This window comes from Mauremys reevesii, linkage group 5 (genome assembly GCF_016161935.1).
Source record: "Mauremys reevesii isolate NIE-2019 linkage group 5, ASM1616193v1, whole genome shotgun sequence".
Classification (NCBI taxonomy): domain Eukaryota; kingdom Metazoa; phylum Chordata; order Testudines; family Geoemydidae; genus Mauremys; species Mauremys reevesii.
In genome coordinates, this window is record NC_052627.1 from 70,670,383 (window position 1) to 71,800,501 (window position 1,130,119).

The 1,130,119-nt window shown below is 41.2% G+C and overlaps 4 protein-coding genes and 2 long non-coding RNA genes across 28 annotated transcripts; 5 read left to right on the forward strand and 1 right to left on the reverse strand.

Moving 5' to 3' along the window:
* Window positions 1–7,490: 7,490 nt before the first annotated feature.
* On the forward strand, window positions 7,491–20,493 carry LOC120406572. Of its 2 annotated transcripts, none has more exons than XR_005599365.1 (3): window positions 7,491–7,562; window positions 10,605–10,667; window positions 20,083–20,493. It is a non-coding gene; the product is annotated as an uncharacterized LOC120406572 (long non-coding RNA). The 2 variants fall into 2 exon arrangements; XR_005599366.1 differs by lacking the exon at window positions 20,083–20,493 and adding an exon at window positions 18,760–19,280 and having other exon boundaries at window positions 7,493–7,562.
* A 24,446-nt stretch (window positions 20,494–44,939) lies between these two features.
* LOC120406723 (polypeptide N-acetylgalactosaminyltransferase-like 6) lies at window positions 44,940–202,074 on the forward strand. Of its 7 annotated transcripts, none has more exons than XR_005599527.1 (4): window positions 44,940–45,075; window positions 46,158–46,468; window positions 57,213–57,307; window positions 58,107–61,741. XR_005599527.1 is itself a non-coding variant. In XM_039541787.1 (4 exons), exons 2-4 carry the CDS (start codon window positions 46,316–46,318, stop codon window positions 201,977–201,979), a joined length of 297 nt encoding a protein of 98 aa, XP_039397721.1. In that variant the 5' UTR covers window positions 45,596–45,835; window positions 46,158–46,315; the 3' UTR covers window positions 201,980–202,074. The 7 variants fall into 7 exon arrangements, 1 of the variants encoding a protein (XP_039397721.1); XR_005599526.1 differs by lacking the exon at window positions 44,940–45,075 and adding an exon at window positions 45,270–45,535; XR_005599529.1 differs by lacking the exon at window positions 44,940–45,075 and adding an exon at window positions 45,270–45,428.
* A 178,357-nt stretch (window positions 202,075–380,431) lies between these two features.
* GALNTL6 (polypeptide N-acetylgalactosaminyltransferase like 6) lies at window positions 380,432–945,164 on the forward strand. Of its 11 annotated transcripts, none has more exons than XM_039541774.1 (11): window positions 380,432–380,535; window positions 460,518–460,656; window positions 516,896–517,062; window positions 823,382–823,567; window positions 830,983–831,166; window positions 877,400–877,517; window positions 891,441–891,548; window positions 909,936–910,157; window positions 926,710–926,826; window positions 939,634–939,783; window positions 942,703–942,818. In XM_039541774.1, the coding sequence occupies exons 1-11, from the start codon at window positions 380,526–380,528 to the stop codon at window positions 942,706–942,708; spliced, it is 1,407 nt and encodes a 468-aa protein (XP_039397708.1). In that variant the 5' UTR covers window positions 380,432–380,525; the 3' UTR covers window positions 942,709–942,818. The 11 variants fall into 11 exon arrangements, with proteins under 11 accessions (XP_039397708.1, XP_039397713.1, XP_039397710.1 ...); XM_039541779.1 differs by lacking the exons at window positions 939,634–939,783; window positions 942,703–942,818 and adding exons at window positions 930,554–930,640; window positions 931,268–931,965; XM_039541776.1 differs by lacking the exons at window positions 939,634–939,783; window positions 942,703–942,818 and adding exons at window positions 929,215–929,316; window positions 930,554–930,580.
* A 55,702-nt stretch (window positions 945,165–1,000,866) lies between these two features.
* GALNT7 (polypeptide N-acetylgalactosaminyltransferase 7) lies at window positions 1,000,867–1,103,813 on the forward strand. 5 transcript variants are annotated; one of them, XM_039541202.1, is made up of 12 exons: window positions 1,000,867–1,001,470; window positions 1,047,948–1,048,408; window positions 1,066,948–1,067,114; window positions 1,077,612–1,077,742; window positions 1,078,034–1,078,113; window positions 1,081,018–1,081,200; window positions 1,084,445–1,084,562; window positions 1,087,118–1,087,240; window positions 1,090,763–1,090,981; window positions 1,097,691–1,097,789; window positions 1,099,084–1,099,212; window positions 1,101,012–1,101,411. In XM_039541202.1, exons 1-12 carry the CDS (start codon window positions 1,001,345–1,001,347, stop codon window positions 1,101,144–1,101,146), a joined length of 1,971 nt encoding a protein of 656 aa, XP_039397136.1. In that variant the 5' UTR covers window positions 1,000,867–1,001,344; the 3' UTR covers window positions 1,101,147–1,101,411. The 5 variants fall into 5 exon arrangements, with proteins under 5 accessions (XP_039397136.1, XP_039397135.1, XP_039397134.1 ...); XM_039541201.1 differs by lacking the exons at window positions 1,081,018–1,081,200; window positions 1,101,012–1,101,411 and adding exons at window positions 1,080,676–1,080,858; window positions 1,101,991–1,103,813 and having other exon boundaries at window positions 1,000,887–1,001,470; XM_039541200.1 differs by lacking the exon at window positions 1,101,012–1,101,411 and adding an exon at window positions 1,101,991–1,103,813 and having other exon boundaries at window positions 1,000,888–1,001,470.
* Window positions 1,103,814–1,107,986: 4,173 nt separating this feature from the next.
* Window positions 1,107,987–1,110,635, reverse strand: HMGB2 (high mobility group box 2). Its single transcript, XM_039539673.1, has 5 exons — window positions 1,110,394–1,110,635; window positions 1,109,696–1,109,866; window positions 1,109,297–1,109,442; window positions 1,109,034–1,109,208; window positions 1,107,987–1,108,538 (listed from the first exon to the last, which is right to left on the reverse strand). The coding sequence occupies exons 2-5, from the start codon at window positions 1,109,843–1,109,845 to the stop codon at window positions 1,108,377–1,108,379; spliced, it is 633 nt and encodes a 210-aa protein (XP_039395607.1). The 5' UTR covers window positions 1,109,846–1,109,866; window positions 1,110,394–1,110,635; the 3' UTR covers window positions 1,107,987–1,108,376.
* Window positions 1,110,636–1,111,375: 740 nt separating this feature from the next.
* LOC120405839 lies at window positions 1,111,376–1,118,830 on the forward strand. 2 transcript variants are annotated; one of them, XR_005598912.1, is made up of 3 exons: window positions 1,111,376–1,111,938; window positions 1,112,405–1,112,503; window positions 1,118,002–1,118,830. It is a non-coding gene; the product is annotated as an uncharacterized LOC120405839 (long non-coding RNA). The 2 variants fall into 2 exon arrangements; XR_005598913.1 differs by lacking the exon at window positions 1,111,376–1,111,938 and adding an exon at window positions 1,111,955–1,112,183.
* The last annotated feature ends 11,289 nt before the right edge of the window (window positions 1,118,831–1,130,119 follow it).

Sequence of the window (1,130,119 nt, forward strand, 5' to 3'; positions counted from 1 at the left end):
TATATATAGGAAGGCAGAAAAACGTGTGGAATAGATATTGTTAGAATGTGACTTCTTGAAACCAGGTACAGATTTAAGAAGCCAGACTTCTAGAGACCTGATACTTTGCATTAGTGCACCTGTCTCTGTGGGTATGTACATACTGCAATTAAAAACCCATGGCTGGCCTATGCCAGCGGTCCGGGGCTTGGGCTAAGGGTCTGTTTAATTGCAATGTAGAGGTCTGGGCTCAGGCTGGAGACTGGGCTATAGAACCCTGTGAGGTGGGAGGGTCCTAGAGCTCAGGCTCCAGCCCAAGCCGGAACGTCTACACCACAATTAAACAGCCCTTTAACCTGAGCCCTGCGAGCCCAACTCAGCTGGCAGGGACCAGCCACAGGTGTCAAACTGCAGTTAGACATACCCTTTGAGTCCATGTACAGTGTTGGACCTACCTAATTATACCTGTGCCCATCTAGAATAGTCTTATAAGCACTGGTAAGGTTCTTTAGAATTCATTCTGAAATCCCTATTGCATTTAATAGAGAATAAATATCATTTCTCTACGTTTTATTTAAACCATGCTATAGAATTCTATGTCTGCAATATAGTTCTCTATTAAATATTAAAACCTATGGAAAGATTATAATTTTCTATTACATTCCATAGGACTTTCTCAAAAGGGTAGACATCTTTTTCTTGGTCTCTCTTCCTCCATAAACACACCCACACTATCAATAACAAATGTATCACATTTTTTAAATTAAAATATATTATGTGATCTAGTAAATTAAATATAATATTAATCAAAATTATATTCAAAATGTTTTAATAATAATAGACAATATGTAAGTGCACATAACTCCAATCTTATATAACATCTCATTTCAAATAAGATGTGAATGCATTATGAGCATAATGCTGAAATATATAACATCAAAGTCTACCTGGAGGCAAAAGAATGTCAGAGGGAAAAAATGAGTAACATGAATACTAAGTATGCATAAAACTGCATTCATAAGTAGGTAACAGTCCTGCATGGCACCCTAATGTCTTTATATGAAATAAGTTGTTTTATAATGTGCAAATTCAAAATCTATAACACATTATTTCAGGGCAAAGTCAGTGACATGCATGCAGCCCCATAAACTTTTCTGTCTATTCTATATATTATGTCATCCTTTCCGGCTCAACAACTTTCCAGATTAGTTTCTACAATTCCTTTTCTTCATGTGTTTGTTGTAACAAAAATATAACTCTGTTCAAACATTATATGTAAATAGCAGTGAGCTTGTAAAAATACCTTTAAAAATCGTATTCACAACTGGATTGATAACAATTTGATGTTAATTAATTTAGTTCTCTGGTGTGGACCAAATGTGGGCCATGAGCCTATCAGGTATTTAGCACCTCACAAGTTCAATCAATCATTCTAGTACAACAACATGACCAGAATGATCAATTCTCATGCTTACTTTGGAGAATGAATTGATTACCCTAAAGTCTTCCTGTGTTAAATCTTTGGATCATTAGGCAAGTGATGATGGTAGTTATGCTTTACTTGGCTGCCTAATTGAACACTGTGGAGGATAGCTGCAGGTATCTAAGCCTTGGACAACTTAACCATTGGTCAATCAAATTTCTGATACAAGATTGAATCTAAATATATGTAACAGCATTTAAGGCTGGCTGAGGGTCCAGCGCTAGCCTGACATATTTAGTCCGGCAGGACACATGGGAACTGTAGTCCTCAGAGCAAAAAAATGCTAGGAAGAGAGGCTATATATAAACAGCTCTCTTTCCTCAGTTTATGAAAGACTAGGGGGAGGAAAGTCCTGCCATGGACTGCCTGAGCCAAAGGAAATAATCTAGAGGGAAAAGAAATTCAGGGTCAGACCTGATGTCCATTTAATCACTCAGAACCCAAGGCTGTGGTTCTCAGAAGACAGAGTGGGAGCTCCCCTTTGGCTTTGAGAGAACAGCTCGAGAATTTGCTTTTGTCCAGACTTTTGCTACTTGGAACTTTGTCATCCTTGATCAGGTGGAGTTTGTAGTTTGGCTGGACAGATAAACCAGGTTGCCAAGGAAAACTGAGGAAATGGCCATGGTCCCAGAGCAATTTGGTAGGCCCCACCACACCATAACTCTAAATTTACTTTGAGAGACAATGCCAGATGTGTATCTTGTACTGGAATTCTCCTAGTAAACATCCTGCACACAAGTGTCATAACAAATGTAACACTAACCACTGCTTCAGCTTAAAGGGAATGTACCAGTTACAGAAATTAAGTAGAGCCCTGCATGGATACAAAATTTGCATCTGCATCTGATCTGTGAGCCACAAAGCATGGTCTGCGGATATAATGCGGTGTGCACAGATTTGCAGGGCTCTAATTTTAAATGCATTATGGTCATCTAAAAAAGGAATCCTCCTGCATTTTTAAAATGTAGCTATGATATTTGTCATACCTATTAAAATGCTTCAGCTTTGTATAACTCACACGCATATAGGATCCTACATACTTTTACTCAGATGAAAACTTTGTTAAAATTAATGAAAGTTTTGTCTAGGTAAGGTTTGCAGGATCAAACCCTTAAAAAAAAGTGCACAAGAATTATGGATCGATATGATTTTTTGTCATTAGTTAGTAGATATACCCTCCCTTTTTGGTCCATATTATCTTTTAAATGAATAGTTTAAGTTCAGGAATTTGCACAGAATAACTTAATGGAGGAGAAATGAGAATTTTGACATGTCATTCAGTTTTGGTATATATTCTCAGTTATACAACAGGAGTACACACAGTGCCTGGTAAGTTTATTAGACCTTGCTCTATGAAAACCCTTTAGAAATACATCTGTTTTATTTTGTAGATTACTCTTATGTGGATATTAAGTACTTGCAGGTCAGGAGGCCTCATTAAAGGAAAAAATATTATATAATGTGTATATTGCAGTTGGGCTGTTATATTAATTTAGATGGAATATATGGACTAAAGGTGTTAATGTAATCCACTCACTGTCCAACATTAAATAATATTAAGCAACATCTGAGTTTTGATATACAGAGCCCTCAGCCTGCTTAGTACCATGGCTAACACTTTATTAAATATTCTTTTGCTCTTTTATTAGAGATAAAAGAAGGAAAAGGAGTTAAAGCATTTGAAATGTAAAGTCTTAAATAAGGCTTTCATTTTAACACTGCTTGTTTCCTTTCTCTTTAGCTGGAGAGAGTTTTTAGATGGAAAAAACACCTTGTTTGACAGCCTGGTAGATGGTATCAAAGATGGAAATAACTGTTCTTTTGGGACAAGAGAAGAAGTTAGTTGAGATGGACTGGAGCTGTTGTTGTTGATATTTGTTTCTAAAGTCTGATCTTGTTTCATCCTGGAGGAAGTTTGGGATTTAGCTGCAGCTGGTAGAGGAGGCAAAGTCATCTGGGTCCCTCTCTCTGGCCTAGTGTGAATATCTGTAAGGATCGTGATAATTAGGGCCGGCTCCAGACCCCAGCGCGCCAAGCGCGCGCTTGGGGCAGCGTCCCGCGGGAGGGCGGCAGGCAGCTCCGGCAGACCTCCCGCATGCACGCCTGCGGAAGGTCCGCTGGTCCTGCGGCGCCAGTGGACTTCCTGCAGATGTGCCTGCGGAGGGTCCGCTGGTCCCGTGGCTCCGGTGGAGCATCCGCAGGTGTGCCTGCGGGAGGTCCACCGGAGCCGCGGGACCAGCGGACCCTCCGCAGGCACGTCTGCGAGAGGTCCACCGGCGCCGCGGGACCGGCGACCGGCAGAGCACCCCCCGCGGCATGCCGCCCTTCTTGGGGCGGCAGAAATCCTAGAGCCGCCCTTGATGATAATGAAGGCCCCCAGTCTCAGGAGATGGTGGGATGTCAGCCATGATAGCGAAGCTTTATTTGTTAGCCAATTTTTTCTCCATAAGTCTTTCCTTTAAGGACCCACAAGGGAATGGTGGGCAGAATAGCCCTTCCCCTTTATTTTGTCCACCAATTAGTCCTAGTTTCTGACCCACCAACTTTGGTTCACTGATTTCTTATTCTACACTGTTCTTGTTTACCAAGCATGATCTTTGAATTATATCAGTAGGGTTGTTGTTGTTTTTTACAAATTCAGTCTCTGACTCCCTTTTGTATCTTTTCCATTAACATTTGTTATAAGTTACTGTGATACCTTATAAACTTTCACATACTTCTTACAGTTGAGATCACAACTAGGGTAAATTTGTAGGCCCAGTTATCATAATGGTGCTTAACAAACCCAGGGCTGTATCTTACAATTTTTACATGTATGAGTGAGCCTTAATCATGTAAGAACTACTGAGGTAAGTAAGGATTTACAGAATCAGTCCTATAAAATAAGACAAGGTCTCTGTTCAGAGAAGCTTATGTTCTAAGTTGTTAATTATTAACATCAGCATAGTTGCTTTCTAATCCACATATAAAAAGTTTTTAATATTACTGATATTTTAGTACAGCTGCATAATGAGAAACAATCAAAAGAATAAAACTATATGGCTGAGATTCAAATATGCTCATAAAGCACAGAATATGGATGCTCAATGAGTCTCATGGACTCTGTAATTCTCACTTTTGTTACATCAGAACCCTTGGGCGCTCTCATCTTGCGATTGAATCTTGTTAGCAAGCAGCAGACCCCCGGCAGCAACAAAAAGCTTAGGGCATTGCTGCCTAACTGTCCATGAACTGCAGTTTCCTTGAAATTCTGCCTAACAAGATATATGATTGCTAATTCGATTTGTAGAAGAGCAAAACTCTGGCAAAATAAAAGTAGCAAACACTCCCAAATGATTTACTGCAAAACAGAACAGAGTAATTGTTGTTTGTTTTTACTGTGTGAAGTTCAGTTGATCTAACATATTGCAGAGCTATGAGAATTTTTATTTTCATTTTCCCTTGAAATTGTGCACTATTATGATTGATGGCATAGTGATCTATGGACAAAACTTTTACTACAAGCCTTTCATTCAAATATTGACAGTTAAAGAATGTTTTGGCTTCTGAGGCCCTTGAAGACTTGGACTGATTTAAATTGGCTTTGGATGAGGCCCAAAGGCCCCAACTCTGATACCATTTAAGTCAGTTATGAAACTCCTTTAAAGTTATGAAGTTTTACTGATTTATGCCAAGTGAGATTCTAGAGATACAAAGTGGGCAATATCTTTTATTGGACCAACTTTTGTTGGTGAGAGAGAGACAAGCTTTTGAGCTATGCAGAGGTCTTCTTCAGGTCTGGAAAACTAACTTGAAGTGTCACAGCTAAATATAAGAGTTGAATAGATCATGTTGCATAAGTAGTTAACACATTTCAAGGTGCAGGGACCTGTTAACACCCCTCCAGTAATAGGGAGGGCAGAAGTAGATGTGGGAGGTTGTTAGTGGGTTACAGATTGTTGTAATAAGTGAGATTCTGGCAGCAGAGACCTGTAGCTTGTAGTTGCCTCCCTGGGAGCAGGCAGTGGTGAAGCTGGCAAACCCAGGGAGGCAGAAGTGCTAGATAGTAAGGAAAGGACTCAGGGAAAGGCAGTAAGGTCTAGAAGGGAATAGACATTGGTTGCTGGCTAGAGGGACCCGGAGCAGAGTGTGGTCCTGGGTTATCCTGCCAGACAGTGAGGGAGTGGCACTACGTGGCAGTGAATGGGAAGACTGCCCCGGATTTTGGAAGGAAGACTTCCTTACGGAAAGGATAAAACCCTAGGGCAACGTGGTCAGAGGACCAAGTCATGAAGAAGAATCTGCAGTCTGTGGAGTGAGAGAGGGGCTGCAAACCCAAAGAGAAAAACACAGAGGCAGCACGCAACTGAGGAAGGGGTACTAATCTTATGAGTTATTCTCCAGACTAACCAGGAGGAGGTGCCAACCTAGTGGTGAGTTGAGTACCCTGTCACATTCAGGTAAAAACTCTTTTTTAGCTGACTTTAGAAGATTAAATAGTTGAGTACTCCCACACTCTTAAGCCCTATCATATCTTGGCTATGCTAGACACAGAATGCCTGCTGGGAGGTAGGAAGGAAAAGGTTAACATGTCAGGTGTCAATACTATGGCTGTGAGTATCAGTAGATCATAGAGCACTTAGGAAGATTCCCTCCTGTCCCAGACAAAGGACACACAGGGATCTGGCAGGACAAAAAGGGTAGCTAGTGAACAAATTAGTAAAGTTTCTGCCAGCTGTCTTCAGAAATACAATATTAGAGTTGAAATAGAGGTCTATGTCTATGTGTTCTATGTCTTTACAACTCTTGAGCTCTGTTCTATTTACATTTAAAGACCTAGATGTAGCTTTGGATGTATGTGTTTAGGCTCAGCTCATGCACTGGAATATTTTTGCTACATATTTATAAATTTGCTTCATTAGAAAAAACATAGACTGAAGTGTAATATATGCCATTGGGTGTCTCTTTTTTTCCTTTTTTATTGTGACCTATATATAAGCATTTCAAACACTTTGCTGGGGTTTGAGATCCCAACATTAACCTTCTCCTGAAAGGGGGGAAAAAAAAACTTGCTACTACTATGGACAACTTTAAATGATCCTTGAATTGTCACTCTGACTTTGGAGTGACTATATTGTTATGTAATAACCTTGACATACTCTAGAGTGCCTTGACTATGCTAGGTGCAAGCAAATCATGCATTGCAATACGGCTAAATATACTTTAGGAATGTAGGCCATATTTACAGCAGTGGGGACTCTTTTGTGAGAAACAGTGACCCCAAAAAAGAATTGGGAGTTGTGGTAGGTAATCAGCTGAACATGAGCTCCCAGTGGCCAAAAGGGCTAATGCAATGCATGAATGCATAAACAGGAATCTCAAGTAGGAAGTTTGGCACTGGTGAGACCACTGATGGAATGTGTCCAGTTCTGATATCCACAATTCAGGGAGGATATAGATAAATTGTATAGGTTTCAGCAAAAAGCCATTACAATGATTAAATTTCTAGAAAACGTATGTTATAGTGATAGAATTCAAGGAGCTCAATCTGTTTAGCTTAACAAAGGGAAGGTTAAGGGGATTACTTGGTCACAATTTAGTCATTCACAGTACCTACAAGGGGAACAAATATTTGATAATGGGCTCTTTAAATTTAGTAGAGAAAGGTATAATATAATCCAACAGTTGGAAGTTGAAGCTAGACAAATTCAGATTGTAAATATGGAGTAGACTTTTACCAATGAGGGTAATTAACCATTAGAATAGTTTATCAAGGGTTGTGGTGGATCCTCCATTACTGGCAAGATTTAAATCAAGATTTGGGGGCTTCTGTAGCCTGTGTTACACAGTAGGTCAGACTCACAGTGGTCTGTAGCAGGGTGCTGGTGCAAAGGCACCTAATTAGCCCCTGCTCAGCCAGCCCCAATAGGGGAAATAGATTGAGGCTGGGGAGAAGCCTGGTGCCTGGCCTTTAGAATTGGCTTCACCTGCGGACCTGAGGGTTCAAGGGCTATAAAGGCTGGCTGGCAGCCAGAAGAAGGGGAATGGCCAGGGGAAGGTCAGTCTCCAGGCTGAGGGCAGACTCTGTTTAGGAGAGAAGATGATCAGGCCTGCAAGCTCTGTATGTCGTATAACACTGGTGGTGGGAGAATATTGTGTAAATAAAGCCACGGGTGCTGCATAACTAGAAGCCTCTCTGAGCTTTTATTGGGGCAACCAGTGGGCCCCAAGAAGAGGGGCAGGCAGAGGACCTGTCACATGGTCCCTTCTAGCCCAGGAATCTAGGAAGTCCCTTTTAATTTAACAACTGCTTATGGTGTTGTGGTACTATTCAACCTTCTCTTTTTCTTTCTTATTCCACTAGTTTAAACCAAGTTGCAAGGTATGGTTAAGCCACTTGGGACCCAATCCTGCAAACACATGTAGATGAAGCCCGTGGCACCACTCATATGAGTAAAGTTAAACATACATGTTTGCAGGATTGGTTCCTAGTTGAGAAGGCGAAGTTTAACTGTGTCTTAAACGGAGTTTTACAAGTGTCTACAGGAGGCTGTGGGGGAAGGCAGAGCAGAATGTTTTTGTTCCAAGGGTGTTTCAGATTTTACTTTTATTACTTATATTGACTTTGGAAATTTAAAATGCATTGGCACAACATTCAAGGACACCTTGGTGTGAGGGGCATTTTTAAAATATAACTTGATACTGGCATGAACATCTTAAGCAACCTAGGCATGTTCCTTTGACACAAATGGTGCTTATATGCATTAACACTTGTGTGAGTCTTGCATTCTCTCTCATTAATGAAAATATGCTGCTACTGGTAAATCTGTTATAAAACCTCCTTTTGAGTTACTTATATTTGGAAACATTGTCATCCAGGCAATTGGCTCAATACCTAAGTGACGTGCTAAACTTGGCAATACTTAAACTGCCAGTCATTTAAGAAGAAAGTTAGCATACAGTTCTTTAATGCTTGGTTAGCTACTTTCGTGTTTAAAGGAAATGTACTAAATAATTCACAATGTTATTGCAGCTGTTTTCCTGCTGACACATTTCAGATGCATTTTATATCCTCTTTATCAATAAACCACACTATCCATCAGAGTATTCTAAATATTGGGATTAAGTTACAGGATAAAAATAGGTCCAGTTTATATGGCAAACACTCAGTCCTGATGATGCCACCAGTAATTTATTTCCAGAGTCATAAACGGAGCGATGTGTTCACCTTAGACCCAGGTGAACAGCAGAGAACGAGCAGAAGAGAGAAAGAAAGCAGGGAACTTGTTGGGGGAGAAAATCAGGAGAAAGACGTTAGCTGAGGTTACTTAGCCCTGTCCCTTAGTTTGGAATTCTCAGGATGCAGATTCATGTCCGGGTGATTTTAAGGGTTAATTTTTCTGTCCCTTAGTTTCTCTCTCCAGTCTGCTCATCACAACAATACTGTATCTCTCAGGGCTTTTCTGAGACTCATTCATTTGCAAAAATCTTTGATATCTTCAGATGAGAAATACTAGACAAGTGCAATGTGTTAGTAATGACAATAAACAGTTCCTATATACATTATTTGAGTTAAAAATAACATTTGCTCAATAGGTGTCACATCACCTCTTTTAATCATACTCTAACATTATTAAATACTACATAAGAGGGGCCATGGAACTAGTGTAAGCTTGCTCAGTGAATTACCAGTACAATAATACAACACTTAAAATGATCTGGGGATTCTGACAATGACTTGTTTACAGTACGTGGAGCAGCTTTATATCTAGTAACATCAGGACTGACCATTCTCCATGTAAATAAATGCTCTTTCTCCTGAAATATTTCACCCCATACTTTGGCAGTAGACTCTTGCACAAACTATCTAGAAATGTAATTTTAAGCTTTCCATACTTAGAATGAACACTATCAGAGTCTGATCCTGGCCCTGCTGTGGCTGTGTTTCACTGATTCATTTTCACAGTGGCTGTAAAACTGGGGAATTCAGTTGCCTGAGGATTTGCCTGGTGTGAAAGTATTTTTGGGCATTGCAAGAGGAGGAAATGGCTAGTAGATCTACCTAACTATGGATTTGCTGACTTCAGCCTTGCCACTATCACACAGCTCCCTGCATGCTTGGGCCTAGGACACTCTGATGGAGAACAATCGAATAGTTTAGCAGTGTATAGCCTATGCCCTTTGCATAGACTCAAAGAATCTTGTCCTTCCCCTGCAGCAAAATGTACTATAGCTGCTTGCTTGTTGACAATAAATTCCTCCCTGTATGAATAATAATCAGAATATTTTTGAGTAGACAAACTTCAAATAATGGGTTTACTGCTAGGACTGAATATCTATTTGTGTAGATCACCAGCTGGTGGTCTACAAATAGCAATCTGTGATGCCTGCTTAATTTCCACCATGGGGACAAACTCTGTCCAATTTTCCATAATCATGGAGGCACCTGCAAGGAGTAGAAATAATGGAAGATTCCCTCATTAGCCCTCCATATTTCTTCTCTGGTGAACTCCATTGTGATAGAAAGAAAAAAAAAAATTTCTATGTGTATGTATAACTATAACTACTTTAACTTAGAACACAAACATTTTTTTTTGCATAACCTAAGCCACACACATTAAAAAAAAAAGTGTTACATTTTCATTCCCACAACAAAAATCCATGTGACACTGAACATATGTTCAGTGTCTATACACCAGAGGAAGCTATTTAAGGAAAATTAGAAAAATCATTTAATACTTTTTAATTTCTGTTTTGAAAGCAAAATAAGTAATTAAACAATCAAGCCTAACTTTAAGAAATTAAGCAAATTTCTAAAATCTTAAAACAGATATAGTTTTGGCTTCCAGATAACGTTCTGCCTTCATATTCAGTCTAGAAGAGCAGAAGTAGTAAATACTGCATGTTAAAAGCCTGTGTATTAAAGTAAAAGATCTATGTTAATATCATGCAGTATGCTTTTTTTATAGCAGTGTCATGCTTTCACGCGCTTATAAACAATATTCCATCCTAGAGTTCATGTGAAAAGCTAATGCATAAGGCTTTGTGCCAGTCTAAGACCATACTTCATAAGATACAATATTAATGGAAATGACCCCTGTCAATAAGCTGCACAAAGCTTTCTTCTGAAGCCTAACTGACCTTCACCAATTTTATATTTAAGATGCTCCCAAGAGCCCGTGACTTTCTTCTCCAAATCCAGCACATTGGATAGAACTGCATGCAGGTACTGAAATCTTTCCATTTGGCTAATTTAGTTTTCAAAGAGAGATTCAGATTTTGTACAGGTGGTGAGCAAAGGTTTGGGTCAATTTTTTTATCAGATTTATTTCACCTATACCTTAATTATAATTCATTCTAATTAAGAGGTAACTTCAAAAGACCCTATATTGCTTACCCACAAGTCATCAGATCCAAAATCCTGATCTATAATAGCCTAATCTATAATAGTGCACTATGAAGGTTTATGTATCCACCAAACCATGTTTGTTTTTTAATACAAGGTTAATCTCTTTATTTTACCATAAATCTCTATTAAATTCAGATGTTTTTCTGACACTTTTTCCAATTTATTTTAAAGTTGGGGTCCATATTTTTCCAAATGGCCTTAGATGAATGGGTAACCATATTTTAATAACTACAACAAATTTGTTTTTCCATTAAGTACCTATCTAATCTTCAATTTGATATTTTTGTATAACAAGTAATTGCAATAATCTTGGGCACTTTAGGTAGGAATGCTGAATACCTTGCTCCCTAATGATTTCTCATAAGGAGTGCCTTACCACAGATTCCTTGTGTAAATATTCCCTTATGTCATAAATATTAGTTACTAGTTAAAATTCAGTCTAAACAATCACTACTAAAGTTTTTTTACCTTGTTTCACAATTATTTATTTTGCATAGTTTAGACAGAAGTGTTACATGTTTGAATTTCCATATATAAATAAAACACAAGGCAACAATCAGTGGATGCATCTGAGAGAACTTTAATTAACCTGATTCTCTCAAGACATCTTATTAATACCCAGTCAAACCTAGAATGATGATTATCCAGTTTTCTAGCACTCTGAGGCAGCATTTTATATGTTGGGGTGCAAGGAGAAATACATATGTTCAGTGTCACATGGATTTTTGTTGTGGGAATGAAAATGTAACACTTTTTTTTTTAATTATGATGTGGCTTCTAGGTTATGCAAAAGGGCAAATGTTCCTGAGTTAACCAGTAGATTAATAGTTATACACATAGAAATAGCCTTTTTGGCTACTTTCTAATCACAATGAGCTCTTAGATCATACTATTTTCTTTCATGGCGGGAGAAGTTTCTTTAGAAAGAGATTTCACTACCTGCTATCCAGAGAAAAGAGATTGGTGAATTATTGAGAAAATGAATGATAATAGGAATGCACGTCTGCTGAGAATATAGTTTTGGGCAGATGTTTTGGCTGAATCATTGTGCGCGTGTGAAGAGCTCTAGGTAGCTGACTCCTAGAGTTTTGGAGAGAATTGAATGATAAATTATTAGGAGCATGCCTGAGGCTTCAGTGCAGAGTGAGAATAACTAAGTGCCTGGAAAGCCAATAAATGTATCTTAGCCATGTGCTAGAGCTAGTGACAATAAAGCATCTATTCAGCTGCCTGCTATTTAGGGCTCTATTTTGAGCTCTGAACTTTTTTTATGGCCAGAAAAACTGAGCCTGAAGGAGAGTTTAAATTTGAATGGAGAATGAAAATATCCAATGACTGCTTTCTGACCTTAAGCATTGCATAAAAATGAAGTTTGTTGGGTATGTAAATTAGTCATTTTACATATAATTTCAGCTATTTGTATGATTCGAATACATAGTTCTGCAAACAAATCTTGCTGTTAACTTATGAATGGAAGTGTTAATAAACCTGATATTACAATGTGTTTCCAGATCTGAAACTGAGAAAGCATGTTGTGTACATTTCATGTGCTTTTATACTGTGATGAGGAAACATGTATCTTGTGATGTGTGCCCATTTGAGAATTGTATCATTTTTAGCTTATTATAGTGCCTAAAGTTCCCAGCCACATCAGGATGCATTGGGCTAGATGGTGTACAAAGTCCTAAAAAGAGGCAGTTCTTGCCTCAAAAAGCCCTGGATCTGAAAAGGGTGTGCTTAAGTACTTTCTTGAATAGGATGGACTGAAGTATGTGTGTAAGTGTCTCTTGAATATAGACTTGGGTGACGCACCTAAGATCACATGGGAAGTCTGTAACAGTCAGGATTTGCACCCAGATCTGGACCTTAACTACAAGACCATTATTTCTCTTAAAAACACCAATGTACGCAAATGTGTATACTGCATTCTTCAGGCACCAAGGGGGTTTTTAATCAGCAACTCTGACTTTCAGTACCCACTGTCCACCTGAATCAGGTAAAACTTCATTGGGAAGCAATAGAATAAATTCAATGCTGTGCTGCCTGAATGCTTCCATTCAAAGAACTTTGAAGACCATTAAGATAGTAGAACGTACAAGGAAAAGATAACTCTTTTTTTCTGAAGGATTTCTTTCCATGAAGAAAAGAAACCTGTGTGTGAGGTGTGGCTAGAGCTGAAAGAAGAGCAGCTGCAAGAAACAAGAAGCTGTTGGGAGTGATTTTCCCAAAGACTTTAGAAAAATCTTATATAGCAGAAAGGCTTAATTTTTTCCATTTGATTTCCTGCCCCGCCTTCTGGCCCGCAACCACCTGAAGTTGAAGAGGACAACCGAGAGACTATAGGACTTTTGAAATATTGAAGAAAATATATACATTTTTTTAAAGACAAATAGGAAAATGAGATCCCGGTCCATGAATACAGGTTGTGGTGCTTTGACAGAATCCTCCAAATCTGTGAGTGGGGGGGAAAGCCAACAGGCTGGAGCAGCGAGCTGGGTCTAGCTCTGTCAGTCAGGAGCTGGTGCTTCCTCAGGGACACAACTGGCAGGGAGATGGCTTGGAGGACCCATGGGGCAGGACACCCAGCTCAGCAGCAACAGCCTTGAATCTAAGTAGGTCCCATAGGCCATCAATGTGGGAGTGAAGGGGGACAGCTGTGCCTTTCTGGAGTTTATCCATGTACCCTGAGGTGTATGCCAGGGGCTCTAAGATGTGCTGCTTTGCCAGGAACAGTGACTGTGGGCTCCAATGGTACAGGTAAGGGACCATGATCCTCTGTGCCTATTGTACCTACTGGGCACCTTGGGACAGTCTGCTTTCTGGACCCATTCTGGCCATCCCACAGCCAGCCCCTGCTGACTGGGCACAGTGGCTTTCCAGACCTGTTTCACTGCAAGGACTCTGTTCTCAGAGCACAATGGTGAAGGCAGGGGTGAAAGTAATTTACAGGACTTACCGGTACTGCTGGAGTCCTGAGGGGGCGTGGCCTCATCCAGAAGGGGCGGGGCCTCTCAAGATTTAAAGGCCCTGGGGCACCAGCTGTGGCTGGGAGACCCAGGGCCTGTAAATCAACAGGGGCTCCCAGCTGAAGAGGTGGCTGGGAATTCCCTGGGGCTCAGGGGCAAATTAAAGGGCCCAGGGCTCCGGCCGCTGGGGGGAACCCCGAGCTTTGCAGGGCTGGGGCAGGGATTTAAAGGGCCCAGAGCTCCTGCCGCTGAGGGGAGCCCCAAGCCCTTTAAATCCTGGCCCCAGCCTGGCCTCCAGAGCCATGGCCGGGATTCAAAGGGCTCTGGGCTGCCCACAGCGGCGGGGAGCTCTGAGCCCTTTAAATCTCAGCCGCGGGGAGTTCTGAGCCCTTTCAGTCCCCGCCGTGGAAGCCGGTGCAGTCCAGCACGGCATACTGGCTCTTGCCGGTACGCTGTACCGGACTGGACCGGCTTACTTTCACCTCTGGGTGAAGGTAGAATATGCTGGGGAGAAAGATCCAGGAACACAGAGACCCAAGAGGGCTGAGCAGCAAGTGCCTGGCACTGCAAGTGTTCTGTAAGGTCAAGGCTTGGAGTGTGAGTGCTGATGTAGTTTTTTAGTGGCAGTGAGGGGCTGGGAGCTGATCTGGACATGTGGAGATGCTACGAGAGTCTGGTTATGGGAAGTGTGTGTAGGATACTTAGTACTCTGGTATGCTGACAGGTGCTGCCTATTCAGGAGCAGAAGTGTGTTGATCCCTGGACTCTCCTCCTCCTTGGAGCCTGAGCAGGAGGAGGGAGCCTGAACACAGAGCAGGAGAAGCTGGTACTTTCCTAGGAATGTGATTTGGCCCCTGGGATGGATGCTGTGAGAGTCCCAGTTGCACCCAGCAGTCTCCTGTGACTATGTGCCTGCTGGATCCAGCAGTTGCCTGGGGGAAGGTGCCCTGCTTTTTTCAGAAGGGAAAAGTCCATTTTGTACCAGGATTGGGTAGGCAGCAGGCCTTGCAGGTTCCATCCTTGCCTTTCCCAATGTATCTGAGAAAGATGGGCTCAGCAGTGCCCTCCCTAGCCAGAGATCCAAGGGCAGCAGTAGGAGCTAGTCACAGGGAAATCCTGAGCTCCCATCCCACAAACAAGCCCTGAGCACAGCTATCTGGTTGGCCTCTCTGGCTGGCCCTCCCTGCCCTCAGTCTGTGGGCACTCTTAACTTTAACCAACAGGGCCTGCTGCCAGAGTGCTGTGGCTCAGCATAGGAAGGGGCTGTCTGACTGCAGACAGAGGAGTAGGCTTAATCCAAAGCACTGAAGGATAAAACTGAACACCTGCCCTGGGGCTGGGGCATGCGAGTCACTGGGCAACAAAGTCTAGCAGTTCTGCAGCCACCACAGAGTTGAGTGGGAGCAGTGTGGGGGGAGCTCTCCCCTCCAGAAATGGAATACCATAAACTACCCAAATCTTATAGATGTATAAACATGGGGTGAGCTCATGCTCCAACCCCCACCTCCAGGGTCTCCCCTCTGCACTGTGCAGAAAGTTTTACTCAGCACCCTCCCACACATACATACACACACCCTACCCTCAAAGATATTTTCACCCACCACTTATAACTGTATGCCCAGATCCCCAGTCAGATGGGGACCCCACTTTGCTAGGTGCTTATCACATTCTGGGATGCAAACCAGACCAGTGAGGGGTTGTCACCATCTGCCCTGCATATTTGGGTGCCTTTGCTCTTGTAGTTCACAGCCTCAGTGTGCATAGCTACAGCCCTGTCCAACATATCTGACCCCAACAGCCTGTCAGCAACATACTAAACATGCTGGCTTTCACCAGCCTTGGTGACTACCTACAGGGTGACCCCAACACAGTCCCGGTCCTGAATTTTTCCCAAACCATGTGTTCTTCACAATCCAGCCCTACCCTGGAACTTCCAATATTAGAGGTCTATTGTGCCTGTAAGGAGTCAATATAAAATAGTTTGCTACTTTAACTTGAGTTACCAAACAAGTCCATTAAAAACAAAGGATTAATTTTAGGTAAATAAACTTTTTAAAATCAGATTTTAAGTGAGTTTAAGTATAAAGCAATAAGTTACAAATGGTTACAAGAGAAATAAAGCTAAAACACTTTCTAGTAACTAAAATCTAAGCTAGACTTGGTTCAAGGTAAAATCCTTAGCACGTGTTCCAAGCAACAGGGCTGACCAAATTCTCAAGTTGAAACCTTTGTCTTAAGTGTGTGAGAGAGAAGACCTGGGGTGTCTTTGCCCCTCACTTTTATAGTCCAGTCACCCTTTGAAATGCATTTTCCTGTGGGTTACCCCTAGATAAAGTTCCTTCATCCTGTAAGGATGGAGACATGGAATCTTGTGGTGAGAGGTTCCATATGATTGATCTGTTCCTCCTCCTCTTCATTGCCCAATAATGGCCACTTAATAGGTGATTTGACTTTGGTACCTGGCTAGAAACATCAGCTTGTCCTTTGTCTTTGAGGAACAGGTTTATCCCCAGCTCCTCAGACTTGTCTGGTAAACACATTTGTCATATTTTAGCTTACGTTCATAACTTTACATATGTTGCTCCATTCATTTCATCATGTTATTAGATTTGAGTTTTCCACTGAGTTATTAGTTTTCCAATGATACCTCACAAGGCATATTTTGTATAATGATCATCACAGTGGTTTGTGGGGTGTGAATACGGGGGGGGGTGTTCTGTCACAGTGCTGTAGAAATATCATAAGAAATGACTCCTGTCTTTGAAGATCTTCAAGCCTAGAGGACATATTTTGGCCTAAATAACTCTTCTCTTCTCCTAAATGAGCTCTATCTCATTACTCTTACTTAACACCTAACATTAGGAAACCTGGGGTGCACTGCTGAGCATGTCACTACCATATATATCAGTGAGTTTGGATGTAACCTGTGATGGAGACAGGCAGGTTTATGTTGTGCAAATTGGCATTATGTATCCACTTCTGAGTAGGAAGAATGCCTTTGAAATGGAGTACAGCATCTGCTCGCCAGCCCCAGAGATGATGTGGAGTTGAATCAGGCCCTAATTACAATCTCTTACCTGGTGTATGAACTCTTTGGCATAATACAGAGTCTAATTATCCAGCTGAAATTTACCCCTGGGGGTCCCAAACACAGTCCTGGAGGCTACTCCCATTACCAACTTCCACATGTCTCCTGATGTCCCAACATGTGAAGGAAGGGTCATTCCTAGAGGACTGAGGTTAGCCACTAATAGACAGAGCTTTGGGTCATCCAGATCTTTTAAAAGTGACTCCTACTTGAACTTCAGAGAGATCCCCATAAATAGTAATGGCGAGAGGATAGGATAATTCCCTCAGTCAGAGAGACAGCCATCAAGCAACATCCAAGGATTGTTCCTCATTACATCCAGCAACTCAGTCCCCATCCACGGCTCTATAAATGTGTCAGAGTTCCACACTTCTTCTCCCACCCCTCTTTTCTGAGAGGAACCTGGACTGACAGGATGTGGGGAGTGGCTTGGGGCTCAGTTTAAGGTTGCAGTTTGATGTATGGGTAGGGGAGTAAATTCTTCTGGCCTCAGTAGCTTTATCCCCTGTTTTTAGTTTTATAAATTCATTTGGTTATGTTTTATTTTCAAGTTTGTTACAAAATCCCTGAATTGTATCCCTTGCCAACAATTATTCCTGGGTGATCCAGTGAGAAACTAATGTATCCATTACAAGTGTGTGACCATGCTCAAGCCATATCTTAAGGCCTTGTTCAGAACAGTTGGTGTAGCAGTGTCTCAAAGGGTGTTCCTTCTCCCCATTGCAGATATTTCATAGCTAAGTGGAGAGTAGTTTTCACTTAAAACAGTGATTGAAAATGCACCACTGAAAACTGATTTCTTGCCCCATGTTACCAGATATGGGTTAGGGATAGGGAGAATGACAGTCTCCATCTTTGCTTTACATATAAAACTTTTAATATTGTCTTAACTGGGGATCCAATTTTTAAACTCCATCCAAACTAGGCTCTTAAAGGTTTACTATACAAATCACTGTTTTTCTTTCCCTAAAACACTACTGTTAAAAATGTTTATATTTTTAGATTTTTTCCATTGCTGTTATAACAGTCATTCTAAAAATGCAAATGAAAATCAGTATTGACACTTCTCGACACCTAGTATCTTTAGTCTAAAAATGTGTAGGAATGGCTTAGTTTGGATTGTTTGTCATCTAGACCTTGGATATGTCCTTTCACAGAGGTAGATCTGTGATACTGTCTACATTCAGCACTAATGAAATGCAATAAACTGGAATTCTACATAAATGATTACCTATTTCAGTTAATGAAACAGACTGTCTAAAACACTTAACTACAAATGGATCTACAGAAAACATTGCATGTTATTTACAAGTATTCTATATAAAATATTCAGCAGTTGTAGGCAACTGTATTCTGTAACTCAACTTTCTGCTCCACTCTGAAAAATAAATGTAAAGATTATGCTTTTGGCTCCACCATGGAGCTGTCAAGTGTAACTGCAAGTTCAGTGTTGCCACTTACCACATAACATGAATCCTATTTGAAGCAGCTACTTGGTTTCAAGCTTAAATCTCAATACTCTTTTTTTTTTCTCTGCCTTGCCTAGCCTATTTGTAGTATGTTATAAGAATAGACAGGCATTAGAATTCTTTAAAGCATGCAAGTGTTGTACTAAGAAATAGGTAAAAACAGTGGAAGGATGTTTAAATAATCAGATAGTATAAATTTCAATTTAAAGTTAATGTGTGTTTGTCTTAATTTAAAACCCAAACTGGATGGGAAAAATGAATCAGTATGCTGCCTTTCACTAGGATAACTTTTTAAAAATTCTTGCTTAAAGCAGGAGCTGCTTTGCCATATGCATTTATCTAACAGTCATCTCTGATTTTTCCCTCCCTTGTTTGCCCCCTCCCAGCCCCTCCTCCAATTGTCAGTTTCAGTTCAGCAGTGTTCTTCCTCATTTATAGACTTCAATCATCACAAAATGGGATTTCTTACTGATGACTTCTTACACGACTGTGAAGCCCTAAACCACAGCACCTAAGACTGCTTCAGAAGCAACAGTTCCACAACACTTGCCCCATAAGTTCCAGGGTTGGGCAACACCTGTTCCTTTTTCCACATGAATGTTGTTGTTTTTTTTAAGTTCCATCACTGTCTGCCACAAATGGGGATGACCACCTACTTCATAAGCACACAAAGAAGAAAAGGAGACAAAGCATAACACAGCTTTGTATTGAATAATGTATCACATCATATATCAGCAAGCTACCCTGTCACATGTCACTTCATCACATATTAACATAACACACTATCAAGTCACACTGCCGGGTCCATTCTCTATGGCTTGTTTTAGCCATAGTGCTTGTAACGAAGGACAACATGACTTGAAAAGCATATTGTCTTGCATTAAATCTTCCTACATTTATCTTCCTGTTTGACACAGAATTTTATTTCTGGATGAGCCAAGGACTGTGGTCAACTAGACCTATCTTGTGATGGACAGTTAATCCAGCATTACAAGGTGTCTGCAATAATGAAATGGTTTCCAATATTCACAGATTCTGGCAGCTGCTTTCTGTGTCACTTCCAATTTTAAGGACCTTTGACTTTTTGAATAATACAGCATGCAATACTAATAGACAAACTAAATGTGCAGGACAAATTCTGCTCTGTTTCACAGTAGTGTGACCCCACTTACAGACCAGGATATAGAAGTGTGTGACATCCATAAATCTCATTTTGCATTGGTTCAGCTAAATATTTTTGAGGCTAGATCCTGTTACGTGCAGATAGTCCTCCAGTGGAAGATGAGGGCATTCACCTGGCAAGATCAGGCCCTGGGTTTGGGTGAACATGTGAGTTTTGCTGTGACTATTGTTAAAGTTTGACCAAACTAGAAAATTCAAAGAAACACAGCCCGAACTAGGGAGTCTCTCATGGAGACTTTGTGGAGAAAGGTTTGTCAGAAACTAGGCCAAGTTTCATCTGAAAGACTTACCTAGTTTGGCAAAGCAGAACTACGTTTTCAACTAGTAACAAACTGCCCAACAAATTGAATTTAATCGTTTTGTTCCAAAAGTTTGTGTGGTGGTGAGACTATTCTTGGTCCATTTCTCTTTTTGAACAGTGGGATATTTTAGAAAACTCCCAACCTGTATTTGAAGACTCTAAAAAATGTAGGGTTGTGTTTAGGTATATATAAACTTTCACATTACTGTGTGTTTTCACATTACAGGGGCTGTTGGATGAGAAATTTGAATGAAGCCAAAAGAGTTACCAGGCTTTTTCCCAAATGAAGTCCTCTGGGGCTGACATCCTAATTTGAAAATATGTTAATGATGGCTATAAAGGTAAGGTTCTGTGGACATGTTTCTATGGGCTAAATGACACTGTGAGGTATCTAAGTGTAGGTTGATTGTGCCTCAGTAGCTTCCCTCTTTTGGTATACTTGTGTCTCTGCACACACTGTCCCATAAAGAGGAACAATCAAAGTTGAAAGTAGTAGCACAAATTATCTTCAAGGATTACACTACATGCTACTGCCAAATCACGTCTCATAACATTTATTTCTCCTTTTTGGGGACTTGATCTGAGAAGAGGCTAAATGTTCATGTCACCTACTACATGGGAGAAGCTATGTTCTCTCCCTGAAGGGGAAACATTTCTCCCTGTGCTAATTCAACTTTAGCTACTTCTTTTTTGCTCACAGATTGTAACTTAATTCAGCAGCATCAGCTATGTTATCAAAAGCTGCGTGTCAATTAAGGGCTAAGAACAAGAAAAGCTGATTCATTCCTGCAAGCCTGAGTCAGAAAATTTGGGAGGAGGTGGTTTCTTAGCTCTTGGAGGGGAGTAAAATGAATGAATGCAGGAGTCTTTTATATCACTTAGCACACTGTAAACATGAGCAGTATTACTGAAGCATTGAAGTAGTTCAGGTCAGAGAGATGACAGAGTCTGTATACAGTGAATAGAGAAGTTTCAGAAGGGAAAAAGTACCTGATCTGAAGCATCACATACCTCCAACTGCTCAGACATCACAATCCAACCTGATTGACCCAGAGTGTGAAGGTCAAAAATGTGGCTGAGGAAAACTGAGTATTGAACTAGGCAAGAAATGAGAGAAATGAAAACCCTTCCTCCTCTACGACTAAATGCAAGACTTCTCTTTTGTCTACAGCTTTCCCACAGTAATTAATAATACAAAAAGTTGTTCACACTCAGTGCAGGAACCAAGGGGCTTGGAGGAAAGGTGGTTGTGTGCTATCCATCCCTGCATTGTCCTGCCACCCCAAGTCTCCAGTGCAAGTTAGCTGAACTGAACTAGGAATATATAATGTGCTAGGACTATTGTTGTTGTCTAGAGATTGTGAGAAAGAAGCAGTGCACCAATCACAGGGAAAACCAGGTGTGGTCGGTGTAGGTTTGTCTACCTCAGCTTTACAGCACTTGGTGATTCCACCTCTCCCATCCCCCACACATTTGTGTCCACACAGTAGACATAGCATCAAACCATATGTTGTCCTTGCGAGGGTGCCATCTTCCTGAAAAACAGGTTACTTCATTTTGCAGCATAGCTATCACCCTCTAACTGCATTTGCATAACCAGTTTTTGTGATCCTTCCATCACCTACAGCTTACAGAGCAGTAAGTTATCCCAGAGAACACTTTCCTACGTGCTGCTCTTTGTTCATGTCCTCCAGGCACTCTGTCTCCTGCTGAGACTTACAGGATAACTTTCTAAAATTCATTCATGCAAACCCAGTTAAGCAGCTTGATAGGTATGGAAGCATAAACATAGTCAATATGTAGTTATTTGTGGCTATCACTCAACCTTGTTTGTTGCAAAATGTCTCAGATGGAGCTATCATGTCCTGGTTACAACAAATGTGTACTCTTTATAGGGTAGATAAGGCCTGAATTGCAGTAGCCTAAGTCAGCAGATATACTCTGATATAGACAGGACGGTGATTCATGCATGAGGACAACCTCACCTTTGCTCAAACCCAGACATGAATAATAGCCAGAAAAAAATGCTGTTAATTGTGGCGTTTTCCCTTTTTCATCAATATAATTGCCTTTTTGTGAGACATATTGGAGTATGTGTCATTGTTATTCATGGAAACTGTCAGGCTCCTTACCTCCTTTAAGAAACATGAAAGGTGAATGACAGATGGGGACCACAACCTTGGCAAAGAAGATCTCCATTAGCAGACAGCCAAGCAAAAAGAGAATCAAATTGGGGGCACAGTGGGGGAACAAAGCTTAAGAATACTATTTAACTTTTTACACAAACTATATCTCTATCTTTATTGTAAAGTGGCCTGTGATGCCATGGTATGTTGTTTACACAGAGACGTAATGGTTAACTCCTTCCATGTTGGAATTAATGACCTATTTGCTCTGAGTTGACTGTAGAAAGGGCAAGAACCACAGTGCTTAAATCCTCCCATTTACTCCTAATAATTGCAATACCAACACTGCTCTGGTGGTCTGCCTAATGCTTTAAAAACATTTAATTCAGTTGAGTCAGATTATATTTAACTATGTGAATGTGTTTCTGAAGGTTTATAAGAAATTTCTACCTATTCTCTAATGCATTCAGATTCTAAGGGCCACTCCCCCATCTTGATGTGTATTTTTTGTACTGTTTGCTTTCAGGTATATTGTAAGCTCTTTGGGGCAGGAAACTTATCTATTTGGCACTCAACTCCTATTGTGAATATACAAATACAGTATCACCCTAAATAATGCTTATAATTAAATTAATAAACAGTGATGCACTGCCTATCATTTGCCTAAGAACTGGTGGGGCAGCCGTAGAGCGGCAGCTGCTGGTTGGTGCTGGGCTCTGCAGTCAGCGCTGCTGCCAGCAGCAGATCAGAAGTAAGGGTGGCATGGTATGGTGTATTGCCACCCTTACTTCTGGTGGCAGCACTGCCTTCAGAGCTGGATGGCTGGAGAGTAGTGGCTGCTGGCCAGGAGCCCAGTGGTGCTAGGGCTACGAACAGTGAAGCCTAGAGGTGTCGGGGCTCAGCCCCAGACAAATTAAGCATTACTTACTGGATCTTAAGTTCTCCTGATAGAATTAGCTATGGCTGAGCTAGAACACCACCCATTTTTCCCATTAGTGATGGAAATGGAGCAAAAAATGAATGCAAGGGGGAGTAAACATTGCAAAGTTCACAGCACAAACTGAGTTGTTACCCAAACTGGACAGTCAACTTTTTTTATTATGCCACCCTATTTAAACGCAAAACCTGTGTGTTTAATATGCCATGCCACAACATTAGTCTGCAAGGTAGTCAACAGGAGGTGCTACTTTTTGTATCAAAGCACAGTAACTTCAACACAGCCGATCCTCCTGACAGTGTTGCAAGACATGACAGAATTGAAAATCTGAAGTCTTTGTATCACGCTTTTTCTGAGGTTGTGAGAATGACATTTGAAGTAACAGCTGCTTCTCTTTGGATAATGATTGTCTTAGCTAAAAGGAAAAGCCATTCCTGACTGCTGAGCATGTTGGAAATGCAGGAGGAGCTTTTTGCCAGAGATAAAAACAAAGATGGCATTGTGAACCATATCAGTCAAGTTCCCCTTCTAATTCCAGGGCAGTGTGAAGATTGGAGGTAATTTAAGAGGATTTCATAGAATCATAGAATCTCAGGGTTGGAAGGGACCTCAGGAGGTCATCTAGTCCAACCCCCTGCTCAAAGCAGTACCAAACCCAACTAAATCATCCCAGCCAGGGCTTTGTCAAGCCTGACCTTAAAAACCTCTAAGGAAGGAGATTCCACCACCTCCCGAGGTAACCCATTCCAGTTCTTCACCACCCTACTAGTGAAAAAGTTTTTCCTAATGTCCAACCTAAACCTCCCCCTCTGCAACTTGAGACCATTACTCCTTGTTCTGTCATCTTCTACCACTGAGAACAGTCTAGATCCATCCTCTTTGGAACCCCCTTTCAGGTAGTTGAAAGCAGCTATCAAATCCCCCCTCATTCTTCTCTTCTGCAGACTAAACAATCCCAGTTCCCTCAGTCTCTCCTCATAAGTCATGTGCTCCAGCCCCCTAATCATTTTTGTTGCCCTCCGCTGGACTCTCTCCAATTTATCCACATCCTTCTTGTAGTGTGGGGCCCAAAACTGGACACAGTACTCCAAATGAGGCCTCACCAGTGCTGAATAGAGGGAAATGATCACATCCCTCGATCTGCTGGAAATGCCCCTACTTATACAATCCAAAATGCCATTAGCCTTCTTGGCAACAAGGGCACACTGTTGACTCATATTCAGCTTTTCGTCCACCGTAACCCCTAGGTCCTTTTCTGCAGAACTGCTACCCTGCCATTCGGTCCCTAGTCTGTAGCAGTGCATGGGATTCTTCCGTCCTAAGTGCAGGACTCTGCACTTGTCCTTGTTGAACCTCATCATATTTCTTTTGGCCCAATCCTCTAATTTGTCTAGGTCCCTCTGTATCCTATCCCTACCCTCCAGCGTATCAACCACTCCTCCCAGTTTAGTGTCATCTGCAAACTTGCTAAGGGTGCAGTCCACACCATCCTCCAGATCGTTAATGAAGATATTGAACAAAACCGGCTCCAGCACCGACCCTTGGGGCACTCCACTTGATACCAGCTGCCAAATAGACATGGAACCATTGATCACTACCCGTTGAGCCCGACCATCTAGCCAGTTTTCTATCCACCTTATCGTCCATTCATCCAGCCCAGACTTCTTTAACTTGCTGGCAAGAATACTGTGGGAATATTTTTGTCAGCAGTGCTTTCTAATTTTAAAAAACACCAAATATATCTCTCTTGCAGTGTATAAATCAAGAAATTTAAGTGCCACTACCCAGATATATCTGTTTGTTAGATTTTATGATGGTGAAATTTTCAAGGAAGAATTTTTGTGCTTAATACCACTAACCTACACCACAGGAGAGAACATTTTTTAAAAGATAAAAGGCTTTTTTGGGTAAAAAAGAAAAGGTTTAGATCTGCAGAAAGTAAACTCGCTTGTTGCAGATGGAGGTCCCTCTACAATAGGGAAAGAGACAGGCTTTGCTTCATATTGGGCAGTGATACACCCTTCACTGCATCATTTACCAGACTGTCCTGTGCCGTCAGTTGTCTGGGGACTTGCAAAAAATAAAAAAGGGGTGTTGTGATGAGATTAGTGAAATACATACGCTCAATGTCTAGCTTACCATACTGTCTTTTTAAAGCTCTTTTACAAGACATTTCAGATTAATACAGTGACCTGTTGCAGCAGAATGATGATCACTGGTTAAGTAGGGGGAATGGGTTAGAGGGGTCATGTGTGCTTCAAAAAATATTTATTTCTAATCACAAGACCAACACGGCTTACGAGTTCCTAGAATTTATGTATGTCCCCTGTATATCACAGGTAGCTTTTCTGTATGATATTACTGGTTGCTTGAATTCCCTCAACTTGCAGCTCTAAGGCCATGCAAACAGTATTGGAGATTTGTTTTGAAAAAAAGTGTGTGCCTTTCAGAGGAATCTTGTAATCTTTCAGACAGACTTAACAGGAAAGATGTTGCATTTTCTCACATTGCATGTTGTTGCTACAGACAAAACTTCGATGAAAACTGTTTGGAAATTCTTGCAATCTGATTGAAAACTTTAAAATATAATTTGAGAATTTTAAAATTTCAAAGGATTTGCTTTTATTTGTTACTGATTCCTTTGTCTCCACCAATGGCCCTTGCCCTTCTGAAGCAAAGTACTTTCTTGATTCAACTGATGAAGGTACCTTTCAATTAGAAATTGTAAGGCTCCAGAGATCCGATGTCTTGAAGGCAAAATTCAGAGAAGTAGGACTTGATGGTTTCTGGACTCAGTATGCTCACTAGTTTTAGAATAGCCAGATCTAGCCATCTATCTTTTAAACATATTTGGATCAACTTCCCTCTGTGACTCTGGGTTTTCTACCATGAATGTTTTTTAAAAAAACACAATCACTTGACAGATGAGCATCTTAACCAGTGCATGTGTCTTGCCCTGACATCCCACAAGCCACTCTTCACAAAACTTGCCAGAGATCATCGATGACACCTCTCCCATTAGAGAATCCACAAATACAGGTAATAATGTTGATTTATAAACTTTGTTAAAAAATAGAAACACTAATACTTTGCAATCAAGGTCTGTCTTCATTAACAACTGAAGGTTTCTTTTAAATTTTGTCAGCCTTCTGTGCAAATGACCTGCCTCTTGTCATAAAAGTCTCAAATCAGCCCATGGGTAGATCGAATTAAGTATCACTGCTCTATAGACAGTTCCTCAGAATCATGGCAAGTGCAGCTTCCTTAATGACACCTGGTGAAATTTATGCAGTGTTACCTATCCAACTGCAGACATCCATTTTTCTGTTGATCAAGTATGGGTAATCAGCAAATCTTTTCTGATGAATAGAGGTTCCTTTATTTGAATGAGGCTTTTGCATATTTATGGGGTTGCTTTCCCATTGATACAATGGGGGTTTACATGCCAAATTTCAAAGGAAGTACTCTAATCACTGAGGACTGGAACACTAGAATTTTAGAAGACAAATATCAAATTCAGTATCATGCTGAGTAGTAATATGTAAACTACATGGAAAATTAAATTATGACTTTAGGCTTAAGTGGTTTAACTACAAAATAATCTCTAACAAATTCTCTGTTCTGCAAATAGTCACTTTTTAATATCTGATAATGTTACCATTTTATATTTTCCTTTTCACTTTTAGTTACATTTTAGTATTCTATTAGAGTGGCTGCATAAAACTTAAATCAACACAAGATTATGATAACCTGTACCAAATCCATTAAGCAAAAATACAATTTTTATTCCCCATTAGCTACACAGGCTGCTTGGAGCACTGAATCCATGCAATCATGAGTCCAATGATCATGTATCCAACACAATATCCCACTCAATGAGGTGGCCTATGTGACACTGGAACTGAGCCATAACTCTACCCTTCTGGAAACCTGCACGAAATCACCCATTGAGATTACATGCATATTCAGCCATGAGTTGCTTTTATTTAATTCCATCTCTAGGGAAGTAATCTTAAACTAAATATTTTGCTGATCAGGAAATCACTATACCATTTAATAGATATATGATTCGCTTCCAATTGGAAGTCAGTGGCAAAACTAAGGGGTTTAGGTTGAGCAACGGACAGAACACACAAGTTTATTACAGATGAGCTTATTTCATTTATACTCAGCTTTTAACAACAGGATTAAACAGATCATTTATATATTAATAATAATCAATCAAGATTCTATAAATAAAGTTAAATGTAAAATGTAAATAGAGAACATAGGAAGAAAATCATAACAGATTCTACAGAGAGAAGGAGGGGGAGATCAGACAGACTCATGAGTTTGATCAGTGTCAGGGCAGTTTTCTGAGTCAGAGCTTTTGATTAAAAGTTACTCTAAGAGACATAGAGTCAGAAGCTTACCATTTGGCAGTTCATTTCCTTCTTTAAGACTCACCCCTTTCCAACTCATAATTCTATAAGAACAATTAAGTACTTCTTACAAGAGCAGAGAGAAAGGAGTAAGGCTTTTTCCATATTTCAGCCTGGGAGCAAAAAAGAATAACTTTCAGGGAATGTCAACTAAAAAAAAGTAATTTATAATCAGAAAATAAAAAAAAAAGCAATATCTAAAGAAATAATATAAATCATAAAGAAAAATAAAAAAGTGAGGTCAATTAAAGTCAGCAGTGTTTTTGTGGTGTGGTGGTCTACTGGTCAGTCAAAAGCAATAAAAGTGGTCGCTAGAGGCAGTGGTGCTGGTGGTGTGGTGCACGGCGCTGTGCGTAGCCGTGGGAGTGGTGGCTGGCGGACTCCAAAGTGGTGCTGGAGGCAGGGTGGCGGATGGGGTGGACTGGGACGAACTGCCACGTGGGCAGTGGTGTCCAAAGGAGGGTCGGGAGGGACGTTTTCGGGTGGAACGGGAGAGGTCCGGAGGTCTCCCTCCCAATAGTGAAAGGGAGACGTGGGAGCCTGTAGGGAGACGGTGAAGCGCGTCCTCCGGAAGTGCCTCCCGCCTCAACAAGAGAGCCGAAGCCGCAGGCATAGAGCAGTTCAAAGGGGAACATCCCAAGTACACGGGGTGTTCAGGTACACAGGTCTGAGGAGACGGAAGGTGAAACAGGACCAAGGGCAGACCTTGCTCAACTTATTTGTATTCTGAAGCTGTTTAGCCCATGTATGCGCTCCTTTTTCCCGCTAGACTGGGGTCGTGGGACATGAAAGGAGTGGGTGTATGAGTGGTCCTGGGTGAAATGTCCTTGTTCTAAACTGCCAAAGTGGGGTCCCATGATGTCAAAAACCATGTACTGAACTAAATATGGGGTACATTCCAAAGAGGCCATAATGTCTCTAAGGAGCACTGTGGCAGGCAGCAGTACAGGCTTCCAGGCAAAGCTTCATCACTGCAACCACAAAGGCAAGCCAACAAAAGTCAAAAGCCTTTTTTCCCCTGCAAAAATAATTTTGAAAAAAATTAAGGAGCAGCAGGCAGCGGGCTTTCACCCTTAATTTAGTTCATTAATTTTTTTGGAAGAGGCGCAGCAGTGCTGCATGCTACCCATGGGCATGTGCCTGACAGGATTGAGTGGCAGTGGCTGCCAAGCTAATGATCTGTATGCAAAGGCAGCAGTGAAGGGGTCGAGGAGCTTAGTCGGCCCGTGTGGTGCGAGCCACAGAGGCAGGTGTGCGGAGGTAGGGGGGCTGCCAGCAGGGGAGGGAGGCCCTTTGACCAGAGTGGCTCCTCAGGCTCTCCCACTCCGGTATAGTTCACTTCCGGTCACGGTACCGGGCTCCAGCACGGGTAAACATACTTGCTATCGCGTAAAATGGTACAACTGCAATGGTGCTGGCCAAGGGGCGGGCCAGGGGGCGGCTTGGGCCTCAGGCTCCCCAGTTGAGCGGCAATGCAGAAGCGGCAGTGGCAGTCCCAAACACTTTCTGCATCACGCATGGTCTGTCTAACCCATCAATCACAAGGAGAGATGTGGATCGTCCAGTGCCATCAGGGTCAGGAGCCCAGTTGTTCCTGTAAGATGCTATGAACTACTTTCACACCAAGGCAGATGCTGGAGGAGGACTGATCCAGGAGGCAAGGTAGCTGGATTGGGGGAAGGCCAGGGGTAAAAGGGCCTCTATTAGCTTTAGACGATGGGCCGCTAAGAGCTGCTGACTGCCTTGGCCAGAAACTGACGATGGGTGCCCCAGGTTCAGAAGGGCTGCAAAAGACCGCAGAAGGGGGGCAAGGGTGGTCCCAGACGGCAGGTCAGGGTTCAGGGGTCAGTGTGTGGAGCGGAGAAGTGAGTGTCCCAGGACGGCATTCGGTTACGATAATGCAGGAGGCAACTAAGAAACTCATTAATCAAAGAACCCTAAAGTTGTTTCTGGTGTCTGGTTGTTTAGTCTTTTTGGATTGTTCCTTTTGGGGTGTGGGTTCTTTGTCTGTCTGGTCTCTCCTGTGGGCTCCTGTGAGACCCACCAATTCTGTCTAGTGTGCCCTGAAGTCGGCTCTTGGTCTAGCTAGAGGTGCTGTTGGTATGCTCAAATAAAAGTGCGATGGCGCTATCTTTCTGCGGTTAACTCATCTACGATAGGACGTGATCCGGACTATGTGGACTGAATGAACTGGGCACTGGTGAAGCCTAGTGGGGGAGGCATCGGCTGAAAATAGTAGGGCTGTCTCTGTCCTTGGGCTGAAATAACTTTGTTTGTCTAGTTGTGAAACCAAAGAGATATTGAAAGTCTGGGTAAGAGTGAATGGTGAAAAGGGCTGGGAAAAGGCTGATTTGAGTCAATAACAATAGAACCACTCAGCATCTGAGATGATGGATTTGAAACAGTGCTGAACTCAGGATCTCAGACCACAGACTGAATGAGTCCTGAATAATAGACAGATCCTGTACACAACGAATAGGGTCTCCATCAAAGAGTAGGGTCTTTCCTTTTTAGAGGGAGGGGGTATTACAGTATGAGGGGCTGGAGGGCGAGTAGGCTGAATCAGGGAGCAATGTGGCAATCGGGCCCAATGGGCGGATGGTGGGGGGAGGGGGGGGGGGGGGGAAGGGGGGGAAGGGAGGGGGGCTTCACTTGACTGCTCTGCTGGAGGAGGGCAAAGGCTGAGCTTGTCACAGCAACATCAAAGTTGGAGAGTCAAGTCAGAGAGGTCAGGGAGAGAGGGGTGAGGGGAGGGGGGTCCCTGAGTTAGCCATTACCAAACCTAACACTCAATTCAGACAGTGCAGGTTAAAGTAGCCTCAAAAAGCCAGAAAAAATCAGCAGAAATCAAAACCAAACAAAAAGAGACAAATCGGGGAAAAGAAAAAAAAGAAAAAAAGAAATAACAAAACATTTATCAGCAATTTAGAGGCAAAGTCAGAGAGAAGTGAGTCCAGCCTTCCACCCCACAGCTTTTCCAGTTTCAGGTTGGAAACAGGAGAGGGCAAAGGGGAGAAAAAGAAAAGTAGAGTAGTATCAATGACAAGCAGGAACAGCAGTCCCAGGGACTGAAGGATTAGGTGAGGCATGAGCTTGGAGAAGGAGGAAAGAGGAGGGAAAAACAAGAGCTAAGGAATTTAAAAGAGTCAAGGAAGACATTTCAGAGTTGACCTTCCGGACATTGACAAGGGTGAGTGAGTTGTGCTGCAGCTGCTGCTGTTGCCCTGCTGTGAGCAGGCTGAGGCTGGTGGGGCTGCTGGTGCAGGGGTGGTGGTGGGTGAGCAGTGCCCTCGGGGACCCCCAGTGACTGGGGCCCCTCAGGCATTCATCGCACCGAAGTCTGAAATCCTGCTCCTGCTGGCCGCCCTGGCCCCTCCCTCCCCTCTCCCCCCCACCCCCCTGCCCACTGGGGCCCCCTGGCCACGGCCACGGCAACTCCTCAAATCCCAAAAATAAAAAGCTAATCTCTTTCCTTCTTTTCTTTCTTTTTACTTTTTCTTTCTCCTTTTTTTCCTTTTTCCCCCCCAAAAAAACACTGTGAACACTCTGACTGACTCACAAACCTCCCAACCAAATAATCCCTTACAGACAATCTGCTGATTTCTGAAAAACAAAACTAAAAAAAAATCTGCATCCCTGCTGCTTGATCTTCTGCTGCCTAATTACTTCTTCTTCTTCCGAGGTGTGCATTTCCTTTCCTCCCCTATCCTCTGCAGAATCCTCTCTCTGAGTCCCAGAGTCTTTCCCTGCACTCTGGAGAGATGTGGAGAGGAGAGTGGGGGCAGGAGGTGGGGACCATTGGAGAAGTTAAACACGCAAGTTAGTTAAAACCATGGAATAACAATACTCTGAAGGAACATGAAATCTGGTTGAATAAGACATAATTTAAATTTTAAAGATTTCCCTGCTTGCTGCTGCTAACCTACAAAAAACCAACAAAACCAATAACATGGGTCCTTTCTTCTGTTTTCGGATCTGGCTCCTAGCCCTAAGTCCAAGAGCAGCCAGAGCCACCCCATCCCCCACCTCATCTCCATCGGTCCATCACCGCAGTATACCCAGTCCACACCTTACACACAGTATGTACAACTTCATTTCCATCCATTGTCTGTACTGGAGTCTTTCCCTTTCCATCATACATTTACAATCCCCTCCTCTCACTCCCTCAAGAGGCACGCTAGTCCCCCAACACCCTCCACAGAGCGTTTATCCTGCTGTTTATGCTGCTGCTGTCCCCCAGCCTCCCCCATAAATTGATTTGAGAATGAGGCCTATCTGCCCTGCGTGTGAGTGTCTGAATGTGAGTGGTCTGACCACTGACAGAGGCAAGGAACCAGAAGGAAAAATTGCAAATTGTAAAAGCAAGTCCTACTCACCTCTCACACACCTGAGTTTGACACAGTTTTGGCGGAGCGCTCAGAGATCTGTCAGAGACCAGACAACAGACAACAAGATCAATCAACGCACCCACACCAGCTTTAGCTTACAGAAAGCTCGAGAAAGTGTGAAGTTTATTTTAGGTGAGCATCAATATTTATACACAACAGTAAGTAAACAAATTGACAGATCATAATGGTCATTCATAATCAATCAAGAGGATTCTACAGGATAAAACAGGTTAAATGTAAATTGAGAGACATAAGGAGGAGATGACTACTTATGGCTACTTATTGGGAGGGGGGAGGTGTCAGGAGTAGTTCGCAGGTCAGAGCTTTTGATTAAAAGTTTCAGACAGAGACATGTAGTCTGAGTTAAGTTTCAGTTCATAAAGAGTTCAGACTCAACAGGGTGACTTGATTAAATTAGAAGAACAAACACTTGATAATGGGCTCTACCGAAAGGTATAACTTGATCCAATGGCTGGAAGTTTAAGCTAGACAAATTCAGACTGGAAATTTTTAACAGTGAGTGAGTGTAATTAACCATTGGAACAAATTACCAAGAGTTGTGGATTTTCTATTACTGACAACTTTTAAATCAAGATAGAATGTCTAAGCTATGGCCTAGAAACTATTTTGTGGAAGTTCTAGGTCTTGGGTTATGCAAGAAGTCTGACTCGATCACAATAGTCCTTTCCGGCCTTGGAATCTACAAAAATTCACACCAACTTCAGCGAGAGCATGATTAGGCCCTGAACTTGTTATGAGGGACCGGGTTTAACTCTAATGTAACATCATACATGCAAACTCAAAAAGTGTTAATGACTTCTCAATACAAGTTGTATTCAAACAGAGAAGGGGCAAAAGGGAATGTAGTGCTGGCTTTTTCTCTGAATGAATAAATATCTTAACCAAGAACTGTAGCACTTTCTAACAAGTATATATTTTCAAGGAGAAAGCATGCATCTGAGAGAGGGCTCCAGAGAAATCAGCATTTACTACTTGACTAACCAGTTAGTCACTGACCTGAGATGACTTTAACAGCCCTTATTCTAAAGTGATCATTAAATGGAATACTAAAAGCTTTCAGAAAATGCTTTTGGCTCTGCTCTCAGCTATTGTTATCCTCTGACATGGAGCATTCAACCTTTTGAATACTTCTAATTTTATCCCCTGGTACTCCCTCAGAAAGTGAGAAATCCTCAATATTTCCTAGGTCTAATCATGTTTACTCCTTCTACATAATATATAAAAAGCAGAAATCTAATTTGTTTACTAAAATTAAACACTCAGTGCTAGCTCATTAAAACATATTTAACAAAAATCAGTTGCAGTATGTATTTTTTTAATAAATTCAGCGCATAATGCAGAAAGTAGCTTTTCTTTGTATGTGGCAAATGCAGCTTTAGGGCATGATTTTCCTCTTACTTACACCAGTTAACATCATTGACTTCAATGGCTTACCCCAAGACAAGTAAGAGGAAAATCAAGCCATTGTTTTCTTAAGAGCCCTAATTCTAGAATGAGACAGGAACAGGGGAGAATGCCTGGAGCCAAAGAACCTTACAAAAGGAAAGAGTTCTGTGGCTGAATTTTGCCTGGCTCTGCAACAGGCTTCCTGTGTGACTTAGGTTATGTCTACACTACACAGCTTTTAGCAACATGGCTGTGCTGCTAAACAGTGCGCAGTGTAGTCACTGTTTGGCGGCTCTACTGCTGACAAACTTCCACCCCCCCACCCCCAATGAGCGCCATTAGCGTTGTTGGCAGGAGTGCTCTCAGTGCTGTTCACACTGTCGCTTGTTGTCAGAAAAACTTTTGTCTTTCAGGGGGATGGGGTTTTTTTAAACGCCTCTGAATCACAAAAGTTTTGTATTTCACTTGCTGGTGTAAACCTAGCCTTAGAAGTAAGTTGGGGCACATTTACAAAAGTGGCTTCTAATTTTGGAGGCCTTGATATGTGGAAGCTCAACTATAGGAACTTAAGGCCTGATTCATCATTGCCCTTTTAGTCCAGGTATGCTGACACAAATGGACAACAAACTTGCTGGAACTAGTTACCAGGGAATTACCTCAGCAACAGGGGTATGGTATAGATTCCTGGGGCAGAATGGAGATTGCAGCTGCACGTGCATGAACAGTAAGCCTTAGCACAATATAACACTTTTCACAATACATGACAATGTTTTGATTTTGGTCAAACTGCATTTTCTGATGGAAAAGCTGTTCCACTGGAAAAACTTTCAAGCAGCTATGTGTCTGGATAAGGAGTATTATTCCTATTGTACAGATATGGCAGCAGATAGTTTTACAGTTGACTTCATTAGGACCAGGACTTAAGCCTTGAGCAAATGACTTAGCCCTAAGAGTCAAACTTAATATTAGAACTCATGAGTTTCTGGCTCCAGTCCTGTGCTCAGATTCGGCCCCCCACTCCCTGGGGCCAGATTCTTCAAAGTGCTGATAACCTATAGTTCCCAGAGACTCCAGTGAGAGTAGCAGGGGCTTAGGTTTTTTGGAAGAATTAAGCCTTATACTGTCGTTTTGTGGGTAGTAGACTTCAGCCTGTAGTGCTGCCAGCTTGGTAGCTTACACGTTACAGACTAACTTTTAACACATTTCCTGTAGAATGTAAGGTGTAGTAGGGTTAATGCAGTAAGACCACAGTTCTGTGATTCTTGTATTGGTAGCTCCCACTCACCCAAATAGTCCTGTTAAATTTTATGGGACTACTTTAGGGTGACCAGACAGCAAGTGTGGAAAAATCAGGATGGGGGTGGGAGGTAATAGGAGCCTATATAAGGAAAAGCCCCTATAAAATCGGGACATCTGGTCACCCTAGACTACTTCCATAAGCAAAATGACTAATATGAGGAAAGGCCGCAGGATTGAACCTGAATACAGTATGTTCCCATATGCCTTTTTTTTGCCTCTTACTTTGTTGTGTAAATAAAAAAATCTTTTGAACTTAAATATACATGTTCTAAGGGGAAAACAATATGGCAATTATAAAAATTCATTATAGAACTGAACTGATGTCTGCCATTTAATAATTAATAGCTTACTAACATCAGTTAAATAATTAATATATGCCTAAGCTTCCTAATAAGAAAATATTGTGATCTAACTTATTCCACATTTTTAAACTCATTTCCATTATAGTCAAATAAGGAAATATTGGAAATTATATTTATACAGTTGATTGCAAATCACTAAAGCTGCTCATCCTAATATAAAATGGGATGGAATGCTTTGTTTTATTCCCCCTTCATGATGAAGTAACACATTCCAAAATCAGTAGGACTTACCTTCTAATTGTGAGGCATTAAATAGCAAAGGTAAAAAATAAAATATTAAAAACATACAGATACCCTGGCTTCTATGTTGCCTTTCTGTCAAATATGGGAGCCTGTTTATTGCTAATATAAGTGCTATCATGTAATGCTGTGATATGAAGAGGATTTTCTATTTACTTTGCCTTTCATGTAACTACACATCACTAGAAAGTAGCATGATGTCACCGCAGGACAGAGACACAAACTCCTGAGTTGTAACCATGTCTCTTTCAAAGACTTCTTCCGTGGCCTTCACTTAACCTCTCTGCTTCTGTTCACCCATTGTTAAATGTGGGATATTTTCCTACCTCACCAGTTGCTAAAAGGATCAATTTCAGTTAAGAGTAAGTGCTATATAAAAGCTAAATGTTATTAACAGTAAAGTGCTTGGTAATATTTGAACCAACATTTTTACCAGATCAAGTTGATCTCTTAAATGATTAAAATAAACTCCAGACAATTAATATGCCTTCACTATGTGTTTTTTTGAAAACATGGAATAATTATATTCAAGCAAAGAGTCAAAAAACCTTACTTCACTTAATTAAAACACAAATTTCTAAAATTGTTTAGATACCAATACTTTACTGTACAATCAGAATGATAAACATCCCATTTGGACCCCAGACAACCCATCTAGAAAAAAAAATCATTTGAGTTGAGTTTCTGCCATTAAAATGCTGCAGTCCTCCAGTTTAGTGTTTGATTTCTTGCAACAGTTGAGACTGGAGAAGTTAGACCATTCAGTAATATTTCATAAACACAGCTCTCCAAGCACATTAACCCCTACATCTGAGTTATCGTTCACTTGTAAGATTCCTAACTCTTTGGGGGAGGGAGGGCAACCACATTACCATATAAAAGTTTGAGGCATACAGTGGTCAATAAACAGCAATTGCTTTTTCAAAAAAAGCAGATTGTCCTTGTGCCAGTTTGTTAGAAAACTTTCAGAACAAGTTATCGTAGATATTTTTTTTACTGACATTGTCTTTTTATCTTTAGAGACAACTATCAAGAAGGTGTGGGTGTTTTCTTTCTTTTAGAGCCCTCTGGGTTATACAAAACTCCTTCCACCATCCAAATGCCTCATTCTCTGTGTGGGCTGTTCATTTCCCCATTGCACACTCACACTAAAGTATGAGCTTGTGACAGATAGACACAAGAACTGGCCCAGACCACAAAAAAGCTTGTTTGTGGTGTTAAAATGCACAACTGAAATTTTATACATATGTATTTTTCTAAAAGATTTTCTAACTCAACCAGCAGTTAAAAGCTGACTGAAGAAATTAATGGTTTAAATTCAATTGCCTGTATTATGAAGCAGATCAGACTAGATGTTCATAATGTTCTGCATGGCCTTGAAATCTATTATTGTATAAATTTGTGAGGGAGATGTTTTGGTCAAAATAAATAAATAAATAAAATCAAGTTTCTTCACAATGTCCCAGGTAAAGGATCAGGGATAATGTTGTTCACATCTGTTTCCTTTCAGATACGCTGTACTGTCTAAATAGTGCACAAACATATTCATATTTTATAAGATTAATGATACTTTCAGTTTCATAAGGAAACATTACAAATACGATGCTTTATTATCCTATTATTTCCAGTGACTCAATAATGCTTTGGACTCAAGCTGGTTGAGTACGTCAGGGTCCACAGACCATGCCTGCATACCAGCACACAGGGAGCTAATTCACCCAGATGTACAAAAAGTAATGATAAAGAGCCAAGTGCCCAATTAACCTCAAAAGATAACCGGGAACTATGAAATCAGCCATATGACAAGGGTCTGAAAACAATCATATTTATAGGATAGAATAAACATTACTGTTTGCTTCAGGTATATTCTTTGAAATTCAGTATGTGCTGATAAATATTGTAGAGACCTACAAAGGGGTTAGGTCTGGGAGAAAATCTAATACAATTCCTAGTTAATACAGAAGAGAGTTTGCATTCCAGCTTGGGATTTTGTGCATTTGTTCTTATTTTTTTCCAAAGCCATTTTGTTTTCATTTTTCTTTTTTTTTTTACTCTCCTCTTGAAAATAGAGTGCTCATGCTCAGGTTCAAGATTTATGTAGACTTTCAATGTCAGAGAAAAAGTGAGAATTTTTTCCAGAGATCAGCACTTTGCTGAATTGAAAGCTATTTAATTATTTGACATTTTACTCATGTTCTCACAATCAACTTTTCTATCTGATTACTACCACATTTTCAATGATTTTCTGCAGTGTGTGAGGTAACTAGCAAAGAGTTGGGTTTATCTGCATTTTTTTGTTTGTTTGTTTGCAATTTGGCTTGTAGTATGGCACAGCAACCATCTATCACCTGGCTCATCAGACAGAATAAAGATTTGAAAGTGGAAATAATCCATGGCTTTAGCATTACTCAGTAAGAGTCCTATAGAACTTGATAGAGCAATACGTTTTCTATGATTTTTTTTAAACCATCCTGTAGCATTCTCTAATATGGATAATATTCTTTTCTAAATTCTATAGGTTTTCAGAGGAGATTTTATAAAATCTTATTTTCATGTCTCTTATATTATTTAAAGCTTTTAAGGTCATAGATTCCCAACATCTTCCCTTGATATTTTACTATATTTTAGACACAAAGTGAAAGAGGCATAGGTTACTGTTTTGGGAAAGAAGAAATATTTTAGGTCTATTCCTACTAAAGGTTTTAATATGTGTTGAGACATAATTTCCAACAAATCTTCAGTTGCATAAACATATTGCAGGTGTGGCCAAACTGTGGCTTGCAAGCCACATGCGGCTCTTTTACAGTTAAAGTGCAGCTTGCTGAGCCCCCCTTGTCCCATTCTCCACCTACCAGACTGTGGAGGGAGCTTGGGGCTTCTGTCCTGTGGCATGTTGGTGGGACTAGGGGCTTCTTCCCTGCATGGAAGGGAGGTCTGGGGGCTTTAGTCCTGCATGGGTGGGAGGAGATGCTGGGGCTTGGGGCTTCAACCAGGCACTGCCCTGCTGGGATGAAGCCCTTAGCCCCGGTAGGTGCTACCCCACAGGACAGGTTGTGTCTCTCTTGTGGCACTCAAACTTCTGAAGATTATTGTATGCCGCTCAGAGGGCCTGTAAGTTTGGCCACCCCGTAATATCACTAACCCCAAGGATTGAAAAATGGAGTCAGGTTTCCACAATCATGAGACTAGCTTCCAAGTCATCACAAAAAACCATTCGGTTCTTTTATTTGCCTTCTGAGTTGAATTTTTAGTGTTCAATTTCTTTGTATTCTTCCACTGAGGTCTAGTAACTTTCATTTCCTAAAAAAACCGAATCTCAGCTACATGATTCCAGCAGCTGGGGCTATGTCTCCCTCCCACACTTCCAAATATGACATTTGTGAGAAAGTTGGTAGAGTTGACAATACTGTAAAGATGTAATGCTGGTTTTAAAACATAACAAAACCATATCAAAGGAAGCCTAAAATGATGTGGTAACTATAGGCCAAATTCACCCCTGCTGTAAGTGGGTATACCTTTGGAGTTAAGTCTGCTTCAAACAGGGTGCCATTTAACCCAGAGTTTATATACAAATTAAGCATTTCAATTTTTAAAAACCAATAGAGCTGTAAGACTTGATCTTAGCATGCAGGTAAATATGTCTAATATGAGATGTATCTCAATGAAACAGCTCTTAAGTGAACAAGAGCAACAACCATGGGAGTTTTGTGAGGAAGTATGAAAGGCCAATTATACCTAACATACTGTAAACTTAGGCCAATACCTCCTCTCCCCCACAAAAAAAGACCCTACAATAATAATAATAAAAAAATGCATGCAGAATTCCAGCAGCAAGGTGGGGTCTATCCAGTTCATTGCACTGAATTCAGCATGTATATTTATGTGCCTTGTGGGCAAGTGCCATAAGTGTGCATTTGGTGCAAGCATGTCATGGCTCTCTGAGACAGAGTATGGGCTCTTGACGCCAGAGTGACTGAACTGGATGAGCTAAGGAAGACAGACGCGTACCTAGAGGAGACTTCCACTGACACAGTGCAATGGTCCCATTCCCTGTCTGACAGCCTCTGTGCTATTGAGGAGAATGGGAAGTCTTGGGAAAGGCAAACATTTTGCTGGAGTGAAGGAAATCAATCCCTCCTTCTAGATGATGTCATGGTATTCTCTTGCACCCCAGTTATTAGCAAGAGACAGATAATAGGAATGGGGGATTCAATCATTAAAAATATAGGTAGTTGGGTTTGTGATGACTGGGATAATTGCATGGTGAATTGCCTGCCTAATATGATGGTTGCAGACCTCTTTAGACCTCTAGATAGACATGTATTCAGTGCTGAGGAGGCACTAGTGTTTGTGGTACATGCAGGTACCAGTGACATAGGGAAAAAGAGGAGGGAAATCCTGAAGGCCAAATTTAGGCTGCCAAATCCAGGACCTCTGTGGTAGCACTCTCTGAAATATCTCCAGCTCTGCCCACAGGGCCAGTTAGACAGGCAGAACTAGGTGGTCTAAATGTGTGGTTGAGATGATGGTGTTGGAAGGAGGATTTAGGTTTATTAGGAACAGGGGAACCTTTTGGGAAAACAGGATACTATACAGGAAGGATGGCACCATCTAAACCAAAATCGAACCAGGTGGGTGGCATATAAAATTAAAAAGAGCATAGAGGAGTCTACACTGAGTGCTGGGGCCAAGCTGACACACATGAAGAACATAAAGTTTGGACAAAGACATCCCTTAGGGAGGATTTATTCAAGATTTATACATATTCTATATTCTAGTAAAGCGGGGATGATAGAAGTTGCTGAAGTACAGGTAGGAACTGGAGAAACAGTCAAACAAGAATCCCATTCAATTACATCGCATGAAGGCAAACAACTAAGTATTGACAAATTTTATAAATGCTTGTAAACAAGTGCTAGAAGTCTAAATACTAAGTGTTTGATATTAAATGAGGATATTGATATAATAGGTAGCAGAGAACCTTAGTAGATGATTAATAGGACATGGTAATAGCAGGGGTACAAAATATATAGGAATGCCAGATTAGGTTGTACTGCTGGGGGAGTGGTACTCTATGTGAAAGAAAGCATAGAATCAACTGTAGTAATAATCTTAAATGAGTCAAACTGTACCATAGAATCTCTATGGATAGAAATGCCATGCTTGAACAGTAAGAGTATAGCAGTAGGAATATGCTACTGACCACAATCGTGACTGTGAAATACTCAAAGAGATTAGAGACTACAAAAACAGACAATTAAATAATAATGGGGGATTTCAACTATCCTCATATTGAATGAGAACATGTCACCTCGGGATGGGATGCAGAGATAAAATTTCTAGACACCATTAATGACTGCTTCTTGTAGCAGCTAGTGCTAGAACCTACAAGGGAAGAGACAGTTCTTCTTTAGTCCTATGTGAAGCACAGGATCCGGTGTAATTTATGAGTGGCATAACACTCATACAGTATATCTGGGAGTAACTTACATGCTTCAGCTGTGGAAGCAGACCACAAGTGGTAGCTCTCATAGCAAAGCAGTGTAAAAGGCAGCCTAGGCTGGAGAACTGAGGGGAGAGCTGTTCATTGGTGCAGCTTGTACTCTGGGTAAAGTCACCACAAGAACTAGGGGTCACCCAATGAAATTAATAAGCAACAGGTTTAACACACACACAAGGAAGTACTTTTTCATACAACACACAGTCAATCTGTGGAACTCTTTGCCAGGGGGATGTTCATTCCCTGTGAAGCATGTGGCACCAGATACTGTCAGGAGAAAGGGCTAGATGAAACATTGGTCTGACCCAGTATGGTCATTCTTATATTTGTGTGTGCAAGTATAGGTGATTTACAATAAGTGGTTCCCTCTGTTTTTATATTGCTGGCTTCCCCTTCTTTATTACCAATACAACAGCACAAGTGTCCTTGCCCTCATATTAGCTGGTCTTAGGACAAGTGATGAGAGATCATGACCAACACTTATGAGGTGAGCTGAGAGCGACCCACAAGTACTTGAATAATGAGGAAGCATCCTTTTAAAGGCAAGTTAGTACCAGAAGTATCTATATCACTATTGGCTGACACCTCTACTTCAGACCTAGGTAGTAATGGTCACAGAAAAACTCTTGAAAGTCATAGTGTTCCCCTCTTTTTTAGCACTAGGCAGCCTGAAGCAATAGATCAACACGCTGGAAGTCTGGTCATTTCACTTTCTCCTGACTTAACATATCAACTGGTGTTAGATACAACAATCATTGTTCTCTCCATTTCCATTAACTTAGTTACATTTTTACATTGGAAAATTACAGGTTATTAATCTTAACTCCACAGGGTTCATTCATGGTCTAGAGCAAGTTCCTTTTTGCAGGCTACAATGTGCCTTATTACTGTGTACTATGTCTTCTGTGGCTTTAGCTTTGCAGCACTGGGCTCTTGCCATAGAATATATCCCCTGGAAAGTAGATTCCTAAAGAGAAAGCCACCACCAAGGCAGGGCTGATCAGTACTGTTTGCAGACTGACTAACACATTGGTAAAGTCATGATCAAAAGGATCAACACATGCTGCCACAAGTGCCGATTTCTGCCACCACTATAGCTGCTAGACTTTCAGTCCCTGTGTCCATACGGGATGGAAAATTCACACCACCATGGTCTATGAAGTGAGGAAGAGAAAGCAATACAGAAACAACATCCGGGGAGCAGTTTTAGGTGAGGAAAAGGTGGTGGTCTTCTAAACACATCAGAAAGGTTGCATTATTACCATGTGCTCTCAAGGTTCAGCTTCCCTAAACTGGGGATCCAGAAAATCCATGGGGTTTGATGGTCTTCCCCTGACTAGTTTCAGATGCCCCACAAGACTTCATGCATTTGACTTCCGTTTTGACCCTGAGTTGCCTTACTTACAGTTTCAGAACAACAGGGAAGTTCCAGAAGCCTGGAAGAAAGCTAATAATGTGCCAATATTTAAAAAGGGTAAACAGGATGAGCTGGGTAATTATAGGCCTGTCTGTCTGACATCGATCCCTGGCAAGATAATGGAACAGCTGATATGGGACTCAATTAATAAAGAACTAAAGGAGGGTAATAAAATTAATGCCAGTCAAAATAGGTTTATGGAAAATAGATCCAGTGAAACTTTGATTTCTTTGGATGAGATTAAAAATTTGGTTGATAAAATTAATGGTTTGATGTAATATACTTAGACTTTTGTAAGATATTTGCATTATTATTGCACAACACTGATTAAAAACTAGAAAGATACAAAATTAATATGGTACACATTAAACGGATTTAAAACTGGCTAACTGCTAGGTCTCAAAAGGGAAATGTAAAGGGGGAATTATCAACTAAGTACATTTTCAGTGGGGCCTTATAGGGATGGGTTGTTAGCCTGACCTATAACTTTTTAAAAAAAAAATCAATGACATGGAAGAAAACATAAATCACTACTAATGTTTGAAGATGACACAAAATTGGAGAAACAATAAATAATGAAGAAGGAAAGTCATTAATACAGAGGAATCTGGATTTCTGGGTAAACTGGACCCAAGCAAGCAGTCATTTTAATATGGCTAAGTATATAAATCTAAGAACAAATAATGTAGAGCCTACTCAGAGTATGGGGGACACTACTGGGAAGTAGTGACTTTGAAAACTGGGGATTGTGGTAAATATTCAACTGAACATGAACTTCCTGGGCAATCCTAAATCAAAAGAGCTAATCCTTCGATGCATAAACAGGGGCGTCTCAAGTAGGAGTAGAGAAGTTATTTTACCCCTCTATTTGTCACTTGTGTGACCAATGCTGGAATATTCTGTCCAGTTCTGGTGTCCACAATTAGGGTTGAGAGAAGACTTCTAAGAAAGATTACAGGATAGAAAATGTGTCTTAGAGTGACACTCAAGGAGCTCACTACATTTAGCTTAACAAAGAGAACAGTAAGGGATGACTTGATTACAGTATGTAAGTACCTCCAGGGGAACAACTATTTCATAATGAACTCTTGAATCTAGCAGAGGAAGATATGACATGAGCCAATGGGTGGAAGTTGAAGCTAGATAAATTGAGGTGTATAATTTTAACAGTGAGGGTTATTAACTCTACTGGAACAATTTATGAAGGGATTTTGGTGATTTCTCCATCACTAGCAACTTTTAAATCAAGATTGGATGTTTTTTCTCCCCAAAAGATAGGCTCTAGTTTGGAGAGATTTGATAGTATATTTTATACAGCAGGTCAGACTAAATGATCACAGTCGTCCCATCTAGCCTTGGAATCTATTTCTGCAGGTGCAATTCTATGGCAGTAAGTGACATATCTTCCAGGAATGACACTAGGGGATTTCTTCTCCAGAAGCTAGAGGATATGAGAGGGTGAAGCAAAAGAACAAATTTCCTCACTCCTCTTATACCTCTCTTTGTCAAGTAAGCACAACTTGGGCCCCTTTCAACTGCATCTTCCCCACTTCTGTGCAACGTTCCTGGATTTCCACTCCACCCACTGAAATTCTTCAAGTTGAAATGCACAGAACAACTAGTCACACATGTACTGCCAGGCATTTCCTACCAACTCACAATTTTCAGATTTATGCATGGGGTTTTGCTGGAGGTTAGCTCCAGTGCTACACAGACTCCAGAGAACCCTGTCAATATTTCAGTGGCTAATAGAAATAATGAGCAACAACGACTTGGTGACCTTTTTAATACATGACTGAGTTACTGCTCTTTACATAGAAATATACAGCTTGTGTGCCTGTCAAGCATACCTTGCAATCCAACATTCACCCTACGCACAATCTGGCATAACTCATGGGTCTTTGAGATTATGAACGTCTTGTTGGGGGAGAAGAGAGCTGGCAACTCATTTCATGTAATTTAAAGACCCACCCTCCTCACCTAGGGGGAGGAATTTCTAACAACCAGGCCAGCAAGGGCAGACTGGCACACTGTATGCCCTATGCACGGAGCCATATTCAAAGTCTTTACTCCCCTTCCACATTCCTTCCTAAGCAGAGCTTGAACCCGAGAACGTTTGACTCAGGTTAGAGGTTTGTGGTATTTCAAAAGCTTACAACATAGGCAAAGCAGGTTTGCTCACGTTTTGGGTGGCTGGCATAAATATACCCCAAGGCCAACGTGCTTTAGGAGCAGAGTCTCCCCCGATTCGGGGGTCCCCATCAGGCTAACGAGCGGGGGTGGACTAGGTAGAGGATACTCCGGGAAAGTGACTGACACCAGGGGCGCAGGTCATTCCGGGGAGGTGCTGAAGGGGACTGAAATTAAAGCCCACGCTTTGGGGCCCGGCCCCCGCAGGCTCCCTGCGCTCACCCCAGGAATGGATCTGGCCCCTTTATTACTGGACGGCGCCCGAGAGCCCAAGGCGGCGATGCCACCCTCGAGCCAGCCTCCCGGCTTCCCCCCGCCGCCCCAGCGGCCTTGCCGAGCCAGCGCTGCCCCCGCCAACCCCGCTGCGGGCACGCGGGGCGCAGTGGAGCCCGCGGGGCTCGGGCTGCCGCCCCAGCCCAGCATGTCGCCCCCCTGGAGGCCGGTGGGGCGCAGAGGGGTGGATTCTTCCCGGCTCCTGGGCGGCGCGGCTCCGCAGCTAACGCCGTGCAAACGCTCGGGCTGCTGCGCCGGGAAGCTCCTCACCGAACAGCCTCGCCAGCATCCACCGCCAGCTCCAGCCAGGGGCTGCCGGGACCCGCCCGGCCGGGCCCGCTGCTGCCTCCAGCACTGGGAGACAAGAAGCACCAGCCGCCCCCGGCTTCTGTGGCCAGGAGCGGAGCCGATCGGGAGCCGGACGCTTTACCTGCCTCGGCCGGCTCTGGAATTGCTCCGACTACTAAGGCGTCGGGAACGGGAAGAGCAGCTCTCTGTGCCCAGTAACCCTCGTACCCCCCGCCTCGCCGGCGAAGCCAGCTCGCAGCTGCTGCTCCCCGGGAACTCATCATGAAGGAGGCGACGAGAAAGAGCCCAGGAAACAACCGCTACTTCGGGCCTTTAGCTCCTTCTTTGTGGCCCGGAACCGTTGGGTTGAGGTGAGGGCGACGTGGGCCGAGTCCGGGAGCGTAGAGATCCATGGTTTTACCCGGCGCCTCCTCCTGCTTTGTTTAAACTGGAGCTGGGAGAGCTGTTCCCCTCCCCCCGGTTAGATCCCGTGCACATGTTGTACACCAGCTATTAACATCTCAGCTGAAAGCCATCAGAGAGCGAGCCAGAGCTAGAGGAGGAGGTGACTGGGAGGGAGCTGATCATCCCCCTTGATTATCCCCTTGCCAGTCCCTCCTGCACACTCAGAGCTTTCTATCTTTGCGCATTTTTTATTTAATAAATTGGGGAGCTCGTGATGTTTTCCTTTCTTCTCTGCTTGATCAGTGCCAGGAGAAGAATGGTAACACGAACAGCATCAGAGTGTGAAAATATTGTCCGGGAGGGAGAGGGACGGAGCGGTGGTGAATGCACTTTGCGATACGATAACGGTGCCTAGAAGGGGGGAGGGTAAGTCTCGGACTAGTTGGTATTTTGCTGGTAATGATGTCAGCTGTATCCTTTAAGGGAGCTCTTTCCCTCTGTCACGAAATACACTTGATGTAGTTGAGACTTGAGGGAGAGGAGGGGAAACCGAGGCTGTCTTTGGAGGGGTGTGTGTTTGGATCAAGGAGTTTAGAGCTCGCCTTTCAAACTGGAGTTCCTGTTCCCTCCTTCGGTCCCAGCTGCACCTTGTAGCTCCGGATTTCTTCCGTGCTGGGAAGCAGCTGTTTTGATGGGGGGGATGGTCTCTTCCTGCTAGAGGCAGAGGTAGCATTTCATCTCGCAAAGGAAGAGCTTGCAAATTGCTCCCTGGCAGTCCCACTCTGATCAGTGGGTTGCGGAATTGCGTGCTTTAAACCGCGCGTGGCCCCCAGCTCCCACCCAATTTCCCGCAAACCATTTGTTGTCCTATCGATTTCTCAATAACTTCTGCTCAGTCTAGTACCCGATCATATTTACTCTGTTTTATATTAACGTGGATTGATCATATGCTTCACAGTTTCCTCGGGAAAGCCTCAGTCGATGGGCAATGATTTCAATCGCATTTGTGGGGGAATTAAGTGAATCTGTGTTTCCGTTTGTTCCGCAGGTTACAAACTCCCCCTGTGAACTGTGAGGATTGGTGGTGACTCGAGGCTTGTAACAAAAGTTTCTTCTAACCAACTCCCAGTTTGGGGGTGACGCGGAGAGACAGAGGGGAAAGGAAATTGGCCCTGAGAGCAAAGAATAGCTCATCTTCTTTTATATATGCTGCCATTTGCCATGAAGAGAAAACAGAAGAGATTTTTGCAAATGACGTTGTTGTTCATGGTGGCTTTAATTTTCCTGCCTAATATTGGTCTGTGGTCTTTGTACAAGGATAAACACCTGGTGAAATCCCCAGAGCCAGGAGAGCAGCAGGTGAGTGGGGTGTGTGTGTGGGGGGTGGAATATAGTTTTGTTTGCTAAGTAACCAGCCATTAAGATTTAAAAGCATAATTTAGCTTGATCCGTGGCTGCTATAAAAAGCTAGTTTGCACTTAATGATGCTCATGTGTCATTTTTAACTTGAGATTGCTTTGAATTCCAAATGATATTTAATAGCTTGAAGACGTCTTTGATATCCCAATGGTAAATATAATGTGGAGAAAAGGAAAGCATGTATTATACAAGAAAACTTAAGTGATGATGTTGTAGAAGGTAAATGAAGCTATGGATTTAAGTTTCTCAGAAGAACACTTACATGAATACTTACAGAATCTGACTATGCAATGATGACGATCTGGGACCAGATGCCCGCACTGATGTAGACAGGCAGAGTCCAGTGGCTATATCTGAGCTAAACTTGGCCCCCAAAGTCTGTAATATTCACTAGGGGCAAACAAAAAGTGCAGACATTATCAGAACTTCCATCTAGCCAGCATGCAATCAGTAATGCCTCCTAGAAGGAAATACAGTAGTGTGTCTATTAAAATTGCTCATCATCCAATCGAGTTAACTGCCATTTGCTCTTCTCCTGCCAGGAACTGCTTTTCCTTTTTCTACTAGAAACTTAAATAAGTGACTGTCAGTCTTCTCCTTTCTACTGAACGTTGTTAATATGGCCTGGTACAACTATAGATAATGTATACAGAGATCAGGCTGTGTGTTTGATGTCATAATATGCACTTAAATATTTCAAATTTACAGTCCTTCAGTCATCAGTTGTTATTAGCAGCAGTTGTTATAACCTGTTTTTTCTTAATATGATTCAGCTCATTAGGTTTATATATTGCTCATAAATCTCAATAAGACTTTCCTTAAATTACATATATTGAGAGTTGTTATAATGCAATATTTTTAATCACTAACTGCTCTTAAATTTCATAATCGCTTGCTTTGCATAACACTGCTGTGTTTCCACTGTGTAATCTTTGGTATGTTTTAAGGTTGGTTATTTAAAAGGGAAAAAAAGTTTAATTTGATCTTTTAGCTTGTTTACCGTTTCCACAGTCTTGATATGAGTTTATTAGACAGCATCATGTATCATCTTAGTATATTAATATTCTTTAATTTCAAGGGTCATCACCCATATAGATCATACATTCAATATGTGCAAATTGTATTTGTCAGCCTAGTCAGTTGAACAATGACATATATCACTAACAATCAGTTAGTTTTCCTACTACTAAAGTTTGTTCTTCACATTACCATACCTATTATGTATAGTTGTAAAATGCTCTGAATGAAGATACTACTTTATAATAACAGGACATCAGTTCCTCTATTTTAAGAATCCTTTGTCTTTACAGGATTTTTTTAAAATACATTGGATCTCAGATTATAGGGGCTAGAAATATTTTTTTCTAAAGAAAGTCCAAAATATTCATTGGTGACTATCAGTAGTTTACAAGGAAAAAAAAACACCTTAAAATCTTTTCAGTTTCTTCTTCAGCTGGTGATTTAAGGAAGGTAAGGTGTTCTATGTGAAATCCACCTTTCAATGACTGACACACAAAAACAGTTTCTGTTTTCTAAGGAATCATGGCTAGAAATATGATATATTTTCTAGTTTTAAAGATTACAGCCTAAGTAGAGCAATACATATAAGCCAAAAAAAAAGAAACAATTAAAACAAACAAACACTGCAAGAATGAACTCGCCACCTCTGAGAGATCAGCTGGTGGAATGTATGAAGAGCTAATGAGTCTTACTAATAAGATTTTAGCAACTTTAAAATTGACTAAGTTTTATTTCTAATGCTAATTGAATAGCAACGTGACTGCAGGAAACTAATGGTAAAAACAATAAAACACGGCAATGAAACTTTCAGCCCTGACTTCAACTTTACAAAACTATCTGGATCTGTTCAATTGCCTACAGTCCAATATCATTGTCCTAAGTGAGGTTCATTGTTGAAGATGTCATAACAAATGAGAACAGCAGGTTGAGGTGGAGGTGAGTAATGTTACTACCATACATTTAACTCATCCAGTTGATGTCATGATTTAATGTATGCTATATTATAGATAAAGGTGCACAAAAGGAACAAAGGATTCAAATAGTTTTGAACCAAAGAACTTAAAATATAAAGCAAAAACCAAGATTGTAATGTAATCTCAGGGGAGAGAATTAGTAAAACAATGTCAACAATCTGTTGACCCATTTTTCTATTAATTATACAAAGAGAATAACTGTTTAGCTGTGAAACTATATTTCTTACAGACTTTTTACATTAATATTCTAAACTAATCAATAATGAGTATGAAGGCTGCAAGTTAATTTTAAGCCTAATTAAGTAGGATATCGAAAAAGTTAGCTGTCATTTATTTTAGTTGTGACGTCAGAGAAAGCATGTATAACTTGGAAAAATTGGACTGTTACTATATAATATGGATATGATTCGGAAGAGGGGGAAAGAAGAGGGAATTATGACTTAAAATAATAGGTGAGCAATTGGCTGAATCAGGAGTGACTCTTGCTGTCATGAATAAAACATGTGTCCAACATTTTTATAGTATATTTTGACATTAGCTGTACTAGTTTTAGAGCTGATATTTTACTTTGTTAAAATTCAGTTAACATTACGTGAAATAAGCATCAGCTGTCCTTCACTGGAGGAATGGTATAGTTTTATGGTGTTTTGACTCTCTATATTGCATAAAAATTACCAATGAATTTTTAAAGCAGACATCCTCCAACTTACTTGCTGAATGAAGGTTCTGTCAACCATTATTACCTCATGAATCTTCAAGTTACAGAATAGGGTGCAAGGAATGATAGTGGGCTGACTGAAGCATTGACATCATGACAATAGCAGGCATCAAAGCTAGTCAAAATGGATCACATGGTTAATGAGGTGTCTGTTTTTACATATAGGAAGGAGGCCCTGCTGTATGGTATGGTTGCAAGTGGGGAAAATCTATGCTATTTTTATATCTGAGCTGATAGACTATGTTACAGTGAAATGATGATTTTACAGTTCCTAGTAATAATAATAATAGAATTTCAATAGGCCATCCTTAAACTTAATCAGATCACATTGTGAAAGTCTTGTATCATGGAAGTCTTGCATAGCTATTGCTAACACCGAAGCTTGCTCTTATGAGAGGGAAATGCAAAATCAGGTTGAAAATACGATACTGGCAACACTGATTCAGAGTATATCATCACTTTAGTCATTGTGCATTAATTTTATATGCAGTACTAATCCTTGAGTGTTTCATACAATTTTATTTCTCTGGTCTCTTGTAGTTTTCTGAAGTGATTATTTACATTTTGGTAGCTTTATCACTTTGCTGATAAACACACATTGAGCAATTATCATCACAAGTATTTAAACAGAGACTCCAAAGGCACAGTGGCACAGACCAAGGATTCTAAAATGACAGGAAAAAGTATTAAATTCCCCCTGAAAATCCTGTTTAAGAATTAAATGGCAGTTAAGAAACCCTAAATATAAATCTCAAAAAGAAAATTGAATTTCTCTTTTACTCTCTATAAATCAGTCTGCCTTTTTATACCATGGAAACAAGATACATTTAATAGACCATGTTGTCTGTCTCTCTTTTTTTTTTTTTTTTTTTTTTTTTTTTTTTTGTTTAATAGCCTTGTTAATTCCTTAACACATCATGGCATATTTGAGTTCTATTTACAGTTTTTACAGTTGGCTTTACTTTATTGTAACTCATTCATTCTGTCCCTTCATATTGTTTGTCACCGAAATATTCATATACATGATTTTAAGTGTCTTGTCTGATCTTTTCTTGTCACCTGCCCAAGGAAGGGAGTTTGGTTATTAAATTACTCTGATTCACTCTTTTAATTTCACTTCTCATTTTCTCTTATTGGAGTACTGGTTGTTGCTTACTCCCGTAGTCACTATGATATAGTGCTAATACAGAGCTAGTTAATTTGGATAGTGTGACACCCCAGTATTCACCACTGCCATCTAATTAGTCTATGTTTTATAGAAAGTATAGCTTGTGAGGTATCATTTTAGAAGTCTTGATCTGGTAGACAATATCTCATTGGATTGTATGTGTTATTGTTGTATGTGAAGTTATGAAGTTTGGCTCTGTATGTATTACTGAAACATGTTGTGAGGTTGAAAACACCCACAAGAAGACGTTGGTACAACAGTTAAAAAGGCTATACGATGTAAATGGCTTATTGAGGAAATGCACACAAGCACAAGGATTACCCCAGGAACTGTGTACAATAGAGACCTCTCAGAGATAGCACTACCCAGGTCACAGCAAAAGAGCTTTCCAGCAAGTGTGAAGAAGATATAAAAGGGGGACAATGACATCATGAGGGTACCTCACTCTCCTTGCAACAACACACCTGGAAACATCTGGGGGGTGAGGTCTGAACTGTGGGAAGTGATGGTCCCAGACTAGAAGGATCTTTAGCCTGTGTATGAAAACCTTGTGCCTCTTAGAATCTGCTGCCTGTTTATCACTTCTTAGGGTTTTAATATTATAATTTACCTACTCTACTATGTTTGTGTGTTTTTGCAATTTTTATTTTTTTTTACTTAATCTTTTTTAATTTTTAATGCTAATTGCTTTCTTAAAATTTAAAATAATATCCTTTTGTTTTTTTTTGTTTTTTTTATTTCTAAAAAAGCTGTATTTTAAAAATTAGGCACTATTTGTTCTCTCTTATCATTCAGGGAAAATATATTGAGAGTGAATTTTAATGAGAGTCTTTTTTCTACAATATGACAGATTTACTTTACAGAGACACAGTTTTCCATGCAGTGCAGAGAGCAGTGACTTGGGTTATCTTCCCCTGATTCTGCAAGATCAGAGTTGATTCTTGCATGCAGATGTTCTTCTGCATGCAGTGCATTGCAGATTTGTGTGTGGGCATGCAGGGTGCAGGAGGGAGGAGAGGGTGAGGGGCAGGAGGGGTGCAGGAGGGAGTCAGTGGGCACCACATGGGGCACCAGCACACAGGGGACTCAGTACAGCAGTGGGGACAATTGACACAAATTTTAAATTTGTATGTATGTTTATATTTGTTTTATATTTTTAAATATGGAAAAATATTTTAATGGGATATTCATATGGGATAACTTTGTAATGGGATAAAATATTCCATGGGATAGAAGAAATAAAAATTTTTTTTGATTTTTGTTGTGGTTGTTTTTTTTTTGGGGGGGGGGTTTTTTTTTTGGGGTGGGTGGTGGGGGTTTTTTAACGTAATCCAAACATGGTTATTTATGACCTGTACATGAAATATGTGTGTGCCATATCATTGCCCGGGGTTGTGTTGTTTTCTTGTGATTGTGTTGTGCTGTGACTCCTGTCTAAGGACAATGATGCCTGCTGCTCCACTTCCCAGAGACCAACCCACTTGCCAGCCCCATGACCTGGATGTTTTCTTTGACTTCAGCATTTCCATGACTTTCTCTCAAGTTTATTTGTTTAAAAAATTGTAAAAAGTTTCTTTTTAAACTTTTAGATTATAGCTTTAGAGTACTTTTTTTAGTTTTCTTTATTGCTTTTTGGATTTTTTTCTCTTCCTCCCCTCCCCTTTTGAATCTCTGAACCCTTATTCCCCTTCTCCTCTTCTTCTAACCCCTCCTGCCCCTAACCTTCCCTGCCCTCTTCTCCTCTACCTGCCCTACTGCTCTCCAACCATCTGAGGTGCCCTTCTCAACTTCTGCTGGCAGATCCAGACAAGCCAGCAAGCAACAAGCTTGAAGATCTCATGATGAGATCTCTTCTTCCCAGATGCCCATGAGAGGGTTCCAGTTGCTGATGGAGCAGAGGAGTGGTGGAGGAGCTGAGAGACCAGACATAGGAGGAGTACGGCACAGGGGGACAGGGACAAAAGGACACTACAAAACACTCTCTAAAAAACCAACCTAGACCTCCTCTACTTCCAAGAAGAAGAAGGTCCCTCTTTTCTTCTCAATTCAAATGAAGGTGAGATAAATGGTAAAAGGTTCAGGCACAGACAAGAGAACAAGAGACACTCTTCTGGCTCTAAGGCAAAAGCAAGGAAGTAATAAGAGAAGAGACTGACCTTGGAATCTGGAAGTGGAAAAAATGACCCCCTGATGGAATTGAAAAGTCATGGGTATACTCCCACCATTGTATTTGTTGGAAAGTGAAAAATTTGAAGTATTACAGAAGCTGAAAGTTCTTACAATCCCGACAAGAGACAGGAGGGACACAGAGGCCACCACCACCACCTTCCAGGAGACAGGATACTGACCACCCCAGGAGGATGACTTCCATGATGTAGAGTCCAAATCATCCATCAACTCCATATCCCATCATATCCACCTCCCAGTAAGGAGGCATCAGAGCTGCATACGCAAGGAGGACATGAGAGAGTCAGGAGGAGAGTCATCATAGATTTAGAGTTCTTCTTGGACTCTTTCTTTTTCTTCCCATCACCATGCACCCAATACCATCCACCCAATGTGGCCACCCATCCTGGGCCAATTGCCACCCAAGCCACCACCCATGGGACACCTTGACCCTCACATGAACCTATACACATATATGCTATATCTACAATATTCCTCTGTCTACACACACACTATATTGACCAATAGAGAAGAATCTGAAGAGGAATCTGAAACAGAAGGAAGGAAGAAAAATCAGAACCAATGAGGTTATCATCATCATCATCCCCATCATCTCATCGACTCTCCACCTGATCTTCTCTCCTCGATTACAGGCGATTCCAAGACAATTCTGATCCTCATTTCATTGCCAGCCATTCCCCCTTTCCTCTCCAGGGACCTCTCCCCTGACCTCTCCATCCTCTTTAGCAATGCATTTTAAGCAAGGCATTTCCTTTTTAGTTCTGTTTAGTTTTTGGCAGGTTGCAGGATGTCCCACTCCAGCCCAGTAGTCCCCCCCAAAGAACCAACAAAAAAAATAAATAAAAACTACTACAACCATAGGAGACAATTTTTATTTACACCTTTCCAGGCCTTCTCTGGACTCCCCTTCTCTGAGAAAAGAAAAAAGCCAAATCAAATCAATCCAATCCAATCCCTTCCAATAAAGAAGGAGATGGCTTGGTTGAGTTTCCAGTTTTCAGTACACCTACAGTTCCACCACACAACATTCTATCAACACATATATATATATACTGTATGTAAATAAAATTGAAAAAAAATGAAAAAAAAAATTAACCTGCAGGAGGACAGGACACAGAGAGGCTGCCATTGAGGAAGGCAACCTGCCAGTGAGCTTTCCTCATCTTTGTCAATTCATCTCACAGCAGCACATGCAGCCCTGTTTGTTTGATTGCAATGAATAGACATCTGAACAGAACATTGTGGCCTCAATCCTCAGGATTTTCAGTCCACAGAGTGTGGAGGATTTTTTTGGGAAAGTTTGTCTATTCAGGAAGAGATTTGATACACTTATTGAATTTATTGAAAGACTCATCACTCAAAGAGAAAAAAAATTTTTTTCCCAATATCCAACCCCCAACCCCCCTAAACTGCTGAGACCCATGTTCTTGCATCTGCTCTCTGCTACTGACACTGAGAATCATAGATCCATCCTCTCTTTGGAACCCCTAGTTGTAAGCAGCTATCAAATCCCCCCTCTTTTCTTTCTCTTTCCAGACTAAACAATCCCAGTTCCCTCAGCCTCTCCTCATAAATCATTTGCTCCAGCCCTCTAATCATTTTTGTTGCCCTCCGCTGGACTCTTTCCAATTTTTCCACATCCTCCTTGTAGTGTGGGGCCAAAAACTGGACACAGTACTCCAAATGAGGCGTTACTAATATCGAATAGAGGGGAATGATCACATCCCTCGATCTGCTTGAAATGCCCTTACTTATACAGCCCAAAATGCCATTAGCCTTCTTGGCAACAAGGGCACACTGCTGACTCATATCCAGCTTCTCGTCCACTGTAACCTCTAGGTCCTTTTCTGCAGAACTGCTGCCTAGCCACTCGGTCCCTAGTCTGTAGCAGTGAATGGGAAATCATGTTCTAATATATCCTGTCTTTAAAGACTTTAGATCTGGGTACACACAACAGCTTTTTCTGCCAGCCATTCCCTAATTTATGACCACTCCATCCTCACCCATCTGCACAATGTCTGAAAGGTCTGGTCATAGCCTTTGCTTGCTATAATGAAACCTACTCCATCATGGGGCTTAAGTCTGGTCCTTTCAGAATTAACAAGGCCTCCATTCAAACCACGGGCCTTCTGTTCTTTGATCCACCTATCTGTGAAGGTTCTGGTCACCATCACCTCAGCTAGATAGGTAGGTGAGCCGATCCGCTGAGCTTTGGCATTTTACCTACAAAGAACAAAATGTTTTAGGAAATCGCTTAGACTCTCAATTAGGGCCGAAGCTACTTTGGTAATCTTACTTTGAGATATTGCTCTTACTGACATCTGTAAACCTACAACATGGCATTCTGTCCATACCTTCATGAGACATTACAACCTGTTGCAAGTTTTTTCAGCTGATGCTTCTTTTGACACAGAAGCCCTCCAGTCATCGATACTACAGGAGTTCTTGTACCTTCCTTTAATGAGCTCTGCTTGTCAGTCACTTACAGTGGAATACACAGAGGGACTATCAGTTGGAGGGGGAGAAGCAGTTACTTACCTCATGAAGTATCTAAAATTCTTCAAGATGTTTGGTCCCTGTCTGTGTTCCACTACCTACCCACCTCTCTGCTTTGGATCCTTTATGCAAGATTCATGGTTGAAGAAACCGGAGAGGTGGTTGTTCTGCACCATGACATAAGTCCTCTCTTTGGAGCACAAGAAGGAAAAGGGCACAGGCATGGACTAACAGACACTGCTAGCAAAAATCTTCTGATCTCAGGTGCATAAAGCACTTGTGCACCCATAATCGAATACAGATAAGAACCATATATCTCGAAGAACTCAAGTTACTATACAAGTCAAGTAACTCCTCTTTATTCTTATTTTCTAGAAGCCTCCTATCACCCCTATTCTATTTGTTTAAATCATCCTCTCACCTCCAAGTCTCCCTCCTTTTGGTTGCTCAAATCTCTTTTTATCCTACTGACTTGAATTCTTCCCCCCGCCCCCAGTCTCTCATATCATTCCCCTCCTCCTATTATTTGCATACCCTTTCCACTGTTTCTCTCTTTTCCTCTCCCTCCCCAATCTGTCTATCTGGCTTCCCCATATTGGAGACTCTGTGGGAAAGAGTGTTTCAACTCTTTTGCTTCTCTGGGTGTCCAGCATCTGCTGCTAGAGACTGCATCTGCCTGTGTTCCACAATGTTCTGCTGTGCACAAGAGCAGAACTGATCAGAGATGAGTGGGTACTTAAGTTAGCTCCCTAGGTGCATTAGGATGGGTGGGTGCTTAAGTTAGCTCACATCAGTACACTAGTAAGCAGGACTTTGTCATGAGTAAAGCAGGTTAAGGAAGGTAGGTTGGCAGGGGTCATTAAAGAAGTCACCTAGTTCTCCCAGCTCCTGCTCTTTCCTCCATCACCAACACTGCATCTCTCCCAAATCTAATGCCTTGTGCAAACTTAATTCAACTGGTTCAAACTCCTATGTGGACACACCTAGGTTGGTTTCAAATTGATTGTCAGTTTAACTTGGGCAGGCTGAACTGATATGTCTGTCTATGGTAATTATATGATCCCCATCACCATAGTATCTGAGCACATCACAATCACTTTAGGGTATTTATGCTCACAACACCTCTGTGAGATAAAGAATTACTACTGTCCCAACTTCCCAGATGCACAACGGAGGCATAGACTAATTAACTTGCCCAAGGGCACACAGGAACTCTGTGGCAGAGCAAAGAAGTGCGTCTGTGTCTCTGAAGTCCAACACGAATAGCCTTCCTCTCTAGTTTGTCCTTTTTCTCTGAGATACAGGATATAAGCAATGTAAGAGTATGCACATACAGTTTTAAGTCACACCTTTAGTTAAATTACTACAACTTTGTGTGTTGATAAGTCTATGCTTCCCCTTTCTCTAGCCACTTTTTATCCCTAAGTATTTTGTAAAGCTCCAGGTGAGATAATGATAACTCAGGGGCTGTATAGGCAAATGTAGCAGCTGTTGAGAACTCAGCAATAGCCAGGGAAAATAGAAAACTACAGGGCATTTGTGAAAAAACATCCCGGCATATTTTTTCAAATTTGTAGAAAAAGTTAGTGAGGATTTCCCCAAATGTCCAGAATGTTTGCAGTGATTTGTTGTTTATATTCTAATATGAGATACTATTGTAAGCCACAAGTAAAATCATGAAAACAGGAACAAGCTTTACAGAGTTTCTCCAAAGTAGTCTTGCCTGCATCATGGGGAACCAGCAAGTTGAGTGGGGAAAAAAAACACTTTACGCCCAATTATTATTATTATTATTTTTTGTGGCCCATAGCAAACATCTCAACATAGCCATCTTATATTCTTTTTACTACTGGTATAGTGGAAACTGGATAGCACATTCCACTACCACTTGGCAATTCATTTTCTCCATCTACTAACCTGCAAGGGGCCCTATAGAGAATGGAGTAACTTTTGATGTTCTCTGACCCTGTGGCCTACTAAGAGAAGTGTTGATTGTCTGTTAATGAAATAATAGTTTTTCCTCTCCAAGTGTGATAGAATATTCAGCTATTTGCATATCTAAAACCTTCAGTCTTTTTCATATGGAACATCCCTTCAAAATTATTATTTATTGATTTGTAGTATCAAAGCATCTAGGACTTCCAGTCATTGTGCTCAACACTGTACAAACACAGAACAAAAGGACAGTTCCTGCCCTGAAACTCTTACAACTTACCGTAAGTATAAGGCGAGATAAAAGATGGGAACAAATGGAAACAATGAGACCATATTGGTCAGTGTGATAGGCTGTGATCTCAGTGTACCAGTGGCCTAACCATTGTCAGGTTTTTGCAGGCAGCATGGCAAAGGAAAGTTTTGAAGCAGGATAATTAGGTAGTTTTGGCAATGATTATGGGGAGCTGCTCCCCAGCCTGTGCTTTCTCCGATGATGCCTCGCAAAGGTTCTTGTTTGATAATTTAACGAATGGGTAGTGGAAGTTGGCATCATGGACTGATTGGAGTCAGGAGTCAGTATCTTGATAGTGAGCGAGAGAACGTTAATGCAGATGAACCTTGAAAGTCTATAAATGCAGATCCAGTGACTCCTAGCCTGCCTGGCAGTTACAATGCAGAGCTTACATGCTATAAAGTGCTGTCTACTGGCTGTCTGTATGTGGGTGAATTTCACCTGCAGTATAAATAGTTAAAAACGCAGTGAAAGGAGTAAAATGTGTTATATCTACTTTTGCGTGCCTGTACATCTTGGTGTGATTTTAAAAAGTCTCATTTTAAAATGATAGAACTTTTATTACTTTTGGCACCTAACAATATTTTTATGTTTAATTCAGTATACCAGAGGAAGTCCTCCTGTGGCTAATTTGGTACCTATCTATTTGCAGGGATATTACACAAAAAGGTTTATAATTTTGAAGATAAAATGACTATTTTCTATATCTAAACTTCAGTCCAATTTAAATTTTATCTATGTTTATTATATAACCCCTATTAACATTTTCCCCTGTCTAATTTTTCTAGGAAAAGAATCCAAAACTAATCCAAAACATTTCCCCTATGAAGAATCTAAGGCCCTGATCCTGCACTGAACTCAGAGCAGGTGGACCCCTGCATCCGTACAGAGATCCATTGAAGTCAATGAGCTATTGTGGGTTCAGGTGTCTGTCCAAAGGGAGCACAGTACAGAATCGGGACATAAGTTAGAAGAAGAACAGCTCAGCTGTATTAAAAATGTCAAAAAATAGCTATATTATGGCCCTGATCCAGCAAAACACTTAGGCATGTATTGACTTCAGTGATATAACTCTATGTTCATAAAGTTAAGCACACGTTTAAATGCTTTGCTTGATTGGGGCCTAGGAGAGGGGAATGTTTGAATGGTCACATTAAAAAAGGTAAAACACACTGCAGAAACATGTGAATTTGAAGGTTGATAATTTAATCACAAAGCAACTTGGGAAATTCTCAATTAAGATTCCCACACCTACTCTACCCCACCCTCAGCCAGTCAGGTGGAGCAGACTAGGCTGACTAAAATAAGCTGCAGCATACATCTTTGCCCTTCCCTCAAAATTAATGGAAAGCCTTTTTGTGGGCAGGGGCAATGGGTGTGTGTGTGTGTGGAACCAGCCCAGTAAACTCTTTCCCTTGTCTTTGGTTGACATGATCTCAGCCTATTATGTCAGTTCCCATCTGAAAATGTTTTAATAGAGATACCTCAGAGTACATGGTGTACTGGCAAGCCCAAGTCTCTTATGATTCATGGCTTGCTAGACATGATGTACAGGACCTTGTGCTGCCAGTTTTTGGAGAAGGTTCTACTGCTGGAACCTTCCTCAAAATAGTTCTACAATTATGGAGGAGCATTCCCAAATCCTTGTGTACCTGCTTGGGATCTAATGACTGTGTGGCTGGGGAGTGCAGACTCTGTGCCCAGATATTCTTGTCAGCAGCGCTAATCTCCCAAGAAGGAGTGGGATGGATGAGATGAGGGTATTCTATTCTAAATGTTTTTACACTACTTTCATCAGTGGACTATCCCAGCACCCTCCACTAGGTGGTGTGACTAACATCTGTCCTGTGGTTCTCTCAACCTCTCCCTAAGGAGAAAATTGTGTTCAGTGTTTGATTTTGGTAGTGGTTGTTTAAATATATGTGTGTGTCAGTGCTGAATTTGTAATGAAAGAGGTGTCAAGGCTCAAACTAGGTGGCTGGAGAATGGCGGCTGCTAGCTGAGTGCCCAGCTTTGAAGGCAATGCCTCTGCCAGCAGCAGCACAGAAGGGTGGCGTGGTATGGTGCATTGTCACCCTTACTTCTGCACTGCTGCTGGCAGCCAGAGAGTGGCAGTTGCTGACCGGGAGCCCAGAGGTCTTTGAAATGCAAAGACTAGAGGTGTCTTGGCTCAGCCCCAGCAAGCCATGGCACAAATGAAGCATTGGTGTGTGTGTGTACTGCTATTTTGTGTTTCTGTTAAAGAAGGCAAGGTCAAAGTGCACCATACAATTGGAAGGTTTGTTATGGTCCTTAGTTCCTGGGGGAGTTTGTTCCACAGTCTGGTAGTGACCCCACAAAAAGCTCTGTCTCTTGCACAGAAGAGCTTTACCTTTTGCACAGTCCTGCCACCCTATCCTGAAACTATCTCAGCTCATGGGTCAGCTAGTAAAACTAGTCAGCCAGAAAGGTGAATGCAATCTGCACCTGATCTCCTTCCAGTATGAATGCTTCAGAAGGATTTTTTTTTCTGGGGCTCCAGCTGTGACTCAGCTACTTTGCATTGTCTTCCAGCTCAGGGTAGTTCTTAAAGTTACAGCCTAACACACTTGTTGATTTTATTAACCATTTTAATGGCAATTTAAACATGTACTAAAGATTTCCAAGAAAGGTTAAACAAACACACAGTGGTCATGTAATGGGGAAAGATCTCCCCTATTCAGTCTCACAGCATACCACACTCTCTCTCTCTAAAAAGAAATACATTTCAAGGTATTAATTATTGTTTGGATTTCTCATTTGAGTGCTGTGAAAATTATTATATTTGGTTCCATAAATCTTGGAACTTTTTAGATTACTTTTCTAAGGAGTGATTGTGACACATTAGCATGGAGCGTGCATGAAGAACACACATTAATGCCACATTACAAGAAGTATATTGCTATCTTACAGGCTCTGATAAATGACTACATTTTAAGTTGTCTTTGATATGTACACAAAATGAATGACAAGCTTGAATGGATGTTGTTTATCCAGAATGCTTCAATATAAACTGAAGTGACAATCAAATTGCTGATCAAATTTTGCAATTATAACATCAATATAAAAATGTAAATCTGGAACTTTTGACATTAAGTAAAGTCAAGGGTGCTCTATTAAAATAATGGTCACAAAGCACAACAAGGAAAGAGAGATACAAAGGAGTTGGGATAGTTACAAGAATTACCTGAAACCCCCACAAAATTGATGTATGAAAGCATCACAGCAAAATATTGAATATTTTTTTAACTTGTGTTGCATACAGAATTAGTTTGTTCAGTATAGTAGATCCCCCAACAATAGTAAGGGCATCCTGGAAAAATAATTGAAACTGTCAGATACATTTTGCCAACAGATGTTGAGTGGTAGGGAATTTTCTCTAAGTATGTCAAGAAGCTCCATCCTATAATGGTCAAATCTTATTTTCCTTCTTGGTTTATCAAAGCCCCAAAAGAAAAAGCTTTAGAATCTTCCTTATGGCATAGAAGGCCCATAAAGAGAGAGAGCCCCCAATAAAAGTACTGCCAAAACATTCATCAGCATAATCCAACCAATTCTATAATATGAGAGAGAAATCTCGATCTAACTCTAACAATAGGTTGCACTAACTAGGCTAAAACCCCAATAGTAACCCAACAACTGCAGTTCTGCAAACACTGCAGGTGTACAGGAACTCCAGCTACACCAGCTGCAGAGTGTGATGGGGCTGATGCCCCATGCTAATCAAAGAAGAAAAGAATATTCAGCCTCTGGTATCACCTCAATCAAAGCAGCAAACACTCCCTTCACCACAAAACACTTGAGGATTAAAAGCTATATCCAAATGAAAACCCAATCCAGTTATTTGTCATCAGCCTCTGGGCTCAACAAATGCAAACTCATGACCAGCAGAGCAAACAATCAAAACCGAAAGATGCTCAACTGTTAGGCCAACACCTAAGCTACCAATAGATAAGTTACTGGGAGGGATAAATCATAGGTGGCAGCAAGCTGGCCTGCTACAGATCCCTACGCAGAGCTATCATACTAGGAGACCACTTTACTACAATGAAATATGCAAAACTAAGGCAGATTCTCACCAAATCAGTGACCACAAACTAGAGGTGGAAATGAGGATGTACAAAGCACAGTCTAAACCCAGAGAGGTGTGACCGCATGGCCAGTGTAACAGAGGACAGATTAAGACAGACAGACACTTTCTGTTCCAATGTCTCAAATATGAGGAAGTGAGCCAAATATTTCTTCAAATGATCTGGAACCTTAGGACATCTCATCCAAAAGTGATGAGGAAAAACTGTCTGGTCCTGTCAGAGAGAGGTGGCACAGATGTCATTGTGCCACATAGCAACCTGGCACTCGGTCAGCAGTGGTCGGCAATGACAAATGGACATGGAGGGAGCAAGAGGGGCAGAACCCAAACAGAGTGTATAGTCCTATTCTGGGTGCATTATACCTGCCTTTGGAAATTTACCTGATGGGCCGGTGGTTTTCTTCCACTCTATTCATACCAATAAAGTCTTATTGAATTGAAAACAGAAAAAGACTCTGTGTGTTGAAGCTCTCTTTTGTTTTCAGCCTTGTTTGATCCACTAGAAGAGTGGACTCTACAGAAATACTTTAGTCCTCTGTGATGTTCTTATTTATTATTGTATTGAGTGCCCAACGACCCTAACAGGAATGGAGCCTCATTGTGCTAGACGCTGTACAAATGCATAGGAAAAACATGGTCCCTGTCCTCAAAGAGCTTGCAAATTAATTTTAGTAACGTCCAAAATGCTATTTCCTATTTCTGGCATTCTGCAGCGTTACCTTTTTATCCATGTGTGATGATCCTTGGGGTACCTAGGACTGTGAGTCATCATGTTAATCCTTACGTACAGTGAGGGGGAATCTTGGATTAGCTGGGTGTGAGCTCCCTAACACCACCAGCTTTTAGCCATTCCAGCACTTATCTTTGGGCTATGCCAGCCCTAACTTTGCCTTGCAGGTTAACAATAGATGCACCCCAATCCCTGAGCCCCCTTGAATTGTTCCCCTGTGATAGCCACCCCTCACACTGGCTGCACCCAAAGGTTCAGGGAAGCCCAGTTAACAAGTTCTACCTTAAACCATTGCTCCTGTAAACCACATAGCACTCAGGTAAGCACTTACAACCAACCAAAAGTAGGTTGATTTAAGAACTAGAAACAAGAATGAGTGGTGGAAACAATTTATTACAATACAAAACAGAATCATAAAACCTGGGGCTACACTTTTATCAATAGTTAACTTTCCATTCCAATAAAGTAGATTTTCATCCCCTCTTCTTTTCCCCCTCCCCCAAAAAATCAGTCTCTTACAAAGTTGGCTGATTTCTCAAGAGCTGGGATCCAAAACATTCATGAAATAAACCTTCTCTCAGCCAGTGGTTTTCCTCAGTGAATAGATTGTGTATCTTTTCCTATGCTCTGTTACACTGAAAAATAATCTTTTGTTTCTATTCACAACCAGGGCAAAGTTGTTTGTTGTAATGTTCCTTTTTTTCACCTCCTAAGAGGTTTTGATTGTTTGGTGGTGCCTCTCACGGTTTTCCATTGATAGTTTTAGGAAGGAGCAAGGCTGTTCAATTGAGCCTTGTATTACCTCACCAGCTGATTAGGGAGGGGCATAACCATTCCCCTTGCCTGAATGTGTCATCACCCAGACACATTATCTTCTGGAGACCAATTTCTACTCCAAGTCCATAAAGCGTGGTTTCAGTATAAAGACGTAATTTCTTAAATATGACCCATACATTGACAAATTACAAGCATTCGTTAGACACTGCACATGATATCCTTTATGGATAAATACCCTGCCAGATATGTTTGGTGTAATGAGTTTGTCAGGTGTGAGGTGAGAGCTGCTTGCAAAGAGCAGGGGGACCCTTTGCCAATGGGTCTTTCTGCTCACATGGTGTTACATAATGTTTTTTGTTGCCTGCTCCTCCACAGACTATTTATACACATCTCCTTTTGCAAAGGTAGCTCTATACCAGGGATTCTCAACCTTTTTCTTTCTGAGGCTCCCCCAACATGCCATACAAACTTCATGGCCTACCTGTGCCACAATAACTTTTTTATTTTCCAGCAGCAATTCAGGTAGGTCAGGGGGGGGTAAGCAGCAGGGCACTGCTGCCTGGCCATGCCCCATTGGGCCCCCCATTAAGCTAAGTTACTCAGGCTTCAGCTTTGAGTGGGAGTGGTGGGGCTGGGGCTTTGGCTTCCCCAGTCAGTCCAGTGAACGGTCCTGCTCTCTCTCTCTTTTTTTTTGACAGACCCCCTGAAACCTGCTTACAGCTCCTCAGGGGCCCCAGGCCCCTGGTTGAGCACCACTGCTCTATATGATTATTTACCTTAGGGATCATCATGGATTCTTTACTATGCTTTTGTGAGTCTTTGCTATTAATGAATGCATCAGCTCTCTGATAATCTTGGTGTTCTGTAGGATATGGAGCTATTGAATCATCTCCTAGAAGAGCTGTTGGCTCTTCACATTCACCCTCATTACTAAGAATAAGATTTTGTCATGGAGGTAATGGACTTCGCTGCTTCAGCTGTACTCCGTTCACCGGGACAGCGGGTGCCCGGGAGCTATCAGCCACTGTGGGGGCTCGGGAGCTCTCAGTTCCATCCCGCACTGGCAGTCAGCCTCCCCACCTCCATTATTTTTAGTAAAAGTCATATGTCACTGGCTTCTGCAAATTTTTGTTTATTGCCCACGACCTGTGTGTGACTTTCACTAAAAATAACCATGACAAAATTTTAATCTTCCTCATTGTTTTCTGACATTTAGTTATCTTTACTCTTTGCACATGGACTCTTCCTTTCATTTCTCCCTTGAAGCCTATCTCCAGTTTGGTCATGAAGAAAAGGTTTCAAAGATCTTGTCTGCCACCCTTCTCTCCTCCTAATATGCTTGGTCTAACAAATTCAATTGACTTGATCTTCTCAGCTTAGTTACCTTTTTTCAGGACAGAAGCCGATCTGTAATTTATTGACCTGCTCTTTGGGAGAGCCAAGCTGCTCTGTTTAGTGATGCTGGAAAGTGAGAGGGAAGCTGCTGGTGGGAGTGAAAGGAAAATAAGAGGAAATACGCAGAAAGGGGGAGCAGTGCAGACATAAAAGTAACAGGGAGGAGGAGGAAAAGCAGTGTCGGGGTGGGGGACATATTTCCCTTGTGTAATATGTTCCGAAATCGTCACGTCTTGTTGTTAACCCCCTTTCTTTCTTTAACATTTCTGTTTTCCATATCGTTTTTATGACTTTTTAATGTGTGTGCACAGCTCAGCGCCACCTTAATTCTCCACTGTAATTTCTTAAAGTATATTAGTAAAGCTGTTTTGGAATGTCATGGATTAATGATGCATTTAAACTGCTTTAAAATGACCCTAGGCGAGGTCAATTATTGAAATAGTGCCAGTGAGGAATATTTTATTTTGATTGCAGTAAGCTCTTAGTTTTATGTTAATCACATCATACAAACATGACCTGCAAGGTTTTAATGTTGTACTGAATTCAAAATGTGAGAAGATAGCATATTTCAAACTCTTTTTTTTTTTAAATGGAAAACTGAAATCTCTGCTCAGACTTGGCATTCAGAAAGCAGACTCTAGTCTCATTCTATTCTGGTATATGTGTGGTCACTTTTTTGGTGCTGATTCTGAGTAGAGCAGGCTTGTCTGACCTTTGTGATAAAAAGGCAGAATTTACTGAGGCACAGGTGCTGCTTATGGTCAGTTATGTAATGCTGCATTTTCTTTCCAATTCCATAGCTCCTGTCCCTGCCCGCAGGTATATGGATCTTGGGGAGCAATTACCACACAGGTGGGGTGCCAATTAATTTCTTTATTAAAGGAAAAAGGAAGTGGTGGGAATTTAACAATGAAATACGATGGGATGGGGTGTATAGAGTGTTTACAATAGACAACGATGGGGGGGGTTCTTATTGAACAGTGTAGGGAGTTCTAACAGTGGGGTACAGTAAGTGGGGTTCAGCACAATGGGATACAGTACAGTCAATAAGCAACTCAACTTTATATAGGAACAACTTTAGATACAGTGTGGAATGCAAAATGTACCCAAAAGAAATGCAAAGTAAAATGGTAGCTTCAATGCAATACAAAGTATATCAGAAAAGTGGAGGCAACCAATGGGGTATTATAACCACAAGTAAAATGTGAATCACAGTGCAATGATACAATATGGGTGATAAGTGAAATTATGCAATGTAACAGTATAAAAGAAAATTAATGACTTAATTTGTGAGGCTGTGATAGCAGATAATCTGCAAGAGTGTACCTAAAGGCTGGGTCGAGAAACAGGAGTGGGGAGAGGAGTGAATGATCAGTGGCAACTGATGAGAGGAGAGTGTAGCTGCAAGCAGCGAGAGACTCTGAAGCCCTGTGGGGTGAAGCCCAGAGCAAGGAAGCCAAGGGATGGCTTCACCAGCTACTGCTGGTGGCTGCAGCAGTGGATACGGCTAAAAGCAGTGAGCCCCGAAGCAAAGCCCACTGGAGCAGAGCTTAGCGGCGGCACAAACTTATTTTTAGCGGCAAAGTGCCACGGAGTTTAAGAGAGGTTTTAAGACACAGACCAAGGTTTAGCTTGAGTCTGTGTGCTGGGGAAACAGAGCCAGCAGCTAAAATAATAAAATAAAAGTATAGAAAGTTTCACAGAGGGATTCTTACCAGTCCCCAAGGCAGCAGCAAAGGCAGAAGCAGCAACAACATCAGAAGAAGCAAGGAGGACTCGGTATGGTCTCGATAATCAGGAGGTCTTTCAGGCAGCAATTCATTCTTCATGGGGGGGGGTTTAAAAACGGGGGTACGCTCAAAAATAAAACGAAAGCGGAGAAAGGACCCCCCCAGAACCCCTGGCTGATCAGACCAGGCAGCAATGCAGGAACCTTTCTGATGTTTGTTTCAAAATGCCTGTTTTTTAAAGACAAACTCAGGCAGTTTCCTGCCAGTAATCCTGATAGGGTCCCTCTGTCACAGGGGAGGAGACACAGGGGAAAACTGCAGGTGAGCACAGAGACGTGCCTGGGCAGAGTCCTGGACAATAGGTGTGAGTTCACACCTCAGGGCTCAAAAACACATGAGGCCTATGACTCATGCCCAGGATCTCAAAAACACATTAGGTCTTGCAGCTCTGGACATTGCCTACCCTACACAAAGCCCAAGTTTAACAAGGTGATAACAGGACCAACCCTTTGAACAGGGCAGTGGTCCCACTTAGCACGCAGCACAAGTGGCCATCCCTTTTGAGAAGGGCAATGGCTCTTGGTAAATGACTTAAGGGGCCCTCCCTTTGAGAAGGGCAGTGGCCTTGGTAAACAACTTAACAGCCAGGGAGGGGCGGCCACAGGAGGAGAACAAAAACAAAATGGAGTAAGGGGACAGCAGTAAGAAACAAAATGGAATAGGGGGAAAGCTGTAACAGACAGCTCCCAGCTCAGTAATATTACAGTGCATCCCAAGTATTTAAAAATAGATATAATCTCCCTTCCTTCCTTCCTTCCCAGCCTATGGGAGAAATAGCTTGAGTAGAGTGGGGTTTTTGTTTGTTTGTTTGTTTTGGTAGCGGGTGTAACTTGAGGTAAAGGTAAGATGCCTAAATTTTTAATATTCTGTTGGTAACAACTCCTTAAGCTCCTACTAAAACGAAGTCAAAGGCAAAGCAGGGATTCTGAATGACTTTTTATTATGTTTCTGACATTCTGTGCCCTTTCAAACAGCAACAGCCAGCTACAGATTTGCAGATGATGATGTCAAGAGTGGAGAATCATCAGATTGTTCTTAAGCACATGGCTAGAAGCAGGCCTTCAATTCCTCTTAAATGCTGGGGTAGCAAAGGCATCTGTGACTGTGTGTGGAGAGAAACATGGACTTATGTGTTCCACAATCACACAGTGCAGGGTAGTGCACCGAAAAAACCAAACCCAGATCTGTCTTGGGCAAATTGACTCAGCGGCGAACAAATTTAAATGCTTAGTGATATTACTATTGAGATGGTCTATGAGGTGCACTAAACAGGAAATCATAAGAGATACTATGAAGATGAATTACCATCATGTGCTGGCACTTCAGTGGGAAGTAAGGATAATTCCTAGCACGGTGTGAGACTGTTGTGCCCCAACAGAGCATCAGAGAACTTCCCCGCTGCTCCAGCTTCATTCACAAAAACAGTACATCTAATTTCTTGTGGTGAAGTTCACATTAGTGATTATGTAGGTAATTATGTGCAGAAGACATGGCTTCCTTTGGAAAGGAGTCACTTCCATATGCTTTTTACTTTTGAGTGGAACTGGTTGAAAAATTACATTTTTAAAATAATTTTGATTGAAGAAAGGGACAAATTTTTCACAATTTATTTGTTTTCAGTAAATTCCCCCATATTTCAACTGATTCCACTTTTGAATATAGAGATGTACTGCTGTTCCTCCTGTGAGCATTCGTCTCCCATTCAGGTCATCTGGTTAGCTGTATTACAGCTAGAAAGTCATCTCCATGGCAGCATTTAATGACAGCAAAGCTGACCCTCCAATGACATTGGGATTGTGCACTTTATACTTGATAATCAAGTAGTCCCAGCTACATAACCCTGTTGTCTGCAAGTCCTATATGCTTTGGGGACTCAAGGGTCTTGCCAGACGCGATGTATGGTGGGGCATGCGGGATCATGTGCTCCTGTCCCCCCCGATTTGCTTGTTGGCTTGTATTGAGCATGTTCACATGGACTGAGCATGCTCATTAATACTGCTGAAGCCGGTTGCCCTCATTCTGCACCCCCCAGTATCGGCGGGCCCGGGTCATCTCTGCGTCTTGGAGAGTCAGTGTGATCCACATACTTTTAACTGTGATGGTGGTGTTTCTTCTTACTGAATATCTAGAAGAGGAGCAGTCCTTTGAGGAGAAGTGATAACCTCTTACCACCACCACAACACTCTACCCCTACTACTGCACATAAAAAGTGACCGACAAACAACAAACAGGGCAGTTTCCTGTAAAAAGAAGGGAGACTGATGCCCCAGTAAGTCTGGAGGTTTGCCAAACAGATCTATAATAATCTCACCCCCCATCTCAGCAGTGGTAGAGGAAGAGAAATGTTAGCCTTTTCCACCAACTTGGAGCAGCCAGCTATGAGGAAAGGGTAAGGTAGCCAGTTATGAGGCCAGGAACCCAGTTTTCTAGTCCAGGAAGCAAGAAGTTCAGTGGTGACTGAGGCCCATGAGAGACCAACAGGGATCTTAAGAGTCACTATAGGAGCCCAGTCAGTGGAGGAAAAAAATGAATACATTTAAAAAAAAAAAAAAGCTTAATCCCAGCTGCCACAGAAGGAGGAGGGAGCAGAAAGTAGACAACTGTCTTTTGTTGCTGTTTTTGTTTTGTTTTTGTTTTTTGGGGTCTGAACTCTTTTTGTGAGGTGCTCAGACACTACACTGATATGTGTGGTAGAAACACCTGGATAGGTAAATAATCATTGGGGAAACCAATAGCCAGTTGTGGAGGGGCACTAGGGTGGACTCTTTACATACATGAGGAAGGGACAGAGTATGGGACAGAAAGTTGTGTAGGATAGGGTCCTCACTTTTAAGTTGTACTTGGAATCCTGTCCACCTGTTTTTCTGTTCTTACCAAATGTTGAACTCTATGTTCAGTGTACTAACTGCAGCAAGCATTCTCTCATCGATCACATTTATATAATGTGTACAGATTAGGTCTTCGGAGCAGAAGCAGAACCTACAAGAAACTTTAAAAAGTTGTGGAACTCATTGGCACTTATCAATAACTCTGGCCCTTAGGGTGAACAATTTGCATTAAACTTAGTAAAATGTAACTTCAGATTACATGTAGTGGGTGGTGTTGGGAGATCAAGCCACACAGAGTGAAAAGATTTTACATTAATTACTGGATGTTTGAAAATATCTTGGTATGCCAGAAAGGAAGGTAAAAGTTGGCATAAGATTCATAGTCCTGCAGTTTCTTAGTGAATTTGAGGTGAAGCAAATTGAGAGATGTGGAACAACTACGGTGGGCTGAACATATCTGTAATTATATGCATTTTTATATTTAAAAAAGCATTTATGTGTGCCAAACTGCTTCAGAGAGAGAGACAAAGCTCAGCAGCAGAAAATTGAAGTACAGAGGCAATTGGGGGAGATTTTCAAAGGCACAAATGGCAGGTAGACAGATAACTCCTTTTGAGAGTCCATGGAAATTGAGCATCACCTAACTATCATTATTGCTTTTGAAAATCTTCCCCATTTTGTGCTGGGTATTAGCAATATCTCCCCCCAAATCTACATGCATCTTAATTAGAAAAAACATCAAAACTGGAGGGAATATGTACAAACCAACTTAATATTAGTGCAATGTCATTTCCCCCACCTCCTCCCTTCCCAGGGTAAAGTAGCGAAATCTTAGATAGGGCTGATGGCCAGGCAGCAACCAGAGGTCAAGTTGTTGTCTTGCATTAGCATGGTACATGTGAAACAGTGGTTTGATTCTTCCTGTATAGGGAAAACTGTGTCTGCATCCATACATAATTGTATGGGATGAGTTCAGGATCTCAAAAATTTTTTTAGACTATATGCTGTGGGGCAGAGTTGTACATGCGTGACTCTGTAGTTAGAACTCGATGCAATATGAATGATATTCTGTTACTTCTGCCTTATGCATGTTTGTTGTTCAACTCTAAACTTTGTTTGATATCCAGGAATTTATACTGGATGCCAGTAAGAATGGAATCTACCCCAGAAGTGTATGCAACTCAACTGTCCAAGAATAAAGAAAAACATCTTTTCCCTTAAGTACATATTTTACTTACTGGAAACCTTTTCATTAGAATTCTGTATGGGAGGTGCTAGTCAGGGATTTGCCAGGTGCTTACCAGAATACTACTTAGAGCTTGCTGACAGTAACTGGTGGAAATAAATGCTGATATTTTTCCTGTGAATTGCATAGTGTGCAGTTGCTAATGCACAAAATAGTGTATTTAATTCATAAGACAAAAAGTGTTTCCTAAGATCTGTTTTAGAATTTAAGTTTGAATGCTCATTTGCTAAAACCTACCTATACACTAGAAAAATCAAGCTTTACATACGGGACAAAAATTGTCCTGTTTCTTTTTAAAGATGTATGTAGTTCACAGTTCTTGCTCACATGTAAATGATTCACAGTATAACACTGTGCCTGCCTTGCAGTTGTTTTTAGAATTGCCAGACTTTTGAGTCTTGTACTATTTAGTCATGTAATGTTTTCAGTCTATTTCTTGCCAAAACAATTGGGAGTGGAGTTTTCAAAAAGTACTCACCGTTGGCCTCACTCTGCACTTACTGAAATAGTTGGTAAAATGCCCATTGATTTCAATAGGAACAGTTATAATTATTACTCTCACCATCTTGGGCCGAGTTTCCCTCTCGTTCCCCAGTACAGAATTCTTCTTTTCTTGGGTAGCATCTGTTTGACTACTTGATTTGACTCATTCCCAACTCCTTTCATTGTGGTACCTTCTCTCATGTTTTCTCCTATGCCTGAAACAGTCTTCCAAAACTATGCCTCTTTCTTTCAAATAAATTCTGAACATTCATCTACTCCATGAAGCACTCTAGGTATAATAAATCCAATCCATATTGTGCTTGATTTGTGTTGTCCTGTGTTGTATTGTTACTCTACACTGTAAAAGCTTTTCTAAGGGACCTCTAACTTGTTTAGTGAAGTTCCTCTTTTGAACAGCACTACTGGAACTAAACATACAATAATTTATTATTCTGCACAATTTTTTCCTTTTTCTTATTTTGTTGTAGCTTTGTTTTGAGCAGAGCATAATGTTTTTATTTCTGGTGGATTAGACGGGGGAGTCTTGTAGCACTCAGAACAGTAAATAAATGGTAAAATGCTCCTTGACATAAGGAATTTAGACTATATGAATTTGGGATCTGGACACAAAGACCTTAGAGTTTAAAAGACAGACACACAGGAGATGAGATACACTGGTGAATTCAGAGGAAAGAGAACAAATAAACTGCATTGCTGGCTAATTAAGTGGTTTTGAATTATAGAAGGAGAGAAAAAGCATCTTCAAATAACTTTTTAAAGTATGTGTAAAACTGAGTTAAACTAGAAAAAGGATATCTTGATGACTTCTTCAACAATAATTTACTTTCAATATATTGCTTCCCCTGTGTAACCTATTTCTAAACCTAATTAGAATCATAGAATAGAATAATAGAATATCAGGGTTAGAAGAAACCTCAAGAGGTCATGTAGTCCAACCCCCTACTCAAAGCAGGACCTAACCTCCAACTAAATCATCCCAGCCAGGGCTTTGTCAAGCCTCACCTTAAAAACCTCTAAGGAAGGAGATTCCACCACCTCCCTAGGTAACCCATTCTAGTGCTTCACCACCCTCCTAGTGAAAAAGTTTTTCCTAATATTCAACCTAAATCTCCCCCACTGCAACTTGAGACCATTACTCCTTGTTCTGTCATCTGGTACCACTGAGAACAGTCTATATCCATCCTCTTTGGAACCCCCATTCAGGTAGTTGAAAGCTATCATCAAATCCCCCCTCATTCTTCTCTTCTGCAGACAAAATAATCCCAGTTCCCCTCATAAATAACCCCAGCCTCTCCTCATAATTCATGTGCTCCAGCCACCTAATCGTTTTTTGTTGCCCTCTGCTGGACTCTTTCCAATTTTTCCACATCCTTCCTGTAGTGTGGGGCCCAAAACTGGACACAATACTCCAGATGAGGCCTCGCTAATTCCGAATAGAGGGGAACGATCACATCCCTCAATCTGCTGGCAATGCTCCTACTTATACAGCCCAAAATGTCATTAGCCTTCTTGGCAACAAGGCACACTGTTGACTCATATCCAACTTCCCATTCCCTGAAACCCCTAGGTCCTTTTCTGCAGAACTGCTGCCTAGCCACTTGGTCCCTAGTCTGTAGCAGTGCATGGGATTCTTCTGCCCTAAGTGCAGGACTCTGCACTTGTCCTTGTAGAGCCTCAGCAGATTTCTTTTGGCCCAATCCTCTAATTTGTCTAGGTGCCTCTGTGTCCTATTCCTACCCTCCAGCATATCTGCCACTCCTCCCAGTTTAGTGTCATCTGCAAACTGCTGAGGGTGCACTCCACGCCATCCTCCAGATCATTAATGAAGATATTGAACAAAAATGGCCCCAGCTCCGATGTGAAATGCACCATATCTGACACCTGGAAATCTAGATAGAGCAGACATGTTTTCAATAGGCTTCTGTGAACGGTTCATTCAAACAAAATTTGAGTAGACCATTGTCTGGTCATGAATATTATTTGATCTCTAACCAAGAATGATTTGGGATTGCTTGTAATTTGAGCTGAATGGTACATACAGACAATAACTTTTATGGAACTATATTTTGGAAGATTAAAAATTGTATATGCAGAATGCTGCCAGACACCAAGCATGTAGATGTAAATATATAAAATGTACATATTAACATACTGACCCTGGAAATGAATAACCATGGGAAAGAACATCCTACTACAACTTAGAACATCCATCTTTTCTTTTAAAAATATTGAGAAGTGTGATAAAGAGCAATCTTACCACAGAGTATTAAAAAATAAATTGTATATTGGTAACAACTTCCCAATAAAACCACAGATCTGCTAATTTTATGTGAAATAACTACTAACAGCAAGAGTGCAACACAGAAAGATACACCTTAATTGCTGAACAATTAAAAATTAATACATACTGATTGTGAAGCTCTTACTTAATTTGTCTAGCTGTATTTAAGATGCAAATAAAACAAATAAAGTTGTTCAGAGGCTGAACAGAACATACGTCTTTCTATTTAATATCCGCATTCTGGGGGAAAGGTTCTCTCCTCTGTTCTGTTGCTGCTGGGATCTTTCTCGTTGAGCAGTGTGGACCAATCTTGGTTGTTTTTTATGGCTGCCACTATCTTGGTAGGTTACCTTGTGTAAGTTTCTTCACTGCTCTCTGACTCAGTTTCCCTATATGTAAAATGAGGCTGATACAGACCTCTTTTGTAAAGTATTTTTAAAACTACAGATGAAAAATGCTAAAGAAAAGCTGGATATTATTTTATTATTATTATTTATTTATTTATTATGACTGAGACTGCTGAGGAGGCCTCTCCCTTGTGGTTGCTGCTAGAGGGCTGACAACCCTGCTGTCTTCTAGCTGTTGCAAGGGACTCATTGTACTGGCCACTTCTGGGAGTTGTTTCTTTTCCTTTCCTGGATGAAGGTGGCTGTGGTTATCATGACCCTCTTCTCTGTGGGCTGACTCCGTGACTGACTTTTACTCTACTTCTCCATCGTCAGCGCCGAATAAAGAAATTATTGTTTCCAGGAAAACCAGTGAGATATTGTTCTTGCAGACTAGTGACATGACAAAATATGTTTCATTCTCAAGTTAAATCCCTCCACCTCTTCCACCCAAACAAGAACCAGCAATTTCCACTGGCAGAAATGATCATTTTTCACAGGCAGATACACACGAGAGACTATCAGATCTCTTTTCAGCATGTTCACTTTGAAACCAGGGGTATTGCTCACAGAGTGCTATGCTATTTAGCATGGATAAGGGTGGCAGAATCTGGTCCTATGATGTCAACTTTCAGCAGCTCTGAGAAGGCTCAGATTCAACTCTTAACACAGTGAAGCCTGTCAGCACTTCAGTTTGGCTTCTTTCTATCTGTCTCACTCACCCCTTTCTCTGATTCAGCTCCCCATCTTGACAGAAATTAAACAGAGCAGCAATCATTCTCATGATACCTTTTATGTTGCTACCTAAATGTCTCCCTCCATACACTTTAATTGTTTTTTTGTGTTGCTACTCCTTGATTGGCCAGTTAGTTTGTGATGCCATCTTGTAGGTAAGATGGACCTGTTCAAATACAGGATTTTGTCACACAGCAACCACTGTAAAATTAAAATGTTGGCTGCTGTCGCTTAAAACTAAACAAAGGGCTGTTTAATATAATTTTACAGTTACACATTGTAATTTGTGTATATCCACCAAATACAACAATGGATTCGACATTTGTGGATTCTTAACTCCAGCTTCGATTTCTGCTCGTGCCCACCATTATTGGTGCCACCCACCCAAATGCAATTTTTCCCTTCGAATTTCACAGGATTTCAATCCACATCTGGGGAAAATGTGGTGGCCACGCCCCCCCCAATGCCCCTGTCTTCCTTGAAAGCGCCCGCGGAAAATCTGTCGCGCTTCCCTCCGGTCTGCAGCAGCGTGCGCGCCCTGGCACTGCGCATGGCGCCGCTGCATTCTACGGCTCGCGTCAGCTTCACGTGTTCATTCCCAACGCGCCCACGCTCCGGCTGCCACCGGCCGAGAGAGTCGAGCAGGAGGCCGCGCAGGTTCCGGTGGCGCCAGGGCTCTGCAGGGCAGGTGGCAGTGGGGCAGTCAGATGCTGATGGCGGTGGAGTGGTGTCAAGTTCATGGGCGGCGAGTGCGGCAGACCTCTCACGCAGCAGCTGGGACTGGGGGTGGTGGCTGTGTGGGCAGGGGACTGGGCGGGAGGAGTGGGCAACAGGTGGCGGGGGGCCCTGTGCTGGCACAGACAGGACACAAGGATGCTAGCAGCCCTGAGGATGCTGGGATGACGGGTGGCAGACTTCGTGGGATGTGGCCATAGCCCAGAGCCGCCCAGCCAGACTGCGACGCCCCTGGCTGAAACCAGCGACTGGCCCGAGCGAGTGGCCAAGCGCACAGCCAAAAGGGCCAAGCCATGTCCATCCAAACTTGAGCCAGCAAATAGTCCTGGCTCATGAGCAACCACTGTAGGGCAGCATCAGCCAGATGGCTTCGCCAGATCTGGATTCGCTTCGCACGCCGCTGGATGGGCCAATATCTCAGGGACTGCAAAGATGGACTCGGCCAGCCCACCATCCAGGCAGCTGGGCTTGGAGCCAATGGGACGTTTCAGTGGTAGCTTGCAGGGGCCTCACCATGGACGTCATGGTGTTCCAACAGGTGGTGTCATTGGGCTGGTGTTCAGGTGGACTGGTGTGCAACAGGTGTTCCAGAACGGGTTCAGGCACCACGTCTTCCCGGACCCGGTTGGGGACATGGAATATGGCCTGTTTGGATGGATCCCCGGGGACCGGGCCACGGCAAGGACTACTCCGCGCGGGCACGGCCTGGCTACCCTCTAAACAACTGGCGCGCCCTACCCTAACTTCAACTGCCGCTGTGGCGTGGAATGGCTGTGGGCTGAATGGAAGCGAGATGGAGGCTGACTTGCTCGGCTGAGAGACTGGAGAATGGTGGTGGAGTGCTGACCTGAGGTGGTCGAGTGGCTGGATCTCTGACTGACTGGACACCTTCAGCGAAAAAGAATCTGAGTGAGAGCAAGATCGAGCTGCTTGCCGCGCTGGCCAGTACGATCTCGCAGACAAGATGTTGGAGAAGCTGAGAGAGGGGAGCAAGAGGCTTTGAAAGCACAGAGGTCCAGAGAGCAGCAAGAGAGAGAGCCTTTTAGAGCATTTTACAGAGATCAGGAGCTTTTGAAAGAGATTCTACTTTAGTTTTAACTTAAGCCATAAAGTTTTTGTTTTTTGGGAATTAAATTTTTTACTTAATATTTTTATGTTTCTGTTTTTTTCGTTTTTGAAGGAAACATTTTTAATTAATGACTTGTGGTTTGCATTTCTGTTTATGGGTAGGTTGATGGACGCATGGGGTTGGTCGCAGGAAGGGTGGGATGTGGCTGTGGGTGGGGTTGGGGGTGGTGGGTGGGGTGGGGGGGGAGGGGGTGGGTAGTGAGGTTTGGGGTTTGGGTGGGGGGCACTGGGAGGGGGGGGGGTTTTGGGAAGGGGGATGGGGAGGGGGAGCCTGGGGCTCCTGGGATGATGTCGGGGGGGGACCTGCACAAGCACTGGACGCATCAGAAGGAAGGACCCTGCACAAGGCTACTACCTGGACTGAGACCTGAGGCCTGCCACTGCACAGACTGGTGTGTGGCCTGTGGACACAGCACAAACATGCCAAGTCTGGCACTGTGCACTGTGAGCACAAGTCTTATGCCTCCCAAAACACAAGAAAGTCTGAACACTCCAGAAAACTGACAAAAAAACAGAAACAACAGACAAACAAACTGATGAAGTCAGTAATACAACACACAGTGAAATTTGAACTTGAGTTTGTGACAATTTTAAACAAGCTTGGTGTACAAGAGTAAGAAAACAAAAGAAACAAAAAGTTTGAGCTTGTACAGGCTGTGCAACCTTGGTACGTGTTAGGACTTTCTCGCGTTTTAGTGGTGCCCTACTGGGGGACAGACTTGGTTTGGGGTGGAGGGCAGGGCTCTCGGGGAGGCGGGGGCGGGTGCTGGAGAGGCCTTGGGGTTGCGCCTCTGCTGCTCTGTCGCTTGCTCCCGGCGAAGCAGCCCTGGCGTCGCGCTCGCCTGCTGGCGGCCGCTGCCGCCTCTCCCTCCTCCTGTGTCTGCCGTGCTTTGCCTCTGCTGTCTCTGCTCTGCGCTGCCTCTCGCTCTCCGCTCCTCCTGTGGCCTGGCTGCCTGCCTCGCTCTGCAGCTGCCTGTCTTGTCTTCTCCGCCGCTGCCTTCTTCTTTTCTCCTGGCTCTGGGCATGTGCCAGCTGTTCTTTTCAGAAAAAAGTGTGTCCCAGAAAAGTGGGATGGATGGGTGAACACACACGGAAGGGGCAGCTGTAAATGTGAAACAGAGTCAGTGTGACACACCAACCAACACCAGAACTGGAACAAATACAAGAACAGTTCTATCTCAGAGAGTCCGCTCTCATTGGCAGTTCTCGAGAGAGCAGAGGAGAGCGCGCCAGAGCGAATAGATGCACGCCTCTGAGCAAAGTCCAAGCCTCATCCTTCTCAAAGAGAGTGTCTGCTTGCAAGTTAGCTGTGCCTCCTGCTGGAGTGTGAGTGTGCAGCAAAGAGTGTGCTGAGGCTTTCTCATGAGAAAAGAACGTGGAAAAAGAAAAAAGACCCGCTTTCTGGCTGCGTGTGGCTGTGCTGCTGAAGCCTGAGAGTTTCTCTCTATTAAAATCTAAAGCTCTGTTAACTGTTAAGCAAAGTTAAACAAGTAAAACTCTGTTAAGTGAGGGTCATTTAAGGTATGCAAAGTAAAAAAAAAAGAGTAACAGTTAAAAGTAACAGTACACTAAATGTAACAGCATATTGCACCACCACATCACCACAGCACTCAGGCAACACAGAGAGAGAGCTGAGACACACTGACACAGCCAGCAGCCCTGCACAGACCAGCCATGCGCCATAGAATCCCTGCGATGGTCCCCTGTGCCTGGCGGATGGATGGTGCTGTGGTGAGTGTGCTTCAGGGCCAGGCAAGCACCTCTCCACCCAAAAAAAAACCTCCTTTTTTCCAGCTTGCTTTCCAGCTGCTCTGACTTTGCTTTTTGAACTATGAGCCTTTCAGCTATAGAGGACTATTGCTCCACCTCCTGTTGTGTGTAGTTTTTATTTTTAAAATTTTTATATAGTATTTCTATTTTTATATATATATTTTTTATAAAAAAAAAAAATTCTAAAATTTTTGTAGCTTCCCTTCCTTCTTCCTCCCTGATTCGTTTGTCCGGGGCGGGGGGGGGGGGATCTGAGGGGGGGAATGAGAGAGTGAAGAGATGGCTGAGAGGGGGAGGGAAGCGGGAGTGTCGAGAGCGCCGCCTCAAAGTCCCCTTCGCCATCTTCTCATCCTTCGAACAGAGGAGGGAGGAAACACACCATCCCCATCTCCCCCTCGGGTCGAGTCCACAGGTGTCTGGTGGCGGGCACTGCAGGCCATGGCTGGCTAGCATGGCATGCAGTGCCTCGTAGAAGCTCATGTCTGGGCCTCCGCCTGCCGCGTGCGCTTTTTTGCTTTTTTTTTGTCTTCCCTGTCCTTCTTTCACTTTCCTCCACACACTGCTCCGCGGCTATTCTTTCTTCTTTTTCTGGCTTTAGAGACCTTTCTTCTTCTCTTCTCTTGCTGCTCGAGCTGCAGAGCAAAGCGCAGCCCACACACACATCCACACACATCATCACTCTCATCTCGGTCTTCCTTTCCTCAGTCTATTCTTTTTCTTTCCCCTCTGGGACTCTGCTCTGCTCTGCTCTCTGCTTGTGCCTGCTGCTGGAGTGCTATGGAGCTGCAAAATGAACGCCAGATTCAAACCATCAACACAACAAACAGAATTCAAAAATTCGCGGTTTCATCGTGTGGTGTGGCTGGCCAGAGAGAATCAGGAAGGCTCCCTGCTGTCCAGAGAGTGGTGGTGCACTGGATAGGATAGAGAGCTGCCTGCTTCGATTAGCATCCACCACACCACCGCTAGAGCAAAAGTGCATTAGCGCTACTCCACACACCTGGGGGGTGGGGACAAAACAACAAAGAAACTAAGAGTTCTAGTTAAATAAATGGCTTCCTGGTGTGGACGGTTGAGCGGTTAGTTCGAATTAACGCTGATAAATTCGAATTAAAGTCCTAGTGTAGACCAGGCCATAGAGAGTAATGTGTTTTCAGCATAAGGAACTAGAGTTTGAGAGAGAGAGTTTGTGTCACAGTTGCAGGGCAAGTTGTACCTCAGTCCCATTTCTAATCTTTCCAAGTGCAGCCCCCAGATGTCAGACCTCATGACTTTACTTATCCAGGGTCAGAACTCTACAACTGTCCTACTCCTAGACTGGGCCCTGGGCTATAGTATCAGCAGGTCTGACTGAGTTTGGATACCTGCTGTACTTTCCTCCAGGAATCTGTAACCAGTGGTTTATATAGCGACCAGGCTATTGTTTCTTTAACAGTAGAAAATAATTATTGCATGAAAAAGGATTTTAAAACAGTCTACACGCCTGTCTATCTCACCTCAAGTTTTACCATCCCCTGATGGTAACGTAGGCAGTCCTAACTTACTCAGGTACATGTGCCTCAGTCTGGTTTACCTGAACAATGTCATGCAGTCTAGAGAGAGACACCATTTTTAAGTCCTGCTAAGTTTCTTTTTATTCCTGGAGTTTGGCACTCCTGTAGGCTAACCAGGAGATCAAGGCACAATCCTCAGGTCCAATGGTTCTGGCACTGTTTAGTACCAACCGGCAAGTGTGTGCTGAAAAATGGCTTCTTGTGAGCCTTTTTCCCACTTCCTACCTGTTTTTCCTGACAGCTCCCTATTAAACTAAACCAAAATATTATACAGTAAATATCCCAATAACCAGGGCAACGTACGGTATTCATAAATTATTACAGAGCAGCTCCAAACCTAGCACAGGATGGCCCAGTGATTAGAGTATTAGCTGGGCTCTGGCAGAGCAGGATTCAATTGTTACTCTATCAAAGAGATTCTCTGTGATCTTGGTCTAATCACTTAGTGCTTGTCTACACTGCCCCGCAGTTCAGACTACAGGAGCGTGACTAGCACTGTGCACCAAAATTCTGCACTGTAATCCCCCCGGGTGTATGTTGTGGATGTGAACTAATAGGTTCCTAGTTTGTGTTAACATAGTCTTCTAGGAACCTTTTAGTTCATACCTTCAGCATCCACACGGAGGAGTTACAGAGCTCCACTTTGATGTGCACTGTTATTCACATCTCCTAGTTCAAACTGCGGGGAGGTGTAGACATAGCCTAAGATTCTCTCTGTCTTGATGTAGGGAAGTACTATTATTCCCATTGCAGAGATGGGGAACCAAGGCACAGAAAAATCTTTGGCAAGTCACATAATCACAGGATAATGGGAGGATGAATACACTAAAGATTGTGAGACACTTAGCCACTACAGTAATGAAACCTAGAAAAGTGCATAGGATAGTTTAACTCCCCCCCACCCCCCAAAAAACAAAACAAAACTGGATAATAATAGTGGTAACCTTTAACAATCTTTAGTTTTTCCTCCCAAGCTAGTGACCCATCGGTTTGATTCAGTGAGTCTCCCTACAGAGGAGTAAAATGCTTCTGTATGCATTTGGAGAACTGGGGCTCTGGGCAAATGTATTGTTTGCCACTAAATGTATTATAAGCAAATACAGCAGTCCTAAATACCAGACATGTAGACTGGAGATGGCATGCTGACATCCAAACACATCTGTTGTTTCCAGGTCACTCAGTTCCAGTGGACACAGGAATTAAAGAAAAACAGATTAGTTACAAAATCTAAAACAGTTCTTTACAAGATGTTCAGATTACAATTTACTGCTTGTATTTACTCTACAGTCCCTGATTAATGTGCAGATTTGAAAAGGCTTTATCTTATTTGAGTAAGCACTAATACATAAAAAAAATTGAAAGGCTTTAAAAAGTTCTAATATCTTTTGGGAAAGATTGGATGTAAGGAAAAAAATGGTTTTATCTTACAAAAGTTAAGCTTTCATAAGAAATGATGGATAAACACTGTAAGCAGTTTCAAGCAGTACTTATTATAAGAAAATCTTTATATTTTGGAGCTTTGACATGGCATTTTTTAGCTATTGGTTTTACTATAACCATGAAATAACTCAGTTATCTATTGGGAGGCAGCAAGGCCTAGCAGAAGAATACTGGAGACCTGGGTTCCATTCTTGGTTCTGCTGCTGGCCTGCTGGATGATGATGATAGAATAACTGTGCTTCAGTTTCCCTATCTGTAACACAGGTAAAGTATTTTGCACTTTACTGATTAAAAGTGCTATTTGAATGCAATAGGGTGCTTGGAGGGCCTGATGGCCTAGTGGTTAGTGCACCTGCCCTCCAACCCCTTGTCTTGCTGTTGGGGGAGGAAATGGGGGGAGAGTTGGTAGCAATGTCTGGTCCATAACCCCAGACCAAGAGTGTTTGGATCTCCCCACTGTGTCTAGGGCCTTTGTCCTTAAGGAGGGCATGGGAGAGGGACCTAGGACCTCACTCTACCCTCTCCACGGGTTCCCAGCCAAGGACTCTGTAGGAAGTAACACTAGCACGTTCCTCCTCATAGAGAGCCTAAATCTGCCACCCTGGGCTGCTTCCAATCTATGTGCCCCTGGGGCATGGCTTCTGTAGTCCAAACAGTCACGAGCTTCACAAAGTCCCAAATGAGTGGGGCATGCAAAACCTGCTGCATCTTGAAGTGGGTGGTGGTTGGAGAAGGCACTTCTGGGGGCCTTACCCAATATGCGGTCCCCTCTCAGGCTTCACATTCTGTCTGGCTTCCTGGAGAAAGATTCTTCTCCCCTGCAGCCTGTTCATCACTCCTTGCCTGGGCATCTGAGCTCCTTTCAACCCGCTTCTCCTGCTCGCGTATGCTCAACAGGCCTGTTGGGGTGGAGCTACCTGGGCCCAGCATTGCCTTTTAACCACTTCAGGACTTGTGTGGGGTTTGTATACCCTATCACAGAGAGCAAGATATCATTGTAGCAACAGGGCAAAAATAGAAGTAAAATTTATGTAAAAAAAATAGAAAGAAAGATAGAAGTTAACTTATTACTGTTGTTTTGTTTTTTTATGTTTTACAATAGGACAATTGGTTTTTGTTCACCATTTACATTTACAGCATTCCACAAGGAATGAGCATTCTCAATTAGGGGACATAAGAACTGCTAAACCAGAACAGATGACTGGTCTATCTAGACCAGTATTCTGTCTCCGATACTGGCCAGTACAAGGTGCTTTATGAATTCCCATAATGGAGAATTATGGAATAACCTGCACACAGAGGAAGTTTCTTCCTAACCCCCTATCATTTAATGGTTGGCGTATATCCTGAAGCATGAGGATTTATAGCCCATATATTGTACAACTAAGTTCATCCAGTACTTCATTTTAGCTGACATCAAATTTTGTTCATTACTGATTCCCAGCTTGGGAATATTATTATTCCTTATTGTTCTGCACTTTGGCAGATTCAGTCAAGAGGCCATCATTCTAACAGAAAGCTGTGACTGATTGCTTTAAAAATAAATGATACTTGCACTGAATCAAGGGAAAAGGTTCATTAAAACTCATGTTGAAGAACTCTCATCACTCTTTTTCCATTGCATTTGACATTGCCTGAAAGACTGTTATATATTATGTTTATTTTTAGAACCTATTGTTCTGTTTAAACTTAGTCTGCAGCATGAAGAAAGCAATAACGCTTCCCAACAGTGCTTAAATTTAGGGGGAAAAGATATTGTATCGTTCTCTTGTTGTAAGGGATTGTGAGCTGAAAGATCACTTCAGAAATAACATTTTGGTTTTTGGAAGGGAGGAAAAACTATAACAAGAATCACCGGCTTCTTGAGGGCGCACATAAAGAGGTTTTCAGTATCTTTTATTAAGACTTTAATGACATGCATGAGCCAGGACTATATTGTTACTTGCCCTGTTTTCTAATGATTTGCTTTGAAGTGCATAAAAAGAAAAATCACTTTCATTTAATTTCAGAAATTTATTTTACTGAGATTGACCTACTCTGCCACTCCACTTCCTACTCAAATGCAAAGTTCTGAGGAACTAGGCTAGTTCCATAGTGATAAGCTTGAAAAGACAAATGTACGTTTCAAAGCTAAATGGTTAGAAGATCAAGTTATTTAATTAGTGTCTTTGAACTGCTCTTAATACAAGTAATAGAGAGCTATAGAAGATAAGTACTTTTTGTTTTAACATAGATCAGAACTAAGATGTACACTCAGATTGCTATAACTGTTCTAATTCACAGAAAAGTGAGGGGAAAGCTTATATGGGTTTCAACTGAACCAGAAAACCAAAGTTACAGATAGTCTTAAGGCATATCAGTACACCAGTACCTTGGAAATTAATAAGCAGATGTTTCTCAGAGTATATTGTAATAGGAACTGTACTGAGATGGTCAAATTAGATTCAGAAAATGACATTGGATATTTCTGTTTGGTTGAATTGTCATCTTCCATGTTCCAACTGCCAGTCATTTTATTTTATTGCTGTGATATGCTTTCTCCTTACTAGCACCATTTAGGTTCATCTCACATACTACAGTAAACATAAATGGAAATGCAAAATGGAATGCAGTCCAGAATCTTTAAGAATTCTGAATCCATGAAACTCTGAGCCATCTTTACTTTTATATGCTGAACATTTGATTCTGGGAATTGCTCTTTTCAAACAATATGAAGTCACTGGTTTCCCTCCTAGAGTTTGATGTATACTTCAGAAAATGTCAGGAGTAATTGATTGGCTGGTGTGGAGGGGCAGGGGGTCGGGTCTCTCAGTGTAGGATATCCAAGTAGCAGAGAAAATAGAAAAGGGTGGGCGGAGCAACAAGTTACATGTGCTGTCTTTTCTGAACTACTCTAATTTTGAAAATATTAATACATGAGGGCCAAATGCTGCCCTTGCGCATATATATATATAATGTGCAAATCCCAATGGCTTCCAAATGAATTTCATACCCTCTTATCCATGGGCAAAAAGCAAACATTAAAGCTGGCAGATCAGGAATCCTTCTGCTTAGGTGAATACTGGGGTGGTATAAAAGCACCATACCAACTCCTATACCACCCCTTCCGGCCACTGGTGTGGGAATGTAGCTAGGGAGAAGGGGTTGTGGTCAAGTCATTCCTATACCCTAGCAATCCCCACATCCTTCGGGGCTGAGGGCAACTGCCATAAGTTAGAGTAGCCTACAGTCTGCTCTTAATTGTACCAAGTGTCTCATTTGGCCAGATTGGTCCCAGGATCCAGGAGCTGCAAGGTAACTTAAAGCCACCTTTGCAAATTCCTCCTTCAATCCTGAGTGAATTATGGATCAGCCACACCATAATATCTGGCCTACACCATCTTACAAACCACCGACTAAAACAGATTAGTGTTTTTTTTTCTTTTCCCTCTATGATATGTTCTGACAGCAGAATACCATGCATCAAATTAACCTGTCCTTTGACAGAATGTCTGTAGGGAAAAGAGATGCATGACTAAGTTTAAAAAAACCCAGAAAATAAAGCTGTCATTACTGTATATTCTACTTTGCCAAAGCAACTAATGTATTATAATAGCTGTCAGGTTTCCTATAAGCAGCAGCTAAAGATACAAAGACCTGTACACACCATTGCGGAGTTGTGATTAACACCTCTTATGAGCCAATATAGGATTTTTCAACAGAACTGTAAGGGTGACGTAGTGGTGCACATTCAGAAGGGATCCTGGGCTGATTTTGGATATAGTAATGTTAGACTGTTGTCAGAAAACTACAATTTAAAAAACAGGCTTTGAAGAAAGTAAGTTTAATAACTACTTAGAAAAGTGACTAGGTTGCCAAAGGAATGCTTATTGGCAAAAATAGTAAGCTAACTCTACTGGCTTTTTGTTTTTCTTGTTTTGACCATATTAAATCATCTGGTTTTTTTAAGCAGTTCAAGTCTCTTGTTTCCCTGAAATGGAGTCTTCCGTGATTTCTTTTTCCTTTTTAATTCCATATATAAGCTTTAAAAACTTGTAATACCTGTTGCAGAAGGATACAATATTTCATCTCTGGTCTATGTTAATTCAATTTGTAAATTCACCTGAAACAATGTGTATGATTGTGACATGCACAATGGATTCCTCTAAAGAAAAGCTTCTTAAAGAAATGTGTTAGAAAAGTCAAGGCAGGATGCTTCTCATCCAGTTACTTCTGTTAATCCTCTGGGGAAAAAATCTCGAGGCTCAGTCTGTGACACTGAATTATGCTGAGTAAAGTGGCCCAATTATTTCTCAAATTGTGAAATTCTAGTATTTTGTGTCTTGGACCTCATGATGAGAGGAATATCGTATAGGACAAACCTGATGAATAGGCCAATCTGGATTCCTCAGATGAAATCCTGACCCCACTGAAGTGAATGGGAGTTTTGCCCACTTAGGAGCTACGGCTTCACGTCCTGACATAGCCCTTCATCCTTCAGAGGTAGGTACAAAGCTTTATCCAACTCCCATTGGAGTCAATAGAAGAGTACAAGTTGGCTTAGTATCATGAAACCTATGGTGTTGAGATCTTTTGGATGAGACCTTCAACCCAGGGATCCTTTCCTTTCTGTATGAATATTAAAGAGTCCATGGAACTTTGTATAAAAACGTTGCATTGCTTAAGTGTCTTTGGCTTAATTTACCTTTTCCCTGATGATGTGAAACACACTGTGCATTAGTTGGTTGCTATTCTCTGCTCTAAGGGCATAACTTCATTTAAATGGTGCTGTATATAGATGACCTGACTTTTCAGAGGTGCTTAGCATGCACTGCTTCTAGTTGATGGCAACAGGAGATGTGGGTGTTCAGCAACTCTGAAAATCAGGCCATTAAAGTGGGTTTGGATTGTGTGTGTGTGTGTGTGTGTGTGTGTGTGTAAATTATTGTCCCAACTTCAGAGTGGTTGAGAAAAGTCTGGGCTTCTGGTGTGGGTAAACCTCCAATTGGCTTCAGTAGAAAGGATCTAGACACTTCTGAGCATTCACTATGCCAAAATATTATTGACTCTGAAGAAATAGATGTCAGACTTTTTTGTCAGTTTGGCAACAACCAAATGAATTTCTCCCAGCCTATCAAACTAGCTGTATCAACAACATCTGCATTGTGAAGGCCTTAGTGGATGCGGTAGAAAAAAACTCATTGTGTCAAAGCTCCCAGTTTGTTCTGTTCCTAGAATGTATTTTGTCAGATTCCTTTGTCTAATCCATTAACAAAATGGTGCTTGTCAAACTTATCATCATAGTTTTAGAAAGAGAATCAAATTTGGTAATTATTAAGTCACTGTCTGAGGAACAGCCAGTCTCTACAATAGCCTGTTATATTCTGTCAAATAAGTATTGTATATCCATAATGGGGCAAAAGTGTGCTGTCATTTTACATCTGTGTAATCCCACTGATATCAGTAGTTGTGCCACTGTGACTGAGAAAATAATTTGATGCACTATATGTAGAAGTGGCTTGACTGGAATGAACCATCATAGCAGATCCTTTTTAAAATAAAAAATGTAATATAAACTAAAAGATGTAGCCAATTGTTGGACTATACTAATAGGTCATTCTTAAAAATGTTCGAGACTAAACTGAGCCAAATGTATTGTCTAAAGACAAAGCAGTACAATATGGAAAGAACAGCTGCATGACCTCCTTCCAGGAAGCAATTTTTATCTTTCAGCATGTTGACCTTTCACAGAAAATGTATTTAAAAGATAACGCATTTCAGCTAGTTGTATTTATGGTGTGATGTTTATAAGTTACAAAACTCTTTACCCATCACTAAAATCCAGCCCACTCTCACCTAAACATTCCTTAACTTGTTGTTTTGTTCTTTATTTTTTTCTTATCCTTGTTTTGGATACTACATTCCAGACCAGTTGGGCATAGAGGTACATCCCAACTTTTGCTAGGACACAGCATTCATGTATGTTGGTTTTGACAGGCTTCCTGTTTTCTAATGTCGAAGCTGACTTCAGCTTTTCAAAGTGTTGTGAGATATTTGAGCAGAATTGTTAGAGAGCATAATACTTTGTTAACGTTCCCAACACTTGTATATTAATACTGTGCACGTAATACCCATTAATGTGGTGTATACGCTGCCTAACATATATGTATTGGCTAGCAAAGAAATATAAATACTGGAATATGACACAGATTTTTTTTTTTTTGGTTCAAAGAACCAAAAAGTTGTGGAAACCTTACAATGCTGGACACGTCTGCTAGTGAGAGGATGACCATCAGGAGTAACATAAATACCTGATACTTATATGCATAGGTAAAATGTTATGAGTGGAGCTAGTAGTGCCACCTACATTTGAGGTTGCCCAAAACTTGCCATTATAAGAGCCTGTTTTCAGTTGCTTATAACTTTGCTAGACTGTTTGTGCTGAATTTTTCCATGTTGGCTGTCTGTCAGGCCTTTTGAAAAAAAAATAAAAAATGGATCAACTGTTTCATTGGTTTGTAGAGAAACTCTGGCACATCTATGCCTCTGGGGCAGGGATTAGAAATTTGGTGGGACGTGAGAGGTGGAGTGATAGGAGTAGGAGTATCGCTGTGGAGTCATTTTGCTGTTCTGGTGAAAGAGTGCTTACATTTGGCCAAGTTATAAGCTTTAGAAAAAATTCAGTTGAGACATGTTAGCATTTAGTAGCTAAATTCTCCAAAGAGTCCATTTATACTGAGCATGCTCCTCTTCCTGAGAGCTATGTATCAATCAGACTATATTTGTGCCATCCCCTCAGAGTGACTGAACATGTGCAGCCTTGCAGCTGTAGGCTCTGGTCAGGTGTTTCCCTGCAATTGTTGTCCTCACCTGCAAGGGGCTGCTGTGGCACCAGGTACTGCAACTCAGACCAAGGAGACAGTCTTGTGCTCTCAATGCAACTGCTGGTGCCCATGCAGCAAGGAGAAGAAGGCGTTAAAGAGAGAGAGCCTGACTTGAAACAGAGGGGTAAAGAAGGGGAAGAACTGCAAGAGGGAGAAGGGGGAAGAAGCTAGGGGTGAGGGAGGGGATGGATAAAAGTAGAGGGCCTAGCAGATTATATAGGTGCAGAGTAGACGGGGGCCCAGGGCTGGAGCTAGGGTAAGATGGGGGAGGGGTTGGATAGGAGTAAAGAGTAATAGGATCAGGATCCAGGGTGAAGGTGGATAGGAGCAGAGGGGGAAGGAATCAGGAGCTGGGGGGTGAATAGTAGCAGAAGGGGACACAAATAAGGTTGGGATCCAGGGGTAAAATGGTTTATAACCACTTGACACATACCCTTCCAAAACCTGAAATTGAACCCTGGAGTCCTAAATCATTATATTTCTCTACTGTCAGCAAGTAGCTATGAAATCCATTGACAAAGTGTATGTGTTTCAGCCCCCACTAGTGTTCTGCCCACTCTTGTTCCAACCATTATGATGACCCAAATTGTGGGTCAGTATGGGTCCACATACTGCACTTTCTGTTTTTTCAGTCTACTTTTTTTGAAAGTAGGAATTACACATAGTTTTTTATGTAAAAAGAACATTAAGGTTGCAAAGTCCTGGACTCAAAAACTAGGAAATGTCAAAATTAAGGTCACCTTTGCAACCTTAATATGATCCCTAGGCTGTATGCATTATGTTGCAGTCGTTAAATGATCACATAATATCGTTTGGATAGGACTCCTGCTTCAATTAATATATGTGATGGACAATGTTCAGGGAATGAATCAGGGGTTGGATAGTAAAGGATACTGTTGTCTGTGGGAACTCTGCTTCATTTGTTGCAAAAATTTAAGCTGAGTAGTGAATGAGGCGGGGGTTGCAGGAAATGAAAGAATGGCCTCAGGATTAATTTAAGACAGTTGAATGCTGCTCTGAAGAACTGGATTCTACCCCTTCCTCTGCTACATAGTCCCTAGGGAATATTGGGCAAGTCACTTAAACCAACTCTTCACTCCTCACTAATTGTGTTTTCCTCATTTTCTAGGTGCCTGTTTTGAGACCCTAGGGTCTGATTTGTAGAAGTGCTGAGCACTCAGAGCTGAGACTTAAGTCAATGTTTTTCTAACATAGAAAGTATATACAGAATGATTAATTTCGGTGCCTCGGTTCCCCATATTTAAAAAGGGGATAGTAATGCCCTTCACCTCACAGGGGTGTTGTGAAAAGAAATCCCTTAATGTCTGGGAAGCACTCAGATACTATAGTGATGAGCACCTTAGAAAAGCCATGAGGAAGTTAATAACTGAGAAGGTAGCACATTGAGCAGGCGTTGAATAGTGTGCAGTAAATAATTCATGGGGCCACATTGAACAATGAGGGTAAAACAAATATTGAATATCTATTATGTGAGCACCAACCATCCTGTGCAGTGAATGAGGCAGAGGTCCTGTGGGGAAAAATATGATATGATTGTGTAATTAAGGGTTGTATCATGATGCATAACCTATAAGGGGGCTGAATTAAAGTTGCTCAGGCAACCTTAATTCTGGCATTTCCTAATTTATGTGTGCTTCACTTTGCAACATTTTATTTTTTTAATGTAGTGTTTTGGAAGTAATATCTACTTTTAATATATTCTGGTTAGAAGAGAAACAATACCTGTAAATATAGACAGTCATTAGCCAAACTATAGTCTGTTTCCTGTCTTATGCTTTCAGCAGGTGCCTCTTGCTATACAGCAAACGTTCCCAACTATTATCCAAATTCTGTTCTGTCAAGCAGACACTGCCTGATGCATCCTCTGCTCTGCAAATCCTACTGAGCAAAGAGGGGCATTTCGGTTGCAAGATGCTCATTTAAAAAGCATCATTGTGCAATTTCAACTAGTGTATGCTGCCTTATCCTAGTGATGCAGAATTATCCTTTTAGTTGTTACCAAGCTGTGATGATACATTAGCGATCCTTTTTAATGTAGTTTCGAAAACATCAGGCAAAAATGTAGAGAGAATATTCCAGACATATTTTGTTTCCATTTACTCTTTTTTTTTTTTTTAACATCTTAGACCAACATCGTGTAACCCTGTTTGCATTCCCAGTAGTCTCTGAGCAGTTCTAGGTTCAGCATGGTTAGATTGTTAGATTTAACAGCAATTGTGGCAATTCACTTAATTGTTGGGTAGATGAATCTGGCCCTCATCCTGTGAAGTGCTGCATGTGCTAAATTGCCATTTTCTTCAGTGAATAATGAAGCAGTTCAGTGGCTCACAGAAGTGCTCCCCCCCACCCCAAAAGAAGAAAAGTGTCTAGTAACAGTGAGGGGGGGAGTTTAAAAATTCGAACTCACTTTCAGATGGTAAGTGTAACTGATCTAAACTAAGCCTGAGCAATATGGGTTCTCTTTAGAATAGTCCTCAACTGAAAATTTCCACTGAGACACTGACTGGTTTGTGTCTTACTGATTTCACTTCCCTGCTTTTATCCAAAATTTTCTTAGCATCTCAGGAACATGGTATAAATTCACAACCAAACACAACAGAAAGTCCTGTTTGGCCTGAATACAGCTTGCACTTCCCATGCAATATTTATTCTGTGGACAAGTAGAAACATTGTCTTCTGATCTGTCAGCTGAAGAACTTTAATGAGCACTGAATTTACTTAACTTCTTAAGGAAATTGTTTCCATTTTATGGTGAGATTCTTTATTGTTATTATTTCATCAATAATCGTTAGTGTTTGTAGGGGTGTTAAGTCTTTCACACTTTACAGCTGAAAATATAAAGGGTTATTTCTCCATACCAGGAATGTCCTCTCAAAGCTGGTGATCCAAATGACGGTTCTCATTTATGCTGTGTCTGGATCATCTGCTCCACCTCTGGCAGTCTTCCTGTGCTGACGAAGGGGTGGAATAAATGACCTACAGTATTAGATCTTTTCTATCTCTAATCTGTGACTATGACATGTGAAAGAATGGAGGGAGCCTGGGCTAGAGCAAATGAGAGGCAGCCATTTCAAGACTACCTGTCCTTCCCTGCAGAGGGAGAAGATGATCTGTTGAGTCTGACATGTCTCCCTACCTCTTTCAGGGAGAGAAGAGCTGCTTCTAGCCAGCCTTCCCAGCATCCTGGTGTTGGAACAATTCCAGGTGTGGTTATTTTCCAAAAGAAAATCCCTGTTTCTCCTGGGAGGAGCCCTGACAGTGGCCTTCCCACAAAAGACATAAGCTCTGGCTCCTGAAGAATTGGAAAGGGGACCTGCGTGGTAATCAGGGTTTCAAAGTTGCTGGAGACAGAGGAAGAAAGCATAGACTAGAAATCTGGAGGAAGGGGTGTGTGGGGAAGGGATGTGGGGTTGAAGGGGGAAGGAGAAGTAATCAATTGGGAATCCATGTGATTATCAGTGAGTTTTTTGGTTCAGGAAAGGGGTGGAGGAAAGCCTTGAGGGGATCTGGAGTTGTTGCTAGTTAGAAGAAGGAAACTTCTCTCCTCCAGAAATTGGGAGTTCATGGGCATCTTGGTGGTCAACTAACTTCCCAACAATAAAGTCAGTTCCTCCCTTGTTGACAAGCATCATATACTCAGGATTAAAAGAAAAGTATGTGCATAAATTCAATATCAAACTAATGCTGCAGGTACAGAATGTGCAAAAAAAGTTGTTTATTAGATTATGAAAATATCTGAAGGTGGTTACAGGCTATAGTAAAGAGCTGGGTTCTGGTGTTAAAGTATTTGTCAGAACAATTTGTAGTATCAGATTAGAACAGGATTTCAATTTTTTAAAGAGAGACAGACATTTCATGAGAGAAAAATGCCCTAGAGCCTTACATCCAACGTGCATCGGTACTGAAGAAAAACAAGCTTCTCTTTTATTTTGCTAAAGGAACTCTATGAAAATGAAAACTAGTGTTACTCTGACTGAAGCCCTCTTTAAACATTAGAGCTCTGTACCGTGTATATAATATACTGGACCTTCTGTTAAAAAGGAAAAGAACATAATGGTGTGAGGTGAGAGTGGATGGCAGTACAGACCAGTGGGTTCGTAGCATTATCAGGGAACTGACATTGTCTGCACTAGGCAATACTTGCCACCTCCTTTTCGTTTGGGTTTCCTCTCACCAGCAGTGAGTCCTGTGGTTGCTGGACTTTGGTGCCTACTAGGGTTTGGAACAACTCTAATTCCATTGAGGTTTGGAGCATGAGTGAGAGGTGCTCAGCAGTGATGCTCCAAGGCCTAACACAGAGACTCGTTAGAGGCCCAGTGCTGCCCCACACAGACTGGCACTGAAAGTTACTGACTGTCCTTGTCTCCCCAGTGAAGTGAATGAGAGTTGAGGGCACTTAGTAACTCAGAGTCTCTAGATCTAAGGTAGGGCGGGGTATGCTTTAGAATGCCAGTCATAAAAGCCTGAAACCACAGTGGTTTGATGCAGAGAAGAATGGGGAACCAGCAGTGAGGAGTAACTAGAAAAATGTCCAATCTCTCACATTTCAACTGGTGTTGGGGCCAAAGTTTGAGAGATTTTTGCCTTTTTGTTGTTAGAAAACAAAAAGCATCATGGTGACATTACTGAAGTTGTTAAAGGGATGGAAAGGATCAATAGTATTGATTGAAGCAAACTCTGGGTGCTTGCCAAGAATACACAAATACGAAGCCAAGATTACATGATTTTAAAATTAGGAATGTGAGAGTGAAAAAGGTAGTTTAAACTAAAAGGTAATAAAGGGTACAGAATAAATTACCAAAGAGGGCAACAGAGGCAATGAGCTTCAATGAGTTCAACAGAAAATCAATTGAGTTTCTAAATGAAGGAGGATATATGTGTGTCGTAAACAGGCAAATAAAAATGAGACACACGTTCAGGGATGTGTGTTATGGGCCCTATAACCTAACTACTTTCTTAAAGCTAAATCTTGTCAACCTGAAGTGATCCTGAATCACTGGGATTGGTGGAGAAGGATTCTGTGGGGAAGGGATCATCTCAAACAGGCGATAGAATTCCAACATAAATGTTCCATGGCCACTTCCATGGTAGTCCTTGACACTCTGCCCTCTCCCCCTCCCCCCAGTGCTCAGAACAGTAATGGCCTATCCACTGCCATTGCAGAGGCCTTGGGCACTGATGCACCTTGGTCTCTCTTATTCTCTGCTTGTGGCACATAGTAGTCTAGTCTCCTGTGGGTTGTAATACTTTGGTTTCATTTGTATTGGTGAGTGCTGGGTACTGTTGGAGGTCTGTGCTATACGGGAGCTCTGATTAAATGATCAGGTAGGACCTTCTGGCCTTAAACTCTATGGCAGTTTCTCTCACCCTGCCCTTTTCCCAAAGAGTCTGCTGTGCAGGCTCCCCTGCACTTGCAGATGTCCATTATTTGGGTTCATGTAGGCATCTGATAGGCTAACATTAGCCTCTGCACTGTTCACTCATACACAGGGGTGAAAGTAACGTAAAGGACTTACCGCTATGCAGGGTGGATGGGGTCCTGGGATAGGTGGGGGGAGCGGCTCTGGGCCCCTGGAAGGGGCAGGGTCTGGGGCAGCAGCTGGATCCCTGGGCCCTTTAAATTCTGCTGGAGCCCTGTGGTAGTGGATGTTGCCAGCTGGGAGCCCTGGGCCCTTTTAAATTGCTGGGCCCTGGGGCAGCTGCTCCTTTCCCTCCAGCAGCCCTGCCGGTACAGTCGGCTCTGTACTTTCTTACCAGTGTGCCGTACCGGCTTACTTTCACCTCTGCTCATACATCTCTGCACCATTTACTGATATTTTCCAGTCCAGCAAAAACAGCGGACCTACGATTTCCCCATATGATCAGCCCTCCAGCACAACCCCCTTCCACACAAAAAGGAATGAAGCAGCAAGGATTTGCCCATTAGGATGATTTTTTCCCCATTAAGGATATGTATTAAAAAAACATATTTCCTGGAACTTATTCCATGCCCCAGCAGAAAAATTTGAAGGATTGTGGCCTTTATGATATTGCTGTTAGCCAGCAAATATTTTCCCTCCTCCTTTTTCATTCTTCTCCTGTTTTTAAAAAAATATTTATCATCCAATCAGGAGTAAAAACATGTTTCTTAAGATGACCAGTTCTCTTCCATGAGTAAGAGTCAAAGTGATAGCTGACATAAAACCACATAGGATGAAATTTATTTGTCCAAATTGTCTCTCAGATTCTGATGACTAGCGTGCATTCTTTCAAAGCAGGATCAGTTTCTGAATGATTTGCCGACAGAAAAAGGACTAAATTGTCAGATAATTTATGTGCAGTGCACAATTTGACAAGTCTAATCAATAATATGGGGGGAGTAAAATAACATGTGGAATGTTGAGAGATGATTCAAGAAGGCTGCTTGGTTAATAGAGATGGTCCTGATTCCCTAGAATCATCCTATACAAAGCAATTGAAACAGCGTCACCTACTAAAAATCCATATTTCTATGTTTATCATTTTCAGTTGATGATAGTAATGCTGACTCTGGCACAGGGCATTTCATAGGATTAATGACCATTGTAGGTTAGTGGCTTTTGAGTGCACCTCCTAGTTGCAAATTAATCTCTAGGAAATGTTTTGTGCCTCGATCATTATTGCATAAGACATCAACCTACAATTTGAATATTTTAGGAAATAGAATAGTGTGATTCACATCTTTCGCATAATTGTTTTTGATAGTTAAAGTACTTGAGAGAACAACCTCACAGAAATGTCATTATAATTCCTATAAAAATATATCCTGAAATGTAATAAAATTTCAGATCTGTAGGTTCTGACTGAAAAGCGAATGTCTTCAAGCATACTGTTTACTGGCTAAGTTTGGGCAACATGCAATGAAGCAATGCAATTATTTGGAAAATAATTTATGACAATGAAACATCCGATTTAGTCATCAGATGAAGATCAAGGTATAAAAATGAAGGTAACTGGGACATGTTTTTTATGTTTAGTCAGATATTGGAGTATTGCCAGGTACAGGAGTATTTCTATTTTCAGTGTTATCACATTACATAAGTTACTCCACACATTCCTCAAGGCCAGCATCAATCCAATGTTGTTGGGGTTTTTTATGCAACCTAAACACAAGAGGCTTGTTCCTCCCCTTGCACCTTGTGTAGTCATATTACACCTGTGTAGTGGTAATAAAAATGCTACCATATGGTGATGTTTTACACCCACTGTATTCTTGCTTTACCATCACAAGGTGCAAAGCTGTGGGAAATCAAGTCCACGAATTTCAAAGACACTTGTATCAGATTTTCTTTTTTAAGAAAAACAAATCATCTTAAAATAGTTGACTATGTAGGTGGCTGTGTGCCTAGCTTTGCTTAATGGTATTTTAATAATGTAGGGCCCCCTTTTAGGGGAGTTTTATATGAGTAAAGGGCAAGTAAGGCACTGTGAAAAGGGCCTGCAGAATATGTGTAAAAAAACCAAAACAAACATTTAGGATTATATGATACCATCAGATCCACATTGAGGATATGCAAAATCTGAGTTTATATAAATATTCAGTGGATCAACATTAGACTCTGCACTGTTCACTAGTGCATGTCTGCTCAGTCCACCAAAAATAATGGACTTCCATTTCCTCATGTCTTACAAAAAGGAGCAAGGTTTGATTAAATATGAACAGAATCTGCAGAAATTAACTCAAAGCTGAATCGAAGCTGTGAAGAAAATTTGGAGCAAAAATTAAAGCTGACTTTGTCTGATATAACACACACACTTAAACATTTGTACCTGTGCAGTTATTTCCTAGCAAAAATGGGAACAGTAACAAAATGAGTTGGTTGGGAAGAACTTCTTTACATCTGTATATGATGATAATTATTTGATATTTGTATTACAATGCAGTCTCTAAATGTTGTGTGGGATCATCCTGGCCCAAAGAGCTTACAGTCTATTTAAACAATACATATACAAAGTGTGAGGGGAAATCAAGGTACAAAGGGGTGAAGTGACTTGTCCAAAGGTCACACAGCAGGCTAGTGGCAGAGCCAAGATTAGCACCCAGTCTCATGATCCATCCATTATTAAACCAAGATATAGAATACGACAATAAATTGCACATTCCTTAGTTTCAGAAAATATACATTGTTATGGAAGGTGTTAGTATGTGGCAGTGTTACATCTACTCTTCCAAGTTCTTTTTCTTAGCATTGAATCAACTGTACAATTTTGGGCAGATGTGCTCTGTTGTCAGTTTTGGTTATGCCGGGAAGGGGCGGCTCTACCTATTTGGCCGCCCCAAGCAGTCGTGCGCGGGAGGTGCCCCAGAGCCCCGGGAGCAGCGGACCTCCCGCGGGCATGACTGCGGAGGGTCCGCTGGTCGCGCGGCTCAGCTGGACCTCCCGCAGCTGCGGACGGTTCGCTGGTCCGGCGGCTCCGGTTGAGCTGCCGCAGGCGTGCCTGCGGGAGGTCCAGCCGAACCGCGTGACCAGCGAACCGTCCGCAGTCATGCCTGCGTGAGGTCCATTGGAGCCGCAGGATGAGCGCCCCCTCCGCAGTCATGCCCGCGGCAGGCCCGGTGGACCTCCCGCAGGCATGACTGCGGCAGGTCCGCCGGCCCCTGCTGCCCCCCCGGGAAAGGGCCGCCCCATGCGCGTGCTTGCCGTGCTGGGGTCTGGAGCCGGCCCTGATGCCAGGGGTTCTCAGTAGAGGGAACTGTATGAGTCACAGGAGAGTTTGCTCTGACGTGGTCTTTGACTAGCATCACTTCTTAAGGCATTGATGTTGGCTGAAACTTGTTCCAAAGAGGTTTTTCCTGCAGGCTTTTTGACCACCTTTGTTCCAGGACTGGTATTTATATGTGGCTAAAACAAGTTACACTTAAAATATACCCAGGCATTGTATCACTAGTTTCTCCTTCACTGGAAAAGTGACCTGCAAGGTCCTAGACATTAACCATAGCTTGATAGAGTGGCAACACCATCTATTTTGCAGAGCAATTACCTATTTAGTAGTATCCTGTCTCTGCCTGTTGCCAGAACAAGATGATTTGGAAGATGCTGCAAGATGACTATAGTAGACAATTATGGAATAGCCTGTCCATATGGGAAATTTTCTTCCTAACCCTCTTCAGTTAAGACCTGCCCATGTTAGAGTGAAAGGTAGATTGTTTATGAGCAGGCTTTAAGATGTTGGAAAACTTTAGTGTGGATAGGATGGGTTGTATCTTAGCATGTTAGCTTTGCTGATAAAGGTGAATCTCAAGACTGCCCCATAGAATTAGCTCACCTTATTTTTTAAATAACCACCTTTTATCCTCATGGACAAGTCCTTAGCATTTGGCTTGAGCCATTTGAAAATATGTAAAATCCTATCTAATCTACATGTAAATATTCTCATGTTGGGAGTTTTTATATCCGAGCAAACAATATGGCACTGCAGTGCACTCAGTCCTAAATCACACATCACCTTTCTCTCTTATTCCGTAATACAAGAAAAGGAGGATGTATGATTATATTAAATGACAACAAATCTAGAACTGATGAAAGGAAATCCTTCTTTGCAGAAACCATATTAAATAACTCATTGCCACTTTCCTTAGTAAGTAGTTTGTGGAACTCCAAACACCAAGCTGGGTCTCGGAGTTGATAGGATTATTGTAATTAATTTACCTTCTTTCATTGCATGGTGATTTAAGAGGACAAAAATAATTTAAAAAACCTCATAGTATTTATAGTATTGCTATTATATCTGGTTAGATCCAGCTACCCAGGCTGCCCATTGTGTTCTTTTATGGAAGGAAACACCTGGTACTTCCTTCTCCCCTGTAGGCTGTGCCTCTGTCATGACAGATTGGAGTACCTATTGCATCCATGCAGACACCACTGATCCATATCAGGTGTCTGTTAGCCATTGGTGGTGGTGATTCTTTGTGCAGAGATGAGAAGATGTAGTTTGGGTCCTAGGAAGGAGAAAATAACTGATTTTTTTTTTAGACAAAGGAAATGGAGCAGATCTAATCTACCAGGATTAAAGTAAGGCATTTGATACAGATCCACAAGGGAAATTATTAGTTAAATTAGAGAAGATGAGGACTGATATGAGAACTGAAAGGTGAATAAGGAACTGATTAAAGCGGAAACTACAAAGGGTCATACTGAAAGGTGAACTGTCTGACTGGAAAGAGGTTATTAGTGGTGTTCCTCAGGGATCTGTCTTGGGACCAATCATATTTAACATTTTTATTACTGACCTTGGCACAATAAAATTTGTGGATGACACAAAGTTGGGAGAAGCCAATACGAAGGAGGACCAGAATATCATACAAGAAGATCTGGACAACCTTGAAAATGGGAGTAATAGAAATGGGATGAAATTTAATAGTGCAAAGTGCAAGGTCATGCACTTAGGGACTAACACCAATATTTTTTGCTCTAAACTGGGGACTCATCAGTTGGAAGTGACACAGAGGGAAAAAGACCTGGGTACATTAGTTGATCACAGGAGGACTGTGAGTCTCAATGTGATGTGGCCGTGAAAAAGGCTAATGCAGTGCTAAGATGCATCAGGCAAGGTATTTCCAGTAGAGAGGGAAATGTTTGTACTGTTATACAAGGCACTGGTGAGACTTCCTCTGGTCTCCTGTGTTTGAGAGATTAGTTCAAACTGGAACAAGTGAACAGAAGGTCTACCAGGATGATCCAAGAAATGGAAAACCTACCTTATGAGAGGAGACTCAAAGAATTTGGTTTGTTTAGCTTAACCCAAAGAAGGCTGAGAGGAGAGATGATAGCTCTCTATAAAAACTTCAGAGAGAGAAATGCCAGGAAGAGATAGGAGTTCTTTAAGTTAAGCACCAATGTGGACACAAGAACAAATGGAAATAAACTGGCCATCAACAAATTTAGGCTTGAAATTAGATGAAGGTTTCTAACCATCAGAGGAGTGAAGGTCTAGAACAGTCTTCCAAGAGGAGCAGTGGTGGCAAAAATTTAACTGTCTTCAAGACTGAGCTTGATACATTTATGGAGGGGATGGTATGATGAGACTGCCAATCTGAGACTGCAAGCAGCAGATATCTTCAACAGCCAGTGATGAAACACTATATATGCAGAGCTCTGAGTTACTACAGAGAATTCTTTCCCAGGTGTCTGCCTGGTGAGTCTCACCTACAAGCTCAGGGTCTAAATCACCATTTTTGGGGTTGAGAAGGAATTTTCTCCTGGGTCAGATTGGCAGAGATCTTGGGGGGGGGGGGGTGGAGTTCGCCTTCCTCTGCAGCATGGGGCGCAAATCACTTGCAGGTTTAAACTAGTATAAATGGATGGTGGATTCTGTGTAACTTGAAGTCTTTAAACCATGATTAGAGAACTTCAGTAACTCAGCCAAAGGTTAGGGGTCTATTACTTGAGTGCGTGGGGGAGGTTCTGTGGCCTGAAAAGTTCAGGAGATCAGACTAGATGATCAGAATAGCCTCTTCTGACCTTAAAGTGTATGAGTCTTTTGAGTCTAAGATATAGCAAGAGGAGCAAGCTGATGACATGTTAGAAGAACAAAATGTGATAAAGAAGCATTTTCTGACATTGTACTGGTCTGAGGCAGGGAGAAAGGGAATAGTGGCTATAACTTTCAGCAGAACCTAGAGGCAGCATGAAAGGAGCACTGGGGTTTGAGGATGGGGGAGAGTGGGATAAGCGGAGACATTGGAAGAGGAAGCCAAACTTTACTTTCTGCCACCCTTCAAATTGTGTTTTCTGACTCAGTTGTGTTGCCAAGAGGAGGCAAGTTGGAGGGACAAGTCCCACTGCACTCCCCAGTAGCTGCTCCCGTTTCCGTGGTCAGATCCACACTGAGCTCTGCATTTATGAGCGTAACCTGGTAGCCATCCTGCTGTCCTAAAACTGCACAGAGATCCAGCATCATAAGCTATTTTTTCCTCTTCTAAACGACCACTATTGATCTTTAAGGAACGATATAACATGCAGAGGCACTAATCAAAATATTTCAACAAAACGTAAATGAATTCTCTTGTGCCATGTTCATAATTATTGCTGATTTAGTAGAAATACACCTCTACCTGATATAACGCGGTCCTCGGGAGACAAAAAATCTTACCACATTATAGGTGAGACTGCGTTATATCGAACTTGCTTTGCCCCCCCCCTGTTCCTTGTTCCCTGACTGCCCCCTCCAAAGACTCCTGTCCCTAATCACCCCCAGGACCACACCCCCTACCCAACCCACCTTCTCCTTGTCCCCTGACAGCTCCGACCACTACCCACACCCCCCGCCCCCTGACAGGCACTCACCAGCAGTGACGGGAAGCGGAGCAACATGGCCCCAGCCCGCTCCACTCCGCCACCTCCCAGCCATGGCCCTCCACTTCCCGCTGCCAGTGAGTGTGGGGAGGTTGGGGAAAGGACGCCCCCCGCACTCACCTGCGGCAGGAAGTGAAGCACCGTGGCTGGGAGCTGCCAGAGTAGAGCAGGCTGGGGCCGGGCTGCTCCACTTCCTGCCATCGGTGAGTGTGGGGAGATCCCTTCCCCCAAGCCCCCTCCCCTGAGCGACACTGCTGGGGCCGGGGCGAGGGAAGTGGAGCGGGCTACTCCTGGCTCCCCGCTAATCCCCGGGGCCACTCTTGGACTGAGGGCCCCCCAAATTTGCCCCCCCACAGCTCCTGTCTCCTAGACCCTGGAGAGGGGGGGAGCCCCTGACCGCCTCCGAAACCCTCTGTCCCTTATCCAACCCCTTGGCCCCGGCCCGGCCTGACACCCTTAACACGCTGCTCAGAGCAGCGTTTCAGAGCTTTACCACGTTGTATGTGAACCCGTGTTATATTGGGTCGCGTTATATCGTGGTAGAGGTGTACTGTAAGGAGAATATAGAGTTTTATTATCCCAGGCCTCCTGTTTTGCCATGCAGTAAAAGATAATGAACTAATCAAAATAATCCTAGGGCAACTCTGAGACCCACACTTATTTTTTAAAATTATTTTCTCAGGTTAATTTGGCTTTTCCCAGGCAGTTTGTGTGATGCTAGGTTGTCACAAAATGACAAGAATAGTAAGTGAATACTTGTTGAGCCTGATATGACATTAAACAAAAAGGAATGCAGCAGTCTCATTTATTTTCAAAACTGCATGCTTGGATATAAAATTTAGATACAGTTCATTACAAATGGAATTTTTTAACTGCTGTGCATGCCAATCATGAAGGGCCCTTTGTACTTTTTCCTCACTACACAGAGGAAGGAATAATTAAAGACGTCGGTAAATGGAATACTGGATAAAATGCAACATGGTGTTACCAAAGGTAGATGCCTTTCTTTGATAAAATAACTGATTATTTACATAAGAGAAATGCAATAGATGTAATCTAGCTGGACTTCACGAAAGCATTTGACACAGTACCACATGGGAAATTATTAGTTAAATTGGAGAAAATGGGGATTGGTACAGGAATTACAGGGTGGGTAAGGACCTGGCTAAGAGGGAGACAACCGGTTGTGCTCAGAGGAGAATTATCGGGCTGGAGGACTCTTACTATTGGAGTTCCTCAAGGATCTGTCCCTGTGGCCCATCTTATTTAATATTTTCATTAATAATCCTGGCACAAGAAGTAGGGGTGTTCTAATGAAATGTTCTGATGGTACAAAGCTGGGAAGCACTGTCAATACAGAGGTGGATTGGAATACTATGCAGGAAGAAATGGATGAAGTAGAGGACTGAAGTAATATAAATAAGTAATAGAAATAGGATAAAATTTAATTGTACATAGTGCAAATGCTAATAACAAGAATGTTTGCTATAAACTGGTGCTCATCAGTTGGAAGCAACAAAGGAGGAGAAATACGTAGGTGTATTAGTCAACCACACAATGACTGTGAACCAACAATGTGGTGTGGTGGTGAAAGACACATCCCAGGATCGAATTTATCAGATGAGGTATGTTCAGTAGAGATTGGGAAGTATTGATGCCATTGTACAAGGCACTGCAAGATCTCAGCTGAAATACTGTATATAATTCAGGTTACCCATGTTCAAGAAAGATTAATTCAAATTAAAATAGATGCAGAGAATGTCACTAGGGTGATCAAGGGAATGGAGAGCCTGTTTTATGAGAGGAGACTAAAAGACCCTTGGGTTGTTTAAACTAACAAAACAAAGGCTGAGAAGAGAGATGGTTGATCTCTATAAATACATCCTGGGGTAAACACCAGGGAGAGAGAAGATCTATTTAAACTAAAGAACAGTGTTGGCACAAGAACAAATGGATATAAACTGGATATGAATACATTTAGACTGGAAATTAGAAGAGGGTATCTACCATTCAGAGGTGTGCAGTTCTGAAACAACCTCCCAACAGGTTTTAACTAGCCTTCCAACTAGTTTTAATATGGAGCTTGATAAGTTTATGAACAGGATAATATGATGGGGTTGTCTGTGATTGCAGGGGACTGGATTCAATGACTCAGAAGGTCCCTTCCAGTCCTATGTTCCTATTTAAGTGTTTTGATTAACTGTCTAGTTGATACATAAAAGAAAATAAGTTACTTGTTTTTATATGTGTGATACTGGCAGCTGCCTTCTGAGCACCCCGTCATGGCCCGGAGCCACTCTGCAGTGCCCTACCTCTGTTTTGCCCTCTTGAGGGCCCCTTGCATAATCTTCACACATTTTTCTCTTTGGTCAAAATACCCCTCCTTGGGTCTGTGTTATTCACAGAAAATAACCCCCGCAGAAATCTCAAAGTCACAAAATAAAGTTCATAAACCAAACATTTTTCTTCGTATTCCCTGTCCTTTCTGCCTGGGGAGCTCTGCAGTCTTTCCACTGCTTATTCAGCATCTCTCCTGCCTTAACAGACTACTCCCAGCCCTTCCTGGCTGGAATCTTATGGTATGTCTACACTGCAGTTAAAATCTACTGGCTGACCCATGCCAGCTGACTTGGGCTCATGGTGCTTGGGCTAAGGCGTTGTTTAATTGCAGTGTAAATATTCGGGCTCAGGCTGGAGCCTGGGCTCCAGGACTCTGCAAGGTGGGAGGGTCTCTAGCTTAGGCTGCAGCTCAAACCCAAACATCATGCTGTAATTAAACTGTCCTTTAGCCCGAGCCCCACAAGCCTGAGTCAACCTGCACAGGCCAGCCACAGGTGTCTAATTGCAGTGTAGACATATACTAAGTCCCAGAGGGAGCCCCTCACTCTTAGCAGTCTCTGCTCTCCCTGAGCATCCCCTTTTGTCCTCCCTTTCACTGCAGCCTCCTGGTGCTCTTTATATTTTGTAATCAGGGTTCGCTAGCTCCAGGCTTTTCAGCTTATGGGACAAGCTGCCCTGTTACAGTGTCTTTAATCTAAAATGCCTTTAATATATGTTTTTTCTCCAATGGTTATTTGCAGGGGAGGCTCTAGACATTTTGCCGCCCCAAGCACGGCGGCATGCCGCGGGGGGCACTCTGCCGGTCGCCGGGAGGGTGGCAGGCAGCTCTGGTGGACCAGCGGACCCTCCGCAGGCACGCCTGCGGGAGGTCCAATAGAGCCGCCTGCCGCCCTCCTGGTGACCGGCAGAGCACCCCCCCCGGCATGCCGTCCCAAGCACGCGCTTGGCGTGCTGGGGCCTGGAGCCGCCCCTGGTTATTTGGATAATGGCTTATTATTAAAGAGCTATATTGTCCTGAATTAAATTATAGTTTAATCAAATAAAGATCAAGTGGGTTTCAAATGGCTGAAAATGTCCTGTCACTTTTTTCTTTTGCTTTAGATTATTTTTTCATGTAGTCATCAGAGTCTTTCTCTATCTGAAGGGAGGGGAGGCGGATTTTTCACATGGAGAAATTGATGGATTTCCATTTTTGAATTACACCATTTTTTGCACACACAGACATATTACAATATGTAAAAATTGGTCATCATCACTGATTCAAATTCCAGAAGTATCCATATCAGTTCCCATTGAAAATGAGCTACCAAGTCTAGATCCTGTCAACATGTAAGCATATGTATTACTGTATTTAAAAGTAAATCTGGTTGCAGTAGGATTACTCAATTAAGCACATACATAACTGTGTGAAAGATCAGAGTCTGAGATACTGGGTAAAGTTTTCAAAAGCACCTAAGTCCCATTTTCATAAGTGACTTGGGCACTTAGAAGTCTAAGTCATATTGAACGTCAATTGTGCCAAAACCATCCAGTCCCACATAGTTTCAGTTACATATATTTCAAAAATTTTCAGATATTTTCACAAAGTTCAGCCAAAATGTGATTGATACTAGGTAGGTCCACATTTATTTGAAACTTAGCCCAAGTTCACCCAGTGTGTTGGTGAAACATGGCAACCTTCTCAACATAGACAGTAGAGGGAGTTTGTAACACAAACTGAAATTAATTGTGTTTCAATTAGCTTGTGAAAGTTTCAATGAAAGTTTCAATCAGCTCTACAAATCGTATATAGTACATTCTGTTCTTTGTGCTAATTGTAATTGTATTTGTCAAGACACACATCTATTATCAGCCTCCCAGTTTATTTTGTGAATTTGAGTTAATGTCCAGTTTTGTTTGGAAAGGAATTTTTGTTGAAATAGTATTTGAAACATTATGAACCTTTCTCGGTGTTAATATTTTTCTCATGTACCAAGTTCTATTTCTGGTTTCCCCAGTGCAGTAGAAATTCAATGCCTAATGCATAAATATTGATAAAATCATGTTTGGAGTGAACTGGGTTTTTTTTTAATTGTTCAGAAGACTTCATGCTCATCTCTAAGAACAAATCTCTTAGCAATAATACTTCCTTTTAATTTCCATTGACGACATTCTGTAGAGTTTGCAAGAGCAGAGGAATTTGGTTTAATCCGCAAAGGTGCATCCCTTGACCATTTCATAATCCCCACTGTTCTCTTCAGATCTGTCAAGATTTTAATAAAGTGATTCACTAGCTATGAATTCTAGCTTTTTAATAGACTTTTTTTTCTGTTAAGTTGTAACCAGATCTGTGTCTGGTAATTATTTGAATAATTAAGAAGTAGGCTTCTTGTTTGATGCAGGGCTGAACGAGTAGCTTGTTTCAACAGAATAGTCCAAGACAAAAATCTTTAAGACAGAGCTAAGGTTGATTATTATGTTGCTCCCTGAAATAATGCTAAGAGAATATTGTTATAGTTTAGATTATTTTTCTTTTTACTGTAAAGTCTAAAGGCTGTAGAAATTTAGCTGTTATTTTTCTGCACCAATTTTAATTCTGTCCCTTATCCATGTTAACTCACTATGTATGGTCTGGAAGTGTATTAGAGGGATAGAGTGGTAAAATACTCTAAGATGTGGACTGTCTTCTGGTGAGGAACTCCCATATTTGTCAGTTGATTATTAATACCCAGCTGCCTGCTACCAGTGAAATGTACTGGAAATATTCTTGATGCATCTTGTCCCCTTCTGGTTCCATTCCTTGACATTCAGTGACTTGTACATGCTGCAGTGAAAAACACTGCATGTCCACACTATGGTATGCAGCTACTTTGTCAGCATACGGCTGTGGTGGAGGTGAAGCAGCAGGGAAAGGTTTCAGCAGCTCCCCCATGCTGGAGTATTTGTGGCAGCGGTGAGGATTTCATTGTGGCGAGGAAATTCTCTGCTGGTGGGACATAGTGGGGAAAGGCTGAGCCTTTCTCCACTGCCTCCACCACCACAGCCTTTTCCTGCAGCAGGAATCTTTTCTGGGAAAAGACTCCAGCAGGGGGACACTATATACTGCTAAAAATAGCAGTGTATATAGGCAGGCATGGCTGGGGTGAGTAGAGAGCCATGTAGTGTATGTACTTGAGTACTAACCCATGCCCTTCAGGTGTGTCTTTGCTCTATTTGCCTACGCCATGTCTCATTTTCTACTATCTATCTATACCTATGCTAGGAGCGCTACATGCTGTTGAAAGAAGCGTACAGTGTAAACACACCATTAAAAGTGGGGACTCATGTCCACCCTTAAGTGTGCTTCCTGTTTGAAAGCATAATTATTCCCATTTAAGTATGACATTAACTGATCTTTGTAATGAGTTGAGTGAATCTGCAGTGGCTGTCCCTCCCACCTATTTTATATATGACATAGCAAGAAGTGTATTTTTCATATTACTGTCACTTTCTCTGCACTAGCTTACATTTAAATAGAACCTTTCTTTCTGAAATAGCACATTTTACAGACTGTAGATCAGGTCTTTGACCTTGCTCTGGCTGCCTTATACCACACTGGCAGTGCAAAGAAGCATTAAAACATCTTAACTAGTCCCCTGAGAACCTTTTGTTGCACTGGCAAATCCTTAGGTGGGATAGATCCACTGATGTGGCTCTTGCATCATGCCCTCTGCCTGCCACTGGTGCAAGGGGGATGTCTACTATGGAGAGGGCCTGTGCACTGGTGATCACTGACTGTTGAAACACTGTAGATCAGTCTGGAGGATGAACAGGTAGCTTAAAGCAAAATAATGGGCCAGATCCTCAGCCTTTGTAAATTGCACAGTTCCGTTGACTTAAACAATTTACAGCAGATGAGAATCTGGTCCAGTGTATCTAAAACCTGTCTGATTGATTAACTTGTGACTCAAATGTTCTATTTCGTTTTCTTACTGTAGCATTGTGTCCAGCTGTACAAAAATGGTTATTAATTAACTAGGGTCTAAATGAGGGCATCTAAAGACAAATGGGCCAATTCATTTTTGAAGGAAAAAGCACAGTGTTGTCTAATTTAGAAGTAAGCTTGCACAGCTCCGCATGCACCCACATATGTTATATTAACCTCTAGAGGGGAGAAAAGGAAAGAAAAGTGTTCAAGAAATTACATTTTGTTTGTATATTTGAATGTAGGCACAGGTAATGGCTTGTGCACATGTTGTAATCTATTTCTCCTTCCCCTTATTTCTCTCTTTCTACAGTCCTCACTATGCAGGAGACTAAAGCTGTGGAGAGGTTGTGTTTAACGTAATTTATTTCAAACAAGCTCTGATTTTTCTCAGTTTAAGCAGCAAGTCCGCACTGTAATTGTGATATTTTTTTCTCTTTGTGCTTCTCACCTAGCTCTGAGTTTCTCTTTTCTCCTTGATTGAACTTCCTGCCTGCTTTCATGCCCTTGTTGTGCACCCTTATCTGTTTCAATGCTTTCTCTGCATTTTCCTGGGCCAGTACAAAACTCGACTCCCCTTGGGCTGTTTTGTCTTTCTGTTAGATGCCATCTTAACTACTCTGATTCTCTCCCTCCCTCCTCCCAACCCCTTTCTCCTTTCCTGTGAGCAGAAATGACATTGCACATGCTGTCTCCATTTCTCATGGCTGTCCTCAAATAGTTTGTTGGGTCGGGTCCTGGGCCCTTCAGTGCTCATTGAGCTTGTGAAAGCTACTCAGATTTTACTATATGTCCTTTTTTCTCACTGCTTTCCTGGACACTTTAGACCTGATTGTTCCCTTAATTCCACAACTGTAAATTAGGAGCAATGGAATTACACCAGTGTAAAATTGGTATATAATTAATCAGGCCTTTTGATGCTATTCTGTGCTATACTGACCACTTCAACCTACTCACTCAGATCCATTCTCTGTACTCCCCATGTCAGTTCAGTCACTTTCTCTTATCTTTCCCAGGTCTTTCACTGCCCTAGGTTGTTTTCAGTTTCTTTCGTGCTATTTGGGGCTATTCTCAGTCCAAGTCTTCTTTTCCCTTTCCCTTCCAGTTCTTCCCATGCACTTTTGTTCTGACACTGTCTATGTGCTGGTGAGATTTTGTTTATTTTACTGATATTATTTCTTCTGTTGAAAGCTCACTCGAGCAGGGGCTATGTCTAAGTATTTCTACAGCATCAGGTACAATTGAGTCCTTATTCTGACCGAGGCCTCTGGACATTACTATGAATATAAGTAATTGTTATTTATTAATATATTGTATTTGATTTATATATCCTTTCTATACAGAATTGGGGATATGGTACCTCTTGTATCATCTCTAGCATGACTAAATTATAGTTTTAGAACAGGAAATTAGGAATATTTTATCCAGCACAAATTATTATTATTTTATTTAGGTAGGTAGGTAGATACCCAGGTTGGGATTTGGTTAGGACATCGGAGTTAACAGACCAAAATCAACCCTAGATTAAGCAGGTACAGCTACAGCCCTACATACTGCATTTGCGAGAAATACCTTGGGATCTGTATAATATCCCTACCCAGCTGGCTTCTTAACCAAACGATAATATGCTGGTACAATAATGAAGTTGCAGACTGCTCTGTTAAAGTTAATTGTCACATATGCAGTTGTAATTGGTCTCCCTTTTGACACAAAATAAAAACACTATTTTTCAGAGCCTTTTCTGGCTCAGTATAAAAGACCTAAAATTTGCACAACTGTATGTATCCTTTCTGATAACATAGACTGTAATCCTTTTATAAGAAGATCTTTCAGTTTGGCTCCATAAGCTGCAGAAAAATGTACAGATTTATATTATAATATGAATCTTTTATCATAAAGAGCAATCGGAATATTTTTCTCTTAGAAATTCATTTAGTGGCTGTACGGTAGCATCCTGCTCTTCTCATTTCCCTAGTGATTTTTTTTTTTGGTGATTGAATATTTGCAAAGGTATTAATCTAAAGAAATAGAGAGACACCTGGTGGGATTTACAAAAGCACCTAACTAGGTTAAATGACTTACTCCCATTAAAAGGTGCCTAACTCACTTACTGAAGCCCAGATCTAATGGCCTGAACAATTGGGCTAATGATGTGGTTGCCTGGCATGCACAGTAAGTCTGTGTTTTAATATTCCTTTTGTAAATATTTATGAAAAATTTTACTGTCCATGCGTGGTGACCAGTTTTACCACACAGAATAGCTTGGCACCAAATCAATAAGCCAAATAAAGGGTTAAAGAAGACCTAGTCTTATGAGGTGCTGAGTGTGCTCAACTTCCACTGAACTGAGGAGCTGAATTCACTTAGTGTATTACAATATAAAGCCCTAATGCAATAACTTAAATAGTTTGTTTTAAAAAGGCAAATCTGGTTAGGATTTTAAAATTATTCTCCCTGGCTAAGACCTTTGTAGCTTTAGCTACCATCAAGTTTTAGCTAAGAGCATATTTTTTGTGACAAACTATTTGAGCTACATTTTTGTGTGACCTCAATGTGGCCCCTAATTCTATGAATCAAAACATTTCTGCCTGCCAAATGACATGCACTACAATTTTATCATTTGTATGTCCAAAGGATAGACGTGAACACCTAAATGACAATGCCTGTGCTTGCAATGCACAAACATCAGGTGTTCATGGAACTTCTTTCATTTGTGTGGATTAATGAGAATGTATGCAGAACTAGAAGCCATGCTTTGAATATTTAGGTCTGTGTGGTTAGGTGGAGCATGTGTTAATATAGCTTTACCCTCCAAAGATTACTTTTGTTCACAAAGGAAAAACAAAGGACACCCTTTGGCTTGCAACAGATTCCTCCAATATGCTCTTGATATTCTATAGGCTGGGAAGACAGAAAATGATTTTTACTCAGCTCTCAAGTGCTTGGCTGGAGTGGGCTCTAAATGGCTCAAAAATTTTGAATGCAAGTTATTTACAGAAATAGAGGCTCTCCCATTTCTGATTTTAAGCAGATATTTTTAGGGTTAAGCAATACAAACTTGCAAATGCTTCTTAAAGAGTCACTGAGAAAAGCATTCTCTCTAAGTTTTTACAAGCAGTTAACAAGGAATTTGGTGGTGGTGTTCTCTCTCTTTCTGGAATGTGGCCTTGAAGAATCGTTCCATTTTGAAGGCAACATCCATGCAAATGTTTATTTGAGTTTTTGGTTTCAATCAAACTCCTCTTTTGACCCTTAGAAAATGGATATGTCCTCCCAAGTATCGTACGTTTTTTGAGACATACCAAAGAGCAAGTGAAAGTATAGTTGATCATTCTAGCTGGACTTGGACTGTGTCTGAAACCAGAATAGATCAATTAAAGTGGTGATAGGTTAATTAAAGAAACTTAAGACCAAATATTCAAACTTGTGTACCTAGAGCTAGGCACCTAAGGGTATGTCTTTACTACTGGCCGGTTCGTTGGGCAGCGATCAATCCAACAGGGATCAATATATCGCGTCTAGTTTAGCTGAGCACTCTCCCGTCAACTCCTGTACTCCAGCTTGGCGAGAGGCTCAGACAGAGTCCATGGGGGAGCGGCAGCAGTCAACTCACCGCGGTGAAGACACCGCAGTAAGTAGATCTAAGTATGTCGACTTCAGCTATGTTATTCATGTGTCTGAAGTTGCCTAACTTAGGCCTGGTCTACACAAGGAGGGGGGAATCAATCTAACTTGCCATTGTTGTTCAATCTTTTTTTCCCAAGTGAAATAATCTGATGCAGTATTAAGCCTGCCACTAAGAATTGTTAATGTATAATTTATAGTCACAATTAAAAAGCATTTTTAACCAAATGTCACAACACAGTGACAAGTAAATTAGACTGAGATTTACATTACAGTACTTTCCAACTTGATTTAGTGTCAGTCTGGAGGAACTGACAAACAGCCCCAATGGAGCAAGACAGTGGTTTCAGTAAAGAATGCATTCATTTCCCATGTGATAGCAGACTTGAAAGATAGTTGGTGCATGCTACTGAAGTAATGATTAATAATTTTGTTTTATAGAATGTAAACCAATAGACTATCACAGCTTTCTATAATCACACAGAAATATTCAGGTCAGACAGAGAAAGAGATTGGTAATTCTTAGTGTTTTTGTGAACCAAAGGCTAGTTTTAGCTCCCGAGAAGTGGTTTTCATGCCAAAGGAAGAGAGAAATCCAGTTATCATTCCTATGTTCACAGACAAAGTCCACAATTAGGGGGATGGAAAGGTCAGAATATGAAAAATGAGAAGATGTCAGGATAAATGTTGTTAAATCAAATTTACCAAAAATGAGATGGCTGAAACATCATTACAGTGAATATAGTTGCAACAGAGTTTCTTAATGCTGCCAAAGTTATAAAGAAAGCATTGACTAGGTTATTATTTTGGAATATCATTCACTGTCATTTTTACAAGGCTTCCATTTTTCCTTGTCTTTTGTTTTTACTGTAAACATAATAATGTTATGGAATAATAGAATAATGGCATGGTATAATTCAGGGAAGATTTATGTTACAAAAGAAATATAAGTGTGCAATTTTCTTTGGAGGATCCTCTCATTCTCCTTTGTAACAAACAGTTACGATAGCTTCCCCCAGAGATAGCTAAGAGATATGGGGTTAGATTCAGCAGTGCCCTCCGGATGCTTTGCTCTGCTCCAGTGACTCAAAACAGTGGTAAACCCAGCTTAATTTGTTTTGATCCTGGCTACTTGAGAGACTACTTCTCTGTCCGTGTGATGCCATGACAGTTGTGATAGGTGCAGTCACTTGAGCTAATAGCTACATAATTTAAAAAGGATGGGGCAAGGGATGGGATACTTTTCCTGAGTGGGTTCTTTTACTCTGAAGTGTGCTCCCTTTCCTTCCCCCAGCCCAATAGAGTCCTGGTTCAGTTGAGTCATGGGATGGGAGGTGTTTGTTTTTGATCATTGGTCCAATTTCTGTGGGCATACAGTTAATCAGTCAGAATAATTAATTAAACAAACCATGGTTTGGTACTTTGCCAAACCAGTTTCTGTGCTTGCAAGATGGTCAAGCAAATCTCTGTCTGACGACAGAATCCAGCACTTCAGTAACGTACAAACCACTTTTTCTCCACTCCTTTTGTTTGTCTGTCTCAGGAATGGCACAAACCAGAGGGGGGTGGTGGTAGTTGTTGGAGCCAGGCCTTCACTGTCTCACTAAAATATCACTCTCCACCATCCTTGAAAATCAACAAAACAGATTTTGTTTTGAAAACATTTATCCAAAAACACAGCAAGGAAAAAGTATAACAACAAGCTAAAACCAGGTCTGATTTAAACCTATAGCAGGAATCAATCAAATCAGAATTTGTAATGTAATGCAGGACCATGAGTATAGCTTATATCATCTTTGAATATGTGTATATATGTATTATAACATACCCCTCAATACAACAGTATACCTAGCTGTAGAATAATTATGTAATTATGTACAGCTTGATTAGCATATAATTTGTGTTGGCTATAATGGCCCATCAGACGATCTCACAGATTCTAGGATAACAATATAATTGCTGGTTTTGCAAAATGCACATGGTATTGTTCACTTAATAATTGATAACTGATTGAAGGAAGTTTTAAAATAATATACTGTAAGTTTTTCAGTTTATAACATATAGATAGGCACCCACCCAATGTTGTAGGCCCATTAACATGCTGTAAGAGTAAAACATCACTATGGACATATGTACAAATGTGCAGTGTGAGACATTTAAAACAAAAAAAAGCCTCTTTTTGTGTTCCTCCCACTCTTAGTCCAGAACCTACGTAAGACATAGAAGATGGACTTTGAATCATATTCTGCGTTTCTACAGTGCCTAGCACGCTGAGCCGCTGATCCATGATTGGGGCTCCTGGGCGCTCTGATCATAAAAATAATAATAAGTGGCCAGATCTCAAATGCAAACCTTACAAGTTAAAAACAATACTGTGATTTACCACACAGATCTTTTGATAGCCAATGGAGATCCTGCAGGGCTGATGTGCTTTAGGTACGAAACTCTACTCAAGAGTCATGGTACATTCTGCACTTGCTTTAGTTTCTGAATGGTCATAATGTGTATAGACACCATACAAAATACCGATAACTTGAATGGAAAGTTAAGGTTATGAACATAAGCACTCAAAAGTCAGGGAATGCCAAAATGAAGGTTGCACTTTTCAGCTTTCCAAAATGCAAGTCTCCTGAGGCACATCAGAGCTGGGCTCCTTCCTACATACCATATCCATTCCACAGCAACAGCAACCTTTCCTCACCTCATACATACTGCACAAAATCCACAAGGGCTGTGGAGTTTTGCCATGATGCCTTACAAGGTCCTATTCCTTCAACACTAGATCATCCTATTGATTTCATCCATTTGATGTGCCCCTTCATTGTTCATAGATACACAGTACAGGCTTGGTGCACTTAAAGGGCCTAATCCAAACTTTGGGCTTTGGATCACACCCTAACAAGCTTGGTGAAAAAAAATCATTTGATAAGTTATTTTCAAAAACTTGTAACTCACATGAAAACCAGTTTCCCCTGGAACCAGGCTGTGGATTACTCCTCACTGAGAGCTATTTCTATTCCAGTATTCTACTTTTAAACCTTAGCAACATGTGTATGTTACAAATAAGAAGTCAGAATGTCTGCCATCAATCTACCCCTAGGAGATGAGAATTTTGTCCCAACTGTTTTTATTTGTGACCATCCTAACAATAAATCTTCCTTCAGTACATTATTTGTCATTGCTTTGGTGGTTTCTTTCTCTTTTTCCCCTTTTTGTTGCATTTAAGATCCCCTTATGTCAATGGGATTTATACGCATCGTCAAAGTTCAAGGCAATGGCACCTGTATTCCCCCTCCATGGTTCAGCAAGGGCACCAATTCTAGGCTTGTCAGCATGGGCAGTGGATGAACACCCCCTTTGGGGAGACTAGCCCCCCAGCCCCTCCCTTTCCTCCCTTGGCATCCCCTACCCTCACAGCTGGAGGAGCCCCAGCCCGCCCACCCTAGCTGCCCCAGCCATGCTGGCAGGCCTGAACACTGGGCCAAATTTATCCAGGCCGGCCAACCTGAAGTGCCCCGGGTCACCCCAGTCCCTGCCACTGGCTGGAGCAGAGCCTCTGCTAGCTTCAGGTGAGAGGAGGAGCGAGGGTGGGGAGGCCTGGGATAGGTGAGGCTTAGCCTCCCCTGTCCTATGATGCCCGCCACCCGTGGGCACCTGTCTCCTCAGCTGCCCTCTCAGATGTCTCTCTCCCACTTGATTGGGGTTTTTCCAGACTGCACAGTTCCCCGCTGTGATAGTCTCAGCAAGCCAGGCTTCCTAAACAGGCCAGCATTTGTACTTTGCTTTCTCTTAGAAAGCCCTGAACAGCATAATTGCCAGCAGTTATCACACAACTCGTTACAAACTAACATATTTATTCTTAAGGTGAAAGCATTACAGAGAAAACATATTAAAAACAATAAAAGAACCTCCACAAATGCTAATAAACTTACCAAAGGTTGCCCCAAACTCCAACAAGGACCCTGGTAGATGTCAGTCCTGCAAATCCCACCAATGGGTTATTCATACTCATGAATAGTTCAATCTTTCCTTTGTTCAGCTTAGACCTTTTGATTCTCAGATTCTAGGAGAAGGTAATCAGTAGACAATGGTCCCCTCCTCTGGGCATAGCTTCAAAAGCCTGTTTTTTTTTGCAGAAGCAGAGGTGGGAATTTGCATTCAGCTCCATACAGTCCTGACCCATAATAATTCATAAACTAAGCATTTAATGCAGTGGACCCCAAACATATTTAAACTTAATTCATAAGATCTCTCAAGAATATTGCATGAAATTGCCCTATCTGTCTCACACACACTTATAACTAAGTTTAAGTACTGTCTTGAATAGGGATGTTTTCCGGAATTGTTAAAGTGAATTTTAACTTCCTTGTTTCACTTACATTAAATATTTACACAAACTACATTTGGAAAGCAATTCACCATTTATCTGATTGAAATTTTACATAATTCCAAAAGATATGAAAAACTTTCAACAGATTTAAATTAACTGGGAAATTAATTCAGTTTTGTTAGAGCTAGGGAGTTATTAAGTCTGAGCACAAATGGTGTAGCTTTAGACTTCTGAACTTGTTAATTTTAGGGAAATGAAAGGGTTTTAAAAATTTTCATTACTTTAATAAAAAGAGAACCTCAAGCATTTGATTACTCTGTAATATTGCTTTGCTTATTTACAGAATCTCACATCAAGAAATCCGAGAATCAACTCCCTGTCAAATTGTCTTTGGAGAGCATGGGCACAAGATTAGAAAACTAATAAAAGAGGGGGAAATGTCAGCACTGTGTGGTATTTTCCTAGCAGCAGGGAAATCCTTTCATGGATGCAGCGGGGCGTAATAGAAGCGAGATAAATAAGGCGGCCTTACTTCTTTCATTATAAATCCTATTTTCCAAAGAATAGTAACTCAACTATAAATATTTATTTTTGGCTGAAACTTGCTATTCAAAGTCTTAGCAAATACATATTTTGTAGTATTAAAAGACTTAAAAAAATGATCCCAAAAAGTAACACAGTTAATAAAGATGTTGGAATACAGCCAAGAAGACTTATCCTGCAAAATCTTGCACACCGGAGTAGCCATATTGGAATTATTAGGAATACTCACAAGAGTAAGATGTTATCACATGGAGACCAAGATTTTAAAGTAAAAGATAGAAGAAAAGCTGTAAAATGTGTGGGAAATGATCTCTCTATTCTTGCATTTACCTTAGATGACTCGTGATGGAGCTCCACTTATCAGCTAAAATATAGATTTTTCCCTGAGAGTAACTGAAGCTTCAGCACAGTGGACTTGATCCATAGATCACTGAAGTCAATGCAAAGAGTCCAATTCCCTTCTATGGGCTTCAGATCAGAAGGCACACCTGTGAAAAAGGCCATGGAGCCTTCTCCCAAATATGGCATCTCCTAGGATTTCCCCAGGAGACCACACAAAGGCCCTATGCACCTCGAAGCTACCACCACCACCAAAGAAAGAGGCAATACAATATAATATGCTCCTTTTTTAAGGGTAAGATCTGCATAGTCAGATGGGAGGGAATGACACACACATGATCCTTTCCATCCCAGTCTGGCCATTGTCTGTCCTACCTCTGGGCCCACGGAGAGCCATTTATAGAGCCCAGAAAATGGGCAGGGGGAAAGTGCTGTGCAGGCCTCTAAGCATCCTTTCCATTCAGGAGGCAGGAGATTTGTGTGCAGAGATGATCTGGACAATGATATATAATATTAGTTGTGATTTCTGACCTGAATATGTGACTGTTAAAAGCTGTCTTTAAAATAGAATCTGGGAGAGACTCACTCTCTGTTGAGGCAAATCATTGCTTTATTTCTTCCAAAAATGTTTGTCAGCAGGACCTAGTATTCTGTCTAAGAGAGAGAGTAAAACCTAGCTAAAATTCTAATATTGGATGCCATCCAATATTAATGATGTGCCATTATTATTAATGACAATGATTATATATATATATAAAGGATTATATTTACAGATGAATACAATAAGTTCCCTGCCCCAGGGCGTTTGCAATCTAAGTGCAAGATTCTAGAGGTGGAGCTGCCTGGGGCAGCCCGAGCACATGTGGAGCCTTGTTGAAGTCAATGGGGGCAGACATATAAAAAGCCATATACCTCAGTTTCAGGTTCTAGCCCAAAGCAAGACAGATAAATATATTGGGCCAGATTCTTCATGAACTGACGCCACCGGGAGACTTCCCCTAGGACAAATCCACCATGAGGAGTCATCTCTGGCCAATATTAAAGTAGCAGAAGCAGTTCCATCACCACCTACGCCAGCTCTTCCAGATATGCACCCCTCATAAGGCTTGTTGTGGGATGGGGCATGACGCAAGAAGGGAAGAGGGATTTTTAGTTTGGGAGAGGGCATGGCAAAAGAAAGCTCTGCTTTGCCTAACTCTCTGCTGGTTGAAGGTCTTCCCCCAGGAGCGTAAGTTAAAGCTATGCCCTATGGTTTTAATTTACATTGTCGCTGGATAACTGAGTTCCAAGGAGATGTGGTGGGCTCTTCCCTCTCTCCCTTAAACCTGAGCACTAGTCACTGAACCCAGTGAGAGAGAACAGAGAGAACATGTTAGGAAATGAGGGGAAAGGAAAGTGCTGCAGGGAGGGCACTCTATATAGGAATTCATCACAGACTGTTTCTTTTTGCATGTTTCTGTTGTGGTTGGTTTGTCTGCATTTAATTTTAATAGACTAGGCAGGAGGAAGGGAGAGGAGAGCACCAGTGGCAGTTAGCAATGGTAAGTAAACCATGGCAAATCAACTTTCAGCATGGATTTTGGAAGAGAGGTAGCAAACAGGGAAAAGGAAGCTGTTTCAGAGGCATCATCATAAAAGACCTGGAGATGTGGGTGAATAGTTAAACACAATCAGTTGCGTGAGCAGCGTAGGAGGAGATGAGCCAAGATTATTATTATTTACTGTTTGTATTGTGACAATGACTAGCAGCCCTCATCATGTGCCAGGCACTGAATGAACCCAGAATAAAAAGACATTCCCTGCCTCAAGAAGTTTCTATAGGTGTTAGCTCCTTTTCTCACTAGATAAACTGGAAAGGATTTTTTTTTCTAATTTCATTATTCTTCAGCCCTTTGCTGGGAAGCATTTGCAAATAATAAAGTAGACATGGCAATATTACTATCTTTAGCATATGTGTTCTCCAAAATGCAAAAAGATAGACATTGCAACAAATTTAGTGTCTTTTTGGTAACTGTTATGTCTAATATTCATATCCTGGATAAGGAGATAACTAATAAAATGCTAGACTCTGATCTGTGTCCACTACCACAAATCTATAGCATCTTCTATATTATAAAATTAATTATAAAACTTGTAAAGAAATTAAATTTCATCCTATAAGCTACTTTTACTAAAGTTTAAGAAAAAAAAATATCATTGTGAAGGAGCGGAGAGACTGCGGCTGGGCACAGCAGGGGTTAAAGAAAACCTGTGAGTTCAGCTAGTCCCATGCCCTTATATCTGCATCCAATGCCAGGCCTGGAGGGGGGAGAAAAGAAGGGAGCCTGGCTCAGCAGAGGCTGACTGGTGAAGAGGCAGGAGCTCTCTGTATGTCTGCCTGAAGGTACAAACTGGCAACCTGTCTGCCAACACAGCCACAGGAGGCAGCAAGCCTTCCCCTGCCTGCATATAATCCTCAACTGCAGGGAAACTGGACTAGTGGGGACATGCCCCAAACTAAAAGGACTTGCATAGGAACCAGCCCAAGAAAACAGGTCCTGAACCCCCCCAGCCTTGGCTGGGAGAAAGATCCATCTCCCCTGTTTAGGGGTTTGAGCAACACAGGATTCTGGGCCAGGACCTGAGGGAGAAGAAGGGATCAGGTCCCCCTACAACCACCTAACCAATGATCTAGCCACTAGGCTGCCCAGCCACTGAAGGCCCTATCACAATCATTAACATGCAGAGCTACTATAAATTACACAAAGTAGTACCTATGATCTAATTTATGGACCTAAGTATTTCTGACAAGGATTCACCTCGATGAAAAACAAGAAATGTGTGTGAGTAAATTCAAGTCATTACCAAAATTGCAATATTTTTTGTTTGCAAAAATCCTGATTGCATGATTGAGGCTAAAAGATCAAGACCAGGGGTCGGCAACCTTTCAGAAGTGGTGTGCCGAGTCTTCATTTATTCACTCTAATTTAAGGTTTCACGTGCCAGTAATACATTTTAATGTTTTTAGAAGATCTCTTTCTATAAGTCTATAATATATATCTAAATTATTGTTGTATGTAAAGTAAATAAGGTTTTTAAAATGTCTAAGAAACTTCATTTAAAATTAAATTAAAATGCAGAGCCCCCTGGACCGGTGGCCAGGACCCAGGCAGTGTGAGTGCCACTGAAAATCAGCTTGCATGCCGCAGGTTGCCTACCCCTGATCTAGACAGTGGCTCCCATCAGTTTTATAGAGATCTATAACCTTTATACCAAATCTGTTTTTAAGGAGAAGACTGTATCTAACTAGGGTACCTCACTAGTTAGAATAAAAAGGAGATTTAATTGTAGGAGTATGTACCCAGAATAAACACACAACTTTTCTATGTATTGTATGTGTATGCGTACAATAAGACACACTACTGTCTTAGAGACTTACATTTCCATGAGTCCTGTAGGAAACTACTTGCAGGGTGAATTCTACTGAGTAATTTGTCCTCCTTTCAGGAAAGGTCATGTTTTAAGGACTCAAAATGGCAATAAAGTTTCTCAATTCTCAGACCACAAGCAGGTGATTTGAATGCCCCACATTTTGGGTGCCCAACTTGAGACACTTATCGCGCTCAAATTGGGCACCCAAAATCAGAGACCACTTTTGAAAACATGCTCCTAAATGTCCATGATAATTAAACTCTTCTCCTGTACACCCTGATCCAGATGTCTTTGAAATCCGTCTTGCCATACAATAACTCCGGGAGAGGAAGCAGCCCTTCCCAACTGCAGAGAGAACAATGCTGCTGGTTTCCTTTGGCCCACCTAACAAAGAGCAGAACATAAATCATTTGCACATTTTGGCCCCTAGGAAACACATAAAACAAGTACCCATTTTCAATTGGTTGCTCTGCTCTGATTTCTAGTTATACCTGTCAAAGGCTTCCACTGTCTCTAGGTATATAATCAAAATCAGTTTACCCCTTGGATGTGGACAGCCTAATATATGTTAAGAGATGCCAAATAGTAAAAGTAAGTGGTGCAGCTTCACTAAGTTTATCTGACGGGACCAACCAAACAAAAGAGAGCAATGAATCCAAAGGGCTAGTCAGTATCTTTGTGAAGGAAAGTAACATCTGTATTAACAAACAAAAGGGATTAAGCCCCATCCTCATCTGGTTTTAATATTTAAAAAGATACATGCTGTGTTAGAAGGAATGGCAAAGTCCTTCTTTCAAAAGATTTATAAATATTGTTGAGAGCCAAGTTTGATGTCATCAGTTTATAAACTCAACTTGAAAGGCAGCCAGACCTGGGGTATTTCCATGTTTAATTTATAGAGATAAGGTTGTTTCATCTATTTTCCTCTTCTGTATTCCCCTTGATCCTTTTCTCACCTTGGTCACTCTCTCTCTCTCTCTCTCTCGCTCTCTCTCTCTAATCCATGCATGATATAGGATAACATTATAGAGAACCTCTCCTGTGTCAGTTTATCTGTCTAAACTGATTACACTGGATTATTGGTTTACATATGAAATATTTCCACACCTCCGTCCCGTGCAACCAGGATTGTAAAATAAATATTTATTTAGTTGTCTGTCCCATTCCCAGGATAATGTGATCATGTAATGAAGCTGCCATCATGAATATATGTGAAGAGGCAGAGTAAGGGTAACATAGAAAATAAGAGAAGAGGCACTATCACAGTGAATCATGAATGAGGAACAAAAAGGGATAATTAACAATCCCGTATTCAAGGGTTTTTTTATGCAACACACATGGTTTATGAAGCTGTCATGCTGTCTGGAGTACTCATGACCATGAGTGCCAACCTCAGGGCAGACTGTCAGAAAACAAGGGAAGACACCCCAAACTGGTGGTATGTTCTATAATAGGATTTCACCAAGTAAGTAACAAATGTGGACTCCTGGATCACTATACCAGTTTTACCATGGAGTCACAGAGAAGTCCCCTTAGACTCTCCAGCCTGTCTTGTCACCAGACAAACTGGACATTGCGATAATAGTCACATAAAACAAAAATCACACTGCATCAGATTTCCCCCAATCCAAAGAGACCAGTCACTTACCCCAGATCAATTGGTACTCTGACTCTTACACCAAAGACAATGCTGGCAGCCAATTCTATAGTAAACTAACTAAAGATTTATTAGCTAAGAAAAAAATAATGCATTATTGAGAGGTAAAAGCAGGTACAATATATTTACACGTGAGTCACAGTTTGTAAGTCCAGATGCTGGCCGTGATGTAATAAACTGCCAGTTTCCCAAAAGCCTTTTTGGGGTACCCAGATTGTCTCTGGGGATCTCTGCTTTGCATCTGATACACTTCCCTATAAGAGTTCAAACCATTCAGAGATGAAGGATCTTTCTTTTAATCCATTCTTATGTCTTCTTCTGACAGAAGACAAGCTGACAGTGTCCCTACCCATGTGGGCTTTTCCTTTGATGATGTTGAGTGAGGAATGCACTTTGAGTCTCTGACCTCAGGTCATCACACACAATGGCCATTTGCTTTGGAATTAGCACCTTTTCTGATAAAGTCCTTCATTAGCATTCCATAAGGCTTCTTTGATATCTGATGAGTTATTTAGTTACAGGGGTATTTACAATGTAAATGTTTGCCATTACATTATGACAGGATACCAATAAGTAAAAAATGCATGCACATCCCATTAGTTTTATGACGTTTAAACACCCAAAACATTTGTACATTTAACAATCACTTTGATCTAATACATAAGTGGATTGGCCTGACTATACCCTGACATAACCTCATCTGCCAGTGTCACAGAAGCACCACTGACAAATGTGGTATTGAGTACTGTGTTGATCAGAATAAAATACAAGAAATACTGTATGCATAGTATTTAACTGGTGCATAGAAGCAGCAGCTTAGATATTTCTAGGCTTTATTTCTTCTTTCCAGATTTAATGCAAGCTACTTTCTGCAAAGGCCAGAACTATTAACATAAGACTATACTTCTTTCTTACACAATGCTTTCTGTGGTTTTGGGTGATTCTATAAATTTCCCATCATCCACTGTGGATCCTTTGCTTAGCCCAAACCCGGCTCCTGGTGCAATGAAGCTACCAGTAGCAGGCTAAACAAGTAAAAGAGAAAAAGCTAATAGAAAGGAACGAACAGCTAGAAGGTTGGGATAAGGGATAAGGGGATGAAATAGCAACTGATGAGACAAAAGATGCACTAGAAGGAAAAACCTTTTCACCTACAACTTTAAAGGAGAAGTATGGGGAACTAGCGAAAAATTGGAAAAGAAACAAAGTCATTATTCCACAGAGCTCTCTGGGACAGAGTCTACTTCAGGACTACTGTCCCGGGACTATATACAAAACAGGAGAATTGGAGAGCAAGGAGAATGTAACTAAAGCAACCCTCTCTCTGAATTGACTTTCATTTGTTTACCATCAACATAAAAATTATGTCTGAAAACGTTTTACCCTTTGTTACAAGTGGCACCAAAGATCATTATAAATGAAATAAATTAAAGGGGAAAAAATCTTTGTTGTTTTTTTCCTGACTAGTAATTTCACAAAGCAACAGAACAGAGAGGTATATATAAAATAATATAATTGCAAAAACAGGCTCAGACAGTAACTCTTTTCTTTAATTAAATAGATCTCAGGTTGGTCTCTCTTAGCCTGAAAGCAGGCCATGTGCAGTATGTAGATTTCTGATTTTCTAAATAAAAATTGTTAGGCTATTTTTAAATTCTAGAAACATGAACAAATTAGATGTTTGTATATTTATTTCAGGAGCTTTCACTGGTTTCTATAAACTTAATTATTTTATATTGTCTAAATAGTTATTCTTCAAATCTGTTTTATACATGATTGAATGAAAGGATGCTATAAAGGTATTTAAGATACTTAGCGCAGTAGAGCTGCAGACAAAAGAAAATGGGGCAAGATTTAATTTTTTTTACATTTTGTTAAATTAGTCTCAAACACAGAGCTACTGAACTACAGGGAATGGCTGGATATTTTATATACATTAGTAAAAGTCTTTATGAGATGGTGTTTAAAACGCAATTGAATGAGAAATTCAATGAGAAATTTATTTCCATTAATAAATGTCTAATGGTATATGTTCAGTTTAACCATGATATAAAGAGGTGTGCTTTCAGCAGTAATCCACTTCTGTCATGGCAATGAACTATCTGGCCTTTGGCTTCATAGTTTATCCACCTGAGAGCGGGATCATTACTTTGTAAAATGGAGCACCAAATTTAATCTTTTCTGTTCTGGAGTGCACTACTAATTGCTATAGTTGAAAAAGGGAACAAAATGCCATATTTAAGTGTGTTGTTCATTTGTCAGACTGTGCTGTTAGTGTTTTGCCACAAGGGGGCTAGTTCCTATTTTTAAAACAGGGAAAGCAGCTGCTGTAGCAAAATGCAGAAAGACACCAAGATGAGCTCAAAATAGTAAAATCTGAGAAACTCTCTTTATGTGAATCTGAAGTTCTCATGTAGTTTATATCCTATAATAAAAATATTATACTTTTAAGTGATTTTTTTAGAATTATTTTTAAGGGATTGTGCTGGGGTGGTTTAGGCTGAAAGGTCCCCTTGCTGGATGCCTCAGGGTTCTGCCCCACCCATCCCAGGAAAAGAGCAGAAGAGAGGTCCTTCAAGTAAGCTAGAGTGGCTGCTTCCCCTGCAGCCAATCAGGCAAGGAGGACCATATAAAAGGAGCTACAGAGACTGGACAGTTCCTCATTAGGGCTGGAGGAGTGTGGATGGTTGAGGGAACTACAGCACAATGGACAGCCCAGTGGTAGTTGGGACCAGGGGAGCAAGGAAGAGCTCCTGGCTGACTATTGGATTTGAGCTTAGAAGAGCCCTGAGCTAAGCATAAGACATTGGTGAAGGCCAGGGAATGGAGTAGTGGGCTCGCCTAGGTCACCCCCATAGGCTTCTGGGGAAGGGCCTATAATTGGACATCAGTAAACCTCGAGAAGTGGACTGAACTGTCAGGAGTTCCAGCTGAAGACTGGGGCCAAAACAGACTAAGAGGGCAAAACCATTGCCTCCAGGGAGAAAGCCCTGAGGATATGGCCTGAAGGCAGGGCTCAGACTATTTTAAAGTTCCAATCAGGGTCTTAGACTGAACCCATCACTGTGGTATCTGAGTGCCTTCCAGTACAGTATTAAGTTATATGACTAGCAACTGTCATGGGTGATTCTTTCCTTCTTTCTCCCATCCTCTCCTCAGTTGATTTTATGTCTGTGTAAGGATAGATTCACAAACACTTGGGCACCTAATTGCCACTGTAGGTCAATAAATACAAGAATCAGGCCCCATGGGGATTCATAAAGTCCTCACTCAGCTGCCCCCAAACTCTACAGGCAACTAAACTCTTAGTGCCTAAATTTTTACAGTAAAAGTTCCCTAGAAGCCTGTATTTCTACCTGTGTGCATGCATACTACAGTGCTATTACAGCATCTGGACACCTAAGCCCCATGAACTGGGGGAAGATAGGTGTTCTTCCCCGTAACTCACCTGCTGGGCCCAACCTGGTAAGCATTCTCAGAGCTTGCCTACTAGGTTGGGTCACTGTAGAGATGCTTACACAAAATAGCAGGGGAAAGAAGAGGAGATGGTGCTTTTTCATAACCTAGTGGTTAGAGCACTTACCTGGGAATTGGGAAACCCCGTTCAAGTCTCCCCTCTGACACGGGGAGATGGGATTCGAACACCACCAGGGAAGTGCCTTAACCACTAAATTAGGGGATATGCTGATGTGGGGCTCCCTCATTCTTTACTATTGAAGCTGGTCTACTGTGGATAAATATTATTAAAAAGTCATTGGCACAATGGGACTGGATCTCTCTCCTCAGCGAGTCTACTATCTAACCCCTAGGCTACAGAGTCATATTCTCTCTCTCTCTCTCTCTCTCTCTCTCTCCCCACCACCTGTGATCCTTTGATTTATTTATTCACAGTGGAACAACTTCAATAGGAGAGAGTGAAGAAGCCAAAATATCCCATAGTTCAGTGGTTAGAGCACTCTCCTGAAAGCTGGGCTATCCCTGTTCCAATTCCTTTTCCCCTCAGGCGAGGGGGAATTGAACCTGCGGTCTACCACATCCTAGGTGAGTACCCTAACTACTGGGCTAAAAATTATGGGGGAGTTGTTCCTTGTCCTTTCAGGATAGCATTGATGTTAACGTCAAGAGAGGATTTGCAGCTGTAAAACCCAAGTACAGGGAGACGCCTCTTTGCAACCCAGGCTTAGGTGCCTATCACTGGGAGAGGGACGGGGATTAGCACTCACCTCTCACTGTGGCACCTCCCATTGGTTAGCTTAGGCATGGAGCCAGCTAGCATGCTGGCTTTTGAGAGTCCCTTTCTGAGCCACATACCTATCTCTCCCCATTTATGGTATAGGGAGCCTATGTGCCCAGTCCAGGCTTTGTGAATCCCAGTGATTATTCTAGAAACCTGAAAGTTATACATGATAATGCTGAGTATTATCACTCCTATGTTTCCTTGTGAATCTACCCATTCTCTCTAGTAGGATTCTGTACAGTGTGTGACATCCCAGCAAAAAGGAGTCAAGGATGTCATCCTGAGTAGGGGATAACAAATAGCAATGGATCTGACTTTTGTGGGACTGAAAAACAAAAGTTCAATTTTATAGGGCAAATATTCTGAATACTAATATTTTGGTACATATGGTACCTAATTCTAACATTATTTGATTTAAAAAATATATTTGTAGGTCAGAGACAGAGAGAAGCAGCAATAGAAAATACTACCAAAGTAGCATGAAATCTTAATTTTTCATTTCTTGATTTATTCAAGACCATAATCTTCTTGTCATAGGATTGCCGATCCCAATTTATTTTACACCAGACCTAACAAATATTTCATAATTGTATGTAGTTCATTTCAAACAGTGTGGGTAACGTGCAGAGTATATCCACATACTTTTTTAGGATTTTGGTTTAGTTCTTCAGTGGTGTACGTCAACATGCATCAGTGGAGGATCTGGCCTTTGTTTTTAATATATAATCTATCTTGATAGCTGGGCTCAGGAGAAATCATTATGTTCAACAACTTTAAAAAACACTATCAGAATATTTCCAAATAGACATTTGTTCTGGTCATTTGATATCTTGTTCATGTACAAAAATTCTCAGCAGTAGAAAAATAAGAAATAGAAATATGGGGAGGGAGGGAGAGGAGTTGATGAGACAAATATGTATTTGCTTTGTTAAATACTATTAGTCATACAGCTCTAAAGATTTTATCTGGTGGCTTGCTTTGCCAGTTGCATCAACTTTATATTTGAAGTACACTCAAAATGGTTCATATCACTGCAGTCTGTTTTGCAGATTTAGTTGGGCATACTAGTTCACTAGATAACCATGCCTGGAACATAATTTTATTTCTGTGTGAAAACACCCATTCAACACTGGCCTGCTTATCTGGCAAAGTCAACAATTCTTTGAAGTATGGATACATTTGCATAATCCTTTTTGCCCTGTTCTTAGCAAATATTTGGCCTCACCAAACATCAATTTTGTTTCCCAAGGTCGGAACATAGGCAACTATATTTGACATTCATTCAATTTATGGCAGAATTTTCCTTCTCTTCCTCAAAGGAAGGAAACTGCCCAAGGAGGAGGCGTTTGGTTTGGTCACCATAGTATGTCTTCTTCACAGGAGGAGGCACCACTAAATTCTGCAATGTTTGGTCCTTCAGTGGCAGCTTCTTTAATAATTGATTATTACTGCAATATAATTTTTTCACACCACTACAAATCTTTTTCTGCATGTAAACTGACATATTTATGTTGGCTGAAATGAAGACATTAGCCTTAGTGCCAGCAGAAAACGTATAGTCTCTTCCCTGGTGCTTTTGTTCTCTGAAGTCCAGGCAGGTTCTGTAAGTGGTGCTGGTCACTACTTAGAATGAACCAAATTTGTTTAGGAGAGTCCTTAGAAGGTGTGTGCTCTCATGACATTCATATGCATCCCTGAGATCTTCTGCTTCAAAGAAGACCTTACATGTCCCTGCATCTTTCAGGGCCTGCACCAAAGAAGAAAAAAACTGCAACTGTATCTCCAGCACTTTTACATAACCAACCAATCACTGAACTCTGCTGTGCTTTTCAACAAGAGAACAACTGTTCAAATAAGCATTTAAGTAGCTTTCACTGGTTTATTGTATCTTTCAGTAGTCTTCTCGAAGGGTTAATCACCTGGTTCTACCAGGCTTAGTCAAGGACAATTTGACTGCATTGCTACTACTGTACTAGCAATATTCCTGCTTAAATTTCATATTTCCATTGAAAGAGCGGATTTAGCTTTTAAATAGTACATGTGAAACACACAATAAACTGAGTGATAGAGCAGTCACAGGCAATTTCATCAGTACATACTTTAGACCTGTCCAGAGGAGAGTGGTAGAAACACCAGCAGCTGGTTTGCATTAGCACTCCCATTGCTAGAACCAGTAGATCTACATCTGTGATAGAGCAATGATGGAAGAACGCTCAGCAATGGCAGAAATGAAGGAGCAGTTTTCAAAGTCTGTTGGCTGCACAGGAGGAAACTGAAAGTGATCAACTGCTCGATGTCTAGTTGGCAGCTGGTATCAAGCAGAGTACCCCAGGGGTCGGTCCTGGGGCTGGTTTTGTTCAACATCTTTATTAATGATCTGGACGATGGGATTAATTGCACCCTCAGCAAGTTCGCAGATGACACTAAGCTGCGGGGAGAGATAGATACACTGGAACATAGGGATAGGGTCCAGAGTGACCTAGACAAATTGGAGGATTGGGCCAAAAGAAATCTGGTGAGGTTCAGCAAGGACAAGTGCAGAGTCCTGCACTTAGGACGGAAGAATCCCATGAACGCTACAGGCTGGGGACTGACTGGCTAAGCAGCAGTTCTGCAGAAAAGGACCTGGGGATTATAGTGGATGAGAAGCTGGATATGAGTCAGTAGTGTGTACTTGGTGCCAAGAATGCTAACGGCATTGTGGGCTGCATAAGTAGGAGCATTGCCAGCAGATTGAGGGAAGTGATTATTCCCCTCTACTCGGCACTGGTGAGGCCATATCTGGAGTATTGCGTCCAGTTTTGGTCCCCCCACTACAGAAAGGATGTGGACAAATTGGAGAGAGTCCAGTGGAGGGCAATGAAAATGATCAGGGGGCTGGGTTTGTTTAGTCTGCAGAAGAGAAGAGGGAGGAGGGATTTGATAGCAGCCTTCAACTATCTAAAGAGGGGTTCCAAAGAGGATGGAGCTAGGCTGTCCTCAGTGGTGGCAGATGATAGAACAAGAAGCAATGGTCTCAAGTTGCAGTGGGGGAGGTCTAGGTTGGATATTATGAAAAACTGGAATGGGTTACCTAGGGAGGGGGTGGAATCTCCATCCTTTGAGGTTTTTAAGGCCTGGCTTGACAAAGCCCTGGCTGGGATGATTTAGTTGGAGTTGGTCCTGCTTTGAGCAGGGGGTTGGACTAGATGACCTCCTGAGGTCTTTTCCAACCCTGATCTTCTATGATTCTATTCTATGAAAGCCCCAACCAACAATTTGCTCTTCTGGGACACTGTGAGGGGGTGAAGTTTATGGTTCAGTGTCCAACAAAACACTTACCACATGAAGATCCTCTTGAAAAAGCCCTCAATGTTTTTTATTGAACACGTCTCTCCAAAAAAATAGCATGACATGATAAAACATTGGTGAAACCAGAAAGGAAGCAGATGAGACACTGACCAATTTGTATGTTGGGTTAAATAACTAGAACACCCATGTGAGTTTGTTAACCTGGATTAAGAAGCAAATTGCATAATATTTTTCATGAACTAAGCTTTGCAGTATTCACAGAGTCAAAGAAGTTTAGGGTTGAAAGAGACCTCAGGAGGTCATCTAGTCCAACCCCCTGCTCAAAGTAGGACCAACGCCAACTAAATCATCCTAGCCAGGGCTTTGTCAAGGAAGGCCTTAAAAACTTTGAAGGATGGAGATTACATGTAGTATGCCCATGTGAAAGAATAATGCAGAAAAAGTAATGCTATTAAGAGGAAATCGGAAGCCCAAGTGAAGATGCAGGGAAAGGCTGTTACAAAGGAGAATCAGGACTTAAACTGCAGACTGGTGGAAAAGTGCTTCAAAAAGAATTTAAGGAAGGTACTGGTACAGAAAGCCCTTCATGGCTCTACAAAGGAGAGGAGTAAAGAGGCATTAAGATATGCCAAGACTGACTTTAAGCAAAGACCCAATTACAAACAAAAAGGAAACATATAACTGCTGTGGGAGGAAATCTGGGTGCACATTTACAGTACAACAGTAAAGGAACAAGCAGGAAGACAGATATATCCTGTCTTGTATTCTGGGTCATTCAAGATAGGACAGAGGAAAATAAGTTCTTTAAGGAGAAAAAAGATGTGCAAAACCCTAGTGAATCCGGTCTGACTGCTGAAGGTAAAATCCTTCAAACCACACAAGTCTGCTAGAAATGGTTGAAAAGTTTAACACCATTGCAAATAAAGTAGTCTTTTGAATGTGAATATAGTAAGAAGAATTAGCCAGTAAAGAGGATTTGCAGGATTGTCCTTTACTGAAAATTCTGAGGGGAAAAAATGGTAGATGATGCGGGACTAAAAAGCACTGCATAAAAAGCACTAAAAAGCCCTTCATTAGGGGCTGCTGTTGGAAGCAGTGGTGGTGCAGCTGAGGGTTGAGACCTAGGCTTAGCATCAAAACGCCATCTGAGTTACCTGAACAATTTGAATTTTAAAGCTCCTCCTTACAGTTTGGTGGCAGAGGTCTCCAGATTGCTTCTATTCAGAGACTGGCACTTTGGCTACTCTTTCTCCCTTCCTCCTTCCCAGGGTCATGTTGCTGTTGCAGGCTGCTGGGAAGCTTGAGCTGGAGAAGTAGGCACATGCAGGAGGCCATGCTGCCTGAATGACAGAGCAGCTGAATCTACCAGCAGCAATAACAACCGTAGCTGGGGCAGAAGCTGCTGTGTAGATGGGGCTTAGCAGTTTTTATCACTGGGCTAATCCAAATATGAATGTCCTGGATATGAGCAGGTTATATGTCACAGTGGTAAAAACATCCAAATCATTTCTACAGTGTGGTTTCTGCCATTGGTACCACCGGTGGCGAATTACAGCTGTGAAGTTGACTTGCGTAGGTGTGTTAAGGACTGCAGAGCCTACTCCAGCCATTGGGCTGGTGCTGTCTCCAGAGAGTAGCTCTATGTCCAACAGAAGAACATTCATCCCTTGGCGCATCTTTCCAATTCCCAGTTCAGGACTTGGGACATGTTAACTTTTTTTGAGAGAGATTTGAACAATTTACATTGTCTCCCAACCTTGCTTTTCACAGCACTGTACTGGCTCTATTCGTCCTATTAATGGAAATACAGTATGTGCATGGGGCAGAATGCTAACTTGAAAATTGGTGACATCTATTGTGATCTTTTGAGTAAAATGTGCATGTTTCACAAATTAATGTGGAGGGCAGAATGTTGATTTTTGAAAAATGTTGTAGAAGATGGTATACTTTCTCAAGTTTACTAATTTTAAAAGGATTGTTTTCTCCCCCCTTTCATGAAATCATATGCATGTGTGTGCATGCTCTCTCACTTGCACGTACACACCCACACACATCTGCCTGGGAATGCTTCATAAATTCTATATGTAAATGTACTGATCTTACATAATTTGAATGAGAGCCAGCCTAATGCCATTTTTTTGTTCAGATTACACAAAAATCTGACAATACTCTACAGGATTTATAATAGGGGAATAGAGCTCTAAAATTGTAATACATAATTATGTTCTCTTCATTTGTCAAAATTGTCTTGAAACTCCTAACTAATTAGATCTGAGGGTCATTGAGATAAATGACATAGGCCACAATGACTAATTCCTATTTATAATGACTAATATTTTATAGGTATTCAGAGAGTGGAAAGATAATTTCACTGTGATTTGAATGAAATTGGAGATATAACCTTCATGTTTTGAAAAGAGAAAATCTCTCTGCAAATTGTAATCTGTATCCCAATGGAGTAGGTGGGCTTTGCTTGCTGTGAATGCATTCATTGTGTATGCTAATGCAGTTCTATCGTTATAGATCTCTACCAGTAATAAAACTACATTCCACATTTTTGGCTTATCTAATTTTGTTAATTAAGTACTGAATGTTATATTTGAAAAGGTATGTATTCTGTGCATTCAAGGACTGATGATGGGACGCACTGCCTAGCTTCTAGACATCAGCAGTTTTTCTTCAACCAAATTGCAATGGAGGCCTCTGCCCTTTCCTGAATAATTCAAAGGGAAGATAGAAAATTATTACAAGCTGTAATCTCTGCTTTAACCAGCAATGGTTAAAATGCAGTATGAAACATTAAGATGAAGAATAACGTTTTGTCATCTGAAATATTTCAGTGATGTGCTGATTACTTTGACATCATAATTATAACATCAAGTCGTCTTAGTAAAAGCTAGAACATTTTGTCTCACTTCTAACAAAACATTTTCCATTGTAGTTTTTGAGTAAAAGGGCCTGGTCCTGCATTCTTCTACTCAGGCAGAAGTCCCATCATCATCGTGTAATGTAGGATTGGGCCCTAAATGGGTATGATTTGTAAGCAGGAGGATTCAAAGATCCACATTCAACACAGCATTTAGAATTATAGGGTTAAAAGGGACCACAAGAGTCATCTAGTCTATCTTAAATATGTTTGTAACTTTAAGAAGGTGTTTAAAACTCATTGACTTCAATATGCTTGACATTGTTCATATACCAAGCAAGACAAACTCTTTATCTTCTAATAATTTAGGCGTCTGATACTGCAGACACACAAATGAGTAGTTTTATTCATGTGAACTTTATACACTTTATTCATTGAAGTCCATGGGTCTACTCAAGAGAATGAAGTAACAGAAGTCTGTTAGTGTCTGCATATCAGAACCAGAGGTAGGCGATGTTTTTGGATGAATAGTAAATTCACTGGAAAAATGCATTTTCAGGAAAGTATTTGCAATTTAAAAAAAAAAAGTCAGAACACTTCATTTACAAATTTAACTATATTAAAAAAACCAAACTCTCCCACCAAAAAAGGGTGAAAAACACCCTGGAAATTAAATGAAATATTTTTTCTTTTGTTTTGGGTATTCTTTTTAGTTGAAAACCATTTTTTTCTTTTTCATTTTGGTGAACCAACCAAAAAGAATTATCTACCATATTTGGCCTTGAACAAAAAACCAAAAAAATGAACTATTCACTGAGATTTAATCAGAACATAAGATGAAAGCAGTTTTTCCCAAATATTTACCCAAAGTGTTGGAATACAAGCACTTCAGATATTGACTAGTTCTTGAGAATTTGAAAACAAAATAGACTCAGGAAAAAAGGAACAGTAACTTGTTTATTTTCAATGTCCACAAACTGTACAAAGTAAACAAACGGTGTGACTAGAGAAAGTGAGGCCTTGTCTGTGCTTAAATTTTGCCACTAACAATTTTTCCAGCATATTTAAAGCAGCAAAACTTCCTTAGTGTAGATGCAGTTGTACTAGTATAGACACACACATGCCAAAATAGCTTATTGCAGCTCAGGAAAGTGCAATAAGCTACACCAGTATAAAGCAACATATATTTGTATAACTGCCTCTACTGTAGGCATTTTACTGGCACACTATATGTATAAAAAATATTACGGTACATCCCTTACCAACATAGTTATGCCAGTGGACCTTTTTAAATGTTGACCAGGCCTCTAGAAGATGTCTAACATTCTGTTTTAAAGTCCTGTGTGTAGAACAAAATTAAATATGACCCTTAATTGCTAGTTACTTCCCATTTCTTGAGAGAGTAAAACTGATTTGAAATAATCCATGAGGTGTTAGTAATGATTTTTTTGGTACATTCTATCATTAGTGAGGCAGGTTTGAAGGCCTCTATAAGGGCAGAAGCTGATGCCTGTAATCCCCATGTAGGATAGAGAGGCCTGCAAGGCTATCCAAAACCATGGATCCCCAAGCAGGTACATGAAGCTGTAGACCTTCCATGCACCCACCAGTCCCATTGCTCCCTGACAGCATAGTGTGCTCATGTGCCTTGCTGCTAGTGGTTCCCTACACTCAACTGTGCACGGTGACTCTTCTCCCTGCCCTATGCATTATCCAACTATGTAGGCAGCTTCCAGATGAGATGATAATTAAACTCTTCTAATTTTTTTATTGCAAAAGTTCATGTTTTGCATATGTATAGCACAGAAACCTACTATAAACAAAGAAAGTAGCAACAGAACATTGAGAGCTCATTCTAATTTAAGAAATCTTTCTCTAAATTTTCCAAATCAGAGGTTTAGGATTTTAAAGAACATTTTTTTAGTCCTTTGTGGAAATTTTAAATATGCTGAGGAAGAACTATGCAAAAATATTTATCCTTGGAGTTTTGACATCTTATAGAAGAGATTCATATTTACTTGTTGCAGTATTAGCAGGTTCCCACTGAGCTTTCCACTTCTTCCCCTGTCTGACAGAAAACACCATTTTTTCCCAGTATAACATATAACCTCTTGAAAATAATTCCCTCTCCTGACACAGGATAGAATAACTGTTGGCCTCTCTTAGAAATGCTGTTTTTATCGCTAGACAACTTCAAAGGATTTTGTTAACTTTGATCTAAACTGATGCAAGTGCATTGGCATCAGCCATCCATCTTGAATGTTTGAAGCATCAAGAACACATTGGCTTTGAAACACAAGAACAGATTTGTGTCTTCAATTTGATCTGTTTAAGTCTTTGCAGTGTTTTTAAAATACAAACCTTTAAAGTTATTTGTGATGCAGCTTTAAAGTTTATAACTCGTTGGTCTAAAAGCACAACACACGAAAAGGTTTGAATCTTTTTGTCAAGCAGTACACCATATATTTTGTAGGAGTCAAGCTCTATCATACTTTCCAATTGTATACATGTATTATTCAACAGTAACATTAAGTGGGTGCTTACCACTTGCCCTTCTTAAGCAAACAGCTGGGTTTAGGGTAGAGATTGAGTTAAACCAGTAGAATTTATTGATTTTAAATGGCCACTCCTTCCACTAAGTGCTATTTCATATATTTTGTTTGCTCTGTTAAATGATCGCAGATAGAATTACTTCTCGCTTGACAGACAGAAAAATTTGGGCCTATTGAAATTTTTCCTTTCAGAAACTTTTTTTTTACATATAGGTTTTCAACTAAACACATTTTTTTCATGAAACATGTCTGTGCAGAACACAGAAAACCAAACATCCAACAACTGGAAAAGAGCTCTTAGTGTAAGGAGGGTCTAAAAGAGCTCCCCCTTGCATCTAGTGATGAGCTGGGGGGGGAAGACTTCAGGAACAGACCATATTTGCATAAACACACCTACTCTGCCGGGGTGCATAGCATGATGTATCTGCTTTGCCATAAGTAATTATGTGGTGGTATGGGCTCTGCCTATGCAATCCTAGACACCATTTGAACCTCCCCTCTCCACTCTTTAAAGATAGGGCTGATTAGACTGAAATGAGTCCTTTCTTTTTTCAGTGATCACTAGAGTGAAATCACTGATAACCAGGTGCTGAGCCTTAGCCCTGTCATGAGATAGTCTTGAAGTGAGAGAGACTGCACAGTCTGCACTGGCTGTGAGGTTCCCCACTACCTGCTGAAATCACTGAGAGCTGGGTCAAGTGATGGAATCTCAGAATGTGACATTGCAGCGGAGAGATAGTGATGATAGAGGAACGGTGGCAGTGGGACAGTGGACAGCAGTGGCAGGGTGAATGGTGGCAACTGTGAGCCAGTTGCAGCACTGGCTATAGCAGCTGAGCTGTTGCTAAATGCCTCCTCCGCCATCCAGGGTGGGAGGTGAACTCATGTAAGTGCACCTCTGAACTCTTGATTTTCACTGACCAAGGACAGCAACTGTGAGTGGGGTGCAGTGGAGAGAGAGGCGAGTGGCATGTTAAAGGAACATTTGTTTGTCCAATTTTCATTCCACATGGTGAGAAGCTGAGGCAAAGGATGCTGCCCAATGAACTTTTGGGTGGATGTTTGGCTGATTCATTGTTCTGTTTCCCACCTTAACCCTGTTTATTAAAAGTTTTCTTCGCTATACACATACTCAGTGCCTGTGAGAGGGGAAGTATTGCCTCTTAGAGGTGCATTGGGTGGTGGTGAATTTTCCCAGATTACTGGGTGGAGGCTCAAGCCGGTCCTGTTTTGTAATGTTAAGAGGAATCCCTAGATATTGAACCTGGCCCTTGTTGCTGCTGACTCCACCTGGCAGAAGGGTTACATTAGTTAAAAATTTAAACATTTTGATTTGGAAATGCTGCCCCAGAACTTGATAGGAGTTGGGATATAGGCAGGGCTGGCTCCAGGCACTAGCGCAGCAAGCAGGTGCTTGGGGCGGCCAAGGGGAAGGGCGGCAAATCGGGGTTTTTGGCAGCAGTTCGGCAGCGGGTTCCTCTTGGAGGGAAGGACCTGCAGCTGAATTGCCGCGGAAGAAGAAAGCGGCGCGGTAGAGCTGCCGCTGATCATGATCGCGGCTTTTTTTTTTTGCCACTTGGGGCGGCAAAAACACTGGAGCCAGCCCTGGATACAGATGCCTTATGCGCCATGGGCAGGGGCTCCCATGATGCACTTCAGCAGCACACCAAAAGGGCAGACCATAATTCATCATAGGAGAAATAGTTTGGCCAGGAAGCCCAGCCCATACAAGACAATGAATGGAGGCATGAGTCATCCTAACTCCAACTCTCATAAGAGACCATAATGGCATTTCCATTTCAACCAAAATGTCCTGGTTTTCAATTTTCCACAAAAACCCCCAACCTTTTCTGTGTGGAAAAACACATTTTCTGACCAGCTCTACTCAACCTAGAGATAGCATAAATGCTGGCACTTATTAAGCAATGCAGTGGACTATCATATTGCACTGCATGGCTCTTTCAGAGATGTGCTTGCAACCAAGGACAGCTTTGAGGGCAGGAAGAGCATTTGATCCATGATCACATAAGATGTCAAACAATTTGAGGAGGCATGACAAGAGCAGTCATAATATTTTCATTGTGAGAAAAAACGATGCACATCATCTACCCTTTGGCTCATGTTCTTACTGTCATAGGCATGTTCACCGCATGTGCACTTAAACAGCTAGCAGATGTCTAGAACAGAAAGTTATAAAGCAGAGCTATCGAAGAAGTGAGAAGGGAGATAGCTAGAATCCTGGTAAGCGAAGGCTAGTGCTGAGTCTGATTTTAGAATAAAGTATGTTTTAAGTAATGTGCGAGGCTGTGTAGAAGAAGGTGTTCTTTACCTTTACCATAACATCTTCAAAATTATCCACAGCAGAACTTTTGGGAGAAGAGCCAAGTTAACCAGGCTGCCATGACTTGATTACAAAATGAAGTTTTTCTTGCTGTGGGAAATTTTCTATTAACTTCACAAATTGCTCAGATGTGTTTCTGTGTTTATATTGATTGGACAAACACAAAGCCTTCGCTGCTTAAGGTCAGTGTCTTTGCTGATTAGTGGGAGCCCTTTAGGGTCATTACATGGGTTTTGGACACATGCCCATAATAGCAGACTAAATCCAGTGAGAAGGCATTTGTTAAATGAGATTATCAATATCTCCCTTTATGAGGGTAGAGTGCCAGGTGCTCTCAAACACTGGTGAGGTTTTCACTTGGTAAACTATAATCTGATCTTCATAATCTTGTTGACTATGTTAGCTATGCCAAATCTCTCTCTTTTTGGGAAAGTTTACTGAGATAGAGTTCTGGCAAAGCTTCTCTGGTAATATCTGGAATCCTCATTTCTTTAATGCTGGTCAATCCAGTTTTAGATACGGCTTTGGATACAGCTAACCATCATTAGGCATACTGGTTGATTACTTCTTCCTAATAATAGGTGATGTCTCAATTGATTTTATCAGATCAATCTTTGATACCATTGCTCCCTTGTCACATATCTCTGATCCATAGACCATAGCTGGGATTGCTTTAGAGTGGCTCATTCCTTTGCAGCTGAGAGGACTCAGGATAAATCATGGAGTATAGGTCAGTTGACCTGAGGGTACTCTAATGCCGATGTCACAGAATACTATTCTGCCTCCTTTCTTCTCAACATTTATATCAGGCATCTGAGAGACAGTTGTGAGATATCTTCAGAACACTGATGATACTCAGCTCTCCATCTCTATTTCAACTGATCCTGTTGATGCAGTGGAACAAATGACTTAGAATCTGCAGGATCATGGGATCTAGATAAAGGTAATTGGCTGAGATTTAATCCATATGTGATAGAGTTATTACTAGTAAATTGGGGGAAGCAGTTACATGAAATAATAAGTATCATATCGGCACCCTGACTGAGGCAGTGCTTCTGATATTTCTGTCTCCGTTTCATAGTTTCTGGGTTTGATAGACTCCAGGCTCCTATTAGATGCTCAAGTAGCAGCTGTAGCCAATAAGGCTCTTTCATCTTCATTGGATGAGATGAATATGATTGTTGGTTCTGGATGAGGATCTTGCTATGCTTACTTTTGTCCCTTCAAGATTAGACTTCTGGAATGAGCTCCTACATAGGGCTATATCTTGATACCTCTTTGAGAATGATGCTCATTCAGAACATGGCAATTCTCCTACTGTACAGTTTCAGAGCACTTCAACCACATTAAAAGCACATAACCCTGGAGGCTGTTTAGGCTGCCTTTCAGTTTCCAGGTGGAATCTGAGGTGTTGGTTTTAGCCTTTAATACCCTAAATGGCTTGAAATCATGTTACCTGAGAGACTTTCTGCCTTGTTCTATACTGTTTGAGTTTTGATCAGCTGAGGAATGAAAGCTGTAGTTGTAGGGAGCTAAACAGAGATAACAGAAGGTCATTCTCTGTGAAGGCCTCTCTGTTCTAGAATGCCAGAGCCCAGATTTGTTAACTTTTCACACAGGAGTCAGGCCCACTTTTCCTCCTAAGCATCAGGGTGAAGATTGTCTGGTGTTGGGGAGCTTTTATATTAATAATTGAAGTGTTAGGTTTCCATGGTGGGATGAGTAGTTTATTATGTTTGTGAGATAGCAAAGTTAATTGTCATATGGGCTCCTGGAGCATGAGATAAGTATCTATTGAGTGTCAGACACTATTGTATAAGACATTTACAAAAGGCATCTATATCCCATTTTCAAAAGTTACTGAGGCACTTTGGAGTCTCTTTTACAGAGAGTCAGTGGGACTTGGACTCCTTAGTCTTTTTTCAAAATGGGACTTCCATATCACTTAACTTCTTTGGACAATTTTACCCTAATTCTAATATAAAAATAAGTACAAAATATAAATTATATTTTGTACTATTTTCACATGTTCACATTTTAATACTTTCCCCGGAGAAGAAGAGAGAGAATACACTTTCAAAAGCAGCTTTAGTTAAGAGTTCATCACATTCTTGCTATCTCTGCCCTTTTATTCCAGTTTGTACAGCACAGTGGGGATCCAGGTTTACAGAGGTAAACTAAGACGTACATGATACATAAGGTTAAGATTTTTGTCATGGTTATTTTTAGTCAAAGTCACAGACAGATCATGGGCAATAAACAAAAGTTAACAGAAGCCCGTGACCTGTCTGTGCCTTTGACTAAAAATAATGGGGGGGGGCTTTGTGCTCCAGGAGCCCCCACCACCTGCGGTGGCTCAGCACTCCAGGGTCCAGTGACTCGGTGCTTGGGAGCCCCTGCTGCCCCCAGCAGCTCAGAGCTACAGGACCCCAGCCACCCCAGGGCATGGGGCCAAAGCTGAAGCAGGAAATGTCACAGAGGTCTCTGAAAGTCATGGAAGCTGTAACCTCTGAAAAAATGTTATCCTTAATGATACTTATTAAAAATGACACATTTACTCCCTCATCTACTATACAAACATTTTGCAATGTATTTTCTTTCAAATTTATGAAAACTTAGTTAAGCTATACAGGCCACAAAGTAATAGGCTATATGGGAGATTACCATTATACTGGTTAATGAAACATGCTATAAGATATCATCATCCTATAAATAGTATTCTGTGTAAAACTGCAGCAATTTGCAGCCTGAACAACTTTAAGCATGAACTTCATCAGCTGATTGACAATTATTGCTAAAATGATGCTTTATTGCCAATTAATCCTTAAATTTCTAATTTTCTCAAATTGACGGGTTCTCACAATGAATTTCATAGAAACCTTAAATACCACTTGGAACAGCTGTTCTTCCAGAATATTGCCACTGCTTCATGTAAGTAGATTTTATTCTATACTTGTTTGCTGTTTGCCCATTGCTGTTACCTTAGAAGTATATGGCAAGCAAGATTTTTACAAATTGGAAAGTCTCAAGTAGCGGACTTGACCATGGTTTTTGTTCTCTTTTGTCCTTGAGTGCCAGAAAAACTTCCCCAAATCATTGATTGTTTCTTCTTAATTTAATATACATATATGTGTGTGTACACACACTCTTGCTCATGCACATGCACACACACACACAACTGTTAGGCTGAAAATGTTGGACACTGCTGTAATAGGCAAAATTTAGGAGTAACAGTTATTGTTGGGATGGTAATGTGACCCTATTTTTTCTAATCTATATTCACAATATATTTGCTTACAAATGTGGAGAAGCAGAAAACTACTATTTCCATCATTATTCCCTATTTATCTAATGGGAACTTCTGCTGGAAATGGCAGGATCTTTCAAATCAGTTAAAATTGGGTGGGTATCCATTGAGTCTACCAAAAATAGTTCTGTTCAGAATGATGACCCTACAAACACTCTCTTGTGCCTGACCATGTGTATGCATGTGAGTTGTCCCACTGAATTTGTTCAACAGACCTATGTTGAATGATCTTATGCCATTTATGTTCTGCAAGTCCCTTTAAGGTAATTGTTTCTCTTATGGGAATTGCTTGGGTTACAATGCTAAGGAATACAGGAGGAGTAAAATGGACCATTTTTATTTTGTTATATTAAAGATACACAGAATTGCTGACAGTACAAATTATTTGCTTAAGCAAGCAGTTAAAAGAACATGCTAGATAGACATGATCAGGAAGTACAGCAGTTAAGGCAATATAAGTTATGGTCACAGTAAGTATAGATTTTATTGTTTATATATCAGGTTAAAATTGTTTCTAATATAATTCAGATGTTTATCTAATAGAGGCAGTAAGTGGATCCTTGTGTCTCAGTTTTTTTAGTAGGTAGTACAGTATCTTGATCTTTCTGAAGTGGGGACAAAAACCTGGGAGAGTAAATAAAAACAGAGGGAACAAAAGCTGCTTGGGGCCAGATTTTGTTCTTGGATATAGAGTAGCACATCTCCAAATGAAGTCAATGGCCACTGTGTACACAGACACCTGAGAGCAGAATTTGCTTCTGGGTTTTTATAAGTATACAACTCACATTCTGAAGATCAGGATACTGTACTGTGGACAAAGAGAGACACGTGCTTCAGAGTTCGAATTAAACTACTAGAAGACAGATACCAAAGTGCCTGAAGTGCAGCTTTATCTATCAGACTGTGAAGCAAAATACTACAAACTTTCTGGTTAAGAGCTGTATGTGATTGCTGAAATGTAGAGCAAGACCAGAAGAACATGTAATACATATTATTTTAGCTAAAAACAAATAGGTATGATGAATGCTTGAAATAAACAGGAGACTAGAATACTACATACTATCAATTTTCAAATAAATATGGCATTAGATGTTTGTGTAATGAGTGGATGAGAGAACTGCAACCACTGGCACTCATATTGTAAGATATAGATAGATAGTATGTATTAATTTTCTATGGCAGAAATCAGGGTTAACTAACAGTAACTGAACTCTCCTTACCCACAAAAAGTGTTTAAAAAAAAACATACACAACAAACACAAGAGAAGAACATTGTAGGCCACATTCTGCCGTCATCACTAAAGTTGAGTAGTACCTTACTCCACAAATGGTTACATTAAAATGAATTGGACTACTCATAGAGGACAGTATTAGTCAGTGTAAGGATGGCAGTGTCCTTACTTGAGCAGACAGTGTCTTTCTCTGCCACCCGGGAATGCCAAATCTCAAGTGCAATGAATATTGTCATAAAAGAAAATGGCCTGATTACTCAGTAACACCAAGGCCTCTTCACAACACTCTGGCCGCATAAAGGGGCCTTAAAATGGGCATAATTGTAATTTGCATCAATATTAAGCCCCCTCTTTCAGAGTAGTGTAAAGGGATGTTAATGTAAATGAGAATCAAGCCCAATAAATGTAAAATTGAGCCGAGGGAAATTATGATATTGTTATGGAAATTGGAAAGCAAACCAGATCCAGGGCATTATGAGAAATTATTTGAATAGTCAAGTTCTTTTTAAGCATTTCTAGATGAACTGTAATGCAACCCCCTTCCATACTTTCAGCCTTGCCAGATTCTTTAAAAAAAAACAAAAAAAAAACTTCTTTCTGTTATTCTTAGTACCTAATGATAAATCAATGGAAACATTTATATGAATTAACATCCGCTACTGTTTAAGGTTTGTTTGTATGTTTGTTTCTTTCTTTACTGGAAAGGAATAATGTTCCTTTAACTTACCAATCAATGAGCATTCCTCAGTTGTCTGATGGTGACATGAAATGATACTCTTAAGAAAATAAGAGTGCTGCTGAATTTTGGGGAATCCTGGATGCTGATTGACCAATAAGGAGGCCGAGATTAAGGGCCTGATCCTGCACCCTTAACTTCAATAAGAATATTGCCAATGGGAGCAGGATGGAGCCAAAAAGTATTTGCATTTGACATTTTATGAAAGATTACTGAAGAGACCAGGCAAACTGATATGCTGCTGAGGTTGAGGAATTGGCAAGGTTGGACATGGAGCACGACCAATCCCTGAACTATTTGACAACCAGATAGAGAGGAAATGTGGTCCAGTGGACTGAGAATCAAGATTTCTCTTGTGTAATCCCAGCTCTGTCTCTGACTCTTTTTGTGTAACTATAGGCAAGACATTTAGCTTCTCTGTGTCTCAGTTTATCTCTTTGTATAATGAACAAAACAATACCCCTATCACAAATAATTATTAGTAAAGTGTTTGGAGATTCGCAAGAAAGGCACTTTAGCGAAGCAAGATATTACTACTATTAATAATCTTTTAAATAAAAAAGAAACAAATCTCTGCAACTTTTGAGTCTTTGCTCATTAAAATACAGTTGAATGTACTGCTCTTGGGCCTCAGGATTACTGTGGGAGCAGATACCTCTGTGTGTCTCTAGCAGGTACCATAGGATGACTATTAAAGGAAAAAGAAGTTTGCAATATTGTCATCAAATACAGAAATTATTTTGTTTTCAAGTGGTTAACAAAAGTATTACAGAATACAGCCCTTTAGAAGATTTATTTGTGAGTAATTTTGTATTCCAGGCATTAAGACATAAAGAATTAATAGGCACTGATATTTGAATTTTCTACTACCAGAAAAACATTTGAAAAGAAATGATCATTAGAGCAATAGATCTGAGTGTCATCAGCATAACATTGAAATTGGAGGGCATAACTAACCATAATCTTGCCTACGGCTGACATGTAAAAAGGAAAATTTAAAAGACCTAATGTGGTTCCCTGGGAAATTCCAGATGTCACAGAAGAGAAAAAAAAATAGACGGGGAATAGATTTTATTCCAGTTAGTAAAACCAGAATGAAAAAGATAAATGTGGGTAGTATTTTCTCATAGAATGCATTTTCCTTAATAGATAATTAATCCTTTATAAAGTTAGGCTTTCAGTTCCAGTTATTTTTACTTTAAATTGTTCATTTTACCTAATTTCACAAATCTACTGATAGCCATAGACAACATCATTGTATCGCACTAGATAATACTCTTTCCCTTTTTGTAATTGATTTTTATTTCTGAAATAAAATGTGCATTTCAGAGCTGTCAGTCACTGGACCGTTCTTTGCATTATGCAATCTCTCTCACGTAAATGTCTTTCCAGTCAGCCAGAGAAGAACCTGCCCTTGAGTGAGGGTGTCTGTGATTACACTGCATTCCCTGATGTCACTCCTATCAGCGTGGTTGCCACATCTCTCTACTCCTGTAAAGGAGGCAGGTGTGGATAGGTTTAGACATTATGTTGGTTTAGCCATTATGTGGCTGCTTCCGAAGGGGAAGTTCCTCCTTTCAGTAGATAGCAATCTGTCTTTGCAATTCAGAAATGCAGCTAGCACTAAGGGAAGAGCTCCTGAATTCTTATCCTGGCTCTGACATTGACTTATTGAGCCAAACTGGGTCATGGCTTTTGGGAAAGTCACTTAACCTCTGTACTTTCATATCTGCATCTGTGGAAGAATGTACCATAAGTCAGTCACAGTATGAAAGCAGAATTGTAGGTTCTGTTCCACGGTTAGCGCGTAAAGCAAAAACCGCGTATAGTCAGAATTACATTGAGTTGAATGGTGGGCGGAATCACCCGCACTACAGGTACAGTATTAAAATTGTTGTTTTTCTCTTTTTTTGTTGTTGTTTTTGCCGACCGCGTAAAGCTGAAATCGCGCATGTTAAATGTGCGTAAGATGCGACAGACCTGTATTCAGAGCCTAGTAACAGGGCTTATATGAAATCTGGGCTTAGCTATCTCTTATCTTCCAGACTGAAAATTAAACGCCTTCCTTCTACCTTTCCAAGAGCTTGTGGAACTTGAGAGAAAATGCTGATGAAACAGTTTTGTTCAGGTGATTTTTGTGGCATTAAAAACAATGTACTTCAGCTCTTTTTATTTGAAGCTCAGCTGAGCAGGGTCATTTTCTTTGAAGCCTTGATGCTGCTTAAAAGGCCCTAGGAAGCCAGCTGGTTTCTCTTGGTTAGCCATTTGACCACTATGGTCTGTGGTTCACAGGTGCGTGTGTGTGAGAGAGAGAAAAACAGTGTGTGTGTATGTATACTACATATGTGTTGGTGATACCTATGTGATATATTATAGAGCCATGCCATAAATCACCCCCCTTGAGTGTCTTGTTAGCCCTCTTCCCACTAAAGCATCTCTGCCAGGATTACGTACAATATTTCATGGGTGAAATTCTACCCCACTGAAATCAAGGCAAGTTTTGTCATCCGAGCCAGTATTTTACCACATATCTCTGAGTAGCTTCGAACAGCCACCATTCTCAAAGAAAAATCCACCTGCCTGAGAAATGTTTCCTCCTTTTCCAAATGTGGAATTTCTCCTAAAAATTACATTTGTGCAGGATTTGCAATATTCAGTACTTTGACAGGTAACTGATTGAAGGTCTGATATATTATGAACTTTCACAGTGAAAAATTAGAGGTTTATGCCATTGAAAAAGGAGGCTTCCCAGCTTCTAAGGGTAAGAAGCACAAGCTTCTATCCCTGGAAGAGCCTGAAAAATATGACATCAAAGTGTTGACATATTTATATATAGAAAAGCTATTTTAGGGTGCATTTTAGAGGTTTTAAAGTAAAAACATAAGAACAGCCATACTTGATCAGACCAATGGTCCAACTTCCCAGTATCCTGTCTTCCAGCAGTGGCCAGTACCGGGGCTTTATGGGAACTGTACAGAATAGTGCAAATTTGGAGACATCCATCCATGTCTTTCTCTCCTGACATCTGGCAGTCAGACGTTTAGGGTCATCTACACTATTAACTATGTGTTTTTCCCCACTTCTTCAGAATTCTGAACAGTTGGACTTGTAAAACTAAGACACCTGACTTTACAGGAAGAGAGGTTACAAGAACAAGCCCCCAAAACAGGCTTTAGAAAATACAGTAAGATATTCTTCCCTGCCTGGAAGAACATTCAGTCTAAATTACATATACATTAAATTAATTACAAAAAACAAAACTAATAACTCTAATAACCTAAAATAGGTTTGCTTGTAAAAATTGAGGCATATACAGAGTACATGATAGTGATGCATAAAAATCATATTACTGCTTTACTGGGTGACCTGCATAACTACCAAGGGATTAGCTACTCTTGAGTGATGTGTCCTCCTTTGATTCACATTTGAAAATAAATTGTATTACACCACAAAATGCTCAGAGAATTCTCTCTTTATAGAAGGACAAAGTATGTTCCATTAGGGTGAATTTCACCCCTTTGTAGGGCACCAGCTATGTGCCACTTAAGTCCTGTTTACAGCCTGAGTCCTGCTAGCTGTTTCATGCAGGCAGACCTACTGAAGTCAGTGAGGCTCTGCAGGGTCATTGAGGTCTTCCGGTATGGAGCAGCTTGCAAGACTGAGGTCTTACTCTTCAAGATAAGATGTAAGTGATCCACAGTGTGCATAGGCTTTGTATTGGTGTTCTGACAAGGGGTAAATTTCACCCATAAAGAATACATTAGTTTCTAAATTTCTTTTCAGAAAGATGCTTCCTCTAAAGATTTTTTTTTTAATCTCATTGGTAAACTTTTACTATGCAGGAAAAGTTCCACTTTCATCCAGTCTCATGTGACCTTTTTCTGTTTTTTGTAAATAACTTTCAAAATAGACAGCATTGAGATAATAAGGATGCTATGTCCTAAACAGATGGAGCACACTTAATAGGGTAACTCGGGATAGCTAATCAAACTACATATCACTTTCATAAATTCCTTCATGCAACTTTTTGCATGCACGTTTGTCTGCAACAGCACACTCCAAAATATATTAATTTTAAGTTGTCATGTCAAAGAATTCCCTAATGAATCTTCAGGCTTTTTTTTATTTTTTATTTTACTTCTAGGAATCTTTTGAAAGGACTTATCTATTCTTTCCCTGTTACATGTCAGGGAAATAAAATCTGTCAGGAAAAAAAACCAAACACGTCCTATAGGACACTTGGGGGAAAAAGGCATACCAACATTGATAGATAAAATAATATGAATTAAAATTTGATACCATGTTAGTTGCAATATTATAGCAATACTAATTTTAATTGTAATGGAAATCCATTTTGAATTGTGAACAACAAAGAATGAATTGAACATATTTCTACTCATTATCTAATGGTTTTGAATTAAATTAATTCTGAGACCTTGTGATATCTTTATGTACTGTACTGAGGTTAGGTTAGATTACTGCTGTCTGGTTCTGTAGAATTTAGTTTTGAACCATTAGGTCTGGATGTCCCTAGCTTCCTATTGACTGAAATATTGAACCAGCCAGCGTTATCATAGACTCATAGACTTTAAGTTCAGAAGGGACCATTATGATCGTCTAGTCTGACCTCTTGCACAATGCAGTCCACAGAATCTCACCCACCCACTCCTGTATCAAACCCCTAACCTATGTCTGAGCTATTGAAATCCTCAAATCGTAGTTTGAAGACTTTGAGGTGCAGAGAATCCACCAGCAAGTGACCTGTGCCCCACGCTGCAGAGGAAGGCAAAAAACCCCCAGGGCCTCTGCTAATCTGCCCTGGAGGAAAATTCCTTCCTGACCCCAAATATGGCAATCAGCTAAACCCTGAGCATGTGGGCAAGACTCACCAGGCAGACACCCAGGAAAGAATTCTATGTAGTAACTCAGATCCCACCCCATCTGACATCCCATCACAGGCCATTGAGCATAATTACCGCTAATAGTCAAAGATCAATTAATTGCCAAAATTAGGCTATCCCATCATACCATCCCCTCCATAAACTTATCAAACTTAGTCTTGAAGCCAGATATGTCTTTTGCCCCCACTACTCCCCTTGGAAGGCTGTTCCAGAACTTCACTCCTCTAATGGTTAGAAACCTTCATCTAATTTCAAGTCTAAACTTCCTAGTGTCCAGTTTATATCCATTTGTTCTTGTGTCCACATTGGTACTAAGCTTAAATAATTCCTCTCCCTCCTTGGTATTTATTCCTCAGATATATTTATAGAGAGCAATCATATCTCCCCTCGGCCTTCTTTGGGTTAGGCTAAACAAGCCAAGCTCTTTGAGTCTCCTTTCATAAGACAGGTTTTCCATTCCTCGGATCATCCTAGTAGCCCTTCTCTGTACCTGTTCCAGTTTGAATTCATCCTTCAACATGGGAGACCAGAACTGCACACAGTATTCCAGATGAGATCTCACCAGTGCCTTGTATAATGGTATTAACACCTCCTTACCCCTACTGGAAATACCTTGCCTGATGCATCCCATGACTGCATTAGCTTTTTTCACAACCATATCACATTGGCGGCTCATAGTCATCCTGTGATCAACCAGTAATCCAAGGTCCTCCTCCTCCTCTGTTACTTCCAACTGATGTGTCCCCAATTTATAACCAAAATTCTTGTTATTAATCCCTAAATGCATGACCTTGCACTTTTCACTATTAAATTTCATCCTATTACTATTACTCCAGTTTACAAGATCATTCAGCTCTTCCTGTATGATATCTCAGTCCTTCTCTGTGTTAGCAATACCTCCCAGCTTTGTGTCTTCTGCAAACTTTATTAGCACATTCTCATTTTTTGTGCCAAGGTCAGTAATAAAAAGATTAAATAAGATTGGTCCCAAAACTGATCCCTGAGGAACTCCACTAGTAACCTCCTTCCAGCCTGACAGTTCACCTTTCAGTATGACCCATTGTAGTCTCCCCTTTAACCACTTCCTTATCCACCTTTCAATTTTCATATTGATCCCCATCTTTTCCAATTTAACTAATAATTCCCCAATGTGGAACTGTATCAAATGCCTTACTGAAATCGAGGTCTAAAAAATCTGTTACCTTCTCAAAGAAGGAGATCAGGTTGGTTTGGCACAATCTACCTTTTGTAAAACCGTGTTGTATTTTGTCCCAATTACCATTGACCTCAATATCCTTAACTACTTTCTCGTTCAAAATTTTTTCCAAGACCTTGCATATTACAGATGTCAAACTAACAGGCCTGTAGTTACCCGGATCACCTTTTTTCCCTTTCTTAGAAATAGGAATTATGTTAGCAATTCTCCAGTTGTATGGTACAACCCCTGAGTTTACAGATTCATTAAAAATTCTTGCTAATGGGCTTGCAATTTCATGTGCCAGTTCCTTTAATATTCTTGGATGAAGATTATCTGGGCCCCCTGATTTAGTCCCATTAAACTGTTCGAGTTTGGCTTCTATCTCAGCTGTGGTAATATCTACCTCCATATCCTCATTCCAATTTGTCATCTTACCATTATTTCTAAGCTCCTCATTAGCCTCATTAACGTTGCTGCAGAGCAAACAGAAAGAAATATACATCATGCAATACTATGCAGCTTCACACAAAACACAAATGATGCCCCTTCCATTCTAATTTATCTTTGTGCAGCATGGAAGGGGGAGGCTCAGCTACTTCTAAGGCACCATGCCCTTCCTCTCTCTGGGAACCAAGAAGTCAAGAGGTTTAGAAATCTGAATTGGGTAGAGATTGGCAATTGGATATACTGGGACAGAGGAGTGAGTGGATGGGCGAGACAGATCTGGAAATGGACACATTATCCTCCTCTTCCTCCCTCTCCTCTATGTCCTTATACAGTGTACATTGAAAAGATAACATAGCCCGAGGCTGCGTTATCTTTTCTGCAGAGTTCCCCCTGGGGGTTAGTGCAAACAGGAGGAATCCCTAGATGGGCAGCTACAGTTGAGCCAAGGAGGCCAGTGCAGGTGCAGAAACAAAGGATTCTCACCTGGTAGTCCTACTTCTCCTCCCATCCCTCTTTGACACACTAAATTTGAAGCAGATCCTGTGTCCTTTACAATGAGATGGGAGTAGGAAATTCTGGATGACACCATCCTTGCTGAGATTTCCCTCCCACATATCCCTGAGTTTCCCCCAACAGATTTTACTTTGAGAGGAGATAATCTTGCTAAGACAGAGGTGTGGGAGAGCCGTCACAGACCATAGGAACTGGAATTCCACCTGGCTCTTATGCTAGCAGTATGAGAATGCAGGGGGTGACAGAGTCCTTACATTCTCCTTTCAACCTCTGCACACTCATGTAAGGGCCAGGCAGACCTTGAGTCTGTGTTTATGTTCAATGGTGTTTTGTGGAGTGGGGCATATGTGTTTTTCCTGAGTTATAGCTGAGTGAAAACTGAAGGCACAATTTTGTCACATTTATTCATGACAGTTACTCTGCAGTTACACCATTGAAATTAATAGAACTATTAATGAAGTAAAGAAACACTTAATATGAGTAAGGATGGCCGAATCTGAATTTGAATGTGGATTTAAGGATTTCAGGCCTACTGTTCCTAAGGTTTTGTATATCTAAAGATACTAGTAAGGAGACTGTAAAAATGTGAATGTGAAGGCACCTGAATATCAGTGCTGTGGGGCCTTTGTTGACGGCTGGATTCTTCCATTATATAGGAGATTTTTAATGAGACACTTTAGCAAAGGGCTTAGCAAAGCTTTATAAAATTTAGCAAACCTTTTTAATACTTCCCTCCCATGAGTATTATAGGTTTCAGCATACTATTCTGCTAAAATGGGGAAATGAAGTAATAAAACTGAATTATTTTACACCACATCGGCGGATGGAAGTGTAAGTAGTGTACATGTGTGTGAAGTGAACTCTTCAGGGGCAGTATAAAGGAGGCTATTGTAAGAGAAGTAAAGAAAGCAAAAAACATATTGCACATACTGAGGACATGAATGAACCTTTTCCTGGCCATGCAGTTTAAGGATCTGAATCTCTAAAATATAAAAGGTCAGAAAGGATCCTGTATTTGATCTGGTTAGCTTGTATTATGAGAAGCCCAGAGCAGTGATGTACAGAAACTACAGAAATGCTTAGCCTGCTGAGTGCAGGGAACTGGAGATATAGGAAGTGAATAAATGTGGATTGATTTACATTGACCAAATTCATGTTCATAACTCCATTTAAAATTAAGCAGAGACTGTCCAGACAAATCTTATTTTCTTTTAGTTTCACGAATCAGGGCCTAAACTTGGAATATTTGTTCATAATCTTTTTATATTTAGCATTTTATTTTTCTCTGCATTAATTGGATTATCATTACAAACACCATTAGCAGTTCTTTTCATATTAAAGACAGGTGACAATATTCTCAGCTTTTAGAATGTAATTCAGTTTGATGTCTCAGTTGGATGACATGAAATACCTATCAAAATGTATGAGGATAGCTGTACTTTATCCATTTCCAGCTACAATTTCTACCATGTATGTCTGATATTCTGAATCTGACTTCTGTATAAGGCACAGTAGAATAATTGCGCATAAATATACCTTTAGTGAATGAAGTTGAAAAATTCAGTCATGTGTTTTTATTTTCCTAGTGAATACTTGTTTCCAGACTAACCCCATGGTAGAAAAGACAAATTACAGTTCTTGTGAATCAGTGACTATTATTATCATTAAATACAAATGGATAGTTTCTCTGAAGACTGAGTTTTCCAGACTGAATAAGATTTAATTCAGATCTTTTTTACACATGGTCATTGTTTTAATTTCTTCTTTTGCTATCTTTCATTTGGATCTTTCAGCTGTTTGCTCTTCTAATCGAGTTGTTGCAATGCAAAGCAGTTGAATATCCCATAGAAATCATCCAGAGAAAAGCAACAAAAATGAGTAAAGGTCTAGAAAACATGACCTATAAGAGAAGATTTAAAAAATGGGTTTATTTAGTTTGGAAAAGAGACAAATGAGAGGGGATATGATAACAAATTTCAAACACACAAAAGGTTGTTACAAGGAGGACAGAGAAGAATTGATCTAAACACCTGCCAGGAATGGTCTAGATGCCATGAGTTCAGGGGACTGGATTAGATGACCTCTCAAGGTCCCTTCCAGTTCTATGATTCTATATATAGCCAAGTAGGGATGTGGATTGCTTTAATAGTCCCCATGTAGTTCCTGATTTCACTATCATTGGAGTCACTGAGTACCCGTCAAATAAAACATAGTAAAATATATATTTGGAATTGTAAATATGTTTCTTTGTTTAATATGAGTTTGTCTCACTCAAATGTGCACATTTATGCTCTCAGTTTATAATACTAGTCACAAGGAAGCCTTCTTCGAATTGTCACCAATGAAATAAGATCAGTATGATTTACTTGGAGTTTTGCATGAGGAGCTGCATTTGTCAGTAGATTTGCCCTAGTTCTCTATGTGGCAGCCAGTGGGGGACTGTCATTGGTGAAAGCCTGGCATTGTGTATAGAGAATGCTGGCACCATTCATTGTCAATGATGAGCAGCTGTACTAGAGAGCTCAAAGTCAGTGGGCCTGCAGCACCTTTCTAAGAATAATTCTGTCCTGTGTAGGAAGCAATTGGTAGATGAGGTGCCTTGTCAATGCAACAGGGGTCATTGCATGGCTGTTCAAAGGAAATGTTTTGCAAGCAGAATGCCCTTATGGAATTCTTGGCATAATTTATTAAAAATATTAATGTGACCCTTATGTGTGAGGAGATGGAGAAATTCTATCAAAGTTAAAAGTAATAATGAGGATTTAATAAATAGATACTAATGGTAATATGTAAAATAGTGCAACATTCAGTACAAAACATTTAATATGTAAATAAGTTTAATATTTAATATTAGTAGTAATCATGTTTATTATGGTAGTGCTTAGGGGCTAACAAAGAATGGGTTTCCATTGTACTTGGAATTGTACAAACACAGAGTAGCAGACAGTCCCTGCCCCAAAGAGCTAACAATCTAATTAGACAGGACAGAGGTAAGATAGGAGGAGGAGTATGACACACAAGGAGAGAACAATGTGATGATGTCAAATGTCACCCTAGTTCCACAAGATTTATTTGGGTAATGGGATTTAATTGGGAAGGGACAAACTGAATGGAAAGACACGGAAAGTGAGTGTGGACATTAGAGGCTGGGAGGTGGAGAAACAGCAGCGGAGGAACAAGAAACATATGAAAGGTAGGTGTAAAGTGAGGCCAAAGTGAAGAGACTGTGAGGGAGGACATGAGAGGAGGTTGGAACAAAGAGCAAATCAGCACACAGGGCAGAATGTGTGGTCAAAACTGTAGAAAATACTCTGACGTTATCAATGTCCAACAGTCCCTGCTTAAACTGCTCCTGCAACTGCTCCTGTTGGCCATCTTCTCTAGTTATCTCAATAAAGAGTTAAGCTTTTCTGCTGGCTGTTAAGTAGGTTGGACACTCATTTATAGTCTATTCCATATGGCTCTCATATTGTCAGTGTCACAGTTCACTTAACCTTTTTTGCAAGGTGGATACCTCCATGGCTGCACCCCAAAATTCCCATTATGATTAAAATATATCAAGTTCTTTGGGATAGAGGGCCTCAGATAAGGGGGAGGAAAGGCTGCAGGTACTGAAGGGGAGGAATTATTTATCCCCATTTCCACATTGTGCCCCAGGAGTACCCAGGGTTGTGAGGCCACCACTACCTGCCCTTAGCCTGAGGAGTCTTGTTTGTGATTGCAGTGGAACCGCTCCCTAAAACCAACAGCCTCTAGCAATACAAACAACTGCCTTCCAGGCCTCCACAGACCTTGCTCTCTCTGCACAGATAGTGACAGGCACACACCAACCCCCAAATACTCAGAGCATTCCCTGCAGTGTTGAGCCCCTTATCCGCTAAACACAGAATTACTAGGACTGCTGTTCCCAAAGGAACAGCACACACCAGCTTGTAAGATTCAGCTAGGGACCAGCACTTTGCTTAACACCACAGCATGTAGATATACCTATAATGAAAACAAGAATAAGTTTCAATCAAACATTAGCTGAGTCCCTGCTTTGTGAATTCCAAAAACTGGAATGAGTATGTATGGATTTTTTTTCTTTCTTCTTCTTCTAGCACTAAAGGAAATGCATTTCTCTCTCCACTATAATGCTAGCTTTGCTGCACTAGCAGTAAATAATGCCCATAAGATTTGGTGCTCTACCTAGGGAAGTGTCTGCTACCACTGCAAAGACAACCAAAGTGTTGTGGAAGGGAGGATACTTGCAGGAAAGGAAGCTATTTGTATGGGATAGGGCATGCTGTGTGTGAACTCAACTAGGACGGTTTCATTGAAATTCTGTAGGCTGGACTGTCTCTCAAGGCTCTGGTCCTGCAATTGAATCAAAGTTGACAGACCCTTAATGCTACGGTTGAGCCCCATTTCAATCTGCAAAGCACAGCAGGCCACCTCAAACCTGTAGGATTGAGACTCAGGATTGTAATTAGAGTTGACTGAAAAATGTCCAAAAAGCTTTTTCAGGAAACAGACAAAATTTATCTACATTTTGCATTCAGTTTTCCCCGTGTTTTTCACCCAGCTCAAGTTTCAATAATATCTACCCAGTTGGTTTTGAGGTTCTGTGTCAACGTTTATATACCCTCATTGGTGATCCTAACTCCACACAAAAGGTTGTGTCAAGGATCCACAAAGACTCCAAAATGTAGGCTTTTTGGCCACTGGTCTAAATATGAAGAGTAGAAGTAGCCATTTACTGGACATTGTTTATCATGGGAAAATTGAGTTGTAACACAATGACTGACAAAAACACCATTGTAATTTGTTTAAATATAACAGTTTTCTATAGTGCATGTTCCACTTACTTTAGTGATACCACAGTGTTTTGGGATATTACCATAAAATACTGCAGTGTGTGTGTTTTAACAAGAGCAGGGATGTCTCAATAAGAGTTCAGAATTGTGTTTCTTTTTCCTCTTATTTCTTGTTTTTATCTCATCTTATGGCTGTAGTGTTGAAGGCTGGTTATACAATATTTGATCCAGTCTTAGTAGGCCCATCTTATAAGTGGTTGGGGATTTCTTGTGAGTGGGGAGGATAAATGATATGTTAAGTAACATACAGAATTTTTGCATCTAATTAGTAGCAAGAGAAAATTAACGTATTCTTGTAAACAAGATTTCTATTTGCCTACCCAATATATTGATTTTTATATGACGTCTTGCTCTTCTATTCAATGGCAATGGTTTCCATAACAACTGCCATATCTCACACGCTAATTTTTCAGTTATCTTTAAGATACAAACACCTTAAAGAAAAACATTGAATATGCCATGTGAGCTTTGGACCTTTTGGGAATGTTTTGGAAAAAATGTTTTTCAATCAAAATTTTTTTCCTACTTAAATGTTTATTACAGTAGCTACCATAGTATTTTCTTTAAAGGAAAACTGTAGAGCATCTACCCCAAATGCATATTTTGTGGATATTTTTTGAGTGTCTGGTTTTTGGTGGGGGAGGCCTTTAATGTGAAGTTTTGCCTCTCTCTCTCTCTCTTTATATATATATATATATTGTGATAAACTCAGGACAGACAGTTGCCAGAGGGGGGGGAGGAGTCAGTCCCAGAGGGTTAAAAGGCCCTCCTCCTTATCAACTGAGAGGCAACTACAGGTCAAGCAGGTTCAGCTGAGAAGGGGTTACCAAGGTAGCAAATTAGAATCAGCTGAGGGGAGCTACCTGAGGGTAATTAGGATCAGCTGGTTACAACTTGGAGCTGCCTGAGACCTTTTTAAACCCCTTCCTGGGAGGAAGGAAGGGGGGGTGAAAGCAGAGAGAGAAGGAGCCTGGCTACCAGGAGTATTGAAGGAGCAAGCCTTCCCAGGCAGAGCGGCAGGACGCTCTCCTACAAGGCAGGGTAAAAATACTTTAATTAAGACTGGTGAGAAGACAGGGGACAGACTTCCCCTGAGTCCTAAGGGGGACTGCATTACCCTAGCCGGTCTCACCAGAGCTAAAAACAGCAGAGGCTGGGGAGACTGAGACGGGACTTTGCTACAATATATATATATATATATATATATATATATATATATATATTGTAGCAAAGTCCCGTCTCAGTCTCCCCAGCCTCTGCTGGTTTATGTTATATATATATATATAACATTTTAAAAATTAAATATCTCCATTTGGGCATAAAATGTTCTCTATATTGTATGAATTTGCTATTATACACACAAAAAAGATGTTAAAAGAGCATTATTAAGTTTGCAAAATCAAACACTTAGAAGTTAGGAAATGCCAAAATTAATGTTACACAGGCAAAACTTCACATTGAAGCCCCCCCACACCAAAAAACAGACACACATAGAGGAACTTTCCTGCTGCCCAAACCAGTAACAGCCCCGCACCCCACAAAGCAGAGCCAGGTGTGTTTGGAGGCTACCTCTCTGGCCAAAGAGACTGCTGCTGTCCCTCCCACCCCTCGACCCCACCCTGAAACCTGTCTGCAGACTCGGTAGGATGTCTCTGAAATAGTTACGCTCAGGTCATGTCTTTTAAAATTTTATTTACAATCATAAGGGCTAGAAACAAAGGCGCCGACTCTGTGGGTGCTCTGGGGCTAGAGCACCCACAAAAAAGAATAGTGGGTGCTCAGCACCTACCAGCAGTCCCATGGATCAGCTCCTCCCACAACCCCAGCACTTCCCACCTGCTGAAATCAGGAAGCAGGCAGGAAGGGGAGGGGCAGGAAGGGGTGAGGGTGAAGGCTTGAGGACTGGGGTAGAGCAGGGGTTGAGCACTCCCCGGGAACTGGGGAAGTCAGTGCCTCTGGCTGGAAACATATTTTTTTCGACAAGAGAGCTTAGATTCTGTTGTCATCACATGACTCTGTGAGCTGAGGCCAGTGGTATTCTCTTATTATGCCTATCCTGAAATCCATTCCTGCTGAACCTCAAAGCTTTTTACCTGGACTACTCAAAAAGTCCAATTGTGTGAAAGCAACATCCCATCCAAACACATGGGCATGAGTGAAGGCAAATAATAAGACAACATACTGTATATGTGCATTGTTTCCATTACGCAGACAGGGCACTGCAAATTGCTCCATACATGGAACTCAGTTTAAAGTCAGTGAGTGTTTGAGTACAGGGCAACCTGAGGCTCAGGCTATATGAGGACCAGGCTTTGACACCACTGAAGCAGATTAATTTATAGGATTGGGATAGAAAGTGTCATGATGTCTACATTTCCTTCAGTCTCAAAGTCTCCTTTTAAATTGGCAGTTTAGTATAAATAAGACATGTTTAGTATAAATAAACCAGATGGGTACAGAGCTGTTTTCAACATTGAACATTTCCAAATAGAGATTATGAGAAACTGCACAGACTAAGATCCCTTTGGTTATGTTTTAATTGAATTCTCCCGGTATTTAGTCTTTCAGTACGATTCTCTTCCTGCTGTTTTCATTCTACTTTTATCTATAAATCAATTAGCTAAACAAATGTGAAATTCTGGTGAACCAAGAATTGTGTAAGTATATAGCTCCTGCTCTGAGTTGTGGCACAAGAATCTTTCACCGTGCTTGCTGCTAAGAGTGGTTTTTCCCTTCCCTTAGCAGGTCTGGAACTACCTGACCCATGCATTAGACTCCCACAACAGTTCAAAGATTCCCTTTGTGGGGAGGAAAGTTAATCAGAGATTCTCTGAGCTGTTCTGCTTGTCTCAGCTCCCAAGCTGAAAACTGAAACTAGAACTAGTCTCATTTTCTCAGTTAGGCTGTCCCGTTTCAGTAAGGGGCTGAGAAGCTGTCTCATCACTGGCCTATGCAGAAGAGTCCCTACTGGCCTTGGGAGGAGTATGTAGTCCATTCTATCTTCGCCCTGACTCCAAGCATTCTGGGAAATGATGTCAGAGGGCTCTAGTAGCCATTATTATTGTAGTCCATGGCATCAGATTGCCCCGTTCTCCTCCAATAGGTCAGTCCAGTGTTCCAGGACCTGGAGTTACAAACTCCAAGTGGGCGTTACCAGTATATGTATTGCTTGGGAAAAAAATCCTTGGTATTTTGATAGAAATAGTTTTCAAGTCATTTTCTTTGCCTAAATCAATAAATATTACATCTGGAAACAGATCTTAACAGTGTCTTCCTGAATATAAGACAGTGGCTGTTAAATGCTGTTATGTTCTAAAACTATTGGACAGCTGGAACTACTACAAAAATATTACTGAAATGTTCTGAAATCCTTAACATTTACTAAAAATAATTTGATTCCTCAATGGGACTTGCATTTTATAATGTTCACAGAAGCATCTAACACGTGGTCTCCATTTACCTTTGCAAATGAGTAAAGTTGTTGGCAGCAAGTGCACCATTTTAGTAAGGCAGATTAGTTTTTTGTATTTTATTTTCAAAGGGCATATTCTTTAAATAAAATACTGCTGTTTGTGCTTTATTTATTTTTACCTCACCTTTATTTTTCTGATGGGCTGAGGCTACCCCATGTGCTCAGGTGAGGCAAAGGAACCATATTGATTTGATTTCTGATGTAGAGATGCTAAAATTATTAAGCTCTTTGAATCCAACTAAAAATTAATAATGATAAATAACTTAATTGATACCTTTACCAACATCACTATCAGATTTGTGCAAAGAAGGGCTTCATACATTTTGTCTTTAAAGGCAGTAGAGTGGATGCTCTAAGCTTGTTCCCTCCAGCCCCAGGGTATCAAATTGGGAAGCAAGAAAATGAGGAACATACAATTGGTGACCATCTGTGAAATAAATTAGTTTAAGTAACCTCACTAGCATCCTGTAGGAACCCAGTATCAAAGGCAGAGATGGAATTTGGTTCTCCAGGGCAGCATTCAAGTGCCTTAGCCATGAGACCATCCTTTTCCTTCCTGCAATCCCCTGCTGCATTCACCGGACACCTTCCAACATCTACAACAAATAAGGTAGAGGTCCTACATTCAACAGTCTCCTCTAATATAGAACAGGGTGGATTGATTTAAATAGGTAATTTAAATCACCAAACAGTAAACTTTGATTAAAATACTGTTTTGTATTTATATAGGTTATTTTCCTAAAGAAAGGTATGTATGTTGGTTTAACCATTAGAACCTGTTGATTTACAACTAAACGTAACCTTTACACTAAATTTGTTATTTCTTTTTGCTAACCAGGAGAAAATGCTATATATATGCACATTTATTTAAACTATTATATATCTCAACATACATTTATCCAGATCCTTATTTTTCACATTTTTTATTCTGTAATAAAATGGTGAATTACATATTTCTTCTTTACTAGATTATATTTTATTCATGATCTGTGTCAAGCTGCATTTGGATGGAAATTAGAATTAAATTGAAATAGCATTTTAAATTTTTGTATTAGTTAAATGAAACTACTTATACATGCTGGATTTATTACATTAAGAAAGCATTAACTGTAGTTAGTGAATTCATGGATTGTTTCTGGTCGTCATGGTCCAGTTTTTCAAAGGTATTTATGTGTTTAACGATGCAGGTATGTCTAGTGAGATTTTCAAAAGTGTCTATGCAGATTAGGTGCATAACTCCCATTGGAATTAATGGAAGGCAAAATCAATGAGAGTTAGCCACCTCATATGTAAAGGTGCTTTTCAAAGTTCCGCTGGGTACCTATTTGCATATTTGGTTGCCTATATATCTTCAAACATCTGTCCCCATGTCCTTCAAGTTTTTAGAATGAGTAGAGCTCATTGTTTTCTCCCTGGCTTTTATTGACAGATTCATCCCTGCTTTTTCAACTCCCAATCTGTTTCTCAACTTTGAATTAACTAGTCTAAATTAAGAAAATATTATCTATGCACCTACTAATGAAACTAAAGCCAAAAGCTTTTCAGCCCAACAAAAACTGAAAGTATTTACATTTGGAAAAATGTAAATACCAGCATTGGCTCCATTGTAAAGACTGATAACAATATTGCAGTACATAATATTGTGACATATTTATAAAACTTGAGTTGATTTCTGGTTAAATGTTCCCCTGATTCTGTAAATATTTTTAAAAGGCAGCATCCTTTAACTTATTAAAATTTGTGAAGGCCTTGATTTACTATATTTTTATTAATTTTAATAGACTATAGTGAATTTAGCCCTTAATGTAGATTGTCATAATTTCAAAATTAAAATTCAGTTTATCTTGCAAAAATATATGTAATTAAAAAAATGTATTTATTTTAAAAATAATTGCTTTTTATCCTTTCTTCTGTACAACTCTTATTCATCCCCAAAGCAGGTCTGTTTTATACATTGAATAAGGCAGGGTTTCGCTGGAAAAAACGTGACCATAAAGACTATATCACAATGCACATGCACAATAGAGTCAAATAAACGGTGCACGAGCAACCTTAATTCTGACATTTCCTAACTTTTGAGTGTTTGACCTTGCAACATTAATACCATTCCTTTTAATGTGGTTCTTTGTGTATAATTCCTAGATTTTTATAAAGAAAATTGAAAAATCAGAAATTCCATCATGTGGTATCTACATACATCTATATGGATTTTCTGCGGTGCTGGACCCTTTAGACACACTGTACAGACCTCTGTCATTTGAGCTAAGGGAGTTACTGATAGCAGTTTCAGGTTGGACCAGCACTTAGAGGGAGATGTGTCACACATTTTGCCAGTGGGTTTCACAGATATTTTCTGACAGCAGAGGAATGGTGAGATTTGGGAATCATGGGTTCCATTCCAGGCTCTGGAGGGGGTGTGATGCAATGGAGACATTCTTTTTGCCCATTCCCACCAAGCTTCACCTCTTCAGCCCTAGCAGCTCCAAGCAGTCCTGGGTCCAGTCTTATTTCTTACTCACACCTAGTTCCTTGTTCCAATCCCAGTCTGCTCCCCTATCTAGTCCCAGTCTCCATTCTTCAGGCTTCTGGTCCCAGTCCCAGATTCCTTGTCCTAGTGTACCTTCGGGGCTTGCTGTCTGAACTCCTGTCTCCCCTTCTCCACACCCAGCTCCAACCTCTGTACAGCCAATCCCAGTTCCCCTTCCCAGATTCTTGTCCATTCTCTGTGCCTGTTCCCTTCCAACTCCCCAGTGACTCCCAGTCCTAGATTCCCTCTCTCGACTCCTTATCCAATTTCAGTCTCCCATGTACCACCTCTCTGACTTCTTGGCCAATCAGTTCTAGCTTCCTTTCTTCATAGCCACCTCCCCACAACTCCCAGTCCCAGTCTCCTTGCCCAAGCATTCTCAGCCATCTGATACCACCCATTTCTCGGTCCCAATCTTTTGCCCAACCAATTTCAATCCCAGTTTCTATTCCCCAATCCTCCCTAGTCCCAGTCTAACCAGACTTCTTGTCCCAGTCTATTCCTTTCTGTCCCACTCAACTGGTTTTTGTCCCTTATGCATTCAAGATGGATGGCTTCCCTCTCTGCTTGGGCACCACCAGGGTGGAGTGAGACATTGAGTGCACAGGAGAGACAGGCTCTCCCTACTCCCCATTCCAGTGCTCATCCCTGAGAAGGCCATTAGAGGGAAAATCCTGTAGCCTTGGTCTGGACCATGGTTATTCACTGTGTGGAGATGGCACATATGAAATCTGGTCAGCACTAGAAACTGGGTGGGGTTGAGGTGCTCTCAGTGAACATGGAATCTTGGGAGGTTTTATCTCTTAAAAATGAAGAATGTGGAAATTGTGATTTGTTTTTTTCAAAGGCTTATAACTTTGCTGAAAGTGGAGGGGAGGGAAATCAGCCTCAGGCAGATATGCAGCATGGAAAATTTCAGTCCAAACAGTTAAAGTTTGGAAAAGTTATAAGCAACTGAAAATATGATCTTATAATGGGAAATGTTATGCAACTTTAATAATATCAGTCCTGCCTATGACAATATAATCAGTTCTCACCTCAGGGCCTGATCTGTGTCACTGTAGATGAAGTGGTGAAATGAACAGCGATCCAGTTTGGTGCCTAGCAGTAGAAACAAAGAGCATCCTGGATTTATGGATGCATACTTATACAACTTTTAAGTGGGCCAGACTGCATATTGGATGGTGACTTAAGAACAGATAAGCCTGTCAACTTGCAGAGCCACATGCATATAATCACAAACATCAAAGGGTAAAATCTGATATAAATTCTAGTACCCATAACATGCACAGCAAATATTTTAAGGTTAAACTTGCAAATCCTGAGAATGACAATCACAGGGACATTTAAAAGCTGAGAGTGGCCACCACTCTCTTTTATCCCAGCTGTTGAGGTGCAAATTTGGTATACAGCAGTCTATTTCATATTGATACTTTCACATGTAACAATCTGGCAATTCTCCAGAAGAACAATTTTCCAGTTTCACATAAATATGAGAATGTGGATTTATTCTATTTTCACTTTAATCACTTCAGTGTGCCTTCTTTGTATCAAGTCCTGCACAGTAGAAGATGAATATCTCAGAAGAAAAAATAACATTTAATAAGTGTGTATTGATTAACCAGGCGTTAATAATGGTCACCCTTCTTATCTAGTGATGCCCCTAGATATTCAGTATGGATACATTGTATTATTATTATTTCATTGACTTTACACTGACAGTTTTCCTCTAAGATGTCAGTAAGTCTTCTTCTTCTCCAAAGTTCTTCCTTCTTAATGCCACATGTCCAGAAACCCACTCATTATTATCAGAAGAAACGCCTCTTTTCAGGCTCAATCTTCTAAACTCGGCAGAAAGGTATTCATTGTGAGTTCCTAAAATGAAGAGAGGAGAACCCCCCCCCCTTTTCTATTTGGAGAAATATGGAATGGATGTCATTCTGAAATTAGGATAATATCCCAGATTTCTGCAAAATATCTACTATAAAAAGTTATCAGCCAATAATCTTGTGTAATATAAAGCTTTTCAGTGTTTTAAGCAGACAGATACATTTATTTTCAACAAAAAGAAAAGGAGGAAGAAATTAAATACCATTGATAATCCACAGTTTACAAATGGGTGTAGGCTGGAATTAGTAACTTGAGGAAAAGTTGTTATTTTTATCTAGACTATACCGTGTGTGTATGTGTTTAAAAAAAAAGTTACATTATGTCATAGATGGATCTTGAAGATTTTGGGCCAGTTCTGCTCAGTTACTTAGTGTAAATCTGAAAGAACATCACTGGATTCATCAAAGTTTTGCTTTGCACTGATGTTAGTGAAAAGCAGAATCTGACCACATAAATCCCTAAACAGATTATATGTTGTGTTATTTTTGAGATTTCTATTCAGTATTTTTAATCTGTTTTTTTGGGTGATGAATTTCATCCCCATTGAAGTGGTGAAAATTTGTTAAAGTTGACACCACTTCATCCCCAAACTCTTTTGTCCCCTCTTTAAGAGGAAAAAATAACATTTTAATCCTTTTGTATTGCTTTATTAACTTTATTTTACTTTATTAAGCATTATTAACTGTAAGCCTTCAGAGGCGCTGGAGCAATTTTTCTAGTGGGGTTGCTGAGAGCCATTGAACCAAACTGTAAACCCTATATAGAATGGAAACCACTTCAAGCCAGGCATCTTTCTGCACCCCTAGTTCCAGCACCTATGTCGGCCTTCTTCGCTGGTGATATTCCTGAATATGCAGTTTGGATACTTTTAAAAATACATATATTTAATTGACTGAAAATGTGAAAGCTAACTGCGGAAGAGACAGTAAGAGCAGAATTTTCCTATAGTGTTGTCTTAAGAGAAACAGATTTAGAAAAGTTTCAGCATGTGGCCCTTAGGTATTTTGAATATTCCTGTCATGATATTTTTACACTTTTGCTTATTACCATTTATTTGTGAATTGTCAAATTTCAGTAGCTCAGATCAAGCATTTCAGCTACTCAACAAATAAAAATATTATTTGGGAATGTCGGAAATACAGATTTGCTGAATCCAGCCCCAGATCTGTGGTTTGTTCTCCTTGATATTTCAATTACCCTATAATTCCAAAAGATTTTGTGGCAGTCTTCTTGTCTGAACTGAATATTATCATTCCTGCTTTCAAGAAAACGAGTGACAGACAAATGACTTTGGAATGCCACTGCCTTAATCTCACACTTCTCCATTGCTGAGCCAAAATATGCAGCTTTCCAGCTCTTTTAAAAAGAACAGCTCAGCTCATTTCCCAACATCAATAACAGGTCACAAGTAGTAATTAGGAAATGATGATAACAGAGTTGTTAAAAACAAAGCTGAACATTTTGAAAGTGAATGCAAGTTTTGTTGTACACCCATAGAAATTGGGAAAAATATTCTATATGGGAAAAAATGAAAAGCTTAATTAAAGTTTAAGGAAAAGGTAAAAAGCTTAAGTATAACATCACTCTGCATGTAAAGAGTCCATTGTTCCTGATCCACAAGCAACATTTCTACTGGGGATACCTAGAGCACTATCAGCTTCTGTCTTATTTTGTACAGTAAATGACATTCAAAATAGATGTAGAGTGCATTTACAAATGGAAAAAAACTAAGTGACTAAGGTTAGATTGGTTTAATTAAATATTAAAGTAAATTCTGTATTTCAAAATGTAGGTTTCAGAGAGGTCTGATAGTGGCACACATGTGTGTATTAATTCTTAATTAAACATTATACTACTAAATATTTAAGAACAAAAATGTGCCTCAGAAATTCAGACCTCATTTGAAATATGATTGAAGCTGCAACATTACGTTCTGAAATTTTTTTCCCAGGACTCCCATGATGAACCAGTGCAGCTCTACCTCAGGAAAAGACCTTTGGACATCATAGGAGATGTAATCTGGCTGGGGAACATAGCCCATGTCAAAATGTGGAGAACAGAGGCATGAGGGGCCTCCCATAAGGCATTATGTAGCTCAGGCAGTTGCAGAGATTAATGTTAACATTTAACAGGAATGTTGAAATGGTTCATTTTGGCCAAAAACATGAAAATGAACCGTTTCAACATTTCTGAAATGCAATTATTTTGAACTTTTGTTCCATGAAAAGCTGTGATATTTGATATTTTGTTCCAATTTGGGATGAAAACAAATGTCAAAATACCAGAATTTTCTGTGAGACAGATCTTATTTTTCTATTAGCTCTGATATTCAGTTTTAATGGACTGTTACTTTATGTATCTTGCTTTCCATATATAGTGGAAGTCACTAACAATTTGCAAACTTCTAAATCACGATTGCACAGATTTAGATTCCCTCTTTGCTTTCTGTATATCACTTCATCCCAAAGGTTACATTGTGTTCAACAGACAAATGTAAACCATATAAAAATAAGAGGAATTATGCACAATATATAGAAATGTATAGGCTCCTGTACATGGCTTTTGTTACATAAGCAAAACCTGCTTCACCTTCTATATTGTAATGCATATAAAAGTTCCCTCCTCTGAATCATGCTACACTAGCAATTGTCTGTGCTAGTGTTCATCATCGGCAGGAAAGTAAATGACTTTATTTTTTTCAATAAATACATTTTCACAATAAATTAAAAAAGGAACAATAGAGACTATACACCAGATTCTGATTTCCTTTACACTGGAAACGACTCCATTGACTTAAACTGAACTACTACTGATTTACAAGGAAGATCCAAATTGGTTACACTATTTCCTTCCACAAGTTCCCCTTGTATTCTATTTCCTCACTCACAGATGAGGCTAACTTTTCATTATTATCATTACTTGTCCATTACAAAATAGATTTGATAATCTGATTTCCTCTTGTTTCTCATTTTCTACCTCTGCTTCTAAGGCTGCCAGTTAAGTTTCTAAACTGTTTGTTCTGCCTGCAGAAGTAAATGCTGCTATGTAGACCTGTTTTTCTGTGATGGACTCTTAGATCTTCCACATATGCTAAACATCTGTTTTTGCCCCCTGAGCTCTGAGTGACACTGCCATCTTAAATCTCCATGAAATAGCAAGGACATTTTTACATAATGCACTTCTTAATACCCATTTTTTCTTCTGTGTAGCCTACTGCACTCCCTTCCATATCAATATAGGAACAAAAATGAGTGTTAAATGATTCCTCAGATAATTCATTTTATGTGGTGAGCTGCAAGGATTCACTGGGACAAGAAGATGTAAGGATACAAGACAACTAGTAAAAATGGCTGTAATCTATTTTAGACTTTTACATTTGATCTGAAATGTATCAGTGTACAAGACTAGATTCCAAAAGTTGCCTGCTAACAGCATCTGGAACACGACACATCTCACTGTACAGGTCTTGAAAAATTTACTAACACCTACTAGCTGTGATGAATAGGACAGGTGAGAGTAGGGCAGCTCCAGCAGTGAGATAGCCATTACACCAGCCACCAGTAGATGATGGGTAAGGGGAAATATGTTGGCATTTTCTACCAAGCTGCTGTCCATTTGACGTGTTAAGGATTCTGTTTTGTATTGGCCTCTGGCTTAACAGATAGCTGACAAATGTGAAGCTTTTACAAGAGAAAGGGCAGTCTCTCTGGGATCTGCTAGCTCTGCTTGTGGGAAGGTCTCTGCCACTTTATTTGTGCCCTAGAATTTCCAAGAGTTCTGCTATTTTGCCTCTTCCTTCCTCTTATTCCATCCTTAGGGAAGAGGAATGTAAAGTAATTTTTTGTCGTCCAAGGCCTGGTCTACACTATGCGTTTAAACCGAATTTAGCAGCGTTAAACCGATTTAACCCTGCACCCTTCCACACAACGAGGCCCTTTATATCGATATAAAGAGCTCTTAAAACCGATTTCTGTACTCCTCCCTGACGAGAGGAGTAACGCTGAATTGGTATTGCCATGTCGGATTAGGGTTAGTGTGGCTGCAAATCGACGGTATTGGCCTCTGGGCGGTATCCCACGGTGCACCATTGTGACCACTCTGGAAAGCAATCTGAACTCAGATGCACTGGCCAGGTAGACAGGAAAAGCCCCGCAAACTTTTGAATTTCATTTCCTGTTTGCCCAGCGTGGAGCTCTGATCAGCATGGGTGGCGATGCAGTCCCAAATCCAAAAAGAGCTCCAGCCTGGACCATACGGGAGATACTGGATGTGATCTCTGTATGGGGAGACAAATCTGTTCTATCAGAACTCCGTTACAGAAGATGAAATGACAAAGCATTTGAAAAAATCTCCAGGCTATGATAGACAGAGGCCACAGCAGGGACTCAGCACAGTGCTGCGTGAGAAGCGTAACAGAAAGCCAAAGAATCAAATGGATGCTCATGGAGGGAGGGAGGGGTACTGAGGACTCCAGCTATCCCACAATCCCCTCAGTATCCGAAAAGCATTTGCATTCTTGGCTGAGCTCCAAATGCCTGAAGGGTCAAAAACATTTTCCCAGGCATTTCAGGGGAAATGTCGTCAATTTACACCATTCCCCCCCGCCCCGAAAGAAAAGGGAAAAAAATCATTTCTTGCCTTTTTTCAATGTCACCCTATGTCTACTGCATGCTGCTGGTAGACAGGGTGCTGCAGCGCTGAACACCAGCATCCCTTTCCTGGTGGTAGATGGTACAATATGACTGCTATCCATCATCATCATCAGCCCATGAGTGCTCCTGGCTGGCCTCGGTGAGGTCGGCTGGGGGTGCCTGGGTAAAAATAGGAATGACTCCCGGTCATTCCCGGCAGATGGTACAAAAAGATTGGTAACCGTCCTCATCATATCAACTGGGGGCTGAGCTCCATCAGCCCCCACCCTTCCATGTCTAAAGAAAAGATTCTGTACTGCCTGGACTATCATAGCAGCGGGAGGCTGCGCTCCTCTCCCCCCCCACCCTTTAATGTCCTGCCTGGATTATCATAGCAGCTGGAGGCTGCCTCCCCCTCATTTTATCTCACTAAAAGTGAGTGTTTCTTATTCCTGCATTCTTTATTACTTCATCACACAAAAGGGGGACACTGCCATGGTAGCCCAGGAGGGTTGGGGGAGGAGGGAAGCAACGGGTGGGGTTGTTGTAGGGGCACCCCCTAGAACGGCATGCAGCTCATCATTTCTGTGGGATCTCTGGGGCTCTGACACAGAGCGGCTGTGCTCTCTGGTTCTCTAGTACACTTGCCCCATATTCTAGGCAGGACTGACTCTATTTTTAGACAAAACATAAAGAAGAGAATGACCCATGGAGTCATTCCCATTTTTGTCCATGCGCCCCCGGCCGACCTCAGTGAGGCCAGCCAGGAGCACCCATGACAGCAGCAGACGGTACAAAAGGATTGATAACCGTCATCGCCAATTTCCAAATGCAAACAGTGCAAAATGACTGATAACCATCATCTCATCACCAATTTACAATGGCAGATGGTGCAATAGGGATGGTAACCATCTCTGCTACCTTGCAAAGGCAAATATGAATGCTGCTGTGTAGCACTGCAGTACCGCCTCTGTCAGCAGCATCCAGTACACATACAGTGACAGTGACAAAAGGCAAAACAGGCTCCATGGTTGCCATGCTATGGCGTCTGCCAGGGCAATCCAGGTGAAAAAGGGCATGAAATGATTGTCTGCCGTTGCTTTCACGGAGGAAGGATTGAGTGACGATATTTACCCAGAATCACCCGCGACACTGTTTTTGCCCCATCATGCATTGGGATCTCAACCCAGAATTCCAATGGGCGGGGAAGACTGCGGGAACTATGGGATAGCTACCCACAGTGCAACACTCCGGAAATCGACGCTAGCCTCGGTACATGGATGCACACCGCCAAATTAATGTGCTTAGTGTGGCTGCATGCACTCGACTTTATACAATCTGTTTTAAAAAACCGGTTTCTGTAAAATCGGAATAATCCCATAGTGAAGACATACCCCAAGTTACAACATGATTCCTGACAGCTTTACTGCTGTCTACAGAGTTCTGAATTGCAGCAGTGGGACTCACTAGAGTCTTAAACTTTGGTGCCATTTGGCAAAGCCCTGAGCACTGGGGCTATCTGAGTGTAGAATCGGACAATAGTGCATTAATTCATATCTAATATCTTCATAACCATTAAGGATAAAAATATTTTTTAATTAAAGTGTACATTCTGTAGAAATTTGTGGTTGAAGACCCCATATTCACCAGGAAAAGCTTTTCATTCACCACTGACAACTGGATAAGTGAGTTTTCCAAGCCTGGCATTGGGTAAGGATCCTGATCACTTGCTAACAATAGCTGTTAGCATCTCAGACAACACACTGCCTGAAACCTTGATCCCTTTTCTGGTGAATTGCAGTTTATTCTACTTTCTTTTGAGGGGATGGGAATTAAAAGGTAAAATTACCATTACATTTTAGTCAGATTTCAAGATTATACCTAAAACTCTCTCTATATATCTACAATAGTTTTATGTAACAATGCCCATCACTGTACTATTAGAACATCTCCAAAGAGATATCACAATAGGCCAGTGTTCTGATTTTCTTCTCTATTTCCCCATGGTCAATATGCATTGGTGCTGAAACTAGGTGTACGGGGGGTGCTATAGAACCCCCTGGCTTGAAGTGGGTTCTATTATATACAGGGCTTACAGGGTTTCTCAGCACCCCCACTATAAAAATTGTTTCAGCACCCCTGGCAACATGGGTCTTTGGTTGTTAGTTTCGCCTTCTTCCTCACTATTCCGGCTTTACATGTGTGTGTTTTTCCCCTCGTCATCTTGGTTGGTTTTAGTTGTAGCTGTTGGAAAGCTAACAAGCAAAAAATTGTGAAAGTCTGTGCCACATATATATCTGGCATCACTGCAATATTCACCATCCTGTGTCTCCCAGTTGCACTACCACAGAAGGGTCAGAGGACCACAGTGATGCTAGCTCGAGTTTCATGCTGTATGTGTGTGGGAAGAGGACGTGTATGACCATTGTGATACCAGCTCCCAGTGCTACCATCACAGTTGCTGCATCTGGTCATGTGTAGTTACTAAAACATCGGCACCAACCACTGTGAAAATGGTCAAATCCTATGGGTCTACATATGATTAATCTGATTTTCTGGTTAACATGTTATGAATGAAGAAAACCCAGATACTGCACAATGTACTCTTAACTAAAAAGAGTTAGGACAAAATCCTGAGGAAAAAATGTTGGAAATTGCTTAATATTTGTTTTATTTTCTTAAATTTAAGAGTTCATAAGTTTCTAAGAGAAAAATGCTACAATGAATGCTTTCTGAGTGATCCAGAATATCTGAAATAAAACTAATGTTAGCTTGAGATCTATGTAGAGACTGCAGTGTGGAAGTGCAGAAGCCTTTCCTTCCTCTCCATGGAGCTCTTTTGAAAATGTAACCCTTCTGCCAGTCTGAGTTGGCAGCAACATGGGCTGGGTTCAGTATCTAGGGGTTCCGTTTCAATAACGCAATGCAAAACCAGCTCAAGCCCCCACCCAGTGACCTGGGACAATTACATACCACCCCCCAGACACCTCTAAGAGACAATATTTCCCCTCTCGTAAGCACGGAGTCTGTAGCAAAATCCTTTTAATAAAGGAGAGAAACAATGCGGCATTATGTTGGGGAAACACCACAAACAGGATTCATAACACAGACCCATGAGCATGACCCACCACCAAATAAGTTTGGCAGTATCCTTTTCCCCTCAGGGTCTTAAGTCCAACACCCCAAAAGATCACTCCAAAGTCCCAAAAGTCTCTGTCCCTGGTCAGTGCAGCCCCAGAGTTCAAAAGTTTATCTGCAGAGTTTTATCCCCCAAGCCTGGGTGGAAATTGGGGGGAGAAGGGTGCTCAGGGTGTTATAGGGCTCCTTACATTGTCTGAGGCTGATTGCCCCACCTCACTGTGGGGTTCTGCTGCAGCCTTCACTATGAGCCGCTACACTCCACCAGCCATCACACGATCCGCTCCAGCCGTCCCACAAACTGCTGTGCTCTGCCCCGCTTCACTTCACTCGCCGTCCCGTGGACCGCTCCAACTGTCCCACAAACTGCTCCACTCTGCCAGCTGCTTAGCAATATATCTTTGGGCTCCCCCACTAGTTAACACAGCACTCAGTGATCTCAGCTCTTTAGTGATTTAGTGTTGTTTTTTTTGTTTGTTTGTTTAGTATTTTTTTAAAGCTGTTTAATTTTCTGAAAGAAAAATTGAAGTTTCTCTACAGGGAATGAAGAATTTTACAGCATTTTATTCCCCTCTTTGTTTGTGAAGGCTTCCCAAAAAGAATCAAGTTAAAAATAAAGTTATAATTTCCTGCAAAAATCACAGTGAATAGGACAGATATTTTGTTTATATCTTTTGAACCAGTAGGAGCCACGAACCAAAAAAAAAAAAAAAGCACTGCTTTGTTTAGCCTGTGTTACTTGTCGTAAAGAATAAAAAGTCTTTACAGAATGTTTTATTAGCTCTGACAGCATGGGAGGCTTCAGTTTTAAACTGTAACAAGTAGCATATATCCTAATTTGTATGTGACAGCGAACTGAGCGCTGCAAATGAATTTAAAATGTGATTTCAGAAATATTTGGGGTAAGTTTAAGAGTGGTTAAACTCTTATATGAGCATACAATAGATGGTTGGTTCTTCATTTGGTTAAACTTTTTAAAAAGGTAATAATCAAAACTTTATGGGGGACATTTTCAAACAAATTAGGTGCACAACTGAATGCCTAATATCCAACCAGTTATTACCTACCTGTAGTAATAACTAACGTGGGGGTGGTTAATTTTGAATGATTGCACATCTAATTTGAAAATATGGCACTCAGATTTGAAGTTCATTATGCACAATTGAAGAAGGAATTAATTTGACTTCAGTGACAATTTTGGTTGTGTGAATTTGGCAGGGTCAGGCACTGAATAGTTTTAAATATCTGTTTCTAACATCTCTGTTGTTCGCCACTGCCAGAACTCCTGGACAGGAAATGTGGTCCACATACAAGAGCCTGCACTCCTTGGAATGCTGGCATTTCAAATGAAACATACTATTTAAGTATCACTTAGGCCCTGATTCCACAAAACACTTGAATGCTTGCTTAACTTCAAGTATAGACTTCAATAGGACTACTCCCCTGCTTATTCTTGCCAGCAAGTTAAAGAAGTCTGGGCTGGATGAATGGACGATAAGGTGGATAGAAAACTGGCTAGATGGTCGGGCTTAACGGGTAGTGATCAATGGTTCCATGTCTAGTTGGCAGCTGGTATCAAGTGGAGTGCCCCAAGGGTCGGTGCTGGGGCCGGTTTTATTCAATATCTTCATTAACGATCTGAAGGATGGTGTGGACTGCACCCTTAGCAAGTTTGCAGATGACACTAAACTGGGAGGAGTGGTTGATACGCTGGAGGGTAGGGCTAGGATACAGAGGGACCTAGACAAATTAGAGGATTGGGCCAAAAGAAATATGATGAGGTTCAACAAGGACAAGTGCAGAGTCCTGCACTTAGGACGGAAGAATCCCATGCACTGCTACAGACTAGGGACCGAATGGCTGGGCAGCAGTTCTGCAGAAAACGACCTAGGGGTTACAGTGGACGAAAAGCTGAATATGAGTCAACAGTGTGCCCTTGTTGCCAAGAAGGCTAATGGCATTTTGGGTTGTATAAGTAGGGGCATTTCCAGCAGATCGAGGGATGTGATCATTCCCCTCTACTCAGCACTGGTGAGGCCTCATTTGGAGTACTGTGTCCAGTTTTGGGCCCCACACTACAAGAAGGATGTGGATAAATTGGAGAGAGTCCAGCGGAGGGCAACAAAAATGATTAGGGGGCTGGAGCACATGACTTATGAGGAGAGGCTGAAGGAACTGGGATTGTTTAGTCTGCAGAAGAGAAGAATGAGGGGGGATTTGATAGCTGCTTTCAACTACTTGAAAGGGGGTTCCAAAGAGGATGGATCTAGACTGTTCTCAGTGGTAGAAGATGACAGAACAAGGAGTAATGGCCTCAAGTTGCAGAGGGGGAGGTTTAGGCTGGACATTAGAAAAAACTTTTTCACTAGTAGGGTGGTGAAGAACTGGAATGGGTTACCTAGGGAGGTAGTGGAATCTCCTTCCTTAGAGGTTTTTAAGGTCAGGCTTGACAAAGCCCTGGCTGGGATGATTTAGTTGGGTTTGGTCCTGCTTTGAGCAGGGGGTTGGACTAGATGACCTCCTGAGGTCCCTTCCAACCCTGAGATTCTATGATTCTATGAAAATTATGTGCTTAAATGCCTTTGCTGAATTTGTCACTCTGTTAAGTGATAAAGGGACATGTTACCTATCTGTGTAAGCTTGGACCTGCAACGTACTAAACCCTTGGCCATCAATAATAATTCAGAGAGTTTAGCACCTCAGAAGGTGTCAAATACCTTACAAGATTGATTCCTCTGTGATATCCCAGTTACTAACTGGGAGAGAGGAAAGCATTGCCAAAATAATTCTTGATTCAAAGGATTATGTGAAGGTATTTGACTTATTTTTAAATGAATTTTGTTTGTTACCGTTGATTTATAATAACCCATTGGAAACTTGAAAATGATATCTATTTCTTACTGAAATGTGATTTGTTCTAAGATGTGCACTGATTTGATACTGAAGGCATAGTCAGAAGTGTTTTCCTGTTGCCATTTAATTTATTAATTAATTAACCTATAGAAATATTTTTGATATGCAAAGAGTTTTATGGATTTTATAAATAGATTTAAACAATAAAAAGAAAGTAGGTAATTTTTTTTGTCAGCCATCCTTTATGTTGTCCTTCTAAAGTATAAATTCAGCTGTATGCTCTAACTAACTAAAAACCTGAAAACCTAGTTATCATGTAAATGAATCCTTCTTCTAACTGACCTAACTAAAATACATAATAGCACAACTCCTGTACACACGACTTCTGGTTTTGCAAAATAAAAGCTACTCTGCCAATTTTAAGAAGATGGTACATCTTTTGGTTTTATCCTGTAATATAAGTGATAGTGGACAAAAATTCACGGCTATATGTATTTTGGTGGGATTCTTTACAGAATATTGAGCTATTTTCCCTTTTGTCTTGTTTCCTTGTAAAGGAAACTACATTAAACCTTTTGTTACTATTCTGCCTTGTCAACACAGGGCCAGTGCAGCTGATGTCTTAGACATCAGTGTCAAACCCTGTTGTAGTGATTCACAGTTTCCAGATTTATTTCTCTGATGGAAATTTTCAAGGCTGTAGGTCAAAATGGTCTTCTCTGCTGTCAGCTCAATCAGTGCCATCATTGCTGTGGTGGAAATCAATCACTAGTTCAAATTACTGTCCAACAGAGGCAGTCACTCACTAACCTGAATTCACCCATACTCAGCACTGTTCAAACTGGGATTACTAATAGGCTGATCTCATCAAAAAAATTTGCATTATATCCCTTATCTCACTTGATATTCTTACATGTGATTGTAACAAGCTTTGAGCTGTAACAGAGGAAGAATCTCTCTTGTTCACCTAACCAAAGGTATTTTTACATTGCGATACTGACATTTTTGTATATTTACCATTTTTTACAGAAATGTAGTGACAAACCATAAACACTACTCACTTTATTTTTTTATTCTGAAAAACTGAAGAATTCCCAAACCTTTAAAAGGATAATTTGTTTTCTTTTTGTCAAAAAAATTTATTGAGTGACTATGTCTGTCACATAGAAATTAGGAAAATTCAGTTTTTCCTCAAAGTGGCCGTTACATATTCCCATTATTCAGATGTATCCCCAATTCTGCCTAGCACCAATTAGCTTTGACAGCCTGCTAGAAAAGTAATGTGGATTGAGGCCTTGTGGCACTGAGTGTTTGTAGTTGAGGTTATAAGAGGCCAAGTAACTGCCTCTGTTTTGTGTTCTTTTACTGTAGGTTGTTAGCTACAAATGTAGCAGTTCCACCTCCAGAGAGGTTTCTCTTTGTTTTAACCCCAAATAATCTGTTAATTTGTATTATAGACTTTATAGATAGATAATTGTAGATGCCAGGGAAATTAATTGTGCCTGCTTGTGCTGAGTTTCCCTTGGATCTGGGGTCACATCTATCGTGGCATTAGTTCCACTGTCCTTTGTCCTCAAGCATAATGACAGAAGTAGATCTCAAAAATGGTGAATTTGGTGCCTCCCAAGGGAAGGAATAAATAGAACTTGGTGCAGTTCAGAATTTTCATCCCATGTGAAATTCTGATTTTGAAAATTTTAATTTTGTCCCAAATCAGGAAAAAGAGTTGAATTATCAAAAACTTTTCCATAATGAAATATTCCAAAACATTTCTAATTAGAAATGTTGAAATATTTTTGAATTAAATGAAGCATTTTGACATTCCAAAATTGAAATGTTTCATTTTGGTTTGCTGAACTGACCCAAACACTATTTTGAGTCACCTCAACATTAAATTGTCCCCAAGAGAAAAGAGATGTTGCCTTATGGAAATTGTGGATCCTAATGCCCCTATTTTCCACTAATATCTAAGCTCCTTGGCCAGACTACATCTCCTTTGATGCACCACACAACTTGATCAGAGAGGAATACACGTTGCATTATAGGACATGTATCCCTCCAGTGACCAGAGCCCATAGGAGACAACTCTCATGAAACAGCGTGTTGATATTTTGTTGAACTGTTTTCAAACAAAACATATTGAATCAGTTCAATAAAACAAAATATTCCAGTTTGGGTTGAACTGACCCAAACCAAAATATTTTGTTTTGATTTTCACAAAAGAATTTTTTTATTTTTTTTTCTGGCAAAATTGAAATTTTCCTCTGGAAACTTGATTTTCTATTGGAAAATCATTCTAATGATTCCTGACCAGCTCTAAGAATAAGAAACATTACCATGGATTTGGGAGCACTTAGATGGGTCTATCGTCTCTTTTCCATCTTATTCATTTCTGAAAGCACTTCCAGCTGTTCCACTGATACTGGTCATTCTGATTCTTAGACTTACTCCTTTATGGCCAGTATGGGTCCTTGAGTGCTGATGCACCTCTGTCTTCTACGGTGTCCTTATTATATTGGAGGGATCCAGTAGAGGTCCCTGGGACCCAGAAGATATAACCAATCTCCTGTTCTGGAGTCTTGGTTGTGGGGGTTGTTTGATTTAGCCTCAGTATTATCTGGGACAAATCTAGAGGCTCACCTTGACAACAGCTATGACAGGGGAATAGATGTTTCTGCAGGATCATGTTCCTTCTGAGGCTCCACAAGGAGATAGACAATCCTTAGTATGGCAGTGAGGGAACTTCCTGCTGCATTTAAGTCCTTTTACATTTAGAGAGAGAGTGACCTTATTTAATACCCCAGCATGCTCCCTATTTGCCTTAACTAAGGGTAGGTAGTTCTTATTCCTCAGTATGCTCAATTTAGGGATGCAGGGATTCCCATAAACCTATCCAGATCTAACTGTGGCTATCAAAGTTAAATGTGTTGGCACAAACCACCTCTTGCCTATTCTTCAGTTGCAGTCTTTGCAAAAAAAAAAAAAAATCCACAAAATCTGAATTAGAGTGAATAGAAGCACTTTAGGAGCAGTGAACTTGCTACCCATCAAATTGCAAATAATACAGTGGTTGCCTTAAGAACTCCTATGTTCATGTGAAATATTTTTTGGGATGAAACGTTTCCTTAATAAACCATTTAAATCTGTAATTTTGCGTAAAAGGAAATTACCAAATCTTTCATGTAGCCCTTTGGAAAACATAGAATGATTAATACATATTGATTTCCAAGAAGTCCCCCTCATGGAAGAGAGTCATTGCAACACAGGTGTCCTTCTAATCACGTAAGAAACAGCAGCATGACTGGAGATTTTTGAACAAAAACTGCTGTGAATTCTTTTCTTCCATCAGCATCCTGTGCAGACAACGTCTGTACTAACATAATCATCCCTAGCTATAAATAGTTTAATGCTGACTAATAGACTCTCACACCTAATCAGCCTAAAAAAGTATGTTATGTAAACTGACCAGGTAACCAACCAATCTATTAAACTTGAAAGGACAAACTGTTTTGCTAGATTTTATTAGCATAGTTACAAAGGGAAAAAAATAACTTTATTGTGCCTATTATTTCTTACTATAGGAGTAATTAAATTTATGTTGTGTTTATTTGGAGTTCACTCTCTTAAATCTTCCTTCCCCATTTCTTTTTTGTTTGTTTGTTTTTTCCCCCCTCTCTTTATAGTTCTTAAAAATCTGAGTCTCTACCCAAAAATAATGAGATTAGCCCTTCCATAGCAGACTGGTAGGAACTAAGCCTTTGGCTATCCTATTGTTGTTGTTACAGTTTGTTATAAGTAAATTGTAATATAGAACTATAACACTATCTGGCATTGTAAAGGGATTTGTAGTGCCAGGTCCTCAACCAGTGTAGATGATGGACATAATTGCATGCTCTGCCCCATGATCTCTACACTGAGGACCTTGCAATATAAATGAACCAAAGAGAATTTCAGGAGAGACAAAAAAACAAAGACAGGGATAAACAGAGATGAGCAGTAAAACTTAAAATATAAACACCTTTCACTTGCTCACCCATGAGTCACTAACAGGCTAGGGCTAAAACTGGAAGTGTGGAAAGACACATTCCATTACTACAAGCACTCTGGTAATATACAAGGGTCCCTCCTTAATAGAAAATATTATATAGGATTAAAATGACAGCCAGGTGAGTTCTCTTAGGACCACAAAGCTATTCTGCTAAGGGATATGACAAACTTATGGACATTAAAAAAAAAATCAGAAACCATGGCTCCTGAGAGAAAGTAGTGTGGGCAAAAGAAAAATAAAAGCAAACTTTTAATTGATGTTTTAGAGATTGCCAGATGCTTTAGAAATAGAACATAAAGCATGACAGAGCCAGCCTTTAAAGAGTTATTTTGCCCCATAAATCCAATCAAATATAGGAATCTTCTTCATGATGACATAAAAAATAAGGCTGCTGTATAATAGATTCTGATATAAGAAGGCATTTTCTCTGCATCTGGTTCATTTGTAAACAGTGATACAATCACTTTTCTAAAGGCTTTTAATCTCTCTCCTCCCCATGTGCTCAGCATAATTCTTTCATCTGTTTGTGTACTATATTTTGCTTTAATGACTAAATACAATCTGTTAACTGTTAGGGCTGCGGCCATAACTCTAAGCATATACAGTTATCATACGTCATTATTATTATATAGCAACATGAGTATGCACATAATATAAATCAGGTGTATTTCCTGTTTTGTTGCATCCCTGCTTTATCACTTGCTCCCTTGTTAAGGGAAACTTGTATAAGAAAGACCATTTGGTGAATATATTTGGAAATACCTCTTTCAAATCATGATTTTAAATGCCACAAAATGGCCAAAATAACCCCACCCATATGTTGTGTTTGTGTGAAAGTATTTTTATATACAGATGGTCTGAATGCTTAATTACTTAAGGCCAGATTCAGCCAAAAATATAGCTAGTTTCTATGCTGCGAAGCCAACACAAGCTGGGGAAGCTTGCCTGAATCACAGAAACAGTTATTGCAAAAGAAAGAGTAAAACATTGTCATTTGAAAGAAAAATACAATAAACTTCCCAACATGGCTCTATATCTTCCAGAATTTTTGAACACCATTTTAATCTGTATTTTTTGCTTCGTAACATATCAGTCACTAGCCTTCCACAGGCACACTGGGGTATTGAATATGGAATGATAACACATAGTTAAGGGGCACTGTTTACTGTTACTGCACTTCCATAAGTGAAGTCATATAGCATAACTCAAATTACATTCTCTTATTCATGAAATGTCACACATGATCTTTCTGGTTATGCATTTCTTGCAAACAAAGGGGGTCAGTTTCTAAGCTGATGTAAATTGTTTTAGCTCACAGTGGCACCACACCTATTTACACTAGCCAAAAATCTGGCTCAGTGGTCCTAATCCTGAGAGGTGCTGAGAATACCTATAACTATCTAGCTTTGGCATACTGAATACTCCCAGCACTAGCTACCACTGGAATCATTGGGAATTTTCTCAGGGCCATAATGGTGAATATGCAAAACAGATAATTACAGAAGATCTCAGAACAGAATTTGGCCCTAATTTATTGAATCTCTCAATACCCCAGAGAGACTGCTAAGAATTAGTAGCCCCGTATGGGGTTAACTGTACCACAGAGACATTAGTTGATTTCTTCAGGGTCACAAGGTGAAGTTAACTGACTTACCCAAGTTGATACAGTGAGTCAATGGCAGAACTGGAAACATAACCCAGGAGTACAACTTTCAGCCTACTTATAGACATAGATCCTAAAGAACTGTTCACAACAAAAAGGTGGGGAATGGAGGTTCTCTTTTCCCTTTTTTTATATATTAAAATAATTGAATGAGGATGATTTTGTTGACATTTACAGGTAGTGGGAGGAAGGGGAAACCAACCCTGGACATGAGTGGTAGACTGTTACACACCCCAATGTGCTTTATTCTAAACAGTTCGGAAACAAAAATGGCAGTATTTAAACATGAGGAACTTTATGAGACTATGCCAAAAATGTGGTTGGAAGACTGAGAATGTCTTGACATTGCAGCATCATGTTGTAAATGGATGTACTCCTAGCTCTTACTCAGCCAGAGCTCTAGCTATGCTCTTTTTTTGTATCAAAACAAGCTAGACTCCAGCCTACTATAATCATTGCAAGAGGGGGCTTAAAAGAACGTCTGAAGAGGAAAACAGCTATAATTATTATTAATATTTAAAAGGGTGCAAAAGAGCAAGATAGATCAAGCAAATAGGATGAGTTACAGTTTGCTTGCACTTTGTCTGCACACAAAGCACAAGACTAAGCTGAATAGAAATCCTACTCTGATGACCATATTGAATTTAGTGAGAGAAAATAAAAGATATAAATGCATATAAACATCACCTTTGTCAAATGAGATGAGTTGTCAGTATACAATGGAGGCCTGAGAAATAAGAATCATCTCCGAAAACAATCATCTAACTTGCCGAAAAGATAAGAGTTGTTAGAATAATAACCTAGCAGGCCAGCAGTGTAAAAGAACTCTATTGAAACAGATGTTACAACAATAATCTGCTGCTTGGAGTCTAAAAGCTCTTAAGGGCATGAACAATAATAGGTGGTAGTTAAAAAAAAAAAAAAAAAAAAAAAGCTCAAAATGTATTATAACACCAATCATTCCATAACTGCTTACATTTTTCCAGTTACTCTTTCAAGCATTGCTAAGATTTGGTTGTGTGATGTCTTTTTGTATCGTATGTAGTTCAGTTTGATAAATGGCTGCTAGCTTATCTAAAATATGCCTGAGTACAGAATGATGTGCTGAATGTCAACAGGTGCACCATTTTTGTGGCTTGGCATTGCAATATATAGTGTTCTGGATCATAGCCTCAGAAGAAAAGACTCTCTAGGTTCTTAGCTTGCAGATCATCTGTTTTCCCAGCTGGGCCATTGTGCTTTTGGCCCTTAACAACTAGAATTATCACTTTTAGGGGAGATATGTTTGTGCTGCTACGCAACTCCTTAAGTGCTTTTCCACAGAAACTTCTCATCCACCTCAAAACTAGCCCCCAAAGAGCAGTACATGAGAGAAAATGTTGTGGCCCATCAGAATGTAGTGTCGCGTTACCATCTTTTGAATGTTTATAACTTTTTTGTACTTTATAAACCTGCTTATAAAATAACTTTTACTATTGACCCCACCATGTTTAGTTTGAGCACCTTTATTGTTTTGTGGTTCACAAACCAATCCACATTAAAGCAGGCAATATTCAAAACAAAGCCTGTTTTCCCTTCTTTCTGTTTTTTCTTTTGTTTTTCTTTAACTTAGTTTAAATAAAAGTAGCTATAAAATATAATCATGAGAACTGCATCCTGAGAATATAAAACATACAAGAACCTGAATAAAATAGTATGAGAGCAAGTGCCCTATAAAAAATAGAAACATAAACACTGCAATATGAGATTTTATGCTTATATAGCCCTTTGGTGCTAGGGAAGCAAAATCAACAGCCAGCAGATATTCTTTCTGATTTATTTCTAATATTTTATTTCAGTTTTTGACAATTGCTTGTAGTGACATTTTTTTTCCTTTTGAGAGTATTAAGCTGCATGAAATCCTCTCTAGGGTTATTATTTCAATTCAGATTAGCTAGTCAAATGACTGATCAGTTTGCTGACAGATATATGTTTATTTTGAGTATTGTCAAATAGCAATCACAGACAGCTGAAAATTAATACATATATAAACCAGAACATTCATTAGATAGCTCACAGGATTAGGTATCAAGAACACTGGTTTCATTGCCAGGTCTGCCACAGATTCAAAGCATGACCTGGGAAAGTTTATCAAAATTATTATGAATTAGTTTCCTCATCTGCAATCTGGGGCTAATGCAACTAAAACTCCATAAGGGTGTTCTAAGGTTAAATTCATCTGTATTTGTAATGTTGTTTGAGAGCTTGAGACTGAAAGAGTTATAAGAGTGGAAATTACTGTGGTTTTTAAATGATTATGATTCTTTATGAAGCAGTAACAGACTGTAATACTTCTCTTGTTACACGAGTTTCATGTAGGGCCCTGTTGTGGGGTCCCCCCCCCCCAGAACTGAAATGGGTTAAGGTGACCAGGCAGGCCAATTAACTCCACAGGCTGCACCTAGAGAAAGAACCAGAGAGGAAGGAACTAATTGGAAGCAGGTTCAGCTGTGCAGCAACAGGTAGCTGGCAACAGATGGGGGCAGCTGGGGAAGGCTGCAGGAAAGCAGGCAAGTCACACCCTGGGAAGAGGAGAGTAGGGGGAGGTTGGAGCTGGTAAACCCAGAGAGAGAAGGGGGACCATGTGAGGTAAGAAGCAGTGCAGAGAAGAAGCAGGGCTAAGAGAGGAAAGCCTAAAACTGCTGAGTTGTGCCTACCAGACACTGAAGGAGTGGAACCAATGTGGGGGAAGGGAAGCCTACCTAAAACTGCTGGGGAAAAGGAATTTTGCTACTCCGGAAGTGGGGAAACACTGACTGACCCAACTGGAGGACACTGCAGTTCCTGGGATGAGAGAGGAGCTGCAGACCTGTGAGAGGAGCTGTGCAATGGCATGCAAGCTGAGGAAGGGGGCATTGACCTCAACAGCTAATCCTCAGAGTGACCCCGAGGCACCACACTAGCGGTGAGTGGAGCACCTTGTGACAGGCCCCCTGCCTGTTTTCTCAAAGAGTTTTGAAAAAGTGTTTCTCACACTCTCTTGTTATTTTGGAATTTGGAATATTCCACACAGAGCAAGAAATAGCACTATTTCTCAAGGACCTATGTGTGACTAACTGTATTTGAATGTTGTCATTTTGATTCAGTTTATTAAAGGAGAGTCAGACATGGTGATGTAGGCAACAAACCATAGAACAGTGACAAAACATTTCAATAGAATGTATATGGTCAAAACAATCTGCAAGTGACTCAAACTTCTAAATATAAAGCACCCATCATCATTGTCCAAAGCTTAAGAGATGTTAAGCCGATCTCTGGCTTATTCAGAAATTTCATTTTCCAGAGTTGCCTGTAAAACTCTTTTTTCCATAATTTTTTTAATTGCAGGTATCTACATCCAGCTGAACTTGTGCTCTGAGTTTTTCTTAATATAATTGATTACTGTTATTTAATATCAGAGCTGGTCAGAAAATGTCAATACATATAAAAGCTCTTTTAAAAACTTCATAAACCCCTACCTCCATATTCTGACCAGCTGTATGTAATATTTGGGGCCTGATCCTTGATGTAAATCAACATAGCTCCGAAGTGAGTGGAGTCATACAGATGTAGAACAACTGAGATAATACCCACTTTTGCACCACAGTTGATAGAGTAATCTAAAATACAGTTTGCAAACTTTTGCAATTTCTGAACAGCTGTTTGATCCAACCATCTTCATGGTTCTTACTATTGGATATCATGGGCATTTGGACAGACTGCTTTTTGTTTGCAACAATGTTTACAGAAAGATTGCTCTGTAGATACATGAGAACAAAATTTGTTAATTCTTATTCAGTATTCATTATTATTCTGTTAAAAAAGCTTCATGAATGCCCCATAAAATGTTTTTGCATGAACTAATTAAGAATAATTAATAGATTTATAAACATCAAATTAAGCTTGTGAATCATTCACAACCAGAAGAAATCAGTAAAATCAATGAGCAGTGCCTTGCAGTCCCCCCACCCCTCAAAAAACCACCAGTTCAGCGTAAAACCCTAACTCCATCCTGGTTTCCTTAAAAGAGGACCAAGATTCATGGATCTTACTCACATTTTAAGTTTGTAATGAAACTTGTAACCTTTTAGTTGAAAGAGGCTCTTAATGGTATAATGCAGGCCCTATACAGCTCTAATATTAAGGAAATGAAGCAGATAAAATTGTGAAATGTTTCATCACAAAATTGAACTGTAATGGTGAATGCGTTGGGTTTTTTTTTCTCCCTAAAGGTAATTTAATACAAAATACTTCCTACTAAGGGAACTCCTTTTTCCACTTGTCTATAGGCTTGATCCAAAGCATGTTGAAGTAATGGAAAGACTCCCATTGTCTTCAATGTTTCTTTGCAACAAACCCTACCTAAGGGCATAAGCACATCATGAACTTGTAACAAGGAAAAGATGCTGTTTCTATTTTGTTATTAATTTATGAAGAGAGAAAAGCAGTAGATTAAATTACTCTATTTAAAAGCCCCAGTTTTCCTGTTCTCTGCTCCAAAAGAGAAAAATTACTCCTGGTAAGAGTAGGTAGAAAATAAAAGTAGAAAAATAAGTCTAGTTTTTTTGGCAGCTCAGAGTCTTGATTGGGCACACCATGAAATATCTTTTTACATCTTTTAAAAAGACATATACGTTACTCCAGGCAATAAGACAGGACTTCTTGCTGAACCCCAAATGATCAATAGCAAATGAAATTATCAACTTTTTATTTAATCTTTGTCAGTTAATTGTCAATTTGTGAAACGTTTACCAAAGTTTCAAACGTGATATATGAATTACAGATTCGTGACTTGGATTTTTAGAAGTGTCCGGTAGGGCTATCCCATGTTTGTGAACATAGCCCTTTAGTTCTGAATGCTGTTCTATGTACCATCATAGATGGTTCAAATGTAACTTATTACTGCATGGAGAGAGCATCTCATTTATGAACTGGTAGCAAAGTTTTCAGGGTTGTGGGCTTTCATCTGGTGTCATTCTATCAAAATGCCATAAACGTTTTTTCATATTCATTCATCTTTATTTGGGGCCATGGCTGCATACAGGGCTCATACAAAGGGCTTGTCTATGTGCAGGATTCACAGGGAAGTTAATACAGAATTTCAAAGTGGATTAACCTAACCACAGAGACACTTTTAATGCAGAATAAGTGTGTCACCACAGGGAGCTAGAGCAGCATATCTGTTCAACAGTAGCTATTTTGCACTAGCTATCCTGGACTTTTTCCTCATGTACACAAGCCTGCATGTCTGGCCCTCAGATCTGGCAGAAGGCAAGATGTATTGTGTAATGGCATTGCAGCCAGTGGTCCTCCTGACCACTCTTATCTACTGAGTACATTAAAATTATTATGCAATAGGCAACGTGTCTCCTTTGGACATAAGCCTGGAAGTCTCAGGCCAGGTCTACACTAAACTTACATGGGTAAAACTAGGTTGCTCAGGGATGTAAAAAATCCACACCCAAGATCAGTGAAGTTGTATTGACTTAACCCCAGTGTAGACAGTATAAGGCCGTTGGGAGAGCTTCTCCTGTTGATGTAGCTACTGCCTCTCCTGGAGGTGAATTAACTGTGCCAATGGGAGAAGCTCCCCGCTGGTGCAGTAGTGTCTTCACTAAAGCTCTACAGCGGCACCAGTGCAGCTTTCTAAGGGCATGACTACACTTGCAGAGCGCTCTGAGTTAAACCAGCCCTTGGAGAGTGCAGTAGGGAAAGCGTGCAGTCTGTCCACACTGACAGCTGCAAGCGCACTGGCGTGGCCATATTTACGGCACTTGCAGCAGCATTGGGAGCGGTGCATTATGGGCAGCTATCCCACAGAACACCCATTCCCGTTCTGGTGCTGTGGCTTGTGGGAAGGGTGCGAGGGGTGTGCAACACCCTGTGATGCATCGGTTCGCATCCCAATAATCCGTGTGCTTCAATCCACCTTTGACGCCATCTTTCAATGTTTTTTGTACTGCACGCTCTGTCTTCCATTTCGGTCTGTGGGTATGGAGCCCGAACTGCTGAGGAATATGCTGATGAGTCTCGCCAGCATGTCACGTTTGGCAGTTGAGTTACTCCTTAAGATCCAAACTGACAGTGAGGACTCTGACGTTTATATCGACTCGAATAACACATATGACATGAGATTGCTTGTGGCATTCACGGACATGTTCACCACTGTGGAACGCCGCTTTTGGGCTCAGGAAACAAGCACTAAGTGGTGGAATCACATCATCCTGCAAGTCTGGGATGATGAGAGTGGCTGCGGAACTTTCGGATGAGAAAAGCCTCTTTCATGGGACTGTGTGAGGCGCTCGCCCCCACCCTGCGGCACAAGGACACGAGATTGAGAGCTGCCCTGACAGTGGAGAAGCAGGTGGCTATTGCAATCTGGAAGCTGGTAACTCCAGACAGCTACCAATCAGTCACTAACCAGTTTGGAGTGGGGAAGTTGACCTCTGGAATCGTTTTGATGCAAGTTTGCAGGGCCGTTAATCGCATGCTCAGAAGAACCATGACTCTGGGTAAACCTTTTGTAGCTCTTTGCAGTCTGGCTGGGTCTTAATTATCTAGTAATTTTGTATCATCGGCAGATTTTGCCACCTCACTGTTTACCCCTTTTTCCAGATCACTTATGAATATGTTGAATAGGACTGGTCCCAGAACAGACCTCTGGGGGACACCGCTATTTACCACACTCCATTCTGAGAACTGACCATTTATACCTACTCTTTGTTTGTTCCTCAAATTCTTTTTTGGCCTTCCTAATTGTATTTTTATACTTTATTTGCCAGTGTTTATGCTCCTTTCTATTTTCCTCACTAGGATTTAACTTCCACTTTTTGAAAGATGCATTTTTGCCTCTCACTGCTTCTTTTATTTTGCTTAGCCATGGTAGCTCTTTTTTGGTTCTCTTAATATGTTTTTTTAATTTGGGGTATACATTTAAGTTGAGCCTCTATTATGGTGTCTTTAAAAAGTTTCCATGCAGCTTGCAGAGACTTCACTTTTGGTGCTATACCCTTTAATTTCTGTTTAACGAACCTCCTCATTTTTGTGTAGTTCCCTTTTCTGAAATTAAATGCCTCAGTGTTGGGCTGCTGTGGTGTTTCCTGCTACAGGGATATTAAATTTAATTGTATTATGGTCATTATTACTAAGTGGTCTAGCTATATTCACTTCTTGGACCAGATCCTGTGCCCCACTTAGGACTAAACCAAGAATTGCGTCTCCTCTGGTGAGTTCCAGGACCAGCTGCTCCAAGAAGCAGTCATGGTTCAATAGGTGCCATGTCTCCTTTGGCCATAAGCCTTGAAGTCTGAGGCCAGGTCTACACTATAAACTTACATCTGTAAAACTAGGTTGCTCAGGGGTGAGAGCCTAGCATCTTTCAGGTTTTAGTATCCCATTGATCTGGGGTTCAGCCTCGGAAGATTAAACTATGCCAACTGAGTTGAAGCCAGTATCTGCATATTCCCTGATTAATAGCTTCCCTGTTGTTTCTCCAAGGACACTTGGCATTTTCTGTGATATTACCTCACCTTTGCCATTGTTTTGTTTCCTGTTGGTTAATCCTTTACAGCCTCCTTTGATTTAACTCTATGAAGCCCTGCAGGATAATATCATACCAGTAAACTGCATGCACTTTATTTTTATATATAAAAATATTTCCCTCAATATCCACAGCAATTGATTGGACTTTAGGGTAGCTTTCAGCTACTGCTTTGGATATCTAAATGTGCTTCAGCATGGGTCTGGGTTTGAGTGAGCACACTGGGATTTTAGTGTTGGAACTTGTGTATAGGTCTAGAACTGCCTAGTTTCATCCATTTCCAAATAAATGATAACCAGCAACCCAACCTTGAAATCAAAGTACATTTTATCCTTCGGAATTTTAAAAAAGTGGAAATAAGGTACACATTCTTTTGAACGGTTACTGACACCCATCTAAAAATGTGGTGATGGAGGCATTTTAACAATTATTTATTGTTGGTGTTACATCAAGAATGACATTGTATGGAAAGCATCCTGTAAAGTGTTTGAAATCAAGATAGTCTTAAAACAAAGAGAAATTTAATTCCATAATATCTTTATAATGAGGCATTGGCTAGTATAATCAAATTTCTGTGATTTCTATAAATATTGATGTATCAGTAGTTTTATATATGTCCATGGAGAAAATCACTAGCATAAATACCAAATCTGGTCATATCCTGATTTTTGTGTGTGTGGTAATAGCATATACAGTAGCTAGTAGTATCAGAGCTCCTGCTTACCAAAGATCCTGCCCAAAGCTATTTTAATCAAAGAATTGTTGAATCCATGCCATCCACTGCTACCAATGATGTCTGGCCCGTCAGCACAGCTAAAGCAGTACATTTATCTCCTTGCACCTCATTTGAGTCTTATTAATGCTGACATCTGTTCAGGTCTTAATTACCACATTACCACAACTAGTCCCTTGTCAAATCTAACCTAATACGTTTTGCACTTTTGTTTTTGAGCTACGTTTGTATCTCCAGAAATATAATAGCTGATAAAAGAAATATTTAAGAATATAAGGCCATCCTACTTCACGATTTGAGGCTATTAAAATCTTGAGTGCTAATATTTACTTGAGACTGTGGCAAAATTGTGAAGTGAATGAGACGTGCTTTGAGAGATGATCAATAATCTTAATTACAAACTGCTTTTTCCAACAAAGTCAGTAATACTGTTGATGGGACATGTAGTAATTTCTCTGCATATATATATATATATATATATATATATATATATATATATATATATATATATATATAATATATATAAATAAAAAAATTTTAGGTTTTTAGTGTAAAACTTTTCAAAGAACGGACCCTAGTTGGAACCATTTTATAGAGCAATCTCAAAGGCCTGTATACCAAGACTGAAGCATTGTTCTACAGTGTTTGTACTTCCTGAACACCTAATACTGTATGATGATTTTGGTGCTGACCATTTGGTGAATAACAAAACCTGAGCACCTGAAAAATTTTCAGATGATGAGCTCAGAATGAGTCAGTACATCATCATCATATTAAACACTTAAGCTCAAATTTTTAAAGGTACACCTCTACCCCGATATAACGTGACCTGATATAACACGAATTCAGATAGAACACGGTAAAGCAGCGCTCTGGTGGGGGCGCAGAGCGGCGCACTCTAGCGGATCAAAGCAAGTTTGATATAACATGTTAAGATTTTTTTTGGCTCCCGAGGGCAGCGTTATATCGGGGTAGAGGTGTATTTAGATAGGCATCTAGTGGGATTATCAGATGGGCAGTAGTGCCTCATTCCCATGGATTTCAGTGGGAGTGTGTGTGCCTAGGTGCTTTTGAAAATCCCAGGAGGTACCTATCTACATCTTTTTGGCACCTAAATACCTTTTAAAGATCTGACCTTGAATACAGAAGATCTGTGGCTGTTGCCATTGAATAGACCCAAAGGAAATATGCCAGATTTTCAGGATGTATTATTCAGGTGTTTTGGAAATTGGACATTGAATTTTCTTTTGCCTTTCTTTTTCATACATTGTCCATCTACCGATGATAAAAATGTGGCATGCTGGAATACTGGAAAGAGACGACTGAACTTTATTGCCTGGCACCACTCAGCTGACTTAAATTTGTAAGCCTGATCCAAAACCTTGCCGTCACAGAACAAGTTCCTTATCTTCAGACTAAAGTGGCTGCTGGCAACTAAGAACACAACCTAGAACTCTCAAGTTTCTCATATTTCATGGGTCATCTCATTTTAAGACAGGTTTTTCTTGCCATTGCCTCTACTTTTCAGGGATTTTTCTCTAGTTACTGCAGCAGCCCAAGGGGAGTTAATAGATTCATAGATTTTTTTTTTAAGGATAGAATTAACAATTAAGATCTAGCTTAATCTCCTGCAGCTCATAAGTCATAAAAACACCATCTCGTTCTTGCATCCACTCCCATAAAAATGCCTCTCAACAGTAAGGAAGAATTGCCCTGCATATAGAGGAATCTTCAGCAAGCATAAGAGTTATACCATCCCCACTCCTTCTCCATACTGGTCACAGGTTCTCGTAGATGTCCTAAGGTAAAGAGCCTCCTCCACCTATTCCTCTTCATGTCAGGCATTGGCCCCCACTGCATCTGTGACTCCAGATGCCCCTGACACACAGACTCTATTGAACACAGAAGATTTCTAAAACCATTTACATAAAAGAATATTAGGTAAGGGAATGGATATGGACCAATGAGCTGAAAAGTCAACAGAGGACTGAAGGGAATTTAACAACAGTGAAACAGTAGCACAATCCCTTCCTTGTCTAAAACCTTTAGCCCCTACATAAAGTCTCTAACCCTACTGGTGGTGCACATAAAGTTGAGATGCAGTAGCCTGGTGAGGCATTCCGCTTTGCTTGTAACAGCTCAGTCTGGACCTCTGGCCTAGTGGGGGGTATGTTGCCCCTCAGCCTTTACCTGCCCTTGGGACATGTGGGTCTGAGTCCAAAAGTTCTCACAATGCATCCTAGTAAAGCAGTGTCCATTACAGTCCTTTCCCTGGGCTCTCTCTCACCAGCATCCAGAGCAAGACAGTCCCCATTCTTTCCATGGAGGCCTCCATGAAGACTACTCCTGCCAAGATGGCATTTCTCACCCTCCAGCTTCTTGCCACTGAAGGCTGTTAATATTTAGGTAGCAACTGCTGTTTGCAGATGATACAAAATTATTCAGTCCAAAGCAGATTGCAAAGAGTTAGAAAGTGATCTCACAAAACTGGGTGACTAGGCAACACAATTCCAGATGAAATTCAGTGTTGATAAATGCAAAATAATGCATATTGGAAAACATAATCCTAACTATACATACAAAATAATGCGGTGTAAATTAGCTATTACCACTCATACCAATCTATGATCTTGGAGTCATCATAGATAGATCTTTGAAAAAAATCCACTTAATGTGAAATAGCAGTCAAAAAAGCTAACACAAATGTTAAGAACTGGTAGGCAAGAGGTTGATGATCAAACAGTAAATCACATAATGTTATTATATACATAGTACGGCCACACCTTGAATACTGCATGCAGTTCTGGTTACCCCATCTCAAAAAAAGATATATTAGAATTGGAAAAGGTACAGAAAAGGCAAGAAAAATGACTAAGTATGCAACAGCTTCCATATGAGGCAAGATTAAAAATACTAGGACTATTCAGCTTGGAAAAGACTAAAGAGGTATATGATAGGGTCTACAGAATCATAAATGGTGTGGAGACAAGGAAATATTATGTACCCCTTCATGTAACCAGAACCAGAGGTCATCCAGCGAAACTAATTGTTTTAAACCTGATGCCAATCAAAAGGAAGAACATCTTCACAAAGCACAGAGTCAATGTGTGGAACTCGTTGCCAGGGATGTTCAAAAGGAACTAGATATGTTCATGGAGGATGGGTTCATCAATTGCTATTAGCCAAGATGGTCAGGGATGCATCCCCATGCTTTGTGGTCTCTAAGCCTCTGACTCCCAGATACTGGGACTGAACGACAACAGATGGGTCACTGGATGATTGCCCTGTTCTTTTTATTCCCTTTAAAGCACCTGGCATTAGCTGCTGTCAGAAGACAGGATACTGGACTAGATGGACCATTGATCTAAGCCACTATGGCCGTTCTTATGTTCTATGTTCTTATTACATTGTGTTCTGAGAGGTGGAGGGGACATGTAAGGAAAGGGCAGAAATGCAATATGATTCAGTAGTCCTAGCCAGTGTTGTGGCTGTTAGGGAAACGTTATCCACTGGCACAAGTTAGAGCAGTCCTAAAATTGTTCTACAGTGCTGGCAGTTGATTTGGCCTCCAGCAATGCCCATGATTAGGGGAGGAATGAGTATTTCTTCCGGTACATGTTTGTCATAACCCAGGGACACTGAGTTTGTTCGGGTAATGTCTTTGAGATTCAAAAATGTCAGGATCTTGAAAAGTTTTGAAATAAGGCAAAAAATCCAGCAAGAATTGGTCTCAGAAATATAAAACTTTGACTACAACATGTGTCTGAATTTGCTATTTTCTGGTATTCATGCTACCAAGAACAAACACCATATGTGCTGTTCATTTGCCCAAACTGTGAATGTATCAGCGCTAAGTGATGGTTAATGAGGGGGAATATGCAGAGCTCAAGGTGGCACATCTTAAGTAGCTGTACCGTGTAAAATGAATCATAGGTTTTTTTTTTGTTTTTTTTTTTCATCAGTGCCACTTGGCTTTGCCCTAGCACACACTGTATAAAATTTTAAAATGACCAAAGATCATGCAAAAGGAAGATTGATTTGGACTAATCTTTGAAGGGCCTCATCAAAAGCCCACTGAAATCAACGAAAAGACTGTCATTGATTTCAGTGGGCTTTGGGTCATTCTCAAAGGCTGGCTCTATTTCAGTGGTGGGCAACCTGCAGCCCGTGGGCCATATGCAGCCCATCAGGCTAATCTGATTGCAGGCCATGAGACATTTTGCTGACATTGACCGTCCACGGGCACGGCTCCCCGCAGTTCCAAATGGTCACGGTTTGCTGTTCCCAGCCAATGGGAGCTGCGTGAAGCAGCGGTCATTACATCAGCAAAATGTCTCGTGGCCGGCAATCAGATTACTCAGATGGGCAACAGGTTGCCCACCACTGCTCTACTTCAAAGAATAATCATGTAAAAAAATATACCAGATTTGCCTCTTTTTGTGTATTCAGTGTCATACCTACTAACGTTCATGTTAGGGTTTCAATTCATGTTACATCTACACAATTAATCTAGGTTTTGAGTGAGTGAGGTGGATTCTATTCCATTTTGTGCATCACCAACAGAATGATTAACTAAGACCTAATCAGTCACACCTGTGCAGTTTGTCTCTTCAATGGTGCCACACAGGTGTCACTTGGATTACAGAACCTATGTTTTTGGTGACAACGCATCTTGATTTTTCTGAGCCCAGGATAAGTTTGCAGCATTGGCTGTTAAGGGGGGGGGGAAGTTTTTACTTGTAAACTCAGCAGATAGTGAGGCTTGCAGTGAAATGTGAAAGACCGATGACACAAAATGTAGTACAATTTAGATTTTCACACACATCTAGGAAATTGCATGATTTTGTCTGTAAGAAGTGAGTGAATGAGGCAACAGTCAGGGAATTTTTTTACAAATTGTTTTCATGCTATGGAGTCAATTATCTGAAAACATATATAGGCATCTCTCACCCCCTTCTAATTTCTGTCATCTTGTATCTGCTTTCATATTCCCTCAAGAACATTAAGAACAATGAGTCTTTTTTTACCAGAGTTGTAGCTTGGTTGGTGCATCAATACAGCTAACTGTTAGTAATCAGAGTCTATAACTGCAGAAGAGATCACTACAGTTTTACTATTAAACCTGAGTATGTCATTATCATTTCTAAAATACAAGTGCTAATGTAAGTCTGCAGTGCTAAAGACCTTGCTGAAGGCTTACATGTTTGGAAAGAGCGGCAGGTCTGTTGCTATAATTTGCAGTGTGTTGTTGCTGAATACAATGGCCATTGGGTGACTTGTTTTAATTTTTCACGTTCTTTCTACTCTTTTATTCATGTTTCAGCAGTCTGTCAGAAGTTTAGGGTTGGTCTCTTTTTTTAGTAACAGTGCGGCGTTCACTGAGTGTGTAGATGACACTCAGCAATTTTAGATGCCTTAAAAGAGAGAGGAAGTATGAATAGAGAAAATGGAAGACTAGCTTTACTTCCCCAAATGCCAGTGTCAACATATATTGCTGTATTTTAGTGCTTAGTTTAGCACTGCCCATGGACTATTTCAGTTTTCTGGATCCAGTATACTCACTGTGCATTGACATTGTATCAGGCAGTATATCAGTAAAGTAAGACAAGTTAAATATCTCAGTAATTGTTTGTCTTGCTACAGGATTATACACATGTTCATTACAGCATGGCCTAGGTATACTTGGTCTTGTCCCAGAGTGGGAAGATAGACTATAAATCAGTGTTTCCCAACCATTTTTGATACCAGGGATTAGCTTGCTGTCCTCCTAAATTATTTCAGAGACTGGCACTAGTTCACGGACCGGTAGTTGAGAAACATTGCACTAGATGTCTCTCAAGGTCCCTTCCAGCCCTCCACTTTTATGTTGCTATGATTAAGGAGACAGAACAATACATTTTCAGGCTGGATCATGAAGACATCTTGTCTGGCTGTGCAAGGGCCAAGTGATGGACAAAAAGCTTCCAACCTCCTTGCACAGCTATGTAAAGATCATTCAGTGACAGTCCCTATGCCCTGGGGAATTTAGGGATTGTTTGTCCCCACAATGAACTCCAGGGAAAAGAGTGCCAAAAAGGGAGTGAGAATGGGCAAGGTTGGACCATGCTTTTGTTTTCTCCTACGATAATGCAGAGTAGAGCCAGCTCATCAGAGGGAGCAATCTTTCCTATCCAAATGGACAGAGCAGCATCCCATGCTCAAGGACAGCTTCTGAGTGTTTTGTGCCTGTCTGAGGAACCATTTCTTGGGGGTTTTTGTCCTGAGTTGGGACAGGTCCACACCCAAAACTGTGGCATAAAAGCTATTATCTAATCTTTTGTGGTATTACTGAATGCCTGGTGTAATAACGAGCAAAGTTGTATATTCCACTAGCACACGATAAAATAGCAATTGTATGCTTTGCTAATGCTATAATGGCACAAATTCATTATCTTTGCCAGTATAGTGTGTCCAGTTTCTCTCCTAACTGGCCGCTTTAATTTCATGCATTCTTTTTTAGTAAAACTTCTTTTTTCTCTCCAGAAAGCATGTTAACTCCAGAGTCATTGTCTATATATGGTAACATCTAACCCCTCCCACTACTTCTCCTTTGACCAACACCCTATCAGACTCTATTCTCATCTACCCTTCCAAATAGCTGTCACCTACCCTTCACACCATTGCCAGTCAACTTCCTCTCTGATTTTGACTCCTGACTCTCCCTTTCTCTCTCTGATCTCAGTCTCCTGCCATCATCCTTGCTGACTGCAGTTTCCATATTGACATCCCTTGCAACACATTAGCAACCTGCATCCTGATCCTCACCTCCTTCCATTTTTTTCAGCCATGGATTACTCTTCCACATACCAAAATGGCCACTTATTCAACCTTATTTACTCTAAACACAGGTCTTTCTCTATTTCAGAGTTTTTGTTTTTTTTCTGGCCAACAACTCAGTCCATTCAACATCAGTCACTCATGCCCTGTCTCTCTGTCTCCACTTTGACCTACCATGATCTACCATACTTCAATGTGCTTGACTTCTCTGACACCCTCATCTCCCGCCTCCAAACTGTCCCCTGCTTGAGATCAGTACAGTCAGTTGTTCACTCCCTCTATTGTACTCTCTCCACCTTTGACTCTCATGCTTAAATTATTTGATTCATCAAGGATCTCTCTCTCCTTGATAATTGTAATATCCTACTCTCTGGCTTCCCAAACACACACATTTCCCCCATCAATCCATACAAAATTCAGTCATCATCTTTGCCCATTAACTTGATTGTGTGATTTTGACCCTTGAATATGTCCACTGGCTCACCATTTGCTATTGTATCAAATCCAAGTTTAGCACTTTCAAAGCCCTGTATAACTCTACTTATCCCATATCAAACTGTGTGCACTACCTACACCACCACCTCTGCTCTGCCATGTTCTCACACTTGACCATTTGCCAGCTTTCCACACCATTGCATTAGTCTTTTTTTTTTCTTTTTTTTAACAGTCTAGTTCAACCCATACCACATCCATAATACAATCTTCTTGCGCTCATCTGCATGATCTCTCCCCGTCCACATTTAAATCCCTGCTAAGGAACCCACTTCTGCTGTGCTGCCTTCTATGAATCTAGCTGACCTGTACAAATCTCTATTTGTTCCCCTTCACCTAACCTCAGTCTGCTTATTTGTCTGTCCTGAGACCTGTGAGGCCTCTGAGACAAGGATCATGCCTCCTCATCTATGGGAAGAACCTAGCAACTCATTAACACTACCACGAACAAATAATAAATAAATCTATCTTGAAATCAGCATGAGATTTATATTCTAATTGGAAACATTTCTACCATTTTAGCCATCAAGTTGCCATTTGCTATTTATCAAAGGCAAAGTTAATTGCTGGTCTTTGTTGTAGCTATGACTACGTAAGCACATGTGGTGGTGTTGTGGTTTTTTTTTTTTTTTTTGTTTTTTTTGTTTTTTTTCCCCCTGAGATGGAAGGAAAGGAGCTCTTAAGTATAATTTATAAGTTTTTTCTTGACAACTTCCTGAATGACCCTGGTAAATTTTGTGTCTTCAGTAGGAGTTGAAGGGGTGGGAAGTGTCAAAGAAAATGAGAGAGAGCGAGAATGATTGTTTTTTAGTTTTATATAAATGCAAACCACCTTCAAAAATTCTAAGAAAAACTTGACTAACCTAAACAACAATTTGCAGTAAAATCACTTATTACTCAGTTCCCATCTGCAGAATCCAATTTTTAAGTCACACCACTGTGCTAAGTATTACTTCTCCTAGATAAGTGTGCTGAGCCTGAAAAAAACAAAAGTTTGGTTGTTAATAAATTAAGACTAACTCTTAAACAATCATCAGGAGATTCTTATTCCAACATAACCTGCACTTGGGTCAGAAACCAGCAAAAGCTTAACGTCCTAATAATATCTTGTGTACTAGTTCTTACCTGACTCTGATCTGTAGTTGGGCGGTACACTAGGAAGAAAACAATTTAAAATATTTAAACTGACAGCTAATAAATAAAAGTTGAACCATACCACTGTCTGTTGTTTGGTTAATGTCCTGTAGCAATCTAAAAGGTCTGACCTTTGTGTACAAGTTACGCATGAAATGAAGCCCTGAACAGTCGTCTTACAATTCGCTTCTTGCCCCTCCTGTTCTGATGGTTGTAGTGGATGCTGCTCCTCCTGATGCTGGCTAGGAGGACACTTCTGTTCATGTTACTACCATGAAGGGATGCCTCTAGTGTTCCTACAACAGTTACTCTCTGCTGAACTCTGAAGAGGCTGGCTTGTTCACAAGTTTCTACTTGTTTGATTCTGCAGTTATGTAGGCCCTGGTGCTTCATTGGCCATCACAGAGGCAGATGCCTGCACTCACACAAGGATCAATGCAGGGTCAGAGCCTTGTTTTTTAAAACAATAAAGTTGAAAAAAGGTATTTTTAATTGTACAATGTTTATAAATATTCAACAAACTCTATTTAAGGGAGGGGAGGGGCAATGGATGCAAGAAAATGTGATTTTTATTTATTCACATCCAGAAAATGTGTATATAATTATTTGATTATTAGAGTAGGAATGTTTTTGTTTTATTTACATCTAGTTAAATCATTGGTGAGGGAACCAATGTTGTTTTTAGCAGTTAGATCATAACTACTCTTTCAGTGACTATAACTTGTGCTTTCATTGTGCAAGCATCACCATCCAAGTAATGTTCTTTTCATTTAAGCAGTGACATCAGGAAAATGTTGTTTGAATTAAAATAAATAATGCTTTGATAGAGCAAGCATCATTTGTGCAAGCAGAATAAGTATCACAATTATTTGCACTCAGCCTATGGTTATATGGATGGGGTCTTTTCTGAATTATTGGAGAATCCAGTTTTACACTTTTTTTTTTAAGGTAAAGGAATCAGAGTGCTGCAAACTTGATTATATTTTTCCAGCCAATTTGTCCAGTTCTGTATCCTGTGCTGCTGCTGCTGCTAGTTGTTGATGTGCTAAAGACAGTACCATGGGAATCTCCCTTACTGCTTTCTGCAGTCTCCATTGATCCACTAACTGCCTGACCCCAGCCCTACTGAAGTCAAAGATAAAACTTCCATTGACTTCAGTGGTGCAAGATCATTCTCTACCTTCTTACTCCTCCCCTGGGTGTTCTTTTCTCTCTCTCAGGAAACTGAGCAAGTAAAATTTCAGCAGCTTATTATGGGAAGCTCTTCCTCCCAGCCTGCTTTTAGCACTTGCACTCAGCAAGATGACTGTTACGCTCCTTCTTGTTTTCCTTGTGTTAGCTTGGTCATCCTCATCACTAGGGATCTTAGAAATCCATTTGCCACTGAAAAATGCAGAATTTGCCTTTTTACAGAGAATCTTGTACATTTTGTGAAAAAATAAAAACATATTCACTATTAACAACATTTTACTGAAAGTACCAGTGTCACTTATTCACTGTGCACAACGTCCCCCTCTTGTGGTTTGATTTTTGAATGCTCTTTAAATTTACATAGCTAAACATACTGCAATAAACTGCTTCCAGAGTATAGAGGTTATTCAATGGCGTATAAGGCTTCATGTGTTAATGCATCTCAAATTTCACTTTAGCCTCCTGATGACAGTAATTAAAGTTACAAAAAAGAGGCAAAAAACTTTAAAAATCACCCCTAAAGACCATGTCACTGAGTTTTTGACAAGGACAAATTTCACATTTATGGTAATGTGCTGTTCTCTACTATAGGCAGCAAGGGTGTAGGTTACATTCAAAGGCAGACAACTGTAGAACACATGGAAAGTGCTAAACGTAAACTGAATGAAAACGAGGCTGAAACAGCAGGGTCCTAGACAACAGTAAAGAAACAATGCACTGTTAATCGTTCTATTAGTTTTATTTTATTATAATGGCACTGGTAAGCTTCCAGCTTGCTTCAAATTGTGAATATATCAATAAAACGTGTTACTCTGATACCTATATATATTGTGGCTAGGAAAACTAAAGTTCAGTGCAGACTCTATTTGAAAAAAAAAAAAAAGAGAAACTGTTTGGGGGCTTATCACGGAAAATTAGGATCCCTGCTTATCACCAGGTCACTTGAAAACTTGTCATTCTGCTCTACCACAGATATGTCTTCTCCTCCAGAGACTGGACAACAGCTTGTACTGCTCTTAAGCAGTTACCTCTGGCATCTAACTTCCTGCTTTTCCTAATCTTTGTTCAATTAAAAAAAATGCTGTTTCTTTGCAGTAAATCACCATTTTCTTCCACCAGCAGAAGTGATTAGCTGTGAGAATAAACCTGTGCTGGCGGTGACCATGTAACGCTGACTCTCAATTTCTGTCTCTGATCTAACCTGGCCCTTTTAGCAGATTCCTCCCTTCAAACCTTTCTTTCATTACCACTCTGAGTACTTTGAGTATATTGTATGTGCTGATGTTAAGTAATGGCAGTTACAAATGGGAATGAGACATTGCTTTAGTTACCACTGCAGGAGGACAGACTTGTGGTATTTCCTCAAATCTTTATACAGAGTCCCAACATGGGGAGTGTTTCCTGGATCTGACTATGCTTTTCCTAAAGAACAGGCATGTACATGCATGCACACAGGGTGGGTGCAAGGATGTTTCGTGCCCTAGAATCCATGGTCAGATGACTTCCCCCATGATGCTCTATGGTCTTGCTCTCTTGCTTAGCCACTGTGGTGCATCATGGGAAATGCAGTCCAGCTGTGAACCTGGCTCAGAGTAGAAAATGGGCACATGAAGCAACTGGACTACAACCCCTTTGAGGCACTGCAATGGTATTTTCAAATCTTTATTATTTCCCCCCAATTTGGGGTTGAAATATGTAGTTTTTTGGCTGAAAACAAAACTTTTTGAAATTCAATTTTTCAATGAAAAGTCAATATTTTGGAAAGCAGACACATTTTTTAAAAATTGTCACAAAACTCAATTTTCCACTGAAAACCAATTTTGACAGAAAATCTTTGACCAGCCATATTGTCTACCTCTCCTCAGAGATTGAACGTTTCTTCCCTCAGGGCTGTCCTTCTGAAAGTTCCCAGCTAACAGTCCATGTGTTTTTAAAAACAAGATTTGGTAGTAAAACAAGAGACAATTCGTATTACATTTACTTCAATTGAATACTCTACAAAGACCAGTGTGGATGTTTGCCCTTAGCTGAGTTAGAGAGTACAAGAAAATCTTACTTCTCTTAAAATCCAATCCCTCCCTGTGCCTGACAGCCCTCTGATACTGTATCTAAAAAATTTCCTGATCAGGACTTCCTCTTGAAGTCTTTCAATCCAAGCAGCTCCCAGAGTCAACTAGGGTGTGATCCTGCACCTCTGTTCCCGATCCAGTGTCTATTGAAGTCAATGCCCCCATTTAGCTCAATCTCAGACAGGCTCCCATTTTCACAAATATTTTTCTGAAGATAAGTACACACAGTAGGGATTGGTAATCATTTGGATTCCCCTGTCCTCCAGGAGATTATAAGGGCAGAAAAGAATGCCAATTAGCAGTATTAAATAGCTACCTTTTGAAATGCTTAACCACCTGGCTCAAATACAGTAATTCAAAGATTATCTGGTTAATCCAGGTCTCTCAAAGAGGCTGAATGTATTTTCCCCCATAGCCAGCCCTCTTTCACATTTTCCCTTATTATAAAATATCAGTTGGTCTATACTTAAAAGTTTTCCTAGCATAACTATGTTGGCTGGGATATAATTTTTCTTTCTGACAAAGTTATGCTGGTAAAAGTCCTAGTGCAGTTACACCAGAATAGTTTATTTTGGTTCCTGAACAGAAATAAACCATTCCAGTATGAGCACTTTTAAACCAGTATAATTTTATCCACACTAAGATGGTGGTGTGGGAGTTGCCACTTTGACTATGCAGGCATATTTAAAGCAGCAAGACTTTTTAAGTGTCCATAGGTTCTTAGCAACAGACCCTAGACTGTCCATCACAGATGCATTTGTAAAAAATTGTGACATGTTCAGTTTGACTGGTAAATTGTTCATCATGAATTATTTGACCATCTCTAATAATCAGTAGGGTATATAATCATAAAAGTGAGTTTATAATGGATTTCAGTGTAGTCATGACTAAGTGCATGAATTTTATAATGGAAACCTCATGGCATTAAAAGAGAACACTACTGTCACTATAATTTTCTCTGCTATGAATGTATTCAGCCTGTGGGGGCCCCATGATGACAGAGAGGGAATATGAGTGAGCTGATGTCTTTTATTGGACCAAGTTTTGTTGGTGAGGGAGACAAGCTTTGTAGCCACACAGAGCCCTTCTTCAGTTCTGGGAAAGGTATTCCTACCCTCACAACAAAATGCAAGGTGGACCAGATTTAGCATAAGTAGTTAGGGCATGTTGTAAGGGACCACTCAAGGTAGAGAGGCCCATTAACACCCCTGCTCCTATGGACAACTATATACAAGGAGCCAACAGATCACCATACCTATCTTCATAGATCCAATAACCATCCCAGACACACCAAGAATCTGTTTATCTACTGACAGGCACTCAGATACCAGAATATGTTCCAAGGAGAAAGTCTGGGATATATACATTAAGACACTGAAAGGCACCTTCATAAACCAAGGACACCCCACAAGAGGAGTAGATCGCATCATAGAATGGGCCACTCAAATACCCCAAGAGGATCTCATTCAATACAGAAATAAAACACCTCTGACTGCACACCCCTAGTTACCATTGTGACAGGATCCCTGGGGTGCCACCTGGGACCGTGGTACCACTGTGCCCCCTTATCTTTCCAGCCTAGGCTGTCTCTCTCAATGCTTTGCTAGAGCAGAAAACCCCTCCAGGTGCTGTCATCACTCAGCACAACCACATGTGGAGCCCCACACCCAGCTAGATGCATGAATGTTTCCCAAAGCCACTCATGAATCTCACAGAGAAAGGCACTAGCCAAGTCTCCCCAGCTCCCAGCCGTGTACCCAGGGCCAGCTCTATAGGTTTTGCCACCCCAAGCAGCGCACCAAATTGCCGCCACGGCAGGGGCAATTTGTGTGCCCTTAGGGTGGCAGGCGCGTTTCCACGGCGGCGGCAATTCGGCAGCAGCTTCTATGTTTAGCTGAAGCCGCCGCAGACAGCTAAACTTAGAAGCTGCTGCCGAATTGCTGCCACCGCGGAAACGCGCCTGCCGTCCTAAAGGCACACGGACTGCCCCCGCTGTCCACGGCGGCAATTCAGCGCGCTGCTTGGGGGCAAAACAACAGGGACTGCTGCCCCTTGCGGATTGCCACCCCAAGCACCAGCTTGGAATGTTGGTGCCTGGAGCTGGCCCTGCGTGTACCTCAGGAATATACCGTCTTGCACTACTCAAGATCCTTTCTTGACCCTTGCAAGTTTGTTTATTGGTTCACCACTTCATCAATGGAAAGTGGATATGCACCAGCCTTTGTAACATGAGCAGATTTACCAAACACTTCAGGCAAACTCGCTGGTAAAGATAAACAGTAAAAACAAGTTTATTCATTACAAAAGAGATTTTGAGTAATTATAAGTGATAGGCAAAAAGTCAGAGTGGTTACCAAAAGAAAAGAAAATATAAGCACACAGTCTAAACACTCAATGCTATTAGACTGGGCAAATCTAGATTAAGCACTTTTTCTTACCCCACTGGATATTGCAGTTCATAGTACACAGATTTCACCCTTGAAACCTGGGCCAGTCTCCTTTGTTGGAGTCTTCAGTCTTCTGAGTGTCCTTGTTGCTTGAAGCATATGTGAGGGAGGAGATAAGACCAAGCATGGTGCCACTGTGTTCTGTTGTATACCCTTAGTCCATGTGCTTGGAGAACCCCAGTCCAGGCATGTCTGATGGGCATTGATGAGTCACAAGGTGAAGCAATACCCCCGATGTATCTCCTGTGAGTGAGTCATTGAATTGTAACTCTTCTGCTGGACAATGGCTGGTGATGTCTGTTCAGCACCCACCTGGGAATTAGTTACCTCTTCCCTTGTTATTGTCTCTGGAGAGCTAGTATCTGGGCACTTCCCAAACCCCCAGCATATCTGAGTGAAAACCATACAACACAATTCTTATAATTTTATATACATTAATGGTACACATTTAGATGGAACAATGGTTTTTAGCAGATCATAACCTTTCCCATGCTACCTCACATGACATGCTTTATATTCAATATCACAGTTATATGTAAATGAGGAATATGGGGATTACAGGGTATACCCTCAAGGTATAGAATTCACAGCCACCGATACCACCCCACACGGGCACTGTATCATCAAACAACTACAACCTATACTCAAAGGGGACACCTTCCTGAAAGAAATCTTCCCTGAACCACTACTTCTGGTCTTCAAACACGCCCCCAACCTCTCCAAGCTCACCATCGGAAGCAAGCTGCCCGCAGACTAGGACATACCAACTCAAAGTCGCCTCAGACCATGCCAAAAACACAAATACAAAACCTGCAGCCATATCTCCACTGCTACAATGATCAACGCCTTCCACAACACACCTTTCAAGAACCATGGATTCTACACATGGTTATCACAGCATGTGCTATAGCCCATCCAGTGCCCTCCTGAATGGATTTACATAAGAAAATGATTAAAAGACAAAAAAAAAAAAACCCACAATACCTGTGGATGAACATTTTTCATAAAGTGAACGTTGTGAATGTGCCTTTGGTCATTTGAAGGATCACTGGCATTATTTATTTATGAGATTATATATCAGTGATAAAAATATCCCAAAGGCTATAGCTACCTGCTGTGTCCTGCATAATATCTGTGAAACAAAGGGAGAAAATTTTCCGCTAGGGTGGAGATGTAGAGGCAGACTGATGAATTTGAGTGGCCAGATACAAGAGCTATAAGAAGAGCTCAAAACAGAGCTATACAACTATACAGGGAGGCTTTGAAAGACCATTTTAATAGTAAGCCAGAGTGATGTGTTGCTGTACTATGCTCCACTAGGCCTCTCTCTTTTGTGGCCTGGAATGAATCTTGTACTCATTGCTCTATATGTAGGAATCTAACATTGTCAACGCACCTATTGATCTTGTTTGTGAAAGATGTTATGGCTTCGGTGACACAGTGCAAAAACAAGAAATTGATTGCTGTCAGACCTGCTCATCACCAGCACCCATATGCTGTGAACTAACAAAGATGAATTATGTTCCAAAAAAACGTAATTTTATTCTGTAACATGAACCAGGAAAAAAATAGAACTTAATAAAGCAATAAATTAAGTGTTCAGAACTTACGAAGGGGAAAGAAAAGTCATTTCCATTTCAGGTATACGTACACCAACCATGTCTTTCACAGGTCAGTGTATATGAAACTGTTCTTTTCTTTAATGTCTCCCTGGGTAGAATGGTCAGGATAGTGCATTGACCCCCGATGCCATGTGGCATGTTGAGGTGGGGTATAGGGAGATCTCAATATAGAGTCCTCTATGGAATGCAGAGGGAGGTGAGTCCGCTCGGGGAGGTGGTGTTATTAAGTCAGTGTAGTGAGGCATTTACGTTGGTGGGAGCCAAGTTTTAAGTGAAGATGCTTCCACAACTAGGTCATTGTAAGCTGCCTTGTGTTGACCTAACCATGCAGCGTAGACCAGGCCTAAATCTCTCCAAAGGAATATACTTCTACTTAGAAGAGTAATATATTCTTGAATTCTCAGTAAATCTGATTACTTATGCATTGAATTTCATGCCTGAACAAAATCCTTGTTTTTGTTTCCTACAAAAGGTTTTTGTTGTTTTGTGTTTTTTAGCTCTTTGGAATTGATGAATGGACACAGCAATCATACTGTAAGTGTATATAAGGGGAAATGGCAAAAGCAAGAAAAAATAGTGTTCTTTCTTATACTGATAAACAGCTTCACTGCTATTTGGGAAAAAAATCAATAAAAAATCCACTATTCTTCATGATTGTAAGTGAAGCTTTTAAGTAGTTGAAAACTGTGACTAACCAACAATTATGAGAAAGTATTCCTCTCCTTAATATAAAGCATTTTGTGTGCAACTTTTCTTTTACCTGCTATAGCTTTTTAGTTAAGATGCCACCAGCATCCAAAAGATGCCTGAAAGCAAATCCTCATAGCTATCTGCATTATGAATTGTAATCTAACGGAAGGCTATGAATTGGCTGCAAATTAAAGTTATGCTCTTTCAATTTACACACAAGATGGATTAATTCTAAAACAACTCAATTCAGAATTCAGCTTATATGGACAAAAGAACCTGCTTTCCAGTTATTTCTTCTTCTTTTCATTCCAGTAGTGTGTGCCTTGCATCATTTGTGTACAAGTGACATAGGTGTGTGGAACCAGGAAGATCTTCAGAAGATTAACATACAATCTGGGCTCAATTTTGCAAGTTCCTGAGTGGCCCTTGAAATCCATGAGAGTTAACGGCACTATGCTCCTTGCAGAACCAGTTGTAAACTGATACGCCTGCCTCCGGCAGCATAACTTTATTGATGAGAGATGTGTGAGACAGCTTCTGTTTAATTTGACTTAAACTGAACAAAACCCATGTGCAGTTACACTGCCACTTTCAAGTTTGCATTCTAAGAAATGGTTGTCTTTGAGGAGAAGTTGGAATTCAACTTACTTTGGATCCTTGACCCCTAAGTTATTCAGATTCCTTAATATAAATACCCTTTGATAAACACACTGCTAATATGATATATCTTTCTAATACCTCTGTTCTGAGAACAACTGTGCAGAGAAATCAGGGTGTATTAGAATACTGAAAGCCTGATGCATTAATGCTGTTGAGGACTTTGAGCTACAGAATCTAAATTAGTTCTCAGGGAATAAAAAAGGATGGTAGCTCTGTCAGGGTTATGGCTACACTAAGGAAAGTTACTTTCAATCTTAGATACCGGGGAATAAATCCCTGTTCCTTGGGTATAGTGTTAATCCAAAGAACAGTGAAATGTTGTTAGTCAGTACAATTCTCTTTTCTGATGTCTTGGTTCCCTATTGCTCTTATGTCAAGACACAGCAAAGCCTTAATCTATCTCTAAGTCATGAGGACAAAAATGTGGATCAACAATTACTGAGGAAGTGCAAGTTGGAAGGAGAAAAAGACAAGGGCCTTGGATGTTTTAAATATTTTTGACACCTGAGAATACAAGATTCTCAGTGTACAATATAGGTAGCTTTAAACCAGAAAGGTTAACTCACAGTATGGTAACTACAGAAGTAAATTATTTATAGTAAAATTCTGATTTAATATCACTACCTAGTTGGAGGCTGTGATGCTACGTCCCATATTCTTCATAACTATGCTTATGATATGAATATGGCATAACTAATATGTTTTATGCAAGATAGGTCATGTGACGTGTCATTGGAAAGGTTATGATTTACTGAATATGATTATCCTATTGTCTCAGTTCTGTAGCTAAAGTTAGGAATATGGACTATGTATCAATTATAAAAGTGTTTGCACCAGAACGCCCACCAAACAAAATGGAATCAGTCTGACTGGTTAGTCAATGGGCCATTAAGGAGGACAATAGAACTTTGAAGATGCTAATCTCCTACCTTCCCTAGAAGCTTCTTGGGATGCTGCTTTGACATTGCAGGGTCATGTGATCATGTCACCTGGTACTGGATTCCATTTTGGACTTCTGGTATTTTTCCACTGGGGGGAGGGGAGGAACGCACTGAGCGACAAAGGATTCCTGCCATATGTAAATCCTATTTAAGGCAGGGAAATGAGATAATCAGGGTTCTTCTCCACTGCCTCCCCACCCAAGAAGGAAGACTGCTGAAAACACCTGAAGAAACAAAGGAACTAAGCAGGGGGCTGAGCCCAGGCAAGAAAGGTCTTGCCTGTGAAAGGAATACCTGGAGATTTAAGCTGCAAGCAGTGCAGTTTACCTTCAAGAAACACTGCAGCCTGCATAAAACAACATTTAGGGATGAGAATTTGCTACTATTAACCCATAAATTTAGTGTATTAAGCTTAGTTTTCATGTTTTTGTATTTACTCAGTAATTTTTTGATCAGTTTGCTATCCCTTATCACTTAAAATCTATCCTTTGTAGTTAATACACTTGGTTTTGTTTATTCTAAAACCAGTTTGTGTAATTCATAACTGGGGGGAGGGGGAAAGCTGTACATATCTTCCTCCACATTGAGGGAGGGGGCAGATTTCATGAGCTTATGCTGTACAGATTTCCATGCAGTGCAAGACAATACATTTTTGGGTTTACTCTCCACAGGGGGTGTGCATTTAAGTGCTGGGCAATTTCCCAGCTGAGGGTATGGCTACACTTGCAGCTGTACAGTGCTGGGAGTTAAACCTGTCTTCATACAGCTGAGTAGGGAAAGCGCTGCAGTCTGTCCACACCGACAGCTACCAGCGCACTGTCGTGGCCACATTTGCAGCATCTGCAGCGGCATTGGGAGTGGTGCATTATGGGCAGCTATTCCAGCGTTCAAGTGGCTGCAACGTGCTTTTCAAAAGGGGTGGGGTGGAGTGTGACAGGGAGTGTGGGGGAGAGAGAGAGAGTGGATTTTTGGATCCGACACTGTGTCAGCTCCCTGCCTTGCAAGTTCCGACCCCTCCCCCACCCCTCTCTCACTCACTGAAAGCAAACAGCAGCTGTTTTTTTCCTCACAGACCATATAAGCAGCCCCGCCGAAATGCCCCCCCGCCTCCCGCCAGCCGTGCTGATTCTCTCCTGAAGCCCCCTCCCTCCCCCTCTCTTCAAGCAAACACTAGCTGCGGGCGTTCCAAAGGGAGCTCTCCTGCCTCTGCTCAGTCACAGCAAACAGGAGCTGTGTTTGTTTTTTTGATAAGCAGCTCCCAGAGCCCACAACAAAACAAAGAGTGGGACCTTCACTTAACAGGATTATGGGAAGCTTCCGGAGGTCAGTCACTGCGTACTAAAGTTATTTCTTGTTTACACTGGTGCCCCAGTGCAGCAGCAGCAGCGCTATTCTCTTTATTCCTCTCGGGGAGGTGGAGTACAAGCAGCGCTGTAGCCATGGAGATACAGCGCTGTATGTGCCTTGCCAGTGTGGATGGGGAATGAGTTACAGCGCTATAAAGTCACCAACAGCGCTGTAACTCTCAAGTATAGCCAAGGCTTGAGTCTTCCCATGCAGCAGAGCTGCTTGCAGATTCTGTGTGGTTCTACAGCTGGGTATATCCTTACCAGTGTGTGTTGGAGGAGGCCGGAGAGCCTGTCTCAGCAAAACAGTGTAAGGGAGCCCAGGCTGGTGGAGCAGGTGGGCTCAGTGAAACCCCAGTACATCAGGTGGCACCCTGGAAGGGGGGTCCAACCCGTCACACAGGCATCTTCCTATTGTTATTCCTGAAGCTTATTTCAGATAAGATAAAAGTAATTGTTGAATTTCTGTTATTTTCTTTATACCATTAAGGATGCTAGAAGCTTATTTACATCCATTATCTACTTCCATGTTCCACTGTAAAAATTAATCAGCATTTCAATAGCTGGACTGTGATATCCTTACTTGTCTTGAGCATACTTACACCTGATTGAAATCAATGGGACTACTTGAGTAAGTATTACTCAACAGGAGTAAGGGTACCATAATTTGTCTTCAAATATCTAAACTAGCAATATATTATCTCTAAAAGCCACGAGAATTAAATATTTTTTCTTTGTTGATTTCTGTAATGTTATGCAATGCTATGAGTTAAGGGGGTTATGTGAAGAAGTAATATGACAAAACGTGAGGGAATGTACCACGTGGTATTGTATCCAAACTAGAACCCTTTTCAACAGTGTACTTAGTAAGTGATTCAATATTTTCTGGAAAACATTAATCTTTCTAGATGAACTGAACCAGCTATTCACCTGAGTCTGCAATCTATGCCATACCCACATTTCTATCTTGTAAGTATGTATTGTTTCCTATAAACAATGTTAAGAGTGTGACCCAAATGAAAGGAAATTCAAAACTGAGTACACCTAACGGCCCATTATTATTTAAAACAACACCAATTCCAGTAAGGTAGTTCCTAGCCATTCCAGTCACTACAGAAAATGGTGTAGAACACAGTTGGGTAAATCCCTATTCTCCCCTAAGCAGAACACTCAGACATTTCATTCACTGTCTGTCAACCCCTTAAACATCCATCCCTACCCCTCACCATTAATTAACTCACCTAGTCAATCCCAACAAATTCACATAACCAAAAATACCACTGTTCACTCCCAGTCAGTGCCACATACACCACACCTTCCCACCTGTAACCCGTGTGCATACCACCACATATCCCAAACAGTCATCTCCTAGTTACCCTACTAAACTCACAACTCACCCAGTGAACACTGTATTCTATTCAGGTTCTTATGCCACGCTTATCTCTGTAGTATCTGAGCGCCATCCTGTCATGCATTAAGCAAAGTGACTAACATTGGTCAGGTCTTGTTTGTTCTCTCCTTTTCTCCCCTGGGAGAGAAGCACGTGCAGTGGGATGCCTTGTTTTAGTAAGGTTTTAGGGTTTAATGTTTAAAATATACCTTTTGCTTTTTATTCATTTTGTTAAATTCACGGAAATGTTCCTTGCACTTGGAGTGGAAGGTGATAAAGTTTGTGAGGGTCCTTATTTCCTGGGGTAGTTCATTCCAGTCTGGAACTGGCCCTTGAGAAAATTCTGCCTCCCACACAGACTTTACCCTTGTTGAAGAGAGTTCCATTGTGCCAGAGGAGTAAAGTTGTTGGCCATGGTGACACATTCCACTCAACTATTCACCGCTTCACAGACACATTTCTCCAGTCACATCCTTCATAAATACACCCACACCTCTGCTCACCCAGTCACCTCCACCACATACATCACGACACTGCAGATTCCAAGGGGACAAGGAGGACCTCACTTTCCTCAGGGAGCAGGAATTTTTTTTCTCTTTTCTGGTGAAGCCATAAGCTAGAACAGCAGGATTTGCCCTGCATATCCCCTCCAGGTTTTCCTTCTCAACCTCTTGTTATCTCATGCTGCTACAAAGAGTGGGAATCATTCTCGCCTCTCCCTGCCAAGGGACCTGTCATAAAGCTCTGATCCAGGCTGGCTCCTCTACAGGGAGAGTCATGAAGTGTTTGGTGGTTGGAACTCTGGTGCCCTCTGCTGATACTTGCCTGAAGCGCAACAAGCAGATTTAAAAACAAACAAGTAAACAAACAAACATCAACATAAAAATAAACAAAACAAAAGAATGATTCAGGCAGCTCCACAGCAATCCCAGGAACCCTGGCCTAGCCCATATTCCTGTATGTCCACCCACACATCCTCAAAGTAACTCAACGCAGTTTCATTTTCCAGGCTGAATGAATCAAACAAACAACAACAAAAGTAAAAAGTCTAAGGGAAAAGTATATTGCATGTTAAAAAATGTCTCTTTTAGTAACCTGTGGTGCTCTTAGCATGGGAAATGACTTTATTAATACTGCTTTCATACTGACAGTATCTGCTTTAAAATGAGAAATAAATCTTTTAGTAAAATTTGAGATTTTTTGTGAAAGGGATGTAAGGTGAAAATTCATCCCTTATTCTTTTCATGCTTTGTGTGGCTTAGCTGTAGTAATTCCTCTTGAAGGTTCCCCTTCTTGAGCTTCACAGTGCCTGCTTCATTCTTCATGTAACTTGAACTGTTGCTGTTAGGCAACCAGTTAACACAATTCTACTGCTGTCCAATTATTCAGAAGCCTGTGGTACTGTAATATTCAAACTGCTGACAGATAATGTGATAATTTAGGGCTGCTTTACAGCACTCCAGGCTTATTCAGCTGTAAACTGAATAAGTCTTCAATTTCACTCTAGTTCACTACTGCTAAATTCCCATTCTGCACTCTCATGCTCCAGGGCATCCTTATTTTAGCTCGTTAATACTCATTTAATTTATGCTCTTTAAATTTACCAATACCTCTTCAAGTTGCTTAACTAGCTTTCTCACAAGAACAATTAGCAGTCTCTGTGTTTTAGAAGTGAAAAATTAAGTACGGAATTGGAACAGTGGTTATTTGTATCCATCCCTGGGACAATATATCTTGAGGTTGGATCATCATGATGGTGCTTCATCAGGTACAGTGGTACTAGCCTCAAGTGCTGTGGCATTTTACTTCAGGTAGCTTCTTCAGTGCTTTGGACACTGCCTTTTAAAGGTTTATAAGATGACACAGCAGAATTTGCCTTGGGCTTGCTTGGTATATACACCTCTTTTTGTTTTTTCTCCCAATGATATAGTCACCGATCATAATAATTCATAATGTATTCTATGTTATACCAATATAATAAAAACCAGCAGGATCTTATTAAGAGGGATAAGGCAAAGATGCCACATTTATTGTAAATACCATAACAAAACAAAAAACAATGTTTTTCTACTTGTTTCTATTACTACTTATTCCTTATACATAAATACACACACACACACACACATATATACATATATACATATATATTAATTCACACAATCATTCATTCTAGTTCTGTATAGATGTTATAGTTACCAGCCTAGATGTTGCTCATGCCAAGTTACTGGCCAGGTATCTTGGTCATGAGGATGGAGCCAAGTCTGTGTCAGATGCATCTGATGCTCCTGGAGGCTGGCAGCAGAACCATAGACTCAAAGTCCTCAGTCTTTAGAGTCCAGTTTTATAGGAATTTATTCCTATGTCAGTTCATGAGAGTTGCTTCATTTTGCTGTTGCTAAATCAATCAGCAGGTGGCTGGCTCCGTGTTATTAGATGTTTTGTTTTTCCTTCCTTTGAGGTGTGGTGGGTGGATTCCAGTTTGCCCTCTGGGGATCATCTGGTTGATCCCACTTGACACCTTCTTCAGCCGACACTGAATTCTTCAGGCTGGTGACTCCCTAACCATTCATTCACATACATTCTCTATCTTAATCACATCTATTTCACTGTCTCTTTACTTTTTGGGGTGTTACCAATTTATGTGAGACTCCCTGTCTTTTAACAAGCAAAGATAAAGTGAGATGAAAACTTACAGAGGGTGGGGGTCTCTATCTATACACTATAATAGCTACTGTTTTGGCTTACTTAAGAGTTAATTAATGTTTAGCAAGTTTTATACAAAGTATTTCTTTGAGTTTAACAAGTTTTATACCAAGTATCTCTTTGAGCAGGCTTCACACAGACACAGCTGGTGGCTTGCAGGTTAGAGGCTAAATGTTGGGAATCACAAATTTACTTCTAACATAAACCTTAAGTTATAAAGTATCAATTAACAATAAATCAATAAATCATTTCTCATATAAACCATGTTTAATATAAACCTTCTTTAATATCCCTACATCTAGAGCCCTCAGATATATGCTAAAGTGAAACAGCTACACTGTTAACTTTTGAAAAAATCAAATTCTGTGTGTACAGTAACTTTTCCCTAATTTGTTTCCCTCTATTAACCATTTAATGGCCATGTTAAAAGCTAACAATCTAAGAGCTCTATGTTTTGTAAAAGATATCCATATTAATATCTCCATTGCATAAATAGACACAAATATATCTTAATGGCTCTAAAGTAGTCAATTTGATTTTTTTTCTTCAAAAATCTATATATGAATGTGTGTAGTATACTTTGTACAGAACCTTTTTGTTCAGAGATTTGTATAAATGTGTAGCAGGATACTTTGTGGTACAGATTTGCATTATACATTAATGGCTCTGAAAGTACCTACACTATTTTATGACAGATTTATTCTATAGTGTTTTGGAGATACCTCTGTAGTGCCATGGTTCTATAAACCCTGCTGCATGCATAGCAACTATTGCTGTTTAGGGGGTGTGATGGGATACACAAACCCCACACTGAAGAAGGAGGGGTTAAGGAGCAATTCTGGGCACAGGTAGCCCTGCCCTGCTGCACCTGCAAAGCTTGCACAAGCAGAGGAGCTTCGAGGGAGGCAGGCAGTGGAAGAGAGCAGACCTAAGCTCTTGTGAAGAAGTGTCCCAGGACCTCTTGTTGCCTGAGACTTGGAAATGCTTACCTGTCCAAGTCTGCAGAGGAGGGACTGGTGACTTTTGAAGGTTAGACATTTTAATTTTGTGTTTGGTTCTTTATTTCACTCTGCAGGAAGAGGGGACAATGGTAAGAAGTGATCGAAAAAGGTGGAAAGTGGAAAGAGTGGGCCCGGGTTCCCTTCCCAATCCCTAAACTAGGAACAATGACAGAAGTCTATCCTTCTGTGGGGACCCAAGTTGGGGAAGACCCCGAAGCTGCAGGACTCCAGACCCTAAGACCCTGATTCCCAGGGGAAGCCCTTTGCTGAGTTCAACAGACTTCCACATCCTTGTACTCTGTGTATCTCAAAAGGGGTGGGCTCGAATGTGTACCCCAACTGGAGGGCTGCATTGCTAAAAGGACAGACCCCCACACAGTGGATCTACAGTGAGAAAGGGGAATGTTTGAGAGGAAAACTTTGTGCTACACACTGGCCTAACCGCAAGGCAGCACTGCGGGTGAGTTCCCCTTCACAGTGGGGTAGTGTCCATATTTTACAGGGTTTGTCATTGTTCTGCTATGACCTTCTAAAAAGCTCTTTTAGTTCAATATATGTCATGGATATTGCTGATATCCTCCTTTGAGAGCTCTGTTCATAACTTTTGAATAGTAGGTGGTAAAACTGAGAGGCAGCACAAGCAGGGTAGGTAGACTGGTTTTGCTTGGCAATGGCTCCTTCGTGCTAGAATTTTCTCCTTGTTTGAACAAAACCAAGAGTTTTACTGACTGCTTCACCCTGGCATAGAAATAGTACTCAAAGTTTGAACTATTAAAACTTCTTTGAAAACCTTCTGAGTGGTGTACTGTGGGGTCATTCTATGCAGTACCTTTTGATGCTGGTTATCCATTCTATTACTTGGTAGCTAGAGAGTTGCAAGTAAGTCTCGGTGTCCTGCTCTCAAGACATGTGGCTATACAGCCACTTTTGTATTATCACACATTTTACAAAAGTCTGGCCATAGAATGGCTCCAACCTGGAGTCTGGGTTTTGCTGATTATAGCTGTCCTGTAAAATAATAAATTTGACAAGTGGGGTGCAGAGATTGGGAGTAGTACTTTGAAATGTGTGTGTTAAAGTTCAAGATTATGGTTTGGGCTCATCTCCAGCATTAACAGGCAAAGCATTCCTGATTCTGATCTAACTTATAGTGGTGTAAATCTGAAATAGCTCTTTTGAAATAAATGGGATTTCTCCTGTGAAAAATCAGACCACTGTGAAATTCAGGCTCCTCATCCATCTTCACTTAAAAAAGAAAAAAAAAGAGTTTAGGGGGCTTGGTTTGTCTTTTTTTCAGTATTCACAGCTTTGTGTTTCTGCATTGCAGTTTTAAATAAATAACACCATAATTATTATTTTTGACATTATTACTGTAATAAAGTTTTAACTATTATCATGCTTTACTTAGGTTATTTCTGAGTTACTTTAAAGCATAATAGAGTGCAGATTGTGGCCCTTTTGTAAATGTTTTGCCACAGCTGGCAGTCGCAGCTTTTAGTACTGCATTACTAGCTCCCCTCAGTATGACACCTAGCAAGCCACTCTCCATTATCTTATTGAAGAACTTTTGGGGTCATGCATATTTATAAAAACAGAAAAAATTCATCTTAAGGAAATCAAATATAAATATAATATTATTTCCGTAATCCTGCCTGAAAGGAAACCTCTTCCCCCTTAGAAAAGCTTGCATGTGTCTTATTATTTCAAAATAACAATGGTTAAGGAGTCTTCTTGGAAGACTCTTAATATAGCTTATGAAATTTCTCCTACAGTATAGATGTCTGTAAAGACTGCTCTTGGAAGTGGAAAAAATAGACCTGAGCTGACTTCAGATAATTTGTGAACACAGTCTTTAATGTTAAACTGGAACTGAACTGCTGATGTCTGAGTTATATTTATTTTTAAGCTGTAAAATCTGATTACAATCTGAAGTCTAACCCCCTTTGTACTGTAGGAAGAGGTTCTCTCTGACCTCAGCAGTGTCACAATAATGTATATTTTAATTAAGCTTTCTCTTAAAGTAATCTTCTCAAACAGAAAGGTATTAAAAATCAGGCCAAATACTGTCTTCGCTTACATCCATTCAGTTCCTGTGGCTGACAAGAGAATATGCCCATTTGAGTCTTAAAACCTGTATGCCACCATTAAACACTTTGTTTTAGCATAGCATGCTTTCAGGTAAATTGATTTTTCAGTAAACATTGAACATGGTAAATCTTTCAAAGGCCTGGTCTACACTAGGACTTTAATTCGAATTTAGCAGCGTTAATTCGAATTAACCGTGCACCTGTCCACACCAGGAAGCCATTTAATTCGACATAGAGGGCTCTTTAGTTCGAATTCTGTACTCCTCCCCGACGAGGGGAGTAGCGCTAAATTCGACATGGCTATGTCGAATTAGGCTAGGTGTGGACGGAAATCGACCTTAGTAGCTCCGGGAGCTATCCCATACTGCACCACTCTGTTGACGCTCTGGACAGCAGTCCGAGCTCGGATGCTCTGACCAGCCACACAGGAAATGCCCCGGGAAAATTTGAATTCCTTTTCCTGTCTGGCCAGTTTGAATCTCATTTCCTGGTTGGACATCGGGGCGAGCTCAGCAGCACTGGCAACGATGCAGAGCTCTCCAGCAGAGGAGTCCAGGCAATCTCAGAATAGAAAGAGAGCCCCAGCATGGACTGACCGGGAAATCTTGGATCTGATTGCTGTGTGGGGCGATGAGTCTGTGCTTTCGGAGCTGCGCTCCAACAAACGGAATGCAAAGACCTACGAGAAGGTCTCCAAAGCCATGGCACTCAGAGGATACAGCCGGGATGCAATGCAGTGCCGCGTGAAAATCAAGGACCTGAGACAAGGCTACCAAAAAATCAAAGCGGCAAACGGACGCTCCGGAGCCCAGCCCCAGACATGCCGCTTCTACGAGGCACTGCATGCCATTCTCAGTGGGTCTGCCACAACCGCCCCACCAGTGTCCGTGGACTCTGACGATGGGATAGTGTCGACAGCCAGTTCCTCGGCGATGTTCGCGGACGGGGAAGATGAGGAAGGGTTTGAGGAGAACGAGGCAGGTGACAGCGCTTACAACGCTGATTTCCCTGGCAGCCAGGATCTCTTCATCACCCTCACTGAGATCCCCTACCAACCCTCCCCAGCCATTACCACGGACCCTGAATCAGGAGAAGGATCAGTCGGTAAGTGATTTAAACATGTTAACATTTATTTTTTAACAAAACAGGAATATAAGCTAGGCGAAAAGAAGGTCTATATATAGGGGGACGGAACAGGCATCTTCTTCGAAGATCTCCAGGAAGCTGTCCTGGAGGTAATCGAAAAGCCTCCGCAGGAGGTTCCTGGGGAGAGCTGGCTTATTGGGTGCTCCGTGGTAGCACACTTTTCCGCGCCAGGCTCTCATCTGGTACTCCGGGACCATTGCCTTCACGAGCATGGCAGCAAAGGCCCCTGGTTTGTGCTGGCTTTCATGCAGCATGCGCTCTCTGTCTGCCTCACTGACCCTCCTCAGGGTGATCTCGCGCGCAGACTCCTGCATTTAAGTAGAGTGATTTGTGTACTATTAGTACTGGTAGTGCTTCACTGTTCCTTTGCACAACAAGAAGCGTCACTTTACAGCCACGTGGTGGAGGTTGCAGAGTGGCAGCATACAGGGATCTTTCCCAGGGAAGAGCCACGAGGGGGTGGAACAGGGGCAGAGTTTATGCTTTCAGGATTGCCTGCAGCAAGAGGACAGATCTATACATTCACTTTTAAGCAGCCAAAAGTCTTTGGCTTACCATGCCTGGCTGCTCCACGGATTCTGCTGTCCTGCCCCGCTTCTCTGATCTGCAGTGCGATACCCCAGGCAATGAAAGCGAATTCAGAAAAATCAAACTTTCCCTGAGTGAGTTCGCATGAGATAGGTGCAGTGCATGGTCTTGTTAACGGACAATGATTAGACTATGTTTCTTGTTCGCAAACATGTATCTTTGTAAGGAATTCACTCCCTTTTCCCCATCACACAGCTGCAACTGTATCCCGACCTGCTCCAGCATGCCCCTCACAGAGGCTGGCGCAGCTTAGGCGGCTCAAGAAAAGGACACGGGACGAGATGTTTGCTGAACTTATGGGCTGCTCCCAAGCCGAGGCGAACCAGCAGAGCCAGTGGAGGGAGAACCTCACTCAGCAGCAGCGCTCACACAGCGAACGGGAGGACAGATGGCGTCAGGAGGACCAGCAGGCAACTCAAATGCTGCTTGGACTAATGAGGGAGCAAACGGACACGCTCAGGCACCTTGTCGATGTTCTGCAGGACCGCAGGCAGGAGGACAGAGCCCCCCTGCACTGTATCTGCAACCGCCCTCCCCCGCCACAAAGTCCAATAGCCTCCTCACCCAAAATAACCAGAAGGAGGGGCGCGAGGGGCCGTGAAAACTGTCACTGCACCCCAGCAGAGCGCTCAATTACCCAAAAGCTCTCAGTCCATAAATTTTGAAAAGTCCCTACATTTCTGGCTCACCCAAGCCCAAATCCCAGTTTCATCCCCCAATTGTGTTGTTGAGTATTAAAAGTAGTTTGCTGTTAATTACTGTTTCCGCCATGTTTCTTTGCAGAAGACTTTGTGTGAAGGGGGGGCGCGGTTTGTAATTGCGTAGGACATTCACCATTACCAGGGTACAGACATGGGGGCAGGATCAACAGCAGGTTACACACAGAGTGCAGTCACTAGGCACCCTGGTCAGTTTGTGAGGTGTTTTTAATGTTCTGTTCATAGGCGACAGGTGCCCTGCTCAAGGTATATTTGGAGGTGGGTCTCTGTCTGCTGCCCCAGGGTCCTAGCGCCTGCCATCCACAAATGGCAAGGCAGGCTGCCCTTACCCTGCCCTTCCACCACAGCCCTGAGCCTCTACAATGCCCCAAACCCTCAGCCCCAGCCAGAGCCCTCATCCCCCTACACCTCCTCCCCCTTCCCACACACCCCTCACCCCTTACTACGCCCCCAGCCCAGAGCCTGCACCCAAACTCCGTCCCAAACCCTGCACCCCTCACCCCTTCCTGCACACCCACCTGTAACCGTCCTCCCCCCAGAGATCGCTGTAGGAGCAGTAGCCTATCAATCCTGGAGTCTAGAAGTTGTCTCTACATCACTGCACACCCTACCCACCACAGTCTGCATCCCTGTTTCAACCCTTTAACGCGAAGTCATTAGTAAAGACAAGGTTGTTAATTAAAAATGATCCATTACCTTTATTTTTACACGGGTGTTGGAAGGGGGGAAACGTGGTGAACAGGGTATGTAAGCATAGAAAAAAGTTAACAGTAAGTGAAACAGGGGCAGGTTCAGCTTCTCTGTAAAGAAACAGAACTGTCACAGGTTACCCTGCTCACTGAGGAACCTAGCTTTCAAAGCCTCCCGGATGCACACCGCTTCCCGCTGGGCTCTTCTAATTGCACGGGTGTCTGGCTGAGCATAATCAGCAGCCAGGCGATTTGCCTCAACCTCCCATCCCGCCATAAAGGTCTCCCCCTTGCTCTCACAGAGATTGTGGAGCACACAGCAAGCTGCAATAGCAATGGGGATATTGGTTTCGCTGAGATCTGAGCGAGTCAGTAAGCTCCTCCATCTCCCCTTCAGACATCCGAAAGCACACTCCACCACCATTCTGCACTTGCTCAGCCGGTAGTTGAAGAGCTCCTTGTCAGTGTCCAAGGCACCAGTATAGGGCTTCATGAGCCAGGGCATTAGCGGGTAGGCTGGGTCCCTGAGGATCACTGTAGGCATCTGCACATCCCCAACATTTATTTTGTAGTCCGGGAAGAAACTACCTTCCTGCAGGTGTTTAAACAGACCAGAGTTCCTGAACACACGCGCATCATGAACCTTGCCCGGCCACCCGACGTTGATGTTGGTAAAGCGTCCCCTGTGGTCCACCAGTGCTTGCAGCACCATTGAAAAGTAGCCCTTTCGGTTAATATACTGGCTGGCCTGGTGGGCCGGTCCCAGGATAGGGATGTGAGTCCCATCTATAGCCCCACCGCAGTTTGGGAATCCCATCGCGGCGAAGCCATCTATGACGACCTGGACGTTTCCCAGGGTCACTACCTTTGAGAGCAGGAGCTCCATGATTGCCTTGGCAACTTGCATCACAGCTACCCCCACGGTAGATTTGCCCACGCCAAAGTGGTTCGCTACTGACCAGTAGCTGTCTGGCGTTGCAAGTTTCCACAGGGCTATGGCCACTCGCTTCTGCACAGTCAGGGCTGCTCGCATCCTGGTGTCCTTGCGCTTCAGGGCAGGGGACAGCAAGTCACACAGTTCAAGGAAAGTGCCCTTACACATCCTGAAGTTTCACAGCCACTGTGATTCATCCCAGACCTGCAGCACTATGCGGTCCCACCAGTCCGTGCTTGTTTCCCGGGCCCAGAATCGCCGTCCCATAGCATGAACATGACCCATTGCCACCATGATCTCCACGGCGTGGCGTACCGTGCTTTGTGAGAGGTCTGAGCCACTCTCTGACTTCATGTCCTCACCTCGCTGCCGGAGCCTCCTCGCCCGATTTCTCAGCATCTGACTGTGGAAGAGGTGGACGATAAGGTGCAAGGAGTTGACAACGGCCATAAGTGCAGCGATGATCGCAGCGGGCTCCATGGTCGCACTGCAGTGCTGTGGCGTCTGCGCTGTCACTGACCAGAAAAAGTGCGCGAACTGATTTCCCGCCGGCGGGAGGGACTGTTGAATTCTGACAGTTACCTAAGACCACCCTCGACACAGTTTTCCCCCCAGCATGCATTGGGGGGAAATCCCAGAATTCAAATGGGCAGCGGGGAGTGTGGGAACTCTGGGATAGCTTCCCACAGGGCACCGCTTCCAAAGTCGACGCTGGCCCCGTTAGTGTGGACTCACAAAGTCGAATTAGTGTCCTTAGTGTGGATACACAAATTCGACTTCGTAAGGTCGATTTCAAAAATTCGATTTAACTTAAATCGAACTAATCTGGTAGTGTAGACATACCCAAAGTCTTTATATGCTACTATCAATACATATTATCTGCAAGATGGAAAATAGGCATCCATATTCTGAGATCATCCCTTGCTGCTTGGCCCAACAGGGACTAGAAGCACTGAGACAGAAAGGAAGAAGAGTGGGCCACCTCTTCAATGATTCTTCCTGATCCACGTGAAATTGCCTTCTTCCCCTTCATGGTCAGAAAGAATGAACACACCTAGAAAGAAAAGCAGAAAAAGATTTTTATCTCAGAGAGAGTTTTGCCTGTCAGAATGAGAATGCTAATGCCTGTCACAGTAGCTTTGCCAACTAGATTGAGAAACTAACATTTCATCCTTTAAATTTATAGCCTTTTCTGATGCCATTTAGTTTAACAAAACAAACATCTAGCACTTCATGCCATCAGGATAACTCATCAGTCCAAGTTTCTTGACTATCATTTTGTATGAACCCATTTTTAATTCGCTCCTCCTATTTGTCTCCGCAGATTTCTCACACCAATAAGGGAAATGGAAAGAGGAAGGAAGAGGGAATAAATGCATTTGAATTAATGTGGGACTTCATCTCAGAAGTATTATTTAGTTATTCCTTTATCAAGAGAAGAAATTTTTCAGTTAGAGTTAATTACATTACACAGCTGTTTGGTTTAGTTACATAGATTTTTCTGAAAAAAAAAAAGTTTTTTTTGGTTTTGGAATTGTTGGTTTCATGCTCTTCACAAACTGCCTGCTCACTTTTTTTTTTTTTTTGGTTTAATCTTGGGGCTTCAGATTGTTTTTCATTGCCATTCTAACTTATTTTTATAAGCCCTGCCACCTGCTTTCCTAATGACCCTATCAGACTCTCCAGGATTTCAACAGTTCTTGGAGGATTATATTTTTATTAGCACTCAGTGTAGGGGAAAACTTTTCTAATGATGTTTTATTAGCCCAAGCAAATTCTCTGAAAGCATCACGTTTGTGTCCTTCAGTAAATCCTATGACATCCTCCTAGGTTTCTCTGATCCCATGACACTTTAGCAAGACTGTTTTGTTTTCAAAATACTTTTTCTTTCATTCTGTTTCAAGCAAAACAATGATATAAGATGCAAGTAAATTCTCTGATTCTTTCCAGCTATCAGTTTTTCACATGCAGTCTCATACAAAGGCTGTAATCCCAGTTTTTTAAATTTATTTATGCATTTCTCCACTCAGTGTTGCTAGGTCTATATTATTTAGACAGCCAAGTCCCATTTTCAGAAGTGACTTCAGCACAAAGGCATTCCTAAGTCACTTACAGCTTGCAATGCTGAATACCATTAAAGGATCACAGCTTGCAACCCCTAAATACATTTAGAAATCTGGACCTTGGGTCTTGCAACACTAAATGGAGCAACACCAGAATATTTTTAAAAATCTGGGCCATACTCCACTAATTCTCTAGTGTTCTCAGCAACTGGAAACATATTCTCTATTTCACATCCTACCTCTGTGGTGGTACTTTCTTCAGAATGACATCAAGTTAGGTTCTTCCTGTTGGTTTCATCATAGGCACTATCTTTTATTTATTTTTGGAGAGGTGAGGTCTATGGGTGACACAATAAGGAATAAATACACAGCCTGGGACTTTGCAGCCTGTTTATCTCCTCTACTTCTCACTCAGTGGCTCTCTCCGAAGGCTCTTGGATTTTAGGTTCAGTGGAATGGATTCCCTCACCTACAGAGGCAATCCTGCAAACAGCAACTCAGAGTGTCAGTTCCCTTGGTAACTTATGTACTTATTATGCAACAATCCTTCACTCAATAGAACAGTTCACAAGCAGTAGTATATTTTTCTTTTCTTGTTTATACATTTCTTTAGGAAAAGCATTCATCATACCGAAAGCTTGTTGGTGGAGATTTGGCAGGAAATAGTCTCCCTTGTTACATATGTCAGCCATAATATTACATAATAATAATGTCTAAAAAAGCCAACATGGTAAAATCCATTTAGAAGAATAGGCTATGTAAGCAAAAAGAGCACAGGATTAAACCTGAACATACCAGTATCCCGAGAGGATTTATTTATAATGAATTAAGCAGATTCATAATAATATATTCAATAAGAAAATGAATAAAAAGCATTTGTTTTTAATGATCATGGTCCAAATGATTCAGATGTGTAATCCAGCAATCTCTCCAATGATCTATCTTTAATGTGCAAGTAAAAAAATAAGAGACATGTTTAAAAGTGTTCTTTGGTTTTTTTTTAATGCAATTCCTAGAAAGGGCAAAATCTCCTTAGGTCTTATAACTCCAGCAAATTCTCCAACTGTAATGGTCACTGTTGCCTGTTTTTCTGTTATCTGATCTTTGACGTTCCCTTAAATCCTGTATGTAGTTTATAAAGAAGCTTAAACCTTCCCAAGGAAACTAAGAGCTAGTCTAATTTAGCCCTCAATTTTTTTTTCTCTCTCTCTATCCTGGGCTGCTACTTTTCCTTTTAATCCCATTTTGATAATGTTTCTTCTTTCTCCTCCACAATCACATCCAGCCTCTTTGAAGATAAGGTATCTCATGTGAAAGCATAACAGTTCTCTGTGATCTGCTGTATGATTATGGGAAAGACCACCTGATCCCAACAAGATTCATTTCAGTCAGGCTATGAAATGATTTCCTGAAATTGCAGCCAAACCGAGATCTCCTGTGTGCCAGGATATAGTACTTTCACAAACAATTGAGCAATCCCTGAAGACAGAGAGTCATCAAGACTCAGACAACAGCTCTGAAATGTATTTAGTTCCCTAATGTGCCTTTTCTGGCCTTAGATAAATAACCACTGATGCCTAACAGCCAGGTTGTATCTTAATCAAGTTATCTGACTTTAATGAATCACAGCAATCTGTTGTGCAAGCTTTTCCAATACAAGCAGTGTAAAACCAATGATATGGACATTGGTTACTGTCTTACAAATATTCCAGCCTATCAACATGTCAGCTAATGCAGACATCATAACAATTCTCCCCCTTCATGAAATACCTCTGAAAACAGATGAGTCTCAAAACATCTCCTGAAGGTCACCAAATTCAGGTTCTGAAAAAGCAATACAGGAAAATTTCCAAAATCAAACACTCACCAACATCCTACAAATTAAATCAGGAGCATATCAGACAATTGAGACGGGTTCGGTCATAGAGATCCCTTTGGGACTGTCACTTGATGTGCTGAAATTACCTCTGGGCCCATTTTCCCTGATGGCTTGGGACTCCAGAACTCTACCTTGTTGAGCCAGACAAACTAGTCTGCTGCAACACAGACCGAGGTCTGAACCACTCCCCCAAAGCTGCAGGCTTTAACCAAAAACTGCTCAGCAGGTCACTTGTCTCCAGCACCCAGACACAAGGCTCCCAGTGGGATCCAAACCCCAAATAAATTCACTTTACTCTGTATAAAAGCTTATACAGGGTAAACTCATAAATTGTCTGCCCTCTATAACACTGATAGAGAGATATGCACAGCTCTTTGTTCCCCCAGGTATTAATCACTTACTGTGGATTAATTAATAAACAAAAATGATTTTATTAAGTATAAAAAAGTAGGATTTAAGTGGTTTCAAGTAATAACAGACAGAACAAAATAAGTTACCAAGCAAAATAAAACAAAACACGTAAGTCTAAGCCTAATACATTTAAGAAACTGAACACAGGTAAATCTCATCCTCAGAGATGATCCAATAAGCTTCTTTCACAGACTTGACTACTTCATAGTCTGCACCCAATCCTTTCCCCAGTACAGTTCTTGTTAGTTCCAGCTCAGGTGGTAACTAGGGGATTTCTCAAGACTGCAGTCCTCTTTGTTCTGTTCCATCCCCTTTTATACTTTGGCATAAGGCGGGAATCCTTTGTGTCTCTCTGGGTTCCCTCCATTCCTTCTAAATGGAAAAGCATCAAGTTTAATATGGATTCCAGAATCATGTGACATGTTCACATGTCCTGTGAGACTTCTTTTCTCACTGGCTGGCACCCAGGTATACAGGAAGGCTTACAAGTAAATAGAGCCATTTACAACCAATTGTACTAGTTAATGGGAGCCATCAAGATTCCAAGCCACCATTAATGGCCCACACTTTGCATAGTTACAATAGGACTTCAGAATAGTACTTCATATTTCTAGCTTCAGATACAAGAATGACACATTCATACAAATAGGATTAACACACTCAGTAGATTATAAACTTTGTAATGATACCTTACAAGAGACCTTTTGCATGAAGCATATTCCAGCATGACATTCACATTTATAAACATATTTCCATAAAACATATGGAGTGCAACATCACAACAATCAGAACTATTCTGATATCAGATAAAGGCAGAGAAAGTATGTCAAATAGACAGAACCCCAACCATTGGGGATTTGGAGATCAAAACTAGCATATTAACTTTCACTTGGAAACTGAACAGTAGCCAGATGCAAATTATTAAGTATAGGAGAAAGGTGCTTCCTGCATGAAAGACCTCTTCATTGTGCATTAGCTTCAGTTTCTAGATGATTTGAAGATGTTGTTCCATGTAGAATATATTACATTAATTCAACCTAGAGGTGAGTAAGGCACATATAATTTCTTGTCAAACCCAGATAAGAACTATTTTTGACAATTACTTATCTGGTGTTTCCAGAAGCAACTGGGGAAACAAACTACAGAGACATCCCACTAGTCAAAGACACTGATATAACTCCCTCGACTTCTTTTCTTCCATCCTGTCAGCATGATCTCATGCTTTTCTAGCATAATACTCAGCCAATTCACTCTCATCCTGCCCCAGTTTCTGTTAGATGCTAGGTGAGTCATTCTACTACAATGGCTGTATCAGAAGAGAAATAGTATGTGTCAGACTGAAGCTAGGACAGGAGAGGTAATGGTCAATCAAAGGTACAATTTCAATCTCGTTTTTCTCTACTCCAGTCATCAAGTCATGGGGTCAGTTTCTGCAGAGTACATCAGTAGAGAACTATGGGCAGGGCAGCAGGCTGCAGGCTGTTCTAGCATTCAACAACTGGCAACCGTCCTCCAAAGATCTGTCAACTGAATGTAGCTAGAGAGCAGCATGCTCCAGCCGTACTGCCTCCCCTTCCCTACCAAGTGCTATATACAAGGGACCAGGATAGCGTAGGAGCTGGTTATGCTGTGGGAGAATCCCCAGATGGGGGTTGCAACCACACTTATTTCCTGAATGTTACTAAGGGAGTGGAATGGGCCCCATGCATTAGATGAGTCAAAACACACGTGGGCCAGTGACTTGGTTGTCATGGAGTCCACAAAATCCTGAGATGATTCACAGTGGCTGGTATCCAAAAACTGAAATAATCCAGAACAATTAATCTAGGCAATTTAGACACCACAAGAGAGAGAGGCTTACCAGGAAAGGCACTGATGCAGACCAATTTCAGTCTCTGGGTTTAATCTTATCGCCTTTCTGGTTTAATGTTATTTATTGCTTTGTGTCTGTTCATACATCTTGTTCCTAATTACAGCCAGCTATTAAGATTAATGCTTACCTTGGGCAGGCAGTGTTTACCAAGTTTACCTTTTGTTTTGCCTGCTTGATGGATGTGCAGAAAGAAGAAGGGTTACAGGATTCCCTCTCGGAAACTGGGAAGATTGATCAGCTGTAGGGATAACAACAGCATCACTTGTGTTTTTATCTGGTAGCAAATCCAATCAAAATTGTACAAGCCACCAAAACTGAAAATATATTAGTCAATGACATTATTGTTTTCTGTAGGGATTTTGTTAACCTTTCACCACCCTGATTCATGTTTGTTTCATTAAGCCGAGGGAAGAAAAAAAAATCTGCTCTCTTCATTTCCTGACTGTTCTGACTGAAAAAAAGCACTTTTTAAAAACATTGGTGTCTTTAGTTTATTGAATTGAACAGATTGATGAATCTATTTCTAAAATTATGATGGTGAGATTTGCAAAACAATTATAGAAACGTGATACTTAAGTGCAGATTAGAAGCTTATTCAGAAAGGTTTTATGAAACTCAGATGGAAGTATCTGAGCTGAAACCAAATCAGAATGAGAAATTGGGCGGCTGGCAGGGAGTTTTCCATTTGGGCCATGGGTCTTGAACTCACTCCCTGCTCAGGCCCGTAACAACCCTCCAGGGCATACTACAAAGCCTACCTTCTCCCTTGCCTATGAGGAGATGAGTGGTAAGTAGGGGAACTGTAGGGATTGTGTGTGGTGGCCAATTGGTATCTATTGTATTTATGTTGCTTGATTTGGCCCGAGGTAATTGACAGATCTGTTTGTTAGTGTTTTTGTCAAGCATTGTCAGGGATGCCCAGAGCATTGAATGGACTATTCTTTTATTGTAGTTCAATAAATTATATTTATCAGATTTTTTTTTCACATTGTCACCTCAAATTATATAAAGACATTGGGTCACATTCTCTCCTGTACTAAGATCCACTTGGCACAAGAAAGGGAGATGACCATCAGATTCCTTGAAAAAGTCAAATGACTATGGCTCTAGCTCCACATGGGTTGGAACAGCCTATGAATTTGGGCATACACTTCAAGCCCTGAAAACTCAACCTGGGGTCTGAAAATCAAGTTGTTGCGTTTCCGGCTCTTACTCTATTCCCAATAATAAGAATTCTGTCATTAGAACTTGGTTAAGTTTGGGGATGTGTGAACCAGAATAGAATTCAGCTACTCTTCCATCACTGTATTGCTCCAAAAGTAAAATGAGGATAGAAGTTTTGTGTGGGTTTGTTTTTTCATTTGTTTTGGAGGTTCTGTGTTTGTTTTTTGTGGGTTTTTTTGTTTGTTTTTTTCTTGCCAGTGAAGTAAACAGAATTGGTATGGGAAAAAAAATGCAGCATCTCTCTGGAACCAAGAAGTGCCAATTTACATAGTCACCCTTCTGACTGAAGGTCACTTCAAGTTGATATTTGCTTTCATTATAGAAATTATATACTAGTTTCTTGACAATTATAGTAATCAAAATTAAGCATTCCACTTAGACAGTAATACAGTAAAAATAAAAGTCCAGTATAATAGTATAAATAATTCCTTACATATAAATTGATTACTTAAACACTTGCTTTTTTTTCTTGAGTAGCTCTTATGAAAATTATATTTTTGAACTGTAGTGAAGAATGCTGTAGTAATATGACTGAAAGGAAACTAGAAGATCCTCAGCTGGGATACTTTGTTATAACTTGAATGGAGTCATGACAATGGAGCTATGGCAGTTCACACCAGCTGAGGATAGATGTGTATCTCCTGAGGTAATCTAAGAAAGCAAAATTTTAAAAAATTAGAAACCATGTTAAAAAAAACTGTATTAAATGGTACAACTTTATATAACTTTGCTTTGTATATCATCTTTCATAGGAAAATGCTCTAGAGGACTGAATAATACAAGAAACTATTCTTTGAACAAGCAGTTCTTAAAATAAACAAATAAATATAAAACCCAAAACTCCTGCTACGCTTTTCCTATTGACTTCCTTTTCTTTGTCCCCCCTCCAGCTGGACATGCCAGACATAGTAATAAATTTATGATCCGTACATGTCAGAATTGGCTTTGGTTCTTCCATTTGCCAACAAGTAATGAACTAGATCAATTGATAGTTTGTGGGTTTCTGACTGAAGGCAATTTGTTTAATTTGAGCAAGTCACCAGAGTATAAGTTTCATTAGCAGAGCCAGAGATGGCATGCAAGTGGTATTTAGCAACAGGAGTTACTTTTTATTTTGTCATTCCCCTTTCAACTTTTGTCAGAAACAGATGGAATTTGATTATTTTGCAATTACTTTGAGCCAAGAATAGTTATTAAATCAGTGCCAAGGATAGTGGGAAGGTAAAACAACAAAACACCCTAAACAGACAGTGAAACATAGAAACATGACTTAATTTGCAAAAGACCCACAGCTAACATGTTTTATTGTTTAACCATAATGATCACCACAGAAAATGGTAGTTTAGATGCCTTGTACGCTGAATGACAAAGAGAAATTAAGAGGCAAGTGAAAATGTATGTTTTGTTTTTGTTTTTTGCTGAAATTTTTGGGATAGGGTCTCAACTATTGTAAATTGTCAGAGCTCTGACAATTTACACCAGCTGAGGATCTGCTGCATAGAGTATGATGGATTTCTGATGAGCAAAAGAGCTACTGAAGTCTGTTTGATTTGTAAAGAATCGTAGTGAAAGAGCTTGCACCAACCATGATGAGACTGTTGTGTAAAAGAAGACAGAAGAAACTGATAGTAGGTGATCAGGACAAAGTAACTCCAGGGTAGTAGTCCAGGATAGCTTTAAAATCACAAGGCTAATGAGGGATGAAGTCCAAGTTTAAAACACATATACCCCCACACCATGTTGTATTCTTCTGAACTAGATACTTATATGTTGTTTAGGCAGTTGAAGAGTTTACTTATATATAGGGTAATGTGTATTTGCTTATTCAAATAGGAGGCAATACTGGAGGCGAGAGAGCTGGAATGTAGAGAGAGCAGAAAGGTTACAGTGTTTCAGGTGAAGGATTTCTGCAGAGATGGAGTCAGGGTGATTCATGGTACATGTTGTGAAGGTGACACTAGGCAAGTTTCAGTTATAGGAGAAAGAGAAACTGTGATGCCAAGTTTACAGACACTGGACCAAATAATGGAGTAAGTTGAGGACAGAGATACCAGATATATTGTTATGAATTTTACCATAACATGAAGTTGATTTTTCAATTACTTAAAATGCTACAATCTTGAGCACAGTGCACTTTGATTCAAATGTCTCTCTTTGATAGAAGCACATTTTTCAATAGAGTGCAATAGAGTGTCTTTGCTAGCCTCTAAAATAAGGCAAGTCTTCCCTCAAATGCACAACTTCTGATGACTTCAAGGGAAAGGATACACGTGTATCTGAAGACCAAATTTGTCCTATGGGATTTTGAGGGGCTGCTGATCAAAATTCAGACCTAAACAGAGATTGCTGGCTATCGAATCAAATTTCAGCACCTCCAGGAATTTCTTTTTTTATAGAGATAATTTAAAGAACAGTCTACAATTAAATGTTGACCATGCAGCAATAACAACATACATAGGTCCAATGTCTTTTTTGCCGTTCTAACCAGTACAGTACTGTTGTGTGATACCAGTCTTGTACTTCTTTATATTGAAGATGGCGTATATGTACTGAGTTAGAGAATCTTAGACGTTTGGAACTGAACATGCATTGGTGAAAAATCAGTAGTGGCTTTTACCTATACATTTGCTACAGCTAACACCTACCATCAATGTTTGCTATTACACATTTAATAGTTGACTACATGTTTTTTCTAATATATTTTGTTTGCAACTTATTAGCTTCTTATGTTACCTTCTGGAGGAATAAATGTGTTCTGTGCAATTTTAGAATGTATGTTTTGTGTACTGTGGCTAAGATAATTGGGAAAGCTGTTTTAGCTAAGAAACTTGCAAGGCTAAATTCAAGCAAAATAATCGGAAAGAAAGCTGGGAAAGATAAAAAAGAACTATAATATTGGTGAAACTCGGTCACATGGTCTATCTCTTAGATTTATACAAGATGCAAAGTAGACTAATTAAATGGGCTCATACTCAACTATAAGTCCCTTTAACATTCAAGGGGAATACATTTTCATAGTTTCCTTTTCTTTGTTGATATTTATGCAAGTTCTAAGATTTTCACATCATAGTTCATATGTCCTTCATATGTCCCTATTGGCTAAGGTTGACTCAGATACTGCTATTGTATCTGGAATTATATTCCGCATTTGAAGGAATTGATCCGTTCTGCTTGTTTGTTACTTAATCTGTAATGAGAGTTCACTTTTATAGTATGTATTTTAAATCACAAATTGCAATGCTGACATGGGAGATTTATTATTTGTTGAATGCTGACCTATGGCGTTGGTGTTGTACCAAACATTGGGGAAGACTTGGCCATGTCCTTAAGAGCTTACATTCTAAGAGTATTTTCAGTCTTAGAAAAAAGGAAACATTCATCCTGGAAAAATATATATAACCTGCAGTGTGTAGTTGTGTGTGTCCAAGTTGCAAAGGTTGTTATTCTCCCATAGATGCAAAGATACATAATGGATAAGAGTTAGGGTGGCACACAGGTGTGTGGGGATAGGGCAGGGAAGGATGGGTGGATTCTTTCCTATGGCTATTGTAGCCTTGAAAAACTGTGGCAAAACAACTGCTTCAGTGAGAAATAAGTTACTGCCAGTCCCTGAAAGTATTAGTTGTGCTCACTACTCTGCTTTCCTCCATGAGCTTGTAACCCAACTTCTGTGGGTAAGCTGTAATGCTACCATCCTCTCTCCACTTTTGTTGAGTTTCTATAAGCATCATTTGATTGAAAAATATTGTAGTAGATATTTGATGCAAGATATGCTGCTGTTCAGTCTTCATATATGCTCATTTTAAATTGCCAGTGTTCCCATGCTAAGTTCTCCCTTTCCACCATCAAGGAACTCCCTAGTGGCCAGAGACATGGAGGGGGAAAAGGCTGTAACTCCAGCTTCAAAGAATCTTCCATACTCCATGTGAAAGCCTGGGCTATCTCACTAAATAGACTGGGAAGGTATACTGAAAAATTTAAAAGTAGAGAGGACTATCCAGATACAACACCATAGAAGGTATTCAGTTAAAGGGGTCCTGTTCGAATGTGGCTCACATAAACATAAAATCTACAACTCAGGACACCCTGCTGGAACCAGATTTCTGTCTGACTCCATTTTTGCCAGAGCAAGGCATGGGATTTAATAAAATAGCCTGCTATAGCTGTTTGCCCATACTATTCTTTATATTAGAATCAATATACCCTCTCCTCCAGTGTTAACAAAACCTTTATTTCTGTAAAACTTGCATCATTAAATCCACAAATGCACTTGAAAACAGGTAATTTATTATACACTTTAAATTAAAAACATGACAAAAATAAAAACCCACAATCTCTTAAAATCAGAACTTTGAATCCAGTCAATTACAAACAATGGACAAAATTAAATCGCCCCTAATTACTCAAATACATTTTCCAGAATTCCTTTAACCTGTAGCCTGGGATCACTTCAGACCTCAAACACTGTGTGTGCCCTGTAGCTACTTGCAGGTTTCTGTTCCTGGGAGCTGGATCTGATCCTGATTCTTCCTCTTTCTTGTCCATATGGCTGAAGGAGACCTTGAGGGCATGGTGCACAAGAGAGGTGAATTTGTTTCATGTCTGAGTTAATGACAACTCAAGATTATCAAATCACAGGCTCAACCGGAATTATTTAATCAGATTATCGATCAGAGATTAGTACAACGCTATACAGAATACAGAAAGAATAGAAATGTTACCACTCTGTTGTCGGATCAAAGCTGGTTCTGCCTCTCCTTCACTGTATCTGGAAGGATGCACAATTTCATTCACCAATTAAGTTCCCATACTAGGGTCATTATATAGATTAGTGGCGGATTAGTCACTGGGCCCATGCCCAGGGACCCAGGCCAATTGGGGAGCCCATGAAAAATGGGCACCCCCATGCCCTGACCCACTCCGCATGCCTCCCCAGCACTTCTGCTGGGGAGCAGAGTCAAGCCCCCATGCCCTGACCCCATTTCCCCAGCAGGAGCTCAGGAGGGGAGAGGGAGATGACTGCAGGTGAACGGGATGGGGAGGGGCCCCCATTTGCTCAGGCCCAGGGCCCCACAAAAGAGTAATCCACCTCTGATGTAGAGTTTCAGACAAAGAAAACCTCTTTGCCAAAGAAACACATGTTTTGGTGTCAATTCTGTATATTCTCAATTTATCTGATTTATGTATGAAGGCATGATGATTTACAGCTGCAAGGACTAACAATTCAGCAAAATAATCTCTCTGTGGGTCCTTTTTACCCCCATAATCATTCTTCCCTCATAATTGCCCAACAGAAAGCATGTGCTGTAACAATCATACCTTATTAGTTTTCTAAGCTTATATAATGCATATATATATATGAAGATAGTTTCAAGAACATACAGAGTATTATAATCATGATTGCACCACATATTAAATACATCCTAATGCATAAAATTCCTGAATAGCGTTACTTATCTGTCAAGGACCAGTGTTCTGGGCCTTAGAACTCAGGCATACTTTGTTGATATCATTAAGATTCTAAAAAAACGTTGCTATATAAATGAATCAAATATACAGGGAAATAAAGGACTAAATGGGTTAATATTTAATAACAGAGAAGTATACCTACAGGGGATCCACTTGTTTGGGAGAACAAGGGAACTCTGGCTGTGTTGGGGTCCCTGCTGCCCCCACTTCTTAATTACTGGGCTTGTCAAACTCCCCCACATTTTTTGATCCCCAAATCAACCTGTCCCTTGCCTCTGAATTGGCCAGGTCACCTTGAACAAAAAAGATTTTCTGTCCATTGAGAGAGAGCATGAAAAACTCAAAACATGTACTGACCTGTATTTCGTGGCTCATGCCGAGCCTTAATCCCCAAAGAAATAAATGCAAATTAACAAATTAAAAGCTCACATGCTTCATACTCCTTATTTACTCCACAATATTTCTGAAAATACTTCTAGCAAAGACTTTGACTATTTAACTAACTTTGCCAATTGCATAAGCATAACTTTTGGACTCCACAAGACAAGAGCAGATAAGATTTATAAGATTTATTTATGAAATCATTATAAGATTAAAAATGTAATAAGTGCATGACTTTTCTATTTATATAGTTTCTAGCTACATTAAAAAAAAGCAGAGGAGCTCTCATCTTGCAGAATTTGGGAGTTCCATAAGAATGTTCACTCTTCAGAGTTTCTTGGCTCCATATGTATAATGTTTCATCTGGAACTTTAGTCCTGAGGAATTGCAGAAGAAGATCCAGAAATTTTGGCTTGTAAAAAAATTACAGTTTTGCAGAACTCTAGTGTGTTGTTATTTTTAGATATTATTTGACAGTAGCAGTAGTAGTTATAGCTGAAAATTGATTCCAGCATATGTGGTACTGCCAACCCCAAATGTTCAAAAATCATGAATCAGGGCTCACCAAAATCAAGGCTTAAAAAAAAAATCAGGATCATTTTAAAAAATAAAATTTGGGGCTTTTGTTTTGTCTTTTGGGTTCTCAGCCTTTAGGGAGCATTTGGGTCACAGTTTCAAGCTTTTCACTGCAAGGGTGAGAGCTAGAGACATACCTTTTTAAAAAAATGTGCTGAAATTTTCACAAAATCACAGGACTCAAGGAGCTGGGAATCCAAATAAAACATAAAATTATGAGACTTGTGACAGACACCGGGAGAAATGAAGGGAGGAAAAAAATAGTTTTCAATACAGCAAGAAACCTTGAAAGAATAAAATAAAATTAAGACAGACAAATGCATGCTTAAGGACTCTTTTAAGGGGTTTGTGCATGTTTTTATGCTTTTTAGCTTGTTCCCAATTGACCAACAAGATCTGCATTCTTCTAAAGGAATAATGAGTTGTGGGGTAGTTGTTTGTAAAATGTGCCAGCATGGACATTTTTCCTGCCAACCTTCTGCTTTCTGAACAATGGGGAAGCAGAGAGGTTAGCCCGTAGGAATGCCAATTTTACGTAAACTAATAAATTGAGACTTGTCATCTTTAACAGCTTCTTAAGTTTTATAATGTACAGGTCACATTTGCTTTATCAATAACCTCATTAGTAGCCTAGAGCAGATGTATCATTTTCATTATACTTGAATAATATCTAGCAATAACTGTTCAAAAACATCCGTTGGAATGTTCTGTCAACTCTAATAACAGTGGAGTTGTAAGAATTGGATCTTTTTAGTCAGATGTGTGGGTCCTGCTCTCCACTTTCCCCTGTACTTCTGTATCCTTATCAGACCACCATACTGATGGTTTGTGCCTCAGGTTACACACATCTAAAAATAAGTTGGGTTTGTGTTTATAAATTATTCTGAGACACCTATAGGAAAGGCTCAATAGAAGTGTAATTATTATTGCTAACTGTATCCCTTAATGGGGAATCTCCAGGAAAAAATGAAGGGAATCTTTACCTTTTTTTTCAGACTTTCCTATTATAAAAAAATGTTTGAGCCCTAATACTCAAACCTTTACCCACAGTAATGATTTTAGAATCAGTTGTGTTTGTAAAGTTCTCGATGATGCAGAAAGTGGAGTGTTATATTAGCTTTGCATTGCTGCTAGTAGTAAAAAAATGTTTTGTCAATAAACTAACCAGGTATCTTTTGAAGGACAACTAAGAGCAGTTATGTGGAAAACCAGTCAGCTATTTTTCCATGTCACTTTCTGAGCATAACAACATAGACAATTAAAGGTCTGTTGCCTGGAGATTAGGGCACCCTGAAAATGGAGCTATAAAATATGGCCAGACAAAAATCAGCATTTCTATATCAATTATTACAGTTTAAGGTAGCTTGCATAATTTTCACAAAGTGAACTTTTCATATTTTGACAGTGGTAAAAGATTGCTAATTTTATGGTTAAATTGCCAGATTCTGAAACTATTACAAGTTAAAATGCACACAGTGGGAATGATCAGTCTAAATTAAGTTCTTGACAAAATTGAACTATAGCGTCATAGGCCATGCTAACCAGGAGCAGTGCAAATGAAGTAGGAAATATCATTTTAAAAATACCGACAGTGATTTATGCTAAAAGATATTGCACTTCAGATTGCTGCTACTGTATGTGGAACTAGTGTTGGCAATAATAAATTTGGCACTCAATGTATGCAATCATTCAAAGGATTCAAGAAAAGCAATTACCTTAATTAAGTCATATGATGACCTCAGTTATTCTTTTTAAATTAGATAATCATTTAAGTTCCAGTTTAGAATTTATACCAATTAGTCAATTAAAATTCCAGTGCAACACCATCTAGTGAAACCTCTATCTAGGTGTTCAAATATAGATAATTAAATGTTCTTAATGACTCCACATCTCATATGGCAAGAGCAAAGTTTTTGTTGTTGCCATCCTTCAGCATAGCTGGGTTTTCTGTGGACATATCAGTCTGATCATTTGTATTGGTTGCTCTTTAGACATTTATCCATCCGGCTGTTGCGCAACTCTGTTCTGAGGCTACCACTTTTTACTCAACTACAATCCTGTTCCCTAACTCATCTCACTTTCCTGTGGTTGTAAAATTAAACCTCCGGGAAACCAGATAAATTTTGATGCTCTTGCTCTCCTTTTCTCATCAAATAAACTATCTTAACTGATAGTTATATCCTTGAGTGCATTTGAATCTACAGTGGATGTAAACTCCTGCTCTTATGGCCAAAGGTCTTGATCCTGCAAAGCTCTCGGCTTTGTCACTAGGGCACTGTCAACTTGATTATTTCCTCTCCAGATTGAATGCCAGGTTTTTTGTTGATAGAGCATTCTTTGAATCTGTCCATATCAATTGTTTTAATCCTTTAAAATTGCATATAATATTCTTTTTCTGATTCCTTGCTGATGTTTGTTAGGCTTTTCTACAGCAAAGGAGAAACCAGTGAATGTAGAAGGAAACAGTAATACTGACTACCCACTATGTACTCTCAAAATCACAAAGGAAACTAACCAAAAAAATACAGAATATAGTTGACATCTTACCTTTATAGCAATCTCCTAGGTATGACTTGAACTATACAATCACACATTTCAGGTAGACATGTGATGTTCAAGCTTACTCTGTCATGCTAAAATAGGTAGTTCCCGCAGGAGAACACCACATTCTGTAATGTTGAGAAAGCTGTATACATCTCTCTGGTGTAAATTACAAGCAAGTTGATGGAGGTGAAGTAAACTTGATTACTGTCTTTCCCACAGATGAAAAGAGCATTTCTGTAGCAATATGTTCTTGCATTAGGAGCGGTCTCCTGCTCAACTAAATATCAACTACAACTAATACAGTTGCTGGTATGAGAGGCCTTTGGAAGAGGCATGGAATCAAAATGAAGATAGTACAAAAAATGAAAAATTTAGTGTGACAAATATAGACCTTGATCCTTCAATCCATGTGCGGGTTGGTTTTTTATGTTTTAGTATGTATGCAGAATAGAGTTTTTGAATATATTGTTCTTCCTCCTTTTCAGGCAGTGCTGGAGGCAAAGTAAACTCTCAGCCCCTTTCAGTCACTTCATACAAAATGTGTTTTATTAAGTAGAAAGTATGCAGTTTACAAAATGGCATTTTTACAACTCTCCTTGCCTACAAATGGAGCAGTGGGAACTTCTGAATTTTTTATTGCAACACCAGCCTGAGATGTTTTATACTGCAATAAAAGCACCAACTGTGTCTATGAGGAGTAGTACTGGAAAATGAATACTTTGAGAAATACTTGGTCTGAAAGGTATTCATTAAGATTGATATTTTGCTTTAACCCCAAAGACTGCTAAAAATGTAAATGATACATAAGTGAGATCTTCATAACTGGTGAATCAAAGGTCACATTAAATATTTTCTCAAAAAAAAACTCTGAAGAATTTTTGAATGGTTCTTATGGGGTTGGATGCTTCTCTGGAGCCTTAAATGTGTAAAAGCAAACTTACCATTTGCAGCTCTCCTTTTTATATGCTGCAGTTTGTTATATACCCCACAATGTACAGACACAGTGCTGATGGTGGCTAATTTTGATTGATTTCATTAACCTCAGACATATGAAATCCATGTACAGGGCCAAATTTTTACATGTGTATTTACAAATGCAGAATTAACACATGCAGATTCGATAATTGCTCAATCACTTGCCCATTTGCAACTGAACTTTAATTTGCCTGTTTTTAAAAACTGTCCTACTGCCTTAATCTAGGTACATTTATGGAAGATATACTTGTATATGTGAAATAATAAAACACACTCTATGTGATTAAATTGCATTTATCATATTCACTTCCTCTTTGCCCATCTACGCATTTCCTGGATACTACCAGGGCCAGATTAATGCAGGGGCTTCCGAGGCTACAGCCCAGGGCCTCAGGTTAAAGGGGACCCCAGCCCCGCATATATGAAAAAATGGAGTCGGCAACAACCTTTGGCACACGGCCCATCAGGGTAATCTGTTAACGGGACACAAGACAGTTTATTTACGTTGAGTGTCAGCGTCTGCAGGCACGGCCCCCAGCAGGCAGCTCCCAGTGGCCGTAGTTCACTGTTCCCAGCCTATAGGAGCTGCAAAAAGCATGTGTCCTTGCATACCCAATTTACATGGGCAATTATTGCAATTACATGTGCAAAAAGCCAAAGAAACAAGAGCATAGAACAAATTATTTTACTCCCACATCTTATTAAAACAACTTCCTTCCTGATCATAATTATCATGTGATAAAATCCTATCACGTGCCATTTCTTATTGCTTGGATCTGTGCACCTGGGAAGGGGTTTCATAAAAATGTTGGATGATGGTGCACGTGCACCTAGAAAATATGACAACAGAGCTCAAAAGAGGAAAGTGCAGAAGTTCAAAATGATTCGTGAGGAACAATTGTTAAGCAAAATACTAAAATTGACAGGCTATTTCAGTAAACCACCAACAAATGCACCAGATATTAGTGATTTGGAAAATAAGTCAATGAGCATCATAAATCTGTGCGAGGGAATGACAGAACCCCAACAGACTATTCAGACACAGTCAGCCAATTTCAGACAAGATTGGAATAGCTGCATGTGATTAAGGTAAAAATGCAGCTAACTTTAACCTATGCAGCACTGATGCACTCTGAGGCCCAATAAATGAAACAATGTGATCGTATTGGATCACAAAAAGGCCAACACTACGTCGAAGCAAAAATTGTGATTTTTCAGCATCTGGAAAAACAATACAAACATCAGAAAAGGTGTTTATCGAAAACCCTCTTCACATGTACTCTTCAAAATGGGGTATCTATACCTCGTGATTGGGGTCTTTATTTTCCATCAACAGGATCTGGGTTTTTTTGTGTGATGATTGTGAGGAATTTATAACTTTAATGGGACATAAGGTGCTTTCAGAAATAAACAATCAGTTGCAGATTGCAAAGTACTTTTCAATTATTGTAGATTCCATTCCTGACATATCCCACATAGGTCAACCTACGTTCATTGTCCACTATGTGTCGCAAGAGGGGCAGATTCAAGAGCATTTTCTTAAATTTCTCGTAATAACAAGTCATACTGGAGAATCACTTAGTAATTCAGTTTTGCAGAAGATGGACATTGACATAGCAAATTGCAGAGGTCACTATTATGACACTGCTAGTAACATGTCGGGGCATACAAAGATCTGCAATCACGAATTCGGGAGATAAACCCTTTAGTAGAGTGGGTACCTTGTGTAGCTCTCCCACTCAGTTTAGATGGGGTTATGAACATAAACTGCTGATTGGAGGCAAACATTTTTTTTCCCCTTTGTTCAGTTACTTTTTAATTTCTGCTCAAAATCAACCACTCGCTGTCAAATTGTTACTGCAGGATTATAGCCAAATGACAATAAGCAAATTGAGATGCTGAAAGCTCTTTCAGATACAAGGTGGTCCGCACAGGCCCACGCTACAAAAGCGCTATGGCTGAATTATGAAAATATTCAGAAATCTTTCCAAAAACTAGCAGATGATCCAAATCAGAACCCAAATACTCACAACAATGCTCAATCACTAGCCTTAAAATGGACAAGCTGGAAATTGCTTTTCTTTGCAACCTCTGTAGCACAAGCACTGCACTTCAGGCTGTTGACCTTGACTTACCTAATGCTGTAAAGTTGGTGGGCTCTTTAAAGGATTTTGTGGCTGGTCTATGAGTTCAGTTTGACAGCTTTGGAAGGACCGCTAAACAAATGACACCTCAAGTTTCTCAACAGTATAAACCGGAAAAGCACCATGAGCTGAAGTGTAAAAAAACAACAGGACGAGTCTGGGGAGCCGGACTGTAAGTTGTCAGGCTGAGAGAAATTTTGTGTGGAGGTTTTCAACATTGTTATTGATAAACTTGTTGCAGAGTTGCATCACAAGTATGAAGCATACAAAGAGGTATTTGGCTACTTTGGATTTATGAACAATCTTTATCTACTTTCTGCATCAGAACTACATGATTCAGCTGTTAAACTACAAAAGACGAAAATAGTAATGACTTACAAGAGGATTTTGCAGATGTTCAGTTGGCATGAGGTATACTGGATGATGTATTGGACCAGATCATCAGCATGTGTAAAGAGGCATACCTCCCGTGAGTTCAGTTGATTTGTATCATTTCAAGGATCCAGTGCATTCATTTTTTTTCTGCATCTAATTGCTATCTCTAATTTGTATTCTGAAATGTTGGAAGCAGTTGCATTTTTTAAAATCTCATTTTATATCAGTGGCCCATAATCACATTTTATTTGGCTTTTTATCTCCTAATCCTATTAGAGTTTTGGGATGCTTGAAATTTCATCATAACTCTGCACAACGTTTCTGTCTAACTTGTTCAAGTAAACTTCAGACTTGGTTAAAGTGTAACTTTCTGCAAAAATGAGTTTCCATATTTATTATTTCTGAATATCTCCACATTGAATCTGCTCAGTTTAAAAGCTGCCTCTTGCTTGTAAACTTCAAGCCCTGCAAACTCCATTTAGAAACTCAAAATCAAGCTTGGTTCTTTCTGGAAAAGGCACCAACAAGGTTAAAAAAAATCTGCAACTGGAACTTAACAGTTCTGCTGATAAATGATCTGCAACAGACTCTCAGTTGAACCTGCAATAGTAACAGGAATAAAATGTAGCAACAGTTTATTTTTATTGTAGTATAAGCAGACTTGACTTAATATACCTGAAGAGAACAGGTCTGTGAAATAAGAAGTTACTGCTTTTTTGTAATTTTTCAGAGTTGAATTATTTAACTATAACTACCATAAGTGTCCACGAAACCACAAGTGCTTTTGTTAGACAAGACTGGTAACCCCATATAAATCCATGTCCTTGGTCTTCCTCCTCCAATTTACTTCCAATTATTTTTCACTATCTATAACCTAGAACATACTTTTGACTGTGAACTTTCCTTCTCTCATATATCTGAAGTCTTTAATCTAATTTTCATTGTCTCAGTGACATTGCCCATGACCACTATTGCTTTGATTCAGCTTCTCCTGAAAGCTTAATCCATCTTCTAGTCTTAACAATTGTAACTTCCTCCTGTATAGCCCCTTTAAGGTCCATTTTAAGAAGGAAGGTGAGGGCACTACCTTGGGATTCTGGAGATACGGGTTTAATTCTCTGCTGTACCACAGATTTCCTATGTGTCCTTGGGCAAACAACTAAGTCTCTTCCTTAGTTGCCCATCTGCAAATTATGAAGATAAATACATTAAAGATTATGAGGTGCTGAGATATTGTGGAAATAGGTGTGGCAGGGTGCTGTTAGCAGCTATAAATTGGAAGCCAGCACGAGTGTGACCAGATATCCCTGTCCCGACTTTTCACACTTGATGTCTGGTCACCCTAGCCAGCACTCTGGTCACATAGAACACCAAGGGCACTGGATGTAGTTTAGCGTACGAGGGACTTAGTCTGGATTTGGAAGGGTAGAAGGGATCCTTTGCACCAGTATGGAGCATGATGGTAACTAGCTCACCAGATTATAGCTGTGAGAAGAAAGCAGGCAATATAGAAGGCATGGCCAGGGAACAAGATAGGGGGCTTCCCCATAACTGCTGCTATGTTGTGGATATACCTGGAGCGTAAACAGTAATAAAGAAACTTGTTGGCGGTACCTAGTGGAATGTGTGAATTAAGCAGCACACGAAAATGGCCTACCAGCCAGGGTTTCCAGGAGCTGAAGAGGAAGCGGGGGCCAAGGGGCCATAAAAGGACTTAGCTATCTCATCAGATAAGTAGAAGCATTCTAGTCACCTGTAGAGACATATCAAAAACCATGACCACATCATCCCCGTCCTCAACACCCTGGCAGCAAAGCCAACCACAAGCAGTCAAAAATCCTGACTCAAGCCTTAAAACCATGAGATCAGTTTAAAAATCCAGTTTATTTTTTTAAAGCATGGTTATTTTTATTTGCCTTTTGGTTTTCAAGCCTTTAGGGTACACGAGTCATGTTCTCAAGCATTTCTTCACATCAGGGATAGAGTTGGGGCTTTAAGAAAAAACAGCAAATAGCATGAGAGTTGGTAATACCATTTACTTTGCTTCCTATTTATTTCCAGAGGCTGTTCAAAACATCCTTCATTGTTAGAAGCACTCCATGTATCAGTCTTAATCTCACAGAGCATCTTTTGATCTGCTCCCACTGCATATCGAATATCTGCTTCCTATCTGATCTCTCCACTGTGGAGATGAGAACATTTTCCTCTGCAGCTCCTGTCATCTAGAACAGCTTTTGTTATGTGTACCTAAGCTGTTCCTTATCTATGTCTAACCCTCCTCCTCCTTTACATAGTCATATCTTCCCCCATATGTTGTACTTATGACAGCAGGCTTTAATTTATTTGCTATACGCTGCTGTGGCAGAGCTCATTCACCCTCAGTATGCATCCCCTTGCATCACTGCAGGCTGTTGCTGCTATCTTCAGCTCCAACACCTCCTGATGGCCCCCTACCTCTGGTCTCAAGTCTTCTGCAGGTCAGATCTCAGACTTAAGTTAGGTTATCATAAACAAGTCCAAACCAAACCTCTTGGGCTGCTGAAGTCATTTCTTCTATACTTACAATCTCAGGTCTTCCCATGCAGGAGCCTACATTGCCCCCTTTTCTCTATGTATCTTAATCCTAGGTTTTTCTCAGCCAGTGTTTTCTGTTACTTATATATGCTTACTGTTGTCTTGTGTTTCTTAATTTGACATCTGCTTTTTATGAAAGACATTATACGAAATAAAGTGGTATTATATTTAAGATTGCAAAAGCCTACCGATAACCATATTAAATGGCTTCTGTGTATAATAATTAGTACAAAATTATAGAGGAGCAGAAATCAACAGAAATATATGTCTTATGGTGGAAAGTGCAGTGTTGCTGAACTTCTTTCATGTTGGACCACATACATTGCAGTATATAAGTGGTAGTGATTTCCAAGTGATATACCATAGATTATTTCTATATATAGAATGTGCTATAAGGAAAGTATGAGAGAGGTTATGGAGGCTAAATTTAGGCTGCTAAGTAAGAAATTCAAGTTCAGGACCTCCATGGTAATGTTCTCTGAAATGCTTCCAGATCCATGTACAGGGCCAGTAAGATCGGCATGGTCTAAATGCATGGATGACATGATGGTGTACAATGGAGGGATTTAGGTTTATGAGGAACTGGGGAAGGAATATCCTATACAGGAGGGATGGGTTCCACCTTAACCAAAATGAAGCCATACTGCTGGCTTTTAAAATCAAAAGGTTATAGTGTTGTTGTGTTTTAAAATCCTTTAAGACAGGGTTCGGCAACCTTTCAGAAGAGGTGTGCCGAGTCTTCATTTATTCACTCTACTTTAAGGTTTCGTGTGCCAGTAATACATTTTAACGTTTTTAGAAGGTCTCTTTCTATAAGTCTATAATATATAACTAAACTATTGTTGTATGTAAAGTAAATAAGGTTTTTGAAATGTTTAAGAAGCTTCATTTAAAATTAAATTAAAATGCAGAGCCCCCCGGACCAGTGGCCAGGACCCAGGCAGTGTGAGTGCCACTGAAAATCAGCTCGCATGTCGCCTTTGGCATGCGTGCCATAGGTTGCCTACCCCTGCTTTAAGGGCTGGGGAAAAGCGAACAGGCAAGGAGAAGCACACAGTTTGGGCAGAGACAACCCTAGGAATGAATTTATTTAAGGGGGAACTCAATATCCTAGTATAGATGATAGCAAAGAAGTTTGTAAAGTACAGGTTGGAACTAGTGAGGAACAGTCCCACGTAAGGGTCCTACTTAAACATAACATGAAGGCAAGTAATTAAATATTGACCAAATGTACAAGTCCTTATAGACAAATGCTAGAAGTCTCAATACTAAGATGTGTTAACTAGACTACTTGGCATTAAATGAGGATATAATAGGCATCACAGAAACTTGGTGGAATGAGGATACATAAAGGGACACTGTAATATCAGGATACAAAATATATAGGAATGGCAGAGTAGGTCGAGCTAGTGGGGTAGGTAGCACTATATATGAAGGAAAGCATAGAATCAAATATAGTAAAAAAAATGAATCAAACTGTACCATAAAATCTCTATGGGTAGAAATTCCATGCTTGAACAATAAAAGTAAGCAGCAGTAACCTATTACCAGCCACCTGACTAGGCTGGTTACAGTGATTGTGAAATGCTAAGGGAAGTTAGAGAAGCTACAAAACCAAACAACACAATAATAGTGGGTGATTGAAACTATTCTCATTGCCTGAGAAAATTTCTAGACACCATCAATGACTGCTTCTTGGAGCAGTTAGTTCTGGGACCCACAAAGGCAGAGGCAATTCTTGACTTAGCTCTAAATGGAGTGCAGGATCTGATCCAAGAGATAACTATAATTGATCTGTTTGGTAATAGTGACCATAATATAGTTAAATGTGACATCCTTTTGTGGGAGAAAATACAAAAATAAAATAAATCCACCAGCACATTTTAAAAGGGGGAACTTCACAAAAAAGAGGATGCTAGTTGGAAGGAAATTAAAAAGAGTAGTCACTAGAATGAAATCCCTGCAATCATGACTATAGTAGATGCTCTGAATAAATGTATACACCAAATCAAAAATATAGGAGAAGGGCCAAAAGAATGCCACCATGGCTAAATAGGCAGTGGGGCCACTACACAAAAATGGTGTTAAAGGAGCACTCAAGTAAGTCACAACCATTGAACAGAAGCTACATTAATTCTTTGCATAGGTATTCACTTCAGAGGATAAAGAGAGATACCCACCTGAGAGCTATTTATTTTGGAGGGGTGTACTGTATCAAATTGATGTCAGTAGAAGAGGTTTTAGAACAGATTGATAAACTAAACAGTAATAAGTCACCCGGACCAAATGGTATTCACCTAAGAGTTTTGAAGGAACTCAGATATGAAATTGCCGAAATACTAACTGTGGTACATAAACTCACTGAAACCAGCCTCAGGACCAGATGACTAGAGGGTAGCTAATGTTACACCCTTTTATTTACAAAAAGGGCTTCAGAGAAGATCCTGGCAATTTACAGGCTGATCAACCTTACTTCAGCACCAAGCAAATTGGTTGAAACTATAGTAAAGAACAGACTTAGACAGATAGATGAACACGATATGTTGGGGAAGAGTCAACACAGCTTTTGTAAAGGGAAATCATGCCTCACCAATCTAATAGAATTCTTTGAGGGAGTCAACAAGCATGTGAAGAAGGGTGATCCAGTCGATATAGTGTAGTTGGATTTTCAGAAGCCTTTGCTGAGGGACCTTGTCAAAGGCTGCTTAAGGAAACTAAGGCCTGGTCCACACTAGGACTTTAATTCAAATTTAGCAGTGTTAATTCAAATTAACCGTGCACCCGTCCACACCACGAAGCTATTTAATTCGACCTAGAGGGCTCTTTAGTTTGAATTCTGTACTCCTCCCCGACGAAGGGAGTAGCACTAAATTCGACATGGCCATGTCGAATTAGGCTAGGTTTGGACGGAAATCGACCTTAGTAGCTCCGGGAGCTATCCCACAGTGCACCACTCTGTTGACGCTCTGGACAGCAGTCCAAGCTTGGATGTTCTGACCAGCCACACAGAAAATGCCCAGAGAAAATTTGACACGCTCCGGCGCCTTGTGGATGTTCTGCAGGACCACAGGCAGGAGGACAGAGCACCCCTGCACTGTATCTGCAACCACCCTCCCCCGCCACAAAGTCCCAACCCCCCCCTCACCCAAAGTAACAAGAAGGAGGGGCGACAGGGGCCGTGAAAACTGTCACTGCACCCCTGCAGAGTGCACAAATACAAGAAGGCTCTCATTCCCTAAATGTTGAGAAGTCCTTCCCTTCCTGGCTCACCGAAGCCCCAATCCCAGTTTCATCCCCTAACTGTGTAGTTGATTATTAAAAGTAGTTTGCTGTTAATTACTATTTCCATCAAGTTTTTCTACAGAAGACTGTCTGTGAAGGGCGGGGGAAGGGGGTTGTTAATTGCATAGGACAGTCACCTTTACCAGGGTACAGACACGGGGGCAGGATCAACAGCAGGTCACACACACAGTGTAGTCAGTAGGCACCCTGGTCGGTCTGGGAGGTGTTTTCCATGTTCTGTGTGGGTGGGGGGTATGTGACTTTGTGGCATGGGAGGGCGGTTACAGAACTTATGCAGCGGTTCTTGTCCCGGACCACAGAGCCACGCAGCAGGGGAATCTGTAACCGTCCTCCCCCGCCACAAGGTCATGTAGCCCCCGCACACAGAGTCCCGAAAAGGAGGGATGGCAGGCTCCGTTGAAACAACCAGTCTGGTACTGCAGACCGCTCTAGGAGCAGGAGCCTGTCATTCCTCGAGTGTAGAAGCAGTGTTAACATCACTGCACACCCTACCCACCACAGTCTGCGTCCCTGTTTCAACCCTTTAACGCAAATTCATTAATAAATAAACCTTTGTTAAGTAACAATGGAACATGTATTTTATTTTTACACGTGTGTTGGAAGTGGGGGAAACGAGGTGAACGGGGTATGTAACTGCAGAGGATAGTCAACAGTAACTGGGTAAAGAAACAGGGGCAGGTTCAGCTTCTCTGTAAAGAAACTGAACAGTCACAGGTCACGCTGCTCGCTGCTCGCTGGCACTTGAAGAGTTCCTTGTCGCTGTCCAAGGCGCCTGTATAGGGCTTCATGAGCCAGGACATTAGCGGGTAGGCTGGGTCCCCTAGGATCACTATAGGCATCTGCAACAGTTATTTTGTGGTCCGGGAAGAAACTACCTTCCTGCAGGCGTCTAAACAGACCACAGTTCCTGAAAACACACGCGTCATGAACTTTGCCTGGCCACCCGACGTTGATGTTGGTAAAACGTCCCCTATGGTCCACCAGTGCTTGCAGCACCATTGAAAAGTAGCCCGATTTCTCAGCAGCTGACTGTGGAAGAGGTGGATGATAAGGTGCGAGGAGGTGAAAACAGCCATAACTGCAGCGGGCTCCATGCTCGCAGTGCTGTGGCGTCCGTGCTGTCACTGACCAGAAAAGTGCATGAACAGATTGCCCGCAGGCGCTTTCAGGGAGGGAGGGCGTGATTGACGGTTCAATGATGACAGTTACCCAAAACCACCCTCAACACATTTTTTCCCCCAGCAGGCATTGGGGGCTCTACCCAGCATTCCAATGGGCAGCAGGGACTGCGGGAACTGTGGGATAGCTTCCCACAGTGCACCGCTTCCAAAGTCAATGCTTGCCCCGTTAGTGTGGACTCACAAAGTCGAATTAGTGTCCTTAGTGTGGATACACAAATTCGACTTCGTACGGTCGATTCCACAAATTCGACTTAAGTTGAATCGAACTACTCTTGTAGTGTAGACATACCCTAAGTAGTCATAAGATAAGAGGGAAGTTCTTCTCATTGATCAGCATTTGGTTGACAGGGAAAAAAGGGCTAGGAATAAATGGTCCATTTTCACAATGCAGATAGGTTAACAGCGGCATCCCCCAAGAATCTAGAACAGTCTGTTGGGAACTATTAGGAAAGGGATACAAAATGAGACCAAAAATATCAGAATGCCATTATATAAATCCATGGTGTGCCATCATCTTGAATATTGTGTTCAGAATTGCCCCATCTCAAAATGATATAGTGGAACTGGAAAAGGTTCAGAGAAGAGTAACAAAGATGACCAAGGCTACAGAATGGTTTCCATATGAAGAGAGACTAAAAAAAATTACTCACCTTGGAAACAGACAATTAAGGGGAGATGTGAGGTTTATAGAATCATAAATGGTGTGGGAAAAGTGAATAGAGAAGTGTGTTTATCCCTTTCAGATAATACAAAAATCAGGGATTACCCAATGAAATTAATAGGCAGCAGGTTTAATACAAACAATAGGAAGTACTTTTACACAACAACTAACCTGTGGAACACATTGACATGGATGTTGTGATGATCAAAAATATAACTGGGCTCATAAAAAACTGGATAAATTCATGGCAGATAGGTTCAACAGAGGCTATTAGCCACAATCCCATGCTTTGGGGTTACCCTAAACCTCTGAATATCAGAAGCTGGCAGTGGAAGATGAGTGAATCATTCCATAATTGCCCTATTCTGTACGTTGTGTGGACCACTTTTGGAGATGGGATACTGGGCAAAACAGACCATTGTCTGACCCAGTATGGCAGGTCTTACATTCTAAAAGTTGTCAGTGGCTTTTGTTAAAGCTAATCTAGGAAATGAGGCATTCTTTACAGCCTGATTTTTTTATTAGAATTTCACTATCATAACAGAATATACCAAAGGTAGTTTAATGTAGACTCTGGCTTTTGAGGATAACAGTGCAGTGAAAAATGATACCATGGAGAGAGGTTTCCTTAAAACTTCCATGTCTTGGTTCATTCCCCAACACTTAATGGAGGACAAAACCAAAACCTTTCAACTGCATCCTGCTTTTGAAGTGCATGTGAATTTTATTAATCTTAAGCTTCCTGGGAGATTTCTTTTAACACACTAACTGAGACAACAAATATGGCACCCTGCATAAAACCAGGTTGTGTTTTATGAATATTTAACTTGAGTTGAACTTTTCAGAAAGAAATAATGACCTTGAAAACTCCTTGTACAAGTACAGCATTGTTACACAAAGGCCATTGCTTTTGTCATTAATCAAAATAGACTGTGCCTACAGCTATTGTTGGCTTTTCAAAGTGAATTATTAAAAGATACAGGAACATGAGAAGTATTTATTGAAGATCATTTTATCATACCGAAAGGGCAGGAGTCATTTTGTACAGACTACAGATGGAGGGTTTTTTTCATCTGCATTTACAGTAGGTCTGTAAATTTTGTGCTTTTAGCATGTCATCTCAAAATCATATACTGTTTAAGCAATAAGGATTTGTTAAACCAGCTGCTAAATATTAGTGTCTTTGTTCTCAAAGACATCTTTGGAGTCAATTACCCTGATTCATTCAAAGTAACATCAGCTGACACCTCACTGCATATCTAAGCAGCTTTTTTTTCACTTGTATTTCTGCATATTTGCAGAAACATGCAGGAAGGCATTACAAATCCTCAAAGGGGTATCAGTTAGATAAAGAAACAAATATTTAGCAGCCTGTTTATCTTAATTAAATCCTCATTGCTAAAATGGTATATTGATTTGTAGCTAACACACATGCTGAGAGTATGGAGTTTGAGACCTAAAAAAGGAGCTTTTACATCAAGATGAAAATAAGATAACACTACTTAAAAAAAACAACAAAAAACACTTTGGTAGATTTCAGAACAAGAGTGAAAAACAAAGATTCCTATAGGAGTGCTGTATTTTCAGTATGGTGAGGGGCTTTACTAACTGTTATTGCTACTAATTGGAGTTATACACATTAATTCTCTCACTCTTGTGAACCTGAGCCAAAACATAAGAACAATATAGTTTACATAACAAATAGGTATAGATGGAAAAGGACTCTTGTGACTTGCATCCTCAAGGACTAATTCCTTAATAAGAGTGGTGTCTCCTAACAGGTTCATGATAAAGAAGATTAGCTTCCAATCAAGGTTTGATTAAAAAACAATGGCACATCTAATATATGTCTGAAGATATTTTTAGGGTCATATTCTCCTTTGATAGTAGGCATTTTAAATAGGGCCCAATGCAACTGCACAGTTGGTCATTTATTATGATCAGGGCAGCCAGGAGATAAGTTACTTGGCGGGCTCCAATTTAGTTCTGATCCATAAAGGAATAGTGTGCACTCTTCATTACTGTGTGATGGAGATTGCAGTATACAACAAACCACACCATGTCATTGCAGTGATATACCAACTGGCATGGTAGCAGCAATCACTAGGGGCCTGATCCAAAGTACTTTAAGTCAACGGGAGTTCTCTCATTGACTTTAAATGGCTTTAGAACCTGTACTCTGCTGCTGCTGAACTAGAGGCAAAGAGGCTTTCAATGATACCGGTATTTTCCTTCTCCATCTCACTTTCACAGCACAAGACAGGAATGGCCTTGTATATCTAAGGAGAATACATGATGTCTCTGTATATAAGGATACTATATGTACTATAGCATCCTTGCTTTGGTAGTTACAACTTGGGGTTGGTAGATACAGCTTGTCAATGATCTGTTGAGCTCCAGCCTTTGAAGGTATCTGTCAAAATTAATTCTCAAGTATAAGAAATACTGGTTTACACACAGTTCAAAGGAGGAACCAGCACTGTTAAATGAGGCACAGCTATGAGAAAAGTAAGGCTTTTATAAAGATGTAATTGTAAGGAAAAACAAACAGTCCACTATGAAGGAAACAGTATTGTCCTGAAATACTATACAGTATATAATACTTAGGGTGCATATTTTGGGTATTTCAAATTAGATTCTGCAGTACGTGGAAAAAACTAGCAACTTTTTGACAGTAAGGTAAAAAGTGTGAGTGGTCTCTCCTCCAGGTGAGTATTTTGTGATGAATAACTTATAAAACATATTGCATCTCTTTCTGTTTGCAAAATATCTGAGAGAACATACTACATTTCTGAAATATATTCATTATTGTGTTCTCTTGCTCTGTAAACAACAATATGAAGAAGCTGCATGAGTGCAGTTGGGTTCCAAATAACTGTTTGCACTAATTATATGAAAACTGCAAGACCTATCTACATACTGCTTCATTTCCAGAGACTTTCCAACACATAGAACACAGTGAGTAGTTCCAGAGGGCTCTCAAAATATGTAAAGAGATACTATGCTATACACTACATATTAAATAGATTTTTTTCTGTGTATTTAATTTAATATATTGCTTGCTATTTAAAATTAAAACTATGATATTCAAGATATGTTGTTTAGGTGAATTCAGTCCCACAAGTCAGATAATATTGTTTCTGTTCAATGTCTGCATGAATGCAATTCTTACGATCAGATTTCTGGTGCTAATGCTCCCTGAAGTGCATTTAAAATGTACTTTTAGCAAGGGTTTGAGTGTGGCAACTTAAAATTTGTGTCTTTGAGCATTCATGCTAGTAACATTAGTTCCATAGATATTCATAGAATGTTAAAATAAAAAAGTATGTGGGCATGACCAAAATGAATGATTTAAAAAGTCAAATGCATTTTTGCTGATTTTTTTATGCAGTATTCACCCAGCTCCATTTTAATTCTCTCAAGTTCACAGCTCACCATGGATGTCACCTACCTATACACCAACACCCCTCACAATGAAGGCATAGCTGCCTGCCTCAAATATTTACAAGACAATAGACAATCCTCAGATATCCACCCCAAACACATCGCCAAACTCATCCACTTCATCCTCACCCATAACAATTTTACATTTAACAACAAACACTTCGTCCACACCATGAAAACAGCCCTGGGTACTAGAATGGATCCCTAATATACAACCTTTTTGGTGGGACAACTTGAAGAATTTCTGGACAAATTAGGGTGACCAGACAACCAGGGGCGTCTCTAGAAATTACACCGCCCCAAGCAGGGCAGCGCGCTCGCCGCCCTTCCCCGGTCCCGCGGCCGGGGCAGAAGTGTCTGCGGTGGGTGCGCTGTTTCCGCGGCTCCAGTGGCGGGTGCGCTGGTTCCACGGCTCCGGCGGAGCATGCCTGCGGGAGCTCCGTCCGAGCCGTGGGACCAGCGCACCCGCCGCAGTCATGCCTGCGGGAACTGAAGCGGGAAGAGAGGACCCTCCGCAGTCATGCCTGCGGCAGGTCCGCTCGTCCCGGGGCTCCAGTGGACCTCCCGCAGGCATGACTGCGGAAGGTCTGCCGGAGCCAAATGCCGCCCTGCCGGGACAATGCCGCCCCACGCGCCTGCTCCCAGGAGTGTGCTGGGAGCCTTCCTGTTTTCTGTGCAACAGTGAGTGCCTGCAGTGGGGCTGGGTAAAGGGGGTGGAGGAAATGAGAGGAGGGGGGTGAGGGAGGGGTAAGGGAAATGGAGAAGAAAAGGCGTTAGGGGAATCATGGGGGGAGGAGAGGGGAAGGGGGGCCTGGAATGCAGCGTCACCTTGGCAGAAGCTGAGGCTCCCCCATTAAGCAGGACCATCAAACCCTCATCCTGACAAGCCCACCCCCCTACACCTTGACCTACTCTGAGCCCCCCACTTCACTGGTTCCCAACCAGGTGCACCTGGACCCCCACCCCATCAAGCCCCACTCCCCCAGCACCCGGACCCCCCACTGAGCCCTCCACACCCAGACCACCCCTGCTGAGCTCCAACCACTTTCATGTGGACCCCCTGCAGAGTCTCATTGCCCCTGCACCCAGAACCCCCAACAAGCCCTTGTGCATCCAGATCTCCCACTGAGCCGCCCACACCCAGACTGCTTCCCACAGAAACCTCTCACCCCACACCTGGATCTCCACACACTAAGTCCCTCCACACTTGTATCCTTCTGGGCTGAGCCTACCCACCCACATCTGGTGCACCTGGCACAGAGGGGCAGGCTCAGCCCTTGCATTGTATCAGGGTCAGGTGCAACCTCACTGACAAGTCCTGGTACTGGAGAGGTTGGGGATTCAGGGTGATCTCCCATGGTCTGTGCTCCCTACTGCCATGCTGGAGTCACATTTATTTATTAACAAAATTTGCAGAATTTTGCAGAATTTTAAAATAGTGTGCGCATAATTTTTATTCTTTTGCACAGAATTATTAATTTTTGGCACCGAATTTCCTTAGGAGTATTAAATCTTAGGAAAAACTTCCTAACTCTAAGAACAGATAATGGAACAGACTGCCCAGGGAGGTAATGAAAGCTCCTTTCCTGGATGTTTTCAAAAGGAGGTTGGATAGCCATCTGTCTTGGATAGTTTAGACACAACAAATCTTGCATCTTGGCAAGGGATTAGCCTAAATGATGTTGCAGTCTCTATGGTTCTATGATGCTATGATTCTACTTAAATTATGTGTTTGTGTTGGAGTTATGAGTTCATTGTGTTTTGCATTACATTGAGAGGAAATTGGTAGCTTCCTTAACATTAAGTTATGGGAAATGATGGACATTGTCCAGCTATACTGAAAGAAGAGGAGGCAGGAGACACTTGATATGGATTTAATCAGGCTGCAACTTTATTATGTAGATGTCTGGGACTACCCAGCAGATAAAGAGTACAGTACAGGCAAATCCATGTTTATTCATATCATTACCCAGGGCTTCCACCAACCCCCATTCATTTTCCATCCAGATCCCCCAGCCAACCCATGGCTTGGACCTTACTATCCATCCCCCTTGTAGAGGGGTTAAAATGGGCTATAGGAACAGAAGTGGGCGGGGTGGGGTTGGTTGGCTCCCTGCCGTACCAATCATAGGAGTCCCCAACCCCCCTACTTCATTCTGTTCTTTTATGCAGCACTGCCTTTTAAGTCCTTTACCAGGCCATTTATCTGATCACTGTATCCCTTCCCCATGGAGTACCTGCACTGGACATCCACCCCACACTTACAAAATAAGTTGCAACGTATAGCCTAACATCTTTTCTTCTTACCAGGAAAGGTCTTTCCTGACACCCACTGTAGGGAAGGCGAGAAAAACCTCACTCCACCAAAGCCAATATGGTGTAAGGGAAAAATTCCTTGCTAGCCCCCTTAAAAAGGAGTGACTAGCACAATGCCCACAGCAGGTCCTAACCCAACCTGATATTTGCCACCTCTGTGGGGGCGGGGGAGGGGAAGGGCGCTTGCTGCCTTACCTGCTATGTGAAGAAAAGGCTTCCAACACCCAGGGCTTACACCTTTATAGCCTTCACATGCCCCAGGGACTGAGTCAGTGCTGCAAAGATGACCACTGCTCACCTGTTGCAGCAGTTTCTGACCTCCTTTCCCAACCCCCACCATAAAGCACTGCTGTATTCTTTCAGCAAGCCTGGACAATGTCTCCCCCCACCCCTTCAGGTGTTGTGCGGTCACTGTGAGTAATGGAAAATTGTAAACACAGTGGGAAAGACAAAGAACAATTATTTATTACTTTGCTTAATTACAGCTTAATTCCTTTGAGGAGTGCTGGCAATGTGTTTGAATGTGTGAATGATTTTTTTTTTAAAAAGCTTCAAATAAAAGGTGAGACATTGAAAAATTTCTTAAAAGTTACATTTTAAGTGAAATTTAACTCAAACTAGATACATTTAGTTGAAAATCCCCAGCAAATTTAATCTTTATCCTCACCCCTCTCCCAGATTATGTGCTGTGAATTTGGGGATAACACACTGCATCCCTTATACAAAACAGAAAGCTTGGATCCATTCATTAAGTGAAAAACAGAGACCAATCATAATAAATATGTAGAGGCACCACTGCACCTCCTTAATAAGTGGCCAAATCCTCAGCTGGTGGCAGCTGTGGCAGTTTACACCAGTTGAGGAACTGGTCCATGATGTTTAGTAACAAGAAAAGAGTGAGAAGCAGCATAGATAAAATTGATTCTGAGCTTGTCTAGATGAAGAAAAACAACAACTCTTATTTCTGTTTTCTGATAAGGTTTTGAATCCTAAAGACTGAGGAGGTAAAACTGGCTTTAGAAATAACTGCCACATGGTGGCTATTAGTAAGTGTGAAAACACCTGGTTTCGAAAGCTGCTGTCAGCAGGAAGTTTCATTATATTTTATGTAAAATATGCACTTGTTTTAGATAAGTACATATATTAGTATTAACAGACATTTAAAACCCTGACTATAGCCCTAGTTTCACAGAGATCCTGCAGCCAGGAGAGAAGGAATATAGGCCAAAGCAAAGTAATACAGCTGATTGAAAATACAGTATAGCACTCCCAGAAGATGAAGGTGTGAACTTCCTCATACATCATCTTAATGGCAACATTTTCTACAAAGCGACATGAAGCACTCTTTTCATATTTCATGAGTTCTATTTGCCTGGCTTCAGAGTGCCAAATGTGCCAGTGAACAGCACTTCAATATTCATGGGTTTCTGCAATGTTTTTGACAGTTGTCAACTAGAGAAATGGCTTTATCAGGAAGGAATCTGACTTGATTTCTGCCACTCACTCACCCACATATCCAAACATGCTTACACTAGCAATCTCTTTGAAACATGTACTATCTCCACATTTTTATTAAAATATTTTAATATTTAACTGAAATATTTGTCCATTATACATGGCTGCTCTTACCTTTTTAGCTCTACATGTCCTAGTACTCGTCCCAAATTTCCTGTGCAATCAGAGGAGCCCAAGAGGTGCTATCATTGTAAGTCCACTGAGCACCTGAGGAATAAGTGTCCCTTGCTGAGTGGAAACAGGCAACATGTAACACATGAATCTGCGGCTTCTCAGAGCCAGGCTGTGGCCTCTTTCCACACGGGATTTGTAAAGCTTGCTTCCACACAACCAAGTAATGAGCATATGCATGCTGTTAAAATAAATTGTAAAGTGCTTTTTGGATTGAGGGACACAGGTGCTGAGATTTCTCTGGTCAGGAGGGACCTGATCCAGGAGAAGGATTTGTTGCCAGGTAAAATGGCAGAGCTGGTAGGGGGTTACAAAGTCTTTACACCGTTAGCTAAAGTACACATGCAAATTTGGGATTTGCAGGCTGAACTGACTGTTGCAACTGTGGCATACAATTTTGCACTGTTTCTACTGGGGAATGATTTCTTTAGTGTGGCAGAATCTGTCCCAGGGCTGGTTAGCAGTGAGAAGGAATCTTGTGCTAAAAGCCCTGGGGGGTGGGTGGGTGTGTGAAGTCACATGGGACTACTGGGGGAATAGAAGGGTGTCTCTTAGATTCCTCTGCAGCAGTAAAGAGTACAGCTTTGGGGGCAGGGATGGTTGCAGCCAGTTCCTGTAGCCCCGGGGATCAAGGAAAGTTCCAGAGGGAGGGGCTGGATGAAGCCAGCTCCTTATGATAGAAGAAAGACTTTCATATCACACACACAGACAATCAGCCTCGTAGCTAATATTCTTCATGTTCTATGGAATAAAAAGAAACCATAATGTGAATATCATAATAAACACTAATATTTACCTGAAATTTGTGAACTGCTTCTTTCTAAATTGTGAATCCACAACAGTCCTTCAACTATCATCGGGAAATAGATCCAGTTCAACAAGTAGTATGTATGTGTGTCCTTTTGAGCTGTGAAAAGCTATGGAGCCTAACTGATCATCTAGGCAGCCCAACATAGCAAATGTGTAATTTTCATACTGTGATTGCCAGATAAGGGGTACTTTCAACTTAGTGTCATCCATTCAGTCACCCTCATATTTGAGGAGCTCAGAAACCCCATGAACCTAATGGAGTTTGTAAGGGCCAGAAAATACAGAGGCTGTTTTCTCCTGCATCCAGGCTAAGAACTTGAACTTTATATGCAAAATCCAATTTACTTCTGTCTTGAATAGTGTGCATTTATGAATGAAGGCCTCAGCTGTTGACCATTACAATTCCTGGCTACAGACATTTTGCTGTCTGGATTATGATGGTTTGAAGTGCTATAAGTCTGATTCTCAATATGGTAGTGTGAATCCCTATAGTCTGTCTCAAGTGTGAAGGCAAAACTCCATATTCAAATTCTACATACGCTTTTGCTGCTGTGCAAGCTACGGTTCTACAGAAACGATAAATATATTTGAGGAAGCAGTATTTGTAATTGGAAAAGGATTTGGTTTTGATTAATGTTTATGTTTCAAGGAGGGTTTGGATTTCATGGCACCAAGGTTTCATGAGTTCTACCAAGATTTCATGAAAGATGGTGGCTATCTAGTGCATTTGTTGTGGTCTCATTTAATTCTTTTCTGCATCTGATCAGGAATTGGAAAAATATGGCTCTTTCAGTTTTGGGTCCAATCTCGAATTAAAACTGGAAGGACAGGTACAAGTCTGAAGATTCAAATCTAATCCCTACATTCACATACAGTTCACAAGTGTTCAGATTCAAGGTTGCAGTTTCAGCCCAACTGTAGTTTTAACTATGGTAAGAGATAAACAATAGATAAGAAAGAAGATGATTTTGTTTTTGTGTTTTGCTTATTCAGTGATACATAGAGCTGGTTGTCTTACACTTTCAGGTATACTGCATAATTCAGTATGCAAAGGAGCTGTTAATGAGTTAATATTTTACACCCTCTAAGTGGCTGCGGTTGAGTAGTAGGTTAAATGATTGTTGTTTGAGAAACAATGCAGAAATGAAACCTCTATTCTTCAAGTAGTATCCGTATGGGTGCTTCACATCAACTGTGTATGTACCCCACGCAGGGGTGGCTCTAGCTTTTTTGCTGTCCCAAGCATGGCAGGCAGGCTGCCTTTGGTGGCATGCCTGCGGGAGGTCCCCGGCCCCACGGATTCTGCGGCATGCCTGTGGGAGGTCCACCGGTACACACTGCTGAATTGCCACCGAATCCGTGGGACCAGCGGACCTCCCATAGGCATGCCGCTGAAGGCAGCCTGACTGCTGCCCTCACAGCGACCAGCAGGGCTCCCCCCACGGCTTGCCACCCCAGGCACGCGCTTGGTGTGCTGGTGCCTGGAGCCGCCGCTGAACCCACAGACTTTGGATCAGTTATTTTCAGTAGCAGTGCCTGTTCAGCTGACACATGCTCTCTAAGCAGCTCTGTGCCCTGTACCAAGGATATACTACCCTCAGTCCATTCACAACTGCTTTTCAGCCCGAAATGGAGCATCTAGCATAGCTTAGCCTTAGCATTATTTGTCTTCATTTAGTTGATTTAGTTTCTTATTTATCTATGTTTTTATAATTTCTTTAGTTTAATTTTTTTGGGGGTGTCTAACACCTCTTTTCCTTCCCCACTTTTTGAGGGGCTCTTCTTAGGGGGGTTGTTGTTGACATGGTGTTTCAGGGTCCCCAGGACTCCAGCACTTCCTCACTTGCTGGGAATCTATCCTGGTCAGCAGCAGATATTCCTGGTGCATCTGCTGTCTGGAAAACATCCGCATTCCACCTGAGTGCAAGATCTGCTCAGCTTTTAAGAGCAGATCTTGGAAAAACTGCATGATTTAAATGTAGGATCCTTATGATGGACCACTTCTTTCAACCTGCCTCGGATCCAGGCTCAGATACCCTCCTGTACATTGGCTCTGTGTGAATATAGTACCCTGTTGACCTCTGAACCCTGCTTACATACTTACCTGCTAAAGTAGGCTGCATGTTCTATGTAAATTGTTAGGGGGGAAGCAAGGTCCTCCCCTCCCCTTTGTGCCAAAGCAATAAAGATATGGAACTTGGGTATAGCCAATCACATCCTTGTCTCAGCCTCTGATCTCCCACGCTTTCAAAACACCATGGATGAAGATCTGATTGAGTGGGAACTGGATTCTCAGCTTCTCTAACAGATTTTCCTGACCTGGGGGTTTCCAGCAGTGGGCATCTTCTGTGACTGCTGCCATTGAAAGTGCAAGAAATTTCAGCTTGAGTGGAGATGTGGATCATCAGGTGTGCCTTTCTCATTCCTTGAACAAAAACCTTCTCTGTATGACCTCTGACACTGTTGATGTTGAAGAAGATCAAACAGGACAAAGCCAGATTCACTCTAAGTGCATCAGCTTAGCTGAGACAAGTCTGGTATTCTTACCTGATTTGCTTCCACTCCAGTCCAGAGGTACAGCCTCTCACCTTCTCTATCTTCTATCTAAGGACTCCATTCAGATTCTCCATTCCAAGCTGGGCATTCTTCGATTCAGAGTTTGCCTCCTCAGTGGTTCTCCAGGATACAGGTTTCCTGCTCAGCAGAGGTACAGCAGGTCCTATTAAAAAGAAGAAGGCTTTCCCCTAGAAATATTTACCTTCAAAGAAGGAAGCAATTTCATCACTGGGGTATGCAATGACAGTTGGCACCTGTTCATTCATCCCTCTGCTGTTCTTGATTAACTGCTGGTTGTAAAAGCCAGGTCTTTCTGTGAGTTCCATCAGAGTTCATTTGGCAGCTATCACAGCCTTTCATTCTCTTGTGCAGAGATTCTTAGTATTTGCCCACCCCACAATGGCAAGATTCCTGAAGGGGTTGATTAACCCTTTCCTGTAGATTAGAGAACCTACCCCCTTATGAGACTTAAGCTTCGTCCTGAATGGTCTCCTGAAACTTCCCTTTGATACCCTAGCTAAGTGTTCCCTGCTATATTTAGCTACCAAGATGAATTCTTAGTGGCCATCACTTCTGCTTGGAGAATCATGGAATTAGAAGTATGAATGGCAGATCCCCTTCTCCCCTTCACAGTTTTCTTCAAGGAAAAAGTATTATTACATCCACATCCCAAGTTTCTATCTATCTAAAATATTTTCAGATTGCCACATTTAACCTGGTTATGCACCTTCCTATGTCTTTTTTTCTCAAAGCCATACCTGATCCAAAAGATCCACAATGTCCACCTACAGGCTCTCAAAGTGGGTTCCCAGGTTTATTTTTTCTTGTTACAAGGCTGCCAATGTTCTGCCCCTTTCAAGAATTAAAGCTCATTGTAGTAGATCCCAATCTACCTTCATGGCACTATTAAAAATTTACTGATTGCAGAAATTTGCAAAGCTGGAATTTGAACATCAGTGCACACCTTTTCCAAACACTGCACCCTGATACATGCCACCAGGTCAGATACTGATGTTGGCATGGCAGTCCTCTCATCAATCTTAGATCTGGCTCTGAAGCTTCCTCTTCCTTCTGGGGATATTGCTCAAGTCACCTAATATGGAGCACCCATGGGGAGGGGACACATCAAAGAATTCAAGGTATTGTACAAAGTAAGTAGTCCCTCCTTATCTTTTATGAAATAAATAAGAATGCCACTGTACTTTTTATCTCAGTAGAGTTAACCTCAGAAGTACAGATGTGGTCCGTTGAAGATATTTGCAGAAAGTGGAACCTCACCTTCCTAAAGTATATTTCATGCTAGCCCTAGGAAGGAATGAGATACCAGGCATTGCCATCAAATCAATGCTGAAAAAAGGTCAGCACTTTTCTTCTAGCCAACAGGAACACACAAACAGGAAAAAAAAGTTACTATATTTCCTCTGATGAGAAGCTTATTAAAGTTAGTAATGATTTTTTGTTATTCCATATGGGAAAATGTTCATTCATCTGAACACTGGTAAGTCATGAGTCCTTTCAGCTGTAGTTGACTTATGTGAATGAGACGAGTAAGTGGTAAAGAAAATCTTTCTCAACAACTTTAAAATTTCAGTCATAATATGCAAATAGTCATGACCTGCAACTTCAGCAATGAAGAATTCAATACCTGTTTCCCCACAGGTACTACAACATATGGGCTCCATGTTCATTCTGCAGTCAAACTCTGGAGCTGCCTAGGAGAAGGAGAGGAGCTCATGTGAACAAACAGCCCATTTTAGATCTTGAGCTTCTCTCTACCCTGTACTCAGGGCTGCAGAGTTTATTGCAGCCTTAGAGCTTCCATGACTTTTAGAACTTGCACAACAGCAGAAGAGAGGGACCAGGACTGTAAACTCTAAACTAGAGAAGGGGAAAGGAGACAATTTGTATCTTCAGGTGTTTTGGGAGAAGCCATTGGGTAGTTGAGAATGACTTGGAGGTCCATCCATATTGGGAAAATGGAGTTCCCCCAAATGAGTGAAAACTTCCCTGGCTGACAACTATCTTCAGCCCTTCCACCCTGTCCATCTCCCTAGGTGCCACACTTTCCAGAAGAAACCAGCATCCCTCATCTCTTGGAACATTGAGGAATTGTTCTCTTTCCTGACATCATTCTTCCCTCCTGCCCTGATTGCTAACATGAAGCAAGAAGACTAGGTGGTTTCTGGTGAGAGGGGGATGTCCCCATAGGAGCTCCTTAAGCATTTGTGGTCACAGAGCCCAGAAAGACCTTTTGAGTCCTGGTGACCATAGGTTGCAGATGCACCATGGATCAGATTGTACCATAAGCCATTCCTACCATTATTTTGCCTATTGAAGCTATAGTGAAAGTTCCTTTGCTAGAAATCAGATGCAGCTATTATATCCCCATCGCAGTCCAGTAACTGGTAGAACAATACTGTTTCAACTCCTGAGAAATCACAGCAGATTCTTGGGTACTTCCACTCTGCCTTCCTAAAATTGCACCTTCGCTGTCACTTGGGCATGGGATTCTTTTTCACTTCCTGTCCTTAACTGTTGTGTAGTGTTGCCTTGCGCTATTAAGCCCTGGTCAATAGGATTATTCACATGTATAAAGTTAAGCAAGCGTTTAAATGTTTTGCTGGTTTAGGTGCATAAGTTGTTGTCATTCCAGCGATGGCTGCATTTCAGTGGTGGACGAAGCAGTCTCTGTGGGCAGTACAATTATATATCAACTTACTTCTGTAAAGTGTCATAGGATCCTTTGAGGCGAAAGATAGGGTATTCCATAAATGTACTGCTGGCTGTGGAGGGTCATTGTCTAATCCCGTTTGTAGAGTGCTACTGTGTAAGCTACAATCATAAGCAACAAGTCAGGAAAACATTTAAGCGTGTGCTTAAATCCATCTCTAGTCAGCAAAGCACTTACATCCCCACTGAACTGGAATTAAGCATGCGCTTAAAATTAACTTAAACGATGGACTATTGAATTTGGGCCATAGTCCTTGCATTCTGTGAGCACCAGAATTGCACTTGTGCCTAGCACAGAGGACACAGAGGGAAGTCCCCTTGAACTTGCTTCTCATATCACACGTCTGCATGGCGTCAGGCACAATTTGACCCATAATGTATAAATAGGCTTGGAAAGATTAGATTTCATCAATAAATGTTGGTAAATGATGATTTCACTGTTGTACATATACAAACTGATGAATATATTTCTATTGATGATTATCACAATTTACAGATAGCCAAAATAAGAAACATATTGCTCGAGAACTTAGTTTGGTTTAAAGATATATTCATATAGGTATGTTATGAATATATATGTCATATATTATTATATATATATTTCATATATTTTGACATGTGAAATTGAAAATTTGTGTTTTAATGTTATAAAGCTTTAACTTTTTGAATCTACTATCATGAAATAATTTTATGCCCCGCCCACCTTTTGCCCGACTCCTCATAATTTCCCAAACTGTGAAAATTTACATTGATAAAAAAGCTTAAAATCCACAATTTTGTACGACTGTGAAACTTTAAATCAATAATCAACATGTATAAGAATAAACTTTGATATCTGTAGAAATTACATAAAAAAAAATTGAATTCTGCCAAGCCCATGTATATACAGTGAATTTTGTGTCTAATCGTCAATCATGTGCCCCAATAACCAGAAATTAAGTGCCTGTGTGAGTCCCTCCACATCAATGACGCTGAACCTCCTGTTACTGCAGTCAGAATAATAGCAGTAACTTAGGTGTCACTTACTTAAAGCTTTCAGTATGTGAGATTTTATATCAACTCAAAATAGCTGGCTTTTTAATTCATATATATGGGCATTTTCCAAATTGAGAATTAAGTGTTTTTTTAGGAGAACATTAAGTTCTTGAATAGATAAAGCCATATGAAATTTGACTTGCCACAGGATATCATTCCCCCAAAAAGGTAATTCTTGTTGCGCACAGCTATAATGACCACAAAATGAATATGATCATATTACAGCTAATAAACATCATTAGAAATATTACAGCAATTTGTTTTAAGTAACCATCAAGATCCATATGTAAAAAGCAAATCAGCCACAATTTCTTACGTTTGTAATTCTGTTCCCACTTAACTTGGCTTGTTGTTTCCATTTAGTAATTGGAGTTATACTCTGACTCTGTAATACTCATGCGTAAGTATATTCAAATGAATGCTCCCATTGACTACAATGCACTGCTCATAAAAGGACACATGGGCATAAATATTGGTATTACTGGAGCTTTAGATTGTAAAATATTCCAGGAAGACTCACCACAGGATAGATCCTCTGCTGGTGTAAATTGACATATATCTATTGATTTCAATGACACTAAAGCAGGGGTAGGCAACCTATGGCACGCGTGCCGAAGGCAGTACGCGAGCTAATTTTCAGTGGCACTCTCACTGCCCAGGTCCTGGCCACCAGTCTGCATTTTAATTTAATTTTAAATGAAGCTTCTTAAACATTTTAAAAACTCTATTTACTTTACATACAACAATAGTTTAGTTATATATTATAGACTTAAAGAGAGAGAGACCTTCCAAAAATGTTAAAATGTATTACTGGCACGCGAAACCTTAAATCAGAGTGATTGCCAACCCCTGCACTAAAGCAACTAACACCAGCTGAGGATCTGGTCCCCATCCTCCTCCCCTCACTTTCCCCCTGCATTGTGGGTACTTAAAAACTCACTAATTCCCGAAAAATTGCAGTTAGTCAACAACTGTATAGGGGAGGTCAAAGAGAATAGTAATTAATAGTGAAGTAATGTTATCAATCTGTGGGCAAAAATAGGCATGTTTTTCAGTATAAAGCACTGGGCTCATTTATGGTGCTGTATAAATAATAATAATACTGTCTTCTTATTTTACCCTTGTATAATTTTGCCTGTTTTAAAATTTGTTAGAGTGATGGGTTTGTTTTTCAAATGAAAACTTTTGCAACTGTGCAGAGTTGTTATGTGTCTTACACAATCAGCACATTTTTTAAAAATAAACCTGCTGAAGGCTGAGGAAATAGGATCTATTAAAAAAATGCTTAGCATGTTAGGACTTTTTTGATGATTCATTATAGCACACAAAAGCAGGCAGTTTCAGTTTTCATTTACCGCCAGCTAAAATAAGATCAGGACATTCCGTATGCTAATAGTCTGGCCACTCGGATGTTATCTTAAATTGCTGAGCTTTTCATCTTAACCTGCTTGCACCGATTCTATTGGAAATTCTATAAAGGGGTTAATAAAACACACACCGGACAAAATAAAAAAGTGGGAGGAGATTACCAGATCAGACAGATGCATTTAATCCGCAAGACCTTTTTAGGTTATAAAAAAAACCCACAAGGTAATTTGTTTAAATTTAGTGAACTTGCATATTAGTGATCAATAATAAGTCATTAATCATGCTGGTAGATAGATGAGGTACTTAACTTACTGTGGGATAAGTCATCCAATAGAGCTCACTCTTTGCCAGTGGCAGTTTTTGAGCTTTCTCCCTCCCACCCCCGCAGGAAGTCTTATTACTGAGGAGATTTGTTAATATGGACATGAGACATGAGAACACAAATTGGGAGAAGAGGGAACTGCATTGTAGCTCTTCGTATTTCATGGAGACGACAGGTAAATTTGCCAGAAAACATTTCAAATGTTAGACGTCCTGGAAGTTAGTAGAAACAGAAGGGCATTCTTGGCAAATGGTTGAAATACAAACCTGAACCTATCACCTTCCAGCCTGAACTTTTGTGAGTTTGAGTTTGGGAGACATATTAGCATGACTCAAGTCGTCATGTTTGTGACAAGTGAGAAAGCTGCTCTGAACACAGAACTGGAAGAGTCTGAGTTCTAAATTTGTTTCTGATTACCACTTTGACCCAGTATAAGTCACTTCATGTCTCTGTCTCTATCTCTCTGTCTTTGAAATACACACTTACCTAACTCGCAAAGTTGTTGTGAGGATCATTATTTGCAAAGTACCTTGAAGATAATGTTATTCAAGTGCTTATTAGTATCTTTTCTGATTTATTATATTATCATGTGTAACACATGTACTTATATTTATTGTATATTACTGGCAGAATGGAGAGCAGGAAGAAATCTAGAATCAGTTTCCTGACTTTAAAAAAAAAACAAAAAACAAAAAACAGACCCAAACATGTCCAGGTTCATCCGCCCATACGAAAAGGAGACACTTTATTGTAGTGACAAAGCCCCACTTGATCACTAATTCAGTGAGCTGATTTGCAGAAGCAAAGCTCTAAAAAAATCAAATTTAAACATAGCTACCTGTTGTCACAGACTCCTCTGCTTTTCTTACCATAAGTGTTATTTAAAAGTGTTATTTACTCCTTCTCATAATACAAGAACTATGGGCCACCAAATGAAATTAATAGGCAGCAGGTTTAAAATGAACAAAAGGAAATATTTTTCACCCAATGCACAGTCAACCTGTGGAACTCTTTGCCAGAGGATGCTGTGAAGGCCAAGACTATAACAGGGTTCAAAAAAGAACTAGATAAGTTCATGGAGGATAGGTCCATCTATGGCTATTAGCCAGAATGGGTAGGGATGCAAAATCATGCTCTGAAGTGTCACTAGCTTCTGTTTGCCAGAAGCTGGGAATGGGCAACAGGACCTTGGATCACTTGCTGATTATCTGTTCTGTTCATTCCCTCTGAAGCACCTGGAATTGGCCACTGTAAGAAGACACGATACTAGGTGAGATGGACCATTGGTCTGACCCAGTTATGGCTGTTTTTTATGTTCTTGTGTTTATATGCTGCCCTGTGTGTTAAGCACACTTAGGGATCATTCATACAAAGTAAATTTTGCTTCATTTAGCTTGATTGATTTAGCTAGGAGTTCACAGTTGCATAATCCTCCATGGGTCTTCTGCACAAAGGTAAATTTCACCCACAAAGCATTTCTTTTGTTGTCATCCCAAGTCGTCTTTGCAGACATGGGGAGCAGTACAGTGTCACCCTGCATTCCTGTATGTGGCTTTTTCCTCCATTAAGCCCAGTCTGGTCATATCCTTGTGTATGATGTCTCAACATTTAGTCAGTGCACAGCCTCTGGGTTGGACTGACCTTGGTTTTCTGTTTATATTATTTTCTTTTGCATCCTATCATCTATTTTTTTGTCTTCTGCAATGTCCCCACTATTATAGTTGTTTTGATTATAACCAATCTGTACCCTGATTTCACATCCTACTTTCCTTCTGACTTTTTCATTTGTCTTAAAATTCATTCCACTTTACACCTGTCATCTCTACTGCCTCTAGCCTTCTGATGTCAATTTCATTTAAGTGCAGCTGCTTCAGACCAGTACAGAGTGCTAGTACACTCACTTGATAAATTTTCACTTTGGCACCAAACTTAATGTTTTTATCAGTCCAGAATTTCATCAATGTCTGCACAGCGCTTGTGGCTAAGGGACATCTCCTTTTAAAAATATTTACAAGAATTAAATTGCTTTATATCCTTCAACTGATGAAATCCAGATAATTTACCATATAGCAAATTCAACCATTCATTTACTGTACCAATTGTAATAATTCACAGTTTGTACTAAATGTTAAGGGAAACCAAGTTTTGGTATCTTTTCATAAAGATGTGAACGCTATCCCTGGCTGCCCTAAACTACCTTAGTTCAAAATGTTTACAAGCAGATGGGTGGCACAAAAATGAGGAATAAATTCAACACTCTCCAGTAAATTGTATTAGTTCCATAAAGATCGCACACATGCAGAGTGAGTGAAAGAGAGTTAAGAGCTTCAGGCCAAATAACTGCACCCACCCTAATAGCCCTACCCCACAATTAATTATTTTAAACAAAATCAAATTCTGCAGTCTACAGTCATCACATGCCACAACCTTTTTCTTGTCCAAACATCCCAGTTGGTCTGTTGCTAAGTGTTCTGGACTGTCTCCATTTGAAAACAATTATTGTAACTTCATTTTGTATAGCATCTTTCATACAAACTGTGTCCTAAAACACTAGACAGTTTAATAAAAATGTTTCCAAATTAAGCCCGGACTCTGCATAGGGTTACACATGTGCTTAACTTTATACATGTAAGTAGTCCCCCTTCAAGTCAACAAGAATACTTGCAGTGTTAAGTTAAGAGGGTGTCTCTAACCATTTGCAGGACTGAGGTCTGAGCAATGGAGGAAAAGAGATGTAAAGAAGAAATTTTTAGTTAGATATTTAATCATATAGGCTTGGTACTCTATTTCAATAGTTTAATTGGGAGGACGAACACATTATGATTTCCTTTTGCCTCATAAAAATGGTTAAGGAAATGTTAGTTACTAAGGCCATGTCTACACTTCCCAGCTTATGGTGGCACAGCTGAACAAATACAGCTGTACTGCTGTAAGAGAACTCATGTAGCCATGTTATGCCAACAGGAAAGAGCTCTCCGGTGGACATAATAAAACCAGCTCAAAAAGTGTTGGTAGCTATGTCAGTGGGAGGGTGTCACCTGCCAACAAAGTGCTGTGCACATGAGAGCTTAAGCCTGCAAAATTTATATTGCTCAGGGTGTGTTTTTTCACACCCATGAGCAACAAAAGTTTTGTTGACATAGGAGCTAGTGTGGACGTGACCTAAGATGAACACTGTAGGTGATGCTTAGATTTTGATCTTTTAGACTTGGGCTACTCTCTGGCCATTTCCAAAGTTACAGAACCTATTATTTTAGTACATGTGGATGTATGTTATTGTTTTGGGAGGAGCTGAACAAAACAGTGATGGAGGTAACAGCTGCTTATACCTGCTTGTCCAAGATCTGTAGCAGTAAAGGAATTCAGAAATTTTTATTCAGTTCCAATGTATGCAATATCTAGTGCTGTTTAATTCAATGTAGCAGCCTAAATACTGTACATAAATTTTAACACAAACATTATATTTATGTATGTTGAAAATTAATCTCTTAGGTAGTATGAGTCAATTAAGTTTTATTGACTGGGCTGTGTTATTTTGAATAATCACTTAATTAAATTAAACCATTATTCTCTATTTATATAAAAAGAAGTTATTTATTGTAAACTATTTAATTTCCACACTGAATGATTGCAAATGTATGCATTTTATTTAGTAATACACATGGGTTTGGCAGAGGCATTGGGGGCTTGAGGAGAAGAGGGAAAACTTGTAGCAGAGCAGTGGGAGGACTCAAGGACCATTTTGAGAGAAGCATAGCGATGTAGGGGTGGTTTGTGCTGTGTGTGGGAACATAATGGGTGTGAGCCTATAGGTGGGGGCATCAAGCAAAAGTGGGATTTGAGTTAGATCTCTCACCCCAAAGACCTTCCTGCGCCAAGCAAATATTTATTGTGCTATACCATTTTTGCCTGTGTGGTGCAAGTTGGTCTTAACAGATCAGAGAACATGGCCTAACTCAAATGCCACTTCTGCCCACTGCTTCCACCTATAGGAGCATTATGTCCCCACACAAATCACCCCTACATACCTATGTTCCTCTCAAAACGGTCCCCAAATCCTCCAGCAGCTCTGCAACAAAGTTTCTCCCTTCCCCTTAAGCCCCCAATGCCTCCCAATTTATTGACCCAATGTTCTAATCTCTTCACACATCCTTGTTCCCCTACATACATGCCTATAGCCCTGTCATTCAACATGCCTGCTTCTTCCCTACATCAGCATCAGTGCTGCCTTCAGAGCTTGGGTGCCTGGCCAGCAACCTCCACTCTGTCTTTAGAGCTGGGTGGCCAGAGACTGACAGCTGCTGTCTGGGAGTGGCGGGGGCAGGGCCTTAACTACTACAGCCACAAAGAAGTGGGAATGATCAAATACATTTTTGAGAACTACTGATATATACTTATAATACTTCCACCTCTGCTCCCCTCAAAGTGCAAACAGAACAAAAACATTTTTAATTTGGTGATAAGGTTGCTCAAGTGCAAACTCCACTTGTATGTAATCTCTAAAAATCTAGGAAATCCTCACTTTATAAAATGCATCATCTCTCCCTGTCATTCTTTAATTTTTCAGTGTCATTTTTTGTTGCATTAGAACTGTGTTAGTGTGGAGGAGGAACGGAATAACAGGAAATAATGAATTTTTAAGATGTGCATGTGTAATTGGAGTATCTACATAGAAAAGTACATAGAAAAGGGGATTTTTTGTGTTTAGGAAATGTGCTTTAAAGTGGAATGGTATATATGAATACACTCCAAACTTTTTATGGGCTCTGTAAGTCAGTACTTCTTTGTCTTCATCTGCGAGCAGAAGCTATCACTTTAGGGCCCGACCTTGCAATTCCTAGCAAGAGATGTTAAGAGTAACAAGAAGGGTTTCTTCAGGTATGTTAGCAACAAGAAGAAAGTCAAGGAAACTGTGGGCCCCTTACTGAATGATGAGGCAAACCAGGTCAGCTCCCAGACTGCTGCACTGGGTAGCACAGCTTGGGGAGGAGGTGACCAGCCCTCTGTGGAGAAAGAAGTGGTTCAGGACTATTTAGAAAAGCTGGATGAGCACAAGGCCATGGGGCCGGATGCGCTGCATCTGAGTGTGCCAAAGGAGTTGGCGGATGTGATTGCAGAGCCATTGGCCATTATCTTTGAAAACTCATGGCTATTGGGGGAGGTCCCGGATGACTGGAAAAAGGCTAATGTAGTGCCCATCTTTAAAAAAGGGAAGAAGGAGGATCCTGGGAACCACAGGCCAGTCAGCCTCACCTCAGTCCCTGGAAAAATCATGGAACAGGTCCTCAAGGAATCAATTCTGAAGCACTTAGAGGAGAGGAACGTGATCAGGAACAGTCAGCATGGATTCACCAAGGGCAAGTTATGCCTGACTAACCTAATTGCCTTCTATGAGGAGATAACTGGGTCTGTGGATGAGGGGAAAGCAGTGGATGTGTAATTCCTTGACTTTAGCAAAACATTTGATATGGTCTCCCACAGTATTCTTGCCGGCAAGTTAAAGAAGTATGGAGTGGATAAATGGACTATATGGTGGATAGAAAGCTGGCTAGATCATTGGGCTCAATGGGTAGTGATCAATGGCTCCATGTCTAGTTGGCAGCCAGTATCAAGTGGAGTGCCCCAAGGGTCGGTGCTGGGGCTGGTTTTGTTCAATATCTTCATTAATGATCTGGAGGATGGCGTGGACTGCACCCTCAGCAAGTTTGCAGATGACACTAAACTGGGAGGAGTGGTTGATACGCTGGAGGGTAGGGATAGGATACAGAGGGACCTAGACAAATTAGAGGATTGGGACAAAAGAAACCTGATGAGATTCAACAAGGACAACTACACTTAGGACGGAAGAATCCCATGCACTGCTATAGACTAGGGACCAAATGGCTAGGCAGCAGTTCTGCAGAAAAAGACCTAGGGGTTACAGAGGACGAGAAGCTGGATATGAGTCAACAGTGTGCCCTTGTTGCCAAGAAGTATACCGACATTTTGGGCTGTATAAGTAGGGGCATTGCCAGCAGATCGAGGGGCAGATTCCTTCCCCTCTATTCGACATTGGTGAGGCCTCATCTGGAGTACTGTGTCCAGTTTTGGGACCCACACTACAAGAAGGATGTGGAAAAATTAGGAAGAGTCCAACGGAGGGCAACAAAAATGATTAGGGGGCTGGAGCACATGACTTACGAGGAGAGGCTGAGGGAACTGGGATTGTTTAGTCTGCAGACAAGAAGAATGAGGGGGGATTTGATAGCTGCTTTCAACTACATGTAAAGGGGTTCCAAAGAGAATGGATCTAGACTGTTATCAGTGGTACCAGATGACAGAACAAGGAGTAATGGTTTCAAGTTGCAGTGGGGGATGTTTAGGTTGGATATTAGGAAAAACTTTTTCACAAGGAGAGCGGTGAAGCACTGGAATAGGTTACCTAGGGAGGTGGTGGAATCTCCTTCCTTAGAGGTTTTTAAGGTCAGGCTTGACAAAGTCCTGGCTGGGATGATTTATCTGGGAATTGGTCCTGCTTTGAGCAGTGGGTTGGACTAGATGACCTCCCTGAGGTCCCATCGAACCCTGATATTCTATGATTAATCAGGTTAAACTCCGATTATATTCAAGATCAGGCTTATAATCAGAGTCTGATTGTAACCGGGGTCCATAAAAGAATAAAATGCTTCCCAGACATCATTATATAGAGTCTAACCCTTGAAGAATGGTTCCTTCCATCCTCCTCCTCCTGCTCAGTGCCACCACAGCAACTGACTGACCCATCAGCTGCCACTTTGCTATTGCTGCATTCTCTGCAGCTCTCTATTGACTGTTTGGAAAATGTTCATTGAGACCAATGCACTTGAATCTTATTTTTTCCATTCAACCTTGCTTTTTATTAGTTTAGACAGCTTGTGGTATTCTCCCAGAACGTATATATATACCATAGACGTATATTAAACAATTGCTATAGCCTAGAGCACTCATTAAATTTGAAATACAGTAAACATTTATTATATGAGAAATAGCAGACTGCACACCACTGGCTAAACAACAAATGTGTCAAAATGATGCATTAGTTGAATTTTCCTCAGCTTTTTTTCTGCCCCTTTTTACCTGAGAATAAGAAAACTGTGGTTAGAGAAATATTAGAGATGGAGACTGAGTTGCAGAATAAATGATATCAAAAGCAAGCTACCAATCTGATAAGAGAGAATTGTTAGAAATCATTTTCTCATTTATTGGTTTTTTGTTTTTTATTTTTAATCCAATACCACTATCAGACAAGAAAACAGATTGATATGAACAGTTGAAGTACAAAATAGCAAGTGGAAGTTTATATTGTAGGAAATTGCAGAAGTGGATTTTCACATACTCTCAAACATCTTGATGAAGACAGTTATGCCCAATATATTTTTCTGTCTGATCATTAAATATTTTATACAACACAAAATTAAAATAATATATGTCAGATTTTATTCACTGCATTAAATTCAGTGATATAATAATGAGCTTATTAATACTACTGCCACCAGAAATCAGGATAAGCAGGGTTGGATTAAAGCATAGACTCTATCCCATCATAGTTCTGCTGATGAGGGGTCTGAATAAAAAGCGAGGGAAACCAGAATTGAGACTAGAACATGGCTCTCTGTGGATATTACTTTCTTTCCTGACTGAATGTGTTAAATCAACTTCTTTACTGAAGCTTAAATGCCTAGATGCAGTGGGAAACTTGTGTTTGTATTAAATATCATTCTCTCTTTAGTGACACTATATATCTGGCTTAGGATGGTGTCAAGGCTGTTTACATGGTAACTTGATTGTATAATGTCGTTGATAAGATTTAGTTAAAAGTAAAATTTGTGAGGGAAAAATGGCAGGATATATTTATTGGTGCAGACATGGAAACAAAGAGACACAAACACCATAATGTGGTTAAATGAGGAGGCTGCAATTTTATTTAAAACCATTAGTTTGCCTTGCGGTAAGCATCCCAAATTACCCAGCAGGGTTGTTCCAATGTGTATCTCAACTGGTACCAATCGCCATGGTGAACTATAAACCTCTGGGTAAGTGGGAAGACCAGGCCCCCTTTACACTCTGAGGCTTGCCAAGTGACTTTGATTGAAAGCCAGAGTCTCAAACCTCTCCCTCCTCCATGCCAGAGGTAAGAGCAATAAGATGAGGGAAGCCACAAGCTGCATGAGTTATAGAGGTATATCCCCTCACCAGGCATTGCAGTGCCCAGGACAAATGCCCAGGAAGACCATTGGGTTACAGGAACCTCAGTCGGGCCCTTTCTAGCCCACCAGGTATACTAGAATCAGCCAAATCTGCAGTACTTGTAATTTAACCCTTGAAACTCAGGTCTCCTGGATGCTGGGTGGAAGGTGGGAAAAAAACCCACATAGCAATTTGCCAAATTTACCATGTGGGAAAATCCTTTCAACCCCCCAAAACTGGTTATCACCCTAGTCCCCTCCATCACCAGAGAGCCCAAAACTACATTAAGGATGGGAAGGGTACGGCTGCCTTGGGAACAAACTATAGCGACCCCCTTTATGCTTCCCCACCCCCAAATGGGGCTTATCACCTGACCCCCATACCACCCCCTCTTCTCAATGGCAGCAGCAGTTGTTGGGACAAGCTCCAGAGCCTTGGCCCACATGCAGCATGTGACACTCCCCACCCCATGCTCTGCAGCATAGGTAAGGAAAGGGGCAAGGGGGGAGAAAAAGAGAAGAAGCAGTCCCACATGTCAAGAGCAAAGTAGGGGAGGGGCAAAGGAAATTAGTTGGCTGCATGAAACACCATCTCTACTGTTTCCACTTAAAGTCTCTCCCCCTCAGCTGTGGAAGGTGTCTCCTCTGCTCCTGTACCCATCAAAGCTGCACCTCAGCTAGTGAGGCGAGTACTGCTTAACAGTAAAACCATTCCAACAGTCCAGACACTGTTTTCCCAAAAAAATAAAGACAAAAATCAATTTCTGGAATCTTGGGAACAACATTTAGAAAACTGGCATCAAACATGGTCCCCTAGACACTGTTCAGCTGGGCTATGTCTGTGCTGCCTACCAAAACTTGCCCTATAATTTTAATTTTTTCACTTTTTCTGAGCTTGTGTTACCATGTGCTTTTCAACAGTTCCATTCTGCAAGTAGCAGTATTTCAGTGGTAGGTGAAGAGCTTTCTATTTAGTTTGTAGTGGGTTCACACAGGCATGGTTAGAAGTTTGTCTGAAAGTTGCTATCCAACTTAGTTAAATGGCAGCATTCCTATATAAGAGGATGTGGGTGTAAAGTGAAAGGTGGTTCTTCACTCTGCCTTAGCAGCTGATCTAAAACTCCTTCATTTGGATCTATGACCTCACTAAGAATAATTGAAGGATGTTTGGCACCATCTCTGAAAATCATGCAGGTCCTCCTGTTGCCCTGCTAGAAAGGATTTATTTTTAACTGAGAAAACTATCCTTCCCCAAACTTCTCTGTCCACATTCCCTCATTATTTCAAACCCAAATTTTAAAAGGGAGTTCTTTTTCTTGGATACTCATTCAAAATCTGTGCTACAGAAAGTGAAATACAATAAGGGTATGGCCACACGTTGTCTGGGAGGGTGCTTCCCAGCATAAGTTGACAGATGTGCTAAAAATAGCAGTGTGGCAATGGTGGAACAGGCAGCAGCTCGGTCCCACCCAATCCCCTACATATGTACTCGGGCAGCTAGCTCATGGCTGCCACCTATGTCACATGGCCACACTGCTATTTTTAGCATGCTAACTCAAGCAGAGCTAGCGCATGTCTGTCTGCCCACCCTGAGAAGCACTCTTCAACTGCTGTGTAGATATACCTTAAGTTCAGTGCAGCTGGCTAATTTCATTGTCCAAGCTGAGTGAAGAGCAAAAAGTAAACAAACTGCAACCAGGGTGCAAAATATATTTTATTTTTATAAAGCTTATTGTTATAATAATTAAGCTAAGGTGATATTAAACAACACAGGTGAAGGAGGGGAGGCGCTGAGAGCTGGAGCACTGCCAGCTGGGGGAAGAGCGGGGGATGTGAGAGTTGGAGCCCTGCTGCCCCAGGGCTGAAGTGTCAATTTCCCATGTGCCTGTGTGCCTGCTGGTGGTTTGGTTAATACGGGAAGCCGGATAATGGAGGCTCAGATAAACAGGGTTCTACTGTATTTCAGTTTTCAGAAGAACTATTTTGGGTTTCAATTTTTCATAAAGAAGTCAAAATTTTCCATGGAAAATATCCCATTTTCCAACCGGCTCTACTCACAGGTCTTTAATCTCATTGTCATCCCTTTTCGTTCATTTCAGTGGCATGATGTCCATGAGAATTGTGAGGTCCTTGCAACCTCTTGCTGATGAATTTGGTACATTTGTAAAGTTTTGTGCCTCATCTACCTTTCTCTCCCTTTTTTTTTAGGGCCAGACTGTAATATACTTACTCACATTAAATAGTAGCGTGCATCACAAATTGTCCCCCTGAAGTCAAGCAATCAGTTTGTGGAATAAAGTACCACTCAGTATGATCACAGTCTAGACCAAACTTGTTATTTTACTTACTCCTCAGGGCACAGGATCAATATTCAGGCATATTGTCAGGTCATTTTAAACATGTACTTGATTACTTTTGAAAAAAAGAGTACAAGAAAAAAGGATTATAGGAAAGATATTTGTACACAAAAAACACAGAAGATATATAAAATCTCTGCTTGCATATACGTTAATTTTATTTATACTTATTTGTAATATGGTCACACTCAGAAGCTCCAGTCGGACTGAGGCTCCATTGTGCAGGGGGCTGTTCAAACACATTATAAGAGACCGTTGCTGTCCCAAAGAGCTAGCGCTATAAGGTTTTCAAAGCGCTTCAGCTAAGCCTTTTATAACACACTGTGTTTTTAAGTATCATAAGCCTTATGTTATAAATGATAAATCAGTTGTCCTGGGTCACACAGAGTCAGTGCCAGACTTGGGACTAGATGGGACTACTAGACTTCCACTCTAGCATGATAACACTAGGATAACTATGCCAAAGATTTCAATTGCACTGCATTCCAGCATCATCCAGTCTTTCTCAATCTTTCTGACAGGTGTACAGTGGAAAAGAACAAAAAGCAGAAAGCAGTAGGATGAGGGAGAGTAATCTGTCTTTAACATCTTTGTTGCTGGAAAAGATGGGTATGATGCTTGCCTGTGGTTGTTACAGAATCTGTTCTCCATTGGCTGGAAACTCAGATAAATTTTTATTTTATATATTAACATAGTGCACACAGCTGTCAATTTTTAGACTTTTGCTGAGCCTCTCTTGAGCCTCTTGTTTTCCTGCCAGGGTTCCATATTCCTGTCTGCTTAGCAAATCCTTGGAAAACAATTAATTCAGAGCAGTGATGAATTGCTTCTTCCAATTCTGCAGGCGCTCTGAGATGGAGCTTTCTTTTGTAATATTTCTTTTTTGGATCAACTATAATTTAGAAAGGTGTTTTTGTTTTGTTGTTTTTCCCTAACCCCAAGCAGACTAAGTTTTTCAGGCATCAAGGCTTTTAAGCTTCTGCTTGCTCACCTATTACATTCTCTGTTTGCAACTGTGAAGCTACCCTGTCAAACATGCATATTTATTTAGTACATGAATGACTCTACAATATATGATAATGTTTTGAGATTGGCTCAACACTTTAAAAAAAGACTAGTTGAATGAAGAAAATAAAATACGAATTTGCAGATGTCTCCATCCTATTTTGATTACAGCGGGACTGTATTTGAATAAGAAAAGCCATTGGACTGAATATTGCAAGGCTAATGAAATGAATAGGAAAATATTTTCTTGGTCTGGTTTTAACAGTTATATATACAATTTGGATGAGCTAGGGGAAGGGGACTAGCATATATGCTGCCTCCTCCTTCAGAGCAGAAGGTCTGCCTGAACCTTTTGAGCCTGAAGACTGATTGAGGAAACTGGATCAAGCTGTCTGAGGCCACATAGCTGGTCTAATTTACTACTCCAACTCCAGGGAAGAGAACTGGAGACTCCTGTGGTAAGAAGAGAGACTGCTGGAAGGACAAGCCAGCTCAAAGAAAACAAGCTGGGGACTCCTGTCTTAACAGAGTGACTGCCTGAAGTAGAACCCAGTCATAGAAGGAAGACTGAGGCCTCCTGAGCAGGGGCAAGAAAACCTTCCAGGAGTCTTATAGGGAGCCAGCATGGCCCTGAACATGAGCAACTTAGCTCAGTGGTTTGAGCATTGGCCTACTAAACCCAGGGTTGTGAGTTCAATCCTTGAGGGGGACACTTATGGATCTGGGGTAAAATCAGTAGTTGGTCCTGCTAGTAAAGACATGGGGCTGGACTTGATGACCTTCCAGTTCTAGGAGATAGGTATATCTCCAATTATTATTATTTTTTAATTATTTAAGTTACTCGCTGTAGAAACAGTTGATAAACCAAACCTCATGAAGGGGGTATTTGCTTTGAATTAATTTGCTCTAGGTAATGGGAAGAACTGGAGTGGATGCTGAGGGCAATGTGCCTGAAGGACCATGAGGGGGACACAAGGGAGTGTGCTCAAGGACAGCACCCAATTACATAACCCCATCATATTTTGTAGGAGAGGATCAAACCTGCCTCCATGGTTTGGGTTGTGTCTCAGATCTAGAACGAGAAGTGGCCTTTTAAAGGCAACTAATGACTTCTGTAGCCCAATGATCTGCCACAGAGTAAGAATCATAGTATAGTGATCAGGTAACTAATCTATTGCAAAAATTTCAGAAGGGGGGTTGTACAATTGTGACATTAAACCATGTAAGTATTGAAAGGTCTAAATCTACATGAGGCTTGTTTAAATTGCATAGTTAATTTAATTAATGTATTATTTTGGATTAATTGATTATACAAAATATAATTGAATTAATTAATGCAAAGGAGACTGCCAAGATCTCATGCCTACCCACATTTATTTGATCCATAAAAAGTAAACATAATAATGAAACTATCGACCAAGTCCAGTCACCTTAGGTAACTGTGTTGCTTTAGCCTTTGAGAAGAACAAATCCTTCTAGTGGAAGAACATCATCTTCAGAATCCAGAGACTAATATGCTTGATTTACTTACTACATTGCATGGTGTAGAAGTTTAGGTATCTATAATATTTGTCAGTACTGTTGTAAATAACCCCCTTTTATGGCCTTGCCAACATTTTTTCAGTTAGAATGCAGGTTGGGATTTATGTTCTGTTTCTACTTCCTGGACAACTCTGGCATCTGAGCTATTTGCTTGACCAGAAGATTTAGGTGGCTGTGGAAGAAAAAGGACAGCTCATTTCTCCACCCCAGATTATATTCTTATATTCTGATATAGATTTTAAAGTATTGTTAAGGTGAGAGCCAAGTGGAATCACTGAATCTGATAGTACAGATTAAAAATATGCATACATATATAGTACATATGAAATGTTGCTCTACATACAAGGTCATTTGAGGTCTCTTTTATTAATTTTAATGGAATATATGAGATAAGGAGTTAATATAACCCGGTCACTGTCCAACATTAAACAGTGTTAACCAAGTTCCCAGGTTTGGTATACAGAGACCTTAGCTTACCTAGTACCATGGCTAACACACCATTAAAAATCCTTTAAACCTTTTATTAAAGGTACAGAATAGAAAGGAAAACAGGGAAAGCATTTGAAATGTAAAGTATTAAGTCAGGCTTTTATTTTAACACCATCTTTTGTTCTTTCCTTTTGTTGGAGAGTTTTAGAAGAAAAAGCCACTTGTTTGACCATCTCTTAAATGGTATTAAAGATGGTAATAACTGCCCTTTGGGGTATTTTTTAAAGTGAGTTGTTATGAGCTGGAGCTATTGTTGCTGGTATTGTTTAAGTCCAAAACTGTCCCTCCCGGGGAAAATATAAACTAGTTAAGATGGGCTGGCATAGTAGTTGCTGCTGCTGCTGCTGCTGTTAAAGTCAGATCTCGTTAAATCTCAGTTGGTGATTGGGATTCAGCTGGAGCTAGTAAGGGTGGCAGTGCCATATGGACAGCTCTCTCTGGCCCGAGCTGGTCAGGACATCCCTCAGCATTAGGACAAAGAAAGGTTGAGTCCCAGGAGATGGTGTGGCAGCCATGATCATCAAAGCTACTGGAGCAAGCTTTGTCTGTACTTCCAATTTTCTTCTGCCTGTTCTTTAAGGACCCATAAGGGGAGTAATGTATGGAATAGCCCATCCCCTGTGCACCAGTTAGGCCTAATATTCAACACACAAATTTTGGTTAATAAATTTCCAGCTCCACATTTTCTGATTTTACCAAACTTGATTTCAATATAGTCCTTGAATCATATGGCCTTTCTTGTTTGCCCTAATTTAGTCTCTCTGTCTGGTCATCTGGCACCTGTTTATAACATTCATTATTAAAAATGACTTGACCTGCTTTCCATCAACATTTCTTATTATCGGTTATTGTAACAAACATCTTATGAACGTTCATATTTTTACATTTAATCTTACCATTAGTGTAAATTTGTAAGACCAGTTATCAGAACCATCCTTATCCACAGATCTTGAGCCAGAGATCAGGTACTCAGATCTTGAGCAAATCTTTGAGCTTTTATTGGCTTGAGTGCTGATTATACTGGACTTGGTGGGCAGAAAATCTCTAATTAAAACTTGCAGTAGTAACAATTAAGTATGATTCTCTTTGAAATAGTCACACAACAGTGTGGTGAATATGGGGAAAGTGAGGAAATGCCTAATACATATTAAAAGCTTAATCTTTAGTAATTATTCTTTATTTGTTGTTTTTCAAGCAGTTACCAAAGCCCCGAGTCAGAATGTGTTGATCCTATATTAATCTCTCTAAATACTCATTTAAAATCTAACAGATTACAACCAGAAGGAACCATTATATCTTCTAATCTGACCTCCTGTGTATCATAGGTCATTACATTTCATTCACATACCCCTATACGGAGCCCAATGACTTTAAGTAGACCAAAGTACTTCAGTCCTTGGGACAATAAATTAAACTTTCTGATGTTTATAAAGCATCAGTCATCATACTACCTAGGCACCACTAATACAAGTGTTTATAGTAGATTATACATTATGGGACGGATCACTTGATGATTACCTGTTCTGTTCATTCTCTCTGAAGCACCTGGCATTAGTCACTGTTGGAAGACAGGATACTGGACTAGATTGACCTAGTCTGATTATTCTTATGATATTATAGATCAAGCTGACAAAAGGGGCAATTTTTCACTAAGGAAGACTCTACTACACCCACAAAAATATGTTTCTATTCTATTCCTATACTGCTGTGTATGTTAGTCTCCCTTTGTCTAGAGGTATGGAAATAGAGGGTAAGGACTTGGGTTTTTGTTTGTTTGTTTTGTTTTTTGCAAATAGGCACTGATGCATAGAAGTTAAGGTAAGTGTGTGCTAATCTACAGTAGAAATCATCCAAAAGACAGTATTGCCAACTGTTGTGTCTCAGTTCCCACAGATGTCTCCCTGTCTCTGGGTCTCCTGTTTGGTAACTATTGCAATATTGCCACCTTTTGCAATTTTATTTTTTTCTTAAAACTTGTGAAATCTTGTTATGATGTGAGAATCCCAGGTTTCATTTATAATTAGGTGGAAGTTTCTAGCCATCTTGGAGAAAAGCTTCAGAATATTAACCTGCTGAAAGGCTTAAAAAACAGAATGAAAATAAAAATAACCCAAAATGTCTTTTAAAAAAACCACAACCTCATGATTTTTGAGCCTGACTCTTGATTTATTTTGTAGAGTTGCGGTTGACAATACTGCTACTGGCAACTGCTGTTTATTTACATTTTTAAATAGTGATTACTGTACTTTTCTATGCATGCAGTTATCTAGTTTGTGGGGAGCCGTAGGCATGCATGCCTCAGGCCATCCTGAAAATAAATTCTCTGGGAGGTAAGGGCATCTAGGTGGATGAAATTGGTTTAATCAGAAACTCACATGAGTTTGTACAGTTGCATTTTGAGTTTTTAAGTTCAAATGGAAAGCAAAACTTGAAGGAAGTGAATTGGCTCCTTCTGTAAGGCATACCTAAATTTAGGTGAACTCAAGCTACCGGGCTTCCCAATCGCCTACTTATAAATGAAAATTAGAATAAAGCTGGTCTGAAGGTTTTTGTTACTGGTGAAGTTGAGCAAGAAGAAGTTTCTATTTATCTATTAAGAAGGATAGAAGTAAAATCAAGTATCATGGCTGTGTACATTTCATTTCAATAATTTGTATGTAAACTCTGCAAATCTGTTATAGCCCTCACCTTCCTGGAAAATTGCCATTGCAGGCCTACTTCCAAAGCTTGCACTAGTGCTGAGAAATAAGATTCTGTAGAGAAGATTACAAACTGCTAAATAGAGACTGGCGCTGACTAGAAATCAGGGGGACCCTCTTCTCTCAGCCCCTGTGACTCTGCAAGCAGTGGTATCACTGAAGGGGAATGGGGAAAAAAATGTTGTCTCCTCAGCTTCTGGTGTTTCCCAGGATGTCATAGGTTTATTCCCCACTTTGAACTTTAGCGTTCACAAGATGGGGACCTGCATGGACTCCTCTAAACTAAAATCCTAGTTTAGATCTGGTTCTCGCTGCCACCAGTTAAGTTTAAAGTGGATAACACACTGCCTGTCCCCCAAGCTTCCCCTGGGGAACCCAGATTCAAACCCCTTGAATCTCACCAGGAGAGAGAGAAACAGCCAGTTCCCTCTCTCCAGCCTGCTCCGGAGAGATTAGACACCGAATCAAATTCTTGACTCAACACAAAGAGGGACTCACCTCCCCCTCCCCTTCCCTAGTCCTGGAGAGAGATACCTTGATTCAAACTTCTTGAATCAAACAAAGAGGGATTCCCTATCACCCCCATCCCTTTCCCCTAGTCCTTGGGAAAAATACCTTGATTCAAACTCCTTGAATCAAACAAAGAGGGATTCACTTTTTCCCCCTCCCCTTCCCCTGAAAATCCAAACAAGGGAAGAAATCAATCAAGTTCTAAAAAGAAAAGATTTTATTAAAGAAAGAAAAAAAAGTGCACTCTCTCTATATTACCAGGATGCAAAAATACACCAGGGTCTAACTTATAAAAACTGGAGAGACTTCCCCCTCCCTCCTCCTCAAAATAATCAGTAACAGCAACAGAAATAAAGAATTTCCTTCAGCAAACACACAATTGCAAATGTAGAAATCAAATTATAAGACTAATTCGCCTTTCTAATACTCACTATATTGGATAGTAGGAAATACTCCAGGAGAACTTGGAGACATGTCTGGCCTCTCTTAGATCCAAAGAGAGCACACAGAGCAAACAAGGAACACAGACAAAGCCTTCCCTCCACAGAGATTTGAAATTATCCTGTCCCTTGATTGGTCCTCTGGTCAGGTGTTCCTCAGGTTACTGAGCTTGTTAATCCTTTACAGGTAAAAGAGACCTTAACCCTTATCTGTTTATGACACAGGAGTAAGAGGAAGATCCCTTCATAAATAAATGACATTGTCAGAAGGACTTCTAAGACTGCCAGAGATGCTTAAGGCCCCTTCAATATTCCAAGATTGTGTTAAGCTTTGAAGCTGACATCAGGGAGAAAGGGTTACTTACTTTCCCTCTCCGCTGCTCTTTCTGCTGCTTTATCAGGGATATATCACTCCCTTGTTTCCTGTTGTATTTAAACCATGTTAGGAAATATTGCGGGTATTTTGTAAAGTTCCTATTTCTCATAATGCTTTTATTACTATTACTGTTATTACTCTTATTCTGACTATCAACACTGTGCAGCTACCGCTAACAAAGCCGAGCTTGGGTTTTAGAGAAATGTTTCTCGTTTATTAACTTATACAGTGCTATGATGAGGATATATTTCCTCATCATAGTATTACATTTAAAAGTTCTCCATAAGGAAGCAGATGGAGGGAAATGGGGTTACAGTCGAATCTGCTGTAAAGACCCATAAAAATGTCAATTGATGATGTTCGTCCATCTTATTCGAAGAAGACCTTGACATCTAGCAGGTTGTGAGCTGTCCACAGTGCATCCGCAGGTGGCCGATAAGGCCAATACGGGCACAAAATGTTCTGCCACATGTCGGGCAGACATGTGTGGGCACCACTGTTACAACATTTACAGCTCTGGCTTTACGGAGTGCTCGCTTCTCTTGTGCTATAGTTATCCTTCTGGCTTCAGATGTCTGGCAGCCTTGATGGATCAGCGTACGCCATGTCGATCGGTCTTGTGCCAGGGTTTCCCAGGAGGTGATGTCAATATCCAGGGACTTAAGAGAGGCTTTCAGCGTGTCTTTATATCGCTTCTTTTGTCCCCCGTGCGATCGCTTTCCTTGAGACAGCTCACCATAAAAGAGCTGTTTGGGGATGCGGTGGTCTGGCATCCTTACAACATGGCCTGCCCAGCGTGTCTGGGCTTTCATAAGCAGAGTATAAAGTGACGGCAGGCCTGCTCTGGAGAGGACTTCTGTATCTGGCACCTTATCCTGCCAATGGATCCTCAGAAGTCTGCGGAGGCAAGTCATGTGGAAGTGGTTCAATTGCCTAGCGTGCCTTCTGTATACAGTCCAAGTCTCACTGGCATACATCAGGGTAGTTAGCACTACTGCTTGGTAGACTTTAAGCTTTGTAGCAAGGCTTATTCCACGGCGGTCCCACACGTTGTTCAACAGTCTGCCAAATGCAGAACTTGCCTTAGCGATTCTGCAGTTGACCTCGATGTCAGTTGTCACTGTGCGAGACAGGGTGCTGCCAAGGTATGTAAATTGGTCCACTGCTTGCAGCTTTTGTCCCTTCTCTATGATGGTGGGCTCTTGGTGTTGGGCTTTCGGAGCTGGCTGGTGCATCACTTCAGTTTTCTTTATGTTGATGAGGAGGCCGAAGTTATCGCATGCTGCTGCGAATTTATCCATGCTAGCTTGCATTTCCTGCTCTGATCCAGCATTCAGGGCACAGTCATCCGCAAAAAGAAGGTCTCTTAGCACAGTCTCCTTTATTTTGGTGACAGCCTGGAGTCTTCGCAGGTTGAACAGTTTCCCATCAGTCCTGTATCTCAGGCTGATTCCCAAGGAACTGTTCTGAAAGGCGTCTGACAGCATAGCTGAAAACATTATGCTGAACAGGGTCGGTGCCAACACACACCCTTGCTTGACGCCGTTTGTGATGGGAAAGGCCTCTGAAGCTTCTCCGTCGTCCAGAACATGAGCCGTCATGCCGTCATGGAACTGACGTACCATCAGGATGAATCTGTCAGGGCACCCAAACTTCGACATGATGCGCCACAGACCTTCGCGACTGACAGTGTCAAAAGCCTTGGTAAGATCCACGAAGATGGTATACAGTTCACGATTCTGCTCTTGACACTTCTCTTGGAGCTGTCGAACTGCGAAGATCATGTCCACAGTGGCACGCTCTTTGCGGAAGCCGCGCTGTGTCTCGGGTAGTAAACCCTGTTCCAGGTGGTCAATCAGGCGATTCAGCAACACTCTGCAAGGATCTTACCTGCGCTAGAAAGCAGTGATATTCCTCTATGATTATCACAGACTTTTCGATTTCCTTTCCTCTTGTAGAGGTGTATGATGGACGCGTCTTTCAATTCCTGAGGAATTGACCCTTGATTCCAGAAGGACTGGAACAGCTGAGTGAGTTTGTCAACAAGCATTGCACCACCATCCTTATAGATTTCTGCTGGAATCGCAGCAGATCCTGAGGCCTTGCCACTAGACAGCTGACTGATGGCCTGTAGGGTTTCAGTCTCTGATGGTGGAACGTCCAGGCTGTAATTAATATCCGCCTGGGGCATTCTGTCAATCGCCTCATTATTGATGGAAGATGAGTGGTTCAGTACGGATTGGAAATGCTCAGCCCAACGCTGTAGAATCAGAGTCTTCTCAGTAATGAGAGTTACACCATCTAAGTCCAGTAGAGGGGAACTCCCTGAAGGCCGAGGTCCGTACAAGGATCTAAGGGCTTCGTAGAACCGTTTGGCATCGTTTCTATCAGCAAACTTCTGGATTTCATCTGCTTTGGCACTCAACCAGGAGTCCTGCATCTTATGAAGCTTGCTCTGTACAGTCCTGCGAATGATGTTGAAGGCATTTTTCTTAGCTGTTGACGACGGGTCGTTCTGATGAGCACGGTGAAGGTGGTGCTTTTCAGCAAGTAAAGCCTTGATCTCTTCGTCGTTTTCATCAAACCAGTCCTGCTGTTTCCTGTGTGAGGGTCCAAGAACCTTTAGTGCAGAAAAGTGCACAATATTTCGGAAGCGTTCCCAGTTCCTCTCAACGTTTTCCTCTAATTGCAGCTCTGAGAGTTGGTTGTCGAGATCTTCTACTAGTGAAGCTGCTGTGTTGGGGTTCCTCAGTTTACTGATGTTGATCTTTTTCATCACAGCTTTATTTCCCTGCGGACGTCTCTTTGGCTTGATGTGAAGGCTTAATTTAGAGATAAGTCTATGATCAGTCCAACAGTCAGCTCTCGGCATGGCCTTAGTCACCCTTACATCCTGTCTGTCTTTTCGTCCGCACGATGACATAATCAATGAGATGCCAGTGCTTGGAACGTGGGTGCATCCAGGACGTCTTTTTGCGAGTGGGCAGGCGAAAGATGGTATTGGTGATGATCAGATCATGAGCCGCACATGTCTTCAATAGTAGTAGGCCATTGCTGTTGCATTTGCCGATTCCATTTTTTCCAATGACGCCATCCCAGGCAGAGTGATCGGATCCTACTCTCGTGTTAAAATCGCCAAGTAGAATCAGCCTGTCGGTGCGCTTCACGGATGAAAGTAGGGCATCGAGATCTTCATAAAACTTGTCCTTTACTTCATCCGGATTCGTCATTGTGGGTGCGTAAGCGCTGATTAGTATAACTCACTTTCCTCTCGGTAGTGGAAGATGCAGTGTCATGAGTCGATCATTCACGCCCTTGGGAAGACTGGCAAGTTTGCGGACAAGATGATTCTTAACCGCAAAGCCAACTCCAGATTCACGACGTTCGTCACTGCTACGTCCACACCAGAAGAATGTGTAACCACCTCCTGTTTCTGTGAGCTGACCTTTGTTGGCTAGACGAGTTTCACACAGGGCCACAATATTGATGTTAAATCTTGCGAGCTCTCTGGTGACCAGAGCTGTTCTTCTTTCTGGTCGATCTGCTGAGGGGTTGTCTTGAAGCGTGCATACATTCCATGTACCAATAATGAGTGGTGTCACCTTGCTTTTTGTTGTTTGAAATTTTGTTATTCGACCGCATAAGATGGGATCCCCTCCAGCCGCGGTAAGCTGGCCAGGGTTCTATGAAGCAAACAATGTTTGGGGCACCTTTTCTAGCCACTTGCACGTGAATTGGATTAAAGTGAGGGAGAGGTGCGCATAGTCAGCCTCACTCTGTCTTCCCAGATTCCATCTTGCTCCAATGGCAGGACAAAAGTCGAGACGGTTGGAGATGGGCTGGGCACAGTGGTTGACCAGGGCGTCTTTCGCGTCTTGCCGTGCTCTTAGCGTACCACATCGCTTGCAGAAACCGCCTTCATGACCGTTGGTCTTATTCCAAAAGGTGTCATCCGCTCAATCCGCTGGAGTCTGTCTTCACATGCTCGGGATAGACAAGGCCCTTACTCACCGAAGGTCTATGCCCGACGGCTACCCTCAACCTGGTTTAGCCAGCCTGTCGAAGCTGTTGCCTGGGGTGTGGCCGCTGCGCATGCTACAGCTACTAGGAGCCACAGGTGAGAGCGGAGTGACAGGTGGGGACCAAAGGTGGACGAGCTGCCCTGAAAGGACACGACATGCCCCTACACCAGAGGTGCTACCCTTCCCTGAACACCCCATACACCCCCCCAAAAAATATCAATTATATTCAGATTGTCTACATGATCTAAGGCTGTTACGACAGAACTCACCAACAAGGCTTTTGAATTCACTAAGTCTACTGCTGCCGTTACTGCTAAGGTTTCTTTTGAAACCATAATTCTTGCAATTCAGGGACTAGAGGCAAGGTTTGATGTGGTTGACCCTAAATTAGACTCTAATCATTTTTTTTTCAAGGAAAATGAGGGAGAAGTAATTGAAAATAATTTTGAAAAATCACAGAACACTTACAGTGAACTGAAATTTTGAACAACATAGATCAAAACCTCTTCCAGGTAAATGACTGAAGGTTAATTCCAGATACATGAGAAGATAAACATTTCTAAAAATTATATTAAAAAACTACATGGTGAAACTTTATAGACTATATTACATGAGCAGTCAGACTAGATGATCACAATGGTCTCTCCTGGCATTCAGATCTTTGAATTAGTATAGTGGGATTTCCACTGACCCATTCGGATGGGAGAACATTTCTGATCTAACATCTGCCTTTTTAAATTCTATAGGTATATTTTGATACTACTTGTATTTAGGAAATCAAATAAAGCCTCACTAGAACCATAGGAACTGACATGGTGGATAAGACCAGGGGTCTATGAAGTCTACTGTTCTACCTTTAACAGTAGCTAGGGCCAGATTCCCACAATAGCTGGTAATAGAATAACCTACTAGGGAAATTTATTTCAGATGCTCATCATTTATGGGTTGGCATATGTCCAGAAGCATAAGGGTTTATATCCCTTCCAAACTTTTCATTTTTTAATCCTTAGTAATACACCTCTGAATTTTCTAATTATCTATATCTAATTCTTCCAGATCAAGTACTTCCTCCACTGTAACTACATCAGTTTCAATTAGAGAGAATTATGTAACAAGTATGGGTATGAAAAGGAATGAGCTTATAAAATGATTACAGATTCTCTTTTTTCTTTTTTTTCCTTTTTTTTCCAGTGTTTCTAAGGTCATAGGCTAGAAGGCAGAAGTTATTACTTGTTTTAAGTGTTTCTTGCACTAAGCTACATTTGTCTAAAGACAATTAAATGTTTTTTCTCTGATTATGGTTAATATAAGGAGTTTCTGATAATTAAAATGAATAATGAAGAGCCTTTTTCTGATGATTTTTCAAGGAACTTGGAATGGTAACATAGTCTATATTACAGTGTTGATGTCATGAGAGTAACGTATCTGGGGCTTTTTTTCCTTACTTATTCTGAAGCTCTCTGGTGACAGAGGATCCTTCAATTTAGCATTGGATTAATTAAGTTTTTTTTTAGCTGTGTGGTCTTTCTACCCCAAGGTATTTAGCAGCCTTAAATATTACTGAAAAGGTTTATTATACATAATTATTGTAGGATAATTGTGTAGTACTGTTATTTATTATGACTTCTGAAATCATTACATATTAAAAATCCTGTTGAGTAGAAATTCGGTATGCCAGGGAATAGTTACAATACAGTGAGAGAATAGTAGCAGTTTTTTTCTGATACCAAGATATTAAAAAAATTCTACTAGTTGATGCTTCAAAGCAACAAATATGAGTTGAACATAGTGATATCTATACTGTTTCAAAGCAATGTGCTTTATTCTTGCTGATAGCATGAAAGCAAACTAATTTACACAATATATACACAAAATTGATGCTTTCAAAGTAGCATTACTCCTTTTCAGAGGGTAAAAAATATGGAAAGGATGTGCCTGCTAAGGGCTGAGGGTACTCAGCAACTCATAAGATCAGCCCATCTTATTTTGGGAATAGTAGGCTAGTATTAATGGGTTTGTATGGATGGTCTACATGAGAAAATAAGGCACTATATGTTTAAACTTATGGTTCTCACCTTTACAAGACACAATGCAGGTTTCTAGTTTTTGTAAGAGAGATGCAAAAAGGTTAGACATTCAGGATGTCCTTTAGCAAGACTCTTGGACAGAGTGATAGAAGTAGCTCGTAGATTTCTCTGGGATGGACTTACTTTTCAAGCTACTTGTCTGTATTTCAGTTGTACATACACAATACTTGTTGCTTTGAACACCTGCTATGCATGTAGGAACTCTGCTTTCAAGATGTTTCCTTTTTCAAATTTGATATTTAGTTTTGAAAAGTAATTAACAGGGCACCGATGTTCAAATATTCTATGAAAGAGCTGTAACTAATGATAAGAGATACCATTAATAGTGTATGCAGGCAAAATCCTCAGTAAGTTATATGGACCAAATTCTAGGTATTCTAAAATCACCTTTCTAAAACGGGGATGTGCAGATTCTTCATGGTTCTAGCCCTATGAGTACAATCATGGCACATTTTATGTCTTATAAATCCATTCAAACCCTTGTCTTGTTTGGTAAACTGACTTACTGCAGTGAATTTATGAGATTCAAACCTGTATCTTTGTTGCTACTTGTAAATCTGTAAAGTGCTGAAGTTGTTTGGATTGTATGCTGCATTGCAAGTTAGCACATTTCCCTCTCTCTAAGATTAGGAGGTTCTCTTGAGTTTTTTGCTTGTTAGGAATAAAACAAAGATTTGTTGTGCCCAGTATATGAAAATCACTCTCTCCATTTTTTTTCCTGGTGTCTATAGCCTGAAGTTCTTGGCCAAGTTCAGAATTTGAGCACAAAGTTATATTATTGTGGGATACAATGGTCTGGTTCAGGAGTCATGAAATGTAATGATATTTGACCTATATTAATATACAGTAGACTACATGACACTGGCTGTGTGCATCTACAACCTATTAGTAGAATTGTAAAGATGGAACTAGAAATTTCCTGTTTCACCTTGCTCAGGTGGATTTAAGTAAGTTAGGATGAATTAATCTTTCCTGAAAAAGTCAATTTTCTAACTCAAGTCCAAACCCTAAATGTTCTTGTTTTATACACAACTTTATACACAATATGAATACATGTCCTGTGCAGATGAAATGTGTTATACGTTCCTGTGATGTTTTGTTCACCCCACACAAGGCCTGAAGGGGTACTTAGGCCAATTAATGTTGACTTAGGCTGCACCTGGAGGAAACCTAGAAAGTGCTAGGGCTTAATTTCAGATGAAGTCCTGCTGGGGGAAGGAACAGTGCAGGATCTATAAAGAGAGGAAGTTGGCAAGCTGGGAGAGGAAACCTGCAGTTGCACTCCCTGATACAAGGGGAATATCAGGAAGGTGCAAGAACAGAATAGGAAGCTGTCCAGGGAAGGAGCAGTTAAGGGCCCAGAGCTTCTGGGTTGAGGGTCCCTGGACTGGAACCCTGTGCAGAGGGTGGGCCCATGGTCCCCGACCAGCCACCGAGGAGTGGCACAGACCAGGCAGTGGGGAGCAGACTGCCTGGGACAGTTTGCCTCAAAGGGCTTGTGATAACCCGGAAGGAGGGAGAACTTTAATGTGACTTAGTCGGGGGCTAAGCTATGAAGAGGACAGTGCTGCTGCTCTCAGCGCATGAGAGGCCATGGAGTAACTGAGGGGAAGAATGGACTAAGTGTCTGTAGAAAGGGGCATCAGACAAGGTAGCAAAGCTAATTCCCCAGATGAGCCACAAGGAAGTGCTGCTGAGTGGTGTGGACCACCCTGTTGCACTACCCCATTCCCCAAGAATGAACAGAAGTTCCAACAGCAGAGGAAATACAGAGGCAGATGTAGCCACATTGATATTAGTATATTATGCTGAAGTACTTTTCCTGCCTTGTGTTGTAACATCAAGCCACTCCTGTCCACTATTGCTGATTATCGTTCAGACCATGGATTACATAGGATTGACAAGTTCTTTTGAATAATGAAAAGGAGGGCAATGATACCTGAACTTGATGCTCAAGAACTAGAATATCCAGTCTTCTCTAAGATGATATTGCATGCAGTATCCTAAAGTGACTAGTGGTGTTGGGTGTCCAGCTTGAGACTAAAACGGGCCTGATTTTCAGAAAGTGCTGAGAACCTGCCTTCTGCAAATCAGTCCTCCTTAATGTTTCTTAAACTGGATATTCAGAAATTAAGGCACCTAAAATCACTAGTCACTTTTAAAAATGTTGACCAGTGTATCTGCATTTCTGATATTATTTTTAGCCAATATTATGCAGTCTTTTTGCCTCAGAGAAGGATGTGAACATCGTTACTTGTTTGTAGAAGTAGCAGTAGTAGAGTGGTAGCATGTAGGGCACTCAGTCCTTCTTCAGGGCCCCATTGTTCTAGGCACTGTAGATGCATAACAGAAAGAGGGTCCCTGAGCCAAAGAGCTCTTGTTGATAAGAGTCGTCTTCTTCACCATCTTGTGCCATCAGGTACAGAAGGGCATTCACCAGTTCAACCACTTATTTTGGTCTTGGGTTGGTCTGTTCAGGCTACTGAGTGTCATGTTGATGGATTTAGCTTCTTTCTTTATTGTTCTGTGTAATTTTTCTCTAGGTCTCCCTCTTCTTCTGTTTCTGAGTGAAATCCATATTATCAGTTGATGTGGAAGTTCTGTTGGTGTCATCCTTAAAGTGTATCCTAAATATATCCATCTTTTTGTATCTATGTTTGATGGTTTAGATTTGTCCTTAGAATTTATGATGTTGCAAAAAAATCTTTCCAATGGACTGTGAAGATCTTATACAGTCATTTACTTTAGAATGAGTTGATCATCTTCTTACCTAAACCAGATCAGCCTTTTCTTGTGAACAGCATCAGAGAGGCCTCCTTTATTATAGCCAATAGCACAGTGGATAGGACATGAGATGTGAGATATCTGTTTTCAGATCTCCACTCTGCCTAATTTATTGCAGGGACTTAAACCCAGATTGTCCACATTCCAGGTGAGTGCCCAAACCACTAGACTCTGGTAGTCCGGGGTGCACTTGCCTCCTGTTGGAGCTGTGCCATTTGGTATAAATAATTAAAAATATTCCTTGGTTCAGACAGAGAAAGAGAACCTATACCTCAGTGGTTACAGTACATAACTGGGATGTTGGAGAATCAGATTTGAGTCCCTACTCCAACAAATGTGTATTTAAACAAAATGGAGCAGCTCCAACAGGAGAGATTGAGACCCACCTCAGAATACCCAACTGGTCAGGGCACTCACCTGGGATGTGGGAGACTTGGATGCATGTTCCTGCTCCAATTCAGGCACAGTGGGGATTTGAAAACAGGTCTTTTATATCCCAGCTGACTGCACTAACCACTGGGCTATTGGGTAATGTACACGCACATACTTACCCTGGCTTTCTTTTGTGCAAGGCCCCATCCTATACATGTTGCTTTGAGAATACCTTCTGGATTGGGCTCCATTAGGGAGATAGGTGAGGGGAACACCCCTCTACTCCACCACTCCCCCACCCCACCAGGGCTTAGATATGAGCTAGAGTTCTGAGCAGCTTGTTAGCTGTGGGGCAGTGTTAGGACTTAGGCCTCCAGCGCCAGAATGGGGAGATTAAGGGGGGGCAGGAGGCAGTGCCTCACACTTTTTAACATGGGTGTAGTGGGGGGGGTGGCATTGCAAGCCTAAGGCAGGCACAGAGTGGTTCCAGGAAAGATTGCGCTCCGCAGTGAGGGAGCTGATCACAGTGCCTCAGGTGCTGGGCGGCAGCTAGTGGGAAGGGCAGGAGGAAGATGGGCTGCACAGCTTGTTCCTGGTGAGCTAAGTGCAGTCATTGGAGATAGGAGACTGGTTGTACCAAGTGCTTGAGGGGGTAGGGGACTAGGGAGTGCAGGGGTTGGGGAGAAGGGGCACAGGAATCCACTTTGGCCTTGGCTGTGGCAGAGGTGATGCATGGGGAGCATGCCGGGTCACATGCCCCTCCCCCACAGATTTCTCAGGACCCTCTGGATGGGACACCTAGCAACAGCAAGGAGGCAGTGCTCCCCAACAATGCACTCTGTGGGTGTGCAGCACAGGGAGAGAGGAAGCAGCAGGGCAGCTGGCTGCCAGGTGCCAGCTGAGCTCCTCCTCCCCACTGCTGGCCACAGTTATGTGTCGCCTCCCCACCCCACACTTCAGGAAAGGTTCTGGTGCCCTTGACTTAAGTGGCTTTGCGGATGCCTACCGGCAGAAACGCAGGAGCCTACAGGACTTTGGGCACCTACAGGGTTAGGTGGCAGCCAAATAGTGGTTTGAGATGTGTGGTGCCTAAAGAGGTACCCCTAAGTACCTTTTGTGGACCTAGTCCAGAGAGCATAAGTGACTTGCCCAAGATTACACAAGAAGTCTGTGTCAGCAGAAGGAATTTACTTCAAATCTATCCAATACCAGGTCAGCACTCTAACCACTGCATCATTCATCCTTCTCACATGGCCACATACTTGCCTCAGCAGATCACTGTAACATATTTGAAAAGGATTGAAGCAACCATTCATGTTAGTAAATGTACCATAACTACATTACCTACTTGTAATATATAAAAGTACTCTTCTGTTTGGTTCATGGTAATTAGACTGACTTCACATTTACTGACATTATGTTCTGTTTCCCTTTTACTGGCCTATCATTTTGTTGTGGTGTTGAAGTCAGTGGTAAAAACTCCCATTGAATTTAATGGGAGCGGGATCTGAGCGTGTATCACAAACTCTCTATTGTTCTTTTCAGTGTGTCAGTTTTTCTAACCGTTTTTTTATGTTTTGGCTGGCTGAACATATATTTGGAGAGCCCTTTATTGTTAATTAAAACATACTGTCCAATTGAATATTTACATTCATTGATCATAAGTTTGGTAATGAGCTTGTTGATCAGCTCCTCCATCCCAAGGCTTTAGTTTTCTGTGGATTTCTACAGACTCCTCATTACTTCTCTCCCGTTTTTAGCTCTTGCCTTGAATGCTTCGCAGGATGATGATCCCACTGACTGCCTTGTCAGGTTATACTATTAATTATCTTCACTAAAAATGCATCCCATTATTTAGTCTGCATTTTCCCCTTAATTTTATGCCATTGCATATTGCACCCTCAGTAACTACTGAAACACCTTCCATTTTATTAATTCCTTGCTGTTATTTATAGAGAATTATCGTGTTTTTTTTCCACTTTTTTTTTCTCTAGTGTCTACTAACTATCTACTTTTTTTTAATGTTTTCTAACCTTTTTTTTAAATTGTTCTTTGACTCTCTCCAGCTTAGAAGTAGTGTTTTATTTAAAAAAAAATGTGTCCCAAAACTGCATACAGGATTCTATCTATTGCTTCACTAATAGTGTGCAGAGAGAAATAAGTATCCCTGATGCTGGACGTAACGCCTCTCTTTAGATATATCCAGCATGCTGTATCACTGCCTTTTTGTGGCAACATTGTATTTCATGTTCAATATGTTGTCTCCAATTCCTCTGAGGTTACTTACTGTAATACAGTTCCCTAATCAATATTTTCACTTCTTTATACTTGTCCCTTAGATTCTTTCCTCTCCAAATGAATATCCTCTTAATGTATTCTAATAAAAGCTCATTTAAGTGGTTTTTACTTATTTTCCCATCTGTTTAAAATCCCAGGGCCATAGTGTTAGCCATATCTTCTATCGTCACACTGTAAGCAAAGGTTTACAGCATGACTTCAGCAACTAGTACTAAAAGACTTCTATAGATATTTAATTTTATTAAAACCAAACCTGACCCTTGTTATTACATTTCTTTCCTATTTGAAAGAGCACTGGTAATTAATCTTTATTTATAATCCTTGAGCCCAGTTTTATGCATCTTTCAGTAATTCTCCTCATAACTCTTCAAGTCATTCTCCTTCAGATTTAGGGCAGGGACTGCCTTCCCATTGCACATATTAGGCACTACAATACCATAATATAAAGAGTATTAATTATTTATACACATTGCTATGTCCCTGATCACACCAGCACCTATGGCCTTTCGGACCAAGGGAGGTAGTCCTTCCCTTCAATACAAAAATATTCATTCTCCTCTTCTCAAAACTGAGATGTATCTCCTTAAAGGTTCCAATTCAGGAAAACATCTAAATTTGGGAAGGGCACGAAACGTGTGAATATGTCATATTGAAATCAATGGAACATGAACTAATGCTTACTATTAAGTATGTACTTAATCACCCTTCTTGAATAAGGATGGATTTAAACATGAGCTGAAGTACTTTTCTGAAATGGGCCATAAACAGCAGTTCTCTGATTCCATACTGCCATGATGCACTGCATATCTAGATACTACAGCACTTAATATTAGGGCTAGATGTATTAAGTATATATTAATTCACTCTCTTTCCTGTTCATCCACTTTGACCCAAGTACCCTAAATTGCTTATTGTACTCTAGCTATCTTGGGGTAGATACTCAGCTGATAGTGTAAATTGTTGGTATAGCTCCATTGACTACAATGAAGTTTTGACAGTTTATACTAGCTGAAGGTCTTTCTCTAGTGTATCCTCACCCAATACTTTATAAACATACAAATATATAATGTAGTTGGTGGGTATGGCAGGCATTAGCAGAGGAAAAAGGAGCTAGTCAATTGAGAGTGACTGTGCCAGTAACCCAACGCATGTAGATTCAGTTCTTTTAATCAATGAGTTGTGCCAAGAAGCAATAATCATCTGCCTACTTTATAGGCTCAGTGCTTAAATTAGAACCACTACTTTCACTCCCTCCCTTGACACTTGACACTGAATCAGTGTTGCCTTCTGGTTGTGTGCTCTTCTATTCAGCTTCAGTGTGGATTTGGACTACGTTTAGATGCATGGAGGTGTTACCACCTGTTTCAAGATACTTAATTAGCACTCTTCAGCAGCTCTTCCTCTTGGTGAGGGAGCTTTTGATGCTGTTCAAGAGTAACACTTGTGTTCTCAGACTAGCAATCAATGACATATTTCAGTTGTTAATACTATAGAGATGGAGAGAGATTTTAACCTCTTATGGAGATAATTTCTGTAGCTATGGTATCCTCACTGAACATGAATCACGGAAAGAAGAATCAGGAAGAACAAATGTTCAATTATTCATTATTTTCACATCTAACTAAACTTATATTGGGATGTTACAAGCAATTGAATATTTTCTGATTTTTTTCATCAGCTATATACAAAAAGCACAGCATGTAACATTTTCTTACTGGATGTGGCAAGAGATTATGATTGGATGTCTCAGTTTAAAAACCTCCTTAATGTGTACATAGAGAGAGTAAGTTGCAAGCTTGCATTATTTCTTCACATGGGATAAAGTTGTTGTGCCCACTAATTGATGAATGTGATCTGGTAGAATGTATGATGATCTCGGGCGGGGGAGGGGGGACAGGATACAGCAAGCTTTTGAACTATTTATTTTCCAAATTAAAACAAAGAAAATAAACAAATACAAGTTATGTTATTATAATATTGTATTGTCAAGATGTGGCCAATTCCTGCTTGACCATTTTACTTGTATGCTGCACCTTTCCCTCCCACCTCCCGCAATTTTGTCATTTTAAAGTGTAAGGGCAGGGGCCATATTTTTTTTTTTTTTTTTTTTTACAGCATTAGTGAGAGTATAGTGGCACCATTTGGCCCTAACAAAGTAATAATATATGTTACTGAATTTAATGCAACTTATATTATCTTGAGGCAGTAAATCACAAGTGCCATTAAATTGGTTCTGAAACATTTATACAAGATAGAGATGTAAATTCAAATATAGGTTTATTATTTTGCATGCAGTAACAGATGTGCAGCAGAGGAAGTAGTGACCAATAGCATAAAAGCAATTTCAGAAGTGTGCCTATTGTGTATCATATAGACTTGGAACTTCGTGGGGCCTGTGATCCATTTGAAAAGTGCCAACATTGCAACTTCTGATTTTCAATGCATTTCTGGTGTGAGAACAATTGGGGATACCAGAATTGTGACTCTTAATAGTATTATAAGCATGAATATTTGTTAACAAATTTTATAGCACAGAATTAAGGTGTATGAAGTCTTACTCAGCTTGAACTGAAAATCAAAGGTTTTCTATTCGTTAACACTTAGACTCATAGTTGCTGAGCTCAGATTCCCAATAAAGGTGGTCTAATTTACAAGTTTGATGTGATCAATGTCAGTGAACTTTTCTAATTTATTAGTTGTCAGTAAATAACAACTGCCAAAAGCCAATCAATAAATAAGAACTCATCTCAGCAAAATGTTTTGCCTCTTAGATAATGTCAGGGCTACCAGGAGTCAGTTGCAACATATTTCCAAAGCAAAGGCCCAGAAGGACCAGATGAAGGTTCTAAACTTTCCAGGGTTATGCATTAGTTTCCGAGTTTTAACAAAGTAACTACAGTTATGGTAAAACCAGACAGTTGAAATGTATATTTTCCCCCAGCATATTGCCAAACTTTCACCTGCCAAAGATGAGCATAGTCTCACTTCCAAAATATATATCTATATATATATATAGATATATAATATCTCCCCTCTACTACACCGATTCTGGTAGCATTATGTTACTCCTCCAATTTAATTGTTGATCAAGAATTAGCTGCAGTATCTCAGAGATAATATAATTTTGAAAGAGGCCATTTCATTGCAAGTGAGTCATCAGTTTGGACTATAAAACATGACATTTTTGGAAATAGTTCATGCAAGTAACTTGGAAATAATCAACGTGTTAAGAATGGTTGACTGAATGCATATATCATTTGAGCTATCAAGTTAAATATCCTTTTTATTCTTGTAAAACAAATACATGTTTTTGTTTTATTGGCAGCACAGGCTACGTAATAAGGAGCTCTCAAGAAAATATTATTATTGGAAAAGGAAATGGGTTATGAGGAGGTTGCATGATGTCCAAATAAAAGGGAGTCCCCAGTGGTTACAAGAAAGCATAAAATGACAGTGGTCAACAGGGGCGGCTCTAGACACCTGCGCGCCAAGCAGGCGCTTGGGGCGGCCGTTTCCCGGGGGGGCGGCATTTGGCTCCGGTGGAGCTCCCGCCGGCATGACTGCGGCAGGTCCACCGGAGCCCGGGACGAGCGGACCTGCCGCAGGCATGACTGCGGCGGGTCCCGTCTTCCCGCGGCTCCGGTTGAGCTCCCGCAGGCATAACTGCGGCAGGTCTGCTCGTCTCGGGCTCTGGTGGACCTGCCGCAGGCATGCCGGCAGGAGCTCAACCAGAGCCGCGGGAAGAGGGGACCCGCCGCGGGACCGGGGAAGGGCGGCGCAGCGCTCCGCGCTGCTTGGGGCAGCCCGATTTCTAGAGCCGCCCCTGGTGGTCAAGGTGAGTTGAGTGGGCAGAGGGATGGTAGTAAGGAACAAGTGAAGAGATGTTGGCAGGACTAGATTTGGCAGGGCAGAGAACCTTGAAGGTGAAGGCAGAGGTGGGGAGATGGAAATCAATAGGAATGGAAGCTAGTTGGAACACAACAAAAGGGTAACATCAACAATAGAGCAAGGTAATATTTGCAGTGGCATGTTGGATCAACTGGAGAGCAGAGACAGGAGAAGTAGGGAGGCTAAGAAGGGGGAGGCTTCGGTAGTTAATACATGAAATGACAAAGTCATGGAAAAGAGAAATCTTAATTTCCAGATAAAAGAAACACTATTCTAATGCAGAGAGGCGGGGGAAAAAGCTATGACTTCAGCACAAATAATTCTTTGAATACTCTATGGACTGTTTTATAAGAAGTTTGCTGTGTGTCCCATTTGTCTTTCATTTACTCTGGGTGACAGAACAGCTATTGTGATTGTCTTGAAGTATTAACATTTTCAAAAATTTTACTTGACATTTAAGTTAAATGTGAGGCTTCACTTGTCTTAATAAATTCATAGCATTCCTTTGTTTCGCTTGATTTTACTGCACAGGGAATTCAGCACACCTATTACCATTATTAAATTGAAAGTATGTTATTATCACATCAGTGTTTTAGAAGTTGGCATATGAAATGATGGCAAGAATACAATATCTCTACCATCCCGGTGTGTTAGATGCAAAAGCCATGCTATTTGCTAATTATGTAGATTGTGTTCTGAGAACAGAGATGTTGAACAAAACTGGAAGCAATAGAGTTTGTAGTATGTTTTCAGCAAGGCGGGGTATCATAGGCCCAACAACAAAAAACACACATCCTTTGTAATTTGTGAATAGAAAGTTCCCCTCCATGGAGTAAGGGGGTTCTTTATTTCAGTTTACCCAAGTAGACAGCAAAATTCACCAACAGTTTCATATGCTGCTTCAGATGCATTCAAAGATATCTACTCCAAAAACATCATAAAGCAAAGGATTACAAAATTTAAAAGAGTATAAGTGAGTGGCTTTTTTTGTCCACACATTACCGAGAGGTCCAATACCACACCTCCAGTTAGCGCTCTGTCTTGTGGAAATGTGTACAGTTTATATGCTCCAATTTTTTTCCATCCTGCCTAGCCAGAAGTTATTGCATTGTCCATCCTGCCCTGTGTTTTTGGCTCTCATAAAGAGAGACACTGAAACCAACAACGGCCAGGCTGATCCTTAACCACTGAAGGAATTGGGGAGTCCCAGCCACTCATATAATAGCTGGCTTCAGAATCTGAAGCCAGGATCAGCCCACACTTCTTTATAAACCTTAGACTGCTCCCCTGAGACAAATTTTTGCCCTTCAATGATGCGCAGAGATTTTAGAGTCAATTCTGGAATAAGTTCTTATTGCCTCAGGAGAGACTCCCTAATAATTGGATCTTGAGATGTATCCCTCTTGATTTAAGAGACAATCCTGGTGGCTGAGTATTCTCGATAAAGAGCCTTTAATTTGGGAACGAGTTCTCCACCTTTGTCTGAAATAGCCCATGTCTATTATCCATCATGCGTGCTGCAAAGCACACCTACTTCTTTTAGCTTTGTAGAGATAAGGTTTGCTGAGGGTTGAGGTCTATGGGAAGGTTGGGGAGTTTGCAAGACTTTGAGAGGTCAAGTTGTATAAATTGTTGTGGGGCTAGATGCTATTTATTTGGGGTTAGTAACTTATGTCAGATGTGACTAGCATCTCAGACAGACACCTTTTACAAAATTGTTTATAAATCAAAATTAATAAATAAGCCTCCAAAGGTCTGTACCACTCATTACACATAAGCTGATTTAGTGAATGGAAAATAGCAGAGAGAAAATTCCATTCATCACTGGATCAACATGGAAATATGTGCTGTCTTCTCCAGTAGCAGGGATATCGCTAGCAGCCAGAGAGCACATTTTACGCAGCCTAGTGTGTGTCACTTGTTGGTGAGAGAGAATCTCACACTATGGGCATGTCTACTCCAGCGCTATCAATCCAGCAGGGGTCGATTTATCGCGGCTAGTGAAGACGTAATAAATCAACCGCCGAGCGCTCTCCTGTTGACTCTGGTACTCCACCGGAGCGAGAAGTGTACGTGGAGTTGACTAGGGAGCGTCAGCAGTCGACCTACTGCAGTGAAGACACTGCAGTAAGTAGCTCTAAGTACGTCGACTTCAGCTACGCTATTTTCGCTATTTTGTGTAACTTAGACCGACTTGTTCAAAAGATCAACATTTGCCAGCAGACGCACACATTTTCTTCTCTGAGGCAAAATCCCGTAATGTGGGAGGGGCTTTCTCCACAAAGATTTTCCCCCTACCATATCATGAGGGACACAGGATTTGCCCCACTGTACAATAGTGGCTGTTGCACCTACCCACAAACCTGAAGCTCCTCAAGGCTGCATGGTAGCCTGGGCTATCTGCAAAGAAGCCTTGTGCCTCCACACTGCTCAGTCCCCTGTAAGTTCTTTTGACTCCCTGGCAGTGCAACTTCACTGGAATCCATTCAAGTTAAAGCTGCTCCATGCATGAATGCCATAAATCATGGAGGATGGATAAGGCCAAAAACCATGCTGGATGTAGGGTAACCAGACAGCAAGTGTGAAAAATTGGGACGGGGTGGGCGTAAAAAGGGGCCTATATAAGAGAAAGACCCAAAAATTGGGATTGTCACAATAAAATCAGGACATCTGGTCACCCTAGCTGTATGTGAGAAGATCTACATTCTTTTCTGACATCTGCTGCAAACTTCCTTTGTTACCTGAGGCAAGTCACTTTAGGCCTAGGTTTTCAGAAGTCTTCACTAATTTTAGGTGCCTCCATTGAAACGCTGAGGGTCTGATTTTCAAATTTACTAAGCATCTGCCGCTTGCAGTTTCATATACTCAGCGCTAAAGCTGGTGAAACAGTGGGGCAATGAACATGTGACATTCTTTCCATTTCACAGGTTCAAAATAGATCAATTTTCTACCACATTCTTAATCCAAATTTTTACTTGAATCATTTTGAAAATGTTTCTCAAAATTATCTTTGAATTTTTTTTGTCCATCCCCAAAGTTTTTTGTTTTTTTTTAGTGAGAAAACATTATTTTTGGTAAGTGTACAATTTTTATAACAATTTGGAAAATGATTTCAATAAAAATATCATTTACAATGTTTTTAAAATTCCAAAAATATTTGTTGACAGTTCATGGAAAAAATCATATCTGAAACAAAGTCTATTTTAAGTGAAAAGTTTCAGCACATTAGAAACTCAAGTGCCAAGTACCTTGTTTTGGGGCCCTCAAATTAGACAGTTTGGAAAATTTAGTCACTAATATATTTGTAAAATGGGTAATGTACTCTCCTACCCTACACAGGCATTGTGAGATTTTGTACTTTAATATCTGTAGATTCATGGAAGGACAGTGTTATAGAAATACAGAATATTATTTTTATTCAGCATTCCTCCTCAGCATTTTCATAGCATTCTAGCAGGAGTTCAAGAATTGTGTTCTTTATTCCCTTCAAACTGTTATGTTTTGGGAAGGGATTGAATTATTGTCATTTTGTTTTGTGAAAATTCTGGATATGTGTCCAGTGTCATATCCCCTGTGTGCTTATTGGCACTTTGAACACAATATGGAGGCAGCAGCTCTTCACACTTCAGATACTGGCATGGAGAAATCTAGGTTCAAATATGCCAGCAGCTAATAATGTTACAGAATCTTGCATGGGGTAGAATATTTTAGCTGTAATTTGGGCAGAATATATGGTAGCCAAGGAATCCAACTGTGAAAAATATCCCTATAGAAATAGACACACATTAAATAAATAAAATGAAAACCAAATGAAGCCTCTAAATGAGTTTGATGTATCATTTTTTAATCTTGATCTGCAGTCTGCTATCATGAGACAATCCGTGGTTATCTCTGGGAAACAGCATCTGGAAGCTCTTTGGATTCACTCCAAACTGCTTTGAAATAGATGTCAATATAGTAAAGCACAAAGGATAGTGAGGTGAGCATATCAGGGTGGGGGGAAAGTCTGCATTTACAAGATATTCTGTTCATATCTGTAATGTTTATTGTTATGAATTCTTGTGGAAGTGAATTAACTACAATGACAGGAGACTCTCTTCCATCTGCATAGTAATGTCTTCGATGTAGCACTAGAGCAGCAAGGGGAAGGCTAAGGAAATGCATGGGGTTTGAAGTTCTCCATTGTTAAAACCAAAGGATTGATTTTTACAAAAAGAAAAGCTACAAAGGAATACAAACAGTATCTGTATGGAGAACAAATAGATATAGTTAAAAGGTTTACATTCCTACAGGAAATACTATGAAAAAGAAAAGTGTGGGGAGGGGAAGCAGGGGAGGCTGGCAGGAGGCAGAGATATGAGATTTCTGGATGGTGAGATCTTGCCCTCTCCATCCCCAGAGAGTGGACTACTGGGGAAGTTTACTTCCAATTGTATGTTGCTGCACAAGAGGCACTGGTGACCTAGTGGTGGGGACCCAATACATAATACACTGGTGCTTATAAGCTTGGAAGTGTCCAGCCTGCAGTGGCCCGAAAGGGTGGAGTTAGGAGCCTGTTACAGGGACCCAAATTGTGAATGGCATTTAAGAACATGTTCACTCCTTTGCTTGTGTAGATTTGCAGCCTGGAAGAACTACAATATGCATGTACCAATAAAGAAAACAAATTGCAAGAGGATTTTAGGCAGCCACTTCATGGTTACCTGAGTAATTTGAGGGAATGTGCTGATGCCATTGTGTTTAGTGAACACATCTCTGATGTTTCTAGTCTGAACCTTTGTACACTTGTGCAATAAAGACTTGTGGCAAGCAGCAAGAATTCTCTGTTAAAAGTTTTTATTTACTGTGAACATAGCAATATAGTCAGAAGCTGTTTTTTTGTTATATCAGGTAGGGAGGAACCAGAGACAGAGGACTTTGTGGTGATGGGGAGAAGATAGGGAGTGGGGAGAGGGGTTGCAGTTGTGGAGGATTGAACAATGAGGACTGGTGGTGGTAGGCAAGCCTTGGATTGGGTGTTTGAGGAAAAGGGGGAAGACGTGGGAGGTTTGAACTGGCAGTGCAGCTACCTTTACGTGCTGAGGGAAAATAAATGTGTACGGCCAGGGTTGCCAGTATGTGGATTCTGAGTAACTCCACAATCATGAGGTTGCAGAAATTTGCAAGACAGCAAGGAGTACACCATGACTGGAGGACTTCTGACTGCAGGCTGATTTGGCTCTGTATGTCAATTGCAAGACATGGTATGTAAAGCTGTCTAAATGACAATTAACTCCTGCCTATAACATCTTCTCCTGTTCAACAAACTCAGAAATTCAATAGCAAAAACCTACAGCAATGCAGAGCTAAGGTTATGTGGTGGAATGTCATCCCCTGCCAGAAAGCTCAGTTGAGCAAAATTCAAATGTCTGAGAGAGCCTGTGGAACCTTGACTCCACCCTCCTTCAGCTGTACTCCAATAGGCTCTGTTAATGCATAAACTTTTACTCTGCTAACACCATAGGAGCTGAAGTGTACAAACTCTTCACCTTCTTTTTCAATTCATTCATTCTCACTCACAAGATTCCATCTAACACTATTATAGGACAAAAATGGGGTGGGTGGAAGGTTGTGCATGTTATGTTCCCTCTACCCCTTTTAAATAATGCCTCAATATGCACATAACATGTACACTGGCCCTTAAGATTCAAGAGGTTCCAGATCCTGGCATAGGCTCTCACTCCCCAGAAAAATACCACGTCTGCAATTTACAAACCACTTGCCAGCCTTTTATAGCTCCCTTATGCTTATAAGATACTATCTCAACCTACAGTTTCACTTAACTATTATTAAAGCATTAGAATTCTCTCATGTTTCACTTCACTGCTAATAATATCATTTGTCATAAAAGCCCTAGGTGGTGCTACCAACATCATCTATACAAATCTGTACTGAAATGATGCATACTGCATTCTGAAGTTACACATGCACCTCTTCCTTTTCCTTACACACATCAGAGGGTGCAAAACATAGATTTCATATCATAATCACAGCTGTCATGCACCTGAAAGTAATCCACACATCCTCATATCATACACATGCTTTTACCGAGCAGGCCAACTATTGCTACTGCCATTTAGTGTAGGTACACTTAACACACTGACTGCAGCTGGAGTGTACACAAATAATTTGCACTGGCTACCACCAACTCCATTAACCTATTTGGGTTGAAACACTTAGGTTTATTAATGTAAAACCTTTATTTGAACCAAAGCATACCCTGTGATTAACAATTACTATTAAAGCAATAACAGATATGCAAAAAAAGATAATGAACAGCTACCTTCCAATTAAATCAGACTCGCAATATTAGCCATTTCATTGATTGATTATCAATTATACGTAAGCCATATATGATAGCCACACCATTTACTGACTACTTAGCCCATTAGCACTTTCCTCAGTGGTATATTTCTGTTTTAACCCAACTTGTTTGTTTGTGGTCACCGGCCTGGTTGCATTTTTTAAAAAAAAGCAAACAACATATACAACTTTTACCTTGAGTACTTTTGTAGTTTTTACAGAAATTTTCAGACCTCAAACATTAATAGGCTTGGAAGGATTAGACTTTTATTGGTAAATGTTGATTTCATCATACATGCACAAACCAATGAAAAAATATTTCCATTGATGATAATCAACATTTATGATAGGCAAAGTAAGAAAAATGCTGCTTGAGAAGTTTAATTTAAGGATGTTTACTTTTTTTTCTTGATATGTGATGTTGACTATTTGTGTTTTAACAGTTATAAAGCTTTAACTTTTTGAATCTCAACATGGGTTGTCGTTAAATAATTGTCTGTCCTCCCTCTATATTTTCCCACAACTGTGAATATTTAAATAGATAAAAATAACAAAGCATATAACCCATAATTTTGCACTATTCAAATTTAAATCAATATAATTCCAAAAAATGCTTAAAAATAAATATTAAAAGTACAAAATAAAATTAAATTCTGCCAAGCCTAAACATAAACAAGTTATTTTAGCAATATCATTAAACATTGTCACACTTTGACCTTAAGCAGGCTCAGGCCTGATCATTATTTATTAGGAATAAATTGTCTAAGGAGGTTATGGAATCTTTGTCATTTTAAGTTTTTAAGAGCAGGTTAGATAAACACCTGCTATATAAAACTTAGTCCTGATTTCAGTGCAAGGGACTGGACTAGAAGACCTCTCGAGTTCCCTTCCAGTCCTACATTTCTATTATTCCATGATTATTGCTCCTACATAATCCTAATAATTTAGCTTGCCAAGGGTAGTGTTAGATAAAATTCTGTGGATGAAAGAGAGTGGGTTGTAAAAGGAGAAGTGCTTGTACATTTCAGCAACTGTGTTGTCGGTGAATAAACGTGCGTGTATGTGTGAACAGGGTGTACTGGTGAAAGAAGGCAGAGTTAAAGTTACATGGGCAATCTTAACTGTGCATTCCCTGGCTTTCAGAAGTTGGTTTTTCTCAGCTCAACATTCTGAAAGGGGATGACATACAACCAATCAACCCTAATTCTGTATTAATATAGATTTTTGCCATTGAATACATACTCATGTGTACCATGCCAGCCCTACAAAAACAGTGGTCTCTCCCTATGATACTTCTCAGCATAGTCCTCAGGTGAGATCTTAAAATTACTAATACTTCATTCCTTTTATAAAATTCATTATATAACACTTACCATTATACTCAGTGAAGTATGTTTTTAAATCATTTCATCTAAACATTATCTCTATTTATTTTTGTTTGTTCATTTTGTTTTCTAATTTGCAAAATTTAGTAACTTGCAGTGGCTCTTCCAGTCATTCATGCAAATTTGTAGGGTTCTATTATATGTGTTAAATATATTATATGGTACTTATAAAAATGCATGTGTACATTTTTAAAGCATCTGTATCTCTGAAATTTTGCACATGAGTAATTCAGTGGTTGAAAGTAGAAACGTCAGTTTGGCATTTACCTATTTCCTTGATGGCCAAGGAAAAAATAAAGTTTAGACCAATCATTTGAATAAATATAAAGCTAAGAGAACTGACATTTGCACAGCTCATGCATGCACAGTAGAATTTTGCTATCTGTACTGTAACTTACTGTATGAAATGATGTATAAAAAATTTATCTTGTATTGTTTAACAAATCATACCTAATGATAGAAGAAAAGACCATATGTCAAGTCTTACATAAAGAAGCAGAGTTGGAGCTGAGCTTTCAGCCTTAACATTACATTAAACCTAAGGGGGGTGTTTTATAGAATTTATATATACAAATTATATAGATACATAGAATGAGGGAAGAAAGGAGGCAAAGTTCCAGTTCTCCTAATCTTGCTTAACTTCATTTCACCATGGCTACAATCCACTCTTCAGATTCTGAATGCAACTTGATAGCTTGGAGAAACATAAAATTTTAATTTGTAAAGATCTATTTGATTTTCCAGTTCATAATTCTAGTAATGCAAAACTTTCTCAAGTGCTTTCTCAAACCTACATTTTGAATTATTCTAGTAATAAGGAGCCTTCTAGTCCACTGGAGGACTATCCTATATTTTAATTAATCATACTTTTAGGAACTCCTTCATGATGTCTAATCTCAGTTCTCCTTAAACTGTGGCCTACTTTTAATCATTTCTCTAAAGACAATCCTCTACTTCCCTCAATATGGATTCATTTTCAATATTTATGGAGTACTATCCTTTCCCCCTTTAATATTCTTCTAGACAAGATGTATATGTGCATCTCTTATTATTTATATTATTGTAATCCAATCAGGACTAGGGTTCCATTGTGCTTGGTGCAGTACAAACACATAGAAAGACATTATCCTTATCCTGAAGATGTTGTTGATAGATGTTTGACCGTGTGTGTGCTTTCTGTGTGCTGTACTGACTCTGGCCAGATAACCCGTACAGCAGGCTCCAATCAAACTGCCCAATAAATCCACAGACTTGGTTTGTAGCAAAGGCACTTGGTCAGATTTCTTGTCAACGAAGCATGGTCTTAATGTCTTGGCTCAATGGTTACAGGTACACTAAAACATTTATGTCTGTTGGAATGGACTAGCTCAGTTAATGGCAGGACTTTCCATTATCCTCTAGGCTAGCCAAAGACACTCCCTCTGAGATACTTATTTTTACACCGATACTACAAGTTACATATTGCCCCTCTGACGTGGCCAGGTGCCACTCTCTGACATACTTGGTGCCATCCTCTGATGTATCCAAGGACTGCCCCTTCCCTTGTACATGTTGGTTTGATCAAAACATCTCTATCCATCATGCTGTCATCCTGACCATATCTTTAAGATGGGGCAGCATGTCCCATTGTCTTTTGGGAATGTGTTTGGTATCGAGGTGTTCTGGTACCAGTCTTCTAGAATGTGTTTACGTGAGTGCCTAACACTACTTAGGCATGTATATTTCTGCAATATCAGCCCTGTTTTTGCCAGATTCTGTGAGCAGGGCCTGCCTCTAGTTCACAGCCCAACTTCGCTTTATATTAGCAAAGCTTTGACTGCTACTTTAACCCAGGCATCAGGCCTCTGATACAAGGATTTATGTCTCAGGCTCTCTTCCTACTACAGATGTTACACCCTAAGAAGAAATGAATGTTTATAGATTGATCTACTAAAAATGGGTGTCTAAAGTTATGATCCTAAATCCATATTGAAGTGCCTAAATTAGACGGTTGTTTTTCCAAAATGTTGGATTGCTGTTTCAGCAGCTGCCAATGACTTGACATCAGGTGAAGTACTTATGTGATAAGAGCTCACTTGTGTAAGGTTTTCTCAATCTAGCCCATATAGTCTGGTACCTCTCACATTTATACATTCCTCTGCATAATTAAATTATGCCTAATCTGCAATGCAGAAGTCAAATCTCCACATGAAATCCATAGAGGAAATGTGTATACAGTACAAGTGATTTTCTATCATCTCCTTTGTTCAGGGATTACAGTCATCCAAAGGACATGAATGTAAAAAAGGGTTGCATCTCAGCAATATTATGGGGGGGCAGATAGATCAGTGGTTTGAGTATTGGCCTGCTAAACCCAGAGTTGTGAGTTCAATCCTTGAGGGAGCAATTTGGGGATTTAGTGGGGGATTGGTCCTGCTTTGAGGACCTTCTGAGGTCCCTTCCAACCCTAATAATCTATACTTATATTGCCATATGCTTAACAAATATTTTAATTTTTACTTTCCAATAGTAGAGAGTTCATGTAAGGTTAAAGGACCGATATGATTGTATTTTTCACTGAGTTATATTCATAGTTTAACTGCTCAGGAATGTTAAGAAAGGTTTTATGCCTGATGCTGCAGTCAGTCCCCACACAACACTCATTGATTTTAAAAAGAATCTCCCTAGTGGGTAGAATTGGGCCTTGTAAGGGGGTGCAGTTCCAGCTCTGCTCTAGAGTAACCCGTCCAAATTGATTCCTTTCCTGTGGCGTGGCTTTATTTGTTACCCAAACATTCACAAGACACAAATTTCTAAGCTTTCTCCTCTCTCCCTTGATCTGCTCCTTCCCTACCCCTCACAGTATAGTACATGCTACTGTTGAATGCAATACTGATTAATCTTTGTTGTTATGCTAGAGAAGTGTTTCTGTTTATTACATCTTGAGTTTATGTCAGAGATAAAGTCATTAATATTCTCTCCGCTGGCTTTCTTTAATGGATGAACTGCCTTGGGAGCTCTAGTAAGGCCAAACACTGAGAGTAATAATTTGTTAACCTTTGAGATTGGCCTTAGCCTTAATAAAACTGAGGAAGATTCTTGCTATAGTATTGCAAGTCACAAAGAAGTCTGTGTTTGTTCACTTGTAAGGGTTTATTTTCCAATGAAAAAGCCTCCTTTAATATTTTGAATAATTTCATAGCAGAACATTTGTCTCTGTTTGCAGCTCTGGGGATGTGCATAAGCTCTTTTTGATGTGTGTAAATATACACATGGCACTTCCCACACAGAGAGAGAACATGCCCATGTATATTTTAAAGTCATCTAAATTAAGAAAATCTCACCAAAGTGTCACAAAGTTAAGTTCCCAAAGTAGAGTCAAGACCATTATTAGTTATCTCTTATAAGGGTATAGGCTAGAATGATAAAAGTAGGACAGGCCAATGAGGATTCCAAGCTATTTGGATACCACAGTGCTCTTTCAGGAGTTCAGACTCATTAACTTCATTATCACCCTTAAAATCCACTCTCTTAAGAAAAAGAAGCAGATTATTTTAATGATAAAATGCTACAGATCTTAGGAGCCTGTTTGTTCCTAAAATCTATGGACTATGTAATGGTAATCATTAATAAAGCAATTTTTCAATACCTCTGCATGCAAAGTCTTAGAGGGAAGGATTAGAAGCTAGCCTCAGCTATTCTACCATATGTTTTAAACTGACCTATTGACTCAAGTGTAAATGATTCTGAAATGAAGAGAGGAATGTTTTTTGGTGTTTTTTAAATTATGCAGCTCTCACATACAATCCTCACTGGCTTCTGATGCACTCGTGTACTTTGTCTTTAAAGTTTTCATAATAAGTAAAATTAAAGTGAAGTAAAGCTAATATTTAAATATCTATATCAGGCCAAGCCTTACAGCTGTTGTTCAAACAAAACTCCTGTTTGTAAAATGGCAATAGGAGATCCTTCATTTCAATTGACGCATACCACTACCAGCAACACAAATCTAATATTCATCATCAGAAGTAATATTAATACACCAGTTTCCGGAGGCAACTGGCAAACAGTGAGCTATATTTGGAGGGTTGTATGAGGGTGGGGAGTGTTTTTTGCTTCTTTTACAGCCATTTGTTTCTGAGTCAAAGTCATCATTTCAGGAAGGCAAAGAGAACATATCTAAGATAAATAACGTAAACAGTTGCAGAGAATATGCATGTTTTCAGAAGAAAATTATGTTGACAGAAAGTAACAGGAATACGAACAATCTATTTTTTAAACTAGTAGTAGGAAATCAAACCAATATTAGGTTCAATAAGTCACTTTGAACACAAATAGTAGACACATTTACAAATTAACCAACCTGTATGTGAAGTTTAGGGGATGTGTACACAGAAGTTGGGATGTGTAATTCCCATTTCAGGTAGACCTACACACTAGCTCTGCTCAAGCTAGCACGTAAAAATAGCAGTGACTCAGGTTAGCCACTCCAGTATGTACTCAGGGGATTGTGTGAGATTGTAGTTGGGCAGCTCACCTGAGCATCAACCCATGCTGACACAGCCACACTGCTATTTTTAGCATGCATGTACATCTACATGAACTGAGAATCACACTTCCCAACTGCTGTGTAGACATATCCTTAGTGTAGTCTCATTATATATGGTGTGACGGGGTCAGGCCAGATGGCTACAGGAGAGTGGTTTTTTGGGGTTTTTTTTGGCAGTCTGGAGTGCGCAAACCTCAGAAAAGGATCTGACACAAAACAGAAATTGGGTGGGTTGACTTAGGCCATAATTGTCAGGAGTCTAGAATCCCCAGCCACTGTGTTTTATTTCACTGTGTTATGTCATACTCAGCTTGCCCTTGTTTACAGGAGAGTGTTCGAAGGCAGCTATATTAGTCCCAGATTAAGCAGATCCCTTTTCCCTGGGTAAGGTAACAGGGGCAGTTCCAGAACAAGCAGGAACTTGCTGGAACCAATTAAGGCAGGCAGGCTAATTAGGACCCCTGGAGCCAATTAAGAAGAAACTGCTAGAATTAATTAGCACAGGCTAGTTAATCAGAGCACCTGAGTTTAAAAAGGACCTCACTTCAGTTTGTAGTGTGCATGTGAGAAGCTGGGAGCAAGAGGCACTAGGAGCTGAGAGTGGGAAGGTGCATTGCTGGAGGATTGAAGAGTACAAGCATTATCAGACACCAGGAGAAAAGTCCCGTGGTGAGGATAAAGAAACTGTTGGGAGGAGACCATGGGGAAGTAGCCCAGGGAGTTGTAGCTGTCACGCAGCTGTTCCAGGAGGCACTCTAGACAGCTGTAGTCCACAGGGCCCTGGGCTAGAACCTGGGGTAGAGGGTGGGTCCAGGTTACCCCCGCCCAAACTTCCCAACTCCTAATCAGACACAGGAGGAATTGACCTGGAATGGGGCTTCTACTAGAGGGGAAGGTCTCTGGGTTGTTCCCTGACCCATATGGTGAATCTCTGAGGTGAACAAATCTGCCAATAAGCGCTGGCCCCACCAAGATAGAGGAGGAACTTTGTCACAATGGATCAGAATATAATACATTTGGCATGATTATGTCATATCGCCCAGATTAATTTGAGTTGATACTTTATTGTAATATTTTTGTTTTGAGTTCATGGTTGTCTCTTTTGGAGTGGGGGGGGGGGGGGAGGCACATTAGTTCTCTTAGATGCTATGAGAAGTAGCCTGCTAAGGCCTATCTTTACTCAAGCCAGTCCCATGATTCAGGCTATAATTTGTTCCATCTTGTGTATCTTGTATAGCCACATCTTATGTGAAGGGGTCTCTTTGTATGCCACAGAATGGTGACACACCCCACCAGCTACTGTTACATTTTGTGCAAATGTTGTTCTGTCTTATTGTAAAGAACATGAAGGGTCTTACCAGAATATAAAAGGTTGGATTATTAGTAAAACTGATTTAAAGACATTTTGCAGACTGTTTGTGTGACCATAAATCTTGTATTTGAGACCAGTCCCAGAAAAATATGATTGAGGTAACTTATCTGCACCATCTTTTCATCACAGACCCATGATTCTCTTCTGGGGTGTTCACCCCCCACTTGCCCTGAGAGGGTTAAGGCAGACTGACAAGGGCGCTAACTAACCCAACAGGCAACAGCTGAGGGGTATCAAGTGGCTTAGCAATCCCCTGATTGAAAGAGGGAGCCCACCTGAGAAGGAACAAGCTGGGCTGAGAGAATAAAGACAGGAAATTGGAAATAGAAGGGGGTGGCTGGGAAAGTCTGAAGTCACTTGTTAGGAGGAGAGTTTGGAGTCCACAGTTGTAACAGCCCACAGTTACTCCTGGGGAGAGAGGGGGAGTTAGGAGGCTGGCAAACCCCGGTGGGGAGTGCCAGATGGGGTAGGAGAGGGCTCAGGGAAAGGCAGTAAGGTCCAGGAGGCAACAGACTTTGACTTCTGCTAGAAGGTCCTAGAGTTGGAATCCAGTGTAGAGGGTAGGTCTGGGTTCTCCTACCAGCTAGTGAGGGAGTGGGCAGTGAAGGGGAACCCTATCTGAGGCTGCTAGTGTTGAGTCTTAGAAACCCTTTGGTACCCTGGAAGGGGAAAACTAACAGTGACCTGGCCAGAGGACTGTCATGAAAAGGCAGCAGTAGCTCATGAAACAAGAGAGGGGTGGAGAGATGGGGGTGCAACCATGGGAAGTGGCGTTGACCTCACAAACTAGTCCCCGAATGACGAGGAGAGGATGCTATCCTAGCAGTGAATGGAGCATCCCATCCCATGGTCTTTGTATTCATTTGTTGTTAATAACTGGAGTCTAGAAAATATGTATAGTTCTTCTTGCAGTCCTCTCTAAGATTGTGAGGAGGTGATTTAATGAGGGCATCTGCCCAAGTGCAGCCTATGAAAGTCTGCAAATCTTTCTTTTCTCTTTTATATGCAGTTACTTGTATGCTTCTGCATCATTTAGGACTGCATGAAGTGTGGCTATAGTTCTCCAATTTTCCTGCTTTCTGCAGGACTTCTCAATTCAGTTTCAAATTTGGTCATAAGTGGATCAGTATTTTTCCCCAATCAGGAATAAGGTGAAATGTGTGTCTCAACAGGAGGTATGTGTGAAAATACAAGCCATCCTTTCTGCATAGTTCATTGAGATGTTGAAACTCTTTTCTGCCTGCAATAGGAAGTGTGGTCTAGAGTCCTCCTTGCTCTGTCATGAGGTGTTTTTGGTTTGGTGAACTTCAACACTGTAAAATAAATCAGCCTTTTCAAAATATGAAAACACTAAACAGTTGGGGGGGGGCGGGGAATAGATTAATCCTCCTCAAATGCAAGTCTATATGCAGACATTTCCCCAAAACAATACCATTAAACATTTTTTTCCTAATGAACTAATTATACAATGCAATATCATTGTTCTTAAACATCAGTTTAAGTGCTTTCCCAAAAAACCCCTCCCGTTGATGAACTGATGGTCAGCTAAAGCTGTGGTGTTGTGATGAAAAATGTATTTCTTTATATTGGATAAGATAACAAACAGATATTATGTCCTTGCTTTTCAATGACTTGGTTTTGTGAATGATGTGATAGATGCCATGTAGCAGCCTTTGCTGGGTTTCTGAGATGAAGTCTTTCATTTTTGGAATTGATATTAAGCCTAATCCTATTCCTTTTTGAAGTATTTCTCCAAAGTTTGCTAGCATACCTATTGACTGCATATGCAAATCTCAAAGTATCTGTGTTTTCTCTGTACCCTGTTCTGCATTCCCTGTGCACCCAATGCTTCTGTTAACATTAGTGGAATTGTATGTGCATAGGAATGCACATACAATAATAAAGTGCTCTCTATTTTAAGGCTTAATTGTACTGATTCTATTTAAGAGGCAAACATGTCATAGTCCTGTAGATATATAAAAATTGAACCTGACTCTATTTGTGGTGTTTAAAACAATATAAGTAAATTATTTCAAAATCTGAAGTCTAGTTAAAAATGAAACACAAGCTTCATGTATTATAGCTCTTTTCCTGTGGAATTGAAAAATTAGTTAAGTGAAGCAATGTACAATTTGAGGTTTTTTGTGCTTAAGTGCACACTGCTTTAAAAATAATTGCAGTTCTTATGTCAAATCATTTTAAATCTCTAATTTGATTTTTTTACATTTTTGAGAAGGCTGCTTTTGTGATCTTTAGCAATTAATACTGTAATAGAGCAACCTAACAATCTCTGTGATAGAACTCTAATGATCCAGACTCTATCAGCAAGATATTTATCATAGATTTTTGTAGTTAGAATTAAGTGGGGTTGTTTGTAGGATGCTCTAGCAATTGTTGCAGAAGTTTGCACAGGCACCCTTAATTCTGGCATTTCCTAACTTCAGAGTGCTTAACTTTGCAACTCTAATAGTGGTCTTCTAATGTGTTTGTGTGCAATTTCCTAGATTTGAGAAAAAAATCCATATTGACACCCACGTGAGTCATTAGTAGACTTGGATCTTTTAGATCCACCACACAAACTATTATCAGATACTATTTAGTCACATTTCAGAGTAGCAGCCATGTTAGTCTGTATCAGCAAAAAGAACAGGAGTACTTGTGGCACCTTGGAGACTAACAAATTTATTTCAGCATAGGCTTTTGTGGGCTACAGCCCACTTATCAGATGCATGCAGTGGCAAAATACAGTAGGAAAATATATAATATATATACACACACACGATAAAATGAGTGCTACCATACACACTCTAACAAGAGTAACCAGTTAAGGTGAGCTATTACCAGCAGAGGCGAGACTTTTTGTAGTGGTAATCAAAATGGTCCATTTGCAGCGGACAACAAGAAGTTGAGGAACTGTGTGTGTGTGGGGGGGGGAAATAGTTCTACTTTGTGTAATAACCCATCCACTGCCAGTCTTTATTTAAGCCTAATTTAATGGTGTCCATTTTGCAAAATTCCAGTTCAGCAGTCTCTTGTTGAAGTCTGTTTTTGAAGTTTTTTTGTTGTAATGTAATATTGCAACTTTTAGGTCTGTAATCAAGTGACCAGGGAGACTGAAGTGTTCTCCAACTGGTTTTTGAATGTTATAATTCTTGACATCTGATTTGTGTCCCTTTTTATTCTTTTACATAGAGACTGTCCGGTTTGGCCAAAGTACATGGCAGAGGGACATTGCTGGCACATGATGGCATATATCACATCAGTAGATGTGCAGGTGAACGAGCCTCTGATGGTGTGGCTGATGTGATGTCCCCTGAATAGATATGTGGACAGAGTTGGCAATGGGCTTTGTTGCAAGGATAGGTTCCTGGGTTAGTGTTTTTGTTGTGTAGTCTGTGGTTACTGGTGAGTATTTGCTTCAGGTTGGGGGCGCTGTCTGTAAGCAAGGACTGACCTGTCTCCTGAGATCTGTGAGAGATCAATTGTCCTTCAGGATGTGCTAGAGAGGTTTTAGTTGGGGGCTGAAGGTGACAGCTAGTGGTGTTCTGTTACTTTCTTTGTTGGGCCTGTCCTGTAGTAGGTGACTTCTGGGTACTCTTCTGGCTCTGTCAATCTGTTTCTTCACTTCAGCAGGTGGGTATTGTAGTTGTAAGAACTCTTGATAGAGATCTTGTAGGCGTTTGTCTCTGTCTGAGGGGTTGGAGCAAAGGCAATTGTATCGTAGAGCCTGGCTGCAGACAATGGATCGTGTGGTGTGGTCTGGATGAAAGCTGGAGGCATAAAGGTAAGTATAGTGGTCAGTAGGTTTCCGATATAGGGTGGTGGTTATGTGACCATTGCTTTACTAGCAATGTAGTATCCAGGAAGTAGATCTCTTGTGTGGACTGGTCCAGGCTGAGGTTGGTGGGGTGGAAATCCTCAAGGGCTTCTTTTCCATGGGTCCAGATGATGACTTCATCAATGTAGCAGCCAGAGCAGCCTTAGTGTCATCACTAAGCATGATTCAGATTCTCACAGCTCCTAGTGGTGACCAAACTGTATGTGCACCATTCCACTGAGCAACTGAACATTCTCCTTCCCTTGCTATTTCCTATGTCTGACCAGACTACACATGCCACCACCTCAGAGCAACTGAGCATCATCTCCCTATCCCACAGCTGCAGGGGGAAAGTCTGGCTTTCCCTATGACTGCTTCCAATTGCTCCAAGGGTGGGTTGGGGCCAGGCACTGGAGTTGAAAGCAGGCTACTGTATGGTCTCCATGCCCCTGGCAGTGTGGTGGAAGAAGCCATATGACTTGACTGCAGAGAGGTAGGAAATGAGTAAATCATGATACAGTCTAGTGAGATTCAGACTGCAGTGGGGAGAGGAACTAGGACTGGCTGGGTGAAGAGACTGGGACTGAGAGCCAGTGTTGGAGATTTTGAGGAGGAAACAGATTGGACCAGGAGGTGGGAAGGGGTGGGACTGGCTGGACAAAGACTGGGACTAGAACAAGTTTGTGGGGAATGGGGCTGGGGAGGGTGTGAAGACAAATGAAACCAAGAGCTGGCTTGTGAGGGGAAATAGGGAGTGGGTCAACAAAGACTGGGATAGGGAGCCCTGGAGGGGAAGGGCTGGTAAAAAGCACTGGGGAGGGATATGGGGAAAACAGATTGGATGAGGGCCCTGGGGAAGGATACGTGGTCTGAGACGTGGGACAGGCAGATTTGTGAGGAGCCAGGAGTGGGGAACTAAGACTGGCTGAGCAAGGAGACTGGAAGTAGGTATGGCAGTGGGGAGGGGATGGGGAGGGGGGGGGGATTCAGACCACAAACCCAGTAGGGCTGGTTGGACAAGAAGATGGGACTAGGCTGAGAATCCTGAGGCATGGAGGATGGACAGGTAGGCTGAGAGATTGGAACATGGAGCAAAATATGGAGAAGAGACAAGACTTGGGACAAAGACAGTTTAGAGGGGATGGGGCAGAAGAGGACAAGCTTGTGGGAGACAAGCAAAAGAGAGCTTTCATTAGAAAACACTTTCCACATCTTGGAATGGAACCCAAGATTATTGCATTTCTGCTGTCAGAAAAAATCTGAAATTGACTAGCAAAATGTCTTCCCACTCAAGTTAGGGAAGACAGAATTAATAAGGTTGCCTGTGCAACCTTCTGCAACAAATGGGGTTAGGTGTCTGCAGACAGCCTCCTTCACTACAGAGTCCTGATTCATCTCCAGAGTCCATCCTATACAGTGAATGAAGCAATGGTCTGGGGGTGGGGTGTGTGTCCATGCAATTAAAGACTGTAGCATAATGCATACATATAAGTGGATGTATTCAGGTTGCACAGAACCTTAATTCTGACACTTCCTAGATTTTACATGCTTGACTTTGCAACCTGAATAATGTTTTTAACATAGGGGTGTGCATGTGCATGCATGTGTATAATCATCTCCCTGAACATTTTCAGTAGTCACTGTAAAATGGCTGAAAATGTTGAGCAATATTATTGTGGCCTAGGGGTGAAATCCTTGTCCCATATAAGTCAATGAGAGTTGTACAATTGAGGTTAGTGGAGCCAGGAAGCACCCTCAAATGTGAAGGACTGGGTGTGGCAGTCACTGAGAAGTATGGGTTCTCTCCCCCCACCCCAACCCCATGTCGTGGGACCCCATTCAGAGACGCATGTGCTGAAGTTGTGTTGACTTCAATAGGAATTAAGAATATGCTTTAAGCATATTCTTTAAATGCTGCTCTGAATGGGTATTGCTTCCTAAATAGGGTTATAATGGACAGGGGAAGACACAATTGGAGGAGAAACTTTAGTGTGAATCTATAATCAGTCCCACTGGTCTTGCTAGGCTCTCATTTCTGGAGCAAAGGGCATCAGATGACAGGGACCTTAATATTTGTATTATGATTTCTTGCATGTGTTGTCTGACATATGATGTGCTTAACACATTAATATAGCCATATAACATTGTGTAAATATATTGCAACAATTACATGGCCTGAATTGGCCTGTCATTTTATAATGCTGTTCATTTATGCTAAGTATCCCATAACACCTTGCATAAGATAAAGTAAGTTTGGGATTAAGTAGACAGGAAAACTGTCAGGATCAAGATGAGTGTTCTACTGTGGTACAGGCAGGGCCGGCGCAACCCATTAGACGACCTAGGTGGCCGCCTAGGGCACTAACATTTGGGAGGCGGTGGCAACCGGGTGTTTGGCCGCTGCGGTTGTTGGTGCCATTTTGGGGATTAGACCTTCTGCCACCTCTGGGCGTGCCAAAAAGGCTGTCGGCACTCCTGGGTACAGGCCTAGGACATGTCTCCACAATCTTGGCACCCAAACACATTCTTTAAAAAAGAGAAGGGGTACACTATAGTACCAGAGAAATAAGGTAGAAAGATGACCAGTTGAATCTAGCCTCAGATGATAATTACAAGTAAAGGGTAACTTTATGCAGGTTGGGTATACCTTTAGAAGTGATCTTCTATGGGAGATTAAATTAAAAACTGTGCTGAGATGGCTTCCCAGAAACTAGTATCATATGAACCTTTTTTCCTGTATTGTACTTCTTGAGTTTTAGCAATAACGAATATCAGTGAGGTTTCTCTGCTCTGCTGAGGCATATTTTGTAATGAACCAAAGCGTGGTCAAGAAAATGACTCTACAACACATGATTAGTTTGCTGGTTGGGTTGATGATGGATTGTCTGCCATATTTGCTTGTATAGCTGAGATGTGGCTACAAAATATAGCAGGCTTTCTATCATGGAACTTGCTCCAAATGGATAATGGGTGCAGCATGAATTTTCAGATGGTAGTGGAGATGAATGTTAATTCCCTGTTATGTAAATCTTAATTTTGGTTTAAAGTGGCAATAGTTGTGGTACACAACATCCAGTTGAGCTGTCTGACTTCTTATCCAATTTAGATGTGGAGTTGCCTAAATACACTGTCTTTGGAGACTTCAGTGTCTGTCAGATGAAAGCTCTTCTAAGCTGATTCAAGATGTTATGGGTACTATGACAAGCATGGAGATACTTGGGCTTGTTTCATATTCTGCTGGTTTCCTATTCTGTGACTAGGCGGACAGAGGTTTCCTTGGAATACAGAGGACCTGCCACAAACTAAATATGTGAGACAGAAGTTTATTGCAATGCAAACTAAACCAGTTAAAGCTAGACATTTATTAAAATTCTATGTCACTGAAGACCATTCACAAAGTTTCATCCAAGTGACATTGAATGATAGCTTGATGAATCCAGGCTTCTCTCACCTGGCAGCAGAGTTGAATGTTTCTTGCTATCAGGTGCCTTAATTTTTTTTCATGGATTACAAGTGCCTGCATTACATCTTATGTACAGATTTAATCTAATTGTATCTAGTTAGCATTGATTTGTGTGGGTGGGTGCAATATTTGTGTACCTAGAGCTAATACAGATTAGTGTATATTCATCTCTTTCCTGACATATGTTGCTGTTCTGAGGGTCTACCACCCTACTCTTATTTTTATATATATAGTGTGTGTGTGACTCTTAATTGCAGGAAAGACTTATCACTGACATTTTAATGATTGGCTTTCATGGTTTGGTACCATGAATAAATATTAACAAAAACAACAAGGAGTTCTTGTGGCACCTTGGAGACTAACAAATTTATTTGAGCATAAGCTTTTGTGGGCTAGAACCCATTTCATCAGATGCATGGAGTGGAAAATACAGGAGCAGGTATAAATACATGAAAAGATAGGAATTGCCTTCCCAAGTGTGAGGTCAGTCTAACAAGACAATTACAATTAACAGTAGGATACCAAGGGAGGAAAAACACATTTTGTAGTGGTAATGAGTGGCCCATTTCAAATAGTTGATAAGAATGTGTGAGTAACAATAGGGGGGAATTAGTATGTGGGAAGTTAGGTTTAGGTTTTGTAATGACCCAACCACTCCCAGTCTTTATTCAGGCCTAATTTGATGGGTGTCCAGTTTGCAAATTAATTCCAGTTGGAGTCTGACATGGGTTTTTTGTTGTTGAATTTTAGGTCTGTTATTGAGTGACCAGGGAGACTGAAGTGTTCTCCTACTGGTTTTTGAATGTAAATGTTTAGTCATTACACTCATGAGCTAAATCATATAGGGAGACCATCTGGTACAAAAGGCCTCCGTCTTAGTTGAGTGAAAGGAGAAATTTCCAATGACTGTTTCCATTCTCTTTAAGCCAAAAAAGAGAGAGGGAACATGTGACAGTGTACCGGGGTGCTCATAAATGTATGTATGATATAACTGGAATAGGGTTTTGCTACATAACCTTTACATAGATATGTTACATGGCATATGTTCATCCTAGTTGTATGCAGGCACCATTTGTGTGTTCAGAGTTATGAACATGGGCTGTATAATTGCTTGATTTCTAAGTAGCCTTAGTTAAAACATTTGGTCACTTCTTGGGAAAGGAATGTGCAAATAAGTGCTCAATCCAGAAGCACTTAACAGACAAAAGAGCTTGGAAGGCTCCAATCCACATAAGAAGTCTTCCTGGAGACATACAAGATACCATGTGTAAATTGGCTTCTGCCTGTGAAGACTGAGTCATGCATGGGCATGTGACTTGCCCAGGTGACTCGAACTCCATCTTGGAGCTGGACTTTGCATAGGAGTGAGGAAGAGGGTCTCCACCCACAAGAGTCTATTTAAACCTGTGAGAGACCCCCTCCATTTTTTCTTCAGCTGGCTAAAGAAGGAGCCTCTCCACCCCCCTGGAACAAAGGACAGTAACTACAGGGAGTGTGTGATTGCTGGACCCAGGCTAAAAGGAGATTAGCCTGTAAAAGGGAGCATTCTGGAACTGGTGAAGATCTTATCTGCATTTAGTTTGATTAGACATAGATTTGCGCATTCTATTTTGCTTGGTAACTAACTTTGTTCTGTCGGTTACTACTTGGAACCACTTGAATCCTACTTTCTGTATTTAATAAAATCACTTTTTACTTATTAATTAACTCAGTATGTATTACCTGGGGGGAGCAAACAACTGTGCATATCTCTCTCAGTGTTATAGAGGGCAAACAATTTAAGTTTACCCTGCATAAGCTTTATACAGGGTAAAATGGATTTATTTGGGTTTAGACCCCATTGGGAGTTGGGCATCTGGGCGCTAAAGATAAGTGCACTTCTGTGAGCTGTCTTCAGGTAAACCTGCAGCTTTGGGGCAGGTAATTCAGACTCTGGGTCTTTGTTGAAGTAGACAAGAGTGTCTGGCTCAGCAAGACAGGGTGCTGAAGTCCTGAGCTGGCAGGGAAAACAGGGATAGAAGTAGTCTTGGCACATCAGTTGGCAGCTCCCAGGGGGGGTTTCTGTGATCCAACCCGTCACAGAACATATTCATAGAAACTAGATTGACTTCCCATCCACTAGAAGGTGGTGGGTGGGTGTGTGCATGCATACGCATGAATACTTTCAGAGAATTGCAAATGAAAAAGATACTCAGTAAATGTATGTTGTATAAATGGACTTGCATCCCAATCCATCAAAACATGCTTACATGAAAGTGTGTGAGCAGTTCTGATGAAGTCATGGGACTGCTCATGTACTTCAAGCAAAGCATGTGTTTAAATACTTTGGTGAATCAGGGCCTCATGCATTGTGCTTTGAATCTAGGCTGAACAGGGGCTTTTACCAAAATTCAGAACCACCGCAGGAATTATTCCTTCTTTCCACATCCTGTTTTGTGCCAACAGACTGAATATTCAGTATTTTTTCTACTCTTGCAAACTGAATTTCAGGCCCAACCCTGGATATTATTTACTACCTTTGTTACCTGGCTGTACCTTGTGTTTTGAATAATTCTGAGAACTGCTTCAGGGTACTGCTACAGTGGTGTGTGTTTTTTTTTAAACCTCCTCCACCTCATCTGATTTTTGAAGGTTGTAACTGGGGCACCTTGTATTGATCTATTTTCCTGGGCTGTCGTAATTATAAAATATGATAGATTAATCTAAAGATGTGGTAATAGAAACATTGTGATAATATCACATTATTGGTGCACAGTTATCAAACATACTGTCTTTTCTCATGCTTTGAAAATATGCTTGAAAACAAAGAGAAACCACATTTCTTTTATAGGAAGAGCTATTAAAGGTGAAAGGAAATAATTTTTTTTAAATGAAAACAAATAGTTTGTTTTTTCAAACATAGTCCACGTGTCACCTTACAAATTACAAATCTATTGTAGTGAAAAGAGGCTTCTTACCTGCCAAGATAACATTTCTGGAGAAGTATACTATAGGGGCATGAACACTGTTCTTAGCAGAACAGTAAAGGAGAATGTTAGAGGTGAAGCAAAAATATATTTCAAACAAAAAAACCCTGCAAAATAACCAGATGTAGTATTACTTGATATAGGTTGCACACTAAACAGACTACTGTTTAATCCTAGATAGTTAACACATGTGCATAAACTTCAGTGGCAAACGTTTTTTAGACTTGCCATAGGTGAAAAACATTTCCTTTCACATGCTTAAACTGGCATTCATTGTTTTCCTTTTTTGCAAGAGTCAAATGCATAATTAAATCCAATGCAGGTCTCTTCCCTGATTGAGGTTTGTCAGCAGCTTCTAGAAGACACAATCACTGAATTTAAGCCTTTACAGTTCTTTTGTTTTTTATTTTTATAAAAATCAGATTAATTTAAAATGTATTTGTGGAAAGACTGTGTGGGTCAAGGGAATGATGGTAAGAGGTTAGGAGGCCTGTTTAAATCCAGTTGACATCCCTTGTAATTAAAAGATCTTGATCTCTAATAGTTCAGTGAATAGCTACATGTAAGAAGTTTGGTCTCAGTCCAGTTCACAGAAGTCACTTCAGAAAAGCATCAGCAGGAAAGTAAAGAAACAATCAGCCTTTGCCTTTTCCATTAGTCAGTCTAGTTCAGAGAAGAAGCACGTTGGCAGGGCAGTTTGGGTAACCCCTTACTCTGCCTATACTATAACTGTATATAAACAAAAGTGTTTATCTCCATGGCTGTCAAGCTAGAACTTGTTGAGGGTACTAACCCTTCTTGCCAAAACATTTGGTATTTATTTTAAGGCACAATATGTGATTCTTTTAATGATTTTAGATCTTAAACAATTGTTTGTGGTTTTTTATTAAAAGAAACAAGTTCACCTTAAAAATTTTAATTTAAAACTAATTTGGCAATTTTAAGTAAACACAAATTTTATTGATTTGTGAGGCATAGGGGTTTTCCTCTTCCTGGGAAAAGCATTTCAGAATATAACCATTTAAGTTAAGATCACTTGGGACCAAAAAGTCTAGTGTGTGGTTGTTTTTTTTTTTGTTTGCCATGATGCTCTGAAGAATTTTACTGACTCTCTCACAGTTACAACTTGGAGTTTCATCAAAACTTCAAACTTTTTGGTAGGACTTGAGGTAGTAGCAATTAATCAATCAAGAATATGAATGGTGAAATTGATTTTATCAGCACAAAGTCTGAGTAAATGGGATTTACATGTAAATCCCATCTGGAGAGTCGGGGGTGGGGGAATTATCTTCCACCTCTACTAGAAACCAGCATATGAAATGCCTGTCTGGGGTTATGACAGCCCTTCCTACCCAAGTCTCTGCAACTTTTCCAGCCTGTCCATGAACTCTTCTTCCTGCCTTTTTTATGAACTCTTCCTACACACTCCTATGGATAGAGCAACTGTAAAATAGTTTGTAGCACACTAAAGGCTGCAGTGCCCCCATGCATTGCCTGTCTCCATCCTCTTTTCCCCCTCACCTCACCCTTCCAGCTCAAATATAAGTACACCCTGAGAGATAAAAAGACTTCCTTTAAAAAGTGGAAGTCAAATCCTAGTGAGGCAAATAGAAAGGAGCACAAACACTGCCAACTTAAGTGCAAGAGTGTAATAAGAAAAGCCAAAGAGGAGTTTGAAGAACGACTAGCCAAAAACTCCAAAGGTAATAACAATGTTTTTTAAGTACATCAGAAGCAGGAAGCCTGCTAAACAACCAGTGGGGCCACTTGACGATCAAAATACAAAAGGAGCGCTTAAAGACGATAAAGTCATTGCGGAGAAACTAAATGGATTCTTTGCTTCAGTCTTCACGGCTGAGGATGTTAGGGAGATTCCCAAACCTGAGCTGGCTTTTGTAGGTGACAAATCTGAGGAACTGTCACAGATTGAAGTGTCACTAGCGGAGGTTTTGGAATTAATTGATAAACTCAACATTAACAAGTCACCGGGACCAGATGGCATTCACCCAAGAGTTCTGAAAGAACTCAAATGTGAAGATGCGGAACTATTAACTAAGGTTTGTAACCTGTCCTTTAAGTCAGCTTCGGTACCCAATGACTGGAAGTTAGCTAATGTAACGCCAATATTTAAAAAGGACTCTAGAGGTGGTCCCGGCAATTGCAGACCAGTAAGTCTAACGTCGGTACCGGGCAAATTAGTCAAAACAATAGTAAAGAATAAAATTGTCAGACACACATAAAAACAAACTGAGCAATAGTCAACATGGTTTCTGTAAAGGGAAATTGTCTTACTAATCTACTAGAATTCTTTGAGGGGGTCAACAAACATGTGGACAAGGGGATCCGGTGGACATAGTGTACTTGGATTTCCAGAAAGCCTTTGACAAGGTCCCTCACCAAAGGCTCTTATGTAAATTAAGCTGTCATGGGATAAAAGGGAAGGTCCTTTCATGGATTGAGAACTGGTTAAAGGACAGGGAACAAAGGGTAGGAATTAATGGTAAATTCTCAGAATGGAGAGCGGTAACTAGTGGTGTTCCCCAAGGGTCAGTCCTAGGACCAATCCTATTCAATTTACCCCTTTCTCCAGATCATTTATGAATAAACAGTGAGGTGGCAAAGTTTGCAGATGATACTAAACTACTCAAGATAGTTAAGGCCAAAGCAGATTGTGAAGAACTTCAAAAAGATCTCACAAAACTAAGTGATTGGCAACAAAATGGCAAATGAAATTTAATGTGGATAAATGTAAAGTAATGCACATGGGGGGGGGGGGGGGGGGAAATAACCCCAACGAAACATACAACATGATGGGGGCTAATTTAGCTACAATGAGTCAGGAAAAAGATCTTGGAGTCATTGTGGATAGTTCTCTGAAGATGTCCACGCAGTGTGCAGAGGCGGTCAAAAAAGCAAACAGGATGTTAGGAATCATTAAAAAGGGGATAGAGAATAAGACTGAGAATATATTATTGCCCTTATATAAATACTGTGTACGGATGTGGTGGTCTCACCTCAAAAAAGATATTCTAGCACTAGAAAAGGTTCAGAAAAGGGCAACTAAAATGATCAGGGGGTTAGAGAGGGTCCCATATGAGGAGAGATTAAAAAGGCTAGGACTCTTCAGCTTGGAAAAGAGGAGACTAAGGGGGGATATGATAGAGGTATATAAAATCATGAGTGATGTTGAGAAAGTGGATAAGGAAAAGTTATTTACTTATTCCCATAATACAAGAACTAGGGGTCACCAAATGAAATTAATAGGCAGCAAGTTTAAAACAAATAAAAGGAAGTTCTTCTTCACGCAGCGCACAGTCAACTTGTGGAACTCCTTACCTGAGGAGGTTGTGAAGGCTAGGACTATAACAATGTTTAAAAGGGGACTGGATAAATTCATGGTGGCTAAGTCCATAAATGGCTATTAGCTAGGATGGGTAAGAATGGTGTCCCGAGCTTCTGTTCGTCAGAGGATGGAGATGGATGGCAGGAGAGAGATCACTTGATTATTGCCTGTTAGGTTCACTCTCTCTGGGGCACCTGGCATTGACCACTGTCAGTAGACAGATACTGGGCTAGATGGACCTTTGGTCTGACCCGGTACGGCCATTCTTATGTTCTTACCCTACACAACAGAAGTGTGGCATTCCATAGCATTTCAAGGGCTTAACTACACTCTGTCTACTGGCACACACTGAAAGATTCCTAGTGCATATTGACATTGCGCTATTTGAAATGAGACTACATTAATGCATACTTGAACCTTTACTGCATGTCAGAAGGGTCTACGTGGGCCAGTTAGTGCACAAACACAATAGTGGGCTTTAGAATTTACACTCCTCTGCTGGGGACTAATGCAATGTGTGGAAAAGCCTGAAGTTGTGCACAGTCTTGATCAGTAATAGCAATGAAAAGAGTAATTTTCATAATGTATACATTGAATAAGAACACTAACATTTAGTGAAAGTAATTCCACAGAACTGGTATACATTTTTCTGAAGTTCGATTTTTTTTTTTAACCAAACTCTTGGTTGAAATTACAAAAGTTGATGAAGGAATTTTCAACAAATGCTTATGTAAAATTCCTCCCATTTTTGACCATCTATAGAGAGCAGAAGAACTAGTTGGAAACTTTGTAAATGTTTTAAAAAAATAGTTTAAAATTTCCCCCTCCATTTTTGACCCACTCTATAATTTCATAAATGCATGTACTGTTAGCAGTGTACCTTACTGTATCTCCTGTTTTTAGAACAGGAATACTTAATTTCTGCAAGTCATATCTTATGAATTGCAGTTTTGCTTTGAAGTATGTGTAACAAGAAGGTGAGATTTTACTTTTGCCCCAACTGGTAAGCAGATGCTGAAACACTGAGTAGCTGCTGTTAATTATGGCTGATGTACTGGGAAAGTATGGCTCATTAGACTTTACTCTGAATATTGTTTCCCCTTGGCCTGAGTGGTTAGCTAATATTTGGGACCTAGCCAGGTTGTTTCTGTTAGTGGGAGAAATGGATGATATGAGTCCTCTTTTGGTGCAATCTTATTTGTTAGATGGTCCCCATATTTTATCCACAGAACCCTTGCTTCAGTCAATGCACAGGATGGATGTGTTCTGAGGATAGTTAAGGTTGTGTAGTGAAGACTCCTGCCTCCTCTGTTGCATATGCTGAAAGGTTTATAATGAATGAGGCATGGGACTGCAGGAAGAGAGAATGATCTTGTGAATTTGAATGCTATCTTGGAGACTGTTGCTGCCACTTAGTTCCTATGTGATATCAAGCAAGTCACTTACATCAAACTCTTCAAAGGTTTTCACTTCTGGATTTTAAAGGCTGTATTGTAATTTGTCCCTCTTGTTCATCTGCATTAAGGTTTGCATAACAGTGTTCATTCATTTGTTTCCTAATTTTTTGTGGTCTAGACACCCTGAGCAAGGAAAAATGGACTATGTCTAGACTACAAATTTAAGTCAACCTATGTTAGGTCAACTTACAGCCACCACAGTAATAAACACATTTCTTCTTGTCCGCAGTACCCTCCTTCGGTTGGTTGTGCACATCCTCACCAGGAGCACCGACTTAAGAGAGGCAGTGTGGGGGTCTGAGAGTCTGGGCTCTCAGCTCTGTGTGAAGGTCCCTGCTGGGAGCCCAGTTGCCGCCTGGGCTCTGCACTCACTGCCACTGGCTAGTACTCCCAGCATGCTCACCGCCACTGGCTAGCACATCCATCAATTTCAACAAGGTCTGTATTTACCTGTGGATCAAAGACCTGCTTGTTGGCAGCCTCCAGTATAGCAAAATAAAGGTGGCAGGAGCTAGGGTCCGGGAGAAACTTCCTACACCTGAGGGAAGGAACCTCTATGTACAGCAGCTGTCAGAGAGAAGCCTGAGGTTCATGTCACATGATATTGGAAACACCTTTCTAATAAAATTAGACCCCCCAAAGGGATCTTTTTTTGACTCTGCAAAATGTGCAGATTGTGTTTGTTTAGAGCTTGGGAGGGAGTCACCCAGTTGCAAGCTGGTGGTTTGTTAATTTACAATAACCCAAACAACCAAAATGGACAAAGGAGAAATTCGTCAATCCATTTTCTGTAATAATCATAATTATATTGCAGTGCACATACATAACTGGCACTGAATCAATTATTACTTCTGCATATTCCAGCTGAACACCTTGTTGAGTTTTGAAAACATTTATCACAAATACTTGCAGAAACGTATTGAAAGTTGGTGTTGAAAGTGATGTTCATGTGCTACACTTTTGTATGAAAGTAGTAAGTTTGACTGATTATGCATTTTCCCAGTTCTTACCATAAATATTTTCAACATCATTTTCCTACGTGCTTTCAGAAAGCCTTTACTTTTAAGCTTTAAATCAATATTCACTGCCTGTCTACAAAAGCCACCCTGCTTTTTTCAAAGATGATGGTGCTGGGGACGACCATAACCTCTACCCACTATGGGAATAATTTTATACTGCACAGACATACAGGAGGGATCGTGACTGTAGTGAATTTACTTATTTGCATATCCTACCAAAAATTGCTATTTAGGATAAATAATTTAAAATACATAATGTGCTAGACTTCCTGTGTATAATTTTAAGAGCAGGCTCAGAGCAGAAATGATCTAGACAGAAGACTGGATGTGCACTGTTAATTTGATTAACAAATAATTGAGAAATATTTTTGTTTCCTGAATTAGTCATTGCTCTGCATGCTGTATTCTCCAAGATTTAAGCTGCAGCATTCTAAAAAATTGCATTGACAACATGTTGCCAGGATAGCAAGTATGTTATCACAGGTCTAATGAAAAGTTAAGAGAAGTCAAAGTTCAGTTCAATAATAGCTTTTTAACTAGCAGAAACCTTTACTGCAAGGGCACAAGAATGGATTTTGAGTTGGACTACTCAAGCTCTTTGTGGAAAAAGTGGAGGTCAAATTTGGAAAAAAGAATCCACTCCAGATTAATCATTCGCCAAGTGGGGAGTGCAAAGAGGTATCTATTGTGCCTCTTTGAGCTATAATATGAATTGATACTACAGTGCTTTATTGTAAAATTTTCTGACATTAAGTCTTAGAGCTGTTTGTGCTCAAATATCATGGTTATGAGCACATTATATGAAGATTAGTTTAGCTAGTAACAAATAAGGGACACAAAGAATGTTAACAGGGACTTTGGTTTGTAAGAACCATATTATGTTGTCACTTAAAAAAACAGTTAAATGAACATTTTATATTTTGAGCTGTCTCAGCAGAATGGACATCTGTGGATATTTTTACACACACACACACACACACACACACGTCACAGCCTTAATACACCTAGATGCCATCTCCTGAGGAATGCTGAGACATACCCAGGTACAATCTGGATTGATGAACAGCTGTGGCACCTCAGTTCTCTAACCTGGGGTGCCTTTTACACTGCTTTGCTTTGAGAGCTACTACTCCTACTCTTGCATCCGCCGAAGTGGGCATTCACCCACGAAAGCTCATGCTGCAAAACGTCTGTTAGTCTATAAGGTGCCACAGGATTCTTTGCTGCTTTTATAGAGCCAGACTAACAGGGCTACCTCTCTGATACTCCTACTCTGCTCACGCATAACTTCCAGCATGTAAATGACTGTTATATTGTATGAATGCTCTGGCCAGCCACTCTTGAATTACCTCGCAGAGCAACACCAGCAAACTCCCCGTCCCAACTTCCCCAGAACTGTGAGTCTTGTACTGCCCAGCCCCTCCTGGACAATACAAGCTCATATAAAATCTGTCATTCGCTAATCAAAAATGTGCACAAATCCTGTTACTCCAAATGGAGTTTCCCAAACACTTCAATCTAAACACACTAGTTTAGATAAAACAATACAACACATTTATTAATTACAATAGCATAGATTATAAGTAATGAGGCATAAATTAGAATTGGTTACGAGAAAAATAAAAGTAAAATGCAACTGTCTGAATTTACTCTAGTTTAAGTTAAAGCAATGGTCTCTCTCACCACATGTTTCAGCAGTCTTAATGGCTGAATCTTTCAGTTAGCACTGGATTGGGGAAGGTATCCTGCTTCTTTTGTTCTTCAAGTGTTGTGTGTTCCATCGCACAGAGAAAGGGAGGAATAATTTGGGGAGTTTATTCTCTGTTCTTGTTGTTTCTCCTCTTTGAGAAGCATCTCCAGCTGAAGTTCAGGAGCAAGTCTGTGGATTTCTTTGTCAAGATGGGGATTTTTCACCTACACCTCCTTGTGGTTAGATGTTGGTTGAATGTGTGCATCCCGTGTGCTGTCCCAGCTCTGCACAGAGAGCAGACCTCAATTAAACTGCCCAATAAACCCACAGATTTGGTTTCTAGTGAAGGCACCTGGCCAGGTTTATTGTCAACAAAGCACAGTAATAGCATCTGGCAGACTCTGAGGATACTAAGACATGTATGCTTGTGACAGTGGACACAGCTCAGTCAGTGGCAGGACTTTCCACTGCTCCCTAGAGTGGCCAAAGACACTCCCTCTGAGATACCCTGATAAACAAGTTCATACTACCCCTTTTTCATAGTTAGTTACTGCTCCTGACATGGCTAGTTATCACCCATCATTTTCTACATATTGGTTCAATTAAAACATCTGTATTGCATACAATCCTCCTGACCTTCCCTTTTAGGAAGGGTCAGTGTGTTCCCTGTTACCCTTGGGGAATGTTTTTGTACCATTCTTAATATTGGAATGTCTTAGATATGGTTTGAGTGAGTATTCTGTGACTAGCATGTCTCAGGAACGTGTATGTATGCAATATCAGCCTTGTTCTTGCCAAATTCTGTAAGCAGGTCCTGCCTCATACCAGGCCTCTAATTCAAGGGCTTATGTCTCAGGTGGTCTTCCTACTACACCCCGATCCTCCAAAGAATGGCCATTTAAACAAGTGAGGGTTCATTTGATTCTGCTGACACCTGGCTCATTAGTCAGTTTGCCTTTTGTCTCCAGGGAACTGATTTGTGGTGGCTCGCCAGACTTGGAACATGTCTTTTTAATATCATAAAGAAGAAACTTTACATACAATGTTGCCACACATGTTTTACCAAGACAATAATAGTTAGCAAATTTAGTTTCCAAAGATACCTCACAAGGCATACTTGATACAAAATGTATCATAATCCTGAAAAATGGGTGAACATGAGTACAGACCATAAATGCCGCTGCTCACTTAAGGATTTTAGAGTGGGGTGATCAGTACACAACCATCAGTATTAACTTAACTCTCTCACACTAGGCAATCTGCTTTCAATCCAGTTGTGTAGTGGGAGGCTACCTGCATTTCAGGTTGAATGCAGACAGCACAGCCCCACGCACTCATACTTTTCAATTCATGCTACATCAAATTGCTAGCTGAAATAAACTCTGCCAAAACAAGTTCAGCAGTGTTGTTCAACCAGGTTTCTATAACACATGCACCAATGTAATATGTGCAATATGGAGGCTTTCATTGGAAGGAGACCCAGTAGAATGCAGAAATGAACTAGCACAAAACATTTGATTTAGAATATCTATTGTTGCCTCCAAAACATGACTGGAAATACTTCACCTCCAAAGCAAAGCTGCTATGAAAATGTAGCCCTTAGTCCTAGAAACAAAGTACCTGAAAAGGAAAACTCCATCAAATACATAAAGAAAATCAAGTGTCAGATACTGACAGGCTGACACTATTCTTAGCAGTGTGCTTTCTTTAGGTATTTGTGGGGTGAGGAGTTGTGGGATTTGGGGATTTTTTTTGTGGGGGTGGGGAGGGTGAGAGATGCTCTCTGGGACAGTTCTCAGAAAATGAGGGGAAACATGGCTCAAATGCATATCCAAATATCCCTCCTAGCTACATAGTCTCCTGCCTTCTCTCTTCACAGGCTCCTAAACTTTGTACAGTGTAGATGATCTCACCTTCACTTCATTCCTTCCCTCCAAAAAATGAAAGCAAGGATAAAAGGTAGTATAGGTAATATGCCAATCTCCTAGAACTGGAAGGGACCTTGAAAGGTCATTGAGTCCAGCCCCCTGCCTTCACTGGGACCTGGGGCAAAAATTGGTCCTGCTAAAGTGGCCCCCTCAAGGATTGAACTCACAACCCTGGGTTTAGCAGGCCAATTATTAAGCAAAATAATACAGTGCCAGCAACTAGATTCTTTAGAACAAGATACACCTGAGTGTTAATTGCATTGGCCTGGTCCATAAATGAATATCTACAGGGCTGCTCTCCATCTCCAAACAGGTTAACAATCATGATAATTAGCACTCTGTGTACTATGCTGGGCAGAGCAGGGCCCAGGGAGTCAATGGGAGTGTCCCTTCTCAACCCTATTCCCAGTCTATAATCCCTACCCTCACTGCCTCATCCTCAACCATTTCTCCCTCTTTGTTCCCCAAGATTCCCTGGCAGAAGTTTCAGTGCAACAAAATGGTCTCTGGAAGGTGGAAAGGAAATATCTGATGCTGAGAAGGGGATGACTAGATTATAGAGAGTGCCTTGAATAAGTCACTTGCTTATTTCATTTGTTTATGGTTTGCACTGGTAGGATACACAGTCTAGGAGCTTTCACAAGATTGATTTTTTTTTCATCTGGGAGATTCTTTTTCTTATACTCATCATATGCAAACTTAAAAAAAGAACATAGTGCAGAACTGGATATTTTTCTACAAATATATTTTCAGATTGTATATTCTGCTGAAAAGAATGTATGTTGAGTGTCCAGCTGTACAGGCTTATCAACTCTACCTTCCTCTACTACCTTCCACCAGGGTGGGCTGCCATTACCATGGCAACACTCAGCCACTGCATGTCTTCATCTCTTCCATTTTGTCCTCACCTACTACACCAAACATCTGCATTTCTGTGATGCTGCTACCATGGCAACAGATGACAGCAATCCACCTCTGCATCGCCTTCCTCCGGTTACATGCAAGCCTATACCAAAACAAACTGTATGGGCTCAGCTATATGGGAAATAAAATGGTCACTAAAGTATTCAATTTTATAATGAATTTACTGTGTTTTATGCATTAGAGATGTGATTGGACACCAAAGATTTTCTTTTTTTGTTTTTGATAAGGGGAATATTTTTGAAGGTGGTGAGTATAGGAATCTTCCTGAGCTTCATCAGAAAGGTGATGCAGAACTTGTTGCTAAAAGGCTTTTGTTCCACTCCTTCATGCTTAAACCTGGGCTTCAGCATTGCAGAGTGCCTGCCTGTTGCACTCTTGAGCTTTAGGAGTCTGGATGTGGATCCAGTGCTGAATTGAGAAGTGTTACACTAGCTCTCCAGATGCAATAGGTGTTCTCTGACCCATCAGTAGATGGGATTATACATGATGTACTAGGTGCAGCTTCTTTGTGAGATTCACTTGATGTTTGGTTTGCATTGAAATAGTGCTATACAAATCATGTTCAGCATAGGATTGCTCATTGGAGCCAAATCCTGAAACTGAATGTTTTTGAATTGCTCACTCCACTATATGCATATTCACAAATTGGAGGTACATGGATAAATCTGTACTAATGAATATTTGCATTTTCCCCCTACCAAATCAGCAGTCAAGCCTTCTAGCTCTAAACATTAATTTCTACTTCATGTGATCGATGCAGGGGAAAAAAAAGTAGTAGATTTTGTAGACCTTTTGAGTCCATAAGAATTTCTGAGACTTGGTGCTTTAAAGAATACATCGGGGTGCTTTTTGTATATATTTATATATACAATTAAATGCCAGGGCACTGGGGAGAAAAATGTAGTATTCTAGCTTGCTACACAGTAAGTTAGACAACTGACACTATTTCTGTGTAGGAAATGACCTTAAAGCTATTTCTGTGGTGGCAGGTTACACAAATATATAATGCAGAAAGTCAAAGTGGTGCTCTCAAAGCAAATGTGTTGATAAATATGGTATTTGTGAGCTCATCCCGCTCATTGGAAATATCTAAGTTGATTGCTGCATATGAATGATACAGCATGTGCTTCAAAATTGGAATGATTATGAAAACGACTGCAGCTTGATCAAGCTGCAAAGCTAAATGCTGCTCTAAACTGGACATTTATAATGACTGTATTTCTATTAGTTCTACTTTTCTAGAATGAGTTCCTTTTTACTCTGTCCTTGCATTCCTGTTTCTATTTGAAGAGTAAATTCATTGAAATGGAGAGCCATCCATATTGATTTGGGAGGGGGTGCATGAGCAACTCATTTCATGTATGATTTTTTTTTTCAGTCAACCCCTGTGAAATCATAGAAAGGGTTAGGTCCTTGAGAGTCAGAACCAAGTATACCTAGACCATCCCTGACAAGTATCTGCCTAACTTGGTTTTTAAAAACCTCTAATAATGGGGATTCCATAACCTCCCTTGGAAGCTGATTCCAGAGCTTAACTACCTTTATAGTTAGATTTTTTTTTTCTAACATTGAACGCAAATCTCCCTTGCTGCAGATCGTTTATTTCTTGTCCTATCTTTAGTGGACATGGAGAACAATTGATCATCACTCTCTCTGAAAAGCCCTTAACATATTTAAAGACTTATTAGTTTCCTCTCTCTCTCTCCCCTCCCTCTTTTCTCAAGACTAAACATGCCCATTTTTAACCTTTCCTCATAGGTCAGGTTTTCTAAAATTTTTTTTTAATAAACTTCAGGGGAGAGCAACAGGAGTCTATGAAACTTATCCACATCATTCTTAAAGTATGGCACCCAGAAACGGACCCCAGAATACTAGCCTTTTTCACAACTGTATCACTTTGTAGGCTCATATTCAATTTGTGATTCTCCATAATCCCTAAATCCTTCTCAGCAGTACAGCTGTCTAGCTATTTCATACAAGTCATTAGTGGGGGGGAAAAATTGAATAGTAGTGGATTCAGGATGGACCCCATGATGCTGCCCCCCCTTGACATATTGACACTGTTGGCTATTGCTTATCCTCCTATTATCCTCTCTGTGCTTAATTTGTTCCAGTAATTTTACAGGTATTAAAGTTCATCTGACTGGTCTATAAATATTTGAAAATCAAGCTGTTTGGTTTTACTTAGAGAAATAAATTACGTGAGTTTGTTTCTGATTTGGATGAGTTTAGAGGGTTCTATGTTCCTTATTAATTTCCAAATATTTTCTGATTACAAATGAAAAATATGTATTTTCATAACTGCTAGCCCTGCAAACTCAATTTGGACTCTGAGTAATTCTTAGTTTTCTTCCTTTTGCATCCTCTGAAATAAAGTTGCTCCAACCCAAATTATGCCCTTTACATAGATGTAGCAATCCCATTGTTTTCAGATGGTCTATGAAGGTGATACATTTATAACCCATTTGTTTTCAGTTTGGTCCATGTGCAACTAATGGAATTTAAACATTTAACGATGCAAAAAAGGAACTGAACCCAGTTCACTTCAGCTATATTGGCTCTGTAGTGCAAACAAGAATAAAAAGCAGTAAACACTTATTTTAGCATTAAAATAGGCAGATAGGGCACTGAATATATACAGCAAATCATTTGTAGTATAAAGTGTCATTTTCAAATAGAAACATTTCAGAGTAGAATCACACTTTGACACGTGAATGGTTTTGTCTCTGATGCTGATTGTATTTTACTGTGAAGAATGAGATCCTAAACCCACTGGAGGCAATGGCAAAACTCCCATTGACTTCCCTGGGGTCAGGATTTTACCCAAAGACTGTCTCTACACTATGAGCTGGGCATGATTCCCAGCTCAGCTAGTGTGAGTATAAATAGTAGTGTAACCACAGTAGCACAGGTACTAGCAGCGTGGTTAAGCCATGCTGAGTGCATATGTAACCCACACACCTCCTGGGTATGGTGTTCTGTCCCATCCAGTGGCACTGAGACCATTTAGAGAGAGAAAGTGAATCTGCTCTACAGCCTTAGCTAGGAGGCAGTTGGCTTTTAGCTCATGTGGTAGAGGCTTATGCTTAAGCTCCAGAGGTCCCAGGTTCAATCCCACCTGTGGATAACTGGGGTCTGTTGGCATTACACATATTCATGGGGTTCAGGCAGATTTATACTCTGCACAACTAAGCAGTGTGCTGCTCATGCTACCCTGGCTATACTACTTATCAATGAGAGGTATTGCGAATATGTGTACATGAGCTGGGAATCACACCCCAGCTTGTAGTGTAGGAGTCTAAGTGTGTGTTTTTGAAGGAGGAGGCTTTTTCCATCATTTTGATACCGCTTTTAAGTTCAGAATGATCAGCAATTTCAGTGTTTGATGCTTTTTTGGTCAAATTCATGAATTTGATAAGACTGTTTTCTACATTAGTGCACTCAATAGTATTTAGTGGCTTTATGATTCTAGCAATTTTTCTGCAGTTTCATGCAGCCATTAATGCAATGTATTGATAGATCGGGTTTTAAGATGCTCTACTTACAGGAATTAAACGTAAGAATTACCACCCATGATCTAACTAATCCAGTATCCTGTCTCCACCATGATCCATGTATATGCTTGATGGAGGGCTTAAATGGCTTATAATGCACCTAGATAGTGAAATTCTAATGCTTCTGGAGGCAATTGCTTCTTGGTGTTCATTGGAGGTCAGTTTACATCTTGAAGCATTTGGCTTGATAACTCTAGCCCTTTTATCTTATTCACACAGGGCCACATCTTGATCTTGTAAAGGCCTTACACTCTACATGATAGCACTTCTCTGTCTGTATGTAATGCAATAAGTTTCCACAGCACATCTGATCAATTCTAAAATTTCAGGGACTGTTCTAGGCCAGAACAATATTGATATTTTTTTCCAGGGGAGAAAAGAGGGGACCAACGCCCTTGCCCTCTGATTAGTATAAAATAATAACTGGGTGGGGTAGGTGGAATGGGGGAAGGGACACACAGCCCCTGTCATGCGGAGCGTGTGACAACTCCAGAAGTGTTTACTCAAAATATTTAAGTGATACTATCACAGAGGAAGAGGGGGAAAAAAAGCAGCAGCATTCTAACAAAGATTATGAAATGTCTTAGCAATATTATGTTGATGGGGAAGCCTTGCTAATCATTCTATCTATAGTGTTGCTAAAGCAACACTAACCATTATCCAAATATGTTTTGATCATGACATTTTACTATATTTGCTTATTTGGTTCTGTCTCCTTTAGAAGCAGTTTTAAAAAATAGGGGTCACCAATATAGTCTCTATTTAGGGTGACCATATGTCCTGTTTTCACTGGGACAGGTGTGTAGTTTTAGTGTTTTTTTTTTTTATTAAAGCCCTATCCCGGCTGTCCCAACGTTTTTGGCAAAAAATGAGCATTTGTCCCATTTCCTCTTGCCAACTTGATCAGCTGGCAAAAGCAAATTGACAAAACTGGGCCTTTGGCCCAAGTGGGGAGCAGGGGGCAAGCTGTGAAGCCAGCCCCACACAGGGTGGGAGGAAGGGGGAGAAGACAGGGCCCAAGCAAGCAGTGATGCCATTGTCAGCCTCGTGCAGGGAAGGGGAAGGCAGGGCATGAGCAAGCAGTGATGCCAGCGTTGCGTGGGGTTCAGGCAGGGATCAAGTGAGCAGTGATGGCAGCCCCGCATGGGGAGGGGGACTCAAGTGAGCGGCTCGGGACAGCCCCATGAGGTAATGTCTCATTTTATTTTTGGGAAATAGGGTGACCATATCTCTATTATACATGTCCACCTCAGCGCAATCTCCAGAGATGTGAACACTCAACCCAGAAACTCAAGACGGAATCATCATAATACACTGCTATTTGTTAGTCATTTTTGCAATAGAATATTGGTACCATATTTATCTATGAATCATTGCCAGCTTGCATTTTATACTCCAAAAGTTCATGTTAGCATTGATAGTGAATGATATCAATACTAATGTGAGTGTAAATAGTAATTTTTGTTATCTGCAGGTTGGCAAGGTTTTATTTTAAAATTTAGTAGAGATAGAAGTTAATCAGATTTAAATCAAACTGTCAACAGGACATCAAATTCTTTTAAATTAAGCTTTAATTTATTTAGGAGGAAACTTTTTGGAAAATCAATCATTTAGAAGAGAGGGTCAAATCCAAGCATTGCTTGAAATAAAATTAAACTGTTACATTTTATGACTGAGTTACAATTCCATTTCAGGGTCTGATTACCCAAATCACTTTCTCTAATTCACAGTTGTCTGCAGTTGCTCACATTTCTAGCTGAGGTGAGGCTTTGATTGGGCTGGGAGAAGAGGAGAGATCTTCTGGGGCAGTTGGGGAGAAATCTCAGAGCAGTTGAAGCAATGTGCTATGTGGTTCCTCTCCTTTCCTTTTTCTCTCTCCCTCTTCTCATACCTTTGCTTTCAGCATATGGGGGCTACTTGTCTTTTTCCCCTTAACCCCTCTTACCCCATTCCATGATCTTCAGCATAAGAAAAGGAGGATCACATGCTGTATCTAGGGCCTAGACTCTATGACCCATCTTACCCACTGCTGCTGACACCATTGGGAACTGGGGATAGTGCTGAGGTAGGGTGATTTGGTTCCCATTTGGTGGGGGTGCAGTCTGAAGGGGGCTGATGTAGTTTGCTGTTTAGGCCACATAGTCATTGCAGGCTCCCTGTTTCAGTCCCACCCTTCCTCTATTTATAGGACCTCTGGCAATCAGGCTTACTCCTGGTATTACCAGTTTTCTGGCCTGGAACAGATCTTTCCCACATGGCAAAATAAACTTCTGAGAGGTTTTCTCACCTGCTATCCACCACCCAAAAGACCTGGTTTTGGGGGGTTAAATTATAAGTATTATAAGTGCAGTGGGTTCCAAGGCAGTTGATGGGTTAGAAAGGGTCTGATTGAGGTCCCTGTAAACTAGTAGACTGCTGGGCATTAGTCCTGGGCACTGCAATGCCTGGTGAGGGGGCTGCTTCTATTTCTTTTACAGCTTATGACTCCTTTTCTCTCTCCTACTTATGGTGTGGAGGAGGGGAGTGGGTGGGACTCTGGCTTCCAGTCAGGGTCCCATGGCAGGCCTGATGATGTGAATGGGAGATTGTGAATGCCATCACCCCCAGTTTATAGTTCACCAGGGCCATCAAAGCCCTTTTAGAATTTGTATCTGGTTTCTGAAGTTCATAATGGTATCTCCTGTCAGAGAGACCACAGTTTCTCTTTTTCCCCCCTCCCTCCCCATCCCGCTAAGGCCTGCTCAGAACCAGGCAGAGCAGGAACTTGAGGCTGAGTTTACCCCACCAGTGCCCTAAGCACTAGACTAATGACTATTCAGGGTTAAGTGTGTGGTTGTGTGTTTGTTGTTTTTAACATGACACTTTAAGTCGTCTTAGTTTTGTCCTGATATAGATCAAAACTGAATTTTTTAATGAAATTAAATTCTAATTTTCTACCATCCCTAAACAGTTATGTCTACATCAATCTATATCTTGGTCGGTCTTCCCTGTCTATTTTGTGGCTTTAATAATCACAAGTCACCATTCCCTATAACAGCTTATTTGATTGTAATCAGGACATGCAACTACAACTAATTTTAAAAGTGCAAAGGTTTCATCAGCTACTCTTGCAGAACTAGTGTGTGTGTGTTTAAGCAGCTACAGCCATGGATATCAATCTACTTACTTGAATTGTAGATTTTGTTTGTTATAACTAAATGTACCTAGATTCTATAAATATAACTGCCAAATTAAGTACAGAAATACTAGTATTTGAAATACTCTATTATACATAGAGCTTGATCACTAGCACATCCTTTGCCTGCTTTCATGTTGTTCAAAGAGAGCATGAAAATGCTGATTTTTTTTTGGTATACTTTTTCCTTTGTTAAGTACAGTTCATTTGTCTGATCTGCTCTGCATTCAAAGCAGCACATGCCTAACTATCACACTTCAGTGCACGTCCACTGAAGTTTATGCTTTGTCTTTACATATTGTTGTACCCTGACCTTTGTTGTGCAAATGAAGGGGGAGGGTTTTTTTAAGTTGCTCTCCCATTCCCACTGGGAGCTTGTGAAGGAATAACCCAGGATACCTACAAAATGCTCCAGAGAGAATGAAGTGCTGGGAGCAGGGTCCGAAGTCCTTACTGCGCCTGTCCAAAGTGGGCTTCAGCTGCCAGCTAAAGATTATGAAGGAAGACCAGTGGGTATATTTTGGTGTACAACATATACTGCTATTCACACTGCTTGCTTTTAAAAACCTCACCTCACCACATTTCCTCATTAACCTCTCACCTACAAGTGGCCTCTAGTCTCCTTCGACTCTAGTCTAGTTGCAGCAAAAAGAGCAGGATTAGGGTCAAAATCAACACCCCGTAAAGTTTAGTTTTTAATTAAGGGTTATGATGGGAAAATTAATCCTGTAAGTAAAATTTAGTCTTCCTGTTGAGTGATAAGTCATCTCTACCAAAGTTGTATTGGCTTTGTAGTGCTAGCAGAGGTAAAACATTTTACATTTAGCCATTTAGAAGGGCAGTTTTCTATATACAACTTCAACCTGTGTACATGTCACAACGTGTCTCAGTGCCCCATTGTACAGTCACCAGTCTGAGAGTGGACCCAGTCCACTGGGTCTCCTACATGCATCTAAACTAGCTGGGTCTGGGAAGAGTTCAGTCACTGTTTCTAGCTCTGAAACTATCAAGCACACTCCCAGACTGAGACCCTTCTTTGAGACGACAGACTTCATACCCTCTCTATCCTAGACCCTGAAACCAGTGCCTCAGATCTTCTGAGTGGCCTGTAAATGCTCCATCTTGGCTATGGGCACTCTGGGCTTCTAGTTTGTCCCTACAGGGATTAATGTGGCAGAAGAGCAAGGAACACAAGCTTCGTAAAGGAATTTCTTACCTACAGTCACTTTACTCTTAAGCACTCAAGAGTGACAGAAATCTGAAAATAATTAATTCAAGTCCTGAAACCTTCCCCTAGTCTGATTTAACTCTTCTGTAAATCTGTGGTTTGTCAGCCTTCCACTCTGGGTGGAGTCCCTCCTGCAAATCTTGCTTCCATGTGGCAACGATCAGCACTTGTGAGTGGCAGACTGGTAATACCTTAACAACCCTAATTTCATAAGATTTGCTCAACTTTTGGGTTACTGTGAAAGAACATGCCCTCAAACTGGTATAGAGGAGGCTAATGAGCTCCCTTGGGCCTATTCCATGCTAACACGATGCACCTACAAGCCTTATGCAGTCTTAAGGGGGAAGAGTTTAAAAGAGTGGGAAAATCCCCACAGAGAAAAGGATTGAACAGGAAGAAGGCTGTTCCACCCACAGACTACTGGCACCACACATGTAGTCCAGCTGAGGAGAGGGCCATGAGACACCATGCCTGAAGCTGCCCTCACTGATGACAAAGCAATTCCACCCAGGAAGAGGTGGAAGGTAAACTTCGTGAAGGTGTAATAGACTTGGAGACTGAACCCTTAGACCTGAATCTCTAGGGCTGATGAAGATTCTGGTCCTTGTGTCTGCCAGATCCTCCTCTCTTGTGAGGGGAAGGGAAGAAGAGGAGCTAGTCCCCTGTCTGTGGGGTATTGCTCTCAGAAAGCTCCAACAAGGGTTGCCAATGGGGGAAGAAGAGAGGGTAAACAACAGAGTGGGAGCTGGGAGGTCTAGTGAGACACAATGCACCTGTGGGGAGAGTATGTGGCATTGTATAAGCATGTGGGACTCACACCTGTGGTGCCTCCTGCTGGTCATCTCAGGGAATTAGCTCTCCAGCTGTTGGCGCACTGTCTGCAGGCCCATGTTCCTCCCAGACTCTGGTACCCCATTATCTGGGATACTGCCCCCTGGCAGTAACCCTTCACTCTCAGGGTTGCCCCTCCTCAGGGACCCCTAATCCCACCTTGCCTCAGCTGGTGCCTACTGCCAGTAAGCAATGAGCCCCTGCTCCCTGGAGCAGACTGCAGTATAAGAGCCAGTCATCACAGGCAAGGGGGTAGGACCTGCTGTCTTCCTCTACCACCCAGAACCTCAGGGATAGACCTAGGACCAGGCCCTGCAGCCTGAGGAGTCACCAGACTGGAGCTCCTCTGGCTTTTCCCCCAGTCCTAATTTACTCCCAGTACCTTTGCTACCACCAGCCAGACACTGCTCCCTCCAAGACCGGAGAGAGCTACTCTAGTGCCATGCTAGCAACCTTTTATAAGGACTTGTTGTGCTCTGTTTAGGGCATGGCTCCAGCTGTGCCTGCTTTCCTAAGTGCCTGCTTTTCCGTAGAGCCCCAGCCTTCTCCCAGGGCTGCCCTTAACCCTGTCAGGGCTGGAGTGGGTAACCACCCTGCTACACCTTGTTTGAATCTTCTCTCTGAGGGAGGGGGATGCTAATGTATTTTCTCCATTATCAGCTCTTTAAAGCTACATCCCTGGTGAGGTGTGCATATACTAGTTCAAACTGTATTCTCCAGAGACCAACACAGTTTTTGAATGAATAGCTTGGTTTTAAACTGGCTCAGGGCCTTCCCCTGATGGTCCTTCAATGAGATGTAATGCACCTCTTGTATATGTTACTGTCTCTTCAGGGCTGTACAATCCAGTTCAACATGTAATACAAAAATGGTGTCTGCAATTGGATACAGACATATCCTACTCTGTCACACTACTCTCAGTTTAGGGATTAATTTCAGTGTTAATATACATAAAATACACAACTATTTTTCTTTCCTATACATAGAATCATAGGATTAAAGGGACCTCAGGAGGTCTTCTAATCCAGTCCCCTGCACTCGTGGTAGAACTAAGTATTATCTAGACCAGGAATGGGGAACCTTTTTTCTATAAGGGCCACTGACCCACAATAAAAATCAGTCATGGGCCCCACATAGCCCTGCAGGAAATCATGGAGTCTCGTGACTTCCCCCCCACTCCGGCAGCAGAGCAAGTCAGCACTCACGGCTCCAACCCTGCAGGGGGGTGCAGAGGCTCAGGGCTTTCCCTAGGCTCTGGTGTGGGGCCAGAAATGAGGGGTGCATAGTGCAGGATGGGGCTCCAGGCAGGGGAAAGGGGTTTGGGTTGCAGGCTCTGGGGCTGGGCTGGGGATGAGGGGGGTTGGGGTGTAAGAGGGTGCTCTAAGCCAGGGCCAAGGGGGTTAGGGTACAGGAGGAGGTGCAGAGTGCAGGGTTTGGGAGGGAATTTGGGTATGGGAGGGGGCTCATGGCTGGGGCAGCGGTCTGGGGTGGGAGTGCAGGGTCTGGGAGGGAGTTAAGGTGGCAGGAGGGGGTTCAGAGTGTGGGTTTTGGCAAGGCAATTTACCTCAGGCAGCTCCCGGTTGATGGCACAGTGGGGCTAAGGCAGACATCCTACCTGCTCTGACTCCATGCTGCTCCCAGAAGTGGCCACCATTTCTGGCTCCTAGGCAGAGGGGCCGGGGCCTCTGCATGGTCCACAGCTCCCATTGGCCGCAGTTCCCGGCCAATGGAAGCTGCGGAGCTGGCAGCAGCATGTGGCGCTTCCCTGATCACCCCTGCATTTAGGAGCCGCAGAGGCCTTCCAGTCACTGTGTGCAACCAACCAGACTTCTAATGGCCTGGCAATCCTCCTCCCACAGTGGGGCGAGCCAGTGGTCGCAGCTCTAGTTCTGGGTGGCCACTGAGGCTTGGGGCTTCCAGCCCATCACACAGAGACTTGCCGCTGGTCAATGAAATGAAGCAAGGGGCCAGATCTGGCCCATAGTTGGAGGATCCCCTCCCCTGATCTAGACCATTCCTCATAGGTGACATGGCACAGGCAGGGCCAGATTAAGGCATAGGCAAACTAGGCACATGCTGAGGGCCCGCTTGGGGGTGGGGAGCAACCTGCATGGTGCTGCAACCCCCTACATCAGATCACAAGGCCAGTCACTCAAATTTGGCCTAATTACCCCATTACAGAGGGGCAGTGGGGTCAGACATGAGAGGGAAATATGGCATCCAGTGTTGCTTTGCCTCATTGCTGCTGTGGGGACAACTCCTACATCAGATCCTCCCCAGGGTCCTGCTTGTCCTCTCTCCATTTCCGGCAGTCCATGTCTCCTCTGCTCTGCAGGACTTGTGCGACAGCACGGGGGAACTAGTCAGAAGATGGGAGCAGGGAGCCCTAGCAAGATGAACATAAAGGGGTTTGGCCTATGAATGGGTTAAACATTCTCTTTTCTCCCGCTCTGCCCACCCCCCAAAAAAACCCATTAACCCTAACCTTCTCCATCTACTGGATGAAAGTTAAGGGAATAACCTGAAATTAACTTCTTAAACAGTGATTAATTTGGCCTCTATATAAATATATTTGTGCTACAAAAATCATTTATCCTCTAGCTCAGAGTCGCTCCATCTTTTCTCTTTTCAGTCAAGATTCACATTTATTCCGATGTGGTATTTTACTGAAATACCTTTAAGGTACAGAATAATCCTGTGAGATCCTGGGTTAATGGCTTTGCAAATAGTAAATTACCAGTAGTAAATTCAGAATATGTTCAGAGGTAAATAACATGAGCCTCTATATTAATTATTTTAATGTATAATCTGTTTAATTTCCCTGTTAATGGGAATGATCTAATTAACAAACAGAACAAAAAGTAGGAAAGTGCCTTATTCTGTGGTTCTCCATGTTATATGGGCACCCATGGGATAACCTTGTGTGGAAATGTTATGCCTTTACATCCATCTGTTTGCCAAGCAGTACTCAGTTGCACAGATGGCAATACTCAAAGGACCCTAAGTTATCAGCAGGAGATTAGGGACTTGTAGTAGTTTACAAACTAAGTGCTAACTGCTGCTTATTCTAGTCCTGAGCATCCAGATAGCTTGCCCAGCAAACTGGGAAATGCCAGAGGTGGTTGGATGAGGCACGTGTTCTAACAGTTATGTTCATCCTCTTTTCTTTCCTTCAAAACAAGCAATAAGTGTCCTGCAGCAATGTCTTCTGATGCCTAACCGAAACACTTTTGTCCTGAACTGATCCTCATTTCACTAAAGCGCATAATTGGGCTAACAATGATATTTATTTTTCCATTTCTAAAGTATGATTTAACTGAGTATACTGTTTCTGAAAATCCATGTCCAGTAGCCTGACAAACAGATCTATAGTAAAGCAGAGACAGAGTAGTTATAAGGATAATACTGTTCTCTTTGCTAAACTAAAGTTCTTTGCTCAGTGTAGAGGAGAAGAAAACTGATTCTTTACAATGTTATATGAAACCTCCTCTTCCTGGATGCCACTGCTTCAATGAAGAAACAGGGAATCCTGAATACCTCTGCTGCTAGAAACTATCTTTAGGGGAGGTGACCATGGACTGGACTACTAGATTTGTTTTTCCTGAATTCCCTGCAAGTTTTTGGAAGAGGGGTATTCTGATTATATATGCTCCTCCTTCAATCTTGCTTCTTATCTAGGTATAGAATTCAGACTAAGAAATGGAGGGAATGGTGCCAAGGACACATCTGAACCTCTTCTCCCAACAAGCTAGGGGACCACCTATACACAGCTGTAAGGGAATGATTGAGTCCTGTTTTTAAATATTCATTATTTGAAAAACAAATAACTAAACTATTGTATTTGTCATCTAATGGGGAAAGTAATGGTTAGAGCAAGTAAAAGGCAAAATGTCAAAAGCAATAGAAATATAATTTCAGAATAATAATTCTTAGTACTGATATAGCGCCTTTCGTCTAGAATTGCCAGGTGTCCAGTTTTTGAAAACCCAGTCGAAGAGACCCTGGCAGCTCCGGTCAGCTCTGCTGCCTCACCCGTTAAAAGTCTGGTTAGCAGCACAATGAGGCTGGCAGGCTCCCTACCCAGTTCTGCACAGCTCCTGGGAAGTTGCCGGCATGTCTCTCTAACTTGGGAGGGGGGGGAGCATGGCCATGGGAGTTCTGTGCACTGCTCCCACCCTGAGCGCCAGCTCCATAGCTCCCATTGGCTGGGAACCACAGCCAATGGGAGCTGCGGGGGTGGCACCTGCAGGCAGGGGCAGTGTGTGGAGCTTCCTGTCTGAGCTTTCACCTAGGACCCAGAGGAACATGTAGCCTTTTCCCAGGAGCCACCTGAGGTCAGCACTGCCGGGAGCCTAAACCCCCTCCCACACTCCAACTCCCTGCCTCAGCTCTGAGCCTTCTCCCACACTCTCTGAACCCCTTGTCCCCAGCCCAGTCCTCCCTCCTGCACCCCAAGCCCCCCATCCCTGGCCCCACCACAGAGCCCACAGCCCCAGGCAAAACCCTCAGCCCCCCAACCTCAGCCTGGAGCCCCCTCCTGCACCCTGAACCCCTCATTTTTGGCCCCAACCTGGAGCCCGCACTCCAGACCAGAGCCCATACCCCTTCCCAAACCCCAACCTCCTGCCTCATCCCAGAGCCCCCTCCCACACATCTCATTTGTTTTAGCTATTTATTTAATAAGTTGGTGCATACATTACTACATTTGGTGCATTTTTTACTACAGTATTTGCTGTTCTCATTTACCATTTGAAAACTATTAGCAGTGGTATAATAGTAAAGGTATTAAATCATTGGAATATAGAGAATATCTGTAATACTCTAGTAATGCTATTTACTTTCAAATTGCAAATGTCCACTTTTTAAAGATAACCACTGCATGATATGTAACATGACTAGAGGCTTTATTTCTTTGTCAGCAGACATTGTCTTATAGACAAAAAGATGAATGTGTTTTTGTGATCTTTTAAAATCTTACAGAATATTAAACATCTGGTTACCCTGTCAGACAGTCACATTATTTGAATTCAAATGTAGCAAATGATGATGAAAATCCCCTAAGAATACTGAGTGACCGTGTGAATTAACCACCACCATCAAAGTACATTTGTGTATTCCTCAGCGTACCACCCCTTACTAGCAGTGCCTGCAACCTTTTCAGCAGACATTTCAAGAATTACTTTGACACTCAACAAATTAAAAACAGGTGTTGGAATCATTCAAGTTTTATGCTTTGATAATTACTTTATCACACTGATTAATTACTTTGGTTAGAATCGAAGTTGGCTAATGTGTTGGCATTTTATTATGCTTACGCAATTCAAGATTTACATTTTTAAGTTTTATTTTTATTAATATTTAAAACAATTAAAAATACCTGAAGAAGGTTACATCAATGAACAAATTCCTTTACATATCTTGCGTTGCAGTCACAGCAAATAATCTTTGTATTTTAACAGATCAGTTCTATATGGGATTTAATGATTTCAGCTATTTAAATCTGAAATTTCACAGTGCTATAATTGTAGGGGTCCTGACCCAAAGGAGTTGTGGGAGGGTCGCAAGATTATTGTAAGGTGGGTGGTGATATTGTTACCCTTACTTCTGCCAGTGCTGCCTTCGGATCTGGACAGATGGAGAGAGATGGCTGCTGGCCAGGAGCCCAGCTCTGAAGGGAGAGCTGCAGCCAGTGTAACACCAACAGACCCTGCTCGTCGGTGGGCAGGATCGAACTGGGGATCTCTGGAGCTTAGTGCATGAGCCTCTACCGCATGAGCTAAAAGCCAACTGTGATCTATGGCCTTAGCTAAGAGAAATTTGTTTAACTCTAAGTGGTCTTGGTGCCACTAGATGGGACAGAACACCACACCCAGAAGGTGTGTGGGTTACACCAGCAGCAGAGCAGACTTAAGGATGGCATGGTGTATGGTATTGCAACCTTGTTTCTGTAATGCTGCCTGCGGAGCTGGGCCATCAGCCGCCACTCTCCAGCCACCTAGCTCTGAAGGCAGCAGCACAGAAGTAAGGGTGGCATGGTATGGCATTGCCACCCTTACTTCTGTGCTGCTGCTGGTGGCGGTGCTGCCTTCAGAACTGGGCAGCCAGAGAATGGCAGCTGCTGGCCAGGAGCCCAGCTCTGAAAGAACCAGCGGAGGTAAAGGTGGCAATACTGTGACCCCCCCCAATAAACTTGACCCCCCCAACTCCTTTTTGGGGCAGGACCCCCAATTTGAGAAACCCTTGTCTTACCCATGGAATCTGTATAACATAGAGTAAAAGCACACAAGACCAGGTCGGTGATTCATTTTTCATGGCCGTTAAGTATGGTAGGGCCCTAATCGTATTGCAAACATACATACAAGGAGTCAAATTAATGTTACACGTTTTCTAAATTTTGAGTGCTTGACTTTGCAAATTTGATGGTTTGGTCACATAGCTTTTGTGTGTAACTTTTAGGGTTTCTGTGGTGGTGGTGGTTGGTTTTTTTGTGTGTTTGTTTTTTTTTTAAAGCAAACTGAAAAAACAAATTATATCCTCGTGCCAATCTAGTCCTTTCTGCAGTGAATGGAAGCATCAATCAGTTCTGTCAGATTTACATTTTTACAGCAATAAAATATATCCATTATCTGCCCTTTTATATAATCCCTGGTTTTATAATGTTACTAATTTATACGGTATCCTGATAGAATAAATTTGTTTAAAAACTGATGTGACCCACTATGAGTAGAAACTGTCAATTATTTTTCCTTCCTTTGTTTCTATTTATCAGCCTATGTGTACTGTTTCTCTTTAACAAGTAGTACAATATGTTTGTAGCATCATATTTTTCCACAAAGACAGACTGATGTTTGTAGCTTGTGTTCTCAGGTATGTTAATATAATTGAGCATTTTATGACCTTTGCAGTATGATGTTTTTCTTGTAAATAATTTTGTGCTAAGTCCAGACCTCACTGAATAGTGTAGCTTCACCAGAAGTAGACTGAAGAAGGCACTAGGCCATTCACAGTAAATCCAGGCTCACCAAGAGAATTTTGAAGATAATAGAAAATTGACCTCCATCTGTTGTTGGGCAGAATCAATTCACCTCAGGCTTACCATACACCTTACAAGGTATTTAACAAATAAGTTGAGCAGATGGACCTCTGCAGGTAATTTTGTTGAAGCAGTCCAAATAATCATTTGGACTACTTTCAGTCCTCCAAAGCAAATTTCTGGAAGATACAGTGTAATGTCTTTAACCTTTTGATCTTCCTGAGAGTCAATCCTTATCTTAGTTTGCAATTCACAAGTATGTTGTCTGGATTTCACAAGTGAAGCTCTGAACGTATAGTTGATCTTCCATATTGACTGTATATTCTTCTTTTGCCTTGTGGGATTATTTTATTTCAATATATTAACAATTTCTAATTTAAATTTCTATAGAAGATGCCAATGGTTTGAAATTCCTAGTCATTTTTATAAGTAGATATTCCTGCGGATTCCTGAAAAATTTCAAGCCCTCTTTTAATCTTTTTGAAAGAGGAGAAATCTTAAAATGTTTGCAACATAGGAAGAGTCAATAATTTTAAGTAGTAAGTTATTCTTTGTAGATGGCGTGATGTTTTCTTTTTAAAAAGCCGGAGCATTAAAATACTACTTTAAGGGCTGCTAAGAAGGGATTGCTTATTTTCAAGGTTCACTTTTACTCTAATTTTAGATGTGAATTGAGTGTACAATAGATCTGTGAAAAATCTTTTGGCATAGTGGACCATAACTTTGATATTATGGTTAGCTAAATTTCCTTTTGATAATCATAATCTCAAAACTAGAACAATAGTCTATTGAAAGAAAGCAAAATATGTTTTATTATAAACTTATTCATCTGATTGTTCAGCAAGGATTAATTCTGGGCTTTTCTTTTCATCATGTACGTTAGCAACAGAAGCTGGGCAATTAATCAAGCACACAGTCTTTGCAGTGCTAATGATCCCATCCTTTAAACAGATGTAATAAATGTTAACATGTCAAAAATAAATTGCAGCTATTTTCTGCAGGAATTGAATAAGAGAACATTCATTTAAAATTTCTATTGAACCTAGATAAAACAATGGTGAAAGTCTTCCTTCCAGAAAAGATTATTAGTTCATATTTAAGGCTGGCTCTTTGAAATGAGGAATTAAAATGATTGAATTCTTGTACCCTAAGTTGTTCCTTACCTGTTCAGAAATACTTTTGGTACTAGCCTTGGAGCATTAGCAACAATGTGCATTAGAAATTTTTATATTTACAGGATGAAAGAACAAAAACAGCACACTTTTTTTAATCCCAGATTGCTTCCATTCAATCTGTTTTTTCATGAATTCAAACAACAAAGCAATGGCAGATTTTGCTTTATTTAGAGCTACCAGAAAAAGCATTTTGTCTGTTTTTAATTGCATCTTTTTATTACAACACAGATGTCATTGGCTTCAGCAGCACTTCTCTCAAATTTCTATTTTGGATAGAATGTATTTTTTTTAAATATTATTTTAAAGTAGTTCTCTTGGGTGACCTCTCTTTGAGGGGGGGAAGTCTTTTAATCCTCTCTCCAGATCTGTTCTTACAGATTATACCGGGGCCCAGAATAGCTTTAGTGTCTGTTGTTAACATGTTTTAATAAATAATACTAGAAATATGTAGTTCTTATATAAAGATTGCTTTTAACCCTGAAATGAGACCACCTTGACAGATTTTTCTGGCTATTTCAAGAGATGAGGAGAAGCATTCAGACAAATAACACCACCTCATAACCCATTTCTAGGACTGAAATCAAACTGGTTTTAGTTATTTTTATTGTGAAATTAGTGCTGTGAAAAGGGTCTTGAGTTTACAGCCCTGGTGCCTAAAAGTCATCCTTTTACCACAGCTTAGGAACATCACATGCAGTGACAATGCAACCATCCCCACCACCCAGCTTTGCCTTTCTTATGACTTGTCTACACATGAAATGCTACAGCAGCATAGCTGTGGCACTTCAGGGTAAACACTACCTACATGGATGGAAGGGGTTCTCCCATGGTCATAGGTAATCCACCTCCCTGAGAGGCAGTAGCTAGGGTGATGGAAGAATTATTTTTTTTGGCCAACCTAGCATTGTCTAAAGTGGGAGTTAAGCTGGCTTAATTATGTGTCTCTGGGGTGTGGATTTTTCATACCCCTGAGCAACATAGGAGGGTTGACGCATATATTGAACATAGACCAAGCCTAAGAATAGTATTTTGTTTAATTGGCACATATTTTGCACTTCTGGGTTCTAGATGTGAGTGAGACCAGAATCTGAGGTGCCAAAAACCCACTTCACTATTTCATTTGTAGCTGGGAGCCAACACACAAGACATCTCATGACACCTCTTTTCTTAACCTTTCAGAGCAATTTTACAAATCCATGAGGTGGTGAGAGTTCTAGGTAGCTTCAAGTGGAAAAAGTTTGCCTGAAGAGAGAGTCATAAAAGCTAAAGCCAGAAGGGACCATTTTGACCATCTAGTCTGATCTCCTCTATAGCACAGGCCATAGAACTTTCCCCAAATAATGCCTACAGCAGAGCTTTTAGAAAAAACATCCAATCTTAATTTTAAAATTGTCAGTGATGGAGAATCCTTCCCTGTCCTTAGCAAATTGTTCCAATGGTTAATTACAATGTATGCCTTATTTCTGGTCTGAATTTGTCTACCTTCAGCTTCTAGCCATTGGATTATGTTCAATCTTTCTGTGCTAGATTGACGAGCCCATTATCAAATATCTGTTCACCATGGCAAGTACTTAGACAGTAATCATCACCCCTTTACCTTCTTTGTTAAGCTAAATAAATTGAATTCCTTAAATCTCTCACCATAAGCCATGTTTTCTAATCCTTTAATCATCCTCATGGCTCTTCTCTGAACTCTCTCCAATTTATTAACCTCTGTCTTGAACCGTTGACCAGAAGTGTGTACATATTTTTTTTTCCAGATGCAGTTGTGCTGGTGCCCAGAAGTAAGCACATTGAACTTCACCTATCTCAGTCTCATAGCTGCTGTGCTTTGTCTCTTGTCTAATGGTATCACCATAGTCTGCTGACTACTCTGGGTGGAATCCTCAAAGGGACTTGGGCATTGCAACAGTGAGCGTCATGGTGCCTAATTTTTAAGGTGCCTAGAAAATCACAGGGCTAACACTGATCCACAAAGTTAGGTGCCTAGGCTCCCTATATAATGAATAGAGGTAGGGGGAATCTCCCAACTAAGCTAGCCAATGGGAGATGTGCCCCACACTTGTCTCAGAAATAGCAGTCTAAATCCAGACTGCAGGGAGGCACTTTCCTCTGCTAGCAATCCATGGGATTCCCCTCTCCTGGCTTAGGCACCTATGTAGTTTCTTGCAGGAATGAGTTAGGCGCCTGTCCTGCTTCACAAAAAAGCAGGCAAAGGAGGAAGAGGCAGTAGTGTTCATCTTATAACTTTTAGCCTAGTAGTTAGAGTACTCATCTGGGACATTTGAGACTCAGGTACAATTCCCTCCTCCCTGGCAGAGAGGGAGAAGGGAGGCTCCCATGTCTCAGGAAAGTGATCTAACCACTGAGCTATGGGGTTACTTGTATCTGTCTTGAAGCTGTTCTATTGTGGATAAATAAAGAGATTGGAGCAGGGGAACTTGACCCAGGGTGTCCTGCATTTCAGTTGGGTGCTGTAACCACTAAGTGCAGAGTCATTCTCTCTGTCTCTCTCTTTTTTTTATTTATTTATCCGCAGTGGGACACCTTCAACAGGAGGGTGCCCACATCACAATATCCTGTGGCTCAGTGGTTACAGCAGTCTCTGAGAGAGGTTTTGAACAGGGGTCTCCCTTCTCCCCCTCTGTCAGGACAGGGGAGTTGTGGCTGGGTCTCCTACATCCTAGGTGAGTACCCTAACCACTAGGCTAAAAGTTATACCGCCATCACATCCTCTGGCTGGATTTTGAATGGGACATGATCCATTAGGTGTGCTCAGAGGGCACCTATTAGATTGGGCCCCTTGGGAGAGCTAGGTTGCTGAATGCCTGTCTTCACTTGGTTCATGAATCACTCTCAGGCTTAGGCAGGAGACAGGTGTCTGGACACCTAGAATGATACAGCAGTGTGCTTTCTGACAGGTGAAAACTTAAGTGCCTAGGAAATGTTTGCTTTGAAAAATTTAGCTGCCAAGTGTGGTGAGGCACCTACAGGGTTCAACAAGAGTATTGTGGGTTGCAGTGAGGGATTTAAGTGCCTTAATCTGGGTTGAGGCACCCTAGTTAGTTTTGTGGATTCCTCTCAGTTTTCATGTTCAGCTAACTTGCTACTGCCCACATTCCTGTTTGAATGTGCATTAGTGATGGGTTTTTATGCCAGTTCTTAGGGATGACTGACCCACTTTCTGATTATCCATCAGTCTAGCAGTCCCCAAATGTCTCTTGGAGGATCCCTGATTGATGCTGGCTAATTAAATAGATGCTGTGCTCAATCCAAGGATGCTTGAACAGATCAGACATTTAGCTGTTTATTTTCTTGCTTTTTGTTTTTTAACTGGGTTCCTTCCCTTACTTGCTGTTCGATTAACCCCTGACCAGGCTGACTTCGTTCTCTACAAATTCATCCTCTGCTGCTTCAGTTTTGCCATCTTCCCACCTAAATTACTCTACTTTTCTGATTGAATTTAATCCCATGCTTTCAGTCCCAGCTGCATTTTCCCCACATTTGATTTACTCTCAGACTGACCCTCCTCTTGCTTCCCCATTCTGACTGCACAGGATCTCGGTTTTTTCCAAGAGAACTGAAAAATACAATGTGACCTTCCTTTCCCCAGTGGCTCACCTTCCTTTCTCCTTCTCTTCCTACAACTCTCTTCTTCTCCTGTGTTACAGAGGCAGAAGTTTCTCATTGGCTCTCCTCCTCTACCCCCTATCTATCTGCTCTAGTGACGCCATCCTATCTCTGTACAATACACCCACTCTCATTCCCTCTTGTACTCTTTTTTTCCTTAGCCTGACACTTTCCCATGGCTTTTTTCCTCACAATATAAGAATGTTTTAACCTCTCCCATCTTACAAACAACAACAAAAAACTACTCTTGACCCCACTTGCCTCATCCAGCTCCATCCCCTCTCCCTTCTCCATTTCACCCAAGTTCAGTGATTAAGTAGTTTGTGATCAGTCTGAAGTTCCCCTCCAATCACTGAAACTGCTCTTGCCAAGGTCTCTAATTAGTGCTTCCTAGACAAAGCTCAGAACTAGTACTCAATCCTCATCCTCCTCAATCTGTTGGCAATCGTTGACACAGTCCATTATGCTCTTCTTGAAATCTTGTCCTCCCTTCACTTCCATGACTCTGTCCTCTCCTGGTTCTCCTTATACCTTTCTAATCACTTCATCAGCCTGTCCTTCCAAAGATGATCTTCAGCTCTTCTCCAGGTTTTCATTGGGGTTCCCCAGATCTGTCCTTGGGCCTCTTCTTTTCCCCTCACTATACCTTATTGCTGGATAATCTCATCCACAAACACAAGTTCAACCACTATCTCCCTGCTGACAACTCCTCAATCTTGTGCTCTCTTGCTGTGTGTGCACATGTGTGCATGCTGGATGGGTCTCCTTCTGTCCAAATTAAAATATCTTCCTGTCTCTCTGACATCTCCTTGTGGCTATCTGGTCATTAGCTCAAACTCAACATGGCTAAAACAGAACTTTTCCCCCAACCCTTCAAATATTCTCCTTGCCCCCTCCCCGTTTCTCAATCACTGTGGACAATGCCACCCATCATGCCTGTCACTCAGGCCCATAATCATTCTGAGTATGATCCTTAATTCAGATATCTCGTTAGGTCCTCACACCCAGGCTACCTCTAAATCTTGCAGATTCTTGCATAATACCGCTAAATATAGTCTCTCCTATCCATCTATATAGCTAAATCTCTTGGTGACACTTTCCCCATCTTGCATCTTAGTTACGGCAACATCTTTTACTCTGGCCTGACAAATGCAATCTTGCTTCACTCATATCCTCTCAGACTGCTGCTGCAAAGATCATAGGTCATTCTCCTAGCATGTCACTTTGATCACATCGCTCCTTGTTACCCTCCTGGATGCAATCCAGACCAGTGAGATGCTGTGTCAGCACTTATCCTGCAACCTTGGGTGCCTTACAGTGCCTTGCTGTTGTAGCTTTCCCCAGAGTTGCTTAAAACTGCCTGCCATCATGGCATTTACTCCTCCAGTGTCTGTGTGCAGCCACAGCACTGGTCCAGAACCTCTGATTTCAGCAGCCTGTCAGCAAACACCAGCCACACCCTGGCTCCTGCTTATTTTAGCTGCTGTTTTCAGAGTGACCCCCAACACACTCCCAATCCCAAATTCCCCACAGATGCGCATTCTGCGCCATCTAGCCCTCTCCTGGATAGTTCAGATATATTAGGTCCATTGTCCCTCTAAGGGTACAACTCAACAGTTTACCACCTTAAATTGTTACCCAGACAGTTTAATCAAACCTAGTGTGTTTAAACAGTAAAACAAGTTTATTAACAAAAAAAAATAGGATTTAAAGTGAATTCCTGTATAGGCTTTAGAGTTAGAAATGGTTACAAGAAAAATAAACTTTCTGATGCTAAAATGTAACAAATTAGCCTTGATTTAAAGCAAAGTTCATATCCATATGCTCCAGTCAGCCTTACTGACTGGGCAACATGTCCTGACCAAAAATGTCGAAGTCAAATGGCTGTTTCTTTTGTCATCTTAGGCGCAAAAAGAGAGCGAGAGAGAGGGGTGTCTTGGGGTGTTTGCCTCTTATTTTTATAGTTCATATCTCCCTTTTAAAGTGTAAGCTCTTGAGAATGATTTCTAGGTAAAAATTCTTTCCAGCAGAGAGCCTAGCAGCATGAAGTCTCCTGGTGAAGAGTCTCTCGTGCTGGGTATTTTTGTTTTTTTTTCTAGTCCTTGTTTGCTGAAATGCAGTTATCCTTTGTCCCCTGTTTTCCTCCTTGCATTGTCTGAGGACTCTATTTACCATTGTATGTGGATTGAGGTAAACACACATCCCTTTAAGACAGGGGTCGGCAACCTATGGCACAGCCGATTTTGCCCGGCCGCCGGCCCTGCTCAGCCTGCTGCTGGCTGAGTGAATGGAACCCCGGGCCGACAGGAGGCTGAGCGGGGCTGGCAGCCGGGACCCCAGACCAACAGCAGGCGCGGCCCCCAGCTTCCCCCTCACTGCGCTTGGCGAGGTGGGAACTGGGGGGCACACGGGGACCGCCGCCCGCATGCATCCACTGCAGGAGCCCCCCAGGGTTGGGGGGCACCGGGCTGCAGCCCGGGCAGGTGCGCCCCCGTGCTCGGATTCTGTGGCTCCTGGAAGTGTGAGCCGCCACTTCCCCTCTCCCCCTCCCCCGCAGAGTGCTGAGGCAGTGGTTGTGTGCTGAGCAGCCCTGCAGCGTATTTTGCCTCTGTGTGGAGCCAGCATCTGACCAGCATGTGCATGGTAAGGGGAGTCCCGGGGAGGGGGCAGTCAGGGAGCAAGGAGAGGGTTGGATGGGTTGGGAGTTCTGGGGGGGTCCCATCAGGGGACGGGGAGTGGTTGGATGGGGCGTGGGAATCCTGGGGGTCTTTCTGGGGGCGGGGGTGTGGATAAGGGTTGGGGCAGTCAGGGGACAGGTTGAGGGTGGGGTCCTAGCAGGACAGTTAGGGTGGGGTCCTCAGGAGGGGGTAGTCAGGGGACAAGGAGCAGGGAGGCTTAGGTAGGGGTCAGGGGTCCCGAGTCCCAGTTGGGGGCAGTCAGGGGACAAGGAGCAGATGGGGTGGGGGGTTTTGATGGGGGATGTCAGGGTGGGAAGTGGGAGGGAGTGGATGGGGGTGGGGCTAGGGCAGGGCTTTCCCCTCTTTTTTGATTGTTGAAATATGGTGACCCTAGGCGAGGAGGGAGCCGGGGGCGCATGGGGGCTGGCACCCGTATACATTCACTGCAGCCTGCAGGAGCCCCTGGGGGGGGGGGGGTGCCGGGCCTCAGTCTGGGCAGGAGGGGCAGCGCTGCCACTGCTACTCCCCGCTAGCGGCGCCGCAGCCTTTGCAGGCTGCTGCCCCCCTGCACCGCACCAGCTCCTCCATGGCTGGGGCTCGCTGCTGCCGCAAGCGGGACACTCTGGCTCTCCAGTGCCTCCGGAAGGCGGCTCCTCCCTGCCAAGCTCGTGCAGCGTCCCAAGCCCGGCAAAGCCAATGAGTGAGCTTGGGGCAGGGGTCACCTGGGTGGGGAAGCTTGCAGGGGGAGCTGTGCACCCTCCAGGGGAGTTCAGAGGGTGGGGAGGGGGGAACCTGGTCTGGGGAGCAGCCCCTGGGCACGGCTGGCCCCGGGGTCTATAAAGGCTCGTTGGGATTTGCCCCTCAATGAACCAGTGTGTGGGGGGGGGGGGAGGGCGGCGCATGGTGGAAGTTTTGCCTGGGGCGCAAAATATCCTTGCACCGGCCCTGCCCCAGGGGGTGCATACACCCCAGGTTAAGAACAACTGCACTCAACTGATAAGATCTGCATTTTAATTTAATTTTAAATGAAACTTCTTAAACATTTTTTAAAAACTTATTTACTTTACATACAACAATAGTTTATAGACTTATAGAGAGAGACCTTCTAAAAACGTTAAAATGTATTACCAGCACGCAAAACCTTACATTAGAGTGAATAAATGAAGACTCGGCACACCACATCTGAAAGGCTGTCGACCCCTGCTTTAAGACCTGCTTGACTCAATTTGCCTAATTGTTGCTATCTGAGTTTGAACATACCCCACCCACGTCATTCAGGGGGAATTCGTAACTTCACATATAAAGGTGCCACACACACTTCACCATAATATTGACCAGGGAATTATTAGTTTTTCAAATGGTATCTTACAAGTCATGCTTAATGCAAAAAATATTACATTAGTGTGTAGGGATGTGAATACAGGCTACATTCAGTCACACCCCTCTTTGAATCCCTCCACTGGATCCCCCTTCTTTATCAGCTCCTTGTAGCCACTTTTTTTTTTCTTCAAGGCCCTTCATGACCTATAATCATTCACTACTGAAATGTCACTTCCCACCCGAGATAACCCATGATGCCCACTGGTCTCCATTGCCCACTGTTTAAATTTTCAAAAGAGCACCTTTCTGCTTTTCTCCAGTGCTGCCCCTCATGCTTGGGAGGAGGTGCGCATAAACATCCTCAAGCTATCTCACTGTCCACCTTCAAATCCTTCCCTAAATCTTTGCCATAATGTCTACAAAAAAACATGACAATGGTTAAGTCACTGGTGTTCTGGTATCAGTACCTATTGAGCTGAGCAATAGAGTCTTACGGTTTCCTTGTACTCCCTTTGCACTTGTCAGTATCCATCTACTGTTTCTTCTACTTAAAATCTCTTTGGGGTAGGGACTGTCTTTCTTCTGTATTTTTACAGCACCTAGCACAATGGAGGCTCTGGTCCATGACCAGGGCTCCTAGGCAAAATGATAATGCTAATAAATAACTACTGGGCTCATGGAATGCCTGAAATCCTCTCTATTGCAAAAGATTACAGAGGTATAATTCTATTCTGAAAAGTGTCTTTAAAAATGGTACCTTCCTACTTAACAGATCTGCTCTCTGTGGATTTAGTCATGGCTGCTTAACTTTGTGTCTAAAGTAAGTTTTTTTTGTTTTTTTACTACTTTTTGCTGCTACTGTTAACACTGCAGAGCCAAGGCAGCTAAGAATGTGAGTTGCATTCTATTCCTTATTGTGCATCAGGAACAGAGTTGTTACTAAATTGAAATTATAGGGTCAATTAGTTACACTTGTGAAAAGGCATGGCTTTCCATAGATGTTTCTGAGAGACTAATGTGGAGAACAGTGAGGTTGTACAGGTTTAACTAAACACCTAATTGCACCTGCCGAATCCCAGTTACTGGAGGTGGAAGTCAGAGAATCAAGACTGAACTAAAAATCTGTGGTTGAGGTGTTAGAACTGTCAGTTCAAGGAAAAAAGTTTGTTATAAACTCTTCCAGCTAATGTTCTCCTTTTCTTTGCAAGTGCTCCTCCAAAGTAACCAAATACAAGAAGTCTGGCTGTAAGCCTATCAGCCTAAATATTATTAAATTAGAAATCCTTGTGAGTAGCATTCTATACTGGTATGTAATAGCTCTAATATTTTCAATCTTTCATGTTTCTTTATTTCACGTGAGCTCCATGTGAGGAAATGTATACATGTTGGTTTTTAAACCAGTTTTAATAACATTTTACCTTTTCTGTGCTTGGACTTTATGGCAATTCCAGGCTTGTGCTTTTTATTAACTGTGTGTGTGTGTGTGCTCACTCACGCTGTCAAATTTGTCTGATGCCACTTAAATGTCTTTATACCTGACATCTCCATATCTACAGATGGAAAGTGAAATTTAGTAAAAAAACCAAACCCTGTGCATTCTAAGATATGTTAAACTGACAATTTAATCCATTTCCCTTTTTGATTCCTCCCCCAGACCCAGGACATTTTAAAAGTTCATCTTAGCTCGATTTTGAAGTTGTAATAGTCAGCGAACAGGAGAAAATGAGCTAATAATACTAATCCTTTGCTATTACAGTGGTCATCAGTAAAAAGTTAGCATTTGAAACCATTTCTGCACAATGGTATTTGAGAACATATTTTTTCCCCTGTGGCAAATGTTGACTTTATAATGGTGGTAATTGTGCTTATTGCAGGGTGAGCTGGCCCTTTAAGGGAGCCTTGGATTGAACTTCTCAGCCAGCAGAGTACATGATTAGGAATTAGACCTGCTGAGGGATATAAGGCCAGCTTGACTTTAAATTGGCCTAGGGAGAGATTCAGAGGAGCAGGAGGATTCTATAAGCTGCTATATAGAGTCAGGCTTAGAGAAAACAGAGCAGAGGCTCTCCTTAACTTCTTAAGAGAACTTGGAGAGAGCAAGCCTGGGGGGAATAGGAGCCAGCTAGGAAGGCTGGGGGAATGCTAGCCTGTTGAGAGGAAAACCTTAGTAGGAACAAGGTTAAGCCCTGCACCAAGGAATGTGACCCAGAATGGCCTTAAACTTTAACAACCCAGCCTCTCCCAAAGAGAGGGTTATTAAGAAAACACCTGCAGTACAAAACTTCTTCTCCTGAGAGAGAGAGTATGGAAACTAAGGCAGTAGAGGCACCAAAAACCTGGCTGGGTACACCCCCTGCTACAGTCCCATTTTTGTCTGTGATTAATCACAATTTTAAAGCACTTATCACTACAGTATCTAGATAGCTCATAGGTTCTCAAAATGCATTGCAAAGATTAATTCGTTAATGCTTGTAATGCAACAGCCCCTTGAGGAAATGAAATATACTAGTTTACAGATGGGGATACCCCAGCCAATGGCTTCAAATTCAATTGAAATTCAGTCCATGGGGGGGCTGTCTGAAAATCAGGCCATTTTTATGTAGTTTAATAAATATGGATTTAGGTGCCTAGCTTTGGGCATTTTAAAATGTTGGTGTAAGTGTCTTGTCTCAACTCACACAAGAAATCTGTAGCAAAACTTAGAATCAAACAGATTTCCTAACTCACAGCACCTGTGCCACAAAGACTATGATAATGACTTTTAAAGATTATTTTGGTGCAAGCACTGTGCATGTTGTGACATAGGTTTGAAGCTCTTTCAATTGCTTAAGTTTGGTGCTTATGTGCAGGGGGGAAAGTCAGACAAAAGCTGAAGGTTAAATATCTAAAGCTCCATTTGAGTTACAGTAGCTTAGAGTGTTCAATGAGGTGTAACCTTCAATTCCCACAAAAAGTGTGGGAGACAAGGAAATATAAATTGATACACCGAGTTTCAATCAAAGCTGTTCTTTCATCCTATGTTAATATGCTATTCACAGTCTGGCTGTTTATACAATTAGATTAATTAATCACAGTACTCCGTTTAGTGAAATATACCATGATTGCTTCTGTAATTGAAAAATATCAGCATAAAATGGAAAGGTCAATTTAAATGGCATAAGACAAAGGAAAGAATATCTACTAGTTCAGTCTTGAAGTTTTTGGTTTAAAATTACAGCCTGGGCATACTTTGAATGAATTGCTTCAAATCTAAATTTTGTCCCTCTGCCCCCCCAGTAGTCCCCTTCTCTCACCCTCTGGCCCAAATGGAAGAGCTTTAATGCAGCCCTGGGTTATTTTAATAGTCTCAATATTAAAGAAAAATCAGATATCTTTCAGCTATTCATTGATATTTTGAATCACCACATATCAGAAGTTGGAGATGGAAGAGACCTGTTAGATCATAAATCCACCATTTCTAGTGGTTTGTCAAGTCTAATTTTAAATACCCTTAGCCAGGTATTAAACTTTAACACCGAGATCTTTCCAGGGTAGTAACACAATTTTTAAGTGATTAACATAATCTATTTAAAAAAAAACCTTTCAATGTTATGTCCACTTTATATGGAGGCTATTTTTAAATAATTTTAGAGAGGTTTCTTTCTAGCTCATACAAGGTATGAGTAGTTGGCTGAACTAGTGGTTTGTTAGTATCTGAGGTTATATTAATGTAGGTTTAAATGTTGGAGGCATCATTGAAGTTAGACTGAAAAGACCTATTACAGTAGGTAATTTAATCTATCCTGTTGCCAGGGCATGCTTATTACTGATGGTATATTTTCTAGTGTTTGTCCAGTGCCAGTACTTCCCCTATGAGACTATTGCACAGCCTACTGTATTTCTGTCAGAAAGATTTTTCTAATAGAGAGCCTAATACATTTTCCCTTGCTCTACTTCATCTAATTTTTACCCTCTTCTGCCCTACCTCATGCACCTACCAAAATAATGCCTTTCCATGTATTTGGTCACATCCGTGGTTTACAGGCAGATTGTTCACAGATGGCTTAAAGCTCACTGTAGCAGTGCATTAATGATGGTGCTGCTTTGTGCATGCCATCCCATCTCTATTGTTACACCATTGTGAACACTATCCTAATTTTTGATAAGATGGGATAGCCACAAGAGGCTGAGAACAGCTCAAGGACTGGCATGGTATAGGGATGTCCCTACGATCCCTCTTTTCCTGCTGAAAGCAGGCAGGGTATGTAGTGTTAGTCCCTCTGCACTGGTTCTATGCCAGAAAAGGATCACTTTACACCTCCTCCTTGGACCACTTAAGACATTTTTATATGCAGGTACACCTTTATGATCAAAGCACTGCACTGCATGCAAAGATCTGGCCAATGGTCTTTAAATCATACAGAATACAGCATTGGTGCAAAATCCATTGGGATTCCCTAGGATAAGTGGGACTACCTCATCTGAAATGAAAATAAAACTGAATCAGAAGATTGAAGTACATCTGTGGAGACCTGAAGGAAGGGACCACTTGGTGAGCCTTACTGTTTCTTGATCCAATTCCATCAGTTTTAATCATCCTGTTTAATCATTCTCTTGCATTTCTCCTTTGAGGGACTACACCAGGGGTCGGCAACCTTTCAGAAGTGCTGTGCCGAGTCTTCATTTATTCACTCTGATTTAAGGTTTTGCATGCCAGTAATACATTTTAACGTTTTTAGAAGGTTTCGATCTATGTCTATAATATATAACTAAACTATTGTTGAATGTAAAGTAAATAAGGTTTTTAAAATGTTTAAGAAGCTTCATTTAAAATTAAAATGCAGAGGCCCCTGGACCTAAATGCCACTGACAATCAGCTTGCGTGCCGCCTTCGGCACACGTGTCTAGGTGTAGTCCAGGGGTAGGCAACCTATGATGTCCAAACAGGCCATTCTGTGCACTTACACACAATGTATTGCATTATCTTACCCATACATAAATTAATCACCTCTTCATTATCTCTATGCTTAGAGGATTTCAAATAAGTTTCTTAAATCCATTTCTGTTTAATGAGAAATTCTAAGTAATTTGTACTATAGGTAACATGCCCCATTAACATCATATGAAGGGGAGGTAAAATTAATTTTAGTCCACATGCTTTGCAAACCACTATATGGGCAACATTAATGCTCTCTCCATGTTCATGTTCTTCTCTCAAGAATGAATGTCTTGACATAAGATACAGGACTGTTTCACACTGGAACCTGTCAAGCTCAAATCCTCCCCATGCTTGATTGTCATGCCATTAGATTAAGAAAAATGTGATTAACCTTTTTTTCTTTTTTGACATAATTTACAGTAGAAAAAGTTCTCTCTGTGTGTGTGTGTATGTATGTATATATATCGAGAGAGAGATGTGTAAACCTAAGAAGATCAAACTAAGACCCCAAAAGTTTGGGTGATTATCTGAAGCACTTCTTGGCTTACCTGAAATTTACGTTCCCCCTTCACATCCTGTTTTCTCCCTCTTCTCAAAGCAATACCATTATTTTTCCTTTCCTCCAGTTCATCCATGGAGTACTCTAATCCCTTATTTTGAGGAGGTATGTGTGTGTGAATATAATTGATAATGCAAAGTTTTTGAATGTGGTTGGATAAACATTGTGTGTTCTATAAGTTGTTGATTATTTCCAAGTGGTATAATTTGATAAAATGTAACTGGCCTTCTTGACTGCAAAATGTAGTGTTTGTATTAGGATATAAATTTTGGGATGAAGGAACCTCAAAAGATTCAAAATGTGGTTTTGTTCAAATTATCCAGACTCATGAAGGACCTCACAGTACCACATTACCATCTCTCATGACACAACTTCACTCTAACCCTATCTCTTAGAATTGTAACCTGTTCCTTTTATCCATCATCTTTCATTAATGGACTGGTCTCCCATGGTGGGCTGCCATGATAGGTCACTGTCCTATTAAAATCTAGGATGCTTTTTGGGGATAGCAGTATGGAACCACTCCATAATGCTGCCACTGACAGGTTATTTTTGTTTTGTTTTGAGTAAATGGGTCAGATGCAGGTCAGGAAATGCTGCCGTTCCTTGTGATAAAATGAATCCAAATAGCTTCTGATAATCCTGTTGACCACCTCTAAAGTTTTGGACAAAGGTTCCTTAATATTTCTGAATGGTCTAATATAGGCATTCAATAAAATCCTGGTTCCACTGAAGTAAATGTCAAAACTCCTATTGACTTCAGTCGGGTCAGAATTTCACACTGTAGATGCTTTTCACAAAAATCATGTGTTTAAAAAAAAGTGATAGAAAAGCATAGCTGTGGCTGTCTTGTGTCTCACACGATATTATTTAGGCACAGATACTGTATTTCACACTGCTTGAATGATGGATTTGATCTTTCTTTGATCTGTCTCTTTGGTTACTTATAACATCTCATGGCAATGTCTATGTAATCCAGTGATTCTGTCTAGGTTTGAATATGCAGTCACATTCCTTCTACTGGTGGGTTTAGGTACCATGTTATGATCTGGCTTATTGGTTTATATGTTTACAGTAGTAAATCCAAATTATATAGCTGTTGGTGATATGTAAGGAATGTGGTTTTTACTTTTGGAAATGTGGTAGCTGATTATCTTTTTTTTCTTTTAATCTTTGTATCTTTTTTCCAATAAATTTAGGTTTATAATAAAAACATAATGTACAGGGAAACATTTCACATATAAACAATTCAAAAACAGCCCAAAAATTCCCCTTCCATTTGTGGGAAACAAGTAAAAAAATTAAGTCTTATGTACATAGTGTTTTTTGTACAGATTTGTGGACTCCCATCTAAATGCCTTTATATTTTCTGCATAATGTATATTTAAACACCTGATAAGGATAATCAAAGTATGCTAATCAATTTAGCAAACAAGGCAAAGCACAAACTACTTTATTCCATATGGAACCATTAAAAGCTTCAGATTGGCAATACTTACTTTCTACAGTGAAATCTCCACAAAAGGCAGCACAATATCAGCTTTTCAGATATACCAGGACCTCAATGTCCAAACAAATAAAATAATGTAAAAATCAGAGTTCTTAACTGCATTGTTTAAATTGCCTCTGCTTCATGTCATCTGATCTGACTCAACAACTTGAGTCCACTGTAGATCTCTAAGTACTCAATGTGCATACTCAGCATTCCAAACAAAGTTGTATCATGTACTACCCATGATTTTGCCAGGCGAAATATTAGAAGTGAGCTAATTTACCGGAGAAAGCTTTGTTTGGTATTGACATACAGTATGTCCCATTCTCCCTCATAAGTCAAATTGGGGTTTTTGGTGATGAAGTATGTTCTTAATACTGCGAGTCATCAGAGCACTTCCAGAGTATTGTTGATTTGACATGTTCCTGAGATGAACTTGATATTTCTGTTGCATTTAACAGTCTAAGACCATCAAATAAAAACCTTTGATTAAATAATTCCATTTGAGCCTATCAAAGATTAATACAGCACTATACTGAAAACAGAAAAAAGAACCTATGTTACCAGTCTTCATATGTTGAAGAGTTGGCCTCTTTTCCCTCCCTCTGTAACTGGTGGAATGCTGACTCTTTTCATTCCCAAACTACCTCCCAAAACCTCTTTCCTTTTATAGTGTTTCAGACAAATTCCTCTTTTGTAGGGAAAATTATTATCCCACAATTAATTTCACTTTGGTTTTAGTTCCTCATTTTACCTATTTATGGAATTTACTATGGATCCTGCATACATAGCTTTACAAGCTAAAAGAATTTCTAATTTAATTAAGAACACCTGTTGTAATAAACACTTCTTAATGAGTTGAAAACATCTGGGAATGGATCATTTCATGAATGACAGAAAACATTTGATAAATATCTCTATCAATTACAGAACATAATTGGATTGCAACCCCTCATCTCTTGCCCAGTCTTGTTTGTTTTGACATAGTTCTGTAGGGTCCCTTCATTAGTTTCAAGGGATCCCTTCCCTGGATATCTGGGCTTTGTTAGTAAGGTCAGGATAAAAGATGACACATGTTCCATTGACTTCATTTTCCCTTCACCCACTGGGTTAAACTGACTGACATTTTCAATGTCAGTATAAGGCACTGAATATATAGATAAAAAGGATTTTGATTGTTGTATAACACAAAAATTATGAGTTAACATAGAGAAAAAAGGCAATACTTACTAAAATTTCCACCTACCACCCTCAGTTTGTTTTAAAGACTTCGAGTTACAGAGAATCCACCATTTACTCTAGTTCAAACCAGCAAGTGACCCCATCCCCCTAATCTGCAAAGGAAGGCAAAAAACAAAACAAACTCCCAGAATCTCTGATAATCTGACCTAAAGAAAAATTCCTTCCTAATTCAAAATATGATGATCAGTTAGACCCTGAGAATGTAGGTGAGGTCCACCAGCCAGGCAGCTGGGAAAGAATTCTCTAATAATGCAGAGCCTTCCCTATTTACTGTCCCATCTCTGGCCATTGGAGCTATTTGGTAATAGCAGATATGGATGGGCCATATCCCACTGTAGGCAACCTCATATACCTTCTCCTCAATAAACATATTGCTCTCAGTCTTGAAAAAAGTTGGGTTCTTTGCCTTCATTACTCCCCTCAGAAGGCTGTTCCAGAACTTCACTCCTTTTGTTGGCTAGAAACCTTCATCTAATTTCAAGCCTACATTTGATGGCCAGTGAATATTCATTTGTTCTTCTGCCAACATTAGCCCTTAACTTAAATAACTCCTCTCCCTCCGTGGTGTTTAACCCTCAGCCTTCTCCATTCTTCTGATCATCCTAATACAGTGGTGGGCAACCTGCAGCCCGCAAACCTCATGCGGCCCATCAGGGTAATCTGATTGCAGGCCGTGAGACATCAGCAGGAACAGCCCTCTACAGCTCCCAATGGCCACAGTTCACCATTCCCGGCCAATGGGAGCTGCAGGAACTTCTCTGCAGGAACAACCCTGATCATGCTGGGATCAATGGCAAAATGACCATTGGTTTCAGTGGTCCAAGATCAGGCCAGTAATTTCCCACTTTTGGAAATGTCACAAAAATGCTTATGCAAAACACAACAGTTTGCATGCTAACATTTGCCAGTGAGCTTAGAAGAGGTCTCCTTATCAAGCCACTTTCTATCTGAGGCTTTAACAAGAGTGAATTACAATGTAAACCTGCCAATTACATTAATTTAACTTATTTTCTTCAGCAGTCAAAGGTGTTTCAAGAGTCTATTAGTGAATGGAAACTGCTGCCAGATGCAAAGGCAGAAACAGAATACACTGAGAGATCTAGTAATGACACACAAATTGGAACATTGGTAGCATGCTGAGCAGAGTCAGCACTTGGGGTTTAGCAAGAGACTAGCTTGATTTAAGAAGAACTATTTTAAGATGTAATTTAATATTAGTAGTTCAGAGATGAGATTTTGGTTTTAATTTTTTGTCATTTTTATTCCAATATAATGTAAGCCATATGACTGCCACAGACCCCAAAATTAAGTGCTGAAACATGCCAATTTTGTATGCCATTTAATTAATTCGTAGGCCCAGTTGATGATGATGCAGGAAGAAAGACATCTGATGGGAACAGTTCTATGTTCAATTTTTTCCAGTGTAAAAGATTACATTTGTGGAATGGCTAATTTAGAGTGTCCATTGCTGAACCAACACTCTGATACTCATGAAAATATTCTAATGCCATGCTTTCTTTGTAAATTTGAGTTACTCTATTAAAGCCTTAGAGGGTTTGGCATTGCAGAAAGCAACTCCAGCATTGATTTGCATAATGTCCATGGAATATGTAGTTTTAGTGTATTTTATCACAAATCAACACAGCCCAAAATACACTTTTAAACTGTCTGCTTCTTACTGTGTTGAAGTATTTATCAAAAACCTTGAAATATGATATGAAATGGAACAGGGGTATCATGTTTCACCATGGTACATAGATGACTTGACAGTATGGTAGAATGTATACAAAGATTTGGTGTTAAAACTGACAAAAGCCTTTTTTAATCTATTGATTTCACTGTAAAAAATTGAAAATGTAAAAGCTAATTTTCTGTCAGCACATGTATACCCACTGAGGGACACATTTAATTTGCAGCATGTGGCAGAAATATCAAGTTCATCTCAGGAACATGTCAATCAACAGTGTAACATTACTTTCATTTTTATTTTAAAAACATGGATGATGGCAATACATGCAAATTACTTTATATGTTCAAATCTGACTTCTCTGTTTTTAATAGACTACAGTGCAATGTAACATACAAAACTTTTGTCAGTATCCATGCAGAGTGTCTCCCAAATTAAATCAAGTCCTCATTCGACTTCCACAAAACATACTTGTTTTTTATATAGTTTACTTATATTTTAAATGCTTATGGTATAGTGCTCTTACAATTCAAGGTAAGTGCTTCCTTCTTGCATCATTGCCAACTCCAAGTGGTCAGGACTTGAGTTGGACTCCATATATTAAATTGGATACAACATATTTAATACTTTCGGGGTTCTTTATTTGCCTGGCTTCCCGAACATTTAGGGGGTCACCTTCTCAAGCTTTTCTCCATAATCATGAATGGTATAAAATTACTTCCTTTCAAAAAGGAAAGCTGGGATTCTCATGCAGTCATCTGACTCCAGAAGCTGGCGCTTTAAATAAAAACAAATATTGTTATATTGAATTCTTGCTACAAATTCTGTCAGCAGGGCAGAGATGCCTGATTTCAGCTACAGGCTTGAGGAGAAACTTGCTTGGCATGCTGGAGGAAATCTTGACTCCTATTTTGGTTTCCTCCTTTCTTTTGTTTTCTGTTTGATGCTTTTCTATGTGTAAACTACTTATATGGCCTCAATCGCTACCCTCAGAGCACCTCACAATCTCTTGTGTGTTTTTTATCCTCATAACATCCCTTTGAAGTACGCTCATGTCCATTTTTATGGATGCAACGCTATGGATGCAGAGAGACTAAGTTTGCCTAAAGTCACATTGGTTGTCTGCCATTGAACACTGAACTGAACCTTGGTTTCCCAAGTCCCAGGCTCCTTCTTTCCTATCTCCACCTTACTTTCCTGATCCTGCCAGGATTATACACATTTTAATTCTTATTTGGACACCAAAATTAGTGGCCTGATTTTCAAAATACTTAGCACGCAAACACTGCCAAATCACTTGCAATTTGTAAAAATAAATGATACATTTCTGAAAATGTGATTAAGTAGTTTCCATACTCTTCTAGTACTATTTAAACAATCAGCGATGTGAACTGTGGAGGTCTAGTCAGTATAGTGCTTGTTCTTGGCAGTGTGATTAGAGAATGTTTGGTTTTGTGCTATACTGTTGATTTTGAGAACTTTTTCACGAGAAATGAAATGCTGTCTTATATAAAACTGCTATTTAAAATTTGTTATAGCAATACAGCATGGTGAAGATAAAATAGTATTCAGTCATCACCCACTACATAAACACATTACTCATCTGCATGTCCAAGAATCACTCAGATTTTCATAAACACATTTTGGTAATGTTCATCAAGAATCTCACTAGAGTATGCTGAAAAGTGTGGAGGGGGAAAAACTTTGATATGTAAATGTTCTAAGTGCAGCTACTGTGAGAAATAGAACTTGCTACCAATAAACACAATAGCAATGACACTGAATTCCCCTTTAACTCTCCTCATATTTTTCTGCTTTAAAAATAATTACTGAATCAAGTAGCTATTAACAACATCATGTAATATTAAAATAACATTAGAGGTTCAATTCTAAACTTTATGAAGTTAGAAAATTCAATCTGTGGACTTTCCCTTAGCTCATGCAATTGTATCTCTACACTATCCTCAAGTCCAAGAAGAGGCATGTGCAATGTTAATTTATCTCATAAGGCTTTTTATACTGTGTTCTCTAGCTCCTCTGGGTTTATTAGACAATCATAAGTTAGTTTAAAGTAGCTTTGTTAAATTTCTTACTGTTTTCATGTGGATTTATAAGAATAGATCTCTCTTTAGGCTTTGAAAGACAGATCAGTGGTGGAGCCAGGTTTTTCAACCAGAAGTCAATGGGTCATAGGTGGTGCCATATGCCTCTTCTCCCCCGCCCCCCCACCGCCCTTCTATTGGCTTCACCAAGACACAGGGTTGTTTTCATTAGGGAGATGTAATACCTGAGTTGGAGACCTGTACAGCTGACTGAAGCAGGTGTGGGGAGCTCACTTAGGTATAGCCGTTACAATACACTTCAAAACTACTTCAGAGGAAGGATGGTCCAGTGGTTAGGGTGCTAGCCTGGGATTTGAGCGCCCCTGTTGTGAAGATGAATACATTAAAGATTGTGAGGTGCTCAGATACTGTGCTGCTGGTGGAGGTCAAATAAGTAACTTAGATATAATTTTCAGACCTACAGCATGTGCTCATTCTAGGTACCAGTCTGAGTGGAAGTAGGTGCATGTGGAGGAGCCCTGATATTGCTCCACCCTACCCATCAGTGACTTGTTTCTGGCTCTGAATACTGCTGACTGCACCAGTCAACCTATTCTCAACAACTGGAGAACACAGGAATGAGCTTTCAGGCTGCCTTCATATGCCCTCTTTCCACCCTTACATGCACACACAGAAGGTGCCAGGTCTTGTTTATATGACACTGTAATTGAAACTGCCATAGTTTTTCCATTGAGGAAATAATAGATCCTGTAACAATTTCAAAGTGAATATAAAGCATTGCCAGAAGTATGTTGGAGATGTTTTCAACATGCACCAAAGGGTACCAAAGCTCAGCATTTTTCTTGATGATCCTTGGCATACTCATGAAGCCCTGCAATATGGAGTAAACGAAAGGTTCACAAATTCCTTTACCCAATAACTATAGCATCTTAACCAAATAGACAGTACTACTCTAAATGTCAGTGCATGCTGAGAGCTCTTAATCCATGGATAATGGACTCAAAAGACCAGACCTGTACCAACGAATGTGTTAGTTGATCATTTCAATGCATACTATTAGGGATCTTCTAAAAATTGACATGATCAATCATGAATCTAATATGCAAATAGAGATTTAGGCAGCTTTAATTCATAGGTTACTGCAACATTAGTTTGCTGCGTCAATGGGAAACATTTTTAAAATTCATACAGTACTGAGTATGCACAACTATTGCATGTGCTAATATTCCTTTTGAAAATATAAAGTGGAAAGAAAGGACATAAGACTTCACTAATTCATTCTGTGCCTCCATTTTTAAATTTGTAAAATGGAGATAATACTTTCCTGATAGGAGTATACAGGCTAAATGGATTGATTTTTTTTTTTTATAAAGTGCTTTGAGAGTTCATGAATACAATATTATAATTGCACGGTAGATTTAAAACTCACACTCTCACTCTCTCTCTCTCTCTCTCTCTCTCTCTCTGCAGACTATCTGAGGAAATAAGTGCCTTTACTTTAATTCCCTATCTCAACCTAAGACTTCTTTCTTTGGGCCAAATTTTAAAGTTAATGGGAATCTGCTTGAATAAAAATTGGGTAGGGACTTCAAAAGTTCATCTCATATCTTTTGTGAGGTGGCTGCTAATTTAAAAAAAAATTCCTTTCTCCTGGAGTGAATTGGGGAGGTATGAAGGATTGGAGGTATAGCTTGTGCAGTGTACCACAATCTGAGGAGGAAGAGAATGTTTTCATCTCTGCTGAACAGTGCTAAAATCAGAGCATGCTCTCAGGCTGCTCTTTCAATACTCGGAGAGGGAGAGAATCAGATCAGGCAAAAGCATGAGTGCAAGTGAAGCCTTAGTATAGAAGCACCACCAGGGGCCCAAATGGTGCGGAAGAAATTGAGGTAGAGGCAGTGGTGAGCTGGAGCTGGTTCCCACCAGTTCTCAAGAACCTGTTGCTAAAATTAGACCTCCGTGGAGAACCGGTTGTTAAAGGGCCAGGGGATGGGCAAGGAACTCCGGTCTGCAGGCCGGACCATCCTGTTGTTCCCAGGATTCCCAGCTGGGGAGGCTGAGGTTCCCCCGGCCCCTCCCCCGTTTCCCCCCAGCTGCAGCGTGACCAGCCACCGGCACCAGCTGGGCAGCTCAGCTGAGCTCCTGAGTCGTCCTGCTGCTTTGAGCTGCAGGCAAGGTAAGGGGGTGCTGCAAGCTCCAGGGCCGCTGTGGGGGAGGCAATTTTCTGCAGGCCCTGCAGGGGCCCCCGGCTCCACGAATATGTCTCCCCCCACCCTGGCCCCTCTCCCGCTTCCCCCCCCCCCCTTAAATCAGAACTTTTTATAGGGAACCGGTTGTTAAGATTTTGGCAGCTCAACACTGGGTAGAGGGGATGAGGTGCTTGGGTGGCTTGTGACTTCAAGGAGGCAGAAGATTGTGTCCTGTAACTAGTAAGGAAAAAGTAACTCTGATCAGGTGTGAGAGAGGTAGGAAGCAGAGCTGCTGCAGTTGTTGGCTCTCCTTTAGGTGGAAGGGCAGGCTACTTGCTCACTTTCAGAAGGAGTTAGGGAGCAGTGGTGGCAGCGGAACTTTATTTATTGTATGAGAGGGAAAGGGATTCAAACCAGTTAGCTGTCTGGCTGATTTTATCTGAGAAGCGATTTTTATTGTTGTCAGCACTGGTCATTTTGGGGGCAGGGATGAGGGAGACTGTAACTGCCAGTACCATCTCCTACACTTATCATGGGTACCAAGACTATGAACTGATACTTGTGTTACTGCTTTCCTTCATTCCTATAGATCTGTATCTTAGAAGTCTTTCCCCTCATACCTCTTCCAATCATAAATGGATGATATAATCTTTCATTTCTCCCCATTTTAAAAACTAAGGCCTGGTCTACACTGGGGGGGGGGGGTCGATCTAAGGTACGCAACTTCAGCTACGTGAATAGCGTAGCTGAAGTCGAAGTACCTTAGCTCGAATTACTTACCGTCCTCACGGCATGGAATCGACGTCCGCGGCTCCCCATGTCAACTCCATACCGCCATTCGCGTTGGTGGAGTTCCGGAGTCAACAGGAGCACGTTCGGGTTTCGATATATCGCGTCTAGATGAGACGCGATATATCGAACTCCGAGAAATCGATTGCTATCCGGCGGGTAGTGAAGACGTACCATAAGTGAAAACATTATTACTGCTTAGTAAATAGTAGCCAAATTAGGAAGAGATGATTGAACTGTGGTAGCTGGATATACCCCAGATGGGGCTCCTCTGATTGACTGTGTTAGGAAGAATTACATTCCTCTGGAAACTGCTATGTAGATTCAGCTGACTCATTGCAGCAGGTGTGGTTTGTTAATTTTTCTACTGTTCAGAGAAACCTGGGGAGAGAAGGAAGTTAAGAATTGGCCGGTTTGGGGAGAAAGCCTAGGCTGAAGGTTAAGGTTTTTGAGTTACCAGTAGGCAAAACCCTAGGTAAGTTGTGAGTTTGACCTTATACAGCAAGGGTGGGCAAACTTTTTGGCCCGAAGGCCACATATGGGTACAGAGATTGTATGGGGGGGGGCCATGAATGCTCATGAAATTGGGGGATGGGGTGGTGCCAGAAATGAAGAAGTCAGGGTGCAGGAGGGAGTTGGGATATGTGGGGATGCGGGCTCTGGGGTGGGGGATGAGGGTTTGGGGTGCAGGAGGGTGCTCTGGGATGGGGCCAGGAGTTCAGAGGGCAGGAGGAGGATCAGGGCTGGGATGGGGGTTGGGTGTGGGAGGGGGTCAGAGGTGCAGGCTGCAGGCAGTGCTTATGTCAAGCAGCTCCCAGAAGGAGTGGCATGTCCCCCCCCCCCCGGCTCCTACATGGAAGTACAGTCATGCGCTTCTGCGTGCTGCCCCATCCACAGGTGCCACCCCTGCAGCTCCCATTGGCCGCAGTTACCAACCAATGGGATCTGTGGGGGCCACAATTGGGGTGAAGGCAGTGTAGGAGCCGGAGTGGGGACATAACACCGCTTCCGGGAGCTGTGCGGAGCCACAGCATGGTTGGAGCTGGGTTGGCACGCTGGATTTTCCTGTGTTGCATCAAAGCCATAACTGAGTTACAAGAGAATGGAAGTGCATCTGCAACCATGAACTTTACAGTTGAATCTGGACCTGAGAGAGCTTCCTGATTAAACATTTTTGTCAAAACCAATACATTTCTACATAACATTTTTGGTTTTAACAAAATAATATTCAATGCAAAAATTCAAAATATTTTTGATCAACTCTACAGCATGCAAAATGTAATCCCTGGAAGCTGCTGACCCAATTTTCCATTCTGGATAAGATGGAGCTCTCAGATATCTGGTTAAATTGGTTGTGTGATTATAAAATGCCTGACAAACTCTAATGTTCAGGAAACTTGCTCCTAACCTCAGAACACTAATGAACAAGTGTTAAGAAGAGGGCATTAGAGAACAGTAATGTATGGTTGAGGTTTACTAAAGAGGTGAGTTAAAGAAGAGAGATTTGTTTGGGTGGAAAGTAAGGAGATGCTTTAGATAAGCTTTAGTTAGTTGATTTGGTAAAAAAAAAAAAAATGCCAGTGATGCATTCTAATGTGTCAATTCAATGTACTGAGAGTACTCCTTAACTGAATTCATTCTTCCAACATGATCAATAGTATTGATGTGGCAGTAAGTTGTTTGGAAGTAAACACTAAAGTAAGGTTACAAACCAGTTCCTCTTTTAATATCCCCATAAATCAGGAAATGCAAAAGTTAAGGTTAATGCAATTATATTTTTCACATGGCATTTTCAATTCCTATGTTTTTCCTTGTTAATTATGTAAGTTACTATATTACTGTTTGTGATAAAATCCATACCATGAAAAACACAGCATGACTGAGTGAACATTGCTGCTGGAACCTTTACTTTTGCTTTTCTGATTTTAAAACAGTGCGACTGTAATGTTGCAGTAATAGGCCTAATATAATAAGTGTCTTTAGAAAACTTCACGGTAATGAAATGACCTGGAGTTTGGTATTTCCTAAATGGCTTTTAAAGGTTTTTCCTCTCATTTACATTTGGTCACATGATGTTCCTGCAGTGGTGCCCATAATATCTGAAACTAAAAATACATAAGTCATTGATTTACGTGTTTGCAAAAATTAAATAACCTTGAGTTATTCTGATTTGAAATCAAATGCTTTCCTTTTTGTTTGTTTCTACTAATGTAAATGTCAGTGCAATAAACAATAAGTTTATATTGTAGCATAATGAATATATGGGACAGAAAATCTGGGGTGGTGAAGAAATTTGATATTAAATAAACTGGCTACAAATAGTCAAGCATTGTGTGTATTTTGGCAACCTTTCATTTATTTCTTTTTACAATATTTTAAGAGTGTTTTAAGAGGGACTATTTGATGCCATTTAGCATTAATTTTATTTTCTGGATGATTTTTTATTTCTAAGGTTCCAAAAATCAATTCCCATACTGCTGCCTGCTGGTAATGGGTTGTAATTATGAGCCTGATGTCACAACGGTTTGAGCAACTCCTGCTTGTGTCTGAGTGTCCTCAATATCTATTTAAGCTAATAGGGAACTGTATCTAAATTTGAAGGAAATAGTATTTGCTTGCAGACAGGCAACTTGCTCTCTCTTGATTAAACACAAGATGTGTACGAGATGTGGATAGGTACTGTAGGAATGCCTAATGGGGCGAGAACGTACTCCTGATATCCTGAGGGGGGAAAAGAACAGTCTTATGCTTACCAGACAGTGAATTAAAGATCTTTGTTTTTGCATCTCTGCCACAAACTTCCTGTTGTCCCCTGGAAAATTAGTTAACCTCTATATGCTGTATGTTAATTCAGAGTGTTGTTGAATCAAGTAATACTTACTGTTGCTTGGTGACTAGAAGTACAGATGGGTGGGGAGGGATGGTGTAGTCACCAAATATATACCCTCCTAGACAGAAGGCTACTGGCCACTCACAAGAATAACCTTTGTATGCCAACTGTTTGAGATTTCAAAAAAGCCACTGATGAACATACATTTAATCCAGCAGTGGCCTATATCGCAAATGTTGTGTGGATCCAGATCACTAAATCTAATACTTATGTATCTGTAGCGTGCCCTTTATCTAACAGAAAGCTGCTTCAGTCATCTTGATCTAGTACTTAAGAAGAGAGATGGACCACTCAGTTAGCTGGCAATTCAGATATAACCTTTTGGTTCCATTTGTCAGGCTAAACTGAAAGACATTTAAGTAGTGATAAGCCTACCAGACAGTGTTTAGTGATCAAACATGAAGGGGGAGAGAGTGAGTGAGAGCATGCCAGTTAGGCTTCGTCTTTCTCCATAGATGTGGTTTTCTCATCCAGCACTTTCAGAAAGCAAAAAAAAGTGTCCTGTACATAATCATACTATAGTCCCATGATTGGCAAGCTATCTTGTCATAACAGAGGGAGTTTGTATGTGGAACTAGATAAGGATTGGGACCAGGCTTGAGTTTGGGGCTAGATTTCAAAATTAGATGTGATTGTGCTGACATTTAACGTGATGGTTTTGTGTGAGAATTTAGCCAAAATATGCAGAAAGATAATTTTTGATGTTAAGATAGTTTCCCCATCCTGACCAGTAGAGCTTTGTGAAATTAATAGTTTCACTGTACTGTTACAGGAATGTCTGTCCTCATAAGATTGCAGCCATATCTGCACTGAAAAAGTAAAATAGACTTCTTAAAATATTGGATTTGACCAGGAACCAAAACTAGGGAGGTATTTGTGCAGCCAAGAATTTGAGTTCAACATTGAAGCTGTCCAGAAATTTTAGTGGATTGAATTATAGGTGCTGGTTTTGGTCTTTGACTGCAATATGAATAAGAGCTATTGTGTATGGCTTAGAGCTGAGCAAATAATTCACTTAATGAATTTCTTCTGTTGTCCCTTCTTGTGGAATTCTCAATTTTGATTTTTTTTTTTTTTACTCTGTGGATTGATTATGAACAGGTAATTGTAAGCATTTGAAATTTTTAGCTCTGTTCTTTAGTTGTTGGTGGTCGTATAAAGCCCATTCCTGATTGGACTATTATAACTCTTTTATAACCAGGAGAAAATCTTGAAGGAAATAGGACTCTGAATCTCTCAATCAGAGGTAGCAGTTAAAAGAGAGAGTAGAAAAATAAGATGAGGGGATTCTAGAAGAAGTTTATATCTTTTTTTCTTTTTGAGCTACACAAGATATAATTGCTAAAAAGAAAATTATTTTAACACTTATTGACTGGCCACAGAGTTTAAATTTAGAATTATTTTATATAAATGTGATAAAAGAATATTATGTGGACCTGGCTGTGAAAAGTGCAATCGGATCTTCATCTGACTCCTTTAACTGCCTTTGTGTCAGTGCTTTGGTAAGTAGTTTTGGGAAAATCTATTTTATCGTAACTCTGCTGTATCGTCTAGTGTCCCAACTCCTATAACTAAATACTCACGTGAGTGATATCATGTTTCTTATCCATGATTATTGAGATGTTAATGTTAGACAAATAGCAAAGCAACAAAAGCACATTTAAAGCAAATTCATTTTCAGGCTGAACAAAATCACTGAAAGCTTTGTAGTATTCACCCAGCTACAGCAAGCATAGAATATCTTTAGACAGATGAAACTTACTCAGACACTTAACTTTTTTTTTTTTTTGGTACAGTTCTACATTGAATTTTACTTCCTGCTTATGGCAGTATCTCTATTTGCATTGGAGCTCAGTAAAATAGTCTTTAAATGAGAGCCTGAAAGTTTGATACATACAAATTCCTTTAAAAAAGTTATTTCTATGATATTATCCACGTTAGCCTAAGAAGTTAATTCTAACTGTGTGCCTCCATACAGTGAAATTAATGAGTTAGATTCCTCAAAGAAACAAAACATTCAGATTTTCTTAATCACATTCCCTTTTTTGGTTCATCATAGTCTCTAATAGAACTAGATGCTAAATCTTCTCTAGAGGAGATGGCTCTTCTGAATCCATGTAGTGTTTTATCAGGCTGGCATTCCATAGGGTTTGAGGTTAATATCACAATCAAATGGTGAGGTAGACACCTCATGTAATGCTTCTGTGTGTTGACAGTTCCTCCTGGACCAAACCACTTAAAAATTTGCAGCTTACAGCTGTTACTAGGTGTAACAAACAGCTGGAGTATAAAATATTCAATCTTTGACAGTCAGCCAAAAACCAGATTCACATGCAGAAAGAGATTTAGACCTATTACAGTAGCAACTTAACTTTAGGTACACTTTTTTCAAAAATTTGGCTGAAAAGATAATAGCCTAAGGCAGTGTTTCCCAAACTTGGGTTGTCACTTGTGTAGGGAAAGCCCCTGGCGGGCCGGGCTGGTTTGTTTACCTACTGCGTCCGCAGGTCCGGCCTATCGCGGCTCCCACTGGCCGCGGTTCGCTGTTCCAGGCCAATGGGGGCGGCAGGAAATGGCGGCCAGTATGTCCCTGGGCCTTCGCCACTTCCAACAGTTCCCATTGGCCTGGAGCAGTGAACCGCGGCCAGTGGGAGTTGCGATTGGCTGGACTTGCGGACGCAGTAGGTAAACAAACCGGCCCAGCCAGCCAGGGGCTTTCTCTACACAAGCAGCATCCCAAGTTTGGGAAACATTGGCCTAAGGCACCAATCCTGCAAAGAATTATGCACATGTTAACCTCTAAGCACATTAGTAGTCAGATTGAAGTCAATAGGTCTATGAATATATATAAGTGTGTGCCAGATCAGGCTTAAAATACTAATTTATAAGTACTCATGGCTCATAAATTTCACTATAGATAGGTTAAAACAAAACAAGCCTTATATCATTAATTCCCAAGCTAATACTCATGCTCATTAATATCCAGGGTAGCTAGCAGGATCACATGTTCTTGATTTATAAAATAAGAACACCAACATATAAGAGCTGTGTACAGACTTCAGAATGTGCTGAAAACATTCATTGACATGCACATTCGAGTATTTCAGTTACACGTTGACAAAGAATGTCACATTATTTTTGTACCTTTTGAGGAGTCAATTATCCATTTAAGATGACAGCAAAGGACTCTCAACCCCTTGAGATGAGAATTAAAAGCCCAACTTCTGTCATAAGGCCTCAATGGTGAACAGACCTTCCCTTCCACCTTCTATACCTCCAAGTATGGACTGACTTCAGTGGGAGTACTGGATGCCAGTCAGCACTCTTAAAAATCAGGCCATTTACTTGGGTGTCTAAGTATGGACTTAACTTAACATTAGGCACCCATTTAAAACATACAAAACAAAACAAAAACTTGATCTCTGTGCCACAGATCTGGCTGTCTGCTCCCTTTCAGTCAGCCACCAAACTGCTGTGAGGGGAATCCAAGCCTTTTTAAAGCTTTTAAAGCCTGAAAAGAGTCCAGCCACAGCCCCAATATCAAGGTCCCTAGACAACGGGAGTACAAACTTATAGTTTAAGGGTATATGTACACTTAAAGCCCTATAGTGGCACTGTTGCAGCACTTCAGTGTAGATATTTCCTACCCTGCCAGGAGGGATTCTCCTATCTGTGTAGGTAATCCACTTCCCTGGTGGGTAGTAGCTACATTGACAGAAGAATTCTTCCATTGATCTAATCCTGTTTCCACTGAAGTGGTAGCTTCCTTTACAAATTGGTTCATATTACATTGTGATATTTTCAGCTCTTGAATTAAGAGTTAGAATTTCTGCCTATAAAAGGCAAGGTGGTGTTGTTCGTTTTCTGAAAAAGCTAGTAAAATACATGTATACTATTTTAAAGACTCTTGCTTGATTGATAAATCATTTTAAAAGGGATTTTGTGTGTGGGAGGGGGAGATCTGATCACTTTTAGTCTAGACTTTGAACTGATCAGTTGTTTAAAATTAACAGTTTGTTCCCACTCTCCATTTGTCTTCTCTTTTGCGCTTTGCTGTGCTGTTTGACTTTCCCTGATTCCAGTTTAGCCATCAAGTTATGGTTGAGATGTTGTTGTGTTCGGCAGTAATACAAAATCACAGTTCCACAGTAGGAACAAGTATGCAGAAATCCCTGTGCTACTTCTGGGCAGGTGTCTTGCCCTACAGCGTTTAAAAGAAGGTGTTATGGAAACTGGTGATGTTACTTATTTATTTGTTTGGCATCTGAAAAGGCCTAGTTGAAAAGGACAGAGTGAAAACAGAGACTGGCAAGGCAGATAACATTAACTTTTGAAATCGCACTGATCCTTCTTTAGAACTGCTTATGGTATCACATTAGTGATGGGCAATTCTTTCCTTCATTGGTGTGTATATATTTTCATAAGTCCTCTTAAAATCTATTAATATCTTTCCTAGGGAATGGGGAAGGGCAAATGACTTCAAAGCATTTTGGGGTCTACCTAGTCCTCAGAATGAGGTAGAGTACCCTTACTTGGACTGCCCCGGTTTCCTAGGAACTGTGGGCAGCTGATAATAGCCATAGCCTAGACCCTCTTCCCAGCATTTGGCCATTTCCCCCACACTAGGGGCCACAAGTGCACGTGTGTGAAGGGAGGGGTGTGTGGATCCATTCTGCTAGCTCTCTGCCACGTGGGAGAACTTCATGCCAAACTACAGATGGAGCAGAAAATCAGATCCCAACTCTTAACTGGAGGTTCTGTTTGCAGGCTGAGGACATGGCTGGTTCCAGGCTCATGTTTCTTCCCTCTTGTTAATATTTACTGTGTTGTGTCTGACAATTCACTGTTTTAGTGATAACAGAAGCAAAATCAGCATTAAATACCTCAGCGTCCTTAATGTCCTCTGTTAGCTCTCCTTCCCCACTAAGTAGAGGCTCTACACTTTCCTTTCTTTCTCCTGCTCCTGTTTATAGAACCTCTTTTTACTGCCTTTATATGTCCCTTGCTAGGTGTAAGCCATTTTGTGCCTTTCTGATTTTGTCCCTACGTGTTTGTACTCGTATCACAATTCAGAGCAAGTGCACCTGTATTCCTCCTCTGTGATCCCTTGAGAGTATCCACTGGAGGCTCCCAATTCCTCAGCCTTCACCATTCTTGAATGGAGGCCTGTGTCTCTTTCACTCTTGACCTGTACTGATCCCAGCAAGCCAGACTGCCTAAATAGGCCAGTGTCTGTGCTTTGCTTTCTCTTTGAACGCTATGAATGCTAGCAATTACAGATAGATACAAGTTACCACACAGCTCTTTCTAAAAAGCATGTTTATTCTTATGGTGAAAGCATTAAAGAGAAAACATATTAAAAGCAATAAAAGAACCTACACACATGCTAATAAGCTTATCAGAGATCACACCCTTCCCCCCCATGCCCCGGCAAACTCCAACAGGGATTCCTGTGGGAGAAGGTCTTTCAAATCCCACCATGAGTTTTTCTGTGGTTATGAATTCATAACAGCCTTAGCTCAGAACCAGAACAACCATGTATAGTGCAGTTATACAGCTTGTGCCTTTGATCTTGGCCTCGTGCAACATGTGAGCACCAGACAAAGGCCCACTCTTCAGGGTGTACCTTCCAAAGGCTAGGTTTTTACATAACTGGGGATGGAGAATTTGTATTCACCTCTCCCTAAATATTGCCCAGGAAATAGTTCACATGTATTGTCCTAAAAGGCTATTCTTGTCGCCACATTCTTCAGTACAGTTCTTTGATTATCCAGACCCATAATAACCTTTGCATTTAATACAATGGACTTCAAGGATACTCCAACTTAATTTATTAAGGTTTTCCAAGAATATTTCAGGAAACTATTATATCTGTCGCATGAATCTTGGCAAATTGTCCATGTTTCTTTTTTGTAGGATAATTTTTTTTATTTTTGTTTAAAGAGCTGTTGGAGCAATGCTGACCTCTTAAATTTTTTCCTGGACATGAGATTAAAAGTCAGTTTTCATCAGTTTTACACACACATTAATGGAATATGATTTTAACTGGCCTCTTTTAAAAATAAAAGAAGCCAAGTCCAGAAAATGGTTTTAAAATGGTTTTAAAAACTTGTTAAGCAGTATAGAAACAACAAAAGAAAAGGCTTTCTTCAGCTGTTGAAAAGGGAAGTCTTGGAGATGTCTACAGTCCTTCAAGGCAAGTTTTCACAGCCATAGATTCTGCCCTATTGCAAAATTCCTTCACTTCTTTTTCACAGAATTTGGCTCTGAAATAGTACAAAATTGCAAAAACCCTGCTTCATGTTCATAAGCAAAACACTGGTGGGAGGGAAGGGGTGTGTACACGTACATTTCATTGAATCTAATCCCTTAATAGGTTTTGTTAGAGAAATTATGCTGTCCGAATGCAACTGTTAAGAAATGGCTTGCAAGATCACTGTATTTAATTCTCCTCTAGAATGAATGAGGGCATGTAAGATAAAGCCTCAAAAATCACCATGGTATATTTTTCACCCCTTAACTGTATTTAACTTGATATAAGGGAGGTGAGGGATCTATACACACATTCTAATTATTCTTTTGATAGCATCAACTGTGTGTGTGTGTGTGTGTGTGTATTATAGTGAGGTTTTGTTTTCCTTTCTTGTTAGATATTTTTAAAGGGTCACCTAGGCCTATCAAAAATCCAGAAGAGGACTTCAGATGGATATAGACTAAGTACCATATTTACTCATGCATTAGATTAATGAGCTGGGGCTCCAGCTTGCTTGTTACATTGTATTTGGATTTATATTTATCCTTTTTCCTAAATTAATTTTAGTGAATGTATTTATTAAACTATGTTGTGGTTGCAAGAAAGATCCTTAGTACATTAGAATTGTAAATACTATCAAGTAAAGTAAATAGAAAATAATTAACAAGAGTATGTCTAAATGCAAGTTAGCTGTAGGCTGCAACACTAAATGCTCTCAATGTGGTTTGATCTTATTTAAATGTTGTTGTTCAATGAGCGAGAATGATCCCAGGTGTAGGGTTTCACAGGAAGGTATGATCACAGAGAGCAGAGTTGTACTTAATTTTGTTAGGGTATTATACAGCATGGACTCCCATGTTCTTTTGAAAATGTACTTTTAAATTCTTAGTTCAACACTCATAGACTATAAACTGAATCAGTCATGTGGAATTATTAGAATTCATATCAGTGAGTTCAGTGCTCGAGCAGGAACATTTTCACCTACAGAAGTGACAGTTTATCAAGCAATAATTTTTGTTCAGTAGTTTTCTCAGTTGTTAACCTAATACAGAGAAAATTGGTTAACAAGTAGAAACTGTCTCTTACCAAAACACTAGAATCTATTATTTTGGTGAAAATACTGACATAAGCAAACCTCCTCTCTATCAAATTGCTCCTGGCATTCATCAAAAATCAGTTGCAATGTGAATTTTATGTGAAGGAGCAAATGGTTTCTATAGAAGGAAGGTCTGCAATGAATTTCACAATCCTCCTTAAGAGTAGAGAACATATATGTGGAAGGTATGGATTCTAAATAAACATCTTGGGTTTGTTTTTGCTAAAAATAGTTTAAACACTACCTCTAGCTCTGTAGTTTCTAAGAATATGCTTTTTTTTTTATTAAAAGATAATGGAATGACTGCTTTTCTGACCTCAGTAATGCAGACTGGATTGCATTTCCAGTGATAGGCTTGTAAGTTACTTGTCCCTACTGTAAGAATTAAGCAATGACCTATATTAGGTCATGTTAGAATTTAAAATTGTCATGATAGAAATGTGGATAAAGTAATGAATTACTTCTGTGGCAGAGATTTTCCTTTCCCTCCTCTGACTCAGTTTTCAGTCTATTAATAGGTACTCTTGGGATAGTTAAAACTACTGCAGTATTTGGAGATACTTGATACTCTATGAATTTGAATATTAGTTTCCTGTCATTAGAAAAAACAGCATTTCAAACAATCAAGGAAAATCAAATAAGCATGACTGACAGATCTAAATCTGATTGCCAAAATGTTTATGCACATTTCTGACATAAAAACAAAGCAATCAAACATCACTGAGCTAATGCATGCAGCTGCTCTATTTTTTTCCTTCCACCCCCCCCTTCCCCACCCCCCATTGCATGTAATAAGCTGGATGTGCTTTAGTCTTGTACTGCAAAACCATTGAGTATCACCCATGTTTGCGCTGCCAGTAACACTAACTGTCTACCTCCTTAATGGAAGAGGACTGAGTCCTGTGTTCATTCAGTTCATATACTTTAAATATATGAGATTAATAACCATTTTTAGTGCAATATAAGATTTTTGTAATGGTTGCAGTGTTGTTCAGTGGAATGCTGATCAAATGTTGCTTCCCTAGGGTTGCCTTTCAAGCAGATCTTTGTTTCCATTGATGCACACTTGAAAACATTTGGAAGATGCATAAATATGAATATGCTTTCCATTTTGCATAACTTTTTGGCTTGAAGCTGCAATTAAGAGAACAGACCCACTTTTTACATTCAATTTAAGTGGCAGTTTTCATATCCACTAGATAGCAGTAAACACGTATAATATTCCACCTTGCTTGCGTTTCCATGTCTACATAATTTCTAAGCAAGTTTTCTTAAATTAAGGGTTTGGAAAAAATCTTCAGTGGCATTTGAAATTACCTTTTCACTGCCATACAGTCTGTCAGATTTGGATTTTATTTCCTGTCTACTACTTTTATTTAATGATACTTTATCATTTCATTTTTAAGAGCCTTTTCCAAAAAGAGTCATAGACAAAAAAATCTTTTACTGTTGGAGGCAGGTAAAATATATTGTGGAAGCAGGGCTCAAAATTGGCTTGTGCATGTTGGCACCATTTATCTGTACCACTTCCACACTTATTACCTGCAAGAGAACCTTGACAAAGTGGCAGGGAACATTGCTCGGGCTAGTTTCCACATCATGAGGAAATGTGCTGACTGGTGTTCTGTTCTCTCTGACTGTGTTTAGTCAGAGAGCATGAAAACTGTTAACTGTTCTGTTCCCTCAGGCAGAGGGATATAGCTGAGCCTAAGGACCCCAGTAATCTGAGGGCAGGGGAGGGAGGTAAGGTGGAAATTTGGCTTGTAACTGGAAGTGGAAAGGGCCATATAGAAATTCCAGCTCCATTATCCAAGGAAGAGAGGATAGGGAGTATGTTATGGTTCAATGGGTAGGAGATAGCATAGTGGACAAGGCAGTATGGTCCAGGGGTTAAGATGCAGGATAGTAATCTTATGACTAGATTTTATATTGTCCCTGTGGAAATTGTCATGCGTGATCTACCTATTCCAGATGAGAACTGTCTCTGGGGGCTTGTCTCCACTTACTGAGGTATGGATGCACGGCAATTGATCCACTGGGGATCAATTTTAGCGGGTCTAGTGAAGACCTGCTAAATCAACCGCCAATCGCTCTCCCATGGACCCTGGTACTCCCCTTATGCTGCTCATTCCGGTGAAGTTGACAGGAGAGTTTCTCCCGTAAACCCAGCACATTGTAGACACTGCAATAAGTTGACCTAAAGTACATCGACTCCAGCTATGTTATTCACGTAGCTGGACTTGTGTAACTTAAATTGACTTAGCGCCATAGTGTAGACCTGCCCTGGGTGTGTCAGTTACAAGTCAGGCCTAGTGGCCTCTTTCTGAAGATTTTGGAAGCATTTCCTGTCAGTTTACTGTTTGAGCCTTTTAAAGCAAAAAAATGTTTTACTATGTGGGTGAAATAATATTTGAAACTGAAAAAAGGATCAAAATTTGGTGTGCATGTGATTAAACACAGTGGAAATGTGCTGCTAACCAGTGTACGTTCTGAGACAAATTCTGCCCTTTAGCTATGTGACTCTGCAATCAATAGGAATAGCATGTTTGTAACCAATGGCACAATTGTGTCCTATGGTGATGACTTAACTCAAACTATTTCTAATGACTATAAATTGAAAGGTTATAGCATTTGCTACTGTTAAATGTATTTGCCCTGAAAGTGGGGCCGATTAACTCTGCTTGGGAAGGGTCCTGAGGCAGTGAGGTGGGAGTAAAGGAGACTTTATGCCACCTTTTTGAAGCTTCACAATTTTGAGGCTGACAAACTGAACTCCAACATAAATTAAAGGAGCCCTAAATTGTTCTAATTTATAATACACCTAGCTTCCTATGGTCCCAAGTGACTGGCCTGACAGCTGAGAATAGCCATAGCATAGAAATATCATTTCCCTACAAACTGGAGCTGGACTATGTAAGGCTAATATGCTAGCAGTACCTCTTGCCCCTTCTCTTGTTCCCACTATACCAGGGCCAGATCTACTGGCTTTACCTGCCTTTTGCATTAGTGGAGCAAAGCAAAGGGGCTGGAATAGACCCAAGAATGTGATCCTTTTTTTGTGTACCAATAGTTTGTGTTTAAGAGCCCCATTGAGGTGTGCTGAGCACTTACATCTCCCGTTGTGAGCAATGATTAAATTGCTGGACAGCTCTTGAGTTTACGGGATTGGGAGGAGTTGTGTGTGTCCTGGGTGTTTTGTAAACTGCTCGCTTTCAGTGAATCATCCTCCTTCCCTTTACAATACCTTCTTGCTATGAAAAATCCATGGGAGTGAGAAATACAAGGTCGAAGCAGTGGTACAGTTTTACTGTTGTTGTGTGGCTATTAGTCATTTAGTCAAGAAAGAAATTATGTCGCTTTCTTGCTGAATTTTCAGGTCCAGCTAGACTTGATTTACTGCATGTGGAGTTCAATATGTGCCTTGTATTAGCCAAATACCTTGCAGACAAGAATGGCAAACTCAAAAATCAGTGCTACAAAATATTTAATCTCCTTTACAGTTGTATTGTTGTACAATACCTGGTACAGAATTAAACTTGTTAGAAACCAGTTTTATATTAAGTTTCAGTTGAAAGGATGCCGCAATTTTTGTATTGGATCATAAATGCCTCTATGCTTTAATAATAAAAAAACATTATCTTCCTTTTCTACAGACATTTCCACTGGGCCTGGGAGATGGACAGCTCTATACCTGGACAGATGGCTTGAAAAGAAAGGACTGGCATAACTATGAAAGCATTCAGAAAGATGCTATGCGTACAGGTATGGTGCTCTCACTTGTTTTTCCAATGAGGCATTTTTCCATTAGAGTATTTGCTTATGCTAGCTTTCTGATGTTTGTTCACATCTCACTGCACTATCTCATCAGGACATGAGATTTCAAGTTGAGATGTTCTACCAAGTAGAAATAAAACTTTGATTGGCAGAATAGGTAGGTGAAAAGAAAAACAAGTTTTACTAGCCCTTATATAATTGGTGCATCTTTATCATGCTAGCTATAAGTGAAAATAATTCTGTTCTTTTTTGAAACCAGTCTTGATATCGTAAGTAAATAGACTAGAAGCTATGGTTCTCTCCCCCCTGCCCCCCAAAAAAGAAAAAAGATGCTTTACTTGAACTGTTCCAAAATCATTGTTATTGGAAGGTCAGTTCTCACCCAGTATCGAGAACCTCAAGGTTATATTGGGCACAGATGAATCCAAATAAGTTCTAAGCCTACTAATATGTTAGTAACACTAACCATACTTGTGGTCTTAGTCTGTCTCATTTACTCTGGCCTTCAGATCACAAAGAGATCTAATAGTACGGTAACCCTCTTCATATGGCTATGTGTCACAAATGGAGGGAAAATGTCAGTGTTATTCCTTGAAGTGCTCCTCCCACTCATAAACACAGGAATATGCTTCAATTTACCGCTTTTTTTGTTGCTTTAATGTAAGTTATAACTACCCTATATGAAAGGGATTACATTAAAAGGAGTACTAGAATCACAGAAATTTAGGGCTGGACAGGTCCTCGAAGTCATGTCCAGCTTCCTGTGATAAGGCAGGACCAAGTAAACCTAGTCCATCTCCAACAGGTGCTTTGTCCAACCTGTTCTTAAAAACCTCCACAGATAGGGATTGCACAGCCTCCCTTTGGAGGTTTATTCCAAAGCTTAACTACTCTTAGTGTTAGAAAGTTTTTGTCCTAATACCTTACCTAAATCTCCCTTGTTGCAGATTAAGCCATTACTACTTACCCTACTTTCAGTGGACGTGGAGTATGGTTCATCACCATTCTCTTTATAACAGCCTTCAAAATATGTTAAGGCCTATCAAGTGTCACCGCTTTTCTCAAGACTAAATATGCCCAGTTTTTTTAACCTTTCCTCATAGCTCAGGTTTTTAAATATTTCTGTTACTCTCCTCTGGACAATCTCCAATTTGTTGACATCTTTCCTAAAGTCTTGTATACAGGATTGGACACAATACTCAAGCTAACCAGTGCCAAGTGGAATAGAATAATTCCGTCCCATGTCTTATTTACAACATTCTTGTTAATACACCCCAAAATATTAGACATTTATTTATTTGGAACTACATCATGTTGTTGTTGATTCATGCAATTTGTGATCCTCTCTAACCCCAAGATACTTTTCAGCAGTAGTACCGCCTCGCCAGTTATTCCCCATCTTGTAGTTGTGCATTTGTTTTTTCCTTCCTAAGTATGTTACTTTGCACTTGTCTTTATTGAATTTCATCTTGTTGATTTTTAGATCAATTCTCCAATTTGTCAAGGTTTTGAATTCTAATCCTTTCCTCCAAAATGCTTGCAATTCTTCCCAGTTTGGTGTCCTCTGCAAATTTTGAAACTTGATAATCATTTTATCCAAGTCATCAATGAAAATACATATTAGTACCAGACCCAGGACTGACCCTTGTGGATCCCTTTTAGATACACCATCCCAGTTTGAAAGTGAGCCATTGATAATTAACTACTCTGAATATGGTCTGTCAACCAATTGTGCACTCACCTTATAGTAATTTCATCTAGGCAGCATTTCTCTAGTTGGCTTATAAAAGTGTCATGTAGGACTGTGACAAAAACCTTATTAAAATCGAGATCTCTTCCACTGCTTCCCCTATATCCACTAGGTGAGTAACCCTGACAAAAGGTGAGGAGCAATAGTCAAATCTTGCCCATATCAGAACAGTGATTTGAAAGTTGGTGTGCTGTGGCAGTTTGACTTCTATGAAATGAGTTTTGTTGTCTGATTCAAGTTGCTAGTGTTCAGTGTCCACGACCCAGAAAGTACCATTACAGCTTACTCTATTTGACAATGTTGTTAGGCTCAGTAACTGATCTTGCAAGGTTCTGAGCACTCTCACTGCAATCCAGTAAAGCATTTAAACATGCTTAATTTTATAATCCCACTGACTTTTTTTTTTAAAAAGAGGAACACTGCTTCTAAAAAAAATGTGTCCTCTAATCTCCCCAGGTATGTCGTAAGTGAATAGGAGTGTAGCATGCAAAGTTGTTACAGGAAAATACGCAATTGACATATCAGGTTGGACAAGTGTTCATTCTCATCCAGTATTCAATCTCTGATAGTGACAGAGTACCAGATGCTTCAAAGAAAAATGCAAAAAAAATCAATGGAATTAAAAGTATTTTTATTCTTGTGTGTTAGTGGGGCTGTATCTTGCTGAGGAGTGTCATATGTTTGCTAACTGAGGTGGAAAATTTTTTAACAAACCACTTGATATTTTGGCAGCATGTCACGGATCCGTTGGTGTATTATTACTAATTAGAATATTACCAATTCCTATCCAAGGAACTGGAATTCTAAACTGTCTGTAAAGAACCATGCACAACTGTGGCATTGCATGAATACTAATAATCATAATAGTCTGTAGCATAATGTCAGCTGAGAAATTAGGAGAGACTTTAATGTAATTGTACCATCCAAGAGTCATCATCCTAATCTTCATGCTTAACTCTAGGAGAATGTCAGTAGTAGTTAAATAAAATTCTAATATATTTTCTTATTGTCAATAATAATTAAAATATATTGATGTATTTATGGCTTTAGCTTCCTTGCTGTAGCAATCACTGCAAGATTTCTTAGACAGTCAACTTTGGCAGGCACTGTCTAAACAGTATTCATTATTATTCATTAGATTAAAATTAACTTTTAATGAAATCTTTCCTTTGACAGTCACAATATAATAAAGCAGGTGAAAAGTTGGAGTGCAAGAGACTCTGAATGCATTCTGTTGGGACATACTGTATTATTTTTCTTCTTACTACCAGAACAAAATTTATCTGAAATTTACTTCTGGTTAAAATTATCTAGGGAATAATCCTCTCAATCTGAAGACATGAAAATAGCAGCAATGAAAAGACTCCTCCTGAGATTTCAGAAATGTCAGTCACAGCTCACTACATTGAAAAATATAAATGAAGTCTTTTTTTAAAATTTAGCTTCACTGTTTATCTCTAAAGCTCACAGTTTTCAAAGTACGAGGGATGTTAATTTCATAAATCTAATTATGGAGAGATGCTAGTCTAGCTGTGATTAAGGTTATTGTTACAAGTTTTGTTCTAAAGCCAAATTTTGACCCTCTCCTAGTTTCACTGAAACAAAACCAATGTGCCTGTAATTATGCACTTGTAGCTCTCTATCCAGGAGGAAAACTGGGACAATTTGGGGTTAAATAGACAAGGCATTTGCAAGACATGACAGATGTATATCAATTTATATAAAATATTTTGGCATCATATCTTTTAAATGCTTTGGCCTATAAATTCTCAACAGGACTGCCCTTTTAAAATCAGTGGGGCCTCTGTGAGCTATCGGGGTCCATTTGTGATGTGATCACAGTCTCAAGGTCTCATAATCATATTCCAAAGTCACATCTGTGAGCAGGGATAATATCCAAGAAGGGTGCCAGTGTGGGATGGCTCTGAGCTGGAGGAAAAAGAGACGGGCTCTGATGTGATGAGGTCTTGATGAGCAGAGGACTATGGTGAGAACTGGGGTATATCTACCCAATCTAAGCCCAGATCTACAGACTTGGGCTTGCACTACAGTGCTAAAATCAGCAGTGTAAACATTGCAGCCTGAGCTGGAGGTGGGGCCTAGGGAGGGGGATGAGTTTCAGAGCCTGACCTGCAGTCCAGGCTGCAATGTTTACACTGCTGCTTTTAGCAACAGTGCAAACCCAAGTCTGTAGACTTGCAATCTGAGACTTGCTGCCACGGGTTTTAAAATGCAGTATAGACATACCGTTAGTTGAGGGCTCCTGCAGAGATTGAGCCCCTCAGAAACTAACCTTTCTTTTTTGAGTGATATATCCACACAGATTCCACTCTTTGCACGCATGTGACCCATATGCAGCACAAAACTGAATTCTTTTGGGGGGTGTGCCTGCATTCTAGGTCCCCTTGTATCTGTTGCGTATTTGGTTGTCATGGGTTTTGTTACTATGGCAACTGAGTTAGACTATTAAGGGATAGCTCAGCCGGTTTCAACCGGCTGAGTGAGCTCTCTGTCTCTGTAAATAAAATGGAGGTTTTGGTTAGCTGTCTGCTCTCTGGCCTCAAGTGATTGCTTCCTACACCAGCTGCCCCAAGGATACAACACTGGCGACGACGATGGGATCCTGGTGCTGCTCCAGTAACAGAAGGAAGTAGAAGTCAAGGTAAAGACCAAACAAAGAAAAAAAGCTGCTTGTTGCACTGAGTGTGAAAGTGAAACTAAAAATCATGGCTACTCTGACCAGGCCCCTGGAGCCTTTTGATGAGAATACAGAGCAGTGGCATGTGTATACTGAGCGTTTTGAGCTTTTTGGTATTGCAAATGACATTACAGAAGCGAAGAAGGTGCCAATATTCTTAACTGTTGTAGGGGCTAAAACCTACTCCCTGCTACGCAGCTTACTACACCCTGTTAAGCCTGAGACTAAATCTTACAGTGACATTGTGGAAATCCTGGGGTCTCATTTCTCCCCAAAACCACTGGTAATTGCTGAAAGATATAGGTTCCACAAAAGAGACCAAAAGGAAGATGAAACAGTTGTACAATTTGTAGCCATTTTAAAAAAGCTAGCAGAACACTGTGAATTTAAAGAGATGTTAAATGATGCCCTGCGTGACAGGTTAGTGTGTGGCCTCTGCAGTGAAGCTATACGGAAGCGCCTACTGACAGAGGCTCAGCTTACATTACAGAAGGCTGTTGATATTGCTGTCTCCATGGAACTGGCTACAAGGGAGGCACAATACATCGGTGCATCCCCTAGGGTGCAAAAAGTGTCACAAGAACTGACCCACAAAACGGTGCAGAGTCAAGAATGTTACCGCTGTGGTAAGCTGGGTCACCAGGCATCAGAATGCTGGTGTAAGGACCTGGTGTGTCGACACTGTGGCAAAGGGACACATTGAGTATGCCTGTAAACAAAAGAAAAAGAGGCCTGTGGTCTGGCCGACAAAAGAGGAACCTTGCATACCCTAGAGCAGACCCAGGATGATCAAGGTGACACCTCCTCACAAGAGGAAGTGCCACTGCATGTTTTGTCTTTGGCAGCGGGCTCACATGAATACTGGGTAACCCTCTTATTGGAGGGCAAACCTATACGCATGGAACTAGACACCGGTGCAGCTGTCTCGCTGGTTCCGGAGACTGTGTATAAGGAAAAGCTACAGCATCTTCCGCTTAAGGCAACAAAAACTGTTCTGAAGACGTATACAGGTGAAGCTGTGCCCATGTTGGGCACTATTGATGTTAAGGTGGAGCTCAATGGACAGGCGGCTAAATTGCCACTGTTTGTGGTGAAAGGTGACTACCCAGCCTTAATGGGTAGGTCTTGGCTTGGGAAGATTCAGCTGAACTGGGCAGAAGTGCACCGGATGACTAAAGAAGAAACCAGTCTAACCCCTATACTAAGGAAACATGCTGCTGTTTTTGGAGATGATTTGGGAAGTATGAAGGGAATCACTGTGACATTGAACATTAAACCTGGCAGTCCACCAAAATATCTGAAAGCCCGAACTGTGCCATATGCCATCAGGCCAAAAGTTGAAGCAGACCTGGAGCGCCTGGTCACCAATGGAGTCCTAATACCAGTTACCCATAGCTCATGGGCCACTCCTATCGTTCCAATAGTGAAGAAAGATGGCTCTCTCCGGATTTGCGGTGATTTTAAAGTCACTGTCAACCCAGTGTTGTGTGCAGAGCAATACCCGCTTCCCCGCATCAATGACCTCTTCGCAGGCCTGGCTGGGGGACAAAAGTTCAGTAAGATTGATCTGAGTCAAGCATATTTACAGATGCACGTCGATGAAAAGTCCCAAGAGCTGTTGACTATTGTGACTCATAAGGGGCTTTATCGATATTGTCGCCTACCCTTCGGAATCAGATCGGCTCCCGCCGTGTTCCAGAGGGCTATGGACCAGATCTTGTGTGGCTTGTCAGGAGTTCAGTGCTATCTGGATGATATCCTGGTCACTGGAAGAAATGAAGAGGATCACTTAAAGAATTTAGAGGCTACCCTACAAAGACTGGAAGAGTATGGCCTACGAGTTCGCAAAGACAAGTGTGAATTCTTCAAGCCCTCTGTTGAATATTTGGGACACATCATCGATTCTGCAGGTCTTCATAAGGCCCCTGCAAAAGTTAAAGCTATTGTGGAGGCTCCCCCACCTCAAAATGTAAGCCAGCTACGCTCATTTCTAGGACTACTGAACTATTATGGAAAGTTCATCTCACAGTTAGCCACACTGCTAAAACCACTTCATGAGCTCCTTGGGCAGAACAAGGCCTGGAAGTGGACTGAAGCCTGTGATGTTGCATTTAACAAAGCTAAGGATGCATTGTTAAATTCTGAAGTTCTAACGCACTTTGATCCATCCTTACCCCTGCAATTGGCCTGCGATGCTTTCCCTTATGGAGTGGGAGCGGTCGTGTCACACATTATGCCTTCGGGAGAAGAAAGACCTATTGCTTTTGCTTCACGCACTCTAAGCAAAGCAGAAACTAACTACGCCCAAATCGAACGTGAGGCATTAGGAATTGTTTTTGGAATTAGGAAGTTTCATCAGTACCTGTTTGGGCGAAAGTTTACTCTTCTTACAGACCATCGACCTCTGACATCAATTTTTGGACCCTACACAGGCATTCCCCCATTAGCTGCTAGTCGTATGCAACGTTGGGCATTGATACTTTCTGCACACACACATGAAATCAAATATCGGAAATCCAGTGTGCACGGCAATGCAGATGGCCTCTCAAGGTTGCCTTTACCGGTCAAACATCAAGATAGTGCCCAAAAGGAAATCTTCTACTTTGAACAGGTAGAGAATACACCCATCACTGCTGCTCAGATAAAGAAGGCAACCCGTGTTGACCCAGTATTATCCCAAGTTATGGACCTGGTGATGCATGGAAAATCTCGACAAACCTCTCCGGTCTCACCCGACCTTGTTCCCTACATGTCCAGGCGGACGGAGTTATCGGTCCAATCTGGTTGTTTGTTGTGGGGGAGGCGTGTCATTATTCCACCACCCCTGAGATCACAGATGTTAGAACAGCTACATTCCGGTCACTGTGGAATAGTGCGCATGAAGGAAATTGCACGAAGCTATTTTTGGTGGCCTAGATTGGACAGTGCTATTGAAGAGAAGGCAAAAGCTTGTATGTCATGTCAGGGTGTAAGAAATGCACCCCAGTGGGCACCCCTACACCCATGGGACTGGCCTGAAAACCCATGGCAACGTATTCACGTTGACTTTGCTGGCCCCCTTGAAGGAAGCATGTTCTTGGTGGCAGTAGATGCCCATTCTAAATGGCCAGAAGTCTCTATAATGCAGTCCACTACTGCAGAGAGTACTATCCAAAAACTACGAGGACTCTTTAGTCGTTTTGGTCTGCCAGAACAACTTGTGGCGACAACGGACCGCAGTTCGTCTCTCAGGAGTTTCAAAATTTTATGAAGGCAAATGGGATACACCACATCACGTCAGCACCATATCATCCGTCCACCAACGGATTAGCTGAAAGATTTGTGCAGACAATGAAAAACGCTTTGAAATCAGCAAAGGGACAACACTCCATTCAAAAGCGTCTGGATACCTTCTTACTTTCCTATAGAAACACACCTCATGCTACGACCCAGGCTTCCCCAGCCTTTCTAATGATGGGACGACAGCTGCGCACTTGCTTTGATCTGCTGAAACCTTCTGAACCCAGACAAACTGTGCAACATCAGCAGCAATATCAAGTCATCAGACGGGCACTCAGAGCAAAAGACCGAACCTTTAGCCCAGGACAGCCAGTTTTGGCTCGGAATTATACTTCCAGAGCTAAATGGGTCCCGGCCACAGTCATCACTCAAACAGGACCTGTTTCCTATACAGTCCGGACTGCAGAGAATCTTACCTTGTGGCGACATGTAGATCAGCTGTTGCCAGGTCATGCCAGTCTTCAGGACCCATCTGCAGTTGAGGGATCTGACTTCACCCCTCCTGGTGAGACACCAAATCATGAGTCACCTGTTCCTGACTGTTCTCCTCCATTACTGCCGGCAGCTGAGATACCCCTTTGCCCAGCACGAGCTGATACCACCTCCTCACCTATTCGTGCTGCGGACCCTGAGCCCCTAGTACTTTTGGGTGCAACAACACCAGAAGTTCGCCGTAATCCACCTAGAGACAGAAGGCCTCCTCATCGGCTGGATCTTTAGTTAGGGCGAACCCACGGTTATGGGGCAAAATAATCCTCAGGGTTTTGCCGGGAATGGAGGCAGTCTACCCTCCTTCTCTAGTATAGTGTGTGTTTTATTTAGGGGATGTTCTTATTAGCGGGGGAGGAATATGTTGTGTATTTGGTTGTCATGGGTTTTGTTACTATGGCAACTGAGTTAGACTATTAAGGGATAGCTCAGCCGGTTTCAACTGGCTGAGTGAGCTCTCTGTCTCTGTCTCTGTAAATAAAATGGAGGTTTTGGTTAGCTGTCTGCTCTCTGGCCTCAAGTGATTGCTTCCTACACCGGCTGCCCCAAGGATACAACAGTATCCACTCACCTGAAAGCATAAAGGGCAAAGCAGGCCCAACCGCCTCCACTCCTCCTTATTACTTATGGCAGCAGACCTGAATCCCCTACAGTGTTGGCTTGCTCTTCCCAGGGTGCAGTTTATTTTTCCTTAGCCTTGTATCAAATCTGTAGTTTTTCTTTTTTTTATACCAGCCAGCAAAGAAAAATATATATATAAAGATAAGTCTGTTAGCCTAGGACCCACCCCCACATACAAGGTATTGGCACTATAACGGAAGCCAAGTCACCAAGATTTAAGACCTGTCCTTCATGAAACATCTCAACATCTATTAATGACTGCACTTCCAGTGTTTGCTTTCTCTTGGAGAAGAACATGTCCCAGAGTAGTGTTCAGTCTGTTGCTCTTTTCTAGACTACTCACTGTGAAGAGGAAGGCTACGAAAGGCCTCAGCCATTGGGTTAGTTTCTCTTGGTGCATCAGTGAGCTGTTGTTCCATCCTGAGCTCCAGGGAGACATCTATTCAAAGGCCCCATTCGTTCTCCACTATGTTATATCAACAGAAAGGAGCACCACCTCAAGGATGAGCCCAAGTGCATGACACCATCCCTTATACTTGGCAGAGGCAGAAGAGTCGCCAGAGTTGATTTGTCTCGGGCTCATTCATCCAAGGGTCATAAAAGCCCCAGTGAGGGCTTGGTTTAGGATCCACCTAAGTGGTTTTCCTTGCAGGTTCAAGGCTATAGTTTGTACAAATGCTTTGAGAATCTTTGGGTTGAAAGATCTTATGTAAACAATTAACCCACATCGCTATTTACACTTGTATTCAATATGGTCATTTAAAAACTTTTTAAGACAAACACACTTCTGTGAAACAGCAAAATGTCGAATTGATCTTGCCAGTGGACAGTTCCATTCCAACCAGAATAATGCTGTTCTTGACCCAAAACTTCTTCCTGTACTGTACCTTAGGAAATGTATAGTGGTTTTTTTTTTTAAAGAAACTACACTTTTTTTCTGCCCACAGTTCTCCATCTGTGATCAACTTAAAAGTTGATTCACAACACTTTTTGATCTTCTTTCTGCTAAAATTTATCTACAACACCAACATTCAATTAAATATTAAGTAGAACTGCTGTTTTTCAAAGGTTCTAGAGTCAGGTTCTGAGGGCGTAGCAGAATGTGGCCCTTTTAGGAGAACAAGGAATCTAGTTTTGTTTCAGGTGACTACATGTATTTGAGTTGAGTATCAATGTAATTGGCGAAAGTCCTGTCCTGGAAGTACAGGAATTGGTGTTGAGAAATATCAGGCCAGCCATGACATTGAGCAGGCTTTTCCTTTGAGTCATATGTTGTTCATTTAGTGCTGTATTTTGTGTGTTTTTTCAGAGCTACTTTTCCTCTGGGGCTAGACCAGTTGTAGGTTTAACTTATTTCAATCAGTGCACAAAGCAGAGTTCAACACAGCCAAGGCTTGGGCAATGATGCCCCGAATAAGCAAATGTCTCGGCCGCCTTGGTCCTAATTAAATGTGTTTTTTTGTCAGCTGCCAGAGTTTTGACAGTGCCAGAATAGCTGAATAATAACTTCTGATGCCTGGCTGTGCTGAGAGCTGTTGGTTAACCAAGTGCACTTGGAGAGTTAGTCCACATAAGTATCCTATTTAAATCAGACAGGAAAAGTATAATTCTGAAAGAATATGATGTATGGTTCACCATTCTCGTCATAGTGACTGAAATTTCTATCTGGCACATGACATAAATATAAACAGAAGAAGAGGTAGTTTACCGTATGGTATTCTTAGATCTCTAGTTGGCTCTGAATTTACAGGTAGCAGCAAATATAAAATGGCTTAAACAGTATGTGAAATGTTTATATTTCCATATTGCTTCCCAGGTGTGGATATTCATGATTTAAAAAAAAACATTTTTCTGTGTTCTTTTCCCATGATTAAGGCTATTATTTAGTCATGGATATTTTTAGTAAAAGTCATTGACAGGTCATGGGCAATAAATAAAAATTCACACCCCCATAACCTATCCCTGTCTTGGGGCACCTGCTGGGGCAGGGAGCCGCTACTGCGGAGGAGAGGAGGCAGCGGCACTGGCCACCACTGCTTGGGCGATCCCTGGGGCCAGCAGCAGCCAGTGCGGCTGGGTGCGGGCCGCCTGAGCATCTGGCTGCAGAGCTGCTCCAGCAGCAACCGGTGTAGCTGTCCCCAAGGACATCTGAGCAACTGGCCTTGGGGTCAGCCACATTGGCCACTGCAGAAGTCACGGAAAGTCATGGAATCCATTACTTCCGTGACCTCTGACAAACACGGAGCCCTACCCATGATTTCTGGTGGTTCAGTGATATCTTTCTTAGGCATCCAGAAAGGAGGTTGCCGCCTTTCCTTTCAGAGACAGACCTTACTGTATTATCTGTGCCTTTTGTGAACTTGAGGTTAGATTACTAGAGTGTACTCTATAGTAGGCTATCATCAAGCCATTTGGAATTTAGAGGTAGTGTAGAACATGATGTCCTGCTTATTAAGTGGAGTTTCTTGCAGAGCACATAGTCTGTTCAGAACACTGATCAGATAAGCAATCGATCAACTTCCTGGTGAAGTTGAAGATTTTGACTGTAATCTTTGAATGGTGTGGGTCCCAGCTGTTTCAGAGACCACCTTTCTCTGGCACTGCAGTGATTGTGGCATTTGAGGTCATGTAAAGCACTTCAGCTAAAAGCATTTCCTGGCACAATGAGGTGGGCTGGTGGCAGGGCATTCTCAGCAAGGGTCTGGAACTGGCTTTCTTCCCTCATCTCTCAGAACCCATATTGTTGGCCGGAAGGTAACTCATCTATTCTCCTTGGGTATTTCCTGGCAAGCCTAATTTATAGAAGACATGACTGAAGAGGTGGTAGAGATGGGGTTGCGAGGCAGTATTCGATTTTCTTCTTTTTCAAGATCGTTGGGTATGTCCTGGGTTTTTTTGTTTTTTTAATGAGCTCTTATTTTATTGTAAAGTATTGTTGTTGTAAATCTGTCTAATTCAGTTAGTTAAAGCAGAAAGTGTACAGTTAATTGCCCTTTAAGAGACATTCACTGGTTTAAATGATCCTGAAGACAACTTCCCCCTCTGCAAAAAGCAGTGGCACAGAACTCCCTTTTATTTCCCAAACTTCAGGGAGTATGCCTCCCTCCAGCATCTTGCTGCTTCACTCACTGCTGCCCCCTTGACTATGGAATTGGGGTACCTGGGTGGCCAGGTGTATGTCTCACAGATACCTGTTCCTCTGGATAGGTGCAACACCACTTGCCAAAAATTGTGCTCTAAATCACCTGTAGTGTTCTAGGAAGTAGGAGTGGAGCACGTGAAATGAACCTATGACAATAGGAATTAGCAGATCATACTTATGTTCAGGTTGGTAGACCATCACACTGCATTTGTACTAGCCCTCTGGCATTCAAGGAATAAACAATTGTTGGCCATTAGTACCCTGTCCCAACTCTGGTCCCTGGAAAGAAACCCTTCTTCTGGATCTGCTACACGTGTTTCTCAGATCACCAGGGAGTAAATAACTAGGCTTGTGTGACAAGTATGAAACACTATAGCTGGCTGACCTTGCCTGCATGAAGTCCTGGCAGCTCATAGACTAGCTAAGTAGTGCGCAGTAAGAATATTCGTCCAGATAACTGGGAGGGTTGAGTCTGACATGCTTGGGGAAACACTTCCCCCAATAACTTTTTTGCTGCTAAAGACTATAAAAGCAGCAGTGGCCAAGTAGCCAGTTACTGCTAGTGATCCAAGCCCTGGGCTGTGCAAAGGATGGAAGTTGAAAAACAATATGTGTAAATGTTTGTTTTGAATAAAATATGGTGGCTATCAGAGTTCAGCCCTAGTGAAACTAGTGTTATTTCATCTAGTTGTGCCAAGTACTTGTATTCAGAGAAAGGCATGGATCTCTGTTTTTGCACTTTAATACCTATAATTGAAATACCAGTGAAGGGCATTAGAGGGAGTATGTTCAGAGAGAAGTCAGTCCTGCTGATAAACCTAACAAAACATAAATAGCTTTGATAGACATTTTAACAGTTTCTAATTTTTTCCTGCCTAATTTTGTTGCCTTTTTGCTAAGTAATTCAGCAAAGCAGTCAAAAGATTACAATTGCTAAAAAAGGTTAATCAGAGAAACTGATTTTAGTGCAGCTGGTGTCATGACTTATTTCCGATAAGAAATCAGCATTAAGCTAAGAATAGTACCTATTAATTTAAACTCTTTTGGGAATTCAACTAAGAAACAGATGCCACGTCTTGATGAGGAACCTGTTTAATTTACATTAAAAAAGCAAACAGTGAAAGGCACAAAATGTACAATGGCATAGTTCTGTTCAGATGAGTAGTAAGCAGTATGCCACATTGGCATTTCTGAATCAAACTGGAAATATCACTCTCTAAGTAGGAATGTTAATCTTCCTGTTAGCAAAATTCATCTTGTTTTTTTACACTGATCCCAATCCTGCAAGATATCATATGCCCCATGAAAGGGGCTGTGTATTCTTGACTCCCATTAAGTCAATGGCTATTGCAGTTGCTCAGTACCTAATTTGCTTACCTAAATTCTCAATTTGACTCTGCCAAAAAAAATTGATTTTTACTATTTGATTTAGTGGAGTGCAAGGATGTGAAATTATATGGGGTGTATTATAGGCAGGGCAGGTATTGCCACCTATAATTAAGGTTTCCCAACACTTCCCTTTACAAGATCCTGTTCTCAGTTGCTTATAACACTGGCATGGAAAATTTAAGCCCAAACAGTTTGTGTTTGGCAAATACCTCATAGGTTAATTGTTTTTTGAGCCTAGGCAACATAGAGGAGGAAGCTTTGGGGACAAGAGCTGGATCAGGGTGAGGTGTGTGTGTGGAGCCGGATGTGGATTGAGATAAGGAGTGGGAGGGAGAAATTAACAGGCTGGGCAAAGGCGCTGAGACCATTAGACAAGATAAGGGAGGGGAGACGCTGGAATTGGACAAAGAGCCTGAGGAGGGAGACTGGAAGCCAGAGGGGATGGGGGAAACTGGAGGACAAAGGAGGGAGAAAGACTGCTTGGATGAGGAGCCAGGAAGGGGGAGAACTGGAACAAGTATGAGACTCCTGATAAGTGGAGATCAGGACTGGCTAGTGGAGGCAGCATGCTGAGATTGGATGAGAAACCAAGAGTGGAGAGAGATGTCTGGGACTGGAACAGATTGGTGGGAGCAGGGCAGAAGAATCGGTAACCACTTGAGCATGGCCCCCTCCAGAGTCTAGAATGAAATTAACAGTTTCTCTCTCTCTCACCATTTCGGTCAGCAAATATTTGTGGAAGGCACTAGCCAAGTGTCTCATACCTTTCTAGTACTGCTGCACATAATGGATGACAACATACTTCTGTTATCAGTCACTCTATTGGCTCACGTAGCAGAGGTCTCTGTGGTTCATCCAAAAGCCCCAACCCTGCAGATGACCCATGTGAGTGGCAACATGAGTACGTTAACATCAAAGGCTAAGAAATGTGCAACCTTAATTCAGCCCCCTTTTTTGGGGGGGGGATCTCTCTCCCACTGCACAGGACTGATGGTGCTCTAGGGATGAATTGGCTTGTGTAGACTGTTGTCTCTAGGACCGTTGCCTCATTTGTTACAGAAGTTGGAAAGCGTGCAGTGAATAAAGCAGGGGGTTGAAGGAAGTGGAAGAACAGTCTTGCCATTAAGGCAGTAGAATGTTGCCATGGAGAATTTGATTCTATCCTTGCCTCTGCCACAGAGTTCCTCTGTGGTGCTGGGCAAGTCACATAAACCAAACTTCTCAGTGATGATCGCCAAAGCTGTCCCTTGGGTAGGACGACTTGGGGCCACTGCCCCAGGCCCCGCGCTTGATAAAATCATGAGGCAAGCGAGCAACGTGAGGATGCAAACAGAGAGGTGAGTAGCATACAGGCAGTGGGGCATGGAGGATCTCCCTCCCCCCAGCACCTCCTGCTTGCCAACGGGCCTGCCAATCAGCGCCTCCCCTTCCCTCTCAGTGCCTACCACGGATCAGATGTTTCGTGGCATCAGGAGGCACGGGTGGGGAGGAGAGAAGTGAGAGCGCAGCATGCTCGGGGGGAGGGGGCGGAACTGAGCAGGGAAGAGCTGGGGCAAGGGTGGGAAGATGCAGGGGAGGAGTCGGATCTTGGAGGAAGTGGCAGAGTGGGGTCAGGGCCTGGGCGGAGCTGGGGGGGAGCACCCCCCAGCAGGTTAGAAACTCAGCGCCTATGTTCCGGGCCCCACACTGCCCTATGATCGGCCCTGATGGTCTCGAATTGTTGCTCATTTTCTGGGTGCCCTATTAGAGACACTGAGGTTTGGTTTGCAGAAGTGCTGAGCATTCAGATCTGCAACTGATGTTGATGTGATGTGGTTTGAACATAGGAAGTGCTATATAATGCAACAAAATCCTGAAAAATCAGATAGTCGGTGTCAGTATAGGCATACAAAATTGGTGAATACTTTGACCTTAATCTTTCTGTGCCTCAGTTCCTTATCTGTGAAAAGGGGATAATACCATCTCCTCACCTCACAGGCGTGTTGTTAGACTACAGATTGATGTTTGTGAATCCAGCAGAGGTTAGAGCAGTGGTGGGCAACCTGCAGCCTATGGGCCACATAGAGCCCATCAGGGTAATCCACTGGTGTGCCACGAGACAGTTTTACATTGACCATCCACAGGCATGGCTGTCGGCAGCTCCCAGTGGCTACAGTTCACCGTTCCTGGCCAATGGGAGCTGTGGGAAGCGGCGCGGGCCGCTCGTTGTCTACCACTGGGTTAGAGAAAACCCCATGAAGAAATTGATAAATTTGTATTTAAAATAGTGTTTGAAAAGGATGCAGCAAATAAAGTGTAGGACCACACATTGAGCAATGGGAGGAAAACAAACTATTAGCTGCTCGTTATGTGTACACTGAAGGATGCAGCAGTATTGGGGGGTAGGGGAGTGAGTGTGATCATGCAATTACAGACGGTACCATAATGCATACACACAAGGGCTGAATTAAAGTGGCACAGACATTAATTCTGGCATTTCCTAACTTTTGAGTGCTTCACTTTGAGACCTTAATTATGATTTTCTAAAGTAGTTCTCTGTGGTATTTTCTTTGCTTTTAAAAAAAAAACTGGGGGGAAAAACAAATTTGATTTATGAAGCATAATAATGACACTGTTTTGGAGTATACAGACCCTATGTTGGCCTGGAAGGAATTAATGAGAGCCTGTGAGCTCAATCAGCTCCTCCCTGTTATAACTGTGTGAGGGGTGTCCAGTCTGGAGGGAGAAGTTAGTCCTATTGGCCATAGTGTTGCACTGAAAGTTCATGTTCAGTTGATTGTCAAGCTCCACCCACAAATGTTTTTCATAGTTTCTGCTTCCTGGGATAAAGTCCCCCATCCTGTAAGTGTGGCCTACATTCCTAGATACACACACTCACTCACTCTGCTTGCTGGCACCCAGCTTACCAAACAATCTATATTGCTCTGTATCACTGACCTATTCTTGTCATTATTTACTACCCTCCCTACCCCTGATTTTGTGTGTTCTTGTTTTCCTCCAGATCACTGATACATAGGGTTGCCAATTTTACTTAGAAATACTCCTAGAGGATTCATCACATAACATAACCCTTAATTAAAGATTAATAATTCCTGGAGAGTTGGCAACCCTACCGATAAAACTGTTAAATAGAATAAGGCCAAGAACCAATCCCTGTGGGATGTCACTAGAAATACACCCTTTGCTGAACATTGTCCATTTACTATCAGTTAGCCAGTTTTTAATTCTTTTTATCGTGTGCCAATCGAGTCTACTGAGTCCTACCTCTTGTTAAGGCAAACAAGTTTGTTTACATTTATGGGAGATAATGCTGCCCGCTTCTTATTTACGTTACCTGAAAGTGAGAACAGGCATTCACATGGCACTGTTGTAGCCATCATTGCAAGGTATGTACATGCCACATATGCTAAACAGTCATATGTCCTTTCATGCTTCAATTCGTAGGTTCTAAAATTTTACATTGTTTTGTTTTTTAATACAGTTATGTAAAAAAAATCTACATTTGTAAGTTGCATTTTCACAATAGAGATTGCACTACAGTACTTGAACACTGTACTCTTTTGTTACTGTGTTGCAATTGAAATTGATATATTTGAAAATGTAGAATTTTTTTTAAATTGGTATTCTAATTGTTTAGCAGTGTGATTAAAACGGCAATTAATCATGACTATTTTTAATCTCGTGATTAACTGCAATTTTTAAATTGACAGCCTTAATATTTTCCTCTTACTGTAAACTGACTTCTGCGTAGAGTTATTGTGTTATAATTCTGAAATAAATCTGAGGGTTACCCCCTCCCAAAACCACTGACCAAGATTTAGTAATGGCCTGTCACAGTGGGGGTATAATTCACGTGGCAGGTGAGAGCTGGGGAGATGTTACACCATGATAAAAGCTTATTTAATGGTAGACAAAACAATACTATTTATTTTATTTAAACGAAAACAAACAGAAGTGGATTTCACATACCTACAATAATGCTAAATATATCAAGAATATACATAAAAAAGTGAATACACACATACTAAACTTACTACTATGTATACTACAGTAAATATAACCTTCTAGATTAAAAAAAAAGTATATCTACCTCTTTGTACAGGCTATTATGGGTCATTAGTTTAAGGCTCCCCTTTCCCTAAATATCTTACTAGGTGCTTTTTAACGCCCATGTCAGTCTTTGAGCCTCAAGCATCTCATCTCTTTCTGAAGAGAGGGACTTGATTTCAGTGCTGCTTGCTGGGGTGGGGGGTGCACATCAGACCAGATCCATGAGAACTGAAGGACCTTTGGTTCTCCATTCTGGATATCCAGGATAACATGGATCGAGTGATGGGGGACGAGCAAATCCGATGCTCAAGAACACACCATCGCACACGGACCGACCTTACCAGCCAGTTTTAAACTAAAGGGACCTTCTCCTGCCTTTCTCTGTCCTGCTCTGCCTCAGCCTCTCCACTTTGTTTCTTTGTCATGGTTTCCTTCCATCCCTCTGGCTGCCCCCTCCTCTCTGATCTTGTTTCTCTGTTTGCTCACGGATTGTGTTTCTCTCCATCTCCCTTTCAAGCTCTCCCCACCCTCCTTTTTTTCCCCCAACTGTCACTTCCTCTCCCACTGAAGGGAAGAGCTTTCTCTTCTCCAGAGAACGCTCGCAGTGCATTCACCCTAAATCATACTTCTCCTTATAGGGTTGAATCCCTTTATCATATTTGTATTAGCTTTGATCTCTGAAACAGTTGAATCTCTTTTGGCTAAAATTAAAAAAAAAAGAAGAAAGGAAGCCTGAGGCAGATGCCTGGCATAGAAAATTACAGACCAAATATTTAAAGTTTGACACAGTTAGAAGCAACTAAAAAGATGGCTGTTGGCATATTCTGTGCATTACAAACTCCAATTAGAGTCCATCAGGTGCTCTAGGCTATACAGGCTCTTACCCTCAGTGGGCTACTACAAATGCAAACAGATTCCAAGTAGCATTTGTGCCACAGAATTAGTTATTCAAATGTGGGAGAGCCATTTCTGATTGCCAAGCTTTCTGCATTGTGAAAGGGACTATTGATGAATTAAATATCAGAGGGGTAGCCGTGTTAGTCTGGTTCTGTAAAAGCAGCAAAGAATCCTGTGGCACCTTATAGACTAACAGACGTTTTTGCAGCATGAGCTTTCGTGGGTGAATACCCACTTCTTCGGATGCAAGTGGTCCCGAAGAAGTGGGTATTCACCCACGAAAGCTCATGCTGCAAAAACGTTTGTTAGTCTATAAGGTGCCACAGGATTCTTTGCTGCTTTTGATGAATTAAGGGACAGGACAATTGATGAATTTTTCCAGTCAAGCAGAACTGGTGGAAACCAAAAATCTGACTTTTAAAGATGTACCCAATTTGCTTTTGCTCTGATTTAGAGCTGTCCCCTTAAAATTAAAGGCAATTGAAGTGACTTTGGAAAAATGACACCCTGAAGTTTCACTGAAGTCTTTCTTTGAAAAATATACGAGTATCAGATTGTTACTGAATGAATATTTTGAGGCAGTTTTCTTTGTTCTTTGTCTCATAATTTTGGAGATGCATATTTTACTGGATTTTTTACTGTCCCTATTGTGTTCTTAAATGGCTGTCACAGAAAATTCGATATAATTGAAAGATGGTTAATTTGTGGAAAAAGGATGCTAACTGCTAAACATCTGTGCTGCAGCATTGAACATAATTTAAAGACAGATTTAGCTTTCAAAGGAGGTTGGTTAAAACTCAAGTGATTTTAAAATGCCTTTTTCAAAGATAGTTTGTGTTTGAACATTGACGCTTTTGCTCTTGTGTACAAATATGCTCCATCAGGCAGGGCCGGCTCCAGTGTTTTTGCCGCCCCAAGTGGCGGGGCGGGGGAGCTGGGATAGGCAGCAACTCAAGCTTCATTCTTCTTTGGCCGGTCCTTCCCTCCAAGAGGGACTGAGGGACCTGCCATCGAAGTTCCAGACATGCCACCCCCTTCCATGCTACGCTGGTGCCTGGAGCCGGCCCTGCCCTCAGGAAGAGAGATTTAAAACATATTCAATCTCCCAGTTGTTAACTTGACAGCTATTCTATCATTCTCTATTTCTTTGGCTGTGAGAGCTGGTGGCTGCTTTCATTTTATTTTATTTTTTAAAGGGAAGTAGATGTTGGAAGGGGGGAAGGAATTAAAACTCTGCTTCTCCTATGTATTCAGTCCAGTGCCGGAGATAAAAATCGTATCTTAAAAATTGCAAGCAGTACAGAAGCAATCCTGGCTGCTGGTGTCAGTGTAACTGAGGTGTGCCCTTCCCCCCTCTCCCCCCCCCCCACCCCGTACATCTCATGATCACCTCTTAAGTACAAACTATTTATTCAACTCTAGCAGCGATATTGGAACAATTTTTATAGCAGAAGTGCTGAAAGCCATTAACAAAACTGTAAACCCTGTATATAATAGAAACCACTTTAAGACTGGGGGTGTTGCTGCACCCCTAGTTCCAACACCCCTGTGCTCTAGTGACTAGCATGTTCTAGTTACTGTAATAAGGCTAAATGTGCTAGGACCAGATTTTTAAAGCTATTTAGCCACCAAATATTGTTAGGTGCCTAGTGGAGTTTTCAAAAGTACATAGGCACCTTTTAAAAATCCTATTAGGCACCTATCTGCATCTTAAGGGCCTGATTATTAAAGGTAGTTTAGTGTTCAGGTGACACTTTTGAATTGTTAATTATTAATTATTAAAATTCACTTCACAAAGGGAGTTTAGGCAAGATCAAGACTTTGTGTACAAATCTCATTCCGATCCCTGTGTCAGTTACTTCTGTAATTGCAGATTACTAATGAAGTAGTGCCTGTTTTTATGCCTTTTTATATGAATTGTTAAGAAACAAAATCTAAAAATAGAGACCATTATTTTCAATAAAAAAAAAAGGTTTTAGGATGGCCATTTTCATTTTAAAAAGGAGACCATAAACATTTAAAATGGCATTGTTGAAGAAAACAAAGGACAAATTCAAAACAAGAAGAATGAGGAGCGGTATCCTTTTCCTCTTGACAGTACTGTCAATTCCGATGTAGACCCCAAAGAATCATGAGGTTGTCCTAAAAGTCAAAACATTAATATTTTTAGTGGGTCCCTTTTACTTGCCTTCCAGCTTTTGAGACTTTAAGGTTTGTAGTCACCTTCATGGAACTTCAAGGAAGCAGCACAGATTGCCGGAGGGAGCAAGCAGGAATTTGGTCTGTTCACATAACGGGGCTTTTAGCTGCAGCATCTCTGTAAAATAGTTCTCTTAATAAAGAGCCATTTTAGTTTTAGAAATATGCAATTGTGACAGACCCCATAGTGGGCCAACTGGGGATGACCGCTTACTATAGACTGAGTGTTTGTTCTGCCCCACCCTGGGGGCTACAGACTGCCCTGTCCAGAGGGTTGGAGCCCTCAGTCGCTTTTGTTTGCCCCAGCCAGGAAGCTCGGGAAGAAATAGACCTGAAAGTTTTCTCTGCCACAGCTCAGGGGCTACGGACTGCTTGGTTGCTCAGCCCCCTCCAGGGTCCTGAGTTTCCTAATTGCAATCATTTGACTCAGCAGGGAATCCCAACAACCGTGCTGGGGTATATCAACCCACACTGGACCAACGGGGGTTGCCTCGCTCAACTCACCAAGCCTCCAGAATACGAATCCTATGTTATCTAGTGTGCAATACATGAAAAAAGGTTCATGGTTTCCAAGCTTTTTTCTGCAACCATGAAGACTGCAAACTTCTTTCAAACTAAAGCTAAGATTCTTATGTAACAAATTCCTCTGGAATCATAAAACACCAAAAACAAACAACCCCAAATAATCACAAGATTTGTGATTAATATCCAGGAGTACACCACTATCATTGTTCAGATTACTGACTTAAAATGTGCCAGGATCATTCATGTACAGCTCTGACTAAACTAGAGTGCACAAGAATTTGACTTGTTAGATGACCTACTTTCTATTGTACTGAGGGGATTCATCAGCACTCCCACAGTGTGTTTTAGAATGAAGAGCAATAGAAGCGTTCCCTCAAAAGTGTTTTGGCTAATTCTTTTTGGTTTACAAATGTGGAGGAACTTTGCCAAAGCCTCTAGAAGTATTACAATGCTGCACCACTGAGATAGCAGAGTTAAATGTAATTCCCAATGGGTTATGAAAAGGCAATATTTGTTGTGTAGCAGTTACGTTTACAATCTAAAAGTTGTGTACTGTATGAAATGAGTTACTCCTGTAGTTCTTCACTAACAACAGTAAAAATGAAAAGTTCAAATACTTAATAGCATTTCAGATGGGTTTCACAGCATAAAATCCTACCAGTATGAGCTATGTAATATATAAATAGAACAGCTAGGTACCGTACACCCTCTCCCCCATGAAAAGACGCTGCTTCTTACAAAACACTTGCAAGCTAGGTAAAGTTTAAATTTTTAACAAAGTATACCAGGCCTAGTGCCACAATGATAACAGCCTGATACAAACTTATTGGGCAAGCTGTGGACTTTTAAAACAATTTCTAATGATCCTGCCAGCTGGAGCCAAAGCTGGGTCCAAAGGTTTCGGCTGGCTTCCAATAACAAGGCTGTAGTGAGAACATATGCTTACAGTGTATATGGAAACTGATGACACTGAGCCACCCACACAAGGGGTTAGATTGAGAGAATCCTGTTGAAGGAAATAATCTTGTGTGGCAAAGGGGACATATGGAGAGACTAATTCTTGGACAGTTTTAGAATTAGAAAATTGGTGGAAGTATCAACTCGCTTCTTGCTTTAAAAAAAAAAAACACAAAAAAACAGGAAACAGAACTTGGAGATAGGACAACGAGGTTGTGTGTTTCTGATATGGCCCATTGGGTCACATAAGAGAGGATTGCCTGCTTACAGAGTATAGCTGTTGGGACAACTTACAGTCAAACGTGTGATTTGGGACATCTCTCCTTATGGTGTTGCCAGGGTTCCCTCCCCACTCTGAACTTTAGGATACAGATGTGGGGACCCACATGAAGACCCCCCTAAACTTATTTCTACCAGCTTAGGTTAAAAACTCCTTTTAAAAACTCCTCCTCCCCGAGTACGCCATGGCTGCTTCACTTCTCCAGCCTCCCAGGCTTGCAGCATCTAAGCTGATTGGCGCCGCAAGCCTGGGAGGCAGGAGAAGTGAAGCAGTGACAGTGTGCTGGGGGTGGAGGCAGGGCAGGGGTGAGCTGGGGCAGGTGGGGGTGGTGCCTCAGGGCAGGGGCGAGGAGTTGCCGTGGGGAGGGCACATCAGGGAGGAGGGGAGCTTCTGTGGGGAGAGCTGCCGTGGGGGGGGCACCTCAGGGCGGGGGCTCGGGGACGGGGGAGGGCATAAGGTGGAAGTTTCGCCTAGGGCGCGAAACATCCTTGCACCAGCCCTGCTCCCCCGGCCGCCCGCCCACCCGCCCGCCCGCTTGCTTGCTTTGAAAGTATCTTGTCCCCTTATTGGTCCTTTTGGTCAGGTGTCAGTTGGGTTACCTGAGCTTCTTAACCCTTTTAGGTAAAAGAGGAATTAACCCCTTACAGGGTAAAGAGGGATGTTATACTACCATTAGGTGTATGTTTATGACAGGCGTGCACCCCCTCCTATGTAGTACATGTTAAGGTAGCAGATAGAGACTTGGTCAGCTCCACATGTGGGCAGACCTTAGTCAGGGAAACAGTTTCCAGGCAGCAAGAATAGACCGACACATGCTGGTAAGTATTTCTTATATTCACGGCAAGACCTGGTTCTACTGGACAAGAGAAGTAGAGGGAGATACCAGGTCAGCTGGGAAACTTTCCCTGGCCCCTAGTCATACACAGAGACCAGTAGAATTTCCCAGCCTTAATATATAAGGGGGTACTATTCAAACCAGTCAATGGCAAGATGACCCTAGCCAAGATATGAGATTTTTTGGGGGCCCAGATGAGATTGAGGAGTTGCCTTACAAGAATCCCTCTAAATCAAATTGCTTTTTGGAGCTATTCCTGGACAGCACAGGTACATGCTGCCCAAAGTCGGTGATGAAAGTAAAGATGTAGCCCTTAGTGTAGTTTTAAATTTTCTTCCTTGATTTTCTCTACACTTTACCACAAACACAATGATATTACTCGTATCAAACTGATAACATTACTTTTAATGGCAAAGAGAGGTCACAAAAGTGGGAATTCACTGGAAATCGGATCCTACTGAGGCAAATAGAAAGGAACACATTATGGGAAATGAAGTAAAAAAAAATTGGCCTCCCTAATTATACTTTTACAAGACACAAACTAATACCAAACATTTTAGTTCAGAAGCCTGGGTATCCTAGATAATCAAGGTGCTAAAGGAGCACTCTAGGAAAACAAGGCCACTGCAGAGAAGCTAAATGTAGTCTTAGCATTGGTCTTCACTGCAGAAAATGTGAGAGATTCCCACCTCTGAGCCATTCTTGTAGGTGACAAATCTCAGGAACTGTCCCAGATTGAGGTGCCAGTAGAGGAAGTTTTGAAACCAATTGTCAAATTAAATAGTAATAAGTCACCAGGAGCAAATGGTATTCACCCAAGAGTTCTGAAGGAACTCAACTATGAAATTGCAGAACTAACAACTGTGGCATGTAATCTATTGCTTACATCAGGCTCTGTACCAAATGACTGCAGGACAGCTAATGTAATGCTGATTTTTTTTAAAGGCTTCGGAGGCAATCCTGGCAATTACAGGCTGGTAAAATTAACTTCAGTACCAGGCAAATTGGTTGGAAAACATAGTAAAGTACAGAATTGTTGGGGAAAAGTCGACACAGTTTTTTAAGGTGAAATCATGCTTCACCAATCTATTAGAATTCTTTGAGGGTGCCAACAAATGTGGACAAAGGTGGTCCAGTGACTAAAATGTACTTGGACTTCAAGAAAGTCTTTGACAAGGTCCCTCACCAAAAGCTCTTAACTAAAATAGGTAGTCATGGGATAGGGAAGGTCCTCTCATGGACCAGTAATTAGTTAAAAGATAGGAAACAAAATGAGGAATTGGAGACAGGTAAAAAGTGGGGTCACCCATGTATCAGTACTGGGACCAGTGCTGTTCATGTTCATAAATAACCTAGAAAAAGGGCTAAACAGTGAAGTAGCAAAGGTTGCAGATTATACTAAATTACTCAAGATAGTTAAATCCGAAGAGTTACAAAGGGATCTCACAAAACTGGGTGACTGGGCAAAAAAATGGCAGATGAAATTCAATGTTGGTAAAAGTGCAAATTAATGCACATTGGAAAACATAATCCCAATTATACATCCAAAATGATGGATCTAAATTAACTGTTACCACTCAAGAAAGAGATCTTGGAGTCATTGTGGATAGGTCTCAGAAAACATCTGCCCAATGTGCAGCGGCAGTCAATGTTAGAAATCATTAGGAAAGGGACAGAAACTAAGACAGAAAATATCATGATGCCACTATATACATTCAGGTATGCCCAGTACAGTTCTGACCTCCCACCTCAAAAAAGATGCACTAGAACTGGGAAAGATATACAGAAAGGCAACAAATATGGAAACTGTTCCATACCCCTAACCATATGAGGAAAGATTTAAAAGATTGGGACTATTCAGCCTAGAAAAGAGAGGACTAGGAGGGGTATATGATAGAGGTCTAAAAAGAAAGTGAATAGGGAAAGACCCCTTCACATAACACAAGAACCAGGGGTCACCCAATGAATTTAAGAGGCAGCAGTCAACCTGTGAAACTCCTTGATGGGGATGTTTAACTAGGTTAAAAATAATTAAATAAATTCATGAAGAATCGTTCGATCAATGGCTATTGGCTAAGATAATGTGGGTCACAATCCCATGTTCTGGGAGATCCTAAACCGACTGTCAGAACCTGGGACTGGACAATGTGGGATAGAGCAGTAAAACAGTAAAAGAACTAAAAAAGAGCCACCGTGGCTTAACAACCATGTAAAAGAAGCAATGAGAGATAAAAATACTTCCTTTAAGAAGTGGAAGTCAAATCCTAGTGAGGCAAATAGAAAGGAGCACAAACACTGCCAACTTAAGTGCAAGAGTGTAATAAGAAAAGCCAAAGAGGAGTTTGAAGAATGGCTAGCCAAAAACTCCAAAGGTAATAACAAAATGTTTAAGTACATCAGAAGCAGGAAGCCTGCTAAACAACCAGTGGGGCCCCTTGATGATCAAAATACAAAAGGAGCAGTTAAAGACGATAAAGTCATTGCGGAGAAACTAAATGGATTCTTTGCTTCAGTCTTCACGGCTGAGGATGTTAGGGAGATTCCCAAACCTGAGCTGGCTTTTGTAGGTGACAAATCTGAGGAACTGTCACAGATTGAAGTGTCACTAGAGGAGGTTTTGAAATTAATTGATAAACTCAACATTAACAAGTCACCGGGACCAGATGGCATTCACCCAAGAGTTCTGAAAGAACTCAAATGTGAAGTTGCGGAACTATTAACTAAGGTTTGTAACCTGTCCTTTAAATCGGCTTCGGTACCCAATGACTGGAAGTTAGCTAATGTAACACCAATATTTAAAAAGGGCTCTAGGGGTGGTCCCGTCAATTACAGACCGGTAAGTCTAACGTCGGTACCGGGCAAATTAGTTGAAACAATAGTAAAGAATAAAATTGTCAGACACATAGAAAAACATAAACTCTTGAACAATAGTCAACATGGTTTCTGTAAAGGGAAATCGTGTCTTACTAATCTATTAGAGTTCTTTGAAGGGGTCAACAAACATGTGGACAAGGGGGATCCGGTGGACATAGTGTACTTAGATTTCCAGAAAGCCTTTGACAAGGTCCCTCACCAAAGGCTCTTACGTAAATTAAGCTGTCATGGGATAAAAGGGAAGGTCCTTTCATGGATTGAGAACTGGTTAAAGGACAGGGAACAAAGGGTAGGAATTAATGGTAAATTCTCAGAATGGAGAGGGGTAACTAGTTGTGTTCCCCAAGGGTCAGTCCTCGGACCAATCCTATTCAATTTATTCATAAATGATCTGGAGAAAGGAGTAAACAGTGAGGTGGCAAAGTTTGCAGATGATACTAAACTGCTCAAGATAGTTAAGACCAAAGCAGATTGTGAAGAACTTCAAAAAGATCTCACAAAACTAAGTGATTGGGCAACAAAATGGCAAATGAAATTTAATGTGGATAAATGTAAAGTAATGCACATTGGAAAAAATAACCCCAAGTATACATACAACATGATGGGGGCTAATTTAGCTACAACGAGTCAGGAAAAAGATCTTGGTGTCATCGTGGATAGTTCTCTGAAGATGTCCACGCAGTGAGCAGAGGCGGTCAAAAAAGCAAACAGGATATTAGGAATCATTAAAAAGGGGATAGAGGATAAGACTGAGAATATATTGTTGCCCTTATATAAATCCATGGTACGCCCACATCTCGAATACTGTGTACAGATGTGGTCTCCTCACCTCAAAAAAGATATTCTAGCACTAGAAAAGGTTCAGAAAAGGGCAACTAAAATGATTAGGGGTTTAGAGAGGGTCCCATACGAGGAAAGATTAAAGAGGCTAGGACTCTTCAGCTTGGAAAAGAGAAGACTAAGGGGGGACATGATAGAGGTATATAAAATCATGAGTGATGTTGAGAAAGTGGATAAGGAAAAGTTATTTACTTATTCCCATAATACAAGAACTAGGGGTCACCAAATGAAATTAATAGGCAGCAGGTTTAAAACAAATAAAAGGAAGTTCTTCTTCACACAGCGCACAGTCAACTTGTGGAACTCCTTACCTGAGGAGGTTGTGAAGGCTAGGACTATAACAATGTTTAAAAGGGGACTGGATAAATTCATGGTGGCTAAGTCCATAAATGGCTATTAGCCAGGATGGGTAAGAATGGTGTCCCTAGCCTCTGTTCGTCAGAGGATGGAGATGGATGGCAGGAGAGAGATCACTTGATCATTGCCTGTTAGGTTCACTCCCTCTGGGGCACCTGGCATTGGCCACTGTCAGTAGACAGATACTGGGCTAGATGGACCTTTGGTCTGACCGTTTCTTATGTTCTTATGAGCACTTTAAAATTGACCTGTTTTGTTTATTCCCTCTGAAGCACCTGGCATTCGTCACTGTCGGAAGGATACTAGGCTAGATGGACCATTGGTTTGACCAAATATGGCTGTTTTTGTGGTTTCATTTTGGCTTATACGGTCTTGAAAGCTTGAGTATGTACATTTATGATGGGCATTGAGTGGTTGACTTTTAGTATGATCTTTGCACAGAAAATGTCGACCCCTAATAATACTTCACCATTAACCAATGATGTCTCACAATTTGCAATATCCCTTACCTGTGTGTCTAAATTTCCATTAGTGCTCTGAAATACTCAAAGTTGCTCAAATATTCCAGGCATCCTAGATTTCCTATATATTTAGAGAGGACAAATCTCTTCTCTACATGCACAAAAGGACCTCTTGTGGCCAGAAGCTTTTGTAGAGCAACAGTTGTTCCAAGCACTTCCCTCCAGTACCTTTTACCACTTACTGAATTTCAAGGTCTGTGTAGTTATTTAGTTTTTGAAAAAATAAGGAACACATTGATGTCCAATGAACTGATTGATTATTTGCAGTCACAAGAGTGTTGCTGAACATCCTGGCTTCTGTACAGTGGTGAGGTACTGCCAGCAAACTTTAAAATTACTGAGAGCCTAGTACTCAATAGTTCCTTTAATTTGAATGTAATGTGCTGTGATATGGGTAATTGGAGTGAGGCGATGAGAGGGGAGGGGGACCTTTCGCTCCTCAAAGCTTTCCTTTTCTCTTTTTAAAATCACTGATATTTTGGCTTGGTTGTGAGTCTGTGTATCAATCTGGTATTGCTAAAATCTGGTAATTACCCTACTGTATTGCTCATTTTGACTAGGCCGCTTCAGTATTTCTGCGTCCTTTAAGTAAATTAAATCTTATTTGATATAAACTATACACTAATAAATCGTTGTGGAGGGTTTTTTAGACATCTTCTCCCACCCACCCCCCAAGTGTAAGGCATCTGACAGTAAATTAACCTTATAGAACTGGAAGGGACCTCGAGAGGTCATCTAGTCCAGTCCCCTGCACTCAAGGCAGGACTAGTATTATCTAGACCATCCCTGACAGGTGTCTGTCCAACCTGCTCTTAAAAATTCCCAAAGTTGGAGATTCCACAACCTCCCTAGGCAATTTATTCCAGTGATTTAGTCACTCTGACAGTTGGGAAGTTTTTCCTAATGTCCAACCTTAAATTGCTGCTGCTTGTCCTATCCTCAAAGGTTAAGAAGAAAAATTTTTCTCCCTCCTCCTTGTAACAACCTTTTATGTACTTGAAAGCTATTGTGTCCCCTCTCCATCTTATTTTCTAGACCTTTAATCATTTTTGTTGCTCTTCTCTGGACTTTCTCCAATTTGTCCACATCTTTCCTGATATGTGGCACCCAGAACTAGACACCATACTCCAGTTGAGACCTAATCAGTGTGGAGTAGAGCAGAAGAATTACTACTTGTGTTTTGCTTACAATACTCCTGCTAATACATCCCAGAATGATGTTTGCTTTTTTTTGCAACAGCGTTACACTGTTAACTCATATTTAGCTTGTGATCCACCATGACCCTCAGATCCCTTCCTAGGCAGTCATTTCCCATTTTGTATGTGTGCAACTGATTTTTCCTTCCTAAGTGGAGTACTTTGCATTTGTCCTTCTTGAATTTCATCCTATTTACTTCAGACCATTTCTCCAGTTTGTCCAGAACATTTTGAATTTTAATCACATCTTCCAAAGTACTTGCAACCCCTCCCCACTTGGTATCGTCCGCAAACTTTATAAGTGTACTCTGTATGTCCTTATCTAAATCGTTGATGAAGATATTGAACATAACCCTGTGGGACCCCACTCGTTATGCCCTTCCAGCATGACTGTGAACCACTGAATGGACTTCCTTTGGAGCATTCATGCCTGAATGGACTTTCTCTGGAACATTCCTTCTCCATTTCAAACTCTCCCGGTTGAAGAAGCAAGCACATTTTTGAAAGCTCCTAAAAATAAAATGCCTCACTTGGTATAAGAAGAGGGACACTATTTATAGACCAATTAAATGGGGATGACTTGTCTTTGCTAGTATTTGTAAAAATTACCAAGCCTGTCAGTTAAGAACAGGTAGTTACTGGGCCCAGCACAACAAAGAACAAGTCAGTGATCTTCATATTAATATGAGAAGTTAAATTTTAAAAGAAAAGAGAGTGCCTCCTAAATAAATATTGGCGAAGACTAGTACAAAAACTTGACAGCAATCATAGCCAATCTAGATCATATTTTTTCATCTCACAACCATTACAAAAAAGTCATTCATTCTAACTACTAGTGTCTAAGAAAACTTTGTATCTCAGAAGAAGCTATTGTCGATTAACTTTAAAGACTACTTGTCGTAAGGGCATGAAGATATTTCAAAAAACCTAGCATAATAGCTTCAATTTAAATACTTTGCCAAATGCCTATGGCTATATTTCTCAAATATATTGGAATAATCTCTGAAATTGAAATGGTAGAGTTGAGCAAACAATTTGCCATGAATACTTTGTGAATGGGGCCCTTTTAAAATGTTTATATTACTTGTGAGACAGGTGTAACCTTTCTGCCTGCAGCAGAAAGGCTGGCCTCAAATACCTAGGGGTTCCTCTAAAAATTTGCCAACATCTCTGGCTTGAGCTCCCACCCCAGGAAATGGAAAAATGAAATACCTTGCCTAGATGCCCTCTTCCCCTCTCGCAAGTACTGGATCAGTGTATACAACCAAGAAAATGATATAAAAGAGGAAAGGACACAGCGTTTATTTGGGGAAACACAATAAATAACAATGTTTAAAATGTTTAAACACTTACTAACTAACCCACTCCCCCCACATACACATGCACATACAGTTTCTTCGGAAGTAGTTCTTTGCCTCGGGTTCCTTACTTGCCAATGTGAATGTTCAGTGGATCAATGCCACTTCCATCCTTTTCTTTGTGCCCTGCTCACAGTTTGTTGCCAGTGGTTAGTTCACAGTCAGGTCCATCTCCAATCTCTAGGAGGAAGTACTACTTGTCTTCCAAGAAGAGATGCCTGACTGCTGCCTCTGTGTCATCTCTTAATGTAATATTGTCCAGTCTAAAGGCTCTGCCACCCGACCCAGCGATAGGGATTACAGTTTTAGTGGTGTGTGTTAGGGACAGCTGGCCACCGTCTTCTCTATGTAACCATTCACAATCTCTCATCTCAATGCTGAGTCTCAGGCTCTGCCACGTAATCTAGCTATAGGGATTACAATGGTGGTGGGTAGGGACACCTGTATGCCACCCCCTCTGCATTTGTCTCCACCACCATGTCAGATCCATGTCCCCACTAGAGTTCATTCAGTTGTCATTCCTCTGGCAACGGCATATGGGACCCTTGACCACTTTGCCACCAGGGATTTTGTGCCATTTAAGTTTATCTAATAACTTGCTCTTGAACTGTTACAAATTATTCTAGTGAGTATTTCTTGCTTGTTACTTTGATATTAGCTATTTGATCACCCAAATAGCCTGATATTTCTGGTTGTATAAACAGCCAAGCTGTCAAAAAAAAATAATCACCAACATCTTTGGTCAAAATTTCAAATTTGCAAATACTATTGTCTGCTCTAAGCTTGTTGGGAAAAATGCCCAAATGTTGAAGAAAATTTTTGATCAGATGTAGTAAGCAAGAGTATTGCACAGTTCTGTTTATGAAGGGTGTAGTTGCTCTTGTCTTTGTCAATTTAAATGGCTGAGGAGCAGAGTTCTGGCTAAGGAGGTTTAGAGACTTACTATAAATTCCATACCCTATGAGATATACATGGCAGAAATATGATATACATTCCTGAGTGGACCCATTTAAATTACTGGTCTGTATTTTATATTGTGTTACCACTAATTAGTCACATAATTCATTAAGTGCGTGTATGTAGGTATGATCCAGTGACTGCCCTCCACATAAACCAGTCTGTTGTGGGAAAAGGCTGTTGACCGGAAGGTGCCATCAATTCTGGGGGTAAGGGTGGGTTGTAACTCCTTGTTTACATGATAAAGAAGCTGTGTCTCTGTTACTCTTGCAGCTTGTGAGGGAGTTCTATAATAGGTTCTATGGGTCTAAGTTTGCATAAAATATATTTTGTTACACCAGCCTTGTAATTTTCCTATGTGATTCTGCTGTCTGACATGTGACCTATATATGTGAGGGAGTGTGTATGTAATGCTATGCTATAATTTATTTTATAAGCTTTAGCTCGTTAAAGCTCCTGTCATCACTGCCTGTGTGCAGAGCCTGGCTACCCATTAAATGTACTCCCACACTACCCATGTGACAGTATCCTTGTAAAGGAATTTGTCCTCTTTACCACCAAAATGATGTAAAAAGAGAAAACACATTCTTAGGGAGTGGAACTTCTTCCACCCATTTTTTTTTGTAAGTTCTGCAGAATTCTGAAACAGAAGTGTTGTTACTTAAGTGCTGTTCAGACACAGTTCCACAGTGAGGCCAGATTACTATACAGAGTTTTTTTGTGCTACTGCAGTACAAATCATAAGGTCTGTCAACAAGCTGGCTGGTGAAATATAATAGACTACAACTATCAGGTTTCCAGGACAGTGAATAGTGGCTCAGCAGCAGCCTCCAGAGGGCAAGGAGGCATGATGAGAACACCACTGTTTGGAGAAAATACCTTTCAGCTCCCTCCTCCCCTGGAGAAAATCATGTTGCCGCCTTCTGGGTCTGCCTCTCTTTCTCCTCTGACAACTCGAGTTATGGACAGATGTAGTCCTGGAGGACCCCAACAAAAGAGAGATTCTCTGGGTGGGTCATTAAATTGTTATCTTCATATTCAACCTTGCCCTTTCCCCTTCCCCCAGACAAAAATCACACTCTGAACTAGACCCATTCTATGACCTGAAGTGGATTTCATACATTTTCACCAGCTGTCATGTTGATGAATCCATTGCTATGGAAGTAAGCTCATTGCTAGTCATTTCTGCCAGCTTGAAGTCTTTTTCATGAAACTTTCTCTGAATTTTGAAAAATATATCATGAAAGCAGTGTAAACAAATAAACAAAAATGTCTGGAGTCAGCGTTTTGGACCCACTCTGTCTGATGTATTCAGAGCCACACATGCTGTGTGGTGCCAAAACCAAATCATATGCAAAGTCAGGTTTTTCCCACAGAAACTTCATGTACTAAGACCATCAAATCCTCTATCATTTTCCAAATGGTAGCTGTAATATTGTAAATAAGTATGCTTGTACTCTCTGCAATGGACAGTTGCACAGTATGTTTTTTTAAGAAACTTATTTTAATAACAATGAAGTCCTACAAACAATCTTGTTAAACACTTGTAATAAGCTAGTATACCACTGTATGAAATCACCGTTTGTCTGTATGTTACAAACAATAGCCTGGGACTGGTTTATCTTCTCCCACATCCAACCACTTCCCCATCCCTTTGTCCTCTTGGTATGAATTTGATCATAAAAGTGTCTAAAAGAACTATCTGAAGTCTGAGGGGAGGGGTGTCAGCACAGCTCTTTTAACTCACATTGACCTTAATCTGCAAGACCTCCTACTACTAATGTAGTCCTGGGTCCCCATACTGAGGGAAAGGGCTGATTATTCTATGGAATATTATAAAATTATAGTGCATGTTTTGTTTTGATATTTTCCAGTAATGAGCTAGGTGAATACTGTACTAAAATAAAATAGTCTAAGCATCTGCTTGAAATTACAAGTGATCTTGCTTCTAGTGTGCTCAGACCTCTTGTCAGCACTTTCCACAACAATCTTGATTGTATTTTAATTGCACAGCTGCAGATACAAAACAAAATTTAAGCTTACCTGCTCTAATACTCACAGTACAATATAAAACCTGTACATACAAACATTTCATTACACATGGAATGTTTTATGTGGGATGGGACATTGCTTGACAAAGTAGGTAGATGGGATTACCAACAACACCTCTTGCTAGAGCCTTGGAACAGTGACAGTTAATCAAGGCAGACAAGGATCCAGCCTTAATTTTGGGGAACAACTAAACAGACTTGTGTAAATAAGATGACAGACGATTTAACTACCTTATACCCATCCAATAAACCTTTTGTTTTTTCTTTGAAAGATGCCTCAGATGAACCCTGTAAATCCAAAAGATTTAAAATCATAAAAAATTCCCTAATCTTTGGTTTGATGGAGGAATTACTGGGTGATATTCTATGGCCTATGTCAGGGAGTAGGGCAGAATAGATGATCATAATGGTTTCTAGTGGCCTGGCCTTCCACCTCTCTAAACTGTTTACTGTCCTTTTTCCCAGGAGATTCAAAGCATTAGTACTGCCTTTAAAGTTGCTTCCTTTGCATAAAAGTTATGCTCTTCCAATCATAAAACAAATTCCACACTATATGACTGTCACATAACACAGCTTTAATATTAAATATATTATCAAATATTTTCAGCATGCTTGTTAATGATTAATTTGTAGACTTTAAAAATAAAAAGCTCACCAAAAATTGAGTAATTTTAAAATAATGAATAAATTTGGAGCTGTGATATGTGCAGAGACATTATCCCCAAAACGGCTAAGTTCATTGAGTAAAATATTTTGTAATTTGTATGCTCCGGTCTAATCACTCAAGATTCAGAGACACTTTCACTTGGACTCAAAACTTGGCATAGGCTTACATTTCTTCATTGTAGAATGCTGGCATCTTGCGTCTTGTCTTCCCTCCAGTTAATCATTGTCTATTTTAACTACCTCCACTGTCTTAAATTTCTAAACTGAAGGTAGTGGTTTGTAATTATAAGACTGGTTTTCCCTGCAACTGCCAATGACAAAGTCAAAGCAATTTTGGTGAATTCTCCCCCGTCCCCTTATTGGAAATTCAAATAGTTTCCTCTAAAGTAGCTACTTAGTAAATGATTTAATGCAACACTTGTACTAATAGCATGAACTATTAACCATTTCATGCTCCTTAGCATATTAGATGTTGACCAAAACACACTTTTACCGCAGGACCGGGTGGGTAATAAATCCTGATTTGAAGAGAAATGGCACTTGAGAGCCACTGGACTCTATCCCAAAAACTAAGAACTATGGCAAGAGTAGGTAACCTATGGCACATGTGCCAAAGGCAGTAAGCGAGCCGATTTTCAGTTGCACTCACACTGCCTGGGTCCTGGCCACTGGTCTGGGGGGGCTCTGCATTTTAATTTAATTTTAAATGAAGCTTCTTAAACATTTTAAAAACCTTATTTACTTTACATACAACAATAGTTTAGTTATATATCATAGACTTATAGAAAGAGACCTTTTAAAAACGTTAATGTATTACTGGCACGCGAAACCTTAAATTAGAGTGAATAAATGAAGACTTGGCACACCACTTCTGAAAGGTTGCCGACCCCTGAAATATGGTATTTATATTTTATTTTATCCTATTTGATTCTTTTCTCTCTTCCACATTCAACAAGGTTGTGTTGGTACCTTGCAGTTTCTTCCTTCACAACCTCTCCGGTTTCAATCATCCACTTGTAGTCCATGCATTGTTCATCTTCCATCTCAGTTACTTCAGCTCTTCCACGTTGATCCACACATCACTCCCATCCAGTCCATTCAAAGTGCAGCTGTTAAAATTGAGCTTCTTATCCCTTGGTGTTGCCATATCATCACTCCTCCTTAGAATCTCTCCAGTGCCTCCCTTGTCTCAACTACCTCAAGTTAAAACTTTTTGTCCTTGCCTGAAGGCTTTGTTTTAGCTTAACCTAATGTGTTCTCTTTCTCCTCCCCCGTCCCCCACTGCTTTGCTTCACAATTGTTGGCAGGCCTCCTTCATCAGCTTCTCTCACACTTGTCTCGGTATATTTTTCTATGGCATTTACTATAAATGCTCTTTCAAGTTTTGCTCAGTAAGACAATCTACTCTTGTAATGTGAATACCTCTTTAACACTCATGTCTTCTGATCCCACAAGAAGTGAGTTGCTAATTGTAATATTTCGTATACAAATAAAACCATCAAGGTGAATCATCAAGATGTGCATGTGCTCAAACTGTCACCGAGATCATATTGCTTAAAGTATTATCCTTCTTTATCCCTCCTCCCCTCTATTAACCTTCATTCATCATGATTTATCGATGAACAGTCCATGAATAACTAATGAACAAATTTTCATATCTAAATAATTTGGCGCACATTTAAAATTCTCAGTAATGAGGGTCAATTAAAGATCATTTTATGAACAAAAAATCTAAATTCATTGGTTAACTGATTCATAGAGGAAAATATGCACCGTGTTTGGCTTCTTAGCAAAACTGAAAGTATATTATATTATATTATTAATATAATATTTTAAACAGAAGTTAAAATATTTCTAGTCAGCAAAAGTGTATTTAAAGTACCTTCCAGAAAGAATGAAGGCATTGTTTTAATGTACGTAGCCCGAGAGCGACAAGTACTATCATCTCACGTGAGTCTCCTGGACTAGAGTACTCGTTCTTCCAGGCACCAAACTTACTTTCAAACATGTAGTCCAGCATAAAAGAACATTTAATTATCTGACATTAAAAAAAATTAGGCCATTTTGTATATTTTAAGGTTGGGAACAGAGAAGAGCCCATGGCACCAGGCTGCTTTCTTTATGTAAATGAAGGTTTTTTTAAGGGGGGGGGAATAAATGTTCACCCATTGTAATGAGTGATATCAGTCAAATACTAATTAGCAATTAGTGTCAGTGGTTTAATTCTGTATAGATGTATTTCTATCTCAACAGCTTTAGAAATGGTGCCAAAGCACTAAATGGATTTAGTACTACTTTGGATTATATTTTTAAAATTAATGGACAGTCCTCAAAAGACCACTCTCTTTCCACTTCAGTCTATCCATACATTTTTATCATATTTTGTGGAGACTTTAGATTTTGTCTGTGTTAATATTTCCACTAGAGGTGATTTGATCATGTTTGACTCACTAATGCTCTATAGACTGTTGGTTAGGGCACTGATCTGCCATGTAGGAGACCCCAGTTCAAGTTCCTCAGCTGCTGTCTCAAACTAGTTTAATTGTGTACTTAATCTTGTTTATAGAGCAGGCCCAATTTTCACTTCTACACACACTTGAAGCACTTTTCAAAGAACTCAATCCACTATTTCTCTGAAAGTACTGAATTGGGCCATCGATCCTTTCACAGTCCGGAAACTTTCATTGAAACCAATCTATTTCTGCCTGAATTATAATAGCAATATTAGATATACTGGGGGTTTTGAGAGGAAGGTGATAAGTATCTTAAAAAATAGAAAGGAAACCATATTAACAAGCTACTTGGAGCCATTTCAAACAACTACTCGTATTATGTGGTCTGAAACATAGTTCGAACCACAGTCCTAAATAATGCTTAACTCCTGTTTCAAGTTTAGGGTCACAAATATCTCTCCATGATTTTACAATAATTAACAGATGGACTAATTTTAAAACAAAACATACTGTCATTTCATCCAAAAGGAGTGTCTCATGAATGCAGAGATGACTTAAGGCAAAATAATCCATATTTACTAAAAATGCATGGGGCCTTCCTCTCTCTTTCTTTATCTCCCTCCTTGTGTTTCCAAGTGCCTCGCACCTTGTTAAATAATTTCAGGAAACTCTTTGAAGTGTAGGGCATGGATTAGAGAATCCTAAACCTTCTGCCTGGAGACATGGAGATAGGGGTTGCTTTCTTACTCACTGAATATTCTCAATTTGCCATTTCATGGAGTTCCCCTTCCAGAGAAAAGATAAGGGGTTCAGTTTGGTCTCTCTCCTCTTTTAGATAAGTCCTATTGAGAACTTATCATGGGATATGTAATTGCAGCATGCATCTGTGTATAGGAAAGTGATGTATTCAGACTTCTCAGAGTTAAAAATGCAACAGTTTCCTGAAAATGTTGCTACATGCATGTCAGGGCATATTAAGTTTCTGCAAAGCTTTGGGCTTTAGCAAAGCTGTTAGTCACTTGCTGAATTCTGCTCCTGATATAAAGTATATTTTATAAAGTAGGTGGCAAACTGTTCAGTATATGGTGGTAGGGAGTGATTCATGAGTCCGCAAGATCTGCCCCTGCTTAACTCTCTTACCAGCAAGAGGACTGAATTTAACTGTTGCTCCCGGTGAAGTGAAAATAGTTATGGAATGGTTAGACTTCAGGTAGTCAGAAAAAGGTGAAATAATGGAAGAAAGGTTTGGCATGGGAAGCAGCAGTTGTGTGTTCAATCAATATGTTTAGCTGTTTCCACAACAGGACAGAGAAAGTAACAGTGTAAAACGGGACACAGTGCATATTTACTAAACTCAAGTCTAAGGTTTTTTTCAGATAAAGAATTTGTTTTCAATAACAAAAAGCAAACGAGGTAGGAAAACACTGATGACTGCTGCAATAATAGTAATTTGTGAGACAATGGAACAAGAGATTATTGAAAGTTCTGATTTACTGATGTAAGTGTGCTAATAGTACTGTGCACATTCCACTAGCAGAGGGAGTATATGACTTGGAAGAAAATGTGGAAAAACAAGGAGCCATGGGAAAAGAACATTGTGATTCAGTGTTACACTCTGGGATGGAGGGAAGAATCTAATGTCTTCAAAAAAAACATTTTAATCATAAATGTATTGTTATGGCATGATATCATTACAGTTCTGAGTTAAGTGTTTAGGTGCCATAAATGTGTATTGCCATGCCTTAAAATGCTGAGAATTTTTTCAAATCTTAACTCTGAATTTCCTTGGTTTATAATGTTTTTTGGGTTTTTTTAGCATAATTACAACACCTCAGTATTGTCTTTCTCCTAGATAAAGTTGAAGGTACATACAAATAAATCTCCGTATTAGTGTAATTTTTGTTTACTAAAGCCCAAAATACATTCCAATGTATTTTTATTATGCTATAAATATGCTTGGTGATAAATGGACAATGAAATACATACATGCTATGCAGAAGAATTTACCAGCTAAGGCCCTGTCTGCAAATTCCTGTCATTTGAGTAGTCTTCATATACATAATCCCATTGACTTCACTGTGGGAAGAAGTCTGGCCTTGTGGCTAAGGCACTTGAGTGGGAATCAGGATATGTAGATTCTTTTCCTGGTTCTGCTGCAGACTTACTCCGTGACCTTAGAAAAGTCACTTAATCTATGGTGGCATTCTCAGAAACGCTTCCAGTTCCATGCGCAGGGCCAGATAGGCAGGCAGAGCTTCAGACTCTCAATGCGTGGATGAGATGATAGTGTAGCGAGGAGGGGGTTAGATTTATTAGGAACTGGGGAAACTTTTGGGATAGGGGGAGCCTATACAGGACGGATGGGCTCCCCCTAAACCAAAGTGGATCCAGACTGCTGGCATTTAACATTAAAAAGGTTGCAGAGCAGTTTTTAAACGAAGGGTATGTCTACACTACCTGCTGGATCAGCGGGCAGCGATCGATCTAGTGGATGTCGATGTGATAAATCGATCCCCCCCCGAGCACTCGCCCGTCGACTCCTGTACTCCAGCTCAGTGAGGCGCAGGCAGAGTCGATGAGGGAGTGGCAGCAGTCGACCTACCGCAGTGAAGACACTGCGGTAAGTAGATCTAAATACATCGACTTCAGCTACATTATTCACGTAGCGGAAGTTGCATAACTTAGATTGATTTTCCCTCTTCCCCCCGCCCCCAACCCCAGTGTAGACCAGGCCTAAGAGATGTGGGGAAGGCCAATTGCTGCAGAGGAGCACATGGATCGGACAGAGACTTCTCTTAGGGGAGAGTCTATTGATAGAGATTCTCCAGGTTTTAGTCAGGAGGAGATGATGGAAGAGGATAAAGTATGGGCCAAATCAGATGAGAAACAGTCTCAAAAAAGAATCTGAAACATAAGAAAAGGGCAGACAAATAAACAGTGACAAGTTTTTAAAGTGCTTGTACACAAATGCTAGAAGTCTAAATAATAAGATGGGTGAACTAGAGTGCCTCATGTTAAAGGAGGATATTGATATAATAGGTATCACAGAAAACTGGTGGAATGAGGACAATCAATGGGATACAATCATTCTGGGGTACAAAATATATTGGAAGGACAGAAAAGGTCGTGCAGGGGGTTGGAGTGGCACTATATGTGAAAGAAAATGTAGAATCAAATGAAGTAAAAATCTCAAATGAATCCACATGTTCCATAGAATCTCTATGGAATTCCATGCTCTAATAAGAATATAACAGTAGGGATCTACTATCGACCACCTGACCAGGACAGTAATAGTGAATTTGAAATGCTAAGGGAGATTAGAGAGGCTATCAAAATTAAGAACTCAATAATAGTGGGGGTGTCATAAATAAACAGATCAGGGTTAAGGTCTCTTTTACCTGTAAAGGGTTAACAAGCTCAGTAATGTGATGAACACCTGACCAGAGGACCAATCAAGGGACAAGATAATTTCAAATCTCTGTGGAGGGAAGTCTTTGTGTTTCTTTGTTTGGAGTTAGTCTCTTTTTAGATTTAAGAGAGGCCAGTCATATCCTTCAAGTTCTCAAAGTTTCCTGAAATAGTCTCTTCTATTCAATATAGTGAGTATTAGTTAAAAAGGTGGATTAGTCTTTTGAGTTGCTTTCTGTATTTGCAATTGTGTGTTTGCTGGAAAAATTCTTTATTTCTGTTTGCTGTTACTGATTATTCTGAGGAGGAGGGAGGGGGAAGTCTCTCCAGGTTTATAAGTCAGACCCTGTGATATTTTTCCATCCTGGTATTACAGAGATAGTGTACTTTCTTTCTTTTTAATAAAATCTTTTGTTTTTAGAACTTGATTGATTTCTTCCCTTGTTTGGATTTTCAGGGGAAGGGGAGGGGGGGAAAGTGAATCCCTCTTTCTTTTGATTCAAGGAATTTGAATCCAGGTATCTCTCCTAAGCATTAGGAGAGGGGAGGGGGGAAATGGTTGTTTCCCTATGTGTTGAGATTCAAGTTTGAATCTGTGTTCCCCAGGGAGAGTTTTGGGGGAACAGGGAGTGTGTCAGACACTTAAAACTTGACTGGTGGCAGCAAAAACCAGATCTAAACTAGGATTTTAGTTTAGAGGAGTCCATGCAGGTCCCCATCTTGTGAACGCTAAAGTTCAAAGTGGGGAATAAACTTATGACAGGGGGACTTCAATTATCCCCATATTGACTGGGTATGTGTCACCTCAGGATGAACTGCAGAGACAAAATTTCTTGATACTTTTAAATGACTGCTTCTTGGAGCAGATGGTACAGGAACCATAAGGGGAGAGGCAGTTCTCGATTTAGTCCTGGGTGGAGCACAGGATCTGGTCCAAGCGGTAACTATAACAGGGCCACTTGGAAATAGTGACCATAATATAACAACATTTAACATTCCTGTGGTGGGAGGAACACCTCAACAGCCCAACCCTGTGGCATTTAATTTCAGAAAGGGGAACTATGCAAAAATGAGGAGGTTAGTTAAACAGAAATTAAAAGGTACAGTGACTAGAGTGAAGTCCCTGTACGCTGCATGGACACTTTTCAAAGACACGATAATAGAGGCCCAACTTCAATATATACCCAAATTAAAAAATACAGTAAAAGAACTAAAAAAGAGCCACTATGGCTTAACAACCATGTAAAAGAAGCAGTGAGAGATAAAAAGGCATATTTTAAGAAGTAGAAGTCAAATCATAGTGAGGTAAATAGAAAGGAGCATAAACACCACCAAATTAAGTGTAAAAATGTAATAAGAAAAGCTAAAAAGGAGTTTGAAAAACAGCTATCAAAAAACTCAAAAGGTAATAAAATGTTTAAGTACATCAGAAGTAGGAAGCCTGTTAAACAACCAGTAGGGCCACTGGACGATCAAGATACAAAAGGAGTACTTAAAGATGATAGTCATTGTGGAGAAAGTAAATGAATTCTTTGCTTCAGTCTTCATGGCTGAGGATGTTAAGGAGATTCCCAAACCTGAGCTGTCCTTTGTAGGTGACAAATCTGAGGAATTGTCACAGATGGAAGTGTCATTATAGGAGGTTTTGGAATTAATTGATAAACTTAATAGTAACAAGTTACCGGGACCAGATGGCATTCACCCAAGATTTCTCAAAGAACTCAAATGTGAAATTGGGAAACTATTAACTGTGGTTTGTAACCTGTCCTTTAAATTGGCTTCTGTACCCTATGACGGGAAGATAGCTAATGTAATGCCAATATTTAAAAAGGGTTCTAGAGGTGATCCCAGCAATTAGAGACGGGTAAGTCTAACATCAGTACCGGGCAAATTAGTTGAACCAATAGTAAAAAATAAAATTGTCAGACCCATAGAAGAACATAAATTGTTGGGCAAGAGTCAACATGGTTTCTGTAAAGGGAAATTATGTTTTACTAATCTATTAGAGTTCTTAGAAGGGGTCAACAAGCATGTGGACAAGGGTGATCCAGTGGATATTGTGTACTTTAGATTTCCAGAAAGCCTTTGACAAGGTCCCTCACCAAAGGCTCTTATGTAAATTAAGTTGTCATAGGATAAGAGGGAAGATCCTTTCATGGATTGAGAACTGGTTAAAAGACAGGGAACAAAGGGTAGGAATAAATGGTAAATTTTCAGAATGGAGAGGGGTAACTAGTGGTGTTCCCTGAGGGTCAGTCCGAAGACCAATCCTATTCAACTTATTCATAAATGATCTAGAGAAAGGGATAAGCAGTGAGGTGACAAAGTTTGCAGATGATACTAAACTGCTCAAGTTTCAGAGTGGTAGCCGTGTTAGTCTGTATCAGCAAAAAGAACAAAGAATTTGTTGGGCCTATCCTGGAGTATTCTGGGTGACTTCTGGGTATTCTTCTGACTCTGTCACGTAAACACCACCCTATACCGGAAACCTACTGACTGCTATACTTACCTACACGCCTCCAGCTTTCATCCAGACCACATCACACGATCCATTGTCTACAGCCAAGCTCTAAGATATAACTGCATTTGCTCCAATTCCTCAGACAGAGACAAACACCTACACAATCTCTATTAAGCGTTCTTAAAACTACAATATCCACTGCTGAAGTGAAGAAACAGATTGACAGAGCCAGAAGAATACCCAGAAGTCACCTACTCCAGGAAAGGCCCAACAAAGAAAGTAACAGAACACCACTAGCCATCACCTTCAGCCCCCAACTAAAACCTCTCCAGTGCATCATCAGCCTATCCTGAAGGACAATCCATCACTTTCACAGATCTTGGGAGACAGGCCAGTCCTCACTTATAGACAGCCCCCCCCAACCTGAAGCAAATACTCAGCAACTACCACACAACAAAAACACTAACACAGGAAACTATCCTTGCAACAAAGCCCATTGCCAACTCTGTCCACATATCTATTTAAGGCACACCATCGAAGTACCTAATCACATCAGCCAGACCATCAGAGGCTTGTTCACCTGCACATCTACCAATGTGATATATGCCCTCATGTGCCAGCAATGCCCCTCTGCCGTGTACATTGGCCAAATCAGACAGTCTCTATGCAAAAGAATAAATGGACACAATCAGACATTAAAAAAACAGTTGAACACTTCAGCCTCTTTGGTCACTCAATTACAGACCTAAATGTCACAATTCTTCAACAAAAAAACTTCAGAAACAGTCTTCAATGAGACTGGGCGTGGATGGGTCATTACACAAAATAAAAACTATTTTCCCATGCTAATTTTTCCCCTACTGTTACTCACACCTTCTTGCCAATTATTTGAAATGGGCCATCATGATTATCACCACAAAAGTTTTTTTTCTCCTGCTGATAATAGCCCAGCTTAACGGATTAATCTCGTTAGAGTTGTATGGCAACGCCCATTTTTTTCATGTTCTCTGTGTATATATATCTTCCTACTGTATTTTCCACTGCATGCATCCGATGAAATAGGTTTTAGCCCACGAAAGGTTATGCCCAAATAAATTTGTTTGTCTCTAAGGTGTCACAAGTACTCCTTGTTCTTTAAACTGCTCAAGATAGTTAAGACCAAAGCAGACTGTGAAGAACTTCAAAAAGATCTCACAAAACTAAGTGACTGGGCAACAAAATGGCAAATGAAATTTAATGTGGATAAATGTAAATTAATGCACATTGGAAAAAAATAACCCCAACTATACATACAATATGATGGGGGCTAATTTAGCTACAATGAATCAGGAAAGAGATCTTGGAGTCATCGTGGAGAGTTCTCTAAAGACGTCCACGCAGTGTGCAGCGGCAGTCAAAAAAGCAAACAGGATGTTAGGAATCATTAAAAAAGGGATAGAGAACAAGATAGAGAACAAGATAGAGAATATCTTATTGCCCCTATATAAATTATAGTATGCCCAAATCTTGAATACTGGGTACAGATGTGATCTCCTCATCTCAAAAAAGATATACTGGCATTAGAAAAGGTTAGGAGAAGGGCAACTAAAATGATCAGGAGTTTGGAACGGGTGCCATACGAGGAGAGATTAGGGGCTAGGACTTTTCAGCTTGGAAAAGAGGAGACTAAGGGGGGTATATAAAATCATGAGTGGTGTGGAGAAAGTGAATCAGGAAAAGTTATTTACTTGTTCCCATAATATAAGAACTAGGGACCACCAAATGAAATTAATGGCCAGCAGGTTTAAAACAAATAAAAGGAAAGTTGTTCTTCACACAGTGCACAGTCAACCTGTGGAACTCCTTGCCTGAGGAGATTGTGAAGTCTAGGACTATAACAGGGTTTAAAACAGGGTTTAAAAGAGAACTAGATACATTCATGGAGGTTAAGTCCATTAATAGCTATTAGCCAGGATGGCTAAGGAATGGTGCCCCTAGCCTCTGTTTGTCAGAGGGTGGAGATGGATGGCAGGAGAGAGATCACTTGATGATTCCCTGTTAGGTTAACTCCCTCTGGGGCACCTGGCATTGCCCACTGTCAATAGACAAGATACTGGGCTAGATGAACCTTTGGTCTGACCCAGTATGGCCATTTTTATGTTCTTATGTACTATGGGTCTTGTGAGACTATACCCATTAGGGCTAAATTGTGCCAGGACGAGCAACTGGCTTTCCTCGTATGCATGGAAAAGAGCATGCACTGCTATGCCCCTCTTAATGATGTAGTATACTGTTCTCCATGTAGCTGCCAGCTCACGCATGGGCAGTCTTGGATCCCTCCTATTCTGCTCCTCCCTAGTATAGACTGGGCAAAAGGCTTCAGCATTTTTTCCTTTCATTAGTCTTTTATTTGGATTCTGATCCTCATAAGGGGAAGGACATAGAGGTTTTGGTTGGAGGGCTGAACCACCAAATCATTTATCTGTGGGGAACACTATGGACCCCCAACTGAAAAAGGGGAAACTGAGGCAGCAGCTATATTTTCATGCCAAAGAAATGTATGCTGCTGTTTACAGCAATAGTTTCTTTCAAGGGAAGAGCTTGGGTTTGTAAACTTCATAGTAGTGTAAAAAGGCAGAATATCCAAAAGTTAAGAAACATACAACCTCATTGCTGTACTGTATATCTTATGTATATATTATGGTATGCAATTAAAATATAAAATGCCTTGAACAACAGACAGAGGAATAAAAGAATGAAAAAAACAATACTCCTGGCTAAATTAACTTCATATGAAGGAATCCTAACTTTTACATTTCCTGACATCTTTAAATTGTAACTCTGAAATTGTAATACTTCATTATGATACAGTTTTTAATATTTAATTATATATAGTATTGGTGACAGTCTAGTTTGAGTGCCTCAAAGAGATCAGGTCGGGGACACACATTAGTTACAGTAGGAACACTGTTATTAAAGAGAATATTAGAATGCTACTCATGAGCCAACTTTTGTGATTTTAATTTATTTAAGCTGAAACATTTTTCACTCCTCCCTCTGTTAGCTGAACTTCTTCAGATGATCTAGATCCATATCTAGATTTCTTCAGATGATCTAGTCCTTTTTATCCATACAGGTCAGCCAGTGGTTGAACCAAATTGCAAAGCCTTTATGGTTGAGATAAGTGGTATTTTTCACATGCTTGCTCACTCACTGTTTACAATGCTTAGCTCTGCATAATGGTCTACTGCCAGTCTGTTCTAAAGTTAAATGGAAAAAAAAGCATTCTGCTGCTTGTGACACTTGGTAATAAGTAGCTGAACTAAATAGATGTGCTGTGCGCCCCCTCGCTACAGAGTTGTGATTAGTTTTAGCTCAGACTGTAGCATGTTGCTGGGGACATACCTTGTCCAGTATGGTGACAGCGGGTCAACTCCTATTAGAACAGCATGTTTTGCTCATTTCATGCATCATACACTATGGTATTCCAAAACAACTGCTATACAGTGTATTTGAAATCTAGGCTTATGATGGTAGGTAAGGGTCTAGATTCAGTATTTCTTTTCCTTGTAATTCCTTTGTACTAGTTGGAGTGGTTGTTCCAAGCAATCAAGTTTGGGTATTTTACAAAGTTTTCATATAAGTTTTCAAATATGAGCTTGCAGCACTCATTTATTGTAATACATGTGTCCTGTGTACTGAAATAAAATGTGGAAAAATACAGACTCTGTTCCATGGTACACTTTAAAGCAGTGAAGTGTCTGTGTGTGTATGTGTGTGTCTCTCTCTCTCTCTCTCTTTCTTTTCATCCTTTTGTTATAAGAAGTGTACTGGGGAAGGTCTCATGCTTTAGTTTTAATGCTACGGGCCCTACCCAGCCCAAATGAATACCTGTGGCTGCTGACAGAATATATGCCTGGAAACTGCACATCCACAGAGGCTGCTCCTACCTCTTAATTAACAGCTGGGGATTATCATCTAAAAGCTACCTACAACTACCTGCTTCCTAGGGGTGACAGAGTCTGTGATGCTGCCCACATGATCTACATATTAGATCAGCAGGCTCATGGAATGACACCTAGACAACACAGAGGGAGATGTGTTCTTCAAGAGTTTTTAAAGGGACAGCTATCTCTTCTTGCTTGACTACTTTTGTACTGATGATGAACCAGGCAGATAGGAGAAGAGGTCATGAAGCCCAAACATAGACCCCAGGTACACACCTGCTCAGCAATTTGTAGGAAGGCAAGAAAGAAAGCCAACAGGATTCATGTTACTCCTGCTCCTAGAGCAGTAGTCATGAAAGGAGCAAGGTTCATCACCACACCCTAAGGTTTGTAGGGCAGAGCCTGGGGCTACTCTGTATCACCACCAAGTGACGTATGAACTATTGTGGACTGAAATGACTGCTGGTGAAAAAACAGACTGTCTAGAGTATTTGTTTTTGAAGAGCAACTCAGTGATGGGAAAATTCATTTTCACAGAAATCTTCCCAGCAGATAACTAGAGTGAATTTCTGGTTGTTTTGGCATCTGCAGCAGAACAAATTGGCCCAGGCCATTTAGATACAGAGTCTGCATTTGTGACTTTGTAGGATTTATAGTCCAGGAGACCACTGATATTTTACTGGATCAGACCCCCAGGGCATTTTCTTCTTGGGCTTAGCAATACTGTTATGATTTTTTTTAATTATTACATAAAACCACTTACAGAAATTGTCAAGGAACCTCCTGAGCAAGAATGTGCCTTTCCAATAATATAAACAACTTTTGAATTCAAGAATAGTAGATGTGCCAAAAAAAAAAAAGCCTTCTGCTGCCCCAGACCTTGACAGAGGTACATAATAAAAATTTTAGAAAGCATTCTGAATCTTTTATTGGCAGAGACTCCCAACATGTTACTGGACTGAAGTAGTAAAAAATCAAAACAATGGGCTTGATTCTGATCCCACTTACAGCAGTGTAAAGTCAGTGGAGCTAGATTCCTGTGTAATGATAGATCAAAATTACATTCAGAAAGTTGTGTAAATAGTGGGATCCTTTGAGAACTCTGGGAAAGACAGTAGGGAATTGTGATAAACATCTGTCTCAAGTACAAGATCTATTGATTTACAAATAAGAAATTATTCTAGCAACCAGCTGCACTCTCCCATCCTACCTTCCAGCCCTCCAATCTATTCAGCTAAAAATAGAAGCTGTGATGGAGGTGTCTAATCAAGATGTTTTGAATGATGAAAATGAGGGAAATAAGTTTCTGGATGGCAAGTGACAAGTTCCCCAGCAGTAAACAGATGGTGGAAATCCACTGGTAACCCTTGGATAACAACATAATGTTATCTGAGTATTTGCAGTATTCCTTAGTACTAGGTATTGGGAACACTGAAAATAGTGACATTTTGCCCCTGTATTGCAGACCAGCGAAAGGTCTATGCACTCCCTCTGTCCCACTTAATCTGTGGGACTTAATTGATACTTAAGAAATGCAAAGGCCTTGTGTGCTTATATAATGTATCTGGCTATCAGTTTTTCAGGTCATCATCAAGTGCTCTTTTACTTAGAGCTGTAATATGAAGAGCATGAAGCCCATTATTATTTGTATTGTGGTAGAACCCAAAGGCTGTAATCAGGATTGGACCTGTTGTAGTACATACTGTACAAACATCTAGGAAGAAATGGTCTTTGCCCCAAGAGCTCACAATATAATGTAAGAAAAGAGACAAGGGAGAGTAACCGACACTCACAGGGAGAGGGAGGGAAGGGGCCAACCATACAAGTCATAAGAACAATTGCTTACATAGGGTACCTGTTTGCATAATTTGATGTTACAAGTCATTTTAAAAGTTAATGTACATTTGTTAATGAAACTGCATTGTTAATTCCACCAAGATCACACTGACTTGAACTGAACTCCCAACCATCTTTCTCACATCTTGAGTTAATTTCTCACTCAGGAAATTTTAAGACATCATCTTAAACCACCAAAACCATAACAAATTCCTGAATGAAAATTTATTCAGTCTGAATTTACCTTAAAAAATGCAATTTCCCTAAAAAATTCCTCTAAAAATTCTCACAATGCAGGTAGGAATAAAAAAGTTGATTTTCTTCCTGGTGGGTGCTCCACTTCAGGTGACAATGAGTCCTGGTGCTGTTGATCAGAGATTTTCAGTAGCAGTGCTCAGTTGGGCTGCATGTGTTCGGTAGCTGTCTTGCAGCACCATTGGAGTCTCATTTAGCGTGCACGCGGCCCGACCCATTCAGTTCCTTCTCAACTATCCTTGGTTGAAGACAGTGCTCAGGGCACTGTGACAGCTTCTCCCCCATAGACAAAATAGAAATGTAGTTTAGATACATTTATAGTACTTTTTAATTAGTTCATTAGTAGTTCAAAAGAATACTTTCTTCTCTGATTCCCTGCTCCATTTGGAGCACCAACCATAAGTTTCTCAATTTTACCCGTTCCCTAGGGGCACTACCCCAAACATGCCAGGCTACCCTGACTTTAAGAGATGCGGCTCCTGCTGAGAACTGATGTCCTGGTCCAACGGGCACACTCTCTGTGTGAGATGCCTCAGAGAAACACAGAAGTGCATTCATTGTAACAACTTGATGACTAGAGCCTGTTGAATGACCTCCTCCGAACACCAGAGCCAACTTGTCCATTTGGTCACTGCCTGAGACATTTCTACCAGGATTGGGAACACATTGCACAAGATCATTGGGTTTTAGAAATCATATACACAGGCTATTCCATCACCTTTACTTCTTGCCCTCCTACCCTACCTCCTTCCTTGTCCCTCTTCAGGGACCTCTCTCATGAGCACCTCCCAAGGCTAGAAGTAGATCATCTACTACAGCTAGATGCCATTGAACCAGTAACAACACAATTTGGGGGGAAGGGTTTCATCATCTAAATACATCACTGTTTTTTCCTGAAAATAGTCTGAGTAAAAAATGCTTTTGTTGAAAAAGGCAACAGGAGGTATAGAAAGATTCTTAATAGATTAGAATATGGAATTTCCATATATCCAGTCTTTTGGGCCTTGAACCAGGAAAGCACTTAATCCAATGTGAATAATCCGATTGAAATTTACTAAGTGTTTAATGTTAAGCCAGGGCCACCCAAAGGATTCAGGGGGTCTGGGGCAAAGCAATTTTGGGGGTCCTTTCCATAAAAAAAAAGTTGCAATACTATAGAATACTATATTCTCATGGGGGCCCCTGCGGGGCCTGGGGCAAATTGCCCCATTTGCCCCCCCAGGCAGCCCTGAAGCACATGCTTAAATGCTTTGTTGGATTGGGGCCAGGGTGCTCAGCATCTTAAAGGATCAAACCTTAACCTGCAGCAATTTAACATTCTGATGATAATTTATCCAGGGGCTTTGCATGATACATTTGTAGATCTAAAATCTGAACATTAATGTTTTTAATGAAAAATAAATATAAGACCATAAAAAGCTATATTGGAGGGATAGTTCAGACAAATATTTGCTTACTTAGTAAAGAAGGGCAAAATGACTTGGTGAAAACCTGCCCTGCATCACTTCTTCGGATGAAGTGAGCTGTAGCTCACAAAAGCTCATGCTGAAATAAATTTGTTAGTCTCTAAGGTGCCACAAGTTTTCCTGTTCTTTTTGTGGTTGTTAAAGGAAAGATCACATTGCTATTGTTTTTGTCAAGTACTTTAACAAGCCCTTTCTAAATATGATAAATGAGCATTTTGTTTGAGAATTTGGCTTGTATCCATAAGTGCTAAACTTTCAGAAGCTGTATGTTTAATTACCACCACAACTATCAATTAAAATGTGATAGACATTGAGTTTCTGAGGGGGAGAAGGTTTTATGGTAGAGAACTTCAGCTTTCAGTTTTATTTCTTCCTGGTCTGTTCCTTTCTTTTAAAGCCAGCTTTAAGCTTTTGTTTTCTGGTGAATACTTTCTTTCTGGATCCTTCATAAAACTGCAAGGAAAATGAGCATGATTTTGGACTACATATTCTTAGGAAGGAAGAATCTCAGTGCTGTTTTATGCTGCAATAGGTGGTGTGTTGTAAGTCTCAACCTGCCATGTGAACTACTAGGTACCAGGCTGACCTATCCTGACAACAGTCTGATGTAAAAGGCTTGGAGGAAGTGTTACAAGATTTGCCCGTTCCTTTGGGGTACACTCATTTATTAGGGTTACTCTTTGTGGGGAGGGGTTCTGTACTTCTATCAATGTACTGCTTGTGTCACTTTTGTTTTCATACAGAGCTCTACTTCTTCCTGCTGCAAGTTTCCTCCCAATGGAGCTATCCTTCAGGACCTAGGTTCCCCAGGGCTGGGTTCCTCCAGCCACAGAATCAGATGAACACACACATTAACAGAGCGTGTCTGAGCGGACTGGGTCAATCAGCACTTCCGAGCTGCCACCCTCATATGACACGGGCACTGCACTGTAACAGAGTACACCTGAGCGGCTGGGTCGAGCAGCACTTTCAAGCTGTCACCCTCCTATGCTACAGGTTCAGCATGTCCCAATCCCCACTTTCACAGTACAATTGTTCTGGTAGTAACCCACATGATGAGCAAACCCCACAGGATTTTGGGGCGCTATGGGGATTTTTAGCTTAGGTAAGAGGAGCATTGCTGCAGAGCAAGTGTGGAAGCCAAAAACACAAAAGACAGGGAGGGAGGGAAGCAACCAGCTTAACCATAAAAGTTATTTATTGCCAAGTAATAACAATACAAGGAGAGACAAACAAAACAGTTACAAAATTAAAACTAGCTTAAATATGATTACAAAAGTCAGGTTTAGAAAACTATACCTGATCACACATGTCAGGATTAGAAAGCTATACCTAGAGTAGAAAAAAAACAGAGAGAGTGTGTTGGGTTCTCACCATTCCATGAAGCTTGAACCAATCAGGGTTCAAAGGTGGTGGTGGTAGCTGAGGGTCCAGAGTGCTGGAGAAAGGCAGAGCCCTCAGCATGATCAGTCAGGAGAAGATGAAGTCCCAATGGAACTGATGCAGATTTTGGATCAAGGCATCAGAGCACTTACTTGAGCGTGGGTAGGGGTTTTTGTAGGGAAACAACAATGGTTTAAGGAAGAACACTAGATTTGTTTATGGGTAAACTGATGGCTCAAGAGAGTAAACCAAAGTTGCTTTGTTCGGACTAGACAATAGGAACTGATCATTTCTGGCTATGGGCAGTGTTCCTTTGAGGGAGCTCATAATGCAATTAGGCAGCTTCAGTATTTTGGATACCAATAAGGGATTTATTACTAGAATTGGTCTGATAACTAGTGAGCTGGGTGTGTGCAAGCATGGGTTCACTGACATCTCGAGCAAAGATCCCCCATCATGCAATGCTTCCCTGCTTTTCTGGTCCCAGAGTTCAGTCTTGTTCTTGCCTTGGAATCTCTGTTCTCCATTCTGTATGCTAATGGAGATGCCTCCCTGTCCCATCTTCGGTGCAGTGAGGCTAGGGGAGTTGCCTTAATCCTGTCACCCTTGTACGGAGGGGTTTAGATGTGTCTCCCACTGCCTTTTTATTGCTTTGTGTAAGGCTTTCTTCTGATCGGTTTTGGTTCAAGCAGAGCTTGGGGGTGGGGGGTGTCCTTTGTGAGACAGACAGGCTGGATACTGTGCCCTGGTTCCCCAAGGACATAGAACTGAAAGGTAACAGAAGGGACCTCCATCCACTCTGTGGTTGGGTTCTTGCAGAGCTGCCAAGAATGGTAAATTCATGTAAACGACTTCTGACCATTCAGGTATCTGTATGTGTATCCAGACTCCCTTCCCCCACTGGGCTGAAGTAATCACCACTGGTTCCAGTTTGAAAAAGGGGTAGGGGGCAGAAGGGTAAGGACAGGGGCACTTCTCAGATTTAAAATTATACTAATGCCAGTGTGACCAGGGTCCCAGGGGCCACACTGAGATTGCTCAATTAGCACAAAATGCAAAGAATCGGGCAGACAGTCCCCAAAGTTGGTGGTTATTTACCAAGCCAGCAATGAAACAGCTTCTGCAGTACCTTACTGGTTACCCAGAAGTCAAAAACACAGTTCCCTTAAAGCAACCCAGCCTTGGGCTTCCACCCAGACAGCCAAGTCAAATATGATGAGGATTACTGAAAATCTTGTTCATCATATAAAAAGTTCTACCAGTTCCAAAGGATTGGACACATTACCCACCAAGTTAATGAATATTTCATATCTTACCCAAATACACACTTACAATTGATTCTTATTAGCTAAACTAAGATTTATTTAAAAAGAGAGTGTATTGGTTAAAAGATCATTATACAAACATGGGTAGAGTTCTTAGGTCAGTTTCATAGTAGTGATGGTGAGCTTTAGTGTTGCAAAGAGTTCTTTCAGAATTAGCTCCATAGGTCATAGTCCAATGTGCAATATCAGGGTGATCCAGACTGGAGCTGGGGACCTCAGCCTTGCAATTCAAACTTCCCCTGATGAAGCTTAAGCAGATCTGAGATAACAGGATCAGGGCCCAAGAGTTCTTTATATAGTTCACTGGCAGGCTACGATAGCTTCTTGACAGCAGGTATTTCTTGGGTGAAGAATAGTGGCTTTGAAGTAGAATTACCCATTTCCCGTGTATTCATAGGTAACTAGTTGCATTCATCTGCATAAGGTCATTATCCATTAAACAGTTCATAGATGGTTTACTACAAACTTAAAAGAGAAATATAGACAATGAAATTATTGCACCCAAGTTTCATCTAAAAGTTGTTATATCTATTGATACAGAAATCAAAAGGGAATATTAACAGACAGGTACTGTCTGTTTATGTGGTTAACATCTAACAAGATATATTAATTATATGTGCTTACTTATTACTTCTAATCCTCTAACAAGACGGGTTTGCATTTCAACGCTCTAGTCTGTCTAACATGAAATGGCCCTAATTACCATTTACATACTTTTCTAACAAATCTCTGAAGGCTGAATTTGGGTCATTTAGCCTGCTAGATGCTTAACCCTTTCTGGCTTAATGTCACAGCCAGGTATTGGGTAGATTGTCCCCTCCCTTGATGGCTCTGGCTGACTGATTTCCAATACCCAGATTGTACATCAATGATTTTGCCTCCAACGGGAAACCAATACAAGACTCTATTTGTTAAAACCTTTTCTGATTCTATCATAGTATATTATTGATCAATACATCCTTGTGTAAAGTAGAAAGAAACAAAGTTAACTCTCAAATCCCGTTTACACTCAAAAATTCAGGGGAAAAAACTGCACAAGTCTCTGTGATGATAGAAAGGTTCACTCGGTTACTAATCATAAAAAGCTTATGAGGTTTTAAATTACACAAGTACTGTACAGAATATCCCGATGTATCTTTTAAAAAGACAGAAATCTTTCAATATGGGTTATCGCTTTGAAATTTTCAGGATGTGTCCTCCCTTATGTCTTATATTTATTTAACTTTTTCCAGTAGGTAGCTAGCAGCACCAATATGTGCGGCAGGGTTTAAATCAGAAAAAAATCATATGTTCAGCCACTCAGTGATGGTGATCTAATTTAAATAGTGGTTTCCAAAATTATCTGCTTGTTTCTGCTGTCCAAAATGGAAACTATTTTCTATTAGGCCAAACCCAGGTGCTCTCACCCAGATTTTACTAAGGTCACTGATTTCAGTTGACCTTATACAGTAAGAACCTAAATTTTAAAAATATTTATATAGCATTATATATTTGCATGGCACTCTACTCCTGAGATGCTAAACTGAAGTCTCATCTAACTGTGAAGATGAAAATAAAAGATTCTATCTCACTTTTGAAAATTCACATGATAATTCTGTTTGTGCCTGGTGAGAAGAGTTTGACTTTTTCTTTCAAATGTGGAACTCCCTACAACTTTACATGGCAATCTTCTCCTTGCAGCAAAATTACTATAAAGCACTATGGGGAAATGAACTTTCAGAAATCACAATGTGGCTGTCCAGTTACAAATGGTGCTGTGTGTAGACAGCACACTGCTTGGTGTTCTGCAGTCTGCACTGACTATTAGTTTCTAAGCTCTTGCACTAACAGATCCCTTTATGAAAAGGAGGGAATAGTGGCAGACCATTCTCAGTGAGAGGTCCTCAGCTCTAGAACTTGCTTGCTGCTTTGGTCCATTGAAGTTAAGGTTTTTTGTTCTTCCAGCTTTGCATGCTACAAGGGTCACCTGTTTTCTAACTTTTGGTTAGGGAGTAGGTTCAGGCAGGATGTGTTGGGTATAGTAGTTGGCTATTTTGGAATATGATCTAGCTTGGATGGTTTGGACTGGGCTCTTCATTTGGACTTCTGGATTTTTTTTGCATTTGTTTTTTGTAACGACTAGAGGCCCCAAAATTATGATTTGATTACTATTTAAGAATTGGCTGGACATCAAAGCTTTTAAGAAAAGACAGGGCTGAGGGCTACAAGAATAATAATAAAAAAGTCTAACAGCAAGATTTCAAACTTTCCAAATAGTCTGCAGCCTTTCACCAGAGTGTGCTGCTGTTGCAGCTGAAGAGATTTCCTTTTTGTGGAGATTAATCGAAGCAGGAGGCACACATCAGAGCCCTAGTGCGGCTCTGGGTGTTCGCTACATCCCACCACCCAACACAGATGTAATGAGGTTGAGTAGTGTCCGCAAAAGAGAAACTAACAACTAATTATTTCTTAAGAAAGGTTTTTAATGACTTATGACTATAAAGGCAACACAGACAGAATGTGCCTAATGACTTTAATTTTAGTAGCCTTAACCTATTTATAACTTTAATCAATTTATAAACTTTTATTGACTTTTATGATAACTTGACGGTAACTTATACTGAAGACAGGCACAGTGGCTTGCAAAACTACTATGATTTATAAACTACTAACTTTACCAACACTGTACCTGTTTCCAGCAAGGCACAAAACATATACAGTTACTATATATTGATTAAACCTATAGTATTAATACAGACTTACGATTAACCAGCTCGAGCATTACCAGACCGTTTTAATTCATACCTCACCCTGCTTTCGTCCAAAGATATGTTACCTTTCAGTTGACCATTTCCTGCACTGGCCAGGCACAGATAGTCAGTGAAGCGCAAGTCCCTTTGGTTCAGGGGGTGCATGTGAGCCTGACAAAGAGCAATCTCTTTTAGGTCAACAACACACACACACACACACGCGCGCGCGCCACTGCATCTTATTTATATGATATTTGCTGGCCGTGCTTCAAAACAAGTCAACCAATCAAGGTGGCCAAATATTCCAGGGTGGCATTTGTGGTTGTTTTGAACTTATGAACTGTGCACCTGTGCCCAGCTCATCTCTTCTGTATGTGGCTAGTTGTGGTCAATTTGCTAGACTCAAAAATGCTCGATTCAGCTTAAAGAGGTATTTGGTTGCAGAGCATAGTAACCACAAGTCTGTATCTACCTTGACAGTTTCCTTTTTAGTCTATAAAGCTTTCTAGATAGATTATGCTTATGCTTGCAGGATTCTACTGTACTCGCTTCTTACAACTTCCGGAAGTTTTAGGCCCAACAGTACTTAGCCTGACACTACTTGACAAGGCTTATGCACATTAAGCACACCTTTCTTCCATGTTTGTGACTTAATGAATTAAAATACAGATATCAATACAAGGTACAATTTTGTCTGGGACATAATGAGAAAAATAGGGAACTAGAATAACTATTGTGATTAAATGTGTAAAAGGGAAGTGATACGGCTTTGGGCAAAATATTGTAAACTTTAATGACAGGGTTTAACTTGGGCAATCCTGTTAAGGAAAGAAGTGCTTCATATTAATTTATTTCAGTTTAGTGATGGAAGTGAAGAACTAAGGCTAATATTTGGAATCAAGCACGCTTATACTATCAAGTTAGTGAAATTCACCTGTGCTGACATACAGTAACTAAAAGGGACTGGAAGCAAATAGCATGTGTGACATTGCACTCCATATGATTCATGAAAATATGCTTATGAATGTGAATATGATGTAACTGAAACATGCTTTATGTAAAAGGTCTCTTGTAAGGTATCATTACAAAGCTTATAATCTACTGTATGTGTTTCATCCTATTTGTTTGCATGCATTATTTCTATGTCTGGAGTTAGGAGAATAAGATATAAACTTGTATCACTGATGTAAACATATTAAGTGGAGGCCATTAAAGGTGCTCCAGAAACAATGCATTGTAAATGGCCTTAGCTATTTGAAAGTCTTCCTGTGTACGTGTGGGCCAGCCCATGGAGACTAGGGGTATTACAGTGACATGTGACCATGTCATCTGATAATGAAATCCATCTTAAATCTGGTACTGTTCCATTTAGAAGGAGGGGTGGGGACGCAGAGAGACAAAAGATTCCCGCCTTGTGCCAAAGCTATAAAAGAGGGTAGTGTTATATCCTTGGGGGCAGCCAGTTTAGGAAGAAATCACTTGAGGCCAGAGAGCAGACAGCTAACAAAACTACCATTTTATTTACAGACAGAGAGCTCACCAAACAGGCTGAGCTATCCCCTAATAATCTAACTCAGTTGCCATAGCAACAGAAACCATGACAACCAAATACACAACATATTCCTCCCCCTCTAATAAGAACATCCCCTAAATAAAACACACACTAGACTAGAGAAGGAGGGTAGACTTCCTCCATTCCCGGCTAAACCCTGGGGATTATTTTGCCCCATAACTGTGGGTTCGCCCTAGCTAAAGATCCAGCCGATGAGGAGGCCTTCTGTCTCTAGGTGGATTACGGCGAACTTCTGGTGTTGTTGCACCCAAAAGTACCATGGGCTCAGGGTCCACAGCATGAACAGGTGAGGAGGTGGTATCAGCTCGTGCTGGGCAAAGGGGTATCTCAGCCGCCGGCAGTAATGGAGGAGAACAGTCAGGAACAGGTGATTCGTGATTCGGTATCTCACCAGAAGAGGTGAAGTCAGACCCCTCAACTGCAGATGTGTCCTGAGGACTGGCATGACCTGGCAACAGCTGATCTACATGTCGCCGCCAGGTAAGATTCTCTGCAGTCCGGACTGTGTAGGAAACAGGTCCTGTTTTAGTGATGATTGTGGCAGGGACCCATTTAGCTCCGGAAGTATAATTCCGAGCCATAACTGGCTGTCCCGGGCTAAAGGTTCGGTCTTTTGCTCTGGGTGCCCGTCTGATGACTTGATATTGCTGCTGATGTTGCACAATTTGTCGGGGTTCAGAAGGTTTCAGCAGATCAAAGCAAGTGCGCAGCTGTCGTCCCATCATTAGAAAGGCCGGGGATGCCTGGGTCGTAGCATGAGGTGTGTTTCTGTAGAAAAGTAAGAAGGTATCCAGACGCTTTTGAATGGAGTGTTGTCCCCTTGCTGATGTCAAAGCGTGTTTCATTGTCTGCACAAATCTTTCAGCTAATCCGTTGGTGGATGGATGATATGGTGCTGACGTGATGTGGTGTATCCCGTTTGCCTTCATAAAATTTTGAAACTCCTGAGAGACGAACTGCGGTCCGTTGTTGCTCACAAGTTGTTCTGGCAGACCAAAACGACTAAAGAGTCCTCGTAGTTTTTGGATAGTACTCTCTGCAGTAGTGGACTGCATTATAGAGACTTCTGGCCATTTAGAATGGGCATCTACTGCCACCAAGAACATGCTTCCTTCAAGGGGGCCAGCGAAGTCAACGTGAATACATTGCCACGGGTTTTGAGGCCAGTCCCATTGGTGTAGGGGTGCCCACTCCCCCACAACAAACAACCAGATTGGACCGATAACTCCGTCCTCCTGGACATGTAGGTAACAAGGTTGGGTGAGACCGGAGAGGTTGGTTTGAGATTTTTCATGCATTACCAGGTTCATAACTTGGGACAATACTGGGTTAACGCGAGTTGCCTTCTTTATTTGAGTAGCAGTGATGGGTGTATTTTCTACCTGTTTAAAGTAAAAGATTTCCTTTTGGGCACTATCTTGATGATTGACTGGCAAAGGCAACCTTGAGAGGCCATCTGCATTGCCGTGCAGAGTGGATTTCCGATATTTGATTTCATATGTGTGTGCTGAAAGTAACAATACCCAACATTGCATATGACTAGCAGCTAATGGGGGAATGCCTTTGTAGGGTCCAAAAATTGACGTCAGAAGTCGATGGTCTGTGAGAAGAGTAAACTTTCGCCCAAACAGGTACTGATGAAACTTCCGAATTCCAAAAACAATACCTAATGCCTCACGTTCGATTTGGGCGTAGTTAGTTTCTGCTTTGCTTAGAGTGCGTGAAGCAAAAGCAATAGGTCTCTCTTCTCCCGAAGGCATAGTATGTGACATGACTGCTCCCACTCCATAAGGAGAGGCATCGCAGGCCAATTGCAGGGGTAAGGATGGATTAAAGTGCGTTAGAACTTCAGAATTTAGCAATGCATCCTTAGCTTTGTTAAATGCAACATCACAGGCTTCAGTCCACTTCCAGGCCTTGTTCTGCCCAAGGAGCTCATGAAGTGGTTTTAGCAGTGTGGCTAACTGTGAGATGAACTTTCCATAATAGTTCAGTAGTCCTAGAAACAAGCGCAGCTGGCTTACATTTTGAGGTGGGGGAGCCTCCACAATAGCTTTAACCTTTGCAGGGGCCTTATGAAGACCCGCAGCATTAATGATGTGTCCCAAATATTCAACAGAGGGCTTGAAGAATTCACACTTGTCTTTGCGAACTCGTAGGCCATACTCTTCCAGTCTTTGTAGGGTAGCCTCTACATTTTTTAAGTGATCCTCTTCATTTCCTCCAGTGACCAGGATATCATCCAGATAGCACTGAACTCCTGACAAGCCACACAAGATCTGGTCCATAGCCCTCTGGAACAGGGCAGGAGCAGACGTTATTCCGAAGGGTAGGCGACAGTATCGATAAAGCCCCTTATGAGTCACAATAGTCAACAGCTCTTGGGACTTTTCATCGACGTGCATCTGTAAATATGCTTGACTCAGATTAAACTTACTGAACTTTTGTCCCCCAGCCAGGCCTGCGAAGAGGTCATCGATGCGGGGAAGCGGATATTGCTCTGCACACAACACTGGGTTGACAGTGACTTTAAAATCACCGCAAATCCAGAGAGAGCCATCTTTCTTCACTATTGGAACGATAGGAGTGGCCCATGAGCTATGGGTAACTGGTATTAGGACTCCATTGGTGATCAGGCGCTCCAGGTCTGCTTCAACTTTTGGCCTAATGGCATATGGCACAGTTCGGGCTTTCAGATATTTTGGTGGACTGTCAGGTTTAATGTTCAATGTCACAGTGATTCCCTTCATACTTCCCAAATCATCTCCAAAAACAGCAGCATGTTTCCTTAGAATAGGGGTTAGACTGGTTTCTTCTTTAGTCATCCGGTGCACTTCTGCCCAGTTCAGTTGAATCTTCCCAAGCCAAGACCTACCCATTAAGCTGGGTAGTTACCTCTCACCACAAACAGAGGCAATTTAGCAGCCTGTCCATTGAGCTCCACCTTAACATCAATAGTGCCCAACATGGGCACAGCTTCTCCCGTATACGTCTTCAGAACAGTTTTTGTTGCCTTAAGCGGAAGATGCTGTAGCTTTTCTTTATACACAGTCTCGGAGACCAGCGAGACGGCTGCACCGGTGTCCAGTTCCATGCGTATAGGTTTGCCATCCAACAACGGGGTTACCCAGTATTCATGTGAGCCCATTGCCAAAGACAAAACATGCAGTGGCACTTCCTCGTGCGATGAGGTGTCACCTTGATCATCCTGGGTCTGCTCTAGGGTATGCAGGGTTTCTCCTTTTGTCAGCCAGACCACAGGCCTCTTTTTCTTTTGTTTACAGGCACACTCAATGTGTCCCCTTTTGCCACAGTGTCGACACACCAGGTCTTTACACCAGCATTCTGATGCCTGGTGACCCGGCTTACCACGGAGGTAACATTCTTGACTCTGCACAGTTTTGTGGGTCAGTTCTTGTGACACTTTTTGCACCCTAGGGGATGCACCGATGTATTGCGCCTCCCTTGTAGCCAGTTCCATGGAGACAGCAATATCAACAGCCTTCTGTAATGTCATTTGCAATACCAAAAAGCTCAAAATGCTCAGTATACACATGCCACTGTTCTATATTCTCATCGAAAGGTTCCAGTGGCCTGGTCAGAGTAGCCATGATTTTTAGTTTCACTTTCACAGTCAGTGCAAACAAGCAGGTTTTTTGTTTGTTTGTTCTTTACCTTGACTTCTCTTCCTTCTGTTACTGGAGCAGCACCGGGATCCCATCCATCGTCACCACTTGTTATATCCTTGGGGGCAGCCGGTTTAGGAAGAAATCACTTGAGGCCAGAGAGCAGACAGCTAACAAAACTACCATTTTACAGACAGAGAGCTCACCAAACAGGCTGAGCTATCCCCTAATAATCTAACTCGGTTGCCATAGCAACAAAAACTATGACAACCAAATACACAACAAGTAGAGGAGCACAAAAGGGGCTGCCAGTCATGAGAACACCCCTGCTTACCACCTGAGATGTCTACTGGAACGAAGAAGGACTGTACCAGGGAAAGGATTGGGCCCAGACTAAGAAGGAGTCAAGTCTGTGAAAGAAGCTTATTAGAACATCTCTGAGGGTGAGATATTACCTGTAATCAGTTTCTTAAAGTATTAGGCTTAGACTTGTGTGGTTTTGCTTTATTTTGCTTGGTGACTTACTTTGTTCTGTCTGTTGTTATTTGAAACCACTTAAATCCTACTTTTTATACTCAATAAAATCATGTTTGTTTATTAATAAACCCAGAGTAAGTGATTAATACCTGGGGGAGCAAACTGTGTATATCTCTCTATCATTGTTATAGAGGGTGAACAATTTATGAATTTACCCTGTGTAACCTTTATATAGAGTAAAACGAATTTATTAGGGGGCATAGTGCAGACCCCAAGTCTGTGTTGCAGCAGGCTAGTGGGTCTGGTTCAACAAGGCAGGGTTCTGGCGTCCCAAGCTGGCAGGGAAAATGGGCTCAGAGGAAATTTCAGGTGACAGTCCCAAGGGAATCTCTGTGACCAAACCCATCACAGTATGCAATAAGGATACTTGATCACAGAGTACAATAATCAGAAATGTAATTGATCAACAAGGCAGAGTCACAGCTCAGGCGTACATACCAAAGGTTCACCACTGTTGTTAAAACAAGGAGAATGGAAATGAAAGACTTATGCAGCTCTTCTGGCCTGCTTGAGAACAATTCGTGACTTTGTGCTGTACAATGAACTGTTAAAACAAGTTGTAGAGGCTTGTATAAACTACATGAACTTTAAACTGGTGATTTCAGCAGCTGTTAGTGGCAACAGAGAAACTTCAATTTGAGCAAGCATGGTGTGCAGAGTTGGCCAAGAGGTGCACTGTAGAGAGGCCCCCGGAAAGTGACTTGCAGAGGTAAGTTGTTTTTGGAGCAATCCAGCCAGTGTTCAATGTATGTCTCAAGATGGTTGTATGAACCGCTATGGCCTAAATGGCCTTGCACTAGCTGATATGCACCAAGAGACTGGAAAATTTCAGCCACAATTGCAGGAACTCAAAAGACATGCCTTGTTCCCTGGTGAAAGGACAACTCTCATTTTGGCTGGACACTTTGAATTTTTGGTCACCATCTGACTGGAGATGCTGGTATGGACCAAGAAAAGAATCCAAGTTGAACTACCCAGCAGAAATGCTTTTCTTCTTTAGCATATCACTTCCCCAAACCATAGATTCCTGGAATGAAGATGACTGAGGTACTGGGCCAGCCACCTGGAAATCATCCTGGTGATATCAAGTACTCAACTCCGGTAGGCACATTTAATTGTCTTTCTATTTTCCAGCAATTTGGTTTGCCCACTAGCTCACAGAGAAAAGACTATAGTTGTGTCCATCCTGTGATCCACCTGCGTTTGCTGTGTCAGCTCCTGCTGTGAACAGTAGCTGAATGAGGGCTGAGTACAGATCTGTTGAAAAGTAGCACACACACTTTCTCTTGTGTAAAGACCCAAGTCATTCCATTGACCCTTACTACTTAAGTACCCAGTTTGAGGAAGTGAAGTGTAAGTCTTTGTATGTGTGCTTTAAAGATTGTCAGAGTTATAGTGCATGGTGTCTGGTAACAGGTTCCCATCATAGTAGTTGTAATGTGGCTTTGAAACTGAACAATTTACTGTTGTTAACTAAGACTGTGCAACACTGCAGTCCCTAGTTAAGGGTTTCATAAAGCCTTTCAATATACAGACCTATAACAAGACCAAGTGTGCAAGCCTCTTGACCTGCACCCAGTCTATGTAGTTTGTCATAAAAATGGTAAGAGTTTGATTAAAATTCTTAACTATCTAACAAACCATGGGGCTAATATAATTTGTGGGGAAATAGGCTAAAAGGGTCAGCTATTATATCTTCATTCAGAAGGAGACCTTGATGAATTGGCATGTAAATAATTCACCAGATTGTCTTCTGCTTTACTTTGGATTGCTCTCCCGCTGTGGTATCAACACAGGAGTTGATAACCACTTGGCACTAGTGAGGCCCTATTCTGAAGGACTCCTAGTCAAAAGTATAAACAAAGTCACCTTCCCAAGATGGTTATTGAACATAAGTGTTATTTTCTACTGTGGTTGTGTTGTTTGATTCTAAAAACATGGATGGCTAGCATATCAACCAATTTTCTAGTTTATCAAAATCTTAGTCCAATATTATTTTTGCTGTCTTGCATCCGATACTATTATTTGCTGTTTATAAGAATAGTTAATAAAAAACTATAAAGTTAAACTCTCAAGGCTTTTATCTTTAGCAATCAAAATTAAGCGAACCCTTAAAAGGCAGTATAGGTAATCAGTTAAGCAGTTTGCTTAGCTAAGGTTTGTTTTATACCTCATCTTTCTTACATTTTTGTGTATTTTAAGAAACTTTCTAAAAGTACCAGGAACCACAGGAATAAGTGACTTAATGAAAATAGCACACATTCATTAAGACATAGATTTAGTAAAGCACTTCAGCACATAATAACCCCAGCCCTGTTCAGCAAAGTACTCAGGCATGTGATTAAATTGAAGCACATGCTTAAGTCCTCTTGAAGTCACACAATCATAGAAGATTAAGGTTGGAAGAAACCTTAGGAGGTCATCTAGTCCAACCCCCTACTCAAAGGAGGACCAACCCCAACTAAATCATCCCAGCCAGGGCTTTGTCAAGCCGGGCCTTAAAAACCTCTAAGGATGGATATTCCACCACTTCCCTAGGTAACCCATTCCAGTGCTTCACCACCCTCCTAGTGAAATAGTTTTTCTTAATATCCAATCTAGACCTCCCCCACTGTAACTTGAGACCATTTCTCCTTTTTCTGTCATCTGTTACCACTGAAAACAGCCTAGCTCCATTGTCTTTGGAACTCCCCTCCAGATAGTTGAAGGCCTCTTCTGCAGTCTAAATAAAACCAGTTACCCCACCCTCTCCTCATAAGTCATGTGCCCAGCCCCCTATGTTCATTGCCCTCCACTGGATTCTCTCCAATTTGTGCACATCCTTTCTGTAGTGGGGGTCCCAAAATGGGATGCAGTACTTCAGATGTGGCCTCACCAGTGCCAAATAGAGGGGAATAATCACTTTCCTCAATCTGCTGACAATGCTCCTACAAATGCAGCCCAATATGCCATTAGCCTTCTTGTCAACTAGGGCACACTGCTGACTCATATCCAGCTTCTCGTCCACTGTAATCCCCAGGTCCTTTTCTGCAGAACTGCTGCTTAGCCAGTAGGTCCCCAACCTGTAGTAGTGCATGGGATTCTTCCGTCCTAAGTGCAGGACTCTGCACTTGTCCTTGTTGAAGCTCATCAGATTTCTTTTAGCCCAATTCTAAAATTTGTCTAGGACACTCTGGACCCTATCCTTACCCTCCAGCATATCTACCTCTCCCACCAGCTTAGAGTCATCCGCAAACTTGCTGAGGGTCCAATCCATCCCATCATCCAGATCTTTAATGAAGATATTGAACAAAACCGGCCCCAGGACAGACCCCTGGGGCACTCCGCTTGATACCGGCTACCAACTAGATCTCAAGCTGTTGATCACTACCTACTGAGCCCGACAATCTAGCCAGCTTTCTATCTACCTTATAGCCCATTCATCCAATCCATACTTTTTTAACTTGTTGGGAAGAATACTGTGGGAGACCGTATCTCAAGCTTTGCTAAAGTTAAGATATATTACGTCCACCACTTTTCCCCATATCCACAGAGCCAGTTTTCTCATCATAGAAGGCAATCAGGTTAGTCAGGCATGACTTGCCCTTAGTGAATGGAACACATGCATGTGGTGAAGTGCTTCAGTGAATCAAGGCCTGGGTTTGGTGTGCAGTGGACTGGATATACAGTGTGAGTGAATATTGTAGCAGTGGATTGAAGATAAGAAAACAATGAGGTTTGTATATAGTCTCCATGGAAATTGAGTGGGTTATATCCCTTATCCACTTAGCTTCCACTAGTCCATGTGCTAGAATGCCAAGTTTGCAGTTGATGAACCTTGGTTATTTTCAATAGCAAAGCCAATTTTTTCTGCTGTATCTATGGAAACATAAATAACATCAAATTTAAAATACAGAACTTGTCAGTGTTTTTTAATGAACAGGACTTTTATCCAGTGCACATTAAAGTTGCACAGAACTGCTGCTTTTTTAAGTGTACGGTTTGATTTGCTCTTGTTCTCTTAATAATTGGTATATCTGGCAACTGTGCCATTGTCGCTGATACAATGCCATTTTTACAGTGTTGTGCATTTGTACTTACTGCAGAGAATAATGTTCTTTTCCTTGTCTCGCATAATCCCCTGTCATACTGTCTACCATGCAAGAAAGCCTTCCCTCTCTCTGCTGTATCTGACATCTTCATCATATGCAGGAGATGCTTTGGTTCAGGCACTTCTGGCTACCAGCATCACAAACTTAGTGTTAGAGCTCAAATTCCTGGAGTACATGCCCATTCCAAGGAGACATCGGAACTATTCCATTGGGACTGAAGAAGCCCTATTGTATACGTGTCACTCTGACAAAAGCAGTGACTTCTGGAGAATTTTTGTAGCCTCACACCTTCTCTTTTACAATCAGCTTATCTGAGAGTTTTGGTGACTTTTAGAAAGTGTCTATTATTCTATGTTCCATGTACATTTATATACTTACAATAGCATTCTGCTAACTAACATAGAAGTGCCATATTCAAAACAAACAAACAAACAAAACACCTTACACTATTTTAGGAAATATAAACCCCCCTGTGTGATAGGAAATAAGAAAATGCGATTTGCAGATTGTTTAGACCTGAGTAGTGAATTGAGAAGTGTGATCTAAAAAGTAGTAATTAAACAACATTTGAGTTTTATATCTGGGCTGTGTCCTAGAAACATATCAAGACTGCAATCCTGCACCACTTTCTGTTCCAGGCAGTGATAGAGTTTATTAATGACTCTTCTTGATCAGTAGCTATCATTTTTGCTGCAGGTGAACAACTAACTTATGGAATAAAATGACACTGATCTAGATGGTGATCCAAACTTTGTGGTATGAACCTCTTGTACTTTTTATCAGCATCTGTATGAGAGGTTTTTTCCCCCAAGAAAGCTTATGAAAAGTGAAAGTATTGTAGATACTTGTGTGGATATGTAGTTGCACTGAAAGTGTTAATGTGTCTGTTTTCAAAGTTGTGTTTGGGAATAGAAGTATGACACCGACATGTGACCAATAACATTTGACATTATGAATAGTGAATATTTGAAGTTGTAGTCATGGCAAATATTTTGTAAGCAATTCATTCGCTGAAATACGTTCACTTAAACCAAATAACGTGAAATCAGAGTATCAGGACAGCATTTAAAAGGAAAGCTGTGTTGTCTCAGAGCAGCTTGAATCAGAGAAAATTTAACTGAACCCTACCAAAGAGGGAAATAGAAGTATAAATTATGTGGGAAAGGGCTCTAGGTTTGAATCTACAGGAAATAAAATATCAAATTTCAAATCAATGTTTGTTTGTTCTCTCTCTCTCTCTCTCTCTCTCTCTCTCTCTCTCTCTACACACACTGTTCCTATGCTGCCTTGAGTTCAGGTCTAGAATTGAGATAAAGACAGTGTTAACTTCACATTTGAATTCCACTATCTAATTTAGAATCTATGTTTTTTAAAAAGTTTACACTTTTTGTAAGTGCACCATGTAATGTCACTGAAGCCCTCAAAAGTTCACTTTTCACAGTTTTCTCTGTCTGTTGCATACTTCAAAGGCATGGAACTCAAAAGTATTTTTCCAAGTGTCTTTGGTCCAAAGGATGAAATTCACACTTCCACAGCCCTACAACAAAGGGCTTGTAATAGGCATTCTGCGTCATGGAAGGTTTGCGCTAGCAATGAGCAAAGCTACTAAAAATATCCCCCCAAATATTTCAACATGGAGAGGAATTGGGGGAAGACCAAAGAGCGGGCCACTGCTGCTCTATACCATACGCTTATATCAAGTGTTGCCATTTTATCACGAATCTCTCAGTATCTGAGAATCTCAGCTTTCATGGTTCCTTAATAAATGAAGTTTCTAGCTCTGATGGTGGCAGAGGTAATCTTGAAAATGTGAACCCAAAAGGCTTGAAAACTGGAAAACAAATAAAACCCGTCAAAACTTGACTTTGAAAATGTGGGGTTATGTGGTGGAGCGGCTATGAAAGACTGGGCTAGAGCAGACCCCACCACTATGAAAGATTGGGCTAGGGCAGGCCACAGTGGCTGTGCTGAGAGGCAGCCAATCAGGGAGGGCTTGTTAGAGAGCCAATCAGGGCTGGGCAGGAGGTGGCCAATCAGGGCCAGGCTCAGCCCTATATAAAGGCTGCCCATGAGAGGAGCAGGAGTCTCTCCCAGACCTCCAACAGAGAAGATCTGTCTCCTGAGCTAGGAGACCAGCACCTGGGACAGCACAGTGCTAGGCAGGTTTGGGGGAGCTGAAGGGAACTCCAGCCCGCTGTCTGCCAGGCTGTAGGCCCTGGGGGAAGGGCCTAAAGGGTCAAAGGGGAAGTGACCCAGGGAGAGCACACAGCAAGCGAGGGGGAAAAAAGGAGGGCAGGGAGGCTGCCGCTAGAGGGTCCCTGGGTTGGGACCCAGAGTAGCGGGCAGGCCTGGGTCCCCCTCTTCCCCCTTATATTGCAACTGGCCATGGGAAGTGGCCATATTGGACTGCACCATACCCCTGAAGAAAGTGGTTAGACTTTGGGAGCAGCTGGCCACTGCAGCAGGTGAAAGACTGCTGTTAGGCCCCTCTCCACCTCCCCAAAGGGGATGAGAACAGACTAGGGGGCACTGCTGGAGGGCAGTGTCCTGAAGGGGACGCCACAAGCAGAAGGGAGCAACGCAGGTCCAGGCGCCAACGGAGGATGAAAGATGGACAGGACACCACCAGGAGAAGGCGCTCCCCATGGATTGAGCTAATTCCCAGAGCAACCAGTGGGAGGTGCTGCAGGGGTGAGTCCCAACCCCGTGACAGGTTGACAATGTTGTTTTACGCTAATTAGGGTGCCCAGCTAAACTGAAGTCTTTGTAGTGTTCTAGTGCCCCAAAATCACCACAAAGTATATGGGGAACAGAAGTTGTTGCTGTTTCAAACTATGCATTGGAACAGAGCTACGGAGGCAAAGGACTAGGGAGGATCCCATCCCTTCTATCCTTACAGAGCTCCCCCACTCGAAGTACAATAGTTCACACTTCCTTGGTAGAAGAGTGATTAATCACCCTTTGTGACTTTGTGTCTTGTGAATGGTCTCTCTCTTTCCTAGTTGGAGGAAAACTTCAGAGGAAATAGTCTCCTTTAAAAAAGAAAACACCTTGCTTGAAAGAGAGCAAACAGCGGGATTATAAAGGACATTAATTAGTGAAAAGGATGTGTGAGCAACAGCCTAGTTTAATTATACAAGCTGTCTGTTCTGGGATTTCCTCAGTAGTACTATCCAAATTGTGAATGATTTCAACCAAATAAAAACTTCTTGGGGTCTACTCAGGATATATGCTGAGATATTTATACACATTGACCTCTACATAATGCCTTGTTGGACTGAAATATGACAGCATATAGTTATTTTTTATCATTCAGATCTAATATTGTTTGATTGTTTGATTGCTTGTTTGACCAGTGTGACCTGGGAGTGCTTTGTTCCAGCTGGGCCGGACTGTTATAAAAAGGCAGTCAGCTGCGAACCAGCTGAGCAGTGAACAGCAGAGAGGCAAACAGAAGGAGTTTGCCTGGGAGTTCACCTGGAGAGAGCCTACTGAGGCCCCCTCTCGCAGGTTTCTCTGAGTAACTTCTGCCAACAAGTAAGGAAGCTCTTAGAAGGAAGAGACCATGGATGCTGAGCGATCTGCCGTTGTGACCTGCACAGGATGCGCCATGTTTTTCTTCCTTCCACAGGATAGAAGCGACTTTGTCTGTACAAAGTGCAAGCTGATCTCCATCTTGGAAGAGAAGATTCAAGGTCTGGAGAAACGAATAACAACCCTGCGTTCCATAAAAGAAAATGAGGATTTCCTGGATAGACGTCAGGATCAGCTCCAGCGGGCACAATGTTGTGAAGATTCAGAGCAGGCTACGCAGCAGGGACAGAAGGCCAGCGAGAATAATTGGTGGCATGTGACTTCCAGAAGGGGAAAGAGTACCAGAAACATCCATGTGCCAGAAACACAGATGCAGGTGAGCAACCGTTTTCATCTTCTCTCCGCAGGTACTAGTGCAGAGAGTGGAGTGGATGATACACCTGAGGGAACAGAGCAGAAGGAGACTCCACTGATTGGAAGGCATGAGATGCACCGTCCTAGGGATGGGGGTTCCACGACCACCACTCCCAAGAGGAGGAGGGTGGTGGTGGTCGGGGACTCTCTCCTCAGGGGGACTGAGTCATCTATCTGCCGCCCTGACCGGGAAAACCGAGAGGTGTGCTGCTTGCCAGGGGCTAGGATTCACGATGTGACGGAGAGACTGCCGAGACTCATCAAGCCCTCGGATCGCTACCCCTTCCTGCTTCTCCACGTGGGCACCAACGATACTGCCAAGAATGACCTTGAGCGTATCACTGCAGACTACATGGCTCTGGGAAGAAGGATAAAGGAGTTTGAGGCGCAAGTGGTGTTCTCGTCTATCCTCCCTGTGGCAGGAAAAGGCCAGGGTAGAGACCGTCGAATCATGGAAATCAACGAATGGCTACGCAGATGGTGTCGGAGAGAAGGGTTTGGATTCTTTGACCATGGGATGGTCTTCCAAGAAGAAGGATTGCTAGGCAGAGACGGGCTCCACCTCACGAAGAGAGGGAAGAGCATCTTTGCAAGCAGGCTGGCTAACCTAGTGAGGAAGGCTTTAAACTAGGTTCACCGGGGGAAGGAGACCAAAGCCCCGAGGTAAGTGGGGAAGTGGGATTCTGGGAGGAAGCACAAGCAGGAGACTGCAAGAGGGGAGGACTCCTGTCTCAGACCGAGAAAGCGGGACAATCAGCGAGTTATCTTAAGTGCCTATACACAAATGCAAGAAGCCTGGGGAACAAGCAGAGAGAACTAGAAGTCCTGGCACAGTCAAGGAATTATGATGTAATTGGAATAACAGAGACTTGGTGGGATAACTCACATGATTGGAGTACTGTCATGGATGGATATAAACTGTTCAGGAAGGATAGGCAGGGCAGAAAAGGTGGGAGAGTTGCGTTGTATGTAAGAGCAGTATGACTGCTCAGAGCTCCAGTATGAAACTGCAGAAAAACCTGAGAGTCTCTGGATTAAATTTAGAAGTATGAACAACAAGGGTAATGTCGTGGTGGGAGTCTGCTACAGACCACCAGACCAGGGGGATGAGGTGGACAAGGATTTCTTTCAGCAACTAACAGAAGTTGCTAGATCACAGGTTCTGGTTCTCATGGGTGACTTTAATCACCCCGATATCTGCTGGGAGAGCAATACAGCAGTGCACAGGCAATCCAGGAAGTTTCTGGAAAGTGTAGGGGATAATTTCCTGGTGCAAGTGCTGGAGGAACCAACTAGGGAAAAAGCTCTTCTTGACCTGCTGCTCACAAACAGGGAAGAAATAGTAGAGGAAACAATAGTGGATGGGAACCTCGGAGGCAGTGACCATGAGATGGTCGAGTTCAAGATCCTGACACAAGGAAGAAAAGAGAGCAGTAGAACAGAGACCCTGGACTTCAGAAAAGCAGACTTCGACTCCCTCAGGGAACTGATGGGCAAGGTCCCCTGGGAGAAAAACATGACGGGGAAAGGAGTCAAGGAAAGCTGGCTGTATTTTAAAGAAACCTTATTGAGGTTGCAGGAACAAACCATCCCAATGTGTAGGAAGAAAAGTAAATATGGCAGGCAACCAGCTTGGCTCAACAGTGAAATCCTTGCTCGTCTTAAACACAAAAAAAAGCTTATAAGAAGTGGAAGATTGGACAAATAACCAGGGAGGAGTATAAAAGTATTGCTCAGGCATGCAGGAGTGAAATTAGGAAGGCCAAATCACACTTGGAGTTGCAGCTAGCCGGAGATGTTAGGAGTAACAAGAAGGGTTTCTTCAGGTATGTTAGCAACAAGAAGAAAGTCAAGGAAAGTGTGGGCCCCTTGCTGAATGAGGGAGGGAACGTAGTGACAGAGGATGTGGAAAAAGCTAGTGTACTCAATGCTTTTTTTTGCCTCTGTCTTCACAGACAAGGTCAGCTCCCAGACAGCTGCACTCTGCAGCACGGTATGGGGAGGAGGTGACCAGCTCTCTGTGGGGAAAGAAGTAGTTCGGGACTATTTAGAAAAGCTGGACGAGCACAAGTCCATGGGGCCGGATGCACTGCATCCGAGGGTGCTAAAGGAGTTGGCCGATGAGATTGCAGAGCCATTGGCCATTATCTTTGAAAAATCATGGCGATCGGGGGAGGTCCCAGATGACTGGAAAAAGGCTAATGTAGTGCCCATCTTTAAAAAGGGGAAGAAGGAAGATCCAGGGAACTACAGGCCAGTCAGTCTCACCTCAGTCCCTGGAAAAATCATGGAACAGGTCCTCAAGGAATCAATTCTGAACCACTTAAAGGAGGGAAAAGTGATCAGGAACAGTCAGCATGGATTCACCAAGGGCAAGTCATGCCTGACTAATCTAATTGCCTTCTATGATGTGATAACCGGCTCTGTGGATGAGGGGAAAGCAGTGGATGTGCTATTTCTGGACTTTAGCAAAGCTTTTGATACAGTCTCCCACAGTATTCTTGCCAGCAAGTTAAATAAGTATGGGCTGGATGAATGGACGGTAAGGTGGATAGAAAACTGGCTAGATGGTCGGGCTCAACGGGTAGTGATCAATGGTTCCATGTCTAGTTGGCAGCCAGTATCAAGCGGTGTGCCCCAAGGGTCGGTGCTGGGGCCGGTTTTATTCAATATCTTCATTAACGATCTGGAGGATGGTGTGGACTGCACCCTTAGCAAGTTTGCAAATGACACTAAACTGGGAGGAGTGGTTGATACGCTGGAGGGTAGGGATAGGATACAGAGGGACCTAGACAAATTAGAGGATTGGGCCAAAAGAAATATGATGAGGTTCAACAAGGACAAGTGCAGAGTCCTGCACTTAGGATGGAAGAATCCCATGCACAGCTACAGACTAGGGACCGAATGGCTGGGCAGCAGTTCTGCAGAAAAGGACCTAGGGGTTACGGTGGACGAAAAGCTGAATATGAGTCAACAGTGTGCCCTTGTTGCCAAGAAGGCTAATGGCATTTTGAGTTGTATAAGTAGGGGCATTTCCAGCAGATCGAGGGATGTGATCATTCCCCTCTACTCAGCACTAGTGAGGCCTCATTTGGAGTACTGTGTCCAGTTTTGGGCCCCACACTACAAGAAGGATGTGGATAAATTGGAGAGAGTCCAGCGGAGGGCAACAAAAATGATTAGGGGGCTGGAGCACATGACTTATGAGGAGAGGCTGAGGGAACTGGGATTGTTTAGTCTGCAGAAGAGAAGAATGAGGGGGGATTTGATAGATGCTTTCAACTACCTGAAAGGGGGTTCCAAAGAGGATGGATCTAGACTGTTCTCAGTGGTAGAAGATGACAGAACAAGGAGTAATGGTCTCAAGTTGCAGAGGGGGAGGTTTAGGTTGGATATTAGGAAAAACCTTTTCACTAGTAGGGTGGTGAAGAACTGGAATGGGTTACCTAGGGAGGTGGTGGAATCTCCTTCCTTAGAGGTTTTTAAGGTCAGGCTTGACAAAGCCCTGGCTGGGATGATTTAGTTGGGTTTGGTCCTGCTTTGAGCAGGGGGTTGGACTAGATGACCTCCTGAGGTCCCTTCCAACCCTGAGATTCTATGAATATAAATCCACTGGTAGACTTTGACTAGTGCTCTGTATTAGAGCTGGGTACTGTAATCAATAAATGAGCAGCTTTTGTTATGATTACTCGTCTCACAGCTATTTTGTGAATTTCATGAAGATTCACATAGAATCATAATTTCAGGGATTTTGTGTCCATATTAGCTTTAGGCATTTTGATAACTCTGTTTTAAAGAATAATTTAACTTTTGAATAGAAATAATACGTTAACTGTGAATAACAAAACCTTAAAATGCATACTTAATTAAATGTCAGTAATCTCCAAACCTAAAAATCATTTATAGGCAAAATTACAAATGAAGCCAGAGTAAATAATGAAAATACTTAGGGCATCTCACATTTTTACTTGCAAAGTTAAGTATTTGCTGCCAGTGCAAAGAGATTGAGCTGGCAACATTAACTGTTGTTACCATACGAAATATATTTTCCCTTAAAGGTTTAAGAATTTCCCCTCTAAAAATGGTTACAGCCTGTAAGTATCAGGAATGAGTGAGAAGTGGGAGATTTAGAGAAAGCTATGTGGCTCAGAAAGAGTAATTAACATGAGTTTTCTCACCCTTTGGGCCTGATTCGAAGCCAACAAGCCCACTGAAGTTAATGGAAAGAGTCCAGGTAAGTCTGTGGTGTGCGTGCTCTCACACAACCAAAAAACCACCACCACAACACTAGCAGCAGCGAGTCTCAGAACCAGGGTCAACTGACCTTGGAGACACACTATGGAGCTAAAAATAACAGTGTGGATGTTGCTGCATGCATGGGAGCCTGGGCTCTAAAACCTGGTGAAGGGGAAGGGTCTCAGAGAGAATGAGTGCTGTGCGGATATCAAAAGATCTGAGATGGACATATAAGAAACTGGTGGTGTACAATTTAATATAGAAGGTACTGATCCTGCAAAAAACTATGCTTATGTTCATTAGGACTACTAGGGTAAAATCGGGGCACAGCAAGGGAGACCTAGGCCTGCCCACTTTGGCCAGCTCTGAGCAGAGACCCAGCAGCTGCCCTCTACACTCCTAACCTTGCCTGAAAGAGAAGTGCAGGACAGCTGCACAGGAGGTAACAGGCTGGAGAACAGCTGCCCGAGTCGTGCAGCTGTGGGCTGGGAGGGGAGGCCCCAGCACTTCCCTGAGCCCCCTGTCCTAGGCAGCCCAGATTCTGGTGCTTCCCATAGGAAGCAGAAGTGCTGGGGGATCACTAGGTTGCATGGTACCTCCCACTGTGCTTTTCGCACTGCACCTTCCATGACATTTGGAACTCTGTCTTCGCATATTCCAGCACTTTCTTCCCTGGATGCAGCCCTGCAAACCTTCCTGTGACAGGCTCTGCTCTCTGCAAGCCATGTGCCCAGCTAAGTTGTGCCTACAGGTAACTCTGTGCTCTACTGTCTTTACCCCGGGACAAGTGCCCAACTGCAGATGGCTCCTCTCCATGGGCCCCCCACCTTCGAAAAATTTTGGTTGAACCTTTCTGTAAAGTTAAACACATGCATAAGTGTTTACAAGATTAGGCCTAAAATTTAGAATCACTGGCATTGGATTTAAGGAATAACTTAAAGAAAAGTTTGGTGATATTACTGTGTGAAGAAATTCCTAGTGCAGTTTATTTGGAGGCTATCTTCACATTGTTAGCAAATCTATCTCATTCTGTGGAACCAAAGGGAACTTTTCATGTATTTTGCCAACAGATCTTTGGTTTTAAATAAAGGTGTACAATCCTTTACTTTTCTCCTAATATAATAAGTATAAATTAAGTTTCCAGAAATATAAAACTTTCTTTTGAGTTGACAATACAGATGTAAAAGAAGCATTTGAAATAAATCAAGTTATATTCTTCTCAATGACAGGAGAGAAAAATCAGAATTTTTCATACTTTTCTGACAAGGACACCTTATCATACTTTGTGAATGTCTTGTAATGCCAAAGACAAAATATCCTTGCCCCTTTAAAAAAAGGAATATAGCAAGATATGCCACACTACTCAAAGTGTGAGGCAGTGCAGGATCAGGCCCACAAGGTTCAGAGGAGTGGTGAGCTAGACCTTAGATCATCTGTCTTTTAAAGTCATAGATCACTTTTTTCTTTTCTTGCTGCCTTGTCTACATTGTAGAGGAGTTTTTGTACTAGTCAAAGTTGTACTGCACAACTGTGCAAGAGAGGGCAGCTGTTTACCCTCATGCACATACTAAATAATGCAATGTAATGCAAGATAGTTATAACATCTCTTGTAGGAAATAATTCTTTCCCAGCGGTTGGTACACATGATTATGGGGAACTTGGAGCCATTTAGTCAGGTGTTCAACAGCCTGCTCTCTCCCCACCCCAAACTAAGAGTTACAGAAGTTGACAAATTATCTTGTATGCCTTTTGTAATTAAAGGTTACATTAAGGGGACATGAGTAATGACAACAGTTCCCCAGCCTCTACTAAAAACAAACTCCTTTTTCCTATACCTAACTTAGAGTGGCACTTAGGCTGACCAGATAGCAAGTGTCAAAAATCAGGACAGGGGTAATAGGTGCCTATGTGAGAAAAATACCCCAAAATTGGGACTGTCCCTATAAAATCTGGTCACCCTAGTGGCACTTCCTTACAGCTCCCTCTCTTCCTTGGCTGGTTCATTGAGGGGTTTCCCTCTTGTTTCAATCTACTCTAGCTACTACTTCTTATTACATAATGATTGCCTTCACCCTTATATTTTTGTAATGATATTTATAACTAAAGAAGATGACACCAGAGCTGAGCAAAGAAAGGTAGTTTCACGGAAGAATTTAGATTTTTTTCAAAATTTGATTTCACTGTATTTCAGAACAAAAATTAAACATTTCACAATTCTCCATGAAGGGAAATGGAACCCTGGGTTTGGCATAGTCTGAATGATGGACTGCCCCAAAGCCAAGGGCCTGAGGAGCCCTGGGAACCTGGGCTCTTGAGGACCCATGAGCCTGGGAAGTTGGGTGCCAGAGAACTTTCCAGGGCTGGCAGACTGCCGAGGTGTCGTGAACCTGGAAGTCTTGAGAACCCAGGCACCCTTGGGAGCCACAAACTTGGGTGCCAGGACTTCCATGGCTTTCAGCTCCCTGGAGCAGAGCAAAGCAGGTGATCTGGGAGGAAACCAGCCAAGATTCTAATGCAAAGTCATTGGAATCGAACAGCCTCCATTAAACATTTCTAATTAGATGAAATGGCAAATTCTGACAACAAATATTCTGTCTGAATTTTTCCCCACCAACTCAAAATGACACCATCATTTAAGTGTAAGCAATATCAAGGACAATAACAATGTTGAAACAAATGTGAAAAGCTTATGAAATGTCTAAGTTTTAATCTAAATTTGAAAACAGGACATAAAAACACACTTTAAAGTTAAGGTCCAGAATTGGATCTTAATCTAAACTACCCCAGAACTTTGGGAAAATTCAGATTAGTTCTGATTTGGTTTTCAGTCCATTATATGCACTAGACCTGAATCATGATGTTTATATCAGCATGCATATCTAGATCATAAATTTCCTTAGAAGTGTTCAGGTGTGCAGTTCTGGTTTGAGTCAATCTCTGGTATATCCTTGTCATCATCTTTGTTGTCCTTGCCTTCTCCTTTTCCCATCCATCAGGGTTAGTGGCTCTTGTTTTTCAGCTCCAAACATTTTAAAGTGCATCTTCAAGCTGACACGATACTTCTTCGTATCGTCTCAAACCATCCTTTCCTAGGTCTTCCCCTCGTGGTCTTTGCCCTGTGACTGCTAGTCCTTGTGCTCCTTGGCCTGCATATTCCACATCTCATTGTCTCATGACCCTTCCATCTGAGTGGATACTCTCCCCGCTTTTCTGTGATCGGTGCTACCTGTATCAGGGCTCATAACATTTCATTGCATAGCCTATCAGCTCTCATCTTACTCAGCATCTACCTAAGCCTTCTCATTTCAGCAGTATGCAGTAGTTGTTCTCTCTTTGTTCTGACCCATAGATCTTTGGCCTAATCATGATCTTATACACTTTGTTCTTTAGGATACTTGGGAATTCTCTATGATAAGAATATGCCATCAACTCCCTCCATTTACACCAACCACTCTTCATTTGGCTCCTAACATTCACATCCATGTTCCCCTTATGGTTAAACACTGAAACAAGGTGTCAAAGTTCAGGGAAGCTGTATCTGTATTTCCCATTAGTGGTCCAGGAAGGCACATAATGTCAGGCTTCTAGCCTCCTAGACTTTGCCTTTACAAGTGGAGAGCCACCTGTTTCTCCCTCCTAATCAGGTATTTCCATGCTCAACAGTTTCCTGACTTCCCAGCAGGCCTGCTTTGCTTCTCCCCTCAGACAGTAAACAGTGTCATTGCCCCAGTTACCACAGTGTTCTTCCTAAACAAGCATATTTTATTCTTAAGGTAAAAGCACTACAGAGAAAACATTTAAAAACAATAAAAGAACCTACACACATGCTAATACGCTTACTAGAGATCACCCTCAATTCTGTAAGGGCTCTGACTGGAGTCAGTTGTTCCAAGCCTTCCCTAAGGATTGCGGCTTTCCATGGGTCCTATCCATTTTCTTGATCCAAACAAAGGCCCTAAGTCAGTTTAAACTCAGCCTATGTATTCAAAAATTCTTTGTCTGTTGGTTCCGAGAGAATCTAGTCTGAACCTTTGAAGAGACCATGAATAGGTAATGAGCCAGACAATGGCAAATATTTTGTAAGCATTCAGAAAATGGGTCCTCTCCCCAGAATGAAGCTTCAAAAGGCTGATAACCAGATGAAGTATATTAGCAAATCCCCTCCTCTAAGAGAAGTTACCTACAATTTCACAGTAACTTACAAACAATTACATTTTTAATACGACTCAAAGGAATTAAATTTAATTCAATACATTTGTCCAGGAAATTGTCATCTGTCAAATGAACTATTTAAAGTGTTGCATAGTCTTTATATCATCCAGTTTTACTGGCTTCTCATAGTCCCTCCCAATGAAGCATTGCATATATTCTGTCTTTTTTGGCTAATTCATAAGCCACTTTCTTCTAATGCAGCGCTCTCTCTATCTAGGTCCCTTTCCAGTTTATATTTATCTTCCTGCATGTCATCAGCAAAAAGCATGCTCCATGGAGCCTATCTCCTAATATCCTGTGTCCTGGTGCTCATTTACAATCACATATAGGAATCACATATATGGGCTTCAGTCTGATCCTACATGTAGACCTATCCTTTCTGTGAATGACTCACTGTAGTTTCAGCTGCTTCTCGCTAGGGTTGTGCTACCCTTGTACATGTTCATGATAGACTGAGCATGTGTCTCTGGCAGATTGCATGACCTCATGCTTTACTATAACAGTTCTCTAGGAATCCTGTCTAAGTCTTCTCTAAATCCACCAAAACTAAGTGTAATTCACTGTGTTTCTCCTGGTACTTCTCCAGCAATATTTGGGGAGCAGACACTGTATCCATTGTTGACCAAATGGGCTGTCACTTACTCGATGCTTCCATTCCATCCAAAGTCTTTTCTTGATAATTCTTTCCAGGCAGCTAAGATAATTCTTAGCTTGATGGTCATTAATGACTACATTCTTGTACATCTCCTTTATGCTTGAAGATGGGGATCAATGTGCCTTTCCTCCACTCATCCAGCATTTTTCCAGTACCGTCAGGATCCTGAGCAAAGGTAGGCAGGACTATTATCAGGAGCTTGGGAGTTAGGAACTGAAGCCAAGGGTCAGAGAAAGTGTCTGAGTCAAGATGAGGGTCAGAACCAGAGACAGAGTTAAGAAGCAGGCTAAGGGTCAATATCAGGTACTGGGGAATTCAGAACAGAGAAGCAAGGCAGTTGTGGCTACTAGCTAGAGATCCGTGTGGTTCCCTGGACAATTTCTGGTATGCTGCAAGGTCTTATAGAGGGTCAATGGTTCAATCGGGGATCACTAAGGCAACTGTTAATCAGATCACACAAGAGGTTAGCTTCCTGTGGTGTGTAACTTCTGTGGATTGTGGGTCATGGAGTGGCCAGGTTACAGCTGCCAGTAGGTGGAAATGTTGGTTGCCTGGCAGCTCTGAGAGCCCAGGTTCAAGTTGTGTCGATCCTTACAAATATGGAGAGTTTGTCATTACCACCATTCCCTCATGACCTAATACTTTATAAGCTTCAACTGGTACACTGTCCAATCCCACTGCTTTCCTCCATCATGTGAGGTTGTTGCTTGCACATATTTCCTTCAACCGTTTCTTCACTTCCTCTTCATTGACCTGTTTCTCATAAAACCTCTGCTACCTCCTAATAGTTTTGCTGTCTTCTGCCGGTACTCTTCTATTTTCATCTTTAGAGATCCCAAGTCCTCTATGCTTCCGTGCCTAGTCTTGGTTACTTTATATGTTATCCCCCTCCCCTTCGTTGGTAGTCCAGCATGTAAGATTTTAAATGCCTGATCTTTAGCTTTCACAACAGCATTTTGCTGTTTTCCTTACCAGTTTGTATTCCTCAAACTTTCCACCAATCTTACTTTTGCCATCACTTAAACCTTTCCTCTCTTTTCATTGCCTCATGCACCACACCTCCTTCTCATTAAATTTCTCTCTTTTCATTTGGCCACAGGCAGCTTGTGCACTTTCTGTAATACATTTTGGATATCTTCCCCCAAAACTCATTGGTATCTTGAAGTAATTGTCTTGGTCATTGCGCAGCTTCCATAGGACGTCATCCTTAAATCTCAGACTAACTTCTCTACCCATGCTTCTCTGCCATTTTATCCTTTGTTCAACAACTTTTCTTTTGTCCTCCACTAGATTTTTAACCTTACATCCGTTACAAGCAATCTATGTTCGGCTGCAATCTGCTCTCCTGAGGTTACTTTGCAGACTCTCCTGTTTGTTTCAATCTCTTCCTATTGTTAGGAAATAATTGATCTGAGACTTGTTGCTGCTGCTCTTTAAATATACTCCTCCCTCTATACAAAGTACATATTGGCAACAATAAGACCATGGTCTCTGGCTAATGCTAAGATATCCTCATCAGCTCCATTTCTGGTTCCAAAGCTTTGTCTTCTATCAAAGTCATCGTAGTCCTTATCATAGACACGTATTTTCCCACATGTCTATGAGATCTGCTCCAATAATCAAGTGCTCAGCTTCAGCACTTCACTAATCACTTGCCCAACGCTATCTGGAATTCTTCATTCTCCTCTATTTTACAACCAGCCTGTGGTGTTTACCTACATACAACATTAAATATTTGTTCTCTGTTGAGTGCTATTCTTTCACCAGCCAGTCTCACTTCATTTGGAAGCCACTACCTTGTTCTTTAATATTCTGCTATGATTATTCCTGTTCCATTTGTTCTTGTGTGCTGTACCAAATTTGAACTTTCTCTATGATGTCAAATAATAGAGACTGGTAACTATTTCATTTTGTTACAGGGAAAGGTGAGCATGGAAAGCCATATCCTCTAACGGAGGATGACCGAGATGATTCTGCTTATAGGGAGAATGGCTTCAACATACTTGTTAGTAACAACATAGCCCTGGAACGATCACTGCCAGACATTCGACATCCAAAGTAAGTACACTATATTTGATCAAAGATTTCACTCTATGTATTCACTTGTTGTGTCTTTCTGGTTAAGTATTTCCCAGCCTAACAGGATATGTGACTATGCAGCTGTGGTGCTGTGTGATTTAAGTATTTTGTCTACGTTGGCCAAAAGTAGATATAAAACTATTTGCTGGAGTTAAATGGGCAAGCAGTGCAATAGTTTGGCAGCCTTATGTTGAGGGGTTGAGAGGTTTTCAGTGTGTAGTTTTTATGAGGTTTTTGTTTGAATCTGATTTGATCTCACAATAAATACTGCAAGCTGGACCTGGGTGAATCCTGCAAACAATTTTAGTGAATATTCTACTTGTGTTTCATGGCAGAAATGGGTACAGAAACTATAAATTTTAAGTGAGTAGTGAATATTCTGAATATTCAGCAACTTACACAGTTGATTATGTTCACTAGGAATCTGATTCTAATAGTTCTGTTCTGTAAGTTATAAAGCAAATAATGCAGAATATTCAGAGAGTGAAATTTGAACTCAAACACATATAATTGTGCTAGAAACCTGATTCTAATTGTTCCAGTCATCTAGCCAGGGAACAGAAATATACTCATATAACCAATCCAAATTAATCAAGACAATTCAAATTTCAAATGCTGACTCTTCACAACACATGATTTACAATCTACATTACAAGGAATATTTGAAGAAAATAGTGAATCATTTAGAAAAATTAATAAACTTGAAATCAAAATCCTCTGATAATTTCTGATCAGAAAAATTGAAAAAAATTCTGGCCTCTATCTAAAAAGCTTGCTCTAACATAAATTTGCATATCTTTGAAATGATAATGCATCTGTACATTTTTTCTAAATGATTCTCCAGGATTTCATTTTTGCTCAGAATGCTCTTCTATTTACAGAATGATTTCACCCTCAGTTATCAGGCAGTATTTTATTAGACAGAGATCAATGTCACACTATCATAGAGCCTCCTGCTGCTATTGTTAAATGAGAGTTTGAAGAATCCCAGCAAATCTTTAGTGGGGAAGGGTGACAAGTCCCACCAACAGAAGTAATGATAGACTGTGGTAGGAAAAAGTTGATGCAACCAGCAACAGTTTAGGATACTATGTAAGGGGAAAAGTTCAGAACAAGAATGGATGACTAACTAAATAACTTTTAACCTGTAGTGGTGTCTCACTCTCAATGGGGAGGAAGGTCACTCCATCTCCCTTCATCAGGCAACAGTATTCTGACTTGGGCCCCACTGGTCAGGGCCGAGCAAAAAGCAAACTATAGCTTGCAGTCTACTGGCTGGGGCAAACAGTTAAATCTGGGGCTCTGGCCTGATCCTCGGGCAGAGCAACAAGCAGTCTTAGCGCTGAGCCTCCTGACTAGGGCTGACATAAATCAACAGTCTGGGCTCTGGCCCTCCGGGTTTAGCCTTAGCCGGGAGACTCTAGGCTTATATTTACAGTACAGACCTTACAGCAGCACAGCTATTCCCGCTGGAGAGAGCTCTCCCACCGGCATAATTAAACTACCCCCAACAAATGGCGGCAGTTATGTTGGTAGGAGACGCTCTCCTTCCGACATAGCGCTGTCCACACCAGCACTTTTGTCAATCAACTTACGTCAGTCAGGAGTGTGTGTGGTTTTTTTTTTTTTCATGCCCCTGACCGACAAAATGCAGACAGCAATCTACAATCTACGGCTCTGGCCCTCTGGATGGGGCAGAGAAATAAACAGTCTTTAGACTCGAGCCTCCTGGCTTAGGAAGACAGTAGTCAACAGTCTGGAGCCCACAACCAACAATCTGGGTACAGGCTTTCAGACCAAGGGTGAGTGTGCTGTCAATCCTCAAGTGTGGAGTAGCAGCAAAGGGAATAGGGAGACCTGGGCCCAGCTTACTCCACCAGGTCCCAGCCCAGGGCCCTATTACTTGTGGGTGGTCCTGCCACTGCGTCAGCAGGGAAACTGAAATCTGCAGGCTGGTTTCTCAGCAGCACAACCAGACGGAAGTCTTGTTATCCTGGTCTACTTCCTACCTCACTTAGTTGGTGTTGCTCCATCGAGCTGGGGCTCTGTCTCATCACCTCACCATTGAGCAGTGGCAACTTCAGCCACTCTTTGGGGTCCTCTGTCTCTTCACTCAGTAGGGCACTGGTCTGCTTCGCTGCTGGGCCAGGGTCCCACAGAAGGTTCAGCTCTCTAGAAGAGACATCCATCTCCTTCTGTGGTGCAGCCACCACTGAGCTGCAGGACACACTCTTTTTATACTTGCTGACCTGCCCTGGTACTTCTGGTGAGGGTTTGGCTCCACCCATAAGCGGGAGAGTAGTCATCCCTCGCTCTCAAGTTCAGAGGGAGGCCACTCTGCCTCACTACAACCCATAAAAGGCCCTATTCCCACTTTTTTTGAAGTCATTTACCTCTGGCAAATTATTGGCTCACTTTTGGCTGGGTGGAAAGAAAATATCAGAAAAGTAAATAAATGTTTCCTTTTCATTAGAAAGTTTACCACTTACAACTCACTATTAGGACACTATTTCTCACATTTTACACAGAACTATCTCTAATAAAATCTTTAAAACTGACCACTCCTATACATTCATGTATCACCTCTGACAGCTGCCAGTACATCATATATTATTTGTCTGACTGGCTTTGCATGTGTCTGAAAGATCATAAGCAACTTGTACCAGGGAACCTATCTTATTTAATTGCAAGGAACCAAACACATCAATAGTGATAAATAATAATTAGATCTAGTAGAAACTTTCAAATGCTGATTTGTTTGACAAAAAGGGCACATTTTTCAACCAGCTCTCATAATATTGACAAGTATTGTGAATGTGGGGGCAAACCCAAAAACCTACTTAAAAACTAAAATGTGTGAGATTTTTTCCCACATCGTCTTCCACTCACAATTGCTAAAAATTTCCCCTTCATCCCTGTTTGATGGCAGCCTCAAACTCCCCCTCTGTTTTAGCTTTCTACATCAGCTACCTCTTCAACATGAAATCATTTCTGGTTTTCATGCCAGGAAGTCTTTACCTCAATCTACTACTTTCCTTTCCCCCTACTCTTCTTTAGTAACTCTTACACCCACTGCAGGACAGACCAGCTCTGTCCTTACTTCACCACCTCATGATGCATCAAACCCAAGGAAAATGGTCAGTCTTGAAAGTGTATAAACTCCTCAGGACTGATGTGCATCATATGAGGTAATCATCTGTTTTGAAATTTTCAGAGAACTGAACTGAATTAATAACGCTGGATGGAAAATGGTGGGGGTGGGAGGTGAGGGGAAATCACAAAAACCTGAGAATTTCTTTATAACAACCTTGAAATTCAAAAACAAAGACACAGACTGTATAAATACCAACACGATCAGGTAAATAAAGAATTTCAAAATGTACGGAGGAGGAATTAACCCAAAGAGAATTCCCAAAAGAATGTATTTTATTGTTTTTCTATCTAAATACCATATTGTATGTATTTATTTTAAAAAGCAAACAGTGTCCTTGTAGGACTGTATATTAATTTCCATATCCCAGTGTTGATTTGCATAGGATTAATGCAAAGAACTAACCCTTTTTTTCCTAAACTGTATGTTTTAAATATTTTGTTTACGCCTTGTGGTTGGCCAAATTATCCCCAGGTTGCCTGATATTATCTTCAGCAATTCCCACTGGCCAAGAATGTTTCCAGTAAGATGGAATTTTAATACATAATTGCACATCATCAAAGTCCCATTAAACTGCATTGTTGGCATGATAAATATGCTCATAAAGGAACCTCCTCTCCCCAACAGAATTTGTGTTGGTGTTCAAAAGAGTGTGAATGGAAACAATGCAGAAAATCATTAAAGTGTCCATTTCTCCTGTTTTTGCCAGTATATCTGCTAGTAATTTTGTTTTTCACCCACTACTAGTCACATGGGGCATGACATTTCTCAGAATCTCCCCAGAAGCAAGGCATTGTCAGCAGTGACTTATTAGGAACCAGTCAGCATTATAGTGACTGATTTTTCTTTTTCTTAATAAGTGACTTTCACCCCAACTGCCTCATTTGGAAAACCACAATCCTGAGCCACCCAAATTATTCTCCTGTTCTGATTCAACCATATTATTATACTATTCAGTGTAGCCCTGTATGATTGATTAGGCTTGGTAATATCTGTATGAATTGATTTGCAAAAGCAAACAAGGCTTAACTCTGACAGCCTTACTCACATTATATAGTACCTTATTACACAAGTAGTCCATTAGAAAACTGACTGCTCCAAATAGCTTAGTCTAAAGGAGAGAAATGATTTCCTGTGAAACTACTTGTGCAGTAAGATACATGTGAATTGGGGTGGCAGAATCAGACACTCAAGCTCTAATGTCTACTGCTCAGGCCTTGAAGGCATGATCCAAAGCTCACTGTAGTAAATGGGAAGATTTCCATTGACTTCAATGGTTCTCGAATCAGTCCCTGTATGAGTTGTCTTCTCTTGTACTTTTAGATAATAAACAGGGAAGGAACTTGATAACTGGTACCAACCTGTTGTTGTACAGCATGGTATATGTTTATAGCACTATACTCGTGATGAAACATGATTATTAAAATAGAAGTCTTTTAACATGGAATGAGCTGGTCTTTTAGAAATTTGAAAACTATATTTCATCCCCATTTCCGGCTATTTTATTATATTTGAGGAATGTAAGTAATATGCTCATTTACAAATAGATTTATTTTTGTAAACTAAAACTCTATGTCAAGTAAACATAGTGATTATACCCATTAATAAATTATATGCTACAATTTGAGAGCGATTATCCTAAATATATATACCATGGTGGCCTGTTTTGTCAGATCTCACAAATTAAGCAGATTTGGGTGTGGTCATCAGGAGGGCTGGGAGATTAATGGAAGGCTTGTCTACACAGAGAAGTTTACTGACAGAACTATAGTAGTATAATTATGTCTCTATAGTTATAACTGTGCAGCTCCCTGTGTGTACAACCTTTTCTGGATTAGTTTGTACTGCTTTCAAAGTGATATTCTAGTCTTTCTGGTTTAGCATACATGTCTCCACACAGGGAGCTGCAAAATTATAACTATAGATACATCATTATAGAATATGGTTATGCTGGTAAATGTTGTCTTGTAAACAAGCCCTAACTCTGTGTGTGGCGATAAGTGGTGATTAAATAGGTAGAACAGTGGCTGCTGTGCCAGTGACCCACTTTGTGCACGGGAGCACTGGGTTAACTTCAGAGCTATAAAAGCAAGGTCCTTGTGGAAATTCCTGAAGAATTCATTTGACGATGGCATCTGGTCTCTAGTGTTTTTATCAGGAATACCAACAGTAGACCCACAGACTCATTGCTCTGCTCCAAAGCCTAGCTGACAACTAGAAACTATTCAGCAAAAATACTACAAAAATATCTAATAATCACACTGTAAAGGCATTTTAATACCTGAAACATCAGACAGATGTTTCTAGTGTCTGGCTCTTCTTTTCTCTACATGGGCTAGAACTTCATTTCCAAACCAATTTTGTTCTCACCTCAGTATGAAAAGACTTATTATCTTCATGTTTTTGGAGGGGGTCAATATGTTTTTTTACCTCAGTCTGAAAAGACTCATTATAATTGTATTTGCAGGTGGTGAGGGAGGGGTCAGTTTGTATCAGTGTAACAGCCATGATGGAATTGTCTTCACTTTTGTGCTTTTGGCAGGGATACTTCAAGAAATACACTTAAAATTAATCCTTTAGTATTGCATTAATGGATAGTGAGCACTACAATTAAAGTTGAGAAGTGTTTTTCATTTTCTCACATTATCCCCAAAATGTTTCTTTCAAGCTGGTAATCTCCATCTTTGGTCTCAGTCCAAAGATGATTTTTTCGTGCCTTAAAGATTAAGGTAAATTGTTCCACTATTTTTGAGGTATGTAAAGATGTCAAAACCCAAGCCCATTTTCCTATTCTAAATTCTTTCCTTTCTCTGTCTCCTATAATTCAGATAAAGCTATAGCAATTCAGCTCAAACTTGGCAAAGTAATATTCTTCCTTGAAGAAAAATCAAGCTAAGCTTGAAGCACAATGGCTTAGTGTGTGTTTTATAAAAGCTTGAAAATCTGAACTCTCCTGAAAAAATATAGATCTGTATTCCTTTGAATGACTGTGCACATAGACACCTGAAGTACGTGCACCCAATGCATTCAAGTCAGAGGCCTTTGCCACTAGGCTGCCCACTTCTACCTCCAGTCTTGTCATGATCTGAGCCGAGGTCATAAAAAGAGGAGTGTCTGCCACCCCTCTCTCAGTTCCTTCTTGCTTCCAATGGCCAGAGTTGGAGCTTTTCCTTCAATTAACCAACTTTAAACCTTTAGTATATGTAGTTCTCATAATTAGTTAGCATTAGTAGAGTTAGTGATATTTTGTCATGAAAAAATACCCTTAAGCAGTGTGCCACTTGCAGGACTGTTATCCCTGTCATGCAGTGTTATGAGAGTTCAGGTTCAGTTACTTGACCACCATAATCCTTACATTCCTTTCAGAGTCACTGCTTTCCAAAATACAGTTTGTAATCCTGTGACCCTCATTCTTTGTTCCTAGATTTATTATTTTATATTTGGCACTGACAAATATACACATGAATCTTAACAGAATAATGCAGATGTTTCAAGCTTCAAACTACAGATGAAAGCATGTTTTAGAATTAATGGTAATTTTTAACCTGTTCTGCCTAAGTGAAAGTTTCTTTTTTCAGCAGAAACTAACAAATAATGGTCTTCTGCAGAGAATACCTAAAACTGAAAATGAGAAGTGGTGCCCATTCTGAAAGAGGGCATAAGCCTGTGTCCTCAGTCCCCCTGAGAAAATGGGTATTTTCAAATAGGGCAATTCATTGAGTTCTTTTGAAGATGTAAATTTTATACACTGGCCTTTGTTGGATGGTTAAACTTTCCATTATGAACATAACTGCAAAAAGGACCATTAATCATAAGCACAAATTTTCAAAAGCTATGTGTTGCACTAGATATACTCAACATGGAGAATATGATGTACAGAGAAATGTGGAATGTAGGATGGAAAGGCAAACTAGGATGTGTGAATCTAGGAAAATGTATGTAGATGCAAGAAGCAGGGATAACTTGGATCACAGGAAAGAGAAGGACCTGAGAGAGTACGTGCCAGCAATTTTCCTCTACTCTGGCAAAACAGAGGCAGTAAGCAGAGTTTAGCTAGCTAGTATCTTATGCATGTTTTCCTTTGCTCCAGAGTGGCAAAAAGCAGCCACAGCATACTGATGAATCTGGTCATAAATTTCAATTTTTAAAAATGATTTGAGGTTGATACTTCAAATCTCTAGAAATGCTGCTAAATAATTGTTTCCTTCAGAGTAAATTCTCACAGAAATCTGTGATTGATTGGTTCCAAGGACAGAATGGACCATTGTGATCATCTAGTCTGACCTCTTGTATAACACAGGTCCTAGAACTTCACCCAAAATAATTTCTAGAACATACCTTTTAGAAAAACATCCAATCTTGATTTAAAATTCAGTGATGAAGAATTTACCAAGACCTTTTGGTAAATTGTTCCAATGGTTAATTACTCTAAGTTAAAATGTACGCCTGATTCCCAGTCTGAATTTGTCTAGCTGCAACTTCCAGCCACTGGACTGTGTTATACCTCTCTCTGCTAGATTGAAAAGTCTATTATTCAATATTTGTTCCCCATGTAGATACTTGTAGACTGCAATCAAGTTACCCCTTAATCTTCTCTTTACGATAAATAGATTGAGCTCCTTGAGTCTCACTTGATTTACGGACAATCTAGGTTTGTATTCCTTATAGCAGGTTAGTGCTAGAACTCCAAGATACTTAAGAGGAAATAAATTTGCCTAATATACATCTGCTAAACTTAACTATATTTAATGAGACTCTTGGATGTAATGAATTCTTAAAGTAGATTTCCTTTTCAATTACATTTTGATATGAAGATAAAAGCAACATAAATAGCATAAGAATTCTAATTCTTATTTATTTTGGCATTCTATGTATGTTCACATTTTATTAATTGGATAAGAAAACTGCATCTACTTCCCCTTCAAAAAGAGAAAAATCAATTTTAATTTCCATTTTTAGTATAACAGCTAAAAAGCTGGGGGAAAAAATCAATAAAATTGCCAAAACCAGACCCCTCCCCCACACCCCTGTTCTTATTCTGTTCTTTTCTCAGGCAAAACTCCTGTTAGGGTCAATCAGGGAGTTGAAGCTAAGATTTAAAAAGAGTGTGTGCAGTTACATTAGGATGACCAGACATCCTGATATTAGTGGCTTTGTCTAATGTATACAACTATTACCGCTCCCCTCCCCTGAAAAAAAGTGTCCCAATTTTTCACACTTGCTATCTGATTCCCCCCCCCCCCCAAGTGACATTAGCCAGCACAGGCCTGTTAGGTATCCTGGGAATTAGAGCCATGGACAGCAACATGATTTTGTTTGGTTCTAGTAACTTAAGTAAAGCAATCCCTTTGAAATTCACTGCAGACCTATTTCTCCTCTGCCATGAGACACTGAGGTGTTTACAGGGGCGGCTCTAGGTATTTTGCTGCCCCAAGCACTGCAGGCAGGCTGACTTCAGCGGCTTGCCTGCGGGAGGTCCCCGGTCCCGCAGATTCGGCAGCATGCCTGCGGGAGGTCCGCCGAAGCTGCGGGACCAGCGGACCCTCTTGCACTTAATTTGACAGTGTTTGTGCTCCTTTCTATTTGCCTCACTAGGATTTGACTTCCACTTTTTAAAGGAAGTCTTTTTATCTCTCACTACTTCTTTTACATGGTTGTTAAGCCACAGTGGCTATTTTTTAGTTCTTTTACTGTGTTTCTTAATTTGGGGTATATATTGAAGTTGGGCCTATATTATGAGAGGGCCATGGCCCAGAGGAGACAAGGGGCATGCTTCCAGTGCCATGAGAAGGACCATATGAAAAGGCATTGCCCCCAGAGGAGAAGCGGGGGATGCCTGAGTTCTGGGCTCGGTCAGAGACTGCTCAGTGCAAGGGGGCAGTGAGGACTGGGGCCCTGATAGACAGCCATCTCCCACACCCAGCAGGGGAAGGTAGGGAGGTGATGGGTAAGATGAGTGGGGCAGAGAGGACCCAGAGAAACGGGGACCCATGTGGGAGTAGGACAAGCTATGGTGGGAATTCAGACCCTGGAAGAGGGAGATAGGCTGCTCCTTTTGGTGGAGAGCCTGCGGCTGGAGAGACACACCCTGTGGGACCAGCTGTGAGGGAAGCTGGGAAGATAGGGGAAAAAACTTCCCCCTCCCCTTTGGTCTGTGGTCTTTAGGGGGAGGGGGTGTGATGGGGTGGCTCCCCTTAACTGGTATATATGGGGTTAAAGCAACCCTGGGGAGGCTGCATGGGAGGCAGCCAATAAGGAAAAGGCTTGTAGTGCCAGCCAATTAGGGGAAGGTTTATTGGAGGAGCCAATCAGGGCCAGACTGGCCCATATAAGAAGGGGCTGCAGAGCAAAGCAGAGGTGGTCACTCGAGGAGGCTTCCCTGGTTTCCCTGAAGGAGGGAGAAGAGACACCACCATAGTCCAAATAGTGCTGCACAGGGTCAGGGAGCATGAGTGAGCTCCCAGCTGACTGCTGCCAGACTGTGGCCCTGATAGAAGGGCGGAGAAAGTGCTAGGGCTGTAGGGAAGTGGCCCAAGGAAACAGACTGCAGAGGCTGGAGGTCACGCAGCGTGTGACTGCTGGTTCTCCCCACACTCCCTTTGGCCCCAGTTGCCATTGACACAGGTGGCTAGACCCTGGACTGCAGCCTGCCACTGAGGCAAGTGGCTGGACAGAGGACTGCTGGCCCCCCTGAGTAGGGCACAGCCGGAGGGCTGTGTCCAGCAAACGTCACCATGGTCCTGAGAGTGACATGGGTCCCGATGGCAGAAGCGATGTCAACGAGACACCATTACGTGAAGGTGCACCTGCGAACCAGAGCTAATTCCCAGGACGGCCAGCAGGAGGTGCCTGGTGGTGGGTGACGTGCCCATTACAGATTAATAAAAGGTAATTAAGCAACTTCAAGGAAGATAAATATATAGAACAGTTGTGAGATTATTAAAAATATAAATATCTTTGCATATTATATTTGTGCTGTACTAGTGCCTAGAACACCATTTAGGCACATGTGAAGTCTAAACTCAATCAGGGAATGAGTCTGTGAATTTATAGTGTTTTAATAACAAATATGCTGCCCTCACTGGGCACTTATGTTGTACAGGCCAATATCCATTCAGAAAATGGTGGTAAAGCTCTGAATGAGTGTTTAAATTTAGTATCATGTTGGCAGAAATTTCTGAAGTGCAGTCAGGTTTTACTCACTCATACTTGCTCACTGCCCAGCTGAGAGCTACAGTGAAAATAAAGATTTTTCTTCCCCTTCCCTCTGCTTGCATCCAAAGTAACTTTACAGACTTGTCAAATGGAAATAGAAATTACCACTTATCATTACTTTATCAAGTCCATCTGACAAGGCTAGACAGAAACACAGTATAACTGAAGCTGGGCACTGTAAATTGAATACTTTAACACTCTGAGACAATTATTATGTAAATCTTCACTAGAAAAATGTTTTGTACAAGGTGTTTTTGTTTTAGGGTTTTTGTTTGTTTTGTTTTTTTGCATGCTTGTCATTAGCCTGATGCCAGGCGGGCACTGTATTCTCTGAAATATAATTTCAGCTAGGAAAGAATGTGTAGACAAAAACTCAAAAGAAAATTGAAACTATTTTTCTTCTTTGCTCTGACTTAGTCTGGCATGCTTTTATAAGAATTAAAAGAGAGAATATTGTGCTTAGTCTACTTCTATGATCTCTTAGCTGCTATAGCAGTTTGCTTCCTAAAATGTTTTGCAGACAACCTTCGCTGCACTTAACTTTTCCTGTGCCACTATCCATCAGAAAGGGCAGTTTTACAAGGCAGTTGATAAGTCTAGCAGGCGTAAAACCTGGTAGCTGGCCAGTGTACTGCCACTGGTTTCCCTTAATGTGTATAAAATATCGTTGTTGTTATAACCACAGGGTCAAACAAATTGCAGCTTTTATGAATTGACTTTTGCTATAAACTGACTGAAATGGTGCCTTCACTGCCCTCCTTTCTCATCATTTTAGAAACTCATTTTCTTTCAGTGCTTTTCTACAGAGCTTTGTTAGGTCTCTTAGAGATACTAACGCTCATAGTTTTGAAGTTGCACATCTTCAAAGATTTTATTACACGTGGAGATTTTATTAATGATCATTTTACCTCATTGTAGAATCATATTTCATGCAAATATTAGTCAGGAAATTCAGGAGAATGAAAAACAGATATAGGGAAGGATTTTAAAGCAGAAGTTAACTTGTAATTTTAAGTGGTGAGGATTAACGTCCTTCTCTCTGGCCCCCAAAATACCAAGCATTTATTAGGACCCTGTATAGTGTTAAATATCCTCCATGCCAAATAATTAATATTCAGAATTGGCCCCATTCAGCCTAATCCCCAGTCCAATTCTGAATCCTCTTCCTCATCCTCCCCATACCTGTCAAACAATAAAGGGTACACATGAAAGGTAAGTCAGCCTCCAAAATTTTAAGACTCTCCTTTTTCCTCCAGGCCTAATAGAGGCCACTGATTATCTCCCAGGCCTCATCATAGCTCTGGGAGCAGCCTCTTTTGATTCTCTCACCTACACTAAACACCAGAAGAGTGAGTTCTGATATTACAGTCTCCGCTTACAAACATACAGCTTCTTAAATTCCTGTCCTTACTTCTTATTAACCTAGAAACAGGCCTACAGAATGCTGTGAGGAAGGTGGGGGAAAAACCACCAGGGACCTTCATCAGTTTTGCCCTGAGGAAAAAATTCCTTCTTGATTCTCAAGACTAGTAATTGGTCAGAACTGCAGCATCCTGGAAACACACTTCAAAGTATACTACCATTACAGGGCAGAGGGAGTGGGATATCAACCAGGGCCGGTGCTACCACTAAGGCAAACTAGGCAGTTGCCTAGGGAGCCAAGATTTGGAGGCGCCAAAATGTGGTGCCCCCAATTTTTTTTTAAGCATTCCTGGGCTGGGCTGCCGGCGGCATGCTGACACATGCATCTCAGACTCCCTCTCCCAGCGCAGCGGCCGCTCCATGAAATTATTGTCATTGCCGGCGGGGGCCCCAGCAGCTGGGCAGAGCTCCACTTAGCCCTCACGTGGCACAAGCCCAGCGACGGGCGTGACAAAGGGTTTCGGCTCAGCCTCCACCAGAGGTGAAAGTAAGGCGGTAAGGTCCGGTACAGCGTACCGACAAGAGCCAGTACGCTGTGCCGGACCGCACCAGCTTCCGCAGCCGGGATTAAAAGGGCTCTGGGCTCCCCGCAGCGGCAGGGAGCTCTGAGCCATTTTAATCCCACCCACAGTTCCAGGCCCTTTAAATCCTGGCCCCGGCTGGAGCTGCCCTGGGCCCTTTAATTTGCCCGTGAGCCCCGGGGGCTCCCAGCCACCTCTGCAGCTGGGAGCCCTGGGTTGATTTAAATGTATACATGTATAATGTATGTGATTTATTGGGGGAGGGGGCACAAGGTGGAAGTTTCGCATAGGGTGCAAAATATCCTTGCACCGGCCCTGATATCAACCATGGCAGAATGATTGTTGGATGCTCTGAGGGGGCAGCGAAGTGAGGGCAGGAACAGATTGATCTGCATTTTAGCAAACAGCATAGAACCTCTTTCACCATGAGACTCCATGTCTCTGTTGTCACAACTAGAATGAACTTTATCTAAGGGTAACCCTCAGGGAAATGCATTTTAAAGGGTGACTGAACTATAAAAGTGAGGGGCAAAACACCTCAAAAGTATGTGCGCTCACGCTCTCACACACCTTAGAGAACAAAGGAACCAGCCCCTTGACTCTGGAGACAGATCCTGAGTTGAGAATTTGGTCAGCCATGTTGCTGGGAACCTGTGGTAAGGATTTTATCTTGAATCAAGTCTAGCTTGTTAACTTTTAGCTACTATGAAGCAGTTTGTCTTTTCCTTGTAACGATTTCTGACTTTAATACTTTATAATTGTATTTTTTATTATTATTCTAAACTAATTCAGTGCTGTATTTAAACCAAACTCTATGGTAATTCCAGTTAAAAGTAGCAAACTGTTGAATATAGACCTTTTATGGGGGAAATGGGCCTTTATATCTGAACTGTCCAGGAGAGGGCTTGAAAGTGTAAAACACACATTTTGGGAAAATTTGGGACTGGGGATGTGTTGGGGTCACCCTGTGAGGCTGTTGTAGACCCGGATGTGGCTGGTGTTACTGACAGGCTGCTGGGGTCACAGTTGCTATGCACAGACGCTCTGGGTTTGACCTGCTTGCTGGTTAGCTGTTTGTGAGCGGCCCATGTTGGGACCTAAAATAGCAAAGCACTGTGACTTTACTGGGCTAGATCGCATTTGCAATGTGAGGTCATAATCCTTTAAAGATCTTCTGACCATATGTGATATGCCCAGCAAAGTCTTATGAAAATATCTAGGGTCAAATGTTCTGCTCAACTAGCAAAAGGGAGAAAAACACACTCACCAACTGGGTATCTGGCCCATGAAGTTTCCTCTTATCTACACAGATGACTGATGAAATAATTGAGCTTACAAATTTAACTTAATTATAAGATCAACTGTAAGAAGTGAGTGAAAATGTCACAATAACCTGTAATATTAAGTGTTGATGGGAAAAGTTGCAAAAGGGAGACAGTCTGCATTAGTGCAAACAAAAGGGGCTTACAGAATATAACTCAAGGACTGTTAAGATCATGCTTAGTAAACAAGACAAGTGTGGAACCACATATCAATGAGCCAAAATTAGTGTGTTGGAAACTAGGCCTGATTCATGGACAAAATCCTGGGAGAATGGGTTATTCTGTCCACCATTCCCTTTTTTGATTCCTCAACGAAAGAGTTTTGGGGAAGAAAAATTGGCTACCAGGGCCAGCTTCACCATCATGGCTGTCACCCCAGCATATCCTGGGACCCAGACCTCCTTCATCCTAATCCTGAGAGATTCAGAGATTCATAGACTCTAGGACTAGAAGGGACCTCAAGAGGTCATCGAGTCCAGTCCCGTGCCCTCATGGCAGGACCAAATACTGTCTAGACCATCCCTGATAGACCTTTATCTAACCTACTCTTAAATATCTCCAGAGATGGAGATTCCATAACCTCCCTAGGGAATTTATTCCAGTGTTTAATCACCCTGACAGTTAGGAACTTTTTCCTAATGTCCAACCTAAACCTCCCTTGATGCAGTTTAAGCCCATTGCTTCTTGCTCTATCCTTAGAGGCTAAGATTAACAAGTTTTCTCCCACCTCCTTATGACACCCTTTTAGATACCTGAAAACTGCTATCATGTCCCCTCTCAGTCTTCTCTTTTCCAAACTAAACAAACCCAGTTCTTTCAGCCTTCCTTCATAGGTTATGTTCTCTAGACCTTTAATCATTCTTGTTGCTCTTCTCTGAACCCTCTCCAATTTCTCCACATCTTTCTTGAAATGCGATGCCCAGAACTGGACACAATACTCCAGCTGAGGCCTGACCAGCGCAGAGTAGAGCAGAAGAATGACTTCTTATGTCTTGCTCACAACACAACTATGAATGCATCCCAGAATCATGTTTGCTTTTTTTGCAACAGCATCACACTGTTGACTCATATTTAGCTTGTGGTCCATTATAACCCCTAGATCCCTTTCCACCGTATTCCTTCCTAGACAGTCTCTTCCCATTCTGTATGTGTGAAACTGATTGTTCCTTCCTAAGATGTCCTGATCGTAATGGAACAGAGAAAGAGACCCAGATGACACTGCTACCTCTACAAGCTCCAGCTAGATTTTTAAAAAACATCTGGGATGTGAGACTTTGTCTCCCTCCCCAAATATGTCCTCATCCTTCTCCACTTTATTTCTTTACTTTGCTATCCTTTTCCTTTTTTCCTTCTGTCTGATACAAGGGTTAGATAAGATGACCTTTGTGGTCCCTTCTAATTCTATGAGTCTTGCTTAGCTGGACAAGACTATATATTTAGTTAAACTGCTGTAAGCCTGTGGCCAGAAAGAGGCAATTAATAGCAATGTCCTACGCAGCCTGATGCTGGTACAAGTTTTCCAGGTTTTGATGTGGTTGATAAGACCATGTGCAGTGCCTGTGTTTCTCCAGCAGTGAGGTTGCAAGTGAGAATCCCGATTTTAACACATTGGTCGGGACACCCATTGTCCTGATATCGGGGACCACTCCCCATCACCACCAAAGTCCAGCTGGCATGGCAGCGCTTCCTGGGGCAACTTTCGGCGGTGCGCCCACCCACCAGCAGGAGTCTGCAGTGCTGGTGGTCCCTAGGCACAGAGGCGGAGGGGGTCTCCGCGTGCTGCACCGACTCCCTCCTACCCAAATCAGAACTGAGGGGGCAGGGCTTGCAGGCACTGGCAGTGGGCAGAGAGCCCTCCGGCCCCCCACCCCACCCACTCAAACCGACCCTAGGAGCCAGAGGGACCTGCCGGATGCTTCCCGGGAGCCACCCCAGGTAAGCACCACCAGGACTCCCCACCTTGCCCCCCCCCGGCAGGTCTCTCTGGGTCTTAGGGTTGGGGCCCCGTGCACAGCACAGAGTGCCGGAGAGCGCCGCCCCGGGTTCCCACCATCCCGGGAAGTGCTGCGAGCCGGCACAGCTGCGAGCTGGGGCAGAAGCCCGCCACGAAGTGGCAGCACAGCGCCACTGGGGGAGCCGCCACCGCCTGGCTCCGGGCGCCTGGAGGGGGCCCCAGCACCGCCCTGCCCCACAGACCACATAGCTCTACTCCTCGCTCACTGCATGGACAGCTCCCTGCGGTGCGCGGGCTCCGTTCAGTGTTGGATGCCGTGCACGCCAGTGGGGTAAATACCTCCCCAGCCCCCGCCACACCGCCCCACCAGCAGTTGTGACCCAACAAGGGCGTTTGGCAGGAGATTGCAGCCTGCAGCAGCCGGAGGCGGGGAGGGCACTAATGGGTCCGCGGCAGAGAGCCAGGGGCGGGTGGTGCCTCGATGTGGGGCAGTTTCCCATGTGTGTGTGTCCCCCAACTATCTCCCGCAGCAGGGGTGGGAGGTCATTAAAAATCCAGGCGGGAGAGTCAGTGGCCACTTTGGGTGAGTCTGCACCACAGTTTAAGCCCAGAGTTAGTGGAACTTTAGTCAGCTTAGCTGTGTTAGGGAGCCCTGGGCTGAGGGTGACCAAAGGTCCCAATATTAGAGGCTTTGTCTTATATAGGCAATTATTCTCCTCCCCCCACAACCCCCACTCCCCCCAAAAAAGTGTCCCAATTTTTTATACTTGCTATCTGGTCACCCTAGAATCAACACCATGGACAGAAGCTGCAGTTTCTTCTTTGCTGTTCTTTTCTTCCCCTTTTGTGTGTGTTTGTATTGTTTTGTCTTCTAGCAAATGGGATGAGACTTTACCAGTAGCAGTAATGACAACAGGTCCAGCTCACCTCAACTAACTTTTTCTCTTTTATCAAAAAGGGCAATTTTTATCATCTAAGAGACTGTCAAACAATGAGGTTTCTCCTTCTTAAAAACTCCCTTTGGCTAAAAGGAAAGGGAACAAGGGATGTTAAAATGAAAGTCTTATTTAATACTTTACATGCCAAATTCCTTAACAGTTTTTCCTTCTCTTCTGCATCTTCAATAAAAAGTTTTAAAGGATTTTAATGATGTTTGTACTAAGCAGGCCAAGGTCTACGTATACCAAATCCCAGACCCTGTTTAACACTATTTAATGTTGGAGAATGACTGGGCTAACATCTTTGACTCTTTGGGCCCTTTGTTCCATTTCAATTAATACAACAGGACATTTTGGCTGTTAGAGATTAAACTACCTGAAAACAAATTCATAGACTTTTCCAAGTCTTATGAATTCAGTAAAGTTCTCATAACAAAGCTATAATCTTTTTTGTGCCTCTCCAATATAGAAAGTTTGATATTGCCAAAGTTTCCAAAAGTACTTGATAAACTACACTTTGTATATATGATGTCAAGTATCAGAGGGGTAGCCGTGTTAGTCTGGATCTGTAAAAGCAGCAAAGATTCTTTGCTGCTTTTGTATATATGAGATCACTGAAATGCAGCCACATCTGAAATGACAGGATCATAACTGACTGGTGCTCAACACTTTTCATACTAACCAGAGGAAAAATAAATTTTAACTAAGGATACCAAGGAAGAATCTTACTGCTGTGAAAATTGCTATGAAATGTCTAATGCACATGAAAAGCAGACAGGACCTCTGTTTCCAAAGTCTTATCTTAAAGTCCCCTTACTCTTCCCCACCTCCACATTAATGGTGTAGAACTCAATTAATCTATCACAGAAAGTTGAAAAAAGTATTCAATCCTGACAAAATTTTGAAACAGAGATTTAGAGGAGTCTTGATATCTCGAATTCTCTGCTTCGACAAGAAAACTACACCAATTCATCAGCTAAATACTCAATTGGTGTCAATAGAACTATGTTGATTTACAACAGTTGAAGATTTTATCCTAGATTTTCTTTTGTTAATAAATAGGACTATATTTAACACAGAGCAGTGAAATATTAGTAGCAGTTTCCTATGAAAACTGGTGCGAAGTGTGCAGGCAACATGCAGAATGCATCTTGTTATATTTGTACTCTCTTTCCCTTCTCTACTGTACAAGGCTTACATACATTTTTACTAAGTAATGTATATGAACTATCCAATAATTCCTGACTATCGTGGTATGTTATAATTGGTGTTCTTGCCTGTCTCCTCCTTCAATGTCTCTACCAAGGCATTTTGGATTTCAGTTATATCACATAAAAATAACAAAGGCAAAATGTACTTTGAGCTTATGTTTAATTATATTTGAATCAATAAGTTTAACAGAATGTATTAAAATTTTGACTAAGAAATTGACATTCTGTTAACCTCAACTAGTGAACCTATTCAACATTGTAAAGACATAGGCAATGCAACTGCAAAATTGAGCAATGTTTTTATCACCTATTTTAGATTTATATATACAAAAGACATGCATTTAAACATGAGAGATTTCTGACCATTTGGAATACAGTAACTGACTTTGAATTAATTAGTATTAAATAGTAGACTTCCATAATGTAGGATTGATTAATACAACCCCATTTTACATCAGCTGAGATTTTATTTTATTAATGCTTTATATTAGATATCTCTTTTTATGCCTATTATGTCATTTGTATTATCTTTTAAAATTCAATAAGGATGTTAAATGAAAATGAAGAGTCTGACAATAAAGTCTGCAAAAACTGTGACCGTTAAATGTAGATCATGAATCCTTGCATCTCTGCTTTCCCTGGTTAACTTGCACGGTAAAAACAGACCAGATAGGCAATCCCTCTCCTTTAATGCATGCATTCTTGTAGTAAAAGCACACTGTTTAAACTGGCCAATCATAAACAGCAACTAAATGGACACACAGTCAATAAACTAGATTTCCCCAAAAGTCATGGGCCTAAGCCTTAAGGAAAAAGCCTAACCTACACTCTCTTCTTCGAAGCACAAGACACTCCAGTGATTGACTGTGCTTTGATTAAAGAGCACTCCAAACTGCAAAACTTCCAGGATGGGGAACAACTTTTCTGGGACCACTGGCTGTACTATTGCAAGATAAGGTTAAATTTATCTTCTCTTGGCTATTCACCAGCTGCTGTGAGGTGATCCAGCCACTGGACGGTGTGTATTTTAAGACTCCAGAGTCTGAACAGAGACCAGGCATTATCCCTATTTTAAGGCATCTTAGCATATTCTGAGGGTGAAGATCTTCTATCACCCCATCCTGAGAGTTGCAGCTGCATAGCCCACTGCCCAGTCCCTGAAACCAGTGCTGAACACTCAGACTACGCCCAAAGCTAATACATTCTTTCCCAGAACTCTACCCAAAGGTGTGAGCCTTTTGGTTTATCTATTCAAGCAGGCATGTGAGAGGTGAAACATACAAAATTGATACTTTGCACAGGAGTTTACAGCACTATTTTCCCTTGTTGCTTTTCTGTCCCAACAACCTGAACCTGATATGTTCTGACTCAAGAGTCATGATAACATCCATATTTGGTTTTATTTTCAGTCTCTCATAATCTGGTTAAGACAGAATATTAACCTGAGGGGAGGGGGGAAAACAAGGAATCTGGTGCCACCTTAAAGACTAACAGATTTATTTGGGCATAAGCTTTTGTGGGTAAAAAAATCACTTATTCAGATGCATGGAGTGAAAATTACAGATGCAGGCATTATATAATGGTGTTAAATTTGCAAATGAATTTTAGTTCTGCTGTTTCTCTTTGAAGTCCGTTTCTGAAGTTTTTTTGTTCAAGAATAGTTACTTTTAAATCTGTTATAGAATGCCCAGGGAGATTGAAGTGTTCACCTACTGGCTTTTCTGTGTTACCATTCTTGATATCTGATTTGTGTCTATTTATTCTTTTACATAGGGACTGTCCAGTTTGGACAATATACATGGCAGAGGGGCATTGCTGGCACATGATGGCATATATAACAGTAGACGTGCAGGTGAATGAGCCCTTGATGGTGTGGCTGATGTGGTTGGGTCCTCTGATGGTGTTTCTAGAGTAGATATGGGGACAGAGTATGCAACGAGGTTTGCTACAGGGATTGGTTCCTGGGTTGGTGTTTTTGTGATGTGTGGTGTGTAGTTGCTGGTGAGTATTTGCTTCAGGTTGGGGGGTTGTCTGTAAGTGAGGACTGGCCTGCCTCCCAAGGTCTGTGAGAGTGAGGGATCATTTTCTAGAATAGGTTGTAGATTGTTGATAATGCGCTGGAGCGGTTTTAGCTGGAAGCTGCACGTGATGGCCAGTGATGTTCTATTATTTTCCTTGTTGGGCCTGTCCTGTAGTAGGTGATTTCTGGGTACCCGTCTCGCTCTGTCAATCTGTTTCCTCACTTCCCCAGGTGGGTATTGTAGTTTTAAGAATGCTTGATAAAGATCTTGTAGGTGTTTGTCTCTGAGGAATTGGAGCAAATTCGGTTGTCTCTTAGGGCTTGGCTGTAGACAATAGATCGTATGATGTGTCCTGGATGGAAGCTGGAGGCATGTAGGTAAGTATAGCGGTCAGTCGGTTTCCGGTATAGGGTGGTGTTTGTGGTCATCACTTATTTGTACTATAGTGTCCAGGAAGTGGATCTTTTGTGTGGACTGGTCCAGGCTGAGGTTGATGGTGGGGTGGAAATTGTTGAAATCCAGGTGGAATTCTTCCAGGGCCTCCCTTCCGTGGGTCCATATGATGAAGATGTCTTCAATGTAGTGCAAGTAGGGGAGGGGTGCTAGGGGACGAGAGCTGAAGAAGTGTTGTTCTAAGTCAGCCATAAAAATGTTGGCATAATGTGGGGCCACATGGGTACCCATAGCAGTGCCACAGACTTGAAGGTATAAGTTGTCCCCAAATGTGAAATAGTTGTGGATGAGGACAAAGTCACAAAGCTCAGCCACCAGGTGTGCTGTGGCCTCATCAGGGATACTGTTCCTGACAGCTTGTAGTCCATCCTCACGTGGAATATTGGTGTAAAGCGCTTCTACATCCATGGTGGCCAGGATGGTGTTTTCAGGAAGATCACCAATGCATTGTAGTTTCCTCAGGAAGTCGGTGATGTCTCGAAGATAGCTGGGAGTGCTGATAGCGTAATATTAACCTGAACTCCTGTGTCCAGTTTCAGTGGAATAATCATTCAGTACAGTGTGATAGGCAGTATCCAGTCCCTCTCATCAGGCTTGCTAGATCTCACGTCTATGAAATACTCCTCAACCAGATTGTCTTTAACTGAATAAATTTGACTTTTATGCATTTGGGATCTGCAACATTTTGCAAAATGATTATTTTCTCCACATTTATGACAGTTTCCCAAAGGCAACACATTGTTTGGGGCCATGCTGTGATCCACACCTTCCAACATGACGTCTGTACCCAGTCTTCCCCCTAGCAGTGGTTTTCATAGTGAGTGGTTCCACTTTTTTATTTGATCTATTCTAGCTATATTCTTTTCCACGTTAGTACATGGATAACTTTCTGGTGAATTCAGCTCTTTGGCTTGTGCTTCCACAGTTTCTGCTGCGCTTCATCTTTGGAGAGCCTTTTCTATCCAACCTAGCATAACTATTTGACCAATCAAAAATCCTGCATGTCTGATATTAAATCCTATCATATAACACTAGATCATTATGGAATATAAATGGAAATTTAAGATTTGTTGGACTGTGAATTTTCTCATGTGTATTATGGGTGTAAATACCTGTTAAATTACTTAGTGCTCATTCACTATGGAAACTCACAGCATTCAATGGCCTTCAATTTCTCATTTCTTGCCTGAGGTGGATCTTTTCTATGGAAAAAACATTTACTATATATTTCTCGTTATACCACAAGCAACAGCAACCACTGGAGTTGGGTTGAATCATGTTTATCATTCTAATGCCTTGTTTTCAGTTAGTCAGCGTTCTTGAAATTCACCTCTTGGACTGAAAATTTTCCAGAGTTGGTCACCATCTGACTGTTTCTTTTTCTAAAAAAATTGAAGAGAAGAATGGAAAAAAATTGTGGTTTTTTTTTTTTAAATAAATTACCAAGAAATCCTTACATTTGTTTGGTTTTGTTTTTAAAAAATAGATCTACAGTTGAAATGACATAGTATTAAAAAGTTGCAATTTGACATTAAAATAATTCTGAAGTGCTTTGAGTATTCTGGTAAAATTGATTTTGATTTAACAGTTATGAACCTTTGAAAATCACATTGCATGTGCAATAGATTTTTCACAGGATTTTCTCACTTAGGGTACCTCTACAATGCACTCTTCTTTCAGTGGCGTGTATAAACAGCAGTGTAGCTAGTGAGGCATGGTTTAGACAGTAAAGACGTGCCTGAAGGTTGTGGGTATGTTCGAGTGCATACACTGCATGGCTCTCTACTCTCCCAAGTCCTGTCCCTCTCTACTCCGCTGATTTTAGCAGTGTAGTGTCCTGTTTCCTCCCCACTACTAGAGTTTTCCCCCAGGAGAAGTCTTAAGCTGCTGAAGTCTTTCTACCACTTCAGGGAAAAACTCAGTGGAAGGGGGTTCAGCCTTTCCCTGCTGCCTCCCCTGTGCCAGAGCCTTTCCCTCACTAAAATGAAAGTCTCTGGCAGAAGGGAGCTGTGAAGTCTTTCCCCGCTGTATCCCTCTGCAAGAGCCTTTCACTAATACATGAAGATATGCATTGCAGTATGGATGCAGCCTGCTTTTCACAGTAGCATGTAGCTACACATATACTTCACGCCGCTGTCAGTGATGTGTAGTGTAGCTCTAATTTAAGGGTTTGTCAGAGTGAAATAAGGTAAACCAAATTACACCATTCTAATTGTGGCTGTGTCCCCAAATAGTGTTTAATGCAGTTTAATCCACTTTTAATTTACACCTTTAGTTAATTTGAATTATTTTTCCTGAGTCCCTGTGTAGACAAGCCCTAAGCTCATAAAGGTACGTTGACAGGAAGAGACCTCCAGCGTCACTGAGTCCAATCCCCTGCTCTCGTGGATAATTCCGTTCATAAAATTATCAAGCTCCATCACAAAATTTTGTGGTCTGCCCACACTACTTCTATATTCATAGATTCCAAGGCCAGAAGGGACCAGTGTGATCATAGAACTTCCTCAAAACATTTTCTAGAGCATAACTTTTAGAATAACAGCCACTGTTGATTTAAAAATTTCTGTTCCAGAACTTCACTCCCATAATGGTTAGAAACTTATCCTAACTTCCAACCTAACTTTATTCTTGCCCTGTTTATATCCATTTGTTCTTGTGCCTACGTTGTTCTTTAGTTTAAATTAGTTCTCCCTCTCTGGTGTTTACTCCTCTCCCTCCCCCCATCCCACCCCCGATATATTTATAGGGAGCAATCATATACCCTCTCAGCTTCAATTTTGCTAGGCTAAATAAGCCAAGTTCTCTTTGTTTCATTTTGTCAGACAGGTTTTCTGTTTCCCTGGTCATCTTACTAGCCATTTTCTATATAAATTGAAGTTTAAATTAATCTTTCTTTGATCATGGATGATCAGAGCTGTACATGGTATTCCAAATGAGGTCATACCACTGTCTTGTATGGTGACACTAATACTTCCTAGCTGTACTGGAAACACGTCACCTGATACATTCTAGGATCACATTTACTTTTTTATGGCCACATTATGTTGGTTTATAGTCATCCTGTGATTGATTGATTAATAATACACCAGATTTGTCTCCTCTGTCACTTCCAACAGATGACCCCCCGCCCCGCAGTTTGTAGCAGAAATTCTTGTTGTTAGAGCCTAAATACATGACCTTGCAGTTTGTAATATTCAATTTCATTCTACTTCTATCACTCCAGTCCTCAAGTCATCCAATTGTTCCTGTATAATAATCCAATCCACCTCTGTATTGTCTCCCAACTTTGTGTCATCAGCAAATTTCATTAGTACAATCTTACTTGTGCCAAAGTCACTAATAAAAATCTGTCTCAAGACTGATCCTTGAGGAACTCTACTAGACTATGGATACATTACAGAGCTTACAATGGTGCAGCTGCACTGCAGTAGTTCTGTTAGTGCAGATGCTCTACACTGCCAGGAGAGAGCTCTCCTGTTGCTTAATTACTCCAGCCCCCGCAATTGGCAGTAGCTACATTGGCAGGAGAAGCTCTCCCGTCAATGTAGCTTTGTCCACACTGGCACTTAGGTCAGTGTGATTTGTCACTTGTGGGTGTTTTTTTTCACACCACTGAGTGATATAATTTATGCCGATTTAAATTGTAGTGTCTGCATAGCCCTAGTAATCTCCTTCTAGTCTGACAGCTCTCCTTTCAGCACAATTCATTGTCATCTCCCCTTTAGCCAGTTCCTTACCCACCTTACAATTTCTCAATCTTCTGCATTTTCCCTAATAATTTCCCACGTGGTGCTGTGTCAAGTTTTACTGAAATCCAGATTAGATCTACTACATTTTCCTTGCCTAAGAAGTCAGTTAGATTAACTTTAATCAATTCTTTGATTAAAAGATCTGGCACTATCTACCTTTGGTAAACCCATGTTGCATTTTATCCCAATTTCCATTTACCTCGGTGTCTTCAACTTTTTAAGAATAATTATTCTTAAACCTGGCATATTTGAGTTCAGATTCATGAGTCTAAAGTTCAGATCACTTTTCCCCCCTTCTTAAATATAGATACTACATTTTCTATTCTCTAGTCATATGGTACCATCCCCAATTTGAGAGATTTATTAAAATCCTTGCTATCAGAATTGCAATTTCATGTGTTGGTTCTTACAATATTCTGGGATGGAGATTACCTGTTCCCCCTAGCTTGAGGACATGCAGCTCTGAGCTTTGTTTCCACCTTGGATGTGGTAATTTCCATTTCTGTATGTGAAAGAATTGAAAATACAAAGACAGTACACATGTATCCATGGCTATAAAAAAAAAATTCTGATCTTATCGTAGCTGGAGGATATGTAATTATGTAATTAAAAATCCTATTGTCATGCATATGGAGAAGGTGACAGAGTTAGTACAATCTTAACTCTGGCATTTCCTGATTTCAGTACTTAACTATGCCAGCTCAGGCTTTATCTTAGAACTTGTTCTTCACAGATGGATCTCTGCACGCCTCTGGAATCCTGTTTGACACCAGTGGGGTTTCTCATGGATATACAGTTTTGCCTGTGTAGAACTTGCAAGACTGGGGCCTTAGTGCCTGTCGTTGTGGGCTGCTGACTTCCCTCTATTCAGCACTGACAGAATTGGGTCCTTAGTGTAATTCTAACTCATAGCTTTGATGGCCAGATGGGACTGTTAGGATAATCTAGTCGAATCTGCATAATAAAGGATTTAGAATTTTACCCAGTAATTCCTGCATTAAACCCCTAACTTTTGGTTGAGCTAGACCATATATTTTAGAAAAACGTCTTATCTTGATTTAAAGAATGCATGTGATGGAGAACTTAAAATTTCACTTTGTAGGCTGCTTCAATGATTAATATTAAAAATGTGCATCTTATTTCCAATCTGAGTTTGTCTAGCTTCATCTTCCAGCCATTGGAACTTGTGATGCCTTGCTCTGGGAGGGTCATTTGAGGCATTGCAGCTGTGACAGAATCCAGAGTTAAGTATACCTGGCATGCAACCCATAAAACATTCAGGTTGTATATAGAGAGCCACGGGAGGCACAATCTGACCCAAAAGTGCAGTGACAGGATTAGGTCAAATTTATAATTTCTCTGTGGTCCCCAGTCCTGACCTGGAGAGGGGCCATCTTGTAGGCAATTGGCCTGAAGGTCAGCATGCTGCCATTGATAGTCTTTGCATGCTCCATAATATGCTTCTTCTGGATGATTAATGGTTGGCCTGGGCAAAGGCCAGGTCTCATAGACTTTAAGGTCAAAAGGGACCATTATGATCTTCTAGTCTGACCTCCTGCACAACACAGGCCACAGAATCTCACCCACCCACTTCTGTAACAAACCCCTGACCTATGCCTGAGCTATTGAAGTCCTCAACTTCTGGTTTAAAGACTTCAAGATGCAGAGAATCCTCCAGAAAGTGACCCATGCCCCACGCTGCAGAGGAAGGTGAAAAACCCCCAGGGCCTCTGCCAATCTGCCCTGGAGGAAAAGTCCTTCTTGACCCCAAATATGGTGATCAGCTAAACCCTGAGCATGTGGGCAAGACTCACCAGTCAGACATGGTCCATAAAATAGCTGGATGCTCCAGCATCTGTTAATGCAAGTGGGGTACAACTTGCTTTGGGTGTGGCAGGGGGATAGATCTGGAAGAGGACCCACATGTGTGGTTGTTGAGATCTGGATGTAGACCTTGCTGTCTGGGTCATGTCCAGCTGCAACCCCTCTACTGAGGCTGGATGGGATGGTTTCCCAGCACCATAGTAGGTCTGGGATTGTGGGGGCACCTTGAGGCAAAGTGGCCACTTTCTCCACAATACAGGTCAAGGGGCCTCTTGCTGCTGTCAGTTTGAACCCAGGACTAAGCAAAGGGTGCACATGGGGGCCCTCAATACTAGGCTGGGGACATGTAGCAACCTGTTTCCCCTCTAAGTGATGCTCAAGTATCTGGTTCTTGATCTTAATGCAGAGCTCTACATGGGGTAGTAACTTTGCAGAGGAGTTGACCCAGGCCAACTCATCCTTCAGAGTGTCCTTCAATCCCTGCTCAAAATGGTATACTTGAGCCACCTCATTCCAGGTTGAATCCATGGCCAGGAGCTGGAAGTGGGCTTTGTAGGTGGAGATGGGTTGTGATCCCTAGGTGAGGAATTGTAGGACTGCCTCAGTGGCAGAGGCTCAATTGGGGTTATCTAATCAAATGAATTCTTCAAAGCAGCCCAACATTGGGTCCGCCTGTTCCAGGCATTGGTTGATGAACCCATTTAGCCTTTCTGGCAAGGGGATTTTCAGGCCATGCTCTGGGGTGGCTGCCATGGCTATGTCCAAAGGTCCTGGAGGGCTCTGGACCTGAGCGTGGAGGGAGGTGTTCTCCAACTGCAGCTGGGTAATTTGGTTCTGGAGGATAGACTCTGCCTCCAGGGCTACAACACCCAGATTCTCCATCAAGGCCCTGGGGTCCAGTTGTAATGGAGCCCGAGCTAACTGTCAGGCACTGCCTCTGATAATCAAACCTAGTGGTTGGAGCATGGATCCCAGCTAGGCATAGAGTTGGGCCCAAGCCAAGGGTAGTCCTAGAATCGAGATCCAGAGACAGGCCAGGGTCAACACAGATCAGAGTCTGTACATGGACCATAGCCAGAGTCCAGGTGCAGGCCAGAGGATGAAATCAGGTGGTCAGAGTTGAACGATAAGCCAAGTCAGTACTGAACCCAGAGTCCAGATATGTGCCAAAGGTTGAAAACCAGATTGTCAGAGTCTGAGGGTGTAGTGGGGGATCAGGAGGTGGAGGCAAGCCTGGAGTGGGTCGGCGATGAGGCTGGAGTGAGGCTAGTGCAGGGCAAGGACAAGGATCAGGCAAGGCTAGTGCAGGAAGAGGCTGCGAGTCACTGGAGTCTGGTGTACTGTGAGGAAGTGGGATGGTTCCTGGCTGGGTAGCGCTATTGCTTAGATTGATCTGCAGCTCTGCTGGGATTATGGAGATACCTGAGCTGGGGGGTCATTTGACCCAGGGTCTGCTCAGTGATAGGTTGCAGCTGCATGCCTGAGTGCTGACTCATTGCAGCAGCTAAGTGACCAGCCCTAGTTTGGCTGTGAGTTTGCCTCACAGTTGTAGTCTCCAATGAAATATTGAGCAATGTAACAGCTCAAGTAAATGCTCTGGGACAAAACAAGGTGATTATGAAAGTTGTGCCTCATGTTAATTGCCACAACTACTACTGCTGATGTTGAATAAGAATTTAACTAGTGGACTCAAAGATTAGAAGCCACAGGAACAGATAGAACTTCAAGGTTTGTTTTATTTCTCAAGTATTTTAATTTTGAAAGCCTTGTAAGTGCACTCAGTGGTAATTGACTTGAGTTTTGATCATGGATTATAATTATATTTAAAATGTTGCATAAGGAAATTAATATTGATGTGTTAACACATCTGATTAGTGTATTAAAAAGTTTTTATATTTTTGTACTTTGTTAATTTATTGAAACTCTAGACAACTTTTTAGTACTAACATTAAGTAATTTTGGTTTTGTAGTGAGAAAGATGGTATACTGTTTGAGTTGTAAGAAAAACATTTTGAATAAAAATAGAGCTATTATCTAACCCTGCAAATGCATATATATGTATGTATCTTTAAGAACATGTGCCTTATTGCAGTTAATGAGATTACTAACATAAGTACATTTACACATTTTTTGTCTACTGCAGCTTAGTAAAATTCAAATAAGAAACTATTCTACTAGTGCCATTGTATTTAAATATTTTAGAAACCAGCACTTATAATGTAGTTTATTGAAAATTTGTTTTGTTGCAATTTTAGATAAAAATTTATTAGGGCTGACAAGCGATTAAAAATATTAATTGTGATTAGTGCACCATTTACTTAAATATTTTTCGATGTTTTCCACACTTTCAAATATATTGATTTCAATTTCAACGCAGAATACAAACTATGCTCACTTCATATTTATTATAAATATTTGCACTGTAAAAATAAAATAGTATTTTTCAATTCACTTAATACAAGTACTGTCGTGCAATCTCTTTATCATGAAAGTTGAACTTACAACTATAGAATTATGCACAAAAAAAACTGCATTCAAAAATAAAACAATGTGAAACTTTAGAGCAGTGGTGGGCAACCTGCAGTTCATGGGTCACATGTGGCCCTTCAGGCTAATCTGATTGCGGTCCACAAGACATTTTGCTGACATTGACCATCCGCAGGCACAGCCCCCCGCAGCTCCCAGTGGCTGCAGTTCACTGTTCCTGGCCAATGGGCGCTGTGGGAATTGGCACCTGCAGGCAAAGGGGCCCCAGTGATATGCTGGCTGCCACTTCCCACAGCTCCCATTGTCTTGGGAACGGTGAACTGAGGCCACTGGGAGCTGCAGGGGGCCGTGCCTGCGGATGGTCAATGTCAGGAAAATGTCTCGTGGCCCACAATCAGATTACCCTGATGGGCTGCATGTGGCCCGTGGGCTGCAGGTTGCCCACCACTGCTTTAAAGCCTACAAGTCCACTCAGTCCTCCTTCTTTTTCAGCCAATTGCTCAGACAAAGAAGTTTGTTTACATGTGCAGGAGACAATGCAGCCCACTTCTTGTTTAAAATGTCACCTGGAAGTGAGAACAGGTATTTGCATGGCACTGTTGTAGCCAGCATTGCAAGATATTTATATGCCAGATGTGCTAAAGATTCATGTGTCCCTTCATGCTTCAACCACCATTCCAGAGGACATGTGTCCATGCTGATGATGGGTTCTGCTCAATAACAATCCAAAGCAGTGCAAACTGATGCATGTCCATTTTCATCATCTGAATCAGATGTCACCAGCAGAAGGTTAATTTTCTTTTTTTGGTGGTGTGGGTTCTGTAGTTTCTGCATTGGAGTGTTGCTCTTTTAAGACTTCTGAAAGCATGTTCCACACCGCGACCCTCTCAGATTTTGGAAGGCACTTCAGATTCTTAAACCTTGGATCAAGTGCTGTAGCTATCTTTAGAAATCTCACATTAGTATCTTTGCATTTTGTCAACTCTGCAGTGAAAGTGTTCTTAAAATGAACAACATGCTGGGTCATCATCCAAGACTGCTGTAACATTAAATACATGGCATACTGCAGGTAAAACACAGAGCAGGAGACATACAATTCTCCCCCAAGGAGTTCAGTCACAAATTCAATTAACACATTTTTTAAAAGGAGCATCATCAGCATGGAAGCATGTCCTCTGAAATGGTGGCCAAAGCATTAAGGGGCATACAAATGTTTAGCATATCTGGTACGTAAATACCTTGCAATGTTGGCTACAAAAGTGCTATGCAAATGCCTATCCTCACTTTCAGGTGATGTAAATAAGAAGAGGGCAGCATTATCTCCTGTACATGTAAACAAGCTTGTTTGTCTTAGCGATTGGCTGAACAAGAAGTAGGACTGAGTGGACTTGTAGGCTCTAAAGTTTTACATTGTTTTGTTTTTTAATGCAGTAACATTTTTTTGCATAATTCTACATTTGTAAGTTCAACTTTCATGATAAAGAAATTGCATTACAGTACTTGTATTAAGTGAATTGAAAAATACTATTTCTTTTGTTTATCATTTTTACAGTGCAAATATTCGTAATAAAAATAATATAAAGTAAGCACTGTACACTTTGTATTCTGTGTTGTAATTGAAATTGATATATTTGAAAATGTAGAAGAACATCCAAAGTACTTAATACATTTCATTCGGTACCCTATTGTTTAACAGTGCAATTAAAACTGTGATTAATTGTGATTATTTTAATCACTATTAGCTTTTTGAGCTAGTCGCGTGAGTTAACTGTGATTAATTGACAGCCCTAAAAGGTATCAATTAGGTTGATGCTTTGTAAAAATTTATTAAATAAATTATTTACATTACCTTATTTAAATCACTCCACTCTACATTTTACATCTTTATTGTACTTCCTAAACAAAACTATATACATCTACAATTCCCAATTGTAAATTTCCTTATTCCTATATAGTTATTCATCTTGTACTGCAAATTAAAATCTGGTAGTATTGTAGCTAATGTGGCTTTCATCCAGGATTATTCAAGTCTCTCCAAGCTACTTTATGTATAAGAGGAGGGGACTTGAGGAACAGAATACCCTGCTCTCAAAGGCCCTAGTTTGGGAAAACATCCCTATTCAGGAGGAATATTAAGCACATGGTTAACTTTAATGTGATTAAAGTGCATGTGTAAAGTTAATGTGCTTCAGCATCCTTCCTGAATAGGGACGGACTTAAGTACATGCTTAAATGATTTCATGAATTAGGGCCAATTATAATGGCATAAAAACAGAGTAACTCCATTAACACCAGTGAAGCTACTCCATTCAGTTTTTCATTGCTGTGCCTGGGAATGGAAATGTTCCCAAGAATTTCAACATGTAGATAGCACAGTCACATCAATACAGGAATGGCTTATTATGTATCATATTGACAACGTGAATTTCCTGATCGTAATAACAATATATAGTGTCTTTACTAAAATAAGGGTGGCCTTGAAGAATGTTTTATATAATCCATGATGGTCACAGAGCCTAAAACATATTTTAATTCTAACTCTCACTGAATTTTTGTGCATACATTTACAGTATTCATCAGATATTCTGTGTGCTGCCTGTAGGCATGTAGGAAATAGTGTTAATATTGGAAAGTAAATTTTATTCATTTTGAAAAATAAAACAGAAGAATTAAGGAACACTAATCAATGCTGTGTTTCTGAGACTTGCAAGAGAGATCACTTGTATTTGGGTAAATTTTGAGTCAGTTTGTAGTGAGTTTAAGTTGGGCAGCTCGGAACACTGTACAAGGCTTTGACAATTTACTTCAGCTTAGTTTCAACTGGCTGTCTTGTTAAATTAAACAAATGTAAAATATGTGTAAAAAATACAACTGAGCCATGTAAAAACTGTACACCTCACTATATTGTATCTTACTGATACTGTGAATGTGTTAATGAATGATAAAAAGATTGGTGGTACTGTTTGGCTTTATAAGAGATTAGTGAGGTGAGGGACACTTTTTGATAGCTCCAGAGTCTAACTCCTTATTCTGCACTATTTCTTAAAGGTTTCAAAAGATTGATACTCACTTTCAGGTCTATATGTAGAAAATTTAGAATAGCCTCTGGCTGCAATCTCTTCTATATTCACAAAAAAGTACTTTTAGAAACTTATATTGTAACATGGTCGATTGTGCAAATACTACGGCAACTATTAGCCTCCATGTACTCAAATAACCTTGTTGCCATGTATGCACTGTCTCTGAATTCAATTCCCTGAATGCCCATAGTCACTTAAGGTGTGCATGTGCAAAGCACTGCAGTCTGTTCATAACAAGGAGGAACAGTTACTATTCACTTTACATTGAGGCCAATACATATGAGCATGATCATTTTCCAGATAAGTATGAAAGTCTGGCAGAGTTCCCTGTATTGAAGTGTAGATGGTTTCAAAAAGCCCACATTGTGCATCATAGAATAATGATGGAACATATTTGTGATAATATTCAAGTAACTTTCACAGAGCACATGAGATGTCAATTCTTTTGGCATCTTGGAATTGATATATAGTGCTCTGTGAGGCACAACATATGGGTTTGAAAGGTCAAGAAAGGCAATCTCTCGCTACATGGAATTTTATTAAAAACATTATTTTCTTCTCCCATCCTACCATAAAATGACCCTGATTATTTTATGTTGTTAGCTTCTGGTTGATATTGATGGGCAATTCCTGAGCCCACTCTAGTAAATATCAGGTATTCTTGAGAGAAAGAACCCTGCTCCTTCAGAACAACAAATAACTCCCTTTTTAGATCATGATTCTACAAGGTAGTTAGCTACATGCCTAACTTTAAGGATGTGAGTAGTCCCACTGAGCTTAATATGATACACATATGCTTAAAATTTTGCTGAATCAGGGCCTATATCTACTCAATGAATAAATACTTTAGGGATTTTTAATTATTTGATTTATCTGATCATGACAGTCTTTAAGAGCATAATGCCTCTGGATTTAAAACTATTACTACATATGGCTGAAAAATAAAATAGGCAGTTATGAATATAATAAAGCACTTGCCAGAAACGGTTCCAAGTTGAAGCTTTCTTTGAATTTAAACAAGGTTATTTCAAGGTTATAATGCAAAGTAGTTTTAGTACAGCAGCACTCAAAATATGCACTCCAAAACTCTTGAAAATGAATTAATAAATGTTGAAATAACTAACATAGCATTAAGCAATCAAAGGATTTTGGAATTAGCAGAGAAGAAAATAAGTACACTTCAAAATACATTTTAGTACTACTAAAGCTGGTTCCTAAAAATTCTGAGCTGATATTTTGTCTCCTCATCCTTTGAATAAATGTAAGAATAGGTTAAAAAAAGTATTCAGTAAGGAGTGACAATATGACATGCAATGAAAGACAACCTCTATTAATAAGAAATTATTAATTTTTTTATCTGATTCCTATCAGTAAACCAGAGAGAGGGGGAATAAATAATCCAAAAGAATTTTTTTCAAGACCTGCAAATGAGTCCAAAGTCTTTGATTGCATCATTAGAACTATTATCTTTGTGTTTTAATATAAATCCTAGAGCTATCGGGATTGTTTTAACTGGTGAATTCCGAATGTAGGTTACAAGCATCATTTGGTCTATAAAAGTTCATTATGTCCTATCTACAAAATTATTTCTGACTAGTGAAACTTCCTCATATCTTAGTTAGTAGGAAGGAATAGTCACTGTTAAAGACCACCAATGATCGTCATTAAGCCACTTTCATAAATTCCAAAGCCAGAAGATACCAATGTGATCATCTGGTCTCATATCCTGAACAAAACAGTCCAAAAAAAAAAAAAAAACCTCCCCAAAGCAAATCTTTTTGAACTTGAACATTATCTTTCAAAAACAAAATCCAACCTCAATGTAAAAATTACCAGTGATGGAGAATCCATAATGACCAATGGTAAATGGTTCCAGTGGTTAATTACCCTCACTATTAAAAATTTACACCTTATTTCTAGTCTGAATTTGTCTAGCTTCAACTTTCAGATTGGATCATGTTACAGGGCTGCCCGGGGGTGGGGGGCAAGTGGGGCAATTTGCCCTGGGCCCCGCAGGGGCCTCGTGAGCCCTGGCTGAGAATCCCTTCCCTGGCTAGAGGCACCTTTTTAATTTTTACTCACCCGGCGGCAGTCCTGGGCCCTTCACTCACTCTGGGTCTTCCGCAGCACTTCGGCAGCAGGTCCTTCAGTGCTGCCGAAGACGCGGAGCGAGTAAAGGACCCACCACCACCACAAACTCAGAGAGCTGCCTGGTGAGTACAAGCGCCACAGTGGGTGGTGCCTTTTTTATGTCCACTCCCCCACTTTTCCCCAGGCCCCCTGAATCTTCTGGGCAGCCCTGTCATGATATTACCTTTCTCTGCTAGATTGAAGAGCCCATTATCAAATGTTTGTTCCCCTGAGTAGGTACATATAGACTGTAATAAAGTCAGCCCTTAACCTTCTTTTTGTTAAGCTTAATAAATTGTGATCCTGGAATCGTTCACTAGGGGTGTGTCACTGTCTGAAGTGGTTCATGTCCATGAGTGCCTACCTCAGGGAAGACTGTCAAAAGTAGGGCAGACACCCCAAATTGGTGGTATGTTCTATAATTAGATTTCATCAAACCAGTACCAAATGTGAACTCCCAAAGTACTACAATAGTCTTTTATAATGGAGTCACAGAAAGTTCCCTGAGACACTCCAGTCTGTCATGCCAGGCAAGCTGGATTAGGCGATAAATGATCACTTACACCAAAAATCACAATATTTTCAAGTTACACCAGTCCCAAGAGGCCAGTCAATCACGCAGGTTGATTTGCATTCTAGATGTCACACTAAAGGCAATGCTGATAGCCAATTCTATAGTTAACTAACAAAGGCTTATTAGCTAAGAAAATTGGATGAGTTATTGAGTGGTTAAAGCAGGTAAAATGCATGTACAGTCTACTACATCTTTGGTACCTTTTTAAAATTATAATCTGCCAGTTTCCCAAATGTCTTTTAGGGCTACCCAGAGTAACTCTGAGGATCTCCATCTTATTCCGTTATTCTGCCCTGTTAGAATCCAAACAGCCCAGAGATGATGAATTATTCCTTGTGTCCATATTTATAGCTTCTTCTCAGATAAACCAAGTGACCACAACAGTTTCCACACTGGTCTCTTCTTCATTACGTGGTGGAGGAGGGAGAGGAACGCACTGAACAAAGTCTGATCCTTGATCTCACACAATGGCTCATTTGCATTTAATGAACAGGATTTAACATAATCTTGTAAGAGACCATCATTTGCATTACACAAGGCATCTTTCTCATTTGATGGGTTACTTAATTACAAGGGTATATACAGTGTGAATGTTTGCTGTTACAGTATAACATAGGGTAGAGCTGAGTGATAATAATACATACAGCATATTTATTTTGATAATGCTACCACACAGGTAAACAAGACTGGTTTCCAGCTGTGCATTTCTAAGCATTCAGTGAGGCATCAGAGCTTGGAATCAACTGGCACCTGATCTGCCAGCATGAAAATGGGTATGTCTATCCTGCAACTGGGAGCAAGCCTTCAGCCTGGGTATACAGACTCATGCTAGTGGGGTTTGATCTAATGCACTATAGATAGCAGTGTGACTGTTGTGGCTTAGGCTCTTAAGCTCACATGACCCCCTACACTTGAGAGCCTGAACTCCAAAGAGAGCTGCAATATTTTCACTGTACTATCTCAAGCCCCACTAACATGAGTCTGTCTCCCTGAGCTGGGAGCATCCCAGCTGCAGTATAGACGTACCCTATGTGGCATATTTTCTAATCCTTTTATCATTCTTGTCTCTTCTCTGAACCCTCCCCAATTTATCAACACCTTTCTTGAATTGTGGACCTCATAACTAGACGCAGTTGTGTATAAGTCCAGTAACGGTTGCAACAATGCCAAATATGGCGGTAAAATAACTTCTCTATTCCTACTCCTAACCCCCTATTTGTGCATCCATAGATCTCATTAGCCCTTTTGGCCACAGTGTCGCACTAGGAGCTCATGTTCAGCTAATTATCCACCATGACCCCAAAATCTCTTTCAGAGATTCGAGGTTAGAGTCCTCCATTCTGTATGTATGGCTGACAGTCTTTTTTCCTAGATGTATATGCTTATATTTGGCTATATTAAAAATGCATATTGTTTGCTTGTCCAGCTTACCAAACTAGCAAGATTGCTCAGATCGTTGAGTTGTCTTTTCATTATTTACCATTCCCCCCCAGTGTCTGAGTCATCTGCAAACTGTATCAGTTATGAGTTTTTGTCTTCTACCGGGTTATTGATGATGATTATTAAATAGCATAGGGTCACAAACTGATCCCTCTGAGATCCCCCCCAAGAAACAACACCCAATAATTATGATTCCCCATTTAGTTATATATTGAGACTTATCCAGCTTTTTAATCCATTTAATGTGTACCATGTGAAATTTTTATATTCTAGTTTTTTAATCAAAATGTCATGAGGTAACAAATCAAATGCCTTACAGAAGTCAAAAGTAACAGTGTTGATGTAATACACTTAATCAACCAAACTTATTATATTATAAAAGAAATCAAGTTAGTTTGGCAGGATCTACTTTCCATAAATCCATGTTATTGACATTAATTATATTATCTTCCTTTAATTCTTCATTAATCGAGTCCCATATCAGCTGCTTCATTATCTTGCCCAGGGTCAATGTCAGGCTGATGAGCCTATAATTACCCAGGTCATCCCATTTATCCTTTTTTTTTATATATATTGACACAACATTAGTTTGTTTGCAGTCTTTTGGAACTTCTCCACGGTTCCAAGACTTATTGAAAATCAACATTAATGTTTCAATGAGATCATCAGCCAGCTCTTTTAAAACTCCGGGATGCAAGTTATCTAGACCTTCCAATTTTAATACGTTTAACTTAAGTAGCTACTCTTTAACATCGCTCTGAGATACTAGTGGAATCATAGAATTGGAAGGGACCTCGAGACGTCATCTAGTCCAGTCCCCTGCACTCAAGGCAGCACTAAGTATTATCTAGACCATCCCTTACACGTTTGTCCAATCTGCTCTTAAAAATCCCCAATGATGGAGATTCCACAACCTCCCTAGGCAATTTATTCCAGTGTTCCACTCTGACAGGAGGTTTTTCCTAATGTCCAGCCTAAACCTCCCTTACTGCAATTTAAGCCCATTGCCTCTTGTCCTATCTTCAGAGGTTAAGAACAGTTTTTCTCCCTCCTCCTTGTAACAGTACTTGAAAACTGTTGTCATGTCCCCTCTCCATCTTCTCTTCTCCAGAATAAACAAACACAATGTTTTCAATCTTCCCTCATAGGTCATGTTTTCTAGACCTTTAATAATTTTTGTCGCTCTTCTCTGGACTTCCTTCAATTTGACCAAATCTTTCCTGATATGTGGTGCCCAGAACTGGACACCATACTCCAGTTGAGGTCTAAGCAGTGTGGAGTAGAGCAGAAGAATTACTTCTCGTGTCTTGCTTACATTACTTCTGCTAATACATCCCAGAATTGTGTTTGCTGTTTTTGCAACAGTGTTACACTGTTGACTCATATTTAGCTTGTGGTCCACCATGACCCTCAGATCCCTTTCCGCAGTACTCCTTTCTAGGCAGTCATTTCCCATTTTGTATGTGTGCATCTGATTGTTCCTTCCTAAGTGAAGTACTTTGCATTTGTCCTTATTGAATTTCAGCCCATTTACTTCAGACTATTTTTCCAGTTTGTCCAGAATCAGACCCAGAACCAATCCCTGCGGGACCCCATTCATTATGCCCTATCAGTATGACTGTGAACTACTGATGACTACTCTGGGAATGATTTTCCAACCAGTTATGCATCCACCTTATAGTAGCTCCATCTAGGTTGTATTTCCCTAGTTGGTTTATGAGAAGGTCATGCGAGACAGTATCAAAAACATTACTAAAGTCAAGATATACCACGTCTACTGCTTCCCCCCTATCCACAAGGCTTGTTACCCTATCAAAGAAAGCTATCAGGTTGGTTTGACACAATTTGTTCTTGACAAATCCATGCTGACTGTTATTTATCACCTTATTATCTTCTTGGTGCTTGCAAATTGATTGCTCAATTATTTGCTCCATTATGTTTCTGGATACAGAAGTTAAGCTGAGTGGACTGTAATTCCCCAGGTTGTCCTTACTTCCCTTTTTATAGATGGGCACTATATTTGCCCTTTTCCAGTCTTCTGGAATGTCTCCTGTCTTCCATGACTTTTCAAAAATAATTGCTCATGGCACCAATATCGCCTCAGTCAGCTCTTTGAGTATTCTAGGATGCATTTCATCAGGCTCTGGTGATTTGAAGACATCTAACTTCTCTAAGTAGTTTTTGGCTTGTACTTTCCCTATTTTAGACTCTGATCATACCTCATTTTCACTGGCATTCACTATGTTAGATGTCCACTTGCCACCAACCTTCTTGGTGAGAAACTGAAACAAAGAAGTCATTAAGCACCTCTGCCATGGAAAGTGTTATCGTGTGACATCTGGTTTTTTTTCCAACTATAGAAAAAAAAACTGTACACTTCTGTCCTTTCTACATTATTAGTGATAAATCTACCATATTCATCTAGTAATAGACCAATACCATTCTTAAGATTCTTTTTGTTCTAGAGAAACTAGAGAGACAAGGTGAGTGAGGTAATATCACTTATTGGATTAACTTCTGTTCTTGAAAGAGACAATCTCTGAGTAGCTCGAAAGTTTTTCTTCAGAGTCTGGAAAAGGTGCTCAGAGTATCACAGCTAAATACAACATGGGACATGTTGTTTAGCATAAGTAGTTAACACACACTGTAAGAGACCATTCAAGGTGAAGTGACAGTTAACACCTCTGCAGTCGTAGGACAAAAAACAGGGTTAGCAGATTCCAGATTATTGTTATAAACCACAAATCCAGTGTCTGTTTTAAGACCATGATTTTTAAAGTCTAGCAAAATTACGAATTTAGCCTCCCAGGCTTCTCTTTTGTGTTGTGTCAGTTTTTTTTGAAGATGAGGACTGAGAGATCAGATATGGAGTGATCACTTTGTGAAAAGTGTTCGCCTATGAATTATAGCGTGTTTTTGTCTTTTATCATTTTTCTGCACGAGTTCATTCAAGTGTGTAGTGACTGGCTCCACCAAATGTAATTGTTATTGGGTCATTTAGTATACCACATGTTGTGATAGGCATATGTAAGACCCAAGGATTTTGAAAGGTGTGTTGTAGGGGCAGGCATTGATCATTGTAGCAGTGGAGATATGTCTGCAGGTTTTGCATCTATTATTCTGGCAGGGTCAGGTGCCACTTTGAGTTGGTATGTCTTGTTCTGTAGAGCTTGCTTCTGATAGTGAGTTTGGCAAGGTTGGGTGTTATTTGAAGAGGTGGAGTTGGAAAAGATTTCTTTCAGGATATGGTCCCCTTCAAGTACAGTTGGTACCTTGTATGGGTTCCAGTGTAGATCAATAGGTGACAAGTAGGAGCATGTAGTTGGAGGGCAGGGTTTCTGTATTGAAACAAGTATTTGGGAGGCTCATTCCATGATGCAATCTCTTTCTCTTGTTTGGTGAAGGTGGTTTTAAGCATCTTAAGGTGTATATCTCATACTTTCTCCTGGGACCATATTCAGTGAATCTGAATGCATAGCTGTAGATAAGAGATTTCTTGGTGTGTTTTGTATGATTACTGGTAAGTGACCTTACTGGTAGGTAAGGGTGGTGATCCGTTGGTTTCTTGTATATAGTTGTCTGCAGGGTTCAATTGTTGTAGCTCATCATGGTGTCCATGAAGTTGATACTGTTGCAGGAGTATTCTAGAGAGAGTTTGATGGAAGGGTGGCAGTCATTGATGTTGTGATGGAAATATCTGAAGGAGTTTAGGTAGTCTGTCCAGAGGATGAAAATATCATTGATATATCCCAGGTATATCATTGGGTTTGTTGTGCCTTTATCCAGAAAGTCCTCCGCTAGGTGAAGAGATTGGCATTTTGGGGAGTCATCCTGGGGAGCCATGGCTATTCCCATGGTTTGGACAAAGTGTGTGTTGTTGAATATAAAATTGTTATGGGTGAAGATGAAATGGATGAGGTTGGCAATGTGTTTAGGGTGGATATCCGAGTGTTGTTCATTGTCTTGCAGATATTTGTTGCAGCCAGCTATGCCGTCATTGTGAGGGATGTTGTTGCAGAGGGAGGTGACTTCCATGGTGGGAATGAGAGTGTTCTGAAGAAGGTTGTTAATGTTGCAGTTTCTGGAGAAAATCGGTTGTGTTCTGGAATAAGCTGGACTTTTTGTATAATGAGTGGTTTGAGGATGGTTTCTATGAACCCTGCTATTCCTTCAGTAGGAGTGCCATGGCCAGATAAGAACATAAGAAAGGCCGTACCGGGTCAGACCAAAGGTCCATTTAGCCCAGTATCTGTCTACCGACAGTGGCCAATGCCAGGTGCCCCAGAGGGAGTGAACCTAACAGGCAATGATCAAGTGATCTCTCTCCTGCCATCCATCTCCATCCTCTGACGAACAGAGGCTAGGGACACCATTCTTACCCATCCTGGCTAATAGCCATTTATGGACTTAGCCACCATGAATTTATCCAGTCCCCTTTTAAACATTATTATAGTCCTAGCCTTCACAACCTCCTCAGGTAAGGAGTTCCACAAGTTGACTCTGCGCTGCGTGAAGAAGAACTTCCTTTTATTTGTTTTAAACCTGCTGCCTATTAATTTCATTTGGTGACCCCTAGTTCTTGTATTATGGGAATAAGTAAATAACTTTTCCTTATCCACTTTCTCAACATCACTCATGATTTTATATACCTCTATCATGTCCCCCCTTAGTCTTCTCTTTTCCAAACTGAAGAGTCCTAGCCTCTTTAATCTTTCCTCATATGGGACCCTCTCTAAACCCCTAATCATTTTAGTTGCTCTTTTCTGAACCTTTTCTAGTGCTAGAATATCTTTTTTGAGGTGAGGAGACCACATCTGTACACAGTATTCGAGATGTGGGCGTACCATGGATTTATATAAGGGCAATAATATATTCTCAGTCTTATTCTCTATCCCCTTTTTAATGATTCCCAAAAAACATCCTGTTTGCTTTTTTGACCGCCTCTGCACACTGCGTGGACATCTTCAGAGAACTATCCACGATAACTCCAAGATCTTTTTCCTGACTCGTTGTAGCTAAATTAGCCCCCATCATGTTGTATGTATAGTTGGGGTTATTTTTTCCAATGTGCATTACTTTACATTTATCCACATTAAATTTCATTTGCCATTTTGTTGCCCAATCACTTAGTTTTGTGAGATCTTTTTGAAGTTCTTCACAATCTGCTTTGGTCTTAACTATCTTGAGTAGTTTAGTATCATCTGCAAACTTTGCCACCTCACTGTTTACCCCTTTCTCCAGTTCATTTATGAATAAATTGAATAGGATTGGTCCTAGGACTGACCCTTGGGGAACACCACTAGTTACCCCTCTCCATTCTGAGAATTTACCATTAATTCCTACCCTTTGTTCCCTGTCCTTTAACCAGTTCTCAATCCATGAAAGGACCTTTCCTTTTATCCCATGACAGCTTAATTTACATAAGAGCCTTTGGTGAGGCACCTTGTCAAAGGCTTTCTGGAAATCTAAGTACACTATGTCCACGGATCCCCTTGTCCACATGTTTGTTGACCCCTTCAAAGAACTCTAATAGATTAGTAAGACACGATTTCCCTTTACAGAAACCATGTTGACTATTGCTCAAGAGTTTGTTTTTCTATGTGTCTGACAATTTTATTCTTTACTATTGTTTCAACTAATTTGCCCGGTAACGACGTTAGACTTACCAGTCTGTAATTGCCGGGATCACCCCTAGAGCCCTTTTTAAATAATGGCGTTACATTAGCTAACTTCCAGTCATTGGGTACCGAAGCCGATTTAAAGGACAGGTTACAAACCTTAGTTAATAGTTCCGCAACTTCACATTTGAGTTCTTTCAGAACTCTTGGGTGAATGCCATCTGGTCCCGGTGACTTGTTAATGTTGAGTTTATCAATTAATTCCAAAACCTCCTCTAGTGATACTTCAATCTGTGACAGTTCCTCAGATTTGTCACCTACAAAAGCCAGCTCAGGTTTGGGAATCTCCCTAACATCCTCAGCCATGAAGACTGAAGCAAAGAATCCATTTAGTTTCTCCGCAATGACTTCATCATCTTTAAGCGCTCCTTTTCTATTTTCATCGTCAAGGGGCCCCACTGGTTGTTTAGCAGGCTTCCTGCTTCTGATGTACTTAAAAAAAATTTGTTATTACCTTTGGAGTTTTTGGCTAGCCGTTCTTCAAACTCCTCTTTGGCTTTTCTTATTACACTCTTGCACTTAAGTTGGCAGTGTTTGTGCTCCTTTCTATTTGCCTCACTAGGATTTGACTTCCACTTTTTAAAGGAAGTCTTTTTATCTCTCACTGCTTCTTTTACATGGTTGTTAAGCCACAGTGGCTCTTTTTTAGTTCTTTTACTGTTTTTCTTAATTTGGGGTATACATTGAAGTTGGGCCTCTATTATGGTGCCTTTAAAAAGGGCCCACGCAACTTGCAGGGATTTCACTTTAGTCACTGTACCTTTTAACTTTTGTCTAACTAACCCCCTCATTTTTGTATAGTTCCCCCTTTTGAAATTAAAGGCCACAGTGTTGGGCAGTTGAGATGTTCTTCCCACCACAGGGATGTTGAATGCTATTGTATTATGGTCACTATTTCCAAGCGGTCCTGCTATAGTTACCTCTTGGACCAGCTCCTGCGCTCCACTCAGGATTAAATCTAGAGTCGCCTCTCCCCTTGTGGGTTCCCGTACCTGCTGCTCCAAGAAGCAGTCATTTAAAGTATCGAGAAATTTTATCTCTGCATTTCATCCTGAAGTGAAATGTTCCCAGTCAATATGGGGATAATTGAAATCCCCCACTATTATTGGGTTCTTAATTTTGATAGCCTCTCTAATTTCCCTTAGCATTTCATCATCACTATTACTGTCCTGGTCAGGTGGTCGATAATAGATCCCTACTGTTATATTTTTACTAGAGCATGAAATTTCTATCCATAGAGACTCTATGGAACCTGTGGATTTGCTTAAGATTTTTACTTCATTTGAATCTACACTTTCTTTAACATATAGTGCCACTCCTCCCCCTGCACGGCCTGTTCTGTCCTTCCGATATATTTTGTACCCCAGAATGATTGTGTCCCATTGATTGCTCTCAGTCCACCAGGTTTCTGTGATGCCTATTATATCTATATCCTCCTTTATCACAAGGCACTCTAGTTCACCCATCTTATTATTTAGACTTCTGGCATTTGTGTACAAGCACTTTAAAAACTTGTCCCTGTTTATTAGCCTGCCTTTTTCTGATATGATGGAGATGCTTGGGTTCCCTTGTTTGTGTACCCTTGGAAGCATGTAGAAGATACCTGGGATGGGTTTGTGAGGAATGAGGTTATAGAGTTTCTCTTGGAGTTGTTTGGGAAATGATTTGATGGTATACTTAAATTCCTGGTGAATTGTGGTGTGGGGTTGTGTTTGAGTTCTTTATGGTAGAAAGTTGTTGATTTGCCTTGTTAACATAGACATCCTGGTTGAGAATTATGATGGCACCCCCTTTGTCTGCTTATTTGATTGCTGTCCTATGGATGGATTTCAGGGACTTCTTTGTCTTGTGACTGCAGTGGTGTTAATTGACCACTTCACCTTGAATGGTTTCTTACAAAATGTGTGAATTACCTATGCTAATCTGTTCCACTTTGGATTTATCTGTGATACTCTGAGTACCTTTCCCAGACCTGATGAGCACTGTGTAGCTTGAAAGCTTCTTTTTCAAGAACAGAAGTTCATCCAATAAAAGATATTACCACCTTGTATCTCTAATGTCCTGGGACTCATACAGCTATAACTACACTGAAATCGGACAAACCTCACAGTCATTTCAGTTTTCAAGACTGAAGGCCAAATGCTGTCCTCCTTTCTTTCCCTGTCACCCTTCTGGCTATTCAAGACTTGACTGAGCCCTTGTCTCATAAGATGCTTTTCCCACCATTGCTACCGCTGGCATCATTCCATTACTAGTAACAAGAGTGGGAGTGCTGATAGCTGACCGCATTCTTATTATTTTTTCATCCAGACCTGCTCTGAGCATGGTCAAAGAACACAGAGGTACAGAATGACAGTGCCCTTTCTAAGCTAGTGGGAATTTGCTGCCATGGGTGGAGTGGTAGCAATAGTGAAAGGTTTTAAAGAAGAGTCGACGTTATTTAATGGGCTCTAAGCAGAGGTTCTAAGAAGTTCTCCTCCTCCTATCCTATGTCAACCTACCAGCTGTTACAGAGGCCTTGGCCTACCCAGAGGGTCAGGCCTATGGATACCGTGGACACTCTTTTGGTCCACCAACCACAATATAACTTACATGCTGCTCCAGCATTTGACCTTGAATAAGGACTGCAAGGTTCAGCCACTAGTTCATAGTCTATCTGGTGTGCATATATGAAGGAGTGTAAAAGTTAAGGTATAAGCACTCCTAACTTTTACCCATCCTGGAGAATGGGGGAAACCTGACTAACCCAACTTAGAAGAAAAAAAAATACTTAAAAGGTGCCTACATTTATACTGCAATGAGGGCGGTAGTTCTCAGCTCATTTAAATGTTCCTGTGCTAGCTTTAAGCTAGACAGCTCTCTAAAAACAGCAGTAAGGTTGCAATAGCATGGATTTCAACGGGGATTAGAAATGTGAGTTCATAGCCAGGATCCAGATGGGCTTTACAGGTGGTGCTGAAGACTGTGCAACTGTGCGCTTACTGCTATTTTTAATGAGCTAGCTAGATTAAAGCTAGCATGGGTACGTCTATGTGAACTGTAAATTACATCCACTGTCTCAATAGAGCCATAGCCTTAGTGTTGTTCTCTTTGGTTCATATTTGGCAAGATATCATCTGGTGAAGCCTGTGCAAATAATTATCAAAAGGAAAGATTAGTGGTGGGGTAAGTCGGGATGGGGGGGCAGCAAACATGAGTACAGAATATTTGAGAGCAATTCTAAGCAATGCTGGTTCATAGAGGGCACTATGAAAGGATTGTGGGCAGAAAGGCATTTTCCTCCCAAACTGGAAGGAATGCAGCACTGTAAACTTAATCCTTCCGTGTTGCTATTATATTTCCATAAACTGGCATAATGGTAGATACCACTATGCAACCTCTATACAGGCTGTGGTGGCCATCAATTCTGGGTATTCTAGCCCCTCATCCAACCCAACCCAAGCCACCTCTATGTAGCCCTGATCAATCTCCCTTTAAAGTCAATAGGACTATTTTCATTGATTTCAGTAGGAACTGGATTAAGTCCTATGCTAGCATATATGTGCCTGGTAAACAGTCCACCATATGGTCACTCTCATTACTATTAGTATTCTGCTCAGTTAAAAGTTACCCTGTGCTGATCGAGCTGTTTTCCTTTTTGAAATGGTTAGTTGTGAAGAACACAATTTTTAGCCATAAGAGTCTTGGATAATTGCTAAACTAAAAGCTTGCTTTTATAAATGCAATGAGAGAAATGCAATTATGCTTATCCAGGAAATATAACTGTATGCGCACAATCAACAAAACTTGGAGCCTAGTTCAATGAGTGTTCCATGTTCACTTTCCTTTGTTTGCAAATTGAAATACTTTCTGCTACTAGAACAGAAAATCAATTTATAAGATGCTTTTATAGATCAGTACAAATGAAAATTCACTTACATTCAGTCCTCTTGCTATGCTACATAAACGTTGATGCATTGTTTTAAAAAAAGGGGCAATATTTGATGCTTACATTCTGGAAAAAAGATCCTTTTTCATTTAAAAAATCTGTTCAATCCGTTTTGGTTTTTTTTCCCCACAAGATAAGAAATATTTTCTCCATGCCTTGGAATCTTTAAGTAACCATTTTCTCCATTTTATAAAATGTGTTTATTAAATGGCTTGCATCTAAGTTAAAAAGTTTTCTACTGGATGATTAAAGTAATATTAAGGGGTCACTGATACAAACTGATTGGTGTTAAATTGACAGTTTTGTTACCATGTCTTAGGAACAAATGAGTGAGGCAAAAAGTAATTACTCAGATCAATTTCTTATTGCTAAAACAACTTGAAAAACCTTGCATAGTCACTAGTAGCCATTTAAAGCAGTTGCCACGTAGTAATAGCTATAAAAGCAACAGTTTCCACTCTATTTAGAATACAAGATAACTATAGCAGCTGTGTGGTAAGTAAGCAACTATTGACTTCTAAATGGATTCTATTGAATGACATCTAAAGAAAAACACAAACTGAACTGAAAATGTTTGTAAATCAATGTTATAACCTAAAGTAGTAATTGATATTCATAGTAGTCCTCTCAATAAAATAAACATTGACACTTACGTCAAGAGATGATGTAAGAAAACAAACCCATTTGAAATTCTCATGCCTAGAAGGTCTGAGTCCTAACCTACATTTTATTGTTTGATTTTTATTGTGACTGGTAATCAGTAATGTCATGTATTTTTACTGGATTTCAATCTGTGGTGAGCAAACAATAATGCAGAATATTTTGTCCAAGTTGCTGAGATGCCATCCAGAAATAGAGAAAAATAGTTCTTTGCCTTCTGCTCAGACAACTAAAACAAATGGAAAAGATGAGAACCACTCAGATGTAATCATCCTAAACTTCTGTATGAGTGTTTCTCACATGATTTAATCCCCCTTGAGAAAGAACAAATACCCAACACAGTCCTAAAGTAAGTTGTAGAAGATAAATTATTATTCTACAATCATGATCGGCCTCATACTTAGTTGTTGGGTTTTTTTTTTAAAGAGAGCGGATTAGTGGCTCAGCTTTTCCATCATAAACAGAATGACATTTGCAACATCAAACATTGCCGCCTCCTCCCACAACCCTTTAAAAATAAATACTCGGGATAGTTTTATATCTTTCCATAACTAGAAAAGGAAGAAGAGCTAGAGATTCCATGTAGTTCTTTAGGGAGTTCAGTCTATTTTACATGGAAGTGGTGGGCAGCCATATAAAAACATAGGGGACAGAGAGATTCCCAATAACATTGAAAGGAACATTTAGCAAGCTTGTCTCTATACTTTTTTAAGTACATCAGAAGCAGGAAGCCTGCTAAACAACCAGGGGCCCATTGGACAGCTGAGATGCTAAAGGAGCACTCAAGGATGAGATGGCCATTACAGGGAAACTAAATAAATTATTTGCATTCGTCTTCACGGCTGAGGATGTGAGGAAGATTCCCTAATCTGAGCCATTCTTTTTAGGTGACAAATCTGAGAAACTGTCCCAGATTGAGGTGTCATTAGTGTAAGTTTGGGAACAAATTCATAAATTAAACAGTAATACGTAACGTCACCAGGACCAGATGATATTCACTCAAGAGTTGTGAAGGAACTCAAATGTGAAATTGCTGAACTAACAACGATGGTATATAACCTATTGTTTAAATCAGCTTCTGTATTAGATGACTGGAGGATAGCTAATGTGACGCCATTTTTTTAAGTCTCCAGAGGTGATCCTGGCAATTACAGGCCAGTAAGCCTAACGGCAGTATCAGACAATCTGGTTGAAACTATAGTAAAGAACAGAATTATCAGACGCATAGATGAACATGATTTGTTGAGGAAGAGTCAACATGGTTTTTGTAAAGGTAAATCATGCCTCTTCAATCTACAAGAATTATTTGAGAGGGTCTACAATGGTGATCCAATGGATACAGTGTACTTAGATTTTTCAGAAAGCCTTTGACACGGTCCCTCACCAAAGGCTCTTCAGTAAATCATGGGATAAGAGAGAAAGTCCTCTCATGGATCAGTAGCTGGTTAAAAGATAGGAAACAAAGGGTAGGAATAAATAGTTAGTTTTCAGAATGGAGAGAGGTAAATAGTGCTGTCCCCCAGGAGTCTGTACTGGGACCAGTACTATTCAGCATACTCATAAATTATCTGGAAAAAGGGGTAAATAGTGAGGTGGCAAAATTTGCAGATGATACAAAGCTACGCAAGATAGTTAAGTCCAAAGCAAAGAGTTGCAAAGGGTTCTCACAAAACTGGGTGACTGGGCAAAAAAAAAAAGGTAGATGAAATTCAGTGTTGCTAAATGCAAACTAAATGCACAATGGAAAAAATAATCCCAAATATACATATGAAATGATGGGTTCTAAATTAGCTGTTACTACTCAAGAAAGAGATCTTGGAGTCATTGTGGATAGTTCTCTGAAAACATCCACTCAATGTGCAGCGACTGTCAAAAAAGCTAACAGAATGTTGGGAATCATTAGAAAGAGATAGATAAGACAGAAAATATTATATTGCCTCTATATAAACCAATGGTATGCCCACATCTTGAATACTGTGTGCATATGTGGTCGCCCTTCTTAAAATAGATGTATCGGAATTGGAAAAGGTACAGAAAATAGCAACATAAATGATCGGGGTCTGTAACAGTTTCCATATGAGGAGGATTAATAAGACTGGGACGTCTCAGCTTGGAAAAGAGATGACTAAAGGGGGGATATGATTGAAGTCTATGAAATCATGACTGGTGTGGAAAAAGTAAATAAGGAAATGTTGTTTACTCTCTCATAACACACGAACTAGGGGTCACCAAATGAAATTAAGAGGCAGCAGGTTTAAAACAAACAGAAGGAAGTACTTCTTCACACAACGTACAGTCAACCATTGTGGTTATGGAGTTGTAGAACTCTTAGCCAGGGGATGTTGTGAAGGCCAAGACTATAACAGGGTTCAAAAAAGAACTAGATAAGTTCATGGAGGATAGGTCCATCAATGGCTATTAGCCAAGATGGGCAGGGATGGTGTCATTAGCCTCTGTTTGCCAGAAGCTGGGAATGGGCCATGGGGATGGATCACTTGATGATTACCTGTTCTGTTCATTCCCTCTGGGGCACCTGGCATGGCCACTATTGGAAGACAGGCTATTGGGCTAGATGGATCTTTGGTCTAACCCAGTATGGCTATTTTTATATTGGCACTAAGTCCAAAGGGAACTTGGATCAAAATATAGCACAGATTTCACAAGAGAAAGATACTAAACTTACAAAAGCTCTTATGGGTTTAGGAGGCACTTAATTAATTACAGGCTGATGACATAACCTTTGCAGTGATAAGTTGGTGCTTCAGTCTTGTCTGACGTTCTTTTGTAAAATAGAGCTCCATGTTTTTTCCATGCCCATCCCGAGGAGACCTCTCGCCACACCCTAAGCTTTAAAAGCTCCTGAGATTCTACTTGAAGCAGACATAAAGGCCTGAGAAAGTCCATTCAGCTTTTGTCTCTTTGATGCTAATTCATTGAGAAATTATCTTGTTAAAGCCATACCTAAAGGGCTGTCTAACTGCATTTTTCACTGCTATGACCTGGCTGGCTGACAGTTAGGTCATGTCAAGTCTTATATTATCTGAGGCAGAGCAGTTTCTACTGTCAAATTTATGAATTTTTCAATCTGGATTTTAGGCAAAAGCAGCTGCATGTCCTCACTCATACTTAGTAAATCTGAATGTAAGCAGAAGAGATCATAGGGAGGAACCTTGTTTTGGTTCCTTGGTCTTACAAAACATGTTTCCACAGAAGCGGAGATCATATTCTCCCATTTCTTTGTGGTTTAACACTGATCTTACTTACAGTGCTTAAGGTGGTGTACTTCTTTATCTCTTTTATACATCCCTTGAATTACATTTACATCCATGAGTGAGACTCCTCTAAAGGGACAATCTGGGCAGCAGTACTTCCCAAATATTTTTTATGAAATAAAATGAGCTCAGGCCCTGCCTTCCAGTGCTCTAGACACTATTCATATGTGGGTGCACTGAATGAAATACTAGGATAATTAAGTATATTAATACACAAAGACATTGTGCGTATATCCTCTGTGATTTACTGGTTATATACCCTTCTGACCTGTACCTAGATCAGGGGTCAGCAACCTGTGGCATGCGTGCCGATTTTGCCTGGCATGTGGCTGCCGGCCTGGGGTTCCATTCACTCAGCCGGCAGGCGGTTGAGCAGAGCCGGCGGCTGGACCCCAGACAGGCGGCAGGCGCACCCCCCGGATCCGCCCTCACTGTGCTCGGGTTCTGCAGCTCCTGGGAGTGTGAGCCATCAGGGCGCGGGGCCCTGAGCCTGCTGAGGGAGGGGCAGCAGCAGCGGCTCATGCTCCCAGGAGCTGCAGAGCCTAAGCACAGCGAGGGAGGAGCTGGGGGGCGCATGGGGACCACCACCCGCATGTATCCACTGCAGGAGCCCTCCGGGGGGGGCACCGGGCCGCAGCCTGGCATGGGCATGGTAGGGGGAGTCCCAGGGAGCAGTCACGTAGCAGGGGGAGGATTGGCTGGGTCGGGAGTTCTGGGGGTCTGTCTGGGGGTGGTGGTGTGGATAAGGGTTGAGGCAGTCAGAGGACAGGTAGGAGGTAGGGTTCTAGGGGGGCAGTTAGCATGGGTGGGGGTCTCAGGAGGGGCAGTCAGGGGACAAGGAGCAGGGAGGGGGTTGGGGGTTCTCACAGGGGCAGTCGGGGTAGGAAGTGGGAGGGAGTGGATGGGGGCGGGGCTAGAGCAGGGCTTTCCCCTCTTTTTGATTGTTGAAATATGGTAACCCTTGGCGAGGAGGGAGCTGGGGGGTGCATGAGGGCTGGCCCCCGCATACATTCACTGCAGCCTGCAAGAGCCCCTGGGGGGATGCCAGGCTGCAGCCTGGGCAGAAGGGGTGGGGGGGGTCACGGCTGCTCCCCACTAGTGGCACTGCCGCCTTTGCAGGTGTGCTGCCGCCCTGCACTGCGCTGGCTCCTCTATGGCTGGGGCTTGCCGCTGCTGCCGCAAGCGGGACGCTCTGGCTCTCTGGTGTCTCCGGAAGGCGGCTCCTCCCTGCCGAGCTGCTGTGGCAGCCCAAGCCCAGCAAAGCCAGTGAGTGGACTCGGGGTGGGGGCCACTGAGGTGGGGTGAGGAGGGCTCGTGTGGGGGCTGTGCACGCTCCAGGGGAGTTCAGAGGGTGGGGAGGGGGGAACCTGGTCTGGGGAGCAGCCCCTGGGCACAGCTGACCCCTGGGGCTATAAAGGCTCGTCGGGATTTGCCCCTCAATGAATCAATGTGCAAGGGGGGCACAAGGTGGAAGTTTTGCTTAGGGTGCAAAATATCCTTGCACTGGCCCTGCCCCAGGGGGTGCGTGCACCCCAGGTTAAGAACCACGGCACTAAACTAATAAGATCTGCATTTTAATTTAATTTTAAATGAAGCTTCTTAAACATTTTAAAAAACTTGTTTACTTTACATACAATAGTTTATAGACTTATAGAGAGAGACCTTCTAAAAACGTTAAAATTTATTACTGGCACGTGAAACCTTAAATTAGAGTGAATAAATGAAGATTCGGCACCACTTCTGAAAGGTTGCCCACCCCTGATCTAGATGGATCCTAGTTGCCAGATGCAGCAGTTTCAGAGAAAGTCCATCTTAGGTCAGTCAGAATCTTCAGATACTGTAGTTGACAAAGTCTGTATTGAGCACATATGAACTGTGATTTTTTTTCAGAAACTCATAACTTGGCCAAATTTGGGTGAATTTTCACAGAGATGGCAAAAGGTACATCCCAGATAGCAAGAAGACCCCTCTGACAAATGTCAAGGCCCTACTCCAAAGTATGGAGGCATTAGAGCTGCCCAATAAAGAAGTTGTAATAATTTTTTAGCCTGGGAAAACTTAAATATAGCTGGCCTGGAGCTGGATTTTTGTGAGAAATTACATGATTTCATTTTTTCCTACTCCAAAACAGAACAAAGCCAAAAAAAATCAAAATTGCTCACAAAACAAAATTCCTCTCCCTCCCCAAAAAATGGTTTCAGGTTGAGTGAAAGATTTTGGTATTTTGTTTCACTAAAATCAAAATGTTCCCATTCTGAATTATTTTATATCTATAGAAGACACTGCTGGAAGCAGGGCCAGCTTTAGGCCTGATTCGAAGGAGCTGCCGCCGAAGTCCTGTCACTGTCTTTGGCAGCAGTTCAGTCGCTGCCACAGAGGAAGGACCCTCCACTGAAATGCCGCCAAAGACAGCGGCAACAATTGAGCTGTCGCCGCCGACAGTGCCAGGAGTTCAGCGGCAGCTCAATCGGCTGCCGGTGCCATAGTCGGCATTTCAGTGGAGGGTCTTTCCTCCGCGGAAGCGATTGAGCTGCTGCTGAAGACAGTGGAGGGACTTTGGCGGCAGCGCCTTCGGGACATTGTGGGGCCCTCTTAGAGGCGCGGGGCCTGATTCCGGGGAATCAGCTGAATCGCCCTAAAGCAGGCCCTGGCTGGAAGGAGGGAGAGGGAACTAGATGGTTCCTGGCAGCTGGAATTCCCAGCATGCCCTGAGGGAAGGACCAAGCATCAAGCTGTTTCTCCCTCTGGATCCCTAGGCTCTGGGGATGGAGGAGGACGGGTGTCTGGGAAAGGGCAGGGGGTGCAACTAGACTTGGGGGGAAATGGGATGCGGGTATCTGGGCTGGGGGGGCGCGGCTGAGCTCTGGGGAGGAGGAAGTTTGGGTGCATTGGCTGGGGGGCTTCTGAAGGTGGCTTTGGGGGGGAGGGTTTGTGGGTGACTGTCCCCACCCCAGCTGGGATCTTGGGCGGGGGAGGGGACAGAGAAACAGGAACTGGGTTCTTTAACACTGTACTCTGGGGGAATTTGTGTGTGTGTCTGTATTGTTACAGACCTACTTGCTGACTGGTATTTTGAAATACCAGAATAATTTAAGCTGGCATGATTTATGTAGTGTTGTTTTGACAAATAAAATGTGCAGCATTTTAAAATATTGTTTGCAGAATTTTTAATTATTTGGCATAGGCATTTTTAATTTTTTGGCACAGAATACCCCCGGGAGTAATATCAGTTGGAGGCAGATACCTTGCATGGACAATTTCAGGTCAAACTGTTAAAGATTAGCAAAATTATAAGCAGTTGTAAGCCAGGTCTTAAAATGGGAAGTATTTTTCAACCTTAAGTTCCAAGTCCCACCAAGATACTGGTTAGACCCATACAGTGAAAGAGCCTGGTCTAGATATGTAACTCTGCTTCCCTCTGGACAACAGCTCCCAGGATTCTCACTCATTCACTCACCCTTCTCTCTGCAGAGTGTGGGGCTTGAATGATGAAGTGATATACAGTGGAGTCATCACAGGAGCACTCATTTGTCCTGAATCTAGTCCTTGTTCAGGAGTGATTTAGATGCTCTTGTATCCATTTCAAATAAACTCTGGCCCTGCATTTTTATATGCAATTAAAGATTAGGAGGTCCTTTCATCCTGAAGCTGAAACATGATCAATAGGGCAGACCCCTGAAGCAACCTATAGATGTCTGAGGATCAAAAATCTTAAGAGGTAGGAGAGCTTCCTATATGATTTATGCTGGAGGCATGAGACCCAGGAGTAAGCCTCTTGCATCAGGATGTAAATTTTCATAGGTCCACAGAAGCACATGGAGCTATGACCATTCTTACCAGCTGACGATCTGCCCTGATATCTTCAGATAAGTAGAATTTCAGGTAATTTAGCCTTTTAAAAATAACTAGATTATATAGACATGAAGAAAAGCAAACTGTTACGGGCTATAAACTTTAATGATGGACACTAAACATATGAAACTTCAGATTTTCTCTGTCAGATTAGAAGATAGCACACATTTTTCTAAGAACTCTCTGAATGTAAAGCTTTAAGTATATTTTCCTTATATCATGATCAGTTACCATAACCTCTTGTTTTCATGAACAAAAACTAATGCCAGTGATAGGCCACCTGTCAAGGCTGAATCCCCACTCTGGCACTTCGAGTACAGAAAGTGGGGGCCCACAAGGATTTTAAAAATTTATACTTGCCACTCCAGGCTTCTATTAAACTCCCAAGGTTACAGCTTCTCTGTGACCTTGGCTTGGTAAATGCTTCTACCACCCAAATACAAAAATCCCCCTTGGACCCAGGAAGGAACACTTGGGAATTCCTCCCTGTGGGGTACCCTCAAGCCCTTTCACACACACCCCATCTGTGGAAGAGCTGAGAAAGAAAACAAAGGTAATTAGCTGTTGCCCCCAGCTATTCAAACAAAATGCACAAACCTCTATGACACCAAAAATCCAATCTTGTTCTTAAGAAAGGTAAATTGTATTAAACACAAAAAGGAAAAAAAATACATCTGGAACTTAGGCTTTTGCTAGATTTTAAAAGAGCGATTCCAAAAATTAAGCACCCAAAATAGCTTTCTTGGGGGTTCAGCTTTAAAGTTACAAGCAAACAAAAGCATCTGGGGTTACCACAGAGATCCACATGCCAAAATAAGAAATAAACCTGATCGTGTCTCTCTAAACATTTGTAATTTACTTACATATTTCGGGGGGTTCAAATAAGTAATTCTAGTTATGATCTGATGATTTCTCATACCTGGCTGCCCTCTTTTCCCCTCTTTTCTGGAGAGACACAAAAGACACAAAGGGAAAGCTCCTTTCCCAATTTTAAAAAGCTCTAGCCTTCCCATTGGCTCTTTTGGCCAGGTGCCTACCCCTTTTCTTTTACCTGTGGATTTGTTAACCCTTTGTAGGTAAAGCAAGCATAGAACAGACACCAAGAGGGATTTTACAGCTAACTGGCTGGCTGGGTGTCCATAAAAGGGAGCTACCCCTGCGTCATTTATCACACCACCTGTTCTGAGGATTAAGTTTCTCAATGCCACAAGCATGGCATGGACATTTGTATTTATAATTTGTGTTCTTCACAATAGTATCTGTAGCTATGGCAACTACTGCCACTCCATCCCAATTTCTTTCTCCTCCAGTGAAGTTATGGGGGTTTTGCAGAAGAGGAGTACTTGTTTGTTTATATGGCTGTACCTGAGCTAACAGTTAAGAGTGCTTCTCAATGTCACTGATACTTGTGAGGAGAATGTGATAATGAAAGTTGTGTTTCGAATCTGTTCCCAAGACTGTTGGGGTTTTTAATTTAATGTTTTCTGGAAAATATAAGGCCCAAACCAAGTTTCATTATATTGTTCAAAGAACACTAATAGACACTCTTCTGCAATTACTACTGATGTAAGGATAAGGTTAAACAGAAATCAAAAGGAACAGTCACAAGAGTGACATGCTTGCAAGCTGCATGGCAACTTTAAAAAAAATACCATAATAGAAGCTCAAACTAAATGTGTATTCCTTTTTTTAAAAAATTGGCAGAGTACCAAAACAATACCACCATAGCTAAACAGCAGAGTAAAAGAGGCCATTAGAGACAAAAAGACATCTTTAAAAAAATTGGAAGTCAAATCCTACTAAGGAAAATAGAAAGGCACATAAATTCTGGTAAGTCAAGTATAAAAGTGTAATTAGGCAGGCCAAAAAGAATTTGAAGAGCAACTAACAGAAGGTAAAAACCTACAGCAAGATTTTTGTGAACTACATCACAAGCAGGAAGCCCATCAAACAATCCATGGGGGCCACTGGACAATTGAGGTGCTAGCAGAGCACTCAAGGAAAATAAAGCTGTTGCAAAGAATATATTTAGCTTCTCCGCCTCTCTCTTCACTACAAAGAATATGAGGGAGAGTCTCATATTTGAGCTATTCTTTTTAGGTGACAAATCTAAGGAACTTCCCCAGATTGAGGTGTCAATAGAGGATGTTTTTGGAACAAATTGATTAAATTATACAGTAATAATTCATCAGGACCAGAGGGTATTCACCCAAGACTTCTGTGTGAGAGGATGAATCAGGCACCATACTTATTCAATCTTTGGCTTCTTTGCAGCAATGGATAAGAAGGCATGCCAGCTATGATCTGAACATCCATTAGGGCTGGGCTGAGGTCACCAACTCTTTCCCATGGATTACTAAACTGATATTGGATCATAATGACTTTGCATCACTGTTGAGCTGAATTTGAAACACTGACCTCTAGATAAAAGGCTCTATAGCCCACTAAATGTAGTGTAACTATTCACTCCAGACATTGTGTGGTTTGAAAGTTTACCTCAGAATTAAGGGGCTTTTAGACATTGTTACAAAATTATAAGCTTTTAAGTATGTCTTTTATTGGATGGCATTATATAAATGCAGTTGTTGATTAACAGTTCTGAAATACTTTTGCCTTTGCAGTTAGCAAAAGATTAGTGTTGATATCCAGAGACACGTTTTTAATAACACTTTTCATTTAATGGCATCCATTGTATTGAATATTTAGATATAGAGCTGGAGTTGTACGTGCTTAAGTCTTTGTTTGAATATATACCATCTAGTAAAATAACTTTTCGTTGTCTACCAGTTTTGCCTTTTTCAGTAAAGAACTAATTTTACAATTCTTCTTTGCTTTGGATAATAAAGGGATCATTAAAATTCTTCTTTTCATATGATATTCCAAAAATATTTTGAGTAAATATATCCTTATAAAGAGAAATAGTATTTAGAATGCACATCCTCTATGAGTTACTCAGGAAGAATTCCCACAGAAGCCACATAATCTACTTACGAGTTTACATCAGCATTACACTATTGTACCTTCATTTTTTCTAATTTACAGTGTTATATTTGTAAAATCCTTGCTATTGAGTACTTGAATAAAAAAGGACCTAGTAGTTATTGAATATTAGTTTCATGGCAGGTACTGTGTAGGTAGTTAATGCTACTTAATTAAATACATAATTTAATTCATGATGTGATTTGATTATAGAGTTAGACACTGTTTGGATATACCGAGTCATTTCACACCAGAAAATGTGATGGCTGAACAGAGTGAACAGTTGAGTTGTATATACTGAATCCATTCTGCTCTTCTATGTTCTTATACACCTCCTTTTTTTTCCCCCCTTCTCAGCTGTAAGCACAAAGTATACTTGGAAAAGTTGCCAAATACTAGCATAATTATCCCATTTCATAACGAAGGATGGACTTCACTCTTGCGAACCATATACAGCATTATCAACCGGACTCCAGACATCCTTATAGCTGAAATCATTCTTGTGGATGACTTCAGTGACAGAGGTAAGATCCAGTGGTTTAAGATTGTGACTATATAGAAACTAAAGGAGAGGAAAATATAAAGAAACAAAACCTGTTTGACCAGTTGTACCCAGAAAAGATCAGTTTAGATGTTATAGTTTGCTCATGCATTGAGCATTACTTATTTGGTTAGGTTTTCGTGGTTACCTTGTGTTACTATGGATGAAGAGTGAAATATATATTTATATTAAGAAGAAGAAAAAGGTAAAATCTCTCTCACGCCTTTCCACTAATAAAATGTTTGAATTGGTGCATCTTTCTGAAATGCTGCAAATTAGTAATGTTGAAAACATATTTTTTTTTCTGTAGGCTTTATTCTCCCCAGTAAAAACCTATTAACTTTCACCTTTTGGATGTGACTTGACAGATTTCTTAACATGTGTTTTATTGCATGAGGCAGCTCCATTTAACTGTACAAAATGGCCATACCGAAGAATGACAATATTATAATTTTTTCACATATTAGCGGTTTGACTAGAAAGGGAACATTGCTTCAGAACATGAGTTATTTGAAATTTCTAGAAGTCTGGATACAGTAAAACTAAAAAATCTTTTTTGTTTTGTTTTTGTTTTGAAGCCTTAGCCTCTGAGTTGCTGCAAGTGTTAGTCATCCTCCATCATTAGTTCTTGAATTCAGTGTCAATAAGTCCCCTTTATTCTGCGTAAAATCCAACAATGGCAGTTTGAGGTTTTGATAAAAAAAATCAAATAATTATTTCTTTTCAAATGTACTTTATTTTTCTGACCCTAAATCTTGCAAACAACTTTGAATTTTAAAACTATCAGTGGGTACTTGATGAAGATGAACCTTTCTCTGAACTGCAATCCACCAAGGCTGTTGCTCATCTCCAAATGGATTGATATGTGGTGTAAAGGGGAAACTGCATTCTTGGGTAGTTTTCTAGATAATTAGCTTTTGTCTCAGTATGGAATTTATCAGAGCAAATTTCAGGCCTACAGCTGTTATGGCAGGAAGCCTTTATGTGTCTGAAAAAAGGGTTTGTGTACCATTGCTGTGACAGAGCATTTCTCAGCAAGATTTTTATTTGACAATAATACTTGAAGGGTGGGGATGGTGACACATGAATCTATCTTGGCTTCTCATCACTGTCATCTCTATTGCCATATGGATTTTGATGAACTGTCCTTCTACATATAATGTAGTTTAACTGTAATCATGAAGTAAGCAAGTGTAATGCTGGCTGCTCCCTGCTTGATAGATTCTATACTATGACCAGAGTTTTCTGGGACAAGAATCGTAAGATAGTGTTGCAATTTTTCAACAGGCAAGTGATTTTTCCAGTAGTAAACAAGCTGTAGAGACATCTGTAAGGAGAAGTCGTATTGGTTGTCTGAAAACATACTAGAAGTTTAAAAAGAATAATTTTACTTCAAAAGAACACTGTTACTGAGACCCTATTCTCTCATAAGCACTGGTGACCATATATGCGTTCAGAATATGGTGGTATACTAGTGTTTTATGAAGGTTTTACTGACAATAAAAGTAGCTTTTATAATATTAAATATTTATTGGTCTAGAAGGTTTAAATCTACCTCCCAGTTACTAGAGAGAATCAGTTACAATTAATCAAAGAATCTTTTCTCTCTTTTAGCAGTTCTCAGCGTGTTGGTTTGTTTCTAGTGAGGGCCTTCTGTCTGCTAAGCAAGAACTCTCTTTAGCAGGGTGAAAATTTTTTATATGACTAAATGTCACCACATTTCAACCTTCGGAGTACATTTTCAAACATTGTGCACAGTTTTAACCAAACTCTATGGGAGTCACATAGTTCAAAATTGCATTCAGCTTTGAGAAAGTCTTAACCTTTTAGACCAAGACATTTGTTGTTAATACAGGGATAAAGATAAGGCTTCTGAAAGACAGTACGAGACTGTGTCCCACTGAAAAATGAATACTAGTTTAAAGACATTATTTTCCAAACCACTGTTCCTAACTCAAAGATCATAGAATTTCACAGTTGGAAGGGACCTCAGGAGGTCATCTAGTCCAACCACCTGCTCAAAGCAGGACTAATCCCCAGACAGATTTTTTTGCCCCAGATCTCTAAATGGCCCTGTCATAAACAGATAGTTAAGGGTTAAAGTCTCTTTTACCTGTAAAGGGTTAACAAGCTCAGTAACCTGATGAACACCAGAGGACCAGAGGACCAATCAAGGGACAGGATAATTTCAAATCCCTGTGGAGGGAAGGCTTTGTCTGTGTTCTTTGTTTGAGTTGTGTGCTTTCTTTGGATCTAAGAGAGGCCAGACATGTCTCCAAGTTCTCCTGGAGTATTTCCTACTATCCAGTATAGTGAGTATTAGTTAAAAAGGCGGATTAGTCTTTTGAGTTGCTTTCTATATTTTCAATTGTGTGTTTGCAGAAGGAATTCTTTATTTCTGTTTGCTGTTACTTTGATTATGCTGAGGAGGAGGGAGGGGAAGTCTCTCCAGTTTTTATAAGTTAGACCCTGTATTTTTGCATCCTGGTAATACAGAGAGAGTGTACTTTTTTTTTCTTTCTTTAATAAAATCTTTTCTTTTTTAGAACTTGATTGATTTCTTCCCTTGTTTGGATTTTCAGGGGAAGGGGAGGGGGGAAAAAGTGAATCCCTCTTTGTTTGATTCAAGGAGTTTGAATCAAGGTATCTCTCCTAAGTACTAGGAGAGGGGAGGAGGGAAATGGATTATTTCCCTTTGTGTTGAGATTCAGGTTTGAATCTGTGTTCCCCAGGGAAAGTTTTGGGGGAACAGGGAGTGTGTCAGACACTTAAAACTTGACTGGTGGCAGCGAGAACCAGATCTAAACTAGGATTTTAGTTTAGAAGAGTCCATGCAGGTCCCCATCTTGTGAACGCTAAAGTTCAAAGTGGGGAATAAACCTATGACAGGCCCCCTCAAGGATTGAGCTCACAACCCTGGGTTTAGCAGGCCAATGCTCAAACTGCTGAGCTATCCTTCCCCACAGATGCTTGACACTATAAAATAGTTAAAAAAAAAACCAACTTCCAGTGGAAAATGCTGATTCAATAGTATCTAAACATTTAATAGAAACTTGAATTGCTATAGGGGCTGTCCAGCTCCTTAATAGTCCTCCAGGCTTGTGTAGTACAGATGGATTGGTTTGTACTTCTGTTGCAAGATGACTTTTCAGTTCATGGAATGATCCAATCACAGTGATTCATGAAATACCTTATCTGTAATTAGTAAAATCCATTCTACATCCTGTACGGGATCTCTTTGGAAGACTAGGAGAGGAAGCAAAGAAGGCATATCTAAAACAGCCTAGGGCTAATTCATCTCTCGGATACAGTGCAACTGTTATTGAAATCCATGGAAATAGAGAGCAAATTGTTGTACTCTATCAACTCTGTGCTGGAGATGTTTTCACATGTGCTAGTGATGAATGTGTATCCATTAGTAGTATTGTCCTTTTTCCTAATAAGTACCATATTGTAGGTGCCTGATTTATTCTAGTTCCTATTGTTCTGGAACCAATTTGTTTAAATAATGTTACATTTTTGCCATGGTATTCAACTGAAAATTGTGAATTAGTGCACTCTGCCATTAAAGTTTTATATGGTTCAGGATTCATTTAAACTGTACTTATCCCTTCCAAATTATTTTAAAACTGATGATAGGTGTCTAGCATTCCCTTAGAGGTCCTTTATTAATCAAACTCTTCTTCAGAACACTATTGAGGAGAGATTACTAAGAGACAGACAAATTAGTTGGAAATACAATTATTTAGAAAGGTGGAGAACACTTAACAACTTCTAAGGATTGTAAAAATAGATGAAGGAATGTCAGTTCTTTTCCTATTTTATATTTTTACCTAATATTAACACTGAAGTGCATATAAAGAGTCTTAGATGACAGACAACAAAAATGTTTTAGTGCATAGCATACCACTGAGCATTTGGCTAGACTATTTATGAACAGTTATTTGTCTGCCTTGATTTTATTCACATTTATTCCTTCAGCATTAGCTATCAATACCGAAACCTTTGGCTTGTTCATGCATAATATTAGCAATAAATTATGACATTTAGGTATTATAAAACTAGAAGAACAACTACACCTTTTAAATCTTGCTATAACCCGAAACTAGAGAGCTGGTATAAAAAAAGGAAGCTAAACAAATGTTATAAAATATGGCCGTGCAATATTTATTTATGAAGAAATTCGGTCTTTGATGACTATGTGAATGAAAGAAGCTCTCACAATCCGGAGGCAGAAATCTAAATTTGGTATATCTCAGAAGGTACAGTATCTTAAAAAGCCCTTTTTTCATATGTTTACTATCACATCTGAAGAAATAAAAAAAAATGTTATTGATGTATTTAGTAGAAATAGTTCTTTTTTTCTGGATGTCTTAACAACAATGGAGTAAAAAAGGGATGTGGTGTCAAGGTCAAAGAGTAATGAGCCTGAGGCTTAAAGAACGTAAGTAAAAGGGTTTGGGGGAGGAGGGAGAGAAATACAAAATACAAATCCAAAACCTAAAAAAGAATATATTTAACAAGTTCTATAAAAGAGACAAATATTTTCCTTCCATGACATGATTTGTCTGAAAAGACATTGACTTTGGAGCTAATAGTAATATATTACAGCAAGCCCTCTTTTTGCATATAGTGCATGTAAGCCTCTTCAAGTTTTACATCCAGGACATTTAAAAACAGTCTAGATCAGTGGTGGGCCGCATGCAGCCCATCAGAGTAATCCACTGGTGGGCCTCAAGACATTTTTGTTTACATTGACCGTCCACGCCACTTCCTGCAGCTCCCATTGGCTGGGAATGGTGAGCTGCAGCCACTGGGAGCTGTGGGCGGCTGTGCCTGCAGACGGTCAATGTAAACAAACTGTCTCGCAGCCCTCCAGTGGATTACCCTGACGGACCGCGTGCTGCCTACAGGCCGCAGGTTGCCCTTCTCTGCTATATGCAGTGCTCACCAGTGATAAAAATTGGTACATTATAGGTGTAGTTTAGCATTTCACTGGCTCTTCAAGGGGAATACAGTGGGGAATACTTCACACATTATTCATTCATGTAGCTCCATGCCCTCTTTGCCAGGCGTTTCCTGGTTTATTTAGTTGTTGGCTGTTTTGTTTAGATTCTAAGGCCTGGTCTACACTAAGGGGGGGGGTCGAACTAGGGTACACAAGTTCAGCTACGCGAATAGCGTAGCTGAACTCGAAGTACCCTAGTTCGACTGACTTACCCGTCCAGACGCGGCGGGGTCGAACTCCGCGGCTCCAAGGTTGACTCTGCCACCGCCGTTCGCGGTGGTGGAGTTCCAGAGTCGACCGGAGCGCGCGGGGAGTTCGAACTATCGTGTCTTGATTAGACGCGATAGTTCAAACTCCCGAGAAGTCAAACTCACCGCGTCGACCCGCACGGTGAGTATGGACCTGCCCTAACTTTCCTTGGACAGGGACCATATCTTCCTCAGTGTCTGTAGAGAACCCAGCGCACCATCAATGTTCAGATAATAATATCCAGCTGCAGCTAGTTTGGCCATATAGCACATATCTGACTTTATTGCTTCATGCAAGTTTGCAAATAGTGATTTGGTTGAGGGCTGCCTGTTTTAAAAACAAAGCAGTTGTAATTCAATGTCAGAACTGTGTCCTTTTCTCAAGAATAATAAATTCAATCTGTTTTACAGCAGATTAAATCCCATTTATTTTACTTGCAGAAGCTTTTTGAGTAGGATGTCACTTGTGATACCAGTTTGTAAATGCGTTGCTTCAAATGTTGGGCAAGCATAACTTTTAGTGATTGAATTAAGGTTACGTTGCATGTTTATCTATCTTGCCACAGGAAAACTTGCAGTAGAAGAAGGAGGTTTTCTGATATTGTGGATGTTAGCTATTCACAATAGGTGTTCTCCTATGTCAAAATACTTAACTTCCCTTTAAAAAAGGAAAGGGTCAGAGAATAAGTAAGGGTGAACTAAGCAATATGTGGAATACCTGAGGCATATTAAAAGTAACAGTTTCACAGCACTGGTCCCTCTCTCTGAGTCCTTCAACTATCACTTTTGCCCCACCCCTTTTGTATCTTTGTTTAATTTGCCCAAAATAATTTGCAGGGGTTTGTTTTTGTTTTCTTTGGTAAGTGCTTTAATAAAGCTATATTTGCCCAGCAGACAGGCCAAAATCCTGACAGCATCTTGTAACTTGCTCCAAATGAACTGCTAGCCAAGGGCAGTAAAGGAAGGATTAATATTCCTGGATAAAAGCTGGCGCTTCATCTTAATCTTTTGGCCCTTTATTTAATTTAATTTCTGAAATGATTGAAATGGCTGTCTCCTTCTTAGTGAGGGACAACCTGTATGTAGTGGGCTGTAGCTAGAGCTGACATTTAAGCAATAACTCCTTTTCACATCTAGCACTTATTTCTTCTCCATTAGTCTAGCCAAGTTGAGACACTGCCATGCAGACCACTGTAATGTCAATTAGAACAATAGTTTGCAACCAGTACAAACATTGGGCCAGATCCTGAAGTACATGAGGGGGAGAAATTTCATACTGATTTCCAAAGAAGATTACTCTGAACCTATTGCTTTAAAAAAGGCTAGTGCTATTTCTCCCCTTGCCCATGTATAAGTGGGGTGTGGAGGGTGCTGTCTCTCTGGCATTTAATGCCTTTGCTCCTTAACCCTCTGGAAACCTCTGTTAAGGAGAGCAAATGGCTCTAAGGTGTACAGTGAGCAGAGTAGGTGAACAGTGGAGGGGACATGCCACTTAGTGGGTCTGTTCCCTGCAGACGTATTGTGTTTCTGCCCAAAAATCTAGGAAGGAGTTAGTGCAACTTGGAACAGTTTTAGTTCATCTCTGTTGCCTCTGTAGTTGCTACTAATAGGCCATAGAGGGACCTTACTAATAATAATCTGCCTCCTATAGGAGGCATGCTATTTGGGAAGGGAGGATACCAGTGAAGCTACATAGATGGAGAGAGTGCCATAATAGGAGTGCCAACTTTAGACCCTCAGGCTCTGCACGGAATAGCCCCCTGCAAGCTCTGTGTCCTAAAGCCTTTGCTCCCCAAATCAAATTGACAGATCTCTCAATAAACACAATCCTGCTACTTACTCCACCTACCAGAGCCAAATCATTTGGATTTGATGCACAAGACAGTAAGGATCGTGATGGTTAATAGTTGGCTGAGAGTGGTGTTACAAGGAGGGCTTTGGGATGTATGGCACTGGAGAGCTTTTGGGGACAGACAACTGTTCTGCTGGCCATCTTTAAAAGAAGCTTTAAAAGACACTGGGGGGGGAGACGAGGAGGGAGGGTCCTGCTCTCTCAATTTCATTCACATGGGAGGAGGGACAACAAACAAGATAACAGATATAGGGGGAGGGGTAGTAAGGGAAGAGTGGGGGGACAGATTCTAGATCTACAAGTCATACTGGTACTGTGTGTGTACCGGGTTGGAGTAAAAAGAGAGAGAGGGAGCCCAACAAAAAAATTAGGATGTGTTTCACCACGAGAGAAGCTTAGGTAACAAAATGGAGGAACTGGAGCCCTGGTCCAGGAAATCTAGATGAGATGGATTAAGGTTTTTTTTTAGGTAGGTAAACACTAAATAGGAACTGCTTGATCATGGGGACTTTAACGGATTGGATATAGATTGGGAAACAAAGTAATAATATAATAATAGGCTTTTTCTTTCCTAGACGTGATAGCTAATGAATTCATCATCAAGTGGTTGCTGACGACGAGGGGATGCCATTTTAGATTTGATTTTGGTGAGTAACGAGGACCTTGTTGAGGACATTGTTGTAGGCGGTTTTAAATAGGAAAAAAAAGAAGAAAGAAGAAGGACCGCTTAAAAAACTTTAAATGGTGGAGATTAGGGATAATCTTGAATGGCAAAACATCTGAACGAATACTTTTGCCTCTGTCTTTAAATGAGGCTACTGAAGGGCTAAGGAATAGTGATAGAGGGGATTCAATATTTATTTATTGACCTGGGAACCAAGAGTAGGAGTGGCTGATAAAAGTTTGCGGATGACACCAAGTTAGATTTGACTTGTAAACTGGAGGAGTAGTAACAGGATGAAAAAATTCAATAGAAGTGTAAGGTTATGCATTTAGGGATGTCTCTAACAAGAACTTTTATTAGCTGGGGCGCACCAGTTGGAAGGTAACGAGGGAGGAGAAGGACCTAGGAGTCCTGGTTGATCGCAAGATGACTATGAGTAGGCAATGTGATGTGTAGACCACATTTGGAGTATTGTGTGTTTTTTGTCTCCATGTTTTAAGAAGGATAGATTCAAGACAGAACAGGTAAGAAGAAGGCTAGAATGATCCGAGAGGAATGAAGGCCTTCGTATGAAAGAGAGACTTGAGAGTTCGGTTTTTTTTCCTTAACCAAGAAGGGATGAGAGGAGATATGATACACTCTTTAAATATATCAGAGCATCTTGCAGGAGGTCAGACTAGATGATCATAATGGTCCCTTCTGATCTTGAATTCTATGATTCTATGATTCTATGATTTGAATGCAAATTTCTATTGTGTTATAGCCATGTGTTTGTTTTCTTTGTATGGGAAAGCATCCTGAGGTTTTAGTCTGGTATGGACCCCATTATGCTAAGCATACAACTACATATACAACAGATATGCACTGAATAACAGTCCCTGCCCCGGTCCTGCAAAGAATTGCAAAATTTTAAGTACTATTTTATATAATCTGAAACAATGTAATATTACTACACGTTTTGTATGGTGTGTTGAAAAATACTTTCTTATATGAATTCCTTAGTGGCAGGTGGGCCTTCAAGCTGTTTAGCCCAGTGATCTAATAGTAGCATATTACTACTTGGAAGATCCATGTTTGGCATCTTAGAATGGCAGGAGATGCTGCCTTACAGGAATGAGGCACTATATCCCTGCGGATGGAAGCACTTGATTTCACTTTTGCAGCAGAGACCTCTATACTCATTCAAGGGATAATATTGACTGACTCTAGAAGAAGGCCATACACGGTTCTTTTAAGACAAAATGATGTAGTCTTCCTGACACAAATTCGTGGGAAGAGAATAAAAGAGAAAAATAACAGGAAATGCTGTGAACTAATTCCTAGAGGTTTGATAGCCCGATTTAGGACATGGGGTCCAAATCACCCCAAAGTTTGGGATTATCTCTCGGGCCAAGCTCCCAAATCTGGGGATATTCTGATCTCAATTAGATTACAAATCTAATTTTGCTATTAGGCCCATCTCTAGTATAAATGCCGTAGGTTATTTCTGCTAATGCTCCGTTGCATAAGTGTGTCATAAAAGGACATGTAAACAGCAGTAGGAACAAAATGCTTTTGATTTCCATTTCAAGGTTCCCCATTACTCTTCTCTCCACTCCGCCCCACGGTTTTGATTATTTAATATTATATTCTTCTGTTGGTTTGTTTTTTTCCCTGAAATGAAGTTTACAGACTTTTGCCTTCAGCAAGTAAGTGAACCCACCCATATCAGTTTCATTACCAAGGAATTACTGCTTGGATGAATGACTTAGTGTACCTGTGGGGAACAGGAGAGTTTTCCCGACGACAGCAGTTGCACTCATGAGACTGATGGTCAGGTTGAGAACATCTGCAGCCAGTCTCAAAATGGATTTCATTCCCTACAGGAGAAGAATATTGTCATGTTGGGATGGGGGACGTGAGGGGAAGAAGCAATTTCAAATAATTGAAATTACATAGTCCAGCTGCTTTGAACTGGTTGTGAGTGTGGCTGGCATAGGAGATGGAATTTTAAAGGGGAAGAAAAAGCAAAACTAGCCTTTATATGAGGTATCTCAAGCCCAACTCACCTGTGCTATGAAAAGATCCATCCTTATTCCTTGCACAGTCCCATGCATAAGAAGTTGCAAATGACAGATAATTTTACTTCAAGAATTTGTAGAATCACAATTATGGAGGTTTTGTTTCCATGATCTTTGGATCTGAGAGTCTCTAGAGAAGTTCCGTTGCCCAACCCTCTGAAATGTGTGAAGGGTACATTTCTGCTGGTGACTTCAGGCTGCATTTCTCCCCAGTTTGAAGGTAAGGATTTTAAGGAGAGTGTGAACAAAGTGTTGTTAACATGCTGCCTACTGGGACTTCTTTGTGTCTGCTTCCAAAAATGCATACACACATTAGTTGCACATGATCTCATTCTGACTTTTGAGATATCTGCTAAAGACTTAAGTGAGGATTCTGAACAAAGCCTGAATGACTATTTTGTAATGTAAACCAAATTCATGGTTATGAAATCTCCCTAAAGGTACTGTGAAAGTATATTTAACTCTTTTCTCCTGTAGTAAACTATATTCACCCTACTTTTTTCTACCTTTTTTTTTTTCAGTTATGGATCCTGAAATGCTCTTGTATAGGTGTTATGGAGTTAATTTCCTCTTTAGTTAATCTTATTTTATCTCCCAGTTCTCCATGTGAAATATTTAGACTTGGATTTCATAAACAGCAGAGAAAATTGCTAAACCTGGGTGAACATTAATTTCTACATTAGTTTCTCTCTCTCCAGCATCAGCTGTTTGCTTTACACTCCAAAGAAAATGGTGATGACAGTACACTGAAACATCGAACAACCCATGGGCTTGAACAATTAACTCATGGTTACCATCTTCAGCTGTCATCATTGCTGAAATATGAATAAGTCATACATAGTCCAAAAGCTAGAAAACCTAGGGTATTTATAACAAAGCTCTCTTCATATTTTTGTATATTTTCATTTAGGATTTATGTTAAATTTGTCTTCTAGCAGTAAAATACAATAAAAAAGGTGATGTTTTAGTCAGCTTTAGCTGAGGCTGTGAATATCTGATCTTGGAAATCACAGAAGATTTCAATGGGAGCTATCAGAGACTAAAAAATCTGTTAACACCTGCAATTGCTGTGAGCAGAGAGGTGACCAATCCAATAAGCCTTGGGCCTTATCAGTCTCAATTCATCACCAGAACTGCCATGTTATGCATAAGAAACTTGTCCCTGGTCACGTGGGGCAACACCCTATCTGTTCATTTTTACTTTTGGCAGCTTCCAGATGTATTCCCTGTCTTGCAATTTTCTGATTTGATTTTTCTTCTTGTGTACTAAAATGTTGATCTGGGCCTCATTAATTATAGTGTTTGAAGTTACTGAGCATCTCTCTTTCTCTGTCTACCTCTTCTTTCCCTTCCCCTCCTCCCCTGCGCACACCGCACCAACTGAAACCTGAGATACAGGCCCTGAAAAACAGACAGAACAAACACCCCACTCCCCACAAATATCACAGTGAATTTAGTAATAGAACAGACAACAGCACTATATAACTCAGACTTAATTATTCTGCATTTCTGGGTAAATTAGTTACTTAAAAATGGGTGACACCATTCATAGAACTGGTACAATTTACATGCTGTGAATAAATTATTCAACTGATTATCAGATTTTTCTGTTGACTATCATTGTGAATGGATACCAATTTCTGCAAATGTATTAATTTTTTGTAAGTATTTGGCAAACAGTTTGGATGAACAATTTTCATCCTTCTTCCTGGACATGTTCACTCTAGCTATTTGCTGGCTGGTAACTGAGGTGTGTGACTGGTGTCCTAATTCACATGGTATTGTTTCTGTTCTCTTATGGCATGAATGAAAATTTTTAAATTGAATAATAAACTAAGTATAGCAACTAATGCTAAATTTCTTGAGTAAATAATCGCTTAGGTTAAAATTTGTTCTTAGTATACTTTGTAGACCCATCTGTGAATATACATTCTTTCTAAACTGTGATAATCCTGCTATTTTAGTCCTGGGTATACATTGCCACTAATACCAAATAGCATGGTGTTATTTTTGTGTATTTACTCAGCACCAACATAGAAAGTGATAGGCACTTTACAGAAAGGTGAAAAGATTCCTGCCCCAGAGAGACTACAATCTACCTCAAATTCGCATATACCTACTATTACTGTAATATCTGAGTACCTCACAATTTGTAATATATTTATCCTCACAACTTCCATGAGAAGTAGGGTATTGGGGCATAGAAAGACTAACTGACTTTCCCATGGTCACACAGGAAGTCTGTGGCAGAGCAGAGAACTGACCACAGGTTTCCAGAGTTTGACCAGCCCTTGCCATGGGATCATCCTTCCTCTCCAATAGTCCAAACTAGCCGCAGTATAGATTTGGAAAGGATAGGATGTGGGGAAAGCACGAATATGCAAAGAAGCAAATGGTAGTGTTTAGAATGCACCTTGTTCTACATTTGTAAAATATACAGGAAAGATGTAGATAAACTGGAGAGAGTTCAGAGGAGAGCAACAAAAAATGATAAAAGGTTTAAAAAATATTATTGTGGGAATATTTAGCCTTAAGAAAAGAAAACTTAGGGTAGATCTGATAAGTCTTCAAATAAAAGCTATTGTTCACTTCATTTGGCAATGCATGTGCATATAAGAAGATTGAATTTTCTGCAAAGTGCATAAACTTTCAGAAATGTCTCTCTCAATTTATTGTTCAAGCCTTTTGCAGGCTGTTTCTTAAACTTGTATGTTTCATCACTAACCTACTGCAAAACCTAAAGGGGAGGGGGGAGGTAATGAGTGTAGTAAATGCATGCCTCCAAGATTTTACATTTAACAGGGACAAAAGGTTTCTTCTGTCAAATTAATTTGGTAACCCTGACAATCTGAGACGTTTTAAGAGCTTAAAAAGCTAAAATGACCTTGCTTTCTGAAGACAATTTCTGATTCCATTAGGGCTTTGTTATGTACTGATCCTGTCCAAAAAAAAATTATCTTAATATGAAAAAGCTGTAATTCATCTACATTCATTTAATCTTGTTGTATACCTGTGGAGAGCAATGCAATAGATAATTGGACAGCATTTGTTTTTGATGACTCTTCCCTGGCTAATAGACAGTTCTACCATATTTCTTTCTTTGCATAAATGAAGGTCATGTTGCCATCAGCATCTCTTTTATTTTGCATCTATATGTGTTTATGCAGATAGATTGTATTTGTGCAGACAAAGACCAAAAAAGTACTTGTGCATGTTTATTTACTGCTATGTGCTTCTTAGATGTACCATAGGAGACACTAATGATGTATGAAGTTGTCCTATTTACAAGTCATCCCATATATTATCCAATATTATCATTTTGATAGGATTCAAGGGGAGAGAAATATTTTATGGCTCTCAGGATTTTAAGAAATTATTTTGCTCAACTTTTTTTTCTTCAAACTATGCCCAAGTATCTTCCTGCTGCAGATGGGCAATTTAGGAAGTTTATAAATATGTGCATGCTTTAGCAATCTGTCAGACACAGTTTGTCTGTTTTGTTAAATGTTGCTGATTTGTGCACACAAAAAAAAGAGTAACATGCTGCTAGAAATTGTACATGATTTATTTTAATAGGACTGGGTTAAATCAGGTTTCCAAACCTCTGTGCAGCTCCAGACATAGTGGAAAGTCTATGTAGAAGAAGGGAGAGCAAACATGGAGGAATAGAAGTGGGCCAGATTGTGGCTAGTGCACGCTGCGGGCCTTTGGAGACAAAACGTCTTATAGTTGAGAGGGAAAAAAAAACCCTTTGCTTTTAAATAGCGGCATATTCCTGCTGGCATTCTGGCTAATGCATATTGGGGCTGAATATTTTGTGCCGCAGAAAATGTTTTTTCTGAATTTTCCTGAGGATACAGGCACTGTACTATTCTGTCTGATAGTAAAGGGTGACCTTCATTCAACAGCAACTACAAAAAAGAAAAGTGCCAAATTCAGTATTGAAGAACTTTAAATTTAAAGAAAAGGATTGTGATCTGAAACCGAGGTGATGCAGAACAGAATGTGTCTATCTTCAAAAATACATTTCACCTCTAATGAAAACCTGTGGATATGTCATTTAAAACCTTGTTAGGCGGGGGCGGGGGGATGGAATCGAGCCAGCATTATGTCACTTGGCAAGGTGGCACAAGTAACCTGAAAATGCATAGCCACCCAACAGAAATAAAAGGCTGCCTCATGCTTTCTGTCAACAAATGCAAACTGGGGGAGTTTTCTACACTATGTAGAATACACTCCTTTCAACATCTGTGATCACTAGGGCTTTTTTTTATTGCAAAGTCAGATCAGACATGACACAATATGAATTGCTAATTACATCCACAACATCTGCTTGCAATATGTATACTCTTTAAGGTGATGTTGGTTCCTCGTAGCCTGTGGTTATAAATCCATTTTCAAAACATCAATGCTTTAATAGTCAGGATTTTTGAAGTATTATTTAATTATACTTAATTATATTCCTGTGCACTTTTCCATGTCATTTTTTAGCATTGAAAAGAGTAAATAGACAACCTGTAATGTTAACTCTGGGCCAAAATGTGCATTATTTATCTGGGACCAAATTATCTTGTGTAAAAAAACAAAACAAAACAAAAAACATTCAAGGGACTAATGGATCCTTAAATTGAAACTTGTGGAGTTCCCAGCTAATCATCTCATTGAGGGATGGTGAGTGCCATTTTCACCTCAGCTGACAGAAGATTCTGGTGTGGCCACAAAAAGTTAATTTAGAGAGAGTGATAGCACTGTTTGCTCCTGGGATCACCACCCCATGGAGCTGCTGGTAGAGATACAGGCATTGACTAGTTCTCCCAGTGTCCACCACTCTCTTGATCGTCCAGATACAACCTTTGGCCCTCCCAGAAACACCTGTGTGTCCATTGAATCACATAATCACAGACTTTAAAGTCAGAAGGGACCATTATGATCATCTGGTCTGACCTCCTGCACAATGCAGGCTACAGAATCTCACCCACCCACTCCTGTATCAAACCTGTGAGCCACAGAAGTCCTCCAATCATGGTTTAAAGACTTCAAGGTGCAGAGAATCTTCCAGCAAGTGACCCGTGCCCCACGCTGCAAAGGAAGGTGAAAAAACCCCAAGGCCTCTGCCAATCTGCCCTGGAGGAAAATTCCTTCCTGGCCCCAAATATGGTGATCAGCTAAACCCCTGAGCATGTGGACAAGACTCACCAGCCAGGAAAGAATTCTCTGTAGTAACTCAGATCCCACCCCATCTAACATCCCATCACAAGCCATTGGACATATTTACCGCTAATAGTCAAAGACCAATCTCATTATACCATCCCCTCCATAAGCTTATCAAGCTTAGTCTTGAAGCCAGATATGTCTTTTGCCCCCACTGCTCCCCTTGGAAGGCTGTTCCAGAACTTCACTTCTCTGATGGTTAGAAACCTGTGTCTAATTTCAAGTCTAAACTTCCTGATGAGCAGTTTATATCCATTTGTTCTTGTGTCCACATTGGTACTGAGCTTAAATAACTCCTCTCCCTCCCTGGTATTTATTCCTCTGATATATTGGTAGAGAATAATCATATCTCCCCTCAGCCTTCTTTTGGTTAGACTAAACAAGCCAAGCTCTTTGAGTCTCCTTTCATAAGATAGGTTTTCGCAAACTTTTTTAGCACATTCCCACTTTCTGCCCAGTAATAAAAAGATTAAATAAGATTGGTCCCAAAACCGATGCCTGAGGAATTCCACTAGTAACCTCCCTCCAGCCTGACAGTTCACCTTTCAGTACAACTCGTTGTAGTCTCCCCTTTAACCAGTTCCTTATCCACCTTTCAATTTTCATATTGATCCCCATCTTTTCCAATTTAGCTAATAAATCCTCATGTGGAACCGTATCGAATGCCTTACTGATATCCAGGTAAATTAGATCCACTGCGTTTCCTTTGTCTAAAAAATCTGGTACCTTCTCAAAGAAGGAGATCAGGTTGGTTTGGCACGATCTACCTTTTGTAAAACCATGTTGTAATTTGTCCCAATTACTGTTGACCTCACTGTCCTTAACTACTTTCTCCTTCAAAAATTGTTCCAAGACCTTGCATACTACAGATGTCAAACTAACAGGCCTGTAGTTGCCTGGATCACTTTTTTTTCCCCTTTCTTAAAGGTAGGAACTATGTTAGCAATTTTCCAGTCATATGGTACAACCCCTGAGTTTACAGATTCATTAAAAATTCTTGCTAATGGGCTTGCAATTTCATGTGCCAGTTCCTTTAATATTCTTGAATGAAGATTATCTGGGCCTCCTGATTTAGTCCCATTAAGCTGTTCGAGTCTGGCTTCTACCTCGGATGTGGTAATATCTACCTCCATATCCTCATTCCCATTTGTCATCCTACCATTATCCCCAATCTACCCCACGAGGTCTCCGAACTGCTGTAGGAAAGAAGAAAAACCCCTCCCTAGCCCAGCCAATCTGGCAATAAGGGAAAAATTCCTTTCCAGTTCCAAAAATCCATAGTGCAATGCTCACAGCAGGCTAAAAAACTTGATCCTATGCTAATCACAGGGTGAGAGCTCAGTACAGAAATGTAACTTTCCATTTGTGTATATCATATAGAAGTTTTTTTTCTGGTTTAATTAGCCTTGTTTGAATAAACAATCTGTCTATAACCATTTCTATAATAATTTTAATTTAAAAAAAATTTAAAAAATAAAAGGACTAGTTTTTTGTAAAATATTTGACAGTGAACAATTGTTCACAAATTTTATTTTTGATATGGTCATTTTTAATGATTTTTTTTGGAAAAATGTAATCCAATTCTGAAAGAATTGGTGCTTTATAGCATACTTTAGTTAATACTTTTGATCTATTTAAATTAAACTTTTAGGGGAAAAAAACTTTTTAATATATTTAATTACAATCTGTGCAGTATGTTCCATTCAAATCAGTGAGTGTGAGAGAGACAGGGACTGAAAGAGAGCAAGGAAGTGAAGTAGTCACATAATGAAAATTAGTATCCTTTAATCTTTACAGAATAATTCAGAAGTGATTTTATTGACTGTTGTTCCTTTATTGCTGTAGGCATGAAATATTTTTTTTAAAGAAAGCAAAGATAGTATATGCAAACAAACAAACAATGTTTGAATGCTTAAAACAATTGATTTATTCGTATCCAGTTGAAAACTGTAACTGATGCACTCATTTTTTCCATAACCCTTTTCATCTTGTTTTTTTGCATTGGCAGTTGCATCATTATTGTAAATGGCCATCCTCGGTTGTCTGTAATTGCCTAATATGCTGCAATACATAGGTTGTTGAGAGTGCTATTTAAAACGTATATTATTTGAATGGATGGAATGCTCCTAAGATTTTTGAAATTTCATTCCCTATTTTCTTCTTGAACTTCTTCCTTGGGCGATCCACTGAAGGAAGGCTGGGTACTGTTCCTTCTCAAACCTATCAGTGTGAATCAAATTGCCAGGTTTGTAAGCTTTTGGGGGCAAGCAGTGTTTACTGCTTTTGTTTCTGGGTTTGTATAGTGCTTAGCCCCATTCTTGGTTGGTCCTTGTGCACTAAAATAATTACCATGAATAATGATGATTATCCATAAATAATATAATTCCTTGAAAGCAAATGGCACTTTTTTCTCTTGGGCACTACTTCTGTTGAATTCCTAGTCCCTATCAGCCGGAGGTTAGGATCTGAACTCCTGCTGCAGGAAAACTGAACTGGTTTCTCCTTCTCCCGCCACCACCTATACTATTCTTAGACTACTGTTCTCTCTTATTTTGTTGTACCTTGCCTCCTTCCTATGGTGGACAACTTCTCTTCATGTAATTGTCAAGCTTTTTCCTATGCAAGCTATATTAAGAAGGGCTAATTATCATTCTCATGTAAAAAAAAAGTGATTTAACCATAGATGATCACAAAATAGTGTTTTATAAAATGGAATCCAACAAAGTCAAAATTTGGGTTTTATTTGTTACCTAAAACCAGAACATCTGTGGAAGAGGTTGTATCTCACAATTTAAAACCCTTTCAAGTGGGGAATATATACTTCTATAAACAAAACAACATGCTGTATGTAAATAGTCAAATAATGAACTGTTTTAGTCCAATGTGGTTTCACACTTCCATTTCCTCACTTAACACAGATAATAACTTGCATTCCAGTCTGCTGTAATGGCTTTTGCTTTCTCTATTTGAATACTTTTAGAATTCATGCAAAGCCCATTAGAAGGAATGTGCTTGTCGTGGTAATAAAACAATTATGTTGACAGAAAAATCTATGATGAAATGGCTTGCAACTCATGTAGGACATCTAATTAATTTTGCACACACTGGATTGAGTTTTAGTAACCTGCTTATGGGAAAAAAATCAATTTGATTGTGCTTAAATAGCACTACAAAAAAGAATCAGTATACTCTATTATGAACTCTGAAAATAACTGGAATTGGGAGAAAAGAGTTTAATATCACTATTCTTTTCCTCTATGATGATGATTTTTACTGTAATAGCCTGTTAAGGAGGCCCACAGGATAGAGCCTCTGTGCTTTATAATATCAACTGTGCATTGTTTTTGTGATGAGAGAATATTAACCTATAGAACATAGCTTATTGCATATATTCTTGCTCACAATGATTTGCATGATAAGTTATTGGTTTTCATATTACTGTACTTGTACCAGCCTATAAGAAAAAACTTTCTCTTACCCTTTTTTTAACTGCCATTCTATTCATTGTGCTGGCCCTCTGCACATGGCTGTATTTCACCTTTTGTGAATAGCAAAATGTTTCTTTAGTAGAAAAATGTGAGGCTTTTTTGTGTATTTGTCACTCGAGAACATTGGGATAGGTATCTGTCTGTCAACTGGATGTCAGGAAATATGTTGATCTTCTATGAACGTTTTGCTTACATGTTTCCACAGCACAGTGCTGCTTGCTGCCAGTGCCCATATAGTAGAACAGTAGACGCAGATTTTCTAGCTGCCACTATGTAACTATACGATGTGGCTATGATTTCCCTTTGCTACACGTTGAGCAGCTCAGCATGTCCCTGCAGTGTGGCGGTGCACTGGTTCTTATGATTGGTGTGTGGAGTACAAATAAGCTTGGAAGTATGAGTTTTATTGGTATTATTATTAAATGTCAATTTTACATACACATACAGACCAACTATATATATACAAAATATACATATATATTTATATTTATACAAAAATATATAGTTTCAATGATCTTTGTATATTTTGTATAAATAAAATTTTGTATATATAAAACTTCCATTGAAGATTATTGAAATTTACACATCGGTAAATTATGAAAAATGCTGCTTGAGAACTCAGCTTTATTTAAGGCTACTTACTTTGTATATTTTGACAAGTCATGTTGAAAATATGTATTTTAACAGTTATAAAGCTTTAACTTTTTGAAAATCAATTGTTACTATCATTAAATAATTGTTTCATAATTTCACCCATAATTTCCTGCAACTGTGAAAATTTAAATCCTTAAAAATAAACTTAGACTTTGTGTCAAATTTAGAAAATTGAATTCTGCAAACTGAAGTATAAAGCTTTTGGGAGAGTGACCCTTGTTTGTACAGCTCATGGTAGAGATTGGAATCTCTAGACATTAGCATAATATAAATATTAAATCTAATAAATTGAATATTTACCATCAGAAAATAATTTCAAATAAAGCTCTATGTGATCATAAACAAGAGTTAGTTTGTCCATAAACCAAGCTGACGGTTGCACCATTGCTCTCAATAACTACACTATTGACTTCTCTCACTTCACGACATCCAACTGAACAAATATTTTAACCATACTGTGGGGAAAAAAACATTATGCAATACTTAGTGAATCAATATGAGAAGGAGGGCGCCCACTTGGGTGGGGTAGAATTAAGGTTCTGATTGTTGTGTGCATGTAACTTGTTGCAGAAGTACTCTTAATTTCCTGGGTTTCTAATATTTCCTCTTTATTTAATTATTGTCTTTTGGATTTTTTTAACTCTGACATTCTTGGTAATAGACCGATATGTGCCTTCAAACTTAACTTGGCTGTACTACACTTGTTTTTCTTTGGAAATTGGTTTATTCATTTATTGGTTTGGTGTTCTAAAAATGTGAAAGAAGCTAAACATCATCATCCTGTTTTTGAAAGGACAAATGGCTGTGGCTCTCCTACACTATCCCATTTTACTGCCTTTAGTTTAGTTACAGAAATGCACTGCATGATTGATTACACTGATGCATCCATGGGCTGTGAACTTGCTTCCTCAGAACTTGAGTGTGGGTGTCATTGCTGAAAACTGCTGAGGAAAGCACTTTGTTTTGTTTTAAACAGAACTGTGCTGCTTCAAGACTAAGGTCAGCTCCTGGTAACAAGTCTTTAACAGCTATTTCACTGGTTCTCTGGAAAGTGACTTATCTATAGATGGCCATGCAAAGTTGCCCAAATACAGTCAACTTTTATGAATATTGTGTTTAAATATGTAGATGGACATGAATTAGCTTAACTAATAATAATGACCTGCAAATCTGATTTTTCTGCTGTGTAAGAGTTGGAGAGTACAGTTGCTAATTAAAAGATTTAGATTAAGCCATGATAAATCAAAGAGAGGCAAAACAGCTCATTTCTGTTTCTCTGATGAGGAAGCATTGTGACTATAAACAGACATTTTTTGCTGTTTTTCTGCATGGCTTCAGGGAACTAGTAGTTGTCAAGGAGAATTGAAATAGAGTGATTGATGTGATAAGGTAAAAAGTAGGTGATATAATCTTCCTCCCAGAAGGCATCTTGTTTCTTAGTACATAAGTTGTTTTACCAGGGAAGGCTTAAAGCAGATTGATTATGCATGAGGTAGAGTAAGATAGAAGAATTAACCAAGATAATACAGTATTCATCTAGACAGTTTCCTTTATAAACAGAGCCAAAAATCTATACAAGTGATGATAATGAAACCCAAACAACCTTAGGGTAGAGCATAATTGAGAGATTTATTGTATGAAACAACAAGGAGTAAACCATCTTTATATTCCTTTTGTAGCATAGAGAATTCATTTATTGCAACAGGAACAATTTTTTTCCAACTGGATATGGATCCATGTTACTGCTTGTCACTTGAATATACTGTCAAGTCAACCAAAATTATAGCAGATTTGATGTTTCCTGCAGAGCAGATCTTCAAAAAGCCCTGAATTAGTGTGTCACTAACTTGCAACAAAACTATATATAATGTCTGTGAATATCATGTAACATGTTTTGTATGTTAGACATATGATTCATATGTGAACTAAGTAACATGTATTGTAATGGATATACAAAGTTTTCCTAATGGAGAGGCAGAGTTAAAGTTGTACATTTCCTGACTTTTGACTGCTAGGCAAAGGCAACCTTAATCTTCTATCACTATAATTTACTTCCCTTTTAAAGTGAAAAAAATATCCTTAGGATGTGATATTCCACTTTCTCTCCCTATTCATACATTCATGTTTGCATCTGTCCGCTGGCTCCCTTTTCTGTACCCTTTCAAACATAAGCTACGTGTCTTCACTTTCAAGGTCATTTAAGACCTATCCCCACCCTACCTGTTATCTTTCTTTCTATATAGAAAGGTGAACTCCCATTTCTGATCAGCCCATGATGTCAACCTCCATTGCCCATTTGTTAGATTTTCAGACAAACACCTTTGTGCTTTCTTGTATGCTGCCCCCTAATTTGGGAGAAGCTCTTTGTGAACATCTTACTCCTTATCTTCCTTCAGATCTCTCCTTAAAATTCTCCTCTGCCCTGAAGCCTACAAAAAGCTACTGGGGTGCTACCACCATCCTACCATGCTGACTCATTAGTTTGTTTGGTTTGGTTTTTTGTTGTTGGCTTTTGTATTCCTTGTCCGTCTGTCTGTATCCATCTGTTGTCTCTTACCTTATAAGCAGTTTTTTTGGGGGGGCTATCTTTTTCTTCTGTGTTTGTACAGTGCCTAGCACGGTGGGGCCCTGGTCCATGACTAGGGCACCTAGGTGCTGTGCTATGATAAATGTTGAGTAGTACTTTAGTCCATAGGTATTGCCATTTACAGTGATGGAATGGAACATGTGGAACCACTCAAGTGTTACTCAGAATGCTCAAAAAGGGGACAGCATTGGACCCTATGTGGAACTATTTGCTTAGACATCACCGGAACGTGAAATCACGCACAGAGTTTGTGATCTGAAGGAGGGAGCCCTCTCCTACACATCTCAGGAAGTTCAAACAAGAGAGCCTTTCTTCACTGAAGTTTAGGACAGGGTAGATTTGATTTAAATTAGGAAGACTCTATTTAATCATGGTTTTCTACATAAAAGTGCATTCCTGTTGAACCTTAATGCATATTCTTCACAACTCAGAGATAGATATAGGTTTCATTTTTAGAAGGTACACACTATACATTTTTAAACAGTGATTTATTTTGAAAACTTTTCAGATTAGTTTTACAGCTATATCAGAATATGATTGGTTATTTCATTTACCAAAGGTAATTGAAGCAGGTATTTGTGAAGTCATTGGGAGGATTTTCTTGCCATGTTGTATTAGGAGGAGAACATCACCAGACAGACATTTAAATTGTTTTATTTAACTAAAACAACAATGTTAAGTATTCTGGATATTTTTCTTCAACAGCAAACATATAATATTTTAACAAAACAAGCATACGTCCCTTGCTTCTCACATTTATCTCCAGCCTTCTCGTTGTCCAGATCTATTCCGCCCCAACAATCTTCTATTCGCGGAACTTCTTGACACTTTGCACTTTTAAAGAGAGGTATGGGATTGACTCTGTGTACACAAATTTGCAGAGGGACAATAGAGTTGAGGTCTGTTATTTCTCACCTCTATATATTTATTTATTTATTTAAAACGTTGTTGTTGTTGTTAACAAGCATGTTACCTCTGGAGACACAAATCCACAGTTTGAGAACTGCAAAACTAAGCATGTCTGATGTCATCTTCTACCATTGAGTAGATCGAAAGTTTAACCTAAATCTATACAGAAGCCTTTGGAACCCCATAAAATTGGGTCCCTAATCCATGAATTATTGGAACTCATTTACAAAACTTTTTTTAAACACTATATGAATATATTGTCTTGTACTATAGAATTAGAATTTATAATCCCTATTCCACGATGAGATATCTTTGCACTATAATGTATCTTAGTTTTTTTCCCCTCAAAAAGCATTTTATCAAAAAAAATCTGATTTAAATTTTAAAAAAATCTGTTTTTTTTTTAAATAATTGATTTTTATCCACCTTGGTTTAGGAGCAGTATATCTTACTATCCTGTGTGCTACCGAAAGCTTAAAAGAAAAAGAAATAAAAGGTAGAGAAAGATGAAATGCATTGAGCCTTTGGCAAACACTTCAGAATTTCTCATTAGGCACTCTACATTGTTACTACCGCTTTGCAGCTGAGTTTCATGGCTTTAGGGAGCTGTCTCTTGAACTGGAGATTCTCCTGGTGAGTGAGACTTGGCTCACACTCCAGATTTAAGCTTTAATAAAAGCTCTGTCTTTAATTTCTTTAACATCATGGATTGCAAGCGGCATGAGGGCTGTCTTTCCTTGCTATGGTATTTTATGGTATTTTGAGATTGTGCACTAAACATGTTTCACAGGTGTGTTTTATTAGATATTCCAACTGGGAGACCAACAATATCTTACCTAATGGAGCAGAATGAAATTAGCTCCCTAAAACTCCTGTTTATTATAATAAACTGTCTCATTCCCAGGAGAATATCTGATTCATTGATTTGCCTGAAAATATCTCTAGCCAGCTGGAATAGTAACCTGGCAGATAAGATTATGCATTTGAGGAACTTTATGCTGAAGAGATACTGTTGTTGTTGTTCTACAAGTGATATTGTAAAGACTCAGGAGAGCATCTTATTGTTAACATAATAGGAGTAGAACAGCAAAAGATACTTTGTGGAATGGCTCTCAGGTGAGCCCCAAGATTAACATATGTTTATGCTTGTTTTACGTTTTAAACTTTTGCAGTGTTCCCATGGCTCTCTAATCAGATCTCTTGCCCTACCAGCAGATTACAGCACAGCAATTGAAAATATTCTGTTTGTGGTGTCTCAAAGCACATGTTAATGACTCCGCATTTGAACAGTGTAAAGTAAAATAAAATAAAAATTTATTGACTGTGGGAGACAATGAAAACACGATGTGTGTAAAGTGCCTGTACCCTAGTGGCCTTGTGTAAACAGTGAATAATAAGCAACGTTTATATTGATTTGAATGATGTGTGGAAAAATGTTTTTTCTTCATTTCCTATTAAAGTATGTTATACCTATCAAAGCATCCCCTCTCCCCATCATGGGAATATGACTATTACTAGAATGACTGTATAATTCTCAGTTACTGCTGCTACTTTTTATTTTACTGGCCACTATTGGATTTGTTTCTGTTAAATTCAGTTGAGTTCTGTAGTTAAGTCCTGTCGTAGCCATTTTCCTTCCTGGGGTACAATTTTCAAATGCCTAAGTGATTTAGGAGAATAAGGCATGCTCTACACATAGATTTTGTACCCGTATAACTCTTTCAGTTGGGGATGTGATATTTTTACTGATACAGTTATACTGGTACAACCACCAGCACGGATGCAGTTGTACCCCTATAAAGTTGCCTTATACTGCTATACATATCCCTCTTCTGTATGAGAAAGAGATATGCCAGCATAAGCACTTTAACATCAGTAGAATTGTGTCCATATTAGGAAGATTTTACCTCTTGATATTGCTATGGTTAAAGGGGTACAACTTTTGTGTGTAGAAAAGGCATAAGTCCCATTTTCAAAAGTTCCTAAGTCACTTCTAAAAATTGGATTTTAAGAGCTTAAGTCACTTAGATGCTTCTGAAAATTTTGGCCCTGGTCACAGATCTGCAATAATTTTGATGTAAATTAAATTCCAGATTGCATGCATGCATTTTTTATTTTTTTGCATGCACATGAGTAGTGCTATTGAATTTATTTCAGTGGGATTATTCAAGTGCATAGTTACTCCTATGCAGAGGTATTTGCAGAATTGGGGACCTAAATATTAGGAAATACTGAGTGAAAATAGGATATTAAAACTGTGAGTTACTGAACTGAATTCTCTGCTGATTTAAATTGGTTTAACTCCATGGAGTTTAAGTCAATGGAGTTGTGCCAGATTATGCCTGCAGATAATTTGGTCCATTTTTTTAAGGGTGTGGTGAATACACACTCCCATTTACGTTGCCCTCCCCCCCACAAGAACATTCATTTACTGTTAATATATCATACACTGGGTAAATGTCTTGATTTTGATATGCAAGGCAAAAATTCAAACCATTTGAAATCACTAAATGAGTAGTTTGATATGCTTGCAGTTAACGAATTTGCCATTGCAAATGATTCCTTGCAGATTCAAATAAGGGCTTCTCAATTTTTTTGAAAATTTGAGTCTCACATTTACAATTTTGCTGAGAAGCTACCTTGTAGGGATTTGGGGATTTTAAAAATTTATTAATTTTAATACTTTGCAGCATGACTACAGACAGCTGACTATTCAAATTCTGCATATTTGTTTCTATCTGGTAATCTAGAGACTTGAATGTTAAAATGTTGGATGCATGATAAACACTGAATTAAGAAAGAATCTGTCATGTTATACTAGTACATTATGCCAATGTAATCCACAGCGAACCTTAAGTGAGCACAAGGCAAAATTTACAAAACTTCCTAGAGGTAATTTCACATACCAGCAGGTACATATGTTCCTAGACTACTTGCAATTAAGTGAAACATGCAAATCGAAAAATAGGCTTTTGATTAAATCTATAAGGCAATTTTTGGATTGGGTGTAGTTTTCAGGCCTGTTTTGTCATGTGGCTTGAGGTAACTTGGCGTACAATAATCTAAAATGTATATGTTATGTCCAGAGTTCTATTTGGTTTCAATGACAGCATGCAAACAACTATTGCAAGTACATGCGAGAATTGCTTAGTTCACTACATGCATCAATTATTAGGAACAAATTACTTCCCAAATGCTAAAACGATCTAACCAAATGTTCCTCTTGAGCTGTGAGCAGGGGCGGCTCTAGAAATCGGGCTGCCCCAAGCAGCGCGGAGCGCTGCGCCGCCCTTCCCCGGTCCCGCGGCGGGTCCCCTCTTCCCGCGGCTCCGGTTGAGCTCCTGCCGACGTGCCTGCGGAGCCCGGGACGAGCGGACCTGCTGCAGTCATGCCTGCGGGAGCTCAACCGGAGCCGCAGGAAGAGGGGACCCGCCGCAGTCTTGCCCACGGCAGGTTCGCTCGTCCCGGGCTCCGGTGGACCTGCCGCAGGCATGCCGGCGGGAGCTCCACCGGAGCCAAATGCCGCCCCCCGGGAAACGGCCGCCCCAAGCGCCTGCTTGGCGCGCTGGGGTCTAGAGCCGCCCCTGGCTGTGAGCACAAATGTGCACTGATTCTGGATAAGAACATTTCAGTACTGGCAATAGACTGTTCATTTTTAAACTATGACATGGAACAATTAGAAACAGTGACTGCCAGTAAGAGATTAACCTATTTGTACAACTAATAAAATACATAGTTAAAATATTAATTTGTGGGAAATATGAAGGCTAAATAAATGTTAGACATGCAAAATGCATTATTTTGAAACTTTAAGTGCAAAGTTTTTAGAGCTGATATAGTGGCAGTTATAAGGATACAGTTTTCCAAATAGGCTTCTCAAGGTAGTTTTAACTTCATGCCTTCCATTGTACTCAAGGTGTTTGAACATATTTGGGCTACAGAAATCCTCCACAAAGTACACACCTGTGGCATTCTCTGGAGCCCAGTTCTTCAGTGACTTCCTGTGTGCAGGAAGTCAGTAGAACTAGAGGAAAGAGCAGTGGGGACCTGGCCACTCAGATCTGCTATCTGTGTTCCCTGTGGAGCAAAGATGCAAAGGAGATGCAGCTGCTGCTCTGCCAAAGGAGAGGACTCCTTCCCTGTTCTATTTTCCCTCACCCACCCAGACCCACACCCACACATACTTTTGCTTGACACAGGGTTGAATGGAAGGAATTTGCAAAATTTACCCAAATTTTCTACAGCAGATTAAGTCATTTAATACTGCACAGTCAAATAGACTAGATTGATACTGCTATTCTTTACCTTGAGTTTTCTAGAATTGACTTTTCACACTTAATTTAGTATTACACAAACATCATATTCTATTTTTCTTCTGAGCAATGAGCGGTTTCTAATATAAACAAAGCTTTTGTAACTCCTAGGCTTTGTTTTGTTGGAGAAGAGAAAGCAGATAGACTGTTGTGTGTTTATGCATCCCATTTCCAAGTATTGTTGTGCACAATTCTGCCCGGCTCTGAGTCCCTGCTAAACTCTTTCCCTCTTCCATTCCCAACCCATCACCATATCCTCCTTTTTCTTTCTTGACTTTGAAAGATGACTTGGTCCAGGGCTGTCTTGAGGCGATGGACTACAACATTTTTCAGTAGCTGACACAAATTGATCCCTTGGTGTCAATAAATTATTTGGGTAGTTTCAGTACTTCTAATTGGTGCTTTTACAGCTCTCTCAACAGCCTGGCAGATGTGATTTAAACTAATTATAAGACATGACTGAAAAAAGAAAAGGGACCAAAAAAGGGATAAAAAGGAATTATAACAAATTCTTGACAATATCCTTGCTTAAATTTCAGGCAAGAAGATTGTGGTTACTTCAGACATCTATTTTAACATTTAAAACGATTGTTTTAAAAGCAATAAATTATATTTTAATGTATATAAAAGATAGCTTTTAAAATATGTATAAAATATATATTTTTAAATAGAAATTATTGCTATTCAAACAAATGATTAAAACACTGGAGACAAGTTGAAAGAAATTTATTATAAAATATGCATTGTGCATCTGGAGTATACCTGCTCTTTAGATTACATATAAATCTTAATGTCTCTTTTAGATTAGCTCACACATCTTGAAACATGGTGCTAGAAATATCATGTGCTAGTAAACAACCCACATGCCTCAAGAGCTGAACCTGATTCTTGCTCATCTGTCATTACGGTACTGTGCGGTCAGGAAAGGAACCGAGACTAAAATATGTTCCTTTTGCCACTATGATGGGGGTGTATAAACTCCACACTGGAAACAAAGGGGTTAAGGAGAGCAACTCTAGGCTCAGGTAACCGCAACTGAAGGGCATGCTCCAGCTGGAGGTGGAGCTTAAAAAGGGAGCCAAACAACTCAGAAGGGGCCTGGCAGGGCAGAGACAAATCTCCTGAAGAAAGGTGCTGCAGAAGCCTTTCCCTGGGAGAATGAGCCTGCCTGCTGAGCCCCGAGGGACCAAAGGTTCAGTTACTCTTTTTATCCTTTGCTGTTTTGTGTCAAACTGTAAGACTTTGGTAGGAAAGTGGATGCTGGGAAGTGGCCCAAATAGTCAGCCTTAAGGCACTCCATTGTTGCCTCTTACAAGGCCCTGGGCTAGAGCATGGTGGAGTGGGCTCCTTACCGACTACCCTTGTTACAAAAAGCATGAAAACCCTCACTTCCAGGCTCCCCCTTGGGGAACCAAGGGGAGGGTAAAGACTTCAAAACTCTAGCTGGGACTGGACACCTGCCGGGCTCAATAGACAGACTGAAAGTCCTCCCCACCAGTGGTGAGGGTGTGGAATCCAATATCATCTTGGGACTCTGTTACCCTGGAGAGAGATTAAACTGATTAGTGGCCTGTTGGAGGGTTGAGTCAATACCCACCAAAAGGCAGACTGCCACAAGTGTGAATGGCCAGTGAGAAACATTGAAGGCAGGGCGAGTAGAGTGCTCTAACTACTAGGCATTGCCACCAATGAGTTATTTCATCCCAGAATCTCTGTGCTCCCCAAAAGTGAATGTCCTGTTATTACCACTTTATAAAATGTAAAAAATTAAACACTGAAGGGTTTGACTAGAGCTGGTCATGAATTTATTAAATGGTTTCTCACTGGGAAATACCAGTTTGTCAAAACTGATACCTTTTGCAGGTATATACTAGTTTTGATGCAATTTTTATCGGGAAAGGATCCAGTATGGAATTTCTGGTCAAAGCACAAGAGAGCTAGTGCCTCCATCCTAGAATAGCTAATGGCTATTCAGAGTTTTATAGATGAAAGCTCTATATAAGAGAGAAATATTGCTATTTTTCTACCACTATGGTACTCTACTACTCAGACTTTTGTGGGACAAGGGTGTTTGGGAATGTTAACATTAAAGAGTATGGAGTATATTTTATAAAGGCTTGTCCTATTATCCTAACTACCTGTTGTATCATAGTAGGCTTTTATACTGCAGTAATCCTGGTAACAGTGCCATCTTACGTCTAATCAATACTGTCTTTCTTTCCTTGTCTTGCATTTGTTACATCTAAATGTCTTTGAAGACTGTTGCCAATTAGGTTACTGCTGCCTAATGTGGCAGAGCTATAAATTATTTTTGATGCCCAGTTTGTACTAGTTTTTTGGCCTTTTTAACCCTTTCATTCTAAGGGCTGACATAGTTCTTTACAAGGATACTGTCAGCTCGCATTTGGCCGAACATGTAGATGTTGTAGAAACAAGCTTTTACAAAAATTAAGACCAATAAAAACTGTTCCATGATCTTAAATACTAACCCAAGCAGCTGGTTTTAAGCAATACACATTTCCTGCAGTGTTTGCAACCCAAATATTATAGCACTGAGATAAACAAATAAAGTGAAACTGGTTATAAACAAAAATGAAATTGACTTTACTATAAAAGTTAAAATGACAAGAGTTGGCGTGGGGGGGGAGCCTGATTAGTACATTAGATTTTAAATATTCTGTCAGTTTTAATAATCTGTGGTTTTATTAATATTCTATAGGTAAAGAGAGTGGGAAACAGCATGGTCCAGATGACAGCAGGGTGCGGGAACAATTTGTATAATAGGGGTGCTGAGCCATTAAACCAAACTATGAACCCTGTATATAATGGAAACCACTTCAAGCCAAGAGGTGCAGTAGCACCCTGAACACCAATGGATGACAGGGCACTGGGCTGGGAGGTAGGAGACCCAGGCTCTATTCCAAAGTCTCTCACTGACTAACTGTGTGACCTCTATATAGATGGAATGCTCTCTGATGCTGGGACCGTTTTGCAGTATGTGCTCATACACTGCCTAGCATGTTGGGGGCCCTGATCTCAACTGGGGCCTCTAAGAACTACTATAATACAAATAATAATTAATAGAGGAACTTGGTTTGTTTGAAATAAGAGCTTTTAAAAGTAAACTCATTGGAGATAGGATGGTTTAAACATGCTCCAGACTGAGTCATGCTAATCAGGAGAAAAGCACAGCACTTTTTATGAGGACACCTAGTTCATACTCTGCCGCCTTGTGCTTCTTGAAACACTTGGTTAACTCTAGGCCTGTCCAGTAGCTTAATACAAGTATTAAAAATGGTTACTCCCATATACTTCCATATCAAGGTAATTATTATTGCAAGTAATTGCATAGTCACTCCCATACCATTAACTTCATACTTGTCCTTAAAAGTAGCCATTTGAACACTACTATAAGTCAATGAAGTAAGCCAAAGTCCATTCCAATGTCCATAGACTCTTAGATTAAGGTTGAAAGAAACCTCAGAAGGTCATCTAGTCCAACCCCCTGCCCAAAGCAGAACCAACCCCAACTAAATCATCCCAGCCAGGGCTTTGTCAAGCCGGGCCTTAAAGACCTCTAAAGATGGATATTCCACCACCTCCCTAGGTAACCCATTCCAGTGCTTCACCACCCTCCTTGTGAAATAGCTTTTCCTAATATCCAACCTAGACCCTCCTGCACTGCAACTTGAGACCATTGCTCCTTGTTCTGTCATCTGCTACCACTGAGAACAGCCAAGCTCAGAGGTGGGCAAACTATGGCCCAGGATCCACATCCGGTCCTCCACACATTTTAATCCAGCCCTCAAACTCACATTGAGAAGTGGGGCCTGGGGCTTGCCCCGCTCTGGTACTCCAGATGTGGCCTCACCAGTGCTGAATAGAGGTAAATAATCACTTCCCTCAGTCTGCTGGCAATTCTCCTACTAATGCAGCCCAATATGCCATTAGCCTTCTTGGCAACAAGGGCACACTGTTGACTTGTATCCAGCTTCTCATCGACTGTAATCCCCAGGTCCTTTTCTGTAGAACTGCCACTTAGCCAGTCAGTCCCCAGCCTATAGCAGTGTGTGGGATTCTTCCATCCTAAGTGCAGGACTCTGCACTTGTCCTTGTTAAACCTCATCAGATTACTTTTAGCCCAATCCTCCAATTTGTCTAGGTCACTCTGGACCATATCCCTACCCTCCAGCATATCTACCTCTTCTCCAAGCTTGGTGTCATCCGCTAACTTGCTGAGGGTGCAATCCATCCCATCGTCCAGATCATTAATGAAAATGTTGAACAAAACTGGTCCCAGGACAGACCCCTGGGGCATGCCGCTTGATACTGGCTGCCAACTAGACATTGAGCCATTGATCACTACCTGTTGAGCCCAACAATCGAGCCAGCTTTCTGTCCACCTTATAGTCCATTCATCCAGTCTATACTTTTATAACTTGCTGGAAAGAATATTGTAGGAGACTGTATCAAAAGCTTTGCTAAAGTCAAGACATATGACGTCCACTGCTTTCCTCTCATCCACAGAGCCAATTATCTCGTCATAGAAGGCAATCAGGTTGGTCAGGCATGACTTGCCCTTGGTGAATCCATGTTGACTGTTCCTGATCACCTTCCTGTCTTCAGAATGGATTCCTTGAGGACCTGCTCCATGATTTTTCCAGGGACTGAGATGAGGCTGACCGGTCTGTAGTTCTCCAGATTCTCCTTCTGTCCTCTTTTAAAGATGGACACTATATTTGCCTTTTTCCAATCATCCAGGACCTTCCCCAGTTACCACTAGTTTTCAAAGATAATGGCCAATGGCTCTGCAATCACATCAGCCAACTCCCTCAGCACCCACGGATGCATTAGATCTGGTCCCATGGACTTGTGCATGTCCAGTTTTTCTAAATAGTTCTTAACCTGTTCTTTCATCACTGAGGGCTGCTCACCTCCTCCCCATACTATGCTGCCCAGTGCAGCAGTCTGAGAGCTGACCTTGTCTGTGAAGACCAAGGGAAAAAAAATCATTGCGTACATCAGTTTTTTCCACATCATCTGCCACTAGGTTGCCTCCCTCATTCAGTAAGAGTCCCACTCTTTCCCTGACCACCATCTTCTTGCTAACATACCTGTAGAAACCTTTCTTGTTACCCTTCACATCCCTTGCTAGCTGCAACTCCAATTGTGCTATGGCCTTCCTGATTACACCCCTGCACGCTCGAGCAATATATTTATACTCCTCCCTTGTCGTCTGTCCAAGTTTCCACTTCTTGTAAGCATCCTTTTTATGTTTAAACTCCCTGAAGATTTCTCTGTTAAGCCAAGCCTGCCATATTTGCTATTCTTTCTGCACGTCAGGATAGTTTGCTCCTGCATCCTGAATAAAGCTTCTTTAAAATAGTCAGCTCTCCTGGACTCCTTTCACCCTCATATTAGCCTCCCAGGGAATCCTGCCCATCAGTTCCCCAAGGGACTCTGTCTGCTTTTCTGAAGTCCAGGGTCCATATTTTGGTACTCTTCTTTCTTCCTTTTGTCAAGATCAACCATCTCATGGTCACTGCTGCCCAGGTTGCCACCCACTTCTATTTCCCCTACCAATTCTTGCCTGTTTGTGAGCAGCAGGTCAAGAAGAGCATGGCCCTTTGTTGGTTCCTCCAGCACTTGCACCAGGAAGTTGTCCCCAACAATCTCCAAAAACTTCCATGGGGAGCCACATCCTGATTCTTCCACAATAATTTATTAAAGTGAAGCCTGATTTTCCAGCCATTCCTCAGTCCCATTAAAATTGAGGTTTACTTCTGTTACCCAGTGAGACTGCTCATCTGAGTAATAGTGGAATATTAGACTCCTGAATTAGTGCAGTCTCATGATATTTGGTGTTTTACTTAAAGCCCCTGCTTCTGGAAACAAATGATTGAGAGTTGTGGCTTTTGTTAAAAATAAGTAAATTTCTAGCCCAAGTATTTGTAAAGAGAGCTTTAAAATAGGACCAGGCTCAAAACACAGAAGGCAAATGAAAAGAACCCAAAATATGTAATTTTTTTTAAATCTTATGATTTTAAGTCAATCTAATGATTTTGGGGGCAGGAGGTCTGACATGATTTTTAAAAATTGGGCGTTAGCAGTGCTGGAATTGTTTGTTTTATACTAGGATTGCTTTCTAATGGATTACAATATTTTTTTATCTTCATGCCACTTAATGCAAGGTTGATAGTTTCCCCAGCCATGAGTAATGGAATGCTTGCTTTTCTGATTTCCAGATTGGAGTGACTTCACCTCTTTCCTATCCTTATGTACCATGTGCTCCCAGCATCTTTAGAATAGACAGTGCTAGAAAACTTCTCCATACTTTATCTATGGAGAACAATGCAAATTACCAAAAAGTCTCCTAAAAGGCTTTCTAAAGTCCTACATAATAGCACTTGATGATCTTCTTTCTGTACTAAATGTGCGTTATTGACCCTCTGTCATTATCATCTTTTTAAATGTCCTGTTAATTAGGGTATGTGGCTATGTCTGTCTGGGTGAGAGAAATTGTAGTGCTCAAGAAAGCAGTGGTGGTTAGAACCAGAAAGTGCTTTGCAAATTTTACTGCATTTCAGTTAATGCCTCTCAGTTGTGTAGTGCAGCACCCCTGCAATTACAGTTCTTGGCCTTTCCAGAGCAGAGGTTGTCAATCGTATTGAATTGTCACACACTGTGATGGTTTTGAAGTGGATAAATGAATAAGGCCACCAAATTCATTTCACTTTTGGAGACAGATTAAAGCTAAATCTTTTGAGGAGAAAACCTAGTATTAAGCCATTCTGCCACGTAGCTCTCCTGCATGGTATTTCTCAAGTAGAGAGGGTGACACAAAGCTGGATTTCATATGCATTATTTTACTTACAACATGAAATGTAAAACCTAAAGAAAAGTGGTGGCAAATTTGTGAAATTTTACAAAGCATTTTCATCTGCCTTGAACAATTTTCTGTAAATGAAGTAGGAGAGAGACAGTTTAGCTTTTTTTGTTTGTTTTTAGTGTACAGGAGGAGTGGGTGGTTGACTGTTGGTCTTATTTGTTAGTGGTCTGTGGTACATCAGAAAAGGAGAAGGAGAAAGCAAACAGCCAAAACAAACCCACAAAACAAAAACAAAAATCACTTACAGACACAGGAGCGGAGCAAACTGTGGCCCCTTTTTGTTTTCTTGTTTAACACACAAAGGAGAGAGTTGGAAAGGGAAAGCATAGCCCTCCCTCAGGACCAATTATGTGTGCTTCCCTCTGCCTTTTACACCCCCATCTCCACACATAATGAAACTGAAACAAAAGAATGCACCTCCCCTGTGGGTGCATGCATGTGCGCACATACACACACATAGATGTCCTGATTTTATAGGGACAGTCCCGATTTTGGGGTCTTTTTCTTATATAGGATCCTATTACCCCCCCACCCCCATCCCGATTTTTCACACTTGCTGTCTGGTCACCCTACACACACACATAACATGAAATTAGCAGCTGGTATCTCAAATACTGTTCAGGTGCCAGACAGCTATGAAACCATCCAGAAAATGTGTGTGCAGGGGAAGGGGTATTGTTTGATTTTTATTTATTTATTTATTTATTTTTCATTCCCCTCCCCCCCCCCCCCAAATATGTTGTTAGTAACTTTAGTGATTATTAGCATTAGGACTCTCTGAAACAATTTAAACTAAATATGAAAAACTGCAAATTAATATGCCCCAAGAGCATGCTCACCAAGTCCCATCCATTACTCCCAAATATAAAACCTTACAGAAATGTAATTTTTAGGGCAGTATATTCCCAAACATTGTAAGGTATTATCCCTTGTAGATTTCCTTTGTTTCCTTCCTTTTCTTCCAATTTATTTGAGTTGGACTTTCGATACCTTCCTGATTCTTATTCTCTCCAAAAAATAATTCATTTCCCTTGCAATTCCAAAATACACAGACAAAATCAACGTACAGATGGTGTTTTTCTCAAAGTGTTTCTCAACCCTCAGCCTTCTTTGCTCTCCAAGCTTTCCCAGGTACAAGTTGTAGGCTTTTTTCAGGATGTGGATACTGATTTAGCCCTCAAGAACACATGACTCAACAAATATAATATACCTTTGAATCCTCGGCTCTAAAATGCACAGATTTACACTGAGAAATTATTTCTTTGTTTTTATGGAACAGGTGGCAAGCCACAAATAGAGCTATTCTTCCTATAAGGCAAAAAATCTTGCAAAACAATGATCATTACAATTGCAACCATGCCTTAAAGTGACCAGTAACCTGTATTAGAAATACCTGATTCAACCTCCCTTATGTTGACCAGTAACCTATTCTGCAAGTAGTCCCATTGGTATCCAAAATTTAGGTTCTAGTCAAGTTCCCAAGGTAACTGAACCTTCTGTGGCCTCTATGTACTTCTGACCACTTTCTCGCCTCCTTGAGGGGACCTCAATTAGGTCTCAAGCCTAACTCCTTTCTTAGGTGGAGCACTGCAATTCTCTTCCCTAAGAGGTGGGAATTATAGTCCTTTTAAACATCTGAAAACCATCACTGAAGATACTAGGAGATTGGGTCATCATGTTTGGTCTTGATTTAAGCTGTTGAGAAATGGGAAACATTTTTTGTGTGAAAAATTTTGCCCATTTTTCATCTGAACATTTTGAATTGGAAACTTTTTGACCAGATGTAGTGTGGCTATAATTACTACATTTTGTTTATATGCACTAAACAGGAACTTTGTCAGAATCTTTTCAGATCACCTTAATTGTGTTCTATGATTGGCTTTCCCATTGCCTCTCACACCAAGCTCTAAATTACACAAAGATTGTATTACTGACATGCATCTTTCATATGTATGGGGATGAGCTGCCCATCAACACAAAGAACTATTCTTCCTCCCTTTAAGGCAAAGCACTTTTCTTTATGAGAATAGGCTTAATTTTGTCCAGTATAGCAGACTGAGATCTTTGGATTAAGCACGCTGTGGGAACAAAATCTCCCTTTGTGATCATGGCTGTATGTTTACTGTTTTGTTTTGTTTGTTTTGGTTAGGTAATCCATGACCTGTAATATATTTTTTTTCACCTGCCATTGAGGGAAAAAAATGCATGACAGAACAGCCATACAAGATCTAAATTCAGCTTTTGAAGATTTTGTGTGACATAATGATACACAGGAAATTAGTGTGTCTCTTTATTAGCAAGCCTCAAAAATAGGAAGAGTAGAGAGATGTCAATGTCTACACATTCAAAAAATGAAAAGCTAGCACAGTTCTACAGCAAATTGCATTCTTTAGGACGTACATAAAGTTTACCTAAAAAAATAAATCCATATACCTGGATAGAAAATGTATGAATCTTTGTGGTGAAACTGATGCCTTAGAGACACACGCGAGAGGTTTTTTGGAAAGATTTATTGTGGGGGAAAAAATAACAAAGATAAGTTTCAGCATGACTGGGTTGTGTTTTTTTTTTTAAGTTACAATTGAATCATCTCCACTGAAGTCACAGAAGCTTCTTCTACTTCAATATCAGTTAATAAAAACATAAATCTGAATCCTTTCCATAACACTTTACATCTATGATCAGTCTAATGGACAGATCTACAATATGCTAGGTGGGATTCGATTACCAAAAATCACTTCTGAACATTCTAAATTCTGATACTTTACCCTAGGAAATAATCAATCTAATTGAATCTCTTCATAGAGTTCCTGATAGGTTTCTTCCAGAATGCTGTATAGATCAGGCTTATACTATAGCAACTATATTGTCCCACTCTTTAAATGAACCATTAATGATCTGTAAAAGGGCTGAATCCTTGTATGAAACAATTCTTACCTTACAATTACGTTTTAAATTGAACAAATTGTCAGAAGGATAATAGAGACAAGGTTGGTGAGGTAATATCTTTTATTGAAGAGTGAAGAGACAAGCTTGGTCTAATAAAGAATATTACTTCACCCATCTTATCTCTCCAATATTCTGGGACTGACATGGCTACAGTGATACTGCAGAGAAGGATATGGCAGTATTTCTCTTCAGAATACAGATTTTAACATTTACTAAAATGTTGGCTTCCTGTCTGAGGGAAGTAAGGACATATTTAGTTCACTGTAAGTAGGTGGGATTTATCATGGCAATAACAATGTTAGAAAAGCAGTGAATATACATAGTATAAACAAATTTAAAACACAACATAAATTCCTACCTAGGTGTCTGGGTGACCTTTAAAATTAACTAAAAGTACAATACCAAAATAAGTGCACAACTAAAACATCAGCACAGTTCTCTCCCATCCACCCACCACATAACAATCACCTATAAGCACAATTATTAGCAATCAAAGCTCCCAACCATCACGTTCTCATACTAAAGAGTCATCCTCACCAGCCTCTTCTATCCCAAATTCCCCTTCAGATAGATGACTTTCCAGGCCTGCTGCAAAACTCAATAGATTCTTTATACTTTGGGCCCAGTTGTGGAATATGTTCCAAATCCAAGGGGCACTCACAGAGAACATTTTGCAGCCTTATCTCTGATACAGAGGATTTTAGCCTGAACAGGTCTGGTCACAATCGCAACAGTATGACAGGAAAAGAGAGAATGTATCTTTCGTAGGAATGTCCCAATCATTTGGGGCTTTACATGTTAAAAGCAACACCTTAATCTCTCCTCAGAAGCCAACAGGCAGCCAGTGGTGGATCTCAGGACACTGTCACTTACTCATGGTGAGAAACCCCACTTAAAAAGTGAGATCCTTTGTTTAGCATTAGCCTCGGTGTGCATGCTCACCTTATTACAGTTATCCAATCTAAAGGTGACAGATGTGAATCACAAGAGCAAGGTCCAGACCAAAGAAGAAAGTAGCCGACCAGATTTGTGCATAGCAAAAAGTCGTCTTGGTCAATGCATCTGTCGTCATTCAGAAGCAGCTGGATATCTAACCAGACCCCTACGTTATTCATATTGGTTACAAATTATGGACATGCATCTTCCAGAAGTCTGAGTGATGCTATAACCTCCAAAAGCTCTCTGCTTGCCATACCCAACCCACCATGATAGTCTCAGAACTTTCTGGTGCATATCTCCTCTGACTTTTTGTAACAACTTTTTATAAGGGGGTGATAAAACAAATTCTTGGGCCTGAAAAACAATTGCCTATTAGTGCCCTCTGGAATCTCCCTTTTCAAAGAAACAAAGTCACTGAAGAACAGCCTCTCCTGCCAGAGACCACAAGTGCATCAACAGCATGAAGGTAGCTGATAGATCTAATATCAGCATGGACACCGGCTCTTTATCCATTGCCAAAAAATCATTAACCAATGTGACAAAAGGAGTGTCTCTGTGTGTTGGAATCTAGATTGCAAGGATCAAGGTAATTGGAAACTTCTAGCCACATTGGGATTTGTTTTGCCATCTTCTGTCTAATCTTAACCAAGAATAGAAGATTCGGTATTGGTAAATAACTGGATAGATTGTCAGCATCATTTGCAATCACTGAGCAGAGTCCAAATATATACATCCTTTAAACAAGCTGTAACCTATCAGCCTCAAGAGAGATATTGACAATTTCCATTAGCAAATAACACAATATTTTCTCAGAGATCTCACCAGCAGTAAGGACAATAATTGTGTTAAAGACTAGTCAGTCTTTTAGCATTCAGAATATTACAATTCTGTCCCAACTTTTCATGGAAGGTCAGCTTAGGTCTTTATAGGACCTGAGAAAAAATGTGTCTGTCTTCAACTTTGATATTTTGCAATTAATTATATTCCCAATCAGCAGCAAAGTACTAGATTTCTTTAAGATTTTATGAAAACATACATGCAAGTCATATCTTTAAATATACAATGCACTCAGGACATTATATACAGTTTACTGTCAGAAATACATCCAGCCAGGGCCGCCCAGAGAATTCCGGGGGCCCGGGGTCTTCGGCGGCGGGGGGCCCCCGCTCACGGGCGGCTCTAGACCCCAGCGCGCGCGTCTTCCCGCGGCTCCGGAGCCCGGGACTAGTGGATCTGCCGCAGGCATGACTGCGGCAGGTGCCGTGGTCCCGGGCTCCGGTCGACCTGCCGCAGACATCCCTGCGGGAGCTCAACCGGAGCTCCAGGGGCCCCGGAAAACACTCGTGGGGGCCCCTGCAGGATGCGGGGCCTGGGGAAAATTGCCCCTCTTCCCCCCCCCTCTGGGCGGCCCTGCATCCAGCTACTGCACTGTGATGTGGAAGTACCTTCATAATTTTTCTGTCTCCTATATTATTAAGGAAACTAAAACTAACTTATAACATCTATATTGTTACCCAGAAGAAACAACTTTAAATGGATAACTTCTTGTATGTCTGTTAGAAGAGCTGTGTTGAAATTGTACGGTGGAAGAGTTCTTTTATTACACATGCTAGGCTTGATTAAAAACATAATCTTGCAAATTATTGGGCTGTTTATTTTAATCTCCTACATTCATTTTGTTGGGTATATTGTGTCAGGTCCTGACAATGAGCTGGGATAAACCTGTAAACATCTCATCCTTGATGTACAGAATCTACTGGCCAGATCCTGGAAGAGAAATACAGCTCCTGCCTAAACTTAATGGACCAGCAGATTATGGTTTTATACTTTTCATAAAAAAAGTTATTGCTGCCTAACAAGAGCAAATGTCAGATTTGTTAGTGTGTGGTTACCATTTTATTGTTAGCCAACATAATTCTTAACATCCTCAAGATTTATATCTCTTGCATTAATGTAATGCAATATGCTGAATTATACCTGATGTAAAGCCCCATGGTTCTAGAATCAGGACCTGTAGAGCTACCAGACAGTTAACATCTCCAGGCTACCATGAAGTGCAGCTATAACCAGTGCATGCTGCACTTCCCATGACCTGCCTCAAGGGTTTGACAGGCAGCAGCCCCCAAGGCTCCTGATTGGCTCTGTGCACTATATAAATCCAAGGGGCCTTCCAGGCAGTGTTTAATTTGTGCCAGGGCTTGCCAGGGCTGAGCCCCGGCACCTCTGGGCTTGCTGTGTCAGTTCTGAAAGTAAAAAAAAATTGCTTGAGCCCCAGCACCTCTTTCATTACAAATTAAGCACTGCTTCCAGGAAGCATCCAGGCAACAGGGTGTATCTTTTGCAGCTGCCACAACTATTCTATGCTTTCAAACTCTTAGCTTGAGCGCTGCTTGTTTTTGGACTTTGCCTCCTGATTCGGACTCAGAAACCTGACTTGCACTCTGACCCTCAGTATCGACCCTGGCCTGGAACTGACTACAAACTACTCAGCTACTCCTAGCCTCAAGTTTGCCTCTGCTTTGACACTTGGCCCTTACTGCCCTTGTTGGGGTCCTGACACCTGATTTTATCTGCTGGGTAGACTCTGGTAATGATCTGCCAAATATAGGGGAATAATTTAATCTGTGAACACCTAGTGTTTCCTCACATGCATTGTATAATTTCATATCATTATGTTTTATCTAATCTTTTTACTTCAGAAGAAACTTAGCCTTTTGTTTTATGCTTCAAGGCTTTTCCTTCCAGATTCATTTGTTAAAACTCAATTTTCTCTTCTGTGTTGAATTAAAAAGTATGAAGAATATATGAAGCAACATGAGAGTGAGTGAACTTTCCAGCAGCATTATATGGATGTTTATATTTTTTGCCTTTTCAGCCATGAATTTTTATATGAAGATCTTTGTAACCAGGTTCCCATCATTGTATTTTATCTCGCTCTCCCCACCCCACCATGTTCATTTTAAGTCTCTCATAATTTTACATGCACAATTTTAAAAAAAAATAAAATAAAATAAATTACCCCTTCAGTAAAATATTTTCTGTGGCATTCAACTTACTAATATCATATAACAGCATTTCTCCCATTTCACAGTAATTGTGCCATGAGAACATGAGTGCTCATGTATGTGGATTAATTCTATCTTGGACCATTGCTGTTCACTATTTTTGTTTTGTGCAAAACACCTTTGTAACTTTCAAATAGGGTGACCAGATGAGATGAAGAAAATATCGACACACATTGGGCGGGGAGTCCGCCGGCAGAGAGAGGGAAAAAAAAAAAAGCCGAGTGCTGCCAGCGGAGCGAAATATCGGGACAAATTGCGTCCCAACCAAAGATTGGGATGCAGGACAACCACCCAAATAGCGGGACGTCTGGTTACCCTACTTTCAAATAGCTCATTTGTCTCCTCATTGACCTTACTTTAAGGCAGAAATCCTGGCACAAAGCCAGAAATCCAAAACAAAAGGAAAATATCTGGGAAATGTCACAATGGTTAAAGATTAGTAAAGCGTCTTACTGTCAGGAAAAATGAAATTGAACAGATAGTTCACAGATGTCTTTTCCTCTTAATCTGAATTTACTGAAGTCCTCTGTGTCTGGCTAGACAATAAATTGCTACAAAGTAAACATTTTCCCTTTTCTCATATATAATGTATCATAAAATGTTAATCTGTGTGATTCCTACATGTATCATTAGATATTGGCATGACCAAGACTTTAACTTGTGAAGAATATGCGACACATAAATCTTCGCTCCTTCTTTAATTGCAAAAATAGTGACTATTATGCAGCTGATCTTGCAAATTCAAAAATATTCTGTACTTTAATTAGGCTTACTTTATTTAAGTGCTAAAGGCTGAAACAGGCCTGCAATTGCTGGAGTGCTAATAATACATAATATAGTCAATTGCAAACAGCAGTCTAATTTGTTGATTTCAAGTGAGGTGTAATTATATTGCTTCATTTGCTGAGCAAATCATAAGACAGTTTCTCTACATCAGCCTGATTGTGTAATGAAGAGCTAATTACAAACAGCAGTGTTCTTGCAGTAAATGTATTGTAACTGTTGATACCAGGTTGGCTCTAGTGTGAAAATGGCTCATTAGTACATTAACAAAAGCAACAGTGGAACACTGCCCAGTGCAAGCCTACCATTCTCTCCGTTTCACGAGGCTACGCTGATTACATGCTTCCCCATGTAATTACTAAGAAAATGGTGTTTGATTTAGTTTTGCTACTATTTTTGAAAGAACTAAATGACATTTTTAGACATTATTTGAAAAGCCTTCTTGTCAGCCTTTCATGTCTGCTACTTTATGCCTGGTGTGCTCTGGAAATGAAATTTGACTAAAAGCTGTTTCAGCCATGCCATTGTTGACAACTGAAGTCTGGTATGTCAGCTTCCAAATGTTCTGCCCTCTAAAATATTTTTTCCATTGCTGTGATGTCACATATCAAATGGGAAGTCACAAGACAAACAACTGACTGCTGCCATTCTCATGTTTGTGTCAGCCCTATACTAGCTGAGAGATTCTAGCTTGGATGTGGATATTTTCTTTCTTCCAATTAAGTTGGAAATGGTAGTGTGCTGGTGCAATAGCTCTAGCACTTAATCTGAATTTTGTTAATTGCCTTTATTAACTGGATGGGTTGGTGATCTGAACTAGTCATTGGGCAGATGCATGTCTGGGTTCTGTTTTCTGACTATTCCAAAGTGTTCATTAATCAGTTGTTCGTTCGTTTTTTTTAATAATTTGAGTTCTATGAAGTGTGCCTTCTTAGAGGTAGCTTCAAACTATCAGAATACTTTATTTTTGAATAGATGTATGCAATTGACTTTTTTTTTTTTAAGCCTGGCAGCCACAGTTGACCAAATATTAGCTTACACAAAGGTTTTGATATCTAGTCATCAGTTAAATGGTGCATTGGGCCTGACTCCCTATGAAATTGCCTGATATGCTTCTAACCTGGCACAGTAGCACTAAATACAATGTCTTCCTTGTGAACCTGCAGTGTCATCTTATTTACCTTATAAACCCACTTAGCAATAGGTAAACCTTGGTATTATGGTTTGATTTGGGTAAGGACCCAAAATACAGATCCCAATGCACATACTTATCAGATCTGCAGAAATGGGCATATCATACAACTCAGACTTTTTTGAGAGATTTCTGAGATTTAACTCCAGCATTCCAGAAAGACACATTTTACTGTGCTAAATCAGATCAGTGTTCTAATTCCTGACTGTTTGTTTTTAGATTGTCTTCTGAATTTGTGCCCCAATTCCATAACTAAGAACCTAGAATGGAGGTTTGGTTTTGTATAGCTGCATTTCAAATATATATTTCTTATGGGTCACAGGCCTGGCCCCAAGAGGTCATAAGTACATCTCCCATTGAACTCTGCACCTTTTAGATCCAGATCCTTTATTTATTTACACACACACACACACACACACACACACACACACACACACACACACACACACACACACACACAGAAAAATAGTTTGCAAGAGGAATATTTTAAAATAGAAAAGATACTGTATATTGTTCTTGCCTTTAGCACCATGTTGTAACCTAAAACCTGGAGCATTGTTAGAGTTATTGCTTAGATCTTCCTCTTGGAAGTAATGTGCCCACATCTGCGGTAGTCAGGGGTGAAGGTAACTTAAATCTCTTACCGGTGTGCAGGGCTCCCGGGCCCCTGGGCGAGGTCGGGGTGCTCCGGGCCCCCAGAAGGGGCGGGACCTTGGGCAGAAGGGGCGGGGCCAGTGTTGCTGGAACAATTTTTAGGGTGGCAGTGCTGAGCTGCAGGCCTCCCCTTGCTCCTGTCTGCACCCCTCACCGCCCCAGACTCGGACCACAGATGGGAGCAGCTGCAGAGCCCCGGGCCGGGGCCAGGAGCAGAGCCCCGTGGCCGGGACCCTGGGGCCGGCAACAGCAGAGAGGCCAGCGGCTGGGACCCAGGACAGCTGCCCCTTTTGCCCACCGGTCAGCGGCCCTGCTGGTAGGGTCCTTAAAGCACTGCTGTGGCAGCGCTTTAACGTCGACTGTGTACCGGCCCGTACCAGCAGTCACTTTCTTACCGGTACGCTGTATCAGCTTACTATTACCTCTGGCTGTAGCACTATAGAGGGGGCCATTATTTCTACTTTTCTACTTTTACAGTTTTCATATTTCTATCTGTTTCACTCATTCAAAATGTTCCATTTGTCACTTCCCAAGACTATGGGCATGGAGGTGAAAAACACTTTTTTTAGCAAGTAGTTTTTCCACAGTAGACTATACATCAGAGAAGCAGAAAGGAAAGGTACTGGAATTTCATGATAGCTGATTTATTGTCTTACAAGTGTCAACTGATGCAATCAGACAAAATGTCATGTGCCTTCCTCAACAGAAGACAGAGTCCTCTCCCTCCACCCCCACTCTCCCCTCCCTCCCACCCAAAAAAATGCTGGCAGAATTTTGTAGCCAATCCATTTTAACCATCTTGAGGTGCTATGTCTGCCCTATGACAGAACATTTGTCACTAAAGGGCCCTATCTTAATCCTATTGAAGTCAGTGGAAATAGAATCCAGGATTTTCAGCAGACTTCTGTTGGCCCTGTACCAGGCATCAGAAAAATCTGAAAAAGTAGTAGGTTGGTTGAAGGAACATTTCTCAGCTGGAAGGACTCATAGCTTTCTACACTTATCTTACATGTGTAGTCTAGCCTTGTCCACACTTTCAAGAACCTACATTGCTTAGCTCTGGTCTACATCTTCATCCTAGTCTCCGCACCCTCCCACACTCTTCCAGTGATACCAACCTCCATCTCACATTCATTTCCTTGTTCTATTCTTGCCCCTGTGCCTTCTTTTAAACAATGCATGTCTACAATCTCTTCACCAAGCTACCACCCTCTCATTCATATCCCTCCTTAAAGTAAGTGTGTTCCCTACAAGAATTGAATTAAACAAGAAAACACCCATCCCCCAGGAAAAAAACAGAACCATCAAGATGTACACATGCCTGAACTAAGTGCATGACTTTCTTATTCGGAACCTTTATCCTGTCTCACCCCTTTCCCCAGATTCTCCACCTCCCTCCTCCTGCCATGTGTATTTATTACCCTCATTTGTTGACATGACAAAAACCTAGATTGTAATTAATCACTCCGATTTGGCTCTCTGTGAGAGGTCCTCATTGGAGAGGACCATATTAACTTCCTCAGCCTACAGAAGTTAATATGACAATACAATTCAAGGTCATCAACCCATTATTTCATCCAGTTTCTATAGGCTACAGTTGTACTATATTTTTATTCATTACTTTACACTGCTTAGATTTTATCAGTCTTTTAATTTCCATGCTTATGATTACATCTAGTGTGAACTTTACAAAATCAATACCTATAGTTCTGTTTGCAGCTGTAAAACTATGTGGAATGACACTACACAAGTGATAAATGCTTTGGCCCATATAGAAAGCACCATTTATTCCAAAGTCATGGTGACTCAGAAGACTGAAGATGATAAATGGATACATGAGAATGCAGGATTATTCATGCGCTTGACAGGTTCTATGACAACAATGCCATAGAATTTTTATATTAATGTTTAATATGTGTAAATGTGGCATTTCTTTTATGAGCATTACTGTCATTTCATATTTTAGTGCCTCACCATTTTAATTATATTCAGTTTCCAGTATCTATTCTAGGGGGCTGATTTTTTTTGAGCTGTGTGGATGAGTAGCTTCATGTAAGGCATTGGAGGAACAAAGAGAGACAAAGCTCCCTTTTTTGCTAGCAGAGAATTATTACATGTGGTAAATATATATAAAAATGCTAAACCATGAGACATACAGTTAAGGTTTTCCTTATAAAATATAAAATAGATTTATCATTCCCCTTAAAAGTTTCCTGTGTGGTCTAAAATCTCCAGTTCGTATGTCAAGTGTTTTGGGTTTTTTTTTTAAATAGGCATAAAACATTTGAGGAGAGGAGAGATGTCAGCAACTGGTAACTCTCTCTCTCTCTTCATGTTGCCATACCTGCAGTAGTCTTTGCTGGATATCTTGTCTGTTGTTTTTGGCAACAGAGAAAGTCATCTGGAAGCTTCCTTAGCTATTTTTTTCCCTTTCTTTTCTGGATACTTGATTTAAAGCCTAATGAATCCAGTTGTCTTTGATTAACACCTTCTCTGCAGGAATATATATCCCTTAAAATTTATTTGGCAACTTGTGTATTAAAAGACAAGAGATTACATTCATACCAATTTATCAGTTGGTTAAACACCACTTAACACTATCTAAATTCATCCCCATTATGTTGAATTTGTGCTAATAGTGTCCTGTTTAAGCAATGGTTATTACCATTCAGTATCATTAGCTAAATCAGTTTCCTGGGGGATATCTCAGTAAAGTGACTGTCCCAATTCGGCATGTTCCAATTAAGCAGACTATTTGGTAATAGAATATTACACTTACACAGCACTTCTCATGAAGTGGTTCATGATGATTACATATATAGAACTACCTGACTACAACTGCCTCTGTGGTAGAGGGCAGCTGCTAACTGGCACCTAAGAAACTGCAGTTTAATGGGGAGAGGGGAAATTTTGAACAATAACATTGGGGCAAACACACATTTTTACAATATACAGCACAGGCTCTTTAACTTCAGATCAGTGTAGTCAGAGCTTAAGTTTTTAGGAACTTGTCTGAACAGTCTTTATAATAAACTATATACGGCTTTATTTATCTGTGTAAATGATGGACTGAGTAAACTCTGGTGCTGTAGGAGGCAACTATTAATACTATTAAGATAGTGATTTATGTTTTCAAGTATCAGTTTAAATAATATATAGCGAACCCTCACAATCCTCCTATGATGTAGATAAGAGGGTGCTTTTATTCCCTTTTCATGGCTGGGAAGACAGAGGCACAGAAAGGGTAAATGACTTAGCCAAGGTCACACAAGTCAGTCTCAGAAGTAGGATTAGAGAACCTTGCTCTTCTGATTCACTCCCAATAGATGTCCTTGCCTCTTAGACAAGTCATTCTAAACTCTGAGCATCTTCATATTGAAACCCATTGCATTGGTCCCATTGCCAGAAGCCACAAACCCAAAGGGAGGAGCATGAAGAACAGGTCAGTTACTTGACTAACATATCTGTTTGTGCAACAGGCTACATAACTTATGAGATTTTTGAAAACTGTAAAATGCACAGTATGGAACCTTTCTAAATATCACTTTAGTACTAATGCCGTTTCTCCCTGTTAAAGTTGCCTTCCCATTGAATGGATGCACTTACACATAATAATAAGCGGTCTGACAAATCCTATGAATTTGGCTTGTACCTTTCATCTGATTTTTTACCTAGAAACAAGTTATATTTGAACAAGATGTCAGCTGTTACACTGAGTGATATGTACACATTTCCAATTTGGAAATTTTTTACACATTCACAACTCAAGTGGCTAATTGAATTTGGTGGACACTTAAAAAAAAATATAATTTCTGGGCTAACATTTTGGGAATTTTTTTCCCCCAGCAAAGATTCCCCCCCCCCCCAAACACAAGAGAGAGAAAAAGGAAAAATTATGATGGAATTTGCATGTCAACTTTAATTATAGAGGTCATTACCATAACTACTGCAATATAAAAATATAATTATATTATTGTTGCTTTAAGATGCTGTGCCCTGTGGAACCAAGGTTATATGTGGGAACTGATATCCTGGTTATCTTGGGTTAATTCTACTGAGCACTATTTAAGTTTTAGAACTTTTGTTTTCAATTGCAAAAGCCGTTTGAGATTGCTTACTCTCAAATGCAGTGTTTCAATGGAAAATGAAACATAAGGCTTGGAAAGAAGCCATGGACACTGACCACTAAAAGGAATAAATCACAGATAATGCTTTAAGTGCTCTGATAGTGATTTATGAAGTAGAGGCATTGACCTAATTGTTTGTAAGTGTCCAGTAATTTTGGGTATCTCAGATTCAGGTGCCCAACTTTAGAAATCTAGGGCCTGATTTTCAGTGGCTCTGTTGACTTCAGTTAGAATTCTTTTGCTCAGCACTTCTGAAAATCATCCTTCCATATCTCGAAATGGACTTCAAAAACCGATGTCAAACACAAAATTAATGGACACTTTAAATTTTGGCCGTAAAATGATTGCAAATTGTAAACAAAGTCCAGAAACTTGGGAGGTTCAATTCAGATAAGTATAGAAAAGTATCCTCATCTGAAGCTTCTCTGAATCTGTACAACATTTGAGATAAGCAGGCCTGTGACAGAGCACCACTCTCTACACAGCTCTGATGGCCCCTCCTCTTGGCTCATATGGGGAATTAGCTTGCAAGTGTCCATGCTCTATCCAGCAGTCATTCAGTCTGTTGCCTCAGTCACTTGCTCTGTGTCCCCCCCTCCACTGGACAGAAGCTGCAGTGCCTCTTCTTCATGGCTTAGTCCTCCAGCCAAGTCACAATCATTCTCCCATTCTGGGTTCCCACCACTGTCTCTTCACACAGTCGCCATGTCAACTGTGCCACTCCCAAAGTGGCTTGTAGGGAACCCTGGCCCACCCTCTACACCAGGTTCCAATCCAGGGGTCCCCGAACCAACAGTTATGGTCTGTTCTCTCAGCCTTTACTGATCCTTCCTTGGACTGCTTCCTACACTCCTATTATAGGCTCCTACTCTCCACCCTTGTATCAGAGAACATGACTGCAGACTTTCTTACTGCAACCCTAGAGCTCTGTTGCCAGCTCCCTGGCTTTATAGAAGCCCTGCCTATTTCTACCCAGGTGATCTTCATCCCCAATTAAGCCTCAGAGATGCCTGGCTTCCCTCCAGGTGCAGCTTCTGGCTAATTGGCCTTTCTTGCTTATATTAATTCCTCTAGGACTACTGTGGCTCTCTTCCTCCTGCATACTCACTCTAACTCCCACTGTCACCTCGTGTTAACTGTTGCTTCTGTTTTTGACAATCTGTTTTTTCATAATCACGTATTCAAGGGGAGTCAGGCAGCCACCTTTTGTGTCCTTGGTTTGTAGATTCTCTTGAGAGTAAAGGAGTGAGGTGACCCATTCTTCCTCTCTGGTGCCACAGCTGGGTGATAGCTTTTGTGCCTGAACTTCCTACTTCTTGGAGTACTCCATGTTACTGGCACCTATTACTTGTCACAGAGGTCATTGTGTGTAAGTACCTAGGAACAAAATTAAAATTGAAGAGAACTATAGCAGTGAGACCCAGTGGAAAGATTACTCAGTCCTACTATCCAGAGAAGATCATCTGCTGCTAGAGGAGTAGAAGGAGAGCATGTGTGAGGAAACCTAAAGATACCTTGCACTGGAGCTAAGTGTGAAGCTATGTGCGTGTGCCATATGTGATGCTTCTGAAAAAATTAGGAATTGAACTTTGTGTTATCTAGTCTTTCTCTTAATACTTTAAGCAGAAAAGACATATCATACCAAGTTCTCATATTTTTGAAGGAGACAAAAAGGACTACATAATTTATGGCAAATTTGTGCTAAAATATTTAATAGAAACTATTGTGGCTACAGTTGTCTGCTTTCATCCGTTTAAATGGCAAAATGGATTAAGGATTTGTATTAAGGTACCCTACTTTGATGATGATGATTATAAAGAGTATGATGAGTTTCAGGTAGTAAAGAGAGGATTGTGCCTAAACTCTTAAAGCTTCTGACTTTAGCTTTACAGCCTTTCCATAGCTCAGTTTAGTACTTGTCCAGCTCATTTGTAGAGCTGGGTTAATACTATAAAAATTAATATTTATTCCAATTTTGTGAGGATTATGTTCATGCACCTTTTTGTGTTTGCTCTCTGAATTTTCTAGCAAAAAAAGTTAACTGGCCAGCATATTCATAGAGATGGTGAACTTTAAGAAAATATCAAATATTTACAAAAGTTAATTTTTCAAATTATAAATGTTAGAATTCTAGGAATCCCCAGTCAGGGATCTAAAACACACCTTGTTTCTGTGTAATCAATCAATTTTATTTCTAATTTGTCAAGGTTATTTTTGAATCCTAATCCTGTCCTCAAGTGCTAGCAACCCCTCCCAATTTAGTGTCATCTATAAATTTTATAAGCACACTCTGCATTCCATTATCCAAGTCATTATTGGCAAATATTGACTAGTAGTGGACTCAGGACAGATCCCTGTGGAACCCCACTGAATCTGTCTTCTCAGTTTGATAGCGAACCATTGATAATTACCCTTTGAGTACAGTTTTGCACCCACTTTTGTAGCTTTATCTAGACTATATTTCCCTATGCGAATGTCATGTGGGACTGTGTCAAAAGCCTTACTAAAATCAAGATGCATCATGTCTACAGCTTCCCCTATTCGCTAGACCAGTAATCCGGTCAAAGAAGGAAATTAGGTTGACTTGGTATGATTTCTTCTTGACAAAGCAATGCTAGGTATTACTTATGATCTTCTAGATGCTTACAAATTAATTGTTTAATCATTTGTTCCAGTATCTTTCCAGATATCTAAGTAAGGCTGACTGATATAGAATTCCCTGGGTCATCTTTATTCCCCTCTGTAAAGATAGCTATATATTTGCCCTTCTCCAGTTCTCTGAGATTTCCTCCATGAGTTATCAAAGATAACCACTAATAGTTCTGAGATTGTTTCAGCTTGTTTCTTAAGCAGCACCCTAGAGTATGTTGACACAGCAAAGAAAAACCCATGGCTGGCCAATGCCAGCTGACTTGGGGTTGAGCTGCAGGGTTGTTTTATTGCTGTGTAGGCTGCCAGGCTCTGAGACCCTCCCACCTCACAGGGTCCTAGATCCAGGGCTCTAACCCAAGCCCAGACATGTACACAGCAATGAAACAGCCCCATGAGCCTGGCATGAGTCAGATGGCATGGGAAAGCTATGGGTGTCTAGTTGCTGTATAGACATAACCCTGTGGTGTGTTTCATCTGGCCTGGATTATTTGAATACTTCTAACCTATCTAAATAATCTATAACCCATTCTTTCCCTATTTTGGCTTATGTTCCTTTACCCTTGCTGTTAGTATTACTTTTTAAGTATCTGGTCACAATTTGCCTTCTAGTGAAGAATGACACAAAATAGGCATTAAACACCTCAGCTCTCTTGATACCATCCATTGTTAGCTCTCTTTTTCCATTAAGTAGATGGCCCACACTTTCCTTCATCTTTCTCTTGTTCCTAATGTGTTTATGAACCTCTTCTTATTGTCTTTTAGTTAATTCACTTACTGTGAGTAAGTGTGCATACACAATCACAATATCTGTGCTTGCACATTGGGTGTGTAATTGCAGGAGCATTTCCAACACCTAATGGCATGACTAAACTCTAATAATCTGGCCTATTACTTTTAAGGTAAAAATCAATTAAGCTTAATTAACTAGAAGTGTATAAATAGAAATTTGACAGCATGTGCATGTTCTCACTTAAGAATCCTGTTCTTGACTCACAACTGGTATGTTACATCACAATTTGGTGGTGAACACTTGCACTCCTCTGTGAAGATGGCATGGGGCCCATTTCTAATAGGTGCCAAATCAACATGTTTTTAGAGAGGAGTCCTGAATATTGCTGCAAATGCCATCTCCGCTATAGAAAGTTCATCTGTTTTGACAGTGCTGACAAATGTGTCTCTCATGATACTTATTTATATTTATGTACCGAGAAGGGATATTTGAATAGTGAAAGTAAAGGAGGCACCTGTGCCTGGCCATGAAGCAAGATATATTGTAAGAATCACCTTGAAGAGTATAGCGAGGCACAGCTTGGCCCCTACTACCTGTACAAACAGTTAGGGATGCCTCAGGTTGATGCAATCACCAGTGTATTTTATTTATACAGTAAGTCCCCACTTAACATCCTTTCACTTAACGTTGTTTCGATGTTACGTCCCTTCTCCATTATAGAACATGCTTGTTTAAAATTGTGCAATGCTCCCTTATAATGTCGTTTGGCCGCCTGCTTTGTCCACAGCTGACAGCCCTCCTATCAGCTCCCCTATGCCCCACCACCCCCACCCCCAGGCACCGCTCACCCGCCGGCGGACCCTGTGGATCAGCACCTTCCCTCTGCTCCCCCCACCTCCTGCCCGTGGCCATCAGCTGTCTTGCGGCATTCAGGAGGATGGGGGAAGGAGCGAGGACAAGGCGCGCAGCCTCCCCTCTCCCTCCCTTGCCTCCTGAATGCTGCAAACCAGCTGATTGCTGTGGGCAGAAAAATTGCTTAGAGCTCTAACTGACAGAATAGTATATTCTACACTTTTTCTTTATTTAATAAATACGATAATCTTAGTACCAGACTGGTTTATCAGAAGAGGGGAGATGACTGAAAGGTTTAAGCATCAGATGCTTTAAAATTTCTGTGATCGCTGGAATTGGGTGAGAGTCAACTCACCCTTTTCTCCTCCTATGGTGGATAAACTAAGCTCCCAGAAGTGTGAACTCATAGTCTGGACTCTCCAAAAAAAAAAAAAAAAAAAAAAAAGCCTGAGCAAGCAGAGACCTCATGCAAGTGCACTTCTCTCTAAGCATCTCTCAACCATTCCTGCTCCCACTCTCCCTGCACAGGCACTGAATTATACTCCTGGAGGAGAGGGGGGTTGGAAAGGGTCTTCTATAGCTCAAGAAAACAACATATAATCTTTTACTGGTTGCGGTGGGGGTGTTCAAAGATTATAAGGCTAGAATGGACCTCATTTGACCTCTTGGATTGCAAAAACCATAGGCCTTCACCAAGCAATCCCTGCATCTAGCCCATAACTTCTGGCTGAGTTACAGCATATCCTTTAGAAAGACCTCCAATTTCATTTAAATATTTTAATTGATGGAAAATCCACAACAGGTGCCACTGACAACCTGCTGTCCCTCTACAACTCAGCAAAAAGTTCTTTAGATGTATGGCCCAACTTGTCCTCCAGCTCTCAGCTCGCCCTGCAATTATATGTCTGACTCTGGAGCAATGGGAAAAGATAGGCAGTCATGGAACACAAAATCCTTCCCCCCAGGCTGTGTTAAGGTGACCACCTATTTAGATGGCAAAAATGGGACACATGCAGGGGCCCTGCCTCTGCCCCTCCTCTTCCCCAAGGCCCTGGCCACATCAGGCCAGGGTGCCTAGGAGCACCCGTGTCCCTGCCCCCTAAGGCACACTGCCTAGGACAGGTGGAGGGGCTAGGATTGGGCTCCCCACAGTGGCCCGGGCTTCCTGAGTGGCTCTTACTACTGCCTGACTCTGGCTTCTGTCCTGCCCAGGGAGTGGGGGCTCAGAGGATAGAGGAAGAGGGGGGCTAAAGCCCACTTCACCCTGCCCACCCAGAAGAGGCTGGCCCCACCCCTGAGCCTCAGGCAGGCGCAGAGGAGCACCACAGGAAATCCAGGACAAATATTGTCCCAGAGTCATTCTGCATTTTGGGACTGTCCCATCCAATTCAGCTCTGTGTAGACCTCTGTAGTTACAGAACAATGCAATGGAACATGGATTATGATCTGGCACCTAGTAACACAATTTTTCTTGTGGTTTTGTGATTCCAGTATATTTTCTCTGGCATTGTCTCCACCTGATCTCCTTTCCTTATCACTTACTAATGCCTCTGCTGTTTGGCTACTATCTTATAATACTGATTGGAGGGACGGAGGTTGTAAAAAAGCTGTACCCATAAATTACCATGAACACCACTGAAACTACTAATATGCAGAAGTGGAAATAAAACCCAGCAACTCCAGCCCCGCAAAAAGAGGCCTTTTGAGGTCAAGGAATATCTGTTGTTAGTAGTATTAGGTCCATACATTCTCTGTAGGCCAATCACTACATGGTGACACTTAAACAGTCTGACATTCTGTTCAGTGGCGTGTAGTGGTACACAAACACGCATAGCTAGTATAGTACAAAGAGTTGACTGAACTGCAACAAAACATTTATGTCCACCAATTTTTCCCTACCTGTTATTTTGTCTTAGTCTAAAATAGACCATTAATAATGGAGTGCAAAGCTCAGAAACATCACTCCCTGTGAGAGATTTCTGATCCACAAAGTTCTAGTTGGTCTGAAATTTTCTGAATTGGATTCAGTTATCATAGATTTCTGAAGTAATGAAATCTGTAAGTTTCAGTTAATATTTATAAAAAAAAAAGTCTTGTAATTCTTGTATGCACTAATTCTCAGTTATATTGCTCTAGCATATTGATGAAAATAGAAAGTTTAAAAATGCATGCTGTCTTTTATCTCCTAAGGTGCCTTTGGAAATATTAGGTATCTCAAGAGAGAGGTTGGTTTTTTTTTTCCTCACAAAGTTTAATCTGAATTGACAAGAAGCCTGTTGTGACTGGATGGCCTGTGGAAATTATAGTTATTGGCATGCAATAGATTTACAGAAAAATGTGCTTGATAAACAGCCTTCAAATCTCAGTGAGACATCTCTTGTCTGGAGAACTCTCCAGAGGAAATTATTTCATAACCATCTCATATCAGGGATCTTAATAAAATCCATCCTTGGTTTGGCTCCAGAATAAATCTTAAGTGAAATTACACTGAAGCATTCCAGTTGATCTGTGTGTAAGATTAGCATGGTCATTCATGCCTGTTGGGAATTTTATTAACTCCTTTTCATTTTATTTTCTTCTCTGTTGTAAAGAGGTCATTTTGTAGGAATGATGTGACACTTTGATTCTTTCTGTTCACACGCACACAACAAAGTCCATAGAAATTCAAATAATCTTGTTATGGCTATAGTACTCCCCAGAACATTTGTGTATTTGGCACTTTATTATAAAGCAAAGAAAGGAGTCACTTATATAACTTCTGTGTTCTAAACTGAATGAGAATATTCAGAAAAAAGCAAAGGTGGGTAGAAGTAAATTCAAATTCAGCTTGTGCAAATAACTCTGGTAAACAGGAAGTCAAAAATGCAGTCTCCTTAGGAATTCTAGCCCTTGTCTTACCACCCAGATACTGGACTATATGATGTGCAGTTACTGAAAACCAATGTAATCAACTATAGGGTCTTCTAATCCCAAGAGATCAGCCACTTAGCCAGGTCAATATATAGCCCAGATTTTACCCAATAATCATGCGGAAAACACTCCTTAGTAACTAAAAACTAAAGGTTTAATAATCAAAGAAAAGAAGAAGAGAGTTAATAATGGTTAGTAGATCAAATGCGTACAAATAATTGCTAAGTCTTCATATCAGGTTTTTAGCAGTGATGGAATAGATTGCTGTCTTGTAAAGTATGTCTGGTAACTTCCAAGAGATTGGAAGTTCCTCAGTCCATAGTTCAAAATGCTCTTTTTAGTTGTAAATCCACAGTCCAGAGAATCAGGGCTGGAAAAAGGCAAAATGGAGATATCTCAGGGGTCCTTTATGTCCTCTGCCATGTGCCTGGAAAATTACTGTCTCAAAACAAAGCTCAAATCCCAGTTTGTAGAAAGTTACTGACTCAAGATGGAGTCCAGGGTCACATGAGCATATCACATGTCCTTACATGGCTTGATCACTCACAGGGGGTAGCCATTGCCCATATTTTTGCTCAGACTCCCACAGGAAGTGCTATCGGGTAAAATGGGTTTCTTCTATAGCTCATTGTGAGAGCTAAGCATCTTTGATGGGCCATCAGCACATAGCTGTCTGGCCTCAATGTACATTTTACTTTGTCACCCAGAAATACAGCACATATGTATGAGGCCTGTATATGGCCAACATTTATAACTTCAGAAACAAAAATGATACATGCATATAAACAGGATAATCATACGTAGCAAATCATAACTTTTCCACTGATACCTTATGTGACACATTTTGTACAAGAGTTGTTGCAATTATATAACAGTGGCAATATCAATGATATAAATGGTCATATTCAATCATACGTCACACCCATTAAATCTTAATGCTAATGAAAAAGGAGCCAGACTGACTCTAGAGCCAAAGATGCGACAAGCAAATGCTGTTTCTCACGTAACTGCCACTTGCCCACTCTTTCTCAATCCCTGTTGCCTCCTGATGCTAATTTTTTTTTCTTCTGAGCCACTTGCTGATACCTTTTGAGTTTCCCCTTTTACATTGTGATTGGCTGGGTGGGGGCTTGACTACAGTGAAAACACACATCACTCCATATTTAAAGGCTTTACATCTATAACATAATGTAGCATATATTTCTCTTCTCTGCTCTGTCAGTGCCCCTTGGGCATAAACCCTTCACTATTCCATCCCTAGGTATCTCCTGGGCCTGATTGTGCTAAATTGTAATATGGGCTACAAAGCCACTAGGAATAAGCAACAGCTGTCCTCCAGCTTTATTTCCATTTGTGGCCTTATCTATATTTCAGTCCAGGTCCCCTGAAATGGAAAGTTAGTGTTAATCATCTGTGACTTCTAGTCCAGAAAAATATTGATAAATTATACTTTGCTAGCAGAATGATCTTCATTCATCTAAGCTTTTAAAAGAAAAGAAAATAGGCTACAACACAAACAGGCATTTCAAAATACACAGTAAGTGCATATTTAGCAGTAGAGTTGGTTGGCAAGGAGTGTGGAGCCTTTCTATAAAATAATTCATATATTATTACTAGTTCATTGTGCATATAATGTGATTGCCAAGATTAAAGTTAAGGATAAATTGAGACAAGGTAGAAGCAACATCAGTTCCTTCTGGCTTGGACTAAAATTAAACATATTTTTATTTGTTGTTCACATTTCATAAATAAACAAGCCAACCATTTTTGTAAGTTTGCTAAACACTTTGTGTTGACATTTCAATCAAAAAGTTAGCAAAATTCTTTCCCTTTCAGCCTCTCTCACTGTTCTCTTTATCCATGCTTCATGCATATGTTATGATCATGGGTTTAAGAGGCATATGGGACAAAAATTATTTCTTCTCCAAAATGCTGACCCTTCATGAACTTTTTTGAATCCCTTGAGAGAATCTGGACATTTCTAATCAAGAACATAGCCACTAAAACACAAGCCTGCACATCCTTGTGGTTAGAGTTATTCCAGCTCTACTTTTTTTTTTTTCTCAGATAGTGATTCTACAATGATTTTAGTGGAACATTTGAAACTTTAATGTTAAAATTAGAATTTTCTTCAGCAGTTGGACATCCTTCCATCATTGACTTGTTGTTAACTGTGTCTAGTTGTAAGGAGATGTGATGTTGATACATGTAGAATGATGTTTAGTCATTGTTATTTCACCCACAATATTATGTATTAGCCTGGACATAGAAACAATAAATCCAAGTTCCTGAATGTGTAAGGCAAGGACTTTGGAAGCAACATTTGATGAATAACCACAGTAGGAGATGTGCACTTGCGAAAATGTGTTTCCAGGTCTATAATGATAGGTTCATGATGAGATCCTGTAGTCTTTTTTTTTTTTTTAAAGCAGTGCATCTTTTTCAGATCCGCTTGACAAATAATCTCATCTCTCCCATAAATTGAAATTAAATATCATATTTCCCTGAACATCAAATAAAATATGTAGAGAGAGATTAAGTCATTTTTACCAATATCAATTTAGGCCCTGATCCAGCAAAGTACTGTAGGCATGGAATATAAGCATATGCTTAAGTGCTTTGCTGAATTAGGACCTTATGCAGTTATTGTTTTGACACTATTATTTAGCTAAATGGGATTGTTTCACTGGGTTCCTCATCCTCCTGCCCCCCTTGCTCCAGTTATATGTTTATCTACAGTTTGCCAGTCATTTTAATTATATACATCTGTAGTTCCTAGCTAAAAATGTCCAACATTGACACTTCAAGCTGGGAAGATGTGGCCACAGTGGAGGGCTGTCCAGCGAGCCAGAGGCTGAGAGGTGGCTGAGAGAAAGGAAAGCAAAGAGAAAAATGCAGCAAGCCTTAAGCACTAGTAATGCACCAACTTCATCTGTCCTGCGCTTTACGCCAGTATTATCTGTGGCAAGGACTCTTGCTAAAGAATTGGATTTTTTAATCACTCGTGATGCTGCAGCATGATACATAGTAACTGAATTTCTTTGGTGCTCGCACCGTCATCTTTCAAAATGGGCTGTTGCCCCATATAGTTCCTAGCAGAACAGGGCCTTGATCCCCATGTGTGGCATCTAATACTAGAGTAACTGAAATGATGATAGTCATTGTAATCATATATGCATGCGTGCAACAGGTACTTTCTAGCATACTTAATCTCTAATTATCAGGGGCGGCTCTATGTATTTTGCCGCCCCAAGCATGGTAGGCAGGCAGCTTTTGGCGGCACACCTGTGGGAGGTCCACTGGTAACGTGGATTCGATGGTGTGCCTGTGGGAGGTTTGCCGGTCCCGCACCTTTGGCGTATCTGCCGCCGAATTACCGCCGAAACTGTGGGGCCAGCAGACCTCCCACAGGCATGCCACTGAAGGCAGGCTGACTGCCACCCTCATGGCGACCGGCAGGCCGCCCCCCGCAGCTTGCCGTGCCAGGCACGCGCTTGGTGCGCTGGTGCCTTGAGCCACCCCTGCTAATTATTAGTCCTCAGTTTACAACATATGCTATTTGATGGAGTCCTCATTCTTCACTCTAAGTCCTCCAAGAAGGAGTAAAGATTTATCCTGGACATACTATGCCTGTCCTTCCATAACAGGGTTAAAGTTGTACAAGAGACTTTTGGGTAACCCCCTTAGGGTCTCTCCAATGTGTGTGGTCAGAATAAAAACAGAATTTAATTTACCATTGCTGCCATGTCTCTTCACTTTCATTAAATTCTTCACTACCCCATAATGACTTAGAGCTCTGGATCATATCCTCATATCCTACCCAATCTATAAAATGCATTTTTTTCAAAGAGACACTACATTTAAATTAATGTAAATTAATTAGTTTCCTTCCAAATGAATAATACAATAAAATTGAATTATGATTATTAAAAACATAAAAATGACAGTCCTCAGATTTGGAACATTTCCATACATGTATTCATGACATGCAAATTTGATTGAGATACAGATCATCTGCACTTTGTATTCTGACAAGATAGGGATGTGATCTCAGTTTCAAGGAAAAGGTAAAAGGGAAGGTCATGTTCAACAAAAAATGCAGACAAAGCTGACTGGTGCTAGCCAACCTGTCTGATCATCCGACTTCTTTCTGCACCAATTGGTCTGCCTTTACTTTGTTTAATGTTTGTCTAAGACAGGCCTGCTCAACAACATGCGGCCCGCGGAGCCTCACTGTGCGGCCCGCCGGGGGATTCTAAATCCCCCCCACACAGCGCTCTGCGGGCAGTCCAGAGCCCTTTGAATCCCAGCCGCAGCAGGGAATCAAAGGGCTCTGTTCTGCCTGAAGGATCAATTAGCCCAGAGCCCTTTAAATCTCAGCCGGGGCCGGGAGTCAGAGGGCTCTGTGCTGCCTGCAGCCACCGGGAGCCCAGAGCCCTTTAAATCCCAGCCGCGGCCGGGAGTCAGAGGGCTCTGGGATGCCGGCAGCCGCAGGGAGCCCAGAGCCCTTTAAATCCCAGCCGCGGCCGGGAATCAGAGGGCTCTGCGCTGCCCGCAGGGGCAGGGAGCCCAGAGCCCTTTGAATCCCAGCCCCTGGGCGCTGATTGCCCCCTCCCCAGACCCTTGCCCCAACTGCCCCCCAGAACCCCCACCCCCTATCTAAGCCCCACTGGTCCTTGTCCCCTGATTACCCCCTCCCAAGACCCCTGCCCCTAGGGACCCCAGCCCCTATCTAAGCCTCCCTTCTCCTTGTCCCCAACTGCCCCCACCTGAGACCCCACCCAACTTCCCCCCAGGACCCCACCCCCTACCTGTCCCCGATAAACCTCCTGGACTCCCATGCCTATCCAATTGCTGCCTGTCCCGACTGCCCCTCCGAACCTCTGCCCCATCCAACCCCCCCTGCTCCCTGTCCCTTGACTGCCCCCCGGAATCCCCTACTCCTTCTCCAACCCCCAAACCACTTACTGTGCCACTCAGACCAGCGTGTCTGGCTCTGTGCAGCTCCAGACAGTTGCTGCCATGCTCCCCCATGGAGCCCACAGCCCTCCCACCCCCAGCACCTGCCTTCCAGATTTGAACACCTCAAAATTCAGGAGTGCTCAAGCTCAGTTTGGGCAGCTTTTACTTCATTTCTCCCAAATCAAATATACTGATCCACTGTAACTTGCTGTAGAAAAAGTAGGATAAAATAGAGCAAGAAATGCTTATTAGGACTGGAATTGCTATTTTCAACAGCCATTGCCTTTTTGTTTGTTTGAAAGGAAGACAGTGATATTGCATTGGCAAATTCCCCATAGAAAGAAAGAGTGGAACAAAAGAATAATAAAGGCACCTCAACTTTTCCTCATTTATGGAGGACAGTCTTATAATATGCATCCAGATATCCTCCAATCACACAAGCTGAAAATTGTTCCACTTTACTGCAGCTCTGTAACCATATGGGAACCAATCCTGTCTGTGTTTTGTGCACATCCAAAATTCCGGCTGAATGACCCGCTCTGGGAGCGAGTTACCAGTGACCCAGGGCTGGGGCGCCAGGAGGTGTGGGGGGGCACTGGTGGGGAGGAAAGGGGGAAGCCCAGCGCTGGGGTGGCAGGGTGTGTGTGTGGGTGGGGGGAGAGCCCAGGACTGGGGCAGCAGGAGGGTACAGGGGGAGCACAGGGCTGGGAAAGGGAGCAGCCAAATTTTTTTTTGCTTGGGGCAGCAAAAAACCTAGAGCTGGCCCTGCCGGGTTCCCCCAGCCGCCGGAGCCCTGGGCCCTTTAATTTGACCCTGAGGGCTCCCAGCCACCTCTTTAGCTGGGAGCCCCTGGCTGATTTAAAGTAAAGTATCACCTCCCCACGCCCAACCTTCCTTTTTGGCCCACAGCTGTTTTGGTGGGGCGGTGCTGGGGAAGGAGGGTTTGTTTCCATAGGGCTGGGTGGCCCTGGGGCAGGGTGTTTCCTGGGGCTGGGAGGTTTTGGCCCTCAGCTGTTTTCTTTGGAGGAATGTGGCCCTCGCCGCTTTACGAGTTGTGCAGGCCTGGTCTAAGATATGCTTGTATTATACATTTTGACTGTTTAGAGGAGGGATTAGCTCATCAGTATATGACATTGTGCTGGAAATGCCAGGAAGCTAAATGTTTAGTAACTACATTTTAGGTGCAGGTGATGCATTGATGTTGGAATGAAAGAATAACAAACAAATTAGAGAAAGATAAAAACCATTAAATTTGGGGAAGTTAGCCCATCCATGACTGCAGTTCTATTTTTAATGATTGAGCTAGCGCATAAACATCTAACCAAGCTGGAAATTATACCTCCAGCTCAAGGGTATGTCTTTATTACAAAGTGAAGGTGTGATTTTTAGCACTATTGGGCATACCCGTGCTTTCTTTAAAATAGCTAGCAATCTGAAACTTTGTGCAACAAGAGTAACGAAGATATAGTAGCAGGGGCTTCAGCATGGGCTAGCAACCTGAGTGTGGATCCAGGGTCCCTGGCAGCTAGTTCGAATACCACTGTGACTACTATTTACCTGTGCTAGGTAGATTAAAGCTGCCAAGGGTATAATCAGATACAGGAGATCTGTACTGGTAAGAGTTTTTCTTCTCTTTATTCCCCACTTGAAATCATAATCTTCTTTGACTTTACAAGTAGTTGCCATGGAAATGACAACATGAAAAGAATTTTACTTCATGTGTGGAATAAAAAACAGGAGCAGAAACAGTTCATAAGAGTTCAACTGTTTATAAAAATCAGATTTTGTTTTCATGCAAAAATCCCATATTCTTTCTTTTGAAATAAATTATGCTTACTATTTGTGTTACAGTAGCACTCCGAGGCCCCAATTATGATACATAATTCCTTACCAAAAGTAATAAAGGTCAAGGAAGAAATTCACAAAATATGACGCATCATGCAGAGTCTGGGTATATTCTAAGTATAACTTGTTCTCCTAAATACGATGACTTTTTCCAAATTTTGCCATGAGGCATCAGCAACTTTTTAATATATAATGACACTGACAATCATGCTATACTTTGCATTATGAATTATTACCTAAGTAATGCCCTTTTCTCTTAAACAACTCAGTATGTAATTTTGACTTTAGTTTGAAAGAGATTTTGAATATCATGAGAGAGATTTCCATTATGAAGGGAAGCTACATTTTAAGAACATTCCCATCAGATGGATCATCATAGATTACATGCTTGACGGTAAGTCATCAGCAACAAGACTTTTTATATACGTCATTTAAAAAGAAGTTAGTTTCCTTCCTAAGAACATAAAGTACAGTACATCTTGCAAAAACTAATAACGTCCTCAAACCTTCAGTTGTAAGCTGTTATATTCCATATAGAAACTTTCAGTTGTAAACTGTTATATTCTACATATGTTCCTTCATGGCACAACTGCGCAGTTTTACCCAATAGTGTTATAGATCCTACCAATCTATTTGAGGGTGGGGAGGATTGTATGCATAAGTGCTGCACAACTGGTGATTTGTTTTTAAATAAAAAAATGTGTAAACCCTTTTACCACACCTATTGATGGAACTGTAATTATTTGAAAAGGTACTAAAAATTATATTAATGATTAGGAATGCACTTATGCCTTAAAAGTGTGCCTGCAAATTTCCATAGTGTTTAACTTACTTGATTAGGAAGTTTTACATCATTTCATGTTTTAAAAACTGGGCAGCTGAATGTTTACAATGTTTTGCCAGTGGAATTCTGCTTCTACATTATCTGAAATACTTCATACTATGTTTTGCTTCTGTTGCTCCTTCTGACACCAGTGTCCTATTCCAATATCAGCATTGCCTCCGTCAAAGGGTGGTGGATGTCTGGAAGGTTGGCTTCGCAGCTGAGGAAAAATCAGTGATGCAGAGTCTAGGTATACTTTACATGTAACTTGTTTTATTCACACACAAAACCAGCCCTGAAATGAAGATGGTGAAAGAGTCTCAGCCTAACACCAGTGCCCCATAGGATAAAATACAATAAGGAATAATACAAAGTACACCACTTAGAAAGGAACAATCAGTTGCGCACACACAGAAAATGGGAAACGACTGCCTAGGAAGGAGTACTGCAAAAAGGGAAAGGGGGCTCATAGTGGATTACGAGCTAAATATAGGTCAACAGTGTAACTGTTGCTAAAAAAGCAAACAGCATTTTGGGATGTATTAGCAGGAGTGTTGTAAGCAAGACACAAGGAGTCATTCCTCCACTCTACTCCACGCTGATGAGGCCTCAGCTGGAGTATTGTGTCCTGTTCTGGGCGCCACATTTCAGAAAAGATGTGGATAACTTGGAGAAACTCCAAAGAAGAGCCACAAAAATGATTAAAGGTCAGAAAACATGATCTATGAGGGAACATTGAAAAAATTGGCTTTGTTTAGTCTGGAGAAGAGAGGACTGAGAGGGTATATGATAAGTTTTCAAGTCCATAAAAGGTTGCTACAAGGAGGAGGGAGAAACATATTTCTCTTTATCTGAGATGCAATGGGCTTAAAATGCATTAAGGGCAGTTTAGGCTGGACGTTAGGAAAAACTTCCTGTCAGGGTGTTTAAGCTCTGGAATAAATTGCCTAGGGGAAGTTGTGGAATTTCCATCATTGGAGATTTTTAAGAGCAGGTTAGACAAACACCTGTCAGGGATGGTCTAGATAATACTTAGTCCTGCCATGAGTGCAGGGGACTGGACTAGATGACCTCTCAAGGTCCCTTCCAGTTCTATGATTCCCACAAAGCAAGTCTGCCTAAGGAATTCACTCTAATCAGAGACCAAAGCACAGACCAAACTGTCCAGCGAGCACTGCCTGTACAGAGAACCTTGTGTAATGAGAACTAACAACACAGCTTGTCTTGCCAAAGCTGACCATTGGCTCCCACTCAAAGACCTTAGAAGACTGTGGTGATACCTGGTGGTGGCTGCTGTTTACAATATTTTGGCAATGGGTTTCTGCTTTTAAAGTATTTCAGAGAAAATTTAAAGTATGTTTGATTCAAATAAAAGAAACAAAAGCTGCTTTTTATAACCAAAAGAACCCAATGATCATCTTTGAAGTTGTTGGTGAGTGGAATCTTCAGATAACAGATGTGTTGATAAGGGCTTTGCACTTATCATAACATCTGTTCCATGAGTATTCTTTTGACAACATTTATCAGTTTTCATTTTCTTTTTTAATTGTTTCCCCAGATACATACACAGCAGCAGAAAATTATGAGGGGGAGGGATAGCTCAGTGGTTTGAACATTGGCCTGCTAAACCCAGGGTTGTGAGTTCAATCGTTGAGGGGGCCACTGCCCAGAACCTCTTTCTCTGGCCACCACAGCCCTCCACATCCCAAATTCCCCCCACTCCCTCTTCTCCACCTACCTCCCATTCCCCCCAAGGCTACCACCTCACCTTACATGTGCATCTTCTCCTGGTCCAGGCATCTAATTACTGGAGCCATGCCTGTGCAGCTCCACTAATTAGGTGAGTGGCCTTTCATTCTCTTGTGTGTGGCTGCCCAGGCATGCACCTTAGCTGGAACTATCCACAGACCATCTGAATGGAGCTTGTGGACCACTGGTGGTCCGCAGACAACAGTTTGAGAAACTCTGTCTTAGAACATAACTATCATTTCTTGTACAGCTCAATTTAAGGTACATTGCCTCTTATTCCAAAAAGTTGATTAACTAGGTTTTTCTCATATGGTATATATTATTTCCCTTGAAATATCTTGCCAGTTTTAGATAACTTTTTCACAGTTACTACTAATGCAGCTTAACTTCCAACATCAAATATAGAATTAGGTAACTGTCTTCATTAATGAAACCACACGCATTACTACAGCATCTAGTATCAAAAGTGGGGATTAGTAGGCAAAAGTGCAAAGTTAACTGTTGGTAGTTAAGGTTCACTTAGTGTATGTGAATAGCTTATACAAAAATTATATTGTTTTTATATATAGTGAAAAAAGTCTGTAAGGAACAAATGGCTTGTTTCTCTCATGTTGTTACACAGAGCCACATATATGTTTGTTTATTTTTGAGAGAAAGAGAAAATGGTATTTTTTTAACCTTTCTGGAATTCTGAAGTTTTTGTGTAAACATAATCTATATTTGAAAGTTTTGATTTTGTTGTTGTTGTTTTGTTTTTGTTGCTAAAACATTAGGCTCCGATTTCAATCTGAATAAAAACTTGAAGTTAAAAAGGAAATGATTAGAACACTAATATTCTTGTTATGATTATTGAAAGCCAATAAAAAACTAGATACCTATGCTTGTACAATCCTGCAAATACCCACATGCTTAACTTTATCTACTGAAGTCAATAAGGCTACTCACAATCATATAGTTAAAGCATATGGGTATGCAGGATCAGTTACTGAACGAGGATAAAGGAAAACCAGTTCGCATAATTTATTTAGACTTCTGAAAGGCCTTAATGAGTCTAGCTCAAGAAGCTACTAAAGAAGTTAAGTTTTCATGGGGTGAGAGGGAACTTACTCTGTTAGATCAAAAACTTGCTAGGAAGCAGAAAATAGATGGGATTTTATGTCGATTTTCATCGTGGCAAAGGTTAACAGTGAGGTGCCTCAAGGTTCAGTAATAAGTAAGTCCCATGTTATTTAATACATTTATTAATGATCTGGAAAGGAGAGTGAAGAGTGAGGTTGTGAGATTTCATACTTATCTCAGAAATTACAGGATATGGATTTCTTCATATTCTGCAAGAGCAAATGTATCATTCAATAGAGAAAATTTCATGCAAGTGGTAGTTCAAAACATGGATAAGTTTGATGATCCTGATAATTCCAAAATGGAAAAATACTACTTCTAGATATTTCTTGAAGGAAAAGAAAGCAAATTTAAACAATAACATTGTTGTGTTCTCTCCTCTCTTCCTCCAATATTCAGTTGCTAAACTGTTTTTCCCCTGTGCTTTTTAGCACAAAAAAAAAGAGGGATCCAGCAACGCTGTTTTAAAGTCTTAGTGGGTTCTGTTTTCTCTAGGCACACATTTAATTTCCGTGCACTTGAGTGACTCCTACATATATTAGGAGACAGCAATAGACTCTTAATTCACAACACTGTTTCATTGCAACTGTTTGATTGAAGCCATTACTAAGTTCACCTTATCATACCCCATACCATCCCCGCACTCCCTGAGAAAAGAATTATATTCATGACCTCAGTGTTTAAAAAAAATTCTGAGTATGTAGATGTTGGGTATTTTTTCTTAACACTGCAGCTCCTGGAGTCAAGTTATTCATGAGAAACTCAGCTTTCATTTTTAAAAAGTAAGCTTATAGCTTATTTTAGAGAACTACTTCAGGCCAAAGCATGGTTGCAGAGAATAATGTGAAAATATAACCTGAATATACACAAAAAGTTCAGAAACCAGAATGCCAAGGAAAAGACTTCCAAATTTCTGATTTTTATAAAAATCTCATCAAGTTTAATACATGAGTTTTTAAGGCCTAGCTCATGATTTTAAAATATTTGGCGTTGGCAATACTGCGACATTGTAATAGAAGAGGCATTTTATGCTGTCATCCCCATTGGATTCTATGCACACAAATCTTTCAGTTGCCACCCCGCTGGCAGGTTATAGTTTTAAACTTTTCAGACTTAATCTATACACTGAGTATAATGAAGATATTAGGGCAGCCATGAAGAGAAAACAGCCTATTAGGAAGTAAGACTTTCAGCTACTTTGAAAAACCTTCACTCTTGAGCCAGATGCTCATTAGAAAAATTTTCCGGAGTTCTATCTGCAGCCATGGCACAGAGAAGCTCTTTTGACAATGCATTGTTTAGCTTTACACACACTTTTAAAACACTGTGTATTATTTCCTTTGAAGGGAAAATGTACAACAAAGTCTAATTATTCCAAAAGCCATATTGGTCATTTAAAAAAAAAAGAAATTCCACTTCAAAATCCACAGCATTATGGTTTAATGAGGAAGGCTTTTACCTAGAAATACCTATTTAGTGTCTTATCAAGACTTGCCAGGATCCAGTTGAAGAATTTTAGAGAACTACTTCAGGCCAAAGCTTCATGGTGCATTACTTAAACATACATCATTTAGGATCTGATGGCTTCAATTGCTGAAGAACCATTGGATTCAAAATCAGTAAAAAGTCAATTTATCAAAATTGAAAAGGTAAAAGCTTTTCAACCATTTTACATTTCAGGCAATACTGAACATTTGGCTTTTAGACAGCAGAGACTAAACCATGAGAGAGGTGTATTAGATAGCTAAATAAATGAAAATCGGCACCCAAAAGAACTTTAGTCGATACTGTGTTTCTTAGACATGTGTATATATATATATGTTTATGTGCATTGTTGGAATAATAGGGCTATATTTTAAATTATTTAAATATAGAATGGGTTCAGGAATTACTGTCAAGGATTTTACCTTTTCTCCAATATAGGTAACTTTGTCTGCATTGAATATTTAGAAAATAAACCAGTTCAGTGTGTATTGTATTAAATTAAAAATTAGGCTGTCAATTATAAAATAAACTTAAGTTTCAGTGAAATATTCTACTAGCTAAGTGAACTTAGTTCTCCTGACTTAATTTACAATAAATACATTACAATGGTCAGTTTGATATTGCAGCTGGAACACAATCAAAAAGTCAATTGTTAGATTTAATTTAACTCAATTTGCTGAAAGCAGCAGTTGTTACTTCACCTTGATTTTAAGGAAGAACAATGCTTTCCTGGTAGCTTCCTTTTGGCTACATCTCTCCCATTAAGCTTGGCTGACCACAAAGTTTATATTAAGCTTGGTTTGTCTAATATATTTCCCTTCCCATGTTACACAATGCCTATAGGTCTCTGATAGTCTGGCAAAAACACAAAATGATTTACTAAACTCCAGCCTTAGAGAAGCTTTAAAATGTCACTGATTTAACCCAGGGATCCATCACTGTTTCAAAAACAGACTTACAGGTTTAGTGTGTACTTTGGGGAACAGTTAGTAACACACACAGAAATATGTACATGCACAAACACACTAGTGGTTTTGGAGTGATTCGAGCATCCTCAAATTGCTCTACAGAAGGTTCTTCAGACCACCTTCTTTTTAATGTGTCTAACTCACATGATTGGTCTGAGTTTGGCTTTAAATTGATATTGACCAGTATCTTTGATAAGACATGATCTGCATTTTCATATGCACTGGGATTTTGAGCTTTACCTCTCTTTTGGTTACACCTCTGGCTCAACTTAGTCAGTGTCAGAGCTCTTCACTTCTCCATCAGGTGGCCGGTCTAGGGAACAGAACAGGATACAGCTTCAGGTATTTTGTTGGTGCAAGAGAGCCTCCACCCTCTGTTTCTCCACATAATTGGCATCTGTTTTAGAGATCAGTAATTCCTCTGCTCAGTCTCAGGCATACTCTTGCCCAGGTAGGGGTCCCAGTATGTCGGTGTAGGTCACCAGGGACCAATGACTTGACACTTTGGTCTTGGAGTTGCATCAAAGTTTCCAGGCTAGACCGTACATGTTGTAACCCAATTCATTACTAACTGCAAATAGATGTCTCTTGAAAACAGAATGACAGAAGTAGTCATGTGATAAGATTTGATTGTTTAAACATTTATGACTTATTCAAGGATATGCATTCACACGTTTCCACACATTCTCATGACAATAAGTTAGGCTATTTTCCCAATGTCATAATTAAAATGTGGGGAAGTGGCTAGAACAAGTATATAGCCTTTATGCTAGTAACACTTTGCCTACAATTAAAAAGTATCTTTAAGTATCTGTCAGCAATGCTCATTTCTGTTGTTCATTTGGCCAGACAAAGTCACTCATGCCTGAATCCAGAGATGGCCTGTGTTCTTCACAGCGTGCATGTGTGTAAATAGGAGAAAACTATAATTGCCAAATAAAACCTGAAAAAATGTTTTGGAAAAATATTTTTTAGTCAAGACCCACTAAAACCATCTTGTGAGCTCTCCCTTAGGAGTTATGATGGAGGGCAAACTGGTGAACTGAACGGGCATTATTGGTTAAAACAAGCCATTGAACATATTTCAGACCTTCTAAAGCAAGTAATGTCAATGGGTTCCCAAGCAGAGCAGTATTTGAGTGGTTGACCTAACAACTTTTTCATTTATTTTTCCAGTTTACTCACACATCAGAAATGATGTGGTAAAACTCATCAAAAGTCTGAAGGTGTTAGATTGATCCCTTTCTGTCAGTGTAGTCAGAAATCCAGACCATTAGAGCTGAGCTAGTTAGCAGTCAGAAATCAACGAGATGTTTGGAAAAGGAGTCAATTCTTTCATTTTATCAGGTATAAAGTGAAAAAGGATCCAGTTAGCACCAAAGGCTGAACTGTGAGAGCAGAAATCCAGAGCTGAGTTCATATCCAAATTTCACAATTAAAGTTTCTCACAGAATTGGGCTGAACCAAAGCTTCATTTCTGAACTACCCTGACCTTTGGAGATCTGGGGGTTGAAATTCAAACCTGAGCCCAGATATGGATTTTACAGCTTGAGAATACCTGTAGTTAGCACTTTTGTAGCAGAAACTAATATACCTATTTTCTGTATGGCTATTATCATCTAATCTTTTTTTTTTAATTTAATTTGTTTTTACCTAAGGGCAGGTCTATACTTACCTGACGGGTCGACGCATAGCGTTCGACTTCTCGGAGTTCAAACTATCGCGTCTAATCTAGACGTGATAGTTCGAACTCCGAACGCGCTCCCGTCGACTCCGGAACTCCACCACCACGAACGGCGGTGGCGGAGTCGATGGGGGAGCCGCGGACTTCGATCCCGCGGCGTCTGGACAGGTGAGTACTTCGAACTAAGGTAGTTCGACTTCAGCTACGCGAATATTTTTTCTGAAAGTGTTTGTACAATGAGCATGATTGGATATGAGTGCTGAATTGTCAGCAATTGCCATGTTATCTGAAGGAATAAGAAAATTATAATAACTACAAGTAAATAGTTATACATATCTGTTAAGATTTTACCTTGTTATACCCAATGTGTTCATTTATTTGTCCAACCCAGTTTTGGTAGTCCAAAACTATTTTTTAAAAGAAAAATATTAATAAATTACAGTCTAGAAAATGTGCATCCTTCACATTTCCCAAGCAGCCTTATGATAAATCACACCTGAACCCTAGTTATGTCAATCACAGACCATTAAAATGGTCTGATTTTGAAAGAGTGCCTCTAATTTTGCAACTGCAATTGATTGCGGGAACAAATGATAGTATTTACCTGATTGTGATTAAATCCTATCATTTTTGCCTGCAGTTGATTGTGGGTACAGTTAAAGACAGGAAAGATTGTGCCTGCAAAAATTATGGGCTAGGCTGAGTACCATTTTAAAATGGTAGTGTCTGAATCTGAAAACCCTTACTCATATGAGGAGTCATTATTCATAGTATGGCACTGGATTCAGTAAGGACTATTCATATAATAAGCATCCAGGATAAAAAATTTAGTCTTAACAGTATGTTATATCCCTGCTATGATGTGAATGATACTACTAGAATCCCACTTTTTAAAAAGCAGTTCCTTCTTCCCAGCCCCCCCCACAAGTAAATTCCATTATATACAAAAAGTGTATATTTCCTCATTATCTAAAGTTTTCATTGTTAATAGTGCATCACATATGGTATTTGTGAAATCACTGTACATAGTCTTCCAACACACATCTTTAGTTCTGAGATGTGAAGGAAAGTTGTAGGTGCTGATGTTGGAGGGTGCAAAGTGTGGATGGGTGCCTGCGCCTGCACTAAGTATCTTTCAAAATCAGGGTTGTCACAATTTCAGGGTAACTGCACCTGTATTCCCTCCTCCCCTGACATGGTTTAGTCCAGGAGTGCCCAGTCAGGTCTCTAGCCATTACCTGTTTCTGGGCAGGGACTCTTGTCCCACTCCCTTCAGAGCAGGGGTTTTAAGGCTGGACAGCCCCCTGCACTGTGATGTCCCCAGCAAGCCAGTCAGTAAGGATGCCATCACTACAACCCAATTCTGCAGTGCAGACTGATGGCTAATGTTCTCACAGTGCCATCCGGAGACCATGCAGAGCCACAGCCAAGGAACACTGTGGAGAACAGGTCCCACAGGCAGTACCGCCCAAGGGACCCAGAGTGACAGAGTACTCCATGGCCCTCTGATTGGCTCACCACACCATTTAACTCTGTAGGGTCCCCTAGAAAGTTATGTGGGGCAGCTACACAGACTTTGGCCCTGCTCTGACTCCAGACCTCACCTCATCCCCTGATCTCCAGCCTCTAATCTCAGCCTGACTCTGACACTGACTCTTGTCTCCTGACTCTAGCCTGGTACTGCCTTTGATCTCCAGTCTCCAACCCTGATGTGACTTTGACCCTGACTCTAGCAATTCCTCGGACCCTGGCTCACTGATTACATTCCCTGACATATGGGCTCCAGCCCAGCTATGACCGCTGGGCCAGACCAGCTACACCCTGGTCCCTTACACAGTCTGCCTAAAAACCAGCACCTGTGCTTTACTTTCTCTTTGAGGGCTCCGATCCTGCAGCTACAAGTCACCACACTGCTCTTTCTAAGCACGCACATTTATTTTTAAAGTAAAAGAATTACAAAGACATCTTTAAATAAACACACAGATTTAAACACACGCTAAAAAGTCACCTATCAGTTTTATGGGGCCCTTGTAGGCCAAAGTCCCACTGGACAGACAATCTTGTCCATTTGTTGAATCATAAAGAAGGGTCTGAGTCAGTTTAAACACAGCCTTTTTATGCCAAAAGCCTTTCTTTGTCTGTTGGTCTCTGGAAAACCCTGCTGAACCAGTATATGCAAACCTCCTCAGGGGATGGTACCTCTCTGGAGGCATTTACATCTTGAGTGGTTCATCTTAATCTCTCCCATTACTTTTGGTTCCTGGAGGAGTCATGGTAACTCTCTCCACTCAAATTGCATACAATCCCTGGCCCACAGTGATGCATAACTTAATACAATATGGTACCCAAAGATATTTCATGAGATTGCAATATCTGTCACAAGAGCCTATGTTTATCACTTTTTCTGAAGGCCATAGATAATGTTAACTTATTACTGTGTTTTAAATTAAAACACATTTTCATAACAGGTGAAAATAAGATGCAGGAAATCTAGATATTTTTCATGGCATTTTTATAATCCCACTGTAGTGTTAGTTACTACATTAATTTATTTGATTTTTTTCATACCTTGTCATGGTTATTTATTTTTTAAGGAATGGTTCTAAGCCATATTCCATATTTTCTCATGAATCCAATCTGAACTTCTGAATATATCAGTGATTAGTTTGTCTGTTTTTTGTTCTGAAGGTAAATCAGGGAGAAATGGCAAAACAAGATTTATGCAGACTCTGTTCTCACTGCAAGTAGAGTCTGTTCTATCTCCAAACACATGATTATTTACATCACTTCCAAACTATTAAGTTCCCAAGAGAGTAAGGTTAGTTTTCATACTTGTGAGACACAGGATTGTTTATCTCTTCAGTGACTACAGTAGAGCTATGCCAGTGTTCACAAGCAGATAATATGATCCTCTTTGTCTTAAGGTGTATTTCAATTGCTGTGTGTTTATTTATTTTATGTACCATACCTTTATTATAGTTTAAAATATGAACTGAAAAAATTGCACAGGTAACAGAGCTCCAAATCATGGCATTTAATATTCTTTTTTGTGGTCATGGCTGAACATTTTTAGATTTACTCTGCAGGTTTTAGCTTTCCTAAAATAGCACTACTCAAATCTGAACAATTATATACAGTCTAATTATACCAATGAATAATGAACAACCATCATTTATAAAGTATCCCAATCATAAATGTTGCTAATCCTAAATGAAATGTAATTAAAGGGTTTCTGGGTTTTCAATTTGAAGTCACTGACTACTTGAATTAGTCAAAATAATTGACTCTTTTAAACAATAGGTTTCTGCTTTTGATGACACTGCATCCAATAAGTATCTTTATGGCTAGACAAAGGATGGCAATTTCCATCTCTTACTAATTATGAACTTTAGGTTGACACATCTATTGAATGTGTATGGATGTAAAGTCTAATTGAATTTTGATGGCCTTGCAGAATCATAATGGATTACTGAAATAGGATTCATGACTCATATTTAGATTGTAATGTGATAATTTTTAAAAGCTAATTTTCAATAAACAATTTAACTTAGTGATTTCACTACAGGACTGGCCATATTAGACTCAGCAATGCGTTTCAGGAACTGTCACTTAATGATAATAAACATGCTTGTATAGAACAAGAAAATAAAAATTAAAGTGTTTTTAATTATTTCTTGTTGAGGAGGAGGAACCTTGATGATTGAGGCTCTGTTTAGTATTAAATAAGGAAGAATAGACGGGCTTCAGATGAGAAAAAATGACCCATAGAGAGGTGTATTTTCAATGCCATGTGCAAGGATTTAATTTCTTGTTTCCCAGTAACACTGATGTGAGTCAGGTATCTTAATTCCTGAATACCATAAGAAGTGTTATCCTTTAGTTTTGGATTAATATCAGCATTGCAATAAACATCATCAGGCAGGTCCTCAGCTAGTGTAAATTGTCATAGCTGCATTTAATTTAGTTCCAGAATGCTACAGGAAAGTGGGGTTAGTGATTTTAAAGATGGCACTCTTCCAGTGGTGGCACTTCAGAGAAGGCTTTGTGTTTTCTGTTTTAACTTTAGTATTCCTTTTTATGTTTACTCATTTTTGAGTAGCATAAGTCTCCCATGCACTCGTCCTTCAGAGGTGACACTGAACCAGTGTCAAAGCATATAGAATCAAGGTCATTGTCAGCAGCTACCACTTTTAATGATAAGACATGGGTGTCAATTGTGGTGCTTGAGCCAGATTCTAGTTTCTACTCCTACCTACCTACAGTGTCATTATGCACATCAGAAGTACAAAGTGTGTTTATTATTTGGCTGCCATATTCTTTACTGCATGTTCTGAACTTTAATTTGTGTATTATCCTACACTGCTCTTTGGTTGTTTATAAATCAGCATTAAACAACTGTTGCACTTCAGTGATAAGTGTCCTTGATCAGTGAATCTCACCCTTTCCAGACTACTGTATCACTTTCAGGAGTCTGATTTGTCTTCTGTACCCTAGGTAAAAATTACTTGCTTACAAAATCAGACATAAAAATAAAAAAGTGTCATAGCATGCTATTACTGGAAAATGTCTTACTTTCTCATTTTGTCTGTGTGAAATTTTAGTTTGTATTGACTTTGTTAGTGCTTTTTATGTAGCCTGTTGTAAAACTTGGCAAATATATAGATGAGTTGATGTACCCCCTAAAAGAACTCTACATAGCCCCATGGGTATGCATATCCCTGACTGAGAACCACTGTCCTAGAGAACCCTTAAGTATTTCACTAAGCCAGCAGTTCTCAAACTGTGGGTTGGGACTCCAAAGTGGGTCACAACCCCATTTTAATGGGGTCGCCAGGGCTAGGGTTAGATTTGCCAAAGCCCAAGCCCTACTGCCTGGGATCAAAGCCTGAGGACTTCCACCCTGGGTGGTCAGGTATCAGAGGGGTAGCCGTGTTAGTCTGGTTCTGTAGAAGCAGCAAAGAATCCTGTGGCACCTTATAGACTAACAGAAGTTTTGCAGCATGAGCTTTCGTGGGTGAATACCCACTTCTTCGGATGCAAGCAGTGGAAATTTCCAGGGACAGGTGTGTATATATAAGCAAGCAAGAAGCAAGCTAGAGATAACGAGGTTAGATCAATCAGGGAGGATGGGGCCCTGTTCCAGCAGCTGAGGTGTGAAAGCCAAGGGAGGAGAAACTGGTTCTGTAATTGGCAAGCCATTCACAGTCTTTGTTTAGTCCTAAGCTGATGGTGTTAAATTTGCGGATGAATTGGAGCTCAGCAGTTTCTCTTTGAAGTCTGGTCCTAAAGTTTCTTTGTTGTAAGATGGCCACCTTAACATCTGCTATTGTGTGGCCAGGGAGGTTGAAGTGTTCTCCTACAGGTTTTTGTATATTGCCATTCCTAATGTCTGATTTGTGTCCATTTATCCTTTTCCTTAGAGACTGTCCAGTTTGGCCGATGTACATAGCAGAGGGGCATTGCTGGCATATGATGGCATATATTACATTGGTGGACGTGCAGGTGAATGAACCGGTGATGGTGTGGCTGATCTGGTTAGGTCCTGTGATGGTGTTGCTGGTGTAGATATGTGGGCAGAGTTGGCATCGAGGTTTGTTGCATGGGTTGGTTCCTGAGCTAGAGTTACTATGGTGTGGTATGCAGTTGTTGGTGAGAATATGCTTCAGGTTGGCAGGTTGTCTGTGGGCGAGGACTGGTCTGCCACCCAAGGCCTGTGAAAGTGTGGGATCATTGTCCAGGATGGGTTGTAGATCCCTGATGATGCGTTGGAGGGGTTTGAGCTGGGGACTGTATGTGATGGCCAGTGGAGTCCTGTTGGTTTCTTTCTTGGGTTTGTCTTGCAGAAGGAGGTTTCTGGGTACACATCTGGCTCTGTTGATCTGTTTCCTTATTTCCTCGTGTGGGTACTGTAGTCTTGAGAATGCTTGGTGGAGATTTTCTAGGTGTTGGTCTCTGTCTGCGGGGTTAGAGCAGATACGGTTGTACCTCAGTGCTTGGCTGTAGACAATGGATCTTGTGGTGTGCCCGGGATGGAAGCTGGAGGCATGAAGGTAGGCATAGCGGTCGGTAGGTTTTCGGTATAGGGTGGTGTTAATGTGACCACCACTTATTTGCACCATGGTGTCTAGGAAGTGGACCTCCCGTGTAGATAGGTCCAGGCTGAGGTTGATGGAGGGGTGGAAGCTGTTGAAATCATGGTGGAATTTTTCCAGAGTCTCCTTCCCATGGGTCCAGATGATGAAGATGTCATCAATGTAGCGTAGGTAGAGAAGGGGCGTGAGTGGACAGGAGCTGAGGAAGCGTTGTTCCAGGTCAGCCATAAAAATATTGGCATATTGTGGGGCCATGCGGGTGCCCATAGCAGTGCCACTGATCTGGAGATATATATTGTCATTAAATTTGAAATAGTTGTGTTTGAGGATAAAGGCACAGAGCTCAGCAACCAGTTGTGCTGTGGCATCATCAGGGATACTGTTCCTGATAGCTTGTATTCCATCAGTGTGTGGGATGTTTGTGTAGAGAGCCTCTACATCCATGGTGGCTAGGATGGTGTTTTCTGGAAGGTCACCAATGCATTGTAGTTTCCTCAGGAAATCAGTGGTGTCACGGAGATAGCTGGGAGTGCTGGTAACATAGGGTCTGAGTAGAGAGTCTACATATCCAGACAGTCCTTCAGTGAGAGTTCCAATGCCAGAGATGATGGGGCGTCCAGGATTTCCGGGTTTGTGGATCTTGGGTAGTAGATAGAATAACCCTGGTCGGGGTTCTAAGGGTACGTTGATTTGTTCCGGTGCTAGTGTAGGGAGTGTCCTGAGTAGATGGTGCAGTTTCTTAGTGTATTCCTCAGTGGGATCTGAGGGAAGTAGCCTGTAAAATCTGGTATTGGAGAGATGTCTGGCGGCCTCCTTTTGGTAGTCAGACCTGTTCATGATGACAACAGCACCTCCTTTATCAGCCTCTTTGATTATAATGTCAGGATGGTTTCTGAGGCTGTGGATGGCATTGCGTTCTGCACGACTTAAGTTGTGAGGCAAGCGATGTTGTTTTTCCACAATTTCTGCCTGTGCACGTTCCTGAGGAAACTGGGGCTCAGGTTACAGGCCCCCTGCCTGGAGCCCTTGTGCTTTGCCCCCCCCCCCCCGACTCAGGGTGGTGGGGCTTGGGCTTTGCCCCCCTCCCACCGGGGGCAGTGAGGTTTGGGCAGGCTCAGGCAATGGTCCCCCCTCCTGGGGTCATGTAGTAATTTTTGTTGTCAGAGGGGGGTCGTGGTGCAATGAAGTTTGAAAACCTCTGCACTAAACTAACAAAAGGCCCTGATTCTACATGCAGATAGACTGGTGCATCACCATGGAGCTCCATTAACTTAATGGGTTCTGCATCAGTCCACCTGTGTAGATCACATTGCAGGATTGGGGGCTTAATTAGCTAATGTTTCTTAGAGCTCAACTGTCTTAAGAAAGAAAAATGCTGAAAGTCTGTCAGCAAACTTAAAAGTTCACGTAATCATCCCTCCAAATAAGATTTCTATTTTCAGATATGACACTTACTCAGTTTATTTTTATTAAAAGTTAAATTCAGTTTCCAAGGGAAGGTAATATTTCTTGGGTATTTTTCTGAAGATTTTTTTTGACCAGTATAACCCACTTTAAATATTTTTTTTTCTTTTCTTGCCACTCTTTTTCCTATTTTGACTTGTAACTTCCCTAAGGCTTCTCCTGAGTTTGAGAGTTTGGTTTTCTTTAAGGAGTTTATTTTTTATTCTCTTTCTAATCTGCAGTTAAAGAAAAAAAGAAAAGAAAAGTAATAGATCATACATTATTTGGAAGTCTACTGCAGGAATCCTACTTGTTCTTTCATTTTTGCTCTGGTGCAAGGCAGGCAGGTGAACTGTGAACTGTATTATATCAACTGCACTAAGTTGCAAGGAGAGATTCTGCAAATAACATCACATTGAGTTAACATAAGAACATAAGAACATAAGAAAGGCCGTACCGGGTCAGACCAAAGGTCCATCTAGCCCAGTATCTGTCTACCGACAGTGGCCAATGCCAGGTGCCCCTGAGGGAGTGAACCTAACAGGCAATGATCAAATGATCTCTCTCCTGCCATCCATCTCCATCCTCTGACGAACAGAGGCTAGGGACACCATTCTTACCCATCCTGGCTAATAGCCATTTATGGACTTAGCCACCATGAATTTATCCAGTCCCCTTTTAAACATTGTTATAGTCCTAGCCTTCACAACCTCCTCAGGTAAGGAGTTCCACAAGTTGACTGTGCGCTGTGTGAAGAAGAACTTCCTTTTATTTGTTTTAAACCTGCTGCCTATTAATTTCATTTGGTGACCCCTAGTTCTTGTATTATGTGAATAAGTAAATAACTTTTCCTTATCCACTTTCTCAACATCACTCATGATTTTATATACCTCTATCATGTCCCCCCTTAGTCTTCTCTTTTCCAAACTGAAGAGTCCTAGCCTCTTTAATCTTTCCTCATATGGGACCACATGAGAAGGGAGGAGGCAGATTTTGTAGAGGGTGAAAGTCGTAGCCCTTTTCTAAGGTTTCCAAACAGACATAGTACCAAGTATCATAGGGGTAGCCGTGTTAGTCTGGTGTGAAGAAGTGGGTTTTTTACCCACAAAAGCTTATGCTCAAATAAATCTGTTAGTCTTTAAGGTGCCACTGGACTCCTTGTTGTCAAACTGACATACTAATCGTAAAAGCCTACTTAAACAAGGAGTGGTGGTTATTCAAGTTCTCAATCAACCACTATCTAATTATGGAGAACAATTTCCAGTGCATTATAGTCTGCTGGTTCTAGCATGGCTGAATAAGGGAAGCAAAAATAATTATTGGCATACAACAGTTTTCCATTTCCTGTTTCCTTGGGTCTGGAGCAGGGGAATATCTGCGAAGGAAATAATACAATAATGTTTCCTTCTGGTGAAAATCCAAAGGGTGAGCATTTGTTTTATCCTGTGCCATTTCGTTCAACTGTATAATGACTTTCAGAAAGGATCTGGTTTGGGGGGAGCCTTAACTACTGTTGCTCTTTAGAGCCAGAAGGCTGCTGGAGACTGAGCACAATCAAGAAGTGCTAAGTTTCCTCTCTGGATGTGTAAATATGAGATCTCCAGTATGATACCCTCCATCAGCTTTGGAGAGAGTATAACTTTTGGATATAAACTGATGTTTCTATCATCCAATCATCCTTAGGGAACAAATATAAAATATAAAATCTGCATTATTTCACTTTTATCTTGTCTTATTTTGCTTTTCCCCTTTCCTAGATTTTGTTACCAAAATATAATTTTGTATTAATGAGATTTCCTTATGTCCCTTTGTCTTCATTATTGCTGTGAATTGACATTATTGAAAGGCTTCATTATCTCTCTCCATTCATGGCACATCCTGCTTGTCTTCTGCACAACAATCCAACAGAAGGCAGATTGAGTGGCTCCCTCTGGAACTCTGACTGTAAATTAACATGGAAAAAGTGCCATACAAAAATCACTATATCTAGGAATCCAATCTCCCAGAAGTCTTCTATTTTTTAAAACTTCAGGTCAGACTCTTGATTCTTCCAGGACCAACATTTTAAACAGGCCTCCAAAATGGTATCTACAAAGTTCTTCATTACACGTGGAATACCTGTATTTGTACATGCAAGCAAGACATCACATGCAAATACGTGCACAAGCAAAAAATTTGGCCCTCACTTGTGATCCCAATTTATACAGCACCATCACTGTCTAGAAATAGTGTTATTTTAAAATTATATAGCTAGTTGAATTACTATTACTAGTTATTAGAATAGTGATGAAAGGTCCCAACCAGGACCACATTGTTTAAGCAGTATACAAAGACACAGTCAGAGACAGTCCCTGCTTCAAAGAGCTTACAGTCTATTGAGACAAGACAGAAAAAGGGTGAGAGAGGAAACAGAGGCATAGAGACATGAAATGATTTGTCCAAGGTCACACAGCAAGTCAGTGGCAGAGCTGAGAGTACAGCCTTGTCCTCCTGTTTCCCAGTCTAAAGAATCAGGCTCATCTCTTTAGAAACAATGGAAATCTTCATTTTTTTTCGTAAAGAAGTTTGTGGACAGTATTCACATTAAATTCATATAAAATATACCATTAATTTTTATTCTATGATTTCTGGTAGCATCTATCCCAGAGCATTTTACTGTACCTTATTAGAGAGGGCAAATGAAAAGTTGCTTGAATATGGCTGTGGTACTTGTGCTGTCATTAATTAGCCAGTCAGGTGACACTGCAAACACTTTGCCCTCCTCTGGTTGTATATTGAATATGTTTAACAAGTACTTCTATTAGTGTCTGATCTCACATCTTCGTTAATCTAGAGTAACCCAATTGACTCAGTGACATTACTCTGGTTAGACACTCTTGTGTTAGATCACGCTGGCCCGTTTCATTTATATTTTCTGGTTCCTGCAATTAGATGGTTCTTTTCACATCGTTTGCCGTCCACCCCAGGCAGGTAAAGGAAAACTAAAAGAAAAATGATCAAACAGAGATTTTACTGTTTTGTTCACTATGTTTCTATTGATAGAGTTCTAGAAACTAAGGGTATGTCTACACTTATCGTGGATAGATGCTGAGGCGATCGATCCATTATGGGTCGATTTAGTGGGTCTAGTGAAGACCTGCTAAATCGACTGCAGATCGCTCTCCCATCGACTCCGGTACTCCAGCCGAACGAGAAGCATAAGGTAAGTCAGCGGGAGAGTTTCTCCCGTCAACCCAGCGTGGTGTAGATATCGCAATAAGTCGACATAACCCCATTGTGTAAACCTGCCCTAAAACTCAGCAAATAAAACATCGGTCCTTTTTTCCCCCTCCTTTTGAGAGACTGTAGAGTGATTTGTGTCAAACAGAATTAGAATAGCACCAAACTCTTAATTTGCGGTTCAGATTTGGCATGAGGATTATCCTTTTTTGTGTGGTTCCCTGCAGGCTTGAGTTAACAGCCACATTAGCTGAACAGCTCAGCACTTGGCTGTCTGGCTAGAACTGTGGGGATCTTCCTACCAATTATTTCTTCCCATTCCTGTTGTTTATCAGGTATATTTCTGCATCCAGGGAGGCTGTGATAGAGGGAGCCGCTAGTGTGTCTACTGCATATGTGTATGTGCATACACAAAGAGCCCAGGCTTGCAATTTAATATGATCTTTCTCTTTGGAAGGGCCACTTTTTATTGACATATCTGAGGCATTTCCAAAAACATTGTTTTAAAGCTCTTATCTCTTTCAAAAGAGGAACAAACTGAGGTACATTTAGAATAAATTATTTGTGAGCAGCATAAAAGTCCCCAGTTGTTGGGGTAACTACAGCTGAGAGCTTGTGTCCTAAATGACTTTTCATGCCAAGTCTGTTGTTAACATAAACCTGAAAAGAGCCATATATGCATTGCTCAGTGCATGGCAATGTATTCATTTGATGAATCAGTGTGAATGCCTTGTATCAGAGCAGGTTTTATTGTTTACAATAATGGAAGTGCTTAAGAATGACAAATTTATCAGTGTGCCTAAATATCCTTTGTAAGATTTTGAATAATCAGTTTGACAGGAATTGCGGCTTTTCAGTTCAATCAATCTTGATTCCATATATGATCTAAATCCAAGTCTTGCAAATAGCTGAGAAGGCTAAATTCCAACAGAGGAAAATACTGATCATCAGCTCTAATGCTGCCATGGCAAACTAACACCTTCAGTGTAATGTACAAGTGAATTATTCTTTGTTTCATATTCTAATACTGCCATTGATGGTGTTCTAAATTGCTACCAAGTAGGACATACTATATGAAACAATTTAGTACCTGAATAGTTTATTTTGGTATGTTGAAATAGGTTTTATTGTTATTTTTATTTCTTTCTCAGGCTCTTTAGGCACCCTATCAGATAACAAAATTGAACTAAGGCAAAAGTGGCAGCAGCAAATAGCAGTCCTCCTCCACATAAGAAGAGCTCATCCACAAAAATTAAACTCCAGCCCAGTGATGGGGTATACCCAGCCCTAGAGGTCAAGAGGTTAAAGAGTAGCTCTGGGCCAAGGTGGCCTTGTCCTGCCGCACCTGCAAAGCCTGCACAAGCTGGAGGCAGAGTTTAAAAGGAGCAGAGCAGTGCAGAGAGAGGCAGGCAGTGGAAGGGAGCAGACCTCCGCTCTGAGGATGTACTGCCCAGGAGTTCTCATTGCCTGACACATGGCAACACTAACCTGATAAAGGAGGACTGCAAAGGAGAGACTGGTGACTGACTGTGAATGTCAGAAACTTTATTTGCAGTTCTTTAATTTACCCTGGTGGCAGGGGGATGGGATATAGTCAGGGCTGGTGCAAGGATGTTTCGCTCCGTAGGCGAAACTTCCACCTTGCGCCCTCCCTCCCCCTGCGCCCCCGCCCTGAGGTGCCCCCCTCACAGACCAATGGAGGAGCAAATTGCAAGTAGAGGTTTAAAACCAACTTACATGCATCCATTATGGCAATATGGCACAATAAAAGAGGTGGTCTCTCAGAGAGTCAGATCTTATGACATGTAGGTCTTCATAAATCAAAAACAACATCTTACACTCGACTTAGAAATGCACAGGCAGCTAATTTGAATTCTGAGTAGTTATTCACTCCCCAATGGTGAGGAGTGGAGCTGAGCTAAGCAGGGGGATTTAGTATAAAATGTCACTTGCTAGGAGAACTCAAAACCCACAGAAAGAGGCAGCTAAAATAAGAGTTTTGAAGGGAGTTGAGAGAAAGAGTATATGCAATTTCAAGATTCCTGCCATGAATGCACCATCTTTTCTCTCCTGCCTGAAGCCAGAAGGGACTTCTTGTGCATGAAGTGCAAGGTAATAGCTGTGCTGGAGGAAAATATTCTTGGGTTGGAGGGGAAAGTTGTGACACTACTGAGAGTCAGGGAAGCTGAGGTGTTTCAAGACAGCCAGCTTCAGGAAACGGAAGTACCCCAGGTTTGAGGAAGAATGTAGCTGGCCACCAGGGAGTTATGGGGAGAGGAAGTCAGACAGGAGGCCTGGCAGTTCATAACCACCAGATATCATGGCAGCATTCTACATGGTGGAGGCAGATGAGGATGGACAGCATGCAGCCACAAGAGAGAAGAGGACCAGGAGGAATTCCAAATAGCTAGAAGATTCAAATCAATATCAGGTCCTCAGTGTGGAAACTGTGGAAGATACCTCTCAAGTTTCAGCCAGTGAAAGGGAAAAGAAAGATATACAGAACACACCTGTAGATAGCCGCTCAGCCCAACCTGTAAGAAGATCAAGCTTGCCAACAAATGGTCCTGTGACAATTCAAGGAAGACGGACAATCTTTGTTGGGGATTCACTCTTCAAAAGAATTGAAAGAACATTCTGAAAGGGAAAGATGGAAAACATTATAATGTGCTGCATTCCCAGAGCCAAGACACAAGATGTCACTCTGATATTGGATAGGTTCCTGAAGTTGATGGATAGGGATCCATTAGTGATGGTTCATATCTGTACTAATGACAGTGTACTGCTGAATATCTTGCAGATAACACTGGTCTACAATTTTTGAGAAGTCGTCTGCTTCAGAGATAAAATGTGCTATTTATTATGTATTTTGATGTGCTGAATTCAAATATGACAATTAAAACAACTGATTGGCTACTGTTTCTAAGATATTTAAGTTTTTACATTTTATGTCTATGTATATTGTGTAGATAGTAGAGTTTTAATCATAAATTGTAAACCTAGGACTTTTCATGTGTTTATGGTTGCTTTACATGATGATAATTCACCTGTCCTGTTTATGTAACACTTTAAAAATCAACAAAAGAGTTATATAAATAAAATTTTATTATGAAACAAAAGGCAAAAAAACTATTATGTACATAGTTTAGTCCTATTCAGTTTCTACTCGGCGCTTCTTGGCTTGTCTCTTGTATTCATTAAATGGAGCATCTCTTGTCACTGTCCAGCAATAGTCTGCAAGCATCGATGGGCTCCATTTGCCCTGATAGCATTTCTCCATTGTTGCAATGTCCTGGTGAAATCGCTCGCCGTGCTCGTCGCTCACTGCTCCGCAGTTCGGTGGAAAAAAATCTAGATGAGAGTGCGAAAAATGTATCTTTAGTGACATGTTGCAACCAAGGCTTTTGTATGCCTTGAGGAGGTTTTCCACCAACAACCTGTAGTTGTCTGCCTTGTTGTTTCCGAGAAAATTTATTGCCACTAACTAGAAGGCTTTCCATGCCGTCTTTTCCTTGCCACGCAGTGCATGGTCAAATGCATCATCTTGAAGAAGTTCACGAATCTGAGGCCCAACAAAGACACCTTCCTTTATCTTAGCTTCACTTAACCTTGGAAATTTTCCACGGAGGTACTTGAAAGCTGCTTGTGTTTTGTCAATGGCCTTGACAAAGTTCTTCATCAGACCCAGCTTGATGTGTAAGGGTGGTAACAAAATCTTCCTTGATTCAACAAGTGGTGGATGCTGAACACTTTTCCTCCCAGGCTCCAATGCCTGTCAGAGTGGCCAATCTTTCTTGATGTAGTGGGAATCTCTTGCACGACTATCCCATTCACAGAGAAAACAGCAGTCCTTTGTGTATCCAGTCTGCAGACCAAGCAAGAGAGCAACAACCTTCAAATCGCCACAAAGCTGTCACTGATGTTGGTCATAGTTTATGCACCTCAAAAGTTGTTTCATGTTGTCATAGGTTTCCTTCATATGGACTGCATGACCAACTGGAATTGATGGCAAAACATTGCCATTATGCAGTAAAACAGCTTTAAGACTCGTCTTCGATGAATCAATGAACAGTCTCCACTCATCTGGATCGTGAACGATGTTGAGGGCTGCCATCACACCATCGACGTTGTTGCAGGCTACAAGGTCACCTTTCATGAAGAAGAATGGGACAAGATCCTTTTGACGGTCACGGAACATGGAAACCCTAACATCACCTGCCAGGAGATTCCACTGCTGTAGTCTGGAGCCCAACAGCTCTGCCTTACTCTTGGGTAGTTCCAAATCCCTGACAAGGTCATTCAGTTCACCTTGTGTTATGAGGTGTGGTTCAGAGGAGGAGGATGGGAGAAAATGTGGGTCCTGTGACATTGATGGTTCAGGACCAGAAGTTTCATCCTCTTCCTCTTCTTCGTCTGACTCAAGTGAGAATGATTCTGGTGCATCAGGAACTGGCGTGGGGTACCGGGTGGTACTGGGCGTATAGCTGATGGAATGTTTGGATAATGAACAGTCCACTTTTTCTTCTTTGACCCACCTTTCCCAACTGGAGGCACCATGCAGAAGTAACAATTGCTGGTATGATCTGTTGGCTCTCTCCAAATCATTGGCACTGCAAAAGGCATAGATTTCCTTTTCCTGTTCAACCACTGGTGAAGATTTGTTGCACAAGTGTTGCAGCATATGTGTGGGGCCCACCTCTTGTCCTGATCTCCAATTTTGCAGCCAAAATAAAGGTGATAGGCTTTCTTAACCATAGTGGTTATACTGCGCTTTTGTGATGCAAAAGTCACTTCACCACAAACATAGCAGAAGTTATCTGCACTATTCACACAAGTACGAGGCATCTCTGCTCGCTTTGGCTAAACAGAAATGTGTCCTTTTGCAAAATGAAACACTGACAAATAAGAGAGCACGACACTGTATGATTTCTAGAGCTGATATAGGGCAATTTGTTCAGCAGAGTGATGTAAGCTTCGTTATGATTGCATCATCCATGACTTCTAGGAATAACATGATGCAATTCATATCATGTATGACACAATACCAGCTTCAGATTGCATCATTCATTGTTTTGCCTAAAAAGCAAGTACTTCCAAACCCAGTCATAGATTTATTCATAGATCCAGTCAAAGATGTATTTTAGTTATTTCTGGTTGAAATTGAGATCCCTTCCCTTTATAACTCACTTATCCTCCGCTATTCCCAAGTCAAGGGTCGTATATACTGACCCAATAGCATATCTTGAAAACTAGAGCCAATCAACAATTTTAAGCATCATTTTCGTTCTCAGTGACCCAGAATTAGTAAAGTTTGACTACATTTATTTCAGAAGCATTTTGCCTGTAGAGCAGTGTAATAGCTTACTTCAGGGAACTCATGTAAGGCCTTCCAGGTCTAAAATCCAGGCCTTCAGAGCAAGCAGGCAGCTGACATCTCCAGGTTGGCACCGCAGCAGCTATAGCCAGCTTGCTCTCCACTGCCCCCAAGCCTCTGTGGACTCAGACCATGGGAAATCCCACCTCAAGGGATCTCACAGGCAGCATCCTCATCGTTCCTCATTGGCTCCTCACCCTATATAAATCCAAGAGGCTTTCCAGGAGGTATCCAGGCATCAGCGTGGATCTCCTGTAACTGTCACAACCATTCCTGCTCCTTGCTTCTGAACTCTTGGCTTTGACCTCAGCTTGATTTGGACTTTGCCTCCTTATTCAGACTTTGACTTTTGCTATTGACCCTGACCTGGAACCTGACTGTTAAGTCCTCCTCTATTCCCAGGCTCAGGTTTGCCCTTGCTGACCAATGATCCCAACTGCCCTTGGGATCCTGACAACTCAGAAGCATGCTGAAGAAGAATGTCCAAGTGATGTTTTCTGAGATCCTTCCTATCCCATGAGCAAAGAAAGACAGCTGGCTAGGTAAGTGGTGTGGGATGGAAGGTTTTGGTTTTGTGGAATATTGGTCTGCTTTTTTGGGGGAGAGGGAACTGTATAGTTTGGGTCTCCATCACAGAAGGGGAACCAATCCCCTTTGGACAGGCTGGCTACAGTAGTCAAAAGGATGTTAAATTAATAGCAAAAGAGGAGGTTAAAAAGAAGATATGTGCACTCATTTAGCACAAAATCAAGATATTGAGAACAAAATTAATCAAGGAACCAAAGAACACAGAGCAAATAAAACTTTTAATTGCCAGTACTCCACTGCTGGGAGCTTGGGCAACAAACAACAGGAATTAGAATTAGAATTTCTCATTTATGAGCATTAATTCAAACTAGTTGGGATCACTCAAACATGGTGGGATGATTCACATGATTAGAATGTTAAAATCAGTGTTTCTAACCTATTTAGGAACAAATGACGGGGCAAAAGGGATGAGGAAATTGCATTGTCCAGAATGGCACTACCAGTTTGAATCACTGATCTCTAGGAAGAAAATATTGAATGCCTATGGATCAGTGAGCTAACAGATAAAGCACAAGCTAGATTATTAGTTGGTATCTGCTACAGACCACCAAATCACACTAGGGAACAGGATGACCGATGCACCTATCCATAATGTATTGGGTGGCAGAGGGGGTGGGATCTGCATGATCACGGGGGACTTCAATTTGAGTGATATAGGTTGGAGACCTCATATTGCCAGTGCTAAAATATCCTTTGAATTTCTAAATATTATAGGTGACAATTTCCTAACTCAAAAAAGTGTTGAATTCCACAACAGGGAATTCTACATTAGAGCTTGTCTTGACATTTAAAGAAGAACTGATCTCTCAATTAAAAATTAATAGTAGCCTAGGTATAAGTAATCATGACTTGGTCACATTTATAATGTGCAAACAGAATAAAGTCCAAACTTCACAAACCTGAAAACAATTATGAGCCAAATCAGATGGAAGGAAGAATTTAATCTGAAAAATTTGAATGATAATTGTTTAATTATTTAGTAGATGCCCAAAAAACCACAACTGAGGAAAAAAGCTGATTTTTTTTTAAAGAGAACTGGTTTAAAGGGGAAGTGACACTAAAAAGGGAAAATGGGATGACCCAGGTAAGTATAGGCCTGCCAGTCTGACATCAAACACAGGCAAGATAATGGAGTGACTGATATGTGACTCAATAAAGAATTAAAGGAGGGTAATATAATTAATGCCAATCAAAACGGGTTTATGGAAAATAGATCCTGTCAAACTAGTTTGATATCATTTTTGTAATGAGATTACAGGTTTGATTGGTGTTGATGTGAGATACTTAGACCACTGTAAGACATTTGACTGGGCACCACACTACATTTTGAGTAAAAAACCCCAAACAATATAAAATTAACACGGCACACTTTACATAGATTTAAAATTTGCTAACTGATAGGTCTCAAAATGCAATTGATGATTCTCCATTTACAAGTGAGTGTATTTCTAGTGAGGTTCCATGAGGATCAGGTCTTGTCTGTACCCTATTCAACGTTTTTACTAATGACCTGGAAGAAAACATAAAATCATCACTAAAGTTTGCAAGTGACACAGAAATTGAGGGAAAGGTAAATAGCAAAGAGGACAGGTCACTGATATAGAGTGATCTGGATCACTCGCTAAGCTGGGCACAAGCAAACAATATGTATTTTAGTACCGCTAAAAGTAAATGTATACACATAGGAACAAAGAATGTGGGCCATGCTTACAGGGTCGGGGGTTGTATCCTGGGAAGCAGTGACTCTGAAAAGATTTGGGTGTCATGGTGAATATTCAGATGAACGTGAGCAACCAAGGCAACACTGTGGGCAAAAGGGCTGATATGATATTTGATCCATAAACAGGGAAATCTAAAGTAGGAATAGAGAGGTTATTTTACTTCTGGCATTACTGATATGGCTGTTGAAATACTGTGTCAAGTTCAGGTGTCCATAGCTCAAGAATATGTTGATAAAATGGAGAGGATTCAGGGAAGACACATGAAAGTGATTAAAGGAGTAGAAAACATACCTCAAGGAGTTAAATTAATTTGGCTTAACAAAGAGGTTGGGGTAACATGATTAGTCTGTACATACATGGAGAACAAATATTTAATAATGGCTCTTCAACATAGCAGAGAAAGGTATAATACAAGCCAATGGCTGGAAGTTGAAGCTAGACAAATTCAGACTAGAAATGAGGCGTAAATGTTTTTAACAAAGAGAGTAACTGAAACAGTTTATGAGGGGACATTGTGGATTCTCCATCACTTGCAGTTTTTAAATCAAGAGTAGGTCTTTTGTCTAAAAGATATGCTCTAGGAATTGTTTTGGGGGAAGTTCTATGGCCTGTGTTATATAGGCCATAGAATTTATGAGATTATCACAATGGTCCCTTTTGGTCTTGAATCTATGAATGTGTATTCCAGAGCACTAGCTGTACCAGGAACCTCTTTGATATAGCGTACTTTCAAGCTGGCATTCAGTGCTGAGTAAATTCTGCATGTGAAAACCAAATAATATAAAATTAAAGCTGCTTTAGATTCCTGTTTGAAAACTTCCAAGAATGTTGAACGAGATATATGTGGTTAGGATGAGTGTTTTGATATTCACAACATCATTCTCCATCATGCATCGTTCACACTAAGTTTCTTCCATTTTAAAATATTCTGCTGGTTTCAGATTCTCTAATTTAAAATGGGGGATATTGCTGCCCCAAGAATGTGTCCTGAAGTAAAGACTTTTGTGACCACTGCACCTGGAAAACTTGTCCCAAAGACAGTTCTTCTAGGAACAGTGCCACCATGATGGAAACATTGAACTTTCTTCAGATGTGTCCCTGTTAGGAGAGAACTCACACAGTGATATTGGCAGATGTGTAAATATTACTGCAGCACACGTGAAAAAATACAGACATGTATGGTACCCATATATTTAGATGCACAGTTCCATTGTGGATTTTAATTTGCAACAGAAGAAAAACTCTGAGAAGAAACAACATGAGGAATATTTCTTTTAAAGGCTATTGATGACTATAATGCAAATATTGTAAATATTGATTGATTTTTTTTTCCATTAAAAAGTGAAGCTGCAATCCTCACTATGGATTAGTTAATGACAGAAATGGTCCTTCCTTCCGTCTCTCTCACAAACACACAACTGACATACAGGTAATGTACCACTCTCCCATAATCACTTTCTCCACATATATTTAGTAAACCTTATTTATTAAATATGTGGGTAAAAGTTATTAAAAATCTCCTCCCTACACACACCCCAATATTGCTTGGTATGATTTGATTCTGAATAGGGCTGTCAATTAATTGCAGTTAACTACGTGATTAACTAAAAAAACAATTAATCACAATTAAATTAATCACAATTAATCCCGTGGTTAAACAGTAATAGAATACTATTAAATAAATCTTTTGGATGTTTTTCTACATGTTCAAATATATTGATTTCAGTTACAATGAAAAATACAAAGTTACAGTGTTCACTTTATATTATTTTTATTACAAATATTTGCACTATAAAAATTATGATAGTATTTTTCAGTTCACCTCATATAAGTACTATAGTGCAATCTTTTTATCATGAAAGCATAATTTACAAATGTCGATTTTTTTTTTGTTACATAACTGCACTCAAAAACAAAACAAAGTAAAACTTTAGAGCCTACAAGTCCACTCAATCCAACTTCTTGTGCAGCTGATTGCTAAGAGAAACAAATTTGTTTACATTTATGGGGGAGAATGCTGCTCACATCTTATTTACAATGTCACCTGAAAGTGAGAACAGGCATTCGCATGGCAGTTTTGTAGCTGGCAATGCAAAATATTTATGTGCCAGCTACAAAACTTTCATGATAAAGAGATTGCACTATGGTACTTCTATGAGGTGAATTGAAAAATACTATTTTTTATTTTTACAATGCAAATATTTATAATAAAAAATAAATATAAAGTGAGCACTTTGTATTCTGTGTTGTAATTGAAATTAATTATTTTGAAAATGTGGAAAACATCCAACAATATTTATTTAATGGTATTCTATTATTTAACAGCACGATTAATCATGCAATTCATTTTTTTTAAATCTCTTGACAGCCCTAATTCTGAACTAAGTCCTAGAATCATGCTCTTATTTGTTCAGATTAAATCATTCAAGACAATATTTCCACTACTTCTTCACATTGACTTTTATTTCCCCCCCTTGAAAGTTGATCTCTGCTTGTTGTATATTTAAAGCCAAAGCAGAGACCAAAGAGCATTGCGTTTGCCTCAAATATTCTGCTGTCTGCTAACATGTAATAGTTTTAAAAGGCTCTGAGAATGCATAAACCTCAATTTCATAAAGTAATATACATGACTGGGAGCTGAAGAGAGATCAGTCCTCATTTTCAACAGGACTGCTACCAGTATAGAAGCTGTTATTGGTCTTTTATATGGATACTCTAAAGCTAAGCAATTCTGCTCAGCCATAGTTATGAACCTGGTAATTTGTTGTTTAAACTTTTTTTAAAAAAGGCCAGCAACTCAGTGCTCATTAGAAACTACCAGAACAAAACACAAACCATAGTGTATGCATGATGGAGGTAAATAATTTCATTATTTGTGGCCTGGGTCAGCAAGATGCAGAGTACTTCCAGGATTGGTCTAGGAAAAAAGAAACCAGATTTCTATTTCAAGCTTCTAAGGAGAGTTTAAAAAAAAAAAAAAAAAGCAGTGTGAGAAAATATGTATACACACTTTTTAAAATACATTCTTAAAAGTACCTCAGCAGTATCTTTTCATTAGGAAAAACCAAAATTAAACCCACAGAATGTAGAATGTACATCTGCATAAACTCTTATTTGAAGGATGAACAGTATAAAAAGAAGCAGCAAAGAATCCTGTGGCACCTTATAGACTAACAGAAGTTTTGCAGCATGAGCTTTCGTGGGTGAATACCCACTTCTTCGGATGCAAGCAGTGGAAATTTCCAGGGACAGGTGTGTATATATAAGCAAGCAAGAAGCAAGCTAGAGATAACGAGGTTAGATCAATCAGGGAGGATGGGGCCCTGTTCCAGCAGCTGAGGTGTGAAAGCCAAGGGAGGAGAAACTGGTTCTGTAATTGGCAAGCCATTCACAGTCTTTGTTTAGTCCTAAGCTGATGGTGTTAAATTTGCAGATGAACTGGAGCTCAGCAGTTTCTCTTTGAAGTCTGGTCCTAAAGTTTTTTTGTTGTAGGATGGCCACCTTAACATCTGCTATTGTGTGGCCAGGGAGGTTGAAGTGTTCTCCTACAGGTTTTTGTATATTGCCATTCCTAATGTCTGATTTGTGTCCATTTATCCTTTTCCTTAGAGACTGTCCAGTTTGGCCGATGTACATAGCAGACAGGCATTGCTGGCATATGATGGCATATATTACATTGGTGGACGTGCAGGTGAATGAACCGGTGATGGTGTGGCTGATCTGGTTAGGTCCTGTGATGGTGTTGCTGGTGTAGATATGTGGGCAGAGTTGGCATCGAGGTTTGTTGCATGGGTTGGTTCCTGAGCTAGAGTTACTATGGTGCGGTGTGCAGTTGTTGGTGAGAATATGCTTCAGGTTGGCAGGTTGTCGGTGGGCGAGGACTGGCCTGCCACCCAAGGCCTGTGAAAGTGTGGGATCATTGTCCAGGATGGGTTGTAGATCCCTGATGATGCGTTGGAGGGGTTTGAGCTGGGGACTGTATGTGATGGCCAGTGGAGTCCTGTTGGTTTCTTTCTTGGGTTTGTCTTGCAGAAGGAGGTTTCTGGGTACACATCTGGCTCTGTTGATCTGTTTCCTTATTTCCTCGTGTGGGTACTGTAGTCTTGAGAATGCTTGGTGGAGATTTTCTAGGTGTTGGTCTCTGTCTGCGGGGTTAGAGCAGATACGGTTGTACCTCAGTGCTTGGCTGTAGACAATGGATCTTGTGGTGTGCCCGGGATGGAAGCTGGAGGCATGAAGGTAGGCATAGCGGTCGGTAGGTTTTCGGTATAGGGTGGTGTTAATGTGACCACCACTTATTTGCACCGTGGTGTCTAGGAAGTGGACCTCCCGTGTAGATAGGTCCAGGCTGAGGTTGATGGAGGGGTGAAAAGAATAAAAAGTATAAAAAGAATAAGGTATAAAAACTGGATGTCAGTTTGTCTGGTTTAAACATATCAGAGCAGACACAATTTATTATAATAAATAGATTCTGCTACAGCTAATAAATGTAAATGATAGTTTTATTAAGTCAGAGTAAGCTTTTATGACTTATGAAGGTATCACAAGGATAAAGATTCTATGCATGGTGTCTTCTTGAGTTTGAGGTCAAGCTGTAGGTAACGGTATAAATTTTTCATGATTAAGAGTAGGGAAAGTACATGCTGCTTTGTGTGTATCAGTGCACACCAACCATGTAAAGTGCATGCTGTAATTTATCATTTAATGGCCAGAGTTACAGGAATTTATTAAAGTCTGTTAATAGTGAAGGACAGATTGCATTAGTCGTACTGACAGTTTTTCTTCTGGTGCATGTTAATGTTTAAATTCCATTTTAAAATATTAGACAAATTAATTCTTAATGTTTATAGACAGAATTTGAAACTAAATGTATAACTTTATATAGCAATTCTGATTTTTAAATATAATAACTTTATCACCTCCTAAATATTAAAAATAATGGACTGTCTGGTTGTACCAGAACAAAGCAGCTGTAAACTCATTGTCACTGTCCCTATAAAGATTCTTCCTGAATACATGCCACTGTGATGGCTCTTGTGGTACCTCTACTGCTACCATGTTTGTGTGTAGGTGTCATCACCAGGCAAAAAGTGTACTTGTGTACTTTTAATCTTCAAAGCATGGTACAAGCACTAGCTACAACCACCCTACACTAATGTAAGTATTATCTGCATTTTATAGATAATTGAAACTAGAGTGAAGAGGTGGCTGAACTAACTTTTAGTACCCAGGAAAGTTCACATTTATCCATGTGCAAATAAATACCTGTTTTGCACATGCATGTACATATTTAACACCTATATATACCTATCTCTAGGTACAAATCTCTTAAATTAAGTGCATGTTGGCATGCAGTTAGCAATTGGGCACATGGCACATCCCTGCAGCCATGGATAGGCAGTGTCAGGGCTAGGATAAGAACTCAGGAGTTCCTGTCTCCCAGACGTGTGTTCAGGCAATGTATCTGGGTTTACAAATATGGTATTTAAGAAAGGAATGAAGAAAATCTCCCTCTGCCCCCATGCAAATAACTACTTGGCCAAAACCTGAAAAGCTTATTCAGTGTTTATTTTGTTCTTACTCAGGCAAAATTTCCATTAACTTGAATAGGAGTTTTGTCTGTGTAAGGACTAAGGCCCTGATCTAGCAAAGCCCTTCAGCATTAGCCCCACTGGTTTCAGTAGGACTACTCACATGCTTAAAATTAAGCACACGCTTATGAGGTTTGCTGGGTCTTGGCCAAAGAAATTATTAAGGAGTTCAGGATTTTGCCCATCATCATTTTAATTTTTCTCTTAATTTTGTTCATTTCCCTCTGTTCATTAGGATTTTATTATTCTACATATATCATTTGATTGAAATTAATTAAAATAGAAGCACCATTAGTATTCAAAACATGAAAATGTTATATATTTCTACTTAGACAAGAAGCTTGTTGTGTAATTAAAAACACTTGTCCATGTCCATCATATTCTACTTTAAAAAAAAGAGAGAGAGAGAGGTTTCAGGAGTGAAGTTCTTTCTTTCTACTGTTTCCAGACTGTTGCTTGAATAATTTTTGCTAATGACTGTACTAAGACAGCAACTAAAATACTCTGTAATTGTGAAATATAAACATTACATTATCTGAAATGCATTATCTGAATATTCATGGTATAGTCTGTGTGTTATATGGCTATATACAAAAAGAAAGCACTACAGATTCATTGAGGGTGGGAGGCAAAGAGAGAAGAGCTACATGTTTTGTATACACAATATCACGTGTATTTTACTAGTGAAGAACACCTTGGTTTAAGAGGGGGGAATCATAGAGCTGTTGCACAGAGGGAAAAAAAATATTGTGAAACTCCTGCCCACTCCATATTTCAGCAACATTGTTGTTAAAAGTAACCCTGTAATTAGAGCTCTGATTGGTTGTGGAATGGGCAGGAGTAGAAAGAGTAGGTCCCTTCTAACTTTCCCACAAAGCCCTAGCTGGCTAGAGAACTGACCAGAAATGCTGCCCTTACTACCTTCTGCCAGTTCCCCTCCCACTGAAGGATGGGAATGTCACTCTAGAAAGGATCTTGCACAGAGACATGTTTTGCATTTGCAGGGATGAAGCAGACTCTGGCACTGAGCTTGTGGATTAGAAGATGGATTTAGGGAGCAACCTGAGTGAGGATGGCTTCCACAAGCTCGCATTGTGTGACATGCATTAATTGTCCCCCAACCAAAGAAGCCCTAACCTGGAGCTACTGGGGTCATTTGGATGGAATAAGAGCTCTTATGTTGAGCATTGTGGATTTATTGCCAGAAGCTGGGAATAGGTGACAGGAGATGGGATCACTTGATGATTGCCTATTCTGTACATTCCCTCTGGGGCATCTGGCATTGGCCACTGTCGGAAGACAGGATACTGGGCTAGATTGACCTTTAGTCTGACCCAGTATAGCCATTCTTATGTTCTTATTTCATTATTTTCTCATTAACTATTCCATTTAATGGCACTGTGGTACTTCTCTCCATGCTGCCAAAGGTTTTGGAATAGAGCTCTGTGTTTGAGTGATTGTCGTTATTGCCTCCCAGAAGGTTGTGAGAGGGTTCTCCACCCCAAAGCAAGGGATGGGAACTTGGAATAGACTGTGAGAGGGGGCCCCTTCTTCACTTTCCTTTGAAATTTGGTTATTTCACAGTTCAGGTTATTTCATCTGTTACATCATTGCCCTTCATCCCTGCCCTGCTCCTCCTCCTCCTCCTAATCTTCAAGGCAAATCCCACAGGAATGTAGTTTCCTTGCAGATCAGGCATATCATGGATTGATCTCTAGCTAGATCCACTAGACAGTCTGGCTGGATGTTCTGTGTCCATCACTGGTGATCTTTTTTTGCCACCAGTGCTAATTCTATATGCAACGTAGCCTGTATAATTAACCTGTGTTTGTGTTTGTAGACAGTGATTGAAATGGTGTGTAATGTTTTTATATGATGGCTAAGTCAGGGCCGGCTCCAGGCACCAGCATTCCAAGCTGGTGCTTGGGGCAGCAATGTGCAAGGGGCGGCAGTCCCTGTTGTTTTGCCCCCAAGCAGTGCGCTGAATTGCTGCCGCGGATGGTGGGGGCAGTTAGTGTGCCCTTAGGGCAGCAGGCGCGTTTCCGCGGCAGTGACAGCTTCTATGTGTAGCTTCAGCTAAACATAGAAGCCGTCGCAGAATTGCCGCCTCCGCGGAAACGTGCCTGCTGCCCAAAGGGCACATGGACTGCCCCCGCCGCCTGCGGCGGCAATTCGGTGTGCTGCTTGGGGCGGTGAAAACTGTAGAGCTGGCCCTGGGCTAAGTACAGTATAAAGTTTATTGAATTGTGTGTATTACATTACCGATGTGTGGGGGAGAGAACCTAAAGATATACAACATATAAACTGTACTTTACTAGTGATGAGCACTTTGTTTTAGTAAGAGAAAATCCTAGAGTTGCCTGAACTTTGGTCAGTGCTTTTTGTCTCTCAATCAGAGGTGCAGTAAATTCATCAAATAACAGTCTGGTGTTTGAAGTAAAGAGCAGTCTTAAATTACTATCTTGGTGTACCTCATATGTTGCCTTTTTCAGGCTCAAATGTGTAATCTGAAAAAGACAAATTTATAACAATAGATAAGATCTGATCCTTAATGGCAAAAGTGAAATTGACTACAATGGGTGAAGGATCAGACCCTAAGGATGTGATCTCGAGCATTACTGAGCACTTTGACTCATTTTTAAGTCATTGGGAATAACAGATGCTCAGCACTACTCAAAATGGGCTGGGCATCTTGCAGGATTAGGCCTTTACTATTGAAATTATGAATTATGATGACTTTGAAAACCATTCCTACCTAATAATCATGCAACTCTTGATCATCAGTTAATCAATAAGGGTGTCAATTCTGCATTCTAAATATTACGTCTGTGATTTAATGAATTAATACTGTACAAACTTCCTGGCAAACGTAATGATAAAAACTGTGTAGAATTGACTATATAACTTTTGGTCTTTTTGTCCATTTGCTTAATCAGGAAAGCTGTATTCATGTTAGTCCTCTTACAATGGAGCTCATACTACTAGTGATTTACCAGCTTGTACTATCAGAGCCATAGGGAAACTGAACCATTTTTCTTTCCTTAGACCTGAACGAATCAAGCTTCTAACATTTTAAACAGATATTTGTATTGATTAAGATAAATATTTGAGTTTGCAAGACAAATTGGGGATTGTCATTTCCCTAGTTGGTATTATATTCCATCTTGCCATAGTAAAGAGGGACACTCATATTAAACAACTTGAAGATTGAAATATTTTGAAAGTGTAAATTTATTTAAGCAAATTCAACAGCCTGAACCTTAGCATCCTCTAAAATGCCCTCTGATCCACAGCTCATTTAAGTCAACGGAAAAATTTCAAGTGACCAGGAGTGTTCTGTTGCCCTTACAGAAATGACAAAACGTTCACCAAACAAACTTAAAGTATATAATTATTTTCAGTGCTTTTTTAAAAAAAAAAAACTTTGTCTCAACAAAATAATTATAATGATAAAAACAAGACCCAAGAGGTTTTCAGTCATAGTAATGATCCCAGTGGTTGTAGAAATACTGTTTTACTGGAACAGTGTCCGTGAGTACCAAAATTTTGGCATAGGAAAGTCATCACATCTGAGGTAAGAAGGAGCAGCTCACCATAGATCAGCTGTTCCACTGAGATACGGCTAGAAGAATAACAGATGGGCTGTCAGCCCCTGCCAACTATCTAGTTCCTCAATAAAATCAATGTAGTAGGCAGTAGCACTAGTAGCCATTTTCCAGCTTGAATGGTAGAAAACATTTAATTGTGTGGAACACTCTGTTGAGATAGAGCCCTGCTTTTACATATGGCAATTTCTGTATCAAATATGCAACCAAAAATAACATCTAGGCAGAATCTCCAAAATGTTGGAATCGTCTAGCTACCTAGGCTATGCCCTCTTCTTTATCTGTCCAATGAGCTTTCTAGAGGGCAAAGCAGAAGAGGCAACTCTTCCCATTTTGACAGTTTTAATGCTTTTAATTTTCAGTGCTTTTCCATCAATGTTTTATTTTCTCCTCCGTTTTTGTCCATAGGAGCAGCAGCTCCAAAGAGAGGGAGGCTGAACGCACTCTGGGTATGATAGTACTCTATGGGGCTATTCTATTCTACTTCCGAATCTGCCCCAGGCCTGTCCAACTAAGCAGCAGTTTCCAGTGAAGGATCAAAGTGCCAGCCTGCAGTTCTTTCCCAGCTGCTCAATGTAGCTTCAGGGATGCCTGCAGCTAAAGGCAGAACTTCCCTCAGCAAGAGCCTTCTTTTATTAATAATAATAATATTAATAAAAACAGTAAATCTTTTATATTTTGTTCATACAGACACTCTAAAAGGTTGAAACAAAAACATACACCTCTACCCTGATATAACGCTGTCCTCGGGGGCCAAAAAATCATACCGTGTTATAGGTGAAACCAGGTGAACTTGCTTTGATCTGCTGGAGTTTGCAGCCCCTCACCGCCCCCCCCCCAAGTGCTGCTTTACCGCGTTATGTCCGAATTCGTGTTATATCGGGTCACATTATATCGGGGTAGAGGTGTATTTAAATATCTCTCTCTCAGAAAATTCTATACTCTTCTTTCACTCCCCCTTTGTCATTTTTATCCTGCTCTTCCTCAGTAGCTGAGTTTCATTTCCCAATTCCCTGTTTTCCTTGCTAGGATAATCAGTGTACTTTTCTGGGACAGAAATTCTGAATAGAAGGAAAAACAACTCTTATTCTTCCTTGAACAAATAAATTAACTAGTTGAACTCCACTGCTATTTTCTGTTTTGCCCCAAATTAGTGTTCAGTTAATAGGGCTCAAACCTAATTAAACCTCTTTATTCTATCTTTCCCTCTACTCCCACTGCAAAACTATGCAATATCAACAAAAAATGTTGGGTCATTGCCATGCACCAAATTGCATGTATTGAACAATGTTGCCATGAGAAAGAGGCACCTAGTCCAACTAAAAGATCTAGTGTCTTTGGTTCATCCCCTCTGAGCTGCTACCCAGATCCTAATTAAATTCTGCACAGAGCATACACTCATCCTAGAGACAATGGATATAACATGTTATCCACTAGCTGAATCCAGAAGCATAGTTCTGCTGCTATAGCCAATCAGTCTGACTCAGACTGTCCTTTGGCACGTCAGTCACACCAGACAAACTTTGTTTTCTTTTTGTGAGGAGGAGCAGAGCTTGTCCTCTGGGAATCCATTAGCACACTTCTAACATCAAGCCAACTGACTTACTCCTGATAAAGTTGACAGAGAAACTTGCTGACTTATGTGATCTTCCAGACAGCCTCCACAGTGCAATCAGTTAAACGTATTATAGGGACCTATATTGTTCTGCTGAAATCAATGGTGCTATAGCAGGGGTATATTTAGCCCAGGTAGCCTAATGTAAACATGAAGAAGGGAGATGGGTGGGTGGGTAGGGGTGAGGGTGGGGGTATCAGTATGTTTTATAGGCAGAGCTTGGAGCAATGCTTATAGTTGCAATTGCCTAACCCTTTCCAAGGAGAGAGAGCACTCTCTCTGAGGGGATGAAAGGTTTGGGCAGAAGACAAACTTAGTTATTTCCAAACTTTTGAGTGCTTCACTTTGCAACCTTAACATTCTTTCAATGTAGTTTTTGTATGAGACTAATATTTACACACAGGGAGATTCTGAAATCAGTGGAGTCATGGCAATATTATATACCAGATGAGGACCTGCCCTTTTTCATCCTTATTACTACTACTAGCTGACCAACGTTTGTGCACTGTCAAGTGTTTTAATGGTTTTTGGCTACTGTCGACTTTCTTTAAATAGCTTAGATAACCCATAATAGTGCGTTGGGAGTTATTTTGAGTAAATGCTCGAAGCAATTGGCTTAGTAGTTTAAGTGCATTTCATTTGCTTATCAAGTCTTACTTAAAAATTTCAGTCTCTGAATCCCTACATAGAACTTCTCAAGGTAGATTGCTCATCATCTTTGTTTTCATCATGTAAATTTGAAAAAGTAACATTTGCCTTTACTACTTTACTTTGTGTTTCCCATAATATTTTCAAGGGAAACCAGCCTCACACTTAGTATGTGAAGACTTCTTTCCAAGTGGAAGCACATACATTTCTAAATCCGGTACCAGACTTATCCTCTTGGAGAGTTTGCACTAGGGTCCTAAAACCCTTGTCTCCTGCTTAAAGTTTGAAGACCCCTACCCAGAATATAGCACCCTTACCCAGAGGGTAATGGGTGAAGTCCTCATGAAGGAGACAATTACATTAGTAAAAATTCTGAATTTTAAAGCCACACTGGATCGGACAAGTGATCCAGCTGTTCTAATAAATAAGTCAATGAGAGCTGATGGGTCCTCAGCCCTTCTAAAAATTAGGCCAGTTATGTAGATGCCTAAATATGGACGAAGGCATCTGGTTTTTTTTTTGTTTGTTTTTGTTTTTTAAATAGGTGAAAGAGAGTAGGTGGAGAGAGGGAAGGGGGAATACACAGTTTCAGAAGCTTTCCCCCTCTTTTACTGTTTCGCCCAAGTCTCTTAATATATATAAACTTGATAGGCTTCAATAGCGTATTCTGAACCATTAATTGTTTACATTTTAAAAAAACCCTCTAACTGTGTAATTACATAATCTTGTGAGTCCTGGCAGTCTTCAGATGGGGCACCGTGTGAAACATTGCTTTATTAATAAATCATTTACAACATTTAATAGATTAAACTGTAAAAAATAAAGTCAGATATAACATAGCAATATGCTGCATAGTTTCTGCTTCCAGATATACCAGTGAAATAACTCCACCATGGGTTTTTTCCCCTGGATTTAGCCTGGCATAACTCAGAGCAGAACTTGGTCCTACCTGTGGCTTGGAGATAAGGTGACCAGATAGCAAGTGTGAAAAATCGGGACAGGGGGTGAGGGGTAATAGGAGCCTATATAAGAAAAAGACCCAAAAATCGAGACTGTCCCTGTAAAATCGGGACATCTGGTCAGCCTAATGAGAGAATACTGCATGGCATTCTCCATGTTCTGTAACAACAGGGCCTGTTCCTTACTTGATGTAAATTAATGTGGTTCTGTTGACTTCAGTGGAGCTGCATCAATTTGTACCAGCTGAGATTCTGGTCCAGTTTTGGGGGGAAAAAATTCTCACACACCTTTATCCAGGGTTTTTTTGCCTTCTCTTACTAACATGACTCTAATATCCACAAGAAAGAAAACTAGCATTAATTAAGACATTAGCAGATATAAATTCTTGGGGTATTATTGTGTAACTGAAGGTAGGGTAGGGAGACCTTTTCACGGTCATATTTTACTACAGGCTATGAATGTTAATACAGCTAATAAAGACATGCTTTAGTCCCTGCATATGGAAATACCTAAGAAGGTGGGAAAGAACGGGGGAAAATTAAGTATCTAGCATCCATGCAATAAGGAAGAGCGATGCTTTTTAATGCTGATGTGGTATAAGTGCAGCTTTTCATTCAAAAATTGAATGATGGTGTAAATAGGCAGATTTACAAGGGAAATAAACTTGCACTAATTGCAACATATTTTAGATCTTTGCAGATGATATCCAGTCTCTGCACTACTGGAAAAAGATATACAAGTAACACACTTTTGCAGATCTATAGAGCTTGTCATCCAAGCATGACAAATATTAAATAGTTCTTCCTCAGAACACCTGGTAGTCTAATGATATATGGGGATCATGTGACCCCTACTGGCTGATAGCTCTTTAACAGCAGCACTTCACAATAGTTTAAGAATACCATAAACAAATAAACCGCATGGAGGCTTTCTGTAGATGGAATCAAATATCAGAGGAGTAGCTGTTTTAGTCTATAGTCACAAAAACAACATGCCATGAGACTCCTTGTTGTTTTTGTAGACAGAATGTAATTACTAAGATGCCAGGAATTTACCTCCGTGCTTTGAAAATGTCAAAGAATCTTCAGTGACCACATGAGGGCAAGGCATTAGTCTTGTACAACAGTCAAATAATGGCACCCCTGGAAGCAGTATGGGGTTGATCCAAATCCAATGAAATCCCTGGGGTCTTTCCATGGACATTGTGCACCCTGTTTCTTCAAATTCTGTGCCAAAGCATTGGTTATGTAGTGACTCAAAGGGAAAAGTATAATATACTAAATCATTAGCATCACATCCTTGAGCACCTACTCCAGTGGTCCTTGTAGGTCTCCCATCCACATATATCCAGGTTTGCTCTTTCTTAGCTTGTGAGGTCTGACAGCATCATGCACACCATAAGATGGAATGTATGTAAATGTGAGTTGCTCCTCACTGGTTCCTTAAAAAAAATGGAGGAAGAGCTATGTTTTAATTAAAAGGACTGTAAATGTACTTTATTAAGCCCTTTTGTCTCCTTCATTGACCTCTTTTTCTTTATCTGCTTGAAGCCTTTCTCGTTATTTATCCTCCCTGGTTGTGCAAGAGGTTAAGATAAAGAAAAATGGTTCAAATCAATAAAGAAGACCAGGTCAGTAAAGGAGACAAAAGATGGTATGTAAAGGAGACAAAATGATTCTAAATGTTGGTCATTGATTTAAAATGTTGTCCTTAAAATGATGTTGTATACATTCTCTTTGCCTCAGTATATATAAATATTGATAGAGATGGATGCCAGAAACTTACAGAACATGAAGAAGATATATTGAAAGAAATCAGGTTCACATGAAAATGTGATGTAGAAACACCATTTGCAACCTGACAGAAATCCTAGTCAAGAAAACATCTTTTCTGTAACTTTGTGAGTGTGTCAAAAGTGATGGATGAAATTCAAGAAATGTATTTAAAACCTTTTTTAGAAACAGGAGAATCATAGTTTAGACTTATACTTAAATTGCAAACTTCTTGGGACAGGACAATGGCCTTCTTATCCTATCTTTGTTCAGGATGGAAGTAACACGTAACTGTACATAGTTACAATTGCCTGTAGTTATTCTCAGCCTGAGAGACCACACAGGATGTTAATGAAGATGCCAATTTTACCAAGAAAGCAATTATATTAGCATACAAATATATTGATAGCATTGACATCTACTTTTTAGTAAATAGTATACTGTTTTACCACTAACTTAGCAATCATACATCTCAGCATACTGAAGGCTTGCATTTCCCCAAAGGCTACCCAGGGTAGGCTCTTCTCTGTTTCAGTTGCAGAAAATGAAGAACCACCTTACATCTCCTATATGCAAAAGAGCTTTCTGTGACCCTTCTGGTCATAGCTGACAGCCTGCCTGCTGTTCTCCTATCGGGCTTCCCCTTTAGAATGAGTGTGCATGTTTTTTCTAAAGTAAATAGACACTCTATTCTCTGAATGGAATCCATTACCATATTGCCCAATATTTTCTTTGTTTTAGAAGGCATCCCGTTAAGACAAACACTCTAGTGTCAAAGCAGATAAACCAATTACAGGGGATTCCTGCCTAGTCTGCAAGAGCAATGACCAAGAGATGAGTGCTCTGTTACTTTTGGTAATGGGCCACTTGGTCTCAATGGTTTGATTATTGTTTTATCTCCTGATTTGGGGGGATACAGGGGTTATATCTTAACTTGTCTGGACACGATTAAACTTCATATCATAACTATAACCCCACTCCCTTTTCCATCAATCCTCAAAAATAATGCCAGAAGGCTAACCTATAAATCCTGGTTTGTCAGCAGGGCATGAGAAAACGAAAGAATTGGCATCTACTATGTAAAATCTAACAACACAGACTTTGTCCTTTGTAGCTATAAGAAAACTATAAGAAGAAAGTAAAAGTTGTTTGTCTTTGTTTTTCATGTGTTTCTCATTTCTAGTTCTTTAATCAGCACTTCCCAAACTACTGTTGTTGTACCTTCATGAGGTGGCTTAATGGATCAGTGCAACCACCCCTCCCTGACCAAACCCCTCACACCTGCCACAGTTGCCACAGTACCTTTATCTTTCTGTCTATTCCCCCACATACACACTAATTTTTCTGGCTGTTTTCTTTTCTTTTTGCTCCCTTTTCTGCCTCTTGTATTCTCTTTTGCTCTTTTAAACATAATTTTGTTCACTCTGCCCCCAATCACGCCACAGTAGCTCATACCCTGCTCCTCTTTCCCCTCTGCACCAGAAGGTTATGTTCTGCTGTGAGTGGAGGGACAGCCATTAATGTCATTCCTCTACTGCATAAGAAAGGACATTATACTTGACTATGTACAAGGGCCCCAGATTTTAAGATGTGTTCCTTCTTGACTAAGGGAGAGAAAAGATATAAAAGTAGAACTGTATAGCAGAGTTTACATGCAGTTTGCTCTTGTCACTCTTCCCCAAACATTTGTGAAAACAAAAACTGCTCATGTTAATGTTTGCTGAAAATCAAACCCAAATTGTGAGTCAGATTTACAGAACATGTTCACAAATATTCCCCTCCCTGCAATATTCACCCAGATCTTCTTCCAACTACCTAACAGCCACTTTGGCTGGACACCATTTCATACTTTTCAAAACTGAATCCAGAAATGGGGCCACTTATCCAGATGGTGAAAATGTATTTAGAAAAGCCTGTATGCAATGCCCTGAAAATATCTAAGTCATTAAATTCCTTCTTATTTCTCAGTTTATATGTGCCTTTTCCTTTATTCCACATCTGTTATTTTCCTCCTGTTCTCCTACCCAAAACATTAGCCCTTTCTCTCTTTTGCAACACAAGTCTGCAACTCCCATCTTTTCATGTCCTATGTGTGTATATATACCTACTACTGTATTTTCCACTCCATGCATCCGATGAAGTGGGTTCTAGCCCATGAAAGCTTATGCCCAAATAAATTTGTTACTCTCTAAGGTGCCACAAGGACTCCTCATTGTTTTCCCTCAATGCTGTTAATCTTTTCTTAATTCCCATCCACATCCAGATCAGCAACCCATTCAATTCCCTGTTTTACATTCTCAGATACTCCTAAATCTGCTTCAGGATCTTTTGCACTAGGTATTTCAGTACCTTCCTGATGCCTTTCTTTGATAACCGTATAGCAGCCAGCACAAAGGAATCTAAGTGTACATTCAAGAGGAACTCCAGGTGAATGCTAAGGAGAAAACAGCATGGTAAGCAGTTTATGCAGTGGCCTGTGAGCCATGATCCCTGAGTTCTTATCTTCTGTTCATTTCTTGTGTTGACCTTGAATAAATAATTTAAAATTACAGTATGTGCCTTAATTTTCCCAGCTGTAAAATAGGGACAAAAATATCTATCTTGCAAGCACATTATGAGGCTTTCAGATTTTTGGGGAGAGAAGGAGGCTAATGAATACAGACAGATGAACAATAAATTATTATATTAAAGGATTGGTTGAGACAGAGAAGGAATTGCATGGTAAGGAAGCAAAGATGGAGGCTCATGACAGCTGTATCAGAAGACGAGGGATTAGCAAAGAGCCCCATGGCTACATAGTGACCGGATTTGTTACTGGATTTTCTGTCATTGTTCAGGAACTGCTTGTGTATATGCTGCCAAATGCCTTAGGAGTGGAGGGAGCACATTCCCTCATGCAACCACAGAGTACCTCATATGTGCAACTGTTGTTGCCTATTAAGGAAATGTGGCAGCATCAACAGATGAATATTCAGATTTGGATATGGCATTGGAACATTTCATTTACAGGTACAGAATAGAACTTCCTGCTACAAGTAAGGAGAGCACTGCCAAATTTGGGGCACTTGGCAAGTAGGCTGATAGAAGTTAAATTTGCATTGATATTTCATTGCCAAAATGTACATATCAACCATCCCTGACTGACCTGGAAAGGATTTAGGAAGATTAGAAAAGCAGTCAATATCTGTTAACCATTTTTAAAATTCAGTTTTGAAATTATATTTTAAGTAATGTGATTATTTTGGACTTTATTTCCTATAAAATTACCATTTCCTCTTTCATTACTTAGTATACTTTGGGAAAAAAAACTATCAGTTGTGTTCTGCATTTCTAACACATCTTTTTTCCTGGAATTTTTTAAGTCTTTTATTGTACTTCAAACATATTTTGTCTTTTCCTGATTTGCATAGCCCTGTCATTTTTACATTGTTGATAATTTTTGGTTTTTCCTCTAAGCTTTGGGCTGGTTTTTGTTCATTTTCGTATCCCTTCCTGATAGCACTTTGTCTTTGGGACAATGTGCTTTCATGGAAGGAAGGAACTGGATAATAATGCAAGTTGAAAGGTTCAAAACAGTTACATCTCCCTTCTTCTAAGTTGTCTTACATTGTGCCTTATTTATTCATTTTATTTCTATTTCTCTCTGATCCTGTTCAGGATATCTTTCTATTATTGTTGTTCCTAATAACCATGTTATACTGGACATATCAGATTAAAGTAATTTACAGTTGCATGACTCCCGTGTGCATCTAAATTGTTTTAACTTTCTTATATTCTGTATTAGTTTATATAATATCTAGGTTGAGGTCAACATTTTCAGAAGTGAGTGTCTAAAGTTAGGTATTTAAGAAGTCCATATTTTGGCATCTAAATGTCTGGCCTGATTTTCAGAAATATTGAGTTAACTCAGCTCCTGCAGTGCAAGTATTTCATCTCATACGCTCACCTCCTGTGGGCTGAGAGTGCCCAGAAACTTTTACAGGATATCTGTCTAACTGTGAGACAATAGATAATTATTTACATCACTGTCAAAAGTTTAATCTGAATAAAGTAATTTTACACACTATAATCCTAACCCTTTAAAATTCCTTCGTGTCCTACAAGGAGTTTTCTTCGGTGAATTCAATGATTTAACAGAGTTCCTATTGACATAAAAAACATCTGGGATGGGGAGGGAGAATTACATGCACGCAAAGGCAGGGGAGAAACCACTGTTTGTTGAACCCTGCCAGCCTGCCTGCTCCTTTTTGCTTTGTGTTTGAACCTCATGAGGTTGGCTGTCTGATAACATCAGCACTCGTGTAGTCTGCAGTAATACTAGCAATAACAGATATTTGAAAGTGCCTAAACATAGTCTTTTTTACCATGTATCAAAGGTCACTTTTGTTTAAACCACAGAGGGTCTGAATCTCAAAATGCAGCAGCACATCTTTTCACCACAGGACACTGGTTGGAGAGTAAAGTCTGCAAGAATTAGCAATCAGTTACGATTTAGTGCATCAAATAATTATGGGAGTAAGAGCTTGATTGGACACTATTGAGGATCAAGTAGAAAATAATTTCAGCCAAACTGTTGAGAGTGGAAGGTGATGTTGTAGGTCCTGAAAATATGGGATTTGGCCAAGATACAAAGAAGATATATTTGAAAATAAAATGAGCCACCAGTTTACAGCAAGTCAGGCGTGAAGATGTTGAGGAAGGAAGCTCTGAAACATTTTTAAGGCATTGAGTAATGTATTCGCTCTGCCCATCCCACTAACCCTGATTTCCCTCCAAACTATAAGGTATTTGTGTTCAAGAAAATCTGCCTCTAATTCTAGTTTTGGTTCCTTCCACATAAGTAGTGGTCAAAAAGTAGGTACAGTAACTCCTCACTTAGTCATCCCGGTTAACGTTGTTTCATCGTTAGGTTGCTGATCAATTAGGGCATATGCTCATTTAAAGTTGCGCAATGCTCCCTTCTACTGTTGTTGGCAGCCCCCTGCTTTGTCCACCACTTGCAGGAAGAGTAGCCCGTTGCAACTGGCTGGTGGGGGCTTGGAATCAGGGTGGACCAGCAGCCCCCATCAGCTCCCACTTACCTAAGTTCCCTGTAAGGCAGCTGCCCAGCAGGCTACCAGTTGCCAGCAGTTCACCTGTCCCTCCCCCCCCCCCATTGCCATATGCTGCTCCTGCCTTCTGCCTTGGAGCTGCTCCCGGGAGCCCCCTGCTTGCTGTGCGGGGAGGAGAGGAGATAGAAGTGTGCTAATGTCAGGGTGTCCCTCTCCCCCCGGTTCCTGCCCCCCCGCTTACGCCATCTCCATAGAGCAGGGGGGACACGACAGGGCTCAGGATGGAGGGAGCTTGCTAGCAACAGCTGCTGTATCAACTTGCTGATCTACTTAAAAAGGCAATGTACTTAGAGTACGGTCAGCATACTTAAAGGGGCAACACACACACACACACACACACACACACACACACACACACACACACACACACACACACACACACACACACACACACACACACACACACTGTCTCTGTTTGCCATGCTGTCTCCCCTCCCTCCATTTGAGCTGCCTCGTAGAGTGTGAGGCTACATTAACAACAATTTGTTAAACTTGAGGGCTCAGCCGAGGGCTAGTTCATCATTCAGCACTAAGGCATTCCGTGGGAGTTATCTCACCCTCTGACTTCACCACCTTAACCAAGCTTCGCAATCATTGCTATGTACCAGTATTAAATTGTTTGTTTAAAACTTATACTCTCTCTCTGTGTGTATGTATGTGTATATATAGTCTTCTGTCTGGTGAAAAAAAACTCCCTAATCCCCCCCTATTTACATTAATTCTTATGGGGAAATTGGATTCACTTAACATCATCCAGAAAAAGGAAGATTTTGTTGGAGTCAGGTAGATTTGACATACTTTGGGAATGACAGGCATGGTTCTATGTTTATTCTCTGGTGGATTCTCTATGGGACAGGAATAGTGCTCTGACTGAATGTCCTTATCAAGCATGTGTGTAATACATTCACTACAGATTGTCATCAGTTTGGGATTTGACCAAGTATCTCCTTTTTGACTCTAGATTCTGTTCTGATCCTCTGAAATGGGAAGGGGAAAAAATTCCATCTACTTATAGTGTCACAGCCCAACCAGATCTTTCAATTAAAGTGCAGTGATAAAAGATGAGTGCTTCTACAACTGGAAATTGTCAATTTTTATAGTTTTTCTCTGTCTGACCTCTGATTCAGTAAGATATTTTTCATTGATTTGTACAAAAAGAAATGTACTGTACGAATACTATCCATCTCAAGCCCCAAAACTTTTTCAGTCACAGCTTCCCAGGATAGAGTCCCTCATCTTGTAAATGTGGCCTGCCTATATTGTTCCTACATATATACATTTACATTTAAATGCATATTGTTTGCTTGTACCCAGTTTACCAAGAAATCCAGATTGCTCTGAATCAGTGGCCTGTCCTCTTCATTATTTGCCACTCCTCCAGTTTCTGTGTCATCTGCTAACTTTATCAGTGATAGTTTTGTGTTTTCTTCCAGCTCATTGACAAAAATAGTATAGGACTAATAAATGATCCCTGTGGGACCCCACTGGAAACACAGCCATTCAATGACTATTCCCTGTTTACAGTTACACAGGGATTACAAAATTTAATTACATTTATGTAGTTAAGCATTCTATTTAACATTTTAATTACCATTACAATTTAAAATTCATGGAATCATAGAGTCGTAGGACTGTAAGGAACTTTGAGAGGTCATCTAGGCTAGTCCCCTGCACTTATGGCAGGACTCCGTATTATCTAGAGCATTCCTGACAGGTGTTTGTCTAACCTGCTCTTAAAAATCTCTAATTATGGAGAGTCCATAACCTTCCTGGGCATATGGTTGCTGCTGTTGTAATATTTATTATTTGCATTACAGTAGGCCCAACTCCTTTATGTTGTGTACTGAACAAACAAATTAAAAGATAGGCCTTATGCCATAGAGATCACAATAGAAATAGGTGGGAGTAGACCACAATAGAGGGGAAGACAAGAGTGACAAATACTAGAAAAACAAAATTGCATATTAACTAGTTGTAGAGGTCTGTCGCATCTTACGCACATTTAACATGCGCGATTTCAGCTTCGCACAGTCGGGAGAAAGAAAAAAAACAAAAACAAAAAAAACCCGGGCGATTCCACCAGTGTGAGACACGAATCTGCTGTTCCCACTAAAATATTTTTTGGGGGGACTTGACAGCAACAGCATGTCTTTAGGCCTGTGATAAGAGTCTCCTCTATAGTAACCCTGGAGGGTTGGCAAAAAAAAAAAGTTTAAATAGTGTGTCTGCCCCGGAATGAGTGAGAGATGGTAGAAGCGAATCTGCTGTTCCCATTACAGTACTCAGTCCCCCTGTGCCTCTCATACTGTGCGCATCTCGCCGTGCTGAGTGAGATTCTGCTGTGCCTCTACTGTTTAAAAAGACAGTACGTATTTTTCGTACTGTATAACATGGCCCCTAAACTCAAGGCACCTACTTCATCTGGTGCTCAACCGAAGAAACAGTGATATGTTCCAACGCTGAAGGAAAAACTGGCTGTGTTGGACTTACTGAGAGATGGTATGTCCATCGCCAACGTGGCGTGTAAATATGGCCGCAACGAATCTAGCATCCATGCCATCAAGATTCGAGAGGCAGAAATCCGTCATGCCGTGGCATCAAGTGCTCCAGTAACTGCTAAGGTGATGAGCCAAGTGCATGATGAGACTTTAGTGAAGACTGAAAAGGCATTAAACTTATGGCTGGAAGACGTGAACCGTAAACGTGTGCCTATCGATGGCAACATGTTGCAAGAAAAGGCTCTTAGCATCTATGTGCTGTTCAAACCTCCCGCCGAAGAGGGACAGCCTTCTAATAAGAAGGAATTCAAAGCCAACCAAGGTTGGCTTAACAGTTTTAGGAACTGCTTCAACCTCAAAAACATGCAGACTACTGGTGAAGCTGCATCTGCCAATGAGGACTCAGCAAAGGCCTACCCCGAACAATTAGAGAAAATCATAGAGGAAAGGGGCTATCTTCCAGAACAAGTTTTTAATGCTGATGAGACTGGACTCTTCTGGAAAAAAAATGCCCACCTGCACTTACATTTCAAAATCAGAAAGACAAGCCCCTGGCTTCAAAGCAGCTAAAGACCATGTGACTGTGTTGCTTTGTGGCAATGCAGCTGGGCAATGCGGCCGGGCTTGCTCTACAGGGCTGCAAATCCCCGTGCACTAAAAGGCAAGAACAAAAATCTCCTGCCTGTGTTCTGGCAATCAAATAAAAAGGCTTGGGTGATGGCAGCATTATTTCTGGATTGGTTCCACAAGTGTTTCATTCTGGAGGTCAAGCAGTACTTGAAGAAAAAGGACTTGACTTTAAAGTGTTGCTGATCATAGACAATGCTCCTGGCCATCCTGCGGCACTCCGGTTTGCGCAAAACGATGTTGAAGTCATCTTTCTCCCCCCCAATACCTCCTCCAACCTCCAACCTCTCGACCAAGGCGTCATTAGCTGTTTCAAGGCCATGTACACGAGGCTTACATTCTCACGGATCCTTACCACTATGGATGCTGATCCCAATGTTAATGTGATGGAGTGTTGGAAGTTCTTCAACATTGCTTATTGCATCACTAATATTAAACAGACAATGGATGCAATCAAGCCTGAAACAGTCAATACATGTTGGCGAAACCTATGGGAAGACTGTGGGAGTGATTTTAAGGGTTTCCCGGCCATTGATAAAGAAGTGCAACTCATTGTTCAGGTGGCCAGGCAAGTCGGTGGTGATGGTTTCATCGACATCCTCAAGGAAGAAATTGAGGAATTAATTGAGGGCCATAGAGAAACACTGACTAATGAAGAGTTAGAGGAACTGATAAAATCATCTACAGAAGACGAAGATGACGACGAACAGGAAGAGCCAGCAACTTGGAATCTTCATAAATTTTCTGAAGTGTTCCAAGCAGTGAAACACTTGAATGATTTAATTTCTGAATATGATCCCTCTATGGAACGAAGCCTCAAAATCACACGTAGTATTACGGATGATTTGAGACTGTACCAAGAAATGTTTGAGGAGCTCAAGAGACAACAGTGACAGTTGCCAATCATCATGTTTTTAAAGAAAAAACAACCAGCAGCAGCAGAGCCTACACAATCAACTTCTCAAGCTGAACCAGAGCCAACCACTTTGTCTACGACTCGCTCTCCATCACCCAAGCCTGGCCCATCGTCTCTTGGATTGACATCAAGCCCTGACGACTCAATAATAGTGTTCTCAGGGGAAGAGGAAGACTAATCATTTGAGTGTGTACAGTACAAGACTGGTGACTGTTCAGGTTTACAATACTGTACTGTACTGTTTTCATTTTTTATTCTTTCATTCTTCTGTCTCTGTTATTAAAAATACTGTAAAATTATATTTTGCATACATTGTCTTTATTATATACTGTACTGTACATTGCCGTATACAATACATAGTACTTTATGGGCGATTTAAGGGATTTTCAAGGGTCATTTTGACTATACGCGGTTTTCGCTTTACGCGCTGACCGCGGAACTTAACCCCAGCGTAAGATGCGACAGACCTGTACCATGTTGAGACTTCATATATGTCTTTTTTCTTTTTCTTAGAAGGTAACAATGGATTACTGAATCATGAACATATTGCCTTCCAAATTGGACATAAATTAATTCAGACTTAAATCACGCAGTCCAACCCTTATGATTTTTCTGTCCACTTACAGTGGTACTAGACTTTTTATCCTATTTAGCATATGGGAATTCAAAATACAGAATAAATTAGCATTGCCAATATAAGCACTTGACTCTAACAACCAAGTGATGTCTAATGAGCTTACATGTTGGACAGGGTGAGTGTTTGTGAATATATATTTTGTCATTAAATAGCTTTACATTGCTTTTAAGTGCTGTTGTGTGAATATTAGATTAATAAATTGCTTATCTTACACTTTATTTCCTCAGTCAATCTTTGCAAACCTTGAGAAATATATGAATGAAACATAATATAGATTCTTATTTTCAAAACCGGTTTTGTCAGTAGGAATGAAGTGCTCTCAAAAGCTCCAAATACCTCCTAATAGGCCAACAGAATTTATTTTACTGCTTTATTTCCCATGAGTGCATTTTCAGTAGTTAGTTTGTGAAATTATGTACATAATGGTCATTACTGTGCATTGAGTTTAAAAAGAAGACGTGGACTGCTTTTGATTTAAATAATTTATTGTTGTTAGCAGAGCTGGCCATGTTGTTCATAGCAAAAAAAAACCAACCCCAAAATAAGACAAATCTTGCTCTTTTTTCAGACGTAGTCCTTTTATTTTATTTTATTTTTTATTTTATCATTTGAAACTTTTTGCATTGTTTCTTGCACATACATTTTAGCCTATGTATTGCTTGTGAACTATATTCACCGCATGTATTTTTTATTCATTATTGATTATTACCACTGTGTGAATGATCAGCTTAGTCTCATGGTCTTATGTCTCTTTCCTAATTTGATGAGCACAGTTGCGATAAAGGAGAGGCCAAAAACAAGTTATGTGGCCTTCGATTGACTCTAAGAGAGTGGGAGAACTTTGTGGAGTTAAGAGTTCTATGATCAGGGTTCAAAAATTTTAGGGCCTTTGAAACAGTTTCCTTTCTGGGCCATTTGAGTCAGGCCAAACCTGAGACATCAAAAACAAAAACAAAAAACAAAACAAAAATAGTAGGCAAGATTGGAGGCAAACTTAAGATTCATTTCCTTTTGCTACATTCACATGAAGTTTTTGTAGTTGTTACAGGTGCTGCCTGTATTTAAAGCTGCCTCACACTTTCCATTATAAGACCCTATTTTCAGTTGCTTGTAGCTTTGTCAGACTTTAACTGCTTGAGCTAAAATTTTCCACACCGGATATGTCTCAGGCTGAATTTTGTATGGAAATCTTCAGCAACAGTGGCTCAACCTTTTCTGAGAATCAGATTAGGAAAAAAAATGTATTACTTTGTCCATTTAAAAAAATTCTTACCACCATTTCATCCATCATCTCCATGCTTTGGAGTAGAAGCTCGATATTTGTCAGGGATATTGCACTGGTGTTAGGGTTTGAAAATGTGCTCATATTTGGCAATGTTATAAGCCTCTGGAAAAACTGAAGCTCACACATGTTCAGTAGACACTTGCTATAATTAGGCAGCTAAAGTCTCTCAAGATTCTGTCTGTACTGAGCATGCTCCAGCCAAGGGATGCAGTGGATGATTAGCCCTTGCTGGGAAGAGACATTTCAGATAGTCAACCCCAGGAACGCAAAGCAGGGAGACTCTTTCCTGTGCTCTACATTCTTTTAATGTATTTTTGTACATATTTATTAGTATTATGGTAGCACATAGATGCCCTCAACCAAGATAGGGGCCCCATTGTGCTAGACACTGTTACATACACACAGTATTCGACTCCTCATGCCCCAAGGATCTAATTGTCTAAATAGACCAGACAGACAAACTATGAGAAGGGACGGAGAGGGGCAGAGAAGTGAAGTGACTTATCCAAAGTCATGCAATAAGTAAGTAGCAGGGAGAATAAAGTCTAGGCCTCCTGATCCCAGTCCAGTGCCTAATCCACTTGACCACACTGCTTCAACTAACTTAAATGGAGCTATGCCAGTTTACACCATCTTAGAATCTGGCCCATTGTTCACAGGGAAACAGTTAAACCAAAATGTTAAAACTTATTTGTGAACTCAGGCATAGCCATCGTGTTGATTCCTATTCCTAAACAGAGCTGCTCATAAATTGTTCATGTATTTTAAATCTATATATATCTGGAATTTAAATGCCCATCAACCAATATTTTGGCAATATCTAGCTCCTTTAGGGATTATATCATTAAATATTTTCATTCCCTTATAAGACACATGGTTTCCACTAGTGAAATATTGACATCATCACTGTACAAAAGATATGAAGAGATTGACTCCTTCAGTCTACTCTCTCATCAACATCAATTTCTTAGCCCTTTACTAAAAGTCATTCAGCACAAGCTGGTGGTGTCAGTTCTTATCCAAGTGAAAAGAGTCCACATCCCAAATACCACCATCACCACTACATCTAATTGCAGGTTGCACCCAGATTGGCCTTCTCAACAGGGAACTAAAGGAATGAATGGTCCATGGGTACTGAACTATTTTCTTATCTCTGAAGGAAGTTCATACAAATCAGGAGTAATGTATTTTGTAAGTGCAGTGTGGAAAAGTTTGTCATTACTTATGGCTACACAGGACCTGTAAGTAGTGAGGACTTTTGATGCCATTTCAGTCATTCTGGTGTCTTTGATTAACACTTTCTCCATCTTAGAGCGAGAGAAAGAAATATAAACACTACATACCTATATACTCAGTTAGCTTCTGAGATCAAGCCATATGAATGAATTTTCTGTAACTCACTCTTCTATTACAGTAATTACTTGCAGGAGTCTCTTATGTAAAGAAAACAAAGCATAAAATGTACGAAAATATCACACCCAAATTAAATCAAAATCACACAATAAGTGATTAACATTTAGCCCACAGAATAACTGAAAAAGATATGGAGAACTCTGAACTTCACCCCATGCTGCTGTTTTCCAAAGAAAGTTTCCCCATTTGTGGAAAATATGAACTAGTGTCACTCTCCTAGCTAATATTAACCCCCATTAACCTCTAATGCAAAAGTCACCATGTTGTTTAAACTCACTTCATGTAAAAATGTAGTATATATCAGTGGTTCTCAACCACTCCCATTTTTTCATATATTTAAATATTTTGTCTCTTTACATCCATTTTCTAGCCAATACGTTTGGAAATTCTCCTTATTCACTGCAATTTGAGATAGAATGTCTGTAAAGCAGAAATTCATAAAGCTGCCTATAGCAATAATTGTTTCATGTTTCCAGTCCTCCTAGGATTTTTCACTTGTTCATTTCTCTTAAATTGCAAATTTGAAATTGGTGATTCATAGTACTACAGTGACTTACTCTGGGAAAATAAATATAATCTCTTCAAACTTCGCTTTTGTGAGTTATAATTCAGGTTTTAATAACTTATGTGCTATCTAATATACCAGATATTGTAGGGCAATTCACTTCTAGTGCTGTCCATGTAGGTTGTATATTTTAGTGAAGTGCCCACTATCTGTGTGGGGTACTGGCACATAATAAATAAATGTTATTTTTGTGACCCCCTGCAGAAAGTTTCTGAGGCCTGGTCTACACTACACGTTTAAACCGAATTTAGCAGCGTTAAACCGATTTAACCCTGCTCCCGTCCACACAATGAGGCTCTTTATATTGATATAAAGGGCTCTTTAAACCGGTTTCTGTACTCCTCCCCGACGAGAGGAGTAGCGCTGAAATTGGTATTGCCATGTCGGATTAGGGTTAGTGTGGCCTCAAATCGATGGTATTGGCCTCCGGGAGCTATCCCACAGTGAACCATTGTGACTGCTCTGGAAAGCCATCTGAACTCAGATGCACTGGCCAGGTAGACAGGAAAAGCCCCGTGAACTTTTGAATTTCATTTCCTGTTTGGCCAGCGTGGAGAGCTCATCAGCACAGGTAACAATGCAGTCTCCTGAGAATCGAAAAAGAGCTCCAGCATGGACCACACGGGAGGTACTGGATCTGATCGCTGTATGGGGAGAGGATTCCGTGCTAACAGAACTCCGTTCCAAAAGACTAAATGAAAAAACATTTGAAAAAATTTCCAAGGCCATGATGCAGAGAGGCCACACCAGGGACTCAGTACAGTGCCGTGTGAAAGTTAAAGAGCTCAGACAAGCATACCAGAAAACCAAAGAAGCAAACGGAAGGTCCGGGGCAGGGCCGAAAACATGCCACTTCTACGCTGAGCTGCATGCAATTCTTGTGGGGTCCGCCACCACTACCCCACCCCGTCCGTGGATTCCGAGGTGGGGGTGGTAATCTCAGCCATGGCTGAGGATTCTGCGGACTGGGAAAATGAGGAGGAAGAGGAGGATGAGCTTGCAGAGAGCACACAGCACTCCGTTCTCCCCAACAGCCAGGAGCTTTTTCTCACCCTGACGGAATTACCCTCCCAGCCCTCCCAAGCAACTATCCCAGACAATGAAGCCATGGAAGGGACCTCTGGTGAGTGTACCTTGTAAATATAAGACATGGTTTAAAAGCAAGCGTTTTTTAATGATTAATTTGCCCTGAGGACTTGGGATGCATTCGTGGCCAGTACAGTTACTGGAAAAGTCTGTTAACATGTCTGGGGATGGAGCGGAAATCCTCCAGGGACATCTCCATGAAGCTCTCCTGGAGGTACTCCAAAAGCCTTTGCAGAAGGTTTCTGGGCAGCGCTGCTTTATTCCGTCCTCCATGGTAGGACACTTGACCACACCATGCATGTAGCAAGTAATCTGGTATCATTGCATGACAAAGCCTAGCTGCGTATGGTCCCGGTGATTGCTGGCATTCAAGCAACATCCGTTCTTTATCTCGCTGTGTTATCCTCAGGAGAGTGATATCGTTCATGGTAACCTGGTTGAAATTCAGGAATTTAAGTAAGGGGATAGAGATGGCCATTCCTACTGGGCTGTTTGCCTGTTGCTTAAAAGAAATCCTTCCCTGCAGGTAGCCAAGCGTGTGGAAGGGGGGGGCACGATTGGCGCTGCTTTTTTCCGCGTTTGGCTAACAAGGATCTTTCTTGCTACCAGCCACGCGGTTGCGGGGTGTGGTGGAAAGGGGGGTGTTTAGCAGTGATCTTCCATGATACCAGCCACAGGGCGGTTTCTGCTGCTGCACGTTAACAGGAAAGAAGCAGCACTCAATGGGCTTTGCTTGCTATTTGAGAAAGGAGGGTGCTGGATAGATGAAGGCTGCAGAAGACGAAAGACAATGGCTTACCATGGCCGCATGCAAGCAGAATTCTGATGCCTGGACCTGCGTCTGTGATCTGTAACACCAAAGCCGCAGGCACTCAATATTAAGAAGCAAAATGCGACCTTGTAGTGAAAACACATGTGCTATGTAAGATGAATAGTGTTGTTCACCGTGAAAGAGTATGACCATTGTTCTCTAAAATGTATCTTTTTAAATACATCCCTCCCTTTTTTCCCCTCCCTCATGCAGCTGCAAATTTTTCAAGCATCCCTACTCCATCCCGAAGGCTATCTCAGATAAGGCAGCGGGAAAAAAAGACGCGAGAAGAAATGTTTTTGGAAATCATGGAAGTGACCCGCAATGAAAGGGCTCATCTGAATGAGTGGAAGGACATGGTAGCAAAGTACAGGAAAGATGCCAGTGACCGTGAGGACAGGAGGGACCTACGTGAGGAGAGGAGGGAGGAACGTGAGGACAGGAGAGACGCTCGAGATGAGAGGAGAGATGCTTGAGATGAGAGGTGGCGGCACGAAGATCAGCAGTGGCAGGATGCAACTCTGGGGCTGCTGCGTGATCAAACTGACATGCTCCAGCGTATGGTGGAGCTTCAGGAACGGCAGCAGGATCACAGAGTGCCGCTGCAGCCCCTGTATAACCACCCTCCCCACTCACCATGTTCCTTAGCCTCCTCACCCGCCAGACGAGTAAGAACTCGTGGGGGTAGGCTCCGTGCACCCGCCCACTCCACCCCAGTGGACAGCCCAACCAAAAGGCTCTCATTATTATGAAATTATGACATTTTTATAGTGGCCTTTTACTTCCCTACTATTCTCCTCCGAAACCCCACCCAGGCTACCTTGTCAGTTCTCTCCCTCTTTTTATAATTAAGTAATAAAGAATACATGATTTTTAAATGAGTGACTTTATTTCCTTAGAAAGCAAGCTGTGATTGAAGGGGGGGTGTGTCTTACAGTGAATGAGTCAAGCAAGTGGGGGGAGCGTTTCATCAAGGAGAAAGAAACACAACAGTCAGACTGTACCCTGGCCAGTGATGAAACTGGTTTTCAAAGCTTGTCTAATGCACACCGCTTCCTCGTGTGATCTTCTAATCTCCCTGGTGTCTGGCTGCGCGTAATCAGCGGCCAGGTGATTTGCCTCAGCCTCCCACCCCACCATAAAGGTCTCCCCCTTACTCTCACTGAGATTGTGGAGCACACAGCAAGCAGCAATAACAATGGGGACATTGGTTTGGCTGAGGTCTGAGTGAGTCAGTAATGTGCACCAGCGCACCTTTAAATGGCCAAATGCACATTCTACCACCATTCTGCACTTGCTCAGCTTGTAGTTGAACAGCTCCTGACTACTGTCCAGGCTGCCTGTGTATGGCTTCATGAGCCATGGCATCAAGGGGTAGGCTGGGTCCCCCAGGATAACGACAGGCATTTCAACATCCCCAACTGTTGTTTTCTGATCTGGGAAGTAATTCCCTTGCTGCAGCCGTTTAAACAGAGTAGTGTTCCTGAAGACACGAGCGTCATGAACCCTTCCCGGCCATCCCACGTGGATGTTGGTGAAACGTCCCTTGTGATCCATCAGTGCTTGCAGCACCACTGAAAAGTACCCCTTGCGGTTTATGTACTGGGTGCCCTGGTGCTCCAGTGTCAAGATAGGGATATGGGTTCCATCTATAGCCCCACCACAGTTAGGGAATCCCAGTGCAGCAAAGCCATCCGCTATGACCTGCACATTTCCCAGAGTCACTACCTTTCGTAGCAGCAGCTTAGTGATTGCTTTGGCTACTTGCATCACAGCAGCCCCCACAGTAGATTTCCCACTCCAAATTGATTCCCGACTGACCAGTAGCTGTCTGGCGTTGCAAGTTTCCAGAGGGCTATTGCCACTCGCTTCTCAACTATGAGGGCTGCTCTCATCTTTGTATTCTGGCGCTTCAGGGCAGGGGAAAGCAAGTCACAAAGTTCCATGAAAGTGCCCTTCCGCATGCGAAAGTTTCGCAGCCACTGCGAATCGTCCCACACTTGCAAAACTATGCGGTCCCACCAGTCTGTGCTTGTTTCCCGGGCCCAAAATCAGCGTTCAATGGCTAGAACCTGCCCCATTACCAGCAGGATCTCCAAAGCGCAGGGGCCCGCAGTTTGACAGAATTCTGTGTCCATGTCCTCATCACTCTCGTCGCCGCGCTGCCGTAGCCGCCACCTCCTCGCCTGGCTTTGCAGGTCCTGGTTCAGCATTGAATGCACGAGAATGCACAAGGTTTTTAAAACATCCATGATTGCTGTCTTGAGCTGAGGAGGGTCCATGCTTGCTGTACTATGGCGTCTGCACAGTTCACCCAGGAAAAAAGGCACGAAATGGTTGGCTGCTGCCGCTTTCACGGAGGGAGGGGTGAGGCTGTACCCAGAAGCACCCGCAACAATGTTTTTTGCCCCATCAGGCACTGGATCTCAACCCAGAATTCCAATGGGCTGGGGAGACTGCGGGAACTATGGGATAGCTACCCACAGTGCAATGCTCCGGAAATCGGCGCTAGCCTCGGTACATGGATGCACACCGCCGAATTAATGTGCTTAATGTGGCCTCATGCACTCGACTTCATACAATCTGTTTTACAAAACCGGTTTCTGTAAAATCAGAATAATCCTGTAGTGTAGACGTACCCTGAGTGTCACTCCAACACAAGCAGAGGAAAGATTAAAGGAAGAACTTCAATTTTTATTTAAAGTCATGACCTGAATTACCAAACACTTTCATAAATGTAAATGCAGAAGGTACAGCCTCCAATCTCCTATATCCAATTTGGCGGATCTAATAACTGTCAATATGGAGCATAAAGTGCTGTTAGGAACATCTAAGAGCTAATCAGAGCCTTAAAGTGGTAACATATAACAGAAAATATGGCCATGTTCACTTGCAGTGCAGTGCTTGCAAAAGACTAAAACAGTGAACTGCTTAACAGATTTAAGTTTCTACTGTATATGCCACATCTGAGGAAATCTGAATGTCACATATTGCATTAAATTGCTTCAGTTCCCTCTCATAGGTGGTAAAACACCCATTTTTTGACTTTTCTGATTTGGGGAAGTTACAATTTAAACATGAAAAATTCACATTTCTTTTGAAGAAATGATAGTGAAGGTTCATAGCAATTTGCTTCAATTTCCTGGCAAACCATAAATGACCAAAAAATCCCAAAACCAAAACCACTTGAGTCACCATAATTAGGTGAGAATCCAGAAGCATTAAAGAATTGAGTGTGACTATGTGACTTCAAACTGTGTCAACAAATGGTGAATTTGTACACACTAGCGAGAATAGGCATAATCCCCTTACATTTTTCCATATGGGCCAGCACCATTTCGTTTTACCTGGATTGAGCTTCAGCATACTTAGGATAGATCTACATTTAGAACACTACAGTAGCACAGCTGCACCATTGTAGCATGTCAGTGTAGAGGCTACCTATGCTGATGGGAGGGTTTCTCCCATCAGCATAGGTAATCCACCACCCCGAGAGACAATAACTAGATTGATGGAAGAATTCAGCTTATCTACGCCGCTCTGTGGAAAATCCTCACCTCTGAGTGATGTAGTTAAAATGACTTAATTTCCTAGAGTAGACCAGGCCTTATCTATGTTCCATCTCTGTCAGGAACTAGGATAGCAGAAATATCACAGTAGGCAAGTTTGACAACAAGAAGTTGCACAGTTGGGTATCAGCCATATATTGGTGCCCCTTCATCTTCCAATCTTCCCTTGTGACTCTACGTCTGCTTTGAAAAAGAGGATTGAAATAATGGAACCACCTGGGTTTCCATATGTCAAAGCATATTGTTAGGGAAAATAACTGCCTTCCTAAGCCCTCTCAGAGACGAAGTGAATAACACAGGGGTGGCCAAACTTACTCCGAGCCGCATACAACAATCTTCAGAAGTTCAAGAGCCCCGCTCCTGCTGAACCCCTGAGCCCTGGCATACAAGCCCCATGGGGCTGAAGCATGAAAGCTCATGCTCCAATACATCTGTTAGTCTATAAGGTGCCACAGGACTCTTTGCTGCTTTTACAGATCCAGACTAACACAGCGACCTCTCTGATACTTGAATCCCAACTAAGTTAGCTGTTACCACTGAAGAAAGATCTAGGAGTCATTGTAGATAGTTCTCTGAAAACATCCACTCAATATGCAGCAGTGGTCAAAAAAGCTAACAAAATGTTGGGAATCATTAAGAAAGGGCTAGATAATAAGACAGAAAATATCATATTGCCTTTATATAAATACATGATATGCCCACATCTTGAATACTGAGTGCAGATGTGGTCGCTCCATCTCAAAAAAGATTTACTGGAATTGGAAATGGTACAGAAAAGGGCAGCAAAAATGATCAGGAGTATGGAATGGCTTCCGTATGAGGAGAGATTAGTAAGGCTGGGACTTTTCTGCTCGGAAAAGAGATGACTAAGTGGGGATATGATAGAGGTCTATAAAATCATGACTAGTGTGGAGAAAGTAAATAAGGAAGTGTTATTTAATCCTCCTCATAACACAAGAACTAGGAGTCACCAAATGACATTAATAGGCAGCAGGTTTAAAACAAAAGGAAGTATTTCTTCACACAATGCACAGTCAACCTGTGGAACTCTTTGCCAGAGGATGTTGTGAAGGCCAAGACTATTACAGTATTCAAAAAAGAACTAGATAAATTCATGGAGGATAGGTCCATCAATGGATATTAGCCAGGATGGGCAGAGATGGTGTCCCTAACCTCTGTTTGCCAGAAGCTGGGAGTGGGCAACAGGGGATGGATCACTTGATGGTTACCTGTTCTGTTCATTCCCTCTGAGGCACCTGGCATTGGCCACTGTAGGAAGATAGGATACTGGGCTAGATGGACGTGCTTATGTTCTTAACCTCAGTTAGCTAAACGTGTGCAAACCAGGCAGGAAAAGGGGTGTATTTATCTCCACCTGTTCTGAAACCTGTTTTTGCAAGGGGTGAGAGTTTTGCATGTGGTGAAACTTTCTCAAAAATAATTCAAATAAACTGGGAAAAGATATTTCTATATTTTTTTCTAAAAATTGTCTGAAATAAGCACTAACCACATTTATTAAAAGATGTTAATATATGTCTATATGAGATATTGCTACTACCCCTGAATAAAGAAGACACACAGTTGTACTAACCTAAAAGAAGATTTGGGAAGGAATTGTGACTCATAATTCCTCCTGGGCTGCCCCTGGAAGGGAATACTTTGCTACAGCCCTTTACAACATACATCACACTTCCCAGTTACATCCAACCAGATCTGCTAGGTGGTGTACTGTGCGAGGACAGAGGTTACAGTCAGGGCTCCTCACTCGTCCCCTTCTCCGCCTCCCCCCCCCACTTCTCTCCATCACTCTCTACCCCATTCCATGCACTTACTTGCCAGGGTGGGTGGAGCAGTGGCCTCAAAGAAACTTTCTCCTCACCCACTTCTTCTGGCACCTCACTGTCACCTCACTGACCCTTAATTAGGGTGTGCTAATATTTTAGTTTTTCATATCTGCTTTTCACTTGATGAAAATGAGCCCCATTTTTGGTGATAAGAAGTACAATCAAAAAAAGCTTAATGAGAAAGTATTGATTGCAGAAGCTAATTGAATATGCAGTTATACCTCTCTATTACTGTTGATTATTGCTTAATGCTTTTAATAGATAACTAAGTAATATTGAGAGCATAACCTACTGGAGTTTTGATTGATTTCACATCTCATGGAAAGTGGTGGTATCATTAATACTTTAACAGAATCTAAGGAGTTTATAAGAAAGTGAAAATATTTGATTGTACAAGCCATGAAGCAGTATATTGGCAAAATGTTGACTGATAGTCATTTATAACGTCCAAACAAAAGTTGCTTTGAAGGAAAATTGAGCAGTTCTGTTAAGAGTAGTTATTTACAGTTAACTGATTTCTAGAGAGTCAGCAGTACACTTTTGTGGAAATTACATACATTAATAAGGCATACAAGTGTGAACTGTGCACTGCTTTCTTTTATATAGGTTTAAAAATTCATTCATAATATAATAATATGGCTCTAAATGGTATTTATAGCTCTGAGACAAGTTCTAGATGCCAAGAGAGTGGTTTAATTTCCCTAAAGTTTCCTGTCCCTGTTTCTGGAAATACTCACAGGTCATTTTAACGTTCAGTTAAGGTGCACTTCCAGGAACCTTAAAGCTGTAACACTAACAATATTATTTCCCAGTTTTCCTTCAATATTTGCTACTTCTTTATTTTATATGGAAAACTTACTATTGGATACTTACCCAAACTTGCACTGAGCCACATTTTGCCATCATTACTACGTGTTTTATGATTTGGTAACACTATAAATGATTAGGTAGCTTCTAGCATCAGTTTCCTATGTGTGCTAATGGCACTGGCATACTGGCACTCAGTATTCACCCAGCTGAGAAGCCAAGGGGAAATATGGATGTTCACAAAGTGTAAGTATCTGCTCCACAACTGATCCTGGCTAGTTGGTGGATTAAATTATTCCTAGCCTTTATCTTGGCAGCGGTCTTTGTCAAATGTTGGCAATATGTAAGGCTGCAATCTAAAATCGCTCCCAAATTTTTCAGATAATCCACATGCCTGAGTTTAGAGTCACAGCAAGTGACATTCAGGCACTTCTTCACATGGTAGTGTTCAGGTGGAACATGGAACATGGAAATTGGTTTTTTTTTGAGGGTTCGATTGGAGTCGCCATGCCCAGTGTTGGTATTCCAGTTTTTTTCTCATCTTCTGAGCACATATGTTTCACTTGGGGGAAAGTGCTCACTTGGATGGGGAGCACAAGATCATCAGCATCTCCAAATTTCCATGACAAGGATGGTGGCATGTTGCTGATATAAATATTAAAGAGTGATAGTGCCAAAACAGATCCCTGTAGGTTTTTTTTTAAATAATTTGTTATTTGAGCTAATTAACACCCCTTGCTTTGCCTTTAATTTTTTTTTTATATAGCTATACTCGGTTTACATTCCCACTAGTACATCTGGAAGCAGTTAAGCAATATACAAATTTCTATATTTAAGTGATTTTGTTTAAACAATTTATAGTATAATAATTTAAATTAGGTTGTTACTCTGCCTGCAGCAGCTAGCACAACTGATTATTTACAGACACATTTATTGGGAAAGGCCCATTTCTTACACAATGGCTGTAAAGGCTTTTCAGGGAAAGAAGCATGTAGTGATGGTAGCTGTTACCACTTGAGCTCCCCTTTGCATAACTGGGTTTCATTATTAAATGAAACATTTTTAACATTTTAATTTATTACCTTTTTAAACACTTATTTTTTAACATTTTTACAACTTTAACTGTTTAATTCCTTCAGAACTTTGTAGCGTTAAGTTGGGGAAAAGCTTTTCTTAACTGTAAAATACACTTATTTTTGTGATACGTCTTTCACCTGAATTTTTTTGACTTTAAGCTTATTTTTGATGATTTTGCACTTATTTTTTCACTTCAGCCTCTCTAACCACTCAGTGACAGACTTGAAGGTGGCAATTTTGCAACAAAAAAACTTCAAAAACAGACTCCAAAGAGAGACTGCTGAACTCGAATTAATATGCAAATTAGATACAATTAACTCAGGCCTAAACAGAGACTGGGAATGGTTGGGTCATTACAGTAATTGAATCTATTTCCCTATGTTAAGTTCTCCTCACACTTTCTATGGGTCATCTTAATTATCACTTCAAAAGTTGTTTTTTTTCCTCCTGCTGATGATAGCTCATCTCAATTGATTAGACTCTTCCTGTTGGTATGCATACTTCCACATTTTTGTGTTCTCTGTATGTATAAATATCTCCTGTCTGTGTGTTCCATTCTATGCATCCGAAGAAGTGAGCTGTAGCTCATGAAAGCTCATGCTGAAATAAATTTGTTAGTCTCTAAGGTGCCACAAGTACTCCTGTTCTTTTTGCAGATACAGACTAACACGGCTGCTACTCTGAAACCTGTCAAAATTTGTAGACGTGCATTTGAATGCTACTATAAGAACTGTCACTGGAGAATTAAAATCAACACGGACAGGTTGGCTATCTGTCCCAGCAATAATTTAAGAACATAACTGCATGATAACAAACCCAGACTTCCCCATCCGCAAAGATCTCCACACCCTACTCCCATCCCCAAGGTGCTGCCTTAAGTCCAGGAACCCCTTCTGGTTAGTGGCCAAAACCCTCAAAACCCTGGGACTGTAAACAAGTGGTGGAAGTTATGGAAAAACAGTGGGGTTAAGAATCAAAACCAGATCATGGGTCCTATAGATCAACCACAGGGCTTTACCATGGCACACAAGATATAGGTCACAGTAAATTTTAACAGAACCCCCCAGCATCATTGCAATTACCTACAACATGAATGGAAACTGAGAGATGGCCTGGTATGCAAATGTGGAGAAGAAATCCACAGAATGGAACATCTAATGAACCACTGCCCTCTAAGATTTTCTCTAGAGGGACAGCCTTTGATTCATTCCATGTCACTGGAAGACATAGAGTAAATTACAGACTTGGACGTCAACCGTAATGTTTCTTTTTAAGTTTGGTACGTGAAAAAAGGAAGTATCAGTTTAGTTTTATGTTATTATGGTGACATAAAAGTCATTCCAGTATTTCTTTTACTGTCTGAGGGCCTGATTTTGTATTAAAATCAGCCCATGTATTCTATCCATATTTCCTCTATCATGTATAATCTCTCCTCTAATGGTAGCCTCCTGATTCATTTTGTGTATTTTTGTGTTGGGATACTCTCATGAATGTAAAGCAGGCTGACCAGGTTTTTTTTTTCTTAATGTTACTGGCACAGTGTAGCAAAAGTGGATAGCCAGTTTTCATAAAGGAAATGAAAATCACTAGAAGTAGACAGAGTTCACTAATACAATATGAAAACCTTGTCCTTATCTCAGTCTTTCTAGAGGATCTTATTAAAACTTTTAATATCTTTGTAAATTAAAAAATGGTGATACTGTACTAGCATCTCTGTAATAACAAATGCCATCTCTCACACATGGTCACAGCAATGTGAAGATTATTATTTATACTACAGTAATGCTTAAAAGCTCCATCCTGTTATGTCTGGTGTATTCCGACACACAACACGGCCTTATCCCGGAATAAATAACACATATCACTTCACATTATTATGAGAAACAGTAATGTGAACATGATCAGAGTTAAGGCTGCTTATGTGAATTTTGATTTAGGAACAGATGTCAGCAACATTTACTCCAGGTAAATGCAGTGTATTTGTGATGAGCTGAGAGTTTGGAGGAAACTTCTGCAGACTTTTTGGAGTATAAAAAATAATCATGAACAAACAGATAAAGCTTAAATTGTGAAGATGAAAGATTAGCATCAAGTAAGGGCCACCAAATACCATCAAGTAAATGCCATCAAATACAAACACCCATTAAACTTTGCTCACGTGATAGTCCTGCAACCAAGCCTCCATTGACTATATTAGTACTCCGAGCCTAAAAGACCTACTGAGGTTGGTCAGAACAGGTAAAAGGCTTACCAAAGAGAGAAGCTGCCACCATGGTGGACTTGTAAGCTGTGTTTTTTCAGGCAAATTTGTCTACAACTCCCCTGCACCATTCTTGGCCTGCATTACAAACAGGGAGCACTGAGGAGACAGACTAATGCAGAGAGGGGAGACTTGCAGCTAAAACTTTCTGGAATTGCAGCTCTTTTATTTCAACAGCTTCTCAGTCTAGTGAACATCCTGTTGTTTGCCAAAGGATAGCTCTGGCCCTACAGGTTTTAATGGGTCTGTCAGACTGGGACTCTGGCTGTTGAAGGTTGTCACGTTGCAGGGAGATCACTGAGGGTATGGGCTGTAGCTGGGAACCCAGGAGTGAGGTAGGTCAGAATGGCTAGTACAGCAAGTAGAGCCATTCTGTTGGAGAGCTGAGTGGCTGGTGATTCTGGAGAGCTGTCAGCTCTGCTTTGCAGATCTCAGTTCAAGTTATGGAATAACTCTTCCCATGTTTAAGCATAAAATTTGGCCTAGGTCTGAGATGTTATGAGACTGTGTGAAATTTAATGTTTTGGTGACAGGGATGGTTTAACTACAGGAACACAAACATATGTCAGACTTGGGAAAATTTATAAAAAGGAAATTTTAAAATGTTAACTCTACAAATGTTGGTAAATATCTTTTCAAACAAATACTACAGAGAATTCAGTTACCTTCTGCAAAATTGTTTTGTGAAAATTGAGATTGAATGTAATCATTATAGTCTTAAATAAAATCATTTTTGTCCTGCTTAAAAGCCCTGATTCAACAGATCACTTCAGTACATGCTAATAATAGCTCACTGAATTAAATGAGATTTAAGAATATGTTTATTCTGGCACCTGACCATTTATTTCTAACACATACTGATTTTTCCGGATGGAGTACTCAGTTATGCTATATCTTTAGTCAATAATACACTAATTACCTAGTTTGCAAACTATTACACTGTTGTGTTAGACTAGTAAATTGTAGCACACTACTTATAAGATATTGAATAATTAGGTACTGTAAGAGCACTGTAAAACATGCATGAGCAATCTGCTGTTTCTTTAAACACATGCAACTTTTGAAGCCGATGGAATTGTGTTCTCATGATGTTTAAGGACTTTCAGAGCGCTGTACATCACTAGCATCTGGAGACCAATTACTGAAGAAACTCCACAGGGGTCCTGCCTTAGGGTTTTTAAATGAATGAGTAATATATAAACCCTGTTGTTTCCCACTGAGAGTGACTCGAACAGCATCAGAAGGAAATAAGCCTTTTAGAGGTTGAACTGAAAATGAAATAACAGCACACAATCTAAATGGAAGCAGTTTTGTGTTTACATATGTAGTGTATATGTATGGATGTTTTCAGAGAACTATCTACAATGACTCCAAGATATTTCTTGAGTGGTAACAGCTAATATAGACTCCATTGTTTCATATGTATAGTTGGGATTATATTTTCCAATGCGCATTACTTTGCATTTCTCAACATTGAATTTCATCTGCCATTTTGTTTCCAGTCACCCAGTTTGTGAGATCCCTTTGTAACTCTTCGCAGTCTGCTTGGGACTTAAGTATCTCGAGTAATTTTGTATCATCTGCAAATGTTGCCACCTCGCTGTTTACCCCTTATTTCCAGATCATTTATGAATATGGGGAATAGTACTGGTCCCAGTACAGACTCCTGGGGTACACAACTATTTACCTCTCTCCATTCTGAAAACTGAGCATTTATTCCTACCCTTTGTTTTCTATCTTTTAAGCAAAAAGAATAGGAGTACTTGTGGCACCTTAGAGACTAACAAATTTATTGCAGCATAAGCTTTCGTGGGCTACAGCTCACTTCATCGGATGCATGTAGCTGTAGCCCACGGAAGCTTATGCTACAATAAATTTGTTAGTCTCTAAGATGCCACAAGTACTCCTATTCTTTTTGCTGATGCAGACTAAAATGGCTACTACACTGAAACCTATCTTTTAAGTAGTTACTGCTCCAAGAGAGGGCCTTCCCTCTCATCCCATGACATCTTACTTTACTTAAGAGCATTTGATGAGGGACTATGTCAAAGGCTTTCTGAAAATCTAAGTACACCATATCCACTGGATCACCCTTGTCCACATGCTTGTTGACCCTCTCAAAAAATTCTAGTAGATTGATGAGGCATGATTTTTCCCTTTACAAAAACCATGTTGACTCTTCCCCCAACAAATCATGTTTATCTATGTGTCTAATAATTCTGTTCTTTACTATAGTTTCAACCAGTTTTCCTGGTACTGAAGTTAGGCTTACTGGCCTGTAATTGCCAGGATCACCTCTGGAGCTATTTTAAAAAATTGGTGTCACATTAGCTATCCTCCAGTCATCTGATACAGATGCTGATTTAAATGATAGGTTACATACCATAGTTAGTAATTCTGCCATTTCACATTTAGTTCCTTCTGAACATTTGGGTAAATGCCATCTGGTCCCGGTGACTTATTACTGTTTAATTTATCAGTTTCTTTCAAAACCACCTCTATAAACACCTGAATCTGGAACAGTTTCTCAGATTTGTCACCTAAAAAGAATGGCTCAGGTTTGGGAATCACTCTCATATCCTCAGCTGTAAGACTGATGCAAAGAATTCATTTAGTTTCTCCTCAATGGCCTTATCATCCTTGAGTGATCCTTTAGCATCTCAATCATCCAGTGGACCCATTGGTTGTTTAGCAGGCTTAGTTTAAAAAAAATTGCTATTACTTTTTGAATCTTTGGTTAGCTGTTCTTCAAATTCTTTTTTTTGGCCTTCCTAATTATTTTTTTACACTTCATTTGCTCCTTTCTATTTTCCTCAATAGGATTTGACTTCCACTTTTTAAATATCAGAGTGTAGGTCTGGTTTCTGTAGAGTAGCAAAAGAATCCTGTGGCACCTTATAGACTAAGATGTTTTGCAGCATGAGCTAGCTGTGGGTGAATACTTTTTCTTTGACAACCCACTTCTCATGCATGAAGTGGGTATTCACCCACGAAAGCTCATGCTGCAAAACATCTGTTAGTCTATAAGGTGCCACAGGATTCTTTGCTGCTTCCACTTTTTAAAAGATAACTTTTTGCCTCTCACTGCTTCTTTTACTTTGTTGTTCAGCCCCAGTGGCACTTTTTTGGTTCTCCTACTATGTTTTTTTTTAATTTGGGGTATACATTTAAGTTGAGCCTCTATTATGGTGTCTTTAAAAAGTTTCCATGCAGCTTGCAGGGATTTCACTTTTGGCCCTGTACTTTTTAATTTCTGTTTAACTAACTTCCTCATTTTTGTGTAGTTTCCTTTTCTGAAATTAAATGCTACTGTGGTGGGCTGCTGTGGTGTTTTCCCCACAATGGGGATGTTCAATTTAATTATATTATGGTCAATGTTGGAAATATTATGGAATATGCAATATTATGGAAAATGTTGCATTTGTAAATTGAGCAAATTCGATATTGGAGTAAATTGGGGAAAGTATATATGGATCCTGACAATATCATTTTTGCTGGTATTTTTTCAGAGTGAACACATGCTTTAATACCATCCTGCAGAATTATAGGGAAAGGGTATTTGTTATACATGCTAGACCTCAGCTCCTGAGAATGCATTGTTTCAGTGACATCCTTATTATGTGCCTGTAGCCTATGATTCTATGCATGCAGTCAAGACTCTGATTTTTGTTTCCCTGCCACTTCAACCCCGGACACTGTTCTCTTTAAAGTTTCATGAAATATTAAAAATCTTTCTCCTAGTATTTCTGAGTCAGAGATACTAGAGATGGAACACCTCTATACATATTACAAACACATCACTTTTCCAAGAATTTCTCTAAATTTGGTGCTCTGAGGAATTATTTTCAGGTCACTTCTGCCTGTAAAAGCTCAATGAACCAGAGTGTCTTTTAACTATGGATCTCAAAATATCACTTCTCTCCCTTCCTTTCCCCAAATGGAATCCCATGCAATATTGGGCATTGTTTTATTCAGTTATTTCTGCTTTCTGTAGGATTACTAGAAGACCCTCTTTGTAATAATCTAACTAAAATCTGTTTTGGGTTGGGGGGTTGTTTTTGTTTTCTTGGTTTTTCTAAATAACTAGAATGGAGAAAAGTTCTTACAGTCTCTCTTTCCTTTCTGTGTAGCAGTGTCAGTTCCAATGTAATGTTAAACAATGAGAGTTAAACAACTCTTATTCAAAATGATTTACTGGTATTGGATACTTTAAAAATATTTTATAGAGCTTGTGACATAGGCAGGGCTGGTGCAACCATTTAGGTGACCTAGGCGGTCGCCTAGGGAGCTAGGATTTGGGGGGCGCCATTTTCTTTGGCAGCAACCGCAGTGGCTGGATCTTCGGCCGCCCCAGTTGCCTCCGGCATTTAGGCGGAAGGAACTGGGGCAGAGGAGCACGGGGAGGGCCGCCTGCAACAAGTAAGGGGGGCAGCACGCAGGGTAACTCCCTGCCCCAGCTCATCCCTGCCCCCGCCTCCTCCCTGAGCACACTGTGGCTATTTCACTTCTCCCACCTCCCAGGCTTGCGGCGCCAATCAGCTTAGGCGCTGCAAGTCTGGTAGGCGGGAGAAGTGAAGCAGCGATGGTGTGCTCGGGGTGCTCGTGCGTGGAGCAGGAGTGAGCTGGGGTGGGGAGCTGCCATGGGGGCGCGCCTCAGGGCAGAGTGGGGGAGCTGCCGCAGGGAGAGGTGTGCCTCAGAGCGGAGGGGGTAGCTGCCGCGGGGTGGGCGAGCGCAAGGTAGAAGTTTCGCCTAGGATGCGAAACATCCTTGCACTGGCCCTGGACGTAGGATGTGCAACACCTTTATGTTCTCAAGGCTTGTTTAGACATTTTAAGTTGGTTTGACTCCCTCCCCCCCCCCACCACACACACATACCCCACTTAGGGAAGAAGAAAGTACTTGCAACTTATTAGCTAATTATATATCACTGTTCTCTTAATAAAACACAGCCATACTCTGGCAAACTTTACAAAATGTAATATTTTATTTAAACCTCCATTAAATTGTCATGTTGCTTTCTTATTGCTGATGATGACTGTGACAAGATGTGCAGGAACAGAAACTGTCCTCTTTCAAACCAACCAGTTTCTTTGACTCATTCACCGTTTCAGTAGCCTGGTATTTTGACAGCTCAGTCACTTCCACTGTTTGAATTGTGATGCCATAAACATCACAATGCAACATCACTGAGGGAACTGGGCAGCTAAAGCAGACTGATGATAAAAGAAAAATCAACTATTTGCACAAACATATCCTGGTAACTGTTTTATAAAGAGAAAGAAATTAAGAAGGAATTACCATTTTTAAAGTTTGTCACAGCATGGCAGTAGTTCTTCTAGCTCCAATTAGCAAATATTCACTCCTGCTGCAGGTCACAGATAGAAGTTTGTACCCAGAGTTATTTTGATACCTTACTGCAAACCTCAGCCTCTTACCAACCCAATAATGGCCTGATTTTAATATCTTTACTCAGATTGAATACTACCTTATTCTACAAATGAAGTAATTATTAATTATTATTAAGGCTACAAGTCTGTCAAAGAAGTCACAGGTTCTGGGACTTTCTGGGACCTCTGACTTCTGCAGCTGCCAGTGTTTTTGACTCCAGGGCCACCTGAGCAGCTGGCCTTGGAGTCCCCCAAACAGTGGCCAGTGCCACTAGTCCCATGGGCCACTGAAGCAGCAGCAATCCCCAGGAGCATTGGAGTAGCGGGTGGGGGGGGGCAGTCAGACCCTGCTGCTGTAGCAGAGGCCAGCCGTTGATCCCTGGAGCCCCACAGAGCAATGGTGTCCCAGGGCCACCCAGAGCAACAGCGCCCCGGAGCCCCAGGAGCTGCTAAGATTTAATCAGGGAGGTTTATAGTAAAAGTCATAGACAGGTCACGGGCCGTGAATTTTTGTTTATTTCCCATGACCAGTCCATGATTTTACTAAAAATACCCATGACTAAATCTTAGCCTTAATTATTATTATTATTTATTTATTTGTATTATTGTAGCACCTCGGAGACCTAGTCACAGATGAAGACCCCATTGTGCTAGGTGTTGTACAAAGCAAGCCCCTGCCCCAAAGAACTTCCAATGTAAGTACTGTATCAGACAAGAGACAACAGATGGATATAAACAGAGTAAAGTGTATATTTATTTATTTATTTTTATTAACACATGAAATAAGGTGTTATACAATGTAAGGGTATCAATATCTGGCCCGAAGTCTCCCAAGACCCATGTGTAACCGAGTGGCTTGCACTGTGAGCTAGAGATCATGGAGCTAAGGCAGCCCTGATTACAGGATAAGCTCCATCTGAGACCAATCAGTTGATAAAAGAAGGCAGGTTTAAGTGCTGACAGTCCCCAGTTGTTGAAAGAGCCAGGTAGGGAGCAAGAAAGCTCCTGAATGGCCCTGAATCTGAAGGGAAAAGCCCAGAGCAGGAAAGAGGAGAGAGACTGCAGGGAGCCTGAAGGGCTCTTGCAGGGAAGACTAAGACCAAGCAAGCTGTGACAGAGAGGAGCCCAGGGAGCAGGAAGCTCCTGTGGGGAAACTTAGATGGAGTTTGAACCGAAGAAGTTTGGGGGATCTAGAGCAGTGGTGGGCAGCCTGCATGTGGCCTGTCAGGGTACTCCACTGGTGGGCCATGAGAAAGTGTTTACATTACCGTCTGCAGGCATGGCCACCCGCAGCACCCAGTGTCTGCGGTTCACTGTTCCCGGCCAATGGGAGCTGCGGGAAGCGGCGTGGACTGGCCATCACTGGATGCTAATTCCAGAAGGCTGAGCTCCAGCTAGGAGGAGCGAGTAGGATGGGCTGTGAGAACAGACTGGGACAGTATCAGAGCTCTGGCTGTGAGAGAAAACAACAGAAATAAGTATGGGCTGTTGTGTGGTGAGATGGACTAATGGCCATTCACCTTCCCCATGTATGAAAGTGGTACATTAATGGCTGAATTGAGCATGGTGCTGTGAGGGAAATACACACTTTTGGCTAAATGGTTGTTATTGTTCTAGAAGTTGTCTGTAGGGTCTGGTTCATAATGACCTGGTCTACACTTACAATTTAGGTTGACATAGCTACGTTGGTCAAGGGTGTGAAAAATCCACACCCTAAATGACATATCTATGCCAGTCTAACCTCCTGTGTAGACACAACTAGGTCAATGGAAGAATGCTTCCATTGAGCTAGTTACTGTTGCTCAAAAAGGGTGGGGCATGATATCTCTACATTGATAGAAAAATCCCTTCTATCAGTGTAGGCTGCATCTACATTATGAGTCATGCTGGCATAGCTACAGTGCCGTATATATGCTATAATAGCCATAGTGTACATACTCCTAGTATGTTGAGAACTTCTTCAAAAAGAGATTATCTCATAGATCAGCAGGAGCGAACTGGCTGCAGAAATGGTTAGCAATTTAAAAATGCACTCTGATATTTTGCTGACTAAAAATGATTCTAGGATGACTTAAAAAAAATCCTTTTAGAATTTTTTTACAATGCCTGGAGCATTGTGGCATATATAACTCTTTTATCCACTATCCCTTCAACATTATATTTACCCCACAGATCACATTCTCTGTGATAAAACCTTTCATTTAATTCCTTGCATTTTACTTACCTTTTTAATTTTTAAGAGATTAACTCCTACTAGATATAATTTAACTTAACTCTGATATCAAATTGGAGACATAGTTAAAAAATAAAAAAGAGGGAGAGACTTGAAAGAAGCAGTGATGTAGTAAAAGAAGGGAAGGTTAAGAGAGTTGGTGTTATCTCCCTAATCTACTTGTCTTTGTTCCTAAACTGTGTTCATCACTAGAGTATCTAATGACTTGTCTACACAGGGACACTTAGTTAGTTCATCATAACTTTCCTAAAGATGTGAAGTGAAAGCACACTCTCTCCTTCCTTCTACCTGTGCTCAGTATGGGGTTGGTAAACCCATTACATTCTGCTCTCACATCTGCAGTGTTTGTTCTCAACTTGGATAGTCTACTCTCCGTGTGTTTGTGGAACTATTAATCATGTCGATGGGAGATTCACACAAGAAGGAAGAGCAGTATGTCTGGAGGTGAGATCTGTTGTGTGGAACTAGGAGCAGAAGTTTGCCTTTACTAATTAAGGGCTCAATCATTGTTGGCTCTGGCCACCAGCGCAGCAAGCATGTGCCTGGGGTGACAAGCCGCAGGGGGCAGCAGTCAGGCAGCCTTCCGTGGCTTGACCGGTGGACCCCCCACAGGCCCGCAGATTCGGCAGCAATTCGGCGGTGGGTACACCGAAGCCACGGGACCAGCGGACCTCCCGCATGCAAGCCGCCAAATCCGCGGGACTGGGGACCTCCCGCAGGCAAGCCGCCGAAGGCAGCCTGCCTGCCATGCGTGGGGTGGCAAAAAAAGCTAGAGCCACGCCTGGGCTCAATACTGTTCCCACTGAAAACTTTCAGTAACTTTATTGGGTAAGGATCACACCTTAGGGCCCACTCCTATATGGGCCCCTGCTCTGAGTCCCACTGATGTCAGAATAGAGGCCCACAATGTATATGTTAAAAATTAATTTTAAAACTAGCTTTAGAAATACTAGTTTCAATGTCTTTCCCTATTAATAGTGCTGGTTTCTCTCATCTGGGAATATAGCTGAGCCCTAAACCACTGGTGTGTGTTAACTCCCTTTGATGTTAATTGGAATTTTTCCCACATCATGACTACAAGCTCAAGTCCAGTTCAGTGAGTTATCACTTTACTGTAACTTTCCAACAGGAAATCCAGTCTGGTGATATAGTTTGAGACACAGGAAGGGTGATCAGTATTTGAGTATGTAACAGGAAAAGAGCAAGTCTTGCAAGATAAATTATATTATTTAAGGAAATTAAGAGATTAAATTTAAGAGTAGTTCAACATTTCTTGTGTCTCCAACTATGTCATCAGACTGTCATGATGACAATTTCTCATAAAATGGTCAATGCACTAAGTTTAAGAAACCCTTCTGTAAATTTTAGTGATTCAGGACCAATTCTGCTCTTGTTCACAGATGTAAATCTGTAGTCACTCCACAGACATCTCTGGGATTATTCCAGTTTTACCCTTGCTTTATTAAAGAGAAGAAATTCAACCTTGTTCCTGTTTGTAATTAGGTGGATTAGACTAAACCAAAGCAGTTTCTCTTTCAAAGCTCCAGGAAAGCTTAGAACATACATTGCACTTTTCAGAATGGTATGTACACCTCTACCCTGTTATAACGCCCAGGGGTGGCTCTAGGCACCAGCTAAACAAGCAGTTGCTTGGGGCGGCAAAATATATGGGGCGGCATAATGCTGGGGCTCCAACTCAAACCTGAGGTGGCATCCTGGGCTGGATCCTGACCACCCCAGGGGGGTGGTAAACAGCTTTTCTGCGTGGCGAGGCAGGGATCCGGCTAAATGGGGAGCATGTCCCTACCACTCTCCCACGGACAGCAGCCACCTCCCCAACTTCAGGCGAGAGCCGGTAGCGCGGCCCTGCCCCGGCTGCAGAGGACGGGCCGCTCTTCCTCGGCTTGTCCCCGCCGCTACAAGCCGAGGAGGAGCAGCCTGTCCTCTGCAGCCATGGCAGGGCCGCGCTACAAGCTCCCACCTGGGGGTTCGGGGGGGACTGCTGACCATAGGAGAGTGGCAGGAGCCGGTAGCTCAGCCCTGCCCTGGCTGCAGAGGACGGGCCACTCCTCAGCTTGTCCCCACCGCTCTCCCACGGTCAGCAGCCATCCCCCAGGTGGGAGCCAGTAGCATGGCCCTGCCCTGGCTGCAAAGGACGGGAGGAACATGGCACCCGGGCAGGCTGCTCCTCCTTGGCTTGGCCCCGCCTCTGCCACCTCCTCCTCCTCCTCCCCTCTGCATCACCTCCTGTCAGGGGAGGGGAGAGGGGAGTGGAGCAGCAGCCCGGGCTGAGCCAAACTCCTGCCAGGGCCAAGGCGAAGACCAAGGATGAGCGGGGCTGGGATCTAGCAGCAGCCCCAACCCCCAGCCGCGGGAGGGGTGGTGATGGAAGATGAATCCACCTCGGGCCAGAGCCGCAGTAAGGTAAGAATCGGGCCAGGCAGGATGGTCCCCGAGACCTCTGGGGTGCTTCTGCCTGCTGGAGCCACAGAGGCTGCCACCTCCCTCTCCAGCCCCGCACAGCGTGACGGTGACTAGAATCTCCTTCTGCCTCCCCTCCTGCAGGGGGCGAGTGACCTGGCAGAGAGGGGCAACATCTGTCCAGCAAGCCCAGCACCTCTTCCTTGGCTGCTCCAGCCCCAGAGTGCTCTCCATTGCATGCCCCTTGGGGCTCCCAGCTGGGTGGCCTCATGGTGCCAGTGCCTGGAGTCTCCTTCTGCCTTCCCTCCTGCAGGGGGCAAGCAACCTGGCAGAGAGGGGCAGCATCTGTCCAGCAATCCCAGCACCTCTTCCTTGGCTCCTCCAGCCCCAGAGCTCTCTCCACTGCATGCCCCTCGGGCTCCCAGATGGGCAGTCTCAGCGCTGGGAAAATGCCAGCAGGGCTGGGTCCAGTGTGTATCCGAGCTCACTGGGAGCTCTCTCGCCCCAATGACTAGCACCTTACCTATGGCAAGTACAGTAGTGCAATAGGAGTGTGACATGAAAAATATCATGTCAAGTTGTAACACAGTCACTCAAATCATGATGACATTTGTGTACTGTGCTGCTCTATTGATGCCATTTGCGCTAATTTCCATTTCACATCGGTGCCAGTGGTTATAGGGCTAAAATGAAAATGACAAAATGACTTTCCGGTGCTCCTACCAGCAACAAAGAAAGAAACAGTTTTTCTAATTCTTTTTGCCATCTCGTACTTCAAAAAAGTATTTTCAAAAAGTTGACAATCAAGGAGAAAACTCTAAGCAATGCATTGAAGGTGATTATTCATCAACTGGTGAAGACCAATCGAACCAAAGATTACCTTTAACAACTGATAAAGATGAACAACAATCTGACCAAAGATTATCTTCACTAACTGATAAAGATGAACAATCACAATCCATCCAAAGATATACTACTTCAGCTGAAGTGTCCAGAACTGTTATCCAAATCTAAAACTGAAGAACAATTATTGGAAGGTGGAGAGACTGACATAGGATCGGATCCAAGTACATGGCCAACAATAATTACTAATGCAATGTGAATGATTGTGAAAAAAGGTCCTTCAAAACTAGATCCTACATTTGAATATCCATTTAATAAGTCAAATTGTCGATTTATGCCATCCAGTATGAAGAAAAAAATGAAAAAGGGGAACAAATTAATAGATTGTGGTTAGTGTATTCACGGACCAAAGATGTAGTTTTTTGTGTTTGCTGCAAACTATTCTGTAACTCAGACATTCTTCTGGCAACTGCAGGTTTTAATGACGAGCGAAATTTAAGGCGAAATTTGCATCAGCATTTGAAAGAACATGAAACATCAACAAATCATTTACGCTCATTGACAAATTGGATTGAGCTGTCAAACAGATTATGTTCCGGTACAACAATCTATGCAGTACAGTAACGTCAACTAAATTCAGAAATTCTACTTTGGCACGCGGTGTTGGAACATTTACTGGCAATCATTAATTTCCTAGCCGAACAGTGCCTCGAATTCCATGGATCCTTGGATATTTTATATGAGAATAACAGTGGAAATTTCTTAAAATTAGGAGTTATTGACAAAATTTGATAATGTTATGGCTGAGCATATATGAAGAGTGAAAAATGGAGACATTCACACCCATTATTTGGGTAAAAATACACAAAATGAGATAATAGAATTAATTTCTAATGGAGTGCGTAATGAAATTTTATCGAATTTGAAACATGCCAAATATTACTCAGTTATAGTTGATAGTACTCAAGATCTGAGCAAAACCGAGCAAATGTCAATAGTTTTACGATTTCTGAAAATTGATGAAAATGCAGAAGTGAAAATTTGTGAACACTTTCTAGAATTTATACCAGTGAACAAAAGTACTGGGGAAGCCCTCACAGATGTAATTCTACAGAGATTGGAACACTGTGGAATACCTTTAGAAAATATGCACGGCCAAGGGTACAATAACGGCTCAAACACGTGAGGACAACATGCAGGCGTACAGCAAAGAATATTGAATTTAAACAATCAAGCTTTTTTCATTCTTTGCCATGCGCATTTGCTCAATCTAGTTATCAGTGATGCCGGCAAATCATCTAAAAATGCTGTTTCATATTTTACCACAGTGCAAGCAATTTACAACTTTTTAGTGCTTCTGCACACCATTGGGCAGTCTTGAAGAAGCATCTTGAACAAAAGCTCACACTTAAACCTCTAAGTCAAACTAGATGGGAAAGCAGGATAGATGCTATTAGACCATTCCGATATTCATCAGGAGAGATTTACAATGTACTATTCGAAATAAGCCAGGACTTGTCGTATGATCCTTCATTTCGACATGAAGCTGAAACATTGGCTCAGAAAATGATGCAGTTTCAATTTTCATGTTGCACACTTATTTGGCATAATATTCTAAATCAAATTAATTTGACCAGCAAAGTTATGCAGAACATAACCATAAACATATCCGAGGCAAAGATGATTTTAAATAAAACACTGGAATATTTAAAAAAATACTGTTCAGATGAAGGGTTTGAAGAAACTGTCAAAGAAGCAACAACAATAGCAGAGGATCTTGATTTTGAACCGATGTTTGCACCTCAACAATTCATTCGTCCTCGGGGAAAAAAACAAGACCATTTTGTTATGAGGATCATGAGGATCCTATTCTCGATCCAAACAAAAGGTTTAAAGTTGAATGTTGTATTTTGGATGTAGCTATAACTTCCATTGAAGAAAGATTTTGTCAGTTGCATGGTCATTGTGAAACTTTTGAATTTTTATACGATATTGGAAATATTAAAAATCAGTTTTCCAAAGAAGACCTTATGAAGCACTGCCAAGACCTACATTTAGCGCTCAGTACTAATAATGCTGCTGACATTGATGCAGTAGAATTGTATGATGAATTAATAGCTTTATCTGAGCTAATAAGTCCTAAAACTTCTCCTCTAAAAGTATTAGAATTTATAGCAAGAAATGATTTTTTCACTCCAAACACTGCTATAGCATTACACATTGTTTTAACATTACCAGTATCAGTGGCTTCTGGGGAGTGCAGTTTCTCAAAACTGAAATTACTAAAAAATTATATGAGGTCCACCATGTCTCAAAATCGTTTGTCAGGACTCACATTAATTTCAGTTGAAAGTACTATTGCAAAAAAATTAGATTTTACTGACTTATTAAAAGACTACGTAAGTGTGAAAACCAGAAAAATTCAGTTCATATAAATTCTTTTAATTTATGAGAAACTGGAAGACACTAATGTTTTTCATCACAGTGTAAAGTTGAACTCAAATTGTTTGTAATTGTATTTTTGTTAAAATTAAATGTTAAAATTACACTAGTAGGAAATTGTTTTATTTCACTAACTACACATTCTCTGTTTTCATTTTTTTAAATTTTAAACAGTCAAAACAAAACTGCAAAGTGCAAACCTGTAAAGGCCAAAAAAACCCGAGGGGGGGCAGCCAAAATTTTTTTTGCTTGGGGCAGCAATAAACCTAGAGCCGGCCCTGATAACGCCACCCAATATAACACGAATTTGGATATAATGCGGTAAAGCAGTGCTCTGGGGGGAGGGGCTGTGCGCTCAGGCAGATCAAATCAAGTTTGATATAACGCGGTTTCACATATAACGCAGTAAGATTTTTTGGCTCCCAAGGACAGCGTTATATTGAGGTAGAGGTGTATTTCACCCTTTACCCTCTCCCTCTTTTGCCACAGTAGAAATCATTGGAAAGCTATTCCTCAAAAGTCGTCTCCCTTTTCTTTTCTACGAAGCAGTGGCAGTTGTGTTGGCTTTATTTGTTCATTTTTGCCTTTGCTCCGGATCTGCTGAAATGGAATAACATGTCAAAAGATATCATGAACTAGGCTTAACTGAGATTTGAAATTTAATTCAATTGCCTGAGGGGGCTCAAAGTTAGATAAAGGATAAAGAAAATCTAGTGTATAGCGAAAGCACTGAAGGTGTTATCAGAGAAATTAAAAATAGAAGAGAGGAGAAATTGGAGTGAACTAATTAAAAGCAAATAACTGATCTAACTTTTACAGCATACACTTACCATAACTCATAATTTTTTACTAACTCAATTCTGCTGTATTCTCATCTTGTATAACTGATGCCCTTTCTACATATATAAGATGATACCTTGTATTGTCAAGAAATTTGTTAATATAAAAATGTACAGCATTTCCTCAGCACTAGGAGACTGCAAATGCTTTGACTACTCAGGCATTCTCATTGGCTTACGAACTCATACAGATTTAGGCATTTGTATTCTTTGTTTACAGTTGTGCCTCAAATGTCCAAGGCACAACAGACACACATAGGAATACACTGTCATTGCCTCAAGAGCTTGCTACCTAAAGCTTCTAGCATGATGAGGTCCTAATTATTAGCATCTTTAGGTGCAACTAAAAGGCAAATAATAATCCTTGCCTCATTCTTTAATGGATTTATTTTGGTTTTGTATGAATGTAAATGAGAGCAGAATTTGGTCCTCATTATCCAAAGGAAGCAGAATAGTCTCTAGTGTAATAATAAGATGGAAAGGTTTCAGCTGGAGCTGGTTGAAATTTTTTGAATGAAAATATTCCCTGTAGAAAATGAGATTTCATTAAAATTGACTTTTTCAGTAGGAAGATGTCAATTGCATTGAGCCAGTCTGATTCTCTGACTGGAAAATTCAAAATGAAAAAAATTCAATCAGTAGTGATCAATAGTTTGCTATCAAACTGGAAGGATGTATCTAGCAGGGTTCTGCAGGGGCCTGTCCTGGTTCAGGTACTAGTCAATATTTTCATTAATGACTTGGATAAAATGACTTGGAATGTTAAAATTTGCAGATGACACCAAGCTAGGAGAGGTTGCTAACACTTTGGAGAACAGGATTAGAATTCAAAATGACCTTGCCAAATTGGAGAATTGGGGTGAAATAAAAAAGATGAAATTCAGTAATGAGAAAAGCAAAAAAATACTATAGTTAGGAAGGAAAAATTAAATACACAACTATAAAATGGGTAATAGGTGGCTAGGGAGTAGACTGCTGAAGTGGATTTGGAAGCTATCCCTCTATTACCTCAAGATCTACTTCAGCACAAATTGAATGAGTTGTCAATGTGATGCAGTTGCTGAAAAGGCTGATATCATTCTGAGAGGTATTGACAGGAGTGTTGTTTGTAAGAAAAGGAGGTAACTGTCCTGTTCTACTCAACACTGATTAGGCCTGTGTCCAGTTCAGGGCCTCACACTTTAAGAAAGATATGGACAAATTAGAGAGAGTCCAGAGGACAACAACAAAAATGATAAAATGTTTAGAAAACCTGACCTACAAGGAAAGCTTTTAAAGATGCTGGGCATTTTTAGTCTTTGAAAAAGATGACTGAGGGGGTACCTAATAAGTTTTCAAATGTTCTAAGGACTGTTGCAAAGAGGACAGAGATCAGTTGTCCTTTATGTCCTCTGATGGTAGGAGAAGAAGTAATGGGCTTAATCTGCAGCAAGAGAGATTTAGGTTAGGTATTAGGAAAAACTTGCTAACTATAAGGATAGGTAAGCACTGGAACAAGCTTCAGGGGAGTAATGGAATGCCTGTCACTAGAGACTTAAAGAACAGGTGATTTCAGACAAACACCTGTCATGGATGTTCTAGGTTTACTTGGTCCTGCTCAAGCACAGGACTACATGACTTCTCAAGTTTCCTTCCAGCCCTGTGACTTTGTACTGACACTTCAAGATACAATATTATTTTCATTTTGATTGAACATGTAATTTTGTTTCAGTTGAGGGGGGTGGAGGGAATCTCCTTTCAGTTTTTGAATTTGGAAAATTTTTCCTTCTGTCTTTTAATCCCATCCCCTCCTCCTGGAAAATGTTTGTATGTGAAAATCTAGGAGGAAAAAACTTTTCATATATGAACTGTTTTTCATTTGAAAATGTCATTTCTAATTGAAACAAAGTGAGAAATTTTATTTCAAAATTCATGGATTATAATGCCAAAGGGATCATTGTGATCATCTCATCTGATGTCTTGCATAACATGGGCCATGGGACTAACTGAATTAATCCCTTTTTGAGTTAGAGCAATTATTTTAGGAAAAACATCTAATCTTGATTTTAAAATTTCCAATGATAGCAAACCCACCACAACCCTTATCAAATTGTTCCAATTGTTAATTACCTTCACTGTTTAAAAACAGCAATTGCACTTTATTTCAAATAACAGGATTTTAATTATAGCTCAGTCAGACCTGAGCTAACTCAGGATCTGGAACAGTGAAGCTGCAGCAGTGCACATTTAATGTGGGTGAGTAGTAACCCTAGGTTCTTGGCTCTTGTACAGTCCACACTGGTGCTTGCATGCCACCACTTGACTGCTCCAGAACCTGAACTAGCTAGATTAAAGTTAGCTCAAGTATGTCTACTCAAACTGCAACCACACCCTGTGATTGCATTATAGACATAGGCATAGTTTGACTTCTATATTGAGGGGGGGAGGGGCAGGGCCCAGTGGGGCTCAGACCAGCTCTGCATGGTGGGGTCTGGGGAGGGAGTGCCACCTTCACTCCTGATTCACCTCAGCAGGCCACCCAGCCTGTCTGGGTTGGGGGGAGGGGCACAACCAAAAATTATAACTCAAGGGCTGGGCTGGGGAAGTGGGGGCGGTCAGCTCAGAAAGTTTGAAAACTGATCAGGGTGCAGGCAGGGGGTAGCTAAGGGCTGAATGCCGGGATGGTCTCCCACTGTGGTCACTGCTCTCCTAGGAGTCTGCTAGCTTTGGAGCAGGGTCTCCCTGCCTGGGTGGCTCTTACCAGGTGTGCTAGTAGTCAAAGGAGATAGGGAGCTGAGAAGCATCCACAGCCATAGGTACCAGCATCAGAAGGAGCAGCTGGGAGAACACGAGGTTGCCTGCTCCATGACACCAGCCAGAGCAGCAGACATCCCATGCTGCCTGGCTCAGGTTACTGGCCTCTGACCTGGACAGGGGGCAGGGCCTTTGGTGGGTGTTTGGGGGGAGAGGAGCAGTTGGGGCAGGGGGAGTGTCTCTCAAAACTCTCCCCATGATTATAGACATCCTAGCTTCAACTTCCAGCTTTTGGATCTTGTTATACCTTTCTCTGTTAGGTTGAGGAGCCCTCTATTATCAAATACTTATTCCCCATGAAGGTGCTTATTAACACTGATTAAGTCGCTCCTTAACCTTCCCTTTGATAAGCAGATAATGAAAGGCTAAAAGAGCTCAGTCAATAACAGGGCTGACTCCAACTTTTTTGCCGCCCCAAGTGGCAAAGAGGGAGGGGAAAAAAAGCCACGATCGGCGGCACTTTGGTGGCTGCTCTTCCGCGCTGCTTCATCCTTCAGCAGCAATTCAGCGGCCAGTCCTTCCCTCCAAGAGGGACTGAGGGACCCGCCGCCGAAGACCCAGACATGCCGTCCCCTTCCATGGGCCGCCCCAAGCACCAGCTTGCTATGCTGGTGCCTGGAGCCGGCCCTGGTCTATAAGGGATGTTTTCCAATTTTTTAACCATCCTTCAATCCAATCCTTCTTGTAGCTCTTCTCTGAACCTTCTCCAGTTGTTAAATATCCTTCTTGAAGGGTAGACACTAAAACTAGACACAGTGTTCCAGTAGCTGTTGTGTCAGTGGCAATTACAGAGGTAATATAACCTCCCTATTCCTACTCAACATTCCCCTTTTTATACATCCAATGATCAAACTGGCCATTTGGCCACAGCTTCGCACTAGGTGCACAAGCTCAGCTGATTATCCACCATGGTCCCCCAAATCTTTTTTCATATTCTTCTCAGAATAAGGTCCCCAATCCTGTAAGTATGTTCCTAGTTATATGACTTTGTATTTGGCTATATTAAAAGACACATGGTTTGCTCATACCCAGCTTACCAAACAATCTTGTTTGCTCTGTATCAGTGATCTGTTCTCTATTATCTAGCATATCCCCAAAACTTTGTGTCATCTGTAAACTTTATCAGTATTGATTTTATATTCTCTTCCAGGTCATTGATAAAAACATTAGGTATTGTAGGCCAAACAACTGATCCCTGCAGGAACCCAGAAACACACCTGCTAAATGATGATTCTCCGTTTACAATGACATTTTGAGATCTACCAGTTAGCCAGCCTTTAAACCATTTAATGTGTGCTGTGTTTATTTTATATCTTTCTAGTTTCTTGATCAAAATGTTTGGTAACAAATGAAATGTCATACAGAAGTCTATTATATCCACACTATTACCTTTATCAGTGAAACTTGTAAGCTTATCAAAAAGGTTATCGTTAGTTTGATAAGATCTATTTTCCATAAACCCAAATTGACTGGTATTAATTATATTACCATCCTTTAATTATTAATTGAGTTCCACATAATCGGCTCCATTATTTTGCCTGGGATCAATGTCAGGCTGACAGGCCTAAAATTACCTGGGTCACCCGTTTAACTTTTTAGTATATTGGCACAACATTAACTTTCTTCCAGTCCTCTGGAACTTCTCCAGTGTTCCAAGACTTATTGAAAATCAACATTAATGATCCAGAGAGCTCTTGGATTTGCTTCCTTAAAATTCTTAGACACAAGTTATTCTGACCTGCTGATTTTAAAATATCTAATTTTAGTAGCTGCTGTTTCATATCCTCCTGAGTTATTGTTGGAATAGAAAGTATTTCATCTTTATCATGATATGATTACATCACCTGGCTTTTCCCAAATACAGAACAGAAATATGTACTGAACACTTCTGCCTTTTCCGCATTATTATTGACAATTCTACTGTTTCCATTTAATATTGGACCAATACCTTTGTTAGAATTCTTTTTGTTCCTAATATATTCACAAAGTCCTTCTAAGTACTCTTAACTCTGCTGGCCACAGATTTCTGCTTGTCCTATCTCCTTGTGGATGAAAACTACTATTGGAAACTCTCAATTTTCCATGGAGAAAAATCTTGATTTTGTGACCAGCTATAATGTCAGCTAGCAAGTTAATCACAGAAGTGTATGCACAAACTATCTTCAAACATATGAAATAGACAGAACCTATGCTTCTGTAGTTAGTATTTACAGTTTTTGCAGCTCTTCATACTTACAAAATGGTACTAGCATCATTTCCCCACTTATCTGCTTCTCATACAAACGCCTCCATGCCTTCTTCCATGTTGCTTCTTACACATGGAACATCTTTCCTAAATAGATCAGTGATGTCATTACCTTTTCAAATCTCCCCTCAAAACCACTTCCTCCAGTATTCCTAAAAATCTCCCCAATTAATTCTTGTAGATTCCATTTATTTATTATTATAAAAATTGGTTTGTAAATGTTAGCATCTTGGTTTTAGTGATTAATTGGAAATATAGATAGATACTGCCTGTTGGTTCTGTTTTTTGTCTTCTTTCATATTACTTCATGAGGCAATGCATGGTGAGGTTAGAATTGGAAATGATACTTGAATTTTTTTTTCCTGCTATCAGAGGTACAACAAAAGATACAAAAGTATTTTCTAATGTGCCACCTATCTGCACGGATGGGATGAAATCCTGACCCTACTGAAGTCAATAGTAAAATTCCTATTGATTTCAATGGGGCCAACATTTCACTCAACGAATTTACAAAAGATGAGACTGTCAAACAGAGAGTTATAAACCATTTCACCTTTCAGGGCATAAAAATGCTTATTAGAATTTGAGTTGTCTTTGCAAGGTGGAGATTTTACTTATGTATTGATTTGGAAGGTTGTTTTATGGATATGGATGCAGTAACCATTTAGATATATGACCAGATCTGGGGTTCCAAAATCAATCTTATAATGGGATTCCACTATAGATGTGCATGCAGGTGGGGGTGGGGTATATATGCAGGTTTTTTAGGTATTTCTTGTTTTGAAACTTTTCTTTCTATGCAAAAAATAAATAAACAAAAAACAAAAACAAAACAAAACAAAAAAACCCTCTCCACGTAATCTGGAAGACCCAACAGATAAATTTGGGAAACTGAAGCAGTAATCATAAATTATATTCTGTATTGATTCTTACTCTCTTTCAGACTTAATACAATTAAGTGCCAATCTAAAAATCTGGTAATACAGAACCAATATAATTGTTTCCTGATAAAATTATAATAAATACTATCTAACAGTGAATTCCAATGGCAAAAAAGGGAATAGCCATTTATTTTATTCATACATACACACATGCACTGGCTTTGCATAATTAGACAAGAAAATGCAGGCTTCCTGATGAAAATGCATCAAAATGCTAATATTTACAGCTATAAATCCTTGATGCTTTGAATTTTACTTCATCTACTACAGTTGCAGTGAACAAAAGTTTACTGTCTAAAGGAAATTTTGGAAAAAAGCCTGCATTGCTTTTTGTGCCATTTCTCTGCACCATAATGATTTGTTTTAATTGTGACATCTCTCTGCAAACAGTGTTTCCAAGTCATTCAGTATGTGAACAATTGGATAATTCTCGTAATTTACAATTTGGAATGGAACCTTTTAGCACGAACAGAACTTTGGCAGGTTTAACACATCCGTAACAGCTGTTATAATTTGCCGTATTTTTTATGCTACATCATAAAGAAAAGGCCATAACTCCCATCTCTAAATGCAACTGGCTTATTCCTTACAGCTTTTCCTGCTGTGGACTGCCAGTTATTAAGAGTAAGTAATGAAAGAGTGCACCTTTTGGAGCAGCCAATTCTCAGAACCATTAGTTTTCTTTTATACTCCAGCCTAATTCCAGGAATGTGCTAGATGAAAAATAAGACATATCATGTCATTTCAGGATATCATCATGTAATTTTAGGGTAATAAAGAATTCATTTCTGGAGAGAGAAGTGATCTGATATGGAAAAGTTCAATTTCATTCTCCCCAGAGAGCCTTACCTGTTCAGATGTGACCTTGTATAATTAAATATATTTCAAATATCAAGAGAAATGGCAGCAGAGTAGACAATAGAATTCTTTATTTTATGTTGAAATGAAATTATATGAAGCAGTCAGTGTAATATAAGGTAAAGTAGATGGCTACCATTCATTGTTTCCCCTGGAATTCTTTCTATTTGATTTTATGCATTACGGTGTTATAAGGAAGCAATTATATTCTGTGCTGTATTACCAGATTTTTAGACTGTCGTTTAATTGCATTAATTTTGAAAGAGAACTAGAAAGAATCATTACAAAACTTAATGTGCCATTATTACTTTAATTTTAAAAAATATACCTAGATAATAAAGAGGAAATGGGATGTGCCTTCTATGCAAAAAGCTACAAATTCAACACAGAAAATACCTAAAACAGCTGAGCAAATGCAGGTAGTTAGAAAATCAAATTAAGCTTCTTAAAGAAAGACAGGTTTAATAATAAAGAAATCTGCTCTAAAGCCTTCTTCACTAAAGCAAAAATAAAATTATTTTTAGCAAACACATATGCAATTATTTCATCAAAATCCCATTTTCCACTGAACCTGACTTATCCTAAGTGACACGTTTGTTTGTTTGTTTGTTTGTTTTCAGCTATAAAGGTACACAATTTTTTTTCTCATTCTCTGTTTGATCCCAGTAATCTTAATTTAACTTCTTTAGTTACAGTAGATACGGCAATTGTACTAATTTAAATACTATTTAAGATGTATAATGGGGTGGGCGTAGATCAGTTTTTATAAATGGCAGAAGATAGTGCTGATAATACTTCTAATGATAGTAAATAGACTAAAGGGCAAATAGCCAGTTCAAAAGCCAGTGAAATAATGGGGAGTTTTTCTACTGACTTCAATCAGTTTTGGATCAGGCCCATAAAGAGTAAAAAAAAAAATACTACTTAAACCACAGAATAGAGAATTGGAGTTAATTAGCTCATTCACCTGTATTTGCACTTTTCAGGGTGGTTTCACACAATCTTTTGATTTCAAGTCAGTTCTTAATTGCCTCATGTTAATATGCCGATCTAACAGCAGATAATTCCATCACACAGTTCATGAAAGGCAAGCACTTTGTTTCCAGATAGATACATTTTCTTTTTGTCTGGCATTACAGTTTTAGCACAAAACACCATCATAATGCCAAATACCATTTTAAAAATATGCTCTCCCTATGTAATGGGACTAACCTTCATCATTTAATGGATTTAGTCTTAAATCATTCTTTCTGAATGGTGCCATTTTTAAAATAATACTGTAACTTAATGAGATACAAAGTGAGGCTTAGTCAAAGGCGGAGCCAGTCAGAACAGTGTGGTTTAGGTTTCCATTTATTTAGGCCAGTCAGTAGATAACAGTGAGTAAATTTTCTCTGGCAATCTAAGCTTTCTACATATATTAATAATATAACATGTATTCATAAACTTCTCTTTAGCCATCATATTTCTAAGGCTCATGTTCTATCCTAGTGCTGTAAAAAATGAAAAAGATGTGATAACATCTGTAACAAAAATTATTTCTTTCCATTCTCCAGTCCACCATGACTAGAAGTGTGTTCATTTAAATGTTCAGTGGTTATATGGAGGTGGTGATGTCTCATGCACTATACCAATAAAAAACGTTTTTAAACGATGTCGTACATTTAGGCATGAACACAGTCAAACATAGGCTCTCTCTAAGCTAGGTCTTTCCAGCTGCAGTGTTCCTGTGGAATGCAGCTATCTTGGGGTATGTCTACACTACAAGAGTAGTTCGATTCAACTTAATTCGAATTTGTGGAATCGACCTTACGAAGTCGAATTTGTGTATCCACACTAAGGACACTAATTCGACTTTGTGAGTCCACACTAACGGGGCCAGCATCGACTTTGGAAGCGGTGCACTGTGGGAAGCTATCCCACAGTTCCCGCACTCCCCACTGCCCGTTTGAATTCTGGGATTCCCCCCAATGCATGCTGGGGGGAAAACTGTGTCGAGGGTGGTCTTGGGTAACTGTCAGAATTCAACAGTCCCTCCTGCCGGCGGGAAATCAGTTCGCGCACTTTTTCTGGTCAGTGACAGTGCGGACGCCACAGCACTGCAGTGCGACCATGGAGCCCGCTGCGATCATCGCTGCACTTATGGCTGTTGTCAACTCCTCGCACCTTATCGTCCACCTCTTCCACAGTCAGATGCTGAGAAATCGGGCGAGGAGGCTCCGGCAGCGTGGTGAGGACATGAAGTCAGAGAGTGGCTCAGACCTCTCACAAAGCACGGTACGCCACGCCGTGGAGATCATGGTGGCAATGGGTCATGTTCATGCTATGGGACGGCAATTCTGGGCCCGGGAAACAAGCACGGACTGGTGGGACCGCATAGTGCTGCAGGTCTGGGATGAATCACAGTGGCTGCGAAACTTCAGGATGCGTAAGGGCACTTTCCTTGAACTGTGTGACTTGCTGTCCCCTGCCCTGAAGCGCAAGGACACCAGGATGCGAGCAGCCCTGACTGTGCAGAAGCGAGTGGCCATAGCCCTGTGGAAACTTGCAACGCCAGACAGCTACCGGTCAGTAGCGAACCACTTTGACGTGGGCAAATCTACCGTGGGGGTAGCTGTGATGCAAGTTGCCAACGCAATCGTGGAGCTCCTGCTCTCAAAGGTAGTGACCCTGGGAAACGTCCAGGTCGTCATAGATGGCTTTGCCGCGATGGGATTCCCAAACTGCGGTGGGGCTATAGATGGGACTCACATCCCTATCCTGGGACCGGCCCACCAGGCCAGCCAGTATATTAACCGAAAGGGCTACTTTTCAATGGTGCTGCAAGCACTGGTGGACCACAGGGGACACTTTACCAACATCAACGTCGGGTGGCCGGGCAAGGTTCATAATGCGTGTGTGTTCAGGAACTCTGGTCTGTTTAAATGCCTGCAGGAAGGTAGTTTCTTCCCGGACTACAAAATAAATGTTGGGGATGTGCAGATGCCTACAGTGATCCTCGGGGACCCAGCCTACCCGCTAATGCCCTGGCTCATGAAGCCCTATACTGGCGCCTTGGACACCGACAAGGAGCTCTTCAACTACCGGCTGAGCAAGTGCAGAATGGTGGTGGAGTGTGCTTTCGGACATCTGAAGGGGAGATGGAGGAGCTTACTGACTCGCTTGGATCTCAGCGAAACCAATATCCCCATTGCTATTGGAGCTTGCTGTGTGCTCCACAATCTCTGTGAGAGCAAGGGGGAGACCTTTATGGTGGGATGGGAGGTTGAGGCAAATCGCCTGGCTGCTGATTATGCTCAGCCAGACACCCATGCAATTAGAAGAGCCCAGCGGGAAGCAGTGTGCATCCGGGAGGCTTTGAAAGCTAGGTTCCTCAGCGAGCAGGGTAACCTGTGACAGTACTGTTTCTTTACAGAGAAGCTGAACCTGCCCCTGTTTCACTTACTGTTAACTTTTTTCTATGCTTACATACCCCGTTCACCACGTTTCCCCCCTTCCAACACCCGTGTAAAAATAAAGGTAATGGAGCATTTTTAATTAACAACCTTGTCTTTACTAATGACTTCACGTTAAAGGGTTGAAACAGGGACGCAGACTGTGGTGGGTAGGGTGTGCAGTGATGTAGAGACAGCTTCTAGACTCCAGGAATGATAGGCTACTGCTCGTACAGCGATCTCTGGGGGGAGGACGGTTACAGGTGGGTGTGCAGGAAGGAGTGAGGGGTGCAGGGTTTGGGACGGAGTTTGGGTGCAGGATCTGGGCTGGGGGTGGGGGCGTAGTAAGGGGTGAGGGGTGTGTGGGAAGGGGGAGGAGGTGTAGGTGGATGAGGGCTCTGGCTGGGGCTGAGGGTTTGGGGCATTGTAGAGGCTCAGGGCTGTGGTGGAAGGGCAGGGTAAGGGCAGGCTGCCTTGCCATTTGTGGATGGCAGGCGCTAGGACCCTGGGGCAGCAGACAGAGACCCACCTCCAAATGTACCTTGAGCAGGGCACCTGCCGCCTATGAACAGAACATTAAAAACACCTCACAGACTGACCAGGGTGCCTAGTGACTGCACTCTGTGTGTGACCTGTTGTTGATCCTGCCCCCATGTCTGTACCCTGGTAATGGTGAATGTCCTACGCAATTACAACCCCTCCCCCCTTCACACAAAGTCTTCTGCAAAGAAACATGGCGGAAACAGTAATTAACAGCAAACTACTTTTAATACTCAACAACACAATTGGGGGATGAAACTGGGATTTGGGCTTGGGTGAGCCAGAAAGGTAGGGACTTTTCAAAATTTATGGACTGAGAGCTTTTGGGTAATTGAGCGCTCTGCTGGGGTGCAGTGACAGTTTTCACGGCCCCTCGCGCCCCTCCTTCTGGTTATTTTGGGTGAGGGGGCTATTGGACTTTGTGGCGGGGGAGGGCGGTTGCAGATACAGTGCAGGGGGGCTCTGTCCTCCTGCCTGCGGTCCTGCAGAACATCGACAAGGTGCCTGAGCGTGTCCGTTTGCTCCCTCATTAGTCCAAGCAGCGTTTGAATTGCCTGCTGGTCCTCCTAACGCCATCTGTCCTCCCATTCGCTGTGTGAGCGCTGCTGCTGAGTGAGGTTCTCCCTCCACTGGCTCTGCTGGTCCGCCTCGGCTCGGGAGCAGCCCATAAGTTCAGCAAACATCTCGTCCCGTGTCCTTTTCTTGCGCCGCCTAATCTGCGCCAGCCTCTCTGAGGGGCATGCTGGAGCAGGTCGGGATACAGTTGCAGCTGTGTGATGGGAAAAAGGGAGTGAATTCCTTACAAAGATACATGTTTGTGAACAAGGAACATAGTCTAATCAGTGTCTGTTAACAAGACCATGCACAGCACCTATCTCATGCGAACTCACTCAGGGAAAGTTTGATTTTTCTGAATTCGCTTTCATTACCTGGGGTATCGCACTGCAGATCAGAGAAGCGGGGCAGGACAGCAGAATCTGTGGAACAGCCAGGCATGGTAAGCCAAAGACTTTTGGCTGCTTAAAAGTGAATGTATAGCTCTGTCCTCTTGCTGCAGGCAATCCTGAAAGCATAAACTCTGCCCCTGTTCCACCCCCTTGTGGCTCTTCCCTGGGAAAGATCCCTGTATGCTGCCACTCTGCAGCCTCCACCACGTGGCTGTAAAGTGACGCTTCTTGTTGTGCAAAGGAACAGTGAAGCACTACCAGTACTAATAGTACACAAATCACTCTACTTAAATGCAGGAGTCTGCGCGCGAGATCACCCTGAGGAGGGTCAGTGAGGCAGACAGAGAGCGCATGCTGCATGAAAGCCGGCACAAACCAGGGGCCTTTGCTGCCATGCTCGTGAAGGCAATGGTCCCGGAGTACCAAATGAGAGCCTGGCGCGGAAAAGTGTGCTACCACGGAGCACCCAATAAGCCAGCTCTCCCCAGGAACCTCCTGCGGAGGCTTTTCGATTACCTCCAGGACAGCTTCCTGGAGATCTCCGAAGAAGATGCCTGTTCCGTCCCCCTATATATAGACCTTCTTTTCGCCTAGCTTATATTCCGGTTTTGTGAAAAAATAAATGTTAACATGTTTAAATCACTTACCGACTGATCCTTCTCCTGATTCAGGGTCTGTGGTAATGGCTGGGGAGGGTTGGTAGGGGATCTCAGTGAGGGTGATAAAGAGATCCTGGCTGTCGAGGAAATCAGCGTTGTAAGCGCTGTCGCCTGCCTCGTCCTCCTCAAACCTTTCCTCATCTTCCCCGTCCGAGAACATCGCCGAGGAACTGCCCGTCGACACTATCCCATCATCAGAGTCCACGGACACTGGTGGGGCAGTGGTGGCAGACCCACCGAGAATGGCATGCAGTGCCTCATAGAAGCGGCATGTCTGGGGCTGGGCTCCGGAGCGTCGGTTTGCCGCTTTGATTTTTTGGTAGCCTTGTCTCAGGTCCTTGACTTTCACGCGGCACTGCATTGCATCCCGGCTGTATCCTCTGAGTGCCATGGCTTTGGAGACCTTCTCGTAGGTCTTTGCATTCCGTTTGTTGGAGCACAGCTCCGAAAGCACAGACTCATCGCCCCACACAGCAATCAGATCCAAGACTTCCCGGTCAGTCCATGCTGGGGCCCTCTTTCTATTCTGAGATTCCCTGGACTCCTCTGCTGGAGAGCTCTGCATCGTTGCCAGTGCTGCTGAGCTCGCCCCGATGTCCAACCAGGAAATGAGATTCAAACTGGCCAGACAGGAAAAGGAATTCAAATTTTCCCGGGGCATTTCCTGTGTGGCTGGTCAGAGCATCCGAGCTCGGACTGCTGTCCAGAGCGTCAGAGTGGTGCAGTGTGGGACAGCTCCCGGAGCTACTAAGGTCGATTTCCGTCCACACCTAGCCTAATTCGACATAGCCATGTCGAATTTAGCGCTACTCCCCTCGTCGGGGAGGAGTACAGAATTCGAACTAAAGAGCCCTCTATGTCGAATTAAATGGCTTCCTGGTGTGGACGGGAGCATGGTTAATTCGAATTAACGCTGCTAAATTCGAATTAAAGTCCTAGTGTAGACCAGGCCTTGGAGAGTCATGAGGGATGAGACAATCAAAATTCCATCAAGTCTAATGGGCTGAGAGAAGTTCCCAGTTGTCTGTGTTTAGCAAAGAAAGAGGTAGGTACGCTATAATTTTAGTGATTTTTTTTGTCAGTGAAGTAAGCTTGAGGGGGTAACTGTGTGAGGTCACACTTGGATCAGGAAAAATGTGTAGATATTCTGGGTTGATTCACTGCTTTAACATCACCATTCTGTCATTTGGCTGATGCAGTTGTGTCCAAGAGGAATACTCTTTAGCTTTATGGTTGTTTCTATGTAGGCCATGAGCTATTTGTTGGTTTTGGTTGAGCGAATCTTGCACCATAGGGGTTCCAGCCTACCTGCCTACCTCATTTTGTGTAATTATTTGGCTTCACCGGTCACTGTGATTCTCCAATGTGAAGGAAGAAGTCTGAAGCAGAACATAATTTGTAGAGTAATCTTTAGATTAATGTTATCCTTCCAATTTAGAATTCATATAATATAGCGTTTTGGAGATTGTGCTTTGTTGAGTCTCTAAATCACCTTCAGTGTAGGACATTGCTGTACTGCTGTTGTAACTTGCTGCTCATCTTAACAGTGGTTCATAAAAGTCTGACCTGTTCCAAAGTCTAAGTATAGCCAAAGGATAAACATTTATTAATTAAAGTTGGCATTCATATATTATTTCTCATGCTGTTCAGATATTCACTTTATTCTGTAAACTGTATGTTTACATTTCAATTGATTCTAAAATGATATAATTAATTTACTAGTTAGTATTATTTAAAGTGCAAATTGTTGCTGAGAATATGTGAATGAATTATGCAAATTGACTTTCAGCACAACGTGAAAAGAATTCCAGTTTAAGCTTATTAAATTCACTGAATACAATTTAAATCAGTGTCTGCTCTGCAAATGAATTCATTTGTTAAGACCAAGCAAGACATCTAACTTGCAGGCAATTATGAGGTTCTCTGAAATTTCAGCAGTGTTTCCTGCAGCAGCAGGAATGCAGCAGTGCTAATATGTACTTGTGAGTATTCGTGAGAGTTTGCGGTTTGGAGCTGAGTTCTTGGCTATCATACAGACGTGGGTAGGGCTTCCAGCTACATTTTTCATTTTTTCCATAGAAGAGATTGATAATACAGTGCTAGCCTTATACAAAATGAAGAGTATTTTAAACTCAGGACACTGAATTCACTTTTCAATCATGGTATAATCAGGGTGCCTGAAATCAGAATTGCTGGAAGTATTACAGTGCTTGCACATCGACTTTTGTGTTGGTGTCACAAAATCAAATTATGATAACAAGAGAATATGACAGTGTGAGTGGCTGTTGTGTGGTGGTTTTCCCACACGTTATAACAGTGTAAATATTTCAATAAATATTATTTAGTAATCTTTAGCAGAACTATTTCACTAACTGGCCTCTCCTAACTTCCCACCTGGTCCAGGAACGGGAGCCTAATTCTGCTCCTAGTTATGCTGGAGAAAATCTGAAGTAGTTGTAATGACTGTAGAGCATTTACATTGGTGTAACTCAGAGCAGAATGTAGTGGTATATTTGCAAGGATGCATGTATGTATGAAGGGGGAGGGCAAGAAAACAGCCAGCATTTCTCTGAAAGAATTTTAAATGTTACTTCAGAAATAGTTTTTAAAGTTTTTTGCAGACTACCTTCAAATTGTTCATTTGGGGCTAGCATCTTTCCTTTTTATCTGGCATCTGTTTGTAAAAGATTAAGGGTAATATTAATTTCCACGGTGCAGTGATCTGAGGTTAAAGCTGCTGCTGGTGGTTAGCGTAACTGAAGGCTTGCCTGCATGGGGAAGTTAGTGTGCAATAAGCCAGAATGTGAATTTACAGCACACTAGCTACTCCTCACTAACTTCCCCTGTGGACGCTGTTACTGTGCACTAAAAGTACCCTCTGGTGGCTTAGCTTAATACACTAAGGCACTCTTAGGGCTTGTCTACCCTAAAAATTAAGTCAACTTTATCTAATTTGATCTGGAGCCTCCGAATTAATTAAGTTAATTGTGCATGGCCACACCATTGCTCATTGTGTCGATGGAGTGCGTCCTCACTAGCAGTGTCTGCATCGATGCACAAAGCAGTGCATCATGGGTAGCTATCCCAAAGTCAACTTGTCTCAGTGTGTTTTGGGATATTTGTGCAGTGCCTCATGGGACCAAAACATTTTCACAGGGGAGAATGGGAACATTGCATCGGCATTCCATGATGCACTGTGCTCAATGGCAAGCAACCCAGTGGCTTTAGCACCTTAAAATCGCCACACGAATGCCATAACCGTAGAAGCATGGACCCTGCTCAGTTGTGCACTCAAACATCTTGCACCTTCTCCTGCAGTATTTCCAGAGCCAAAGTAGGGTCTGCAGCGTGGAACATAGCGATGTCCTGCTAGCAGCCCTGCTGCAAACCATTGAAAACAACAATTCACAGTTGCTGCTGGCAGTCACAGAGCAGCTGCACTGTGTTCAGCGCCGTTTCTGGTCCCGTGAAACAAGCACCGACTGGTGGGACCACATTGTTTTGCAGGTATGGGATGACGAGCAGTGGGTGCAGAACTTTCAAATTCGGAAGGCTACCTTCCAGGAACTTTGTGCAGAGCTTTCCCCTGCCTTGCAGTTCAGCAACACAAAAATGAGAGCTGCTCTGACAGTGGAGAAGCGAGTGGCTATCGCTATTTGGAAGCTTGCAATGCCAGACATTTACCAGTTAGTGGGGAATCAATTTATTGCTGCTGTGCTCCAAGTGTGCAAGACCATTAATTGACTTCTGCCATGAAGGGAAGCGAGTCTGGGAAATGTGCAGGACATAGTGGATGGTTTTGCCACGATGGGGTTTCCTAATTGTGGTGGGGCAATAGATGGCATGCATATCCCCATCTTAGCACCAGAACCTCACCAAAGAGTACATAAATCAAAAGGGATACTTTTCAATGGTGTTGCAAGCGCTGGTGGACCACAGGGCATTTCACTGACATCAGCATAGGATGGTCAGGAAAGGTTCATGATGCACGCATCTTTAGGAACTCGGGTCTGTTCAAACAACTGAATTCCAGGACTCTCTTTCCAGACCACAAAATGAACCTGGCCATGATGTTGAGATGCCTATAGTTATCCTGGGGGACCCAGCCTACCCCTTGCTCCCATGGCTCATGAAGCCATACACTGGCCATCTGTACAGCAGTAAGGAACAGTTCAACTATAGGCTCAGCAAGTGCAGAATGGTGGTTGAATGTGCCTTTGGTCATTTCAAAAGACACTGGAGAAGTTTACTAACTAAAGTTGGACCTTAGTGGTTATAGCTGCCTGCTTTGTGCTCCATAATATCTGTGAAAAAGGGGGAGGGAATTTTCCGCAGGGGTGGGCAGATGAGACTGATCACAAGGCAGCCATTTTTGAGCAGCCAAACACCAGGGCAATAAGAAGAGCACAGCAAGGAGTGCTGCCTATCCGCAAGGCTTTGAAAAGCCATTTCAGTAATGAGTCACAGTAATGTGAGCTGCTTGTCTGCATTGTGCTTTTCCAAACCTTGACCTGGCTTGTATCACTGTCCCTGTAAAGTCCACCCCACTCCCAAGTCCACCCCCTGCCCAAGCCCACTGCTTCTACTCAGTAAAGAACATCTATTTCTTGAATCCATTTACTTTATTTAACAAACAAATTAAAGAGAGAGAACAGAAAAAAAAAGAGTTTGTAAAGTTGGAACGGGAGAAACATTTTCAGCTGTGTAACATAATACCGCATTCCAGACCATCAAAGGTCTGTGAATGGGTGCCTTCTGTTCCTTGTACCCTTCCCCTGAGTTAATGAAAGGGATAATGGACTTTTCGCCCATGCCTCAGGGAACACTTGGGGGAGGGTGATTCTGTGCCAGGTGATGCTGGCTGGCTGTGCACCAGGGTCTGCAGAGGGACTCTACCCTCTTGCTTTGGTTCCTGCAGTTCAACCAGATGCCTCACTATATCTGCTTGGTCCCTCATAATCCGAAGCATCTCATCCTGCGCCACACGGTCTTGCTTATTGGAAGCTTTCCTGCTCTCCGTGTCCATGTCTAACTTCTCGGATAGTGAAATCCTCCATGCTCTCAGTTTTTTGTGTCAGCTGTCCTGGAGGCGTTCATTATCTTAATGAACATGTCCTCCCTTCTAATCAGCGGAAGTCTGCTTTCAGGTATTGATGACACACCAAAGGACACATTTCCAGCTGTCAGTCATGGGAAAAAATAAAGGAGCCATTGTACATGAATAAAATGTTTCCATAAAAACCCCTTATTACACTAGGTGCAAGCCATAACATAATCAGAATCCGTAACCGTTCACTATGCCGTTTTGCTGCTCCAGCCCTGGTGAGTACCCGCCCCGCCAGGTCATGGGTGACCACACTTTTAATGAAGTTTATGGCAGGCTAATGTTGGGAGCAGAGATAGCTAGTCGAACAATGGCCATTCCCCATAGCATCACGGGAAGTTGTTTACGAATGGGGCAAAGGGGAATGTTTTCAATCCCAAATTACGGAATCTTTCATATGGAGTCCCAGTTCTCTATCAGCCGCTTTAAATTTCTTGCCAACCCATGCCAATCACAGTAAAGGCACATTAGCGGCTGCGTGGTTCGGTGATCCAGAATGTGTGGGGGTGAGGTGGGTCTAAGTGTCCTTTTTTTTTTTCTTGTAAGAGGACTTTTAATGAGAACTTCCCCCATGTCCCCTAAGTGACCCTATGTGATATCAGTCTCCTGGGGGTAACAGAGGTGGAAAGAAAGGAGATGGTGCAAGTGTCTGGATATAGACCCGGTCCTTATCCTGCTATGCTGTGTACTGCAATGATGCCAGCAGAATTAATTCAGGCATTGCATGGGAAATTGTCCTACCATGGTGGAAGAAATAAGACTGCCCTGCCAAGAAACCTTCTGCAAAGGATTGCAGAGTATCTCTAGGTTTTCTAGAGATAGCCATGGAGGATTCCCGGGCTATCCCAGTCCACATAAAGAGTGTTTTCCGGAGACCACGCTCTGCGTAGCTGGAGCAGTCTCTTGTAAGCAGAGAACCACATCACTTCACTTTTTCTTCACAGTAAACATGCAATACCACCGAACATGTATGCCCGCTAAAGTTTAACTGGACTTTAATTGTAACTGTATACTGACCAGAGCTGCCTTCTCTGGCATCGCAGTCGGCCACCATCATGTCCTGCAACCCACAGGGCTCCAAGGTTAGGGGGGGAGGGTTAGCTCAGTGGTTTGAGCATTGGCCTGCTAAACCCAGGGTTATGAGTTCAATCCTTGAGGAGGCCACTTAGGGATCTGGGGCAAAAAATTGGTCCTGCTAATGAAGGCAGGGGGCTGGACTTGATGACCTTTCAAGGTCCCTTCCAGTTCTAGGAGATTGGTATATCTCCAATTATTACTTATTACTAGGTTAAAAATATTTCCTGGCTCTTCTGGAGAATGGATCCACCGCTCACCTGTCTCCCATTCTCTTCCTCATCGACCATATCATCATCCTTGTTGTCCCGAGATGTCCACATTGCTTGTGGGGGTGCTGGTAGGGTCATCCCAGAGAATCGCATGGAGCTCATTCTTTTATTTTCACATGGCACTGCTGTGTTCCCCTCGTGTAGTCCTTCTCCCCTATTCCACAAGCTCGTTGCATAGATGTCAGCATTTCTTCTGCTGGATCAGAGCTCTGCCTGCACAGACTCTTCTCCCCATGTAGCAATGAGATCCACCACTTCTTGTGCAGACCAGGCTGGAGCGCATTTGGAGCATGTAGTCTCAATGATCAGCAGTGCTCAAACTGTCATGCTCCCAGTGCTGATCAAATGGGAAATCGGAATCAAAAATTCCTGGGACATTAGCAGTGGAGGGGCTGTTTCCTGTGTACCTGGCTGCAGTGCAGCAGAGTTGAGAATGATGTCCCAGAGTGGTCACAGATGAGCAATTGTGGGACACCACCTGGAGGCCAATTAAGTTGAATTACACAATGCTGCATCTGTACTACCTCACAGTCGACCCACAAAAATCGAATTAAGTGCTACACATCTCTCAGAGATGGATTACAGAAGTTGACAGAGGTGACAGGTTGGCATAAAGGACCTGGTAGTGTAGACACATACTTTAATAGGTTGACTTAAGGTGGCTTCCTTTGACCTAACTTTTGAGTGTAGACTAGGCCTTAGTGTGATGTAGGTGTGTCTACATGGGGAATTAGTGCAGAGTAGCTAGTGCACTTTAGCTATAGTGGGCTTTTGCCCTATGTAGACAAGCCCTGCGTGTTGATTATTTGCTCTTTAGTTTTGCTGCATTAAACAAAAATAGCTATTTATCTCCTTCAAAGTATTCTATCCAGTTTCTTTCTCTAACCCCCTTATCATACTACTTTTTAAAAACAATTTGATTATTTATTTCATGATGCCTTTTTAAGTGGTGGCCCATTAATGGAAAGCATCTGACCACATTCTACAGAATAGATGTCAAAGGCTAATCCAACCAGATGCTCCATTTGCTGTACTGTATTGTATTGCAAATCCTAATACATGATTGGGAGCAGTTGCCAGAGAAACTGTGGGTTTTTGGGGTGTGTGTGTTTTTTTGTCTTTTTTTATTATTGTTATTTTTATTTAATCCTTGAGTGATTCTGTGACTCTCTGACATTCTGGCAGCCCTTTTTGTGACCTTATCTCTCACAAAATAATAATTCATTGCTTTAGTAACTAAGTAGAGAGTAAGGTTGGGTGATTCCAGAATGACATAATTTAGCACACATACAGTAGAGAGCTGTAAAATGCTCACTTAGTTTATGATCTCTAAAATTAACAAGCTTTTTATCATCATGAGGTGGTTTTAGTCAGTGGTAAATATAATTAATGCAAAACTAGTCAACAATAATGCTAGCAACATCCATGATCTGATTAGACATAAGTTTTTGCTTGTATAACCAAGATTGGATTCAATGACTCATCTGTGCTTTGTACAACTAACTCCAGCTGGCTAATTTATAGTTCAGATCATGAGCATAAAACCCACCTAGGGAGAGTGACTGGCCCTTCCTTTTTGCATTTGATCTCAGATGCAAAAGGTGATCTCTTTCAAGAATGACTTCCTTTGAGCTCATGCATTTGGTATGTGAATCCTGGGGTAAAACCAGTGTGCAAATCCTGATCATGTATAGGCCACTTGGCTGCTCCATAGGCTTATGACCTGAGCTAGTTAGATGCCAGTAATATAAACACCATGGCTAATTATTGTGGGGGACTTTATGGTCTATGCAGATGACATTTCTAATGATGACCCAGGCTCCCATGATCTTCATGTCAGCCATGAGTTTAACTCATTGTAATTTCTCTCCAGATCTGATCTTTGGCCTGGCTACCACTACTGGGGATAGGAAACATGCTTTTGTTGTGATGCAGTGAGCACCACCTTCAGGGCCTTACTGATCTCCTGATGTGGCAGAGAACTTGTACTGATGATCCACCCTTGGTGTTTAGTATCCTGTTTGATTCTGTCATGGGTTTTGACTACACAATTGGTGGCTTGAGAGGGTACTACATTGTGCTACGTGCCTAGCGGACTTCAAAGGAAAATCACTGCTTTCCTCTACAAAGCCAGACATGGCTCTCCAAAGTGCTTCTAGCTGAGCAGGAAATGGTTTAGATTTCCCAATTCAGTTTCTGACAAATGTTATGTTTAATAAAGCAGTGAGCAGGACCAGGGATCAAGAAGAAGAGACAAGAGTTAAGAGACAAGGAAAGGAGAGGAGAGGGATTCCTGACTTTGGCTGGAAAAAGAATGAAAACTTTTTACTTGTTTTACTTCCTCCCCTGGCTGGTGAGCATAATAATCATAGAGCCACATTAGTCTTTTTGATGATGTTATATGGAGCCATGTGCCAATTTCGTTACACAGCTTTGGTTAACATCACCAAATAGTCCCAACTAGCCAGTCACAAAGTAGTTTTTAGGATAAAATATAATAAAAATCATGGGTCATGGAGGTCTGCCATGAGTGCTATAAAGGAAGTAGGCTTACTATGTCACAGAAATCATGTGAATGTCTCTCATTGCCTCAGATCATAAATAGTTACACCCCAAAACCCCTAAAAGAACATTATGGTTGCATAATCAACCACTTGAAAGTTAGGAAATGTTGATGCAAAGAACATGGGACATAGCTGTGTATTTAAAAAAAAAAAGTAATGCATCTCTGTCTGTTTAGTTACTATCTCCACTAATTAGTTCCTGTCTCCACTAATTTATTATCTAATTAGGATTGTACTCGTCAATAAGCACCTCTTTCTCTAATATCAGAGGGGTAGCCATGTTAGTCTGGATCTGTAAAAAACAACAAAGAGTCCTGTGGCACCTTATAGACTAACAGACGTATTGGAGCATAAGCTTTCGTGGGTGAATACCCACTTCATCAGACTCATGTGGTGGACATTTCCAGAGGCAGGTATAAATATGCTAGCCAGAATCAGTCTGGAGATAACGAGGTCAGCTCAATCAGGGAGGATGAGGCTCTCTTCTAGCAGTTGAGATGTGAAAACCAAGGGAGGGGAAATTGCTTTTGTAGTTGGCTAGCCATTCACAGTCTTTGTTTAATCCTGAGCTGATGATGTCAAATTTGCAAATGAACTGAAGTTTAGCAGTTTCTCTCTGGAGTCTGATCCTGAAGTTTTTTTGCTGCAGGATGGCTACCTTTAAATCTGCTATTGTGTGTCCAGGGAGGTTGAAGTGTTCTCCTACAGGTTTTTGTATATTGCCATTCCTAATATCTGACTTGTGTCCATTTATCCTTTTACATAGAGATTGTCCAGTTTGGCCGATGTACATAGCAGAGGGGCATTGCTGGCACATGATGGCATATATTACATTGGTGGATGTGCAGGTGAATGAACCAGTGATGTTGTGGCTGATCTGGCTAGGTCCTGTGATGGAGTCGCTGGTGTAAATAAGTGGGCAGAGTTGACATCAAGGTTTGTTGCATGGATTGGTTCCTGAGTTAGAGTTACTATGGTGCGGTCTGTGGTTGTTGGTGAGACTATGCTTAAGGTTGGTGGGTTGTCTGTGGGCGAGGACTGGCCTGCCTCCCAAGGCCTGTGAAAGCGAGGAGTCATTGTCCAGGATGGGTTGCAGATCACTGATGATACATTGGAGAGGTTTTAGCTGGGGACTGTAGGTGATGGCCAGTGGAGTTCTGTTGGTTTCTTTCTTGGGCTAGTCTTGCAGCAGGAGGTTTCTGGGTACACGTCTGGCTCTGTTGATTTTGTTTCCTTATTTCCTCGTGTGGGTATCGTAGTTTTGAGAATGGTGTCTAGGAAGTGGACCTCCTGTGTAGATTGGTCCTGGCTGAGGTTGATGGTGGGGTGGAAGCTGTTGAAATTGTGGTGGAATTCTTCAGAGTCTCCTTCCCATGGGTCCAGGTGATGAAGATGTCATCAATGTAGCATAGGTAGAGAAGGGGCGTGAGTGGACAAGAGCTGAGGAAGTGTTGTTCCAGGTCAGCCATAAAAATGTTGGCAACTACAAAAGCAGTTTCTCCTCCCTTGGTTTTCACACCTCAACTGCTAGAAGAGAGCCTCATCCTCCCTGATTGAACTGACCTCGTTATCTCCAGACTGATTTTGGCCTGCATATTTATATCTGCCTCTGGAAATTTCTACCACATGAGTCTGATGAAGTGGGTATTCACCCATGAAAGCTTATGCTCCAATACGTCTGTTAGTCTATAAGGTGCCATAGGACTCTTTGTTGCTTCTTTCTCTAATGTCACTAGAGAGAAACAAACATAAGTAGTACAAAATCATTGTCCTGAACTCATCCTTTTTACAAAGTGATTATACCTTAAAGATAGATCTCTACTGAGTTGAGGATCTAGTTCTGGTTACCACTGGATCATGTGATTTTTGAGTGAATGGAAAAATCTTTTAATTTTGACTTGTGTTTTTCTTTAATCTGCCTTTTGAAAGGCAAAGAAAATTGTGGTGCTAAGCTTTGTTTCATTTCACCCACAGTTTTCCCGGAATTACTATATTTTCTTTAGTTCCTGAGAAAATCATTTTCTGATAGACTCTTGCAGAATTTTTGTGAGATGTAGGTTTGCAGATTAGCAAAGTGAGAATTAGAACGATTTAAATTGTTCCTGAAAGATTATGATTTGCATTCCTTCTGCCTGGCATTTTAATTATGATATTATGGTTTTTATGGGAGTTGTAATTATGCCACATCCCTGAAACAAACAATAACTAGCTTCCTTGAAAGATATTATGCTGAATCACTATAGTATTTAAGGTTTTAATGTTTTTCTGACGTGCTTTTTTTAGTGATAAAAAGTATGTTAAGTAGGCTAGATAATGCATTTGGACAAGGTGGTCATAAATGAATAATGCACAAATGTAATAACCTCTTTTCTATTCGTAGTGAACCACTAAATGCCACTTCATATAATCCAGATGTCAAATGTCCATGTAAATAAATGAAAGCCAGGCTCCATTAGTTTAGTGATCTTTAAAGTCCTTGAACCTCTTACTCCTGTGTAATGGAGAGTTCTTTAATTTCTGTGCATTGTTAATCTCTCTTGCTAGGTCAAATAATCTAAATAAACCCGAGAGAATTGAGATGATTATCTGGATGCATTTTATCAATATAAGAAGAATGATTTTGTGAACTGGTTGGGGAAAAAAACTTTCAAAGGCCAAGCAACTAGCACTTTTTATAAAGATAAATATTTTCTTTTATGGAAAATGTACTTTGGATGAACATAGAGATGAATCCAACAATGTTTGTTTTGAATAAGAAAACTAATGTGTAACAACTGTATATCACCAAAGACTGAATATAGGAAGGTCTTTGCCAGTTTGTGAAGCAAGTTAAATTGGACAACATAAGGTGACAGCGTAGCAGCCAAAGTTATCATCACTTTGCAGATTGGAAGAGCTGAAGGATCCTGATGGGTTTTTAGAAAGTCTATTATATTTCAGTCAGAGTTCTAAATGTTTCTTAGGAAAAATACTTATTGTAATTATCTGTGGCTAACGTGTTCTTCATGCTAGCAAGGAGCTATAGAACTTGGCAAAAGTGTTTATGCAAGAGTAAATGAAAAGGCTTAAAACAATCTGTGTGGACTGTCTCAAAAGACCTGGGGGCAACCTGCTTGGAATTATAAACCGGCATTTCCTTTAGATTTTCATTAATTGTTTGGATCTAAACCACCACAGAGCTTTTGTTTTTAGACAGCTGTGGGGTCACAAATTATTACCGAGCTCTTCAGTTTAATTCAGTTACCTGATATCTCTTTTCTCCTAAGCTTAATTGTTAGTCATTGAAAGAGCTAGGCAGGGTGTCAAGTATCAGGAGGTAGCCCTGTTAGTCTGTATCCACAAATACAACAAGGACTCCAGTGGCACCTTAAAGACTAACAGATTTATTTGGGGATAAGCTTTTGTGGGTAAAAAAAACCCACTTCTTTAGCACCTTGGGTTTTCAATTGCTACCTTTAGTGACTTTTTTTCTTCAGAGCTGGGGGGGAATTCTCTATAGACTGAAGCATATCTGAATAGAGTGACTAAGGTAAAGTTTACACTTCATAAAACCATGAATGTAAATGCACATTTGTATTTATTCTTGGTATGGTAAAAAGTAATTCCATATCAAATATAAACAACTTACTGTAGGAATTTTAGAAATTGCTGACATAACTGAAATTTCCTTTTACAGTGACTGCTCTATACTTAATTTTCTGTCATAAAGTCTGTTATGGATACAGAACTAGCTGCACCTCTGTCCCCATTCCAGTCTCTCTGAGTGCACCCCTTCAGGCATCAGGCCTGATGCACCCATTCTTAGACTGAGCCTTGGGCTACAGTACCCTGTGCATCAACTGCATTTACCCAGCCTGAAATCCAGCTACCCCACCTCTGAAATTCATATTTATCATATACTGAATCTCAGCTATCCCTATTTTACTGTTGCTGGCCACTAAGAAAAGCAGAAGAGAGAAGGAAAGAATCTTAGTTAACTAATTATCAAAGAATAATCTATCAGTGCTATGTGGCCCATATCTATAGACCAATATTATTACTACCCCAAACATCAAAAGAGCCTTTCAGGTCATATATCCATTTTAACATCCTAACTGCTTTTAATTCTTCTTTCTTTTTTCCTAAAGAAAAACATTGTCCTTTGAGTTCTGTACATGGAAAGTGTGGGCTATCTTTTGAAACATGGATACAGTTTAACATATCCACATCCTCTCATATAATGTGTGTATCAGAGTCTTTTAATTTCATGTCTTTGCAATAAAATGCAATTGACCCATGAAGAAACGTCCATAATCTTTTCAGAGACTAAAGCTCTCATCGTTATGATGATGAGATCTCATGCATCAAAACAACACTGCCAAAAATCTTGGGATTCTTTTTAATGACCAGAGCTTGAAAGCTGATATAGCAGAGGCTGTAGCATTTTTTTATTATTTTGCATCTGATTTGTAATAACCATCTATATTTTACATCCAACAAGCAAATGAAAGCTAACCACAATTTTTTGCCAGATTTTTTTCTTATCCTCTCATCTTCATTTTATACCCAGAAACACTGCACTGCAATTTTGCAAAATGTTAACTGCTGCTTGTTAGCTAGTAGGAAAATTACAGGATTATGATGGGTCATACTTTGTAATCCTGCTTTCTTGAAATCAACTGTTATATCCATTCCTCCTCAAATATTCGTACTGAGAGACTGTTTAGTGACTAATATTTCAATTTCAGTAGTCACGGTGACATTCAAAGAAAGGTTTAAAAATAAATTCCTTATTGAAGTGCCTTTCATTTTTTTAACCTTTCAGCACCTTGTGGGCTTTAATTCAGTTTGTTTCCAGTTTGCTTCTTTTCCATAGGTAACTATGCTGTATTTTATTTTAACAGTCATAACAACATGGTAATATAACACAGTACTCTTTACTTTTGTACAAGTCCACTTGATAAACACAAGGTACTTCTAAAAAATCTTACATTTGTTGATGAATCGAAAGATAGTCTAAAGAGAAAGCTACAGTGTCTTCATTAAGAAGTTTGTATAACTTAACACTCACAGGTCATAGTGTTTGATAATGAAGCACCAAAATAAAGATGACTAAATCCTGATTAATGTCAAGAGAAATAAAAGCACCAGCTGCAGTGGAATAGATACACTTATAATGAAGTATAAGCAATGTTTTATAGCAAAGTTGATTGTAGCAAGAACCAGTTACTTTCCATATTTTGTAAATATTATTGTGTGAATGCATTCCTGGTGATTTATTTTTTTACGGTTCCTTAATAAAAGTTTGAATGTACACACAGTTTAAAGAATATACACCCTGTTCTTGAATCTTTAGGACTTATCAAGAGTTATTATTTGAGGAGTCTGATTACTGTGCATTCAAGCACTTTAGACTTGCCACATAAAAATGATTCTAATTAAAATAGTTAATGACTTTCTATGTCAATTGCACGTGGATATGATCCAACTATATCCACACCACCAACAGCAATGATATGTCAACAGGACAATTAAAAAAAAACTTGTCATAGCTTTACTCACAACCTACTTTATATTACTGTACCTTTTATTTCACAGTCTGTAATTAGCACTAAAATTCTTATTCCCTCTTGTCTGGTTTAGTATCTTCAATAGAAAAATATATGACCATTTTTAAATCCTTAACGAAGACTGGAGTTTTCACAGCTAAAAAAATCTCTGGATTTGATCTCAATTTATGATCTGTGCATATGCCAAATATATTTATGGTGGAAGGCTCTCTGCATCTTTCTTCTGTACCTACAAGGCCAATGGGCAACCATAATCTCAGTCCAGCATTCCAGGTTTCCAGTGCAGAGTTAGCATAGGAAGACGTGTTGCAGCCTTTCAGAGGGTATTGCAGCTTTCACTCTAGCATGCTGAGTGACATTGAATTGACCAGCATGCCTTTAAGATCTGCTGCTCGGTCAGATTGCCTGTGCATACACCCAGCCACCCCCATGGAGTTCGGCAATCAAAGCCAGAACACAACCCTTACTACCGTCAGAGTGTGTTGCTCAAATACAGAAAATAACACAAAATAATTTAACTCTTAGGACTTTTGAGAATACCCAGGTGGGGACAGCAATTATCCACACTGGAGACTGGACAGTTTTCTGATGTTTGAGCCAAATCACTGGAGAGCACTGTGCTAAAGATGGATTGTTTCTAGCTCCTGGGAGATGGAGCATATGGAGAACCCAGTTCCACACTGCCATGTGTGCCTCTGGCTTTTCCCAGCTGAACTTCCAACATCCAAGCCAAATTCTGGTCCCAGCTCCAGCACACTGCTCTAATGGAGTGTGGGGTCCATAAAGGGGCCAACAGGGCTTCTGGGGGAAGTGCCCCAGCGCAGGATACAACCTTCCTCAGTCCCCTGAGTACTGGTGTTTCCAGGGACAGGAGGAAGTATATTGTAGGTATGCAGTAATTTTCTAAAAAGGATCATATTTTGGGAGTTTATTGCACCCACACTACATACACCCGCATCGTATAGTATTTGAAAGCTTATTTTAGGTACGCTTAGGTGAGGTATGATGTGGAGCTGGCATGTGGTGCTGTAAGAGGGTGAAACAATGGTATCCAAAATGAGCGTATGTCATTTTTTGCACAGTTCCAGGAACACTGCAACATGACTGACTACAGTTTAAATGGCAAAGAGATCTGTGGCACCTTATAGACTAACAAACGTATTGGAGCATGAGCTTTCGTGGGTGAATACACAAATTTCAACCTCTTAATGATGGTGTTTATTGGCCAAAGCTACCAAATGACAATGTATTAAAACTTTTTTTATTGTATTTGCATGGGCAAGACTTTTTTTTTTCCAGAAATGAAGAAGCTGCTTAGTATGTGGCAAAAGGCAACTAGCAGCATTTTGCAATATGCTAATGTGAAATATTTTCACGGTGCATATAAGAATTGTCAAAGTATATCAAATGATTCTAATAGTTACCTATATTTTCAATTGAAACTTGCAGACCAGATCAGTCTCATACTGAAGGTTGTGCATCAATAGATTGCATACTCTTAGTTTGTACTGCATAATGGGTAGACATATACCGTATTTTCCGCACTATAAGGCGCACCTAAGAGCCTTAAATTTTCTAAAAAAATTGGCCGTGCGTCTTATAATCCGGTGCGCCTTATGTGTGCACTGAGTTCCAAAATCTGTAAAAATGTTGTTGTGCGACTTTGGTAAGCGCTTTGCTTGATTGACTGTCGGACCATTTTTCGCTGACACAGGGACATAATACGTAAACTACATACGCTGGCAGCGATAAACCAATCAGAGAACATTACGTAATACGTACAGTACGTACGTTTACCTTCTCCACTCCTCCGGTAGGTATACTACCGGTATGCTGCAAAACAACATTTGTTTGTCTAAGGACCCCCGAAAATGGCACCAGTGAAGAGACATGCTTACGAGGCACAATTCAAACTACAGGCTATCAGTTACGTGGTTGTAAATGGGAATAGAGCAGCTGCGAAAGAATTCAACATCAATGAATCTATGGTTCGGAAGTGGAGGAAGCAAGAAAATGAACTGCGTTACCTTTTTTTGTAGACCGTATGTTTTAGCATGCGCCTTATAATACGGTGCGCCTTATGTATGGGTTAAGTACAGAAATAGATCCCGTAATTGAGACTGCGCCTTATAATCCGGTGCGCCTTATAGTGCGGAAAATACGGTATGTACTAGAATTCCTACTGTAATGCTTCTCCATTTTTAAGCTTTTGTACATACAATGTAGCATCTAGTCCGTGGGTAGACTTTTAATTTGTGGTTGCTTTTGCATGCACTATTAGCCTTTGAAATATTCTAGAAACTAGCTTTTTAATTCACTAACACAAAGGTAAGTGTTAGACATGACAATACATAGCTTCATATTATGAATATGCAAAGTTATGAGAGAAAAAAGTGGCCTAACAAGAAGTAATGATGATAAAGTTCAAGAACAAGTCCTTGCCTCTGCACTAAGTGGGATGAAGATCAAGTTACAGTTCTTACTAGCCATGTCAGCAACCATATGACAAATCCATTTGACCCTGAATCACATGCAGAGGTGCTGATCGATGTATCTACTGGACTGCATGTATCATCAGATGTGCAAGAGTCACTACTGAAAATAGCAGATGTTGGTGAAGAACAAATGGAGAGATTTGTGAGATATGCACTTGATTCTGATGGGACATGTAGCTTCTTCAGCCCAGTAAAGAAATCTAGCATCAAAACATTTTGCTGACATGACCAAGAAGACCAAAGGTAAGTCTGGCAAGGAAGAGACAATCACAGCAGCTACCAGTCTAGAAATTGTATTCCACAGATCCCTGTCTTTAGAAAGATGCAAAGATGATTCAATGGCAACTGTTCTTAGGCACAAGTCCTACTGGGTGTAACTATGTTCCTCTTCCATTCTGATGGAACCATGAGACGAACAGACAAAACTGGATTAAGGCATTAGGGTGACCAGATGTCCTGATTTTATCGGGACTATCCAGATATTTACTTGTTTGTCCTGCATCCCGACCGATGTTTGGTTGGGATGCGAATTGTCCTGATATTTTGCCCTCTGGCGCACAGGCAGAGGGGGCTCGTACCCCCCCCAACTCCACCCCAGCCCTGCCCCAACTCCGCCCCTCCCTCCCCCATTGGATAGCTCCCCAAATCCCCACCCCCAGCCTGCCCCCTCACTGCCCTATTGGATCCCTCCCCAAATCCTCTCCCTAGCCCCACCTCTTCCCCAAGCACACTGCATTCTTCCTCCTCACCCCTCCCTCCTAGGCTTGTGCTAATCAGCTGTATGGCGGCACAAGTGATGGAGGGAGGGGGGAGAAGCAGGATATGGCAGCCACCTCAGGGGAGGTGGAGGCAGAGCGAAGGCAAGCTGGTGCAGGGGGTGGGGTGTGGAGCTGCCAGTGAGAGCTCAGCCCCCACCAATTTTTCCTATGCTCCGGTGGCTCTTGGGGAGGTTTATTTGTGCTTTTGTTTTTGTTTTTTCCTCTGCCGCAGGCTCTTGGTGTTTGTTTGTTTGGGGTTTTTTTTGTTTTGTTTTGTTTTTGTTGCTCTACCGGGGCGCGTGCATGCACACGTGCGCGCGCGCACACACACACACACACACACACACACACACACACCACGTCTCGATATTTCACATCTCTCATCCGGTCACCCTATAAGGCATCAGCTGGAAGCTCAAACTGAAAGAATCCACAAGCTAACAAAGAATTCACAGTGTACATAAGAGATGCCATACAAATGATGTCTGGAGATAAATTCAACACATTTGATGAACTGGCTGCTGAGTACTTGATGCAGGTCCAAAAGAATTTGACAAAGCTAACTCTGTAATCAAAGATTTAGACAGATATGATGGCAGTAACTGTGAAAACTTCAGAAAGACTGTGCTGGGCAGGATCTAAGGTTAGATGCAAGAAATAGCAGGTGATTGGTGGACACCCTGTGCCTCTATGGAAAAAGTCTCTAAATGTGGAATCCAACAAGCAATCAGTTGTAAAATTCCTCTGGGTTTCTGTGTGTCAAAGAATACATAGTAATTAGGTCACTTGATATAGATGTTTTGGTCCTTTCTGTTTATTACTTTCCAAAAACGAAACACACAGGTAATGTGGATTGAAACAGGCATCATTACCAGCACAACTGACAAGTGTTACTTTGTATCAGCGGGTGCAATTTGTGATGCACTCATTCCTGACTTCTGCAACATAGTTCCTGCTGTACATGTATCAACAGACTGTGTCTTCCTTAGCTATTGGGAGGAGGGGGGATCTATATTTAATTTTGTTAAAACCAAGAGAGATTACCACTTAAGAGATCTTGCCAAATTGTGAGAGAGTGATGGACAAGCTGAAATTTCAGCTGCAAGAAGGTTGGTTAGCATTGCTGTATGACCAGAGCAAGAGAGAAAAGAAGACTCTCAGAAACCAGAATAGTTTGCACCTCAGTCTAGGCATCAGAAAGGACAAGTCACTGACCAAACTTCCACCTATGAGGACGGTTTTGAAGAGCATGTCAAAAGGGCATTTTGACAAAGACTTGGATGTCTTCATACATAAGTAAACCAGATATTGGATCACCGTTGCAACATGGACAGAAAAACGTTGATGAACTACTTCCTGTTTTCTTCAAGGGTCAAATGGCACCTGAGTTTCTGCAAGATCTTATTTGCGTCTGTACCAGTAAGAGTCACTGCACAATCAACTGTCTGTAGTCCAAACAATCATCCCTGCACAGAACTGTGTACATGCCACAGCAATGAAAACTCTGGTTACCCATGGACACCCAACAAAGATCATAAGAGTGAACAAGATGATGATGATTGACTAGAAATTTCACCAGCACTATTACATTTAATTGATACCTGTACAAATGTATTAGACGTTGTTTTACTGTTTAGATTGTTATTGTGACACTTTGAGGTCACAAAGAAATCCCATTTTATGTTTTGAAATAATACATAGAGCCATTAAACTAACAGAAACAAATTCAAATATTTCAAAGAGGTCATTTTAACATGTTTATCCCTGTTTTTATGACAGCTCCATATCAAACCTCATTTTAAAGTAGACATAATAAGCTTTCAAATGCTGTGGGGAAGGGAATGATGGAGAGGATACATTGTCAACTGAATTGGAGATGGCTGCAGCTCATCTTTTACGGGTGGTGGAGGGAATGGCTAGAGCTCCCCGAGCTCTTCTTGGGTGCAGAGTAGCCCATAGACAGCTATGAAGAAGCTTCCATAAATTACAACAGCTGCCAAGAGAGAGACTGGAACTGAAAAAGGGTTTATTTTAATTATTTTGCATCAGTCCCTTAGTAAAGAGCACTAAGGATTAAATACTTAATAACCAACTCTACATTCCTTATATACTGTAGATGAATTAATATATACATGTGTATATAAAAATATACTGATATTCTGGAGCAGCAAATTCCAGAGAACAATATATGCTAAAGGTCATTATGCAAGAGCAGAAATCAAAATAAAACTCTTCAGGTCAGTGCCAGGGAGAGACAAAGATATCTGGGGTGGGAAAGAACTCATGCAAGAAGATCCCCTGTCTTACACATGCTGTATTTCACTGTGTCAGTCCAGTCATCTTTTATAAACATGCTCTCCCTCATGTACACACACAATCACTGAATAGCACCCATGTTACAACTATTATGTTAAGTGGCTAATGTCTCAGAAATATGAACTCTGTTTTAAAATACTTCAAATCCTTAATTTTTTACAATACATAAAAATGATAAAAATATGTCACAACATTTGGTCTAAACTATTTGGCAGTGCCCCTTTTACCCTATAGTGTTTTAATATGTTCAGTCCATAATAATTTTTTTAAGTGCTGAAACACATATTAACTTATTAGGGCAAAATGGCCCCCTGGCTCACATACCTCAAATACATGATGCAGGTATTTTAAAAATAGCTAGAAAGCCTATTTACCACATTCTCTAGATTGACTCATAAAGAAGCATTACACTCTCAGATACATAATAAAATAAAAGCCTAAATACTGTACATAGGGGTTGTTTAGTCTCACAAGTAATATATATTTTATAACAGTTCATTATTTTTTTCTCAAATGTTTTTAATGCAACTAAGTATGTAAAGATGGCATTAAGTAACACTAAGGGTTTTCTTTAAGCAGACAAAGCTGGCATGCCACTCTTAACTTAGACAATCATGTTTTGTGCTTTTCCACAGAGATCTCAATTAATGTTGGCCTTGATTTGCTTTGTCTCTTTAAATCCCCCCTCTAATGCTAAAGAAACACTAAATTTCACATTTAATAGTACTAATTAGGGCTGGGTCCTGTAAGGTCACAACTGCAATTGCAAGTTCTCATTTGACAGTTGAGGATGCTCAGCACCTTGCTGGATCAGGCCCTTAAATACTATGAATGACTATCAGGAAGAGCAATGAGTAAGATAAATTGCCTTTTGATTCTCCTGCACATTAATTGGATGTTTCCTATTGGTAATCAGGCAGGCACTCAGCCATATTTAACAAGCTATTTGTTTCTGAGATGGGCATACTCACTTACCTGGAAGACTGGAGAGTGTATGCAACTTTGAAATTCAAATGCACTGCAGTCATGTTTTTACCTTGTTATTATGAAGATTTTTGTGCATTGCTAGAAATGAATACTCAGAAGAAATGACTCCAAATGCATGATGGAAATGAAAGGAGATTTTCTTCTTTGTTTTTTACATTCCTTAGCAAAGTCAAGGAGAATCAAGCTGCAGTCAGGCAAACAACATTGAAAACCCTCACTATTGGTAAATTGTATTTGGTAAAGACCTATGAAAAGTAATGCAAGTTAATAAACTATCCAATTCTTGTTTTTATATTTCGAACAACAGCTTCTATATGCTGGTGAATATTGCACTCGTAGGAATGGGAGGGAGCACAGTCATACCTCAGGCCACCTAGCAGAACTGTAATGAGACACATACAGGATTTGAATGTACAATCAGAATAGAGAGAATAATGGCTTCTATTGCAATCTCTCTCTCTCTCTCCTTTTATTCATAGCACAAGTCGTTGAGAGACCAATCCAATCCATTGATGTCCCTGGGCATTGGATTGAGGCTTTGGGTCCGGATGCTGCAAACACACTTAATCTTGGTTTGCAGGTGAAATAACCCCTTTTTGGTTTTCTATCTGCATTTTTTTTAAACAAAGCTAATTAAATGGCGATATTACCAATACTAATAATGGCTGTTTATGTTCATCATAACCCCATTTTGTATTATATTTTGTTTCCATTGTTTATAATTTGAGTGCTAGTATTTACTATAGAGGCAAAGTGGATGAGGTAAGATCTTTTATTGGACCAACTTTTGTTGGTGAAAGACACAAGCTTTCAAGCTTACATGTTGTCTCTTTTCCCAACACAAGTTGATCCAATAAATGATATTGCCTCATCCACCTTGTATCTCTAATGTCCTGGGACTAGCACAGCTACAACACTGAAAGCATATATTTACTACACAAAGATTGCTTAGATAGGGTTTGGATGAAGACAGGCCCAAAACTGTCTACTTCAATTGAATCCTACATATTATGAGTGTGGTCTATGACTGATTTCTTCCAAATCAGTTCTCTCCATTTAATATGAGACAATAATACTTTTTTAAATCTGAATCCAAAGGAACAGGTAAATATTTTGTGGCACTACACAATTTATAACTAGATTTATGAAAAGACATTGTTTCTGACAAAAAAGTCCATGTGATGCTTCCATTATAGTGTAGATAAGTAAACAAGATTATGACACAACAGTATTAGAACCTGTTGTATTCTAAATGCTGTCAATAAAATGCTATATTAGCCTGCTGGATAACTGCCAAAATTGCAATTCTGTTGTATACATAGGAGTTTAAAATAGTGGTTTTCAAACTATTGTAGTGGTGACCCCTTTCACATAGCAAGCCTCTGAGAGGGACCCACCCCCTTATAAATTCAAAACACTTGTTTTCATATTTAACACCATTATAAATGCTGGAGGCAAAGCGGGGTTTGGGGTGGAGGCTGACAGATCGCGACCCCCCATGTAATAATCTCACAACCCCCTGAGGGGTCCCGACCCCCAATGTGAGAACCCCTGGTTTAAAAAAAATCTTAGCAGCAGCTTCCATGGGTGACTGTGTAGTAATTTCTCAGGGTATTTCTACACTACAAGAGTAGTTCGATTCAACTTAATTCGAATTTGTGGAATCGACCTTACGAAGTCGAATTTGTGTATCCACACTAAGGACACTAATTCGACTTTGTGATTCCACACTAACGGGGCCAGCGTTGACTTTGGAAGCGGTGCACTGTGGGAAGCTATCCCACAGTTCCCGCAGTCCCCGCTGCCCATTGGAATGCTGGGTAGAGCCCCCAATGCCTGCTGGGGGAAAAAATGTGTCGAGGGTGGTTTTGGGTAACTGTCATCATTGAACCGTCAATCACGCCCTCCCTCCCTCCCCGAAAGCGCCTGCGGGCAATCTGTTCGTGCACTTTTCTGGTCAGTGACAGTGCGGACGCCACAGCACTGCGAGCATGGAGCCCGCTGCAGTTATGGCCGTTTTCACCTCCTCGCACCTTATCGTCCACCTCTTCCACAGTCAGCTGCTGAGAAATCGGGCTACTTTTCAATGGTGCTGCAAGCACTGGTGGAGCATAGGGGACGTTTTACCAACATCAACGTCGGGTGGCCAGGCAAGGTTCATGACGTGCGTGTTTTCAGGAACTGTGGTCTGTTTAGACACCTGCAGGAAGGTAGTTTCTTCCCGGACCACAAAATAACTGTTGGGGATGTGCAGATGCCTATAGTGATCCTCGGGGACCCAGCCTACCCACTAATGCCCTGGCTCATGAAGCCCTATACAGGCGCCTTGGACAGCGACAAGGAACTCTTCAAGTACCAGCGAGCAGCGTGACCTGTGACTGTTCAGTTTCTTTACAGAGAAGCTGAACCTGCCCCTGTTTCTTTACCCGGTTACTGTTGACTATCCTCTGCAGTTACATACCCCATTCACCCCGTTTCCCCCACTTCCAACACGTGTGTAAAAATAAAATACATGTTCCATTGTTACTTAACAAAGGTTGCTTTATTAATGACTTTGCGTTAAAGGGTTGAAACTGGGACGCAGACTGTGCTGGGTAGGGTGTGCGGTGATGTAAAGACCGCATCTGAACTCGAGGAATGACAGGCTCCTGCTCCTAGAGCGGTCTGCAGTGCCGGACTGGTTGTTTCAACGGAGCCTGCCATCCCTCCTTTTTGGGATTCTGTGTGTGGGGGCTATGTGACCTTGTGGCGGAGGAGGACGGATACAGATTCCTCTGCTGCGTGACTCTGTGGTCCAGGACAAGGACCACTGCATAAGATCTGTAACCGCCCTCCCCCGCTACAAAGTCACGCCCCCCCCACCCACACAGAACCTGGAAACCACCTCCCATACCGACAAGGGTGCCTACTGACTGCACTGTGTGTGTGACCTGCTGCTGATCCTGCCCCCGTGTCTGAACCCTGGTAAAGGTGACCGTCCTATGCAATTACAAACCCCCTTCCCCACCACCACCCCTTCAAACACAGTCTTCTGTTAAAAAAGCATGACGGAAACAGTAATTAACAGCAAAGTATTTTTAATAATTAACTAGACAGTTAGGGGATGAAACTGGGATTGGGGCTTGGGTGAGTCTGGAAGGGAAGAACTTCTCAAAATTTAGGGTATGAGAGCTTTTGGGTACTTGAGCACTCTGCTGGAGTGCAGTGACAGTTTTAACGTCCCCCCCCCCCGGGGCCCCCCCTTCTGGTTATTTTGGGTGAGGGGGGTATGGGACTTTGTGGCGGGGGAGGGCGGTTGCAGATACACTGCAGGGGGGCTCTGTCCTCCTGCCTGCGGTCCTGCAGAATATGCACAAGGCGCCGGAGCGTGTCCATTTGCTCCCTCATTAGTCCAAGCAGCGTTTGAGTCACCTGCTTGTCTTCCTCACGCCACCTCTCCTCCCGTTCGCTGTGTGAGCGCTGGTACAGAGAGAGGGTCTCCCTCCACTGGCTCTGCTGGTCCGCCTCGGCTCGGGAGCAGCCCATAAGTTCAGCGAACATCTCGTCCCATGTCTTTTTCTTTTGCCACCCAATCTTTGCCAGCCTCTGTGAGGGGGATGCTGCGGCAGGTCTGGAGACAGTCGAAGCTGTGTGATGGGAAAAAGGGAGTGAATTCCTTGCAAAGATACATTTTTGCGAACAATGAACACAGTCTAGTCTGTGTCTGTGAACAAGAGCATGCACAGCACCTATCTCGTGCGCACTCCTGCTGCAGGTAATCCGGAAAGCATAAACTCTGCCCCTGTTCCACCCCATCGCAGTGTCCCCCGACCCTTGGAATTCCTGGTTGAGATCCCAGTGCCTGATGGTGCAAATTTCATTGTCGCGGGTGGTTCTGGGTACATGTAGTCACTCATTCCTTCCTCCGGGAAAGCAACGGCAGACAATCATTTTGAGCCCATTTTCCCTGGATTACCCTGGCAGACGCCATAGCGTGGCAACCATGGAGCCCGTTTTGCCTTTTGTCACTGTCACAGTATGTGTACTAGATGCCGCGGACAGAGGCGATTCAGCAGCGCTATACAGCAGCATTCATTTGCTTTTGCATGACAGCAGAGATGGTTATCAGCCGTATTGTACCATCTACCATGCCATTGTAAATTGGCAAGGTGATGATGGTTACCAGCCGTATTGCATTATACCTTCTGCTGCTGTCATAGGTGCCCCTGGCCGAGATCAGCCAGGGGCGCAAAAGACAAAACTGGGAATGATTCCCCGAGTCAATCCCTCCTTTATGGTATCTAAAAATAGAATAATTTCTGTATAGAATATGGGGCTAGTGTAGTAGAGATCCAGTGTTTCAGAGAACCAGAGAGCACAGTCGCTCCGTGTCAGATTATGCAGGAATGATGAGCTGCATGGCATTCACAGGGGGTGCTCCTGCAACAACTCCACCTGTTGCTTCCCTCCTCCCCCAGCCTTCCCGGGCTACAGTTGCAGTGTCCCCTGATTTGTGTGCTGAAGTAATAAAAAATGCAGGAATAAGAAACAGTGACTTGTTACTGAAATGAAATGAGGGGAAGGCAGCCTCCAGCTGCTATGATTGTCCAGACAGGACATTAAGCAGTGTGGGGGAGAGGAAAACAGCATCCTGCTGCTATGATAGTCCAGGCAGTACAGAATCTTTTCTTTACACAAGAAGGTCGGGGCCTGATGGAGCTCAGCCCCCTGTTGCTATGATGAAGACGGTTAGCAGGCTGTCTACTTATGGGCTGATGACGAGGACGGGTACCAGTCGTATTGCACTACACCATCTACAGCAAGGCTGATGATGATGACGACGGATATCAGTCTTATTGCACCATCAGCCACTCATGAGGCGGGGGGGGGGGGAGAGGATGCTACAGTACAGTGCCGCAGCATCGCGTCTACTAGCAGCATTCAGTACACATACGGTGACATTTAAAAGAGTCAAGAGACGATTTTTTTTCCATTTCCTTCTGGCGGTTGGGGAGGAGGGTACATTGACGAGCTATGCCCTGAACCGCCACGGACAATGTGTTTGACCATACAGGTATTGGGAGATCAGCCAAGAATGCAAATACTTTTCGGAGACTGCAGGAACTGTGGGATAGCTTGCGTCCTCAGTCCCTACTCCCTCCATGAGCGTCCATTTGATTCTTTGGCTTTCCGTTACGCTTGTCACGCAGCAGCGTGCTGAGTCTCTGCTACGCCATCTGTCTGGAGATTTTTTAAAAATACTTTGGACCAGGCGTAACATTACAGTAATTCCCCTAATTAGATGCAGGAGTCTCTGAGCGAGATCACCCTGAGGACGGTCACTGAAGGAGATAGAGAGCGCATGCTGCGTGAAAGCCGGCACAAACCAGGGGCCTATGCAGCCGTGCTCGGGGAGGCAATGCTCCCTGAGTACCTCATGAAAGCCTGGCGCGGAAAGGAGTGCTACCACGAGCACCCAATAAGGCAGCTCTCCCCAGGAACCTCCTGCGGAGGCTTTTCAATTACCTCCAGGAGAGCTTTGTGGAGATCTCCCAGGAGGATTTCTGTTCTATCCCCATATATACATACCTCCTTTTCACATAGTTCAGATTCCTGTTCCATTAAGAATAAAAGTTTACATGTTTAAAGCACTTACCGACTGATCCTTCCCCTGATTCAGTGTCCGGGTTAACGGCCGGGGAGGGTTGGTAGGGGCTCTCCGTGAGGGTGATGAAGAGATCCTGGCTGTCGGGGAAACCAGTGTTGTAAGCGCTGTCGCCTGCCTCGTCCTCCACAAACCCTTCCTCGTCTTCCCCGTCCGCGAACATCACCGAGGAACTGGCCGTCGACACTATCCCATCGTCAGAGTCCACGTTCACTGGTGGGGCAGTGGTGGCAGGCTCTGGAGCGTCCGTTTGCCGCTTTGGTCTTCTGGTAGCCTTGTCTCAGGTCCTTGATTTTCAGGCGGCACTGCGTTGCATCCCGGTTGGATCCTCTGTCTCTCATGGCTTTGGAGACCTTCTCGTAGGTCTTTGCATTCTGTTTTTTGGAGCGCAGCTCCTAAAGCACAGACTCCTCGCCCCACACACCAAGCAGATCCAAGACTTCCCGGTCAGTCTATGCTGGGGCCCTCTTTCTATTCAGAGATTGCCTGGACTCCTCTGCTGGAGAGCTCTGCATCATTGCCGGTGCTGCTGAGCTCGCCCCGATGTCCAACCAGGAAATGAGATTCAAACTGGCCAGACAGGAAAAGGAATTCAAATTTTCCCAGGGCTTTTCCTGTGTGGCTGATCAGAACATCCAAGCTCGGACTGCTGTCCAGAGCATCAACAGAGTGGTGCAGTGTGGGATAGCTCCCGGAGCTACTAAGGTCGATTTCCGTCCACACCTAGCCTAATTCGACATGGCCATGTCGAATTTAGCGCTACTCCCCTCGTCGGGGAGGAGTACAGAATTCGAACTAAAGAGCCCTCTATGTCGAATTAAATGGCTTCCTGGTGTGGACGGGTGCACAGTTAATTCGAATTAACGCTGCTAAATTCGAATTAAAGTCCTAGTGTGGACCAGGCCTCAGTGGGGACTTGATGACCTACAGTACAGTAATTAGTTTCTGCATTCTTCACACCAGGATAGCCTAGCACAGTATGAGTATGGCTAATTGCATTTCCCTAAGAGCAGAAGTCCAAGTAGTCCCCCAAAAAATCATCACACTCAGGATAAGACTCTAAATAACTTACGGTTTGAGGGATGTAATCTTCATGGGTACATAGGAACACAGGAAATGCAATGTCTGATCACACCAGAGGGCCATTTAGTCCAATTTCCTGCCTCAATAATGGCCAGCAGCAGATGCTTCAGAGAAAGGTGCATTATATACAACAGAAGAAAGGCATGTTTCTGAATATTGTGATGTGCAATTTAAAAAATGTAAAATATTCCAAGTTTTGTGGGGTTTTGAACACTTCACTACCAGGGGCGGCTCTAGAAATTCCGCCACCCCAAGCAGGGTGGCGCACCGTGGCGCTCGCGCCACCCTTCCCCGGTCCCGCGGCTGGGGCAGAAGTGGCTGCAGATGGTCCCGTGGTCCCGCGGCATCCGCCGCAGTCATTCCTGCGGGAGCTCAAGCGGAGCCGCGGGAAGAGGGGACCCTCCGCAGTCACGCCTGCGGCAGGTCCGCTCATCCCGGGGCTCCAGTGGACCTCCCGCAGGCATGACTGCGGAAGGTCCGCCGGAGCCAAATGCCGCCCTGCCAGGACAATGCCGCCCCACGCGCCTGCTTGGCATGCTGGGGTCTGGAGCCGGCCCTGTTCACTACAATAATAAAGGACATTTTTCAGGTGTTATCCTGGTTTTCCTCTTGAATAAGACATCAAAATATTCAAAAGAATCAAGAATCACACCAAACAGAAGCTATTTTAAAAAGAAAAGAGAATAGTGCCAGACACCCTTCTGCATCCTCCCTTTGTATGGTTCTGGATCTGCAGTGGATCAGCAGCTCCTCTACCTCACCCTCATAGTTTCCCATTGGCATATTATGAGCTCAAATGCCACTCACTCATAACTACTGTATGGAAACTCTTTACTCCAAAATGTGTGTATTATATGAGGTGTCTTGTTTTGGTATGTGGACCTGTGCCTAGGCCCTGAGCCAATGGTTGGCGTTCACCCTCAACGTATCCTAATCTCACAGGGGTGTTGTGCGAATTAAGTTGTTAATATCTCTGAAGAGTTTGGAAGGTAAAAAGTGATGTAACATGAGCAGATATTAGTAGCACCCGTTAAGACAGGAATTCTCAAGCTTTCCCAGCACAAAGTCAAATGTCAAAAGTGTGGTATGGTCTGGCATTGCCACACTTACTTCTACAGTTCTTCACTGCTGCTGGCAGTGGTGCTGCCTTCAGAGCTGGAGGCTCAGATAGCCGCCACCACTGCTCTCCACCACCCAGCTCTTAAGGCAACGCCTACTGCCGGGAGCAGCGCAGAAGTAAGGGTGCATTGAGGCACTAGTAATTCTGCTGTGAAAAGTGAGATTTGTATGTTTGTTACTTTTCACAGCCTCCCAGCTAGCTTTTCACACTTTTCAAAGTAGACTTGCTTGCTTCATTCATATTGGCTTAGATTCTCAGACATTCAGGGTATGTCTATGCTATGGGGACTATACCAACATAGATTCATCACTATAGCAATGATGGCATAACTCCATTCTGTAGACACAGCCTAACTGATGGAGGGGCTTTTCTGTTGGAGAAGGAACGATGGAACTTAGGTTGACAAATGCATTCTTCCATTTACCTAGCTGCATCTACACAGGGTTTTAGGTCAGCTAAGCTACAGAACTCAGTGGTATGGATTTTTCACTCCCCTGACCAATGTAACTATGTCAAACTAAAGTTTAAGTGTATACCAGGTCTTAGTTGTACCTTAGGACTTGTCTACACCTCCAGTGGCACTGCTACAGCACTGCAGTGTAGACACTTGTGACAGGGTTTTTTTTCCATTGCTGTAGTTAATTCACCTTCTCAGGATGTAGCAGCTAGATCAACAGAAGAATTCTTTGGTTGACCTAGTAATGTCCATACCAGAGTTTAGGTCACCTTAACTACATCTCTCAGGGGTGTGAGTTTTTCACACCCTTGAACAATGCAACTAGGTTGACCTAAGTTTAGTTGTAGACCAAGTCTTAGTGCTTGGGTAGTCTTAGTGATTTTAGTGAGACTCTTCAATCAGCAAGGTACCACCTAATACAAAGAAGGGTATGAGAATTTTGGCCCATTGAATGCAAGCCACTCCGTTACTCAACAACTCAATAAAAAAACTCCAATGGTTGACTCATCAATCCTTAAAAATACTATCCTCTAAGGGCTGGCTCCAGGCACCAGTGGAGCAAGCAGGTGCTTGGGGGCAGCCAACAGAAGGGGTGGCATGTGTGGCAATTCGGCAGCAGGTCCCTCAGTCCCTCTCAGAGGGAAGGACCTGTCGCTGATTGCAGACTTTTTTTTTTCCCACAGCTTGGGGCAGCAAAAATGCTGGAGCTGGCCCTGTATCCTCTTTAACACTATTCTGACAACTTATTCAGGTGCCGCAATGTATGTGTTCTCAGGGCCAGTGCAACCTATTAGGTGACCTAGGCAGTCACCTAGGGCGCTAGGATTTGGAGGGCGGCATTTTCTTCAGCAGCAACTGCGGCAGCCGGATCTTCAGCCACCCCAGTCGTCGCTGGCATTTAGGCAGAGGGAGCTGGGGCAGGGGGGCGCGGGGAGGGCCACCTGCAGCAAGTGGGGGGGGCGGCATGCAGGGGAAATACCCGCCCCAGCTCACCCCTGCTCTGCCTCCTCCCCGAGCACGCCGTCGCTGCTTCACTTCTCCCGCCTCCCAGGCTTGCATCGCCTAAGCTGATTGGCGCCGCAAGTCTGGGAGGCAGGAGAAGTGAAGCAGCCACAGCGTGCTCAGGGAGGAGGCGGAGCAGGGGTGAGCTAGGGTGCGGAGGGGTGCCTCAGGGTGGAGGGGGGAGCTGCCACAGGGGGGGTGCCTCAGGGCGGGGGCTCAGGGACGGGGGAGGGCGCAAGGTGGAAGTTTCGCCTAGGGCGTGAAACATCCTTGCACCGGCCCTGTGTGTTCTGACATACTTAAGAAAGTCACAAACCACCACTAAACATATATTGTACCTGAGAGGGTAAGGCTGTAAGGGAGTTCAAGCTAGACTGAGAGAGACACCTTGCTTTCTTTCATTTCTTTATTGTTTGACTCAATCAAAAGCAATTCATCTACACAGAAAATACAGGTTTTGAAAATATACCATTTTAATGTATATTTTGTTTGTGTTTTTAGAATAGCAAATATCTCAATTGCTTTGCTGCATACTTACAATAAGTATCCTTAGTGATTGATTAGATCTCATTTTTTCCCCACTAATTTTCTACCTAACCTCTTTGAATATCTGCAATGATGGTGTCTCCTCTATTTCAGCCTGCCTAACTCAAACTTGAGCAAAGCCCCTTCCCAATGACCGGGCAAAATTTCAGTCAGGAGATGGAATGAGTTTCCTATCAGTGTCACCAGGCAGGCCTGCAGCAGCCTGCAGGATGTGACTGACCCAGAAGCACCTGTGCTCTGTGCTGCTTGACACCTCTGTAATTACCTCATCGTGCCTCCAAGGAGTGCGCCCCACTTGCCCTTACTCATTGGAGAGGCTGTGGGAACAAATTTCATAGGTCAGATGATCCTGTCTTCACACCACTTGGGTTGATGTTCTCTGCATTTTCTGTAAATTCCCTGTACTGTTCTTATCATCTGACGACCAGAATTGCTCACATCATTCCACAACAGGAGTATGCAGAGAGGATTGCAACTATGTTTGCACTACTTAACTTGTCACAGGACTGAGTAAAAACATGAAGCTCCAGGCCTTTATCGACTGATAGTGGAGTAGCAGTCTAGGGGAGAGGGATAGTTCAGTGGTTTGAGTATTGGCCTACTAAACCCAGGGTTGTGAGTTTAATCCTTGAGGGGGCCATTTGGGGATTTGTCCTGCTTTGAGCAGTGGACTAGATGATCTCCTGCAGTCCCTTCCAACCTTAATAATCTATGATTCTATTACCTCCCTTGTTTTACGTGTGTGTCCTTGTGTATATATATTATTGGCCTTTTTTTACAGTAGTAAATGGTAAACTACAACTCCTCCTTAGTTTACTCTCTCTCATTCCTGCATCTTTTGGGGACTCTTGTTTCCCTGATGGCTGCCTAATAACTGTTAGATTCTGAAGCATTATTTTGTGTACATAGATGTGTTGTGGCTCCTGTGGCCATTGCATGAGGACTTAGATATGAAATTAGTTCCTAGCATTTACAATTAAAACAGTTTTAAGTAACTCACCTACTGCCACAAGCTAACTAATTTGGTATCACATTCATTTCTTTAGGTGGTCAGGGTTTGCTAATTCAGTCTTATGTGTTTCAATTGCACCATCACAAATATGCAGCCAATAAAACTGTTTGGTGGTTTAGAGATTGGCTGTAAATATTTCAGTAAGGAACACATCTGAAAACAACCCAACAAAAAGCTTTTTGTGTTTTGAGGGCAGGGCCGGCTCCAGACCCCAAAGTGCCAAGCACGCGCTTGGGGCGGCATTTTACCGGCAGGGCGGCAGGCAGCTCCGGCGGACCTTCCGCAGTCATGCCTGCGGGAGGTCCACCGGAGCCGCAGGACCAGCGCACCCTCCGCAGGCACGTCTGCAAGAGGTCCCCCGGAGCCGCGGGACCGGCGACCGGCAGTGCGCCCCCTGCGGCATGCCGCCCTGCTTGGGGCGGCCAAATTCCTAGAGCCGCCCCTGTTTGAGGGAAACGTTTTTTGGTGTAATGTCCAGTTAGAAAAGATTAGCCATATAGCTATTAATGTAGGTAAAACTGGAAGAAACCTCTTCATCTTAGTTGATAGAACTGTTGCCTGAAGACCATGCAAGTTACTAATTAAATCTGTGCAAAAAGACTGCCATTTGTTGTTGTTGTTACTTTTCTGGGGGACCTCTACATTCATATGGGGGAAAGGGTGTCTCTGGAACTACCATTATATTTAGGTTGCCTTTCTTTCAGAAGCTTTCATTGTCTATTGTTTATGTGTCTCTGGTATTTAGCCCTGAGAACCCTCTCGGGGCAGAGCAGTGTCATTCCTCTTGTCTTGTAAATTTTCATTCAGACTTGCCTTAGAAATACAGTGTAAAAATTTCCATTTTTCTTTGATCCCTTTTGATATTTTTTTTTGTTTGAGGCAACTTTGTCTCAGAATTTCCTTTAATTTTATTTTAAATGCTTGAAATTGAGAGAGAACATTTTTTTCAACTTTTTGAAATTACCATTCCAAGGCTGAGACAGCTGCCACTGCACTCAGAACACCTGTTAGCTGCAAGAGCAGCTATAGTGGAAGGGGGAGGAGAGAAACACATTTTCCCTCAGGGGCCACTACATGGGGCATGATTACCAACCCCTAGGAGGTCAAGAGAAAGAGACCAGCTCCTCTTATACTCATCACCCTCCAAAGCATAAGGCCCCAGATTTTTATCCTCCCCTCTCCTTCCCAGGGGCACTTCTCCCCAGGGTGACAGGGGAAAGAGCTGAGCCAGGCTGCACTCATAAACTACCCGGACTCAGCACATGGAGCCAGTAGCCCATAGGGACAAGAGACCCTCGCCTCCCACGATGGGAAAGAAAGAGAGTCAGGTTGGACTCATCCTGACTCAGCACATGGTGCCAACAATCCATCTCCTATATCCCCCTATCCTCCTCCTGTCCCCATCACTGATAACAACCTTCTCATGCTGCCAGTAACACAAGTGGTAGCAGTCTGTGCTACAGTGTGTAAGGCTCAGAGTCCACACCCTGAAGATGATATGGTGTTCACTGGAGTTGTAGACATATAATCGTTTTTACCTTTATTTTTAAAAAAAGCTAGCATTATGATTATTTCCATAGGATCTCTGCTTCACTTAGTGCACAGGTTGGATGCACAAAGAAGCAGAATTAAACTATAATTCCAGTGTTTCCTAACTTTCAAGCGCTTGACTTTGCAACCTGGATAGCATTACTTTGGCCCAGTTGAGGATCAGTTGCTAAGTACTGTACAAGCACATAGTGTGGACAGTTAATGCCCTAAAGAGCTTATATTCTATATTCCTGGTGAAACTGGTATCACAACTATGCAGGTTTGTTGTTTTTGACCCATATATTTGCTCTTGATAAATGGATTTTTTTACCAGGTCAAAACTGCTTTTTGTTCCGGCATTAAGCAAGAATACTTATGTGAAGTCTTTACTTTGTATTTCTTGCAATGTCTGAGCTCAAAGAAAGTTTGTGGTTTTCTGAGATGGAATAATTATAACTTCATATGGCATTATCTGAATATGTTGTCACTTGATTGCTTGCTGGAGAATGTGGAGGATTGAGTTCCATGAAGTTCAGTTAAACGCCTAAAAAGCAGTTGTTTTTTTTTCTAACTTGCCTTCAAACTCTTAGGCCTGGTCTACACTAGGGTGGGGGGTTGAACTAAGGTACGCGACTTCAGCTACGCAAATAGCGTAGCTGAAGTCAAACTACCTTAATTCGAAGTACTCACCCGTCCAGACGTCGCGGGATCGAAGTCCGCGGCTCCCCCGTCGACTCCGCCACCGCCGTTTGCGGTGGTGGAGTTCCGGAGTTGACGGGAGCGCGTTCAGAGTTCGAACTATCGCGTCTAGATTAGACGCGATAGTTCAAACTCCGAGAAGTCGAACGCTACGCGTCGACCCGGCAGGTAAGTATAAACCTACCCTTAGAACCCAACCCTACAGAGTACTCAGTAGCTTACAAAATCAAGCATTTAATTACCATTAAACATTGCAGCCCCTCAGTTCTGTGATGGGTTAATTTGTGTTCTGCAACATCTCTCCCAGCCTTGACTTAGCTGTAGCTCTCTGTGTACCACACTACCAATCCCCCCAGTCATCCATACTGTTTTTAACCTTAGTTAACTACATTTAAATTAGTGTTTGAAACTAGAAACCAGAAGACTTAGCTCTTGAGATCACTGGCTGGATGAATTAAATAAACTAGTCATTAACATCTTACTGCTAGTAAGAGAAATTATAAATATCAGAGAACGTTCCCTGCTGTTTGCTTAGCTGTGTTTGTCACTTAGTTTGCATTTATATTTTACACAGTTAAGAATGTAAAAATAAGGCTGTAGATAGTAAATTATAATTAATGCATCTGACTGCCAAACAAATGCTGAAGGACACCTTTTTGTAAATGTCATATGAGGAATAAAAATCTTGATTTGAAAGTGAGAGTCTTAGAAACAAGGTATGCTGCCAGAAAACTACAAAACAATCTTATATGACCATACAGTTGAACAAAATGCGATTGGGGGTGGAGCGCGGGAGGAATTGGGAATATTCTGTGCTTATATTTAGACCTTTAGAGGGCCTGTGCTGTGGCAGATTGCGGGGATGGGGAATCATGGATTTTCATGATAAAAATGACAATGTAATCAAATTGTGAGAGAAGGTGTATAAAGTGTGGCCATGAACAAGATGCAGAGAATCTTATATTTAGAAAATAAAAACAACATAGTTAATTAGGTCCACAGATTTTTTTTTTAAAAAAAGGAGGAGGAGGAGGGAGGAAAGAAGGAAGGAATGAAGGAAGGAAATCCTTTGTTTATGCTAGGAAGAAGGAGCTTGGATTGATTTCCTGACCATTTTAATATTCAAAATGCAAAAGTGTAAGTAATTAGACTCATTCCTAATATTACATTCTATTTGTTATTCTCTGATAATATTAATATTCCCTTATGCATAAGTGTGCTTCATTAAGCTTTACTTTCCACCATTAGATTGTCTAATGCATCAACCCTCAAAGGTTTTACTCTTGAAATAGTCCCCACTTATATGTGCTAATTAAACATATCTGCATTGCTAATCTAAGAAGGTAATTTAATAACAACATGAAAGTATAAAGGTAAGGTGCTTTCATCTGCCAGCAGGGTAGTGTCCAGGAGCTCTATATCACAGAGGGGGTGTGGTTGAACTCTGAGGAGGAAGGTGACAACCATATGCTTTACGGGTACCTCCTGCTGATTGATTTAATGGGGGCAGAACTGGCATCCATCTCAGAGAAGGCTGCTTGTCCATGAAGTGAAAGTGGGTCTGCTACACTCTAGGAATTGAAAGGAGTTCAGCGGTATGAAGGAAAACAAAAAGGAGGAGTCTCTAGAGTGAATAGAAAAGCAACTGATTTGTCAGCTGCTCCGCACTAAATAGGGAGGGTCTTCTGTTTTCTGAGGAAGTTACTTATCTGTTCTGATCTATGTTTTCACAGCTGTGCACTTGGTAACATACCCCATCAACTCATGTTATGGAACTTAATAATTATTCTCCACAGTGAGTGAGTGCTAGGTATCTTGCCACTAAACTGATATTCCTTCAAATCTCTCCTTGAAACCCACCTGTGTAGTGATGTCTACAAAGCACTTGGTGACGGTGGTTGGGAAGTTGGTGTAATAGTCCCTTGTGCTCTTCCCATCTGTTTGTTGTATCCACCTATTGGCTCTTGTTTTATGCTTAGATTGTAAGTTCTTTGGGGCAGGGATCACCTTTTCACTATATGTGGTGTAGAGTGCTTAGTGCAGTGGAGCCCTGATCCTTGATTGGGACCTCAGTAATAACAACAGAGGGGGCACCTCCCAGTCGTCTTCTGCACGAGTCAAGCCCTATTGCAGTTGCGGTGTTCTCTTCTTCTTACTGTTTCTTATCTGCACCTCCTGGGACTCCCTAAAGGAGGGGAGAAAGTGAGGTGATGGCTCTACTCCCTTCCCAGCTGTGTCAGCAAAGCTGTTTGGCTGAAGTGGTGAGTATACACTACACCTTCATAAGGGCTCGTGCTAGTTGTCCTTTTCCTCTGCACCATAATCTCAAGGAGGCATTGTGCCTTGCCCAGCACAACCCCCGGTAAAGCTATCTATGCCTTTAAGGAATCATCTGCCTCTTAATTATTTAGAGATAAGTGGCCATATATCTGTGTTACATAGATGTAACTCCTATTGATGTCAGTGGGGTTGAACCCATGTAAGTGAAAGCAGAATTTGGCTCATGTTATTTACACAAATAAGTAAAGGAATTGAGCAATAAGCACTGCTAAAATCTTCTATATTTTTTTAGAGGAAGTGCAATGACTGAGGGTTGGTTGTATGTGCTAAATGATATCTGTGGCCTCCCATGTCCAGCAGCTCACTATATCTTCAGAATGGTCAGGTCATAGAAATTTGCTTTTTTCCACATTGGGTGGCTCCAAGTTTCAGAAAGCTACAAGAAGTTGGAAGAAGAAAGTCTAGTGACTTAAAGTAACTTCCCAACTTAGGCTAGGTCTACACTGCGGGAGGAGGGTGTTGACCTAAGATACGCAACTTCAGCTACGTGAATAGCGTAGCTGAAGTCGGCGTATTTTAGGTCAATTTACCTGGCCGTGAGGACGGCGGCAAGTTGACTGCTGCTGCTCCCCCGTTGACTCCGCTTCCACCTCTCGCTGCGGTGGAGCTCCTGAGTCAACGGCAGAGCGATTGGGGACCGATTTTATCACGTCAACACTAGATGTGATAAATCGATCCCTGATAGATCGATCACTACCCACCAATCCGGCGGGTAGTGTAGATGTACCCTTACTCTGTAATAGATTGAACAAGACTTTGTGTTTTTAGAGACTTTTTTTTTCCTATTGCTGTCTCATAGTATCAGAAGGAACCATTTGTTTTGTTTTTTAAATATATCATTTTCTGCTTATAAGACTCACTTTGTGCTTTTATTTATTCATTTTATTTTAATAGGTGGGATGAACTTTAGGCATCTTGGGGAGTGGTTGTCATTTTGTCTTCCTTTAAATTGGTTGGATTAAAAGCTCCCATGTCTGGTGTGGAGTTCACTTGGCATCCTCAGAGCTCATCATCTTCCATGGACATAGTATAGCATGACTCCCAGTGAGCCCAATCCCATGTTAGTAAGGAGCAAGAGAGAGGAAAGTGGTCTGTTGGGCCAGAGTGGTTAAACTTTGGATAATGAATTATTCATAGATTTTAAGACAAGAAAGGATCATTGTTCTGTTCTAGTCTGACCTTCTGCATAGCACAGACCTTAACATAGCATTTCACCTAGTAATTCCTGCATTTAACCCATAATTTATGGTTGAACTAGAGCATATATTTTAAAATCCAATCTTGGCATTCAATCTGATGTAAACACTCCAAATGATGGAGAATCCACAAAATGCTTAAGTAAGTTCTAATAGTTAATTACCCTCACTGTTAAACTTTCAATCTGCCAGAATTTGTTTAGCTTCAAATTCTAGCCTTTAGGTCCTGTTATGCTTTTGTCTGCTTGATTATAGAGGAGTAATAATCTCTTCATATAAGTAATTACAGAGCATGATCAACTCTTGACCTTCTATCTGATAAGACAAACAAGCTAAACATACCTTGAATGCCTGTGGGGTCCTCCATGGCCAACATGAAGAGTGACCGATTTTCTAAATATATATATATATATAGTAACTGTATGATTGTAGAAAATAAGAACTCTGAGAAGATTGTAGAAAATAAGAACTCTGAGAATTTTTTTTTCACATTTGTTTAAAAAACAAAGATTAATTGGGTGGACAGCAATACTCCAGATGCTAAACCAAATAGTTTCTGTAGATTGCCCTAAGAAAGCCAGATTCCCTACTTCCTTTTAAACACTGATGACACGGATTATGTTTATTTACCTCTACCAAACCTACCTTGCACAGATGTTGGTACATTAGTTTCTTTGGTCTTAGTGTTACGATGAACTCTCTGGGGTTTCTAAAATGAATCTAGTCTCACTTTCTTCTCTTCTTTATGTTACTGAGAGATGGAGCAATGTGTAATTACTGTTATAATTGCTAAAACTGTTTACACAGCTACATTATTTGTCAAATTTCATTCTACTTAAATATGGCTCTTTACGCATCCAATTCACCAAACATCTATACAAAAAAAATTAAAAATTTAATTTTAATGCAAATGTGGCCTTTTCCCTATTCTACATGAATGCACATTCCTCAAACTCAGAAGCCTAGTTTTTGACAGTGTATCATTGAAATGACCAAGAAATGGCCTTGTTCTTATTGTTTCATGAGTCTGAGAGATCAAAATTCATTTTTCTCCTGTAAAATTACAAAGGTCAGCAGCACCTCACATAAATCTGTACAAAAACAGCTGAAAACATTTTTACCTGAGTGTGCAAGAAGATTTCTATAATGTTGGGCCCTATTCTGCAATACAGAATGTTTGGATTAAGATGACAGTGCAGCTTTTGGGGCAAGTGCATCAGCCTCAAGCCTTCAGCAATATATACTGAAGGCTCAGTGTGCCCCTCCCCTCCTTTTTGTAATGTTTTAATCTGTATTTTGTTGTTTGTATTGGGTCATGTCATGTACTCCTCTTTCTATGAACTCAAATGGAGTTTTGACACGTTTTCACTACTGGGCACATTCTGAGGCTTCAGCACAGTGTACTGCTAGAATATATTTCAAGATACAGACAATTCAATTTAATGACTAAAAGGCTTTATGATCTATCTAGACAAGTAGTAAGTTTTTGTGGAATGGTTTTGTGTACGGTTATACATGGAAGACCATACTGCTTAAAGGTATACATTATTGTATAGATGTTTGGTGAATTGGATGCGTAAAGAGCCATATTTAAGTAGAATGAAATTTTTATTATTACACTACAAAACCAGAAAAATTAAATCTAAATGCGCAAAAAAAACCAACCCTAAATTAAAATAATATATAGGGAAATAAAGAACTAAACAAACAATAGGCTGCAAACAGTGTATTTGGAAAATTTAGCATAAACTCCTTTTCACTGATGATTGAGTTGTATCATTTGTTCACTGTTCAAAATTATTTCATGAATGCTTTATGCCAACAAATATTACCCTTAAAAATTGTTCACAAACTGCTTTATATGAGTATTGCTTTGGGTAGTCAATATTCCAGATTCAATGTTGTTTTGAATGGAAACATAGGTCACATGATATACTTTTTATTTTCTGATTAGGCAAATATACAGTAACTCTTAGAATAAGATTTCCAATGTAAATACTTATGATTATGAGTTTGATATTAATGTTTTGGAACAATAATAGAAAATGCAATTTTTTACATTTGTTGTGTCCCAAATTGGGACAAAAAGTCAAAAATGTGAATTTTTTCTCATGGGAATGGATTTTCAGAGAAACTACATTTCCGGAGAACTGAAACGGATGTTTTCAGTTTCCCTGCTGTCCACCTGGAAGGAGCTTGTCAGTTTCACTTTCTCCCTGCAAGCAGAAAGCAAAATTAACAAGAGGCTTCCAGGCAGGCTGCCAGAGATTTAAATATTCAGCACCCTTCCACCTCTCCCACCCGCAACCACCCGGCTGCTGGAGAGGCCTCTGGCATATGGTGAAGACAGAGAGGCAAAACGCTCAGCTTCTCTGCTTTCCCCACAGCCTGCTTACAGCTTCCTGGCTGCCTGTCTAGAAGGTTCTCATCAATTCTGCTTTGTCCCTGCAAGCAGAAAGTGGAATTAACAAAAGCCGGTCAGGTGGGCAGCTGTCATTTCAAAATGATTTTTTTTTTGGCAACCTTGAAATCTTCCCACAGAAAAGTTTGATTTTTCTCTCAGGCCATTTTCTGTCAGAAAATTTCTGACCACCTCTAGTTGCTGCCTCTTTATTAATAAAAAAAAATTGCTTTGATTTACATTTTACCTGATGAAATCATACTTTTATCTAATTTATTTGGACAAGGACAAGAAGGGGAAATTTAGAATGTACATAGTGTATTTCTTTTTAAGATTGCATTTTTAAATAAGGTTCTTTACAGTTTAACAAAGACAGTGTTGGACAAACTTCATTCTGACAGAGAATATTATAATTTACTTTTTAATTTCACACTCAGGTTCTGTAATGGGGGACTCTAGGTGTTTAAGTTTTCAGTCATACCAAATGGATTTTTAATATTTAAAATCTCTGTTTACTTACGTACAGTAAATGCCCAGAAATGAGGCCTCTGAAATGCAAATGAAGAGCTACAAGACTTGTTTCTGCTTGGGAAAATTCAGTACTATTCTTACAAATGAGAGAAATAATAGCTTCTATAGAAGCTAATAAGATCATAAATGGTGTGTAATGCAATGGTGCATGGTGCACATCGTGGAAAGTATGCATTATCTGCCGTGTGCACCATCAAGCAATTCCTGAATGTACAGACAGATAAGAGATCAGAATGAGCACAACACTTTGTGAATAAGCAGATATAGAATTTCCAGAATATTTGTACAGCTCTAAATCAGAAATACATGCTGTGAAAGTTCAGATAGTTTGCCATGAGAATTAAGATAAAAATGATAAATGGATAAAAATACCATTTCTTTTCCAAAGTACAATTTTTTTTAAAACAGGAAAAGCATTTTGTTTTCATGACCTCAAGCTCTTTTCAACTCTTTTTTATCTGCTACCAAAGAGAGGGTTATACCAACAAATACACTGTTTAGAGTTGTTAGCAATGAATTTATTAATTCTGTACCAGCAGCACCAAAGAATCCACTCAGAGATCAGGATTCCTTTGTACTAGGCACTATACAGGCAAACAACACAAGGATGATTGCGGCCCCAGAGAGCTCAGAATCCAGGAATTAGACTGTTAGTCACTGAGACAAATTCTGCCTACAGTTCAGTGGGCCAGCATATTCAGCACAGAGCTTAGCCCATTAAGTACAATTTTGAACTTGCATTTTAAAGATTGTTTATATATATATGTAAATGCTACAAACAAAAGCCACTTATTAGAATTACAATGAAGACTCAACATCTGATGCATTGAGTGTTGAGTCACTTCAGAAAGCCTGAAATCAAGTAATATGTAATAAAATTAAATACAAATAGGCTAGGATGTAGTGATGTTTTAAAGTCAAGATTAGCAAAGTGCTTTAGAAAGTGATTCCCACTGAAGAAAAATAAGTCCCCCTTTCACCCTGCCTCTTTTAGCCTCACTAATGCACAGAATTCTGTTTTGAAGTAGCTAATTCAAAATCTGCTTCTATAGATTGGTGAGTTAAGTGCTTAAAAGCTTCTAACTATATCTCATCCCATGTTAGTACTCCCTGCAAATATATCATCAGATTTTTCCTAATTAACACAAAGAACTTATCTGTCTTCAGGGATTGGCTAGTATGAGAGGTGATAAGAGAAAAAGCCTTTCATTTTAAAACATGGATACATGTAGGTACAAACATTGGAGGGAGGAAGGGACAGATGCTTGTCCTTTGTAACTTTTTTTAATCACTGGGGATGTCTTTATCAAAATATTCCCTTTCCTCTAGCTGTACCACAAGGACCAGCTTCCATCTGCTGACGGAGAAAGGGGGTATCCAGGGAATATGAATGGGATTCATATTTAGGAATTGTCCACTACCCACAGCTGCATTTCATTTTTTTCTACATCAACAACAATTTTTATTTCCTATCTCTGTTGCTTTATTCGTGCAGTTGTATCTAAGGAGATAGAAAGTGCATACTAATGCCAACACTTGAGAGCTGTTCTTTTTCTGCTGGTAGTCTCCCAAGCCTTCAGCTTCTTAGTTTCAGCTTGGCTCACATGCTTTATAAAGCCTTCCAGGAAAATCAGGGTGTGCAGGGGCATGTGCAAGGAGTGGCAAGCAGGGACACGGGCCCCCCCAATAATAGTCAGGGGCACTGAACTCCTCCAGCCCCACAGCTGTGAGGCGGGGGAAGGAAGAGCGAGCTCCTGCCCGGGGGGCGGGGGGGGAAGGAAGAGCAAGCTCCTGCCATGGGAAGGGAAGAGAGGGCTCCTCCGGGGCTTTTTGACCTCAAAAAAAGGGGTCAAAGTTAAATTTCTCTGCATACCCCTGAGGATGTGATTCTACTTGAAATGAATAGACAAAATTATTTCAGGAGAGAGCAGAAGTTAGCCCACTGAGAAAAGCTCAGTAACCATTTTTTTCACATTGGGCTATACACTTGTGCTATACACATGGAATTGTGTCCCAGTAAGAACTGAATGAAAACGGAATGTCCAATTCTAGAACCCTTACTGATGTCAAGTATCACTTAGGCCTGTTGTCCAGTGGACTTCAATGGGACTGTTGGTGCAAGTAATTGCTGTTCACCATGGGAAGAGGTTATAGACTAGAGCCCTCCGTAACTCCTCAGGATTTGACTCTTAGATTGTTTTTGTTTGGTTTTCCTCAATAAATATTAACTCATAAAAGAGAAGTAATTTGGTGAGCTAAGAAGGATATTTTTGAATTACCCTGGTGATACAAAAGATTCAGCTAGTGAAACCATGTGAAATGCCTCCTCATATCAGCTTTGAAAAGGAAGACCATCCTGCAGAAGATTAAGTTTTCAATTAACTGACTCAAAGAAGTTCATAATGTAAGCCTGTGCCTGTAATTAGGCTGTATTTGTTATTTGGTTAATGAGGTGGTGTTCATTATAAGAAAAGAGGGCTGCAAAACTTTTGCAGTTATGAAGCAACCCACAGTTCTGAAACTGAGTCAGCTCTTTCTAATAGTTTCACAAAATTCCGTGAATTTCTGAAGCATATTATTTTGCTAAAGCTTTTTCTTTTAGCCTTAAGTCAAAATGAATAGCTAACAGAACGTTGTTGTTTGGTGATATAAATGAGTATATTAGCTATATAAATATTGCCACACATAATTAATATTCTCACCACCATATTAGTATGCATCCTCATGGGCTCTAGTCATGAAACTAATGGATTTGCTAGCAGGGGACATTACTTTGGCTTGACACTGCTTCGGTTCTGCACACATCCCTATTCAATTATCTTTACTGTAACTTGATTTCTTCTCCAGAAATTACATTATATCAAATCACTATAGTGCAGCCTCTGATATGATTCTCTCACTAATATAAATACTTGTTATCTCTATACTTGTGTTAATGTAGATTATTAATCATATTGTATTTTACTAATCCCTTGAGAAATGCTTCAGGAATAACCAATGTCCTACTAGAGCTTTAGTACCATTAAATAATAGTTATTTTTGCCATGTGTAATACAGAGAGAGGCTACAATAGCTTGTTTGGGAATGAACCATACCAGCTGTTAGGAATAAAATATTGACAAATAGTTTTAAACACATAGTTCCATTCAGTTTGGAAGTATTCACTTGGCAGGCTACATGGAACTAGGTTTGGGGGAATCCTACTAATGTTCAGTGTTTTGGGTTAACAGAAATCAGCCTTAATATTTTTAATTAATCTTGCAAGACCTTATTTAGATCAAAAACTCAGTGACTTTGTAGGATCACATCCTTATTTATTTTAATGGTAATAAATGTGTTTGCATGTAGTTCTGTTCATTCATGGAACTCAAACTGTTTTACAAGCAATAAACCTTGATAGACCCCTGTGAGGTAGACTACTCTTGGCTAAATGGCTGTTTCTTAAAGGTGCACACACAAACTCACAGTCACACTCCCCCTCCCCAACAACTCCACCCCTTCACTGCATGCAAAATCTATCCCACTGTCAACATTCCATCCAGAAAAATAATGATGATCTTCAAAGACATCAGTAGGACTAGGCTCAGCTACATCAGCAACTGCTTCTCCATCCATAACCCTGCCATATAATTGATATCTTCAGTGACAAATGCAGCTCACCAAGCCAAGGATGAAGCATGTGAGAGATAGAGATAAAACCTTCTTGGTTTATGATTGGCCGTGAAACAAGCTCCCACAGAACTTAGTCTGATCTGTGTTTCTTATTCTGTACAAGTTTAAAGCATGCTGCAACACCTTCCTCATTGATAAAGCTTTTGTATCATAATAGGAATGACACACACCCCAAGCAGAGCTTCCTATAACCAGAGAAGGAGGGAAAAGAGTAGGACACTTAGCTTACTCCATTAAGGGCGTTCTTAAGCAGATTTCATTTACTTGTTAAGCACTTAAATTGTGATAGGCACTTTGACTATAGAAAATCCTGAGATACTCTTCTACAGGTAGGACAGTACATTTTGCTCTATCTACGTTAAGTACTTTTGTGACACACACACCCGTTACTGTAATATTTGAGCATGCTTAATATTTATCCTCACACACCCCTATGAGGGAGGGAAGTACTTCTATCCCTATTTTGTAGATAGAGCATTGGAGCACAGAGAAAGTAAATGGCATGTCTGAGGTTATACAGGAAGTTTGTGGAAATTGAACCCAGGTCTCCCAAGTCCCAGAATAATACTATTTCAGAGCATCCTTTCTCCCTGCATTACTACTATTATTACTTACCTTCTCCATCTTCCATTTGGTTTAATTTGTTTTCATTTGATTCAAGAAACATGCTGAAAGTAATTTGATCATTGCTTAATCTGTCTTAAAGATGTTTATGAGTTGTTTACTTAAAATAATTCCATACTCATTGCACTAAAAATATGTGCCATATTTTCCATTAGCTGCAGTATAATTTTACTTGAGAGAGCTCTGGAAGAAACCTGGAACAGATAGTCTCTTGTAGGTAGGGGAATGCATGACAATGAATGAAGAAATCAAAAATGTGCCAACAGTGTTCTATAAAGAAACTACTTGTTTTAACATACTCTTGAAAAATTTGGGTGATTTCAGGTACTGTACACTTGGCTTTAATGGATACATCAGTTGCCTTCTTACTAAAGCAAGTGGTATTGTGACAGACTCTAGTTTCTTTAAATTAGAATTGGCTATGTTTATATTATAACATATGATAAGATTATGTTGAAACAAATATTAAATGTATTTGTCTATATGTGACAATATAGAGAGAGGTGAGCAATTCTAGTAGTACTGGCAACTATAGTTTAAGTTAAATGGACATTACCCCTTTAAACACATTTCTCTAGTTTAATACTTTTAAAATCATATTAGACTTAAATAGGGTCCATAATTTCTCTTCTGTGATTACTAATGGGAGTTAAAATACTTTGTATGTACATATTAGTAGGAGACTATACACTTTGGCACATAAATTGTAATTCCACATGCTGTTCTTTTTATTTACAAAAAAAGTTTAAATATATTATGCAATATCTTTTTCATTCTAACTCTTTAAAAACATTGTTTGGGATTGGTTTGTTTTATTTCCATATTCAAGGTCCCAAACACTAAATAGTTTAGACAGAGGCCTCAATCCGGATCAGGTCACGGTTGCAGTAAGTGCTGTGCAAACACATACAAAGACAAATGCTTACCCCAAAGAGCTTGCAGTCTGATATTTAAAATAGAGCCAGTGGGATTGTGTCTACCTGCACCAATGCCAGCTTTGGCCTAGAGTTATATCCTGTGTTATCTGACAAGTACCATACAGTATTACAACAGGAGCTTATATTAAGGGAAATGCAAAAGAGGAAAAAGATACGGCTGCACCTTTAAACCTTAATTTTTGGAATTTCCTGATTTTTTGAGAGCTTGATTTCTCAACCTTACTATTGGACAAATACTAGTTTCCTCCCACCCACCCCCCAATACAATTTGTTTGATGTGAGATTTCTCTAATTCAGGCTTCATAAATGCAGCCCTCCTTAACTAAACCCAGAGGTGAAAGTGGGTCGGGACAGCATACAGGTAAGAAGTGGCCACCGATACCAGCCCATACGCAGCTGCCGTTAATGTGCTGCAGCGGTGATTTAAAAGGGCCCGGAGCGCCCAGCTGCTGTTACTGCGGCACCCACCGGAGCCCCAGATGGCGCAGGCCAGTCAGCGTGGAAGGGCTGACTGGGGGAGGCTGACCCCCCCCAGCCCTGCCCCTTCCACCCAAGGCCCCGCCCCTCCAGGGGCCTGGAATCAGGCCCCTGTACCACTAAGTCTTTTATGTTACTTTCACCCAGACTAAACCTCAAGTTCTGGGCCATACTAAAGCTGTAGACATCTTAAACACTGGGCCATCACAAATTATGGACCATGTTGAAAAGTTTTAGATGCATCTGTGAGAACCTCCTAGATCCGTATACATGTACCTCTTCCAAATGTCACTACTTAAGTCTACTCAATCTGTATTCTTCAAACTTTTCTTGTCATGTAGGTCTTGCTGAGATTAAAAATCAAGCAATGTTAAAAGAAAATCAGTTCAGAGGCTACAAATTTAGCATTTGAAGTTGAAAATTGCATTCTTAAGCAGACCATTAAGTATTACAGAAGAAGGATTTAAAACGTTTTGCTGTGCATGAGAAAAACTGGTGTTTGAAGACAAGGTACTCCCTTATGATCTTGTGCCTGCTATCCACATCAGTGGTAGCAGCATGAAAGCGGGAGAGGAGAGGGAGAAAGAGCTGGGAGCAAATAGAGCCTTGGATCTGCCCACAAAACATTCAGCAAAGCAGCTGTCCTGCTGCTTGAGGAGCATTTGCTGCACTGGAGACAGACCTGGTGCAGCATGTCTCCTCCCCAGAGCACCAGGAGGACTAAGAGGTAGATTGAAATGGAGTCATAGATGGCCCTGTGGTAGCACAGCAATATGCTGCCCCAGCACAGGGTCTGTGACATAGCCTCTCACTTTCTTATGTATATTCAACTGCCAGTTTATTGTAGCTTGATAATTAGTCACAGAGCATGCATGGCAGTTAACTTTCACCTTTTACTATAGCAATAGCAGTGCTAGAAGTACTGTATGCAAAGATAACATTTAGTTGAATGGAAGTCAGAATTAAAAAAAAAATCAAGGAAATGAAAAGCAAAAACACTATTAAAATAATGCCAAGGTGGAGACTAATAAAATAAAGCATATTATGAGTTGAGACTTCTCTGTCTTGTATAATGTATACAAATAACATTGTATTATAACACATGTAGTTCCCTGTCTTTTTGAAATAGGCATTGCAGTGCAAGCTACTGTACTAAGGAACAACGGGATTACTTGTGATGGCTTCATAAGTTTCTTGCTTTGATTTGGATTTGTTTCAAACTTAATCTTCTTGAGGTTTGCTTTTTATGCTTTCAATTTAAGTTAAGATGTCTCACCAGTGTTATTTTCTTTAAGTAATGTTTTTAAATTCTCTCCTTCTCATGTTCTCTTTGTATTTTGCCTTGCTCTGCTAATCATTCCTTGCTACACAACCAATATTATATAGCATATGGTAGGCCCCTAAATTGTGCTGTCATCCATTTCTCTTATTCCTGTAATGCACAGAGCAATGTTCTTGTTTTATATTTTATTGTCTTTCTTTACCTTATTTTATTGTTAAGATATAAACAGCATATTTTTCACTACAGCAGTATTTCAGCATCTATTAACTCTAGACTCCTACAAAAGTTGTAGCAATGAATCTGTCTCATCCCCTCTTGGGATTTCCTTCTGAAGAAGCCTCACTTTGAAAATTGTGTCCTACTTCCCTATTTTGCCAAACCTAATACTAAAAAGCTTCAGGGTGCGCTGCTTTGTAAGGTCCATGGAGAACAGCTGTACTGGTCACAGTCATCCTCTCTTGATTCATATTTTGTTCATCTGTTCCTTTCACCATTTGTACTTTCAACTTATTGATCATATGAGAAAAAATTCTTCAAGGATACATGGAAAATGAAGAGTTATCAATATGTAGTCTGTAAGTAGTAGCCTAATGACCTGAAACTTTCTACAGAAAGAGAAATTAAGTGAACAGTTTGGATCAATCTCATCTTGGGGTAACACAATTGTAGTCTGCATACTCCCAGGAAGAATGTGGCCCTTTACCTTTATAGCACAATGCAATTTTCAGAGGTGCTTAAAAGAGAAAAACTTAGTATGATAACTTTGCATAAGAAGAAAAACCTCCAACATATCTTATAGGGAGTGTAATGTACTATATATTATCTTTGCAGAATAGTTTTTGTCTTTGCACAGTTTGTTGGGAATTAGTATGGTAAACTGTTTTAAATTGTTAAAATAGCAGGCCAATGGTAGCCAGATGGAGCGCAATTCTGAGTAAGATGAGGGAAGCATTATCAGCACTGTAACCTTAATAAGGTAGGTGATGTGGATCAGTTTGTGCTGCCCTTGATTTTCTGCTTATATTTGAATTCTGAAAGATCATGAGCTGCCTCTTGGATGTATTTGATTAATGGGCTTGATTAAACAAAATTGGTGAGGTCAAGTATGACAGAAAATTACGAAAAATGTGTATTCCAGGGGAACTTTCCACTTTCCAAATTACTAATGAGTGTAAATTCATTCTCTCTTGTTTCTAATTGATTTAGCAATGTATTATCTCAGTGATGACCCATAAGAGCCTATAGTTAGCCTATGGCAAGTTTAATGGCTTGTCTGCACTACCCTGCAGTTTAGCTTATCGGAGGATGAACAGCACTGCACACAAAACTGCTACTCTGTAACTCCCCTGTATGGATGCTCAGGGTGAACTAAAAGGTTCCTGGTTCTCATTAAAGTAGTCCTCTTCAAACAGGACTACATTAATGCAAACCAGTAATCTTTTAGTTCGTGCCCATAGCATCCACATGGGGGATTGTCTATACTTTAAATGCTTCAGCAGCATAGCTGCACTGCTGTAACACTTCAGTGTAGGGTGTACATACCCTGATGGGAGGGGTTCTCCGGTTGGCACAGGTAATCCACCTCCCCAGGAGGTTGTAGCTAGGTTGACGGAAGAATTTTTCACACCCCTGAGTGAGGTAGTGAAGCCAACTTAATTTTCTAATGTAGCCCAGGCCTAAGTTACACTGCACTTTTAAGAGATACAGTACTTGCTACATAAAGGGGTTTAATATGCATGCTAATAAACAGTAAAGCAAAGTTCCAGTGCATTGCACTGTTTAGTAAATCACCTCATAGGAGAGAGTACAAATCTCTGCAGTTTGATATAGAAAAGAGGTGGGGGGCAGGTAAAACAAATGGAATCTAAAAGAACTGAGGGATTTTTCTGCAGACAGTACTATAGAAAGTTTATTTTAGCTTTAGTTTCTTTTTGCACAAAAGAAGCTTACCACAATGTCACACTAAATTATTTTCATGCTCTTGCCTGGCCTATGCTGAGGAATGGTGCATCACAGGAGATAATGGTTATACATTTTGAGGTGTTTTCAAATAACAGTTATACAAAATATGGAAAATGTTAACCCTTGCCCACCTTCCTCACTTTGTCCAATGTATCTCCTAACTTCCTCAACTTCAGGAGGGAGGACAAGTACAAGTCACATGGGCAGTTCTGTGCCTTTTTTTGTTGTTGTTGTTGTTTAACCTGTGTAGCGCACTTATTTCTTGCTGTTGCTTTCCTTGCTTTCACTCTAGAGTCTGCTGCTCTGTGCAGATTCAGCATGTTTTATAAACCAAAGATGCTATTTTTGTCTCTGAAGTAAAAGAAATGAGTTTCATTTCATTTATTGCCCTGCTGTTAACAATTAGTTTTATGATATATGGCAAGTATGTCCATGTGTTTTAAATCCAATCTATAACTCTTAGTTGTCTGATGACTGTAATGAATCACCTGAAAGAAGATGGAAATACAGCATGACTTATCTTTCTTACTATGATATGCTTTTCCTATATTAATCCTATTCTCCCAGCCACTGAGCAAAGGTCCTGCATAACATGCTGTCTGAATTTAAAGTTGGATTTTACCATCACTATCCTAATTATTAATTGTTTATACCATTTTGGTTTAATATCCCCACATGAAATCCTATTACCCAACAATAATACCCAAGAGCATTAATTTCTGCTGCTTTACTTTTTTAAGCAGGAATTTTCTCTTTATTGAAAATTACAAGATGGGGAGAATCTGAGACATTCCCTCTTAGGCTAGACTTAAAGCTAAATCTTCAACATGGAGGAATAAGTACAGTAAAGATACTCTTACTTTTAGACCTGGACCAATGGAGGTTACTTACTGTATTTTGGTGATATAACTACTTTATTGAAAATCATTATTTGCTTTTCCTTACAGTTTAATAGCAGTGCCACCCTTAAAAATTGCCAATTTTACCTTCCATTAATGTATAAGTTTATCTCAGTATCTTCAATATGGCCTTATACTTCTGTACAGAATACTTACTATATGGATTCCTTGAATGCTACAAGATTTATGAATTATTTTAAATTAAAATTTAGTAAAATTATTTCCAAGAGGGAAATAATCTGTTTGGGAATAAGATGGGGTTTTATACTCCCTATACTGCCCTCACTATGGCCAATCTATAGGGCAAGAGGTGATCTCAGCCATTGTTCATTAAAGGAATTGGCAAGTTTTAAGGATGACCAATGTAGCTGCACTAATGGGATTCTTACAATGCCCAGCTATTTCTAGAAACAGTAAAAAGAAGCGTTTTATCGCAGCCATGAACTAAGGTGGTATTTACAAGTACAATTGGCTTCCTGTCTCTTAGTCATTTTTCAGTCCAGTGAGCTAATGATACTTTTATTCTATATAACCTTTCCTATATGGCTTTGTTGTGAATCACTGGTAGGCAACTTTATCGGATAGTTGTCAAAAATCTTAGTCTATCACTAGAGTTTGATGGGCCAGATCCTCAGCTGGTATAAATCAGTATAGTGCCATTGAAGTCAATGGACCTATGCTGGTTTATACCAGGTGAAGGTCTGGCCCAGTATCCTCAATAAGAACCAGCAGCTGGTGAGGTATAACCTTCTGGAGACAGTCTTGGTTATTCTCTAATCTTTTCTAGTTTACGTATTCAAATATATTAGTTTAACTATGACTAGATAAATATAAACAATCCTATATCTTTAGCACATAGATTTATGTATGTTATTCTACATCATGGCTGTTTAATTTGACAAATCTCACAATATAACATCCCTTTCTATTTCACATCCCTAACAACCTTCCCCATCCCCCACCAAAAAAAAACCCCTCCAAATGAACAAAATACCCTATCTAAAGCAGAGTTTTGAGCCCAAAAAGGAAGACACACCAGAGACTCCATGAAGTGCAATAGGGACTTCACTATTGCTTTTGATTTTACATTGAAGGTGCTCAGATACTATGATTATGTGCAGCCTTATAAAACCAATAGATTAGATAAAGACCTCAGTCATGCAATCAGGTCTGCCCAGGGGATTCCCTGTGCCTGCCTGGAACTTCACTGCAGTCAAAGTAGTCACTAAATAAAAAGAATAAGTGATTATTTACCCTAATTATAATATCCATGCAAGGCTTTATCTTTTCTGCTTCAGCCAAGAATTGTAGAACACATCATATCTCAAGTGCTACCTGAATTATTGTAAAATTATTTAAGTAACATTAACAATATAGTGCCTTTTTCCATATGATAGCCATGTCCTGATAATGACCAGAAACAAAAGGCCCCAATTACATCTTTGGTAGAAAAAGTAATTTTATCAATGACATATTTTAACGAGAGCTTTTATTATCCAAGTTTCATTTTCTTTGTGTAGGGTGAGCTACAGTTTATAAAACTTGCTTTTGGAGACTCAGATATTGTAGTGAAATAAATGTATTACTTTCCAGCTGACTGAGGCCTGCATGATAATAGCATCAGAAGTTACTTCAGCAAAAATTATGTTTAAAAAGGAAGACAATAGCAGCACTTTGTAAGAGCAAAGCCAAATAATATGTTTTATGTAAACACCTCATTTTGGCAATAGTTTGCAGCCTTTTGCTTCATCAGACTTAACTTGTTCAACATACTTGCACTGTTAATTTATTAGTGATAGGCATCTTCAGCAATTGTTTTATATGCGCAGAATCAGGGACTGAGCAAGGTAAAGATTTTGTATATAGATTGTTTACAAGCTGTATTTGCATTTTGAATAGAACATATAGTCCATTGTTCAGATTGGTACCTGAGTGTTCAAGCTTGAAGAGCTGAATTTAAGAGCATTTATGTTTCATTCAAACATAATACATATAGCTTATTATCTCTCTTTGTTCCAGGAGCAATGTGGCTTTTCATACTCTCTTATCTTTTTCTTAAAGGCATTTGCAATTTGATGCTGGAAAAATTTAGACCTATTTTCTCTCCACAGTAGGGTTGCATACATACAAAATATTTGTTATTACAATGTAGATTCCACACATGTATAATATGTATTTACGTAGCCATATATTACATTTTGATGTGCTCTAATTTCACTTTAAACTTCTATCTGAGTTCTTAGGTAGGTAGGAAGATTTTCGTCCATACATGCAATATTTTATTTCCTTATGGCCAATTTATGCAGTTCTGTGCTCTAGAATATGATTTCATGCAAAATATACATGCTAAATCTGACACCCTTTAATAGTCTGCAAATTACAGACAATGGAAAAAACATCTGCTACATCAGAAACTGCAGGTTGACTTTCAGGTCCAGCTCCTGCTGTTGCATCTTTTCCTGTTGCAGCTCAAGTGGAGCCAGCTGCCTCTAACACTTTTTTTTTTTTATCACTTTACCTGTAAGTGAAGGTGAAATCATAGTCAGAGGGCAGGCCCAGGTTAAAGAATTGTGGGGCCTTGTGTGCTATGGAATTTGGGGGACCCACCCCATCCTCCTTAAACTATAGCTCTGCTCCACTGGCTGCCAGGCCTGCATGGAATGAACAGTATGCTGAGCTCCTGCACAGCCACTCAGCAAAACATCCCAGCCACAAATGCACCAACCCCACCGCACAGACAGATGCTCCCAAATGCCCTGCCCACCTCACATATACCCTAACAGCCCTCCACTAGCCCCCACTTAGTCTGACAGTCCCCACACACATCCTAGCAGCCCGACATACATCCCACTCACTACAAGCCCAACATCCCCTCCACTGACCCCCAACCTCTGCCCTCCTACACTCCACACTCACTCCTAGCCCCTCACCCACTGTCCCAGGACCTTCCTGGCCACTTATCAGCATGACCCCTCCCCCTCCCTTTTCCCTGCTCCAAGCTCAGTGTTCCACTCCCATCCCAGGCTGCCCCTCCCAATCCCGGATGCCCAACTCCACTGACTCCCATTGCCTGCCCCGCATTCATGTGCTCACGTTGTTGCAAGGCCTGGTCCTGAAGATGGGCAGCCAGGTCAAATTTAAGTGGGTGGCATTGTGAATTGGCACACAAGCTCATAGAACCACTCAGTTTTTTGTTTGCTGCCCAATGGTCAGAATCCCCCCTAAAATGGGGCTCTTGTGCAAGTTCACCAAGTGCACCTTGGTTAATCTGGCCCTGTCAGAAACTTACAGTCTCTATGGTACCTAGTTGTAAAGCGCACCACTTAACTCCAAATTTATCTTCTATTCTGCACAAGCCTGGAGTTCTCTCTTTTTATTATAAATTACTGGCAGACAAAATGCTGCAATATGAATTTGAGATTATAAAATAGTATAGAAAATATTGTATATAGTACCAGTATGTGTTAAACTTCTCAAACTATACGTGTTAAAATTAAACCCATGTGTAGTTTCCATTTCTTCTGAGGTTTGTTTTCCTGTTTATTAATTGGGGTTTTTTTATAAATCAGTAAATAAATAAAGTAAATGAAAGAAAATGGAGTAGCTGACTAGAATTTGTTTTCCATGCACATCATAACAATGTAAAATGAATGGGAAACTGTCAACTTAGTATGTTGTAAACAAACACATTAATTTACCTATATTCTTGCCTAATTTTTTACTTTTTGCATTTCTGTCAGCTTAAACACTGGAAATCAATAGTCATTTGCACTTTAGTTTATACTCAGCTGCATTTTCAGGTTCCTAATGTTACAATTTGTGGGGTTCAGACAATGTTTGTTGTTTGTTGCTGCTTTCGTTAGATTATATATGTTTGTGGTAACCGTTCTGTTGTTCTAAGGTTTTATAAGGTTTTGTTTGTTTACATTTCTAATGTTGGGCTAATCATCTCTTTGAATGCTGTTAGTTTACCTGTCACATTGTCTGGAGTGGCTCAGGAGCAAGAATGCTAATCTCAGGGCAGACTGTCAAAAGCAGGGCACATACCCCAAACTGGTGGTATGTTTGCCAATTAGATTTCACCAACCCAGTAACTAGGCAACCAGATAGCAAGTGTGAAAAATCGGGATGGGGGTAGGGGGTAATAGGAGCCTATATAAGAAAAAGCCCCAAATATCGGGACTGTCCCTATAAAATCAGGACATCTGGTCACCCTCCCAGTAACAAATGTGATCCCCAAGATCATTGTAACAGTCTTATCACTGAGTCACAGGCAGTCCCTGTGGGCTGTCCAGTCTATCTTGCCAACCAGGCAAGCCGAACTTGGTGATAAATGGTCACTTAAACCAAAAATCACAAAATATTCAGGTTGCTCCCAGTCCCAAGAGACCAGACACTTACCCCAGAGCAATTTGAGCCTTACAACTCATACAAAAGACAACACAGGAAGCCCATCCTATAATAAACTTACTAAAGATGTATGAACTAGGAAAAAAGAAATGTTATTTACAGGTTAAAACAAGCATATATGCACAAATGAGCTTCAGTCTGTGATTCATAAGATGGCAGAGATGTTGTAGTCTGTCAGCATTTAATGTTTTTTTAGGGCTTAACCCAGGTTGACCCTGGGGATCTCTGCTTTTTGTTTCTTAGCTCCAGGCCTTGAGAGTCCAAACAGCAGAGAGATGAAAAATCATGTTAGCTATTTTTATTTCCTTCTTTCAGCATTCAAACTGATTGTGCAGAAGACCTTGTCCTGACTTCTCCATGGATGGATGGGGCAATTAATGAAAATTCTGTCCTGTGATGGTCCACTTCATTTTTGATAGCCCTCCTAGATGAATGGGGAGAGCCACTCTTCCCATCTGAGTTCACAGGTTCAGAGTAGGCATTTTTACAATTATAAAACAAACTTATCTTTTACTTTGTAGCATAGAATACAGACATTGCTAGTAAGATTCATGCATGCAGCAATTTACAAGCGTTTGCATAGAGTCTAAACACTAAATACATTCTTATAAGTCTAATACGTATCTTGAACAAACTAACATACAAATGAGCTGGTTTGGTTTCCAGGTCTGAGTGCCAGTTCTCAGCTTGGCTTAACTTGGGTTACCAGTGTCACACACTAGTTAGAGCCTAAAAAAAATCAGTTATTGTCTACAATTAAAGAACCTGAAGTCCTTTCTAGGTTCTTAGGCAGGAGTTACAATTGGACAAAACATTCACTAACATCAATAGTGGTTTGCTTGAGTAAGGACTACAAGGACTGCCCAAAATGCAGTTCTTTTGTGTATAGCTACTGGGGAAATATGGCATTGTGGGCTAGGTCTGCACCATGGGATGGGAGCAGGGACAGGACTAAGGAGAAGCACAAGGACTGCAACTGAGATGCTCCAATCATTGGCCAGACATGTGAGGAGTGAGTGGGAGAATGACACACTCCTAAAAGAGCTGTCACTGAATGAGTTACCCCAGTGCACCCAGAAAGCCCTGGGAAGTACTCTGCCTCCTTGTGCACTCTGAGGCAAAATGCCTGTGGTGGTCTTCATAGGGTTGTCCAGCTTATTGCGATCCCTTGCTGTGGGTTAAGTGCTATTAGCAAAATCTGCCCGGAGTGTATTCTAAGCCACAGCTTCTTGCTTTAGAGAAAAAAAATGTGTTTTTTTTATTATTTTATTATTCCTCTGAGCGTGCTAAGCCAGCATAGCTCTTGAAGTGCGATTGGATTCTAGTCTGGCTCATGAGCCATCAGCAGTTGTTCCCTACATTCCACATGCAGGATCAAATGCTATCTAAATTTACACCTGCACAACCTTATTAAAGATACTGGTGTCCACTAAGAGCATAATTTTGTGTGCAGATTCTTGAAGATGAAAGAATAGAGCTTAACTTCCAGCTCTCAGGGTGACTATCAGTTAAACAAAAATTCCTTAAACTTTTAAACTGAGAAAATATGATGTCAAAATGACTGAGACACAATACAGTTATTTTTTGAGAGTAGAACCATGCCTTAACAAAAACTCAAGCACTTATGGAATCCAATCCAGAACTGTGTATTACTATGTTGGCATATAATTAGTTTCTCTAGGTATTTTTGATCTATCAGTGAGCATCACCTCCTCACGTTTGTATCTCCCACCAGTCTATGTTTCTCCAGTTTTATGCTGATGTAAATAGGCTCAGTATTTTGCAATGGCTATGCTGTAACTCCATCATAAACAATAGAAACCATACAGTACCTGGTATTACCATTAAAATGTTACATCCTGCTAATACAGTCGATAAGAACCCTTGTAAATTCCCATTCCTACATGTCAATTCTTGCTCAATAAAAAATGCATTATAAACAATCCTCTGTGTACAGGGATCTGTTAATGAGCCAGCAGCTTCAGATAACTCAGCAGGTACATAAGTCATACTCATATAATTTTTCCCCTTGTTAAGCTTTTTATAACAGGTTTTTAAAGATTGCTACTGAAGATTTGTAGCAGTCTTGCTCTCTAGTAATTTGTTCCATTTATTGAGAACACTAGCTCTTATCACCCAGCAATATAGAAAACAAACAAGATAGACATTTTAATATGGTTTAAACAGTCAGGGTTCCAAATGAAAGGTTACAACAAAAGTTGTGGAACTTTTTGTGGGACGGGAGGCATTGCTTATTTCACCTGATATGATTCTGTTATAGGATTGAATTCAGAAGACAAAGTCTGACTTTTTAGTTACAGAGACTCCATTAGCATTTGCAAAGAAACTGTCATAAAGTTTAATTCACAAAGTAAGATTTTCTATGCAATCCATTGAAAGCAAAAAATCTGACTTTGGCTACTTTCCCAAACCAAATTAGTACAAATCACAAAGTCGCAATTTATTCATACTCGTGAAAAGAAGTTGTCAAATGCTGATGATGTACAACAAAGCATGCTTGGTCCCCGTCTTCACATCGCCCTCGCAACAGAATGACCTTTTAGAGGCAAACACTCTGGCTTACAGTTGCCGACGCAGTCAATCTGCAAAGATTACAAGATGCTGATCACATGTTTTGTTGTTCTATACCTGACTGTGGCCTGATCCAGGAGCAGCAGCACCTCTGATTTGTCTTCTGTACTATTATCGAGCTCCACAAAATCAGGAGATTCGCCTATAGAATCAGGATATACTAAGTTTCCTTTATGTGCTTACCCAGGTTGAAATATCAATTTCTTTTAGGCTATTGTATAACTTGTGTTTTGGACTCCATTACATCAAATCCTTATGGATAATGTTATAGAATGATGAAACCAATAGCATTTATAGAGTCAAGGTTTTTTTTTAAAGGCAATGGTATTTTTTTTTCAAATGACTTTTTCAACTCTGGCCAGACTCCATATGCCTTAAATCAATACTCTGCTAGCAGAAGCAGCTCAAGATCAGTGGCATAGAATGTGGACACCCTCCAGCTGCTTCTCCACAGCAAGATCCACCATCTTCTTGTGCTCCCTGACCTGCTTCACAACAGACAGCAGCCACAACAGCAGCAGGGGATTCTCAGATGCACTGCCTCTGGTTACTGCTGTTAGTTTGTGAAAAAGATAGCAAGCAAAATTAATGAATGAATGGAGAAAATGGAGGGGGCAGAGAAAAGTATCTCTAATCTAGAGAGTGGGAGGCCATAACTTCATCAGAATTTGCCCCAATTCCAGCAAGAGGTTGTGAAAATGGTAAAGTGCCTAGGTGACAGAAAAACAGCTATAGAAAAAACAAACATTGTCGGTCTTCAGGAGGCTCCAATCTACAATCTGCTTTGGATAAATGACTCCCTGAGATTTTAAATCTGGAATGCAAATACACCAATCACTTCATTAAAATCAACCAATGTCATCATGCACTGGCCAAGAGCTGTTGTTCACAACTTCACAGATCAGGTGAAAATCCTAGCAGCATCATGGATACAAGAGCAGTGAGAACACAAGGGTAAAATTGGTTTGCTTGTTTGTTTTTGGTTGTGCTGAGGTGTTCACATCACACCAGTCCTGAAGGGGTTAGCATAGGCTAGATGGGCCAGGTAACCTCATAGGCTGCACCTGGAGGGGAGCCCAGAGCTCAATAATGCTTAATTAAGCATGAAGCTCACCTGGGTAGGAACTGGTGGGGGGCTTTGACAAATCTGAGAACAGCAGGGGAAAATAGTCTTTAGTCATTTCCTGACAGAAGGGAGGTTTGTTAGAGATGACAGGGTCTGGTAAGAAGCCAAAGGGCAAAGTAGCCACAGGGAGCAGAGGAAGCTCGGATGGGTGGTAAACCCAGAGGTGCTAGAGTATAGAAGGAAGGAGATAACAACCAGGTCTGGGAGCAAGTAAACCATAGTTGTGGAGCATAAGGTCTCTGGGCAGGAAACCAGAGTAGATGGTAAGACCAGGTTTTCTACCAGCTACTAGGGAAGTGGCACAACCTTGGATATAGAATGGAGGACTGCCTGGAATGACAGAGAGACAGCTTATCCGGAGAACCATTGACGGACCCCGGATGGAGAGGACTGTGGTGACCTGGCCAGAGGCTGAGTCACACAGAATATGACTACCCTGAGTCCTGGAGTGTGAGATTGAGACAGTGGCTGAGTGATGAAAGGAACAGGCATTAAACTGTCAAGCTAATCCCCAGATGAGCTATGAGGAGGCATGCCAGTGGTGAGTAGTAAGCCCTGTACATTGGTGTTCAAGAATTTTCTCCCCGGTTGTGGAAAGAAAGGATGGCGTGTGCTGAAGTCAAAAACTCCCTGATGGGTAAAGGCTTTAATTGTGCCCTCCTGTATCCAGCAGTGCTAAAAGGTCTAGAGGATGATGTGGTGCATACATTCCACAAATCCAGAGAAATAGCAGCCTTGATCCAACAGAAGCAAGCCATGGTCTAGGCATATAAAGGAGTCTGAAACTCAAAATACAAATAATCCCTCTATTCGCTCAAAATTGAATGGCACATTTATTCCCTGTCATAGTTGAAAACTACAAGTTATGTCATGCAAGCTCTTACTGCATCAGTGGGTGGGGTGGGGTGGGGTGAAGGCTGTGTTCAAGTTTTCCCTCCTTTCTATATCTTATGTACTCTACTGTTTTGCCCAGCTTCTGTTATCACCTTTTTTATGTCGCAGATACCTATATCTAGTCACTGGTCTTATAGCTGTTATATTGGCCAGATTTTGCAATGAGGAATCTTCCCTATCCAATGCTGGATTTTAATACAGATGGATTGATATATTCTTAGTGACAGGTTCTGATTGTTATTTTCAATCCATCTCTCTCTGGATGAGGTGGGAATGGTTATATTTCTTGTAATGAATCCCAGCTTGAACTGTATAGTGTTAGTTTACCCTAGAACTGTGGTTATTACATGAGACTAAGACAGAATCAATGCAAAGTATGGTTTATTTTAACTGTCAGATTGAGACTCCTTGACCTTTTCAACAGAAGCTGCTTGTTTTGGTTTTTCTATTTGTTTTGCGGGGATTAAGGGAAAGTTTCATTAAAAATGTGTTGCTTATGCAAATCATCATTGTTTAAATAAATGGGGACAGGAAGGGAAGAATACGTTTTATTAATTTCTAATACACTTATTACATAAAATATAGGGTTCTGCTTATTCGTTTGTAAACTCTGTAGATTTTGAAAGCGTGAGACTGACTCCTGCATTGCACCCAACTGGATGCCAGCTCTCTTGGTCACAGGCAAGTAGTTTCTACTTGGTATCCTCTGAAATATTTTGTCCTCTGAACTATAAAGTTTAGTCTGAAAGATTGAGGAAGGAAGTGGTGATGGTGGTGTCGTGTGGGTTTTTTGGGTTTTTGTTTTTGTTTTTTTTGTGGAGAAGGGATCTTGTTCTGCACTGACACCTATTCATACATGCAGAGGTTTATTTGCTTTCCTTTTTCTCCAAAATTATTATTTGGGTACAAAAACTTGGGCATGTATGACCGAAAATAAAAGAAAAAGTTGCTCTAATTTTCTGTACGGGCATGGAAGCCATGATGTTTCTAGTGTTAAGCAAGGTGTCAGTGAAAACCGTTATAACAGGGCATCTGTACACTAGTGAAATAGTTGGACAACTTTAGGAGACCTATAAAGTGCAGTATATGGACACCTTAAGGAAGCAAGAAATATTTTTGTGGAGTCTTGCATTCCTAACTTGGAATGCTAAAAATATATAGGGACATAGGATTTATCATTCCTGATCAGTCTATCTAACATATGGCATCCTGATTTCAAAAGCAGACCATTCTCAATGTTTAAGAGTAAACCTCCCCCCCACCCCCTGAAAATAAAACAAATTTCAGACCAACAGCCCAATAAAGCATCTAGCCAATTCTATGCATTGGTAGGCATGGATGGGGAGGGAATGTGTTTCTGACCATTAGGCAATCATTTGACACACTGAAGCATGAGATTTGATTACTTTTATTATATTAGCTTGCATAGATGTTATGCATGGTCATAAAATTAGCCTGCTGGTATTTTTTTTTTTAATCAGCTACCGCATTTCTCTCTTTGATCTCATACGGCAGTCACTGAACACCTGCAGTGCTCTTGCTGGTCTTTGTTCTTTTGTATAGACAACTATAGGCTACATAAAGAACTACTGTTTATGCTGCAAAACGTCTGTTAGTCTATAAGGTGCCACAGGTTTCTTTGTTGCTTCTACAGAACCAGACTAACACGGTTACCCCTCTGATACTTGTTTATTCTGGGTTTGTCCATCTTGAGATAAATCTTTTTTAATCCAGCTGTTGACTGGATTCACACTGAATCACTGTTTCCAGGGCTTTGAAAGAGTAAGATTTCTTTAATTGCTCTTAAAAGTGGAGGGGTGAGGAAGGTTATCTAATGGTCACCTATTGTAACTTGGATGAAGGCAGTTTTGACACTGATCAAATAACATTTTTTTGAAAGACTTACCACACAGTTTTCTGTTAAATACACAGGTAGTTGGAAGGTCACAAAGTTGAGTTCCATGTAATTTTGTACAGTTGCTGTTCATAAATCTTGTTGAAAAATGCAGAAAAGTTTTCATTTTTAAAAAAATTCAACCAATTTATTAGCTGATCAAAAATAGCAAAAATGCATATTTACAAAAATGCAAACTATTTTCATCAAAAATTCAAAACATTTTGACAAGCTCTAATTATATAAATAACCTTTTGAACAATTTACCAAGTGTTAGTGTGGCTTGTCTATCACTGGAAATTTTTAAATCATGATTGGCTGTTTTCTCTAGATGATCATAATGGTCCCTTCTGGCCTTGGAATCTATGAATCTAACTCTTAGGCTTCTCTGCAGAATTGCATCTTCAGTCTTTATATATATAAAAAAAATGGGGGAGGCAAGCAGTTCATAGTTAATATTCCTTCACCAATATTCACTCTGCCCTCTTGTACATGTATATTCCAATTGGGTTTGTGACAGACTGACAATATCCTGAACAAACCATATAGAATTAAGATAAATGTTATTTATTAAGTTAACCAATATCAAATTAGGGTTAATACCTTTGGGTACATTGTATGTATTATGGCATTGTATATACCTTCTGTAGTTGGAAGGGGGATCTTAATGTACTTCCTCCACTGCCAGCTCTTTGAAGCCACACCCTAGCAGAGGTATGCATATACTAGTTCAAACTGGATTATACAGGGACAAAGAGAAAAAGAAAGGGTTTCGGATAATAACCTGGTTTTAAACTCTCAGGGCCTTCTTCCTGGTCCAGCAAACAAACAGGACCCCCTGATCCTTAGGGTAGAGTTGGAAGGACTGGGTGCCAGGTCTGAGCTGAAGCTGTAATGAACTTGTAACCACAAGGAGTCCCCCTTGAGTCCCCCCACACTGCCCCTGCCAGAATCCATGTTCGGGTTGAGATTAACTCTGGTAAACTTATTAACATGCGTGTAGGTTCTTTTATTGTTTTCTACATTTTTTCTCAGGAATATTTTTACCTTAATAATAACATGGGTTTACATAGGAAGTGTTGTGTGATACCTTTATACCTGTAGTAATTACACCTGTTAACCATATCTAGAGAGAAAGCAAGGAGGTATCTTTGGGCAACCTGTGTGTGCCGGGAATAACACAGTGAAGGCAGACTACTGTGCAGCCTGAAAATACCCCAGTCAGAAGGGAGAGGGAAGCATGCCTTTGCCCAAAAGAGGCAACAGCTTCAGAGCTGGAATTGGGTGCCCTTGCTGAGTCACTGAGGAGAAATACAGGTACAATTGCCTTGAACTGTGACTAGACCTTTCATTGCAGTATGAGAGAACAAAGCAAATACAAGTTATTTAAAATATATATATTACATAAGGTAATAGAAGAAGGTGCAATTTAAACATAAATTGTGCCTACACCATTCATTTTTATGGATCTTAATGGAAAAACTTAAAATTCCGGTTTAAAACATAAGCAAAAATAGGAAAAGCTACATATGTGGATCTACAGTGTGCTTATAGAGAAAGGCACACTTTTTTTCCTTGTTACACTAGTATTATTTGAGCTTTCGTGGGTGAATACCCACTTCGTCGGATGCAAGAGTGGAAATTTCCAGGGGCAGGTAAATATAAGCAAGCAAGAAGCAAGCTAGAGATAACGAGGTTAGATCAATCAGGGAGGATGAGGCCCTGTTCTAGCAGTTGAGGTGTGAAAACCAAGGGAGGAGAAACTGGTTCTGTAGTTGGCAAGCCATTCACAGTCTTTGTTTAATCCTGAGCTGATGGTGTCAAATTTGCAAATGAACTGAAGCTCAGCAGTTTCTCTTAGAAGTCTGGTCCTAAAGTTTTTTGCTGGAGGATGGCCACCTTGAGATTTGCTATTGTGTGGCCAGGGAGGTTGAAGTGTTCTCCCACAGGTTTTTGTATATTGCCATTCCTAATATCTGATTTGTGTCCATTTATCCTTTTCCTTAGAGACTGTCCAGTTTGGCCGATGTACATAGCAGAAGGGCATTGCTGGCATATGATGGCATATATTACATTGGTGGACGTGCAGGTGAATGAACCGGTGATGGTGTGGCTGATCTGGTTAGGTCCTGTGATGGTGTTGCTGATGTAGATATGTGGGCAGAGTTGGCATCGAGGTTTGTTGCATGGATTGGTTCCTGAGCTAGAGTTACTATGGTGCGGTGTGCAGTTACTGGTGAGAATATGCTTCAGGTTGTCTGTGGGCGAGGACTGGCCTGCCACCCAAGGCCTGTGAAAGTGTGGGATCATTGTCCAGGATGGGTTGTAGATCCCTGATGATGCGTTGGAGGGGCTTTAGCTGGGGACTGTATGTGATGGCCAGTGGAGACCTATTGGTTTCTTTCTTGGGTTTGTCTTGCAGTAGGAGGCTTCTGGGTACACGTCTGGCTCTGTTGATCTGTTTCCTTATTTCCTCATGGGGGTACTGTAGTTTTGAGAATGCTTGGTGGAGATTTTCTAGGTGTTGGTCTCTGTCTGCGGGGTTAGAGCAGATACGGTTGTACCTCAGTGCTTGGCTGTAGACAATGGATCTTGTGGTGTGTCCGGGATGGAAGCTGGAGGCATGAAGGTAGGCATAGCGGTCGGTAGGTTTTCGGTATAGGGTGGTGTTAATGTGACCATCACTTATTAGCACCGTGGTGTCTAGGAAGTGGACCTCCCGTGTAGATTGGTCCAGGCTGAGGTTGATGGAGGGGTGAAAGCTGTTGAAATCGTGGTGGACTTGTTCCAGAGTCTCCTTCCCATGGGTCCAGATGATGAAGATGTCATCAATGTAGCGTAGGTAGAGAAGGGGTGTGAGTGGACGGGAGCTGAGGAAGCATTGTTCCAGGTCGGCCATAAAAATATTGGCATATTGTGGGGCCATGCGGGTGCCCATAGCGGTGCCACTGATCTGGAGATATATATTGTCATCAAATTTGAAATAGTTGTGTGTGAGGATAAAGGTACAGAGCTCAGCAACCAGTTGTGCTGTGGCATCATCAGGGATACTGTTCCTGACAGCTTGTATTCCATCAGTGTGTGGGATGTTTGTGTAGAGAGCCTCTACATCCATGGTGGCTAGGATGGTGTTTTGGAAAAACAACATCGCTTGCCTCACAACCTAAGTCGTGCAGAATGCAATGCCATCCACAGCCTCAGGAACCATCCTGACATTATAATCAAAGAGGCTGATAAAGGAGGTGCTGTTGTCATCATGAACAGGTCTGACTACCAAAAGGAGGCCGCCAGACAACTCTCCAATACCAAATTTTACAAGCCACTTCCCTCAGATCCCACTGAGGAATACACTAAGAAACAGCACCATCTACTCAGGACACTCCCTACACTAACACCAGAACAAATCAACATACCCTTAGAGCCCCGACCAGGGTTATTCTATCTACTACCCAAGATCCACAAACCCGGAAATCCTGGACGCCCCATCATCTCGGGCATTGGAACTCTCACTGAAGGACTGTCTGGATATGTAGACTCTCTGCTCAGACCCTATGCTACCAGCACTCCCAGCTATCTCCGTGACACTACTGATTTCCTGAGGAAACTACAATGCATTGGTGACCTTCCAGAAAACACCATCCTAGCCACTGTGTTTCTCCTGGTGATGCTGTATATAAGAAAGATGACTGTTTGTATCGTTGTTGCTACCACCATTGTACAGTTGTAACAGATCTTGTAGAAAGTATGTCATAGAAGGGGTCAACGGAAAAGTTGTGATTTGCTAAGTATGATTATCCTGTTCATTATGCATATACCATCTTTGTATGTAAAGTTATGAATATTAACTATGTACTTATATTTTATGCATGTGTTATATTCCTGGGTTACACCCCCCCCCAAATAAATTCACGTGGAGGCTAGACAGCTATGTATTGCTGGCCCATTAAGAACACTTTAACAATGGGCCATTGAAGAAACTCATCCTGACCAGTAGGTCTTCCTGCACGTCTCAACTCTGAGGGGCCAATGGCCATCCCTTGTGATTCAGCAAAACATGCAAGGGCATGTGATATGCTCATGTGACGCTGGACTCCATCTTGAGCCAGTAACTTTCCATAAACGAGCTGTGGACTTAATTTGGTACAGTAAATTTCCATGCACATGTGGGAGGATATAAAAAGGCATGAGACATGTCCATTTTGTCTTAATTTATCACTTCTTTTCTCTGGACTGGATTTCTAACAAGGAAGCTATAAACAAGGACTGATGACCCCTGATGACCCAATCTGTTTGGGTGATTCCAGAGAGACTTTTGAAAGTTAGCAGTTTATTCCGTCACTGCTATGATCCTGATCTATGAACACTGAAAATCACTAATATGTATAAGATCTATTAACTATTTCTGACTCTTTTCTCTGCTTTTATTATTTAAACCTTTGGTTTTTAGTTACTAAAGTATTGGCATCAGTGTGATCATTGGGTATAATCTGAATTTTATATATTGACCTGGATAAGTGGCTGATCCCTTGGGATTGGAAGGCCCCTATATCTGATTAAATTGGTTTTCTGTAACTACTCATCATAAAGTCCAGTGGCTGAGTGGCGATCCAAGGGCCGGAATGCCTAAGGAGACTGCATTTTTTATTTCTTGTTAAACAATGTGGTGATACAGAAGTTTACTTTTGTTACTGGCTTGGTATAGCTAAGGATAGAATAACCACCAGTTTGGGGCATGTCTGCCCTGTTTCTCAGCAATCTGTCCTGAATTTGATATTCTCAGCTGAGATTCACTGAGGCACAGTTACACTCCCTAGTTTCCAATCCCTATCTTTCTTTATTCTGTCCCTGGTACCTCGCCACTGCTCCAAACAATCCCTCCCTGATACAGAAGAGGAGGTCTCTTTTCCCTTGGAATGCAGTTACTCTTTTGCAAGTTTTCAGTGGTCAAAACACTGTAATTAAACTGAAGCACCTTCCTGTTGTCCTCAGTCTGGAGTGTGCCTTGTGCATGTCCTGTCAGCAACACTGGATTCACATACATAGAGGCTTTCCATGGCACAGTAATTTCATGATACAATTGTATAATATCATCCAGAAGTCTAAAAACAGAGAATGTTTTTATCAGCCTGGTGAAACCTTGTTGTGGGTGGAGTTAAACCCTCCTTGAGATTGACGAGTGTGAACTCACTTTTCAGTTAACATAATTGTAACTATAAGCCCCCACCTGAGACAAAAGGAGAATGTGAACCCAACCAGGAGCTTTTGTGAAGTATTGTTTTTGGGTAGCCATGGGGAATGCAGAGCAGGCCAAAAAAACCTGGAAAAGACAGAGACAGACAGCCTGAAGAAGCAGTTGAAAACATGGTAGCTGACCCTGGAAGAAACCTGGGGAGAGGCTTTTGGCAAACTGAAAAATGCTCTTGGTGCTGAAAGCAAAAAAAGCTGTTTCCTGCTATTGATTCCTTCTGCATTCAGAGGCATAGGACATTACTGCTAAATAAACAAAACTGCATCAGAGAAATACCTGATTGTCATCAATTTCTCCTCCTAACTGGAACAATCCATTGGATCCCAAATATTTGTCTAGCTGCTTGACATCAAAAGAAACAGTTTGCTTAACATACTGAGATTTACACTTCTCATAAGCTAAACTATATAATAGATGCTCATCTTTGTTACAGAGAGAAAAAAAGAAAAGTGAATTGCCTAAATTTGCCTACATATTCCTTGAAAATCTTATCTCTCGATGAGAAACCCCCTCGTCTGCCAGTCAGCATCATGCTGCTGTCTACAACTCCTTGCTGTGGCCAGAGATCTCTCTTATCAAATCCCTATGACTGGGACACCTTGAGTATCCAAATATCTCCAGTAGCTCCCCCTGCTCTCCAAATAAGTTTTCTCCAGCTACCTACACACAGGAGAGTTTGGGGAGCATCACATTTATTAAGAGATGACTCTTAATGGTGATTAATGCCTCTCTACTTCATTATGAGACCTCATTCCACCAATTTTTGTATCTGGTCGGAACCCAATATATTCAGGTCTTTGTGGTGTTTTTCTTTTTTAAATCAATTTATCTTCCAAGCAATTTTTCCTTTGCTTAAAATCACCAGCTCTTCCATCACAAATATACAAGACCCTCCATAAATACAATGGAGGAAGAATTCCTTGCACTGCCCAATCTTTTCCATATTATTACACAAGCTTATGATGTGGTAGGTAAATATAATCAGATATGAGTATTTTCAATTTTTGTGTTTGATCAAAGGTTTGTAGAGAAACAGTATCATTCAGGTAAAAATTAGGCTGCTTTGTGCAGCCTAGTTATTGTCAAGACAGTATCATAATGTGACAAGTCCTGACCCCTGACTGCTGAGCCATGCTACAGTGATCTAAACATTTTAATCTTTCTTCATCTATTGTGTCAGCAGAATAATTAAACTTCAAAATTGTTCTTGTTTAGGATATCCCTATTGAATGGCAATAAAAACACTGGATATTGATTAATAAATGTTGGCATTTTCTTAGTAAAAGTCCCAGATGTTATCAGTTTGAAACTTCATCAGATGTCTGCTAGACTTCGTGTGATTGGAATTCAGAAAGCAGTTCAGAATACTTTAGCAATTTCAAGCTGTCACTGGCTCAGTGCTCCAGTCTTACTGTGCTGATTAGCCAACTGTCAGGCAGTGATGTCATTTATTTTAGGGGGAAAAGGAAAAAACCCTTCAATAATGCTTGTTTTAAAAAAAGAAAAAGAAAAGGCTTCTTCCGTTGTGTAGATCATAGAGTCAGAAACTGCTCCAGGCTGGCAGGGGAGCACTACGTTGGGGAGGGGGGCACCCAGATTTATCCTTGCTTCCTCCTGGCAGAGGATCTTGGGGTGGGGGTGGGAAGCGGTGATGTACAGATACTGCTCTCACCCCCACCCCCCGGTTCCTCCATGTCCCCCTAGGAGGTTGTATGTTTGGGGGGTGGGGGGAATAAGGAGCAACACCAAGTGCTCCATGCATCCAGGACACTTTCCCCACCTGGGCTGTGGTGTGAGGCGAGCATCAGGAGCTGCTGCTCTCCTGCCCTGCCTGTATGCAACCCAGGTGGGGAAAGTAACCAGGGAGCCCTTACATTGCTCCTTCCATCATAGCCCCCTAGGGGTGCACAATGAGGAGCTGCATTTCAACGGGGGGAGTGAGCAGCAATGCCAGCTGCTCTGTACATCCAGGTCAGCTTCCCTGCATGGACACAGGAGTGGGGTGCAGGGGTTGGGATGCAGGAGGGGAGTGCAGGGGTTAGGGCAATGGGGGGCAGGGATTAGGGGTGCAGGGGGGAAGTGCAGAAGTTGGGGCAAAGAGAACACAGTGCAGAGGTTAGGGGCTCAGAACGGGAGTGTAGGGATTAGGGGTGCACGAGGGAGTTGCAGGGGTTGGGGCAAAGGGGACACAGCATAGCAGTTATGAGTGAAGGGAGCATAGCGTAGGGGGTGGGGCAAAGGGGTCACAGTGCAGGGGTTAGGGCCACAAGGGAGAACAGTGCAGGGGTAGGGGAGCAGGGAGGTGGGGAGTCCACATAGGCCATGGGCAATGGGGGGCACTGTGTCCATACAGGGATTCCAAAATGGAAGTTGACCCAGGGCACCATTTTCCCTAAGGCTGGCCCTGGTGAGGTAATATCTTTTATTGAACCAAATTCTGTTGGTGGAAAGGACATGCTTTTGAGCTTCATGAAGCTTTCCTAGGTCTGGAGAAAGTAACTAGAGTGTCTGAGCTAAATACAAAGTGGGACAGCATGATGGGGTGTTCACCCCATACAAGGCAGAGCTGGTAAATTACGATGATTAACTTGATAGACTGCACCTGGGGAAGACCCAGGGCCTGAAGCACTGATTGAAGATGGAGCCCAGCTGGGGAGGAACAGGAGGAGCTGGCATAAAGGCAGAAGAAAGGGGCTGCAGAGGAAGTACACTGCAGTCAACTCTCTGGGAGTAGGGAGGGGATGTTTGAGGCTATGGTGGTCAGTAGTTTGCAATTACTCCCTGGGAAGAAGGAATTTGTGCTGGTACACCCAGAGGGGAGGGGACCTAGAAGCTGTAAAAAGGGGTCTAGGGAAAGAGTAACAGAGTCTGAGGGAAAGTAGACACAGTTGCACATAAAGGGTCCCTGGACTGGAACCAAAAAAAGTGGGTGGCTGAGGTTCCTCTAACAATCACTGGGGAAGTGGCACAGATGAGGCAATGGAGCATAGACTCCCTAAAATGGTTATCTAGTGGGATTTCAGAACCCTGCAAAGGTAGGAGTATAGAGTCCTGGCTGGAGGGCTGAGTCCCAAAGGAGCTTCTTGAATCCTAGAGGGAGACCCTGGGGTGAGGAAGACCCTGAAGGAAGGCCATCAGCCTCGCAGAGCTAATCCCTAGATGTGGCCAGAAGGAGGCACTCCAGCAGTGAGTAGAGCACCCCATGACAAACAGACAGGTAGGCATAAGGGGTTCACACATGTTGTAGGACAGGAGTCTCAACCTTTTTCTCTTTGAGCCCTCCCCTCCCCCCCCCACACACACATACACCCAACGTACTATTAAAAACTCCATGGCCCACCTCTGTCACAACTGTTTCTCTGCATATAAAAAACAGGGCCAATGCTAGGGGGTTCAAACAGGGAAACTGCCCAAGCTCCATGGTACATGGGGCCCTGTGAAGCTAACTTGTCAGACTTCAGCTTTGGTGGGTGGCGGGGCTTAGGGCCCTGGGCTTCAGCCCCATGCTATGGGGCTTAAGCTTTCTGCCCTGGGCCTCTGCAAATCAAATGCTGCCCCTGCTTGGTGGCCCCCCGAAACCTGCTTGTGGCCCCACAGTGGGCCCCGGACCTCTAGCTGAGAACCACTGCTGGAGGATACCACTTAAAATGAAGTGCGTAATTACTGGTTAGCAGGCAGTAGGGTGTGTTACAAATTGTTGTAATTAACAGAGACACTGGTTTTATAGCTAAGTCCATGGTTTTTAATGTCCAGCAGAAATTTTAATTTAAGTACCTAGGCTCATCTTTTGAAGGTGTTTGTGTAGGTTTTCTTTGAGTGCGAGTACTGAGCAGTCAGATATTGAGTGATCCCTTTGTGAAAAGTGTTTGCCCACAGGTGCTACAGTATTTTTGTCTTTTCTCATTTTTCCATGAAAATCACTATGCGCTTGAATGAACTGTCTGGTTCCACGCACACATAGGCGCTGACTCCGTGGGTGCTCCAAAATTAGTGAGTGCCCTGCACCCCCTGGCAGCCAAGCTCCCCTCCCCCCCACCGCCTCCTCCGTGCCCCCCCGAGCACGCCATGTCCCCGTTCCTCTGCTTACCTCCCAGCGCTTCCCACCCAGCTACTGCCAAACAGCTGTTTGGCTGCTTCAAGGGGTCGGGGGGGGGGGAGGAGAGGGACTGTGGCGTGCTCAGGGGAGGAGGTGGGGAAGAGGCAGGACTGGGGCAGGGATTTGGGGAAGGAGTCAGAATAGGGGCAGGGACTTTGGGAAAGGGGTTGGAATGGGGGTGGGGCGGGGCCTCATGGAAGGGGTGTAGTCGGGGCGGGAGCAGAGGGGGGTCAAGCATCCACTGATGGTAGCAGAAATCGGCACCTATGCACCCACATAGTTGTTGTAGGGACATTTGATGCACTGGATGAGGTACATCCCATCTTGTGATAGGCATGTGTTTATGTATGATCAACAAAGAATCCTGTGGCACCTTATAGACTAACAGACGTTCTGCAGCATGAGCTTTTGTGGGTGAATACCCACTTCTTCAGATGCAAGTCATTTATGTATGATGAAATTTTGCATCCACAGTCATAGAAAAACCACAAGAGACATTTTGATGGCTAATGTCATCACTCACACTGTTTCAAATAGGTGATTTCTGTGTTACAGTTTTTCATTCTGTGGTTGGCCTTGATTAACAGAAAAGCACTCAAAGGCACTCCTTTGTTTCCTTAACATCTGTCTCATTTTAACCTTGGACAGTTTTGCAGTGAAGTCTCAGTCTGTGACTCAGTGGCACACAGCCAATATAATATTGAATATGGTACATTGTATTGTGTCAAAAAATAGAAAGCATACAACTAACTTTCTCTCTAGCAATCTCTCTCTCTCTCTCTCTCTCTCTATTTATGTATTCTGTTTTGCCTGCATTCCAGTCTCAAACCAGGAACCAGAATTTTGTTTTACAATTTTCAGTCAAAAATAGAAGTGGAAATAATAGGCCACATTTTGGAAAGCTGAACTCTATGGAAGAGAAAATTGTTCTGACCGTTGCCGTAATTTATGAGGATTGTTGTCAGTAGGGCTAGGGGAATGTAATACTAAGAGGTATCTTCCCCATCAGAATTCCCTTCAGCTATGTTTGTGCCCTTTTGACTTCACTTTCTGCAAATACTCAAGTGATTGCATTTTACTCCCATGAATGTTCATGGGACGTAAATGCCTGCATTTATTACAGTTCGCAGTGGAAATGGCATATTGTATATGGGATGGCACACCATTTGACACAGCAAGGGAACAGAATACCCAGTATGCCTTGTAAGGGGTCCAGCAGAGAGGCAATTAAACAGGGCAGACAAAAAATCTGACACTAGGACTACACATACATTCTGTTTGTGGGAGTGTGATTGGAATAGTAAGGGGAAAGTAAACAGAATCCAAACCAAGTCACTAGGAGTCTTTCCATTAACTTCAGTGGGCACTGATTTAGACCCTAAAATCTACTGCAGCCTAATTTTTCTAGGAATGAAGCCTTAAACAAAGCCTGTGTGACTCAAAGTCGAAGGGTTTACAATTTGTTAGAAGATAAAGAGAATTTTGAACTATACTTCTCTTTAAACTGCTATCCTTGCTCACTCTGAAAGCTCCAAAGCCCAGGCACTTATTCAAACTCTCCTTTAGATTACAATTGTTCATTCAATCAAGGACAGAAACAATACCATGTAGGGTTTTTTTTGTGACCATTAACTGACATATTTGGAAATTTCAGTTATCGGATACTAACTGTTCATGATCAAATCACAGAATTAAGTCTTGTAAAATATTGTGTAATTATCAAAAATTAATACAGCTGCAGAAACTTTAGCCTGCTCATGCACAGTCTGCAAGCTGAAAAATAAACTGTTTGTTGAGAAAATTATTTGTTATGAATTACTCGCACAGCTTTAGCTGTCAGCTAAGAGTTGATCCCTACAGCTAAGAGACCACGCCAACTATTGTGGATGGGTCTTGCTTTTTTCTAATTGCCTCTCTTTACAAGGCATTTTTTTCAGTTCTGTGTCCTGATGGTTGGCTGCTCAAGTGACAAGAACTGTCAATGGTTATAGTGGGTAATTATGCTGATGCCTGCAGACAATCCATCATGGGTGGATTTTGCATGTGGCTTCTGGTAATTAATCATGGAGCCATGGAGCAGCAGTTATACAGCAGAGAGGAAATTTATCTTCTAAAGGGCAGTGCAGGGTTGGAGCATGAGGAATAATGAGTCTATAGATGATAGCTCTTGTTTACCAATCAATCTTTCCATTTTTTCCTTTTTAAAATTATATACAGAGTTTAGTGAAATCATTCACAGAATTGATAATGGATCAGGGTGGGGGAAAAAAACATTTGAAGAGCTCTTAGCACTCTTAATTATTAATACATTCCTTTTTAGTATGGAATGAAAGGTAAGAATTGGATCCTGTACAATTAAAGTGATAACATAGTTCAAACAGTTTTGGGATGGGAGAGAAAGGAAATAATATTAGGGCTCAGAGTGGTAGCCGTGTTATTCTGTATCGGCAAAAACAACGAGGAGTATTTGTGGCACCTTACTAGGGCTGAACATAAGAGAGCCATATACCGCTTGCCATATTCAAAAAGCAGTAGTCTCATGGAAGTGATTTCCTTGCAAGGTATATGAAAGCTTCCCCTAAAATTTTCAGTCACCACTTAGGTCCTGGATCATATGGCATAGTGCTGTGGTACCAATAAGACCTGAGGCCTAATGAATATTGGCCTCCTCTTGCTGTTCCATGGATAGTTCCCAGCAATGACGCATTAGCCACTGGGCCAACAGGACCTGTACCTAGAGGTCCCGGCCAACTGGGGGCCCCAGAAAAAAATTCACCTCCAGGCACTGGAAGCTTGGAACCCCAGCCACTGGGCAGGCAGGGTGAGGGAAGCCCTGCCCTCCCTGCGGCCCCTCAACCCCATCCTTGTAGATGGGCAGGGCAGGAGAAGCTCCAGGGACCCAACCCTGGTTATCTGTAGCAATGTGTGCTGTGGCCATGGGATTGGAGGAGCTTGCTCTGCCCGCTACGGTCCCGGGGCCTTGATGCGGGGACTGAGCTTCTCTGGTCTTGGAACCGCAGTGCAGGGCGGCAGAAAGCAAAGGGGGTTGTGGGGATGGAGTCGGGGGGGGCAGAATGTGGGAGACCCTGGGTGGAACAGGAGCAGGCCCTGGGGAAGGGGCAGAAAGAGGTGGGGCTGTGGGCAGGGCTGCAAGCACAAGGGGGGTAGGGACGGAGGCAGAAGGGATGGGGAGGGGCCCCCCACTTGCTCTAGCCCCTGGAAACCTTAATCTGCCTCTGGTCCCCAGCACTACTTTACTGAAGATTTTACCTTTTTGTCTTCCATCATGATGAAGCTCCATGTTGGACCTCAGCTTATTATATTTGAGGTTAAATATTCGGCTGCGAAAGGTACATGCATCTTGAAATGTTCAATACCTTTGCATCCCTTTTTAGAAACTGGCCTCATTGTTGGACTGCTTCTCATTCTTAGGCAGTCGGGAACGTTAATGATTGGCGTTCAGTCATAAGTTGCTAGACAAGTGATTGTGAGAGTGTGATCCTTGCCAGCCACTATTAATTCCAATGATTTTCTGGAGTCAAAGGGCTACTTGGAGATGAAAATTAACATCATAGCATCTTTCATATGTGCTATTGGTATTAAATATACTGTTTGCCTAGGGAGAAGTTTCAGGTGTTGGATAATGTGACAGATATATACACAAACACCTGCCCCCATACTTTTTCAATGTATCCAAAGAGAATTGATACCGCAGCATTTCATCCACATTGAGACACTGAATGCACTATCCTCAACAAGGATGGAGACTCCAAGTCCTTTGGAGCTGCAACTGGCTACAGGCAGCAGTGGAAGTTGAACCCACTAGAGCGCTTGCAGCTACTTGGTAGTTACATGATTTCTCTATGGTTCTTGTGGAGCCATTGACTTCCAGGCAGCAAGCAGCATTGCTCTCTCATACAATAGTTTATGCAGTCCTTATGCAGTTTTACTTCTCCAGCATCAGAGTTATGCGACTACAGAGCACTGGCAGTGTCCCATCACTTTTGACAGATTCAGGCAAATGTAGCGGTAGCAGATACTCAGGTAGAAGCAGTAGTGAAGGTGCATGGAGGAGGGGGAAAGGAACATCAGCATTCATTATTGTGATCTCAAAGTACCACCTTTACCATCGCTCATACAATGTCTTGAAGACCTTATTCACTTGTGACCGCATGTCCTTCCATATATTTATATTTTTCTGTTACTTTTTGCTTCCTTCCCCTTCTCCACCCTACTCAACTGTTGTTTTACCCTTCTCCGATGTTGGCAGATAGTGCCTGCACATGATGTGTACTTTTAGGGATAACTGAAAAGTATGGTAAAATATATAGCCATAATATTGATCTCTTGTCAATAATTGACCAGTCTCAGAGTTCTCATTTGTGCAAGCCCATCTTTACATCTGGGATTTCTGCCACTGGAGACAAAATGTCCAACCCTTGCCCCATGATGGCTCTTATGATTTCTAGTGCACTAAGCAAATCAATGGAAAGGCTAGCCTGGAAGCCTATCCGGAGCATCCAGCAGTGAGTTCACTACTATGGCCTACCCCACTCTCTACAAGGTAGAGTTTAGTCATAGCAGGAAGATCAGATAGGACTCCACCCCTTTGTCCATGTCATGCCATGCTAAATCAAACCTGACCTGTCTGGAGGGCCATGCTGATATGTCATTTCCCAAAAGCTTAGATTCTATTTTTTTCCAGTAGTTTGCACCAAAATGATCACCAAGTCAACACAGATTTTGTAAAGGGAAATCATGCCTCATCAATCTATTAGAACTCTTTGAGGGGGTCAACAAACATGTGGACAAGGGTGATCCAGTGGATATAGTGTATTTAGACTTTCAAGAAATCCTTTAACAAAGATGCTCATCAAGGGCTCTTAAGCAAAGTAAGCTGTCATGGGATAAGAAGGAAGGTCCTTTTATGTATCAGTAACTGGTTAAGAGATAAGAAACAAAGGGTAATAATAAATGCCAATGTTCAGACTGGAGAGAGGTAAATAGTGGTGCCCCTCAAGGGTCTGTACTTGGACCAGTGCTGTTCAATATATGAATAAATTATCTGGAAAAGTGATAAACAGTGAGGTGGCAAAATTTGCAGACAATAACTACCTTGAGTAATTTTGTAAGTTCAAAGCAGACTGCGAAGAATTACAGAGGAATCTCACAACATTGGGTGACTGAGCAACAAAATGGCAATGAAATCAATGTTGATAAATGCAAGGTAATGCCCACTGGAAAACATAGTCCCAGCTATGCATACAAAATGATGGGGTCTAATTTAGCTGTTACCACTCAGGAAAGAGATCTTGGAGTCATTGTGGATAATTCTCTGAAAACATCCACTCAGTGTGCAGCGGCAATCAAAAAAGCTAACAGAACCATTAGGAAAGGGATAGGCAATAAGACAGAAAATATCATACTGCCTCTATATAAATCCATGGTATGCACACATCTTGAATATTGCATGCAGATCTGGTTGCCCTGTCTCAAAAAAGGTATGTTGGAATTGGAGAAGGTACACAGAGAAGGACAACAAAAATGATTAGATGTATGGAACAACTTCCGTATGAGGAAATATTAAAGAGACTGGGATTTTCAGCTTGGAAAAGAGATGACTTAGGGGAGGATATGATAGAGATCTATAAAATCTTGACTGGTGTGGAGAAAGTGAATAAGAAAATGTTATTTACACGTCACATAACACAAGCATATGAAATTAATAGGCAGCAGGTTTAAAACAAACAAAAGGAAGTACTTATGTGTCACAAGGCACAGTCAACCTGTGGAATTCTTTGCCAGGGAGTGTTGTCAAGGTAAAGACTATAACAGGGTTAAAAAAAGAACTAGATAAGTTCATGGAGGATAGGTCCATCAATGTGTATTAGCCAGGATGGCAGGGATGCAACACCATGTTCTGAGTGTCCCTAGCCTCTGTTTGACAGATGCTGGGAGTGAATTGTAAGTAATATCTTGAAGGAAAAATATCTGAGCAGTCTGGACTCATTCACTGGGGGGAGGAGTGAATCTTTCTTTGCTTTACTATGATCTGTAATGGAACTTGGTTAACGATGTTAGATTACTTTCACTTCCCCACATGCAGAGCTGAACTGAGTATAGAACAATGTTTTTAATACTATGTGTTTTGCCTTTCATATAATGTTATACACTGAAGAAAAGTATTAAGTAAACATGCTATGAAATTTAAAATGTAGGCATAAAAGAGATTGCTGTAAAGAGTTGAATCTGATAATAAACCGGTTAGATTAAGGTTGTAAGAGCCAGGTATGTTTGAGTCTGTTTCAGGGGAAATAACTTCTCTGCCACTCTTCTTTATAGATGGCTGAAGTAGACTTTTATGTATAGTGTGTGGGAAAACTGGTATCACATAAGGGCTAAGCAGGGGAAGCTGGAGTTACTGCCTACTATCTAACAGTAGTACTATCTGTTATCTTGGCCTTCTACTCACCACCCCCATCCACATCACTATATGTCTGCAGAGCTGTAACTAAGCATTTTAGCGCCTGAGGTGAGCAAGCATATTTGTGTGCAATGTTGGGAGGGGCATGCAGGGTTACATCCTGTCTTCCCCACCCGGTTTCTGCCTTCCATTTAGCACGGGCTTTTTCAAACTGTAGGGCACTGTGTCCCTGACATACTCTTGCCTCTGCCCCCGAGGAGCCTGATGCTGGCCAGCAATGCCCCCTGGAGCTGGACTCTGCCCGTGGAGCTTGGCTGCCATGAGATGCTCCCCGAGGTGCTCCCTGGAGTACTTATCCCCTGGGGGACCTGCCTCTCAGCTAACGTTGCCAACCCTCCAGGATTGCCCTGGAGTCTCCAGAAAATAAGGATTAATCTTTAATTAAATACTATGTCATGTGATGATACCTCCAGGAATATGTCCAACCAAAATTGGCAACCCTACTCTCAGCAGCCTGGTCACACCCTGCTCGCTGCCAGGGACCTGCCATTGCACTCGATTCCATTCTTCCCACACTCCCTGTGCGCAGAGTCGAACCACCCTTTGCTCCCCTTGGCTGCCCTGCCCCAGCCCCATGGCTTTCAGGCTCATGGCCACACAGCCCAACCCCAATGCCCAGCCCAGGCACTGGGGTTAGGTGGCTGCTGGCAGGGTGGACTCACTTCTGCCAGCTCCAGAAACGAAGGTGCTGAGAATAGAGCAACCCTTAGGGTTACCATATTTCAAGTTCCCAAATAGAGGGGTAGAGGGAGGGGAAACTGGATGGGGGTGCTGAATGGGATATTTGGGGAGAGTGCTTGAGGGGTATGTGTGTACTTGCAGGGGGTATATGGGGTGGCACTGGAGAGGGAGCACTGTCGCACTCACTGTCATGGTGTTAGGGTGGCTGGCACAGGCCCAGGATGCAGTGCCAGCCCGTCAGCACCTCTCTGCAGGTCCCTCTCCCTTCCCAGGCCAGGGAGCCAGTGGCATTCAGTGCCCTGCCCACCTGCTGCCACCACCGCCATGGTCCTAGCTCTGCAGGGACAGCCTGCTATAGCTGGGGTCACTGGGTCCCTACTACATGGCAAGTAATAATAACTGTAGGTAGAAAGAAGTGCAGATTGAGAATATTGCAACACGGAGAGCAGGAAATAAAATTAGAAACCACAACATTTGGCAAAAGCGCATAGGTTGACATCTGATCTTGCTCTCATTGAAGTCTGTGAGTTTTACAGTTGAATTCAATGGGATCTCTTTAATCTCATCTCCCTTTAATGGAAGGGAGCTTGCATTAAGTACTTGCTTTTCATCAGGTGATGATTCCTTTTGTAAGATTTTCATTGTAGCCCTGCTCATTTGTCCTAATCAGAGAGTAGTACTATCAATTAGCTTCAAAATTTTTAGCACCCAGTCGCTCAAAGAGCCCTTCTTGTGATTCTCAGTTTCTTCCTTTCTCTTACTTGTTTTCAAAATTCTCTTGTCTGTTAACACCACTCCAAAGATAAAAGGAGCTACCTCTTGAAGATGATTTCCCTGCCCTTCATCTGGTCTCACTACAAGGGGGCCATCACATGATTTGTTATGAAGTGAGGTGACTCTTAAAGTAGCAGTGTAGCAAGTGTGCAAAACTCTGACCTCAAGAAAGCTACCTGTAGCTTTCTCAGGAGGAGTTGGGGAGCAAAGCAACCTTTGAGGAGAGATTTGGGGTTTTTTTCCTGGGAAAACTGGAATGTGTGTGTGGAGGAGGGGATGGGCTGAATAACTTGGGACTGGGTGGTAGAAGGCAAAACTCGGGGCCTCCTAGGATGTTGCAGGTGTTTCCTTCAGTGATATGGGATGAGGAGGGTGGTTTTTCAGGGGGAGGGATTGGGGAAGAAGGAAGAAATAGGTGTATTTCTGAGGGTTTGGGATGCTAAGAGTAGGACTTGAAAATGGTGGATTCATATTTCACCTCCAAACCCAGCTGGTACTCAGGAAGAGCAGCTTTGAATCTAAATTTTGGTGTAAGCTCAGAGCTGCTCATAGGCTCTTACATTTTTGGATATGGGGGGAGGGATAGCTCAGTGGTTTGAGTACTGGCCTGCTAAACCCAGGGTTGTGAGTTCAATCTTTGAGGTGGCCACTTAGGGATCTGGGGCAAAAATCAGTACTTGGTCCTGCTAGTGAAGGCAGGGGCTGGACTCCATGACCTTTCAAGGTCCCTTCCAGTTCTAGGAGATAGGAATATCTCCAATTATTAAATTAAAAAGATATAAGATCTTAAGTCAGTTTCTTAAGAAGTTAGGGGAGAGGAGAGCAAAGTGGGGACTGGAGGAGAAAAGTGGCACCTTTAAATTGCCCCTTACCTCCTGATTGTAGTCCTTCCTCCCCTTAAATTCCCCACAGCTGAAAAGGTTGGACATCACTTCTATAGATTTTAATAATATCACTGCAAAAATATACAGTGCTTTCTATCCCAACCAAGATGTTGGCTGGATGTTTCTCTTTTTTGCAATGAAGTGGGAGTAGGCAAGAGGTGGATTTGCAAGCAGGGTGGGTTGGAATGAACTGCTGATTCTAGGATGGAAAAATAATGAAATACTTTGGGGAAAAAAATGAAATGCTTGAGTCTCCCACTCCCTCCATTGCCCTCTCCTCCTTTTGTTTTGTCTTTTTATTTCTAGATGTAGATATTTAAATTTATACAATTAAATTTTTGTAAACATTTTATATACATAGATATCTACTGGATTTTTGCATATGGGTGTGCTCTCGGCCCAGTAAGTTTGTTGTGTGGGAGTTTGGCATGGTGGTGGAAGGTAATTTGGTAAAAGGGGAGTGAGAGGTATGGCTGTGGTATGTGCTCTGTGGTGTATGGCTGTTGTGATATTGGTGAAGTGGGGGAGGAGCAATTTTTGTGCAGAAAAACCATGTTTTGAAAGATATCAGTCAACAAAAACGATAGACTTCCAAGTATAAACTTCGGACACAGGCCAGTTTGAAATGCTTTCTACCAAAAATGTATGAAAGAAAGCAAACATAAACTGCAAAGAAAATGTGAAGGGCATAGAAACTAACAATGACATTTCATACTAATAGGCGATATACATATAGAGAAGCAGAAGTGTGTGCCCTACTTGAAACACATTTCAGAACACAACTTTAATTATGGAGTCGTGATCAAGCACCTCCATAATTACCATGCATCTGCAATGTGTACAACACAATAGATAGGCCACATTCCTCATTCGTGCACTACAGTGCAAAAATTGTAATTTCGGCCTCCTTTTTGCCCACGGAAAAATAACACACTATACACTTCACTATTGCACCACCATGTATTTTAGTGTTGCTCTATATTGCTTCATTTGGCTCAGATCTTTTTTTTTTTTTTTTTTCATTTATTGTCCCAGTCATGCAAGGGCCCTGTTGAATCCAGTGGAAAGAACAACAAAAATAGAGACACTGGGCCTTGATGGCCTTTCTGTGTGTGCGTGTGCCTTGTGTAATCACTGACACCTGTGCAAAGCAGACATAAAACATTAGCATTCTAATTTTGTAGCATTTTACACCCACTTTGCATTCACTTTGTGCTGGTGTTAGTGATTACACAACATGCAAGATCATGGAGAATTGGGCCCCTTATTTCTCCACCTCCATTCTGCCCTGTGGCTCAGAGTCCATAGGAGAAGGTGGCTTCCAGAAACGGACAGTTACTGAAAGATTAGATTAGCCAGTCTTAGGGACCTTGTCTGACAAATTGAGCACAGAATGCTGTGAATCTCTTCTGATAAACAGAGCTCTTCTATATAAAATATAACAGCCTAGAGGAAAAGTGTGTTAAGCTTTTTATAGTTTTTAGTAGTATTTTTAAGTAGTGAAGTGTGTACATTGTGACCCAGAAGTTAGTTTAATTAGCCTCAGCCCAGGAGGTTAATTTTAAATTAAAATTATGTCATGGTCTGCTGCTTTTAAATTAAACATTTACTACTTAGCCATGTGAGCATATTTTATTTTTTAAATGACTTTATAAGCAAATAATTAACGAAAGTCTCCCAAGGACCATTATAAAGTGGAATAGGTGCACAAGGAGCACAGACAAACGTCAAACAGGAAATCATCATAGTCATCGATCTAAAAGTGTTTCTGTGAAATCTTCATTCATTCAGTGCAAACTTGATGCTTATTTGGTTGAACACTAATTTCAGATTTTCCACTATTATTCCTCCCCAGAAGGCATATTTACCCTTTTATCAACTAACCTGAATTTTAGAGGCACTCTATGGATGGTACTGGCAGTACATGTTAGATGTTGCACAACAGTGATCCAAGAGCAGAAAAACACGTGACTGCCCTCCTCAGTTTGAAGAGGCATATCTGATTTTGTGTTTATTTTCTCCATAGTACCTAAACCATTCAGCAGCACAAGTGACTGAATAAATCAAATTGCATTCTATGGCAATCTCAGATGAACCAGGCATTGAATACGTTGTTCAATGTGTAATGCATCTATAAAACAATTCTTCTGTACCTCATGAGTGTTCAGTCTTAATTTACTAATGCTCAGAAATCACTGAGATCCTCAGAAATTGCTATAGGTGTCTAAAATATTATTTAGAGGAATAAACATAACTAATTTTACTTGTAGATAGTGAAAATTATTTACTAAACTTAACATCAATTACTAAATATACATATTTGGAAATATATTTTTCCTTTTCTTTGGGTGTATGTATATGTTGCTGCAACCACCTTTAGCATGAACTCAGGAAATATTTGAATGGATAGAACAGGCTTGGAGAACAAGAAAATATTTTTTGAACACACAGGACCATTTCCTGGTCCCATTGAAATCAACAGGAAAGCTCACCTTGAATTCAGTGCAACCAAGGATTTGCCCCACTTGAAAGAAACTGACTAGCTGTACTCCACAAAGGCAACTTACCTCAAGGTTGGGAATGTTTAGTGCTCTACAGACTCTGTACAACTACTAATTACTCTTAACATTTTTACTCTCTTCTTTCCTTTCTGCAGCCTCTCCTCCTGTCTCAGCCCCTCTATTTCCTCTCACACCCCTTTACTTTCTGAGGGCTGCCCTAATTTGGACCCACCTGACTACAGCCCCCAGGAATAGGTCAGGCTGCTGGGAATTGCCAGTGAGGAGCACTTCACATCTCTTTTCCTGGGGCATGCTGCCTACATTTCCCTTGCATTGAGGGTTTCTGCAGGGGGCAAGAGGGGTGGCAGAGAGCCAGCATAGCCAGCTCTAATCCATCTAGAGACTCAACATGGGAAGGATGCATCAGAAATTAGTAGAATTCAGTGATTATAAAACAATAATCAATTGGCAGAATGATTCTTTGAAATGAGTAAATATATTTCACTCCAGAATTGCAATCATCAACTCCTAGACTTGTTTTGAAAAGCACTAAAAATATAGCAGAAGAAGGAAAAAAAGGAAGAGGAGAAAGAGAGAGAATGAGAATAAATCTTCTTGTTATTGGCAAGTACTCACATGTCTACTCCAACTCAGCAGGGTTACCCTTCTGACTGAAGAGAGCCTTAGGCGGCCTTTCCCCAGTACCGGTAAAACTACCTTTGAGCCTGCTACTGATGCTCTTGGGGCTATTTCTCTGGAAATGATGGCTGGTTCTCAAGCATAACTAATCATATTTAAATTTCTGACAAATAATGAAGCAGAAATGTTTTCTGTTCTATTGCACAAATGCTGTTTGAGGAAGAGACTTGAAACTTAAAAATCACTTACCTGAAATGCAGCTGTTCAGTTCCTTGGATCCTTTGCACAAAGTCTAACTCATTCCCATAACATATTGCTATGTTTCCAGCCTCGCTTGTTGCTTGCAGGTTGTAACCTATAAAGATATCACAATGTGGTGTTCATGAAAACTAGGTCTTGCTTCACTCCATTCATTGCTAAACTATTTATTTCACTGACAGCATACATCACCTGTAAGCAACAGTACCAGAGTGGTTATCTGTGCACTAGAAGAATGTTTATTTTAAATACTAGTATAAAATCACCATACTAGAATGTGCAGTATTTTAAAGTGTGAGACAATTAAGATAAATACAGTATGAAATACTTAGTTAAGTAATTGTAATTAATCAGGTTTCTCATACGTTGATTGAATTTTGGGTTTTGTTAATGTACAGAATTGAGAATTCTTATAAGTGTATCAGTTTTATTAATCAAAATGGAATGTAAAGGTAATTAGGAATTTACAGAAAGTAAAATAAGGTTGGATACATGTTACGGAGTACAAAATTTAAATGAAGGAATTTAACAGGCTATTAAAATTTTACTAAGAAGTAATAGATTCAATCATAATAAATTCTTATCACAAATTTGTCAACTTACTACTCTAAGGAAGTGATTTACATACTAGTATGTCTCTATGGATCCTTAACACAAATCCTTATCAATGCATCAGTCAACTGAAAATTACATGACTGTCAGTGAAAGTTAAGTCAAAAGTAATTCTAAGTTATATACTTAAACAATTACGTAATTACTGAAATATCAGTATGATTCAAAATTAAGCCTTTTTTTCTTTATCCCACACATACAAATGTCTCTCAGCAGCCCAGGGTATATAGTTAATAATTCAAAACTGCTTCTGATTTCTCTTGCAATTCACAATAGGTATAACCACCTGCAAACCTAATACTTTAAGTAATTTACTATACAATTTTATTTACTATTGGTTCAATATTTAGTTTATTTAGCATATGTTTTTAATAATCCAAAATTCTGTCTCTTGCCTTAGAAGCTTTCAGTCTCATATGTTGTTATAGATCATGTGTTATCTGAAAAGTAGTTGCTAACTCCTAATTGCTCTGGACCTCCTTTTTTTTTTCTTTCATGCAAGAAAGCTCAGTTTCCTTTAGAAGTTTATAATTATAGTTTCCTGCTATAGCACAATGAATTTTAATTGTATTGACTCAAAATTATTTCTAGATATTTAGGATAAAACTTTCTAGTGTACCGCAAGTATACACCATACATTTTTCTGATGAACCATAGGAGGTTTGTTGTGGGGGAATATCTAGACTTTTTCTCCTCCTCTTAGGCCATGGGTATACTAAGGGATGAGGGAAGAGAAGGGAGCTCTGGGAGGTGCAAGGGGAAAGGAATAAATTTGTGTGTGAGAGAGCGAGAGACAGACCGTGACCAGTTATATATGGGGTGAGCAGTGAAGTGGGAGAAAATGGGGGATTGAGGGAATGTCAATCATGCCTCCAAGGTTTCCTGGGAGTTTTAACCTTTTCTAGTAGGACTTCAAGCCTGACAAGGCCCCCTTAGGTCCCTCAGACAGGTACTCAGGTCTGTAAATCCACAAGAAGCTAACCTTATGGAGAAGCTGCCTCCAGAGCAGAGTTCTGCTCCTTGAAACATCTTGACCTGCAAGTCTGCTCCTCTCTCTGCCTCCAGCTTATGCCCTAACAGGCCATGGCAGGATGTGTGACTTCTAGATGTCTCACAAGAAAAGCTAATAGGTCTGCTCTGGAGACCGCTGCTCTCTGTAATACATCCTGTGACTACCTACGCAGGAGTACTAAACTGATAGAACTGAAGAAATCTGTTGGATTAGGACTCATGTCTATAGGCTTAATACCTGCAAGGGAAAGCCTAGATATGGGGAGAGGGCCTGGGTAAGGTGAGGAATGACTTAGCCAATCAGAATGCTGCAAGAGATTAACAAAGCACACTTATTTTGTCTGGCCGAGTTATTTGTACTGTACTCCATCACTGTAATATCTACAGGTTTCAGAGTAGCAGCCGTGTTAGTCTGTATCCACAAAAAGAACAGGAGTACTTGTGGCACCTTAAAGACTAACAAATTTATTTTAGCATGAGCTTTCGTGAGTTACATCTCACTTCTTCGGATGCACCGATGTAACTCACGAAAGCTCATGCTAAAATAAATTTGTTAGTCTTTAAGGTGCCACAAGTACTCCTGTTCTTTTTGTAATATCTACGTATCTTTACATTTGGGTCATATACATTAAATATTATGTATTTTAACTGGGTGAAAAATGATATCATACCACACACTCTTTGGATGTGTATGCAGCTCCAAGAGGCAATACTTTGTCTGTTATCAGCAAAAACAACAAGGAGTCCTTGTAGCACCTTAGAGACTAACACATTTATTTGGGCATCAGTTTTTGTGGGCTGAAACCCACTTTATCAGATGCACGGAGTGAAAAATACAGTAAGCAGTATATATATCACAGCATTACTTGCTTACTGTATTTTTCACTCTTGATATATATAATGCTTACTGTATTTTTCGCTCCGTGCATCTGATGAAGTGGGTTTCAGCCCACAAAAACTGACGCCCAAATAAATGTGTTAGTCTCTAAGGTGCTACAAGGACTCCTCGTTGTCTTTGGGTGAAATTTAATAGACTGGTATACAGTTGGTCAGACTAGATGATCTAACAGTCCTGTCTGACATTTAAATCTTTGAAGGCCATCTTGCATTCATGTATGCTCAATGTTTGCTGAGAAATAATGGGACATGGAACTTTTCAGCTGAAAGCTGTTACTATGATATGGCAGTTTGCTGGCCTAACTGACATGAGCTGGTGGTCTTAATCCAGTTCCTAGTGAACATGTCTGAAATCCTGATCTCATTAAAGCCAAAGGCAAAACTCACATTGGGAGAGGATTTCCCACTGGGGCTAGGATTTCGCTCCAGATGTCCACATCATAAAAGTCAGATGATCAGTTGTTAGTGCCAAGGATACTGGGCTGAAGAGACCGCGAGACCCCCTAGCTGTGGATGTCACAACTCAGTTGATACAGATTGGTGAAACCTTGGAGACTTGTTCTTCTGCTTACTCTGCTCCACTTGGTCTTTAGTCTCTAAGTCTGAACCATTTCCAGTTGAACTCCATTTACCATTAAATTCAACTGAACTAGGATTAGAATTTAAGATGATAATGAAAGTAAAAGGAAATAGCAAGACATTTCTATTATTACAAAGCCTGATATCCCAAACTGGTTTGTCTACAAATTCTTGGAAAGAGGATATTCTTACCCTTATTTGGGCTCAGTGCAGGAATTACTAGGTGAAATTACATAGGCTATGTTATGCAGGAGATCAGACTAGATGATTGTATTTTTCCTTTCTGGCCTTAAAATTCTGTGAATTTTATTTATTTGTTTACAGGCTTTCTGTGGTCTCTTCACTTTTGTATATGAACACCTCAGATATTAATGAATTTATACACACAACATCCCTGTGGGGTAGCAAAATATCATTATTCCTGTTTTTGAGCTGCGGAATTGAGGCACAGAGAACATGTGACTTGCTGAAGGTCATGTATGAAGTCTGTTATAGCCAGAAACAGAACTCCTGAGTCCCAATGTAGTGCCATTACCATAAACCAAATGTCCACTCCAACAGACTTATTAGTAATTACCTATTGACTTATTATTATTATTATTACTACAGATAGAATGCTGGCTAACCTCTTAATTACTATAGTGAATCCATATCCTCATTAGCTGTATTTGTACAGTGCTTGGTAGTCAAATAAAATGTCTGTTCCCTGAGGGGTTCAAAGGAATTATCCAAAATTTACATAAATATAGTGGAGAGCTGAATTTGGCCCATAGAAGCTACATTAGATTTAATTCAACGAGGGATTACAAACTAAGGAGACGGTACGGGCTGATGAGAGATACAGTAGTGACAAATTCATGTTGTATATGCAGTTTGTTAGCACTTGTTCAACCTCCTTGAATTAAAATATGTGACTGTGTGTACTGTATTGGAATTTGAAGGGTAAGGTGAGAATCAGTGGTGGAAGCCTGGCCAAAAGAAGTGATTTGAAAATCATATCTCCTATTTCTTGGTTAAACATTCACACGCAGTCCGAACTTGCTAGGAATTCTTGATTTAAAATGTAGCTTACAGGCTTTTCTCGGTGGCCCAAATTGGTGATGTTCTGCCTTGCCTAACACAATCCATGCTTCTATTCTTGATCCCATTCTGTTGTTCTGCATGCTGGTGGAGGCTGAGGCCCTCAATGGGAAAAGAGTAAAGGATTGTATGTCACATTTGTGGCCCCTGGAATTTGGGGTCAGTTAGGAACCAATCTGGTTCCTGGCAAATTTTAGAGTAGTGTAAAGGGACTAGAATGGGGCCAAGGATCTGACCTCAGAACACTAATCAATCTGATTACAAATCCCTTCTCCTCTCAGACACTCATCTTACACTCTTCTGACTCTTGTTATGACATTATTTCACTAGTTCTGACACCATCATAGAATTTTTCATGGCCAGAAAGACTTAAATTTCTAATATAAACAATAAAATCAGCAAAACCATAACTTTTAAATAAAAACTGAAATAAAACAACCACTGTCAGGCCGCCTTTAACATTAAAGGGAGCAAAACAAAGGCTCAAGCTATTTTTTTCCCTCTTCTCCCTCCCCACTCAGGTCACCTTTAAGGCTTAAATGCTCATTTGCCGTGTATGTGTCAGGTTTGTGGCAGGCACAGAAGGGGTTCAGACATTCCGCTGATAACTTGTTGAGCTTGTAATTCTGTGGTTGCTCCTCCAGGCTGTACAAACTACTTGAGAGAGTGGGAATGCTAAAATACAAAAAAGTGTATTACAGCATTTGCCTGATACTAAGGGAATATATTTCTTTCTTTAAGGTTATGTGAAGGCACTTGAGGATAGCAATAATCTGTGGTATAGTCACAGCATCATAAATATTAAAATCCCTGATTTCCTCTGTAAAGTCAGCAAATATGTATTTTTTCTGGCCCATGAACAGAGCTGTGAGTACACACAGCAGGAGCTTTATCGGATTGCCTTCCTTAGCACAAATCTGGGGAGGGGAGCCATTAGGATCTGGCATTAAATGGTGGTAATTAAAATGCTGTTTGATATTAATATTTTGATAGAATTTTGAAATGGCTCTCTTAAGGGCAGAATACCCTGCTATTGTTTTCTCTGCATCTGATATTTTCACTCAGTCAACCGGCTATGAAGAGTTCTTGCTTAAATGTAATGCAATCAGATAGAACTTGAAAGAGCAATAGCCAGATTCAAACCTCACCCCAGTTTTACACATCTGTGTAACTCCTTTGACAACTGTGACATTACTTCCATTATGCACAGAGGTGAAAATAAGCCAGGACAGTCTGGTATGTGCCAGACTGGACAGGTTTCCATGGCGATGATTTAAAGGGCCCAGGGTTCCAGCCACTGCGGGGAGTCCCAGGCCCTTTAAAGCACCGCCAGAGCTACAGCAGCTGGGCTCCCGTGGTGATTTAAAGGGCCCAAAGCTCCACGGCAGCTGGAGCCCCGAGCCCTTTAATTCGCCCCTGAGCTCCCAGCCACCTCTGCAGCTGGTAGCTCCAGGGTGATTTAAAGGCCACAGCCAGAGCCCCAGGGCCTTTAAATCTTGAGAGGCCATGCCTCTTCCAGTTGAGGCCATGCCCCCACTCAGGACTCTGGCGTACCGCTAAGTCCTTTAAGTTACTTTCACCCCTGATTATGCACCAGGGTAAAATGTACCAGAATCATGCCCAGAGTATTCTGAGAGGACTGATGAAATAAGTAATGGTGAATTTCCTAGTTCCTTGGAAGGTCCTATACTGTTTGCTTTGAACCATACTTTATATTGAACTAATTGTTATAGTCTTTTGGTCAGCAAAAAGCAATATGGTGAGGTTACCATTAATCAGGTGTTGGGTTTTTTTGCTGCAATTCATAAACCTTAGACATCTGATGAAGCTTGTGCCTCAGAGGTGGTAAATTCAGCTTGCTAAAAACACATGTCCACATACTGTACCTTTCCCACATAACTAGTGACAGATATGGGTGAAGGGAAGAAAGGGACACACCAAACCTTTTCACCAATAAGAAAGTAGCAGCAAGTTAAAGAATACTGCTGTGGCGGAAGGGAGTAAAACAAGGTCCTTCCACCTTACACAGAGCCAGCTCAGCAGTGCACTTCCTACATCAAGGAAGTTTGAAGCCCTGATCTTTCCCTATTTCCTCGCAGCTGGAAGTAGAGCCAGGCTCCTCCCCCACTGTACATATGAGGGGTTTCACCAGTATAACTACGTCTAGCCAGTAAAACACTCTCATGCAGACAAACTTATCTACCTAAAACACGCAATTTTTGACTCAGTGTTAACAAAATCATAGATTGATGCTCATGACCACACAGAGCGCTTAACATAGACGAGATTACTGCAGAGAACATGGGAGGAATCATACAAAGGAGACTAATTTTGTGGAAAAGTAAGTGGAAGAGGCACCTCATGGAAAAAAAGAAGTCTGTTGGCTGGAAAACTGACTAGATACTTCATATAGAGAAGGACAGGAATGTCTGTCGGGGGGGAGTGTCCCTCATCCAAACCTTTAAAAGGATTCAGGTTTAATTCAGGGATAGTTATATGGTGTACCCATAATCTGGATAGTAGTGCGGGGTTCTGCATTTATCAGTCTGGGAATGCAATTTATTAAAGATATAAATCATTTCAGCTGGTGCACCATTTCACAGCTATTTCAGAGTCATAAAGAAATGTGTACTCCTAATTATTTATTGAGAGTTAGCTTTAGACACCTGCTATTATTTTGAATAAAATCTCCATTTTTCCTATACAGCTTGTAAGAACATAGGACAGAATCAGGCCAGGAAGCCTGTCTAGGTCTTTTTCTCTCCTTTGATCTGGCAGTTGTTTTCAGACTTCTTCCTAAAGCACATTATTTTACAATAGATACTTTTATTGCTGCCTGAGGTGGTTTATTCCATATATTAATGTCTTGGTGTAAAGAAATTCTGCATACTTTCCTTTTAGGTCAGGCCTTTCTTATCTGAAATTCATGCCCTTCTGTTCTTCTATTAGACCCTAGATCAGATAGCTCTGTGCAGTGATATCTACACTAGCTATTTTCTTCTTAATCTGGATCCCTCATGATCTCCTTTTTCCCTGCTCCCTCCTGGAATACAGACCCATCTTTTCCAACTCTTTGGACTAAAAGTCTTTCACCCGTTTAGATTATTCTGATTATCCCTTTCTGCATCTTCCCCATTTCTAAGATATTCTTTTAATAATGAAAAAATCAGTTCATGACAAGTTAGAATGTAGCCCCTCTAAAGCTGGGGTGATCTGAGACATCAAGAGGCAAATGTAGAGGTCCTCATAGATTCCTGAGTACTTGACTTAATTTCAAATTGCTGCTTACTATCCCTAGGTTGGATTATGTCTTAGAGTTATAGGTCTTTTAATTTTTGTTTGAAACATTGTCAGTTTTAAATGTTATAAATTGCCTAAAGCTTGGACTAGATGCAAAAACACTGAAATAAATAACTACCGTGTTTCTAGGAGTGCCTTTAATACTGGTCAGGTACAACTTGTTGATTCTATTAATTCCCCTATTAGAGGTACTGGGTTTTGTTAAGGCTGTTCTTCTTGAAGTGACTTAATGACTTCCTGGAGTTTAGGGTACCCCCATGTAATCAGTTGTTGGAAGATCTTGATGCATTGGTTATTTTATGCTTCCTATCTCCACACATGAATCCCTTATACAATATTTAAAAGTTTTTTTTCCCAAGTCTCGTTAACTCATTGCACTCCTGGAATTTTTATTTTTTGCTGCTCTTACATACTGTTTGTTTTGCTTCTCCTCAATCTTGCCGCTTCTCCTATTCACGGTCTATAACCATTGAGAGTACATTCTTCTAATACTTTGTTACAACTGTAACATCACTTTAGTTTTCAATATACTGAACTGCATAAGCCACTTATTTGACCATTCTCATTTATATCCAAGTCATTATGGAACAGCTTCTGCAAACCTGTTGAGCAGCACTTACTCACTGATGTCAATGGGACTACTTGGCTGAGTATGTCTTACTGCATGAATAAGGGTTGCAGAATCAGTCTGTAATTATTTTTTATTGACTCTTGTTTGCATTGACCATCCCTCCCATGTTGTATTGCCAGCATATTTTATCACTTTATTGCCAGTGCCGCCTTCCACCTCATTGATATACAGAGTGAAATAAATCAATATTAATACTGTTTCTTGTCACCTCCTTCTCTTCCAAATTGCTCTTTGTGTTACTCCAGTCACCCCGATTTAATGTTCACAGTCTCTTTCTCACTGTTGAAGTTAAACTCAGCAGCAACCGCATATTCTGAAGTTCTTTAGTGAAGCTTATAAAGAGTACATTTATAAGAGTATATACAGCAATAATTCAACCCATTTTGTGCAATTTAATAGTGTATTTATAACAATTAAAATTGTACTAAATTGTATTCTTGGGATAACATGAATCCAAGAAAAAAAATCTGTCCTGTGTTCTTTCATTCTACCAACCTCCTCTGGTTGGTGTTCACAGTGACGACAGGCTTTGCAGAGAGCCTGTCCCCAGTTCTCTGCAGCCACTGTGTTGAGGGAAGAAGCTGAGGGAAGGGGACTCCTAGGACTGATTTGTAAAGAAGATATGTAAAGTGTGGGGAGTATTTTAAAGGGTTCCATATCCTAGCTGCAAAAACTAGTGTGTTTGCACTCATGCGCTTTTGCTCTCTCCCTCTCGCTTGTTCTACATATATTTAAAAAAATCTTGTAACCTCGAGGGAAGTCATGGTTTCCAAACTATATTTTTCCTAATAACCCTAGGCATCTTTCTCCTTCCTTCTCTTACTCTCAAACACTTGCTGTATGAATGGACAAAATGACTAAATTTTACACTGAGAAAATGTGGCTGTAGTTTGAGGGTTCTGGCACTTAGCACCAGTTAAAGTAGAATAATTCCTCAGGTGTTGTCTGGTCCTTCTATGCTATAACATTTTGCTGGAAATCTAAGCTTTCTTTTAGTGACTGGAATTGGGAACCCTGAGGACTAATTTTGATGCATATCACTCTAGAAGCATACTCTGTGTGTGTTGTGGCTATAAAAGAGATATTGATAGAAATATTAACACAGTTGGGACAAGGCATACAATAGCCATGTGTCAAAAGGTAATGATGATCAGGAGATGTGAACTGGAAGGTCTCTCTCAGGGCCAAAGGGACCTGATGGAATTCTCCAGAGAGTAATAAATTTCAGATAATTCCAAATTTTTGGAAATTTCCCCGCCACAAGATTTAGTTGTAGTTTTGCTATGCTGTTGTGGGCATACTGTGTACTGTACTGTGATGCGGCTGTTGTCATGAGGTCTGGATTGGTTCATGACCAGGAGTGCCAACCTCAAGGCAGACTAACAAGAAGCAGGTCAGATACCCCAAACTGGTGGTATGTTCTATAATTAAATTTCACCAATGCATTTGTGACATTATGCCCCATATTCTTCATAGAAATATTGTTAGGATATGAATATGTCACAACTAAGGTTTTATGCAAGATGGGTCATGTGAGATCATTAGATTATGATTTACTGAATGTGGTTATCCTGTTTGTATACATATATCATTTCTGTATCTAAAGTTAGGAATATGGACTATGTAGAGTGACCAGATAGCAAGTGTGAAAAATCAGGATGGTGGGCGGGTAATAGGAGCTTATATAAGAAAAAACCCAAATATTGGGACTGTTCCTATAAAATCGGGACATCTGGTCACCATAGGACTGTGTATCAATTACAAAAGTGCTTGCAGCTGGGGAACACCCACCAGACAATAGGCAAAAAGCTTGGATGGGCCGTTAGGAAGGACAATGGGCATTTGAAGATACTAATCTCCCTCCCTCCTGAGAAGTTTCCTGAGATGCTGCTTTCACATTGCAGGGTCACGTAATCATGTCACCTGGTACTGGACATCATTTTGGGCTTCTAGTATTTTTCCATTGGAAGGGGATGTGGGTCAAACAAGGAAACAAAGGTTTCCTGCCATATGTAAATCCTGTTTAAGGCTGTGAAATGAGTTAATCATGGCTCTTCTCCACTGCCTCCCCACCCAAGAAAGAAGACTGCTGAAAACAAATACAATAGCCATGTATTTACAATAGCTAAAGAAACAAAGGAACTACGCTGGGGGAGGCAGGGGCTGAGCCCAGGCAATAAAGGTCAGCTTGTGAAGGGTATACCTAGAGATTTAAGCTGCAAGCGGTGTAGTTTACCTTCAAGAAACTCTGTAACCTGCATAAAACAACATTTAGGCTGAGAAATTACTATTTGAAACCAATGTCTTTAATGTATTAAGCCTGGTTTGTGTGTGTTGTTTTATTTGCTCAGTAATCTGCTTTGTTCTGTTTGCTATCCCTTATCACTTAAAAATTACCTTTTGTAAACTTGTTTATTCTAAAACCCAGTTTGTGCAATTCATAACTGGAGGGAGGAGCAAAAATCTGTGCATATCTTCCCCCACATTGAGGGAGGGGGCAAGTTTCATGAGCTTACCCTGTATAGATCTCTATACAGCCCAAGACAATATAATTTTAGGTTTACACTCCAGAGGGTGTGTGTACTTGAGTGCTGGGCAATCTCCAAGCTGAGTCCTCCCACACAGAGCTGATTGCAGACTCTGTGTGATTCTACAGGGGTGTGTGTGCGTGTACTGGAAGGGGGCTTGAGAGCCTGTCACAGAGTAGGGGGAACCCAGGATGGTGGACAGGTGGGCTCAGTGGGACCCCAGCACATCAGGTGGCAGATGGGGTTCCAACCCATCACACCAGTAACGAGTGTCAACTCCTAAAGCACTATAACAGTTTTATTGCGGAGTCACAGACAATCCCCTTGGACATTCCAGTCCATCTTGCCACCCAGCAAGATGAACTTAATGATTGATCTTTACTGTATAGCAACCATCTCAAAATATTCAGGTTGCTCCCAGTCCCAAGAGACAAGTCACTTACCTCAGGCCAATTTGTACCTTACATCTCACACCATAGGCAAAGGTTCTAGACAGTCCTATAGTGAACCACCTAAGAATTTATTAGCCAAGACAAGAAGTGAGTTATTACAAGATCAAAGCAAACAAACATACATAAACAAATGAGTTAGTCTATGGTTTCTAAAGGTGATAAAGTTGTAGTAATCTGTCAGCTCTGAAGGTCTTTTAAGGCTAAACCAGGTTGACCCTGGAGATCTCTGCTTCTATTTCATAGTTCCAGCCCTATGAGAGTCCAAACAGCAAAAAAAGATTTAAAATGTTCTTATCAGCTGCTATTTCCTCCTTCAATCTGATGGTATGAGGCCTTTTTCCACACAGCACACATCTACCCTTAAACTGCTGCATCGGCACAGCTGCTCCGATGCAGCTGTGCCACTGTAGTGCTTTAGAGAAGATGGTCTACGCTGATGGGGGACAGTTCTCCTGTTGGTTTCGTTAATTCACTCCCCGAGAGGCAGTAGCTAAATTGACAGGAGAAGCTCCCCCACCAACATAGTGTGCCCTATATGGAGGGTTAAGTCAGTATAACTGTCAGTCAGGGGTGTGGATTTTTCACACCCCCAAGCAAGGTAGTTATATTGATTATAGGTCTATAATCAAGACCTAGCCTCTTCGTGAGTGTAAGGGGCAATTAACAAAGTCTTTGTATGGTGATGTCCCAAAATGGCTCATTTAGCTTTGATGGGCCTTCTTGGTGGGCAGGAGACAATCCCTCCTGATTGAATTCAGTTTCAAAGCAAACATTTTTTCCTTTTATAAAACATAAATTTAAATATTACCTTTATAGCACATGATGATGAAATTATAAGTGAGATTAATGCATGCAGTAATTTAGAAGCATTTCATAAAAACTAAACACATTGTTATTAGCTCAATACCCATCTTAACCATAGTAATACACTGTTACTTTATTATTTTACTAACAAAGCTTTAAAACTTAAACACTTGGTGTGCTCTGTCATCTCCTCCCCTAAAAGTCCTGTGGCCTCAGCCTAACCCCTTAATGCCCCAGGCAAATTAGTAACATAAATCTGTCACAAGGTGAATCAGACTCTTTTCAGCAATGAATTTGTCAGACTCAGCTGAGGTCTAAAGCCTTAGCAAGAGCTGGCACCTGGTCTGCCAGTGTCACCGCTGGTTCACTGCATGTGTGTACCATGGGCACCTTCCTGTACCTCATTTTTCCCATCGACATGCTACCATGGAATTGTTAATAATGCCTATTATGTACATGGCACTTTTAATTGGTAAATCTCAAAGTGTGTCACAATCTTTTTAATGTATTTATCCTCCCAACACCCCTGTGATGTAGGGAAGAACTACAGTCTCCATTTTACAGATGGGAACTGAGGCATAAAGAGACTAAGTGACTTGCTCAAGATCACACAAGAAGTCCATGGGAGAGCAGAGAATTGAACCTAGGTCTCCATTGTCTTGGGCCTTAACCATTGAATCCTCCTTTTGGGAGAATGAGAGATACTTTGTGGCAGTGTGGTGGCACAATCCTTTCGAATGGTAGGTCCTTGCATCATGAGACTCCGTCATAATCCCTATAGGTTTTGGAAGACCCACAGCTTTCAGGGGCTGAATCTCTTGCCATTTTTAAGGGCAAATTTGTCCCTCACCCCCACCTTAAAAGAAGAATTGGAAAGAAACTCTCAGTGGAAATGAGTGGAGTTTTTCAGTTTTTCATGTAGGGAAACATTGGCCTTTGAGTGTGAAGTGCCAGATTTGAACGAGGAGTGAATATAAAGTCACAGCAAAAGGAAATGTCTGAAAAGACAATTGCATTCCCTTCCCAGTAAGATCTGTTGCTTATTTCTCTTTCGAATGTGGGTTTTTTTAAAATAAGGTATCTCGTGATTTTAATCCAACAGTGTTTTGAATGAGAAATTCTGCTTATTGGAGCACTGAAGGACACTGTGGTGTTAAATTACTCTGAAGGCTCTTTGCATATGAACCTCTGCCCATGAACTTAAATGAGCAAAAAGAACCAAAAACAGGTGTGCAGCAGAGACATGAAGGGCATTTTCTTTTTCATTTTAGCACAGGTCAAAGTAAATAAGTCTCCTTTTTTGTTCTGAAGATAAAACACACTGCAAACCAGCTCTCTTAATATTGCTTTGCATTTGAGATTCTCTTGGTAAAAGAGGCAAAAGGGAGAACAATCATGAGGCTTACCCCACCACCTTCGAAAACAAGGGCTTGTTATGAGATCCTGGGAAGGGAGGAAAACATGGTTGTACAACGATCTAACTAGCTGGGGCAGAACTGACAGGACTCTGAGCCCATGCTTTAATCTTCCAACAACCTTAACTTGTAAGCTAAAGATAAAAGCAAACTGCTTGAAAAATAACCCATATATCACAGCACTCAAAATGCTCCCCCAGTCCCCCATTCCTTTAATGAGCATATCTTTGAAGACTTGCTCAGGGTTGGACTGCTTGGAATTGACTTAGTCTGCCTTGCCTTGAATTTTTGCTTTGATTTTGAGAAATGCTTGCATTGTCATGTCTGTTACGGTAAAGTGAGCTATGTTAAACTGACATTAAATTTGTAACTTGTACCAACACAAAAAAATCCAAAGTGCTGCCAATCCATCCTTGGCTCATGTTCTTATACAGAGATATTGTGGCACATATGGCAGATGATACTGCCCAAAACTTCTGCATTACCTGTCATAGGCACTATGGTGTTTGAGCAGCAATTTACAGGGTCACAGTGGTAACATACAAGTTTCTTCAGAATTTATAACAAGAATCTATTTTTTGAGATTTTGGTTAACATCTGCACTGCCCTGTGCTATGGTGCCATCAATCTCATGCAGATTCCTGGGTTGGACTAAGACCATATTTACAAGGGAGACCTACAAAAAACACAGCCAATACAAGAAGTGATATTAGGATTCAGTGGATGACTTTCCCTATGCATCACTATTCAAGTAATGCACCAGTATGGTGTTGCAGGCATTGTGTTGTTGATGGTGACATTTTTGGGGTAATATTGAAAACCAGGAGTCTTATACTTGGAGCCATTAAATATCCCATTAAACTTTTTTTCTAAAAATAGGTATATTAACTCCATTGCCAAATTTCAGTTCAGATAATTACCTATGTATGTACCACAATTTATATCAACTGGATGTATCACGTTTGATTTTTCCAGTGCTTTCTGTTGTATGATACCTCGTTTCGTTCATCCTATAAGCAGCTGCATTTCAGAAGATTAACAAATTCCAATTAAACCTGTGAAGGAGGTAAAAGTTTTGAAATCCCTAGATTAAAGATGCTATCAAAGGGTACGTCTACACTACGGGACTATTCCGAATTTGCATAAACCGGTTTTGTAAAACAGATTGTATAAAATCGAGTGCACGCGGCCACACTAAACACATTAAATCGGTGGTGTGCGTCCACGGTCCGAGGCTAGCATCGACTTCTGGAGCGTTGCACTGTGGGTAGCTATTCCGTAGCTATCCCATAGTTCCCGCAGCCTCCCGCGCCCCTTGGAATTTCCAGGTTGAGATCCCAGTGCCTGATGGGGCAAAAATCATTGTTGCGGGTGGTTCTGGGTAAATGTCGTCAGTCACTCCTTCCTCTGGGAAAGCAACGGCAGACAAGCATTTCGCGCCTTTTTTCCCTGGATTGCCCCGGCAGATGCCATAGCATGGCAATCATGGAGCCTGTTTTGCCTTTTGTGACTGTCACCGTATGTGTACTAGATGCCGCTGACAGAGGCGATTCAGCAGCGCTACACAGCAGCATGCTTTTGCTTTTGCATGACAGCAGAGATGGTTACCAGCCATACTGCACCATCTACCAATCCATAAATTGGTAAAAAGATGATCATGGCTACCAGTCGTTTTGCACCATTTGCTGCTGTCATAAGTGCCCCTGGCTGCTCTTAGCCAGGGGCGCAAAAGCCAAAATTGGGAATGACTCCCAGAGTCAATCCCTCCTTTTTGGTATCTAAAAATAGAATCAGTCCTACCTAGAATATGGGCAAGTGTACTAGAGAATCACTATCAGAGGGGTAGCCGTGTTAGTCTGGTTCTGTAGAAGCAGCAAAGAATCCTGTGGCACCTTATAGACTAACAGATGTTTTGCAGCATGAGCTTTCGTGGGTGAATACCCACTTCTTCGGATGCAAGCAGTGGCAAGCAGAGAACCACTGTATCAGAGAGCACAGCTGCTCTGTGTCAGATCCTGCAGAAATTATGAGCTGTATGCTATTCACAGGGGGTGCTCCTGCAACAACCCCACCTGTTGATTCCGTTCTTCCCCCAGCCTTCCTGGGCTACTGTAGCATTGTCCCCCCACTTGTGTGATGAAGTAATAAAGAATGCAGGAATAAGACACACTGACTTGTTAGTGAGAAATGAGTGGAAGGCAGCCTCCAGCTGCTATGATAGTCCAGACAGGACAGTAAGGAGTGTGGAGGAGAGGAGCCCAGCATCCCTCTGCTAGTCCAGGGGCAATTGAATCTTTTTTTTACACATGAAGGGTGGGGGCTGACAGAGTTCAGCCCCCTGTTGCTATGATGACGATGGTTATCAGCCATACTGCACCATCTACCAGGAAAAATTAGGGCCAGGCGCCCTTGATCGACCTGACGGATGCTAGTCAGTATGGTTACCAGCCCTTTTGCACTGCCCCATGTGCCAATAGGCTGATGATGAGGACGGGTACCAGTCGTTTTGCACCATCAGCCATCCATGGCGGGGGGGGAGCAAGGATGTTGGTGTTCAGTGCTGCAGCATCGCGTCTATCTGCAGCATTCAGTAAAGATAGGGTGACATGTAAAAGAGTCAAGAGAGGATTGTTTTCCCTTTCACTTCTGGGGGTGGGTGGGTGGGGGGGGTGCGTAAATTGCCGAGCTATGCCCTGACCCACCGCGGACACTGTGTTTGACCCTAGAAGCATTTGGAGCTCAGCCAAGGATGCAAATGCTTTTCAGAGAGACTGCAGGAACTGTGGGATAGCTTGAGTCCTCCAGTCCATGAGCGTCCATTTGATTCCTTGGCTTTCCATTACACTTGTCACGCAGCAGTGCGCTGAGTCCCTGCTATGGCGTCTGTCTGGAGATTTTTTAAAAATGTTTTTTAATTCGTCTTCTGTAATGGAGCGCTGATAGAACAGATTTGCCTGCCCTTACAGCGATCACGTCCGCATGGTCCATGCGGGAGCTCTTTCTTTATTTTGATTTTTAACTGCATCGCCACACGTGCTGATCGGAGCTCCACGCTGGGCAAACAGGAAATATTCAAAAGTTTGCGGGGCTTTTCCTGTCTACCTGGCCACTGCATCCGAGTTCAGATTGCTGTCCAGAGCGGTCAGTGGTGCACTGTGGGATACCGCCCGGAGGCCAATACCGTCGATCTGCGGCCACACTAACCCTAATCCGATATGGTAATACCGATATTAGCGCTACTCCTCTCGTTAGGGAGGAGTACAGAAACCGGTTTAAAGAGCCCTTTATACCGATATAAAGGGCCTCTTAGTGTGGACGGGTGTGGCGTTAAATCGGTTTAATGCTCCTAAAACCGGTTTAAACGCGTAGTGTAGACCAGGCTAAAGACCTTTAACTGCTCTCAGACATATACCAGATATTAGCAAATACAAAATGTCATGATAAAGTATAGAAAAAAAATCATATCCAAATAATTATGTGTGGGTCATATTAAATTAACAGTTCCTTAATTGTCACTGATGCTAAAGGTGATATTTCTATTACAAGAAGACATTTCAAATACTATCATATATAGACATATATCATCTAACATGCCAAGTTCAACCTTCAGCAATGTCACCATAGAAGCTCTGCTATATCTCAATCTAAATGTCAGCACAACTCTCTGTGTAGGTCATGTTAACAGCTCAATGAAACGGGTTGTCTCTTCTTCCAGAGAAGAAAATTGTTTTCATAGTACAAAACATTCTGATGAGGGATATGGAACTTCTATAAAAATCTATTTGAAATATGACAGCTTTATTTTTTCCTTGTTACTCATTTTGATTTTTATTTTCCACTTTTCAAGTAATACGTAGAAATTAAATTCAGCAAAGTAGAACTGGTATCATTTAATATATTAATGATCTGGAAGAGGGTTGAACAGCAAGACAGCAAACTTTCCAGATGGAACAATTTTATTTCGGTTACTCAAAGCTAGGGTACTATAAAGCTCTCTAAAAGAAGCTAAGAAAGCTAGGTAATTGGGCAGCATGATTTCTAATAAAATTACATGTAAACAAGCACTGGTAATATGCATTGGAAGGAACAATGTGAACTACTCATAAGAATGGCCATACTGGGCCAGACCAAAGATCCATCTAGCCCAGTATTCTGTCTTCCGACAGTGGCCAATGCCAGGTGCTTAGAGGGAATGAACAGAACAGGTAGTAGGTCCAGTTTTGTTCAACATCTTTATTAATGACCTGGATGATGGGGTGGATTGCACTCTCAGTAAGTTCACAGATGACACTAAGCTGGTGGGAGAGGTAGATACACTGGAGGGTAGGGATAGGCTCCAGAGTGACTTAAACAAATTGGAGGATTGGGCCAAAAGAAATCTGATGGGGTTCAACAGGGACAAGTGCAGAGTCCTGCACTTAGGACAGAAGAATCCCATGCACTGCTACAGGCTGGGGACCGACTGGCTAAGCAGTAGTTCTGCAGAAAAGGACCTGGAGATTACAATGGATGAGAAGCTGGATGAGAGTCAGCAGTGTGCCCTTGTTGCCAAGAAGGCCAACGACATATTGGGCTGCATTAGTAGGAGCATTGTCAGCAGATCGAGGGAAGTGATTATTCCCCTCTATTCGACACTGCTGAGGCCACATCTGTAGCATTGCGTCCAGTTTTGGGTCCCCCACTACAGAAAGGATGTGGACAAATTGGAGAGAGTCCAGCAGAGGCCAACGAAAATGATCAGGGGGTTGGGGAACATGACTTACATGGAGAGGCTGAGGGAACTGGGATTGTTTAGTCTGCAGAAGAAAAGATTGAAGGGGGATTTGATAGCAGCCTTCAACTACCTGAAGGGTGGTTCCAAAGAGGATGGAGCTCGGCTGTTCTCAGTGGTGGTAGATGACAGAACAAGGAGCAATGGTCTCAAATTGTTGTGAGGGAGGTCTAGGTTGGATATTAGGAAACACTATTTCACTCGGAGGGTGGTGAAGCACTGGAATGGGTTCCCTAGGGAGGTGGTGGAATCTCCATCCTTGGAGGTTTTTAAGGCCTGTCTTGACAAAACCCTTCCTGGGATGATTTAGTTGGTCGTGGTCCTGCTTGGGGCCTGAGCAGGGGGTTGGACTAGATGACCTCCTGAGGTCTCTTCCAACCCTGATATTCTGTTATTCTAATCATCCAGTGATCCATCCCCTGTTGCCCATTCCCAGCTTCTGGGAGGCTAGGGACACCATTCCTGCCCATCTTAGCTAATAGCCATTGATGGACCTATCCTCTATGAATTAAGCTAGTTCTTTTTTAACCCTGTTATAGTCTTGGCCTTCACAGCATCCTCTGGCAAAGAGTTCCAGAGTTTGACTGTGCACTGTGTGAAGATATACTTCCTTTTGTTTGTTGTAAACCTGCTGCCTAATAATTTCATTTGGTGACCCCTAGTTCTTGTGTTATGAGAGTAAATGACACTTCCTTTGGGATCCGGACCCACATTTTGAGAACCGTTGGGAAAGAGTAATGCTCCAGTATTATATGGTCTTTAACTAAACCAATGGCAGTCCTCATCTTGGCTATCATTTTTGGTCACACCATCTGAAAAAAGGACATGGTAGAAAGGCCCAGAGAGAAGCAACCAAACTGAACCTAGGCATGGAAAGACTTCCATTTGAGGAGAGATTTTAAAAGATTTCCACAATAACTAATAGCGTCTTCTTTACATGGGGAAGTTACTCTAGAATAAAGTATGGTATGAATTTAAAGTGCAATAGCTATTCTGGAATAGTTGTGTGAGAACACTCTTATTCCAGAATAAATGTTTCCACATGGGAAGCTGTTTCAGAATAGCTATTCTAGTCAATTTTCCTGTGTAGGTAAGCTTTTACATATATAAAAGTTACTACCATATACATTAATGCAAAATGCTGTAGATCCTCAGCTGGTGTAAACTGATGTTGGCTCCATTGGAGTCAACAGAGCTCTGCCCATTTACAATGGCTTATGATCTGCTCCCCTGTATGTGCAAGAAAGTCAAATTATAGTTATCATAATTCTTGTAATTCATATAATCATTGTTTCCCCCAGATAAACATACTGCAATAGCATAAACTTCCAACCTTAGGAAAATAAGAGTAGGAATTCAGGATGGGCCTCCCTCCTGGCAGTGCACTCTTCCCACAATGTAGGCTACCTGGTAGCCCTAGTACCTTTAGGGATAATATGTTTTTTATTATACATTCATGCCCAGCTAATGGTGAGTGAAATGACTATTGAGTAACTGATTCATTCTCTTTTTCTAGAACCTTATATCATAAACAGAATACATAAGTGATTTTACTATTTCCTTTTATTGCAAGTGTCCTCTTCACAAACTGACATCTTTTAATTCCTAGAATGCATTATGTTTTTTTCTTTAATGAGGCACACAACATAGAATGCACAAAACAAAAATGGATAGGGCATAGCTCAGTTCTGGCAAAGTGAGTAATTCAGAAGCAAGAGTTGCTTAAGCTCTGCTTTTGATGTATTTGTCACTGAATCTGTGATGTCAGCTGCCAGTGCTCACAGATCACAAATGAAACTCTAGCGCCACAGGCAGCAGTTAAAACAGTCAGTGCTAGAGAAACTGTAACAGTATCTGAAACCAGGGAAAATCTATCAATCCTTTTCCAAGTCAAAATATCTTGTATCGTCTAATGCCCAGTCAATATAAGAAATGGTCAGCTATAGCATAGAAATGTCATGGAATGATTGTAAGATGATAAATTTCATTAGTATTTCAACAATTTTACCCTGATGAAATAATTAGTATTTCTGAATCACTTTGTTCCATCACCTTACTTAGTATTCTTTTCCCCAAAACTTCTAATTAGGAGAAGCATAAGTGAATACAGACAAATTCTACCAAAGTAGTAAATTTTGAGCTATAGGTTTCACACACTTCTAACTGCAGTTAAGTAGATCTTTTATTATTTAAGCTGTATTACTTATTCACTGTGGTGTTTCAAAGGAGTTTATTCTTACAGGAGTTGCACAAAACTCTGCAATTTGACCTGAACAATTTCTTCAGTTTTAGTCTTTCAATCCATGCAGGTTCATCTCCTTTCCCCAACAGTATGGAACAAGAATCTCAAACTGCAACTGTATTTCACCTCGTACTGATGTAAATCTGTAAATTGACTCACATTCCCAAATCCCTTAGCAAAGCTTTTGACACTGTTGGTCAGAGGTTCAAGTTAGAAATGATACCAGAATAGAGTAAATTTGGATTCCATTGCAAACACTTTGCATATTCTCACAATTATGTCTCTGCCATTAGTTTTAGTGGGAATTTACAAAACACTAAGTAGAAATGATAGTCCTACATAGCTACTTACAGTAAAGAAAAATATTAAATTGGTATAGACTCTATGTTCAACTAGAATGTTTGTTTCAGCTACGTAAGCAAAAATATAGTAAATTATTTTTTTCTTTGAACAATGTTGGTCTTGGGGCAAGGACACAAGATACTTATTTGCTTGTGGGATAATATATGTTGTATATAGGGCTGTTGATTAATCGCAGTTAACTCATGCGATTAACTAAAAAAGTTAATCACAGTTTTAATAGCACTGTTAATAGAATAACAATTGAAATTTATTAAATATTTTGGATGTTTTTCTACATTTTCATATATATTGTATTGTGTTGCAATTGAAATCAGTATGTATTATTTTTAGTAAAAATATTTGCACTGTAAAAAAGACAAACAAAAGTAATATTCACCTCGTACAAGTACTGCAATGTAATCTCTTTATCATGGAAGTGCAACTTACAAATGTAGATTTTTTTTGTTACATAACTCCATTCAAAAATAAAACAAGCCTACAAGTCCACTCAATTCTACTTCTTGTTCAGCCAATCGCTAAGACAAGTTTGTTTACATTTACAGGAAATAATGCTGCCCTCTTCTTATTTACAATGTCACCAGAAAGTGAGAACAGGCATTTGTATGGCACTTTTGTAGCTGGCATTGCAAGGTATCTACGTGCCAGATCTGCTAAACATTCATATGCCCCTTCATGCTTTGGCCACCATTCCAGAGGACGTGCTTCCATGCTGATGGCACTTGTTTTAAAAAAATGTGTTAATTAAATTTGTGACTGAACTCCTTGGGGGAGAATTGTATGTCCCCAGCTCTGTTTTACCTGCATTCTGCCATATATTTCATGTTTTGGCAGTCTCGGCAGTCACTGCAGATTTGACAAAATGCAAAGAAGGTACCAATGTGAGATTTTGAAAGATAGCTACAGTACAGTACAGATAGTTACAGTACTCGACCCAAGGTTTAAGAATCTGAAGTGACTTCTAAAATCTGACAGGAATGAGATGTGGAGCATCCTTTCAGAAGTCTTAAAAAAACAACATTCTGATGCAAAAACTACAGAACCCGAACCACCAAAAAAGAAAATCAACTTTCTGCTATTGGTATATGACTCAGATAATGAAAATGAACATGCATCAGTCCCACACTGCTTTGGATTGTTATTGACTAGAACCTGTCATCAGCATGGACACGTCCCCTGGAATGGTGGTTGAAGCATGAAGGAACAAATGAATCTTTAGTGCGTCTGGCATGTGAATATCCTGCGATGCTAGCTACAACCGTGCCATGAGAATGCCTGTTCTCACTTTCAAGTGACATTGTAAACAAGAAGTGGGCAGCATTATCGCCTGCAAATGTAAACAAACTTGTTTGTCTGAGTGACTGGCTGAACAAGAAATAGGACTGAGTGGACTTGCAGGCTCTAAAATTTCAATGTTTTATTTTTTAATGCATCTCTTTACATAATTCTACATTTGTAAGTTCAACTTTCATGATAAAGAGATTGCACTACAGTACTTGTAGGTGAATTGAAAAATGCTCCTTTTGTTTTTTTACAGTGCAAATACTTTGTAATCAAAAATAAATATAAAGTGAGCACTGTGCACTTTGTATTCTGTGTTGTAATTGAAATCAATATATTTGAAAATGTAGAAAACATCAAAAAAATTGTTTAACAGTACGATTAATCGCAATTAATTTTTTAATCACTTGACAGCCCTAGTTGTGTATATAAAAAGAATGACCCAAATTAAATGTCAACCAATGTAAAACACTATAAACCATGAGGCGTCAGCTGACTCTGTTATTTATCGTTGCCTTTATGCCAAGATCCTCAGCAGCTGCTATTCGATAGCACCCATTGTCTGTCTTTTGAGTCTGTGTCCAGAAAAGCACCAATTTTAATATCACAGTGCAGCTAAAGAACAGGCATTAAAACAGAAATAAGAAAAATTAGGCTGGATGAAGAAATGCATAAGGGAATGATCCCTTCTTTGTGAAATGCTATCTAAACTGAACTATTCAACATGACTTAATTTGGTTATGACTCAAAGGATTAAAAACAACGAATCTTTATAGACTTTATTAAATTACTCGTATGAAATATTGGCTTCTACAGAAGGATACTGCAAGACAACAGTTGCCAGGGTTAATGTGGTACTTCCTATATTGCACTATTATTTCTTGTGACATTGGATGTTAACAGCCTAATGTAAGCAATGCTTTATAACGTAGTTTTAAAAACAGAACTTAAATTTCAGTTGTAGTCTAAAACGTTACTAAACAAAAATGGCTTCTTGTGTGGCCACATATCTACTTACTCCTGTTAGCCCTACAGAGCCAACACAGCTAAGAGTGAATGAATTTACAATCTATTCCTTGTGTATCAACATAATTGTTTCACTAAGTTCCAATGAGTTATAGTTGCAAGCCTGCAGAAGACAATGGGTTGTACAAGAATCATTGGGGGTAGAATCTACAGACTGTGTAAATAGGGAAATCTTGAATCTGAGTAGAGAGGTTACTTTACCTCGGTATTTGGCATTGGAGTGACAACTATTGGAATACATTGTCCAGTTTTGGTGTCCACAATTCAGGAATGATGTTGATGATAAATTGTGACAGGGATAGGAAAAGAGCCATGAAAATGATTAAAGGATTAGAAAACATGTTTATAGGGATAGACTCAAGGAGCTCAATTTATTTATGTTAAAAAGAAGGTTAAGAAGTAACTTGATCTCAGTTTTACGTATACCTACATGGGGAACAAATGTTTGATAACAGGCTCTTCAATGTAGCAGACAAAGGCATAACACAATCCAATGGCTGGAAGTTAAAACTAGACAAATTGAGACTGGAAATAAGACAGCAAGGACCCATAGAAACAATGTACCCAGGGATGTGGTGGATTCTCCATCACTGGTCACTTTTAAATCAAGATTAATTTTTTCCCCCTAAAAGTCTTATTCTAGGAACTATTTTGGGGAAAGTGCTGTGGTGTGTGTTTATATAGGAGGTCACACTAGATGATCACAGTGGTTCCTTCTGGCCTTGGATTCTATACCACAATGGATTTTCATTGTTTTGTATACATGGAGTTCTTGTCATGAACTACAGGACCCACTTTGTTTGAACATCTAGAGTCTTTCTGTTTATTTTTGTTTAGTGTCTGTTTCTGTTGCAGTGACGGAAAAATTTAGTTTCTAATGTCCATAATAATACCTCTAGATTTATGTATGGGGTAAGATAGAAACATTATAGTATGAGTTGTGTTCTCTGAAAGGGTGCATACAGAAGTATCTCTCCCACCCCTTCAGTAATCCAGCATGTAATCCTGGGTAGGCATTATTTGGAGCCAGTAATTAATCTATACATCCCACCTATATGAGACCTTCTGTAGGTATACCACTATAATTTGTTTCAGAGTCTTAGGGCTTGGCTACACTTACAAATTTGCAGCGCTGCAGCAGGGTGTGAGAAAACACCCTCTGCAGCGCTGCAAATTGCGGCGCTACAAAGCGCCAGTGTAGTCAAAGCCCCAGCGCTGGGAGCCGCGCTCCCAGCGCTGTCCGTTATTCCCCACAGGGAGGTGGAGTACGGACAGCGCTGGGAGAGTTTTCTCCCAGTGCTGGCGCTTTGACTACATTTAGCGCTTCAAAGCGCTGCCGCGGCAGCGCTTTGAAATGCAAGTGTAGCCAAAGCCATAGCCATGTTAGTCTGTATCAGCAAAAACAATGAGGAGTCCTTGTTGCACCTTAGAGATTAACAAATTTATTTGGGCATAAGCTTTTGTGGGCTAGAACTCACTTCATCAGATGCATAAAGTGAAAAATACAGGAGCAGGTATAAATACATGAAAGGATGGGGGTTGCTTTACCAAGTGTGAGGTCAGTCTAAGAAGATAAATCAATTAACAGCAGGATACTACGTGAGGAAAAATAACTTTTGAAGTGGTAAGAGAGTGACCCATTACAGACAGTTGACAAGAAGGTGTGAGTAACAGTAGGGAGAAATTAGTACTGTGGAAATTAAGTTTAGGTTTTGTAATGACCCAACCACTCCCAGTCTTTATTCAGGCCTAATCTGATGGTATCCAGTTTGCAAATTAATTCCAGTCCTGCAGCTTCACATTTGAGTCTGCTTTTGAAGTATTTTTTATTGAAGAATTGCCACTTTTAGGTCTGTTTATTGAGTGATCAGAGAGATTGAAGGGTTCTCCTACTGGTTTTTGAATGTTATAATTCCTGATGTCAGATTTGTGTCCATTTATTCTTTTGCATAGATACTGTCCGGTTTGGCCAATGTACATGGCAGAGGGACATTTCTGTCACATGATGGCATATATCATATTGGTAGATGTGCAGTTGAATGAGCCCCAAATGGTGTGGATGATGTGCTTAGGTCCTATGATGGTGTCCCTTGAATAAATATGTGGACAGAGTTGGCACCAGGGTTTGTAGCAGGGTTTGGTTCTTGGGTTGGTGTTTTTGTTATGTGGTGTGTAGTTGCTGGTGAGTATTTGCTACAGGTTGGGGGGCTGTCTGTAGGTGAGGACTGGCCTGTCTCCCAAGGTCTCTGAGAGTGAGGGCTTGTCCATCAGGATAGGTTGTAGATCCTTGATGATGCACTGGAGAGATTTTAGTTGGGGGCTGTAGGTGACGGCTAATGGTGTTCTGTTACTTTCTTTGTTGAACCTGTCTTGTAGTAGGTGACGTCTTGGTACCCTTCTGACTCTGTCAATCTGTTTCTTCACTTCAGGTGGGTATTGCAGTTTTAAGAACACTTGATAGAGATTCTGTAGGTGTTTATCTCTGTCTGAGGGATCAGAGCAAATGCGGTTGTATCTTAGAGCTTGGCTGTAGACAACGGATTGTGTGATGTGGTCTGGATGAAAGCTGAAGGCATGTAGGTAAATATAGTGGTCAGTAGGTTTCTGGTATAGGGTGGAGTTTGTGACCATTGTTTATTAGCACTGTAGTATCTAGGAAGTGGACCTCTTTTGTAGACTGGTCCAGGCTGAGGTTGATGGTAGGGCGGAAATCGTTTAAATCTTGGTGGAATTCCTCATGGGCCTCCTTCCATGGGTCCAGATTATGATGTCATCAATGTAACGCAAGTAGAGTAGGGGAGTAAGGGGATGAGAAATGAGGAAGTATAGTTCAAAGTCAGCCATAAAAATGTTGGCATACTGAGGGGCCATGCAGGTACCCATAGCAGTCCTGCTGACTTGAAGGTATAAGTTGTCCCCAGATCTGAAATAGTTGTGGGTGAGGACAAAGTGACTGTAATTTGGTCATTTGTGCAAGTGTATTTTATTCTTTACTACCGGCATTACCAAATAATCATATACACCTCTACCCCGATATAACGCTGTCCTCATGAACCAAAAAAATCTTACCACATTATAGGTGAAACCGCATTATATCCAACTTGCTTGGTCCACCTGAGTGCACAGCCCTCTCCTGCCCCCTGGGAGCACTGCTTTACTAAGTTATATCCGAATTTGTGTTATATCAGGTTGCGTTATATGAGGGTAGAGGTGTATTCCCAAAATAAGTAACAGAGAAAAGGTCCTTTCTAAAAGTATTTTACAGTATTACTATTTAGAATATTGTGTGTGATGTGTTGCTATAAGACCTCTAAAGGGAGTTGCATCCAGTCCCCTTTGTCTGGAGGAAGAGTTAATAAAATACAGATCGTTTCATTGGGAATGGGGATAAAAAGGAAATGAAGAAATTCTGTAGGACAAAAATGTTTACATAATCTTAATATTGAGGAACAGACTGACAAGTGCTTGGATGTTGTTTTTCTCTTCACTTTTTTGCTCTTTGGGTATGGAGTGAAGTCCTGACCACTCATGGGACCAGAATCTCATCTTATTGACACCAGTGTAATTGACTGTGTATTGACACCAGACTTCTTGTCTGAAGTCAAAGGAATTATGTGGATACAGGATGTGAAGTCAGTGGAATTAATCTGGATTTACACCAGTTTAAATCAGTTCAAAATCTGGTCCATTTCTTAAAGATTTATAATAATAAGGGCATTCAATTTACTATTTTGGACAAATTCCATCTCCAGTAATTTCGCTCTACTTAATTAAAAGTCATCTCTGTACTTTAAACTAGATGTGGCAGTCTTTGCATCCTTTTCTGAACTGTTGAGTAATGTGCTGTTAAACATTTGCCATGTTTCACTTGAGATAGCTGTATTTAGTCTTGAGTGAAGCAATTTCTACAGAATGAGACAAATTCTTCACTCATTTACAACAATGTAAATCCAGAGTAACTCCACTCTATTCAATTGAGTTGCTCTGTATTTGCAGTAGTGTAACTGAGAGCAGAATTTCACCCTGTGTGTGTGTGTGTGTGTTTGTCTGTGTAGTACCTTCATTAAAACACCATAATGCATGAGAATAGTGCTCCATAAATCAATAATCATAATATAAGACATTCTGACATGAACTGGTCATAGTCTCCTTCATTTGCCACATTAGTTCCCAGGTATTTCAGTACCTTTGACACCTAAAATTACATGCTTGTGAGATATGTATCAACCATAATATTTTCCTTCACATTGTTTGTTTAATTTTGTTTCATAACCATGTATGATGCACAGTCATGAAGGCTGAATATCAGTTGCTCAGCCAATACCCCAGACACATTTAGCAATGATTTAGATTGCACTCATATCAATTCAAATAATATTAGCTATGCCTATTACATGGCTGTCAGAGGAATCATCAAAATCAATACTTTATTTGTTTTTCAGGATTCGATTGCACTGTAGAATCATCCACTCCCCTTCTAATTATCCCTGATCTGCTATTGCACGATTGGCAAATGCAGCAACTGAGATAATAAAAGTTGTATTAAACCTTACTACAAGCGTACTCTGCCAGTAGCATTAGTGTTTTGTATACTGGGATAATTTTGTTGCTTGGTAACAAAAATATTGCAGTTGGAGTGCCTAGGAAACCAGGCTGGATGCAGTATATTTCTTTATTTAGAGAAGTTTCCTGGTCTACATATCCTGCATATTTACAGAATTGTGATTAATGTTACTGCACACTTTTGACAACATAATATGCTGAGCTTTTGAGTCCTCGGTAGATCCACAAATGGAAAAAAACCTCCCATTCTGTTATACCACTTCATTTTAGATGGGATTTACATACTCATTCATTAAACTCTAAGAATAAGTGGCAAATTCCATCCACCCCATGGGGCTTAGTGATTCTTTCACTTGCACCTGCATTTGATTTAAAAAAAATGTATTTTGAATGGATTCCCATGGCTATAAAGCAGTACCAGATGAGAGTTTTAAAAAAAAATACTAGTATTTTGTTACACTAGGTAGGTGACAATGGTTAGTTCGTGAGACCGGAGCAGAGAAAAACCTGATTTAGCAAAAACTTATGAATGTGCTTAACTTTATGCATCATTAGTAGCCGCATTGAAGTCATTGGGACTACCCAGAGTGCATTAAGTTAACCTCATAGAATTATAGAAATGTAGGGCTGGAAGGGACCTCAGTAGGTCATCTAGTATATCTCCCCCATTGTGTTAGAACCAAATATACGTAGGCCATCTGTGACAGATGTTTGCCTAACCTGTTCTTAAAAACCCCCAATGATGGGAATTCAGCAGCCTCCATTGGTAACCTGTGACAGTGCTTAACTATCCTTATAGTTAGAAACTTTTTCCTAATATGCTGTCTAAATCTCTCATTGAAAATTAAGCCAGTCCTACAGTCAGTGGACATGGAGAACATGCGTCTGATGAAGTGGGTATTCACCCACGAAAGCTTATACTCCAATACTTCTGTTAGTCTATAAGGTGCCACAGGCCTCTTTGTCGCTTTTTGGAGAACTTTATTGTTAATCTTAAGATTTTTAATAAGACCTATAATCAGTTTTGGCAGGATCAGGATTCTGTTTCTTACTCATACGTGACCTTAGGTAAGTCAAGCTGGGCTTCTGTTTTTCTGTCTTCAAAGTGGGGATCATAATATGCTGGAATGAGAAACACTGTAAGTAATTTACTGTTAATCAGGAGATGGTATTTTTGACCCCAGTCCTGCAATGGGATGTGCCCAGGCCTCAGTGAAGCCTGGAGAACTCTGTGGGTCCAGTGGTTCGAACACAAGCATCTCATTGCAGAATTGGGGCCTGTGTTCTCAGAAATAATGCAGTAGCTTCAGAATGGTGCAAATCATTTTTTAGATAGCAATGGTTCCAATATCTGACACAGATTTTGTGTTTGTACAAAAGCTTGTAATCCATGCTCAGTTTAACCTACACAATTCCATATTTAGGACTTTAAATGGCTTTGAGTTTGTCGCCATTGCTTTAACTGACTCTTCCAGTACCTTGCCTTGTGGCTCCCTCACCCAAGGAGAATTCCCATGAAAGTCAGTTTCTATACTCTTAAATAGAATATTGGTACCTTTTGAACAAAGCAGTATAGATTTATCCCATAGGTTTGTCATAGCAAGTGACCCCATATATATTGAAGAGAAAGTGGCACTATATATTCAGCTGCATTGTGAATCTTAAGGTTTTAGTAAGACGTAACCAGAATTGCAGGGTCATTAGATTAAAAAGAGTAGAATAATATCTATGCTTACCTACCATTTAACGCCAAAAATTGCAGCCTTTACTGAGTTAAAGCCCCCTTTGAAGTCAAGGGGAGTTTTGCCTAAGTAAGGATTACAAGTTTTCACCCACAGACTGTTAGAAAAAATTATTAAGACCCTGATCGTCAAAGATATTTAGACCATGTGTACATTACAAACTTACGCCAACGTAACTTGTGTCTGTATAGAGCCGCTGCAGTTAGTACATTGCTTGTACGTGTGCATACTTGTCTCCTTATGTCAGCGCTGTCTGTACTCACCAGAAGTGCTTGTATTGATGCACAGTGCTGTGCATGATGGGTAGGTATCCCTGTGTGCAACTCACCTCCGTCCAGCACACTGTCGTTTGGGAAGTTTTGGCAATGGATGATGGCCCTGAAATAAGTCTCTTGTGGTGACTGGGAGCAAGGGATCAAGTTCCCAGTTTGCAACTTCTCCTTCTCATAATGTCCTCCCATAATTTTTGTACCTTTTTTCCAAAATCCCACAAACCCGCACAGGTCTCCTTGCTGTCCGCCATCTCTGACAGAGGCACTAATGTCATGAGCATTGCAAGCAGAGGGCACATGATCCTGCAATGTATGTAGAGCCACAAGAAGAACCAAATCACTGGTGAGCATGACAGTTTCTTGGAGGACAGATTGCTGTGGGACTTAGCAAGAAGCCATTCAAAAATATTGATGGTGATCATAGAGTAGCTGCTGATGGTGGAAGGCTGCTTCTGGGCCCAAGAAATGAGCACTGGCTGGTGGGATTGCATCATAATGCAGGCTTGGGATGACAAGTAGTAACTGTGCAAGACCACATTCCTGGATCTGTGCACCAAGTTCACCCCAGGCTTCCAGCACAGGTACACCAAAATGAGAGCTGTACTGACAGTGAAGAAGCAAGTGGTGAATGAACTGTGGAAACTCCCAGTTAGTGGGAAATCAATTTGGTGTTGGGAAATCCACAACAGGGTGGTTTTCATTGAAGTGTGCAGGGCTATTAATCGTCTCCTGCTATGCAGGACTGTGATTCTCAGCAAAGTGAAGGAAATAGTGAACAGATTCGCAGTAATGGGGCTCCTGAACTGCAGTGGGGCAACAGACAGCATGCATATCCCTCTTTTGGCAGCAGACCACTTTGCCCCAGAGTACATCAACAGAAAGGGATACTTTTCTATGATTATGCAAGTGCTGGTGGACCACTGAGGATGTTTCACTAACATAGGGCTGGTCAGGGATGGTGCATGACGCTCACATCTTTAAGAACATACGACTTTTCAGAAAGCTGCAAGAAAGAACTTTCCCAGCTGGCAAATTACCAGACTACCCCTTCTCCCTCCCTTATGAAGCCATACACAAGCCTCCTCAACAGCATCAAGGAACAATTCAATTACAGGATCAGCAGGTGCAGAATGACAGTTGAATGTGCTTTTGGTCAACGCTGGCATTGTTTACTCAAAATATTGGATCTCACTGAGAAAAATATCCCAAAGGTTATAGCTATCTGCTGTGCCCTGCATAATGTATGTGAAGCAAGAGGGAATAGTTCCACATGGGTGGAGGTGGAACGGCTGTCTTCTGAGTTTGAACTCAGTGGGTGAAGTGGTAGGGCAGAGACCCCTGATGCTAAGTGGAATGATGAGGTGGTGGTTTAGGGAGGTCTGCTATTCAGTTCTCAATGGGCTGCAGAGGGAGGTGAGCTTGGGTTTGCAGAACCTGTAGGTCCACCAGAGCCTGCAGCAGCTCTTTGCTACCTGAGAAGCCCCATTATGTCCTGATGCATCTCCCTCTCCTTTTGCTGCTGGGACTCCTGGTCCCTTCTCATCTCCATTCTTTCCTTGTCCAGGCTGTCTGTTATGTCTATCTCTTCCTCCTCGCTGTTCAGAGCAGGGGCCTGTGACTCAGACTCCTCAGAGTTATCCACAGTGGTGTAGGGGTGGTGGTAGGGTCTCCGCTGAGTATGGCATGCAGCTCTTTATAAAAACAGCAAGTTTGCAGCTCAGCTCCTTCTGATATGCCTGCCTCAGTTCCCTGGCTTTCACACAACACTGCTGCTGGTCCCTGTAATACCCTTTCTCCTGCATCACCCGAACAACCTCCTCATAGATGTCCACATTTCTTTGGATGGTTCAGAGCTGTGCCTGCACAGCCTTTTCTCCCCACAAGCCCAGGAGATCCAATATCTCATCTACTGCAGGCAAGTGTGCAGCCAACGTGGTTAGCTGGGTAGTTGCACTCAAGGATGGGAGCTGCTAGATGCGTTTGTCAAGCCAGGAATTTCATAAATCCATGGGGCTCTAAAGGACAAGGCGGGGGTTTCTGGTCTACGTGACCACTGTGCAGTGGAGTTCATAATGGTGACCAGAGCGGTCAGTGTTGGGAATTGTGGGACAGTTCCTAGAGGACTGTTGAGGTTGACATAGGTAACACACTGCCTACATTTGCACTTCATTAACCTCTGTACATTGACCATGACTCAGTGCCACTCAGAGGTGTTGTTACTATGTCACCATAAGGGGGCACTTACATCGGTGGGAGACAAATTTAAGAGTAGACTTGTACACAACTAGGCAGATGCAAAGCAGCTTACATCACTCTAACTTTGTAGTGTAGACAAAGCCTTAGGCTCCTACCTGCCACTGAAATCAACAGGAGTTAGGTCCCTAAATACCTTTTGAGGATAAATAATAAAGATTGGCAAAATTGTTCATTTGTAATGTTTTTAAAGGAGAGAGAAGAATTGGCTCAAATTTCAGATGAAACCAAACTAATCGTGAACCCTTTTTAACACTTGGATTGGTTCTGATAAGTCTCTCCAAGATGAGTTTGACCTCAAAAGCTTCTCTATTGTACCTTTACAATGCCTTGCTGTTGTATCCTCCAACTTGGACTGCTCACAAACAGCATGTAAATCACTCCCAGCTATGTCTATGTGTGCTGCAGCCACTCAGCAACACCTTGAATTTTACCAATCTTGGTTATGCTTCAGGGTGACACCGACACACCCCCAGTCCCAGATCTTCCCCAAAAATGTATGTCCTTACTGCCCAGCCCTCTCCTGGACTGTACAAATATATTAAGTCCACTATTCCTTTAAGGTAATAATATGCCATTTTATTACATGCTCCAATTTTAACACACTGGATTACATAAAACAGTAAAACAAGTTTATTAACTACACAGAAGTAGATTTTAAGTGAATACAAGTAATAAGGCATAAAAGTCAGAAATGGTTACAAGAAAAATAAAGAAACTGTTTACTAGTATATTAAACTATTTTAGTTGCAAAGAAAACTTTCGCACCACATGCTCCAGCAGATTACTGATCAAACTCTCAGGTTGGGTCTCCTCCAAAGTCCAACGGCTGTTTTCTTCTCCGGTGCATATTATGTAATTGGCAGACAGAAGGGGGTGTCTTGAGTGTCTGCCCCTTCATTTTATAGTCCTGGTCCCCCTTTGAGAAGCATTTCCAGTTGTGAGCAAGGTGATAGGCAGTCTGTGTGGAAGGAAACTCCATGCTGTTTCTTTACTAAAATGTAGATTTTTTTCCCTGCCCTCTTTCCTGCTGAGGAATGGCCATTTTTATCAGGTAATGGTCCATATGCCTGGCTGAGGTGCCAACTTGCCCTTTGTCTCTGCAGAACTGGTTTGACCCGCTCCCCAGATTTATCTGGAAAATCTAATTTTAGTCATGATTTCAGTTTGTTTCTAACTTCATATAATGCTGCTACATGCATTTCTCCATGATAATATTTATCAGGAAATTGAGTTTTTAAATTATTCTTCAGACAGCATACCTTGTATTAATATTATCACAATAGTTTGTAGGGTGCAAACACGGGGTATATTCTGTCACGGGGGAGTTAAATGTATTTATTTATTAATTGACCTAGTACTATGGAAAATGTTTACAGAGCCACTGTAGCTTATATTTCTTAATGCTCCTCTCAGTTGTCTTTGAGCTTCATGCAGCAGAAACATTGACTGAGCTGCTCTGCCAACTGAGGCAAGATACAGACAGCTCCTAATTTGTTTTCAAACCCAACACAGACTGAGAGAAATTGTGTAATAATCAGTGAGTACAGAATCAGGAATTAAATGCTAGAGTGCAGTTCCATAATGTAACCCCTTATCTATATAACACGTACTTTACACCATTACACTGAGACTGATGTAGTCATAACGCTAGGTAGGAGGTTCAGAAACATGTCTCTGACTGGAGACTGGACTTGCTCAAGATCATCAAAGCCTTAAAGCTACCTTATTACAGCAATATTTTAAATAGAGATAAACTATATTACAATCAACAGTGTCAGGATATTTACTGAGTTGTGCGCTGATCTGTAATTTACTTAACATATATGAAAAACAGAAAAGAAACAAATTTGATCTTGATGTCATAACAAAAAAAACCAATTCTATGCACGTTTCTCATAAGAACCTGTCTTACCTTTCAAAATTCCTGATGCTGCTGTGATTTTTTTTAGAATAATTATATTTATTAGTAACTCAAGGTGTATCTTCTTCAGTATTTTCTGCAGCATTTCAAAATAATTCATTTAATCTTATTCTTCAGAAAGTGTATTGGTGCTAAGGCACCAAAATCTACATTACTTCAGTGGGTCTTACAAAAATGCAAACAAACCAATGTGAATACTACATTTCAGAGTACAGCTTTTGTCTGCAAGGAGTGCTAGGCCCCAGAGTGAAGGGGGAAGATGAATAGATGTTAACAAAAGACTCAGACATTCATTTTACAGAAGAATGGAAGCTGCTTAGAGCATGATCATCAAAAGACAAGAAAGTGTTAGATCTGATTATTCAGACATTGCTTGGGAAATTATACAAAGCTACTAAAGGAGAATGAACACTTGAAGAGGACTGAAGACTAAAGTTCAAGTGTAGTTAGCTTCCCTTTTCCTCCCTGTAAAACACTGGATAAATCTGGAACAAATAGTAATAAATCTAAAATCTCTTTTCATAAAGGTAACTTCCAAATTACTGTTTCAATTCATCTTATTTTTCAAAAATGAAGAGATGCAAATGGCAGTCACAAACATTCAGAAAGACTGGATGCATAGGGGCAGTTTTCTGTTGAAAATGCCTTCTCTCAGATAAGTAAAATTGACATCCCAACAACTCATTCTCATTAAAGTTCCATAGCACTTTTACAAGATTGGGACTCTTAATATGCTCCAGTCAAATTCCACCACATCCTGCCTACTGAAATTTACCCTGCAGTGTCAGTCAATTTCCATGTTATGCTCTAAGTTGCTGTGCAGTGCTCCACCTTTACCTCCCACAGAGAGATTTTGAAGATGGTTAGAGGATTCTCATACAGACTTTTTTAACACTCAGGGGTCCATTGGCATGAATTGCATTATGAGAGTATATTATTCTTTTAGGAAAGGAAGTTACTCTCAGAGCATGGGAGTGATTGTATGTATTTTACTATCATCTACCACTTTGACCTCGCCTGGATTTTATTGGTCATTTATGGCTTATATCTTCAGCCATCTGCTGTATTAGGAAAAAATGTGTTATGCCTTGAAACCATTTTCTCAGCACATCTCATAATGTAGCAAAACATAAACATTCCCAACTACCATCCATACCTTTTATCAGCTAAAAGGGTAACTGTATTAACTGGTGCAATAAACAGTGTTGTTCATTAGTGCCCATGTAGTTTGATCCAAATTTTCATTCTCTTTGAGATGAAAAATATAGATTCACAACTTTAACCTCTAGAGCGTTTTTTTGGCACCATTATATCCCATATCCACACCCTTCTTGCATATTTGCAGTTCCATTCTCCTATTGCTACTATTGCAATTATAATTCTTGGAAGTATTAACAGGCAGGTCTGTGCATGAATCGGAAATAGATGGTACCCTCAACTGAAGCAAACCTGAAGAACCAAAACTTTACACAGTGGAGATTTCCATTCTTGGATAAAACTGCTAATGAATTCCATTGGGATCTTGCCTGAAAGAGTACTTATTTTCTGAGATCTTTTTACCATTCTCCTTCAGATCTACACTGCAAAGTAATTTTTCTTAGTGGGCAAAATAGAATTACTTTATTAAGGAAGAAATGTGTATGTGCAGTGGAAGCACAGAGTCAAAGGGCAGCTATCTCACTCCTTGGTGCTTGAAGTTGAATGTCATAAAATTGAAGCTTCTAGTATTTAATTAAATAGGAAGGTACTATACATGAGTTCCTGATGTTGACAGTCTAATCAGGAATTCCACATGTTGGCTATATAACTATAACTTGTGTGGATCGAAAGAGCTATTTCTCTTGGTCACATTTTATTTTTCTATTACTTAGTAGCACCACTTTGCACTCTACGTATTCTAACAACTTAAATCTGATTTCTTTTCTTTTGAGAAGCATTAGCAATCCATGTCCCTGTATATGTCTTACATCTGTTTAAGTGCAATAATACATACACTAAATTACAAATTGTTTTACAGACATATTGTGGGAGCTTTCGAGAGTCCTGTTTTTCTCTGTGAAGTTGAATCGATACCTGACTCATGTCTTTCACCCAATTCTCTAATCTAAAACTTGCCTGAGTAGCAGAGTATGAAATAATACAGCTCTCACCTGAGGAAAGAATTGTTTAAAGACATCTCTTAAGAAAACTTAACACCAGCAGTTTGATTTAATGCTTTCTTCTAGCAGTGGTAATGCATTTATTTTTCTCCTGCAACCACCTACACGCCTACTTAACTTTAAACATATAAGCAATTCTATTTACTTCAGTGAGACTACCCATGTGCTTAAAGTTAAGCACTTGCATAAGCATTTTGAGGATCAGGACACTGATTTGTAATTGTTTGATTCACAAGCGATGAACCTTCAAAGGTGTGGAGATTTAGCTCTAAACATTCCTGAGCTAGAGATGGATGGGAGTTGTAAAGCTCAAATCTTTATTTGGGGCTGAATTTTTCTAATGTGTAGTGGTGTCTAAATCCTGTGTTTCTGATTCAAAACACATTCACAATACATTTTTACTCAAGTGTGGATGTCTTACAAGATTGTCAGTACTCCTTTGTTTAGTCTCAGTCAGACATTGTTTGATTCATCCCTAGTTTTGAAGAAGTTTTTAGATGAAGCAGGGTGTTAACTGAAGCTGCAACGCATGGATGTTACATATGTATCTGTATCTGCATATAAAGAGACACAATATGGAGTATATAGTAGTCTAGTCAAGTATAAAGATTTAACCAGCTTCCGCTTTGGATGTCTGTATTGCTCACAACAGACAAAGCCACTATTGAATCATGTAGGTCATCCCAATTGAGTGTCAGTATAATCTTTAGCCTATACCACACCATCATGTATTTTGTATGTTATAGAAAAATTACTTCAGGAATGTTTATCACTTTTTATGGACCCAGGAGCCCCAGTCATGGGACAGGACCCCATTGGGTGCTGTTTGAACACAGAACAAAAGGATAGTCTCTGCCCCAAAGGAGCTTACAATCTAAGCATAAGGCAAGAGACAACAGATGGATAGAGACTGATGGGAGTACAAGTGAACAGTGAGGCAATATTAGTCAGTGTGGTAGTTTTTCAAGTTTAAAAAAATATTGAGATTACTTTTGTATCCCTCTATCTGTAAAGAGTTACTTTCACCCTTGAATGTTCTGCAAAATGTGGGTGAACTGTGAAAGGTTTTTCTAAATAATCTAAAATATTCTTTCTGCCTAGGGTGCAGGTTTTGGCTGCAGTTTTTAATATAAGGAACTGCAGATAAACCAGCCTTTCATAAGATATTCTTGCAGGGGTGAACTGTGCCAGGGAAACGTTCATGAGTCTATCAGGAAGGTCTTTTTAAAAACAGTCTTCACACTTTAGCTTCAATGAGAACATTATCAGGCTCTGGATTATACTTAGAGATTTTTTCTGGTCTCTAGGACAGTAGTTTAATTGCTACCAGAGGATAAAGTGCTACATAGTTCCCTTGAGCCTTGATTTGTGGAAACAGCAGCTGTAGTTTTCAACTGTATATTACCTGGTGGACAGTTCTGATTCCACAGCAGGTGTTAATATGGCAATTAAAGGAAAAATGCAATGAACAGGTAGAAGGCAAGTTATCTAGATAACATGAAAAGTAAATAAATATCAAATACAACGACTCAGAGAAAATATAACTCCTCAAAACATAGATTCAGTTCATACTAATGGTTTAAAATGCTAAATGGTATTGAATATTGGAAAGCTATAATATTTATATAAAGAAATGAGTTGTTCTTTATATGCTGTCATCATAAGTGACTGTCCCTAGGGCCACAGCTTCTCCCTGGTTCCAAATCATATGCTGCCACAACCAGTCTCAGTCAAGAAGGTTTATTTTTTATCCAGGGATTGTGAAACAAACAGAAATTAATCTTAATTCAGTTGTTGGCCCCAGGCTTCAGGGCTACCCTGTCTGGCACTCCAGCTCCTGGCTGCCTCCCAGCCTCAGTCAGCAGTGCTGCTTCTCTGAGCCCCTTGCTCCAGGGACCCACCACAGGAGTTAGCTCCATTCCAGTGTGGCTTTTCCTCCCTGGGCTCAGCCTGCCTCAGTCCTTCCTCCTTCCAGCTGCCTGCTAGCAGCCCTTTATAGACCTAGATGTGGCTCAGTCCTCTTTAATTAGCTGGATTAGGCTCTCCAGGGTAGCAGGCTCAGCCTATCCACAGAGACCAGCTGCCCCATGACAGTGACAATAGAAAAGTATGTAAGACGAGAGACCAAAAACATGGATTCTAGACCATGTGCCGATGCTTTACTTATTTTTACCTGTTTTTCACGAGAATTCACAAATTTACACAAGAGGTAAAATTTTCAAAAGTGCCTAAGGGCCAGATTTTAAAAGATATTTAAGTGCTTAACTCCCATTGCTTTGACTTCAATGGGAGTTAGTCATTTATGAAAATCCCTCTATTAACTGATCTGTGGGTACCTTTTAAATACCTTTAAAAATTTGGCCTGTAGCCTCCTTACTCACTTAGGTAGTTTTGACCCAAGGTCAAATGTGTGATGAAAGACAACCTAGAATAAACATCATTATTTTCCATACTTGTCAATAGCAACTATTCTCCATTTTCATGTAAGTAATCAGCTTTTCTTTTAGAGGCATGATGTGAACGGGTGAAAAGTAGCTTGAGATCAGTTTTTAATCATATATAATATTAAACAATGTAAAATGCTTTTTTAATATTGGCCAAGCTCTAGTTACAGCCCTTCAATGTTGCATAAATATGTTTTAAGTAGAGTATTGCTGTGTGTGTGAATATACAGCGTATGTCCGAATTCCTAATTGATTTCTAAAACCCTTTGTCAGGTTTTAGAGCATGCCTGTGTCCAGAAAGAACTGAAATTTTGATTGAGATGATGAAAAGAAGTACAGAGACCCCAAACAAATAGGCAGAATGACATGAACTCTTAGAAAAATACATTGAACCAAATAACTTTTGTTGGCGCATCCTTATTTAAAGTCTGTTGCACTTATTCTGCATGTGTACATCCTAAACATGTATAGATCAAATCTAGGGATGATAAAACCAGCTTTTAATTTCATGTGTAAACAAATACATCCACAGCCTTCAAACTGATTTAGTGAAAGCTTAAAAACTTGTTCTAATTAGCAGGACCAGAAAAGACCGCTCAGGTCATTCAATATGACCTGTATTATTTAGCCAAACTATTTGCTACATTAATCCCACCAATGTCTTTGCTTGTACAGCTGATGTTTTCAGCACCATGTCACTCTTAGAACTGAACAAATAATGTGTTCAGTGAACGTGCCTATATTTTTGATTTGTGTATTGTACATGAACAATTTTTTTCAAATTTATTTCTTATTCAGAATCATTTACCAAACAATATTTATGAACAGTTTTTGTGTCTGATGTGTTTATGAGCAAGTTCATTGAAAATACTCAGTACTGGATAGTCGAGTTGTATTGGTTGGTTTTGACTGAAGATGTAGATGTGAGGGTATTGTTTCTGTTCACTTGTTATGTAACTTAGAGTCAGGTGCACGTACTTGCAATTGCCAGTTCAACATTCTCTCTTTCTGAATATCTCTAAATTTTACTTAAAATTTGCTTTTTCTGCAAAGTTAATTGTTTCTAGATTGTTTATGAAAAGGGAACATATGAGGGGTATGAACACAGGTAAAGCAGGTTCCATTTTTAATTCAAGCAATTATTTCCAGGCATTGTTTTTCGTTACATGTCCAACACTTACGACTATACTCTGTGGGTTAGAATAGCCCTTGAGGGGCAATGCAAGAAGATCCTTCCTCCCCACTTATGAATAAGGTTTGCAAGGCTTCCCACAGTAGCAGCCCTTGTGCTCCCTGTTCTGCTCGTGGAGTGAGTCCCAGAAAAAGGGAGTGAGGGTGAGACCAAAAGAAATGGGCCTGCTCCCTCACCAACCCAAGTAGCAGGGCCAACACACTAGAAGAGTGATCTGCTCCATCCTAATGCTGCTCATCTGTCTACCACCCCCACCAATAAAAAGCTGCCCCTACACCAAGGAAGGGGCATAAATGCCACCATCTAGCTCTGGGTGTTCAGATTTTCCCGTTTTACAAATTATCTGCACTGAATTAGAGCACTAAAATGTCCTTGAAAAAGGCATTTGTTTGAAACAAAAGTACATTTTCAGAGTTTTATATATATGTATGTGTGTATATATATATATATATATATAAAATAAATGGTTTTCATAAACCTACCCTAGTCTTATAGCATGATACTAACAAGCACCATGGTCCCATCCCACACTGTTGTTTGATGAAACAGCACTGGTGTACAGAGGTTCTTAGAGTGGAGCTAATGTTGACATTGATGGACTAGGTAAAATACTTTTTTGCTGACTTTGTTGTTTTCATAATATTCTGCAGAGCTTTGCTACAATAGCAGAGACATTAAAAACACTGTAGGATTATTGGAATAAGACTTAAAGGTTATATGCTACCAATTTCTAGCTTTCCCAAATATGCAGACATCCTTCTGAAGTAATATTGTGACACGGTATTCCTATATGAATGAACAACTGCAACTCCCTAAAGGTAAAATTCACGCCTGTGCAAAGACCTTGGCTTAAAGAGGTCTTGAATAATACACATTAGTGGCTCTCTGTGCTGGGATTAATTTCACCCTAAGGGAGTCCTTTCCTCTTAATGGGTAAAGGATTTATACAAGTAATTCCTGTTGGTACAAAGCAAGTTGGGCAGATTAATTCCCCATGCATCAGTAGGAAATGTATTCATTCCTTGTTCTGAACATCTCAAACTGTTTTTTTGTTTTTTTTTGGGTGTGTGTTTTTGTTTTTTGATTTTGCAAACCTGGTTCATGTGAAAACTCTTTTATCCTGTGTTTTAATATCATGAGTTGCTGGTGTTTTCCCCACCAAAAAGAGCCAATTAAAAAAACACACTGCTAAGGGAATCTGAACTATATAGTTGAGAGAGAAGCCCCCTTTTACTTCCATTTTCTCCAGTAAAATGTTAGTCTAGTAAGAGTAGGTGCCCTATATATAGCATACAATACATTGTATTTGTTTTTATTAAACATTTTCTCTCTACACTCTTCTGTTCTTTTTTAGTTTCTCTTATTTAGTTCTAGCCACTACATCCTCCACTGTTCATCTTATTATTTTCTTTTGTCCTCTCTTCACTGCTTTTTTTCCCTACTATCTCCTAAGCAAAATGTGAACTCAAAAGCATTTGAGCTTGAGTCAAACTTCCAAGCTGCTGTGTTAAGCAAGGTTTGAAATTGGCCAAAACAAATTGATCCATAAATAATGTAGTAAGAAAATGAGTTGGTTTTCAAAGGTGCTGAGCACCTGAAGCGCTCATGAAAGATAATGGGAAGCTATGAGTGTTTTAGCACTTCTAAAAATTAGACTCTAAGGGTTTTTGTTTGTTTTTTGAACAAATCTACAATATAGCAGCAGTTCTAAAACTGTGGCCTATAGACCACTGGTGCCAGCAAAACACTTCCAGCTGATGTGGAAGAGCTGGTGGATCACAGTGTACTGGTTCTTCCTCCTTGCTAACAGATGCTTCTATAGGCATCCATGTTTTCACTGCCAAAATGAAATGCCTGTGGCGGGTGGGGGGGGGGGGTGCATGAGGAGAACAGCTCAAATGGGATGAGGAGATGAAAAAAAGAGCAAAAAAACAGTGTGATTGAGATTTTTTATACAGGACAAAACACTAATCAGATTGACAGATAAAATACCGAAAAATTTTCCTATTACTTTTTCCATGCAAGCAATTGCTGTAGTTGCCACGGGGATGTTGCATGATTGGAAATGGGAAGGGGAGATTGCCTATGTGATTGTGAATGGTAAGAGAGTTCATGCATAAAATCTGTCTATTCATGTGTGTCTCAGTTGGAAAAAGGGGGGGGACTTCATCTGGAGAATATTTTCTGCTTTCATATTTAAGTCCTTAATGCTACAGATCTTTTTCCTTCTGTTCACTCTAATGATTGGACTGGGCACCCGTTAAAAGTGCAGGGCAGAGAAAATCTTTTGCCAGCTTTATTCTTTGGGGAAAAAAATTCTTAGAATATTTGTTTCAACATGTTATGCTTTGGCATTGAAAACAAACATATTCCTCTTCGTGCTTTATTCCTGGGAAAGGGATTGGTCCTGTTGATTCAGCAAGTCTATTCGCTTAAGGGACTTGTTCCCTGTAGAAGTACTATATTTACTAAAATAAGCTCCACTGTGTCATTATGCCTGTTTTGTATTGTTGGTACAAGTGGCTTTGTTCTAAAGTGCACTCAAGCACTCCCAGACAAAAAGAACCAATGCTGTTCCACTGATCACATGTATTCATATCATCTTTCAATTAGTATGGTGATGGCTACACATAGTTTGGTAATTCAATGTGACTTTTAAAAAAATATTTTGGGTTCACTCCTCCCCCTCCCCCCCAGTAATTCCCTATCCAAAATCAGAATGGCTGCTGTAAGGAACTGTCTTGAAACAGTGAAGGCTGTCCTGGGAGTGCTGTTTAGCCAATGTTTTGTTCTTATTCAACACTCTGAACAGATCCACTTTTGCCAGGAGGACATCAAATACAAGTACCTCAGAAGGCATTAACAAGAGTAGCCACACACGCTCGCACAGTTTGTGATCAGGACAGGAGTTTGCTGAGGTCAAATAATCCTTGATGCACTAAAACCAGCTAGCTTGAAGTCAACAAGTAAAAACCAAAATCTCTAAAGTATATAACTTGCACTGAAGATCATCTTCCCTTTATTTATTTTTTTCGTTCTTCATCTGTTGATTAGCCTCTGGTGGCTGGAAAACTGCACACTGGACTAATGCAAGAATGGTTATAAATTGTAGGTTACCAATAGGCTAGAGCTTTCCATTCCCTGCAATGCAACCAACAATCTCAGATTGGAACAAGTGGGGAGAGAGTAAGCAGGCTTCAGACGTATGTTAGGTCAGGGACCTGTGGGATGGGCAGAGTTTTCCTAGACTAGGAGCCGCTGGATCAGGGAAAACTGGGATTTCAGGCACATTGACACCCTGATGCAGTTACCTAATAAAATGTTAAAATTTCAAGAAAATAAATGTACATGGTTCAATTAATGTACATCCCCTATAGCTACTTAAAATATGCAGTCTTGGATAGGGTATATTTCACACTATAAGATTATTTAATTGTAAATGTAAATTATGATCTATATCCTTAATTTAATTTATATGTCCTTATATTAATAAAGGTATAAGGATTATCTTTTAAAATTAAGCAATCTTATCTATCTCAGAGGACATCTGAGTTACTTTAAAGTAGACATGACCAGTATGATTCTGAAATGGCTTTGATTACTCTTCAAGAACCATGAAAGAGATCTGAGATGTTCAAAATAAGATAGTGTCACACTAGCAATATATACATCAGCTGATCACTGCTAATGTATAACGGCTCTTTGATGGAGTGTGCAGTTTATTCTCTGACACTGTTCTTTCAGATGTTTGTATTTTTCACTTCATATATGACAAGACCTTTTAAAGAGCCACTGGTCCAATTTCACCGTACTTTCTTCTCTGAAATAGTAATAATGAGTGACAACATGAACTTAATAAATGTGCTTTCTCAGTTTCTACTCCTATGAGACTCTTAACCCTTTTTAAAAAAAAAAAATGGGCTGAAGCTGTGGGATTTACATCAGGGTGAAATCCAAGTCCAGATTTCCCAAAAAATTGGGAGGGGAGGATCTAGTGTTACATTTTGGACACTACTATAGGTTTTGTGTGTGACACCATTGCACTGTAGAGAGCATAACAATGAACAGCAGGGAATGGAGGCAGCTAACTAGGAAATGTCAACTGGAGTAGGTCCAGCTACAAACTCTGTGCTTGGAGGTAGCAGGACTTGGTGAGTGGTGCATTTGGTCCACTGATGGATTGGTTGCTTTTTCTCTGTATACATGCTATGGAGCTGGGCCATGGAGCCTGTCACAGGGTGTACCAAGCCCAGCGCAGCCGGCCCGCGGGGCGGCCCGGCGGGCTGGGCAGGATGGGGGGGAGGGCGGCATTTGGCCCGGCTGGCGCCGCATGCGGCATGGGGGGGACCGAGCCCCGAGCGGACGCGGACCCGCATGCGGCACATGCGGTGGGTCCCGCCGCCTTCGCGCCTCCGAGGAGCGCCCGCGGCGCGGCTGCGCCAGGGTCCGGCCCGGCTGGCGCCCTGGCATGCCGGCCAGGCATGCGCCGAGCTCCACGCAGCCCCGCCGCCTCCAGGATGCCGCGGGAAGAGGGGGGGAGGGGACCGCCGGACTGACTGGGGGCGGCGCAGCGCTCCGCGCTGCTTGGGGCAGCCGACTTTGTAGAGCCGCCCCTGACCAAGCCCACACTGGGCCAACAGGCCAGGATAAATCACTGTGGGCCCCGGAAGTCACACCCCCTTGCTGCTGCAGTGCATGCTCCAGGTGGAAGGGACAGATAAAAGGAGGCAGCCTAGCTCAGTCTGGGCTGGCTGAGGAGGAGGAAGGACGTATGCTGCAGTCTCCTTCAGAGGTGCCTGGGACTCTCCAAGCAGTGGGAACTGTGGACCCAGACGACCAGCCGATCGCAGAGACTGACTGGGATGCCAAGACACTGCCAGCCAGGAAGATTCCCTAGATGGGCCTTATGGTAGGAAGTGACCCAGGGAATGTAGTAGAAGCTGATGTTTAAATCCTTAACGGGTAGTTTCCCAGCTTCATAGGGCCCTGGATCAGAACCTGGCAGAGTAGGGTGGTCCGAGGGTCTCCTACCCACCACTTGCCACTAGGTGTGACTACCGTTTTTTTGTTCTGCCCCTCTTGGAGGCTATGGACTGATTGTTTGTTCAGCCCCACCAGGGGTCCTGGGCCCTCCTTGTTGCAATTACCTGATTCCACAGGGAGTCCCGAAGACAGTGACTGGGGTACCAACCCTGCACGGGGCCAAGAGGGATGGCCCTCCATGACACTGTCCTGAAAAAGCCCTTGGACCTTTGATCAGTGCCTTGCCTTGTTAAATATTAGATTGCAAGGCTCTAGCCCTTGTAGCTTTGATCAGTGCCTTCCTATGGGCCACAAAGCACTAGCCTTCAATAACCCAGCTGTTTATAGATTCATAGATTTTAGGACTGCAAGGGAGCTTGAGAGGTCATCGAGTCCAGTCCCCTCTCTCATGGCAGGACCAAATACTGTTTAAAGTCTGAGTGGTTAATCACTGCCTGGTGGTGAGGGGCAGACCTGAGCTGAGCTAAGTAGCGAAGACTTAGTACAAAAAGTCACTTGCTAAGCAAATGGGAGGAGGAGTGAACAAAGGCAGCCAATGGGAGTTTCAGAGGCAGTTGAGAGAGGGAATGTGAGAAGCTTCCTTTCCATGTTCTGCACTACATGTAATATCAAGATGGCCAGAGATGGAACAGAGGTGGTGACCTGCACTGGATGCCCCATGTTCTTTCCTACCTGAAGACAGAAGGGACTTTCTCTGTATGAAATGCATGTTGGTGGTTGTGCTGAAAGAAAAGATTCTTGGACTGGAGGGGCAAGTTGAGATTCTGCTAAGACTCAGAGAAGCTGAGGAGTTTCTAGACATCCATGTTCGGGAAGCTATCTGTACCTCAGGTTCAAGTAAGAATGGAGCTGATCACAAATAAATCTGTGAGAAAGGAAATCAGAGAGGAGATCTGGCACTTCATAACCATCAGAAGCAAGAGGTCATGGCAGTATTCTATGTGGCTGGAGACATATGATGATAGGCATCCTGTGGTCATCAGAGAAAGGAGAACTAAACAGGAATTCCACATAGCTAGAAGTTTGAAATTGATATCAGGTCCTCAGGGTGAAAGCTATGGAAGATACCTTTCTCCTTTCCCTTGGACCTGTTGGATCTTGAGATGTACAGGACACATGTGGACAACAGCTTAGACCAACCTGTAAGAAAATCAAGCTTACCTGCAAAGAGTTCTCCAGTTGTCCATGGTAGACAGATGATACTTAGTGGAGAGTCAATATTCAGAAGAATTCAAAGAACATTCTGCAAGGGACAAGCGGACAACAGGACAGTGTGCTGTCTTCCCAGAACAGGGACAAGAGCTGTCACTCCAAGATTGGATAGGCTTCTGAAGTTCTTCTGGCAAGGATCCATTGGTGATAGCTCATGTTGGCACTAATGACGCTGTGTTGTGGGCTCTCTCACAGATAGTACATGGGGACTATCAGGGAACTCAGAAGCATGCTGAAGAAGAATATCAAAGCAATCCTCTGAGATCTTTCCTGTCCCCAAGCAAAGGAAGACGGAAGGCAGAAGATTCTGGAAGTGAATCACTGGCTAACTAAGTGGTGTAAGGTGCAGGGCTTAGGTATTGTGAAACATTGGCCCATCTTCTATGGGGGAGAGGGAATTGTATAATTTGGATGGCCTCCACCTTGGTAGAAGGGGGACCAATCTCCTTGGGACAGGCTGGATAGAGTAGTCAGGAGGGGGTAAAACTAACAACAAAAGGAGAGGGTAAAAATAGGGACGATGTGAGCACTCAGCACAAATTTGAGATCTTGAGAACAAAATTAATCAAGGAATCAAAGGACATGAAGAGAAGAAATTCTTGAACAGCCCATACCCTAATGTTAGGAGCCTGGGTAACAAACGAGGAATTGGAATTGCTCATTTATGAGCATAAATTCTATCTAATTGGTATTACTGAAACCTGGTTGGATGATTCCCACAATTGGAATGTTAAAATCAATTATAACCTATTTAGGACTGATTGAGTGGGCAGAAGGAGAGGGGAAATGACACTTTGTCAATAATGGCATTAGCTGTTTATTTTCTTCTGAGTTATTCGTGACTCTGAATCTGGAATCCTTGTGGATCAAAGTCCTAACAACTAAAGCACAAAATGGGGTACCACCTCATGTCTGCTATAGACCACCAAATTACTCTAGGGGATAGGATGACCATTTCCTTACGCACCTATCTACAATTTATAGAACAGTGGGGAAGGAAAGCCTGTGATCATTGGGGATTTCAATTTGAGTGATACATATACTGGAGGTCTCTCACTGCCAATAGTAAGACATCCTTAGAATTTCTATACATTATAGATGACAATTCCCTAACTCGGTGTTGCAGCCCATGGGGGAGTTATATATTAGACCTTATCTTGACAGATAAACAGGAAGTGATCATAGAACTAAAAACTAATGGTAACTTAGATACAATTGATCATGACCAGTGATTATGGATTATATATATATATATATATATATATATATATATATATATATATATATATATATATATATGTTGCGTTGCATGCGGGCCGGATAAAGCACAACAACCAATATGATTGCAAGCTGAATCATTTATTATTTACAATGCATCATATTATATAAACTTCTCCATATTAGCAAACGTCAGACACACCAACATTACATTGCTGCTGATTGGTTCTTTGTCTGATACACACACTTTTCACATGCATGGCCCTTTGCTTACTGGTTTCCCATTTCCCATGCAACTTATCTGATCCCAATTAGGCCACCTGGCATTTGCCTCGCTCTGGCAGTTCCCTACTTTCTCATAACAACTTTATCTAACTCCTCTATTCTTGTTGTCCTGCTGCTGTAACTTTCCACCAAGGCAGCATAGGGATGATGTAACCCGACATCTCCCCCTCTTTTCTTAAAAAAAAAAAACATCCAATAAACCTCTCCAAACTTCATTGCAAAAGGCATGCAAAACAAAACAAAACAAAAAAAATAATATATCTTATGCTACAGGGCTCACCTATAACCATGCAATTCATAACATACAACACCAACAACATCAAACACAACAAACAAAGTAACAAATAAAACAAATAAATGATGTAAATTCTGCAGGGTTCCCCCATACTCTATTGCACACCATCTTGTGACAAATTTCTATTACCAATCCATCCCTCATGTGTCAGGTGATCAAACTGACACTGAGGGGGGGGGGGATTCACAGCAGAAAACACAACATAAACCACAACAATTCTGGCCAAAAACACATATCACAAACAAACATAAAACATAAATGTAAACTCTATAAATAAATGCATGGTACATTAAATACTATACAACTAACAATCAATTTTCTATAATTATCTAAAAAACAAAAGCAAATCTACCCCTACTGGGCAAGCAATCATTACATACAATATACAAATACCCTTATTACTATCAAGCAAAAAAGAGAAAATTACATCATCAATTAAATCATTTACAATAATACAATTGCATCCTGGCTTAGTTCTAAATTCAAAGCTATTCACAGCTTAAGGGTTCTTACTATTAACTTCTACTTTTAAACACAAAAAAAAATCACCACTTATATGCCCGTAGCCTAATACAATTACAATTACATAGCACAATATACAATCTTCAATTAATGCAACAAAATTATTTATGGCCAAACAATTACAAACTAATTTCTTTGCCTACATGTATTTACAAAAATTTCAAAACACCAAAAACTTTTCTCTCTCAGCATTTTTACAAAATTCAGCTATTATTCCCTTTAGCAACCACAGAGTTAACTTTTTACTCTGCCTAACATTACTCGCTTGTAGTTAATTACCTTTTCTATCAACTACACCCTCAAGGTTATCAACCAGTTTTCCAAGCTTGTTGTCTGTTGCCCGCCGCCTGGGCCCGATCCTTTTTTCCTCTTGCTAAACCGTTCCTACATAAACACCAATTTATTTCACTATCAATTTAGCTAGGAGGGTGTACTTCTTAACTAGCCCCCACCCTTCTAATCTCTACTGCAAGCAATTATCTATACTTTCCCACCATGGGGGCTACATTTTATGCATAAAACTTTAATTACAACATCTGCAATCAGCCTATCTATTTTAAATATAGGCTACATCTAGTATCAAGCAATCTACAACAACCAATAATCAGCACATAACACAAAATTAACAAAATCTAATAAGGCTAACAAAAGCACTTTACATAAAGGTACTTTGGGTCACATAAATTCAAAGCCATTCTCCCAAATTACCTAAATAACCCACAATTCCCCCCTTGAGAATACTCAACAAACCCTTTGGCTGAGTTTTCTCAAACTTAAAAAACAACAAACAATTAAACTCTAAAAACCGTAGTAATGGGGGTAATATCATTACAATCCAATTAGGGAGGGCAATATATGCTAAAAATTTTATCCAAAACACAGGGCGCAGCCTGTAGAATAAGTCCCAAAATCCAATTAACATCACATTTCTCAGCAGGAGTCCCAAATTTCTTCCTGCCAGTGTACAATTCTTTATTTCTTCACCAGGGTCAGTTCTCAATGTCTTTTAGTCAGGAATTTCTGGTCTTTGGCAATATCAACAACGTGAGTGTTTTTTCTTCTTTTCCACCACCGTCATGGTTCAGCTTCTACGGGGGAAATAATCAGGACGTGGCGGCTGCAGCGAACGAGGGAGAGATTAGCCAGCACGTTACCTTGTCCTTTTCTTTCCCTGCTTGGCTTCTTTTAAACTGTAAATCCTGTGTCAGAACACCCAGCTGTTGCTGCTCATACCGGAGAAGCATAACGGTATTCCCGGCACTGTCCCCGTACGAGCCTCTGCCTGCGCCATGCACTCCAAAGTTTTCCCGTCCAGGGCTCGCTTGCAGCAGAGCACCTCCTCACGTGCCTCTGCCTGCTCACGAGCCTCTGCCTGTGCCATGCACTCCAAAACTTTCCCGTCCAGCGCTCGCCCCAGCGGAGCACCTCCTCACGAGCCTCTGCCTGCTCCCCCTCTTTCCACAATAATCCAGCTGGAAGACCTTGCATTTGATTTAACTTATTATAAATGGCCTGCAGCTGTTGACCCTGGCGCTCCATTTTCTTATAAAAGACATTAAACTGGGTAAACTGAATAGGCGTAGTCAAATTGGGATAGACTTGTGATGGCACGTGTCTCACCCGAGCCTCCTTTATTTCCCCGCATTCGTGACACCCCCAGGTCCCGTGGACACGGCATGGCTTGGGAGGGCAAAGCTGTTTTCATAGGCTCGGGCGTATTGGAGGGTAGTGGAACCATAACAGGGGCAACATTATCCAGGTCGGAAGCCAAAGGTATCACCGTGTCCTTGCCACCGAAAAACTCCCTGGCTCCAACCGACAACACAGAAGGCATTTCGTGCACTCCTGCCTCGGCCATGAGAGTTTGTACTATCTTCTTTGTCTTATTCCATACTTGACTCAGGAAGAAAGCCTTTTATCGCCCTGAGTCACCGACCCCAAACAGTTTTATCAAAGACTATATTTGGTTTAACGAAAAGTCCTTCTGTGTCCCATAACATATCAGAGGAGCCTTTCTCCTGCCGCTTCATAATGTGCAATAAAGGCTTCTGTGTTATCTTTCTTCCGCTGATGCAGCGGTTCCCATATTAGCCGCCACCTCTGAGCTCAGATGCGCCTCGGCCCTTCTCCAGCACTCCCGGCTCTTCCGCCTGGAACAGGCCACCGAGACTAGGCCACCGACACTTTCAGCATTCGATACGAATCACGTCGGATAGGCACTCCCCGCCTCTGGGCTCAGGCTCCTGGCCGTTCGCCTCTGGGCTCAGGCTCCCGACACTATCATGATTCAATACGAATCACGTCGGGGTCACCATTTGTTGCGTTGCATGCGGGCCGGATAAAGCACAACAACCAATATGATTGCAAGCTGAATCATTTATTATTTACAATGCATCATATTATATAAACTTCTCCATATTAGCAAACGTCAGACACACCAACATTACATTGCTGCTGATTGGTTCTTTGTCTGATACACACACTTTTCACATGCATGGCCCTTTGCTTACTGGTTTCCCATTTCCCATGCAACTTATCTGATCCCAATTAGGCCACCTGGCATTTGCCTCGCTCTGGCAGTTCCCTACTTTCTCATAACAACTTTATCTAACTCCTCTATTCTTGCTTGTTGTCCTGCTGCTGTAACTTTCCACCAAGGCAGCATAGGGATGATGTAACCCGACATCTATATAATCCATATATATATATATATATATATATATATATATATATATATGCTTTAAAAAGGCCAATTTCACAAAGCTGAGAAGAATTGTGAGCCAAATCAGCTGGGAGAAAGACAGTAATCATAAAAATATGAATGATAATTGGGGATCATTTAAGAACACTTTACTAGATGCCTCAAAAGCCACAATTCCATGAAGAAGGCTGCACTAGTTAAACTAACCCAGTTTAGAGGGGAAGTGAAGGCAGCTGTAAAAAATAATATACAACAAATATGGAAGAGAGGGGAAGTTGATAGTAATTAATATAAACTAGAAGTTAGGAATTGTAGAAAATTGATAAGGGAAGCCAAGGGACAGAAGGCGAGCTCTATGGCCAGCAGAGTTAAGGAAAATAAGTTTTTAAAATATATTAGAAGCAAAAGAATCCTGGCAATAGTTCATTAATACATGGAAATGGTAGTATTATCAATAATAATGCAATAAAGGCAGAGGTGCTTAGTAATATTTCTGTTCTGTATTTAGGGGAAAAAACAGGTGATGCAATGTCATCAGCTGGAGATAACTCTTTCTAGTCCACCAATATCTCTGGAGGATGTTGAACAGAAGCTACTAAAGCTGCACATTTTTAAATCAGCAGGTCCATATAACTTGCATTCAAGAGTTTTAAAAGAGCTGGCTGAGGAGATCACTGGACTATTAAGTTGCTTTTCAATAAGTCTGGGGGCACTGGGGAAGTTTGAGAAGACTGGAAAAAGATAATGTGCCAATTTTTTTAAAAGGGTAAACAAGATGACCCAGGTAATTACAAGCCTGTCAGCCTGACATTGATTCTGGACAAGATAATGGAGCAGCTAATATGGGACTCGATTAATAACAAACTAAAGGTGGGTAATGTAATTAATGCAAATCAACATGGGCTTGTGGAAAATATATCCAGTCAAGCTAACTTAATATCTTTGTTTTGATGAGATTACCAGTTTAGTTGATAAAAATAAGTGTCGACATAATATACTTAGACTTCTGTACGGCATTTGACTTGGTACAGCATCACATTTGATTTTAAAAGCTATAACAATATAGAATTTACATGGCACACATTTAATGGATTACAAGCTGACTAGGTGATTGGTCTCAAAATGTAACTGTAAATGGGGAATTGTCATTGATTCCAGTGGGGTCCCACAGGGATTGGTTCTTTGACCTACACTATTCAGCATTTTTTTAATTAGTGACCTGGAAGAAATCATAAAAATACCACTGATAAAGTCTGATGATCACACACAAGTTGAGGGAATGGTAAATAATGAAGAGGACAGGTCACTAATTCAGAGCAATCTGGATCACTTAGTAACCTGGGAACAAGGGAAATATGCTTTTTAATATGGCTCAATGTGACAGTATACATCTGGCAACAAAGAATGCAGGCCATACCGCAGGCCCAAAAGATTTGGGGGTCATAGTGGATATTCAGCTAAACATGAGCAGCCAGTGTGACGCTGTGGCCAAAAAAGGCTAATGCGATCCTGGAATGCATAAACTGGGGAATCTTGAGTAGGAGCAGAGAGCTTATTTTACCTCTGTATTTGGTACTGGTGTTACCACTGCCAGGATACTGTGTCCAGTTCTGGTGCTCACAATTCCAGAAGGATGTTGATAAGCTGGAGAGGGTTCAGAGAAGAGCCAAAAGAATGATTAAAGGACTAGAAAACATGCCCTATAATGATAGATTTAAGAAGTTCTATCTATTTAACTTAAAGAGAAGATTAAGGGGCGACTTGATTAGTCTATAACAGCGTTCGCAAACCGTGGATCAAGACCCCATTTTAATGGAGTTGCCAGGGCTGGCTTAGACTTGCTGGGGCCCAGGGCCGAAGCTGAAGCTTGAGCACCACTGCCCGGGGTTGAAGCCTGCTGCAGCCCTGGGCAGCAAGGCTCAGGTTACAGGCCCCCTGCCTGGGGCTGAAGCCCTTGGGCTTCGGCTTTGGCCTTGTCGCCCAGAGCGGTGAGGCTTGGGCTTTGGCATTGGGCCCCATACCTGGAGCAGTGGGGCTCAGGCAGGCTCAGGCTTCAGTCCCCTCTTCTGGGGTCATGTAGTAATTTTTCTTGTCAGAAGGGGGTCACAGTGCAATGAAGTTTGAGAACCCCTGGTCTATAAGTATCTACATGGGGAACAAATATTTAATAATAGGTTCTTCACTCTAGCAGAAAAAGGTATAATACAATCCAATAGCTGGAAGTTATAGCTGGAAAAATTCAGATGGGAAATACAGTGTACATTTTTAATGGTGAGAATAATTAACCATTGGAACAATTTACAAAGGGGCACGGTGGATTCTCCATCACTGACAATTTTTAAATTATGATTGGATATTTTTTGAACAGCTCTGCTAGGAGTTATTTTGGGGAAGTTCTATGGCCTGTGCTATGCAGGAGGTCAGACTTGATGGTCGCAATGGTCCCTTCTGGCTGTAGAATCTATGAAGGACTGTAGCTCTAGTATCCAGAAACAGGCATGATGTGTGCTACCCCTTGCAGTTCTCTCAATGTGTTATCCATACTAACCCAGGCTGGCCCAGTTCTGAGCAAAAAATTTTAAAATGCTGTGTTTTGTGGACAAATCTCCAGCAGAAATTAAACTGAGATTATGTATTTGAATCTTTTATGACCCAGTCCAGGACTTCAGGAAGGAAAATTAGGTAAATGCTGATACTTACTGCATGTCAGTTAACCTTTAAAGGTTCATCAAATCATTAAAAGAGGAGATAATAAAGGTGTTTATCAATTTGTCCATCCCTCTGGCCATGCAGGATTGTTCTCTGGCACATTTGCTAGTATTTTGTTAGTTTCAAATATCCCAAGTGATGGTGTTTCCAACATTTTTCTAATATTTTGGCAGGTTATGTAGTCTAATGGGTCCAGCGGTCTTTCCTCTGTTTTTCCCCTTTGTTAATGTAATCATTTCTACTTATGCTGCCAGGTACCATCCTAAATAATTCCTCTCCATTTTGGTTTGCATGTTTTACATCCTTCAAATGTTTGTAAACAATTATCATGTCTTCCCTTTGCAGTCAGTTACCAAACAATACCACATTTGCCTCTTTTAACGTTTTCTCTTAAGTCAGTCCTTTCAGGCCCCAATCATTTTTGTGGTGGTTCTCTGAACTCTCCAGTTTGTCAGTACTCTTTTAGTACTGAGGTGCATAGGATTGCTTTACGGAGGTTCAGTAACATAGGATTGTTAATATCTTTTTTTGTGATTTATGGGGATATATACAGGTGAGTACAAGATTCTCACAAAGGTGCAGTATTTATTGTATAGTCCTGGGAACATGAGCTGTTCCTAGTTTGGGTAATTGAACCAGTGGTGCAACATGTCCATGCTAGCCACTCTCTGCTGGTTGCTGTTTAACCAAGCATCCACACTTGTGCTGAAGCTGCATTGCCCTCTAACAATCTATTCCCACAATTCCCAGCACAGCTCCCAGAAACTTTTATTAGTGGAAGTTTTTGAAAAGTCTGGATTAGTACAAAATTCAGAGCAAAGGTCAGACCTGAGAAATGTTTGTGGTGTTTGGATATAGGGTTTTGGGTTGGCTGAAGCCATCCATTTTTGTAGACCTTTTCTAGAGGGAGGATACAGACAGCTACCCATAGGAATTTAAAATAAGCTTCCATGCTAGTCTTACTCCCTGCTTTCAGTGCCTACGCTCTTTAGTAAATCTATTTAAAAGTAAAATTTCCTTTGCACCAAATAAAATAAAAACCAGCGGATGGTACTCTAACACTCTATGCTCTTGAACATAGCAAAAAAGATGAAGACTAAAGCGTGATGCAATCTCCTGGGGCTTTTTATTTTTAAAAAGTTATATAAAAAATTAGAAAATTATGACTGTGGATCTGGTCTTGTTTCCCGTTGTTGTCAGCAGCAAACTTCTATTTACTTCACTTGGAGCAGAACTGGACCCTGTAGTTAATTTTATTTAAAACTCCAGACCTCAACTGTTAATTTAAAATTCTATGTTTTTCTGCTTCTCAAATTCCTATCCTTAATGAGGGTTCTTTCCAGACTAAAGGGTGGGAATGAAGAACATCAGTGACACTCCAAAACAATATTGGCAGCTGAGAAGTATGAAAAGACAGGTTGGTTCAGCTCAATAAACAAAAAAGAAAAGATCCTAAAGACAAAAAATACTTAATGTCTCTTTTTTCCCAAGCTTGATTTACCCAGCAGCTCACTTGTTTTCTCAAAAAAGAGCTGAGCATCCATCCATGGAAAAACTATGGAATTATTGTTTGATTAACTGCTCATACTGTCATTACTTGATGCCTAATTATGCATCAGTGTCTGCCTCATTATGTCATGAAGCAACATCATGGCAGATTAGTTTTTGAATTGAGAAATGGACACCTTTTTGATACCTATTTGCTTCCTTTCCCTCTTCTTAAATAGAACATTGATCCTGAACAACAGTTTAGCTCTGTAGCTATATAACCCCTGCAAATACCCAGCCTACAAGGCAAATTCTTCATTGCAAATGACCAAAGAAAGATTGCTTGAATTAATCTTGAGCAGATCACTTTCCTGTGTTACAGTTAGAGCAGGTTTTTAGAGGAATGCCATCAGTTGTAGATTTCTAAAGACTTTTTCAGCAACATTAACCCACTGTGTCCCATGCCTCTGCTACTTTCATTGTGGTTCATTATATAGCATAACTTGAAAGGCAATACTTAAAGCAGAGTTAACATTTTGAAACTGGGAGGAAGAAGCGGGGAAAAGCTTAGGGGGGAGAAATCAGGATGGTGGGAAGTTCAGCCATCGCAAAAAAAGAAAGTGACAGGATACGGAAAGATCACTAGACTGGGTGAACATGCAAACAACTAGCTAATGCACTCACAACATTGTAAGAACATTAGCTGATGAGAACTGAGTCAAAGTATCAGAAGAGGGAATGCACCTTCCCTGAACAATCCCACATGGCAAAAAATTAATCAAGAAAGACTTGGAACACCAACAAAAGAGAGAGAGAGAGAAAATCAGTACAGTAGCATGAAGCAATCTAGAAAGTTATCGAGGTGCTTGGATTCAGAAATAAAAGAAATGAGCACAGTTTCTCAAAGCTTGTGCCCCTTCTGGCCACCAAAGTGTTGTTCCCAAATGTGGGAGCTATATTTTTAGGAAAGATATTGAAGAAATAAGAAAGATGCAACATATCCGTGAACTTAAATATCCTTGAAAAGTGGTGTTTAGTTCTAGGATTTATATTGGTTAGAAATTCAGGGTGCTGTGCGGTGCTGAGTCCATGCTGCAAGGTATTATGCATCCTCAAATTGTGATCTGTTGAAGTTATACAGTATCTTGAGCAGGGGCTCAGCCCCACGCAGCATTGGACCCTACATTAGAAACTACCTTAGAAGAAAACACATTTTGTTATGTCATTGTAAAGCCAAAGCAACTTCTTGACCTGATGTCAAACTCTAGAACAGTGATACTTCGATCTCAGTGGTTCAGGAGCCAAATTAGCAATCAACATTACCCAAAAGAGCCACAGTAATGTGAACTCATTGTTTCATTTATTATTATTATTATACTCACAGCAAAATGCCTGACCAAGTATTCTGCAATTGGTTAATAACATAGTAAAAGCATCCTGACTGGTTAATAACTTAGATTGGTTAATAATTAAATCACACAGTGTTTTAATATCATGTGCTGCAAAGAGCTGCAAGAGACACATTAAAGAGCCACTTGTGGTCCCAAGCCTCAGTCTGAGTATCCCTTCTCTAGAACAAAGATTGACAGGTTCGGGGGCGGAGGGGGTGTTAAACTGAACCTCAGGCAGTTCTGCGCTCAAAGAGAACATACAAGGAATTTTCTTGCTCACAGACAGTCAATCCTTACTCAGGAAAAACTTCTACTGAAATGTTGCCTGAGTAAAAGTCCTGAACAAGGACTTAAGGGTTTGTCTCACTATGATTAGTTTAGGGAATGGACAACAAAAATGGCAGCATACGTGTCTATTGTTAGGCAGAAAGTTAGCAGAATACATTACAAGGTGGAATATTAAGGGCCAAATTCTGATACCTGTATCCACGTTTAGTAGCACCTAGGGTGCTATTCAGTGTAAGTAAAGGAATCAGAATCTAGCACTAATTTTAAAAAAAGGGTGCAGAGATTACATAAACTGCATGACCTCCTTTCACCCTTGAAAGTGCCTGTGTTCCTATCCCTTATGCAAAAGTTCTCCTGCATACTGTGTCTAGGGCTTTTGAGGGGTTAAAAAGAGCAATGCTGGAGAAAACAATTTTCTAAGATGACAGTGCCTAGTATAGAAGCCAGTAGTATATTTTGGAGGAAGAACTAAAAATATGTCAGATAGTTTCAGGCAACACAGAGAAAATGTCAGTGTAATGACAGGTCTCAAATCTTCAAGACTTTTCACTGTTATAAATATGTAGAAATTGTCCTTGTTGACATGTTATTGTCAAGTATAGTTTATAATTGTTAACAATTAATGCTGTCATGATGCAGTTTAGTCAGTCATGTTACACTGATAATACAAGGATGGCATTTATGACTAATTTACTGCTATCAAAGAAAATGATGCTTTCTCTATTTCATTCCTCAGTATCCTCATTTAGTTGTGTCCTAGGAGAAACCTCAGACTTGCATTCCTTGGAGACAGTTTACTGTATAAATACCTGAGTAATGAACAGAATTGTTAAAAGAATCAAATTTTAATGCATCAAGGTCATCCAGTTGACAGGTTTGTACTGTATAATTATGCCCAGAAGAACTATCTGTAGGGCAGCCTTAGATTTATTTGTTACAGCACACTTAACATATAGTTTTCCTTGTAACCGTATATTAGCCCAGATCCTCCACTGACTTAGGGACACACTTTTGTTGCACTACCAGTGTAAGGAAATCTGAAAGCCAGTGCAGTCTTCCCTGGAATGATTTCCTGGTACAGGGGGATCATTTAGCAACACAAAGCCAACATAACACCTTCTATTCTACTTCCCTCCTTGTGGAGGCATAAGGGTCATGGCCATGGGACATGGCAAACAGCCAGAGTTTCTGTAAGCCCTTCTGATCCCCAGCTGACACAAGGTCTTTTGAAGCAATTAGCAACCCACGTAAATTAAGCTATTATATTTTAAATCAGGGGAACAGCCACTCACACAGCAGACCCAGGATTGCTGAATGGGTTTCCATACATTTGTCTTCAGTACTATTCTTACACTTGTTGGGGTTGTCATGCTGTCTGGAGTGGTTCACAGTGAGTGCCAACCTCAGGGCAGAGTGTCAAAGAGCAGAACAGATACCCCAAACTGGTGGTACATACTATAATTAGATTTCACCAACCCAGTAACCAATGTGGTGTATATAGTGATCCAGGAGTTCAATCTTACTATGGAGTCAGACAGTCCCCTTGGGCACTTCAGTCTATATTGCCACCCAGGCAAGCTGGACTTAGTGATAAATGGTCACTTAAACCAAAGATCACAAAATATTCAGGTTGCTCCCAGTCCCAATTGACAGTCTCTTACCTCAGGCCAATTTGTACCTTCGATCTCACATCAAAGACAATGCTGGTAACCAATCTTATAGTAAACTAACTAAGGATTTATTAATTAAGAAAATAAATTAGTTATTTACAGGTTAAAGTAGGCAACATATATGCACAAATGAGTTACAATCTTAGGTTCCAAAAGGTGACAGAGCTGTAGTCATCTGTCTACTAAATGTCTTTTCAGGCTAACCCAGGTTGACCCTGGGGATCTCTGCTTGTTTCTTAGCTGCAGCCCTTGTAAGAGTCCAAACAACAGAGAGAACTAGTTCTTCTTGTGAGCATCTTTATATGTCCTTCCCCCAGAATTCAAACCTGTGGGAGAGTGCTCCTGCACACAACTTCTTCAGGGGTGGATGGGGCAATCAACAAAGTTTTTGTCCTACAATGGCCAATTTAGTTTTGATAGTCCTCCTTGATGGGTGGGGGGAACCACTCCTCCAGTCTGAGTTCACAAGTTCAAAGCAGGCATTTTTACAACTATAATGCAAAATTTTCATATTACCTTTATAGCATGGGGTTCAGACAGTACAAATAAGATTGCATGCAGCAATTTACAAGCATTTTATAGAATCTAAACCCTAAACACATTCTTACAAGTCTAAGACCTATCTTGAACAATACTAATGTACAAGTGAGTTGGTCTGGCTTCAAGCTATGACTCTGTCAGTGCTCAACTGACTCCTACAGCCTTAGCCAGAGCTGGTGCCTGTTTTGCCTGTGTCACAGTGGGTATTAACCCCAGAAGTTAAAACATGGAGGGACACAGAGGATAGGTGCTAGAACTAGGGGTGCTGCCACACCCTTTGGCTTGAAGTAGCAGTAGTAACCCAAATACATGATTTCCCGCCTTCATCACCCACGCTATAAAAATTGTTCTAGCACCACTGGAGCAGAGTGGAGCAAGGTTCTCCTTTCCCCTTGGCTTATGTGATGAGAACTCCCCCTCCTCTTCCAATCTGTTTCAACCACTGGTTAGTCCTGGTCTCCTGCCCATAATTAAAGTAATTGTTATGCTTAATTGCAAAGAAAATTGTCAGCTAGTTTATTCTTAATGTCCTATTCTAGGTGGTTTTGCAGTGTTGTTGTGTGCCTCATTCTGAGTAGAGGTGGCTGCATTTCACAATTTACCATTGCTATTGTGAGAAAAATGATTCCTTTGTATATCAGTAGTTAGTAAGGAATTTTGGATCTTTCTGGATGAACAGAACTATAGGAGTATTTTATATTTATAGAAAGAGAGCTTGTAGTTTGCTATACATAACAGGAAATACACAGCAAAAGGTAGAGGCAAGCTTAAAGTAAAGAAGGTGAGAGGATTTTCCCAGTCATTCTCAAAGACTTTCCCTAAGCATAGACACAAACAGGGCTAAGGGATGTACTAAAGGATAATATGCTTGAATGTTGCTAAGTTACTGTAACAAAGAACATGCTAAATCCATTTTTCCAAGTATTTCTCTTCTGATCACTGTCTTTCTTTTTGGGGACATATTTTGCTGTCAATCATGAACACCAATGAAATAAGGCTGCTAGTCAGCACAATGAGCAGAAATGGGTAGTACAAGATGGCAAAGTTTCTCATTACAGGTATGACATGAAATAAACTTTCAGCGAAGAACAGCTTACATTCCCTTCGTAACCTTTCTAAAAGGGTTTAAAATGTAATGAACAGTTGTTGATTTCTGTATTTAACTTTGTCTTGCAAAACAGGATTTTAGCTGTTATATTATGTTTTTCATAGTATTCCAATTCTCTTTTCAGTAACGGGAGCTCAATAAATTACGTAAATGTATGCAATCCTTACTGTGTGTATTGAACTCAGTCTTTAACTGCTCTGAGCTCACAATCTCTGCAGCTAATGGAAGAGAAAAAGGTGTCTTCAAGGTACCTTTCTGCCTCCCTGATCCTAGGGTTGGCCAAGGGCTGAAACAGTCCTCAATTCAAGTTAGAGCAGCCATAGGACTGCTCTAACTTACAACTACTGGAACAGTCCCCTTAGGGATTAATTTTATGACCCCAAATCAGCAGAGCACCACACACTCAGTCATGTCCCTATATGCCCCCCCAATATGCTCCTCTGTTTAGAGGGGGAGCAGGTGGTGTATATAGGCAAACATTGACTTTACAGCACAGTGGGATTGCCTGGCGCAACATGCATTTAACACACCCAGTGAATGTCAAATCAGTTCAAATTATACTTCTCCAACTAAAATAAAATCAATATATTAACAGAGTTAGCTAATGTTGTGCAGGGAAGCGTTAAATAATCCTCCCAGCACTATGGTTGCCCTCAGGTGAATTGAAGAACACTGCTGGTGACCCAGTTGTCAATAATACCATGACAGGAAATGTGGGAGCTGGCTGTGCTGTCTTGGAGAGAGGTTTGGTAGGGGGAGAAGCTGAGTAGATCACAGACAATATACCATGTGTATGACTGGCCAGAATCTGCAGAGCCAGGGGGCTTAATTTCTCAGGGATCTCTCTAGCGCCTTTACTTCAAGTAGTGTCCCTGTGGGTGCTCCACTGTAGGTGTGCTTGTGTCCCTGTGCTGCTGATTATAGAACTTTGGTAGCAGTGTCTGTTAGGCTTGTACATGCACTGCCCCCCCCCATGCTCTGCCACGAGGCTAACCAGTGCTGTGCAGGTGAGCCCACCTCAGTTCCTTCTCAACCACCCCAGTGAGAGACGGAGCCATTAGCAGTCCGTTCATCGGATCATTATCCCTACTGGAATTCAAATAGTTAATAACTTTCTTAGTCTGAGGACATGTCTACACATACAGTGCTGAAGCATGTCTGTGAAGACACTCTGTCTGACGGGACCTCTCCCTTCGGCATAATAAAACCACCTCCACAAGCAGCAGAAGCTGTGGTGGCGGGAGAAGGTTTCCCACCAACATAGCGCTGTTCACACCGGCACTTACATCATTGTAACTTATATTGCTCATGGGGATGGTTTATTCACATCCCTGAATGACATACGTTCTGCTGACAAGCTTTAGTGTAGACATAGCCTTGGAGTTCCTCTAGTTTTTTTTTTCTTTAAAAAAAAAATGAACCTTTCTTTTCCCTTTTGTCTGGGGTTTGCCCTAGTGCGAAATATGCCTGATTCACTGGGATTTAAGAGGTGCCTCTCATGCAAAGAGACCATCCCAGTAGCGGACAGATGTTCCTGCTGTATCCATTGTCTCATGGAAAAACGCATTTTCCAAAAGTGTAGTCTTTGCCAACAATTAAAGTCCAGCTGGAGCCAGACACGCCACCGCGCAGCACAGAGCACCGGGTCAGGCTGGGCTCTGCAGCTGCGCTGCCCCAGGAGCTCACAGCCCCGCCGCCCAGAGCACTGCACCAACAGCAGAGTGAGCTGAGGATGCGGGGGAGGGAGAACTGGGGGTCGGGGGCGGGGACTACTTTCCCAGGGCAGGAGCTCAGGGGCCGGGCAGGATGGTCCCGTGGGCCAGATGTGGCCTGCGGGCCGTAGTTTGCCCACCTCTGTCCTAGACTATAGGCTGACTATCAAGAAATCAGGACTATATCTTAGTTTATTCAAAGTACGCAGCCATAACATACTTCTATCAACAAATAGAGGGGTACTCGGTGTTCTTGCATGCAACTACAAAGCAACTCCTCAAGGGTATAATAAACTTTTTACCCTAAGCCTCACTGATATAACAGAGAGGCTATTCTACACACCTGGACAGGACAAAGACCTTTAGAAACTCTCCTAAGCTCTTCCTTTCCATTGCAGGCAGATCAAAAAGTACAACAATGTCTGCACAGAGACTCTTGAGCTGCATTAAACAATGCTATGAGATTTGCAGGGTCATGCTTCCATCTGAAATCCGTACACACGCCACAAGGTCAATTTCTGCCTCAGTTGCCTTCCTCAAGAATATCCCTATTTTGGAAATCTGCAGAGAAGCCATCTGGGCATCTGTACATACTTTCACAGAACACTATGTGGTTACAGGCAACTCTGTGTCCAACATCAACTTTGGCACCTCAGTATTATCATCCATAAAAGACTTGACTCCAAAGCCCCAGACCTCCATCGGGAACACTGCTTGGGAGTTATCTACAGTGGAGCACCCGTGGAGGCACTACTCCAAGAAAAAGAGGGAGTTATTTTGTGCAGTGACAGTGGTTCTTCAAGACGTGTGTCCCTATGGGTGCTCCACAACCCACCCTTCTCCCCTCTACTTTGGAGTTCTTGTCAATGACTCTGCAGTAGAGAAGGAACTGAGGGTGGTTAACCTGTGCAGTTCTACTTAGCCTCGTGGTAGAGCACAAGGTGAGGGGACAGCGCATCTGCAGGGCAAACAGACACTGTTGCCAAAGTTCTCTGATCAGAAGCACAGGGACACACGCACACCTACGGTAGAGCACCCATGGGGGACACATGTCGAAGTGCACAAGGTGAGTAACTTTCTCTTTTCTTGGCCTCATCATATGTCTGCACTGTAGCCGCACTAGTCCCTAAGTCTGGGAAAGAAGAATGTACTCAATTCCTGGCTCTGTAAGATCTGTGGCTTTGGTGTCTTTTCGAAAATCTCTCCATGCTTTTCCTGGGAAATTTAGGGGGTCTTGGTGAAGAAGGTTCTACTCACCTAGCACATCTGCCACCAGGAGGAATCAGTAAAAAGCATACATATTTTAGCCACACAAAGAGGGAAGAACAACAATTCAATTTAAAAAAAAAATTCCTCTTCTGTCATCCCTATCAATTCAGAGTGTATACTTTTGGACACTGAATTAGCAATTGCGTATTCTGCTTGAGCAGACCTTTAATTAGTAGGACAAAACAATTTTCTCTTCGCTGCTCTTTTAGAAAAACTCCTCCAGTTTTTAAATGAAGATAAAGAGCCCACACAAAAGAATTACAATAGAGAATTTGTTTATAGACTATCAGCAGTGGAGACATAATGCTGCCCTTTATCATCACTTGTCATACCAGTGACAGCCTATAAAACTCTTGCTCCTGCATGACTCTTTATTTGTCACCTTCTGCGCCAACTCCTGCCCTGGCAGATGCCTGGCATGTATCAGACATATGATTTATTACCTCATTTAATCAACACTGTGAAAGAAAGAAAGAATATCTTTTCTTTTAAATTACAAATTAGGCATCTTCCCCCTATTTTTAGTGACAGGAGTTCTGACTTTTTTTACATCTGAGGTGCCCCATTTATTGCTCAGTGAAGAATTTAAATACTCGTGTCTCTCTCATGCCTGCCTCTGAAAGTTAAATTTATGTAATATTGCTGCATATAAATGAAGCCATCCTACCTCAGTGTTTTATTGTCATGGCAAGCTTGCTTGAACTGATTCTGCTGGCAATAAATGGCCTGAATGTGTTGTCTCTGGGAGACTTAAAGGCCTTTCATTTCATTTTGTTTTCTATTTTGCACATCACATTGGAATATCTTCAGAGAATTTTTCCTGAAATTATGGTTTTGCCTTGACACTGAAGGGTGTGTGTGTGTTTGGAGATGCAGCTTACTGGCTTCTCAGCGTATATGGATAATGCAGAGGGCATGTGTTTACAGGAGGTTTTCTTGGAAGATGATATCTACAGCAATAGAATAGTCTATCAGGCTGGTGATAAAAATTAAATTGAGATGTGTGTGGTAAAAATCAGATTTCCCCTTCCCTTTTCGCTTTGAAGGGAAACTCAAACTGGAGTTCTGTGGTAAAGGGGCAGTTTATTTTGATGATATGGAGAAATGTGATGTTAAAAGCCAAAGCTCATAGAAATTAGTAACAGAAAACACCTACTAGATGAGACTTTGCTAGGACAGGGTTATTCCCTACAGCATATTCTCAAATGCTTGTACTATCTAATTTTCAACGATCCTTAGGCACAGGGGCTTTCACAGTTTTGCCTCTCTTCTAGGAACTGACCTTCATGACCACTAGGTTGTGAGGTGTTTTATGTGGGGACAGCTCTTGAAAACAAACCACAAAGTGCAGCTCTTGCAGAAACAGCAGCATGATTTCTCAAGGGTCTTGCCAACATTCTGAGAAGTGCATTGGTTGCTTATATGTCGGTGACTGACCATCAAGGTTTTATATTTAGCATTTATATAACCTTAGAAAATACTGGGGCAGTGGCCCAGAGGGGCCATCTGTTGTGTTAGGTCTCATTATGTGTCTGAGATTGACAGGACTGGAACTGAGTGTCCTGAGACATACATTTAAAATGGAAATGCAGTATGGAAGCACTTTCATACTGATTTAACTTGAGGAGCTTTATTATCTGTGAACCCGATTTTTTTTGTTTTGAGAAATCTTCATTCTCTGAACCATATTATAGTAGATTGTTGAAACTGGGTTCTGCATGCAGCTTTTGTAGTAAAGAGATTATGGATTCCATACTAAATCTTTCATCTGTGTAAAATTTCAAAATTAGACCTGTATTAGATGCAGTTATTGATACTCTCTTCTTCTGTATCAAAGTTTAGGATTAGAATATTGCTTACATGGATTTAATTTCCTAATTTGCTCAGGGGCTACTCAGTCTAGACACTTTACATGTCTTTAGTAATCAATAATTTTCTCGAATTTTTGAAAGAGCTCTGGTGTGTTGATGGCATCAGTCAAACTGATCTCTTTAAAAATGAGTATTCGCTGACATTCAGTACTTTCACTTTCTGAGTAAGTAGGATGACTTTGTAGGTACAAATCTAAGTGAAGCCATACTTAGAATACTACGTAAATAGTACAAATGTTGTTTGTATAGTTGACTCTTTTGTGCTTCTTGTGCCATGCTAAAAACCTAATAAAACCACTAAGTCACAGGACAAAAAACAGGCTTTTTCAAAAGGATAAAACTAACTTAGGAAGACTAGATCCTGATATTCAAAGATGTGCTGAGTTATTTAACACAGTGTTTCCCGAAGTATGGGATGTGCTCCCTGCTAGGCATGAAGGGCTAGTTGGGAGAATGAGGACTTCTCCTTGGAGATCTCTCCAGTCTCAGCTTTCACTTTCACTCTGGCTGTTATGTTTGTGGGGAAAAAACCTTCAAAATATGAAGAGCACAATGGATGCAGAGATGCTTGAATGAGTTTGCAGGGAGCCTAAACATAGCTCTGAGGTTTCATTTCAATGGTTGCTATCTCAGATGTCAATGGAGATGCTATAAACACCAACATTTTCACTGCTTGCCAATGAGGTAAGAAAGGAGAAGTGCCATATGGCTGGTCTATACTAGGAACTTAGGTTGGCAGGGGTGAGGATTGAGAGACATATCTATGCCAACCTAACCCTGTAGACAGTTCTAGATTGTCAGAAAAATTCTTCTGTTGACCTAGGCCTAGTCTACACTAAAAAATTAGGTCAGCGTAATTATCTTGCTCGGGGGGGTGAAAAATCTACACCCCTGAGTGGCATAATTCAGCCAACCTAAGTCCCCCACATAGACAGCACTAGGCCAACAGAAGAATTCTTGCATTGACCTAACTACTGCTTCTGGGACGTGGATTGCCTATGCTGATGGGAGAACCCTGCCTGTCAGTGTAAATAGTGACTACACTGAAGCACTGCATAATATGAAGAGTTGCATCAGCATTTCCCAAAGTGTTTAGGTTTGGTTTGGTGGAGGCAGTGTTTTGGTTTTTTGGAGGATGTGGGGGAAGGGGGATGGAAGGTGTATAAATTGTGATGTTAGGCCATTGACAATGCATGGCAGCACTGCAGAGAGGATGTGATTTGGTTTCATTTTCCTGAAGGGAGGCGTACCTCTTAAAAGCTTGGTAAACTCTGGTTTACCAAAAGATGAGGAATAGAATGAAGTCCTTTGTACTAGGTGTCTATTTGTACTTAACCAAGGTAAGAGACAATTTCAGGGTTAATCAAAAGAAGAAATTCTGTTTAAACTCAGAGGATTTAAAGCAGGACCCTGCAGAGGACAAGAAAGAATGTCTTGTTCTTCCTCTTATTCCAAATCCCAACTGCCCTTTCTATCTTTTCCTTTCTCCCTTGTGATGGTCAGACTCATGAATGATTTATTTGCTTGCGCTGCTTACTAGTGCAGTTGTGCCAATTAAAGAGAAGGTGTTCGTTCTACATTGTCCTCCAACAGAAATTGTTAGTCCACCTAGGAGTAAGATGAGTCTAACAGCTATTCTGTTTATCTTATCATTACCTCATCTTTAATGTTAGCCTCACCATGTGTCTACTTCATCCTGTCTGACATGTAGGTTGTGGGCACCCTGGGGCCAGGGCTGTCATCTTACTACTTTCTGTACAGTACGTAACAATGGGACCCAGATCCTAGACTGAGGTTTCTAAGCAATAGTATCATACAAAAAAAATAATAAGTTTAACTAGACTTCTAGATGGAAATGGGGGGTGAAGTGACCATTGAGTTGTGGTAAATTTTCAGAATTTCACAGAAGCACTATACCAACTAACTTTGGCTTGATATACCATGGAAACTTGCAATTCTCAACAGCATCTAATTTTCATTTCTTAATGCTATAGGGTGATTAAAATTACCACATAGAAAACTCTGGCTCAGAACCCTTTAAAGAATTCTCATACCCTGCTCTAAGGCATGTCTGTGCCTTTGTTCTTAAGTATTATTTCCCTTTTCTGTATTCTTATGCTCAAAGAATAACTATGAAAAGAGCTCCTAAAAGCCAAGGAAGGAGTTGGGTAAATATACACTTTAAAGGGTCTTACAAGTGGAAACAAAATGATTCAAGGATAACTTTGAATTTAGGAGTCATGATGCTGGATCCAGGTGGTTTGCTGACGAATCAAAAGCATGTACTACTTGAGCAGATAAAGAGAGTATTGCCAGAGGTGTGATTAGTGGCAGCTGGTGCCCAAGATAAGTATTAGGGATGTAGGTAATAATCTGCACACATCCCTGCTCCTTTGAATGGAAGCTGATCATACTTTCAAAGTGAAAAATTGGGACAGTCTGCAAAGTGAGGGGGGGGAGGCAGCTTCTTTTCTCCTCTTGCAGAATGAAAAACTGGGGCACTTTAAAGTCAAGGACCAGGTGGGAGAAAACAGTATGTATCCTTCTTCCATCCCTTTTATTATCCTCTCCCAGCACCAGCCTCTCTTTGTCCGATCTAGATCTTATCCCACCATCTCCTCCACCTACCACCCCCCCACACACACACAACCAGTTTGCCCACATCCTCATTCACTATTGGACTCTGTTACCTCCTGCACTCAACCCATTCTCCTGCTAGTTCAGCACCACTCCATCTCAGCCTCCACCTGCTCAGAAACACCTACAAGCCAATGCCTTTCCTCTTCCTATCTAACCTCTTCATGGCTCAGAGCTACCCCCTAAAACTGAATGGTCTCAATCTCAGAATACACACACCCCGACTCCTATCCCTCCAGGTTAGACATCTCATCCCCAGAGTCACAATTCTTCCTTCCTGACATTGAGGCTCAGAAGTCCTCAGCCCCAACCTGTGGGGTCTCCAAAAGCAGAAGCAGCAGAGAGCATGTGCAGACAGCTGTTTACTCCGCTTAAGTGGGGCTAGTGCCACACACCTGTATTTTCTGCTCTGTCTCTCACCTCTCTGCTGCTAGAATAGGAAGGACTCTGGTGTTGTCAGGTGTATTGTCAGGTGTTGTCAGGTGGTACCAGGTGGTACTGCATATTTGCTGCACTGAATTGTGACAATACTGGTGGGGCTTAGTACCTAAAAGCCAGGAATGATGTTTATATCAAACCGAAGCTCAGTGGAAAGGACATGCTTTTGCTGTTAATGCTTCTGCTGTTAATGCTTCTGCTATTGCTGTAGCTGTGCAACAAAATACACTTGTTGAAGAACAAGATGGACATCTGAATGCTGTCTGGTTACAAAACTGAGATAGCAATGCTGTTAAATGCTAAGGGCATTCTCCGCCATAAAAATTGGTAAAATAAAAAGATCAAGACTTGTTGTAGCTGATATTCCAATGTTAATTCAGCTGCCCAAGCTACCAAGAAACAGCGGTTCAAAAGAAAAAGCCACCTGAAAAAGTCCCTAGTTTTTTTTCCCCCCTAGAGGATAAGCATAAAAATAATGCTTTACCAGATGTGGTATAAAAAGAGCATTTTTCTTCAGATTAAAATCCTACATGCCCAAAACAAACTCTAAAGACTATATCCATAGATCCTTTGTTATAGAAGCCTAGTGAGGGATTGCTTAAAGGAGATATGTACTGGAGAATGTGCTTCTGCAAATTTTACACCCTTGCTAATGGAACTTAAAGAAGATGACTGTGTATCTAAGTGCTCCATTGTGCATGCAGTTACCCAGCCAGTACATGGCCAATGTAGGCTTCTTCAAACAATAGGATTTTGAGGTCACGGCTGAATAATAGGCCTTTAATACCTGCATAAGTCCAAAACAAAGAGATCCTAGTTGATGACAAATTTTCTACAATCTATAATAATATTGGGCCTGATCCAAAGTCCCTGGAGACTATTGGGAACAACAACATTCCAAAGGAATTCCAAATGTCACAGCATAACAAAGACAAACAATCAGAACCTTATAGTCATTTTTGATGCGCATTAGCTTGTATCCACTAGCATCAGTAAATACAGCCAGAGCCATCCCTTGGATAGGGCGAATCGGAGCGACCGCTCCAGGCCCTGTGCTTTGAAGGGCCCCACAGGCCAGTGTGATTGGCCAGCATGGTTGGTCCCAGAAGACAAATCTGTCACTTCCCTCTTGCTGGAGACAGCACCTGGCTTGGCTGCCTGCGTTTCGGTGCAGCAAGTCCCCCGACCTGGCCGGAGCCCTGAGCCGCTGTGGCACTATGGCCAACAATAGCCCCATGGTAGGCGCTGGCAACTGCCAGCTGCAGCAGGCGGCCCAGCACTGGGCCAGATCTGTCCCAGCGGCCAGCCACCGATGCAGAATGGGGCCCCCAAGCTGGTGAGGGCTGATTTGTCTGGGCCCCACACACCCTTACAGACAGCCCTGAATACAACATGTCAAAAGTGCTAAGTATTGGAGACCAAGCTTTTCCCTCCTCCTTTCCCTGACAAATAATTACTGAATTTATTCAGAGCAGGAATGAACATGACAAACTGAAGTGCTTCATCATAGTGAATTATTTTTCCTATTGTAGTATTTTCAGTAATTTATTTATGGTGAGGCAAAACTGTAGGAGGTGATTTCACTTCTATTGTTGATTTTTAATTAGAAGAAAATATATTCCAAATTTGCTGTTATGTGATGCATACACAGTCAGGCTAAACAGACAAAATAGTACAGAATATATCAATTGCTGTACTACTACAGCTTAATTTTATTTGCAAGTCAGCCATCCATTTTCTTCAAGCTGCTAGCCAGTTGCCACTTGCAAGTTTATTTGCCCTCCCATGCTCATAAAAAACAATTTAGTCATGCTGATTTAACACTTAATTTTAAAAAATTGCTTTCCATGCATCATCTTGCATAATTAATACAAGTAAAAGCCCGCTTGGAAAGGGCATTGTTTGTAAAACCATATGTCAAGCTGATCAGCTGGCCTTGGGCTGCAGGAACCAGAGTATGGGTGAACATTCTGCAGTTGTTTTGGCCGTGATTATATGGTGCATGGCAACTTGCCAGTAGCAGTTAAGTAGCAGTAAAAGGTCTAGAATGTCAGTGGTTTCCTCCGTGTATTAGAACAAAGATCATTTACAATTTATGAACCATCTCAGAAAGGGTTTACAGCAGATACTGAAGGATTCGAAATTACACGAAATAAAGGGGCGCTGAATGCTTATAGTGGTGTCTGTTTGCATTTTTCACAAATGCCTGTTCTTAGTTTGGCCCTCCACGGCTGACACCTCTACCCTTTTCCCCTCCTTTCCAGAACACTTGAAAGAGAAGTTGGAGGAGTACATGGCCCGTTTTACCAAAGTGAGGATTGTGCGCACCAAGAAACGAGAAGGGCTGATTCGGACCAGATTGCTAGGAGCCTCGATGGCTAAAGGAGAAGTCTTGACGTTCCTGGATTCCCATTGTGAAGTCAACGTGAATTGGCTGCCTCCATTGCTTAGTAAGTGCTTGAACATTAATTGGCCATTAAAGTCAGAACACATGGTATAGTTACAAGAACTAAATTTGTGCCCCCAAAATAAGCAGATCCTTGCACTATATAAAAAGGTTAGTACTGTACTGCAGGTGGCTTGTGACAATTCTGATATCCCACGCACAGCATGAGATTTCTAGACCTTCATATACAATACACCACTGATTTTTGCTGGAATAATTGGACATATAATGTTATCTGGAAATTGAGAAGTCAGTATAAGAAAGAGCTTGTTTGTCTGGCAAAACACAGGAATCTGAGCTTCTTTATTCCAGAGATTACTAGTATAACTTTTGCAATATAGTTCTGCTCTTCCCTAGTTTAATTTATTTTTTTAATAAGAGACCTCTAAGTCTAGTACTAGGTACAAAATGTACTGTAAACCTAAGAGCATTAAGGAATGTTTGATATGCAGCTATTGTACTCCTTATTCTTCCACAGTCCACTAAATCATCTTTTGTTGTAAATATATCCCAGATTTTGGAGTTAAATCCAATAACTGCATTCACAATAGGAAGCTCAGAAAGGATGATTTGCTATTGACTGCTGTGCTGGATTCTAGGTGGAACCAGCAAAGTTCCATTAGTCAAAGGCTTGGGAAGAAACAGTTGTAAGTAGCCTAGGATTTAAGTCAGGAAACAATGCTCCCTTCCCTACACACCTGACTACTCACCCCTCCAGACAAAGATGAGTGCTTCCTTCCTTTAGTACAGACAAGAAACCTTTTTCTCGCATAAGGATGGCAGTTTAGCCTTTCCTCAGTGAATGGTCATTATGAGTTTTGCTGCTGGAACTGATTTAGTGGCAAAACATGCTGATTAAACATATTTAAGCAGCAAAACACCTAGTTCTGTTTCCGAACTATGCAACATAACCCAGAAGACCAATAACCAGTCTCCCTAAATATCCCTGTCAGATAAATTTTGTGGATTATGTTGGTATTGAAGACCATATATTTTCTGACTACAGTTACGGGGCCACCATTAGGGAAGGCAGGAGGAGGCATCTCCCCTCACTCCCCCCACCCCAAGTTTTTTACCATATTTGGGTAAAGTTCCCAGTGGGGGGGGAAAGATGCAGCCTCTTCTCCTCCTGCTGCCCTGCTCTGTTGCCATCTGCAGCCACAGCATTTCCCCTTTCCCCTGACATGGAGCGGCTGCTAGCAACGCTGCTTGGGACCAGGAGCCTGAATCCCAATCCCCTGCGCAGAGCCAGTGGTGCCTGACGTTGGGGTGTCCCCGTCACCCTCACCCATTGTGTAGCCAAGCAAGCAAAGCATGCCCCTCACTACAGCTGCTGCCTTGTGGAGCTGCTGCCACTGTGCCAACTAGGGACTGAGCGTATAGCCAGCCCCACAGCAGCAGCACCCCCTCGGACACAGCCCTCTCCCTGTACCTGAGCGACACCCCTCCCAGCGCCTAGCTACCCCCTCTCTGCACACAGCCCCTAGCTACCTCTCTCCCTGCACCACACCCCTGCCTGAACACAGCCCCTAGCTATCCCCTGCCTGCACCCTGTGCGCTTTTCAAACTTTTTGAGTTGAGACACACGCACCCTTTGAGTTATAATTTTTTATTGCTTCCCCCCTATTATCTGAGGGGGAAAAAAAGATGACAGCTTTCGGGTGCCTATATAGTCCCTGGAATCACGGTTCAAGTTGCCCCCTCCTCACCAAAATCTGAAATGGTGCCCCTGTTAGGGTACCCAAATTATGCATCCAGTCTATTCCCTAGTTGTCACTTTTCCTTATTCACAGCATCAGCATTAACCTTTTATTAAATAGCACCACCATCTTCATGTAAAATTCAAGCTGCTGGTCGTGTGAAGGAGCAGAGAGACCAGTAGACTTCCACAAGCTACACTGTCAGGTCACTGCTGGATGTGCTCACCTTATCTAGCACAGATGGGAGTCTTCTGCCCAGGGCCAGCTCCAGCTTTTCTGCCGCCCCAAGCAGCAAAAAAAAAAAGCCGATCGGTGGCAGCCCAATAGCGCCGCTTCATTCTTTGGCAGCAATTTGGCAGCGGGTCCTTCACTCTCTCTCTTCCTCTTCGGCGGCAGCTCAAAGAAGAAGAGAGGGATTGAAGGACCCGGAGGCGCAGCCCTGATACCAGACGGAGTGCTGCCCCTTTGTACTGGCCACCTCAAGCATCTGCGTCCTTCGCTGGTGCCTGGAGCCGGCCCTGCTTCTGCCTGCTGTTGGGATTTAAGGGTTAACTGGATGTTACTCAGTGGATCCCTCAACTAGTGCAAAAATCTTTAGGCTTCTGACCTAATTTTTTAATAACCGCAGATGTGTGATGTAAACCTTCTACTTTGCTAACTTCAGTAGGCTGGAAAATCAAAAGTTACAAACCCAGCTTTTCTTCTTAACCCTTTTCTGAGGGGAGAAAAACTTTTAACTGGGTTTTCCTCCAAACAGTCTCAGCTTAATCACAAACTCAGTTTCCTCAGGCAAACACACAGACAAATGAGAAGGTCTGGGTTATACTCTGGTGTTATGGGGGGTGGGGCGATAGCTGTCATCTTCCGGCCACAATTGGCTCCTTTCTAAAGTAAACTGAAACAGGAAGCAAGGCCCTGGAATTGAGTCCCCCTCTCCTTAGGTGTCAGGTCCAATGGAAATAACATCCAGTGAATCAGCAAGGACCATTCTAAAACTTAGGCTTGAGATAAACAGGCCCAAGGCTAGGATGGCCAGGTGTCCAGTTTTTGACCAGAAAGTCAAGTTGAAAAGGGGACTTGACAGCGTAGATCTGACTGGTCTGGAAACCCAAAATCCAGCTACTGCGGGGCGGGGGGGGGGGGAGGGAGGGAGGCACTGAGTCATCACCCGCGCCAGCCCCTACTGGGTGGCTGCAGCTCCCAGCTCCGGCTCTGTAGGTGAGTCCCTCCCAACTCACGCAGGGAGAGCAGGAAAGGGGAAAAGCAATAAGCGATGGAGGGAGGGGGAAAGAGGAGTGAATGGGGGCGAGGCCTTAGGGGGAAGGGGAAGGGCAGGGGTGAGGCTCGGGGGAAGGGGTGGGGCAGGGACAGGGCTTTGGAGAGACAGGGAAGGGAAGGGGAGGTTCCAGAACTACTGCTGGTGTGTCTGGTTTTTAAATATTACAAAGTTGGCAACCCTACCCAAGGATAGGGTTGCCAACTTTCTATTTGCAGAAAACTGAACACCCTTGTAATGGCACTTGCCCCACCCCTTCTCTGAGGTCCCCCCTTGCTCACTCCATCCCCCTCCCTCTGTCACTCGCTCTCCCCCACACTCGCCCATTTTCACCAGCTGGGGGTGCAGGCTCTAGGTTGGGGCTGGAGATGAGGGGTTTGGGGTGCAGGAAGGGGCTCTGGGTTGAGGCCAAGGGGTTTGGAGTGTGGGAGGGGGCCCCTGGCTGGGGCAGCGGGGTTGGAGTGCAGGCTAGAAATGGGTTGGGGCTAGAAATGAGGGATTTAGGGTGCAGGAGGGGGCTCTGGGTTGGAGCAGGTGGCTGTGGTGTGGGAAGGGGCGAAGGCTCTGGGCTGGGGGTGCAGGCTCTGGGACTGGGCCAGAGATGAGGGGTTTGGGGTGTAGGAGGCGGATTTGAGTTGGAGCAGGCAGTTTGGGTGCGGGGGGGGGGCCTCTGGGCAGCAGTTACCTCAGTTGGCTCCCAGGAAGCTGCCAGCAGGGGCGGCTCTAGAGCCCAGCGGGGCAAGCACCCGCCTGGGGCGGCCCTTTCCCAGGGGGGCGGCAGGCTGGGCCGGCGGACCTGCCGCAGTCATGCCTGCGGGAGGTCCACCGGAGCCCCGGGACGACCGGACCTGCCACAGGCATGACTGCGGACGGTTCGCTGGTCCCGCGGCTCGGCTGGACCTCCCGCAGGCATGACTGCGGCAGCTCAACCGGAGCCGCCGGACCAGCGAACCGTCCGCAGCTGCGGGAGGTCCAGCTGAGCCGCGCGACCAGCGGACCCTCCGCAGTCATGCCCGCGGCAGGTCCGCTGCTCCCGCAGCTCGGGGGCGCCTCCCGGGCATGATTGCTTGGGGCGGCCAAATTTGTAGAGCCGCCCCTGGCTGCCAGCATCTCCCCTTGTGTCCTAGGTGCAGGTTCTGCCCCTGCCTGCAGCAGGCGCTGCCCCCGCAGCTCCCATTGGCCTCAGTTCTCGGCCAATGGGAGCTGCAAAGCCAGTACTGGAGGGGAGGAGCAGCACGTGGAGCCCCCATGCCCACCCTCTAAGCCTGAGAGCCAGAGGAAGATGCCAGCAGCTTTCTGGGAGCCACGCAGGCACCCTGTCTGCCTCGCTGCAGGCGGCCAACCGGACTTTTAATGGCCTGGTCAGCAGAGCCAACAGGGCCCCTTTTCAACCGGGCATTCTGGTCAAAAAACAGATGCCTGGCAACCCTACCCAAGAATCACCCATTAGACCTGGAACTTGAAACAGAAAATAAAGCAAGGCAAACACAAGATGAACAACAACAAAAAAGTTTCAAGGGCAGCCTGCACTATGTCTTCCTAAAAGGAGGAATAAACCATTTCAGGACCAGTCTTACTCCCTTTAAAGTAAATGAAAAATTTCTAGTTGCTTAAATGGGAGCAGCATCTGACAGAGGGTCAGAAGGATGCACCTCATAGCTCTTTCAACACATCCTGCATTTTTTGAATGACACTAAATGAAACTCTAGTGAAGCAGATGGCACATTTGGCACTTACTGCTCTGATGCTGCATCCACAGGGCGAGCTAGGCTGCCCTTATTATGTCTGATTGGATCTGCAAAGCATGTTGAAAAGTCCTCACAGTGAGACAAACTCAACTGTGTTCTAGTATGAAGGCTTTCTGTGTTTATCAGCCTGCCCCAACCCTATTTCTGAACAGTTCCTCTGGTTGAGACCTCACAAATACTAGGGCTGAAAAATAATAATCACTTAGGGGTTTATGACATGAGAAAGTTGCAACATTTTAAGTCAAATTGTCTTTTTACTGGTGCAAGCCCATGTATGGAAACGTTTAATGCAAAATAAGAGTGGCTTATTTGGCGTTAGCTTAAACTGATTCCTAATTGATTTACACTAATCAGAAATAAGCCACTCTTACACTGAAATGAGTGTCCACACAGGATTTGTTTGCTGTGGTTTAATCAGATCGGTTCAAAGTCATACCTTTAGTTAACGCAGTGTAGTCGTTGCCGTGTCGGTCCCAGAACATTAGAGAGAGAAAGAGACCCACCTTGTACCTTTAGTTAAAGCAGTGCAATGTTCTCATATAGACCAGGCCTTCTCTCTCACCACAGCAGCAGTACAACAACAATGAAATGTTCTGATTATTGGCACATTATTTGGTTTGGGGGGGTTTGTGTGCACAGTTTAAAAATGAATAGATTTTGTTGAAACTTTCCAAAAGAAATGGCCTCTGGGCAAAAACTGAGCACAGAAATTTTCAGACCAAAAGGAATTTGAGAGAATTATGAGCAGTTGGAAAGGGAGTTATACTGGATTTCAACCTTAGCTCAGCAGTCATTACAGTACCTCTTCAAGTGTGTGTGTGTGGGTGGGGGAGAGAGTGCAGAAGGCTGAATTTGAATGGAGGATCGGTACTTCCTCACGCACGATAACATGGTTCCATCAAGAGCCATACTGCCATGAAAGAGCCTTGTAAATGGGCTAGGCTGGCTGCCTCCTGAGCATGCCCTTGTGGCTTGAGATCACTCTTCAGCAGTCCTTCCTCTGTTTCCCCACTTTTCTTCAGCTCAGGGCCCCTGAAACTATGAGACAAACTTTTCTCTGCTGCAACACACCCTCCTTGGAGCTGAGTTTATTAACATAACAAAATCAATCCCAAAACAAAAGTCCTCAAATCTTCAGCAACTCTTTCTCATTCACTCTGACTTTCACACTGAGGTCTCCCAGGTCTCCCCTCCCTGGAGTCTTTTTTCCTGAAGACTCAGGGTTTCCTACTCACTCCTAGCAGTCTCTGTAATGTTTCTTTCTCTATTCTCTGAAGTGTCCTGTTCCTCTTTATAGGAGAATCAGCTCCTCCTTATCCAACTGGTTCTACTAATTAAACTGTACACCTTATCCCAGGTGTGGTAGGCAGGGCTACATGTATGGGGCAGGCCACTAGGCTTTAGAGGGACAGGCTACTCACTACAATGCTCTTGAAGGAGGAATCGGTTCCATAGATTAGTGCAACACTTGACAGTACTGCAGGTTTGAAGGAAGATGATGCCATGGTGAGTGAGCACCACTCTAATCCAGTTCTCTTCGTGCCTATCTGTGCCCTTTTCTGACTCAGAGGGTTCCAATCCTGCCATCTGTTCACAAGAAGAGGCTTCTGCAGGTTCCTGGAAGGGATGGGCAGGGCTCATGCTAGTAAGCCACCTCTCTACCTGCCCGATGCCCCCAAACCCATACGCTTTAGCTTCCCTCCATCTGTGAAACTAGAGGAGAGCATCAGGGCTGAAATGTCATAATCCCATGTTGATTGTTGCTAGGACTGCCACTGAAAAGAGATGGTATTAAAACTGACATGGTGGTGGTAATTAAATATACTACTACCTGGCGCACTAGTCAATGTTGTTACTTTTAGTAATTATATCCTAATAACAGGAAACCTCATTACAGCTTTCTAGAGGAAGCCTGCAGATTTTTGTGAGATAATTAACATGTTTTTCACCATTAGAGGTATAAGTCTGAAAAGACTACTGAACTTCCAAACGTAACCATTTCACACTACTGCTCATCTCAGAGCTGCCCCTTTTCCAAACCTCACATGAGGAAAGGTGGGAAGTTGAGTCTCACACTGACATTTCTCAAAAGAGAGAGGAAGAGAAAAGAATACACTGGGGTCATCTTCATTCCTCATAGAAATGAGCAAAACTTTTTTGCATGTTATTGCTACTGGCTTTGGAGTTCACCTTTAATTTTCAGTATTTAAATTAGAAACTGGTTCACACTAAAATGCCACAACAGCAGACGCAGAATTACTGCAAAGTCCAGTATTCATACATTGAAACACAAATAAATGGGAAAGCATTTCCTCTTCAAGTTCCTGCTGTGCAGACCTCACACTAAACAAGTAGTGTTTTTATATTGTACTTGCTGGCTAGTTCCTTTGTTGACAGATTGGGGACAGCCCAGAGTAGCAAAATGACAGAGATATAGATGACTGGACTTCTCTGGGTCTCACTGGGATGTGACTCACTTTAAAGAATTATAATTGCTTCTAATCAATGCCCAACTGCATTAAGTCCACTTTAGATAAAGGCCTGATGCAGATTTCAAAAGTGAAATGATTTGGGGGCCATAGGGAACTAAGCAGGCAGCCTTCAAACTTCCAAAAACCTGGGGGATTTGCTTTGCAGTAATGATAGATGGCTTGACTAGACCTGCCATTTCCTATTTTCTGCTTTCATCTTTCAGACCAGATTGCACTAAACCACAAAACCATTGTGTGTCCCATGATCGATGTCATTGACCACAATCACTTTGGCTATGAGGCACAGGCGGGGGATGCCATGCGAGGAGCCTTCGACTGGGAAATGTACTACAAAAGAATACCGATTCCTCCAGAGCTCCAGAGGTCTGATCCCAGTGACCCCTTTGAGTAAGTAGCAGTAAAGGGAAGAGTTGGAACAAGAGGCAGAGAGAGCAAATAAGGTAACTGTGATAACAGAAACACCAAGCCCAGGGCTTTCTAGACCAATTAGCCCTAATTAAAGGTAATAAAAGCAAACAGCCACAAACGGCAGAACAGTGAGAAAAGGTCAATGTAACAAGTGATGAAATAGCAGAGGTTGTGCTTGGATGCACAGAGCTTCCTTGCCTCTGGCATGTATTGGCAGGATTGGGGGAGGAGGGCAGGGAAGAGGACTTTGTGTGTAAGAGACAGACCAAGGCAGAAACACATACTTGTAGTTAACAGACAAGAAGAGTTGGGAGAGGACAAGAAATAAATGTGACTATAGTTATTCTCTTCTTATTCCTCAGAATATTTTCTGAACATACTTTAGTTTGATTCCTTTGCTGAAGAATGATGCAATAGCTGCACCAATAGCTGAGTCCACATTCTGCTAGTAAAGGCTCTATTTATGATGGATGGTATTGCTACTATCTATGTATTACTATAATTTAAACACAGTCCTATCAAAGCAGAACAGTATCAAGCTGATTTGTAAATAATCTCTGATATGACAGTGTCAGATCCTGGTATTGTATGGATCAGATAATTCATAGTAATGACCTACTAGTCTCCACAAAGCTGGATCTATTTTTATTTTATTTTATTCTTGTCATGTAAGGACAACATGGGATTTATCCTCATCAGCAGAGAGAGGAGAGAGAGAGAAACCTGGCTTAGTTCATTAAACTTTCAGAATCACTCATGCAGCTCACAACCCAGCAGGGCTGGCAATGAGATTTGCTCTGATGCTCTCATTGTCCATTACTGAAACTCAGCATTGTATCTAGAGCTGCCATTCAGATTTTCACAGTTTAAAGACATCAAAAAAACTTTCTCTGGTCTCAAAGCCCGGCGCTACCTGAAAAAATAGGTCTGATCCATGCAGAATCAGTTTCCATGGATTTAACAGGTTCTGTCCTTGGGGAAAAAGATGCTGATTCCTTGGGCTTATCTTCACTGCAAAATTAACTTGTGTTATAGCTAGATTGCTCCAGTTATCTTGATCCTGTCTCACATAAAGTCCCCTCACTCATGTGCAACAGTGTCAAAGTGAGCACAATTTATTAGCTACTAACATGACCATGTGGATGCAGGCTAGTATAATGTGGATGCAGGCTAGTGCTGCAATACAATGCTCAAGAGCCACTAGTCCTCCAATGCCTTCCCACAATTCCTCCCAAGTCCCTTGGAGAGTCATCTTTTCTTGCCAGTACCAATTCTCTGCTTCCAGACCAGAAGTCACCTAGCACTTCGGATAGTCCAGTTTAGCTTTTGAGCCACACCTTTATATATGGGTTCCACCACCACCAATTGCAGTCCTCCAGCTCTGGTTCAGAGCTATTTTTTGTAACACTTGCATTTTTCTAATGCTTTGCAGCACTCAACTCTCAGAGGAGAGGAAAAAAGAGAATTAAAAGGGAGACATTAAAATCTGTGTGTCCAATTCAAAACAAAGAAATAATTAATGCATCTCCAGGCAGGCCTAGCTTTTATACTAGCAAGTCATAGGCAGGTTTTCACTGTTTTCCTCTAGTCAATAAAATGGCAAAAATAATCACTACAATATGGAATAGCAGAAATTACCCTTAGAATAACAGCACCTAGATGTCTTATATAAACTTTTGAAATTTTTTTGGATTCCAACGGGATGGGTTAGAATAAAGTTCTCCATGGTTAAATGTACCATTTAAACAACATGTGGTCTGCTTTGGCAAAAGTTAATGTTTTTTTAAGTTTATATTCGAAACAATGCTAAAATCTGGTAACTGAAGAAAGATGAGAAATGGTGTGTGCATTTAAGACTAAAAGTGCATTGGGTGGAAAACAACTCTTGTTTTTATTCACTATCTTTGAAAACATTATCTTTGTATAATGTCTTTTATAAAGAGGCATCATAAACAAGGACAGTCTACATGGTATATGTAGTCTAGTAATGTCAAAACAATCTGTAACAAAAGCACAAGACAAGAAAATACAATATCATACATATATTTTATGCAGGCAGCTTCTTTAGATGCTGTAATCTGTAGAGCTGCCAGAGCCTTTCCCCACTGCCAGAGCCTTTTATGGTGGTGAGGGAAAGGATCTGTCTGTGGGGAGACAGCAGAACACTACACTGTTAAAAATAACAGTGTAGACATGGGAGGCACATCTTGGGTATGTAAACAGCCTCTGTAGGGTACATATCCTAGGGTTCAGGTGTATCCTTACTTGATTAAGCAGTGCCTCACCATCTACATTGCTATTTATACCTGTACTGTGTGTACTCTACACAGTATCGAAGTGTAGACATGATGGTTGTTGGGGGAGAGGTTTCTTTTTTTTCCAATATAGTTATATTGGTAAAAGCCCAAGTACGGACACAGTTATACGGGTACAAAGTGTCTTATAACAGTACAGCTTATTCCCCTTCCCATGTTGAAATAGCTATACCAGTATAAACACCTTTAAATCATAACAACAGTGTCCACACATAGAGGATTATGCTGTACCAGTATATTTAAAGCGGTTCAACTTTCCAGTGCAAACAAGGTCTTACATCATGTGTAGTTATACAGCTCTGTGCAAAGTTTGCATAAAATGTTACTAAATCAGAATGGTAGCATGACACTGACTGCCTTCATTCATCACAGATGTAAATGACTACACAAGGTGCAAGGAAGGATTTAATCAGGCCTGTAGTACTTGCACCTCTGATGTGATTTGAATTCTCTTGGTTGCAGTAGACAATATTGGGTTTGATCCAGTGTTTACCAAAGTCAATGGGAGTCTTTCTATTAATTTCCTGTGGATTGGATCAGACCTATGGTAGCTATAAAATGGTATTGAACTGGGACCACTGCTTTACATCACAAACTAGGAAGCAGAATATGAGGTAGCCATAGGGCTGCCACCTCTGAGGTACAAAATAGGGGCCATTCTGAGCTAGGAAAGGGGAGTACAGAAGGGAGCAGGGTGTGGGAGACAGGAGGTGGCTCCAGGAGGCAGAGCAGGGCCCTGCTGAGCAGAAGCAGCCACCCCATGGTGAGGAGCAGGGCACTGTGAAGCTGCTGACATGAGCGCTTTTTGCTCTCTTCATCAGCTTATTAGTCAGGTAGGAAGCAGTGGCTGCTTAATGGCTCCTGACAGAAAGCCATGGAGCAGCCAGGACCGAGGTGAGCAACAGCACCACAGAGGAGGAAAAGGAAGAAGAGATCCCACTAGCAGGTGCTCGAGAGGTGACACTACTGACAAAAACCAGGACTTGTAATGTCCTGGAAAGACTTGTAGATTTCTTGGGACAGCTACCTCAAAAAAGGGGCAATCCTGTGAAAACCTAGGGAGGCAGCAACCCTAGGCATTTTGTGCTAGGCCAGTTCTTCCATTCAGAAGTACTTTCTTTCCAAGACCAAAATGGACCAAAGCATTGCTAAAAAGCAGTGTGGTTTTGCTTTGGCTAGCGATTATTATTTTGTCTTTCAAAGCCAGTACTGCTTTTCTTTATGCAGAAAAAATACAACTTCTACTCCACTTATTTTCACAGCCTTAAAAATATCTGATGCTTTTAATGCATAGCATATGACAAATAAGGTAAACCTTACAAACCTCATGCCTAGACCGTCAGAAAGTTAATTGACCTAGACAGTTTTTGTAGCAGTGAAGTTGAACCATTTCCCTTTAGGTATGTATGTACTGACATTAGAGGCAGATTCAACGAACAACATGCTACTATTTTGTAAGCAGTAGGGATTTTATTTTTTGTTAGGCTAAATATTTTGCCACTGGTATTCTAATAGTTGTACTTCTTGCCAACAGTTTCCGATCTGGGCAGATTCTTAATGAACTGAGAAACTGCCAACTTTTTTAGTAAGATATTTAGTAAGATATTAACCAGCAGTTAATAGCTATGTGATTCAAAAGTGGTGGTGGTGGTGGTGGTTTTTTCTTTTTTGTTTTGGTTTGTTCCCCCCCACCCCCCATTGAAGATGCTGGCACAGTGTGTGCCTTAGCACAGAAGGTCACATCAGCCCAAGATGTGATGCACAGCAGAAAGCAGACCACAGTATGGAAAACTAAAGCACAGCCACTATATTATTTGAACAAGAGACTTGCGTTCTGACTGCACACAATCAAAATATTGCTGCAGTGGACACAAGCAGAGAAAATTGTGTGCGTAGCCCCTACACTAACAATCAGAACTGTTGTCAGGTAGGCTTTTGCTCTGACAGTATTCGGCAGCTTGCTGAACTCCATAGCCAGCTGAGCTGGTAACTTTGGAATTAAATTACTTTTTGTTTTTACTGTCATCCAATTTGGCAGTTGATTACGTGTGGCAGTTGCATCTTCCTACTGGACACTGTATTTCTGTATAAATCCACCTGACTGGGAAGAATCTGGACTCTTAGCCATTTGAAACAAACATGTGGGTATGTCTTAAAGTACATACATCCACATTGTCATTCAAGCAGCAGCTTCCTTCCTAATTACAGAGGAACTGGGAGCATAGCTGCAGTGCCTCTCTCAGCTTTTCGATCAGGCATCCCCACTTTCATTCCTTTGTAACTTGCTCATCACAAATTGGCTTTCGATTAAAACGTGCATAAAGGTTATGACTTTGGAAATGTGTGAGTGACCCAGCAGCCCATCCCCCAAACTATGTTGATTTTATGATGCCAGTGCATGTACCCTGAATTTGCAGCCCTGTAAAAGGGTGCTGGCCAGGAGATCCTGGCCAGGTCCCTGTTAGCCTGCTCCAATTAAGTGGAATTAGTTGGGGCTGGCAGGGGAGACCGCACACTGATTACTTGAACATTCGGCACCTGCGGGCCTGATTAGCCAGCCGGCTGTATAAAGCTGGCAGGGAGGAAGCTGGGTGGGGGAACACAGGAAGGGGAGGAGCGTGTGGCTCTAGATTCCTGCTAGCTGGGGAAGCTAGTGGTCCGCCAGGGTATTGGCCTGGAGACAGTGTATAAAGTGTATATAGCAAGTGGTGGGAACTGGCACAAGAATAAAAGAGCACTGGTGCATACACTTTGAGTGGTCTCCGACTGAGTTTTGTGGAGGAGCCAGGAGGGCTCCGTTACAAGCCCATTGAAGGCAATGGCAAAACTTCCATGGATTTCATTGGACCAGGATTTAGCCCTACAAGCTAAATTCTTCCATCGAAGCTCCAGTGTACATCTCCAAAAAGCAGTTTGTCCAATGACATTTAAAATCTCATCTCTAACATATATATGGTGATCCTTAGGGATCATTCTATACTCCTAACATTGTTTATGCAGGCTTCCCAACTCTTCTGTGCTAAGATAAATGGGTCTGCTAAATATAATAGTGGTTTGACACACAAGAGTGCTGGGAAGAGACTGCTCTTTATGCCCTGGCACCTGTCACATGACATTGATTAGTGTTACAAAATGTTCCTACCTCTGGCAGGCATTAGTAACCATTGATACCAGTGGCTGCTGTTACAATTCATTCTTTAGCATATCCAAATAAATTACGATATCAATTCAAAACAGCCACTTAGCAAGCACAAACTAATAAAACCAATAGATTAAACATATAGAGATATATAGGAGGAAGGACAGGGTAGCTGTTCAGAGCAGGTACTCTGTTATATATTTGTACAGCATCTAGCACAATGGGGCCCTCAGCCATGATTGAGGAGGGGAAAGAGGTGCTACTAGAAGCTATTGGAATACAAATAAGTTATAATAAAAATACATTATCTGAATGTCCTGACAGCTGAGAGGATTATTCTGCTCCTTAATGGACATCTGTCAATAGCTGTGATCTCTGAACTGCTGACTTCCACCTGTGAAACTCCATGTCTGTGTGGCCCTAGAACTACATATTGCCTTCAGTGTAGTTCTTTCTGAAGTGGCCTGATCAGCTGCTGAAGTAGATCTGCCACCTTCAAACCTGTTGTTTGCTCCTGGAATTTTTCACTGGACGGAATGAGAGTGTGTTATTTTTCAGATCACAAGAGAGAAAGAATAGTTCAGTGGTTAGGGCATTAGCTTATGACTTAGGAGATCTTGGTGTGAGTCCACTACAGACTTCCTTGGGCCAGGTCATTAGCCTCTCTGTGCCTCAGTTCCCCATCTGTAAAATAGGCATATTAAGACTGCCATACCTCACAAGCATGTTATGAGGCTAAATACATTAAAGACTGTGAGACACTCAGATACTATTGGGCGGTGAGGCATCTGTATAGAGATAATTTCAGTTGCATTCTGGATGTTCACAAGGAAAGGAAACCAGTAGCTTCCTTGACTTTGTGTTGATGTCTCTGGTTCCTCTTGTGGGACTGACCTTCAGATTGGTTATGACATATGACCTTGGGGTGGATGGCGTAGCTGAGAGCCTGGCAGATTGCCAGTCACCTTCTCTTTGAATTGCATCTACAATTACTCTTGCAAGCTATTGTAAGGTTAGTGTCTTGTCTGAACTTGACACATTTTATTTTAGAAATAGTCATATTTACTTCACAACCCTTTTCCTGAAGCTCCTTGCTTTCACTATTTATACGTTCTCTTGAAAGCATGTCAGCTCACAGAAACTCCTTACCAGGCCTGTATTTCACATTTGACAAATGCTTTTTGCAATTTTATGATCATTTTCTGAAGTTTAGGCAGTGCTTTTGGACAATGATTTCTATAATATGGCTTCCGCTGCTTTATAGTCTGTGTCTTCTATGACTGATCTCTGCCCATAAACATATTCATAAAGCCTCTCACAACCAGGAACAATTGCCAATATTTCTTTTTCTATCTGAGCATGGTTCTGTTGTGTTTTAGTACATGCTTGGCTATTCACAGGGTATACTGCATAAAGACAGCATCCAGACCATGTGAGTTTGCATAGACTAAGGGCCAGATTTTCTGGTTTAGTTAAGCTGTGGTTGGCAGTGGACCAAAGACAGTCAACAATAACTTTGATACCTTTTTGTGTTCTCCTAATCCTGTGGTGCTATGAAGATTTTTGTAATGAAAAATGGAAAAACTGACACACCCATGACACACCCAACCCCCACTAAGGCATATTCCCTCCCTCTGTTAATGTGACCCTACCTCCTGTGGGAGTGCAATGTTTCTGTATAACCCAATAAATTTTCACCAAAAATAAGTGAATAAGAGACAGATGCATGTGTTGAACTTTACACCTCAGATTAACACAGCGTTAATTAATCAAGGCCAAACCTTCTGCTGGTGTGACTTCACTGACTTTTCTAGAGTTACCCCCAGCAAACAATTTGTCACTAGAGGCTGTTTATCAGTCTGTGCTTTGTAAATCTCCTAGCCTTCCATATTTCCTAAAAGTCATCATTTCTTCCAATATCTACAGACATGATGTAGATCTAACCCATTCTCTGGCTATATTATCATTTTATTTCTACAATGCTGAACTCAGAACTGATAACATATATCTGATTTACATCTTGCTTAACTCAGTCACGTGCTGGAGGAGATAAGGAAGAGACGCTTGCTAAAATTCCACTAACAAATTGAATACTCTGCATCAAACAGCTCCTGTAGTATTCTCTACCATAAGGCTCAAGCTCATCTATGCAGGAGGCAGTGCCTTCTTGGAAGCCAGTCCAAGACTGTGGAATTAACTCCCATAGGAATTAAAGACCATTACAAACCACAGCATCTTCTCACTCCAGCTACAAGGTATACTTCTTCAACCTTGCCCTCTCCAATATCAAAACGTATTTGGTTGAAATTAATTAAATTAAAATAATACCAAAAAACCCAACAACAAAAATAAACAAAATCAGATCAAATCCTACACCGCATATAGGGCTGAGTTAGTAGAGCGTTGCCAGCAGATCAAGGGAAGTGATTATTCCCCTTTATTCAACACTGGCCAGGCCACATCTGGAGTATTGCATCCAGTTTTGAGCCCCCCACTACAAAAAGGATGTGGACAAATTGGAGAGAGTCCAACGGAGGGCAACAAAAATGATATGGGGACTGGGGCACATGACTTACGAAGAGAGGCTGAGGGAACTGGACTTAGTTAGTCTGCAGAAGAAAAGAGTGAGGGGGGATTCGATAGCAGCCTTCAACTACCTGAAGGGTGGTTCCAAAGACTATGGCACTAGGTTGTTCCAGTGGTGGCAGATGACAGAACAAAGAGCAATGGTCTGAAGTTGCAGTGGGGGAGATGTAGGTTGGATATTAGAAAAACTATTTCACGAGGAGGGTGGTGAAGCACTGAAATGGGTTACCTAGGTTGGTGGTGGAATCTCCATCCTTAGAGGTTTTTAAGACCTGGCTTGACAAATGATTTAGTTGGGGTTGGTTCTGCTTTGAGCAGGGGTTGGACTAGATGACCTCCTGAGGTCTCTTCCAAAACTGATCATCTATGATTCTATGACTGCACATACAGTTTTCTTGGGAAAAGGTAGAGAGACAGAATGAACCACATGTGACAGATGGTAGTCACATTGCTTAACACAATACTGGAAGGCATTCACATACTAAGATGATGAGGGCAATATAAGAAAAGAACAGAATAGAAGAAAGTGTTGGCGGGAACTTACATTGAGTTCATTTCTATATACCACATATAGATGACTTCTTCCTGTATGCAGAGGTGCTGTAGCTGTGTTGGTGCCAGGATATTAGAAAGACATGGTGGGTAAAGTAATATATTTTATTGGACCAACATCTGTTAGTGAGAGAAATGAGTTTACACCGTCTCCCACCTTCTCTCTCCTTCTGATGATTTATAAACAAAGTTAGAGATGTTTAGGCCAGAAATGACTAGTAAACATACTGTATTTCTGAACAACAAATATTTTACCTTTCAGGCATACAAATTCCTTCTAAAATCAATATTTCTCAAATCCTGTACGCAGAAATCAAACCCTATATTACATATTGATCGGGTGCAATATAATTCCATAGGTGAGTAGATGGATTATGTAGATAGAGCCTATCCATTAGATAGCTAATGTGTATATAATATACACACATACAGGCAGTATATTATTCAAGGGGGAAAGTATAAACATTTCCAGCAAAGTACAGTTTAATACTGCCAAGTAGTGTTGCCTGCTCTCTTACCTATGACTGAGATAAACCATATGGTTACTTGTTTAAATGCATATTATTATTTCTTTTGTGCTTGGCACTTTATAGACAGATATGAAGACAAGGTCTCTGTCCCACTAGCTTACAATCTAGTTACATAACCTATCAAACAAGAGGAGAGAGTGGCAAGGGGACCAACTAATGCAGTGTGATTGATGGGTGTGGTAAAATAATCTAATTGTTAGTGCAACAGTGTTCTTCATTTATGTGTGTGTACCTCCTGCAAGGAATGTTTTCAATGGGTTAAGGGGTTTGGAGGAGTGTGAGCTATAGTTAGATTCCAATCCATAGTCCCTCATTATTTCACTCTACAAGCATGTGTATCCAGCAGCTACAGTAAATGGAAATGGGAAGGGAAAGCTCTCACCACATGAGTGAAGAAGGGGGAGCTGTAGAGAAGCACTCTTTATCCAACCAGGAGATCTCGCCTTCTGCTTTTAGCATTAGCAGAAGAGCTGTGCCCGCTTTACTCTCCTTTCCTTTAACCCTTGCAGCTATCCCCAATATCAAGGTTTTATCTCAGGCTACAGAAAAGAAAGCTTATGAAAATATTTTATTAAAAATATCTGGAGAATATCACTTGGATATCAACACAATAGGTGCCTTAGAAATAAAATAGACAGATAGACAAGATCACCTTCTGATGTATCCCTAGACACTGTGGGTATGTCTATACTGCACACTAAACCCAGACTGTGACTCAGATTTGAGCCAAAGTCCCCCTTCCATTCACACACAAATTAGTCTGATTCAGATCAGCAAGCACCTATCCTGTCAGAGACCATATCCTGCTGTGACTCAGGTCCAAGTCCTGTCTTTTTGCAGTTTGAATACAGGTCAAGCCACTGATCCGAGCCAGAAGGTCTCCGTAGCACTGTATGGTTGCGTTGGCAAGGCTGAGACACCTAGGTCCACCAATTGTAAACCCAGGTTTACAGTGCAGTGTGGACACTCAAGCACAGGCCTAGTGTGCAGTGTAAGCATCCCCGTGATGTGTTTTCCTTTCATATAAGGTGAGATTTCTGAGGATATAGTTATAGTGGCTGCAAGATAACTGCACATTTCAGAAGCGTTGTGATGGAAGAGTCAAAGACCAGGTGCCTCAAGCACCTGTGAAATGCCAATTATCATGAAAGCCCCCCATGTTCACTGGAGAGCCTTATTTCAGTTACAAAATGCTACCATTTGTCTCTTTTGAGATCGGTATCTTTGGTGTTTTTTCATTGTCTAATTGTTGTAACTGTTACTTCCAATGTTGGCAAGGCATTGTTTGTTTTTAATTACCAAAGTTAATTAGCCACAGATAGAGCTAGCAAATAATGAGCAAAGCACATCACCCACCTTTTTCTTGGCTCCACACAGCAGACAATTTAGCTGATTTTGCAGACCTGCTCAAAACTTTTTAGTGCAAGTGCAAATAGCAATTTTGTTTCCCTGTGAGTACAAACACATGGAGATGTGCAGTGAATTAGAGGCTGAAGGGTCAGTGACAAAGCTGCAACAGAGGGAGAGAACAAAAGACTCAGAAGATGCTAACAGTGGCCTACATTCTTCCACTTGAACTATTTAGAATATATAAAAAGCCATTTAGTAGCTTTACAGGGTACCCAAAGAAAAGGTTAAAAAAGCTGGAAAGCAGGACAAAACTCAGGCAATGTGTGGGGGGGGGGGGTTGGAGGGAGGGGTCTTAAGTGATGCAGAATTCTGTGATGATTATCTCTCAGATAATAGATTTCAGTGGTATCGCTGCTTGAAGTGCATTTCAGTATGTTTTACATGACTTTTTAAAGCAAATTCAGGAGAGGAAGAATAGTCTTTTGTCTTTAAGAGCTTGTTCACACAGGAAAGTTTTATCAGTTATACTGGTATCATTACACCAATATAGTTATACCACTATAATCTCCCATAAGAATGCTCTAATTCCAATATGTGTGTCCTTTTTTTGGTTTCACTTAAACCCCTTCTTAAGCCACAAGCTGAACCAAAAAAAAGCCTTCTTGTACCAGAATAAGAGCATCCTTATTGGAGGTTATACTAGGTTAACTGCGTTGTCTTAAATTCACACCTTAGCTTATACCTTTAGAACTTTCCCATGTAGACAAACCCTGAGTTTGTTACACAGGGATAATAATATTAAGCTACCACACAGGGATATTAGGATGCTTAATTAACATTTGAAAAATGATTTGAGATTCCCAATTGATGGTGCTATAAATGCAACATATTGTTGTTACAATAGCTGTTTTTATATTAATCCCAGTATTAACATTTTCCTAGATTAAAGGACCATTGTGATCATCTTGATGGCATTGGGTAACATTTTCAAAATCACATAAGTCATTTCAAAACCTACCTCCCATTTGCAGTCAACATCAGGCTCCTAAGTGAATTATAATACGCTTCTGAAATTTTACCCATTTCCTCTAATGGCACAGAGAAAACCAGAAACTTGTTAACAGTACGGTGCTGAGGACAGTGGCTGTCATATATCCTATAATCCTGTGATTCCTTCGTTAATCACAATTCTGCAAATTAATAGAATATTGATCACACATTTAAGAAATTTGACAGTTTAAGGTCCAGTTTTTTCCCCTATTTAATTTGGCGCTATTTGAAGTTCATTAATATTTTTCTGAATATGAACGTTTCTTTAAAAATTCCAGGGTAAAGCTGGGATACTTGACTAGTATATAAGAATGGCTGTGCCCAGTAAGATGATTGATTGTCTTCAATTGTAGACAAATGTCATATGTCTCATCTAATGATTATTATTATTATTAGATCATTATTGTTGAGAAGTCTAATCTCTTAGTTAAATAATATGTACAAATGTTGGAGTATGGCACAGACCACCAAAAATCTGCTTCCTGGAGAAATTGCTGGACTTATATCTCCATCTACTGGTAAAAGGAATAATGTCTCAATTCAAATGCTACTTTTAAAAAATCAAAGCACAGTGCAAGAAAAGATTTTAAGTGCAAATCATCTCTAGATAGGTTATTCAGTGGGACTTTATTCAGACTGATTAAGCCAATGACCTTAAATTCATTGATCTATACTGACTAGTCATGGCTTAATATTGAAAAAGGTATTCTAATCCAGAAAAGTAGAAGTTTCTATTTAGAGTCAGCCTGGGAATCTTGTCAGCGGGAATGCACTGACATGTCAGAGAACTAGATTTAGAGGAGATCTTAAAAGGCTTTTTTCTATATTGGTCAGTGGAACTTAACAACCTCACAAAGATGACATAATTAAGATAATAATCATGCCATGAGTGCAGGGGACTGGACTAGATAACCTCTTGAGGTCCCTTACAGTCCTACGATTCTATGATAATTAGGTTACAGGAGAATGATGAAAAACATCTGCTCTAACAAAATTTTCAGCCAGATAATCCATAGAATCGTACTGATGTTGGTTTCCAGTGGGGACAAAAGGAAAGTAGGCAAGATATCCTGATTGCTCCTTAGCAATTAAACTTATTACATATCACTGTAGTGCTGTGTGTATCATGCTACCCATGATAGTGGGCTATCCTTGCTGAAATATAAGTGCAGTATATACAGTGTGAGTCAAGATATTCAGCATCATGCCTTTGAAATGTTGTTGTAGAAGATTAAAAATAACATTTCTTCAGCTATGATTGTGTCCATTTCCATTCAGCATTGATTTTTTTCCCTTCTGTTTCTAATGAAGCTTGAAATTAACACAGTTTTTTGTTTGCTTCCTTGTTTACAACAACATTGATAATATTAGCACAGCTGTGGGAATAGCATTTATCTAGCTACTGGATGGGAGCTCAAACTATTTTTAGGTAGATCCCATCTAACCAAATGTTTTTGTTTTCTGAACTATTTGTAACTTTCTGAAGTATCTAACCTTTCATTTCAATGCCTTGCAGCACTACATTTAGAAGGATATTTAGAATTCAGAGCATATTCTCCTTACACATTTTTAAGAAAGAGCAAACTTTGAGCCTAAACTAAGTTGATCATTCCCAGTTAACCTCATAAAGTTTAAGGTCAGAAAGGACCACCGTGATCATCCTAGTCTTACATCCTGCACATTGCTGGCCACAGAACCTCAACCACTCCTGAAACAGACCCCTAGCCTCTGGCTGAGTTACTGAAGTCCTCAAATCATGGTTTAAAGATTTCATGTTAGAGAAAATCCACCGTTTAGTAGAGATGTTGTATTATTAAGAAATGTAAGTAAACAAATCCTAAAAATGTGCTTTGTAAATATAACATGGTCATCATTTTGGAGACAGTGAATACACTGCAGTGAAAATATCTTGCAACTGGAAAAGCAGTAGGGAGAGTGGTACTGGTGAAAGTGATTTTGATATTGAAAACATGCTACAAGATTTCTGACCTCATTGTCAATTTGATATATGTTTAAGTAAACAAAGTAAATTTTAAGTAAACTTTAATGTTCTTTAGAAGGTCAAAGTCCATTTGTATTAAATAGTGAATTCATCTCTCCAAGCATTGATTTCTTGCACCACAGTAATGTGCCAGATAGATAGATAGATAATTGATTTATTTATACTTCTAACTTAAAGTAGAGGATAAGAGAGAGAGAGGGCTTTGGGGCATCTTTTATCTGTTTTTCCAACATGGATAATTAATCCTAATAACATAGTCTTTTGGAGATACTCTTGTTGGGACAGAGAAAGGAAGAGTGAATCTGTGGTTGTGAACCACAGCTCATCACTGTGACAGCTCATCACTGTGACATAGCAGTATTAGTGACTGACAGTTTGGCAGACTGGTTGGCCAAAAGAGAACATCAGGGGAATTTCATGACAGCTTTCCTTTCTGCACATTTGATTTTTCCATATGCTTAAATTATTCAGTGTTGCTGCTGCTGCTAAATCAAAGAATCTCTAGGGATGGTAATTAGCCAAACAACAGTTAAAATCAGGAAGAAAGAAGTGTCCCAATTATCTATTAATTATTTTGGTGAATACTTGGAACTGTTGTTTAAAATGTCAATAGAGGAAACTGTAAGGCAGGATTAGAAAACTCCAGTGATAAGTCATTGAAGTTTATGACAAAATTCCCATTGACTTCAGTTGAATAAAGATTTCACCCCAACAGATGTAAGAACAGGGAGGCATAGACTAAACTAACAATTTTGTCTCGGTTCTCATTCTTAAAGGTACTTGAGAAGCTTCTCACTCCTGTGGATTGGCTAAATTCTTCAGTTATTTTTTTTCTACATATCATTGTTGGTTGAATATCCTCAGTCTTTTCCTATGATGGATGAATTAAGGATTCTGTGTCCTGGTGCCTGGTTGGTCTTTGTTGGTACAATAGCTGCAACCAGTTGAGTAGGAGTGGGGAGCAGAAGAGAGAGGTGACATGACTTGTATACTAAGCTATAGATAGCCCACTCAATGTGGTCCTGGTCGTCTTCAATTTTTTTTAACGTGGTTATACTCCAGGTTTATACACTTTCAGGTGTAAGTATGATTGCATCAGTTGTTAGGACTGAGATTCTGGAATTGGAATTTGATCCAGTATTGGGCTAATTATTAGATGTGCAGGCCCTTTCATACTTGTGAGGGAGTTCTTCACAGCTAGCTCTATTCTATTCCAGATTTGCCCCTTAAAAGTACAAGTGGGACAGGGAATGTGGTCATTGATGGGGGGAGAAGTGATCTTAGGGAGTGGTCTGGATTTTTAAAGAAGACACCATTCCACTTTTAGTGTCCAGGGTCTGAGCTCTGAGAAGTAAGTGGGCTGGAACTTCCTTCTTCCATCTGTAGTGAGGGACAATGCTGACTCATAGTAGTTTCCAGTTGGTCTCTTTCTGACATCCAGGAGACAATAGGTTTTCTGAGAAATACAGTCTTTCTTCGTGGTCATATTGTAGCCCTAGCCTTTTGCAAGACATGTTGGAAGGTCAGGGAATATATAAAAATCTTCCTCCTCCACAGCTGAGAGACACCTGGAAGGAAGCAGAGTTTGCTGATGGTCTCTCCTAAAACATAGCAAGTAAACCGTCTTTCTTTGATTATTCCGTAATACTTTTGTTTTGTAATGGTTTTGTGGATGATAGCTATGATGAGCATCTGAGAGAACATGGACATGCTTTGCTGCAATTTTTCCTCTAGATTGAAATAAATCCCTAAGCAAGGAAATGTTCTTTGTTTATTAATTCCATGGGCATGTCTTTTTGTTTGTTTGTTTGATTGATTTCTCATAAGGAACTCTTGAGTGTGGTCTTATTTAAAAATTTTTCTTTACTTCACCTACATTAGTGAATGTATTCCTATTCGTTTGGAAGTAGGGAAATAATATTTGTATTTTGGGTGTGAAACTGAGGCACAGAGTAAGTAACTTGCCCAATGTGACTCAGGCAGTGTGTGGCAGAGCTAGTAATGGAGCCCATAAGCCCCAGCCCAGTGCTATAACCACAAAAACATCCTCCCTTTCTAGGCAGTGGATTTGGGCAGTTATGGCTTCTGCTGTATCTCCCAACATCACCTCTGGGGCCTGTGGGAAGAAAATTTCTCCCTTCAGATAAGGAGTTGATAGTACTACAGCCATTCATGTTGTGATTATCTGGTGATGCTAATTCCATAAACACTGGGCCTTTAACATACTACCCTTCTGCTGTTTCCTGCCATTTGTGTTTCAGTTAGGCATGCCACCCTGGTATTTGTTATGAAGCATCTCAGATAAAACTTCATAATGCATAATACAATAGTGTGCTAAATTCTAATGCAAGTGAAAACACGTGGCAGAGGCCACTCCCATTTAAAACCCCACCTTCCAGGCCTCCTTTCCCCAATCTTTTCCAGAAATGATATTTCTAGAGTATATTTTCTTAACTCATTTGTTAATTAGTCAGTGCACTACAGTAAGTTGCCTCTTTGGCATACAAAATATTAAGCATCTCCCAAAATATTTTCCATCAGTTAGTTGTAAATAGAGTTAGGCAAATAATATAAAAAAATTCCCCAACATTTGGATTAAACTTTTAAAGCGAAAACACTCCAGCCTCCTCTTTTGTGTTCACTTTTAGTGATGTCCAAGCAGTTTAATTTTATTGACCAAATATTTATGGAAGTCATATTTCAATGTGCTTGCATGGGCATTCCCAGAAAACACATTTTAAATGTGTGCATGTCAATATTCACACTGGAATGCGTGCATGCTCAGTGGCACTGGAACATTTGTAATAGTGGATGTGCTGAAAGCCAGACCCCTTACTCCTGTCCGTGGTCCCCCCCCCCAACCCCAAGTTGGGGCCGAGAGCAGGGCCGTGGCTCCGGGAGGGGGGACCTGGACCAGGGTAAGGAGGCCGAGGCTGGGGCCACAGCTAGGGGTAGGCTCAGGAACAGCAGCCACGACCCCACGACTTCCTGTGGGACACACAGCTTTTGGCGCTATATGTTGCAACCCCAGCATATTACTATTCCAACACTAATTAAAATGTGGCAAACATGGGAAGCTTACCTCGACCATCTTAATTAAAGCTTTTGATTGAAAATCAATCAAAGTAATACTTCAGAGTGTCCCCTCATTTTCCCATAACCAAAAAAACTGCACTCTATAATCAAGCCTTAAAGCACATAATTGAGTTTTCATTAAAAATAATAATCTTCTGTACAGAAGGTCAGAATAGTGCCACAAGAACACCAGGCATCATCCCTGTTACTTACATTTATTATTACTTGCATAAAAGTTAAATGATCCACTGCAGATATTCTTATACTGTATCTCAACATTCACCACCTGTATAAACTACTGTAGAATCAAACTGTGACTGTCAGGAGAGCAGTTATACTGTGCCTTCTAGCAGCACTGACCTCACGATCCCAGAGCCTCTAAAAGGCAGGTACTGACTTACTGCAGTGATGTATTATATATATATATATATATATATGTTCTTACTAATTCTTTCATGCTTTGTCATTATAAGAAAATCCATTTGCTTCTGAAATACTCTCTTGTTATGAAGTCTTTATGGCCATTAAAAAAAAATGAAGTAACTATAGTACCTCTGTAAATCTCAGGCAATTGGTCTCTTGTACAATATATGTAGGAAAACAGTGTATGAATTAATTAATCTTTTTAAAATTTAGTGGCAGAGATTTTGGATGGATTTTTGTTATAACTTTTCTATTGACTTATTCATTTCCTGAGTGAAACTGTTTCTTGGATCAGTGTAATTTTCTACAGAACCAATATGTAATGAATTGAATTCATTAAAACTGAGCTGGGGAGAGAGACCTTTTTTAAAAGGTTGTATGCTTGTGTCCTTGCTTTCCATTTCATGTGCTTTTACTGTTTGTAATATCAGCAAATGGCTGAGTGCAAGTCAAGGTGAAAGTGGTCCACTGTAACCCATTAAGTGTAGCATTAGTTATGTCAGTCCTTAATTTACAGAGATGTGGCCTCTAACGTTTAGTTCCAAGCAACTATACTATAATCTGAACATTGTTATTTTTAAACTTCTCCATTGTCTTATCCTTGCCCACTTCACAGACCCAGTCTCTCTTCCTCAATTCCTCTCTATCCCTGGTATAATCAAAAGCCTGCCCTTCTGAAACTATTGCCATCTTGATCAGCTTACCTGTGCCTCATTGACTCCCTTTATGTCCAAATCTCCTCTTAAAATGTATGTTTTCCTCCTTTCCTTTGCCTCCCAATTTCTCTCTTGCTCTGTTTTGGGCCTTTATAACTGAAAGCTTTAACTGTATTAATTTTTGTGAGGTTTTTTTTTAAATAATTCCAGTGCCAAAGTGTCTGAGAAAGAAATCTGAAGTTGAATAAGGAAGTATCTCTCATTGAGGAGAAATGTCCTGGAGTCTTCTGGTGAAAATTGTTTATGATTTGATCAAGTAGCGATCTTTTGAAAATCACACTTTGTGCGGGTACAGCATATTGATTTTTTACACTCTGTAGCAGTGTTTTGAACAAAGATAGTCTGTGCATGTGTACATTCCTAACTTAGTAGTGCAGTGAAAATATGTAGTGAACGTGCACAGTGAAAGAAGTGGGATTCAACAGAAGTCCTTGCCTAGTTTAGAGACCTGATCCAAAGTCCACTGAAGACAATGTAAAGACTTGCATTGACTTCAGTGGGCTTTGGACAGGTCCTTACTGCACATCTCATAAGGTGCACAGTAAATGCTGCAGGATTCTACATTCACTGTGGTCTATTGTAAGGTGATCATTGAATTATTTGGTGTGATTTCAGGAAATCTTTGTGTTGGAGGTAATCTAAAGGTAATCCTGCTTCATCCAGTACAGATCATCAGAGAATCCTGGTGATCTGTAGGGGCGGTGAGAAGGAGTGTATAGGAGCTAATGTGTTAATGGTAGCAGCCAATGGAAGTTCATAATGTTTCATCAGCTCTTCCACTTGTTGGCCTTTGGGGATGGTTAAGATTTTAATTTTAGGTGCTCTGATTTTTGGCAGCATTTGTTGAACTTTCAAGAATGAACAGTGGTAATTAAGCATTCTTCCTATTTGTCAAGTATCAGAGGGGTAGCTGTGTTAGTCTGGATCTGTAAAAAGCAACAAAGAGACCTGTGGCACCTTATAGACTAACAGACATATTGGAGCATAAGCTTTCATGGGTGAATACCCACTTTGTCAGATGCATGTGGAATTTGTGTCATGATATTCATTTGGAGGTGCTAATGTCGTGTAATTCATAGCATAGAAGGAAGGGTGTTCCTCACGCTAGTGGGGTTTTGTCAGTGGTGGAAGGACACTGTATCTTTTTTTGGTTGTGGAAGCCACTCCTGTCCTTTCCTTTGTCTGTTGTTTTTTAAGGGCAGGGAGCATGTACAGAACCTAGAATAATGAGCCATAATCCTCAATGGGGTGCTTGGGTGCTACTATAATACTTACAATGGTATAGAACCTTTCTGTGAAATATGTCAGGTGCTAGAAGTCAGTGCAACAGCTGCATAAAAGGCATCTCAGTTTCAGGTACATAATAAACAGGGAGATCGCTGTTGACTTCACAAAATCTTAAACATATTACACAACTCACTCAGTCAAGCTGCAGTTAACAAGTATGGTTGCCAGTATGCCATTTTCCTAATTTTGTTTAATGGGGAAATCTGCTGTATTTATCAAGATGGTAGTGTCACATAATGGACACAGTTGTACACATGACATGTCTTGATTTTCTGAATGTTTACATCCCAGTACTTGCAGAAGTTCTATGATCCATCCTAGCACTTGCAGAGTTTAATCTCTGCACTGATCTCTGTATGAAGTATAAGCTCCCACAGAACTGGGACAGAATGTAGAAGCTCTGCATCTTCTTCAGTCCCCATCCCTGTAGAACTTACAGTCCCATAATGGTTAATTCAGAATCTGTAAACTCTACAGATAGTTTACATTCTTCATTTTAGACTGTGGTGATTTCTTGGAAGAAGTGTGTGTTGGGGATGGAGTGAGGTTTGTTTTCAGTGGTTGTGTGGGAGAAGTGCATAAAGTGGTCTTACAACACACCCCTGTAAGAGTTTTGAGGGAACCTGATGTTCCACAGCTACCTAAGGTAATGTGGAGTTTACTACTGACATAGTGATTGTAAACTCTGGCCTGGTCTACACTACGCGTTTATACCGAATTTAGCAGTGTTAAACTGAATTAACCCTTCACCCGTCCACACAACGAAGCCCTTTATTTTGATATAAAGGGCTCTGAATATCGATATCTGTACTCCTCCCCGACGAGGGGAGTAGCACTCAAATCGGTATTGCCATTTAGGATTAGGGTTAGCGTGGCCGCAATTCGACGGTATTGGCCTCCGGGAGCTATCCCACAGTGCACCATTGTGACCGCTCTGGACAGCAATCTGGAGTCGGATGCACTGACCAGGTAGACAGGAAAAGCCCCACGAACTTTTGAATTTCATTTCCTGTTTGCCCAGCGTGGAGCTCTGATCAGCATGGACTGTACGGGAGATACTGGATCTGATCGCTTTATGGGGGACACAAATCTGTTCTATCAGAGCTCCGTTCCAGAAGACGAAATGCCAAAGCATTTGAAAAAATCTCCAGACAGAGGCCACAGCAGGGACTCAGCACAGTGCTGCATGACAAGCATAACGGAAAGCCAAAGAATCAAATGGACGCTCATGGAGGGAGGGAGGGGGGACTGAGGACTCCAGCTATCCCACAGTCCCTGCAGTCTCCAAAAAGCATTTGCATTCTTGGCTGAGCTTCCAATGCCTGAAGGATCAAAAGCATTGTCCCGGGTGGTTCAGGGTATATGTCGTCAATTTACTCCCCGCCCCGTGAAAGAAAAGGGAAAAAAATCATTTCTCACCTTTTTTCAATGTCACCGTATGTCTACTGCATGCTGCTGGTAGACGCGGTGCTGCGGCGCTGAACAGCAGCATCCCCTCCCCTTCCTTTCCTGATGGCAGACAGTACAAAAGGCTTGGAAACCGTCCCCATCATCCCGTGAGTGCTCCTGGCTGGCCTCGGTGAGGTCGGCCGGGGGCGCCTGGGCAAAAATGGGAATGACTCATTATCATTTTTATCTCACTAAAAAGTCAGTGTTTCTTATTCTTGCAATCGTTATTACTTCATCACACAAATGGGGGGACACTGCCACGGTAGCCCAGGAGGGGTGTGGGAGGAGGGAAGCAACAGGTGGGGTTGTTGCAGGGGCACCCCCTAGAATGGCACGCAGCTCATCATTTCTGTGGGATATCTGGGGCTCTGATCTGGAGCGGCTGTCCTCTCTGGTTCTCTAGTAGACTTTCCCCATATTCTAGGCAGGACTGACTCTATTTTTAGACAAAACATAAAGAAGGGAATGACCTGGGGAGTCATTCCCATTTTTGTCCATGCGTCCGCGGCCGACCTCAGTGAGGCCAGCCAGGAGCACCCATGATAGCAGCAGACAGTGCAAAAGGACTGGTAACCGTCATCGCCAATTTCCAAAGCAGCAGACAGTGCAATACGGCTGGTAACCGTCTCTGCTACTTTGCAAAGGCAAATGAATGCTGCTGTGTAGCACTGCAGTACCGCGTCTGTCAGCAGCATCCAGTACACATACGGTGACAGTGACAAAAGGCTAAATGGGCTCCATGACTGCCATGCTATGGCGTCTGCCAGGGCAATCCAGGGAAAAAGGGCGCGAAATGATTGTCTGCCGTTGCTTTCACGGAGGAAGGATTGAGTGACGACATTTACCCAGAATCACCCGTGACACTGTTTTTGCCCCATCATGCATTGGGATCTCAACCCAGAATTTCAATGGGCGGGGGAGACTGCGGGAACTATGGGATAGCTATGGGCTAGCTACCCAGAGTGCAACGCTCCGGAAATCGACGCTAGCTTCGGTGCATGGACGCACACCGCCGAATTAAAGTGCTTAGTGTGGCCACGTGCGCTCAACTTTATACAATCTGTTTTAAAAAAATGATTTCTGTAAAATCGGAATAATCCCGTAGTGTAGACATACCCTCTATGGCAGCCCAACAAAATCTACAATCTCTGCATTAACTTGTATGAAAACTGTAAACTCATAAGGAGATGCTCCAAATTTCTTCAGTTCTATAGGGAGTAAGGCAGCAGTGGGGTTTCTAAAGTACAACTTGTGCTTCTTGGAAATGGTCCGATAGTCTAGAAACTACTCTCTGGACCCAGCCCTAGAAATGCTGCAGCCTTCCCATGGCCAATGGGTTACGGTGAAGGATACTTAATCCAGAAGGCTCCTCAGTAAGGGAAAGGGGCATCTGCTACATTCTCTTGAATAAATATTGTTTTCTCTTTGTGGGGCAGAGGAAGAGAAGAGAGGAAGAACTAGCAATATAAAACTTTGATGGATAATATCCCAAAAATATTTTTGGTGAGGGTTTGACTGAACAGGGACTGATCAAAAGATAACACTTGATATGTTGGTATGAATATAAGTACCAGTCGTGTCCTTGTGTGTAGGATTTTGAAAATGTACCCAGAAAGTTTGATTTATTTAATATTGTGATCCATTCATGCTGGGCTTCAGTTTATTGTTCTAAGAAAACTGCCTTTTCCTGAATCAAGAACAGTCTTCAGCAATTTGTTAAACTCTTTAACATGATCAAGGAACATAATTTAGTAGATGATATGTGGGGGAAGAATCTTCCTGAATCACTTAATCACTCAAGTATGTCTCTCCTAGGGGGAAAAACCCAGCATAGCAATTACACCTTCTGTGTTGCAGTCAGCCTACCAAGATGGCCATAATTTGAAACATTTTATTTTAACATGTTATTTTTAAAGATTAAGAATTAAAATACTGTTCTAGAATATTAAGCAAAATGTTTTCAAGCCTAATGTGTGGGAAATTACATTTAAGTAATCCTTTGAATTTGCAAATCTAGCTGTCATTTTCCTGAAAATATATTATTTCTCTATCCAAAAAGTACTACAATAGAGTGAATAATTACTTTTTATTTAGCAAAATATATTACATTAGAAAGATATTACATTAATTGTCACCTAAAGTATGCATTGTTTATGCTTCATCAATGAACCACTCTTCTGTACTTTCAAAGCTAAAGACAAGCTATTCATACAGAAAAAAGAGGTGGGGGGAAATGAAATAAATTGACACTGCTACTTCCTAAGAAACACAAGCTTCTCATTCACATACATTATTTGTCAAGCACATGATTCATACTCATTGCTGCATATTTGTCTTTTGTCTGAATATGCACATACACACGCGTACATGAATACATCAACATAGTGTGGTGAACTTCAGTATGAAGAGCTTTGGGGAGCCTATTAAATGATCATTATTGGTTCGTTTGTGTAATGTTCATTGTGGGGATGCCAGTGTTCATGGCAGCAAGAGATTGTAGGTGTTGCATTTATATATCCTGGAGTATTGTAAAGCTTACTGTTTGTGCACAAACAAAAATAATTTTCACGCGCTCACACACAAGCTACAGACCTACTGCTGCAGCATATCAGCTCTCTACTATTGTAAAAGTGAACCTCTAGAGGCATTTACCTTGTGCTTGCAGTGTTCCTGAAGTTAGGGCAGCCAAAATAGGATGGCAGTTTTCACTGTTCCTTCATTATTCTTCAATAGTTACTTCAGAAGAAGTTTCTACTGTAGATATCAGTGTGTTCTGCATTTACTATAATCTTATCCTACAGCATTCTTCTCTGCAACTAAACCTAAACAGGAGGTGCAACCTTTGGTTCATTGCTTTCTAATCTGTTAAATCTGGCAGGAAGTGAAATCAAGTCTCAAAGTGAATTTCTGAATAGTGGAAGAGGGAGAGGGAGGTTATTTCATATCTTTTTCTACATGGGGAGTTGGACTGTGTCAAGTTGTCACCTTGGGAAATGCAGGTATGTGAACCATTCTCAGACTAAGAGAAGGGTATCTAAAGGATATGAGTACAGAAAGGATGATGTACAAGGGAAGCAAATCACTAGTACAGAGCATGCTGTGTCAAATTTGCCTGAAGTTGTCTGTGTTCTGGGAACAGAACAGAGACAGAATGCTGACCTTTGCTAGACTCACCCTTTTTTTAAGGAAATGCACTCAGGCTCTCTTTCTCTTTTATTCATTGCCAAGCAATTGTATCTTACTGCCAATGGAGGTCTTGCCCTCCAGGAATAGGTACATCCATAAGTGATTGAATGGCCTTGTCAAGAGTCCACTTCAGTGACCCCAAAAGACAACTTCGTTTTGACTGTATTGCTTTTCTGCTTCCAATAAGAGATAAAGCCTCATCACTGAAACAGCAAACACCATTATGAATGGGATTGTTTAATGATGCCCAGGATTTTTTTGTTTCTTCTTTAGTTATTTTTTTCTGCTTTCTCCCAACACTAGTTGTTAATGGAATAACATCTTCTGTAATTACAGCAGTACTATGACGTTACCTTGTAAATTACAGCTCTGAGGGGGAAAAAAATGAGCTAATGAACATGGTCAGGGGGTTGGAGATTTGGAGGGGGGTATCTTGTTTGATTTATTTAATTATAAGAGCTTTTTCTTTATAACTTCACAACCCTAGAAAAGATTTTAAAGGGATGCTGTCAAAGCTTATCACAACATTTGTCTTGTTTCACGTTTCAATCTGTTTCATTGCATTTAGTTTTGTGTGTAATTTTTTTTAAATCCTCCATTGATTTTGTTTTCTTGAATATGTGTGTGTGTGTCTGTGTGTATATGTATGTATAGCTCTATAGAGAGAGCTATATAGAGCTCTAGAGCTCTCTCTAGATATATAGATAGATATAGATAGATAGATATAATATATAGATATATATATCTAGAGAGAGAGAGATATCTCTCTCTATATATATAGAGAGAGAGAGCTCTATATAGAGAGCTCTATATATATAAAAAGAGAGAGAGAGCTCTCTCTCTATATATAGCTATATATATAGAGAGAGATATATATAGCTCTCTCTCTCTATATATATATATATATATATCCCTATATATAGCTCTATAGAGCTCTCACTGACTGAATATTGAAATAAATGCTTTGCAAATATGTTCATGAATAAATTACTTAAATTCAATCTGCTTCTATCTGTGGGGTCATGCCATTTGTTCTTTACAGTATATAGACACCCACCAAGTATTCTTGAAAATGTCTGCTAATTCCAAAAATGGCATGAATTTGTAACTGCATTTTTTAGCATTCAACATTCTGTGCTCTCTTTCTTAATAAGCTTCAGTGACCTATTCAGGGAGCAAAACCATAACTATGTGATCCAACAAATCTTGACTAGTGAGCATTGTGTAAAACATTTGCAAACAAGGAAGCTGAAAATTTAAAAACAATCAGCCAATATTTATAAATCACTACTAGAGCTGGTCAAAAATAAAAATGTATTTTGTGAAAAAATATAAAGTGTATAGGATTTAATTTTAATGTGTTCAAATTTACCATTTTCAGCTTTTCCCAAAAATGATTATCAAAATGGTTATTGAAATTTTTCACTTACTGAAAATGTCTTACAGCTCTTGCTCTTTCTTTCTCCTGTTGCAACCCTTCCCCCCACCCCCCTCAGCCAGGTCTTGAGATTCCTGAGTAGGAGTGGGGGAACTTAATATGTTGTTTGCTGCATGCACTTCCTGCAGTATTGCCCAATCAAGGAAGAGCGAGACTTAAGTCTTTCAGCCAGCTGCCTCCTGTCCAGACAAAGAAAGATAGATGTCTCCAGTGGCAGGCAAAAATATGCAAACTTTAGCAGCTAATCAAAAAAGCAAGAGGTGTCTGCGGCCCTCAGAAGTATAGGGAAAAGTGCAGAAAGGTAGAACTCCCCTCCGAAAATCCAGAATTTAAAAAGAGCTGCTTGCACCACTGCTGTTCCATAGGTGTTTGGGAATGGAACATAACAAGGGTAAAATGAGCTCCTGGAACTCAATGTTCCCCTTAGAGAGGAAGTCCTTTAGGGTCCTGAAGAAGGCTTTTGCCCTTCTGGAAGATAAAGTTTTTTCTCGGCTAACAGTCCCGAACTCGAACACCTTCTGACCCATGCAGTTGTCACTATAGACCCTACTATACTTTCACCAATAGGAAAAGACGGTTACTCACCGTTGTAACTGTTGTTCTTCGAGATGTGTTGCTCCTATCCATTCCAGTTAGGTGTGCGCACGCCGCGTGCATGGCTCGTCGGAAGATTTTTACCCTAGCAACACTCGGCGGGTCGGCTAGCGTCCCCTGGAGTGGCGCTGCTATAGCTGGATATATACCCCAGCCGACCCGTCCGCTCCTCAGTTCCTTCTTGCCGGCTACTCCGACAGTGGGGAAGGAGGGCGGGTCTGGAATGGATAGGAGCAACACATCTCGAAGAACAACAGTTACAACGGTGAGTAACCGTCTTTTCTTCTTCGAGTGATTGCTCCCATGCATTCCAGTTAGGTGATTCCCAAGCCTTACGTAGGCGGTGGGGTCGGAGTGAGATGTGGCAGAGTGTAAGACTGCTGAGCCGAAGGCTGCATCGTCTCTAGACTGTTGCACCAACGTGTAGTGGGCAGCAAAGGTGTGGACAGAAGACCAGGTAGCCGCCCGACAGATGTCCTGGATGGGGACATGGGCCAGGAAGGCGGCAGAAGAGGCTTGCGCTCTCGTAGAGTGAGCGGTGAGATGGCTAGCTGGCACACGAGCAAGCTCGTAGCATGTCCGGATACATGATGTCACCCAGGAGGAGATCTTCTAAGAGGAGACCTGCTTGCCCTTCATGCGATCGGCAACCGCTACGAATAGCTGGGGCAAACGCTGGAAGGGTTTCATTCACTCTATGTAAAACACGAGGGCCCTGCGGACATCGAGGCTGTGAAGCTGTTGTTCACAACGTGAGGCGTGCGGCTTCGAGGGAAAAAACCAGGAGGAAAATGTCCTGGTTCAGATGGAAGGCCGACACCACCTTAGGGAGGAAGGCCAGGTGTGGCCGAAGCTGCACCTTGTCTCCATGGAAGATGGTATAGGGTGGACCAGCCGTTAGGGCGTGAAGCTCGAAAACTCGTCTTGCTGAAGTTATAGCGATGAGAAAGGCCGTTTTCCATGACAAATAGAGAAGGGAACACGTGGCCAAGGGCTCAAAGGGGGCTCCCATAAGCTTGGCTAAAACTAAGTTCAAATCCCAGGAAGGTGTAGGATGCCGTATCGGCGGGTACAAGCGATCTAGTCCCTTAAGGAAACGGGAAACCATCTGATTGGAAAAGATGGACTGTTCTCCTACGCCAGGTCGAAAGGCGGAAATGGCCGCCAGGTGCACCTTCAAGGAGGAGACCGTGAGACCTTGCTCCTTGAGAGACCAGAGGTAGTCCAGGATCGTAGGAATAGGGCCCACGAAAGGATTGAGACCCTTCTGATCACACCAGAGTGCGAAACGCTTCCATTTCGTGAGGTAGGTCGACCGAGTGGAAGGCTTCCTGCTTTCCATCAGGACTTGCTGCACCGCAGCAGAGCAGTCACGCTCCGCTCGGGTCAGCCACGTAGGAACCAAGCTGTAAGATGGAGGGACTGCAGGTCCGGGTGGCGAAGCCTGCCGAAGTCCTGTGTTATCAGGTCCGGCCATAAGGGGAGGGGAATGGGATCCCGTACCGAGAGCTTGAGCAGCAGGGTGTACCAGTGCTGTCTCGGCCAGGCCGGAGCGACGAGTATGAGGCGGGCCCCATCCCTACGGAGCTTGAGTAGCACCCGGTGTACGAGGGGAAACGGAGGGAAGGCATATAGCAGGTGACTCGTCCAGGAGCAGAGGAATGCGTCCGATAGGGAGCCCTGGGAGCGACCCCGGTAAGAGCAGAACTGGTGGCATTTCCTGCTCTCTTTGGAGGCAAACAGGTCTATTTGGGGAAAACCCCACCTCTGGAAAACTGTGTGGATAACATCTGGGTGAATCGACCACTCGTGGGAGAGGAATGACCTGCTGAGATGGTCGGCCAGCGTGTTCTGTGCTCCTGGAAGAAACGATGCTACCAGGTGAATAGAGTGGGTTATGCAGAAGTCCCAAAGGTGCATCGCTTCCGTGCAAAGCAGGGAGGAACGAGCCCCGCCCTGTCTGTTGACGTAAAACATCGCCGTTGTGTTGTCCGTGAAAACAGCCATGCAGCGCCTGTGGAAGGTTTGGTGACATGATGCCAGCGAATCGCGCGAGCTCTGACATTGATATGGGAGGGGAGGCTCTTGGAACCACCACAGACCCTGGGTGTGCAGGTCGAGGTCGCACCCCACCCCAATGCCGAGGCATCCTTGTTCAGGGGGTGGAGGGGTGGGTGGGGTGGGGTGTGGGAAATGGACTCCGGCACACACTACCTCTGGGTCCGGTGAAGGTTAATCTCGGGACTGTGACCACCATAAAGGACATGGTCACGCGTGTGCATGCGCCATGTGGCCCAGGAGGCGGAGGGCAAGACGCACCCATTGTGAGGTCAAAAGCACTGTTGGTCTCGAAAAGGAGCCAAAGTCTGGTGCCAAGATGAGGAGGAAGAGAGAGGCCCTGGCTAAATTGGAATCCAGGACGATCGATGACGCCCACCCTTGTGTTGGAGCCCTTTGTGACTTGTACGTTGATCGCAAGGCCGGCGCTGTTGCCAGGCTGTAGGATCTCGGTCATTTTCTCGACTCGTTTTGGCGGGATGATGAGGCGGGATGATCTCATGGGCCAGGCCACGAGATAAATAATAATGGGGCGGGCGAACGGGCGCGGTCGGGTGGGCACCACACGCACTTGCATGCGTCGGTGCCGGTGCGAGGCCGAGGGAGGCAGAGGTAAACTGGTACTGGTGCTGCATATGCTGTTGAGCAAGGCAGCAATGAGCGGCAATGGGGTAGACGATAAGTATATATCATCCCCTCATTGAGAGCGGCAAACCAGTCTCTCGATCCAGGAAGGGAATAATGTCCCCCAGGGGGTTACCATGCGGAAGCTTGAGAGCAGATATTTTTTGTTGAGCTCGGGGGTCTCTAGTATGGGTCCCTCCCCCCCGCAAGGGGGGGATTAAAAATCGGGGAATAAAATCCCTATGCCTTCTGGCACCTCCTCGATGGCACCCAAACTCAACAGAGTCTCGACCTCTTGTAAGAGGAACTGCTCGTGAGAGGGGTCCCTGAAGAGGGACGGGGAGGGGGCGAAACAAACTGGAGTCGGTAACCAAACTGCACCGTGTGGAGTACCCAGTTGTCTGTTGTTATCTGGGACCACGCCGGTAGGAAGTGGGAAAGACGGTTGAAAAACAACGGGGAAGGATCCGGTAAAGAAACTGGTGGGCCGTCCTCGGACGTCCCATCAAAAGTTTGGTTTAGGCCCCGGGGGGGGCTTGGAGGGCGCCTGGGGCTGATTTCCCCGGTTGCCCAACAGTCTACGCCGATTCACTCTGCCCCTGCGCCTATTATCAAGGCGCGGCCTGGGCTGGTTGAACGGGTGGTATGGCTGTGGCCTGAAGGATCTCCGCTGGGTAACCGGCGTGTGCATGCCCAGGGAGCGGATAGTGACTCGACCATCCTTGAGGGTCTGCAGCCTTGAGTCTGTTTTTTTGGAAAATAGACCCTGGGTATCAAACGGTAAGTCCTGGATAGTGTCTTGGACCTCAGGTGGCAACGTGGAGGCCTGCAGCCACGAAATTCTCCTCATGGTCACCCCAGAGGCCAAAGTCCTGGCCCCTGAATCCGCAGACTCCAGAGAGGCTTGGAGTGCCGACCGGGAGGCTTTCTTACCCTCCTCAATAAGGGCCGTAAATTCAGGCCGGGAGTCTGATGGCACCAGCTCAGTGAACTTTGACAGAGACACCAAGGTGTTATGGGTGTATCTACTGAGGAGAGCCAGCTGGTTGGCAATCCTCAGTTGGAGGCCACCGGCTCAATAGACCTTCCGTCCCAAAAGATCCATCCGTCGCGCCTCTTTAGATTTTGGCGCTGGAGCTGGCTGTCCGTGGAGCTCTCGATCATTAACGGACTGCACTACCAGGGAGTCAGGAGCCGGGTGCGTATACAGATACTCATACCCTCTGGATGGGACCGAGTATTTCCTTTCCACCCACCGAGCAGTGGAAGGGATGGAAGCCGGCGACTGCCAAATAGTATCTGCATTTCTCTGGATGGTGCGAATAAAGGGCAAAGCCACCCGAAGAGGCGCATCAGTCCCGATTATGCTGACCACAGGGTCATCATCCTCTGCCACCTCCTCAACGGGCAGGTTAATGTTTTGGGCCACCCGTCGAAGTAAGTCCTGGTGGGCTCGGAGGTCAATCGGGGGAGGGCCCGATGACAACGCCACCGCCTCATCCGGCGAGGAAGACGATGACAGGCCCGGGACTAGGGTGTCTGGTGGGGGCTCATCAATGTGCTGCGAAGTCTCCACTACCGGGGGATGCTCGGCAACTACAGGTGGCAGAGGTTCCTCTACCAATGACGAGGGAGGAGGTCAGCTGACCGTAGCCTCAGGCACCCTGTGGTGGGCAGTTCTGGGGCACTGAGAGGGGGGTACCCCTTGAGCCTCATGATAGGCCCATGGGGTCCAGAAGCCCCATTGGGGGGGACCCTGGTCCTGCCCTTGAGGGTCGGTGCGTGGATCGGCTACACTGTCCGCTTGAGAGGAGACAGATGGCTGACGCGAAGGCCACGGCGGGGCAGAGAGACTGTGGGACTGCGCCATCGACGCTGCCGGTCTGTCCCTGGACGGTACCGGGGAACGGTACCAGTCGTCACGGTGCCGGGAGCGAGATCGGGACCATCGACCATGCTGGTGCCGGGAGGTCAACCGGGATCTTGATTCCCGGCAGTGGGAGCGGCTGCGGGATGAATGGTACCGGGAACGGTACCGAGATCCGGATCTGCATCGATACCGCCGGTCAGGAGAGCGGGACCAGGATTGTTTCCAGGAGTGCGACCGGTACCGCGATGGAGAGCGGTACCGGGACTGCGACCGGCGCCGAGATCTGGAGCGGCATGAAGGAGAACATCTCCGGGATCGGGACCGGGACCTGGAGTACCGTCTCTCTCGTCTGTCAGGGGAAGGAGGCCGCATGATAGCCGGCTTACCCACTTACTTCACAGCCCGCACGGGCGGTGCCGGGGGCTGGATACGCGGTGGCTCGGTGAGCGCTATCAGCTCTCTCGCCGTCGAAAAAGTTTCGGGTGTTGACGGGAGAGGCAGCTCGACCACGGTTTGCACCGGGGAGCAAGGCAGTACCGGACTCAACGGCTCTTGCGGTGCCGGAGTTGACGGTACAGCGCATGGTTTGGGCGCCAGCTGAGTCGGTGCCGGGGGTGTCAGAGCCGGTGGTTGGACAAGTGGTCCTGATGCAGATGCCTTGGAGGCCGTCTGCGCCGGCTTACGCTTCCTCGCAGGAGAGAGGGAACGGTGCCGGGACGTCGGTGCCGGTTGCTGTTTTTTCATAGTCTCGGTACCGGACCGGCCAGGAACCGCTGGGGCGCTCCGTACCGAAGAGGACTGTGGAGCGGTTGATGTCGGCACTGCAGGGCTAAGTGCCGACTCCATCAAGAGCTGCTTTAAATGAAAGTCTCGCTCTTTCTTTGTCCTCGGCTTAAAAGACTTGCAAATAGGGCACTTATCTGCACGGTGAGACTCTCCTAAGCACCGCAGGCAGGAGTCGTGAGGGTCTCCAATCGGCATGGGCCGCTGACAGGCCGAGCAAGGCTTGAACCCCGGTGCCTTGGGCATGAGCCCGCACCGGTTCGGGAAAAGAAGGGCTAGGCCCCCCCGATTTCCCCTAACTAACTAACTAATGAACTAATCTAACTATTTTTAAGAACTATATATAATAACTACAAAGAAGAAATCAGAGAGAAACTAGGGCTGTGGAGGTCAAAGGAGCACTCCACCGTTCCAACGACCGTCACGGGCAGTAAGAAGGAACTAAGGAGCGGACGGGTTGGCTGGGGTATATATCCAGCGCTATAGCGGCGCCACTCCAGGGGGCGCCAGCCGACCCGCCGAGTGTTGCTAGGGTAAAAGTCTTCCGATGAGCCGTGCATGCGGCGCGCGCACACCTAACTGGAATGCATAGGAGCAATCACTCGAAGAAGAACACTAAGGATGTGGTACTGGAAAGTAAAAATGGTGATAGTGAGAGTTCCTGGAGGATTAAATTGAGGTTTCATGATCATTGTGTCAGGTAGCCTGAGCAGTTTGACTGCCTAGAAGAGTTAAACTATATGAACCATGAAGCCAATCTGTACTTCCTGCGTTTATACTGTATGATGGCTTGGTACCAAACTTAGACTGTGAAGTAACTGAGGCTCAGATTGAAGCCTTGCACGAAGCATTAGAAAGGGCTGGAGTTACATTCAGACTTGGTTTAAGTGTGCTGCTCTAATTGATCCCTGGATTTTACAAGAGCTATTACTACTATCTTTGCACCAGTATCAGAAAGATTTCCTTACGGTGCCCTGTTAGAAACACCTACCACATTTGGGGTTCTCTATAAAATAATGTTCTTAACTGCTGCCTCTGAGTATCCCTTCCTTACGGAGCCCTACCTTTCAACAACTGTGCAGTCAAATTGAGAGCCACTCAGTTATAATGTAGGATTTGACCTTGATGGAGGAGACCTGGTGTGTAGCCTATAATGCACTGGTGACTGTAAAGCCAGTTCTAACAGTGATGGAAACTGGAGTTTCCTTGGCCAATTTCTTACGACACAATCATTTTCTCTTCTTGTTCTTTTTGTATCTCTTGATAGTTATAGAACCTGTAAGCCCGTTTTAAAAGACCTATTATCATCCAGTCCATTTCCCTGCCAATGCTTGATTGCTCTGTACAGGATGTTTGTCAGTGCTTTTTTTTAAAGTCTAGTTTTAAATGTCCCAAGTAATGGGGCTTTCACTAATGGATTAGTTGGAAATGAATCAGGATAACAGGTTGCCCACAATTTTCCCTGCTCTTCAAACATTTGCTAAAAGAAATCTATATTTATTTTAGCTATATATTATTTGTCTAGCTAAATCACAAAAAAGATCATATTTTCTGTAAATACTACTGAATTTATATAGCATTCTAGCATTGCCTGGTACTCCTGCACAGGAACACACATGGAGCTTTGAGGTTTAATAAGCTATAAGAATTTTGTAGTATGGTTTCTTAATTGTTGTTTATGGTTCCCAACATTCCTTGCAGAGATTTCACTATGGAGGTGCTGTAGATATTCCACTATATATAGGGCAGTTATGATACAGTATATAGGTGCTATTTTTGTCATTTCTTAGACTGACATGCCTCATTTCAGTTCATTTTCATAGTAGCCTGTGCCAGAGCTACCCACAGGGCCGGCTCTAACATTTATGCCGCCCCAAGCAAACAAAAAGAGCGCTGCCCCGCCCCCACCGCGCCGCCGAACCCCTCCCCGAGCGTCGCACCACCCAAGTCCCCGCCCCCACCCGAGCATCGCGACACGCTGCCCAAGTCCCCTCCCCCTCGAGCGCTGTGCCACCTAAGCCTCCCACCCTTCCCGAGCACCGCACCACGCTGCCCAAGTCCCCATCCCTCTGAGCGTCGCGTCACGCCGCCCAAGTCCCCGCCCCCCGAGCATCGCGTCACACCGCCCAAGCCCCCAACCCCTCCCGAGCACTGCACTGCCCAAGTCCCCGCCCCCCGAGCGTTGTGTCGCCCAAGCCCCCCGCTTGGTCTAGTCCCAACTTCCCAAGATCTTTTGGTTTGGAATCAGAATCACTATATTCTGAATTTTAGATCTATACTAGTCACTGTCACAGTGTCCTAGCAATTAAAGTTTGTAAGCAGTGATGTAGTAATCTGCTAGTTTTCCATAAGTCTCTCAGGGCTTCCCAAAATGGCTTTGGGGACCTCTGTCAATCACTATGGGTCCCCCCATCAGAATCCAAGCAGTTCCGAGATGAAGGATTATTACTTTAAACCAGTATTTATAGATCTTGTTCACAGCAAACAAGCTGACAGGTATCTCCACCCAGGTGGGTTTTGATGAGCAGCAGCAGCCAATTGAGCTGTGAATGTCCAGTGTTGAACATGAAACAACCTTGCTTTGAAATTAACATTCTACTTTATATGCATACACAAGTAATCCAATTACAGTGATATACATATATATAATGTAATTGCTGGCCATTCATTACAATAGGGATGGATAAGTGGAAACAATTCAAGTATCCTTTATTAATATTCATGAAGTTCAGCACCCTAAGTAAATTCTCATTCTCGCACTAACGTACCTTTTGATCTAGGGTTATTTACTACCAGGCATGCCTAATAGCAAATAAACAAGAGGAGATAGCCAAGCTTCACACTACAGTTATATCTTACAAGTGAATTGGTTTGAACACACCATGACCTTTTAATGTTCCTTTGATTTCTAGTACCATGTGAGTGAATTGGCCTGCTGGCAACTTGTGAGACAGCATCACAGTCACATTTAAAAAGTGAGCAGTTACTAATAAATAATGCAGCAGTTGTATCTCTGCCAGTTGCTATTTCCCTACACTGAGAATAGGAAATAGCTGTGGTATCTCCACTGGTAAATTTTTACTTTCTAATAGCAACCACTGTTTAAGATTTTCTTTTGCCATCAGAACATTTTGTTACCAGTTACTGTATATTATTAGAGGGAATGACAAATTCACATCTGAATTCTAAAAATCAGACACTTGATATCATTATTTAAGTGAAGGAACAAAATAAGGTAATAGAAGCCTTTCAGAAATACCTCAGGATCCTGAAGTTAAAACTCTCAGAGGAGTTCTTATACATAGATCAAAATATGGATTCTGTCTCTCTCTAACATATAATATTGGTAAGACAAATTTTCCTGGGTTCTTAATACATGACATATATTTTTGATATTAAAATACTCTCTGGGAGCCCTTTTCATAAGCCCCCATCAGAATTGAGTCTATGCAAGTGTAGAGAGATGTCCCTATGCCTGGCTTTCATTTTATTTTTATTATCATGGAGATGGGGGGGAGTGTGTGTTTGTTTGTTTTCCTTTTGATTCGTTAGGAATGAGAAAGCAATTCCCCTTTTTGTGGAGTGATAAAAAGGAAAGTTCATTTCCTTTGGCTTCCACAGCAGTGCCTGCCCATCTTTACAACAACATCAAATTAAAAGCAGACACTACTATGGGACAACAAAATGCTCAATCTCATCAGCTTTCAGCTCCTTCATCCTTTCCTGTGAAGTGGATTCCAGTGTTTTTCTGTCAATTCCATTTTTGAGAAACTGCTTTCACAGCTTTTACAAGAAAATGTCATTGTGCCTCTGGTGCAGGCAAGGAGGAATCTAATTTCATTATAGTTAAGTGCCTGCCTCCCCATTACTCTCCATAATAGGGTATGCCTGCTTCCCCATTACCCTCCATTATAGTGTAACATAGTATATTATAGAGCTTTAATAAATAGCAAGGATGAGGCCAAGAGCACATTTCAGGAGCCCAAATTACTTTTGGCCACATATCTGCCTCTTCACTTCATTGTGTTTGCTGCCTTTTCACAACCTAATTACAGCATTCTCTGGAAATTGCTGTCCACTGGTAACTGGATGACCACCTTTATGTAGCACAGACATGAAGCTAGGCAGGCTTTGGTCTTCATCCTTGCCACCATGTAACTGCTTCAGACTTCCATATTAATCCCAAAAGACTAGAGAAAATGAAATATTAAAATTATCTTTTATGCCCATTCCCCTGAAGCCTGGATTAGGGCAGTAAGTGTATATAAGGGGAGTGCGGGTGCAGTTGCTGACAGTACTATGGATGGGTTGATCAAAGGAATAACATTCATCCACATCCTCTGCTCCGTGGCAGATCATAGGCCGTATCATTAACTGTGTGTCTCATCTGCCTAGCAAAGTATAAGGCCCCTGTCTGCTTGAATCAGTATCACTGTGTGCATGTTCAAGGGATCCTGAAGAAAACGCTGATTCCATCCAAGAGTGTGTGCCAAGCAGCAGCATTAAAAAGGATTTCTCTAAAGAAAAGGAGCAGGGTATTGTAACTGTGTGGCTACTTTTTAAAAATCTTCATTATTCAAGATGATCTGGGGGGGGAATAAAACCCTTGTCATCGTTCTGCTTTGGTAAACTAAGTATAGACTTTACACATTTGCACCCTATAATATTCACTGTCACACACATAAAACCTTGGTTTGCTAGGTCTGAAAACTGGGGTGGGGGGGAGGTTGGTGAGGGGAAAGTGTTTCTATTTCATTGAGTACTTGAGTTTTTATCATTCAAATCTCTTTAATGTTTGTCTTTCAGAGAATTTCTTCTAGTAGAGTATCTAGGATGGACAGTACTCTGAAAAATAATAGGGCTAAATTCCTGGCTTCACTGCCTCTCCTTTACAGTGGCTTTAACAGCTTGAAGGATCCTTTGGGGCAATCTTAAACAACCCTCTGGGAATACATCCAGCACTGGGGTCATGTAGATCTAGCTTAGGCAACATTATGCTGGCCTGTCTGCAGCACGGGGATATGCCAGGAGTAGGAGGAGGCATGGCTGGATCCCTTTGTGCTCATGTTCTTTTGGTCTATGAAGCAGCAAGGTGTATGCCACGGTGGGACGGGGTGTGGCTGGAGCATTTTATGCTCATAGTCTTTTGGTCGATGGAGAAGCCCATTGACAGATGTTGGGAGAAGACATGCCTGCCCCTGGAGCAGCCTAGAATTCTGGGGGTGAAAAATCACATTTACATAAAGGTGTAAAGTCACTTTTTTGGGCTGTTCTCCTTGTTCTGCATCTCCTGAGAGGCATAGCTCAGAATCTGGTCCATGTATATATCTGAAGGATAAATTCATAACATACAGTAACTCCTCACCTAAAGTCATCCCGGTTAACGTTGTTACATTGCTGATCAGTTAGGGAACATGGTTGTTTAAAGTTGTGCAATGCTCCCTTCTAATGTCGTTTGGCAGCCGCCTGCTTTGTCTACTGCTTGCAAGAAGAGCAGCCCCTTGCAGCTAGCTGGTGGGGGCTTGGAACCAGGGTGGACCGATAGCCCCCCTATCAGCTCCCCCTAACAGCTCCCTGCTCCCCTAAGTTCCCTGTGCAGCAGCTGCCCAGCAGCTGTCCCTCCCCCCCACTGCCATGTGCTAATCCTGCCTATGCCTTGGAGCTGCTCGAATGGAATTTTCTTTAATTTTCAAAGTTGATATTTTCACAGAGAACAACCCTGAGAAATGATTTCCATTGATAAAAATATATATTGTAAATTAAGAAGAGCCAGGATCCAAGTCCAGGTACAGTTTTCACTTTGAGGACTATTTCTGTTTTAATTTATATATATATATATATATATATATGCCCCATACTTTGTACTTAGATTTCTCATTGTGGTTCAACTGCAAAGTATGATTTTGTCAGGAATCTTTTACACCAACTCAAAGTATAACTTAAAAGTTTATCCACTGTGGGCTCCATGCTAGGAAAAATATACAAAGAAGCCTTGTTAAAACAAGGCTTTAAAATATTTATAACTCACACCTCAAGGACTTTCTTCTCTTCTTTACACTATCTGCCTTTGGTGGAGCAGGAGGATGGACTGACATTCATATTAGATCAGTTAGAGTTTTTTGAGTTTTTGCTTTTACAGTTCCTTAAAAATATTAATATACACACGTGCATATGAATATGAGTACATATATTTAAGCTTGCTTTTTGATTGCTTTTACTCTGTGTGTGTGTGTGTGTGTGTGTGTGTACACACATCTACATGAGTTTGTATATATATGTGTAATTAGATTTTCATTAAATTCTAATTAAAGAAACCTAAGCTTGACTTTTACACATTGCAGCAGTGTTCTACTAATATAAGTGGTAGGTTATGTAAGAGAATTCCTGGTTTCTTAGTGTTTATAATTCTGAAGTATTTATTGAAATGCCAAAGTAACCACAATGTTTATTTAATGTTTACTTAAAATTAAGTACAGTGAGTTTGATATAACAGCTCACAAAGCTATCATGGGTGAAATTAATTGATGTTTTTAAAGTACTTTAATAGTCTTAGATGAAAGTCACTGTATAAATGCAGAGTTTTATCATGTTTATTCAGTTCTGTTCCTAATGGGCAAGTTTTATGCCACAACTGGCACCAATATGAGCTCATGTTGGCAGTCTTAGTACAGACGTCATCAATTACATGGGTATGGAAACTGAGCTTCCTTCCCACTCTTAGCGGAGTATCTTCCAGGTCAAGTCTGAGGCACAGTGGCAAAGGTACTATAGGAAAGTTTGTGTGGCTTCTGCCTATCCCTTCCAGATCCTGATCCTAGAGGTACCCATTCTTCAAGGCTATTATTACAGCATCTTTTCACAAGTATGAAATTCACAAATAAGAATTTTAGAGTGAGAATTAATGGAATGCAACTATTAAATTGAAGGAGAAAGAAACAGTAATGAGGATGCATAGAAGGGTCCGAATTAGAATTAGGCAGTGGTAGGCATGACAGTAACTCCATTGTGGTTGATGGAATTACACTAGTGTAAGATCAGTGTGATGAGAATCAGACCTTGTGTTTCTTACCTAATTGCATCCATGTACAGAAAGGTGATTTATATGTAATATCAAAATGGGGAGTCAGTATGGGAGGTTTTAGGCTGCTTAAATTCCTCAAAACTGCATCTTCCAACCTTGTTTATGGGACTTGGCAGCACACTGAATTTATGGCAGCTTCTTACCTTGCACAGTTGACATGCTTCGTGACAGTCTATTAACTTGTAGAATTCTTTGAGGTTATTGTTTCCAAAACACACTCAGGAGATATAACAGACACTGACACGATTTATGCCTTGACTTTCAGAATATATTTGTTATGTTCCACCCTGGAACTTATTGTTGTGAAATGTACAAAGTGATGAAATAGAGTTCATTGGACTGAAAATTTGCTACAGGTTGAAAGGTGGAGAATACCCTTGAAATGGGCATAATGTTACAGTTGCAGCTTCAAAAAATTCATTTACCCGAATTATTGAGATGATGGTATGAGAAAGAAGATTGCAAGGTGGTTAGACTGAGTGGAGCTATAAATAATGAAAGACACTAGTGTGTTACAGAAACTGTTAGATAATATAAAAATTTGTTGTTACATTTTTAAAATCGTTACATTATTATCATATTTTCATCATCTATAGTTACAAATTGTAAGTTTATAGAAGTACGATCTCTCCTTTATAGTTTGCATCCTGAAAACTGTGTTCAGTGATGTCATAATCTAAAGTGTGACATGAGAATTTCTCCCATAGTGACGAATGGTCACAGGCGGCAGATACGGTATCCATGAATGAAACATCCAGGAAAAATAAATAGGCCCTGACCCTGCAGAAGTGTGTGGATCCTGATTAGGGCCTCAATTCAGCAAGCACATGCTTAAACTTTGAGATCCCAGTGCAGAATTGAGACCTTAAGCTGCAGAATTCTGGGTAGTCAATTTGGGTTTACTAGGGACTAAATAAAATGCAAGTCTTAGTTATGTCTGGTGATTGGATATATTAATGCAATAGCTCAGGGGTCGGCAACCTATGGCACGCGACCTACGGCACCAAAGGTGGCACACGAGCTGATTTTTGATGGCACGCGATGCGGGCTGAGCCGCTCAGCCCGCTGCTGCTCTGGGGTTTCCACCGCCGGCTCCTGCCAGCCGGGGTCCCACCGCCGGTCCCACTCAGTGCCTGCTGCCGGCCTGGGTGAAGGAACCCCAGGCTGGCAGCAGGCTGAGACCCCAGCTGGCAGGAGCCGGCAGCCGAAACCCCAGAGCTGCAGCGGGCTGAGCAGCTCAGTCGCTGCTCTGGGGTTCTGGCTGCTGGCCCCTTGCCAGCCGGGGTCCCCTCCCCCACCACAGCCCCACTCACCTTGCTTCTGGTTGGAGTTCCAGCACCCCCATATTAAAATTGCTTTTCTCAGACCACACTGCGTTTGACCTTGTGCCTGACTTCTATCGCCATTTTTTTCACCTCTGAGAGTTGAAGGGAACATTTGACAAAATGGCAGTTCCTAAGAAAGTGAAGCTAGATGTCCAATCATTTCAGCCTGCTTGAACAGACGCATTTGGATTTATTGAAAAGAAGGACCGTGCTATTTGTGCTTTCTATTATGAAAGTGTTGTTTGCCACACATCAAGTGTTCGACATTTTGAAACGAAGCACGAGAAAACCTTTCTTGACGAAGCAGACAAGACTGAATCAATCAAAAAGGCAGTAGCAGCCTATGAGAAGCAAAGCAGTGTTTTTAAAAGCTGAAGTGTAAGTAAAAATCAAGCTACAGAAGGAAGTTACAGGATTGTACAGTGCATTGTAAAAAACGGAAAGCCGTTTGCAGATGGGGAATACATAAAAAGTTTTTCTCAGCAGTTCGGAGATTTTGTTCAATGATTTGCCAAATAAAGATACAATCATATCTAGAATAAAAGAACTGCCCATCTCTGCCAGAACAGTGGAATGGCAGAAAACATTAAGGAAAAGCAGACGACTGCACTGAAAGACACAGCAGTGTTTAGTGTTGCAGTTGATGAGAGTGTGGATATAAACGACGTTCCACATTTGGCAGTTGTTGCAAGATATTGTGCTTCTGATGAAATCCAAGAGGAACTTTGTTGCCTAAAACCCCTGCATGGCACAACAAAGGGGGAAGATATACTTCAAAGTTTTGTAAAGTTTTGTAATGAGGAGTTAACATTAGAAAAATATTTTGTGTGACAATGGATGATGCTCCTGCCATGGTCGGAAAACAGAAGGGATTTGTAAAGTTACCTGAAGATCAAATTGGCCACCCGACAGTCAAATTTCACTGTATCATCCATCAAGAAAACCTGTGTGCTTAATAACGTGATGAATACAGTAGTGCGAATTGTGAATTTTCTTGTTGCTCGATCTGCTTTGACTCTCAGACAATTTCAGGCACTGCTAGAAGAGATGGACAGTGCTTATAACGACATCCCACTTAGCAGCAACATTCGGTGGCTAAGTTGTGGAAAGGTTTTGGTGTGCTTTGTATACTGTTTTGATGCAATCAAGGCCTTTTTGTTGGAAAAAGAACAAAACTACCCCGAACTGGAAGATGACAAATGGGCATGTAAGCTCGTGTTTCTAACTGATATCACCGCTCACCTAAACGAACTCAACCTCTGTCTCCAGGGTGCAGGGCAAACAGTTCTGGATCTTTATGAAGCCTGGAAAGCATTTGTTGTGAAACTAGCAGTTTTTTCCAGGGATATTCAAATTTCTACTTTCTGCTACTTCCAACTCATAAAAGAGCTATTGACACGTTGCACTGTCAATGTTGATGAGATTGGAAAGTACATGCAAGAACTGGAATCAGAATTTTCTCACAGATTTCAAGATTTCCAGTGATTTGACCCAATGCTTTCTTTTCTAATTAAACCTGAAAAGTTCAATGAAAGTGACTTGGATTTGTCTGTGTTTCAGTGGATGGGTGTTGAAGATTTCTAAATACAGCTCATTCAGTTAAAAAGCTCAGAATTGTGGACATCAAATTTTGTGGATCTGCGGAGCGCACTTGAAACTACTGAGAGAGATCATGGGGCCTCTATTCTGACCTGCTGGACATCCCTGCCAGTGAAATTTAACTGTTTGAAGAAAATTGCGTTTGCAATGCTTTCAGCATTTGCATCCACAAACCTATGTGAACAGGTATTTTCACAAATGAAATCTGTCCTCTGTCCCTCTCAGAGCCAGTTAACTACTGATTACTCAGAAGCCTTTGTGCAGCTTAAAGTATCCAAATACATGCCAGACATTGGAAAACTCAGGAAGGAAAAGCAAGGACAAGGATCACACTAAACTGATAAGATCTGCATTTTAATTGAATTTTAAATAAAGCTTCTGAAACATTTTGAAAACCTTGTTTGCTTTACATATAACAGTAGTTTGGTTATATATTATAGACTTATAGAGATACCTTCTAAAAAACATTCAAATATATTACCGGCACGCAAAGCCTTAAATTAGAGTGTATACATGAAGAATCGGCACAGCACTGCTGAAAGGTTGCCGACCTCTGCACTAGCTAGACACACACACAATCAGGTCACTGATCAAAAAAGAGTTCCTGTTTGTACACTAGAATCTGGCTGATTAGCAATGGGAGGGGGAGGGGATAAAATAATGAAGTATATGATTGTTTCATGGGCTTTCTACAAAATATAAATTGTTTTACAGTTTGTCTAAGTCTGACAGTGACAGTGGCTCTAAAATACTTTCACTAATCAATTACAAATACTGTTTATAGGGAGAGAATAGGAGAATGAACATTAAAGCAACAATTCATAGTGAGGATATAAGAAATACTGTACAAAAGTCTCTGGTAGGGAGAACCAAATTAAATCAGCAAAGTAGTGAGCAGGATTTTTTTGTATAAAAATATGATTTTAAAAAAGAGATGTTAGGCTCTGGTTAGATCTAAGTAGGACTTAGATGTCTGGTACTGGTGAACATCTTAGAAAAAAATAAGTGTTCTAAATGAATGCAATGTGATACACTTATAAACATACCAGGCTTCAGAAAGGGGCCTGGAAAGAAGGTTAACCACTTCATTGCTAATCTTGGACTCCAGCATCTGTGCTATATGGAATGTGATATTATATTAATGCCCTATGTTACATTCTAATCACAATGAAACATTATTTTTTAGAGGTACTTAATGCATAGAATGATGCCAGAGGCAGATTTTTGCCTGGTGTATGTAAGACCTTAGTAAATAATTCTGGTCTTTTCCAGGAAGAAGAAACATTCTAATTTCTTCAATTAATGCATAATTAGGAGGAGTATTATTAATCGTAATACAAGTCACCTTGCATTTACAAGATACTCTTCTGCAGGCAAGGAAAGGTGATGCACCATCAGGAGAACAGGCACATGTAGAGAACAGGTCATCCCACTCCTGCTCCTCAGAGTAGAGGTCAACAGAGATACGCTTTGGTGTACTAAAGTGGCTCCACCAAGAGAAGAGAGAGCCACAGTGTGCACCGGTCTATCTCAGCAGAGTTAGAAGAGAAGAAGCAGTTTTTCAAAGTATAGGAGACTTCTGGGTTCTCCAGAGTCCCCCAGGTCTGGAAGATTCTTCTATAAGCTTTTAAATTATTACTGTCCATGCTAGGAAAGCAGTCCCTTTATTAGCCATAAGTCATGGCTTCCTGCTCTCCCACCAAATGGGCATATCATGAATCGTAGGGCTCCAGATCCTTCTCCTTATATTGGAGTAGGGCAAGGATTGCAAAGTCCAAAGCAAATCATTTTTCAGCCGCAAGAGGTGCCAAGACTGTCTCCCATTTCTACTCAATGATGAAGAAAAAGAAGATATCCAAATATTCTAAAAGGCCCAAATCAAAGAGAAAAGCACAGGGCCAGTCATTTCTCCCCACTTCAGACCAATCTCACTCATTCACACTCTCATACCATTAAGGGGCAGAACTTTTTTAGAACTTGAATGTGGCTATTTGGACAAAGATGTCAGATGCAGATTCAGAGGAAAACATGAATGGTCTGGCTCTTAGAGCTGATGGACCAGATTCTGCTGGATGAAGTATTAAAATGTGAGGTTAAGTAACTGGAATTTGTCTAAAAAAAGATGGGATAAGAAAATATTACTGTGACGGGATCCCTGGGGTGCAACCTGGGACTGTGGGACCATGGTGCCCCCTTATCTGTCCAGCCTGGGCACTCGCTCTCAATGCTTTGCTAGTGACAAGCCGCAAACCCCTCCAGATGCTGCTATCGCACAGCACAATAGCATGTGGAGCCAGTAAAAATTAATTTTCTCTGAGCCACTCATGAATCACACAGAAAAGGGCACCAGCCATATCCTCCCAGCTCCCAGCCTTGTACCTCAGGAATATACCGTGTTGCACTGCTGAAGACCCTTTCTTGAACAATGCAAGTTCACCACTTCATCAATGGAAAGTGGATATACACCAGTCTTTGTAAACCTGAGCAGATTTGCCAAACTTCAGGCAAACTCACTGGTAAAGATAAATAGTAAAACAAGTGTAATGATTACAAAAGAAAGATTTTAAGTGATTCTAAGTAATAGGCAAAAAGAGTGGTTACCAAAAGAAAAGAAAATATAATCATGTAGTCTAAACCTTAACCATTATCGCATAGACAGTATTAAGATCAAGCAATGTTCTCACCCCCACTGGATCTTACAGTCCTTAATATACAGGTTTGTCTCTTAAACTTGGGCCAATTTCCTCTGTTGGAGTCTTCAGTTTTCCAAGCATTCTTGTTGCTTGCAGCATAGGTCAGTGGAGGAGAAAAGGCCAAGCATATGGCCATTGTGTTCTGTTTTATATGCTTAGTCTATGTCAGGGTTGGGCAATAATTTTCACAGAGGGGCCACTCCATAATTTTGGTAAGTAGTCACAGGCCGCACATTTTTACTATATTAATGGAGGGGATGTAGAGTCTGGGAGGGAGTTTGGGTGCAGGAGAGAGCTCAGGGCTGGTGCAGAGTGTTGGGGTGCAGGAAAGGGTGATGGGTGCAGGCTCTGGCTGGGAGGTATTCCAGTCTCTTCCTTAGTTGTTTATCTAATTATAATAAATGTTGTGAACTTTAATGAACCAGCATCTATGAAACAAGCAGGTTTTATCCTATGTTATAGTTGTAAAGTCTGTATATAAGCTCTTGTTGCACAGTATCATTTGTATAGTAAATGCCTGCCAATTATTTCCCAACTTGAAGTCCCTAATTAGACAAATGAAATCTGATTAGCTTCTTTGAATCATGGGGGGCGGGGGCAAAGGGGCTGCCCTTTTCACTGTGTCCAGAGGAATGGTCATCAAAGCCACTTGGATAAAAGCACTAAAGAGCCTGTGTGCCCCCGCCCCCCCTCCCCCAGGGATTTCTGAGGCTTCGTTTCACATGCTAGTAAAGATAGAGTTATAAGCTTCCTTTGTGCAAGTTCCACTTTGTAAGTGAACATGGTGTTTTGATTATTTTGAACCTGAAGTCACAAGGGACTTGTTGTAATTAGAATTACTTTTGGTTGGAGTCGAAAATGTATTATAATAGTGAAAAACCCCAGAGGAAAGTTTCTAATAGGATTTCACTAGATTTATTCATTTGTGGGAAAGGCAGTCAATATGAGGTACAAAATGTCAATAAAAGTAAAAAGCCCATTCATATTCAGAGTATGTTATAGGATGTGGCTTCACCAGCTAACTATTGAATCTTTTTTTTCAAAATGAGCTACTAACTACTTTGAAAAATGTGTTGTCTGGGGAAATACCTTCCTTTAATCTTTTTAAAAAGAGAGCTTCCAACTACAACTTCTTATAATTTTACAGAATAATTAATACAAAATGTAATTTAATCTTAAGAATTAAACACTACACAAAAAACCAACTGATTATTGGAAGCAAAAGATAAAACATCTATCCATCCCTTTGTTCATTATCTGTAACATAGAGGAGTGAATATTTTCTATTATGCCTTCAGAATACCATTTGTAGGGGAATGCTGTGCCACTGTAAACCCCTTCCTGCCGTGGCATAAGGGGGAGGGAAAGTGCTCTGTGGAAGAATGAAGTTAGAGGGGATTATGATGGATTAGAGTTCCACTACACGTGATGTCCTGCTGGGATATGCTCTGAGCTTACACATATAACAGAAGTAAGAGTAAGGCCCCCTTCTACTCTAACTTCCATGATGACCCGGTGGCCAGGATCTGGGAGCCATTGCTGATTTCCTGTGACTGCCTATGCACTCAGACACACTGGAGAATCAGGATCTCTGCTCCTTGACTGGTTGAGTTATAACTCTTACTGTCAGATTTCCAGTACAAATACTCATGTTTGTGAATTTAAAAACTCACTTTTCCATGAATATTCTCTAATATTAACTTAAAACTTCCTTCTTGTAAACTCATTTGCTTTATCATCTATGGAAAGTGAATACAAAGGGGTGAGAAAACAGTTAAAGAAAATTCAGTTAATTTATTCATGTGAATATTCACCCCAAAAAACTAATAATTTACCTCTCAGGTGAATACCTCAATGTGGGACAAATTTCAAGCAGATGTTTCTCTCCTAACCACTGTCACTGCTCTGCAGCCAGTCCCCCTTCACCATTCTGCTCTCTTTGAGAACAATTGTGAAACTGAAATAAACTGACCTGTTTTTCTCACATATTAATGGGGGGAGGGAATGGGAAAGTTCAAAAGTGCATAACTTCATATGGAATCTGGGAATTACATGAAGCACTTTTGCATGTTTCCTGAGTCCTTTTCCTACTTTAAAAAAAAATCTTGATTTAGCAAATCTAGCTGAATTGATTAATAATAAACTGCTTTGTAAAAGATGTCTGCCATGTTCTCTCACACTATATTTTTCTTCATAAAATAGCTCTCAACTGCAGCAGTATCTAAGCATCATAGGATAAAGTAGCTCTAAATGATGATTTCTGAGAGATTAGTCACTAAACTTTGATCTAGGATCCACCTTTCTCCAGCAATTTAAAACAACCTGACATCTATCCCCACCCCATCACCCTCCCACACACACAAACATATACTGACAATTGCTAGCAGCCTCATCATTATCTGTCAATGTACATTGTTGATCTTCTCAGTTTTTCAAGCATGACATGATGGTGCCTGTCATTTACAATTTGTTTTAATTATTCCTCAGGTCTCCTGTTATGGCTGGAGGTCTGTTTGCTGTTGACCGAGAGTGGTTTTGGGAGCTGGGTGGCTATGATCCAGGCTTAGAAATATGGGGAGGAGAGCAGTATGAAATCTCCTTTAAGGTAAGTCATCAAGTCACTTCCGTTTAATGCTTATTCTGTCTGGTATGACTCTAAAGGTTTGGGTTTTAGTTATCTGAACCTGGATCTGCGATGCACTTTGTTATCATCATGTTGCCTTTATTCATACTGTGTGTTACTCCATAGTCAGATCTCATTCTCTACAATATTCCTTTGTTTTATAAGGAGTTTCCACTACTTTCAGTGGAAAATGCATGCCACAGATCCCTGAGGCCATACAAAAGTCAAATAATTGCATATATCAGGCCAGATTTTTAATATCCCATGATCCGCTACTTGCATATTTACTTTTGCATATGCCTAGCTTATGTGCACAAATGTCCTCTGAGTGTGTGCACACATTTTTTTGTGTGCGTAAGTCGCTTATTTGCCCATGTCTAGTTGGCAGCCATATTAACTTCCACAAGCACATCAGTTACCTGCATATATTAAGTAAGTGTATGCAAATGTACCTAATTTAGAAAATTTAATGCATTATGTTCAAAGATAAGGTACCCAAGGAATTAAAGACTTTGCCTTTTAGCCTCTTCACCATAATAACTTTCTACTTGCAGCTAGAGTATAGTCAAATGACACATCAACATTACAGGTTTTAGAGTGGTAGTCGTACTAGTCTGTATCAGCAAAAACAACAAGGAGTCCTTGTGGCACCTTAGAGACTAACAAATTTATTTGGGCATAAGCTTTCGTGGGCTAAACCCCACTTCATCAGATGCATGGAGTGGAAAATACAGTAGAGAGGTAAAAATACACAGCATGTGAAAAGATGGGAGTTGCCTTACCAAGTTGGGGGGTCAGTGCTAACAAGCCAATTCAATTAAGGTGGAAGTGGGCTATTCTATGTTGAGAATATACTGTATTTTCCACTCCGTGCATCTGATGAAGTGGGTTTTAGCGCACAAAACTTACACCCAAATAAATTTGTTAGTCTCGAAGTTTCCACAAGGACTCCTCATTGTATCAACATTACAGTTTACATTTAGCTTCAGGATTTTCCCAGCCTAGTTCTAAACTTCCAGAAAGCATACCCTCAATTTATAATGGAAGAAATATAGTACATAAGACATAGACTACATTGTATACCTAGCTACATCTGAGTTTCAATGCTGGAGAGAGTAAAGTATTGAATGAAATGCACAGAAGATAACCTAGCAAGTCTGTACTCCCAACTGCTAGGCTGTTTTTAATGGGTATTCTCAGGAACAGCTAAATGACTTGCATAACTGTGTTGCTATCATGTTAGTTTGAATCAGTTTTATATGAGAGCAAAATGAGATTGGAGGGCAAGAGAAACTCACAAGATAAATGGATGGACAGGTTGTTCGGATACATCAATCTGCATTCTGTATACTCAAGTTATTTCAGAAACAAATGTAAACTGCCAGTAGTATCTGTCACATCTCTGCCAGGCTCACATAACATTTTATTTGACCATTTCCCATGTTCCTGTTGTTTGTCATTGTGAAGAATAAAATTGGAATGCAGTCCATTCCTCTTTGTGTAGAAACCATGGTAACAGCACTGGAAGTTCAGATACTAAATTGACCCAGCCTGTTTTGTTCGAGCGACAGATTTTTGGAAACAGCTATGTCACACTGGGTCCTATTTCAGTCATATCTCCTTATTCATCTCATTACTGTATATTGACCTTAGGTTCCCTGTACCTCCTTATTAGCATTAAAAAACACTTTAAACAGGATTTTGTAGCATTTGACTAGAAGGAATAACAACTTTCTGTTTGTGGATGTTCAACAAAAGCAGAAAGGTTCCATGGAATAGTGAAAGAAAAAATAAGATCAGCAGAGAGAGAGAAAGCAACAGAGAAATACTTTTTGATATATAGGTCATTAACTGAGGCTATGTGTACACTATCGCTGGATCAACGCTCTGGCAATCAATGCACCAGGGGTCACTTTAGTGCAGGGGTCCCCAACGCGGTGCCCGCGGAGAACATGGCGCCCACGGGGGCATCTAAATGCACCCGCGTCCTGGCCAGCGGTGGAGCATCCGCAGAAATGCTGCCGAATTTCTGCGGCATTTCGGTGGCGACGCCTCTCGATGATGTCGCTTGTTGGCGGCAAGTGACATCATCGAGAGGCGTCACCGCCAAAATGCCGCAGAAATTTGGCAGCATTTCAGCGGATGCTCCACCGCCGCCACGGTCCTTCGTCTGGTGCCCGCCAGACAAAAAGGTTGGGGACCACTGATTTAGTGGGTCTAGTGAAGACCAACCAAATCAACCACAGATTGCTCTCCGGTCGACCCTGGTACTCCACCCCGAACGAGAAGAGTAAGGTAAGTCGACAAGAGAGACTCTCCCATTGATCCAGCACTGTGTAGACACTACAGTAAGTCGACCTAAGCTACATCGACTCCAGCTACATTATTCATGTAGCTTGAGTTGCATAACTTAGGTTGACTTACCGCAGTAGTGTTAGACATATTAGTACTCATGATTGGGAACATTGGAAAATAAGCCCCAATTAATCTTGAAAGCAAAAAGCAGCCTTGGAGTTGGTCAGTTTTTGAGCATTATTGGATAATTTATTACAACACAAATGTTCTATGGGCAGGAATAAATAGGAATTCTACAAAACAAACATCAAACATTCCAACAAATGAAAATAAAAATTCTAAAACTACTTGGTATACTAATTTGATATGCTGTGTCTCTGTATTACATCTATGATCTCAGGGTTACGATTTCCTCACAACTAAGCAGTGTCAAGCCCAGTCAGCATGTGGATAAAAGATTTGCGTATTGCAATGATGTATGTGTTTGGTACTGAACCTGTCTCATTGACTTCAGCACAAAGTCGTTTTGTCGGACCAGGTCCTTAGTCAGGAATATTTTTTCCTAGAAGTCAGTATTGAACTAATAGCTGTGAAACATGACGTTACAGAGAGTGATGTGTCCCACAGATGCCAGCTGTTGCATGAGATTTAAGCCTGACATTCTGACAATTTGTGATTGTCAAAAGTTCTGTGGGATCTTTAATGAGAGTACAGAGAGTATCCTGGCCAAATTCCAGTTGGAGTAATTATATTTAGCCTACCTACAGTTTCCCCTTAAGTGTCAACTAGATACAGCATTCTTTGCACCTCCTGTCCCAAACTGCTCTGTAATATTGCTGTGTGTTGTTAAACAACTGTCAGGTTTCACCTCAAACTTGACTGCATGTCAGTTAAAGGTCACAAAGTTGAAGATATGGAGTCAAATTTGAATTTTCCCATATTTTGGGATGTTCAGATCTGGAGGTTTGGTTCAGGCCCATCTCTAATTTCAGTGACAGATGAAGTGACCCGATGTATTATTTATAAATCAGTTTGAATAAGGCTTTGTAATCACTCAGCTTTTTTAAAGTTTGCCTGACACTTGTTTCTTGGTTTGCAGGAGGCAACATGGTTCCCTTTTGTTAGTGTCAGTCTCCGTGTAACACCATCACAGATGGCGGAAGTTATCACAGTTCTGATATCATGTTGATTAACTTCCATTTCAGAATCAGAGTGTACCAGCATAATGGGTGGTTCTGGGGGGAGAGGGAACCATGCCTTATGTCTTATACATATTAACTCTTCAGAAAACAGTCTCCAGATTAATTTTTTTAATAAAAAATAATATTTTTTGTTTTTCTGACAGTATAAACCCAAGATCATTTTTTAATTAAAAAGATATAGAGACTCCTGCTGATACTCTTCATCATGTGATAAACTTTTTCAAGCTAGTGAACTGCTGGAACTAGACAGATTAACAATGTGTCTTTTCAATAACCAGTAGGAAAGTGCTGTGTTTCCTATATTTACATCTGTTAGTAGAACAGAGCCCTGAGGTAGTCATTTCCAAAATAAGTGTCCAAATTCTTCATAAGATAAAAGACAAATGAATTTCCTGTGTTTGCAAAAAAACACTGTAAGCTATGAATGGACATCCTAAATCACAGAGCGAAGGAAATCCTTAGGGTGAAATACTGGCCTCGTTGAAAGCGCTCACAGATTTCAATGATGCCAGGATTTCGGTCTTTGTGAATTGCTCGAACTCTCACTGCATCTGGATATAGACAATCATAAAATTGTTTGCCGAGTAGCAGCATAGTGTTTTGTGTTTCAAAAGTGTTTCCCCCAATAATTTTCAGTCTTTTTAAGAGCCATGTCTGTTTTCTCTGTACATTTAGCCCAACTCAATAATGGGACCCAATAATAGTAACTAGCATGTATATAAGACCAGACTGTGATATTCTTGTTTATATTAAGTAGAACTTTCCTAATGGTCTTATTCATTTCAATGGGATCACTTGTGGAATAAGATGCTACTCATAATGAGTATCACAGTCTATTCCATAGTGATTTGAGGTTTTTCCAAAAAAACACTCACTAATCCATACAGTGTCCCTGTGAGGCTAATAAGTACTAATAATTTCATTTTATAGTTGGTAAACCATAGGCACAGAGTAATTAAATGATACCCTAAGCGAACTGAGTTGGTGATGGATCCACTATTTGAATTCTGGAGTTCCTGGTTCCCACGCCTGTACTCAGTACACTATATCATGCTGTCTCACTTTCCTTTCCCCTGCTTTACTGTAGTGTCCTGCCATTCAGGAGCCTCATATATTCTAGGGAATTTTTGCAATAATTTCCCAACATAGTTAACACTGGTTCAGCTCCAGAAGCAACGTTGGGAGCTCTGGTGTACACTGGTCATTGGCTGTTGTTGTTGATTTAAGAACTGTGTTCTCGAACCCTGCTAAGAGCAGATCTAACAGACACTGGCTGAATTTTGGCTCCTGTTGAAGCGAATGGCAAAACTCCCACTGATTTTAATAAGGCCAGGCTTTCAACCTTAGTGTTTAAAATGCTGGTGGTAGCCAGTGACCATTTACAGCAGAGATCCCAATTCTGGCACCCCTGAAATAATAGGAATAGTCAGAGGATTTTTGCAAAGTTTCCTTAGTTAGTATAGATAGAGCTAGGACTGGGCTTCCAGGAAGCTGTTCCTCTTACTAGCCGGAATAGGCCAGAATCAGCCTTGGAAATGTACAGTACATGTACAATCCTTTCATCGATTTTTATTTGAAACACATCATAAAACTAACATTTCATGATTATACCTTCACTATTTTAGAACTATTTATTTAGTTTGTTAGCAAATTTAGTGCACATGAAAGCCAAGAATTAACACCACTTCTTAGACTAAGATATAGCTCAGACTAGCACTGTGCAAGCATTGACGCTCACTGCTGCCTCAGTTTCCCCTTCTTGGACTTTTAAAAATTGCATAGAGACTCTTGTAATCTGGAATCTGCTTTATTAAAACTTCACAGTCCAAATGTCAACTGAACTAAAGTCTTCCTCTAACCATACAATTTCTTGGCCTCCTGCTGGACTGTAACGTTCTTTCACAAATCCCAGGTCCTGCTGCCTGGCATTTCCTCAACCCTCCTCCTCCTAAGACTTCTGCCTCTCTTAAGGCTTCTGCCCATCACTGTAAATAGCTCCAGCAGGATCTCTAGCTACGTCCTTTTCCCTGACCTAGGCTCACCTGCAGGAACCAACTTGCTCTCTGCAGGGCTTTCTCTCTCTGAGCTGCTTCTTAGTCTTTTAAGCCAAGAACCAGGTAGTCTGCAGGCTATCATCTGATCCATGGCATCAAACCCATCACCTGGGAGGCAGCTAATTAGTCAAAATTAGTGATACTAATTAGTTAATTTTGGAGAGTTTTCAATGACTGTGGCTTTACTGCACACAAATGCTGCAAAATATACAAGGAATATTCCTATATCCACAATCCACATTGATCAAATAAGACGGCTAGGTTTATGTTGGAACCATTATTGTCCAATAAACCGTATGTTCAGAAATGTAACTGGAGGTAGGTCTTTCTACAAAATTCTTCAGTGTAATATGTTCTATGTGAAACTGTCAATTAACCTCTTCATAGCACTGCAGTTAGATATTTAATAAAAAGCAAATTATAAATGCCACGCAAATATATATTTTCACTACACATGATGCAATAAACAACCTAAAATGCCAGTCTCACATCTCAACATCTTAAGTTGTTGGGCAAATCTGTAAAATCCCAATGGCTCCAAGAACTGAAAATGAAGGCAGTTATCATGACGGGGTTGCCATGGGGTGTACGTTTGTGTGAAATGGGCCCTTTGCAGGTGGCGAAGCGCAGAGCAGTGTCCAGCCATGTGGTGTTTACTGGAGCCCTCTGCAGTATTTCCAAACCCTGAGCTTTCAAAAATAATGAGTCAGGCTCCAAAAATTCATGATATTGGCTTAAAAATAATAAAATTGGGATCTCTTTATTTGGTTTCCTTGTTTTGAGCCTTTAAGGGGTCATGTTTTCCAGCTTCTCGCCACAATAATAGGGGTAGCAACTTCCTTTTATTAACATGAAAGCTCAGATTCTCTCAAAATCGGAGGACTCCAGGAACTGGGCTTTTAAGAAAAATATTACGCTTAATGAGATTCCTGGTCCAATCACAAGAGTTGTTAACACTGCATCTTGTTGATGCAGGTTAGCTCAGGAAAGAGAGCCACCTCACACAGTAGGCACAGCGCTGCTTCTTCAGAAGTGAGCTATGCCTGGGCCCTCTCCTCTCCAACAGAACCCATGATGCAGACAGCAACGTCCACAGTAACCATTTCGCTTCCCTTTCCCACACCATCAACTGCAAATCATGTACCTTCAGGCCCATGATGTACTACCTTGTTGTTATTAAATTTATATTATTAGATTTCTCTCATGTTTTCTTTGTTCCATTTTCATAAAGTAACATGATTCTTGCAAAAAATATTAGGACTGCACAAAGCAATAGAAAACACGCTGAAAGGAAAATTCTGATCACTCCTGAATGTTCAAAAGTCACTCTGGAGTCACTCCACCATACCCTTAACTGGCATCCATTAACTGCCCGTCCCTCTGTGCTCTTCCAGTCTTGGGTTCCTCCTTGTCCCTTCTCCACGACATTCTGCCGTTGGAAGGATTGCTCTTTTATTTGTGCTACCACATCTATCAAACTCGTTCTCCTGCGTCTTCCAATTCACATCTCCAAGCCCATGAGTCCCTTCCTTTATATTTATTTGTACTACAATAGCACCTAGAGACTCCAACCAAAATTCTGGCCCCATTGTGCTAGGCACTGTACTTACACATAGCAGATAGTCCTGTACTGAATTGCTTACAATCTACATAGACAAGATAAAGAGTGGGAGGTGAGGCACAAGGAAGTTAAGGGACTTGCCCAAGTCTCTCGAAGGCTATGGCAGAGCCAGGAAGTGAACCCATATAACTAAGGCCCAGACCAGTGCCTTAACCACTAGACCACTGCATCCTCTCTTTTCAAGCTTGCCTTTATGCCTTTCTCTTTGACCCTCTCTATGAAGTGTTCTGTGATGTTCTATAGGAAGGAGCTGATAAACTATAATTTAGTGCAGTGTTTCCCAAATGGTAGGAGCCAACTCACCCATGGATGATAGGAAGGTTTGAGATGGGTTGCCACATCCAGGTCCAGAGTAACCCATCACTGGGCCCTAGGCAAACACACTTCTACCAGGGTGCGGGGGAGGGTTGAACGTGAGCCCATTCCACGTTCAGCCGTCAGTGGCAGCTCCTGTCCTGCAGGACTGGGCCCAGCTCCCATTCCAGGCCTTGCAACCTCGTGCATGGGGTCACAGCAACACAGCACCATGTTTGGCCTGGCTGGAACACTCCCCTCCCTGCCTCTCCCCACCAGGGGCTTCCCTCTGCATCAACCTGGATTAGGGTTGCAGTGCCAGACTGGAGGGTGCATATGTATAATGGCAGGTTGCCAAAAAGAGACAATGCTGTTGGTTGGTCAACTTAGTAAAAAGTTTGGGAACCACTGCATCATAAAATACTCCTGTTCTGAGCAGGGCTGGCTCCAGCTTTTCTGCCGCCCCAAGCAGACTGGCGACAGCCCAATCGCGCCGCTTCATTCTTTGGCGGCAATTTGACGGCGGGTCCTTCACTCCCTCTCTTCTTCTTCAGCGGCTGCTCAGAGAAGAAGAGAGGGACTGAGGGACCCACTGCCGAAGACCCGGAGGTGCCGCCCCAAGCACCTGCTTCCTTCGCTGGTGCCTGGAGCCGGCCCTGGTTCTGAACTTTCTAAATTAAATTGACTTGTTTTGTTGGGGAGGAGGGGGTTAGCTTGGCTACGGATCACATTCATTGCTATTATAAGAGACATTAGAGATCTTGAGAATTTTATTGCTTGCTAGTTAGGCAAACAGAGGCATCAACATTGTGACAGCATTTGAGAGCTCCACGCCAGCAGAATTCCTTTTATGGTGCCCTAGAGGTCTGCAATATTTAACACAGAAGATTTCAAATTGTTTCTCCAATTTCTCACAGCATTTAGCACAGGTGACATAAAAATGCACATTCTAAAGACAAGGTTCCCAGCACTGAACTTCCCAAGAAATAAAAAAATTCCTTTAGTCATTCTGAAGCTAAAAGATAAACAGGAACAGCTGCTAAATGTCCTGCAAGCCAGCCTGAGATTCTTTCCAATTATGCTACAAAATGCACCTCAGGTGCAGCACAGCACTTTCAAATTAAGTTTTATATCTGTCAAATACAAGCCTAACATGAAGTGCTATTTCCTCCCAATTGTTATTGCCTCAGTGTATCTGATAGCCTTTTCCTAATTCCTTTTCTTTTATTTTCTTTTTTATTGATCTCCTACAGCATCAAGAAGATGCAATATGTGTGTACTTCAACACTCATTACATATGTTACAGTAATAAAGCACCTAGATAGGTTTCTGCTTCCTCACATTATGTGCATGCTCTATGAAAGGGAGCTGACCTTCCACTGAGTTTATCTGCTAGGCTGTCATCTTTTCCAAGGGCCAGACTTAATCCTTTTATTGTCTTCCCATGCCCTAGAAACATTGTCACAATACAAATTAACAGTAATTGTAAATGAGTGGTTTCCTCCCGGGCATCACCTTGTGGCATCAGGGCAGCCCCTCGCCTCAGTTTCCCTCTTGGTTAAGCCAAAGGACTCCACTTCAGGCTCTTACTTAACCAATACTGCTCCTGGGAACCAGTTTATTACAAAAACCTTGTGAAAATAGTCTATAACAAAAGTCCCAAAATATAGTTCATATCATCCCATGCACATGGTCCTCGTTCTCACCGTACCCCAGTGTCTTCCATCACAAATTAGGCTCCTGTCTGTCCTCTTCCATCCCTTTGCCAGGACAACCACTTCAACCCTTTCTTCTAGGGCGCAAGCCTGCCTTTCCCAGTGGGAAGTCCTGCAGCCTCTCTGCTGGGAGCATCCTTACCAGGGGAGCATCCCTCACTTCCCCTGGCCCTCTCGCTGTTTCTCTGGGTCCAGCTCTCCAGCAAGGAGATGTCGGTGGATAAGCCCCTCCTCTGCTCCCCCTACCTTCAGTTGTCTCTGGTCCTTGTCTCCAGCTCTCTATCTTAGACCCAGTAGGAACCTCCCTCTGCTGCTCCCCCTAACTTCAGCCCTCTCCAGCCTTGGCTCAGAGACACCAGCTAGCAAACTCCTCTTGCTCTTCTCCTACCTTCAGCCATCTCCCAGGAGCCACCTTCTGACTCTGGCCATTCTCTTCTCCTGTCTGATTCAGTTCTGGTTTGACTCCTGACTGACCTTTTATAGACCCCCAGGTGCTGCCCCACACTTTGAATTGGCCAAGTTGGGATCATCTGGACTGAAACAGGAGAGCTGAGCTCAGTTTCATCTAATGGGCCAGCTACTCTATTACAGTAATAAATAATATTAAACTTACTTGTATAGTGCCTTGAGTATGCAGTCAGCTATAGTCCCTACTCCAAAGAGCTTACAGTTTGACAAGATGACATACAAAGGATTGTCAGGAAGGGGAATAATGGAACATGGAGTGGTGAAGTTAACCACATCTTGTTAGTTTCATTATTTCTTTATGGATTTTTGTATGTTTGTGCACTGTTTTTCAGTAAGTTAGGAGAGTTGAGAGTGGGTGGGCAAGGATTTAAGGGCCTTGATGAAGATGTTTTAAGAAAGGGCTTGTAGGAGGAGAACAGTGTAAGCAAGGTGAACTGGCGAACCGCCTCAGAGTGAAAACCTGTCAGTTTAACTATTGTTTTTTCAGACTTTTGTGAGCAGTCATGAAGCTGACAAGAATCAGGTCACTTTTTTATTTTCTGCTGTAGCTGAAAAAAAGCAGACACAACAGCCAGCAGGCAGTAGAGAAGATCTGGAAAATGAAAAAGGTGAGATGGATTCAGACATGACAAACAGGGGAGTTGTAGAGTAGTGGAAATATTTCCATTTCAATAGCCAGAAAGTTGAGGAAGGAGTAGAATAGCAGAGAGAGAGCTAGAGTTGCAGTTGAGTAAAAGAGAATGCTCATCTTCCTAGCAACTGGGAGGCTATGGGATAGGAGGTGAGAATAGAGAGGGAATGCTCCTTCTCTGTTCTAAAAGTAAGTATTTTCAGTGGGTGGGGCTTCACATTTATCAGGCTCATGCTAGCTGAAGGCTGATAGAGAAGATGGTGCCCCTGAACACCATACAGGGACAGTACTGTGGGGGTAACTATTCCCTTACTCAGCTGCTGTACACAGTCTGTGTTCCCCATTGCAGAGTTCACCCTACCCAGCAAAATCGCCATTATCCTATACCTTGGCTCTACATGTCTACCTAGACCTTCACTTTTCCTGTTACTGTGCTAACTTAAGGTGACCATGATGCTGAGATGATCAGCATGCGCTACTGCTGTGCTCTCTATTTGTCTCATTAGTCTGCCAGCACTAATTTGTTGTACCTTTTGGGCTCGTATGAATTTGAATGCCTGCTGTTGTGTGCACTGTAGGGCTGAGGACGTTTTACTTAGACTTCCTCTGAGCACTTTTGCAATCTGCTCTCTGGGAGAAATAGAGAGAGTAGCCAAAAGGTATAACAGGTGTCTTAACTATGCTACCTTTTCTGCTGGTGTACGCTACATATTCCCATCATTAACTATCTGGTTTCCACACAGCCCACACTGTTTGTTTTTTCAGTGAAAACATAATAGCTCTGGGGTAAATTCCTGACTCTACTAAAATCAATGACAAAATTCCCATTAACATCAGTAGGGCCAGCATTTCACTGCTGTTGTCTATGTATTGTGTTCTACTTTTCCCTAGACCACAAACACGTTTTGCCTTCTGTGTCATGTGTACAGAACACACTGACTGCAGAGACTGGGCCCTTTGTGTGTGGATATGCATATACAGAGACTGAACCTTGTAACATGGAATCTGACAAGATTCTGGGAGATGTTGCATCGTGTCTTTATTTTTACTCTATTAATTATATTATGTCTTATCTTTCACACCTCCTTTCTGAGTTCTTCATTGTCTCCAGAGAGAGATCCCTCCAGATGTTTATGACGTATACTATTGCAGCTTCCACACAGTGTCAATACAGACCATACTGTGATAGAGACCATGCTTGACTTCTCAGTGAAGCTAGGTGCCTTTATACACTTTCCTAGTTGATTACAGAATGTAGATGCTGCAGAGTAGTGTTTAGGGAATAGGAAACCTCTTAAAAGGTCAAGTTCTTCTACTCTAGAACTTTTCCAAAAGTTTGACTATTTCCCTAAAATAATCTACCATGAAAATGTGTGGGCGGCGGGGGCTAATGGAAATTTTGCACTGTACAAAAACAGTTTTTCTAACTAACCTAGATAACAAAAGAATCTTACTCACAAATCTTTTGCTCTTCAAACCTGCAAGAACTGAATAAATCAGCATTACTCTGTGGCTGCTGTTCTCTGTCTGAAAGACTCTGTTTTCCTTCTTGCTAATGGTTTCCTCTTTCTGTTTCTGCACATGGGGGTGGTTTGCTTGCTGATGATCTCACAGTTTGGAAGCTGAAAAAGCTGAGACTGCAAGTGCTCTGTACAGAACTAGTGCAGAATAGTGGGTGTTCTGCTTACAGAACAATTTGCAGACTCAGGGAGCTAAGAAAGTTGTTTTGCCAGGGTTATGAAAAGCAAAGTGATTTTCCTACTTGACATATTCAGCAGACTACTCCATTATTGTGCTAGTCCCAGCACAAGGTCTACAGGTGCATTTTGAACTCTTAGAGTGTGATTAGTTTTAAAATCTATTTATATGTTCTGCTATCCTATTTACTGTTGTCTTTGATGGTCCCACTGACTTATTAGTAGAAAGTCAAAATACACTCTAAGATCAGTGTGTTTATCCTACAAGCAGGGTGGGTGCAAGGATGTTTCGTGCCCTAGGCGAAACTTCCACCTTGCGCCCCCCCGCCACCCTGAGCCCTGTGGCAGCTCCCCACCCCCCCCCCCCGCCCTAAGGTGCCCCCCCGTATCAGCTCCCCACCCACCCCCGCCCTGAGGTGCGACCCCCTGCAGCAGCTCCCCCCTTCCTCCCTGTGGCGCCCCCCTGCAGCAACTCCCCCGGCCCGGGGAGCCGTGCGGCAGCTCCCCACCCCAGCTCACCTCTGCTCTGCCTCCTTCCTGAGCACACCATTGCTGCTCCACTTCTCCCACCTCCCAGGCTTGCGGCGCCAATCAACTGTTTGGTGCCGCAAACCTGGGAGGGAGAGAAGCAGAGCGGGGCAGCATGCTCAGGGGAGGAGGCGGAGCAGAGGTAAGCTGGGGCGGGGAGTTCCCCTGCGTGTCCCCCCACCCCCTTACTTGCTGCAGGCGGCCCTCCCCACGCCCCCCTGCCCCAGTTCCCTCCACCTAAATGCTGACGATGGCCGGGGCGGCCAAAGATCCGGCCGCCACGGTCGCTGCTGAAGGACCCGAAATGCCGCCCCCCAAATGCTAGTGCCCTAGGTGACTGCCTAAGTTGCCTAATGGGTTGCACCGGCCCTGCCTACAAGTATATTAATCCATTTTGCCAACCTACTATCTTAGTGGTCTGTTTAGCTGACAAACTGAAGTACACCAGTTCTCATGTCACCGAAGTACATAAAGTCACGTCTATCAGAGTTACTGAGCTGGTTTCCACTGTGACTATTGCATGATTCACAGTCTCCCTCTCTGACAGAAACATCTGTTAAAAACAAGCAACATTGAAGCCCTTGTGAAGAGTGAAATTGCTCATCGCTCATCATCCTGTAGCACATGCATCTGTGGCCTGAGTTTCAGAGATGCTGTGCACTTACGCTTCCACTAATTTCAACTGGACTTGTGGTTGCTCAGCACTTTTGTAAATCAGGCCCTTAAACATTGAAAATGAATATTCCAGTTGATGCACTTTCTTTCAATATCAGAAGCTTGCACTAAAGATGACACAAGTGACTTATGCCACTTTCTGTATATATATGAATTTGAGTAGATAATCTATTTTGATATTTCTGTTTCATTTTTTCTTCAGAAAAGTACATGCTAGTAAAGAGCCAAGCCTTGTACTGATTATATACTATAGATTGTAGGCCAAGGGTCCTGAGTTTAACTTCTAAATTATCACCTGATTTGTACGTTTAACGTATATATACGTTTAACTGTATATAACTTTTGAAAATTTGGCCCTATTGAAATTAAGAATGTAATTAGTAAATTTAATTAAGAATATTAAGAATTTGAAAATTCTTGGATAAAGACATATTGTTTATGTTGTAAAAAGCATTGTGGTGACCATGATGCCTAAAAAAGAACAGTACAAACTATAAAGAATAGACGCAGTAGCTACTATTCTTTATAGTTTGTACTGTTCTTTTTTAATGTGATCTCTTTTTGTAGTGAGACCTGACATATCAAAACATGGATTGTCCTTCATCTTTCATTCCTAGCCATTCAGAATGAAATACGACTGTCACAAAGAGTGATCAGTGCAGAATGATTTAGGATTTTATCTTCTCTGCTGGCATTCAGTTGTCACTGTTTTGTTTTCTTCTCAGGTTTGGATGTGTGGAGGTGGCATGTTTGACGTTCCATGTTCTAGAGTTGGACACATTTACAGGAAGTATGTCCCTTATAAAGTTCCATCTGGAACCAGCCTGGCACGAGTGAGTAGCTGCTAATTGAAATTTTCTGTCTTTAAGTTGTCAATCACTTTACTCCTTGTGGGTCGATTTCTTTATTTAGAATAAAGCAATCAGTATCTCAATTTCTCCGACTAGCATATAATGTGCTATTACTTTTGTAACAGTGACCTTCTAAAGGCAAGGCTTCCAAGAACAAAACAGTGCTCAGTAAAAAAAATAAAGTTAGAGGCTTCAGAACAGAGGCATATTACTTTCACATTCATTCAAAAGAATATATGAATTACCTGAAGCACAGGATTGCCTTTTACATACTCACTGTGATTGTCAGTCATGGTTTTATAAGCAAAATCTGACAAATCACTGGGAATTTGAATGGTTGATTTTTCAGCAGGATTTTGATCAGTCAGCAAATTAATCCAGCAGCCCACATCTTGTGAAAGGAATATTCTTTGGAACAAAAGAATTGATCAGCAGTGATTTAAGTGACTGGTTATAACCTCTGTAGGGAATATGAGCACCTTCTTACCATGAGAGAGAAGGGAACTGTGAGATCACAATACTCTTTCAAAGAGATTAAACATCTCTATATCCATGAGGTTTTCCTTCTCTAGAGGAAATGGACCTATGAAAACTATAAGTTTCTTGAGAGAAATGAAGAACTTGTTTAAGGAATGTCAAAAATAGGAAACTAAGGGCACTGCTGTGACTTCCAGGCAAAATATTAGTATTTAGTATTTATTAATCTTTAATCTTAATATTTTCCATTTTAAATAGTTCATTTTTATTTCCCTTTTTAGAACATAAAATGGCATAAATATTGGTGTTTTCCCATCACCATAGGGAACATCTTATGAATCATATTTTTTCTTAATAGTGAAAATATATATGGATCAAAAATATGTCTCCTGCTTTGAGGAGGAGAAGCTCTTGACTTCTCTGCTGCAGGACTACACTCACTGTAATGATTCCACAGCCTAGCAGACCATAAGCCTAATAAGAGAGACAAGAAAATGAATTCTACCCTATTTGCTAACTGCATGCAGTCAAGTTGCCTTTCAGCTAGTTAAAGTGAGAGAGAAAGCACTGCCCTGGAAGACTATGTGTGCTGGCAGTAAGCACAGCAAGTGGGAGCTCTAATATATGATGCAATAAGGAACATGAGTGAGTTGGTAAAGTAGTGTACAAATAAGCCAGAGCCACTGTAACCTAGAGTAAATGCTTTGAATGTACTGTAGGAAATGCTGTTAACTCTATGCCTCCACTAAGAATAATTCCATCTTGTTCATTCTCTGAGTTTTTCCAGGAAGATGACTTTCCAGAAGTCCTTTTCACATTGTAGTGACCAGGGGCAGCTTTAGCCATTTCGCCGCCCCAAGCATGGCCGCACGCCGCGGGGGGCGCTCTGCCGGTTGCCGGTCCTGCGGCTTCGGTGGACCTCCCACAGACGTGCCTGCGGAGGGTCCGCTGGTCCCGCGGCTCCGGTGGACCTCCCGCAGGCACGCCTGCAGATGCTCCACTGAAGCTGCGGGACCAGCGGACCCTCCGCAGGCGCACCTGCGGGAGGTCCACTGGAGCCACCTGCCGCCCTGCCGGCGACCGGCAGAGTGCCCCCTGCGGCATGCCGCCCCAAGCACGCACTTGGCGTGCTGGGGCCTAGAGCCGCCCCTGGTAGTGACCTGTCTCTTGCTATTGCAACCCAAAGAGAAGTTAGACAAACACCTTAAAACAGGAGATTTGAACATGAATTTCCTTCCTCCCTATTGCACTAAAACAGAATAGAATATCTGGATGGCTAGAATGCTCTCTACTCTACGTTAATTGTAGCGGTGGAATGCCATGCTTTCTATCTGAGATATTAGCATATGGCTCATTTCAACAGTTAATTAGCTTCTGCAAAACCCCTGCAGCCATGGTGGCTAATCTGGATTCATTAGGCAAAATAGTCCTTTCCTCTGCCTTTCTGTTTGTAATAAGGTAGCTATGAAATATTACATTAAAATTCTCCATATCATGCAGAATGGAGTCCCTGCCCATGCACAGGATGATTGCCTGGCATCATTCAGAACTGATAAGTGTGTTGTGGGGAAAGAGCTGGTGCCCTAATGGGGAACATCCCATCCTTCCTGTTTGACTAATGGATCCTAATACATTGCTTGATATTTAGGGGAACCTCTCAGTAGGCATTTGTTTGAAGGGGAATTTGAGTCATTAAGCTTCCAGGCTTACTTGTCGTAGGTTATCTTAAAAAGTACTGCCGCTCTTAGGATGTAACGTTAAGTTGAGTCAGGGACACCTAGAACATATGGATAGGCCTACTCCCTTTTTAGGATTCATATCAATCTAAATAAATAGATAATCTGTCAGTCAAGGAAGAGAATTCGGCCCCTGATCCAGCAAAGCACTTCAGCATGGGTATAAGTTTATCCCCATTGACTGATCCAAGTCCAAAAGATAAACAAAGGTTTGGGGAGGCAGTCCAAACCTAAAGCAGTTATCAAGGTCATATATAGTCTTTTAATGAACATGGAAGCCCCACCTTACTGAGCTACTCTCCCTATGAGTCTGAATCAACTGCCTCATATGAAGTTATTAACTAAGTGGGCACACACACAGATGATCTGGATGCTGCAGGTGTTTTTGTGTGTGTTTTGTTTTCCCTTCAGACACTTCATTTAAAACTGCTCTCCAGTTCAAGATCTTGTGAGAATGTTCTCACAGTTCATGGCAATTGCACCTGTATTTTCCCCCACAGTGGTTGAGCAAGGTCACCCACTCCCAAGCCATTGCCTTTCTGGATGGAGACCTGTGCCCCTTAACCTTTTAACTGGGGTATTCCCAAGGTGCACAGTTCTCTGCCTTCACTGATAGGTTGCCCAAGGACATCTGCTTCCTTTCTCTTCCAAGACTGATAACAGAGTGATTGTCAATAGTTATGAGTTACCTCACTGCACTTGCTATGCAAGCCTACTTTATTCTTAAAGTAAAAAGCATAACAGAGAAAGATGGGGAAGAAATATGTGATAACGGATTCTTCAGTCTATCAGAGAAAGATATAATGCAATCCAGTGTCTCAAATGCATACTGGCAATAAGGCATATGTTTTTGTCAGTGAGTGTAATTAACCATTGGAACAATTTACCAAGGATTGTGTGTATTCGCCATCATTAACCATTTTAAAATCAAGATTTGATGTGCTTTTTAAATGACATTCTCTAGGAAATGTTTTTGAGGGAAGGGGGAAGTTGTTTGGCCTGTGTTATACAGGTGATCAGACTAGATGGTCGCTTCTGGCATTGGAATCTATGAATCTGTAGTTAAGATATATCAGTAGTAGTAGTGTTTTTCTATGCAGTACTACTATTACTGATATGTTACAAAATAATGTAAAAATAATATCAAAATTAACAAAGCATTTGAAATAAAATTGCAGAATCATCCCAAAACAAATATTTTCCAAAATGAATTTTTAAAATATTTTCCCTTGAGGGTGTTTGTTAAAATTGATATGTTTTTCTAAATATTTTGATTTCAACAAATATGGCATTTTCATAAAAAAAATTATTGAAAACATTTCAACCAGCTTTATCCATAACTTGGCGCAACTCCTTCATCTACCTAAGAATCCTGTCCAGAATCCTGAGGGCACAATGGTGGTTTAAAGTCATCTTTGTCAGCTTTCCTCCTCTGGGACAATACCTGTGTGCACCTCACCTCTGCAAAGTGCAGCATACAATCTCATGCTAGTACTTGATATCTGACCAATTTAGATATATTTTTAGGTGCCAAATCTAAGGAACTGTCCCAGATTGAGGAGTTAGTCGAGGAGGATTTGGAACAAATTTGATAAATTAAACAGCAATAACTCACCAGGACCAGATGGTGTTCACCCAAGAGTTGTGAAAGAAATCAGCTATGAAACTGCAGAACTACTAACATATTGTGGTATGTAACCCATCTCTTAAAAATCAGCCTCTGTATCAGATGACTGGAGGGTAGCTAACGTAACGCCTATTTTTTAAAAAAGTTCCAGAAGCAATCCTGGCAATTACAGGTCAGTAAAGCCTAACTTTAGTACCAGGCAAACTGGTTGAAACTATAATAAAGAACAGACTTATCAGACACATAGATGAACACAGTATGTCGGGGAAGAGTCAACACAGCTTTTGTAATGGAAATCATGCCTCACCAATCTACTAGAATTCTTTGAGCGGGTCAACAAGCGCGTGGACAAGAATGATGCAGTCGATATAATGTACTTGGACTTTCACAAAGCCTTTGACAAGGTGCCACACCAAAAGGCTGTTAAGCAAAGTAAGCAGTCATGAGATAAGAGGGAGGGTCCACCCATGGATCAGTAACTGGTTAAAAGACAGGAAACAAAGGGTAGGAATAAACTGTCAATTTTCACAATGGAAAAAGGTAAATAGTGGGGTCCCGCAATAATCTGTACTACGACTGCGCTGTTCCACATGTTCATAAATGATCTGGAAAAGGGGGTAAACAATAAGGTGGTAAAATTTGCAGACAATACAAAATTACTCAAGATAGTGAAGTCCAAAGCTGACTGCAAAGAGTCAGGGGCGGCTCTGTTTTTTGCGAATTGCCGCCGAAGCCGCAGGACCGGCGGCGGACCTCCCGCAGGCATGCCACCGAAGGCTGCCTGACTGCCACCCTCACAGCGACCGGCAGGCCGCCCCCTGTGGCTTGCCGCCCCAGCACGCATTTGCTGCGCTGGTGTCTGGAGCCGCCCCTGCAAAGAGTTACAAAGAGATCTCTCAAAACTGAGTGACTGGGCAACAAAAGGGCAGATAAAATTCAATGCTGATAACTGCAAAGTAATGCACATTGGAAAACATAATCCCAACTATACATACCAAATCATCAAGTTTAAATTAGTTGTTACTACTCAAGAAAGAGACTTTGGAATTGTCTTGGATAGTTCTCCGAAAACATCTACTAAGTGTGCAATGGCAGTCAAAAAAGCTAACAATGTTAGGAACAATTAGGAAAGAGATAGATAAGGAGATGGAAAATATTATATTGCCACTCTATAAATCCATGGTGCACCCACACTTTGAAATCTGTATGCAGTTCTGGTTGCCCATCTCAAAAAAGATATTAGAATTGGAAAAAGTACAGAGAAGGGCAACAGAAATGATTAGGAGTATGGAACAGCTTCCATATGAGGAGAGATTAAAAACTTTTGGGACTTTTCATCTTAGAAAAGAGATTACTAAGAGGGATATGATAGAGGTCTATAAAATCGTGATGGTGTGGAGAAAGTGAATAAGGAAGTATTATTTATCCCTTCATACAGGCTGGCTCTAGGTTTTTTGCCACCCCAAGCAAAAAAAACCAAAAAACTCTGGGAGTGAAACTGCCGAAGTGTCAGGAATGCTGCCCCTAAAATTGTGCCACCCCAGGCACGTGCTTGGTTTGCTGGTGCCTAGAGCCAGCCCTGCCTTCATATTACACCAGGGGTCACCCAATGAAATTAATAGGCAGTAGGTTTAAAACAAACACAAGCAAGCACTTCTTCACACAACATACAATCAACCTGTGAAACTCATTGCCAGGAGATGTAAAGGCCAAAACTATAATTGGGTTAAAAAAATAATTAGATAAATTCATGGAGGATAGGCTCAACAATGGCTATTAGCCAAGATGGTCATGAATGCCACCTCATGCTCTGGGTGTTCCTAAACCTTCAACTACCAGAAGCTGGGACCAGGGCCGGCTCCAAGCACCAGCATTCCAAGCAGGTGCTTGGGGCAGCAATCTGCAAGGGGCAGCAGTCTGTGTGTTTTTGCCCCCAAGCAGAGCGCTGAATTGCTGCCGCGGATGGCAGGGGCAGTCCGTGTGCTGTTAGGGCGGCACGTGCGTTTCCGTGGTGGCAGCAATTTGGTGGCAGCTTCTGTCTTCCGTCTGAAGACAGAAGCTGCCACTGAATTGATGCCTCCGCGGAAATGCAGATGCCGCCCTAACAGCACACGGACTGCCCCTGCCGTCCGCAGCAATTCAGTGCGCTGCTTGTAGAGCTGGCCCTGGCTGGGACTGGATGACAGGGGAAGGATCACTTGATAATTGCTCTGACACGTCTAGCCGTGGTCAGAAGACAGGATACTGAGCTAGCAGGGCCATTGGTCTGATCCAGCATGGCCATTCTTATGTTCTTTCAAAAACTGGCATGAGGATCACAGTCTCTACTATACAACAGGCCTATCAAAATCCCATCCATTCTGGGCAGTAAGGACTGTAAACAATCACTAGTGTATCATACTATACACCTTAGTATGTATCACGGTGTCATTTGTCTTCTTTCTTAGGATCACATTTCACATATTCTCACACTATCAATCGAGCCCTGCAAAGCCTAGACATACTTTTTTTGCTGAATCATGGTCTATAAACTAGGAAATGTCCATGTAAAAAATATTTTACCAATGTGGCACTGAATGTTTTCAAAAAGTGAGCAAAACAAACTGGAAAAATAAATGCCACGTTTATAAAGCAGACTCTGACAAACAAAATAAGAGAATTACTAAAGCAAAAACACTTTTTTGTAGATGCCTCAGGATGTTGCTGCCTGCCAAACACAGTCAGGTCCCAATTTACAGGTAATTGCGCAAAGAGCAAGATTAATGGGTGTACAGATGTTTACAGTGATTCCATTTCCTAAGGCAGCACAAACTGATTATCATTCATTCCAAACCCTACTATCTTAGCACAAAATCACAGCCACTAATAACTATTTTTGTCTGATTGTTTTATGTGAAATAATTTTCAGTAAAAGAAGTCTTGAAACCTCGTACAAGACACTGTCCCAATATATGAATTCTGGATTCTTATGCTACATTATTTTAACTACTTTGGTATTGAAGACCGTTGCTCCATTTTTATGCATTCTAGCTAAGCCATCAGCTCCTAGCCAATTATCTGGTAAAACAGATTTTAAAATAAGATCAGCAATTTCTTATATGTACATTCCAGTTTATTAGACAGGTTTTGTAAACTCCATATTAATAGATTTTTCTCTTCATGATTCCCTAAATAATATAAGAGTTCTATCAATAAAAACTCGCCGTTCCATGACCTTAGAATTTCAATAGATGCCTACAGCAATCTTTTTCATTTGCAAACATGTTAAATCAGACTTTTAGCACCTTCTCCAGAGCATTAGACTAGTGTAGGTCTTTCTGAACTAGGGATTGGCAAACCCAGTGAAAGTCAACTTTAGATTTAACCCAAAAATGTGGTGAATCCTAACCCTAACTTGAATTCCACCCTCCATTCTAGGACTTGGGATCCCAGAGCCCAGTAATCCTCTGACCCAGCAGGCACAGCATGATGACATTTGCCTCATTACACTATGTTGCTGAATTGGAACTTATGAGAGTTTGGGTTCAGTTCAAGAGGCAAGAATTAAGGTGGGTTCAGATTCCCAGCTGAACCACTTGCTCAGCCTTTTTCTGTGGCGTTAAAAGGCTCTATAGACCAAGATACTGTAGGCATACCATCTTGTGCTGTGATTCCCAAATACAGAGCATTAAGCATGATGATTTTTTTTTCTAGCTGTGAACAATGTTTGGGGTTTGCTGAAAACAGCACTTGAACATTTTTGTCAGTTTCCAGCCACTTTATAAGACAAAGTAGAATCAGTGAGTTAGACGGAGCAAGTCCGTAAAGTTACATTATCCATTGACCTCAATGCAAACTGACAGATGGCTCCTTTTGTTTTTTTTTTAAAGCGGGCTTCACAAAAGAGACTGAGGCAGCTCCTGTGTAAGGTGACAGCACAGGTAGCTTTGCAGTCACTCAGTCCTTTAGCACAGCAAGCAGCAATAGACTTCAATTGTGATCCAGCAGTCACCATAAATGACAGAAACATCAGCTTGGAATAAGCAGGTCATTTGGGGCATTATACTCTTGCTGTAACACAATTATATACATCATAAGAATACACTTTTCCCTCTTAAGTTCTTAAGTTTCCCTCTGTGTCATTATAACACCTCTTATAACATTTAGCTATGTTTATAAGTCCATAGTCAAAATTAATTAATAGTTGAATCAAAGTCCCAACCCAGGAGCCAATTGTTTTAAGAAGGAAGTTTGAATAAATATCTGCATGGTAATTTTTGAATGCAAGAAAAACAAAACAATCAAAATCTCAGTATTTTTATATTGTTCCTTCAATCTAACAAAAATGTTTTGTTTTTAAGGGTCGGGAAAGGAATAAGCATGTAGTTTATGGTCTATTAACCATTTGGAGAAAAAAGAAAACTGATAAGTATATTCTATCCAGAAGGATAACTAGTTTGCAATGGCAGTAACTACTTTGGGGGATTTATTTGATGGATTATCAAAGCAACATTGTCTAGTAGCTAGAGAAACATATTGGGAGTCTGGATTCCTGGATTCTATTCCTAGCTCTGCCACTCCTATGCTGTGACCTGTGGTAAGTCATTTAGCCTCATTGTGGCTCATTGTGCCCTTCTGTAAAATGGGCATCAAAATATTTGCCTATTTTAAGGAGTCACCGGTCTTCATGGCATGGGGAGTAGAGGGGTAAATAACAGTCTGTATCCAAACTCTGCATGCATTGCATAGTGCTTGCATGATTTTCACTGCATGATGTGATTACAGCATGTAACTAAGGGTGAATAAAAATAACAAATAGGATATTAATAGCAGTGGCAGTAAAGCCACACGGCAAAGTGACTTTCACCAGCATACAGAAAGCAGCTTGAGTTTCTAACTCCTTCCCCTTCCAGTAATGCAAATAATATATATCACTAATTCTATCTGAATGAAATGCAAACATTTCCAGAGAGAAACATGGCATCTACTTTGCAGCAGCAGCAGCACTACTACTACAGTATTTAGGATGGAAGAGGGATTAATATCTGTTTTCTTGCAAAAAGTGCCATGAGATTTTTAATAAATGTAACAGTCAGGTCCTCTGTTTTATTTCACATCTGAAATACAGCATCTCTGATTCTGCACTGTGGCTTCCAACTCTGTTCCAAGGCACTGATTTCAGAGCTGCAGAGAATCCCTGAGTGAAGGCGTGCCTGTGTACTATAGTGATTGACACACTGTTGACACAATAATCTAAAACTAGAGTCTAGGATAAATAACCAATGAGAGAAAAGCCTATTGTAATAAGTAAGATATGCAATCTGCTTAAGAGGTCCTGCTTGTGACTGCCAGCTTCCTGGAAAATGTTCAGATTGCCAATAGAGCAACAGGAACTGGTTACAGGATTCAAATATGATTCAATAGCTTAATATTGATAAACCCAAAGTGCATGGATTGGGGATCAGGCTGGTGTATGTGCAGAGAGTGAGGTAGGCACAAAGGAGAAAAATGGGTTACGAAGGTGAAATGGCACAAATAAAAGCCTTGTACTGCTTTACAGCCAGGGGAAAAAACATTTTCTGCCTAATAACAGCTGAAGAAATTGGGAGCAGAAATATATTTTTATGATAATTTAACAACTGTCTAAAAAGTCAATTGAAAAAAAATCCACAGGATAGAACCATGCAGTTTCATGTGCCATGAGGGTTCTTTATCTTGCTCATAAATACTGTCATTCCAATCTGGCATGCCATCCCTGTCTCTAAAACAGGAAACTATAATATTCCTGTTTGTTAGGGACTGATCCATTTAAACTTTGCTTCTCTGGAATATTGACTAGCCTGTCGTGCTATGCAGCCCCCAGCTGTTAAGCAGTCATTCCATTCCCAGGAATAAAGTCTCTGCTTTTGCCCAGCTGAGTTGCCTGAATCACCATAATCGTAATGTCACACAGGACTCCCCTGAACATGTTTAATGAAGAGGTATAGGGCATTTGGTGGGAGAGAGCAATCTGTCAGCCACAAAAGAAAAAAAAACAGGAACTGAAAATGGCCCAAAGATTCCACCAAGAATAGCAATTGAGTAAGAAAGTGCACATTTATCTCTCTCTGAGGCTGTGTTGAACTCTACCTTGTGTTGAAGTCCTGAATTGTCCAAAGAAAGTGAAAGGGGGAAAGTAATTTTAACTTAACAAACATGATATGTAAAATTATTTTTTAAAAGCATAGAACAGAGTCACACAACAATTTGAAGCGAGTTTGCCTAAATTAAAAGAACTGATGATTAAGGGTTTTCAAGGCTCCTAGTGGGATCAGAGTTGTAGCAACAAAGTAAAGTGTAATTAAAACAAGATGAGGTTCATGCCTGGGACAACTGGATACTTTGTTTTGATTGCTCAATTTCACTGGAGTGAGATTGCCAACACTTTTGGAGACATCAGTGAGCTTCATGATCAAAACTGTCTCCATCATACACAAGCACATATGCATGTACCTTGACACCACTGAGCTTTCTTCATCCTTATCCAGAAAGTTGTTCTGACCAGACATGACAAGGAGAGAGACCCAGATGACATTATTATCTTTGTGGCTGTGCCCTGAGATGTAAAACTAAGATTCTTGCTGCTTCCCTACCTGACATGTCAATTCCCAACCTCATTTTATTTCTGTGTCTTTTTTTAAATCTTTCTATATTTGCTTTCTTTATTGAATCTGGCTTAACCAGCCAGGTCAAATCTAACCTAGAAACATTTTGCTGTGATCAGTTTGGCATGCTGAAAATAATGCTGTGTGCTGTATCTGTGTTTTTCCAGTAGCTGACCTACAAGCCGAAACAAAAGCTTCATTTTCCTTTCTTTTGCTATTCTTTACTCCCTCTCCTCTAGGTATGTATTGTAGGAGACAGGATCACACCGTAAAATAGAAATTGAGGACCCAAGATCTACCATGCCACCCAAAATTGACTCTTCTTCTTGACAAAGATATTTGATGCCATTTGAGAGACTGTCACACAGAGTTTCCATTTAAAAGACTCTATAAATGGGGAGAGAGGGACTAAGGGAGACATAATGATTTATGTGAATTTATTTATTTTTTGTTTTAAATACTTTAACTTTTTTGTGTGTCTAACAAATAGTAAGTGAGTGTTTAATTTGGTATAGAACAAGCAAATTTTGTTCCTGTCAGCAAAAACCCTGAACCCCAGATCCATGCTTGTAGAAACCTGCATGGAACATGGAGGGAGAAGCACAGGTTGCAGGAGGGAAGAAGGTACCAGGTGGCCAGTTTGTATACACATAGCTAGGATGGTATCAGAGGGGTAGCCGTGTTAGTCTGGATCTGTAAAAGCAGCAAAGAATCCTGTGGCACCTTATAAACTAACAGACGTATTGGAGCATGAGCTTTCGTGGGTGAATACCCACTTCATCGGATGCATGTCAATGAAGTGGGTATTCACCCATGAAAGGTCATGCTCCAATACGTCTGTTAGTCTATAAGGTGCCACAGGACTCTTTGCTGATAGCTAGGATAGTTCTCTTAATAAAATATCCAATTTAGTTTTAGAACCATGGAGTCTTCTCATATTAATACCCAGCATATGGTACAAGGAAACAATGCTAATGTTGTAATAAAAAAGCCTATCTTAAAATTGTAACTTCCTAAAACCCCTATTTTAATGGGTGCATTTGACTGGGAATGATTCCCAAGTAATGCAGCCCTACAACACATGGGAGCAGCAAATACCTGTTGCCCTCCCTTTTTCCAGTCAGTCCTCCCACCATTAACTCCTCTCTCTTTCTCTCTTCAATTAAAAAAAAAAAGTTGTTTGATTTAACCAAGTCTCATGGTTTCCCACCAGCAGCCATGCAGGTGGGTTACTTCGGTCTAGAGTTGGATTATTTCCTGCTTGCCTAACATTGTAGGTGAGATAAACAAAGGGTCAGAAAGTCCAGAGAAGTGGAGCACTGAAAGTGGGGTGCTCATTGATGTATGTTCTCCTGCTGCTGGGCTGCTCTAAAAAGCTTCCCACTGCAGAAAAGCTTTTTTTGGGGGGGTTGAGAGCTGCCACATGACCAATTTACCGTCCAATATATTAGTCAATCACAGAACCAGAATCTACCACTTTCCAAAGCTCATGCGTTTTGGAATGGCACAAATATTTTTTGCTTGGTTAAGACCCTAATATGGGTCTTATAAACATTTACAAATAAACCGTTTGTGTTACTTTTTTAATATATGGTGGGAGCTTACTCTAGTTTTCATAAGAGCAAACATACATTATTGCATCCAAGTCGAGGTATTAAGATTGATTGCTTTGAATGTGTTTTCAGCATTGGACTTTACTCCTTTAAACAAAACGGTGTGTGGTAATTATTAAGGTTATATTGTCAGCATGTGTAGAGATAACCAGGATAATGAGCTCAAGATTACTTGATTCAACAAACCTCCTTCAGAGCAGTCAAACTATGAGGAAACTGGTTGGTATTATTTGAACATTGTAATTGACTACTTCAGAAAGAGCTTCCTACTGATAGCTCAGTCTAGGGAATAAAGTTCCATACACTTACTCTAAAAGGTCTAGACCCTCTTTAGTTTGAAGCTTTGTAGCTAGCTAGTCAGTATTTTGTGAGATTTTGTGTATTTTAAATGGAAATGGTTCAAATATTGTGGAGTAAGAACTGGTCCATGGCCAAGGTTGCATTCTACTTTCAATTGTAAGCCCAATGTTGCCTCTTCCCCACTAAAAGATGTACAGTTCAGTCTCCCAAATCTCTTGGATAAGCCAGGTTATAACTAAAATGTAATAAGAAAGCATTAACACCTTTTTCAATGTGCTATATCTTTAAAACCGATATCTGAAAACCTTTGAGTTGGTGCAAAAATTGTCCACTGGTTACATATACCAAAATTTAAGATGAGAGGATGTAACTATATATTAAAAGTTATTAAGTACCAAGCAAGGAATGTCAGAAGGAATGTTAAAATTCCTGTTATGGTCCTCAGATATGATGATGATATGAATAGCTACAGAGAGAGGCTCTTCAGGGGTTCTGATGAGCCGTAGGAAGATTTCACGAGTATGATGAGCTTGCCATCCTGCTTGTTCAGCTAAAGCAGGGGTCCTCAACGCGGTGCCCGCAGGTGCCATGGCACCTGATGGGGCGTTTAAGTGCACCCGCGTACTGGCCAGCAGACAAGCATCTGCTGAAATGCTGCCAGCAAGCTGCGTCATCCAGAGGCGTCACCACCGAAATGCCGCCGATTTTCAGCAGTATTTCGGCAGTGATGCCTCTGGATGCTGCTGCTTGTCGGTGGCATTTCAGCGGCGACGCCTATTGATGTTGCCGCTTGTTGGCGGAATTTCGATGGATGCTCGTCCGCCGCCACGGTCCTCCGTGGCTCATCATCTGGCACTCACCAGTCGAAAAAGGTTGGGATCCATTGAGCTAAAGAGTCCCAATGTCCCACTGCACACTCCTACAAAGCTTGGGCCAAGTCAGTACCTTCAGCATCTCAATGTTGGATGTTCTTATGTATGGAAAGGCTACTTTAGGCACTTTTAGAGATTTCTAAAATGTATTGGTGTCTCTGGCCATTTAAGTGGTGTTCAAGATAGTTCTCTGTCCCTGTTTCTGGTTCAGTCGAAAACCAAGGTATTCTGGGGTTTATTGTTATAGCAGGGGAATGATAGGTTGGGAAGCAATGCATACTGGGAAGAGATATATGACAGAGACGTATGATTTTGCCATTTCAGAGAGAGTGGAAGGTAATAGGGCAAGCTGTTGGGTCTCTCCAGACAAGGTGCCAGGGGGGGCGGAGGAGTTGAAAGAGATGGAAAAGAGTCTTATAAAAATCAAAGAGTTGGGTAAAGTACCCTGAGGAAAGGTTGGTGGTGTGGGCTAGAAAGCCAGAGTCTTGGTGGGATCGTAGAGAAAGACCTTAAAAGATTAGGTGATCCTCTTAGGAAATTCACTGCTTGTGGTTTTCCACCAAAAGACTGAAAAAGCCAAATAGTAAAGGTTGAGTGGGATTCCGTGCATGGAAGGGTGATGATTTGTCTTGGTGAAGGACCATTTGTGAGCCCCTGCACCAACAAGTGGAGGTTTAAAGGACTTCTTTTGGACTTTTATTTTGTTGGACAGTTGTTGCTTCAGAAGGGATGGAGTATATTTAGTTAAGCCAGAGATCTAGACTACTCTACAAAGGAAGGGGGAAACTGAGGTAGTAGCTACATTTGCTATTGAAGAGATAAGCCACTGCTACAGTTATTTACCAGTTTCCTCCTGCTTGGTATCCTGTATAGTAGGACTCATGGTACTAAGTCAATGATCAGATGGAATAATTTTTTAAAAATAGTATCATGCTACTTTTAAAATTGTAAAACACATCTAAAATAGTTTTCCATTAAAACATGTGGGATGAACAGAATACATGAGGGGATGATGTGCTATTGTAAAGGTTATACTAGCATTCATGGTTTTGCCTCTTCTGATTAATGTGGTTAAAACCTAGTTTGGCTCTGTCTACACAGGCAAGGGCAAATAGTATTCTCACATGGCTGGGAGATTTCCATGTTATAATGTTCCCTCAAAGAGAGTCATATTGCCTTTGTAGCTGTCATTCTTCAGATTTATCAGATTTATATTTCCTTTCGTCATGGCGACATCGCATTCCCTTACCACTGAAAGCTAATTTCATGTAAATTACCCAGGAGAATTGTGTTGCTTTGTTTCTGATGAAATAGCAACAAAAGTCAACCTTGTGTGGGGCATAAGTCATTCAGAACAGGGACTTCAGTGTTGTGATTTCTTAAACTGCCTTAATTGCACATGCCCCGTTCTTCAGGTTTTAATGTTTGCTTCACAGAGACAAAGCACATAGTAACTTATCTTACAGCACCAGCTGAATGTACTTCATTTGTGCTGTATCTCGCTGTCTTTGTATTCAGATAAGCCTTATTAGTTCTGAGATATCTAGGTTTGTGCAGATGCTTGAAGCAAACTAAATTAATAAAATTCAGGAGAGTGGTTTTCAAATGAATCTTGAAAGCAAATCAGAATAGGAATCAGGCTCACAAATATGCAGAGACAATTCTGAAAGGATACATTACCTTCTGCTGCTGATTTTCAGATGTATATTGTCCTCTATCTTATTACAGAACATATCAGCATTTCGCAGCTCGAGCATTCTATAAACAGAACATTACACGGTTTGAGGATCTTGTTTTTACAAGCAAGGCTATAAGATTTCTTTAGTGTCAGAATATCACCCAATGTGATGTGTGTATGGTGGTTTTGTTTTGTGTTGGACAGCTGTGGAAGTGCAGATTTTAACTTGACAGGAAAAGATAATGAAAAACAATTAGAGAAACTTCTGGGAAAAGGGGCATCTGTGAAGATGCACATTAGTATGTAAGGGGGAGAGATGAATGTACTGAGTTCATACCCAATGCTGAACAGAGAATATGAACTCTATGGGGTTTGGTTGTATCAATTATCTGTTGCCTCCTTAATCTATAAGATCTCTTTCTGAATCTGTCAAAACAGTTGATAAAAGAGAACCAGGTAACGTATTTTATTTGGACTTTCACAAAAGTCTTTGTCAAAGTCTGTCACTCAAAATTGTTTTTAAAAAATTGCATAGTCATAGGCTGAGAAACTGGCTAAGACACAAAGCAAAAAAATAGGAATAAATGGTCAGCTTTCATCATGGGAGGTTAGCACCAGGTTACCACAAGGTTTAATGCTAGGACTGGTGTTTAACATTATTAATTATATGAAAAAGGAGGCAAAGGTATGAAAATTGCAGAAGACAAAATTATTCCAGTTAGTCAAGATTAAAGAAAACTGAGAGAAACTTAAGAGGTATGTAACAAAGACACATGAACAGGCAACATGATGAATGCCGACAAATGCAAGATAAAACACACTGGAAGGAATAATTTGAACTACTCATACTGTTTACTGGGTTCTAAACTAACTAACAAAGGAAAAGACCTGGGTATCATAAGGAACAGCTGAATGAAGACTACTGCTCAACATGGAATGACAGAAAAGCAAACAGAGGTTTAAGATGCAGAAAGAACAGGATGGAAAATAAGGTGCTCAATAGGCAAAAGACCCACCCCCATGGAGTGTATTTAGGGCACTCGGCGCCTCACAAAAAGTGTTCAACATCTCAGTGGTTTGGCCCACAACTTACCAGCCTTTGTCCATGGCTTTTATTATGCACTTTAGGATGCAAAGTTAGACAGCAAGTCTGTATAATGTGTAGTCATAATAGTATACTTTTAGACCCTGACACAACAAACTGTAATAGTACATACTTAATCCCTGGCCTACCTAAATGTACTGGAGCCAGTGGTGTCATTCACCAACATGATCAGAGGGTTTTATGAAATAAAAAAAAATGCAAACCACTCAAAAAATATTTAAAGTAGCATTTAAAGGTCGCTCACAAACCCATGCACACTGCAGGGTCTCTGTACATTGAAGAGGTCAGCCTCTACTCAGAATGTCCTGCTTTTTGACAGTCAGATTAAAATCTGGACTGAGCCTCATTCACATGCAAATCTCCCTTGCCCCACACAGATGGGGGAGTCAGTTGCATAGGCAGTGGCATTCTAGCCCTAATGAATTGCCTAGGCAGCACCAGATTTCACAATTGTGATCCATGCAGAAGAAGGGGAGGGGAGTAGCAGGCTTGGAACCAGGGAGTGGTTGGGGTCCAGGTAGGTCCAGAAGGGCCACATCATCCTCTCACCAGCCATGTGGAAACTATCCAGAAAAGGTAATGCAACCTAAACTTGGATGGCTTTTGTTGTGACAGAATTCTTTTATGGCAGAGGTCTCAAAGTCCCAGCCTGCGGGCCATCTCTGGCCTGAGAACCTCCCCACTTTGGCCCATCGAGGAGAGACGCATGCAGCCACGCTGCTGGCTCTGTCTGCTGCAGGCGCCGCCCCCTGCAGTTCCCATTGGCTGGGGGAGAGGAACACAGATACCATCATTAGTTGCCAGGCAGAGTCAGCCATGGAGGCAGCCTCACTTTTGTCCACAATGAATAGAAACAAGTCAAAATACCAAACACAACTATCTGATGCACACCTTGCTGCAATCCTGAAGGATTCAACTGCTCGGTCACTGAGGTCAAACATCAAGAAACTGACAGAACTGAAGCATTGTCAGGTGTCTGGCAAACACTAAAAACTCTCTGGCAGGTGAAGACTTGTATAAAGTTGTATGACAGTTTTATTATTTCCAAGAAATTTGAAATAAAAAATACAATATAAACGTTTTCTTTTCTGAATACCATCTTCAGTGACATTATTGGCCCACTGAGAGGATTTGAGGACTGGCACTGGCCCTAAGGTAAATTGAGTTTGAGACCCCTGTTTTATGGGAAGCAACTTACTCAGAGACTTTAAGGCCAGAAGGGACCCTCCTGATCATCTAGTCTGACCTCCTGCACATCGCAGGCCAATGAACCTCACCCATTCCTGTAATAAGCCCATAACCTCTGGCTGAGTTACTGAAGTCCTCAAATCGTGGTTCAGAGACTTCAAGTTACAGAGAATCCACCATTTACTCTAGTTTAAACCCGCAATTGATCCATGCCTCATGCTGCAAAGAAAGATGAAAAACCCCAGGGTCTCTGCCAATCTGACCTGGGAGAAAATTTCTTCGAATCCCAAATATGGTGATCAGTTAGACCCTGAACATGTAGATGAGACTCACCAGCCAGACACGTAGGGAAGAATTCTCTGTAGTAATTCAGAGCCCTCCCCATCTGGTATCCCATCTCCAGTCGTTGGAGATATTTGCTAATAGCAGTCTTCAACTGCCTCCAAGCTACCTGAGCAAACACCCATGCAAGGAAAGGAAGTGGCTTCATTGCTCTGTTGACTATCCTAAGCTCATCCTTCTATGCATCATTACTGGTTACAGACATTAGTAGTTTATGTAATGTTGTGTATTCAGAATTCATCCTACCTTCTGAATATATTAATAATGCCCAGTTAGTTGTGTGTAACTAGAGAGCCTATGCAGACTTGTTACTAAGCCTGTATTTGCAGATATGTCACACTGGCTTCTGAAAGATTGTGGATATTTTGGGGCCCTGAAGGAAATGCATTGTTGAAAAATTGGACTGTGTATAATATTTTACTATACGAAGCAAAACTCCAATTTCAAAATTCAGCTGCTTCAAAACTATGGAAAAACAACATTAGCAATCAAGTGAAATAAATGGGAGCTTCACATTGAGATTCCAGTTGAAATAATTAGCTGAATTTTTACTGTATCTGGTTAATTAAATCCCCATTCAGCAATTGCACTGAAGTACTAAAAAAACAAACTGCATGAACCCATCCATCTAATTAAATCATGTTCCTAACAGTGTTTAATTCCAAAGAGGTTTACCATTTATTTAATACACCACTATCCAAAACATGATAAGATTACGAGTCAGGGTTGGTTATTTTACTTCCAGTGTCAATTATATCATCTAGTCAAAGCATGGACAGGTTAATGACTCTTTCTTTCTGCTTCACAGAACCTGAAGCGTGTGGCAGAGACATGGATGGATGAGTTTGCAGAGTATGTTTACCAGCGGCGGCCCGAGTACAGGCATCTCTCAACAGGAGATATCTCAGCCCAAAAGGAGCTACGAAAGCACCTTAAGTGCAAGGACTTCAAGTGGTTCATGGCTGCAGTGGCATGGGATGTCCCTAAATATTACCCTCCTGTGGAGCCCCCACCTGCTGCCTGGGGGGAGGTAAGGAATACCCAAGATAGACCAAATTTAACAGCATGTTCCATCTTGATTGCAAAGCAATTTGGTATAACACTGAATTTCATATAAATGTACTGGAACTTTTTACATTATAACAAAGCCCTTATGAAATGAGATTTAGCTCCTATTACTAGTGGTGTCATTAAGGGGGCTTGTAGTGACTGGAATGATCTATGAAACTGCCACTAAAGTAAGAAACTGACATGTCTGGTGATATCTATGGCTGTTCCTGGTATAATTCCTTATAATAGTCTGTGCACCATGATGTGCATGCACAACAAGGACAGGAGGTTCAGAAAGAACAGTCATTACAGCATATTACAGGATGGCTTTGAGAATCTGATTTTTAACAAGGGAGGCCTGAGGTCATTGTAATTACACATTTTTATATGTGTAATTACAAATTTCATGCATAAATTAGGTATCTGTTAGGTACCTATAGTGTTTTGTCTGGTCAGATTTGCATATGCAAACGTAAATATGCAAAAATGAGTGGGGTTCTTTTCCTAAAAAATTGACCCATCTTGCCTCAATCTATGATCTGATTGCAAGTTGGCTTTGGTTAGTGGTATCACAGCTGGAATTTAAACAAAAAGGAAATAAGGAGTCATACTCTAATATTATTATCCCGTGCTGGGGTATGTGTCAGCAGGTTGCTGGTGCACTTCTCAGATGCATTCTGCCTTCAGATTTATTCCTCTTATATCAATAGCCTACTAATGCACACTTTGTGGTGACAGGTTGTATTAGAAATAAATCAATACACATAGGCTGTAGGGAAGCATATAATTTGTGTCTTTTTGGAAAAAATTGCACTGGCCTTTTACATCTTCCACCTTAAAGGAGAGATGCAAAAGATATTTTTTTATTATGATTTATAAAGAAGGGTTGACTTTTTAACATATTTTTCTGTCTTTTTTTTAATAACTTTAGAGTATCAGTAATGTCAATTCTAGTCTTCCCCAGTTTTGCTAGAGGACTTCTTGAGGCTCTCAGATTATAAGATTTTACACATGAATTGAAGGAATGAAGGTGTTTAAATTGGAACAAAGGTTTTTTCTGAGGATGCCAGGATAGTCTCCAGGAGGAGAGATCCAGCCAGTTTTTGGTCCCTTTCTCTTGAGAACATTTTAAACTAAGCCAATTTTTTTTACATCCTGTAGCAGGACTTTAAAAATAACCTTTCAGATTACAGTACCTTGGGCCTTTGCACTCTTATTTTAGCCCCCAACTACAGTACCTCAAAGTACTTCAAGGTGCCAGTGCCTTGACATATGCAAACTCCTGACACAGTCAATTCCCTCATTTTTTTTTCTCATTAACATTTTGTTTCATAAACTTCAGAGGCAACAGAAAATTAACAGAAGTAGTCAGGGAAGAGCAAAGATCAGTAACTCCCCCATGTCCCTCCATCAACAGCCACCCTCAGACATGCCTCTGCAACTGCAGGACTTTGAACACGTGATATATACCTACCTTGCCCTATTGTACAATCCTCACTCAATGCACCAGAGAGGAAAAAAGGACCATATCCAGACCTTTGACATTCAGATATTCATGCTTTACACAGAATTATTAATACACATCTTACATGATACACTGTCTGGAGTGGCTCATGACTGTGCATGCCAAGCTCAGGGCAGACTGTCAAAAAACAGGGCAGACACCCCAAACTGGTGGTACGTTCTATCATTAGATTTCACCAAACTAGTAATTAATGTCAACTCCTGACTCACTATAGCAGTCTTACCATAGAGTTATGGAAAGACCCCTTAGGCTCTCTAGCCTAGCTTGCCACCCTGGATTTAGTGATAAATGGTCACTTACATGAAAAATCACAAAATATTCTGGTTGCACCAAGTCCCAGGAGACCAGTCACTTACCCCAGATCTTGGAACTTGAATCTCACACCAAAGACCATGCTGGTAGCCAATTCTAGAGTAAATTAACTAAGGATTTATTAACTAGGAAAAAGAAATGAGAATTATTTATATTTTACAGCATGCAAATAAGTTTCAGTCTACATTTCAAATGGTGACAGTTATAGTTATCTGTAAATTCTAAATGTCTTTCAGGGCTAACTCTTGCCAAGCAGCATAGGGATCTCTTTGCTTATGTTTAGGAATCTTTGCCCCTCAGAGTCCAGACATGGAAGAAAGACTCAGTTTCTCCTGTCAGGGATTTTTATCCTTTCCGCTCCAGAGTCTAAAGTTATGCATCGGTCTCTCCTTCCTGGAAGGATTTAGGAAAGCAATCAACAAAGTCTCTGTCTTTTGATGCTACACAATACGTCATTTGCCTTCAGCAGGCCATGGACGAGCACTTTACCTTAATCAACGCTTCTTTTCCTGTTTGATGAGTTACACAGTTACAGAGATTTATACAGGTCTGTCTCATCTTACGCTGGGGTTATGTTCCGCGGTCAGTGTGTAAAGCGAAAACCACGTATAGTCAAAATTACATTGAGTGTAATGGTGGGCGGAATCGCCCGCACTATAGGAACAGTATTTAAATTGTTGTTTTTCTCTTTTTTTTGTTTTGTTTTTGTTTTTGCCAACCACGTAAAGCTGAATTTGCACATGTTAAATGCGCGTAAGATGTGACAGACCTGTAGTGCAAACACTCAATATAACTTTATACCATGGGCTGTAGAGATTATAAGTGAGATAAATATGTGCAGCATTCTACCAGCATTTCATAAAATCTAAACACATCTTTATCAACTTAACATCTAATATCTATTTTGATAATACTAATGCACAGTAAGCAAGACTGGTTTCCAACTATGCATTTGTGAGTATTCAGTGAGGGCCTTGGCATGAGCTGGCACCTGGTCTGCCAGCATCACAATGATATTAAGGTGTTTTTAAAATGAATCATAGGACTGTATTATATGTATCTATTTTTTCTATTAAAAATACCCCCAGACACCAAAGACTGGAACTGAGACCCAAAGGCTCTCTCATTCCCCTAAAATGTTCCATCTGTAAGCTAACCTAAGCTGAAGTTTTTTTTCCTGCTACTCTATATTTTTTTAGACTTTCCCATTCCTGTAAAGTTTTAATTAATTCGTCAGCGCTTTTAGAGACTTTAAGCAAACTTAAAGGCCAATGGCTGTTATAATTAGAAATTGAAAGGAGGAAAACAGACTGCTCCTTTTTACTTTAGAAGAATCGAGCAGCCAGAAAAACCTCACTGGATGTGCACATCAAGAATCTCTTTTATGGGACATCTGTGCCAAGATGGACAGTCATTCACTGCCTTCTCCCCTTGCACTTGGAAAGTATTTACATCTGTTTCCCTTGCCAGTGTGAGACAGGGTAAACAATTAAGTCCTCAGATAATCTCTGGCTCCAACATCTTAATACCTAACTAGTGAATGCTGTGTGCAGCCTTCTTTTTGCAACTTCTGCCTTCTTTTTGCAAACACATCTGCTGAGAATTTTACTGGTAAATGTCTTGGCAAACTCTATTCATGACAGAAAAGAAGTAAATTAAATCAACTCCTTATCACTCTTGATGTTGCCTGATCTTTGGGAATTAATTGTGCCACTGTTCTATGTATGTGCTCCATCTGGTATTGTGCTCTGAAATGCATGCAAAATGGCAGTTGTATAATGGATGTGGCAGAGACTTAGTATATACTGAGTATATTACTATTAGTTTTGTATCTGGGCAGGAGGATAACGCCATTTTTACTGCTACCATGGTAAAAATGCAAATTAAAAGAGCTTAGTTTGATCCTTGTGATTATGTCCTGGATTGCCAAGTATGTGCTACCAGTTGAAGTGTATGTCTACTATCCATTAAATGAGGCATAAACACTCCTTTTTCTTAAAAGAAATTTAATTTCACGCAGTGTTGGTACTTGAAGTCTTGTCCAGTGAAGTAAAAAATGGTGTTGGGGTGGGTGAGATTTGTCATGAGAATGATTTTATAGTTTTAAAACTTAGATTCAAAGTACTTATGGCCCAATGTGTATTTACAATCATTTCAAACTTTTAATGTTGTCTGTGCGAATGTATTTTTTAATGCTAATATTACAGACCGGTAAGTCTAATGTCAGTACCGGGCAAATTAGTTGAAACAATAGTAAAGAATAAAATTGTCAGACACATAAAAGAACATAAATTATTGGGCAAAAATCAACATGGTTTCTGTAAAGGGAAATAATGTCTTACTAATCTATTAGAGTTCTTTGAAGGGACCAACAAACATGTGGACAAGGGGGATCCAGTGGACATAGTGTACTTAGATTTCCAGAAAGCCTTTGACAAGGCCCCTCACCAAAGGCTCTTACATAAATTAAGTTGTCATGGGATAAGAGGGAAGACCCTTTCCTGGATTGAGAGCTGGTTAAAAGACAGGGAACAAAGGTTAGGAATAAACAGTAAATTTTCAGAATGGAGAGGGGGTAATTAGTGGTGTTCCCCAAGGGTCAGTCCTAGGACCAATCCTATTCAACTTATTCATAAATGATCTGTAGAAAGGGGTAAACAGTGAGGTGGCAAAGTTTACAGATGATACTAAACTGCTCAAGATAGTTAAGACCAAAGCAGACTGTGAAGATCTTCAAAAAGATCTCATAAAACTAAGTCATTGGGCAAGAAAATGGCAAATTAAATTTAATGTGGATAAATGTAAAGTAATGCACATTGGAAAAAATAACCCCAACTACACATACAATATCATGGGGGCTAATTTAACTACAACTAATGAGGAAAGAGATCTTGGAGTCATCGTGGATAGTTCTCTGAAGACGCCCACACAGTGTGCAGTGGCAGTCAAAAAAGCAAACAGGATGTTAGGAATCATTTAAAAGGGATAGAGAATAAGACAGAGAATATCTTATTGCCCTTATAAAAATCCATGGTATGCCCACGTCTTGAATATTGCATACAGATGTGGTCTTCTCATCTCAATAAAGATATACTGGCATTAGAAAAGGTTCAGAGAAGGGCAACTAAAATGATTAGGGGTTTGGAATGGGTCCCATATGAGGAGAGATTAAAGAGGCTGGGACTTTTCAGCTTGGAAAAGAGGAGACTAAGGAGGGATATGATAGAGGTATATAAAATCATGAGTGGTGTGGAGAAAGTGAATAAAGAAAAGTTATTTACTTGTTCACATAATATAAGAACTAGGGGCCACCAAATAAAATTAATGGGCAGCAGGTTTAAAACAAATAAAAAGACGTTCTTCTTCACACAGCGCACAGTTAACCTGTGGAACTCCTTGCCTGAGGAGGTTGTGAAGGCTAGAACTATAACAGGGTTTAAAAGAAAACTAGATACATTCATGGAGGTTAAGTCCATTAATGGCTATTAGCCAGGATGGGTAAGGAATGGTGTCCCTAGCCTCTGTTTGTCAGAGGGTGGAGATGGATGGCAGGAGAGAGATCACTTAATCATTACCTGTTAGGTTCACTCCCTCTGGGACACCTGGCATTGGTCACTGTCAGAAGACAGGATATTGGTCTGAATGGACCTTTGGTCTGTCCCAGTATGGCCATTCTTATGTTCTTATGTAAAATGGTGACGGTGAGTAAATTTTGTTCTGGGCTTTATGGGTCCTGCTTTCATCCCTTTTCCTGATTCCAAACTTAAATGTTAAGGTTTGGCTCTGTTCTGCTATAGGGCTTATTTGATATTCAGTAAGTCTGTCTGAGATTGCACTCATGCTAAGTCGTGGGGCCTGAACCCACTCCTTTCTGGCCCCCATTGAGAATTCATTGATTTGATAGAACCACTTTACAACAGTGATGGGAAATCCCAGAAGTGAAACACTCTGAAATTAAACCAAATAGCCTGTATGAAAAAGCATCAAAGTTTTAGGACTGACTAACTCTCTTCTCTCTGAAAGAGAGACAGATGTCTTTTTAGAAGTGTCTGCTTCATATCCTTAATGACTTTGAGTCAATCTCAGTCCATCAGTTTGTCATATTTATGTTGTACAAAAGCAATATAACATTCACCCAGCCCCATATTGCATACTGCACAGTTTCTGCACCACTCAAATTCTGTCATCAAGGTTAGTGTCAACCTGTGATCCACAGTCCCCTGCTTTCTCGGTGTTTCATTCAGGCTGTGCTTGACTTCTTTTAACCTGGCCTTTTCCTTTTTTATGTTTCACACAAAGAACAGGACCTTTTAAGTTACTGCATATCAGTTAATATGAAAGGAGGCTCGTTGCTTGGCATCCAGTCTGTAGATTCTGATGTCTGAAAGATTATCTAAGAACATGTTGTGCTCTCACACTAATAAGTGTAGTAAAGCCAGTGTAAGTACTTCTTACTTAAAAGGCAGAGGGTGAACAGGGGCATTCCCATTTTTGCACCCATGTGAATGCTGTTAATGTTCTCTAAGAGAGACCGCCACAATGGTATTCAGGGCACTAAACCACATTGTGTGAAAAGCATTCTGTAAATTGGTAGCAATTGGAAGCCTCTTATGATGCTGTATTGAATTGCCGTGACCCCGACAACAGAGTCAGGGCACCATCTTTGCTATTCAAGGGCAATATATCATTTGAACAGATTATTAAATTGAGCGGTAGTTCTGACACGATTTGCCATTCATTTCATGTACCGGAGATAACTTGAACAGCTCATTTTAGAACTCTGTTTCAGTCATTTCCTGAATCCCAGACATGCATTTGCAGTTATTAAATGTCATTAGACTGGTATTATTCCATACTACCACATAAAGTTGTTTTTAGATTAAGGTTACACATTCAGAAGAGCACTGATATTTATTTTGCTGTAGATGTTTTCATGACCTTCAATGCACAAAACTGAGATTCAATTTGCCTTAGAGACTGCCTCTCCCTTTCTGACTCACCACACCACTTGCCTTCATCAGGAACACTTAAGCATTCTGGGCGAAATCATGGCTCCACTGAAGTCCCTCGGAGCTTTGCCATTGACTTCAGTGAAGCCAGGATTTCACTCTGTCTCAATGAAACTCAGGAGAGCTGAAAGCTAAGCATTGCTTTCAATGTTTAAAAGGGATATTAGTTTAGTAATATAGTTGTCTGTATTGTTAACTAATCAAAGGCAGGAATTGTCACTACGTTAGCGCTGGAAGTTCTGTTTATCTCAGTAGCATCTTTTTTGACATAAATTAATGCAAATTTCCTCAAAGGGGGAAAAAATTTCATGTTGGGTTTTAAAATAGATAAAGGAATTTAATGTGTGACTAACTACCCTGTTGTTATGCTGTAATTATATTTGTTAAACATAAGAGACACTGACTTTGTACATTATCAATTCTAAATTTACCAAGTGTGGGGAAAGCATTTAAAAAAAGATTTTCAAAACTGCTTACAGGGTTTAGGAGCACAAATCCCATTGGCTTTCTCTGTATTATGTGCTTCTAAATCCCTTAGTCACTTTTAAAAAAAAAATCTCTCCCTTAGTTTTGGTCTTGTCGGGAAAATTTGGTGCCACTAGTAATGGCAACCGCAATTTGCACAATGTGCTACAGCTGTTGGCTGTCAACCTGTGTTTTGGAGCAACTTGTGTCTTCATGATGAGCAGTTACAGAAGATGCACTCCGTCTTGTAATGTCCCCAGTCAAAGTAATCAGAAGTGCATTGTCACTCACACCCTCCGTGAATAACATCACATGAGTTATCTTCACAGCTAATCAGTTAGCAAAAATATTCAACAAATCTGCTGTCCATGTTTGGATGTTGTAGCAAATACGCAGTGGGAGTGGCCTCTCTGCACTCCTGATCACTTTTTTAAAGTGTCTGCACTATGCAGTGGAACTCTGCAGCCTCATCTCTCTCCCCCTGACTCTCAGTGCCTGGGCCCATTCTCCAAATAAGTTCCCCGACTCCAGTTTAGAAGACTGTGCTGTTAAATTTCTGCATAGAATCCTGCATGCTACTTAATTCATAGCTGCAGTTCTGTCCCAGGGATTCAGAGAACAGTGATTTCCAGTTTCTGTTCTCGTCTGATAGGGGCTGCTGTCAGAGTGCACAAGCCATTTAAAACTTCCCTAAGCTTTGATGAATGTAAGGAGTAAGGAGGACTGTGAATCAAATCATGGCAAAGTATTGACAGGAGCCTGCAAAGAGGCAGAAAAAGAAACCACCTCCTTTAGAGAAATCTTTTGTGAAAATTATGATTAGAAAACATTGATTTTTTTCATGCAAGGGGCTACAAATTTTAAAATTTATAAAAATTTTGGTTTCCTTAATAACACATCTTCTTGGAAAGAATTTGTTTTTTAAAATAGCATTTTTGCAGATCAGCATGGTTTTAACTGGCACATCCAAATGTGCGTAGTAAGAAAAACATGTCTGCTTGCCTCCACCCTCTGCCTCATCCACTCATTTCCAACCCGGACACCACCACCCAAACCAGGATAAAAAGAGAAGTTCTTATTTAATCTTCTTCAGTATAAGAAAGGGGTTACAATATAAAGGAAAAAATCCTTTAAATGTCCTTAATATTGAACAGTCTTCTACAGAACTGGGCTTGTTCCAACAGCCAGGAAGTAAATATGCCTTTAACTTTCACAACGTATTTAGACATTTTTAGCAACCTAAAGTTTATCAACCAGGTCTTTATGTATCTTAACCATTCAAAGCCTGGACTAGCACAATGCTTACTTAAATCACAGGCTTCCACCAGTGCTTAAGATCCCATGAGTCAGCTTTCTCTACAAAGTGCAGGGTTTTTTAATAAATATCTCTACCCAAGAGATTTGGTGAAAAGTGTAATTGTAATTCCTCTCATTGATTAAGAGAAATAGGGAAATACTTAAATTAAACATTTGAAACTCTAGATTGTAAAACTGAATATTCTAATATTTGATAAATAACCTAATAGTAGTTTGTAGTGGAGCTGGCAGTTTTGACACTTTCTGCCAAAAATATTTTGTATTTACAATTCCCCCATTTTATGGAGGTGCCCAAGAAGCAAGTACATTTATCAGTTATAGTGGAGGATATTGTTTTTTGCATAGCTAATAGACTAATATCCCTAGCTTCAGACTGTCATGGTGCAGAAGATTTAGCAAGGGACGATGCCCCCTCATCCTCACTTTTAAGGTCTGCACGGCTTAAACGTCTTGCCTCTAAGGCTTTCCACAATCTCACTTTGGCCCATGTTTCAGATTCTGTTTCATGGCATGTTCCTCCTTCCATGATTCCCTCTATGTTCTGAATGACCTCGCAATCCAGTGTGCCAAGTCCCTTTCTTCTCAGCGAAATTCTTCCTAGGTATTGTCTACACTAGGAAAGAGGTGTCTTGTTAACATATGTTAGCTAACAATTGTTAAAATCCTAGTATAGACAAGACAAGTTGTAGCTTTAACATGTTAGCTGGTTAAGGAAAACCTGACACCCCCCGCCCCGGCTAGGCCCATGGGGAGCCAGTGCCTGCTCTTTATGGCCTGGACACTTAGGGTATATCTATATTGCAATGAAAAACCTGCAGCACCAAGTCTCAGGGCCTGGGTCAATTGATTCTGGCTTGCAGGTGAAGGGTATGCTTGTGTTCATTTTGGATAAAATGTGGTTTGCAGGGTGCTTATGCATAGGGAAGCATGCTGTGGCTCACCAGCCTAGGAACATTCTAGAGAAAGCCAGGGGGGAGGGGGATGAGCTCAGCATGTGGAATGGAGCACTATGAGCATGTGATAAACAAACCCATATAGGAAAAAGGAACTGGAACCTACAGCAGCATAAGTTCCTCTCCATCAATACCTTCTTTTTCCCAAGTGCAGGAGCAGCAAGGAAAGCAGGGAGAGCCAGGGCCTGCAAGTCCCCTGATTCTTAGTATCCTCCCCTTCACTCCTCTAGCCCACAAAAGCTTATGCTCAAATAAATTTGTTAGTCTCTAAGGTGCCACAAGTACTCCTGTTCTTTTTGCAGATATAGACTAACACGGCTGCTACTCTGAATCCTCTAGCATTGGTACCTTTTCTGGGATTATGCTGCATATATGGGTTTGTTTAACTCTGATTGGTTAGAGGTTCATGTTATGTAACTTGTTATGTAACTTGTTATATAAGTGCCATGTGCTATAAAATAGCAAGGGGATGGGCTCCTTGCTGGAGGGACTCTGCCTGATTCTTTGTACCAGGGGCTCTCCTTGTGCACATATTGAATAAAGCCTTGTTGCATTGAATCGCATCGAATCGAAGTCCCTTGATTCTACCCAGCATCAGACTCACTGGGAACCACAAAATCCCAACACAGGGCTAAAAATTGCAGTGCAGATATTCGGGCTTGGGCTGGAGCTCAGGCTTTTTGACTCTCCCCCTCTGCCCCCATGGGGTCTCGGAGCCCAAGCTCCAGCTCAAATGTCTACACTGCAGTATTTAGTCCCACAGCCAAAGCCCTGTGAGCCTGAGTCAGCTGACCCAGGCCAGCCACAGCCATGCTGCAGGTCTTTTATTGCTGGGTAGATATACCCTTTAAGCAAAAGGAACTGGAACCTACAGCAGCATAAGTTCCTCTCCATCAATACCTTCTTTTTCCCAAGTGCAGGAGCAGCAAGGAAAGCAGGGAGAGCCAGGGCCTGCAAGTCCCCTGACTCTTAGTATCCTCCCCTTCACTCCTCTAGCCCACAAAAGCTTATGCTCAAATAAATTTGTTAGTCTCTAAGGTGCCACAAGTACTCCTGTTCTTTTTGCAGATATAGACTAACACGGCTGCTACTCTGAATCCTCTAGCACTGGTACCCTTTCTGGGATTATGCTGCATGAACTCTATTTAAGCCCTCTTCACTAGTGTTTTTGTCCCAGCATGCACTGTGATGGTGTTTCAGAATCTTGATGCACATTAAGGCATAAATATGTTGTTATTAAGGCATTGTTTCCACCTGCATCAAATTCTAACATGGAGGATTTTAAGGGCCAGACTTCTAAAGGGGCCTCAATCAGGCATTTGTTTCTGTGTCTACATTTTTGCCCAGACAAAACCCTTCAGTGCTTTTTTTTTTTTTTTAGCATACTCAGCTGTGTGTACAGGTAATAGAAATTGGGGGTGAACAAATTGGCTTTGCATGTAACCATTCTATCTTTTGTATGTATGAGTATTAGAATCTGCCCCTGTGTATTTAGGAGGCTGCTCAATAATTGCATATGTACAGATGAGGAAAACTTTTTGAAAATTCAGACTTGCCATTTTTTGAGTAGTTTTAAATCAAAGCCCAATAACTTAGAAATGCTTATTAGCCTGTTATTGGAAATGGGGGACTCAGATGCATGCTTCCTTAATCAAGAAAAAGCAACAACAAAGCTACACGCTGTTTGAGACTTCCTGCTTTCCTTACCCTGTTATACAAAAGAATCTTGGAGGATTTGCAGGCAGCATGGTGCTGATTCTCTGTAGAATATTCCCTGCCATTCTGACAGCAGTTTGAATGGCTCCATTCAGTTTCTAACAATGGCAAAGGCCGCATAGAAGTACCACAAAGCAGGAGTATGAGCCCCATTGAAATGCTTTTATCAAACCCTTCTCCCCACCCCAAATAAAATAATGCTCTCTGACTGGAAGAGTAGATAGAAGCAAAGAAAGGATGAGATATGGGACTGGGACGGATACACACAACAATGCAGAGAACAGAGAAACAAATGCTGAAGAGTATTTCATTAGTAGAAAGAGGAGAGGGGAAACAGGGAGAACTGGGCAGATAGGAAGTGAGCTTAAGGAAACTTTAAAAAGGAAAACTCTCTCTAGAACAGTATATGATAGATTGAATCTATCCCTTAAATGTAGAAGAATAGGATAAGAAAATTCTCTCAGTGGACAAAAATATGAAAGCCCTACTAATACCATAAGGCTTTAAAAGTGAAACATTGAAATAAGTATTTATTTTACTGTTAACACTAGTTTCATAGCCTCTCTGGTTTAGTTGGTGTCTGTGCTTTGAGTATATAACATGAAGAGTGGAATATTAAGAAAACAGCTCAGAACCTTTGAAAAACAGGCTTTAATTCTGTATTGTAATTTCAAGGAACTTTTACATGAACTCTGTCTCCCGTCCCATGCACTTAGCTTGAGCAGCATTTTTCATAAGTGGAAGTTATGTGTTTTTGTAAACTCCTTTTACTGTGATTATTACTGTGTGATTATTGAAGCTACCCTTTCCCATATGCTGCAGAATAATTTCCCTGTCTCCACAATTGCTACCTACCACCAGATAAAGCCAGGCGCATGACAGGACACTGACTGACTAATGGCTAGCATTCTGTTGACAACTCCTTATCCCAGCTGGGTTGCCATAAATTCTATCTGCCTTAATACCTTCCTTCTCCTCCACAAAAAGGGACCTGGAGAAATCAAGATCCTCCAGTATCATCTTGCTCTCTTTAAATTCTTTTCAAAGGTTTTCTGCTAATTTAAATCACAGAAGGGCTAAAGGGATGAGTTCTGCCCATTTTCTTCTTTATCCCCATCAAATTATTTGTCTAGGTCTCAATCATCCTTCCATGTTAGACACGACTCCCTTTAGAGTCTATCGATGGTACTCCTGGAGCTGCCTGGAGGAACTGAGAGAGAGAGATTTCCTCCATCCTCTTAGGGCTAGTCTACACTTACCTGCCGGGTCGACGCGGTGAGTTCGACTTTTCGGAGTTCGAACTATCGCGTCTAATCTAGACGCGATAGTTCGAACTCCCCGCGCGCTCCGGTCGACTCCAGTACTCCACCACTGCAAAAGGCGGTGGCGGAGTCGACCTTGGAGCCGCGGACTTCGATCCCACGGCGTCTGGACAGGTAAGTAGTTCAAACTAGGGTACTTCGAGTTCAGCTACGCTATTCACGTAGCTGAACTTGCGTACCCTAGTTCGACCCCCGCCCTTAGTGTAGACCTGCCCTTAGAGAGCTAAATGTGCTGCTTAGCTCCTGCCTGCCTGGGACTGAGTCATCAATTGTGTTCAGAACCTGAATTCAGATTCCCAATATGGTCACAAATTACAGTGACACTAGACAACTATTTCCCTTGCAGACATCTTAGAAACTAAAATAATAACTGTACATAGCACTCATACAGCACTGTACACACAGTAACTAATTAACCCTCAGAACACCATTCTAAGGTAGCTAGGTAGTTACTATCATCCCCTTTTTACAGAGGGAGAAACAAAGAAATTAAGTCTCTAGTTCAGTGATACTCAGACTGAGGCTTGGGAGGCACAAGTGGCTCTTTAATGTCTCTCTTGCAGCTCTTTGCAGCACATGATATTAAAACACTGTGATTTAATTATTAACAATCAGGATGCTTTTACTATGTTATTAACCAATTGCAGTTGATATAATAATACTTGGTCAGTCATTTTGCGGTGAGAATAATATATATACACTAGGGCTGTCAATTGCAGTTAACGCATGTGATAAACTCAAAACAAATTAATGCATTATTTTTTAAATGAGCATTAATCATACATCTCTGGAGATGGGGCTCAGCGGAGGCTGGTTGGGGAGAGAGGCACCCCATTGCCTGCACCATCCCCTCCCCCTGGGCAGGGCCGGCCTTAGGGGTGGCAAGGGGAGCAACCACCTAGAGTGCCCTGCTTAGGGGTGCACTGCTGCATCCTTCCAACACCTTGCTCCACTGCTGCTCCCACCTCCTCCCTCCCCCACATGGAGCCACCCTTGGCCAACCTGCTTAGGACCAGGAGCCTGCCTCCTGTCTGCTGCGCAGAGTGGGGGGGTGGTAGGGTGTGGGGGGCTGATGTTGGAATGTCCCTCTCCTGCCGCCCATGTACGTGGTCACTGCTGAGCTGGGGGTCAGGGAACAGGGGGATCCTGTCTGCTGCTGACTCAGGAGTGAGTGCTGCTGAGAGCAGCTGCTGTGGGCTGAAAAAGTGTTCAGGCTCATGAGTGCTCTGCTTAAAGAGACAGTGCTACACACACCCCAAAATCTGAAACTGCATCCCTGGTGAGCCAGGAGTGGCCAGAGGACTGTGGGATGGCAACAGCATGGAGCCCGCCTTGACCTGCAAGCTGAGTGCCAGACACCACAAGCCATAGCAGCTGTGTAGAAGGGTATGTTGTAATTTAAATCAATATATTTTAAAATGTAGAAAACATCAAAAAATATTTAAATAAATGCTATTCTATTATTGTTTAACAGTGCAATTAAAACTGTGATTAATCGTGACTATTTTTAATCTTGCGATTAATCACGATTAATTTTTAATAGTTTGACAGCCCTTTATTTATATATAGAGATATAAAAAACAAACTAAATATTTCCTATCATACTGTTCAAATATGAATATATAGTACTATTGTAAATGAAACAATGGATTCACACTACTGTGACTCTTTTGGGGGTAATGTTGATCGCTAATTTGGCTCCTGAACCACTGAGGTCTGTGTATCACTACTTTAGTTTAAGGTCACACAGTAATTCAGTGGTAGAGCCAGGATTAGAATTTAAAAGTTCTTAGCTCATTCAGATAGACTACGTTGCCTCCAATATGAGAGAGTCAATAATAATGCTTTATTCTGTATTAAAAAGCTGTGCTGCTTGTACGTAATATTTGAAAGTGACTGTGCCTCCATTTGCATAACTTTCAATGGCAATAATCGTAAATATCTACAAAAGTTTTCACTGAAAATTCCAGTTGTTAATTGTTGCTCTATTCACTCTCTGTTTTTGATGTTCTTGAAAAGAGTGCCAAATTGTACACCCATTTCATAGAATATCTGGGTTGGAAGGGACCTCAGGAGGTCATCTAGTCCAACCCCCTGCTCAAAGCAGGACCAATCCCCAACTAAATCATCCCAGCCAGGGCTTTGTCAAGCCTGACCTTAAAAACCTCTAAGGAAGGAGATTCCACCACCTCCCTAGGTAACCCATTCCAGTGTTTCACCACTCTCTGAATGAAAAAGTTTTTCCTAATATCCAACCTAAACCTCCCCCACTGCAACTTGAGACCATTACTCCTTGTTCTGTCATCGGGTACCACTGAGAACAGTCTAGATCCATCCTCTTTGGAACCCCCTTTCAGGTAGTTGAAAGCAGCTATCAAATCCCCCCTCATTCTTCTCTTCTGCAGACTAAACAATCCCAGTTCCCTTAGCCTCTCCTCATAAGTCATGTGCTCCAGCCCCCTAATCATTTTTGTTGCCCTCTGCTGGACTCTTTCCAATTTTTCCACATCCTTCTTGTAGTGTGGGGTCCAAAACTGGACACAGTACTCCAGATGAGGCCTCACCAATGTCGAATAGAGGGGAATGATCATATCCCTCGATCTGCTGGCAATGCCCCTACTTATACAGCCCAAAATGCCATTAGCCTTCTTGGCAACAAGGGCACACTGTTGACTCAAATCCAGCTTCTCGTCCACTGTAACCCCTAGATCCTTTTCTGCAGAACTGCTTGCTAGCCGTTCGGTCCCTAGTCTGTAACAGTGAATGGGATTCTTCCGTCCTAAGTGCAGGATTCTGCACTTGTCTTTGTTGAACCTCATCAGGTTTCTTTTGGCCCAGTCCTCTAATTCATCTAGGTCCCTCTGTATCCTATCCCTACCCTCCAGCGTATCTACCACTCCTCCAAGTTTAGTGTCATCTGCAAACTTGCTGAGAGTGCAGTCTACGCCATCCTATTATATACATGTGTAATGTGTATGTGATATTCTGAGCATGTATGTTAATTTCTCAATTTACATACATATGTCTGACAGGGAAAGCTAAATATTTAGCTCCAGACTTTGGATATGCAAGAGATTTTTAAATAGTGCATTTAAGTAACATGTAATGCTGAATAAACTTGGCACCTTCTCTCGTTATCACTGGCAGTTTCCACATTGCTTTTCAGTATTTGTGTCTTCCAAGAACTAAATCAGTGCCACGTATATGGTGTATGGTCCTGAAGTTGCAGGACTAATTATTGCTTGACAATAAGTAACCTTAAGTCTCAAAAGGTTACTTTCTTTTTCAGAATAAGTTCTACTGCATATTGCCCTCAGAATCCATATAAACAGGATAGGGGACGCTCAAAGCTCCAAACATGTTTTCAGTGCAAATTTAAGTGCTCTTTAAGATTCTACATATGAAATGCCAGTATTTGACCTTATCTGCAGCAATTTTAATGTCAAAATAAAAACAAGCACTGGAACTGTGTGTGTCTGAGCTTTAGAAAAATATCACCCTGCATTCTGATAGAGATTCAAACAGAAGACGTTTCCTCTGAATGAACTGGATCTGGCTTGCTCTGTTGGCAGGAGAGGAACAATCAAACTAAACTTTGTCCTCCCAAGATTTTTCTTTTAATTCCAGTCCTTATGCCCAATACTATTCTAATACAAAATGTAACCTCAATTTCTTTACAGAATTTTTCAAATACTGGTGCAGAGGAAGGAATAGATCACTTCCCGGATACAATCTCTTCAGCCTCTCTGCCACATAGAAAATCCCATTGATTATACATAAGCAATGTGCTTATAGCCATAGCTGTAAGTTTCTGACTGAACCAAGACAGAGTCAAATCTCAGCATCCTCTTCCTCAGAAGTCCTATTCTGCAGCCTGCTGTATAATGTGAAATGTTGCTGCTTGATTTTGCAGATTCGAAATGTGGCAGCCAATCTCTGTGTGGACAGTAAACATGGGGCCACAGGGACGGAGCTGAGGCTAGATGTTTGTGTGAAGGACGGCTCAGAACGGACGTGGTCACATGAACAGGTATTTTAACGACATAAAGAAAAATGCAGTGTAAAATTGTTGCTTCTCTTTCCCAGATTCTAAAGACTTTTCTGAGGTTTTCTCCTCCTCATAAGTCTAAACACAGTGTGGACTTTTTAAAAATTTATTGTTGGCCTTAATAGCTTTTACAAAGCAAACCTTAATATTACCTTGGGTTTTCCACTGGTCATCTTTTTTGCTATTTTCCCCTAGCTTCATTTATGGAAAGAGGAGTTATGCCCAGAAGTTCTTTAGGCTTCTGATTTTTGCTTAGTTACACAAAAATGTTGACTTTGATTCATTTAGCTCTTAGCATTTCTGAAAGTGGACATGTTTGTCATGAAACATCCACATCTGTATTATAAAAGAGCAGAGGAGCCTACCAGACATGTCTCATTCTTATCCCTTCAGCCAAATAACCCTAATGACTGGAAATGAGATCAAAAGATTTCAAATATGGTGGATTCAAAGATGGGTCAGGTCAATGGCCAAGAAAATGATCTTAGCAGCTATGTTTTAAATGAATTTGGGGTAGAAGGAAGCAATATGTGTTTCCAATAGTAACCATGTGGATTCAGAGAGGCCAGAAAGGAAGAGGTGGTAATATAAAAAACAAGGACATTAATTTATTATCAGTCATGTTTATTAGGACAGTGCCTAAGAGCCAACCAATAATTATGCTAGGCACTGTACTAGTAGATAGTCCTTGGCCTGATGAGTTTACTGTCTCAATAGACAGGACAGACCTGCGGCATAAGAATGGATCTAATACACTAGGAGGGTGAATCATGTGATGGCAACAAATATTGTGTTAGTTTCCAATATTTTTGGGGGGTGCAGGCGGTTTACTTAAGAGGGGATAAGCTAAATGGAAAGGGAAGGCCAGAGGGTGAGGGGGACAGGTCAGAGGAGAAAGAGGTAAAAGAGGCAAGTGTAATAAGGATGAGGTGAAGAGACTGTGAGGGAGGCAGAGGGCTGGAGCAAACAGCCAATCTGCACAGAGCAGAGAGAGTGCAGTCAAAACTGTAGAAAGTTCTCTGAACACTGAAAGATCCCTGGTTTGGCTGCTTCTACTACAACCATTACTGGCTGGCTAGCTGCTCTCTGCTATTTTTCTCCAAGGCCATATACTGAGGGGGAGGGTAGAGGAAGGGAAGAGGGGAGGCACCACCTGGGTCATAGTCCCTGCACAGTCCTAATCCAGGGAGATGCTGTTACAGTGGGTGGGTGGGTGGGCCTGGCCAGAGCCCCATTTTGTCTTCTCCCCTCCCAGTGCAACAATCCTCCTTTGGCTGCTTCTGCTCCTACTGTTTGGAACTGAAAGAAAGCAGGGTGCTGAGATGGTACTTGAATGAGTTAGGGTAAAGGGACAGCTTTTTGAGAATGGGGGGGCAGACGAGGAGGAGAGAGAGAAGGTTGAGAGCAGTGGAGACATGAGAGTGAGACTAGGAGGTTAAGGATTGATTTGAGTGCAGTCTGTAAGTACTTACATGGAGAACAGAAATTTGATAAGGCTCTTCAATCTAGCAGACAAAGGTATTTAAAAAAATCCAATTGCTGGAAGTTGAAGAAGATACATTTTGACCAGAAATAAGGTGCACATTTTTAACAGTGATGGAATTAACCATTGGAACAATTTACCAAGGTTTGTGGTGGATTCTGCATTACTGGATATTTTTTTTTAAGATTGGATGTTTTTGTAAAAGAGATGCTCTAGTTCAAATAGGAATTAATGCAGGGAATTCCTATGTTATGCAGGAGGTCAGATCAGATTATCACAATGGTCTGTTCTGGCTTTATAATCTATGAATCAGAGGTCAGGTTAGAAAGCAAGAGGGAATGGGTAGAGGGGATGCAGGAGAAGGCACAAGAAACCTTGGTGACAGGGGAGAGAGTTTGGCGGGGCCCGCCAGTGGGCGGGAGGGCAGAGGAGGATGGGGAGGGTGCCTATGGAAAGAATAGTGGAGAAGGAGAATGGAACTGATCTTTGAAGAAGACAGCTAGGCCCAAATCCTCAAAGGTGCTTAGGCACCTAACTTCCATTGAAATCAAATTCCTGTGTCGAAAGGGAGGGAGGGAATAGAAGGTGGGAGAATTTTTGGAAGGATGTGATGGTTGGAAATAAATTACTGCAGGATTTTCTGAATATTACAGTGACTATAAGCAGATTTAATTTAAAAAAATACTATGAGTTTGATTCTAGTCTCCCCAACATTAATGATCAGTAGTAATTCCATCAAAGTAAATGAAGTTAAACCAATGTAAAACCAGTGTAAGAAGAGAATCAGAACAATGGTGCCTCTTTAAACTGACTGATCTATGCCTCACAGACAATCTAAATTATTCCTGTATGGCTGACACGTAATCATATATGCATTTATACAACAGAATATTATGCAGAACAATGCAAGAGAATATGTCCTTGAAAATAACAGTGCGGTTTCATTGGGAAAGGACTATTGAAGCCCTAACTTTAGCAGACAGATAAGTGTAAGTGATTAACAACTTCAGAAAAAACTGGAAGTTCTAGTGCAGATATTTAATGTGCATTAAATTCAAGTAAAGTATATAATACAAATATTTCAATAATTTAGGGGTCAGTCCTCCAAGTGGCAGACTGCTACTTTGGGTGCTGCTGAGCACCTCCAACTCTCTTGGACTCCCTGGTTGTTGAAGGCGGTCAGCACCCTATAGAATCAAGCTCTGAGTTTGTATTCATTTCACTCTGCTTTTCAATAGATTGGCTGAAATTTGAAATATGTAGTTCAAACATTTATCAGCAGAGGGCAGCTCTAGACAAGCAGAGCACCATACAGGGTGAAGGAAGAGAGAAAAAGGTTAATGAATTTTTAACTCTAGGAGCTTTTCAATCCTCCAAACCAATAAAGATGGAGCTTTTCAGAGATTAAACTAGGCCAACGGAAGAGGGGGAAAGTTGATCACTTTTATTATTCAGGTGAAAAGTAAATTTGATTCTAAGGTTAAAATGGTACAGTCTATTTTATTTTGAAATAACAAATTGGAGGTTTCTTTTCAAAATGAGATTACACTGTAATCTAAAGTTATTCTTTCAATTGCGGGGAACATAGTTGTGAATACTTATCCGCCTTTCAACATAAAATCTTAAATAAAATAAGAAATGTTTCAAAGTATAAATACTATGAGGATTATCATCTCTAAAAGAAAATTAAAGCAACATAAATGCAAACTAATTTTCATCTGAAGAAGAACTTATTTTTCATCTTCAGGTAGTGTCCCTATGGGTGCTCCATTTCAGGTGCACGTGAGCCCCACGCACCTTTGACTAGAGATTTTCATTAGCAATATCCATTCAGCCTATGCATGTACCCTAGAAATCCTTGTGCCCCACACTGAGGCTATATAGGGCTGCACAGGCAAACTTCCCTCAGTTCCTTCTCAGCTGTCTCTGCGTGAGATGTACCTTAGTGAGACTGCAGCGAGTGCATGTCCGCTACTTTGCCTTTGGTAATTTTAGTTAGTTTAGTTTAGATTAGATTCATTTAGTTCATTTAGTTAATTAGTTTGTTGACTTTTATTTGGAGGACTTCATGGGAGCCCTTCCTCCCAGAGAGGGGCATGCCCAATTCACTGTGTTTTAAATGCTACCTCACATGACATGAGGCCATCCCATTCAGCGACAGACACTCTAAGTGTGTTCACTGTTTAGGAGAGGCCCATGTTCTGCTGAAATGTAACTTCTGTTTAGCCCTCAAATCCAGGACAAGAAAGAAACAGGAAATCAAGCTGCGACTGTTAATGATGGAGCATTCCCTTCAACCTGGTGTGGAGCCAGGTCAGTAGAACCCCCTGTACATCAGTCTCCGGGGGTACCTAGTGCCCCATTGACCTCAGCCCTGCACTCCCTTAGAAAGGGGAAGGCTTCAGAGACCTCCTCTAAGGGTACGTCTACACTGCCGGTTCGACGCGGAGAGTTCGACTTTTTGGAGTTCAAACTATCGCGTCTGATCTAGACACGATAGTTCGAACTCCGGAAGCGCCGCGGTCGACTCCGGTACTCCACCTCGGCAGGAGGAGTTGGCGGAGTCGACGGGGGAGCCGCGGAGTTCGACCCCGCCGCGTCTGGACGGGTGAGTAGGTCGAACTAGGGTACTTCGAATTCAGCTACGCTATTCACGTAGCTGAATTTGCGTACCCTAATTCGAACCCCTTTCTTAGTGTAGACCAGGCCTAAATGTCCAAAGAAAAGAAGCTCTAAGTCACCTTTTAATGAGTCCACCTTGAAAAGACTTTGCTCTCCAAGCAAATGAATGGGCTCGGAAGCCTCCACCTTGAGGCATAGTACCACAGAAGCTAAGGGTTTCTCCAGTACTGGTGGGTTAGAGAGACCCTGTAGCTCTAACAGCAAACCTGGTTCCAAGAAGGCACTTGATAATCACTCTTCCTGTATCTCCTGTAACAGGCTCTTCGGTTCCACGTGTGACCAAGCCCCTGTCCACATCAGTAGCTACCTCAGAGCGCTCAAAGCCTTTGGTACCATCTGTCAGGGAGAAGCATACTGTCCGCTCGGCTCCGCGACTACAGTCAGCACCATAACTACATGCAGTACCGCAACACTTGAGGTACCTAATGAACTTATCGGTGACTGCTGATCCAGAGTCTCCATTGCTCACCAGTATCAAGAGCCATGGAGGAAACAGGGATTACTTCAGCTGAGCACATATTGCTTGGTGGCAGCAATCTTAGCTGCCACCACCACCCCCATATAGACCTCAATGGCCATATTAGGACCCAGGGGCAGTTATCACCAACAGTTCTCCAAGGCCCCAACCCTGTCCCATCAGAATGATAGGGAGGCACAAAATTTTCCTTCCCAACACATCATTCAACAGGATATGTTTGTGGATCAAGAGGCTAGGGCAGGCAAAGAAGTTACCCCTCAGACTACCATCTTGTCCTCATCACCTGATGAGGTGGTAATGTATCCTTCTCTTTCTATGGATGATGATTTTCAGCAATTGCAAGAACCTGTCAAACAGGTGACAGACTCACTACAGATCACTACAGACTCTCAAGTAAATCAAAGAATCACAACCCAAATGGTTGGATATTCTCCATTCTGCAACTCCATCCAGAGTCATCTGCCCTCTGAATGAGGCTCTCCTGGAACCTGCGAAAACAATTTGGTAAACCTTAATATCACCTCTGTGTAAGAGAGCCAATAAAAATATTATGTTCCCTCCCAGGACTGTGAGTTCCTGTTCTTCTACCCTCCACCAACTCTTTGGTGCTTGATGTGGTGAATGAATGAAGTAAACACCACTGACATAAGTGCACCCATATGAGAGAGGCCAGAAGCATCTGGACCTTCTAAGGTGAAAATCTTACTCATATACAACCCTACAATTCTGCATTGCAAATTACCAGGTGTTAATAGCCAAGTACAACTTCTCAAATTATGAGGTTTAATTCTTTTATTTAACACATTCCTCCAGACCAAAGGAAACAATTCCAGGCTATTGTTGCTGAGGAACCATTACTGGCTAGGACAGCCCTTCAAGGATCTTAAATGCTGCAGATACCTCCGTTCATTCTATCTCCACTGCAGAAGTGATGCACAAGGCAATTAAATGGTTGCAATTATCTGGGTTCCACAGAGAGGTCCAGAATACAATAGAGGATCTCCCATTTGATGGACTAAAGTTGTTCAAAAAGAATACTAATGAATCACTCCATGCTCTAAAAGACGTTAGAGCCACATTGGATTCATTGGGTACCTACACTCCTGTGAACAAAAGGAAATTTAGTAGATCCCAAACAGCCCAATACAATTCTCTGGGTTTCTCTGGGTTTCAGAGACCTATGGAACTTCCAAAAAAGAGAGTTTCCCGAGAAAGAAATACTCTAATCCATCTGACCATAGGCGCCAACTTCTAATGGTGCCGGTGGGTGCTTGACCCCCTCTTCCCCGACTCCCCCCTTCCCCGCCCCCTCCTGTCCTCATTCCAACCCCTTCCCCAAAGTCCCCACCCCAACTCCGCCCCCTCCCTGCCCTTATTTATCTCCAACCCCAAATCCCCGCCCTGGCCCTGCCTCTTCCCTGCCTCCTCTCCTGAGCATGCCACATTCCCGCTCTTCCCCCTCCCTCCCAGAGCTTGCTACAGCTGTTTGGTGGCAGCAAGCACTGGGAGGTAGGCGGAGGAGCTGGGACACAGCGTGCTTAGGGGAGGAGGAGGAGGTGAGGTGGGGTGGGGCGGGGGGGCAGGGCGGGGAGCTTGGCTGCCAGTGGGTGCAGAGCACCCACTAATTTTTCCCTGTGGGTGCTCCAGCTCCAGAGCACCCACAGAGTCGGTGCCTATGCATCTGACACTAGTTCACAGCAAGCTGCTGCTTCTAATCATCAGTTTTTATGGGACAGTCAAGAGTTTAAACCCTCCCCTTTCTCTGGACGTGTCAGCTACAATCATTTGCCCACCTTCCCCCCATTTGGAGACCTCTTTTCCATTTTCAACCAGCTTGGGAACATATCACCTCAAATTAGTACTAGAAGTAATAACGGTTTACACCATTCACTTTACCTCCCTTCTCCATCCCTCTTCAGCGACCCCTCTCATGAGCTCTTATTAAGACAGAAAATAAACTCCCTTCTTTCTACCTGAGCGACAGAACCTGTTCCTGCTCAGCATAAAGAGAAGAGGTTTCCACACAAAATACTTCCTTGTGCCAACGACAAAGACTTCCATATAGCAAGTCACCCATCTCACAGAAGATACGTGCATTTTGTGTTAGGTCAGGACCACTTTTAATACCGAGTGCGCCTGTGTTTGGCCTTTTCTTGGCTCAGAGGGTGCTCTCAAAGGTTATAGTGGTAATGGCCACCTACTTGCATTGACAGGCAATGGGACTGTTTTAATACCCCAACTGTTGGTCTTACATGGAGGTGCTCTCTGCTATGCAGAGGACACTTGCCTTTTCCTGGACTTGGGCCTGCAATTGAATGTGGAACTATTCACCCTGACTCCAGTACAAAATATACAGTTTACAGGGACATCTTTGGATTCCCTGGTAGCCAGTGAATTTCTTGCTATGGATAGATGCTGAGGGATATCAAACCTTGGCAGGTTTATTCAGGTGAGTCCCCAAACCTCAGTCAACAACTGTCTTCAGCTTCTGGGTCCCATTATGTTCTTGCACTTTTGTGACAGATCATATTCAATTATGCCTTCGCTGTCTCCAAGGATGGCTCAGAACAATTTACTCACCAAGCAGACACAGCTTATACCAATAGGTATCAGTTCCCCAACAGGTAAAACACTCCCCAGACTGGTGAAGAAATCATCACAGTGTAGGTGTGGAAGTTCCCTTCCTCTGACTGGTGCCAATGGTAACTGCAATCTGTTAGAGGGGGTGGGGGGCAGACCTTGCCATTCATACTGTACAGGGCAGATGGTCACCCCAACAAACCACCCTCCACATCAACCTATTGGAGCTAAGGGTGATCAGAAATGCCTGCCTTCATTTTTTACATCAACTGGAAGAGCAGGGTCAGTTGCTGCTGGGAGTCCAGGGAGTAAAGACTCTGTCCCTGGACGGCAAAGAGAACATAAGCACCTTGGACAAAGTAGTGGTTGGCTCCTAGGACTGATTAGCTGAGTGCCCTGATGGGAAGTGGCCTAGGGAAATAGAGCAGCATTGACAGAGATTACCGGGGAACAGCAGGAGGCTACTATTTACAGGGTCCCTGGGTCGGGTCCTGGAGTAGTGGGCAGGCCCAGGTCCCCCTACTCACCACTGGGGAAGGGGCTGGACTGTTGGACAGAGATACCCCTCCCAGAAGGGGGAAGTGCAGATGGCGACCTAGCCGGAGGGCTGTCGAGAAGAGGACACTGCAGTTCTGTGAGCTTAGGGTTTAGTCTCCCCTAACTCAGGCCGTGATCCTGCCCATGCTCCGCCCTGAGGCTCCACCCTTGCTCCCCTCTCCCCTGAAGCCAGTGGGGGATCAGTTCCAGCCAGGGGCTGGGGTGGCTCGGGCTGGCCCGGGCAGTCTGCTGGCTGCAGGCTTAGGTCTCCAATGGGTGGGGGGATGGGGCTCAGGTGGAAGGGGAGGAGCTGGAGGGCTAGCCTTCACAAAGGGCAGGTTCACCTGCTGTCCATGGGAGTCATAGGCAGGAGCAGAGACAGAGTGATGGTGTGCAGACCACGGAAGAGGCACCAGTCTGGCAATGAGGGCTGCATCCCATGACACAGGGGTAGGAATCATTTTACTCAGTTTTTCAAAGCTGCCAGTTAAAGAAAGAAAAGAATCCGAGAATCACAGAAATGTAAGATGAAATAGACCTGCTAGATCATTAGCCTATCTTACTGCCAGCGCAGGAATGGTACCTGCAATAGGCTTTAAGTACATTTTCTAGTTTAAATATTCCAAGTGAAATGTCTCGCAAGGAATGAGAATGTAAATGTGTAATTTCCCTTGAGATTTGTCAGAAATCCATGAAAATGGGCCTGGTTAAAAGGGTGCTCCAGCAGGGTTGTAAATACATTATTCTAATTTTTGCTAGCTCTTTATCCTGATTTCTGTATTTGCCAATAGAAATAAAAAATGTTGCTTAGGGTATCGACTGTTTTATTACTGTACCTATGTCTTTTTTTTAATAGCATATTTGCTATTGATCCAGTTTGATAACTTGCCATAGAAATTTTTGGGGAGTTCAGTAGAAAAATTAGTGGCAAGATATGACCTGTATAACAGGAGTTAATGTATGCTGACCCTGCCAGGAGACAGTGATATAACATTTTGTATGACTTCACTCCCATCATGTAACTGGGGGCAGGAAATAAAGATGAATCTCTTGGCAGCACTTCTAGCTGGCACACCTTTATGCAGCCTGCAGTAGTCTGAAAGATGACCTTCTATCCCAAGGTTCCAAAGGCAAAACTGCAGACAAAAGGCTTGTGATCGTTTTTAAATTCCTGGTGAGGAGTGAGGGATCAGAGGACTGCAGATGTGCAACTCTGTAGTTTGAGTTTTAAAAATGAAGATCCAGGAAACTTCAACAGAAAGGAATAATATATTGTAGGAAACAAGCTTGTACTGGCAGTGAGCCAGTCCGGATGAGTAAATAGGTCTTTTCCATCTCTTACTTCTAAGGGCTAGATTCTGACTTCAGGCAGAGCCCTGGGCGAGGGACCAGACATAAGTAAACTGGGATGTGCCGGCAGCAATAACACCTGCCTGTCCAGGCTCAGCTCTACTGGTTAGCAAATAGCAGAGTAAAGTCATGGCTCTGTGCCCTGCCTGTTCATATGCTCTGGGGAAGAAGGGACAGGCAGAAGGTGGGCACTCAACACCTCCTTCCTCCTAAACACACAGAACAAACATCCAAATAGCCTAAACTGGGATGGGGGAGCTCTTAGTCCCTTACATAGGCATGTAATCCAAGTCACAGTCTAGCCCTCAGATGTTATGTGCTCTGTTTCTACCAACTTCAGTGAAAATTGAAAGCATTCAGCAGCAGTTTCCTATACCACACACAATCAAGCCCTAAGAAAAAGGCAATGAGTGATAAGCAACATGAGTTTATAAAGGACATTTGTACCAAACAAACTGTAGCTGTCTTGACACTATTACAGCTTTAGTGGATGCAGAGAATTCAGTGGATATAATTGTCTAGACTTTAATACAGTCCCATATCACAAACTAGTAGAAAATTGGAAATGTGCTGTCCGGCTAAAGCTAACACTGTAGAGTGGACACAATACTGACTGACAGACCATAAACAAGAGTAATTACTAACAGAACAATGTTGTTATGCTGGAAGTTGTTAATGACTACCATGAGCAGGCCATTGATCTAAAGCAGATCACAGACCTAGGTAAAGCCAATGGACATGTGAAGCACTCTTCTTTCAGGTTAAATGGAAGGAACTGCTGGAAACAATAGAAGCTTCTGCACAGGTAATTTTGGAGGCATGGCACTTGGCACAACTCCTGAGGAGAAGTTAAACAATGGGTTAAGGGATTGTTTGGCAAGGGATGACTGTGGTCCTGAGAAGGAGCACAGAGAGAGAGCTCCCTGTGGCATAGAATTGACTGGAGGGGCACACTTGGAAATTGTGAACAAGGAAACTGCCTGTTTGTTCCTATCGTGTTCAAGGAAATAGCGTATGTTCTTTGTAAATAAACAGGGCTGATTTCTATCATCCATTTCTCCTCCTAATGAAAACAATCCTGCAAGCCCCAAAAATTGGCTAATGGTGTGAGCCAAAGGGGCAACAGCATCAAATTATGAGGAAAGTAACAAGTGGAGTGTCATGGAGCTCATCCCTGAGACTGTTACCATGTAATATCTTCACACATTAGCTGGAGGATAAAATACCAGGCTTGATATCAAACTAAGCAGAATTCCCAGGACAGTGGAGGATAGACTGAAATCACAAAATGATGAGCCAGTGTAAAGTGATGAGAATGAAAGAGTGGAACTGTCTCTGTAAATACAGGATTTTAATATTTGTTTTGGGGCAGTTGCTCCTCCCTCCAATCTAATTTTCTCCTTTTCTGGGAAGTTCTAAGAGGGAGTTCCAGTCCCTGCTGAGTTTGCTTTTATTATGGCAACACCAGGGAGAGGCAGCACTTGCAGAAAGAAGAGTAGATATTGTTTCAAAAGGGAACAATTTGAGAAGACAAGGGAAAAAAAGCCCGGATACTCTGGAGGTTTAAGGTCCACTATTGCTCAGACCACTAGGGCTGGAATGAAAGCTGTATGTTAGAAAATGAGAATTCTCAGGTTTCAGACAGGATATGGTGCACAACATTTATCTCTATCAGTCTCCAAGCCATCATCTAGAGAAATCATGCAATAATTGAAATAGAGGAAGATGAGGACACAAGCTGGTAACTTGAGTATCAATGCATTCTGTATGGCAGGGGTTCTCAAGGTCCATAGATCACCAGTGTCTGTAGCGTCCTTCCTGCTGGTATGCAGAATGACATATTTTGAGAATTAAGCAGTGAGAGATTAGAAAATGGCCCATGAGAGGCTCTGTCTCTTACAAAATAGTCAACAGAATGAGAGCGTTTCAGAACCTCTGTTCCACACCATTTGGAAGCTGGGATTCCCAGCTTTGCATTAATGTCTATCGTTGGTTATTTTGAGCCTCAGGCCTGTAACTTGGCTTGCAGACTAACAGTGATAATTTTTTTTAAGGCTTATACTTTTTTGAAGCAGCAGCCTTGCTTCCGCAGTGCCAAATCCTGCTTCTCTCACTGCTGATGACTTAAAAAGGTACCTCAGCAGAGGGTATGGGAGTCTTTGTTCAAGAAGCACAAAGAAACAGAGAAAATGACTTAACCTTTTTCAAAGCAAGGATTGGTTTAAAAACCATGTTAAATCTGTCCACTGTCCTTTACTGTAGATAAATGTAAAACAATACTCAGAGGGAAGGTGGAAATAATAAGCACAGCACAGGGCCAAACAAGGAAAATGCTGGCTAGAGAACCTATAATGCAGAAACAAATAGGGAATGACAGCAGATAACAAAGAGAACATGAGCTCACAATGAGATGCAGTGGGGTGGAGGGGGAGCGAATATTGTTGATATGTTCTGTACATACAGTGGGATTGCCTGCAGGCCAAGGGAGGTAATAATTCCTCTCTATGCCATCTCTATACAGCCACACTTGGAGCACAGTGCATCATTTATGACACTTCATTTTAAACAGAGCATCACTTTCAGAAAGAATTCAGAGGATGACTAGAACAATGAAAGGGTTGAAATATGCACCCTAAGACAGAGGTACTCAGGGCCAAGTTCTGATCTCCTTGACTGCAATGGCCTGGATTTACATAGGTGTAACTGAGACTACCTGGAAATCGACAGCTATTCAAAGAGCTAAGAGTTGGCACCATAAAATATACCAGCTTTCAAATGAAATCTGCTAAGGAGATAGTACAGTACTGAAGAACTAATACCAATATATTAAATTTAAAACTTGTGACCTGTATTACACACTGTCTCACATGAAAGGAAAATGCCAGATCTTTAAATCTGATGTCAGGCCTGTCTCCTGCATCTTATGAATGAAAGTTTTGTGGTGCTGCGCAGTAACATCAGGCAGCTGATGTCTGATGGAGCAGGATACTGTTACTGACTGTAAACCTCCAGAATCTCTCTCAGAACCACATGAAGAAGGGCTTTAATGATTTGCATGTAGATCACAAGTTGTAGAGGAGGGAGATGGATAGAACTTAATGTCTGGCTTGGGAAAGGGGGGCAAAAGAGAGGAAATGATATTATACCATATAATTAAAAGAAACTGTAGGTTAAACATGAGAAAAATTCGGCAGGGGAATGATCTGTCTATGTAACTGACTGAGATACTACCCCAGTGATTTCTAAGTGAAGGTCAGAAAAATGCTGTGTGCGTGAGGCTAAGCTAGGATGATGTTCTGAACTCCCTGACTATTTTGCACCTGTGTTGTCAATGATTCTATGAAATGCTGTCTACATATGAGATTCCAAAGGTTTACTCGTTTCTTCTTTCAGTAACTCTCCTCCTCTTCTTAGAACTGGGAGAATAACTAATATTCATGTAATCTGAATTTTTCTTTTTCTGCCAAGAACTAGCAGTTGTTCCATACTAATGTTTGTTCTGTGGTGGTGTTAATGCACACATTTAACCAACAGAACTTTGAATCACTATATCATCAACTGGTGCCTAATTAATCCTTTTCCTTGACATGCAAAGGAAGGACATATACACTGGTTTGGTTTTTGTTTTTAAATGTCTTTCAAACAGCCATATATTATCATCTTGCCTGGTTTTTTGTAGCTCTTTACCTTTGGTTGGAGAGAAGACATCCGCCCCGGGGAACCTCTTCACACCAGAAAATTCTGCTTCGATGCCGTTTCGCACAGTAGCCCTGTCACACTGTATGACTGTCATGGCATGAAGGGTAACCAGCACTGGAGCTATAGGAAGGTTGGAGTCACCTTGGGTCATTTTCAGATATTCATACTATCTTGAGTCTGTACTGAATTTGGAGAACAATGTGTTTGTCCAGTCAAAAGACATTAGTTTTAAAAACTATTATAGTTTATTCCAGTTTAGCTTAAATGAGAATCTCTTAGAGCATGTTTCTTTTAATATGTAGTAGGCATTTATGCACATTGTGTATATTTGCAGCTACTTAGGTCAAAGTTAAATTAATACAGATTTGATCCAACACAGAGTGAGCCCCTTATTCCTTGAAAGATGCTTTACCATTTTGACACTTTAAGACGTGTGTCATTTTAACAAAGGCACCACAGAGAATATTTTTGTGTGTGACAGCAGCAAGAAATGCTGCTCACGAGTTAAATATTAATATTTTACTATACTTTAAAGAGTATTTGGCAGATAAATCACACACACAAAAATTAACATTCAAAGCATTGTTGTAAGCCCACAAAAGAGAGGGAGTTTACAAATCAAGGGTAAGCAGTTTAGGTGTCCCTTTGATCTGCTGTTTCAACCCATTTTTATAAAGCACTAAAAATATGTGGTCATGCGGGAAACTGTGTTCAGAGCAAACTGTGCCATAGTAATGCTAACAGGATTTCAAATAAGATTATTAACAAATTACTGACTTCGATTAACCCTTTCATTGTTGTAATCTGTGCAGTTTTCTTTGAAATGCTGAGGGATTCCTTCCCACCCATCGATCACCTGCACATAACCCACCATCCCCCGTGCTCCCATATTTACTCAAACTGAGCATATGGGCAAGGATTTGGATTTTACTGCACATACCTCAGTAGCACTTTCTAGTTTGAGATGATGTATTCTAGTAAACTGAACTATAACCGTTAGAAATAGTTTAGCTACTGACATTTTCCTCGAGTGTCTAGTTATTGACCTTCGTCATTTAATCCAGTATTTACATTGCAAGCAGAGATGTACCAAAGGGTTTTCCAGAAATGTGAAATCTTTGAAACTGAGGTAGCAGCTGTACTCTGGCTACAATATCTGAGCCAGCTCCTCAGCTGGTGTAAATCAGAAGAGCACCATTGAAGTCAGTGGAGCTATGCCAATGTACACCAGCTGAATATCTCATTTTGTACCCCTATAATAGTTCTTTCCTGCTTCAGATCCACTTCTAATTTATCTTTGTGCCTATCCAAGCTGCTAGAAAGAAGCTTTAACACTTCATTAGTGCTTGGTGTACCAGTTACATGTGACAAAATGCAGCTCCGGAGCTGTCTTCTGTACCTGGTTCATCACTTTTGATGTGGACAGACTCCAGTAGACAGCCAATGAAATAGTATCACTTTCAAAAACACTATAGTGTATGTCCCTTTAAGTCCCCTGTACTGCTTTGTTTTTGTTATCTAGAGGGATGAGATCTCATAACAATTCTCAGGACAGGCCAAATGTTTACATCTGAATTAGAAATTCCTTGAAAATGTTTTTTATGATGAAAGTGCTGACAATCTTAACCATAATACAAACCTGGTAGCAGTCTATCTTCTTAATTGCCATAGTTGCACAAGTGCCTCTGGTTTGGCTACATAACTTCAAAACAAGGATCTGCTGACATTGCAGAACTAATGGTTAAATAGATTCCCCTTGCTCAGGTCTAAAGCTGATTTCTCAGCTGAGCTTGAATGTGTATTAAATAGTTTTTGATTGCCTCACATCAGATATAGGTCAGGTCTACACTAGAAACTTTTGCCAATGTAAGTATACCAGCAAAAAGTGCTTACACTAATTCCCCGAAAGAATAAGCTAGACCACCAAAAGCACTTCTATACTGGTATAACTGTATCTGCACTAGGGCTTCTGCTGGCATGTAAATGTCTCCAAAGAAGCAAACCTCTAACCAATGTTACTATGCTGACAAATGTTCCGAACATAGGTCTGGCTGTACTTTTTTTACAAGTGTCTATTAATTTTAAACTAATGGTGCAAAATTATCCATAAGAATAATAGTCTATAGGTAGGCAACAAACAGCCCCTTTTCATAAACAAAGACCACATCTGTTACTCTGCTCCACCCCATGCCTACCCACCCCCACACCTTCTTAGTGATCACATGGAATTCTTATTTTTAATTCTTCTCATGTCACGTAAAATACTCTAGTTTTTGTCATTAATCTTATAAAATGCTCAGATGAAGCAAATTTTGCCATGTTGCCATATTAGCCAATCCCTCTCATTTTCCATTTCTCCCAGTAAAGGGACCTGCCCTCAGTGTTTATTTTAGCATCACTCCAGATGGTTTGAGTCTGATAATGCCTGATTCAGTTTATCCACTCTAACTCCTTTATTGCCATTTGTAGAGCTTCTATGAGTATCTAAGTAGGGACGGATTTAGTAGATTTAAAAAAAACAAAGCAAGTTGTGAAAGACCAATTTAATTATACTATAATTTTACTCTAAGGGTAGTGATTAGGAAAGATGCTAGATTTACAACATCAGAAACTAAAGTTCTCTATCCAGAAAGCAGGTACAAAGAGCATTTTGCTCAACTGCCTGACAGAGGCGCAGGGACAAACTGTCAGAGGAATTCTCTCACCATGTACATTAGGCCCTTAGCTTCTTCTCTGAGACTGTTAATGGGTGTATCATTCTTATGGTGGTTTTTATCATGAGGACACCTGTCTGGAAGAAACTGTGCTGAGACTCCCACCTCCTGTTAAATAAACTACTGCAGACATCCAAGGATAATGACTTTCAGTTACTACTGACCTTGGCTGTAGTTAAAGAAGAAGTGAAAGGTAATGAGACATCGAACCAATTACGTGAGCAGTCCAGGGCTGCTAGTATGTCCATTATCTTATGGAAAAGGTTTTCTTTCTAAAATAATATTCAGACTTGCCCACATGCAGAGAAAAAAAACTCATTTCTCTTCCCTGACAGAACTGAAATCTACAGGAGGATTTCTTGTGGCTTTTTATGCTGGCTGTGAAGGACGATTTATGCCTATGCTCTCTGGCTCCAAGTGGAAAATTATGCTTTACAGCACAAACTACGGCTACCCCTTATGGTCCTGACTCCATTTCCATTGAAATCCATGACCCAGTAATAATTAAACCTTAGGCCGGAGAAAACTAGAGATGAGAATGGATAAATGTTTAAGAAACCAAGAAGTTTTTCAGAGTAATAAAAAAACTGTTCTTAAAGGGATACTGTCTGCTTTCTAATTACAAAAACAGCAACCATAATGAATCCAAATATTTGCACTACAGGTACTAACCCAAAAGTGCACAGGCTTTCTTTGGGAAGGCAGCAGTGCTCCTGAATAGCACATTTCTCCTGCTGGAACAGGTGGTTTTCTGCTTGTGTACAACCAGGGTATTTCAGTTTCCAAGGATCCTGATGTCTCAAAGCACAGAGGACCAGACTCTGGTTGGCCCTTGTGCAAAAGGTTAGGAAGGATGTAAGGAGTCTTCCACTCCCTAGACCCCAGAGCAGGGGCCAGTTACAGTCACAGCACTCTCCTGGGTGCAGGGACTGCTTGGCACTAGCACTTGCTGCCACAGAGGGGGCAAAGAGGGGCGATCTCCACACCCCTTTAGCCCTGACCGCTAGAGCTGGTCAGCCACAAAAAGAAAGGCACACCTGCACAAGGCTGTCTCATGTTCTCATTGGGCAGCATGGCTCTGCACGCGTCCCTCCTTAGGGCACTGCTTTAATAGCACAGCCTAGCCCTGAAAGACCAAGATTCTTGCAGATTGAAATATTCTGCCAGCTCACACAAATGGGATGGACAGGCAAAGGTGAGGAAAGCAAGGGTAGGAGCCTGCATATGAGTGATCCAGATAAAGCCTATGGTCCAATTTAGCCCTGTCAGCAGTGACAGAGTCTTTGTAAATTATTTTCACTTTAAATATATTGAAAAAAGTTGTATTCAGCTGCCAGCTTTGGGGAGTGATGATATGTGAGGTGAGAAGCCTCAAGAAGGCCAGAAGGCCAGAACTGGGCCTTGCACTTTTGAATTTGGTCTGCCTGTTGCAGGTACTGAAAATAGAAATAGGTCAGACTAAATTACAGGAACCTTTTCTTGATTGTCTCTTACTCTCTTTCTTGCGTTCTACTCTGTGGCCATGCAAGTGTTCACATCCTGGATTAGTATTAAATGTTGACAGGGTCATGCCTGGCACAGAGGGGGAAACCTGGATATGTTTACCAGGGATTATCTGAAATGTTATTTCAGCAGCTAGAGTAAGTGTATTGTACAGCCATCGGAAACTTTTCAGCTATCTAATCACCCACACACCACACAAAATCCAAATACATTAGAACTTTCCAACCCTCAAATATTAGTACCCAGTGGATATTTTCTTCCTTACCTAAGATTCAAATTCAGTGTTAGTCTTCAGTGTTCTCTAACAAGCGGTGCAGCTGGAATTTACACAGATGTAAATCAAATTGTATGGGACTGTGCTTGCATTGTTTTACAGTGCAGTCCTGATTTTACCAAACTCCAGCTAACCAAAACTCCCAGTTAATAATAAATATCCATTTTTGTTTTCTAAGCAACTTAACAAATATTAATACTAACAAAACTTCCATAAGGCAGGGAAGCAAATATTATCATCTCCTTTTTACAAGTGGGGACATCAAGGGAGAGCATTTAAGTGACTTGTCCAACCAATGCCACATGGAGTCTGTGTCAGACGTACACAGAAAGCACATCAGACTTTTCTTAGAGTCTCATGAAGTTGGAAAGATAGGAAACTAGATCATTAGTTATTGCCATTTGTCTCTGTGCTTTTATTCTCTAAGATAAAAGACAAACACTTTTTGTCCTAAGAAATCACTCAGCTATCTATATCTCCCCAATAATAGCTTTGTTTTTCACTCCAGATTATTGCTCAGAGAATATCTATAGAAAACTAAATAATCTCAACTAGAGTTGTGTTTATCCAAGTTCTAGCAAATGAGAACACTTTTAATCACTTGGCATTTACTACTTAATTCTATTTTTTTTTCTCATTCCCATAGGACAAAACTTTGTTCCATCCGGTAAGCAACAGCTGTATAGATTGCAACCCAGCTGAGAAGAAGATTTTCATGAACAGATGTGATCCTTTATCTGAAACTCAGCAGTGGATTTTTGAACATATTAATATGACTGTTTTAGAAAAATTTAACGGCAAGGCCAGTTCCTAGGGAAAAATACAGATTACATACAGATTGCAAACAACATTTTGGCCAGCATCTGGGTCGAAGGAGTCAGGAATTAAATTTCCTAGATCCAGGAAGTTTTTTCTGAGGATTAAGCAAATGCCATGGCAAAGGCCAATGGGCTGTCATTGTGGATGTACAGTATCTGAAGAACTTGGCTGAGAGCCTCACCAGATGCTGCTGAGAACTTCAGGCTGACAATTCCCTTGCTGGCCAAGGGAAAACTTTATTTAAAAAACTTTTCAAAACATTCTGAGTTAATAAATTGAAACAAAATTCTAGAGTTTCTCAGGTCAAATCCTGCTGTAGTGAATAGTTATGAATGGATGCTATTGGGGTGGGTATATGGTGTGCATGACTGCTATGGGAACCTGCAGAAATCACAGGTTAGGAACTAACCCACACTAGTGGAATGCTAACAGTCCCCCAGCACTCCAGACAAACTATATGATCTGGTGCCATTCTCTTAATAAAGGTTAGGTTAAGCGGGATTAACCCTCAGATTGCTGATGATGATTTTAAACACTTCCCCATTACATTCCTTTCATTACCAAAATAGGAATGGTAGAAATATAAGGGTTTAGAATTCTGTTGTAATGAAGCATGAAATAGACTTCTATGGTTTCAAAAGTCCCATTTCTCCTCAGCATTTGAGAAAAAAAAAGTCCATCAAAGCAATTAAATCAGAGTTCCATATATGATACAACCTACCTAACACTCATCAACTGTGATTCAAATCTAGCCTTCATCTAGATTAAAGGCCAAAAGATTAACAAGGCTACCAAATCTTTAAGTCATTCAATAGCAGGTATATGCACCAATAATAGCAGCACAATGCAAGGTTTGCAGAAAGGATTTCCCCTGGAAATCTATATTTACTTTTCCAGTATTTTTATTAAAACTAAAATTGCTTTAAATCAAATCAAAATATTCAGAGACATAAGAGGCATCATGGGTGACAGGCTAAATGTTTATTGTAAGTCATAGAGACTTATAGCCAAATAAGCATTGGTACACTGGAATCAGCTAAAAAGTGTTGGCTCCCTGCAGTGCAGCTTACAAGATCCTGCAGAAATTATAGGAGTTTCAGGGAGAGGGGGTGTTTTTGTTTTTTGCAAGGCGGTGGGGAGTCCTGTAAAACTAGTTAGCTCTTTTGCAGAGAACTTGATGAAATCATTTTAAAAACCGTGACTGTGCCACAGTTTTCAGCTAAGGCATTGTAAATTTCTGGATGGGGCCGTTAGGAAATGAAAGCAAGTATAAAATTCAAAAAAATTCAGTATTTTCACCTTTTAGTAGCATAAACAAAACTATCCAATCCACCACAGAATTTTCTTGCACTGATTATCGTTGTGGCATATAGTGTCCATCAGCTCTTACATATTTTTGGCATGGTCGGGGGAGAGTTAGTGGGTTAAAAATTTGTTTAGAGAGGCCTGTTCTTCTTCAGTGGAAATCAGTGAGTACCAATGTGGGCCACTGTAAAGAGTTCTGGAATTTCTAAAATTAAGAGCACATTTAAATGGCCTGGTTTTACTTGAAACCTGAACCAACAGATGAAAGCAAAGTGAATGCAGACATTAAAGCCTACAAGAGATGGCTGTAATAGCACTTGTCACTTTCAAAAATATGTATGAAATTAATCTGAAAACTTTGTATTATGTTGCTAGAAATGTGGCCAGCTAACCAAAATGTTCATATTTAAACTGTCCAGCCTGACAGTTGAAGGTGATTTTGTTTTGTTTATTGCTCTTTCAGCTGTATCTGTGATGATGACTGTTATCCACACTTGTGTGCTGTTTGTACCTATGGCTTCCAAACCTAGGTCACAGGCACATTTTAGGAGGAGCATGTCAGATCTGGAGCCTTCAGGATGCATGTCCTGAAAAATCAATTGTATGAATTACAACTGTATGTTGGAGAATTGCAGCAAGTGAGTAAAGATCTATTTCAAATGTTCAAGGAGCAATCTGTCTGTAGAGTTAAACTATTCCCATTATGTCTTTAAATATGTTACTGTTCAGACTTAATTGAGACTCACTACGCTGCAGCATAGAAGACAAGACCCCAGATTTTAACCTTAGGGTCTCTTACACCTGAGCCCAGGAGAGGTTGATGATAATCTGAGTTTTCATTAGAAAGGGTTTTTTTGTTTTGTTTTTTTTAATATAGCTACCTGTAGTTAGACCCTGACTGGTCATTACAGACTGTCAGCCCTCTCAGCTGCAGGACTCATAGCACAATTCATTTGCATCTTGAGCATGAGGAAAGAGGATTTGAAAACGGAAGAAAAATTGATGTCTAACGTGTAAAGTTGAAAATGAAATTCTCAGGATATCTATTTGGACTTGTCCCAAACCCTCAAAGCCATGGTATCAACAGTGTATGTCTGAGGTAGAAGGGTCAAAGGAGAACTGCTCTAAATGCTCCAGCACACCTGGCTAAACACTAGACTGCTGTTTTGACAAAGCCATTCTATGTCTCTTCCAGGTGTTTAATATTGTTCTGGCTCTAAACCAGTGGTTCCCAAACCTGTTCTGCCACTTGTGCAGGGAAAGCCCCTGGCCGGGCCGGTTTGTTTACCTTCCTTGTTTACCTGCCGCGTCCGCAGGTTCGGCCGATCGCGGCTCCCAATGGCCGCGGTTTGCTGCTCCAGGCCACTCCTTCACCAAAAAGCTTAAGTTAGGCATAAACTGTCATCCGCAGCTGAGAGATTTTGAGGCATGAAGTTAAACTGAGAGTCAAATCCTGCCTTGAATACCTAGAAAAGCCTCCCATGGATCTCAATAGAGTTCCATGGTGATTTTATGTGTAGAAATTCTACAAGTCTTCCCACAGCCATATCCCCTCCACCACCACCCCCAAAATTTGCATAGCTCAAAGGGCAGAATGAAAAATAAATTCTGCCTCCTTTATTGCATGCAGAGAATCTGCTGAATTGTTCAGCGTCAGCATGCATCTCTCCAAAATGGCAGATTTTGGTCCTTTGAGAACTCCCACTAAACATGTAATTTTGTTGTTTTTTTTTAAATCACATCAAATGTTGCATTTCTCCATATCTTATACAAAATTCTTAAAAAGCACTATTTAGAGTTAGTTCTACATATAATGAATTTCAGTGGAGTTATGCCAGTTTACACCAACTGATGAACTGTCCCTACATTTTTTCTGTTTCTAAAAACATAGGGTTTGGGGAGGAGAGATTCTATTTTCATGAATCAGCTCCTGCTGTTCATTCTTCACTTTAAGGTTATTAGATCTATTTGTGACATCAAAAGTAATTGCTGCAGAAATTATAATGTAACAAAGGATAGGAGCTTAACTAGAGAAAGTGGAATAAGCAACAGGTCCACCTAAAACTCTTAAGAAAGCAAGGTCTTGTTTTCATGCAAATATTTCAAGTCATAAAATAACAAAGGTGGGGTGGGAGGCAAAATAAAGTCATGTCAGCACAGCTATTTCTAAACAGAATTATTTTCAAATGTTTCCAGGAGGCATCAGCAGCTCTTTAATCTGTCAGAATGATTGACATGTCAGAGAAGTAATCTTGCTGAAAAAGTCCTGACGTTGTGACAAGATTTCACTTCTTATTAGTAGTGATCTGATTTCAGAAAGGTCAGGTTGTTTTGAGACAATGCTTTCAGCAATCCCACTCTGATACAAGAGTAAGGGTGTTTAATAGCATAACATAATGCGTATTTCTATATCTGAATAAGGTCAGTTTATAGACAAAATGCTCCTTAAATATTGAAATAAATGTTTAGTCTTCAGAACTGTTCATCATGATAAAGAGATCTCAGTTTAAAAGAAAATGGGCATACATTTCTTAACCCAGTATGTGCTTACATTCCATTGACCTAAGTGAAATTCTGGGGCCATGGAAAACTAGTAGCAAAAGGTCCAAACTAGCTCAGTGAACTGAATTTAGTGGTCGCAGTCCTTTTCACAAAGGACAGGTGTTCCCATCACAGTTGATGCCAGTTTGCATTCTTGTTGGCAGTCTCAGCAGAAGCTGAAGATTAAATAAGATGGAGACTTCATTATTCTTTCATCTTAGCCAGTCAGATCAGGGTTGAGGCATGTTAGCAGGGCAGTATTAGGAGGTCTGCACAGCTGCTACCACCCATTCTATATCTCTGTCATCCAGCATTTTATGTGAAGATACAAAATCCACATTAGATCAGAAAATTAAAAAGAAAAAATATATTTTAATATCAGTAAAGGTGGCTATAAAAACCACTTCAAAGCCTTCAAACTGAAAAACTGACCTGAGGCAATTTGGTGATGGGTACTAGATATATACAGCTCATGAACTGCTCACAAAGTAGAGGCTGGCTAGGACTGAACTAGGCAACCTGACTTGCCTAGCTGGCCCACAAATCTGTGCCGTATCTGTTGGTTCAAAGAGCACAAGAACCCCAGGACTGGTTTTGTACATCATTTTTGAGAGCTTTTCTTCTCTGAAACAAAGAATGAGCTTCCATAAATGATCTCACAGTATAGACCAATGAGGAGTTGCAATAATATTTAAGGTAGTGGCTGTTGGTGGAGATGCAGGTTTAACAGGAAGCATACCTGGCACCTCTGCACACAGCAGTCAAAGGTTCATGAGACTTCTTGTTCCCAAACAAAAGTCCTCACCTGGAAAAACTTTGAATGAGTAAGTAATATGGCTACCTTAGTTGTTCTACCCTATGCAGTATTTTCTAATTACAAGTTGTACTCTGGATCTGAATCAGAGTTTGGTACCTCTGTAGCTGATGGCATTATTTTTAAACAACTCTGTCCTCCTTGTAACTGTCATAGAGGAGTATTTGTAACCTTATGGTATTACCTCTGAGAGTGTTCTGCGTGCACAATACCCAAGAAAATGATTTAAGCAGGAAAAAGCAACTTTGTCATTCAAAATGTTACATTGAATACTAACTAACTTTTAGCTGGAGATAAATTGAAAAACATTTCAGGTGTTTCTCAAATTCTGTATTGTTCAGAGGACACTGTTGAAGGTGTATATTTTGGCACTACTTTCATACAGTAAGCTTGCTAGGCATCAATAATACCAGTAATATCACCCAGTGAAGTGGAACTTCCAAATATTATGTGGCAGCGCTCTGCACGCTGATTGGCTGACAGTGTGATTTTAATAGAGAAAGTATCTCCTTCCATGGATGGTACTTTAACGAAGAGCTTTCTACCATGATGGTTAGGTATTCCAGAGACCTTTGGTGACTTCTGTCTAGCTACCTTAGATAGTTGTATTTATTATTTTACAGTGCCCAATAGTGTACTTGGCATCTCCCTGCGCAGATAAGAAAATAGTTCTTGCCCCAAAGAGCTTACAATTTAATTTCAAACAATGATGGAATGAAGACAATAGAATGAGGGTAGTGCTAAAGCACTAGGACTATGGGGTGATACAGCAATGGTATGTGCAGAGCACAGTGAAACAGGTTTTTTTTTTCAATTATGTACATAAATGTGTTTAATGATTAACTACTTGTAGGCATCCTGGTAGAAGTGGATTTTGGTGGGGGGGAGGAACGAGGAGAAGTAAAATGGCCTTGTGGACTGAGCCAAGGATGTTCCATGTGTTGCAAGTGACATGGGAAAAGGGCACAGTGATGGTTGTTACAGAAGCAGAGACAGACTGGGTACTGAGGCTGGCATAATGGGGGGGAAGGTGTAAAGCGAGGTGTGATGAGTCAGTTAGATAAGTGATGCCAGTATCTAAGAGACATTTGCAAATTAAGAACATAAGAACATAAGTAGTTTAACTAGGGGCCACCAAATGAAATTAATGGGCAGCAGGTTTAAAACAAATAAAAGGAAGTTCTTCTTCACGCAGCGCACAGTCAACTTGTGGAACTCCTTACCTGAGGAGGTTGTGAAGGCTAGGACTATAACAGCATTTAAAAGAGAACTGGATAAATTCATGGTGGTGAAGTCCATAAATGGCTATTAGCCAGGATAGGTAAGGAATGGTGTCCCTAGCCTCTGTTTGTCAGAGGATGGAGATGGATGGCAGGAGAGAGATCACTTGATCATTGCCTGTTAGGGTCACTCCCTCTGGGGCACCTGGCATTGGCCACTGTCGGTAGACAGATACTGGGCTAGATGGACCTTTGGTCTGACCCGGTACGGCCGTTCTTATGTTCTTAAATAGCTTGAGCTCTTTGAGCCTATTACACTAAGGCATGTTTTCTAATCCTTTAATCATTCTTGTGGCTCTTCTCTGAACCCTCTCCAATTTATCAACATCCTTCTTCAATTGTGGGTACCAGAAATGGACAGAGTCTTCCAGAAGCAGTTACATCAGTGCCAAATACAGAGGTAAAATAACCTCTCTACTTCTACTTGAGATTCCCCTATTTATGCATCCCAGGAGTGCACCCTTTTGGCCACAGCATTGCACTGGGAGCTCATGTTCAGCTGATTATCCACCACAAGCTCCATATCTTTTCAGAGTCACTGCTTCCGAGGATAGTATCCCCCATCATGTAAGTATGCATCACTGTAACATGCTACTCCTGAGTGTACCCATAAGGTTTACTATTTCACATCACCCAAAACAGATATTCTCTGGAGATTTAAGTATCCAATTGACTTTTAAAGGGAGAGGGGATATCTTGAGAGAAATTTGCATATTCCTACTCCAGTCAGCAAGTAGGCAAGCTAGCCACTGGCAATCTACATTGATTATGACCAATTAACAGGCAAGACAAAGTTGTCTAATTCCATGGGAGTTGACAGTACAATAAACTATTACTGTATTTTGTTAAATCTTTCTGAAATTATGGGAAAATGTTATTTTTTCAGGTGTGTGCATTTAAGGTATTATATACTGACTCTGACCAATAATATATACTTTATAATGAAAAAATGTAAGCATACATTCTGTGCTGACTAGACTGAAATAGTTGGCTTAGATCTTAATTAATCATGGCTGTAGAAGCTTTGATAAACTTAATGCATTAAAATAACATTTCAGTGTCAACCCTAAAGGATTTACAGAGAGCACATGCCTGTAAATTACTAGACTGTAATGCAGATCTTGAAATATGGAATAAAAATTGTTCACCTGTCCTTGTGTTTTATATTCAATTGTATTAAGTTATGGGACACAAAAGGAAAAGATGGTTAAAGTACCGTCTCCAAAAAATTACCTTGATTTGAATTAATAAATACCTCTTAGAAATCACAGTATTTATTTTTTCAATTGCCCTTGTATACATTGCTATAGGGGTTCTCGCAAAAAAATTTCTGGTGGCCTCGGAGTGTGGCCACCAACTGTTGCTGGTGGCCGCACTGACAATTTTTCCTAAAAATACTTAACTTCAGGAAAAACAAATAAATATGCACATATACACATCCAAATCATTGTAATTTATTCATGTGGGGGCGTTTCAGACTCAGTAATACAAATAATTTACAGTTGTCTCTATTCTTTACTGGACCTAAACAGAACAGAAACACAAATAAGGTGCTTTGCATGTTCCTGTCTTTTTGTTGTTGTTTCTTTTGCTTTTTTGGCTGCGCTTTTTTCCCCCCCTAAGACTTGCTAGATCAGGGGTGGGCAAACTATAGCCCAGGGGCTACATCCGGCCCTTCCGACATTTTAATCCAGCCCTCGAGCTCCCGCCATGGAGCGGAGTCTGGGGCTTGTCCTGCTCCAGTGAGGTCGGGGGTTTGCCCTGCTCTGTGTGGCCTCCAGAAGCAGCAGCATGAGGGCTCCACACCCCTCCCCAAGTGCTGCCCCCACAGCTCCCATTGCCCAGGAACCACGGCCAATGGGAGCTGCAGGGGCAGAACCGGTAGATGGGGCAGGGCCCAGAGCTGCCTGGCTGCACATCTGCGTAACAGGGGGGAATGTGCCATTGCTTCTGGGAGCTGTTTGAGGTAAGTGCTGCCCGGATCCTGCACCCCTGACCTCCTCCCATGCCCCAACCCCCCTGTCCCAGCCTGATCCCCCTTCCGCCCTCTGAACCTCTCAGTCCCAGCCTGGAGCACCCTCCTGCACCCCCAAACCTCCAGCCCCACCCCAGAGCTTGTTCCCCCAGCCAGATCCCTCACCCCCTCCTGCACCCCAACCCCCAATTTTATGGCCTGCCCTACAATGTCCATACCCAGATGTGGTGCTTGGGCCAAAATGTTTGCCCACCCCTGTGCTAGATAAGTCTTCTCCTGTGAAAATTGATACACCTCTACCCCGCTATAACGCAGCCCGATGTAACATGAATTTGGACATAACGCAGTAAAGCAGCACTCTGGGAAGGGTGGGACTGCGCACTCTGGTAGATCAAAGCAAGTTCGATATAACAGTTTTACCTATAACGTGGTAAGATTTTTTGACTCCTGAGGACAGCATTATATGGGGTAGAGGTGTATTGATATGTCTGTTAATATCACTTTTCACAGCAGACTTACTCAACCCTGGCAAACCTTGACACAAATTAAGCCCTGGATGGGGAGGTGGGCAGGGAGGCAGTGGGGCCCAGAGGAGCCTGGAACCAGAACCTGCCACCACATGGACTGAGCCTGAAACCGTGTGGCTGAAGCCTGCCTCCCCTACTCCGGGAAAGTGGGGAATTCACCAGCTGCCTGCACCTCCAGCGTTTGTGTCTCTAGAGGGGGGGCAGGGCCCAACCCCTGCTATAGGCCCTGGAAGAGGGGCCACTACTTTGTGCACCGCCATCACATCCCATATCACTGTGACCGTAAGAAAGGGCTCTGGTGGCCACATGCAGCCATGGTGGCCGCATTTGAGAAACTATACTAGAATTACCTGCTCTGTCAAGAGGATGAAGAACGTGAGAAGTTTTTCATGAGTAAGCAGGTACAACAATTTTATGGCTTCACAGGATTTCAGAACTGTTTGCAGTTCCACACACCATGACCCCATGGGCTTTGTGATCATCAACAGGGACAAAACTCAGAATCTTCTGCTCCAAAAAACACAAGCCTCTATCACTGAAAGAGAATCTGTTAGCTATGGCAATGTTAGGGCTGATATCCTCAATGGCTCAGCCACTAGAATGAGATATGGACATACACACTTCAATATATCTAACATTTTATAGAGGGCAGTTGTATACATTCAAGAAAGGAGCTGAAAATGATAGTAGGGGTCTGATTCTCATCTAGTAATGGTGTCACACCTATGTATATTCTCTGTGAAAGCTGAGACAGGCTCTGTAGGTGAATTCCTGGCCCTTCTGAAGTCAATGGCAAAGCTCCCATCGATTTCAACGGAGCTGGGATTTTACCCAGTGTTTTTATTATTTTTGCTTGACTGAGCTATTTAAGTACATCAGAGATGATGATTCTTGTCATGTCCTTACTTCATTAGTTGAGTTGGAACATGCTTATTCAACCTCATTGCAACTGAAGATGAATAAAAACAGAAATCACCTCCACAGACAGAAGTTGGAACTATTTACTATCTATAAAATAAAAATTGTATCCATTTTGTTGGTAATAGAATTTTTTGCCTACTGAACCAATCTGAACATGCAATGCAGCAATTGATAGCTCATGCTGTGTAGATGACAATAGTCAATCGTCTTTTCAGGGTATTTTTTCTAATGTATGTTCATTTTCTTACAGGCAGGCAAGGAATGATTCTTTTTGTTTCTTTACCATTTTTTATATGTATATCCTCACACACATTTCACTTGCATAGGACTGTGGTTAAAAAAATATTCTAAATAAATTAATACCTGACATTCCACCAAAGTCAGTGGAGTTTCACCAGGAATTAATTTGGCACATTTGTTTTGGGTAGCATTTGTTTATTGCTGGACTCTCCTGAACCTTCAATTAAGCAAGCTTTCATTTTCAAGCCCTTTAAAAATAATAGGTGACAAGAATGACTACAAGCGCCCATTAAAATAACTGATTGCCTCTTCTCGACCAGGTACAAAAGGTGCCTCTAATCAAAAACCAACTGAAAATATTAGCAGCCAGCTGAGGAGGAAAAAATTAATTATCTTAATTGTCATTTTAGCCAATCCAATAACTACGTTATTGGGGCTTAAGCCTTTAGGCAGTTCAGTTGTGTAGTGCTTAACAAATATCCCTAAATCACTGCTTTAAATGAAGAGAATTCCTGAATAACAGGACAGCTGCAAAAATTAGTCCTGGATCCCAAAAGAGACTGGAGTTGTTAAGATCAGAGGAGGTATGCTTGGCATGAGAACAACTGCCAACAAAGGACAGTTATTAAAAGAACATTAAGCCATTTTAGATACCTCAAAAAAAACAACCACCACCACCAAACAATTAGAAATCAGTTTTAAGATAAACCATATAGCCTGAAGTAGAACATAGGATAACTAAAGTTTCTATCCTCAGTATTGTCAGGAATTCACAGCTCGACGAAAGCACTTGTATAAAATACAAGACAGGCTTATCTGAACATTATATCAGATGTGGACACTCTAGGAAAAAGGCTTTTGAAAGCATTTTGCAGGCAAGGGCATGTCTGGGGAAGACGATGAGACTTGGAGTGGGAAGGGGAACACATGCCTGTCTGAAGATGGAGGGAAGAGGAATGCATGCCTCTCTTCTCACCATACTTCTGGATCATATGAGAAATGTTGGTCAGTCCTTCTTTGCACAACTTCATAAGCTAAAAACCAGTGGGCGGTAAGACACAAAGGGCACGGTTACACTTACGAGTTAGAGCACATTAAAGCAGACCCGGGCACCCTAACTCATGACGTGTCCACATTGGCAAGACACGTAGAGCACCTGGACTTCATGGCTAGAACACTCCTGGTAATTCACCTCGGTGAGTGGAATAACATTTGATGTGCCCCTGCTGGAGCACCGCAGCACCAATGCGGATGCCCTGGTCTGTTAATGCGCTCTGATCGGCCTCCAGAAGTGTCCCACGATGCCTGTTCTAGCCACTCTGGTCATCACTTTGAACTCTACTGCCCTGCCCTCAGGTGACCAACTGTCAGACCTGCCCTTTAAATTCTCTGGGAATTTTGAAAATCCCCTTCCTGTTGTCTCAGCCAGGTGTGGAGTGCTCTTAGCAAATCTTTCCAGGTGACCATGCCTCCATGTGCCAGGCGCTCCACAGTATGGAGCAATGGTGAGGTGCTGGACCTCATCAGTGTTTGGCGGGAGGAAGCTGTCCAGTCCCAGCTGCACTCCAGCTGTAGGAATTACGATACCTTCAGGCAGATATCAAGGGACATGATGGAAAGGGGCCATGACCGGGATGCAGTGAAGGAGCTGCGGAATGCCTACCGCGGAGCCCGCAAGGCAAACCACTGCTCTGGTGGTGCCCCTGAGACCTGCTGTTTCTACAAAGAGCTGGACGAGATACTTGAGGGCGACCTCACCTCCACTCCAAGTACCACCATGGACACTTCAAGCCCAGTTCAACAAGGCAAGAGGCAGAGGGGGAAAGTGGGAGTGAGGGTGCTGAGGAGGAAGAAGACACCCCGGCATCCCTAGATGCATGCAGCCAGGAGCTGTTCTCAAGCCAGGAGGAAGGTAGTCAGTCACGGCGGCCGGTGCTTGGGGAAGGACAAACACCAGAGGAGATTCCCGGTAAGCGGCTTTTATTTTGGGAAGGAAGTTCATCGAATCATAGATTATCAGGGTTGGGAGGGACCTCAGGAGGTCATCTAGTCCAACCCCCTACTCAAAGGGGGACTAATCCCCAGACAGATTTTTGCCCTAGATCCCTAAATGGCCCCCTCATGGATTAAGCTCACAACCCTGGATTTAGCAGGCCAATGCTCAAACCACTGAGCTATCAGTACAGGCTCTTGGGGAGAGGAGGGCTTGGGCTGCATGCATGCCTAGATGCAGAACAGGGCATTGATGTGCTCTCTCACATCATGGTAAGTGGCCTCAATGATCTCTTTAACGGTCTCATCCAGAAGTTGGGCAATGCAGTGATGCAGTGTTGTCTCAGTCAGGCTAACTGTGCCGTGTGGGGCGGGGGGACCATTGCTGCACACAGGCAAGCTGCATGTGGGCCAGGGCGGAAGCCGCATTGTAGTAGAAGACCCTCCCTTGCTTCCCAGGTCATCCTCAGCAGTGAGATATCTTCCAGGATGAACTCCTGTGAAAAATGTGGAGACAGTGTTCAGTATAGGGGCCCCCTGCAGCTGTTGGCTCTCCCCAAGGCACAGAAACCCAGAGGACAGTACAGCCGTGAAACAATCAGTCCCCTTTGACTCTGTGCTTACTCACCATTTTGGGGCTCCCGTGGGTTGTGCGCACTCGCTTTGGGACGGGCAAATTATGCTATTGTGTCGACTGTGCTTGCCCTTAAGTATGGGGGAATCATTGCTCCGTCTGGTGTGAACAATGCTGCCTCTGTTAAGTGTTGCATTTTGCCTTTACAGATGCAGCCTTGAGATCTCAGCCATCTGTGTCATGGGCGCTGACTCCGTGGGTGCTCCAGGCTGAAGCACCCAGGGGGAAAAATTGGTGAGTGCTTAGCACCCACCGGCAGCTCCCTGCCCCCCCGCCTCGCTCACCTACACCTCCACTCCGCCCCCGCCTCCTCCCCTGAAAGCGCCGCATGCCCACTTTTTCCCCCTAGCTCCCAGCACTTGCGCCACAAAACAGCTGTTTCCTGCAGCTGGGAGGGGGAATGCAGTCCACTCAGGGAAGAGGCAGGGCCAGGGCTAGTAAGGGTCCAATAGGGGCAGGGAGGGGGCGGAGCTGGGGCAGGGATTTAGGGGAAGAGGTTGGAATGGGGGTGGGACAAGGGTGGGGAAAGGGTGGAGTTGGGGCAGGGCCGGGGGCACACCGGAGGTGGGGAAAGTTGGCGCCTATGGTCTGTGTTATCACCGGCCGAAAGCCTCCAAAGAATTAGAAGCACGTAGAAGCAAAGAAGACATGCTGCATGAAGTAAAGCAGCAGTCCATTAATGAGAATCTGAAAGCTCAGGAGTAGAGGGAGAGTGAAAGGAGGATCTCCCAGCAGAATGAGGAGCACCAACACAAAAGCACGGCGCTCCAGCAGCAAAGCATGGATCAGGTGATAAGCATCATGGAGCTGCAAGCGGACTCGATCCAGGCACTTGTAGCCATGCAGGCGGAGCACTACCGTGCCTGCCCCCCACTGCAGCCCTTGTCCCAAAACTCTTTCCCTTGTGCCCCCCATGTCACCTCCAACCCACTTTCCCCAACATCTGGGTTCTTATCACCACCAGCTGCCTCCAACACCTGTAGCTTCACCATCTAGCCCTGAAAACTATGACCTTTACTCACTGCACTCAACCCCCATTACCAGGCATTATAGCCATCCTGAAGTGCAGCACTCCAGACAGGAAGGCTGTGTATGATAACAGGAATACACAAATCTGTGATTGTACCATTCCCCACCCCACCCCCTTGCCCTTTCTGTCTCCCAAGCAGTTATGTTTCTTTTCAATAAATAAAATTTCTTTTCAATAAATGGATTTTTGGCTTTGAAAATATTCTTTATTATTGCATAAAGTAAAAGATACCTTAGCCCAGGAAAGCAACAGGCACTGCAAGTCAGCGTAGCAAACACAGATTCCTACTAACATTGGAACCACTGCACTTCACTCCTGTGCAGGGCACCAGACATTACTGGTGGCTTTCAGCCTCAAATTGTTCCCTCAAGGTATTCCCTAATCCTTGCAGCCCTCCGCTGGGCCCCTCTAATAGCCCTGCTCTCTGAATGTTCAAATTCAGCCTCCAGGTGTTGAACCTCCAAGTTCCATGCCTGAGTGAATCTTTCACCCTTCCCTTCACAAATGTTATGGAGAGTACAGCATACTTGTCATCGGCCAGGTCCAGCTTCCCATACAGAGAGCGCCAGAGGCCCTTTAAATGGCCCAAAGCACACTCCACAGTCATTCTGCTCCGGCTCAGCCTGTTGTTGAACTGCTCCTTGCTGCTGTCAAGGTTCCCTATGTAGGGTTTCATGAGCCACAGCATTAAAGGATAAGCGGGGTCTCCAAGGATCACAATGGGCATTTCGACTTCCCCTATACTACGGTGATCTCCTGGTCTGGGAAAAAAGTCCTGGCTTACAGCTTCCTGAACAGGCCAGTGTTCCGAAAAATGCACCTTTCCAGGCCAGCCTGCATTAATGTCAATGAAACACCCACAGTGATCCACAAGCACCTGGAGAACCATAGAGAAATACCCCTTCCGATTAACATACTCGGAGGCTAGATGGCCTGGTACCAGAATTGGAATATGCATTCCATCTTTCACCCCTCCGCAGTTAGGGAAACCCATTTGTGCAAAGCCAGCCATGATGTCATGCCCATTACCAGAGTCACGGTTCTTCTGAGCAGGATGCAATTAATGGCCCTGCAAACTTGCATCAACATGATTCCAACAGTCGACTTTCCCATTCCAAACTGGTTAGCGAACAATCGGTAGCTGTCTGGAGTTGCCAGCTTCCAGATTGCAATAGCCATCTGCTTCTCCACCGTCAGGACAGCTCTCAATCTCGTGTCCTTGTGCTGCAGGGTGGGGGCAAGCTCATCACACAGTCCCATGAAAGTGGCTTTTCTCATCCAAAAGTTCTGCAGCCACTCTTGTCATCCCAGACTTGCATGATGATGTGATCCCACCACTCAGTGCTTGTTTCCCAAGCCCAAAAGCGGCGTTTCACGGTGGTGAGCATGTTTGTGAATGCTACAAGCAATCTCATGTCATCTGAGTTACTCAAGTCGATATAATCGTCAGAGTCCTCACTGTCAGTTTGGATCTTAAGGAGTAACTCACCTGCCAAACGTGACGTGCTGGCGAGACTCGTCAACATATTTCTCAGCAGTTTGGGCTCCATACCCGTAGACTGAAAGAGAAGACTGAGTGCACAGTACAAAAAATGTTGAAAGATGGCACCAAATGTGGACGGAAGCACAGGCATTGCTGGGATGCAAACCGATGCATCATGGAGCATTGGGACAGGACCCAGAATGCCCCGCACCCCCTGTCCCCTTCCCACAAGCCACAGCACCAGAATGAGAAAAGGTGTTCTATGGGATAGCTGCCCATAATGCACCGCTCCCAATGCCACTGCAAGTGCCGCAAATATGGCCACACCAGTGTGCTTGCAGCTGTCAGTGTGGATGGACTGCAACCCTTTCCCTGTTGTGCTCTCTGAAGGCTGGTTTAACTCAAAGTCCTCTACATTCGCAAGTGTAGACATGCCCAAAGTGAGTGTGTGGTCACTCAAAATATAGGTAACATGGGACCTGGTCTAAAACCCACTGAAGTCAACAAGAATCTTATTAGACACAGGGCTAGAAATCCCTATACTGTAAACTTTCCATTATAACATTATTAACAATATGACTGGAACTAGGGGTGTAATTCCAGTCTGTAGACACGCTTGCTAGGTCTCATCAAACTAGCATGCTAAAAATAATAACCTAGCCACAGATTCTGGGCAGGTTTGTATTTGGGGCAGCTAGCCTCTGCCTATGCTACCACCGTTACACTACTACTTTTAATGCACTAGCTTGATAAGAGTTAGCACAGATGTGTCTACGTGAGTTAGGAATCACACTGCTAGCTCCAAATGTAAGCATAGCCCAAAATTCATACAGCTATAATTTTGGAAGGCAGTGAGTCATGTTCAGTAAGACTAAAGGGTAAATTGACTAACATAATTCAAAAGTTCTTGGTTTTCTATTTGTTACCTTATATCTCATTATCAGGTCAGGATGCAGAATGTAAATATAGACAGTAGGACAGGAACATTAAAAAGGTTTCCAATTTCATTTTATTTAGCCTTGCTTGGTGGCTTTAAGATAAGCATGTTGAAAGTAATATTACATATTATTGCTATGAGCTGGGTGAAACCTTTTCATGGGTTTGGTTAAAACCCCTTTGAGGTTGGTAGGTGTGATCTTACTGTTCAATTAACATAACATTAAACATCAACCCATCACATTTTGGGTGCAGTCCAGATCAGTGAGGGGTTATGTCACCAGTTTCCCTGTAACCCTGGGCGCCTCGTAATGCTTTGCTGACATAGCTCCCAGCCTGGGCCACTCACAAACAGCCTACAGCATGAAGGTCACACCTAGCTGCAGCCCTTGTCCAGCAGCTTGCTAACAATACACCAGTCACACACAGTCTTCCACCCAACATGGTTACTACTTGCAGGGTGACTCCAACACACTCCCAAATCCAGGTTTTCCCAAAAATGTGTGTTCTGCACCATCCAGCCCTCTCCCAGTCAGTTCATATATTAAGGTTTGTTGCCCCAGTATGGAGTCAATATACAACAGTATATTAGTTATTTTAACTGTAATTACTAAACAGTTCAGTTTAAACACTGCTCTGGATTGGTTTAGATTAAAATAAAATGAGATAGGATTTTAAGTGACTTCAAGTATAAGAGACAAAAGTTAGAAATGGTTATAAGACAATAAAAGTGAAAACACTTGTCAAAGTCTAAAACTTAATAAGAACGGCCATACTGAGTCAGACCAAAGGTCCATCTAGCCCAATATCCTGTCTTCTGATAGTGTCCAACGCCAAGTACCCCAGAGGGAATGAACAGAACAGGTAATCATTAAGTGATCCATCCCGTCACCCATTCCCAACTTCTGGCAAAGCTTTCATTCAAAGCTTTGTTTAATATGGCTTTTCTCACCCACAGTCTTCCAGCAAGATGGTGACTGACCCTTTCTGTGGTCAGGGTCACTCCTAGAGGCCTAATGATGCTGGTGCTGGACCTCATCAGTGTTTGGCGGGAGATCATTGCAGGGGTGCTGGAACAGTTTGTATAGTAGAGGTGCTAAGAGCCATTGAACCAAACCGTAAACCGTGTATATGATGGAAACCACTTCAAGCCAGGGGGGTGCTACCGCGCCCCCAGCACCCCTAGTTCCAGCATGTATGGATCTTGGGGTTTTCTGCCCCTTTCCTTTATAGTCCAGTGACCCTGTGAAGTGGATTCTTCTTAAGGTTATCCCTCCAAATAAAAAGAAATAAAAAGAAAGGAGTACTTGTGGCACCTTAGAGACTAACAAATTTATCTGAGCATAAGCTTTTGTGGGCTACAGCCCACTTCTTTGGATGCAACCAAAGCTTATGCTCAAATAAATTTGTTAGTCTCTAAGGTGCCACAAGTACTCCTGTTCTTTTTATTTGGAGGGGTAACCTTAAGAAGTCCTATAATGACTTGTCAGTAGTAGTGTATATTATGAAATGATGTAAATATAATATAAAAATGAAGAAAAGTTTGGAATTCTGAAACAAAAATTTTCCAAAACAAATTTGTTCATTTCAAAATATTTTTTCCTGCAGGAATATGCATCAAAATTAGACACATTTTCCAAAATGTTTTGATTTGAAAACCTTGTTTTTTGACCAAAAAATTCCAATCAGCTCTCTTTAGCACCTCCCATCTAGATGACCTGCAACGTGATGATCATAATGGTCCCTTCTGACCTTAAAGTCTATGAGTTTACACGCTCAATGTGTGCGCCTTAAACAAATCTAGAAACTGAGCTGGTCAAGAAGACAACAGTCACTTGGTAGACAGTATATGGTGCTAGGTACATAGGGAACCACTGCTCCATGCTCTGCATTGGCTGACAGGTTGATTTTTTACCTATAATTCCTGAAATGCATTGGAGACTCCCACCTGAGAGGTCCTCTCTCTTGAGGGATCACCCTCTCTGTCCCATTTGCTAATACCACACCTTTAATCAACAGAGTTCACAATGGAATCCGCTTCATATAAAAGGGAGGATGCTGCCACCAGGGTATTCTCACTGAGGGACTCCTCCCCTTGGTCTGAAATATCACGATCCTTCAAGGCAGACTCCAATGCCTAGCTTCTTAGGGAGTGAGGGATACAATAAGTGATGGTGTCCATGGGGGAAGCAGGGTTTATTTGTCTTTGGTTAGTTATTTTTTGGTTTGGAGATGAGGTGAAACTGCTGGTTTTAGTTTTGTAGATGCCTAACTCAATCCTTATATGGCTCCCATCGGTGCAGTATCTCTGAGCACCTTTCCTGCATTAAAAATAGAAATAATATCTCTTTCTTCCTTCACAACCTGCAGAAGTTATTTTGTGTGTAAGTATGTGTAGAACACCAAGACAAAGAGATGAGGTTTGCATTTCATTCTGGCAGAGGGCCAGCAGCCGCTGAAGGAGGATACAGGGAAGCCACCTGCAAGCCTGAAACATGAAGAGACAACTGAAGGACAATGCAGAGGATCTCACAAAGAAAGCACAGCTAATGAAACTGAACCCTGGTACTGGAATCTACCCCACTAGTAAGTTGTCCTCAACAAAGGGATGGATTAGGCTAGGGAATGCACTCTAGGAACTAGGCCTGAGGAGCTACCATGGGGCAGAGTTATCCTTTTCTCCTTTTGTGCCCTCTAGGAACTGATTTACTGTTTCCTTCTAGCAATGCAGGTGAGTGCATTGTGGGGAGGGGACCCACCAGGTTGTAGGGCCTCCAAGTGCCTAGCATCTGAAGTGCCTCCATGTTTGCATTTGAGCTCCTCGTACACTCGGCATACTACCATGTACCTGAAGGAGTTTGGTGCACAATGATACTCACAGCATCCCCACCAGGTAGGCTCAATTACAGTGTTGCATTTGGTTGCTTTCTCCTTTCCATGTAGACTATCCTCAATCATTTATTTACCTAGCAAGTAGTGATTACTAGTCATATCACAGTGCAAGCCAGAAACCCCAGTCAAATCAGGTCCCTATTGTGAATTTCACAAAAACACTGTATGAGGCAACCTCTATCCTGAAGAGTTTATAGTCTAGATTGTTTTAACAAAAAAACAACTTTCTCAACAACACTCTGACATGGTTGTCCGTCCGTCCCCCCCCCCCCCCCACACACACACACACACACTCTGCCTTAGGCTCCCTCCCTTAAGGTGCTAGTTCCACGGGGAAGCAAGCCACCTCATCCTCAGGTTTCTCCCAGGCCACTTCCACCACCTAGGGAGGTAAGGGTAGATCCTTGCAGGTGTCAGGTACAAGAGGGCACACTGATCCTGGAGCCTGTACTCTCATGTCACGGCAACCAAGGCTGTTGGAGGTATCACCTTGGTCAGCCCATAACCTAACCCCTCTCAGTTATATTCCTTACCACTCCAAAGTCTGTCTCCCAACACTGCAAGACAGCTCACAGAACCCAGAATTGCTGACATCAGGACTCCTACTCTGTAAAGATGCCAACCCCAGGTGCCTCCAAATTCCTGTCTCTGCAGGTGGGGTAGTGGAAAGGTGTTCAGCTAGCTCCATCCCCATGCTGTTACTACAAATGAGTTTATCCTTAAACAGCCATCCTCCCATGAGTTCCACAGTGGGCTCCAGTCAACAGCATAGTGCTCTTGGAAGGGACAGAGATGTTCCTTGGGCCATGTGTCCCTAAAATACTGGCTACACGTGGTTGGGGTCCAATTATCCTCTTCCCCCATGCCCTGATGCTGCTGCTGAGTCTCTGCTCCCTGCAAGAAACCCTCTCCTTTCTGAACTGGTGACTCATCTGACCATTTATCAAGACTTTCCTCCCCAAGATCTTTTTCAAAGGATTGAAGATGTAATAATTCCTTCATGGGAAATACAGGATTGTCAAAAATGGATGGAGGATGAAGTGAAACAAGAAAAGAAAGTCCAGGCTTGGCTTAAGCTAAGAATATCCACTCTGTTACCCTGAGAGACACCATCAAGGTGGGGGTACATGGTACAATAATTTGATTTTCTATCACAAATCCAGAACAATGTGAACTACATAGGTTTCTTTTAGATTCTTATATGGCACTTATCAGTGTAGCGTTTGATTGCATAGTTGTGTATCTGGAAATGAGACTACCATACAACCAATAAAAAATGCATAAACTGATGCACAATAGGAGTATTTTTCAGGTCTTAGAAAACTACCTAATTAAAGTATAAAGAAAAGCAACATAGTTAGGTTAAACAACATTATTAATATAGAAACCGGGTTTGCATTTCAAATGGTGAAGCAACAAGCCACTACAATTAATCACAAACAATAATTACTGGTACCAAAAGAGCAGCAATTAATATGAACAGTGTTCCAGCAGTTTGAGATCCTTGTCTGTGCTGTATACGTATATTGAAAGTTTTCAGCTAAATTTTTAGTGCAGTTTTTTGTTAATATGCTCACCAAACAAAATTTTTAGGACTCAGATTAGGTTTTGACCATTTGAGCAGTTTCAAATGTGTAGCTGTGATTAGATTTCATAACATCTATTGATGGATGAGACTAGATATATACAAAATATGTGATATATCTAACTATTATTGAGCAGTTGAAGCATACCATTCTGTAAGTCTGTGGTCTGCAAAAGACCATGCACATTATAAGCATTTGCAATAAACAGATTCTTTGTTATTTTCCTTTCTGTCAAGTCAGGGGTTAATAACTCAAGCTCACATTTTCAGTTTACAGCATGTTACAAGAGCAGGCTAATGTCTCTCACCTTTGTTATTTGCATGGCCTTATAACTATTGGCTAACAAAATCCACAAAGAATAAGACATCAGCGGGATCACTTATGACACACACAAAAAATCCCTCTCTACAGGTTATATTTTAGCCTATTTTACAAACAACTGTCTCTATGCCAAGTTTACTTGGCCCCAAAAGGGAATATCTGAAGTCATACAATGAATGAAACCAAAACTGAAGCTATGAATTATATGGGCAGGAAAAGGCTATAAAGATGCCTACAGAGTAGGAACTATACTTAAACGTAGCAGGAGGCCCATGCCTCAGGCATCTAGCTCAAATTTTCAAAGAATCTGAGGTTCAAAACCTGAAAGTTTATGAAAATTGAATGGAATGAACTGATGATGACCCAATCAACACAGTTTGAGGGGAGAAAAGGACCTGTTGGGTTCCAGGAAATGGATGGGCACAAGCCTGCCGACAGGGCACAAGCCTGCTCCTCTGCAGCCTAAGGGGAGGGGCCATTGAGCCCAGGGCTCAAATAAGTATGGGGGACAACAAAAGAGAAAGCAAGGACAAGTGTTAAGGTCAAAGAGTCAAAAGTAGGGAACCTGAAAGGGACACCAAGCAGAGATTGAGGGGAGAAAAGGTGTCTGGAAAGCTGGATGGGAGAATAGGAAGGTTCAGGTTAAGAGGCAGCAGTTGGGCAAAGTCTGACAGCAAAGGTTGCTATCTCAAAGTTTTATGACTCCTAGGAGTAGGTATAAGTTGCCTTTTATGGGGGGGGTGTCACTAAACCTACCAAGGGAACTTGGACTTTGCAGTGTACGCACTATGTTTGTAGAACTGGTTGAGAACAGCACCTGCTCACACAACTGAAACGTTTGTTTGTTATTTAAAAAAAACAGATATCAGTTCACAGGACAACACCCACTAACAGAAGGGCCTCCATTCAATAAAGGTGGGACCTACTGAGGAAAGGAAATAGGAAGCCATAACACACTATACAAAGGAATGTGGAAATAAGTAAAGCTGGTTGGACAAAGCAAACAGCTGAGATACGTGGGGTATGTGTTACTTGGAGCAGGTCTAGACTACTGCTTAAGTCGCTCTAACTTACATTATTTGGGGTATGAAAAAGTCCCCCCTCCCCCGCAAGCAATGCAAATTTTGTGCTGTCCATACCGGCACTATGTCAACTGGAGACGCTCTCCTGCCAACATAGCTTCCACTTCTCGCTGAGATGGAGTAATTAAGCCAACAGGAGAGTGCTCTCCTGTCAGCATAGTGTGTCTTCACCAGACACCCTACAGTGGCACAGTTGCATCGGTGCAGCTGCACCAATGTAGCACTGTACTGTAGACTTGCCCTTAGAAACTACAAGCCTACTGTTTTCGTCAGAGAAAGTAGTAAAGAATTGTTAAACACTTGGATTTCCCTTCTGGTGTGTAATGAAACAATATACCAAAACCTATACCGAAAACCTACCGACCGCTATACCTACCTTCATGCCTCCAGCTTCCATCCCGGGCACACCACAAGATCCATTGTCTACAGCCAAGCACTGAGGTACAACCGCATCTGCTCTAACCCCACAGACAGAGACCAACACCTACAAAATCTCCACCAAGCATTCTCAAAACTACAGTACCCGCACGAGGAAATAAGGAGACAGATCAACAGAGCCAGACGTGTACCCAGAAGCCTCCTACTGCAAGACAAACCCAAGAAAGAAACCAACAGGACTCCACTGGCCATCACATACAGTCCCCAGCTAAAACCCCTCCAGCACATCATCAGGGATCTACAACCCATCCTGGAGAATGATCCCACACTTTCACAGGCCTTGGGTGGCAGGCCAGTCCTCGCCCACAGACAACCTGCCAACCTGAAGCATATTCTCACCAGTAACTGCACACCGCACCATAGTAACTCTAGCTCAGGAACCAACCCATGCAACAAACCTCGATGCCAACTCTGCCCACATATCTACACCAGCAACACCATCACAGGACCTAACCAGATCAGCCACACCATCACCGGTTCATTCACCTGCACGTCCACCAATGTAATATATGCCATCATATGCCAGCAATGCCCCTCTGCTATGTACATCGGCCAAACTGGACAGTCTCTAAGGAAAAGGATAAATGGACACAAATCAGATATTAGGAATGGCAATATACAAAAACCTGTAGGAGAACACTTCAACCTCCCTGGCCACACAATAGCAGATCTTAAGGTGGCCATCCTGCAGCAAAAAAACTTCAGGACCAGACTTCAAAGAGAAACTGCTGAGCTCCAGTTCATCTGCAAATTTGACACCATCAGCTCAGGATTAAACAAAGACTGTGAATGGCTTGCCAATTACAGAACCAGTTTCTCCTCCCTTGGTTTTCACACCTCAACTGCTAGAACAGGGCCTCATCCTCCCTGATTGAACTAACCTCGTTATCTCTAGCTTGCTTCTTGCTTGCATATATAAACCTGCCCCTGGAAATTTCCACCACTTGCATCCGAAGAAGTGGGTATTCACCCACGAAAGCTCATGCTGCAAAACGTCTGTTAGTCTGTAAGGTGCCACAGGATTCTTTGTTGCTTTTACAGAGCCAGACTAACTCGGCTACCCCTCTGATAAATGAAACAATATGTTTACTGAATTAACTAAGATTGTTTATGGACAGCAACAGGTATCTCATGCCTAATATTGGTTTGGACTTGTCAGAGTCTGTTCTAGGTTATTTGATAGAATTGCCTTGGTGCATACTATTTGCCCCTTATGCAGTAAGGCAAAGTAGCCTGCCATGAGACAACAGGGTCCACAATTCAACAGGCAAGCTGATTTGCATTCTCCTTTCTCTGTTTGACAGGTCAAGAACCATTGCATTGCATTCTGTGAAAGGGCCACAGAGGGGCCAATGAGTGGTGTATTTCACTGGAGGAGGAAATCCAGATAGCTGCTGCTCTTGGACGGGTCTAATTGACATTAAATTCAATTGATAAGGAAGAAATTGGGAAAACTGAAAAACAGAGCCTCGTAATCCTTTCCAGTAACATGGTCTGGTCTGAAGATGCTACCCATATCTGAGCGAGTGACAGTCTCCATCATCCTGCAATCAAAGCAGCTAAAAAAGCTAGGTGGAAATTCTATTGTAACAAAACGTATCTGTATTTAAATTCTTCAAGGAGATCAGTGTTTTAAAAAATGTCTCCAAAACTCATCATTAGCTGCAATATGTTCCATGTTCAATATAGAGACACCCAGTAACAGGACCTTGTCAGCAGGTAGGCTTTAAAGCAGGGGTAGACAACCTATGGCCCGGGTGCCGAAGACGGCATGCAAGCTGATTTTCAGTGGCACTCACACTGCCTGGGTCTTGGCCACCGGTCCAGGGGACTCTGCATTTTAATTTAATTTTAAATGAAGCTTCTTAAACATTTAAAAAACCTTATTTACTTTACATACAACCATAGTTTAGTTTAGTTATATATTATAGACTTATAGAAAGAGACCTTCTAAAAACAACCCTGAGTGATATAATTTACATCAAAAGAAGCAGCAGTGTGGACAGTGCTGTGTTGGCAAGAGACACTCTCCTGCTGACATAGCTACTGCCACTCGTTGTGGGTGGTTTAATTATGTTGATGGGAGAGGTCTCTCCTGTCAGCACAGAGCAGCTAATTGGGACATCTTAAAGTGGTGCAGCTGCATCAGTACAGCTGTGCCACTGTAAGGTCTCTCAAGTGTAGCCGTGGCCTAAGTGGGAGAGGTAGAGCATGACTAGTTTAAAGAGGTCAAAAATTGCTAGGGAGCTGAAAAGTATTACTCTTTAAACCTTTTTTTCCTTCCTTTCCTCCCCACCCTCTCCTCCCAACCCCCATGGTTGGAAGGGTGTTAACAGGCCACTTCAACTTGAATGGTCCCTTGAAATATGTTGTGACAGGGTCAGGCCAGATGGCTACAGGAGAGTGTTAGAAGGCAGATATATTAGTCCCAGATTAAGTAGATCCCTTTTCCCTGGGTAAGGTAACAGGGGCAGTTCCAGAACAAACAGGAACTTGCTGGAACCAACTAAGGCAGGCAAGCTAATTAGGACACCTGGAGCAGAGGTGAAAGTAAGCCGGTATGGTACGGCGTACCGCAAGAGCCAGCACGCCGTGCCAGACTGGACCGGCTTCTGCAGCAGTGATTTAAAGGGCAAAGGGCTCCTGCCACTGCGGAGAGCCCCGGGCCTCTTAAATCCCCGCCAGAGCTCCAACAGCCAGGCTCGGGCGGGGATTTAAAGGACCTGGAGCTCTGGACGCTGCGGGAAGCCCTGGGTCCTTTAAAGCGCCACCGGAGCTCTGGCAGCCAGGCTCCCATGGTGATTTAAAGGGCCCAGAGCTCTGTGGTGGCCAGAGCCCTGGGCCCTTTAATTCGCCCCTGACCCCCAGGGCTCCCAGCCGCCTCTGCAGCTGGTAGCTCCGGGGTGATTTAAAGGCCCTGGGGCTCCCAGCCACAGCCGGAGCCTCAGGGCCTTTCAATCTTAAAAGGCCCTGCCTCTTCCGGTTGAGGCCACGCCCCTGCTCAGGACTCTGGCGTACTGATTAGTCCTTTAAGCTACTTTCTTCTTAATTGGCTCCAGGTCAGAGGTGAAACTGCTAGAATCAATTAGGACAGGCTGGCTAATCAGGGCACCTGAGTTAAAAAGGACCTCACTTCAGTTTGTAGTGTGCATGCGAGGAGCTGGCAGCAAGAGGCACTAGGAGCTGAGAGTGAGAAGACATATTGCAGGAAGACTGAGGAGTACAAGCATTAATCAGACACCAGGAGAAAGGTCCGGTGGTGAGGACAAAGAAGGTGCTGGGAGGAGGCCAAGGGGAAGTAGCCCAGGGAGTTGTAGCTGTCGCACAACTGTACCAGGAGGCACCCTAGACAGCTGCAGTCCACAGGGCCCTGGGCTAGAACCCAGAATAGAGGGTGGGTCCGGGTTCCCCCCAAACTTCCCAACTCCTGATCAAACACAGGAGGAATTGACCTGGACTGTGGCTTCTATCAGAGGGGAAGGTCTCTGGGCTGTTTCTTGACCCACATGGTGAATCTCTGAGGCGAGCAAATCCACCAATAAGTGCAGGACCCACCAACGTAGAGGAGGAACTTTGTCACAATGTGTTAACTATTTATGCTAAACAATTGGTTCCACATTGTATTTAGCTGTGACACTCTGAGTACATTTCCCAGACCTGAGGAAGAGCTCTGTGTAGGCCTGAAAGCTGGTCTGTCTCACCAACAGAAGTTGGTCCAATAAAAAATATTACCTCACTCACCTTGTCTCTCTCTGAACTTGGCACACTGCTGCTGAATGTTGGGGAAGTGATTGATATTTCATGCCCTACCCACTTTTCAACTGAATTTGTTTTGTAATGTTTTACAGTTTATTTTACTAAAGTCAAGAGTAATTTTATCTCATCACTGTTTTTACTACATCCAGCACCACTTATAACAATATCTTGGCTATTAGTTAATGCCAGAATATGATTTTTAATCAGTGAAAACAAAGGCTTAAATGCAGGCTTTAATGAAATCAAGACCAGGGTATTTGGGACAGAAATTTTATCCAATTTGTTGGGATTTTTTTTAAACAAAATAAAAGAAAGATGCAACTAAAAATCTTATTGGCGCTTAACTTCTACCGTTAGTGATTTTGGCATGATGAGCAAAATAGAACAGTCTAACAATTTTTTAAACTGAGTTGCATCTTAGCTCTTCTGAAAGTATTAAGGTATTTTTCATACCATCAACAGTGATAATTCTTGCAGGACAGCTAAGAAAAAGGGTTAGAAAGATTATGCAAGTCGTATATGATATCATGAGTTAAAACAAATGCCTTTTGAGAAATTCCAATCAGAAAGGGTCACAGATCACAGAACACAATACTCTTTGTACTCTTCTTCAATGTCTCATGAGTGCACCCTTCCTGGTGATAAATCATTAAAGGGGGAGTCCTGTGACTCTGCCACTCTCAGACTAGGTCCCTAAGCATCAGCATCCCCTGTTTCACACTGTGGCTCCTGCAGCAGGGACAGGTTTGATTCCCTGAAAGAGTCTTCTTTCTTTAGAATCTCGAGAGGTCATCTAGTCCTGTCCCTTGCACTCATGGCAGGACTAAGTATTTGGGAGCTTAGTACCCAGAAAATGTATGCAGTGACACACTTCAGGCTTTTCAGAAAAAATGGATGTATCAACAGGAACACAGGAGTCAGATATGGGTTGAAGTACCGTAATTAAGGATGTACACATGACTCTTACCTGACTTTTTAGCTTCTCCATGCTTAGTTAAGCAGGCTCTGCTTTAGATGATTGCCTCTCTTCCTAGTCTCCTGGGCGGAGAACACTGAGCAGGAGTTAACCCTTTGAGTCCCTGTACAAAAATAGGTAGGTAAACTGAGCCACACATTCATTAAAAATAATAATCTTCCAAGCTTTCTACAGAAGTTAAACCTTACACTAGCAAAATCCCTAGAAATGCCCTACCAGAAGACAACTGAACATGTCCAGCAGTTACATATCAGTGTGATCAGGGGATTCAGGTTGGCAGCTGAATAATAAAGTTAACTTACTCCAGGGCCTTTGAATAACAACATATCTGGGCCAGGAATTTAGACTCTAATTGCACAGTCATTACAACTGTTAACATGTTATTTTAATTTCTTTAGATTCCTTTCTATGCCTGTTTTCAATTTATTATTACTAAAAATCCACAGAAACACACTTATCGATCTGTTATATGCAAGACACAAATACCAAAACCTCAAGAAGAGGTTTTTAAGCAATGAAACATTAGCCCAACTAGTCAAGATGCAATTAAATGAAGCTAAGGCTAAAAAATACTCTGAATGCAAAATCTTGTGAAACTAACAGGTTTCTTTTTTTGTTTTTGTTACTGCCTAGATGGGGCCACCCAACACACGTATAGATAAGTATAAGTTTCCCAAAATCTGTATAATTGGGGACAGAGATGGAGTTGGGTCCTTTGGGTAAGTCTCACTGAAGATATATTTGAAACCTTCATTGTTAACTGTGAAACTTTCAGGAACCAGAATGTGACATTCTTGGAGCTAGGTTTTTATTATTGAACACCACCTAGAGGCGATCAGAAAGAACCCTAGCCTGAATATTTGCAGAGTCTGATACAAAATCACCTTTATGCAGCAGCTTATCAGCAAAAATTGCTACTGAAGAACACTGATATGGACAAAGGGATGGAAGGCTGTGCAAAGTGTGACAAAAAGGCCACATGTAGCTTGCAGTGTTGTGAATGGAGTAATGGAGGCTCTCTCCCTATCACATATGGTTACTGTAAGGTGAAGGCAAAACTAATCAACTACAGTATATGATTTTATTGCTAATGAATAGAAATTTCTTGGTTGAGCTCCTATATCAAGGGAAATACAAGTGCAGGTAAACAACATAATAAGTGTGCATTGATTTTTATTTAAAACATATGTAACTTTACAGGCAAATTGGGAGAGGCCCTCAGTTCCTCTTGCTGCATAAAAAAGGCATGCAGAGAAAGTTCCCAAGGTGCCAAAGAGTAAAAACAAAATACTTAACCTTGACAGATGGAGACATCTGCTCTACTGCTGACATTTCACTTCTTTGAAGATTCAAGCACCAAGGATCAATGTGAGTTTGTGAAAACCATAAACACAAAGACTTTAGTGGATGCTAAAATTGTCAGTAATTGATCTGTAAGAGCGAGCGAGAAATATTTCATAGTCTAGCACCAAATGTAAGCAATATGAAGGGGTGGGGATGTTGAGTGGGCATACGGTAGTGCAGAAAAGCACCATCTATTTAGAATCAGAAACTTTATTCTAAAACAGCTGTAAATAATAGCTTTGTGGAGTAGAAGCGTGGGCTTCTAGAGAACCGGGAATGGATGAGGCATAGGGGAGCACTAGAAATTAGGTCTCGCAAGCAAGCCATGGATACTATTACAAGCATGGAAAAAATTACTAGAGTTTCTGAACCTGGAAATTAAAGATGACAGAAAGTGCTATATGTAACATTTCTATATGATCTCAATAAGCAAAACTCATAGTGGGAGCACTGTGTCATGTAACCAGGGTGGGATTTACCATATTTCTGTGAGCCCTGTAGAGTTCAGGGGGTCATATAATTGCAGTCCAACTTGCAACAGTGACTCCAGAACCACTACCCGGGCCCCAGGCCTTCTGATTGGAGTACAGGCTTTAGCTCCAATTGCCATAGCAACAAGAGCTCTCCTTTTTGAAAGTAGCCTTCCAGGGTTAGAGTAGGTGCTACAGCCTCAGCCTCACACTCAGCCTCAATGATTGCAGAGGTATCTGCACCCTATCACTGCTTTGTGCCCCTCTGTTCCATCCTATCACTGGAGTCCATTACCTGTTGCAATGAGCCCACCACCTCGTGTGTGTTAGAAATTAGTCCTTGAATGAAGGGGGGGAGGTCTCTGTGGGAAAGGTCTGGTGGTGGGATTTTATAGTATTAGACTGTTTGCAATAGAGTTATTTAACCAGACTCTCTTTTCAGCTTTTCTACTCCCTTGTTAGTTTAAATGAAGCCATTCAGGGTGGACTGCCCACACTCTGTGATTTTACTATCCTGTGCTTCGTGGACCCCCTTGGATTGTAAGCATTGCTCCCATTAGTTAAGTGGGTTACGCTGGGTTTGCCTGCTAAGGACAAAAGGCTGTGCTCATGGGGTGAAGGTTGTTTCCCGAGTTGGAGGAATGAGGAATCTCTTTTTTTATTCTTGTGCCACACTTATCCTCCCGGCTAGTAGAACCACGTCTCCTGCTTAATGTCCAAGGACTGCTGCCCACAAACTGGCACACCTGCCCAGGCAAAGAGGTGACCTGACGTCCCTCTACAGTGGTGACTTTAAAGATGGCAGAGACTGAGAGACAAAAGCTAGGGTTGTGTATTGTATAGGGGAAGAATGAGAGCAAGCTAGTGTTACACTGTTTTAAAGAGATTTTTTTCCCAAATTGAGTCTGCCTTCCAGGTCAAAGAAGGAACCTCTGCTTAATTATAAAGCCTTTAAATATGCGACCGCTGATGACTACAAAAGTTAAATTCTTGGGCACTTTTGTGAATTGTGATGAATCAACAAAGCAGAGAACTACAGTTCCCATCAGCCCCATCCCAACTGCATTTTCCTTGGCCGGGTAGGGAGAAAGGTCCTGAAACAGGACGTGGCTGGCTGCATTTGGGACAGGAGTGGAGTGAGAACCTCATGACAGCAAGAAGCTGGAGAGAAGCCTGAGGAAGTGGACAGAGCCACATGTGGAGCAGGCTGTGGCTGTCAGATGATACAGCTGGATGCAGGTCATTATGGGACTTATTGGGAAGCAACGCAGCTGGATAGGGAGTCCAATGAGAGACACTAACTGAGCCTGGCCCAGAACACTGCAAGTGCCTACTTGCTGAAATAGAGCCTGGACTGCAGAGGGCACCCCAGGCACTAGGCCTGAAGAGCCCTGACTCATGCTTTGGACAATGCCAGGAGCTCAAACAATAACTGCTATTACTCACTTTGAACTGTAACTGTCTTAGCCCTTGTCTACACTGCCATTTTACAGCACTGAAACTTACTTGCTCAGGGGTGTGAAAAAACACACGCTCCTAGCGCTGGGAGCTACTCCCCTCCTGGTGGTGGGTTTTTTACAGCGCTAGGAGAGTGCTCTCCCAGCACTGGTGCCATGACTACACAGCCATCTTAAAGCACTGCCGCAGCAGCACTTTAACGTTGCTAGTGAAGACATACCCTTAGCCATAAGCGCTGACTTCCCCTCTTTCCCATGGGTGCTCGACCCCACTCCACCCCCTCCATGAGGCCCGACCCCCATTCCAACTCCTTCCCCAAAGTCCCCACCCCAACTCCACCCCCTCCCTGCCAATATTCCAACTCCTTCCCCAAATCCCCGCCCCGGACCCACCTCCTCCCCTGAATGTGCCACATTCCCTCACTCCCTCCAGAAGCATGCTAATGCTGCCAAACAGCTGTTTGGTGGTGGCTGGGTGGGAAACACTGGGAGGTAGGCGGAAGAGCAGGGACACAGCACGCTGAGAGGGAGGCAGGGAGCTTGGCTGCCAGTGGGTGCAGAGCACCCATTAATTTTTCCCCATGGGTGCTCCAGCCCCAGACCACTCATTGAGTTGTCGCCTATGCCCTTAGCCTCTGTACCTAGAGTATCTACAACTTTTCCTGCCAGCCCTAGGAAAACACCCTTTCCCTTAGCCATGTGTCTCAGTGGTTATGGGATGCACCAAGGTTAGTTGCTACAAGGCCATCCTGGTAAAGCACCTACTGTGCTTGTCTCCAAGTTGCAGTACACCTGGCATTGCTGTTGACACCCATGGGGGTTGGTGTACTGGACAGCCATAATAATTTAAAGCATATATGTACAGTATATTTCTTTAAGAGTGTAGAAATTACCTTTGAACATATGCTAACTTAAGTTCCATTTTCTTGGGAGAATGCTATTTTTTTTTCCTGAGAGGTGTGTTAAGATTGCTGAGGTTAATACACATACAAGAGGCTCTATGCATACATCAAATAGACACACCCTTGCTTACTGAACTATTCACAGGAACAAAAGCATGTTTCTAGGTCCTTGCTGGCTCATCTCTGTTAAAGGAACGTGCCAAATAACGTAACTATTTACTGAACTCTCAGATCTTGCAACAAAGACTGCTTGCCAGCATTTGAAGAGAATTAAATGAGAGAAACCTGATGGGGATTTGGATTCTGAGAATATAACAATGCAATGTTGCAGAATTCTCTGCTCCTTGTGAATATAAGGAAGCAGATATATCTGAGTACGGCAGGTCTTTTAAATGAAATCAAAGATGACTAAGATTATTAAATTCACAGCCAAAATCTTTAAGGACGTTACATTACAGTAATTTAAGGATAAAAAACAAAACAAACCTTCTGAGAATATTGTCAAAATAAAAAAAAAAAACCAAAACCCAAGCATTAGAACCCAGCAATTCTGACTGATTAAACTTTAAAAAAACCCTAAACATTTGAAAGCATGAAAATGCACAGTTAAGGTCACCCAAACAATCTTAAATCTGTCCTCAGAGACTCCAGTTTCCCATTTTCCTTTGTTCCTGTAATATCTACTTTGGAAAAAGCTTTTGATGCAAAAATAATATACCTTACAAAGACCTTAAGAAGTGTGCAGAGAAGCAATTGTACTAGTAGAGTGATTGTACCACTGCCATCCTCCCATTTTCCTTCACTGTCTCCCCTCTCCCATCAGAAGGTCATTAAGGCTGAAAGAAATGGTTACAGACATCTTAAATGTGGAGGAGACAATGTACTGGAACAGCTTGCAAGAGGTGGTGTTGAAAATGTGCCCCACGGTGCACTGATTTTTATAACTGGTTCCATACATGTGTGTCCATTATTAAGCGTAATGCTTAGTCACTCCAATCCCTTTTATATGTAAGAGCTATAATTTCAGGGTCTAGGAAGTGTGTGTATATATATAGCTACACTAGCATTACCCATGGGGGTATGTGCCTTGCAAGTGTAGACGGTGTGTAAGTTGCAGCGCTGTAAACCCACCACCAGCGCTGCAACTCTCCAGTGTAGCCAAGCCCTAAAAGTCAGGCATTGCAATGCTTAATTATTCCCCCTTGTGAATGTAGCCCCTTTTTTGCACCCAGCTGGTTTGATTACTGACTTTAAAGACATACCTTTGAATTTTCCTTCCCGCTATTTGGTATGATTATACATTTGGCAGCTGGGAGGAAAGTAGAAAGAGGGTATGAAATTTAGGGGAAAAGAGAGTCTAGAGGAGATATCTTCTTATATAGCTCTTCCTCCAGGGCCTGAATAAAAAACAAACAAACAATGAGACAACCTTATCTTACCCTCACCAAAGAAGTGAATCTCATCAGTGACCACACAAACTAGAATGACTTACTTTTAATTGTATGTTGTTTGCATTGACTCAAGCCTCCTTTATAACTATATACTGTACAAAGAAAAATCCTTTATAAAAATTCCTTGTTTGATAACTAGATTACTGAAGGAAAGCATTCTCTACTCTCCATTAAGACTCCGGTATTCCACCACTGCAAACGGCGGTGGTGGAGTCGACGGGGGAGCCGCGGAGTTCGACCCCGCCGCGTCTGGACGGGTGAGTAGTTCGAATTAGGGTACTTCGAATTCAGCTATGCTATTCCCGTAGCTGAATTTGCGTACCCTAATTCGAACCCCCTTTTTAGTGTGGACCAGGCCTAAGTCCCCTTCAGAAATCTAGTTGTAAGAGGATTGACAATTTCACATTAGAACTGCTGAGTAGACAGGAGTGTACAGTTTTAGATGTGAGATTGCAGAGGAAAGTAATTGGCTGCATGCAAACTGTTTGGACATACACCTTGATTAGCTCTTTTTCCAATTATTTCCCCCCAAAGCTATAAGAGGTTACAGTACTGTAGATCTGTCCCCACACCTCAAAGACTGACACCCCACCCAGAGTTTGGTTCAGGCCTTCTGCTGCAGCTCTTCAGCATTATTTCTTCCAAATAATACAAATTCAGCACATCACTCGTCCCTTGCTTCCCTTCTTTCTCCACAGCCTGCTTGAGCAGCCCTGGCCAGTTTTGCCATCTAGGATGGACAATGCTACTTGTGGGGAGAGAGGGGAAAAGGCAGCACAACACAGTGACCAAAGGCAAGCCTCTGCCCTTAGAACTGGCCCTGCCTGGGTCTTCTGCTCTCTGCAGCTCATGCATGCCTTTCTGGCAGTAACCCTTCTATAGGCCCCAACCTTTTTCCTGTAACTCTCCACTTTGAGTGAACTCTTCTAGCCTTTATAGAAATCAGGTGCTTCTCACCTGTAATCACCTGATCCCTTCCTCACTGGGTCTGTCTGGCTCAAGACACCTGTTCTTTAAGGGGCTCTTCCACAGAACAGAACTGGCTGGCCCAAGGCTTCCTGCCTCTTAAAGAGGCAGGTGGTCCTGTTACAACCACAAGTATTTTCCAAAAAGAACAATAGCCAAAGTCATGAAACAAATAAAGAGGTGCCTTTCTGATTTGCCTCAGGGATTTAAGTTTCAAGTCTTGCCTGCAGTAATTTGCTGGTGCACACAGAACAGCAGCCATGGGATGGCGGGGTCATCATTTGTTAGTTAAATCCATTTAAGTACCTAGCCACCAACTGACAGAATCAACAGCAATAACAAATCTTGTTTGGCATAATAAGCCAGTGTGACTTCAAGGCTGAAAAATAGCCTTGCTAAAGCATGGATAAAAAGGTGAAAAACTAATAAAGCAAATAAACCATAGCAAAACAATATTAGCCAAACACAAAAGCTCCAAAATCAAGTGCAAACTGCTGGATCTAGCACAATAGAGATAATTAATTGTGAGGGGTATTCATTTGTCATATTAAATATTTGGAAGTGTCATGTGTGGTTGGCACCACAACCCTCCTCAAGTCAGGGCAGAAATTCAGAAGTGTCACAGATGCATCTTGTGGGTATCAAACCACAGAATCAGGCCTCTACATGTATTTTTTTTCCCCAGAATGATTTGTTTCCACATTGTTAGCTCTTGGGTACCTAGCTGCTGTCTCTTACCAATACTGTAACTCTGTGTGTGTAGCCATATATAGTAGATGGTCACTTTTCCATCTAAAAGTGTTTATTAAAGGTGTCTTTCTGCCAGCTTTCCCCCTTTACCTCCTTGTCCTGCACGTCTCTGTTACTCTAGTGTTTATGTCCAGATTCTACCAGTCTTACCTTGTGTCCCTGCACTGTTACTGTTGATCTTTTGCTCTCTAAGGATCTGATCCTGTAACCCATCAAATGCCCCTATGAAATGCTTGGCCTCTTCAACATCTATTGACATTTAATGGTAGATGTAGTGTTAAGCATATCTCAGGAGATGCTCAGCACATTGCATAATCAGGCCTATTAGATATCCATTTAGTCTTATTGGCTGTTCTCTGACTTACTCTGAGCAGTATCATATTTCATAAGTAGTTCACTGAAGTCAGTGGGACTGTTTTGTAAAGTAAGATATTTATGAACTGGAGTAACAGTGGTACAATGTGGCCCATCGTCATCTGAACAGGCATGACATTCAACTTTACTATGCAACTTTCAATTGAGTGAGCAAGTCTAATATCTACAACAGGGGGTCTGGAAAATAGATTCTGTTCCCAGCTCTTCCGCTGACCTGCTCTGTCTTTGGGCAAATCACTTAACCCCTCTGTGCTTCAGTTTTCCGCCCCCCATCTTTAAAATGGGAGTGATACTTAAGCAGAATCAGACTCCTGTTTGGAATGTGTATACAACAAGGCTGAAAGCAGGCTGCAGGCAAGTCTGCCATCAAAACTACATAGTATATCAGATGAAAAGGTGCTACATCCTTATGTAAAAAAGCAGAATTGTTGTAAAAGTGCAGCATATATGACAAAAAAGTGGAATATCTTGGGGAAAATCTTCACTGTAAAGACTGCATGCTTTGGCAATCGTTTACAAGAGAACATCACAAAGGAACTGATTCTTTAAAAACTTTTTAACTATAAAGAGTAAATCTTCAAAGCAGTCCATGGGAGCCTTGCACACAAATCTCATTATTTTGAAAGCGGCTTAGAAACTCTAGCCCTCAGAGTCAACATACCACAATACATTCTGAAGTATGATTTCAAAGAGCTACAAATGCTTCTAACAATTAGTTACGTTTAAAAAAATACTAGAAGGATTTAGAAGGCTTTGGAAGGAAAGAATTACTGAGGGTTATGTATTAAGAAGGAGGTAATTGAAAGTGATTTGGGGGGTACAGTAGGATGTGGATGCGGTTAAGGCAGCTGGGAGATTAGTTGGAGCGAAGGCTGGTAAAACTGACAGTAATGTAAGAGAGCCAGATTCTGATATCAATCAGTATAGCTCCTTTGGCTTTACTGGACTGACTCGATTTACACCAGCTGAGCCCATGATGCTTAAGTCTGAATGGGTCCAAATAAAAAGTGGTGAAAGCTTATTTAAAAACCAGAAAAGATGCTGTTCAATGTTTCATGTGCCAAAAATACGTGCATTTTTTAACTTGAAACTACATATAAATAGTAGTGAGCAGTTGTATGTATTCAGTTCTTAGGGCTCTTGGAGAACTAAGTGATTTAACAGCAATGGGAGCTATAAACAGTTTGCTGTGAAGGCTGGCTTATCAAAGGTAAAAATTAATTGTCACAAGAATTGTGCAGCACTTGAAAGATGGATGATGATCACTGAATGAAGGTTTCCAAAGAAACTGACTATGATATGAATGATAATACAGTAATTTACTTATGAAAAAAATCAGTGAGGGAAGATCCTTCAGATCAAAAGATACTTCTCCACTTACTCAGGCAAAACTCTTCTTAATATACAGTATGGTTGGTCTTTCTTTTATTCATCCCTCCTGGCTTTTGACAGTGTATTAGTTTTAAAAGGGCATGTTTTCAAAATGAATATTTTTAATATGCAGGTGTTGAGCATTTATTCATAGAATGTCCTATCTCTGTAATCACGTGGGGAAAATATAAGTAAAACAATTTGCATCCTATTTACATTTATAACATTATGAAATTCAGTAAGCTATTAGCTGAAGCTATTTAAAAGTTTTCCCGATAACTGTGTTGTATAAAATGCAACAAAAATCTTTGATGTATGAGAACTTGAGATTTCAATGACGTACTTCAAAACTAAGGGTGGGGTGGAAAAATGAAAAGCTCATTAGCTTCAAAAATGTTTGTTATTTTAATAGGTTATTAGTAAATATTAAAAACAGGTATTTCTTGTTCCTCATAAGTTATAAAATGTGGCATGTCTTTAAACAGAATACTTCTGTGTCAAACAGTCATCTGTATGTACAGTACATTACAGGACCAAGTTCATAAATCAATGATTGAAAAAGAGTTTGTTGCAATATATTGCTATGCTTTTGAACACAATCTAGAGAGTTGCTGTGTGGAGACATGGTACCACTCAGAGCATTTCCTATTTATGCTGCTTTTAGTGTTATGATTTCCAGGACATGTATGGACTTTGGTAACTGATTATTGATATATTATTTTCCTAGTTCAGTCCCATTCCAAAACATGCTTGGTCACTTTTGATTTGGGGATAAGACTTCATTTTTTGCATCTCCGCTAACCTTTTGTGTATCCACTATTTCATAGCAGCTATGGGAACTTCCACACTTGATTCAGGCACATCACAGAACAGAACAGATCAACTTATTCCCCAAAACAGAATGTTTACATAATTCTAGTAAGTGAACAGAGAAAACTATGGGGTAGATTTTCAAAAGCATAGTTGGGATTTAGGTCCCCAATGCCCATTGACTTTCAACTGGAGTTAGGTGACTAACTGTCCCTTGTATATTTGGAAATCTCTGGCCTATATTTGGATTAAACATTTTATCCTGTATACCAGTTCTGTTTATAAAAAGAACTGGAACAACTTTATGATTTGGGGATACCTAATGGAATCCAGATGCAATGTGTGGGAGAGGGGTACACAGGGTCATGTGCTCCCCCAGAATACTGCCAATGATTATATGCCCTGCCTTGAACCCCACTGCATACCACCAGAACCTTTAAATTGTGCCCCCACCCCACCCCCATCAACAGTTATGCATCATCTCTGATGTAATCCATCCCAATAAAACTTGGAGTGAAATCCTGACTCCATTATGGTCAGTGGCAAAACTCCCATTGACTTCAATGGGTCAGGATTCCACCTCTGATATATACTTCGTATCCTATGGGTTGTGTGCATTCCTATCATGCCAAAGCTGCAACAAGCAAGCCAAATCTTTCAGATCTTAGTCAGCATGGACTTTCAAGTGATCTCAGTGATCTTAACCATGATCAAGAAACCTTGGACATTAGCTAAAGTATTTTCAGGAATGGGCCAAACATTGAAGGTTTCTCAGCTGCTAAATACTCCATTCTTCAATTTCTAGCCTCCAAACATAACATGGATAAAATCTGCTGCCAGGAAACACATGTTAACTCCTTTTCTGCCAGTTGCCTTAGCATCAAAGGTGAGTGTGAGTTACTCTCTGCATAGTAAATATGGCTCAGCTACCCATGTTAGAATATAACTTGCTGACAGAGCACCACTCCCATCTAACTCAGACTTCTGTGATTCTCCCATGACCTCACCTGGATTACCAGCAAAGGCAATCATCTACTTCAAGCTACAAACAGTGTACTGCAAAACTTCCTGCATAGTCAATATTGTCCAATCCTTACTGAAGTTGGAGTAACTATGCCTATTGTGAGCAGTAATAAAACTCTCACTGGAACTATCCGAAACATGCCCAATTTGCACAATTCACCGACCACTACATCACTGTATCCCACACATGTCTGCGGAAGAAGCTTACATACAATTCACAATAGCCATTTATGAAGCTGCCACTAAGTCAATTCCAAGAGGTTATTATAAGACCTGTATTTCCTGCCTAGATGAGGAGTGTGCAGAACTGCTCAAGCAATATTAAGAGAGTGGTGATCCAGACATCACCACATATCTTTTTGACAGCTTGAATGTTTTTAGAAGAGCCAGATTAGAGCAGGCCACAGTGGAAATAAAGGCATAAAGATCCAGCCGCAAAGCCTGGGCATAATCAGAAAACTCTATGCTGTCCAGAAGCCTCCAGCACAGCACCATTTTCTCCAAACATTATTGCTACCCACCTAATAAATGTCGCAAAGGCAGACAAGGACAAAAAGTTTGAAGGATAAGTGAAGAAGAAAATGGTAGCACACTATATAGAGTGCATACCTGAAACAGAAGACTTCCAGTCTTTCACCACAGATGAAATAGAAAAGTCAGTCTAAACACTGAAAACACATCTTACCAAAGTGGGTTCTCCTGGTTGTGTAGCTGTTACTGAGAAACCACTCTCACAGTTTCAGGGTAACTGCATCTGTTTTTCTTTTATGTGGTCCCTGCTTAAAGCTTTCTGGCTCCCAGCTATCACTTCTCTTGGGGAGACCCAGGTCTCGCTCGCTCCTGACTGGGTTCTTTAAGGTTCTTTAAGGCAGTTCCCTATCTACACTGTGATATCTCCAGCAAGTCACACTGATTCAGTGAAAAGAACAGGAGTACTTGTGGCACCGTAGAGACTAACAAATTTATTTCAGCATAAGTTTTCGTGGGCTACAGCTCACTTCTTCAGATGCATAGAATGGAACACACAGACAGGAGATATTTATACATACAGAGAACATGAAAAGGTGAAAGTATGCATACCAGCTGGAAGACATCTACACTGCATGTTTCTTTTGGTGGCATGTAGAGTACATACCCGCATAACCCCAGTACTAGTATAAATAGCAGTGTAAACGGTGAGGCAGGACTTAGGCAAGTAGAGTTAAGGCATGTTTGAAGGGCATGGATATGTATGCGAGTACATACCCACATGCGCTCTACTTGCCCAAGCTATGTCTTCCTGTCTACACTGCTAAAAAGGCTCCAGCAACAGGGAAACAGTGGGACACTACACTGCTAAAAATAGCAGTGTAGTGTCCCACTGTTTCCCTGTTGCTGGAGCCTTTCACTGCTGCTGGAAAAGACTTCCTCAGCGGGGAAAGGCTCTGGCAGGGAGGAGGCATCTGAGAAAGGCTTGCCTTTCATGCTGCCTCCCTCCACCAGAACCTTTCCTCGCCATAGGTAAAGATTCTAGCAGTGGGGAAAGGCTCTATCACCTCCTCACAACTGGAGCCATTCCCTACTGAAGTGAAAGACTTCAGCAACCGGCAAAGGTTCCAGCAGCTCCCCATTGCTGGAGCCTTTCCCCACAACAGGGAAAGGCTCTGGCAATGGGAGACAGCTTTGCTTTCTCTCCAAGGGCTATGACCAGTGTATTTACCACAGTTGTAAGTTACCACACAGCTCTTTCTAATCCAGTACCTGTATTCTTGAGGTACAAACATTACAGAGAAAACATATTTAAAAAAATAAAAGGACCTACACATATGCTACAATGCTTACGTGAGGCCAGCCCAACTCCATCCTTGGGCTCTGGTAGGTATCAGTCCTTCAAAACCCACAACTGGATTTTCCGCATGGTTACAAGTTCATCACTGTCTCAGATTCAGAACCAGAACAATGGCTGGACAGATCACCTATTTTTTTATCCAGCTCAGGCCTTGGATCTCAAGTTTTAAGGAATAGGTAATCAGCAGACAATGTTTCACTTCTCAGGGCATAGCTCCAAAAGGTGAGGCTTTTGCATAACTGGAGGTGGGGAATTTGCATTTACCTCTCCCTAGCTATGCCCCAGAAAATCAGCTTCACACTTATTGTCCCAAAAGTCCCTTCTTGCCTGGCATATTTTCAATATTGTCCTTTGAAAACACATCTCCCCACCTAGAGAGGTTACACACAATTCTACATAAACTTTCCATTTAATACAATGGTCCGCAAACAAACTTAATTAAATAAGGGCTCCCAAGGATAAAGCAGGAAATTGCAATACCTGTCACAGCTGCTGGTTCCAAGTTTTACTTGGACAAAGAAACAGCTCCTGGAGGTCCCAAAACAATGGTCTATCTCAGGGCTCATTTCTAACACCAACACTTTTCAACCTCTTCAAAAATGACCTTCTCAAGACCACTGCCAGGTGTTTAATTTATGCAGATTACATCTTTCTGGCAGTACAGGACCAGGATTTCAGTCACCTAGAAGAAGTCCTGAATGCTGACATGAAAGAGATGAATACTTAAACCTAGTATCAAAGAGACAGTTTCCAGCTGCTTTCATCTATATCACACAAAGGCCAATAAGCAGCTCGACATCTTTTTGAATGGACACAGGCTGGATCGCACTCCAGTGCTGTGTACCTAGGTGTTACACTGGAGTACATCTTGATTTTCAAGGAACATTTTACCAAAACCTTGCTGAAAATAAAGACAAGGATCAACCTGATCATCAAATTAGTTGGTTCTATTTGGGAAGCCAATGCACAGACAGACACTGTGGATATGTTTACATTGCAACATAAGCCCAGGGTTAGTAAAACTCAAGTTAGCAGACCCTGTGTTTGTTATTTTAGGGCTTGAGTGTCTGCTCATTTGTAACCCAGGTTGTTGAACCTTAGGTCCCAACCTGGGTCTCCAGCGTCTACTTTGCATTATATGGATCCTGAGTTACAAAGATGGAGCAACCGTGTCCAGAGAGAAAGGAGCAGAGAGATGGGGCAAGCAATTGAAGGAAGGGCTATCAGACTGGTTTAGAGCTAATCCCCAAAGGATTACAAGGAGGCACCCTAGCCATGAGTAGCAAACCCCACCACAGAGAGAGTTAGACTAATACATTTGACTTGATTGTCTATGTAGTTGCAATTGCAATATATTATACACATATACACAACCCTTATCATAAAGGGGGCTATAAAACTTACCAGGGCACTGCCAGGGCCAAAGATTGCATCCCAGAAGCATTGCTGTCCCATTGCCAAGAGATCCTCACTTAAGCGGGGAGGAGGCTGGATGGAGGGACTAAATCAGCAGCCCCAGATTTTTCAAAAGAGGAGAGCTCTGATTGGTTCTTTACCCTATGGACCATATGGCTGGGAGAGAGGAGGTAGTCCCTCCCTCTGGGGTGTCAGTTGAAAAGGGAAAGAGAGAGAGAGAGAGAGAGAGAGATGGGGGAACATCCAGTTCCCCTCCCAGAGTGAGAGACAGTTTTTTCAGTTTTCCCAATTCTCAACTGTGAAACCATCAAGTTTGGGAACCTAAGGACCTACCACACCATTGCGAAGGGAGTGACTGCCCAACAGCTGGTTCAGCCAGCTACCTTCTACAGCCCAATCATTGACAGTTACCTCAGCCAGGAGGAAAAGGAGAAAGCTTATAGCTAAGCTGTTACCCCAGTGTGAGCAGGAGTCAGACCACCCCTTGGAACTAAGAAGCTATTTTGAGATCTAGACTGCTCTGTGCCCCTCTGACAAGATAGACATGATGGATACTGGACCACACAGTGCCTGCAACATCTACAACTGCAACACCAACCAGTACTTGAACTTGGGACTGACATGTCAGAGGGTTGACGATCAACTAAAGTCAGGGAGATAATAGGTGATTATGTAAAGTGATCAAAACAGAAAAACAAAACAAAGATTTATGGCATGTATATATATTTTAAAAATCTAGCCATATTCGTATATATTTGTAAAGCTGCCTGCCATGACTTGAGAGCATGAATACTAACTTAATGACAAACTGTTAAGAATCAGGGCAGAAACCCTAAATGGGTTGCGAGTTCTAGATTTCATGAACCATTTATTAAGTGTAAATTCCCCAGACAAATATAACAGCTTTAACACTGAGTCACAGACAGTCCCCTTGGCTACTCCAATCTGTCTTGCCATCCAGGTAAGCCTATTATTGTGATAAATGGCCCCTTACACAACAAATCACAGCAATATTCAGGTTAGTCCCAGTCCCAATGGACCAGTCACATACTCCAGGTCAATTTCACTTTAAATCTCACACCAAAGACAACACTTGTAGCCAATCCTATAGTAAACGATCTAAGAATTTATTAGGTAGGAAAAGAAAACAAGAGTTATTTACAAGGTTAAAGCAGGTAAACATACATATGCAAATGAGTTACAATCTTAAGTTTCAAAAGGTAATAGACGTTTCTACAATAAGCAAATGCTATACATCCTTTAAGGTAAACCCAGGCTAAGCACTCTGGTTCTCTTGCTTATGCCTAGAAAACCTTGTCCTTCAAGAATCCAAGCAGCATAAAGATCCTGTTCATTTTTATTACAGATTTTAATTCCCCTATCCCCCACCTTTTGCTCTGAGCTGCAAACTCAGCTGATGAAAGGAATTCATCTGAATGACTCATCTCCAGGGTGGAGAGCAGAGAGAGTATAACTTGTTCTTGCATTTGTTGTGTATATAATTTCTATTGTTTAAATAAATATTATTGGAATTGTTTGGTTATTTAAGAATTGTGTACTTATTTATGAAGGGAGTACAGTATCAACTGTTGGGGAAATAATGAGTAATCCACCCTAAGAAACACAAGCATTAGAGTAGCAGTTTGATTTCCCCAGATCACCAGTGGGAAGAGTCATGAATTCGGCAGGGAGACCCACATTGGTAAAATGACCTGGGACCTCAGGATGTAAAGCAGATTTGTGATGGGGTTTAACCTTGCCCCCACCCCTATCACTGGCAAAGCTAGCAAATGCACCCACTTAGCCTCTGCATGTGGAGAGGTGAGCAGCTAATTGGCTCCGAGCCAGAGGGGCCCAGAGCCGTCTAGATCTCAAAATAGCTCATAATAAGTAGACTGAAGGAGCAGAAGAGACAGGTCTCTCCAGCTGAAAGAAGTCCAGGATTAGGGTAATAGATAGATATAACACGGGTAGCACACTATAGGGGCAGCATAGGCTCCTGCAAGAGAAGTCCCAAGATAGGGATTTGCAAGTAGAAGTAGATTTCAATAGCACAAGGGGGCAGGAGAATTATCCCGATTCATTTGGATTAGTTTGTGATACCCTGGAAGGAGTTTGAACTTTGTGACTTGACTGGAGTGCTGAGCCACAGAAGACCCGGAGCCAGAGGCAGATGGCCAGCAAGAGACACTGGATTCCAGTGACATTGCACCTGGATGCAAGGGGGCAGTCCAAGGGTGAATGTGCCCCCACATATTGGTACCAGAAGTAGGATTCTGGGAACCCCAAGGAAGAAGGGAAATACCAACTACTTTAGGGGCAGGAGCAGTTGGATATACTAAGGATTTTTTTTCCTTTGAGGAACATGGAGGATATAGTCTGCATGCTGTCAGCCCAACAGGAGCAGCTGCATGCTCTTTTGTTGTATCTATTACAAGGTCAGCAAGAACATTTCCTGCAATGCCTAGAAAATGGACCCCAAGGACCTGGGTAATTTCGGGAGAAGAAAATTCTGCCAGACCAGTACCCACTGTGGAAAATTGGGTCCAGGTGATGAGCCAGAGGTGTTTTTGCACACTTTCGAGAGGGTAGCAACAGCAGCACAGTGGGCCTAATCCTCTTGGGCAGCCTGACTGGCCCCATTCCTTTTAGGAGCAGCTGAAGCGGCCCATCGAGCTTTGTCCGATGAGCAGGCACAGCCTTACAAAATTGTAAAAAGAGCCATTCTTCATGGTTTGGGACTGACCTCTGAAGCATACCATCACTGGTTTAGGATAGAGTCTTTCCTTTGTGGGGGGGAGGGTGAACATTTACGGGATCTGGCAAAATGATGGTTGCAGCCTGACACAAATTCCTTAGAAAAGGTACTGGATTTTGTAGTCTTAGAATAATTCCTAAGGGTCTTACCTGCTGGAGCCCAAAGTTGGGTCCAGAGGCTTTGACTGACTTCTACTGATGAGGCCATGGAGAGGGTGGAGGCCTATATGGAGGCTGATAATGCTGACCACCCAAACAAGGGCTTAGTTCAAGGGGACTATTCCAAGGAAAGCAACCTGATACAGAATCCCTGACTCTGGGATAGCCAGGGGGACATACAGGGAGATATATTCTTAAGCAATCTGGTACCTAAGAAACTGGAAGAGGTAGCAGCACCTCACTCATCACCGGGTACCTGGGACAGGCACCCAGGAACTGATCAGAAGAATACTGTAGTGTGCTTTCATTTTGGCCAACTGGGTCATATAAGAAAGGACTGCCCACTTATGGAGCAAGAATATTTGAACTACTACTACAGCCAATTCTGGGGCTTGGGATGCTCCCTCAGAAGAGGTCGCACTCCAGCCTGCCAGATAATTGCTAAAATGGCTGGATGCAAAATGAGGGGACTGATTGACTCCTGATGTGGGCAGATGCTAGTTTGAGAGAGCAGTCTAGGAACTGTGGAAATAGATGGTAAGAAACCTCCCCTGGCCCATAATTATAGACACAGACTGGCCTAATTTCCCAGCCCTATTTCAAGAAACGGTACTGTGTGGACAAACTGACTGAAAGGCGACCCTCGCCTGGACACGCATTGTTGGGCCAGGCAGCCCAGAGGTGAGACCAACGTGCACAAACTCAGTGGACTGGGGGAAGTTACTTGAGAGTGGAACAAGAGATGCCAGGTCAACTACAAACCTGGGCGACAGTTACAGAAGCAAACCAATAGCTGGAGGAAGCAAAAACCTCACAACAGAAAATAACAGAGAAGGCCGCAAAAGAAGAGCAAGAACTGATTCAGACAAGACTAGATCTGGTATATGAAAAGAATTGTCAGAAGCCAACTTGAAGGGGAGTGAACTGCACTGCGAACCATGGAAACATGACAAGGGGACCCTGACTTCTAGAAGCCAAGAATGGGCTCCGGTGGAAGAGGAAACTAATTGCGTGAGTTCGTAGGGAATGGATATCCTGAGTGAGGAGACAGGAGAAGATGCCTTGATCATAGTCCCTGACCTGCCACTCCAAGGCTGACCACAGGAGGCCAGACCAATCAGAGAGAGTACACAAATCAGGGAGTTTTGAGAGAGATTAACTGCTGTAGAGGAGGCCCTGCAAATACACACCCAAGATGGAGAATACTGGAAGGAATGTTATGTTGATGTGCTAGATTAAGCTAGAATGTTAGTTCACCCAAGTATATGAGTTAGAGGAAGAGCTGAAGCAACTGCAGGGCCCTGTACAGTGATGGGGAGAGAGTAACCTGATGGGTACTACCTTGAAGGGGTGTGTGCGCAATGGGGCTTAATTCCCATCACCTACTAGGCAGCAAACACCCAATTAGTCATGCTCTGCACAAGGGGGGGTGAGTAACTAATTGGCTCCCAGCCAGAGGGGGCAGAGCTCAGCCATAATAAGTAGATTGAAGGAACTCAGTTGATGGAGAAACTGCAGAGAGACCAGGTTTCTTTAGCTGAGAGAAGGTTAGGGTAACAGCCAGATATAATTATGTATATACTACAGATGTAGTGAAAGGGAAGCCCTGAGATAGGGTTTTCTAAGGAAAAGACCTCAGCAGCCAAAGGAGCAGAAAATTTATTCAGATTAATTTGGGCATGTTTGCAATACCCTAGAAGAGGTTTGAACTTTGACTTGGTCAGAGGGCTGAGCTACAGCCAACCTGGAGCTGGAGATGATGGACCCAAGGATCCCAATGATATTATGGCCAAATGGAAGGGGGCTCCCTAAGGGTTATTGTGTCCCCTAACAACACTCCATAGCACCTGAGTTTGTTCTCAGTGAGAGGTGCCAGATGGATTGCATATGGCTTGTGTGAAGAGTTGCATAAACACTACTCCAGGGAAGACTTAACTTTCTCACCACTATAACTGATGTAAAGAAAAGAAGTTGTCTGTTCCCTGAGGTAAAATCTCTACTGTCAGGAATGAAGGTAGGTGTTCCTGTAGGTGAGGCAGACTGAGGTAACCCAGCAATGATGGAATCTTCTGGGATTAATTGAAGATATACTTAAGGAGAGTATCAGAGCTGACCTAAATATTAGAGAGGGGGTGAGGGGAAGAGTGTCTCTCTCTCCCCTTTGTAATAATCAACTCTGACACCCAAAGCTGAGCCCTACGAATCAGAAGAGGAGCTTTTGTATAAGGCTGAGAGAAAGGTAACTTATTACATTCCTTTTTATTTATATGATAAACCTGCTTGTTTGATGTCCTGAAGATAAGACCCTCCCCCCCCACCCCCAAAAAGAAAATTAATTTAAAACCTGAACCTTATCTTAGTGTATTTTATTAGCTGATATGGAGCCAACCAACTCTTTACTTGGCCTGGCTGTGAATCGAACAATGGTTCAGAATGCATCTGCGGAGGAGAAAGGAGGCTGTTTAACATTATGCAAGTTTTCTGTAACCCCCGTTTGCCCTTAGCCCTCTTTATTACCAGGGGCCTAATTTTCAAACAAAAATTTTTCTTTCACCAATTTCATCATTATGATGTTTATATTCTACAAACAATTAAACATATTTTCCATTATGTTGTTGAAATTAAAAACAGTAAGGGGATCAGTTTTTGCCTCAAGTTCTATTGGGGCAGTTCCCATTGAGGAGCCCCTTGAGTATTTAGGACAGATTTGAGAATGAATGTCTAATTGCTACTGTTCTTATTTGAAGTCATGCAACTACAAGTAACTTCCTTCCCAGTTCTTTTCATGTTACAAGTAGATGGAAAAATTAAATTGGTTTCAAGAGCAAGGATTTTACAAAGTGGGGAAAATTAATTAGGCTTATAGCTTAATATCTACTCACTGTAAATCCCCTTTTTCTAAAAGAAGGTTCCTCAGTTGATTGATAACTGTTTTACTTTGAGTTGTACTATGCAGTGTATATATTAGTACAAAATAAAGATTTGCTTCTGTCCTCCAATCTGTACCTGGGCATTTGTGAACAGCAGTGTTTTGGCCCCATTGTGAAAACAAATTATGTGAGCAGGATTACTCATATAAATAGAGGTTTGCAGGGTTGGGCTACAATTGAGCTTTGTGAGCTTGTGCCATCAATATTACTGACTTAATGTGCTAAAACATCATGAGTCAGGCCCCGTAACCCAAAATCATGAGATTTAAAAAAAAATTATTTGTCGTTTGTATTTTGTGCCTTTAAGGTTCATGTTTTCAAGCCTTTTTCCATAACCATGAAGGCTAGCATAAGTGAAAGCTTTCGGAAAAACAAATATAAAACTTGTTATAAAATGGTGAGTGTTGGGAACATTGCATTTTCTCAAAACAGGGTTAATTCTCATCCAGATGGCTTTGTTTTATATGTTGAAACTCCAAAAAGAGTCAAAAAGGGAAGGTTTTAGCACCACATTACTGATTTTGTACTTTACTAACTAAAAATCTGATAAACTTAAAACTAGTAATAGATGGTCTGATCATGCAAGATGCTGTGCTCCCTCAGCAGCAGCTGCTCCAAGTTACATAGTTGCAATTCCCACTGACTGTCCCATGTCTAACAGAGTGAAAGTCTAATCAAATTTCTGGTGTGAAAGCATACTAATTGGAATAACTACGCCTTCCACTGTTTAAGCATTCTTTTCATATGGTAACACTACAGGAGTGGAAGCCACTCAGCATCCAGGTGGAGGTGCTCAGCTACTGGCAGGAGCAGGTCCTTACTTTTTGTAATCACCCCAGATATGCAGATGGTTAAGAAGTCATCTAGGAGCATGGTTTTTTTTGCTTAATATGTATTAATGTAAAGCTTCTGACTTTTCAGTAAATGTAATGTTACATTATGTGTGTTGGTGATGATCCTTGAAAGGTTTTGGTTGCACCAAATATATTTGGCAGTAAAACGAATAATCCTGCTCCCATAAGTTTCACGCTACTTAGTAAAACTCTTCTGCTTTTCTCCAAAGCAGAATTGAGAAATTTAAAAGATATGAAGTAGCAATATAGTTGACTATATATTTTTAAAATTGCATTTGTTTTGGGAATTGCTCACCTCAGAGTGACCAAAATGTGCATAGTTTTAACTGTTTTATACCACTACACCGAGGCTTTGATTGAGGAAAACATCCCTGTTCAGGACAACACTAGTGTGTGTGAACAGAACAGAGATTGACTTAAGCACATGCTTAAGTGCTCTTCTGAATCAGGCATGAGAATATTGAACAGGAGGGAATTTTTCCATCCAAAATGTCTGGTGTGGTTACAGCAATTTATTATGCATGCCAGGGAGGTAAAGAGGTGTGTAACACATCAGCATTTCAGATATGGTTTCACCTTCTCCAACAAAGCATGACAGAACAAGCAGTTTAGCTGTAAAAGCTAAATTAACAAATAAGTTTAAAGGTAGTTTTGTCAGGTTTTTTGGATCCAGAATTTAAGATGTGTTAAGAGAAACAAAATTGTAATGACTGTTTTGGGGTGTTTTTTTTTTTAAATTCCATGTAAATCTGTCTAGATTTTCACATTCCTTTAGAGTGTTTGAAACACCAGTCATTACTGATAATTTTACTGATAGTCTAATGCATAGTAAGACTCTTCAAATCAGTTATCAGTTGTTGTATCATCACTAGTATGAAACATGGCAACAAATGTTTAACTTTTTTTTCCTTTAAAATATGTTCAGCTATGTGAAACTAAAGGAAAGTAATCCATTTTAAGGCAATGTCTTGGCTTGGATCCATGCGTAAACTCCTCGATGACACTACACTAGGGTTACATCCTAGTTTTCCAGTTCTCTTTTTTTTTTTTTCTTTTTTTTTTTTAATTGAGCCTCCATCCTCTGTCCTGGCAGATTTCTCAAAGAGGAAATGTCCTGGATTTTTACAGAGCAAATGCCTTAGCTCAGAAAGAGCCCTGACTAGTCTGCTTCATGATTGGTCCCTGCCCTGCATCCATAGCTAACTGGTTCATTCCTTTGCAGTCACAGCTGCCAGATCCCACTGACCTGGACCCCAGCTCCTAGCCCTGGGGAGAGGGGCCTGCAGGAAGATGCTGACTGACTGTCACATCCTGGGTTTGCACCATCCACCCTACCACTGTGACAGGGAGTGACACTGTCCCCCACCTCCAGTGAGTGCCCCTGCTGCAGATACCTCCATCTCTCCCCTCTGTTCCCCACCCCCAAGTTCTTCTCTCCCACTCCCCCACACAGTGTCCTTTTTGGCAACCTGAAATATGGTAACCCTATTCCACAAGAGTGCTGCCAAGAACAGGCCCTATGAAATGAAGATGGTGAAGCCACTGCTCCTGGAACACACACAGTGTACATTTTGGGGTGGAAGCTCAAAAATTAAAGTCTAACTGATTGTAAAAGTGTATTCAAAAGTTAATACTATGCCAGCAAAATAAGGAGTTATGCATCACAAAAGCAAATGTTATCCTAAGACTGAATAACAGTGTAAGTATGATAAGAGGAAAATAATTTCTCAGCAATGTATTCTGTTAATGTCATTTTAAATTAAAAGGCTAACAATTATCCCAACAGCCACTAAGGCTGAAAAACAGGATAATGAATTATCAAAGTACAAAAGCTAATCTTAATATGTGAAACAACAGACCCTAGAAATAGCATACATTGACTGGCACTCTATAAACATCATAGATGTGTTAAAGCAGCGTTTCTCAAACTGGGGGTCCAGACCCAAAAGGTTATTGTAGGGGGTACGGTGTTACCCTTACTTCTGTGCTACTGCTGGTGGCTGCACTGCCTTCAGAGCTGGGCAGCTGGAGAGCAGCAATGGCTGCTGGCCAGGTGCCCAGCTCTAAAGGCAGTGCTGCTACCAGTATCAGAGCAGTAGTAAGGGGGGCATTTTGGGGAGGAAGGGAGGTCACTGCAATCTGAAGTATTTTCAAAGAGGGAGCCCAACAAAATTTTTTTTGAGAACCTCTGTGTTAGAGCATCAAAAACTTTCCTTATAGGAAAGGAATGTAATAGGTGTTACAAAATATATAATAGCCATCAGTGCTTGGTAATTAATGAGCAATAATTAGGATACTTAAATTACTCTTAGGTATGATTTTGCTTGAATTGAAGTCGTTCCTGTACATTCTAAAGATTGTACTGTAGTATAAAGCAAGGCACTCCACAATATATTCAGTTCACTTTCTGTTGTGATGGATTGAAATATAAGATGTTAGTAGTGATGCTGCAGGAGGGAAAATATGATTTAGGTACGACAGGGGCATGTTGGACTAAGTTTCATGACCAGTGTTAACACTGAAAAATATATTTTTAGAAGTGACAGGTAGCAAGATGCATTATATGTCAAGAACATTCACAGAAGTAGTGAAATAATGGATAATTTTGGTGTGAGTTGCAATGCAAATTCTATGGATTAGAATGAGAGAATAGTAAATGAGAATTAAGTTAGTGTCTGCTACAGACTATTAAATCAGGATGACAGAGTAGGTAAGATGAAGTGCTTGTGAATTAGATAAAATGTCAAGACCTGGAGCTCCTGATATTGCCAAGGTATCTTCCAGAAAACCACCTACTATTCAAAGTAATATGAAATTAAAAGCCTGTAGCTCAGTTAGTTTTAGACTTTTTATTATTTTTATGAACACAGACATTCTACCTCACCTATCATTCCATATGCCAACATGAAGTCTGCTGAATTATTCCAAACCATGAACTGCTTTATTAATCTGGAATGCCTTCACACAACTCTAGAATTCAGCATCCGTTGCTACAAGGAACTATACCATGTTTTTCAAAGAAAATCACTTACATGTAAGAAGGCCTCTCCGCATAGCAGAGATCATGCAATGATCCTAGGCCTGATAACAGGATACTCCCCCCTGTCTGAACTCAAGCCTATTTACACAATAGGAAGTCTGAAAAGCACTGCAGAGAAACTGAGCTACAACCTTGACCAATCCAGTCTCCTTTTGGCTAGTGAAAGTGAATTGAGAGCAACGGGATCCCTAATAACTGAGATCATCAACCCTTAGGGCAATTCACCACTCTCTCTAAAGCAAGTCACAATTTGGCCAGTATTTAAGAAATCATCCCTTGGAACAACAATCTTTCCATCTATTGCCTCTAGTATCAAACCTCACAACCTGTGTAATTGAGAAACTCACCAAGGGTTGCCTCCAACTCTACGCCAGTACTGTCAAGGTTCTGGAATCTTCCTTGGTGTTAGTGGCACTGACATGGATCTCCTCTTGGCCAGGTAAATCTGTTATTTTCAGTGGGAGATTTGCTGTGGATTAAGTGTAGTATATGAATAATTTTGTAGACCTGGTTCACAGACAATAATTAAAAATGCAAATAGCTCTCTTTACAGAAATAGCTTCACTCCCACTCGCTAATTGATGGAAGACTCATAGCAATATGTAATAAGACTCACTGAGAACCAACGCTACCAAAAAAAGTCAAATTGTTTTTGTTTTCAAGGGTGATGACTGATTTGTAATAAGATTCAAAACAGCATTAGCGGGAGGCATAGCCAAATGATTGAAACATACCACTAGGAGTCAGGAGATATGTATTCTGTTCCATACACTCCTTGTGTGACACAAACTTTTCCCTACTTCCCCATTTGTAAAATGAGGATAGCCATGTTACCTTTCTACATGGGAGATTTAACTTGTATAAAGTACTTTGAACTTCTCAGGTAGAAGGTGCTATTGAAGTGTAAATTGGAATGTTATTTCAACAAAAGTTAGGAGTATTGATATCAAAATTAAAATGAAGCTAGATAAACTTTTAGTTCACTTAATAAAGTGCTAAAATGTTTATAAATCTTATTTCAGGAAACAATAAAATAGGGGGGAAAATCAGTATATAGGATATTTCAATAAGTAAGTCAGTGTCTACTAGTTGACATTTGCCAACTTTTCTTTTTAAAAAGACATCAACTCCAAGGTTGTACATATACTAAAGCTCCAGTATCTTGCATAGTGAAATATCAGACTAAATGAAAATTCTGGCAGCTGAATTTAAAAAATTCCTAAGCATAATGTTGTGCTCAAGATAAAATTATTCTGATGAATTCCTACAATTCATTGCTGTTTTGAAGTGATGTGCTGTAGGGAGCGGGGAGTTGATGAGGGGGACAGGGGGGACTTGGTTTTGACCTGTGCCGAATTAAAACGGCAGCTTTAATAAATAAATAAAAACAGACCTAAAACTACTAGGAGATTAAACAAGTCCTGGTACAACCATAAGTACTGGTCAAGCATGAAAGGGTTGTAAACAAAACAACCCATCAGTCCCTCTGAAAAGAGGATCACAGTTAGGCACTAGTTCAATTTTACATACAGGGAAGCTTTTAAAGCACCTTATGTTTATATCCTATTAGTAGACCAGGTATTTTGTTTTTATGGTCATTAAACTTCATTAATAGCTTTTCAATAATTGTGGTAATGTAAATGTAAAGTGCTTTACTGCAGAGAAAATATGTATTCAGGACAACAGTTAACAAGTTTCAGAGTGGTAGCCATGTTAGTCTGTAAAGACTAACACAGTTAACAAATGTATCCAAATATTGATTTGTCAGATTCTAGCAAAATGCATAAAACTGACATTTTCTAGCAGCCTCGGTGCAGATACCATCCCCTCTAGTCCTTAGAAGGAAGGTGACAGAGTGGCTTAAAGGATTGGTAATAGGATACTTCACCTTTAGGTCACAGTAGGTCATTGGTTCAAGTACAGCATAGGCTAGTAATGACTAAAAATAATACTATTTGACAGCTATTTGGAGGCCTATGTGAAATGAATTGGTGATCTTAATACAATGCTTAGTAGACATGTAGCATGGAAAAATAGTTAAAATTATAAATACCTGGAAATCACTTCTAAGCTCATTATTATTTAGAACCTTAGGCGATCCAATCAAGATAGAGACCCCATTCTATTGGGCACTGTACAAATAAACAGTGGGTGACATTCCCTGCCCTGAAGAGCTTACAATCCAAACAAAGGTAGGAGGAAAAACAGAAGCACAGAGAATTGCTGTGACTTGCCCCAGGTAACACAGTAGATCAGTGGCAATGCCAGACATAGAACTGGGGACTCCTGATCCCACTCAAGTGGCCAGTCCACTAGACCACACTGCTTCCTAGGGGCATCTGCTTTGTAGCAGCCTAATGAAGCCATAATTCCTTTGTGAGGGGAAAAAAGCATGTTATCTGCCAAGTTGGCTGACATAGGGACTGCTGTCCTCAGGCAATCTGTAGGCTAGCTAATCAGGTGCAGGGCTTGAAAAATGCATTTGCCTGGGGTGAGCGTGAAACCTTTTTCCATCAGTTTCTGCAGAATTTAAACTTTCATTTTAAAACAATTGCTTGTTACAATGACCTTACAAATGTGAACTGAACAGGCCCGCTGACCGGGGGTAGGAATTGCTCAGATGCTTGGGTGATTTAAAAGGGCCCAGTGCAGCAGAGCTAAGGCAGGCTTCCTGCCCACCCTCGCACTGTGCCACTCCCAGAAGCGACTGGCATGAACTTGCGGGCCCAGGAGGTGTCTCCGCATGATGCCCCCACCCTAAGTGCTGACTCTACAGCTTCAATTGGCCGGGAACTGCAGCCAATGGGAGCTGAAGGGCCAGTGCCTGCGGGCAGTGGCGTACAGAGAACCCCTGCCCCTCCCCATGAGCTGCTGCCAGAAGGGTGTGCCAGTCACTTTCAGGAGCTGCCTGAGGTAAACGCCAACTCCCTGACCCCCTCCTGCACCCCAATTCCCTGCCCCAGCCTAGAGCCTGCACCCCTTCCCAGAGTCTGCACCCCTCCCAGAACCCACACCCCCTCCCACACCAAAACTTCCTCCCTGCCCCTGCACTCCAACCCCCTGCTGCAGCCTGGTGCAAGTGCATGAGGGTGGGGAAGAGGGAGGGAGGGAGGGAGGGGGGATGGAGTGAGCAGGGGGCTGGACAGGGGCATGGTCTCAGGGAAGGGGCAAGGCAAGGGTCTTTGGGTTTGTGCAATTAGACAGTTGGCAAGGACAGTGGAAGCCCTGGCCATGCCAGAAGACCACACCCAGCAGCTCGCTGGGCACCTGCCAGCGCAGGTGCATCACTGCCCAAATGTCAGGTGGACTGTGTCCACGTGGACACAATTTGTGCATGCATGGGGGCACACTGACTATTCTGCCCTGCAGTTGCTGTCGGGAGGCCTGGAACTGACGCAGTAGTGTCTTCCTCAGTCTGCTGACAGCCAGCTTCAATGATTCAGTTACTGAGCAAGCAGCAGGAGAGTGAAATTACAAGACTCTAGTCAATTTTACAATCACAGTGTGGCCAGCACTAAGACTGTAAATCATTTTTCTTCTGCTGCTCCTTGAGAAAGCTATGAGTTACAACAGAGGACAAACTAGAGTTGGTCATAGAAGAGGAGAGCAAAAAGAGACAGTAGGGAAAACCTTTTTTTTTTTTTTTTTTTTGCTGTAGCCACCATGGGGCTCTGAAAGATATCCCACCACTTTCACCCTTTCAAGAGCTGGAACTTCAAATTTAGAATGAGCTCCTCAGTGAGGGTCTCCACTCTTGTCTTTTATATTTATCTCTAGCTAGTAAGTATCCAGTAAACTTTTAAAATTCTAGATATAACTCTCACTGGAAAAAACACACAAAGTTAAGCACTTGTGCAGGTGATTGCAGGTTTGGAGTCTTTAACTGTACCTTTTAACTCAGCATTAACTTATTTAGTTTTTAGCATCAAGCTATTAGAATGGGGGAAATGTTAATGCCACTAACAGGGCTGTACTAGTTTTGTGCATTAACAGAAACTTCCGTTTCCAAGTGTGTAAAGCACTACATTTCCTTTTTTTTTTTAAATCTTCCAAGGGGAATCCTGTTCATATGTAATATCTTGTTCTACAGTAACTTATCACTCAAAAGGAAATGATCAGGATTGTTGGATCTAGACGATTCCTGCAGGGTGAACAGGAATTTGAAAAAAAACTCAGTAAACTGACTCTTACTGAATATACAAAAGCAGAACTGTTAAACAAATAAATAAAACTGTTTCTACATGACTGCTTTCCTGATAACTGCACTTGAACTATTATGCTCATTTTTCACAACTGTTGAAGAAGATAAAAACAGAATGTTTAACTTTCAGTGCAGTTCATTTTTATCAGAAGAGTGCAACTGTGGAATGATTGCTGTCAGGAATACAGGCCAAAATGTAAGAAAAGTCAGTGACTGCAGGAATTATATTGAATTTACACCATTGTTATTTGCTCAGACTGTGTACAATTTGTTTCTGGTACACTAGTTTAATACTATGGACAAAAACAGTATTCCATTTCAATGGGTCTGCTCAACCTGAATAAAGCAAAGCATATACTTTACGTGGTATTGACCTGAACATAGATATACAGAAAGTTATTTTACTTATTGCTGCAACAGCTAGCATTGTGTAGGTGAATATAGTTTATTCTTTAAAGTAAAAATACCTACAAGGTATTCATTCTTTTCAATACTTAAAAATAAGATTTGCCAAACACAGCCACACACATGCTAACTCAGTTTTAAGGCCTGACAACCTAGACTTGGTTCTTTGAAAGTTTTCACCTGTGAGGAGGCAGGTGCACATATCAGAGTTCCCGTATATCACATTACAAACATGCAGGGGGAAAATAAAGTACAAGTAGTATTTTATGACAAAGGTCTGGTCAGGGCCGCCCAAAGGATTCAGCGCAAATCAATTTTGGGGGCCCTTCCATAAAAAAAAGTTGTAATACTATAGAATACTATATTCTCATGGTGGCCTCTGCAGGGTCTGGGGCAAATTGCCCCACTTGCGTCCCACCTGCCCCCCGCACAGCCCTGGGTCTGGTTCAATCAGGCTGGTTCAATATGGTATGATGGTAGTTTTTAAAAAGGCAGATACAAAACCACTGTGGACCCTGTCTCTCTTTCCAAGCCAAGGTAAAGGCATAAACCCGGAACTCATCCCTTCTTCCACCTCACCAAGCTAGGAGTGGCAGCTTGGTGTTTGCACACCACATCCCAGCTTTACTCCTACAAGTCCACCTTCTTAGGGAGACGTGTGAAAAGGCAACCTACAGTCAATATGAAAAACCCTCAGCGCTATAAATCAGCCACGTGGAGCTGCTGCTGCGGTGACTTCCTGCTTCAGATCATTTGAGCTGTTGGTCGCAGCTCAGCAAGGAAAAGACGAGACGAGCAGCAGAGGAATCGGGGCAGTTTAAAGGGTAGAGGAGGGGAGGGAAAAGTTTGTGCCTGCAGCACAGTGACGGACTGAGCAGGGGGTGGCAGCAGCCGGCGGTAGAAGGAAGGCAGCGGATCAGCAGCCAGGGATCGGGGTAGAGAAAAGAGAGGAGCAGCAGCTGAGAGAAGGCGGCTGCAGCGAGCAGCAGCGGGGGCGCAACGCCAGGCGCGGGCAGGGAGCAGCGTGGGGGAGCCGAGCCCGGCTCCGGGCTGGGGAGGGAGTAGCTCAGGAGGGGCCGAGGCGGGCGGCGGCGGGAGTGGAAGCGGTATCAGGGCTTAGCGCCGGGGGCCCGGCGGGGGAGGATGCGGCTGAAGCTGGGCTTTCTGCTGCGCGCCGTGCTGCTGGCGGGCAGCTTCCTGGGGCTGCTGCTGCTCTGGTCCTCGCTGGCCCCCCGCGCCGAGGAGCCGAGCCCGCAGGGCAGGATGCGGGTGAGTGAGCGCTCCGGCGGGGCGGGGCGGTGGCTCCCCCCAGTGCGGGGGGACGGGGGTGTCTCCCGGCCCGCCTAGCTCCCTCCATGGGAGGCGGCTGCTCCCCCCCCCCTCCTCGCCTGGTGCCCAGGCTGCGGCCTGTGGCGTTTGAAGGCCCGACCGGGGAGCTGCGGCCCCGGGCAGAGGCTGCTGCGGCCGGCCTGGGCAGTCGGGCTCCTCACAGCGCCCGGGCACCGTGCCCAGCCGGCCCCGCTGCAGAGCACGGGTGGGGCGGGCTCCGCCATGGCGGCCACCCCGGGGATCGAGCCCTGCTGGGCGCCCGGGCCTGCCCTGACCCTGTGGCGCCGGGTAGGGGGTGTCCCGCCCGCCCCCAGGCGGCCGCTACCGGGGGGGGCAGGCTGCGGCCCGTGCAGCCCCCCGGTGCAGCGGCAGCCTAGCCCCAAGAGGGGTTGGCTTCGGTGGGTGTCTCTCTCTCCACCCCCCGGGTAGCGGCATGCAGCGCCCACTGACGTGTTTCTGAGGAATCCTAGGGAGGATCAGAGACATTCAATTGAGAAGGGAGATGAACAGGAGCCGAGGCTCTGGGGTGTATCCTGCACTCACCGGGGTCATTAGAGCGACACTGATCGCCCACAGGCTTTGGACGAGAGGGGAAGGGCTGTGTTGTCCTGCGCCCGCCGGTGGTAGGAAATGCCCTGCCTTCATGGCAGAAGCAAGAGCTGCACAGGTGTACAGGACTAGTTGTAGTTAATCAGGGGTAGTTGTAGTTAATCAGTTTGTCTGAGGCAGTCTTTTATATTCAAAAACAATGCCCTTACCTTGTTCGTTCTGGATAAGAGAGCACTGGCTCAGGTATATGCTTTCACTGCAGTAAACAATAGTTTGAACCATGATCTCCTAATTGTCAAACACTTGATATGCATCTCAGCCTCGGTACTTCTGGTAGAGGCCTTGCACCTCTGTATTCACTCCCTGGGAAAATGCACATAATAATCCTGGCCACTTTTAGTAAAAGCTACAGATTGCACCATTTTTGCCTAGGCCTTCCCAACTGAACTAATTCCTAACTGACTGGTTAGATTAAAGGCACATTTTGTTATATTAAGATAATTAATGTCTCAATTTAAACTTTGTAAGGTGTCCAGATACCCCATAATGCTTATGTTTTACCATGTATTAAAAAACAGTACACGTTTTCTTCTTTTCCCCCTTTCACAAACGTTCTTCATTCCCCTGTGATGTGGTATCTCTTATCTCAACGACCCCCATTGTGCTCCACCTGCTACAGACAGAGGAGCGTTTGTGATGGCGACAAGAGGAGCAGATCCAGCAGGAAGAGTAACATGAAAAGCTCTTGCTGCTGGCATGGTAGTAGTTGGTGTGGAGGCGGCAGAACAGACCTTGTTCAGGGCTACAAGTCCCCACAGTGGAACAGTAGCATGCCCTTTGATATCTAGAACAACTGACTGCTATTCTAATAGAATTTTGTTGTTAAAATATTTCTTACTGGTAGCTTGTAAAAATGCTATACTTAAGAGGTCTGAGAAACAAATGTGCATGCTCTCCAACTGCAGGTGTTATACGGCATTACTACAGTTGAGAATAAACTGACCTGCCCTTGACTGGATTCTCAGTAGGTATTTCTATTTAGATCATATCTTGTAAGTGATGCTCATCATGCTGAGGTTCAAAAGCTAAGTTTAAAGTAATCTTGGAGATCTTACTTTAACCCACAAAAGCAAGCAAGGAAATTTCATAGTTAAAACTAAAAATCTGAAATGACATTCTGGATTTCACTCATGCGGTGTTTGGCTTTTATAGCTGAACACTTTGCATAATAACCAAGAGAAAGTTAGTTTGTATAATTCTTAACTTGTGAAAATTAGCAGGCTCTTTCAAAAGATGTTGCTATCTTTTGAAACTTGTACAGTTAGTTGAATCTTGGCAGATATGGTTGAGATGATGGATTATAATGTCTCCTTTGGAGTTCTCATGGTTGATTAGAAAACTCATTTTCTAATTTCTGATCTGTCCTTCTAAAAACGTTTTTTTGCCTGTACAATAAACCCATGTTTAAAATCTTTAGAATTTTTACTTGCACATGAATTTTCTTGTCTATGACATTTCAGTTTAAATTCACTAAAATCATTTATTTTTAGTGCTTATGAAGGGTGTTAGACTTGACAGCTGTGGAAACTTGTCTCCTAAAAGAGTAGGCAAATCATGGGTAGTAGTTATTGAGAGGAAATGCAGAGTACACCTCTACCTCAATATAACACTGTCCTCGGGAGCCAAAAAATATTACCACATTATAGGTGAAACTGCGTTATATCGAACTTGCTTTGATTCACTGGAGTGTGCAGCCCCCGCCCCGGAGCACTGCTTTACCACGTTATATCCGAATTTGTGTTATATCGGGTCATGTTATATTGGGGTAGAGGTGTATATCCTCACAGCAAGGAAAACCCATGGCTGGGCTGTGCCCACTGGCTTGGGCTTGTGTGTCTTGGGCTGCAGGGCTGTTTCATTGGAACCTGAGCTCTGGGACCCTCCTGCCTCAGAGGTTCCTAGAACCTGGGCTGCAGCCAGAGCCCAGAAGTCTACACAGCAATGAAACAGCCCCACTGGCTGAGTTCTGTGAGCTGGAGTCAGTTGGCATAGGATGTCTAGTTGCAGTTTGAGGTGGCTCCTACTAGTCACTTTTGAGGTGCACTCCTGATGTGAAGAATCTTGCACTCTCTCTGTGTGCCTGTATTGATTAAAATGAGGACTATAGTGTAATGAAACTGCCACCTTTCACAAACACTGAATTCACTCAACTAAAAATTGCTTCTGAACTGAAACCTTATGGCCAAGTTTCTGCCTCAAGTGAATGATTATAGACAAGGTGGATGAGGTAATATCTTTTATTGGACCAACTTTTGTTGGTGAGAGAGACAAGCTTTTGAGCTTAGAACAGTGCTCTTCTTTGGGTTTAGGAAATGCATTCTGAGTGTTGCAGCTAAATACAAGGAGGAACAGATTGTTTAGCATAACTAGTTAACCTATATTTCAAGGGGCTATTCAAAGTGAAGTGGCCCATTAACACCTCTACAGTTGTGATGGAGGCAGGGGTTGGTTAGATTGTTATAGATTGTTGTAATAAGCCATAAAATGAATGATTAGTGCCAATTATAAAGCTCTGAAAACAAGAGTTTATAAACTTGGAAATGCTGACAGACCTTTAACTTAAGTGCTAGCACAGGGGTTCGCAAACTGGAAGTCAGGACCCCTCAGGGTCATAAGGTTATTACATGGGGGGTCATGAGCTGTCAGCCTCCACCCCAAACCCTGCTTTGCCTCCAGCATTTATAATGGTGTTATAAATTAAAAACACTTTTTTATATATTTAAGGGAGGGTCATACTCAGTGGCTTGGTATATGAAAGGGGTCACCGGTATGCAAGTTTGAGAACTGCTGCACTAGCAGAAAGCTGCTTGTTTACTGTGCATGCACAATTGCTGCTTGGTTCAAGCTGTTAGTGCTATCTCAGATCACATATAAGAAGACTGATTTGGAAACCACTTCCAGCTGAGGCATGTAGCAAGAGCAGGTCTGAAATGTGTGGATCTGGGGAAGAGGTATTCTATTAGTGGTTACATATAGATGATATATGCAGGTTGAACTACTCAGACTTTTAATTTTGTGATAAGCATTTAATCATACATTTTGGAAAACTACACTATTTCTAATGAAGACTTAAATGTGTTTCTCTGTGTTAAATACACTATCCAAGAGAGTGACTAGGTCTTAATTTATTAGTTTGGTGAATTGGTTATTTTGTTTAGTCACTTATTTTATGTATTTTGTAGTTTGTGTGCTTGATGCTTTATGTATAAAAACAAGGTCCATGCCCTGAAACTAAAATACAGCCAACACAAGTAGCAGTTAGTGGGATTTCAGCTCAGTATTTAGTATGCCCCATGGTGCAGGGGGTTAAGAATAATTTGGAGGAGGTTAAAGAGGATGGTTAGCGAATGGTGATTCAATGGGTGACATAGAGTAAAGCATTGAATTTGGAGTTGGTTAAGGAGACCAATGGAGCAATTGTGTAGTGCCCAGTGACCAGTCTTTTCTGTTTTCTTTTCTCTTCTTCTTCTTTTTTTTTAAGCAGATAAAAAAGCATGCATAAGACAAAATTGCTGATCTAGGAATGTTACTACATTTGAAAGTATGGTAATAACTGTTATGTTGGACGTAAATAACACTTGATGACACTATCCTGTATTTATAAAGAGATTTGTACCTCTAGGAATGTACTTTCGTTGTTGTTGAAAATGCTAATATTAGAAACACTGGTAATGTTCCAAATCTTTCTGAATGCAATTTATCATTAAATACATTGTCAGTGGTCTGTGGAACAGCTGATATGACTTAACATTTCTCATGTTAAACATCTATTTTGTATCTAAAAATTTGGAGGCGACTTATGCATTGATTTCCTATAACTTTCAGTTCTTTAACAATCAAAGTTGTTGCATTCAGGTTAGAAGGAACGTGAAGCTATAAATGTCTTGTTGTTTAGCAGCAGTGGAAAAAGGTCAAGATAATCATAGGGTGAATCCAAAGGAATTGGGTGTAGGGAAGAAAATATGCCATTGTATAAAACCATGGTTGAGGCTCCACTGGGGCTAGGAGTACTGTGTCCAGTTTTGGGAAACTTATCTCTATAGGGATGTACAAATTTTGGAGAAGATTCAGATAAATAAAGGTGTATAGTTTTTTATTATAACCTGAGCAGTTTGCAGAGTGATTCTAATCTAAAAGTGACTTGGTGAAAAAATGAATTCTTCTCTGCTTGGCAGTGATCCTATATGAAATAAGCTAATTTTACAAGTAGAAAGAATTCTTGTTTGTGTTTTTTCCCCAAAACTACCAGCCTGCAAGAGACCTCAGTGTTGGGTTCTTTTTCTTGTGTGTCATTACCTTATGTATCATCACCTGCGGTAAAGGTTCTATTGGCCAGATTATGTCCTCAATTGAAGCTGTGCAACTCTACAGCCTTCAGTCAGGCTGTACAAGTTTAACTGATTGGAAGTTAGTAAATAATTCTGATTTATTCATTTTATGTACCTAAGAAGATATCACAATGACCTTTTAAGGGAATTATATGAACTGAACAATAACAGAAAACCATGGACACTAAAATGGAGGGGCAGGAAGAAAAACTTGGGCTAAGTATACAGAGAGCTGTCATCATTGTAAAAAGGCAGTCAACATTGGAAATTATTTGCTTTTAGAAATAATGGAGAAATGTACATTATAAAGATTCTAGGAAAAGAAGTAATTGCTTGTCTCACCACTGGTATTTGGGGTATAAATGGGATTAAAATCTTAACTATGGCAAATTTCTTGTTCTTATATTATTTATACTGGAATTTACAATGTGTACCTAACACATCAGCCTCTGGGGTATATCTATATAATAGCATACGCATTAAAACATAATTGACTGTTTTAGGGGGAAGGCAAGACTTTCTCCTAGGATATATCAGCAGAGATGGATTTACAAAGTAAATGTAAAAACTAACTATACAAAATCCAGCAAATGAATAGTTTGGGGTGGAGGAGAGGAAGGAGGACAAAAGTCCACAAGTGATTGAATGGTGTAAATCTCAAAGATGGGAGGAATCATTAGGGATTAGAGTGGAGTAATGTGAGAAGTGATGGAATGTAATTTTTAAAAGTACAATTTTAGGTTAAATATCAGGAAGGGGAGATTATGACACTGGAATAATCTCCCAAAGAAAGTGGTGGATGTCCTTATTTCTAAACCCCTCTTTTAAAAACCAGTCTTGGTAAAGTACTAGAAAATGTGTTGTGCTGAACAATCTTGTATAGGTAGTATGGTTAACGAGAAAAAAACTTACTCTATAGGTCTCTGAGCCTTATTTTTCTGTGGCTGTTGGTATTTGGGTTTGGAGCACTCATCAAGGGTCATTTGTTTGGATGAAGAGGGTGATGTTACCTACTAATATGCTATTTTACAATTAATTAACAATACTTAACTCTTTGACATCCTCTCTGTTTTAATGAACATTAGTCAAGCAGCAGTCTAACCTTTTCAGAAGCTAGTATGCTTTTGACTAGCGGTTCTCAAACTGCACTTCTGCAGAGTTGTTTCCAGATTAAACACAGGTCTGTGTTAGAGTATTTGTTGCAGCAACATATCTTGTTTACTATGAGGCAGCTTTATTCAATAGAAAAACAGCTCATGTATTCATGTCGTGCAAAGCACATATCTAACAGGTATATTTCACACATTCTATTTCTAATGATTGCTGTGGGTGGGTATTAATAGATTAGTCTTATCTGAATTCTGTTTCTAAATAGTGTAGAAAGGAATTTTATAATTGTTACTACTTTTCTGAAATGGCTTTGTCTGCATTATGTTCAATTATACTGATTATTGTTTCTGTTGCTAGGCATTACTCTACAAATTCTGCTTCCTATATAGAAACTGCATTATTGTTTGAATAGAAGAAAAAATCAAGACCAGATTGCTGAAAGCCCTTTTCAAGCCATACAATCTAAAAATAGGCTAGAATTTAATATTTTACTGCTAAGGCTAAATAATGCACTTGTCCACTAAGCATTATAAACACGTAGGCACAGCAGGGAGTAAAATTCTAATAAACCCCATAAGCTTTCAAGAAACAAGTATTTGGAATTGTATGACATTCTGAGGTGCAATCCAGAGCAGTGAGGGGCTGTGTTACCAGTTCCTTGCAACCTTGGGTGCCTCACATTGTTTTGCTGAGGTAGCTCCAATCTGGGCCGCTCACAGCCACGCAGCATACAGGTAATACCCTGAGTGTCTGTGCATAACTGTAGCTTGTCAGCCACATGTCAGTCACACTCTGGTGTCCACCAGCCTTGGTTATCACTTGCAGGGTGACCCCAACAGACTCCATCTCAGATTTCCCCCCAAAATGTATGTTCTGCACTGTCCAGCCCTCTCCTGGACAGTCCAGATATATTGGGTCCATTGCTCCTCAAAGGAGATCAGTATACAACAATTTGTTACCATAAATGAAGTTACCCACACAATTCAGTTTAAAGACAATACTGGATTGGTTTTAATTAAAGAATAAAACGAGTTTATTTAACTACAAAGAGAGATTTTAAGTAAGTACAGGGCATTAAAGTCAGAAATGGTTACAAGAGAAATAAAGATAAAACGCTTTCTAGTGCTAAAATTTAACAAACTAGACTTGGTTAAAGGTGTAAAATTCTTACCTCATGCTCCATGCAATAGGGCTGCCCCAATTTCAGGTCAAAATCTCTCCCAAAGTCCAAACATTTTTTCTTTTGTCATTTTAGGTGAAAATGAAAGATAGGAATGGGGAGAGAGAACTTGGAATGTTTTTGCACCTCACTTTATAGTCCTGTCCTTCTTTTGAAATGTGTTTTCCTAAGGGTTACTCCTAGATAAAGTTCGTTCCTACTGTGAGGTTGGATCATGGAGTCTTGTGGTGAAAGAGGTTCCATGCTGTTGTTTGCCAAGATGCAGATCAGTTTGTTTCTGCCCTCCTTTCTTTCCCCTCTCCTCTGCCAAAGAATGGCCACTTGATAGATGATTGCCCATTAACTTTGACACCAGTAGAGGTGCATGTCAGCATGTCCTTTGTCTTTGAGAAACTTGGTTTGCCCACTCCCCAGATATGTCTGGTAAACACACTTCAGTCATCATTTCACCTTATGTTTATAACTTTACATATATTACTACACACATTTGATCATGATATTTTTCATCAGTGAGTTCTTAGTTTTCAAATACTACCTCACAAGGCATATTTTGTACAAAGAGTATTACAGTAGTGTGTACCGTGTGAATACAGGGTTACATTTCATCACAGACCCCTTCTGTTTTAAAAGTCTTGCACCCTTCACTCCTGCACCAGCAGCCGGGAGTAGGATGGTGAATAATCGTGAAAATATTATAATGCCATTCTATAAATCAATGGTACTCTCTTACCTTGAATACTGTGTTCATTTCTTGCTCTGTCTCAAAAATTATTACTGGAATAGAAAGGTTTCAAAGACAGAGGAGAATGGTTAGAGGCATGGAAAGCTTCTATATGAAGAAAGGGTGGGAGGAAAAATTGGGACTGTTTACTTTAGAGAGGAGGTGAATTAGAGGTGACATTAAAAAGTATACAAAATAACGGTATAGAAAAGATAGAGATTTTCTGGTTCCTTCTCATGGTGCAGGATGAAGGAGACATTCAGTGAGAATGAAAGGGAACAAATTCAGAACTGAAAAAAGGAAACAAATTTTCACATAATTTGCCTATGGAATTCACTTCCAAAAGATATCATTGAGGCAAAGAGTTTAGCAGAATTAAAAAAGAAAATGGACATCTATTAACATTTGTATTATAGTCACACCTAGAGGTCTCATTCAGGATCAAGGCCTTGTTGTGGTTGGTAGGTGCTGGACAGAGACAATAAAAGACAATCCTTTGTTCTGAAAAGTTTCACAAGCTTGTAGTCTAAAACAAACGTAATCAGAATTGACTAGCCAAACAAAATATATTCTCTCAATTCATGGGGCATATTTATTTAAAAAAAAAAAAAAGCTTCCCTTTGTATGGATAAGAAGACTATCTGGTACCATAAGATCAGAATTAAAAAGCCAAAAGTTTAGGTAAGGATGCAAGCTCTCATGCTCAAAGCATAAGCCACACTTACACTAATGCAGGGTTAGGAAGAAACTTTCCCTATGGGGAGTTTATTCCTTAATTGCCTACTGTGGTGTAAAGGACAGATTTGGATTAATTTTAAAGTCCAATCTGGATCCGAACCCAAGGCAAGCAGCGCTGACCTGAACTCGACCGAAGAGTGTTGTCGTTTTCAGAACTGACCCTGACACGTCCCCACCTGCCAAATCTGTGCTAGCACCGCTGCCTTGTCTTTGGAGAATGACCTTGGTTGGGGCTTCCCTGTGCCCCCAATCCATCTCTAGCCACCTACTGCCTGTGGGGTCAGCATGACAACAGGGGCTCCATGCCCCATTCCTGCCGGCCGCTGCTATCTCACCGTACTGCATGTGCTGTGGAGTTAGAGACACTGCAACTTGTCATCACGTGCACTCTGCACCACACATGAGCACAGCGAGATGGCAGCCACTGGCAGGAGGGAGGCACACAGGTGGTGCTGTGCTAACCCCACGGGCAGGAGGAGGTGATTAGAGATGGCTCAGCTTGAGCTTGAGCTTGTGAGGGTCAGGTTGTCATCAGACCTGACCCAACCCAACACTTGTAGTTGGGTCCCACTGGGTTGCAAGGCTCTACTGTGGTGGCATTTTTTCAACTTTTTTCTGAAGCAGCTGGTACTGGCTTCTGCTGGAGACAGAATGCTGCGCTAGATGGGCCACCGGTTTGAGTCAGTATGGCAAGTTGTATGTTTGGAAAGGGGACGAAGTTATGTGTTTACTAGACACCTACTTGCAAGACATAGTAATTTACTCCTGGGGGAATTTTGCGCTACTGCAGAATTCCCTGTTTCCCCGGCAGAATTTCTGGCTGCCTCTATGGACCGCTGGACTCTGCAGAGCCCAGCTCACAGTGAGCGGAATGCTCAGCCTGGCAGGGCTGGAGGCGAATACTATATGATCCTCATCCTCTCAAGGACAGGAGAGGGCCTGGGAGAGCCAGCTCTGCCAAAGGATGAGGAAGGGCAGGGCCACACCACACCATGTCCCCCGATGGGACAGTAAAGAAATAGGGAGGAGTAAAGGCTCTGGGGGTGCTGGTGTCTGGGCTGGGGGCTTCCCTGCAGCTGGGATCTGTGGGGTAGGGGGTGCTGGTGTCTGGGCTGTGTGGAGAGGGGGGTGCTGGTATCTAGGGGTTGCCCCGTGGCTGGGCTCTGTGGGGAAGCAGGTGCTGGTGACTGGGCTGAGGGTGCCTTAGTTGAGATTCTTTGGGCCCACTTGGAGTATAAATCAGAACAGGATTATTCTTTTTTTCTCTTCGGGCTCTGGCCAAAACTGTGTAACAGTCTAGTTGTGAAAAAGCTAGTATATTCAGTAAGGTATCTGTGTCTAAGGGGAAATTTAAAAGGAAGAAAAATGGCAAGCTTAACATATTGTAGTAGGTCGGGGAGGAGCTCAGTTGTAGTGAGCTTCTGTTGTAATCCAAAATGAAAAGGTTCCAGTTCTGAAAATATGTGCCTTTTTATGTGGGAAGAATATATATTCTTATGCCTTTGGTTTTTCACTGGGGTGGTGGTTTGGTTTTGGGGGAATATAAGGGAAAATCACAACACTGTTTTTGTGCAACTCGGGAAAATTATGAGTTACTATTACAGTACTTTTTTTGGATAAAGTTTCAAACTGTTTCTGTTTATTTTGTAATAAGCATTTATTGCTTAAGTATCAGAGGGGTAGCCGTGTTAGTCTGGTTCTGTAAAAGCAGCAAAGAATCCTGTGGCACCTTATAGACTAACAGACGTCTGTTAGTCTATAAGGTGCCACAGGATTCTTTGCTGCATTTATTGCTTGTTATAGAAAATGTTAGTGACACTGTGAACTCGAAATTGAATCAGTTTTAAAATGATTTAAAAAGAGTTTGTAATGGTGTACTTCCCATGAGTCCCTCTGCCAGTCTGTGGTTTTACAATTCCATTTTTCTATGTAAGGCCAACCTTCTCACAGATTTTTGTGTCCCAGGGTTTGGCTACACTTGCAGCTGTACAGCGCTGGGAGTTAAAGCTGTCTTCGTACAGCTGTGTAGGGAAAGCGCTGCAATGTGGCCACACTGACAGCTACCAGCGCTGCAGTGTGGCCACATTTGCAGCGGTGTTGGGAGTGGTGCATTATGGGCAGCTATTCCAGTGTTCAACGTGCTTTTCAAAAGAGGGAGGTGGGGTGGAGTGTGACAAGGAGCATAGGGGGGACAGAGAGAGTGGATTTTTGGAGCTGACACTTTGTCAGCTCCCTGCCTTGCAAGTTCTAAGGACTTGAAGATACACAGCACCAATCTTCAATCATTTTAAAAGTTTCGACCCCTTCCCCCACCCCTCTCTCATTCACTAAATGCAAATAGCCTTCAGACCAGATAAGCAGCTGCTCCAAAATGGACCTTCCCTCCCCCACTCCGGGCTGCTTCTCTCCTCAAGCAAACACTAGGGGATCCCCCCTCCCTGCCTCTGCTCGAGCAAACTGTAGCTGTGTTTGTTTTTTAGATAAGCAGCTCCGGGAGCTCCGAGTTCACAACAAAACAAAGAGAGGCATCACAACAAAACAGAGTGTTATCTTTACTTAAAAAGCATTATGGGAAGGTTCCGGAGGTCAGTTACAGCGTAATAAGATTAATCACTGTTTACACTGGCACCCCAGCGCCGCAAGAGCAGCGCTATAGTCGTTATTCCCCAGGCCGAGGTGGAGTACAGCCAGCGCTGTAGCCAGGGAGATACAGCGCTGTATGTGCCCTGCCAGTGTGGACGAGGAGTAAGTTACAGCGCTGTAAAACCACCACCAGCGCTGTAACTCTCAAGTGTAGCCAAGATTCCGGTCTTTGGGTGTCCAACCATAGACACCTTGTGCCTGATTCTTCAGAGGCACTGAGGACTCACCGTTCCCAGTGGGGGATTAAAGAACAAAATCTGTTTTCACTTGTTTTGTACAGTTGAAAGTGTTTTGTTTATGATCGTTTTCACCGTTTCCATGTACTCATATGGAGCCTGACCCACTGCCCATTGAATGGAATGGGCGGTAGGTCAGATCCTTGGACCCTGAATCGACAATGAGCTCCATGCAGGCATTCAGATTTATTGATGTCATTGGGGCTCTGTAAGGTGTAGCATTTGACCTGCATGGAGCTTGTTTTATAATCAAGGCCTTAGTCACTTTTCACCTATTGTGTGAGAGACACTCAGCAGAGGAAAGAGGAAACATTTATAGCCAGATTTTCAGAAGTATTCACAAATTTTGCGTATCTTAAGCAAAGACTGTCTGACTATACAGAAAACACAGTGAGCTTGCTATACCCAAAGCGCAGCCAAACATGGAAAGTAAATGGCAGAATTATGTCTTAAATCTTAGTTACAGTAATTTCAAGTGTTGCTCCTTACAATAGTAGGTTAAATATTTTCAGACAAAAGTATGTATTTTTTTAAATGTATGCTTCCCTCTAAATATCCTTTTGAAAAAGCTTTTAAAAAATCTTCATGCCTATTAAAACACTTGCCAGGGTGACTAAAGAGGAACTTAAAAACATCTGTTAGATATTTGGCAAATAAAATGTCACTACTATTCCACACTCTCTATTGCAAAGGTGGGCAAACTACGGCCCGCGGGACTGTCCTGCCCGGCCCCTGAGCTCCTGGCCAGGGAGGCTAGCCTCCGGCTCCTCCCCGGGCAGTGCTCTGGGCAGTGGGCTGTGTGCTCCTGCAGGGCAGCGCGGCAGCATGTCTGGCTCCGGCCAGCTGGCGCGGCTGCCAGAGCTGCATGGTAAGAGGGCCAGGGGGTTGGATAAGGGGCAGGGGATCCCAGGGGCAGTCAGAGGACAGGGAGAAGGAGGCAGTTGGATGGGTTGGAAATTCTGGGTAGGGGGCGGACAGGGGATGGGAAATGGAGGGGGGGGGTTGGATAGGTGTGGGAGTCCTGGGTGACAGGGAAGGGGGGTGGTTGGATGAGGGTGGGGTCTTGGGTAGGGCAGTTAGGGTCGGGGGGCGGTCAAGGGATGAGGAGCGGGGGGAAGTTGGATGGGTCTGGGGTTCTCTGAGGTGGGCAGTCAGTGGTGGATAGGGGTTGGGGGCCAGGCTGTTTGGGGAGGCACAGCCTTCCTACCTGGCCCTCCATACCGATGTGGCTCTCGGGCCAAAAAGTTTCAAGTACAGTCACTACACCAGGTTTGTTGGGCTGTCATTTTTAGAAAGCTTTTAAAATGTTTAACATCACTGTTCTGTGCAGTAGTGGCTTTTCAGTGGTCAGACAATGAGACATTTTAAAATATCAGTTAATCAAAAACTTAATTGTTTTTAAAAACGTGGAAGTCTGGGCCAGTGAGCATTGTGGTATTTGGCGCTCATCACAGATGGTGCATCAGGTGCTTTTTCGATTAATTTTGAATTCTTTCCAGATTCCGAGGGCCATTTAAAATAGGCTATTACAGGGGTGGGCAAACTTTTTGGCCCGAGGGCCACATTGCGGTTGCAAAACTGTATGGAGGGCTGGGTAGGGAAGGCTGTGCCTCCCCAAACAGCCTGGCTCCTGCCCCCTATCCACCCCCTCCCACTTCCCGCCCCCTGACTGCCCCCCTCAGAACCCACAGCCCATCCAACCCCCACCCCCACTCCTTGTCCCCTAACCACCCCCTCCTGGGACTCACCACCGCAACCACCTCCCGCCCCTAACCGCCCGTGTGGTTTAATAAGTTATTTTTAATCACTAGATTTCCTTCACAATTATAGAATGCAAGCATCTGCTAAGTGTGATTAGTTTAAAAAAAATCTAACCATACTTCTTAAAAGGTCTCTGCCTCCTCTCTGTTGGTTTTCCATAATCAAAGTGTGAATTAAAGATGACTAATGTAAAAGCTTAGCTTTATTTAGAACTATATCTAACACTTCAAAATATTGGGGCATCGGGAGCATTTATGTTTAGAAGCTATTTTGGATAGTGACCTCCCCCCCTCATTGTATTACCTCTGGCCACATAGCCATTTTAAATTATTGTCATCATAAAGCAAGCTGTTACCAGCATGGTCATCAAATGAAAGCAAAGAGCTTCTTCAAGTCCTTTCAACCTATTTGGTCTACTGGTTTGTTTCTCTTCTCGCCACTCCTCCCTCAATCCTCCTTCTAATGTAGATTTAGTAGAGGATTTTAAACTCATGATAAAGATTTGAATAAACTCCAAGTAGAGGTTAAGCCAGTGCTTATTAATTCAAAATCTTGAGGTCAGGATTTATTAGTTTGTTGTAGCTTTCCTTAGCTAAGCAATAGGATTAATGTTCCCGCGTCCTGTGATGTTTTTATAACAGTACAGCCATGACAGGTTGGGTGTGCTCTCACTTTTCAGGTAAACTCAAACATTCTCATATGTGGAATGGATAATGTTTTTTTCCATGCTGGCTCTTTCTTACTTGGGATTCCGCAAATGCAGAATGGTCTCTTGAATACTGATTGCATATATTAGACCTGATTTTGCTGAGTCCTAAGTAAAATTATTTTTCCAGAAAAGAGTTCTTATTTTTCCTGGGCTTGTATGAGTCTCCCTGGAAACAGGTTGATGCCTCCAACTGCTGAGCAAGAGAAGGGTGCTAAGATTTCTGCCAGATTGTTATCTCTGGTCCCTTTTTGGTCCCTGTCAGCTGGAAGGAATCATACCATTTTTGAAGACTCTTCCCTTCCATGTGTGCACACACCCTTTGGCTGCTGGAATGAAGGAAGAACTATCTTTGTTCCTCTCAATACAGAGCCTTTTGGTTGCTGCATGGATCAGGATTGTCTCCACTTAATTTACCTCTCTCTCAGCCTCTTTTTGAGTTATCCATTCTAGTCAATAGCTCCTGTGGTATTGTGCCTGGCTTTCCAAGCTGCAGCAGAGTGAAACTAGCCTGACAGCTTGGTGGTTTCACTGCTGCCCACGGGTATATAAATAGCGCAGTTATCACTGCTGCTTGGAAAAGCCATGAGCAACAGCAAAAGTACTGGAGTTGTCTGAAGATTTTGGAAGAAACAGTGCACCAGTTTACACTCTGCTTACATTTGGAATATTTTCTTTATATTCAAAAGGGCTCAAAACCTTTTGAAGAAAGTAAAGTGTAAGCTGATAGCAGTTTCCTTTTAAAAAGAATCCATATTTAATGTGTGTGTTTTAAGCCCTTTGTAACTCTTGTCCAATGAAAATTGCTATTTAGCAAGAACTTGTCTGATTTATTCAATATAAAATACTGTTTTTTTTAAAAACCTTGTTGCCTTGAAACACAGTATAAAGGGTTTTTTGGTTTTTTTTAGCTAAAACAGAAGTAATTCTTATTATGAGACATTAAAAAATATATTGTAGAACAATATAGAGGCAACATTCTTTTAAGGAACTGAATATTTTGGCTTTTCCTATTTAAAAATCAGTGTTCTGGAAGGAACTCTCTGCTTGTCTTCACCTGTTTTACTAGGTATTCCAGATGACCCTTATCAGTAAAGTGACACTTCAGCTCAGACTGTAACACAAGTCATAACAACAAATGGAGAAATAAAACTGAATCCTGCCTTTTGTGGGTTTGTGATGCTTAACAATATTTGAGTGTGAGATAAACAAGTAGGGTCTCTATTTACTGAACTAAAACCATCAGAAACTTATTTTACTTTAATATGTAAATTGAGTATGGAAAAACTACCAGGAATAATAAAATCCTTTTAAAGCTACTGGGAAGATGATGTAATGAATAATTTTTTTTATTAATCCTGTTGATGAAAGGATAACAAGAAAGATGGTGATTTGAGTTACAGTTTTCTTCAGGGAGAAAGGAGATCCTGTTTTCAGCCTTTTCCACTCTTGAAATATATCCTGCTACACTTATATTTAAATTGTAGTTTAAAATCTTCAGATAAGACCTCAAAATTAAATTCTTCAAGGTGTGTGTGTGTGTGTGTGTGTGTAACATGCCACATATGTGATGGTGATAGCCTTGTGATGAATTGCATTTACCATGCACCTTTGACTGCTTCACCTACCCTCTGTCCCTTAATACATCTCCCCCAGGACTATTCTAACATTCCAAACCTCTGAGCAGGTTCAAACAGCTGTTGCTTTTTAATCATTCTGCTGCAAAATGTTTCCTGTTTCTCCTAAATGTGGAATATCCTCTCTGAAAAGTATATTGGTCTCTGGCTCAGGAAAGGCCAGATTGAGGCCTGGACCAATGATTGATTTTAAATAATCAATATCTTATTCTGGAAAGATAGAAACAGAGTTTTTGTACCATTATAAGGGGATGATTCTCAGCTTCACTTCATTCCCTTCCTGCAAGTCTTAAATTATTGAACTTCAAAGTCATTGTGTTATGTGTAGTATAATTATTTAATGATATACTTAAAACATTGTTTCCTTCTGAGCCATGTACAGTTATAGTCATGTAACTAAGGTATTGGGATTTCCTGATTGGGGGGGAATATATATTTTTAAAAAATTAAATATTTTCTGTAAATATATACACACAGAGAGAGACCTTGCGATGGTGTTGGGGAATATAAGAGGTTTTGGTACTTATTTGGGAGTACCTACATAGATGTAGATTTGCCACTTAAGATTGATTGATTGCTTGCAGCCATCACAAACTTGTGCCATTAAAACGATTATATTCCATTACACCTCATGTATTCCATGTAGTGCTTAATTATAACTTTGTTAAAGATTTCTTTTGCTCATATTTGTTGGACAATTTAAGAAATTAAAATAGTCACTTTCTAACCTGCTGCTCAACAGTTGACCTTTGGTTTTCTTGCGCTGAAGTTAAACTAGATATTTGAAGAATAATCTCAGTAGATAATGAAAAAATTAATGATGCAGACTAATGTTACTTTTTTTTTTACTCGTTTAGCAACTCTATTAGCCCAATATGTGGAAAAGCAATATATTTTATTTCTTAGTCTAAAGCTGTTACGTTTTTTTCATATGTTTAGAAACTTTTTTTTTTTAAATTCTACAGATCAAGTTTATGTTCAGGGACACTAATGAGATATAGTTTACAGCCTGGAATACTACACAAAGGGGATCGAAGTGATAGGTTTAGTTAGTTTTGCAGCAAAGGGAGAATGACTTGACAGGTTTTGAAAAGCTGAGAATAATCATAGGAATTCAGTTTGCATGGAAACTTGTCCAAATACAGTATTAGGTTTGTAACTTAATCCCAGCAATCTTAATTTTTACAAATAGCTCACCACTGTGAATGTTGGTGAGAAATGCTAAAACTGTCTTTTCTAACAACTTGGACTATTTTCTTGAATCTTACTGTACTACTTGCATTAAATAAAGTGTTGCGACAGGCAAAATACATGATGCTTGTCAGATCAATGCAATAAAAAATTATGCTGCTTGAAATAAATGTCTAAAAACTACTAAAATTCAGTGAGAGGTCTGTCTTTTCCTTCTTCTTGCCTCCAAGGCTCCCCAAAATGACCAGTAGTGAAAGTACTTGCATAATACCTGAAACAGTGGTATTAGCAGCCTCTGAGCTACCTGTCTATTTCCCCCTCCTTTCTTTTCTTCTCTCTGACCTGCAGACTTGAGAAATCTGGAGCCAAGGGATCTTGCAGAGTTAGGAATAAGCAATAAGATTTCTTGGATGAGATTGGTTCTAGAACTACAAACTTTTAGCTAACTGACTTGTAGTTGGATTGCTGAAATGCTTGTGTTCTTAAAAATATAAGCAACTAAACCATTAAGTGCTAAAATTTGTGGCGAGCTACTTTCCTTTTACAAACAATAAGCTTTAAGGTCTATAGCAAGAGAGACTGGCTTCTCCTTTATACTTTATTTAAAAAAAAAACTGTGTAGGAAATTCCCCCACAAAAATTTCAATAATTTTTAATATCCTTTCTACTATACTTACTCCAAAACACAGAGCATTATGGAGTGTGAAAATAAGTGAAGGTTGTTGGATTGAGATTCACTTACTCAGCAGGTGGGTAAACAAATATTTATTAAGTCAAAACACTCAGCAAGTCGTGATCTCAGAAGCTTATCAGGACAATCTCATCACAGTTGCCTCCAGCACCAGACAACGCACCTTCAACCTTTCTTTATTGCATAAATTTATTTATAATTTTTTGCTATTTTTTTTCTGATATGTATTTTTTAGTCTCTCATTTCCATGTTAACTCTCCTTCACCATCAGTACAGGTTTAGAGTTAGTTCAAACTGGTCTTTTCTAGCTTTTTTTTTTTTTTTTGTTAGTTAGTTTATTTTTTCTTGTTCTTACAAACATGATTACTCTGCAGTTTCTTACACAGTTTTACTTATGCCATTAGGTTTTATCAGAACAGATTCTTAAAATCCATAGTAGGCTTCTGTCAGGCCTAAATATGCCTTTGCACCAACAAAGGTAACTTAGGTAAATATTTCATAACCTTTACAGTTTGTACATTCAAGCTATTGACAATATTGATGTAAAAATTCACCTTACACATTTCTCAAACTTATCTCTGACCTGCTCTACACGCTTGAGAGGCATATGTTGAGTGTTCATAAATGTCTGATGTGGATGAGGGATAAGCTCATGAAATGTGAACGGTGAATTTTTACATCAATATTGTCATTAAGTTGCATATGTAGAGACCACAATTTCATTGCTTTAGCTGATGATCATAGCATCCCTTTGAAGAACAGCTAGCCAAAGACTCAAAAAGTAATCGCAATTTTTTTTAAACGTACATCAGAAGCAGGAAGCCTGATAAACAACCAGTGAGGCCACTGGATGATTGAGATGCTAAAGGAGCACTCAAGGACGATAAAGCCATTGCGGAGAAACTAAATGAATTATTTGCATCGGTCTTCATGGCTGAGGATGTGAGGGAGATTCCCAAACCTGAGCCAGTCTTTTTAGGTGAGAGATCTGAGGAACAGTCCCAGATTGAGGTATCATTAAAGGAGATTTTGGAACAAATTGATAAACTAAACAGTAATAAGTCACCAGGACCAGATGGTATTCTGAAGGAACTTAAATGTGAAATTGCAGAACTACTAACTGTAGTCTGTAACCTATCATTTAAATCAGCTTCTGTACCAAATGACTGGAGGATAGCCAATGTGATGCCAATTTTTAAAAAGGGCTCCAGAGGTGATCCCGGGAATTACAGGCCAGTAAGCCTGACTTCAGAATCTGTTAAACTAGTTGAAACGATAGTAAAGAACAAAATTATCAGACTCATAGATGAATGTAATTTGTTGGGGAAGAATCAACATGGATTTTGTAAAAGGAAATAATGCCTCACCAATCTACTAGAATTCTTTGAGGGGGTCAACAAGCATGTGGACAAGGGGGAATCCAGTGGATATAATGTACTTAGATTTTCAGAAAGCCTTTGACAAGGTCCCTCACCAAAGCCTCTTAAGCAAAGTAAGCTGTCATGGGATAAGAGGGAAGGTCCTCTCATGGATTGGTAACTGGTTAAAAGATAGTAAACAAATAAATGGTCAATTTTCAGAATGGAGAGACATAAATAGTGGTTTTCCCCAGGGGTCTGTATTGGGGCCCCATCTTTTTCAATATATTCATAAATGATCTGGAACACAGGGTAAACAGTGGTGGCAACATTTTGCAGATGATACAAAATTGCTCAAAATAGTTAAGTCACAGGTAGACTGCAAAGAGATACAAAAGGATCTCTCAAAACTGGGTGTCTGGGTTACAAAATGGCAGATGAAATTCTATGTTGATGCAAATAAATGCATCAATAAATGAAAAGTAATGCACATGGGAAAACATAATCCCAACTATATGTATAAAATAATGGGCTCTAAATTGGCTGCTACCTCTCAAGAAAGAGATCTTGGGGGATAGTTTTCTGAAAACATCCATTCAATGTGCAGCGGCAGTCAAAAAAGCTAACACAATGTTGGGAATCATTAAGAAAGGGATAGATAAGACAGAAAATATATTGCCTCTGTATAAATCCATGGTACAACCACATCTTGAATACTGCATGCAGACGTGGTTGTTCTATCTCAAAAAAGAAATATTGGAATTGGAAAAAGGTTCAGAAAATGGCAACAAAAGTTATTAGGGGTATGGAACAGCTGCCATATCAGGAGAGATTAATAAGACTGGGACTTTCATCTTGGAAAAGAGATGACTAAGGGAGGATATGATAGAGGACTATAAAATCATGACTGGTGTAGAGAAAGTAAATAAGGAAGTGTTATTTAGTCCTTCTCATAACACAAGAACTAGGGGTCACCAAATGAAATTAATAGGCAGTGGGCTTAAAACAAACAAAAGGAAGTGTTTCTTCACACAGCACACAGTCAAGCTGTGGAACTCCTTGCCAGAGGATGTTGTGAAGGCCAAGACTATAACAGGGTTCAAAAAAGAAGTAGATACGTTCATGAAAGATAGGTCCATCAATGGCTATTGGCCACAATGGACAGGGATCGTGTCCTTATCCTCCGTTTGCCAGAAGCTGGGAATGGGCAACAGGGGATAGATCACTTGATGATTATCTGTTCTGTTCATTCCCTCTGGGGTACCTGGCATTGGCCACTGTCGGAAGACAGGATACTGGGCTAGATGGACCTTTGGTCTAACCCAGTATGGCCTTCTTATGTTCTTAGCTCAGCCAGATGCTGCACTGGGGATAGTTTCTCATAGTTCACCCTGCAGTGTCATGAAATTAACATGATTTTTGTCAGTTTCACTGTGCCAGTGAACCTGTGTGTCTCCCATCTTGGGAAGATAGTTTACAGAAAGATTTCTAAACGTGACTATAATACTGCAGTGATTTAAACTATGAAGTCAAGAAACTTTCATTTAAAAAAATCAACTACTTTGGAAATTAAGTTTTTTGGCTGCTTCATTTAGTAGGGAAAAACCTCTCTTGTCAGTAACAAGTAGGCAATTGGATTTTTTTCAAATCCTGGATTTTTGTCCTACCTTCTTTTCAAAACCACACTTCTTTTGGGATCTGTGACTATCCAACTATGTCATGTAGTCAGAAACTATAATGCTGAAAACTACTAAAGCATAGGAAAAGATTGTTTCCAAAACAAAATATTATGACTGACAATAACTTAGATTTGTGTCCCTTATCTTTTTGGTTTTGCTTGTCATTGTTCTTCTCACCATATGATATCTGAATATTTATTGCAGAAACATATAAACAATGTTGCTTATTTTAAAAGCTCTTAAGACATAGAAGGTTGTGCATTAGCTAATTTTGTTTTTAATGATTCTGAATAAATGCAAGGTATGGTAAATAATAGTTTAATTTAAAGGAACTGTCATGTGTAGAGTCCCCAATTTTTCCTCAGTTTTTTACCTAATGTTATGCTCCTGTGCCTATATTAGAAGCCGAACTGCATCTCTCTGTTCAGTGCTTGTTCGTAAATTGTAAACAGAAACATTACATCTTGTAAATTTCTCTTTACTCTCTCCTTTCAAGAATAAAGTAATCGGTTGAACTATGGGAGAGCAAGCTAACACTATGTGTAAGCTTCCCCACACAGATCTTCTGGTACTATTTACTTCTGACACCCCTAACATTCCAGCCACAAGCTTCTTTTAGTGGAGCTTCATGTGGCATCAGGTTAAGAACATGTATTTGCTTTATTTTTGACCTAAGAGAAAATAGTCTGTAATAGTCTCCAGAGATGAGAGGTGCTCTTGTGTGTTGAGCCACCTGGGTTTAGGTCTTATTGCAACCTTAGTTTAAGGTAGCTAAAACATTGGGCCTATCATTGTATACCTTCAGTCAATCAGCTTCCATAAATGATTAGGAGGAACACACAGAGATTATCTTCAGCCATGGAGGAAAGCACAAAGTGAAATAACAGGTTAGTTTGCTGTGTGTACGTGATTTTTATTTTTAAAATCTTTAATTCACTGTTCCCTGCTACCTGCTTTGCTCTTGTCCTTCATGAGGCTTGATTTTGTAATCCTGATTCAGGCAAATTCCCATTGTTTTTTTTTTTTTTGGCAGGCTTGCCTAAGTCTGAGCTGTTTGATCAGGCAACACATTGAGAAAATATTGATTTGTCTGAGTATCTAATGCTTTATTTAGTTTAAAAGTAAAGTTTGTATGCTTTTTTATTTTTAATATCATGCTGTGGGCAAGTGTAAGACAAGTTTTTAAAGAACCTTGCATCTTCTTTTGACAGGGCTGCCTGACTAAGCCCCAAGTGTGGTCCTGTCTTTTTGTATGTTAGAAAAAAGTTTTTACCTACAAAATAACAGACAAACTTTGATAGATCTGAAATGAAAAGCTTTGGTTAAAATCTTTCTGTATACTGACTTCATTGGTGTGTGTGTGTGTGTGTGTGTGTGCGCGCGCACATGCACGTGTGCTTGGCCACCCCTGTACAAAAACATGTGAAGAGACCGTCTCTGCCCTGAAGAGCTTGCAGTACAAGATGGCAAGTGACAAATGAAGGCTGGGGAGAGAGGGACACAATCTAATACAGGTATATACAATTTTTACCAGGGATTTGGAGTAATCAAATTTTTGAATTGCTCCATTCCAGCTCCACTCTGACGCTGCTCCGTGCTCCGACTCAAATTAATTTTTAACTAAATAAAAAAGTGCATACTGTAATTTTGAAAAAACATTATTTTTATTCTGACTTTTAAAACAATTTAAATGTCATCAACAATGATACAAACTTGAATCCTTCATAATTCATTCTGTAAAAAATTATTGCAGCAATCAAGTAGTCTTTCATAGCCTGCTGCAAATCATTTAAATAACTTTAAAGCTGAAAACAGTCGCTCTACACTAGCTTGAGTTGTTGGCATGCTTGAAGCAATTCTACAGGCAGCCTGAATGCAGTGTGGGTAGCTGTGAATGGCCTCAAAAACAGACTTAACTTTTAGCCTACTAGTAGACTCCATCGCCTCACAATCTTCCCGAAAGTTTCTCTTGAATAATGCTTCATTACAATTATGAATCACAGAAACTTGCTGGCATCTTTCTTGTTTATCCAATTCCTTTTCGAAGTTGTCATCTTCTGAAGAATTGATGCTTGAATTATCTCCATTGTCCCATGATGGTTGAAGATGTCTCATGGATGGACGCTCAAACAAGTTCAGAGTGGAGATGGAAGTTTGAGAACAGCCTGCTATTTCTGAAGGATGTGAACGTTCTGAAACTGCAAATTCGATTGTTGACTCCTTTTGTTGTGTTTCGTTTTCTTCAACCTCTTTTGCCGAGTTAAAATGTAGCAATAGATGTTGTTTTTCGAGTTGTCGAACAATATCAGGGAGCCCTTCCTTTGCCTTTGGTATTTCCCTTCAGGTAAAAAGAATCTGATACCATGAGTCAACATAAACTCCAGCAAGGAAATTAATATTGTCGAAAAGCTTCTCTTCATGTTTCTGCATGAAGGATAGAATTCCTTCTGCAATTTGTCCACCATTTTCTTGCAAGAATGTTGACAGTTTTCACCATTCCTTCATTAAAACTCCCGGGGTTACATCGACAGTTTGAAGATTCATGGTTGTTTGGTTTGGCTTTGCCAAGAGGTCTCGCAGGTTCTTCACTTTTGTTAACTTGAGTTCTCTTGTTCCAGCAGCAGCCACTTGTTCACAGTAAGATGGAAAAACGAGAAGCCGATCAATCATCGCAAATGTTGAACCCCAGAGAGTCACAGTATCCAGTGATTGAATTACCCCATGTAGATCAAGCAGAACACTTCGAATACTTGGGGTTCGTAGATTGACAATGACTTGTCGAATTTTTGCCAGAAATTTCTTCGCATGTGCTTTGTTCAGTCCATCCCAGATTGCCAACTGAAGAGTGTGAATACCACACCTCATTAGTTGGACTTTTGAGTTTTCCAACATGGCTTCATGAGGACATATGAGGCTAGGGTCATTAACCCATTGCGCAGCAGCATCCATGTTGAGTTCGATTTTATCCATTCCTTCAGTTCCTTCATCAGGCAAAATAGCTTCAGTTCTGTCCACATCCCTGTTCTCAGAGGTAGAAATGGTTTCATTGTCCTCGCTGACATTTTTGACGGCACATGTCATGTTTGCTGCATTGTCAACACAGATGCTCAGCACTTGCATTTCACTGATCCCAAATTTTTCTAAAATAGCTTTTACTTGACTTTTCACATATGAAGAATTGTGACGCTCTTTAGTGTCGATTTATGTCCAAGGTTTTTACTACAGCTTTATCTTTTCCTTCTTCGTAGTACTGAGCACTAATTGTAAGGAAATTTCTGTTTCCACAGGTTGCCGCATCCATTTTCAGGTAACACAGTTTTTGCCCCAAAGCTTTCTTGAGCAATTCACGACCAGACTCAGCTGTGCTGACAACTAAATGACCAACCACATCGTGCCCCATCAAAACGCCAAGCTGCTGACCCATTTCACCTGCAATTTTTTGGAATCCTTTGTTCTTTAGCCTGAAGGTAGTGAGCGGTATTGAACTCAAGCAAACCATTTCCATCAGCCCTTCACAGAAAGTATTGGCATCCATGGTGACTGTAACCTTTGAGGACTTCAAATATGAGTCAAGTTTTGTTTGCTCAGTTTTGAGTTTCTTTTCAAATGAAGCTCCGCAAAAAATCTTTTCTCAAGGAGTTTTCAAAGAGACAGATGAATGTTGTTTAGTCATGTCAGCTTTCTGTTTTGCCTCCTTTTCCTGGTCTTTTTTTGTAACCAGAGCCGCATAGTTTTCAGGATGGTTACGTTTTACATGTCACCAAAGGCTGAAACTTTTCACGGCACTTGCTTCACTTGTCTTGAAGCTACATGGTTTGAGCTCGCCATTCACTTCCTTTTTCCACCTTGACATTGACGATTTCTTCTTTACTTTTCCCAAATGTGGGCTTTTCGAATTCAAAAGTAAAGATGTCATTGAGATCCTTTTCTGTAAATTGGCTATCAATCATGGGGGGGGCAGATTTTTTTTGTTGAAGCTAAATCTTCTTGCACTGCTACCACATCCAAATGTTTTTTGTTATGATCTTCGAAAAACAATGAACAAAATCATTACTTTTTTTTTAATTTACCTACTTATGGTATTTTAACCACTTAAGGTACTTCCAATTTATTTTGGATTTTCTGGACAAAAATGATCGCATTTTCTTTTTACACAAAACTATTATTAAAGTATATTTTAACATGTTTCTTGCAGTTTTAATGAAGTAACAAGTATTTTAATGTACATAATATAAATTTGTATAAATTGCAAGTTTTTCTTATGAAATTTTGCGGCAAAAATTATTCAAAATATTTTCCAAGTTTTTAATTAATATCTCAAAAACGCTTTAATATAGATATATCAATGAAATTTGGTATGTGCCGTAGGGTTAGTATGTGCTGTTGCTGTTCTACAACATTAATTGTTGGGAAGTAAGGAGATATACGTTACAAGGTTGAAAATAAATTTTAACGGGAAAGCGGATTCAAATTACAAGCACAGTCCTTTTAGTAAAGAGAGCAAATTTTTGGAAATATGTTTTTGCTTCATCAGCCTCCTGTTATTACTCTATCTTGTATAATCTATTCAGGCTGATGAAGGAAAAACATATTTCCGAAAATTTGCTATCTTTACTAAAAGGACTGTGCTTGCAATTTGAATCCACTTTCCTGTTAAAGCTTATTTCCAACATTCTGTCATACAAAATCATTCAAATAAAATTATTTAAACTACAGGCATCGTGAACTGGGAGGACTGGGCCAATTTTATTTAATATTTTTTAAGTGTTTGACTATTAACAGATATGACCCTGGAATATGATTTAATGCTAAAACCTGCATTAAAATGGTACTCTTAATTTATTTTGTATAATTAACCATTTCTGAGAAAACTGTTTAAAAATTTTAATCTGCTTAAATGCTTAGAATGATACAAACAATTTTACTTATTACTTTTTTTCAATTTTGGAACCATAAATTTTAAATGTAATAAATAACCAAAAATTATTAACTTATTATGGAACATAACATTACCGCTCGTAGCCAGGGGCACTTGACGACAAGCCTTTCTTGAAATATGAAATAAAAATGACCAACCGCCAGTTTGGGATGCCTGTGGTTTAAATAATTTTGGATAATGTAATATGGTAGCACATACTAATGCTAAGACACAGACATAATTTCATTACTTTATATTAAAGCGTTTTTGAGGTATTAATCAGAAATTAACTTTTCATCACCTCCTTGAAGGGACTGTAGCTCCCTTAGAAAGAATTTTAGGACACATGTTTACAAAAACACTTTTTCTTAAAATGACCTAAGGATTCACCCCCAAAGTTGTGTTGGACATTTTCCAATCACTCTGGATATATCACAAAAATCACTCCTAATTTATGCAAAAATGTTTAGTGTATATTTGTCTGCTGCATGCGACTTTTTCACTAAATTTAAAATTACAAATAACGCTACCAAAAGATCGTTGAACAGATGACATAAAATAAGTCTGCCAGAGTGATACGGGAACATATACAAATGAACAAATGTACTGGTAACGGGAGCCCGTGTGAGAAATGAGCTTAAGTGGTTAATATCTCTTGCGATATCTTAATATATCAATAAACAAAAACATTTTTTTTGCAATATACCTGTTTGTGATATCTTAAATGTTGCGTCTTGCGTCACACTTTTCTGAATCGCAGCACTCCGCGCGTCTTGTTGAGCAACCCTTACAAAAGTAGTATCAACACGTACTAATCTAACTAATCTACGCGAGTACGTACTCGCCTAACCTCGGCACAAGGGTGGGAGCAGTCTGCAGTATTGCCGGATGTCTGATAATTATCTGATTCTTTAATAAAACATGGCTCCAAAAAACTTTGTAATTTTGTATCTGTACATTAAATCTTGATTTTGGCTGAAGTGAGAATAACTGTGACATATTACGTAAAGTGGTAAAGTAGATGTTAGTATCAATCGTTATATAATCTGAAACTTTTTGGCACCTTTAGGACTTTCTTGCTAAATAGCAATCATTTTGGATTGAAAATGGAGGGGGAAAAAAACTGGAGCAGTCAAGATTTTCTGTGCTCCGGCTCCGCTCCAGCTCCGGGCAAAAACCTGCAGCTCCATGCTCCGGCTCCGCTCCAGAGCCCTGATATTTTTACATATATTTACAGTTTTTTACTTTGAAAATTACTTTGTGCCCACTATCCTCCTCTGCCCCTGAAACCACTTAATTGTCTGATTTTAAAAATATATGTTTAATAGGCAGCATGGCAGAAGTGGGCTTTGAAGAAATGGGCTTAATGAGTTTATGGATCCATTCAGGAAGGGACTTGAATAATTATTCTGGAGGCTGGGTTTTAACCAAACCTCAAAGCTCACTTATTCAAGTGAAGAGCTTTGAACTTCAAAGATTTGAGTTCTTAAGAAAAAAAATTTACAAGCAGTAAACTTTATTAGTAAGATTACATGTATTAATACAAGCAATTATTCCCATGCTAGTTGTAGAATTTGTATATCATGCAGTTAGACCTGCTGTTGAGAGTCCTGACTCTTATTCATTCCTTGAAGCAAAATTCATGCATCTTTGCTTTTGTCTATTGTTCATATTAGTTTGAAAGCAGCAGCAGCGTCAGTGACTTAAAGTTCTGTACTACTGATTGAATGCAAGAGTTTCCAGCAGGCATTAGCGAAGTGACTTTTATATTAACTCCTGTTTAAGGCTATAAGTACCTTAAGCACTTTTAAGACATGAGATGCTCACCAAAGGTTAAGAGACTTTTTACCTGCCAAATGTCTAATGTCTGGTATTGTATTTATTGATGTCTTCTTCAAAGATTTGATGATCGTACAAATTGTATAAATCATTCCAAAATATTGTGGACATCTTTATTTTCATATATACCAGCGTTTGCTGATGTGCACACCCATGTTCTTGTTTTCCACGACTTATGAGCAGTCTGGCTTCATAGTGAAGGGGATAGCCTCTTTATCTCGTTGCAGATATTGCTGGAAAAGATTCTAAAAGCTTAAAACTTCAATTTTATTTTTAAGAAAATAAAGGAGTCCATCATCATGTGAGAGGTGGCGGGGGGGGGGGGAGGGGACAGGGAATGGAGGAGAGTATGTGTGGAGAGGGAGTTATTAACACACCCTGTATGTTAATATTGTCTTTTAGAGACGTCATCAGTAGAATTGGCTGTAGAGCACCAAACAGTAATGTGCTTGGTGACTCTAACTATAGAGCAGGGGTGGGCAAACTGTGGCCTGCAGGCCACGCCCACCAGCCGACTTAATCCAGCCCTTGGACTCCTGCTGGGGAACGGGGTCTGGGGCTTTCCCTGCTCCCGCGCTCTAGCTGGGGAGTTGGGTCAGAGACCGCTCCACGTGCCAGGGCTCTGCGTGGCTCCCGGAAGCAGCGACGTCTCCCCTCCGGCTGCTATGTGTTAGGGCAGCCAGGGGGGCTCCGCGTGCTGCCCCTGCCCCAAGCACTGCCTCCGCAGCTCCCAATGGCTGGGAACTGCAGGGCTAATGGGAGTTGCAGGGCGGCGCCTGCAGATGGGGCAGCACACAGAACCACCTGACCGTGCCTCCGTGTAGGAGCTGGAGGGGGGACATGCCACTGTTTCTGGGATCTGCTTGAGGTAAGTGCCGCCTCGAGCCTGCACCCCTGATCCCCTCCCGTGCCCCAACCCCCTGCCCCAGCCCTGATCCCCCTCCTGCCCTCTGAACTCCTTGATCCCAGCCCGGAGCAGCCTCCTGCCCCCTAATCCCTCATTCCCAGCCCTATCCCAGAGCCCTCACCTCCAACCGGAGCCCTCACCGCCCCCCAACCGCACTCCAACCCCCTGCCCCAACCTGGAGCCCCCAAACGCACCCTGAACTCCTCATTTCTGGCCTCATCCCAGAGCCTGCACCCCCCAGCCAGAGACCTTGCCCCCTCCTGCACCCCAACCCCAAATTTGTGAGCATTCATGGCCCGCCTTACAATTTTCATACCTGGATGTGGCCCTCGGGCCAAAAAGTTTGCCCACCCCTGCTGTAGAGGATATAATAAAACAACTGTGTCCACACATTCATCATAGCAGTTCATGCTCTGCTATAACAAAATGATTAAATGCATTGAGCTTCAACTTCTATACTTAATAGCAAAATGCAGTAAGCCCAAGTGTGGCTTGTTTTATTTGTCATGAGGTGAATAGACAAGTTGCTAAGGTCCCTTCTATGTTCAGTATGGGAACTACAATACCACTTTACTTTTTGTTGCTGAACACTTTTTTCACGTATTATTTTGAATGCATATTCTTACTGCATTAACTTTAAAGAAAAAAGTATTTTTTTTAAAAGGGACAGATGAGAAGTTTGTTTGCCTCAGTAATATAATATGATACTCGGTGTATTTTCACTGAATAGCATGCAGACTTTTCTTCCTTCTTTCTGTTCCCCCCTCTCCCCCCCCAAAAAAGAAAAAGAAAGGCATGGAGGAGTGGTTGGGAGAGAGAGTGAATTCATTATTTCTGTTTAGCAAATCAAAATATGTAACTTCTTGAGGTGACCAAGTGAATATCAAATACTCAGGTGACTGTCCCAGATTTGTTTTGCACTCTGTGGTAAATCCATTGAAACAGTCTGCAAATTTTGTAATTTGAAAAAAAAAAAAAGCAAAAAAAAAGCAGAGTTTCTCAAAGCTTCTTACAATGCCCTTTCATAACTTTAATGATGATAAAGTCTTGAAATGTAGCATATGCATGGAGGGCTGTGTAAAGACAGAGCAGTGCATTTTCATTTACCTTGATAAATGTCTGCAGTACACTTAGTCTCCTAATAGTAATAAATATGGACAAAAGCTCATCTAAAGAACATTGAAATATGCAAGGTGTAATTGCATTCCCCTCCAGAAACCTATCTGAGACCGCTCTCAATGGATCCAATTAGTATATTCTAGCTACTAGTTCCTTGCTCTGATTTCTTATAACTGGGGTACAGATATATGGTTTTAAGTAGTTTTGTGTATTTCAGATGATTGTGGAACTTCATCCCTATTCCTCCAGTGTCCTCCATTTACTTTTATCAGCACTATGTTCCTAACTGATTTCCGAGCCTGGAGGGCCAGAGCAGCTGCACTAGCTTATCACACAATTAAAAAGATTATATTGGCAGATAGGAGTGTTTCATTTCATCTTGAAAACTTCATGAGGTTTTTCTCAGAGAGATGCAGATGGATATAAGGTTCTCATGTGTTGTAACTGAAAGTAAACAAAAAATCACACAATATAAGTTCTGTCTGATTTATAGTATGGCTCCCTACCACTCAAGCAAAAACATATGTATGTTTTTGACCCTTACACCTCCAAAACCTAACATCTATTTCAAACGTTAATATTCTGTAGAATAAGTCTTAAAGAGGATAATGCTGGTTTCTCAATTTTCAAATTACATGCATTCCTTCCCTAGTCCACACAAGGCCCTGATACAAGGTTTGGTCTTGATAAGATGTAAAATAAAGCACTTTGTGCCCCCAAAGAGCTTTATATAATATATGTATTCATGCCGCACTACTAAAATGCAGCCACTTCTGGAGTAGAAAAGAGTAACCAGTTTCCTGCAAAACTGGGGAATCAGAGAAACTTCAATGAAAGACAGACAGGTAAACCCTTAGTCTTGAAGTCCTGAAGAATCTGTCCGTATGACATGAGTTTGTTTTTAAGGTCTCATTCTAACAACTTATATATGCACACACATTTGCATAGTACTCCTGAAGTGAAGATGATGATTTACTCTGCAGAAAGGTCGCTAACTCTATGGAGCAGGGCAGTTGAAATGCTATGGCAAAAACAAATCCCAGGTTGGACCTTCTTAGTGATACTATGTTGAAAATCTTTTACTCAAGAAGGTATTTCCTTCAGTGAGACAGGATGGAAGGAGGTTATAGTAAGACTGGGTCAGCGATGAACAAACTATTGTGAAAGGTCCCAGAAGCAAAAGAACGGATTACTGATTGTGGTATTGTGAGGAGCACAGGTGCAAGGCCAGATCAGATGGTGGTGTGAGAGGGTGCAAAGAGGGCAGATTATCGAAAAAGCGGTGTAATGAGAAGGTAGCAATGACAGTGTATTGATGGTGGAGGCCATATTATTGTGAATTAGGACAATCTTAGACTGAAAGAAGGAGAGCTAATCACATGCGTTCAGTTTTCTAGGGGAATAATCAAAGACTATTTCAGCCTGGACCTTCCAGTTGGTTGATTTTAAATGTTCTGTCATAACCATAACATTTCAATTCCTTTTTAAACATTCCTTTTTTTCCCTCCTTTTCAGCTTTCTGTGAATGAACTTCATTTCATCTCATGAACTGCTTTTCAGCACAGGGCTTTATTTTTGGCTGGCTTTGTTAATGCTTTGCTTTGCAATATATTTCTATCTTGATGCATTAGAACTTACTTGTCTACATACGAAGTATTAGAGGTAGATGTTGTAATATGTGAAAGTGCTAGAATGCCCTTAAAGACATGATTAAGTTAGATAGATCACCATATACTAAATTCCTGATGGGAATGTGTTTTGACAGTAGTCCTGTTCACACAATATCCAACTTTATTTTCAGTTTTATAGTATCCTTTTGCTCTATTTTCTTTGTTGCACTGCTAGTGCTGGTTAAAAGCAGATCTTGTTTGCGGAAAGTTGGATTTCTGGATGACTGATCTGTAGTTATCCAGGTCAGTCCATATCGCCAGATGTTCAGCATTCAAATGTATGAAGAACCAAGTTATATATGTCATTATAAAAGACTTGGAGGAGTATGGGTAACGTTTTCAAGAGAGCTTAAATGCCTAAGCCCTTTCTGAAAATACGATTTAGGAGTCTATCTCTTAAGTACTCTTGAATATTTTACTTCTGGTCAACCATGAATCTCTATTTGAAATGACAAGTATTGTGAAATTTAGATAGTATTTAGGAAAGTACTTTGCTGTTTTCCAGCAGTACTTCATCAATATTTCATAAAATGCCCCAAAGTATATTTTAAATAATGTCCAGAAAGATGCACAAAACTACAGAAGCCAAGCCACTTTTTCTGAATTCTGTGGTGCTAGTAAAAGATTGTGGATTGGCAGTCCTAGAGACTGAAGTCATCTAGGTATCCACATAATCAGCACATTGTGGCTAAAACATAGCCTTACCCATGGGTATTTTTAGTAAAAGTCATGGACAGGTCACGGGCAGTAAACAAAAATTCACGGCCCTTGACCTGTCTATGAATTTTACTATATACCCCTAACTAAACCTTGGGGGGGGGGGGAGGTGGCTTGGGGGGTTGGCCCGGGAGTGCCACGGGTGCTGGGGGGAGGGCAGCCCAGGGGCATCGTGGGTGCTGGGGAGGGGAGTGTTGGTGGGGCTGGGGCAGGCTCCCTACCCTGCTCCTGGGAAGCAGTAACCCTAGCTCCACATGCTGCCTCTGCCGCAAGCCCCGGTTCTGCAGCTCCCATTGGCTGGGAACTGCAGCCAATGGGAGCTGTGGGGGTGGTGCCTGCAGGTGGAGGCAGCACATGGAGCTAGAAGCTGAGGGAGAAGAGTTGCTGTTGCCCTTCTGGGGAGTCCCCCCCCCAGGTAAGCACTGCTCCACACCCCAATCCCCTGCCCTGGGTTCCCCCCTCACCCTCCGAAAAAACTCCTGCTACTGTGGGGCAGGGGCCTGAGACTGCCCCAGCAGTAGCTGGTACGCCTGGCCCAGGGGCCGCCTGAGCTGCTCAAGCGGCCCCTAGGCCAGACGCACTGGACTCTGAAGAAGTCACAGAATCCGTGACCTCCATGACAAACACGGAGCCTTAATCATGGACAATAGCAGTGCAAGCTGCTTTGTCTTGCAGTTTGTCTCAACCCAAATTTGCAAGAGCTACTTCCAGGAGCTGAGAGGATAGTTTTGACTCTATACCCATTCAGCCAGTGGCCTCTGCTGAGACTGCCAAAAAAGTTGCAAATTGTTTTGGTGATCTTGATCCCTGTCCATAGGCTGACTCATTTTGCATAGGCTGTTTTGTGTATTAAGCAACTATCAGACAGTAACCAGTGCAGGTCATTACAGATCTAACCTAGGTTTGACTCCGCAACCTGCAGACAAGCCTTTGCAGTTCTGCCTTTGTGAAACAGAATAGCCTCTGCCTTCAGTTTATAGCATGTGTGTACAAACAAACAAACAAACCTGTGAGGGGAACCTTGCATTTTAGAGCTTTCCTGCCAGCATCCCCTGGCAGGGGAAGAGAGGCTGTAACTACAGATCTCGGAGATTTGCCTGGAAGGGGATCCCTTTCTTTGTGGAAGTAGGAATCCTCAGCTTGCATGGATAGTTGCTGTTCTGCCAGTTTCTCAGTAATAGACTCAGAGGATACCCTGGGGAGGTAGTGTGAATCAGGTGGAAATCTGGGCTCAGCATGTGATGGTGGGTGGAAAACAGGACCTTCCCTGGAGGTCTAGGAGAAGACCATGATGTGTCATGTTCCATGTGGAATAAATGAGATTTTGTATATGGAGACCCCTCATTCTGCAAATATACATGCCTTGGATAGATTTTCTGTTGTTCATACACTTAATGCTTATTGCTTCCGTATTCATAGAAAAAACTCTTGCTGTAGATATTAAATACTGTTTTTAAAATGACCTTTCTTACAGACACAACAATAAATTTCAGAGTAAAGTTGTGGGATTTGTGTTTGGGGAGAAAAAAGACACTGTTACATCGTATTAGGCTGATGAGGATTATGTTTCAGTAGAAGTACAGTGCTGAAAAGTTATTGGCTCATAACAGTGTTGATGTTTCACTATATGGTATATAGATCCCTGTGTTCTGATTCTCTATTGTTGTCTGGAATCAGTCTGTTTTCCTGTATGTCAAATATGGCCACCCCCACCTTCATTTCATCCACACAGTTTTTGTAAATCACTTTTGTCTGGGATATTTAATTGGACAGTTCAGAATAACACCTTTGAAGGTGCTTCCTGATACCTCTATGATAGTTGCGATCCAGATAAATAAATACTTCTGCCTCCAGTTTGAGTTGTTAGTTCATCATAACTTGACATCATATCTTCCTGATTATTTAAAGGACTTCTAAACCAAAAGCATTTTTGTTATGAAATTCTCTTCAAACCGTTTGCGTATTCAAATATTTTTAGTAGTTCTATAAAGCTGAAAAGTCATAGCTCAGAAGCAGAGGGGAAACAATTCTCAATTTGCAGCCTTGCATGCAAACTTCTGAATACCATTATTTATCTGAGGCCCTTTTTTGAGGGCTTTATTGTTGGCAGCATGTTGAGGGAGAGGAGTTCAGCAGCAAGTTTTGTATTTCTTTCTTGGTCAGATCAATTGTGTAGAAGTGCTCCATAGGCAATATGCGTAGATGCTTGAGGGAGGAAGTGTCCCACTTCTGATACAGGAACTACAATGACGGTTTTTCAAATAGAATCTACTGACAGCTAACCCTTGTCTGGGAGAATGGGTCATCCCAGTGAATGATCTTTTCCCTCCATCCTTTGCCACTCATAAAGTGACTTAAAATGAAAACTCTGAGCCATTCTTACTAAAAGCATCACTAACACAACTAAAAAATGTAGTCTAACCTTCTTTTAAGGGCAAGGTTAATGAGAGGATAAGCTCACACTTAAAAATATTTATATAATAGCAAATGCTCAGGAAAGCGAGGGATGATAGCATTGACTGGAGCCAGGCACAATGCTGAGCATTGTGAGAACTTGCACAGCTCCCATCTGCAATATATATTCATTTAGAGATAACTGTGTCCCTGAAAACAAGAGTTGTTGATTTTTAATCACAAGTGCCTTCATCCAGTCATTCTTTCCCCACTGTTTTCTGCATCTCTGTGTCATATTTCAGTATCTGTCTTCAGACAGCCTACATACACACTGCATGCAGTCTTTGGTTAATAATCTGATTGTCTCTCAACAAGATATATCCATGGATCTGTCTTTTAAAATTACAAATTGCAGAACAATCCTTCTCTTTTTTAAAGCCTTTTCTCTGGGGAGAGGCATTGTTCAGAAGATTTCACTGGGGGTATATCTACACAGCTGATGGCAGCACTTTAACATGGCTGTGTAGTCACAGCTCTAGTGCTGGGAGAGAGCGTTCTGTGTTTTTAAAAAAAAAAAAAAAAAAAAAAAAACCTCTGCAAGAGAAATAGCTCCCAGCACTGTAGCACTAGCTACACTGCCACTTTACTTCACTGAAACTTGCATTGCTGGGGGGTGGGGTGTGTGTGTCAGCGCTGTGCGTGGCAATGTAGACAAGCCCTGGGTGTGAATGCGATAGCTTCTTTTTTCAAGGGTATCTTGGGGGTGGGGTGGGAGGGGTGAAGAGGAGCTCCTGCAAAGTAGGAGGGGGGAAAAAAGCATCACCAAAAAAACAGTTTATTGTAATATGTCAGTGCTTGAAATCTTTTTTTTAACAGTTTCAGTCGTAGATATAGTATTACTAAAAATTCTGTAAGCTCACTTCCCCCCCCCCCTCATTTTAAAAGAATGCAGGCTTACCTGGCATAGAAGATTTAGTTTGTCATCTTCCACATTTTGATAAATCTTGATATGGAGTCTTCAAAGTCCCTAAATTATTATTCTTTTCAGATGTTCATTTACCAGACTGTGAAGACGGACAAGAATTTATTTCCTAGTAGAACATGTTTGCATGTTGCAGTCTTGTTTGCTGCCTTATGACAGGACAGTAAATCTTGTGAGTTAACAGGTTTGCAGCTTTTCTAGCTCTTCAGTCTGATCTACATTGGAAAGTTGTACTGGCATACTTATTTCCATTGGGGGGTATGATTCTATTTTATCTACTGAAACAGTTATACCAGTACAATCCCTAGTAACAGGACTGGAATTATAGCAGTAATAAGGTGCTTTATATCAGTATAACTTATTCTCCTTCCCATACAGGAATAAGCTGTGCTGGTATTAGCACTTTGATCTCAATGTAACGACATCCACCCCAGATGGTGGATGAGTGTTTATACTGCTTAGCTATATTAGTATAGTTTACTTAAAGTGGTACAACTGTGATGGTCTTACATTCTTCTCTTCCCCCCACCCCCATGGCAAATTTCAGTATTTTTCCTGAGTGAAGGCATTTAAAACCGTGCTATTATGGGACTGTAACATTCAGTGAAATGCTGTTGTGAAAGGGGTAGGAGGAAAATTATAGAAATACCCGGGTAGATTGATGTTGCCTTCCTCTTAAATTACACTCAACCCTGGCTCTCTTATGTTGTACTAATCTGATTTAAACATGCCAGTCAACTTGTCTCATGGCACAAAAATCTAGAAAATAAGAGATTTCTGAGTTGACTGTGACATTCAAAATTAGTTGTTCCTGATTTATGCATAGCAACTTTATTCAGAACTCTATGGCAGTATTTTATCACCAGTATGGTATTTTCAAGGATTAACATTTTGAACAGGTGGTTGTTAGTTGATATTAGGCATGAGTCACTTTAAACTTATGGTTACCAATGAATTGTTAGGGATGGCATCCAATGAAGAGTTTTGTGCAGTTGAAACATCATGAACACATGCTACTTACAAAGAAACTGATGGCATGTCTACACTACAAAATTAAGTCAACCTAACTTACATCTGCATACAGCTGCCACAGTAATTACATCATTTGTTCGTGTCTGCACTTTGCTCCTTGTATCGGTGGTGTGCGTCCTCACCAGGAGTGCTTGCACCGATTGAATTCTCAGTGTGGGGTATTGTGGGACAGCTTCTGAAAGGCAGCAACTGTCAATGTAAGGAATGCAGTGTCTGTGCTGATGCTGCGTCAACCTAACTACATTGACTCTATGCCTCTTGTGGAGGTGGAGTTAAGTCTGGTGTAGCAGGTGATTTACGTTGACAGGAGTGAAATTTTAGTGTAGAGTGCAAAACATAACCTAAAGTCCTAAATTATGGAGTGATGAAGTCCTCCATAATATTTTATTCTCTCAAATCTATTTCAACATGCCTCATTCTATTTTTGCATGTTTTAGTAATTAGTAGTACTGTCCACAATTTGTCTTCCTGCATGATTGTACAGCACTAAAAACAAACATCTGCCCAAATTTTTCAGTTAAAAAAAAACAACAAAAGTACAGGTGAACGGGTGGGGGAAAGGTGAAGATAAGTACCTGTCTTGTTAAGTCTATACATCTTTTCATAGCCCAGTAAACCTCTTCTGTCTTCTCCAACTTTGTGTAGGAAAAATAACTTGCTTTATAATAAAATAGGGGATCATGGGGTATGACCATTTTCAAAAGAAGCTACTTGTTTCTCAGTGGATCTAAGGTAGGGGTGGGCAAACCTTTTGGCCCAAGGGCCGCATCTGGGTATGGAAATTGTATAGCGGGCCATGAATCCTCACGAAATTGAGGGTTGGGGTGTGGGATGGGGTGAGGGGTCCACCTGGGTGTGCAGGCTCTGGGGTGGGGCAAGAAATGAGGAGTTCAGGGTACGGGAGGGGGATCCGGACTAGGGCAGAGGGTTGAGGTGTGTGTGTGGGGGGGGGGGGGGAAGAGGGCTCTGGCTGGGGGTGCAGCCTCTGAGGTGGGGCTGTGAATGAGGGGTTGTGAGTACAGGAGGGTGCTCTGGGCTGGGACTGAGGGGTTTGGCAGGTGGGAGGGGGATTAGGGTTGAGGCAGGGGGTAGGGGCGCAGGCTCTCGGCAGCGCTTACCTCAAGCAGCTCCCAGAAGCAGCGGCATGTTCCCTCCTCCGGCTCCTACGTGGAGTCGCGGCCACACGGCTCTATGCACTGCCCTGTCCACAGGCGCTGCCCTGCAGATCCCATTGGCCACGGTTCCTGGCCAATGGGAGCTGCGTGGGCAGGGGCCCCTGGCTGCTCCTACGTGTAAGAGCTGGAGAGGGGGCATACTGCTGCTTCTGGGAGCCACACAGAGCAGGGCAAGCCCCGGACTCTGCTCCCTAGCAGGAGCTCAAGGGCTAGATTAAAACATCTGGAGGGCCGGATGTGGCACCCGGGCCATAGTTTGCCCAGCTCTGTTTTAGGGAGAATGCCTTCCACCCTGATCAACTTTTAAAAATGGAATAGAAGTTTGCTACTCTTTCCAATATTGGTTTAGCTCTACCAGCACTGGCAACTTTGGGATCACTTTTGTTTGAGCATTGGTTAGGTGTGCACTGAGCAAGGTTACTTGGCACATTGTTATAAATAGGACTTATGTATACTTGAAAACCAAGAAGTAGTGTGAATGTTACTTACATGATAAGCTGGGGGAAGAAGAGATGCACACAGGACGTGGGTGGGAGAGGAGGAAAAATCTATATGGTAGCTATTGCCAATATAGTGACAAAACTGATTACAAACCACCATACACTGGAGAAAATAGAATCTCATCAGGGAATGAAACAAAGTATTTGAGTTAAAGGCAAGCTGAGTAGCAATGCTACAAATTTATTTTCCTTTAGACAGACATTGTTTGCTACCATGAGAGTTGAGAGAATAGATCTAATTTAAATAAAAAAAACCCACAACCCTCATCCCCGTTTAATAGCCAGCATCCAAACCTATGTGAGTATTTTTCAGGCATTGTAGCTGAATGTAGTGATGTAAAATCTCAGCTAGAATAAGTCATTCTACTAGGCTGCCTGTGGTACTTTCACTCCAGTTACTTTCCAAATTTGTACTTATTGTGTGACAGGATGTGTTTGCAGATATATAACTCAGCTTGCATACTGTTGTTTGAAATGCATTGCATAGAAAGCCAGAATGATTCTATCTGTTTTTCTTTGTCTTAAATAGAAAATTAGACTGTACTGTACAGTGTTGTAGCCTTATTGGTCGCAGCATATTAGACAAAGTGGGTGAGGTAATATCTCTTATTGGACCAACTTCTGTTGGTGAGAGAGATGAGCTTTTGAGCTTACACAGAGCTCTTCTTCAGGTCTGTACCATGATTGCATAAGCCTGCTTTTTATATACTGCAGGCTGGTGGATGTCCAACAGATAAAATGAGATGTAGATTATTGGTACTGTGGGCATACAATCTTTCGTAGCAGCGGCAGAAGACCCGTTGCTTAGTCAGTGGGGATCCTGGCCACAACACACTGACATGGGTTCTGGCAGTGCTGCAGCCAGACTAGGGTCGGCTGCCCCGGGCTACTTCCATACTCCCCCTCTTAAGGTACCTGGGTTGGGGTGGTGTCCTCAGGGGGGTCCAGCACCATAGGGGGGTCCAGCACCATGGGTTCCTCGGGATAGCTGGCCAGGGGCAGGCTCAGCAACTCCTCCAGGTAGCTGGTGCGGGGCAGGCTTGGCAACTCCTCCGGGTAACTGGTGCAGGACAGGCTCAGCAGCTCCTCTGGGTAGCTGGCACAGGGAAGGTCGGGCCAGTCCTCGGGTTTTCCGCAGGCTGCTGGGCTTTCCCAATCACAAGCTAGGCCGGATGCATCTGGCCTCCCCGGCAGCTGCTTTCCCAGTGAGTCCTGAGGTTGGGCCTTTATACTTCCGGGGCAATGCCTGACCCTCTTGGGGGGCGGGCTCAGAGCTCCGTGCCTCCGCCCACTCTGGTGTCTAGAGGGGCTCGTCTCTCTCCGGGGAGGCAGGGAACCACACTGCCTCACTACAACTTGGAGTTTGAGTGTACTAACTGACACACTTTTAATTTCTTCCTCTCAATTTGCTCTCCTCTTTCATTTTTACACATTCAAGAATTTTATCTAGCTATACATTCTTTTCAATTAACCTTGGTTTCTTTTAAATATCATAAACTTTTCCTCTCTTTTTAAATAAAAGGCTTCTGGTTTTGTTTAAGATTAAATTAGTACTTCGGACATTATTTCAGAAGTCTCTAGGTAGTCTGTATTCTCAGATTGACTTACATACTCTGTTTCTTAGTTAGCATTTCTATTTTTGATATCTTTATTTGCAGCCTTCATATTAAGCCACGTTTAGCCAATTGGCTAAATTTTCAGCCTTATGAAAGTCATACCAGGGTGGTTTTTTTTTTTTTTTAAACCATGGATAATTTATAAAAGTGCTTGTAAAAGAGTCTTCTAGTAGTGAGTAAAGCCACTTGTAGATTGCACAGGTTACTGTTGGATACCAGCAGCTCTGTGTTACGTCTCAGGGCTTGGCTACACTTGCAAGTTGCAGCGCTGGTAGAGGCTTTCCAGCGCTGCAATTACACCCCGTCCACACCTGCAGGGCACAACCAGCGCTGCAACTTCCTGGCTGCAGCGCTGGCTGTACACCTGGCCAGGTTGGGGTGTAGCGATTGCAGCGCTGGTGATCCAGCGCTGCTCATCAAGTGTGGACACACACCAGCGCTTTTATTGGCCTCCGGGGAATAAGGAGATATCCCAGAATGCTTTTAACTAAAATTACTCCCTTTGTTTTGTTATGCAGCCTGTCTTTGTTTTGTTGTGAACCTTCTGAGCTGCTTATCAGCTCCTGTTTGCTGTGATCAATCTGTGAACAATCAAATGAGATCCTCCTCCCTGTTGTGAACAGCTCTGTGGAGCTCCTCCGTTGCAGCTGCTGCTATCTAAAAAACAAACATAGCTCCTGTTTGCTGTGATCATCTGTACCTGGCTGTAAACAATCAAATGAGAGGCAGGCAGGGAAACAGCGGGGAGTCGTGCAGGCTGTTTGCAATTAAGAGTTAAGACTAAGGGGTCAGAAAAATGTTCTGATTTTTCAAGTCAGGAAGCTAAACACACAGTGTTGGCTCCAAAAATCCCCTCTCTCTTTCCCCCCCGCTCCCTGTCACACTAGACCCCACTCCACCCCCCTCTTTTGAAAAGCACGTTGTGGCCACTTGAATGCTGGGATAGCTGCCCATAATGCATCACTCCCAACAGCGCTGGAAATGCTGCAAATGTGGCCACACACCAGCGCTGGTAGCTGTGAGTGTGGCCACACACCAGCGCTGCTCCTACACAGCTGGATGACCAGCGCTGCAAACCGTAAGTGTAGCCAAGCCCTTAGGTCTTGTTTACAGTTAGGACATTGGGCTGTCATTTTTGCTAATTTTGAGCCAAACAGTCTCCTTTTGTGGGGAAAGAATGTGAAGGAGAAAAACTAAGTTTAAAAACAAAACAAAACCAAAAAAAGGACTCCTCAGTTTCAATTTGCTGAAATCTTGATTCATATTCCCTTTATGGGGATCAGGAAAACAACAGCAGGGAAGTGAGGGGCTTTCATTCACGTGGAGCCAGAGGATTAGCAATGAATCCAGGCCCCCAATCCTACACCTCTTGGGGCATGCATTTGAAGAGCCTGAGTTCTGTGACCTCACATTTTGGCTGTGCTTCCCTTTGACCACAACTCTGTGCTACTCTTCATCTGAGTGGCTGTCGGATATGGAGTTCTAATGCAGCACTAATGATTGATTGTTTTTACCATTCATAGAGATTGTTCTGATTTTTACCTGCCCTCTTATCAATTCTGTGGAATAGGGAGAGAGGGTGCTGCAGAAGGGGAGCTAACAATGTAGCCTCTCCTCCCTTTCTTCTCAGGCTTTTCCCTCCAATTTTCTCTCCTTTGAAGTGGAGAGAAGAGAAGAGAGAGACATAACTCAAAACAAGAGAGATGCTTTCTCACAGCTGTGCCTTCCAAGTGTGGTATGAACATTTTAAAAAAGGTTCAAGTGACTTTGACAGTGCATTTCTCTTTGGTTCAGGCAAGCCAGATTCATTGATCAGATTAATTGAACTCTGAAGATTCCTAACTAAGGTGGAATTATTGATGTGACAGCCAAAAGTAGTCACTCAGTTAACACGTGTTTTGCTTTTGGAATCTTACATAACTGTTGCATCAAGGCAAGTCTATAACTTCTTGATTTGGGTTGGACTGTGGCATGCACAGTAGATAACATTCCCTCTTTTTATATGAACCATAAATAATTCCAGTAGAGTGCTTGCTACCTTACAACCAGCCTCTCTTAAATCACACTTGCTCCATACCTCTTCTGAGTCTACTTACATTCTATATAATTTTGTCATGCATACATAAATCCTTAGAAAAAACTTTAAACATAAACTTGGATTTCAATCATGCCTATTTATATTCTAGATAGTACTCCCCAAAGGTACAAAATATTTAGAATATTAGAAAAAGCATCAAGGAAATACATTACAACACTTTCTCACAAAAGAACCCACCAATTACAATACGACTAAATGAAATACAAGATATGGAACAGCTCTGATGATAAACCAGAACTGATTTGAAGATTGCTGTGCTTCAGCCTGTGAACTCATTCTAAAACACAATAAACACACCACTACCACTTTGACCTGAATCTACTCTGTACTATATCTAGAAAGGTAGCTTTTTCTTATTTATTGTACATTCTGAATAAGTAACACCTATCTACTAACCAAATAGAACTCTGCATTAAGGCCCTGATTCGTGAAAACATGTAAGCATGTGCTTAAGTCTCAGAGTCAATGGGACTTAAGCATATATGTTAAGCACATACTTTGGTATTTTATTGTATTATGGCCAAAATATTTGCATAGCCAACTGTACAAATGCTATACAAACTACTAGTTGACCTTTTAGTTTACAATGTAACAATATTGCAACATATTGTTGTGGTATAATTTCACACTGTGTACCTTTGCATTTTCTTGTGTTGAATTGTACATCAGATACCTGATGCGTTCCACCTAAAACCTGTGTACTTGCTTGTGAATATCTCTGTAAAACAATTCCTTTTTAAATAATCCCAAATTGTGTACTCGTACACACACAGTCTCTTGGTTTTTCCATTGGTCCTATACCATACTTGTATCCTATTCAATCAACCATACTCCATTGACACCAGGAGGTTCATTTTAGCAATATGTGCATCACTAAATTAATTTTACAACTTAACAAAACTACACTGTATGGATTTAGGAAAGTTCAAACTAGTTGTAATCAGGGTGGATTTGATTTAAATCATTAGTTAGGAAGACTCAATTTAATCATGGATTTCTACATAAAAGTGCAATTTTTCTTGGTTGTTATAACATTAATAAATATTCTTCACAACTCAAGAGATAGATGTAGGGTTCATTTTTAGAAGGTACACACTATATATTTTTAAGTGATTTATTTTAAAAACTTTTCAGATTAGTTTTACAACTATATCAGAAAATGAATGAATGTTTGGTTATTTCATTTACCAAAGATAATTGAAGTAATTGGGAGGTGAACTATCTCCAGTTCAACAGATTAATATTTGGAGGATTTTCTTGCTATGCTGTATAAGGAGGAGAATATCTCCAGACAGACATTTAAATTGTTTTATTTAACTAAAACAACAACGTTATTTATTCTGGATTTTTTTCTTCAACAGCAAACATATAATATTTTAACAAAACAAACATATGAATTTTTTAATTTAGTTAAACCTGATTTTAAAAAACTTGAATGTTTGTTTTTGTTAAAATTGTTTTTAACTAAAATAGTTAAATGAAACATTTTAAAAAAAACAAAACAAAAATTAAATCAACTATGTCAGTCAGGTCAACCTGAGAAACTTAAAATATTGGCTTCCGCAGCTAATTCAGTCGTCTTCACCTTCATTTTCCTGTTTAAGGTTTGACCCTGGTACCGAGTATTGAGAATATTTGCAAGAAAATGAGCAGGAGATAGTGCTTGTCCCATTTGTTTTTCTAATGCTTGTAATTTAACTCTGTCATTGAGATCTTAAAAAGAGAAATATGCACTCAGTTCCTTCCAAATTTCAGCAGCGTCAGCACTAAAATAGCTATTTCCCTGCATTTTGTTCAAGGCTACAGAAATAGGCTTCAGGGTACTCAGCATGTGTTCAACATTTCTCTTAAGACCAATGTTGATAACTTTAGCTGTGACAGTGCCATCTATTTTTTCATGATTTTGTTCACAAGCTGTCATCAGATTAGGCCAGTTCTTGACATAGTGTTCAAAACAGCCCACTACTGAGTTCCATCACATGTCTTGTGGGAGAGTTAGCTTGGTTCCTCCCACTTTTTTCAGAGCAGCTGCTGCAAAGTGGTTGTTACGGAAGTATTTTGCTATTTCAACATTAGTCTTTATTTCTGGAACACTGACGTCTTTGGCTAGGAGCCGTATCAAGTGAGCACTGCAACCATATGTTATTAGCTTGGGACTCTCTTCACTCTCTTCTAAATAATTTCTTCTCATCTTGGATACATTTGCAGCATTGTCTGTGACCAAGCTGCATACTAGACATTTGAATTTTTTTCTAGAGTTTGTTATAGCTTTTACTGCTGTTGTTTGTAAGTATTCTGCTGTGTGTGCATTTCCTGATGTATCAATTGTTTCTCTAAGGAAGACATTCCCTTCTTCTGTTGTCACACAAGCACATACAACAGGATCATTGTGGACATTGCTCTACCCATCAAGACTCAAGTTAACAATTTCACCCAGACCTTTTACATGCTGCTCAATTTCTCTTTCATACGCTTTATCCAGCAATTTGCCTGCGACATCTGCTCACTTGGGTGGACTATATCCTGGTCTTAATGACTGAACCATGTTAATGAAGTTTGGGTTTTCAGTCCTATGGAAAGGAGAGTTTGTTGCATAAACAAACCGGTTAATTTTTTCATCAATTACCTCTTTTTGTAATCCGCTGGTTCTCATCACAAACTTATCTATGGTTGTTTCTGGATAATGGAGTTTTTTGGTTGTTTTTGTTTTTGCTATGGATGATATACTGTGGCTATGTGACATACATGATGTGACACTAGCATTGGCAGATAACTCTGAAACTATAGAAAATGATGGTGCTCTTGAAGGTGGATAGTCTTCAGAATCCTGTATGTTGAGGATGGATTCTCTTAAACAAAATAAGTCAATGCAGTTAATTAAGTATTATTACCATACTGCTAATTTAGTATTACTCATTGCATTCACTGACAGTACTACTTTAAAGGTGAAATTGTAAAAGGAAGATCTGCCTGATTCAGCTATTTATTTTTTATCACTACTGCATCTAAAATGATGATACCATAGAGTAACAACTATATTTTTCACTATCTTCTAGACGGAGCACTGAGTCCCACTGGGTAGATAGAAAGATTAACCTAAACAATCTATACAGAAGCCCCAGGAGCCCCATAAGATTGGGTCCCTAATCCATGAACTATTGGAACTCATTTACAAAACTTTTCTTAAACATTACATGAATATATTGTCTCATACTATAGAACTAGAATTTATAATCCCTATTCAATGATGAGATATCTTTGAGCTATAATGTATCTTAATTAAAACTATCTTTAGATAGGCTTTTTCCTCAAAATCCGATTTAAGTAAAGAAATGCAATTTTTATATATTTATTTATTTTAAATCATTGATTTTTATCCACCCTGGTTGTAATGTGCTTTCAAGTCTTAGACTAGATCAAGTAGATGAAGAATGTCCTAGACTGACAATAAATCATGTGGGAGTTTAGAAACTGCCTTAAGAAACAATTGATGTACTTAATCTCTAAAACCAGATTTGGCTATCCTTTAGCTCAGCACCGCTCAAATTGTTGCCCTCAAAATCTGGGAATTTAGTAGCAACTTTGGTAGGTGATGACCAACTTTGGTAGATGATGAGCTTTTTTTTTTTTTTTTAATTGCGAGAATGCCGTGAATATGAAGAGTATCATGTAGGTTCCTGCTACATCAACACCTAGAACTTCTGTTTTACAAGGTGATAGGAATACAGTGAAAGGAGTAAGATATTTTATACCATTGTTAACTAACTAAGGAATTTTTATTTATTTTTTAGTTTTGTCACTTTTGGTGGCTTCTTCACTCTATGAACCAGTCCTTCATTGGTTACACACTGAAATTTTCTTCTGTCTACAGTAGGACCTCCCCTCCCTCTTGATTTCCAGTGGCAACCGTGAGAGGATATTTTTCATGGTAGCTCTTACTCTTTTCACCAGTCCCCTCGGGTGTATTTATGTATCTATGTTGTTTGTTTATTATTTGTGTTTTGCTTTATTCTCTTCCATGGCAGCTTATTACCTCCTTGTAAAATGTGCCCCAACACATGCTGAGCTACTTCCCTGTTGTCTTGGCCTTTCAAGATTTCCTAAAAAGTAACCGTTATAGATGAAAGTGTGGATGTAGTAGTCTAATAACTTGTTTTAGCAACTTGGTTCATTCATAATTTCTACAAGCGTTAAAATATCCTGGTGCAACAGACTCTTGATCAAAATTTCTACTTTGTTTGCCAGATGTCACCTTGGCTTAAATGCTTTCATCAGTGTTCTAAGAAAAATTAAACTTTACCGTTACTCCTGTTTTCTTCACAATTTGAAGAAATCTTAACAATAGATGCTAAATTAATGGCCTTTGTGGGATTTTCAGATGCACTCAACATTACCCTAATTGTACTCGCATTGAATTCATTGAGTTAGGTCAATGCTGAACACTCTTGAAAATCCTGCTATACGTATCTAGTGTAAACATTGAGACCCTTTTAAAAGGTGCTATAGAATCGTAAGGCATTATTAAATAACTCTGTTCTTTACCAAACCATTTTATAAATGGGAGAAATTCAGCCAGAGAGAGTAAGTGGGATTTGTGGAAGTGCCTAAGAGAATTAGGAGTACTAGTCCTGTTAGAAGTCCCCAGTGACACTCTCTCCAAGCATGTGGCGGTTGACAGTAGAACCTAGAGTCCAATCTGTAAACAATACTTGCTTGCTATTACTGTTTAATTACTACTTTAGTACTGAGTATCAGCATATAAGGTTTAAGATTAAAAAACTGAGTTCTATATTTATCATAGCTTGTAATGGTTTCCTACTGTGTATGTGTGTGTGTTTTTGTTTTTTTTAATATACATATAGGAGGACAAAGAAGCTAAGAATCCCGTGCCAGACAAAGGAAACCATGGACTAGCTCCAGGAAATGAGAAATTCAAACCTGTGGTACCCTGGCCTCATGTTGAAGGCATGGAAGTGGACTTAGAATCTATTCGAAGAAAAAATAAGGCCAAAAATGAACTAGAACATCATGTTGGTGATAACAATCAGCAGAACATCATGCAGAGGCAATATCTCACATTTAAGCCTCAGACATTTACATACCATGATCCTGTTTTACAACCTGCAGTCCTTGGTAATTTTGAGCCCAAAGAACCTGAGCCTCATGGAGTTGCTGGTGGCCCCGGAGAGGAAGGCAAGCCATATGTATTAGGACCAGACTACAAAGAATCCATTCAAGCCAGCATTAAAGAGTTTGGGTTTAATATGGTGGCAAGTGATATGATCTCACTAGATCGGAGCATTAATGACCTGCGTCAAGAAGAGTAAGCAGACTTCTTATTTTTTGTTCTTGTTTTGTTGTTGTTGAAGGATTGCATAATTTTTTTACAAGTTTTAACCACATCTTTAAAACTACAGAATAGATGAAGCCAAGTAAGATATCTTGTGTTAGCAGACTGCCTGTTACATCATACCGAACACTTTCCTGTGTTCTTATTTTACTTAATCCTTTCTTGACTATTAATCTCAATTGCTTGCCCCTCTGAAGTAGTCCATTCTCCTGCCTAATCACTTGAATTAGGATGTCTTGGGTCAGCCACTTCTTTAATTATCCTTTTTATTTTTAATCTCTCATCAAGATTTTTTAATATTGTGAATAAGCTTTTTATGTCCTTTTAAAGTTTGCGCAGAGCATTACAACACTTCCTCTTCCCATCACTCCGCAAGCCCTCTAAAGAGAGCTCTTTCTAACAAAACCAAAGCTAAGAAATATATTCTTTCCCTTGATGTATGCACCTATAACTCTGATTACCTCCCTACATCCACAAAACTATTTATCTGCCGTAGAGATGTTTAGAACTGAAAGCTGACATCAGCATAATCCTAACCACTTTGCTTCTTGCATGTTGTAGTGAAGAAAACAGCCCTAGAGATTTAAATTTCTTACTCTAGTATGTTGGGGTTTGGAGGTATATTTTGGTGGGGCTTGGGAGTTCTTAACAATTTCTTCCAATTACTCTACAGATACTCTTTCTAGCAGCTTGAGAAGGCTGGATTGTGTTCAGTCTTCACATTTTCCTTCTTAAATCTGTGTTAAGAAAAGCTCCTCTGAGTTCAATATATTGATGACTGCTAAATCATTTGCCACTATTATCTTTTTTTTTTTTCTGTTTGCTATGTGAAATATGGTACTTGTCTATCTCATTCACTTGCCATCCCCATATGTGGAGCTGTACCAACCACAGGGCTTGAAGCCAAGCTCTGGATTGTATGTCTCCAGCTGTGGCATTTGAATCATTGGTTGAGTGATTGGTTACTGTAGCACCACCCGTGTATTTTCTGATGAGTGTTTTCCACTCCAGGAGCTGGGACACAATCAGCCATCTGCTAACCTGACTCATACTTTTATATCTTCTGTTATTTGAATTTACTGCCTGCTGCATGCTTGCTAAAAAAGAAAAGGAGCATATTCTGAATTAACCGCATAGACGCTACAGCATTTTTCCCCCCATCTTCTTTTTTTTGTGCTGAGGTCCACAGATTCAGTACGATGGGTACTTCTGCCTGCTTGCAGCTTGGGGACGGTTCCCTGCAGTTTTTTCTGCCTCCACAGTGGTCAGCAGCTCAGCCAGACCTCCTTACCACACAGCTTTTCTGAGGAAATTTCCAAATGTTATTTCAAGTGTTTATAAGATCAGCTGAATAATTGGTTTGATTACCAGATATGTCCCAGGCCTGCTTTTGATTTGTGCAGAGATTGACCCATCAGCTTCACTTCTCCTTCTGAGGTGTCTGCAGCAGCTGCTCCCCCTGCAAGCTTCAGGGAGAGCACTATACCAAGAAAAGCCAGAGGCAGAAGGAAGAGTCTGTATCTCCCTGCTCTCCCCCTGCCATTAAGTGTCTTGCTGGGGAGCAAGAGTGTAGTTCCCTTCACAGCCCAGGTTGGGTGGGGTCACCTTGGACTCTCTCTTCTCTGGGTGGGAAAGGATTTGAGCAGACTGGAAAAAAGGTGGCATCAGAGCAAGCAGCTCCCATCTCTATGAGGGGAGTGAAGCCAGAATGGCAATGTACTTGAGTCCCAATAGCCCCCACCAACATCCACACCTCTGACTGCAGAGCTTGGTTGATCCTCATCCGCACACACACTTTCCTCTCCCTTCCCCACCCTGAGTTCCCTTGGATTGGGGATGGAGACACTGGATATCACACAGATGCTGCCAACACTTGAGAATGCAGTAAGGGGCCTTTTTGTTCAGCTCCCTCTCCTCTGCGGCCAACTTCATCCTCCTTCTGAAGCAGGATTATGGGGACAAACTCCCACAGGGAGAAATTAAATGAGTGATAAAATCAGTGCTAGGTTCTCCTGCTCACCTCAGAGTGCAGCATGGTCTATCAGTGCAGAAAAGACCGGCTATAGATGTGCTGATTCTTTTAGGCATGCAAACATGCAATCCCACAGAGGCAGTTCTTCCTTCTAAAGAGAGGAAGACCAACTGCCAAAATCAGAGTTTGAGAATCAATTAGTAAAATATATTTTAAAATATGAAAAAAGGAATTGAGCCTCTTTCAGGCAAGAGAGTATTAAATATTGTGCAACTTACATTCAGGAAGTCTACTGTTGTCTTAGACAAGCTATAGCTAGCTATCCCTCCTCATGCACCCTGGGAAAATGTAATGGAGGGATAGGGGTTTCCTACTGCCCCCAGAAGATGGGAAAAGTATCTGGCTTGCATCTCCAGCTGCTGCAGTGGTTCAGCATGCCCTAAGGTCCAGGCTGCTGTTCCCAACTTGAGTTATAGGTTGCCATGTGTCACCATCACTCCACTTCTTCGTCCCAGCTGATGGCTATGAAGCGATCAGAGGGACAGCAGTCCAGATGTGAAAGAACTGGTAAGCTGTAAGCAGCTGCTTGACTCACCATTTCTTTCATTTTACTCTACTCTCTCAGCAGCCTCCATTTTATAAGGCTGGAAAGTTGCTTGGTTTGCACACATCAAAGAGAAACGCAACTATCAGTGTTTCTAACTGGGGGAGACTTTTACTTGAAAGAGTGGCCTACTTCCTGTACAGGGTCTTCACAGGCAGTCAAGTCCAAGCATGCATCTGTCCAGCCCCTCCTCTAGGCATGAAAACTCTCAGGTAACATCAGGCCAACAAAAAAACCTCAAACTAATATGATTGGTCATCTGACAATCTGAGTCTCCCTCTTATTCTACTGGTGGGTGAAAAGTCCTAGTTTAACTGCTATGATAGACCAATGAAACACAGCCTTGAGTTCTTCCAGGAGGGTTTTACTATGGTGAGATGAAGATCCAAACAAAAGGTCAAGACTGTGATATAACATTCTCAGCCTTTACAAGAAAAGAAATTTAGCACAAATCCCAACATCAGATGCTTCCTTAGGGCATCAACTTTATTCCTACTCCACACAGTCATAGAGCACGACCTGGGAAACTAATTTTGCACTTTGCAGCAGTACTCCGATTGAACCCCTGCAGAAAGATTCCTTTTACTTTCTATCCATTAATGTAGGCCTCCTGATGACTCCTATCTCCAATAAAATTAGTTGCGGGGGAGGGGTATTTGAAATTGAGCTTTCTGTAATGAAAGGCAATATTAAACTTTTAATTCTGGCAGGTTGTCTTTTCTACAATCATTGCATTCGTTCTCTACGCAAATTCAAGAAATAGTCCTCCTTCAATTAAGCATCAAACTCAAGGTCTTATGAGAACTGACAATCTCAGGGCAGAGTAGTCATCTCTCCAGTTTTGAAATCTGCTGACTGCACATGGCTATCAGTACATAAATTCACCAAATTCTGCATATTGGTTATCCAGTCTTAACCAATGCCATTTACATTCTTTTGGCAAAAGTCTTCTTCATGCCTTAGTGCATGAAAAGATTGATACAATATTTATAGATAATCTACCTCATTTTGGATGTCCATGGTTAAAGGATGATCCTGCTTCCCACCCTGAAGCTACGGTGCTCTGAAAATCCCATTGTAATGGATCTGTGTACCTTAGCATGAAGAGGAATTGGAAAATTTATCAGTGCTTATCTCAAAATTTCTTTCTTCAAGTAATAGGATCCACAGATCCAGTCCATTCTAAGAACAAATGGATCATCCAGAATAGCGACAGAAACTGATATCCAAGGATTTGGGTTTGTAGTCATTAGAAAGAATTCACCTTGCCCAAAGCAGGAGAAATTGTTGTGCTTTTTTACCTAAAGCATATTTAATACAATCTGTAAATTAGAAAGGTCTATTTGAATTATGCTGACGGTGGAAGTTTTCTCAACTGGAGGGAACTTTTGGAGGTGAGGCATTCTTGGGTTGCTAGTGCCTGACAGGTCTCTCCTGCCCCCACACTGAAAGCAGATTGAAGTACCCATTGTCACAGATCTGTGGACCTTACTACTCGAAGAAAAAAAATGTTCAGGTAAGCATGGATGAATTTTCCTATTACCTGGGTTAAGCAAACCATTGTTTCATCTTATTTCACGTGGTGATTTTCTGTATAATAGTGGATGTTTCTAAAAGTACTCAGGATGCAGATGTGTCTCACATGCAAAGCAAATGTGTGGCTTTTCTAGCTTTTTTAGTATAAAGCACACTTTTTTTTTTTTTACTGTGCCTTAATCCCCAAGAAACAATTGAAATTGGAGCTGCATGCTGTATTTTTATTTGCAATTACACACACAAACTTACATTAAAAACATTACTAACCTTGCAAAATCATGCATTCAGAAGTTAGGACATCTCAGAACTAAGATTGCCTGGTCTCAAGGAAGCGTCCACCATTATTCTGTGGGGATGGCGTATGCAGTCTTGTCAGTGTAGGAGCTGAGAGAGGCTCAAGCATGCTTAGTGAGCATGGATTCTTCAGATTAAAGAAGCTAAAATCTAAGTAATATCTACTGAGTGTATGCGAACCGCAATTTTTTCCCCAAAAAGTTTATAACTTGGCCAAGTATAGGTGGATTTTCATGGTGACAGGCACATCCCTGACACAATTACTACAACCCCTGTGAAATTTCAAGTTCCTGCTCCCAAGCATTGGGATGCTAGAGTTGTTAGAGAAAGTTGCCAGAATTTTTTAATATGGGCAAAACAACGTATTTTTCCCTAACCTCGTTCTCTGAAATGGCTGAACCACTTTGGCTGAAATTTTTCCAAAAAAAAAAAAAAAAATTGAGAGAGAAATATATTCAGCATGTAAAATTCCAGCAAAAAAAGTTTTATAAGCAATTGAATACAAAATCTTATAATGGGAAGTGTCTGGCAAACTTAACTATAGGTGGTGTTAAAAGTCCTGCATATAAAACTACACAGCAAAATGTATCCAAGACCGAAAAAACAGGACTTCGACATTTCATATCCTTAAGAAAACTGTGTACACACTGCATTAATTATAGCAGTAATTTTACTGCTTGCAACTTTTACTCTTGTAATTGTCAGTGAGGTAAAAAAGTTCTCCTATTAAAAAGATAGATATATTTGATAGAATAACCTAAATCCATATGTGGTCTCCTTTTGGTAATTAATTGCTAAATTAATTAAAACCAAATACAACGTAAAATATGTATCTGTATTAGAAACTTAAATCAAGAAAAGCAGCAGAGAGTCCTGTGGCACCTTATAGACTAACATGTCATCCAACGAAGTGGGTATTCACCCACGAAAGCTCATGCTCCAATTCGTCTGTTAGTCTATAAGGTGCCACAGGACTCTTTGCTGCTTCTACAGATCCAGACTAACATGGTTACCCCTCTGATACTTAAATCAAGAAATATTCTCTTAGGGTATACTGTGAATAAATAATACTTAGAAACTGTCTGTCCTATTTACTAATTTTTATCTTATGTTACAGCCCTTAGGCCAGAGATGTTCATTCTGTTGATCAGATTATATGCCAGGATAATAAACTGGGATAATTAACTATGCTGGCCCTAGGAAAGAATGAGTACTCAACATATTGTTCTTCTATTTGCCATTTTATTATATAACCAATAGAAATCATGGTTACAAATGTGATGGCTTTGTTAGGATTTTATTTATGCTAGTTTTTTCTCTCTCCCTCTCCCCCCACTATTTACCTATATATGACTTTTCAGTTATAGGAGAAAAAAATGAGTAGTTTGATGACAGGTAGATTAAAGTATTTGTGTGAATGTTTGTTACATAACATGGTGAATTAGGTTAATCATCTCTTACATAATAATAGATCAGAGGCTTGTGTGTCTCAGATGCTGCTGCATAAATGCTGCACTTCTTAAAATCTGACTTTGGTCAGCATGTTATCATTTTAAAGTTATATACTGAGCAAGGCTATTTTGCTGGCAACAAAATATTCATTGTGATATAACTTTAAAAAAAAAATAAGACTTTCCATCAAAGCAAATTGTGTGTGTATTATTAGTTGAAGATAATTTTGTTTTATCATAGAATTGTTCTCAATAATCTTTAAACCAGTAAGATCCAGATGTTTAATTATGTTGCTCCTTTGAATTTATTGTTGCTCATCCTCCCAGTTCTTCCAGGGTTTCTCCCCTCCCTTTTCCACCTTTAATTACTTTATAGCCCTTGCAGGGCATATCCTATGACTATATACAACTATACATTTTCAATGAAGGGGTACAGTCATCATGGATAATTTATTAAATAAACAAACACTTTCTGCTGATCTAAATTTCTTTTCAGTAATTTGAAATAAAAAACCAGATTCTCCTCTCCTGTTCTTTTGGTCACCTAAATATAACATAGTTTAATTTTTTTCAAGATTAGTTTTTATAAATGAACAATCAATCTATTTTGATCTTGTTTACCTTAATTAAAAATTGCACTTCAGAAGTGTCACAGTTGTTTATCATGTGCCAAACACAACTTATTTGTGTACAAAAATTAAGAAAATACTTTCTTCAATATATTTTTGCAGCATTGTGTATAATTCCACTTTTACAATAAAATATACTTTGACAAATTATGAAAAATTGTATGGAATAAAGTATTGTTTCTAAATTTATAAGGGTTTAGCAATAGGGTGGAGTTCTCCTTTTCCCTGCTCCCTAACATTTTAGGAACTGATAAGAGCAAGACTGTCAACCATTTTGATGGCTGTCTCAAAAGTGGAAGAGCAAAGACTTTTTTTTTCCCCCCTTAAATCCTATAGTTTTTGGATGGCAGGGAGATTCTTCTTCCTAGATTGTTAAAGGTAGGAAATAACCTGTCTTGGTAGGAATATAGGAGTATGGTGAAGTATCCATCCTCCCTATACAATCTGGTGAAAAATAGCCCTTTTATTAGGTCAGAGTCATCATAATCATGTGAAACTATCACATCAACATCCAATGCCAATGCCAGATTTTGTGAGGAAGCTGCTGCTAACCAGAGAGGGACAATATTTAAACTGAACGCATAGAGTGAGTTTAATATGTTCTAAATCAGTGGTTCTCAATGCAGGGTCCACAGCCCCCTGGGGATCCATGAGCCCTTTCAAGGGGGCTGTGGGGCTCCGCGGCTGAAACCCAGACCCTGAGCCCTAGCGCCCCTCGCAAGGCTCAAGTCAGGACTCCTGGGAGGTGCAGGGCCGAAGCTCCGCCGGTGTAGTGGTACAAACAGCTCCCTGGCAGAACTTCCTATCTAGGTTGTACTGAGCATGCTCACCCAAACTGAGGCTCAGTAGGTAACTGCTATTGGTGGGGAAATGTGCCGGCTGCTGTTTTTGCCATTACTCCGGGCACTGCAGGGCAGCTACCGCTCTGACTGGTGCCATGGAGCAGGCAGCCGCAGTGTTCCCTCCTCTGCTCCTCATCTTCCAAAGTCCCAGGCCCCATTGCTCCTGCAGAGGTAGCCGGTAAGAGCTGTCTGAGTTGGGAGACTTGGCTCCGGGAACAGTGACTACAGGGGAGCCTTCCCAGCACACAGCCCCTAGTACCCCCTCTCCTTGCCCCCTGAGCTGCCCCCCTGCCTGCATACATCCCCAGCTATCCCCCTCCGTGCACCCTGAGCTACTCCCCTGCCCACACACAGACCCAGTAACACCCCTCCTTACACTCACAGCCACCCCCTGTGTGCGCACATCCCCAGCTACCCCCTCTCTACACCCTCCCTGAGCTACCCCACTGCTTGCACACAGCCCCTAGCTACCCCCTTCCTGCGCCCCTGTTTTCAAAGTTTTTGAGCTAAGCCCCCCACTGTGAGCTGTAATTTTTTATTGCGTCCTCCCCCACCCCCAAGCCAGACAGGCAGGTGGCCTGCTGAGGTGAGGCAGGTGGCACTGCTGGCCCCTGCTCCGCGCCCCCCAAATAGAAGTCAGACTATGCCTATGCTGAAGGTCCCTGCCCCGAGCCCTCTTTCCGTCCCCCCCCCTCCTCCAGCGGGGCCCTGGAGTTTTTATAGCATATCGAGGGGGGCCTCAGAGAGAGAAGAAGGTTGAGAACCCCTGTTCTAAACAGCTGTTAATTTTCCAGTCAGCTCCACTGTATAACAAAGGAGATTCCACAGGAGGACTCAATGCCAAAGCTTGCTTACTTCACGAAGGTGATGATTTGCTTAATTTCATTGTTGTACTAATTACACATATGATACTGTTTAATTAAATAAGCTTTTAGTAATTACAGTTGGTATCTGTGTCCTTGGAAACCAAGCATTAAGGACTTGCTTTCATTATACACGAAGCCTAGGGAAAAATCAATTTTTGTAATATGGCACACTATAATAATTCCATGAACTACCAAAAAAGAGGTTTTATTATGCAAAAAGCATACTAAAACAATGTTTTCCTGAGACTTAAGTTTATGAGAATCAAGTGAATTATAGTGATCAGACTTGAAGAAGAAGGCTATACTCTTGACCGCATGTCCTCAGCTGTTTTGTTGGCAAGACTCCAAAGGAGGGGAAAATATAGCTGTTTAAAAATATAATTAGCAATGTATTGGTGGATCAGACCTCCAAGGTCTTGTGTGTAGCAGGAAAATGTGAAAGCATTTTTCTGTCCCAGTCCAGCTCTACCAGTGCCACTAACAGTAGAAGAGTGTACACGGAGCCAGTGCGCTTTAACACTATGTGCTGCTGCCATTATATATTGTCCCATTGTAGATGCACTCCAAATGTGGGTTATTCCCCTCCTGGGGGAAAGAGATGTTGGCACAGGCATAGGTATTTGTAAGTGAATTTATTTGTACATATACTCAGTCCGAAATGGGGAGATTGAGCTGTAAACAGAACATTAGATTCCAAAAATCAAATGGGTATATAGCACAGCACTTTCAGAGCTCTGTATTCAAGTTCTCCACTAGACCTGCAGCTTTTTTCCATCTGGTGTATGCAAGACTTCCCAGTCCTCACCTGTCCACTTTCATCATGTGTTTTCTTTTGTTCTAAATGCTTTTGGGCAAATGGAGTGTTGCTCACCCATGTCAGATGTTCAGTAGCACAAAAAAGAAACTCAGTACCGTCATTGACCCTATATGCTCAGTATCATTTCCTCAGCAGGCTTGTTACAGGGAAAAATATGATGTTAAACACAAGAACTGTTATGATTAAGAAATCAAGTCAGCATGAAATAAAATTTATTAATATAGCTTCTTAATCTTAGGCGATAAAGCATATAAGATAAATTAATGTTAACACTAAGATTAATCTTCTCCAAAAGTCAGATAGACTTTTAAAATCACCCCGTTGCAAAACAATGTATAATAATAAAATAACCATGATTAAAAATACCTTATTTCATATAGGTCATATGATCCTCTTTTTCACATCATTTTTTCTTCTTTTTTCCAGACAACCAGGCAAATAGGGTGAGAGGTTGTTTTACCCCTTTTGCATTTGGGAGGTCAAAACCTTTTCAAAACTAACTACAAAATCTTTAGGAATACAGATAGAAGAGCAATATAAAGCAGAAAAATTCCAGCATGGAGTCCATGATGTAAGTGCACATTAGGGTGACCAGAGAGCAAGTATGAAAAATCGGGATGGGGGTGGGGGGTAATAAGTGCCTATATAAGACACAGCTCTAAATATCAGGACTGTCCCTATAAAATCGGGACATCTGGTCACCCTAGTGCACATTACATTTTCACCTTTTATCACAGCAGAGTTACATGAGAGAAATCAAAGCATAGTGTGAAAAAGCAGCATTTTTACCGACTGCAACAGAATCAGAAATATGAAACTGTTTGTTGTAAAACAGAAAATATTTATTGGGACCATAGTCTGAAAAATACCTTATTTCAAGGGCCATTTTTGTCCCAAAATGACCACCATTCCATACAATTTGTGTCCCCTTATTTTTATTGTTGAAAATTATTTACATCAGAAATAAAAAATCTTAAAACTGATGCTATAGCAAGAGTTATTTACATGAAAAATAATGAATTCTGCATTGTTTTAACTTTCCTGCATTAACCTTTTTATTTTATTTTATTTTATGTATTTATTTAATCTCATATTTGGGATTTTTGCACAAATTGTATTCCACATCTGGGCACTGGCAGATTAAGAGATATGACTGAGATACCCGTTCTTCCATGCACTTTAATAAATATAGCCACTACTTTGAAAGTTTGTGTTCTTTGGAGACTGAAGGGCGACAGTAGGGCTGGAAGTAGGCAAAGCTGGGATGTGGTGTGGAGTGTTAGCCATTGCAGCACAGTCTCCAGTTGTTAGCTTGACTAAATAGCTGGTGGGATGCTATCCCCTATTAAGTCATGGAAAAAATGGTAAACCAAACTGACTAAAATGATCGGTTTGGGGACTGTTTGTTCACCTCCTCTCCAGATCACTTTCCTGTTTTATAAAATATATTTACATTACTATCGTTTACATGTGGATTGCCTATAAACTGGATAGAATATTTTCCATATGTAAATTGGAATGCTAAATTTACTTGGTCACATCTAGTTAGCAACCAAAATGATGCATCATAGTAGCAATCCTCAAGCCCACTTCTGGATTATTTTAGGTCCACGTGGTATATCAGGTAAGAGGGTGGGCTGTTAAGACTTCACAGTATTAAATGGCTGTTGGTTATTTGCAAAAGGTCATGGACCTTTTCCTTTCTTTTGAGATGACAACAGTAATCCATGCAATGTTTTCTGACTTGCAGAAAGTCTTGCAGTTACAAATTTAGGATTTTAGTGCTGTCAACAGAATATCTGAAAATGCTGTTTGGGGATTTTAGTTGGATATTTTGTAAATGGCAGTGCAACTCTTAAAAATAAATGCAGTTTTGTTTTAACTATTCTTCCTAACAAAACTTGATAACAAAAATATGTCCTTAGCAGGCTTGAATTCAAAACTTGACTATGATACCAGTATTGCTGGTCAGTGAAAGGCTGTTGGAGGGAGGTAATGAGTAGATCTGACTGCAAAAGATGATTGTGAATGAAAAAATGTGCTTTTAAAAAAAGACTGTTGCAATTACTGTACCAGTACCATACCACTTTTGAGCAAAGCATCAGAAAAGTGAGCAGTACAAAATATTACCACTAGGTGGCATGATGAATCACGAATCCTTTTGAAATTGGAATCAGCTTAAAAATGCAATTTGTTTATGAAGGGTTTGATACTGGTTTGATCTCTTTTTATATAATTTTAGAAGTAAATTAGTTATTTTTAATGTCTGAATGACACTTGGAATATGTTTCAGTAATGTAAATGCTAAGTTTTTAAGGCCTACATTTTCAAAACTGTTAATTAATTTTTGGTTCTCTACTGAGCCTGAAATTTTTAGCTACCACAACTCCCAAATAAGTCAATATAAGTGCTTAATACCTCTGAAAATTGGACATCCTACATGAGTGGAAACTTTTTTGAAAATATAGGGTGAAATGACTACAATATAGATAGATAAAGTTGTGTGCAAGAAAAAATGGCCACATTCCTTTTTCTGGTTGAAATAGAAAACATAATATCTTAAGCAAGAGAGACCATGATACCAGATTTCTTAGGAATTAAAAAACTAAAATATAGATGAAAACTTTATTCTTAAGATATCCAGTATTAAATAGCCCATTATAATTGCTTCTCTCCCTCTTATGTTGGGGGAAACTCAACTTGACCACAATACCTATTCTATATCTTTCTGGTTTTGGTATTCAAGAGTTGTAAAAATGGAAAAGATCCATGAGATTATCTAGTTTTGTCTCTTTGTCGCTTCAAGGTTGTTCCCTACGCTGCATTTTTTTTCCCTACTGCTTTGTGAGTTATAGTTTCTGAGCAATGATTTGAGCACTAACTCAAATGATATGTTCTAATCCTCAGATTGTTGTAGAGGTTCCATGAATGTTACATATTGTGGAAGTCTATAATGATTATTTTTAGCTGCAGTCATCAGAAGGGACAATAGCTATTGTGGTGGATATGCATTTCTGAATACTAACTTTATTATTTTTATGAATTTACGGTAGTATTAAGTTGCCATATCAATAGCCCTGCATTCACAGGACAGATACTGTACTTCATTGGGAATATGCATTTTTCCATGTTGCTAAGATAATGCCTGTTTTCTGGAGGGGAGATGCATGCATGCGTGCATACACCTAACAGAGTGAGAAACTAACTCTATTTCCATAAAAACAATGAGGAGTCCTTGGGCATAAGCTTTTGTGTGCTAAAACCCACTTCATCAAATGCATGGAATGGAAAATACAGTAGACAAGTAAATTTGTTAGTCTCTAAGATGCCACAAAGAGTCCTCCATTGTTTTTGCTGATACTGACTAACACGGCTACCACTCTGAAATCTATTTCCACAGTCATTTAATTTTTGTGTCTGTTAAGGATGGTCACTCAGCAGTACCTGTTGTTGTCTGATGTGAAGACCTGCTGCCAGAAACTGAGATCATCAATTCATTTCACATAGATCACCCACAGTAGTGGAAGATTCTACTTGTTCTGCTTTTAGACAAAATGTTCCCGGTAGACTAGTGAAGAAAACCTAAAGAGAAACTGACTAGCTGCATGTTAGTTTCACTGTGGTGTCAGTGGAATAAAATGTTTCTTATCCTTCACAAAACAAATATGATCAATCCCTCTTTACCTTGTCCCTTCCCCTCCCCTCCCCACCCCAAAAGGATTGCCTTTCCCGTGGGGACAGGTGGGATATCTGTAATTTCATGACAAATTTAAATTGCAACTGCTATGCCTGATCTTCCTGTATTTGTCTCAGTGTTAACTTCATACTTGGAGTGTGAAAGGTGCTGTATAAAAACAAATTCTAATCTATTCTTTTATTTTTAGTCTGGCCAGTCATAATTTTTAAGTTCAATGTGAAATTATGTAAAATCAGTTTAAACTATAGGGAAAACTTACTCTGTGCTGTTTCTTGGAATTAATTTGTACCTGGCATTTATTTAGTCTACCACTGGATGTCACCACTGTTCCACCTAAATGCAGCCGGGAAAAGGATTTCTCTAGTGTTGGGAGAGAAAGGAAGAGGGAGAATCATTTGGCTCTTAAACTATTTGAAATTGTTTAATTTAACGCTTCTCAGAAACATGTAACACATTATAGCTTACACTGGCGATTCATAGCATACGTTTGAAGCCATTAGACGCACACATTGTTTCAAAGAGTCTTGTGGCACCTTATAGACTAAGGTGCATCCGACGAAGTGGGTATTCACCCACAAAAGCTCATGCTCCCAAACGTCTGTTAGTCTATAAGGTGCCACAAGACTCTTTGCTGCTTTTACAGATCCAGACTAACACGGCTACCCCTCTGATACTTGACATTGTTTCAAACTCCAATTGGCAAATGCAGAATTGTGAGAGCAGACTGAATGCATCAATTATTGTAAATTCTGAGTGCCATTCACAGGTGCCACAAGTACTCCTGTTTTTTTTGCGGATACAGACTAACACGGCTGCTACTCTGAAACCATTCACAGGCTTGTTGGTGATGAGTCACCACACTGACTATCCAAGAAATTAGATCAGGTCTCTGGAAATGGCTAGGAGTAAGCTATTACTAGGCGTATAGATGCTGTAGTGTTATCGCTTACAAATAGCACGTTTATCCAGAAACAACTTTCAACCTACAAGTGTAATGTCTACTAACTGTTAGATCTGCAGGGATTCGTTTGGATTTGTAGAATAAAAAAAGTCTAGGCCTTCCTTGGTTTTATGTCAATATGATAGGTCTGTTAAATATACTAGAGCACAGCATGCTGTTAAATTGCTCACAGATGTTTCATGATGGTCGGCTTTTGTAATCAGATTTTTAAGAATTTTTTTAAGCTATTACAGGAACAGAACATGATTTACTATTAGGATTTTTTTTCCTCTTGAAAATTGTACCGTCAGGAAGAACAAGCAGAACATTTGTTTTTTAGCTTTAAAATAAGGCTGTCGCTCCCATTTTTTGGGTGATTTATGTGGCTTTTTTGGGATCAGGATGCAATCTCTAAATCTTATTAATTATCAATGTCTTTCCCTATTTGAAGAACACAAGTTATGTGATAACAGTGCTTAAACTTCGTAAAGACAAAAGTTGGCAGTACAATCTAGATCAGATACTGCCTTCTCTCATAAGGCAAACATACAGATATTTTCCATGACCTTTTAAATTGAATTTTTGAATGGATTTCAGCTGCCATTCTGTCTTAGAACATGATATATTAGAATGCATGATAATGGGGTGGTAGAAATACTTCCAAATAAGCGTAACTAAAACTCCAAACTTGATCCAGATAAATGCATATTTAAAACAGAACACAGTTCAAATACATAACCTGTCTTGAGTAAATATGTAGTGGAAAAACTTTCCTCTAATAAATAACTTTAAAGGGACACAATAGCTAAGCGTGTAGTCTGCACACAGTATAGTACCTATATTGCCAACAACTCGTATCATAGTGGAGGAATACCAGAAAAGGTTTCTGCTTCAAACTGGAGTTACTCCTATTTGAAATCAGTCAAAATTTTTGTGACACAGACTTTGGGTGAAAAACCAGTGTCTGAATGTAGGATTAATTGAAAGTCTGTCCACAGATACTTGCATGTCGTTAGCTGATAGTCAGAAGTGATTGTCTTTTATTCTTTCTATCTCCAGTTATAAAAATAGCAAGATACAAAATATACAGTCTCTAATCCATATTTTTAAAGAGCTCTTCTGATTTCAGAAGTGGTATTTCAAACTCATTTGAGAGAGTAGAGGCCTCATTAGGGACAATCACATTATAAACTGGTTTCTGGAATGTGAGACTAGTTTGTGTCCACCGGATTTCAACTGTGCTTTGGTGATATATAGAATAGCACTGAATCACATCTCCTTCTTAAAACAGCAAAACTCTTCCCTCCTTTTGTACAAATGCCTGTAGTCATCCACAACACTCCAACTACTTGCATGTCTGCTTGCTTTCTGAATTTTGTTTTTGAAACATCCAATGGCATGACGAACGTAACTGTTCTGTTTATCAGTCAGATGCAGGATTCTTTACAGATAACCGCTGGTACAGTATATAGGGAAATATAAAAATGAGGAATAAGGTGTGAGCTTGCTCTGTCTTTCTTTGTTTTTCTGTAACACCTAATAAACACAAGTTAGATAATGCTGGAAAACAAGGTCAGAATCTCCTGTTCTATAGACATTCCTGTAGTTAACAGTTAACCTATTGCCATGTTGAAAATTAACTTAACAGTAGGTTACTCCAATTTTCTGTAGTAGGACTGGTGGTATTGATACCATCAGGTAGGTTGTGGAAGCTCCTTCACGGAGGTTTTGAAAAGGAGGCTGGATAGCCATCTGTCTTGGATGGCTTAGACCCAACAAATACTGCATCTTGGCAGAGGGTTAGACCAGATGACACTTGCGGTCCCTTCTAACTCTATGATTCTATGGAAAAGGAGTGCCAGGGCCAGGCTATGGGTGGCCTGTGTGAATGGTTAATTACCAAGTTGCAGTCAGGAGACAAATAGTGGGGTTGGAGATGAGCCGGAAGTGAGGGTCAGGCACTGAGTTGTAGATGGGAGACAAGTAGCACAGTCGGGTTTGAGCCAGGTCAGGATACTGGAGAGTCAGGATCAGGCACCAGGTTACAAACAGCAGGCAAGCAGCAGTCAGGGACAAACCAGGCTCAGAAGCCAGAGTCTAGAGTCCACAACAAGGCAAGGTCTGGAGCGGAAGCAAGCAGTGTTTTATGTCGTTGCTCACACAGCTCACCATGATGGCTCCCTGCTTTATATACCAGCATGAGCCAATCAGGCGGGGGGAGGGGGGTCACCACTCAGGCACTGCTGGGCAGTACTTTCTGCAGTGTCTAGCCTCATACAGTCCCTCAGTGGAAACCCAGCCTATATTTCCAATAGGGATGCGGAAGCATCAGCCCAGAACCTCCATTGTCCCAAATTACAATCCTGCAGATTCTTACAGGGAGTGAGCAGTAAGGTGATAAAATTTGAAGCTGACACAACTTGCCTAGGTTGGTCACAAGTAAGGTGACTAAGCAAATTCAGAGGGATCTAATGCAATTAGGTAAATGGGCAGCACAATAGCAAATGAAATTCACCGCTGAGAAATGTGACATAATATGTATTGGAAGGAATATTTTGAACTACTTCAACACATTGCTGGTTTCTAATGACTTGCCTACACAATGATTTAGTGCATAGCAAGCCAGGGTGTGACTCTATAGCACACTGACTGGCTGTTTGGATCCTGTTACCATGCACTAAAAGTTCTGTAGTTTACTTTGATGTACTGCATCACCCTTTATCTCATATGATCTAGTACAGGGGTCAGCAACCTTTCAGAAGAGGTGTGCCAAGTCTTCATTTATTCACTCTACTTTAAGATTTCATGTGCCAGTAATACATTTTAACATTTTTAGAAGGTCTCTTTCTATATGTCTATAATATATAACTAAACTGTTGTTATATGTAAACTAAATAAGGTTTTTAATATATTTAAGAAGCTTCATTTAAAATTAAATTAAAATGCAGAGCCCCCCGGACTGGTGGCCAGGACCCAGGCAGTGTGAGTGCCATTGAAAATCAGCTTGCCTGCCGCCTTCGGCACCCGTGCCATAGGTTGCCTACCACTGATCTAGTGGAAGGGTTTTAGAGACATGGACAGTCTGAAAAGATTGGAAATGTTTAGTTTGGTGAGGGGACATAAGGCATTAAAAATAATAAAGGGCAAAGTTGTAGTAAATCCTGTTTTCCTTTTTTAACCATAGAAGACAAAGGGAACATTCAATGAAGTTAAAAGGTAACATGTTTCAAACTGATAAAAGAAAATACTTTTACACAGTATCCCTCATCTGGAACTCATTGCCACACGATGTTAGAGCCCAAAAACTTAGTAGTATTTTTTTAAATATTTAAACCTTTTATATGGATAATGAGAACATCCATCGTTACATTAGATTGGATATAAACCCGCATGCTTCAGGTTACAAGGACTAATTGAGAATTAAAAATTTTCTCTGAAGAAAGTATTCCAAAGTTGTTCACTAGGGGGCTCCTTGCACTTTACTTTGCACCATCTTGTGTGACCTATGTCAGAAGTATGGACTACCAGTTGGATATACTGTTATTGATGTGCCACCTCCTGTGGGCCTAGCTCAGGGGTTCTCAAACTGGGGGTCAGGACCCCTCAGGGGGTCACGAGGTAGTTATATGGGGGCTGTGAGCTTTCAGCCTCTGCCCCAAACCCCACTTTGCATCCAGCGTTTGTAATGGTGTTAAATATAAAAGTGTTTTTAATTTATAAGGGAGGAGGTCGCACTTGGAGGCTTGCTATGTGAAAGGGGTCACCAGTACAAAAGTTTGAGAACTGTCTTAGCAGAATTTCTGTTCATATTTGAGGGAATGGCAGCCATTTAAAGGTTACTCAGCTCAGAATTGTGAATATTACTTTTTTTATTATGGTGATGCCTGGTAGCAATATCATAGATAGTTTACATTCTAAAGTGGCCACCAGCTCTTGGGTTTTTTTCCCCCTAAATGTAGATGGTCTATCAGTGTGAAATTTCATACTGTTCGTTTTTATGCTGTTTGGATTTTGTGTGCAGTTCTTGTTTGGTCTCTTGTTTGATAAATTTTTTAATAGGAAGCCTTTGAAGTTGGGCTGTGGCTGAAATTTGTTGTCAGCAGTCTGAGCCTCATTGTTGACTTATCTGTTTTAAAAAATTGTATATCTACACAGAATTTTGCAAAAAAATGTATCCTCAGTAGATTGGGTACAATGCTTTTATTTTTGTTTTGGGGAGGGGGGTGAAAGGGGGGAACGGATGTCAAGGCACTTTTAGCCTTCATTCATCATAGCTGAAAGTTTATGCATCAGTGATTACCAATTAATAAAATATTTTCTCTTGTAAAGATAAAATCTTCTCCATAAGCAGCTATGCTTTTCTGTCAGATTTTATATAGCACATAAAGTTTTATATGCATCAGTGGCAAATGAGCATACGTGTGCAGCTTCTGCACATCTATCACTTAATATCTGTGTGCTTAAAAATGTGTTTATATATGAAAGGACTTTGGGGCACAGTGAGAAACAGTCCACCTAATGTTTATAGTAGTAATTTACAAGATTTTGCAGGTTTTGTATCCTAAATATGTGACGCAAATGGAAACATTTAATAAACTATTCTTTTTACTTGTAACAATATGGTTTACAGGAACATTACAAACTGGTTGCTGCTTTTTATAAATGTATAATGAAGGAGGTCAGACACCATAATGGTCTCTCCTGACCTTAAAATCCTATGAATTTATGAAATAGTAATGCTGTATTTTATTTTTGATATCCTGTTTATCTGTAACTTGAAGCAGAGACATTAAGTAGAACTTCATTCATATACATTAAGAGAGACACTGGCAAATTTACAGTAACAAAATAAAATCTTTTGCAGGTGCAAGTATTGGCATTATGATGAGAACCTGCTCACCTCCAGTGTTGTAATTGTCTTCCATAATGAAGGATGGTCCACGCTCATGAGGACAGTTCACAGTGTAATAAAAAGGACACCAAGGAAATACTTGGCAGAAATTGTGATGATTGATGATTTCAGTAACAAAGGTAATACACAGGCTATTAACACTGAATCTGTAGAAAAGGGGGGGGGAGTATTAAAATAATTTTAAAAATTAGCTTCGTGGATTTATTATTATTTTATTATTTATACAATATGGATTGTATTTAACTGTGCAAGAAAAACAAAATGGTATTTATATAGTCATTTTCATCTTTCAGTAAAACACAAGCTACATCTCCATGGATAGAAATGAAAAGAAAACACTGGTCTATATGCATACATTTCTGTTCTATGCATAGAATGTGGCAGGTTTTCCCCACAGTTTGGTTAGCACATTAGTATGGAGGTCTGGGTTAATTAGCACATTTTGTCATTAGGAATTTTTAAAAGGATAATCTGGTTAGAGATAAATTGAAACAGCGCCCAGCACTATGCCCTATCAGTAACTGTCAAACCAGTGAGCAAAGTACTTATCTAACTTCATATTTTCACTGCTTCTCTTCTTTTAATTGAAGAGTTACTGCTAAATTTGACGTAAGAAGTGTCTTTCATCTTACCCTCACAGGGGAATCCTATCTTAATTCTGACTATAGTTGAAATTTGACTAAAACTATTCAGTAAACCATATTAATTTTTTCACTGTCTTAATGTTTTTTGGAGACACCCATGATTCTTTAAAACACAGTACTGCATTTATCATTGCTTATATTTCATTGAAAGAAACTATTTTACCCACACATTTTTACATTAAATATTTTCTTTATTTCATGGTGGCATATGGGCTCCAGCAGCATGTCATCAAAGCTTCCAGATGTTTGTAGTCTTTCCTGCCCGTGCTCATCATCCCTGTTCTTCCTTTCCTCAGATGTGAACCAAGATGGGAATGTTTAATGCCGTGTGTACATATGTATGATTTTAAATATATAATATGCATTATAAAACACACGCTGTCTCGCTTGCGCTCTCTCTCTCTCGCTCTCTCTGACTGTTTTCCTAATATTGAAATCTTTAGGTCTAATGCTCATTGGCAATGTAAAGTGAAACTGACTTGAGAAGCGAATAGCAAGTTAATGTACATGTAAATAAGATAATGAATGATATAGAGAGGGTCAGTCCAATGTCTGTTTTAAATTTAAAACTGATCAAAGAAAATACTTTGTTTTATACTATGCATAATTAATCTGAAAGACTCATTGCCACAAGATGTTGTTGAGACAGAATTCCTAGTAAGAGTCGGAAAAAGATTAGACATTTGTGTGAATAAAAAATATTTGCTTCTACAGCAAGGATAATCTTTGGTTATGGCATTGGACTTGGATTCAGGAGTACCAGGCTCAGTTATGGTACCTTTTTCGTTCTGACTTCAGGCAAATTGTTAATCTCTTTGTGCCTCAGTTCCTCATCTGAAAATGGAGATAACAATACTTCCCTACTTGCAGCTAAATCCAGAAATACTGGGATGTGGGGGACAGCTTTGAGATGCTACAGTGATGAGGGGCAAAATAAGTACTCAGACAGAAAAGTTAGATAAGATAAACATTTATAAGGTGCATAAACCTGAGATTAGAAAGAAATTTCCTCTATAGGCAAGTTGTTGTATACATGATTATTGTGGCATCTTTGCATGTTCCTCTGAAACATCTGGTATGGGTAGCTGAGAGTGTGAAGATTACCTTTGGTCTGCTTTTAGTATGGCAGTTCCTATGCAAAGCTAGTATTACCAAATCTTGACGCAACAGCATTTCTATGCTGTCTGTCCCTTGGATTGGTATATAGCAAGGACAAGGCATGGCTGATCATAGGTGAGTCTGAGCTGCTCCTGGAATCTGGGATATGCTTCCCCATACACTCCTTTTTCCCCTTTGAATAGTTGAATTTGGAGATATGGAGGGCATCCGTCTGTGTGGGGATCCAGCGCTGAAGTGGTTCTCCTTTTGTATTGTTAAACAGTCTGTCATACAGTATACTTGTTCTCTGCCTGTCCCCATGTCACAGGGGTGTATTGGTAAAGAATGAATCCTAGAAATTAATTTTAAAGCTGAAATGATTGTATTAAAAGCAGGTTAGACTTTTTGCATGTAAAGCATTATTAAAATGATAAATAAACATTAATTTTCACAACATCCCTATGAGGTAGGAAAATTTAAGGACCGGAATAGTACTGGACTCAGGACTGACCCCCTATGGGACTCCACTAGATATGCCTTCCCAGTTTAACAGTGAATAATTGATAACTATTGTTGGAGTATAGTCTTTCAACCAGTTGTGCATCCAGTTTTATAGTAATTTCATCTGAACCACATTTCCCTAGCTTGCTTACAAGAATGCCATGTAGACCTGTGTCAGAAGCCTTACTAAAATCAGGATGTTTCACAAGTACTGTTTCCCTGCATCCATTAGACCAGTAGCGCTGTCAAAGAATGGTCCACTATATTTCTGTTACTTCTGTTGACTCCTAATGGAATCACCCCATCTGAGAAGCTGGTTTAGATTTTTGTATTATATGTAAATATTTCTCTAAGGGATATGTTTTTTTTTAATAGTTTAGTCAGCAGCCATATACTAGACTTTTTAGCTGGCATCACAGCTATGTTCATGTGCAATTCAAGGACTTGCTGACCCAGTTAAATAAAAGCTAACATCACTGTAAAATTAGATAGCCTATGTAAATACCAACAAACTTTTACTAATCTGAATTCATAGTACTGTTCATGTTTGTATATATGACTGAGCCCTTGTCCCCTGACCACCCCCTCCCGGGACCCCCCACTCCTATCTGCACCCCCAAAACCCCACCCCCCATCCAAGCCCCCCTGTCCCCTGACTGCCCCGACCCCTATCCACCACCCCTGACAGGCCCCCTGGGACTCCCACGCCTATCCAGCCACCCCTGTTCCCTTTCCCCTTACCATGCCGCTCAGAGCATCAGGACTGGCAGCCCTAAGTAGTACACCATAAGTAGCACATTCCTATGAGGAGCAATTTAATACACTACACCTGGCCCCGCTCAGCCCACTGACAGTCTGGAGTTCTCAAAGTATGTTCTCGCACCCCTTATCAAAAATTACACTACAATTAGCTTAAAAACTTAAAAACTTGGTTTGTATATTACAGTAATCGTTAAAAAATGTATAATGTTAATAAATACATTGGTTTGATGAAACAAAGTAGTTGTACTTATGTGCCTGTGCTTAATTTGTGTTTTCACTGATTTACCTTCTAAACAAATCTCGCATGTCTCGCACCCCCCAAAAGGGCATCTCGCACCTCTAGGGGGTGCATGCACCCCAGGTTAAGAACCACTGCACTAAACTGATAAGATCTACATTTTAATTTAATTTTAAATTAAGCTTCTTAAACAAGGTTTTCAAAATGTTTACTTTACATACAACAATAGTTTTGTTATATAATATAGACTTATAGAGCGAGACATTTTTAAAAACATATTTCTGGCATGCAAAACCTTAAATTAGAGTGAATAAATGAAGACTCGGCACACCACTTCTGAAAGGTTGCCAACCCCTGTACTGCAAGATATAATAGTATATGTCGGGGTGCCAAACTGTGGTTCACAGGCTCGCAGAGCCCCCCCATCCCCCCAATCTGCCAGGCTGGGTGAGGGGGGAGCTTGAAACCTCTGCCTTGCAGCAGGGTGGTGGGGTAGGGGCTTCTGCCCAGTGGAGAGAGGAGTCTTAGGGCTTCAGTCCTGTGGGGCATGCCTACTGGGGCTCAGGGTTTTAACAGGAACAGGGCTGAAGCCCCAAGTCCTGTAAAGTGCTTCCCGCAGGGCTGAAGCCCCGAGCACCAGCAGGTGCACCCAGCTCTCCAACTTCTGAAGATTGTTGTGTGTGGCTTGGAGGGTCAGAAAGTTTGGCCGCCCCTGGTATATGTGTATCTAAGATTATAATGAAAAATGTGAATTTTATTACCAGAGAAACAGCATAACTCTGTAATTAGTATTGTCATATAAAATATATAGACTCTTAATTATAGTCTCTGATTCTTACATATATAATATGTATCCTAGTGGATAGTGTGCTGGATTGGAACTCAGATGATCTATGTTCTATTCCCATCTCTGCCACTGGTCTGCTGGGTGATCTGGAGCAGGTCACTTCATCTCTCTGTGCCTCATTTGCCCTATCTGTAAAAAGGAGGTGGCAATATTATTTCTTTTGTGACGCACTTTGAGGTTTACAGATGAAAAAGCATATATAGAACTTGGTGGTATTATATTTCCTAACTCTCTTCAGTGTTTTTAAGCATGCAACTTTAATATAGTGAGTTTTTGTATGGCATTTCCTATGTTTTTTAGGGGTGGGAGGAAACCAACCAACCAAAACATAATCTGATACCATTTGGCTAGAAACTAGCAGATTGCCATATCCCGAGCATCTTATGCGGTCCATCTCTGTGAACCTTAGGAGCTGGGAATCTCCTGCTTTCAGGCTGGCAGAATGGGGCTCTTTACGAGGTGCATGGAGCTATTATACATCATGTGAGCTTCTGAAGCCAGGGCTTCTGAGAGGCCCTAGTCCCAGCACATGAACATTTTGTAAAGTGTGCTTATAAATCTGTCAGGTATATGTACAACTCTGCCATCCTTAGCTGCATGCTTCACACATGCTATCATTGTTAGTGTGCATGTGCATACAGTAGTACAGTTTTCACAGGTTCAGTTAAATCAAAATTAATTTTGCATTTTCTCCTTTTCCATGTCTGGAACTGGTTAAATGCAGCTACCAGACAATGTTGCCTGAAAAGCTTGAGCCTCAGCTCAGTTGCTTTGTGCTATATTAGTTGCACTGCCATCTTAGTAGTGAAAAATGGAGCTCTGATTCCCCACATGAGAGCATATTGAATAGCTTGAGGTTAAGGTGATGTTTTTGCTGTTGGCAGTGCTCCTAAATGCCAGATTCAAAATGCTAAAAGGTCATTAAGGGCACCTATTAGCATATCTTTTTTATTTATTAATAATATTCTCTTCTAGTTACTAGAAAGAAATGGCATTGTTTATGCATCTTTCATATTTTTCATCTTTCATATAAAAAAACAATTTTTTATAATAAATGGCACACTTCTCTCTCTCCCTGCACTCTCTACTGTGCACAATATTTTTTGGTTGTGGAGAATTTCCAGAGTCGGTTTTCTTTGTTAACTTGTTTTGTCAGAAGCACAAGAGAATAGCAATGACAGGAATTCAATGCCAAGTTAGTAAAATCATCACAATTCTGATATCTTAAATGGAAAAGTGTGCCTTACTCGGATGTTAAAATCCAAAAATTAAAGAATGCAAAAGTTTCTATATCAATGTCAACTTGGCCACATTGTGCACATATATAGAATATTTCCTTTCCTTTGTTTCGTATAGGTGTAGCTTTAATATATATTCTTATTTTGCCAAATATCAGACATAGGAAGGGTATAGCTGATCTTTATATTGCTGCAGGTATCTTGCTTTTTATATTTCCCGAATCCTTCTGTTTTAACTGTACACTTTGATGTTGCGTTAACGTTGTGTTTTGCATTTAGACTTCGACTCAGCAAAATGCTATGACGTTCCATTGAAGTTAGTGGGACCACTTGTGCTTAAAGTTAGGCTAATGCTTAAATACCTTGCTGAACCGAGGCCTTAATGTCCTTCGTAAAGAAAAGGGACCAGATCCTCATCTGGTATAAATTGGCACAACTCCGTTTGAATCCAAAGGAGTTATGCTGATTTACATCAGCTAAGGGCTCCTGATCTCAGCTTTTCACTAGTTGTCAAGTTGTCATAGGTGTTGTCTACACTGACTATTTTATTTTATTTTATTAAATCTTGTTTTACTGCCACTGGTGCAGCTCCACAGGAGGTAGCAGCAGAGGGAGAGCTAGCATATGCCGAGAACCACTGTTTTTATCAATGTATTGTCTAACCCTGCTCAGAGCATATATAGATGAAACAGTGGTACAGACCTCCCTTAATGTTGATGCTTTGTCTATGCTTATACTCCTATTGATGGCCCCAGTAGACCTGCATCACTGGTAGCATCACCATGAGAGTGCTCACAACAATGGCTGGTGTAGGTAAGACCTATGATAACTTGGGAACTAAAGAAGTAAAATCTGAACAGTTGAGAGGCACAGGAATATTTAATCACATTAATTGACAGCACTCACTATTTAGAAACATATAGGAGGTTCTTCAGCAAAATCGGGAGAAACCAGACTAGCCATTCTTGATATTTCTAAGGTTTTTTTTTTAAATAGCAGGAATACACCCTTAATTTAAAATTAATTTAAAAACAAACAAATCTTTCCTTTCAAACCACCTTTATATATATATATATATATATATATATATATATATATATATATATATATATATATATATATATATATATATATAAAGATACAAAATATATCACAAAATTCAGCACTGGGCCAGTGGCAGATTTTCTAAACATAAAATATCAGGTTCCCTCTGAGCCAGGGGTAGGCAAACTACAGCCCGCGGGCTGGATCCAGCCCATCAGGGCTTTGTATCCAGCCCGTGGGATTGCCGTGCTGCTCCCAAGAGCGGCCGGCACCATGTCTCTGTGGGAACTGGGAGCCATGGCCAATGGGAGCTTTGGGGGAGGTACCCACAGGCGAGGGCAGTGCGCAGAGCCCTCTGTCCCGACCCGTTTCCCCCCCACCCACCCCGGGGCTGCAAGGATGTGGTGCCGGCCGCTTCTGGGAGAGGGGCCAGGGCAAGCAGGCAGGCAGGGAGCCAGCCCTGGCCCTAGTGCGCTTTGCTGCCACCCCGGAGCCACTCCAGGGAAGTGGCACCGGGCTGGTGCCCGAACCCCTCCCGCACCCCAACTCCCTGCCCTGAGCCCCCGCCGCACCCTTCCTGTACCCCAACCCCCTGCCCTGAGCCCCTGCTGCACCCCACACCCCTCCTGCACCCCAACCCCCTGCCCCGCATACAATTTCCCCACCTCAGGCCAAAAAGTTTGCCCACTTCTGCCTGAGCCCTGGATAGGTGAATTTATAATAACTAAAGCACCTGCCTTTTTAGGCAGAAAGTGTTAGAAATATATTCGATTTTTAATAATCAGGAATGTTTTACAGACAGCTAAGTCGTCTTGTAATGTATGAGGCATATAAGTAATGGTGTGGTATAAAGCTTTTATTGACATTTGTGTGGGATGACTTCATAACTTTCTTGTAGTTATGAATCCACACTAAATTCATTTTGTAAAATGTCTATCCTGCATCTATCATGTATCCTCTATATAATGCATAAGACGTATATAAATAATTGTCCTGTTTCTAACTTAGTCTTTAGGTATACGTGAAATGTTTGTAACCCTCAAAGAATTGTTTGAAAACCTGCTGCATATGTAAAGGGAGAGAGAAGAGGGTAGATCTGATTTTGTCCCTACTGATTTTGACAATCATATTTTTAAATTTTGTTTGGTTTTGTTTTTTTAATGGAGGGTTAAATAGTATTTGGTATTCAGGTGGCTTTGGAAGAAAGCAGATTCAACAAAAATTCCTGTTTTTTGGTGCACGATTCCTGAAATAAATTTGGATGTCTTTTGGTTTTTAAAAATCCATTTTTATTTCAATGATTAACGCACAACCTCATTACTTACATTTTGAAGTTGGCATCTTAGTAGTAGTTTTGTCAAAGGTGAAGTAAAATGTAATAATTTATTAGACTAAAATTTAAGGCCTTTTCTATATATAAACTTGTACCGGTTTAAATAAACCGGTGAAAACTAGTGTGTGGATCCTTATTTTGGTTCAAGTGGGTTATTTTGGTGTAGGTTAAACTTGTTCTTAATTGACTTAAGCTAAATTGAAATATGTCAGTCTTAAATCAAAATAGGAGTCCACAATGGGATTTGCACTGGCTTAAGGAAATCTTCTTAAATTAACACCTTTATTTAAATCAATGCAACTTCATGGAGACAAGACATACCTGTTCTGGTGCATGTGCAGACTTTTCTGAGTTGAATCATTTGTGTGAAGTTGTTCTGCAAGAATTAAACACTTTTTCCATAACTGGGATGTGATTTTCACATCAGAATATATTTATACCTGAATCTATTGATTTATTTATTTTTTGCTAAATATGTAACCGAGCCCTTTAAGTATGGTCCAGCTTGTCTCCTACCATCCTCCCTGAAACTTTCTCTCTGCCTCAGAGTTTTTCTGCCTAATATTAGTGATTCTCCATCTTTATCATTTTGTGTATTACCTTGTGATATGATCATCAGGTGGTGGACCACAGTCCACGCCCCTCAGTGTTCGTCCTTCAGCTGCTCTGTTTATTGAGGTGTTGCTGTAGCTCTGTTGGTCCCAGAATATGGGAGAGACAATGTAAATGAGATAATTTCTTCTATTGGATCAATTTCCGTCAGTGGAAGGTACAATCTTTTGAGTTTCACAGAGCTGTTGAGACAGATTGTTAAGTAAAAGAGATAACATGTTGGAGACAGTCACTTGAAATGGGCAATTGGAGGTTACATTGTTATGCATAAAGGATTTGAAGTGGGCAATTAAGAATAGCAGGCAGTGTGGTATATTACAGATTGGTTGTATGGCTCATTACGACAATGTCCCTGTAATCCATGGCTTTTTGTGTCTAGCAGAATTATGAATATAAGTTCCCAAGTTTGCTTTTTCAAAGTGTGCAGATTTCCCTGGGATCGCTTCATGAAAAGAGCCATCCAAATGCCCTGGGAGAACCTGCTTCCATACAGGAAAAAGAAACCCACTGAACACTTACGTGGCTACTCACATATTCCTGGAATACTGTAAATTCCAGTACTTCCAGGAACAGCTTGGGTCCACCCCCCACTGGCATGACCTCATACACACTGTTCATGTGAGGTCACCCTGCACAGTGGGAGCCATTTTTTAAGGCACCTGTCACTCTCAGCATGGCGCGTGTGAGGTCACGCTGCACAGGAGATGCTATTTTTAAGTGCTGGAGGTGTGGAGTGGTATCCCCCATCTGATATTGGACCAAACCAGACATGTCCAGGTCCCAGGTCCAGATCGGGGACAAACCTCTCCGGTTTAATACCAGGTGAGTGGCCTCCCTACTGACTGCACTCTCCTAGTTGTCATCTGCCACCCCACACTGGAACCCATACAGGGTATCATCAAACAATTACAACTCATATTTGATTGAGACCACATCCTGAAAGAAATTTTTCCCAAACCTCTTCTTCTGGCGTCCAAACAACTCTCAACCTCACCAAGCTCATAATCAGAAGCAAGCTCCCCACAGACCAGGACACACCAACTCAAAGTGGCACCAAATGTTGCCACACCATATCACCTGTGGATGAACACTTTTCACAAAGTGATCACTCCATTTTTTATATTTCAGTACTTTTCCTAAAGGGAAACCTGCCAACACCTTCAAAAGACGAGCCTGAGAACTTAAATTCATAACTCTGCTAGACACCAAAGTCCATAGACTTTACAGGGATCAGGGCCAGCTCCAGACCCCAGCGCGCCAAGCGCGCGCGTGGGGCGGCATTTTAACGGGAGGGCGGCAGGCGGGTCCGGCGGACCTTCCGCAGTCATGCCTGCGGAAGCTCCACCGTAGGCGCGGGACCAGCGGCACGTCTGCGGGAGGTCCCGCGGAGGCACCGGACCAGCGCCCGGCAGCGCGGTGCGCCGCCCTGGTTGGGGCGGTGGAATTCGTAGAGCCGCCCCTGACAGGGATGCTGGTTTTATGGCTCATCACAACAATTTGTAATACACACGCTATCTGCTACCCTTAATTGCCCCTTTCAAACCCTTTATGCATAACAATCTTAACACCACTTCGTTTCAAGTGAGCGCCTCCAACATGTTACCCCTTCTACTTAACAATCTGTCCCAACTTGTATTTAGCTCTGCTTTCTTCCCTAGACCTGAAGAAGAGCTCAAGAGCTTGTACCTTCCACTAATAGTAATTGATCCAATAAAGGAAATTACCTCACCTACGTTGTCTCTCCTAGTGAATACAGCTGCCACTATAAGGACATACTCATTGAGGAGATGGATGGGAAGCATTGACTGACCCCAGAGATGCGGGGGTTGAAAGGGGGATAGAGGGATCCAGGTCTGGCAGAACTTTGCCTCAAGTTCCCAGCAGTTTTAGGTGACAAAAACAGATAACTTAACCAAGACATCATGCAAATTTCCCAAAATAATTTGATATCAAGTCAAAATCATGAGGCCTGTTAGTGAAGCGTCATTGACTATGGTCTTTGCTGAAAGGTGGTTCAGAATCTACTTTTGCAATCCCTTAGTATAGTGCAGCTATTAACTTTTTCTGTACTAAAGCTAGAATTCCTGCTATGAAATCAGAGAACTTCAAATCTAGCTTTCATCACACTTATGAGCACTTTATCAATAATAGATCAGGCAGTGTTGTATTTGAGAACTTTTTAGTTCTGAACATCTAGGTTTCTTTAGTAAATCTGGTCAGTTATATTTCGTTTGCATTAAAAGTGTAACGCTAATTGTTATAACATGGAAAAAATTATATTTTTATTATTATTTGATAGCGCACTTAAAAGAAAGACTAGACGAGTACATTAAGCAGTGGAATGGCCTTGTAAAGGTATTTCGAAATGAGAGGAGAGAAGGTTTAATTCAAGCTAGAAGCATTGGAGCTCAGAAGGCTAAACTTGGACAGGTAGAAAATGTTTGATAAATAAAATCATTTGTATTTTCTTTACATTAAAATATTTTTAACAAATCTTAAAATGGTTATTTTATTATGAACTTTGTTGAAATAAGAATGGTTTAAATTCTTAAAACCTCACTATAGTGAGGTATTACACCATAGTGTAATAAAAAAACTTGTATAAATTTGTGTCAAAATTTAAGATATATGATAATTCAATCAATGTGTGATTTGTATACAGAAATCTCAAATGATATTATATCTCCCTGCCTTTTTTTTGTTTTTGTTTTGTTTTTAAAGGTTTTGATTTACCTTGATGCCCATTGTGAGGTGGCAGTTAACTGGTATGCACCACTTGTAGCTCCTATATCTAAGGACAGGTAACGCTATCCTGTTTTTCTATAACTCAGAAAGCCTCCTAAGAAGAAAAATAGTTACAGTAACAATCTTCATGTTTTAAACCATATTCAGTGTGTTGTTCACATTACAACTATTGCATCATCTCCCAGAGTGGAAGATATGGTCACGTAACAAGTGACAGTCATGCAAATAAATCTCTAATTAGTTTATTTTAATGAAGGTACTCAAATGTGGATTACATTTAAGGACAATCCAGTCTGTTGCAATGACTTTATCTTACAGACACCCTGTGGTGGAAATGTCTTACTAGATGAATGAGCAGCCTGCTTAAACAAGATTATTATTAAAGTTAATCAAGAATATTATATTTTAAATGGAGGTAGGAATTGGGGAGAGAGAAGGAGCTCAACTTTGATTTAGTGGGAATTTTTAGACTACTAAAGCCCCTGTGATCTTAAGGTTGCAATAATTATGGTAGTTACTACAAAAATATATTTGTTTCTCTTAATTCTAAAGTTAGAGAATTGTTTCAAACAAATCCTTGCCTTTGGGATGTGTGTGCCTTATCTGCATGCCCAGACATTGTGCTAGTAGTTAATGTTGGAACCACAAGCAACTATGTGCACGAAACTCCATTTGAGCCTATAAAGAGGGCATGGACCCAACTGCCTCTGATCCTTTGAACCACCTGGCTGCTGCAGTTGCTCTGTGCTGTTGTTTTAGCTTTAGTTGGCTTATTCCAGGGGTAGGCAACTTATGGCACGGGTGCCGAAGGCGGCACGCGAGCTGATTTTCAGTGGCACTCACAGTGCCTGGGTCCTGGCCACCAGTCCAGGGGGCTCTGCATTTTAATTTAATTTTAAATGAACCTTCTTAAACATTCTGAAACCTTATTTACTTTACATACAGCCATAGTTTAGTTATATATTATAGACTTATAGAAAGAGACCTTCTAAAAAGGTTTAAATGTATTATTGGCACGCAAAACCTTAAATTAAAGTGAATAAATGAAGACTCGGCACACCACTTCTGAAAGGTTGCTGACTTCTGGCTTATTCAGTAGTTGAAGGAGGGGTATGGGAGTGTGGCATATCTTTATTTTAAAGCTGTTGAATCCCTCAGCTTATTGTACCACAGGAATCTTAACTACAAGTATGTCAGAGGCTTAAAAAGTGCCAGGAAACAAGTCCTGCAAGGCCACTGCATTGGTGATAGGCCAGGTCTCCAGGTGCTTCAGTTGTTTAGGATAGGGTCACTTGTCTTGCTCCTGTTCAGTCCCTTTACCTGGGGGAGGCAAGTTGTGAAGAACATTGAAGAAACAATTTCAAAGACAAAACTTAGGGAGAGAGATTGGTGCTGAAGGCCACGGTATTGAGGGGTGCTGATAGCTGCTACTCGATTGTACAAAGCCCTGAAATGGAAATTTGCAAAGAGTTAGATGAAAGAGCTACTTTTCTGGTCTCCTGGTTGGAGGTAAAGATTATGATGTCATTTCCCCTTGTTTGTTTTTCTCATTGTATATAGCATTTGCCTCTAAGATGGAAGTGTTAAGGAAAAACTTGCACTTTCAATTCAGTCAATGTATCAGCAGAGCCTATTATGAAAACACTGGGAGAAAAACAAGAGAATGTTTATCTTCATTGCATATTGTGTCTGATGGATCACAGTAAACAGTGTATTTGTAAAAAACAAATGTAGAATCTTCTGATGGAATGTTTGGCCATTGTGTTTAAAACCACTGCTAAGAAATGCCTGATCCAACAGCAGTGAAATTTGGTTGTTTTTTTTCCCCAAAAGAATGGCTTTATAGGACAACAGTATACTGTACAGACTTGAATAGTGAAAGGCTCCATTTGCAACAGGAAGAGCTAAAACTTTTTGTTTTTTTGCCCGCTGAGATCCCACATAAATAGCAGCAATTATGGAAAGATTATAAAATCGTGAGATCTGTACTTTCCCTTTCTTTTAACCCTCTCAGGTCTCCCATTTTTTTCCCCCCTCATTGCCCCGGGCAATATTTTATCAGAAGGCCAATGTTAAGATTGGTATGTCAACATTTCTGTCATAACTTGTCTGCTTTCACTATGCATTTCATAGATTCCAAGCCCAGAAGAGACCATTGTGATCATCTAGTCTGACCTCCTGTATAGCACAGGCCAGAAAACTTCCCCAAAATAATTCCTAGACCATACATTTTAGAAAAAACAATAATTTATTTAAAAATCGCCAGCAATGGAGAATCCACCATGACCCTTGGTAAATTGTTCCAGTAGTAAATTTTTAACAGTGAGAGTAATTAATGCCTTCTTTCCTGTCTGAATTTGGCTAGCTTTAACTTCTGACCATTGGATTGTGTAATTTGATGCTCTGGCGTCGACATGTGGACTGTTAAAGTATATTATTTTTTTTCTTCCATTAGAATGGAGTTTTAAATTTTTGAGATGATACATATTTACATTTGACCTTTCATTTAAGTTACATTTCAATAAAAAATAAAAGTTAATGGTAGATGTATTAGATTAGACAGCATATCTTTCTTAAATTATATTTTGCTCTCTTCTTCCCCTTCCAAAATGTTTCAGAACTACATGTACTGTGCCTCTAATAGATTACATAGATGGGAATGATTATTCCATTGAGCCGCAGCAAGGTGGGGATGAAGATGGTTTTGCCAGAGGGGCCTGGGACTGGAGTTTGCTGTGGAAACGAATTCCGTTAAGCCACAAGGAAAAGGCCAAAAGAAAGCATAAAACTGAGCCTTATCGGTAAAGAGTGCTGTTTTTATTCTGTGAATTGTTTTGAATGCATATCTAAATCATCTCATTTTTCCCCCTCTTTTCCCATGAACTACGATTCGTGTAAATGTGACATGTGGGTCCTTGTACCTAACCTCATCCTCACTGCCGCCATCCACGACCCTGCAGAACCACATGCACTGTGCCGCTCATAGATGTCGTAGATGGCAACACTTACACTATTATACCCCAAGGGGGTGGTGACGAAGATGGGTTTGCTAGAGGAGCATGGGATTGGAGTATGCTATGGAAGAGGGTGCCTTTGACCAAGCGAGAGAAGGAAATGAGAAAGACACAAACTGAGCCGTATCGGTAATCACTAAATCACTTACCCATTTCTCTTCTGAAGGAGATACTGATCTACTAAATACTTGCACATATTTTTAATACTCTAACAACTGAAGGTGCTTTGTCCAAAAACAAAAGTATCTTACTATTACTAATTATTTTGGTCAAACGCTGCTATTGTAGCTTCACTAACTTCTTGTGCCTCTCTGTTTCTGTTGTTATGTACTTAAAACTTCAAGCAATATATAGGATGTATTTCAGAATAATAATTTTCATTTGGAAAAACAGATGTTCTTATTTGGTTTCCAAGCAAAATTCATGGAACTATTAATGGGGGCTCTTTTCAGGTATGGTTTTGGGAACAATAAAAATTGCTTACTTAACTGTTTGTTCCATAATAAGCATAATAATTGGAGATATACCAATCTCCTAGAGCTGGAAGGGACCTTGAAAGGTACCTTGAAAGGTCATTGAGTCCAGCCCCCTGCCTTCACTAGCAGGACCAATTTTTGCCCCAGATCCCTAAGTGGCCCCCCTCAAGGATTGAACTCACAACCCTGGGTTTAGCAGCTCAAACCACTGAGCTATCCCTTCCCCCGCATGCTACAAATGTTCAAAAGAATTCATAATACATAAAATGTTCAGGCTGTTTTCTCTCATGGATGCATGTGTACAATTCCTTGTTAATAGATCAATGCAAGTGCATCAGGAGCAATATAGCCCTCTTTTTTTCATGTCAGATCATTCCCACTTGCTTTATGGAAGGTCCCATCTGACCAATACAAGTGCACTACTTTGAAATCTTAGGAAGATAAACCCACTAGCTCTAAGTTTGCTCTCTGTAATGTACTTAACTAAAAAGAATTCCAGTCTGTCTTGGTGGAGGGCTTTAATGAATTTCATGTATTCCAACCTATTTCTTTTGCTTTGTGAGTGGAACGTTTTGTTTTCTATCAAAAATACATGCAAATTTTTGCTTAAACATTAGTGCTACTGGACTTTTTTTGTGACTTGGGAGGCTGTGGTTCTGCTCTGTATTTTCCCTTATACTACTATAATCTTGTAACCAATTACTTTTATTTGAAAGCACTTTCACATATTTAGAAAATAGTGTTTCATATCACTTTTTATTTGTGGTTTAAACAAATTGCAGGAGCTGATGTTATGCTTCACTCAGCCCTCACCCTATGATTCTTCTTTGCAAAAATGGCAAAACATGTTCAAGGAAATTATGAAGCTTTGGTCTATTCAGTAGTTTATGTAATATAGACAATATCCTATCATAGAGAAGAAGGCTGTCCACATTGGAATTTTATCAGCACTAAACTACTTAGTGTTAAGCTGTTTCAAAGGTTGCTATCACTTTCTTTGTCCACAACTTTATAAACTGTTTTCAGAACAGTTCTGAGAATCAAAATTTTTAAAAAATGGTTTAGGTGACAGCTATAATAGTTGAATTATTGACCATTTAGCTCTTTTTCTGAAAAAGAACCATATCCCATTATGCCCAAGCTATACACACGTTTTACTGCAGTAATATGAAAACAATTAAAATTTAGCTAATCATTTTGCTGAAAATAGTAGTCTAGGCAGAATAAAGTAGTTCTTAAACATTTTGTAATGTGGAAAGATCCTCAGAAATCTTAGTGCTCACCACCTCAGACCTTGTAAAATAAACTGCTGGGCTTGTGTGGATTTTACAGTGTTCTTGTCAGAGGCCAAGATTGAAAATTCAATATTTCAGGCCTGTGCTCTCCTTTAGTTTCGGGGTGCTTGTTCTTTCTGCATATTTGCTTTTTCCATATGATGTTCCACATCCCTGAATTATGCAGCTTTTTGGACTCTGAAAAGGATCCACATGATACAACTATGTGGAATAAGGGAATGTCAGAAACAACTACAGTAAGTAGCATAGTCAAGGGGAACATGCAGAAAGAGCCCACCATACCTCTGATCAGAGATTTTCACAGTGATAGATCCACAGTGTTGGTTGCTTTTGTTGGCCTTCCTCTCTGCACACCTGCCACTCTTCTGGGTTGCTCAGAGAATATGTGCTAACTCTACAACTTAGTTTAAATGGTTCTCTTCCATGCATTTCTGTGCAGGACAGGAATATATAGCCGTTAATATTTAAAAGGGATACCATCATGTTCAAAATTCAATATATGAAAGGAGTCCTTAATGTTACTAATGACACCACCATGAAACAAAGCAGATTTTTTAAATCTATTCACATTTTATGTTACTAGTTTACTTGTTTGTATTTTACTTAGCTCAGCAAGGTTGGGCTGGAGACTTTGGTTCTATTCCTGTCTCTGCCACAGATCATCTTGGTGACCAGGAGACTCTATAGCCCTGTTTCCTTATCTGGTAGGGTTGGGTTTTGTTTGTTTGTTTTTAATAATTGCCTACCTCACAGGAGTTGGGTAAGGCTTAATTCATTAATTTTTCTATAGTGCTTTTTGATCCCAAGGTGGACAATACAGTACAAGTCCAATGAAAATAGACTAGCTAGTTTCACTTTCATGTGCCTAGCACATTGGTAAAGAATTTTGTTTGCAATCATTGTAGTTAAATTCTTAAGTCAAAACTAGAACATCTTTTCATTAAATAGTTTTTAATGTTATCAAAATTTTGGCATATGTAGAAGATTTTACAAAACTGTTCTATTAAACAAAACCTAGATTTGAAGCCTGTACACTGCCCCTCTAAAAATTTCATTGAGAATAATTCTAAATTATTTATCCTCCATGCCTGGCCCTCCCACTGGTTTCACATTAATAATTTTTTTTAAGTATGGATTAAACCTGTATAACTAGAATATTGCACAATGAGATTTCAAGGTGGCAGCTTCTCAGAACACAATTTGTGTAGTGTGGAGTCTAGTCTACCTTACATGGTCTCATATGCATCACGAAATGAATAGACCTTTTCTGTTTGTCGCCACAATGGTTCTTGTTATGGCAATAAGTGGCATGTAACTTCAGATGCAGATTGGCTGAAAAGTGTGGGCCAATGCTCTGTGATTCAGAATTGTAATAAGTGACTTCTTTAAAACTAACACAAGTATCAAATTCAGAGAATCATTGAAGGCTTATAATGAACCAATAATAAAGCCAAGTAATTTCTAAATGTATTGCCATCAGTCTAATCTTTTTCACGCATTAACAAGAAATTGCTTCTTATATTAAGAGTAACTTTTTTTTTTCCCCCAGAGGAGTCATGTTCTGTTGGTGAAAGGAATTACTTTGTTTGTTCTTTCTCTTAGGTCCCCTGCAATGGCCGGTGGATTATTTGCCATTGAACGTGATTTCTTCTTTGAACTGGGTCTCTATGACCCAGGTCTTCAAATCTGGGGTGGTGAAAACTTTGAAATTTCTTACAAGGTAACAGCAAAATTGATCTGCCTTTTAAAATGAAAAATTAACTTAGTTCTAGAAATACTAACATAGATGGACATGACTTTAAAGAATGCTGTCAAGAAAAGTAACCCGATGATACTTTTCCCCCTTACCCATCACCCTTTTGGGTGAAAAATGACCCTATGGTTCTTCAGAATTATGGACAATAAAATAGGCTTCCCAAAACAAGGACTATAAAAATGGAAAAATCCCAGTGACATGACTCATCACCAACAAAACCAGGGCACAGAATTTTGTTTTGATTGCTAGACACATGCATGCTCTTCCATCTAGCAAGACATTAAGATCATAAGAATTAGTTTCTTATGCCCCTTTAGACTCTAAAGGACACAGATACAAGCAGAACCAAGAGCTGTCCCCCCAAAAACAGGAACAAATGTTTTAGACAGAATTTCTGATCGGACATCCTTGAACAATGACCCTTAAATTTTGGGCTGACTTTTAGTAAATTAACTGAGCACATTTGTAATCAGGTGTTGCAATCAGATCTCTCCTAATGAGCCTCAGTCCTCATTTGCAACACCTTTCTTTTTCCAGTCCTGGGTCTTGCTTGAGCAAGGACTCGTTTGGGTCTAGAAAGTAATCAATGTTCTGTGTAGTGATTTTTGCAATGACGAGGTCATTACATAGTCCTGTAATGAACATTTAAACTAGTCTAACTTCTGGACAAAAACAAAACTTGAACACAACTCTTCAGAAGAACTGAAAGCCACTTTAACCGATGTTGTGTTCAAGCTTACAAATATAAAAGTATTATGTAATATCAAAATTTGTAAAGAAAACCTCTTTAGTAAACATTTAAACAAAATTGCTGAAAGAAAACCAATAGGATAATAAGATCCCCATAGTGAAGACAGTAAAATATTATGAATAATACTATCTGTTATGAATAGATGGTCCCAAATCATGCAGTCCTAATCTGGAATTAGATGTGATTTGGAACATCCCCAGTGTTTTAATGGATTCAGATCACGTGTGATAGTTCAGGCCCATCTTTAATTATAAACATTTAAAAGCAGCATTATTTAGACTACATTTAAATTGTCTTTCTTTCTTTCTTAAATTTAATGGATGACCCTAAAGTGGTGTGTGTTATTGTTTCAGCGTTACTTTTTCACTTTTGGTGTTCTTCACCTCTTTTTTTGGTTTTAGTGTTACAGCAGTAATGTTGATGAGTAAATGGGTTTCCATTAACTGGAGGCTTGATCTCTTCAGGATGTCAACAAACCCCATTAAAAGACACCGTCAGGAATGGTCTAGATCAGTGGTGGGCAAACTGTGGCCCACAGGCTGCTTCTGGACCATCAGATATTTTTATCCGGTCTTCGAGCTCCTGCCAGGGAGGGGGCTTGGGGGCTTGCCCTGCTCCGCCACTCCAGCCAGGGAGGGGGGTTGGGTGCTTGCCCCACTCTGCCACTCCAGCCGGGGAGGGAGGTCGGGGGCTCCCCGGCCCCTGACTCACAGTTCCCTTGATGAGCACCATCTTCCGGCATGCAAAGCCACACTGTGCAGGTGCGACTTCACCATGGTGTTTCCGGGATCGGAACCCCACGCCTATGTGGCAGGCCTCCAATCTCCTTCCAGTCTCCTATGGCCCTACACTTGAGAGTCTTGAAACCACCCAGGGGCCGCACCCATCCCAGCAAGGGTGTCTCCGCCCATGATGGTGCCAGGTACAGTCCTCTTGGCATCACTGCTGGCAGGGCCCCTAGAAGTCCCTGGTACTGCCCCTGTGGAGCCCCACCGCCTCATGCCACCCTCCCCCCACCTCGTTACCATCTCTTATAGAGCGCCCCTCCCCCACTAGGCATTCATGCCCACCATACAATTTCCATACCCAGATGCGGCCCTCAAGCCAAAAAATTTGCCCACCCCCTCGTCTAGATAATGAGTGCAGAGGACTGGACTAGATGACCTCTTGAGGTCCCTTCCAGTCTTATGATTCTATGAATATGTGATTAGGATTATCTCCTAGTTTTGGTGCAATTTTCTTAAGATTCTCTCTGTGACTGCTACTGTACTTTGGGATGAACAAATCTATCCAGAATAGAGTAGTCCAGTGAGTTACCCAAGGGTTCTGTGTCCCCATAACTTCCATTAGGAAAAATATTTGGGGTGAGTATAAATGCAAGAACACTGCCTGTGATGTTGAGATATGAGCGGATGTTTAATAAAATAAATCCTGACCAGCTCCAGTTTCTGTATACCCATTTATTCCTGTCTTTGCAAATAGTCATGGAATAGGATCTCAAAACATGATATATAAAATGGTGTTTGTAAACATGTCCATTGTAGAACTGAAGAATGTATTGGATACAGCCCAGGACTTCTATTTCAAGCTCTCATTGTTAATTTTACTTCAGGCTTAAGCATAAATTTATTTTATGAGCTCAGCATGTTATCCAATTAATGTAATTAATTTTTTTAATCTATTGTAAATTAGTTCGTAATTATTTTTTTTAAGTTTAATTTACATGTGTATTATCAACTTTTCCACCACTCTTTCCTTGAACGTATAGATCTGGCAATGTGGAGGGAAGCTCTTGTTTGTTCCTTGTTCTCGTGTTGGACACATCTATCGTCTCCAGGGTTGGCAAGGAAATCCGCCCCCAGTGTATGTTGGGTCCTCTCCTACGCTGAAGGTGAGGCTTTACTTAAAACTGCAGAGTAATTTAACTTAAATAACAATGCTTGTACACATACTACATTTCTTCTTTATTACAAGTCTTTGAGTATATGTCTCTAGGGAGTGCTCCACCATAGGATGCACATGCGCCCACGCACTTAAAACCAGAGAATGCAAAACAGTGTCCGCAGGCACTTGCCTGCACAGAGCAGAATCTTGTGCCATCTCTGTGACAACACCTCTCTGTCTTCCAATCAAGTAGGATCTCCTGATGTAGAACTCAGGGACGCTGATCCATCCCAACCCCTCCTCCTTGAACCTGAGAGCATGGTTCCTGGATGGTTCTTGAGCATGGAGCTAACCTGTTTCAGGTGAGATCCAGTCAGTTCTCCTATCAAGCAGGAAATCTAGTACTCTCAAAACTTTCTTTCAGAAGTGAAAATTCTCTTGGTGTTCCCCTTGGTTCTTCTTGAGCCTCAGAGGTTCTGCTTTCCAAATCCCGGACTACCTGTTGGATTTAAAGACGCACAGTCTGTCATTGAGCTTAATTGGGGTACATTTGGCTGCTGTAACAGCCATCCACTCATCTGTTGAAGGCTTCTCAGTCTTTGCCCACCCTACTACAGCTAGATCCCTCAAGGGCATATGCTATTTGTTTTCCCCCCTATGGAACCCAGCTCCCCAGTAGGACTTCAGATTGATTCTCAGTGCACTGAGGAAACCTCCATTTTGAACCAATGGTGGCCTGTTTCCTCTCCACATCTCCAAGACTTCATTCCTCATAGCCATCACTTCAGGCAGTGAATGGGAGAGCTCAGTGCTCTTATGGCTGACCCACTATTTACCACCTTTTATAAAGATAAGGTAACACTACATCCCCCTCCTTGCTTCCTCCCGAAGGTCTCTTTGGAATACCACATTAAGCCAGAGATACACCTGCCTGTGTTCTACCCAAAAACCTCATACCTCCAGAGGAGCAGATCAGTCAACGTAGACTAAATGTCAGAAGAATCCTCGCCTTCTACCTTGACAGGCAGGGCATTCCAAGCTGGCGCTTGGGGCAGCATTCTGCAAGGGGCGGCAGTCCCTGTGGTTTGGCCCCCAAGCAGCGCGCCGAATTGCCGCCGTGGACAGCGGGGGCAGTCCGTGTGCCCTTAGGGCGGCAGGCGCGTTTCCGCGGCGGCAGCAATTTGGCAGCAGCTTCTATGTTTAGCTGTCCGCGGCGGCTTCAGCTAAACATAGAAGCTGCCGCCTAATTGCCGCCGTCGCAGAAACGCGCCTGCCGCCCTAAGGGCACACGGACTGCCCCCGCTCTCCGCAGAGGCAATTCGGTGTACTGCTTGGGGCGGCGAAAACTGTAGAGCTGGCCCTGTTGACAGGATTAAGATAATCCTAAACTACGTGTATCATTTGCAGAGGGGATGAAGGGTCAACCTGTTTCCACTCAGACTGTCAAAGTGGGTTTTGGGTTGCATCTTAACCTGCTATGAATCTGCTAGTTCCGCTGGAGCTCAGTCCACACCTGTACTCTGTTGAAAGATGTTCCTATGACAGATTTTTTTTAGTACAGCAACTTGACCTTCCATTCATACCTTAGCCAAGTATTACACCATTTTATCTGCTTCCAGGGATTATACTGCCTTTGGTGACACAGTCCTCTGAAACATTTTGGACTTGCCTCTTCAGCACTAACTTCCTGGCTGAGTTACTGCTTGGGAGGCTCCTAAAGTGGAACATATATATGTAAAGGAGGAGACGTTACTTACTTTACAGTAACTGGAATCCTGAGAGATATTTTGTTCCTCTGGGTGCTCCACCTCCGGTCCTCCTTTCTCTCCGCTCTGGAGGCTCTGCTTCACAGTCAAGAAGGAACTGAATGACAGTAGGTCCATGCCTCCTTATATGCCCTTGTTTGGAAGCCACAGGCACTGATATGAATAGGCATGAGCCCGGAGACACCACTTTGCATTCTCTGGTCAAGAGGGCACTGGCACTGTGGAGCACCCACAGAAACAAAATATCTTGAAGAAATCAAGTTACTGTACATTACTGTACTCTTCTTATTTAAAGAAACCTCATTTTTCATTAAGAATAGTCAGTAAGTACTTTATTCCAACTGCCTTAGTCTGATAAATCTGATTGAAGCACTTGTTTATATGAAAATTCCTCATCTGGAATCATTTTCTCCCTATTGAATAAAATATACATCACTACTGTCCTTGTAAATACAGTGTGATGCACTCCTGTGCTATACTAGTATTCTGTTCTAGTTTAAAGTGCAGTTTTGTTCTGAAAGTGACAAAGTAAAACTGGTACCTTCTTACTAAACAGGTCTACTCCCTTGTGAATTCAGTCATATCTGCTTGCTTCAATGACAAGAATGTTTTAATTGCATACTGTTAACATTGTCTGTACCATGCTGAAAGAAAGAACCATCTGTGGCAGATGCATTCAAATACTACAGTGATGAGCTAGACAGCTTACTACAAGGAATATGAAGACTGGGGAAGAGGGGAATAAGACCGCGTGTGATAAGATTGTGTGAAATTAAAGATCATTTTACACTTTTTATTTTCATATATGTATGTTTATAATCATAATTCCCGGTAGTACTGCTGAGCCAATGCATGCATGGAGAGGAGATAGAATCTCTCTTTTGTATCCGTTGAACTGTTTAAGGCCTGATCCACACTTAAAACTCAGTTTGAAAAATGTATGCCCCTGAGAGATGTCATTAAGCCAACCTATGTTCCAGTATCGACACTACTAATTCAGTTGAAGAATTCTTCTGTGACCCTATCTGCTACCAAAAGGTTAGGCGGGGGGATTAACTACAGTGACAGAAAAAACCCTTGTGTTGCTGTAGTCAGGGCCGCCCAGAGGATTCAGGGGGCCTGGGGCAAAGCAATTTTGGGGGCCCCTTCCATTAAAAAAAATTGCAATATTATAGAATACTATATTATCGTGGGGGCCCCTGCGGGGCCTGGGGCAAATTGCCCCACTTGCCCCCCCCGGGCGGCCCTGGCTGTAGCAAGTGTCTGCACTACAGCAGTGTAGTGACATAGCTGTGCTGCAGTGGCATCTGTAGTGTAGACAAAGCCCTAAGATCCAGACCAGTTATATTGTGGAATCCAGTTGGGGGTTAATAGGTGTCACTCTATTTTAATGCTACGAAGTGTAGAAGGTGAAAATAAACTCCAGATGACACATCACATTTTCTAGAGTATTGCAGTCAAATGAACAGCACTGTTTTCATTGTACTCCTAACTAAGGCAACTTTTTCTTCAAAAAAGAGAATTCCCTAGATTTAGTTATAATTACAACCTTCACTAAGCTCACTTAATTATGCTAGTCTTACCCCCAAAATATATAAAAAGGTTACTTTTGTGCTGTATCTTCTGTAAAGGTGGCAAGTTGAGTGCTGTATAATACATATTAACATGTTTCTAAGAATTCTTAAATCTGTGAGATTAAATTCCTCATACATACAAGATATTGGTTTTATTTTGCAGTAGTGATGTTTTTTCACCCCCTACAGAACTATGTCAGAGTGGTGGAAGTTTGGTGGGATGAGTACAAAGATTACTTCTATGCCAGTCGTCCAGAGACAAAAGCACTACCATATGGGGATATATCTGAGCTGAAAAAGTTCCGTGAAGATCACAACTGCAAAAGTTTTAAATGGTTTATGGAAGAAATAGCCTATGATATAACTTCACACTATCCCTTACCATCTAAAAATGTGGACTGGGGAGAGGTATGTACAGTAAATGCATCTAAAATCAGCACATGCGATAGGTTTTTAAAGTTGGGAGTCCACAAAGAAGCCACTGTAACTTCTTGTACCTGATAAATATTTTAATATTTAAACAGAAAACAAAGAATTTATTTTGGTTACTGTTTTTAAATGTGGAAAATGAGGGAATATGTATATTATTTTTTTACATGTATAGCATGCACCTTAATTTATGTTTAATATTATCCTGCGTGAATGTGAGAGTTAAATCCAAGGAGGCTGTTAAGTGGCATGCAAACAAAACAAAACAATGGCAAAGATAAGACTCCTTAAGTGAACAATGAGTGGAGCTATTAATTGGGGGAATGTCTCTGCCGGGCTCCAGCCTAGTTGGCATGTTTTACTCTTCTCAAGGCTAAAAGGCTAAGATCATAGAGGATCCTAAACCTTCAAGATGCTGTCCTAGAGAAGAGGGGGGATGAGTGGGCTGTCAGCAGCCATAGTGAGTCTCTGGCAGACAGACATGCAGCAGGCAGGCTGGCTCTCCAGAGATGGTAATAAACTGAACCCTACCCAAGCTATGAATAGAGAGAGTAATCTTAGGCAGACTAATATGCGTATGCAACATTTAGTTGTTCTAATCTAGGGGTCGGCAACCTTTCAGATGTGGTGTGCCGAGTCTTCATTTATTCACTCTGAATTAAGGTTTCACGTGCCAGTAATGCATTTTAACGTTTTTAGAAGGTCTCTTTCTATAAGTCTATAATATATAACTAAACTATTGTTGTATGTAAAGTAAAAACGGTTTTTAAAATGTTTAAGAAGCTTCATTTAAAATTAAATTAAAATACAGAGCTCCCTGGACCGGTGGCCAGGACCCAGGCAGCATGAGTGCCACTGAAAATCAGCTCACGTGCTGCCTTCGGCACACATGCCATAGGTTGCCTACCCCTGTTCTAACCCATTTTCTTAGATGCTGTGTTCCTTTTGGCAAATCATACTACTTTGTTTTGAATAAGCTACTTTCTGTGTCACATTAACTAGCTGCTGGTCACAGGTTTCCAGAGATAATGTGCTTACAAGTGCTAAACCCACTTGAGTCTGTCAGGTTGACCCATTCGGTAAATAGGGAGGCTGCAGGCCAGAGATCCAGTCTAAAAAGTGGCAGAACCATGTGGTTCCACCAAGAGGGAAGGAAGGTAGCAAAGCCTGTTTCATGGGGTGAATATGAGAGGGAGTTAGTGTTCTAAGGCACAACTTACCCAGTAACCATGACACTAAATAGCAGGTCTGGATAACACTTGACAGACAGGTATGAAAATACTGTATTTATAGAGTAATGAAAGGAGATAAAATGCAATAGTAAGTAACCAACTCATGATGTTTTAACACGTGTTTTTTTATTAGTTCCACATTTTTGTTGAGAATTCTTTTGTCTGTGTGTACTCTTCTTCATTGATGATTATAATCCCGAGTCCGCCTTTCAGAGTGAGAATGTATTTTGAGAAGAAACTTGGAATCACGATATGGTGTTCAGTGCTCTTCACTATTTTTGAAGTGGGGGCCATTTTGGCAAAAAAAAAAAACAACTTCAATGTGAGAGCCACATGGGGTGGGGCCGAGGGGTTTGGAGTGTGAGAGATGATCCAGGGTGGGGTGTGGGGGTGAGGGCTCTGGCTGGGGTTGAGGGCTCTAGGGTGGAGCTGGGGATGAGGGTTGAGATGCGAGGGTGAGGGGTTCAGGGTGCAGGAGGGGGCTCGGGCAGAGGGTTTGGATGCGGGGGTGAGGGGTGCAGGAGGGGGCTCGGGCAGAGGGCTGGGATGCGGGGGTGAGGGGTGCAGGAGGGGGCTCGGGCAGAGGGTTGGGATGCGGGGGTGAGGAGTGCAGGAGGGGGGTGAGGGCTCTGGCTGGGGGTGCAGGGATGAGGAGTTTGGGGTGCAGGCAGGCAGTACAGGAGCAATGGGGGAAGGGGCTCTCTATCCGCCCTGCCAGCAGCAGGGAGCTCTGGGGCCGAGGCCTACAGCAGCCCTGCAAGTCCCAACTTGCTCCCCTCCCTGGTTCCCACCCACCCCCTACCTCTCTCCTCTCCTCTCCTCTGCATGGCCCTTTAGAGCTGCTGCAGGGTTATTAATAGCCTGCTGTGCAGCTGCACAGCTTAGAGGGAACTTAGGGAGCCACACTTAGGGTCGATGGGAGCGGCCACTGGCTTGCGGGCCTTGCAATGAAGAACACTGGTGTATGTAGAAAAGGCATATCGGGAGACAATTATGCAGACTAATCAAGATATTTGCATTTGAATGTGACTTCGAAGACTGTTAAAATTACTGGGACATCACAGATTCAGCATTCTCATTTAACTGCAAGAAAAACGACTTGGCAGGGTTTAAATTCAGCGCATGATTTACAGGAATTGAATGCTTTTTCATAGACCATCCTAGCTGGGTTTTTACATACTCCTTTGTAGGATTCCCTGCTCAGCCAGGGAAATGTCTTGGCTTATGAAGATTGTTTATTAGTCCCCCAGAAGCTCTGCCTGGTCTCCCCTATGAGTATACTGAACCCACTTCTGCAGAACCTGGAGAGATAGTGAGTGTTGTAACTGGCAGAATAAGAAGCCCTGTGTTCCATTCTACTTCTTAGTCAATTGGCTAATCCATTAGATGTGCAAGGGAGTAGTTTAAAGAACTTCCTCTCCTATAGGTATGAAGGAACTATTTATGTGACCTCCAGAGAGCAGTGGTGGAGTACAGAGTTGTCCAGTGCACAACAGGCATGTTGGGAATCTGTCAGGGTCTATTATGAGGCCTTTGGAACTGGTTGTACAAAGTGCATGTGAAGATGGACAAACAGTCCTGCATCTGGGAGCCCAGGGAAACAAGACTATCTCCATCAAGGCAAATTCCTTGCCCAAGAGTTAATACAAAGCAGTAAGTTAGTTGATCAGCTTTAGAACTGTTCCGAAGTCCACCTAAGGTGGGGAAAATATGTCAACATCTAGCTCCTGACTGAGCTGTGAGAATCACTCTGATAGTGTCTGGGGAAAAAAGGCAGGGAGCATCCCTGAAAAAAGGAATTGAAGCCAGCAGCCCTGGGACTTGGATGAAGTGACAGGGAAGCTTGAAGTAGTGTGGCATGAATCAGAGTGCTATGTCCTCAGGCTTCTCTGAAATGTTTTTGATCTCTCTTAAACAATGGCCAGCAGTCATTACACAGTGTTTACAGGATTTTAATGCTCCTTTGTTGCACTCTTAATAACATTGCCACAGTTGTATTTCTGGATGGCCAAAACGTTTTTGACTCTACTATTTGGATACAAAGTTCTTTCCAGTCCTATTTTTCTCATATTTAAAGGATTCCTTCACTAAGTGGATGGCTGCTTTTTATTGTAGCTTCTTGGGTTAGTGTTCATGTCAATCCTCCACTAATTTCCATCTGTTTAAAACACTCTAACTTGCAGGTAGGTTCTCCCTCCTTGTTTGCTTCTTAGTGGAATCACTAGACTAGAATGCTGGTGAACAACCATGTCACTGATGTAATTAGTCATTGGCTGTGTGTGTGTGTGTTTTCTCTGCGTGCTGCATTGGCTCTGGCCAGATAGCCTGTACATTAGGCTCCGATCGAACTGCTCAATAAGACCACAAGACTTGGTTTAGTAGCGAAGACACCCGGCCAGGTTTATTGTTGATGAAGCACGGTCCTAGCTCTCCGCACCAATGTCTAGTTATGCTAGCACACGGGAATGCGGGTGGGGGGGGAACGCGGCCAGGGAGGGTCGGGCGGGGACCCGGGGACGGGGGGGGCCAGGTGGCCGGGCAGGGTCGCGGCCGGGGAGGCGGGGCACACGCCCCTCCGCCCCCAGTTTCCTACCTCAGCGTTGTCTTCCCGGGCCGGGGAAGCCGGCTTACTTCTCAGCCCTCCCAGGCTTCCCGCCCGAACAGCTGATTCGCGGGAAGCCGTGGGGGAGGAGAAGCAAGGAGGAGCTGCATGGCAGGAGGTGGAGGCAGAATTTGCAACGGTTCGCGCGAACCGTTTGCTAAAATTAGACGCCGGACAGAGAACTTTAGCATCCGGTTCTCTGTCCGGCATCTAATTTTAGCAAACGGTTTGCGCGAACCGTTGCGAACCGTCTGCAGCTCACCCCTGCCTGTAACAATGGACCAGCTCAGTGAATGGCGGGATTCTCGATTTCCCTCCCGAGGCCAGTCAAAGACACTCCCGCTGAGACTCCTCTTTATACAAACAAGTTACATATTGCCCCTGTGACATGTTTAGTTACCACCCTTTTACCTTGTACATGTTGGGCTTATCAATCAAAACATCTCTATTAATCACCCTGTTATCCTGACCTTATCTTTAAGGGGGGGGTCAGTGTGTCCTTGTATCATCTTTGGGGAGCGTGTGTCATACTTGGTATTGGGGTGTTCTGGTACCACCCTTCTGGAAGGTATTTACATGAGTGTCCTGTGCCTAGTACTTCTCAAGAATGTGTATATTTTTGCAGTACCAGGCCTATTCTTGCCAGGCTCTGTGAACCTGCAAGCAGGCATGTTTTATAACAGGACCTGACTTCTGCTCACAGCCTGACTTTTGCTAACTTTGCTTTATATTAGCAAGGCTTGACCACTGCTTTAGTTCTGGCCTTTTATACAAGGACTCATGACACAGGCTCTCTCTTTCTACTACGACTGGGTTATATTTAACTGGAAACTTCATTAATCACTGCTGTTCATGACTGTACAGATCCTAAACTGTATCTGTTTGGGAAGACAGCTGTGATAAATACCCATAGATTCATAGAATTTAGGACCAGATCACTATAGGCTACTGGCCAGTCCTCTCAGCCCAGGAAGGAGTGACACCATATCCAGAATCTGGTTCAGACCCTCTTCTCAGGTCTTCAGTTTTATTTCTTCCACATAAAATTAGTGCAGCACATTGAGCACCCCTTCCCCGCCCTAACCTGGGGTGTTCTGTAGGGACTTATCTATTCACCAGGGGCGGCTCTAGCTTTTTGGCCGCCCCAAGCAGTCATGCGCGGGAGGCGCCCCGGAGCCGCGGGAGCAGCGGACCTCCCGCGGGCATGACTGCTGGTCCCGCGTGGCCCGGCTGGACCTCCCGCAGCTGCGGGCGGCTCGCGGGTCCGGCGGCTCCGCTTGAGCTGCCGCAGTCATGCCTGCGGCAGGTCGACCGGAGCCCGGGATAAGCGGACCTGCCGGAGGCATGACTGCAGCGACTGCCCGGGTCCCGCAGCTCCGCTTGAGCTGCCGCAGTCATGCCTGCGGGAGGTCCAGCCGAGCCGCGGGACGAGCGCCCCCTCCGCAGTCATGCCTGCGGCAGGTCCAGTCGTCCCGGGGCTCCGGTGGACCTCCCGCAGGCATGACTGCGGCAGGACCGCCGGCCCAGCCCGCTGCCCCCTAGATGTTGCCGCCCTAGGCACCAGCTTGTTTTGCTGGTGCCTAGAGCCGCCCCTGCTATTCACTACAGGTTTCCATTCTACAGGCCACTTGCCTGACAACCATACCCTGCTTCCTCCTACAGGAGTCAAATTACTTACTGGTAGCTCTGGCTCTCCTTCCTGTTACTGCCTTCAGGCTCTTGGCAGCTCTGTTCCAGCTGAGTCACTTTCTGGCTTTTAATAATCACCTGATCCTTTGCTGATATGTTTCAGCTCAGCTACCTCCCAGAGCTCATATGTGAAACTAGGCCCAACTCCTATAAAAGGGATTTTTTGGCCATTCATCCTGTGACAATTAACTAGTCGAACTATATGTATGTGATAGGCTCTTACGGTTCACCCAGTTACCCTTGCATTTAGCTCAATAACTTGTTTGACTACAGCATACTTTCCAGACAGGCATCCAGTCTTGATTTGAAGATCTCAAAAGAGACATTTTTTTTCCAATGGTTAATCACCTTCACTGTTTGTTTGGTTCCTCCCACCCCCTTATTTTCCCATTTGTATATGTCTGACTTTAGCTGCCAATCAGTAATCATTTAGTACTCGATATTTCTCTCCCCTCACCCCCACCCATGGTACTTATATACTGTATCAAATAAGCTCTCAGTTTTCTTTTTGACTGAGCTCTTTAAGTCTCTCAATGTGTAAGGCTTTTTCTCCATACCTCAAATCATTTTTGTGGTTCTTTTCACAATCTTTTTTAAAATGTGGACACCAGAATTCTACAATGTTGAAGCTTTATCATAGTAATTTTCTGACATTCAGGTCAAGCTCCATTTCATTTTAAGTCTGAACAAAACAACCACCTATCTCATCCCTCAGATCCTCTCCTAGGTGGGAAGCCCGATCAACCCTAATTGCAAGCCCCTGCTGCACACCATTCAGGAACATGTAAAGAATTGAACATCCTTTCATGGGGGATTAACTGCATAAGAAAGCAGGCCTACATCTGAAAGAGCCTCTGTTCTGTATGAATATGGTAAATTTGAAATCAAACTTCCATACAGTATATTCACTAGCATATTTATGTCTATCTCACAATAGCTCTCAAATTAGTATGGACATTTGGATTCATAAAACTTTCTCCTGAGAATTTAACATCCTTATCTCATTTGATTCAAATTTCTTGCAGTCTTGCTTCAAATATCCATGTATATTATTCGTTGGAAGACGATGAGTAGGATATTTCTTAACTTCTTTGCACTAGAGATCATATTTTCCCAAAGTCTAAACTAAAGTGGAAAAAGCCCTTTTCTCCTTCTACCCCCACAGATCAGAGGCTTTGAAACTGCTTACTGCATAGATAGCATGGGGCACACCAATGGCGGTTTTGTAGAACTTGGACCATGCCACAGAATGGGAGGTAATCAGGTAAGTAACCCTGAGGCAAGACATTTGAAAGAGACACTTGATGCAATGAATAATCATAAAGCTGTTCTCTGATAAAGTCCCTAAAACTACTGTGGATACCAAAAAGTAGATTAAATGTGGGGGAAAAGTTGTGGACTGTGCCAGCTTTTATGGGTGGGAATTTGGGATTTGTTTCCAAATCACTGTGGTGCCTTAGTTACTACTTTTCAGAATTGTGATACAGGTGTGCAATGCACTGATGCACTAAATGGCTTTCCACTACCAGAAACAAGGAATCAAATACAAATTAATTCATAAGTGAAACTGAGTTAAATTGGAAAAAGCTTAGTTCCTAACAGATAATTGTAATAAGACTATTGCACAATTTGGCCCAAGTCTTCACAATTTTGCCATCTCACCACCACAAGGACAAACCTACTTCAGGCAGTCAGGTAGCTTTATCTTCTTGAATTTGATACTTAAAATTTTGAAAGTCTGTAAACTGAAAAATGGCTCAAAGCAGAATGAAGAGATTAACAAAAAAAAATCTTTTCTCTCTCTCTCTCTCGATAGATAGATAGATATAGGACTTAATCCTATGCAGTCATACAGGATGGTGTCCCTGTTAAAAAATCATATTCAGTTGGCTCTTAATGTAAAAATGTCACTGTTGTAGCTGTAGTTTAAAATATAATGCAGTACCGTGTGAAAATACATTTTCAGCATACAGTACTCTAGAAAGCCTATGAAAAAATCATTCTTTTTCAGTCTAGAATCTTACCTTAATTAAATGCCAATCTAAGAAGTAGCAGAAATTATCTGTTTGTATTTCAATTTGGTAGTTTTTCCTCTGGCCCAGTGCTCTGTAGTTCTTAAATCTATTATTGTCTTCATTTGAAAATACTGGTGAGGACAAAAGTTCACTGGTTTCCAGCTCTTTGAAAGACAGTGATTATATAGCCATCAACCTGCCGATGATTTATCCAGCTGTTCTCAGGAGCCTCTCCGATTAAAATCTTTTGCATTTATCCCCTGTGTTCTTAACTTAATTTAGTAGTTGTATATATTTAGTTTTCTGAGCTCAGAAAGAAGGTACTTCGTATGCTAAGTCTGATAGTGGAAAGCTAATATATTGCATCACCTAAAATAAATCAGCCCCATTTAAGCAAAGGTAGGTGTGATGATAATTTCAAAAGAATATTCCAGATGATGTAAATTAATTGTTACAGTATTGCTTCTAAAATTTCAGTTACCTTATAAAGTTCACCCTTTGTGTTTACAGTAACAAAAAGGTGCCTCAATATTTTTCTTTTAGCTTTTTCGAATAAATGAAGCTAATCAACTAATGCAGTATGACCAGTGTTTGACTAAAGGACCTGATGGATCAAAAGTTATGATTACGCACTGTAATCTAAATGAATACAAGGAATGGCAATACTTCAAGGTATGTGACAGCATATGGTGCAAGGATAGATGATTTCTTAAGACTTTTTTTACACCCCATTTTGTTAAGACTTTTTATTGTGCATACATCTGGAAATAAAGCTGTAGGACAAGATTCAGTGAACTTGGTGTGGCAAAATGTAAATTTCACTTTCCTGTACCAGGCTCTCCTCTTGCTTTATGGGAGGAATTCACTCTGAGGGAAGATGGGTTTTGTTGGCACTACCCACCCTCTCCCAGGATTTCCACTGCAGAAAAGCAGCTTTAAATTCCACCAGGAGAGCTGCTGCCAAGGAAGGAGGAGAAAAATTGTTCTCCTTAACCTCTGAGGCTAGGACAAGAAGCAATGGGCTTAAATTGCAGCAAGGGTGGTTTCAGTTAGACATTAGGAAAAACTTCCTAACTGTTAGTGTGGTTAAATACTGGAATAAATTGCCTAGGTAGGGTGTGGAATCTCCATCATTGGAGATTTTAAGAGTAGGTTAGACAAACACCTCTCAGGGATGATTTAGATAATACTTAGTCCTGCCATGAGTACAGGGGACTGGATTAAATGACCCCTCAAGGTCCCTTCCAGTCCTATGATTCTATGGGTATGTGCTGAATCAGCACATTCCCGCTGCCCCCTTTTTGGCACTGTGGTGGCGTGCACACCCCAATGAAGGTTGCAACAGCTTTTGCTCACAGCAACCTTTCTACTAATGCCCTTCCCTTCCCACCAAGAGAGTCCAGCACAATGTCTGTACTGCCAGAAGCTGGAAGAGATGCTAGGGTGAATTTAGCAGCTCGAATAATGTAACTTGATTACGTTGCATATCTATACTGAAATAGTGCTCCATTTAAATTACATTTTTCAGCAGTACTGAGAGAGGGGAGGGGAAGTACAGCAATGCTAGTTCTATTTCTGCTAAATTTAGTAATTTATATGTGTTGTCCTATGTCTTGTTCAGCATTCGGTTTTGTTCTTTTGAGTTAGCTACCTATTCTCTCAGTAAATATTGTCTCGTGTTTTCTAAATGATGCGTGTGGCCACTGTGTGATGCTGTTGTGAAAGATCTGAATTTTTAAATCAAGTATTTGATTTCATAGCTTGTAACAGCTATTAAGTAAATATGTATTTTGGAATAGGTACTAACTTTGAAAACATTTTTATCCTACTTCTCTATTATATTTAATGAGTCAGCTTACACTTTTGTTCCAGTAAAAAGAGATGAAGTTAGAATACACTAATAAGGAAATTTGGCTTTAAATACGTGCGCACGCACACACACCTCAATTATGTATTTGAGGGCATAATGTGTTCTAACAGGGTTGAATGCCAGATTGCTATTACCCAGTTGTTTTCTGAATCATTACCATCTAGCTGCTTGTGCATTTATTAATTCACTCATTAGTCTGTTGGTATCTGGATTCTATTTGCCTGAAGCAGCTAGATTCTTTGTTAAGCATTATGTGGTGAAAGTCCATTTGCCTTCCACTGACACGCAAGTTTTTGTAATATTTGCATACAGCTGTGAAGTCCTGAATAACAAAAAACTGTTTGTATGGAGCTAAAAAGCTGGGAAGAGACAGACAAGATCATTAAATCCCAGGAATGTAGATAAAAAGCAATACCCACTGTTTTGGTGTCTACTTTGTTCTGTAGTGTATATGTACAACTTGTTTGGTCTCCACCAATTCTAATGTGGCCCAGCATGTTACTTGCCACTTCATTAGGTTTTGTTTTTACACAAGTTGAATCCCTTTCCACAGTAGCTGTGCCAATTGTGCAATTGTTTGCTTCAATGTTTCTGTTACTAGAAGTTAGAAGAGCGTGGCCCAGTAGGCACAGCACAGAATGTGGACCAAAACATTGGTTTATTTCCAAATAAATATGATAAAAGACTATCAAAGGTGGGTAAGCAAACAAACACTGGAAACTTGGGGCACTTGTGAGACAGATTTTCAGTGTTTAATTACTGTGTAACCCATTTTAAAAATATATTCTCACTGATGGGGGTGGACTGGGGGAAGATAACAGTTATAACCAGTACAAGAAATGTGATGCCCAGTGCAGACGTGAACAGCAACATTTTTTGAGGGGTGTTTCAGTGTCGGTCAAACTGTCACAAGATTTGTCCTACTCTAGTGAATCAGTTATGTGACTATAGGGATTCAGTAGCAGTGCTCCTATAGGCCACTCAGGTATCCCAGAGAGAGAGTATAGCCAGATCTGGTCAGAATATTCCCTTTGTCTTTTGCTGACTTGTTGATTTGGGGGACAATGGCTATGTCATAACCCCACTTCTCCCTGCTACCATTGGAAAAAGAAAATGTGGGAGAAGAGCTGAGGCAAATCATCGCTTTCACCCCAAATATTTGCATTGCTCTAATGTTGGCATTATGGTTATAACTTTAGGTGAAGCATAAACAGCCGGATTAGATAGCAATCCTAAAAAGGAAAGGTCTTGTTTTCAAGCATTTGTCTTAAAAAAAAAAAAAAAAAAAAAAAATCTAGGCTAGACAATTTTTTTTACTAAACATAGTTTAGGATCAGTTATGCAGAAGTAGCCTGTTTCCTGTGAGGAATAACTGTGGGTTTTTAAAACAGACCAAGTGCCTCTGTTTACCTTTTTATAATGTAACATTTCAAGATGTGAAAATATAGGCCTAATAAGTGATAAAATTATTAATGTAGAAATGAGACTTTCACAGGGACCCTGGGTAATTTGTTTTTAAACAGCTACACATATTAGATGGGGAAGATTTTAAATCTATTTTTGATTGTTTTGTTTTCCAGAATCTACATAGATTTACCCATATTCCTTCAGGGAAGTGCTTAGATCGCTCAGAGGTCTTACACCAAGTCTTTATCACTGAATGTGACTCCAGTAAAGCAACACAAAAATGGGAAATGAACAACATTCTTAGTGTATAGACAAAACAAACAAAAACCTGGCCTACTGAAACATTAATTTGTACAGGACTGAAAATAACCTGAAAACTGCTGCAACTATTAACTTTGTACAGCTGCAAGCCTGAAATCTCCTGATTTGGATGAAGGACATAGATGAACTGTGATTTTACAATAACATTATCATCTGCAGTTAATGTTTACAAAACTGCTTTTACCTTAAACTTTGTAGATGTTTACATCTTTTTGTTTTAAGATGTTGGGGGTTTAATGTGCTCTTAGCTATGTTTTATAGGAACAAAGTTAAAGGCACTGTGGTCTTCTTTGGGATTTCACTCAGGGGTCTGAAGGCAGTTTTTTTACACACACTTGAAAAGGTTGGAGTAACCAGACTTTCATATAATGTGGTGATTATCAACCTGTTGTATCTTTTTATTTTATTTTACATCCTACCAAGCACTGCCACGGGTTATTAGCCAGAGTGGCCTTCTTTCACAGTCATGCTGCTTTTTTGGAAAGGTAGATTTCAACATTAGTGCCTCTTTCATTTCTTTATATATTTTACAAGAAAAACATTTGATGGAATGTATAGTATGGATATGTTGATAAGTCATATTGACAAGGATTAATTGTACCACCCACGTAATTACTGAAGACAAGTTTGTTTTGCTAATGTGATTTCTGTATTTACTACATACTGGTAAGGCAAATAAAGGTACAGACCACACCAGAAATGCTGTAGGGGGTCCCAAAAATATTGCAAAATGTCCCTTTTGCAGCTAGGTGCTGTAATTTCACTGGAACTTTGTGAGCTGAACCAGGTATGCTGAGTAGCACTTGGATGCACCTGGTATATTAGGCTTTGTCTACACTAGCACTTTTGTTGGTCCAGTGAGTGAAAAAAATCCCTCCCCGGCTTACATAAGTTTCACCAACAAAAGTTGAGCCCACCTCACAGGATCAGACCCTGAAAGTATTTGTTTTAGAACCAAATTTTGCCCTCAAATGCAGATTAGCGTTGCATGTAACGTCCATTGAAGTTAGAAAGGGTTATGTGTCATATCTAAAGGCAGAATTTGACCTTTATAACGCTATCTATCTATGCATATTTTGGCAATGATTTGGGGATCTCCTCTGGCTTCTTTAAACTTCTCAGCTGTCCTTTTAAAAGTGTGAAAAATAGAATTAGAAAATAAAGGAGGGGAGAAACTGGAAAAAGGAGAATAAGAGTATAGGTAACTTTATTATTTGTGTGTATGAAAACTGACTCCATTTTTTGTGTTGGGTAGATTAATCATGTTACTATGCATTAGTGAAAGAAAGGTGGCATATAAATTGTGCAGGTGTGTATTTTAAATGGGTATTTTGTGCAATTCATTAAAAGATACTGTATGTGCATATGAATCTGTATCTGAAACTGCAAACTACAAAACATGAGAACATCAGAAGCTGTTGCTGTAATGACTTTTCCTATTGTAGCCTGCTTGGGGGAAAAAAATGTCCCATATCTTGCATTGTAAACTGATGATAATATCACTATGCATTTCTACACATTTTATAAATTTGGTTTATGCAGATTTTGATACACTGTATGTTTCTGTAGAAATTGTATAAAAAGTTTTATTAGGGATAAAATTCGGGGAGCCGATGTGCATCTTAATGCTGGATTGCGTGTTTTCTAGGTGAGGAAAATAAAACAAATATTTTAACTTGTGGGTTTGCTATACTTTTATTGTCCAAAGCACTTGCAACCTCTCCCAGCTTGATATCGTCCACAAACTTTATAAGTGTATTCTCTATGCCATTATCTAAATCATTGATGAAGATATTGAACAGAACGGCTATTCAACCTGAGCCAGGCCAAATCCGAGACTCGCACCCTAATCACTGGCCCCTTCCATCCACTGCCTTAGCCCAGTCGGCTATGCTGTCACTTGAATTTCTGAACTACAATGTAAAACGTTGTTCCCCAGAATTAAACAGTAGTATGTATTCACTTACACCAGCCATGGAAATGTACCTGGTGTTAATAACATTACATTACCAAGATAGTTCTTCTTTTTTTAATAAGCTCACCTTCTTCTGTTTGTGTAGGAATATAGCTACTGGATTTTAAGGGGAGGAGGATGCAGGATTTAGTCCTAAACTTGCCACATCACAATACTAAATCTTCAGTATTTTTTCCTCAACAAAGTACAGTAACTCCTCGTTTAATGTTGTAGTTATGTTCCTGAAAAACTTGACTTTAAGTGAAACCATGTTAAATGAATCCAATTGCCCCATAAAAATTAATGTAAATGGGGGGGTTAGGTTCCAGGGAAATTTTTTTCACCGGACAAAAGACATATATATAATATACACATAGTATAGGTTTTAAACAAACAATTTAATACTGGTACACAGCGATGATGATTGTGAGGCTTGGTTGAGGTGATTAAGTCAGAGGGTAGGATATTTCCCAGGGAGTGCCTTAGTGTTGAATGATGAACTAGCAGTTGGCTGAGCCCTCAAGGATTAACTCGTTGTTAATGTAGCCTCACACTCTACAAGGCAGCACGAATGGAGGGGAGAGGAGAGCATGGCAGAAAGAGGCACGCACTGTGTGAGAGAGAGATGCACATTGCCCCTTTAAGTACGCTGATCCCACTCTAAGTACACTGCCTTGTTAAGTAGATCCGCAAGCTGAAATGGCAGCTGCTGCCAGGAAGCTCCCGCGTCCCCCATGCTCTATGGAAGATGGGGTAAATGGGGTGCAGGGGGACATCCTGACATTAGCCCCCTCCTCCCCCACAGATTAAGCAGGAGGCTCAGGGGAGCAGCTCCAAGGCAGAGGGCAGGAGCAACACATGGCAGTGGGGGGAGGGACAGCTGAACTGCTGGCAATTGCACAGGGAAATTAGGGGAGCGGAGAGCTGATGGGGGGGGGGGCTGCCAGTCCAAAGCCCCCACCAGCGGGCTGCTCTTCCTGCAAGCAGTGGATAAAGCAGGCAGCTGCCAAATGACATAAGGGAGCATTGCAGAACTTTAAATGAGCATGTTCCCAAATTGATCAGAAACGTAACAACAAAACAATGTTAACCAGGACAACTTTAAGTGAGGAGTTACTGTATGTACTTGATGAGACTGCTGCTATAGTGCTCAGTTGTGGTGTTACCTACACATCTTTTCCAGTAGCTAACGGTATGCCTCCATGTAAAATGGTTACTGTTATGACTAGTTCCCTCACTGGGCTGAGATTATTCCACTTATAACATATTAGCCATCATTTCCATTTTTGGACAGTAGTGTCACCAAGGTTGATGTGCTTGTACAAACGTGGCATTTTACAAGTTGTCAAATGGAGAGTGGGGAGGGGGACAGAGTAAAAAGAATTTGCCCTAATTTAGGGGGACAGGATGATTTTTACCACTCCCCCCAAAAACACTACCAATTTCAGACTGTAGCTACAGTAAATGTCTTTTATAAGTCTAACATCCCTCCTAGATGATTTGATTCTTATAAGCAGAGTATATTTAGACTATAAGAATGATTCTTGTCTGTTTTGATCACTATATGCCCTTGATTCTTACAGCAATGATTCTTCTAAATGGGAGTGCACTGTAAGAGTGTCCATAGTTAACTGTACTGCAGCTATGCTATGAAGCGTCTAGGCACCTATGTTGATTAGGGCTTAAGTGGGTTAGTTGCCTGGAGAATTAAAGGTTTTAGAGCAGGGGTGGGCAAACTTTTTAGCCTGATGGCAGCATCTGGGTATGAAAATTGTAGGGCGGGCATGAATGCCTGGTGGGGGAGAGGGACTCTGTGGGGCTCTACAGGGGCAGTACCTGAGACTCCTAGGGGCCCTGCCAGCAGTGACTCAAAGAGGGGGCATACCAGGCACTGGCATGGGCAGTGGCACCCTATCTGAGACTGGTGCGGCCTCAGGGTGGTTTCAAGGCTCTTGAGGGTCAGGCTGTTGGAGACTGGGTGGGGATTAGGAGCTCTGCCACATGGGGAGGCCATGCCTGCTGCATAGGGATGGGGTTCCAATCCCAGAAACAGCACAGTGAAGTCACACCTGTGCAGTGTGGCTCTCTCTGCATGCCAAAAGATGGTGCTCATCAATGAAACTGAGAGTTGGGGGGTGGGGACTGGGGATCACTGGGTGGCTGGAGCAGGGCAAGAGCCCAGTTTCACTCCCCAGCAGGAACTCGAGGGCCAGATAAAAGCATCTGACAGGCCAGACGCAGTCCATGGGCCATAGTTTGCCCACCCCTGCTTTAGACCATGGGCTCTCAACCTTCACTCACATCCATTTGCATTTTTTAAAAAAAATGTGGCTCCTACCTACCTCTCCCCTTTAACAAAATGAGACTTTCCAATGTAATCTTGATGGAACTGAGTCTGTTAATACAGAATCCCATTTATTGGAATCAGTGTTTTAAATAATTGTTTTCAGGGCCATATACTGCAATTTCAGCATTGAACACTAGTGGGCAATCCCATGCAACAGGTTGCATTACCACTTACTGAGATTTGCCCCAGCCGCTCCCAGCCAGACTACCTTTCAGTGGCATTGGAACCACAAGCGCCCGGTCACACTGCCACTCACTGAAATTTAGCCTATCTGTCCCACTGTCTAATAAAGGGGTGCCTGCACCAAATTTCAGTGGGGTCCTCCTAACTGTGGCTTGGGACCCCAATGTGGGTCATGATCCCATTTTAATGGGGTCACCAAAGGTGGTGTTTGCCCTGGGCCCCAGCAAGTTGGAAGCCCAAGCCCTACCACCAAGGGCTAAGGTTACATGGTCTCTGCCTGTAGGGGTCTTCAGTCCCTCATGGAGTTGTGTAATTTTTGTCAGAGGGCCACGAGGCAACAAAGTTTGAGAACTGCTGACCTAATGCATAGGGTCACCTACAAGCCCTCTTGGATACTGGAGAACTAGAATCCTAAAACAGATATTAAGGTATATGCTTTAAAAAGGTTTCTGAGTCTATGTAGACAGACAGGAGGATCAAGGACCTGATTATTTAAAGCAGAGTCCCATTTGTTTGAATCAGTGTATTAACAGCTCCATCAAAATTACTTTGTAAAATTCCCTTTTGTTAAGGGGAAGGGATCAGATCACCAGTTAAGCACTAGTATAGTCAAACTATATAAGTGAAAGCATAGAGATAGAGAGTTTAAGATTGTGTACAGAAGCAAAATTGTAAGTCAAAGCTGTTATCATTGTACCTATTGGCAGCTACAGAACATCTTTAGACAAAGCTTTAGGACCCGACCTCAATCCTTCCTTTAAAAGGTGGCAGTGTAGCTGGAGTCTGCATCACCAATACACCACCTCTCCTATGCTAGCAGAATTCACTGTTAATGTAATTTAATGGTATTGGTTAAGGAGGGCCTATTTCAAAGTGATTTAAAAAAATCATAAATCCTCATTAACAAGGACGCATGTTAACTTTAAAGCTATGTCTTCACCAGAAAAAGGTTTTTATCTTATCTTAAAAATATATATTTTGGCAGCGAAGACACCCTTTGGCAACAAAATATTTACCAACCTCCAGTCAGGGATTTTACTTAGCCAAAGTTGTTAACTTATAAATAGAAACAGAATAGGGAAGCCAGTTTCAAGCAAGCAATGATGTAAGATGTAATCAACTCACGTGAGAAAAATCTGAATTCTAGTCATGCCACTTACTAGCATTTCAGAAGTATCCACAATCACTATTTAGAATCAGGGCCCCATTATTATAATGTATTTAGATTTGGCAGTCCTACCCCAAAAAGAGCTTACAAGTAAAGAAAGTTTAAAGTGTCAAATTATAAATACCTAAGTGTATCCATTTATTGCTTTATGATCATAGAGTATTTTAGAAGATGCTCCAAGACAGTAACAGCAGAACACAGTAATGTACATCATTTTATTACAAAATTGTTAAAAAAGTAATACAATGCAATATTCTACAAAATATAAGATCAGCTATTTTCCTACTTCCTATGTTTTACTCTGCTAAAAACATCAGACTATCAGTCACTGAATTTTAAAGAAACCATTAAATATGCAAAAACATTCCACAACATCCGTTTTTTGTTTTTAAGAACCTAACTGTAGCGGCCCTCAGCTACTACTTACATTAAAAAATATAGGTCTCCCTACAAAGAATCACATTACCTATACACAATTCTGTACAGTTTTTTTTTTATACTGAAGCTAACAATGAGCTGCACTTGAGTTCACATTCTTAGCAAAATATTGGACTTCGAGCACAAATCTTTACAGCAGAATATCCATTTACTCTTCATCTTCATCATCCTCCTCTTCATCTTCCTCCTCCTCTTCATCATCCTCATCTTCATCCTCTTCAGGTTCTGCCTTCTTCTTAGATCCTGTGGGCCTACCAGGACCTTTCTTTCCTGCATCACTCTTGCCTTTGGCACGGTATGCTGCAACATCCTGAAAGAGTGATGCCATTAAGTTTCAAGTAATGAATTACATCCCTGTAAATCCTGAGACTAACATTAATTTAACAATTGTTTGCATTATACAACATACGGATTAGATGCTTTAAGAGAAAGGGTCTCAACCTGGTACTTATGACCCACCCCTAAGGAATCCCCAGATCAGATTTCAGGGGCTTATGGCCTTCCTGCTTTTTCTGTCCTATTTTAAGATGCAACTTTGGTATGGAGCAGACTGAGAATCACTGCAATATCTGGCCTGAATATTTTTACATTGGTGTGTTTTCCAACACAATAAGGCCTTGTCTAACTCATCTCTATAGAAATTGAATGTTCTTCAGTTTTCCGTCACATTGTGTAGTCTATTCAGGATTGTGAGGCAGCGATGAGTTTTTTCCCTTGTGTAAAGCACAGAGTATGCCACCACTATTTCATTTATAACTGCTCAAACTTTGGACCACATATACATTCTTGGATGTTTTCACTGTACCTTTTCATATTTCTCCTTTAGTTTTGCTGCCTTCTGTTCAAATGGCTGTTTATCTTTGGCTGACTGCTCAGACCACATTTCACCTAGTTTTTTTGCAGTATCCCCAATAGACAAGCCAGGATGGTCACTTTTGATCTTTGGACGATGTTCAGAACAAAAGAGAAAGAACGCAGATCTGATCAGGGAGAAAGAAAGAAAAATAAAAGGTGTCACACTGACCAAAACTGAAAATATACTTTTCATTCCAGGATGAAGACACTTACGGTGGCCTTTTAGGAGCATTGGGATCCTTTTTCTTTCCCTTCTTCTCGCCTTTAGGAGGAATATAATTTTTCATCTCTCTGTCATAACGAGCTTTATCTCCTTTCGCCAGATCTTCAAACTTTGATTTTTCTTTTGCAGACATTGTCTGCAGACACATTGCAAAAAGAGGCGTTAGATCAGCTAAAAGGCCTGGTGACTCATTAACAGCTAACAGCAGCTGCACCCGAGGATCCTTTTCTTTCCCATAAACCCATGAAACAGGCTGACGAGGCGGTGGGGGAGGGGAGTCACGATTCCCAGACACGAGACCCCGCACCGTTCTCCACTGAGCTAGCAGGGAAGCCCCGCCCGCCCCGAGGTGCGGCCTGGCCGGTGGGCGGGCCCGGGCCCTCTCTCACCTTCCATCTCTCCGAGCACTTCCGGGAAAACTCGGCGAAGTTGACCGAGGAGTCCGGGTGCTTCTTCTTGTGCTCCTCGCGGCAGGTCTGCACGAAGTACGCGTACGAGGACATCTTGCCCCGCGGCTTGTTGGGGTCGCCTTTGCCCATGGCGGGAGCGGTCACGGGGCCCTTGGGGAGGAGAGGCGGAGTGAGCAAAGGGACGGCGGCGCTTGCGGGGCTGCGGCTGAGGCCACTCCCGCCTATCCCCTAGCGGCGGCTTCCCGCCTAACCATCCCCCGGGCCCGGGCCCGACCCCTCCCTCTCCCGAGGAGCCAAGCGGCCTCCGACTCCGAGTAAACTTCCACGGGGCGGGGCGGCGCAGCGCGGCCTCCCCGGGCCCAACAGGCGCCTCCACCGCACCAGCGGCCCCGGCGAAACCACCCCCCCCTCCTGAAATGCGCCCGCGCTCTCCCGATGGCACCGCGCCCCCTCCCCGCGCCCCAATCCGCGGACGCGGTCCTGCCCAGCCGGCCTGGAGAGTCAAGAAGCCCCCACAAACCACCGCCCCCGCCGCGGGGCCGACCACCCACTGCGCCCGGGAGCTGCCGCCGCGCCCCACCCCACGGCTGGTCCCGTCCTGACTCCCACTGGCACCGTCACCAGCACGGAGCGGCGCGGACACTCCTCAGGGCAGGCTGCAATTGTTGGGGCCTTGCCTGGTGCGGTGAGAGGTGGCGGCTGCGGGGTGTCGGGCTCTGGTGCTGGGATCTGCTCCGTCTGCCACAGCCAAATGGTTTCTCTCCGACGCACTTACAGCCTCTTGTTTTCCACAGTCCTGCCCGGCACAGCAACTTGACCCACAGCACCTACGGTCCCGCCTATCTCGTCATCCGATTGGCTATCACACCCCTTCGAACCGCACACGGTCACGCCCCTAGGTTTGCAAGTACAATGGATTGGTTCCTAGCTCTCTTTACGTCATCCCAAGAGCAGCGCTTAAGTTAGGTCGAGTCTCAGGGGTTCGTTGGCTCCTGTACTCGTTGGAACCGGTTAGGGAGAGGACGGGGGCGGGACTAAGAGCTACGGCGCCGATTGGAGGCGAGGAGCAGTTTAAAAAACCGCGGGGATGTCCGCCATTGGCTGTAATGGAATACCCGAGCTGCGATTGGATAGAGCAGGGCGGAGTAGCGTGGTTTAAAAATACAAAGGGAGGGGGAGGGATGTTAAGTGAGAAAAACAAGAGGCGTCTGAAAAAGGTGCGGGAGGCGGACAGGAAAGTAGAGACGGCTGTGGCTTGAGGAAAGGAACTAGGGCGGGCGGGTTTGTTGCGAAACGTCTTATTTACAGCCTACCGGCCGTTAAAAGCCGGCTGGTTTTATGAACACACATCACGCTCGTATGGGTAACGCGGGTTGGCATTAGGGGGCTGCAGTCTGTCGGGGATGTGTGGAGCCTGGGGTGGCTCCTGGGGACTACTGCTCCCAGCATGCCTTGCTTCGCCTCTAAGGCGGCAGCTCGGTGCAAGGTAGAGTAGAGCACGCTGGGAGTTGTAGGTCTCTATTGAGAGAATGTGCTCAGCAGTTAGCACCTGTCTTGAAGCGTCCCCTAGGAGGGTCGGGGATTTCTTCCCCACCCAGGCGTTGTTGAGAGTGAGCGGCGCGGGGAACAGGCTCAGCTTTTGTAAATTGGAAAATCTAAGATCCCTGTCCCCCCTCCCCCCGTTGTGATATTTCTCTCTGATTCGCCTTCCCTTTCCCTCCCTCCCAATATTAAAGGAAAAGGGCTTTTCCCAGTGACTGGCTGCGGCTGCTTACCCGGCTCCCTTCTCCCGCAGCGTTTCACAGTGCGCATGGTATCAATGGGGACGGATTTCAATGGCGGGTGTGTTTGGCCCTGCCTTGAGGGAGGGGAGATGTGAAGAGTGGCGAAGGCGCTGGCTGAGGGTTGGTGTGAGTCGGGGTATAGCTGGAGGGGAGGATTGGGGATGCAGGAAGAGCAGGCTCAATGGCTTGGTGGGGAGCGAGGAGCTGCAAGGCTGTTTGTCAGGCTTGGGCAGATGGACTCGGTAAACTTCAGAGAACTGTGGAAACCTCTCATTGAAATGCACGCAGCAGACACCCCAGAGCGAGAGTGACTGTAAACACTGCCTTAAACAGCAGCTCCGAGAGCCAGCCTGCTCTCCTCCCCAGAGCATGTGTGGGGGCTGGCAGCAGCAGGGCCAGAGGTCGGTTACGTTTTGCTGATCCAGCTAAGAACGTGTGGTAAATACCAAAACCATGTTTTAACTTTCACTTCTACACCTCCTCAAACCGTCACAACAAGTCCCCTGTCACTGTCTTCATTGCTAAATGAAGCTGAAAGCGGGACGCGCTTAGCTTTGCTCTGTGGCACGGGTTAGAGTTTACAGATCAGAAGGAAGGTGCAGTTCCTGCTTTGGGGCAGGAGGAAGGATTAACGGCTATTGCTGGGTGGTGATGTCTGATAACCGCCTCTCCCTCCCGCCAAGGTAATTGATTGGGGTTATAACGCCCAGGAGCTACTCTGTATCAGTAATTATGGCTTCTCAGGCTTTCTGAATTGTATAGGTCTGGTTCCATACAGCCAGTCCCCCTCATCAGCTAGTCTTTAAAGGTAATATGGGTGATGTTTGTGCATGCTACTTTTCAAGCTTTGCTTTATGATGTGTTTCCTTCTTATTGTGCTTTCCCTTCTCTTCTCCTGTGACAGCTGAACTTCTTCATCGTGGAATCAGAGCCTAGAACTTGTGTAGCTAGAAAGTTTTGACTTGCCTAGTTCCTTCTCATTTGGAGGGAGCCTCCTTCCTTGGTAAGTGAGACAGTTTTTACAAACCCTTCCTTTGGGAATGTAGGACGCTTTTTACAATGCATATTTCAATGATGAATTTGCAATCTCTCACTTTTTTTTTTTAAATCATCATCCTCATATAAACTATCCCAGTTTAAGACAGCAGTCTGTGATTGAAGAGGCTGGTAGGCTTCCCCTTTCTCTTGCACAAGGATAAAAGGAGCCAGTTTCAACAAAAAGAGTGGTCATCTGGTTTTATGTTTCATGTGGTTTTCTTCCCTGTAGAGAAAGCTGTAGTTAAAAGCCTAGAGACCATATTAGTAACAGTAAATCTGCCCTTTCTACAAACTGTTAACTTTTATAGTTAGTACTTATCAGAGCAGCATGTTATACCAGGGGGTGAATTTGGCCCTCAGAGTTTAGGTGCTAAAACTTGTACATTCTTTTATTTATTTCTGTTCTCCTCTTCCTACTCTAGATCCATTTTTATTTTGAAATTAGCTTAGTCTGCTTTGTTGTCACTAAGGCCTGGTTTACACTACAAAGTACAATTGACGTAAGCAGCCTTGCATCAACCTAGTTGTGTGTGTGTCTACACCAGGGGTCGGCAACCTTTCAGAAGTGGTGTGCCGAGTCTTTATTTATTCACTCTAATTTAAGGTTTCACGTGCCAGTAATACATTTTAACGTTTTTAGAAGGTCTCTTTCTATAAGTCTATAATATATAACTAAACTATTGTTGTATGTAAAATAAATAAGGTTTTTTAAATGTTTAAGAAGCTTGTTTTAAAATTAAATTAAAATGCAGAGTCCCCGTCCCCCCGTCCCCCCCCCAAGACCATTGGCCAGGACCCGGCCGGTGTGAGTGCCACTGAAAATCAGCTTTGGTGCATGTGCCATAGGTTGCCTATCCCTGGTCTACACTTAGACCTGTAAAAGCAGCACTTAGACCTGGTACACCCTAAAGAGTTAAGTTGATGTAAACATCAACATAATAATGTCAATGTCTACACATCGACATAATAATGTCAATGTCTACACTACAATACAATATTTCTCCTGCTGATGTAGCTAGGTCAACATAGTGGCATTGCAGACTCTGCATTGCTTATGTTAATTGAACTGGCCTCCAGGAGCTGTCCAGCAATGCCCATTATGACTGCACTGGTCACCATTTTCAACTTTGCTGCCCAAAGCAGTTATTCTAGTGTGGAGCTGCAGATAATGCTACTTTTACAAGGAGTTGCATGCTATCCTCTGCAAATGTACCTCTTGCTATGATCTCAGATTGATATCCTCTCCCTTTTCCCCTGTGCTTTGCATTTTGCAACCCCTTCCCAAGACACCCACAGTGGGATGGCTACCCATGGTGTGCTGCTCTCTGTGTTGATATAAGCTGCTAATATGGACACACTCTGCCGACGCAAAGAGCATAGTGTGGACATGGACAATCAACTTAGTTACTGTGGTGGCAGTATGACGACTTTAGTTGACTTAATTTTGTAGCGTAGACATGCTCATAGACTTGTCTCCCACCAATGTAAGTGCCTTGTTACGGTGATGCAGTAACAGCACCTTGCCCAGTGGTGTTGAGCCATGGTTGATGTACTGAGGTCAACACAGTGCATGTGTAGACAGTTACCTACGTTGACCCTAACAGTTCTCAAGCAGCTTTCCCACAATGCCCAACGCTGACCACCATGGGATCAAGGAGTCTAGAAGACTGCACACCACCCTTATAAAACTGAATTTTTGAAATTCATTTTCTTCGTTGCCCAACTTAGAGAACTGCTGTTTGTGCTCGCTATTGTTGTATGCAAATGCCCAGCTGACCATGCTGGCTATATGCTCCAGACACTCCGGTCTGAAGTAAACAGGAGATATTGGATCTCCTGGGACTATGGGGAGAAGAGGCTGTGAAGGCACAGCTGTGGACCAGCCATAGAAATGTGGACATTTCCTGCTTTTCCTGTATAACCTGCTTGTAGAAGGGGTATCAGTTGCAGTGCCACACAAAAGCAAAGAAACTACAGCAGGCATACCAAAAGGCCAGGGAGGCCAACAGTCGATCCAGTGCTGACCTGCTGTTTTTAAAAAGAGCTGCATGCCATACTTGGTGGAGACCCACTGCCACCCTACAGATCTCCATGAAAACCTCTGCGGTGTTGGAGAGACAGAGGCCTGCTGTGAAGAGCAAGGGTAAGGAAGAGAAGGAAACATGCCTCTAGGGGTCCAGCTGTGTTGCAATCCACGACCTGTTTGAGACTTCACTGCAGTCCAGTCAGTCCTGGCAGTTGAGAAAGGACAGGCCTGATGCAGGGGAAGAAACCTTGGCTCAAACATATACATATGTCCCCCATTACAGGGATGTACTGATGGCACTCACAACTTAGCAGGACACAGCTATCCTCTTTTCATTAATTTACTTGTACAAGAAGAGGTAGCAGTACACCAAAACTCAACATGGTATACCAGAAATGGTCTCATCAATGTCAAATACAGGGGTAATATAACTTCTCTACTCTTGTTTGATATTCCCGTTTATGCATCCAAGGATCCCATTTCCTAGTCACAACATCACACTAACTATCTTGAAGAGAGTTATCTGTTTTTCATTCCCCTGTGGGTAGGTGGGGATTATGTAGAGTAGTTTGTTTATGCACACAGGGATAAACATCACCTCTCTTTGTAGTTCCTGGAGAACATAGTTTTAGCACTTCCCTACACCCTTTTCCCATAACATTCCATGTGGCATTGGGGCCCCATCCCCACTCCACACCAGGGGACAGTAAGGACAATCACAGTTTCACATACCGTTACCTTGAGAGTCACTGTTGCTGTATGTGTAGCCAAAATAGACAGATATGTTCTCCCACCCACCCCCCGGGCTTCTTAATTTCTGTTCCATGAATTTATTAAGTTTTTAATGTATTTGTTCTTAAATTTAACTTTTTTTTTTTTTCACTAGTCTTGTTAAATAAAACTATAATTTGGGGGAAAGAATTCATCTTTATTAATTCCCACTATGTCCTGCAGAATGCCTAGCAGTACTGAAAGTATTCACTTGTTACTGTACAGTGTGACACAAATCATAGGATCAGTGACAAATGCAGGGTAATGATAATGTAAAGCGAACACCACAGAATCAATAGGTGCATTGATGGTAGTATATTCATAGATGTACACCAAGCAGCACACAATTCCAAACCAGTCCCAAAACTGCAAGGCCAGGTACAGCGCACTCCACCACGGCATATTACTGTAGCTCACTGATAAAGTGCTTTCTCAAGGCCTCCCTCAGCAGCATAACTCTGCATTGAACTCTTCTAATGGCTATTGTGTCTGGCTACTCATGCTCAGCAGACAGCCACTTTGCTTCCACTACCGCGGTAACTTTTGCCTCACAGATTATGCAGAACGTGGGAGGCAGTTATAGCAGTTGGCATATTTTTCTCTCAGCATCCAGTCATGTGAGTAAACAACTTTCAATCTACCAAAATCACAGTCAGTCCTCATTCTGCACCTTCCAAACCAGAAGTTGACTTGCTGCTGTCAAGGTGACCAGGGTATGGCTTCATGAGCCAGGGTAGCAAAGGGCAGGCTGGATTCCCTTAGATCATTTATTGGCATTATTGCCAATGGTAAGTGGGGGTTGGGAAAGTCCCTGCTTTTAGCTTTCTGAACAGTCCTGTGTTCTTAAATATGTATGCATCATGTACCTTTCCTGACCAGCCACCATTGATGTTGGTGAAGCATTCCCAGTGTTGAAGTACTCTGGGGCAAGGTGGGCTGGTGCCAAAATACAGATATGCATTACCATCTATCACTCCACCACAGTTCAGGAACCCCATTGCTGGAAATCCAATCACTATGTTCTGCACATTGCTGAGTATCACTGCCTTGCACAGCAAGAGACAATTATTAGCCCTACATGCTTGAATGACAATGGCTCCTACTGTGGATTTGCCAATTCCAAAATGATTTCCCACTGTCCGGTAGCAATCCAGTTTTGCAAGTTTCCACAGTGCAATGGCCTCTGTTTCTCCACTTTCAGTGCAGCATTCTGGTGTCTCTGTGCTGGCTTGGTTGAACTCGAGCCACAGACCAAGAAATGTGGCCTTTCACGTCCAAAAGATCTGTAGCCACTGCTCGTAGTCCCAATCTGCATTATAATGCAATCCCAATAGTCAGTGTTCATTTCTGGGGCCCAGAAGTGGCATTCCACCAGCTGCAGTTGCTCCGTGAATGCCCCCAACAGCCTTCAATTGGTTTTTGTTATGTCCCTCTGCAATCTGTCCTACATGAAACTGTCATATTCCCTACTGATTTGGTTCTTTTTGCAGCTCTGCAAATACTGGATGATCATGTATCCTGTGTTTGCAACGCTCATGGCAATAGTGCAGAACTGGGCAGGTTTCTTGCTTCTGTTGGAGATGGTGGACAGCAAAGACGGTTGCTTAGGTTCATGGGATTTTAGCAGGTTAAGTTATAACATAGGCAAGACGTAAGTGATAACTCAACATGGACAAGATCTTAAACTGTGTCTACAGTGCAGTTTTCAATTGAGTTAAGCTACCTTGACGTTTTTTCCTAGTTTAGACAAGGCGTGCAGTCAGTGGCAGATAATACATGTATAATACGGCCAGGTGTTCTACAAGTTTTCACACAGAGATCCTCCTATTCATTCCTGCCCAGACATTTCCAAGCACCTAAAAGACATATCCATCAAGGAGTATGCTGCCTAGTCTCTCAACTTCACTTTGACCCTGTACCAAGGACTTGTCTACACAGGGAAATTTACTGGCAGATCTGTATGGTGAAATCCCCTTGTGGACACTTTTTCAGGATTCAGACTGCTTTTTTTAAGTTTAGTTTGAGCTACTTCCAAACAGATGTAAGTTGAACTGAAAAAAGGGACCCTAGATCCCAACAGTGTCCACAAAGAGTTATACTGGCTTATTAATATTTGGATTACCATAGCACCTGGGGACCAGATCCATGACTAGTGCTCCTATTATGCGAGGTCCTGTACAAACACAAGACAAAAGACAGTCCCTGCCCTACTTCCAATCTCAGTAATTCTCCCAATAAGCTTCCCTGCACAGACAAGTCCTAAAAGGAGACCCCAGTAGTCAAAATCCTCTGTGTTACCTAACCTCCATGGCTGTGCCTATTCATAATGTTGGCACACTCAGTTTACTGTTTTTAAGTCTAAATTGTGGATATTTTATAGGCTTATTATTATAAACCATTTCCTTCTGACTAGCAAATCAGTGTTCTGACTTTAATAATGCTGTGAGGAGCTATTCATTTATTTTGTTAGGAGTGTTTTCTTAATCCTTATGCATTTTCAGAAGTTGATTTTACCTTGCTTTGCTGTTATTATTTATACATATTTATTTGTAAAGCACAATTCTCTTGTTTTGGGAATCTGGTTAACTGATGAGATGAGACATATTTTCTTTCTGGTGAGACATTCCTATGTGATAGTTTCCCTAAGGATGTTTTTCTTCTTTTAGTGTCCCTATGGGTGCCCCACTGTAGGTGTGTCTGCATCCCTGGGCTGCTGATCGGAGAACTTCGGTAGCAATATCCATTGGGCCCGCACATGTGCTGTCTCTCCTCGTGCTATGCCACTAGGTTAGCCAGCACACACAAGCTAACCATCCTCAGTTCCTTCTCAACCACCCTTGCTAGAGATGGAGCCTTTAGCTGTCCGGTTGCGGATCATCAATAATAATATAACCAGCGGTACGTCTCCTGTAAGACTGTTACCTGGGTCACTAGAGTTATCACAAGAATTGCAGGCCTCACATCTAGGCCATTCAAATTATGACTTTGGAGGGGCACATTCTGCTCAGTTTACACCAATGTAAATGTGGAGTAACCACTGAAATCAAGTTTTACTTTGATATAACTGAAAGCAGAATTTGGCTTATAAAGGTGGCTTGCTATATGAGTGTTTCTCAACTAGTGGATTGTTGACCCCAAGGGAGGTTACAAAAGGCAACCAAGGTGGTCATGAGGTGTTGAAAAATTTATTACAATCTAAAGCAAAGAAAAAGTCCCTCCCCCACTTCCTGCCCACCCTTACCCTTCAAAGTCAAATATTCTTTGCTGACTTCTCGAGACACACACTCTCTCTCTCTCTGTAGGCTTATCGTTGTTAGCACTGATACTTTTGTTTTACTTTTAATTTTATATTAAATGTAAGGCAAGGCATGAAAAATTTTGACTTTGAATAAGGGGTTGTGAACCTGGAAAGGTTAAGAGACACTGCGCTCTACCATAGTTACAATTTCAACCAGGGTCCATTACATGCTGCTTCTTTTTTTTACCCCTGCTCTAATAAAGAACAGAAACTTATTTATTTTATTATAGAGTAGAATTTTGTTTTGCGTAAGCGTCAAGTAATTTCATTAGGTAGTTTAGAAATTACAGTTGGTTACAAATTTGCCTCTGCAAGTTTGAACAATATTTTTTCAGCCCCCTCTAACTTCAAAATAGAAAGGTTTACACACTTAAATTTGTTTGTGGATGGCTATATTATATACTTGTGCATCAGACAGCATACAAACCCAAACATTTGTAGTCACTAACTTCCACTATATCCTCCAACATAACATAGAAACCAGTACTGAAAATTTTCTATGCTTGAATATCGATGCTGAAAACTTTCCATGGCAGTGTTGATGCTAAATATTTTCAATATGAGCATTCGTGTGTGGAAAATGTTCTGCTTCAAAACGTTAGTGTGTAAATCTTTCCCTGCCAGCATGCTAGGGTAAAGGAAACATTTTCTGAGTGAGTTTGACTCCTACAAAATTGGACTTTACCAAACATTCCACTAAACTGTCACTGTCCTCCCTTTCCTCTATGCAGCTACTCCTCTCTCCAGAGGAAACCATAAAAAATAAGTTTTGTGTTCTGATCCATATTCCCTTCCAGGGATCCAGTCCTTGCTTTTCCTAAAGCTGAATTATAGAACTTAGAAGCTCCATAGTGCTCTTCTCCTATGCAATACTTCTAGCATCAATGTCTATCAGTCCATGCTCAGCTTGCAAGCAACACATGGACTACATCAGTTGAGGGTGTGTAGATCCCAGGACTTCACACTTACTTTTTACTGTACAGCATGGGAGGATCAAGTACAATTTAGGTCATGAAGTTATTGTTTAAATTGTATGGCTCCCTAATTCCATGCCCCTCCCCCAGTCCCTAATCCACACCACAATTAAATGTTTTCTTTTTTGCTAATTTTGATTAATCTTCAGTAAAATAAATTAAGAAAAGAAAAAACAGTGGAATACAGGGAATATTGAGGAGAGGGGAGGGCATAGAACAAAGGAGCCAGCTTGAGCTGGAGAACTGGTCTAAAGAAAGGTGCACAGTGGGCCAGAAAAAAGTGGTTCTAGATTGAGTAATCTGTTTTCCAAGCCTACTTTTCAAGCCCTACTTATCCATACCAGCTCAGCTAATCAATTTCCCAATCCCGCTCCCTCATTCCACATCTAAACACTGCTCTTGATCAGTACTGATAATATTTTAAAAGGGGGGGGGGGGAAACAGGGAAATTCACACACAAAATCCTGTTTATCTTCGATTTAAGATTGCTCTAGTAAATTTTCTTATAAGCATAATCATGAAAAAATGACAAAATCACCAGTTAAGGCCACAATAAAATTCAGACCAACCTCAGCTCACATCAATAACCATACAGACATCCTAAATACTCATGCCTGACCTTAACTCTGACCTCAAAATTATTCAAATATCACAGTATAGGGTGAAATGCTGGCCATGTTAAAGTCAATGGGAGTTTTGGCATATACTTCAGTGGGGCCAACATATTCCCCATAGACTTTACCATTATGTGTTTACCGCTAGGGAATATATCTTAATGTAGCTGTAGTTGGAGTTAAGGTTATGCATTTCAGAGTGATTATGATTGATTCAATGTGTATTGCAGTTCATCAGTTTGTTATATGTTACAGTTGAAAAATGTTGCCTTAACTTGATTTTTGTTGATTGCATTGAAAGGAAATGCACTTGAGCAAACTTAACTCTAACAACAATTTTTGTAAAATCAACAAGGAGTACTTGTGCGACCTTAGAGACTAACACATTTATTTGGGCATAAGCTTTCGCGGGCTAAAACCCACTTTATCGGATGCATGCAGTGGAAGGTACAGTAGGAAGATATATATACACACAGAGAACATGATAAAATGGGTGTTGCCATACCAACTCTAAGGAGACTAATCAATTAAAGTGAGCTATTATCAGCAGGAATAAAAAAACCTTTGTAGTGATGATCAGGATGGCCCATTTCAAACAGTTGACAAGAAGGTTTGAGTAACAGTAGGGGAAAAATTAGTCTGGGGAAATAGTTTTTACTTTGTGTAATGACCCATCCACTCCCAGTCTTTATTCAAACCTAATTTAATGGTGTCCAGTTTGCAAATTAATTCCAGTTCTTCAGTTTCTTGTTAGTCTGTTTTTGAAGTTTTGTTGAAGAATTGCAACTTTTAGGTCTGTAATTCAGTGAGCAGGGAGGTTGAAGTGTTCTCCGACTGGTTTTTTAATGTTATAATTCTTGACGTCTGATTTGTGCCCATTTATTTTTTTGCGTAGAGACTGTTCGGGTTGGCCAATGTACATGGCAGAGAGGCATTGCTGGAACATGATGGCATATATCCCATTGGTAGATGTGCAGGTGAACAAGCCTCTGATGGTGTGGCTGATGTGATTAGGTCCTATGATGGTGTCCCTTGAATAGATATGTGGACAGAGTTGGCAATGGGCTTTGTTGCAAGGATAGGTTCCTGTTTTTGTTGTGTGGTTGCTGGTGAGTATTTGCTTCAGGTTGTCTGTTAGCGAGGACTGGCCTGCCTCCCCAGGGCTGCTTTTCCATGGGTCCAGATGATGAAGATGTCATCAATGTAGTACTTCCTCAGCTTTCGTCCCCTAACGCCCCTACTCTACTTGCGCTGTGGCAGGGTGCTGCTGTAAACACACCTAATCAACCCCTACCATGCCAGCGCCAATCAAGGTAGATAGATTGGGGCTGGTTGAAAACCCTTATGTCTACCTGGCGATTGGCAACACCTACCAGCCTGATAGACAGGAGCTACAAAGGCTGAGAAGGAGGGAGACAGCCAGAGAGAGGGAGAGGTCAGTCTGGGAGGGAGGTAGAAACCCTCTAGCTGGTTATTGACCTAGCCCATGGTAGGCGAGAAACTTGTAAGGATTGTATATAGTTGGATACTGGTGGTGGGAAAACGCTTAAGAATAACGGATAAAGGTGTTGCACAGAGCTGAAGTCTCCCTGGACTTATTTGGGAGGGCAACCAGACCCTGAAGAAGGGGGGCCAGCTGTGCACCCCATGATACCTCCTTATTAGACTATTACTTAAAAATTCTACAACAGAAGGAAGAAACCATATATAATTTTGACCTATTCCATACCAGTATCTGTGGTATTAATTATGTTTGGGACATCATCATTTTTAAAAAGCAGAGCTATCTTAACAGTTGACGCAACGAATTAAAAAAACTGAATAATTTACTGTACCGTTGAAATTGTAAGTATGTACTTTCTCTGTATTTGAGTTTGATAAAATTAGGTAATATAGTACAGCTGCTCAAATTTTAAAAACTCCTAATTCTGAAAAAAAAATTGTCAAACTTTTGAAGAAAAGAGGTAAAAAAAAATTGTGAAAACTATTCCATTTTTGACCCCCTCTATAAAACAGGAATATCTCTCTATTTTTAATGTATTATTCTGAACAAACAATGTTCTCCCTCACAAAATCACATGCTTACTGCACATGCTATGCAAAGCCTGCATAACCAGTTAAGCAGCTCTTACTGTTGCTCTATCTTAAAACAGAGGTATAGCTGTCACACTAGGAGTTCTAAAGTTCAGTGAGTTGTTTTGACTTTGCTGTGTACCAAATATCTGAAATAAAGACAACCTACAGTAGACGCTCTTAAGGACAGCTGCAGAGCAGAGTGAAACTGAAGTGGTCATATGATGGGAAATGAATACAACAAATCTATATTCGTGCTAACACAGATAATATTAGGAACACCAGCTGTTCTTGGTCACAATGATTGTTCTATCTATATTTAACTGAACTTTTTTCAAATTCCATTCAACAAGAAAATAGTAGTTTTGCTATTTACACTATGTTTACAATTTTTCTTCTGATTTTTCTCTGTTGGGCCTGATTCTCATTTATTCTACTAGGGCTCTTTATTATTATTCTAATACTGAGAGGGAGGCAAGGAGACTCTAGTCACAATCCCAGCCCTTCTGTAGCTTGAGCACCTGGACAGACTAGTACCGGTGCGCAGTTTTGCCAAGTGTTCAAAAAATCATACCTTACCACCACCCCAAATGATGATTGGCTTACAAATGATGAAATGTTAAAAAGGGGCAAGGGGAAGGGTTGCCTTCTGATTTAAAGCCTTAAAGGGTTCATGTTTTCAAGCCTTTCTTTACAATGGGGAGGGCTAGAAACTGCCTTTTTTTTTTAAATGAAAACTGAGATTCTTGAATAATCACGTGACTCCAAGAGCTGGGACGTTAAGAAAAGGAACATTGTGTGAATTGGCAATGTTAACTGCTAGTAACCAGAAAAAGGGAGAGAACCATCTACTTTCACTCCAGCCAAAATAGCTGAGCTGGTTTGGTGAGCTTCCCATGCTCTTCCCTGTTAAAGCATGTAATACTCTTGGAGATGTTGGGCTCAATACTGACCTATTCCTTAGTGGTGTAAAAGTCCTTAAACCATTTAGATCTGGCAGAGGTTGTCATCAGTTGCAAAGAATTGCTGGAATGGGCCTTTGTTGCCCATACAAGGGTTAGATTAGATGACCCTTGTGGTCCCTTCTAACCTTCTGATTCTATACCCGCTGGATTGGCGGGCAGCGATCGATCCAGCAGGGATCGATTTATCGCATCTAGTATAGATGCAATAAATTGACTGCTGAATGCTCTCACATCAACTTGGGTACTCCACCAGAAAGAGGAGTGTAAGTGGACTCGACGGGAAAGCGTCAGCTGTAAACTTACCACAGTGAAGACACCGCAGTAAGTAGATCTAAGTATGTCAACTTCAGGTACGCTATTCACACAGCTGAAGTTACGTATCTTAGATCGACCCCGTGTGGTAGTGTAGATAAGCCCTTATAATGACTGGAACAAAGCTGTAGTGTGTACACTGATAATTAGGTCCATGTAAGCTGCTTTACATCGACCTAACTCTAATGTAGACCAACCCTAAAATAACACGTATGATGAAAGGTAAGAAAGCATATGTTTGATTTAATAATTTTAATTGGATTAACTGACCTTTAATAAGTAAGCAATAACATAAGAAAGTGTAGTTACAGCAGAATACACTCTCACCATGAGTATAGCAAAGCCAAGGGTCTGTAACCACTCACCCTATATAGCGTTTCCTATATTTCTTATGTCTTAACTGTAGGATTAGCCTGGGTGATCGGCACCCAGGTTAGCCTAGCCTGGGGTGAGCTGTAACATTGCAATGCCATACCTGAATTACTCTGGCCTCACTGGTGCTGTACTTCCACATGTGTCTCTAGGAGTTCTGGGTGGAATATCCCATGGTTCTAGGTGCTGCAATAAAGTGAGCTGCTCTGAGTCTTCCCCATTTAATTGTAGGAGAACTTTTTTGTCCTTCTAGGCACAAGGAAGGAACTGTGGAAAGGCACTGGAAGACTATTAGCATTTGAGTGATTTAGCCTGTATCATCACTGCAAAGTGGGTGGGTTATCAGCCCAAGTGACCATGAAAGCTAGACTCTAACCCTTTTGCTCAGCTGAGCCAGCTAGCATGGCTTGAAAGTACCACTAAACTTAGATGAGAGAATTCTGTGTGTGGATGGGAGTGGAGGCGGGGGTTAAGGGCATCATCATGGAAAGAGCTCAGGCTAACTCTCCAGTAAAGACATACCTAGTGTATCCATTCTATCTGAAGCTTGCCCCCCACTTTTTTTTTTAACCTTAATATGTTTGTAACAGCTGATATGGACATTCCCCAGTTTTATTCCAGGCTATAGTTGTTTGTTCTTTACCCTAGGTTGATCCCTAGCTATGGTTAAGGTTGCCTAAATGTTTTTATCATTATCCTTTTCTGGACACAGTTTTTTCATCTTTACTGATTAAAATTTTTCTGCAGGGGTAAATGCCCAAAGGTGTATTTATGCACATAGTGAATGTGTACATCTCCTGAAGTGTATGTTGAATGAGTTAGGACTCCATTCTACATAAAAAATAGTGTATAGACACTCTCAATAGAGAAGCATAAAGGGGCCCGATTGAGGAATGGCTTGGTATATGACAGCACAGGTATCTTTCACCCTGGCTGGTAGGCTGAATCCATAGATTAATAGGGGTCTAGTAATTGTTTTCATACTCGTGTGTAGCCATTGCCCATGTCCTAGCTGTAATACAGTAAATGAATAGTTGGTGAGCTAACATTACAGTAATGTTGGTTTATGTATTTAGTATGGGGGTTTTTTTGTCCTGATTTCTCTCACTGCTCTAGTACATTACAGTGACTGTCCCCTAATGAAGAGAGATGGAAACTTCTCCCTCTGGACACTACCCTTGCCACTCGTTGAGTCAGCAAGAGGAGGGCATTGGAGAATGACATGCAATTCTCACTCCACCACTGGCTGACTGTACTGCCTGTGCCATGTTATCGCTTCCTGCCATCTCAAGGAGCTTGGAACAGAGTTCTTTTTCTCTCCTGCTAATAGCTCACCTTGACTGATCACTCTCCTTTTAGTGTGTATGGTAACATCCATTGTTTCATGGGGTGTGTGTGTGTGCCTGTCTGTCTGTCTTCCTGATGCACTTTCTACTACATGCATCTGATGAAGTGGGCTTTAGCCCACAAAAGCTTATGCTCAAATAAATTTGTTAGTCTCTAAGGTGCCACAAGTACTCCTGTTCTTCTTACTACAGTAAAGTAACTGAATTGGCAGTTTTAAAGGACCAGAACTTCTGTGTCCATAACATTCTGTAGAGACGCTATTTTATTTGTATCATACATTCATTTTTTTAAAACTATACACCACATATAACATCTCCCTTCCATGTGAAAACAAATGGTTGACAGCTAGCCCAACAAATAGTTTGGATGAGATATTCAGAAGAGCAAAATGGCTTAGGAGCACAAATCCCACTGACTTTTAATAGGTGTTGTGCAGTCTTAAGAGATTTAGGGTCTTCTGAAAATACCACCCCTGGATACTGTGGGCCAGATGTAGCCCAGATAAAGCCAGGTGCTGGAGATCCCCAGGCCGGCGGCCATCAGGGTGAGTTTGTGGAGCTGAAGTGTACCTAGACCCTGTCTGCTGGGAAGTCTCCAACGGGCCAATTCAGCCTGAAATGTGGCAGTGCTAGCTGAGAAAAGGGTGTGCCCAAGACAACTGGGGGAGCACACCTTCATCACATCTTAGCGACCACTGCCTATGTGGTTACTATGAAGCTTCGGTAGCAATCCATAGCTTACCCCCCCCAGACTCTGATGAAAAATCTTAACCAAGTGTGGCAATAAACACCTTCAGGGTTAATCCCCACCCCATAGGGGCCAGGCTTGCACAAAGAGAATCTGACCACGTATGTTACATTGGACAGAAGCCCTAGCTGAACACAGCAAACAAGGAGTAAACTCTTTGCTCACCTCTACGTATAGACCCAGTAGTTAAAGAACTAGATTGTACAACCTGTGGGACTTAAACCTTTAAGAGAGAAACTGTCTTGATGAATAGTTTTTTTTAATTGTTGGATCAGGTGTTATCTGTTTAATAGGTTTAGACTAGATTATATGATTTGCCTGGCTATGAATTTTATTTTGATGATAATTAGCACCTCAACACTATGTTCAAAGAGCTTTGGAAATACTAACTATTGATGGCACAGGACCCATGACTACCCTATTTGCCATTACCAAATCGTAGTAGTAAAGACTACATTCAGTAAAGATAAAAGTCCGTCACAAATAGTAAATATGCATAACAGAAGAGAATATAATGCTGCGTTTTATTGTTTTAGTTATGCTAATAAATATAAAATTAATACAAAATATATATCCTTAAATATATTTGAATGCCTTCTAAGGCCAGATCCTACAAACAGATTCATGTAGATGGATCTTTGTGCCTCTGCAGAGCCCCACTGATCTGATCTGCAAGACCAAGTCCCAAACATGCTGTCTATAGTAGCAGTATTACTAACCCAAGCATACAAAAATCATGACTTAAAAAAAAATGTTGGATTTCTTTTTGTTTGCTTTCTGGTTTTTGAGCCATTGGGGTAATCTTTGGCCGTACTTTCCTTTGCAATCATGAGGGCTAGAAACTTACTTTAAAAAGAGAGAGAACAGAGACTCTTACATAATCACCTGTCTATGTGAGGTGGGGCTTTAAGATGCAGCTCATGAGAACAGGCAACTCTGTGTATCTAATAAACATATGAAGACATGGTCCCCTATCAATGTTCCTTAAATATTATTGGACTCCGGAGTTTTGTAGTAAATGTGCAAAGCCTTCCATCATCTTCCCCCCTCTCCCAACCCTTTCATTTAAAGATTATCACAATAGAAACCATACTTTAAAAAGAGAATTTTCTTTATCAGTTACTTATAGATTAGAATATTAAAGCTGAAATCATTTTATAAAAACATTACTTTTTGCATGTCATTCTCTTTGGATTAGGGTCCAATCTAGCACCTCTTATTCATCCAGAACTCCCACAGCAGCAAAACACTACAGGAAAATATTTAAAACTAAACAAAACAAAATTTTAATCACTTTATCTTAATTTCATGAAACTATTTCAACAAATATTGTGTTTTGTTAAGCTTTTCATAAACAGAACCTAAATTTGGGGCCTAAATTACCTTTAAGTAAATTAATTGCTAAATGTAATACTCTATACTTAATAAATTCTACTATGCCTAGGCAGAGAAGGGGAATGGACTTCCTGTTGAAGTCCATCGATATTGCCATTAACTTCAGTGTGAGTACGATCAGATATAGAGATGCAATCATCTCAATTTCTGCAGTGCAGTTATCTTGTAATACTTACACTGAAGGATGCAAAAGTTTCCCACTTTATTTTGAGCAAGGAAAATCTACATTTCAAGATGTAATGAAGGTACAGAGGATCATCACCTTTTTTTTGTGACCCCTAGGATAAAATTGCAAAGGTGGGACATCATGCATTAGTGGGAGGAAACACCTAACCAGAGTAAGCTAAGGACAGTGTGTCAGTTGTAAATTTATTTCGCTTGGTTTCAAGGGAACAAAATCCACATTGTAGATTATTGGCAGCTAAATGAAATTTTGTGAAGCACAGCTAGTTTTTGCAGTGTTTGAAAACACATCCAAGTCAAGACCTGCAAATATTTGCTGGGAAGATATGGTAGGGTTTCTATTACTAGCAAAATAGCTGTGAGAGAAACTTTTTTGAAAAAAGGTAGCGGGAATGAAAAAAGAAGATTGCTGGACTGAGACTTTGTTGTACCTTATATTGAATATTAACAGCCGAATTATATTGTGTAACAAAACTTAGAGTAGTATTTTCACCATATGCTCCAGATAGTGTTTCCCTGTAATTGAAAGAAATGGAGATAATAGTCTTCTCTGGTATTCTTCTGTGACTCTACATGGCCTTAGGATGAATATAACAGCACATAACAAAATGTCAAGGAAAACAGATAGGCAAATGACCATTGAAATAGTAACCTCAAAGTCCTGCACTGTATGATCAATGGACGTGCATCAAGTAATCTTTCACTTTGGAGGCTCATAGGGTGAGAATATATCAAATTTAGCCTGGACACTCTATGGAAATGTGGAGGTTTGCCCCTTAGCTTCTATTTCTGCTTCATAAAGCAAAGTAATTTGTCATCCTTTTTAATACAAAATTTAATTGCGACACTTTTGCATTCAATTAGTTTCCAAACAAGAATAAAGGAGAAAAGTCTTATTTTGCTTGCATGTGACTTTTTTTTTTTTTTTTTAACATCAACTGATAACTATTTTTCTCTTCTCTGCACTTAAAAATGAAGCCATTTACTAGAAGGACCTTGGAACCTGTTTTGACAAAATATAATGGCACATTCAAAGACTGAATTGCTACAAATAGTAATGGGTATGTACACAAATCTTCCAAGGTTTTACAGTACTCAGGCTTATCAGTTTTAATCCTGTAACACCTAGATTATTCTTAAAATACAATGTTTATTTTTGGACCTTGTTTACAGCTTTCAATCTTTTAATAAAACCATATCTTACATAAACACTGTTAACCTACAAAATATAAGGCAGAGGACTAACAAAAAGAACACATCAGATCAACTGGATCACTCACAAAGCCCTGGTTTACACACATTTTTATTGTAACAATTTAACTATTTTAGATAATGATGTGGGTTATTTTAACAATAATAGCTAAATTATACAGGAATAAGATATATTGGTATCTGCACCTGTATATGCTAAATGTTTCACACTGGAAGGTTGTACAGCTTTAACTATACTGGTTTCAAACCAATATAGTGAAAGTGGCACAAAAACTGTGTAGACAAATGCTAAGGGTTATTTCAACTTGGGGCCTCTAACTTGGCCAGGGTTAATCCCCACCCCATAGGGGTCAGGCTCACTTGAGAGAAAGATCAGGGGTTCAAAAGTTAGAGTAAGGAGAACCCACTGAGGAGGGATGGGATGGGAAGGAGGAAGGGAATGTGATGGCATAGAAGGGATGGCACTTAATATTTTAAAACTACTTCAGCAAAAGTTAAGTGTTGGGTACTGAATGCCCTATATCAAAAGGGAATTCAGTCTATAAACTTACTTTTTTGTTTCAGAGCCCATTAAGACTAGACTACACCTGACACTCCACTCAGTGTTGTCATGTCACTTACCACAGGTTACCACAGGACCCTGCTTTTTTTTTTTAAGTATTTGGAGTGGGGTTTAAAAAAATCAATTTTATAATCTCAATACTAGAAAATAAAACAAATGCAATAAATAATATATGCAAAAATAAACTTCTCTTGATTTCCCTTCCTACCCTAACCACTCTCCAATAGGCTGGTTTCACCCTCCAGTAACATTCTGTGGCACCTTTAGGTACAGCATAATGTATGAGTGGGCTTCCAAAGAATAAACTTTCCAGGACCTAAAAAGGGAAGACATTAATCTCCAGTTGTTTAAAAGGGTAACCTGTCAGGTTAAAAATAATATATTTTTACAAAAACAAATTTCCTTGCCTGTGATAGCAATATCATCTTAAGATTCAGCCCTGCAACTCACCTTGCTCCTGCTACCCTGCAGAACAACACTGAACTCAGAGGGGTGGGGTGCAGGTGCCGCAGTGTAACTATGAGCAGTGAACTATCCAATCAGGCTCATCCAGTTGGTCTTGTTTCTATTCAATTTCTATGCATTAGCAGATTGCTGCAGTGTTTGATATGTATAATTTGCTAAGGATGTTTATTTAAAAAAAAATTCCACAGGATTTTTTAAAATTACATGGAAATATTACTATTGGTCTCAAGTATTGCAAAAGATTATAATTTTATAAAATTTTAAT

Coding starts and splice junctions, on each gene's coding strand:
- GALNTL6 (XM_039541774.1), top strand. Junction 460,657..516,895: donor CCAGACATTCGACATCCAAA/GTAAGTACACTA, acceptor CCCCCTTCTCAG/CTGTAAGCACAAAGTATACT. Junction 517,063..823,381: donor GGATGACTTCAGTGACAGAG/GTAAGATCCAGT, acceptor CCTCCTTTCCAG/AACACTTGAAAGAGAAGTTG.
- LOC120406723 (XM_039541787.1), top strand. CDS start 46,316: ATGCTGCCATTTGCCATGAAGAGAAAACAGAAGAGATTTTTGCAAATG. Junction 46,469..201,367: donor CAGAGCCAGGAGAGCAGCAG/GTGAGTGGGGTG, acceptor TGTGTTTTTTAG/CTCTTTGGAATTGATGAATG. Junction 201,405..201,872: donor ATGGACACAGCAATCATACT/GTAAGTGTATAT, acceptor TTTTCATTCCAG/TAGTGTGTGCCTTGCATCAT.
- HMGB2 (XM_039539673.1), bottom strand. CDS start 1,109,845: ATGGGCAAAGGCGACCCCAACAAGCCGCGGGGCAAGATGTCCTCGTAC. Junction 1,109,443..1,109,695: donor AGTGCTCGGAGAGATGGAAG/GTGAGAGAGGGC, acceptor ATGTGTCTGCAG/ACAATGTCTGCAAAAGAAAA. Junction 1,109,209..1,109,296: donor AATGCTCCTAAAAGGCCACC/GTAAGTGTCTTC, acceptor CTCCCTGATCAG/ATCTGCGTTCTTTCTCTTTT.
- GALNT7 (XM_039541201.1), top strand. CDS start 1,001,345: ATGCGGCTGAAGCTGGGCTTTCTGCTGCGCGCCGTGCTGCTGGCGGGC. Junction 1,078,114..1,080,675: donor GCTCCTATATCTAAGGACAG/GTAACGCTATCC, acceptor AAAATGTTTCAG/AACTACATGTACTGTGCCTC. Junction 1,090,982..1,097,690: donor AAAATGTGGACTGGGGAGAG/GTATGTACAGTA, acceptor CTACCCCCACAG/ATCAGAGGCTTTGAAACTGC.